The sequence below is a fragment of the Phacochoerus africanus genome, chromosome 5 (genome assembly GCF_016906955.1).
Source record: "Phacochoerus africanus isolate WHEZ1 chromosome 5, ROS_Pafr_v1, whole genome shotgun sequence".
NCBI lineage: Eukaryota > Metazoa > Chordata > Mammalia > Artiodactyla > Suidae > Phacochoerus > Phacochoerus africanus.
The window spans coordinates 98557841-99711273 of NC_062548.1; the positions used below are offsets into that span (position 1 = coordinate 98557841).

The 1153433-nt window shown below is 44.5% G+C and overlaps 4 protein-coding genes, 2 long non-coding RNA genes and 1 pseudogene across 8 annotated transcripts; 3 read left to right on the forward strand and 4 right to left on the reverse strand.

The window, feature by feature from the left end:
• Window positions 1-23314: 23314 nt before the first annotated feature.
• Window positions 23315-27865, reverse strand: TMEM247 (transmembrane protein 247). The gene is made up of 3 exons (XM_047782808.1): window positions 27699-27865; window positions 26648-27001; window positions 23315-23563 (listed from the first exon to the last, which is right to left on the reverse strand). The coding sequence occupies exons 1-3, from the start codon at window positions 27813-27815 to the stop codon at window positions 23315-23317; spliced, it is 720 nt and encodes a 239-aa protein (XP_047638764.1). The 5' UTR covers window positions 27816-27865.
• A 653-nt stretch (window positions 27866-28518) lies between these two features.
• On the forward strand, window positions 28519-36383 carry LOC125128097 (uncharacterized). The gene is made up of 4 exons (XR_007135134.1): window positions 28519-29081; window positions 30029-30139; window positions 31055-31149; window positions 35820-36383. It is a non-coding gene; the product is annotated as an uncharacterized LOC125128097 (long non-coding RNA).
• Window positions 36384-129605: 93222 nt separating this feature from the next.
• On the reverse strand, window positions 129606-218181 carry EPAS1 (endothelial PAS domain protein 1). Its single transcript, XM_047782145.1, has 16 exons — window positions 217609-218181; window positions 169021-169211; window positions 160348-160499; window positions 159860-159944; window positions 156436-156554; window positions 156125-156330; window positions 146750-146856; window positions 140253-140400; window positions 139387-139601; window positions 137854-138044; window positions 137188-137298; window positions 135393-135883; window positions 134305-134434; window positions 133965-134082; window positions 133559-133732; window positions 129606-131843 (listed from the first exon to the last, which is right to left on the reverse strand). The coding sequence occupies exons 1-16, from the start codon at window positions 217632-217634 to the stop codon at window positions 131692-131694; spliced, it is 2616 nt and encodes an 871-aa protein (XP_047638101.1). The 5' UTR covers window positions 217635-218181; the 3' UTR covers window positions 129606-131691.
• A 15589-nt stretch (window positions 218182-233770) lies between these two features.
• On the reverse strand, window positions 233771-236486 carry LOC125126847 (uncharacterized). Its single transcript, XR_007134804.1, has 3 exons — window positions 235878-236486; window positions 235318-235516; window positions 233771-234395 (listed from the first exon to the last, which is right to left on the reverse strand). It is a non-coding gene; the product is annotated as an uncharacterized LOC125126847 (long non-coding RNA).
• Window positions 236487-316963: 80477 nt separating this feature from the next.
• PRKCE (protein kinase C epsilon) lies at window positions 316964-831379 on the reverse strand. Of its 2 annotated transcripts, XM_047782147.1 has the most exons (16): window positions 830798-831379; window positions 830051-830595; window positions 635494-635557; window positions 509355-509514; window positions 506543-506577; window positions 505151-505236; window positions 500814-500943; window positions 486142-486284; window positions 483345-483441; window positions 480063-480262; window positions 477127-477300; window positions 404638-404792; window positions 351898-352036; window positions 345791-345979; window positions 342052-342198; window positions 316964-317449 (listed from the first exon to the last, which is right to left on the reverse strand). In XM_047782147.1, the coding sequence occupies exons 2-16, from the start codon at window positions 830396-830398 to the stop codon at window positions 317303-317305; spliced, it is 2214 nt and encodes a 737-aa protein (XP_047638103.1). In that variant the 5' UTR covers window positions 830399-830595; window positions 830798-831379; the 3' UTR covers window positions 316964-317302. The 2 variants fall into 2 exon arrangements, with proteins under 2 accessions (XP_047638103.1, XP_047638104.1); XM_047782148.1 differs by lacking the exons at window positions 830051-830595; window positions 830798-831379 and adding an exon at window positions 641016-641033.
• LOC125128100 (nuclear transport factor 2-like) lies at window positions 796303-796685 on the forward strand (annotated as a pseudogene).
• A 44804-nt stretch (window positions 831380-876183) lies between the features above and the next one.
• Window positions 876184-1103183, forward strand: SRBD1 (S1 RNA binding domain 1). Of its 2 annotated transcripts, none has more exons than XM_047782149.1 (21): window positions 876184-876248; window positions 880787-880866; window positions 881643-881820; window positions 889956-890342; window positions 902713-902879; window positions 906340-906457; window positions 907895-908033; window positions 912857-912953; window positions 914506-914641; window positions 927116-927219; window positions 937377-937484; window positions 942519-942676; window positions 949084-949174; window positions 949864-949971; window positions 1005892-1005983; window positions 1015420-1015502; window positions 1073373-1073479; window positions 1075058-1075234; window positions 1078216-1078398; window positions 1098379-1098563; window positions 1102297-1103183. In XM_047782149.1, the coding sequence occupies exons 1-21, from the start codon at window positions 876198-876200 to the stop codon at window positions 1102584-1102586; spliced, it is 3039 nt and encodes a 1012-aa protein (XP_047638105.1). In that variant the 5' UTR covers window positions 876184-876197; the 3' UTR covers window positions 1102587-1103183. The 2 variants fall into 2 exon arrangements, with proteins under 2 accessions (XP_047638105.1, XP_047638106.1); XM_047782150.1 differs by having other exon boundaries at window positions 1078219-1078398.
• The last annotated feature ends 50250 nt before the right edge of the window (window positions 1103184-1153433 follow it).

Consider the following 1153433-nt stretch of genomic DNA (forward strand, 5'->3'; position numbering starts at 1 on the left):
TTCCCAGGCTAGGGGTCTAATCGGAGCTGTAGCCACTGACCTACACCACAGCCACAGCAACACCAGATCCAAGCCGCGTCTGCAATCTACTCCACAGCTCACGGCAACATAGGATCCATAACCCACTGAGCGAGGCCAGGGATGGAACCTGCAACCTCATGGTTCCTAGTCGGATTCGCTTCCGCTGCGCCACGATGGGAACTCCGACGTCCAGTCTTTATCAGCATCACCTGTCCTGCCCTCAAGAAGGCGTGTTCCTAGTGTGAGCTCTTCAGTCCCCATGAGCCAAAAGGAGCAAACTGTTAGAAACCGCAGGCAGGCACAACCCTTCTCCACCTCTCTCCTCATTAACACTTCCTCCCGAGGTGCAAGGGAAGCTGTTTGCTGCTGACGCAGGCCCAGATTGTGCTTAAGGCAGTGAGGCTGCTTCTGCAGGCTCACTCTCTGCTGCCGGAGGGCTGGGCGAAGCCGAACACAGGGCAGCTGGGCCCTGTTCCCCACTGCATCCCACACTGAACCAGCGCCCCAGGAATCCCGTTGGCAGGCGTAACTTGGTGGAGGGAGAGTGTAGATTTAGGTCCCATCCTGAGCTGCCTGGAGAGCCAGACATTGGAGAAGATGCTTTGGGCACTAGCTAGAACCTCAAAAAATGCTGCAGGGCTTCTTCTCTGTCCCTGGGGTCCTGGGATCCCCAGAAGGGGGTCAGCAGATCTACGCTGGGCCACCCCCAACCCCCATGCCTCCGGGGAACAAGGCAGCCCCTCACTGAACTCGCCCAGGGAGACGCTTGCTCAAGTCTGTGCCCCTTTCTCCTGCCCTCCTCTGCATCCTCCAGTTCACTACCTTGCCTCTGAAATTGTGCCTGTGCATTGACAGCACTGGGAAAGGCTGAGGCTCTCCTCCCATCCCCACCTTCCTGAGCTCCGTTCTGAAGCATGATAAATGCTTGCTCTCTCTCAGCACCCCAGCTCTCCACACAACCGCACAGCTCACCCCTTAGTCTTTTCCTGCAGGACAGGACCCCTTTCCTTTCACTGGGAAGCGGGCTACTCTATTCTTTCTGCAGACAGAGCAAAAGGGATCCTCGGCTCCCAGAGACAATCTTGGCAGACCCTTGGCCCAGTTCTCCGTTCCCTCCTGCACACCCCTGGAGGGATGGAACTGAGCACTTATTTTTTTTTTTGTCACTGGGAGATGAGCCCGTAGAGGGTGATGTTTGACTCATCCTGGCTGCTACCAAACCTGAGTGGATGCACGTCTCGAAGATTACACAAGGTTTAGAACTCAGAAGGATCTTTCTTGAACTTTTTTTTTTCTTTCAGCGCAGCATCTGTGGCATATGGAGGTTCCCAGGCTGGGGGCTGAATCAGAGCTGCAGCTGCCGTCCTACACCACAGCCATAGCCATGCCAGATCTGAGCCTCATCTGCGACCTACACCTCAGCTTGTGGCCATGCTGGAGCCTTAACCCACTGAGCGAGGCCAGGGATGGAACCCACATCCTCATGGATACGAGTCAGGTTCTTAACCACAATGGGAACTCCTGAACACAGAGGGATCTTGAAAGCCAAATTTTCATTTCAATCTGAGGCTCAGAAGAAGCAAGGAAGCAGTCCTGGGTGATAGTCAGCTTATAAGACTCTTAGGACTGCCAACAAAAACTTTGAAAAGACCAAGTTATTGTCATTCTTTTTTTTTTTTTATGAAAAACTGAATGTATAGAAGCTCCAAAGCTTTGGCTCCCAACAGGACAAATATGTCATTAAATACATGGCTGTAGCTGGTTCCATGCAGACTCCCCCATTTCTCTTTCCTAGAGTGTTCTGCCTCAGGGCTCAGTCCCAGCGAAGGTCCCCCAAGAAGAGGTACCGGTGGGTGACCATATAAAGGATGTGAATTGAGGAGACCCAGGGATAGACTGGAGCCCTGGATGAGGTCAGGGCACTGGGGGCTACTGGGGAGCAGAGTGGGTGGGAAGGTGGGCCTATCATGTGGCATCTAGCCAAAACAGGTGCTCGAGAACCTCTGTAAAAGAAAGAAGAGAGGGAAGGAGGGAGGAGCAGAGGGGAGAAAGTGGAAGCAGGTTGCATGGGGGCTTAATTGGAGAAAGGGAAGCAGTAGGGAGTGTGTGAAGATTCTTATCTTTCTGCGTTTGGAATTGGCGTCCTGGATTTTTGCTCAATTACATTCAGATCAGCAGACCTCTTGTTTGTTCATTCATCCCATATGTATTTCTTGACTGGTTACCAACAATCAGGTGCTCTGCCGGGCACCGGATCCCTCTTAGTGAACAGGACAGTGAAGGCTGAGCTTTTTTGCAAAGAACCTGCTGATGTGGATGGTGGGAGGGCCCAGGAGGGGATACTTGGTACTCTAAGCAAGTAGACAACTGGTGACTTGGGTTAATCTAAGTGCCATGGAGAAGTAAAGGGTTATGGGAAGTGGGGCCTTCTGGACCCCCCTCTGCTCAAGTAGAGCCCTGTGCACCTAAAGCAGGAGAAGGGGGCAGCCATGCAAACATCGGGCTGGGGGGAGGCTGTTCAGAGCAGAGGGAACCGCAGTGTAGGGCAGCAGGCAGAGAAACCTCTGCTGGTGGAGGAGCAGAGAGCAGATCAGTGGGGCTTCACTGAGCGGGTGTCAGGGAGAGAGGAGGGGCAGAGCCAGATCCTGTAGGGCCTGTGGGTGGCATTTAAGGAATCTGTTTATTCCAAGTACACTGGGAAGGCACCAAGGGCTTGAAAGCACAGAAGGGACAAGACCTCATTTTACTGAGTTCCTGCTTCTCTGCTAGGTCCCCAACACAGCGATTGCCCCTCCCCTTTGCTCAACAGAAGCGCCACAGACCCCACAGAAATAGGAAAGCAAATACATCATCAGTCAGCTCAGACCAATGGACAGGTGTCTTTATAGGCAAGACTTTTTTTTTTTCTTTCCTGAAAAGCCCTTTGTAAATAGCATTTGGAGTCAATGGCATCCCCTTTCCTTACAGAAAGTACCATTACGTTGCTTTTGTCTTCAGTAGCAGGCACTGCTAACATTCAGATATTCCATGCTTTCCAAGTTGGGGACAAACACTTAAAGGCACTGTTTATAGATCCAAGCACACCTACCCCCCGCCCCCCTTCCTACTAGGAACTCTCCTCTGCCATCAGGATTGATAACCTAGGCTTATCTCCCCCTTACCTCTTGGTGTCATTGCCATACCTCCAAGATCTTTTGGTTTCCTTTCAGCCCTTGATAGCATGCCCTTCCTTTAGACCACTCAGGTCAGACCTCTTCCTGTCTTCTGGCTTCTGGCAACTTTCCACACTGGACTCTGGAATCCTTGGACTTGTCACAGCCCTGGACTCGGCCCATTGGTTTGTTTCTTGTGCTTTGGAGTTTGGGTTTGCTTCTCCAGAGGGGGAGCTGCTCCCTTTTCTGCGATTTCGCAGATTTTCCCCACCTTGAGTCATGAGGGTCATCTCATCCCCAAAGTGGGGGAGGGAGACTGGGGACAGGGTACTGGCTCTGGACCCAGAACAACAGGACGATCTGGTCATCGGGAATGGGACTGGGTGACTCTTGTGTGAATGAATGAAACCTGGCTCTGTGGAGTTGTGGCCTGGCCTTCGACCAATTCCTTTGGGCTTTGGATTGGCCTTACTCCTGCTCTCTGGCTATTGTGTGACCCTGGCGAGTCACATCTCCCTCTGTTATATGGCCACGTTCCCTGGGGTTCCGCAGCCCCCTGCTTTAACCCACTGTCGCTGACACTTGACTTCTTCTGATCTCTGTGTCTAGTCTTGCATGTCTGGTGCCTACCTAGTTTGCAGCTGGCCCTTGTCACACACTGGCTGGCCTATGGGATCCCCGATCCTTTCTCTGTGAGGCTGTGGGCAAGGTTGTACCCTAAAGGGTGTGGGGGAGGATAAACTGCATATCTACTGGCCTCTCTCTCCATCCATGAGCAAGGCATGTTCCTAGGGAGCCTGCTTTTGGAGACATGGCTGACTGGGTGTGGGTGTGGGTAGGTGGGTAGGTGGGTGGATGGGGCGAAATCTTAGGCCTTAAACATTCCCACTCTGAAGACAAAGAGAAATAGGGCATGTTTCCTGCCTTCAGACTCTCACCCGTTGGAGAGAATCTACACTTGGGTCTCAGAGGTTGCAGTCTTATAATAGTGGTTTGTATTTGTACATAAGGCAGTTGGTGTGGTTTACAGGCCAGAGTCCTGGGTGGGAAATTGAGGCGTGGGTTTTAGTCTCAGGGTTGCCATGCTTTTGCTGGTTTCCTCCAAGTCACTCATTCACCATCTCTAAGCCTTAACTTTTCATCGGCAAAATGGGAAAGAGCGTGCCATGCTCATTGGGAATGAAACGAGGTCAAACAGAAAGCATTCGAAAAAGGCAAAAAAGGAGTTCCTGTCGTGGCTCAGTGGTTAACGAATCTGACTAGGAACCATGAGGTTTCAGGTTTGATCTCTGGCCTTGCTCAATGGGTTAAGGATCCGGTGTTGCTGTGAGCTGTGGTGTAGGTCGCAGACACGGCTTGGATCTGATGTTGCTGTGGCTGGGTATAGGCAGGCGTCTACAGCTGCAATTGGACCCCTAGCCTGGGAACCTCCATATGCCTCAAGTGCGGTCCTAGGAAAGACAAAAAAAAAAAAAAGAAAAAAAAGAAAAGGCAAAAAGGATCCCGTGTGTTCTGTACTAATTTTGATGTGGGACCTTAGCTCAATAAAAATATTTTTATTATTATACAAGAAACAGAAGACATTATAGAAGTTGAAAAAAATTTAAAAATCACATATAATTTTACCCTCCTGATACAGTTACCTTTTTTCTTTCAGATTTTACAATAATATTTTCAAATAATTGTGCATAATATGCCTATCATTTTGGACCTTGATTTTTCACATAATGGTATCACTTGATCTTTATAACCTTCATTTTCTTTCTTTCATTTTAAAGGTAATTTTTTTAAAATGGCTGCACTCGAGGCATATGGAAGTTCCCAGGCCAGGGACTGAATCCAGACCACCAGCTGCAACCTAAGCCTTAGCTGTAGCAATGCCAGATCCTTTAACCCGCTGCCTCCGGCCGGGCTGGAGATCAAACCCACACCTCCACAGCAACATGAGCCACCGCAGTTGGATTCTTAACTCACTGTGCCACAGTGGGAACTCTGTAACTTTCATTTTCAATGCCTGCCAATTATTGCATTTACTATTTTTATAGTTTATTTAACTATTCAACCAGTAATTGCCACTTGAGCTACTTTCAAGTTTTCATTATAACAAAATAATCCCATACTTAGCACGTGGCTCTTTTGTGGAATCTGTTTGTATATAACATTTTGTTTACTTGTTAAATTAATATACACACACTGTATTGATTTAAAAGATCCAAAATAGGATAAAGAGAATTTGAATAACTGGCTATTGTACCACTGAGGGATACCACTGTGAAAATGTGGGTGTTTGTCCTTCCATTACTTTGCTACTCATGTATTATGTGTAGGGACACATATGTATATATACATTATCACCTGTTTATACTGATTTCTCATTAGTTACTACTGTGGCAAGTTTTTAAGCATGTAGGGGTTAAAAGGCTCAGATTCTGTGAGTTCAAATCCTGCTTCTGCCATTTATATAGGTGAGCCCTTTGGATAAACTCTATGTCTCCGTTTTCATACTTGATTAACTAGTCAGCCTTAGGCAGGTTCCTTCTCTAGGCCACAGTTTTTAGAAGAGGGATAATAATAGTATCTGTCTCCTAAAGTCATAAGAATCAATTCACAGGAAGCATTTAGCAGAAAATCTGGCACATAGTAAGTGCTCAGCAAATATTCCCTAGAGTCATTTTTTCCATGCATTTTTCCATGTCATGAAAATTATTGGGACTCACCATTTTTAACAACTAAACAATATTATATTGTTCTTGTTTATACCCTAATTTATTTATTTTTGTTATGTACTTTGTTAATTTCAGTAATAAGACAGTGAATTTTGTGTACCTAAACCTTTGCCTGGGTTTGGATTACTTCCACAAACAAACATATTAAAACTGGTGTTAATGGGTTAAATAGTATGAGCGTTTTTAGCACTCTTTAAACATACGCCAAACTGCTTTGACGGAAAAGATTTTAGAACCATAGTTTTCAAACTGCAGTAGCAATAAATGCAATCTTGGAAAGCTTTCCTCTCTTCCTGTCTTTCTTTCCCAAGCCCTTAAATTATAGCATTTGGAGCCATACCCTTCAGGGTCCTAGACTTTTGAGACGGTCCCTTGGTGTGAAAGGGGCTAGCGACTGGGAGAGGGAGGAGGGAGAGAGAACTGGTTTGAATAGCGCACGCCCTGCCCTGACTGTCTTAGTAATTGTACCACAGTTGACAGATGCGGCAGCGGTCACGTGACCCGACCATGACCTCATAGCTCCCGGCTCTCCCTCCTCTTCCCCCCCCCCGCCCCAGCCTGGGTTCGGGGACCCGGAGTGGACTAGGTGGCAGCCGCGGTGGCGGGAGGGGGAGGGCATTTCCATCACCCCTCCTTGGCAAGCTATCGAAAGGAGACCTAGGGAACTCTTCTTGGTTCCCTGGGCGAAGAAGGGGGATGCCAGGAAGCCCAGACTCCTGTGATCACTGGCCGGCGAGAAAATGCAACTGCATGGTTAGCAGGTACTTGCTGAATGCAGCTGGGGGCTCAGTTCTGGCTGCAGGCGAGGCTCGGTGCCAGGCACTGCACAAATTTCATCTCACCTAATTCTTCTTTATCCGCCTTTTATCGCTGAGAAAGGAGACTTGGAGACAGAGATGAGAAAACTTACGGCTTAGCTGGAAACTGAGGACTCGCCCAAACCAAGAGCAAACTGGAGGCGTGTACAAGACGGCGGCCAGGGCCAGCGAGGCTGGGAGTGGGTGGGTGGGACCGCTGCCGCCCAAAAACTTCTGGAAGAAAGGAACGGTGGGTGAGGTGGGATGCAAGAAAGCAGAACAGATGTCACACTGAGCTGACAGGGCATCTGTAGTGGAGAGAATGGGATTTTGGAGGAACAGTACAATAAAACCAGAGAGAAAAGAAAAAAGACAGAAGAGAGTATTGATGGGACAAAGGGGGAGAGCCTTGGCCCAGTTTCACACCAGTGAGGGGCTCCTCCCCCACCCCCACACGCTTTGAAGGTGCTCTCAGGTCCCTGGAGACTTAGGGAGTCGTCAAAGCTACTGATTTTGAGTTTATTCTAGGCCCTTCCTTTGCAGGCAAGCGCCAAGCTCCCGTGACCCTGGTGCTCTAACCATTTTTCTTGAAGATTTCAAAATTCGTTTTAAAAATCTGTGTACCCCTTTGCACATTTTTAGGAGCAAACATTCGAAAATTTTCCATAGTTTAAGTAGTTACATAGAGTGTACTTTCTGGTGTATGCAAATATTGACATTTAAAGATAAAACTGTTAGAGTATTCTGAAAAAATGTTTCTAAGTGAAATGCTATAAGGATTGGATACCCACCATCATCTTTTTAAAAAATACATGAAGTTCTCCCTCAACAGTTGGAAATTTTTCCTCTTTTTTCCCCTTGAATTTATATTTCCTTCTTCTCGTACAGAGTTTTATCCTAATACATTTTTATGACTGAATGTCTTTTATGCATCACCCTATCATACTTCTCTCCTGCAAAGCCATGTATGTAAAATGAGTTTATTTTTAAAATTCCTTGTGCCAAAAGACTCTAAGTGTTAGAGAATATTTTGACTGGAGTTGTACCATGACAACTAATGCACAATTAATCAAAACAAATACTATCAGAACATTTAATAGATACTAAGGAAATATAAAAAAAATAAAGCTTACTTGGAAATGCATCTCTTAATGAGATGATGCTTTTTCTCCCTATCCCAATTAGTTCATATATCCATGGATGAATATTACTCATCACTAGAAGGGGTCAGGGTTCGGTATTAATTCTATTTGCTGTTGTTTATAAGTGCAAGAGCTGAGCTCAGCAACTTTTTCACATACTTAAGTACAAAGGGATCCAAAGCATTTTGTGATAGCCATGCCCCTTGATTTTATAAAGTCCCTTTGAGCTATACACCAAAGACCAAATGGGTAGATGATGAAAAAATCTATCAGCTAACAACTGGAATAGATTCTCCTTCACTTTGAATGAAAGCAGAGAATTGCTCAGCCATTCATCACTCCTTTTCTCGACGTGGATACCAGGATTTAGATTGTCCTTTCATTGCACCATACATTTTGTCCCCAAGCTAATGCCCCATGGGAGGATTTGAGATGGGTAAGAAGGGTGCCCTTCTTTGGGGAAGTGGGAGAAGGGTGCTCGGGAAGCCAGGCACATCCCTGGCGCACATGCTCAGACAGGACAGCGGTATGAGGGAGCACTTGCAGAAGCTGAGGACTCCTCTTCATGCGAGGCTCTTACAATGACTCATGCCAAAATATGCACCCTTTGGAAGGTCTTTGTTATCCCCAGGAGCACCTGTACCTTAGTTTGTGCTGATCCGTTGCTGGGTGAATGAGCAAAAAAAGGGAAGGTGATGGGGTGAGGGGTTCCCGCAGAGTCTGAAGGTCTCTTTGTAGGAGGAAAGGCGCTCTGGGCAGAGGCGACCTCCCCGAGGGGTGACCACCTCTTGGTAGGATCGTTCCTTGGAAGGGATGAAAGCCACAGTGATCTGAGCCCAGGCATATTGGCTGCTGTCAGTCTCAGATCCAGACCCTTCTCTCAGAGCTTTTGGTTCAACGTCCTTTGAGCTCTTGAAACACCTTCCTGCTTATTCTATGAGGGCCTCTGCAGAGCAGAGTGGGTGGATGGGGGGTCCCCACAGATCAGTTAGAGCAGAGAGGAGCATAGTGGGACCGACAAGAAAGGTAGAGTCCCCAGCAGATCCTGACGGAGGGCCAGCTACTTTGCTGGCTCTCTCTCCTCTCCATCCCAGGGCGGGCTCATTCATGGGGTCTTGACTGGCCCCTGTGATGCCTCTGTCATTAGAAAAAGGCCCCCTTTGGGCACATACAGCACCCTGAACATATGAGGTGGGGAGCATAAGACAGCTTTGCACTAAGAAAAATTCTTCCCTTCCTCTGTACTGACGCAGCCCAGTGCCAAGCGGCACAGCTTGATCAGGAAAGGGCGGGCTGCCTTTCAGCCCCTTCTTGTCCCCTGGACTGGGCACCCTTTAGCACTGCACAACTGCACTACCACGTAGGGCACACTGCTTCTTCTGGCCGCTCTGCCTTTGAGCACACTGTCTCTCCTGTCTGGAGTGCTGGGTAGCCAAATCCTACCCATCCTTCGAGGCCCCCAATTCAGGTGCCACCTTCTCCTCCATAAGCCAGGCTCTTCTAGCCCACAGCCATCTCCCCTCCTCTGGCTTCCTGCAGTTCTATAGACATTAATTACACTGGAAATGATGGAGGTGCGTATTTATCGTAGAGCAGGTGTTCTCGAATGGGGGCAGTTTTGACCTCCATGGGACATTTGGTAGTGTCTGGAGATATTTTTCGTTGTCAAAACTGGGGCAGGGAACTTGCTACTGGCATCTAGTGAGTAGAGGCCAAGGATGCTGCTAAATATCCTACCATGCACAGGACTTTCCCCACCAACACCATGCCCCCCCCACCCCCCGAGCTCAGAATAATGTGGCTCAAAGTGTCAACAGTGCCAAGGAGACACTCTGGGCAAGATGATCTCTCGTCTTGAGAAGGATTTATGTCACACCCAAAGTTGTATTGTAGGGTTTTTATATTGTGCCTTATTGGCTCCAATGTCAATGGTATTTTGCCACCAGATGGTAAGTTCTTGGAGACCACAGGCTGTGTGTCTTGCAGGTCTCTATCCCAAGGGCACTAGAACAGGATCCCCCAGAGATTTTGGCCATCAGGAAGCCATAGGGGAAGGATGAACAGACACTCTCCAGCCTCAGCTCTGTTCTCAGATGTTTCATGTGAGCTCCTTCTAGAATTCCTTGCCAGGTGCACTTTATTGCATTATATCTTCAAAACAATAACAACAAACTACAAGACAAGAAAGCCAGACAGATGCAGATTCCTCAGTATGGCTCAGAGAACCCACCCCATCCCCCCAGTCCTCAGCCTGCACCTCACTACCTGCCTAAGCCACGGGCTAAGCTGAGATGCTGAGAGAAATCATTAAACTTCAAGGTTGTGGGCAGCCACAGAGCTGCTTTCTCTGTAGCCTGGAGCAAGGAATCTCTGAACCGTGTTTCCCAAACCCATCAACGCAAGCCTCAGAAAACCCCACGGCAGGATTCATTAGAAAGAAAAGCTCTGATAGATTTCTCTCTTAAGTGTAGCATCTCTCAGCAGCAGATTCTTTGTATCTGTGGGAGTCCAGAGCAAGAGGGCAAATGGAGGTCCACAGACCACATGTTTACATGTCATACGACTATAAATCGAGCTAACAAATTTTTAAATGTTCTGGCCTGTCTTGAAAAGTATATCTTCATGGTGACCTGGAAGGTCAAGTTTGAATTGAGAATTCTCATCTTCTTGGCATCACCTTGGTGGAACACAGTGGTTGTGGGGAGAGCTGGGACTCATTGCCCATGGCCTCTCCCCTGCTCCTTCACCCCCAGCTCTGCCTCATCCTTAGAGGGGCCTGATGTGGGCATCCAGCCTACGTATTCAAGTTCCAGTCCCACCTCTTGTAGGCTCACCACCAGTTCAGGCTACTGTGCCATGTCTAGACCTGGGGAAGAGGATTGCAGTCTCTAGAAACAGGTTTGGGACCTTTTGGGCAAGGAGTTCCTGGGTCCTGTATGTCTAGGGTGTGTTCTTGGAAGGTGGGAGTGCTTGGGTATGTCCACCTGATCCTATAGACTTCTTACCCTGTGTGTTGGGGTGGGGGGGGGGCGGTGCAGGGGATGAGACCAGATAAGAGGCAGAGTGGAGCCTGGTTAAAGTGCTGGTCCAGAGTGAGGTCCCTCTTGCCATATCTCAGAGCAGACTGCCTCCCAGGGTAGCAACAGCTACATCATGTGCCCTGGGCCTCTTGGAGGCTGACCGACCCCCCTGCCTTTACTCCCACCCCACGCAGACTGGGCAGGAACCTCAAGAGCCCTGTTTTTGATAACAGTTTAATTGAGATGTAACTCATATATCATGTTTACCCACGTAAAGTGTGTGATTAGATGGCTTCTGGTATATTCAAGTTTTGCAATTGTCACCACAATTAATTTTGGGACATTTCATCACCCTAAAGGAAACTGTGCACCCTTAGCTGTCGCTCCCCAATCCCTCTGTTCCCCTAGCCCTAAGCAACCGCTAATCTACTTTCTGTCTCTAGAGATGTGCATACTCTGGACGTTTTGTGTGAATGGAATTGTGAAATATGCGATTGGCTTCTTTCACTTAGCATGGTGTTTTCAAGGTTCATCCATGTGGGAGCAGGATCAGTGCCTCACTGCACACAGTAGTTATCCACCCACCAGGTGATGGACACCAGGCTGCTCCCAGTCCTTTCATGGTCTTTTCTTTTTTTTTTTTTTTTTTGGTCTTTTTTGCCATTTCTTGGGCCGCTCCCACGGCATATGAGGGTTCCCAGGCTAGGGGTCTAATCGGAGCCGTAGCCACCAGCCTACACCAGAGCCACAGTAACGCGGGATCTGAGCCGCATCTGCAACCCACACCACAGCTCACAGCAACGCTGGTTCCTTAACCCACTGAGCAAGGCCAGGGATTGAACCTACAACCTCATGGTTCCTAGTCGGATTTGTTAACCACTGAGCCACGATGGGAACTCCATCATGGTCTTTTCATGGAGCCTCTTGTGAGCACCGTGGCACGTACAGACGACGCTTGTCTGTGGCACTTCCCACGAGTCCCCCCCCCTCAGTGAGGCCCTGCCACCATTTCCTTTGCACTGACATCAATACTCCCACCCCTCATGGTACTAGAGCAGGGCTGTTTTCCTTTGGAAAGTGAAGAAATGGCTCCCTTTTCTGCGTGTGAGTTTGCACATGTGGCCCTCATTAAGCTGCACGTCTCTCCATGTCTCTCAAATGCCCTTGTTTTGGGTCGTCCCCACGGCTTTCTCCATAGCACAGCCTGGGAACAGATGCCAAATCTCCATTAGCTGTTGCTGAGCCCACGTTCCAACTCTCATAATCCTCTTGTCCTTAGCCAAATGGGAAAGCCCTTGCATGATTCAAAACTCGGTTCTGAGGGACAGAAACCCAATTTAAATCAAGGTTAATTGCAACTGAAAAGCTTAGGGATGTCTCTTATTTCAGGTGGATCTGGAGACTCAAATCATGCCAACAAGGACTCTCTCTCTCTCTCCTCCTTCCCTCCCTCGCCCTCCCCATCTGAGTCTTATCTCTTCTTGGCTCTGCTTTTCTCCATGCCAGCTTTATACTCAGGTAGGCCTTCCCCAGGTGAAACAAAACCACCAGCCACTGCAGCTCTGGACATTTATTCTGCTTGCTTAGTACCCAGTGGAAAGAGAATTTCATCTTTCCCTGGAGTTCCAGCAAAAGTCCTAAGTCTGAGACTCATTGGTCAGGCTTGGGTCATGTGTCCATGCCAGAACCAATCATTTGACCAGGAGTTGGAATACTCTGATTGGTCAGGTCTGGGTCTTGGGCCCACCCTCGATTTGAAGTCATCCCATTTGAACCCCATGGACAAATATTGATGAACAGAGAGAAAATCAAGGGGAAATGAACGCTGGACACACATAGCGGATGTCACTGGAAACATCCTATGAACTGGCCTGTCTGCGTTCTGCCCTACTAACTTATCCTACATGTTCACATATGCCTGAATCCTAGTGGTGGGCATTCCTAGGCTGGAACCGAGATTCCTGACACATGTGATAAAGTAATTTTTTATGAGAGTCTAGAAGTTAATATCCAGGATATTACAGTTCTTAAGGAAGGGTTGTAATTGAACATGAACAAATCCTTAGGCCAAGAAATTTTTTCCTAATAGGAAAATTATGGGCTTTATGGCAGGACAGTGGAGCAAATATTTTTGAATTTAAGAGGTGTTTTGGAGGAGTTCTTTTGTGGCCCAGTGGGTTAAGGGCCCAGCATCCCTGCAGCACCTTGTATCACTGCCATAGTACAGGTTTGATTTTTGGCACAGGAACTTCCATGTGCCAAGGGTGACCCCCCCAAAAAAAAGATCTTTTGGAGATCCAGATGCATGGTAAGTAGGTACCACATCCAGACAACTCGAGTATAGGATCTAAATGTCCTTGATGTAATTTCATAGTACCTTATCCACACCAAGAACAGGTGGAGTTAGGTGGGGGAGGTATCACAGGGCCCAGGGAATCATAGACAAGGTGCCTTGGCGGAGAGGGGCTAGCTGGTTATAGCAGCACAATATAGCTCCTCTCTGAGATACTACCCTCACTCTATCTCTTCCTTTCCTTGTTCATTGTTGCCATGGCAACTAATGATGCTCCCTTACTCTTCTCCCCGTCTCTGGCTGGCTCTTGTCCCCAGGCCCCACCTCTCTGTCTAACTAACTTCATTCACAAGAGCTGTTGCCAGCCTCTCTCCGCATCCCCAGCAGGAGAACCCAGCTTGGCCCTCCACCCTCAACAGGCTCCCTGCCTCATTTCCCAACCCCTGGCCTTAGCTGTGCCCCTTCTTTAATCCTGATCCAGGCTTGAGCCAAATTCCCATCTTCCTTCCAGAATTTGTATGAAAATTAGATTTTTGCCACTCTAATCTGATTTGGAATGCATTAAGAGATCTGTTTCTTGAAACACCTCAAGGTGAGGCAAACTGTGAGGGGAAGAAGCATCCTGTACTGCTCTTCAGTGCTTAAACATGGTGCTAGAGTGAATCACATTCTATTTTTGTAACTAGGAGTGCTTTCTGTTTGAAGAAATGCCCCAGCATGTCTGAAACCCAGACTCTAGCATAAGGAAAATCACATCTCAAGTTCAAATATTGTGAACTGGTGAACCCATAGACTTGCTAGGTTTATAGAGTGCCTGAAAAGATGGAACCAACAGTTAAAAATCAGCAAGTATCACACAAAAAGACTGGATTCCTGGATGCCCTTGAACAACTAGATATGGAGCCTGCATCCTTACATGGCAAGAATGGGCAGGAAGGAGGGCAGTGGGGGCTGCCTCTTTTATACTCCTTTCTTGGTTGCTACCCCTGGCCCGCTCTCCTCATTTAGGGCCCCACCTGGTCCTCTCAGCATCCCAGTTTTCGACTCCTACCTTAGCTGATCTGTTCTGAGAATCAGGATGGTCCTGCAGTGGGTGGTTTGCTTAGAGCAGCCATCTGGAGTTCCACTGAAGTTAGGCTGATAACTGAGAGCAGATGGGCTTTCTCTACTTCTCTGTGCTCCCAGAGTCTTCCAATCAAAGCTCATTGTTTTCTAGGAGCTCACTCAGGCCAGCTCTGATATCAGGGGAGGCTTTGTGTCTGTGAGGATACAGAAAGTGTCCAGGAGTGAAAGTCAATGAGCGTGAACTGTAGGATTTCTCTCTGGGTCTGACCACCTCCCTGTTTCATATACCTGCCATAGTGTCCTGTCTTCAGGATGAGAGCCAGACAGGGATGATTCAAGAAGGAAGACCTCCAGCCTCCCCAGGCCAGTTACAGGCCCAGATTTGATGGAGCCAGCAGAGAATATTGGGTGGGGTCCAGAGGAAGCTATCCAGGACTGAGTATGGATCCCATGCTCGCCAAGAAAAGGGCTGGACGGGTGAGTGAGGATGTACAGCCTTGTCCCCTCTCAGGCACATTTTCCTCCACAGCCTTCGGTGGGAGGAAGTGAAAGAATGGGTGGAATAAAATGGTAGACTTTTAAGCCAAGTACCTTTGAAGTTGCTACCCTTAGGTATACACATATAGACACAGGGGGGTTGAATAATACCATTTGAAATACAACAACAGTGCTCTTCACGTGTTATGAAAGCCGTTCTGAATCTTTATTTGCAAATCCAAACAGACTTTTTTTTTTCTTTCTTTCTTTCAAAAAATATCGAAGTACAGTTGATTTACACTGTTGGGGTAATTTCTGCTGCATAGCAAAGTGATACACACACACATATATAATACATACATGTTTTCTTTTTCATGTTGTTGTCCATGATGGTGTATAACAGGATATTGACTCTAGTTCCCGGTGCTGTACAGCAGGATCTTATTTTTTTTTATCAATCCTGTGTATAATAGTTTGCCTCTGCTAATCCCACATTCCTGATTCTTCCCTCCTGCTCCCCCCTCCCCCTTGGCAACCACAGGTCTGTTCTCTATGTCTGTGAGTTTGTTTCTGTTTCATAGGCAGGTTCTTTTGTGTCATATTTTAGAGTCCACATATAAGTGTATCAGATGGTATTTGTCTTTCTCTTTCTGACTTCCTTCACTCAGTAACTAAGAGATCAGTACGGTAAACTCTAGGTCCATCCTCGTTGCTGCTAATGACATTATTTCATTCTTTTCTATGGCTGAGTAATATTCCATTGTATATGTATACCACATCTTCTTTATCCTTATATTCCTCTGTTGGTGGACATTTTAGGTTGCTTCCATGTTTTGGCTATTGTGAATAATGCTGCTATGAACATAGGGGGTACCTGTAGCTTATTGAATTAGAGTTTTGTCTGGGTATATGCCCAGGAGTGGGATTGCTGGATCATATGTCTTTGTTTTCTTTATTTTTATTTCATTTTATTTTTTGCTTTTTAGGGCCTCTCCTGCAGCATATGGAGGTTCCCAGGCTAGGGGTCCAGTCGGAGCTACAGCTGCCGGCCTATGCCACAGCCACAGCAACGCAGGATCCGAGCCGAGTATTCAACCTATACCACAGCTCATGGCAACACCAGATCCGAAACCCAATGAACGAGGCCAGGGATTGAATCCGCAACCTCATGGTTCCTAGTCGGATTTGTTTCCACTGCGCCACAACAGGAACTCCATCTTTGCTTTCTTTAAATCCACCTCAGCTCCGTGCTGCAGTGGGTCTCTGCCACCTTCTAGTGAGGAAGCTCAGGAGGCTCCCGAACCCCTCTGAGTCTCATTCTCATCTGCAAAGGGCAGATGGTTATGCTCCGTCAGGGGTGGCTGTGGGATGAGATGAGTTGGCATCAAGTGTGTGCGCCCTTCTTCCCTCTCCAGGAAGCCCAGAAACCTCGTGTTCAGGAGCCTTTCTCGGGTTGTCTAGTACATCCTTTTGTTCATTCGTTTGTTCATTCATTTGCTCCTCAAACACTGATTGAGTCCCGGCAGTGGGGTGGTCCCTGCAGCACATAATTAGCTGCTCCGGCATCTCCTGGCCAGAGCGAGTGCTGGGAGGGGAGCAGCTCCACAGTACAGAATGTCTGGCACGGGCCCAGCATGGGGTAGAGGGAAGCTCCTGAGACCCTCCCCCCCACCCCCAAGGATTGCCTTGCTCAGCACTTTCTGCGAGCCTTCCTGGTGGCTGTTTTCCAAGACCTGCTTTCTGCCCCAGGACCCTACAAAGACTCCTTTGATGAAAAGTTTCAGGCGAAGTGACTGTGTCATTTGATACAAATGAGGCTCATGAGGGTAAAAAGTGTAGCTTTATTCTTCTATTTGGGGATTTTCTAGCCCAGGGAAAATGAGCAGCTGAATGGGGCTGGGGGCAGAAGCCAGGAGGGAGGGGAAACACCAAGTGTTGGAGAACTTGAGGCTTCCATTAGCCCTGGGAATAGCAGCAGCAAGCCTGGGGTGTGACCTGAATGCCAAGAGCTGCCTCCTGCTCAGCCAGACTCTGCTTCTGGCAGCAGGAGGGACCCACGTTGTCCAGGAGGGGGTCTTCCCCCCCCCAACCACCAGACTCAGCATCCTTCTACTCCAGGGGTCCTCACCCCCACCCCTTTTCTTTCCTTTTTACAGCCACTCCTGTGGCATATGGAAGTCCCTGGGCCAGGGATCGAGGCAGAGCTGCAGCTGCAGGCCTATGCCAGCCATAGCAATGCTGGATCTGAACTGCATCTGCGATCAATGCTGCAGTTTGCACTGGATCCTGAACCCACTGAGCCAGGCCAGGGATCAAACCCGCATCCTCACAGAGACAACACTGGGTCCTGCTGAGCCACAGTGGGAACTCCCTCACTCCCTTTCCAAAGGCACAGTGGTCTGCTTCCTTTCCCTTGCTTGATGGGGTGCTGAGGACCAGGGTGGGATTTGGGAGGATCCACAAAAGCCCCCCTGTCCAGAAAGTCACCTTCATCCACCTCTAGGGTGGGCCTCGTGGCCAGACCACCATTGATTGGCATTGGTGTTCAGGGGGACCCCGTGCCTCAACTAGACCCCACTCTTGGTTTCAGGTTTTGCAGTTACCACCTTGAAATTCTTCAAGAGTTCTTGAGAGAGGGACCCTGCCTTGTCCTTTTGCATTGGGCCCCATAAATTCTGGAGCCAACCCTCACCAACCACTTCTCCCAAGCCACTGCAGTGGTAACACCAGATCCTTAACCTGCTGTGCCACAAGGGAACTCCCCACTCCTTTGTTCTGGAGGAACAAAAAGGCCCACCTTGCATCTGTGATCCCCTTCTACTTAAGCAGAGGAAATTTGCAAGTCCAAAGCTGTTCCTCCACTTTGCTCTTAAGAGCGGACCAAGCCCTCTGAGGGAGCTTAATAAATACTGACTAATGAACCTGCAGCTGCTGCTCCTCTGGCTAATGAAATCTAAATAAGTCACAGACTTTAAATTATGCAACAAGGCTTGGCCAAAACAGCTTAAAAATGCCGGAGCCCTAGCGTTTCTGTTGTGCCCTGTGGAAAAAAAATCCCATCTTTTAATCATGCTTAACCTTCCTGAAAGAATAGTGGCAACCTTTAAATAATGAATGAAGGTATGGTTGCAAGATTTTTCCCCAAGCTACACACAAAGGAGCCATATCATAAAAGGGACAGAGGCAAAGACAGGCCTGGGGGGTTTCTGGAAGTTTTTCGTGAATCACGGAGTGCTGGAAAAAATCCTTTGGTTGCTTCGAAGCCCAGAGCAAGGACTGGTGAAGAACAAGGAGGGAGGGAGTTCCTGTTGTGGCTCAGCGGTTAATGAACCTGACTAGTATCCACGAGGACGCAGGTTTGATCCCTGGCCTCACTCAGTGGGTTAAGGACCCGGTGTTGCCGTGAGCTGTGGTGTACGTCGCAGACACAGCTCGGATCTGACGTTGTTGTGGATGTCGTGTAGGATGGCGGCTACAGCTTGGATTCGACCCCAAGCTTGGCAATCTCCATATGCTGTGGGCGAGGCCCTAAAAAGACAAAAAACAAAAAAACATCAAAAACCAAGAGCAAGGAGGGAGGATGGCGGCCACACTACCCCTGGCCTGCACCTGCTGATATGGGGTCTCCCATAGCCCTGGTGGGGACTCCACGCCTAGTTATCCTCTCTCCCCACTTTCATACCTTGCCTCCACATCCACCCCCATCCCCAAGACCCTCCAGGCCAAGTGCACTGTCTTCACAGCAGAGCATAGCTTGAGTCAAGTCACATCACCTAGAGCAGCGCGTCACAGGCTTTCACGTCCCTGTGAGTCACTGCAGATATTGTCAAAAATGCATCTGATCCGTGGGTCTGGGGTGGGGCCTGGGATGCTGCATTTCTGAGATACCTGGGCTGTTGGTCCTCAGGTCATATGTAGAGTAGCAAGGATTTAGGTTTTGTAATGAAGCCGAACCTTATGATCAACTGGGGCACTTTTCAGGTTAACAAACTCCTTGGACCCCGTCATCTCAGATCAATTAGTCAGAATTTCTGAAATCAGATCCTGGGCTTTGATCCCAGTCTCCCCCTCGCCACCCCTGACCCCTTTGAAAAAAAACAAAAACAAAAACTGAGAGTCTAGGTAATTTGCAGGTCCCCCAGATGAAACCTAGAAAGCTTAACTGTCTTGCTTTCAGTCACCTGCTAAAGTGGGATTAGAAGTCCAGCTGGCAGGGAAGAGGCCTTGGGAGTCCCTGTCCCCCTTCCCTCCTAGATCTCCGAGGTGGTGTTTCTAGGACTGGAGCTTTGTCCTTGGACTCAGGGTTGCACCCCATGTGATTCCATTTGGGAAACAGGAAAGATTCTTCTTTCTCTTCCCAAGCCTGCTAGAAACATGCTTAATTAATTCGTGCTTAATTGTTTGGGCTAGAGCTGAGTGTAACCTGGAGGATTTGTTAGACTCTCAGTCTTCAGCATCTTGGGGTGGAGAGGGCTCATGTGGAGGATGGGGGCGGGCATGCACAGGGCTCTGGGACTCAGGAGGGGAGGGTACTCTTGGGGCAGACTTGCCTCTTGCTGGTGACTTTGCTGAGGGCGCCCAGCACAGCGGGGCCGGCCCTTCTATGTCCCCAGGCAAGGCTTCGGCCCTGGTTGTGTAACATCCTGGGGCCTCAGGCAGAGGTCAGGAGGATGAAGGCAGAACTCCTCCAGTCGTGTGTGTCCGGAGAGAACGGAGACCTTCCTGCTGTGCTCTGAGGGCGATACCTTAAGGTAGAGGTGCAGCAGTGGGCCAGGCCCAGCGTGACTCCAGCTGTGCTCCACGCAGTTTATCTCAACCTGGACCAGGCTGCTGGCTCAGCACTGGGGCAGGGAGGCAGAGGGACCTGAGCTTAAGAAAGCAGGGCACAGTAGACACTGTTACATGCTTTTTTCCATATCCATTCCTCTCCTTCCCCTCACCCACGCTAGCAGAATCTTAATTTTGCTCAAGCCTGCAATCGTGCCCTGGCAAAAAACTTACCACACCTCAGATGTCCTGAAGTTGGGAGCCACAGCACAACCAGTCTGACCCATGAGATGTAAGCAGATGTCTCCCGGTGGATCTTTCTGAAGAGCTTTGAACAGGTGCCCCCCTCTCCGGCCCCTGCTGAGCTGCAGCAGCTGTCTTGAGAATATGAGGCAGAAAGCCACGGGGTGAGGAAGATAAAAGCCATGTGTTAAGGACGGTGGAACAAAAATAAGCCTGTGTTCTTTATGACTTCCTAGGCCAGTTTCACTGTTATGGACTGCCTTGCATGGGACTTCTCAGTATATGAGAAACAGAACCCACGCTTGGGTTAAGCCACTGTGGCTGTTTCTTTGTTTTGTTCTGAACAAAACATTTAACAGCTGAATGTGATCTTTACACACTAAGACCTTAGAAAGAAAGCTCCTGGATTGGACGAGAAGGTCAAGGCAAGAACAGGGTTCCCAGGAGAGGGGAGGGGAGAGGATTCCTCCCCCCCCCTTTTGGGGGACAGTCACTCTCTCCCCCATCTGTCTCCGGGGATTCCTTATTTCCCAAGGCATCAAGTGCATATTCCTCAGACTAAACTCCAGACTGTAAAATTTGGCCCCAAATCAACTTTCCAGGCCTATTACCATCGACCGGAGCAAGGATGAGCCTGCTCCTTCTCCTGAGTATAGATTATCTGTCCCCACCCAGCGTTAAGATTCGGGTGAGTTCTCCCTCCTTCTTTCTCCCTGTCCCAGGCTGACGTGCCCTGGTGGGCTGCTCTTATGAGAAGCCTTCCCATCACCCTGGGCTTAGGGCACCTCTCCCTCTTTGCTGCCCTTCGTCACTGGGGTCTATGTGCCCCAGAGCATCTTTATACTTCAGTGCATGTGAGCCTCATCTCCCCAGCGAGGCAGTGAGATCCCCCCAAGGCAGGCTTTGGGGAACATGGTGGTCCTGAAAGATCATGTGCTTCAGAGTCAGACTTGAGATCTAAGATGGTCTTGAGGTTGTCACTTCAGCTCTCTGAGCCTTGGTGTCCTCATCAGTGAAATGGGGCTAATGGATTTGTCTACCTCCAGGCCTCCGTGCAGCATGTAGCCGAATGCCTGACATGTTGGAGCCAAACCCTGGAAGGGCTTGTGTGTTGACTCGTTGCCTGCTCGGTAACCCTAGCTGTGCCGTTTTCCTGTTTCTCCACTTCTGTCTCTCCCTTCCTTCTGATTTTCTGCTTTGCCTTTGAATAGGGAGGCCTCTACCAAGTTTGGGAAGTGACTAGGAGCTCTGGTCATTCTTGCTGAGGGCAGATCTGAGGCTACTGGTGCCAGTTGTAGGGAGGCGAGACAGAGGGGAGACTTCATACTCATTGCTAAGAGGGTGAGATGAGATGCTAGCTTAGCTGAGTTTATTAAGTCTTTCTCTGAAGATTTGTAAGGAAAATGGGTGTATTTCAATTCAGGTTTACCTGGCTACAGGATGATGAAGTAAATGGCCTTACAGCACTTTTTTTTCTTTGGTCTTTCTGTCTTTTTAGGGCCGCACCCGTGGCATATGGAGGATTCCCAGGTTAGGGGTCCAATAGGAGCTGTAGCCGCTGGCCTATACCATAGCCACAGCAATGCTGGATCTGAGCTGCATTTGCAATCTACACCACAGCTCACAGCAACACTGGATCCTCAACCTACTGAGCGAGGCCAGGGATTGAACCTGAACCGCTGAGCCATGATGGAAATGCCTCTTTTTCTTTTCTTTCTTTTTCTTTTTTTCTTTCTTTCTGTCTTTTTTTTTTAAGACAAACTTTCACTTCTGTTTCCTCTAGCAAATTAAACATCTGGGCTTTAATCTTTTTGATGTCCTGATCTATTGTCTCAATCCCACCCCAGAAACCCAGATCAAATGAGATGATTTTGAGAAATGACCCATAGCAAACAAATTCTATCATTGAAAGTTTAATGAGAAATGACAGTTTTATTACTTCTGAGTAAATACCTGTCACATGTAGCTATAAATGGGGATGGGTGCATTGAACTGGAAAATGTGAAGTCACCGTGGCCCCAAATGGCATGATAATGGGTACTGACATGGGATCCCAGGGTGGTCTTCTCTTTTCCTGTGTTTGCACTCAGCATCACTCAGGGAGCCCAACAGGACAGAAGGGTTTTCTTTTGTTCCTCTTAAAGCGGAGCCTCAGGTCCAGGAAGCGGAGGGGTCAATACAGACTTGATTGATCGCACAGCTGTTTCCAGCCTCATTCGGTGTGTGGCGTTATCCCTAAAGCCTCCCTTGCTAGTCACCGTTCCTGGGAGGGGCGGGTGACAACCTGCTGGGGGAGGGGTGTGTGAGAGGAGGGGTCAGGAGCTGGTCTGGGGGGGGGTAGGGGGGAATTGAACTCCCTTCCCTTGTTGTACACACTGGGCAGCCGCCTGTGGTCCCTCCAGTGAGCCCTCTACTGTCCAAAGTTCACTCCTTTTGGTTGTTGCTGCCTGTTTATCTGGAGGTCTGTGTATATCTCTATGGTAGACAACTGTTTATTTGTGTGTGTGTGATTTGAGGGTTGAACTGTATGGCCTGTTTGGGTGTTTTTTTTCTCCTTCTCCTCCTTTTTCATAAGGGCAGCATTGCCGCCTTGCTCTGGGCCCAATCAGACCATCAGTTCCTCCTTCCAAAAGTCCCAGGGAGTATGCCCAGATTTAGCCACCCTGGCTCCCCCAGGCGCTGCTTGGTGATCAGCGTATCTGATAGGCCTGCGCTGAGCTCCCTAGAGCTTCAGCATCTCTCTTCTTGAATTGCATGTTGCTGAGGGCAGGCTCCAACCCGCACAATGGACTGTGTGCAGTCCTACTCAGGCCCAGGGCCAAATGGACCCTTGCCAATGGCCTGGTGATGCCATCTTGACATGGCTGCAAAGCTGGAAAGAGCTTGCTGAGTCTTGGCACCTGTGTTAGTTTCCCGTATTAGTGTTGCTGCTGTAATTAATGATGACAAACGCAGTGGCTTCAAACAACTCAAATTTATTCTCTTACAGTTCTGGAGGGCAGAAGTTTAAAATGGGTTTGGCAGGGCTGCATTATTCTGGTGGCTCTAGAAAGAACCCGTTTCCTTGCCTTTTCTAACTTGCGCAGGCCACCTGCTTTCCCTGGCTCATAGCCCTGCATCCTTCCAGCCTCTGCTGCTTCTCTGCCTCTCACCCTCCTGCCTCCATCTTATAAGGACACTTGTCATTACATTGTGGTCATCTGGATGATCCAGGGTCATCTCTTCATTTCAGGGCCCTTAATCTAATCTCAAAGTCTCTTTTACCACGGAAGGTAACATATAGTCACAGGCTCTGGGGATTGAGACGTGGACATCTTTGGGGGGGGGCATACCCCCCAAGCCTACCACTGCTCCCCACGCCTCAGGGAAGATCTCTGAAAGTGAGTAGATGTGGGGGATCCCAAGTCAGCCTGGTCACGGTGTGATTTCTGGGATGCTGGAAAGGCTTTCTAAACCCCTTCTCCCTACAGATACCTCCTTATCCTGCTACCTTCTGAAATCTACCTCTCGAGAAAGAAAGCACCTTCGTCCGCCCTGAGAACTCAGGCTTAGTACAACGCCTGGCCACGTTTCTTCACACGAAGGTGTAGATGGGTGGCAGCAGGCCTTTCCTAACAGCAGGTTCTGATGGGGGAGAGGGTGGTGCCCAGTGACGGAGAGAGCGAAGGCACCTGGAGGTATGACCATAAAGCTTTAATCAAACAGAGCAGAATGGCCGCGATGCAGAACAGGTAGTGCTTGGAGAAGAGGAAGAAGATCATCTCCTTGGTGACATAGATGATGTGTATAAAGATGAAGCAGTACAGGAACATGGCGAACTGGTTCTGGGGGAGCAGGAGGTCCTGGAGGCCTCCCGAGAACTGTGGGGGAAAGAAGAGAGCGGAGCTGGCAAAACCAGGGCTGGAGCACCTGGCAGACTGGGGCGTCCATCCTACTCTCGCCCCTTCCTGAACGTGACCTTGGGCAGGTTGTCTGCCTCACCTAAGGAGAGGGTAATGGTACCCACCTCCCAAGATGAGGAGGAAGCGTGAGACAAGAAGTGAACATTGCCAGGCAAGGTTGCTGGCACAGAGAGGGCACTCGGGAGCTCTGACTTTTTGAGGCTGGTCTCAGCCCTCCTGAGCCCACCTTCCTTTCTCTGTAGGCTCCACGCAGCCATTGAGACCCCCATGCAGGCAGTCTCACTTCTACTCTGAGATGCCCAGGTCTGGACGCTGGGTCTTGGGGGTGTTCTCTGGATAGTCATCCCTGACACTCAACCTTGTCTTCTGGATGGTGGCAGAAGGAGGGGGTGTCCCTTGGGCACAAATGACTGTGTCTAACTCTCCGAATCCTGGCACATGTCACACAGGGTCAGGCAGTGGTCCTTCAGCCCAAGGTTTGGTCTCTCCTCCTGTGGACGGGTAGTCAAAAACGGGCGATGGGCACCCACCCCTCCGCAAACCCTTGGGGTCTTGGGCGTGGGGGGAGGGAGCTTGACCTGTCTGGCTGATTCTGCCTATGTGCTGCTCTTTTCCAGAATCTATACAATTAAGATCTGACAGACCCCCCCCCCATTTTAACTGTAGAAAGCATTAACATATAAGTAGGCTAAAAGCTGATATAACTATTTTGATCTGTACTTAAGAAGGCATGACCCATGGTCCCTTCTTTACAATATCTTTTAAACTCATACCCCACTTTTTTTGGTAAGCAGATAGATGGCAGGAATTGTGATGCCCTAAACTAGCTAGAAACATATTCATAGAAGTATTTCTCTCTCTCTCTTTTTTTTTTTTGAAACCATTTTATAGCTCTTTAACCACTGTTTTGCTAGGTTCTGTTTATTCTGCTCAAAATGTTATAAAAACATTCTGTAATGAAGGAAAAAAACCAGGAAAGTCCTTTTAAAAACAAGTTTGAGGTAGAACAGGTTGATCCCATCAGCTTGTGGGAAAACCTCCTGCAGCAAAAGACATCTGTGCATATTTATTTGCAATATTCTCTCACTGGCGGATGATGGTGAGGCCAAGGGGACACAGAGACCCGGGTCTGAGGGCAGCTCTCTGTCCTGTACCTTCAGTGCTGTAGGAGGTATTTTTCAATACAATTTTTCTTGCCTCTACCCACCCACCCAGAAAAAGAGAGAGGTGGGGAACTTAAAAACCCAGTCACCTCTAACTAAATGCCCAGGAGGTAAAACACTTTTGTAAAGTATTGTTAAAGACTGGGGTTTTGGACACAGTTTTGAACCAACTACATAAAACGTAAGGGCAACAAAAAACCCAGCCGGGCAGAAAAGGGCTCCAATGATGCCACCTCTAAAATGAATAGCAAGGCAGGTAGAAGATCAGAAGAAGAAATCCAGGGTTCTGGTGGGAGTAGAGGCTGGACAGAGCTGATGTTTCTCTGCAGACCCGGTATGGCTCTGGGTCCACGGACTTTCTGTCACTGTTTGTGGTCTGCATGCTAATGGCTGATATTTATGATTTTTTTTTTTTGGTCTTTTTGCCTTTTCTAGGGCCACTCCCACGGCATATGGAGGTTCCCAGGCTAGGGGTCTAATTGGAGCTGTAGCCACCGGCCTACACCATAGCCACAGCAATGCGGGATCTGAGCCATGCCTGCAACCTACACCATAGCTCACGGCAATGCCGGGTCCTTAACCCACTGAGCGAGGCCAGGGATGGAACCCTCAACCTCATGGTTCCTAGTCGGATTTGTTAACCACTGCGCCACGACGGGAACTCCAGATGTTTATGATTTTGATAACAAAACATGCACTTGTGAAACCTTTTAGACTTTTCGAAAACACTTTCAGTGGTCTATTTCTTGAACCAGAAGACAGAAAGCAGATAGGACTATGCACCAAGGATTTCTATCTCCTCCAGCAAGGAGAAACATTACCAAACTAAAAAGCAGGTATTGTGTGGGGAAAAAAAAAAAAAAAGGTAACTGTTAAGAAGCCAGCTTGTGTTCATTGAGAACAAATCATGCAGAACCAACCCAATTTTCCTAAAAAATGGACCAGACAATTGGGGAAATCGTGTAATATCTTAATTCTGGGAAACTGACAGCATTGTCTCAGGACAGTTTTCTGAACAAGGTAGAGAAACGTGAGCTAGAGAAGATGTAACTTAAGGGTGCTGATTAATGGAACATTGCTAACCTTAGGGAGATTTAGTGGTATTTACTTTAGGTCATATCCTCCTCAACAATTATAGCGATGACTTGGATAAAGACAAGGCAGATTTCTCAGAACTGAGGATGACTCAGAGCTGGGAAGCAGAGCAAATACATCCTGATAAAATTGAAAAGCGATGAATGTAAGCTGTTGCATTTGGGTCAAGAAGTAAGTTGCATGAGTACATAAAAATGGTAATAGCTCACATTTATTGAGTGCTTACCTCAACGTGCCAGGCTCGCTGCAGAGCGCCTCATGCATTCTTTCATTTAATGTTCACAATGACCCTATGAGGTAGCTATTACCTTATAGATGAGGACCAGTAACTTGCCCAGCATCACGCAATTTATATGTGGTAGAGCCAGGATTTTAACCCAGGACTGTCTCATTTTAAAACCCAGACAGCACTGCTTTAAACAAGAACATTGTTTATTATTTAGTGCTTATGATGGCTCCGCCACAGTGCTAAGCACTTCACGTCCCATTTAATCACAAGCAGGCTTTCTTATCCCCATTTAGATTAGGGGAGAGTGGTTCATTTCTTGCCAAAAGATGTCTAAGTTTTAGTTGACAGCAAGGCAGTGTGATCCAGCAGAGCAGAGGCAGCCCTAGTCAGGGACAGAGGGTCTATCAAAACCCACTGGCCAGCTTGCAGTGGGGGCTTCCGGGATGCTGCCCTGAAGCAGGTAAGATGGGTTCCCTGGGCAAGCCTTGGGATGGGTACCCCTCACCCCCCAGGGCCAGACACCTTTCACTTCCGGGGGCGGGACCTGTCACCTACCAGGCGGGGCGTGGCCTGCTGGTGCAGCTGCTCCATTACTTCCTCATGCTGCCGCTGGCGCTCGTTCTCCTCATGCAGGTACCTGAGCCGCGTGAGCTCGAATTCCATGCGCACCTTCTCCAGCTCCATCTCGCCGCTGCGCTGGGGCCCTGGAGTCCCCGGGGCCGGCGTGGCTGGAGCTGGGGGCAACTCTGCGAGTTCGGGTCCGTCGCCCGCCTGGCCCTTGGTGGGGGCCGGGCCGGCCTTGGAGGACGGTGACTTAGGTGGCCCTGGGCAGCCTCCGTCCTCACAAGATTCCATCTCCCCCAGGTAGTCGTAGGAGGAGTCTGGCTTTGGGGACTCTGCCTCCTGGGGCTGGGAAGGAGGTGGGAGTCCAGGAGAAGTCAGCACGAGGCTGTGGCTCGCTGCTCTCCCCTCGCCCCCACAACTCCTCGCAGCCCCAGGCACAGTGCCTTCGGGTGCTTGAAGGAATGTTATGGACTGTAAGCATCTAGCCTGAGTTCTTACTAGAAGTGGACCTCACGTTATCAGGACCTGAGTCTTCAGAAGGAGAGGGCAAACTAACACAGAGGGATGGCACCCTGAAGTTGCAAGTGGGGGCCTTGGGGAGGTGAGTAGAAGTCTGTGTTCCTGGTGATCTTCAAATCGCCCCTGGAGGTAACCTGTCCACCCCTCCCTCTACTTTGGGACCACTTAGACACCCAGTCCTCTGGGGGCTGCAGAGGGAGGAAGAAACTTAGGGTCTTTGTTGAGATAACCTAAGTTATGGGGACCAACCACAGGGCTAAGGAGGGGCCTGGTCCCATCTGCAGGAGGAGGGAAGAGCTTCCCAGGAGAGGTGTGTGTGGGGGAGACCAAAGCCAACTTAAGTGACTTCGCAGTTTAATGAAGGGTCACAGCTGAGTGCCAGTGTAGGATGGGGTGCACCTGACTGCTCTTCTTAGCAGCTCTCTGGAATCTCCCAACACTCAGCCCCTATCTCATGGCGTCCCCGGCTCTTCCTCCCCCTGCTGGGACAGGCTGGGACAGTGAGATGAGGCCTCCTCCTTACCAAAGAAGCCCTTGCCTTCCCTTCAGACATGGGGTCATCAGGCACCATCTTGGGAAAGGTTGGGCAGCTTTCTCCCGCCCCCCCGCCTTCCATCATCTCCCTGTCCTCTGTTGCCATCCAGAAAACCACGGTGCTGCCGGTTGTGGCCAAAGGACGACTTTTGAGGCTCTACCATTTGGCCTTGCCAGATTCCACAGCCCAGCCACCATCACAATCCTCTGTCCTCATAATAACCCACATTCTACCAGTTGCTAGGGCCCCTTTGGCAGAGAGTGACACCCTTTGGGGTGCTGTCATTGAAAACAGGATGGGCCTTTGCCAGCCCTAGGGGCTTCTCTGAAAACTGGAATTCCACCCCTTGAGGTCTAGAATCCCATGATTTGAAATCCATTCCTCTGAGTCCCTTTTTAAAACTCAGACTGTATTGATTTTTTTATGATTTTTATTTTTTCCATTATAGTTGATTTACAATGTTCTGTCAGTTTTCTACTGCACAGCCAGGGAACCCAGTCACACATACATGTATACATTCTCTTGTCTCCCATTATCATGCTCCATCACAAGTGACCAGACATAGTTCCCAGTGCTATACAGCAGGATCCCATTGCTTATCCATTCCAAAGGCAATAGTTTGCATCTATTAACCCTAAATTCCCGGTCCTTCCCACTTCCTCCCCCTCCGCCTTCTGTTCTCCATGTCCATGAATTTCTTTTCTGTGGAAAAGTTTCATTTGTGCCGTATATTAGAGTCCAGGTATGTGTGATAGCATATGGTATTTGTCTTTCTCTTTCTGACTTCACTTAGGATGAGAGTCTAATTCCATCCATGTTGCTGCAAATGGCATTATTTTGTTCTTTGTTATGGCGGAGTGAACCCAGACTGTATTGAGATGAGTCACAATTAGCTCCGCAAACCCCTGTTCAGCCCACAGGCTAAATTATGTCTCCCACCCCCCATATCCATATGTTGAGGTCTTAACCTCCAGTACCTTACATTCTGCCTTTATTTAGAGATAGGGTCTTCCTAGAAGGGATTACGTTAAATGAGGTCATTAGGGTGGGTCCCAATCCAATATGGCGGCTGTCCTTATAGGAGGGAATTTGCTACAGGCATGCACAGAAGGAGATGATATGAAGATGAGGGAGACGATGGCCATCTAAAGACGAAGGAGAGAGGCCTTGTGTTAGTCAGAGTTCTCCAGAGAACCAGTAGGAGCCGGACCTTATCATAAGTTCGAACAGAACTTAGAAGGAGTTGGCTCATGTGATTATGGAGGCTGAGAAGTGGCATGAACTTCTGTCTGTAAATGGGAGACCCAGGATAACTGAAGGTATCAATTCCAATCGGAGTCTGAAGGCCTAATCACCAGGAGTGCTGTTGGGGTAAGTCCCAGCCCACGGCCAGGAGAAGACCGGTACCTCAGCTCAGACAGTCAGGCAGAGAGAATCAATTCACCTGCCTCCACCTTTTGGTTCCATTCAGGCCTTCGAAGGATAAGATGAGATGCCTGTCCATGCTACCATAGGGCCATCAGCTTTCCTCAGTCCACCAGTTCAAATGCTAGTCTCTTCCAGAATCATTCTCACAGACATACTCAGAAATTATATATATATATATATATATATATATATATATATATATATATATATATGGGCATCCCAGGGCCTAGTCAAGTTGACTCATAAAATTAACCATCATAGGCCTGGAACAGATCCTTCCCTCACAGTCTTCAGAAGGAACCAACCTGGCTGACACCTTGATCTCAGACATGTAGCCTCCAGAACTCTGAGACAATAAACTTCTGTTGTGTAAGCCACCCCATGTGTGGTCCTTTGTTATGTCGTGGGCCCTAGCAAACTAATACAAACTCAATTATTCGTAGAATGGATTGAGTGGGACCAGTAAAGAGATTGGGGGCTGGGCAGTATACTTTGTTGTCTTCAGTTTTGTGGAAATGACAAAAAACCCTCCCCCAAACCCCGCAAAAACCATGTTTGGTAGTTGGAGGCAGGGTTACACATGGAAAGAGAAAAGGCTGCATTTGAATTCTAGCTTTGCTACTCTCCAGCTGTGTGTCGGGGAAAAGTTACCTTGCCTGCTGCTCAGGGTACTCGTTTGTAAATGAGAATAAGGATGGACTACCCCCTGCGCTGCAGTACTGATGTAAAACTCAGACAGTGTGTTTGCCTAGGACCTGCCTATCCAGGGGCGACGTAGATGGCAACCACTGTCATCCTTGTTACAAGGGGATTTGTCACTGGAGCGAAGAAAAGGCTCAAGATCTGCCTCCTTGCAAAGCTCTAACTGGACCATGGCTTTCCTCTCCCAGAATTATGATGGTGACCACAGGGACTGTCTCCCAGCTGTTGTGTAAGATGTTGATCCCACCTCAAGCACACCTCAAGCACTAGAAGTACGATTGCTGGGCAAATATATCTAGGTATCTGTATCTATATGTCTATATCTATATCTATAAAGGGTGCTCAGTTAAATTTGAATTTTAGATAAATAATTTTTAGTATAAATACGTTGTAAAAATTGCATGGGACACACATACTAAAAAATTCATTTTTTATCTGAAATTGAAGTTTTACTGGGGATTCTGTGTTTTTTATTTGCTAAATCTGATGATCCTAGCTAGGAGAGACCTGCCCCCCCCCCCCCACCAATTACATATGACCAAATAATGAGCTGCTATTAAAAATCACCAAGCACTAAGGTGCAAAATAAGTGGTATGAATAGTCGTATCAGCTGTATGTCAGATGACCATAAAGTCTCAGTGGCAAATAACAATAAATGTTTATTTTGCTCAGCCATCTAAGAGTTGACTGATCTAGATGGGCTCATCTCCAGGGCTTGGCCAAGGCAGCTTCATTTCATGCGTCCCTGTTCTTCTTCGTGGGAACAGGAGCCCAGCCTGGGCGGGCTCTATTCATGGCAATGAAAGAAGCACAAGAGGCCTTGGAACTGGCACACTACTGTTTCCATCTTAGGCTGTTGGCTTCGACTTTGGTTAATAGCATAAGGTGGTCACATGGCCAAACTCAAAACCAAAGGATGGGGACATGTACTCCGTCCCTTTAGTGGGGAGGACTGCAAAGACATAGGGTAAAAGGATGTGGGGCAGTGTGAAGAGTTGGGGCCATAACACAATCTCCTATTGTAATTAAGAAGGTTGGTGCTGCTGTGGTTGGAACAACTGGGGATGGTTTGATAGAAGAGGTGACATGAAGGGCCAATGGGATGTGGGCAAGAAGGAAGGATCCACATGAGCAAAGTCTCAACTGATACCTATTACCCATTTATCTCTCCATTTCTGCTCTCTGCCCTTCTCCACCCCTGCCCTCTGCCTAGAAGGGTGACCTCCGTGAAACTGCATTAATTTGTTAAGCAAAGCAGTACATTCCGAAGCAAAATGGAATCTAGGACTCTTGTTCCCCTGTTCCCAGGTAAGATCTGCACACACCTGCCCTTTGGGGGACTCTGCAGGAAGCTAAGGAGATAGCTGTCATGAGCTTTGGGTTGGTTTGGCATTCCTAGCAACACTAAAAGTGTCTCCCCTCCTCCACTGAGCCCAGGGAAAGGAGGTTAGAGTAAAAAGCCACTTGAGGGAGCAGGGGAGACAGGATCACATGTGCCCCCTTCTCCAAGGAACTCGGAGGACCGGCCCGGGGACTGTGCTGCATTCAACAGCCAGAGCTGGGACCACTTCACATGCTTTGTCATTGTTATTTGGCTGGCTCTGATGTTTCTGCTTCTCTCTGCCCTCTCACTTTAACCAACATCCGTTCTCACTTTTCCCTCCCTTGTAGCTTTAATGTATGCATGGTTTCTGCTTCCTCCCAATTTCAGCTTATTCATGGCCTGAACTTCTAATAACCCTTCATAGCCCTGACTGCTTAGCCTCTCTCTTTGTGTTCACTGTTGTGTGTGTCCTAGCTACCTTAGCCATCATGATTTCCTAGTTGACTTTTTCAAAGGCAGGAATGAGAGTGGCCTGCTTTGTCTCTATTTGGGTAGCACTTTTCCTACTAGCCACTGGGCAGCCCGTGGATTCGGAAAGTGGCCTGCTGGGCTCAGTGGGGGGACAGGGAGGCAGGGACCTATCGGAAAGTGCCCTGCTGGGCTCAGTGGGGGGACAGGGAGGCAGGGACCTATCGCATAGCCTACAGCAGCATTGTTGTATTTGGTCCCTTCTGTGGCCTGTGGAAATTCCCGGGGCAGGGATTGAATCCGAACTGCAGCTGCAACCTACACCACAGCTGGGGCAATACCAGATCCTTAACCTGCTGTGCCACAGACGGAACTCCTGGGTTTCCCTTAGAAGGGGCTCTGGGGGCAGCAGGCACCATGCTGAAGGTTGATGGGCATGTTCATGGAGCGACACATCAATCGTAGGTTTGGCACGTAACCAGATGAGAGACTTGTGTATTAGCACAGCACAACTTTCGTGTCCATTATCTCATCAGATTCTCAGAATGCCCTATGAGGCAATTGAAGGCAGGTGTAATTATTGCTTCCTGACAAGCAAGGAACCTGAGTCACACAGAGAGATGAAGTGATTGGCTTCTGAGTGCAAAGGACATTAGTGATTGAGCTCGGACTGGAAAGCAGGCAGGCTCTCTGTCTCCTTCCCCGATGACTTTATACTAGACCATAAGGATGGTCTTTGGGGCTCCACCTCTATGAGGTCAGATGATTTTCTGTCTCAAAAAAGGCAAGAAATATGTATGTAGATGTTTATTGTGACATTGTTTATAGTAGCAAAAGACTGCAAAAAAAGTTGAATTTCCACCAGAAGGGATCTGGTTAGCGATGTATCCACATCAAGACTACCACACAGATTTTGAGGAGACTAAGACTAAAGAAAAAAGAAACCAAATAAGGTAGATGCATTAGCACAAATATGGCATGCTCTTCAGGATATATTATTCAATGGAAAAAGCAAAAGCAGTGCTCACATATGTATTAAGTTGTGAAAACAGGAGTTCCCTGGTGGCTCAGTGGGTCAAAGATCTGGTGCTGTCACTGCAGCAGCTTGGGTCGCTGCTGTGGCACAGGTTTGATCCCTGGCCCAGGAACTTTTGTATGCTGTGGGCACAGCCAAAAAATATAAAAATATATGGTATAGAGGTATCTATCTGGAAAGACACATAAAAAACTTGCTCGTCTGATAAGCCCAAGCTCCCGATCCCTCCCACTCCCTCCCCCTCCCATCAGGCAGCCACAAGTCTCTTCTCCAAGTCCATGATTTTCTTTTCTGAGGAGATGTTCATTTGTGCTGGATATTAGATTCCAGTTATAAGTGATATCATATGGTATTTGTCTTTGTCTTTCTGGCTCATTTCACTCAGTACGAGATTCTCTAGTTCCATCCATGTTGCTGCAAATGGCATTATGTCATTCTTTTTTATGGCTGAGTAGTATTCCATTGTGTATATATACCACCTCTTCCGAATCCAATCCTCTGTCGATGGACATTTAGGTTGTTTCCATGTCCTGCCTATTGTGAATAGTGCCACAATGAACATGCGGGTGCACGTCTCTCTTTTAAGTAGGGTTTTGTCCGGATAGATGCCCAAGAGTGGGATTGCGGGGTCATATGGAAGTTCTATGTATAGATTTCTAAGGTATCTCCAAACTGTTCTCCACAGTGGCTGTACCAGTTTCCATTCCCACCAACAGTGCAGGAGGGTTCCCTTTTCTCCACAGCCCCTCCAGCACTTGTTATTTGTGGATTTATTAATGATGGCCATTCTGACTGGTGTGAGGTGATATCTCATGGTAGTTTCGATTTGCATTTCTCTTATAACCAGCGATGTTGAGCATTTTTTCATGTGTTTGTTGGCCATCTGTATATCTTCTTTGGAGAAATGTCTATTCAGGTCTTTTGCCCATTTTTCCATTGATTGATTGCCTTTTTGCTGTTGGGTTGTATAAGTTGTTTATATATTCTAGAGATTAAGCCCTTGTCGGTTGCATCATTTGAAACTATTTTCTCCCATTCTGAAAGTTGTCTTTTTGTTTTCTTTTTGGTTTCCTTTGCTGTGCAAAAGCTTTTCAGTTTGATGAGGTCCCACGGGTTTATTTTTGCTCTAATTTCGATTGCTTTGGGAGACTGACCTGAGAAAATATTCATGATGTTGATGTCAGAGAGTGTTTTGCCTATGTTTTCTTCTAGGAGTTTGATGGTGTCCTGTCGTATATTGAAGTCTTTCAGCCATTTGGAGTTTATTTGTGTGCATGGTGTGAGGGTGTGTTCTAGTTTCATTGCTTTGCATGCAGCTGTCCAGGTTTCCCAGCAATGCTTGCTGAATAGACTTTCTTTTTCCCATTTTATGTTCTTGCCTCCCTTGTCAAAGATTACTTGACCATAGGTGTCAGGGTTTATTTCCGGGTTCTCTATTCTGTTCCATTGGTCTGTCTGTCTGTTTTGATACCAGTACCACACTGTTTTGATGACTGTGGCTTTGTAGTATTTCTTGAAGTCTGGGAGAGTTATGCCCGGGAGACATTCTTAACTGTGTGTAGCATTTTGTACTCTTTGACTTTAAAAAAAAATGTGCATAGGAATTCCCATCGTGGCTCAGCAATTAATGAGCCTGACTAGTAACCACAAGGACGTGGGTTCAATCCCTGGCCCTGCTCAGTGGGTCAAGGATCTGGCGTTGCTGTGAGCTGTGGTGTAGGTTGCAGAGGCAGCTCAGATGCCATGGTGCTGTGGCTGTGGTGTAGGCCGGTAGCTGCAGCTCCAAACCAACCCCTAGCCTGGGAATTTCCATATGCCACAGGCGTGGCCCCTAAAAAAAAATAAATTTTATAAAAATTTAAAAAATTGAAAAATGTGCCTATGTTACATTTTCAATTAAATTTTTAAAAAGGCGTCTGGAAGAGAGAGTTTCACTCAAGATAGATGAAGGGAGTTTAGGCTGTATAATTTGTTCTAGCTGAGGACAGGAAGACGTCTTTAAGCCTCTGGGTCATTTCCTCTACGCACCCTCTCCAGTCTGGGGTTGTCATTACTTCAACTAGGGACATATATCTTTTTTTATTTGTTTTGTTTTGTCTTTTGTCTTCTTAGGGCCGCACTCTTGGCATATGGAGGTTCCCAGGCTAGGGGTCAAATTGGAGCTATAGCTGCCGGCCTATGCCACAGCCACAGCAATTCGCCAGATCTGAGCTGCGTCTGCGACCTACACCACAGCTCACGGCAACGTCGGATCCTTAACCCACTGAGCAAGGCCAGGGATCGAACCCACACCTCATGGTTCCTAGTCATTCCTAGTCGGGTTCATTTCTGCTGTGCCATGACGGGAACTCCTGGGACAGATTCTTAATGCTGTAATGTCTTCTTCCTTCCTGGCTGCCTCAGCTACAGACTGCTGTGACTTTGAGACACTTCAGCTCAGGTGTGCTGGAGCATTGAGAGGATTAAAATAGTAACATCAACCATTGCACAATTATTGGGCACAGACCATGTCCCAGATATTGGGGATTTTTCCATGGATTATTTTATGTAGTTTTTCAGAGCAATCATGTGAGTTAGGTACTGCTATTATCCCTATCTTCCTAGAAGTGCAACTGAGTTTCAGAAAGGGTAAGTCACCTGCCCATAGTGACACAGTTAGGATCAGGTAAAGCCAGGACTTAAACACCCAAGTCCCTGTATTAAAGCCCTTCCTGTTGGAAATACTGAAAGTGGTTTTTTGGGGGGGCTTCAAGGAGCTAGAACTCAAAGCCTCTGGCCAAGACAAGAATTACCCCACCTATCTCATTGTAATGCTCCCTCCCCCACCTCGAGCAAGCTGGCCTCTCCTTCCTGCCCTCTCCTAAGAAAGGTATGTGGTCCACTCCTCACCTTGCCCCTCCAGGGGCCTCATATACCCCCAACCCACCAGCAAGTGTATCCTAAGACCCCTCTTACCCCATCCAATCAGCAGGTCAGCAGATGTATCCTAAGACCTCTCCTCTTACCCTGGGCTGTAAAAACAGACACCACCGTGCACCCTGCCCTGGTGGAGGCGGTCGGATGGGCTCTCTCGCATCACCAGGAAGTTGGCCCACTGTGCTAGCAGTGTTTCTTATCTCAATAAACTCTTCTTCTTCTTCACCTCGCTAGGCTGGAAAATTCTTCTTTCTGACCTGCCTGCACAGACCACAACAGTTTCTGTTTTCCTGACTGAACCCTGGCTCGTAGAGTGGATGTTCAAGAGGAAGCAGTGACCTACGTGCTCAGGGATTTTGACTGAGGAGGGCTGCTTGAGGACAGCCCTTCCCGGGCATATGTAGGGACGTGTGTGAAGGCATGTGGATGTCCAGGTCACTCAGGAGCTGTCCTCTTGCTCCTTTACCGCCCCTGCCCAACCAGTCCCTGCTTTGCCTGTGCCCTTCTCATGTGACTACCCAGCCCTCTTAATCATGGAACTTAATCAGTAACTGCCAGTGTGCTTGCCCCCTGCCCCAGCTAGTGATTGTTCTAATCTAGCTCCACCTGCTAGTTCATTAAAGGAAACATCTGCCCTCATATTGGTTGGTAACCGAAGGGGTTGAGAGGGATATGCCCCAGCTGCTTGTTTCCCTGGTAACGGATGAGCCAACCTGACATCAATTCCCTCTATAAATGGTAAGCCCCTCCTTTGGGTCCCCTTCCCCTGTAAATAAACCAAGAAACCATTAAACTGTTGCTCTTTCCAGGTTCCCTCTTTGGTCTCCAGGCTGGGCAACAAGAAGGCTTGCAGGCCGTGGGGTGCAGCCCAACAGCATGTGTATGAGTGTTGAATTAGTTGGGGTCTCATTAGGAGACAGAAACCATACAGTAATTCCAACAAGGAAGGTAGAACCATTAACTAGTGACAGAGGATTGGCTCCTTAGGGGTAAAGAGAACTCTAAATAATAATGGAATGAATTTGGGAGAGGTGCCCCCTAGAGGCTGCAATTCAGGTCTCATTAGGGAGGGTGGCGATGGAGCCACTGAATGTGTAAAAGTTCTCTGAGGTCAAGGTCAAGCAGATCTAGACTGGCAAGCAGGACACTGTCCACTGGGGTGCCAACAAAACTCACCCAGAAGCTGCCTAGAAGATGGTGTTAAACTTTCTGGGAAGTCACTGGAGAACCTCAGCTGGGAAACTTGTTGGGACGAACAAAACCTGAAGCCCCTGAAACTCTCTGGAGGTGAGTACCACCATGTGTGCCAGCCCAGCTTTGTGGGAGTAAGAAAAAATGAAAAAGCAGCCTCTTCTTCCTCTGATGGCTCTACGGCGCCCTCTACTGACAAAACTTAATATCATGGGCTGGCAAGGGAAATGCTTAATGGGGTTTTGCTTCAGTATCAGGAGCTGGGTAATTAAGGGTGGATTTACAGCTGAGAGGCAATAAATTGATAACTGACACCGCATGTATGTACTAGGACATCAGTTTCCTTTCAACATGCCTGCATTAATGCCCTGGGGGAAGCTCCTGACTTTTAAGAAATTTGCCCCAAACAATTTTTCACAAGCCTCTTCCAGGTTCATGACCCTGTGCTAGGTACTGAGGAGGAGAGCATCAATGATCATCATATGCAGTTAGTTCTTACCTGTGCAGCATATGTAATCTATCGGGAGAGAGAGAATGCTTCTTATTGTTCCCTAGCTCTCCTGCCTTCCTAACATTTTTGCTGGCAGTTTTCTCAGGCTACAAAACACTCTCTTCTTCTTTTTTTAAATTGTCTTTTTCTCCTTTTAGGGCCACACCTGTGGCATGTGGAGGTTCCCAGGCTAGGGGTTTAATCGGAACTGTAGCTGCCAGCCTACACCAGGGCCACAGCAATGCCAGATTCGAACCACGTCTGCGACCTGCACCACAGCTCACGGCAATGCCGGATCCTTAACCCACTGAGCAAGGTCAGGGATCGAACCTGCAACCTCATGGTTCCTAGTCAGATTCGTTTCCGCTGCGCCACCACGGGACTCCAGAACCCTCTCTTCTTTAGCGCCATCCATGAAAGTCCCTCCAGCCTTTAGGGCCCATCCCAGCTACCACCCCTGGGAAACTGTGTGCTTTGTGTCTCTCTGGCTGCTTTGTGTTCAATGATCTGGTGTGTGTTTCGTCCTCCCCCTAGTGGAGGATGAGGGCAGGGCAACTGCCTGCTCACAGCAGGTGCCAGTAAAGGGTCTGTGCAGCCGATGGCCCTGGTCAGGCTGTGGCTTCCTTCCTGCTTGCGAGTGTGACACAGGCAGGCAGAGCAGACGGTCAAGGAGCTACACCTTCTCCTTTATGTCCTTATACCTTCCAAACAGAACCAGAGGCCTCACTTCTGCCCGCTTTCTTTCTTTGATCCCTCTACTCCGATGAGGGGGAACTAGCAGCAGAGGGAGTCCCACAAAGTTGAGTGTAAATTAAGTTTTGTGAGTTTAACCCTATTTTAAATGTTTGGGAAGTAGGGTGATGGGTGTGGGAACTTTGCTACTTAAAGGAATTTTGTGCCTCCTTTCATAAAGCTGCTTTCCCCCGGTCTAGAATGTCTGTAAATCCAATGGCCATTTAGATACTGGGCTTGTTAAAGCAGAGCCTCCTGTGGTGAAGCCCGAATGCAGGTACTCTTATGCTCTAACCAGTGGGAGCGCCTCACAGCAGGAATACTCCAATGAAGAGCCGGCATAAGTCGAAATTCCGGATTTTCATTATTCGAGCTGGAAGAGGGCGTGAGGCCCCTCCAGCCTGGGCCCCAGGGTCTCTCAGGAACAACTTTTTTTTTCTTGTCTTTTTGCCATTTCTTGGGCCGCTCCCGTGGCATATGGAGGTTCCCAGGCTAGGAGTCCAATCGGAGCTGTAGCCGCCAGCCCACACCAGAGCCACAGAAAAGCGGGATCTGAGCTGAATCAGCGACCTATACCACAGCCTGCAGCAACCCCGGATCCTTAACTCACTGAGCAAGGCCAGGGATCGAACCCACAACCTCATGGTTCCTAGTCGGATTGGTTAACCATTGAGCCACAACGGGAACTCCAGGAGCAACTTTTTATTAACTCCTTTGGGGTCAGAGGAAGGGTGCAGCAGGGTGCAGTGAAAAATGTTCTGCCCCCAGGATTGGGGTCCTGGGGTCCCAGGCCAAGCTCTGCCATTAGCTTAGCCAAGACCTTGTCAAGTCGTTGGAACCCCCTAGGGGTGCAGCTTCTGCATGTAAAAACTAGGGCCATGAAGCCTGCCCTGATCATACAAGCCTGGTATCCTTGTTCCCACCTTACACCTGGTGGGTATGGAGCCTGGTTCTGCATCTGCTGTTAGACACGCCCCAGAGCTGGCCTTCCAAGATAATGGAAGTTTTCTCCTGTGACAATGCTGAAGTTGCCCTCAAAAAAGCCTCCTTGAATGTTTCATCGGACACTTTTTTTCCCATTTCATGCAAGTTAACATAAAATAAACATATTCCTGTAAAAAGAACTTATATTCATCTTCCTTTCTGCGGCTACAACCGGAGGGCAATGGGACCTCTGCGAAGCAGCTGTTGGCCAACACTGCCCTCTTGTGGCCCAGCTTGTCCTTACTGGGCAGCTCTCAGCCCAGGAGTTTTTCCAAAGGTTCTAGCTCCCGGTCGTTTGCAGAATTACCAGGTCATGCCAGAAGAGCTAAATCCACAAGACCTCCAGGAGGGATTCCAGCTCCAAAGAATCCCTGGTGGCAACCCAACTCGGCAGAACTGGCTTGTGGGGTCTGTGTTCCGGGGAGGAGACTGTGGTGGGGGGGAATATGTCATAAACAGAAATACTCATCAGCTGAGTGCAGACAGAACTATGGGAGTGAGACCAGCAATGGAAGGAGCCATAAGTGGGGGGGGGGCATTGCCAAACCTCAGGACCTCTATTGGTAAATAGCCGGCTGCCGTCCCAGCAGGCAGGAGGCTAGGAGAGCTGTGACAGCAAGCATGTGGCTTTGTCCTGGGTCCTGAGGTACAGCCTTCAACCCTTGCAGGGGTGAAGGGCTGCAGGGCTATGGTCCCTGAAATGGAATGTCAGGCAGATAATGGAAACCCTAGGAGGGGTGGAGCTGGCAGGGAATCAGCATCTGGGCTTAGGAAATTAGGGGACAGGGCAAGACTAACACTCAGGCCTTGGACCTGGGGCAACAGGTGGCTTGGTGTCAAGAGCCGGGGCTACTTAGAGCAGGTCTGGCTCTGTGCCTGACCAGTGCCTGTGAGTGCTATGTACTCCTGCAGTGACCAGGAGCCTCTGGGTGGATGGAAGTCTCCAGGGGGAGCTGAACCTGTGGGAAAGGATTGAGGGCCTCTAGCTGTGCATGTACGGCTCTCATTTCAGGCCCGTGTTTGGATTTTTACAGGATTCCGGGTAAGGTCTGGGCTTGGCAGAGTCTAAAAGAGCGGAGCTCGTGTTTGTTCTCTGGTAGCCCAAGCAGGACCCCGGCTCCGCTCTGACAGCTCAGGCCTCCTTCTCTCCGCAGCTCGTGCACCTGCTTTGAGCCATAGAATAACGTCCCAGCCATGGAAACAAAGGTGCCACTGGAGCTGCCACCTGAAAGGGGTCCCATCTACTGACTCACACCATGTGATGGTGGCCGAGGGTGGCTTAACCAGCCATTCTTCCCAGGCTTATTTGCACCTGAACCATTGGTGATGGAATTGTAGGTGCAGGAGCAGGATAATGACAGAGATGACTGGGAGTTTGGGACGGTTTCTCAGAACCCCTCATTGTGTCACAAGATGACAACACCCTGTCAACTTAAAATCCCAGCATGTGACGTGGGAGCTTCCCTAAGGACCCACATGTGGGCCATGGCTGTGCTATTTCTGCTGGTTAAGAGGCTGCTTACACTGCTGGCAAGGTAAAAAATGGGTCCCTCTAACAGGGACTGGGTCAGCTCCTGTGTCTCACCTGTGGTTTATAGGAGTTTGTTTTTTTTTTTTTTAATGGTTGCACCCATGGCATATGAAAGTTCCTGGGCCAGGGATTGAATCCGAGAAGCAGCTGCAATCTATGCCACACTCGTGGCAGCGCTGGATCCTTAATGCACTGTGCCAGGCCAGGGATGGAACCCGCACCTCTGCCAACCCCAGCTGCTGCAGTCTGATTCTGAACTCTCTGTGCCATAGCAGGAACTCCTAGAGGATTTTTTCCATGTAATTTTGCTTTCAGGTTCTACCCCAGAGCAGCATGCCCTAGGAAGCCAGGCCTAAGGAACACATGCGAAGATCGAGATTCCAAGACCAGATACACTCTTGGGAAGCACCTCAGACCACACGCTCGTCGCCTGCACCCCGTTCCCATCCCCTCCACCCCGCTCCCGCTAGACACCCCCAGTTTGCACCATAAAGGTCTAGCCATGAAGGAGCCTGTTTAATGCGCAGATTTGATCTGACTCATTTTCCCCGGTGTGCTCTGTGTTTCTTGCCCTTAGAGCTAATTTCCAACAGGACTCACAGGGGACTTGCTTTAGGGACGCTGCGATCATTAGTAGCATTACTTCTATTATCTCCCTTGGCTATGACGTCAGGTCATCTCCCCAACATGGGGTTGGAAGTGAGGTTGCCAGATTTCGCCACTAAAAATACGGGAGGACCAGCTAAACAGCTCATCAGGTTTTAGCATAAGTTTGTATCATGAGGTGTGGCAGCGCTATTTGGAAGATGCCTGGGAGGTAGGGGTATTTCTGGAAACAGGTGGACATAGAGCTCCACGGAAGAACCACACCAGGGCCGTGGCCTCAGGCCTGGGAGCCACCATCACCAGTCACCTGCATGCGTTAGGGCCCGGGCTAGGGCTCCACAGGCATTGTCTAATTTAACTCGCCTTGGCAGGGATTGTTACCATCGCCCCTATTTATGGGTGAAGAAACTGCGGCTCAGAGAAGCTAAGTGGTTTGCCCCCCTCACACAGCTGTCAAGTAGCAAAGTTGGGATCCAAATCCTGAGGTTTCTTTTACTCCAATGTCTGGTGCTTTGCTTCCTCTTGGCCACTGGACTCACTGTCTGTTGCGCACTCATGGACTGCAGCTCCCACAAATCATCTCCCAAGACCCCATAACCCTTCACCTCGCCCCCTTCTCTAGATCCTCCCTGGTTCCCAGTGACCAGGGTTCTGCCAATGATATTTTTGGCTGCTATGGAGAGGGAAGTGGTGGGGGTTTTCAGTTCTATAAGGCTTACTTGATCCTTGGAATATGACTCAGCCATGAAAGAATGCCATTTGCAGCAACATGGATGGACCTAGAGATTATCCTACTAAGTGAATTAAGTTAAGACAAACACAAATACGATATCACATCTACGTGGAATCTAAAAACACAGATACAAATGAACTTATTTATAAAACAGAAACAGACCCACAGACCTCACCAGGGGGGAGAGATGGAGGGGGAGGGATAATTTAGGATTTTGGGGATTAACATATACACACCACTACATATAAAATAGATAATCAGCAAGGACCTATAATGTAACACAGGGAACTCTACTCAATATTCAGTAATAATCTGTAAGGGGAAAGACTCTGAAAAAGGATGGATGGATGTATACGTATAACTGAGTCACTTTGTTGTATACCTGAAATGAACCCAACATCACAAATCAACTATATTCCAATAGAAAACACAATTTAAAAAAATGCTTTACTTGAACCTTCCCTGCCTTCCCTTTTTGCTGCTGCCCATCAGTCAGATGTCACCTTCTGTTCCCCTTGAACCAGTTCCCTTTTCTGCACCAAGTGGACTTCTTCTTTGCGGGCCTTAGGGTGTGTGGTCCACCCCCCAGCCCCATGGCACTGATCACATTGTAATGTTACCATTGGCTCACATGTTTCTAGACCTCAGGTTTGTTTTTTTTTTTTTTTAACTTTTTAGAGAAATTTTAGGTTCGTCGCAAAGACTTAAGTCTTTTTTTTTTGTTTGTTTGTTTTTTAAACTCTTAATTTAGGGAGTTCCTGTCGTGGCTCAGTGGAAACAAATCTGACTAGCATCCATGAGGACATAGGTTCAATCCCTGGCCTCGCTCAGTGAGTTAAGGATCTGGTGTTGCTTCGGCCGTGGCGTAAGCCAGACGCTACAGCTCTGATTCAATGCCTAGCCTGGAAACTTCCATATGCCGCAGGTGCAGCCCTAAAAAGACAAAAACCAAACCCCCCCCCCAAGCCCCCTTGATTTAAAAAAGAAGTTTTAGGCTCATACAAAAAGACTTCAGGCTTTCTTTCAGGACAAGGCCTGTGATTCATCTGTTCCCTCAGCACCTAGCATGGCATGTGGCTCATAGCTGGTATTCAACTACATGCTTGTTGAGTGGTAAGTGAGGCAAGACACACTGGAAAGGATGTAAAAGATGGAGTTCCACGGCAGCCTAGCAGGTTAAGGATTCAGTGTTGTCATGGCAGTGGCTTGGGTCACTGCCATGGCATCCCTGGCCTGGGAACATTTCACGGGCTGCAGCCAGAAAACCAAACAAAACAATACAAACAGCAAAGAGATGTATCTGTGCTTCATAAAATGAATTGGGGACTGGTTTATGGGGATTCAGGAGTAGTTCTTTTTCACGGCCCTCCCCAGGGGGGTTTTCAAGTTTGCTTCAGAATCCTCCGCCCAAGTAGCCTCTCGTCGGCAGCAGTACCACTTTTGTCCAGAAGATGGCAGGCGAGGCCAGCAGGAGAGCATCACGCGGCCGCTGGAGGAGCCAGGCCTGCGCAGGTGGTGCTCCTTTTTCAAAAAAGATGCGGGGCACCTGAAGCCTATTTGCCAACCCTATAAATGCGCATGGGCGAGACGCCCTGGTGTTCAAGGTGGGTTCCCTGGCTGATCCCTGTGAAAAGGAGTGTTTCAGGGGGAAATGTGGCAGGGGGTGGTCAAAGGGCGGCTCCTCCAGAGCCCCCCTTTGAGTAGCCTGCACTGTGGAAACTGAACTTCCTATTAAGCAGACACAGCCCTCAAACTCTACGTGACTCAGGACCACAGCCCTTCTGCCTCTTGAAGCTCATGTGCTTTGGAAATCGCTCCCAGCTCTGTGGCCACCTCCCCAGCTGACTGGAAGCTTCTGTGGGGTCACATCCACCTTCACTTGGGCCTGCACCCTTCTAACAGGTAAGGAAAGAGCTTCTGACTTGAGCTGGCTGGAAAGTGGGGGCAGGTGAACAGCATGGCCCCAGGGAGTTTCCAGCACGATGGGAATTTGCCAAAGAGCTCGTTTGCAGGCCCTGTGAGGCCTACCCTCCCTTCTCCTCAAAGTTGGCAGCCCAGGCTAAGGTAAGGCCAGCTTCCCCCTCCCCAAGGGGGGCAGAGGTGTGACCGTGGGAAGAGGGAAAGCCTCTCCCTAATCTTGTGCTAGACCAGCTGGGAAGGCTGCAACCCCACCCCCACCTCCATTTTCCTTCTGACCTAAATCTTCCCTGAAGCTGAGCCGGGCTCCGGGCCAGGGTGTCAGCTGTGGACAAAAGCGCCCTGTTCAGGCCTGGCTGCTGTGTTTTCCTACACAGCCTAACAAACTGTCAGACTCCCCCAAGTCAATGTGATAACACAGAAATATGCAAAAAATGGCAGTGGCCTCAGGCCTACCTCCCAGGAAACCAGAAACACTGCCCCCTCCTGTTTTCACCACAGGGCGAGGAAGCAGCCCACTCCTCGGGCTCCAGGTCTGGCTGGTCACGTGGTGGGTGCTGTGTTGGATGCTTCCTGGGGCCGAGCTTGCCCTATTTTTTCTGGCTGACTGGGGAGCCATTACTCACTGCTTCTTCCCTTCCCCCATGGCTTCCTCCTCCTTCCAGCCCCCTGGCTGCTCTGCCTCTGGCATTATGGGGCTCCTGGGAGAGGAGTGGGCTGGGCTGGGCTGGAGACCCAGGCGAGTTCTTCTGAAACGACCCATTGCGGTGCGACCTTGAGGAGGTACTTCTGCAAAATGGGAGCAGTGACATGTGCTCGCTGTCACAGGCCAGCTGCCTGTGGGCTGTGTTCATATAGATGGTGCAGATGAAAATGGGGTGTGCAGGCATGCTGGGCTGGCCTTTCTGGGGACCTGGAAGGTGGAAAGAAGAGGGAAAGATGAAAAGATGAGTGGGATTTAGACATGTACACATTACGGAGGAGGGGGTCCCAGGTTGGGGAAGTGGTGAGAACAATGGCACAATGATAGGGGTCAGTGGAATATTTCCTAGGCCCCAGAATGGGGCCCTCATTCTGGCTTAATCGGAAGCTGTGTGTGTGTACATGCAAGTGTGCCCTTCACGGGAGATAATTCTGGGAACTTGGTACGAGGCCAAGCCACTTGAAGTCATGGCTTATAATGTTGGGGGACACTGCAAGTTTATGAGTTAGGATCCCATGCAGAGTGGTGTGAGGAAGGTTCATGTGGCTGTTGGTGTATGAGAGAGGGTTGGAGGGCCCGAGAGGAGGAGAGGATGGTGGGGGGACCAAGATGGCCAGAGAGGATAGTGGGGGGACCAAGATGGGACCCAGGCAATGGAAACAAAAGCCGTTAGGTAGGAGGGATCCGTAGGCTTTGACTGAGCTTAGGCCTCAGACACTGGGAGGCTACCAGCACCTTGGAAGAAGTGGGCACGGCCATAGGGGAAAGCCTACCGAGGGGAGAATGTTCAGCCTTAAAGATGTGGCCCCTGCAGTGACTGATTTCATGTGGCCCAATACAAGGAGTAACAGGTGGGCGGGAAGGAGGGGGGGATGTCCGCAATTGATGGCATGCCTCCAAATGGCTCTTCTCACCATTCCAGCCTCCTGGGCATGTCAGACGGCCCTGTCCCTGTGTCCTGACTCGGCCTCTAGCTACCAATCCCTTTTTCTTTTCTTTGATTATTATTTAAAAATTTTTTATTATGGTCTATTTACAATGTTCTGTCAATTTCTGCTGCGCAGCAAAGTGACCCAGTCCTACATATGCATCTACATTCTTTTTCTCACATTATCCTCCAAGCAATTAGATGTAGTTCCCTATGCTACTCAGTAGGATCTCAATGCTTAGTCACTCCAAATGCTGTAGTTTGCATTTACTAACCCCAAACTCCCAGTCCATCCCACTCCTTCCTCCTCAGCAACCACAAGTCTATTCTCCAAGTCCATGAGTTTGTTTCTTTTCTGTGGACAGGTTCATCTGTGCCGTATATTAGATACCAGATATAAGTGATATCATAAGCTATTTGTCTTTTTTTGACTTCTTTCACTTAGTATGAAAGTCTCTGGTTCCATCCATGTTGCTGCAAATGGCATTATTTTGTTCTTTTTTATGGCTGAGTAGTATTCCATTGTATATATGTACCACTTTTTCTTTCTTTTTAAAAAATTAATTAATTTTTATTCTATTTTTTAAAACTTATTTCCCCAATACAATTTTTTTTCTACTGTACAGCATGGTGACCCAGTTACACATATATGTATACATTCTATTTTCTCCCATTATCATGCTCCATTATAAGTGACTAGACATAGTTCCCAGTGCTACACAGCAGGATCTCATTGCTAATCCATTCCAAAAGCAATAGTCTGCATCTATTAACCCCAAGGTCCCAGTCCACCCCACTCCCTCCCTCTCCCCCCTTGGCAACCACAAGTCTATTCTCCAAGTCCATGATTTTCTTTTCTGTGGGAAGTTTCATTTGTGTTGTATATTAGATTCCAGATATAAGTGATATCATATAGTATTTGTCTTTCTCTTTCGGACTGACTTCACTCAGTATGAGAGTCTCTAGTTCCATCCAAAATAATGCAAATGGCATTATTTTGTTCTTTTTTAATGGCTGAGTAGTGTTGCATTGTGTCTATATACGACTTCTTCCTAATCCAATCATCTGTCATGGACATTTTGGTTGTTTCCATGTCTTGGCTATTGTGAATACTATGGACTAGCCACCAATCATTTTAAGGAACTGAGAGCAGATCTTGGCCTGGGGGAAAGGTCTCCAGCCATGGCTGGGCTTCCTTCACCAGGGTTGGTGTCCCTCTCCCTGCAGAGACAGGATTCTGCTATTGCTGCTGAATGGGTAGGCAGCTGAGCCACGCTTGGCTGGCTCTGTTTTGGGATGGAGACCAGGAGTTCTGCCTAAGAAGGGGGGAGAGAAACAACAAAAATGGTAGATCCTTTTCTGGAAGGGAAAAGGCAGCAGGAGGCACTTTATTCCTCAATTCAGACCCTTTCAGACAGCTGCTCAGATGATCGATGGAGACGTTTATTTGCTGCAGTTTCCTTGGAATCACTGATCTCTAGTCACTGCTCACTCCCCTGCAGCAGAACACTGCTAGCATTGTGGGGTGTGCATTTTAATTCTAAGGCAGTTGCAGATGCAAGCAAGACATTGATTAAATGTAGAACTGGCAGGAGCAGATAGGTGTAAGTGCCCACAATAGGGAGTTGGGTGGGGAGGGAGGGCCCAGCTCTGTGGATAACCAGTCCCTCCTTCCTTCCGACCTCAGCTTTCCCATCTGTGAAATGAGGGTCCTGGGCTGGAGACCCTCCAAGCTCCTCTTGTACGCTGACATCCTGCAATTTATTTTGTGTCATGGTCCCAGCCTGGACCTGGGTTCCGTGGGCAACGGTGGAGAAAAACACACAGACTTTTGCCATCTGGAAAAGGCGGCCTCGTAATTGGCCATCTCAGGCCTTTCAAGAGCTTCTGAATCTGTCTGGATCAGCCGAATAGAATTCTGGTCCTGTGGGCCGGTGTCAAATTTCACATTGTCCACCTTTGGGCTCCTACCAAAAGTTGGTTCTAAGAAGTAACTCTTAGGAGAGTTGGTCAAAGACTAATTTTCAAAGATTAAAAGAAAAATTTTTTAAAGCAATTAAACCCTTTTCTTCAAAGGGAATTTTATGTGGACCTGAGATAAGACAAATGAAGCTCTGGCTGCTCTGGGAGAGGGAACCCAGAGTCCCCAGGCTCCTCCGTGAATCTGTAGGCTCCAAGGAGCACAGTTTGAAAGTGACCCACCTAAGTGTCAGACAGTCTAATGACACTTGAGGGACAAGTGAGGTCCCTGATTCCACATCCATGTCGTACCTTTGCTTTTAGCAAAAGTGCCCTGAGAACTAGCACACAAATGCCTGGTCTGTATCTGCTATTGGAGACACCGTATGTCACATCATGTGATGTTCTCCATGGAATGTCCCCACGTAAAGAATTTCTTTCAGCAGTTCTTACTAGGAAAAACTTTATCCACCTAGGAACCAAAATGTCCTTCAAGTCTTTGTGTAAAAAACCCAGCCAACCAACTAACAAGCAAACACGGTGTCTCCCTGAGAGGAGCTTTTCATAATGAGATGAGTGTCCCTTGATGCAATTCCCTCTTAGTGCTGTGGGGTAGGTGCCATGGGTTGGCACTTGACATCCATTTAAAACTCCTTCTAATGTGTCTTCCTGTGCCTGAGAGGCTAGCAAGCTAAAAATATCACTTCCCAGATTCCCTTGCTCCTAGGCTTCTGGATTAAATTTCCATCACTCGATGTACTAATGCAGTATCTGGAGGTGGAAATGAAGGGAAGTTGTCTTCATGTTGCGGTGGTTCTTGCTGGTGACCAATGTGAATCTGGGTGTGGATGTTTCTACAGCTGGGACTCCAGGTCCGGTCACTGGGGTGGCAGTGCCTCACAGATTTTGAGACTGGAGTTTTGGCAGTGTGCTCTTGATTTCAAAGATTCTGCTTGCTGAGGTTTGGTTCCCTGCCATCTTGGTTCTGGCAGAGTTGGAAGCTCCCCTGGTGGGCAAGTTAGGTGGCAGGTTTATTTTAGTTTTTTCTTTAGTAAGATCTTTATTGGTTGGATCATCCAGAGAGCCTTCTGAGATCACTTTTTTTTTTTTCTTTTTATGACTGCACCCATGGCATATGGACGTTCCCGGGCTAGGGGTCAAGTCAGAGTTGCAGCTGCCAGCCTGCACTACAGCCACAGCAAAACCATATCCAAGCTGCATCTATGACCTACATGGCAGCTTGTGGCAACGCCAGATCCTTAACCCACTGAGTGAGACCAGGGATCGAACCTGCATCTTCACAGAGGCCACTTTGGGTCCTTAACCCACTGAGCCACAATGGGAACTCCTAGGTGACAGGTTCTGGTTGCCATTCCTGATGGCCCAGTCTAGAGCTCTTTGCTCATGTTCTTTCCACAATCCATTCTGTAAGAATTGAATTCCCTGGGTTGCAGCATTTTTGCTTAAAAAGCAAGAGTGGGTTCTGTTTGCTATACTTGAGAACCCTGACTTATGCTCTGCAGTTATCAGGATGCTTAGATCTAAGTCTTTTTTTTAAATGAAGTATAATTGACTGACAGTGTAGATCCAAGTCTTGTTGCTCCTTGTTGAAGCTTGAAGGGCTTTGAGCCTCAGTTTCCACATCTAAAGCTGCATGATCAGGATACTCTCATTATATCATACTGTAATTGTTTCCTTGGGTCTCTCACTATTTGCTTCTGCCTCCCTCCATGACTAAGAGCTATTCGAGGTTTTACAGCTTACCTAGCCCTTTCCCCTATTATGATCTGACCCTCACAACCACCATGGGAGGTCAAAGGGAGGGTTTATTATAATTACAAGACCACAGGATAATTGCTGTGGTGGAGGCATGTAGGTAGCTGAAGAATGGGCGGAATGCTCTGGGTTGCTTGGGGGAATTGGACAAGGTCTTTAGGAGGACGTGGCACCTGAACTTTGAAGAATGAGATGTCTAAAGAGAGGAAGGCAGGGTGGGACTTGACCAGCAGAGGGAATAGCCTACGCAAAGGCTTGGAGGCATGCGCAGGCCTGCACGTCCAGGGGTGATTGCTAGCGTGGGTTCAGGACTGTCTGAGTGGGTTGTGAGGGGGCAGTGGTTGGAGGGGAGGGCTTGGGACTCCTGCCTGCGGGGAGTTGAGACTTTCCTCTGTAGATTGCAGAGAGGCCAGGAAGCAACCTGACTGAATGACCACGCTGACCACATGGGGGATGGGGAGGGCTGGAGAGGCAAGTTTAGAAGCAGAGTGAGTGAGCAGCCTGGGATGGCAGTTCAAGTAAGAGGTGATGAGAGGTGGCCGTGGGGGTGGAAACAAGGGAGCTGGTGATGGATTGGATGTGGAGGATGAGAGAGAGAGGGGAGAGCGGTCTGGGACGACCCCCAGGTCTCGGGTTTGGATAACCAGGTGAGTGGTACTCACCGAGAAAGGGAGCTTGGGAAGGTGGCAGGTTTGGACCATTGAGTTTCAGATTGTCTGGTGACCAGATGATTACAGAGGTCTAAAGCTGGAGACAGGTCTGTCTGAAGGTGTGAGTTTTAGAGCAGTCAGTGTTCAGGTGGCAGGTTGAGACCTCGAGTGGATGCCCTTGTTTAGGGAGAATGTAAAGACTAGGGAGGAGAATGGAGCTGGGAGGACTGTCACAACCTCCAGGAAGAGAAACCTATAAACCGGCAGCTGCAGTGGTGAGAGATGTAGAAGGAAAATGAGAGGAGGGAGGTTCAAGGGAGATGCACTGGTTCACAGTGTCAGCTGGAGGGATATCCACAGAGGTGAGGCCTGGAGAGTTTCCTTTGGATCACTGGTGACCTTGGCAATCAAAGTCACTTCCAACAAATACGTATTGAATACCTATTGTGTGCTGTACTGTTCTTAGAACTTGCGATATATCAGCAAATAATTCCATTCTAGTGAGGGGAGACAGCCCATAGAGAAAGAATATAACAAACAAGGGTATTTATAGCATGCTAGAAGGTGGTAAGTACTGCAGATAAAAAGTCAAACATATTAAGAGGAAAATCAGGCGTGTTGGGCAGGGGTGGTGATTTTAAATATGGTCCAATGATCAGAAAGTTACAAGTAAGCAAAATCTTGAAAGTGGTGAGAAGCTGACCACATGAATATCTGGGGGTAAGCATTTTGGCCAAAAGGCATATAGCCAGTGATAGTTTCCTCAAGGTGGAATTTGCCTGGAATGGCAAGGAGTCCAGCATGGCTAGGGGTCAGTGAGGGAGAGGGAGTAGGAAGTAATGTCAAGGAGGTAAGTTATAGAGTAGAGGCAAATCTTCTAGGGCTGGGCAGACCATGGGAAGGACTTTGACTTTGGGTAGTGACTAGAATGTTTCAAGCTAAGGAATGACATGGAGTAGCTTAGGCTTTAAAAATGCACATGAATCTGGCTACTGCATTGATGACAGATGGTAAGAGGGAAGGGGGCAGCAGGGAGTTGTGCTATTGTGGTAACCTAGGCAAGATCTCTTGAGCCTGGATGGTGGCATGGGAGGTGGTTGGAAGTGTCAAATTCTGGATCTATTTTGATGGTACAGACAACATATTTCCTAATGGATTGGGTTATGGGATATGAGAGAAAGGAAAATGAGTTGTTTTGAATTTCTTAGCATGAACAACTGGAAGGATGGCATTACCCTCAGTTGAGCTGGTAAGGATTGTGGGAGAAAGAAGTTTGGGTCTAGAGATGAGAAGGTGAGTTTGGGACATGGTGAGTTTGAGCTGTCCATGAGACACCTGGTGTGGATGTTTCCCAGGCTTTTCCAGTGGTGTGAGAAGGGTGGAAGCCAGATGGTCCATGTTGGGGAGTGGATGGGAGGTGAGAAAGTGAAGACCGTTCTGTAAGCGTGCATGGCTGTGGAAGAATGGTACACTGTAGGGAAAGAGTGAGAGGGGAGGGATGGGTTGGAGGAGAATTCTTTGGAAAAGAAGAGGCATGAGCTTGTTTACGGGAAGAAGTAAAGAATCCAGGAGGACTCCATAGGCTGATGGTTACAGAAGAGAAATTGTTTGTGATGGACCTGGGTCCTTGAGGTCAGGTTGGTGATAATATTCAGATACATATGAACATCCAGAATATCTTTTTTTCTGAGCAAGAGTAATGCTGAGGGAAGACCTAGATAGATTTCTAGGTAGTGGCTGTGGAGGGGCAGACAGTTGAGAGATTTTAATGTGTAATTTCTCTAAAATAAGAATGAGGGTCAACAAAGACAGAAGGGAGTTAGGAATTTGGGGAAAACCACAAAAGTTAGGAACCTGAGGGGAAAAGGGGTAAATTGTAGGGGAGCTGCTGAGAGTGATGAAGTTGCAGCTGATGGCTGTGAATTTTCGGGGGCCCTTCCCACAGTTGTGAGATTTTCTCCAGCAGCCTTCAAAGGAACCGTGATATAGAAAGTGGATATTTAGGTCAACTCAGGTTTAGGAGTTAATGGGGTAGATGTGATGGTAGGACAAGCAGATGATAGAGCTTGGGCGAGAGAACAATGGAAGCGAAACCCTGTAGGTGGAGAAGGAAATGAAGTTGGGAGATGCTGACAGATATGGAGAACCAGGTAGCGTCAGGAGCTCAGGGGTCAAGATGAGGTCAGAGAGTAGGCGTGGGAGGACCTGAGCAAGAGCTGGAGGAATTGCAGGTTATGATCTGAGAGTGGAGTATTAAGGTTAAGCGTGTAAGGATGAAGTGGCTGGGTGTTTGTAGTATAGGAGGTCAGACCAAGGGGGTGGGCAACCCAATGAGGACAGGAGGTAAAGGTCCCTGGAGACTGGAATGCTAAATACCATTGATGTGAATACCAAATTCCCCCGAGATGATGCTGGGAATTGGGGTGAAAAGGAAATCAGTGGATCTGGGTGATAAACTCCTCAATCTAGTTGGGGAGAAACCAGGCAGCTCCTAAAGAATTATGGTAATAGGGAGTTGGGAATGGTGCAGTGGTTGGTTTAGCCTCCAAGGAGGGAGGGGACTTTGCCCAAAGTTGAAGAAGAATGGCCTGATAAGTTAATTCCTCTTTCTGAGAGTATTCTGTGTATTTTTGCACCTCTAAGACATCCTGTACTTCTTTTGGCATCCTTCTACTGCTGACCTTTTCTAGTCTTTGTTTTACGATAGTGTTAGCTTCTTGAGATTAAGTATAATGCATTCTCATACTCCAGGTACTTAATAAACGTTAATTTAAAAATGGAGAATTGGCCAATTTATGACTTGTGTTGGGTACATTACTTGAAAAAAATGAAGCACAAAAACTTCATTTCCTCTTCATCCATGTGTGTTTTCGACATGAACAGCCTATCCCCTAAATTCAAGGTCAGGGTGGCTGACCTCACATGGATGATACAAGAGATGTGAGATTCCTGTATGTGTCACCTCCTGGGACCTCGTGTCTGGAAGTGTCTCTGAAACCTGAGTGTTCTTGGGCTCCTGGTGACCTGAGACCTGATGAGGAAATACAAGGAACTGGAAAAGATGCCAAGCCCAAAAGTGGCTGCTGAAAACCAAAGACTTTACCAGAAAATCAGTTGTACAATGAACAGCAAACTGTACTCAAAGGCAAATATTGAATTTGAGGTGGAACTTTATTTTCCTTGTATCAGAATAATACAGACTTTGGATCAAAGCCTCTGGGACTAATGACAAAAAAATTAAATTAAGTGTAATTATATGCCACTCAAAGACTCCTGGGAAGCCATTCAAATATGCAAGTGTCCTTTGTGAAAGGTGGTGTTGGTTCCTCCTGATTGAGAAAAGCAAGCTGAAGAGGAGGTGGGTAGAGTGGAGATAATTTCATTTGATAAACTCAATTACCACTTCTCAGCAACTGTAATGGGTTCTGCTCAAACAAGTGGAAAAATGATTATGTGTCCTGTCCCTTTGATCCAAGTGAATAAAGGAAGAAATAACCAAGTTTCTAGAACCTGGCAACTTTAAGGCAAGACCAGACCCTAAATTATGAAAGCTACTTACAGACATGTTAATATGCATTGGACTGACCCTTTAGCTCACTGGCGGATAGCAGGTATTTGAATGGCAGGGATAGGAAGGTTGGTAGCCCCCTGAAGGCAGGTGCCATGATTAACAGTCTTTCGTATCCTCCAGCACTCTTTGAAAACAAAGGCAAACAAAACCAAACCTAAAGGAATTATATTGCACATGGCATGGAGGTGGAAGGTACAGACTCTGGATTAAGAGGCCTGCGTTTGAACCCCAGCTCCACCACATCCTGGTTGTGAACCTTAGCTGCCTCACTGGTAAAACTAGGATTAAAAGCATGGCACAGGCATTGGCCATGGTCAGTTTGGGGAACACTCTGTTTTGCTGGTGTTTGGACTTGATTGGCTACCTAGTTCTGTCTGTGGGGTGATTGTAAAAGGCAGCTTTATTTCATACCATGGTTCCATGTTAGCCCATAGAGAAATAGATCTATAAAATGTATCAAACCAGAGTTCCTATTGTGGTACAGTGGAAACAAATCTGACTAGTATCCATGAGGATGCAGATTTGATCCCTGGCCATGCTCAGTGGGTGGGGAATCTGGTGTAGCCATGAGCTCTGGTGCAGGTCACAGACGTGCCTCTGATCCTGTGTTGCTGTGGCTGTGGCATAGGCCAGTAGCTATAGCTCCAATTAGATACCTGGCCTGGGAACTTCCATATGCCACAGGTGTGGCCCTAAAAAGCAAAATAAATAAATAAAAATAAAAAGTAGCAAACCAAACCAAAACCATAGCTTTGGCCAAAAGCTAGTTATGAGTTGCATTGGATTAGCACTTTTCGTATCACTATGGTTGCTAAAACATGTTTTGCCTCTCCAATTTTTCAGTCCCAATCTTTGTCCTAACCTTCAGACCCATGTGCCCAGCAAGTTGACAGACTGTTCTACAGGCACCTCAGATTCGGTCTTTCTCTTCTCTCCACCTGCTATCTCTCTCCATTTCTCCTGTCCAATCCCTTGCAGTAACCTAGGGTCACCTCTTTCTCAGCTCGTCCACAGGCTGCTTCCTAGATAGCCCTCTCCAAACTTTGCTTGAAGTCTGTCCTCTTTTCTCCAATTCCAGTAAAACACAGTCCAAACTACCCATCACTTGGGTGGGGGCAGCCATTTCCCAGCTGGTCTCCCTGACTCTGCCTTCCTGCCGACCCAACCTCTGTGTTGTTGCTGGAATACTCTTTGAAAACAAAGGCAAACAAAACCAAACCTAAAGGAATTATATTGCACATGGCATGGAGGTGGAAGGTACAGACTCTGGATTAAGAGGCCTGCGTTTGAACCCCAGCTCCACCACATCCTGGTTGTGAACCTTAGCTGCCTCACTGGTAAAACTAGGATTAAAAACAAACCCTACTTTGGAGGGTCATTGTGACAATTCAATGAGCAAATCAGTAAAGAACAGTGCCTGGAACAGAGTTAGCATTCAAGAATGGTTAGCTGTCTATAGCCTATGAAAACCCACCAATGACTGCCCACAGCATACAGCAGTATTTTTTACACTGTGCTTTAGGAGGGCTGGGGTTTGTGGTGCCATTGTGATTTTTTTGTTATTCAGGGAAGGAAGGGAGCATTGACAGACAGAAGATTATTCAGGAACTTTTGTTTCAAAATTTATATTTACATTTGAGATAGAATACTCTTGTTTTCCCTTGGGTGTTTTAAGTTGAAACAGCAAACTTCATAATTCTACTTGTCAATCTAGCAAATATTCAGAATCATGTTGAAGGGAGCCCATTATAATTTCCTCTAAAATATTCAGACTGCCGTTAAAATTCAAATTCTATTTTTAAGTGTTCCAAATGTCTGATTAACTAACAGTATCTTCTGAAGTATTTCTGTAATTTTTAAAAATATAATAATTTAAACACATAAGATAATTCCTGGTGTTCTTTATAAACCTAATGCATCTTAGAATTTTAGCTTAAAATCATAAGTCTAAAAGTAATACACTTTGTAAATTAGGATCCTAAGTCTATTTTTTTTCATTGCACTTTTTTCTCCTTAAATTTTTTTTTTAAATACTTGATATGGCATATTTGGTTTACATTGTTGTTAGTTTCAGATGTATAGCAAAGTGTTTCAGTTATACATACGCATATACCTATTTTTTAAGATTCTTTTCCATTATTGGTTATTACAAAATATTGACAGTAGTTCCCTGTTCTATACATTCAGTCCTTGTTGGTTATCCGTTTAATACATAGTAGTGTATATATGTTAATTCCAAGCTCATAAGGCTAATTTGTTAGATACTCTAATATATAAATTCTCTTAAACATTATATGGACTTGACTTATACAGATTGTTCCTAAATTTAACATGTTTAGTATAGATTTGGTTTATTTAATCATTTCTATACTTAATTTTAAATCTCCTAGGGTTTGGAAAGGCACTTATCCAATAGGAAAACAATTGGGTTATTTCAATTTGAGTGACTCAGGGCTTCTGACACATGTTTCCTATTGATCAGAGAAAACACTGACCAGGCCACAGGGCTTGATTCCTGCCCGTGGCACTGGGACAGGGCTCTGGTCCCTGACGTCTACCTTCACTAAGCCCATTCCTCCACATTCAATATCAAATTTCACATTGCTAGTATTTGTGACAGTTTATTAACTTCACCAAGATTACAATGAACTCTGCCACTGCTTCAGTTAAAGTTTGTTCCTTTGACTTACTTGACATGAATGTATTTGAAGGTATTTTGCTCCTGGCTCTTCATATCCTTGGAAAATAATTTTATCATCTCTTTAAATTTTATGATATGTTTTTTGGATAAACTTCATTTTTATCCCACATATTTTTTACTCTAGCATGGATACCACTGTAGCCAAATATTAAAATGATGTCCACGGTCCTTTCACTTCTGCCCAATATGGAATAACAGGAACTAGATTAACCCTCCTGCCCAAAACACCTAAAAACAAAAACCAAAAAACCCAAAAACCAGAAACACCACACACACACACACACACACACACACACACACACACACAAAATATATATGAAATTATAGCTCTCAAGACTGGACATCAAGCAACAAAAACAGTAATCCCTGAGAGACATAAATGAGTGAGTCTTATAGTTTCCCCAGCTTATTGCCTGGAGAAAAATTTCAGCCTATGGATGAGGGAAGTGGAGCCCAGAAACTGACCACTAGCCTTAAGCTAAGGAGATGGAACCAGAGTCTGAGGAAGCCCAGGTGGCTAGACTTTTCAGAGGAGACAATAGAAGATAACTGCATGCAGAGTTCTAGAGATAAATAGAGGGTCCCCCTCAAGTATTTTGAGTACTGATCAGTGCATGCCTGTGAGAAAACTTGCTGAGCACTGAGGAAGAACCACCTGAAGGATCAGAGGGGACAGTCACCAGAGATCACACATAATTGAGAATAGTGCTTAGTCCCAGGAGCCAGACTAGAAACTTATAGGGTGTTGGCTAGAGTCACTAAGAAGGTTTTCCTGTGATAGAAAAGTGAACCCTAGACAACATGCTGGTCTGGTGCATAAAAGAAAAGGCTGAGTGAATCAGTGTTTCCAAGTAACTCCATCTTAGAACAAAGCTTAAATATTTATATGAATGCAAAATGATCCAGCATACAACAAGATAAAATTGACAGTGTCTAAATGAACCCATGTGCAAAACAGGAATAGACTCCGACATAGATCTTCGTGGAAATGCCTTCAGCTTTTCACTGTTGAGAATGTTAGCTATGGTTTGCCATATATGGCCTTTATTATGTTGCGGTAGCTTCCTTCTATGCTAACTTTCTGGAGAGTGTTTATCAAAGATTGGTGTTGAATTTTGTCAAAAGGTTTTTCTGAATCTATTGAGATGATATGGGTTTTATTCTTCAGTTTGTTAATGTGATTTTCAGACATTGAAGACAGCTTGCAGCCCTGGGATAAATCCCACTTGATCATGGTGTGTGATCCTCTCTCTCTTTTTATTTTTTGTCTTTTTGCCTCTTATAGGGCCGCTCCTGCAGCATATGGAGGTTCCCAGGCTAGGGGTCTAATTGGAGCTGTTGCTGCCAACCTACATCAGAGCCACAGCAATGAGGGATCCGAGCCGCGTCTGCAACCTACACCACAGCTCAGGGCAACGCCGGATCGTTAACCCACTGAGAAAGGCCAGGGATCGGAACTGCAACCTCATGGTTCCTAGTCAGATTCGTTAACCACTGAGCCACGATGGGAACTCCTTCTGCTTTGATCTTTATGATTTCTTTCTTTCTACTAACTTTGGATTTTGTTTGTTCTTCTTTCTATGGTTGTTTTGGGTGTAAGGTTAGATTGTTTGAGATTTTTCTTGTTTCCTGAGATAAGATTGCATTGCTATAAACTTCCTTCTTAGAACTGGTTTTGCTGCATCCCATAGGTTTTGGATCGTCATGTTTTCATTGTCATTTGCCTCTAAGTAGTTTCTGATTTCCTCTTTAATTTCTTCAGTGATCAATTGGTTATTTAGTAGCATATTGTCTAGCTTCTAGGTTTGTGTTTTTGTTATTTTTTTTTTTTGATTTCTAGTCTTATAGCATTGTCATCAGAAAAGATATTTGGAGTCCTCATTGTGGCTCGGTGGTTAGCAAACCTGACTAGCATACATGAGGACTTGGGTTTGATCCCTGGCTTTGCTCAGTGGGTTAAGGATCTGTAGTTGCCATGAGCTGTGGTGTAGGTTGCAGATGTGGCTTGGATCCCACATTGCTGTGGCTGTGGTGTAGGCCAGCAGCTGTAGCTCCAATTGGACCCCTAGCCTGGGAACCTCCATATGCCACAGATGCAGCCCTAAAAGACAAAAAGACAAAAAAAAAAGGAAAAAAACCCAGCAAGGACCTAGTGTATATATAAATATCACAGGGATCTACATTCAATATCTTGTAATAACCTATAATGGAAAATAATGTGAAAAGGAATAGATATATAATTGAATCACTTTGTATACCTGAAACACTGTAAATCAATCATACTTTACCAAAACATTAAAAAATAAAAAAATTCACAATGCTTGACATACAATTAAAAATTCTTAAGCATGCAATGAAAGAAACGAAACCACAACTAATAATGAGGAGAAAGATCAATCAATTGAAAGTGACCAAAAAATGACATAGATGATAGAATTAGTAAACAAAAGTAAAGCATTTATTATAACTATATACCATATGTTAAAAATCTAGAGAAAACATTGAATATATTTAGAGGCAAGGAAGATAGATTAAGACATAGACTGAACTATAGAGGTGAAAACTATAAAGTCTAAATGAAAAATAGGCTAGATGGAATTAGTGGCATGATATCAACTGCAGAAAAAAGATGAACGAGCTTGAGACAGGGAAACTATTCAAAATGAAAGAGTAAAAAGGCTGGGAAAAACCAACATCAGTGAACTGTGGGACAATTTCAAAAGGTCAATTATATATACATTTGGTATCCCAAGGATGTGGAAAGAAAAATCTTTAAAGGAATTATGTCTTAGAATTTCCAAATTTGATGAGAACTATATTGTACATCTATAGGAATTCAATGAACTGAAGTGCAAGAAAAAGGAAGAAAGCTAAACCAATGCACATAAGAATCAAATTACTTAGTTATCTATGCCAAAGAGAAAACCAGCTGGGCAACCAGAGAAAAGGACAAAGGAACAAAGATAATAGCAGAGATTTCACTGAAACAATGTAAATAAGAAGAGAGTGGGGCAACATCTTTGAAGTTTTGAAATTTAAAAAAATATTGACATAGAATTCTTTACCCAGTGGCAGTATCCTTCACTGTGAAAATAAAGACTATCAGACCTAAAAAAGCTGAAAAATTTCGTTATTGGCAGACCTGAACTACCAGAAATATGAAAGGAATTTCTTCAAGTAGAAGGAAAATGATATCAGATGTAATCCTGGATGAACACATGAAATAAAGATCACCAGAAATGATAGTAACTATGTGGCTTTTCCCCCTTATTATTTAAATATCTTTAAAAGATAGTAGAATTTTAAAGCAAATAATAATAATAATAATGCATTGTGAATTTTATAACAGGTAGAAGTAAAATATAGGTCAATAATAGCATAGAGGGAAAGAATGAAAATCCTGATATAGGGTTCTCTTACTTTGTGAGGAGTAAAGACTTGAAAGAAAAGATGCTTGAAGTTCTAAAGCAACCACTGTGGAGTCTAGTGAATGAGCCATCAAAGGAGATAACATGAATCATAAGAAATAATTAATACAAAAGTAGGCAGAAGAAAGAAAGGAGGAACAAAAATAGGACAAATAGAAAACAAATATCAAGATGTAAGTAGAAACTCCAGCGTATCAATGATCACGTTAAATGGAAATGCCGTAAGAACCCAAATTAAAAGGCAGAGATTGTCAGACTGGATTTAAAAAAAGCAAGGTCCAATTACATGCTGCAAATAAGGAACTCATTTTAAGTGTAATGACTTAATAGGGAGAGGTTGGTAAAATGCTATAAAATGAATAAAGTTTGAGGATCTAAGGTAAAACCAGGTGACTATAGTTGACAACATTGCATTATATAATTAAAATTTGGTGGAGAGTATATGTTCTCATTAAAAAAATTCTGTGAGGTGATGGATGTGTTAATTAACTAGATGATGGGAATCCTTTCACAATTAGTAATATATAAAGATACAAATAGGTTTATAGTAAAAAATTAACTCTAGCAGTTATATTAATGTCAGAGTAGGTTTTAGAATAATAAATATTACCTGGAATTAGAGTCATTTCAAAATGACCTCATTTCATCAAGACAGCAATCCTAAACATTTATCCATCTAAAAATAGAGCTTCAAAATATACAAAGCAAAAACTGATAGAATTGCAAGGAGGAATAGAAAAAGTCACAATTTTAGGAAATGACTCTAACACTCACCTCCCACAATAATTTATAGAGCAGACAGAAAATCAATAAGAATATAGAAGACTTGAACAACAGTACCACTCAACATGACTTAATCGATATTTCATAGAACACACCATCCAACAAGAGCAGAATACATATTTTTGTCAAATGTACATAGAAAATGTACAAAGATAGAACAAATTCTGGGTTATGAAGCAAGTCTCAATACATTTAAAAGGACTTAAGTCATATAAAGTGTGTTTTAGGACCACAATGGAATTAAACTATAGATCAATAAATGAATGCTATCTGGAAAATTCCCTAATATTTGGAAACTGTATAACATACTTCTAAATAACATGTGGGTTGAAGCAATAGAGAAATTAGAAAGTATATTAAACTGAATGAAAATGAAAACAATTTCAAAATTTGTGGGATCCAGCTAAAGCAGTTCTTCTGGGGAAAATCATAGCACTAAAATGCCTACATTAGGAAAGAAGAAAGTCTCCAATGACCTAACCTTTCGCCTTAAGAAAGCAGAATAAGAAGAGTAAATAAAACCCAAAATGTAAGCAGAAAAGGGAAATTATAGAGACCAGAGAAGAAAACAATGAAAAATATGTACAGATACCATAAATAGGGAAAAATCAAAAGCTGGTTCTGTGAGAAGATAATGAAAAATGATAAACTCCTTGTCAGAATTATCAGAAAAATATCACATATGACCAGTATCAGGAATGAGAGGTGATATCTCTTTGGAAAGGGTAATAAAGAAATATTTTGAACTTTATGTCAGTAAGTTTGACAACTTAGATGAAACGGAAAAATTCCTTGAAAGACACCAAGTACCCTTTTTTTTTTTTTCTTCCACACAAAAGAAATGAGTAATTTGAATGTTAAATAAGTTGCAGTTGAATGGGCCTCAACTATAATAGAATTATGTTTTTAACAACATACTGGTTGATTTTCACTAATCTGGCTTTCTTTGCAGTTTTGCAAGTGAAGTATTCATGCTTCTGTGTTTGTGTGCCCTTGCACGTGCACATGAGAAATTTGGCACAGGTTTTCTGTAACTAAAATAATTTTCAAGTTTTGTGAAAAGGAAGCTTCCTTTCCATGACTGCCAAGTGCTGGAGGAGAAAGGTCTGTCCTTCAGAGCTGAGCTGTAGACAGAACATTTCCAAGGACTGAATATATAGAGGGATAAAAACTGAAAGCACCAGAGTTCCCTTCCTGTTTAAAACTCCACGCGTTTCAGGGTTTGCAGGGATCAAGAGTGTGTGTTGTCACAGGTCCTCAGCTGTGGAAAACCACACGTGCTAATGTCATAAGGGGTCCTTCAAGGCATGTGAGAAGGGCAGGGCCAGCACACTGAGTCAGCTCGGTGACAGGGAGCCCCTGTGTGTCGTGGGGCTCTGCTTCTGCCGGAGAAAGAGCTTTAAGAGCCGAGGATGAGGCTCTAGTGTAAGACACATGGGGCAGTTTTTTTCCAAGATCTTGAACAACTTGAATTTAGGACATTTTAGTCTGTTCCGTTTTAATTAGTGGAGAATAAACTTATGGCCCTGCTCATCACTAGAGGGTCACTGGCTGGCAGCTGGGAGACTGGGAAGAATTCTCATCCCTATTGCCTGAGAAATGGGTGCCTGGGAAAATAATGGCAGGAGGAAGAGACCTGAAGGGAGACTCAAAGGACACCAGCAGTGAGAGACTCAGGAGAACTGGAAACACTGGGGTGAAATGGAGAGACAGATGGGTTTCAGGATGCCTGGGCCTCTGGAATAGTGTGGGATCAACTGACAGCAGGTGTCTGGGAGCTGTGTGTGCCCAGGAGGAGGGTGGCGGAGGAGGGAGGAGAGGCGGGGCCGATGATGCCTTCGTGCTCCAATACATGGGGTGTATAATATTCTCTGTTACATAAACTTTTACCATCCCTCTGTAGTTAGAGGACTTGCTCCATATTTTTTTTTTTTTTTGTCTTTTTAGCTATTTCTTGGGCCGCTCCCGTGGCATATGGAGATTCCCAGGCTAGGGGTTGAGTCGGAGCTGTAGCCATCGGCCTACGCCAGAGCCACAGCAACGCGGGATCCGAGCCGCGTCTGCAACCTACACCACAGCTCACGGCAACGCCGGATCGTTAACCCACTGAGCAAGGGCAGGGACCGAACCTGCAACCTCATGGTTCCTAGTCGGATTCGTTAACCACTGCGCCATGACGGGAACTCCTTGCTCCATATTTCAGAAAGGGGACTATGGCTGCCAGCCACATTCCAGAGGCTAATACCTAGGAGGATTTGTATGACAAATTACTTGATTCATGCTACAAATAAGCTCGTGGATGGCATTCCTACTGCATTATTAAGGGCTACTTAGGCCATTTGGGAATGCCTCTGTGTGGAGGTTAATTCTGTAAGTCCCTAGTGAGCACACGCTATGGGCCCCCATCCTGTGCTCAATTCCCTGGGTCTGGGCTCCAGGCTGTGGCAGCAGGAGCTTTCGGTCCAATGAAGGAAACAGGGCAAATTAAAGGAGAACCAAAGAGAGACAAGTTTGACATTCAGAGTGTGACCCGCAGAGGAAGCTCTCAGGCATGTGCAGAGGCAGGGCCAGTGTGGGCTGGAGTTTGGGAAAGGACCAAACTTAGGCTGAGTAGAGTTAGGACAGATAGCAGAGGACAAACATTGGGCTGGGTGCTCTATTTGGCCAACACGGGGTGACTTTCCCCGTGTTAGGAAGTGTTCAACAACTCCAGTAAAATCGATATGATTTATCAACAAAGTGAATAAAAGAAAATGTCTAGGGGTTTAGGATTTAAGGGACCGTAAATGCCTGAAAAGATCCCTTAGGGTCATTGTATGGAGGGGACATCAGGCCCTGTGGAGGATGTGAGCAGCCCAGGATCCCTGCATGTGTATTTCTAGGCACTGTTTTCTCCAGGGAGACAGGGAGGCAGGGGTGCTTGGCTTTGGTCTAAAATGTTGGGGTTATCAGTAAAAGTTCTTTAGCTTTCTGCAAAGGTGGGAGGGATCCCTCCAACTGTTAGACTGTGGGGAATGCTAGCGAGGTGATAATTTGGGAACACTGTGGACGGTGGGGCAGCGGGGGGGGGGTCCTATTTTGAAGCCCTTCTCTGGCTGGGAGCTCTTTTGTAAGAATTGAGGACACCAGAAGACAGGGATGGGGTCTGGGGATCTTGACTCTCTGGCACACGTTGCTTCATGGATTTTAAATATTTCTTGCTCAGGGCTTCATGATGTTGCAATGCAAGAGCAGTTCAGAGTTTAACAAGAGAGTCCTCTTTTCATTGGAGAGCTGGGTTGTTTCTGATTGTAAACAGTATTGCCATGTCAAACGGAATGATTTCTTGAAGAGGAATGTCTTAGGTGCAAGTCAGAAAACAATTGAAGAGTGGAAATCTGAGCCAAGAACTTCAGAAGTGGGCAAAGAAACCTGAAACCAGCATAAGAGTGGCCATTGTCCATTGTCCTTAGGCCTCCTGAGATGACCCTTGAGGCTGTACATTCTCTGGATTGCTATAGAGTTTGTTCCGAGTACCCACCACTGCCCTGTGTGAGGTCCACGCAGATGCTGTGTAAAAGTGACTGTATTTTATTCTTCCCTGTACAGCCCAAGCATGCTGGGCCCCTCTCTGTAGTGACCTGATCAGAAAAAAATGGAAACTTATAAAGGCATCTTCTTACTTTGCAAAAGCATAGTTGACTACAAAACCTTTAATCATATCTGTGTGTCGGTCTAAACTTTTATTCCTGATCACATTGGGAGGCCTTCTAATCAGGGGAAGAGATAGAAATCAGGGGGACCTTAAACAAAAAGCCCAGGAGAGCCTGCACCCTCAGAGGAGAACTCACTAAGTACGGTCAAAGCACGGGATTCAATTTACAAGAACTCAGGCAAGTTAAAAGAAAAAAAAAAAAAAGCAGCTAGAAAGTAAGGTGAACAACATTTGCTGAGCTTTGGAGTCAACTCTGGTGGAATCGCAGAATCTCTGCCTTGGGAAGAATCTTTGACCCCTCTCGTGAAGAATGTATGACGGACAAGGAGCCTTTGGGGCTAGAACATTTCCTGGGGCAGGGAGGTCACTACCCCTGTGAGATATATTTGGATGCTCTTATTCTGGGCAATGTCCTCTTCCAGCGGTAATGTCGTCTGCACGCCCCCACCCCCGCCACCCGGAGCTTCCTCAGTTCTGCCCTATGGAACAAATAGCCAGCAAACCTACCCTCTCTATCCACCTTTCATCATGCTTCCCTTGAGTCTGCTCCTGGGCAGCCCAAGCATACCGATTCCTACCTGTTCCTCATCACACACAGTTCGCAGACCCTTGCCATTCTGGTCTGTGTCCTCCAGGCAAAGGGCAGTCTGTCGATGTCTAGCAAAAGAGTGGTACCTCTAATGATGTTTCAGTGACTAGGACTCGAAGAGCCATCCCGCTGAAAGCCTCAGTAGGTAGGGGAAACCTCCCTGCAGTGGCTTTTTCTTCTTCGTGGGACAATGAGAGTAGCAAACAAAAAAACAATAGACCTACCGATTCCATCTAACTTCAGTTGTTCATTGGCTCTCTCATAATGGGGCCAGTTACCTTTCTGAGTCATTAGGGGCTGTAGAGGAGAATGGATAAAGGAGCATCAGAAAAGAAGAGTTGGGCTTGACTTGACTCTTGGCAGCCCAGAACATAAGATCTCTTTCATTTGCAGTCCTAGAATGTAAGAGCTCCAAGATTCTTGGAGGTCACTTCCCTCAGCCTCCCGATGGTCATATGACAAAATGAATGCCCAGAGAGGCTAAGTGACCAGTCCCAAATCACAGAGAGATTTAATGGCAGGCCCTAGCCCAGAACCCAAATCTCAAGGGTTCTTTCCATTAATTTCTGCTGCCTCTACCTCTCTCCTCTGATGCTTTCAGACTCAACCTCTGTATCTCTCCCATGGCCACATTATCTCTCTTGACCATTATTCTTACCTGAAAACTTTTTTTTTTGGTCTTTTTATCTTTTTAGGGCTGTACTCGTGGCACATGTAGGTTCCCAGGCTAGGGGTCCAGTCGGAGCTCCAGCTGTTGGCCTACACCACAGCCACAGCAACGTGGGATCTGAGCTGTATCTGCAACCTACACCACAGCTCACGGCAACACCGGATCCTTAACCTACTGAGCGAGGCCAGGAATCGAACCCACCACCTCATGGTTACTAGTTGGGTTCACTAACTGCTGAGCCATGATGGGAACTTGAAAACTTCATCTTAAAAACACAAACGCCAAAGTCAGAAGATGCCTTGGCACCTCTTTTTTTCCCACGAGAATATTTTGTACTGTGGTTTATGGAGGAAGCTGACTTTAGCAATCTAGGTGACGCAGTGGTTATCAAGAGTGAACAGTGGCCAGTGGCTGTTGAGATAATGTATGTGTCTAAATCTGTCAGCAGGTGCAAGATCTGTCTTGTCCCACTGAGGCTACAGGAAATGTATTCACCCAAATATACAGGTCACAGATAGGTCAGAGTGATAGGTAGCACAGTACCAGGGGTCAAACAAGCCACAGTGTGGTTTCCGTAGACATGTGGCCTCTCTAGGATAAGGGGAACGGTAATGCCTAGCTCCAGAAAATGCCCAAGGATTCATGCGGGCACCTGTAGAGGGAAACTCACTTAAAATTTCTGCAGTGTCAAAGGCCCTCTTTAATTGTAACCTTTGGCCCTTTCACTGTCTCTAGAAGATACTGTGAAGATTCCAATTTGTTCTTTTGTTTCTGCCTCCCATTCATTCATTCTTTCAATAATTACTTTTGAGCCCCTCTTTTAACCAGCAACTCTCCTGTCTTCCCTATCTATCTGAATTCTACTCTATATCCTTTAGGATTGAACTGGAACCCCTCATTCTTTGGGATGACTTCGTTGTCCACCCCAGCCCTCAGAATTCTCCTTCTGCTCTTTGTAGTGGCTGTACCCTCATCTGCTTTGTGTACTTAATGGTCTCATGGGTAAGCTTTGCGTTACCAAGTGGCTAAACAAACCGAACATTTGTTTAGCCATTTGCAGTCAATTGAGTTCATGTATATTTTCACATTTCATTCTCATAACATTAGGGTGGTATTATTATCATTCTCATTGCAACAGTGAGAAAGCTGAGAGACCAGAGAGGTTATGAAACTTGTTCGTCCCAGGGCTGGAGGTAACAGTGCAAAACTCTGGTTTGTCCACCTGATTCTAAATCTCCTAATTTCTCTCTTTCATGACCTTATACTTGTCTTAAATGTCCTTTTATTTTCTGTTGGAACTTACACACTGTCAACTACATTCTCATTGGCTGAAATGTTCTGAAGTTACTCACTTGGAGGCCATCACAGAAATATGGAAATGTTGGATTATATTGTGGTCATTTTTGTTTCTAGTGTTACTTTAATTGCTTGGGCTGAGCCTGGCAGAAGATGAGAAAGAAGATAAAATGAAGACATTACCATTATAAAGTAGCTTATTAGTTAGTACACAGCTATCACATTATGCCCAACCCTTCATAACGGAAGCTCATTTCTGGGTGGAGGAGGAGAGGGAGAGTGCTACTGAGTTAGCTTCAACAGCACAGAGGACTTGACACCTGACATCTAGCAAAATTCCTCACTTTTCATTTAAGTGCCTTAGCATCTATATCAATGCAGTTCAAGTTTGCTATTTAAATTGGGAATTTGGCCTTTTTTAATAGTTGATCTACAATGTTCTGTCAATTTCTGCTGTACAGCAAGGCTTGCTTGTTTTTCATGTGGGCTCTTTCAGGTCTCTGCTCTCGCATGAGCTTAAGAAAGTAGTTCTAATATCTTGATTAAAAATCGTGCTACCAAATTTAGTAAGGTTCCCTCCTTTACTGGGTGCCATAGTGATCTATTTACATAGGTAATCATGTCATCTGTGGATAAAGCATTTCATGTCTTCCTTTCCCATCTGTCAAACTTTTCCCACTTTTTGTTGTCTTATTGTAGTAGCTAGGACTTCCAGTATAATTATGAGGAGGAATGGTGAGAGTGAACAACTTTACCTTGTTTTTGATCTTGGGGAAAAACCGCTCACTTCCCACTATTAGATATGCTTGCTGTAGGTATCTGTAGATGTTTATCAAGTTGATGAAGTTCCCTTCTTTTCCTAGTTTGCTGAGGATTCTTACCATGAATGGGTGTTAGATTTTGTCAAAAACTCTATGAATCAATTTATATGATCATGTTTCTCTCTCTCTCTCTCACTTTTCGCCTGTTGATGTTGTGGGTTACATTGATTTTTTAAATATATTGTTGGATTCTATCTGTTAATACTTTGTTGAGGACTCAGATTGGTCTTTTTAAGTGATAGCCTTGAATAAATCACTCCCTTGTTCAAAAGCCTCTAGGGCTTATCAAATACAATTAGCTAAAATTCACATTCCTTAGCTATTCAAAGCCCTCTGTAATCGGGCCTGATACTGCCCTTCTGTGTTTCCTACTATTTTAATGATGTGCCCTCTCTTTCCTTAAACATGTTCTATGCTTTCTCATCCATTTGTGTTTGGACATTCTGTTCCCTTCATTTAGAACTAGGCATAATATTCAGCTTTTCCACTCCCATTTTCTGAAATCCTACTTTTCTTCAATACCCAGCTCAAATTAGAACACTTTTTCCATACTGGAAATTGTCTTTTTCACCTCTGTATTTTTTGCAACATAGTGTTCCACATATAAGGTGCTTATGAAAGGACCTGGAATTCAACTTTGGCCTCATTTCTCAGAATCTGACTTTCAGTCTTTTTTTTTTTTTTTTCCTCCAGATACTGAGATCATCAAGTCCAACTTTTCAAGCAGAGTAGCAAGCCTCTCTATGCCATCTCAGACAGAAAGTTGTTTCTGTGATTCACTGTCTCATGAGCTATTTTGTTGCTGGATTTTGTAACTGTCAGAAGGTATATATGATTTTGAGTGACGTTTTGCCCACCTACGACTTCCATCTTTAGTTCATCATTCACCGGAGGAGCTTGTGGTTTTCATGGTGTGCTTCTGGGGAGGCAGCCTGGTGGAGTGGAAAAAATTTAGCCTTTAGCTTTGCACAGTCTTGGGATCAAAGTCCACTCTGCTGTTTACTAGCTGTACTGTCTTAGAGGAGTCAAAGGATTTGTCAGAGTCTTTGTTTCTCCACCTTAAAATGGGGACAGTAATATCTTCTAGGAGAATTGTTCGAATGAATGACAAAGTGTATACCTGAAATAAATTATATAAAGTTTCAAGTGAAGCACCTGGTATAAAGTAAGTATTCAAATGATAGCAATTATTGAGCTCCCACAGTATACACAATACTAAGTGTCATGGGGAATCAGAAGTATATAAACTCATCCTTCCCTGTTAAGGCACTTAAAGCTAATTCGAATTGTGTCCCAGATGTGTTGTTCCAGAGGAAGTGAAGTGAAAACTTTGTCCCTTTACTTGCCCAGGGGAGGGGTCCAGCTTGGCAGATGAGGGGTGTGATTTCTGATGGGGACACTGTCCTGGTTTTCTCGGCATCAGGCCTCATCTCCTAGAATTGCTATGTGATCAGTTCAGTTGAAGTTGCCAGTGGTGGTTTAGAAAGACCATATGTCAATGTGATGCTTGTGTGGGAAGGAAAAAGTGAAACAGACCCTCAAAGTTTATCGGGTGATCTGAGTGAGCTGTGGACAGTGGGCAAGAGGGGGGAAAACAGGAGAATTCCTTAGAACTCTCTTTTCACATCATCAGAAGGCTTTGTGGGGACATGTATCTATTTTCAAAGACAATAATTCATAGAGATATCCAAACCTTTTCTTTTCTTTCTTTTTTTTTTTTAAACATTGGTATACTCCTCCCCCCTCTTTCTCACGCTAGCTCTCTCATTTTGTGACTTGGAAAGATAGCTGTATGTAGCTCATTTTGGTTAGACCATTGCAGAAGTTTGTTTGTTTGTTTGTTTGTTTTTAAAATCCGTGAACTAGTATTAAGATTCCACATGTCCTGGGCAATATCTCAAATGTTTTGGGGACTTAATGGGCCATTGGTCATGGCTGCTTTGAATATCGTCTAGGCTAACACACCAGTGGCTGATTTTGGGACTTTGCCTCAGGTTGGAATAGATGCAGAACTGATTCCTGTGGGAAACTTTGCTGCTCTGCTCAGCCCTCTTCTGGCTGCAGGTTCAGTGGATTTTCATGCTGGATCCAATCCTGATTAGGTGCCTTAACTTGGCAAAAGAGGACACTGGCCCCGCCCTCCACTTGGTTTGTGGCCAAAGCATATTTGGTCTTCCTTTAATGGGAACAACGGATTATCTAAACCTCAAGCTTTTGCCTGATAACTTCAAACTCTGCAGCTCTATTCTTATCAGAAACTCATTTTAAAGAAATCATGTTTAAAGAGGATTACTTAGAGGATAAGCCATTCATCTATTTCTATATATGCTAAATATTATCCTTGGGTCAAAGGATATCATCAGATGGCTGCAAACTTGAACAGCATTGTCTCAGTCTTCCAAATAATTCATCTTGATGAATGACCTTTGACCTGTGCCATTGGCCCATACTGAAGAATGGCCCCTTGAAACCTGCCGTTGTAGTCATTGTGGGTCATTATTAAAGGGGGAATTCATTCCAACCAACTACATTGGGGCTGGAGGAAAATACCTCTTGGTTTCAGTACCACTACAAGCTGTGCTCCACTTAGGCACCTGTTTTTACCTTTTAGAAACCAGGAAACTTGAAAACCTCTGTGTGTTTTGCCCTGGGAGGCATATTGTCAAATTTGTGGGGTTTTTTTTCTACCTAGCCTTATGTCTTACTCCTTGCTTTTATCTCTTTTGCCTGATTTATTTTTCCTTTGATCCAGTCTTCTTATTGAAGCAAAACTCTAGTTGTACCATATGGATATCTGAAACTGGCAGATATCAGGGCAGGTCTAAATTTGAAAAAGCCTCCTCTCCCATGATGAAGGTCAGTGTGGTATGTGGGAAATTCCAGAGGAAAGAGCAAAGGGGAGGCAGTCTCCTTAGAGAACAAAGGTCAGCTTCTGTTTGCATCTCAGTTCTGCAAAAGTCTCCTCTAACTCTCACTGGCTACTTGCAATACACTCCATGATTAGGAAATCATGGGAGATGTTCCAGAAATGGAAAGTCTGGGCTCACTGACCAGAAATCCAGCCATACTGGATAGATGATTGGGGTCAAAACCAAAACCAAACATGCCTTTTTGTCAAGACCTCACAGCCCCAGGCTGTCTCACCCCTGGGGGACCAGCAGCTGTGCTGAACACCCACTCCCCTCCTGCATGGCACAGCCTCCAAAGTTCCATGCATCCCTAGGGGCTCTGCTTGTGTCTTTTTTAGGGCCGCAGGTGCAGTGTATGGAAGTTCCCAGGCTAGGGGCGGAATCGGAGCTGTTGGCTGTAGCTGCCGGCCTGAACCACAGCCATAGCAACCGCAGATATGAGCCACATCTGTGACCTACACTGCAGCTCATGGCAAAACCTGATCCCTAGCCCACTGAGGGCAGCCAGGGGGGGGTCCAAGCTGCATCCTCATGGATACTAGTCGGGTTCGTTTCCACTGAGCCACAAAGAGAGCTCCCTCTGTTTGTATCTTTATTTCACCCACCGAAGAGACTGGAGGGCCAGTGAGCTCTGTACAATCCTGATGAAGAGACACTTGGAACGATGTTTGGGAGAAGGCGTGGACTTCTCATGCCAAGAATGTCTTCCTCAGTCATCGCCCCTCCCCTGGAGGTCTCCTCACTCCTTGGGCTCTCTGCCCTTTTCTCAGTTAATAGCAGTCTCCCAAGTGCTATGCATCATTCAGGACTCACTCAAGTCCTTAAAGCTGTCTCCATGTCACAAGTTAACCCTTCACACCTGGAATTATGGCAGCCCTAGGTCTGGAGCATACTTGCTTGGCCCTTAAATTCTGCTTTCCCTGTGGCCATTTCATTTGCCCAAGGCTCTGCTCCAACTCGATTGTAAACTAAAGGATAGCACAGATCTCTCAACCTTGGTCTTATATCTCTCACAGATGTTAACATGATTCTGAGCACCAGGAGGTACTCAAAAATTTCCCCTCCTCCCCTCCTGTGGTTCTGCATTAATCTATCCTCTTCCCATTGCTCTTGCTTCTCCTTCTATTTGTGAGGCTCTGTGTTACTCAGTGTCACCCCCCAAATCTGAGTGGTTTAGAAAACAGAGGCTTGTTTCTGCATCATGAGCACTCCAGGTCAGCTCTGGCTCTGCTCCCTCTGTCTTCTCATCTGAGATCCTGGCCGAAGGGGAAAGCCCTGACTTGGGATGAGTCATGGCTAAAAGAAAGAGCAAGAGAACTGGAAGAAACTTTGTCCCTAAAGTTTATCCTCTGCCATTTCCATTCACATGCCATTGACTCAAGGAAATGACATTGCCAACCTGATAGAGGAGGAAATGTGAGCCGTACCTGTAAGAAAGCTCTTAAGTCACTTGGCAATGGTGGGATGTATGATCATCTTTTTAGGAAGGGAGCCAAGATTTTGGGAACAATGAAACATTTTATCAGATTTCTGCTAGGTACTTGCCGCTGCTGGAGGCATCACATAAGGCAATGTATGTGTATCCGTAAGTATAGTAATTTCACGGCACGTGACAATTTTAGCCCTACTTTATATCAAGGAAACAGAAGCTCAGAAAATTTAAGCAGTTTTGAATGGATGAAGGAATGAATGAATGAAAGAATTCATGCATTTCTTTCAGCTGTTCTTGCAGACTGCTAATATCCAGGCCCTCTCAGCATTTTCCTTCTCCAGATAGTGTACTGGTACCACTTTTACAGTTTTCTATGTGACCCTATAGAAGAAGACTCAGTAGGCTTTAAAGATAATTTGTTACCTCTCCAGATCAAGGTGTTTACATTTTAAAGGGGACTTCTGGAGACGCCTCAATTCCTAATGTGAGTCTGTTGGTGGAAACTTCTAATGCTAACCACAGATAGGGCTAAGGGAGCCTTGTTCATAAAACACATTGAGGCTCTTTTAATAAATGTTGCAAATTTCTGATCTCAAGTCATTAGTATATGATGACTTGAAATCAACCTAATAGGTCATAAAAAAATATTTTGAAGTGAAATAAAATAGAATGTAATAAAAAGCATTAGATGGTATCACATGTAGTAAGGATAAGTATTGTTTTAGTATACTTACATCTCTGTTATATATGTGTATGTCTGATATGTATAGACAATTGCAATGTAAAATGTGTTCTTTATTGCGTTGCCACTAAAAGTTCTGAGGAGTTCCTGTTGTGGCTCAGCAGTAACAAACCTGACTGGTATCCATGAGGATGTAGGTTCGATCACTGGCCTCGCTCAGTGGGTTAAGGATCTGGTGTTGCTGTGAGCTGTGGTGTAGGTTGCAGATGTGGCTTGGATCCTGTGTTGTTGTTTCTGTGGTGTATGCTGGCAGCTATAGATAGCTCTGATTCGACCCTGAAGCCCAGGGGAATTTCCATATGCTATGGGTGTGGCCCTAAAAAGTAAAAAAGAATTTTTTTGAAAGCCCTTGTTTAGTTCATTCACTGGATCCTTTCTTTAGAGGTGCAGTTTAATGATTAGGTTTGAAGGTCAAAGTCCATCTTTGGGTCCCATCCTGCTATGGTAGCTTGACTTGGATAGCAAGGATGGGGTCTCCCTCTTTTCCAGGACCTTTATCCAGGATCTAGCCCAGGACTAGGCATGCCATAGGCTTTCTGAAAAAGATACATTTATTATGTTGCTTTATGTCTACAAAACCAGGATGGTTGACCAAAAGAACATAAAAACACCAATTTGAGAAAATATATGCACCCCTGTGTTTATTATAGCATTGTTTATAAAAGCCAAGATATGGAAACAACCTAAGTGTCCATCAATGGATAAAGAAAGTGTGATACACACACACACACACACACACACACACACGAATACTACTCAGCCATAAAAAAGAATGAAATCCTTCCATTTATAAAAACGTGGATGGACCTTGAGGATTTTATGCTAAATAAAATAAATCAGAAGGAGAAAGGCCAATATCATATGATTAAATCTGAAAAAAAAAAACCAAAAACAAAACCAAAACTAATGAACAAATAAAATTAAACAGACTCATAGATACAGAGAACAGATGAGTGGTTACCAGAGGGTAGGGGGGTTGTGGGTTGGATGAAATGAGTGGAGGGGGTCAACTCTATGGGGATTGATGGTAACTAGACTTGTGGGAGTGATGACTCTGTAGTGCACACAGATGTCATGTTCCTGAAACCTCTTTTTTTTTAAAAAAGATGATTGATGAAGACACTATTCAGAGGCCCCTTTCAGTTCTATGCTGCCCTGATCCTGCCTCTTTTGTTGCAGGAAAAAAAGCAATCCACCAAAATATCTCATTATTTTTTTGATAAGGTGACACCCCAAACATTTTGCATCTTTTGAGCTCTGCCCTCATATGTCACTCCTATGTCTGTGTCAAGAGATGTTTTCAAATACTCGAATGTTTGCCACTTCAAGAGGATAGTGGACATTTGTTGCTTTTGTCTGATTTGGCCCTTTCCTGCCAATTCTGCTCCTGTTTTCTGTTAACTACATTTAGCCATAGCAGGTGGACTGCTGGGTAGATGTGTGGCCCAAACATAGGCAATGAGGAATCTTCCTTGAGATTTTCTCTAAGGAAGCTGAGTTGGCGCTTTCTCTTTCTCTGGACTCAGAGCTGGATAGTTGAAATGACATTAAGGCTGGAGCTGTTTGTGCCTCTTCTGTTGCCCACCCGCATGAGGAGGCTGTAGGCAATAGAGAATGAGGATCACACCGAGAGAGTGGGTGTGCAGTGGTAGCTTTTGAGAGTGAAGGAGAGTACAGAGCATACACGGTTGAAGGCAGCACCATTTGAACTCTTGGATCCTTCTGACCTAATGCCTGATCCACTCCTTTTTTTCCAAGTCATATGAACCAATATACCTATTTTCTTGTGTAACCCAGTTTCAGTTTGGTTCCTCTCCTGATGCATACAATGGACATGACGTTGGATGATTTTCTAAAAATGCCACTTTTGGTTAACATGGCTGTTGTTTAAAAAAATTGCATTTCTTTCTTCTTATAGTATTGAGCACAAAAATGTGCCGTGTACAATGTTAGATCTGGAAAAAAAAAAACAACTGCAACTCATATCTGTAGCTAACTGTCCTTCAAGTTTTTCCAATTTTTTTCCTTTTTTTTTTTGTCTTTTTGCCATTTATTTGGCCACTCCCGCGGCATATGGAGGTTCCTGGGCTAGGGGTCTAATCGGAGCTATAGCTGCCTGCCCACACCAGAGCCACAGCAACGCAGGATCAGAGCCGCGTCTGCAACCTACACCACAACTCACGGCAACGCCAGATCCTTAACCCACTGAGCAAGGGCAGGGACCGAACCCGCAACCTCATGGTTCCTAGTTGGATTCGTTAACCACTGCGCCACGACGGGAACTCCCCAATTTTTTTTTGGTGCAAAAAAGAAAACATTGGGTTCCTCTTTGAAAAGTTCTCTTTAACAATGTGTTTTTTTAGTTTTCTATGTTTTCACCTGGTGTTCTTTAATATGCAAGATAGTTTTCCATGAATACAATCATGGTGTACCTTAAATTTAGAATTCCCCCCCCTTTTTTTTTGTCCTTTTTTTGTTGTTGTTGTTGTTGTTGCTATTTAGGGGTTGAATCGGAGCTGTAGCCACCGGCCTACGCCAGAGCCACAGCAACGCGGGATCCGAGCCGCCTCTGCAACCTACACCACAGCTCATGGCAACGCTGGATCTTTAACCCACTGAGCAAGGGCAGGGACTGAACCCGCAACCTCATGATTCCTATTCGGAATCTGCGCCACGACGGGAACTCCTAGAATTCCCCTTTTTTTCCTCAACATGAAATCATAAGATCTTCATATTTATAACATTTAATTTCTGCTTCTTTTGGAGCCTGTATTATTCATTGTAGAATGTTTAACAGGACCTCTGGCAATTCCTCCTTAGGTAATAATATAATTCACCCTCTGATCCCCAGCTGGGACAACAAAACATGTGTTTGGACACTGCCAAATGTCCTTTGCAGGGACAAAATTGTCCCTGGTTGAGAACCATTGCTACATGCTATTCCTCTGACATGACACCATAATTTTCTTAACCAGTCCCCTATATTTGGACATTTATATTGCTCCCAACTTATTTATGTTACAAATGATGCAGAAACAAATACTTTGTGCATGTGCTTTTTTTATATTATAAAATTGATTTCCTGACAATAATTTCATCAAGGTCAAGTGGTAGGAACACTTTTAGGGGTTTGATACTTATTGCTGAGTTGCCTTTCAGAAGAATTGCGCCCATCTCCACTATGAGGTATAATTACTGAATGCAATCATTTATCTGCCATCTTGCTCGTATATAGTCTAGCATGTTGTAATTTCAATGCCGTTTCAGCTTCATGTGGTGAAAGGAATCTAGAATTTGGAGTCAGACTGGTCTGGATCAAAATGCAACATTAGTACTGAGAGCAGGTTGACCTCAGTTTCTCAATCTCTCTGCCCTGATGTCCTCATTGTAAAATTGGTATAACAATCTCTACCTTGCAGGGCTGTTATGTTCAAAAACAGCTATTAACTGTCATTGTCCATTATTGCTTTGGATGCTCAAAATAGCTCTGCCTATGAGGTAGGCACTGGAAAATGTCATTCTTGTTATATATAGGCTGGAGAGGGGAAGGAATGTATCGTGATCACACAGATCTGTGCTCTCCACAGAGGTGGAGGTTCATTGCATCAGAGAGGTTGTTGCTTCATTTTGGCCATTTGTATGTGTCTCCCTGGTGCCTGCTCTGCTGGAGGCTGTGGCGGCCATTGGAGAAAGGGGTGGCAGAGAACACTGTCTGACACCTGAAATGACAGGAGCAGTAGGTAGAAACAACAGAACGGATGGCCGAACTGGGTGGAAACCTGTAATAAGGGCTGTGGGTATGCCCAGAAGAGTGGGAATACTGGGGCTTACAGAGCCAGGGGTAGCGGCTGACTCTGTAGGCTGCACTATGGGTAAGCATTATGGAGTTAAAGAAGACAAGGAGGCTTGTGGTTAATGAGCGTTTCAGTTAAAAGAGACAGGAAGGAGCAAAGAAGGATGAAGACCTCAAGGCAGCACTGAGGGGAGTAGGAGGATGCTTAGGAATGAGCTGTGAGGGGTGAAGGAGGGCAGGGAGGGTGAAGCTCAGGCAGAGTTAGGACGAGGTGACAGGACTGGCCCTGCATCCTCTCCTGCTACTGCTGTTGGGGTGTTTGGGTCCAGTCATTTGCAAAGGAATTGATGAGTTGCTGAATGGACTAGAAAGCTGGGTTGAGACCATAACAGCAGGACTCTTCTTGATGAAAGTGACAGAAATACAATGTATACAACTTTAAAAAAATATAGTTGATTTACAATGTTGTGTTAGTTTCAGGTGTACAACAAAGCGTTTCAATTATACGTTTATTTGTGTAGATACATTTTGTTTCAGATTCATTTCCACTATAGGTAATTACAAGACACTGAATAGAGTTCCCTGTGCTATAGAGTAGGTCCTTGTTGTTTGTCTATTTTATGTATAGTAGTGTGTGTCTGTTAATTTCAAACTCCTAATTTATCTCCCCCACCAATGTGTACAACTAGAAGCAAAATGAAAACTACTGTTGGTGGTTCCTCAAAAAGCTGGGAAGAATTATGACCCAGCAATTCCACTCCCAGGTATATAGGCCCCAAAACTGAATACAGAGGCTCAAACAAGAACTTGTACATACATGGTTATAGTAGTACTACTCAGAATAGCCACAAGATAGAAATAGCTCAAATGTCCATTAATGGGAGCTGTGTTGTGGCTCGGTGGGTTAAGAACCTGATATGGTGCGCATGAGAATGCAGGTTTGATCCCTGGCCTCGCTCAGTTTTAAGGATCCAGTGTTGCCACAAGCTGTGACACAGGTCGCAGATGCGGCTTGGATCCGGCATTGTTGTAGCTGTGGCATAGGCCTCAGCTACAGCTCTGATTCAACCTCTAGCCTGGGAACTTCCATATGTCATAAATGTGACTGTAAAAAGAAAAAAAAGTTCATTAATGGATGAATGGATAAACCAAATGAGGTATATAATGGAGTATAATTCAGCCACAAGAAGGGAAGATTCTGACACATGCTACAACATGAGTGAACCTTGAAGACATCTTGCTAAGTGAAAGAAGCCAGAGACAAAAGCCACATATTGTGTGATTCCATTTATAGAAATGTCCAGAATAAGCACCTCCATAGAGAGAGATATTAGTGGTTACTGTAGGGGAAGAACTGGGGTGATGGGGAGTGACTGCCTGGTGGGTAAGTGGTTTCTTTTGGGGATAATGAAAGTGTTTTGGAATTAGAGGTGGTGGTTGCACAACATTTGGATGTGCTAAATGCCACTAAAGCATGCACCTTAATGTGGCTAATTCTGTTTTGTGAATGTCACCTCATTAAGGGTCACCCCCATAGCCTCAGGAAGAACAGGTAGAGGGCTGGTCCTCAGAAATAGCCAGAAGCAGGGATTCCAAGGCTTCCAGGAGGTTTCCCTCTGCTGCTTTCTGTGCATCTGTGTAATGCTCTTTCACTCCTCCTGTGGGAGATGTGGTGGCTGTCGGCGCCATGGTGCCCTGAAGCATGGCGGCCTCCTGGTCTCTCCGTCCCTATGACAATGTTCCCCTATTGGCCACCTACTCATGGGTAATTCACATATGGCAGAGAGAGGGTCATAATAGCCTCCAGGGAAGGTTCCCTGGTGGTTCATCAGGTTAAGAACCTAGAGGTTGTCACTCTTGTGGCTTGGGTTATGGCTGTGTTGCGGGTTTGATCCCTGGCCTGGGAACTTCTACATGCCATGGGCATAGTCAAAAAAGAAAAAAAAAAAAAGCCTCCAGGGATGGGGGAATAGATGGCAGCAGTAACTCTGAGGCCCATACACAAATTTTCAAGGGAGAGTAAAAAGGTCTTGCCAAATAAGTCCACTTCACAAATTTAATATGAATGTTCAAATTAAGTAACTCTTTTCTAAGGAGGACCCTCTTCTAGCTCCTGCCTCCCTGACAAGTGATTCTCCTCCAGAGTCCAAAAGAGATTTGTGGAGGTGACTTCACTGCTGCAGCTGCTGAGGCCCTGGAGGGTCAGCCCTGCATATAGTAGGTCCTCAGAATGTGTCTGGTGCTGCTTCTGATGGGCAGATCATCCCAAGGATTCATCTTTGTTCTTCATTCCTAACACCTCCTCCATCAGCAAGTCAGGTCAACCCTACGTCCCGTAAGCATCCTGTTTCCCTGTACCTTCACTCTCAATGGGCACCTTGCCAGTGCTCCTGCTTCTCCTGTTACCCCTCCACAGCCCACTCTCCACAAAGCATCATCCCCAAACTGTTAATCAGATCATGTCATACCTTTTCCTAGATCCTTCAGTGTCTCTGCCCACACTTAGAATAAATTCTAACTTTCTACAGGGGTCTGAAGCTCCATGTCTCAGTGGTTCTCAACCCTGCCTAAGATTTTCAATTATCTGGGGATGCTTCTAAAGATACAGGTGCCTGGGCTTCCTGAAGACCAATCACATCAGAGTGAAGAGATGAAAGCCTAGGCATGAGTGTTTTCTAGATACTGTAGAGCTGATTGATTCTTGCAGCCAGAGTTGAGAGCTACTGCCCTATGTGGTCTGGTTGCTGCCTGCCTTTCTGAACTCTTCTCTGTCACTGTCTGCTTTATTTCCACACTCCTGACTGCCACATTGGCCTTCTTTCTGCTCAAGCCCAGATGACAAACTCACCCTGACCCCAGGACATTTGCACCGGCTCTTCCTTTAACCTGGAATACCTTACCCCCTCAAGTGATCTCTTGACTAGCTCCTTGATTTTCAGATCTGTGCTCAAATGTTGCCTTCTCAGGGAGTCCTTTTAACCTCCTGACCATTTTATCTAAAGTTGTCTCACCATTTTCTCGCCAGTTGCTTTCTACCAAGTTACTGTGTTTTTCCCTTTCCATAGCACCTGTCACCACCTAGAACTTATAAAGAAATCTGTTCACATTCTGTGTCTCATAAGAACATCAGTGAGAAAAGGGACCCTTCAGAACAGTGTCTGACATAGAAAGAACAATTGAACTCTTGCACCTCGGAGTCCACATCATTTAGACCTGGGCTGTTCATACGGCTATTGAGCAATTTTATGCGTTGGAAGTGTAAAATACATGCCAAATTTTAAAGACTTATTTTAAGAAATGTAAAATATGGGGAGTTCCTGTCATGGTTCAGTGGTTAGTGACTCTGACTAGGAACCATGAGGTTGCGGGTTCAATCCCTGGCCTCGCTCAGTGGGTTAAGGATCCAGCGCTGCTGTGAGCTGTGGTGTATGACACAGACACGGCTCAGATCCCGTGTTGCTGTGACTCTGGTGTAGGCCAGTGGCTACAGCTCTGATGAGACCCCTAGTCTGGGAACCTCCATGTGCCATGGGTGTGGCCCTAAAAAGACAAAAAAAAAGAAATGTAAAATACTTTGTTAATAGTTTAAACATTTTTACTACATGTTGAAATGATAATACTTTAGTATGTTAGATGAACTAAAACATTAAAATTAATTTTCTTGTTTCTACATTTTATAATGTGGTTATTAGAAAATCTAAAACTACAGGTGGGTTAAGTACATTTCTGTTGGAAGCTGAATGGTAGTTCACTCTGCAGTGGTGCATCCCCACCAGCCCTCATAATTTCATAGCCCTACACCCAGAGTTTCAGTTCTAGGAAAGTTTGGTGACCTTCCCTCCTTTCCTCTTTTCTTTTTTTTTTACTTAGCTTTTACAGGGCTGCATGTGCAGCATACAGAAGTTCCCAGGCTAGGAGTCGAATTGGAGCTGCAGCTGAGGCCTACACCACAGCCATAGCAATATGGGGTCTGAGCTACATCTGCAACCTACACCATAGCTCATGGCAATGTGTAGATCCTTAACCAACTGAGCGAGGCCAGGGATCAAACCTGCATCCTCATGGATACTAGACGGCTTCTTTTCCGATGAGCCATGATAGGAACTCCCTGCTTCCCTATTTCTACGGACAACATCCCATGGAGCTGCCAGGCTAAGGACCCCCCCTTATTACCTTGGTTTGAGGACTCTTCCTGTTTCTATTTTTTTCTTCTCATTTCCTTGCCTTTAGTTCATCATTCTTCTCTCCTTGAGTTCTTGCTGTAATCGTTTCCATTAACAGTTGAAATGATGCTGTTTGGCAACCAAGCATTTTTTGTTTCTCATTATACCTTTTCTATGAACCACAAAAACCATTCAAAATATCACAGAGTTGTGAGAACTAGATGGGACCTTAGAGAGCATTTTGTAAATTAAAGAGACTCGACCTTCAGAGTGTGCAATGGCTTTGCTTGAGGTCACAGGGAGATAATTACTGAATTCAAACTCACATGCAGAGATTAATAAGGTGTGTAAAACATGAGTGATGTCCAAGCCATGATCGCTGTGCTTGGGAGACATATGATATGGGTGGGTAGATGAGGCCTACGAACAAATGAGGACATAGCGACATGTAAGCTCCAGGATGTGTGTGTGTGCGGAGAATCCCTGGGAGCTGAGGGCTGGGGCTGGTGCCTAAAGTGGACTCGCAACAGGCAGGAGGCTTGAACTTAAGGGACGGAGGGCATCTACTTCAACTCATTTGGCATCCTCCCAAGCCACATTGCCACCCAGGATGGTGGTTTTCCCAGATTTAGAGATGCTCTCAGAGTGGGTCATCTTAGTATCCAGGTATTCCTGAGGATATGAGCCAAGTCTCAATCAGCCTGACAAAGTCAAGATTTTACGAAGTCTATGAAAAGCCAGGAAAGAAACCTATTCATCCATTCTGCAGAGACACTTGGAGAACCTACTATGTGTTAGACACTGCAAATATAAAACTGACCAAGACACACAGTCACTTGGTGCCACAAGGAAAAGTCATCTGAGCACAAGATAGCAGAGCAGAGAGAGGGAGAGAACCTGGGTCCTCCCTGGCATTCCTGGGCCTCTGAATGTGCCAATCCTGCATTCCCCTCTGTGTTTGGAGCTTATGTTAAGGCACTGTTGGTCAAGGTTTCCTGTTGCTTGGAGCTGAGGGTATCCTGATGGAAAGGACCAGTGTTCTTGAGGTGACGTTTCTACTCCTGGCTGTGTCCAGTTCTTCACATCACTTCAAGGTCCCCACTGCCTCTGAGTGAGACAAGCTATGGCAAGGTCCAGAGAAAAGGGAGAATGTGGTTTTCCTTGAGATGTCTGCTTTCTCCTGATCGTTGTCATTCTCCCAGCTAGCTCCTCACCCCTCCAGCCTTCTCATCTTTCCATTTGTAGCTTCAATACTGTCAACTGCCATTTCAGGATCATTCTCACCAGTATCTTAAAGCCCCACCCTGCTTCGGTTTGCTGTCAGATGTCTTTGTGCATTCATGCTTTCTAATCTGAAATACACACTCAGGACAGGTCAGCACTTGCACCATGTTCTCTTGTCACCTCTTTTTTCTCATATTCCTCAAGGACTGCTTTCAAACCCTTTACTGTCACAAATTCCCATTTCACTCATCGGTGTCTCCTATGTTGCCAAGAAAATTGAAGTTAGCAGCTGGGAACTCTTTTCAATTCCTATATTAAATTTACAAACCAACCTGTATATTTATACTCACTTTTTGTTTTTGTCTATCCATTTAAATTTTTATTTGTTTATTTATTTTGCATTTTAGAGCCCCAGGTGTGGCAGAGGGAAGTTGCCAGGCTAGGGGTCGAATCTGAGCTGCAGCTGCTGTCCTATGCCACAGCCACAGCAACGAAGGATCCAAGCCATTTCTGTGAACTACACCACAGCTCACGGCAACGCCAGATCCTTAACCCACTGCGAGAGGCCAGGGGTTGAACCTACATCCTCATGGATGCTCGTCAGTTTCTTTACCGCTGAGCCACAGCAGGAACTCTGTCTATCCATTTTTAAATGAGATCTTGCTCCCCTTTCTTTCTAAAGCCATTCCTTCCTCCTGGCTTGAATCTCACCCTTTGCACCAACCATCAACCAGTTCTCACTTTTGTAAGCGTAATTCTCTCCCACCTTAAAAAAATATCCTTCCTTGATCCCATGGCCTATCCCAGCTATTACCCTGTTTTTCACCTCCCCATACAGCCAGACTTGTAGAAAGAGTCGTCTGAACTTGCTGTAAGGCTGCTGGGATTTGATTGGGATTGCCTTGACTCTATAGACCAGTATGAGGATAAATGATACCTTTAAAATATTTTCCAGTCCATGAACTTGTTAAAGCCTCTCATTTGTTTCTATCTCTACTTTTACTCAATAATGTTTTACATTATTCTGTGTGAAGGTCTTGCAGAACTTTTGTTAGATTAAGTCCTAGATATTTGCTATTTCTTTTTGCTATTGTAAATGGTATTTTTTTTTTCATTTTTCTGCTTCTTGCTTGTATATGGAAATAGAATTGAAATTTGTTACTGACCTTGTAGCAGCAATCTGGCCTAATTGTTTTTAATAGTTTTTCTACATTGTTTCAGTTTTTTAAAATTAATTTTACTTTATAAGAGTATAGTTGATGTACAATGTTGTGGTAGTTTCAGGTATACAGCAAAATGATTCTGTTATGCATGTATCTATTCCTTTTCAAATTTTTTTCATATAGGTTATTACAGAATATGGAGTACACTTCCCTGTGCTGTATAGGAGGTCCTTGTTGATTTTCTATTCTCTGTAGGAAATGTGTATCTTAATCACAAATTCCTAATTTATCCCTACCCTTCTACCTTTCCCCTTTAAAACCGTAAGTTTGTTTTCAAAGTCTGTGAGTCTGTTTGGAAATAAATTCATTTGTATATATATTTTTTAGATTCCACATATAAGTGATATGATACTTAATCTTTCTCTGACTTCACTTAATATGATAATTTTAAAGTCCATCCATGTTGCTGCAAATGGCATTATTTCATTATGTCTTATGGGTAATTTTCCATTGTATATATATACCTTATCTTCTTTATCCACTCCTCTGTCGATGGACATTTAGGTTGCTTCCATGTCATGGCTATTGTAAATAGTGCTGCAATGAACATAGGAATGCATGTATTTTTTTGAATTATGATTTTCTCCAGAGATATGCCCAGGAGTAGGATTTCTGGATCATATGGTGATTCTATTTTTATTTTTTAAATTTATTTATTTATTTTTAAAATTACAGTTGATTTACAATGTTCTGCCAATTTCTGCTGTACAGCAAAGTGAGCCAGTTATACATATACATACATTCTTTTTCTCACGTTATCCTCTATCCTGTTCCATCACAAGTGATTGGATATTTGTTCCCTATGCTATACAGCAGGATCTCATTGCTTATCCTCCACTCCAAATGGAAGAGTGGATACTAACCCCAGATTCCTAGTCCATCCCATTCTCTCCCCCTGGCAAAAAGAAGTCTGTCCTCCATGTCCATCATCTGTTTCTGTTTTGTAGATAGATCGTTTGTGCCATATTTTATTTTATTATTTTTGCTTTGGCCATATTTTAGACTCCATATATAAGTGATGAAATCATATGATGTCTGTCTTTCTCTTTCGGACTGCTTCACTTAGTATGAGAGTCTCTAGTTCAATCCATGTTGCTGCAGATGGCATTATTCTGTCCCTTTTTATGGCTGAGTAGTATTCCACTGTATATATGGAATACTTAATCCATTCATCCGTCAATGGACATTTAGGTTGTTTCCATGTCTTGGTTATTATGAATAGTGCTGTGATGAATATACGGGTGCATGTATCTTTTTCAATGAAAGTTTTGTCTGGATATATGCCCAGGAGTGGGATTGCTGAGTCATATTTTAATTCTATATTTAGTTTTCTGAGGTATTTCCATACTGTTTTCCATGCTGGTTGTACCAATTTACATTCCCACAAACAGCGAAGGAGGGTTCCCTTTTCTCCACATCCTCTTTAACATTTGTTGTTTGTTGACTTGTTAATGATGACCACTCTACCTGGCATGAGGTGGTACCTCATTTTTTTTTAATGATTTTTATTTTTTCCACTATAGTTGGTTTACAGTGTTCTGTCAATTTTGTACTGTACAGCAAGGTGACCCAGTCACACATACAAATATACATTCTTTCTCTCATATTATCATGCTCCATCATAAGTGACTAGATATAGTTCCCAGTCATTGTTGTTTTGATTTGCATTTCTCTAATAATTAGTGATGTTGAGCATTTTTTTCATGTGCCTACTGGCCATATCTGTATGTCTTCTTTGGAGAAATGCATATTTAGGTCTTCCTCCCATCTTTGATTGGGTTTTATATTTTTTTGTTGTTAAGTTGTATGAGTTATTTGTATATTTTGGAGATTAAACCTTTGTCGGTTGAGTCATTTGCAAAAATTTTCTTCTGTTCTGTGGGTTGTCTTTTCATTTTTTTTTTAATGATTTCCTTTGCTGTGCAGAATGATTTTCCTTTGAGTTTAATTAGGTCCCATTGGTTTATTTGTGTCTTTACTGTCTTTATTCTAGGGGGTGGGTTGAACAAGATGTTGTCATGAGTTATGTCAGAGAGCATTCTGCCTATGTTTTCCTCTAGGAGTTTATAGTATCTGGCTTTACATTTAGGTCTTTATTCCATTTTGAGTTTATTTTTGTGTATGGTGTTTAAAAATGTTCTAATTTCATTCTCTTACATGTGGTTGTCCAGTTTTCCCAGCATCATTTATTGAAGAGAATATCTTTCCCCCATTATATGTTCTTGCCTCCTTTGTCATAGATTAGTTGACCATAGGTGCTTGGGCTTATTTCTGGGCTTTCTATCCTGTTCCACTGATCTATATTTCTGTTTTTGTGCCAGTACCATACTGTCTTGATGACTGTAGCTTTGTAGTAGAGTCCAAAGTCAAGGAGCCTGACTCTTCCAATTCCATTTTTTTCTTTTCAATATTTCTGTGGCTGTTCAAGGTTTTTTGTATTTCCATACAAATTTTAAAATATTTTGCTCTAGTTCTGTAAAGAATTTCATTGGTAACTTGATAGGGATTGCACTGAATCTGTAGATTGCCTTTGGTAGTATTGTCACTTTGACTGTATTGATTCTTCCACTCCAAGAGCATGGTATATTTTTCCATCTATTTGTATCTTCTTTGATTTCTTTCATTAACATCTCATAATTTTCATAGTACATGTCTTTTGTCTCTTTAGGTAGGTCAATTCATAGGTGTTTTGTTCTTTTAGATACAATGGCTAAATGGAATGGTTTCCCTAATGCCCTTTTTGCTCTTTCATTGTTAGATTATAGAAATGCAATAGAATTTCTGTGTATTAATTTTGTATCCTATGACTGTACCAAATTCATTTATGAGCTCTAACAGTTTTCTGGTAGCATCTTCAGGATTTTCTAGGTATAGTATCATGTCATCTGCAAGCAGTGATAGTTTTACTTCTTTTCTAATTTGGATTCCTTTTATTTCTTTTTCTTTTCTGACTGCCATGGCTAGGACTTCCAAAACTATGTTGAATAACTTTGGTGAAGAGGACATTTTTGTCTTGTTCCTGATCTTAGTGGATATGCTTTCAGTTTTTCACCATTGAGAATGATGTTAGCTGTGGGTTTGTCATAAATGGCTTTTATTATATTAAGGTAGTTCCCTACTATGCCCACTCTCTAGAGAGTTTTTATCAGGAATGGGCATTGAATTTTGTCAAAAGATTTTTCTTTACTCATTGAGATGATTATATGGTTTTTATTTTTCAGTTTTTTGACATGGTGTATCACATTGATAGATTTGCAGATATTGAAGAATCCTTGCATCCCTGGGATAGGTCCTACTCGGCCATGGTGTACAATCTTTTTAATATATATTTGCATGCCATTTGCTAATATTTTGTTGAGGATTTTTGCATCTATATTCATCAGGTATTTCTAGTTTTAGTTTTTAAAGGCCCCTCCATACTGTTCTCCATAGTGGAACGAGTTTACATTTCAACCAACAGTGTAGGAGGGTTCCCTTTTCTCTATACCCTCTCCAGCATTAATTTGTTTGCAGACTTTTTGATGATGGCCATTCTGACAGGTATGAAGTGATATCTCATTGTAGTTTTGATTTACATTTCTATAGTAATTAGTGATGTTGAGCATCTCTTCATGTGTATTTGGCCATCTCTGTCTTCTCTGGAGTAATATCTATTTAGATCATCTGCCTTTTTTTTTTTTGGATTGGGTGGTTTGTTTTTTTGATATTGAGCTAAATGGGCTGTTTCTATATTTTGTAGATTAATTCCTTATTGGTTGCTTCATTTGCAAATATTTCCTCCCATTCCGTGTGTTGTCTTTTTGCTTATGGTTTCCTTTGCTGTGCAAAAGCCTTTAAGTTTAATGAGGTCCCATTTGTTCATTTTTGCTTTTATTTTCATTACTCTAGGAGGTGGATCCAGAAAGATACTGCTGTGCTTTATTTATAAAGAGTGTCTGGAGTTCCCGTCGTGGCGCAGTGGTTAACGAATCCGACTAGGAACCATGAGGTTGCGGGTTCGGTCCCTGCCCTTGCTCAGTGGGTTAAGGATCCGGCGTTGCTGTGAGCTGTGGTGTAGGTTGCAGACGCAGCTCGGATCCCGCGTTGCTGTGGCTCTGGTGTAGGCCGGTGGCTACAGCTCCGATTCAACCCCTAGCCTGGGAACCTCCATATGCTGCGGGAGCGGCCCAAGAAATAGCAACAACAACAACAACAACAACAACAAAAAGAGTGTCTGGCCTATGTTTTCCTCTAAGAGTTTTATATTATCTGGTCTTATATTTAGGTCTTTAATCCATTTTGAGTTTATTTTTTGTGTATGGTATTAGAGAATGTTCTAATTTCATTCTTTTTATATGTTTCCCAGCACCGCTTATTGAAGAGACTTTCTTTTCTCCATTGTATGTTCTTGCCTCCTTTGTTATAGATTGACTGACCATAGATGCATGGGTTTATTTCTGGGCTTTCTATCATGTTCCATTGATCGCTATTTCTGTTTTTGTACAAGTACCATATTGTTTTGATGACTGTAGCTTTGTAGTATGGTCTAAAGCCAGGGAACTTGATTCCTCCAGCTCTGATTTTCTTTCTCAGGATTGCTTTGGCTATTTGGGGTCTTCTGTGTTTCCATACAAATTAAAAAATATTTTGTTCTAGTTCTCTGAAAAATGTCATTAGTAATTTGATAGGAATTGCATTGAATCTGTAGACTGCCTTAGTATAGTCATTTTGATGATACTGATTCTGCCAATCCAAGAGCAGAGTACTTCTTTCCATCTGTTTGTGTCACCTTCAATTTCTTTCATCTGCATGTTATATATATAATTTTTGCAATTTTTAAAATTACTCAATGAATTTTATTATATTTATAGGTGTATAAATAACAATCATCACAACCAAATTTTATAGCATTTCCATCCCAAGCCCTCAGTGCATCCCCCCACCCCATAACCTGCCTCATTTGGAAACCATAAGTTTTGCAAAGTCTGTGAGTCAGTATCTGTTCTGCAAAGAATTTCATTGTGTCCTTTTTCTAGATTCCACATGTAAGCGATAGCGTTTCATGTTGGTGTCTCATTGTCTGACTGACTTCACTTAGCACGATAATTTCTAGGTCCATCCATGTGACTGCAAATGCTGTTATTTCTTTCCTTTTAATGGCTGAGTACTATTTCATTGTGTGTATGTACCACATCTTCTTGATGCACTCCTCTGTCAATGGACATTTAGGTTGTTTCCATGTCTTGCCTATTGTATAAAGTGCTACAGTGAACATTGGAGTACATGTGTCTTTTAGAGTCATGGTTTTCTCTGGATAGATGCCCAGGAGTGGGATTGCTGGATCAAATGGTAATTCTATTTTTAGTTTTCTGAGGAATCTCCATACTGTTTTCTACAGTGGTTGCACCAATTTACATTCCCACCAGTACTATAAGAGGGTTCTCTTTTCTCCACACCCTCTCCAGCTCTTATTGTTTGTAGACTTTTTGATGATGGCCATTCTGGCTGGTGTAAGGTGGTACCTCATAGTGGTTTTGATTTGCATTTCTCTAATAATGAGTGAAGTTGAACATCTTTTCATGTGCTTTTTGGCCATCTGTATGTCTTCTTTGGAGAATTGTCTGTTTAGCTCTTCGGCCCAATTTTTGATGGGGTTATTTGTTTTTTTGGTATTGAGCTACAAAAGGTGTTTATAAATTTTGGAGATTAATAATCCCTTGTCAGTCACTTCATTTGCAAATATTTTATCTCATTCTGTGAGTTGTCTTTTCATGTTGTTTAGGGTTTCCCTTGCTGTGCAGAAATTTTTAAGTTCAATTTGCTTATTTTTATTTTTATTGTCATTAAGAGGTGGATCTGAGAAGATGTTGCTGTGGTTTATGTCGAGAGTGTTTGGCCTATGTTTTCCTCTAAGAGTTTTATAGTATCTGGTCTTATATTTAAGTCTTTAATCCATTTGAGTTTCTTTTTGCGTATGGTGTTAGGAAGTGTTCTAACTTCATTCTTTTGCATGTGGCTGTACAGTTTTCTCAGCACCACTTATTGAAAGGACTGTCTTTTCTCCATTGTATAGTCTTGCCTCCTTTGTCATAGATTAGATGACTGTAGGTGCATGGGTTTAATTCTGGGCTTTCTATCCTGTTCCACTGATCTATATTTCTGTCTTTGTGCCAGTACCATATGGTTTTGATAATTGTTGCTTTGTAGTATAGTCTGAAGTCTGGGAGCCTGATTCCTCCAGCTCCATTTTTTCTTTTTCAGGATGTCTTTGTCTATTCTGGGTCTTTTGTGCTTCCAAACAAACTTTAAAATATTTTGTTCTGGAGTTCTGCACGTGGTGCAGCAGAAACAAATCCAACTAGGAACCATGAGGTTGCAGGTTCAATCCCTGGCTTTGCTCAGTGGGTTAAGGAGCTGGCATTGCCATGAGCTGTCGTGTAGGTCACAGATGCAGCTTGGATCTGGCATTGCTGTGGCTCTGGCATAGGTGGGCAGCAATAGCTCCACTTAGACCCCTAGCCTGGGAACCTCCATATGCCATAGGTGTGGCCCTAAAAGGAAAAAAGACAAAACAAAATTTGTTCTAGTTCTGTGAAAAATGTCCTTTGTAATTTGATAGGGATTGCACTGAATCTGTAGATTGCCTTGGGTAGTATAGTCATTTTGATAACGTTGACTCTTCCAATCCAAGAGCATGGTATATCTTTCCATCTGTTTGTGTCATTTCGAGTTCTTTCATCAGTGTCTTACAGTTGTCAGAGTACAGATATTTTGTCTCTTTAGGCAGGTTTATTCCTAAGTATTTTTATTCTTTTTGGTGCGATGGGAGATGGGATTGTATCCCTAATTTCGCTTTCTGATATTTCGTTGTTAGTATATAGAAATTTTGTCAATTTCTGTGTATTAATTTTGTATCCTGCGACTTTGCCAAATTCATTGTTGAGTTCTAACAGTCTTCTGGTAGTGTCTTTAGAATTTACTAGGTATAGTATCATGTCATCTACATATAGTGATAGTTTTACTCTTCCTTTCCAACTCGGATTCCTCTTACTTTACTTCTATGATTGCTGTGGCTAGGACTTCCAAAACTGTGTTGCATAGTAGTGGAGAGAGCAGACATCCTTGTTTTGTTTCTGATCTCAGCAGGAATTCTTTCAGCTTCTCACCATTGAGAATGATGTTAGCTCTGGGTTTGTCATATGTGACCTTTATTATGTTGAGATAGGTTCCCTCTATACCCACTTTCTGAAACATTTTTATCAGAAATGGGTGTTGGATTTTGTCAAAGGCTTTTTCTGCATCTATTTAGAGGATTGTATGGTTTTAATTCTTCAGTTTGTTAATGTGGTGTATCACACTGGTTGATTTTCAGATATTCAAGAATGCTTGCATCCCTGGGGTAAATCCCACTTAATCATGATGTACAATCCTTTTAATGTATTGTTGGATTCAGTTTTCTAGTATTTTGTTGAGGATTTTTGCATCTATGTTCATCAGTGAAGTTGGCCTGTAATTTTCATTTGTTGTTGTATCTTTGTCTGGTTTTGGTATCAGGGTGATGGTGGCCTCATAGAATGAGTTTGGGAGTGTTCCTTCTTCTACAATTTTTGGAATAGTTTCAGAAGGATACGTATTAGTTCTTCTTTAAATGTGTGATAGAATTCACCTCTGAAGCCATCTGGTCCTGGACTTTTGTTTGTTGGAAGTTTTTAAATCACAGTTTCAATTTCAGTACTTGTGATTGGTCCATTCATCTTTTCTATTTCGTCTTGGTTTCATCTTGGAAGATTGTAATTTTCTAAGAATTTTCCATTTCTTATAGGTTTTCCATTTTATTGGCATATAGTTGCATGTAGTCATCTCTTATGATCCTTTGTATTTCTGTGATGTCCATTGTAACTTCTCCTTTTTCATTTCTAATTTTATTGATTTGAGTCCTCTTTTTTTCTTGATAAGTCTGGCTAAGGGTTTATCAATTTTGTTGATCTTTTCAAAGAACCACCTTTTAGTTTCACTGATCTTTCTATGTTTTTTTTCATTTCTATTTCATTAATTTATGCTCTGATCTTTATGATTTCTTTCCTTCTGCTAACTTTAGGTCTTGTCTGTTCTTCTCTCTCTAGCTACTTTAGATGTAAAGTTAGGTTGTTTACTTGAACTTTTTCTTGTTTCCTGAGGTAGGCTTGTATTGCTATAAACTTCCCTCTTAGAACTGCTTTTGCTGCATCCCATATAGGTTTTGGAGTATTGTATCTTTGTTGTCATTTGCTTCTAGGTATTTTTTAATTTCCTTTTTGATTTCTTCAGTGATCCATTGGTTGTTTAGTAGCCTGTTGTTTAGTCTCCACGTGTTTGTGTTTTTTGCAGTTTTTTTCTTTTTTTTGATTTCCAGTCATATAGCATTGGGGTGGGAAAGATGCTTGATATGATTTCAGTTTTCTTAAAGTCACTGAGGCTTGATTTGTAGCCCAGAATGTGATCAATCTTAGAGAATGTTCAATGTACAATTGAGAAGAATGTGTATTCTGCTGCTTTTGGATGGAAAGTTCTAAAAATATTTATTAAGTCCATCTGGTCTAATGCTTCATTCAGAGCCTGTGTTTACTTATTGATTTTCTGTCTGGATGATCTGTCCATTGCTGTAAGTGGGGTGTTAAAGTCCCCCACTATTATTGTGTTATTGTCAATTTCTCCTTTTAAGGTTGTTAGCCATTGTCTTATATCTTGTGGTGATCCTATGTTGGGTATGTATATATTTAAAATTATTATATCTTCTTGGATTGATCCTTTGATCATTATGTAATGTCCTTCCTTGTCCCTTATAATATTCTTTATTTTAAGGTCTATTTTGTCTGATATGAATATTGCTACTCCAGCTTTTTTTTTTAAAATTCCCATTTGCACTGAATATTTTCTTCCATCCACTCTCTTTCAATTTGTGTGTGTCCCTAGAAGTGAAGTGGGTCTCTTGAAGATAGCATATTTATGAGTCTGTATCCATTCAGCCAGTCTATGTCTTTTGGTTGGGGCAGTTAGTCCATTTACATTTAAGGTAATTATTGATATGTATGTTCTTATTGCCATTTTATTAACTGTTTTGGATTTGGTTTTGTTGCTCTTTTTTTCTTCCCTTCTTCTCTTGTTCACTCCTCTTGTGGTTTCATGATTATCTTTAGTATTGTATTTGAGTTGATTTTTCTTGTTTGTATATCAATTGTAGACTTTTGGTTTGCAGTTTCCCTGAAGTTTTGATATATATATATATATATGAGATTGTTTTAATTTGTTGGTTTCTTAATTGCAAGTGCATCTCCAGTGTCTTGCATTTGTACCCCCCTCTTCTCACAATTTCTGATTTTGGTAGCATAATTGTGCATGGATGATTTCCTATCTTTACTGTATATATGCCTTTACTGGTGAGCCTTGTCATTTGTGGTATTTTTGTTTCTGGTTGCAGCTTTTTCTTGTCTGCCTAGAGAAGATCCTTTAGTATCTGTTGTAAAGCTGGTTTAGTGTTGCTGATTTCTCTTAACTTTTGCTTATCTGTAAAGATTTTCATTTCTCCTTCAAATCTGAATGAGAGTCTTTCTGGGTAAAGTCATCTTGGTTGGAGGTTTTTTTCCTTTTACTATGTTAAGTATATCATGCCACACCCTTCTGACCTGCAGAGTTTCTGCTGAAAAAATCTGTTGATATCGTTATTGGGGTTCCCTTGTATGTTACTTGTTTCTTTTCCCTAGCTGTTTTGAATATTTTCTCTTTGTCTTTAATTTTGGTCAGTTTGATTAATATGTCTCAGGGTGTTCCTCCTTGGGTTTGTTTTATATGGTACTTGCTGTGCTTCCTGGATTTGAGTGAGTGGTTCCTTTCCCATGTTAGGGAAGTTTTCAGCTATTATCTTTTTGAATATTTTTCCTGTCCCTTTCTCTCTCTCTTCTCCTTCTGGCACCCCTTTAATATGGATGTTGGTGTCTTTAACATTGTCCCAGAGTTCTCTGAGACTCTCTTCATTTCTTTTCAATATTTTTCCTCTTTTCTGTTCTGCATCAGTGATTTCCACTAGTCTGTCCTCCACCTTGCTTATTCATTCTTCTGCCTCCTGTATTCTGCTGTTGGTTGCTTCTAATGAATTTTTTATTTGTTATTGTATTTTGTGTCTCTGCTTGCTTAAGTTTTAAATCTTGTATTTCTCTGCTCAATTTTTCCTGTAAATAAGTGAGTCTTTTCCTCAAGTTTATTTCCAAAGTCTTGCATCATCTTCAGCATCATCAGTCTGAAGTCTTTTTCCTGGAGGCTGGTAATCTCCAGATCACTTAGCTGTTTTTCTGGGGTTCTTTTATTTCTCCCTTATCTGAGTTATAATTCTTGCCTTTTCATTTTTATAGTTTTTGATGTGGTGTCCTTTTTGCAGACAATTGAAGTGTAGGCCCTCTTATTCTGATGTCTGCCTCCCTTGTGGCTGAAGTTGGTATGGGGGCTTGCTGTACGCTTCCTGAGGGCAGAGACTGGTGCCTGTCCACTGGTAGGTGGGGCTGATTCTTATCACTCTGGTGGGTGGGCTTTGTCTCTGGGTGAGATTATTGGCAGGTGTGTGCCTGGGGTGTCTTTAGGCAGCCTGCTTACTGATGGGTGGGGCTGTGATCCCACCTGGATTATTCTTTGGCTTGGGGCTTCTCAGTGCTGATGGATGGGGCCAGATTTTCCCAAGAATGGCTGCCTCCAGAGAAACACACACGCTGAGGAATATTCCTGAGAGCTTTGCCTCCAATATCCTTCCCCCACAACGAGTCACAGTTGCCCCCTGTTTTCCCAGGAGATCCTCCAAGAACTGTAGTCAGGTCTGACCCAGATTCCTATGGAGCCCCTGCTTTGCCCTGGGTGCACATGAAAATCTGTGTGTGCCTTTCAAGAATGGGATCTCTGTTTCCCTCAGTCCTGTGGAACTCCTACACACAAGCCCAGTTGGCCTTAGTGCCATATGCTCCGGGGGCTTTTTCTCCTAGTGCCAGATCCCCAGGTGTGGGGATTTGATGTGGGGCTCAGAACTCTCTCTCCTGTAGGTGAGTCTCTGTGATACAGTTACTTTCCAGTCTGTGGGCTTCTCACTCGGGAGGTATGGGTTTGCTTATGTCATGTAATTGCCCCTCCTACCTCTTGATGTGCCCTCTTCTTTGTCTTCTGGAGTAGGATATCTTTTTGAAAATTTCCAATTCATTTGGTTGAAGGTTGTTTAGCATTTTGTTGTAATTTTGCTGTTTTTATGAGGGAAGTTGAGCTCCAGTCCTTCTATTCCACCATCTTATGCATCTTATATTTTTTGAGTTCAGGTCTTTTGCCTCCTTAGGTAGGTTTATTCCTAAGTTGTTTATTCTTTTTGATGCAATGGTAAATGGGACTGTTTCCTTAATTTCTGTTTCTGATCCTTTCCTTGTTTGTGTATAGAAATGCAACATATTTCTGTGTGTTAGTTCTGTGTCCTGAAAATTTGCTGAATTCATTGATGAATTCTAACAGTTTTCCAGTAGCATTTTTAGGATTTTCTATGTATAGTATCAAGTCACCCACAAATAGCAACAGTTTTACTTTTTTTCCAAATGGATTCCTTTTATTTCTTTTTTTTTTTCTCCAATTGTCACGGCTAGGCCTTCCAAAATTATGTTGAATAAAATTGGCAAGAGTTAACATCTTTGACTTATTCCTGATCCTAGAGGAAATGCTTTCATCTTTTCACCATTGAGTATGATCATAGCTGTGGGTTTGTCATAAATGGCCTTTATTATGTTGATGTAGTTCTCTTCCACTTTCTGGAGAGTTTTTTTGAATTTTGTCAGAAGGTTTTTTTGTATCTAGGAGTTCCTGTTGTGGCTCAGTGTGTTTAAAATTCGCCATGAGGATTTGGGTTCAATCCCTGGCCTCTCTCAGTGGGTTAAATATCCAGTGTAGCCATAAAATGTGGTGTAGATCACAGATGTACCTTGGATCTGGCATTGCTGTGGCTGTGGCATAGGCCAGTGGCTATAGCTCCCTTTTGACTTGGAGCCTGGGACTTCCATATCTGCAGGTGTGGTCCTAAAAGACAAAAAACACAACCCAAAAAACCCCACCTTTTCTGCATCTATTGAGATGATCATATTGCTTTTATTCTTCAGATTGTTAATATGGTGTCTCACACTGATTGATTTGCAGATATTGAAAAATCCTTGTATTTCTGGAATAAATCCCAGTTGATCATTGTGTATGATCCCTTTAGTATATTGTTGGATTTGGTTTGCTAGTATTTGTTGAGGATTTTTGTGTTTGTGTTCAGCAGTGATATTGGCCTGCAATTTTCTTTTTTGGTGGTATCTTTGTCTGGTTTTGGTATTAGGGTGATGGTGGCCTCATAGAGTGAGTTTGGGAATGTGCCTTCTTCTGCAATTTTTGAAATAGTTTCAGAGGGATAGATGTTAAATCTCTAAATGTTTGATAGAATTCAACTGTGAAGCCATCTGGTCCTGGATTTTTGTTTGTTGGAAGTTTTTAAATCACAATTTCAATTTCAGTACTTGTGATTGATCTGTTTCTATTTTCTATTTTTCCCTGGTTCAGTCTTGGAAGATTTTACTTTTCTAAGAATTTGTCCATTTTTTCTAGGTTTTCCATTTTATTGGCATATAGTTGCTTGTAGCAGTCTTTTATGACCCATTGTAGTTCTGTGGTATCTGTTGTAACTTCTTTTTCATTTCTAATTTTATTTATTTGAACCCTCTTTTTATCTTGATGAATCTGGCTAAAATTTTAGCAATTAAAAAAAATCTTTTCAAAGAACTAGCTTTTAGTTTCATTGATCTTTTCTATTGTTTTCTTCATCTCTGTTTGATTTATTTCTGCTCTGATATTTATGATTTCTTTCCTTCTACTAACTTTGTGTTTTGTTTGTTCTTTCTCTAGTTGTTTTAGGTATAAGTTTAGGTTGTTTGAGATTTTTCTTGTTTCCCGAGGTAAGATTGTATTGCTATAAGCTTCCCTCTTAGAATTTCTTTTGCTGTGTTCCATAGGTTTTGGATTGTTGTGTTTTCATTTTCATTTATCCCTAGGTATATTTTGCTTTCTTCTTTGACTTTTTCAGTGATCTCTTGGTTGTTTCGTGATGTATTGTTTAGCCTCTACCTGTTCGTATTTTTTACAGTTTTTTTTTTAAGTCATTGTTGGTTTCTAATCTCATAATGGTGTGGTCAGGAAAGTTGCTTGATTTGAGTGTTCTTAAATTTAGCAAGGCTTGCCTTGTAGCCCAGCATATGATTTATCCTGGAGAATATTCCACATGTGCTTGAGAAGAAAGTGTATTCTGCTGCTTTCAGATGGAATGTACCAAAAATAGCAATTAGGTCCATCTGGTCTAATGTGTCATTTAGGGCCCGTGTTTCTTTGTTGATTTTCTATCTGGATGATCTTTCTGTTGATGTAAGTGGTGTGTTAAAATTCCCCACTAGTATTGTGATACTATCACTATCTCCTTTATTTCTATTAATACTTGACTTATATATTAAGGTGTTTCTATGTTAAAATTGTTATATACTTTTCTTGAATTTATCCCTTGATCATTATGTAGTGCCCTTCTTTTTCTCTTGTAACAGTTTTTTATTTTTAAAACGTTTTGTTGGAGTATAGTTGACTTAGAATTTTGGATTAGTTTCATGTGTACAGCAAAGTGATTAAGTTATACGTATCACTTTGATTCTCCATCCCTTTTCAGATTATTGTCCCATATATGTCATTACAGAGTATTGAGTACATTTCCCCATGCTAAACGGTAGGTCCTTGTTATACAGTAGTGTGTATATGTCAATCTCAACCTCCCATTTTATCCCTCTCCCAACTTTTCGCCTTTGGTAGCCTTAAGTTTGGTTTCAAAATCTTTGAGTCTGTTTCTACTTTGTGAGTAAGTTCTTTTGTATCATTTTTATTAGGCTCTGTGTATTAGTGATATCATATGATATTTGTCTTTCTCTGATATATCACTTAGTATGGTAATTTCTAGGCCCGTAATTGTTGCTGCAGATGTCATTATTTCACTCCTTTTTATGGCTGATACTCCATTGTATATATGATTGTATATATAATTTCTAGGCCCATCATTGTTGCTGCAGATGTCATTATTTCACTCCTTTTTATGGCTAATACTCCATTGTATATATGAACCTCATCTTCTTGGTCCTTTCCTCTGTTGATGGACAGTTAGGTTGCTTCCATGTCTTGGCTATAGTGCTGCAATGAAAATAAGGGTGCATGTATTTTTTTTTCAAATTATGGTTTACTTTGGATATATGCCCAGGAGTTGTATTCCCCAGAAGTAGTACCATTTTCAGTTTTTTAAGGAACTTCCCTACTATTCTCTATAGTGTTTGCCTCAACTTACATTCCTACCAAAAGTAGAGGAGGGTTCCCTTTTCTCCAAACCCTCTCCAGCACTAATTCTTTGTAGACTTTAAAAAAAATTACTCAGTGAATTTATTACATTTATAGGTGTACAACAATCATCACAACCAAATTTTATAGCATTTCCATCCCAAACCCTCAGTGCATCCCCCACCCCATAACCTGTCTCATTTGGAAACTGTAAGTTTTGCAAAGTCTGTGAGTCAGTATCTGTTCTGCAAAGAATTTCATTGTGTCCTTTTTCTAGATTCCACATGTAAGTGATAGCGTTTCATGTTGGTGTCTCATTGTCTGACTGACTTCACTTAGCACGATAATTTCTAGGTCCATCCATGTGACTGCAAATGCTGTTATTTCTTTCCTTTTAATGGCTGAGTACTATTTCATTGTGTGTATGTACCACATCTTCTTGATGCACTCCTCTGTCAATGGACATTTAGGTTGTTTCCATGTCTTGCCTATTGTATAAAGTGCTACAGTGAACATTGGAGTACATGTGTCTTTTAGAGTCATGGTTTTCTCTGGATAGATGCCCAGGAGTGGGATTGCTGGATCAAATGGTAATTCTATTTTAGTTTTCTGAGGATTCTTAATTCTGTTTTCTACAATTGTTGCACCAATTTACATTCCCACCAAACAGTGTAATAGGGTTTCTTTTTCTCCACACCCTCTCCAGCTCTTATTGTTTGTAGACTTTTTGATGATGGCCATTCTGACAGGTATAAAGTGACATCTCACTGTAGTTTTTTTTTTTTTTGTCTTTTTCCCATGGCATATGGAAATTCCCAGGCTAGGGGTCGAATCAGAGCTGTAACCACTGGCCTATGCCACGGCCACACCAATATAGGATCTGAGCCACATCTGCAACCTATACCACAGGTCACAGCAACACCAGATCCTTAACCCACTGAGTGAGGCCAGGGATCAAACCTGTGTCCTCATGGATGCTAGTCAGATTTGTTTCTGCTGAGCCACGATGGGAACTCCTCATTGTAGTTTTGATTTGCAGTTCTGTAGTAATTAGTGATGTTGAGCATTTTTCATGTGCTTTTTGGCCATCTGTCTGTCTTCTTTGGAGAAATGTTTATTTAGATCTTCTGCACATTTTTTGATTGGGCTGTATTTTTTTTTTTGACATAAAGCTGCATGAGCTGCTTGCATATTTTGGAGATTAGTCCCTTGTTGGTTGCTTCATTTGCAAAGAGTTTCTCTCATTCTGTGGGTTGTCTTTTTGATAATGGTTTCCTTTGCTGTGCAAAAGCTATTACGCTTAAGCCCCATTTATTTATTTTTGTAACAGTCTTGATTTTAAAGTCTATTTTGTCTGATATAAATGTTGTTACTATGGCTTTTTTTTTGATTTCCATATGCAAGGAATACTTTTTTCCATCCTCTCACTTTCATTCTGTATGTGTCCTTAGATCTGAAGTGAGTCTCATATAGACAGCATATATACAGGTCTTGTCTTTGTACCCATTCAGCTAGTCTATGTGTTTTAGTTGGAGTATATAATCCATTTAAATTCAAGATCATTATCAATATGTATGTTCTTATTGCCATTTTATTAATTGTTTTGGATTTGTTTTTGTTGGTCTTTTTTCTTCTTTCTTTCTTTCTTCCTTTTTTTTTCTTTTTTTTTTTGTCTTTTTGTCTTTTTGCCTTTTCTAGGGCCGCTCCCACAGCTTATGGAGGTTCCCAGGCTAGGGGTCTAATCAGAGCTGTAGCTGCAGGCCTATGCCAGAGCCACAGAAATGTGGGATCCAAGCCATGTCTGTGACCTACACCACAGCTCACGGCAACGCCAGATCCTTAACCCACTGAGCAAGGCCAGGGATCGAACCCGAAACCTCATGGTTCCTAGTCGGATTCATTTCTGCTGCGCCACAAAGGGAACTCTGGTTGGTCTTTTTATTCCCTTCTTGTGTTTTTTCCTCTTGTGGTTTGATGACTGTCTTTAGTGTTATGTTTGGATTGCTTTTTCTTATTTGTGTGCATATCTATTGTAGATTTTTGGTTTGCAGTTACCATTTCTGGTTTGATACAGGAATATATATATATATATATATATATATATATATATATATATATATATATAGTTGCTTTTAATTGTTGGTTTCTTAATTGCAAATGCATCTCCAGTATCCTGTATTTGTACCCTCCTCTTCTCATGATTTCTGATTTTGGTAGCATATTTGTGTATGGGTGATTTCCTACCTTTACTATATGTATGCCTTTACCTGTGAGCATTGTCATTTATAGGATTTTTGTTTCTAGTTGTGACATTTTCTTTCCTGGCTAGAGATGTTCCTATGGCATTTATTGTAAAGCTGGGTTGGTGGTGCTGAATTCTCTCAGTTTTTGCTTGTCTTTAAAGCTATTGATTTCTGTCAGGTCTGAATGAAAACCTTTCTTGGTAGAGTATTTTTGGTTGTAGATTTTTCCCTTTCATCACTACAAACACACACACACACACACACACACACACACACACACACACACACACTCCCTTCTGGCCCCATAATGTCTTCTGAAAAAAAAAGTCAGCTGATAACCTTATGGAGATTCCCTTGTATGTTATTTGTTGCTTTTCTTTTGTTGCTTTTAATGTTTTATTTTTGTCTTTAATATTTGTCATCTTGGCATGTTTCTCCTTGCCTTTATCCTATATGGTACTCTCTGCTTTTTGTGGACTTGAGTGAATATTTCCTTTCTCATGGGAAGTTTTCAGCTATTATCTCTTCAAATATTTTCTCAGGTCCTTTCTCTCTTCTCCTTCTGGGACTGCTATAATGTGAATGTTGGTGAATTTAATGTTGTCCCAAAGGTCTCAGACTCTCCTTACTTCTTTCCATTCTTTTTTCTTTATTCTGTTCCATGGCTGTGATTTTCACAAATCTGTCTTCCACCTCACTTATTCATTTTTCTGCCTCATTTATTCTGCTTCTATTCCTTCTAGTGTATTTTTCATTTCAGTTATTGTATTGTTCATCTCTGATTGTTGTGATTTCATGTATCTTCTCAGTCTGTGCCTCCATTCTTTCTCCAAGATCTTGGATCATCTTTTCTGTTATTACTCTGAATTCTTTCTTGGGTAGCTTGCCTATCCCCACTTAACTTAGTTGTTCTTTTGTGGTTTTATCTTGTTCCTTCTTCTGGAATATATTTATCTGCAATCTCATTTTTCTCACTCTCTGTGTTTGTGGTCTTTTTTCTGCAGCTTGCAGTATTATTGTTCCTTTTGCTTCTGGTGTCTGCTCCCCACCCCCACCCCAGTGGGTAAGTTTGGTTTATTGACTTGTGCAGCCTTCCCTGTGGGAGGGACTGGTGCTTGCCCACTGGCAACTGGAGCTGTGTCTTGTTCTGCTGGTGGGCAGGGCCCTGTCCAGTGGTGTGTTTAGATATGGCTTTATGCTTAGGGCAATTTTAGGCAGTCTGCCTGTTGAGGGGTATGGCTGTGTTTCCACTCTGTTGGTTGTTTGACCTGAGGTGTCCTAGAATTGGAACCTGTAGGCTGTTGGGTGGGGCCATGTCTCGCTGCCAAAATAGTGACCTTTGGCAGAGCTCATGCTAGTGATTACTCCGTGAGACCTCTGCCACAAGGGTCCTTGACCCCAGAGTGACCCCCAAGATCCACAGATAGGTCTGGCTCATGTTCCTGTGGAGTCACTACTTTGCCCTAGATCCAAGTACATATGAAACCTTGTCTGTGCCCCCTGAAAGTGGAGTCTCTGCTTCTAGTCCTGTGGAGCTCCTTCCCTTGAACTCTTCCGGCCTTCAAAGCCAGATTCTCTGGGGAGCTCTTCCTCTCAATGCCAAAACCCCAGGATGGGGAGCCTGATGTGCAGCTCAGGACACTCACTCCTGTGGGAGAACTTCTGTGATAGTATTTTCAAGTTTGGCAGGTATGGGATTTGATATATCATGAAAGCACCTCTCCTAACATTGCATTGTGCTTCCTTCTTTGTCTTCGTGTGTAGAATATATTTTGGTAGGTTCCAGGCTTTTTTGTCAATGCTTGTTTAGCAGTTGGTTGTGATTTTGGTGTTTTCATTGGAGGAGGTGAGCTTAAGTCCTTTCACTCTGCCATCTTGTCTCCTCTCCCCTAATTCACTTCTTAATTGTAATAATATATCTATATATTTTCATGTATACAATTATATCATCTGCAAATTTCTTGCTTTCCAGTTCTTATTGGATTATGTACTTGTTTAGTACATCCAATAAAATAATGAATGTATGTAGTGACAGTGTGAAAATTTATCTCACTTCTGATTTAAAAGCTTATAGCATTTCCCCATTAATTACCATGTTTGCTGTAGATTTTTATTTGTTTTTATTTTTTAATATATTTATCAGATTAAGGAAGTCCTTTTCTTGGTCACTTATAAGGTTTTTTTTTCCCATCATGCATGGATTTGTGTTAAATTTTATCAAACAATTTTTAATGCATCTACTGATATAATTTTGTTCCTTTCATTCTATTAATGTGACAAATTATATTGATTATATAATCAACCTTGTATTCCTGAAAAAAAATCATTTGGTTATAATTTGTTGTCTTTTTATGTATTGCTGGAGTTCTGGATTCAGTTTGTTCATGTTTTATATAGGAAATTTTCATCTATGCTCTTAGTGAGATCAGCCTACAATTTCCTTTTTAAAAAATCCTTGTGAGCTTTTAGTATCAATCTTATTTCATGTGTGCCCAGTGGAAAACTGTAAACAGCATTTTATATCAGATTGTGTTTTTGAGAGATATCCTCTTGCTGTGAGAAGGATGAGTACCATTTCCTAGGATCATTGTCTTACAAGTACAGTAAAGCTGTAGAGATTTCTTCTTTTACAGCTAATATCCCAATTTTATGAATATAATTTTCTTTTAATGGAAAGGCCCCAGAATTTAATTTGTTGCTTTTGAGTTGTGAATTGGATCAATTCTTTTCATTTTCATTGTTTTGAACAGCAATCAAGTCTTTGTTTGCTATGAAGTTTCAGGTGTTTCGGCTGATGTGTTCAGATCGTGGATGTGACAAGAACAATTTTTTGTTCATTTTTACTGTTTTGATCAAAAAGACTTCATTAATTAAAGATATTTTAATGTGTTTTTCTCAAATTCTGTTGTGGATCATGTTTGATGGAAGTCTCTTTGGTTTCATTGCTTCCATTATTTGGAAACTTAAGAAGATCATCACTTTGAGTATTTTTTCTGACCTCTTCCTTTTGAATTTTTTTCTTTCCTGAGTTATAACTTTCTATTTTTAAATTTTAGTATGATCTCCACTCCTACACATGCTCAAAGACTTAAAACATTAAAAACTTAAATATATTCAAATGAATACGTGTTCAAATATATAAATATAATATATGAATATATCTTCACCACAGAATTAGTTAATATTAGAAGATAAAATGGTCTTTCATATATATATTTCAGAAAGTCATTGCTTCTAAACCATACTATTTACTTAAAATAAGAGACTACAAACTATAATTGAACTAACAAAATTTTAAATAAAAACTGTTTTCATAAATCCAAAACATTTAAATATTTTACTGTTTATCTAAAACATTAAGTTTATTAAAAAATATTCACAGTTCTAATATTTAATGTTTGTCTTGTTGCCCAAATGAAGAACCAGAATTACATTTATGCATATTATTCATCTATACATATATACAAATTTGAAAATAATATAAATGGCTCAATATTGTAAAATGCTCCTCAACCATCATGAGCACCTGTTGTAAAATCTGTAGTACTTTGTGAGTACCTCCAGAACCACTAATTGGAATATAAAAATAAGCAAGAAATTGTACATGCAGCATTATTTGAAAATAATAAACTTAATGTAAGAATCCATTGAATTCATCCTGAGAGTTAGGATTGACATGTTAACTTATTTTTTTTAAACCTAAGTTCTTTGTTACTTAAATTCTCCCTATTCCAAAGAAGTGTCCACCTCTGATGTTGGCAGTGGCAAAACCTATAAATCTTCCTGGCCATCTTATGGGTGGAGTGGTTCTCTGAGATATTCTGGAAGCCTAAATGGTGTTGGCTATGACAAGTGGATATATAGATTATTCACTGTGTTGCTGCTGAGCACTGGACCCTAAATGATAGAGGTGACCATAAGTTCTTTAATAAATTGTGTGTGTCTATGTGTGTATGTTGCAGTATATGGATGGAGGTTCACTTTTTCTGCATATGGATAGGCAAATGTTCCAGCACCATTTCTCAAAAAGATTATCCTTTCTCCACTAAATTACCTTTACATTTTTGTGAAAAATCAATTGATCGTATCTGTATGGATCCATTTATAGACTCAATTTTTCCCATTTATCTATTTTTTCTATATTACACAGTCTTTATTATTGATATTTTAATAACTTCTTTATTTCTCTAATGATGTCTTAAAATAAGGGCATGTAAAATTTTCAACTTTGTTCCTAGTTTTTAAGGTTGTTTGTGTTACCATTTGAATTTTAGAATCAACTTAAATTTCTGAAAGAAAGCAAGCTGGAATTTTTATTGGAGTTGCATTCAGTCTGCAGATCAGTTTGGGAGAACTGACCTCTAATACTGAGTCTTTGGTTTATGAACATGGTATCACTTTATTTAGATTTTCTTTCAATTTTTCAGCATGTTAATGCATTATTTAGTTTCACAGTATAGGTCATAAACATCTTTTGTCAAATATCTTCCTACACTCTTGCTAAATTTATTAGAAGCTTTTTTTTGTTGATGTTGTAGCATTTTCTACATAGATAATCATGTCATCCGTGAATAAAGATAGTTTACTTAATCCTTTGCAATCTGAAAGCGTTTTTGTTGTTGTTGCTTTATTACAGTGGCTAAAACCCATAGTACAATGTGGATAAGAGGTGGTGAGAGCACTCATCTTTGCATTATTTATAATCTTAGGGAGGAAGTATTCACTATTTTGCCATTAAATAAAATGTTAGCTGTGAGTTTTGTAGGAGGGGGATGGAGTGGGGTGGATTGGGAGCTTGGGGTTAGTAGATGCAGACTATTGCCTTTGGAATGGATTGGCAATGAGATCCTGCTGTGTAGCACTGGGAACTCTGTCTAGTCACTTATGATGGAGCATGATAATGTGAGAAAATAGAATATATACATGTATGTGTAACTGGGTCACCATGATATACAGTAGAAAGTTGACAGAACACTGTAAACCAGCTATAATGGAAAAAAGTAAAAAAAATCATTATATAATAGAAAAAGTTCTCTTCTACTGCTAGTATGCTGAGAGTTAAAAAATCAAGAATGGATGTTTAATTTTACCAAGTGCATTTTCTCTTTATTGATATGATTATATGGTTTCTCTTTTTCAGTGATGAATTATATTGCTTGATTTTTTTTCAAATGTTAAACTAACCTTGCATTCTTGGGATAAACATCTTTAGTCATCATAGGTTATCTTTTATAGACATCACTGGAGTTAATTAGCTGAAAGTTTTTAAAAGAATGTTTGCACCTATGTTTATGAAGCATACTGATTGATTTTTTTTTTTACTCGTGTCTATTTTGTTTTGTATAAGAATAATGCTGGATTCATAGTGATTTGGGAAGTATTATTTTGTTTTCAATTTTTGAGAAGAGTTTGTATAGAATTGACATTATTTAAATGTTTGATAGAATTTGTCAATGAATCCGTTGGAGCCTGGAGCTCTCTTTGGAAGATATAAAATTATTCAAGTTATGTATTTCTTCTTGAGTGAACTCTAGTATTTTATGTCTTTCAAGGAATTTGTTCTAAGTTTTTGAACTTATTGGCATAAAATCTTTCATAACATTCACTTATTATATCCTCTTAATATCTATAGAATCTGCAATGGTATCACTTATCTCATTGCCGATATTGATCTCTCTCTCTTTTTTAAAGTGTGATGCCTGTGGCATATGGAAGTTCCCAGGCTAGGGGTTGAATTGGAACTGCAGCTGCTGGCCTACACCACAGCCATAGCAATGCCAGTTACAAGTGACATCTGCGACCTACACCGCAACTTGCCGCATGCCAGATCCTTAACCCACTGAGCAAGACCAGGGATCAAATTAGTTGAGTTTGTCAGATCCTTAACCTGCTGAGCCACAACAGGAACTCTTTGGCCTCCCTCTTTTATTCCTGATTCATTTGGCTAAGAGCTTAGCAATTTTATTGATCTTCTCTAAGAATTTGCTTTTGGCTTCATTGATTTTTATCCATTGTTTTCTTTTTTCTTATTTTTACTGATTTATGCTCTTTTTAATTTTATTCTACTTTCTTTGGTTTAATTTTCTCTTCTTTTTCTAGTTTTTAAGAGGGATACTGAGATTACTCAGTTTAGGCTTTTTTCTTTTCTTTTTTAAAAATGATTTTTTAAATTATAGTTGATTTACAATGTTGTACCGATTTCTGCTATGCAGCAAGGTGACTCAATTTTACACACACACATGCAAACACTCTCTCTCCCTCCCTCCCTCTCCTCTTTAAAATATTCTTTTCTATCATGGTCTTTCCAAGCAGATTGTATATCTTTCCCTTTGCTGTACAGCAGGACCTTGTTGTTTATCCTTTCTAAATGTAATAGTTTCCATCTACTAATCCCAAACTCTTAGTCTATCCTTCTCCATTCCCCCTCCCCCTTGGCAACCACAAGTCTGTTCTCTATGTCTGTGAGTCTGCTTCTGTTTTGTAGATAGGTTCATTTGTGCCATACTTTAGATTCCATGTGCAAGTGGTATCATTTCTGACTTAATTCACTTAGTAGGATAGTCTCTATTTGCATATGTGGTGCTGCAAATGGCATTATTTCATCCCTTTTATGGCTGAGTAGCATTCCATTGTATATATGTACCAAATCTTCTCAATCTATTCATTTGTCAGTAGGCATTTAGGTTGCTTTTATGTCTTGGCTATTATAAATAGTGCTGCTAGGAACACAGGGGTTCATGTATCTTTCTGAATTATAGTTTTTTCCAGACATATTCCCAGGAGTGGGATGGCTGGATCATATGGTGATTATATTTTTAGTTTTCTGAGGAATTGCCATACTGTTTTCTATAGTGGTTGTACCAATGTATATTCTACTGATGGTATAGTAGGGTTCCATTTCCCTACATCCTTTCTAGCATTTGTTATTTGTAGACTTATTAATGATAGCCATTCTGACTTGTGTGAGGTGGTACCTCACTGCAGTTTTTATTTGCATTTCTCTAAAAATTAGTGATGTCGAGCATCTTTTCATGTGCCTACTGACCATCCAAATGTCTTCTTTGGAGTATTGTCTATTTAGGTCTCTACCCATTTTATTGTTTGGGTTATTTGGCTTTTTTCTTTGTTGAGTTGTATGTGTTATTTGTATATTTTGGAGATTAAGCCCTTGTCAGTTGCATCATTTGCAACTGTTTTCTCCCATTCTATGGGTTGCCATATTTATTTATTTATTTATTTATTTATTTATTTATTTATTTGGTGTGGTTTCCTTTGCTATGCAAAAGCTTATATGTTTGATTAGGTCCTATTTGTTTTTCTCTATTACCTTGGGAGACTGACCTAATAAAACATTTATACAATTTATGTCTGAGGATTTTTACCTGTTTTCTCTTTTAGGAGTTTTATGGTGTCATGTCTTATGTTTAAGTCTTTAAGCCATTTTGGGTTTATTTTTGTGCATGATATGTGAGCGTGTTCTAATTTCATTAATTTACATGCAGGTGTCCAACTTTGTCAGCACTATTTGCTATAGAGACTTTCCCCCATTTTATGTTCTTCCCTCTTTTAAGGAGCATATGGAGGTTCCCAGGCTAGGGGTCCAATTGGAGCTGTAACAGCTGGCCCATGCCACAGCCACAGCAACATAGAATCTGAGTCACATCTATGACCTACACCACAGCTCATGGCAATGCTAGATCCTTAACCCACTGAGCAACGCCAGGGATTGACACCACATCCTCATGAGCCATGATGGGAACGCCTTCTTTTATTTTTTATTTTTTGACTTTTTACAAAATTCTATCCAGTGTTTATTTCAGACATTGAAATTGAAGTTTTCATTTTTAGAGTTTGATTTTTAAAAATGTTTTCCATGTCTCTACTTATCACATTCAATATTTCCTCTACCTTCTTGGACATATGAAATATAGTTATACTATTTTAATGCTTTTGTCTATTAATACTATCATTTGTGTTATTTTCATGTGTTTTTATTGATTTCTCTTTTCCCCCTTGGGAGTCACACCTTGCTGTTTCTTTGTATGTCTGGTGATTTTTTTTTTTTATTGGCTGCCAGACATTATGAATTTTACTTTTTGGTTGCTGGATATTTCTGTATTCCTACGAATATTCTTGAATTTTGTTCTGGGATGTAATTAAGTTATTTGAAAACAGTTTGATACCATTGAGACTTGCTTTCAATTAGGTGGGAACATCACGACCTTTAGTTAAGGGCTAACTTTCTCCCCATTGCTGAGGCAATACCCTTCTGAATCCTCTACCTGAGATGTCGTAAATTAGGAGGCTTTCCATTCTGGCTGATGGGAATGCAGACTATTCCAGTCCTGTGTAAGCTCCAGTGATTTTGTTCCTCTATTTTTTGAGTGGTCTTTTCCTTAGCCTGAGAATGAATGCATTGGTTTATTCCCAGCTGAAGACTCAAGGGGGACCCTCTGCAGATCTTTGGGTCTCCCCCAGTCCCCATGTAGCTCTCTCCTCTGTCCTGTGAACTCTAGCTGCTTTGGGCTCTCTTGACTCCTAGCTCTCAAATTCTCATAAAGACTACCAGATTCTGCCTGGATCCCCCATCACTCCCTGTGGCCTGAAAAAAAAAACTCTCCAGGCAGTAGGCTGGGACAATAATGGGATTTACTTTGTTTCCCATATCCCAGGGGTTTCTGTCTTGCATTTTCTGATATTCAATGTCTGAAAAATGTTGTTGTTGTTGTTATCATTTTGCTGAAGGTGGAAGGGTAAATCTGTCTTATTACTCCATCTTGGCCAGAAACAGAACCTCAACTAGATTTTAAGTCCTCAAAACCACTAACCATTCTCTTTTGAACTCGGTGGATATTGCCTTTCTGTTTCCTATACTGAACTGTCCCAAACTTAGCTGAACACTCTAAATGACATACGGTAATGTGAGCTAAAGCATATTTTAAAATTCTCATTGGTTCTAAAACTGTAGGTACCATAAATCCCACTGGGCATCTTAATGTGCCATTAGATTCATTCACTGTTGATTGATTGCCTACTGTGAGGTAGGCCATGTTCTAGGTACTGGGAATACATAGTGAACAAACCGTATGAGAATCCTTGCCCTTCTAGAACTTATATTCTAGTGTAAGACTGGTAGATTTCATCATGTAATAGCTAACATTTTTTGAGTGATTACTATGTGCTAAGGACTATATAGGCTCTCCATACATATAAATTTATTTTATCCTTAAAACAACCTTATGTAGTAGGTACTGTTATCATGCTTATTTTATAAAGAAAAGGAGAGGTAAATTGGATGCCCAGGGTACCACATAGTAGCAGGGATGGAGCTGAGATTCACATTATGTCTGTTTCAGAGTCTGGCCCAAGCACCATGCTATACTACCTTTCCATGTATGGTAACTCAGATGGTTTCTGGGGTTGACTTACCACAGATGTGCTTTCTTTTTTTTTTTTTTCCTTCCTCAAACCTCCCATTAATATGCAGGTTTACAAGTCAAGGTCAAGACATCTTGCCTCTAAGGCATATATATAAGAGTTGCTCAGAATTTTGGGATCCAGTGCCTCCTTGCCTTTATCATCTCTACAAGCAGTCCTATTTGGTGCTGCCATGTCCCTTTTGGAAATAGCAACTCTCTGCCTCAGTTCACTCAAGCCAGCTGACCAAGCATTGCTCCCAAAACAAATGTCAGTTTTTGTGTAATGAGTTGTAAACCAGGGCTTCTCTGTCCAATGTTTTCCGAGAGGTGCAGGCAGGCTCCAGGCACAGCTTTGCCACTTTAGACCTCCATTGTCACCCCTTGGAGGTAAGTCAGGTGAAGAGCATTAAAAATGGAGCCCTTGACATCTGATTTTAAACAGAAATCAGTTACAGGATTGGGTTGATCTGCTGGCCATGACTGAAGAAATATACCATCTGAGTTATTTAAACAGTCACTTTAAAACTCTTGGTCCTGTGTTATATTTTCTTTCATCTTGCTTGGTCTACCTGATTCAGACCAGCTTCTTAGGAGATGAATCCAGTTAACATTCAGATGAGGAGAATTCTGGAAAATGTATGTATTGGTCTGCTGTGTATATGACTATAGCTGGTCCATTGTTGTCTATTTATACCGGCTGTTTAAAAATACTAAATATAAAGACATATAAATAAATATTACGTGTTTAATTATAAATTACATAGCTATGAATCAATTAAAATAAAATAATACTAAATGCTAAAGATAGTAAAACTATTTTGGATGCTATTGTCAACATAGTGTGGTGATGTGTTGGTCCAGTGATTTATTTTATGAAGCATCAAAATAGCTTTTGGGCTCAGGAAGTCATTCTAAATTTGTAACTTTAGTTTGAAAATCATAATTTTAATGGCCGTATATGACTTAGAACAGCTTTTGGCCTGTAACCACAAGTCTTTCTCTACCCAAGTTGTGGATATTGAAGCCAAAAATTTAAAGGAAACATCAATATTTGGCTGGAGACTAAGGTTTGGTCTATTTGTTATTTGTACAGTGGGCATATTTATTTTATTTTCATGTTTTCAATCAGGAGCATGAGAACTCTGAGCTTTATTTCTTCCTGTCCTCTTTGGGCTATTCATTTGTGTGCTTGGCAGAGAGAAGGACTAGGAGAAATGAGATGCCCAAATGTGTGATTTCTTGGTCTGCCACACTGGTCCCAAAGCTCCCGGGACATTCACAGGCTATTCAGGGTCCCTCTAAGGGGACATGAAAGTGCCCACTCTGTCTGGACGTTGTAGCAGCATCAGTGTCCAGCCAGCTCCAACAACCTGGGCCAGTCCAGATTTTTCCAGTTCTCCGTGACAGTTCTTGGCTTTTGGTGATCTGTGGGGTTGACAGTGACTCCTAAAAGGTGGAAATGAGGGAAACAAGGACATAGGCAGTGCTGTGCAACCTGCAGAGCATGGACGAGGAGGATGGGCATGGCTCTGGGGCACCTCCAGGAGCAGATGTGGGGTTAGGCTCATGGGCATCTTAACCTCTTCTGGTCCTTCTTGTCTGGAGCCTGTGTGATGAAGGGGCAAGAGCACCGAGTGGACACTGAAGGCCTGGGTTCTGTCCCTAGCTTGTCATGGGACAAATAGTCTCTTTGTGTGTAAAATGAGAGTGTGGAATGAAGAATGATCTGTCAGGTCCCTTTGAGGCCACATGATCCATGTCCTACCATCCCGCTTCTCTGTGTTTTCCTCTTTTCTGGCACCACTTGGGGGCCCAGCATTGGCAATTTTGGGGGCATTTACTCCCTTTTTTGACTCTGACTCCTTTTCCTTTTTCCTCTTTTTTTAAAAAATTGAAATATAGTTGGTGTTTACTCTTAGGTTGGTTTTGGGTGTACTTCACAGTGATTTGGTATTTGCATACATTATGAGATAAACACCACAATAATTCTAGGAACCATGTGTCCTCATACAAAATTATTACAGTGGTATTTGCCATAGTCCTCGTTGCTGTGGATTGTGTCTGCGGCGTAATTATTTTATAACTGGAGGTTTGTGCCTCTTAATTCACTTTACCTATTTTGCATCCTCCCCCATAACTCCCGCCGCCACCCATATGTTCTGTACCTATGAGTCTGGTTTTATTTTGTCCTGTTTTTTAGATTCCCTGTCTAGGTGAGCTCGTATGGTATTTGTCTTTGTCTGACTAATTTCACTTAACATAATACTCTCTTGATCCATCTGCATTGTTGAAAAATTGTATTTTTTATAGCTTAGTAATTCTTCACTCTGTGTGTGTGTGTGTATGACATCTTTTTTATTTATTCATATGTCAGTGGACACTTAGGTTGCTTCCATGTCTTGGCCGTTGTAAATAATGCTGCTGTGAACATTAGGGTGCACATATCTTTTTGAATTAGTGTTTTTGTTTTCTTCAGGTAAATACACAGCATATATGAAGTAGCTGGATAATATGGTAGTTCTATTTTTAACTTTCTGAGGAAGCTTCTTACTATTTTCCTCAGTGGGTGCACCAATTTTGCATTCCTGCCGTCTGTGTTCGAGGGCTCCCTCTTCCCCACACCCTTGCCAAACTTTGTTATTTGTTGCCTTTTTGATGACGGCCATTCTGACAGGTGTGAGGTAGTTCTCCCTCCCTTCTTGGCCTCTCCTTTCCCCCTCAAGATGAAAGTGCGGCAGAAATCTCAGAACTTGGAGCTCCCCTCAGTAATTTAAGAAGCTCATTTTGTGAATGATTGAAGCAGGGGGAGGTTCTCTTGATGGACAGCTTGTAGCGAGATAACCTCCTGTGGTATTCAGAGAAAGGCCAGGTGCTTCAGGTGAATTTGGCTGGGGTGAGACGACTCAGGGAGCTGGTTCCTGGGGAGGGAGTGTGTGTGTGTGTGTGTGTGTGTGTGTGTGTGTGTGTGTGTGTGTGTGACCTCACCTGAGCCCATGGCACACCCAAACGGGACCTGGGCCAGCAGCCGTTGGGGCTGAGGTAAACATCTTTAGGCGTTTTTGTCAACAGAACCTCAGCTCTGTCTGTCTGTGGACTGGGGGACATGATTGGGCCTTGCCCTGGCCCAGAGAGGGCTGGCATACTTCCACTTAGAGGACTTAAGTTTTGTCTGCAAAAGCTGAGCCAGAGTCTGTCAGCCCTCCCGTCCCAGTGCCTCAGGGGGAGGAAGGTAGAGCCTCTCTGGCCTCATGGGGCTCAGGGCAGTTATGCAACCCCCTCTAGGCACTGGGAGGGGGCCAGGCCACCTGTGTTCTCTGTGGGCTGTGGGGAGGGCAGCAGGGCAAGAGGCCCAGTTCCTAGGGCTGGATTCCCTCCCTGTGGGCAGGAGAGGAGGGAGTGGAGGGCGCCTGCTGCCTCCTCTTGGGGAGCTTCCTGGCTGGTCCACTTCCCTTAGGGCCCCAGCATGGCAGAACCCCTCTCTCCCCATTCAGCTCTTGCCCCTCATTCTCCTTCACTCCGGACCCTCATTTCTGCATGGCTCAAAGGCCTGGGCCCCTCTGCTAAGCAGTGGATGCATAGCTAGTGTCTCAAGGTCAATATGGAGCAGAAGGCTTAAGGATGCAGGCCCTGGAGTTGCCATCGTGGCTCAGTGGTAACGAACCCGACTAGTATCCATGAGGATGCGGGTTCGATCCCTGGCCTCGCTCAGTGGGCTGAAGGATCTGGTGTTGCCATGAGCTGTGGTGTAGGTCACAGATGCGGCTCAGGTCTGGTGTTGCTGTGGCTGTGCTGTAGGCCGGCATCTATAGCTCCAACTTGACCCTTAGCCTGGGACCTTCCATATGTGTGGGGGCGGCTCTAAAAACTGAAACAAACAAACAAAACGGAATGCAGGCCCTGAAAACCACCCCATGGCTCCGACATAAGTTGTCAGTCACTCTGTGCCTCGGTTTTCTCAGCTGTAAAAGAGTTGGTGACAGTACCTTTCGTAAAGGGTCCATGTGAGGTTTCAATGAAATAATGCGTCTATAGGTCATAGTTGGGCACCCAGCACCTCTTATTCTGTTATTCCCCCGCCTCCGCCCACAAACCCACCCCTGCTCCTGTCTTCCTCATCCGGATGGCTCCGTGTTTGCCAAGGCAGCCCCAGCTCAGCCTCTTCTTCCCTTGCATCCATCCCCTCAAGGCCCCAGTGACTCACCTCCTCTCTGTTCCTGCTGGTTTTGGACTCCTTTATGTCTCTCTTTTCTCTCCCACTAGGCTGCCAGAGGGGCCCCTCACTTCCAGGCTCACTTCTTCCAGTCCAGTGGCCTCTTGCAACCCCCAGTCACTCTCTTAGCTCCTAGACCGGGTCCACCCTCCAAGGTGCGCACAGCCTGGCACATCTGGCCATTGTCCACCTTCCAGGCTTCATCTCAGCACATGCTCCCCGGGAGTCTCTGGGCCACACCCCAGCCCTGCCTCTGCCACATCCCTGCCTCTGTCCCTGTGGGTCCTGCTTCCTGGAACACTTACCTGTGATGTTCCCATCTGCAGGCTGCCTGCTTTGCCTTCAAGACAATCGTTAATAAACACGTTTGCTGAACCTAAGAGCAGACACTGTTCTAAATATGCTTTACATGTATTCATATATTTAATTTTTACAACAACCTTCTGAAGTAGGTGCCCTTTCCAGAACAAGGAAACTGTGGCCCAGAGAGGTTAATACGTTGCCCGAGCTCCTAGAACTAGTAACTGGGAGAACCTGGGTGCAAACCCATGCAGCCAGCTCTAGAACCCGTGACTGGAACCACCTCTAGAACCTGACCTCTATACCACCTTCAAGACCCTCAAGGCACTGCCCTCCATGGAAGGTCCCGGGCCTCTCCTGGCCCGATTGGCAACTACTGTTCCTTTGCCACAACGTGGGTCACGTTGCTTTCCCATGAGCCTCTGCAGAAGCAAGGACCATGTTCTGCTCATGTCCACGTCCCTGTTGCCCACTACACTGGGCACTTGCTGGGTGCCCAACGCATGTTGTTAAATGAAATCCATGCGTGAAGTATCGCCTGTGGGATTTTGATGAGATGCCTTCTTGTTGTCACCAAAGTTTGCCCCTTCGATTTTCAAAACATGTCTGGGACCCCCCTCTTCCAGGAAGGCTCACTCACTCTCTCTCTCTGCTTTTGCGTGGGGCACTCCTTTCCCTCACCCAAGGCCCTGGTGTGTCTGGTCAGCTCTTGGTTGGGCCGAGGAGCCACAAGTGGCCAGCAGACTTGGGAGAAGCCCTGGTTCTCTTTGCTTTGGGGGAGGGTGTCTTCGTGGACCTGGGTCAGCTCATCCCCAGCCGGGTGGAGCGCAGAGTGGAGGGGGCGGGGTGGGGGCAGGAGACAGACCAGCAATGGGTCTTGTTAGGATGTCCATCTGCCATCCCCCGGCTGCCTTCTCCCCACATCAAATGACAAAGTAACGGGGACTTTCAATGCAGAACAAGGGGCCAGCCTGCCCCCACCTGACTTTAATCAGGGAGTCTTTATACACAATAAAGGAAATGTCTTCTTTGCAAAGTGTTCATTCTGAAACCAAAACTGTGAGTCACGGATCAGGCAGGGCATTTTGAAGCTGATGTAAAGTTCCCACAGCACCCAGAAGCTTCCCTCAATCTGATAGCCTGTGTTTCCGGGGTTCTGACAGGGTGGCAGTGGGACAGCTCTTCCATGTGCCAGGCACTGGGCTGGGCACCCTTCGCACTTAGTCCTATGCTGTCTTCTTGGAGACTCTAGGAGCTGGGATCCTGCTCTGAGTGCAGAGGTGGAAACCGAGTCAAGTATCGATTTGCCACTCCCTAGTATCTGTCCTCTGGAAATCTGGTGGCTCTCATGCCAATCACTCAGTATTTTGGATCCATCTCTTTCCTTCAGTTTGTCCCATCAAGTGGGATGCCCACCCAGGCCCCTGTCCCCCAGCTCCTCCTGGGAGGAAGTGAGGCCTGTGACCTACAGTAGTGTGGGCTCTTCCTCCAGGAAGCCTTCCATCTTTAAACATGTGAGGTGCCCAGATGCTTCCTGCAGCTTCCACCACCGCACGCTTCCTGTGGAAGCTGAAGCTCAGAGAGGGCTTGAAGCTTTCTTTGGCCACTGAGAGCACTTTTGGTGTGGATGTGTCCAAATGGCCCTGTCCAAGGGCAAAGTCACTGGTTATTTTTTAAGTTTCTAAGTAACGTGTCCCTCCATCACCCCTTCCCCACCTCATCTTCTTCCCTGCACCTCGATCCCCACCCTCAGCCCTGACTTCCACCCTATCCCTCAGCCCGTGCTTGAACTTCAGATCCCCGATGAGCAGGTGGAAGTTGGGGAGGGAACAGAACATTTGCACATTACTTTGCAGTTTTTCAAAAGCAAAAAATCAAGTGTGTATATGTGTTGCTGCGTTGGTTTTAGGTGGCTTTAAAATGTCCCCAACATGGCCCTCTTCTGGAGTGTTGAAGCTTGGGGGTTCCTCTGGGAGGCACCCCTGCAGAGGGTGGGGCTCCCTGGCGGCAGCCTCACAGCAGGCTGGGCCACAGGTGGGTTGGGAGGTCAGGGTTCTTGGCCCCCGTCTCTCTTCCTGACAACAGGAGGGGCGCAAAGAAACCCGTAGGACACAGAGCAGGTTTCAGGGCACAGGCCACCCCTGGAGCCCAGGTGGGGACGGCAAATTCAGCCGATCCCAGCAGTGGCTACAGGGCCTGGAGGGAAAGCACTTAGTGAGCTCGAGCAGGCTTTGCCTCCAGGCCCCTGAGCTCCAGCTTTGCCACCTACTGCCCGAATGACCTTGGATCAGCTCCTCAACCACACCAGGGCTTGTGCCTTCATTCATAAAAGGGGGATGATGACACCTTTCCCTTAAGTTTGCTGCAAGGGTTAATTCCAGTAGTTGCTGCAGCCGTTTTGCTCTGCGATTCTCCTAATCCCATTGGCCTATGTTATCTGCACACTTACCCTCATTTCCTAGGATGTCTCCATCCTCCTTCACCCCTGCCCTAACTGGACTGGCCTGAGAACATAGCAAAGTAGCCACAGTCTGTCTTCTTTCCAAAAGGGCTTTCTCTAGAACAGCGGTTGTTGCCTGGGGATAGGGACGAGAGAAGGGAGGGATTGTACAGGGCAGGGAGAGACTTTTGGGGTGACGGCAAAGTTCGCAATCTCGATTGTGGTGACGGTTTTGCAGGCGTGCGTCTAAACCACGTCATGGGCATACTTTAAATAGGCGCAGTTTCTCTTGTACCTCACTTACAGAACCATACCTTTGAGGAGATAATTAAAAAGATATTTCATTTGAGCAGAAAGGATGAAAATAGGCTCTAATGCTGCACTCACATTTCATGAAACTACAAGACAACGTTCCAAAAAAAAAAAAAAAAAAGGAAGCGTTGTCACTGAATAGCCCATCACTGTTTATCTGTGAGCTGGACCAGTATGGGCTCAACTCACGAGCTTTGCAGAGGCTGTGCTTTTGGTTATGTTCCTCATGCCTGACCCAGCGAGTAGGACCTAGGAAGCATGTAAAAAGGTTGGTGATTAACTGACTGAATGAATGAATGGCTGGGGAATGTAAGATTCAGTTAAGAGAAGTGACCGGACATGCAATCGGCTCTTCTATATCAAGCCTACTTTGAAGCTGGAGAACGTTGGCAGTTCCTTCCTGCGTCGCCTGTGTCTCATCTGCCCAGGACGCCTTGGTGATCACCTTCCCTCCCCACCTTTGCACCTCCCCCTCCCCTAGAAAACCTGCTTTTCCTGCACACATATCCTGGGGCCTTAGCTGCTATCTGACAGCCTCATCGGCACACAGGTGGAAGGGAGACGGTGCCTCCCAGCTGGTGTATTTTCCATTCTGCAAGAATGCAGACCGTCGGTGTCTCAGCCTCCTCATCTGCAGAATCAGGACGTGCACCGGATGGCCTCGGAAATCCTGCCTTTCTGTGGGGTCCTATGATGCTGGCACTCCTGGATGCCATCATCAGGCCAGACCCAGGTTCATTTGGATTGAGTTTACATTCTGACATGGTACAAAATTCAAAAGGTACCAGAGGGAAATTCTCCTCCCTCTCTTGTGGTCCAGTGTCCTGATGCCTGGCCACAAAAGTGACCACCCTGGCCCGTTCTTCATGTGTCTTCAGGGGACGTTCCAGCGTATATACATCTGAGTGAGGCTTGAGGACCTGGGCCAGATGGGATCATGAGTTGTTTGTTTTTAACACTGAAGTGCTATTTTTTATTTGCTTTTTCTTTTCATTGGTGTTTAATTGTGTTCTGTGTACACATCTCTCACCACTTTGGTTAAACATATTGCTAAATATTTAATTGGTTTTAATGCTATTGTGAATGTATTGTTTTCTTAATCTTTCTCGGAAATTTTGTTAGTGTACTAAATGAAACAGGTTTTTGGATGTTGATTTTATATCTGGCAACTTTGCGGAATTCACTTATTGGTTGGAACAGCTTTTTTTGTGGAGTTTTCATGGTTTTCCACATGTTAAGATGATGCGTTCTGCAAAGACAGACAGTGAGCTTTTTCCTTTCCAACTTAAATACCTTCTCTTCCTTTTTCTTGTCTAACTGCTCCAGCTAGGAAGGTCAGTGCTATGTTGAATAGAACTGACAACACTAGGCATCCTTGTCTTGTTTTGGATTTTATTTTTTATATTAAAAAAAAAAATTTGGAGTTCCTGTTGTGGCTCAGTGATAATGAACCTCACTAGTATCTATGAGGATGCAGGTTCGGTTTCTGGCCTCGCTCAGTGGGTTAAAGGATCTGGCCTTTCTGTGAGCTGTGGTGTAGGTTGCAGTCATGGCTCAGATCCCAAGTTGCTGTGGCTCTGGTGTAGGCCGGCAGCTTCAGCTCCTGTTTGACCCCTAGCCTGGGAACTTCCATATGCTGTGGGTGCAGCCCTAAAAAGACCAAAAAAAAAAATTGTTTTTTTTTTGGTCGCACCCACGATATGTCAGATGCTATTAGTTAGATGCCCACAGTTTATTCAAACTCTTCCAAACACTGATCTTCAGGCTTAAAAATAATGCTGCAGTAAATATTCTTGTACATGTATCTTGGTGCTCATGTGGAAGTATGACTGTAAAAATACTAGAAGAAGAATTGCTGGTTCATAAGATAAATGTGGCATTTCACTGGGTATAAATGGGACCGAACTGCCTTTCCAAGATATTTATAATTTATACTTCTATCCGCAATACAGAGTGCCCATCTCCCCACATGCCTGCACCAGTAATATTTACCAGAGATTTTTTTCCAGTTCATCAAATTTTATTGAGCTATAAAATTAACATAGCAAAGCACACAAATCATAACTGTATAGTTAGGTTAATTTTCCCAAAGCGAAAACTACTTTCTAGGTCAGAAATAGAACAGCAAGCATCTCAGAAGCCCTGCTCTCATCTTCTGTGCACACTCCACCCACCCCCGCCCGGCGCCCCCACTACTCACTGTTCCGCCCCAAACGTCTTTCTCTTGGGGTATATCTTTGAGGAGGGTTGGGAGAGTGTATGTTCATGTTTAGCTCGCCTACGTGGTTGTACCAATTTACACTTCCACCAGTGTGTGTGTGAGAGCTCCAGCTGCTCCAGGGCCTCTCCAGGGCTTGGTGTGGATAGCTTTTTTTTTTTTTTTTTTTTTTTTTCCTCTTTCAATTTTAGCCATTCCAGTGGGTAGGCACCTGGTTTCTCATTGTGGTCATGTCATTGTCTTTATGACTACTGAGTGTGAGCTTCATTTTATATTTTCGTTGGCCATAAAAACTTTTGAGAAGTGTCTAAGACGTTTGCTCATTTTTCTATTGTTTAATTAAAAAATTGATTTATATACTGTTTTTTGTCAGATGTAAAGATTGCAGATACTGTCTCCCATTCTGAGGATTGCCTTTTCATGTCCAAGACGTCTTGCCTACGTTGCCATCATGAAGAAATTCGTTCTCTTATGTTACTTTCTAGATGCTGTGTTTATCTCCCACATTTAGATCTCTAGTCCCTCTGGAAATGTTTGACTTGGGGTGAAGTAGGAATTAAGAATATAATTCCCGCCCCCCCCCCCCCCCCCCCCCGAAATGGACATATTATTATCTTGGTACCTTTGTTGAAAAGACCATCCTTTCCTCATTGCTCCGAAGTGTTGCCTTCATCCTGGAGTGAGTGGACACCTATGAGTAGATCAGTTTCTGGACTATATTTTCTTTCTTATTGGTCCAGCTGTCTATCCTTTCACAATACCTCACTGTCATAATTTTTGTGATTTTGAAATATGTTTTGATATCTAGTAGTATAAGTCTTCCCACTTTGTTCCTCAATATTGTTTGGGAAAGCCTTGGTCTTAGCACTTCTGTGTAGGCTTTGGAACATGTTTTCCAGACCACAAACACACTATATACGCAAACTAAATTCTAGTGTGCTGATGGGGATTATATTTACCATCAAGCTCAATTTAAGACAAGTTGACATGTGAGACACAGTGACTTTTCCAATTCGTGAATGTGGATAGCCCTTCATTTATTTTATTGTTTTTTTTTTCCTCAAAATTCTTTGAAGTTTTTTATTTAGCACTCGTGAACATCTTTTAGATTTATTCTTGGATATTTTATTTTTTATTGATTTAGTACATATTATTATTTAAAATAGGACCTTTCAGTTATTTTTTGATAAACAAAAGGTTAATGTTTGCATATTATCTTTGACTCAGTACTCTTGCTAAATTCGCTGATAAACCGTAGTGTTTTATCTGAAGATCTATTTGCATTTTTATGTACGCAATCATGTAGACTGTTAGTAATGACAAGATTTTATTTTGTTTTCTCTTTCTAATCCTAATACCTTTGTTTTTCTTGATTATTATATTGGTTAGATCCTTTAGTATAGTGTTGAATAGAAGTGATGATAGTATCTTTACTTTGTTTCTTTTAGGAGGGAAGCCCTTAGTATTAGCATTAATTTCACCATTAGGTATGATGTTTGTTGTGAGTTTTAAATTAAAACCCCTTATCAGATTGAGGAAGTTATTCTCTATTCCTAGTGTGCTGAGTTATTTTTTTTTCTAGTGTTGCACTTTAAATTTTATCAAACATCTTTTCTGCGTCTCTTGAGTTTTTTTCCTTATTCAGTTAAAATGTTAAGTTTTACACTGATTAGTTACTCAGTGTTAAATTAGCTTTAATAAACCTTTAATCCTGTAATAAACCCAGCTTGCTCAAAATACATTTTCCTTTTCATATATTACTGGGTTTGATTGGGTAATATTTTGTTGATGGTATTTGAATTGATGTTTGTAAGAGAATGGCCTCTTGTAAGTTTTCTGTTTTGTTTGGTGTTTGACAGGCTTTGGTATCAGTGGTATGTCAGCCTCATTAATGAGTTCAAAGTGTTCTCTCTATTTACTAAATGCGTCTGAGAAAGTGATTTTCCTCAAACATCTGGGAGGATTTAATGGTGAAGCCATCTGGGACTGAAGTTTTCTTAGCAGGAAAGTTTTATTTAAGGATTCAATTTCTTTAATAAATATATAATTATTCAAGTTTTCTATTTCTTCTTGTGTCAGTAATTTTGAATTTTCAAGAAGTTAGTCTATTTCATCTAGTTTAATGGCAAAGTTTTTTTCCCTAATATTCCTTGAGAATCTTTAATTTTATTTTCTGATGTTAATAATTTGCATCTACTATCTTTTTTTCTGATACATCTTGCTAAATGTTTATAAATTTTATTAATCTTTTTGAAAATCTTTGAAATGAAACATTCAATTTGTTGATTTTACCCTATTTTACCTTTGTTTTCTATTTCATTAGGTTTTTATCTCATGTTTGTTATGTCTATTTCTTTTTTTTCTGTTTGGTTTAATTTGCTGTTTGTTTCCTAAATTCTTGTATAGTTACTTTATCGCTGGTTTTCATCCTCTTTTCTTTTCTAAGATAATAAGGCTATACCTTTTCCTTTAAGCATGGCTTTAACTACATCCTAGAAGATTTGATACATCACTTTCACAAATACTTAAAATATGTTCCAACTTCCAATGTGACTTTTTTGACCCACAAGTAATTCAGATAGGTATTGCTTAAAATTGAACGTGCGATTCTTAAACTTGGGTTTGGTTGCTGATTGCTCATTTAATTTCACTGTGGTCAGGGAATATACGGAATCATTTTAAAACTATGAAATGTGTTAAGGCTTGCTTAATGCTAATGCTATGACCTCTACCACATGGCCAATTTTAGTAAATTCCCTGTGTGCACTTTAAAGAATGTCTGTTCTCTAGTTTGGGGGTGCAGTGTTCTGCATATGTCAATTAGGTCTTACTTCTTAATTGTATACTTCAATCTTTTATATCCTTATCTACTTTTTACTTACTGAGATAGAGTTCGCATAATACTCATCCTTTTAAAGTGTACAGTTCAGTGATTTTTCAGTATATTAACAAAACCATGCAATGATTCTGAAATGAAACCTTTCCCATTTCCCCTTCCTCTGGGCTTTGGCAACCACTAATTTACTTCCTGTATCTTTGGATTTTCCACTTTTGGACATTTCATATAATTGGAATCACATAATAGATGGCCTTTTCCATCCGGCAGCTTTCTTCAGCATGGTGTTTCCATGCCGTAGCACATATCAGGACTTCATTACTTTATCTGGCCGAATAAATAGTCCATTATATAGACATACCACATCGTGTTTATGCATTCATCCTTGATGGACATTAGGCTGTTATTTCCACCTTTGGGTATTGTGGACAATGCTGCTATAAACATTTGTGTATAACTTTTTATGTGAACATATGTTTTCAGTTCTCTTGGGTATATACCCAGGAGTGGGATTGCAGGGTCATATGGTAATTTTATGTTTAACTTTTTTTTTTAATTTAACTTTTTGAGGAACTACCAGATTGTTTTGCAAAGGATGTACCATTTTACATGCCTCCAGAAATATATGAGGGTCACCAATTTCTCTGCGTTTTTAATAATACTTTCTATTGTTTATCCTTTAGATTTTAGCCATCCAAATGGTGTGTGAAGTGGTGTCTCATTGTGGTTTTGATGTGCATTTCCCTAATAATTAAAGGCCTTGAGCATTTCCTTTGTTTATTGGCCACTATATCTTCTTTGGAGAAATGTCTAAATTCGTTTGCCATTTTAACCATTGGGGTTATTTCCCTTTCAACTGCTGAATTGTGAGGGCCCTTTATATATGCTGGTCTTAGTCCCTTATGAAATATATCATTTGCAAATATTTTCTCCAACCTTCTGGGTCACCTTTTTACTTTCTGGATCCTTATTTACTTTTTTCCTGCTTGTTCTACAGGTCACTGAGAGAGAGCTGTGTTAAAATCCCCAAATGTGATAATGGATTTTCTGTAATATATTATCATTGTTATTGATTTAACAGTCAACATTCACTTAGATTTACTCATTTATCCTTTTCTTTGCTCTTCATTCCCTCCTGCACGTCTTTGTTTTTATCTGGCATCATTTTTTTATTAATTACATTTTATCTTTTAGACTAGTTTTAGGCTTACAGAAAAATTGCAAAGACAGTACAGAGAATTAACGTTTACCCTGCACCCACTCTCCCCTGTTATCAACAACTTACATTGTCATGGGATATTTCTTATAATTAATGAACCCATTCCAACACATCGTTTTTAACTAAAGTACACGCTTTCGTCAAATTTCCTCGGTTTTTACATTATGTCCCCCCCCCCCAACCCCCGCATCCAAGAACCCACCTTACATTTAATCATCATGTCTCCTTAGGCTCCTCTGGGCTGTAGCAGTTTCTTAAGTTTACTTGTTTTCAATGACCTTGATGGTTTTCATCAATACTGGTGGGGCATTTTCTAGGAGGTCCCTCCATTTGTCTGATGTTTTTAATGTGATTGGATTGTTTGTTATAGGTTTTTGAAAGGAAGAGCCACAGAGGTACATTTGTCACTTTTATCATATCCCATCAAAGGTGCCTACAGTTCACAGGCCCCTCAAAATCTGAACCTGCCCCCAGAGGCAGGTAAGGATGCCCGGTGGCCATTCTAAGAAATGACCACATGTTGCTGAGACAGGATGAGGCAGGAGTTCTGGGCTGGATGTTTCCTCAGGGCGTCTGTCACCACACCCTCTCAAGGTGTGAGCTTCATTTCAAGACCTGGCTTTTCTTTACAACTGAGATGGAAGCCAGCTCTTTTGTCTGCTGCGCCTCCAGAGAAACCACAAGGGTTCCAACACTGGAGGAGAAGGCGGCCGTGCTGGGCTGAGAGTGGGGTGCAGGTTTCCAGCACAGTCCCGCAATCCTTCAGGGTTCTCAGGGGTATTTTTGACTCAGGTGGTTTTGCTGGACTCACTGACTTGAGATATGACTCCAGTATCTCCCCACGGAAGCAGTAATTCTGAGAAAGCATGCACTACCAATCCATATAAAGAAATGTATTTTACATATTTTAAGTTCTACATAGCTTGCCCTTTCTTCTGCGCAGATAGGAGACAACACTTAAGGGGCAGCGCCACTTCCCCTGCCCCTCCTGGGTTCCTTGGGGCCATCTGGGGCTGATGGCCAGCCTCTATCTACACAGGACCTGAACAAAGATTTGAAATTATACTTTATCTTTGCCCCATATCCTTTGATGGCCTCATCCTCTAAATAGCTCGATGAGGGTAGAGATACTAGGGTGATCGGAGTAAAGATACTGTTTTCTGTTGTACTGAGCAAGCAAACACTGATATAGGAGGGGAGGAGTGAGGTTTACTTTTGAGTATCCTGGCATTGAGTTGAACTCTGTTTTTCTGAACCTACAGACCTAGTTCTAGCCTGTGGGGCCACCCCGCAGAACTCCATATGCTGCGCTTCTCTAGATACTTAAAGGTGGGCTTTTGAGCTCCCCCAAACCTTATTTCCTCCAGGACCAACTGTCCCAGCATCTCCAGTCAATTGTCGTGCCCTGGTTGCCAGCCCCATCACCATTTTAGTGACGCTTCTGTGAACACATTCCTGTTCACTCTCTGTATGAGAGGATGCTGCCCAGAGAGGGACAGCATTTGTGGGGTTGCTGCCTAGCCTGTGCCCTTGGAGAAGTGTCACGCCAGGCAGGTTGGCGCCTGAGCGGCAGGGCCTTGGAATGTGGGCTGGTGGCATGCCCCACTCTCATGCAGAGGCCACGGCACTCAATGCAGAGGACATGCATGCCCTGGATGTCTCGCCCCCATCCCGGCCACCCTGTCCCCGTCTGAGTCCTGTCCCTCGCCCAGATTTGAACCTTGGGTTAAAGCCCTGGGCTTTCTCACGCAGGCCCCGCAGACGATGGCGATGCTCATGCTCAGCTGCTCTCGCCTCAACCAGGCTGATGAGGATGAGAGAACATCGCTTTGTTTCAGGCACTCTCTTCCTGTGTTCCCACAAGTACTGGGCTCACCCGCAGGGTTTTGAAGGAGGATCCTGATGCACGGAGAGGGAAGGAGCTGCCTCCCGGCCACCCTCCCACATGCCTTAGAGAAACAACAGGCCTGCCTCACGTTCAACGAGGGCACTTATGCTTTACACGGTCCCCGGGTGCTGCGGGATGTGCGGAGGGCCTAAGAGCTCCACAGACATGGCAGAGAAGCTCCGAGCCTCCCTGCCCCTGGGGCTGCAGGAGGGGTCAGCCCCCAGCCTGCGGGCTTGAACCCGGGGAGACCCCTCAAGATGGCATACCCTCTCTCCCCCTCCCTTCCTCTCCATCACCAGTAGCAGACCTAGGCTTCCAGGCCATCTGTCCCCAGATAGTCGTGCACACCCATCCTCCTCTCCCACCTTCCATGCACCCCCTGGAACGCTGCCTGTCATCAACCTCCTAGGTCCTCCCATCTTCTGTGAAGGTGCCTTGACCTTCCCCTTTAACTGGAGCTCTGGTCTCTGCTGAGAACCTCAAAACTGACAAACACGACCTCAGCCAATGGTCAAGTTAACGCCACAGCGCTAAGTCACACGGATCGCGGGTACCCTTGATAAGAGGGGGTGACCATGGCACTTGACCGCTGTGGGCTTCCTCCCCACCCCCCCTGCCATCTTTCTAACTGTGAGGAAAACATCAGACAAAGCCAAGGTGAAGGATACTGTTCTAGCCGACTCTCTGACAGCACGCCTCAAACCTGTCAAGGTCATCAACAACACGGAAGGTCTAAACTATTGTGCAGAGCCATGAACACTGTCACTGTCTGGGGGAGCCCAAGGACACAAGACAATTAAATGCAATGTGGTGTCTTAGATGCATTCCTGGGACAGAAAAAAAGACGTTAGGTAAAAACTAAAGATGTCTGGATTAGGTGTTCCCACATAGAAACCAACCAATATTGGTTCCTTAGCTGCGACGCATGTACCTGAGTACATTTAGCTCTAGAGGAAACTCAGTGCAGGAACTCTCTATAATATTCCTGCAACTTTTCTATAAATCTAAAATTATTCCCATCATGGTGCAGTGGGTAACGAATCTGACTAGGAACCATGAGGTTGCGGGTTCGATCCCTGGCCTCGCTCAGGGGGGTAAGGATCCAGCGTTGCCTTGAGCTGTGGTGTAGGTCGCAGACGCAGCTTGGATCTGGCATGGCTGTGGCTCTGGTGTAGGCCGGCGGCAACAGCTCTGATTAGGCTAGCCTGGGAACCTCCATGTGCTGCGGGAGCGGCCTTAGAAAAGGCAAAAAGGCACAAAATAAAATAAAATAAAATAATTCTAGAATAAATATTCATTAATTAAAATAATAATAATTAAAAAAAAAAAAAAACCTTCCCCCGGCCCCTTCTTCCACCTCCGCTTCCCAGGGAAACTTCTGGAAGGGGTGGTGTACTGCTGTGGTCTCTGTGCCCCGCCACGGCCAGCCTGTTCTCGGTTTCTGCCCACCATCTTTAGCTCTCGACCAAGACCACTCGGATCCCGGGCAGCGATGACCTCCGTGTTGCCAAACCCAGAGCCACTTTTTTCTTCCTTGTTTCACCTGGGCTTTCAGTCTAATACGTGACCCAGTTCCCTATCCCTCCTTCCTGAAACACTGTCTTGTCTGGGCTTTTGGGGTAGCGAAATCCTGGGAGCTTCCCTGCCGATGGCTGCTCGCGCTCAGCCTCGTGGCCGGCTCCTCCTCTCTTGGACTTCCGTCGGCACCTGCATGGCCCCGGCCTCTTAGGGCTCTGCTGTTCGTCTCTGCTCTTACCCCGTAGGTCAAGTCGATCCAGTCTCGGGTTTAAGTACAGTCAGTGCCCACATTCGTCTCTCCAGCCTCAGCTGTTCCAGGTCGGGACTGTTTATCACGCTCCTTCCGCAGGAACGCGGACACAGGCTGTCAGACAGTAAGGGGCTCCCCAGGGTTACTCAGCTAGAAGCAGCAGAGCCAGGATTTGAACCCGGGGCTGTCCGTCTCCAGGCCTGTGCTGTGAGTGGCCAGGCTGCCCCACTGCCCTCTCCTTCCATCCCAGCTCCCCGTCCCGCCTGCTCCTCGGGGTCTCCCACACATGCTGCTCATGCTGGCTTCATGTCTTTGTCCCCCCTTGTCCACACCTCCTGGAATGGACCCCCCCGACTCTTCCCCTCACCCCCGCTGCGATCCTCTTCCCTCTCAGGTCTGGTTGGGGGATTCTCCAGTTCTGAGGCCCAGGCTCAGGCTGATGAGAACTCCCCCAGGACCTGGGGTCTACCTTAAAGCAGCTGAAGGCTCGTTTGTATCTACAAGGTTCATGCTCTCTGGGCTTGAGATGGGGGTCCTTGGCCCAAGTGCACCCCTGGGGACCTTAAAATATGAGCTCCGAGACAAGGACTGCCTGGGAAAATGGGGGCCAGGGGCCTCCATCACTACACATCAGCTCGCATGGGGCTGAGTTATCCAGGGTGGCTTTTATTTTGTTTCTTCTACTAGCTGGTGAGCTCTTGGCAAGACCTTGACTTTGCCAAATAAGTATCATTTAAAGAAAGCGCGCGCGCTTGTGTGTTTGTGTGTGTGTGTGTGTGTGTGTGTGTGTGTGACTGGCAAGAGATGTACTTCAAACCCTTTTCCTCCCGGGGCCTGGGAGGCCAAGGAGGCTTCAGTCAAGACGTGAAGGACTTCCTTTAGTTTTTACCAAGGTCACTGAGAGGCCAAGCAGTTCCCACAGGGGCCACTGAGTTCAAAGGAATATTTTGAGGAACTGGGGTGATGCTGTGATCACGATCGTTTGAGAAGAACTGAATGTGCCCTGAGGGAAGAGACCAGGACAGGGCCTGGGAGGTGGCGGCGGGTAGAGATGTGGTGGAGAGGCCTGGGTACTGGCTAAGAAATTGGGAGCGGATGTCATGGGCAAAGGACACGGGCTGGGCTGGGACACTGGCCCCTTTACTTCTGAGGAGCTGGGCCTCGGTCACTCGTGGTGTGACTTTGGGCAAGTCCTGCCCTTTGCCTCCCTGGCCTTCGGTCTCCTCATCTCTAAAGCGAGGAGGTTGCAAAAAACAAATGAGGAAGTTGGGCTATGTCATTTCCAGGCCTTTTTCAGCATCTTGAGTCCGTCTGGAAAAATGCATCCAGTGCTGTCTTACTGGCGCCACCCCTGCCTCAAGAAAGGAAGAGCCCGTTCACCTGGTCCCTCCTATGCAGACCTCCCGATAAAGGTTCTTGTTCACGGGAAGCAGAGGATGGGCAGGGCTGGAGATGGTGGAATCTTATATGTCGCGAAGGAAATGGGCCTGCACTGTATCTCCAGAATCCGCAGGTCACCTCCCAGCTCCGGTTTGAAATGTGCGTCAGAGACCACGCTTTGGGAGAAGGGTACACATTGCCCTCCATGGATCAGAGGGAGCCAGGGCTGGCCCTTCCCCACCCGCTTGGGCTGCCTCCTCCCTCAGCTCTGGGTCTCAGTGTCACCACCCTCCAAAAGAGAGACTTCTCATCTGGAGGCTGCCGACCATGGCAAGTGCTGGGAAGGTGTCCCGCCCTGCCCAGGCTGGCCTGCCTGCAGGAGAGCAGGCCTGGAGGTAAGAGGAACCCCGGTGGCTGAACTATGGCCCTGTTGCCACCCCTGCTCCCCTGGCCATACAGGCACACACCTACTCCTAAGCTGCCTGCACTGTGAAAAGTGAAATATGAAAGCAGGAGCTTTTAAATCAGAGTCTACAAGGAGCTCCCACCATGGCTCAGTGGTAGCAAACCCAACTAGCATCCATGAAGATGTAGGTTCGATCCCTGGCCTTGCCCATTGGGTTAAGGATCTGGTGTTGCCGTGAGCTGTGGTGTAGGTCACAGATGCGGCTTGGATTCCATGCTGCTGTGGCTGTGGCTTAGGCTGGCAGCCACAGTTCCAATTGGACCCCTAGCCTGGGAACCTCCCATATGCTGTGGGAGCGGCCCTAGAAAAGGCAAAAAAAAAAAAATCAATGTCTTCACTCAATTGCTAGAACCAAACATAAAAGAAGAAAGGATGGCTTGTGTGGGGCCATGTCCTGCGCTTGAGCGCCTTGGAGAGGCCAAGTTCCTCTAATCCATCAGGGACGATGCTCCTCACCCCAGCCCAGCTTGCTGGACTCAGAAGCAAGAGGGGCTTGGAGCTGGGCCTCCCGCCAAGGCCTGGAGGCCACAATCACAGCCTTCAGTCCAGACCAAGGACACCTCATAGACCCACAGCCCATGGAAATTGTGGAGGGGGGGCGGTGTCAGAATAGCACCCACCCAGGTCTGAGTCCTGGGTTTGCCAGTGCTCCTGAAAGACAGGCTGAAATATGTCATTCATGGAAGAGAAGAAACAGGGGACATTTTCAGGAAGTCCAGGATGGTGGGCAGAGCACAGAAAATCCAATCTGAAGGTACAGGCACCAAGTCTGGGAAAAAGAGAAGAGTAAGCAACGGAACCAAAAGGAGGTTAAAGGCTAAAATAATAGTGGCAGGAATGTTCCTTTTGGAAATGAAAACAGAGCCCCAGCAGAAACCGGACCTCCCAGCGGGCACAGTCGTTGTGAGCGCAGGAGGCACAGCCAAGACTGGGTTTACGTTTGCTTCTTCCGTGAGCTGGTACCCCCAACTCGCCTGTGCCACCCTCCGTTACATCTGTGCAATGGGTGCCCCCAGGACTGCTCAGCCAGAGGCTCAAGGGAGCCGCCAAGATAACTGTGTGGCCTGGACGCTTAGGGAAATGGAGTGCATGACGCGGGACGCTGATCTAGGACTGACTTGTGACTGGAGGGTCCCTCCCAGCCCTGGATCATGCCAGGGCATCACCATCAGGTCATGAGGTGGAAAAAGAAGAACCTGAAACATCGGGGAACCCTTCACGCCCACGTCCAGCTGGGGCTCTGGCCGTGCTCTGTCTCCGTCTTGAGGAGCTCTCTGCCCTTCCCGTGGGCATTCTGCCTGGGAGGCCTGGCAAGCCCTGCCACCTCCACACTGAAGTCTCTCTGAGCCCCAGAGCCCAGGCTGCCCCTCCCACGCAGACCCTTTGTCCTCAAGCACTGCCAGCACAGGTAGGCAGCTTGCCGTGTTTTTCTGAAGGTAGGGACCGTTAGTCCTTTCCTCAGGTCCCTCACAGGATACAGGGAAAGGGCCATGGGGCAGACAGAACACCTGCAGCCTGGCTTCCCCGTCTTGGGCAGCTGCTAAGTTTTATTGGTTTTCTTAGTCTCTTCTTTCTTCTTTCATCTTGTTAGCCGGCCTCTGTGGTCTGACAAAGATCAGTGCCAGTGTTCGTGTTCTGCAAACTATGCAATGAATCGCTTTACAGCGGTGTAGCCCGTGATAAATCCACAGGAAACAAAAAGCCACCACCAGAGGTAGGGTCAGAATACTTTAATAAGATATCAGTGTCAAAATACATTTCCTTATAAAGTTAAGCTCCCGTATACTAATAATGTTGTCAGTAGGAATTTGACAATATGATAATGTTCATGAAATCATTACGTTGACAGATAAGGTTAATATGAAGCTCGGAATATTTTTTTCAGAGTGTTTTAGTAAAACTGCAAGGGTAAAATGCCCTTAATGCTGAGGCAAAACACACACAGGAGATCAAACACCAGCGCTTGCACGCCAGTAACCCTTCAAGTTCGGCTGCCGTGCGTGGGCAGAGGGGTGGTGCCGAAGTAAGATTTGGGCAACACAGTGACTAAGTAATTTTTCTTTTGAAATTTAAATTTTATTGTTTCATTTTTGGCAGTAAGTCCATCCGGGCTTTCCAAATTCTTAGCTTGCTGTGTGTTGCTTTGTGTGTTTCTAGAAGCTTCTTCCCTGTACCCGAGACAGAAAAGCGCCACGTGATTGGTACTTCAAACATCCCTCTTACCTGGTGAGTTGCACGGCGCTCTAAGAACACTCTGTTTTCAGTGCTTCCTACCTGTACGAGTCACTTCTGGTGACAGACAGACCTCGAGGAGGGCCAAGGGCTGTCCCCGGAGGCCTGCTCACCGCACCTCCGCCTTGTGGGGGTGATGTGATGGCCAGCTGAGGAAGCAGCGCGGGGGTGAGGCTGCTCAGGACCAGCGGCCCCTTCCCACAGCCTGTCAGCCCAGCTCCACGGGGGCGGGCGAGCTGGGAGGACGTGGACTGGACCGCCACCCTATTCCTGAATCCTCACTTTCGCGCATGAATGAATTCCCATCCAACCCATCTCATGGTGGTTCTGGAAATATCCAAATGTGCCGCATGAAAGGCCGTCAGGGTCACATAGCTCAGTGCACTTGAAGGGCTGGCCACAAAACCTTAAGAAGAGTTCAAGCACTTCCCTCCCTTAGATCTGCCCTCCCCCCATGATGTGCCATCAGACCCTCTTGGCAGTAATAATAATACATACATACATACATAATACATATAGAACATGAGAAGACAGCTCGCAATGCTCCCACTTGATGATTCCACTTTTTGGATTGTTTGCAATGCCTATGGCATAGCCCCAAAGCAAAAAGCCAAGAGAGAGAGACCTTGAGTGGGGTTAGTACAGGCCCGTGGGAGTTCTGTACAATTCTGCAGTGTCAGCGACACCAGGAAAGAGAAGATTAACAGCTTAAAAAAACATCTTAAAGTGATTTTGTGAGCAGGATTCCATTTCCGTTTCTCGGTTTTTAGATATTACAAAGTACCCATATATATGATAAACACTTAACCCAGATATAAATTTTCTTTTTAAAAAACTCAGTTATGTTTTTGAATAATAATAATTAAAAAAAAATCCACCAAATGCGGGGGAAAAAAAAAATCAGTTTAGGAAAAGCCAGACTGTGCAACTTTCACACAAAACCACATACAATGGAGTTCACAACCTTCACATTTCCATTTTTTCCCCAAAAGTCATTAAAATTAGAGCAAAGAGTTGGCTTAAAAAAAGGCTGAAATTTATAATACAGCAATTAGTTTTTAAAAAAGGAGAAAGGCTAAGAGAGAGAGGCCACAAATCAAGCTGGGAAAGCAAAATTATTTTGTATCTCTTTGGCAATGACAACAACAACAAAATCTTTTTAGTTAAATGAAGCCAAAGTTTTCCCTACAGGAGAACATACACCAAACTTGTTAGTATGAATATTGTGTGTGTGGTAAGAGAGAGAGAGAAAGACAGACACCCGTGAATAATATAAATTAGAAGTAACTGAAGTTGGGGAAGAAAAAAAAACCTTATAAAATTTAAGAACATTTCCATTGACAGAGCAGAACACAGCAGGTCAAACTGTTGTGTATTTTAAAAATATGCATAAGGAAGTGAGCATCTCCAGAACAAGGCCACTGCTTGGTGACCTGGGCAAGTGTGCCAGGTAAGTATATCTTGTAAAAAGTGTGTTGGTGTTAGAATTACCTAGTTGCAAAAAATAGACAGAAAATGTGAAGCTGGTGGGACGGCGTGGGAAGGGTGCTCCCGGTGGGCGGCCCTGGCTCAGGTGGCTTGGTCCAGGGCTCTGAGGAGGTCCCCTCCTTGTAGGAGCGTGGAGCTTCCCGGGACAGGAACGTTCACCTCACAGTCATATCGGGTCAGTTCGGGCAGCAGGTAGGCCTCAAACGAGGGTCTGAGCAGCCGGCTTGCCATGCCTGAAAGAAGAGTGGGTGCCAGATTTTACAAACCCTAAGTGGAACATTTGGAAAAGGGTCTGTTCTGTAAGAGGCCAGCTGGGATGTGATGAGCGTGTTTGGAGAGGAGTTCATCTCACGCTTGCTTCGCTGTTCTCTTTGCCTAGGGACCGATCCTGGGCTCAGAGCGGTGACCCCACAGCACAAGGTGAGGGGCTGAGGCCTCGGTGGGAGAAGGGGGGTGGTGCAGACAGAGCAGGGGAGGCTGGGTGGGAGGAGCCCCCTCTAAGGCTCCCTGGCTTGGGGAGTGGAGGCACCCGGGCAAGGCAGGGGGTGGCCGGCCTCTGCCTGCCCTGCAGCCGGAGGAAAGGCCAGAGAGGGAGGGACTTCTGAACCGACTGGTGCTTGGCTGCATGGGCACACATCGACAGGCACTCATACCACGCACAAGTACACACGCATATGCATACAGAATGCACACGCGTACAATACATACACACATGCACAGGTCCTTCAAGGGCCCCACTTCCCACCTCAGGACCCCAACCCTGGGCAGCCTCTCCTCCTCTCCACGCGGAAGGAAGGTAAGGGAAAGTCACAGCACCCAAACCCCACTTCCAGGGGAGAGAGGCCCTGGCTGCCCGGAGGCTGGTCCGGAAGCCCTGCCCTGGCCCTATAACGGGAGGTGCCTGCTCTCCCGTCCCCTGGCTTACCTGCGGCACCCCAGCCCCGGGGCCCCCTCTCTCCTCACCCTCCCTCCCAGCTGCTTCCTAGGGTCCAGGCCCGCCGCCCTCACTCAAGCTTGCTCTCTGGCTAGAGGACGGCGCGGGTCTCGGGCATCTCTGCAGCCCTGCTGCCGCAATGGGCCCTTGCTCACCATCCCTTTCCATCCCCCCTTCTTTAACTCACGTCAGAGATGATTGAGTTGAAAAGATGATTTTCCCCTGAAAAGAATGAGTCTCTATTCGAGGAAGCTCGCGGGTTCCCGTCAGGGATAATACTGCTGGCAGCCACTTACTGCAGAGGCACCTACCAACTCTGCCCTTTGCAGGCAAGTCTCTAAAACACGCAGTTTTCTCTGTCCTTGAGCTGGTCACCAGCAGAGCTGGAATTTAAGCCCAGGACGTCTTGTGACTAGAAAGCCTGGACTCAGACGCACTGAACAGCAATTTGCCCCAAACCATACTGCCGTGCAAATCAATTCTTTTAGGACAGGGGTCCGGTATGTTTCCCTCGAACTTATGTTCCTGCCTAGATAGCAACATCTTCACGACAGTATCTATCTTTCACAGGCTGGGCACAGACTTGGATGGCCCAAGGCGGAGAGGAGGCATCAGGTGCTGAGCCTCCTCGAAGGCGAGACTCCAGCAGGCCGCCTCTCTGGGCAGCGTGACCTCTGTGTCCGTCCTCAGCTCCTGCCTGCCTGCCGGTAGGTCAGCATCAGGCATGATGGTAACACAAAGAAGAGAGTAAAAGGCCCAGGGCTGGGGGCTCCTTAGGTTCAAGGGCCGTGGTGTCACCTGGCCCCCGGAGGCCCTGTGGACACTTAGTGTTCCAGCCCCTGCTGCAGTCCTTTTGGGGAAAGGAGGGCCGGCCCCTCTCAAGGCAGCTGCCTTTCCCGAGCAAGGTCAGCCTTTGCTGAGCCGAAACCCTCGGCTGTGTGATGTCTGTCCCCTGCCCCACCTCCCCCTCACAGCAGGTCCTGGTGGGGGGCTCTGGATTGGGACAGCACGCACCTGACACCTTGTGAGCTGCGGGGAGGCTGTAGTCCTGGTACTGGGGGGTGTAACACTGCGGGGGGAAGCTGCCCTTGGCGTCCTCCCTGGGGCTCACAGCAGACGGTGGCTGGGGCGGTGCTAAGTGTCTCAGCGGCTGGCTCAGGCCCCTCATGGGAGTTTGGATGAACTTGTCTGCAAGGCCAAGGTCAGAGAGTCAGGGGAGAGACCCTGACGCCCCAGCATCCCTCCTCCTTCACAGAAGGAGCCCAGAGAGCTCTGGTGCCCCGTCACGGGGCGCTGTGGGCAAGGGGGGGGGGGGTGGAAACGCTGTCTGGTTCTAACAGGCTCAGGAGGGCGGGGGAGGCAGGTGGACCCTGAGCAGATGCCCGCCCCCTACGCCCGGGAGCCCAGGCCTGGCGCTCACCACTGGGGATGTTTGCACTCAGCAGCTTGTCCGGCATCAGAGGGCAGTTCCCACTGCTCCTGAGACTCTTCATCCTTTTCCACATCAACTGTGACGCATTGCTGCCTGGTGGGTCCCCCTGGGGGTGAGAAGCGAGAGGTAGAGGGGAGAGGCCACAGAACCAGGTTCTCATACTGGGTCTGCTGGGCCCTACGGAGCAGCTACGCCTGGGGTGGGGCTGGTGCTGCAGGCGCCCGTGCCCTCCCTGTCCACCTGGGGCTCTGCCCTCAGCCCCAGCTCCCCCCCAGCCTGTCCCAAGGGCGAGGAGGGGGCCGTGGCAGTGCTGTTGGAGATGGCTCACCCCGCTCATGTCCTGGAAGGCTTGCTCCTCCTCATACTCCAACTGGCGCTTCAGCTTCAGCTTGTTGGACAGGGCGACCATGGCCGGGCTCATCACGTCTGGGCCCTGAGGTCCGAAGCCCTTTGCAGACCTGTCAAGAGTGGGCATGAGGGAGTCTGGAGCCCCACGTGACCAGTGCCCTTCCCGAACAATATTTATGACCACGGTGGCTCTCAGACCACAAGGCCAGAGTCGTGGAGGAGGGGCAGTGGGCCTGAAGCCCTGAGCGGTGGTGCTCTGCTCCTGCTTGGTGTCCTCTACCCCGGGGGATGCTAACCTGCCCTGCCCCTGACACGCGCCCATGCGCCTAGCTGCACCGGGGCAGCCTTCAGTCCTGGCCTGGCTTGCGGCCGCCCAACTTGGTGACAGCTATCTTTGGGAGGACTTTTTCTGCCCCGTCTCCCCTGCTCTGTCTGGACAGCTCCCCCCCCAAGGACCAGGGAGAGCCTTCTGTAAAAGGCAAGGGACCCATGGACGCATCCCCAGTGGGCCCTGGGAGCTTGGAGTCCTACACCAAGTGTGCGACAGCCCAGAGGGCTCCCAGTGGTTGGACTGGGCTTGTGGGGGAGATGGAAGGAGTGGGGGAGGCAGGACTGTGGCAATGCTGGCCCCTGGGCAGCGGACAGGCACGGAGAGGCATGGACACCTTTTCACTTTCTTAACCAAGCTTCCAGGACAGAACCAAGGAAACTGTGTGTCTGTGGGTCTGTATTCATGATCTATGGCTCTGGATAAAAAAGACACCCCAAGGGGTGGTCCAGAGAGGGGCACTGGATAAGCCACTTTTCTCCCTTTCCCTGTCCCCAGTCCCTCTTGGGCCCTCCTCGGGATAGAAACATGCCTCACTGGAGGCTGCACATACCTTGGGGCGAGTCCCCCAAAGGTCAAGCCCTCAAAGCTCAGAGAAGGGCTAAGCGGAGTATCAGACGGCTGTGGCGTGAGAGCTGGTGATGGGGCAGGGGGGCCCCAGATCTGCCCCCAGGGGGTGCCTGTCCCCTCCCGGATTGGCACAGCCGTCGCTGAAGCAGCCAAGGGTCTGTGCCACCTACCTCTTCTTGAACATGGAGAGATGGGGCGTGGCGATGGGGGGCCCCAATGGCGATGTCCCCAAGGGCTCCGTGTGCTGATCTTCGACAGGCCACTTCGTGGGGCCCAGATGTAACGGCGGGTCAGGGGGCCACTGTGTGTTGGATCTGCCCCCCATGGAGGAGAGAGGGGTGCACGTCTGACCACAGCACGGTGGCAGGGACACCTTGCTCCCGCTGTCAAAGAAGATGAGGGACACGGGCCGCTGCTCAGACTCCATCTTCTTGTTTTCCAGCTGCTGCTGATACTTGTCCAGGAGGAAGGGGCTGTGGGAGGCCCCGGGGGCCAGTGGCTGGAAGATGTTTGTCATGGTGCTGAAGCAGTGCTGGGGGGTGGGCTGCGGGTTCTCTGGCAGCAGGCTCTCCTCGGGGCAGATGGGACTGAGCTGGAAGTCTTCCCCATCCATGGGGATGTAGGGCGCCAGGGTCTCCAGGTCCAGCTCATTGAAGTCCGTCTGAGGAGACAGCGCAGGTGAAGCCACTGAGTAGCTGGCGCCCCCTCAGGGATACTGTTGTGTCTTAGCCCCGCATCCTGCTCCCCCAACCCCACCCCTGGACACAGCCTGACCCCTTTGTTGCTTCCCCAGGGCCCAGGAGAAGAAAACTCAGCTGTGTCCTCCGAGGGTGCAAGGTCTTCTGGCCAAGTGTCACCTGCCTTCCTGTGCCACCAATCTCCACGTGTCCCTTGGTGTCACCACCCGCACCTGCTGAAATGCTCCTGCAGCCTGGGCAGGCCCCATGCCTCCCACGAAGCCATCCTGGTCTAGTACGTGAGCTCGCCAGCTCCCGGGGGGCGGGAGACACCAAGGACAGCTCTGTCCTCATCTCCCTCATGTGCCCAGGGCACATCTGTGGACTGCAGGTGGGATGACGGCGGCCCCAGTGGTAGAGGGACCCTCATTCTACTCCACAAGGATTTGGACACGGCCCCTCAGATTCCCAGTAGCACGACGACGGACAACACAGGAAACAAATACTTCACCCCTCCCTGGGGGTGAAGCTTGTTAATGATTAAAACTACAGGAAATGGCTCAAGAGCAGAAGCCGACACTTAGGATCAAGGACTAAGTCATAAGTCTTGCAGGAGTTCAGAGGTGAGAGAAGAGAGTGCCGCGCTGAAATAGGGAGAGTTTCGCAGCATAAAGATACCAACGGGGGAGGCAAGGCAGAAATCGAGATGCCTAACCCAGACTACGACACATGGGGATTAATGATTTTCCTTTGGGGTGTGTGACACAAACACCCATCCTCCCACCCTTGCCTGTCGACATGGTTTTTACAAGAACATTTGGCCTGTGGTCATAAATACATTTCTGACAAGTTATGTGTAAACACAAATTTGTCAGATGTCATTTTAAAATGCATTTAAAACACAAGGTATTTCAAAGACATCCTCAATGAAAATGCTTGTAAAAGGAGTGATTGGTACATATGCTCATACAAGTCCCGCACCTCTGGGTACGCTTTTAAAATGCAGGGCTCCTTAAAGAAAGGTCCGGCTGTAGTTTTGGTTTTTCATGGTCCCTCAGAAAGCTCTCCAAGTTAGCAGGACACAAATAGAGAGTTAAAAGTAGACGAGCTGGCTTTGACCGAGGGCACCCAAGTGGGAGAAGCAGACGACCACAGGCTCCATTTCCCTGTCCTCTCTCCCAGTCAGGGGACCGTGGCCTTGGCCAAACATTCCCCCTGGTCTTTGCTACAGAGGGCTGAGGGTGACCAGTGCCTTCACCGCCAGCAGCCAGCAGGCCTGGCTCCCTACCTGGGTGCTGCACTGGTCCTTTGCCTCTGTATCCATGGCGAAGAGCTTTTCGATCGCTTCAATCTTCAGGTCATCACTCAGAGATGTGTAATAGTCTCCAGGGCTGCTGGGCTGGAGACCAGGAAGGAAGGCGACCAAGTCAGGGCTATGGTACTGTGCCCCCAGAAGTCCAAGATGGGATACATGTCTAGACCCACAGATGAACTCCATTCTATCCAACAAGAATGTGTAGCGAGGCCACCCCTCCTATGAGCTGTGAAGGAGGTTAATACATCAGCCTCTGTGGCCCTCAGCCTCTCCTTGATCAAACGAGGCTGTTATGAGGAGCAACGAGGCTAGAGGCTGTGGCTGGCAGGCTCTGCAAACTGTGTGGTTCTCTGCCCCAAGCAAGATGGTGACCACACTGCATGGGGACAGAGCTAGCGGCTCAAAGCTGTGTGCAGCTCAGCTCTGTGCTCAAGCACCTGTCCTGTGGGGGAGGGGGAGCGGGTGAGTACCAACAAGCGAGCAAACAGCTGGAACACCAGGCAGGTAAGGGTCACAGCCTGGGGGGCTCTGGGATAACTAGGAGGAGGGCAGTGCGTCTGTCTGGCCTGTCCACTCAGCCATCAGGCAGCAGCCCGAGGAGGGGCCCACCCTCTCCAGGGCCTCGACCCCAGAGCTCACCGTGGAACAACTGCTGCTGCTGGTGGCACTGGGAGTGGTGCTCCCCGGGGCGGCCGCCTGGGGCACGGTGAAGGCATGCAGGCTCCCGGCTTCGCTGTGGGCTCCATGGCTTCTCAACTCTCCAGCCCACTGCTGGCCTGGGGGCAGGATGGCCTTGCCATAGGCTGAGGACTCCTCGAAGGTTGGGTTTCCTGGGGAGACAAGGGCCGGGCTTGGTTAACACAACCATGGGGCTCACCCCCAGGACAGAGGAAGCCCAAAGGAAGCACAAGAGCTCCTCAAAGGATCTGTGGCCTGTCTGGGGGACAAAGGTGACTTCAGTGGGGGCTACGGTTCCTTGTACAAACTGCCTTTAACAGGCACAGCATCCTGGAGCCTTTAGTTCTCAGGGGCTAAACACGTATTAGGAGCTGCTCCTCCTTGAAGGGCAGTCAGAATGAAGAGCCGGAGGAGCTCACAAGACTGGGGCAAAGGGCCTCATCCCTGCCACACAGGTGGGCAGCTGCAGGACACCTTGTCCCAGGGCTGCCTTTGTGAGTCTCTGAAGTCACGGTTCCCCCGTGGCCTCTCAGGAACACGTCTAACGGACTCAGCCAGTCCAGAGCAAGCACAGGAGGGCAGCTCTCCTCGGCGGCCACGGCCAGGCTGAGGGTGACAGCGGGTTGCAACCTGGGGAGGAAGGGGCTACACATCGAGGGGCAAGAGCTGAAGATCTGCCGGGGCCACAGGACTCCCATCCCCCGGGGGAGGTCAAATGTTTAAAGACACACACATCAGAGCGTACTCCTGAGCCTGAGTCTTTTCTCCATTCGTGTTTCTGGCATGATTTCTCCCAACATTATTTCAGCCTAGCAGCGCTCTGCCTAAACAAGCCATCTGTCCCTCCAGGCTCAGGTGGAGCGCTGCCCTCACAGTGAAAACATGCCTGTGGCCTCAGAGCAGGCTCCCTGCTGCCCCGCTCTCGTCTCAGACTCCTGCTGGCTGTGGTGAAGAATCAATCCCCCCCCCCCAGAGTTCCCTTCATGGCTCAGTGGTTAATGAACCTGACTAGGATCAATGAGGATGAGAGTTTGATCCCTGGCCTCGCTCAGTGGGTTAGGGATCCGGCGTTGCCGTGAGCTGGGGTGTAGGTCACAGATGCAGCTTTGCTTCAGTGTGGCTGTGGCGGGCAGCTGCACCCTCGATTCAACCCCTGGCCTGGGAACTTCCGTTTCTCCCACATGCCGCAGGTGCAGCCCTAAAAAGTGCGCGCGCGCGCACACACACACACACACACACACAAGAATCACTCCCTCAGGAGGGTGTTCTCCAGCGCCCCACCTGGCTCTTGGCACCTTATAAGGCTCAGACACAGGGCGGCCTCACACCAGGCCACATGCAGGCACCCGGCACAGAGTCTGGCCACTAACGGCTGATTAGCGAGACACGGGGCAGGCACAGGGTAGCTCCGGTTAAGGAAAAGCTGTGACCTGGGAGGTCTCCCGTCATACCAAGAGGGTTCAACAGGTCCCGGCTCAGCTAAGAAGCACCCACCGAAATCCAGAGAAATGATGGTGTCTCCCGCGGTGGGGGCCAGCTGGGCCAGCTCCTCGGGCTCCTCCTTCAGCTTGGTGAACAGGAAGTTGCTCTTCTCCGACACAGGCACCTTGCCACTGTTGTCAAAGATGCTATTCATGGCCATCAGGTGCGGCTTGAACGGGGACTCTGTCTGGTCCATGGAGAATACCACGTCGTTCTTCTCAATCTCACTGGTGGGACAAGATGGAGCTTCAGACCTTCCACGTTTTCTGGCAAGATTCTTTTGTTCCCTGAGCCACGTGGAAGCCCTGACAGCTAAGCCTCCCAGACACTATGCGCTGACATTTTGTAAAGAACAATGGAAACTGGAAGTGGCGGAGACTGTGATGTCGGGAGCACCCTCTGAGTCTACATCTGTCTCGGATGCTCTTTGAGTATTTATCGTACGTGGGCTGCATGCTGTGCATGAGGTTTGAGGGCTTTTGACTTTGTTTCACTCTGGCAACGACCTTCTCCATTTCTCCCCCCAGGAGCTATGGCGTGAACGGGGTTACAGCTTCTCCCAGAAGAAAACCACAAACAGTTTGCTTCCCTTGTCTCCACTCGGAAAGCACTCCGTGATGCCTACGTTCCATCTGCCTCCCCGCGTGGGTCAGAGGCATGGCAGAGAAGACAGACAGTGGGAAAGAGGCAGGAAAAAAAACCTCTCAAGAGGAAATCCCAGTGTCCTGCTGTTCCCAGGACATCAGCAAAAGTGCCCAGGGTCACAAGGACTAGCACCACGAAGAGCGTGCGGACGTGGTGCCTGGGTCCTGAGGGGCTTGGCACTCCTGGGGCACTGGCAACCCAGCCTTGTGGCCCGCCGGCCCTTGCACACTCACCTCAGGACGTAGTTAACACACATGATGCACTGAGGCTGCAGGTTGCGGGGGTTGTAGATGACCGTCCCCTGCGTCTCCAGCCACACGTAGCCCCCGTGCTTCGCAAGCATCCGGTACTGGCCGCTGACCACCTGCCCCTTGGTGCACACTAGAGGGCAAAAACGGGCCTTAGGTCAGGGAGGTGGGGGACTGAGACCCCACAGGGAGGGCGGTCTGGGGGGAAACGGACAGGACTGGGACTGGGGCACCTGACAGCAAGGACCCGCAGGAGAATGAGCTGGAGGGGTGCTCAGAGATCACCTCACCCAACTCTTCCTCTTCATGTTACGCATGGGGAAAGTGGCTCAGAGGGGTTACATGACTCCCCTAGGCTGTCCGGCCAGGCAGTGGCCATCGCCAAGCCCTTGACATGTCGGCTCGTGCTGCTCAGCCGCGAACAGAAACTAAGAGCAGCACCTGCCCTTCTTTTTCCCCAAGGTCAATGGGAGGAAGCCTGTCTGGGGGGCTGGATCCAAATGAGCACCCAGGCTACGGGACAGCCTACTCTGTCCCTTTCAGCCGTGTGGAGAAAGCTGGCCCTTAGGCAGTCCTTTGCAGCAGACCTTACCACCCATACTCTGCTTGTGAATAAAAGCAGTTCACATAAAACCCCAGCTATCTGGAATGTTCCAGGTCATCTGTCACGCTTGCCGCCTTTGGGGCCACAGAAGGTTTGCAACCCACAGCAAAGGCAGAAGCAACCCTGCCTACCCCTCTGCCCTGAAATCTGCCCAGCAGGAGCTGAGGCAGTGCTGGGCGCCAGCAGCCTCCACGCAGCCTCGTCAAAAAGTCTTTTTTGGAGTTCCTGTCGTGGTGCAGTGGTTAACGAATCCAACTAGGAACCATGAGGTTGCAGGTTGGATCCCTGGCCTTGCTCAGTGGGTTAAGGATCCGGCGTGAGCTACAGTGTAGGTCGCAGATGCGGCTCAGATCCCGAGTTGCTGTGGCTGTGGCGTAGGCAGGCAGCTACAGCTCCGATTAGACCCCTAGCCTGGGAACCTCCATATGCCATGGGAGTGGCCCTAGAAAAGGCAAAAAGACAAAAAAAAAAAAAAAAAGTCTTTCTCGCCTCTCATCCCAGCTACCTTGCGTATGACTTCTTTCCTCTTCTGGAATGTCCTAAATGTTCCTTTAACATTTGTTTCACTTTACAGAAACACTGGGGAAGGGGCCTTGTCTCCCAGACTGTCCTCTTCCCCAGGCCAGATTGCCCCACCTGCTCCCCTTAAAAAGAAGGCAATGAATCCTTTGAAATCAAAGTTTACTAATGTTAGGATTTCTGAAAGGTTAGGATTTCTGAACTGCCCATTCGCTTTCATTCCTTGGGGATGCATTCTTTAGAATCCCAGCTCAGAAACCCCCAAAACACAGAGAGCTGGGAAGAGGCCACACTGGCAGGATTAGGAGATCTTGCTAGAATGGGGACGCTGGGAAAAGAACACTTCCTCTTGGTTTCCTCATCTACGAAATGGGGTATGGATAATAACAGTAATGATAAGCACGGTCATTAGTACCCAGTGTCCCATAGCTGTTTGTACTGAGGACCAAACCTGCCTGCTGACTTGCCAGGCACAAAAGCACTGGCTGGATGTCACCGACAAACGCTGCAGGGGAAACGGCCTTCCGCCCCAAGTTGCTAACGTGTACAGTGCTCAGGCCCTGTGACGTCTACAGGACACGTCTGTAGACAGTGTCCTCAGGGGCCCTGCGGGAGAACATGCACATTTCTTGTACATGCAGAGACTCTCCAGCTGTCCGGGTCGGCTCAGGAACCAGTCCCTGTTCACCACCCGAAGTGGTGGAGGAAGGCAGCTTGGTTTGTACTAATGCTTCTTGTAATCCTTTACATTTCTGTTTTTCTTGGCACATTTCACCCTGTTCAGAAGTTTAACAAGCACCTCCCAGGTACAGGAGGCACTGTTATTTAGATGCATATGGTGCTTTGCACAGTTCAAAACCATCCCCTAAGACAAATTCCTTTCTGTAAAGGAATTAGAACAGTGCCTGGCACATAAAGTATCCATAGGATTAGTGGCAGCATCACCTCTATTCATGTGCAAGCCTATCATGAGGTATTTATGATTATTCCTGTTTTCCATCTGAAGAAACTGAGGCTTTAGAACTTTTGAGTGGTTTGCAGGAAGGCTCCCTCGGTGGAAACAATAGACACGACTTGAGTCCAAATTAAAGACTCCTCGTCTAAGTTCTTTTCATTAAAAAAAGGAAATCAACTTTGGTGAGGTTTACTTTATCTTCAGTAAAAAATGCACCCTAATTTTAAGCATTTTTTGAGGTCAATGAGTTTTGACAAATATACACACCCTTGTAAGAGTCATCACAATCAAAGGTATAGGACTTTCCATCACCCAACCTCCCTCTTAACAGCCAATCCTTATTGCCACCCCTGGTCCCAGGCAACCACAGCTCTGTCACTTGTTTTCTGTCCCTAGATACTGATCTGATCTTTTTTCCATTTGCATGTAAATGGAATCATTGCATGTCTGCCTTCTTTTCCCTCAGCGTGTTTCCAGAGTCCTCATGTTGCTAGAGGTATTACTGATTTGCTCCTTTTAATTGCTGAGTAATACTCCACTGTACGGGGAGACTGTAATTAGTTTATCCATTCACCTGTCCATGGATGTTTGAGTTGTTTTTAGTTTTTGGTTATTATGACTAAAGGTGCTACTACAAACAACCGTGTACAAATCGTCACATGGACATACGTTCTGGGTGCAGCTAGGGGTGAGACAGCTGGGTCATTGCTTATATTTCCTTTATGAGATGCTGCCAAGTTATTTTCCAAAGTGGTTGTATCATCGTCATCTAATCTTTTTAATAAAATCCTGTCCTGGAAAGAGGATAGATAGCATCTTTTTTTAAATCTCTCTTTTTTTTTTTTTTTGGTCTTTTCTAGGGCCACTCCCATGGCATATGGAGGTTCCCAGGCTAGGGGTCGAATTAGAGCTGTAGCTGCCGGCCTACACCAGAGTCACAGCAACGTGGGATCCGAGCCGCGTCTGCAACCTACACTATAGATCACGGCAACACTGGATCCTTAACCCACTGAGCAAAGCCAGGGATCGAACCTGCAACCTCATCGTTCCTCGTCAGATTTGTTAACCACTGTGCCACGACGGGAACTCCAGCATCTTTTTTTAAAATGAGGAAACTCAGGCCAGAAGACAACATCCCACAGGACAACAGTTCTGGCTATGCGACTGCCTTGTGGCTCTTGGTACAGTGCCCTCCCACTGCATCCCCTGAGCACTGCTCCAATGGGAAGACTGAATGGGCAGTTGCTGCTGTCCTAAGCTATCGTGGACTCCTCGGCCAAAGAAATAACTGTCCTCCCCAGTCTCCCCTTATCTACCCCACTGAGGCTCCCTTGCTGCAGTGAAATGATTCTTCTACAATTTCAAGTGCCTGGAGTTAACTTATTTATTAATTTATTAACTTATTTGTAATGCAGACAAGTTTCAAAGCTCTTATTCCGTTCAATTAAATAGCACAGTGAGCAAAGGTTTTTAACTGCATTTCTAGCAATTGCAGGTGAGGGCCTGCTCTGTCAGTAGAATATAATTACACCAGCCTTCTAATCATCTGCTCATTAATGCCAGCCTTGGTGAGGGGTCTGCTACTTGGTAGATAGGCTTTTTATGGCCTTTAATCTTGTTTTCCTAAGAGCACACAGTGTCCTCACACAACAAAGAGAACCCCCCCCCCCAAACCCTCATGGCTCAGAGGGTAACAATGTATAAACTACTAATCCATTTGGAAATGATGGGTTTCAATTATCTAAATCTGGTTTGAGGACTGAGCTTCCCTGGTAAATTCAATGGTAAACCCTCGCAGGCTAAGATACACATATGTGCATAAATTCGGGACGCTGCTGTGTAAACCTGGGCCAGCCTCAAGCCTGATCCTCCAATTATTCCACGGCATGAGCCTGGGTCGCTGTCCTACTTCATCTGCACAAACCCAACGAGAGAGAGAGACAGACAGAGAGACAAAGAAAGACCGAGAAAGAAAGATTGAGAGAAACAGAGGGCGAGAGAGACAGAAATAGAAATAGATGCTTCTGTTTAGCTGGAATTAACCCAATTTCCAACCCATGCAGATTCCCCTTGGCTGGCCTCAGGCTGGTGGTGCAGGCCCCTGAGCTCAGAGCTGCTGTCCTTGGCTCCATCATGGGAAGAAGGGACCCTGTGATTTCTATTTGGGTTGTGAGTTACCTTTAAGTGTGTCCAATGCTTAAACACACAGGTTTGATTAAAAGCACCATCTTTTCCCTGGATTCAGCAGAAAACTAATATGACCTTTTTTTTTTTTTTCCTTTCTCTTACCCTAGCTGATTTTTAAGGATCAACAATTTCCTAAGAGAAGGAAGAAAAATCCTTTTCATAAGCCTAGTGACAAGTCATCATTTTTGTTCTCTTTGACAATAGTTTCTTCCACTTTCCCACCCCAGAAGATAAAGTACAATACTTTCCTGCAAGAATTCCCAGAAACCCACTCTTATCCTTACTTTGACTTGCCCTTGGCCGAGAAGGGAGGCTGGGCTTGTTCCCAGTTTTACATCTACGGGAGGGAAGTCCCAGAAAACCAGGCACTGGGCAATCGGTGGGTAACCCGGGCCAGAGCCAGGTCCCCAAGGCCCAGTGTTAGGATGAGTTTGGGAGCAGGAATGACCATGGACCAGAAGAGTGGAGGCTGGAGCCACACTCTACAATTTTGAAACTGGGGCAGGCTAGGGCTGGGTCATGTCCATGAGCACACGGAAGGACCTCCACCTCCCTCCTCCATCCCCGGGTCCCTGAAAGGGGCTCGATCTGGGTTATTTATTTGTAGGTTGTGTGTGTGTGTGTGTGTGTGTGTGTGTGTGTGTGTGTGTTTTGCCACAGAGCACAAGGATACATTTCTGAGATATCATAAGGGGCTCTATTGTACTGTCAGATCAAATCCTAAAGCCATGAGGAAAAGGCAAAGAAACCAGTTAGAAAGAGAAGACCTCAGCCCTTATGAGAAGATTAGCTGTGCTTCTACACAGCTTATGGGCTGCTAGTTTGTTAGCTGGTCTGAACGTTAGCTGTCCTAACCTTGGGATAGATGGATAGATTTAGGAACAACGGGCAAAGGGCTGCACTTGCATTTTCTTCACTGCCACTCCAAGTCACAGCCAATCCTCAGAGCCCAAGACCAGCAGGGCCACTGGGAATCTTCTCAGACTTACCTATTTGAAATCCTTCTGTAATCCTCTCAGCACCCACATCTGCACTGGGGGAACTTATTTTGAAGCATTCTTTCCCAAATATATTTTTTTTGCCCTCGGGTTTATCATTCAACGCCTGTACTACACCCAACACTATACTAGATACTGAGACTGAAGGTACAAGCCACTCTGCTCCCACGGGGCCCACAGAAGTCCTTGTCCTTCAGAAATGAGATCCCTTAGGGCAGGGGTCAATGGCTATGCCCCTTAGTAGGCCAGGTATAGGGTTATAGACCTACAATCCTTGCACATTGATCGGCTGTATAGATTCAAGAACATCTTCTTGGATCACCTGCCAATGGGAAGCCTTACTTGGGAACATGGCCAACTGAATGCACTTGAACTGCACTGTGCAAAATGGTAGCCACTAGCCAAGTGTGGTTACTTAAATTTCATGAAAACCAAGTTCAAAAATTCAGTTCCTTAGTTACAACAGACATAATTCAAATACAGCATAGGTCACATATGGACTATGTGGATATAGAACATTTCCGCTGCAGAAAGTTCTACTGGACAGTCCTGTTCTAGAATCATTTCCGAATTCAAGTGTTCTTTCAAGCTGCAAGGGATAGTTTCCATATGCCATCATTGGGTTGCCTGGGCAGCCCCCTCCAACTGAGTTCTCCTGATCTAGCAAGCAAGCTCTTGGAGAACCATGGGCTACTTCAACCCATCTATTAAGTTGGGGCCGTACAAGCTCTGCCAACCTTCAAGGTCCAACTCAAGGGCCATGTCCTCTCTTTTCCTGAAGTATCTCAGCCCTCTTCTTCTCTGAATGGATGCACTGGCTACTACAGCACATAAGCCAAGTTGATAACCCGCTGTCTTGTATTATGCTCCATAGGGCTGTTCCATAAGGTTGTGCAGACTGTTACCTGCACAAGGGTGCTCAGCTGAGGGGGTGAGTAGGGACTAAGATTTCACCTTCCACTCGCCAGGCTGTATGCCTTGGGGTGTGGGTGTGTCCCAGAGAAAGGGGCCCTTTTCCTAATTTGCGTGACTGTGTCATACAAGCTGGTGGCAGCCTTGGTTCTTGCACCATCTTGAGGGCATGAGTCTTGTCTTACACACAGGATGGTGACTCTGGGAAAGAAGGGACTGGATTTTCTCCTTTCCCTCTGGTCACTCCCCACTCAAGGCCAGATTCTGCAGACACAAGGAAGACACAGGAGACACTCCTGGAACTTACAGTTCTGGTGACTTTTGGTCATGTTCTCCGAGTCCAGGGCATGGTAGAACTCATATGCTGAGCGGCCGAGCAGCTCCTCAGGGTGGTAACCAATCAGTTCTGTGATTCTGAATTTTTAAAAAAAGCAAAGGGGAAGAGAGACCATGTGAATGTGAGCAGGGGCTCAAGGACCAAGTCCATTATGCCAATGCAGACGTTTAGGTGAACCCACTCCACACTTTCCAGTGGGACCATTACCTCTGCAAAAACATGGTGGTCAACCTGCAACTGCGGGTCCACCCAGCGGCCACTCTTCCTGCCCTTCCTGAAGCTGTGTTGCAGGGGCAGGAAAAGCACCTCTTCAGGAGCAGACTCCCTACTCCCCACCCCAATGACCACACATATGCCTATGCTCCAGGGACCACTGGACGAGGGACTCACACACCCCTGCACCCCCAGTTTTTGAAGGCAAGGGAGCAGAGATGCAGGGAGGGAGACAATTTGCTTGATGTCTACACAAGGGTCCAGAGGCAGGGCAAAAGTGAGAACGGGAACCTCCTGACTACTAGGTCAAGCTTAGTCTAGTAGAGGGTGATATAAATGAAACGTGAAAATCAAGTGGTCCGAAGTGAGTAAAAGCATGGAGGCAGCTTTTGCAAGTGTGTTTATTGCGGAGCAAAGAGGCACCCAGGCAGGCAGAGCCCCATCTGTGCTTAAACCTTCACCTCTCAGGTCCTGCTAGGTGACCTCAGATACTTCTCAGACATCGCATCTGCCTCCGTGGGTTCTCTTTGTCCCTCCCGACCTCAAGGAAAGGCATTGGGTCGGGGGAAGGGGAGGGCAGGAGGTGCTGAGAGACACAAATCCAAAATCTGAGTCCTAGAAATCGGCCTCTTCATGACACTCTAATAGACAGCTCTGAGATGACAAGGCTTGGCCGTCCCCTGCAAGGTGTCGGGCTTTGATGGGATGTGGGCCGAGAAAAGGCAAGTATGGAGAACGGTGAAGAATCACTTCCATCTCTGAGGACCCCTCTTCTCTGTGCTGGAATCATTAAGATAAACAAAGCCCTGCCCAGGAACCATCAGATTAGCGGCTTTGCCGCGTCACACCTAAACACTACTTCTCGTAATCTTTGCTCTCACATTTTTTTCTAGCGGGCTCATTGTCTTGTTTGCTTAGCCTGTCACACACAAGCAGGGCTGGGGAGATTCTCGTCATTACAGGCTCTGTGTCGAAATGCACAGCCTGTCCCCCGTCCATGCTGGAGACGAGCAGCACGGAGGGGAAGGCAGAGGCCGTGGCTCCCTGCTTTCCTGTCTCTCCTCCTCTTTCCGGCTCCAGACCGGTTTTGCACAGGTCAGACGAAACCATCCTAGAGTGCTGTTTCCATTCCGTCACTCCCCTCCACATGCTCGCCTGTCCCTGACCACATCCAGAGTAAATAAACTCTGCCGAACCTCCAGTCCCCCCAGAATCCGGAGTCTACCTTCTCAGCAGTTGGATGTGCAGCTGACGGGCGGCGTGTCAGGTCACCCCCCACCTCCCCTGGGGTGGATCCCTTTCCTCGCAGTTCCCAGCCCCGCAAACCCCTGCTTGCTACAGAGCCCTGAGGCTTCTCTTCTCCAAGCCCTGACAGTGGCAGGGCCAGCTCAAAGCCTTGCCTTGTCCACAGAGCTTTCTCCAAGTCCCCCTGCTCATCCAGTCCCAATAGGCAGACACAGTGTCATAAGGAATGACATATTCTTCCCTCCACACCTGAGGCTGCCAACCCCTGAACTCTGGGGCCACTTTCTCCTTTGATCTCTGCTACGATGGATGCTCTATAACTAATGGAAAAGTCAACCAAGGGATTGATTTTCTTTGGGGGCCAAGGCCTAATGAGAGCCCTGTCTATTCCAGCACCGCTAAGGGACCTGGGCCCTCATGATCCACTTTCTTCTGAGAACATGGTCACCTGGCTCAGGGCACGTGGTGTATACACGCAGCCCTCTGCTCAGCCCTCAGGATATTCAAGCCACCTTTCTCCACTCTGTGAGGTGTGTCTGGTGTGGAGGTGGGCAGAGAAGAGGTAAGTTCTCTGCCTCCACAAGATGTGGGGGTAAAAGCCTTTGTCCAACAACGGGCCACACGACAGGGCTGAGGCGCTTAGGTCTCAGCTGATCCAGCCCAGCGGCGATGTCTCCAGTGAGATTCCAGCAGCTCACTCGCCCCAGCCAGCTGGTCTCAGACTGCGAGGATCTGTCCCCTGAGCAGAGAGCTCTCTGAACTCACCAGCCACAGACATGTTCCTTGGTGGCCTAACCCTGGAGCCAGCACCCAATGGCGCCTTAGCCAAGGTGGAGACTCAGGGAGAACAAGGAGATGGAACAGTGCTGGCCCTTCCCTTCTGACCCCCAAACAACTTTTCTGATGGGTCCCGTCCCTTTCAGGCTTCGCCTGGGAATCAGAACTGCACCTGCGGGCCGTGCTGACAATGGGCTGGCCACTTACAGGCTCACCAATTTGCCAGATAAACTTCTGGTTCCGAGACTAGGGCTAGAATTTCCTCAAGACCCTCAAAAATCAGGCTATTCTCGGAAAGATTCGATCCTCCTCCGTGAAGAGATTCCACTTTCTTTCAAGATTAGAATCTCTAAAATGTTCAAAGTCATTGTGTGTTATAATCAGCCTCAAATAAAATATTTTTAAATCGAATTCATGCGCCATCCATTAGGCACACAATGGGCGTGCTTTGGAGTTGGACAAACAAACCTCGATTTCAGAATTTCCAGCTCGCTTCCCAGTAGCAGTCTTCATTTATCTTGTCAACTAAAATAAATATTTAACGTCTCCTTCTTCGCTCCTTTAAACAGACAACTATAAAAACTGGGAAATACACACACCCCAAACACAATCGAAGAACATTCGAATGGTCAGACGTCACAAAACCAGGAAACCCCAACTCAAAGCTGATGGTCGTTCCCCTCCATCTGCAGGCACGCCGACGCCAGCGGAGGGGCTGATGAACCCAGTTTGTTTATAGGGCTGCTCGTCACAGCCCAACAGGGCCTTCCCGCTCATTTCCCTCCGTCCCAGGGAAGCCTGCGGAGCTGGGCTATGATAACACAACTGCATTCTCTCCACCAGAGGCAGGGGATCTTTTTTTTTTTTTTCTTTTTCTAATTAAGCGCTCCAGACTCTCTGGAGGAAAAAAAAAATCAGTTTGGGGTCACTCATAAGTTTAAAACATCAACTCAGGCAGGGCTGCTCTGTCTGCAGAGAAGGAGACATACAAGGGCTTAATTCCCCAGACTTCAGAAATGAGGACAGAGGGCCCTACGTAATGATAAAGTAGGAAAAGAACCACATCCAAGATGAGGCGAGGAGAGAGCTGTGGACATGGCCAGATGGCCAGAGGAGGCAGAGGAAGAAGGGACAGAGAATAAGCCAAACTTGACCATGTAGAGAAAAGAAGGTGGTTAAGTGCTGAAGTTAACGCTGCCCCCAAGGAAATGGGTGAGTCAGAGCGAGGGGCTCTGGAGTTCAGCGGCAGCTGTGCCTCATGGCATAAAATGATGGTTACTGCGCGTCCATCGCTCTTAACCCTTCAAAATATTCCAGGGCTCTTTTCAACACGGACCACCTGTGGCCGAGAGCTGGGGAGAAATGGACACTCGGGCGGCCGTGTCAGTGTGGTCGCCTGAGAAGGCAGAAGAAGTCCAGCGAAGGCCTGAGCTGGTCACCTGTGCCACACGCCCGTCCACGTGGGCCGCGGCAGCAAGCTCCCTGCCTTCCCTCGCCCAGCCGGTCTGACTCACAACTTGGAGTCAAACGAGGTCTGGCTGCAGTTTGTACTCCTGTTCCCTACGAGAGCACAGGAGTTGCTCTGTAAATGAATCATGTAGACAAGGTGGTTAGAAAGTATTTAAACTATTTGAGAGATTGAAAGTTTTAAGGACTTCATAACCACCTATTTGTTTTCCAAAGAATGCATCTGCTAATAAAACCGTCCTTCTATTAAAGTCTGCATTCTTTCCTTCCTCCTTTCCCGCAAGGGGCTCTCCCAGGCAACACGTGACTCACCTCATTTTGGTTTCTGCATGTGCTTATAAGCTTTGAACTTGTCTTTTTTTAATAATAATCCAGACTCTTCACTAACTCCGATTTCAATGCATTTTAACATATTTCTATCCAGATTTTCTTTGCTTTGAACAATAAGACTTTTGCCTCGTGTTTTCCTCACAGAGCACAAAGTTATGAGAAAGTCTATACAACTAGCTCTGTCGTTAATGGATAATGACTCTCCACCCCGGCAGTGTGACGTGTTAGAGGTGGGGTGAATTTATACATAGCATCCCAGGAGGGTAGCCCTGGCTCAGTTCTGGACTGACCTTGAGGGACCCCAAATGCCACGGCTGCCTTTCATTACCTTGCAACCCACCAGCAGTAAGAGGAAATGTGCCTTGAATTGCAGCGAGAGAGAAGCAGGTCATAGAGAGGAATAATTATTGTGATGTCTATTAACTTTGAAATAAATTCCAAAGAGAATTTGCAGAGCCGCTTCTTCCCAGGAGTATCTCGAGCAGATGAGACTGGAGGACACAGGAGTGTTTCTCATATATATGCTCAAACTTTCTTCGTGTTCGTTTCAGAACATCACTCTTTGGAGGAGATACAGATGCACCAGAAGAGCATTTAAGATTTCTTTTACCTCAGGGCTTTAAAGAAACACACTCTACCTTCTTACATAAGAAAGGTAGAGAAAGACCACCGTGTATGTCTGCACATCTGCACAAATGTTTGGAATAGACTAAATATAAAAGTAAAAACTACACGTAGTACATCATTCCAAAAGATCACTGTGAATGTAAAGATGCCACCTGTCCCCTAAAAAATATAAAACAGTTTGTTCCATCTATCTCAGTATGCAATGCAGGTATATATTCCTTTACTATTAATTTGCCCAAAGTCAGCCTATGTTCTTCTCAGACTTTAACACCATTGCCTTTCGGGTGTTTTGATTGTGTGTCTTACAACTCATGTCTCTCTCTAGTTTTACGGATGGATAGCCTCTTAGGATCCTCAACTATCTCCTCACTTTTATCACCATTACCATCCCCGACTTTATGATCAAAATAATTCATCATAAATTGGATCCACAGAATTTGAAATGCAGACATCTTCACTTATTCAACTGTGACTCTTGTATTATTACATCCTTTGTTGCCTGAATCCAATGACAAAATGGGGTTGCCCTCAGATTCTTTATCCGTAAAAATTACAAGATCCTCTTTGTTAATTTGATAATTTTACTCTTACTTTGATACTTTTCCCCCTTGTGCTACTTCTCTCATCCACATAACTTGCTTTTAAAATTAGTTTCCAAGGTACAGGAAGACTCATAAAATACACGGAAACAGTGGGATTTGTGCATTATAAATTTTGCCTCACTCTCTGATGGCTTAGGTTCCTTCACAGTTACTCTATTCCTCCACTAGATGGCGCCTCCACGTGACTGTAAGAACCACCCCACTGCAGTTAAACTCCTTGGGAACAACTTTTGTCTTCCCTTTGGGTGAATGGAATGTTCAATTTGTGCCATTCACTGTGGTTTCATTAAGTTGTTCATGTCTCAAACTCTAAATTCTTGGTGATCCGGAATCATCTTTTTTCTTCTTTGATACAATTATAATGTCTCTGACTTTGGGTTAGGTACATAGCAAATACTCAATAAATAACATTTCATTAACTGGCTGCTCAATTTAGGAAACAGAGCATACCTCTGTTTGGGTCACAAATGGTGACGAGATCATCCATTACACTGATAATCAGGATATTCTTCTTCTTTAACCTTATTACTCAGCTTTATCTCCCTATCTAGAGCAGTTGACTATATATACACGTGTGTAACTGGCATATAAATTGTTATAGAATTCACTTAAGATATTTACTACATTTCAAATAATTAATACAGGATTTGATATGGTCTTCTGACCCTTTATTAAGAGGAGCAGGACGAATGCTTTTTGAACCATCTGCATTCCTTTATTTAATTTCACATGTTTCAGAATCAGCAGTTTCAGCTTCAACTGATTTTGGAAACCTGAGATTAGACTTCTCTTTTCTTTCTATTCCCCCCCTTCCCTCTTTCTCCTCCCTTCTCTTTTTCTCTATGACCCTTTTTTTCTTCTTCTTCTTTTTTTTTTTTTGTTGTTTATGTCTGTGGTCTCAATACATCTAAGAAGAAGTAACAAACAGGCTCAGAAGTTATTTTATGGATTCTAATTGCCTTACATTTTTATCATATTCTTTCTAAATTTCCCATGGGGAAAATAATCGCCTTTGTGGAAAAACACAGGCCCTCATATGTGTCAGATGTCATCAAATCTAGGGAATTCCCCCCACCCCCACCCCAGGCTATGAAAGTGTTGGTTTCTGAAGCATTGGTCTTATAAGAGCAGAGTGTGTGTCTCTGTGTGTGCAAGAGAGAGAGAGAGGGACTAGGAATGTGTGTATACCTTTCCCCATCCCAATACAAAGAGTGAAAACAAGAAAAGCTACCAAAAGCAAAAAATCCTACCAAAAAATCCTGGTCCTCATCAAAGCAATCAAGAAATAACACATAGGGATTAAGGACTTAAAATAGTCACTTTATAAACTGTCTAAGCCATGTCTGTGTCCCTGTTAACTAATCTGCTAATCCGTTAAACACAACTTCTGTGTGGCACAGCATTCTGTGTCTTTAAATGACTCTGCATCCATCTCTCCAGCACCAGTGAATTCAGAGTCTGGGCCATGTAATTAGGTTTCTTGAAAAGCAAGATTCTGCTGAAAGTGCAGTGTGTCCAGCAAACTTACAAGCAATATCACCCTCCACATTCTGACTCACAAAGCCCTAAATCACAGGTTCCTTCAAACCAAGATCGACTCTGCCTCCCAGCCCTGAGCCAAGCTAAGAAGCCGGCACAGGGCCTCTCCCCCTTGTGCAAAGATGGTCTTCTTCACTCTCAGACACCCAATTCCACATATTATCACCCCTCTCCTTTCACCCGAAGGTTAGATGCGTTCAGGAAATGATCTGAAATTCATCCAAAAACAAGATAATGAATGAAGGAAAACTTCAAAGTGTCCTTTCTAGAGGCTTTTTTCTTTTCCCTTTACTTTAACAAAGATCAAAGTCTTAAGCTTAGAGAAAAAAAATATCTCTTTTCTGTTATCTAGGGATGATAGGTTATTTTCTAGGACAGGCAGGGTTTTCCCAGTGCTTTGGGGTCACATTAGGGCTGTGGTTCACATGCATCTTTCACTGTCTGCAGCCCTCCTGCTGCTCCCAGGCTGTCTGGCTAAGGCACTGGCAGTGCCGTGCCCCCATCCTGCCACCTCAAAGCTGGAGACATATGGGCTATGTGGCAGGATTTCTCTTGTCTCAGAAGATTACGGACAGAGGTATATCGTACAAAACCACATCTTCTGCCCAGAATGGTCCTTTGACTACAAAGACTGCATCTGATAAATAACTTTACACACAGCGCGGATTTCTCTGGTGCCTGCCTTTGGAATAATCTTTCTAATTATCATCGTCATCACAATAATGACAATATGAACAGCCCTAAGTGCTGACTATGTCAAAGTTCCAGGACATAAGTCTTCCTACGTGACATTTTCTCCTGATGAGGTTAGAGCACTTCTATGTCTGGAACTACCCACTACCTCCACAAGCCTTGACCACTGTGGTGGTCAGAGCTGGGGGACAGGAATGACTCAAGGACACTTTTACAAAAGTTCTTAAACTGTGCCTGGAGTCCAGTTCTAAGGAGGGGCACCAGGTATCACCAGGCCAGTCCAGAATCAGGGGAGAGAAACTCGGCCGAGACTGGAAAGCAGGGTCCCACCCACAAAGGAGCCCAGACAGCTCCCGGGACAGGGTGTCCATGAGAGGAGAGAAAGGCTGAGCGGGAGCTCTCTCCTGGCACCTGTGGCTTCCTGCTGGCTGGAAGGCAAGGCAGTTTCCTGCTGGTGGTCTCTCCTTTTTCCAGACCCCCCGCCTCTACATGCCTCCAGAAGGGATCCTGGCCCTGAGTTTAGTGGGAGCTTTGCTTTGGGAGAGGGCAAAGGCAGGGAGCGAGACATGCACAGGAACCAAAAGCCTCCCATCAGTTACAGGGTCTGTACTTTTCAAAGTGCCTCCATAGCTTCATTCCCATCTCAGTGATCCTGTGGGACAGGTGGAGAAAGTATTTTCTTCTGCGCCTCACAGAAGGGGAAGCTGAGAGCTCAGGGTTTGTGCAGAAACCCTAGAAGGTGAGAGAGGAGTGGCTGGAACAGCAGCGAGTTACCACCAGCACTGGGACTCTGGATACTGCAAAGAGCGGGGGTCAGGAGGGGACAGCCCCGCAGGCTACAACTGGTCCCACACACTGCTCGGCAGGCTACAATGGCATCTCCTTGGGCCAGGCCTGCCCGGCCAGCTCCTTCCTGTAGCCTGTCCATCCCTCCCTGACGGCAGCCATTGCCTGTGGCCTCTCTCCTTCCCTGTATCTCTCCTTCCACCTCCTGATCCTCCCACATCCCCGGTTCCCCGGGCACAGGGAGGGCAGATGCCAGGCAGTGGGGGAATCAGAGAGGCGTCCCCAAACCCCTCCCATGACAACCCCAGGCTCTTCCCCACCTGTTTCAACTCTCACCTTAAAACTAGAGTGACCTGGATAACCTGTGCAATCTTAGGGGTTCTTTGAACCATTTTAATAAAGAAATAATTTAGGATGAGAACTGCAGTGAATACTGAGAACACTGCTTATCGGATTTGAATGTGGGCCTCTCACCGAGGCAAGGCCCTTAACCACTCCATTCTCCCATAAGAGAGTTTCCAGCTGGGCTTGTCTTTGGGGGTTAGAGTCTGACACACTAGTTCCTTTCATTGAAAAGCCTCCCAGTGCAGATTGGACAGTGGCTGGAGCGGAGGTGACACAGGAGCAGCAAAGGCTGAGGGGAAGAGCTCATTAATGGCAGAGAACATGCAGGCGCTTCCAGGCCAGAAACTGAAGCGCGCGTGGCTGGGCTCTGAACTGGGGGTGCGGATGGGGCTCTCCAGACCCTCGTCTCCAGGGATGGAGAGTACCTGGAGTTTTCCTAGGAGCCTGACACACATGTGGAGGAGTTGTACACACCTCCACCATCCACCCGGATGACAGCCACACCCCAGGACAGCTCCGCAGTCAGCCCCGACGCTGCGTCTCGGGAGACCTCCAAATACAGTAATGAGAAACCCCTTGGCGGCGCTGATGGGACAGAGCTGCATCCTGCACCCAGCAGGACAACATCAACGTCCAGACCTGCACCCCGACCACAGGCGAGTGCGCGCACACCCACGTACGCGCACACCCACGCACGCGTACACGCCCCGCCGGGCCCCACCTGTCGTCGCAGTAGGTGAACTTCATGTCCATGCTGTGGCGGCTCAGGAAGGTCTTGCTGTCCAGGGGGATGTCCATGTGGGACGGGTGCTGGATGGGCTCGCACATGATGATGAGGCAGGACAGCAGCGGCTCCTTGCAGCCGCAGAGACTGCTGTGAGGGGGGCAGTTGTTGTAGACCTTCACCTGGCCCGTGCAGTGCAGGACCTGGAGACCAGCCGCGGAGGGTCAGACGTGGGGCTGAGAGCACGGGGGGCGGGGCGGGGGGCGGGGACACACCTGGGACGCCAACCCGGGCCTGACGTCTCCTACCTTCCAGGTGGCTGACTTGAGGTTGACGGTGCGGCCTCTGTTGGTGACGGTGCACTTCATCCTCATGAAGAAGTCTCGCTCGGTGGACATGTCTTTGCTTTTCTTCCCAAAACCAGAGCCTGGGGGGGAGGGGGGGAGGGCGGGGGACACCACTGAGTTCCGTTCTGGGTTTATACTCACAAGGGGGCGGGCAGTGTTGCAGGGCAACATGTTATTCCCCAAGGAGCTGCTCGGAGCACCTGCAGCCTGCTGTGGATGCTTACTGCCACCATGGCCTGTGGCCAAGGCTGCCTGGGCTCCAGCGGGTCCCCCACTGCAGTGCAAGTTGGTTGAGGGCCAGGGCTGTCCGCTCTTTTATCTCCCGCTGCACCTCGCCCTGTGGAGCAGCCACGCGATGAGTGACTGACCATTAGCCATTATCTCAGCAAACCTCTCCCGGGCAGGCCCGGGTTCCCGGGAAGGAATTCCTAGGGACGGTCTGGGCGAGACCACAATTGCTCCAAGGGGATAAGCCTCTCAGGTTAGTAATGCCCCTCAGACACTCGTCTTTCCTTCCTTCCTGCCCCTCAGGAACTCAAACCCTCCAGTGCCCTATTTTCAACCTGCACTGGCTGCATCAAGGATCCTGCATCATTTGCTCTGTCCCTTTGGTGACATCTATCAAGGATCAAGAGAGACTATTGGTCCAAATCACCTATGGTGAGCAAATTCACCTTGAGGATAGACTCAACATGGATCCTATCCTCTCTCAGCCAGAATGAAATAAATCACCAGGACAAATAAGAGTGCTGGCTTCCTCAGAGTCTCCAGATGACCCATTCAGGACTCCTCCCACTTTTTATATAAAAAAAAGTGATGAATGCAATAGGTGACAGATGAGTTCCCCTGTTCATGTCTAAAACCTGCCATCCTGGACCTACCCAGGTACACTCCTGCCCCCTGCCCAGCCTCCCAGAACAATCCAGAGCCTTGTTTCAAAGCGTCACATCCCTCTCTCTGGACATGGCCATCAGCTCCTTCACCTAAACCTTTGACTCTATCTTCAGCATCCCTAGGAGTGCCCACTAAGTAACAGACCAGATGGTGAATCTTTTTTTTTTTCCCTTAAGAGAGACTATTTCTCCATCATGACTACACCACCATCTCTCCCATACTCACATTTCTTACAAGTGTAATTTCCACAGGTGGGGTGTGACTATCATGGGATAGTCTTGTATCTTGGGGCCTGGACCCCCCCCACCAGGGCTGGCTCAGGGGCTGGTGGGGAGGAGGCTGGAGGCCTCATCTGCGGCCGTGGCACAGGTCATGACTGTGGCCTCCTAACCTGCTCACCTCTGCATTCTCTCCATCCTGCAGTTTGGTTAATCTTTCTAACATAGCTCCAACCAGTTACCCCACCCCTGCTCAAAGAGCTTCCCTCTGTGTACGGGATGACGTTCGAGGCCCAATACCTGGCCTGCACAGCCTTCCACAATCAGCCTCACAGCCTTATCTTCTTTGGGTGCTCACACTGACCCTTTGCTTACAGATCATGAGTCCACTCGGGCCGGCACCTTCAAAGGCTTTGCTGAGTTTACTGATTTTGATGCCGAGTCCTCCACACATGGACCAAGAGACCTCAAGTTCTACCTGGATCGACAGAGTTGAGTCACACTGAATCATGGCACTTGAGAGCTGGAAGGTCCTAGACTTTTCCTGGTCCAGTACCGTCAATTTCAAAAAAAGACTCCAAGGAACAGAGCAACGAAGTGACTTGGTTCAGGTCACAGTGAGAGTGAGCCTAGGGGCAGAGGTTGAACTGAGACTGAGAAGCCAAGGGCCCAAAGGCTTCCAGAGTAGAGAAGAAATAAGAGACTTCCTGATTTATTCAGGCTGCCAGCACCTGTTTTAGAAAGGGATTTGGAAACTCTGGTAGCCCCTTCCTCATTGTGCCAAATGAGCCTTTCTCAGCAGCCCAGAGAAGACACCAAATAGCCCATGGAGTGCTCCCCAGCCTGTGTATGCCCAGGAAGGAGAACAGAGGGGTCGGGGGAGGCAGCAGGGTGGCGGGGGGTCAGGGGGAGGCAGTTGTACCTCCTGTACTGTGCAGGCTCTGTAACAAGGGCTGAAGTGCGCTAAGGAAGTGTCTATCTGCTTTTGCAGTGTGTGTGGTGATAGCAGCAAAATCTTGCAGGCTTGGTACCACTACCTCTGCCATTCAGGATGGACAAGCACGCACTCCATGGCAGTGCCAGGTGAGTGAGGTAAAGGGGAGGTCTAGATTTGGGTGGAACCTGTCCAGGGCAAAGATCGACTCTCAGGTTGTCACTGAGCACCTATCTTCACCAAGCTTCAATCCACGTGACAATACACCCATTTGTACCTTTGTGGGAACATCCCCAGTTGCAAGAGATGAAGCAGCAAGCTCTGACTGTCACTGCAAAGGGCTTTCTGCTTGTATGGGCCCTTCCAGCCAATGGCATCTGCTGGAGGGTGCAGTGCCTGAGACCTTTTAAGTCTCTTCTCCATCAAACACTACCTGTCCCATTATCACCGGGGGCCCAACTTCATTCATTCACCGACTCCAAAGGTGACCCCAGTGAGCCCAGTACTCCTGGCCGTAATTCCCTCCCACCGTGGATGGGACCGGCCTGTAACTCCGGCTAACGACAGAATGAGGCAGAGTGTTGCTGTGCCAGCTTAAGGACTAAGCCTTCGGAAGGTCTGACAGCTTCCATTTTTGTCCTTTTTGGGAACCCTGAGTTGCTGTGTAAGAAGTCCAGCTACCCTGGAGACCCCATGTGGACAGGGAGGGGCTCTGAGACCCCATGGAGTGAGAGGTCCACCTGTGCCAGTATCCCAGTGGAGCCCCAGTCTCCAGCTACCGGACCCAAGGTCCTAGAGGTGTGGGTCAGCCATCTGGTCATCTCACCAAGTCCAGCCCCCAGATGAGGGCAGCCTGGCTGACATCTCTTTGAGCAAAAGAACCACCCACAGAATCCACGGACTCATGAGAGGTAACAAAATGATCGTTTAAGCCACTATATTTGGGGCTATCTGTTACACAACCGTCATATAGACAGCTGTGACAGTTCCCATGAACATTTCGGCACAGATGAGCTGATTGGTTTGGGTGGTGGCATTTGGCAGAGATGCTGGATGCTCAGGTGATGAAACCTCCTGGAGATAGTGTCCTAACTTGGAGGAGCGCCCTAGGAGTGTGACATCAGGTAGCAGGAAGAACCAACCAGAGACACTTCTGAGACCAGGTCCTTCCAGGGCCCTGGACCTCATCTCCTAGGCTCTGCTAGTTTTTCATGGATGTCCATTTTTTTCTGGACCACCATGGCCATGGTCCATCCATCCTACATTTATAGACAAAGGGAATGCAGATCCCCTCTCAGGTGGTATAAGGAGGAAGGAAACACAATGAAGAATACGTTACCATTTTTGAGGCTGAGGTTCTCACGGATCTCCTCATGGTCACAGGGGTGAGTGAAGTCAAAGATGCTGTGTCCTGTTAGCTCCACCTGTTTCAAAAACAAGCTTGGGCTTCATTATTCCTACCACTGAAGACGACATCTCCTAGAGGAAGCTGGGCCCCCTTCCAGATCTGGAGACAGGGAGGAGACTGAATTGCATCTCCTTATATCCCAACCTGCCGGTCTGCAGACCCATGGCTGCCACAGAGCTCGTGGCAACCTGATTCATGGGGTGGGCCTGTTAATCCCCTTGGCAGAGCCATCCACCAGGTTGGGCATCAGCAACGCCAAACCCAGGGCAGGGCTGGGAGCGTGAATCTGAGGTTTGCGGCTTGAGATCAGAGAGGAGGACGGTGGGCACATGCAGGGAGAGATCAGGAGGGATGTGATCAGAACCTTCCACTAATTTCTACCCCCATGTGAAGGTGAAAGAGCCAGAGGAGGCTGTCACCTGTGTGAGTCCCATGAACTTGCTGATGTTTTCCGACAGAAAGATCATGTCGCCATCCTGGGTCACTACGGCAATGAAACCCTCCAAGGCTTTCAGGTACAAGTTGTCCATCTGCTGGTCAGCTTCTGCTTCAGATTCATTTTCAGAGCAAACTGGAACGAGTGGGGGTGGGGGAAGGTGGATGGTTTGCATGAGGGTGTTGTCAAAGCAGAGGTGACTGGTGTCCTCAGGTGTCTGCCAGGGATGGCTCAAAGACTTAAGCGGATTTTTCTGGAGATGCACACTGCCAACCACCTAAGTGGTTACCACATGCCCACGCAGCAGGCATCTGATGGGCACCACTGCACAGAGGACACCCTGACGGGGGCTCTGCGGGCAGTACGGCTGTAGCAGCGGCACACTTGTGGCACCAGTGGCAGTGGCGGCAGGAGCAGTCAGAGAGGAGAGGCAGTTACAGTAGGAGCTGGACCAATAACTTTCTCTAATGTACACTGAGCATGAGAGCCTATCAGGCACTGCACTGAGCATGCTCTATGACCTTCAAAACAGCTATGGGGTAGCTGCTGTTTTTTGCCTCGTCTTACAGATGAGGCTTAGACAGGTTAAGTCATTTGCCCAAGGTTTTAAAGGCTGTAGCTGGTGGACTCAGGCAGCTGAACATTTATGGGCTTTGGAGTTAAATAAACACTGACTCTACTCCTCCTATGGGGCTATGACTCCGAACAAGCAGAACCTCTTTGAATACCAGTTTCCTCATCAGCTAAAGGGAGATAATAATTGCCATCTCTGAGTTGTGAGAACTAAATACGTGTGCAAAATGTCTAAAATGATCAACCATTGTGAATTCTGTTCCCCCTCTGCTCCCTCTAAGACGCCATCACTGCCATCAAATTGCTCAAAACCTGGACAGGGGCTGTGTGGCAGAGAGAGATGCAAATCCAAGGGAAAAATCCAGGGCGACAGAGTTGGGCACTTGGGAGAAGAGAGACAGTACGTGCTGCAGGGTTCACAGGAAGAGGGGCTTGCTTTGGGATGGTCAGAGATGACCGTTCAAAGAAGGGCACTGGGAGAGACTCGTGAAAGATAGGGTCTCACTCTGTTAAATCAAAGAAGGGCTTTCTGGGCCCGGTGGGTTGGGCAGACACTGGAGAGCATGGAGGTGGCAAAGCCTGGAACAAGCTCCCTCCGGAAACTGAGAAGAGGCCCATCTGGCTGAAAAGGAGGGTCTCATCCATTGGCCTTGTGAGGTGCACTCACTGGCCTGGAGGAGTGGCACCTCAGACCACGGCTTTGGGGAGGTGCATCTGGCAATGGCATGTGAGACCGTTTGGAGAGTGAGGACCAGAGGTGTGAAGCCACAAGAGGAGGCTCCTGTGTCTGTGGCAGCCTGTGGAGGTGGTTGCTAGGGACAACCTGGGAAAGCATCCACCCCCAACTGACCGCCTTGGGGAGCCCTGGCCTATCAAGTACACCTCTGCTGTCTGCAAAACGGAGACTCAGCTCTTGTTCCAAACAGATAAGGCTCTCAGGCCCCCAAGCCCTTGGTTGTTACTGCTCAGACCACAGACTGCATTTCAATCTTGCTTCTCCTGGCTCATTGCTTAACCCCAAACATACATTTACTTAGAAAAATCTGTAATCATCCAGTACAAACATCAGGCCAAATACGCCTCCCTTAATTTACAGCACAAGAGGAACAGAGAAAATTTGTCACTTATAAAAGTTAATATTCACACAAGGAAAAGGAGTCTCTCATATTGAGACTGTCCTCGGGAATGTACAATGCAACTGGCTTTATGGGCCACTTGGCAAGGGACGTGTGGATGCTGTGAAATGAGGTTCAAGGGCCTTTCTGCCAGGGCACTGGGTTTATTTGGTTCTCTTTTCCCTTGAGCCCCTAAATTTAAGCTCTGGGCCATACGCTGTAATTCCTCCAGAAGAACAAATCCAAATTAGGAGATGTTCCTATCACGGGGCTTCCGTGGCACCACTGGGAACCAGCCGCATGACCAGTGAATGTGCCGGGGCCACAGAGGCTGCCCAGGGACAGCCCAGCCTTTAGGGCCAGGAGGTGGCCCGAACAGAGAAGAGTCCTAGTGACTTCCCTCTGTTTTGCTAAAATGTAGGAACGAAATGAGGGAACTTCTTCATATCCTGATTTGGGACGCCAGCCTAGGAGGGGAGACTGGGAATGGCCTTTGTACGACACACACACCCACACGTCATCCCTGTTTGGGGTCCCTGCCAACTCACTGATTAGCTGAACTGAAGATAATGAACCACAGTTCCAGGTGTGGGTGGTACCATGGCCACTGTTCATGCTGCTGGCTTAAAACTGGTATTTTCACAGGGGCTTCAGGAGAAACCATGACCCAACTCCACTGCTTTCAAACTGGAGCGTGCCCCAGAACCAGTGGGAGGACATGCCAAAGCACGGATTTCTGGGCCCCGTGCAGAGTCAAAAAGTGCCACCTCTGGCTGAAACATTAAACCAGGCCCAGGGCCCTTCCAGGTGTGGAAGTCCCTGTGGAGCCACATGGTCCCACACTCGGGAGGTGGCTCTGGATACACCCCCTGCCCCGAGTTCTACTCAGTAGGTCTCAGATGGGAAGGCTGAGAATCTGCCTTTCTAACAAGTTCGTGAGTGATGCGGGCACCGGTGGCTAGGACCACAGGTGGAGAATCGCTGCCTTCCCTTAAGGCCCTACAAGCGACCCTAATGCTGGGAGAATCAACCCGTTTTGGCAGGTGCTGACCTATGTGGAAGACGAGTGAGGAGAGGATTTCAACAGTGTTCAAATCCCACCAGAGAGGTGAGTGCCTTCTCCAGACAGCAGAGGCCAGCCTGTGATTTCTGCACTATTGAGAAGATTTTTTTTTTTCTCTTCAATTTCTTTCATGTCAGTGGCAACACTGACTTCAAAATCTGGAGTCATCCCAAGACAACCCTATTTGGGTTAACTAGGCCCAGAGGAAATAGTTCTGCTTAAAATTTCCTGTTTTTAACAGTTCCAACACAGCCAAACTGGTTTCCATCCATGCCCAGTACACTTGCATCCAGGAGGTGGCGAAATTGGCTACAGCAGCTGGCCAGCTGGCCTCTGGGAGGGAGGGAGGGAGGGAGGGAGGGAGAGGGGACCTCAGGGCCCACAAATGGAAACGGAACGTCTTGGAACTGCAGTCACAATGGCAGGGCGACCAGGAAGCCAGTAGGCCAGCCCCTGGGGACCCTGGGACGACAGGGCCTCTTTCCTCTGTGGAACTATTTGCTCCCCAGCACCTGCTTATCCTCCTGGGATAAGGCACCTGGCCAGCTTAGCATCCTCTGGAAGGAACCTATCCAGCTCACTGTCAGCTTGGAACTGAAGGTGAAAGCTGCGGGGCCAGAGGCAGCCCATCACCTGAGGGGCCAGGGGCTCAGGCTCATCATCCCCTGCCCCTGACCCCCAGCTGAAGATGGCCCTGCCTTTCCCCTGCTCTTTCACGGCAACAGTGTCTTCCGATTGTAACACTAACCCCTGACTCAGGGCTCGGCACACAGAAAATTCACTCTCTCACCATGTAGCTGTCACACTCCTGCTGAGTGTCTGCCCCATGCTGGGCACAAAGCAGGAAATCAGTCAGGTCATCTGTCGACAAGTGTCACTCGGTGCTCAGTCCTGTCCTAGGGAGTCAGCTGTAAGAGCATCCTTTCCCTCAAGGAATCTACAGACTGGCGGGGAAGACAAAGACAAACCGCCACAAGGTCGCACAGCAATCCAGAAGAAACCCTTGGTGCCAAATAAAGAGGGACTGGCTGGCAGCAGGTGCTCAGGAAGCCCTCGGTGGGGCCTTAAAATTTAGCCTGGGGTTCCAGGTCTCAGTTACTTGCTTCCCAGGACCCTTCGGGGGTCTGACCCCAAAGAAGAGGGCTGGGCGGTGCAGATCAGAGGCACTGAGGAGATGAAGCACACTGGGCCCCGGAGCACAACAAGAGTCTTTAATGCTAAAAATAGCCCCGGTAAACAGGCTTTGATGACTCCCCACAGCCAGGATATGCGCGGGCTGAGGTTTCGGAGCACTTTTTCCGGAGCACCGTGCATTTCCTTCAGGCAGCACCACCCGGGTGGGGTGGGACCCCGCGGGCAGCAGGAGCTGGGTGTCTGGGGTGAGCGGACAGGGTGGCAGGGGGCAGCCGCTCCTGACTGGGCCTCTGGGACCAGCCCGTCTACAGATGCTGCTGGTCAGGTTGTGTTTTAAGGCCACCAGGGTTCTTTTCCCTTCTGTTTCCTACCTTGAGAAGTTTTAGGACTGCTCTTTCAAACCACTCTGATGTGACCCTCCTGGTACAGATATGCTTGGTGGGCGGTCGCCCATGGTTCTTATCCAAGGGTCTTTCCTTTTAGCCTGATTCTCCCCCCCACCCCACCCCCAGCCCTCCTGGGGCCATAGACCCAGACTAAGCCCCCACTCCCACTCATTTTGAACCACTCACTGGATCATTAGTCATACCTTTCAACCCCACCATTACCGGGCACTAGGCTTGGGCTACGCTTACATCTTTGGCAGAAGGCGCTGTGTTTTACAGTCTGAACTTGCAGGCTTCCCAAAGGACCTTGACTTCCCCATTAGAAATGCATCCCTTTGTTTCGTACATCACTTCTTATCCTCTCTTACGTCTCTGTATCAACCTTCTTAAGTTGCAGCACAGGGCTGGGGTCAGCACACACCTGTTGACTGAGCTGACTTCTCTGGCTTAAGTTAAGAGAATGATCTGAACAAGGTCAGTTTCTCTAGAAGAGAGAGTACATTAGCTGCTCTCAGTCATCAACATCCGAGCGGGCATCAGCCTATCCGTTCTTCTCCAAACAGGACAGGGAAAGGCCTTGGTCCGGGGGCGGGGGCGGGGAGGTGGGCAGCAAGGGGTGGGACAGTAAAAAAGTAGGGGTGAAAGCCTGGGAAAAGAAGTTGGAAAGTGGGGGATAAGATGGCACCAGAAACTTCATCCGCCTCCACAATTTTCCCTCTGATCTCACTTTTCCTGCATGAAAAGGTCACGGTAAAAAAAAACTTTAAAATCACTCGTCCCATATTTTAGTGTCTTTCCCTTCGTAGTCTAGAGATCAGGAAATCAAAATCTCATTAAGAGTGATGTCTTCACTAAGCAAATGCCAATGAATTAATAATAAACCTGACATTTGTCTTAGAAACCATGCTTCACACTGACCTCTAGCTCCCGCGTAAAATGAAATCTGACGTCGCCTCGCATGCGTGCGGGGAAGCCAAATTATCACATTTACAGTGGAAAGCCAGGTTTGCACATTTACTGCTGTTGAACGCCCTCCAAGTGCCAATGTGGCCTGCATTTGGTTACAGTTTGTGGGGCGCATCTTGAAAGAGGATTTAAGACAATCAAGTGGTATTTCCACTGAGGTTCCCGTCAGAGTGTGTTCTGTTCTCGGCCCAGCGTGGAAGCTAATATCATAAAGCTATTGTTTCAGTTTGCTTCCTGTGATACAAATCTCAATCGGCTGCCCAGACTCCCAGCCTGAATTTCTCAGCGTTGAGGTTTCCTCTCCAACATTCCCACACAGAACAGCCTACTGTGAAAATCAAAGGGAAACGTGTTACTAAGTAAAGAAGAAACTTTTCTAAAGCAAAACCTGGTCTTTTTTAGCCTTTTGAACTCTGAGGTATGCAACCAGCTATTTCCTACCATCAAGTGAGCCAACATCGGCGCTCACCTTTGTTAGAAATGCTTCGATAATGAATCTGTGGTTTGTTTTGATTTGGGAAAGCTCGGCAACTCTGCCTCTTGCTAGAAATCGCCAGAAGGTAGTGAGAGGACAGTAAGGGTTTACATCAGGTTTTCATCTACAGCATTCTTCCAGACGCCTATACTTATTACAAGTCCATGTGCTTGTTTATAGTAAGTTTCATCTCTAAGCTATAATGCATTGGAAGCCCTGTATGTGGCAGGCAAGCGGATAAGGGCTTCTATGTCCAATGTCCTCGAAACGCATGGCAAGGTAGGTACGGGTGCCCCCTTTGTGTGGGTGAGAAAGCAGAGCCCCATGGTAGTAAAAAGGTTTGTACAGGCCGCAGAGAAGGAAGGCAGCTGGACCAGGGTTCCAGAGCAGGTCCAGCTGCCCACAAATCCCTATACTGCTTTTCGTTGCACCGCATGGTTTGAAGAAGCAAATATGATGGAAAAAGCACAAGATCCTTGTCTCGCGTACGATTCTGAAAAGTGATTTCAACAATGGGTCTAAAGAACGTGCGGCAGCGGCCTAGAAGAGGGAGCACAGCTGCCCATCCTTTGCCTCCTCCCCCAGGCAATGTGTGTTTTATGAGAACTGCTCCTTCAAGGACACTGGGCCAGATGGCCAAACATGGACACTTTTTATCCTTTTCTGTCATTTCATTCCTCGGGCAGAGAGGAGACCAGAGCTGACATGCTGAGGGTGCTGGTTGGTCTGGGGCCAAGTCCAGCCAGAGGGCAGGCACTTGGTGTCCACAACTTGCGACAGCCCCTATGCGGGGATGTGTGAGGTCTCGCTGTGGGTGCTCTGGTCCCATCTCCCTGGGTGTGTCTGGCACAATGGGGGTTCAGGCCAGCACATATGCAGGCAGAGTGCTCAGAGCCTCGGGCCTGCGTCCTCTCCAGGCCAACCCGGAACCCTGGAGGAGGATGGTCACGCGTGGGAAAGCACGGGAACCAAGGCTGGGCACCAACAGGGAGGCAGAAACAATCACCGTGTGAGGCCCTCCTGCAGGGCTCGCTGCTCAGGGCCGGCCCCTCGTGCCTCTGTTCTAACTGTGGCTCCCCTGCTGAGGGAGACCCTTCCCCTTCCCCAGTCTCCAGCCCTCGGCAGCATCTTCTCCTGACCAGGTCTGCAGCCCACTCCCGCCCTCCACGTTTCTTTTCCCATGGATCATGACTCAGGAGGACCTGAATACCAGGTGCTAAATGGGCCACTTGGGGCAACCTTATCTTTTCTGCGCCTCATTTCTCATCACCTGGGAAACGAGAAGAAATGTCCTCCAAGTCCACATTCAATCAGAGAGGTATCCTGGGATTCATGTATTACTCCTTTCGGGGCTCTCTGATGGTGGAGGAACAGAGGTGGTAGTGATAGAAGGAAGCAATGGTGAATCCAAAGAAATTACTCTCTAAGAGTAGAATTTCAGGTATTGTAACAAGGAAGCTGAGATGTTTCTGGATGTGGGGAAGGGATCGCTGTCTAGTCACTAAGTCCCCCACTCCCTACTCTGCGCATATTAAAGATGATTCCAACATTGCCAGGCCTTGCCCTCACCTGTCCTGGAAGACAAGACTCTAAAGGAAAGAGGTACACACGTGCCTTGCGATGGCATCTCCACACTTGTCTTACACTTCAGCCCACGGTTCCCTCTTTGCACATGATCTATGATGACACGTCTACCATGCCTCGCATCATTTCTTTCAAAGTATTTATAGACCATGTCTTCGTCTTTGGTTCTCCCCCTCCTGTCTGCTCTTTTCTGAGACTTTGTAGCCTTTTATTTCAGGGTTAGCCCTCCAACCCCTGGACTCACTGAGCCGTCATCCTATTTTCTGAAAGTCTTCCCCCCATATCCTTCCTGTGCTCCAGGGCTCAGAATAGCACAGGCCGGTCCGGCCTCCCCGCCTCACACTGGATTCCCTCTGCTTTGGGTTTCTTTCCCAGAATAGCCACTTCATAACAGGATGGCAGAATCAACCCCACTCCAAGGCACGTGGCTCACTCAGGAAAACTGAAAACCAACCACAAAAGAACCTTCCCCTGCCTGCCCGCCTCCCTCTGCACACCACCTCGGATGCTGCCCGCTGCGGGGCTGCAGCCTGGTGGGGAGCAGAGGGGCACTGCCCGCTGCCCAGTGCCCTCACAAAACTGGCAGTCAAGGCAGGACCGTCACGTTGCATCTGAAACCGGCAAACTCCCCAGGCCACCTCTTTCTGGTCAGGACTAACAGGAAACAGTATTTTGAAGAAGGTGAACCCGGAGGGGAAAAAAAAAACTTTTGTGAGCTTGAGACTTGAAGAGATAGCAGGGAAGGTGAGAATTAGTTGGTTCCTAGGGGGAGATTGTTATCTGTCAAGGGCTCCCTGGTGTGAACCAGTGTGGCTGGGCCTTTGCAGACACCCTCTCTGTTAATTCTCAAAGACACCCTGTGCAGTAAGTATTTTTAACCCCTTTTCAGAGACGAGGAAATGAAGAGCACAGACACTGAGTAATTTTGCCTGGCACCCTGGCTGGTAAGAAGGAAAGGTCATATGGACACACCTCCGCCTCTGGGGAAGGTGGCCAGCAGCAAAGCACTGAGATGCTTCCTAAGGATTCACCCTGGAGGGGAGTGGGGGTCTGACAGCCAAGGGCACGGCCACTGGGGAGCCAGCAAAGCCACTCCTGTTCTCCCAGCCCTTTCTGTTCTCTCAGCTTCCACATGCTTCCCTGGTCCTGTCCTTGTTCACCATCCATGGCTGCATTCGCTGCACAGGCCATTGTTAGAAAGATGCTCAATGTGAAGGAACAAAGCACTACTGATGGCATCTCTGGGTGGAAGCTTTGCAGAGTTGGGGTCCTGGGGAGGGAGACCTTCCCAGCGGCCTTCCAGCTCTGACACAGTGGGTGAGGACGGGCTGGGAAGGCGCCCTGGAGTCTGCAGCCTCACCTGAGGACAGGAGCTTGTGTGTGCGCAGGAAGCTGATGGCCAGCCGCATGATGGAGGCCTTGTCCAGGTGGGAGCTCACGCTGTGGGGCAGGGGCAGCTCGTGGGCCAGCTCGTAGAAGACCTCTGTCTCCTTGCTCCGCCGGCACCGGGCAGCATCCCGGGACTTCTCCTTCCTCCTCTCCGAGCTACTCCTACATTGAGAGTGAAGAGTTAGTCTCCAGGATGTCACTGTCATCCCATCACACCCCTGGTCATGACATCCCCAGGGCCCCCCATCCATGGCACAGCTGGACTCCCCCGCTGAGCCAACGCAGCCTCACATGGGTCATCTGAGCCGCACAGAGTCAGCCCTGACGTCAGGTTGCTGGGTCTCAACCCCCTTCCCCTCCTGCACGCCATGGAGTCCACGCCGGGGCTGCATATGGGCGCGGTCTGAGCAAAGGCTGGCTGATTAAGTCAATCAACTGGCAGTGCCTGGGACCTGGTCCTGGGCTATCAGGGGGCTGGGGTGAATGCCCACAGATGGAGAAGGAGGTGTGAGGAAGCTGTGGCCAGGGGCCCGGACGGCTGTATTTTTAAAGCCTCTGGAGAACAAGATGAAGAACTGCTTCTGGATAAATGCTCTTAGAAATAAAGAAGCCCAGTACTGGACCCTAGATCCCATTTCATATCAGAGAGTGATTTCTGCCATAAAAATCAAAAATGCCACTAGCGTCCAAGTACAGTTGGCCAGACACCCGTGAGCCTGGTGTCCCAAAGCACACACCTGCCGAGGGTTAAAAAGCATTGTTCACAAAACACGTTGCCTTTCTCATCCTGCCAGCACAGGCTACCAGCCGGTCTCCTGCTCATTGTCCTTCTCTCCGCAGGACAGAGGTCCACTTGCCTGCTCTTGCACATGTATATTATTTAACCTGTTTGGCCTCAATTTGCTCATCTATAAAATGGTAATACAGCATTGCTCCATAGAGTTAAAGTGAGGATTGGATAGGATACATTATGTGTAGTCTTTATTTGGCACCAGGCCGATCCCAATGGTAGCAGTCGATGTTAGCCAGTATCAATAACAACTCTATCCAGGAAAAGATGATCATATAAATAGAAATGTTACAGAAGAGTAGACGGCAATCAGATTTCTGCAGAAACGCATTACGCAAAACACTTATACATTACATAGGAAAAAGTCTCACAATCTAATAAAATACGAATAACTATTATTCTTACAGCTATCACGTGTATGACATGGTGCTTATTATATCCCAGGGACTGTTTTAAGCACTACTACACTGGCTTCATTATATAATTCTGACAACTACCCTTGGAAGTAGTTATTATGATCCCGAATTGACAGAGGAGAAAGCAGGTCCACAGAGGCTACGTACAGTAGTCCCCTCTTTTTAATGTAATCTATTTTTTCTGTTTTTGCCTGTACCCATGGCATGGGGAAGTCTCTAGGCCAGGGACTGAACCAGCACCAGAGCGGCGACCCAAGCTGCAGAGGTGACAACACTGGATCCTTAACCCACTGAGCCACAAGGGAACTCTACAGCAGTCCTCTCCTATCTGCAGGGGATTCGTTGCAAGCCCCCCCAGGGAATGCCTGAAACATGGTAGCATCAAACGAACCCTATACATACTATGTTTTCTCCTCCACTAGTGGGCAAGTAGCATATATAGCACGAATATGCTGGACAAAGGGATGAGTCACGTCCTGGGTGGGACAGTGGCAGATTTCATCACGCTACTCAGAATGGCATGCAACTTAAAACTTATGAATTGTTTATTTCTAGAATTTTCCACGTAATATTTTCCGACTGGGATTGACTGTGGGCATGGAAACTCTGGATAAGAGGGGGCTGCTGTAATTCATCTGCAGCCTCTCCTCAGGTGAATGGGGAAGTGGGTCTTTGTACCAGGCAGGTGGGCCCCAGAATCCATCAGTGACTGTCCTGCCTCTGTCCTCAAAAGCGTTAGCAGTTTCAGGTCAGTGAGGTTAGGAGGAATTTTTTTCTTTTTTTCTTAGTGCGAATCTGTATTTTTCTTATGCTTCTATTAAAAAAACCTGTATTGCTTGTTTAATAAACAAGTTTGTTTTTTTTTTTTTTAAAGTGTCCGATGCAGTCCTTGGCTCAAGGCCTCACCTAACCAGCTCCAGCTTGCTCTGTCTGTCCTGCCTCCTGAGATTTCCAAACCAGGGGCTGCTGCTCCTTTTGTTTGGCTTTGCAGCCTGTTATCTGGACAGAAAATCAGTATTTTGGGATTCCCGGAATGTTGACATGCCGCCTCTCAAGCCCCTCAAGATTTGGGGCAGAGGCACTGTTTTGACTTTACAACACGCCTCATTTTAAAAAACAGAACATCCAGCTCCTTGGATGGATTAAGCATCATATACTCAGGCTGCAGGAAGAATGTTCAACAGCTGTGGATGGTCAGGAAGAACCTTCAGGAAAATTGTGAAATGGGTGAGACTTTTCTTTTTTTTTTTTTTTTTTTCGGTCCTATCTCCCTTTTCTGTTTCCTTTACCCACCTTCTGTTTCCTCCTCTGCCCCTGATTTCCAGCTCTGAGTGAGAACTCTCAGCCCTGCACCGCACCCAGCCCCACACCCTCAGAACCTGCCCTTAGGATCATTTGGCTTTTGCACTGGCCTGTAGTGGCAGTTTGCATATTAGCCCCTCCCATTTGCCTTTTAATCTTGACCTCTGATTGTGGAACAAAAGCAGTTGTTCAAGGTTTACAGGTATCCTTGTAAACCTTGGAAGGGAGGGGAAAGAAGACAGGATGCTGTGACTATGCCCATCACGCCTGTGTGTCATGAGAGCCAGGTAAAGGAGCACTGACCCATGCGCTCCTCCATAGAAGCATGGGCAATACAGGGCCAGCCATTAGGGGCATCTGGAGAAGGCCTCCTGGGGCGAAAGAGCCGCCAGCACAGGCTGTGACAGTGACACCCTCACCTGCATGCACAGCACTCCCCTTTGTGTGCCCCTCCCCTCCTTTTCCAGGGCCACACACCCCAGAGGTGTATGGAAGTTCCCAGGCTAGGGATCTAATTGGAGCTGCAGCTGCTAGCCTAGGCCACAGCCACAAAAACTCAGGATCTGAGCTGAGTCTGCGACCTACACCACAACTCACGGCAATGCTGGATCCTTAACCCACTGAGCAAGGCCGGGGATCAAACCTACGTCCTCATGGATACTAGTCAGGCTTGTTACTGCTGAGCCACAGTGGGAACTCCCCTTTGCCCCTTCGAGTGAAAGAGCAGACAAGGCAGAGAGGAAGAGCCAGGAAAGGAAAAGGCTGTCTGGAGTCCGTGCTCTGTCTGGCAACAACCTTTATGATTTTGCTCCTACTATGATCCCTTAGCCACACAAACAGTTACTGACCCTACTTTTGTGCCGGGGGCTATGCCGAGAACTTTACATATATGACCTCGTGATAATTCTCCCAACAACACAATACGGTAGGGACTGTGAGCCCGATTTACACACATGGGAGCTTAGGCTCAGGCATGTGACCTGAAGCAAGTGCCTGCATGAGCCCTTGCAGAGTGTATAGTCAGTGAGCAGACACTTAGAATCCTGAGACATGTGGCTGCTCCCTGTCTAATTCCATCCTCACCACCTGCATGTCCCCATTTCATAGATCTGGAAACTGAGGCCTGGTCAGGTTAAGTTACATCCTAGTACAGTTCAGCTCATGAGCGGCAGAGCCGAGGCTAGAACCTGTCTCTTCCCAGGCCAATACATACTCTTTCTACGGCTTAATAATAGGCGAGAGTGGCTTTAGAAGAAATAAAAGGAACAGCAACATCTTAACATTTAGAAAAAGAAAGCTTGAGACTGGCACATAGGCTCGTGGTTTAAAAGTCAAGAGCTCCGCTTTAGCTGCCTTGTTTTTACAGTTGCCTTCTGGGACTAGCATGACTTTAATTGGATTATCGAGTTAACCTTGATGCAGCCCAGAGATATCTGTCTAATGTTGACTCTTGGAAGAACAGACAAACGTGTGTCATGCCGCCATCATTGAATTAGCAACAGAGAAGAAGAAGAATCACTGATGCTGAGCGTGACGGTAAAACCTGCCTCGGCACAACTGGTGCACGCAGCACGCTTCCTCCCACCGTCCACCGCAGGCTGGGCCTCTCCGGCAGACAGATCAGGGACGGGAAGTTAGGAGGACTGGTGTATTAATCTATGGGCCACAAGACGATCCACCATCTGATGCCGAACAAGAAAATGCCTCCCCTGTGCCCTGATGCCCTCAGCTGTGAAATGGGAGCCATCACATGTCTTCTTTGTCAGGGTCAAATGAGAGGAACGTAGAAGGGCTGGAAGGACTGGGACGCTCTCCACCAATGAAACCCCCAGGGTGGCTCATAAGAATCCCACTGCTGGGCTAATCTGAGCATTCGTCACGGTCAGACTGGCCACACAGCCGTTCATCGCCAAGTCAGGGCTGTCTCAAGGCTGCACATGTATTTGTTGGTCAGGCTGATCTTGACCAGTTCCTTGGGTCATGTTGCTGACCCTTCTTAGGTCAATGAGGCCTCATTTCCTAAAGTACTTGCACTTTCTCTCCCTAGATGGGCCCTAGTAGAGCAGAAATTGTTTTTTTTATTAATAACAATTCCAGACATGGGATGTTAAAATGCTCTGGTTTTTTCACAAGAAGATATTTTATCTAAGTTTTCCAGATCATCAGAAAAGACTCAGACATGTATTTCTTACTTCCAACTGCTCTTTCTACAAAGTTCCTGCTTCTATCTTTCTTGGTGGCCCTCCTGCAATCACAGGGTGGTCCTACACAATACTTGTGTGTACAAGAACACACAACACAAACATGGCCCTGGTTGACCGTGACCTCAGGCAGACCTAGAAGCACGGACAGAGCTCTGTTCTGGACCTCATGGATAAGGCGCACATTCCTTGTTCTCAAGGAGTATGCAGTCCAGTTAGGGAGCCCACAAGCTGAAACATCCCCATTAACCAGAGAAATAAATACAGGGAGTGAACACTATCAGTGGTTAAGAAACAAACTGATGTCAGCAAACAAGGTCACGGCAGGCCACCCAGGCAGGCAGGATTCCAGCTGACCCTAGAAAGACAAGGGACAATACCCTGACAGTGTCTGAGGGGTTCAGAAAGTACCTTTTTTCACATGCTATCTCATGTGAGTCTCCCAAAAACCCTGAGAGAGAAAAAAAAACTCCTATCCGCATTTAATAGAGGAAGAAGTGAAGATTTAGAGAGAGGAAGTAATTTGCTAAAAGACCTTGTTTCAAACCTAGCTCTTCTGGGTCTAAGATGAAAGGTTTTTCCAATGGCAGCAAGGAAACTGCTGTTTATCGGACACATTTGATGTGGACAAGGCTGTGTTACCTTCCCACCAACTGGATGTCCATATACAGTGAGGAAGAAGAGAAGGGTGAAGATTTGGAAAGGATACAGTGACATGAAGATCCCGTGCTCCATCAAAGCCATAGGTTCAACCTGCATGACGCTATCTTTCCACACTGCAAGTGGAGAAAAAGCAGTTTTCGTCATTTTGGGGGGACATCTTCTCATACGCAAGTTTATATCTACTCACCCCAAGTTAAAAACTCAAAATCTGAAACGTCTGATCTTGATTAAGAGAAGCAATGACTTAAGGTCCAGGCAACCAGTCAAAAGATAAGACAAAACGGACTGTCCTAAAGTTTCAGCAGGTGCATGCTACAACTCAGCCAGCAAAAAACAAAAACAAACAAACAAACAAACAAACAAAAACTCTTGGCCCAGAGCTTCATTGTCTTAAAAATGTCTCCTTCACTTTGGGGTCATTGCTCTAAGTCTGGCTTAGGGATTTCTACCCAAGTGTCAGTAATGGAACCATTGTCAGCTCCTGGTCGGCCTGGCCTGGGACACGCCCCCCCCCAAGATGTCCCCACAACACCAGTGGGGTTGGTTGCTTAGCCCCAGTCTCCTAACCTTTAGTGTGATTAGGACTCCCGTGCCTGTAGACTGTGGGCCACCAGGGTAGCCAAACAACATGCCTGATCCCTGTAAGGTTAGGTAGCTTAGAAGTGGAATGGACTTTGGCAGGTTAGGGAGAGAGGCTGAAGCTAATTAAGCCAGGCTGATCAGTCTATTGGTTGGAGGTGAAATTCTAAGCTGCTGCCAATTTGCAGGCGTCTGTAAATGGATGAAATGGAGATCAAATGCAATTTGGGGAGGGGGAGGGGCTCTCGTGACCCTTCACTGAGGCTGTGCCGCTGCTGCGTGACAGCTGCCCGAAGGGAGGAACACGCCAGCTTCAGGTCCCAGAGATCAAGACAAGTGGCTGGCCCCCATACCTGGGGGTTGATTGCCTCATGGATTAAATTAGAGCAGAACCACAGCTAATGCTTCTCAATCTTGGCAGCTCACTGCAATCACCAGAGAAGCCTTAAAAAAACCAATGCCTGGGTCTAAGCCCCAGAGAGCCCTATCTAAACAGGTCTGGGGTGCATCCTGGGCATCAGGGGTTTTGAAGCTTCCTGTGTGATTCCCCTTTGCATTGTTGCAAAGCAGTCAGATTGAAAATTAAAAGGCTGGGGGTGGGTGTGGGTGGAAGGACAAGCAGGGAGGCCAGGTGCAGTTCCTAAACAGTCTCATCGGACTCTTACTTATTTAAATGACACAGCGGTACTGATCCTGATTTTGCAGAGCAATGGAGCTCAACTTTGGCAGAATCACCCGGAGGGCTTAGTAACAGCTTTCTGAGCTTGCGATCACCTGTCGCTGGAGGACTGAAACTCAGATCGCTTTCTTACACCTAACCACCTCTCTCCCCCTACCAGGCCCTGTGTTCATACTCATTACGTCTGGCAGGTCTGGAGTCACCACCATAAATGAAACAGTTATGCATCTAGGAGCTCATGTGACCCGGAGGCTATGGCTGATAGAAAGAGGGAGGTGGAAATAAGGAGACTGATTGAAAGAGAGGCCACATAAAAGGCAGCTACCTCTCAAAACAGCCACCTCAGGAGGAGGAACAAACCTTATTCTGGTGAAATGGCCATTGCTCTGTGTATTTTGGGATGTCTTTTAGAATAAACCTCAGAGCCCCAGGAGGAAATCAATCCTAATACTTCATAGAACATACTTCATTTTAAATCCCAAACAATATTATCCTGTTTACTCACCCCGTTTAGTCATCAGACTTGGCTGTGGATGGATCTCCGTTGTTTGAAAGAATAAAACATGCCCTCAGAGATAAGGCTTTGCCACAATCGAGGGTATTGAAAAGAATGGTCTCTGGCAATTCCAAAGGAGTGGCAAACATGTTTTAGAAGAGGGCGGTGTTCTGGTGGTCAACTTTCTGGGTATATTCTGATGTTTACCCAAAGGCAGTAATGACGAGTGGGGGAATCTGTTATAGATTATATATGAGAAGAAAAGGCATCCGTGGTAGCCAATGGAAACAGAAGAAATTAAAGAAGCAACTTCAGGAGAAACTGAGCAGATCAGACAGACCTCCCCAAGAGGAGAAAGGCCTCAGCACACTTCAATACACAGACCTCTGTGAGAGGCCTGGACTCTGCCCTGGAGCAGAGCACAGCCCAACTGGGAGATAAGACTAATACTCCAGACTCATGTTCAAAAGCCCTCAAAGAAGGGATATAAGCAAGAGGTGAGGGCTGGAGCGCCTAAAACAGGAACAGATATTTTCATTCACCCCTTCCCTGAAGGAGGAATCCTGGAAAGTGCCTCATTTCTCAACACCCCCCCACCTCCCCTTCTCTGGGGCTGAGTCCCCAGCTTCCTGCCCTCCTGGGATGGCCTGTGCCCCTGGAGACGGGGCCTGGACTGCATTCAGAGCTGACAGTAATGTCTGGGGCCCACCCAACACGGCCCTCTAATGGTCAGATCTGCTCGGGGCCCACTGGAGATGCTTATCTGGTGGCCTTCTAGGCCCCAGGCAGCCTTGGGGAAGAGAGCAGCAGACCCAATTACCAAGCAGCCCCATAGGTATAGCTCATCTGGGGCTCCAGATAACCCAGCTCCTTACGTAATCTGAGGACGTGTGCAGTCCCCAGCCCAGCTGGGAAAAGCGTGCGTGTACAGGAGTAACAGTGACGAGCTGTCTCCATGCTGAGCTTCCCCAAGACTTAGCGGGGTTCTCTGCTCAACATGTTAGTGATAATACCGCGGGACATTTGTATCGCTCCTTACAGCTGATAAAGTACTTTATACCTTAATCTGCAAATCTCACCCAACAGGATACAGAGAGCAGGTACCATTATTCCCATTTTAGAGATGCGGAAAATCGAGGCTTAGAAAGTTAATGGGAACGTGTTGATCTGGAACCAAACCCCTGAGTTCTGACTTTTCCAAGGACACATGAACAGAAAGCCCACTGCCAGCCAGCACTAGATGTGTCACACAATTGGAAACAGACCTTCACTATGCATTACCATCTCATAACCTAGTTTATCGGAAGTTCCCAGGCTGAATCGAGGCAGAGCTGCACCTGAGGGCTATGCCACAGCCACAGCAACACCAGGTCTGAGCTGCATCTGCTACCTACACTGCAGCTTGTGGCAACGCCAGATCCTTAACCCACTGAGCGAGGCCAGGGACTGAACCCCATCCTCACGGACGCTATGTTGGGTTCTTAACATACTGTGCTACAATGGGAACTCCTTTTTTTCATTTTTCAAAGTTTTATTGAAGCATAATTGATTTAAAATACTATGATTAATTTCTGCTATACAACAAAGTGGTTCATTCATAATGTACACAATAACCTAGTTTATCTTGAGATTATTTTTAAAAATGCTTTGGTGGAAGGGTAATGCGTATTTAGCATGGGCAACTTTGAAAATACAGAAAGCTATAAGGAAAAATTGAGATCTCACTGGATTTATGGCTTGTTACTTAACATTCGATCACATGTTAGAGAATTCTTTAAAAAGATTCCTAACAGGAGTTCCCTTTGTGGCTCAGTGGTTAAACGAATCGGACTAGGAACCATGAGGTTGCGGGTTCGATCCCTGGCCTTGCTCAGTGGGTTAAGGATCTGGCGTTGCCGTGAGCTGCGGTGTAGGTCACAGACCGGCTTGGATCTGGCGTTGCTGTGGCTGTGGTATAGGCCAGCAGCAACAGCTCCAATTACACCCCTCACCTGGGAACCTCTGTATGCTGCGGGGGCGGCCCTGGAAAAGACAAAAAAGACAAAAAAAAAATCCTAACAGCCATCAATATCATATGACGATCAGTAACATCATCAGATCATTACTGATCATCATATCGGGGGCGGGGGGTGGCTCACAATGCACCTGACTGTTCAGATATGGTTTCTAATTTCCAGCTGTTATAAATAACACTACGAGAACTGCCTTTGTACCACGTATTGCTTTTTAATTTACTTTTTATAATGCAAGCTGACACCTAGTCAGCTTGCTGCTAGCTCCCCACAGCTGCCTCACGGGGATCACCTGTGAAAGCTGAGGAGATGAACTTGGGAACAGCTTTGTCAGGACTGTGGCCGCAATTCCTGCACGCGGAGCCCCAGAGTGAGTGCTGTGGATGCCGGGGAAGGAAAGAAGGACATGCACACTGTCTCGGCAACTCGCCCTGCCCAGGGACCCGCTCTCTTAGGCTTCCTCTTTCCTTTGTGCTCTGTCTGGGCTAAAACATCTGCAGAGAGATGACCAACTGTACTGAAACCGGACAATCCAGGGCTGCGAAGATGGCCTCTCTCGTCGGTCCGCAGGACCTCATGCCCCCATATAAAAAGGTGTTTTTTTTCCATCTACCTGGGCTTCGCAGTGTCAGGTGCACTGACAGAGGAGACTCCCCATGAGGAGGGGAAGAGAGCAGGCATCCATAGGGGGCATTTCCTGCCTCCCCACTGTCCTCTCCACCCTGGTGCCCGACCCCCAGCACCATGCCACCTCCAGTGGAGGGACTCATTTACCTCTGCAAGCTGAGGGCTGCCGCTGCTGCTACAGCCACGCAAGAACCACATGCAACACTTGCCGCCTGGCAGAGAACTCTCATCACACTGTCTCGGATTTAATCTTGAAAGACTCTGGTGATGCAGGCGTGTATTAGCCCCGTTTCACATATGAGGAAACAGACTACAAGGATGCTAGTGACATGCCTCGTGTCACCCTGTGATGTGGCCAGCACACAAACCCACCATTTGACCGTAAATCCCACACTCTTGATGATGACTGGGCAAACTTACCCCAAAACTCTCCTGAGGTTCAAAAGGTTTAGCTGAGCTGAAAGTTTTGGGGCAGGGGTGGGCGGGGTCGGGGGGGAAGCTCCCTAAGGATAGCTAATTTAAGAAGCTCCTGATCTGGGAAGCAGCACAAGGGACATCCTGGTCACCCTCTTGGTCTAGGTCAGCCCTCTACCCCCAATGGACAAGCCAGGCCCAGCGGGATACTTTTTCTCTGCTTGGAGATGTCTGTCTCCACAAGGAAGCAAGTTCCCACTTGGCTCTCAGCAGCCACACACAGCACAGGTTACACGGTTCATTCTCACCAGACGCTTCTCCTTGGTGCCACTTTCAGGGTGTGAGGGTGGTTCCCCCACACCCAAGCTGTTCCCAGATATGATTGAGGGCTTTTCCTTAGGGCGCCTCTCCATCAGCAGCCTACCTCCTCTGGATCCCACAAGCTTCCAACAGTACGATCTGTGTTTTGTTTTTGTTTTTGTTTTTTTGTCTTTTTGCCTTTTCTAGGGCCACTCCCACAGCATATGGAGGTTCCCAGGCTAGGGGTCTAATTGGAGCTGTAGCCGCTGGCCTTCACCAGAGCCACAGCAACGCGGGATCCGAGCCACGTCGGCAACCTACACCACAGCTCACGGCAACGCCGGATCCTTAACCCACTGAGCAAGGCCAGGGATCGAACCTGCAACCTCATGGTTCCTAGTTGGATTTGTTAACCACTGAGCCACAATGGGAACTCCCCATCTGTGTGTTGACTCAAGCCATTCTGCCTATGCTGCCAACCTGTTCCTATAACACCGATTTCAGCTAAGAAAACTGACAGAGAAATTGCACAGCAGAAGGCTATCAAAAAAAGGGCTCTGCCCCAGATGAAAAACGGAGTCCCCAGCGTGAGGCAAGCCCTTTCTCTGCAGGGAGTGGGGAGTAGTTTCGGTCCCCACGGTGGCTGAGACCCAGCACTACTCTTCCCCTCCCCCTACTGTTCCTGGAGGCCACGCTCTTCATGGCTTTGGCCTGTCTAACCACACTCCTCTGAGGACCTCTCCCAGTGCACTTTCTCCAGGAGGCCCCTCCGATGCTAACTTCTTTGCATCCCTATTCAGAGACTCTGCCCTGCTCGATCCGGCCCTCTGTTCCCCATCCACTCCACTTGTGCAGCTTCCGTCCCCTTAACCAGACCAGCCGTCCCGGAGGGAAAGAACCCCATCCTCTGTTTTCTGGGTGTCCCCTAACGTCTAAATAGTACAAAACAGACATGAGATAAAAAACACCTCGACGATTACTGTGACTTCTTCAAAGTCACTCACTGTTCTGGATCTTTTCTAAAAACTCAAATCCAAATCTTAAACAGAATAAAAAGTTTCCAGCTGGAAAGATCTGTAGTGCAGAAACATTCAAAGGTGTGTGTGTGTGTGTGCATGTGTGTGTTTTCCCAACTCTGTGAATCAAATTTTGTGTCTGAACTAGCTCTGCTGACAGCTGCAGGCACACAGACCGGCCCTTCTCAAACCTGACTCTGCCCTGAGATCTTGTCACAATGCAGTTTCTGACTCAGAAGGTCTGGGCTGGGGCCCGAGGTTCTGCATTTCTAACAGCCTCCAAGGTGATGCTGATTCTTGTCTGGGTCCACAATCTGAAAAGAAAGAGACCCAAGGACGCATGCGATCTTGAGACCAAGGGCATGATGGAGATACCACCGTCTGGCGGGGGCAGGGGCAGTGCTACCCAGATGCTGTCCTTACCCACAGCCACCTAAAATCTAACAAGGCAGGTCTCCTCTTCTTCCGGGAAGCCTCTTACTCTCTTTTTATATTTCTTCATGGGATTTCACTAAGCCCTACTTTGGTGGCCCCGCCTCCCTCCATTTACATCTTCCCCATGATACCATCTCATCCCTGCTTATTGCTTAAAGCTCCACCCCTGGGGGCCAGTTCGAGCCTACATCCCCCAGACACTTCCCTGTCCACCCTCACTCCCTTCTCCAAGGTGCCTCCTGCCCACATTACTCACTGGCCCTCAGTAAAGGCCTCTCTGTCTTGCTGGCTTTTCTCTGCAAACCTCCTGTTGCTATAACTGGACTGTAAGCACTCTGGTGCCTTGGGGAGTGGGGCACAGACACAACATCTCCTTCTGTGCTTCCTTCATGGGACCCTGGACCAGGGTGGACAAACTGAGTCAATGTTTCCTACTTGACTGTACGGGCAATTCAGTGTGCCCTTTCCTCTTCTCCTTTTGCTCTCAGGGAGGAAAGAAAAAGTGATCCCAGCTGTCTTGGCCTCATCCCCAGCCCTGGGCCCTGCTCCTCTCCCGGGAGCGGCAGCTGGGCCATCTTCGACTGTACTTCGCTCTCGCCGGCTCCTCTTTCCCTCAGGGAAGAGTTAAAGCACTGGGAAGTCTGCTTCCCACTTGGAAATCTCCATTTCCTCACGCAGTGGGAACAAGAGAACATTTATGGACAGAGGCTGAGCGGGCCAACTGCGCAGGGAGTGCACCCGCTCTGAATGGGGCTGTTCTCACACCCGCCAAGTCAAGTCATTAAGATGCCATCCCTGAGGTGCAGCCCCCAGCGTCACCTCTAGAGAGTCCCTCAAGCCTTGCCGGCAGAAAGGATGAATGGGGAGCCCAGAGTCTGGGGAAAGCAAGCTCTTTCATGAGCCAGGGGACAGGACCTCTGTGTTGGCACCAAGGCGGGGGCTGGGGGGGGGGGGCTGTGGAGGAGAAGCTGAAGTCCCCCTGTGTCCCCCTCCCCGCTTCTCCACACTGAACTCAAATTAACCCCCTGATTTATGCCGAGGGGCCCGAACAATCGCTCCTCGAAAGGCAACCAGGGGCTGGGGTGGGGGTGAGATAATAACATTAGAGAAAATATGTGCAATGCCAAAAATAATCACTGTGTCATGAGAAAACAGAGCTGGGCCGCCTCAGGGGCCGGCGCTGGGTATATTCAGGAAGGAGGGGGCAGAAATTCCCTGCGCAGTGTCGTCAGACATTCTGGGTGAAAAAAAAATTTTAAAAGCCATAGCCGGAATAGACAGTTGTTCAGCGAGAACTCAAGCACAGAACATGACTTCGAGGGTCCGTCCTCTCTCCTTTATTTCAGACACTGTCATTTCAAAGAAGATAACATTTGTTTAGTCTCTTAATCGGGACCGATGCCTGATCATATGTGCCTCGTGAAATACCCTAGGATCTGCCTTACTAATCCCAATTTGACGCCAGAACTTGTGGTGCCTGGTATTTAAAGTATTTCAAAACGGCAAGAGAAGGGCAGGGGTGGGGTGGGGGGAGGTGTGCAGGAGTTCTCATCCCTTCCCAGCGGTGACCCCCCTGGAGCCTTCCTGTTTACAAAACAGAGAAAGCAAGCAGAGACAAAGGAAAAATGAGAGGAGGGAGAAAGGAACCCAGGCAGGACCTCAGGGACCCTTTCTCTCCTTTAGAATTGCAATTTCTAGCCTGTTTACATGGTCGCATACCCAGGGCTGGAGGACCAGGTTCCTGGCCACAGTGCAAGCCCTTGTTTGGTCCCATCTCGGCCCCTGTCGCACTGTGACTCGAAGTGAGATGTTCACACACATTTAGGAGGCCATACTCCATACCACTGCAGAGAAGTCATCAAAAGCCTCGGGAAATGCCAAAATGTCTTCTCCTCGTTACTGTCATGCTCTCCAAAGATAATATTGAGCAATTTGGGAAAGTGGGTTGTGTTTTATTGCCCCAGCAATGGCTCTTTCTCTCCACTCATTCAACAAATATTCACGAGTCCTTCTTCATGTGCTAGGGCTGCAAGAAATAGTGGGAAGCATGCAGTGACCACTCCTGACTCAGGGAGCTTGCGGAGAAGTGAGGTCGAGTTCTAAAGGACTGGCCCGTGGTCAGTGGAGGCCATGGGAGCTTGACTGGACAAAGTCTGCGAGGCTGGTCAACACGGGGAGAGCCTGGCTCTGGAGTGGGGACTCAAAGGAGGAGCAGGTATACTGGGGAGACAATCAGGAGGGCAAGAGGGGTGAGAAGAACAAAGATACTGCTGGGGAGTGAGCGGGAGGGGTGGTGGTCAGGAGATGGGCCGGAGGGCAGGGTGTAAGACAGGGAACGTCAGAATGGCCAGAATGTTTTCACTCAACACGCGGTTGAGTGGCCACAAGGTGCCAAGCGCAGAGAAGGGCTGTCAGCGACAAAAGGACTGGTACCTAAAGCTAACAATCAGGTAATTGCCTGCCCCCCTAACCAGTTGCTGAGGTGCCAGGTGGTGGGCGGCACAGAACCCAGCCTGGATCCCTCTGCTGTTGGCTGTGCTTCTGCCACACTGGTCAGCACACAGGAGAACCCCTCTTCCTTGGGAGCAAAGCCAGGGGAAACAAGTCCCTTTGTTAAGAGCTCTAAATATGGCAGCAACCCTTGGGCCACCACAAGCTGGGACCTCGGCCCGGCCCACAGAGACCTCGGCAAGGCATTCTTGCTGCACAGTAACTCAAACACTACCCATGGAATGAAAAAATAAACTTGACCAAGGGTGTCCGCCTCCTCTGGCTCCAGTGGTGCTGTGTTTGCTTTCAGGCTTTAGCCCCCATCCTCTCGCTGTTTCCCCTTGCCCTTGGCCTCTGTGACTACTCATCAAGAAGAATACACTTCTAATCATACCGAAGAGAGAGGAAGAGCCCACCAGGTCCCTGCCCCATCCCATCTCCCCAAACCATTTCAGGGTGTCATTCCCCTATTTAAAAAGCAGGAGTGGCTCCTACTGCCCTCACGATGAAGTCCAAGCTCTAGAGTCCCCTGGAGGCCTACCAGCACCAGCCTTGCTCTCCAACCTCAGCTGCTACAAGCCTGCAGCCCCCTGCCTGCTCCAGCCAGACCACACTGCAGGGCTGCCCCTAACTCAGCTCCCCATCTGCTGCCCAGCTTTTTTTTTTTTCTTTTCACCTGAAATGTGATCCCTCCTTTACTACATTCCAAATCCTATACTTTCAGAATCAACATAGCCCCGGCACCTCCATTGAGGTCTTCCTGATCATTCTACCTGGCCCACACTGATCTCCCCACCCCACCCCGAATACCCAGAGAATCAAGCTATTTCACTTAATGGCAAGGTAGCATCACCTTAGTTGCTTTATCTTAAGAGTCTTCTTTGAGGGCAGAGGCAAAATGTCAAGCTGCTTACACACCCACACTGCCTGGCATTGCATCTCACCCCAGCAACCGCAGTTTCATCTAGCTCTTTCAGATACGGTTCAGTGAGCTGGAGGGAAGGCTAGACCAGCCATGATCCCCCAGCAGTAGGATCAGGACTGCAGCGTTAGAATGCCTTGCTGCTTCCCGTGTAGAAAGTGGGCTAATAAAGAGGCATGTCGGTGGCTGCACTTATCACTAGGTTAACCTAACATCCGATGACTCCTCACTGTCCCCAGGAAACAGATCCCTATACCCTACGGAAGTTTTCACATGAAGTTGCCGGCTGTGCCTGCTGTCCACATCAGAGGGGGTGTTCAGGGAGCCAGATGCCAGCCTGCTTTCACTGACCCTGGTGAACAAGCCTGGACAGGGCGACTCCGCCTTTCCCTTTTCCTCCTTCCCCTCCCCCCTCGTCTTCCCTACCCTCCAGATAAGACCTGGGAGGTTTCTGCCTCTGATTCCACCTCCTTGACACAATAGAACAATCTGTTGCCCAACACCACCCATCCCCCAAAGCCCTCATGTCACATGTGTAGATGCCCTTCTTGGAGACAGATTTCTGGCAGGGAGGATGCCAGGGCTTGGTCAGGGCTCCACCCCTTTGGTGATGTAACATGGAGGTGAGAAAATGGGTCACGCCCAAAAGAAAAAAGAAAAAAAGCTACAAAACACAAAAATCCTAAGGAAAAAACCCAAACAAATTAAAACTCCAATACAACCAACCAGGTAGGGTCAGGGAAGGACCCGCAATCTGGAATAAACACTCTCCTCTAGCCCAGACTTCAGTGTTTCAAAACCCAGTCCCCTATCCTCAACTCCACCACCAACACAAACACACACACACACACACACACACACACACACACACACACACACACACGACTAGGAGGGGGTTAATAGAATCCAGCTGCTTCCCTTATCTGGCTCACCTGCTAATGGCAAATCTCTGGTACTGAGATTCTATCAGTGATTTCTGCAAATCACTTTTATTAGATATAATGTCATTTTTACTTCATTATCCAGCCCAGCAGTCAAAGGGAAAACAAGTCGATATTATTTCTGTGAGACACCAGTTCTGTCCATTAATGCTGACAGGTGACAGGGAACTGAAACTCTTGCCTACACTTTTCAGGAGCTTTTGGTTAAAAGACTAGGCGGTTAACCCTCGGTATCCTGGGCTGAGCAGAGCGCCCTCAGCAGCCTTTTCCCGAGACTCTAAAGCAAAGGTTGCTTTCTGTGTTTGGGATGCTTGTCCTGCCTGCTCAAGAAGTGGTGGGGGGGATCTAACATCCAGGCAGGCGACTGTGGCAGTGCTGGGTTAATTCTACTCTGTGGAAAGCAATAATTAACATGTGAGTCAGCAGCAGAGAGAGACTTTAAGCTCAGGGGAAAAACAGCCCAAAGTCCCTGAAGCCTCTGAGGCCACACTTGGTTTGATTCAACGATGGAGAAGGTTAGCCCGAGTGTGGGGAGACCTGAGTGGAGGGTGGCTGTGGACCCCTGGTGGCTCTCATGACTTGTCTTTCAGCTACGCCTGTGACACTTCACACCCTGCTGCCCGTGTGCAGAAGGAAAAGGATTGTTTCTCCAGAATCAACCAAAAAATGCTCTTTGCTGTGTTCCTGCTTCACTGTTTCTAAAAAAATGCCAGAGGTAGCTCTGCTTTCATTGGAGTGACTGCCGATCACCTTTGAGACCATGACAAACCCATGTGTCCTATCCCCACCCAGCTGACCACACCCCACAACTCTGTGGCACCCCCAAGAAAGTGCTGGAGCAACCAAGGATCTAAAAAGCCACCGTCATTGAGCTCAAAAAAACAAGCGCTGCTTTGCATTTTAGCCTTTTGGCAAGAAGCGTGGCTCTTTGGAATTTAAATCCCATCTGGCGTTTACATTTGGCAAGATTTTGATTTCACCAAGTCAACCTTTACTGAGTGTCCACCGAGAGGTACAGAAGGAAAGAGGGGCCCTGCCCTCGGCCAGCTGACAGCCTAGGGCAGGAGACAGACAGGCAGACCAGGGCCCGGGGCCAGATGGACCGCCTGGGCCTGGGGCTCAGACACTTGCCTGTGATGCAGGGCAAGGCGCTTGGGTTTCTCTTAACCTCAGTGGCCTGTAAAACAGTTCCTGTCAAAGGCCCTGCACTGTGGGCTCTTGTGAGGAGTAACTGCTCCAAACACGCAGCACGCTTTGCATCGCGCCTGACACAAGGTGGTGACACTCCTGCTGCAGAAGTTGATAACCAGTGCTCCGGGAGCACAGAAGGTGCCGTGAGCCAGGCAGGGAGAAAGGGGGACTTAGAGAGGGCTTCTCAGGGCGCTATTAAGGACACACAGGGCTTAGCCAGGACACAATGGGGGTGACTGGGTCTCGAGAAGATGGAGCAAAAGCAGGCCTGGGAGGCCTGGTCAAGAGGTGCTGGTTCAGCTCAGGTGTTACCAATCGGGGCTGACCCCAGAACAAGGGGTGGGACTGTCCCTCTGAGGTGTCCCAAGGTGCCCTCAGCCAGAAGCAGAAGGCTGGGTGAGCTGAACCATGGGGCAAACCTGTTGTGGCATTTCTCCGATTTTCTCATTCCTTGTGCTCTGACAATGAGATGATTGTGTGGATATTACAAGAGGTGATTATCTCCATGGGCACTGAGCCTGTTTTGGCGCAAAGACCCTGCCTTGCCAGAGCCAAGACTTCTGAGGTCACAGCTAAGTTGCCGATTCCAGAGAACCCCCAACAAAGCCCCAGGCCACCAGGGGACCCGGCACTTTGAAGGTGGGAGATTTTTAAAGATTAGGAGCCGGACAGCAGGCAGCCTGTGCATGGGGGTAGTTTCCATTCAGGGGCTGTGTCCTAAATGTGTGCCCAGCTTTGTGTGCAGGGCCCGAGGGGCAGAGAAGAGCCGTCTCTGCCATGAAGTGGTAACAGCTCAGAAACGGTGGTCCACACTGCTGGCTTCTGCACAGCCTTGTACTGCACATCTCTGCGGGGCTGGGGGCACCCAGGGTAGTTCATGCCATCTCAGGGTGGGGGGGGGGCACAGAGCTTGTTGGCCTCTGTCATGACTGAAAGCGTAACGATGGAACTTGGGGGAGAAGTTTCAAGGAAAGGGAAACCATGAACACATCACGGAGTCTTCTACACGTTACAGCAAACCCGGGGCCACGCAAATGTTCTGGGACCTCAAGCAGAATCTGTTCAGGTGTGTTCAGCCATGATACAGTCTTACTGGGACTTAAGTCCTGCGAATGACTCATCCTGACGTCTACATGTGAACTTCTTGGCTGTGAGGGAAGAGTTAGGCAAATTAAAATGTCTAGTAGTAGTCTGTGTGAGGCAGGTAGAGTCTACAGGGAGGGCCAGTGTTTTATTTTTAGGCCAGTTTTTTTTTTTTTTTTTTTTAACAGAAATGTTATTATTCTTTCTTCGAAATAGAGATAGAGATGAGCCCAGGCCAATGCAGAGGCAAGGTCTCTGGGAAAAAAAGCTCGTCTTGGCCGGAGGCCTCCTTGGCCCTATCACTTTCAAGCCACCAGGTTCCCTGGACAGCTTCCTGTCGTGTTCTAGGACACCCCAGACCTCACCCTGGGACGGCCTACATGCTCCTGTCCTGCCTGGCAAGGACCCAGAGAGTGGGGGCTGAGTGCAAGGAAGGCAGGAGCATTCTGGAAATGGTGCCTCTGACCCTCCTGTTGCCTAGCACCCAGAGGACAGTCCCCAAACCAGCATCCGTGGCCAACCGTAGGTCTCCGCTTTTGGACATGGTCTCATCATCCAGGAAGGATTTCTGGAACTGCCCTTATTAAGGAAAAGAAATGTAATATGTAACTTGACGGAAAAAATCCAGGAAGCTCTAACACTCTATCAAGTTCTTAAGACATTTTCTTTCCTCCATAATCCTTGGCTAAGTTCAAAGGTGAGCACTTTCCCAGAGGCTCATTAGGAATCATGTTTATTTCATACATTTGGAGGTTGCAACGTTTGCTTCCATCTTGCTTATTTGGGAAAAAAAAAATAATTCTTTTTGTGAAAGGAAAGGCAGGGGGCGGGGGGAATGAGACAAGGGTACAATGTGGGAGAGAAGAACGGTGCTTAGGATGCCAGCCTGGATGGCAGACTCACGTTCTCAACAGTTTTCATCTCTGCTTTTCTCCGAGGGGCCGTAACAGCAAGTCACCACTCCTTTCGCCCTCTGAACCTCCACGGCCCCCTCTGTCCTCCCTACCTCCGTGGGTGCCTGTGTGAAGGTGTGTTTTGATGGCAGATATGATTTGCACGAGTGTCTGCATAGAGGCTGCTCTGTAAATGAAGAGTACTGATGGGTATCACAGGATTTCTGGGTGCTTTACTGTGGAGGAAATTCAGCCAAGAGCTCTGTGAGGGTTTGTGGTCTGCTCATCTGAAGCCAGGATGTCACGAACTGGCCTATCAGGCCAGGCCGTCGCTGACCCCTTGGGTGATGAGCAGGAATTCTGAGCGACTGGCTGGGGCTGGGGAGCAGCTGCGTGTGCCTCATCTGTCCTTTCTATCTCGCTTCCTTCCTCCCATCTAACTGGCTCTGCTCCCCTCCACATATGGTTAGCGAGGAGCAGTGGGGGTACTGGTGGGGGGAATGGACATACTTCGTGCCTCTACCCACCCGATCTGCTGACCTGAGCTGGCTTCCACTCTTTCTCCAAGGCTCACTGAAGGCCCTGGCTCACTTCTTTCAGGAGGTGTCCCCAGGTTCCTGGGTGAGGTGACCTTGCTGTCTACACCAGTCTTCTGGCACATTTCAATCTGCCAAGTGCTGCTGAACTTCTTGCCACCTGTGCAGGCCAGGGTCACCTGTGGTCTAATCTGCATAGCTACCTTGAGAAACCATGAAATAGAAGGGCTGCAGGAGGCAGCATCCTCAAAATCTGAGTTCAAATGCCACTAGGGAGAGAGGACCTGTAGTCCCTAAGGGGTAGGGTGGGGAACCTTAGGAGCAGAACCCATCTTTGATAAGGAGACGAGAAGCAATACTAAGTTCTACCAAAGCTGTGACTGGAGGGCTCTGCGGGGCCACTTCTGTGTGCTGTCCTCTAGAGGAGGGGCTGAGAACACCACCGGGATGCCCAGGCTGCTCAGTGCTGAGCGCAGAGCCCTGGGGTTTCCCACATCACTCGCTGGACAGGTGAATTATTCTACCAGACGCAACGCTATGTTCTACCAGAACTATGCTGTACCACAACGACCATCCAGAAATATATGGAAAACCAGTGTGAGTCTCTTTAATGTTTTAGACCCTATTATTGCTTTGAGCAAGGAGTTTGACAGATCTTATCCCATCGAAATCCTAAACAGATAGCTGCTGTTTTTCTACGGCTCAACTTTATCTTAAATATTAATGCAGTGTTCCAAGTTTTGGGATTTGGGAAACAAGTCTGAGTTCCTGTCTACAGTATTGGATTTATGGTTGTTGTCAGATCTTCTGCCTATTCTGGTCTACTCTAAACACTCTATTCCTATTCTCTCACCCATACAAATTTTAAATTTCTAATATTTTCGAATTCTCCAATATTATCCTGAATCGTAATGTCCTCTCCTCACTTAGAGTAATAGATTCCTGAGGGCTGGGAGCACATACTCTGCTCTTTCTCTTTTCCACCATGCTCAGCAGAGTACTGGGCACACAGCAGGCGCTTAATATACACCCAATCACAGAATGAGAGACTTTTAGAAGAAAGAAAATAGGAGCATTTATCCAGTCCCTTTAAAGCGCAGATGTGGAAACTAAGGCTGGGGGGTTGTCAGTCATTAACTCAAGGTCAGCAAAGCCCCTCCTCTCTGATCTTGGAGCTAAAACCAACTTTATGACCATTAAAACATACCCTCTGACATGGGACTATAACTACTGCCATTTTGCAGCCGGGCAAACAGAGGTACGGAGTGTTTAAGTAACTTATCCAAGATGCCTCAGCGAGGAAGGGCAGGGCTACAACCTGAATGCAGGCTCTCCGGTTGCAGAGCTACCCTCCTGACTCGACTCTATCCTGCTTCTCCTCTCCAGAACCACTTCTCCATCGTGGGGTCCACCATCTCCTGCCTCAGCTGCCATCACCTGTATGCTTGTCCTTCCCTGTCCCCAACCCCCACCGGGCTGTGACTCCTATGGGCGGAAACACAGGGGTCTTACTCTCCCTTAATCCTCTGGGGTCTCTGTCCCAGTGCCTTCGCTACAATGGGAGTTTGTTGAATAAAACTACAAGAAAATACAAGCACAGTATGCTAGGTTAGATAAAGAAAATCAATTTCTTCCTCCCAAAATGTTGTGCAGAACTTTTAATGGTTGTTTGCCCCACGGGGGAGATAGGAATCTATTAGGAGTGCAAACACCTTTGCCAAGGTCTCTCCACCCTGGCCAAGTGTTGCCCAACTCTTGCACAACCACGAAGTCACGTGGGACGTTCATCCCCCCCACCCCCCACCTCGAGGCAGGTGACCGGGCCACTCCTTTCTGCAGCCTATTCATGGTTTTCGTTCCCTTATGCCTTCATGCCGTACAGAAGACTTCATCTTAGCCCACATACAGAAGCCTCTCCAAAAAGTCTTACTTCCCTAGATGTTAGACAGCTGGGACTGGGAGCCAATGTGAAAAGCAGATTCGCCAGTCCCCTGGCTTCTCTACTCCCCTGGCTCTTCTACTCCCTCAGCTTCTTCACTCCCTCAGCTTCTCCCAAGTCAATCCAGCAATGACTACTGGATTCAAGTGCTTCCCAAACCCACACAAGAGAGGAAACTAGGCTATTCCCAGGAGGCCTGGAGGGAGCTGCCCCAATCCCAGTGGGGCAGAGGCATTTCCATTTCACAATGAATGTCACTCTTTTCTCAAATATTCAAAATAGCATCCAAGCTATTCCAAGGCTGCCCCTTATGAAGACTAGCTGGGCCCCATAATTACAGTTTTCTTTGCTGGAAATAATCACTACAGCTCAGCTATTTTCTCTCTTTAGGATTTACATGGGGTGGAGGTGAGGGGCTTTTATTAACCTTGTACATAACTATTCTCTTCTATATTTGGTGTCCTTGTTTTGAAAACCAAAGGCCCTAATACAAATTCTGAAAATCATCATGGTAATGGAATTTTAAGTTTTTCACCAACTTTTTCATCTGCACAGGAGCTAAGGATAACTGCAAATAAAGCATTCTGGAAGGGAAGGTACACATCTTGATGGAGATTTTTTTTCCCAACAGATAGCAGGAACAGAGAAAATGGCTATGGAACTCATCCTCCAACACCTGCCTGATACTCCTGGCCCACAGGCCAGACATCTCTTGCTGAGCAATGGAAAGGCTGACCAGCCACTGTACAGTTGCCCTCTACTGATCTGATTCACCTGGATTCTTTTTTTTTGTCTTTTTTTTTTGTCGTTGTTGTTGTTGTTGCTGTTTCTTGGGCCGCTCCCACGGCATATGGAGGTTCCCAGGCTAGGGGTTGAATCGGAGCTGTAGCCACCGGCCTACGCCAGAGCCACAGCAACGCGGGATCTGAGCCGTGTCTGCAACCTACACCACAGCTCACGGCAACGCTGGATCGTTAACCCACTGAGCAAGGGCAGGGACCGAACCCACAACCTCATGGTTCCTAGTCGGATTCGTTAACCACTGCGCCACGACGGGAACTCCTGATTCACCTGGATTCTTAGCTGAACTACCAGGAGGTCACCACCAAAGTGAATCATGTCAACCTTCACCTGCTTACCGGACATTCTTATTCTGAGACCATGAGGGCTTTAACCACAATGGAAGCACACCCTTGGAGCCTCTCCCTGTCCCTCGCCCCAAGGAAACACTCACATCAGCAAAATTTTTCTGTATGCTCTGTTTTATATGCTCCTCTCCTTTCTCCAACGGGTAGGGCAAAACAGCCTTCCCCTTCCCCACAAGTAACTATCTGAAAATGTCAAGGGATATTGATATTCTATTATAATACCCTACTGATTTTTGAAACCCTTTATCATCTAAGACTCTGACTCAGAAAATCCAGAAGCACTGCCCGCTGGACAGCAATGGGCCAAACAGGCCCAAGGGAGCCTTCATCTCTGTGCTTTCAGGTTGGGAAGCAGGTTCTACCCAGGGGCCTCTCCTTAGGGACTTCCCTGCTCCATTTGGAAAGGTCCACTTGACTCTAAGGATTAACAGGTCTTTTGTCTTCTGTTTCGATGTTAAACAAGCTACCGAACATACCTAAACCTTAAACAATCTGTCAATGAGCAGTTCCTGATCCCACCCTAGCGCTCAAGTCTCTACCTACACCAGGCAGGAGAAAAGCATGGCTCATGCAGCCTGAGAGACCAGCTCCAGCTAAATCCAGTTCCAGGGCAGAGCAGAAACATGAATGGGTTTTGGATTTCCCTACCCCTGATATTTAGCAAAATAGGCTCCAAACGGAGGACTCTGCCTCTCATGCTAAGCCTTTTATAAGATGCAGTTAGCTTCCCACTTACATAGCTTTATTTAATACATCGCTTTAAAACTTGTTCTGGAAAAATCTTGGCAGTCAGAAGCTGTCCAAAGATGACCACTTTTCATTCTAACCAGCCCCAGTCTTGCCCACCACAAGGCATCATCACATCCAAAGTGGGCAGCTTTTCTGGAGCACAATAGCTACATGATGTTCCCAAACCAAGGCGGATTTCTCAAGACCTATATACTCTTCCGCCAGGACAGGAGACATCATGACGGAACCTCTTTCCCCCCACCCCACCCGGAGGGCTTATGTTCAAGTTTTTAACCACTGAGAAACCTGAACTTACTAATCTATTTCATTTGACCTGTGTGGCTATGGTCATTGCTTTCTATGGCCAGTTAAGCTGTCCTGCATGAGACCACCGTCCAGTCCCAGAGATGGTTTCATCAAGGATGCATACAGCACCTTGGAAAGCTTTCTGGTCTCTGGGCATATTGCTGGATGAAATATTCCTTTCACCTTTTCCCAGGTGGGCCAGACAGGAAATCTCATTTATAAAAGGAAAAGAGAGCATGACAACAAGCATGTCCATATAGAAACATGGGCACTAGGAATGTGCAGAGAGAGCTGAGTTTTCTAAGCAAAGGTGGGGATGCTAAGTACTATAAAATCTTTCCTCTCAAAACAATCCAGAAAGCAAAACCCAAGAAGGCAATGAATATAAATGTTCCTTCTCACGTCATCCAGAGTCAGCCCTGGACCAGTCTGCTCTCAGGGTTGTCTTTCCCCATCTCCAACATACCCCTTCCCTATTGATGCACTTTTTAGCCCTGGCACAGATGACTTCATCTCCGATCTTCCTCCCAACCCCATCATGTGTCCATTTCAGATCCGAAATGCAAATCACTTAAAAAAATACATACACACAAACTCCCACAGATACCTACTGCCTTTCGTGTCAGATATAGGGTTGATGCATACATATAAGCAATCTTATATGTATGGTTATGAACATTATGTTGTTTCTTTTTCCCAAGATTTTTTTATTAAAAAAGATCTGCAGTATTTTTGGATGATGAATAGTTGTTAAGTAGCTATGACACACAGGCCTTGCTAAGTACTGAGGGGCACTTAAAACATTAAAACATAATTCATCATTCTTTTAAAAGACAGCAGGTGAGACAAGAGACCTCCCTGTACACACAAGAGCAACAGACTAAATATTTGTTGCTGGTGGTGTCAAGGGTCAGATATGGTGTGGGCTGGCAGAGACATGAAAGATAGTGGTGGATTATTTCAGAAGACAGGAGAGCCACACCTGACACAATCAGCTTCCTTTGATTTCTCACACATATAGGCTAGAAGACCCTCGACCTTTGTAAAACACTGCTTTGACTTCCATTAACTCCCCTTGGCAAACACATAATCAAGTATCCAAGGGGGGTATAACAGTGGCAATGCCTCATAGAGTTCACAATTTTTAGAGGAAAAATTAATTATTCTCTTGATTGATCCATTTAATCAGGTGTCTACCAACCTCTCATTTCCTAGGAACACAAGGCAGCTATAAGTCTGTGGTGACTTTGAGAGTCAGAGGAGCTCTTTAAATTCAAGGTATTATCCTGTTCAATTGAATTTATTCCTCCTGTCCATTTGTTAAAAGATCTCATCAACTGAGGATATAGTTGCCTCTGGAACCTACTTTTTCTTAAACTTATTTAGTGAGCACTATTTTTTATTCATCACTGAACTTAGTTCCACATACTAATTTTTAGAATACCATGCAATACATATAAATCAGACAAATTATGGCAGCTTAAAAAAAAAAACAAAAAACAAACCTCCTTATTAACGTCATCTGGATTTTAAACTTCTTAAGGGTAAGGTCCCCTGTTCAAGGATCCTACCTTGCCTGAGTGCTGAATGAAGATTCTAGCTGATGACCCATGAGGCCCCAGCACAATTTGGGAGAGCTCTGCTTCCCGTAGCTCCCAATCCACCAGCCACTTAACTCCTAAGCACAGCAGACTGGAGCTCAGGCTAGAGTTCTTTTTAGGTGTTAACAGATTGCTTTTTGGTAATGTCTTTATTTTAGGGAGGATGTATTCATTTGTACAAAAGTAATTCTTTTCAGCTCCCACTGATGGGTAAGTATGGCCATCAGGAGCAGTGCAGGAAGGATTTCAAGGCCCCCTCTGGGTTTAGAGGTGCTGTGTTTGATTAATACTGCCTGTCTCCAGGGCTGGATTAGATGAGGGCCACTCAGGGGTGTGCATCTGCCACTCCTGATATAATGAGAACAGCAGAGGCTCTGGAGTGAAGGTGCCCAGCTTCAAATCTGGGCTTTGGCGTTCTGCCTATAGGACCTGAGGCAAGTCATTCTGCCCCTCTACAACTCAGCTCTTATCTGTACATGGAAATAATATCCATTTCATAGGGTCCATGTAAAGCAGCTGTTTCCAAAGTGTGGTCCCCAGACCAGCAGCAGCAGCATCACCTGAGAACTTGTTAAAAAGGCAAAATCTTAACACCCACCCCGCCAAGACCTCCTGAATAAGAAATTCTGGGTAAGACCTGCCAATCTGAATTGTAATGAGCCCTCCGGGTGTTTCTGATGCCTGCTAAAGTTTGGAACCCCTACTGTAGAATCCCATATTAAATGATAGGACCCCTAGTACTTATTTTTAAGGACAGAAGTCAGGTCTTTCATCGGCTACAAACTGACTAGCAAAGTGCCAGGACTAAACAGGTACTTAATAAAGTCTAACTTCGTCCCCTTTCTTGTCAAAATATGAGCTGCCAACACAAGGGGTTGGAGAAGGACAGGGCTGTGTAGGTACGTTGTTTCAGGTGGAGAAATCAGACAGTGGGGCAGTTCAAAAACCCAAGCAAACCCATGGCAAAATGTCTAGAGGAGTTCCTCCGCAGGGAGAGGAAGGAGGACGGGCTCAGGTCTCTGGAGCTGGTGACAACAATGACCCTTCTCAGGGACGAGGGATACCTACGCCTGCACAACACACTAGAGCAGGAAGGATCAGACAGCATAGGTCCAGCCCACAGGCAGGCTCGTCTTAATTCAATCTCACCCAAAGAGTGGTTACTTTGGTCTCAAAGCCTTTTAGTTTCTTTTCCTTTGTTTTCTCTTGTCTTTTTAAGTTGCAGCATATGGAAGTTCCCAGGCTAGGGATCTAATTGGAGGTGTAGCTGCCGGCCTACACCACAGCTACAGCAATGCTGGTTCCTTAACCCACTGAGCAAGACCAGGGATCAAAGAGCCACAGCAATTCAGGATCTGAGCTGCATCTGCAACCTACACCACAGCTCACAGCAATGCTGGATCCTTAACCCACTGAGCAAGGCCAGGGATTGAACCTGTGTCCTCATAGATACTAGCCAGGTTTGCTACCACTGAGTCATGATGGGACTGCCCCCTTCATTTTTTTTTAATTGAAGTATAAATGACTTACAGTTTTATATGAGTTCAGGTGTCAAAGGCATCTATTTTAAAACCAGCTCATCTGTTCCACAGAACAAACTTTGCCTACAGGTCTACTGAGGTGGCTGTACGGTATAACAATCGCGTGTCCCATGTGATGACGATACACTCCCTTCCACCCTTTACCCCCAGCAAATATCTTGGACGGTCTCACTGCCCCTCAGGTATGAACAATGTGGCAGTGATTTCCATCCCCACAGGCCATCAAGCGTGTGGCAATGTATTTATAAAGACAAATAAACTGAAAATCATTAGAGAAATGCGAATTAGAGCCACAGTAAAATACAGCTTCACATCCGGTGGATGGCTTTTATTTAAAAGAACAACAAAAAGCCAGGGGGAAGAGAAAGGCAAGGATGTGGACAAATTGGAAGACTTGTATATAGCTAGTGGGAATGTAAAATGGTACAGCTGTTGTGAAAGACACTATGGCAGTTCCTTAAAAAAATAAACATAAAATTACCACACAGCTCATCAATTCAATTGCTAGGTATATACCCCACAGAACTGAAAGCAGGGACTCAAACAGATATTCATTTATTTATTTTGCTTTTTAGGGCCACACCCACGGCATATGGAGATTCCCAGGCTAGGAGTCCAATCCAAGCTATAGCTGCCAGCCTACACCACAGCCATAGCAATGTGGGATCCTTAACCCACTGAGTGAGGCAGGGGATCGAACCCACATCCTCACAGTTCCTAGTTGGCTTTGTTTCTACCACGCCACAACAGGAACTCCTGATACAGATATTTGTATGCCCATGTTTCCAGCAGCATTATTCACAATAGCCAAGGGGAGAACAAACTAAATGTCTATTCATGGAAGAATAAACGAAATGTAGTCTATACATATAATGAAATATTATTCAGCCTTAAAAAGGAATGAAATTCTGATGCATGCTACAACACGGATGACACTTGAAAACACTATGCTAAATGAAATCAGCCAGACACGAAAGAACAAATAATTGTATGGTTCCACTTAGGTGAGGTTTCTAGAATAGTGGTTTCTAGGGGCTTAGGGGAGGGAGGAATAGGGGTTAATGTTTAATGGGTATAAACTTTTCAATCTGGGGTGGTGGGAAAGTTCTCGAGAAGGTTAATGTGGTGGCCACACAACAGTGTGAACATACTTTAACGCCACTGAACTGTACACTTAAAAACGGTTAAAATGGTCAACTTGTGTTTTATATGTATTTCACCAAACTGGGAAAAAAAACAACAATAACAACAACAACAATAAAAACACCTCACCCCACCATGGCCACCAAAAGAAAAAGAGACCCCAATGCAAACCTTTTACAGTGTTTTGTAAATTCTCACTAAAGTAAAGGTTCTGAATAAAATGGACACCAAACCTCTGCCTGCTTGAAAATCTAAACTGATGATGGCAGTGACACCCTTTCAAGACAGTATTCCCAATTTACTTTGGCTTGTCACGCTCCAAACATACCTGACGTGAAAAAGAGACACTGGGCTGAAAACGGAGATTTGGCTTTGGCTCCCCAATGTGTTCCCTCGGTGGCTTCAAAAATCCCCATCCTTCTTCCTGTTAATGAAGGTTTGCTTCAACCTTTCCATTAGCCCACAAACTACTATTAAAAAAGCCATTTATCAGATTAACACTGAGGACTGCAAAAGTCATCTGTGAGCGGCGTGCACTTTTCCACGTAGGGGTTGCCATGCCAACGGCTGCTCCATGCTCACCGCAAAAAACTATCAGTTTCAACAAACTCCCGTTTCATAATCTAAGGACCAATTCCACCGTGCCCCTTCTACTTCCCAAATGTGCCCTCGTGGCCAAGACCCCACCTGAAGCAGGTAATGACCAAGAAAGGGGACAATTACAAAATCAACTTGTAAATGTTCACACACTGAAAATGTTGCAGAGCAGACAAACATTATATATGATTTCCTTTCTTTAACTCGCATCGTCATCCTAACTCCTCACAGGGTATAGTCAACAAATTTAATGTAATAACAGTTTGGCCAGGAATTCTCAAAAAAAGGCATCCTGGGTGAATAAATTGAAGGAGAGACTGTAATTACACAAATTGTTATAATAGATTGTTTGCCTGGAGAGTGGACAACTATAAACAAAATGAGTAAAATACTTGGATTCTATTGGTGCTAAATTCTGTTGCAAATTTTTATTTTAAACGATGCCTGAGAACTTTTAAATAAATGTGTTTAAGCTGACCAGTGACAGCAAGCTTTTCAACTTAGACGCAAAGTCTGAAACAGAGAGCTAGCTCTAGGAAACAAATTTTGTCTTGACTCAAAAGTAAACCTAACAAGCAATTTTGAACCACAAGCAATGAGCCCAGCCTCAGACTAAAAACTCCTGATTAAATCAAAAGACCAGCCAAGCCAGTTTAAAAAGGACTCAAAGGAAACAAGCAAATGCTGTCTAGCCACTGGGTTCCCGGTGGAACAACCATAAACATATCCAGCTTTCAGGGATGGGACAGAAACATGGTAGCGACAGCATATTTATTTCAGCTAAAAAAATCTGGCTTTATCTTCCACCTGCTGCAAATCTGAAGGGCACTGTAGATGCACTCACGTTTTCCATATCATAAATACAAGACTGTGTAAAGAAGGAAGGGTGCCTTTTAAAAGATGCACACGGTGACAAAGTTTCAAGAGGGTGATCCCCAATTAAGATTTAAAATGAAGCTTATTTGAATTCTTGGGCACAGGAAGACAGGACTGAAGAAAAACCCGTTCTTCTGAAAAACTTGTTCTTCTGGCTAGTGGCTCCTGGCTCAAAGCAGACACACACTGGGAGATGATCTTACCCAAAGAGGACGCCCAGGCCGGCCCTGACCGCCCTCCTCTATGTCATCACGTGAATTACTCTGAGCCTACAGAAAGGCCTACATGGGTACAAAAGCTTTTCATCTGTGCTTATTTCTGGGACACCAGAGCTACCGCATTGGTCAGGCGTAGGCAGAGATGCTGCTTTCCAAGTTCGAGAACATCTCTGGCCTGGTGAGAGCTTGTTTTCTGAACTTGAACGGGAATGAATAGGAGTTGCATTATGATCATTTGTTAAGTGGAACGACACGCAGCTGTATTGAATCTATGTCTTGTTTAGAGCAAGAGAGAATACTGATAGGTCACTGTATAGAAAATGCATTTTTACGAGAGCACAGAGTAGGATTATAATCTGTAATTACACGTCCATATTTGCTGTACGGAAGAAAGTTATGTTCCCCAAAGTGTTAACAGTGGTTATCTCTGGATGGTGGAATTCTGGTGATTTTTATTTTTACCTCAATGCCTTCCTATAGTATAACTTTTCACAGGGAACGTGTATACTTTCTACCATCAGAAGAAAACAACTACCCTAAACATAATTTTACGGGAGAGACAACTTATGGGGTCTGGGCTGTGTGTGTATGTGTGTTTGGGGGCGGTGTGTGTATGCACACACGTGCTTGCATCATCTCCCTAACCACCCCTATGCTAAAATCTCCCTCCAAGCAATCTGGGGAGCACCGCCCTCCTCCCTGGGGGCCCAGGCACCCCTGGGTGACGTCTGCACATCCCTGCCCTCCCTCCACATCCTGCTCTCCGTCCAGCCGCGTCAGGGAGCTGCCCCCGCACCGGGGGCAGCCATTCAAGAAGCAAGGAAATATTATGCAAGAGCACAGGAAGTCAGAGGAGACAGGATTCTGGGCAGGCCTGGCAAGGAGTCTGTGTGAACTCCACTGAACAAGCGGACTTTGCTCAGCGGGGCCGCAGCCAGCAGAAAGCCTTCCCAGGGCAGCAAGGGAGAGCCGTCCACCTCAGGTCTCTGGCCAGTGGGCGGCCATCCAGAACTTGATGTACCTGATGTAACGCAGATAAACCCAAGTCCCAGTATTTCTACTTTTTTGGCTCAGGTTCAAGGTGACTCCCCAGCGCTCATGCACGGTGACTCACCTCTGATCCACACGGCTCTCCCCCTCCCTCCAAATACGACAGGACTCCATTCAGCAGTTTTTAAGCCTGTTCCTCTCAAGGCCACCAGCTTTCTAGTTCAGTCCTCTCGTTGGCCGCCTCAGATGGAAGGACTCAGTACTTTCAGCAAGTCTGTGTCCACGATGTCATGATGGGACAACCCTGAGGATGTTCATTCATATACACACCCATAAACACACACACATGTGGACAGGAATGCCAGAAGTATGGCCCCTTCTTTTGCAGTAGCTGATGTTTTCCCAGTCCCAATCCAGCTAGCAGGACAGGGATTTACAGCAGCAGCCATCTGACAGATGTGGAAACTGAGGCTCAGAGGAAGAGCATGACAGCTGCAGCATGATGCCATCAGAGTGGGGAGCCAGGCCTCCTTGTTAAAGGTGCTCGCACTCACCCCAGCAGCCCACCTCCTTCTTCCCTGGCATTGGGAGATGAGACACAGCTCCACCTGCTAACACAACTGCTCCCTTTGTGGACAGCGCTGGGCAGCACACATGTGTCCCACCTTAACCCACTTCCTCCTTAAAGGTGGTCCTGCTGTGGTCAGGGACGTGAATGGCAGCCCCTGCTCCCTGGCATCATGCCCTGCCAAGTAATGACTCCCAAGTCTCTGCCCTAATCCACTTCAACAGAACCTCCGCTTGGGGGAAATTACAGGGGAACTGGGGAGGCTTTCTCCAGACCCCCACCGATCACCTTTAACTTCCTTCCCTCAGCACCTGCACACAGGAGTCAGGACCAGGCTTCACTTCACAAGGGAACTGGAACCCTGGGAGGGATCTTTGAGCTTATCTGGTCTGGTTCCTACCTCCTCCCCTGTTTTAAAGATGGAGAAACAGAAGCCAAAGGCCACTCAGGTGGCAAGTAGCGAGCACTCCTCTTTCCATTTCACCAGGCCACAGGAATCCCACTAGACATATAATGGGACATGTCCCAAGCAAAAGGGGCCTATATGTAAGTGGTGGGATAGACAAGACCAGGCAGAAAAGGAACTGAGGTCCCAGGACCCCTCTACTCTCCTCTGCCTCTGGCAGGAGCAGGCAGTGGATTGTGACATACGGAACCCGCCACATAGGGAACGACACCCACCCAGTCACTGCCCCTGGCCTGACAATTGCTAATTGTGGTGAAGACCGACAGTGGCATTCTCCTGGGACTCTGCTGTGCATTTCCAGTCGCCACTGACACACAATGGCCCCTACTCCTCTGGTGTAAATACTGCCAAATAAAACAAACAATAACATCATCCCGACAGAAAAATAAAGTGCCCAGAGAGCCAGCACTGGCCAGTGGAGAGAGGCTGGAACCAGAGGTCTGCTAACATGGACTCCTCTCTTCCCTGGCTTTGCCATGGCAATTTTAGGCTTCAATTATTTCATCTATTTGATAAGAATGGCAGTGACTTTGACCTACATCATGAACGCTGGGGAAAAAGTAAGTACTGAACAAACGCAAGAAATGACAATGCAAGGCCGAGGGCAAAGACCTAGCAACCCTGGAGTCATTATTTCACTTAACAAATATTTAAGGAGCTCCCGTTGTGGCACAATGGAAACAAATCTGACTAGCATCCATGAGGATGCAGGTTCAATCCCTGGCCTTGCTCACTGGGTTAAGGATCCGGCATTGCCATGGGCTGCGGTGTAGGTCGCAGACGTGGCTCGGATCCTCCGTGGCTGTGACGTAGGCCGGCAGCTGTAGCTCCCATTCGACCCCTAGCCTGGGAACCTCCAAATGTTGCCAATGCAGCCCAGAAAAGACAAAAACAAACAAACACAAATATTTAAGGAGCATCTAATAAGTACGCAGTTCTGGCCCAAACACTGAGGATCTAGGGGCTCCCACTCTCAAGGAGCTTACAAACTAGGAAGGGGTGACTGAAAATAAGCAGACACAGGAATTACAGCTTGTGGGAAGTGTTGTCTTTTAAAAAGAAGGAGAAGAAGAAGAAGGAAGAGGAGGAGAAGAAGAGAGCTGGATGTTTCACTGAAGGAGGTCGGGACAGGCTTCCCTGAGGAGGTGAGTTTAAGCTGAAGACCTGAGGCCCACGGGTGTCCAGCTTCGAGGTGGGGCTGAGGGTAGGGCCAGCTCAGGCACAAGAGGTGTCAGGGATGATGCGGATGACAGATCTAAGGCTAGAGTTGAGGGGCCTGCCAAGTTTCATGGTCCCTACGCGGCAGAGCTAGACTCTTCACATGCAGAGCCTCTTCCCACCACCAGTAAAACCAGGAGGCCCAGGCATCTCTAGGCATCAGGGTGCTCCTCACTCTGACACCTCCCAGGAGGCTGTCTGCCCTTTAAAACACCTTGGGCTGGGCAAGGAGACTCTTTGGGGGCTCACCCTTAGGTCTTGCTTGTAGGCACCTGAGCAGAGGTGGTAGGGATATGGTCCTTTAGGCCTAGAGATTTGGGGGTGTTAAATCAAAGGACTTATTCCTGCTGTAACAGAATGGCAGCTGGCACAGACCCTCATCTCCCAAGTGAGGGCAGAACAGGCCAGGCGTGGAAAGCGGCACATCTGAGGTCAGACCATTTTTTCAGAAGTCCTGGAAGGTCCCTTGGTCTCTTGCGTTATCAGACTTCCTTACATCTTAAGAGATGGAAAAAACACACCTCATACTCAAAAACTACTACTGGTGAGAGCCCGCAATCCTGAAGAGGCCAGCTGGGGTTGCGGGGTGGGTGTTCAAGGCTTGAGAGCAGGCATCTCCCTTTAGAATCTGCTAAGACTCCCTCCCAACTGTGGTCAAATCTCTCCAGTGGGTAATGATGGGCCAAATGATTATATTGCTGTGCTTGTTAATAATGAGGCCTTAATGGTCTGTACTTTATACTTTTCAAAGGTCTTTCTACTGAGATCGTGGTTGCAAAAATGCTTTTTAGGAAGTTCCCTTGTGGCACAGGCAGTTTAAGGAGGCTGCAACTGCAGCGGCAGGTTCAATCCCTAGCTCAGGAACGTCCATAGGCCACAGGCACGGTCAAAAAAAAAAAAAAAGACTTTCTAAAGTGTAATATGCTTCTAAAATGAGCAGTTTTATTGAAACTCTAGCCCATTTCAAACTTGCTCTCACACTGCTCTTAGGAAACAGTGTGCCCTGCCTCCGCTTAGGCATGGGAAACCTACAGAGAGGGTAAATTATCTTTCTAGGTCATACAAGTCAGAAAAAGACCTAGAACAGTCTCTCAGAGTCCTAGAGACTTTTGAGAGCTTCTCTGAACCTCCTGTGGAGGCTGGCTCTGCTGGGGACACAGAGGAAGTAAAAGTGGCCCTGGGGGCATTTGCAATCTGGCGAGACAGGGGCTAAAGAAATATGGATCTCCTGTGGTCATCCCCTGACGCTAATTTTGGAGGCAAAGGAATTCAAGTGGGTGAACGTTTGTCCCTTTCCAAAATAAACATGTGCTCTGCCTTGGCCCAGAAGATCCAACTCCAGGAGAATTAAGTTACGTCATTCCCCTTGTCATGTCTAGAGCCATACAAGAGCTACAGGTGGCCCAGAATCACAAGGCTTATGTTGACTCTGAGTGTGGAAAATGGTTCGAATGTGCTTGCATGAATGACCCGGGAAAGAAAGAATCAACAGTCACGGTCCCCTCAGACTCCTCTCGGCCCTCTCTCCGTGCTCTGGTCACCAGGACTTCTCCGTGACCCGCAGCCTCTGTGACCACACCACTGCCAAGTGCATCACCTCACCAACCCAAGTGGGAGAAACAGTTTGCTAGGAGTTTAGCAGAGGCATAATTGTTATTTTTCAAGGGTACTTATACTTTGGAAAGAAAAAGAAAAGAAAGAAAAAGAAAAACCAGAGAGGAATAGACATGGGAAGTTCACAGGTTTCCTACCCTGACGGTGTCATCCCAGGTCAGCCTGGTGCAGCTTGGTTATTTATTTACTTATTTTTTGTCATTTTAGGGCCACACCCACAGCGTATGGAAGTTCCCAGGCTAGGGGTCGAATAGGAGCTGCACCTGCTAGCCTACGCCTCAGACACAGCAACGCAGGATCCCAGCCGCATCTGTGACCTACACCACAGCCCACAGCAACGCCAGAGGCTTAATCCACTGAGTGAGGCCAGGGATCGAACCTGCGTACTCATGCATCCTAATCGGGTTCATTATCACTGAGCCATGATGGGAACTCCCAGGTTGGTTATTTAGATGACCCTCCTCTCCTGTCTGGGGACCCACCTGGAACTGTGGATAAGGAGACGCCAGACTCGCTTTCTAGCTCTGGCGAGATTTTCATAAGCACCACTCCCTGGCCCATGGGCTTTCTCAGGATGTCCCTGAGGCCACCTCCCCGGACTGCCTGAGGCCCAGACAACCCCTAGGGCTGGCTGCACTGGGCTCTCTGCTCTCTGCTGCCCGCCCTCCAGGACGAGGAAGGGTCCATCCACCTGGCTCCAGCGGGCCCTTGCTGGGCTCAGGCCCAAGGTTCAGCAGCCGGCACAGAGCGGGCATCTATCTCGATGTGAGCAAACCAATGAACAATGCAATCCTCCTTGGGATGGGGAGCCATTTCCCAGCTCGACAACCAGGTACTGATCCCTGAGGGGTTGGGAAAGGAAGAAAAGATGAGTCCTGCAGTTGTCACAATGAGATTAAATTCCAAGCCAAGAGCTTTCAGAAGCAGCAGCCTCCCTCGAAGTACCATTGGACAGGGTGTGCTCAAGTGACTTGCTTGGCCTTTGCTGGTCCCCGGTGTGGGAACTGCTCCAGGGGTTTGGGATCTCTGGCCAAGGCCCTGCTCACAAGTGTCCAGCCATGACCTCAAGCGCTTTTAAATACCTCCAGGAGAAAGGTTATGCCTGCTGGGGGAGGGAAGGGCCCTAGCTTCCCTACCCAGGGGGGCCCTGGAAAGATGGCTCCTCTTTTCTCTGGCTTCATCTGTCCAAGAACTCCAGAGTTCAGGCTTTAGGGAATGTGCAGCCACACACGCGAGAGGAGAAGGTCAGGGAACAGCTGAGCTGCAGCTCTGTGCAGGGAATGCAGTTACCAGGGACCAGTAAACACTGACAAAAAGCATGGCTGTCTCTCTCCCTACAAAGAGTAGAGCATTGAAGGGCCTGTTCTATCTTTCTAAAGATTGAAAAACCTAGACTCTGCAATGACCAAGGGCAAGAGGGGATAGAGTGAAAGTCCCTCTCAAATTACGAAGGGGACAGAGGCTTTACCATCAAAATGAGAACACAGAACAAGGGCACCACACCCCTCCACGGAGCCTGATGAAGATACTTTAGAATATAGTAAGCTGTCCCCTCCCAGTGCCCCCACTCTGGGTGCCGGGAGGCATGTATTACCCTCAGAAGTGGTACAGAAGAAATATATTCCACAGCAATCTGGGCACATTTGCAGATTACTGACTTCCTAAGGGATGCAGGGGGACATTCTTCGCCTTTGAGGTCATTCTTATGAAGGACAACCATGGCACTCGCCAACCGCCCACTGCTGCTCACACCACAGCCAGGTTTCATCTCTTGTTGGAAGATAACAGAGGTACCCTGAGCAGCTCCCTTAGGTTCTAAAATTCCCAAGAGAAGCAGGTTCTGCTCCTGTGACCCCAAGGCAGCCCTAAAAGTCCTGCACAACATGACTTAAGAAGAACTGTCCCTGACCTCCCAATACCAGCCTGGGCCTGGTCTCCATCTCCCATCCATTAACGGAGCTCTGGAGGGAGCCCGCCCACCAGCTCTGGCCCACACACCCTGATTATTCCTACCTCCGCATTTGACTCCAGCTGCTCTCCGCCACGAGAATGTCCCATGCCCATCCGCCTATCCAACTTCTATCTAATCTTCAAGACCTAGATCTCAATGTCCCTCCATTAAACCTCCCTCTCATCTATGCTGATTACTTCCTTTTCTACCTATTCACAACACACAGGATCTATTTACTCTTATTTACACTCAATTACTATCAATCTTCCACAGTTTGCTCAAATGTGTTATCTGAGCTAGCTCTAGCTTTCTAACAAGATAACAGCATTATAAAGATGGGGCTAGGACAACCATTAACATAAACCATCTCGTGCTATTTGAAACAAATCCCTTAGCAATCCCTGGACTCACCAACTAGACTATAAGCCCCCTGAGTGCAAGGTCCTTCTAATGGCTTTTTGTAACCTCACTACGTAGTAGCATGGCACCTGAATTTATTTGGTGGGCAACCCAGAAATGTTTGCACACAGTGATGACTGGCGGTGACGGTATCCCCACAAGCTTCACTACATACATGGTGGGTGATGGGTCATGAAGGAGGATGGGCAAGTTGATCTGGGCAAAGGTTTCTCCCTAAATCTGCAGCCCTTTGCACTAATAAGCCCAAAGTTCCTGACTTGGAATGAGTCACAGAATTACTGAGTCTGCAAACAATTACTGGGCACCAAATGTGAGCCTCTGTTCTGGGTGCTGTGGGAGGAAAGAACAGAAAAAGATAACTAGGCTTCTGCTCCTGAAGGGCTCACCACCTAAGAGGTGATCAGGGACAGACATGAATGAGCGCGCGCACACACACACACACACACACACACACACACTGGAAAGCAAGTGGTAAAAGCATATCAGTAATAAAACACAGACTGAAGACCATAAACATGCAGGGGTAACCAACGTGCAACAAATCAGGAAGGCTCCACAGGGAAGATGATTTCTAAACTGAGAGCAGTTTCTTCCCTACACACATTTTCCCGCCTGGCTTTTTTAAACTTTAACCTGGAGGACTTTGTTGTTTGCCGGTACTTGCCTTGGTGTATTGGGCATTCTCGAAGTGAAGTACTGATTCACAGTACTAGCCTAATGTTTGCATTTGACGTAAAATCATGCATTAACCAGACCTGCCTGTGGTCTTGTGTTTGCTTCCCCTTTCCTTTCTCTTCTTTTATTAAAGGAAAATGAATAAAGGGCTCAAATCTATGTGAATAAGAAAAGCAGAGCCCACGAGGCAGGCTTTCTAAGGGATCCAAGAGATATCAACAAAGCAACTCTATGATTTTTAAAAAATTAAACATGATTTTAGGGACTCAAAATATGCAAGGTGTTACAAGGCACACCAGAAAATTAGACATCCTTGCCCTTGAGCAACATGCAGTGTTGCTGGAAAAGCAAGAATACATAAAATAGCATTAGATAACAAGGAAAAAGAATCAGGCAGGCTCTCTGGCAAATGTAACCAAGAGCTAGGAAGTTGTGTGGGACTTGGTGGATTCAGGATCACACTAGGAAAGGGCGGGCTATCTGAGTAGAAAGAGAAGTCAGGAGAGCATCCACGATGGAGGGACTGGGGTGAGGGGGTAGAGGGGGGAAGGAGACCTGTGACGTGGTGTGAACTAGCCCTTGGGGCAGAGCGAGGAGATCCGGCATATTTGGGGCTCACGAGGCATGTTGGGTGATGGTGAATGGGGTGAGGGGGCTGGAGTGGGGTCTCTCATTGCCAGTGAGATGAACTCTCACCGCTATGTAGGCTTCCCCACTTGGGAAGAAAACTGGACCATGGATCCACATCTTCGTTCAGGTACTGAGTGTGTCTAGCTAACCCCCGGATATCTTTCAGAGAAACACTCAAATCCACAAAAGGAACCCCTTTCCCACCTGAGACTCTCTGTGCTCCAAGGACATGGCAACCCTGCCTAAAATAGGGCATTATCAGCACCATGCAAACCTGTTCTGGGAGGCTAGAAAAACTATTTTAGCAGCCAGGCTGTTTCCCAGTCAGTGAGATAGCAGGGAAATGCTTGGGGCACCAATTTCCACCAAACACCAGAAAGCACGGGGTGGGGGCACACACAGTGGACCAGGATTTCCCTGACTTCCTGGCCACCCTGAAAAGCCTTGGCAAATGTGAGGGCATCTAAGCTGCACCAGGACATGCAGAGTGAAGCCAGGAAAGCCCAATGTCTGTGAAGGAGCTGGTTGCCGTGCCCACCTACTGTTAATTCTCCTAAATCCCTGGTAGAGAAGGAAAGTCAGACTCCTGCTGCATGGTGATATGGTTACATTTATAGAAGCTCCCTTGTCACCGGCGAAACGTGACCTTCATACTCTTCTTATCTCAATATCTAGATAAACATTTGTTGTGCAAGCACACAAATAAAGGTTCTAAAGGTGAAATGTGGTGTGTCCAGTAAGACCACGCTGTTCCAAACCCAGGCACCACAAAGCCCTTTCGGCTCTGCAGATGACTGCTCTTTCTCTTTACCCTGGGCACCAAAATTAGCTTCATCAACCTCAGCCAGTGCTGGAGTGAAGGCTGCCATTCTAAAATAGCATCTGAGAACTCTTGGTAACACAGGAGAGAAACACAAGGGTACAGTGGTTTATAGACACTGAAGCAAGCAATTTCACTGGAGTGCTTCTTAAACCAAACACAAAGGAAAGGGGCATGATCTGGGTTTATTCTGGAATCTTTAGAGTGAATGATATTCTTCTAGCTCCCTGAACTGTCCACATGGCCTATTTTGTAGATCATGATTTGCTCAAGTATGATTACTATTTTCATCCCGAGGTCTTATGTTCATAAGACAATGGTTATCAAATAGCTTGGGCTTTACTAACTTGCACAGTCCTATTATTTCTAGAATATTCTGTGAAAACATCACATGCCCCATTTCCTTATATATGTGACCATCCAGAATTGACTTTTTAAATTTTGTTTCGAAATTCTGAAGACCATCTTCAAACTGGCCCTCACAAGCATAATTTTCTGTTGTTTCCACTTGGAATTCATAAACAGAGCCAAGCAACCGATGCTGTGTGCGCAGTTAAAGCCATTCTTTCCTGCCTGCCTATGACGTATTTTCCAGAACAATCTTTCCCAATACTCCAAAGTGCTTCAGCAACAGGAAGTTGTAAAGGTAGGAAGAAGGCCTGTAAATATTTGCTACAATTACTCATTCGTAATGAGTGTAGTTAGCATTGAAGTTTGAGTCACCCTTTTTGTGCTCGTGCTCCTTCATTCCCTTGTAACAGAAGCCCGAGGGGACACCTGGGTCCAGCTCTAGGTTTCATTGCAGGCTGTGTGGTTTGCTTCTTTCTCCAGCTCAATTGCCCAAATATAAAATTAGTATAAAATGTTATCCTTCCTTCCCTCTGCCTTCTACCCAGAGGTAGTCTTATATAAACGGGCAACAATGTGGAAAACTGTTATCAAGGGAAAAATACATGTTTTTGTTAATACATATGCAACATCAAGAGAGAGAGAGACATCTTTTCGACTATAAACCTAGCATAGTGATTTCAATGGTTACCAACAACAACAAAAAACCCAAATACCAATAAAAAAAAAAATACTGATTTTGTGTTTTTGATTTAGGGCTGCACCCGAGGCATATGGAAGTTCCCAGGCTAGGGGTCGAATTGGAGCTGCAGCTGCTGGCCTATGCCACAGCCACAGCAACTCGGGATCTGAGCCACGTCTGTGACTACAGCATAGCTCATGGCAACGCTGGATCCTTAATCCACTGAGTGAGGCCAGGGATTGATCCCGAATCCTCATGGATGTTATTTGGGTTTGTTTCTGTTGAACCACAGCAGGAACTCCTAACTGATGTATTTTTAAAGGGTTTATAAAATGCTTCTGAATGGTCTCAGGTTGAGGCCACGTATCCCCTTTATTCACAGTGAACCACACACTCGCCACAGTTAAAGGCCAAGAGCCAGGAGACTCAGACTGAAAATAAGACCAAACGAGTCAATGAGGCTGTTACAGAGTGATGAACCTCCAAAAAGACTATCATATCGGCTGTACCTCCAGCATTTGTGGGCAGCTAACACAGCAGTGGGGCTTAGTTAACGTCCAGCATCACAATCAGGAGTGTGGAAGGTGGAGTCATTTCCCACCTATGTGTTTTATTACACAACCTCACCCCCAATAAAATCAAATCTGTTATGATTCCTTGCACTAACCTCTCAGGTTTGATATTTTTCATTGGAGGGTGCCGTGGAGATGGGATGCAGGAAGTCACTGGAGGAATATAAGAAGAGATTTCTAATAATCTATTTCCTTGGCTTTGCAAAATTGGGAAAATGCCAGACAGTGGCATGACAAGTCAATATATATATTTTGACGGGGTCATTTTCCTTACTGACAAGGCACTCTTTCTGAAATATCTGTCCACATAAGACAAAGAACTGCTTCCCCGAGTCATTATCTCTCTTAGAAGTTACCTATAACTAAAACTGAAGAATTTTTCCAGGTGAAGGGGAAGAAATGTGTCTTCTGGGAACACGAAAAGATTAGGATGGTCACGCCATATAATGAGAGTCGTGCTGATATACAAGTGGTTCCTGGGAACAGTTGAAGGCAGTCAGGCAAACCTATATTCTTGAGGACTTCGGAAAAAACAGGACCACTTAGAAGTAGATAACATTCTGGTCCATTCCACACCTGTGCCCTTGGCTCCGGAGAGTTCCCATGGCTCTGTTATTCTTCTTGGCTTCACACTTGCAGATCAGTTCTGTGGCTTCAAGAGTGGGACCAGACCCTTGGTGATAAACTGCACTCGACCTCTACTTTATTTTTCTTTTAGGGCGGCACCTTCGTCATATGGAAATTCCCAGGCTAGGGGTCAGATTGGAGCTGCAGTTGCCAGGCTATGCCACAGCCACAGCAACACCAGATCTGAGTCACATCTGCAACCTACGCTGCAGCTCACAGCAATGCTAGATCCTTAACCCACTGAGCAAGGCCAGGGATCGAACCTGCATCCTCATAGATACTAGTCAGATTCTTAGCCCATGGAGCCACAATGGGACCTCCTCAACCTCCACTTTAAAATCACAGATGCTGTGAGTGGCATGCCATGCATGGCCACCATATCTAGGGTGAAATGCAACTGCCAAGATAGCTTGTTTCTCCCCCTATTATAATATGTTCACGCAATTGTGTTTTACAGCACTGGGAAAACTCAAGAAGCCCTTCTAGGTTCACAGTGCAGAGGCCAATGGTATGATGACTGTGAAAGCTTGGGGCTCATCAGAGAAAGGGCTCTATAAAAATGCAGCATATTATTATTGCAACAGTCATAGCTATTCTTTATTCCCCCATCCATTCTTTCCTTCCTGTGCTTGGAATTTCAAAAGATCAAAAGAGCCAGAGGAAGTCTTGTGCATCTTGACGTGGAGATGGATCTTCAGAAGCCACAGAGGAAGAGCTTCTAACAGGTTATTCTGCACAATGGAGTCCAAAGGTTAGAGTGATAATTGAAGTCTTGCCACCTGTTAAGAGTGGAAGGTGGAAAGCTTTGAACTTCTTGGGAGCAGCAGAGCACCATCTCTTGTCAGAGCAGAGGAAAATCCATGAAAAATAAAGAGTTTCCAGAGCTTCTAAGTCACCCTTCAGATCTTCAAGCCTTGTCTGTGTGTTAGGTTCAACATAAGCGAAGAGTCACAAAACAGAAAAGCAATTATAATAATCGCTAATACAACAACAAAAGTAGTGATTATTTCTAAAGTACTTACCATGGGTCAGGCATGGTATTAGATGCTTTATAGATAATCTCGGGTAAGGTAAGGCGGCGTAGATCACTGGTAAGACTACAGGGAGCTGGAGACACTTTGCCCCATTCCAATCCTGGCCCCGCCCATACTACCTATTTGACCTCTGGCAGTTCACCTTTCTATGCCTCAGCTTTTCCATCAGTGAAATGGGGATGACAATAACAGGGTTTATCTCACAGGTTGTCATGAAGATTCAAAAAAGTTCACCCATGGAAAGTTCTGAGGATGGTGCCTACACAAATAAGATTAAGTGTTGGAGTTTTTTGTTTTGTCCTACAGCAGATAAAACGTCCATTAAAGACACATACATTCCTAATGCCTAAGAGAACCAACGATAACTGGTTCAGGATGATGCAAAAGTTGAGGATAACACTTCATGGCCATTTTAAGAAGTAGTAACAACACCACACCAGAACTAAGCCTGCGCAGGGAGCTCAGCTCCCCTTTCCCCCATTACTGAGGGCAGACATGTGGGTGGACTGACAGGTGGGTACAGGTAAGCTACACCACAGAATCTTTACCGGATGCACATGCCAACCTCCATCCCCATCTCCACGACCGGGAGAGACCTTGGCAGTAAAATACAGGACCTCTCTAAGGCTGGAAGAGTAAGATACTGGAAGGTAAGGCAGTCACCGAATCAGACATCCAAGAGCAAGGGCTGGCCTTTTTCAGATCCCAGAACTTTTGAAAGGCCATTAGAGCTAAACAGACTTCCTCTGGGGGAAGAAATGCCTTCATGCCTAATACCACATTATGAGCCAACTTCAGAAGCTCACAGCCCTCGGAAGCCCATTCACAAAGCCCAGATTATGATGCTTCCTCTCCCTTCTTGGTCTTCCTGGAATCACAGCTGCCTCCCCTCCACTATTATCCTAGGTGGGACCTGAATCTCTGTCCCTATCACTTCAAGACCCTACTAGACGCCTCCCTCCATGCCCCTCACCCAAAGCAATGTGCAAAGAACAGCAAACATTCAACCCCGGGGGCCTTTCTGTCTGTAGTGCAGAAGAACATGACAGGGCATACTCTCGAACCCTCCACTTTCCACTACTCTCATTACCCTGACTACTCCCCATATGACCTTCCCTCAGAGCCAGTCTTCAGGCTAGTGATCAGGGCCTACCCTGTGTGACTCCAGGGAAAACTAAGAATCCATTCTGCTAAACACACATAGTACTTTCCAATACTTGTGTTTGCGGTTATTGCCTACAATGCCATTAAGAATGTCTTCTCTTTAGCTTCAAAAGATTTGTTCTCAACAGAAAAGTCACAGGTAGGCTGCCTGCTACCCATATTTTTAGTTACGCTTCCTCAAGTGTCCTCCCCACCCCCTCGATCAAACTAGCAACTTGAAGACAAGGACTACATCCCTTTTTCCTTAGTGCCTCTCCAGCATCTTATCCAGAGAGGGAGCAGGCATTCAATATGCATTTGTTGTCTTATTGGTTTATAGCATGGTGTGAATAGCAGAGCTGGTTTTCATCATGAGAGTAGATATTGGTACTGGGGAAGAGGGGGGTAAAATGTACTGGGGACCTTGCAATCAAACACTGCTAACTTTACAGTGTGGGCAAAAGTCCTACCTGTTATGAACTCTCAGTGATGGTCATACCAGAAGCGAAAGGGAAGATTACACTAGGTTAAAATAAAAAGGAAAATTCCTATTGGCATGGGAGAGAACTGAGGAAAATACCCCCCAAAAGCGAATACTACTGAAAAGATTTCCTGAGAAGTGGAACGCCTGAATCTTGAGATAATTAATAAGAGCAAATATTTTCAAATGTACTGGGCTAAAAATCCTGGAGCACTAAGAAATGCCTAGAAAGTTGAGGATTCTCTCCTACACACATACACACACACACACATACACACACACACACAGAGAGACAGAGACAGACAGAGGGACAGGACAGACTGATTGATTTACATTTAAAGTGAATTAAACAGTTGGAGTCTCATGGCTCACTCCTAGTGAAAATGCCAACTTCTTCAGTATAGGAACCAATCTAATAGCTGCCTGAATGTCTCTGCTGACAGGGAGTTCTATACTTCACAAAGCAATCTGCACCACTGGGGAACAGGCTTTATTTAACGAGGTGCACCTATAAGTAAATTTTTTCTAAATGAAATAAAGGGAGAATGCTAAAACAATGAATTCATACTTCCTAAAGTTTATACACACTGGGACCGGCATCAACCCTCCTTCCTTTTTTGCAGCCTAAAGTTTTTAAAATAATAATCCAGAAAAGCAAATCTCTTTTCCACAAGGTTCAGTGGTTTGGAGTGGGTGAAGGGAGGGCACTCAAATCCTTTGGAAATCATCCTCACCATCTAGCAGCATTTCAAGGCTGGGGATACTGTTTTGTCAATAATAAGGAAATGCACACTTGGTTTAAATGAACCTGGGTTCTGATTCTTACCTTCACTAACTCTTCTTATTATTAGAGACAACACTTAACCTCTCTGAGCCTCGATTTCCTCATGCAGAAAGAGAAACATTTGACTAGATGATTTTCATGGTCTCTTACAAAATAACTGTAAGCATCCCATCAGCAACACTGAAAAAAACTAGGCACAGCATTCTTTTGAACTTCACAAAGCTGTATGAATTAAAGTTTATTTACCTGGACCCATAGTGTGTTACATCAATTCCTTATTATACCTGCATCCTGGTAACATAACTGGAAACAGGTATCAAATGCTGAAGGAATAGTTATAGAAAATCTAATTAGATGGAGAAACACTGTCCAGCAATATTTTTGCCTTCAGAACTAAAAAAAATGTGAACTTTGATTTCAGTTTAGCAGAGGAAGAATTACATTCATCCAGCTGGCAGGGGGAAGAAGAGATACAAAATTTCTGCTCCAGGCATCTCTGATCATCCTTCCACCAAAGGCTCTATGCTAAGCAATAGAAGCCTTCTAGAAAGGTGCTCTGAGCTGGGTCTGGCTTTGGGAATGGACTTTGATCCCTGATTATCCAAAGATCTCATTTACTTTCCCAAACCACTCTACGGAGCTCCAGGTCCCTAAGAACTTTCAGACTCTTTTCTCCCCCCAGGGAAGGGACTCAGAAATTGTTTTATTAGGAAGCAAGTCACCCAGACACTTTCTAGCTCTTCACAGAACCAAGACCCTTAATTAATGAAATCTTCACTTCCCTCCAGACAGATGAGTGCAGAAAGGTACAGCAGTCTTAACAAGCTTCAGCTTCTGGCCATCTGTGATGCCACTAGGAATGCCCGCTACCACTAAAAAGCACTCATTGAAACTTTCTATCCAGGCCAGCTGGCCCAGCCAATGTTTAGCAAGCAAACTCTTTATTATTAAACATTAACATCTCCATCGACGCATGAACGTTCTGGAACAAAATAATCCTGCCCACTTCTTGAAAGGCTGTTGTTGGAAAGAATGTTGCAAATAAATGTCCCATGTATCTTGAATTTCGGGGCAAAAATGGCTCTGCTGAAACCAGAAGAATCACAACCTAAGAACCTATAGGAAGAGTCCTAATATAAATGCCTCCATGGCAGGTGTCACACAGAACTTGTGAAGTACTCTGGCAAAGCGAAGGACCACCACTGACATGATACACCAACTTTCAATGCACTAGTTTCACATATTTAATTACACCATGGTCCTGCAAGGAGTCTGCCCCCAGCAAATGGAGCCAGACTAGAAAAGTAAATATATCTCAAAACAATTGGCCCATCAGGAATTGGACAATCTTTCATGGGGCTCTAGATGGCGAGAGACACACTGTTTGCCCCGGCAGTTTGCGACATAGAAATCAAGGCAAGTCACAGACAGCGACATGCGGGGCTGCTGGCTCTGGCCTCCTAGGCAGTCCCTAGGCAACCCCCACAGTGGTTCTTAAACCTGCCACTCTTGCAAATAATTCGGAGTTTGATTACCCATTTTTTTTCCTGCTCTGATTCTGGTTTCCTCTATCTCTAACGAAAGAGGCGCTACAGTGTGTCGAAATAATGTTTCCCTGCTCCCAAGTTTCTTGCGACGATTAATATGCATAATAGCACAGGACCCAGCGCTGAGCCGCGCTGGAGAAGCTGACACTTCACACATCTGTCAAGATAACCATCAGGCTCCACCTCTGAGATTGCAACATTTACCGATAGGCATCACAGTTGTAAAATGTACAATAAGTTCCCTCTGTGGCTCCGGAGCCCAGCGCGCGCGCAGAGGAGCTGACTCTAACTTTGCTTTTTGATTGTTCAGTCATTGTTACTGGCAGGCAATATTGGTTTTACAAACTGTTTTGGAATCTTAGTCTCTTCCCTGCATCAATGCCCTGCAAAGACCCAGGACTCCAGGGCTGCTCGAAGGGGAGGCCGCGGGGGCTGTGAGCCGGCTCCTGTCTCAGGGTCCAGAGCGGCCGGGGCCAGGCTCCCTCACCCATCTCAGGCCTGGGGGCGCCACCGTGACGCGGAAGGGGGAGCTGCGGCCGCGAACCCGAAGCTGGGCTCAATCCCCTCCCCCCAGCGATCCGGAGTGAAGGGCCCGGGCGCTCCGCCAGAACGGGCGCGATTCGCTCCCCTTTATCAAATTCTTATCGGTGCCCCGAGGTGGGAACAGCCGCTTTCGACTAGAGGATACACGGCTTCTGGCTCTGGTCCCGCAGTGGAAGTCGGAACAAGAGCAAATCAACCCAAGCAATGAACTCTTCGGGCTCCCAGGCTCCAGTCCAGTTACCCCCGCCCTTCGAGGCCGGATCCCCCGATCCCCGCACCACCCCATGATCGCCCAGCCGTTGACCTAGAGAGGCTCAGGTCCTTCAACCCGCCGCGCGTTGGATTCCCCTTCCCCGCACCCTAGCCCCGCCAAGCCTCCGTCGAAATCAGGGCTGAAAAATCCAATTCTGCTGGGGCAGGATGAGTGTAGGCTGGGAAGGGAGGAGGACCAGGCGGCAAGCCGGGCACGGTTTCGGGAGGTGAGGCAGTTTTCACGCCTGTGCGCCACGCCGTGCGCTCTCCCCCTCGCCAGGAGAGGGCGGCAGGGCAGTGAGAGTTGGCCTGGATTGCCTCTCATCCAGTGCCCAGAAGCTAGAGAGGGCAGGCGGGCAGATCGTGGCTGCCCTTCTCTGTCCTCTTGGGAGAGAGACATCATTGGGTCCTGCGGGGAGCGCCAGGTGTCTCCATCCCCTCCCAGCACACCAAGACACTGCCTCCTCTGGGCAGCCCGGCCCACTACCCACTCTCCCGCGGAGTCAAGATGCGGGCTCAGAAAAGGGCTTCTCCAAGCTTCTGCGAGATCTGGAGCCCTGGAGTGGGTAGGGGTGCAAGGGCGCGTCCAGAGTCGCGCTCCGCTACCTGCCCCTGGCCAGTTTGGGGTCACTGTTCGGGCCGAGATCAACTGGAAAGACCCCAAGGGTCCCAAAGAAAAGAGAGGAGTGGATGTTGCCCCGTCTGCGGGTCTTAAGAAAGTCAAAAGTTGACCTAAGCCGAATCGACCAAGAAACATTTCAACAGGTTGGCACTGGGAGTTTGGTGCGGGGGTGGGTTTGGGGGAGCGTGAATTTCGGAAGGTAGCCAGGGGGCACCACCGAACTCTAGGGCCATCCCCATCAGCCTCCTGGTCTCTTTGCACGCACATATTCCTCACTCCTTCGGGCCACAGAACTCTTCACCGCGAGGCCGCAGCCTGGGGTCTCTAGACAGGGCACCTGCTTTCCCCGCCAAACCTTCCAAACTGATCCCTCGGCCTCAAAGACCTCTCTGCACTCCTCTCCCAGCCGTTCTCGGTCGCCGCGGGTCCAGAGCAGCCCCGCCATCTAGCCCCTCACCGCCCACCCACCAGCTCCGACGCCCGTTTACCTTTTCTTTTCCTTGTCAGCTGTCATCGTCGCTGTGGCCTTTTGAGACGCGGAGCACCTGGGCTACAGGACCAGTAGCGGCTACAGCTGCTGCCTTCGCTGTGGCCCTCGCAGGTGTTAAAGATCCTAAGCGCTCGCAGGTCCCGAGCTCCCCGCACAGCCAGGTGGAAGTTTGCGGGCTGCAGGGTAGGTGCGGGGGAGGGGGGTGGAGAAAGGTGACGGGGAGGAACCTGCACAGGGAGGCGGGGTCCAGGAAAGAAGTGGGAGGAGGCTGTCAAACGCAAAAAGAGGGCAGCAAGACGAGGACTGAGTTCCCTTTTCTCTCGAAAAGGAGTCAGGAGTCACTTTTCTGGGTTTTCGGAAAAAAAAAAAAAGAAGAAGAAGAAGAAGTGACTCGAACGACGGGAGTTGGAGAGTCCGAGGCCGGGAGGGCGCGGAGGCTGAGATGACCATACAGTCTCAGGACACTGCCGAGGATTGTACGGCCGCCTCAGGAAACCTGGGGCTGGAGGTGACGCGCACCGGAGCTGTGCCGCGGGCCGCTCCCGAATGTCGGGCTGGCGGGGCTGCCAGCCCACTTTAAAAACTCCGGCGGCCGGCGCGGGGGGCGGGGAGGGCGCGAGGGGCGCGGGCTCAGCGGGTGGGGGCGGGCGCGCGCCAGCAGGCCCCGCCCCCGCCGGCCCCGCCCGCGCCGCGCGCCCGGGCAGCCCACGGTGTCCTGGCCAATGGGGAGGCGCGGCCGCAGCCTCTGCCCTGACCCCGGCCCGCCCCCTGCCCCCGCGCTCGGCTCGGCCTCTGCCCGCCCGCCCCGCCTCCGCCCTCTGCGGTTCTAGAAGTTGTTTATGAGGTCGATGGGATGGCTGGATGGCGGGGAGCTAGATGGGATTCCGCACCACGGAGGCGCACCTTAAGTGGGGCTAAGCAGCTGCAAGAAGTCGGTCTCCCGGAGTGCTGCGGGGAGCGGGAGTGCTCCTGTGCGCGGATGTCCTTCCACCTCTGCCCTGCCCTTGGGACCGGGGCACGATCGCGAGCGCGGAATGTCCCGCGCTTCGCAGAACCGCTCTGCGGTGCTGCGCTTCAGCGTCCCTTGCCCCACTGCGTACCCACCTTGGGCAGCGTGAGTGTAATTCCGAGGGCCCCAGCGGCTGCGCTTCCGGCCTGGGCGATGCGCTCTTTTTTTCGGTAGAGCGCAGCTGGCTCTGCCTTCGGGAAGGAGAGGCAGGGAGACGGATCACCTGTGCCTATTGGTTTCCCGGAGAAACTGCAATGAAATTGAGCTGGGGCTGCCCCTGCACTTTTCCTTCAACGGGCACGTCGGTTGTTTGCGGGGCTGTACGGCTTTTGACTGGAATTGGAGAGAGGAGGTCCTTCGAGCGGTCTGGCTTGCCACACTCTGCTCCCAACACCTGGCCACAACCGCGCGGGTCTGGGCCAGTTCAGAATTGGAGAAGTCAGTCTGGCTTTCTAATGTGATCTGGGGATAAGAGTTGACAGCGTGTCCTCAAGTCGTAGGATCTCAGGGCTGCCCTATGTGTCCCCATGGTCCGACTGAAGCTCTAGCTAAAAGATTACAAGTGTTGGGTGTGGCGAGATCTGAGATCCAGGGCCAGGCCATTGGAGCTCAGGGATTTTTTCCAGCTGTTCGTTAAACGCTGCCCTGTATCCACACCCGCTGGGGAGCCTCTGCTCTGTCTGGCGTTGAGCTACCCTCTCAAAAATCCCACCCTATTCCCTACCTACTAGGCAGCGATCCAGCAGGGATATTTCTGAAAGGGACCTGGGAGGCTCTTAATCCTTTGAAGCTTTAGGAAAGGCCCCGGTCTTCACAGGTGTGAGTTGAAGGGAAGAGAAAGCAAGGGCCACGGAACTCGTCCACCCTGGGACCCCAAGAAGCCGTTCTGTACCTTTTTGCCCCTTAACCACCCCATACTGTACATTTTAAAAATATGTATAATGAACACTCAGGACTTATGCGAAGTGAAATAGGCCAATCACAAAAAGGCAAACACCATGATTCCACTCTTTAAGTTTCTAAATTAAAAAAAAAAAAAAAACCCTAAGAAATTTAAACAAAAATACTAGAAAGGGGTGAGGGTGGGATGGAGAATTTATGTTTAATGGGTATAAAGTCTGAGTTTGGCACAATGAAAAAAGTCCAGACAATGAACAATGTGAACACTTTTTTTTTTTTTTTTTTGGTCTTGTGTCTTTTTTAGGGCCGCACCTGTGGGATATGGAGGTTCCCAGGCCAGGGGTTGAATCAGAGCTATAGCTGCCGGCCTACACCACAGCCACAGCAACACGGGATCCCAGCCACATCTGTGACCTACACCACAGCTCACAGCAATGCTGGATCCTTAACCCACTGAGTAGGGCCAGGGATCAAACCCATATCCTCATGGATACTAGTCAGGTTCGTTAGCCACTGAGCCGCAACGGGAACTCTGAACAATGGGAAACATTTTAACAATACTGAACTGTATTGTGAAAAATGGTCAAGGTGATAAATTTAATTTATGCATTTTTTACCATAATACAAAAATAAATATCAAGAAAAAATAAAACAATTTACATAAAAAGACTATTTTGGTATAAGTAAAGACTATTTTGGTATAAGTTTTGTATAATACAAAATAAACGTGTTTTTCCCTTGCATCCTGTAAGAGAATGGATATACTTTCCAGGAGCCTTTGGAAGGCGCTGGAAAGCAGAATAGGGGTGGGAAAGAAAAACAAACAAACAACAACAGCAGAGAACTGGGGAACCAGGCACATTTTCTCATTTTCCTAGAGTTGCTGAGCCCTGTGCCCACAAACTTTGAAATCACATATTAGGCCTGACAGTCAAGGGATTAAAACAAAACTTATAGATCCTCTAGGGAGCTTTTTTTTTGGGGGGGGGGGGTGATGGTAGGTTTCAGGAATGAGTTGATTTTGTACTGGGATTCTCCAGCCAGCCAACCCTAATGGACACATTGACTTGTCTTAATGCAGAATTCAAATTGTTGAGACACAGTTCGCCATTGATGAGCAATAAGCTTACTCACCTCTCTTGGGACTGGAGGGGGAGAAGAAATAGGTGCTTTGGCAGCTTGCAGGTGCTCATGAGCTGCTGGAGCAAGAAAAATACCTCTGAGTTCTTGACTGTGCTTGCAGGTCACGAAGCAACACCTCCAACTCAAAGAGAATGTTTTAGCAGGGTTGAGCTTATGAAATTAGCTTCTTAGATGTTAAAAGAAAAAAAAAAAAGAAAAGGAAAGAAAGAGGAAAGCTAAAGTATCAGTCAAGAACACATGAACCATATTAACCTAGCTTCTTTTCATGGCCAGCCTGCCCATCTTTCTAATATGAATTTTTGCCCTCTAAGTGAAAGGTCCCAGGCTAAGATAAACAACTACACAGATTTTGTGGAAATCCCAGTGAGTAACTTTGAAGAATCTGGGATTTTGGCAGGCAGAAAGATTCACCAAAAGCCTATATAATTCCCAGAAGGATTGGATCCAGCCTTGCTCTGAGCAGAGCTGAGGGGCCCCATGATCTCCTAAGAGTTCTTCCAGGATTCAGTTGAACAACATTTGTAGGAAGGAGCTGAGTGTATAAATGAGATGCAGGCGTGTGGCTACAGTGTCCCACTTTCCTTTTTAAAGCCCACGGAGCACTAAAGGAGAAAAGCTTTAAAAGAAGATGGCAGGGAGAGATGGACCCCAGGATTTAGGAATGTCTCTAGAGACCTTGATGTTTTGGCCACAGAGGGCAGCAGAGGGCACTGCTAAGCGGAGCTCCCAAACACTTAAAATGGGAGCAAACTTCCCACCTCTCCCAGCAAATCTCCCCACCTGTCTCCTGACTGACTCCAGACTGGATGGCTTGGTGACAAAGGCTGTGGCAGCAGGGAAACATCCATCTTGGTTGTTTTTTGTTTTTCTTTTAACTTTTATTATTTTTTCCTACTGTACAGCATGGTGACCCAGTTACACATACATGTGTACATTCTTTTTTCTCCCATTATCATGCTCCATCATAAGTGACTAGACATAGTTCCCAGTGCTATGCAGCAGGATCTCATTGCTAATCCATTCCAAAGGCAATACTCTGCATCTATTAACCCCAAGCTTCAAATCCATCCCACTTGCTCCCCTTCCCCTTTGGCAACCACAAGTCTGTTCTCCAAGTCCATGATTTTCTTTTCTGTGGAAAGATTCACTTGTGCCATATATTAGATTCCAGATATAAGTGATATCATATGGTATTTGTCTTTCTCTTTCCACTTACTTCACTCAGTACGGGAGTCTCTAGTTCCATCCATGTTGCTGCAAATGGCATTATTTTGTTCTTTTTATGGCTGAGTAGTATTCCATTGTGTATATATAGGCCACATCTGCCTAATCCAATCATCTGTTGATGGACATAAAAAAGGCATCCGGTTTTAAAAATGGACAAGACTGGGTCTCCAGCTTCCTCTCCTCTATAGAGATGAGAAATTATAAACTTGGTAGAAAGCAGGTACCAAGCAGGTATTGGGATGCAGTGGGCAGATGGAAGAAAGAAGACCTCAGCAATCCACTCAAGTAACAGTATAGTCCAGGAGGTGGGTGGAAATTATGTCATAAGTGTGGGCTCTACCAGGAGGAGAGATATTAGAGATATTAAGAGATATTCGTTAAATATTTTCCAACTTTCAGTGCATTATCTCATATCAGGGCTGAGACTCTGGGGAGGCAGAAGAGGCTCCCAGGGTGTAGAATTTAAGGAGGCGATCCTTCTCAGGCTCTACCAGGTAGGTTATCTCAGGATTACCCATCTGGCCCTTGTCTGGCCGTTCAGTTGGTTTGGGGGTGAGAAAGCCTGCAGGCTTGGGAGCAGAGCTAGGAGGAAGGACAATCGCAGAAGCCATGGCTACTTGTCTATTGAAATAACACTTGAAATAACACTGCATATTACTCCCACCACACAAAACCAGCTCTTAAAGTGTTACAAAAATCTATCCTCACACTCCCCAGCACTGAACTCCAGAAAACCATACCCCCACGTCTGGCTTCAGGCCAAAGCTGTGGGATATTTCACATAGACATATGCTGTATCTACCCATAAATGTTGTGATGTTTGATGCCACAAATCCAGAATTTCTTATCTTTCTAAAAGAGTTCTGTGATTTTTATTGAGGAAAAGGGTCAAGCTTTTTTTTTTTTTCTGCTTGAATTCTTAAATGCTATGGATAAGAAGGATCCAGTTTTAAAGAACCACAGCCTCCCTCGACCCTCAAGTCGCATAATCAATGACGTAGAGATTAATGGCTTCTGTTTCTAGGTCTAGGGATGAGGTTTTTGCCCCCGAAAGTTCTTGTCTATTTATCATGCTGTCCTTCAACCCATAGCTAAAGAGTCGTTGGTCCATAGCTACCATGTATCCTGCTTCAGGACATCCATCTGGTGGAAAAGAAAGAGCGAGTGGTTCCCATCTCTCCAGGAAGACAGTCGCTTTGTGCACACCTGGCATTTCCCAGAGGATGCGACACAAATTTACTCACTTTTTAAAAAAACCTTCCAAAATCAATAAGCATCTTTTAACATTGTAACAAGTCCTGTTTTCTCCCCAAGCTATTTTCACATTGATATATACCACCTATATGTTCTTAAAAATTTTTAGATATGAGAACTGAGAGAAAAATCATCGAGCCTAAATAATGTGTTGTAAGAATTTTGTGACGGAGGGTGGGAGAGTGGAGGGAGGGAGTGAAAGAGTAGAAAAAAAAAACAGAAAAAGCTAGAGTCCCAGCCATGGAAGCTGCTAGGGCCCAGAGAAGCCTCACCTAGACTGGCCCATCTGCCAGGCTGGTAGATGTGGTAAAAAAGCCAGAGTGGTAAAAAGCACACACCTGGGGGAAGAGTGGCCCATAGAAAAGGCATGTCAGCGCCACCTGAGACAGAGAAAGGCACAAGCAGAAATGAAGGTGCTGCTGTCACTAAAAATGATGATATTGGCAGCACTACCCAGAGTGGGGTTCGGAGACCCGCTCCCCACTCCTGCAGTGTGGCTTTGACCTGGAACAGGGTGCTAAAACGGCACCTAGTTTCAACTCAGGTCCCAAGGCAGTAAGAGCCAATTACCCTTCCTTCCAAAATACAGAACTGGGGAAAGAGCTTTTGAAGAGGGTTTTGCATGCCCTGGCCCATGCCCCTCTCAGGGGAGTGTGTGGACTGATGCAGACAAGGACTAGAAGTTGGATCGCAAGCGTAGAGCTGTCAATGTCAGGGAATTTCCCCTTTTCGCACCAGGGAGGGAGAGGGGACACTCCTTGCCACTGTCTCCAGGTCTAGTGACTGGGGCTTACTGGAGACCAGGTACTACGGTTGATACCTGTCCCATGGAGCCTGGGGGACACAGGAGACTGCCTGTGGGCGTGAGGCTGGCCAAGGTGACCTGTGGCAGCAAGGGGAGGGCTGGGTTCCAAAGCTACTCCCTCTCACCTATGTCATGGCGGTGGTACAGAGTGTAGGTCTGGATTCACTAGATGCCAAAGCAAGGGGGAGATGACATTGCAGGAGGTTTATTATGAGTGTTCTTGGATCAGCACCTGTGGGAGGAATGGGAGGAAGCAGGATCGGGCAAAGGGAGAAGTGGAACCTCCACAAAGGCCTTGCCCCATCCCTCCACCCCCTCCCCCAGAAGCTCCAAAGCTAGAATGGCCTTTTGGAGTTGCCCCAAGGTGAGGTAGAGGGCCCAGACCATTATACCTCTGCATTGATCAGGCACTGGTGCTGGCTGCCCTCGGGAAGGGGTATGACCTTGGGCAACAGCACCTGGGGGAGCATGTCCTTCATTCCAGAAGGGGGAGCTGGGCAGTGATCACAAGGTCTAATACCTTGCAGGGTGTTTACAGATCAGATAAGGGATCTGATTACCCCTCTAGGATTTTTAAGAGGATCCTGTCCAAATGTACTTCTTCAAGGAGATCTCAGTAGAAAAAAGTGGAGGAGCCACTGGAGAAAGAAACTGTAAAAGGCTCACAAGTGGCCTGAGGAAGGAGCCATTAAAGGCTGCAACTGGAGGAGAGCGTCGGGGGGATGGCCAGCAAACACACAATGACACCAAAGAGGGAAACAGTTGCCATGACCAGAGAAAACCAAAGAAATTACACCTGTGCTAGTTAAAAAGCAAACAAACAAACATAGACTTGTGGTTGCCGAGGGGGAGGGGGAGGGAGTGGAGTCAGTGGGGTGGTTGGGGAGCTTGGGGCTAATAGATACAAACCATTGCCTTTGGAATGGATTAGCAATGAGATCCTGCTGTGTAGCACTGGGAACTATGTCTAGCCACTCATGATGGAGCATGATAATGTGTGAAAATAGAATGTGTGCATGTGTGTGTAACTGGGTCACCATGCTGTAGAGCAGAAAAAAAATTGTATTGGGGAAATTACTATCAAAAATAATAATAATAAAAACAAAACACCCCCAAACTTTCTTACTCCTCTTTCCCTCTCTCCTATCCTAGAGAGGCCAAGGTAGGCTAGTTAGGGGAATGGGAGTAAAGATGCCAGATGAGGAAATAACTTAGCATCCTCAGTGCCTAGCAGGGCACCTGGCATAAAATGGGCACTCAGTAAATGCTGATTATATGGATATATAAATGGACGAATGGATAACCAAAGGAATATATCATTCAAGCTTCTATGTTGCAAGCATCAGACATCATCTCTCCTCCAGTCCACGTAGGCTTCCAGGCTGAAAGACATCTGAGTTGGGGAGGACAGAGCTTGACCTTAGGATGAAGAGTGGAGTTTTCATTACCACACTGGACGCAGACTATTATTTAGTGTGAACAAAGGAATTTCCATTTTTACTGCTTAAGAGGGACTGGAAAAGTCCTGGGAACTAAATAAGGTTTTACTCCAGTTGGGAACTACATAATCCATCAAAGGAATGGCTCAAAAGTTCAATGGAAAACAATAATAATGTTGCCTTCTAATTGTACTGTACAAATCCCACTGGTTCAACATAACTATTTTAGGGGTCTTTGGGCCTCTTCAAGGCTGTGCTTATGGATGATGATGTCAAAACCACAGTAATGTTGGTGACTCATTGGCAGGGACGCAAGAGGTGGCCCAGAAAAAAATGAGTGGGCACCAGGAGGCAGTGGCAAAGGAACTGACCCAGTTTGAAGGGGGCCTTAACTATGGAAATCACAGGAAGTGCTATGAAAGGTTAGGAAGAAAATGGCAGTGACAGAAAGAACTTGTGAAAAATGCGCCAGGGACCCCCAGACACAAGTGAAGAGGGAGGGCCCTCTTGCAGCAAGAGTCAGCCAAAGGCATATGTACGACACGTTCTTCATTCATTCATGGTCACAGACATTTTTCTTTCTTCTTAGTGCCTTAGCACATAAACCTCAGCATCTCTCTATCTTTGGGGAGTTCCTCACTTACCTTGTGAAGCAAGGTCTGCCTTTTACCATAGAAACTGAAAACGCCAGATGCCCCCAGCCTCCCTGGATTCTAGATATGGACACGAGACTCACAAACACCTCCGCCCAGACTTTGAATCTAGTGACTGGGAGAAGCAGGCATCTTGCAAAGTGGGTGCCACCTTCACGACAGCTTTTTGATGCCTGCAGTTCTGTCCTCAGCATCCAGACTTGGTGCAAACTACAGTCATCTGCTGTGGCAACTATGGTTCCCATTTGAGGCTTTATTCCTGGTTGTTGAATCTCTGAGCCTGTCTCTCCAACCCTTCCAGAGATTCTGTGAGGTACCCAGAACGTTTTTAACTTTTCTTTTTCTTTTTTTTTTTTTTTTTGCCTCTTAGGGCCACACCCGCAGCATATGGACATTCCCAGGCTAGGGGTTGAATTGGTACTGTAGCTGCTGGCCTATGCCACAGCCACAGCCATGCCAGATCCTTAACCCACTGAGCGAGGCCAGGGATGGAACCTGCGTCCTCATAGATGCTAGTCAGAATCATTTCCACTGAGCCACGATGGGAACTCCCCCAGAATGTTTTTAATGAATCATTTCTTTTCAAATTAGCTAGAGATCATTTCTGCTACTTGTAGCTAAAAACGTGGTGAATATATTCATTCATTCTTAACTTATCTGCTTGCAGTGTTTACTCGATCAGCATCTCTCGAATGGTCACTCCATGCCAGGCACCCTGCTAGGCACTGGCGATACCAAGACCAAAGAGACATATTCAATTCCTCAAGGAACTGACAGTCTGGTATGAGTTCCTCAAATGACTGATTTTCTACCTCTGGGCCTTAGTTTCCTTCTCTTTAGGTGAGAGGCCTGGGTTGTTAGAGTTCCTGTGAGCTCTAACATAATTACGTGGTGGTCTCTGTGCCATCAGCCTAGGCTGACAGAGATGTGAGGCCATCTCTGGGCTGCTTAGGGTCAGCCATAGACTCTGTCTTCAGGGCTTCCATATCCCACACAACAGCTAACCACTCTGGGCATCTTGGCAAGGCAGATGCTCTGATAAAGTTTGACTTGGCAGGAGCTGGTCTCTAGCATCTTCTTGCCTCACCTTCTCTTGACCTCCTTGTTCTGCTGCCATCCTCAGACCACTCCTGTGGCAGACAGCAGAGCACCCGGCACTGCTCAACAGGGAGCTTAGACAAGGAGTGAAACTCACAGACATGGAGTGAAGGTCATGTCTGACTCTGACCTTCACTCCATGTCTAAGATCCCTGTTGAGCAGTGCCAGGTGCTCTGCTGTCTGCCACAGGAGTTTGAGGATGGCAGGAGAACAAGGAGATCAAGAGAAGGTGAGGCAAGAAGATGCCTTCCTTCCAAGTCATCATCATGTGTCCCCCGCAGCTCCTGTACAGATTCAAGAGGTGATCAGAGAGAGCAAGAAGTAACTGAGGCTTCGGACCTAAGCTCTGTGAGAAGGATAGTTACACGGCATTTAAGGGAGCAGGATACTGCAGGAGTGTGATTTTGAAACATAGATGAAAAATGAGGGAAATGTTCTCGCCTTTGTGATTTCCAGTGGCCATGCAAAGTCCTTTTCTATCTGCATTATTCTGGGGTCTAGATTTGGGTCCTTCTGTTATGTTGGTGTTAGAGAGGAGAGCTTCAGGAACACTTTTTTTTTTTTTTTTTTAATGGCTATACCCACAGCATATGGAAGTTTTCAGGCCAGGGATAGAATCGGAGCTGCAGCTGTGACCTACACTGCAGCTGCAGCAGTGCTGAATTCTTTAACCCACTGTGCCAGCCAGGGGATGGAACTTGCGCTTCTGCAGCTACCTGGGCCTTTGCATTCAGATCCTTAACCCACCATGCCACAGTCAGAACTCCCAGGAGCACTTTCTAAAGCAACCATTAACATACCCCCCAAACGCACTTGCACTTATACATATAAACATCTGTACCTCCCCATGTGCCAAACCAAGAAATACATGCCCACACAAACCTTATTTTAAAGGTTTCTCTCTAGTGCATACCTCTGTCTTTACTCCTTGAAGAAAACCAGGGATGCAATGCTGAGAATGTGCCCGTAAATATTTAAAATTTTAAACTCTGAGGATTTTTCTCTTGGTCTCGCTCAGAGGGTTGTAGTCTCTGGTGCACAAATGCTGGGGTCACAAGCCCAGCTGTGACCCATGTGCTACCCCAGTGGAAGGAAGGTGGCACAGATGTTTCAAAGGCTTTAGACAGTGGGGCTGGGCATGCCTATCTTAATTGTTAATTTTATATCATGGCAGATTAGCCTCTCTAATTATTCTATCTTTGGCTAAATTAAAGAGGCTCTTGATCAGATAGTAACTTATGGTAGAGAGATGCCTTCTGACCTAGAAATATGTCAGTGGTAAAGCTCTACATAAATGACTTCAAGGCAGAGAGCTCAGAGTTCATTGGGTACAAGAGCATTACAAAGAGGAGCTCATCTGCCCAAGGCTTAATAATTAAGGCCATTCTAAATGTAATAGTTTGCATCTACCAACCCCAAACTCCCTGGCCGTTGCACTTTCTCCCCCTCCCCTTTGGCAACCACGAATCTGTGCTCTATATCTGTGAGTCTGTTTCTGTTTCATAGATAGGTTCGTTTGTACCAGACTTTAGATTCCACGTATAAGTAATATCATATGGTATTTGTCTTTCTCTTTTTAACTTAGTATGCTAATCTCTAGTTGCATCCATGTCGCTGCAAATGGCATTATTTTGTTCTTTTTTATGGCTAAGTAGTATGAGCACTAAGGTCCTACTATACAGCACAGGGAACTATATCCAATTTCTTGGGACAGAACATGATGGAAGATAGTATGAGGAAAAGAATGTGTACATATGTATGACTGGGTCACTATGCTGTACAGCAGAAATTGACACAACACTATAAATCAACTCTACTTTCATAAAAATAAAATAAAATACAATTAAAAAAATAATTGCTGTGAGCTGTGGTGTAGGTCACAGATGTAGCTCGGATCCTGCATTGCTGTGGCTGTGGATGTGGCTGGCAGCTGTTGCTCTGATTCGACTGACCCCTAGCCTGGGAACTTCCATATGCCACGAGTATGGCCCTAAAGAGGAAAAAAAAAAAAAATTTTGAAGGCCAAAATCAGAAGAGTCCTGGGAAGACTCACAGACAATCCCACACTAACTTTACCTGTTAGGAAGAGTAAACATTTTAAAAGTTTTAAAATGTAATAATATGATAGTGATCACTAAATACAACTTTCCAAATTCCCTCCTGAAATTCCACTGCACTTAGGGCGTCCTCCCCTTTGGCTGCATGTATTCTCCTCTTTAAGTCATTAATTTCACTCCTTCATTCTTCCATTCTTCGGCATTTATTGAGCGTCCAGCTCTTCTGTGGTTGAAATTCAGCTTAGAAAGATGAATAATAATACACAACCCTTCCCTCTAAAGCTCACAGCCTCCTGCTGGAAATGAACTTGTAAACAAATAAAATACCACACCTAAGAAGTTAAAACCCTGTTTTTCTGGGTGTTCAGAATGGAGAATGACAATGTCTGCCTGGTTGGGGATGGGGGCAAGTTAGGGAAACTTGAAGGGTGACCAGGATTTTGCTAGAAAGAGAAGTGGCACAAGAGCGTTCTGGGCCAAGGGTAGGGACTGTGTCCTCTCCTAAGCAAAGGGCAGGGTGAACAGAAGCAATGCACTCTGTTTTTTTGTTTTTGTTTTTGTTTTCTTTTTAGGGCAGCATTCTCATCATATGGAGGTTCCCAGGCTAGGGGAAGAATTGGAGCTCTACACCAATTGTGGCCTACACCACAGCCACAGCAATGCCAGATCCGAGCTTCGTCTGTGACCTACACCTCAGCTCACGGCAACACCAGATCCTTAATCCACTGAGGCCAGGGATCAAACCTTCATCCTCAGGGATACTAGCTGAATTCTTAATCTGCTGAGCCACAGGGGGAACTCCCAGCCCAATTTTTACAAAACCTTCCTGCTCTCTTTATACTGAAATTTTGCACAATAGGCATTAGCATCAGAGCAAAATACCTGTGGATTCCAGAATCCCCTGAGAACACCCGTTCTGCGCAAGGAGCCAATTATTATAGCATTGACGTCAGTGGGGACCCTGGTCTGTATGTGTGTCCTTGGAAGTACGGATGGGTGGCTGTGGAGGCTGTAGAATCTTGGGGATGTTAAATAGGGTCAAAGGCAAATCAAACTCTTCCCCATAGTCCAACTCGAATTATTTAGGTGTAAGCAGCATGAGGTGATCCCTGGAGCTGGGGAGAGTGGACCTATGGGGATTCTTGCAAGTAGCCACTAAATTTCTTTCTTTCTTTTTTTTTTTTTTGGTTTTTTGTCTTTTCCATGGCTGCACCCACAGCATATGGAGTTTCCCAGGCTAGGGGTCGAATCGGAGCTGTAGCTGCTGGCCTACACCACAGCCACAGCAACTCCAGATCCAAGCCGCATCTGCAACCTACACCACAGCTCACAGCAATGCCAGATCCTTAACCCACTGAGCAAGGCCAGGGACCGAACCTGCAACCTCATGGTTCCTAGTCACATTTGTTAACCACTGAGCCACAATGGGAACTCCCCACTAAATTTCTTGTCCTGGGCAGTCCCACCCCCATTTGTCCTCTATCCCTACTCCTTTTCTTCTCTTTTCCATACCTTCCTCTTTCCCCATTTCTTTTTCCCAAGGAGGATGTCTTCCTTTTCCCCAGAAGTTTCTACTAAGTTTGAGAGGTGTCAGGATGAATGGATCCCATTCCTCATTTGTTCCTACATCTCTCTTGCTTCCAAATGAAAGCTACTTCCTTCCAAGGTGAAGAAGTAAGTGAGACAAGGGATGGGAAGAGTCTGAAGGGCTAACTCGAAGGGCTCGATTCCCCTGAACCAGACCCCTGTGTGCTAAGTTCTCTGAGCTGGGGTGGAGCTGGAAGAGAGGACAGTCAAAATGTTGCCCTTCTCACCTTTGGGCCCAGAAGTGTGTAGGAAACTGGATTCTTCAGAGCCCACTGGATGAGTCTTGAGGTCCGAAGCCTAGAGCCCACCAGTCCCTACTTCTCAGGTGACCACTGACCCATTCTCCATCTCTAAGTCCTGGCACCTGCAAGATGGGACTACTACTAATTCCTACCTCGCAGACCTAGGGACAGGATCAGGTGCAATATTGTGCCCAGAAACCCCCCATAAACTATAATAAAAGGTAGTTATTAATATCCTATCAATAGCATAGTTACTTAGACCATGATGGTTTCCAAAGGGAGAGCATGAGCAAGGTAGAATAGACTCGGAATGGATTAAAAAAATCCTAAATCTTGCACACTAAGATCATATCAATTCCATGCATTAAAAAACTTAGGGTTTTGTTTTTTGTGGGGTTTTTTTGGTTTGTTTTTGGGTTTTTTTTTGTTTTTTTGGGTTTTTTTAGGGTTGCATCTGTGGCATATGGAGGTTCTCAGCCTAAGGGTTGAATCGGAGCTGTAGCTGCTGGCCTACACCACAGCCACAGCAATGCCAGATCTGAGCTGAGTCTGTGACCTACACCACAAGCTCATGGCAACGCCGGATCCTTAACCCACTGAGCGAGGCCAGGGATCAAACCCTTATCCTCATGTATACTACTCAGATTCGTTTCTGCTGAACCACAATGGGAACTCCAAAAAAACTTAGTTTTTATTGGAGATCATTTTAAATCCATTTCTACTAAAATGAGGCGACATTAAGAGTCAGGGAAGATGCATCTCCCCTCCTCTTTGCCTATTTCGAGAGGGGAGGGCTCCCTCCTCCCTGCCATCCCCACCTAGGCCAGGGCTGTTTAGGCAAAGTCCCTCCCCCACCTCCAGAACAGATGCTAAGTGAGGACAAGGCAAGCCTCTGGTTACATTTTTAAAATAGTGTTGAGAGAGGGAGAGAAGCAGGCCCACCTGGCAGGAAGGGCAGGTTTTTCTGCCTCTCTCTCTGCCTGAGGTCTCAGCTGAGCCACACCCTGTCACCTTGTCACCCCAGAGGAGCTATGGGCCCAGCTGCACATATTAGAGGGCACTACACTGTCCCCACATGGCTTTTCCGTGAGAATCTGTCCTTCCCACAGACTTTCCCTTTTCCTCAGGGACTTCTCCCCACATAGAAAGAAACCCCTTCTCCTAGTTCAGTTCCTGTACCCAGGCCCTGGGTGGCCTCAGTCACTTAGCCAGTTATCAGCCAGAGGCAGGCAGTGCTGAGAGGATGGCTCTGGAGGGACAATGGACAGTGGATCCAGGTTCTGGGCCTGGGTCACTTGAACAAGGCTGAGATGTGGGGGCTTGGCACTCCCAGTGGGACAGCTTAGCTGTGCTGGCATGCCCAATGTCCCTTTCCTGATCTTCTGTGCCCCAGAGGGAGTCCCAGGCCCTGGTAGGGAAAGCGGTCAGGGCCTCGGGTTTCCTCACAGTGGCAGCTGAATCCATGGTACCACCTTCTTCCACCCCCGCCCCTGACCCTGCCTCACCGTCAGCCCTGGTCAGCCGCTTCCTGGGGGCCAGCATTGCCCCTCCACTGGGCAGTGGCTATGTCTTGCTCTTGAATTATTCTCACGTTTGCACATCTTCTGCCTCCCTTGCTGGACCTCTCAGCCAGGCCCTTCCTAATTAATCTTTGCTGTCTCATTGATCATTTGTCTTTTGATGGATTGAATGACCAACCAGTCCTAAGAGATCTGAGCTTATCCTCAACCATCTCTGGCCCAAGGGGCTCGCAGGATATCTGGAGTCCCAGCCTTCATGAAAAGAATGATGGAGACATATATCAAATGCTTCAGGACCATAAGTCTGAGCACTGGGGCACCCAAGACCTTGGAAGCATGCCTACCTGGGCAGACTCCCAGCTTCTCGACTCACCTGATGGCCTTGGACAAATCCATTACCTTCTCGGAATATCAGCTTCCTCATCTGTGAAATGGGGATGACAATACCCACTTGGAGGGATGCTTGAGAGTTAAGTGAACTTGTAGGCACATACAGTGCACAGAAACCACCTAAATATCACCCAAAGTGTATGTGCAGATGGAGTCTGGCTTCTTGCATGTGTTTTGGTTTTGGCTTTGGGCATCTCTTTTTTTTTTTTTTTCCAATGCCCTTCCGTTGGGATTGGGCCTGCAGGGCTAGGGCTGGAGGAGCACAAAGACCTTTCTCCTGGGTCACAGGCTCTTTCCCAACCCACCGACAACAGGAGTAGTGCCCTCAGCTGCAGTGGCAACAACACAGCTCACACTCTGACATTTCCCCAGGGGTTTCTGTTGATCCTCTTTCCCCCTGTGAGGAAGCCAGGACCAGATTCTTATCCTTCTCCTCCTTAAGGGGAGATGGCCTCGGAGGAAAAATGAAGCCACTCAGCAGTGGGGCAGCTGGAAGCTGGCCTTCAGACCTAGCGGTGGTTTTTGCTCCCCAGCGGGGAGGGTCACTCACGCAGAGGGGCCCCCGCGCGGACGGGTGACTCCCCATTAAAAGCTGTCTGATCAGGTCATGGGCTGGGAAGGGAGGGAACGGATCTGGCTGGCACAAGGGACTACTCAGTTGAGTCTGGCCTCTTGAACCAAAGTAACCGACCAGCTCTTGTGCCAGTGACGTCTCAGAAGCCACAGTGTTCATGGAGGAAACGAACTCAAGTTATTATTATACCCATTCCACCTAATTGACTGAATGTACTGAGTGTCTCAAATACCAAGGGGACAAGAAGATACCGGAGCCTTTGCTTTCATAGAGCCCTTGTTCTCTAAGGGTAGCTTTTCTAAATGATCTAGCACTGACTCTATGTCTCTATAACTAAAGTGGCATAGAGCCCACTCTCGGCATTTTACAGACAGACAGCCAGAAGAGAGCCTAAGCGAAGAAGTAGCTGAGATCTCACACAGCACCCTGAGGAATCCAGGGCTCCTCTCTCATAGCCCTTTGTTTCATTTTGTTTGTTTGTTTTCTTGTCACTGCTCCAGGCTATTCTTCACACAGCAGCCAGAGTCATCTTTTAGATCTCAAGGGAGACTCTGCCACGCCCTTGTTTCTACCTTCCCCCGGAATCCAGCCCAGGAGACTTACCTGGCACAGCTGTGCTTCTTCTCCTTTGCTGCCCACTTCTGGTGCCACACTGCCTTCATTCTGCCCACCTCCTGGCCTCTGCTCCTGCTGTCCCTTCTCATCAATCGCAAGATCTTCCCAGACTTCCAGATCACTCTGACCTGCTGGCCTGGTTTTCTTCTCTGGATTCATGTTTGTTTATCACCCTCAGCACATCTGCTCGGTGGGGTCAGGGACTTTGTCTTGTTCACACTGCATCTCCAGCACTTAGAATGGTGCCTGATACGTAGCAGGTGATCAAAGGCTTTTTAAATCAATGGATGTTGCATTGCATTGATAAAAGAGAAAAAGCTTATTAACTATGGGAAAGAATAGACCTAGTGGATGTGAATAACTGCCCTGAGAGATTGCAGGGGCCCTGCTGGATCAGCCCATCCCGCCCAATCTAATATTCCTGAAGCCCAGTCCTCTCCCACACTACAGATGTGACCAATAAACCAAATCCAGCACGAACTCCAAGCAGTTGCCAACTCTAAGTTGGCCTTAACCCCAGGCCTAACTAATAGAAATAATATCTTTGACTCCAAACCTAATCATTACCTGAACTTGCTACTCTAATTACAAACCCATAACCATGGTATCCTCTACCTGATGGGCCCATGATTAGACCCAGGAACCAGCTGACCCCACTCTCATCCCAGTTCTGATGTTAAGAAAACTTGATGATGCCTCAGTTCCACTAGTAGATGCAGACAGGGGCGTGTGGACTAAAACCAGTGGTGTGGACACCAAAAGCTGGGAAAGACCTTAGAGAGATCTACTTTCTTCCCTTCCCTTCCTCCCCTTTGTGGATAATATTACAATTAATAAGTACTGTCATTTATTTTCTATTTGTTCCCTTGGTTCCTTGTTCCTTTTTTTGGCCCTCTTTTGGATTAATCACTTACAACTTAACATTCCATTTTACTGACTTTTGGGACTTTTTAGCTAAATCTATTTTATTCTTGAATTATCTGTACTAGGGATTACAATATGCATCCTTAGTACATAGAAGAACTTAAACCAGTATAATTCCCTTTTACCATCCCCCATCCTTTGTTCTACTGTGTTCATATATTTTATACCCTGAGATGTTAGAAGCCCTATGATATATTACTGCTATTGTTGCTTTAGATAATGGTCCTTTAAAGAAATTAAAAACTGAAAGATTGTTCTCTTAAGGTTACCTGTAAAATTATAATTTCCAGGGCTTTTCATCCTTTTCTGTCGATCCTGAAGAACTTCATCTCTCCACCTCCATGGATATGGTGGCTTCTCTCCCCTTCCATCCTTGCTTTTACAAAGGCTTCACAACCTTCAGGTTTCCATCCATTTTCCACAGTGAAGTTGACAGCCAAGATGAAATTATAAGCATTTCCATGCTCCCTAAGGATGGGTCCAGATGGAGCCATGAGAAAGGAGAGGGCAAGGAGCAAGGGGCCTCTCCTCTTCCTCCTTCCTAAACCACCTCCCCCTTCCCTGCTTCTAACCTCGCTCCAAGGGCATCCATCTGATCATAGAATGCAAGATGCAACTACTACAATTATCTATTGTTTTTACCTCTCTTCCCTCCTAGGGAGGAGAGCAGACACCTTTTGGACAGAGTATGAATCCCCTTAAGTCACCCACAAGCTCTTATTGAGCTCTGTCTCCATGAGGGCCCTGTACCTGGTAAAGAGAAAGGCAGAGATAGAGAGGCTGCATAGAAGTTAAGGAGCTTATACACTAATTAGACGACCATGTGTACCCATCCTAAGGAGATCAACAATCCGATCTTCTTTCTTTTTCCTTCTTCTCCTTCCTCTTCCCCTTTCTTTCCCAGCCAATCAGCAAGGATCAGTAGAAATGTGGATTGGAACAAATGTAACTGGGTAAGAAAAGAGAATCAAAGAAGTCCTCAGATCCTGAACTCTGCTGGGGATGTTGCCACCAAGGCATCTCCCATCTCTAAATAGATGTAATCAGTGCAAAAGATTACAAGGGGCCCCTCAAAGCCCTGGGAACACAGAGGTGAGGACATAGCACAGGTTGTGTGGATGCACATGGGTTTGGAGAGGAAATGGGTAAATTATGGAGGGAGTCTTCTGAAGGGTCATGAAGAGAAAACACATGCTGGAGCATGTCCCTAAACTTGAAAGGTGCACAGCTGGCACCAGGCCAGGACCCTTCCTGGCTTCCGTGACTCCAGCAAGTTGTTCCTCCTCCTCTGAATGTGTCCCCAACCCCACCAACAGCTGACTTCTACTCATCCCACAGAACATAGTCAAGTTCCACACCTAAGGCTTCCAAAGTTACTGTTACCATCTCCTCTCCTTTTCTTCCTCTTCCTCTTCCTCTTCTTTCTTCTTCTTCTTTTTTTTTTCTAATTGAGACTTCTGGAGCCAGTATGACTTGGGTTCAAATCCCAACTAGATCACCTGCCAGTTGGGTGACCTTGGATAATCCACCTTCCTCACTGAGTTTTTGGTTTATTCATCTGTAAAAATGGACATGTTTTCTTCTTTATTTGAAAAAATTCTTTCTGAATGACTGTGATAGACAAACAGTTAATGTCCTTAAAATATAAAGAGTTCATCTAAAACAACAAGAAATATGCAAAGACAGAAACATAAGTGGATGGGGTCATGAACAGATAATTCAAAAAAATGAAATACAAGTAGCTAATAGACATTTCAAAACGTGTTCGATATCATTAATTATAAAAATGAAAATTAAATAAGTAAAGCACATTTTGATTATAAAAAGCCACTGCAGTTTTAATCTATAATAATTAGTATTACAAGGACATGGGGAGATAGGCAATCCCAGCTTGATTGTTAGGAATGCTTTTTGGAACACAATTTGGCAACAGCTTGTACCAACAGCTTTGACAAGGCTGGTACACTTTGACCTAGTAATTTCACTTCTAGGAATCTGTTTGAAGGATATAATCAAAGATGAGGTCAAAGATTAGTATTCACAGATCTTCAGAACACTCATAAAAGAGTTCTTAATAGGAAGTTTTCGGAAAGAGAAATCCAAATGACCATGAGTAAAAGACTACTTCAATTTGTATGGTGCATCCTTCAAGTGGAATTGTGTGGCTGATAAAAATAATATTTTCAAAGATAATTAATAATATAATGATTATAACGCAATGCTTGCTGATAAGTAAGCATTGTATAAACTGTAATACCAACTTTAGGCATCTCTGTTTCTTTACACATATATATCATTGGAAAAAAGACTGAGAAATAATCATATCAAAATATTATAGTAGTAATTTGAAAGGTTATTTTATTTTATTTTATTTTTTTAATGTGTTCAATATTTTTCACAATAAACAACCGTTACTTTTAAAATCATAAAATAGGGAGTTCCAGTCATGGCGCAGTGGAAACAAATCTTACTAGGAACCATGAGGTTGTGGGTTTGATCCCTGGCATCGCTCAGTGGGTTAAGGATCTGGCATTGCCATGAGCTGTGGTATAGGTCACAGATGCGGCTTGGACCTGGTGTTGCTGCGGCTGTGGTGTAGGCCAGTGGCTACAGCTCCGATTAGATCCCTAGCCTGGGAACCTCCATATGCCGTGGGTGCAGCCCTAAAAATACAAAAGTCAAAAAATAAAAAAATTAAAATAAATAAAATCATAAAATAAAACTATTTAAAAATCACAATTATGCTGTTTGAGCCAGTAACTTTTTTCTCCAATCTATCCTAAAAAATTTAGAGAAAGATGTTGGTACAAATATATTATTGAATCATTATTTATAATTTCAAAATATAAAACAGATGTCCAGCCATTGGGGAAAAGTTAAAAAAGTAGTTGTATATCTATATAATGGGGCATTGTGAAGGCACTACAGATGCTTTTCCAGAATTTTAATGTCTCAAAATATTTTTGTCATATAGGTCATCAAGAATAGGAAATTGTATATACAATGTGGTATCACATAGATTTAAAATGATTATAAAAACTGAAATGTATACACATAGTGCTAATGGTTATATTTTTGTCATTACATAATAGATGATTTTTTTCCTCCCTGTACTTTTTTTTTTGCTTTTTAGGGCTGCAACCATGGCATATGAAAGTTCCCAGGATAGTAGTTGAATCGGAGCTGCAGCTGCTAGCCTACACCACAGCAATGTGGGATCTGAGCTGCATCTGTGACCTACACCACAGCTCATGGCCACACAGGTTCCTTAACCCTCTGAGCAAGGCCAGGGATTGAACCCACATCCTCATGGATACTAGTCAGATTCGTTACTGCTGAGCTATAATGGGAACTCCTCCTCTTGTACTTTTCTTATTATTTTCATATACCACATCTACAATGAACACTAATTACATTATAACCAGAAAAGAAAAAAAAAAAAAAAAACAGGAAAAAAGAACAATGGAGAAAGGGTGTGAGAGGAAATAAAACTCCTATGTTGGGGAATGCAGCTAATGATAATTATCTCACAAGATCGTTGGGAAGATTAGATGAGGAAGCAGATGTGAATGTGACTAGCACAGTGCCTGGCACACAATAGATGCTTAATTGACAAACATTCATCCCTCCCTCTCCCTTTATCCCACACCCATTTTCCCCATGCTGCACCCTGAGTGCCATTGGCATTCTGTCCCACTCTGCTTCGCTCAAGTAGCATTTGTCTCCCCAATGGTTCTGTTGGCCCAAGAGGACTGAATAGATTTCTTCTCATAGCTCTACCTTCTGGGAAAGGAGCTCCAGGCAACCTTGATGGCCAGGGACAGAGGAATAGGGATGACACCTGCTTCCCTCCATCCATATAACCATGCATGAAGTCTCCTCTCAGGGGTGACATCTAGGGAAATCAGCTTTGCACGGACTAAAGGAGTGAGAAGTGAGTTTCCTTGTAAATGGAGAGCTCACGTCTCCTCTTTCTACACCCCAGTCTAGAAGAACACCCAGGCATAGAAGGTTGGGGAAAAAAGGGTATGGTTGAATGGCCCCAGGAAAGGTTCCATGCCAACCATTTCTCCCTCACTGATAAAGGTGTTCCTCCATTAGAGCTAAATGATGGTTCAGAAATGTTCTTTCTAGGTAGATTCCTTTTGGGGGATGAATGTATTAAGTCTCTGGTCCCTCAATATGCACATGTTTATCAGTTCCCCTCAGAAGGCATGTGTGTGACACTCCCAGCACACGACAGCTGTGCAGGGAACCACTGAGGACAGGCATATCTGGGGATACGGGTCCGGGAACTTTCCATCAGTAAACATGTAATGAGTCTCCTACTGTGTGCCATGCACCATTGGATCATAGAAGCTACAGACCGACAAAGGCAAGGTCTGGTCTTCAAGTCTCCTACTCTAAAAATGGAGAAATAAGACAAACTTGTGGAAAAGGTGGCAAGAATATAAAGCGGGAAAAAGTCTCTTCAGCAAGTGGTACTGGGAAAACTGGACAGCTGCATGGAAAGCAATGAAATTAGAACACACTCTCACACCACGTATAAAAATAAAATGACTCAAGGATGTAAATATAAGACATAATACAATAAAACTCTTCTAAAAGGGAACTTAGGCAAAACATTCTCTGACATAAATCACACAAATGTCATATTAGGTCAGTCTCCCAAGGCAAGAGCAATAAAAACAGAAATAAACAAATGAGACCTACTCAAACTCACAAGATTTTGCACAGCAAAGGAAACTATAAAAAGAAAAATGAAAAGGCAACCTATGGAATGGGAGAAAATAGCTGCAAATGATGCAGTCAACAAGGCTTAATTCCCAAAATATCAAACAACTCATACAACTCAACAACAAAAAAACCAAACAACCCAAATGACAAAATGAGCAGAAGACCTAAATAGACATTTCCCCAAAGAAGACATACAGATGTGCCAAAAGGCCCATGAAAAGATGCTCAACATCACTAATTATTAGAAAAATGAAAATCAAAACTACAATGAGGTACCACTTTACAACAGCCAGAATGGCCGTCATTAATAAGTCTACAAAGAACAAATGCTGGAGAGGGTGTGGATAAAAGGGAACCCTCCTATACTGTTGGTGAGAATGTAAATTGGTACAACCACTATAGAAAACAGTATGGAGGTACCTCAGAAAACTAAATATAGAACTTCCATATGACCCAGCCATTCCACTCTTGGGCGTATATCTGGACAAAACTTTCCTTGAAAAAAAGACACATGCACCTGTATATTCATTGCAGCACTGTTAGCAATAGCAAAGACCTGGAAACCACCTAAATGTCCATTGACAGATGAATGGATTAAGAAGATGTGGTACAGGAGTTCCCGTTGTGGCTCAGTGGTTAACGAATCTGACTAGGAACCATGAGGTTGCAGGTTTGATCCCTGGCCTTGCTCAGTGGGTTAAGGATCTGGCGTTGCCATGAACTGTGGTATAGGTTGCAGGCGTGGCTCGGATCCTGCGTTGCTGTGGCTCTGGTGTAGGCCAGTGGCTACAGCTCCGATTGGACCCCTAGCCTGGCAACCTCCATATGCCATGGGAAGCTGCTCTAGCAAAGGCAAAAAGACAAAAAAAAAAAAAAAAAGAAGAAGAAGAAGAAGATGTGGTACATATATACAATATAATACTACTCAGCCATAAAAAGGGATGAAATAATGCATTTGCAGCAACATGGATGCAACTAGAGATTATCATACTAAGTGAAGTCGGAAAGATAAATACCATTTAACATAATGTATATGTGGAATCTAAAATATGGCATAAATGAACCTATCTACAAACCAGAAACAGACTTACAGACATAGAGAACAGACCTGTGATTGCCAGGGGTGGGGACTGGGAGGGACTGGGAGTTTGGGATTAGTAGATGCAAACTATCACACTTAGAGTGGATAAACAATGAGATCCTATTGTATAGCACAGGGAATTATAATCAATCTCCTGGGGTAGATCATGATGGGAAATAATATAAAATAAGAATGTATATATATGTGTGGGTGTGTGTATGACTCAGTCACTCTGCTGTACAGCAGAAATTGGCACAACATTGTAATCGACTATATTTTAATTAAAAAAAAAAAAAGACAAATCTGACAGCAAAACCCATGGTCAGAATAGAGCTGCAAGACAAAGGGACCTTCAAAGCTCTCAAGACTGACTATCTAACTAGTTACCGAACGACTGTTACAGTAGCAAGCATAGTGATCCAGGGCTCAGAGATGGGTTGAGCCAGGGTTGCCTAGCAGGCTTCTCATGAGGAAGTATTTGTTAGCGCTGGCTATGTGGAGAGGCTGGGCCTTCCAGAAAGGCGAGGCCCAGCGCCGGGACAGTTCCCGAGGGGAGAGGCAGTGAGCAGACCGTTGGAAGGAGGTCCGTGAAGGGGAGGAGGTAGAAAAAGTACCTCAAGGGAGTCGGGGTCAATTTTCAAAGGACCCAGGACACCAGGTTTGGGTGTCCAGACTTTGTCTTTGGACAATGAGAAGTGAGCTGGAAAAGAGAGTTTTCTGAAGATGATTCTAACACCAGGGAGAGGGTAGGAACGGATAGGGGGTGGTGACAAGGCCATGAGGCACAAGACATCCCAGGCCACAGCATGAAGAAGGGGGGCCCACACTAAGATTGCATGTGGGAGTGGAAGAGAAGGACAGGGACTTTCAAGGGAAGACTGGCAGGCCTTGGGGGCAGAGGGGTGGCCGGCCAGTCAACCCACTGCACTCTTTTTTTTTAGGGCTGAATCTGAGGCATTGGGAGGTTCCCAGGATAGGGGTCAAATGGGAGCCCAGGCAGCTGCTGGTCTACACCACAGCCACAGCAACGTGGGATCTGAACTGCGTTGGTGAACTTCGCCACAGCTCACAGCAACACCAGATCCTTAACCCACTGAGCAAGGGCGGGGCTTGAACCTTATGGATACTTTTCAGGCGTTACTGCTGAGCCACTGAACTCCCCCACTACACTCTTTTTAAGTGCCACTGTGCCTAGGGGAGGGAGAGGAAGTGCATTTCTGACCAGGGTTTTCAGGAGTTATGTGGGAGCCTCAGCCTGGCACCCAGGGCAGGGGTGGAGTCAGGGAGAGGGGTGGCCTCTCCTATTCTCTTTGACAACAATGCCCCTCAGCCAGCCATTTTCTGTGGTTGAAATGAGGGGCCTTTCTCCCGGAAGTCCCTCACCCACAGGAAATCCGTGTCCCAGGAGTCCAGCTGTGAATAGAGTCTGCTTAATATCCAAGGGCAGGCAAGGGGCTGTCTGTCTCAGGCCCCTGGGGACCCTCTCAGAGGACCAAGGCAGCAACACCGCTCACTCAGTTGGTCAAAGTGGCTTCAGGAGCATCTACTCCGTGCCAGGCAAATGCTGAATGCTGATGACACAGAGGTGAGGAAGACAGGACTATAACTGTAATTCAGCCAGACACCTGCCAATCAGGGTCTGTGCCAGCTGTCGCATAAGCAGAGCCTGGAACTTTCGGGGGTAGAGGGCAAGTGAAAAAAGCCTCCATGGAGGCAGTGATGTTGAATAGAATCTTGAAGGAAGAGTAAAGGCTTGTCAGGTGGACACAGGTAGGAAGAAAGTGGATCACATTCCAGGAGATGCCACATCCCCTGCTGGAAGCAGCGAAGTGTGCCTGGGGAACCACCAGTCCCGGGTCAAGCTGCAGGGGACGATGCCCATAGAAAGGGGCAGAAATAGGGCTGCAAAGTGGACTAAGGTCCAGATACGGAGGATGCGTGTGGGCATCCCAAGTTATTAGTTATTAGTGTTCTGCAGATCACTCGGAGCCACTGGAGCATAGACATGGCCACTCTTGAACCTGCCTCTGGGAGATGGTTTTTCCTCCAGCTGAGCTCTGGGAGCCCAGGTGAGACAGGTAGTTGAGGGAGAAAACCATCTCTGTATAACTCCCCTTCCAGCAGGCAGGCTCCCACTTCAGGGCTTTGCCCTGCGTGTTTGCTCCACCTAGAATGCTCTTCCTTCGGACAGCTCCCCTGCTCCCTGGGCCTCCATTATTGATTTCCCCACCCTCTTTACTCTGTCTTTCCATAGTACTTACCACTTGTTGTATAATATGCTTCTCACATCTATTATTAGCTGCTTGCTAGAAAGTAAGCTTCGAGGGGGCAAAGATTTTTTTTTCCTTTTAGAGCCACACATATGGAAGTTCCCTGGCTAGGGGGTCAAATTGGAGCTAAAGCTTCTGGCCTACACCATAGACACAGCAATGCAAAGCCAGATTCAAGCCACATCTGCGACCTATGCCACAGCTTGGGAGCTTGGGACAATGCTGTATCCTTAACTCACTTGGGACAACACTGTATCCTTAACTCATCCTGTTCAAGCCAGGGACTGAAACTGAATCTTCCTGAATACTAGTCGGGTTCTTCACCTGCTGAGCCACAAAGGGAACTCCACAAAGATCTTTACTTATTTTGTTCTCAGGCTGTATCACAGCTCCCCCCCACCCCACCCCCGCCCCGCACCTGTACCTAGAACAGTACCCGGTACACAGAGCCACTCAATAGCTATTTGTGGAACCAGTGAGCCAATGAATGAATGAAAGCAGAAACTGTCTTTGCAAGCCCAACGCCCAACACAGAGTTTGGGAGTAAGAAAAACTCCGATGACCAGGAAAAAGACGTAAGGAAAGAAGAGGCCAGGGAGTGCACCCCGGTTTCCTCTGCAAACCCCAAGGCCTGGTTTGCCCCCGGTGTGGCGCCGCCCCCCACCTCCGCCCAGCGGGGCACTTGGCAGAGCCCGCGGAGAACGTGCCACTCGGAGAATCAAGGCTTCCTCCGCGGGGCAGCTGCTCAGTCTTGCGTCCTGGAAAAGCTTCCCCCACCTCCCAAACGCTGACCGAATGCGGGTCCCCGCGCGGGCACAATGGCTCACAGGAAGGCCCAGCGGCTGCGGAAGCCTGGGCGGGTTTGGGAGGAAGAGGCCCTGCCTCGGGGCCTCCTCCAGATCCCGCCCAGGGAAGGAGAACGAACATGGGGTCGAGGCCCTACCGGCCGCTGGGCGCGCGGGCCACCCCTCCGCTGCGCGACCGCCCTCTTCCGGACCCCAGCGACCCCCTAAACGAGGCTCTAAGCACTGGAAATAGCGGAGGGCCCCCGTCCCCTTTTATATTTTGAGAATTACATTATTTTTATTTAGACAAACAGAAAGCTACATAAACCAAACAGAAATGTAAGAATAGGCTCGAGGAGTGACTAGACGGGCACTCCGCTCTATCTGAAATGTTTATTCCTTACAAGATAAAATGATTGGAAAATAAAACCTTAGCTAATTTTAGGCGGTGAAAAATATGGGCGCTGGTTATATTATTCTTTTCACTTTTCTGTAACTTCAAAATATTTCAAGATTAAAAATAAAATAAAGAGGAGCCTCAAGAGTCTTATTATCTTTCCCATGATGACAACTTGGAGGTTTGCTGAAGTAATGAATGTCCTGAGTTCCCGCCCTGGCACGGCTGTTTAACCACTTGGGAGATCAAGGCACCTGACAGTTTTGTGGGCAGGAGAGATTTTTTGGGGGTGGGGGGTAGGGCGTTCAAGGCGATGGAAGGGTAGGGGGTGGGAGGCCAAGGCCCTCTCTTGGGATTTGTTATGTCCACTCACCAAGCAGGGAACCACCTGCTCCTTCCACAGAAAGGGCAGGCCGACTTCCTTGGCTTCCTGCCTGTTTTGTTTTCCGCCTCTGAGCTAGAGGTCAGTTGTTGCCACATTAATTAGAGGGTGAGGCGTTGGCTGAACAGAAAATGACACCTCAGAGGTGGACTCTTGCAGGAGGGGTCCAGCCAATGTCTTCTGGTAAGTCAGGTCTATTTCTATCACTGCAATCTCCCAGTGAGCAGGGGATTTACTATGATGCTAGTGGATTCATAGGATGGATGCAGTGAAACCCAGCACTCCTAAAGAGCATCCTCCAGATCCCAGGAAAACACATGAAAGACTGCAGATTCCTGTTCATCCACAATCCAATGGAAGTACAAACCTTAGAAGGTTTATTTGCTCCTGCTTTGGGGAGGAGATAAGGGAGAAGTCTGTTCTTTCCTTTTTTAAATAATGTTCTGGGCATCTCATAGGGTCTCATAGGTTGGTGTAGCCTCAGTCCCATCTCTTGAACCTCCATGAAATCAGTGACTCTGGTGGTATCTTAGTTTGGGCTACTATGAAAAGATACCATAGAGTGGGTGGCTTAAACCAAAGAAATTTCTCTCTCACTGTTCTGGAGGCTGGGCAGTCCAAGGTCAAGGCCGGCTGATTCAGTTCCTGGTGAGGGCCCATGTTGTGGCTTGTAAATGGTCACCTTCTCGATTCATGGCAGAAAGAGGAAGCTCTGGTGCCTCCTCTTCTTATAAGGACGGTAATTCTATGATGGGGGCAATACCTTCGTGACCCTTCTAAACCTAATTACTTCCTAAAGGCCCCACTTTCGAATATCATCACATTGAAGTTAGGACGTCAACATATGAATTTGGGGGAACATAAACACTCAGTCCATAACAGGTGGGAAGTGATTTGTTAGCCAACCATCATGGGCACATAAACACATGCAGCCTCTCTTTGAACTTCTCCATTGGCTGGAGCTCACTACCTCCATCCACCTGACATCATTCTCCTCTCTGGGGTGTACTGAATTTGGCCTTGATCCATAAGGCATCCCTTCTATTTAGAGACTGACTCTTACTTTCTCTAGGCTCAATGCTCCTCCTGTAGGGTCTCTAACTCTCTGACAGAACAGGTCTGAGCAATGTGAATGACACTGCCAGAGTGAAATTCCAAAAGCTGGTTAAGTGATCAATCCACCAGCCATGAACATGATGGCTTGAGGTTAACTGAGCTATAAAATCATTCGGCTGTTTACTTCTTGGTCTTACTCTGCTTACTCTACTCTTGGGTTATAGAGTTGGTTGAAGAGGGAGGGACCTCCTAGAATGATCTAACGTGGGACCCACTCTGGGCTCAGGAATCAGGACTCCTTTACAGGAATCTTCATCCAAGACTGCTCCATGAAAGATGTCAAGTGTCAACTTCTCAGGGCAAGAGAAGGCTAAGGCATCCTCAGACAAGGTAGTCTGACCTCAGACCTTGAAATTCATGTTTGATTTAGGTTCAGAGGCCCTCCGTATGCCCCCGTTTGAGGGGTTGGGCACAGAATTCAGGGAAAGTGAAAGTTTGCTGTGAACTGGAGGTGCTGGCCTGTACTCCTGATCTCTGGGGAATCGAGCCAGAGTGGAGGGCTGCATGGGGGATGGTGGGGGAGAGGGAGACTCCAATTGCAAAGGAAGGATGGGTGCTGGGGGGGTCCTGACTTTCTTCCTGAGCCATCTCATCATTCTTCCTGCCTCACCTAGAATACCATCCAGCTCCTTGCTGGCTCCTTGCTGTTCCCCTTGCTCCCCGCCCTTAGAGATTTCCTTCACAAGACTGTGGGCACAACGAGTGAGGGCCTGAGTCAGGAGCCATAGCTTTTAATCTGGGGTGTCTGCTGACTCAGTGTGAAGCTGGATAATTACACTAGGCTGGGCAGTGTCTGATTCAACACACCGAAGCTCCTGAGACCCAGCCAGGCAACCATACGTGTCAGGAAGCCCTCAGGACATAGGACAACAGGGAAGGGATTTAAAGATCCAAACAGCTACTTATTAAAGTGGGGTGCCAGGCCCTGGGCACCCAGTTTACTATATGCCTATGGGGCACAAGATCATTCTTTTTTTATCTTTTGGCCTTCTTAAAAAAATTTTTTTTTCAAATTATGTTCTGTCAATTTCTGCTGTACAGCAAAGTGACCCAGTCATACATATATATACATTCTTTTTCTCATATTATCTTCTATCATGGTCTATCGTTTCATGTGCTATACAGCAGGGCCTCATTGTTTATCCATTCTAAATGTCATAGTTTGCATCCACTAACCCCAAACTCCCAGTCCATCCCACTTCCCTCCCTCCCCCTTGGCAACCACAGGTCTGTTCTCTATGTCTGTGAGTCTGTTTCTGGTTTGTAAATAGGCTCATCTGTACCATCATTTTCCACATATAAGTGATTTCGTATGGTATGTGTATTTCTCCACAAGAAAGTTATTAAAAAGACCTCAGTGGTTTCTTTCTGGACCTGATGGAGCTTGAGGGCATCCACATATAACACCCATGTTTTCCCAATCCAAGTTCTGGGGTACAGACTTGGCAGCTGAGGGACAGGCAGCCCTCTGATCTGCTTCCCTCCCAAACTCTTTTCTCAATTCACACTGTTGCCCTCTGTAGGGACGGGTGATGGGTGGCGAGCAAGCAGCCAGGAGGGTACAGAGACTGCCTCCTCATGGAAAGAAGCTTCCTCCAACCTACTAATTTTTTTTTTTCCCCGTTCCCAGGGGAATGCAGAAGTTCCCAGGCCGGCAGTGACAACATGGAATCCTTCACTGCTGGGCCCCTAGGGAATCCTCCATCCAGTAATTTATTTCTAAGGAAAGAAGGTTGAGATGTGGAGTAAAGCATTTGGGTTAGGAATTAGCTGGGGAAGTTGCAAAGGAGTTGAGGGAGGCCATTAAGTCACCCGGGTGGAGCAGGGACAAAGCACTGGACTTAATTCCATCACATTTTGTGAAATCCAGTTATAACAGGCACCATGCATGGTTCTGGGATAGATGAGAAGTTTAAGGTCCTGCTTTCTTTCTTTCTTTCTTTCTTCTTCTTCTTTTTTTTTTTTTTTTTTGGTCTTTTTGCCTTTTCTAGAGCCGCTCCCTTGGCATATGGAGTTTCCCAGGCTAAGGGTTGAATTGGAGCTGTAGCCGCCGGCCTACACCAGAGCCACAGCAACTCGGGATCCGAGCCATGTCCGTGGCCTACCCCACACGTCATGGCAACGCCGGATCCTCAACCCACTGAGCAAGGCCAGGGATCGAACCCACAACCTCATGGTTCCTAGTCGGATTCGTTAACCACTGCGCCACGATGGGAACTCCAAAGTCCTGCTTTCTATGTTCCCCACTGCCACGTTGTGCTGGCTGGAGGGAGGCGTGAACAAAGTGCAGAAACAGAGGAGGGACCAACATTTCCACAGCGGGATGTTCTAAACAAGGTGAGCAGATAAAGGGTGGCCCTGATCAGAGGAAAAGCGTGGAAGCATAAAACAGACAACAAAAAGAACATATGACCCCCCCCTCACCACATGTGTAAACGACCTCTTATCCAGAGGCAGGGAACTGTGCTGGTTAGAGCACCCCTTAAAATTCCAAATGAGCCACGGGGTGTTTATGTTGAGAAAAATAATCCCCCAGGGAGAGACAAAACAATCCCACAGAAGTTCCAAGTCAGCTAGTTCATCTGACCTGCTCCTTTGCACCTGCCACAGCTGCTTTTTGCAGGGCTACACCTCACTCGTGTGCACACTGTCACTGGTATTCTAAGATGATCTTCTCCCCAAGTGTCTTTGCAGAAGCTTTGGGAGCCTTCGATCAGCTTCCAAGGAGCCAAGGTTGTCTTCCTAACCCTTTTGTAGAACTGTTCCACATAGGAGGTCTTGAAACCAAACAGCAGGTCGGGTTTAGAGAAATTTCTCCATATATGAGTTTTCCTCCTGTGAGTATTAGAATTGCCTGCCCTTTTGGGACAAGTGCTTTCACTCTTGAGAAGGAATTGGGCTTTGCCAGCAAACAGTCCCACCTGCCTGGCAGCCCGAATAACCAGATATCCCGGGTCCTGACAGCTGCTCTGGGCTACTGTCACTGCCACCATGCCCAAGCAGACCAAGGTGCTAGCTTTTGTCCCCAGGACATGATTCTTCCTGGCTCTCCAAAGGCATTACCTTACCAGGCCAACCTCAGTCCATCCTGATTTAATAAGACATTAATGGCAAACAGTAACAAAGGATTAACTTAAGCAAACAGAGAAGCTCCTGAGCTTGGATGCGCCTTGTGCCGGACTGACTTGCCTCCTTTGGGGTCAGGGCTGCCTCCCCCAACCCCAGGAGGCCACAGGGTTGGTGGAGGGAGTTGTGTTTATTCAGGATGACTTCTGAGGGGAGGTGCTCCAGGGAGAGAAGAGTAGAGATTGTTCACAGGGCCAGGGTGGCATCTGCAGCTTTTACCTGCCCGGTGGACTGTCTGGTAGAATAAGTCTAAAGCTGGACATGAGGTGGCTTCAGCCAGGGGACTTTGGGACAGAGCCAGAGGCCCGACCTCTCTGGATCTGGATCTCAGTTTTCCCTTCTGGTCTTTGGGCATGAAGCTACCTCTGAAGAATGTCATGCAAATGAACATGATCTTACAGCCACACTGTGAGCTCTTAGCAGGCAGTAATAGGCGCTAATCTTTTCTTGCATCCTCTGCACTACCTATCAGGGTATACAGCTCTTAGAAGCCACTCAGCTCAACAAATATTTGTTAAACAAATGAATGAATCTGTTTCCTCCCAGCCAGAAATTCCCCATCCCCAAAGGGAAGCAAGTTTGGGGTGAGTCACAAAGATTCCAATTGTTTTATCCAAGACCCTCCATTTCCATATTGTCTCTAGTTCTAGGAATTTGCTGAGAAACATCAGCACAGCAAGGCTGTGCTTTACAACGGAACAATGCTCCCCGAAAAGTTGGGTGTAAATCAGATTTTGGGAAAACAATTAGTATTTTAAATGCACAATGGGAATTGGCTATTTTAGGAATGCAGTGAACTTGTATAGAAAAAGTGAGTACTTGGGAGTTCCCGTTGTGGCTCAGTGATAACGAACCTGAGTAATATCCATGGGGACTCGGGTTTGATCCTTGGCCTCGCTCAGGGGGTTAAGGGTGTGGCATTACTGCCAGCTGAGGTATAGATTGCAGACATGACTTGGGGCTTGAATCTGGCACTGCCATGGCTGAGGCATAGGCCAGCAGCTGTAGCTCCAATTGGACCCCCAGCCTGGGAACCTCCATATGCCTCGGGTGTCTAAAAAGACAAAAAAAAAAAAAAAAAAGAGTACTTTATAAAATTTGTGTAAAGTGAAATCCAGCTAAGTCACAGAAATTAGGTACATGCACGGATATGCCCCCACTGCATCCTCCCACGTCTTTCTTTATCAGTTGGTAAAGGACTGATCATAAATAAAGATTACATTACATTACTCAAAAAGGAAAAAAAGAAAACTCAGTGGTCCTGTTGCTCTTAAACATACAAACAAGTGATAGGGATTCTCCTAATCTTCCAGGATTACAGCCACTGATTCCCAGTAGGGGAAGAGGGGGAAATAGGTTGGTGCATCACCAGTTGGCTGATTAGCTTCTGGGAAGCCAATGAGTCATACAATGGCCCCTGTGAGCTGCCCATGTGTGCTCCTCATCAATGGCCATGGAGCTGCTCTTGGAAGGAACAGGGTGGGACTCTCACAGCCCTCTAGGCAGACCCTAGCCTGGAGTGTGGGAACAGAATAGGAAATGAACAGACATGGAGGGAACCAACTCCAGACCAGCTCCCCTAATTGGGCTTTGTGGCCTCGACCGCAGGAGGTAGAGGCATTGAGGGTTCTTTCCAGTGGGGCAGTGTGTAGGGTGTGGATGGAGGTGGGGATGGAGTTCTCTCTAGCCCTCAAATGTCTTTATCTAGGAGGGAGGGACGCTTTGGGGGCTGGGTGAGTGTGGTGGACTTAGTTACTCTTCTCCAGTAGTCAGTGTTCTCCCTGCAGGAGGATTTTAAGTCACGCTGGGCCATCCCACATGCTTTAGACAATGAAACGAGAGCAGAAGTCACCTGGGTCATTTTCAGGCAAAGCACCCATCATCACTGCAGTGTTCCCAATGGTGGCTGTGACATCCTGGATCCCAGAGGGACCAGAGGGACGGGGACACAGAGAAGAGCTGCAGCCAACCTGGGCTAGATGTGTAGAATGAACTCAAAATAAACATCCGACATCTAACGTCTCTGAGATCTGGGGACTGTTCATTATCCCAGCAGAACCTTGCCTATACAGGTGGACGCATTGCCTAGATACAGACGGGGTAAGTAAGCCTGAAGCCTAAAGGAAGATACCATAGAACCAAGGAATGTTCGTAACTGGGCTGACCCCTCAGGGAGGTGGAGAAGGAAGAGTGAGGGGGAGGATGCGTCTCCCAGTTCGCCCTGAGCCCCTAGGAACCAGGCCTCAGAGATCCAAGGGCAGGAGGCTTGTCTTGTCTCTGGGAGATTAAGATAACCTTCAATGAAACCTTGTTAATAGTTCTCCCCAAGTGAACAGAATCTTCCTTTCTGCACTCTGACCTTTCCCATCTGTCCACCCCTATCTGTGGATTAAGCATGAGCTAAGACCGGGTCCCGTGGTTCTGCCTCTCAAAACAAGCTGTACTCCAGAGGCAGATCACATGAAGCCTTGTCGGGAAGTAAAGCCTAACTTGCAAGAATTATGGGGAAGCAAGAGCATGTAGAACCGAATGATAAACCCCACAGTCCTTGCTTTGTTTTGGTTTTCGTTGTGCTAAACTACACGTTACATAAAATGAACCATCTGAACCGTTTTTAAGTGTACAGTTCAGTGGTATTAAGTACATTTTGGTTTTTGTGCAACCAACACCATCATCTCCAGAACTCTTCTCATCTTGCATAATTAACTCTGTACCCATTAAATACTAGCTCCTCATCACCCCTCCTTCTAGCCCCTGGCAACCACCATTTTACCTGTCTCTCTGAGTTTAACCATTCTAGGTATTTGCCATCTTTTTTTTTTTTTTTTAATCTTTTTAGGGCCACAGCCATGGCACATAGAAGTTCCCAGGCTAGGGGTCGAATCAGAGCTGCAGGTGCCAGCCTACACCACCGCCACAGCAACGAGGGATCCAGACCGAGTCTTCGACCTACAACACAGCTCACAGCAACGCCAGATCCTTAACTCATTGAGCCAGGCAAAGGATTGAACCTGCGTCCTCACGGATACTAGTTGGGTTCATTACTGCTGAGCCACAAGGGGAATCCTATGCCATCTTTTTTGCTCAGGTTGAAGGACAGTGGTCTCCAAATCTTCCTAACCACAAACTCCCATCAATTATGTTTGTGCACATACCACCAAAGTTTTCTATGATGAAGTAATTTATAAATTATTACATCTATATCGCTAGACTAATGCATTAGGTCTATTTTTCAACATGGAACAGCAAAGCTTTAATTCCTTCTTTTTAAAAAAATATTTTATTCTGAAAAAAAAATTCAGATTTACAGAAAAGGTACAGAAATAGTACAGAGCGTTCCCACAATCCCCCTGTCTCAGTTTCTTCTAATGTTACGGTCGTACATAATCGCAGGATCACTATCAGAACTAATATGGCAACATGGGTATGATACCATTAGCCAATCTACAGACTTCATTGGGATTTGCACTAGTTTTTCAACTAATATGCTTTTCCTGTTCTGGGATCTAATCCAGGGCCTCACACTACATTTAGTCATCCTAGTCCATTCTGTGACAATTTCTATCTTTCCTTTTCTTCCATGATTGGTGACATTTTGTAGAAGTTCCCTCAGTTGGGGTCTGTATGAGGTCTTTTGTTTTTGGCCACACCCACGGCATGTGGAAGTTCCTGGGCCAGGGATTGAACCTCCGCCACAGTTGTGACCTATACCACAGCACTGGGTTTTTTTTTTTTTTCTTTCAAGATTTATTGAAGCACAGTTGCTTTGCAATATTGTGATAATTTCTGCTGTACAACAAAGTGATTCAGTTACACATGTGCACACATCCATTCTTCTTTAGATTCTTAACCTGCTGTGCCACAAGATAACTTCCTGTATATTCCCTTTTGATGTTTAGATTGGGTTAGATGTTTGGGGCAGGAATAGCAATATGTTCTTCTCTCCATGTCTTATCAGAGGCTCTGTGATGTCCATGTCTTCCTACTGGGAATGTTCACTTTGACCAGTTGGTTGAGGAGGTGTCTGCTGGGCTGCTCCACTGTCAAGCTATGATTTGTGGGTGATAAATATCTAGGGTATGACGTTTGGGGATTATGCAAATTTTCATTTTCTCCTCAAACTTTTGCCCACTAATTTAGCATCTGTGTGGATCCTGCCTGCAGCAATTATTACAGTGATATTCTAATGGTGACTTTTCTGTTTCCTCCATTCTTTCTACATTAGTTGGAATTCTTTTGAAAAGAGGGTTTATGTTTTCACTTCCATTTATCTATTTATTCAATTATTTATCTCTATCAGAGTGAATTCATGCATAGTTTTGTGATTATAACTTAGGATTCATATTATTACTATTTTTATTAGCTTTATTTCACAAATTGTTCAGCTTTGGCTTTTGGGAGCTCCTTCAGGCTGGCTCTTGTGCCTTTTTAACATGCTCTCAACCTTTTAAAAGCATTTCCTAGAGTTTCCATTGTGGCTCAGTGGGTTAAGAACCTAACATAGTGTCATAAGGATGCAGGTTTGATCCCTGGCCTCACTCAGTGGGTTAAGAATTAGCCATTTCTGTGAACTGTGGTGTAGGTCAAAGATTCTGCTCAGATCTGGTGTTTCTGTGGCTGTGGTGTAGGCTGGCTGCTGCAGCTCCAGTTTGACCCCTAGCCTAGGAATTTCCCTATGCAACAGGTGTGGTCATAAAAAGAAAATATAACATAAAATAAAATAAAATCAAACAAAGTAAAATAAAATAAAATAAGATAAAATAAAATAAAACAAAACAAAACAAAAGCATTTCCTTAATCTCTGGCTCCACAAGATGCTTCAGGCTCATCTTGCATCTCCCCTGCTCCAGGCCTGGAATCAGCCACTCCTCCCAAAAGCCCTGGCTCCTTTTGTTGGAGAATGGTATTTCTAAACCACAATCTGGGTGCCAGGTATGCTTATGAGTGCCACCGTGCCCTTGCTTCCAGGCCGTCTCAGCAGGTAGAGACAGGATATCCACGAGTGCCTACTAACATAGAATACACGTTTCTCCATTTCTGTAGCTATGAATTTGTACATATACTAAAAAACCACAAGTGCCCATCAACAAATGAATGTATCAAAAAAGTGTGATACATAGATACAATGGAACATGAATCAGCCTTGAGGAGGAATGAAATTCTGATAAATGCTACACCACGGATGAACCTAGAAAGCATGAAGTTACATGAAATAAGCAAGACCTGGAAGGACAAATACTGTATGACCGCACTTACCTGAGGTATGGAGGACAGCCATACCCACGGATGCAGCAAGTATAATGGAGGCTAACAGGGACTGGAAGGAGCGGGGGGGGGGGGGGGGGGTGGAGAATTATCATTTCATGCTTACAGCATTTGATTGGGATGAAGAAAAAGGTCTAGAAGTGGATAGTGGGTATAGCTGCACAACATAAGAATGTAGTTAGTGCCACTGCCTTTTACACTTCCAATGTTAACTGCTATGTATATTATATCACAAAAACAAACAAACAAACAAACACAGAATTCATGCTGATGCCTCTAAACCCATTGCAACATCACAGAGTTCACACAGGGCCTTGCTCCTCTCTTGTTTGTAACTTCTTTTTTTCTGACAGTGAGAACACAGGCTTTCCTTATTTATAATGTATTTATTTATTGGTTCAATCCAAGCACATCCATTTTCAGAACTGCTAATGTATACTCCTGTGAGAAACAGATTTACTAACCACATTATTTGTGTACTGTTTCTTTAGTGTCAAGATATCCAGTCAATGTATTGTTTTCTAAATTTATGTGGGTTATTTTCTTCTTCCACCCCTTCCAGTGTAGGGATGTTATTCACTTTTTTTAATCCATTTGTAGTACAGTTAAGTTCATTTGTTACAGTTTGTATTTCATTTTGAGTTCACCCCACATTTTGGTTTTTTGCTTAATTTGCATACTGTAAAATTCACTTTTTATGTTCACTGCTAAGGGTTTTGGAAAATGTAAAGAGTAGCACATCCACCACCACAAGTACCTGATACGGAACAGTCTCATCACCTCCCATTCCCTCATCAACTCCTGTCATCCATCCCTCCCAGTCTCTAGCAACCACTGATCTGTTCCCTGACCCTACTGTTTTGTCTCTTCTGCAATGCCAGATAAACAGAATCATACAGTAAGGAGCCTCTTGGCTCTGGCTTTTTCACTTATAAAATACATGTAAGGCTCATCTATGTTGCTCTTTGAATCAATACTTTGTTCCTTTTTGTTGCTGAGTAGTAGTCCATCCATAGTTTGTTCATTCACCAGAATATCTGGGTTGTTCCAGTTTGCGGCAATTATGATGAAAGCTGCTATAAGCATCCACACATGGCTTTCTATGTAAACATAAAATTTTGTTTCTCTGGAGTAAATACTTAGGAGAAGGACTGCTGGATCATCTAAGTGTATGTTTCACTTTATACAAGATGGCCAAACAGTTTTCAAAGGTGGTTGTGCCATTGACATTCTCACCAGAAATATCTGAGAGTTCCAATTGTTCTAAACTCTCATTAGCACTTAGTGTTATCAGGGTTATGAGTATTCACCTATTTTGATTTTTATCTTGTTCTTATTCTAGTATGTGGTGGTACCTCATAATGGTTTTATTTTTGTTTGCTTGCTTATTTGTTTGTTTTTTAGGGCCTCATAAAAAGCCCTATGGAAGTTTCCAGGCTAGGACGTGAATCAGAGCTGCAGCTGCCAGCCTAAACCACAGCCACAGCAACTCAGGATCCAAGCCACGTCTGCAACCTACACTGCAGCACACAGCAATGCTGCATCCTTAACCCACTGAGTGGGGCCAAGTATTATACCTGTTTCCTCATGGGTACTAGTTGGGTTTGTTACAACTGAGCCACAACAGGAACTCCTCAAAATGATGTTAGCAGTGTTGAACTGAACTTGAACAGTGAGGCATATGGGGCCAGGCAGAGACCAGCCTACTGCTGGTCTGAATTCTCAATCCCAGCTTCTGGGGTCCCTACTCAAAGTCCTTCAGGGAAACAAGACAGCAACAAACCTGGGAAGCAATATTGTGTCTTTACTAATCCTTGCCTGCTTCTCACAACTAACTTCCACCTCTAAGGTACCTGTACATTTCGCACTTATGATCTGATCTTTACAACCACCCTTTGAGGTTACTAACCTTTAGGATCGCTCCCACTCGACAAATGAGGGAACTGGCTTGGGGAGGTTAAGTAACTTGGCCAAGATGACCCAGTTATAAGCAGCAGAACCAGGACTCATGTATGGATCAGCTCATTCTGGATCTTGGGCTTTCACCATTATCTGTGCGGGATGGAAGGGGAGTGCCATTGTTTTCACAACTTAATTAATCCTGACTTTATTTTCACAGAAAGACATATTCACACAGTCTATAAATATTTACTGGGTCTCTACTATGAGTAAGCAAGAGTTTAAACATGAAAAAGATGTCACTTTTGCCATGATGGACCTACCCAAACACATATAAAATAAATTGGATGATTCTCAAATTTAAGTCTTTGGCCTGGAGCACTTCCCATAACTGCACTCACATATCCAACTGCCTACCTGACATCCCCACCTGGATGTCTGATAGAAATCTCAAACTCAAAATGTCAACAGTCAAGTTCCTCCTCTTTCCCAACTCTCAGCAGCCCTTCTTGTCTTCCCCTTTACTTCTTGGTGAACCCACCCCTCCAGTGGCCCAGTCCTAAAGGCTCAGAGTCAACCTCAACTTCATTCTCTCTTTTTTTTTTTTCTTTACATACCCAAGTTCAGTTCATCAGTAAGACCCATGGGCTTTGCTTTGGAACGTATCCAAAAGCTGACCTTGTCTTGTCCCACCAGCTACAACACAGCTACTTTTGGTCCAAACTGCAGTCATCTCTCTCCCTCCCCTTTATAGTCTCTTCTAAACACAAGGGACCCTGTTAAAATGGAGTCAGATCAAGCCAAGCCCTGTCCCCCACTAAAAAATAAAAGTCAGTGTTCCTAGGATGTCCTCTGAAGTCCTGCAGGATGTGGTTCCCTGGGCCCCTCTGACCTCACCTCCCACTAACCCACCCCACTCCACTCCACTCCACCCCACTCCACTCCAGACACCCTGGCCCCCACCGCCCCTGCTGGCCTTTCTTGCTTTGTGCGCTTTGCACTTGCAGTTGCCTTGCCTGGAGCACTCTTTCTCCAGATGGCTGTGTGGCTCACTCTGCAACCTTCTCAGGGCTTTCTCAAATGCATCCTCAGTGAGGGCCCCCCTGACCCATCCTACACACACACACACACACACACACACACATTCCTTACTCCCCTTTTTGTTTTTCCACATTACCTGTCAATATCCAACATACTTTGTAAATATAGGATATTCTCTTGATTTTGGTGCCTGTCTCTTCCCACTAGAATATAAGCCCTATGGGGGCTTAGAATATAGCCTCATAGGGCTTGTATTCTCTATCTGTTCCCCTAACTCCCAAAATAGTGCCTGGTACATGGTGGTCCCTCAGCATACAAATACTTGCTGAACAAAGGAAAGAACTAATGCAAGAAGAAAGGCATTCGTGTCACACGTGAGAGTAGAATACATTCTACAGGATTGCCTAAGAAAAGTGATTACATCAGAGGGGTCAGGTGGAAAAGGGGGGACGGTAATTATTTGAGGAGAAAAGGACTTATCTCGTAATCCTGCATACACACTGACACAGCCTGCGTTTTTCTACTATGTCTTCCCAATTCTTTGCTTTTTTTTTTTTTAAATTAAATTTATTTTTTTAGGGTACAGTTGATTTACAGTGTTGAGTCACTTGCTGCTGTTCAGTATAGTGACCCTCTCTTGGCTTGTTTTGAAGCATTTCAGATTAGGATTTAGAAATAACAGCTTAAAAGTAAAGTCACTCTTGTCACGAGTGAGTGCTTACATACATGCCAAAAAGTGGTTCTTAAAAAAGCTGATTTCAAAGAATCTCCATCAAATGCTCTATCCCCCTTCTCCACTGCTGCGGGATGCCCCCACATGCCCTGGGGGAGGGGCGCTAGGCGAGGAGAGCTTCTTTCAGCACCTTCAGTGCCTGGTGCTGCCCTCAGCCCCACGCCCAGTGACCCCTCCTTTTCTCATGCATTTCTTACCTCTTTTTCTGGTCACCCCAGTGCTTTGAGGGTTTGGGAGTCTTTTTTCCTGCCCATGTCTTTCCCACACCAAAGAAATTTCAAACAAACCTAAAGAGTGAAACTGAGTGACTTTCAGGTGTGGCTTTTTTTTCATTCCACCCAGTGAATCCCAGAGCGATGGCTGCAGAGGCTCCTCCTATCAGGCCGCAGGTCAGGTGCAGAGCTTCTTAACAGCCTAATCACAGACCATAATGAGGCCCCTTCGCTCTGCCCAGCTGGCACCCAGGTCAGTAGGTGTGAGAGAGGGAAGCTGTCCAAACCAGAGGCTTCTCCATACAGCAGAGTGGAAGGCCTTTCTGTCCTTCATCCCCCATCCAGACGTTTCCTCTTTACCTTCTGTGCCATCCTGCTGTGCAGAGCATGGCTGCCAGTTCCAGTCCTGCCTCCTTCCTTCCCTAACTCAGGCAGGGCCCACCTACATCCCTGAGTTGCTCACTCATTCAGTCAACAAACATGGAATATGCTCTTACTTGGTGCCTGGTCCATGGTAGAGTCATAGGCTGGAGAGAGAGAGGCAGGCCCATTCCTGCTCCTGTGGAAGGCCTGAGGCTCAAGCATCCTTGCTCATCCATACACATTTTGGGAATAAAGTCTTCAAAGAAAGCCCTTCTGGAAAGTTTTAGGAGCTCCAGCATGGGGTGAAGGAAAGTTTGGAGTAAGGAGAGATAACGGCAAAAAAAGGAAGGAAGGAAGGAAGGAAGGAAGGAAGGAAGGGAAAGAAAGAAAGAAAGAAAGAAAGAAAGAAAGAAAGAAAGAAAGAAAGAAAGAAAGAAAGAAAGAAAGAAAGAAAAGAAAAGAAAAGAAAAGAAAAGAAAAAAAAGACTAGATGATCTTGGAGTGGGGACATTGTCTCCAGAGGAAAAAAAATTATAATATATTCCCCCAATATTAAAGCAATACATTTCAGTACTCCTCGGTATTTCCCCAAACCTGCCTACCTATTATCCTATTCCCTCATCACAACATCCCTGTGAAGTAGGACAATTGTCTCCAACTGATTGATGAGGCATCTGAGGATGGGTTAAGCACCTCACCCTACCTTGCAGAGTGAGTTAGTGGTGAAGCTGAGAACAGCACTGGGTTTTTCTCTTCCACCAGTGTCAAGGGCATTATCCTATTACGATGATGTCATATGAGGCATGTGTATGTGTCTCCTAATTAGAGTCATCTTAGCCAATTAAGTGTCATAATCTTCTGTGAGGACATGAGGTGTTGCCCTTGCCCCAGCCTGCTTTGATCTGTGATTGGTTGGCCAAGACGATGGGTACCATGGTGATGGCTTGGCTACCAATAGCCCACAGGCTTCTGAGCAAAATATTTCGCTAGGAGTAGTCATTATGGCCGCTGGTGTGGTTGAGATTCCTCAAATATTAGTTGGGTGCTTGCTGTCATTTTACGTGCCCTTTTTTCTCTGGAAATAACATAAAGGCAGAAGCCTACAGTCCCTGCTCTCGTGAAAGCCCCTCACTTAATAAGGACAGGGCCCTCAGAGGGCTTCCAGTCTGAAGAAGGAGGCTCAGCCCCCATCTCCACGAGCCATCTGTCTAGGAGGAGGTCCACAGTCATGCTGTTTGGGGCCTTCTTTGGTCGTGTTGGCAACCCAAACTTCTCTGTAGCTTTCTGAGGGCTTCTGGTCCAGAACCCTCTTTTCCTCCATAGACAGCCTAGTGTGCAAATTCTCCATGATCAAGGCTTTTCTTTGTCAATGCCAGTGTGTATAAGGGCCTAGGCATGCCTCCTTGGAGTGGGGAGACCCTTTAAAGCAGAAGGAAATCACTCAGCAGCACCAACCATTGTCCTCTCAAAAAGATGGGCTTAGTGTGACCAAACGTGCTAGTTTGCTAAAAGAAACTGCAACTAAAAATTTTAAGTGAAATCCCTCAATGTTTAAGTACTGGCTCAAAAAAATTTTTTATGCACTGTAAAATTCACATGGTACATGTCTATGGGCTAGATTAAATTATTTGTCTCCAACTTTGTTATGTTGAAACATTTAGATCCAGGAAAATTGAAAGAAGAGTTCAGATGAATACCCATATTCCAGCTTCACCTAAAGCCACCTATTATTAGCATTTTACCACATTTCCTTTATTTCTCCCTTTCTCCACACACACACTTTCTTTCTTGCTATATGTTTGAGAGTAAGTTGCAAACACACGAACCTATATCCCTAAATACTTTAGTTTATAGCTCATAAGAACAGGATATATTCCTACATAGCTATCATACAATCATCACATTCAAGAAATTACACATGAAATGATGTTATCTAACATATGGTCCATATGCAAACTTCCTCAGTTGTTGTACTGATTTCCTTTATTACTTATTCTTTTTTAAACCTGCGATCTAATATAGACACACACATTTAGTGTCCTTTAATCCTCAACGGGTCCCCTGCCTTCTTTGTCCATGACAGTGTAGAAGGGTCCCAGGCAAGCTGTTTGGAGACCACCTCTGAGTTTGTCTCATCATGTCCTCATGAGTAGAGAGTCAGACACTTTGAGTGGGAATACCAGTGGTGAATGGTGATGCCATGTGGCTTCTCAGTACATCGCATCAGGAGGCACGAGATGTCAATTTGGCACATTCTTGGTGATGCCAATCTTGACCACGTAGTCAAGGTAGTTTCAACCAGGTTTCTCCATTGTAAAGTTACGCTCTTCCCCTTGTAATTAATAAGTAATCTGTGGAGTGATATTTTGAGACTGCCATCTTCACTTTAGCAACTTTTTGGGTATTTGGAGAACACAAATTGAGACACTGGTACAGGGGTAACCAGATGCCTGGGTTCTCAAACACTAATCTGAGGCCAGCTGCTTTGGAACCCCTGGGGGCCTCAGCAAGCTGCTGGCCTCTGGGCCTGAGGACTCTCTGTAAATATTGGAACTGGGGACTGTGCTCTTCACAAAAAGCAGAGCACTGGCAGTCTACAACACGCATGCAAACCAGCACAGACCTAAGCTCTCTGATGCAGCTCCATGGGGAAGAGCCCGGCCACTTTCTTCCACATGGCCTCAGTTTCCTTCTCTGTACAGAAGGTTGTATTACATTATTTCCCAAAGTCCATTTCAGCTGTTATTTTTTAAAAAATGATTGAGCATCTACTGTGTGCCATGAGTTTTCCCATACTGTATCTCATTTAAGTTGTCAAGAGCTCAGGTTTTACATATCAGGATTTGGAGGCTGAAGAAGGCTGAGTCACAAGCCTAGGCAACAGGTGAATCAAGGTTTGGGGGTATTCCTGAGTACAAGGATAGTGGGCTTTAATCCATACAGGCAGAAAGCAGATTCGTGCTTTTAGAGTTTGGGAGGAGTGCAGGATAGAAAGGGACTGTGTGACAGGTACAAGGTGATGAGAATATTCTGGAAGTAGACACTGGTGATGGCTGTACAACATTGTGCATGTACTAAAAGCCACTGAATTCCACACTTGAAAATGGTTAAAATGGTGACTGTGATGTTTTGTGAATTTTTCTTCAATAATTTATGAAAAAAAGAGAAAAGTATGCTTTTCTCTAAATTATGTTGACTTTCTGGTCCAAGATAAAACTAAAATTCAATCAGAAATGTGAGCAGATTGTGGACAGATTTTTCTCATTATTCTTCACTAAAGTGAAAACTTGGAAATAACCTAAATATCCAACAATAGGAAATTAGTTAAATAACTTGTGAGATAGCCAATGAGGGAATGTTGTGGAGCTATTCCAAATTATGTCTTAAAAGAATTTTTGATGACACAGAAATGTGCTCATGATATAATGTTAAAGGAAAGAGAACAGGATGCAGCATCATACATAATTATATACAGTGCACGTGTGTGTGCTTAAAAAAGAGCTTTGTATGGAAATATGCCAAACTCCTAACATTGGAGAGCTCTGGGTTCGGGGATTATGGGTTATTTGTTTTCTTCTCTATACTTTAGTGCATATTCCAAGTTTTCTCTAGTAAGCATTTGTTACTTTTATAATTAAAAAAAGTACAGTAAAAGTTATTAAAACAAATTTAGCGAAATTTTCCCTGTATTCTCTCTGGCTCTGGGCATAGTTCCCAGGACCTCTCCTCTCCCCCGCACCCTGCCCAGATAAATAACAAGCAGATAAATATTTCCAAAGGTCCCGATCTCAGATGCTGCCCAGTTCCAGCAGCAAATTAAAGGGACACTGCCCCGCTCCCAGGCCCAGAACTAGTTACGGCCCTGGAATGCCCTATTTTTCCGGTTGGAAGGTCTAGAGCTCCCCTCAGGGATCCAGATGGGCCCTAGGGGAGGCAGCTAGTATCCAGAGCATAGAAAGGGGCATGGGTGCAGAAGCGCCCCCCCCCCTCATGTTCAAGGCAAGGAATGTCCTGTCAAAAGGCTAACACAAGACTGATCTCAGTCATTGACACCTCAGTGTGACTAAGCTTGCCAGTTTCCTGAGAATGGGTGGATAAGAAGAGACGGAAGACATATCCCCAAGAAAAATGACAAAATCCAAGTTAAATTTCTTTAGCTCCTTGGGCACTGACTCTGAGCAGTGACTTTTATAAACAGGCAAAATTAGCAAGGATTGAGGTCATTTCAGAGGCAGAGATACTCAGCCCTAACTGCGCACAGAAAAAGCTGGGAAGCTTTTTAAAAAGACTGAGGCCCAGCACCACCCCCAGAGAGTCTGATATGATTGATCTCAGGTGGGACCAGATGGTCAGGACTTTTTAAAATGCACCTGAGACTCCAGCCAGGCTTGAGAAGCACTGGATTTTTCTTCTTCTAACCGCTCTTTATCGTTAAGAATAATTTAAAGAGTGCTGCTAATAAGAGCATTTATAGCACCTGACAATAATTGACTCCTTTTCTGAGAAATAATTCAAGATGGGGGAAAAAAAAAAAAGAAAATCTAGCTTGCACTTGGGCATAATCAGGATTCATAGCCTGAGACCCAATCACCCTGCTGTTACGAAGAAAGCCAAAGACATCATCAGAGATGCAAAGAAAGACTTATTTGAAAATACGTTATCTATAACATAAGCATTTTGAAACAGCATTATCATCTGTTGTCTTTGATTCCTTGAAACCTGGTTACGTGATGTGAATTTTAGTTTTATCTTTGACCAGAAAGTCAACATGATTTAGAGAAAACATACTTTTTTTGTAAATTATTGAAGAAAAATTCATATAACATCAACCTGTATCAAAAACAACATTATCTTCTGTTGTGTTTGATTCTTTGAAACCTGGTACAAGTTGAGGTTGGTCAAGAAACCAGGGAGACAAATAACCTTAAACTTAATACTGAATTTTTAGACTTGGCATGGAGGGTAGGTTTATACCTCTCTTTAGGTTAGGTCCTTCTATTTGCAAATAGAGGAGACATGTTTAGGCTTTTCAAAAACCTAACAGGAAAAAACCTCAAATGAACTAAAAAGCTAAGTCTCAGGGAGCCTGAACCATCCATTGGAAAATATTTCACTGTTTAGGATACAACATAGCTACAGTGACATGGTCATGCAGCCATCTCCCTGGCAAGGCTGCTGAAGCTCCTCGGTCAAATGCCATTATTATGATGACTGGGCCACTCTGTGTCCTCTGGCCATATTGACTTTCTGAGGCTTTCCAGGGTAGAATCCAAGGAAGGACTCTAGCAGGTTCTAATCCTTTTCTAACTCATTCATTCAGTAAACACTTCTTAAATACCTACTTTGTACCAGGCTCTTTCTAAGCACCAGAGATATAGCAGTAAGCAAAATACACAAAGTCTCTGTGTTCAGCTGCTAACATTTAGGAGAGGAAGACCAAAAAAAAAAAAAAAAAAATTACACCCTCACACACATCCCCTCCCACACACAGGTATGTATGTATGTATCAGATATCATATGGTGCTACATGCAGAGAGGAATAAAGCACCATAAAGGGAGAGAAAATGAGAGGAGGTACCATGTTCCATAGAGCAGTAGGGAAGACTTCTCCGACAAGGTGAACTTCAAGGTGAGATCTGCAGACATTAAGGGAGGGAAGCAAGATGACAGCTGGGGAAGAGCTTTCCAAACAATGAGAAGAGTAGTATAATACCAGGTTCCTTGGCTGGGGAGGCAGGGAAGTGTGTTTGCTGATTGGAGGAAAAGCAAAGAGGCCACTATGGCTGGAGCATGGCCATGAAGTGAGGGAGAGGCTGAGGATGAGGCTGGAGACCCCATCTCAGGGGGTCTTGTGGGCCATGACAGGGGCTTTGCCTACCCACTTCCCCCGCTGTGAGGTGGAAGTTCCTGGATGATATAGAGCACAGACGTGATTTACTTTTCTCTCTAAATAAACAGACCATTTTTTAGAGTGGTGTGAGGTTTATGGGAAAATTTATTGCCAATTACAGAGTTCCTACATACCCCTTCCCCAAATTTTCTCTACTGTTTACTGCTCATATTAGTGTGACATATTTGTGACAATTGGTGACCAAAATGGATACATTATTATTAGCTAAAGTCCATAGATTTCAGTAGGGTTCACTCTTCGCATTTTGACAAATGTATATCATGATCTACTTGTATGTTTTAAAAGGGTCTGGCTGCTGGGAGTGAAGCATGGGGACAGGGATGGGGATGGAGCAAGTAGAGCAGTGGTGGGGGCAGGGGGCTGTTGCAGGTCTTTGAGTGACTTGGGCAAGCTGATGGCTGTGAGAATGGTACAAAGTGGTTAGGTAGAGCTAACAAGTGTTGCTGATAGATTACAGGTACAGAATGAGAGGGGGAGAAGAATCAAGTCTTTAGCTTGAGTAATTGGAAGAATAATGTTGCTAAGGTAGAGGTAGAGAGATATTCAAGAGAGGGGACGGGGGATGTCAGGAGTTTGGTTTTGAACATTTTTAGTTTGAGATGCCATCCAAATGGACATTTTGGATGGGTATTGAATAAATGAATGGTATTTAGGGTAAAAGTCTGGACTGAAGCATACATTTGGGATTATCGGCGTATCCATGGTTGAATGTGGGGCTGGATGAGCTCAGCTAGAGGGCAAGTATGGATGGTGAAGAGAAAGTCCTGAGGGTAAACCTGGGATCTTCAACATTCAAAGATCAAGAAAATGAAGTGAATCCTGCAAAAGAGATGGAGAAGGAGCAGCCAGTGAGATTGGATGAGAACCAAGAGAGAGTGGTTTTGGACATCAAAAGCCAAAATATGTCCAGGAGGAACAACCAACTGTGTCACCTGCTGTTGAGAAGTAAAGGAAGATAAGGCTGAGAACTGACCATCAATTTTGCAATATAGTGGACAGGGGTGGCTCTTTCAAGAGGGGAAGGATAGGGGCATAAGTCGAACTGGAATGAGTTTAAGAAACTGGCATGAGTTTAAGAGGAGTTTATTCCTATGTATTTTATTCTTTTTGACATAACTTTAAACAGGATTGTTTTCTGCTTTCCCTTTCTGGTAGTTCATTATTAGAGTATGGAAAAGCGAAGATGTCTGTATATCAATTATGTTTTTGCAACTTTACTGAATTCATTTATTGGTCCTAATAGTTTTTTGATGGAGACTTTAGGGGTTTCTATATATGGTATTATATCATCTGCAAATAGTAACAGTTTTACTTCTTCCTTTCCAATCTGGATAAATTCTTTTTCTTGTCTAATTGCTGTGGCTATGACTTCCAATATTATTTTAAATAGAAGTGGCAAGACTGGTTACCTTTGTCTTGTTCCTCATTTTGAAAGAAAGGTTTTTCACCATTGAATATGGTGTGTTAAGCATGAATTTGTCATAAATGGCCCTTATAATGTTAAGATATGCACCTTCTATATTCACTTTGATAAGAGAAGATTTCCTCCTCACAGGGTACAGTGAGTTTAGTCAACTCTTTGAAGGAGTTCTGAAATAAAGTGGGGCAGAATAATGAGGCCGTGGCAATGCAGGGTTGTGGGGTGGAGAGAAGAATTTAGAGACGGGGGTAGACTTACATGTGTTGTGGATCATTTGGTCAGCATGCACCAGTGCACGGCCCTGGGGAGGCAGTGATTTCATACTTTCTACTTTGCCAGCCTAGGGTTGCTGACACTTACTCCTTGTACTTTCAGCTGTCGCCAAAAGGAATATCACATGGTAACAACCTGATGACCCCCTAGATGGGAATCTCTCAGGGCAGGGCATGGCAGAACCAGCACCTTGTGTGCCCAGTCTGGAATAATCTCTTTCTTTAAAGGAAATGATATGCTTTTAAATGAATACAAAGAAAACACCTCTTCACGAAATTGGATGTCTGGAGGGATTAGAGCCCCCCCTTCACAGCTGTATAGTAATATCAATATTGGTCATAACATCTTGCTCTTTATATTCTTCCAAGTCCCTTCACCATCATGTGCCATTCAAATCTCTCAACCTACATAGGGTTGTAAGGGAAAATATTATTTTCCTCATTTTATAATTGAAGCCTAGAAATGTCAGAGACTTGGCCAAGGTCACACAGGAAGCTGATCTTAGGACCCAGGTGTGCTGATTCAAGGTCAGTGATCTTGATCTTATCAGGTTGCCTGGGTGGCTAGCCTGCTCCAAACTCTGAGGTGCATCAGAAACTGTTTTGTCTACACTTGGATTCCTGGCAGAGTCTGGGCCTCAAGAACCCTGTATACGGTCCATACACGGTGGTGGGATTGATGTCACTGGGGGTCAAGTCGGTCATCATCAGGAAGCTTCAACCCAGGAAGAAGATCCTACCCAGGGCTTGAAGAGCCTGAGAGAACAATCAGATCAACACCTATGTGACACAAGGGAACTCTGAGGCCAGGGAGTAGAGTGACCAGACTAGTGTCTCTGTTCCCAACCCACCTGCCTCTCTTCACAAATTCTCCTCAGTCTTACTGCAGAGTTTCTCAAAATTTTGAGAGCAGAAGTGGTAAGACCTTGGTTATTTATTTATTTACTTACTTACTTATTGGTTCTTTGGGCCCTGTCACTATCTCAGGCCTCAAATCTCACTCTAGGGAGGTTTCCTCCCTCACGGAGCCCAGCCACCTTCACACTCCACCCTGGATGATGTCTGGCCTCTGGTGTTACCTCCTTCCTTCTTCTCTTTTCCAGGCCTTTCTAGCTTGCTTCCCAGGACTCTGGGAACTCAGGACCTTCCTTGTGCCCTGAGGTCCTCCTGCCCTAGCTAAGAGCAGCTGCTTTTTCTCTTGGAGGAAATCAGTGCTCAAAAGGGAATAGCAGCTCGGCAAGGACATACTTTCCGAGGAGGGCACTTTGGCTGGCTCCCAGGGCTCCTTGGGGGCAGAGGGCCTGCGCTGTAGGCTTGGCTACACTCTCCACCCTCATACTTCCTGGACCGAGTTCTCCTCCTGCTACCCACCCATCATTTCTGAGCTCTCTGTCTCTCTTTCCTCTCCTCTCTCTCAAGCTTTCCCTGGCACATCACCCCATCAAACTAGCTGAGTCACTAGGAAAATGTGAGAAATCACTTCATAAAGAACTGCCCTGGGGAAGTGGACAGGTAAAGGCTTTAAATAAATGATTTCATCTTACGCTTAATTTAATAAGAACTATGCCCACAGTATCTCCACTAGTAAGGAAGATAGATGGCAGATAAGTGGACAGGCTGAGCAAGCTGTCAGCGCCGGGGCGTGTAATCTCCATGAGCCCAAGTTTCCCTCTCGGGATGCAAATGGGGCTGTGCCAGGGAAGGCGGCTCTCTGCCCTGCCCTGTGGAGAGGAGGAGGGCCTGGGAATCAGGCCAACCTGATGTCATCCGAGATCTGTGTGACTTTGGGAAAATTGCTTAACTTCGCTGAGTTACATCCAGGAAGTGGGGCTGAAAATACATGTTTAATTTTATCTATTTCACACATATCTCTATCTGTATATCTATCTAGATATCTATACAGGTAGATATATAGATACAGATAAATACATGCCAAGTGCCAGGCCCGCTAAATTTGCAGATAGGGTTACTCAGTAGGACCAGCATGTCCAGGACTGCCACAGGCAGAGGTGGAATGGCAAGCAGACTGCCATGGTAATGCAGGAGCCAGCTCACAGAGGGGCTGGTCAACCTTCACCGTCAATAGCAAAGAGGTGCTGTTGGCAATTGATGACACTGTGGTTAGGAATCCTGGAAAGTCAGAATCCTCCTCTATCATTTCTTTTTCTCTCTTCCTCTCAGCCCCAGAAAGTTCCCATTGGAAGGAACAGGAGCCAAACAGGGATCAAAATGACAATTATTAGCTGTACCAGTGCAGATCTTGAACAAAAGCTGTGTTGAAGAATGACGCTTAGACTCTAAGCTGAAAAAGACTTTTTTTGCTCCTTCCCTAGGCCCAGATTCAAAGTTTGTAACCTCACCAACTTCTGTCTTCTTCTGGGGTTGTACAGAAGAAGTCAAGGACAGAGATGAAAAAATTGTCCCAGTTTGTAAAACAAGATATGGCCTAATCTACTAAGTCAATGCACCTACCCAGCTGTATGGAGAAATACAAGCCGTGCACGTGACCCATTAATACTCAGCACCTCTGCCTTCTTCTCCATGTAGCCAAGTCAGCAGTTCTCCACTTTAAGAGCTCAGGATTGTAACTCTTCTCAGCAGAGAGTTAGGAGGAGGGTAGACATGGAGGTTATAATTAATTCTTCCTTTTCCTGAGTCGAGTTAGGAATCCAGAAGCCCAATGGAAAACCACTAAATGCTCTTCTGCCAGATGAGGGACAGAGTAAGATTTGCATCTCCAAGGAGCACCATTGCTAACTCTCTTCCTACAAGATCAACCCAGAAGGAACTGTGAGATAGAAATCAGTGAGAACCCCCTGGGACAATAGGAGCTATTTTTATTTGTTGTGTCTGGTGGCGACTTTGGCCTGAGGCTTATAGCACACCATGGAAGGATCAAAAAAAACAGGAACTGTTGGCAGCCTGCTCTTGTTTCTCCATCACAGTTCCCTTGAGACAGACGGTGCCTGTCCCTATCCCGGTGACACCAAGGTCAAATCAGGGCTTTGCAGGAGCTGTGGGCTTGAGAGGGGCTGACAAAACCAGGTGGGGACCAGCTGGCTTCCTTTCTTATCCCATCTCCTTCCAACCCCCAGGACTGGTAAACGACTTTCTAAGGAGTGTCTTCTAATGCACTTCTGTCTCTGGGGCTGGAGGGGAGCCTGAGGACCAAAGCTGACCTGAGGGTTGCTTTATAGAATGAGCAGTGATTGACTGTGCTTTATGGGATGTAGATGGAGCTGCATAAAAACTTTGGTGGGCCCTGGTCACCTCTCTTCATAAAATATAGTAAAAATTATATTTGGTGACCACATTAATATAAAGATGAACATAATTCAAGTTAGACTCATTATTATATAGTCATTATTATTATATTCATTTTTTTCTATTAAGATAAGTTCGAAGTAATATATTTTCATGGGCCCTTTAAATATCATGGACCTTAGGCACCAGGCCTGCTGTAGCTAATGCATAGGGAACTGTGGTTTTCTGGTATGTGAGGCTCTTTCCACTGTAAGGTTTACTCATTGGCCATCCCTTGAACCTTTGGAATCTTCCTGGACTATCCAATACCCCTAGGAGAATATGAACCCCAGCCAAAACAGCTGGCCATTTGAATATCTCATAAAAAAAGAACTAAGTAGGAATATTAGTCATGAACAGAAAATGTTTAAATTAAAGAACACAACAGATGGATAAACAGCAGGATGGTTACAACTGGGAAATGAATTCACAAACCAGAAAATGAAATGGAAAAAATAAAGAAAATGCCCAAACAGAAAAAGCAAATAAATACAAAATATGCAAAGAAGGTTAGGAGATACAGAGTCAAAAAGATACATGCATCCCTATATTCATTGCAGTACTATTCACAGTAGCCAAGACATGGAAACAACCTAAATGTCCACTGACAGATGAATGGATTAAGAAGATGTGATATGTACGTACAATGGAATAGCACTAAGCCATAAAAAAGAATAAAATCAGGCTATTTGCAACAATATGGATGCACCTGGGGATTATCATACTAAGAGAAGTAAGTCAGAAAGAGAAAGACAAATACCATATGATATCATTTATATTTGGAATCTACAATATGGCACAAGTGAACCTATCTACACAATAGAAACAGACTCACTGACATAGAGAACACACTTATGGTTGCCAAAGGGGAGAAGGGAGGGAGTGGGATGGATCGGGAGTTTGGGATTAGCAGATGCAAACTCTTACATTTAGAATGGATAAGCAATGAGGTCCTACTTCATAGAATAGGGAACTATATCCAATCTTCTGAGGTAAACCATGATGAAAGATAAGAAAAGGAATGTATATATGGCTGGGTCATTTTGCTGTACAGCAGAAACTGGCACAACATTGCAAAACATCTATAATTAAAAAGTAAAAAAAAAAAGATTTAAGATTATTAAAGACAAAAATTGTAAAAGCCTAGAAAGTTGATAAAGGTACCTGGATATACTCAAAAGTCAAATACTCAAAATCAGCTGCATATCTATATACTAACAGTAACTGACTAGCAAATGCAATTAAAGGGAACCTATCATTTACGATAGCATTAAAGAATATCACATTCTTAGGAATAAATCTAACAAAAGATATTGTGCACTTATTTGCCAAAAAAAAAAAAAAGATTCTCACATAATGGTGGTTACAAAAAAAAGATATTGAAGACTAGGACAATATCATTGAGAGATATCTAAAGAGCATAAATAAATGGAAAAAATACTATATTTATTGACAGGAAAGGTGATTATCAAAAAGACCTCAATTTTCCCCAATTTGATCTGTAGATTAAATATGATTTCATTGAAAATCCATTAGGAGATTTTTAGGGAACTTGAGAAAATAATTCTATTTGGAAAACTATATGGCCAAGAATAGCCGGAGCAATTTTAAAGATAATCAGGGAGGGATTTACCTTACTGGATATCGGGACTTATTTTGGAGCTCTAGTGGCTGACAGTGCAGTTTACCTGTGGGTCAGTGTTGGAGAGATTGATTAATGTGATAGAAGCGAGAGCTCAGAAACAGATCCATGCAGCATGGGACTCTGGTATGTATGTGGCGGATGTCAACTAGTAGGGAAAGAGGGCTCCTCAATAAAAGAAACTAGACAAAAATCTATTCTAATCAGAACAGATCAAATCAGATCCCTTCTTTATAACTACACGAGAATTAAGGACTTCAGTGTCAAAAACAAAACTTTAATATGCTTAGCAGAAAATATGCGTGAATGTTTTTCAATACCTTGGGGTAGGGAAGGATTCTTAAAACAAAAAACATTGGCTAAAATATGAAATATTTCAATATAATATATATTAAAATTAAGAATTTTTGTTTTTCAATATTAAAGAGGGTATGGAAAAAAGGGAACCCCCCCCACACACACACACTGTTGGTGGGAATGTAAATCCTGCAGCCAATATAGAAATAGTATGGAGCTTCCTCAAAAACCTAAAAATAGAAGTTCCCCTTGTGACTCAGTGGTAACGAACCCAACTAGTATCCATGAAGATGTGGGTTCAATCCCTAGCCTTGCTCAGTGAGTTAAACATCTGACATTGCTATGACTGCAGTGTAGACCAGAGACTACAGCTCTGATATGACCCCTAGCCTGGGAACCTCCATATGCCACGGGAGTGGCTCAAGAAATGGCAAAAAAAGACAAAAAAAAAAAGCTAAAAATAGGCTTGCCACATGATCCATCAAGCCCACTCCTGGCATATATCCAGAAAAAAATTATAATTTGAAAAGATACATGTACCCCTATGTTCATCCCACTATTCACAATAGCCAAGATATGGAAACAATCTAAATGTCTACTGACAGATGCATGAAGATGTGGTATATGTATACATACAATGGGATATTACTCCTCCATGAGAAATAATGAATTAATGCCATTTTCAGCAATGGGGATGGACCTAGAGATTCTCATACTAAGCCAAGGAAATCAGAAAAGAGAAAGATAAATACCCTATGATATCACTTATGTGTGGAACCTAAAATACAACACAAATGAACTTATCTATGAAACAGAAACAGACTCACAGATACAGAGAACAGACTTATGGTTGCCAAGGGGAAATGGGGTGGAGGAGGGTTGGAGGGAGTTTGGGACTAGCAGAGGCCAACTATTATATATAGAATGGATGAACAACAAAAGTCCTACTATATAGCACAGGAAATATATTCAATATCCTGTGATTAAACCCTAATGAAAAAATATGAAAAAGAATATATCTATGTATAACGGAATCCCTTTCTATACAGTAGAAACTAACACAACATTGAACATCAACTACAGGTCGAGAAAAAAATTTTAAAAAAGAATTTTGGTTTTTCAAGAGACGATCTAATGAGAGTGAAAAGATTTTACACTGGGAGAAGACACTCGCCATATCACAACGGACAAGGGTTAGTATTGAGAATATATTCATATATAATACAAAATCATGATAAACCCAGTCAACCCAACAGAAAGATGGACAAGAGACATGAACAGGGATTTCACAGAAAGGAAGCACCAATGGCCAATAAAGCGAGGAAGAGATGTTCGGCATCACTGGGGGTGGGGAAACACAAATCAAGACCGTAGTGAAACACCATTTTGCACCTATTGGACTATTTTTTAAAAGTCTGGCGATACACTTTTTGGAGTATGTGCATCCACAGCCCCATGGTCGCTTGTACCCTGCTGGTGGGTGTGGTGAAAACATTCTGAAAAAAACAGCCTTGCATTATTTCCTCAAGTTGAAAATTAACGTAACCTATGCCCTAGATTTTCACTCACTCACATGTACTCAGGAAACACGTGCAAGAGTATTCATAGCAGCCCTATTCACAATAGTAAAAACTTGGAAACAAACCAAACATCCATCCACAGAGAGCTGAAGATTATATATTGTCTCCCTATGGGAGATGATACTGCAGTCTAAATAAATAAACTGCAGTGACAACGATATGAAGAAAAATCAGCAAAATGACATCAAGCGAAAGAAATACGTCCCCCAAATCACATGCAGCATGACTTTTTATAAAGTTACAATTTTTTAAAACAGCATTTTAGGAATTATAAGGTACAGTTAAGACTCTTATAAAGGAGTGCAAAGAAATGAAGAAGGTGGGATTCAAGATTATCACCGAAAGTGGGAGGGAAGAAAGAAAGGTTATTTTTTGAAAGGAACCATATCATTAGATGTAAATTCATAGAGACAGAAGTAGATCAGTGCTCACCAGGGACCTGGGCAGGGGGACGGAGCAGGGGTGACTGCTAATGCATACAGGATTTCTATTTTTGGTGATGAAATGTTCTGGAATTAGACAGAGGTGGTACTTATGCAACTCTGTGAGTACATAAAATCCACAGAAATGACTACTTTAAAAGTGAGTATTATAATGAGTGAATTATATCTCAATTAAAAAATAGGAAAAAATCTTATAAAACTACAGTAATATAATGTGTATTGGTTTAAAGATTGACAAATAAATCAATGAACAATGTAGAGTCCAGAAATAAAAGTAAATCCACAGAGAGGAGGCCAATTGATTTTTGACAAAGGTGGAGAGAGAAGAGTGTTTTCCACAAATGGTGCTGGGAAAACTGGATGTATGTATACAAAACAAAACTTTGAACCTTATCTTGAACCAAATATAAAAGTTAACTCAAAATGGATCATAGGCTTCAATGTAAAATCTGAAATTATTACGAAAGTTCTAGGAGAAAACATAGGAGAAAGTCTTTATGATCTTTAGGCATAGATTAGGCAAAGATTTTTTAGTTACGACACCGAAATTGGCAAAGATTTTTTTAGTTACAACACCAAAATCATGATCGCTTTTATTTAAAAAAAAACAAAACAACTATTTTGAAGGGAGAAGAAGAAAAATTGGACTTCATTAAAATTAAGAACTCCCTTGAAAAAAACATTTAAAAGTATGAAAAGATAAGCCACAGTCTAGGAGAAACTATTTGCAACATTTCCTAGGTGAAACTTGTATGCAGCATATATGCAGGACTCTCAACACTCTAAAGAAGTAAACAACCCAATTTAAAAAAAAGGCAAAAAATTTCAACAGACATCCTACCAAAGACAACATATGGATGGCAAATAAGCATATAAAAAGATTTATACTTCATTAGTCATTAGTGAAATGCAACTTAAAACACAATGAAATGCCACTACTAACTTCAGTGTGCCTAAAATTAAAAAGTCTGATCATATCAAGTGCTGGTGATAATGTGGAATGAATAACTCTCCTATGTTGCTGGTAGGAATGTAAATTAGTACAACCACTTTGCCAAAGAGTTTGGCTAGTTTCTAAAATATTAAATACAGCCTATCCTATGACTCCGTCATTCCACTACTAGATATTTGCTTAAGAGAAATGAAATCATATGTAGACACAAACGCTGTACGTGAATATACATACCAGCCTCATTTGTAGTTGCCCTAAACTGGAAACTGTAAATGTCCATCAACAGGTGAATGAATAAACAAACTATAATATATATATCTCCCTACAATGGACTACTACTCAGTAATAAAAAGTAATGAACTGGGATTTCCCATCATTGCTCAGCGGGTTAAGAACCCTATACAGTGCCCGTGAGGATGCGGGTTCGATCCCCGGCCTATCTCAGTGGGTTAAGGATCTGACATTGCTGCGAGGTGCAGCTTAGGTTGCAGATGCAGCTCAGATCTGGTGTTGCTGTGGCTGTGGCATAGGCCAGCAGCTGTAGCTCTGATTTGACTCTGAGCCTGGGAACTTCCATATGCCGCGAGTGTGGCCCTAATAAGGAGGGGAAAAAAAAGAATGAACTATTGATACACACAACAGAGACAGATTTCAAAATAATGAGGTTGAGTGAAAGAATCCAAAAATAGGAGTGCATACTTTATAGTTTCATTTACGTAATAATCTAAGAAATGTAAACAATTTTATAATGACAGGAAGCAGATCAGCGGTTGCCTGGGGATGGGCTGAGGTGGGTGAGAGGTAAGGAATAGACTTTAAAGGAGCACAAGGAGACTTTTGGTCATGACAGATGTGTTTGTTAGCTCGATGATCCTATGGGCAACAGCATAGGTCAAAACTTATTGCATTGGGCACTTGGAATATGTGCAGTTCATTGTATGTCATTTATGCCTCAATAAACCTGATACAAGATATTGGCCTAGTTTATAATTATTCACAATTAGTTGTTGGATGGTGGGTCTATGAGGGTTCATTATACATTCTCTTTGCTTTTGCAAATGTTGTATATTTTTCTTGTTAAAAAGAAAAACTGCAATGGCTTTAAAATATTTTCACAAATTTTTCGATACTCTTTCCTTCCACAGGTGAAGTTTTCCATAGGTGAAATTTCCCTCCCCTTTAAGTGTGGGCTGTGCCAAAGAGTGGCTTCTAATGAATAGGAAAAGCAGAAGTGATAGCGTGACTCATCAGAGACTAGGTCATCAATGGCAGTAGAGCTTCCTCCTTCCATTTGGGGGAAACCAACCACCACATTGGGAGGATGCTGAGAGGCACACATGGCAAGAGACTGAAGCCTCAGGCTGACAGCTAGTGCAGAGCAGAATCCTCCTGCCAATAGTCATGGCAGAACTTAGAAGTGAACCCTCCAGCCCAATCAAGCCTTCAGATGACAGTGTAGCCCTTGACAACTTCATGAGATCAAAGCCAGAACCAGCCAAATAAGCCCCTCCAGACTTCTTGACCCATAGTTTCTGTTAGATAACAAATGCCTTTTTTTTTTTTTTTTTTTAATGGCCACACCTCTGGCATATGGTAGTTTCCAGGCTAGGGGTTGAATCGGAGCTGCAGCTGTTGGCCTACGTCACAGCCATAGCAACTCAGGATCCAAGTTGCATCTGCGACCTACACCACAGCTTGTGGCAACACTGGATCCTTAACCCAATGAGGGAGGCCAGGGATCGAACCCACATCTTCATGGGTACTCATTGGATTCATAACCCACTGAGCCACAATGGGAACTCCCAAAATGTCTATTGTTTTAAACCATTACATTTTGGCATCATGTGTTAGGTGGCAATAGATAATTAATATACTAACATCAAAAAATCAAAAGACAAGCAGAAAAATCACTCATATGAAACATGGCTGGACATCTTAACCACTCAAAGCTTCGTTCAAGTGTCAGCTTCTACGGCAAGTGTCCCCTGGCTCCTCCAGGCCTCCTTGGTGCTCCCCTTTGATGAGCTGGCGCAGCCCCTGCCCTCTGGCCCATGCAGTTAGTCCACATTGCCCTGGCCCATGCTAAGGCACAATCCTGTCTCTCTAGAGCCAACCTTTGTGTCCCCAGGGAGGCCTAACCATGCCAAAGGCCCTGCTTCCCTCATGACACACAACACTAGGCGGAGCTCATAGAAATCAATATTGTTTGAGAGATAGAAATCAGGGAACCCACCTCATTCAAATTAGAGGAAGAATAGACATTCCCCTTGAGAAGACTATCTTAGCCCGAAGAATGATGAAACAGAAAGTAAACCGTCTTCAGAGATAAGACTTTTCATCACTGTTTTACAAATGAGGAAACGGAGCCTCAGAGAAGAGAAGTAACCATCCCGAGTTTGCACATCTAGAAAATGGCCATATCAATCCCGGAGGTCAAGTGAGGCTACGGTGCGCTTCTCTGCACTGGAGGGGGAAGTGAAACCCACCAATTAGGGACCGGTGTCTGCAGTGTCATCACCCTGACCGCGTCGCTCCACCCTGCCAAGGGTAACCTACCTGACCCTCTGAGCCTCGCCCTGCTGAACTGCCACCGCCACTTCCTCTCCCTGCATGGCCTTCCCAGAGCCCTCTGACCCTCCACACTCTTCCCTCTGAACATAATGTGGCGCTGCTGGTATCCAAGGACCGCTTTCGGAATTCATTACCCCTCCCCTTGTGTGAGCCCACTGGGTGCACTAGCCCCTCTATCCACCGGGCAGGAAAGGCCTTGCAGAGATCTCGCCCACCTCGTGTCAAGTGCTTACCGTGTCCTTGGTTATTTGAGGAAGCTGCAGAGAACACGGCCCACAGCCCCCACCTCTGGCCCTCTCAGATGGTAGGACTCTGATTTCAGGTCAACTGAGACGTCACAGTCCAGACCCTGTGGCTGCTGTCAGGCACCTCCAAGGCGGCTCCCAGGTCCAGACCATCCGGCTAGGCTGCCCTTGGGGTGGTCAGCTCCACCTGGTCCCTGCCTCTGTGGGGATGGGATTTCTGAACTTATAGGAAGGGCCACATCGTTTTTCACCAGAGCTGCAGAGGCTGGGTGGGAAGCCCTCTTCCTTCCCACTTCCTCCCCACCCAGACCCACAGAGCCCAGGGCTCCAGCTGGGGAGGAGTGTGTCGATGGGGGGAGGGCGGGGGGGGGGCTCGCCAGAATGCAGGCCCCAGGAGGACGGGCAGGGAGCTGCTGCCTCTGCATCCTCAGGGCTGGAGAAGCCCTTTGGGATACCTAGGCCAGAGGCACAGGCTCGCCTGAGCTTCTCGCAAATCAAAAAGCTCTTCTACAAGGAGGAAAGCTCCTCCAGGTCACACTAGGCCATCACCATGACCTTGTTTTCCAGGAGGCAGGCTGGGAGCAGCTGTAGGCAGGGGGCTCACTCACTACCAGCACCCTTTCCATCCACCATCGTCACTGCCACCATCACCATCATCCTCGACAGTAAGTAACATCTTGTTACTGAGCCATGAGGAACCAGAGAAACAAAGGGGTGAAAGGACAGTCCCTACCCTCAGAAACACACAATCTAGCTGGGGAGGTAGTTATAATTTTTTTTAAGTTTTTTTTTTTGTTTTTTTTTAGGGTTTTTGTTTTTGCTTTTTAGGGCCGCATCCGCGGCATATGGAGGTGCCCAGGCTAGGGGTTGAGTCAGAGCTCCAGCTGCTGGCCTACATCACAGCCACAGCAGCACCAGATCCTTAACCCACGGAGCAAGGCCAGGGATCGAACCTGCGTCCTCATGGGTGCTAGTCAGATTTGTTCACGGCTGAGCCATGGCAGGAACTCCAGAAAGTATTTTTAAAGTATTTTTTAAAGTATTTATATTTTTAAGACAACAGCTAGGGGTATAAGTTTAGATGGCCATGGTACCCACTAGGAACTCAGAGCAGGGGGAGTAACTGAGCTGCAGAAGTCAGAGGCTGACCTGAGGTTGTGAGCACGGGAGCCCGAGGGGCAGGCAGATCCGAGGCCAGTCCTGATGGGTTCTGTCAGCTAGCGGGGCATCGTGACCTTGGGCAAGGTCTCAGACATTTCTGGCCCTTGGTTTCCTTGTCTCAAAACCTGGGATGTCACTACTGCCTACTTCGTGACACTGTTGTGAGATTTCCATGAGATGGTGTGTATGATTAGTGTCTAAACACCAGAGTCCACCACGTGAGCAATCCATGCTTCTACCACGCTGGTGCCCAGGGAGCACGCAGTAGTAGTGGGTCGCTGTCACTGCTGTTCATAGCAAAGGTGGCCCTCAGTTTTGAAGGGTGGGAGGGCAGCCCACAAGAGTGGCCTGAGCAAAGGGGCGGAGACAGGACCGGACAGAACTTGTCTAGCAAAGAATGAACAAGCCTGTCACATTCCACGTGCGGCAGTCTTTAGAAGGGTTAGGGATCTGGCTGGGGGCTTCCAGGGATTCCCAGGCAGAGGGAGCCTCAGCCCTCAGGTAAGAGCTACGCCCTTTTCCCAGGGCCTTGCTGGTGCCAGAGGGGCCCAGTCTGTCCTTCCAGAGAAGGGAACGGCAGAAGCAGAAGGTTAGGAGGAGGGCTGGGCCCAGCACTGATCTGCTCGCTCCTGAGACGTAGTTCTGCGCTGCTCTGCTAAGGAAAGACTTCACAGAGCGTGGGGTCCGCTGGGAAAGGAGAACAATTAGGGAAGTGGAGAAAGTCACTCTGGAGAGACGAGCAGGATGGCGAGGAAATAGCCTTCAGTGCTGTGGGTGCTACAGGTGTGCACACATACAGGCTGACACCCACACAGAGGTTCCCCGCCTCCCAGAAATGGGTACATAGGGCCACTGCAGCAGGCGCAAATACACAGAGGGGCACGGGGACGTTGCATGCGCATGCAGACCACAGAGATGCACAGACACACACAGAGCTCCTGTGTTACCTCCATGGGTAGGGGGGAGCTTTTCCAGGCTGCTATCTTGGGAGGGTGTTTTGTTCAGTGCCCAAGGGTGCCTGGCTTAGCCAAGGGAGGTGAGTGGGGTTGAAGTCCAGGCCCTACCTCCACCTCCCAAGCTGTGGACCTCAATTTGGGTCTGTGCCTGCCAGGAACAAAAGGCTCTTTTGCTTTGTGTAAAAGCATCATTTATGCATCAAGCCAGGCACCCACAGGACTGCATCTTCTAACAGGGGTAGCTTTTTCTTATTCACACAGATGCCCAATGGACTAGTGATGGCCCTGCATCTGCCTTGTTCATGGCTGAATCCCCAGCACCCAGTGTGATGCCTGGCAGGTAATAGGCATTTGATAGATACTTACTGAATGAATGACAGGTGCATTAGGAGGGCAGGCTCACCAGGGCGTACATAGCACATACACAGACTTACAAACGGGCACCTTCATAGAAGCGGGAACAGAGAAGGAGAGTTGCAGGCACAGTGGACAATTGTGCCAGAAAGGCATCTGTGCGCCAGGCATGGAGGCCCTCGGACATGCTGAGGAATAGGGAGCCATGGGTGGCTTTGGAGCCCCGTGAACCCCACGCCGACACTTTACAACGCAATCCCCATGCCACCAGATGCCTGGAGACCAAGGTACCCCATTTCCACGTAACAGATACAATAAATCTTAGATGACTTTTTTACAAAACATATGCTCTGTGACAGGGACATATCCGCAGACACAGACCCACAGGAGCCCACAGGGGGACACACTTACAGAGACTCCCAGAAAACTGTGCTGTCCCACAGAACCTTCTCTGCCATCACAGAGAGGCCTGACAGATGCTCACGGGTGAACAGAGAAGCCCCCTGGCAGACTGCAGACAGCAGAGCTGGGGGCCCTTTGGTTTGAGTGACAGTCCTTCTGTCCCAGAGGGGTCCGTGGGGAAGCTTACAAGGGGGTCAGCAAGCCAGGCCCTTGGGTGGGGCCGGGCCCTTCCCTGCATCACTGTGTGCCTTGTCACAATCCCTCGGGCTGAACGTCAGCTTATGCTTTGCCAAGTCCTTTCCCTGTCTTGGTATCATCTGAGCCTCGGAACAGCCCTGGGAGGCCGTAATATTATCCCCCTGGCAGGAGAGAAGACAGGCCTCGGCCCAACCAAGGTCAAGGAGTGAACTAGCAGGCCTGTATCCCTGAGCTAAACTCCCAAGCACCAGGCCTTTCTCCTGAAGGACTTGCCCAAACCCTTTGCTATGTTTTCTCCCAAACCCCTCCCTTGACAAGCTTTGCAGAAATGCCACAAGGACATGGGGCGAAGTCCTGGGGAGGGTGGAGGATTCCCAGGAAAAGGAGCCAGACACAGGGCCTCTGAAGGAGCCGAGGAAAGCCAGCTCAGTTACCCTCTCTAGATCCCTTTCATCCTACCTTTCTACGCCCCCATCCCCAGAGAAGCCCTGCAACTCACATGCTTAGGACGGGGAGGGGACTGGGGTGACCAGCCAGCCCCCTCAGGCCTCAGCACATTGGGGTGCCCTGCAGGGCAGAAGCTGATGAGCACCCTTTCTTGTACACATCATGGTTTGTAATAAGACCAGTGATGAACTTGATGTTGGCTCCACAGCAAGCGAGACTGAAGTTAGACAGGAAGAAGGACTGTCTCTAAAGCGGAAAGGCAATAGTCTGTGGGTCCAGGGAGAAGAGGCTAGAGTCATGTTCTGAAATTTATTAGGACAGACCAACCAGACCAACCACCAACCTGTGGACTGTCATCTAATTCTCTGGCTCTTAAAATGTGTTGATAGGAATGGTAACAAAGAGCATTTGCATTGCATGTCTTTGTTGACAAACGGCTGTCTGTCGGCTATAGCTCTTTTTTGGCTATTACAGGATTGTCTGGGAGGAAGAATGGTAGAGCCACCAAGAGTGTGAGTTGGGAGTGTCTGCCTACGCCAATGCTAAAACCATCGCGTTCTTCCTCTTTGGCTTGGGGCCTGTCTCTGAGGCTCAGTTTTCCCATGTGTAGAATGGGGGATAAATTATAGTAACACCGCGGACTTGAAGGTTAAAGGAAGTTGTTAGCATGGTGTCTGGCCCCTCAGAGATCATGTTAGCTACTGAGTCAATTAATTGTTTGATTGATGCCTGGTTGCCACCTACAAAGTTGGCTGCAAAATTGGCTTCAATTCTCCCAGAGTCCTGGGGATGTCAGGGTGGGGGGGTGATCCCAGCATATAGCCAAAGAACCCCAAACTCCAAAAGAGCGAGTGCCTTGTCCCAATCACATCGCACAAACCCAGGGCCCTCACTTAGATCCTCTGGCGCCAAGTCCCGTTTTTCCCTGCACCGTTTGTGGATCCTGCTGCCCTGTTATGCAGCACCTGGGCAGGTGTGGGGTGCGGATGCCCAGGAGGAGGGTTGGGGAAGGACAGGGCCCTTAACTTCAGAACTGGGTGCTGCTTGGCAGTTTCTCTTTTCACACAACCGGGGGCTGGTGATGTCTCCTCTGATGCAGATTTAAAAAGTAGTCAACCTACAAGCTGATCAATGGTGGTATAAATCAGAACGTGGTTGAAAGGGGTATGAGGAACTTTCTGAGGATGTGGGAATATTGTAAAATTGGGGTGACAGTTGCACCCAAGTTGTCAAAAATGGTGAAACCATATGTGCGGGTTTTTTTGTTTTGTTTTTTTTTTTTTTCATCTTTTCTAGGGCCGCACCCGCAGCATATGGAGGTTCCCAGGCTAGGGGTTGAATCCGAGCTGTAGCCGCCGGCCTACATCAGAGCCACAGCAACGCGGGATCCGAACCACATCTGCAACCTACACCACAGCTCACGGCAACACCGGATCCTTAACCCATTGAGTGAGGCCAGGGATGGAACCCTCAACCTCATGGTTCCTAGTCGGATTCGTTAACCACTGAGCCACGACGGAAACTCCGATATGTGCGTTTTATTGCATGTTAATTTATCACATGATATCAAGTTTTGATATGGGGGCTCTTTGAGCTCAATAAGGGTTCAACTCCCTCTGCAGCCCTGGGGCAGGGGGTGTAGGGACCCCCACTGGGTAGAGACGTCATGCCCATCTGCTGGTAGAAGGCAGGCACTTCTGTGTACCCACACAGGGGGGTGAGAGGAACAGGCCAGGGGAGGGTAGGACACTAGAAGCTGGGCTCCCAAGGTCTGCTCCAGGCTCCTTTTTGCCCTGTAAAGCTGGGCACCATTGAGGGCACCAGAAGAATGTGTGGGGTGGGGAGTGGGGGGCAGAGGAGAACGTGCCCTGAGCTGCAGCTGGAGTGAACTGGCCAGCACTCCAGCTTCACTGCCCCCCAGCCATTTTCCGGGCCTCCCCCTCCTGGGAGCCCTCCAGAAACCCTGCTGGGCTGAATCGGCTCTCTGTCTAGGACCAGGGCATTCATCCACGAATTGAGATGCTGGAGCTGAGTCAGAGGACAGGGGAAGCTTCAAGGACGTGAGGGAGAGCACGCTGGGGCTGCCCACGCCTCCCATCTCTCCTGGGCCCCCAGCAGCAGGCCAGCCCCATCCTGGGCTGCCCTGGCAGGCTCTCCACGCAGAGCCCATGACCGCTCAGGCTCCTAGGTGGCCCACGCTACACTCACCACAGCCTGCCGGCTGGGACAGAGGGAAGGACCCTGGGTCTGGCTGAGGAGAAGCTGATGCAGGGTGAGATGCAGCCAGTGGGGGTGGGGTGGAGGTTAAGCTCCCAGGGCTTTAAAGTCTGTTCTTGGTGTTCAGAAGATGCATCATGGAGGGAAAAAAAAATGTGGGCTCCTCTGCCACGCCGTTTTATCCAGACTGCTTATTCATTTTTTTCTTTTTTTAAATCCATTGCAGTATGTAACTGGAAGCTTATCCTAGGTGATATTCTGTGCTGAGCACTTGGACTATGTACAAAGGTGGATAATGGAATCTTCATTTTCCATAGTGTTTACAACCCAATTAGGGAGACAGGTGACATCTCACAGAAATAAAAGCAAGAGGGAAATTAGCGCTATAAGATATTATAAGCAGCTAGCAACGGGGGCCCAGAATGAGGTGTTCCTTTGAGCGGGAGGGGTTTAAAGAAGGCTGGAGGGGAAGCGGGGAGGGGCAGCATGATGGGGGCCAGGAAATCTGAGTGTACCTGGTGACGGGACCAGCATAAGTTGGCAAAGCAAAGATGAGGAAGCTTTGGAAGGACACCGTGGGATCTCAAGGAGGGAAACCTCTGGAGATGGTGGGTTGGGGTCCCACTGATGCGCAGGCCAGGCCAGGCCAGGAAGCCAGCCAGTTCACCCCAGGATGGGGAGAGACCAACTCACCTTGGGAGCCCCATCTCCCTGCTCTCACCTTGATTGGATCGGGCCAAACATCTGCTCCAAATCCTGTCCATGAGGTGGTCTGACAAGAACTCTGCCCAAGGAATACTGGGACTGGTTGGGTCAATAAATTGTTTCCCTGGACAGTCAGAGGTGGGGGTGAGCGAGGCTGGTAGAGTAGAGATAAAAAAAAGAAAGGTTAGGAGTTCCTGTTGTGGCTCAGTGGTAATGAACCTGACCAGCATCCGTGAGGAGGCTGGTTTGATCCCTAGCCTCCCTCGGTGGGTTAAGGACTTGGCGTTTCTGTGAGCTGTGCTGTAGGTCACAAATGTGGCTCAGATCTGGTGTTGCTGTGGCTGTGGCTGTGGTTGTGGCTGGCAATTACAGCTCTGATTAGACCCCCAGCCTGGGAACTTCTATATGCTGCAGATGCGACCCAAAAAAGACAAAAAAAAAAAAAAAAAGAAAGGTATTGGTTTGTGGGGTGAGAGTAAAAGTTAAAAAAAGGCAGAGGGGAAATTCCCGTCATGGCGCAGCGGAAACAAATCTGACTAGGAACCATGAGGTTGCAGGTTTGATCCCTGGCCTTGCTCAGTGGGTTAAGGATCCAGCATTGCCATGAGCTGTGGTGTAGGTTGCAGACATGGCTCAGATGTGGCCTTGCTGTGGCTGTGGCATAGGCTGGCAGCTGTAGCTCCGATTTGACCTCTAGCCTAGGGACCTCCATGTGCCGAGGGTGCGGCCCTAAAAAGACAAAAGACAAAAAAAAAAAAAAAAGGCAGAGGGGATGAGAAAGAGAGTGTGGCCTTCCGTGGCAAACCCAGCTGCAGAGGCAATGAGGTGGCCCGGGTGCTGAGCCCCTAAACCATACTCCTGCCCTCAGGAGCTCTGACTCTGCTGTCCACTTTGGTCTTTCTGGGTGGCTCTTCCTGGCTCCTGCCAACCGGATGGTTGAGGTTTGCATGGCCCGATTTCCCTCTAGCCCTCACCTGGCCTCCCCACCCCTGCTGCTCGAGGAGGCCAGGTGATCTTTCCAACCAACACCATGATGAACTAAGCACTTTGAAGGGCAGGCTGAGAAGCTGGAGTTCTAGTTTGCAGGCAGCGGGGCACTTGGACTTGATTTTGAGCTGTTTAGGAAGCAGTATGGAGAGCAGGACAAAGCAGAGCAAGGCTGGAGGCAGGGAGAGCGGTCAGGATGCTCTCTCTGGCCCCAGCGGGGAGGACCGGAAGGGCACTTGGGGGTGGCTCTGGGGTAGAGCGCCATGGTTGGGGGTGAAAAAGATGGGATTTGGTGGTAGGTATATGGTGTCTGGGGGAGAGAGGAAACAGAACAGACTCCTGGGTATGGAACCATGAGGAGGAACAGGTTGGGGAGAGAGCCTGGCTCGCGTCAGAGGACCTTATAAGATATTCTGGGGGAGCTCAGGAGCTCACCAGGCCCACCTAACATTTATGGGGCCCAGAGCTCATTTGCCTAGTGACAGCCCAGTTGACATAAATTTCAATATTTCAGTTAAAATTGAATCAATAAACACTTAAGTAAAATATATTTTGTCCTCCTAATTCCACCAATGCCCATGCGCAGGTGACCTAGAAGGCCCGGTTCACACTGAGAATTTTCAGATTCCTGGGAGTGCACATGCCTGAAGGTGGGGGTTCTGGCAGCTGGGGCCCCAGTTCCACGCCCCCCCTCCCCCGGTCCACTCTTCTCTTCTTCAAACTCCCAGCAATGCCCTGCATTACAGATGACCTCACACTCATGTGGGGACACTCCAGCCTACATGTCCAAGGTCCACCCACAACTAGCGAACTTCTGCCCCGTGTCCGCCCTTGTGACCAGAGATTGCGTACATGCGTGGTGTGGTCCACTCTAAGAAAGCACGCCTGGGGAGGTGGTCCATGCTGGCACTGGAACCTGGTCTGGGGACATTATGGCAAGAAATTCCAGAATCCTAAGTAGCAGCTTCATTCCTGACTGGATGAACTTAACCTCTACGAGCCTTGGTCTGGTCATTATAAAGACTCAATAAAACCTCTTCTACTAGACTGTTATGAGGTAAGAACATTATGTAATGCTAAATCCTCATTCAAATGTTAGTCCAATAAATTTAATGGTGCTAGGCTGGGCACTAACCTGACAGCTTGCCTGGGGCTTTGAGGTGTCACCCAGCATAATGACAAGCTGACAGGGGGCTGGGCTCCAGCTGAAACCTTCCTGCAGCCCCACTGGGGAAGAGGAGGCAGCAGCTGACCAGTACCAGCCATAGCCTAAGGGTCAGATGGGTGGGAAGCTCAGCGCCCTAGGCCCCCTCAGGCCCATACGTGGCCTTGGCTAGGAGGCCTGACCGGGCTTGGAGCTCTGGCACCGGCTCTGAGTTGGGTAACAGGATTCTGGCCCCCGCAGTGTATCTGCCAACTGGGCTGGCTTACAGCTTGGTGTGTGTGCCAGAAGTGGGGAGACCTATTTTTGCTCCAGCCACAGGCCAGTGGGCCGAGAAAAAGGTTAAATTAAGATGACTGGGTTGTTTTTTTTTTCTTGACGTCTGAAGAATGCAACTTGCCTACTTTTTAACAGATGTGATTAAAGAATCTCTCCAGGAAGAACAAGGAATCCTGAACGTGGGTAGGTCTGCATGAGGCAGGCAAGGTGGGAGACACAGTGAGGGCTGAGAGAAGAGGCCATGGAAAGGGGAGGGTGAAGGAAAGGAGGAAAGAGAGACAGTGCGTCAGAGATGCTGGGCGCTGGGGGTGACCGGGGGCGAGAAAGCCATGATGGACACACAGCAGAGATGGAGGGACAGAGGCAGACCAGGAGAGGCAGCAGGACAGAGAAAGGAAAGCCTCAGTGGGTCCGAGAAGCACATCGCAGGAGGTCTTGAGGTGATGTGTATTTGGACTTCATCCCAGCTGACCACTCTTCAAGCCCTGAAGTCACCACTCTGCTCTGTGGTCCCACAGAAGGACCATTTTCACTGGACAAGCCCAAGCAGTCCATCAAAGAAGAAGCTTTTCTTTATCACCCCAAATACTGCCTCAAGCCAAGGGGCACCTTCTCCTCTGGTGTCCCTGTCCCTTCCTTGAACAAGAACAAGAAGAATGCTAACGTGGAGAAGACCCTGGTAGACAGTGCCCAGCCCACCTCGTGGTGAAGACACTGAGACAAGGAGGGGAATCTCCTTCCAGAGATTTCCAGAACAGCAGGGCCCCAAGCCTAGCCAGGACAGGTCTGACACCTGGGCCCAGTGGGCAGCTGCTTCCCGAGATGAGATTTGAGAAGTGCCAGGGAGACAGCTCTACCCCAAAATATCTCCCCCACTGCCTATGAGGGCTTTGACCTTGACCTCAAGGTAACAGCCCCCAGTGGAGCTGGAGACAGGAAGCCCAGCTGTGGAGTCTAGCCTGGCAAAGCTTTGCACATCCTGATTTCCCATCCTAAATTGGGGTAATGTTCATTTATTGCCCATTTCCCAGCGTTGCTGTGAGACCCAAGCTGTCAATGAATGTGCAAGATCATAGCCGGAAGTTTGAATATGACTCTGCCACTAGCTAGCCAGGTGATTCTATTCCCTCACCTATAACAAGAGAGGAAACAAGGTCGTTGTGACAATAGAGAAAAGGAACATTAGTAACGATCTAGCACCAATTGTAGTACTTCCCCTAGTGTAAGCTATAAATCTAAAACCTTACTGAAAAAGAGACATACACCCTTATGTTCACTGAAGCACTATTTATAATAGCCAAGACATGGAAGCAACCTAAATGTCCATCAGCCGAGAAATGGATAAAGAAGTTGTGGTACATATATACAATGGAACACTACTTAGCCATAAAAAAGAACAAAATAATGCCATTTGCAGTGACATGGATGGACCTAGAGATTATCATGCTAAGTGATGTCAGACAGGGAAAGACAAAGGTAATATGAGATCACTAATATGTGGAGTCCGAAAAAATGATACAAATGGACTTATTTACAAAACAGAAACAGACTCTCAGACTTCAAAGACAAACTTATGGTTACCAAAAGGGAAGGGTGAGGGGAAGGATGGATTGGGGGTTTGGGACTGGCATATGCACACGATTATAAATGGAAGTGTTGGTCAACGGGGACCTGCCGTATAGCACAGGGAAGTCTATGCAATATTTTGTGATAACTTATATGGGAATGGATATGTGCATATGTGTTAATTGAATCACTTTGCCATGCAAAAGAAATTAACACATTGTAAATCAGCTATACTTCAATATAATTTTTTTTAATGTGCATTACCAAAGCTACGGTGTTAGCAATTTTAATACTAGAGAAAGTAATGTTAAAACTCAAACATCAAAACTAACATTAACAATACTTTCCAATCGGAGTTAGTTGTCCACCACTTTTTGTCCATAACCATTCTACTGCATTTCTCACATTTTATTGCAATTATTAGTTGCATCCTCTACCAAACTGTGGATTCTTTGAGAGCAAGAACTGCATCACATGCAACTCTGTATCACCAGCCTCTGGCATGGAGGCCAGTTCAGAAAGGCACTCAAGATTTATTGGGTAATCCAGGCTTGCCTCCCTTCTAGCGAAACTAGAGAACAGAAATAATTAACCTCAGAGAGGATTCTCTTCATTGTCAAAATAAAAGCACTTCACTTTCATAGCCTTTACAGAGTACAAATTTATATGCCTGTTACTTCATTTACTCCTGAAAATAATCTCATGGGGTAGATAGGAAAGGTACTAGGTTCTATGTGACAGCCGACAAAAAGCACTAAGAAAGGCTAAAGGATTTACTCAAGGTCATCCAGCTAGGGAATAGCTGAGCCAGGACTGGCACCCAGGCCTCCTGAATTCTAGTCCAGCATAAATCTGCTGAGGTCTTACTGGGTCAAGGGAATCCAGGCCAGCTCAGGGAAGAAGTGGGGGATATTATTTTCTAGGGTCTTTTTTTAGCTAAAGAATTATATACTTTTTAAAGAAAGTTTGTTAAAAAAAAATAAAGCCCAATAGGTAAAACACACAAAACCTCTACAAGCACATGAAAATGTTATAGGAATTTATTTTTCAAGTTCAAACATATTCTACGTAGTCATGATTAAGTCAATGAATGAGAACAACACAAAATCATTGTAAATCACACAAAAATGTGAGGTCAAGATTAGACATGACCTCTGCAGCCCAGTGAACCTCATTCATACAAATGAATTTTGTGTTTTGTTTTGAATTGCAATCATTGTTCAGTATGACAGCTTACATTAGAGAAAGTAGCTAAGGGCTTTCTAATGACCACTGGTTTATTGGACAGGCCCTGCATGCTGAGCTGACTTCCAGGAGTTATGCTGTCAGCAGTGTGCAATGGGGAATGAATCTATGGTGGTGTTTGCAACTCCATGCACCACAACCAATTCCTGTAACTTCTAGCAGGAGATCCAAGGTTGGGGGACCAGACACAGGTGTCTCAGGACCAGCCTTCCAAGATTTATCTTACCTTAATGCCCTAATACCTAGAGATGAACCTAACCTCATACCCCCAAAACAATGTATCTCAAGCCTTTTGAATCCTAAGACTAGCCCTGAACTTCATCCCCAAACCAGCACCTAAGTCAAAAGAAACAAAAAACCTTTCTAGGTTTTTATCTCTTTATTGATATTTCCATACAATAATTTCATGCATTGTGTTCTTGGCCTTCTTCAAAAGTTTTTGTTCTTTAAATATCTTTAAGTTGGTTGTTTTAAAGTCTTTGTCTAGAAGGTCTGCCTTCAGGTCTTTTTCAGGGATGGTTGCTGTTGATTTAACTTTTTCCCTTTGATTAAGTCATACATTTCTGTTTCTCTGCATGCCTTGTGACTTTTTTTGTTTGAAAATCAGATATTTGAATCTAATAATCTGATAACTCTGGAAATCAGACTCTCGCCCTTCCCCAGAGTTTGCTGTTTTTTAATATTATTTTTGTTTATTTAAACAAAGATTGCAGACTGTCTCTGTGCCATAGATATGCCTGAGGTATAAACTTAAGGTCCTCTCAGGTCTTTTCTGAGCTTTCACCTTTCCCTTGGCATGTGCAGTCACCTTTTAAATTTCCCTGTTTACAAAGTTGCTTTTTAATATCATGTTCTTCCATGTTTCTGGCTCCCAAGAGGGGGAAAAGAGAAAAAATGCAAGGGAGGAAAGAGAGAATGTTAGTCCTTTAAATCCCCTGGAAGTCACTTAAGTTGAAGGGATAGGAGCTTGCAAAAATGGGTAGAGATGCAACAATTGTTGTCAACTTTTTGTCTGCACCTTTGTGATCTGAAGCACCAATCAACTATGGGGCACAGAACCCTGATATTTGGAAGATGGTCTTTGTTTTTTAGTTCCACCCTGGTTCCCACAAGCTATACAAGGGCTTCTGCTGAAACATGTGCTCTGCTGCTAGCCATGGGTCTGGGGTAGGGGATGGGTCACTGCAACAATCCTAAGAGTTGAACTTGACTGAAATTAACAGCAATTTACTGGTGAAATTTTTCCTGGAAGTTGCAAGCCTTCAATAGACCCAGAGTTCCAAAATAGTTACATTAGACAAATTCTACCCATGCAGGCAGGGAGACATATTCCTTGTGCTTCCTACTCTGCCATCCTCTCCGAATCCTTTCTATTTAGTTTTATTTTGATTAAAGTCACACGAACATAGTTGGAAGATTACACTTGTTATTCAGAACTTATTATGAAAATTAGCACCTCTAGCTCCACATCCTCCATGAAAAACTATTCCCCAGAGGCAGCTAATTTCAACAACTTTAGCTGATTCGTTTGGTATTTACTTCCACATCTCTAAGTAACATTCTTATACTGCTGTTTATTGACTTTTCAGTTCTAGATATTATCTATTGATTTCCCACTATGGAAAATGAGGATTTAGCTCTTTTTTAATCCCTGGCCTGTCCCATCATGTAAATGCATGCTTTTCATTCTTCTGTACTCCCAATGTAGTTATATCAAAATTTAGTTAGATCGTGATTCTGTATTTACATTTTTTGTGACTTTGTAAATGCCAGTTCCAGCTGAGATATAAGGTAAATTTTTATTACTTTACCTTTTCCTACACTGTGTTTTGTTTTCTCTGGAGTTAACACTTGTTTTATTTTCTCATTATATTACCTTTTGTCAAACTCAAGTTCAAACTCTCTCAGTTGTGTAAATCTCTTATTGTGTTCTAACATATTTTGTGTTCTATAGATTTAATATTCACATGGAACAATATTCCGAGTTTTCTAATCTGTTCAAGTCAGTTCTCTTTGCCCTCTGCACTTGGCACATAGCTGTTGTTCTTGGAATTCCTTTCTCCATCATTTTGGGGATTTCCTTCTCCTCTTCCTTGTATTGAATCCCTTGTTTCCTGGATCTTCTGTTTTCCCAAAGTTTCTGAGAAAGGGTGTGTGGGAGACAATTTTTAAAACTCAAATATCTAAAAATGTCTCTATTCTACACTAAAGTTTGATTGATGGTTTGTCTTAAGTATAAATTTCTACATTTAAAATATTTTAACAGAAGTTTTACACCGCTTCACTATATTGTCTTATAAACTTGACTTTGAGGATTATGATGTCATTCTGATTCTAAATGTTTATATGTGACATATTACTTCTTTCTTTTCAGAATCTTGTGAGATTTGTCTTTGATGTTTGGTGTTCTGAACTTGGATGATATGCACTGAAGAGGGTCTATTTTAATCTACTGTGCACCAAACTTGAAAAGCTCTTTAATCTAGCATCTCATGACTTCACATCTAGGGAATTTTTTTTTATTATTTATTTGATTATTCTTGCCCCTTCTCATTGGTCATCATCTCCTAGTAGTTATGCTCTTGGGCAGTTCCTACAAAATTGAAAGAGATGCCAGGTGTGACTTGCTGGATATTGTAGAAATGATATGGATGATATTCAAAGCCATTCATAAAAGACATTTCAGCATTTTCCTTGGGCTCTTGGATCACTTGCTTAGTGAAAGCCAGATGTCATCTCAAGAAGACACTCAAACTATCTTATGAGGAGGCTCACATGGTGAGGAACTGAAATCTTGTACCAACAAAGACCACAGACTTGCTTATCCTATCAGTGACCCACCTTAGAAGCAGATTCTTCAGTTACATTCTTCTTAAGTCAGACCTTAAGAAAACTAAAGCCCTGGCCAATTATCCTGCTGAACCTCACAAGAAATCCAGAGTCAGAACCATTCAGCTCCTGAACTCATGGCCACATGAACTAGGCAGTCCTCTTTCATGGGACAGCATTTGAAAAATCGCAGTATAAGACACCTATTGTTTTGCTTGTTCAGCATTTCTTCTTCTGTTGAAAGAATATCTCTTCTTCTCTGGGGGATCATCCGTGCAGGTTGGAGGGCTCTCCCTCTCCCCTGAGCCCAGCTTAAAAGAGGAGTCAGACCTCATCAATGAGACTCATACCAGGACTTTGCTAGAGTTATTGCACAGTGTGTGATTACTCAACCCACAGAAGGTGAAAGCTTGGAGCTGCTGGTATCCATGCCAAACTGTGTGGAGAGAGCTTGCTTGAAAATGAAGTCAGCAGAATAAAACAGACCCAGCAGAAAGGCTGTGTCCTGCTGAGTGGATAGAGGTGTGGAATCTAGCCATTGCTAATGTTATACTACCCTGCGAACCTTCCAGTTACCTGAACCAATAGATTTCTTTTTGTTTAAAAACAAAAATAGAGGAGTTCCTGCTGTGGCACAGTGGGTTAAGAATCTGATTGCAGCAGCTCAGGTTGCAGTGGAGGTGCAGGTTTAATCCCAGGCCTGGTGCAGTGGGTTAAAGGATTCTGCTGACCTGGGAACTTCCTTATGTCATGGGGGTGGCCATAAAGAAAAAAAAAATCTCTGCATTTGCACTGCTGTATATGCTTCTTTCCTGCCTCATTTTTTAACTGTTTTTTTTATCATAAGTGAATATTTATTTTTAAGAAACTTTTTTCTGCATCTATTGAAATTATTATATGAGTTTGGCTTGTAATTATTAATATGATGAATTATATTGATTGATTTTTGGGTTAGTTTTCAACCACGGGGAATTTTACAGGGGACATTTAGCAATGTCTGGAGATATTTTTGCTTATCAGAAATGAGGGTGATGTTGCTGCTAGTATTTAGTGACTACAGGCCAATGACGCTGCAAAACATTCTGCAGTGAACAGGTTAGTTCCCCAGAGCAAAAAATTAACCAGCCCCAAATGGAAATATTGTACAAGCTGAGAAACTCTTTATTAAATCAATCTCATATTACTGGTATAACCCAAATTGTTTAATATATTTATTTAACATTATATATATATATATGTTTGTGTATGTGTGTATGTATATGCATGTATATAGCTAGATCCAGTTGGCTTTTATTTCGGGCAGGACTTTTGCATCTGTATTTCTTGAGTGAGGTGGGCCTGTAATTTTCTCTTTCCAACTACGTTTATTTTATTTTGATATCAAGATTTTGTTAGTCTCACAAAATGAGTGGGGAAGTATACATTCTTCTTGTTTTTTTCAAAGTCTGTATTTAAGATTGCAATTATTTATTCTTTAGATGTTAGGTAGGATTCATAAGCGATATCCATAGTTTGGAGTCTCCTCTGTGAAAAAATTTTAATCTGCTGATTCAATGTATTTTATAGTTATATGATTGTTCAGAATTTCTATTTTTCTTGTAACAATTTAAGTAAGCTGTATTTTTTCAAGAATTTATTTCATACAATTTTCAAATGTAAAAAAATTTCACCATATCACTCTGTATCTTTATAGTATCTACATAATATGTAATGATGTACCCTTTTTAATTTATAACATTTGTTATGCATGATTTTTTCTTTTATTCTTTATTAACCTTTCTAAAGAACTTCTTTTAAGTTTTTAATTCTTTGCGTTAGCATGTTTGTTTTCTATTTCATTAATTCATGCTCTGATTCTTATTCTTTTTCCCTTCTATTTTTATTCTGTTATTTTTGCTATTTTTTTCTAACTTCTTGAGATGGGTGGCTTATTTCCGTTGTCTGTTGTTTCTGTTAAATTTTCACTCTTTTGTTTCTTGTACACCTGGTTATTTTTTTATTAAAGAATGGTAGATTGTATGTAATAACTATTTTTAGGAATAGTTTTGTACCTATAATGGTGCTATCTTCCTCTACAACAGAGCTTTGCTTGTTCCTCTTGTCAAGGACTACCTTAATCCAAGTTAAAGGCTTTAGATACCTTAACCTCCAGATGATGGGAAGTCGATGCCAGAGCTCATTTATTTCTGGTTTATTCCACCCTGAAGATCTAGTGAGGAGTGCTTTAACCAGAGTTCCTGATAACTTATGATAAGCTCTTGGCTCTGACTTTTGTCCCCTTCTCCTGACTCCACGAGGCAACTAGTTCAGGTTGTCTTTATATTTATAACTGTTTATCCAGGTATATTATCTCAAGGCAAACATGGCTTAAAGTGATTTGTCTTAACTCTCTGGGTTGTCTTTGTCTCCCAACAATTTTTCAGTATATGTCAAGTTCTTTGATGTTTCTAAGGTATTATTTTTTTAAAATTATGTTTCAGGGAAAGAAGGAAAAAAGAAAAAGAAGGAAAAAGGAAAAAAATGTATACATGTAAGTGTAACTTGGCCCCCATGCTGTACAGTGGAAAAAATAAATAAATAAATAAATGTTATGTAAAGAAAGCGAGAAATAAAAAAAAATTATGTTTCTTCTTCAGTTATTCTCAGCAAGAGGATTAGTTGGAGATACCTACTCCACCATAATCAGAAGGGAACTCCTATTCTGTAATTCTTAAACCTCTTGATGTGTAAGCCTTATGAATGCCTCATCTATATTAAAAAAAAAATTGCCATGTCTGGTTTCCCATTCTGCATATACGGAGCTTGGAAATTGCCACTTAATTCTAACAAGTAAAGAGCTAACCATATTGAAAAATCAGTTCTTCTTGGATCCTTAAGAGTGCTGAGGACACAGGGCAAACCACTGCTTACAGATTAGAGAGACCGACATGTGAAAACTGGGAGTCTCTGCTCGCCAGAGTAGAGACTCATGAATGGAGACCATAATGAGAACAAGTGCTGGGGTAGGAAAACCTGAACTGTAATTGACAAATTGCCTGGGACTCAGTGCAGACAAGTTTGAGGGTTAAAAAATCCAGGGGGACTCATTCATGGGGTGATCCTATACTTTTGTGAATTTTACCTCTAGGACCTAAACTGGGTTTTCATAGTAAATGTCAGAGAAAAATAATATGGATCAGAAACATGATCTACATAAAGAAAGGATAAGCATTTAAGAAGAAATAAGTGAGAATTAAAATAAAAATGGATATTTTTCTTATTCTTAATTGAACTAACAGATAGTACTTTGTTCAAAATAAAAGTTACATATGTGTGTATATAGATGTAAAATATATTCATTCATGTGTTTATGTAAGTGAACTGAATAACAGCAATGATACAAGGGATGGAAAGGAGAAAATAGGACTATTCTGTTATAATATGGTTCTCATACCACCTGTGAAGCAGCTAGTGTTATTTAAAAGTAGACTAGGATTAGTCATAAATACGTATTGCAAACTCTAGGGCAAACACTAAACATACACATGCAGGGTATGCTAAAAAAAAGTGGAGAAAATAAAATAATATAAAATTCTCAGTTAAAACAGCAAAAGGCAGAAAACAAATAGAAGGCAAAAATGGGAACAGAGAACAAAGGCAGCAAATAGAAAACAGTACCACTATGGTAGTTATTAATCCAACTATATCAATCACTTTGAACATTAATGATCAAAATGCATCAACTGAAAGACAGATTGTCAGAGTAGAGAAAAAAAACAAGACTGAACTATATGTTGTCCAAAAGAAACCTATTTAAAATACAAAGACAGCCATGAGCTGCGGTGTAGGTCACAGACGCAGCTTGGATCTGACATTGCTGTGGCTGTGGTGTAGGCCAGCAGATACAGCTCTGATTAGACCCCTAGCCTGGAAACCTCCATATGCTGCAGGTGTGGCCCTAAAAAAAAAAAAAGACATAAAATAAAATAAAATAAAATACAAAGACACATATAGATGAATAATAAATGAATGGAGAAAAAGATACCATGCTAACACTAATCAAAAGACAGAAGTTGCTATATTAAGTTCAGTCAGAGGGCACTTCAAAGTAAGAAAGTTATCAGGGATTAAAGAAGTACAAAACATGATAAAAAAGGGATCATCCCTCCAAGAAAACATAACAATCCTTAATGTGCATGTACCTAATAACAGAGCAATAAATCATATAAGGCCAAAGTTAATAGAACTGCAAAGAGAAATGTGAGAATCCACTACCATAGTTGAAGATTTTGGTACCCCTCTACCAGAAATGGAGAGAACAGCAGGCAGGAAATCAATAAGAATGCAGTTGAACTCAACAACAGCATTAATCAACTGGATTTAATATGCAACTGTAGACTGTTTTATTTAACAACAGAATAATCGTTCTTCTCAAGCTCACATGGAACATTCCCCAAGATAGATAGACCATGTTCTGCACCATAAAGTATAACTTAATACATTTTAAAGAATAGAAATCAATGTCTGCTCTCAAACCGAAGTGGAATTAAATTGGAAATCAGTAAGAGAAAGATAACTGGAAAATCCCCAAATATGTAGAGGTTAAACAACACATTTTTCTTTCCTTTCTTTCTTTCTTCTTCTTCTTTTTTTTTTTAATGGCTGCATCTGCAGCATATGGAAGTTCCAGGGTTAGGGGTCAGCTGCAGCCTATGCCACAGCCTGGGCAACAGATCCAAGCTGCATCTGCGACCTATGACACAGCTTGCAGCAATGCCAGATCCTTGACCACTGAGCCAGGCCAGGGATTGAACCCACATCCTCACGGAGACTATGTCAGGTCCTTTGTGGTATATGGATATCTTGTCTTATTTTTTGTACTTTTCTGTATTTTAAATTCTTCTCAAATTTAATAAGAATGGGGGTGAGGATGGAAACGCTGTACCTAATAGAAATGTTCTAATGGATTCATTTCCAATCAACTACTAAACTTTTTATAGAAAGTATTTCTAAAATTTTATCTGAGTGAATGCACTTGCTCTCTATGTAGTATGAAGTTATGTATTTTATTAAAATTTAAAATGACAGAATTTCCATGTCATGGCTATTGCAAATAGTGCTGCATGAACATTGGAGTACATGTGTCTTTTTGAGTCATGGTTTTCTCTGGATAGATGCCCAGGAGTGGGATTGCTAGATCAAATGGTAGTTCTATTTTGTGTTTTCTGAGGAATCTCCATACTGTTTTCCACAGTGGTTGCACCAATTACATTCCCACCAATAGTGTCATGGGGTTCCTTTTTCTCCATACCCTCTCCAGCACTTATTGTTTGTAGACGTTTTGATGATGGCCATTCTGGCTGGTGTAAGGTGGTACCTTATAGTGGTTTTGATTTGCATTTCTCTAATAATGAGTGATGGTGAACATGTGTTCATGTGTTTTTTTGGCCATCTGTATGTCTTCTTTGGAGAATTGTCTATTTAGATCTTCTGCCCATTTTTTGATGGGGTTGTTTGTTTTTTTGGTATTGAGCTGCAGAAGATGTTTATAAATTTTGGAGATTAATCCCTTGTCAGTTGATTCATTTGCAAAGGTTTTCTCCCATTCATGGAAACAACCTAAATGTCCATTGACAAAGGAGTGGATAAAGAAGATGTGGTACACATACTCAATGGAATATTACTCAGCCATTAAAAGGGAGGAAATAACAGCATTTTTAGCAACATGGGTGGACATAGAAATTATCATGCTAAGTGAGGTCAGTCACACAATGAGATGCCAACATCAAATGCTACACTTACATGCGGAATCTGGAAAAAGGACACAATGAACTTCTTTGCAGAATAGATACTGACTCACAGACTTTGAAAAACATGGTTTCCAAAGGAGAGAGGTTGGGGCATGGGGGGATGCTGGGGGTTTGTAATGGAAATATTATAGAATTGGGTTGTGATAATCCTTATACAACTCTAAATATAATAAATTCATTGAGTAATATAAAAAATAATATAAAATGACAGCATTAAAAAAATAAATAACTAAACTAATGAGACTAAAATAAGATGAATCAGTAACCAAAGCTGCCTTCTCTTAAAAGCCACCAGGTCCGGATGGCTTTATAATTAAGCTTTGTTTCAAAGAATAGAAAAAATATACAATCGTTTCAGAAAATAGAAAGAGAAGAAAAACTATCCAACTTATTTTATCAAGTATATTAGTCAGATTTTGCCATGATTGTGTCAAGCAACATATAAAACATCAAATCTCAGTGACTTACAGTTACTTCTTACTTATCTGTCTATGGTCACTATACACCATATAGTTCTATTAGTCAATACAGAAGCATATTTAATGAAATTCAACACTCACTCCTGATAAAACAAACCAGACCTCATAGCAAACTGATATTAGAAAGTAACATGAGGAGTTCCCATCGTGGCGCAGTGGAAATGAATATGACTAGTATCCGTGAGGGATGTGGGTTTGATCCCTGGCCTTGCTCAGTGGGTTAAGGATCCAGTGTTGCTGTGAGCTATGGTGTAGGTTGCAGACACAACTTGGATTCTGCATTGCTGTGGCTGTGGCATAGGCTGGCAGCTGTAGCTCCGATTAGACCCCTAGCCTGGGAACTTCCTTATGCCACGAATGCAACCCTAAAAAGCGAAAACAAAATGAAACAAAACAAAACCAAAAAAAAAAGTAGCAATCATACTTAATGTAGAAGATATAAATTTGCCATTAAACCAGCAGCAAATAAGGAGTGTCCACTATAGTGAATTCTGTGCAAATTGTCCTAGTTGTCCCTACCACAGTAAGTCTGAAGGTGGAAAGATAAGGAATTCTTTGACTGATGCCTTTTATTTTCTCCATGAAGCATAAGGCAAAATTATCAGCTAAAGGTGGTGGGATGGGAAGAGTTGTCAGAGTTTTGGTGAGAGGGGGAGGCTATTAGTCATTTTATAGAGTGGGAGAACAAAGTTATTTGGGACCCATCCAAGGATGACCAGGAAGAGTTAAACATCTACTGTGTTTGTCATTATGAACATAAAGAGAAACCTATGAGTTAGTGTTTGTGATTTTTTTTTTTTTGGTCTTTTTAGGGTCATACCTGCAGCATACGGAAGTTCCCAGGCTAGGGATTGAATCAGAGCTGTAGCCACCAGCCTACAACACATCCACAGCAATGCGGGATCCGAAAGTTGTCTACGACCTACACCACAACTCACGGCAACACTGGATCCTTAACCCACTGAGCGAGGCCAGGGATTGAACCCGAGTCCTCATGGATGCTAGTCAGATTCATTTCCACTAAGCCACGATGGGAACTCCCGAGTTTGTGATTGTTCTTAGCCAATATTTAGCTGCTCAGAGTAGGCTCTGTGAAATTGTTGGATTTAACCAAGTTTGGGATTTTGGCAGACAAGTAACACTAAGTCTTAAGTAAGCTGAGGGAGTTTGAAAAGTACAGTAGTGATGGAGTCTAAGCCAGGTAGAGAGGAATGTGAAGAGAAAAGACAAATGATGGGGGAAAACTGATGGGCTCAGGGTTTGGAAGTTTCAAGGAAGTTGAAGACACCTCGAGGGGATATAAAAAGTAGGTGCACTTTTGGCCAGAAGGCTAGAAGGGGGTGGTGAGAGGGCACGAGGCTTGTAGTTGAGTTTCGGAAGTGCTGTAGTTGCTGATGTTGAATAGAAACGGGGTGACCATAAGGGTGGTGGTGGCTGAACTGGAGCAGAAGGAGGTTGGAGCTGGGGGCAGGAGGGTCTGGGAACAGGGAGATTAGAGTGTTAGAGGCGGTGGCCACGTGGATGTTAGAGTCTCTTAGAGTGAGGGTAAGGATGAAACAAAGAGTCTGCAATGGGAGAGGGGAAGAGCTGGGAGGTACAAGGGAGAGGGACAGAGGGACAATGGAGGCAGAAAATATGGTGACATGGATTCAGTGTCATAGGAGCTGGGATTTTGAAGGAAGGAATAAAAAGGCTTGGGAATGTCAATGGAGGGCAAGGAAAACCCCTATCCCAGTTCCAGACCAGGGAAACTGCCTCCACCTGAGAGGGCTATAGGGACCAGGCAGAGGTCTGGGAGGACCTGAAGGTACAAAGAGGTTGAAAGCATAGTGGAAGCTGCCAAAGGTGGGGTTGGGGTGATGGAAGTCCAATGGGAGGGCTTGGGAAGGAGGGAATAAAGGAGGATTGGATAAAACTCAGTTCAGGAATGATTGGGCAGGAAGCCCCTTGAGAACTCTGGCGATGGCTGAAGCAAGCAGGGATAAGTTAGTGTCTTTGGAGGACTGGGAGATGAGAAAACATTTTAAATCACCATCTTGACTCTGTGGCTTGAGTGTTTGGAGGCCTGAGGTGGTGAGGCCTTTATCAATACAAATCAAGGTAGATGAGTTTTTGCACAGCAAAGGAAACCACAAATAAAACAAAAAGACAACCTGCAGAAGGGGAGAAAACATTTGCAAGTGATGTGAGCAACAAGGGATTAATCTCCAAAATATACAGACAGCTCATACAGTCCAATATCAAAAAAGCAAAGAACCCAATCAAAAAGTGGGCAGAAGATCTAAATAGACATTTCTCCAAAGAAGACATACAGATGGCCAAAAGGCACATGAAAAGATGCTCAACATTGCCAATTATTAGAGAAATGCAAATTAACACTACAACAAAGTATCACCACACACTGATAAGAATAGCCATCATGAAACAGTCTACAAATAATAAATGCTGGAGAGGGTATGGAGAAAAACACTCCTAGAGTGTTGGCAGAAATGTACATTAGTACTATGGAGAGCAGTGTGGTGGTTCCTTAAAAAACTGAAAATAGAGTTACCGTATAATCCTGCAATCCCATTCCTGGGCATATACCCAGAGAAAACCATAATTTGAAAAGATACATGCACCTCAGTGTTCACTGCAGCACTATCTACAATACCCAAGACATAGAAAGCCACCTAAATGTCCACCGATAGAGGAATGGATAAAGAAGACGTGATATAAATATACAATGGAATGCTAGCTCAGCCATAAAAAAGAATGAAAGAATGACATTTGCAGCAACACGGATGGACGCAGAAATGATCACACTCAGTGAAGTAAGCCAGACAAAGACAAATATTGTACGATGTAGCTTATATGTGGAATCTAAATAAAAAAATGAACCTATGTACAAAACAGAAATAGGACCTTAGACATAGAAACCAAATTTATGATTACCAAAGGGGAAAGGGGGGGTGGAGGGAGGGATAATTAGAAGGTGAGAATGAACATATATACACTATTATGTATAAAACAGATAAGCAACAAGGACCTACTGTATAGCACAGGGAACTATACTCAATATTTTATAATAATCTGTAAGGGAAAAGAACTGAAAAAGGATGACTATATATACTGAATCACTTTGCTGTACACCTAAAACTAACACAACATTGTAAATGAATCATACTTCAATTTAAAAATTAAATAAGTTAAATTTTTAAAAATTGAAGGTAGATGGTGGAAGTTGAACGGGTTTTGGGGGAGGTTCCCTCAGTGGGTCCAGAGGGGGACAGCACAGAGGAAGGAGAACTTCCTGGGGGTGAGTTGGGTCACAGGCTCACAGCCCAAACCATCACTTCAGGCTGCGGTGGCTTCAGAGCGCAGCAGCCTCAGGGCCAAAAGTGTCTGGGCCGGCTGTTTTTGAACATCCTGAGCAGAGATAAGCTCTAGAGGAGATGGTTAACCAGCAAGTGATGTCCTGTCCTCTTATCCATGGTCATAAACAATAGATTCCAGGAATGCTGCTTGCTTGGGCTGGGCCCAGAGGAGCAATCTTAGTGAGTCAAATAAATAATAGTTTCAAGGAGCCCCCTTAGGCCAAGGCTGGGGAGGGCAGGCACTAGGTCCTGAACACAGGCTGAGAGGTTTCTCTTTGCATCCTGTTCTTGGGTACTCCCCTGTGTCCTGTGAGGGCCCATCCTAGGGACGTCAGGCATCTCTGCCTTCCCAGAGATGCCTGACAGGGGTGAGTGTCTACTTGGCCACTGCAAGAAACTGGCCCAGTCTCCCAAAGAAAGTGGCAGAGCACCTCAGAACCCATGCTCCTTGCATGGTCCCCCCTTCTCTGTCATTCAATTCTCTGAGCATCTAAGGGCACCTACCAAGGAGTCACTCAGCTAGAAATCGGGACACCCTTTCATAGGAAGAAGGTCTCGCAGCCCTGACTGCACACCAGATTACTTTGAAAACTTCCCATGCTCAAATCCCACTTTGCAAGTTGAGGGGTGGAGCCCAAGAATCCACATTTTCATTTGAATGATACTTGGAGATGGTTCCCATTTGTGTGGAGGCCTCCTGAGTTACTGGCAGGTGGAGGAGACTGCTTTCCCTTTCTAGGCAGGCAAGAAAAGTGGGGTGGTCTAGCTTTGGTCTCTTGCAGCTGGCCTCAGCCACTGGCAGGGGCGAAAGAGGCAGCCGGCCTGCATCTCCTCCAAGGGGCCTGAGATTCCACAGTCATTTGGGTTAAGTTTCCAGCCTATATGGTCATCTCTTGGTTGGGGGCAGGGAGCACATCAGCTATTACTAGTTGCATATGGGTGAGTCATATCAAGGCACTGGGAGAGTAAACAGTAAGAAAAACAAATCCTATTCAGGACCTGCTGTGCCAGCTCACAGCCCAGGCAAGGGACTCGGACTGGGACTTGCCCCTGGGAGCATCTAGAGGAAAAGTGGGGAGAAAAAAGGATTAGGCTCAGAACCCAGGGCCTGGAGGAGCAGGCTGGAGGAGGGCCTGCAGGCACCTGGGGACCCACTGGAGCAAACAGGAAATCCAGAGGGTCAGACAAGGATGGCTCAACCCCTGGACTGGCCATAAGGGCAGGTGATGGGAGTCCTGAGGAGGGGGTCCCTGGGGAGGGCATCATAGACCAAGCTCTCCCCTGGCCTGTGAGTGCCAGGAAGGCTTCCCAGAGGCTTTTGAAGGCACCTTGAAAGAAGACTCTGATGCCGTGGAGTGTGGCTGGGAAGGGCATGAACAGAGGGCTGGCGAGAGCAACAGGCACCAGTTTCTGGGAGGCAGCTGCCCAGGGGTGAGGCTGGGGCCTTGCTGGGCCAAGCTGAGGCTGGGCTCTGGCTGCTGAGTTCCTTGTTAGCTGCATTCCCTTCTGCAGCTTCAGAGGTGGTGGGAAAGACAGACACGGAGCAGAACTGCTGAGTCACTGTGCCCTGCAATCCTGGGACACTGCCCTGGCCAGAACCTCCCTGACCCCTAGAGAAGTCTGCCCTGAGGCTGCAGGGGAGGAAACATTCTTCCTTTTACCTGTCCAGGTTCTGTGACTCGCCTAAGAACTACATTGACGTAAGACAGATGAACAGGAGAGAGAAACCACCACTTTAATTATGCAGGTACCTGCACACGGGAGCCCCACGAAAACATGAGACTCAAAAGGCACAGAGGATCGAGGCTTATGTACATCGTCCTGGACAAAGGAAAGGGACAGGGGCCTGGGGCTTCTGGGGGGAGCAGACAACCCAGAAGGTGACAGGGGGAAAGGCAAGGAAGTTGCCCTGCTCTTTAGTCTCAGGCAGAAAACGTTATCTCTGGTAGGGGCTTTCTTCAGAGGACTGAGAAGAAACACCCTCACAGAGAAAGGTGATTTCCTTTGCAAAAGTAAATTTCCCTACAGAGACTAACTTCAACTCTCTTTTAGGAGCTTCTCAAAATCATCAGCTCAAAATGATCCTTGTGCCCATGAGACAAATTGCAGGGAGGCCCATTCTCCCCCCCCCCCCCCCCCCCGCCCCCCAGGCTTCTTTCCCTCCCACTGCCCCTGCTCAGAACAGCTTCTACAAAATCACCTGGGGCTTTGGAAGGGTGGGTTTATCTTGATGGAAAGAGGTGCTGATGCCCCAGCCCAACTCCTGGGCACCTTTACCTCCAGCTAAGTACCTGGGCTGCCCTGACAGGATATGTTCTCCCTCTCTCAGAGGGGGCCGGGGACCACAGCGCCTCTCCGGGCAAAATAAAAAAGCCGATTAAAGAATTATGACATTTAAAAAAAAAAAAACAACCTAACTAAAAAAGTCCAAGAACAACAGGAAGCTAATCAGGAAGTTCCCATAGAAGATGAAAATATGTGAGAGTCATGCTGAGAGCAGAGGCCAAGGGCATTTCAGGGGTCCACAGCCGTGGCGGTGGTGGGCATGCCACCCAACCCCCTACCCGCCTCCTCCTTCTGCAGGGTGCCTCGGGGGCCTGCTGGCCAGGCCCTGCCCAGTCCCAGGGGCCCCAGGCACACCTGTGCTTAAACAGGCACACAGACACTGGTGTACACGCACACATGATAATGTTACACATGCCCGCCCGCATCAGCCCGCACACGCACACGCACATGCACTCACGCACATGGGCTCAGGCCAGCTGATTCTTGTGTGGGGGACCTATTTATGCACACCGAGGCAGAAAAGGGCAAACACTCAGAGACGCCCTGTGTGCAGAACTGGGAAGAAAGTGAAAGTTAGACTCAGGCCCTTCCTCTCACTCGCTGGACTTAACCACCCCTTTCCCAGGCGTCCAGGCCTCCGATGGTATTTGGCAGAGAGACCTCTCCCAGCGTGTCCTCCACCCCCACCCTCCCACCAAGCGACCCTCCTCAGGCTGTATCCTAGCTCTGCCTTTCCAGACCTGTAGTTCTCAAACTTGCTGGTCTCAAGTCTTTTGTTACACTCTTAAAAATTATGAAGACCTCCGAGAACTCTTATTCTTACTTTAATATTTTTTGGAATTAAAAAAATTAAAGTATAGTTGATTTACGAGGTGGAGCCAACAAGAGGTTTTTGTTTGTTTGCTTTAATGTTGGTTATATCTATCCCCAGAGTGGCATTGTTTTCTCTTTCTACAAATCTATTCATTTATCTGATGGCCGCACTCATGGCATATGGAAGTTCCTGGGCCAGGGACTGGATCCAAACCTCAGTTGTGACCTATGCCTCAGCTGTGGTAATGCCGGATCCTTTAACCCACTTTACCGGGCCGGAAATGGAACCACTGCCTCTGCAATCTGAGCTGCTGTGGTCAGACTCTTAACACACTGCGCCACAGTGGGAACTCCTATTTCTACAAATCTCTTTACTGTGAGCTTAATACAGGGCAACTGGGTCTTAAATATACTTCTTATGAAAGCTCTTATATTGTGTTTGGTTGAAGCATAGAAAGAAATCAAGTGTCCCAGAGATGTACAGTTGGAAAAGAGAGACCCTTGTGTATAGAGCAGCCTCTAGAGTGTCTCCAGGGATCTTCACCTCCTGATCCTCATGTCCTGTGTAATCCCCTGGGGTGTGGGCTGGACCTGGTGATTCACTTCCAAGGAAGTGAGTGGTGAAGTGGCATGGCTGTGGTAATGGGAAGTCACCCTGAAGATGACGTAAGAGAAAGACTGTGGCTTTGATCTTGAGGGTGCCCTCTTGCTCCCTTGCTCTGAGGGAAGTCAGTGCCATGTTCTGAGCTTCACAAGGGAAAGACCCACCTGGTGAAGGACAGAGGGAGGCCTTTGGCCAAAATCCAGTAAGGAACCAAGGCCCTGAGAGAGGAACTGAATCCTGTCAGCAACCACGGCCCTGAGTTTAGAAGTGGATCCTTCCCTAGGTGAGTCATTGGATGAGACTGCAGCCCAGCCGACACCTTGGCCATAGCCTGTGAGAGACCCTGAGAAGAGGCATCCAGCTAAGTCATGCCCAGATTCCTGACTTACTGTGAGATCCTAAGAGGTGATAAATATTTGGGGTTTTTTTGGTTTTTCTTGTTTTTTTTTTGTTTTTGTTTAAGGGCCGCACCGTTGGCACATGGAAGTTCCCTGGCTAGGGGTCGAATTGGAGCTGCAGCTGCCGGCCTACACCACATCCACAGCAACGCCAGATCTGAACCATGTCTGCAAACTACACTGCAGCTTATGGCAATGCCGGATCCTTAACCCACTGGGTGGGGCCAGAGATCAAACCCACATCCCATATACTCATGGAACCTAGTTGGGTTTGTTACCACTGAGCCACAATGGGAACTCCTGTTTGTTGTTTTAAGCAGCTGAGTTTTGGGGTAATTTATGACACAAGAGATAATTAATGCATTCCATGAAAAAATCTTAGAGATCCCCAGGAGTCTTCAGACCTCATTCTGGGAACTGCTACTCTAGACCTATCATCTATCTTCAGCTGCTCTGGTGGATTTTCCCCATCAGTGTCTGCTCCTCTTCCAGAGTCCTGCTCTCCCTCAGCTGATGCAAGGAACAGGGCTGGTAAAGGAAGCAGGCCCTACACAGGTAGCCAGTGACAGGTGATATGCAGGTAGTGCCTGTGCTTGATGCTGCTACTTCCCAACAGTAGACTTTCCAGCAGTGGGCGATGTATGAAGATTATGATAGCAGGTAGGGATAAGTTTCTAGGTAACAGTCTGTTCCCTCCATAGCCACCCACAATCTACCCGCTCTCATCCCAGTCCCCTTTGGAGAACTCAAACTGTAACCTGGCCATTCCTGTGCCAGGCCTTGGATAATCTTAATCACACATCATCCTCTTTCCCCTACCATTTAGGTGAACACAATGACAGCCTGAATCTTTGTTTTCCAGTTGGTTATAAGTCGTCTATCTGAATTACCACATGTTCAGACAGGTCCATCTGTCTGCCTCCAAAATTCCTGAACTGCTAGTGTCATAGATCGATTTACAGATAGAAAAGCTGAGACAGGAAGAAGAATCAATTGTGTCCAATCAGGGCCCCCCAGTCTGTAGTGGGACCAATAAACCAATGTTCAAATGGAGGAGGGTTTCCTTGAACCCTCATCTCCCACGCGGGAGTGAAAGTGTCTGATCTCCGTATCAGCTCCTGAGTCTGGCTTTCTTCTCATGAGAATAACACCAACCAACCCTGTAATGATGCCTCACATCCTAGATGCCTTATCATGGACTAGGCTTCCATCACTGGCATGTGCCCTTGAAGATTGGAATCTTGGACACCATCTAAGCCCATCAGCCCACTACAGATGAATGCAGAAGACCCGGGCCCAGGAGATGATGTGACCAACACAAGGTCACCCAGCAAGTCGGAGAGAGTGCCAAGCTTTCAGACAAGGATTCTTCTTTCCCTTTCTCCAGCTCCTAATCTGATTAGAGCTGCATGCTAACCGCCTACCCCGCCCTGGGCTGTAGGGTCCGTGAGGACTGTGCTGAGCTCATGTGGCAGCATGTGGCACCCCATAGAAGCTCAGTAATGATTACAAATGGATGAGAAGGTTGGGAAGCAGGTGAGTTTGATTAGGAAGCTTGGCTGTGGTTGGTTTCTTATAAGGTCAAGGTTAGAGGGTCAGTCTGGAGCCAGCATGGGGAGATCAACCACAGGAAGGGGCTAGCACGTCAGGCTTTGTTGGGGGTCAGCTAATTTCTGACAAGGTTTAGAGGTCAGTCTGGCAGGGATGAGAGGTCAGTCTTTGGCTGGGGTGAGATCTCCATCCATGGTCAGTATTTGCTCCTTGCAAAGCTACGGAGCCTCCGTCATGCTTCACACAGCATCCCTGGAAGTCTGGGCCCTCCTGCCTGGTCCAGAATGTACAGTGTCCTGAGTAGGGGCTGAAGTCAGCTCTGGCTCCTGTGGTCAAGAGGGCTTTTGAGTGGTGCCAAGGAACACACTCTTGGGGCTGGGGGCTGAGGCGACCTTGCTTTTAGGGCGTCGTCCTCAGCAGCTGGCCTGGGACGCAGACCCTGTGTGAAGGCGCAGGGACTAAAAAGACTTCAGACTCTTGGAGGCATTTCCTGTTTTCCAGTGAACTGAAAACTCGGCTTCCTGCTTAGAACAGTCCATAGGGAAGGTTTCTTTTTTTGGTGATGGGAGGGGTGTCTGAGGGTGGAGCATGCAGGCTTTGCATGGCTTGTGGAGGCAGCTCTCAAGGGCCCTGCTAGGAGGTGGCATAGGGAGAAGGGTGGAGAAGAGAGTCCCCAGAGGCCTCTGCCCCATGTCCTGGCCACGTTTTCCTTAGCGCTCTTGTCTGAAGTCTTTAGAGAAAGAAACACAGTCTGATTCCATCAAACAACTTTGTCATTTTACATGGAGGTGAACTTTCTCTGGCAAGAGGAAGCAAAAAGTGGGCAGGACCTGTGTTGGAACAATGACCAGGAGCTCGGTAGGAAGAGCTGGGTCTTTGGCCGCTACTGGATGCAGATAAAAGCCACAGGCATGTGTGCAGCATCTGCCAGGGGCTGCCTGGTGGCTTGGACAATTGCCTGACCTCACTGTGCCTCAGAGCCTGAATTTCTCAAACGGGGACCTAATGACCACCTCCCCGTGGAATGGTGCCTGGCTGGCCCAAGGCAGGCACATCAGAGGCCAGTCTCCTTCCCTCTGATGGAGCACAGAGGGCAGAGGGGTACCTGGGGCAGAGGGGCAAGAGAAGAGAGGCACATCTGTTCCCACACCAATCACATCAGCTCCACTTCCGCCAAAATAGTGCCCGTAGCAGCTGCTGCTGATGCCTCCCCGTGGGGGGCTCCTGTCCCTGCCTCCCCCGGCAGGCGCATCCTCTCTCCAGCAACCCGCCCCACTCTGGGTCCTTCCATGGCCTCGCTGGGTAATGATTTGCTTAATCTGGTGATTTGTGGGAACAGACATGCCTGCTCGACCCCTCCCACCTTGCTCGTGTCCACATTTCCCCTCACCAGGCTTGACTCTATCTGTTCTTCCTCGCCTGCCACAGGGTCCCCCAGGAGAGCCCCCACCACCCCAACATACACACGAGAGACAGATTCAACACCCCCAAGCACAGCAAGCAGGGCCATTTCAGGAAGCATGGATCGTGACTTTGAAGGTGGTATTGACCAGGACGAGGCCCTCCGAGCCTACTCCCACGAAAGGGCTCAGCTCTCCAGGAGGATCTGGCCTTGGCTAAGAGGGAGGGCTGCGGAGGTGGGTACCACCCATCCCGCCCTTGCTCTGAGTTCATCTACTGCATCTCGAGTCACCACTCCCACTTCTTAGCGGACAGTGCCCACCAGGATGGGCCCTTGGCTCCTTGGAGCAGCCGACATGGCTGGAGGCACAGAGTCACTGATGCACGTCACCAGGGCTGGGACTGTGCTGCCCTGCGACAGGGACAAGCCCACAGCTCACCTGAGCAGGAAGCAACCTCGCTGGGGCCACCGCCACCCCTCCCTCCTGGTCTTTCTCCTTGTTTCGGAGTCTCTTTCTCCCCGCTCATCTTTTCCTCCCCCTTCCTTCCTGCTCTCTAAATACAAACCTGGCCTTCCGTGTTGTTACAATGGCGTCTTGGTCAGGAGACCAGGTTAGACCATATTCTATTTAACGACTGCTTGATTCATAACAAAGAATATTGAGCCCTCCGGTCTGCGCCTCCATTGTACCTTTGCTTCGAATCTTAGGGGTGGCCTGGATCTTCTAACACATTATAGAATTCACTTAATAGTCATGTTGATGGCTTATGGTCGGTCAATGCCCCACCCCCACACAAGCTCTAAAAGGGAGCACATTTTTGCCTGTTTTGTTTACTGATGTCTAGATGAATGGCTGGCACGTAGCAGGAACCCTGTGAACACCTGTGGAGTAAATGAGTGGGTGACTAGTGCTGTCATCTGCCCTGCCTGTAAATACTCTCTGTCCTGTTCAAACAGCTTCTACTGGGACTGAGGATCCGGGCAATTGATTGGGTAGAAAAGGCAGAAGACGATAACGGTTTTGTGACATTGTAAGAAGTAAATCAGTTATGTAATTTCTGAGCCCCAGTTTCCTCAGCTATAAAATGGGAATAACTGGTGTATCTATTCCAGGCGATTGCTGCGAGGTTTAAATAGGCGACTTACAGAGTTCCTGTGGTGGTGCAGCAGAAACGAATCCGACTAGGAACCAGGAGGTTGCGGGTTCGATCCCTGGCCTCCCTCAGTGGGTTAAGGATCTGGTGTTGCTGTGGCTGTGGTGTAGGCCAGCAGCCGCAGCTCTGATTAGACCCCTAGCCTGGGAACCTCCATATGCCGTGGGTGTGGCCCTAAAAAGACAAAAGACAAAGAAAAAAAAAAAGATGGCTTACATGAAGTACGTCGCACAGTGTCTAGAACAAAGATTATACATGTTAAACATTTAATAAAGAAGGAAGCATGAAGGATGAGATTCCACAATTGGTGCCCAGCAAGGGCCGCATTGGAGTCTCTCACAACAGCCAATGGTGCAATGGTGGCTGCCTGCTCCGAAGCACAGAAGGCCTGAGAAGCAGTGAGGTTTGCAATTGTTTACTCGGCATCTGGGACCTAGGACTGAGGCTCACTTGATCTCAGGCAGCATCTACACGACCCCAAGAGAGAGCAGGCAGTGGAAGCTGAGCCTGCCCATCCTACACAAAGACAAGAGTGTCTTTACTGAAGGGGAGGGCTAGGCCCTCTCAGACTGTACCACCTGCAGACCCCATCGCACTACTTTAGAGGATTCCCTGACCTTGACAATCTCCTGCTGAGAGATGACACGAGGTCTACTGCTGCCCTGTGCTGGAACTCAGGGCCACACCTCCAGCCCTCCTGCCACCCGCAGCTGAGTGGCCACCCAGAGGGTCCTTCTTGGCCCTCTGCCTACCCACATCCTCCTCAGCCTTCAGGGCCCTCTCACTACTGCCTCCTCTGGGCAGCCCACCTGGCTCTGCAACCCCAACCCCTTTCCCTAGACTCCCCTGGCTTGTCTGCAGGGCTTTGTCCCTCTTTGCCCTTTGCTGCTCTTCTGCATCAGGCTTGGTCTCCTCTCCTGCTGTAAGTCCGAGGGTCAGGACCTCAACTTTGCTTCTGGTGTTTCCTTCCTGCCCCAGAGAGGGTACTTCACAGGGGCATGGTGTGTGTCAGGTGCCCTAGGAATGCTGAGGGGCAGGACGTCGGAGGAATAGGGAAAACAAATCAGGGCAAAGAAAGGCGGCCCTTGCTTATACCAAGACACCCTTCCCCAGGGTGCAGGCTGCGCTCAGAACAAGAACGAGGCACCTTAGGGAGGAGGAAGAGTAGCAGCAGTACCAGATACCACGCTTTGGAAACTTTTATCTGACTGGCATTTTAAAACAGGTTTTTGAAAGGTTAGTCTTATTATCATCATTTTATAAACGTGGAAACAGGCTTAGGAAGACACAATTACCTGCCCACAGTGAAAATGCTGAAATCAAACTTTGCTTGTAAACTCCCTAAGCCAGGTGTGTGATGCACACTCTGGGGTCTTTGGGGGTAAATCTCAGTTGCTGCCACAGGGAGATGTTTTGCTGCACCCTAACGACGTCGCAGACCACACTCAGAGACCTGTTCAGACATCATATTAGCAACGAGGCACGGAAGAAGCTTGTGGCCCTTCTGAACGCTCCAAGAAGTTCTAGCTCCCCCTCTGGATGTTTCTGCTAATGTTTCACAAGAAAGGTCCAGACAAAGTAAATGCCACACTATTCTGGCCATAGGCTGAGGATGTCTGTGGGTCTAAGACAACCAGGATGGCTCCCAGACAGTCAGGGAGATGCAGGCAGTTTACAGAGCCAGCCTGGGTGCCGCCCCTAAGGGTGACAGCCAAAAGTCACCCTAGAGTTGGAGGGATGATTTTTAATTGGTGTATAATACATATAGAGAGAAATGCATAGATAGATCATAAGGGGATGGCTCAATGATTCATCACCAAGTGAACGTATCTGTTTGCCAGTTCAGAAGACAAAACTAAACCAGCTTCCCAGAAGCCCTTTCATGTCCCCTCCTAGTCATTGCCTCTCCTCCCCACAAGGGCAACCACTAGCCAGACTTCTGGCAGCACAGATTGGCTCTTTTGTATTTTCTGTGAATGGAATCCCACAGTCCGTACTCCTTTGGGTTTGGCTTCTTAATTATGTTGTGAGACCCATCTACGTCGCTAGGTTCATCTATGTTGTTGTGTGTGGTTCCAAATCGTTTTCTTGTCTCCCTAGTGTTCTGTGGTGTAAATATCTTGCAATTCATTTACCCAGCTGATAAATTTTCTGTGAAGTCAAGGGTAGGTATAACTGGCGTTAGTAGATACTGCCAAAGGTTTTCAAAGTCGTTGTACCACTTTATACTCAAACTCAAGACACTGAAAGTTCCAATTGTTCCACATCCTTAGTAGAACTTGATAAGCCTGCCTTTTTGACAGTCATTCTGGTGGGCATGACGTGGTACTGCAGTTTTATTTAAATTAGCATTTCCCTGATGAGTAGGAAAATTGAAGTCTCTCTAGTTTATTATATCCTATTTTTTTTTAATGGAGATTTGTCTTAGAATATCTTTGCCAATCTACTTATCCTCAAACACCACTAATATCATCTTCTGACCTCCTTTATGCTAACTAACAAGCTGCCAGTTTCCCTGAGTCCTTTGCTAGCATTCTTTATTCTAATAACAAAACTTCCAGGAGTTGATGGGAGATAAGAGAGAGCTAAAGTACATGTTAGTACCTTCTGAATAACTCTATTTATCCAGTCAGCTGTTCATCCCTGGAGGGTGTATTCCTGATTAGGACAGCTGATCATCCTTGGGATCTAACCTGAAACATACCGCACAAGTTGAGTTGTTGTCTAGGCTAAAGAATGTTAAAGCAAAAAACAGACTTCGCGAGGTGGCCTCTACACTCTTTCCATCTCTCTTCCACTGTAAGCACTATGACAACACACACGCTATGTGGTTCAGTATTTTTACTGCATGGAGATCTTCAGGCTGCTGGTAACCCAAACAATGGACTGTCCTCAGGTACAAGGAAATAAAGAAGGACCCATTTTCCCATAGGTTCCCTCTGCAAGAAGTCTGCTGGACCTGCTATTTCTCAGTTCAGGGGCACAGCCTCACAGACAGGCCTTCCTGAAGCAGGTCTGGAGCCATCTAACCCTTGCCAGGGACCAGTGGCCATGGATTTCCTAGAATAGGCCTGGCAGTACCTGGCTTTCCCTCCTGGAACGTGGTTGGGGGAGGAAGATCCAAATCAGGGAAACTGATTAGCAATTGATTTTTCTTGTAGCTTCACAGTGATTTGTGGAGCATATAGATTTTAGAGGATGGGTTTCCTCATCTCCAGGACATGGGAGTTATCTCCTCTGGACCACTAGGCAAGGAAGGTGTGGACTGATTTTTTTTTTTTTCGCTTTTTTAGGGCTGCACCTGCGGCGTATGAAGTTCCCAGGCTAGGAGTCCAGTTGGAGCTACAGCTGCTGGCCTATGCCACAGCTACAGGCAATGGGGGATCCAAGCCATGTCTGTGATCTACACCATAGCTCATGGCAACACTGGATCCTTAAGTCACTGAGCGAAGCCAGGGATCGAACATGCATCTTCATAGGTCCTAACTGAATTTGTTAACTGCTGAGCCACCAGGGGAGCTCCCTGGACCGGTCATATTTTATCCAGCAAAATGCTTGGAGATGTCTTCTGACCTTTCAAGAACGGCATCTTTTAATTTGGTTCTCTTAATTTTTACTTAAACTCATGCTCACACAGGCATGCCGGTGGGAAGCTTGTTTCTCCTGGTGTGGTCACTTACCTAGAAACAGCTGCCAGAATCAGGAAAATACAGAATAAATGCAACCTTCTTCTTGGAGTGGGTCAGGAGGTCCATGCTCACACATCAAGGTACGTAGATAATGTTGCTGGCAGGATGGAGGGAGGGCACTGAGAGGCAACTATCTTCAGGATAACATACCAAAATCATCAGAGGGCTTATAAAGTGATTTTGACGGATGAAAGGGTGACAACTTAGGTCACTCCCTCACCTTAGGATGACAAATAGTAAAAGTTCAATCGTGTCCATACTCTTAAGGAACAGGGAGTTCTGGTTACATGGAATTTCTGGTGTACTGAAGAGCATACCTCAGAGTTTCAAGTGTTCTTGAAAATTCCATGTTGGAGAAAGAAGAGGAGGGGCCTGGTAGGACTGGCACGACATGAATGGAGAGGTAGGAAGGAGCCACACAATGAAGGACGAAGCTGGAGAGCCCTTGAGTCACCGTGATGGCCAAGGACACTGGCTGGGCCCTGGGGGAGGATGAGAGCTGAGCATGGAGCCCCACTGGGCCTCTCAGCTCCAGGTGCAGCCTGCAGGGGGGCTCCCAGCCTTGCAGGAGTTTCTTGGACTCCTCGGGCCTGAAGTTCTGTGTAGCTGGTCAGAAACAATCCTGAAGAGGCTTGAATGGGTGGCAGGTAAGATTCAGCATTTGTTTCTCGAGAAAGATGAAAACGAAGTGCTCCTGGTAAGGCTTGCTCATCTTCTGGCACGCCAAGGCAGCTCCAGCTGAGACAGCTGAGAGCCACATCCAGTCCGCGCAGGCCCCCTTTACCTCTCTGGTTGGCAGTCCCAGTGCACAGCGCCTAGTCAGGGATGAGCAAGGGGAGTAGGCAAATACGGTCATTTGCATCCTTTGTGCATCTTCAAAGGATCAGAAGAAAGCTGAAACTGTGTTTAGGTTTTGAAACTTGGAATCATTAAGGTACAAAAGGCAAAAAGCTTCATTAGTGTCCCCTTTGCATCTCGCCAAGGAGATAAAAATGCTCATCGGGACTGAGAAATAAGATTTAACATCATTGTATTTATTAAGTTCTAAAACAATACACATTCACATCCTTTTGAATACAGTACATTTGGCACAATAATGTTTACAATGAAATAACACTAATGAATGGCAAGAGATTAAAATTACATCCAGAAAGGAAAAAAAATGTACAAATAAAGCATCACAATACAAAAAAAAATCCCTAAAATTGAATACATTTCATATTTAGCCAGAATTATTTTGCACATAATTTAAAAAGAGGTAATTTTTTTTAGCCTTCTTTTTTTTTTTTAAAGCAAGAATGCATTTTTACCTTTGGAGGAAAAAAGTATGTTTCCACTTCACAAAGTCCATAATGAGAGAACACAGGAGAATAGCTATCCTTCATATAGTTTTTGGCATTTTTTTTTTTTTGCACCTCCCATCTTTTTTTTTTTTTTTCCTTAAAAAGAGAGCGAGAAAGAGAGCTGGAAAGATTAGAAAGAGCTGGCAGAAATGCAATAGTGTGTCTGCTTCCAAACTCTTGTGAAAACTAAAATGAAACAATGAATAATCAAGAAACACACGTTTTCTTCTATAGACTACATGGGATTGGAATCTGCCTGTGTGAACTTGATGAGCTCCAGCCCCAAGCAGGATGCATCCCAGCCAGCCCAGCTCTGGATGCTGAAAGGGGGCTGCTCTGGGTGCTGAAAGGGGGCATCTCTGGGCCAGGCAACCCGCTGACTGCCTGGAGCTGCCAGGTGGAATGTAGTATTTGACTTCCCAACGAAACTGCCAGTTGTCCTGTAGGAAGGGCCCAACCCCTGCTGATACGTGAATGCCACCAAAGCCTTGGACGAGGCCATATGGCATTGAAGTTAGAGCTTGGTTGGGTGTTCAGAGTTCACCATGGTGAAGGAAGCAAAGGAGAAAACAGCAGTAGTGACGCATGAGTCAGATGGGCAGTATTGTCACGTCTTCCTAAAAAATGAGATGATGCCACCATAAAGATGTTTCTGTGCTTGTACTCAACTCCAGAGATAGTCTCTCCCCAGTAAGTCAAGTTACCGAAGATAAATTAAATTAATCTACTGTTCTTCATCTCTTCACTGGTATGCCAGACACACAAATTGATATCACAAAATATTTGCAATTATTGTAAGAACAGATAATAATTACACCTGAGTTTAAAAAAAAAAAAAAAGAGAGAGAGAGAACTGAATGTCATCATTAGTAACCAAGGCTATTGACCAACAAATATGGGCAACTATGGACACCAACTCTCTATGGGCTTGAGCTAGTCACTGTTCGAACTTTGAAACAACCATCAGAAACATCCCTTTCTCTTCTCCATCTCTATCAGGGCACAATAGAGCACGGAGAACTATACGTGAGATTTAATATAGCTTAATATATGTTTACATCTTTTAAAATCACCCAAAATGAAATAAACAATACAAAGAACATCCCCTGCCCCGCCGTCCCCCCCCCCCCCCAAAAAAAAAGAAAGAAGGAAACACAGTCTATCTCTCGGTAACTTGAACCAATACGCTTACAGAGTATTGCACCTGGACATTATTATAATTATTCTTTCATAGACTAAAGTTTTATAATATGCCTGAACATGCAGCAGTTGATACCTCTAAATTCAATGAATTAATTCCACAGGCCTTGCAGCAAACACTATATACAAAAATCTCAAATGTACAAAAGGCAAAAAGCTTCATTAGTGCCACTTTGCCACTCACAAGAATATATATTTAGGGGCAGCTGGGAAATCCACGTGCAACAGGTGGAATGGATTCCATTCCCTGCTAAATCAATTCAGTAAAATAGGTAATCAAATGACCTCTGGGAAACATATACACAAAGCCACAGAGAACCCTTGGAAATCAAAGAATGTAACACTGTTAGCATATCTACAGGAGGTAACATCACATCCATTAAATAGTGTCCACATGAGTTGCCATTGCATGTCACACAGAAACAAAACTCTGAGCGCATTTTGCCACACTGTCAGTTTTCAACTTAGTTGCTCTTCAGTCTCTTGATCCCCTCTGTATAACCCATGTTTAGCCTCATTCTGCTCGTTCCAAAAGCAGATAGTTCATATTGAACTTTACATGTTTAATGTTTAAAAACCACAACACAGTAGTACTACCATTTGGTAGAAGTGCGCAAAAATCACATACTGCCGCAGAAAATAAATAGAGTTTATGCTGGGAACTGAGGACGAAACCGGAAAGAGAATTTGGGAGCTGAGTTCTGCTGGAACCCCAGGGTCGTGCCCACCGCTTGGCCTTGGAATTCAGGCAGAACTTGAGTAATGAAGATGAGTAACTACTCCGTTCCTTTTCTCTCCATTCACACAGCCCCCACGTGCCAGTGTGGCATTAAGAGCATAAACCTTGGATGACTGGTTTCTCACTGTGTGTTAGCCCTTTAATGTCTACCTGTATTAACACTGGGAGTTACGTCTTTTGGCCAATGAGAAAAGCAAATTTGATAATCTATTTTTCAAATATTAATAGAGTTCAAAATCAAATTTCTTTTTCTACAGAGAGCGACGTCTTCCACGAGATACATGCTTACAGAACATTGGCATGCCCCCGAGCTGAAACCAAAGCAAGCACGAATCAGCCATTCCGGAGCAAACCGACACAGGTAGCCAACCCATGCATCTCCCGGCCTCTCTCCCTCCTGAGCACGCCTTGAGGGTGCCCACACTTGCACTAAAGAAGCACCAGTCTCTTCTCCTGGACAGAAGGGCAGAGGGGAGCACTGGAGGGATAGGAAGCAAAAGTTGTCAGGACTCTATGTCCAAGAACAGAGCCAGAGTCTCACTTGCTTTTTTCTTCTTTTTCTTCTTTCCTTTGCAATAAAAGAACTGAGGTTGCTTCGCTGCCAGAAGCGCCCGGGGAGTGAAGCCAGGTTTGCCCACAGATCAGACATGGCAGTGGGTCCAAACTGCCCACCCTGTGCCACTCTGCGTTACTGGTGAGACGAGAATGAAGAGTGCCTTTCTGGTCGCCAGGTGGGAGGAGGGAGGAGCTGGGGCGAGACAATGCAATAAATAGAGGGTGGACAAGGGACCGGGGCTCCAGGGAGGAGAAGTGGTTCAAGGGCTTCCGAGCCTCGGGAAAACTGGAATCTTCCCAGCACCCCTGCTTGCAGCATCACCAAACTCTGCCTGGAGCAGCTTCTCAGGGCATCAGGTCTTCACCAAAGTAGGAGAAGCCTTTGAATTCCTCCTGGTTGATCTGCTTCACAATTGCTTCATCCACAAGCGTGAGTACTGGCTCTTCCCGGGTAAAGTCTTGGTCAAAATTATTGACATCTCTTTTGGTTTTCTGTAGGAAGACAAGAAAAAGCACTGACTCCAGGCTGACCTTCCTCCCCAGGGCCCCCCACAGGAAGTGGGCATCGTGCCGACCAGCCTCTCGCCAAAGCAGACCTCTAGCTACTGTGAGCAGACATAGAGCTGTTCCAATGAGGTAACGACGAATGGCCCCAGGACCGGGAGGTGATGGAGGACTTGGAGAGGAAGAATGAGTCCAGGTGAAAAGGAAGAAGGGGTGAGAGGTATGATGGAAAAGCAGGGAAGTGGGATTCCCATAGACTGTGTGCATGGGAGGAGTGTGAGTGTGAGTGTGTGTGTGTGTGTTTGGGACAGTGGGATGCCAAGCTCCCATCTCAAACTTTCCACTTCAGCATCTGCCCTAACCCTCTGGCTCCAGTGAGATCTTCCTCCCCGTGATCTAAGGAATCATCCCCTTCCCACAAAGTCTCCAGTGGTCTTTCTTCCACACAAGGAGACCCTCATAACCTTGCCATGTCTGCTCCAGATGACATCTCTATAAACAGGAGGATGCTGAGGGGGCTGGCCATCTTCTGGGAAGCCTGCCTTGATCCCCACCTGCTATCTCCCGGGACCCTCTTCTGTGTTTCCACATCATTTCTATCTTATGCTTGACACGCTGACTTGCAGTGAATTGTTAGTGCTTTTGTCTTGACCATGAGCTCCTTAAAGGCAGAAGCCTTGTCCGACTCAGCCTTGGGTTCCTAGCAATAAGTATCTGCTGAATGAATGAATACATCAGCAAGCCCGCTACCGACTTTCCAGCTCAGAAGAACCGATACCCTGTTGGAGGTTCAAGTTGCCGGAACTGAACTTATGATTTGTAGGGGGTAGAAGGGAGCAGTCAAACAAACCTGAGTTTTGGAGAAAATCAGGACGTGTGAATGACAACTCCCTGCCTTTAGGAGCGCACTGCTGACTGGGAGCCAGTATTCCTGTCTAGACCCCACTGCAATGGTTAGAAAAACTTTCCTGGAGAAGTCAGGGCCTGGCTGAGATTGAAGAAGGAGTTACAATCATGTTGGCAGAGATGGGAGAAAGGTACCTGGGCAGAGGGTGGGGTGGGGCAGGAACACAAAAGACGTATACACAGGACAATGGGGGTTGGCCAAGCTGCTGGGGCAAAGTCCAGTGTGGGGATGGAGAGGCTTTCAGTACCAGGTCCCCTGGCCCCCACCGTCATTGGCACAATGCCGGGGAGACTGAAGGAGGTCTGGAAATACTGTTTCAGACACTGATTAATTGGCGTGATCCAGGATTAGTGATCGGGACGATGCAATCCCTCTTGTGGAAAGATCACCATTATCATTTAGAGGAGAGATGTTATTAATCTATGCTACGGTCTATGGAGATCAGTAACCCAAAAGATGTCAACAGGGAGTCTATGCCAAAAGTGGTTGTGAAACAAAGCTCTGTTTTGGACCTTGCTCTGCTCTTGGAGATCTGTCGTGCATGTTGGCAAATTGAAGGCTCGTAGAAGCCTTAGTGTCAAGACACCGGGTTCATGTTGTGGAAGGTCAGCCCTCCTCAAACGGGACATAAAATGCTTTTTTTCCTGAATAGCTTCGTAATACTCCTTCATAGCCCTCCTGGGAGCAAAATTCTGTAGAAGATAGTTTGGGAAGTGCTACTTTACAGTTTACAGAGCATCTTCATGTCCCTCTGCTTATAGATCCTGGGAACAGGCAGGTGTTATTATCCTGATCTTGCAGATGTGGAAACTATGGCTCAAAGAGGTTTTGTGCCTCGCCCAGAGTCACCCAATGAGTTCAGAGCAGAGCCAGACTCAAATCCAGCTCTCAGCACGATGCCTCCCGTGGTGCAGAACGTCTGGAACGCCGGACACTGGAGAAGTGGGAAGACATGGCAAGGGTCAAATTCAGCCAGGAGACAGAGGTCAAGCCACTGGGCCAAAGCAAAGCCAGAAAGGCTGGCCAGGGGGCCAGCACGCTGGGTGAAGGCTATGGATCGGGGAGAGAGTGGGAATGTGGGTGGCTGAGCTTGGCAAGGGAGTCTGTTTTTACATTGACCCAGATGGAGATCTGAACTGGCAGACAGCAGGAGTGGAGCTGAGCTAGTCTTTCCTTTCTCTCAGCACCCATCAGTCCTGCTTGGTGTCTTCTCTCTGGCCTCACCCGCATGGCTCAGGGGGTTTCAGAGGCCTTGGAGGGGAGACAGAAGGGGGACACAGAAAACCTCGAGGGATGGAAACAGGCCCTGCAGCAGATGGACGTGTGTGTTGCCCCTTGAGATGGTGAAGCTGAGGAGCAGCTCGGTCATTTCTATGGAAGGGCAGGCCTCAGGCAAGAGGATGACACGGTCTCCATCTCCGGTGTGTACAGAGCAAGAGGAAAAGGGTGGCGCTGCCCGGAGAGGGACTTCAGAGAGGAACCACAAAGCCCACCCCCCCAGTGACGCGAGCGGGACTCGGGAAGTGGGGCTGGGGAAGGGGTGTGGTGACACCGCCTCTGAAGATATCTAAGATATCTACCAGGAGGGGCTCACGTTGATGGAGGAGGGGTCATAAGGGCCAGCGGTGCTGGCGGAGGAGTAGGATGGGGAGAAGCCAGCAGCACCTTGGCAAAAGCACTGCGGACCATCGCAGAAGGCGACCAAGGCACATCCTCAGGGGAAGGAGGAAGAGGGAACGGGGCAGGAGGCGGCGTTGGTGAAGAAGATCGGCAAGGGACAGGGCGCTCGGTCTGTAACTCTGCCATTGGTGGGCCGTGCCTGGTACCTTCAGGGGCAAGACCACCTCCCTCCAGCTGCCTCTCTCGGATCACTAATGAGGGGGCGGGGGCTGTGTGTAGAGAACCTGGGAAAACCTGCAAACGCCCTGGCCTTGGCTCCCCTGTTTACCTACTGATGCTTCACCTTCAATCATTCGTGTCCATTAGTCATGGAAACTGGTTTCATTTCCTGAGGTCAACTGGGCATAGTGACGAAGCGAGATTCCACAGGATGTCTGAATGTCATAATGTGCTGAGTGTGTACCAGGGAACCAGGCTCAGTTGACACAGCTAAGGACATCATTCCCAAAGGGCCTCTAGCTCCATGGTGGGCTGGCTTGGGGAGCAATTGAGCTCAACTCTGGGCTTTCCAGGGCGTCCCAGAACCATCTGTGGTCTTGGAGCAAGTGTGCCAATCTTCAAGAGCTCGATGGAAGAATGGGCTTGGCTCACGCGCCTCTTATGCAATCTGGCCCAGGCCCTATTTTGCTTGGAGACATCTTAATAAGTGCATGTCACTCACTTCCAATTCAAATAACTAACATCCCCACTATGTGCAATTCCTATTAACCTTAAAAGCTTGTGAAGTTTTCCAAATCCCATCCTCTATTTGTAGCATGTAGGCAGCATGGCATCCTCAGACTTGGAGACAACGGGGGATGATATCCTTTAATTACTGATTTTATTGGTTGGAAGGCTGCTGTCTGCCTTACAGAGCAGCCACAAGACTCGACTCCAAGGTTTGGACAGGCAAATTCCCAGAGAAACTCCTTGTTTACCTGGGTCTTTAATCACCCATGCACCTCCACTCAAGTCTAAATGCCCGACACTTGGCCCATACTGCACAGCCTGAGGGGTGACAGTGCGGCAGGAGAAAGAGCCTCCTAACTCGTCACACCTCAGCTCCTGCATGAAGCTCCCCACTCCCCACCTGTGACCCTCGCTGACAGAGGCTGCATGGAGCAGGAGACAGAGCACTGGCTGACCTTCCCTCCTGGTCTTGCCTCCCTTCCTGGTGAGATGGCGACAGGTGCCCTATAGATTGCCTTGGGGACTAAATGAGATGCCGGCTGTCGGGAGCCTCAGTACAGACCCCGACACACAGCAGGCACCCAATAAACATGAGTTCCCTACTCTGCCTCTGAGTCTTAGTGCCGTGGGCACGCCTTGGGCTCATCTTGGCTGTGTTTCCAGCACGGTCCACGTGATCCGCCGTGGGGGCGCCATGAGCTTCCTGAAGGCAGGGACTGAACTTGCATTGCCCTGGGTGCTCTCAAAGGCCATACTAGGGCTGAGCCATGGCCTGCGGGGACAGCCCAGGGTTTCCTCCAGCAACTGAGATGCTTCGGAGGACGCCTCGGTGCTCTTGGGGAAAGTCCCAGGTTCTCACCCATTTCTAGGGCTCATGGGGGTCTCGTCCCTGCCTACTTGCCTAGCTCCGTCTCCTGGGCCAGGTGGAACCACGCCGTTCTCTGCACTCACTGGCTTCCTCCCGTATCCTAGCCTTTGCTCAGCTGATCCTCTGCCCGGAGCACCCTCTCCCCTCCTTGCCTCCTGCCCCGTGTCCTCGTCACCGAGCTGACTTCCGCTCACCTTTCCCTTCTTGGCTTAGATGCCCTGCCGCCAGCCTTCCTGGTCCCTTCAGGCGTCTAATGGTGGCACAGTCTTAACTCATCATGGCACTTACCACACCTGGCCCTCACCTCCTTCTGGAGGCAGGCACTGGGTGGACCCCTCCACTCCACCCCAAGGCTGGCACCCTGCCTGGCACATGGCGAGGGCTCCAAAAACAGCTGAGGAAAAAAATAACCAAAGGCACCTCTCTTGCTGCTGCGTTATCGACAGCCAGTCAGGCCATCTGGGTTCAGGACTTGGGGCGCTCTTGTGCCAGAGGGTGTTTTTGTTTTTGTTTGGAGAAGGCTGAGGCCTGACCATGAAAGGCCTGGAGCGGGGCAACTCAGGCCACCGCAGCCCCACGGGGCCCTGAGAAACAGGCGGGCTCAGGCCTGGGGGGTGGGGTTTCCTCTCCCAGCAGCGGTTGGCCTGGGGCGCTAGGGTTCCCGGATGGCTGGTATGAGACAGAAACAGGATGGACCAGGGTTTGGGAAATTTTCATCAAGATAGATGGGCTAAGAGAAGTTTAGGGACTTGGTGCGTATGTCCCTAACCCCTGTGGTGGAGGAAACAACTCTTCTGTTCCCCTGGGCGTTCCTCCCTCTGGAAGGCAGGTCTTGGATCTGACAGGTCGGGGGCTGACCCTGTGGGAAGGGCACACTTCCGGTGCTTGCAGTGGGGCAGGAGGGAGAACTTAGGAAACCGAGTTACAGGTCATTCCAGATCCTTCTGAGATCTTGCATCTGAGAAGCAAACTGGTGGAGCTGCCTTCTAAATCACCCAGAGGCCACCGAGGGCTGGGACCCCAGTGCGGCCCCGGGCAGGCTGCCTGAATGCTTGCTTCCTGACTGGCTGGCACAGTTCTTTCATGGCCCTCGGTGAACTGAAGTCATAAACACAAGTATTCAGAGGAGCCAGCGATTTCTGCTGCTGTCTTCATCTGATTACTAGGAGATCAGCACATGACTTTGTTCTAAGGCGCTGAGAAAAACCCCTGATCTTACGGGCCGGGGCATGGGGTCCCAGACCCACCTCTTTACCTCTTCATCTCAGCCTGGAGTGACCAGGTAGCAGAATGATCACAAGCCAGGATCCCTGTCCCACATGTGTGACCAGAAATGGGGAGACATGGTGTCTCCACATGGTCTCAGCTTTCAGGTTCCAACCCCGCCCGGAGTCTTCCTGACACCAGCCTCCCCCATCTCATCCTCCCCGACCGGTCCCCATGGCTCTTCCTGGAACACACGTTTGCTCCCTCCTCCTCATATTTTTATGTGTCATGGTTTCCTCTCATATCCCTCAAGGTACCTACGGCAAAGCAGGGCACGTAGCAGCCCCTTAATATTCATTTGCTCAAAGGTCCTTTTAGTCACTGCAACAGCCAAACTCAAAAGTCCTCCTAGCTTGGAAATATTATTATTCTTATCTAAGCTCCATTTTCTTCCTTTAAATAGCTTCAGAGGAAAAGGGAGAACTCATTTATTTTATTTTTTTTGCTTTTTAGGGCCGCGCCTGTGCCATACGGAGGTTCCCAGGCTAGGGGTGGACTTGGAGCTGTCGCTGCCAGCCTATACCACAGCCACAGCAATGCAGGATCTGAGCTGTGTCTGCGACCTACACCATAGCTCTTGGCAACGCTGGATCCTTAACTCACTGAGCAAAGCCAGGGATCGAACCCACATCCTCACGGACACTAGTCGCGCTGGTTACTGCTGAGCCACAAGGGGAACTTCTGAAGAGGGAGAAGTTGAATAACTAGAATGCGTGCTCAGCATCAATTAACTGGATCTTTACATATAGACATATATTCATTGTACCCAAGTCCTGACAGAGTACATGTGTATCTGTTTGTATGCTTATACACACATGCTCACCTATGAAGTTAAATAAAATAAGCAATGTATAACTGAAGAGTGTCTTGCCTAACAAAAATGAAGATTGCAACAGAAATTCAGGTTAAGTATCCCCTGCCTAGAAATTTCTCTCAACATATTCTTCTATCCCTTCCATCCCCTGCCTCACCCGCTTTGATTATGTGAACCAAGAACTGATCATAATTTTGGATTCTCTTTATAGAAAACAAAGGAAGACACATAGAGGGTTGATCTGGGCTTCGTGGAGCCCTGTACAGCACCTGTCTGGCCTTGGTGGTGCCCTACCAGTTTCTAATCCACTTCCTTCTTAGAATGTGGCAGCCAGAACTGATGGCTGACTTCTGACTCTGTGGTCTTGTGGCCTCAGCAACGCCAAGGGCAGTCAGTACATGACCCTCTCTCTAGTTGGTGGAAATTCTCAAATTAAACCAATATCCGAGACAGTGTCAATGCTGTATCACATCTTTTTTTTTTTTTTTTTTTGCTTTTTAGGGCTGCACCTGCAGCACATGGAGGTTCCCAGGCTAAGGGTCCAATTGGAGCTACAGCTGCCAGCCTACACTACAGCCACAGCACTGCAGTATCCGAGCTGCGTCTGTGACCTACACCACAGTTCATGGCAACACCGGATCCTCAACCCACTGAGCAAAGCCGGGGATTGAACCCACAACCTCATGGTTACTGGTCGGATTCATTTCTGCTGTGCCATGACACGACGGGAACTCCATGTATCAAATCTTAAGTGCCTGTGATCAAAGGCTGACGCTCTGAGTTTTCTCCAACTTAAGCTTGTTGTGTGATGATTGTTGTACACCTATAAATGTAATAAAATTCATTAATTAAAAAAAAAAGCTTGTTGTGTGTTGAACCATGTCTCTTCAAAAGGTGTGTTGAAAGCCTAATCACCAGAACCTCAGCACGCCACCTTATTTGGAAGGAAGGTCTTTGCAGATGTAATCAAATTAAAAAAAAAATTAAGCTGAGCTCATCGGGTGGGGTCTGATGTACAACGGTGTCCTTATAAGAAGGGGAAATTTGGACACAGAGACGGACAGGCACTGAGGGAGCATCGGAGGAGGAGATGTGGGGAGAGAACCACGTGAAGAGTGGAGCAATGCTGCCACAAGCCAAGGAACAACAGGTGCCATGAAGAGCTGAAGGAGCTGAGGAAGGATCCTTTCCCCGCAGGCTGCAGAGGGAGCATGGCTCCAAAGATGCCCTGACCAGACTTCCAGGCCCAGAACTGTGACACAAGGCATTTCTGTGGCTGTGTGCCACCTGCTGTGTGGTACTTTGCTCTCGTCACCCTAGGAAACGAACACAAACCCCAATCTTCTGAAACGGATTTTTCGCATCCAAACGTAACCCTTGGCATTTAAACTTTATTTCTTCCTCTTGGGGGTCCTTATTTCTCGGCTGTCAAGATTACCATAAATAATGATTCTGTAATTTACCTCTCCGCATCTCAGTGTATCTACTAAGCAAGTGGGGAATAATAAATATGCTTAGCTTGCTGAGGATGATATGAGAGCATATAATTAAACTTCACGTAAACTCTAAAGTACTGTGTGAATGTCATTTTTCTTCCGTCATCCATCTTATCTGCCATATCCTTCAGCCTCTTGTCATCCTAAAATTTGATTGGCGTATCTTCCATCTGTCTGTCAAGATGCATATCAAGATGCTAGAGAAATACTATATCAGGCAAGTTCAGGCTCAGAGCCCTCTGATCTGCCCTCCACCAACAGCCCTCTGGCAAAGCTGACACGTGGCCCCACCAGCACACTGTGGGGGTGTGGCTGTTAAATCCAATGAGAACCAACCAGCCACGGTCACTTTTTCTATCTTGTTCAGGAGAATGGTGTCAGCGACTCTGGATGGTTTCGCTGGAATAAAGATGCACAATGCCGGCACCATTTCTCTGATTTATTAGTCTAGAAATGAAGTTAATTGGCTCCAAGAGATGACTGTTTTTCCCTAAGTGTCTGCCAATTATCTTTCCATAGCCCCACGCCCACCCCCCAGCCCCTCGCTTTCATCAAATCCATCTCAGAGTATCCCAAACTTCATTTTCCCTATTTTTGAATCCTGGGAGACCGTGTGCCCATCTCCCATCATTTGGTACCACTTTTCTTTTCTGTCCAATCCAAATAACCCAACAGTGGGCCTGGAAGAGTCTTCATGAACCTGAGCAGCCACTCTCCTGGGCCTAGAGCGGCAGCTTCAACCTCAGCTGCACAGAGGTTGAACTTTACATGACAGTGCTGCTACCCCCGCTCCAGGGATTCAGGGGAACTTCCCCAGGATCTGACCCTGGCGGGCCACAGCTCCCAGGTGACTTCATTAAATACAATTCATTAACTCCCCTTTCTTGGGTTTTGGTTCACCTAAGAGTCGTTTTTGTCCTAATCTCTGTATTTTGAAGATATTTCTCTTTGGAAAAAAAGTTAGAGGCAGTATAAAAGTCTTGCATTTTGTGATTTTTTTTTTTTTTTTTTTTTTTTTTGCTTTTTAGGGCTGCACCTGCAGCATATAGAAGTTCCAAGGCTAGGGGTCGAATCAGACCTGCAGGTGCCAGCCTGCCCCACAGCCACAGCAACACCAAATCCGAGTCTCATCTGCAACCCATATCAAGGTCATGGCAACATCAGACCCTTAACCCATTAAGCAAGGCCAGAGATCGAACCCACGTCCTCATGGATACTAGTCAGGTTCGTTACCGCTGAGCCATCACGAGAACTCCTGTCACTGTTTTAAGACAGTGGTTCTCCACCCTGCTTGTGCATCATAAACAAACATGCATCTATGTGGGCAAACTGGGCCTCAACCCACACCTTGTGAATCACAATCTCCCAGGTGAAGCCCACACCTCTGAATGTTTTTTAAGCTCCATGAGTGACTCCGATCTGCAGCCTGGTCAAGTGCCTCTGTGTCAAGCAGCAATGGATCTCCTTCTTCCCTCTTAGCAGTTTCAAAGGGTTTGATGTTGCCTGAAAGCCTATTTAGGGGCCTAAGGTTGTTCTAGATTCAGTTTCCTCTCAGGTTCATGCCACACACTGGCATGTCTTGTTGATTCCATGCCCTGCCTTCCTTATTTTATATTAGACTTCATAACATCGAGGCACCCAAGACCTCTCTGGCAAACCACACTGCTTCCTTCAGATGCCGCTCCCTGGCCTGGTGGTGTAGCACGTGTGCTAAGCTTTGTGGCTTTGGGCAAATCATGTAGTCTCTCTTGGGCCTCAGTTTCCTCATCCATAAAATGGGGATCGTATTGGTTCTCCCCATATAAGATTACTAGGGTTAAATAATATATTTAAGAAGTGAGAACAGTACATAGCAGAGAGAAAAATGTAAATTATTAGCAGGGCTTCTTTGTCCATATTTATCTCAACAATATGGTGAGAACAAATAGCTCTACCTTTGGGAGGATCCTTGGGGGAGGTTTCTACTTGCTCTCCGTTCACAGAATAATCATTGTTTCACGGGGGCAACCTGTGTCCTTTCACGTCCCATAGACCCCAAACCCTGGAACTAACCAGTCTTCTCTCAAAAGTGAAGAGCCAGAAATGGGACCCACCCAAAAGGACTTTCCTGGCTCTTTTATTGCCTTCCTACCCTTGTTTGTCTTTACTCATTTTCACTACCATTACATTTACAGTATGTGCTTTATATATCCTGGTGGGTTATCGTCAACCTTCCTGGAATAAAGGGAGATAAGAAAAACAAGAAAGAGGTGAACTTTCCTGTGAGTGCTGCTGGCTGTGACATCATGTCTCCTTTTTTTCTGTAATGAGCAGGTGTGTGTGTGTGTTTCCCCACAGGGGGTGCTGTGGAGATGGGGGGCACAGTGGCAATGGGGGCCTCACCCGCGAGTGCCACCTTCAGGGACACAGACCCAAAGCTCCCAGGTCTTCTGAACTCCCGAGAAATGCCCCAGATACATTTTCATGGTAGAGCTCCTCATGTTGGAGCAACCAAGTTAATGAAAAACCCATTCAATTAAAAAATGGCTCTTTGAGACCTCAGTTTGTGGCCGCTACTCTACTTAGTAAGTAACCTCTACTCTGTCCACAAAGTCTGGTTCCACCTTTTAGGAGAGAAGAAAATCAAGACCCATGTGCTCTCTAGGCACGGATGTTTAGCGTCAGGGCATTTGAAAATGGGAAGCCCCTTGGTTCCCGGCCATTCCCTGGTCCACGGGTGAGGGGCATGACAGCATGGTGGCCTCCGCATTAGCACAGAGCCACCCAAGCCTCAGGGGAACGCCCTGCCCCCATCCCCGGGTCCACATCTGAGGGGGAGCTGCCCTCCTTCTCCTCGGGCAGCCTGCATATGCAGATGCGTTTTTTAAATGGACTGAGTCCTTCAGACCAACAGGCATCCTGACCAACCAACTACAGCCACAGCTGCATTCTGTCAAATCAGCTGATGATGGAATTCAGCTCTTTCCCTTCTCTCCCTGCCCCCACAGTATCGTTCGCCAGACCATGAAAATATCCACATTTATACAAATTTTATTTGAAGAGTTGCTTTGGAAACTCTTATAAGCTATCACTGACCTCTTCCCTCACACCCAGCAAATACTTCAGTGTTCAAATGAGTTCAGCCAACTACAATGTGTCTATAAATGAGTGGTCTATAGATCCAGTTCTCAGGATCTCTGTTACAGGGGAGGGTGGGTATCCCTGTTATAAAGAAGTTGTTACCAGACTTGGGACACTTGGTATGGTACTTTTTTTTTTCTTTTTATGGGCCACATCGGCAGCATATGGAGGTTTCCAGAACAGGGTTCGATTCAGAGCCACGGCTGCCGGCCTACACCACGCTGCAGCTCACGGCAATGCCAGATCCTTAACCCACTGAGCAAGGCCAGAGATTGAACTTGCATCCTACGTTGGGTTCTTAACCCACTGGGCCACAATTGGAACTCCTTGTTATGGTCCTTTTTATTTTTTATTTTATTTTATATTTTTTTGTCTTTTTGCCATTTCCTGGGCTGCTCCTGGGACATATGGAGGTTCCCAGGCTAAGGGTCCTAGCCACCGGCCTACACCAGAGCCACAGCAACACCAGATCTGAGCCGCGTCTGTGACCCACACCACAGCTCACGGCAATGCTGGATCCTTAACCCACTGAGCAAGGCCAGGGATCGAACCGCAAGCTCATGATTCCTAGTTGGATTCATTAACCACTGAGCCATGATGGGAACTCCTACAGTTCTTTTTAAACCATGTTTGGGGGCAATTACCTGAAGGCTCATTTGGAGGGCAGGGCCAGTTTGAAAAGCTACAGAAGCATGAAAGGGGAACTCAAGACAACTTTCCTGGTATCCCCTGCTCCCACAGAAATAGGGAACATGGTCCCCAGGTGCCCTTGGTAAAGTAGGGAATCTTATTGAGGTGATTTTATTTTTCTTTATATGTCGCACCTGTGGCATATGGAGGTTCCCAGGCTAGGGGTCGAATTCGAGCTGCAGCTGGAGCCTATGCCACAGCCGCAGTCACAGCCACAGGGAACCGAGCCATGTCTGCAACCTACACCAGAGCTCATGGCAATGCCGGATCCTTAACCTACTGAGCGAGGCCAGAGATTGAACCCACATCCTCATGGACACTATATCAGGTCCTTAACCTGCTGAGCCACAACAGGAACTCCAGATTTTCAAAGCTGCTTCTATATGGCTCAATCATTTTGAGTAAATTATTTCAAGCAAGACCTCTTGACCTGGGTTCCCACTCCTAGAGCAAGCGTGGTGCATTTTCTGTGATGGGCCAGTCAGTAAATACTTTAGGCTTTGTGGGCCACAGGGTCTCTGTCATGACATGTGTACTTTGCCACGTGCTCAAAAGCAGCCCCAGACAAGACGCAAGCGACTGGGCCCAGCTGTGTCCTGGTTATACTTGATTCATGGACATGGACATTCACGCTTTGTATAATAGCCACGCATCACCAAATACTCTTCTTCAACCATTTAAGAAAAGCCTAAAACACATTCCCAGTCTGAAGGCTGCACAAAAAGCGGCGGAGGGTTGGCTTTGGCCAGGGGTACAGTAAGTCACTCTCTGAGGAATCCGCAGAGAAGAGGGTGCTGAGGAGCCATCTCAGGACTGGCAATGTCCCCTTTTGCTCAAGTCCCTCGCACCAGGGGGGTCCCACCACAGCGCAGTGCCTGTGGCCTCTGTAATGCTCCGTGGAAGGCCCAAATGCCCCCGTGAAAATGGTGGGCAAAAGCCCCCAGGATGCAGGCTGTGTATCTCGGCTCCTTCCAGGCCAGGGGATGCCCCTTGCCTTTCGGCTTTAGCTCCACAGACGCAGCGTGTCCTCCCTCCTTTGTGGTAAAGAGACATTTCTGGGCAATAGGGAAGGGTGGGGCTGATATCTGCCTCTTCAAACCCCCCCAGGCCCACCCAGGTCCCCACATGGACACAGCTTCAGCTTAAAAACTTGGTAACGAAAGTATAAAGCATACATTCCAAGCAAAATTCATTTGGGGCTGGATGGTTATGGATACCTCCTTGGGGTACATACAACGCTCACTGGCCCTGATGACACGTAGTTCAGCATTTATCCATGGCCTTGAGGCATCCCCGAGTGCCCTAAGGATCCTGGCTCCCCTGGGGGTGGGGGGGAGGCACATCTTGGGGTGAGTAGAGCCCCTGCATTTTCTGTCACTAGTGGTGCCCAGCTCACAGCCGGGCCTTAGATACGTGGGCCCTACTGGGTCCCCAGGTGCAGGCCCGGAGCAAAAGCTCTTCTCACACAGGGGAGGTGCCCCCTCCAAGACCAGCCACCAGAGGAGGGAGAATCTGTTTCCAGCTCGAATGCCGCAAAGGAGCTCGGAAGCCCTTCCTGAGGCCACAAGGCCTCTGTTCTGCTGCTAACGAGAAGGGTCTGGAGCAGCTGTGTGGGAAAGAAATGTCCCTTCTTGGGGAACCATCCTCAACCCAGGCTGGTCCCCCTCACACCTCAACCACCCCGTGCCTCTCTTTCCTGGCCTTCCTTGTAGCTGGGGCTAAAATGTGACTTATTTGGTAACTGCTTCCTCCACAGGCCGGAGGCTCCACTTGGGTGTCTGTCGCATCTTTCCAGCACCTGCACAGAGCTTGGCACAGCTCAGTCCCTCCATGTGGATGACATAATATAGCACACGGAGGGTGACTTTTTCAGGCTGCATCATAAAGCTCACCCGCCTGGTTCAGTTAACCTCATGTCCACCCTACAGGGAGGCAGCGCTGCCACAACCCCCACTGTGAAGACCAGCAAACAGCTTGCCCAAACCTGTGCCAGCCCGCGGTGGAGCCAGCATTGAATTCAGCCTGTTCTGACTCCAGGCCGTGTCCCCGCGTGTGCCATCTTGCCTCCTGCTGAGAGGCGCCAATGTGGTCACCTGTGCAAAGGGCTGAGCCCTACACAGGTAGACAGTCACAGCTTCCACCAATACTGCTGTTGCTGCGATAAAAACAAACAAATACACAAGCCAACAGCTGCCTCCTGCCCTGTATCCCCTCACAGTGCATGAGGTTGCCATCCCCACTGGAGCCTTTAGGGTCACTTCTCAGGCATGAGGGGTGAAGGGGGGAACGGCCCTTCGAAATTCTTCACTATGACCAAGAGTAAGACAAATGTGTTCTACGGGACCCAGGGTACATCGCCTCGTGCCACCGCCCCAGGAAACGATGCAGCTTAGCTCCGTGATGCATTCACCACGTGACGCAGTCTGCATTTTCGTCTAATATTCTACTTCGTTCTATGCTATGCTACTCTATTCCACTCCATCCTGTTCTACCCCAGCCTGGTCTTCATGAAAGATACTTTCTGCACCTGACCCACTGAATTGATCTTACAACCTTCTGATGGGTAGACCCGGAAGTAGGGTACAGGGACACCCAGCAGGGGTGTGGGGCTGAAAATGTGCAGAAAACCCAGTGCCGATACCCAGGAATAAAAAGCCTTAGGAGGAGCCAGTACCCTACCTGCCGCGGCCTGCCTGAGGCCTGAGCTCTGGTGCCAGGCTCCTCAGCGAGCTGGCCCCACGCAGCGGGACGTGCAGCGGCAGGACCTGCGCCTGCTCTCGCTGCAAGTGGGCAGACACTTGGGGGCGAAGTCGGTCCCGCTCGGTCTCTAACCATGCGGCTCTTTTTTCATTTATCGTGGACTCTTCAAAGCAGCGTCAATGTTGACAGCTGTTGAGTTTAGCTACTCTAGGGAGATGTCTGGCGTACTCAAAGCAGAAACTTTGCAATTGGGTCCTGGCAAAAATCTCTGATCCTCGACTCATCCACCCCCCTCCCCCCCATATTTATGAAAATGTCCTGGATGGAGATCAGGCTCTCTTGGCCTGGCCTTTTTATTATTGCTTTGCCTTCTGGCTTTGAAATGAGAATCGTAAACACTCTAATAGATGCCTCTCAAGTCAAGATGAGGTCACCCACCTTCTCTTACCATTCAACAATCTCGGGTTTCCTAATGCAGGATCTTATAACCCCCAATTCCCAGGCACACGCTGGAATACATCTTCGGCCATAAAAGGTGGGAAAAGAATTTAGAGATGGCACTAAGGGAGAAACATGTTCTGGAAAATGCAGATCTGCATAATTCACTCATTCATTCCACGCAGGTATACTGAATCCCTATTATGCGCCAGGCAGGAATTGTTGCTCAGGATGTAGCTCTCAACAAAGCAGCTACCCTTCCCCTAACACATGGACCAGAGCTTCCTAATCATTGCTACTGGGTGATGGGCACATGGGGATTCTCCTTTTCTCGCTACTTGTGTGCGTGCTGGAAGTTTTCCATGCTAAAAAGTTAAAAAAGTCAATCTCAAATCTGGCACACACCATACTGAATGAAAGAAGCCAGACACAAAACAGTACATACAACATGACTCCATATCCATGAAACTCTTAGGAAAGAGAAATCAGTCCAGTGACAGAAAGCCGATCAGGGACTGGGGCACAGGCACCTGGCAATGGCCAGGGGACAGAGATGTTTTATAGACTCAAGAGCTGGTGGTTTCATGGGTGAAGCCATTTGTTAAAATGCTTCAAAATGTATACATTAAGCAGGTAAATTTTAGGCTCTGTAAATTTTATTCTAATAACGTTGATTTCAAAACTGCACACAGGAATTCCCGTCGTGGCTCAGTGGTTAACAAACCCGACTGGCATCCATGAGGACGCGGGTTCGATCCCTGGCCTCGCTCAGTAGGTTTGGGATCTGGTGTTGCTGTGAGCTGTGGTGTAGGTTGCAGACACAGCTTAGATCCCGTGTTGCTGTGGCTCTGGCGTAGGCTGGTGGCTACAGCTCCGATTCAACTCCTAGCATGGGAACCTCCATATGCCACCGGTGTGGCCCTAAAAGACAATTTTATTTTATTTTATTTTTTTTGTCTTTTTGCCATTTCTTGGGCCACTCCTGCGGCATATGGAGGTTCCCTGGCTAGGGGTATAACTGGAGCTGTAGCTGCTGGTCTACAACACAGCCACAGCAACGTGGGATCCAAGCCGTGTCTGCAACCTACACCACAGCTCACGGCAACGCCGGATCCTTTAGTCCACTGAGCAAGGCCAGGGATGGAACCTGCAACCTCATGGTTCCTAGTTGGATTTGTTAACCACTGAGCCACGACGGGAACTCTGAGACAAATTTTTTTTTTTAAATAAATAAATAAAAATAAAACTGCACACAGCAGGTTGACATGGAGTGGCTGGGGCTGGGAGGAATCTTAGGTACTGTGTAAGTCCCTTCACTTTACAGGAAGGGAGCAGAGAGATTCAGTGCCTTGCTCAGGGTTTCACAGATTCTAACAGCAGGGACTTGGACCCAGCTATGTTCAGCATTTTCCTCTTAGCTCACTGCCTGCAATACAGGGTGGGGGCTTAAGTTCTGGAATCCCACGTTTTGGGGTGACAGCATTCTGAATCATTCAGTGAAACACCCACATCCCAGGTACCTGGGTACCTTAGCCTGAATCTGGAGGTACCAGCTGGTGGTAGGCAGGAGGAAGGAGTGGCTGAAGCTCCTAGCCGAGGTCTGGTTTATTTCCTAAGTCAGCTCAGCTGACAATCTCCACTCTAGGCTTATCTTCCCATCTCCCTACTTAAGGCAATGATCATATTTCAGTGTCCCCGTCACTCTGGACACCTCCTCACCTAGCTGGGCTCACACACCTGAAATACTCCATTGACATCCAAGCTCTGTGTTCCAAGAAAACCCCTCTGGGAGTGGAACAGGTCTCAGAAAGAAGCCTAATAACATGGAGGCTCAGAGGGGTTTGGGCCCGTGAGCCAAGCCTTTTCACTTTGAAGGGGCTGATGCTGATGTGGAAACGTAATGAACCTTCACAAACCCACTGTTTATTGGACCCCAGAATTCCAGAATAATGTTTGAGCAGCAAGCTGAGACCGAATCCAATTCTGATACCACCCTGGACCCCAGCACACACACGGAGGAGTAAACAGGACACCAAAGCCCCGAGATGCAAAACTGGGTTTCCAAGAGCTTCTCTCCTCCACGACAGATGTGCCCCTGGAGATTCAAGATCCTGGACTTGGTGGCTGGTGTGGGCGGAGGCGCCCTGTCAGCTTGCCGAGTGTCCCTTGGTGCCTGCACCCTTCAAAGAGCAAAAGCTGGCTTGAGAGCTGGAGGACCGAGCCCCTCCAAGGGTTCTTTTGGCTTTCACTTCGATGCACTTTACCCAGCCTCAGACCACTGCACCTCCGCTCCTGGCTGCGGGACCAGCCCATAGCCTTCTCTGCAGAGAGGAGCAGGAGGGCGCTGCTCAGCCTGCAGTGTGGCCCCCTCCCCCACAGGACCTTCTACAAGACTGGGGGTGGTGGGAAGTGGCTCCCCCGACCCACAGGGGCCTGACTGGGGCGGGGAGGGGGGGACGTGTCTTCTTTATGCCATTTCTCCCACTCTGGCCTCTAATGTTAGTCACTACGCCAACCTCAAGGTTCCCTCCCCAAGTCGAATCCTGGATTCTAGCCCATTGTCTGGTATTCCTCAAATATTTCATGTGCTGTATCTCCTCCTGCCATCTAAACGCCTCATGTCACATGGTGACGTGAACGTGTTTGGGGCTGTGGGGATTCCTTTCTACTACGTCAACTGTCAATGTCAACTTCCCCCTCCAGGGCTTCCTGGGGGCACAAAACACAAGGCATGTGCTCAGAACAGACCTATTAAAAAGAGCTGATGTGGATCCTGCCTTTCCCTTTCCCTTCTGTGCCTTTTCTCCTATAGCTCCCTCTTCCTAACCCTGCCTGATTTTCTCTGCCAAGTTCCAACAACCCTCGAGAACCTTCCCTGAGGGCTCCTGCTACTCCCCCCAGCCCCGACCCCTACATCAGGCATAGCCTGGTTGGTGCCAAGCTCCCAGGTAGGATCTTATATGCTAGTTTGGTGAATCCATGAAGGGGAATCCCAGCCTCACAGCTATCCAGTCATAACTAAAAAAACCTTTGGCGCGTAAAAAAATGCCCAGCCCAGGGCTCCAATTCCTCCCCTGGGGTGGGGGAGCCAGGGGCCCAAAGTGAGGCACAGGTGCGCCTTTCAGTCCCAGGCCACGGGGAATCTCCTGCAGTCAGAATTCTCCGATGGAGAACTCTCTCCTGCAGAGACAAAGATGCCCCACGAGGCTGTTTAGCTCAGAAATACTCGGGAAGCTGTCACTGCTACCATTTCAGGGCTGGGGGACTGACAGCCGTCCAGCGGGCACAGCGAAAACACTTCTGAGATTGGAGGCAGGAACAGCAAAGGTGGTGAGCAAGTTTGCAGAATAAAAGGGGGATGGACCACATGGGGAAGCCTGGGGCAGGCGTTCCAAGGGGCAAAGGGCTGGCAGGGCCTCCTTTCTAGTCCTCCATTGGCACAGACCACTGGCTGTGCCAGACTTCAGCAGCGGGAGGCTCGCTGGCAGAGTCTGAATCGTGCTTTCCGCCAGTCTTCAGACACCTTTCTGCCCTGGAGTGGATGGGGGCTCCCCTGACCGCAAGGCGTCGTCCCTCTTCTGAACGCCTAGCCCCCCCGCCCTCATCCCTTTGGAACAGGAACACTGTCCAGTCCAACCACCCTCAGCTTAGACGCCAGCATCCCCAGCATTCTGTGTATCAAGGACTGTCCGAGTCGTTTCACATCTCTTGTTGTTTCCCTCCTCACGGCAATCCTCACAGTAGCTATTATTCCCCCCATTCTAGGGATCAGCGAACTGAGGCTCAGAGAGATGAGATGACTTTCCCGAGACCCAGCAGCCCCAGGGGGAACCTGGTGGCCTCTGACTCCACATCCCAGCCTCCCAACTTCGCCCCACCTCCTGTAGTCCTTAACTCTTGATGCTTGGAGTCGTGGGATAAGCGGAAGAAAGGCTTTCACAGGCTGGGTTGGGGGGTGGTGAATGGAGAGAGAGGAGCTAAAATCTGCTGAGGCTCTCTAGCGCACCAAACATCTTGCTTGTAATCTAGTTCTGTGGTCATTCTGTGAGCAGGCATTCGCAGCCCCATTTTACAGATAAGCAGGTCGGGGCTCAAGGAGGCCAGAAGTGAATTCCCAGGTTGACATGGCTAAGAGAGCAATTTTATTCCCACCCAAGTCTCCCTGGGGAGAAGGCAGTGCCCTGTCCTCTGTACCATGCCACCACCCGGGGCCAAAGACCAAGGTCAGGATCCTGGACCTCCAGTTCCAGGCCGTCCAGCCTGAGGCCAGCATCCTGGCACTGGGAGGGGCCTGCCGCCTCTCGGAAGCTAAGGGCTCTCGCTCTGACTTGGAGGCAGGCCAGTGGGATGTCCTCCCACGTCTGTGGGGACTGCCTGGGCCCCATTCCTGCTCTGCCAGGTAGAAGACAAGGACAGCTGCTCATGGTCACTGGGACTCTGGCTTCATGGTCTGCGCTGTCAGGTGGTCCCTGGGCTGGTGGGCTGGCTCTAGGGGAGGGGGCTGCCTGCTCAGCAGGGCTCCTCCACCGGCCGCTGAGTTGGTGAGGGTGTGAGGGGCTCAGGCCCACTTCCCAGTTTTCTCTCAGCACAGCCCAGTCATGCAGGAGCATGCAGGAAAGGCCTCCCTTGGGAGTCCTGCCATGCAGTGTGGACGGCTGGATGGAACAGATCATGAGGTTGAAAGGGGCCTCCGTGTCGCCGGGCCTGCGGGCTCACCTACCTGGAGAGACTCCCCACTCTGGAGGCCTTACCTTAAAGAGGGGTATTCACACTGACGCAAACTTGAAAAGAGAGAACACGTACACAAAGACAAGTTTACTTGGCCGGCATTTCCCTCATGGTGTTTGGCTTTCACTGAGGGCGGCTAGGCTGCTGGGAGGCAGACCTCCGCCTCCGCCACTGGCATCCCCCCGCCTCTTCCAGCACTAAAGCCCCAGGAGCCATAACCTCAGAGCCTCATGCTTTTTGAGGGGAGAGGGAGGAGTGCGCAGGAGAGAAGCAGGAGTGAGCAAAACCCCACGATCTACAGGGTCAAACGACACCCTTCAACCATGCCAAACGCGTCGCTTCTGCCCCCTATGGTCCCCAAGGAAGACAAGCCTACCAGGAACACAGAAGCTACACGGGCGCCTTCTATGGGCAGCACATGATGCTGCCATCTTGAAGCCCAATCCCCAGTGGGATAGACCCGTGAATTCCAAGCGTGAAGACGTTGGCCAGGATCAGAGGCCAGCTGGCTTTTCCACTCCCCCACCCGCCCACTGCCGTACACCCTCGCTCTGAGGCCAGCCACCCCCCGAAAACTGACTGGAGGGTGTGCTGGCACCAAGTCTCTGGTTCGGTGTTGATGGCACATCGCCTGTGCAAAATCAGTTGAGCATGTGGGTGGATAAAAGGTGGGCGGCAGGAACATAAAAGGGAGAGCGGAGGAGGGAGGACATACGAGATAAGATAGCTGGGAGGGAAGATGAGAGGGAAATCTCCCCGCAGAAGCAGAGGCCCCTGAAAAATGTCCTGGGGTGGGGTCACTGCGATGCGGTGAAAACCTGAAGGCAGGAGACCCAGTGGACTCCTGACAGCTGGTGAGTCAGGGCAGGGGTTAGCCAGGGAGGCTCAGGCGCCAGGGAGCAGGAATCTCAGCCTAGCAAACATCTCAGGAAGGCAAAGGCCTGGAGGGGACAGCAGTCAATCCAAGGGCTGGATGGAACCTGACCAGAGGCCAAATTCCAGCTTCGAATCTGGAAAATCTCCTCGGTGCTGTCTTTAGAGGGCTGAGGCTTCCTGCAGGGGGGATGGAAACCAGGCCTGGGAGCTGTGCTCCTGCCATCTCCTCAGCCCCCCGTGGGGGTGATCCAGGGACCCCAGCCTCCAGCGGAGCCAGCCTGGGCAGAGCGCAGGCGCACTGTGTCCTCCAGCCGTGGACGGGCTCTGTCTGGATCGGGAGCTCTGGACACCGGCCACTGTGTCCCAGTTCTTCTCCATTCCTAGACTGGATGACATGGACCTGAACCCGCCTCGTGACCAGAGCCCACCACCAGACAAGACTGATTCCTTCCCAAATCAGGCAGGATGCCTCCTGGGATGCTCAGATTTGGTATGGCCCACCGAGCAGTGGAGGGCAGCTGGGGGATGGTAGCATTCTAGGGTGAATCAACAGAGCAAGTGAAGCTAGCCTCCAACAGAGGAGACCTGGATTTCCCTGGTGGTCCCAGGCCCTCGAACAAATGCCCTGGGGACTGCCATCCTGACGAGATCAGGGAGTCTGTGCTCCCCTTTCCCCCCAGAACACATGTCCAGGGTCTTCTTCTGGCCACCACTGAGGTGTGTGGCTCATAGACCTGTCCCCTTCCTCCCCTTATCTTGACGTGATGTCTGTCCCTAAGATCTAAGATGCTCACACTGTCCCTGGCTGCTTGTGACCCACCATCTTAGCCACTTGTTCCCAAGTCAGGCTCCAAAGCAGTTGTCCTCCCTCTTTCCATCAAAATCTTTCTTTCCCTGCTCTCCTGGGAGGCCATCGAAGGTGTTCGCAAGTTACGTGACACCTCAGGCCCAAGGAGAGCCTGTCCTGTGTTGGAACTCCCTGCCCCGTGAACAGAAGGTGACTTCTGTGGGGACATCCCTCAGCTTCCTAGAGTCTCACCAGTGGCCGCTTGTGTGTGGCTGTCGGTTCTGTCTGTGGATGAGGCCGACCCTGCTTTTTGGAGTTCATCTGTGGCTCACGGCTGGCATCTTAGCCAGGCAGGCCCCACACCTCCAGGGTGAATCCTGAGCTGGTTAGAGGGCATGGTAGCTTATGAACACCCATGGGAGCTTTCACACTGGTCCTGCAGGGCTTTCAGAGATGGGAAATACAGTGTGTCCATCACTGCAGGGGGCTTCGTGTGTTATACACAAGCCCGCAGGTGCCTGGTGCCACGAACATTTTCTCACCAAAGTGTTTTCGGTTAAGGGAAAGATTTGGGACACCTTTCCAACCTGATAGCTAGATGAAGACTATTCCTTTCTTTTCTAATTTTACCATTTCTCCAGAGTGGAATCTCTAGTCCCAAGAATATAAATGTGGCCAGAGATGTAATAACTTGAATAGAGACAAGTTATTAGAACAGTCTGATAACTAAGAACTCAGTAAGGATCGACATTACAGTGCAGCTCCAAATGTGACCAGAAGCACGTCTTGTACAATGCAAGCTTCCCTTTTTCCTCTCCTTTGGATAGTCTCATTCTCTCCTCCAAACTGAATTCAAGCCAGCCAAATCAAAATCCTCTCCCCTGACCCCCCAAATTGTGCCGGCTGCCTCTGGAGGTCTGCGGGGGGGGTGGAGGCGAGTGGGAACATGCACAGAAGATGCTTTCCAAGGCAATGATGAGCTCAGTCTTTAGGAGCGCTGACTAAGACAGTTTTGAGCTTGGTGGGCACTCCTGGACGGCCCCTGGACGCCTACTTGAGCCCTTCAGCAAAAGAGGCAAGAAGAGTCCTGCCCTCTGGTCCCAGGTTGGGGCCCCTTGAGAGGCCTGGGAAAGGGGAGCTACAGGGCCCTTGTGCTCCAGGGGGAGAGGGAGTCCTGCCTGACCTCCTGACCCAGGATGCCCCCCCCTCCCCCCGCCCACAGGCAAACCTGTACTTCTGGCCAGGGACAGCCCTATAGCCGGTGGGCTGGGTCACTGCTGAGTCACGCTTCACTCTCCCCCTTTGCTCTGTATCTGGCTCCTTGTCCATCCCGCAGGCCACCAGAAACCTCGCACTCATCCTTCCTGCCCACCGCCTCGCTGCCCCCCCCAAAGCTGGGGAAGCCAGGGACTGCTCAATGGGGCTGCACTTGCCCTGGACTCAGGGCGGAAGCTCCAGTGAGGTGCCTTTGGTGTTGCCAGGGCTTCGGGAAGAGCTCTTGGAGAGCAGAGCCGTTCGGGGCTCCCGCTTTCTCCGAACAATCACCTCCACTGCATCTGAGCCGTGTTCTTCCACCGTTGTACCCACTGGGATACTCTTCTCCACGACTCCGTCCTTAAAAACCTCCTTGTGCCTTTTATCCTAAAGAGCTTCCAGAAAGCCTCGCTTCCATGTGCGCTCTCAACAAAGACGCCATGCCTGCCTCTGCCCCTCCCAGGCCCCTTCCCCGCTTCCCACCCCTTGCTGATGGTCCCCTGGGGCTTGTCCTCTCCAGCCTGCACCCCCAGGAGAGGGCTGCTCCTCCTGCCCTGCCCGAACCTCTGCAAGCCTAGTGTGGAGTCCTTCTGTTGACCTGGCGTCTAGAGTGTAAGTCATTCGGGAGACTTGCGCTGGCCAGCTGCTCCCTCCTCTCCTCCTGGGTTCCTGTTTGCTGGGCCTGGATTCCTCGCTCAGCTCTACCTCCCAGTTTTCTTGGGGTTGGTCAACTGAGATCAAACCTAAAAATACCACTTCACCCTCGGATTGGAGTCTTTAGTTTCTCCTCCGCTGCTTGGCCTCTGGTCTCCTGCTTCCCCTCGCTTTGACTCGGGCAACTTGTTAGTTCATCTTGTCCTTAAAGACTGCCTGCAGGGACCCTAGGGGCCTTCCAGCAGGCAGGCGCTGCGGCGAGCCCTGTCCCAAACCCACAGCACGGGCTGGGTACAGCTGGCCCCAGAGTGGGTGGAGGGTGACGTTACCAAAGAAAGAAGGTCATCCTGAATCTAGCCTGTTCCACGCTGTGTGCCAGGCAGAGAAAATCATCAAAACCAAGGAGGAAGAAAATGAGGACTGGTGACAGCACGGAGTGTCCAGGGACCGGCCCCCTGCCCTGCTCTCGGCTGGCCAAGGCCTGGACCACACCCTTCAGCTGAGAGTTACCCCCCGACATGAAAGATTTCTGAGAATCACAGCACTCCCTGGCACCCCTCCCTAGAAAACTGGACTGTAACGGATTTCCTCTCTGATGATGCCCAAAGCACAAGAGGGTCTTTTCTGTACTTGGACGTGAGGGAGGAGGGGTCCTCTGGCCAACATGTGGGTGACTAAGGATGGACTGGATGATCTCAGGTCCTCCCTGCCCGAGCCCTGAGCCCCACCACTCCGGGGCTCTGCCCAGCAACTTCCTATGTTACACAGCCTTCGTCACTCCCAGGACACTAGCCAGCGGGTTACCCAAATTTTCAGTCCGAATGATTGCCTCCCTGGGCTAGAAGCCAACAGGATTAAAAATGTCCCGCTTCAAATGCACGCACACACACACACACACACACACACGCACACACGCACGCGCGCGCTCACACTCTCTAAGGAAAGCACCTTCCGGCAGAGGGTCACTGCCATGACCCCGTCTTTGCTCTCTGAGTCCAGCCCGGACTCGACAGGCCCATCCCTCTTTGCAGCCTCTGAGCTTCAAACCCCCTTTTGCACAGCAGCCTCCGACAGGCGTCATTACAACAGGCCCGGGAACCTGGAGGAAGTGTGTGCTGAGGCTGGAAAGAGGTCAGAAGGGAGAGCCGGCCAGGGAAGGCGGAGGCGCGGCCTAAACACAGGGCCTCTGAACACGGTCAGGCCCCAGACGGTGCCACACGGACAGACCTCCTCAACTGCCCGCCTCCGAGGCCCTGCTGTCCGCTCTGGGACAGCTCCACAGGATGACTGCGACTATTATTCAGGTAATGTTTTCCTCTCACTTGACTCATTAAAAAAAAAAAAGTTTCTCTATCCAGAAACCTTCTATCTCTACCACACGTGGAAGACTAGTATCCCTTAGAATTTTGGATCAAAATAAATCTGTGTTCAAATCCGAAGGGTTCCTCTGTGTCCCACATCAAATCGCCACCTTGGTTCCAGCTTTGGGTTATGTATTTGCCACAGGAAATTCCCAGAGCCAATGAGACTGTCTCTTACGGGGCCTCTTGGCCACCTCCTGCCCTCATCATCTTGGTTGTAAAATGTGCCCAGACCCCTCCCTCTGCGCACGGGAACCAGCCTGCCCCTCGGGGCCTACTTACAATTCGAGGTTTGAAGGGCGGCTTGATCTTCTTCTGCTCCAGGAGCACCCAGTCGATCTCCTTGAAGAACGGGTGCTGCTTGATGGCATCCTCGCCGTTCTGCGCCGCCACACAGCCCAGGCGCTTGTGGGGGTTCTTGGTCATGAACTGTGGGGACGAGGACAGAGACAGAGTCAGTGACAAAGGCCGGGCTGGCATGGGCTGTCCGGCAAGATGGAAGGCGGCCAAGGCCACATCTTCAGCATCAAACTCCCGAACCTGGTTTCTGGACTTTCAGGGGCTCTGTGCCTCAGGCCTCTCTGGGGGACTCACTCCACACCAGCCATCAGTCTATGCCCAGCATATACACGCGTGGACTCATTTCATCCAAACACAAGCCTCTCAGTTGCTCTTATTAGCTCTAATTTCTAGGTGAGGTACTTGAGGCACAGAGAAGCTAATTAATTTGGTCAAGGTCAAACAGCCAGCAAGGTATCAAGTCAGGATTAGGAACTCAGACTCTTTCTAACCCCCTGATTCACCCCAGGCTCTTGAGTCATCTCACTGGGGAGACTGAGGTCTGATAAACTCACATCATGCGGCCCCTGGTCCTTTATGGGATAAGGAAAGGAGATCAGATAGTCATGTTAAGGTCAATTATCAAAGCAACCTTCTCATCTTTCCTTTTCCTGGACCTCGGCCCTCCTACTTAAAAAAAAAAAAAAAAAATTTGATTTTTTTTAATCTCTAGCACAAAATCCCACATAGATCAGCAGATAAATAAAAACAGGAAAAAAAGACAGACTGATTGCTTCTCAATGCTTGTTCGTAAAAATCACACTGATGTGTTTTATACTTTTTGGCTGGTGTCTTACCTCACACGCCCAGGTACAATTATTATTCCTATTCAATGAATCAGTCCTGGTGGCAAATATTAGTTTAACTGAGCAGATGCGATCAGTGCCGCTAGATGGAAATGTGCATGCATGTGTGTCAGGGACCGAGTGTTACATTTCATGGGGTGAGGGCTGCGTCTGGATTTAAACAAAGGAACTTAAGAGGACAAATTATAACCCAAAGAGATAAATGACAGCATTTCAGGCTGCAGGAGCAAGGGCGATTCTCCTAGGCAGGGAGAGCCTCCTACTGACTCCTGCCTGGTATCTCTGAAAGCAAAGCACCTGGGCCCCCACTAAATGGTACTGAGGCAGGAGAGCCACAGATAAGAGAATGAAGGGGTGCTGGGTACCTGGGGATCAGGAATGGTGCCGACTCACTTCATCCTTCTAATCTAACAGTTGGTAGGGGTCACCCCTGATTCCCGTAGCCCACAGGATAAAGTCCATATTCCTTTCGTGTGGCACACAGAAACTACTCAGTCTACTAGCCAGTCACTCTTTCTGGCCTTCTGCATCCTTTACTCCCCTGGTCGAAGGCCCCTCTCCAGTCCCTAAGCATCCTGAAGACCAGTCAAGAGGCTGCCTCCTCTGGGAAGCCTCCCCAGATTCATCCCTCTGTGGGAATCTGAGACATCATGCTTCTCGCTTATGTAAATTATAACTTGTCTAAACATCTCTTCCCTCTGGTGAGCTCTACAGCATACGACTCTTCCTAGCACCTGGCTCAGTGCCTGGCTCCCATTGTGGACTCAGTACATTGAGACAAGTGAATGGGGGCTTGAAAGGCTGGGCCTCAGGGCCCAGTGCTGAGGAAGGGAGCAGCACCGCTATATACTGTTGCACAGGTTGTGCACTGTATAACTCTATGACGCAAAGGGCTTTCTCTACAGTTCTAAACGTAGGCAGTAGCCCTCAGAGACATAGTTCAGTGGCCAAAGTCATGGAAAACCCGGCCTGGTCCTAGAATCGAGTGACAATGTGAGGAAGTGAAGTGTTCCAAGGCCAAGGGAGCAGAAGACTTCTCCTCGCTTCCCCAGCTCTTCCTGTCCTCCCACTTCTGGAAGGGGAAGCAGCAGGGCTGTGGATAAACACACAGGTTTTAACGTCTCAGGAAGCTGACCCTGAGCCAGAGGCTCTGCTCTTTTCCCAGAGACTTCATCCTCCCCAGCCAGCTGACACAGGCACAACCTCTTTCTTCTGAATCTCTGTGGGTCACAGTTTTCAACCTCTGTGCTAGTGACCTTTGGGTTTGGATACTTTGTGGTTGGGGCTTGTCCTGTGTGGCGCAGGATATTGAGCAGTGTCCCTGGGATGTACCCACGAGATAACAGTAGCACCCCCTCCAAGTTGTGACAACTAAAAACATCTCTAGACAATGCCAAAGGTCTCTGGGGGATGCAAGGGGGGCAAAATCACCCCTAGTTGAAAACTGTCACTCTCAGTCATCCATAAGGCGAGGGCCCACCTGGGGGGCCAGCAAGGGAATCACAGGAAGCTGTGTCAGGCTGATGTTTGGGGCCTGGGGTGAGGGACTGGCTCTACTGGGCGTATTCTGCTGCCTCCAGTGCTCAAGAGGAGCCAGCATGTGGCATAGTGTCTGGCACACACTGGATGCCCAATACGTGTTGAATAAATGAAAGAGTGAATAAACCTACTACGTTCACTTTCTTCACTGCTCTTATCCCAGAAGCGACCGCATATGGATGGGTCTTCTCTATACTGCCCACCTTCTCCTGCTGGATTGCAAGCTCCACATGGCAGGGAGGAGGCTGTTACATTCGCTAATGTTACTTAGAATCTAGCATAATACCTGGCACACTGGAAACACTCCACACGTAGTCATTCATCGAATCAATGAACAGGAGGGAAGGAAAGAGGAATAGAGGAGGAAGGGAGGGAAGGAATGAGGAGAGGGAGAGGAGGGAAGAGGAAAGGAAAAATGAAGTGCAGAAAGAAGCAACGTCTTCTGATGCGGCATTTTCCGAAATAGGGCACATGTCCCTGACAGACTCTAGGTCTTTCTTTTTACCAATTGCATGCGATAATTTCTGTCATTCAATGTCAGCTAGTGGTACTGATTTTCCATATATGAGAGTGATATGACACTTCTTTGTAAATTACATATAATTGGGTAGATGTTGGGACACTATTGAAAAAACAAAATAGGAGAAATAAATCACCATGGCAGGTGTCAGGCGATGGCCAATGTGAGTGTGGCATGCCGTCTCTGACCTTTGGGGCGTTCTGATGGGCAAAGGGAGCCAGGACTATAAGCCGAGGGTTAGCAGGCACTACGAATTTTCAGCTGTGAGGGACTCTCTGTAGGGGCGGGGACAGTCTCTCTGTCACATGTGTGAATTCAGTGTGGCCACGGGGGTCTTGAGTGGATACTTCTTTTCCGACCAGTGATGCTGTCGCGGACAGGGAGGCACAGTACCCTCCCCGCTCCTCTGCTGTTTCTTCCGCATCACAGGCCCGGAGGAAGACAGGTGGCCCCGGGTGGTGGCAGGTCAGGGAGGAGGGTCCAGTCCTCAGAGTGAGCCCAGTGTGGCGGGGGGTTGGCCCTGGCCCCTCTGGAGCACTTGGAGGACACACGTGTGTTCAGAGTTTCCTCAGGAAACACAGACATCGTGTCCCTTTCCCACAAGAAGAGCAATCTATCCCCACCCCCCACTTCTCAGCAGCAGCCCCTTGCAATGGGCCTGAACCTCCCCGCCCCCGCCACCCGCGGTGACCGCCCTCCACTTATCCATTCAGCAGCAGAGGTGGGACAGAGAGGCAGAGGGGGAAAGGAAGAGGGGGCGTGGGGTGGGGGGAGGTGAGGCAAGGGGAGCAGAAGGCCGTGAGGGTCAGTGACTCACAGCCTTTAGGATGCTGACAGCTTCCTTGCTGAGCCAGACCGGGTAGAGTACGTCGTCGTGGAGGATGGACTCGAATAGATCGTCCTCGTTGTCGGCCTCAAAGGGGGGCTGCCCGGCCATCATCTCATACATCAGCACCCCCAGGGCCCACCAGTCCACTGATGGGCCGTACTCCAACTCCTGCAGGATCTGTTCGGGAAACGGGAAAGGTCAGGGATGGAAGGCTGCCCCCTGCTGCCACACCTGTGCCACGCACGCCCGTGGGGAGGCGCACATCGTTATGTCCAGCTTGTTCCTCTGTAGAGCGGAGCCCACGAACGCAGAACTGGGCTCTACGTCAGCCAGCTGAGTGAAAACGGAGTTTGGGAGGCTATGTTGGGGGCCAGCATTCCAAAGTCAGCACCCACAGTCTGTCTTCCGGGGGAACAAATTGCTGCTTCTTGGCTTGAGCACCAAGTGACGTTCCTGACTTGGACCGAGGGCCACGTACAAAATTGTGCATATTTTGGACACTAAAATTGGAGTGAGGGCAGCAAATTCGGGCCTCCCATGGCACACTCAGCCCAGCGCTTGGATCACTGAGTGGAAAGATGAGGAGGATCTCAGTCCTCTTTAAATGGTGACAATACTGAATTTACCGAACCCTGTGCTCTTAGATAAGAAGCTAGAATTAGTTAATTTCCCCGTCCATTTGTGTTCTAATCATACAGAACCACTACGCTCTTTTCTGCATTTTCTGGGAACCCATCTCCATGGTTCCTCATGACTTGTCTAAGGATTCACTGATGAATCCTCATTTGCTTGCCTCTAGGAAGCCCCAGAGACCCCTTCTTTTCAGTTGAGGCATTTCAGTAACACTGTTGCTTGCAAGCGACCAGTCAAATCTTCTCCTTGGTTGCCTGCTGCATCTTGTCTTAGACATGGGCGGCTTCTCTTCTCTATGCTCTCTTTGCCCCTTTCCCTTTTCACCCTCTGACCAAGTATGTGGCCTCATTGTCACTTAGGTTAAATGTATGACATTAGGCCGAATACTCCACGCTATCAGCTTGGTGCAGAATGACATGTGAGGACTGTCGTTTTACAAACGGAACCAGAATTGCAATGCACGAGAGGAATTCTACCCTGAGTCAAGAAGCTGCAGAACTTTTTGAAAAGCCAGTAACTGCCCCATCATTTTTTTTTTTCCCCTGCAGCACTGACCATGGGCTATAAGGAGATGCAAGACCAACCAGGATGCATCCAGTTTCACCCCAAGTTTGGCATTACATTTTCTGGGTGATCGCAAGCCAGTCACTTGACTTCCTCATTTATCAGAAGAGGCTCAGGTTCTCAGGGTAACCTCACAAAACCAATTAAGGTGGAAGTTTCTGAAAGCCCCTTGCAAAATACAAAGCTCTATATAATAGGAAGGTGGTACTGAGTCCAATTTTTCTTCTGCAAAGTCTCCATGTATATAATATCACATGTAGCAGGTCGATGATGTGTGCTCAGTTCAGAGTTGAAATAATGTGGAGCTAAGCAAGGGCTCATGAGGTTTCCATCCCACAATGATGTTTTCCTCTTATCGGTCAGAGCAGGACTAGGCATGGTGCTGCCCACCAACAGGAGGGTGGGTGAGAGGACATTTCTGGTTGCCCTCAGTGCTATAATTCCATGAAGAATTCCAAAAAGTGAAGTGGGAGGGGGAGGGAAAGCATGGCTGGAGCATGGGTCCTCAAAGGAGGTGTATTTCAAGGACTCCCCCTAAAATGGCAAAGGCCACTCCTCCTTGTAGGACACTTCAGGCAGGTAACTTCTCAGGTAACTTGTTCTAGAACAAAGCTCCAGCTCAGTTCTCAGACTCCAAGATGGAAGAGGAGGCTGAGCCTGAGTATGTGGGCTATCCAGGGGTCCACTCAAAACATCCTTCTAGGAGTTCCCATCATAGCTCAGCGGAAATGAATCAGGCTAGCAGCATCCGTGAGGACACAGATTCGATCCCTGGCCTTGCTCAGTTGGTTAAAAGATCCAGCATTGCTGTGAGCTGTGGTGTTGCTGTGAGCTGTGGTGTAGGTTGCAGATGAGGCTCGGATCTGGCTTTGCTGTGCTGTGGCGTAGGCAGGCGACTAAAAGTCCTTATTCAACCCCTAGCCTGGGAAGCTCCATATGTCGCGGGTACAGTCCTAAAAAGACAAAAACAAAACAAAACAAACAAAAAAACACCCTTCTAGAGGTTGTCGTTTGCTGGGGATTAAACAAAAAGATGGGCAGAAGCATTTTGAAAACGCAGCAAAAATGTGCATATTTTGGGACTCCTTTGAATTTAAAAAGAAAAGGAATGTGAACCAATGTACCAACTTTAGTTTATTTGGGGCTGGTAACCTGCTTGGTCTGGACCTTTTAGTCTTCTGGCCCTGTGGTCAGCTCATGGCAGCTGTAAGGTCAGAGCTATAGGCCCCACTGAGGAGCCAGCCATGCTGCTCTGTCGCAAAGCCACAGCCCACGCCTCCCTCCACCTGGAAAGACCCAGCGCCCTAGCCTGGCTCACCATGGTACCACCTACAAGGTCATGGCTATCACTCATCTCCTCCAGAAAGCTTTCCTAGATTTATTCAACCTTTCTCTTATCCTCTGACATCCTTAGAGCTTTGCCTGCTCCGAAGATTTGAGAGGCACTTTCCGCTATTACTGTGATTTTAGTTACTTTTTTCATGGTCAACCGTCCCCCCGGGGCATCTGTAAGCCAGCAGAGGGTAAGGACTCTAGCCTTTTTCCGAATCTACCCCTGTGACCACCCAGTTCCAACATTCAGGGTTCTGGCTGCCATGCATGCCCTCTGCGTGTGTCTTCCTGGGTGTGCTCCCTTCCCTCCTGGCTCTGGGGGTCCTGGTTCTAGGGTAGCCTCCCCCCCACCCAGCCTTGGGGAGGTGACACAGCTGGGTCTGTGCCTCCTCGGTGTGGGGTAGGGTAGAGGGCCTCCAGGTGGCCCTGTGTGTGCTCAGACAGGATGGTGCTGGAAGAACCATAGGGCAGCCCTGCCCACCCTTCCCCAGGCCCCTCCAGAGCCTTCCTGTTTGGGGTGGCATCTTTCATAAAATTCCTTTTAGGCTTGGCCCTCATTATCTACTCCCTAATCGCCTTGTCATGGATGGAGCTGGTGAGAAGGGCAAGGCTTCACACGCTATGGGAGGGCACCTGGGGCAGCAGCCAACCCCTTGATGGGTCGGGGCTGGGGTAGAAGAGCACCAGGCGCCACCAGGGCTGGTCACTATGTGCTGGGGAGTGGGGGCTGGGTGTGGCAAAAGGAGAGGGGGTGCCACAGGGGTCAACCAAGGGCATGTGGTGGGAAGAGAAGCCTGGGGCAGAGCTCATGCCTCAGAAGGTGTCTGTGGTTTCAGGCTTAGCTGGGCGCTTCACAGCCCCTCCTATCTGAAGACAGGCTTATGCTTTCTGAAGCATTTCCACGCCCTAATCTCATTAGATTCTCCAAACAGCTTGATGAGGTGGGTAGGGCAGGAACTGATTGTTAGTCCCATTTGAAAGATGAGGTACTTGAGGGTCAAAAACATTTTGTGCCTTGATCAAAGGTCACACGGGGGGGGGGGGGGGGGGGGGAATGAGTGGCTAAATCTAACCTGGAATCTCAAATCTCAGGACTGTGTTCCCCCCCCCCCCCCCCCCCGCCACCATGTGACCTGACAATGACAGTGACAATGATGGAGCCACCACTGACCCAGCACTTGCTGTGGGCTGGGCACGGCCCTGAATGCTTCTGAGGTATAGTTCCATTCAATCTTCCCAAGGGCCCTGGATAAAGGCAGCAATACCCTTACCAGCTGTAAAGTGCCTACAGTAAGACCACTGGCTGTTTGTTGTTTCACATGCAGCGGTAATGCCTCATAGCTGGCGCTTGTGTAGAAGGGGAGGGAAGGGTGTGTGGGCCCCACTATAGACAGAGACCAGAGCTGCCCATTGGGAGTGTCACCAATGGATTGCCTTTCATGAACGTTGCATCGGTGTTTCATTCATGATAAAGTGAATATTGCCTTGGGCTGGGTCCTTGACTAGGACACTGGGCTGTCAACCCTTGGACTCTGGCATCGATTTGCAGGGGGCCTGGAACCAAGCATTCTGATGCTAGAGAGTGAATAAGGAGGTGGTGAAAAAGCAGGTCCCAGTGGAGAGCTCTTGCTTTCAATGAGTTCTCCATTTCTTGAGTCTTCTTGCTAAGGAAATATACTAGTAGAGGCAGACTGAATTCTCTGCCCTTCAGATGTTTTAGAAGATGAATGTTCCCATGAGAATTTACCTATTGCCATCCTCGCCCTTCAACTGGCCCTGCAGTTTCCCTGCGTCTCGTCTGGGCTGTGAAAAGCTTCGACTGTCCTTCCCTCACTCTCTGCCGTCTGACCAACCCTGCTGCTGCCTGTCTTCTTCCTGGGACGGGTCTGATGATGGCCCTCCCTCCACTGGGAAACCCTCAGTGAGCCCACAGATCCTACAGCATAAAGGCCAATTTCCTTGGCCCCTTTTCTTCATCTTATTCATTCCTACGAGCACCAGCAAATCCTCTGCTCTAGCCACACTATCTTCCTTTCTAAAAAAGGCCAAGCCTGTTCTCATCCCCTGCTCTCCGCTGATGTTGAAGCGTCATGAGGTCTCATTCCTTTATTCATTCAACAAACCATTACCAAGAGCCTGATGTGTGTTCCGGAGCCCGGGGTACCCAGATTAGAAACATAGCCCCTGCCTTAAAGGATTCAGATTCCAGGGATGCTGAACCTCCTCCTCTGCCCCACCCCGACTCTGGAGCCTTCCTGTTGTTTTCAGGAATGCTCCCCACCCCATCCCACCAAAGGAAATCCTGCTGATTCTTTACAACCCAATTCATCCACCAGGTGCTCCGAGAAACCTTCCCTGATCCCTGAGGTTACCATTGGTGGTGTGTACCTATTGATTTTTCTTAATTAATTATTTACTTATCTGTCGCTCTCTCTAGACAAAAAGTCGTTTTAGGAGAACCACGAGGGTCTTAGTCAATTCTTCAGCCCCACATTGCTTTGTGTCTGGCAGGTGCTCAAACAATGCCCGCTGGAAGGAAATGAAAGCTGACTGTGCTAAGCTCTACCCAGCACAGACAATGCTTAAAGGGGACTGGTACTTCCTTCTCATCTCACATGTGTCATAACCCTCAAGAGCATTTTTTGTCTTTTTTTTTTTTCCTTTATTTTTAGGGCTGCATCTATGGCATATGGAAGTTCCCAGGCCAGGGAGCCACAGCCACAGCCACACCAGATCAGAGCCGTGTCCACAGCTCACGGCAATGCTGGATCCTTAACCCACTGAGTGAGGCCAGGGATCGAACACGCATCCTCATGGATACTAGCTGGGTTCATTACCATGGAGCCATGACGGGAACTCCAAGATCATTTTGATTAAGTAACTATGACAGACTCTGTCTTAACTCTGAATCATATCACACTAGGTATCTCTCAGTTTAGGCAAGATCGACCTGGAGAAACTCAAGGCAAACCAATATTTTATGATGAATGAAACACCTAAGCAATTCCATGAAAGGAAACCCATTGGCGAGGCTCACTAAGAACATCTCCGATCTCCATGAAAATAGGCCTGGGCACTTTCCTCTTCTTGCTCAATCCTGTGGACCCACTCTACAGAATCACTGCTACCTAGAAATGGCAACTAATTCTTGGTTTTCCTATAGGCAAGTTAGAACCGATAAAGCTAATTGCTGCCTTCATCAATGGTGCCCTTTTATTCTGGTTCAAAAGAAGTGCAAACGATGATGCAAGTGAACAAACATCTCTTGGTCCCAGTGTCCTTGGTAGTTCTGGATTGGTACCAGAGAGGATGCTCAGGGAGGGAGGGCCTGGTTGGGTTGGGGGAGTGGCTTGTCACTCTCAGTTCCCCATTATCTCCCCATCACCCCCACTTCCTTACGGAGAAATTGGCAAGCCTCTGACATTTCCTTTTCTTTCTGTTCCCTGGAATCCACCCTAGTTTTTCAGAGCCTTCCCCCAGTACCACTAGATGACCTGGCGCAGGGGGATGGAGTCAGGCCTCGGCCCTGGCAGCAGGAGGAGGCAGCCCTTTGCCCACAGTCGTACCTCGGGAGCGATGTAGTCAGGAGTCCCGCAGAACGTGGTGGTGGTCACGCCATTCAGAATCCCTTCCTTGCACATGCCAAAGTCGGCCAGCTTGCAATGACCTTCTGCATCCAGAAGGATGTTGTCCAGTTTCAAATCCCTAGGAGGCAGGCCAGAAGCACATGGTTAATGCTTCACCCAACCCAATGTGGCCTTTCTGCGGTGGAGAGATGGGCAGATCTCAGGGAAATCTGCCAGAGAAAGGAGAGCCTTCAAGGAGACTTGACCTGACACCAGTCGACCTCAGTCCAGGGCTCTCGCCCACAATGGCCAACCGCCAAAGGCGCCCCCTATTCAGCTCAACATCAGGGAGGCGCTTCTGTAACCTCAGGACTATCTCAACACTGCTTTGGTTTAAAAGAGTTGGTAACTATTTATCGAAGCCCAACCATACGCTGAAATTCATATTATTTGGATTTTCTTTTTTTTGGTCCTTTTAGCACCACATCTGTGGCATATGGAGGGTCCCAGGCTAGGGGTCAAATGGGAGCTGTAGCTGCCAGCCTACACCACAGCAACGCGGGACCCGAGCCACGTGTGCGACCTACACCACGGCTCACGGCAACCCACTGAGCGAGGCCAGGGATCGAACCCGCAACCTCATGGTTCCTATCGGATTCATTTTCACTGCGCCATGTCAGGAACTCCTGGATCTTGATATGAGAGGGAAAAAAAGCAACTAATGACCCTCCCTTTATGAGCTAACCATGGGGATCAAGGAGGGAGGCGACTGACAGATTCTGGCATCAATGAATTGGATAAAACCACGTAAGAATCAGGTGCTAGTTATAGAGTACCAGCTCTTGTGAGCTGTTGCATTTCAGCAGGGGCCACCCCTGCTGGCTGGGGCAGGCAGGGAGGGCTTCCAGGAAACAGTGACTCTCAAGAAAGGCTTGACTAGGTGTCAAGGTCTGGATAGAACATGAAAAGAAGGAGTTCCCCTCGTGGTGCAGTGGTTAACGAATCCGACTAGGAACCATTAGGTTGCGGGTTTGATCCCTGCCCTTGCTCAGTGGGTTAAGGATCCAGCATTGCCATGAGCTGTGGTGTAGGTCGCAGACACGGCTCGGATCCCGTGCTGCTGTGGCTCTGGTGTAGGCCGGCAGCGAACCTCCATATGCCACGGGAGCGGCCCAAGAAATGGCAAAAAGACAAAAAAAAAAAAAAAAAAGAACATGAAGAGTAAAGGTGGGAGGGAGAGAAAGGACAACACAGTAGATGCAAAAGGCAGTGACGAGACCAGAGAATTGGGCCCCAGTAAATGGTGAGGCCAGGCAGGTGTGCTGAGACCAACCATAAAGACCCTAGAACACCAGGAAATTGACGCTGAGGACCCGAGGGCAGTTGGAGCCCAGGCTGCCTGAGCACGTCTTTCTAAAATCAGTCTCCAGGGGTCCAACAGGTTGAGTGGGGAGAAGGGTCTGGTGCAGGAAGGGTGACACACTCATTGCAATAACCGAGCTTTACAGAGCCCGGTGGTTCTACGCAGTGAGCGAGGCCACGGGGCATGCCAGCCTCAGCCAGTGCAGTTCCCACGTGGCCTGTTTCACAGTTTGGGGTTCCATGTAAGATCTTGTATAAAATCTAGGGTTCTGGGTAAGAATTCCCCAAACAGCCAAGTCTACACATTCCAGACACGTCCCCCAGAAAGACCCAGACTGTTGGATGGAGGTCCTACCCCCTGGGTCTCTTTCAGCAGCCAATCTGGGGTGGGAGGTCTGGTGAAGAAGGCCGATTCCCCAGCACACAGAGCAAGAGGGGCCTTTCTCACAAGCCTGCTGGCGTCAGGACGTGAACTCCAGCCACCATCAGGAATCCAGGCCTGAGCGCAGAGGTGGGGCAGGAAGCGCTCTGGGGCTGGCCTGTCTTGCACCCGAGGCCCCATTTCCGTGTCCAGCTGGGACTTCTTGAGAGAAGGGAAAGCATATGAAATGTGCTGCTCTCAGCAAACGCTTGGGAACTGCAGAAAGAGGAGGGCGCCCGACCCGCTGAGCCCCTGCGACCCGGGCTCCCCAGTCCCCACCCTGGTCACTGCATGTGGTCAAGGCTCGGCTCTGGCTGGGGTGGGGGACCAGTGAGGTGAACACGACTTGGGCACAGGCAGCCTGGGGTATAATCACGATTGGGCTGTGGTCCTGGTGCTGGCACCTGCCTGGTCTGGAACCTCATCTGTCAGGTTAGTACCTGCTGGTGTGAAGGGTTAGTGTGATGAGGTATGTGAAGGTAGCCAGTCTTTCACGCCCTTACACCCCCTTCCTTCATGAGGACACTGAGAGGGAGCTGGGTGCCCCACCAATGTTTGCATGGTTGAGAAGCTGCCCCATGACCTTGCTGAGTTAGGTCTCTCGCACTTGGCCACAGCTGCCTTTCGACCCACACACCATGACTGTCATGGCAACACTCATGCTAATAGTGAGGACAACATGTGGAAAGCCTGTTCTGAATAGGCCTGAGAGTTGGGAAGGACACTGCATGACAGTGGCAGAAACAAGCACAGGGAGCTGGAAGACGGTAAGGGATTTCTGTAAGGTGACAGGGTGTTGGGGGACAGAGACTTGAACTCAGGTCCTCTGCTCTGAGAGCAGGCATCCTGCCTCTGTGTATTACACTCCTCGCCTCTTGCCTCCTTGGTGGGGGTCGACTTTCAGGGCCAGCCACCAAGCCCAGCTTTATCAAGGACCCCATGTGCCATTATTCAAAGCACTCTCTTGTAAAGCCCTTGTTATGTCATAGGAAAGACTCCTTCTCACTGGTATGAATGGAATAGATTGGGAGGTCCAGAAGATTCTGAGCCAGCCTGAACCTTGTCCTCGTCCTGAAACTTGCAGCGCAGTGTGTCCTGCTCACCAGACCCAGCCTTTCCTTCTGCTTAGGGCTCCTGCTCAGGGCAAGAGAAGGGGGCATGGAGTTCCTGTGGTGGCTCAGTGGTTAACGAATCTGACTAGGAACCATGAGGTTTCGGGTTCGATCCCTGGCCTCCTTCAGTGGGTTAAGGATCCTGTGTTGCCGTGAGCTGTGGTGTAGGTTGCAGCGCGGCTTGGATCATGCATGGCTGTGGCTGTGGTGTAGGTCAGCAGCTGTAGCTCTGATTTGACCCCTAACCCAAAAACCTCCATATGCCGCAGGTACGGCCCTAAAAAGACAAAAAGACAAAAAAAAAAAAGAGAGAGAGAGAGAGAGAAGGGGGCATGTCTGATTTCTCCTCACCTCTCGCTCTTCTCCACTGCACCTGCCCTGCTCCCTGGGGAGAGAGGCCGCTCCTGCTGAGGGCCCAGGGTGGCCATCAGCTACCCTTCTGCTGTGGGGAAAGAGGCCCCAGACCAAAGCATCTCAGTCCCCTGTCCTATCGCTGATGCATGAAATCTCCCTCAGACTCTGTGAACTCCAACTCCGCATGGAAACCAAGTCCCAAGGAGGAGTTAATGACACATTCCTTTCCTTTGTAACGGGAAAGATAAGGGCAGCTCGAAAGATGCATGTGCAGAAAGGCCATTATTGCGACTTTATTTCTCAGCAGGGTGTGTGTGTGGGGGGGGGGGGGGGGGTCTTCAGTCTCATTGAGAAGAAAAACACTAATATCTTTGGAACCAAAGCATACTGTCCCCAGCACTCAGTGACTTGCTAACGGGGTTTTGGTGGACGGAGCGCTCAGGGAAGCCCGGAGCCAGGCTTTCCTGGGTTGAGAGAGAAAGGATGAGAGAACAGCCTTCCCTGGGGTGGGGAGGGGGTGAGGCGGCGGAAAGAAGGTGGTCTCCCTGAAAGGCTGCTCCCCTGCAGCAGCGGCTGAGGGCTGTGCTCTGCTTGCGGGTTCCCACCCTTCTCTTCCCCGCCTTTCTTCTTCCTATTCCTGCCCCAGGATACCTCCACCTGTTGGCTTTGAGTGCTGCCTCCTCCCCAGGGGTCCCCAAGCCTCCCTGGGAAGAGGGGTCAGGGACAGTCCACTCCCAGCCTTGCCTGCTCTGAGGCCTCGCTTGCAAGGCGGGACAACTGGGCTTTTCTTTTTGAAAGTTCCCTGACAGACAGGTCATGTTCCCGCACGTGGGGCATGTGGCTGCTACTCCCTAAGCTTGTATTCTGACACCCTTGCAAAGAGGGGCTCTTGCCTAGAATTAATCCCTCGCGTCTCAGTCCCCAAATACAAGGCCAGGGCACCTGTGAGGACTGAGGCCTTCTTTAAGGAGTTGCGTTATTTCTTAAATAATAGGGAAAAAATACAGCAACAATCCTTTCTCTCAATATGAGTCAACTTATTTGTAATTTCATTCAACATTTTTCAATAGGTAACACATTCATGTTTCAGCTCATAAAACTGAAAGTGTAAAAGGGTACGTCATACACATTCTCCTTCCTGCAGCTCTTCTCCAGACACAACTGCTTTTTATTCATTCCTTGTGTATCCTCCTGGCCATACTTCATACATAAGAAAATGTGAATATAAATTCATTTCCCCGCTTTTAACTGAATGGGAGATTATTACATGCACTCATTCATGCCTTATCTTTTCTATGTATATATTGGGTATACTGGAGATCTTTCTGTCTTGGCACATAAAGAGCCTCCCAATTCTTTTTTATGGTTGCATAGTACTCTACCATACTGGGGGGGCGGTCATTTAAGATGCTTCCAATATTGTGCTATTATAAATATTACTGCTATATATGCTTGTACATAAGACACCTTGTATGTATCTCCTAAAACTTTCTAAATCAGAACAAAAAATGTGGATTTTTGATAAATGTTATCAAACTGCCCTCTTGAGAGGTTGCACAATTTTTACCTCTGTAAGCAGCATATGACAGCTCCTACTTGTCACCATGGTATGTTCTCAAGTTTCTAGTAGTTTGATAGGCAAATACAGTCTCTCAGTATATGCCTAAGTTTCAGCATTTTTCATATACTTAAAAGTGTTCTATATTTTTTCTGCAAATTGTCTTCTGCCCATTTTCCTCTTGTGGGTGTTTGTGTTTTATTGATTTTTACGAGTTCTTTCTGTATTAGGAAACAATCTTTGTGTGGGCTAAGAATTACAAATACTTGTTCGAGTTTACTCTTTGACTTTTGACATTGCTTACGTTGGTTTTTGCCAGGCCAATATTATTTTTTAATGTAACTGAATTGATTTTTAGCTTTATGGTGTTTGGACATGGTGTTTTAATTTGAAAGGCTTTATTTTACCCATTCCAAAGTTATAATTCTCCCAAAGTTTCTCCCTAATACATTTATGCTTTTATAATCATGTCTCTGATGTAATTGGAATTCATCCTGATAAAAGGTGTGAATTATACAGATCCAACTTTGTTTCCAGACATCTAGTAAATTGCCCCAATCTCATACGTTGAATAGTTCATCTTTTCCTCTTTAGTTAAAATTCCACCTTTATCAAATATTGGCCTTAAATATTCATATATATTTAGATTTATTTCTGTACTCTTCATTCTGTAACACACATATCTACCATACTTATAAAATTATTGTAGGTTTATAACATGTTTTAATAGCTGGAAGGCTGGTCTCCTTCTTCTTTTTTTCCCCTTTTCTTTTTATGGCCGCACCTGCTACATATGGAAGTTCCCAGGCCAGGGGTTGAATCAGAGTTGTAGCTGCCAGCCTAAGCCACAGCCATGACAACACTGGATCCAATGTTGCTGTGGCAATGCCGTATCCTTAATCCACTGAACCAGGCCAGGGATCGAACCTGCGTCCTCACAGGGACGTCAGGTCCTTAACTCCCTGAGCCACAATGGGAACTCCCCCTTTTTCTTCTTTTTCAAAATTTATTGGCTACACTTGCTTGTTTATTTTTCCATATGAACTTTAGAATTATCTGTCTAGTTTTTTTTTTTTAAATGCTTAGTGATGTTTTTTCTTGGGAAAATGTTTAAAGTTATAAATTAACTCAGGGAGAATTGATCTTTCTAGGATGTTGAGTCTTCCTATTCAATAATATTGTTTGTCTTTCCATTTGTTCAAGTCTTGTCTGTGTCCTCTAGAAGCATTTTTAAATTCTCTCCGAGAGATCTTGTATAATTTCCGTTATATTTCATGGCAGCTGATGGTTTTCCCAGTACTCATTCTCACTTTCTTCCTTAGTGAGAGAATGCTGATTTTTGTTTAAGCCACACGCATAGTGATGCTGCTCTAAACTAGAGTTCAAAGGCTTCTTTAGAGCTGGATGTGGTTATTATAGAAATTTCTAGCCAATTAGATGAGTAGAAAACTCCTTAAAAAGAGCCTTACTCTTCTTCTTCCTTCCTTCTTCCATCCTATTGCTGGAATGAAGATGTGATGCCTGGAGCCATGGCAGCCATCTTGACTATAAAGACAAGGACCAAGACCCAGGTGAGTTATCTACCCACCTCCAGATAACGGTTATATGAAAAAGAACAAAACCTGTAGTTTATCTGAAGCACTGTTGTATTGGGTTTGTATATCCATTGCAACTGAATCCACGTTTAAATATTCCAAGTTATATTTCAAATTCCTATTGTAAATATGGTCTTTTCTTCCATTTTTATCTATCAGGTTGCATATACACCTAGTAGCTATTGATTTCTGCTAACTATTCTGTGCCCTGCCACTATACTTAATGACTTTTATTTTTGTTAAGGAATTTTCCAGTTGATTCTCCTAGCTTTTCCAAATCATCTGTAATTAGTGATCATTTTTGCCTCCTCCTTTTCAGTGATTATATTTCTATCTAACTTATTGCTTCTCATTGTGTTGATGAGAGAGCATTAAGAACAATGCTACAGAATACTGGTGATAGTTCCTTTGGTAGTCCCTGATTTTAGGGGGTCCCCTCTCCTAGCATTTCTTCCTCAGGCAGAATACTTTTACTGTAGCCCTTGTGGCTGGGCACCTGGATCAAAGGCTGCCGTACTGTATTTCTCCACTAGACTGAGGACTGGTGAGAACTTCCATGGAAGTCCCTTTCCTCCTCCAGCTGCCAGAGGTCCAAAAGGGCTCTGTGCAGGCTGGAGGGAAGAGGGTTAAGAAGCAGGTCATGCACTGTTTCTCTGGTCCAGGGTTTTGTGCCCCTGGCACATAGGAGCTGAACTGGCATTTGGAGCTGGATAGTTCTTTGTTGAGGGGGGCTGTCCTGTGCACTGCAGGATGTTTACTGTCTACAGATGAGATGCTATTATCATCCCCCCCCCCCAACAAGTTTTGACAACCCAAAATGGCTCTAGACATTGCCAAACATCTCCATGCACGGCCTCTGGTGGACAACTACTTCTCTAATCTAAGTCTTAAACCGTGATCAAAGCGCCAGATGGTCTGACCCAGATTGCTAAGCCCAACAGGGATTTGGGAGCCAGGCTCTGGCTATCAGGAAAGGGTGCATCTGTCTGGGGCATCCTCTGCCATTTTATCCTGAGAGACAAGAACCCTGACCACACCTACCCTGCTGACTTCTGGGATCATCAACCACCCTTTGAAATGTATGAAGAAGTGGAGGCTCAGAAAAGGCAAGTCACTTGCCCAAGGTCTCAGGGGCTGGTAGGAAGCAGCAATGAGCTGACCTCACGTGGCTGCCTGTGACCGCCTTGTGGCAGATGTAAGACCCATGAGCTGGAAATCTCCATCTGGTGATAGGACCCAAATTCCTCCGGGCTGAGAAAGGAAGGCTTCGTGGTGAGAAGGGGAATACAGAGGCCGAGAGGGCGCAGGGGATGACAGGGAAGGACTGACTTAGAGGCAGGAAGGTTTGACCAAGGCTCCCTTAGGAAAGAAGCACAGATTTCTTCCAGAAACTCAAAAGCTGCCAAGAAAGGAAATTCCTTAAACATCCCCCCCCCCTTTTTTTTTTTAAATTCTATAAAACCTAGAATTAGGGGACAGGGGAAAGACCCAGCGGTTAGTCTTAGAAAGGAAAAAAAAAAAAAAAAAAGGTTTCCTGCTATATGACCAACTGTACTACTTTACTGGGGTGGGAAAGGCAGAAGGAATCTGGGGGTAAAAGCAAAGATCCCCTGAGCTGGAGAAGAAATGGTCTCATGCGGAGAGAGAAGGGAGGTGTAAAGAAGGTCTCAGGAGCAGGGGCGTCTGTGGGAGATGGGGTGAGATCAGTGTTAGTTCAAGTTTATATGTTTACTTTTAACAAAAGTGTACTTTTAACATGACAGGGAATCAGCTGTTGATAACTCTAGAAATATGTTCCCAACAATTTGAAACACATATTTTGGCTTCTAAGAATTGTACACCCTGGCCCCCCAAAGCTGTCTATGCATCTAAAGGCTTCTAAGAAGCTGTAGGCACCTCTGTGTTGTGATCTGAGATGCTGGATGGGTCTCCCAACTTGCCTCTTCCTGGTAGGCAATGAGGCAGTAGTGAACACAAACTCTGCTACTTCTTTCTAGCTGGATGATGTTGGTTTGGGCTGGTCCCAAATATATTCAGGACTCAGTTTTCTTATCTCTAAAATGGGGATAAACTGTCATGATTAAATGATGTCCCTGATGTGAAAGCTCTAGCATAGAGTCTGATCCATGGGAACGATAAAAATTCTGTCCTCTGCAGGGAGCTCTGTCATTTCTGAAAGTACACATGCCCTGTGAAGGCAAGTCACTAGATCCCTAAAAACTAATTTTTTGTTTGTTTTTTAGGACCATACCCATGGCATACAGAAGTTCCCAGGCTAGGGGTCAAATCAGAGCTGTAGCCACGCTGGATCCGAGCCATCTCCATGACAGACACCACGGCTCACGGCAATGCTGGATCCTTAGCCCACTGAGAGAGGCCAGGGATCAAACCTGCATCCTCAGGGATACTAGTCGGGTTCATTACTGCTGAACCACAACAGGCACTTTTTAAGTTCTGAAGAACATTTATTACCTCCTCTTGTGTATAAGCGGCTGAGAGAGACCCTGTGGGATAAAAAATGGAAGCACGCAGCCACTGTGACATGTGAGAGAAAGGGATGGCTGATACTTACATGAAAGAGACAGAGTCGGAGGCTGAAACTTTCTGTTTAGCCCAGTGAGAAAAATCACAGCGCTTTTCCCCTGGGCCTGGGGAATGATGCCTGATGGGAACACCAGGAGCCCCAGGGGAGAAAACAAAGGGCGGGAGGCAGGGAGCAGGCGGTGGGGCTGCATGGGTATCTCTAATCAGGACAGACAGGACCGCTTCCAGATTTTCAGCAGACTGCACAGGACCTGGGCTCACCACGCTGGGCTTGGGGCCCGCGGGAGTGCTGTGGATGGCGGCTCTAACCTGTCCTACGCTCCTTGGCTTACACACCTCATGGCCATATCACACACCTCATCTCTGTTACTCACCACAACAGCCCTGGGTGGCGGAGGGGAGTAGCACCATCCCCAGTTTCTAGACAAACAACTCCGGGGACAGCAACGCCTATCGTTAGTGAGGGGAGCTGGCACCCACACTTCAACGTCTGGTAGAGTCCTGTTTCCCCCACAGAGCACCTCAGCCCTCTCAGCCCTAAATTCACCCTCTTCCACTTGTAAGATTATGGTTTCCCAATTTGACGGGAAATGCCCCAGAAATAGGGGATGGAAAACTCTTTCTTCTGTAAACCATGGAGGACTTGGCAAAGCGCTGGTACCCATGAAACCCTTTGCACACAAGAAAAGATGGAAATTTTTTTGTTTTTTTTTGTTGTTGTTTTTTTTTTTTTTTTGCTTGACGTGAAAACTCACCCTAAAGGAAGGGACCCATATACTTCTTCCTCTTCATGCTGGCTCCATTTTTTTTTTTTTTTTTTCAAATGCCCTCACTTCCTGGTATGTTCACCCCACCCCACCGCAACACTAATTGCACACAGCTCAGGCCTGAGTGCCACAGAAATGACAGCAGATTCTTCCACTTACTTGAAGATAAGAGGTTAGAGAGAGATTACTTCTCAGGATGCCAACTATTTGGATCAGCAGAGAGCAGGCCCGTAGGGGGAGCTTATGAAGAAACTCAGCTTGTTTTTGGACGAAGATGGGAACCCAGGCTCCTCTGGCAGATGTGGCCAAACGCCTTCATCCATTTAACCGTGCGTTCAAGAGCAAGACCCTCTGCCCCCTGACGACAGTCAGACTCCCCTCAAGATTTCGGCAAAAGCTGGTGATTTGCTGTTATCCTTCGTCCCAGCTTTCTCTGCAGCAGCACCTCCTGTCACTCCCAGGAGGGCCATGTCGCTCAAACATGACCCTACGCCAGATAGGACGGCAAGCAAGAAGCCTAGGAGACTGCACCTCCTGCCTCTCCAGCAAAGAGAAAAGCACACTCTGCTTTCAGAGCCAAGACAATGCTCCAATGCAGTGTCGATACCTGACCATCCATGAGAATATTTCACTCTGGGCTGGTGTGCAGAGAAAGACTTCTCCAAGTCTTTTCATAGGAAACGTCTAATCATTTAGGAACAAACTCATAACGACCTTTTTTTTTTTTTTCCCAAATGCCTTTTTTTTTTTTTTTTTGTATACCAGGCTCAGGGTTAAATCTTTTATATGCCATATCTCATCTAATCTCACAAAGAGCCTAGGATCTGGTAAGACAATTATTCTCCCCATTTTGAAGTGGAAGAAGAGGGGTCCCAGGGGTGACTGACCTGGCCCAGAACACATAGGTGGCGAGTGACAAAGTGGGTGCTACCTGACATCAACTCCCATGTTTGTAATCACTTTGCTATGTTGCTTGGGGAAGGAAAAAAAAAGCACCGTATCCACAGGCTTGTCCTTTGGTAGGATTGCAAACACAGTTGTTGCTCTTGGAGTGGTGGTTGCTTTTCCACTGATAGCAACATAGTTATAAGATGTAACTGATAAGCTAGACACTACTGTTTTGACCAAAGAGATGACCCCTTGTCTGAAGAGAGCAGGCTCCCAGCTACTACCCTAGACAGCTGGAAACCTGAGGTGTAAAACAGCATGCCTGTTCACAGCCAAAATAAATAGCCTGGGGCTGTACCTGGCTCTCGGACTTGAAATCACTGCAGAATAATGTATCTGAGGGCATGATTCTCCACTTACTTTTTTTTTTTTTTTAACCCGAGGTAATGAAAGCAAATTCTTATTCTGAATACTCATGGATAATACCCGGACCTCCACTGATGGGAAACGGGTCTTGACCTGTGTCCCCAGGAAGTGGGATGAGCTGCCCTGACCATCATGACACTTACACCCAGTCCCCCTATTCCTCTCCAGTCCATCAGTCAACTGGCTCTCTGAAATGGCTCTGTGGGGTTCACTGCACAGCCCAGAACCAAGGACAATGGTGACCTCAAGACAACTGTGTCTTTCATCTTTACTTGTCCTCAAATATGAGATACTGTGGCTGGAGGAATTAATCCCCAAGGACCCTTCTCATCTCAGATCCTGGGAGGCCAAGGCAGCTGGAGCCCATGAAGCTTGAACTTGCAATCCTGGCTGTTGCACACCAAATGCTTCCCTTTTCCACGCTGGGGCAAACTTCTGCCAGGAGATGTGTTACACAATATATAAATCAGATGATGCTCTCCTCCTCCTTGGGTTTTTCAGTGGCGCCCCATGAACTTGCTTCCTTCCATGGCACAAGAGACCCTGTGTGGACTCTTTCATCACCAGCCTCGCCTTGTCATCGCCTCCCTTATCACATCCCTCAAAATCCAGACCTGGGGTGGGTGGGTGGTTCCCGGATGTGTGGGACTGTCTCCTGCCTCGATGTCTCACCACAGGCCCCCCTGGGGTATGTGTCTTTCATACTGGCCCACTCCCCCAGCACCTGATGCAGCCTAGCTTTGCAATACCTGTTGGTCAAATGGATGAAAGAGTAGAGAAGTGAATCTGTGGGTCATGGCCCTTGGCAGCCAAATGACCTTATTTTCAGATAACATAAGAACTACTAAAACATGTTATTATTAAGGACTCTGAGGGCCAGAACCATCAGAGGCAGCTGCAATCTAATGTTCTCTTGCATCTCCTAATCCCTTCTCTGGTTATACTCAGGAAGAACCCTCTGCCAACCAGCAACCCCCAAGGCAGTCAGAACAGCATCCAAGCACCTTACTCTGGCCCCAGGCTGACCCTCCACCCTCTCAGTTAGTGCCACCTTCCCCTCTGTCCAGCCGCAGGGATGTCTGACGGTTCCTCAAGATCACTGGGCACGTTCCTGCCTTGAGACCTTTGCCACATTGCTGCTCCCTCTCTCTGGAGAACAGACTCCTTGTCCCATTCCGATCCACTGCCTCCGTACCCTTTCCTCAAAGACGTCTCTTTCTCGGCCACCCTGTCTAAAGCACCCTACCATCCCACGGTAAAAGAAGGAGCAACACCTCCGACCCCTCCTTTAATCCCAGTCTCGTCAGATATTTCCGTCGCAGCAATGATCACGATTTGCAATTATTTGGCTTATATATGTCCTTGAGTTTACAGTTTCCCTACCACGAACTCCATGAGAACTAACCTCTTTGTGTTCACACACAAGCCTGGTCCCCAGAGCTCTGCAAAGTGCCTGGCACCCAAGGTCTGCTCAGGGGCTGGATGGGAAAATAGGCGGCACCTGTATTAAGCCCCTTCTAATGACAGTCTAATTAATGGCATCATTGCAACTCCTAATACATCCTACTTGGCCCTGCGGCATAATGTTCCATGATATTTACTGACTTGCCACTCGGGGTCTGCCTTCATGCTTGGCCTTGAGGATGCAAGAGAAGACACAGTCCCTGTCCTCAAGGATGGGTCTGGAGAGAGAGGTGGACCCATGTCCAGACTACGTGGGATGGTAAGTGTAAGTTCTATATCGGAGGGACAAACAGGACACCGCGACTGTCCTTAGAAGGCAAGGGCGGCCGGTCTTGCCTTTTTTGGGCCCAGCGATTTGCAGTTCGAAATCCAGCCAGCATTCTGTCAGCACAGAAAGGGCCACTCCAGCTAAAGGACCAAGAGTAACCTTTCCGTGGGGTGGGCCTGGAGCCTGGCGTAAGTGGACCACGGAACCTTACGCAGAGCCCAGCATTCCTGGACCCCGCAGGCCAGAAAAATCACTCCTCAAGCTCCTTTGTCAGCGTGAGCAGCTGCCAGAACTAGTAAGCGCAGGGCTTCCGTGTCCGGCCATACAAGGAGCCACGTGCTAGGAGAGTGGTCAGCGTCTTGAAGGTCACCCCGGCCCAGATAAAGGGCAGATGAAACACAAATATAACTCCGACGAGTTGAGGGGGATGTAGAGAAAGCACGTCTTCCTGCAAAGTGGGGGGTCACCCAAGTTACTCAGAAAATATCAGAGGCTTCAGGCAAGGCCAGGGAGCTGAAAACGGACTGACCTCTGAAGGGATGGAAAACAGATTTTATTTTTCTTAAGAAAAGAAGCCTTCTATGTGTATTTGTTTAATTTGGCCACGGAAGGTATTTGCTTGGAGACCAAGCGGCGCTTTTCAGCTGATCAGCGATGCGAGGGCGCGTGCATGCCACTGGGGAAGCGCAGAGGGTGTGTTCACACCGCATGTTGTTCAGGGGCGCGGGATGAGGGGAATGCACAGGTCCACGAGGATGAGGCAGGTCCAGAGAGATTCCTTTCTTTCCTCAGGGAGGACACACTCCGGCGGAGTTCATGAAACAAAGATCATTAGCACTAAAGACAACCTTCAATGCTGCACCTGACGTGCATTTACGACATGGCCAAGGGTTTGGAGGTGAGGGCAGGGGCCTGCCAGTTGTTCAACTTGCACAGGCCGAGTCTGAGGTGCCGTGGATACAGCTAACTGGACACGCTGACCAGGGGGTGATATAGGAAGGTTTGGGCCAGACGGATAATGGGTATGGGTGGGATGTCCCAAGAAGATGGTATGATATGAGGACAGAAGAAGGCTACCATGGGTCTGTGAGCAGGCCCACATTTTAATGGGCAAGACGTGCAATGGAACAACCAGAGAAGAAATGCAAGAGCCTGGGTGTGCAGGAAGCCCCAGGAGGAGAGAATATTGCAACCTTCAAATGGTCCAGCCAGTTGCTGCCATGCTGCCGACGGGACTCAAGTTCGGTGACATAGCAGCTCAGAGATCTTTTTATCCACCTGAGGCCCAGGGAGATAGAATCATTTGCCTTTATGTTTACTGCTATCTTCCTCTTTATGCTTCGTGATTCTGATTCTAAAATTGTCTATTTCAAAAGACAGTCTTTTCAGCAAGCATTGCTGGGAAACCTGGACAGCTGCATGCAAATCGATGAAACCAGAACACACCCTCACACCATGCACATAAATAAACTCAAAATGGCTTTAAGACTTGAATATAAGACAAGACACCATCAAATTCCTGGAAGAGAACATAGGCCAAACATTCTCTGACATCAACCTTATGAATATTTTCTCAGGTCAGTCTCCTAAAGCAACAGAAATAAGAGCAAAAATAAACCAATGGGACCTAATCAAACTGACAAGCTTTTGCACAGCAAAGGAAACCAAAAAGAAAACAAAAAGACACCTTACGGAATGGGAGAAAATAGTTTCAAATGATGCAGCGGACAAGGGCTTAATCTCTAGAATATACAAGCAACTTATACAACTCAACAGCAAAAAAGCCAACAAGCCAATTGAAAAATGGGCAAAAGACCTGAACAGACATTTCTCCAAGGAAGATATACAGATAGCCAACAAGCACATGAAAAAACACTCAACATCACTGATTATTAGAGAAATGTAGATCAAAACTACCATGAGATACCACCTCATACCAGTCAGAATGGCCATCATTAACAAATCCACAAATAACAAATGCTGGAGGGGTGTGGAGAAAAGGGAACCCTCCTGCACTGTTGCTGGGAATGTAAGCTGGTACAGCCACTTTGGAGAACAGTTTGGAGATACCTTAGAAATCTATACATAAAATTACCATATGACCCAGCAATCCCACTTTTGGGCATATATCCAGACAAAACTTGCCTTTGAAAAAGACCCATGCACCCGCATGTTCACTGCAGCTCTATTCACAATAGCCAAGACATGGAATCAACCCAAATGTCCATTGACAGATGGATTAGGAAGATGTGGTATATATACACAATGGAATACTACTCAGCCATAAAAAGAACAAAATAATGCCATTTACAGCAACGTGGATGGAACTAGAGGCTCTCATCCTGAGCGAAGTAGGTCAGAAAGAGAAAGACAAATACTATATGATATCACTTATATCTGGAATCTAATATAGGGCACAAATGAACCTTCACAGAAAAGGAAATCATGGACTTGCAGAATAGACTTGTGGTTGCCAACAGGGATGGGGAGGGAGTGGGGTGGATTGGGAGCTTTGGGTTAATAGATACAAACTATTGCCTTTGGAATGGATTAGCAATGAGATCCTGCTGTGTAGCACTGGGAACTATATCTAGTCACTTATGATGGAGCATGATAATGTGCAAACATAGAATGTGTACATGTATGTGCAACTGGGTCACCATGCTGTACAGTAGAAAAAAAAATTGTATTGGGGAAATAACTATTTAAAAAATAACAATAAATAAATAAAATAAAATCATCTATTTCAAAAAACAGCTTTCCAGATCAACAGAGGTATCATGTGCCAGGGTTGGCCCAGGGAACAGCTTTAGTAACGAAAACGTCAAACCTAGCAATGGGAAGAAGAGAAGGGACTTCCAGAATTCCACTCTGAGGGAAAAACAAAGCAATGACTCTGCGAGTGACAATGGGAGACACGTCTCTGCACAAGGCAGCCTAGGCTCCATGTAGGAAGAGCCCCGATTCAGAGAAAACCCACTGGAGCTGTGTGCTCTCCAGGAGGCTTCCGATCTCCATCAAGAAGGATCAAGCAGCTTTCCTTCTTGCTCTGGGTGAGTGAGTGCACTGGAGGCCCGGCCCAGCAACAGTCCAGCTTCCCAGGCCCCCTGCCTCCTGGCTGCCCTCTCTGGCACACCTACCTTCTGCCCCATCTGTGGGGCAACTGTCTTCTGGAGATTTCTTCACTTCCCATTAAAAATCACTCTTCCCCAAACTACAAGCCCTTCTGAATGACATGAAAATCTGTTCAATGTCATTAAGCTAAGGTGGGCACTTACCTTACTACAAAATATTGGGCAATTAGTGGCTAAAATAGGACTTGATGCATCACTTCCCTGGGGAACCTGCACAGACTGATCAGAAGATTCTGGACAGTTAGTGAGGAGGTGGGGCCAGGGGCACAGCTGCAATCCCACTATTCACACGCCGCCTGGAGGGGGCCTAGATCCCTTCCAGGGCCCTCCTAGTGGCCGCTGCCTCAACCCAGCCTTGCAGGCAAGTCTGAGTCAGTCACTCTTTTTTTTTTTAAAAAACCTTAGGACCATTCTTGGAGCAGGATTTGGATTTTCTTCATGTCGTTCAGCTAAAATTCAGAGTACTGCTCACTCCCTGACTTTTCTGGCAATCACCAGCTGAAGGTATCTTCACAGTAGGGCAGGATGTTGGGCCACAGATGAAAAGCAATAGGTTACATTCAATGGAGGGAGGTACATATAAAATGTTGGCCTAACTCTGCCTCGGGAAAAAGTGATACCTGGCTTTCTAGCAAAGCTTTTTTCAATTACAGTCAAGGTCAGGGAGTGTACTGAGGGCACAGGGGTGTACTCACAGAGCAGCACGGACCCTCAGATTTAGCATTTATAGCTGTCGTTCTCGAGCTAACCTGAGGGGCCAGGACAAGTGGCAATTTCCACCTGTAGACATTCAAATCTCTAAAGGTTATATTTTAATTTTTTTTTTAAATGAAGTCAGTGTGTGGGGTAATCCAGCTGGCCAATGAATGAGCCTGCCGAGGGGAGACAGTGACAAGGTCTGGGAGAGGGATAGTTTCTCAGCCAGAAAGCAAGTGGTCTGACCAAATTAAACATAGGAATGTACAGTTTGCTGGAGGTTCAGATCGATGGCAAATTAAGTCCTCCAAATATTCTATTCTGATATAAATAAATGATTTGTGATTTTGTTTTTCAAGTGCTGCGGCAAAAGCAGAAACTTAAATGAAAAAAAGGTGGTTAACACAAGCTATAGGATGTGCCCAGGCATGTCATATGAATTATGCTATATACTTTATTACATGTATGCATATAATAAAGTATATAGCATGATTAATACAATTTTATTATTCATAATAAAACATACCTCTATACTAATCATACTCCATACTGTATTACATATATAATAAGATACATGTATAGAATTATATATTACTTTATTATAGATGTAATAAAGTAAAGAGTATGATTTGTGTAGAGATATTTTAAATATATAGATATAAATATATAGATATTGGGGATTATGTGTTACCTGAATATACACAATGCAGTACACATGAAATAAAGTAGGTAACATGCAATGTAAGAATGGACCCAGGCAATGTATAACCCTCAGTCTCTTCTCTTCTCTCTCTCCCATATATTAATCATACTCAGTACTTTATGGTGGGGAGTTCCCGATGTGACTCAGTGGGTTACAAACCGACCAGCGTCCATGAGGATACAGGTTCGATCCCTGGACTCTCTCAGTGGGTTAAGGATCCTGCATTGCAGTAAGCTGTGGTGTAGGTCATAGATGCAGCTCAGGTCTGGCATTGCTGGCAGATACAGCTTCAATTTGACCCCTAGCCTGGGAACTTCCATATGCCACAGGTGTAGCTATAAAAAAAGCAAAAATAAAATACTTTATGGCATGTATAATATGGCATAGGTAACAAAAAAATATACATACATAAGAAAGTATAGCTGACCCTTGAACAACACAGATTTGAAGAGTGCAAGTCCACTTATACACGGATTTTTTTCAATAATTATGTACTACATAACGCTCCACGGCTGGCTGAATCGTAGATGCAGAATTATAAATACAGGGGACTTAGTGTAAGCTGCACACAGATTTTCCACTGCATGGAGGGTCAGTGTCCCTAACCCCTGCCTTGCTCAAGGGCCAACTGTACATACATGTAATACATACACAATATAATTAATTCATATCATATATATAGAGAGATGGGAGTTACGTATGATTATATATGCGTACAATAAAGTGTATATGTAACAAGGTATCTAGTATGATTAATATATGTAACAAATATTTTAGTATAATTTGTACATGTATATTCATATTTTATATACTAGCGTATCTATCTGTAGTATAATACATATATATAAGCATATGTTTTACATAAAATCAATAGAAGTGTAAGTAACTAAGACAATATTGGTGTTATTGGTTTCTTCTCAATTTTGTAATTTATTTTTACCTACTGGTATGCTAATAGAAATGCAAACAACAATGACTTTTGAAATCTTCAGAATATACAAATGCTAAATCTGTCATCTTATTAGACTAAAAAAAAAAAATCACTATTTTCATGCACTAGTGGCTTCAAATAGAAGTTAAACAAATGCTAATTTCCTAATCTGTGGATAACATTTCCAGAGATGAGCTGTTAAGATATACACACACACAGATAGATAGATAGATAGATAGACAGACATACCCACAATCATACCTGCTCTTTTTTGAAAAATAAATGTTCTGACATAATGGAAAATCACTGCAGGGCACAAGTATAAACTATAAAACAATTAAAATCATAAATCCAAATGGCAGCAATTCTGAGTCTTACAACATCCAGCTAAGCAGTTGCCAATCTGAAAAGCTCTGCCCTGGGCCCCACGGGTGAGGCGGCTGGAGCTGGGGTGAGAGACGGGCCCAGCCAGCTTCCCATAGGTGGCCTCCAGCAGGAAGCCAAGGCTAGCTGGTGTCCCCTTGGGACAGTGGGATGGTCAGCCCAGGGCTCAAGAGCTTCCAGAGAAGAGGCTGCCCAAGGGTATCTAGTCAGCGTGTGTCCCTTTCATAGAAAAGACCATGTATTCATGCATTCGGATATTTACTGAACAACTACTGTGTGACATGCACTGTTCTTGGCATGGAGGAAGCAAGTTCCCTGCCCTCATGGAACTTACACTCTTAAGTGGAAAGAGACAAGCAATTAACATAACAATAAATAGTATGTTTAGAATTGAAAGGAACATTTAGGCTGGGATGAACTCTGGTCCATGTCCTTGTTTCCTGTCCATTACGGGGCAAGCATTTACTGAGCACCTTCTAACTGCTCTGGCTTCTGTGAGACAGAATTCTAAGACGTGGCTTCTGCCATCTGATGGAACCAGGAGAAAATTCTAAAGCCATCGTGCTCAGTGGTAGTGTGTGGTGAGTTCTTACTCATGCACATCATGTGCCGTCATCCAGCCTTCACTTCTCAATAACATATCATTGCCTTGTCAATCTTATTTTTAATGATCTACCAGGGACCTAGGGGTCTTTGAAAAACTGGTTAAAGATCAAGGACTTAAAGATTAGGGGACATGCACCAAAACAGGGACTCTCCATGATGCCGCATAAGGATTAGAAAGGTAGAGCATGTGAGACCGAGTTGGAGATTGTGCCATCTCCAGATGTAAGACTGAAGTCTGACACGAGTCTGAAGATGACTCTGGTTCTGACTGGTGACTAATGATAATTAGATTTTATCTTTATTTCCCACCGGAGCTGACTTTGTTATGGGTGGATGAGGAAGGTACCTCAGTTATGAGTTGTGGAAGGACGTGGGACATCCAGGCAGGGCCATATTGATACCCCTGTGACTTCTGAGGCAAGGGCACCCAGGTGAAGAGGCTGTGAGCTGCCCAGGCTGTGGTGGGCCATGGTCATGTCTAAGAGCCTTGACTGTGTCCAGCCTTCTTGGTCTCCACCCATTTCCCCCTTGATTTTTCAGCTTGCCTGTTGTATCTGTGATCCACCCCATCTCTGTCCAGCAAATTCCTTCTCTGTGCAGGTCAGCCAGAGCTATGCCCACCATTAAGACCCCTAAGCCCCCCGCCCCGCAGCCCCAGGCCAGTCAAAAAACCCCTCACTTATGCAGACTGCCTGTGATGACAGCTACTCATGGTCAAAGGCTTACAAACTTGGAACTATTGCAGGAGACAGGTATTTTGAGAGTGGAAAGACCCTGCTGGCCATCATACATTCCTAAGTGCCTGTGGATGACCTACTATGTGCACAGCACAGGTTGGGAGCAGACGCCAATATGGAGAAGAGCAGTGAGGAACAGGCAATACCAAATGCATTTGTCTCCGTGCTCTAAGCGAAGGCTGGGACAAATAATAGCTACTCGGTGCATGTTGACATGACTCAGAAGCTGAGAGGTTAGGATCAGATGCTGGTTTAGGACTCTCTTCCCTTCTCTTAAAAAAAAAAAAAGTCTATACAGCTGTTTCTACTCCAACTACAGAATAAGAGAAAACATTAAGTATCTTATTCGAGCCTGAAGGAATCATTGCACAGGATGCTGTAGGAAAAGGAGATGAAGAATCCAGGGTTTTTGCAGTATGGGAAGAAAATATCAATGATGAATTGTCAAAGGGCAAGGATCAACGAGTTTGAACTGAACAAACCTGAAAGCTAAATAAAGAATCGAAACTGCAGCAGCAGCAGAGCTACTGGGAAGCCCCAACTCTGCAGGCTCTCTGGCCCTGAAGCCTCTCTTTTTCCATCCTTTGCCCTTCAACTCCTAGGCTAAGGGTCTGGAGGCTTAAAATAGCACACAGAGACGCCAGTTCTTAAAGCTCAACACCACCACCCATGTTTCAAAGGTGCTCATCTAGGGTAAGTCTATTAATGCTGAGCCTAAGACAACTGTAGATGAGTGAGGTGTGTCTTCACCATCCAGAGCTTTCCTCACCTCGCCCCTGCCCCTGTCCTCAGGGGTGGCCTCCTCCTGGTTCAGGGCCTGCTGGCAATGGCATTCATCTTCCAGTGAGAACGAACCCAGTGGGGAGAGGGGCGGGACCTCACATCTGTCAAACTCTGATCGATGCTAGCTAGCTTCCGTGGGGGTACCCAAGGACACTACAGAAAGAGTTTCCACAGGGAAAAATGCTTTTGATCTGATGCTAAAGTGGAAAATATAGACTGAAGTCTCAATAAACATCAAATAAAAGATATAAATAGTAAGTGTTCACTTTCAGGCTTCTGCAGAGACTGTTCCCTCTGCCTGTAACACTCTTCCACTCCCAGCACTTCCTGCAAACAGCGTTCATGGGCTCGATCTATTAGGTCCAGTGCCCCTGCTAAGAGGTGCAAGGTGTCTGCCATAGTGTTGGTGAAGAGGAGATGTGAATGCCTGTTGGCTTGTCTGTCTCCCCCACTAGGCACAAGGAGGGGACAAAGGGACAAAGTTCACCACTTCATCCCCATGGGACCCCACACGGGGGCTAGGATGTAGTGGGCGCTGAATGAACATCTGCTGGCTGCTTTCCTGAGGATGGAGAGAGGCACTGAGAGGAGATGCAGAGAGATCTCTGTGCGCTGAAGGGGGTCAGCTACCAAGACAGCCTGCACTTGGACATACTTACTAAAGACAGATCCATTAAGGAAATCTCTTCGGGAAACTTAGTGTAGCCTGTGCCACAGCCTGGATGCCAAGCAGATAAAATAACACTGTCTGAACCCACTCGACAAGAACCAACCTGCTGGGCTATTAGTACCCTGGCTTGGCAGCCCCAATCCTGCTGCTGACGTCCGTCCCGCTGTTTGCACAGATTAACTTGCCTTAAATAATTTTTAATCATTTTAAACAGGTACTTTACTGAGATACAATGGAGACACGTACAGCATGATTTTGATTCACACTCCATTTTGTTAGGCAATGATCAGGTATGGAATGGAGTTTGATTTTCATGCTTATTCAATTCTCATGTGAATTAGGAATGACTCACTGTCATAGGCTGAGACATTTGTTTTTCTCAGAGGGTCCTTACTTATGGACCTAATAAGTATTTTGGCACTTAATTTTTTTTATGTACATATGTATTAGTGTGTGTATGAACTTAGAATTATTCAAAGACACTATAAAGTGGAAAAATTCCATCAGCCAGTTGTATTTGGCTAGATGAAGTCAATGACAAATTCATTTCCCTCCTGACGATACAGTTAACCCTATCCGGGAAACTGACACTCCTTCCCCACTACTTTAAGCCCCGCAGGGTAAATAAATGTCCAATAGACCAACTTCACAAGAGTCCTCTGTTCCAGACAAACCAATCTCCATAAACTCCAATTTTTATTTTAAACGCATCGTTACCTAAAATGCCTCCCAAGTCATTATTGTGTTCACTTACTGGCTGGTTCAAAGAACTTTCTATAGGAGCACCGTCTATCAGAAATGAAACAGGCCTCCTTGTCAATCTCATAATGGGGACCGTGCCTGTTTTTCCTTCCTATCGGAATTTGGATCACCGAGTTCTACAGAATGTATGGTCCTTGGTACGGACCATCAGTTCATTCCCCCACATACTCTTTCCAAAGCCAGTTTTACTAATATTTAGATCGATATAAATGCAAGCCAACTAAATTCACATTTTCTAAAGTTTATGTACATATATTTGACAAAAGCATGGCAGTGAAGAATTTGAGAAATTACCACAAAATACTGGGCAATTAGTGGCTAAAATAGGCGAGACACTATTGTGAATGATTACCAAAGTGTCTCAGTTGTGCCCCAGTGAGAGAGCCCAAGTGAGATATCCCTTTGTCCAGAACAGATTTAACTGTATATAAAAAGTTCCTCTCAAAATCACACATTTACCAAATGAGCAGAGGTTACTCGTGGAGAAATGTTTTAATTGTTCGGGACCATCTGATACTATATACACATGCGATCTTTGTCATTACATGGACTGTGTGAAGGTCTCTGCTAGACACAGCTGAAGATCAGAGAGCTCTTAAAGGGTTTGTAGTATGTCAACATTAGATCAACGAGCGAGGGGTACAAAGAATATGATGTCTTTCTTCCACCCAGAAGACCTAACATAAATGTAGAGCCACAGATTTGCAGTCATTTTTGAACATAAGTAGGGATTTCCAGGTGGGGAATGAACATAGAACCATGTCAAGGGTACTGATCAAATAAGGTTTCACAGAAGAAGAAGAGGGACTCAATTTTATTAATATCAGCTGATTAGACTGAACTGTTCTTTAAAAGGAGAGTCTTTCTGGATGTTGTCTATTCATACTCTTTGTGACAGCTCAGGAGGCAGGATGCCATTTTTTTGTTTTGTCTTTTTAGGGTGGTACCCACGGCATATGGAAATTCCCAAGCTAGGAGTCCAATTGGAGCTGCAGCTGCCAGCCCCTGGCCATAGCCACAGCCACAGCCACGCAGGATCCTTAACCTACTGAGCGAGGCCAGGGGATTCAAACGCACATCCTCAAGGACACTAGTCAGGTTTGTTACCACTGCGCCACGACGGGAACTCCAGCCATGTCATTTTAAGTGGAAATAAGAGTATCCAGAGCTTGACACTAACATTTCCTCATTTGTTTATTTTTTTTTGTCTTTTTGCCTTTTTTAGGGCCACTTCCCATGGTATATGGAGGGTCCCAGGCCAGGGGTCCAATCGGAGCCTACGCCAGAGCCACAGCAATTAGGGATTCGAGCCGTGTCTGCAACCTACACCACAGCTCACAGCAACGCCAGATCCTCAACCCACTGAGCAAGGCCAGGGATCGAACCCGCAACCTCATGGTTCCTAGTCGGATTCATTAACCACTGCACCACGACAGGAACTCCACATTTCCTCATTTATAAGCGAACATTTAAACATCACTTTTCTAAACATGAAGGCTTAGTGAAATGGCCTGCCTGCTTCAGTCGCTTGAATTCTGTCATGTCTTCAGTTTGCCTCTCTTTCAATCCATGTGTGACTCATAAACACAGGTTTATTTATTGTTAGCAACTTGTTTACTCAGTGCTTGGAAAGGCCCTAATCCTTGCCACCATACACCTAAGAGGGTCAAAGAAGGATGAAAATATAAAAACCATTGCATTTGCTTTAGAGCTCTGTGATAAAGAATGGAACTCTTTAGGATTCTACACAGCAAACAGGAGAGAAATTGTTCATTCATCCAAGAGAAATAATTCCTTGCTTTGGAGTCGTGCTTTTGACTTCCCCACAATTCTTCTAGCCCCATTATCTCATTGCACCTTGTTCTAGTCTCCCTACTTCCCAGTAACTGTTCCACAATTGGAGGCAATAGTTGAAAACATTAAAGTGTGTGATTTGCGAAGTTTCCGTCGTGGCACGGCGGAAAAGAATCCAACTAGGAACCATGATGTTGCAGGTTCAATCCCTGGCCTCGCTCAGTGAGTTAAGGATCTGATGTTGCCATGAGCTGTGGTGCAGGTGGCAGACGTGGCTTGGATCCCACGTTGCTGTGGCTGTGGTGTCGGCCGGCAGCTGTAGCTCAGATTTGACCCCTAGCCTGGGAACCTCCATATGCTGCAGGTGCAGCCCTAAAAAGACAAAAAGACAAAAAAAAAAGTGTGTGATTTGCTTATCTTTTTATGCTGAGTTTCCCTTGAGCAGTGTGTAGACAAAAAAAGGTGGGGAGGCTGAAGTGTTTTCCTTTGTAAAGTTTTTCCTTTCCTTTGTATTTGCACATTTTTGCTACTGAACTTGAGTAAACCTATTTCTTAAATTTGAAATATACATTCCAAGAGTCCCAGGCGACTCAGTGGATTAAGGATCCAGTGCTGTCACTGCCATGGCTTGGATTGCTGCTGAGCTGCAGGTTCAATACCTGGCCGGGAAGCTTTACATGCCACCAGCATGGCCTATATAAATAGAGGACTAAATATACAATAAAACATATTGTACATGCATGGCCTATATAAATAAATAAATACACACACACACACACACACACACTCCAGAAGGAGGTTTCAGACTCTGACCATCGAGCAATAAATGTTGCCCCAATGACTGATGGCAAGGTAGTCTGGCAAAGTTTTCTAGAAACTCTTCTCAAGTTTTACTGAGGGGTACTAAGCTCAGTTTTATAGGAGAAATAACTTGGCTTTGCTAGCTCTCCTAAGTATAACAGAGGCAAACATTTGTTGACACAGGGCTAAAGAACACAGACTATGGTGCAGGTGGAGCCAGGTGCCAACGCTGCTCCCCGACTTTCTGGCTCTGGAAACTTCTTGCTTCCTGCTACAACTTGAAGTCTCAGTTTCTTTTTCTTTTTCTTTTTTTTTTTGACTTCTTAGGGACCTTGCCCTCAGCATTTGGAGGTTCCCAGGCTAGGGGTCAAATTGGAGCTACAGCTGCTGGCCTATGCCACAGCCACAGCCACACCAGATCTGAGCCGTGTCTGCGACCTACACCATAGCTCATGGCAACGCCGGATCCTTAACCCACTGAGCGAGGCCAGGGATGGAACCTGCGTCCCCATGGATACTAGTCAGATTGGTTTCTGCTGGGCCACGATGGGAACTCCTGAAGTCTTAGTTTCTTCATCTGTATTATGTGGACAATGCTATCTGCCTCAAAGGTGGTGTTCCCAGGGGGTTCGTGAAGGAATAGATGGGAAACACTTACCTTGGTAATGATTATTCATAACTTTCAAAGTGAGGAGCTTCTCGTATCAACCCAGACTTAGGCAAGATCAGAGGGATACAGTGAGGGCTATTTAGCATCTTTCACCACTGGGAGACCTAAATGTAAAACTCTTCTATGGGCAGAACGGTGGTTACCCCGGGGTTGAAGGGTGCTACTAACTGAAGGGACATTAGGCTGTTGGGCTGCTAGAAATACTCTTTATCTCGATCTGGGTCACATAGGTGCATATTCATGCAAAAATGTGCTAACATCTAAAAACAGTATACTTTGCTGTAGGCCTATTATAAGGCCTGAATAAGAAGAAAGAAATCTCGGAGTTCCCGACATGGCACAGTGGTTAATGAATCCAACTAGGAACCATGAGGTTGCAGGTAGTTGCAGGTTTGATCCCTGGCCTTGCTCAGTGGGTTAAGGATCCGGCATCGCCGTGAGCTGTGATGCAGGTTGCAGACGCGGCTCAGATCCCGCGTTGCTGTGGCTCTGGCGTAGGCCGGCGGCTACCGCTCCGATTAGACCCCTAGCCCGGGAACCTCCATATGCTGCAGGAAGCAGCCCTAGAAAAGACAAAAAAAAAAAAAAAAAAGAATAAATCTAAATGAAGGCAGGGAGGGAGAAAGGGAGGAAGGGAAGGAAAAAATGGCGGAAAAAGAAAAAAGGGGGGCAGGCACAAATATTGTTTTTTTGGCTGTGCTTGTGGCATGAAGATGCCTGAGCCAAGGATCGAACCTATGCCACAGCAGTGACAATGCCAGATCCTTAACCCGCTGAACCATGAGGCAACTTCTACTTTGTTCTTTTTAAGTTACCCACAAACCCAGTTCAGGAAAGCCCTGTTCGATGAGTGAGGTGACTGGTCAAAAGAATACTGCTCTTTCCTCCATGATCAGATCAGATCCTAACTCCCGTTCCGAGGCATTCACGAATACCATTTTTGGTACATATTAAGTACATGAAACCATGGGGGTATGTGCTCAGGGACTGCCGGCCAGTCTGTGTTTAGTCCAAACGTGCCTACTGACATGTGCTGGGCGCCTAGCGCTCTATGGGATCCTTGTACTGAAGCTGATGAGCCTACCTTCCTCCCCCGTTTCCCATCGACAAATTGGCCAACACTTTCTAGCCATCCCCTTCAAGCCCAGCACCCTTCCAGGCCCTATACATTCCCCACCGGAACCCATACCACCTCAGAGGCCACTGTGCTTCTTGCAGGCACCTCCCCGAGGGTGTCAAAGACAGGGAGTGTGTGCGCCCTGGCATCAGACGGAACAGACTCGGGAGACTTCTCTCAGTGAGCAGGGTGGGGCTCTCGTCTCAGGGCTCCGGGAGGGTGCCTCCTCAGTCAGATCTCAGGCCATAAAATGTTCAAGACAGTCTGGTCCCAAGAGGCCATAAACAAATGCAATGTCTACTTTATGATGGGTGCACCGAGGTGGAAATGAAAATTGTCTGCCTGTGTATTCTTAATCCTTTTAATCCCAAGAACACCAAACCATTATTGGTATAAACTTCCCTACAAAAGGCACGGAAAGGGTGGGGTAACAGTGAAGGTGCTCTGGGGAGATCGAGTTGCGATGGTAAAACGACTTTCCAAAAAATTTGTTTTGTTTGAAATAAAATGTATCTGGACAGGAGTGGTTTTAGCTTGGACATGGATCCAGGCAGTTCAAAAGGATACTGTCCCACGTTCATGCGGCACGTGTAGAAGGATCACAGAAGTGGGAAACATCTTAAGAAGAAGAAAGGATCACACTTAGATGATTCTAGTTTTTCTAACATGGAGAGATTCAAAATCTTTGCCGACTTAATACTTACCAAAATAGAAAAAAAAAAAAAAAACATAAAACCCAACAACCTTTGGTTCTTCAAACATGGGTGGTAACTTTTGAAAGAAAATGCTACACAGTCTAAGAAGCTAAATTGTAGGATCTTGTTGAGTGGAGAAGAGGAAAGGAAATGCCTTCCTGTATCTTAAAAGGGGTTCATAAAGCCTGATCTGATTTCTCCAGGGTCTGAAAAGCCAGCAGTCCTGCCTATACTCCACCTAAGCTGCATAAACCTTAGCAGCCAAAACAAGGGTCCTAATAACTCATGACCTTTCCAAGCGTTTAGAGTTGCATAATCATAGAATTCTGGAGCTGGGCAGGCAGGGTTTTTCTTTTTCTTTCTTTTTTTTTTTTTTTTTCTTTTTAGGGCTACACCCGCAGCATATGGAGGTTCCCAGGCCAAAGGCTGAATCTGAGCTAAGCTGCCAGCCACAGCCACAGCAACTCAGGATCTGAGCTGCATCTGCAACCTACCCCACAGCTCACTGAAATGCTGGATCCTTAACCCCACTGAGCGAGGCCAGGGATGGAACCTGCCACCTCGTGGTTACTGGTTGGATTCGTTTCTGCTGCACCATGACGGGAACTCCCAGGCAGGGTTTTTCATCCTTGATGCTCCTGACATCTCGGGCTGGACAATTTGTTGTGGGGGCAGCCCTGTGCATGGCTGGATATTTAGCAGCACCCCTGTTCTCCAGCCACTAGATGCCCGCAGCAGTGCCCCCTCCCCAGATGCAACAACCAAAAGTGACTCCAGACATTGTCAAATGTCCCCTGCAGACAGAATCGCCAGTTGGGAACCACTGTGCCGGAGAGCATCTGGGATCACTTGCTCTAATCGCATCAGAGGTGAAGAAACTAAGGCCAGTGACAGCGTCTGAACCTGAGATCAGGGGTTTTCCCCCTTAACAGGGCTGCTGAGTAAGAGCGGGATTTTCTCTTTTGCCAGAACACCATGCTAAGGAACTGAGTTTCTTAAGTCTATTGTCTAGAATGGCAGGAACAAAGGAGCCTCAGGAACAAAGGCGCCTTCTGGTTCCACCCAAGCATCACAGCACTAAGCAGTGCCCCAGTCTTCTCCCACCTGCAAACTCCCAGGGTACCCCCAACTGAAAGCCAGGGAAATCCGCAAATTCCCTGGAGGTATTTTATTTGCTTTTTAGGGCAGCACCTATAGCATTATGGAGGTTCCCAGGCTAGGGGTAGGATCGGAGCTACAGCTGCCAGCCTACACCACAGCCAGAGCCATGTCAGATCCGAGCCACATCTAGGACCTACACCAGAGCTTTCGGCAATGAAGGATCCTTAACCCCCAAACCTGCATCCTCATGGATACTAGTCAGGTTCCTTACCGCTGAGACACAACAGGAACTCCCCCTGGAGGCATTTTAAAACACACTGTAACTATGGACTTTTGCTTGTTTGATCCAAACTCCAGCAACAGAAATTGAGAATCCTAAAGCCAAAATTAAGATATGCTGAGTTCCACTAAGAGACTGGGTGGGGTGCTGCTTGGTCTGTGTTGGCAAGAATCTAGTGCTCTCTCTGCTACTGGAACACTGCGTGTGTCTTAGTCCATTGGTTTAGAAGGTCTCATTGCAGGCGTCTTTAATGTGCTAAAAAGTGATGGTTTCTGGGAAAAGAAATTGCTGGAAAGAGTATTACCTCTCCTAGCACTAATGTAAACCATACTGCAAAACCAGCCACTACCCTAAAAACTAAATCCATCCTGTTCAGCCTAGAGAGATTAGAAGTTGGAGGAAATTCAGAAAACATGAGCCCCACAGGGCCAATAAACCATATTTAGAACCATCCAAATGTATTTTATACTTATAGGAATTTTATTTATAATAATTTGAATGTCTTCTTTGTGCCCCACTCCTTGTTTGTAAAGATTAAATGACATCATTTAGCAAGAGTCCAGAATGCCCTTAAAAGAACTAATAGACCAAGTTGTTTCTATCATTTAAGAAAGGGGGAAAAAAAGGCGAAACAAAACCAAATTAACAAACCCTGGTTGGTTTTTTTTTTTTTTTCTCCTTCACAAAAATAACAGAAGGAAAGCTGCTACTGTAATCAGCAGTGATTGCAGGCATTTCCTGTATTTTTATATCAAGCTGGTTGTTTTTTTTCCATTACATACCCAGTGAACTCCAGTTAGGTCAAGACTAGGGAAAAACAGGACCAATTATGCCTCCAAACCCACAAATCTGCCTACTAATTTTATTGTGTTGACTCCATGGGTCCAAGGAGCCAGTGAAAGGAAAAGCTCCATTCACATCCCTCTCCAGCCCTATCCCAGCTAGTTTCCAGCAGCCCGAGAAAGAAGTCTTGCTCCATCTATCCCAGGCTGAGATTCAATCAGGCTGCTGGAATGAGAGGGTCCTGGGTCAAAAATCTGCTTTCTCAGAAGTTTCCAGGCTCCCTGCAGTCAAGACTACAAGCCTACCTTTGGACAGGTCAATGCCTGAACCTCCAGGTCCCATAGTTATTCTTATCCATCACTAGGTTCTTCATTGTCATGTTTTAGCCCAAAGAAGGGCAAGATGGTCTTCCTCCATATGCCTCACCATCTATCTCTTTAAGTCAGTTTCTTCCTGCTTTGCCTTCAGTGGCTATAAGATTGCACTAAAAGCTTCCTTAGTGAAGTCCATAAGTGCAGTATCATCAAACAGTCTCATCGCCATTTTTCTATTACTTTAAGGCTCAATACACAAATGGTGTATCCTACTGTGTCCCTGCCCTTCTTTCCCTAGTTTTTATTTTCTTTTTAAAAATTAATTTTTTTTTCTTTTTAGGCTATACCTATGGCATATGGAAGTTCCAGGCTAGGGGTCGAATTGGAGCTGCAGCTGCTGGCCTATGCCACAGTCACAGCCATGCCAAATCCGAGCCATGTCTGAGACCTGCACCACAGCTTGTGGCAACACTGGATCCTTAATCCACTGAACAAAGCCAGGGATTGAACCCGCATCCTCATGAATACTACTCAGGTTCTTAACCCACTGAGCCACAACGGGAACTCTGTTTTTCCCTAATTTTTAATATCCTGCTTATGCTACAATATCACACTGTGGTCAACACAGTGTTTTCACAGCTGCCAGTAGCTACTCTCTCTTTTAAACCTTCTGAAAGGCTGTGAAGACCTTCTTTACCAACTGGAGATCATTACAAAACGATGAGAAGCTCTCTGGCCAACCTCAGGCACTCTCTTTCTCCACCCTGTCCCTCAGCTCCCCAAGTGCCCACTCTCCTTTGTTTGTGGAATTTCAGGTAGGTTTTCTTCTTGGCAATACCTCTCATGCCCAAGTTAAACAAATTACTTAATCATCTTAAGTGACAAGGTCACAGAGAAGTCTTTCCCAGTGACAATTCCACAAAAGTGTCCTAAAGTGATTATTCAGGATATTTCCCTCTGAGCTGAACCTATAAAGTTACTTGACTCTCTGACAGTTTATTCTTCAATTATCCACGCTACTTAACACTTTGTCTTAGTGTTCATATTAATTCTATTACCTGATGTAATAGTCAGTTTTACAGAATATTAGAGCTAGGGTGGACCTTTGAGGTAAACAAATGCCATTCCGGAATAGTTTTACAGGATTAAGGATTAGAAATATTTTCCTAGCCCTTCTGCGGTTACCTCAGATGACCCCACACTTCAAGGCCAGGTGTACTTTCAAGTCAAAACCTGACATATTTAGAACCGACCTTGCAACCAATCGACTAATATTTAGAGATTACCTACCACATACCTGGCTCCGCATTAAGGTAATACAAGGGAATAAAAACACCACCAAACAATTACTAAGTCCTTTCTCATTTAAGCCCCACAACCGTTACCTAATTTATGCTACCCCGGGATTTAAATGAGGCCGTGGAAGGTCAGAAGGGAACAAGAACTGGCCAGTGTGCAGAGCCAGGATCCCATCATTCCAGATGTGTCTGGTTCACAGGTGTGTGATCACCCAGCGTGGCTGCTGCAGGTCGGGTTCCTCAGAGGTTACCCGTGGAAAGTACTGAGGCTGCTGTGTCTGTCCACCTGTCTCCTGGACCTTATGTAGGAGGTCTTTCAGAATCCATCCTTTCCCAGCCACTCAGAAAAACCTGGGTTTTTCCTTTATAGGCACACATGTTTGCTACCAAATGATGTTCAGAAAGCAGACTTACCTCCAAAGGAGGACTGTTAGGCACATTAGAGACTATTCAGTGTAAAGCCTAGACAGGGGGATAAACACAGTCACCGTAAAAGCAGTATTTTTGCCCTGAGAATAACGTCTCCCCGGAGGACTCCTTTAAGAGAGACAATAACATTCATTTGGATGTGTAAACTCTGCTATGTTTGCTGGACAAAAAATAAAATAAAATAAAATCAGTCTGTTTCCTTATTGCAGCATTGAGAAACTCCTAGCCCTTGAGGCCCTCACATGCTTTCTGGAAGAGCTAATTTGATAGGATCCTCTAGCTGTTTTGACAGTCCTTTCCCCCTGCCTCCCACTTTCCTTCAAACATTAAATTGGGTTCTTAGCTTAATAAAGATAAAGTCCTTTGTTTCATGTTCCTTCTTCTATGAAATCTGACCGATCATTTTCTTTACTGCTGGCTTCATTTTAAGCAACAGCAAGAAAAGCCACCACAAAATTCTTTAGATTCTCCAAATGAAAGGTCTTTCTGCTGGCCACGGCTTTGCCTTCCTCTCTCCAAAGAGAACTACCCACATACATCCTCATGCGCTTCTTCTTCTCCTTCTGCTAATTTCAGTATAGGATATTTGTGTTTATCACACATTATTTGTGATGGTTAAATTACTGTTGCTGGTCAAGCAGAGGGCAGAGTGGGGACAAATGTGGGGACCATACACTTGGCTAGCAGGCATGTGAGGGCTGTCGGGGGTGTGAGCATTGTTATCAGTGCAGACCAAATCCCATCAATTAAACGGCTCACTTGGGGTTTCTATTTGTTTGTTTTACTTTTCAGATTCCACATATAAAAGATAACATACAGTATTTATCTTTCTCTGTCTGACTTATTTCACTGAGGATAATACCCTCCAGGTCCATCCATGTTGTTGCCAATGGCAAATTTTCATTCTTTTTTAGGGCCAAGTAATATTCCTCTCTGTGTATATGTGTGTGCGTGTGTGTCTGTGTGCATGCACCATATCTTCATTTTTATTAAGCTGTTGATGGACCCTTAGATCACTTCCATATCTTGACTACTGTAAATAACGCTGCTGTGAACACTGAGGTCAATGTATCTCTTCGAATTACTCTTTTCATTTTCTTCCACCTGGTTTCCGCTAAGGACAGATGGGGGTAGGAGGTGGGGAGAACACCAGCAGAATCTTCCAGCCTTCTTATTTCATAAATGTTCTAAGGGGTCAACAGCACTGGGTCACTAGCTGCTCACTCATCTCCTTTCACCTTATCTTATTTTTATTATCATCTTCTTTTCTTTGAAACTAGGATGAAGGTGTCTGGGCCACCGTTACCAAACTGCTTATCACCTTGGAGGTTTTAGATTAGAATCGACTGTGGGTTGTAGTTGCCGAGCAGTTCACTGCCACGAGAGCACACTGCTCTCTGAGAAGTCCTAAAAGGCAGCTCTCATTGGACATTCTCCATCTGCAGAAACGTGCCCACCTGCCAAACAGGGATATCCTCCCTGAAGCAGGCTTACCTCCTACATAGCCCTGCGCTAGGCACCTTGGAGGATCCGAGGGGAGGACAGATCATGTTCCTGGACCTCCAAGGCTAATGATTTAATTGGGGAGACAAAACTAACAGGTGCGAACCATTTCAAGACCAAGCAAGGAGTACACCCTGCTCACATTCTGAAATCCCATAAGCCGCCAGGTGGATGAAGGCTCACTCATTCACCTTTTGGGGAAAATCTCACCCTGATTCTCCTGCCCCTGTTACTATTATACAGCAAGTTCTCTCTCTGTGTAACTTTAGGCCTTTGGTTCCTAATAGTAAGGAATTTTATTTGCCTTATGTTGAAAAGACAAACAAAAATGAAGACTTACATACAAAGGTAAAAGAAAAGAAGGCAAACAATGGGAAAACGCTCTCTGAGCTGGACTCCCCAGGGTACCCTCTATGATGGGGTGCTAATTACAGAGGGGCAAAGGAGCCTGTGTCTGATTCCAAGTTGGCTCTAAATATAGTTCTGTATCTTGCTTCCATCGAAAACACTGATTTATAATTCAGACAAACACATGAACAGATCTTGGGAGCTTTGAAGTCAGTGCTAAAGCACATATAGATAGCTCCCAAATCTGGCCTCATGCATGCAAGGCTATACCTCCCACTGATGGTCAAATGTAGGTAAACAAAGGTGCCTTTGCTAATAAAGGATGCCCACTGGGGAATTCCATGGCATCTGCAGAAAGGTGGCATTTCTGGATTCCTTACACCCCTCAGCTTCTTCCAGCCATGTGCTCAGGGCCTCAGGTCTCTAAACAAGACACACTGGTGGCCATTTCTCACCAGGAGTTGGGATCTAATGAGGTGTGCATTTCTTATGTGACAACTAAGTTAGGTGTTCAGACTCTCATCAACAGCACACACCTCCACTACACCTCATGGGAACCTGGCAAGGATGGGAAGCAGAGACTGGGAACAGGACTGTTTGAGAAAGTGTGCAAGGTTGGGGGTGAAAGTCCAAGGTAACTAGCTGAGCTTGAAAACTTTATTCTGCTTTGGGCAGTTGACAACTTGTGAAATAATACTGCTCTGATCCTTAAGGCAGACACAGAAATTTCCTTTAGACAGAATTAGCTTTTCCCATATTTAGTTTGATGCTGTCCAACATACCCACCACCACTGTAAAACAGAGCCAAGCACTATGGGATTCTTCTGTGCAGGCACTTCTCCTGCCCATCTGGGTCCAAAGGCCCAGCTTGGTATTGTTCAGATATTACAAATATGTCTGGGGAGTGAAGACAGAGGCAGTGATTCATTCTCATTAAATCAGAACTGCAAATTCAGGAAACAAAAATACAAGAGAAAAATAAGGAAGTAAAGGAAAATGAATAACTAGCATTACCTAGAATATTGCTGAGGAGAAAACTGCAGAGATGAAGCACAATCACCTGCCTGGAATCCCCACTACAGCAGGATCAAAGAATATGCAGCTGGTGTTCCATCAGGTCTATTGTTGTATGATGGATGTGAGAAGGGTGGCTACCATCACGTTGTCCCTGATGCCTGCACCAGTCAGGAATCCCTTTTTGCCCTAGAGCTGACCTTCCCCAGGGCTGAGAGGGAACTCCCCTATGTGAAGCATGCTAGGAAGTAGCCCTGCCTCCTTTCCCCACTGCCAAATCTACCTGGAGAGATTTGTTCTTATGGTTCAAGACATCTCCTCTGCTAATGTTTAAATCCTTCTACACACCCATTAAGTCTTGCCTAGAGTTTCCAGCTCAAAAAGGTATACTGAGGCACAGTAAGCATCTTATTTAGAAAGAGAGATGCGATGACAATTGATAATAATAATAGTCATGATGTGGGCACCTGCTGGGTCCTTACCATCTTCTTCAAGGAAGGTAGTAATATAAACATTTTATAGGTAAGGACACTGGGACTTAGAGAGGTTAAGAAATTTCTCATCTCTAAGTGTGTCATTGGTAATGAGGTTAAGAAATTCCTTGTCTGTAATCCCAGATGAGTCTGGGATTCAAGTATGGGGCTGTCTGACTTCAGAGTTCTATGATTAACTGTGGACTGCAGATCAAACAGGCCAAGAGAGCCCATTTGCATAAGTGACCACATATACAAAAAAAAAAAAAAAAACCCTCAGCCCATAACCATATGTCTGTCTATTTAGGGCAATTATTCTCAGCTGAGATGCAGTGATGGAAGTGGGGTGTCCAGGTCAGCTGTGAGGTCTATAAAGTAATTCAGTAGGACCAATACAGTAATTGTGGTAATGGTTAATATCTAGTGCTCACCACCACACCAAATACCTTGTGAAGTGCTTTGATGCATGGCCGTAGGTTAAGCCCAAGCCCAACAATCTCCTTATGAAGGGGGTATTATGACCATGGTTCATAAGTTCTAGAACATCTTTCCTTCTCTTTATGTTAACAATTTTGAAGTTAAGATGCACCTTACAAGTGGCAATTTTTCTTTTTAGTAAAAAAGCAGCAAAAAGGGTGGGGGAGGAAAAGAGAACAAATGAAACAAACAAAAAAATGGTTACAAAATGGTAGATATTATGCCATTGATCCTGATAATCACTTCACACATAATGCACTATATACACCAAATAAAAGACAGAGACTGTCAGAGTGGATTAAGAAACAACAAATAAGACCCATCCCATGTATATGTTATCTACAAGAAAAACACATTAAATAATAAAGATTCAGATAGATTCAAAGCAAAAGGATGTAGAAGGAAATGCCATTTTTACATTTATCAAAAGAAAGCTCATGTCCAAAAATAAACTCAAAATGGCTTAAAGACTTAAACATAAGACATGACACCATAAAACTCTTAGAAAAGAAGAAAGGCAAAACATTCTCTGACATAAACTGCATAAAATTTTCTTAGGTCAGTCTCCCAAGGCAACAGAAATAAAAAACAAAAGCAAACCAATGGGACCTAATCAAACTTACAAGCTTTTGCACAGCGAAGGAAACCATAAGAAAAATGAAAAGACAACCCACAGAATGGGAGAAAATAGTTATGAACGATGCAAGCAGCAAAGGCTTAATCCCCAAAATATACAAACAATGGATTAATTCAACAACCAAAAAACAAACAACCCAGTCAAAAAATGGGCAGAAGAACTAAATATAAATTTCTCCAAAGACAGACAGATGGCCAGTAGGCACATGAAAAAATGCTCAACATCACTAATTATTACAGAAATGAAAATCAAAACTACAGTGAGGTATCACCTCACATCAGCCAGAATGGCCATCATGAATAAGTCTACAAATAACAAATGCTGGGGAGGTTGTGGAGAAAGGGAACCCTCCTACACTATTGGTGGGAATGTAAACTGGTGCAACCACTATGGAAAACAGTATGGAAAACAGTATTTCCTCAGAAAAATAAATAGAGAACTACCACATGATCCTGCAATCCCTCTCCTGGGCATTCATCTGGACAAAACTACAATTCATAAAGATACATGCCTGGTCTTTATGTATGTTCATAGCAGAGCACAATTCACAATAGCCAAGACATGGAAATAACCTAAATGTCCATCAACAGATGAATGGATTAGGAAGATGTAGTACATATACACGATGGAACACTACTCAGTCATAAAAAAGAATGAATCAATGCCATTTGCAGCAACATGGATGCAACTAGAGATTCTCATACTAAATGAAGTTAGTCAGAATAGAAAGGCAAATACCATACAATCTCACTTAAATGTGGAATCTAAAATATGGCACACATGAACCTATCTACAAAATAGAAACAGACTCACACACATAGAGAACACAGTTGTGGTTGCCAAGGGGGAAGGCGGAGGGAGTGGGATAGACGGCAGTTTGGGTTAGTAGATGCAAACTATTACAATTAGAATGGATAAGCACTGTGGTTCTACTATATAACACAGGGAACTATATCCAATCTCTTTGGATAGAACACGATGGAAGATAACATAAGAAAAAGAATTTCTCTACAGCAGAAATTGGTACATTTTAAACCAACTGTACTTTAATAAAAAAATTAAAAAAAATAAAGCTAGACTACCTGTATTAATTTCACAAAAAGAAGACTTCACAGTAAGGAAAATTATCAGGAATAAAAAGGTACATTACATAATGATAAAGATGACCTAAAAATGACCTAAAAAGCCTAAACAGGTATGAACCTAACAACAGAGTAGCTAAATAGATAGAAGGAAAAACTGATAGAACTCAAAACTACAGTTGTATATACATCACATTCACTTAGATACCTAATCAAAAGAGACAGGCAGTGACAAGCGTTGGTGAGGATGTGGAGAAACTGGAACCTTCGTATGTCACTGGTGGGAATGTAAAATGGTGCAGTCACTTTGCAAAACAGCTTGACATTCTTCAGAAAATTAAACCCTTTGATCCAGCAACTCTACTCCTAGGTAGATAAATGAAAATACATGTCCACTCAAGGACTCGTGCAGTAATTTTAATAGTAGTGGAGTTCCCTTCATGGCTCAGTGGTTAAAGCACCCGACTAGGATCCATAAGGATGCAGGTTCGATCCCTGGCCTCACTCAGTGGGTTAAGGAGCCAGCGTTGCCATGAGCTGTGCTGTAGGTCCCAGATGAGGCTTGGATCCCGTGTTGCTGTGGCTGTGGTGTAGGCTGGCAGCTAGAGTTCTGATTTGACCTGTAGCCTGAGAACTGCCATATGCCGCCAGTGCAGCCATCAAAAGCAAAAAAAAAAAAAAAAAAAAAAAGAAAGAAAAAGAAAATAACCACCCAATAGTAGTAGGTGGCCAGTCCTATCAAATGAGGAATGAACGAACACAATGTGGTATACCCATACAACAAAACATCATTCATCCATAAAAAGGATTGAAGGAAGCACTGATACAGGCTACAATACGGGTGAATCTTGAAAACACACCAAGAAGCTAGTCACAAAAGATCACGTGTTGTATGGCTCCATTTATAGGAAATGTCCAGAACAGGTTAAATATTTAGAGAAAGACAATAGATGAGTGGTTGCTTCTGGCTGGGGGTGAGGGTGAAGGAGGACTGGAGGAAGAGAGTTCAAAGAACTGGAGCTTTTTTGGAAGGATGAGAAAACTCTCAAGTGGACCATGGGGACAGTTGTACAATTGGGTGAATATATGAGAAACCACTGACTTGTATACTTTCCATGGGTGAATGGTATGGTATGTGAATTAAATTACAAGAAAGCTGTGAGAAAAAAAAAGGAGTATTGAAGTGAAAGGAGAAATGCACAAATGCCGTCTTTCTGTGATAGGTCAGGCAGGCAGAAAATCTATAAGGATACAGTTGACCTGCACAGCACTGCCCTACTGAATCTACAGATTTCATTTTACTGTGGTGTCCTGGTAAATATTTAACAGTAGTTCTTCAGAAGGAGCAAACTTGGAACTGTGTCGTCTTGATTTCCATGGTACAAATACTCCCAGCACAGCAGATATCAAACTACCAACAAAATGACACTGATCATGGAGGTGGGAAGAGATGGCACAGCTTGGCCCTTGGTACCAGCTCACAGATCTGATTGCTCGAGTTTCAGGATCTTTGGGAGCTCACTGTCAAATACGGGTGGCTTGTAGTTCCCCCTGGAAGGAATGTCTACACCATGGAAGTAAGCTACCAACCAAGGGTTTCTGTCAGTTTATTTGGAGTCAGTTTATCAGCCTACACCGTCAAAAAACACCAGAGTCTCCACTCATGGTTCTGCCTGTGTCACCAAGAGACTGCATGACCTTGAACAAGTCCCATCACCTCCCCGACTTGCAGTTTATTCATCTATAAATGATGGAATTGGAGTAGCAGACACCCAAGTGTTCTCCCAGCCCCGAAATTCTGCTAAATGGTCAGCCCCCCTTGCACAGCTCCCACCCACAATACTGTCCAAGAGCACATCAGTGTCTACTGACACGACTTCTGACAGTCATTCTGTGCCCCTCTGGGTGGGTCTGTGGCCTCCCACCAAGCCTCGTGGTTCACCAGGCCTCCCTCCGTGCTTTGAGATCCAGGCACATAGAAATTCTTTAGACCCACAAACCCCTTTGGCGCCCTGCTCTGCCCAAGCCTTAGCATATCCTGTTCCCACTCCCTGGTACACTCTCCCCTGACCTCCCTCTCTGGCCAACACCTACCTACCCCACTGGGCCTCTCTGGGAGAGCTCAAGTCCCCGGAAAGCCTTCCTTGACTTTAATCCAACTAGCTGCGGTCTTTCTGCAAGGTAGTTCCCTGGCACCCTATCTTTCCCTATCACCATCCTTATCAGTTTTTACTGTTATTGCTCATTTTATTGCCTGGCATCCCCACCCAAATGTAAGAGCCAAGAGGGCAGAGAATGGGTGTCTCTTCTTCTTCATACCATCTCCAAGGCCTACACCAAGACACCAAGGAGGCTTAACAATCACTGCTGACAGAATAAACGAGCTTCTGCTTAAATGCATAGCTCTCTGAACAGCAGAGCAGTGCTCTCTTCGAGAAAAGGTACAAACCCAAACGGAAGTCCTTTTTGGATGAATGCTTTTGAATTAGCAGATTTCCAACAACAGAGGGAACTTCATCTGAGAGATGCCCCACTTCGGAGGCGGTTTCGAACCATGGGGGTACGATTGTCAATATCGACAAAAGCATGACTTTCCAAGCAAACAGTCCTGCTCCTCCGACAGGAACACTTGCCCATACAGTGGGTTATGGCCCTGGGAGGAAGTTCTGCTCACCACAGGAATAAACACTTAATGTGGCAAGATCAGAGCCTTGAGAAACTATTCATTTGGATTGGGGGTGTGCTGTGGATACACTAGAGGCAGGGAATCTGCAGACAGTTATCTGATACTGGGGGCAGGGCATGGGACTACATGCTGATGAAGTCCCTTGTTCCAGGACCTCTAAACCTTCCAGCAGGCACCAGGCACTCTTGCTACTTAAATCCAGTTGCCTCTGGAGCGTCACGGAGGTCAGTTGTGGATGCCATTTTTAGAGATTCGTTTTCAGAATCATTCCTCTTCAGAGTCTCTTCAAGGCATTCCCAGGCCAGCAACCTTGGGCTCACAGAGCAAGATCCTCCAATGCAGCTGTCGTGTAAGGAGCTGAGGTCCCGAGAGGAGAAGTAATTTGCCTGAGGTCATCCAACTGAGGCAAAGCTTGATTAGAGTTCTGGCTTGATTCCTGGCCCCACGTCCTTTCTTCCGCAGCATTTCATCAGCGAGACATTGTGAAGAATACAAAGAGCCATGGAATGGGGCAGTGCACACAGAAAGGAAGCCCAGGCAAACGTGGGTCCAGCAAGAAATCCATTAGAAAGCGTATCGCTGTGGCCAAATACATTTAGAAAGTGCCCCTACCTCCCTGGAGGTATTTTCTTCATACATTTGAATAGGTTGGCCATGAACCTATTGGATTAAACCATAAATTCAGCATAACCCACAGAAGCTCTGCAAGACCATTCAACCAAGAAATAGTCACAGTACAATGTAAGAAATGCTAGAATACCATGGAGCAGATGCAGTGTTAACAGGAGGAAAAAAGGACGAACTTTGCTTGAAAGGGGCAGGGGAAAATGAAGTGATGATGAATCTTCCAGGATGGGAAAGAGTTTGAAAAAAGAAAAAATGCAAAAGAAGATCTGGTGTTCCAAGAGAAGAAAGGTTTGGTATCATTCCCAGGCAAAGAGAGGAGTTGGGAAGTGCCTGTTGGTGTGCGGAATCTGGGTAACAAAGGCACAGCATCTGTGGCTGTGACCATGAGGACACCTGCTCAGTTCAAGTGGAGCTTCAAGGAGGAGCCCAGAGAGAGATGCACTTGGGAAGACAGGTGGGTAAGGAAGAGATCACGTGCAAATCCCAGAGAAGAAGCCAGTGAGAGCGTCAGCTTAGAGGTGGCTTCAGGTAGGAGGCAGAAGAGTCTGGACAACATCCTGAGGTGACACGGAGTCATCACAAACTTTTGAGCAAAAAAGTGTCCCAAATCCTTGCCTTATGACAAGTAATCTACAGGAAAGGTGGGAAAAAAGAGCAGAAGCAAGGACAGAGAAGCTGGCAACCACCATGCAGACTGATCTTTCGGCCTGTTACCACGTGGCCAGAGGGAGAAGCGAAGCTAATTAAGTGTAGCCCTGACTGCTTCCATGGCTGAGGTACCCCTGCCACCCCCAGCCCCCTCACAGGCCTGCATCATCTTGGTCTCAGCCACGGCCCACTGAGACCTCGGGACCTGCTCAGACGTTCACACAGACTCTGCTTACCACGTGGCAAAGCCATCCATTGTTTGCTAAAACAATTCCCATTTTTAGCCATTCAATCATTAGCCAAAGGCATTGAAGAAACAAAATCATATGACTAAACCTAAGAGAATGCAGCCTCTCCTGTTGAATGCATCATAGTCAGGCATGTTCCAGGAATCCTACTTTATCTAGAACATGGCATGGTCACAAAATAAAAGCTACAGATACTGACTTCCCCTTCAGCAGATGGGTCCCAACTCCTCACACTAGACTTTGTTTGGAAGCGTCTGTCCTGACAAGGTGTTTTCATCAATTTGCCAACCGACAAGATGTACTTACGGTGAACTTTTCGAGATGAACAAATCTCATCAACTGCCACTCAGCCACTTGTGAAACAGAATAGTTTTGACAATAACAGCAGCTAGCATTCAATGAGTACTTGCCCTGGACTTGTATTAACATGTGTTTGAGGAGTTCCTGTCACGGCTCGGTGGAAATGAATCCACTAGCATCCATGAGGACACAGGTTCCATCCCTGGCCTTGCTCAGTGGGTTAAGGATCAGGCGATGCCCTGAGCTGTGGTGTAGGTTGCAGAAGCGGCTCAGATCCTGCATTGCTGTGGCTGTGATGTAGGCCAGTGGCTACAGCTCCAATTGGACCCCTAGCCTGGGAACCTCCATATGCCGTAGGTGTGGCCCTACAAAGACAACAAACAAACAAACAAGAAAAACATGTGTTCAATTCTCACAATATCTTTTTGAGGGAGGCACTGTTTCCATTTTGCAGATGAGGAAACTGAGGGTTGGAGAAGTAAGTTTCCTGCCTAAGATCATGTAGCTAATAAAGCAGCAGAGACAGAGTTTGAGCTAGGCATCCTTAACCACTACCCTGGGTTCTCAGGTCTGTGGAACCTATCATGAGAGAAACAAAAGTAGATGACAGGGTCCCTAATCACTTTCTCTCTGAAGGCACACCACTTGCTGAAACACTCAGACAAATTTCATCAGGAATTTCCCTCTGGTTCCAAACTTCCTGTTTGCACTGAATCTCTAGTGTCAGAATTCTCCTTCTGATCTGGTCAGCAATAACGTGGCTTCCTCAGAAGAATGTAAACTTGGCTTTCATCCCACCAGCTCGGTCTCCGCACTCTCTTCCCCTCCCTTTTATCATGTCCCAACAACTTCACCCCATACTGTTACAGGCAGGCAACACCACACAAAAGCAGTTGGGGGTAAAGGTGGTCTCACCTCTAAGTACACCTAGACCTGCAAAAAAGTGACTACTCCTGAAAAGCCTGGGATGAATATTTAGCATTCCTTTATCAAGAGGACAAGCCCTTCAATTGCACATCGTGGTGCAAAGACCAAATGCCTCTCATCACCAAAATGCACATTTTCAAAGTCAGCTTGTTTTGCTGAAGCAGGTCATGGAGGGACCGGAAGCTGGGGTTGGTGGAGGGGGTGGTAGGAGCTCATGAAGATAGGAGATACCAAAGCAGCCCATCAAGGAGGCCGAGGCATGGAAGTCAGACTCCGCAGCCTTTCAGTGCAAGCACACCTGCTGACTGTTCCAGCCCACTGGTCACTGTCACGTGCATTTCTCAGTACTCACTTTATCCTGCCCTCGGTCCCCGAGTGCTCACAATGCCAGGGAGCAGCTCCCTTCTCTGGAATACTGCCTGGCCCTGAGATCCAGGACCTGCCTGAATGAGCCCTTAACATGTCTGGGGGACAGAGCCCCACATATCCACCACCTTGCTCCCTACAAACAGGGTGTCATCACTGCTGGGGTGTCTGCACCTCCTCATACTTTGCTGAGTCCCAAATAACTTATAGAGTCCTTTCTATGTCCCATTAACTTACATAAAGCCAAGACTGCAGAGCTGGCCATCTTATTTTAATATTTATTATCAGCTCCGTTTTATAGATGAGGAAACTGTGGCTCAGAGAGATGAGGTCCTTTGCTCAGAGCTACACAGTTAGTAAGTGGCAATGCTGGGGCTGTACCAGGGATCTCTGTATTAGTTTGCTAGAGCTGCCATAGCCAAGTACCACACACTGGGTTACTTAAACACCAGAAATGTATTTCTCACGGCTCTGGAGGCTGGAAGTCCCAGAGCCAGGGTTGGTGTCTTCTGAGATCTCTCTCTTTGGCTTGTAAATAGGTTTTCTTCTGGCATCATCATGGTCTTGCTTCTGTGCACTTCTGTGTCCTAATCATCTCATCTGATAAGGACACTGGTCAAATTGGATTAGGGACTACCCATATGGCCTTATTTTACCTTTTGCCTCTTGAAAGGCCCTATCTCCAAATACAACCATATTCTGATGTACTAGGAATTAGGACTTCAACACACAAACTTGGAGGGGACAAGTCCACCCATAACCCTCCACTCCTCATTCATCCAACCAATAGTTATGGAGCCAACTAGGTACCAAGGGTTATACTCGCCACTTCTGCAAATACTTTCTCATGTGATTCTCAAAACAGTCCAGGGAGGTTTGCATTCTAATTTCCACGGTACAGTGAGGAAACTACATTTCATAACAGTTTAAGTATTCTGCCCAGGAAGACACAACAAAGATAAGGTGGGCAAGGGATTCAGTCCCAGTTCTCCAACTCCAACTCAGCACTGGTCTCCAACCTACAGCTCTGCTTCCCACACAAGACTGCAGGTGTCAGCAATGGGACAGGGTGACCTGACAGTAGCGGTAGCAGGGTGGGATCTGGCAGGATCTCGTTCTTTGGAAATATCATACATCCCATGGATAATAGCTGTGTTTACTGCATAGGGCTGCTGTAGGATGATTAAATGGGTTAATGGGTGCAGGGTGCTCAGGACAGTGTCTGGCTGGTAACAAAGGCTAAGTGAGTGTCTTGCTATCATTGTTATGTTGTTGCTGCTGCTAATGTCATCGTTGTTATTTTTTGTGTGGTTATTACTGATTTCTAGATAAAAATGGTAGCTTGAATATTCACAATAATGTTCATTTCCTTCTAAAAACTGCACACAAAGGTCTAAACATGCGAAGAGGGAGGTGAACAGGAGAAGAAAGAACAGCAACACAACTTTGGAAGCTGGAAAACAAAGGGGTGAGCAGTATATGACTTAGTCAAGCCTAGAAAGAGCTGAATCCTGAACCAGCAATGGAGAACGTCAAGAACAATCAAATTCATGCTGGAGCATCTCCTACTTCCTGCTCTAGCAAAGCTCAGGAATGTGCAGTAACTGTTCCCTCTGGAGATGAGGGTGATGTAGAAAGCGATAAAAGGAAGATATCTGGCTGAAACACAATTAGAAACCCAGATTCTCTCATTCTGCACAGGCCCTTCCCTGCCTCAGAGACTTATTCTCTGAGAAAAGAAACAGTGTGTCTCCAGACCCAGGGTGGGATGGGGGAAGAGGGTGGGCACCAGGCTAAAGAAGTGAAAACAGGAGCCAGGCCTCCAACCCTCTTCTCTCATTTGGCCCATCTGGCTGCCAAGCCCTTACTCCTCAGGCAGGACTCTGGAGGAGTCCACCCAGGCTAATCTGAGGACTCCAAGAGGAAAACTCGAAAAATGTTGACAGGTTCCCCAGATAAGTGGCCAGATTACTCACTGTGATGAATCCCGTGTTGACTAATCCAATATCCAAATTATAATTCCAGAAAGAGAAAACAGAAGAGTGGAAACCAGGACTTCCCACTGTGGCTCAGCAGTAATGAACCTGACTGGTATCTGTGAGGGTGCAGGTGCTATCCCCAGCTTTGCTCAGTGGGTTAAGGATCCAGCATTGCCATGAGCTGTGGTATATGTTGCAGTCATGGCTCGGATCTCATGTTGCTATCAGCAGCTGTAGCTCCTATTCAACCCCTAGCCCGGCAACTTCCATACATGCAGGCATGGCCCTAAAAAGCAAAAAAGAGAAGAAATCATTAAAGAAGAAATATATTTTCCAGAACTGAAGGACATGATTTTCTAAATTAAAAAGGTCTCTCCAGGGCCAAGCGCAAGTGGATGAAAATGCGGCTACACCACAGCGTTAAGTAATTAACAAGTGTCCAGAAAAAAAGAAATAGGTCCATACAAAGGATCAAAGGCAAAATTGTTTGAGACTTCTTAGCAGCAACACTGGGAGTTGAAGGTAATGGAATGCTACCTTTGAATTTTGAATGAAAAGTGATTTCCAATCTAGACTTCTGTATCCAGCCAAACCCTTTATCAAGTTCGAGAGTATGATAAGGATGATTTTTAGATACAAAAGGATGGTTTCGAAAATTTACTTCCCATACTCCTTCTCAGAAAACTGCTGGAGGTATGTCAGCATATCAACAAAGTATTTCAAGGAAGGAACATGAAACATGAGAGACAGAGCTGTCACGCAGGAGAGGCAAAGAGGCCTGGACCACAGTGACGGGAGGGGGCGGCTCTGCAGCAGGCACTAGGGGTAGCCACACAGGCTGCAGCAGTTTAGAAGACACGGGGAGAGATTTATCCAGGCATATCAATAGAACGCCGATTGCACCAAGCCACTCCAAAGGGAGATGTGAATGATCTGCAGAGCATGTGTGTTATCTCCAGGAAAAACAAACAAAGATGATGTATAGGAAAGGAAAAGTAATTACAGCTTATCATGTGGCTTAGCTCCAAATAGTATTTCACAGCCACAATAATGTATGCACTGTACATTCATATAACCAAAATTACAGCAAACTCCATTGAGAGGGTGGGAGGGTTGGAAGGGGATGTGGATGTAGTGGGGTGGTGAGGAAGCTGTAGGTAGGACAGAGAACTAAATTCTCACTTCCATAGTGGAAAGCCACCAGATAGTGCCTAAAACACAAATGTGAAAAATAACATTAAAACATGTTATTTAGAAATATGGGGGTCCATACCAGAAGTGTCAGCTGAAAGAATTGCAAATGATTCTCTCTGTGGAAGGGGAGATTGAGGAAGGGCGGAAAACAGCTTTTCATTTCTTTAAGCACCTTGTAGAGCTCTCTGAATTCTTATCTCCATGCATATCTTTGATTAAAATAACATCAAAGCTTTATAACACCTCACTGTGTAAACTTGAGTGAGTTACTGCCCAGTTTTGGTTTCCAAGTTCTGCATCTATAAAACAGAGTTGGATTAGACAGCCTCTGAGGCCCTCCTTGATCTAACATTCACAACGGGATTCCTGCCATGGAGCTGATATCATGTCCTGACACACTCTCCTTTTAGATCCTTAGGAGTTTCACATTAAAGTATCATTTTCCACACTGGGTGGGGGGGACTGCTGACAGCTGAGAACAGTGCTCTGTGGGGACAACGATGCCCATGTGATTTTCTAAGGGCCAGCTCCTAGAAGGCTGAGAAGAGGAAGGGATCCCCCCCAATTCCTCCTCCTCCCAACTTCGTATGAGCATCAGCTATATTGCAAAGGCACTCAAAGTATATGAGACTGTAAACATTAGATCTTCCAGTTTTAACCCAGCCTTTAGCCAGAGACCTTCAGCAAGTAAGGAAATGCCTAACTGTGCCTGTGGCAGGAAGGGTTTTCAGGGACCAAGGCAGGCTCTCCTTCCCCAAATGAGGCACACGGTCTCCCCTTGAACCACCAGGAAGACAAGGATAGAGCGTACATCACTGCTCTGCGTGCATTTTCCAGGGAGGCCCGGCTTGGAGAGCATGGCTAGACAGAGACTTCTGTATATATGTCTCCAGTGTTTTCTAGGGGAATCCCTCCCAAGTCCCTCCTTGTGGACTTTGTCCCCAAACCCTGGAAAGGGCCAGATATTTCAGACTCAGGTTTATCTGAGTCTAAACTACATCGGAATTAAATCTTTGTTCCCAGCTCTTAGGTCTTAACTGACTTTTTATAAACATCATCGTCAACAAGGAAAGCCTTTCCTAAGCACCTCTTGAGTACAGAGTGATCTCAATGGGACCAAAGCAGAAACATCCTTCTCTCCCACCTTGTCCCCTTGTTGCCCCTAGATTCTGGCACCAGGCACGCAACAGGCACCAGGGCAGATGGACTCTTGGGGAGTGTTGACAATGGCTCATTAAAGACTGAAAGTTATGGAGAATTAAAGGATCAGAAGAGCTTTATGACTTACAACTTCCTCTCCTGCTGGATAAAGACCAAATTTTAGCACTCAAAGTGACAAATGTGAATCACCAATGACAGGTGACATAAATAAACCAGTTGGTCATTTTCCACTTGTTTTCCATCCCTCTACCTCTACCTGTATGTCTGCCTTGCCACGATGGCTCTCTCCCTCAGGGAGGAGACTAAGCAGGTGTCATCCAACCTCACACGGAAGCCAGTCATAAAGAGGTGCGGTCACCTGCTCAACAAGATGTCTTCAAGGATTCTTGAGCAGCTGTTCAACCATTTTATCCTGGGGAGCCATGAGGTTGGTGAAGGAAAAACTGACTTTATACCTTTCTTTGCTATTTAAATTTTGCTTTTTCCTACGACAAAAATGTTAAATTTACAATTTCCAATGACTGTAACTTTAAAAAAATTGAATTCAATTTCATAAAAAGGAAGGAAAGAATCCATTCTTCTAATGGGATTCTAGGAAGCCCTTTTGGAACCTGGGCTGGAGAAAAGATCTCCAATGTTCTTTCAATATATCTTGATAAAAATCATTTCAAGATATAATATGATTAAGCTCTACTAAGGACTCACTGTGGAGCAGGCACGATTCACAATTATCTATGCCTTTTAAATCATAAAATCCCTACCACATCATGAGATGGGCACAACCGCGATTACTATTTTATAGATCAGGACACTGAGGCATTAGGTGTTGAGATGCTTGACCAGAGCAGCAGAAGCTGTGTTCTTCACTACTCTCTGCACAGGGCTCATGATTGTGAAAGAAGATGCATCTTGTTGGCCAAACCTCTGATTCTCCTCCCAGGGTCCCCCCTGCCACTGCCCTGTGTGTCTGAGATGGATCTCACAGTCTCTCCTCCAGGTCCCATGGACAGAGAAGCATCCCGAGACTCAGCTGCTGTACTGAGCAGCCAAGTGTGATGCAGAGGAGGAGGAAGTCCCTCGACTCAACTTTCCGAAGAAAGACCACTCCTCAAACACCCCCTACCCCCCATCACAGTATGTGCAAGTGCACAGAGAGGGGAAGAGATTTTTACAAGCCATAGTTAGGAAGTGAGGCCGCACAGTGTCCTAATGCCTGCTCCCACCACAGCACACACAGGATTGCCAGGAATGCCGGGCAGGGGACCCAGAGATAGTGCTCTGTGCCACCCAGTGCAGGAACCTGACCAGAGAGGACCCAGAGGACAAGGGGCTTGCCTGACAGCCTGGACTCTCCTTCAAGTGTGAGCCCCCAACCAGAGAAATGACCTCTTCCCATAGTTCTTGAATCCTGGCCAATTAGCTGCTAATTAGTTTGTGTATAAATTCCAGCAGGAAGGCTGGAAAATTCTATCTCAACTTCAGAAATGTGGTTCCTCCTGCAAAATCTGGTCTTGCCAATCTCCCAGATAAACCCCTGCACCACCCAAAATACAGTCTCCACCTGGGCTTCCAAACAGCCACAGGCAAACAGGCAGAAACAACCATTCAGCCCAAGCGCTGGCAGCTTCCAACAAGGCGAGGGGGAAAGAGGGATCGTGCAGGCCTCATTCATCCATGAAATGAAGACAGATGAAGAAATAGGGGCCTTTCAGGGTCAAGGAAGAAAAACTGCATGTTGTGTATTACTGATGCTTCCAACACAGACTTTCCAAAGGACACATGTATGAGATAGCAACCCACTGGACTGGAAGGCTCTGGAACATTTGAGACTAGAACAAATAGTAGCAAGCACAGCGCCATTCCAGGCCAGTCAGGTGAGCATGCTCACATGGAGTTCTCAATCATAGAACAGGTATCTTGAGGGAAAAAACAAGGCTGGCAAAGGGCACCAGCCTGACACAAGGATGCTCATTGCTCAGGGAAAGTATGACCCTCACAACAGGCTGGGTGGTCAGAGGAGCCCACAGAGTAGGGGCATCTGACACAGTCCTGAAGGCAGGATGGGATTTTTCTAGACCCACGGTCCCCGAATCCTCCCAGGAACGCTTTAAAAAAGTACAGCTTCCTGAACCCCATACCAGACTTACTGAATCAAAAGCTCTAGGAATGTTACCATGGAATTGCTATTTTTCTTTTTTTTTAGATTATGATTATTACGGCAAATTTAAAACATACACAAAAGCAGACAGGATACTGAACCTCCCATGTAGCCATCACCCAGCTTCAGGAATCATCTGCTCGTGGCCACTCTTTCCTCACCTATATCTGTATCTATTCCCCTCAACCCCCAGTATTCTGGAATCTACCTGTTTTTAAAACCAGGAACTTTGAGGCAGACAGACCATATGACCTGGGACCTGCTCACTGATCAAGACACAGTTCAGTACCGCAAGAACTCCAGAGACGGTGGAGACAAAGGCTTGGCGAAATGAAAGAGAATGGTATTTGAGGGAGAATGGCCTGATGTCGGGGGTCCAGAGAGTGGGGTACACGGTTGGGAGAAGGGTGATAAAGATCAAAAGGTTGCTGGGGGGCCACCAGGACCCTGTTGGCACGCATGGTGTCTCTGTGAGAAAGACATCTCCTCTGGGTAGAAAAAGCACCCTTCTCTGTGCTTTATAAGGGTTGGAGGATGCTAAGGGGACCATGTGATAATCAGCCTGTGCTGTGAAAGAACACCGGGCAGCAGAGGAGAGGGAGGTGGCTAGACAGGAGGGCAGGAAACTGGAGGACAGTGAGCTAGTCACGTCAGTAAGCTCTTGTGAACTAGCGGGAGAAGAAGGAAGATGGCCTTGGAGGTGGTCTTGAGAGAGAGACCTTGTGCAGGGTTCTGGAGACAGTGGTACGGGAACCACATAGGGGTCAGCTGGAGGCCTGCAAACACTGAACTTGCTCATGGAGAGCATTTGGGGATGAAGGCCCTGGGAAGACCAGTATTTAGAGGATGGAGGTTGGAGAAGAGAAGGAGCAGGCCAGGTGACACAGAGATGGAGAAATGTTAGGGAGGTGAAAAGGAGAGGAAGAGAGGAGCCGAGTGTGGCTCACAGAAGCCAGAGAACCAAAGGGTTCACAAGTGTGGCAAGAGGGAAGGAGAAAGGGGAAACGTCAAGCTTTGGAGTGCCTGGAGTGACAAGCTAAACAGTGTGGACTTGGACTTGAAAAGGCCTGTGACATGTGCACGATGTACAGCACAAGCTTGCTGACGGGTCACTAACGCGTCCTAAGTCTGTCACTCACCGAGGACAGCCTTGGGCACATTAGTTATCTCTGAATCCCTAAATCCCTGCTGGTCAACTGTGGGTGATGATAGCCATTCTAATAGGAAGAGGACAGGAGATGATATCGTAAAGAAGGACAATTGCCCTTGTCACGGGCACCTACCAACGCGTGGCCTTGCAGCATGGGTGATCTTTTCACATATCTAACCCTGGTATCTCTCACTAGCCTATAAGCTGCTTTGGGGACAGAGATTAGGGTTTTAAACCAACTGAAGCCGATGGTCATTTGTGGACAATTTACTATGTGCAAGATAAGAAGAGGATGTGAAGGTGGACGATCGAACTGCTAAAAAGGAAGAGCCATGGCCCTTAAGGAGAGGGTGTGACTTAGTGGAGGAGCCAGGCCATGGTTACCCGAGCCTAACACAGGGTGAAAAGTGGCAGGCGCAGCAGATGAGTCTCGACGTGCAATTCATTTCCAAATCGCGAGGGAAGCATGGTGGATGGAGAGACCTGCTCTGGCTGGTGGCACCAGGCTTTGAGCAGGCAGGAGTGCTGCACAAGGCTTCTGGGCTGGATGGAGGAGGTGGAGACGAGGGCAGAAGCCCAGGAAAGCCGGGCCCTGGCAGGTGAATCTGAGGAAAGCTAAGAACCTTGGCAGGTTCAGAACAAGATGTCATGGGAAGTGAGGGGACAAAAGTTTACTGGGCTGTCGTCAATACAACCTAAGGTGGTCCCCAGGGAGTCACACTCTGATGGAATCCCACAGCTGCCTCTCCTTGCATACGGCGGAGAAACTGTGACCTACCCCCCACCAAAACAATGTGAAAGAGGTGATGTGATACCACTATTGTGATTATGTGACATTATAGGGCAATGGCCAAGGTATTTTGCAGAGATAATTAAGGCCCCTAAATGACCTGACTTTGAGTTAAACAAAAGGCAGGTTATCCCGGGTAGTCCTGATCTAATCAAATGATCCCTTTCAAAGAGGGTCCAGTCCTCCCTGAAGTTAGAGATTCAAAGCTGGAAAGACTTTCTTTCCTGCTGGCTTTGGAGAAGCCACGTGAATTCTACAGCTGCAAGGAAATGAATTCTGCCCACAACCATGTCGGCCTGGAAGAGGACCCCAAACTTCAGATCAGAATGCAGCCTGGCTGACACCTTGATCACAGCAGAGACCCAGGTGCGCTGTGCCTGGACTCTTGCCCCATAGAAACCATGAGAGAATAAACGGGGGTTGTTTTAAGCCGTGGAGTTTGTGGGGATTTGTTACGTAGTAGCAGGAAACGCAATGTGGAGGGCCATGAAGGTGCGCTGAAAAGTATAAGCTTTATTGTGTAGGCCACAGGGAGCCACAGACTATTCTTAAGCAGGGGGACTTCAGGAAGCGAAGAGAGGTCAAGTGGAAAGGAAGCCTGGCGGCGGGGGGATTGGTCAGAACCCCTCGAGGAACACTGAGTCAGGCCCCTGCTCCCACAAATGGGTTGGTGAGTGATTAGCTCTGGGTTACTCCAAGCCAGCTATTCTTCTATCCAATTTAAAAAAAAAGAAGGAAAAAAAAAAGGAAGGAGGAAGCAAAACCCAAGGAAAGAAATTGACAGTCATTGAAAAAAACCTTAAGGAACTTTAGTGTCCTTGTTGCTAATTATAAATATTTACTCCTCCCAGAATTCCTGACCTCACAGAAGAGCCTGCGTAAATAGTCCCGCTGTCTTACTGGAAAATTTGTGTGTGTGTGTGTGTGTGTGTGTGTGTGTGTTCTATGTTTTCTTGGAAGGGGGACAAGGCAGTACTAAGGGACTCGATGATCTGCAGAGAGTCACTTCCTGTTGGATATTGTCTAGTTCCCCTCCCCTTCTCCCCCCCAGATCATAAACCCTGAGACCCTCAAGGAACTCCTCCTTCTCTGATTCTATCTGCTGGGGACGACTAAGCCAAACAAACTCAGGAAGTGGCAAGAGGTTGGGAAGGGGAGGAAGTTCATGGCACAGAAGGAAAAAGTCAAGAGAATGCCCCGATGTGCGAGGAAGAGGGTGGGGGAGAGAGAGAAACAAAGGTCACCCCAAGGTTGCTCGGCGCCGGGCTCTTACATTGTCGTGCTTAAGCTTTCCATCAAAACTGGCACAAACAGTGGGTCAGATCTCCTGGGGCTACTCAAATATTAACATTCACAGTGATAAACAGCCCCCAGAAAAGCCCTCTGTAAGCAAATTGGAACAAACAACGAATCTAAAGCGGGTTGCTAGGAGACCCGTTGGGCTGGGGGCCAAAGGCAGTTCAAGTGTCCGGTGAACTCCTTATTTTTGTCACTTCTGGGGAGGAGAGGGGGAGAGGAGAGCTACCTGTAGATGACTCCATGCTGGTGGAGGAACATGAGGGCTGACGTCACTTCTGCTGCATAGAACCGGGAACGAGGCTCGTCGAATTTTCGGGAGCGCTGAATCTGGAACATGAGGTCTCCACCATTTACATACTCCATGACGAAAAAGAGGCGGTCCTGAAGGGAAAGGAGAAAAGGCTGTTTACTGAAGAATTCCACTGCAGGCACCCACACAGGCCAGAGCACATAACGTGAGCCCAAAGGTACCCAGCTTAGGCTCAAGGAGGGGCAGGTGCACGGGTGGGGGAATCCCGGTAGCACGCACGAGCTCCAGAGAGAAGATGAAGGTATTACGGTGTGAAGTGCTGTGCTAACATCTTTCTCTGTCTTACTTTTATAGGCATCAGCTTGGTCTAGTGAGAGAAGCTCCAAATTGACAGAAAGGAGACCTGGGTCTTGTCTAATTTCTCTTATGACCTTGAAGGGTGACCTTGGACAAGTGTCTGTCCCTTTGGAGGCTTCCGTTCCATTCATGTCTGCGGTGGGTTATGTCCTGACTTCCCCAAAGATGTGCATACCCTAATCCCTTAACATGGGTGGATGTCACCATAGAGGGCCAAAAGGACTTTGCAGATGGGATTAAGTTAAGAATCTCAAGATGGGGAGATGACTTTGGATCAGCAGGTGGGCCTTAAATGCAGTCGCCAATGTCCTGGTAAGAGGAGCTCTGAGAAGGGAGAAGCACTGTGACCACAAAACTGGAGATTAGTGATGCGGCCATAAGCCAGGGAAGGCGACGCCACCAGAAGCTGCAAGAGGCAGAGAAGGATCGCACTTAGAGCCTGGGAGGGAGCATGGCCTGGCGACACTTTGACATTGGCTCAGTGACACTGGCCTCAGACTTCTGGCCCCCAAAAACTGTAACTGTAAGCCACCAAGTTTGTGGCAGTTTGCTGAGGCAGTCCTAGGAAACTGATACAAAGCAACACGGACGAATGGGACAGAGGGCCCCTCCTGTGGGGGCGACATCTCCTTCTGGAGGATGCTTCCTCTGGGATCGCCACCCTGGCCTGCTTCCCATGGATTCTGCCTTCAAGAATGGCCAAACCACAGGCACACCTCATTGGGGGTGGTGCCTTCTTATCCGCATACCATGATAATGTGAGAACAAGACGGACCGAAACTCACTTTCGAACAGTTTCTTGACTACTACTTTCTGAGCCCGTAGAGTGTGGGGTGCTGTGCTAGGCAGGAGGCAAAGGGTTATAAGCCATCACTGTCCTGGAGGGGCTTATGATCCAGGGGCAGAGATGGAAAACGGATAGAATGATGAAAAAACAGGAGCGGAGTGCCTTAAAGACACGGGGTGCTGAAAGGATTAGGAGAAAGGGGGAGCTCTCTGAACTGGGGGTAGGGGGTATGGAGAATTCTAGAAGGAGCTAGGCTCTGAGAGGAGGAGGAGGTGGGGGAGGCGCGAACATGAAGACAGAGTGAGAGTGTTTGGGGACTGGTGAACCACCCAGGTCAGCTAGGGTGGGAGGTTCGTGGAGCGAAGGGGAAGCAGCAAGGTTTGAGAGGCCAGATCACAGTACATTCTTAACCCCTAGAAACAATCTCAGTGAAGCTCCCCAGGGGGTGTCGGCATACTGTTTTCAATCAAAATGAGTAGGATCATTTCCATTACGACTCAATAAAAAACCACAATGATACTTTATTTTTGAAGCAGCCTTGATAGCACTGTCTACTTTATAATTGGCATCTCTTTGAAAATAAGTCCATCCTTAAGAATTGTTAAGCAGTCAGACCATCGGCGCCCCCAATCATCAAAACCTCGAGAATTAGCCAAGCTTTACTGCTATTCATTCACCAAGCACCTGAGGTCTGGCCTTTCTTCCATTTGTCTTGCCTTTCCCCTTCAAAGCCTGCCCTGTTTTCTCCCCCAACCACAATTTTGTACTCAGAAGGATTCAGAAGCCAACCAATTCATTCAATCCTCTCTTCCCCATTCAAATCCTTATTTCAAAAATTGAAAAATCAGGCCAACCCCAACCCAATGAAACTAGAATTTCTGAGGGCAGGACTCAGGCATCAGTAGTTTTCAAAGCTCCCCACGTGATGCCAGTGGATAGACAGGGTTGAGAACCACTCTTCTGTCTGGTTTCTGCCAAGGTGTTTTGCATCTGTGAGATATATGGATTCTAAGGTCCTGGAGCTTTTCCTGCTCCTTTTTAAGGATTCCCCCCAAAGCACACGTCCTCAAACATGGGCATCCGAAGCTCACAGAGGCTCATTAGAACATGGACCCCCTCCCCACCTTCTCCTACCCCATGGAGTTTCTGAATCAGGAGATCTGGGTTGGAGCCTGAGCACTTGTATCTCCTAGTTCCCCGGTGATGTTATGCTGCTGGCTCAGGGCCCCCACTTTGAGAACCAATGCCCTAGGGCATTTGGGGCAAGGCTTTCCGACACAAGTATAGCTGTGTCACACACTTGACACTATCCTAATCTTGCTGAACCACACGGTCAGAAACAGCTGCTGCCGTGCCAGTCCATGGTCACCCACTTGGACTTGGGCTTTAGAAACAATGGAGTGTTTCCTTGCCTGTGCCTGAAAGAATCCAAATCTCTAAAGAGGAAACATCTCCCCTCCCCACCCCGCCTCCCTGGGCATCTTTTTATTCTTCAACTCTGAACACACAGCATTTAAGGATGGGGGAGGTGGGGTGGGGTGAGAAAGAACTCCCCCTCTGATTTCATCAGTAGTGGCCATGTGATCTCAGGCAAATGACTCCATCTCTCTGTGCTCAGTTTTCTCATCTGTAAAAATGAGCATGACAATAGGATCTGCCTTACAAAATTCTTCTGAGGAGTAAATTATATGTTAAAGTCCCTGGATAATTGGTGCTCCATAAAGATTGTCTATTGCTATTGTTACTATAATATTTTAACTAGAGCTATGCTAGTTATTATTGTCATTATCGAGTCTTCGTTTTTCCTGTACTTTCAGCAGTGTTTTTCCCTGATCACCTCCTCTCCCAACAAATGCTCGCTTCCCCTGGCTTCCTGCTGGCTTTCTCCCTGTGTTTCTGGCAGGTTTCGTTCTGCCTCCTCTCGCACACGTCTCCTCTGTGCAGCCATTGGGTGCTGGAATCCCACAAGGCGGGGTTCTAGGCCCTCCCCTCTCCTCCCCTCTCTGTCCTCCCTGCATGATCTCACCCCCACCCACGGTGTCTAATGCACCTTGACACAGGTGACTCCCAAACGTCTCCCTCCATTCCAGGCCTCGCCTCTGAGCTGCGGACCCATTTACCCAACCACCTTTCTGATATCTCCCTCGATGCCTCAAGGGCACTCAAACCCAACGTGTTGGAAACTGCTTCGTAATGTTCCCCCAGCAAATTGGTCCTCGTCCAGGGTGCCTGTCTCAGGGCAGGGCTTCACCATCCAGCCAAGTGTACGAGTTAGACACCGAGAGTCATTCTTAATACCTCTCTCTCGCCCATCCCTCAAAATCCATCACCGAGCCCTGCTGCTTTTACCTTTTGTACCTTTGTACTCGTTACATTTGCCAACTTCCTTCTGCTGCTACCAGCATCACGGCCATCATGCTGGCCCAAGCAGTTATCATCGCCTGCTGAGATTTTGCAAGTACCTTCTTGTCAATGCTCCCTACCTGGACTCCAGCCCCCCACTGATCATGCTGCTGAAAGGAGTATCTGATTGTAACTCATCCCCCTCCCTTCTCTCAGTCTACTGATTCCTACAAAGGTTTCCTCTTAGTCTTGGAATAAGTAGAAAACTCCCTTATGTGCCTCGTGGCCTATATGATCCGGCCCCATCTACTTCTGAGTCATCTCGCTTCTCCCCATCCCCTGGTCCCTCTGCCCCAACAGCAAACCCCCTCCTGCCACAAGGCCCTTGCTCATGCTCCTCCCTCCACTCAGGAGTGCTTTCCCCTCTCCTTGCACCTAATTTGTTCCTCATCCTTCGGGTTTCAGGGTGGCCATCTTTTCTTCTTAGAAGCTGTCCCTGACTTTTCTGATGCAGACAAAACCCCCTGGAATGTACCTGCTACCCTCTCCGGTGGGAGCTGGAGTTGTGTCACTGATTTATGTCCACCACCCACCCCCAATGATCTCTATACTTCATAAGGGTGGGAACTCTTGGTAACTCTGCCCTGTTGGTTTTTAAAGGAATTAGCCTAACCCCAAAGAGAAGTGGCTATAATTCCTTTAAAAACAAACGACAACAAAAAAAAAAACAAAAACAAGCATCATGTGGGTAGAAGAACTAAAAAAGTTTAGGAGGCTAAAGAGAGAAACGAAACCAAAGGGTGCTCGGGTATTTGCATCTGCAGATTTTACTGCTTAGGGAATTGAAGCCTTCAAGACGAGTCAGCCTGCTGCAGTGAGCCTCCTGCCTGCAGAATCTGCCCATAAGGGCTCACTCTGACCATTTCCCCTCAGGGCCTCTGTCTGCATCAGCCCCCAATACTTGGTTACAGCTTTGAATAGTTCTTTGGTTCCATGGACAGATGTCTTCACCTCCCAGGGAGACAGTCAGTTCCTTGAGGAACATACCTCATTCTTCCTCGCAATCCCCGTCCCCACTATCGGCTCAGACCTCCCTAACGAAGAAGGCACTCAGTAAAAAGCTGTGCATCCAACATTCATGCCACGTGGGCATCTAAAGAAGGGATTCTCATTGGTTTAGCCCCTCACTGTAACCCCAGCAGCTAGAACAGAGCCTGGCACACAGTGGGTTCCTAGCATGTCTTTGTTGAATGCATGAGGTCTTAAATATCCACTTTGGATGAGGCTCTGGTTGCTAGAAATTCAACAGTAAACCAGAGTTGGTTTCCCCGTGTTATTTCTATTGTTCATCTCATTTCAAGTTATTCTAACTTTAGCCCATGTGAACTTCAGTTTTAACTTGCTTTTCTACTCAATACAGCTCCCTGTGCAGGGCCCCAAAGCACAGTCAACCCTTTTGACATAAGAGGGACTGCTTTTAAAGCAAGATAAGTTTTTCACTTCCCCTCCCTCCATTCAGTGAGTATGGATTTTTTTCTGACCTCCACACCTAACACATTTGAGAAGCATGTTTTGATGCAGAGTGAGAACTTCAAGTCATTCTGGGAACTGCTTAATTACATAAACTGAAATCAAAAGAAAGCTGGCAAAGCCAGCGGCCACTCATTAATCCCCTCTTGGCATCGGTGGAAAACAAAACAAAAGCCCAACTTCCTGGTAAAGTAAGCAAATATGTTTTCTGAGGTAATCAAAGATTTTAAAAGCCTTATTCTACCTCCTCCTCCCTTAATCTCACCTGAATGTCTAAAAAGTTACGGTCTTGTGATAGCAAGTGGAATGAAAAAAAAAATTAGGAAAGAGATTATATGTCATGGCCATTTAGGCTAAGAATAGTTAATAATGACCTACAAGCCGGAAGGGCCACACCATGTGTTTGAAATTCCCATTGGGCTCCATTTTCCCAGAGCGCTAACCTTTCCTGACTTTGAAGGGAAAACTAGGCCCACCCTGTTCATCTTTCAAGGTGTGATGGATAGCCAGAGGCTTCCTCCCAGCAGCACTGCATGTCCTGCCAATTGGGTTTGTTTGGACGCACATTCTCCACTGTTTGTGAACTGTTTATATGTGCAAAGATTCTATCGCATCTGAACCCATTTCACATGCGTGTCCAACAAAAGACTGGACTTGGGACAGTCTGCCTTTGATGTGCTAGTGACAGGATGAATGATTTCTCTCATGTGCCCTCTAAGGGAGTCCTGGGTCCTCAGCTCACACTCTGCAGCATCTCCTTTTCTTCTCGGTCATTTCAACTGTCAACTCAACAGGTCTTTCCTGGGTGCCCAGCCCTGGAGAAAAGTGACTGGGGATATATATGGAAGATGATATAAGGTGTGGCTTTGGTTTCTGGGAGCTAGGAATTGAACACGGGAAACCACAGAAAGCAACACAAAACGCTCTATCATTGCTAATCCCCTGCTGCCCAACCCCGTATCAAATCGGATTGTGAGACCTAGGTACATGGGCCATTATCTTCTTAGGCCCCTAGAGAAAAATCTGTCATCCAGGCCTTTGCATTCACAGAGAATTATAAGAAATGGTCATAAGAAAATCCTTTACGTATTTTACTTTTTGTAATACCACTGGTATTGATGGAACTGGCCCCTGCTAGAGGAATCTGGTTCAAGACCACAATCAGGGCCTTGAACAACAGAAGGTGGAGAAGTAGAGGGCCTGGCAAGTAGGACCCAGCCCTGAAGGGCAGAGGTAAGCAAAAACGGCCACTGCACATAGGAAAGAGGAGGCTGGGAGTGAGCCAGTGAAAAACCTTAGACACAAGATGGGAGGAGACAGACTGGGTGGCAGTGAGGCAGTGGGGCAGATGGTTCTGAAAGCACAGGTAGGCAATAAAGAACCCTAGAGAGGGAAGAACATAAAATGGGAAAAAGAAAGTCTATTCAGCAAGCATTGCTGGGAAACCTGGACAGCTGCATGCAAAGCAATGAAACTAGAACACACCCTCACACCATGCACAAAAATAAACTCCAAATGGCTGAAAGACTTCAATATACGACAGGACACCATCAAACTCCTAGAAGAAAACATAGGCAAAACACTCTCTGACATCAACATCAGGAATATTTTCTCAGGTCAGTCTCCCAAAGCAATAGAAATTAGAGCAAAAATAAACCCATGGGACCTCATCAAACTGAAAAGCTTTTGCACAGCAAAGGAAACCAAAAAGAAAACAAAAAGACAACTTACGGAATGGGAGAAAATAGTTTCAAATGATGCAACCGACAAGGGCTTCATCTCTAGAATATATAAACAACTTATACAACCCAACAACAAAAAAGCCAATCAATCAATGGAAAAATGGGCAAAAGACCTGAATGGACTGTTCTCGAAAGAAGATATACAGATGGCCAACAAACACATGAAAAATGCTCAACATCGCAGATTATAAGAGAAATGCAAATCAAAACTACCATGAGATATCACCTCACACCAGTCAGAATGGCCATCATTAATAAATCCACAAATAACAAGTGCTGGAGGGGCTGTGGAGAAAAGGGAACCCTCCTGCACTGTTGGTGGGAATGTAAACTGGTACAGCCACTGTGGAGAACAGTTTGGAGATACCTTAGAAATCTATACATAGAACTTCCATATGACCCTGCAATCCCACTCTTGGGCATCTATCTGGACAAAACTTTACTTAAAAGAGACACGTGCACCCGCATGTTCATTGCAGCACTATTCACAATAGCCAAGACATGGAAACAACCCAAAAGTCCATCAACAGATGACTGGATTCGGAAGATGTGGTATATATACACAATGGAATACTACTCAGCCATAAAAAAGAATGACATAATGCCATTTGCAGCAACATGGATGGAGCTAGAGAATCTCATACTGAGTGAAATGAGCCATAAAGACAAATGCAAATACCATATGATATCACTTATAACTGGAATCTAATACCCAGCACAAATGAACATCTCCTCAGAAAAGAAAATCATGGACTTGGAGAAGAGACTTGTGGCTGCCTGATGGGAGGGGGAGGGAGTGGGAGGGATCGGGGGCTTGGGCTTATCAGACACAACTTAGAATAGATTTACAAGGAGATCCTACTGAATAGCACTGAGAACTTTGTCTAGATACTCATGTTGCAACAGAACAAAGGGTGGGGAAAAAATGTAATTGTAATGTATACATGTAAGGATAACTTGATCCCCTTGCTGTACAGTGGGAAAAGAAAAAAAAAAGAACCCTAGAAATCTCCTGAGTTGTAAAATGGAATAATTAAAGCTGACTTTAAGGAAAACCATTCTTAAAGCAGAGTGCAAGACAGACCGAAAGAAGGCAGCCTGAAGTTCTTCCATCTCTTGCCTATTTCCACCCGGTTAAATAGTTTATGGTCTTTAAAAAGGACCAATAAGCCCTCTCCCCTATGCTATTATACTTCCTTGGTCGAACAAAAGGAAAGATCCAACCACTTTGGGAAACGTAATCAAATCGATTTTATTTCCCCACCGAGAAAGCACAGCCATTCTCACAATAAACTAAAACCAGTCAATGATGAGTGGGACTTTCCATCTCTTAACCAGACACGGCGTGGACCAGAGGCACAGCCGTGTTCCACTGGGGTCACAGACCTTTCACTGCTTATTGCTGAAAGGGAAGTATAGAGAGTAAAAAGGATCCTTCTTTTGACTGAAGACTTACCTGTCGATTAACAGAGAATCATAGTCTCAGCTGAATGAGAATTATGATCAGGGATGTAAATTTTCCTATGTAATAAGAATAATAATTATCCCCTGAAAAACGTTGTTTAAAAATATTCACTTTCACCCATCCTCAGCCCTTCTAATAGGCTTTCTCCCTCTTTCACCACCCATTGTGCAAGGTCTCCGTCGAGTGTAATGACCTTGTCGTGGTCTTTCCCGAAATTCAGATCATCTCAACTAAACTCCCACGGCCATAGCCATTAACACCAAGAGTGGTACGGAAAATACAGACTGGGTTTTCAAGTCGTTGTTTCTTAGAATGATCTTAGATAAGCCACAAAGGGTAGAGTCCACCCTACTTTGGGTGAAGGGGGGACAGGTAATTTTTTGGAGGAAAGTATAAACCTGATCAGACCTGGCTAATTAATAAAGATTCAGAGTTCCCGTGGTGGTGCAGCAGAAATGAATCCGACTAATAACCATGAGGTTGCGGGTTCGATCCCGGGGCTCACTCAGTGGGTTAAGGATCTGGCGTTGCCGTGAGTTGTGGCGTAGGCCAGAGACAGTAGCTCTGATTGGACCCCTAGCCTGGGAACCTCCACATGCTGGGGTTGCAGCCCTAAAAAGCAAATAATAATAATAATAATTCTACACAATGGTCTGGTGGTTAAGAAGGTATAAACTTCATTCATGTCCCTCTGACTTTCCAATTGTTTAAGGCTCTGCTTATCTGAAGTACACAGGACACCCAAGTTTAAAGTGACCTAAAGCTATACCAAACTGACTCGCTCAATGAAGCTCAAATAAATGCTTCCTGCCTCTGTTCAGAGCTGCCCTTAGCCCAGGGAACAACTTCGAGTTACTGCCAACCTGTTCCCACCACTGTCACCTGTGTGTGACAGCCAGGGAAAGGGGGAAGGGCTCTGGTTCAGTACATCAGAGAATACCCTCCTTTCACGGGGTCATCAACATCATGGGAAAAAGAAGTTTCTATCACATGATGTGACGGTACAATGGACCAGCCCCCACAGAGGCTGCCTCGCAACAACGCCGACCCCAGAGGGACCCTGGGCTGTGAAGAAGAACAACGCCTAAGGTGAGTAGGAATAAAGACTAGTGGTTAGCTTCCTCTTTGAAAATGACAGAATCAAGAGGGCTTAGATGGGGAACATGGCGACGAAACATATAAAGGCTTGGTTGGCACAGGCTCTCTCTCTTATTCCATCACATCCCCTGAGCGTCAACATCACTCCCCAGTACCTGGCTTCCTCCTGGTTTTTTCACCCATTCGCTGCTTTCTCCATCAAGTGCCACTCCCGGGTGTGGCATCCGGCTACCGTCCTCTGTCCCTGCCTACTGACCCGGCCTCCAAGAAAGAAGCAAGGCACCAAAAACCTTGCTTCTCTCTCACCTGCCCACCTTGGCAGCCCGGTCATCTCACAGAGGGAGGTTTTGTGCTCTGCGGTGTGCCTGTCGTCCCCCTGGAATCTGGTCTGTCTGTTCTGGGCAAGACGGTGACGTAGGCCAAATCTGTCTTTGATGATACGAAGAATGAATTTAAACACAAATAAAACATTGGTTGCTCATTGGAGCCCACTGTCACCAGCAGCCATCTGTCTGAAGCCAAAGTTAAGGACTGATGGGATGTCCCTCATGTTTCTAAGAACAGGAATTGAGGCGTGGTTCATCTAGTCCCATCTCCCCACCCAGCCAAGGCCCACACATGAGAGTCTGACCCTTTACCAACGCTTTCCCTGAGCTCAGGCTTGTCCTCCCAATCCACGGTGTGACGGTATCAAACTCTGATTGGGCCACCAGGACACCTTCCTATGTCTCCAGCAGATGTAAAGCCCAGTTGCTGGGGCTCAGGACACCCTGTTCTTGTGAACCCCCATCTTATCTAGGCTCAGTGCATGTCTAGCCTTGCAAAGAAGAACGAAATGTATGTCCCTGGTCGCCAGCTAAGATGCTAGAAATGAAGCAGCTCATGTAGCTACTACTCTGATTCCAGAAACTTCCGAGATCACCTGATTCGTTCCTGTGCCCAACACAAAAAGAGGCACCTCAGAGGTCACACGTGGGCTTTGATTTCCAGGAGGCTCAGGCACCCACGATGGTTGCAAATCAAGCCCACAGTCCTGGGTCAGGCTGAGCTTTGAACCGTGTTGTTTCTGCTTTCTCCCTTACTGCTTTTTGTTTCTTTGCTTACTTGCTTAATTCTATTTAGAATGAAATCCTGCCAACCAGTCAGGGCATTAGAATGTACCCACAAGGATGTTAAAATGACTAGTCTATTCAGGGAAAGGTCCCCCACCCCCCTCCAATTTTGTGCATATGAAACAACTGACTGGTTAACTTTACAACCAGCTGTCAGTGTAACAATAGTTCCTCTTGTCTCACCTTTCCTTGTCTTCCCAAAGGATATGCAAAGTTCTCATGCCAGTTTTAAACATAAGCAAATACCATACCGGATAGCGGACCCTAAAAAGAGATGGTTCATCCATATTTTTCTTCAGTTGTGGGAAGGAAACCTAACCTGCTTGGATGAGAATATTTAGGTTGGGCCACTGTAAAAGGAAGAAAGGAAAGCTGTCCCCTCACTGCCCCGGCTGGGTGTAGCAGTCAGAGCTCGATTCAACACAGCAGGCAATGCTGTGGCGAGAGCCTCTGTTTCCCCTGCAGACCAGAGAGCACAGGCACACAGGGGTCTATGCAGCAAATATCCAGGTTTCCAATGAAACGTTATTTCTCCACTTGGAATGCTGGGATGATGGCACTCTTGTGCATTCCAGAGCTTAGCCATTCACTAGGACCTGGCTCGGTCTGACGAGTTCAGCCAACACTGACCTTTTCTCTTTCAAATCTGCTCTGGAGCTTTCTGTCTGCACCACTTCTGAGCTCTTGGTTATTCTTACAACATTCCTTAGTAGAAGCAGGACACAGGTAGCAACTGTTTCTATAGCTCCTGTTGGACTCCGCTGGTCAGACCACATGGTCAGTGTGGTGTCCGATTCTGGGCACCCTATTTGACAAATCAGAGTTTGTCCAGGGGAGGGCAAATAGGAGGGTGCAGAGAAGCTGAGGGAAGTGGCTAGAAGAAGTGGCTGAGGGAGTGGCAATGGTCAGTCTCCAGAAATCCACTCTGAGCGGGTACTGACACTCCGAACTGAATGAATGAATGAGTGAGTGGCCAAATGAATTAGCTATCGAACAAAGGAACAAACTGAAGAGGAACTCTCTTCAAACATGTGTAGGATTGCCACGCTGGTAAAGTCAATCTGTGTTACTCCATGTTAACTAAGGCCAAAGAATACAAGATAAAATGACGTGCCTTTTATTACTGTCTGGGAAAGACTCTTAAGAACTCCAACCTTCTGTCCAGATCCTGCTGCCTTGTTCTGCAGTGAGTTCCTTCCAACCCAAGAATGCCAGCCCCAGACGGATCATCACTCTGCAGGGTTGTTAAGGGAAACCCTCTTTGTTCATTGAGAGGATGGACAGGATGAACTGGCTGAGCCACAGAATCCCTTGGGAGCATTTCAAAGCATACAGATTTCCAGGCCCTTCTATCAGAGCTTCAAATTCTGGACAAGCCCTGCAAACATTCACTTTTTTTAAAAAAATTCCCCCGGTCACTCCTAATGCTCAATGAGGACTGATAACCACTGGACTGGACAACTGCTGAGGTTCCTTCTAACATCAAGATTTGGTGATGCCACTGCATTTGGTTCTGCATCTTTCTCTGAGAATTTCGTGAGTTGGTACATCCAACCAGAGTGTAAATTCTTGAACCAGTGGTTTCTAGCCATCCTCCAGCCCGGCACACTGATGGACAAGGTACCCTCTCAGGAGAACCATGGTTTTCCATAACAGGAGGTATCTCCTGGAGTGACCGGGGCCATGTCTCCTGCTTCTGGCTGTGTCCCTACAATGCCTCATATCATGCTGGGCTCATCCAAGCCATTCCGCTAAGGCAGAAACAAAGCACTTACTGTGGAGCTGATACCATGCAGTATCGTGTTTTGCAACTGGAAGGCCATATTCAAGGGCCTGAAATTCCCACCCGTGGCTAGGGAGCTGTGGTTGCACCACATGATTGTATTTCTTGTCCTTTCCTTTTCAGCAATCCCACTTGGCTTGACTTTCAGCTCTATGGACACGTTGTTAGATTCATATGCATGGCTGCCCCGAACCAAACAGACCACGCCGTGATGGCAAGAAAGCTCGGCTGCCATCTCCACTGTGCTAAATCCCCTTTCATGTTCTGACTCCTTTCATAAAGCCAAAATGAAAATGTGCTAATCTGGGGGAAATTGGCAACTTGGAAATAATACACTAACGTATGCATACAACTCAATCCTGTGGATTCTGAACACTTGGTTGCATTGTTTTAAATCTTAAGTGGCATGGCTGGTGGCTGCAGGCAGGCTGAAGAGGATTTCCATACCACTTCACTAATACTTTCATTTGATGACAGACAGAGTGTGAACGGAGGGTTTTGATTATTAAATTCTTTGATCTCCGTACTTCCGCCCTCGTTTACTCTGAACCCCGGGCAGTGCGGTGAGATAAACTTATAAGTATTTGGTGTAATAGCCCAGGGCCCTCTCCAAGGAACTGTTTGACCTCGGCTGCGCTATTGTAAGAAGGTGCTGGGTTCTGGCATGTGTTATTTTTTAAAAATCTATGAGCACAGACTCCAATCAACACCATGCAGCCTGCGTGTAGTAGGCATAGATACTTGTAGAAGCAAAACAAAAACAGCCTGTGTTTAATCTGTTCACAAACTTTTTGTTCTTAACAACCTGAAAAGGTGTGAAAGAGACAGAGCCAGTGAGAGTTTTGGACTGAGTCGTGGCTCTGATATGAACCCAGAGCAGGCAATTCGGAGAGGGGGCTGCTTCCTCTAAAGGCAGATCCAGGATCTACCTGGATTTGCAAATGCCAAGAATGAGAAAAAAGACCTGGAGAACTTCAGCTGAAATATTCATGACTTGACTGTAGTCACTCCCTGTTTGGGGAACTCAGTCAGTGGGTGTTTTTGAATTTTTTTTTTTTTTTTGTCTTTTTAGGACTGCACTTGCGACACATGGAGGTTCCCAGGCTAGGGGTCGAATTGGAGCTACAGCTGCCGGCCTACACCGCAGCCACAGCAACGGGGAATCTGAGCCACATCTGTGACCTATACCACAGCTCACGGCAAAGCTGGATCCTTAACCCACTGAACGAGGCCAGGGATCCAACCTGCATCCTCACGGATGCTAGTCAGATTCATTTCCCCTGAGCCACGACGGGAACTCCTTGAATGTTTTGATAGCCTTCTCCACCCACATCCTCAACCTGAACTGTGCAGTGGTCCAAACTCAGTCTCTGGACCCAGACTGCCTGCATTCACATCCTAGCTCAGCTGTGGGAACGTGGACAATCAGGGGTGTTGGTTTCCCCATCTGTAAAATCAAGATTCAACAGTAGCTACTCGGAAAATTGAATAGATTATCCTTATGGTAGGTGCCTGGCCCCTCAAAACTGCTCAGGAAACTATTAGCTTCAATTTTTCATTCTACAAGCCTCCATCCAGTGGCTATATATGGCGTGGTAATGAACACATTTCAAGTTCAGTCCATTGGTTTGTATTTAGAGAAGGCTTCCAAAGAGGCTACAGTCCAGTTGCAGGAATGAGAACTCCAAGGAAATGGGAGTTAACACTACAGGAGGGTATTTTATTCTTTGTGGATTTATGAGGAAGAAATAATGAAGGGAGGCGCTATGGCAGAGCTGGGAGTTAAAGGCAGAAGAGAATCAAAAGGAGCAGAGCTTGGGTTTTCCAGGTGCAGGAAAACCATAAAGGCACAGAGATGGGATGCATTCGGTAGACTTAAGGAACGGCGAGGAAGTCTAGCTGCTTGAAGCAAACTATCTCTATCTTGGCCTTTTTGTTTTCTTAGAAAATTAAACTCTAAGGTTAATGTGAGGACACAGTTAACAAGTGGAAACTGACAATGGTTATCATTTAGTGAGGATCTACTGCATGTGAAGTATGAGCTACTTTTCCACTGATGCAAGAATCTTGAAAGCAGATGTGGATATCTGCATTTTCCATGAAGAGACAGAGGCCCAGAGGAGTTAGCTGACTTTTCCAAGGCCACAGAGCTGGTAAGCAGTACAGCTAAAATCTGAACCCAGGTCTGTCTGTCCCAAAGCCAGGGCTCTTTCCATTACATCAGGAATCACCCTCAGCATCATTCAATTAAGCTGACAATAGAGCTTGCTTTTTATACATCAGAAATAACGGTGCTGGAGTTCCCATTGTGGCTCAGTGGTCACAAACCTGACTAGTGTCCATGAGGACATGGGTTCGATCCCTGGCCTCACTCAGTGGGTTAAGGATCTGGCATTGCCATGAGCTGTAGTATAGGTCACAGACGAGGCTCAGATCCTTCGTTGCTATGGCTGTGGTGTAGGCCAGCAGCTATAGCTCTGATTCTGCTCCTAGCCTGGGAACTTCCATATGCTGCATGTGTGGCCCTAAAAAAGCAAAAAGAAAAAAGCAAAAAGCAAACAAACAAACAAAAACAAAAAAACCTCTCCAAAGAAGAGTTACACGACTTTAACTTCACCAGCTTTGTGACTGGCAATTTGGAGAGATTTCATCTCACAGGTGCTAAGTGGCAGGTAAGTGAAGACTGCAAGTGAGGGCACTGAAGAGGCTTCCATGCAAAAGACAGGGTCCGAAATGCCCCGGTTTGTCACCACGCTGAAGAACATACTACCCCCTGACTCAAAAGCCTGACTCAGTCATTTGGAATGGAACCCAAATTATCAGTAGTCATGCTTTCCAAATTTTAGCACACATAAAAATCAAGTGGACATGTAAAACACCCACACGGATTCCTGGACCCCAGGCCCCCCAAATCCTGAGTCTGTAGGTCTAGCCTGAGACCTAAGGTTCTGCATATCTAACAAGCTCCCAGGTGGTCCAGTGCTGCTAGTCTAGGGATTCCACTTTGAGCAGCTCAGGCTGGTAATCTAAACTTGACCCGCTCTTGCTATTTTCTACTTGAGCTGATTTCTTTTCACATGGCAACCCCTCCTTGCCCTTGGTCACTCCTAAAACGTCTTGGCGACTCTTCCCCAAGGCCCTCCTCTGCATGCATCAGACACTTCCTGTTCTCTTCCTCCTTGGTGATGCCTTTTCTAAGGAAGAGGGTATTTAGAAAACTCCCTTCTATGAATTCATGGCAGTAACTGAAGCACCCATGTGACGATTAATCATATCCTGTGCATTATATCTCTATGCCATTGGCTTACACTGTGAAGGCAGAGAGGGTTATTTAACCCAGTGTTATTCTTCTACCCCACTTCTTCAATTGGACTGTCTCAGTCCTTAAGAGAATATCTTATTGATTGCATGTAACAGTCAGTCAGTTAACAATGACTGAATAATTAGACTTATCGATAGATATAGATAATATGATCTTGGTTCTGCTTAGCTAATAACACTGTCTGATTTACCAAGATGGGTGAGTGCCATTACCACAGACAAGCTGATTCAACACTGTTTTATGTGCTTGGTTCTCTGAGCGGCCTGAGGTCTGCTTCTGAATCCCTTCCTGGACCTAACAGAGCCCGGGTGCTTAGCGATTAGATGGCTAATTACATGAATGGCTCACCCTAACCAACTACCTTCTCCTCATCCTAGATAGAAATCAGCTAAGGTTTATACACATTCATGACCCTATTTTTAAGAATTCCACAGGGAGAATCTAGCCATCAGTGATATCGAGCACAGGCAAACCACCACAGTCTCACATGAATAAGAAAAATAGAAGATTTTTCAATGGCCTTCTGACTAATTCCTTACTTAGTGAAATAATCAGGGAGTTGGTAGGAAACCCTGCTCTCAACCACAGTATTATGTAAAAAATGTGCATTCTCTTGCAATACTGCCTTCTAAACAATCCAATGCCAGGAAACTCTAAACAAATGCCTGGAAAGGGGGCATATTTCCAGATTCACATGACTTTTACTGTTCCTCTGTGTTGCGTCAGATTCTCGGTTTGCCAAGTAGGAGGAGAGCTAAGAAACTATTAAGAAGTGAACTTGCTCCCTGAGGCTGGGCAATCCTGGGACTCCGGGCTCCCAGGCTCTGCTCAACTAACTGGAAGTTTGGTGCACTCACTTTATGAAAGCCAGTCAGTCTCTGGCGGGTACTTTTTTTTAGCATCTCCTAGATGTGTGCCTCCACCACGCAAGCTGCTCATTCTCCATCCTTCTCCCGGAACTCTGAGACGTGTCTACCTTGGCAATTCTATGTGAGGCTGCATTTGGAACCGTGTGGGCTGAGCCTAAATCTGAGTATCTGAACATGTGGAAGTGCAGGGCTTGAAGAGAGCACATGGCTCGCTGCCTTGGGCTGAGAGATACCCTCTCACCTCTGCCTCCTAGGCATGGCTGAAACTGCTTCTCAGGGCTCTAAGCCACAGCTTTAGTACCATTATTTTCTCATGAAACCACTGCTGGAGCCAAAATAGTGGGATGGACAAGGGCTCACTATCTAGGACACTCATCCGTCTGGCATCTGTTCAAATATGAGATTGTGATACCTTCAATAGGAGCAAACCGGAAATGGATCCTCATAAAGAAGCACATTGCTTAGCCAATTGAAAGTCAAACACGCAGACATTTGTAATTGAAAACACACATCTTTAAGCACATCGACAGCACCCATCTATGTGGCAAATGTGCTAATCGAAATTACCCTTATCTTTTTTTTTTCCATCACAGAAGGTCCTGCGGAAACTCTACCTGGCAGGGATCTGTGAGCGGTTCTAACTCCTGTCATCCCTTTGAACACATTCCATAAAATTCAGATTTACCACCAATTCTACTTGCCCAAATTAGTTCTCCTTTGCTGTGTATCTGTCTGGATAAGATGAAACTCTGGCAAAGTCGTTAAAACAGAAGCACTTACAAAGAGCTCCCCACCAACCCAAAGGCAGACTTCACCAGAGAGCTAACTCCTTCCTTTCCCTCTGTGAAGCCCTCCACCAAGTTCCCACGTACTTACAACCCAGGGTCAGCCAGTGACAACAGTTGCCTGTAGCTTAATAGCACAGCGAGAAACTTCTGCCCTGCTCTGATCATCCAAATGGAAAATTTATGAGAGATACAGACAGATCAGTTCACAGACTATGCCCTGAGCACTAGAAATAACTTATTTGCACAATTCATTTGAACAAAATGTACTGAGTAACATAAAGTGGTACAATGAATAGAAGCCTAAGATTTCCAGTTGGAGATGGTTCCCTGCCCTCTTTCCCAGAGACCAGAAAATCAAGATGCGACCTATGGCCTTGGCCAATTCAACCTCTCCTTATCTATTTCCATTCATAAATTTGGGGGGAAAGAAAGGAAGGGCAGGAAAGCCAGATCTAAATAAAGGCAGGTGACTCTTATTACTGCAACGTTTCCTTTGGGGTGACTTCAGCCTGGCTGGCTCTCAGATGGGTGTGCTGGCAGCGACAGAGGGGAAACAACGAAACACGGGAAAGGAAGTTCAGCAGCACCTCCCCTTCACCCAATCTTGTACTGGGCTATATCTTCTCCCCGCAGACCCCTGAAGCCCCTTACCACCTTCATGTGCTTCCTCTAGGTCACATCCTGCTCCTCCTACCTTCATTCTCTCGAGGGAAACCCCAAAATTTAAATGGTTGAGCTCACTGCATCCAGCCCTTTGGAATGTCTGTGAAATGGGAATCTCTGGAGGGCTGCTGCTGCATCTTTGCAAATGGATGGGGGTGGTGAGGAGCAGAGGAAGGAATACAGTCTCAGAAGAGAGAGTTAAGAGAAATGAAACAGCAGCGTTCCACCAGCCCCATATGCATAGGGCAAGGTTGCCTTAGCTTCCCAGGAGACAATGCCATCAGCTAAAGCATGAATCAACTGGTCCATTCTATTTTTTCAACTTGCTCAAACACTTTCCTGGAATCAGCCCCATGACTCAAGGCACCTGTGATCATTTATGGCTTGGGACTATAACACAAATATTTCAGGATGACTTTCCGATTGGAAAATATGTAAATGCTCTCTTCTGCATACGTTTCTGGCCCCCAGTGACACCAGCTCCTGATCATTAAGACAGAGCCAAGGCCTGTCAGAAGTATCTAACTCTGGAATAAGAAAGTAAAGGGGATGCTGCTAAAGGCTGAAAAGCGATTTCTCCATTACAGCAGCCCTATCTGACCGGGGGTTCTCACACGCAAATAAGGGGTGACGACTCAGATGGGAAGGGTAACAAATCATTCCCCAAAATGGCTGCGTTCTTTCTTCTGATCGTGAAGCTGAACTGGACGAGACGGTAAGGTTGGTTGGTGGAATAAGAGAAAGGTCTGGGCATGAAATGACGTCTGCCTTCACTTGTGGGGAAAGAGATTATTTCAAGAGCATGTGAGAAACTGTGACAGACTCAAAACACTGTTTCTCATGAAGATTCTTGGAGGAGTTGTTTAGTTCGCCCATGGACACACTCCCTGCTCCGTGGATACTGGATAAACAGCATTCTTTCAAGGTGCAGGCTGCTTTAAAGGTCGCCCCCCCCCCCTTCCCTTCCCCTCTTAAGGGCAGGCTTTTAGGTTTAAGTAAACCAGGACTTACATCAACCTCCCGTGCCTTTACCTGTCCGAATAAAAGAAGCTTGGAGAATTATTATTAGACACTTGATGATTCTAACTCTCAAGTGTGGAAGAATTTAAATATTTTGAAGGGTCAAGACCATGCTTCGGTAAAATAAAGAGCTTGGTCTCGAGGTTGGAAAGTCAACATTTTCTCCTCCATACTCTGCTTTAAAAAAAAGAGTGACATCTGTCCACAACCACGGCCCACAATTTCTATAACACAAAGGAACACAAAGAGAGAACCCAAGAGAATTCAAAAAAAAAAAAAGTTCTGCCCCCATAGTAGTTTATCTACCGCCAGCGCGTTTGACCAATAAGGCACTCTCCAACTCCCACAGCAAGCTGTCACCCAAAGCAGCATATAACCAGCCTTAGAAAATGCCTCCTTGTATCTCCCTAATTCTTCTTTCTATCTAATCTAGAAAAGAGATAGCATTCTGTAAGACGCTGCTTCTGCTGCAGGCTGCTGATGATAATCTAAATCCCCTGGGCTACAGTTTCAGCATTTGTTGCTAAGCCTGCCCTTTCCATTATCATCTAATACTATGTTTTAAAGAAACCTTCAGTGCAAGGAGACCTAATTGACTTGGGGTTACCTACCAGGCAGTATTAAAAAAACACATCAATTGGCATTCATGTGAACTTCATTTTATATATCTGTTTAGATGGTTTGGGGGTATCTATCTTAAAGGCAGTTAACCATTCTTATACCCATCAAAATTTAGCAAATGTGAGGACTAAAACCTCATTACAGTCAATCACGCTTGGGGCTCAGGGAGGAACGGGGATGCCTATAAAGGCATCAGACATGAAGCCGCTACCCTCTTCCCGGGTTATCGAATAATTTGCCTCTTAAATGAATTGGGTAGGAAAATGCCACTCCAATTCCGAAGTCACTAGCAAGGACAAAGAATGGAGATTGTTACTGTTTTGTCTGGCACAACTGTGCAGATCCTTTCCTGCCCCTTTTAAGATGGTCACAGTTGCAGAATCCTCTGTCCCCAGAGCATGCTTGACTTCCGTTTTCCACTGCAGGGGGAAAACAAACAAGGCTGGCCTGCTTCGCAGTGTCTCAAATAGCTTTTTCCAAAGATGGGCTTCATGGCGCATCAGGTGGGTTTTTGAGGGCCCAGACCACAGAGACCGTCTGGGAGTCTGTGCTCCAAAGCCCAGAACAATTCAGAAATTATTTCAGCTGTTCTCAATTTAGAAGTAAAACAAAAACACCAAGTAGGGACAAACAAACACATGCTTCTGTGTATCTATTTTTAAAAGAAAAGCACAGCTCTGCCCCTGACTTTTTGTTCTTTTTTTTTTTTTGGATCTTCCTCATTAAAAAAAAAAGGATATGGCCATTCTAAAATTCCTTCCCCTCAAATATCACACATTTGCTCACCTACATAAGTCTAAAGCATTTGAGTGAGGTCTTCACTCTGCTCTTTCTGACCCTGGATCAATCTAACATAAGAACCAGTTGCTATTTCATCAATATCCCCTTTCAACATTGACTGTCTGGGCTCTACTTTTCCAACCATGACCACCCTCTAGTGGCAAAAGCCGTTAACTTCAAGCTACCCAGCAACTGGATTGAAGAGGGGAAAAATGATTGGCTTTCTGATGTGACTTCCAAGAATAGACTTAGTAAAATGAGGCCCAGGTTTGAAGGTGTGTGTGCTGTTGTTTCACATGTAGGAAACCCTACATTAATACACCGACTTTTTATCCTTCAACTCCTAGTTTAAAGAATATGGGTGGTGGGGGATGGTCAATCCAAAATGAAGAAAACTGTCATGTTATTACACACCGCAGAGAACCTAGCCCTCATTCCATCCAACTTTCCTATTTACCTCTTGGTCCCCATAGTTTGTATCCAGGCTCTGCTTCCCTGGGATAGTTTTAGAATCACAGCAGGACTTTCGGGACATGCTGGGTTTCTCATGGCTTCCTAAGGGGAAACTTTGCATGAGGAGTCTGACCAGATGGGGCAGGACACACCTGCCCAGGGAGCACCCACAGGGATGACCTGCTGCCAGAACATACCAACTAGCCTGTGTACTGGGACCGATTTTGCTCAGGGAAGTCTAAAACCCTGCCCTCAGCAAGAGGGTAGGGGCCATGTCTATCTCACTCATTCCCATGTCCCTAGGATCTGACACAGTGCTTTACAGAGGAGTGAGAAATATTTCCTTTATGCATGAATGAAAGGAAGAAGTCAAAAGGTACTTGAGAAAGCCAGTGTGGTGCTACGTAATCTCCAGGGAATTCGGATTGCCAGTCCCGACCCTCCCCGCCCCAAACGACCAAAAGAGGGGATTTAAAAAACTCTGCTCCACATTGACAGAACTCTATAAACCAACTATAATGGAAAAAAGAAAAATCATTTAAAAAAAAAACACAAAAAAATAAAACTCTGCTCCAGGAATCATAGATGCGTAGGAGGTGCCCTGGGGGCTAGCCACCAGGCAGCCAAGTCCCCCGGCTGCCTTGAACCAGAGGGGCTTCCCCTTTTGTAATTTTACAGCATGAACTGCCTTGCAGGTTTCATTCCCTTACTATACACAGCCTGAAACCAAAACTCCAGGACACTGGCCTCAGCAGACCAACAAACCAGAGAGAACTGGTTCTCCGAACCAAAGAATAATGTTAAAAAAAAAAAATCATAGAAAAAAATGAGAATAGGATCCACTTCAAGAAAAAATAAAATCTGACCATAAGATTGACAGGACTAGACAGAGAATTCTTTTGGTCACTGAGATGGACACACGGATGCAGATACCACCTATGTGAGCAGGGTCGAACATCTTATAAGCACATAGAACTTTTCAGGAACCCTATGCCACTGATCCAGCAACACTGGAAGGAAACACTGCTTTGTGCAGCTAAGGCTGGGCTGTCTGCCTGCCCTCTCTGGTCCTACCCATTTCCCCCTGGATGCTGGCTCTGTGTGTGTGTGTGTGTGTGTGTGTGTGTGTGTGTACGTGGGTTGCCTGGGGCAAGAGACCTCTGAGACTTTCCCCTCTGCTGCTTTGCTCACCCAAAGTCTCATTCTCAGTGGGGATCATGCAGCCTTGGACAGTCCAGGCAGTGCTCATGGAAGGGAAGGGCTGTCTGACCTTATGCGTGGTGATTATATGTGAACTGGCTTCCTCAACCATTCATTTTGTTAACTTTCAGTTGGGGTGGGGGTGAAAATGCACTCCTAAACTGACATAGGTAGTGTGTTCTTTAGAGGAATGATGCACAGCAAAGCCACTCCTTTCCCAACATTTAACAGCACACAATTCGAAGCCAAAACGATGCTCTCATGTTAATAAAACATAGAATAGTTCGCATTCAGTGACTCCAGTGCCTATTTGGTTCCTCAGTCCTTTCAACCTTTTAATTTTGTTTGCTTTTCATTTTTACCATATATGTGGTAATAGTGCAAACACATGACCTTAGCTTAAAGCAATAAGGAAATGTCAAGCTAGCAATAGGAAACACTCTTGCTGGCTAATCTCTAAAATGTCCAGCATCCCTTGAGTTTAAGTTTATTTTAAAAATAATTTCGATACTGTCCTAAAGGATCATATTTCAAGTGGTGAGTAGATGGCCCAAACCAGACACTGGGTTTAGAGAGTGATAAGATGTACAGGCAGAGTGGGGAACAACCAAAATAATGAAATGGCCCTCACATCGGCTTGGAAACATCAGCAAAACCACTAATGCCCACACAGAGGAGATGAATCCCAGTGGTCCTGAAGATGGCTGTTTTCTGAATCAGATTCTGGGTCAGCTGCTCCGGAAGGACTAGCCAATCACGTACAGCCATGCTTCCTTGAAGAAGCTGAGTGACAAGGAGCACCCTGGCTGATGGAATCATCTATGGACGGAGGCCACTACATCCAACAAGTTGAAGAGGACAATTTTAGTGCCCAAAGGAAAATAAAGCACAGGAAAGCAAGCATCAATGCGATTTTATTTCATGTAAAAGTATCATTTTTAAAGTCATGGAATCAGGGATCATTCCATGTGACTGAACCCACGGCAGGCAGTGAAGCTTCTGCAACATCTGGAAACTGGAAGCAGCTTGGTCTGTCCTGCTTTGCCAGGAGCCCTAGTCCCCTCCTACCAGGTGACACACCGACATGTCATGACACACAGACATCACAGGCAGTGACCTGCATGAACATCTTTCCCACAATTTCCTGACTGGAAACAACTTCCACCTTCTTTTCTCTCTGGCCTGTTTCCGCCAAGCCAGGTTTGTGGGACTTACACATTCAAACCTTTTGGCTTCTTTAGTTAAAGTTTGGTCAAATAAATATTTAGCATCCTAAACAATGAGCCAGTTCCTTTGGAAACATTTCATTTCAGCCCCACACAATGAGCTCCTGGAACCCAGCCAGTCCTGGTTCGGTTTTCCAGAGGGTGGACGGATGGCCTTCTCTTGTCCTGACCTGCTGCAGACAACTCAGCCCAGGACATTTGTGTCCCGTCGGAAGAGAAAGCTATAAAGTCACTGCTCCCTGCAGAAGCTGCAAGCCCTGGTCCTCCCCCAGCCGGGGCCCCCATCGTGTGAGCTGCAGAAGGCCACAGAACCAGGGGCATGGAACTGCATGAACTCTGAGGTTCCTTCCAGCTGGAACTGCAAAGCACTGCGAAAGGCATGAATTCACCCATTATCTGCTGCTGCAAGCTGGAAAGTGAGGGCAAAGAGGAAGCAGAGGAGAGGCAACTGAGATAGGAGATAGCTCTTGAGACCTGAATCTAACTGCGTCATTCCACCCCTCCACTGGCTGGTGAGTGGCCGTTTGCCACTCCTGCGTTTCAGCCAGCATGGGAAGAGCACTGTGGCTCCTCCTGACGCAGGTTTCTTTCTACTCAGATCTTTTCACAAGGTGTTGCTCTTCTGATCTTCACAGCGGCTTGCCCAGGGAGACTCGGGAGCTGTGACGAAATCCCCATTTTTGTGGAGGAACGAACTGAACTCATGGATGCTTGAGTTTAAAAAAAAAAAAAAAAAAAAAAAAGAAAACTAAAAACATGAGTTGGTAGGGTTGAGTCACTGGGCAAATTCAGAATTTCAAACGATTTTCTTTGCTCATCCAAAGTCTCACTCTCCTTCCAGTACTTTATATCCGTCACTTTATCAACTATGTCAGAAGTGGTGAGAGGAAGAGCATGTTTTCCAGGCAGCTGCAACAGGATTTCTCATCCCACAGGCCCCTGGGAATGGGAGGAGGTGGGCTTTTAGCAGAAGTGATCCAATGTAACTCTCAAGGTTAAGCTAGAGAAAGCCATGCAGCTTCCACACTGCCCACTGGAATATTCTCTCTTGAAATCTTCAGCCCCTCCATGAGCCACCAGAAGCTGCCATGCTGTGAGGAAGCCCCAGTCAGCCTGTGCCAAGGACCACATGGAAAGACTCTGAGACCCCAGGAAGAGAGAGGCCCAGGCAGCACCTAGGCACTTCAGCCCCCACTACCCACACTGTTCCAACCACCAGCCGGCTGCCCTGAGCCAGAACCAACCAGCCCAGCCGCCGCGTGTCCAGGCGATCCCTTTTGCAGCAATAATAATCAAAATAGCTCCAAGCCCCAACTTTCAAGCAGAGGAAAAGTGCTTTCCTGTGTCTTACACACTTGGGCTTTCGCATTATTATTAGAACTACGTCTCATTATGTTTAGAACCATGGATTCCACCCCTAAAAATGAAAAGCTTGAACGCTATCTTTAAGAATAGGAGAAGGGGATTTCGGTCTTGCCACTAACCCACTGGAAAGAGGGTATAATGAGGACAAAAATCTAACTCCAGGCTTGACTAATATCCAATATTTATTTTTAGATAAAGAGAGAATTACGCACAATGCATCATAAAGTTCCTGATGAATAGTGAGCGATTGCAAAGGAAAAGATCTAAAATCTGGAAACACCTCAATTCATTAATTACTGCCGATTTCTATCTTAACACACCACCTCTTGAGAAAGGGAAAGAAGAGTGGGTTTGGGGAAGGTAGGAAGGTTGCACATGATCCCTCCAGTAACACATGTGGAACAAATTGCTTTATCAGAAGGCTTCATTAGGATGATTTAACCCAATCTAAAAGTTACTGTGGGCGCTATTCCGAGTGGGCACGGTCAGGTGGGTCAGGGGTTACTGAGCTGGGTTCTGGTTTCTGTCCTCTGGGACAGATATTTGCAGATGAAGCATACCCAGAAAAGCAAGATCTAAAAGTCATGAGAATGAAAGTTGAGAGGTATAGGGAAAGAAATGGTTAAAGAACCAGCGATGCTTCTAGCGAAGAAGTAAGAATTAACACAGACGGTAATTATTGTTCCCAAACCTGGTGAGAGTCCACAGCTACCGAGCTCCTTCTAATGTGGCTTATCTGATGCCTTCTCGACACAGCTTGTTTCCTTTTGACAGATGAGGAAACTAAGGCCTAAGGCTACAAAGCATGTTTGTGGCAGAGCCAGGATTCAAACTCAGGAAAATAGACCCCTGAGTCCTGCTTTTAAATACAAAGGGCTGGCATGTAAAATTAGATAGACTGAGTATTGTCCCAGAAGGTGGAACCAAGATTGTGGATGCAAGTGGATGTGGACTGGGGATGCACTGGCCACAGGCCAATACCAACCAGGGCTCAAAAAGAGGAGACTTTTCAGCTAGAAGGTACATTGAATAACTGACCCTTAGGTACAAGGTGGTAAGCTTCCTATCACAGAAAATGCACCAGCAGAAGCTGCAAAAGAGCTTTTGATGCATTTTTAGCTCCAATGGAAAGACCCGAGCTAGAAGATTTCGAAGGGGAGTCTTTGAACCCCAGGACTCTGAGCATGGGTGAAGTGGCAGGGATTCTAAATTAGGACAGAAGTTGCCCTAAGGGCTGAAGATTTTCCATTTTCCCATGAGTCTTCGCTACCTAACACCTTACCTACGTGGGCTGTGCGTTCTTAGGGGGGAGCTGGGGGAGCACAGGGCACAGCAGAAAAACACTAGACAAAGTGACACAGAATTTGCTGTTCAACCTTGACTAATCATTTCACATCCCTGCATGGCAGTTTCCTCAATTATCAAATGCAAGCGATAAAAGGCAGTACAGGGCATGGAAGAGTCAGTCCTGGAATCACACTGCCAGGATCTGCATCCCGGCTGGGCATCTTACTACCTGCAAGCCACCAAACCACTCTGGCCTCAATTTCCTCATCTGTAACACAGGACTGATAACAGTATCCATTTCCAAGGGCTGTCCTAAGAATCCAGCGTCATTTTGTAAAGTGCTGAGAGCAGAGCTTGGCACTTGGCAAGCATGGAAGAAACGTTAGCTCACACGAAAATGATGGTAACTCTTTTCCTACCTCACCAGGAGCTTGGGGAAGGGGGGAGGGGGGAGCTACACATAGGAAATAAGAATTTGAGATAAAAAATAGCTACTTTATACTAAAGAGTAAGCTCCCTTATACCTTAGCAAGGTCCTTATTGAGTCCAAATTTCTTAGGCTGGAAGTAACTAGTAGAGTCCAAACGGTGACAGAAGGATACCTCCTCCTCAGAGCAGGGCTTCCCACCATACATTTTACTGGTTTTTTTTTTTGTTTTTTTTCTCTCTCTCTCTCTCTCTCTCTCTCTCATGCAGTTATTTCTTTGGAATCACTCAAGTTCTTGAGAAAAAAATAATCTTCCATTCCTCCCTGATACCCGCTTCTGCTGGTGCTCCCAGCCTTCGACATTCTCATCCTTGCAACTTCACAGGAAATGCTATGACAGGCTCCTGCTCTTAGATTCATACTCCACTCTGAGTTAATTTTAGTGTACAGTGTGGGAAAAGAATCTACATGTCCATCATTTATTGAAAAAAAATCCTGATCCTCTCCCCATTCAATGGTTTTGTCACTACTGCCAAAAATCAATTGGCCATAAATGGAAAGGTTTATTTCTGGGCTCTCAAATCTGTTCCCCTGAAATGTCCACCCTGATGCTAGGGGCACAGTGTTTTGATGACTATAGCTTTGGAGGAAGTTTTGAAATCAGGCAGTGTACAAGCTCCAACTTTGTTCTTTTTTAAGCCTCCTCTGGCTATTCTGAGTCCATTTCCATATGGATTTTGAAATCAGTCTGCCAATGTCTGCAAAGAAGCCTGCTGAGATTTTGGTTGGAATTGCACTGCATATGTACACCAGTTTGGAGAGAAATACCATTTTAATAATGCTGAGTCTTTTAATCCATAAACGTGGCCTATTTCTCCATTTATTTAGATCTTTCTTCATTTCTCTTAACAATGTTTTGTGTTTTTTTAGTATATTAGTATCCAGCTCTTTTGATTAAGTTTATTCCTGAGCATTTAATTCTTCCTGATGCCACTGTGAATGGAGCGCTTTTCTTAATTTCATTTTTGGATTGCTCGGTGCTAGTGCAGAGAATGCAACTGATTTTCGTATATTGCTCTTAATCCAGTGGCCTCCCTCTACTCTCTTATTAGTTCTAATAGGTTTTCTGTCTGTGTTCATTAATAGTTTTTAGATTACAGGGTCATGTTGTTTGCACACACTCCTTTTTAAAAGAGGCTCAAATGACCACATACTCAATGATCAGAGGGAAGAGGGGCTCGTGTTGACAGTGACATTTTCTCCTCTCTCTGCATGCAATGGAAATCATCCCTGAGTACTTGTGTCTCACTACTTCGGTGAAGCCTTAAAGAAAAAAAAAATAGAAAAAAAAAATGCCTGCAAATGGTAAAGCATCAGAGAGATAGAACAGCGCCTAAGAAACTGATTGGTAGCTTGACATTAAAGCAGGTGCTAGACTCAGGAAATAGCTTCCAAGTTCCCCCAAAGAGATCAGGGCCACCTTAGAATCCACGGCTGGCGAGAATGGCAAAGGCACTGCCTTACACTCAGGGGACTGGCTGTGACAAAGGCTACATAACTTCTCTGGAGCTCAGTTTCTTCATCTGTGAAAGCAAGGTAAAGACTCCTTGGCTCCCCAACCTTTACAGCCATGGCTCCGAGAGAAAGTGATGGCACGTGACAGCCCCCTGCCACCAGGAAACATCACTCAGGGTCCCACCACCCCAGGCTGCCTCAGAGCTGTCCCTAGACAGGAGTCACGTCATAGCCTACCTGTAGCCCACTCCTGGAACCTGCTTGGGAAGGTCAAAGCTAAGCTTTAAAGGACAGGAACGGAAAGTGTTTTGAGAGTTTGGTAGCAAAGAGAACTTGTCACCAGCGTAGTTCTTGTGGGGGGACCTGACATGAGTTCAGCACTTATTCCTGTGCTTGCCTCTGAGAGCAGCATCCAACCCAACATGGCTCACACGCTCTTCCCCACCTTCCTCTCCTCGTGGGCGTGGGACAACCTGAAGTTCTGGCAGGTGAAAAGAGGCTTTCAAGGAACTTCTTGGATAAGTGTATGGGAGATGCTTCTGCCCACAATGGGCATCAAGAAAAATCATTTTTATTGTTGTTGTTTCTGGAAAAGAGTGAGGCTTTGACCAAAAAAAAAAAAAAAAAGAAAGAAAAAAGAAAGAAAGAAAGAAAGAAAGAAAAAGGAATGGGAGAAGACACATCCAAAGGGTGCCAGTGTGCCCAAAAATTACTCCTAGGACATGGCATAAAAAAAAAAAAAAAAATCAAAGGTCTACCGAGTCATGTTCTTTCCAGGCCCTGGTGGCAGTGTCCTGAAATTGCCCAGTTACCTTTGGAACTCATTAAGGGGCCTCGCTGGGAGAAAGGGAAGGAGGGGGCAATGGAAGCCTTTGTTCCTGCCCAGTCCCAAGATTGAACCTGAGATTTTATAATCTGTTCAGTTCAAGGGAGGGGCAAGGACGGAGAGAGGAGGTGGGGGAGGCAGGGAAGGAAACCAAATGACTAGAAATGATGTTTTCTTTCAGCTGCAACCCACGTGGTTGAAAGCCACCGCACTCGGCAATGATTACCGAAATCAGACTCTCTGACAGGGCGGATCGCTGGAGCCTAGGTGTGCCCGGGACAGGCATGCAGGGACGGCTCAGCAAATAAATGCTCAGACAGCTTCTCACGGCTCGGAGATTACAAGGAAGACTGTTGACTTAAATTTCATAAACTCCACAATCACAAAGGGCTCATAAAAAATTACCAGCAGCGGCGTCTTGGTGTCAGTGCTTCTGTTAATCTTTCCTGTTTGGGCTCTTTGCTTGTAACAGGTAAACATAATCCAAGGGAGGTGACTTCGGAGATTTGGGGCTGTGCATCCCAGGCCATGAGCTCACCTGAGCCACCCCAGGAACAGGGTGGTGGTGGGAGCACTGGGAGGCCAATGGAGGAAACGCTGAGCCTCCACCGAGAGCTCCCGGAAGGGCTCGGGGTCTCCCTGTCACTCAGAGGCTCAGTACCTCATCTCCAGCCTCCAGCCCTGACCGTGATGACTACAGCTTCAGGCCCCCCTCGAAGCCCTCACAGGAGCCAGCACCATGCTGGATTCAGACAGAAGGCCTTAGTCTTTGTCTGAGGGTCTTCTAGGCTTGGTGGGGAAATTGATGGCACAACATAAAGCGGTGTGTCCTTAAGAGCTAAGGTACCACAAGGCGTGAGGAACTGGGTGGAGGGAAATCAATGAGGGAAGATCAAGACAGACCTCCTAGAGCAGGTGGGACTTGCAAGAGTTCACAGCAGAAGAGCGGAGGCGAGGCCCCTCCACCCTCGGTGCCCTATGTGGAACCAAGTGAGAGTACCTTCCCTCGGCTACAAGGAAACCAGAAGGTATTTCCTGCAGCAGGTATAAAACTTAGGGACGCTGTCCCCTGACTAGAAGGCTTCTCAGGAAACTATTCAGGCTTCAACCAGCCTGGCTCCTAAAGGCCTGGACTCTGCTCTGGGCTCACAGTCATTGCAAAACTCTGCCCCGATCTGGCGCGTGCTCTCCCATCTCACCCTATCTCAGGCCACTCTAAGTCAACAGAAGCTTAAAGGCTCTATGGGCCTGAGAGAGGGCGGGGCTGTGCGCATCCTCAGGGCTGGAAAGAAACCAGGGCAGCACGATCCGGGGGTGGGAGCTGCCATCCCCTCCAAGCCTGCTTGGAAAGCCTCTAAGCAGGAACCCCGAGGTTCCTGGAGACCACAAAATAGGGCAAGGGATAGGATAAGTAAAACTCCAGGAAGGATGGGCTGGGACAGACAACCCTGCCCCAAGCTCAGTCCAGGAGGAGAAAGAAGGGCCTTGTTTCATTCTCCTGTCCTGTTGATCCTCTCCATCCAACAAAATCAAGTCATCTCCTCCAGGGGACTCCACGGCAGGCCTTAGGACAATAACCTGCAGCGATGAGCCAACTAAATTGGTTTCTTTTTTTTCTTTTTTCTTTTGAGGACCGCACCTTTGGCATACGGAGTTCCCAGGCCAGGGGTCAAATCAGAGCTGCAGTTGCCAGCATACACCACAGCCACAGCCACTCAGAATCCAAGCTGCAACCTACACTACCGCTCACAGCAACACTGGATCCTTAACCCACTGAGCGAGGTCAGGGATTGAACCCATATCCTTATGTATACTAGTTGGGTTCTTAACTTGCTGAGCCACAACAGGAGCTCCCAAATTGCCTTTTGAACCTCTGTTGAGCTCCTCCTACCAAGGTCAGACATCAGGCATCCCTGGAGAGATATATGACCCACAACCAACTGCTACCCTCTGGTCTTTGGCACGTGGAGGTGTGCGAAAGGAGAGTGCATTCACTCCGGGGGAAGAAGCGGAGGGCAAGAATCACCCCAAGCTGGGTCTTGCAAGGTAAGCAGAATTTGCCCAGGTGGAGAAGGCTCCCGGTTCACTGGCCCAGCCCTTTGGTATTCAGAAAGAAGTGCATTTCCTACCAGAAAGAAAAGCTCACCTGTCAGACACTGGTTTCCTTCACCACCACCAAAAGCCCCACACAGAGCCCAGCCACTGCCCCTCCCCGTAGAAAGGGATCAAGGAAGACCGGGCAGAGGTCTGCTCTGAGCAGCCATGCCCCCCCACCTTGCTCAGAAAACCAGACGTTTGGTGGGAGGTGAGGGCGGAGGGGTGCATGGGGACTCTCGGGGCAGTGAGTACCATGAGGGTCCCTGTTGGAGGTGAGGAACCCCTAGAGGAGGGAGATGGATAGGAGAATACAAAATACACAAACAACATAGGTGGGGTTTTTCCATTTCACTAAGACCCTTGGGACCTTTCCAAATGCTGAAGTTTAAGCGTCAGGAGAGGCCTATGTGTGGAGTAGGCAGCGTGTGTTCTCCCCATTTCACAGAGGAGCGAACTGAGGCCCAAAAGGATCATTGGGTAGCTGCCCTACAGCTAATCCGACAAAGAGAGCCTAGAACTCACTCTTCCTGTCTTCCCCATGGACCCTTAAGCAAGTCAGCTTACACTGCTGTGGTGGGCAGGTGCGCTTATCTGCACGATTCTTGCCCACTGTACAGAAATATGAGTTAAATGAAAAGACATGGATTTCACAACTGTTGATAATGGTTAACACACAGTATATTGGCCCTCTGATTGTCAAAGCACTTTTTGCATTTAATGAGCTACCCACTTGGTCTCGGTGACACCAAGAGAGAGAACTGCATCATTTTAAAAACTAAGTTCAATTTTCCAGGATTTGCTTGGTACTTGACAGAAAACATCTTGTATACAGATCAAAGGGCAGCAATTAAAATGGAGATGCTTTGATGGTTTTTTTGTTTGTTTTTTGTTTTTGGCCAAGATAGCCTCTCTCAAAAGAACTTCCCCTGTGTTTCTGCTTCTGACTCATCCAGCATTCTCACTCAAAAATAAGTGAGTTAATTGAATAAGAGGAGAAAAGGGAACTAACTGCTTTCATCTGAAGCTTTAAATAAGTGAAGCGACACGGCAGAGCTCCCGCCATGGTGCGGTGGGTTAAGAATCTGACTGCAGCGACCTGGGTCAGTGCAGACGCACAGGTTCAATCCCCTGTCTGGTGCAGTAGGTTAAAGACTCCAGTGTTGCTGAAGCTGTTTTGTAGGTCACAGCTGCAGCTTGGATTCAACCCCGGGCCTGGGCACTTCCATACGCTGTGGCCATTTAAAAAAAAAAAAAAAAAGACATTGTTGAGCCACTTCAGTGTTTTGAAATGCAGAGTTTCTCCAGCATTTAAGATTTCAGGAGTTCCCATCATGGCTTAGTGGTTAACCAACCTGACTAGTATCCATGAGGATGCAGGTTCGCTCCCTGGCCTTGCTCAGTGGGTTAAAGTATCCGATGTTGCTGTGAGCTGTGGTGTAGGTCATAGGCACGGCTTGGATCCCATGTTGCTGTGGCTGTGGTGTAGGTCGGTGGCTATAGCTCCGATTCAACCCCTAGCCTGTGAACCTCCATATGCCATGGGTGTGGCCCTAAAATGACTAAAATAAAAGTTTAAAAAAACATTTCAAATGTTCAAATGTGATGCATGGCCTGAGCTCTTCGGTGATCTCTAACTCAGCAGTTACCTGGGGTGCAGCCAACAACCACCCCCCCCCCACCATGTTGGCCACACAGCACTGTGAGTGGGGCCTGCAGGTCTGGAGGTGACCTCTCAGGCCCAGGACCATGTCTTCTGAGACATGCGTTCTTGTTCCAGGCAGGAGTCTTCATCATGATATAAAAGAGCACATTTCCTGCCAGCTATCACTTGTATCTAGCAGCCCTGACAAGATCTCGTCAAGTTCAAATGCCTGGGGTTCCCTTGGTCAACTGGAGATGAGATTTCTGTACTCCTTCTCCAATGAGTTTTTAGAAAGCAGCTCAGCATAGAAATATCCAAGGTGGCCCAGCTCCGGGAGAGCCCTTGGCTTGCCTGGCCCAGCCTTGTCTTAATCCTGTGCCTTTAAACTTCTCTAACAACGGATAAATATGGCCAGGCAGGCTGGGTCTCTAGGCAAAAAAAAAAAAAAAAAAAAAAAGAAGCCACAGGATCTCTCCCTCAAATAGACCCTGGATATCAGATACAGCTCTCCTGACCTAAGAAGAATTTACTGCAGAAGAAGGGACAGAGAACAAGGCTGAGCATGGGCCTTCTGCACCGAGTTAAGGAAAGCGGTGGAAAACTCAGTGTCAGACCCAAGACAAAAGAGCTGCTTTGCTAGCTGACTGAGCCACTTGTTAACTGAAAATGCAAATAGGACTTTTCCAACAATGTTCACTCATTATAGAAATAAACAAAGAATGTGGAATACCTTTTTTTAAAAAGTACGTATATATATTCTCTTTAGGATTTTTTGTCTTGTTTTATTTGTTTTGGCCATGCCCAAGGTATGCAGAAGTTCCTGGGCCAGGGATTGAACCTACGCCACAGCAGTGAACGTGCCACAGCAGTGACAATGCCAGGTCCTTAACCCACTGAGCCACCAGGAACCTCAAATACCTCTTCAGTCCCATCCAAGTCCTTATTTATCAGAGGGTATTTTCAAGAAGCTTCCTGAAGGGGTCATGCCCAAGATGCCAGCCATTAGGGCAGTGCTATCCTGCAGCAGCTGTAGATCACAGCTGATACCCCCATACACTCTTCTAAGATTTCAACCAGCTATGTAAAAACCCTGACCAAGAAGAACAATCCCAAATTAAGCCATCTTAAAAACGGCTTAGTTATAAAATAACACACCCTCTATTTAAGGTGTGTTAAGCTTAAGCTTTTCCGTCTTTCTTTTTTTTTTTTTTTTTTTGTCTTTTTAGGGCCACACCCGAAGCATATGGAGGTTCCCAGGGTAGGGGCCAATCGGAGCTACAGCCGCCAGCCGACACCACAGCCACAGCAATGCGGGATCCAAGCCGCATCTGCAACCTATACCACAGCTCACGGCAATGCCAGATCCTTAGTCCACTGAGGGAGGCCAGGGATCAAACCCACGTCCTCATGGATACTAGTTGGGTTCGTTAACCACTGAGTCATGATGGGAACTCCAAGTTTTTCTATCTTTCAATGTGGTGTGCATATCAAAAGAACCTTAAAGCTGAGATTCTCAAACTTTCATGTGCAGAAGAATCCCTTGGAAAGCTTAAGATTACCTGGGACACAGCCCAGAAATTCTGCTTCAGCAGGTAACACAGATGCGAAGCTAAAGTTCTGTGGGCTCTTCTTTGAGATACACTGCCCTGTGGAGCTCAGTGTCACCACATATAGCTGGGAACAATCACATTTAGCCCCAGAGGCCAGACCAGGCCGGGAGCCCACACAGGAGTGCTGGAGAATGCCATGCCAGGCTGGACACGGGGTCTGGCTGGTTGGCCAAGCTTCGAGCAGCTGGTATGCTTAGGACAAAGGATGGCAGTTGACCCTCTAGGAACAGCGTCTGCCCTTTGGCCATCAGCACAGGACCTCCACCAGGAAGGATTCCCAGCCATCGCTTGCTAGGGAGTGGGGTGGCAGTGGAGACACTGATCTCTCTGGAAGGAGAGGCATTTCACTGACCAATAGATACCACCTTCCCATGACAGTGGGGGATGTCCTCTGTGATTCACCTCCTTCCGGTAGTTGTCTATACCCTCCAGGGATGCTATTTTGGTCTCTCACATGCTGACTCAGTTCCCCTTGCCAGGGCCCCACACTGCAGGTCAAAACCCACATATATATACAAACATGTCCCTCAATTAAGTCTCCCAATGTAAGTGCTATCTTTACTACATGTAGAAAATATAGATGCATTCTCAGATTTTCTATACTCTTCTATTTCATTAAAGAAAAAAAGCTCATGGAGAAACACTAAATGAATTTCATGACCCTCGAGTCAAACATGACCTGGAATTTGAAAAATGCTGCTTTAACTTGCCTGTGGAGTATACAGGGTCTTGTGTATTATGCTCTATAAACTACAACGGGAGTACAAATACACAACATACACAAAAAAGCACACTATGGGGTAATAAGAGACAAGCATAGGATTTAACATGCACTAGAATCACTTCATGTAGAGTGAAGCCCTCCTCCTGAGTCTACTTCAGAGGCCAGGAGGAGGCCCTGAGGGCACGCAGGTCCACAGAGCGCTCATCCTAATGCATTTATTTGCCATCCACCTATAATTAAATCAGCATAAATAAAAGCTTTGTGGAGTTCCCATTGTGGCTCAGCAGTAATGAACCCAACTAGTATTCACGAGGACTCGGATCCATCCCTGGCCTCACTCAGTGGGTTAAGGACCCAACGTTTCCGTGAGCTATGGTGTAAGTCGCAGATGCAGCCCAGCTCTGGCTTTGCTGTGGCTGTGGTGTAGGTGGCAGCTGAAGCTCTGATTCAATTTCCTAGCCTGGGAAATTGCATATGCCATGGGAGTGGCCCTAAAAAAGCAAAATAAATAAATAAAAGCTTTGTGTGTGATGATCCCATGGCATTCCTATTGCTGTCAGGAGCAGTTGGGCATTCCAGGTTTCTACAGGACTTTGCATTGAAAACACTGATTAAAATGATATAATCCCTAAATTAAATAACCACGTGCTAAATAAGCAACCCCCTCAGCTGCAGAGGAAGAACATGAAGAAGAAAATTCTAAGTCCTGGCACCGCCAAAGGGACCACATTGCAGCTAAATACAATAGGATTTATTACATGAAATGGCTCCAGTCAAAAATTAAGCTGTCACACCAGAACCAAAGCCCCAAAACACCACGTGAGATCAACCAAGGCCATTGCTGGCCTTGTCTGAGATGTAACAGTTTATGGAATACCAGATGCCACGTGGAAGAACTGGTAGAGCCATCGGCCTGAGTATTCTGTAAGGAAAGATGCTGACACCACTACACACGTATGACAAAACCATTACATGTTGCCATAGACTCAGGAAAATACACAGCTGCAGGGCGACCACCCAGTCAAGGATGGAGTTCTGGACCTGCAGACAGATTCACACTTGCTCTTCCAGCTGTGGGAAGTCAGTGGGCCAAACAGATTCCTGCTTTGCCCCATGTCATCCAATGAGGCAGCCTCTTCTCACGGTGGGATCTATGGCCCCTCCATTGTCTGGTCCCAACCTATCTACCCAAATTCTTCTTCCTCCTCCCCACCCTCCCCGGTCCAGACACATGAGTCTCCTTCATGGCCCTTTCTAACCCCAAACTCACCATCTGCCTCTCTCTCTGCTGACACGTGCCTTGAAGACTTCATCTATGTTGTTCCTGGTCTGTTTTGTGCCCCCCACCCTGCCCTGCCCCCTTCTGAGAAGACAAATGTCATCGTTCTGTCTCCTCAACCAACACCTTCCCTGACTAGCCTAGACTAGATTCCATCAATATCTCCTTTTTCTAACAAATTGTGTTATATAATTAAGACCGAAGCCCTCTGCCTACTTTATGTAGCTAAATAAGAATATAAATGCCTTAAGGACCAAACCTAGACGTTCTCATTCCTTCAATCATTTACTCACCAAATATATACAAATACTTGTACCATCAAGCCCCAAGTCGCCCTTATATTTTTAGTCCCAAGACCAAGATTTTGAGAATCTCCAGTCTATACTTACTGTTCAAAATCGAACTGAGTATACATAGTTGGTGACCAGGATCAGCAAGAGCCCATGACGCCCCTCATCACCGCTATGTCTGGACACTCAAGCCAACAGGCCCGGACCCTCATGATCCTACCTACACAGGCAGGTCTTGCTTCTGTGGAATTCTGCATCTGCTTGGAGATAGTTGCCACAAGGATACATGAGAGAGTCCTACCTAAAAAACCACTGCTTCACTCACAAAAGGCAAATTGCTAAGAGCAATCATGACTTATGGGTATAGAAACAGAAATTCCTTTCTGGTCCTTTCCATCTGGAGGTTCCATGCTAGAGATGCAGGGCAATAATCAGAAGGAAGAGAAGCCCTCTCTCACTTTGTAATCTCTGAGAAATCATCTCAGCTGCCTAAAACCCTGCTCCACGCCTGCCACCCTCCCCCACATTCCCAACCAAGGACTCTTGGTGTTTGGTGGATTATTTAAAATAATATTTTAGAGGCAACAGTTACTTTCAGACCCACAGATCTCTAGGAGTGTACTACGTAACTTCCCGTTTGGTTATTTATTTTGTTTTTAACAGCCATGCCCCTGGTATATGGAAGTTCCCAGGCCGGGGATTGGATCAGAGCCAGAGCCATGACCTACGCCACAGCTGCAGCAATGTTTGATCCTTTAACCCACTGTGTCAGGCTGGGGATCAAACCCATGCTTCCGCAGCCACCTGAGCCACTGGAGGCAGATTCTTAACCTACTGCACCACAGCAGGAACTCCCAGGTTAAATATTTTTGAATGTGCTAAAAGATATCAACTGGGCATTTCTAATATTACTTTAAAAACTGGAATAATTACCACAGGGATGACTCTTACTCTCCACTGTTGGACTGAAAGTTGTTTTCCTTGCCATCTAAGCATGTCTATAAGAAGTCCAAACAAGCTCTGAGTTATATAACATATTTCACATTTTTGGGGGCTATAATTAGAGTGATAAGATTATGGCAGTGATCCTAGAACAGATTAAGGACATAATTGTGATGACAGAGGGCTTTGGGTCAGTAAAAGTACAGATCTGAAACTGTTTTATTTAACATGATTTTGGCACAAGGAGAAGTAATAATCCCCTATTTACAGAACACCTTTCAAAAACTGTTTTTCCGAAGGCCTCGCAAAGTTTTCCCACTTCAGATGTTGAACTTGGATGGGAAGCTGTCTTGGGAGTTTAGAATGAAATTATCAAACAAAGAGAGTCTCTCAGGAAACCACCACAATTTAAAAAGGCTTGAGAAGGCAGGAGCTACAGCGAAGGCAATGTAGTTTCAGAAAGCTTACTGTGTTTGCCTTCTATTAAAAATCCTAGGTGCAACATGACAGCTTCGATAAAGCGATGTCTGAAAATCAAAACCCTGAGCAGGACAGTGCCTTTGAGCAAGAATATGCATGAAGAGGCCCAGAGCCAGGCTGGAGAAACCAGGCTGGTTAAGCCGGGAGAACTGGAGAGGGTCGCTACGGCTGGGCTTTGGGGAGTGAGCCCCTGCCCAGTGCCCCTGGATTTTATAAGATGGATAGAAGACTCCCATGGGGGTCATAATTAGAGTGATAAGATTATGGCAGTGATAGAACAGATGAAGGACATAATCTCCTGGAGGAGATTTCTTCTGCCATTGGTCACTGAACAGTCTACTGCTCAGGGCTCATGCCACTGGGTGAAATGAAACAGAGGGACCAAAAGGGGGATGTGCCACGGGCTTTAAAGGGCAGGGAGGGCTTTGGCCCTAGTTCTCCAGAAGCAAGAAGAGAAGAAGTGCAGGCTGGCACATGCGCTTCTTGTGCCAGGCTGGCCATTCTCCTCCGTGGCTAGACCTTATTTAAATTTGGGACAGACTCTTGGACTCTAACCTCTCCTGTTTGCTTTTGTTTGTTTTCGCCTCTTACTGGGGTTCCTTCTGAAAGACTCCAAGTCATCTAGGTCATCAGCAAATGGGAAAACCTTTTTTTTTCCCCCACCTCAAAAAGAATAAAAAGGGGGGAACATTATGTTTTAGGGACCAGGTCATTGGAGGAAAAAAGTGAACAGGAAGAGGAACTCACAGAGCAGAATGTGAGTCAGCCGTAGAAGCTGCCTCCTCAGCTGGGGGAGTCGGCGAGATCCACACGCTGTAAATACCAGCAGGTAGAGACCCTTTAATACAGCAAGTTTACCAATTTCGACTTCTCCTTTTCATATTAACCTACTGTGTTCAATAATGTTAATATTAACCAGCGGGTATTTCTAGACATCAGTTTTTGGAGTTTAGCCATAATTCTCATGGTAAAAAAAAAAATACAACAACTAAAAATGGGACCCCTGGAAAGGGGACTGCCACATCAAATTATATTACACCTATGATACACAAGTCATACTTTTTTTTTTTCTTTTTAGGGCCACACCCACAGCATATGGAAGTTCCCAGGCGAGGGGTCAAATCGGAGCTGCAGCTGTCGGCCTACACCACAGCCATGCCGGATCCAAGCCACATCTGCAACCTATTCCACAGCTCATGGCAACGCTGGATCCTTATCCCACTGAGTGGAGGCCAGGGATTGAACCGAACCTGCCTCCTCATGGATACTAGTCAGATTCTTAACCTGATGAGCTACAGTGGGAGCTCCCAGAAGTCATACATTTTGATACCTAAAAATCAACTACAGAAAAGCTCAACATCCTACGATGTCTTTAGTATAGAAAATAAGAGTATTCAAGCTAAAATGTTAAAAAGGGAGGCTGGCTTTTCCAACATCAAATCATTGGCAGTGCAGGGCAGCTTTAGGGGAAATTCCTCCAGCTCAAAGAATTCTGAATTTAACTACATAATGTAATATAAACCGATCTCTATGTTGCTATGATGCACATGAGAAGGTATTCACAAGGAAACACTTCAGTAATATGCTGTTCCTTCTTCATTAAGCAAAAAAGCTCTTATTTATGACTTGGCAGGTAGGTTGGTAAACAAACCCAAAGTCACTGCTTTCCTGGTTACTCAAGCTAATATTTGCTTGTACAGGACTATGTGCCGAGATTCCCATAATTCGCACAAATGCTGCAACTTTCTACACTGTGAAGATTTCTGCCTTTCTTCCAGAAGCCCAGTATAAATGTGACCTGAGTCCAGACAGGCGCAGGGAGATATATGCATATGTGATTTTCTCCTTTTAGAGCCCAATGTGGTCTCAAAGGGGTATGTGTTCTGTATTAAGTGTATGTGACTTCACAAAAGCCCAAGCATCGGGTGATGACTTACAGCAGGAAAGACTGACAGACATCCCTTCATGAGAAGCATTTTGTTTTGTTTCAGGATGTGGGCATACCCAGCGCTCTACGATCAAGGGTAATTATTTCTTTGTTTAAGTCCTATGGCTCAGTGACTGGTACCTTGAGACCGTGTCCTTGCTATGAACTTGAAGACCTGCAGAATCTAAACCTGCTTACGAAATGAATGCCTTGTGTCACCCACTCATGGAACAGAAATGATCTGCAAAAAGTCAGGATATGACAGTTAAACAGAATGATTTATTCAGAATGCTGGGAATATAAACAGTACCCAAATTAACTCGCAAACTTCTCATTCCTGGTACGTAGGGGGACTTTTGCTGAGACCTAGATATTGGGTGAAATCTGAACTACATTTAAAATTGAGATTTGGCAGTTTGCAAGTGTTCAGGAAATCAGCAATTATCAGGGTGCAAGGGTTACAAATAAGGGAAAGAAGAGGTGGTGAAGTCTTCAAAAGTCTGTAGCACTGCCTGCCCTGATTTTTACTAGTCCCTATTGTTAATTCTGCTGTGCCATCCACAGACCTCTTTCACAATTTTTTTTTTTTTTTTACCCAATTCTTTCTAGGTTCACTCTAGAATTCTCAACCACAGCTTGGAAGACATAGAGGCAGATTCTGCCATTTCTCCAATCATTGGTGATTTATAGTAAGCGGGGCCTCTCAGTGTGGGATTCTCACCACAGTCTGTGACTGTCCCTAGAAGCCCTAAATCAGTGCTTCTCAACCTCCCAGGGCCCCACCCACACAGATTCGGGTTATAACCGAATAGGGAGTGAGGCCACGAGGGGGTATGTTTGTAAAGTAGCCCCTGTGATTCTAACCTGAAGCCAGAAGAGACAACACTGTTCGAAGGTATTTGAAGCGCACAGCCACCTGTCTGCCCTGCGATTACTCTCGTATGTAACTAAATTGCAGTCGAATTAAAGTTCATGCCTGGTATTTCCTGCTTCCCACCTGCCTTCTTTCCCATGGAAACCTCTCCCTGAAATGCCTGTAGCTCCCCAGTCCTTCCAGATAAATCCTCGTTCAGCTCAGTTCGTATTCCCTGGGCCACCACTGAAAGCCAGACTCTGTGTGAGGCTCAGATGCCCAAGACACAGGACCTGCCCTCAGGGAGCTTCCAGATGTGGTGAAGAAGTCAGACTTTCCTGAAACATCAGCCCAGATCAGATGTCCTAGCCTCAAGAGGTTAAAAAAATGGCCATCTTAGAAATGACACCAGCTTGTAAGCCTAACAGCCCAGAAGCACAACCAATTCAAGTGGAGGATGAAGCAAGCTAGGCTCTGCCGTGGAGACCCATCCAGAACCCTAATGATAGGAGATGGTGGTTGGGACCCCAAACCTCTTCCTCTGATGTCAGCAGTGAACAGGAGCCACAGAGGGAACTATCCAGCAGAGACACAGGGTCTAATCAAGGCAGTCAGGACTGCCATCCTTACCTATTTCTTGAATCAATAATCAATAAGGAAAGAGATACTTTAAAGAGGAAAGCTGAACTAATCCAGAGATACAACTTAGACCCTGGGAGCGAAGCTGGTATTATTTATCTATTGTTTAAAAAAAAAAATTTAACACGAACGAACCCATCGTACAGCCAAAGAAACATGATCAGTAGAGACAAAAGGGACAGCCTGGGTGGAGGTTTATTTGAGGAGGTCTTTCTTCCTACAGCCAGGTAAGCAGTCTGAGGAGAGCACGGGCATCATTTCCATGTCTGTGGGGCTCAGGGAGGAGTCCCTTGGGACATCCTTCACATTAAGCTTGGCTTCTATGTCGTGTCGCAAGCCCAGTGGCAGAATTTGGAGATGTCAGGCCTTCTGTTCATTTTTTTTTTTTTTAAATTCACTGTGACTCATAAGACTGTTGTTTATTTAGCAACAGTCTCTTGGAACATCAGCATGGGGACCTGAGGCTCTGCGGAGGCGAGGGTGAGGATGAAAAGGAAGCAGTGGCAGAGCTGAAAACTGGTTTCCAAGCTCCCTGGAACTGCTGCTCTCCAGAAGGGAAGGTGTAAGAGGCACAGAGAAACTGGTAGAAGGTGGGAGAGCAAGAAATGGCAAACTTGAAGAGAACAGTAATAAATATCCTAGCCTGGTATATGTGTGGTATATAGTTTACACAAGACTTCACATTATTCATTCACTGAATCCTCAAAAGTAGCCTTATCAGCTATTGTCATCTTCAACGTGAAGTTAGGCCGCTTAACCAAAATCACACAGCCAGCTAAAATGGAGATGGGATTGAAACCAAGGCGGTGACCTTACTACCACACTAAAATGCCTGTGAACAGCAGATAGGATGCCTGAGGAACTGGAAGAAAAAATGGCACTTGAAAGACAATTTCTGAATCTGACCTAAAAGCCAGGAGCCATGCTGGCCTTGCAAATGTTGATGAGTAAGATCGAGGTCCCCAGACTTGAAGACATTGGCAGTTCCTGTAATGAAGAGGAGGAAAATTCAAAAAGGAAATCAGCATTTCAAAAGCAAATCAAAACAAACTGTCTATTTTTGTCAATCCAATGTTTGGAGTCGGTAGAGCTTTGTTTATCATTATAAAGCATGGCTAAGCCTGGAAGTTTGATGTAACAGAACAAGAATGTTACAGGGAATGATCTGGACAGAGCGTTGAGGGTGAGGGTATATGTTTGGAAGGGGGGAATGTTATCACTATGCCTTCATTTCATCTTTCCAGACATTTAACACCCTATCACCCAGGACCGAGACGAGTACTGGGGAACACTTGAGAGGCATCAGTATTTGTGAGCCGAAGCAGTTTTCCAGCCATTTCCAAAGCCGGTTCCCTTTAAGTTCACACAAGGCTTGGGAGCTAACAGTAGTTTGAACTGTTGGCCTGCAAGGTATCCTGCCCATTGGTAAGTAAACATGCGGTGAGGACAAATGGTTTTTATACAGCTCTTCATTGTACAGTGATCTGATCAGGGGCAGCTTTTCTTTCCCCTAGTTTAGATTTCCTTTATTCAAATATCACACTAAAAATTCCCCATCCCACTTTGCCAAGACACAACATTCGCTCCCTCGTCTGGGAACATCAGTAATTTGGCAATTGCTGCCAGTGTGTTTTTTCAAAAAGAATGTTAAATGCTATGTAGCCTCATCCATTTTCTTTTCTCAAAACTGTACCAAGAATATAATTGGCTTATAAAGAAGATAAATATAGAGGAAGGGCCCCCATCCAGCCAGTACCACACCCAACTGCCCTCCTTAACTTCCCAGCTGACACTAAACAGGAAAGAAAGAAGCTGGTGTGACTTAGTCACCGCGCCAGGCCCTTTCACATATATCATCCAAACCTTGAAATGGCTTTAGGAGATGGTCATTATCACCCAGTCCCTATTTTTCCCCAGTGTTATTGAGATATAACTGACACAAAACATTGCATGACCACCTGTTGATTTGATCGACCAGGATACCACAAACTGACTACCGCCCATAGCGTTAGCTAACACATGCCCACTTATTTACTTCTATTTTTTTTTTTTAAAGATGAGAACACTAAGGTTCAAAGAGTTTCAAAAATTTGCTCAGAGTCAACCAGCACCTAAAACAGAGGTCAGGCATGTCTGGCTTTGAAGTCAGTGATGGTTTCCTCTTTGCTAGCGCCAGGCTGCCATCTTGAAGACTTTCTCTCCAACTCCCCAAGGCCTCCTAGTGCTCCCTGTAATCTGACCGTGACCCAGACCAGTCTCTGTAGGTTGAAAGGTGGCCAATGAAGGAACAAGAGCTCTTCATTGTACAGTGAAGAGTTCCCCAACATCCTGCCCACCGAAGTAAGGTTTGGGAGTTGTGGTCGTTTCTTTCAAAAGTGTTATTACTAGGCTGAATAATGGCTTGGGTATTTTTTTTTCCCCCGCTTTTGAAAAATGGCAAGGAAAACAATACTCAGCGATAGGGTTACCAACCTGGGGATGTTAGCATTAGCCTGGGGGACATTTGAACTCCTCCAGAGTATTTTATGTAACAATGCCTCTCTAAACCAAATGGCATTAGCGGGTAATCCCTTTTTGCCATGTCACATGGCAATAACACCTCCCTGCTTTTTTCTCACAGGGGTCATGACTGATGCAAGGAAAGAGGCGATTAAGTCTCAGGGTTTGCTTGCGGCTAAGCCTGACTTGGCATCGAGGATCCTTATCTTCAGCTTTCACATGCTTTTTAGTCCAGAGACTGAGCACTAATTTTGTAAGAACAGCTTGCCCACCCTGGGCCTGCGGGATTCCAACGGTTCCAGAAGATGGAGAGAGAATTCCTGCAGACCTCAGAGATTTATGTCTGGGGAGGGTGTCTGTGGCTGGGAGGGGACCTCGTCTGTGCCCCTGGCAGAACCATAGTCATCCCTGGAAGGGATACAGGAAAGTCTGAGTCAGCACGGAAGGGACGAACCCGGGGCAGGGTAATGGGACTGGGCCTGAGCAGGGTTTGGGAAGCTTGCTTTCTTTTCTTTTTTAGGCCGCACTCGTGGCCTGTGGAAGTTCCCAGGCTAGGGGCTGAATCAGACCTTCAGCTGCCGGCCTACACCACAGCCACAGCCACAGCCACAGGGGATCCAAGCTACGTCTGTGATGCACACCGAAGCTCAAAGCAACACAGGATCTTAACTCACTGAGCGGGGCCAGGGTTCGAACCTGAAGCTTCATGGATACTAGTCAGATCCGTTACTGCTGAGCCACAACAGGAACTCCAGGTTTCTTAAGCCGGCATCTCCACCAGCCTGGGCCAAGCTGCCTACCTGGTGAGATGGACTGTGGGACAGGCAAGCTTCTGTTGATTTTTCAGTGTTCACATCTGCCGTCCAAAGCCCGCTAAACACAGCCTCCATCCCTGTACTCAGTTTTGTCTTCATGAGGCCCCTATGCAAACTCTCCCCTGGGCATCCATCACTCATCCTCAGCCACGATCCTTCCTCTTGTCAGTTAAAGTCCTAGCTCCTGTAGGGAGCCTTCCTTGCCCATCCCCAGACCAGAGAGGATGCTCTCCCCTCTGCTTGAAAATCCACTAGGCCCCTTAGTATGTGCTTAGCACATCCTGCCTTGGGTCATTAAGTTCTTATGAGCCTATGGTCTTTCTTTCCTAGGATGGTCAGGTGAGTGCCTGCCTTCCCTCCGACCCATCTCCTTCCATCCTATCCTTAGCTCATGCTCCAGCCATGCTGGCCTTCTCAATATTCTTCAGAAATGCCAGACACACTTCTGCCCCAAGGCCTTTGCATTGGCTACTCCCTCTGTTTGGAACACTCCTCCCCTAGGTAAATGGCTCACACTTTAATGGCCCTGCTCAAATGTTACTATAATTTATTAGAAAGGCTTCTGCGGATACCCTAAATTATAACCAATGAACAAATACCCTTTCTGAGAACTCCACTTCCACCTTCCTTTACTTTGTTGGTCTTTTTTTTTTTTTTTGGAAATTGAAGTGTAGTTGATGTGCAAATGTTGTATTAGTTTCTGGTGCACAGCAAAGCGATTTAATTACATATGTGTGCGGGTGTATATGGTTTATTTAGGATCTTTTTTCCATTATGGTTTATTATAGGATATAGGTGCTACAGAGTAGGACCTTGCTGTTTATCTATTTTAAGTATAATAGTTTATATCTGCTAATCCCAAACTCCTAATTTATCCCTTCCTGATGCCTTTCCCCTTTGGTAGCCATAAGTTTGTTTTCTGAGTCTGTTTCTGTTTCCTAAATCAGTTCATTTGAACCATATTTTAGATTCCACATGTGATATCACACAATATTTGTCTTTCTCTGATATACTTTACTTTATATGATAATCTCTAAGTCCACCCATATTGCTGTAAATGGCATTATTTCATCCTCTTTTATGGCTGAGTAATATTCCACTGTATACATGTACCGTATCTATATCCATTCCTTTGTCATGAACATGTAGGTTGATTTCATGTCTTGGATATTGTGAATAGTGCTGTTATGACCTTTGGGGTACATATATCTACTCTAATTAGAGTTTTTGCTGGATATATGCCCAGAGGTGGGATTGGTCAATCATATGGTAAATGTTATTTTCAGTTTAAGGAGCTTCTATGCTGTTCCCCATAATGGACCAATTTACATTCCCACCAACAGTGTAGGAGGGCTCCCTTTTCTTCACACCTTCTCCAGCATTTGTGATTTGTAGACTTTTTAATGATGGCCATTCTGACTAGTATGAGGTGATACCTCTTTGTAGTTTTGTTCGCATTTTCTCTTATAATCAGTGATGTTTGAGCATCTTTTCATGTTCCTGGTGGCCACCTGAATGTCTTTGGAGAAGTGTCTACTTAGGTCTTTGACAATTTTTTGATTGGGTTGTTGTTTTGTTATTGAGTTGTACGAGCTGCTTGTATATTTTAGAAATTAAGCTCTCGTCAGTCACATTGCCTGCAAATGTTTTCTCCCTGCCCATAGGTTGTCTTCTCATTTTTTTGTGTGGTCTCCTTTGCTGTGTAAAAGCTTATATGTTTGATTAGGTCCATTGGTTTATTTTTGATTTTATTTCTAGTGCCTTGGGTGGCTGTGTTGGTCTAATTTCTTATCACCACCTGACATCATCACATTTTTTCATCTGTTTTCCCCCTACTTGAATAGAAGCTCTATGAAGGCCTGAATTTCCAGCTTTTTTTTTCACTGTTGAATTCCCCACACTTAGAACAGTACCTTGTATGTACTAGACACACAAGGAACAAGTGCTGAATGAATGAATCTCTCTATACTATTATAGTCCTTTTCCTTAGGCCGAATGTTCTCTGTATTTATCATGTACATATGGTATATACTATATATGGACTTATCATATAAATGTAATTTAAATTTACCATTTTACATATATATATATATATAGGCATATATGCTCCAGAGATACTTGTTATAAGTGATAATATTACTCTGTCCTCAGGCTCAGACACCCTAGTGGTGTATTCATTTCACGAGCTCGTCCCCACGGCTGAGAGGGTGCCCCTGGGTCTGAGGAAGGGAGGTGTTGGGGGAGGGGAGTGAAGCAGGCAGGGACTAGGAAGGATTGAGAGTCCTTCTGTCACACTATCTCCAGCATTACAATCTTGTAGCCAGGGTTGGGCTTGTGCTCACAAGAGAACTGCAGAGTCACCCATTCAATACCTGGTTCACGGATGAATTCCTGGCTGGTGGCCCTGAGAAGTCAAGGGGGACTTTTTCAAGTCAGTCTGCATCTCTCTGAAGGGAACCTCAATGAGAGGCATGGACCACTACACTGAGCCCTGGCCCCCAGGAGACCTGGGCTTGTTTACTCTCCATGAGAAAGGAGCCTGGGTCCTTCGGGCCACAGGGGGATCCCCAGGCCTTCAGCTCAGCTTCAATTCTGATGTTTCTATAGCAATACCAAATAAGCCCTCCATGTGGTCCTGTGAGCTGAGACGTGGGCGGGGACTGCTGGTGGGCGGGGACCTGGAATGGCTAGCTGATGGAAGCCATGAGCATTCTCTGCTCCTGAGTCCTGAGGTCAGGGGTCATCCTAATTTTGTTGAGTCAGAGTAAAGGAAACTCTGCCTGAGGCAAGAGGATAGGAGAACTTCTGCTCTAGAAGGAAAACTCAGGTGATCATAGTCTGCTTCTGAGAATGACACTCTGGATAATGGTCCCCCTCCCAGAACCAAGACCTGCAGAGACCATAGGTAGAGGTGCCACGGTGTGGCCACTCCAATGTCCAGGCGGCGTAAGTGCCCATGAGTGAGCCATCCCTAAAACTGCAAATCTCAGAATGTTTCATCAGGAATGAATCAAGTGGCTGTTTGTTAGTCCATGATATGTGCCAGGCCCTACGCTAGAACAATCTCTCTAATCCTGCTGACACTCCTCCATGGTAGCTCAGGGCAGTTAACGTGCCAAGGTCATGGTCATGCAGCTGAGCCTGGCCGGGAATCCTGGCCTGGCTTCCATCTGGGCTGCAGGGTTGTGGCTCCCAAGGTGCTCCAAGTGGCTGAGCTCCTGTGGGCCCGTGTGTTCCCAGTGCTAGATCAAGTGACCACGCTAATCCTCACAACACCTCACAGGGTAGGAATTAACATCTCCACTTTTCCAGTGAAGAAACTGCAGCCTAGAGAGAGAAAGAAACTTGCCCAAGGTTACTGAGCTTATAACGAACAGAGCAGTGTGACTCCAGAGTCCAAACTCTTGAACTTCCTTCCACCTACGCTGCCGAACACCCCGGAATTCAGAGCCCTGATGTCGTGGTCTGGGCCCCACCACAAGGGGGAAAGCACTTGGTCTCTGGGCCTGGCTTTCCCCATTGCATAAAATGGAAGTTAGATCGATGACTTCTGAGGTCACTTGGTCACTCTTTTTTTTGGGGGGGGGGGGTCTTTTTAGAGCTTCAGGTGTGGCATATGGAAATTCCCAGGCTAGGAGGTGAATTGAAGCTGCAGCTGCCGGACCACACCACAGCCTCAGCCTCATCTGCAACCCACAGCACAGCTCATGGCAACAACAGATTCTTAACCCACTGAACAAGGCCTGGGGTCAAACCCATGTCCTCACGGATGCTAGTCGGGTTCGTTACTGCTGAGTTATGATGGGGACTCCTGAGGCCACTCTTTTTAGGTACCTGACCTGACTGCCATTCTTTGCCTGCACTGGGTTCCTCTGGGGTAAAATGGACAGGTTGCAGTTCAGGCTATCGAGAAACACACAGCTGCTTGGAGGGATCCTTTCCAGCCATAAACTCTGAGCATCCATCCCAGAAGGACCCCTCTGGGCTGCCTCTGGAAGGCTGACCTCCTCCGCTGACTCTCCCTGCTCTGCAGAGTCAGGATCCAGCCTGTTCCCCACTTGCAGGATTCGTCTGTGCGCACCAGCCTCTTCCAGCCTCCCTTCTGGGGCTCATGCTGTTTCCTAAACCCACCTAACATTTCTAAGGACCAGCAGCTCATCCAAAGGACCAAGCTCCCCACCTCCTCCAAGACATCTGCACTTCCTCTTTTTCAAAACTCCGCCATCATTTACTGCCCGGCTTATGCCACTTAACACGGTAGTGCTTTTTGGCATATGTGTCTCTACTTATCTCATATGTTTCAGCCTTAATTCCCAGATCTGGCTTTTACTTTTTGATTCCTCACAGCAAGTAGCACAAAGTTATGCGCATCAAGGAATTCCAAGCTTGTCCACAAGTTCCAGTGAGGCTGTCTCTTTGTCCAGAAGGGGTTCTAAGTTAGACTGCCATGGAGTTCCCATCATGGCTCAGTGGTTAACGAATCCGACTTGGAGCCATGAGGTTGCGGGTTCCATCCCTGGCCTCACTCAGTGGGTCAAGGATCCGGTGTTGGCATGAGCTGTGGTATAGATCGCAGACACAGCTCGGATCTGGTGTTGCTGTGGCGTAAGCTGGTGGCTACAGCTCCGATTAGACCCGTAGCCTGGGAACCTCCATATGCCACAGGTGCGGCCCTAGAAAAAGACACACACACACAAAACATATGACTAAGTTAGACTGCCATGTCACAAGTTCACTCCTCAAAGGAGAGCTGTGTAACTTTGGGAAAGTTACTTAATTTTCGCAAGCCTCAGCGTCTTCATATATAAAATGGAAACGGTAATGGCCACCTTCCTATAGAACCTGCGTGAGGATTAAATAATACAATGCAACAAAAGAAAACACTAGCAAAGTGCCTGACAATAGTAAAAGCTCAGTATTAGACTATGGTGGAAGGTCTCCAAAGGTGGCCCTAGGAATCCCTGCCTTCCCTGATGGGCATGCTCCTCCCATCAAAAGGTAGAGCCTATGTACCCACCTTGAACCTGGGCCGGCCTTGTGGCTTGCTTTGGACAACACAGAAGTGATACTAACTATGCCCGTTCTGGGCCTAACTTTTAAGAAGTCTGGCAGCCAGCCACTGTGCTGGAAAGAAGCATGGGCTAGCCATGGAAGGATAAGTCCCCACAGAGAACACCAGTGAAGGTCCCTGGCACCTTCCAGTGACACCAGCTGAATACAGCCAAGAGAGGGTTACCAGCTGAGGCCATGTGGAGGAGCAGAAAAGCCACCTAGCCCAGTTTCTCGAGGTCCTGGCCCACAGAATAAGGAGACATAATTTATTGTTGTTTTAAGCCACCAAGTTTTGAGGTGGTTTGTTGCATGGCCATAGATCACCGAAGCAATCAACGTAACTACTGTGATTCTTATGATTAGGTAGACTGAAATCGGTATGTTCACATTGAGGGGCTATTAAATGCAACAGGTATTTTTAACCACTATGATGCTAAGAGCCAAAGCAGATGCAAAAGAAAAAACGTGTGAATACTAATGCCCCATCTCAAGATTTTTATAGTCTAGAGTGATGGAAGATGCTGGCACAGACATAATTACTGTATAAAGCAGCAGAGGGGGCAGAGTATCATAGAGTAAGGGTCATATGGAGATAAAAGGAAGAAGAAATTAGACTCTAAGGACAAGGGAGGTGCACAGATCACGCAGATATTTGCAAAGAAAGAGATTTTAGATGGATCTTGAAGGCCAATGAGAGGGGAAATAATATTTTTTAAAGAGACAGAGCCTTAAAAATGACTCCAAGAGCCCTGGTCCTCTCCTGCAGCTTTTCTCAGTGCTGGGCAGCCAGGAGAATCTCAGCTGGTGTTGCAGGGCCTGTACAAGAGACTTCACTCCTCCCCACAGCTCTGTGAGAATTTCAAGAATACCACCTGTTTTCTTATCCATTAAAGGGGATGACAGTCCCCCAAGCCCCACCTCAGGATCACATCAAGGTATAAAAACGGAGGTTCTGACCGCTCATAGACCCTGGTCTGCAGGGCCTCAAGATACTCTCTATTTCTGAGCAAAATCTCTAAAAGCCTAGAGTGCTGTCATTTCCAGCCTGGTATGGGCTAAGTCCCATCTCCCCTGTGCCTGGGGCCCTGACTCTCCAGCCCTCTCGGAACTCCAACAGCAGTCCAGCATCTGATCCTGGCAAACCCAGCACTGCCCACTCCACTCCTAATATACTCTTCTTAAGGATAAGGCTCAGGGCGTATGCATCTTTGGCAAAGCCCAGTGGGCCTAGGACGGTGCCTTGGGCAGTTACTTGGCGATGGATTTTAAAGCCAGCTCTCTCCAAAAGTAGATGGTGATGCCACTATCGGGCAGTGTTTCCCAAAGCGCTATCAGTGACCACCTTGCGTTCAAAGAGTGCAAATCTGAGTCCCACAAAATCTGACTCTCCAGGGGTGGGATCTATCATCTGCCATTTAATCATCTCCCTGGGAGATGCAATGCACACTAGGGGTGAGAGCCCCGCCACTAGGGATGGTGTACAAATCCACCTAGACAGTAAGACCCACGTCTGATGGCCATCAAAACATAGGGTGTGGGGTTCAGATGTGGGGACCGAGGACACCTTCCCATTTGGGGGGACTTCCTGGTATCGTGCCCAGTGAAAGAGATGAGAGGCACAGGCTCCCTGACCTCCCTCTAGCCCCCAGATGCTGATGTGGTGATGTGCTGTCGCTGCTGTTGCTGAAAATGATATTCCTAAGTCCATAACTAATGGTTGGTTCACCTTTGCTCCTCTCTAATCCTCCCAGAAATGACTGATCTTTGTAAATATGACATGTTGATTTCCTGCCATTGCATCATGAGTGCAGGCCATCCGATCCACGCTTCTACGCCTTTCACGCTGCCTGCGGATGAGAATGGGCCTTTCTCTTCCAGCTGGATGGCTCCAGTTCTATAAATGAAACCATGACCTTTAGCAGCGGCACTGATGATAACGGCCTCATTTTCCATACCTTCCTGTTTCCAGTACATGAGGTATTCCTGGCAAAGAGCTCCCTTCTTGCTGCCGAAAACACAGACTGCAGATGTGGCATTCTCAGCTGGGAAACCTGAAATTTCATTAATAGCCCCAAAAGCACAGGCTTGGGGAGAAACCCTTGACCCATGACTAATGAGAGTCACTTAATGAGGAGACTATGGAGAGGATTAAAATGCGTCACCCCTTTCTCTCAGCCTCCTGATTAGGAGCTTCTAGGGTTGCAGGGCTTTTCATCCATCACCCCCTTGCTTAGCTAAGCTGCCTGCAAGCATCGACATGGCACCGCTGCCTGGGTATTTTTTGGCCTGGCCCATAACCACCCCCGAGTCATCCTGGAACCTTCTGGGAGAACCGGGATACAAGAGAATACATGGCATTTTGACCTTTCCCAAATCCTCCTACTGGCCACAAGCAGAGGGGCAGGTTGCGAAAAGCTGGGGGGTGAGGAGGTGGCCTGACTGTGAGGGCAAGTCCTGCTGACACACTCATGGCTATTTTAAGAGAGGGATGGTAGCTTCCTCGGCAGAAGCCAGGGGCTGGGGTTCCTTCCAGAGGCAAAGGCCCTCTTCTCTCCCACCACCCCCAAAATGAGCAGCAGGGACAGCCACCAGACTCAGCCCCAGCTCCTCATGAGCCACAGGTCCCTGAGCAAGTCCTAGCACCGATCTGTGCCTGTTTGCTCATCTGTCAAGGAAAATAGATGACTGCCCTGCCTATCTCATAGGTTCGGTGACACTAAAGAGGGGCGACAATGTACAAAGGACTCTGAAAGGCAGTCTGAGAGGTGCATGCATGCCACCTGCCAGGCACTGTGCTAAAAGGCCCCATCACTGGATTCCCGTGGCAGCCCTTTGAGGGGAGCGCTACTGATCGGGATGGAGTAGACACAGGTAGCTGTACAAAGTCCCAATAAAGGACCACAGATAGAGAGGGAAACCTAGTGGACATTGGGAGATCGCTGAAGGTAACTGCTCAAGAAAGCCATCAGAACAAGGCAGGCCTGTGTGACTAGTGGAGGGGCGAGAATGGCCTCAAGTCATTGGCTTGGCGACAGGATGAGGCCTGGATTCAGACTCAGACTAAGCGCAGGAGTTTGAGGACCACCCTTCTGCTGATGTGAATACACACCTTACTGGATCCTAAAGAGGAGCTATTACTCAAAGAAAGAGGAAGAGGTGATCTTTTCTGACCTCCACTCCCCCTGGATAATAAAACTCTAGCCCACCGGATCCTGGGGGCAGAGCCTCCTTGGCTTGCTGCCCGCTTGCATCTCTCACAAGCGTCCTACCTTAATAAATCTATTTCTCGACTATCACTTTGTCTCTCGCTGAATTTCTTCTGCGCGGAGGCCTGAAGAATCTGAATCTCAGTGAATCCAGATGCCAGGTGGGTGACTCTAGTTTAAAACTGTGGGTTCAGGTCCCAGTCTGGGTTCTGGCTAGGTTCAGGCCATCAGTGCTGTCAGTTTCATGACTACAGATGGTTCCCCCCCTCCATATCAAAAGTAGTTGGTTCAGGACCCCGCGGATACCCAAATCTGGGGATGCTCAAATCCCTTATATAAAATGGTGAAGTGTTTGCATGTAAACCATGCACATCCTCCTGCGTCCTTTAAACCATCTCTGGATTACTTACAATACCTAACGCAGACCAAATGCTGTGTGCATAGTTGCTGGAGTAGCAAACTCTCGTTTTGCTTTTTAGAACTCTTTTCCCGAATATTTTCTATCCTTGGTGGGCTGAATCCATGGGTGTGGAACCCGAGGATGCAAAGGACCAAACTGTTCTTCTACTTTGTGGAGGAAGAAACGCAGATTTGTGAGCACTCTTAATATCGACTCTTTACGTTTTTTAAAAGCCAGAGAAAATAACAGGTCTCTGACACCTACGTGCCTGTTCAAAAGGAGATGCCCTGTCTTGAAGGGGCTGAGAGCTGAGTGTGTCTAAGGTGCGAAGAGGTTAAAATAAGAAAAAACGTTTGGATTCTCTCCCACCCTAATTGTGAGCAATTAGTAGGAGCTGTGAGGAGCAGTGTGACCAGCATCGGACAGATTTCTATTCAGGATTCCACAGCCATATGCTGAAAGGGGGAGAAGGATGGACTAGCCTTAAGACAGCCACTGTGAAATCAGCTGATTTTAATTCCCCAAACGACTCCTGCTGGGTGTAACGGCCCAGCTCTCAGTGCCATCACCGCGGAGGCATTTACTGAGCACTTACTCTCCATAAGGAAGCGGGCTTCACCTACCCGTACATACACACAGGCGCTCGTGCACACACGCACACACTCTTGAAGGGCACAGACAGGTAGAGGAGTCTGTGCTGGCCTTTGGATGTTGATAGTTGCTTTGGGGAGATAGGTCGTTTGTGCCTACAAATCTAACAGCGAGTCATGCTGTGCATTCTGGGGGCAAGTAAGAAGAGTCATTCATCGACACTAAAGGGGTTTCAAGGAACTGAAGGGTTCACGGAAGAGGTGAGATGGGAGAACAGCAGTGGGTGGGCTGGGTCATCAGAGAAGGGATGGCAGGGATTTGCCTGGTGGTGTCCAGAAAGCCGGCATGAAATCAAAGAGGAGAGGTTGAGCTCCTACAAAGACCATTTTATAAACAAAATAAAATAGGAGGTGCCCAAAGACTCGGAAGAGGGGGGCCAAAGTGGGCAAGCTCTTTTGGTGCATGTGTCAAGCTCCTTCCAGGAGTGATTTGTTCCAAATCAAAATCAGAATCTATTGCTCCTGTCACTACCCATATAGTATTTAAGAAAAGTCCACTTAAATATTCATCCCTGTTCACACAGAGCTTGCTACATCCCTCAGAAGGTGGCTGAATAAAAACAGGATGCCCCACAGGTAATGAACACTGGGGCCAAGTGCAAAATACACACCCCAGAGAAGCTCCCACCTGCTGTAAAAGGAAACACAAGATGAAAACCGCTACTTGCAGGGAACAGAAACTTACTTATTCTATGGATGACAAAGACAGCAAGGATCCTAGAGGTTGGGAGGAAGAGAGGGACTAGCCCACATCGTGCGGGACCAGGAGGGACAAGTGGTGGGCTGGGAGGGGGAAGGGCAAAGCAGTTTAAGTGGGCAATTCCTTCTTGCTGGGACACCGTTACAGCTGGCTTCGGGAAAATGTTATTACAGCAGCAAACCTAGGAGACGTTCATGCCAGCAACCCTAAAGACGGCAGCTGTACGTCTTCTACACCTCCAGTCACCTCTGAAAGATGCAATGGCTTTTCAGAAGTAAGCCTGATGGAAGAGAAGGCAGAGCACCTCAGAACCTTCACGGTGGACGCGAGGCTGGAAAGCCTACAGGTGATTCTGATAACTGCATCTTTTGCCCTTCTAAGTCACCCCTACTGCCAAATGCCACTGCCCTAAAGGGTTATGGGATGACGCAAAAAGCTGAAGTCAGACAGGCAACTGGGGAGGCTCTCCAGAGAGTCCTAGTGTGGGTTTAAAGGATGGGGACATACTTTATGGCTGAGGAAGGGTGTTTTCTCAGCCAGTCTGCTGTATTTCTGAGTACAGCCTTATCTAGAAGGTTCTCCAGTGCTGTATTCTCAGTGCAAGGGGGATGCCTAGATAGAGTACTGTCTGTCAGAGACAGAGGTAAACATATGCGTTCCACCCCCAAGATTCAAGGACCCCAAAGAGCTGTCAGCATTGTCACTCCATGCAGCCACCCAGCAGTTTTGCAAGTGAGGACTTTTCACCTCTCCCTAACGGGGGGCTGCTTAGCTAATGAGTTTATAAAGTCTCTTAGCCATGCTTTCTGGGTGGACCTTCCTCCTGACGTAGAGTGAGGGCGCTGAGATCTAGAAAGCATGGTATGGAACCGCTTACTCAAAGGTGCAGCTTGGGAAGGCGTCCATTACTTACGAAGCCTCTGATACAAGGACCCCAGCAAATCCCCTTAAACATCATTTCCGCCACATATTTTTTAAAAAGAGAACAAGCTGGAGGAGTTTGGTGTTTTCTTACAGTTTCCTTTTTCCTGACTCTCTCTCTCTCTCTCTACAGGATGATGTAGTTGTTTACTTTAAGGCTCAGGAGTCGGCCAGCATTGTATGAAAAGCTTTCCCACCAAAAAACCCGAAAGAGGACAAACGCCTTCCCATGATGTTTAAGCAATTAGAAACACATGAATAGGCTTGCTCACGCTCTCACTCCGGGATCGGCTCCTGCCCCCGCTGTAGGGGCCACTCACCCTGGGACTGCAGGGAAGACTTTCCATTTCACGGGCTGACGGGTGGGGTGGAGTAGGGGGGCAGCAAGCAAAGAAGAGCTTCATTGGTTCCATCTCCAGACCTTCGTGAAGTGAAATTCCAAACCTCAGTATGCTCATCCATAGGATGGGGGGATGACAAAGCTGCACACGATGTGTAACAGTCAATCACACTTACCACGTGGTCTGCATGTTATCTGGGTGGACGCTGCCTGGGTTCCAATCCCAGTTCTACTTCCTGTTAGCTGTGTGACCCTGGAAAAGGCCTCCTACCTCTGTGTCTTAAGAAACGCCCACCTCATAAGGCCCCTGGAAGGATTAATCAATTTATGTCAAGAGTGTTAAAAATGGTCCATACTAAGTGCTGAAAAATGTCAGCTGCTATTATTTTAGGCTTGTAGAATACATACAAATGTTCACGGCTGGTGATAGCAGCAAGAATAGCTATTGTCACCTGGTGGCGGGTACAGGGGAGGGAGGCACAGGAAGGGGCATGTCCCCCACAGAGGATGCGTCAGAATCGGGAGGGAACAGGTATGCACATAAGTTACAAGCAGTTATCTCATAATTTTGTAGATGAAAAATGAAACGATGTCTATGGTTTTCATAATATAAGTTGCCAAATGAAATGCCGGACTGCATATTCTTGGCTAAAAAACAGGATTGTTAAATGTAGAGAAACACCAAAGTGATGGAAACTAGAAAAGAGCTGTCCTCCAATCCGAGCTGCAGGCTGAAAGAGTGAGCCTGAACTGGGTAGTCCTTAAGAATGATTAACCTGTGGATTTCCCATCATGGTGCAGCAGAAATGAATCTGACTATGAATGATGAGTTGGAGGGTTCGATTCCTGGCCTCGCTCTGTGGGTTAAGGATCCGGCGTTCTTGTGAGCTACGGTGTAGGTCCAGACATGGTTTGGATCCTGCATTGCTGTGGCTATGGTGTAGGCCGGCAGCTGCAGCTCCAATTCGACCCCTAGCCTGGGAACCTTGATATGTTGCGGGTGTGGCCCTAAAAAGATAAAAAAAAAAAAAAAAAAAAAGGCAAAGACTTCTCAACCTGTGAAGGGGAGGCCCCAGGCTGGCCCGACGGTGAGCCAGGGATTCTGCGGATAAGCCATGGACTACAGCCCACTCTTGGCCCTGGTCTTGGGAAGGAGATGGAGCCTATGCTTTATCCTTGCAGCTAAACAGACCATGTGAGCAGTGGTCACACTTCCTGTCCTTGAGACAGACCTCAGTGCCAAAGACAACAGGAAAATCAAGACTTTAGTGTCAAAATAATGACGTGCAGACATTGTCCTCCAGCTCAGCTTTTACTAGAGCGAGAGCTTTCTTTTGAGGGGATATCATCATTTAAAGTGTTAACATCCATGGTAGTTTGGATGCTTTCATGATCCTGTTCTCCTCTCCCCACTTTTATCCTATATGTACAGAAGAATGCATAAAATACATATTCTAAAGAATAATCAAAACAAATTTCCTTTTAGGCACGACACATCTTGACAGACAGGAGATAGCTGCTGGTCCTCAGAAGCTCCTTTAACCTTCTCTGATTGCATCCCGTCCCCCACTGCCCTCCCAGGAGTAACAGCAATCACCACCTTGGTTTCCTTTATAGCTTCATCACCTACGTGTTTATCTCTAAAACAGTACCTCTCTTACTTTTTCCTGTTTGAGGGCTTTGCATAAATGGAGTTATGCTGCATAGATCTTTCTCGCACTGACTTGCATCTTCTGTCTGTGTTTCCTCCTTTTTAATCAGCAGCTCTTATGGCTGAGGTCTCAGTTTGGTTTTTGTTTGTTTGTTTTGTCTTTTTGCCTTTTCTAGGGCCGCAGCCATAGCAGATGGAAGTTCCCAGGCTAGGGGTCTAATTGGAGCTGTAGCCGCTGGCCGTTGCCAGAGCCACAGCAACGGGGGATCTGAGCCTCGTCTGCAACCTACACCACAGCTCACGGCAACACTGGATCCTTAACCCACGGAGAGAGGCCAGGGATTGAACCTACAACCTCCATGGTTCCTAGTCAGATTTGTTAACCACTGAGCCACAACAGGAACTCCGGTCTCAGTTTTTAAGGGCTTCACTCTTTCTCACTTAAAAAATGCCCTTAAAAACATCCCTGAAACATTCTCCCGAATATAGCACAACACAGCAATCAAACCGACGCACTCTTCCCTTGGTTGTGCACTGCCTGCCACATTTTGGTAAGCTGTGGTGTGTTCCTCACTTTTTGAATTCAAGTATTATTTCCTTACATCCAAGGGCCATTTTTGGTAGATTGCAAAATCAAAGAAATGTTTTCAAACCTTCCAAAGGGTAACTGTCTTCCAGAAGGAGACTTCCTCCCAAGCGCCACATTCTGAATATTTTTTCCACGGTCTTCTGTGTTTCTTCCCACTTTTATCCAATTGCTCACTCCTCCCTATTCTCATCCTCCGTTACCTGTGAAGTCTAAATGTCCCTTTGCAAGGAGCTGGGATTTTTAAGTTTCACGTCATTACCTTAACCTTTGAATGACTTGCACAGATCTTCACAAAGCCCCCTAACTTTGAATTCTTCCCTCCCACAAAAATGCCTATTCAGATCAAATGGGACTTTTCCTCCCTCTCATAATCCTGCAAACCAGTCGTACCATTTCCCACAGAGGAAGAAAGAGCATCTGAATGTCTGCACTTCGTGATGAACTTAAGTGTTTTTGAGATCCAGGAATGAACCAATAGCTCCACGAGCTAAAGAGAGTGTACCCTTCAGGGGGTGTAGATGCACGGGAATCACATGGGTTTTGGGCTGGAAGCATCCATCTATGATTTTCAGTTTTTGCAAGGACCCCGTTTGTTCCTGCCTGTGGCATCTGCAAGATACTGACGTCCTATATTTACCCAGTGCCTAGGACACCAGGCTCTCTTCACTTCCCACGGTGATGGGCTGGTCCCCCCAACCGCCCTGACCCCGGGGTAGGGGGTGGGGGCAACAGTGCTTTAAAGCTGCACAGATCAGCCCTGGGCCAGGCAGCTGCATGGGAGGATCTGAACTACATAAACATGCAGATCTGTCGCAGACAGGGTTCGTTCCTTGTCACACGATGACCGCACAGAGCCAATCCCCTTGATTATAATGGGTTCTCACCACTGTGTCTCTGAAAGAGAGGGGGGACCCGGGGCCTCACTCCTGTGACAGAGTCCTTTACACATGAGAGATGTCCGTCCCACTCGTAGGAATATGCCTGCTGCTCTAGCCCATGCACAGCGCTTCCTTTGACTTTCTAAGCAAATTTCCACACAGTTCATTTTGAAATAGGGTCATATTTCATTTTCTGGCTCACCTGTGCTAGTCTTACCTCCCTAGATAGACTGGAAGTGGCTGGGATCAGGGATGGGTCTTTTTCTATCTCCAGCATACCTGGCACTAAGCTGACAGTAGGTACCAGGAAAGCACTGGTGGTCGACTGTTTACTGAGGCAGACCTCGTCCTCCCTGATGGATGGTGTGTGTTCCCCATGTCCTCCCTTCCCTCCGCTGCTCCTCCTGCTGCTGCTGTTAATGCTTCGTGTCTATCAAGCTGCCTTACACTGCTACCCCTCGGCCACTCCACTGGCAATCCAAACGGGTCTTGCCAACCCAAGGTGTTTTTTAAGGAGCTCTTTTGTAGACATTTTATAAAAGGACCTGGCTTTTGTGAGGCGAACCAGCGCACTTTATTGTTATTGTTATTTTAAAGTCAGGTGTTGGAATTCCCATCATAGCTCAGCGGTAAGGAACCCGACTAGGATTCATGAGGATGTGGGTTCGATCCCTGGCCTTGCTCAGTGGGATAGAGATCTGGCATTGTTGTGAGCTATGGTGTAGGTCACAGACATGGCTTGGATCCTATGTTGCTGTGAGTGTGGCGTAGGCTGGCAGCTGTAGCTCTGATTCAGCCCCTAGCCTGGGAACTTCCATATGCTGCGGGTGTGACCCTAAAAAGTAAAAATAATAATAAAAAACAAAGTCAGATGTTATTTTCCAGTTTTCGTCTAATGGAGCTACTTGAACTTTGCTAAATTCCCCTTCAACGTCTATACATCAGGAACTACTTCCCAATGTCTAATCAACTCCCCCCAAAGAACAAACTCTGGGTGAACTAGGCTACAGGAATATTGCAACACGGGCTTCATCTGGTTGCATTTGGGAGGTTTTGGTATTAACATGATGAATCTAGAAAGCCTTCATAAATTAAAGCTTGATAAAGGAGACTAAATTTATTATTTGAAAAATAAAACTGGCAGGAGCTGGATAAATGGTGGAAGAAACACTGAGAATAAAGACACTGGTCTCCCCAGTCACTCCTGCCCTCAGACTCCTCCTGGCACAGCTTCCATGCAGCTTTTGGAGGCAGAGGGAAGGCCACAAGCCCCATCACCACTCATGTCACTATCCGCCGGTCAGAACCAAACCAAGCTGTAGAGCCAGCAGGATTCAGCTCTAACAGCCAGGCCAGTAATGAGCTTAGTTCCCTAGCAACCCGCACACAAGTATTCCAGATAAAATGGATTACATACTGCTGATGAATTCCAAGTGAATATCCTATTGACCCAACAAAGGAGTTAATTTGTACCTCTTGCCACACTACTGGGATCAACTCAGAGAATTCTTTTTGTCTGTGAGCCCTCCTGGCATTCTCCTTGGAATGTCATGGTGAAATAAAATGCTCTGATGAGGTCAAAAGTGGATGTTTCAACTTCCTATTGCCTTTGAAAAAAAATCCTCATAATAGGAAGAAGGTGGTCTGTTTTTTCCTTCTATTGCTTTCCCAAAACAATTCAGAGTGCCTAAACTACTAGCCCTCCAAGAGTTATTCCATGGTGCCCTTGGGTAACAGGCATAAGTAGGCTGGTCACCCTGCTCTAAATTAACCACTTGCTGTTTTATTTATACCTTGATCTCTTGAGATTTTGGTTTGTGTTCACTCATCCTCAGGAGCCTAATCGACCCCTGGGCATACAGACAACATGAAGGGTCTGGAAGCCAACTACCTGGGTTTGAATCCAGGGTCTGCCACTTCCAGCTTGTGACCTCTCTTTGGGATAACAGTCCTACCTAGAAGATTGACGTGGTGAATAAATGAGTTAATACCTGTAAAATGCTTGACATTAAACCTGGCAGTTAACAAATTTTTGTTCTTATTATTACTATTAGACCAAGGATGACCCTACAATGGAAGGTGATGACTAGCCCACCTGGGTGACCCATCTCTCTCTGCTTTCCTGGATTAGGATAGCAGCTTCCAAAGACAAACCATCCTATACTGGAACAAGGAACCTTTTCTTCTCATACGGGAAAGTTAGCCCTAATGTGTGACCCCCTTCCCTCAGGGACAATAAGGACACAAAGGGTCCAGTAAGGATTCACTGGAATCTTGTGGATGGAAAAAAAGCATTCAGAGGAGCCATGCAGAAGCCAGTATCATGGCAACTCACTTGCATGGTCCCCAGTTCAAGCTGTGGGTCAGGCCATCAGGAGGACAAGCTACCTGACTCTTGGGACACATGATAAAAAATGTGTTCTTCCCATTAACTAGTCACACTTCTACATTTGCTAGATTTTGTCATTAAGATTTAAGAATAGATTTTATAATTCAGATTTAAGGATAAGGATAGATTTTTGTAATTAAGAAACAACGATGACATTACAAAGCATTCATCCTCCAGTTGGGCACAGACTACTTCTGGGAGGAGGGGTGGCTCTTGGTAATCTTTTGCTTAATGCCCTCCTGACACACTTGTGGGATGACTCAACAGGTTAAGAGGTTGGGCCATAGCTATAGTTAGGGACATCTGGGCTCAGGTTAGGGCATAGGTAAGACATATTTTCTCTTTGTGAAGCTGGTGTGCCTGGGGGGAATTTAATCTACTAGCAATGGTTTCTCAATTCTGTTTCATGAACATTTGGCCAGCTGGTCAGGAAGGGTCATCGTTATAGACCAATAGAATCATGGTAGAGCTCTCAGTTCAGCTGGTGGTGGTGGGGGGGGAAGCAGTCTATCTATATAAAGCATACTGAAACTATTAACGAGACAAGTTGAAATTGATTGTGCCTGATGTGTACTAGAAACTGTGCTATGATTTAATGAGAACTACAGTACCTCCTGGTAGACCTCCTGATGTAGGACCATTAGTCCTTGAAAGTGTGTTTGAATTTGGAACCATGATGTAGAATGACAACCTTGTGAACACAAAGGCATTGATCAAGGTAGAAGCATCTACTGATCTGAGCTCTGAAAAATGAATGCTATACAGAAGCACTTTTCCTTTGATTTTTATCACTGTTTTTTTCTCACTCATGCATCAGCAACCGGTCAGTCTGCAACGAGCCCACGTATGGTCCCTGATGAGTTGTGTTTTCACAGATCTTTAGAATCAGATTTAGGGATCTTACAGACCATGTCATCCAACTCCCTTCTCTGCGTCCTCTCCCATCATTCATTATAAGTGAGGAAATCAAAGCCCAGCCAAGCATCAGTGGCAGAAGCTGGAGTAGAACCTGGGTGACACACGGTGCCCCCTCCTGGATCCTGTTTTCCTTACCAATGAAGAGGGCACACATGAACACAAACAGTCACGTGGGACATACCTACAACCTGGCAAAATCTTCAAAGTCAAAGAATCAGAGCCAGCAGAGTAATCTGAAGCATCTGAGACCATTGGAAGAAAAAGGTCAGGTTATAGGAGGAAAGCCTATTGCTTAAGCTGATTAATCTCAATAGACAGGGTAAAAGCTTCTCTAGAAGAGGCTCCACACAGAAAACATCAGTCCATGATCAAAATTCAACATGGATCTAAAAATAGACACACTAAAGAAAGGTAACTCTCTAAATCCAAGAGGTGGCACTGAAGGAAGATGGGAGGTCTGACGTCAACCAACGAGGAACCTGGCTTGGTTTGGCGAATGGTTGGGTAACCGGACCTCTGGTTTTAGATTTCGAGGTGAAACTTTTAACTTCTACTTGATCATTATATATTCATGGAACTGTGGGCAAATGACACCTTAGAAATTTGTAGGTTACTTAACCCCACTAGTGGCGATCTACGTTCTTGTTTCTAAACGGTCTGGGGTTCTGCAACTGATATTCTCCAGAGCATTAAACGTGTGCTCTGCTTCCTTCCCAGATGCAGAGGGGGACTGCATGGCCTACAGCAATGCTTCCTTCAGAAGTTCTTCCCCGCCAACCACCTCTGGACCTCGGCTTTTTCTTCTCCCTTTTAATCCATACTACACGGAGCTGCCACGCTGTGCTTCCTAAGTTGCCACTTTCTCTAACACCTTCAAGGAATCCTTTACTTCCAGAATAAGGCGGGACGCCTTGTCTCGCATTGTAAGAACCCCAAGCTCAGCCAGAATCTCCTTACCAAGTGGTCTTTCCACCTCCTCCCCATGGGAGCCTACTTTCCAACACAATGCATCATCACTCTCCCTAAATTTGGGGTCAAACCCTTCCCTCCCTCCAACTGGCTGTGCCTGCTCCCCCACCCCAGGGTACCAGCCCCTCCCCCCTCAACACACAGAGCACATTCGTCATCTAAGAGGGTCCTCTTCTCCCACAGGAGGTGAAGTGGGGATCATTGGTCCGAATCCCTGCTCCATCCCAAAACTATCTGTGTGATCCTGGCCAGGTTGCTAAGCTTCCATGAATCTCAGCTTCTTCCCCTCTATCAAGAAAGGGCAACACCTATAACCCCGAAGCACTTCCATAAAACCTAATTTGGACTCTACAGCTTAGAAGAATGAGCACATTGTTAGGAGGATGGGTAAACATAATCCAACCACATTTGGTGAATAAAATATCTGCTAAATGCACACACACATATACATGTATGATGTCAAAGGAATTTAAATCTTGTTCTACCAGATGCCAATGTCAGACTATTTATAAGTGATACTCAAGTTTATGTTATAAAAAGAGAGAAATGTAAACAGAAGGAAGCGGTTCTGTGCACAGAGGCGAATGCTATCTCTGGGCAACACTGGGCAGTGCCTCCTGGTTCACTTACTGCTAACATAACATGAGCTTCATGGGAAGCGAAGCACTCACGGCTGACCTGCAACCCCAACTCAGGATTTCTCTACCAGAGGCCCTTGGATACTGAGAACCTTAAAAATCATTTGGTTAAAGAATATTTAGTGACAGCAGAAATAGTTACATCATTTAGAAACAGTTTAAGTATGATGCCAAAAGTATATACGTATAGATAGATAGGTTTGTTTTTTGCTTTTTAAGCCTGCACCTGTGGCATATGGAAGTTCCCAGGCTACAGGTCGAATCAGAGTTGCAGCTGCCAGCTTACACCACAGCTCACGGCAACACTGGATCCCCGTCCAGGGATTGAACCCGCATCCTCATGGATACTAGTCAGATTCATTTCTGCTGCACCACACAGTGGGACACCTGGATAGGTATTTTTAAACCGGAAATATACACATCAAATTGTTAGTAGTATTCGTTAGAATAATTCTTTTTGTCCTTTTCTGAATATTTCAAGTTTTCTACAATTAACATTCTTTGCGATAAAAATTAATTGATACTATTTTTTTTTTTTTTTATGGCTGCACCCATGGCATATGGAAGTTTCCAGGCCAGGGACTGAATCTGAGCAAGAGCTGCGACCTACACTGCAACTGTGGCAATGCTGGATCCTTTAACCTACTGTGCCAGGCTGAGGATGGAACCCATGCCTCTGCAGTGACCTGAACCACTGCAGTCAGGTTATTAACCCATTGTGCCATGGCAGGAACTCCTATTTACACTATTTTTTAAAAGCCAAGGCCAACAGTTTCTGAAGGAGAACACAGCAATGAGTTCAGCAGTAGCACAGTGCCCATGATGCCCAGGATATGGTACACAGTAGATGCTCAATAAACAATGGCTGAATGGACAGGTGTTAGGGCCTCGTCCCATCCCAGCCCACTGTGGACATAATCCCTCTCTCCTCTCTTGCATTTTCAAAAAACAGAAACATTTCCAGAAACAGGCTGAAAGATCCTGCTACTCTCACCGGCTTGATAGGCATTAACTTTTTTTGCTTTTGTTTTTGTTTTTGTTTTGTCTTTTTGCCTTTTCTAGGGCCCCTTCCCTCAGCATATGGAGGTTCCCAGGCTAGGGGTCTAATCAGAGCTGTAGCCGCTGGCCTGCACCAGAGCCACAGCAACGGGGGATCCAAGCCAAATCTGCAACCTACACCACAGCTCATGGCAATGCCGGATCCTTAACCCCCTGAGCAAGGCCAGGGATCGAACCCCAAACCTCATAGTTCCTAGTCAGATTCGTTAACCACTGCGCCACGTCGGGAACTCTGGCATTAACTTTTTTTGAATTCCAACCTGAGTCCAAGGAAAACAGAGCTGCCACCCTCAGACCCTTTCTCATGTGTGTCACAGCAAATGGGGACTGGGGAGAGGGGGTTTGGAGGTGAGAATATTAGAGAAATTGGACAGAAGGGAAGAGTTGGAAACAGAGCACATCACAGGAACAATAAGGGGCATTAGAACACCTCGATTCTAAGCCAGGTTCTATGACAGACAAGGTGTAAGACCTTTCTGGACCTCACTTCCCTAATCCGTAAAAGGCAGTGACCTTACCTGTCTCACAGAGACATCATTAGGATGGGTGGGCGGGATGGCTGATCTCCATGAAGGCATCTGTAAATGTAACTGTCCTGTTCAAATGCAAAGTTTTCTTGGAGGCAAAAATTACCCGAGGCAGCTTCTCAGATTAAGAGCCCCCCCCACACACACACGCATCCCTTATGCCTATAAAAACAGGATGGTTGTCCAAAGAATATGACAACACTAATTTGAAAAGCTGTATGCATCCCATATTCATTACAGCATTTTTTACAATAGCCAAGATATGCAAACGACCTAAGTGTCCATCCATGGATAAAGAAGATGTGACACACATAAACAGCTCTGCTGCCCTGGGCAGGGGGCTGGGAGCGGTAATTAACTCTGCACCCTCTTTTTTCATTATGCGGAGTGCATCCGGTTAAGCCTCTAGACCTAATTTCTCCTCCTCCAGGAAGCCTGCTTGATTATGAAAACTGTGATCTCCTTTGATTGGGTTGGGCACCCCGGTCTGTCTGCACAGAGGCACACCCCACCCCACCCTCCCACACACACTCATTTGCTCTCCCTCCCTCTCTCAATCTACATCATCCCTCTTCAAGAGAAGAGTGATTTTAACCCCACTACTTTGACAGAGGCCCTATAGTAATCATCTTGGAATGCCTCGGGGTGATTTGCACACTGCAGGCCCTCACCGAAGATAAGATGCCTTCGTTGGCAGATGAAAAGAAATGGCACTGTAGGAGTTTCCGTCGTGGCGCAGCAGAAACGGATCGACTAGGAACTATGAGGTTGCAGGTTCGATCCCTGGCCTCGCTCAATGGGTTAAGCATCTCAGCACTGCTGTGAACTGTGGTGTGGGTCGCAGATGCGGCTCAGATCTAATGTTGCTATAGCTCTGGCACAGGCCAGCAGCTGTAGGTCCGATTGGAACCCTAGCCTGGGAATCTCCATATGCCGAGGGTGCGGCACTAAAAAGCCAAAAAAAAAAGAAAGAAATGACACTGTTGACCAGCCTGCTCTAGGGCAGGACAGGCTTCAGAAGCCAGCAGGTGGAGTTTGCTGGAGTCTGATCACTTGGCCAATTGATCCTGCCAAAGCTAAGCCTGCACCTTCTACCACAGGCCTCACTGCACTGAAATCTCTTAAAAATTACGTTGGGGAGTTCCCATTGTGGTTCATCGGAAACAAATCTGACTAGCATCCATGAAGTCACAGGCTCAATCCCTGGCCCCGCTCAGTGAGTTAAGGATCCAGCAATTGCCATGAGCTGTGGTGTAGGTCACAGATGCAGCTCAGATCCTGAGTTACTGTGGCTGAGGTGTAGGCCAGCAGCTGCGGCTCCAGTTCAACCTCTAGCCTGGGAATCTCCATGGGCCATGAGTGTGGCCTTAAAAAGACCAAAAAAAAAAAAAAATTGTTATGTTGGCTTTCTGGCTTTGAAATGTTTTGTTGGCCAGCATGTTGACTCCCAGGCGCTGCCTGACCCACAAACCACCACCGGGTGTTGGACGCCTCAATCTACTTTCATGAGACACTCACCAAATCCAGTCCAAGCCCCTCCAAGCCCCCGACACCATGCTGCCTCAGATGGTGCATTCTAGTAGGAGACACATCTTTCCTTCTCAAGCTCTTTTAGATTTAATTTGATATAGTCATCTCTTTTTTAAAAAAAATATACCAATGGACTAATTTTTGCTCTGTTTTTGCTTGTGCATGTGCTATTCCTCAGAATTGATGGTCAAAAGAGCTATCCGAGTTCCTTGAGCCTACCATCCACCCCCTTGCATTGTCAACACTCCTTCCCAGCTGTTCTCACCCCCTGCTCACTCGGCTTAGTAAAACTCATTTGAAAAATGTCTCCAGTTGCTTTTTAAGGATTTTCCCATCCTGCATTTCCCCCAGGGCAGCAAGGGAGGTTGGCTGAGGCAGATTCTCTAGTTCACCCTCTGTTTCCCTCCAGGCAACTTGCACAGGCCAAGCCCTCCAGGAGCTGGCTTCCCAGGCCTGGCAGGAAATGCCAAAGGCTGGGGGATGGGGACAATTAGGTAGAGACATTTTTAAAGAGGAAAAATCATGGGTGAAATTATTCCAGTCCGGTTTTGCGGGATCCGGCTGGAAGGGATGATTTCACAATGGGGTCATGCGCAGCAGCCCCAGATGTCTGAGAGCTTTATTTGCTCTAACTACAAAAACAAGAGTGAAAACCAACCTACCACTCAGTGGCTCTCCCATCCCCAGCCGTCCCGGGCTGAGTGGGAGGCCAGAAGAGGCAATTCTTGAAGTTGCTCTTCCTCCCAAGCCCTGCCATGGAGCAGCCATCACTTTGAGAGCCCAGCTGAGGGCCTCACCCAAAGAAGCCAGGGCTGGTATTACCCTCCCTTTTCTAACAGTCAACACTTGATCTTGCCGATGCAGGGGTTTTGTTTTCCAAACAGCCTCCCTTTCTGCCTCTCCTTCTCTGATGGGGGTTAGCCATTGACCTTTCCCTGAAAGAAGCAGGACACAGACTGAAGTGGGAGTTCTGGTATTGGAAAAATAATACTGAAAATGAGATCTGGGGGTAAGTTCTTGGCTTCATCAGCATCTCTTTGCCTTTCTCTTCTTCCAAACGCTATCCATGCTTCAAGGTCCAAGTTAGGTGTCACCTCTTCCAGGAAGCCTTCCCAAACTGCCTTCTGCAGAGCTTAAAATGAATCACTTATAGGGCTCCCTTAGAAGAGTTACCATGCTATAGCATATCACTCTTTGCATGCCTGTCTCCCCGCTAAATAGCAATTTCCATGCCTTCAGAGTTAGTATGTTTTGAACGTTGTAGCCCCAGAATCTAGCGGTATCTAGCATATTACAGATGTCCAACACATTGTGCCTTCATTGAACTAATCACAGGCCCTTTCTCTCTCTCCTCCACTCCCTCCTTCCTTTTTTTTTTTTTTTTTTTCTTTTTACAGCTACAACTGCAGCATATGGAAGTTCCTGGGCTAGGGGTGAAATCAGAGTTGCAGCTGCCATCCTACACACAGCAACACAGAATCCAAGCCGCAGCTGTGACCTATGCCATGGCTTGCAGCAACGCTGGATCCTTAACCCACTGAGCAAGGCCAGGGATCAAACCTGTATCCTCATGGAGACTAGTCATGTTCTTTTTTTTTTTTTTTATTTTCCCACTGTACAGCAAGGGGGTCAGGTTATCCTTACATGTATACATTACAATTACATTTTTCCCCCATAGTCATGTTCTTAACCCACTGAGCCATACCAGGAACCCCCTATTGGGTTCTTAACCTGCTGAGCCACAGTGAGAACTCACTTCTTCATTTTTCTTTTTAACATTTAACATATCCATTTCAAAGTCCTCTGGTAGTTTAAAACACGAAAACTGCAGTTTCTCATCCATCTTAACAGATACCACATCTCTAATTCTTTATGGCTCTGTCCGTCTTGATGGGCATAATACCTTTATAAAATAAGAATCATGCCCAAGGTATGTTAGTTGTGAGGAGGAGGACGTGAGAGAAATAAGCCTACTCCATCTCAGCTCATCTTGGAAGTCCCTGCTCCCCTTTTCACACCATATGTTTGCTATTTAGTTAAATACAGCTTTGTAGCTTTCTCTGGTTGTTTCAGGCAATTCTAGCACCCCAAAGAGCACGCACGCAGCATAGTGGGGACTCAAGTCAAATACACTGGTGTGAATTGGATTAAAACTGAAGTTACTGGCTTAATGGGCGGGGGGGGGGGTGGCTTTCTGCCTTTTCTCATGGGCACTGGAAAGCTGTTTCATCTTTTTTTTTCCCCCCCCTTCTTGATCCCAGGACAAAGGAGCCGAGTGCAAGAACCAAGGGCAGGTGGGCTTGGCAGAGAAAAGGCCACATCATTCTTTAACGATAACTTGGTCGTTCAGTGGGCTGTGGTGACCAGACCTAACTCATGACCTGACGTCACGACTGGCGCCAGCGGACTTACACAATCCTTGCTGTTGGTCACCATACCAGACCCGGGGCCTCACACGCTCCTAGGTCCCATCAAGCAATCTGTGTAGTGCATGGCCTGAAGCCATGGGCAATCGCTCAGAACTTCTAAAGGAATGCTTCCACAGGGGCTGTTTCTTCCTTCGTTCTGAACAATAAAGGATCACCTACAAGCAATTACACCTGATTTAACATTATTGCTGCCCTCTGTGTCATAATTAAATGAGAATGAAAGAAACCTTCACAGGATTGCGGGGGGAGGGGGGGGGGTCGTCTTGTGTTCCTTAATCACGTAGGAGAGGCTTAGTTGAAACCAGGTTTACGGTGGCTCAGGAAACCTGTCCTTTCGTTTCAGGAAAAGGGACACTAAAGCAGGCCTGAACGATGGCCACTGACCTCGGCTCCCATTCCCGCTCAAATCCCGCCCCGGTTCTCCTCACTCTGCACAGCCTGGATGGAGCTCTTTCCCCACTTCCAGTGTCGAAAGAGCACCCCCTCTGGGTCCTCCTGGTTTGAACACCTCCGCCTGCCGGGGCAGTGCAACCACTCAAGGCTGTTTGCTATGGAAGTCAGTCTAGCCCCTGCCCATCCCCTTTAACAAGTCAACTCCACACACTTGAGAACCACCTTCCCTGTGGCTGCTGACTCCACACCCAGCACCGACCTCAGAGTCAGGCACATAGCAGCTCGTCTGCAAAACCGTGACGGCCGGCTGTCGCAAAAACAGTCACATTTTCTGACAGTGAATCTGGGGGTTTCTGATGACTCCTTTCGCTCGTAAGCTAAGGTCCTTCAGTGAAGTTAAAGTACGAGTTGCTTTCGAGACACCAGATGCCCACACGTCGTCATGTAAAGGGAAATGTGCCATGAGCTACTGGGTAATGGCAGCGCCTGAGTCGCTCCTGCCACTGTGCTACCTGACCCCGGGCTAGCAAAACGTTAGTAAATCTCTCAACTACAGAGGGAAGTCCCTTCTCTCCCCAAGCTCACCCTCTGGCCACCCAGATGCCCATCTCCATGTTAGTATGGTCACCATTCTCCCCAGGTGTCCTTCGATGTCCTTTGGGGCCCCAGGAGCAGCCACACAGGGAGGACCCTTGGCCTTGACATTCTGGACTCTCAGAAGGGAACACCCTGACACTTTAGACATCACCCCTGCCCCCTCACTCATTCACCAGGACCACAAGACACTGACCCACCACTGTGGCTCCCGGGTCCACCATGTACAGGGGGATCACCAGGTCCCTACAACTAGATTGGACCTCTCCTGGGACATCGGACCTCTTGGCAATGCGTCCAAAGAAAGGAAGCTAGTGTGGTCCATGCCTAGGAAACCAGCTCAGGCGGTGAACGAGATGGCTCACCTGCTCCAGGCAGGGGACGCGGTGCTGGGGCAGGCGTGGAGGAGCAAGGTGCTAGCCGAGCGAGGCCCCACTGCTCGGGGAGTCCCAGAGAGGAGACAGTAAGTTTACCTTGGCCACTATGCACTCACTGTCTGTGGGCACAAGCTGTTTACTTCTCTGAAATCTGATTTTCTCACTGGTGCCAAAAGAAGGATAGAAGAGAGAATTTCTTTAAAAAATTGTCTAACCCTCCGGCTCTGACAGTGACCACCTACCAGGTGGGCTGCCCTCTTACAGGCACCATGGAAGATGGAGAGATTTGGATACATTTCTAATTAAGTGAGAATTATGCTCAAGCGGAAAAAAGTGGAAAGCTGACCTCATGATTGATCCTCTGTTATCACATTGGGCTCTGCACGTGTACACATACACACACACACACACACACACACACGTGTGCTCACTCGCGCACACACACACACACAGAGACCCACAAATATCAGGCATGACTTAACACACATCCAAAATAAGGATAGCTAATATGTCCTATACTGGTCCAGAAAAGGGGTTTTCAGGCGATATTTCTTATCCTCCTGAGAGATCAAAGAGTTAGGAAAAATTCCAATAGCTCAGTGTTTCTCAGTGTGGAACAGGCAGTGATGGTGAAATGAAGCTTGGGATGAAATCATTGGGAAGCAGTAGATTAAACAAAGGTAATATACATATGTTTTCTATTGCAAGTCTCCGAAGGGAATTTGATAAACCAATGCATGTTGGGACATTCCAAGATCGGCCAAGATGGCAGTGTCCCAAACTCAGGGCCACAGTCTTTTATTCTTCAGAGTCTCTCGAGTGAAGAAAGTTCTGAGGAATACCCTTTAGAAACAGTGTCCTAAAGAGACTGTAAATTCCCTTAGGTGGGCCTTGCTCACCACTGTATCTCTAGCACCTGGCACCACACTGGGCACATGGAAAGGATTCAGTAAAATAAATTACAAGTTGCCAAATGTCCAAATGAGTAACTGTGGAATTCTAAGTGGAAAGACTGGTATTCGCAATGACGTGGTGGGATGAGCACATGTCAAAGAGCAAAGAAGCAGCTGCCCAAGATGGCCCCCTTCATGGCCTGGGCTCCAGGTGCAGTTGGTTGCCTTTGCTTTCTCAAGAAGCCAAGGGCTACAAGTCTGTAAGCCTCCCTCAAAGACTTTCACTTATTTTTTTTTTCCCAAAAAGGGGTCATAAAAGAAGAGTTTCATGGAGAATGCTAGCATTTCTCTTCTTCACTAAGAGCAAGTAACAAATTAATGATACTCTTTGGTCAGACTCCATAATGTACTTACAGATTATTTTTGCCTCTTTACTGCCATCTTCTGGGCCCCAAGCACCTACACAGTATTTAAAATGATAACTTAAACTTGTGTTTCCCAATGGCATTTTCAGCACCTATGTCCTTTACCTCATATGACATTATACCAGTTAGATGTGGTTTGAGTGGCCTTTGCTCTTTTCTCATTTGATCTGAAGGCAACAAAGAACTTAAGTGATTTGCCTAGTGGCAGAAAGTTAGGAGCAGAGCAAGGACTAACCACGCCTGTTGCTTTCTCCAAGGAGCAAACACTGGGGTTAAGTCATTCAGCTTTGTCCAGCTACAACTGCAAAGACTCCTATCACCCTCTCATCCCTTCACAAGCACAACCTTGAAGGGAAAATCCCTTGCCCTTAAAAGAGAGAATGCTGTTTAAATACACCCTGATCTTTTCAAGGGTAGGCAAACTGCATTCCACTTTGCACAGTCTTGGAGAAAAGAATGGAGGGGATCTATGATTGATTTTTTTATCTGACAGTCAAAATACCCCAGCATCCGAGAGAACCACCACAAGATGGTGGTCCACCAGCTTCTTCCGAAACATACCTTGGTCTGGAAGCAGCAATAAAGTTGGGTTAGGTACGGATGTTTCCGTGCCAGAGCCAAAATCCTCTTCTCTGTCATCGTGCAGTCCACGTCATCATCCTGAAGGATGACGTCCTTCTTCAGGACCTTCACAGCATACACTTCATCTTTGCCTTTGAGCTCTGCCAACATGACCTGTAATCAACCGAAACCAGCCCCGTAAGTCTCCACATACAGGGAATCAAAAAAAGGGTCAATAGCAAAGGCTTTAAAAATGCCCTTTTTTCATTTTAAACAGTAAAATAGAATTTTAAAATGTTAAGACAGACTACCCACCCTAATACAGCTATCTTTTTTAATCTCTAACACAGTGTCCAGGCCAAAAAAAAAAAAGTCCAGTGCGCATCTGTTAAAAAATTATTCATATGTTTAATTTGTCCTACTTGCAATTAGAGGGCAGCAAATATAGATTTTTTTTTAACTGAACATTATTTCATAAGTATTTTTCTATATGGTCTCCATCATTAGATGGTTGCCAATACTCAATTCAAGTAAATCGATAACAATTTATTTAACCATTTTACCTCATATTGGAAACTTGAGTTACATCTGATTATTGTTATATAAATTAGATCAAGTGTTTCTCTGTATAATTTTTTCTGTTCAATCATATCCTTAAAATGAAAAGTCTTAGAAGTAGATTTTAGAGTTAAGTATTTTGCACATTTCCTTACTTTCAAGGAGGAGGCATGCTATAATCTACCCCTAGCAATACAGAAGTGCTTTCGTTTCATGGCAATTTACCAGCACTGGGGGCTTTCACTCAAAAAGCTTTTTTGCTCATGTCCTGGGTATGAAATGTTACCTCGATGCTGATTTCATCTGTAATGAAAGTAAAAATCTTTGTTTTCTAATTATACTTTTTTTTTGTGCACACAGATTCCTCTGTCAGTTATCTGTTTTATAGGAGTGTTTTCCTTATGTACGTGTATGCGATTGGTATATAAAGACTACAACTTTACTTTCTGGAAATGTTTTTCTAAGCCGTTTTATGATTTTCCGTTATTTTTTCCTATGGAACAAGAGCTTTCATCTGTATGTAGCTGAATCCGTCTTTATTGACCTGCATTGTTTCTTCTACAGCTTTAAAGCTGGGAATGCGATTCTGTCCCTAGAGCGCAGGTTAACACTTCAGTTCTCTTAAAGTTTTCCTATCATTTGACATTCTTGCACTCATTTCCCTACAAATGTGACACGACTTTCTCCCATTAAATAGCTCCTAAGTACAGTGTTCCAGGCGTCAGAGCTCAAGAGCAGTCACTCAAGAGGCTTAATGACGGTGCTCAGGATGTTAACCTGAAAAGCTTTTGTCGCCCACGTATAATATAAACTCTTTAAAACTGGCTCAAACTTTGACTCTGATGTTTCCAAAGAAACATTCGAAACGCTCCATAGTCATCCAAGCTCCCATCCTGCTTACACCCTATGGAAACCTGGAAACTCTGAGCCTGCTTCCTTCCCCTTGAATCTTACTCACAATTAAACCAGGTCCCGCTCACGTGCCAGAGTCATGCCTTGTCAGACCACTGGGGTCTGCTTCTTATTTAACCAGTCCCCAAAGAATGTGATTGCTTCAGCTTTTGCCAACCCCAGATCCTTTCCTGCCACGGCTATCTTAGGATCAGATGGGGCAGGGGAGATGGGCTGGGAACCAGGTCTGGTACCCTGGGGGCTTCACAGAGCCTCTCCCTTCAGAGAGAAGCAGAGCAGGTCTGAAGCTCAGCCAGAAAAAGCCCAGGGTGCATGAGGGGTGAGAGCACGTGAGCCCAGGGAGCTCTCAGAGCCAGGCACCTGGGGCCCAGAGCACTGCTGCTCTGCTCTGGGAGGTCCTAGAAAGACGACTCCCACTGACCCTCAGGCATGGATGGCTTTGTGAAAGCAGGGAATAATCAGGGATCAGAGCTAAAACTTTTTTTGGGGGGGGTCTTTTTCAGGGCTGCACCTGCGGCATATGTAGGTTCCCAGGCTAGGGGTCGAACCAGAGCTGTAGCCTCTGGCCTACACCACAGAAACGCAGGATCTGAGCCGCATCTGCGACCTATACCACAGCTCATGGCAACGCTGGATCCTTAACCCACTGAGTGAGGCCAGGGATCGACCCTGTGTCCTCATGGATGCTGGTCAGATGCGTTTCTGCTGAGCCATGATGGGAACTCCCAGAGCTAAAATGTGCATCAGTTTCCTAGGCTCTCTGCCCTTCCATCTTCTTCCTAAAGTGAACCGGGATTATTTTCCAATCTCACCCCCACCTTCAGAATGCTGGCTGACCAGCAGGGATGCTTTGTGAGCACCCTCTGCACCCACTCCACCCCACTGTGCTGGTCTTGGGGGAGTCAAGTAGGGAGAATGGTACCAAGGGCAGCAGCCCTGGTCCAAGACAGGAGACGCTCGTTCTCCTTCTCTTGCCACATGACAGAGGAGAAACAAGACACTTAGTGCCAGAAACTTCAGTCAAATGATGTTTAATTTCCCAAGTAATACATGCAAAGATTCCCTCAGAGCCCTGAGTTCACTGAGGGCAGAGATCCCAGAGTTCATTTCCCAAGAATTAAAACCAGAATTGTAGCTGGATCTTGAAAGGGAATAAAGACATGACTATTACTGACAGCAGGATGCCAAGCACATGTAAAGCAACTTAAATGGTTCAAGTGCTTTCTCACCTGCTCTCTGCCCTGATGCCTGTCCCCACTTGACCCATGAGAAGACCCGAATCCCAGAGAGGTGGATGGACTACGCTACCACCCCACAGCTCATCAGCAGCAGGACCCTGGCTCCCATCCGCTTGGCCTCAGGCCACTTCCGCTCATCAAGGAAGGCAAACAGAACCAGACCAGGCTGAAATGGGCATCATCTCATCTCGGATCAAACCCGCAGTTCCAGCCCTGTGCGCCACAGACCTTGCCGAAGCTGCCTTTGCCCAGCACCTTGATGAAGTTGAACTCGTCCAGGCCCAGGCGCTTGGCCTGGCCTTGCCGCACGTCCCCGTTCTCGCCCGGGCTCGCCAGCTGGCCGTCAGCGGACGATGCCGCCCGGTGCTCCTCCCCTCGGTTGTCGAACGACAAGGCCTTCCGGATGTTGTTCTCAAGTTCTTTTATTTCTAGGGCCAAGGGTGACAAGATATCGTATGAGCACACACCTCACGGGCCCTTCCCGTGTCTGAGGAGTCAAGAATCAGAAGGTTTCCCCCACCCCCGTGAGCTCTCAAACCCTCTTTCTAGTCCTTCAGAGCTCGAGACCCAGCGTGGCCTCCCTTTACGTTCCTTCATCTGCTCTGCACACTTTCATGGGCACCTAACAGAGAGCAGGGCCTCCGTGTGCCAAGGGGAGAAGGACACGTGCCCGCCAACCACCCCCTTCAGATCCTCCTCTCACACTGGGACCAGGCCCCCTCTCCGAAAGCTCCCTTTGGCTAGGAGCCTGTTCCATCATTCCAGGTGTAGTGCAGGGATCCCGGCCTTCTCCGGAATCAGGCGGAGTCCCAAAGGCCACAGGCACCCTTCAAGTTGCCTTTGACAATTAGATCAACGCCTCATGGAGGACCACCGTCATGGTAATTATTGGTGAAGGCCTGACTTCAATAGCTGGGACCAAGAAGCCTTCGCCTTCTGAAGGACTTTCCTTGGCCTTGTGGCTGGGTTTACTCTCAATACCCATCTTACACAAGGTTATTTAACAAAATGAGCAATGGGCTTATCATTAACCAAAGAACTACTTCCCAAGACCGGCATGCTGCAAATTTATCTCAGATGGGGCAGGACTCCTCAGGACAATTTCACAACTATGACACAGCCTTGTGCCCCTCCAGAGTGTGGGACCCGAATTCCCTGGGGATGAAAGCACGGGAGGACCCTTTGACCTTTTCTATTTGAGGACGCTTTATCATCCAGAGTGCTCCTCTATGGGGAAACGGGGCATCTCAAGCATAACCCAACTTTATTTACTTATTGTTTGCATAATCCAATTTTAAAAGATGCTCGTGAATGACTGGGATCACAGGAGGGGAACACAGACTATTAACCCTTGGGAATCATCAGGTGTGAGCAACCAGGTGCTGCTCGGCATAAAGACAACTTCAGCTTCTTTACTGAAGGACTGGGGCCAATGTGAGCTCCCACCAGGAATCTGGAGATCTTCCTTAGATGTGGAGTTTGGCTCCTGTGAGGTGTGTCGGAGGTTGGGGGGAGAGGGGAAGACAGCTTCTGAGCCTACAGATATGCCCATGCCATTTCTGTCGTTTCCCATCACTTACTCTTTTTTTTTTTTCTTTTCTAGGGCCACACCCATGGCACATGGAGGTTCCCAGGCTAGGGGTCCAATCGGAGCCATGGCTACCGGCCTAAGCCAGAGCCACAGCAACCTGGATCCGAGCCACGTCTGCAACCTACACCACAGCTCACGGCAACACTGTGGATCCTTAACCCACTGAGCAAGGCCAGGGATCGAACCCGCAACCTCATGGTTCCTAGTCGGGTTCGTTAACCACTGAGCCACGACGGGAACTCCTCCATCACTTACTCTTAACTAAGGATAACTTTAGCCTCCGTGTAGCACCTCTCAGCTAACTTCCCAGGTAGGTTAGTGAATGGATTTGGAAGACAGAATTCGAATGCTTGGGGATGTTAAAACCTGGAGAAAATGTTTCTGTGTGTTCTTACAACAGAGAGAAGAGCTATGCCTTCTTTCTGTCCTGCAATCACACCATGTCTTGCTAAGAGGGCTTTTGCATCCATTTGTGCTCACGACCTCTGGAGAGAACGGGCGCCTGCGTTGACTGCAGACAGAGAGGCCCTGAGGCAGTGTCCTGCCGGGGCTGGACAGCATGATAGGCAGAAGCCAAGCCTAGGAAGCTGGTCACCTCGCTCTTACCTGGGATCTCTTCCCCCTATGTCCCTGTCTTTTTGAAGCTCTCAAAGGACGTGTCAGCCTCAGAGAGGGAAACACGAAAACACCCAAGCTGGTCTGATACTCTGGGACCTCCGAGGAGCACCTACTTGCTTGGAGGTCCCAGAGTCCCCTCAGATTGCTCAGGGATGGGCCGACTCTTTTGAAATGAAACCGATTATAGAGATGCAGAAAGGTCATCAGGGCAGCATGAAGAGGGACCCAGACCAATTATTTTGTGACCTCAGGACGGGCACCCCTCCTCCCCCCACTGCATTTGTCTTTTGACTCCTGGGTAAGAAGGGCTGGGTTATGGTGACAACCTCCAAGGGAGGCTCCGTGTGGGGTCCCAGGGCCGGGGTGGGGGTAGACACGGTCTCACCCTTACCACTGACTTAGTTCCCGACCTTTGGACAGCCCTTTTCAACTGCCTTCCACTTCCCACCCCGTGACCTGGGGACAGGAGGGGAGACAGACCGAGAGGTGGTGTGAGCCTAAAGCCAGGGTAATAAAGACAAAGCGGCTATAGGACATCCAGCACTCTACTATCCCGAGTCACTGATGATTGTTCCTGCTCTGCAGATGCCAACGTCCCTCCCAGCGAGATCTGGTTCTGGTCACCAGCGGGGAAGGTCCTAAGAGCACAAGTCCCTCCTCCGCGGATGCCTGCAGGAGTCAGAAACCTCCGATGGCTTTGAGCACATTCTGACGGGGAAGCTGAGCTTTAAAGGGAGTCAGGCCTAGAGCCAGCTTCCCCCCCACCTCTTCGCCCAGGCTCCTCGCCAGCCAGCTTCACCTTCCTACCCACCCACTCCCACTGGGGCCTGGGATGGGACACGTCCTCCCTCCCCTCCCCCGACTCCGGACTCCCCAGGTTTAGGGTGTGATGATTAGTGTCCGGAAGGACAGATGTTCGACTCAACAGAGCGATGCTCCCAGGCCTGGGAGCAGACGCTGGGCAGGGAGGGAAGAGCAGGGCTGCACCCCTCGCCCCCTCCTACGAGTGGAACCAACCGGGGAAAGAGACGAGAGAAAAGAGAGAACCGCAGCCTCTCACGCTCCCTGTCTTACCCTGCCTGGGAGGGGTTTGGGGCCGGCACAGCCACAGAGGGCCTCCCCCTTGACAAAGTCTGGTGGGGTGAAAGCTTGGCTAATGAGTCAGCAGGGCAAGGGCATCTGAAGACCTCGCAAGGCTGCTCTGCATGTTGCTTCTGCTCACAAGGCCGTTCTTGGGTGAAGAGGCCTCAGGCCTCCAAGGACAGAGCTCAGGGGTAAAGAAGCAAATCTGAGGGTCTCACCTTGGTCGCAAGGGGAGGTGGGTGCAGACTTGGATCGATCTTCCTCTGACGGTGAGCTTCCAGAAGCAGGCTGCGGGGACTCGGCACCAGCAAGGAGCTAGAGAGAGGGAGGGAACAACGAGGGAGAGAGGCATCAGAAGGGAGCACAGGGCACCTCCCTGAGGTCAAAAGCATCAAGAGAGATGCCAGGGGCTGCAGCAGTCCCCTGCACACGGTTGCACTTGCTGAACTGATATTTTGACACCAGAGACCCAGGGCTTCAGTTGCCAGCTAAAGGGAAGAAAACAAGAGATGCCAGCTTGTTTGATTTTTATTTAATCCCAGTACAACTGCCTTTTCTAAGCAAAGCTCAACCTTTCCCCTTCCATGAAAGCTCCCTTGCCTACCGACCCGGGCAACGCAAGTTACCATGTCCACGGCAACTTGACACCTGTTGTGTCTAACAGCTGCTTGGCACTTATTCATTATCTTGTTCGGCCTGATTTGGTTTGGGGCCCTCGGGTAGACTGCAGGTTCCTGGAAGGTAAGCCCCCCATCTGGGATTTGTATTGCCCTGGTGACCTGCACAGAGTGACACACATAATAGAATCTCAATAACCATTTTCAGATGTCGGAGTTCCCGTCGTGGCTCAGTGGTTAATGAATCAGACCAGAAACTATGAGGTTGTGGGTTCGATCCCTGGCCTTGCTCAGTGGTTAAACATCCGGTGTTGCTGTGAGCTGTGGTATAGGTCGCAGATGCTGCTCGGATCTGGCGTTGCTGTGGCTCTGGCGTAGGCTGGCAGCAACAGCTCCGATTAGACCCCTAGCCTGGGACCGTCCATATGCCTTGGGTGTGGCCCTAAAAAGACAATAAAAAAAAACAAACATTTTTAGATGTATTGATATGTGCTGGCCATCGACAAACTTCTGTAGGACACTCCCAGTAATGTCTATTTCCTGGCACAGATGCTGGTGTATCCATTTTATGTTTCCATTAAAGTCAGGGGTCTGGACTCAGACCACAAGCACTTCTGCTCCCTTTAACTTCTGATCCACCAGCTGTCCTCACTCGATGATGGGCTACTTGCAAGGGCCAACGTGAAGGGACCCAAACCACCAGCAAGCCTGGCGCTCCTGCAAAGCAGTCTCCTTAGCTTCTGGCCAAGGACACTTGTCTCCTATCCTGTTGTGTGAACTTGAGCTACTACTTGGTTCACTTGACTTTTTCCAGCTTTTGCCTCAGCAGCATCACAGCAATTAAAAGTATCAGAACGGGAGTCCTTTAGTCTTTTACTCTGCTCCTTCTTGAGTTTTTCTTCCATGTTTGCTTCTATGATCAGGTTCTCCTGGATCCCAGAAAGACCACTGGTGGCTGACCACTGCCAACCTAGCCCAGGGAAATACAGGGGAGCAGGAAGGCACTGAGTTTTCTTTGAAATGTTTCGTAACAATTACTACAGAGTCTGTCTTAGTTTACTTCCAGCAAGGACCAAGGAACACGTCTCCTGATCAGGGCTCTCTGCTGAGCCTGTAAATGTCTGTGTTCACCCTCGTATCAAGGGGTGTCTGTCTGACCCGCCTCCTGCGGGGGGGGGGGGGGGCAGCATCCTGGGTGCTGACCTCCTGCTTGCGATTCCAGGGCCTCGGGTCAATGACTGAAGCCCTGTTTCCACCAGTGGGACTGATAGGGCAGAGAGGAGCCACCCGAAGCACAAAATCTGAGTTAACCAGGAGAAGAGAATTCCCCCCCCCCCCACAACCTTGAAAGAACAACTTTGTTGATTGGCAAGGTAAAGATGAAGTTGTTTAAAGAGATGGAAACAACCCAGACTTTCCCTTTCCAGGGGAAAGGCTCTTCTGCGAGGCAGTAGGGGAAAGACGTAGGCAGCTTCTAAAATAAGGAGGGAAAACACAGAGCCCTTCCTTCAGAAGGGACCTCAGGGCAAATTTTAAGGAGGACATTTCGGAATCCAGACTGTAGAAGCGCCCAGAGTCAGACTCGCTTTTCCAGTAATGAGCGCCTGATCCTGGGCAACGAGGGCCACACGGCCTACCCCGCCCCCACCAGGATTTCTTGCCCAGTTAACATGGGTCCAATTTTCTCATAACTTGCTCCTTCAGAGACTCTTATATTTTCTAGGCTGGGAGCCAAGGCTAAGAAGGGCCTTCAAACAACATGCTACGGATGCCTTGAGCTCTGTTTACATCTGTGGGCCCTGACTTACCAAAATAACATTTTAGCAAATGGATGTCTTCCTACTGACATGCAGAATGTCACACGGACAGCGACAGGGCTTTGGTCTCCAAAGAAAGGCCCAGATGTTTCACGTCGCCAGGCATTAACAATAGTCCTGGGGCAGCTGAGTGCCGGCACTATCTCAAATCTTCTTGGCTTGCTCCTTAGCAAAGAATGTGCTTCCAGCTCTTCATCCATTTATCCTCGTTACAGGAATACCAGAGGCAAAGTTCAAACCCTGACATTGCTTTCATGCCAATCCCGGAGGCAGATAAGTCCATTTCCCTGCCTAAGGTTGAGCTCTTTCTGGAGGGCATTCCAGAGTCCTCATCTCAAAGCTGCTGCTGCCCTAAGAAACACACACTCGAGAGCTGCTTAGCTTTTCCTCACTTCTGAAACTGAAGGAGACGTTTGTGTTACCTGCCTGGCTTTTTCTTTTTCTTTCTTTTTCCTTCAAGCACATTGTTTTGAGTCCAGTGTCTCACCCCCGGGAGTCTTAGCACTTCACTCCAAGGGCCTCTCAGGAAGCCAACACAGAGGTGCCAGCGCACACCAAAGAAACACCAAAGAGCCAGTTACCTTTTTCCTCCTCTGGCCACTGTTGGTGATTTTGTCTGGAGTGACGCCCAGGTCAGCCAGCACTTTGGCGATGCCCCTGGCGTCCACGCCACAGTTGGGAGCCACGTTAGTCTCGCAGCGCCGGTGGACGTTCATCTTGCAGACTGTAAGGAGACACGGAGAAGCAGCTTCCAAAAGGTCATGGCCTAAAACGTTACCTTTTTGTTCTGATGGTATTTGTTTGTTAGAGTTTGGAATAGGCGGAAAGACCAGAAAACCATCCATCATCCCATCACACGGAACTAAAACTATCCACCATGGTACCACCGTCCAGAGATCACCACTGTGGATGGATAAAAATCCCACTGAAAGTTCCCTTGAGGGAGCAGAACACTGAGTGTAGGATGTAATTCACTCATCTGAAGAAAGTGCATTTGGATGGTGAACCCAAATGGGTCCCCTGTAAACAGGGCACTCCAGGACTCTGCCAACATGCGGGACTATCATCCAGAGAGGAACGCCCCCAGTGCAGCCTGCCGAGATGCTCATCTGAAAATCAGGAGGCTGAATGGAGAGACCTCCAAGGCTCCTTTCAAATCCTAACTCGAGCGTCAAAGGAACAAAGGTCTTTGTTTTGTCCACAGCACTGAGCTCTCCCTGGTACAGGACATCAGAGGTGAGGATATAAACTGTTTTGGTTTCCAGTCCAGCACATAAAGAGCTTGGAAGTTGTTGCTCTGCCCTAACGAGTAAAAAGCTGAACAAACTGGAAAATCAACAGCTCTTCTTAAGACTCACTGGAGAAGTAAGGTCACAGGGCAAAGCCCTGGCCCCTAAAGGGGAGAGACAGACAGGCCTCCACACGAGTCACAACTCAGCAGAGCAGCAACTCCTGAGCAGCAGCCTTTGTGGAAACCAGTGCCGGGTAGGGAAGGGTGCCCTCAAAGTGGTAGACTGCTGGGGTCCCAGAGTGGACGAGTCTGAGAGCCAGAGACTCGGGCTGACCCCTCATAGAAGCCCCCCCCCCCCCGCCATTTCTGTGAGATTTACCTCTACCTGTTCGAACAGATTCTCACGGATTCTCACAGTGAATATTGGAGAAAAGTCCCCTTTCGCTTCTGACAGGGGGAGAAGTATTTTGAAATACACCAGAGCCCTAAGTTCTCAACAAGGCCTGCTCTCAGGAGAAATTATTTCATTGGAGACACTAAACTACTGTGGTTTTATCAGATCCTAACCAAGCTAATTCCAGCCTGCTCTGGTTATCCTGTCCCGCTAAAGGGGTGGTGGGACCCTGAGAAACACATGTAAAGCTTGTAGTTCAGAGGCACAGGCTCACAGAAAGCCTGAGACCAAATCATAGGATAAGAGAATGCTTCCCCTCCCCCTACACGTTAGCATCATGTTACTAATGGCCTATTTACTGCAGCTTTTTTTATTCAAGGCATCATGTCCAATTATTAAATATATATATACATGTATATATATATGTGTGTATATATATATATGTGTATATATATATATGTGTGTGTATATATATATATATGTATATATATATATATATATATAAGGCCTATTAAAAGGCAAAAAACAGTTTGGAGAGATAGGGCAAACAGCAGAACCAGACCCAGACACGTCAGGGATGTTGGAATAATCAGACCAGGAATTTAAAACAACTATGATTAATATGCTAAGGGCTCTAATCAATAAAGAAGATAGCATGTGAGGAGAGATGGACAAGGAGAGAGACGGAAATTCTAAGAATGAATCAAAAGGACATCCTAGAGATCAAAAGCCCTACAACAGAAACGAAGGAGGCCTTTCGTGGGCCCACTGGTGGAATGGGTATAAATGAGCAAAGAATCTCTAAGCTTGAGGATATGTCAATAGAAACATCCAAAACAGAAAAGCAAAGGGGAAAAAAACTAAAAAAAAAAAAAAGGACCAGGATATCTAAAACTGTGGGACAATCACAAAAGGTATAATATATGTATTATGGGAGTACCAGAAAGGGAAGAACTTTTTAAAATGAACAAAAGAAATATCTGAAGCAAAAATGACTGAGAATGCCTTTAAACTAAAGTCAGACACCACACCACAGACCCAGGAAGCTCAGAGAACACCACGTGACATACATGACAAAAAACCCAAAATATTCGAAGCAAAAATGACTGAGAATGCCTTTAAACTAAAGTCAGATTCCACACCACAGACCCAGGAAGCTCAGAGAACACCACGTGACATACATGACAAAACACCCAAAATATTCGAAGCAAAAATGACAGAGAATGACTTTAAACTAAAGTCAGACACCACACCACAGACCCAGGAAGCTCAGAGAACACCACGTGACATACATGACAAAAAACCCAAAAACAACAACAAACTACATCTAGGCCTATCTACCATATACAAGTTTCAGAAAATCAAAGAAAAATAGTCTAAAAAGAAGCCAGAAGGAAATAACACCTTACCCACAGATGAGCAAAGATAAGGACTGCATTTGACTTCTCATGCAAGCAGGAAAAGAGTAGAGTGAAATATTTAAAGTATTGAGAGGGAAAAAATGTAGAATTCTGAACCCTATGAAATAATTCCTCCAAAAAGTGAAGGAGAAATAAAAACTTTTGCAGACAAACCAAAACTGAAGTAATTTGGTGCCAGCAGACCTGTCTTGCAAGAAATGTTAAAAGCTCTTCAGAGAGAAGGAAAACGATATAGGACAGAAACTCAGATCTACATAAAGAAACAAAGGACATCCCAGAAGGAATGAGTGATGGTAAAACAGACACTTTTATTTTTTAAATTCTTAATTGATCTAACCGATAATAATTTTTCTAAATAATAAGAGCAACAATGTTTTGATTATTATGCTTATAGATCATGTGAATAAAATAGATGCTAATGTATAAATGAAATAAATGCCAACAGTGATACAGGGAGTGGGATGGAAGAATTAGGATTATTTTGTTATTATAAGATACTTTACTACACATGACGTATTAGAGTATTATTTAAAAGTTAACTTGGATTAGCTCTGAATGTATACTGCAAACTCTAGAGCAAACACTAAAATAAGTTAAAAAAAAAAAAGAACAAACATTCTAAGAAAGAAAATAGAATCATATAAAATGTTCAATTAAAACCATAAAAGGTAGGGAGTTCCCACTGCACCTCAGCAGTAACAAACCTGACTAGTTTCCATCAGGATGTGGGTTCAATCCCTACCTAGGTTAAGGAGGTTCCCAGGCGAGGGGTCGAATCGGAGCTACAGTTGCTGGCCTACACCACAGCTCACAGCAACGCCAGATCCTTAACCTACTGAGCGAGGCCAGAGATTGAACCTACAACTTTGTGGTTCCTCGTCAGATTCGTTTCTACCGTGCCATGATGGGAACTCCTTGACAATCACTTTAAATGCCAACTAGAAGACAGACTGTCACAGTGGATCAAAAAAACAAAACCTGACTATATATACCATCTACAATAAACACACTTTAAGTGTAAGACACCTACAGATTAAAATTATAAGTATGGAAAAAGGTGTAACATGTTAACACTAATCAAAAGAAAGCAGGAGTAGCTATAGCAATTTCTGACAGAGCCGACTTCACAGCAAGGAGAGTTTTCAGGGATAGCAAAGGGCATCATAAAAGAGCCAATTCTCCAAGAAGACATTAAAATCCTTAATGGATATGCACCTAACAGAGCATCAAAATACACAAGGCAAAAGCATTGAACAGCAAGGAGAAATAGATAATTCCATTATTATAGTTGGAAACTTTAACACCCCTCTATCAAAAATGAACAGACTCAGAAGGCAGAAAATTAGGAGGGACATAGCTGAAGTCAACAGCTCCATCAATGACTAGATATAACTAAATATAGTTATCTATTGAATCCATCATCAGGCAATAACAGAACACACACTCTTCTCAAGACTGCATGGGCCATTTGCCAAGATAGATCACATTCTGAGCCATAAAACACACCACAACAATTTTAAAAGAATAGAAATCATACACTATCTGCTCTCAGACCACAGTGGGAGTAAATTAGAAATCAATAATAGACAGTTGAAAAAAATCCCCAATACCTGGAAATTAAATAACACACTGCTAAATAACACATAGATCAAAGAAGATACCTCAAGAGAAAATTTAAAATATTTTAAACTAATGGAAGATGGAAATAGAGCTGATCATAATTAGCAAAATGCAGCAACAGCATCCTTCAAAGACACAATCTGCTAAAACTCACACATGAAACAGACAAATAGTAAATAGGTCTATATCTATTAAAGAAATTAAAACAGTAATTAAGAATCTTCAAAAACAGTTAGTACCAGGCTCAGATGGGTTCACTAGTGAATTCCACCGCACATTTTTGAAGAAATTTTCCAATCCTCTACAATGTCTTATAGAAGATGTAAGTAAAAGAAATACTTCCTAACTCATTTTATGAGACCAGCATCACCCTGACACCAAAACCAACAAAGACATTACAAGAAAAGACAACTTCAGACCAATATCCTTCACAAATACAGATATAAAAGTCCTCAACAAAATACTAGCAAGTTGAATCTAACAATGGAAGAAAAAAACATATAGCCCATGACAAAATGGGATTTATCTCAGCTATGCAAGGCTAGTTCAACTTTTGAAAATCAATTAATATAATCCATCACATCAACAGGCTAAAGAAGAGTTCCTGCTGTGGCACACTGGTTTAAGAATCCAACTGCAATGGCTCGGATTGCTGCGGAAGTGCAGGTATGATCCGTAGCCCAGTGCGTTAAAGGATCCGGCATTGCCACAGCTGCAGGGTAGGTCGCAGCTGCAGCTCAGATTCGATCCCTGGCCCAGGAACTTCCATGTGCTTTGGGTACAGCCATAAAAAGAAGGAAAAACAAAAAAACAGGCTAAAGAAGAAAAACCCCACATCCTATCACCAATGCAGAAAAAACATTTAACAAAATCCAACACCTATTCATAATAAAATCTCTCAACAACCAAAATATAGAAGGGAACTTTCTCAACTTGATAAAGAACATCTACAAAGACCCACAACCAATATCATATTTAATGGTGAGAAACTAGAAGCCTTTTAATTTCAGGAACAGGGCAAGGATGTCCCCTCCTACCACTTCTTTTCAATACTGTGCTAGCTAATGCAATGAGTGAGATAAAAGGTGCAGTGAAAAGGAAGAAATAAAACTGTCTTCGTTTGCAGATGACATGATTACCTATGTGGAAAAATCTTAAAGAATTGGCAAAAAGACTCTTGGAACTAATAAGTGATTATAGCAAAGTTGCATATTACTCAGTGAAAGAAGCCAATCTGAAAAGACTATATATTGTATGTTTCCAACTATGCCATGCTCTGGAAAAGCCAAACTATGGAGAAAGTAACAGGATCAGTGGTTGCCAGGGGTGGGAGGAGGCAGGGATGAAGAGCCAATGTGCGGAGGATTTGGATGGCAGTAAAACTAATCCGTATGATGCTAAAATGGGGGATACTGCACATAGTACATTTGCCCAAACCCATAGAAGGTCCAGCACCAAGAGTGAACCCTAATGTAAACTGCGGGATAATCATGTGTCAGTGAAAGCTCGCTGGTGGAAACAAATGTATCACTCTGGTGCCCATGTTGATAGTGAGACAGGCTGCCCCTGCCCCAGCAGGAAGGTAGATTGGTACTCTCTGTACCTGCCCCTCAATTTTGCTAGGAACCTAAAACAGCTCTAAAGTTAAAGGCGATTGAAACACACATGGTTTCCAGAATGAAACAGGCAGGATGGCCAGATCTGCTACTGGCCCCCCACACTGACCTAAAGGGAGAAAGAACACAGACCCCACTCCCCTTCCCCCAAACCCAGGCTTGAAGAGCTTTGTGGAGCTGACCACACCCACAGAACCAAGGAAGGGGTGGGAGGAGGGCTTTCTCGACAATGCAACAAATGAGAACATTCCACCACAGCCTGGCCGTGGTGCCGACCCTATTAATTATTACTAACAGCACCTGACAATCCTCAGCTCCATCCCAGACTCCAGGCAATGGCACTTGCTCTGGATTCTCTGTCCCGCTCACCTTTCCTGCACCTGCCCACCAACCCCATGAAAGTCCTCTTCCATCTCTTTCTTAGCTGACAGAAAGGACAAGAGTGGAGCAATCAAATGAAGAGCAAATGTCTTAGCAAAAGGCGGTTTATCTATGTGCTTTAGCCACTGGCGCCCTCTGCTGTTGTAATGCCGGACTTGTCCATCCTAATGAAACAGCTCAGGGTGGCTGGGGAGCAACATAGGACACATCTTTGGGGACTTTTTCCATTTAAAAAAAAAAATCCTGTTATTTCCCTGGGGAAGCTGTGTCGTTGTCTCAATGTGTTCATTTGTTTTAAATCCCAATGACATGTCAGTTAAAATGGACCACGTGCAAAAGCGACTTGGAAAGTGCTTTGAAAATCTGGAAACCTGAGGGCAAAGCTGGCTGAAGGAAGGGAACTTCACATTGTTTAGGCAGCCAGAGTGGGGCTCCTGGAAGCTGGGAGGTGACACACCGAGGCTGCAGATCAGTAAAAGTGGACGTGCCAGTTGGAGCCAAAAGAAACGTGACGTTCATTTGCAGGAACGTGGGCCAGACAAACCAGCCAAATTGCCCCCTTCCCCCACTTGTCTGCCCCATCTGGATTGGTGAGCACCCTGGCCAAGTGCCAGGGGCTGCCAGCCGCCTCGGAAGCTCTAAGCTGCCCCTAAGGCTTCCCTTTGCAGGCTGCCTCCTATTGCTCATTTTCAGCTGTTTCAGCCGGATGAGCTGCGCTAGGGAGAAACAGAGCAGCCTTGCTAGGGCGCTTCTAAAAGGAGGATCATTACTGGGCTTCTACCTAGTTTTTTCCTCACATGTTGTTGAGCTTCTACTCTGTGCTGGATGGTGCCGCGGCAGCAGTATCGTCCTCAGGACAGATGGGACTCGGACACACTAACCTTCATTTTGGTTTCCATGTTTCCACCCTTTTCATAGCTGAGATTAAAGCTAAGCTTGCAGTGAGGAGGGTCAGGCTGTTAAGAATTCTTCCAAAGCAGGTGGATGACCTTGTGAGAATAATGACCAAGCCAGGCCTGGGGGACCAGCAGGTCTCTGGGTTCTGCAGAAATCTCTTTATAAGAGGGCAATTTGGCCCTTGAGGGTGAGCTGGGGCAGTGGTTTGATTTCATAACAGGTTACAGTCAGCCATGCCCGGCTCAGAGGCAGAACACACACAATTGTGAATAGGAAGCTGTGTGCTTGTGCCATGGAGGCTGGCAAGGATGGGTGAGTGACCGGTGCAGAGTTCCGGGCAGAAGAAGGGGACGGGAGGCTAGAGGGGAGGGAGCTCCTTGGAGAGGGTGATCACACAAGGCACCAAGTGTCACCGGAGAAGAGAGTGGGGAGTCTTGATCACACTGGAACCATCATTTAAAGCTTTCCAGAAGCAATGACTGGCCAGCGGTCTGCTACCCAGCACCCCTCAGACAAAAACTCTGAGTCCTCTGCTGTCCTTCCGAGCGTGACAGGGAGCCCTCGTCACAATCCCCAAGCACAGCCGGCCGCTACTGCAAAGGATTCAGAATCAACTAAGACAACCCCGTGGCACTTCAGCGCAGAGCAGGGAACAGCTTCTTCCTTCCCTGCCCTCTGGTGTTAACTGGTTACTACCCAGAACATCTTCCCAGGTCCTCCTTTCCAGGTCCTTCTCCTCCCTCGAGCAGCAGGCTCAAGCCCCATCTCCCTCAGAAAGCCTGTCCTGACCACCAAGTCCTGCCAGCCTTGCTTGCGCTTCAATTGCTCAAAATTATGTCTGACTCACTGCTTGCGTTACTGTCTATGATTAAACTTGTTATGTTTTAATGCCCAAGTAGAGGGAAAGTTTCTAGAAAACCAATGCTTTATCTTCAAGTTCTCCTCAATGTCTTGCACACATCAGGACACCATGCTTTTCAGGGTATTCCAACTCCGTGGAAATTAGTAATACGTGGGCAGCATCAATGACTGGACCCCAGCAGATAATAGCTAACTGAAATCCTGAAGTCACTACACAGGCATTTTCTGATCATGCAAAATTCAATGTCAAGGCAAAAGAAGGGAAAGCAGTTAAGGAACATGACATTTTAAAACAAAGAAAAATGCTCTTGTGTAATTCTCTCCTTATGAGGTTTGAACACAAAAGATAAGAAGTTACTGCAAGACTTCTAGGAGACTTTCTTCTGTAACTATTCATACAAATGCAGGAAAACGCATGTATGAGGATGCTTGCAGCAGCACAAAATAGTGAGGACACAGAAAAAGAATGTCCACCAAGAAGGTAATGTTTAAATAAAGTATAGAATGGCCATGATGTGGAATATTAAGCAGAAACTTATATACATTGACTTGGAAATATTCCAAGCCACATTGCAGGAAAAGCAAATTACAAAACAATGCATATAGGACTTAATGAACACATATTTGTTGAATGCTAAGGTATCAGCTGCTGTTCCAGATGCTGGAGAAACAGCAGAGAACAAATACGACCCCCTCCCCCAAATCTCTACCCTCATGCACCTTATATTTTGATGAGGTTAGAGAGAAATAAACATAAAATATAGGCAATTTAGGATATTAGGTTGAAAAATGTTTCAGAGAAAAAAAAAAAGCAGAGGAAGGTAAAGGAAGTTAAGGGATGGGAGCTTAAGTTTTTAAAAGGGTGATCAGGATAGACCCTGCAGAAAAGGATCACATTTGTGTGTGTGTATATGTGTTGGGGGGTGAGTGGTGGGGGGCGAAACAGCTTCTAAGTTGGCTTGTAATAATCTCCACCCCTAGTCTGAGCCTTTACATCAATCCCTCCCATTAAATGGGGGTTGGACATCACACTCAGTTTGGGGCATCACCTCTCACTTTTGTGTTTGCTGCTCTGAAGGAAACCAGCTTCCCTACAGTGAGCTGCCCTATATGTCTAGGCCATGGAGCAAAGAACCGAGGACTCCAGCCAAAGCCCCTCGCTTGAGTCTGGAGGGGACTCTCTTCGAGCCTTCGGATGAGACCAAAGCCCCAGCTGTCAGCTTGACTGCAAACTCATGAGACACCCCAAGTCAGAAGCACTCAACTCAACTGCATCTAGATTTACAACCCAGAGAAACTCTGAGGTAATGAATACTGGTTATTTTAAGCCAGTCAGTTTGGAGATAATTTGTTACACAGCAATAGCTACCTCATACAGTGTGTATTAAGTATTCATACAGCAAATGTACATAAAAAGGCCTCAAAGGACCCACAGCAAATGATTAGCAGGAGGTAAGTCTGGGGATGGATGTGGAAAGAGAATATAAAGAACTTTAATATTTTTATACACGTACTCAAGTCTTGCTTGACTTTTTTACAGTGAGAACTCTTTATGTATTACCTGTGTTTTTAAATTCTAAAAATACAAACAAAAGTTGAAAATATGACAAGGAACCTCTTTGTTAAAGAAATAATAGTAAAGGACTGACATTTTCAGAAGTGATGAGAATAAAAATCCTTTTTTAATATTTTTTAACTATCAACTTTTTTTTTTTTTTTTTACTGGAAGGAAAGGAAAGGGGTGGGGAAGGAAGGAAGGGGAGGGGAGAGAAGGGGAGGAAAAGGAAACCTTTTCTTCCTCTTATTTGTATGGCTCCCACAGCCACTCCACGAGGTGTGCAGCGAAGATCACTCTTTTCATGGCTTTCACTATAATTCTCAGAAAGCAGGAGGGCAGGTGGGATTAAAAGGAAGCCCAGGGTCACCTGGCCAGGGGGCCCTGCCTGTAATTGCCTGTCTAGGCAATAAGAGAACCAGGACAGACCGGTTTCCCGAACTCCTAATCAGGGATTTTTGCTGGCCACAACCCTCTGCCTAAGGGGTCTACCCCCAAACAAGACAGCTTGTTTTTCATTAGCTCCTGGAAAGTAAGTGACCCTCTGCCCCTTAGCACACAAAAGCAGCCTTGGTTCACAGCTGTTATTAGGACTGGCTCTCAGACAGGAGCAGGGAGCCAGGAAGAAGATTTTTCAGGAGTCTCCAGGCCAGTCCTTTCCCAGGACCCACCTTGGCACAGAGCTACAGTCAGAGCAGACAAGGGGGCAGGAAAACCAGGGCTGCTGCAGGCCCTGCAGGACAGATGGTGAACTGTATATAGAGGTCTGGCTTTCTGAGAAATTGCCTCTTGGTGCCTGGTGACTTCAGGGCAGCTGTGCTGGAAACCTAAGCGTGAGTTTACAGGCAGAAAAGTGGGGGTGGCCCACGTGGCAGGTGAGAACCCCACATCTTTAGAGAAGGAAATAAAAACTATAAGGTATTGAGAGTCTATCTCCAAGGGAGACTGAGTCCTTGGGTCAATGGCAAAATTAAACAGGTGCAAAAGGACCCTAGAGGAGTGCAGGTGAAAGTGAAGGTCAGGTTGGGAGAAGCAGTACAGTTAAAAAAAAAAAAAAAAAAAAAGGAATAGAAAGGGTTCAACTGTCTCAATGATATAGTGATGCTAATAGCTGAAGGTCTGGAGCTAATTTCTGGGCTAACAGTGGCTAAGCTGATCAGACAGACCCTCAATCAGTCTGGAGAAACTCAAAAACTATGCAGACACTAAAATCATAAGAGACAAGAATGAAATATTTTGACTTCTCACTTCGTGCTGGTGTTTTTCTGCCCTTGATGAAGGAGCTCAGTTATCTAACAATAGCCCGTGAGCATCCTTGTAGCACCTGGCTCCTCTGGGCCGTGGGCAAGGAGGTGGCAGCCCAGAGGACACAGGCAGATCCTCACAGGCCCCTGGTTGTACCTCCTTGTGCACACTGTCCTTCATTCCCAGCTTCCAGGAAAATGGGGGTAATCATGTTCCCTCTACCTGGCGGATAGAGGGACGGTCCCTGGAAGAGCACATACACAACACTTGAACCTATGTGGCTCTGGCAGTTTCAGGCTGATCAGGACAATCTCATGGATCCTTCTCTCTAGATCCAAGCCCTTGCCAAACTGGTTTCACTGAAAACACCTAAACCTATTATCTCCAGGAGTGGGACAGGCAATAAAGTGGAAGCCACAGATCAGCAGGCCAAATGGCCGGGGCCTTATATGACCTGGGGACAGGGGCTCCAAGCCCAGGAGGCCAAGCCAGCCTGATCCAGCAAAGGGGAAGACCTGATGGAGTTCTTCCGAGCAGGAGAGGGCCCAGAGCACGGATCAGGGCTAAGCGTCGGAGCCAGCGGCCTGGGTCTAACTCCAGCTCCATGGAGACTTGCTCTGGGAGCCCAGGCAAGTCACTAAGTCTTGATTTCTTTTTCTTAGCATAGGAGCAGAACCAGATTTAGACCCAGACAAGAGAGGCACCTGCCCTGGCTCATCCTGGCCATCACCCTCTCCATGGGGTAAGGCGCCTGCAGGGGCAAAAAGACTTGAGGTTGAGAAAGTATCAAAAGAGAGAAGGAAACACAGGAGGTTGGAAGGGGGAGGGGACAGTGGAACCATTCTGGATGACACCGATCATATGCAAGGTGGATACATGTCACTACACCTTTGTCAAAACCCACAGAATGTCCAAGACCAAGAGTGAAGTTAAGGTAAATTATGGACCTTGGGAGATTATGATGTATCAGTGTAAGTTCAGAGACTGTGACAAAGGGACCACTCTAGTGGGAGATGCTGATGGTGAGGGAGGCTCGGTGTGTGAGAGGAGGGCTATATGGGAAATCTCTGTACCATTTGCTCAGTTTTGCTACAAATCCAAAACTGCTCTAAAAATAATTGAGAGACACAGAGAGAAAGGAGTAGCAGGGATAAGAGAGAAGCAAGGGGAAAATGGCCATGTCATGGTCACAGAGGAGCAGGACAGAGAAGATCTGTGAACTTCTGTTGGGAGGTCTGTATTCTGAGCAGCCTTTACTTTCCTGTCTCTGTGTGGCCTGACTCCCTCGTGTTCCCTGGACTCCGGTGAGCAAGGATCTTTGCCCTAGGCAGCCTCATTCTCCCCATGCTGTACTTGTGCAGGCTTGAGAGTGCTTCCTGCCAAAACAGAGCTCAATACATGGTCCCTGGGCCCTGCCTTCTTCCAGGGTCATCCAGGGACCCACAGCCCCAGCAGCCACATCTGGGTGACTGGGCTGCCTTCTTAACACATCAATATTTATGAAGTGACGGTATCTCCATTTGGAGTCCCTAGACAGATCAATAATTAATATAGTTACTAAAAACCAGACATGGCCTCATCAGAGTTCCATCCAAAGCAGGCACTACACTTCTCGGCAACCCCACTCCACTTTCCAAAAATGCGTCATTCCTCTGCTCAACACACTCGAGATTCTCACTGTGTTTTTTTTTTTTTTTTTCCTTTCTCTTCCTTTGCTTTAATGTCACTTAACAGCAACAAGGATTTCAGCAGGCCCTGCCTCTTGCAGGTCACGTGCTAAAATTCTAGAAAGGGAAATGTGATGTCTGGGAAGCCCACACAGGACGCCGGGTGTGTCAGCCGTCAGCACTTCCTCCCGTCCTGGGGCAGGTCGTCCCCACATCCCACAACAGCTACTTCCAACCCTTCTCACGCCTTCCGCACCACCCCTCTGCGCACTTCAACTCTGAGGAGGATATCCTCGCTCAGAAATGACAGAACTCGTTGCAAGGCTCTCCACAGACTCAGACCCTGAACCTAAGTGATCACTTTGCCCAGTGTCACCTCCCCCTCCTTCCTTCCGCAACACAGGAGGCGCATCTGCAGACCAGCCTGCCTAGAAGGAGGGGGACCATCTCCCCACTCACCTAATCTCTTGGTGTCCATGACGCCATTCTTTGCTGCTTTTCCTCCTACCTTGGAGGTCCTTCCCTTCCAGTCCCCTTTTTTTTTTTTTGGTCTTTTTAGGGACACACCAGAGGCATATGGAGGTTCCAGGCTAGGGACTGAATCAGAGCAGCAGCTCAGGCCACAGCCACAGCCACGCCAGATCCGAGCTGCACCTACGACCTGCCCTGCAGATCACTGTGATGCCAGTTCCTTAACCCACGGAGCAAAGCCAGGGGTCGAACCTGCGTTCTCATGGATACTAATCGGATTCGTTACCCCTGTGCCACAATGGGAACTGCCCTCCCAGTACCTCTGCGCACTAATGGTTCCCAGGTTCCCATGGTGTTCTCTTCTCTCTTCATACCCAAGGTACTTCTCCCGGGGATGACATCTGCTTTACAGCTTTAACCACCACTTAGGCATTGACAAATCCCACATCTAAATGCCCAGCCTAGACCTCTCCCCGGAATTCCAGGGGGAAGGTGCCACAGTTGGACAGGTGCATGTAAATTTCCCATGGGTGCTTCAAAACTAGCATGTCCCCGGAGGTCCTGCTGAATCCAATGGCAGTGTCTGGGGTGCTACAGAGGTGCGGGTTCAATCCCTGACTCTGCGTAGTGGGTTAAAGAATCCAGGGTGGCTGCAGCTGTGGTTGTGGGTCGAAGCTAAGGCTTGGATGCAACCCCTGGCCTGGGAACATCCATGTGCAGCCATAACAACAACAAAATGAGCATGTCCCTAACTCATCTCCACCATCACTGCCTCCAGCCCAGCCATCCCTTCCGTGTTCCCTATCTCAGCAAATGGTGTCACTATCCTCCCAGTCACTATAGCCCATGAATTACTCCTCAGTACCTCCTCATTTGTCTCCCCCTCTTTATTCCCTCTACAGACGATACCTTATTTCCAAGCCTCATACTTTCTCATTCGGATCCCTCCAATGACCAGCTGGTTCATGGGCTCAGAGTCCCTTCTCATACTTCATCTCTTTTTCTAGTTTTTCCACAAAGGGACTTTATGAATAATACATTCAGTAATAATAACACTGTTTTTTAACATAATTTAATAAAAGTCATAGCATTTTTCATTTTTAAATTTAAATAATAAAATTTAAATTTGTATTATTTAATAAAGTAATAAAACGCTTTTAAAATAATGTCCATGCCACATTCCTGCCCAATAGTTCATGGTTGTCCAGCTCTCTGAGCAGGTTGGACCAGCTTATGACAACTGGATGCTCTATTCGGGCTTCCCAGAGTATGATCCCACCTCCTCATATTATGTGCCATTACCTGTGTTGCTTAGCACACTCATTTGAGCAGAAGAGAATTCATGGGCAGGACAGCAGGAAACAGAAACTCAAGACTCGGAAGTCAAGGTTCAAACCCTACGTCTTCTCACAAGCTCAGTGACGTGATCAAATTACTTAGTCTTAGAGCCTCAGTTTCCTCCCAGGGGACACAGGCCTACAAAGGCTCAACATGATGTCTGCGTGACAGGGCTTCTCTTAGAGGATGCTCTGAACCACAAGCGGTGACAGAAAAATACCTATGACTCACTTCGGGCCCTAACTCCAAAAGCATTTCTTCCCTTCTACCCAACGTATCTTCTCCTTCAATGATTTCTGCACTTCTGTAGTCTCATCTTGTCTCCCCGGCCTGTCGACAATCTTAAAAGGGAGAGGCATCTCCCTTCTTCAGGCTCCCTCTGCCAAGTGCCCTGGATGGTGTGCACAGAGACCTCTTAGCAAATGCCTGGCCTGTGCTCAGTCTCCGGCCAAACCCTGAAGGCACGCAGGGGCTACAAGAAGGAAGATTCTTTAAGGGGCAGGGACATCAGGGGCACAGGTGGAGGGGGAGAGGCGGGCAGGACCCAGCACCTTACCTTTGCACTGCAGCCCCTGCCGCAAGAGGCCCCAGAGCAAGGAGCCACAGTGGTCGCAGAAGGTGGGGACCTTGTAGTTGTGGATCCCGAACTTGTGGGGCATGTTGACGCTGAACCGCTGGGAGCCCACCTGCAGGGACAGCAAAACACAGGATCACTGCCAAGCTCCGTGCTGTGAGAGCTGCTCTGGGAAATGAGGTGACCAGAGGCTCCTTCTCTGGGCCCTCACCCCACTCTCTCTGCCACTCTGCTGGGATGCTGCTCCCCATTCATCCCCGGGGACTCCAGGCCTCCAACTCCCACGGCACCCAGCGCTCAATCTGCACCAAGCGCTTGGCCTTAGAGAGCTGTCACTGTGTGCTTTTGAGGCTGCTAGAGCACAGAGGCACAGCTAGGCAGTCTTTTGTCAGCTCCATGGGGGATGTGGGATTCTATGAATCCAGCACAGCTGGCTGTGGGCACTGTGGGTCACAGTTATGCTAATAGAGAAGGTGCTGAGCCATCAGCTCTGGGACCACAGGTCAGGCACCACCGTACGGGTAGGCATGAGCTCACAGAGGAGGGAATTAAGGTGCAGTGAGATTAAGAGCAGAGTCAGAATTTGATGGCACAGGCCTAGAGTCCGAGCCCTGGCTTTTCAACTGCTGTTTTGCCACTTACTACTTGAAAGGAGTAAAGGGCAGGCCAGGCGGCAAGAGGGGAAGGGGAGGAGCCCAGGCATCTGAACTGTGTGGGCCTGGGTCTGCCACCAGCCCCCTATGAGGTCTCAGCCAAGTTTCCTGACTTCTTAGAGTTTTGGATTCCTTACATGGCACCCCCATCCCACCCAATGTCACAGGATTACAGAGTCAGTGAGATGCCACCAGTGGAAGGGCAAGGGTTCCACAGAAGCAAGGGGTTGTCTGGGGCCTCCCGGCCCCGCATGGAGAGGCTCTCCACCTCCACCTCAAGCAGAGCAGCCACACGAACAAACTGCCCCTCTCAGAATGCCAGGGGTCCACCACCTGAGACCCCCTGGGCTGCACAGAGTGTCCCTCTTGCTACTCTGGGCATGAGGGAGTGGACAGCAGGTAGCGAAAAAGCTGTCCTTGGCTCACTGCTGCCTAGGGAGGGAAAAGCCCTCGTGGGGGGTTAAGGAGGAGGAGGGAGCTGGGCCCAGTCACGGATGTGACATGGATGGAACCCAAATGCCGGAGCCTGGCTGTGCGCACACACGCCCTCAGGGCCACTCCACTTCCTAACAAGCTCCCTATCAGCCAGCAACAAGGACTGGCCCGTCCCTGCGCTGGACCAGAGTTTTACAGAGCCCTGCCTTAGAGGCACGGGCTGCCTGCTCTTGCCTCCGTACGAGTTCCAGACATCATGCCCAGCCCCCCTCGGATGTGTGGCACAAGGGTGTCTATTTGTGAATACAGTCACGTCAACCCTACTTGGCCGGGGGACATGGGAAGTCACCGTGTCTACTCTGCTCCTGCAGATGCTGTAGACATGCTGGACTGAGGCTCGTGGCCTCTCAGGATGAGCCCCCCAGGGACGTGGCAATGGCCACGGTGAAGAGGCAGGGAAGCATCCCAGGTGACTAGGAGGGTCAGATGGGGCTGGAGAGCATGTGACTCTCAGCCGCAACCACTAAGGACACTAAGGTAGCAGAGAGCTGTGAGGATGACGGCATGAACACAAGACCAGCCCGTAGAATCAGAGTGACCGCAGGCACCCGGGAAGGCTGCCCCCGTGCAGGCAGTGGCACGGGTGCACACAGCAGAGGGGTGGGTGAGACCAACAGAAAGAACATGGGGAGGGAGGGTAGGGGAAGAAAATAGAATTGGCAGGTTAAAAGTGAAAAGAGGAAGAGAAGGAAGGAAGGCGATGCAAAGAGAGCACATTTCTTGGTTAGTGTGGGCAGGGGTGTGCGTCCTAAGTGTGACCCCACAGACACAAGACAGGGCCGGGCACCGGCTAAGGGCTCATGGTGCCAAGTTCCAGGAGCCCGTTGGCAGAGCACCTAGTCATGGGACATTAGACGCTTGGTGTTCAGAGCCAGGTGGGTTTGGGGGTGTGTGTGTGATGAGTGTGTATGTGCCTCACACTGTGGGGGTGAGACAAAAAAGTGAACTTGAAGATGGTCCCCTCAATGCTGCACCTGGCAGAGAGCAGGTCTGTCTCTGTTATGTGCCAGGGAGATGGCAACTCAGAGACTGGCCCCAGAGAGCATCCAGACAGGCAAGCCATCCCACCCGCTAGGAAACCCAACGTGCCCTTCGTCAGTCCAAGGTGGTTTCTCTCCTGTGGGCCATATACCAAGTTTGGGAAGAAACCTCATTGGTGACTTCTTTTCACTGCTCAAGAGGCCAGGAAATGCAGTCAGAAAAACCAGGTCACAGATTAGGCTGGGTTCAGTGCATTTCAAATCTCAACCCTCCAGCCTGCGTGGCATGAAGTCACAGGGACTCCCTTTAAGGAGGTGTGAAAGAGCTTTAGAGGGCTGTAGAGGTTCGTGGTTGATTTAAAAAAAAAAAAAAAAAAGAACATATTAAGACTTATGAGATCCCTGAGAGCAGGAATCACATATTCCTTTGTTTCTGTGGGACATGGAACACTATCTGGCATACAGGAAGTGCTCAACACCTGCTCAATAAAATGTCCATAGGAAGGAAGGCAGACAGACAGCAGGCAAACCATCTCTTTCTCTCATTTACTTGAAAAAGTCACAAGGGTTACAATAGACTTTGGACTGTGATCCTGGACCAGGAGTCAGGGGGCCCAGGAGACAGTGACTTGCAATTTCAGCTCTGACGGCAGAACCCCTGCAAATAACTTGGGTGTTCGGGGCTGTCTGCCCTGCGGGGACATGGGATGTTCAATCCAAGCCTCATCCCCTTCCGCTTTCCAGAGACGGTGTGAAATCAAAAGGAGATAAAAGATGAAAAATGCTTTGGATGCCAGGATGTCCTTTGGTTGAATTATTTTTAAGAAGCAGGTAAACGCGCTCTGTAAGTCACTTATTTTGGAAGCCAAATTACAAACCCATCGGATTATTAAACCCACCCAGGGCCTCTCTCTCTGACATCCAATTCTAATGGCCTATGATTACGTAGTATTTATTTCACCGAGAATTGAAAGCACGTCAAGAAATCACCTCTTGTGAACACAGCTTCTTTCCTCTAACTTAAAAGTCCCACCTGTCATCTTTCCCAAAAGGTTTTTACATCTCTTAGCAGAACCAAGCTTCTCTCTGTCACTTAGAAGAAACCTCACTTCGAGCTGAATGTTCCTTCTTCCTTGCCCCCGACCAGGTACCCTAACAGGCAATCCAACACTCGCTTCTAAGATTAAGATGGCACAGCACAGCCAGCAGTCAAGGGCTCAGACTCTGGCGCAGACTAGCTGGGTCTGGGCATGGCTTTTTTTTTTTTTTTTTGTCTTTTGTCTTTTTTGTTGTTGTTGTTGTTGTTGCTATTTCTTGGGCCGCTCCCGCGACATATGGAGGTTCCCAGGCTAGGGGTTGAATCAGAGCTGTAGCCACCGGCCTACGCCAGAGCCACAGCAACGCGGGATCCGAGCCACGTCTGCAACCTACACCACAGCTCATGGCAACGCCGGATCCTTAACCCACTGAGCAAGGGCAGGGACCGAACCCGCAACCTCATGGTTCCTAGTCGGATTCGTTAACCACTGCGCCACGACGGGAACTCCTGAGCATGGCTTTTTTAAGGACTCACTGGGAAGTTTGGGGCATGTTAATTTGACCTTTATCTGCCTCTCTTCTCTCTGTTGGAAAGGGAAGGTAATATCAACATGGATCTCACTGAGGTTGTTATGACATTAAATAATATATGACAAAGGGCCTAGATCAGGGCACGGTAAGTACCCCGTAAATGTCAGCTATTGTTGTTGTTGTAAGTGTTTCTCGGATTTGCTAATCCTGCTCCACTCCCCCGTCACTTCATAAAGATAAGATTCCTGCTCGTGTGTTGTGTCTCGTACTGATTATGAGCTGTGTGGAGCCCTTGACGTGTCAGTGAGCCCTTCACTGTTCTGATGAGATAATGACATAAAACAACTCACTTTTTCCTTGTGGGTTTTTTCGAGTGGGCATCACGCAGCCCTTGGCCTCATATCCACACACACAAACCCAAGGCTTTAGAGCAGCACTCATTCTAAAGACTGTGCCTCACGCCGGAAGGCAGAGGACAACTCCCTTCATTTTTGATCAACACAATGAAGAAAGCAACGGGACCTCCGTGAGATAAGGTTTTTCTTGGGGACCACAGAGGAGGCACTGGAGGGCGGGGATGGCTGTAAAGAAAGCCCAGAATGTCAATGTTATAAATATTTACCTCGTCGGGAGTTTCCTGTTTCTTTAATCCGGCGCACTTCGTAATTATGAGCTCATGGCATCGCTTGTGGACCACGCAAGTGCAAACTGCGAAGAGCAAAACACAGAGGCCTGAGCGACGAGGAGGGGCAGAAAGCTTCCATGGGGTCTCAGGGGAGGGAAGAGGGGAGCCGTGCCCCTTCCGTCGCCCAGGCTTAATGGAATGCCCTACCTCCATGCAGTCATTTCGAAGCACTCTGCCATCAGAGCCATTAGGGCTTCCTCAATGCTCTGGAGAAGAATGGACCATTTATATTCAAAGGGCAGCAGCAGTTCTCTAGTTCCAGGAGTACCGATCAATGTTCTTGCTTCTAAGTGCCAAGGTCAGGGAACAATCGCCCAGCCCGGGAGCACTGTGTACCCAGGGCACTGCCACTACCTAGGCTCCACTCAGGGTCCTGTCAGGGTCGGCTGGGGTGATAGGGGTGCTGGCCACAGGCAGATGGCTGTTTGGTGGCAGAGAAGTTCTTAAGCTTTTTCATCTGGTGGTGCCCCTTCCGTGCTGCCCTTTAACATTTTCCATTTAATTTAATACTTCCCCCACAAGTAGCCTATGGCTCCGGCTTTAGGTGTTCCAGGTCAGTATGGGCAGTAGGTGGCTGAAAGTAACCCAAGAACCATTCTATGTGTGCACGCTACCCCCGGAACACAGCTGTGCCCAACAGAAGCTATGCCAGTGCCTTGGGGTGAGACCCCCGTCAACCAGAGGCTGGCCGAGGAGATGGGAGGGTCTCCTGGCTCTAATCAGAGAAGCCTCAACGTGACCTGGTCACATACCCACCCTCCAATTCTGGACAACATAACCTTGCATTTGCAGTCAGTTAACTTGGCGGGGTGGGTGGGGTGGGGGGGTGAGTGCATGACGTCAAGTGACTGTTAAATGTTTAGGAGCTAATGATGGTACAGACGAGACAAAAAAAGTACGAGCAAGGACTGTTAGTGACACAGAATGAAACAAGCTGGTGAGAGAGCTTCTTCAGGGAGTAAGAGAGTGAAGGAGCTGATGGGACAAACAGAACCTGGCTCAGGACACGGGGCAGGCGGGGGAAGGGGGGTTCAAAGAGCCTCTGACTCAAGTCTTATGTTCACAGGGAAGAAAGAATTGCTCCCCGTTGCAGCTGCACAAAAAGGCTGAGACTCCTGGGACACCTGCAGACGGTGGTCCCACACGTAGAGATGGCCAGGCAGGGACAGAGGAAAGCAGGGCCTTGCTCGGTGGAGAGGGGGCATGAGCGTTGCCAAGCATACAGGGCCTCTGAGTGTCATGCAAGCCAGCACCCACTTCCTGTGGGCGGGGGTGATCTGGATCAACCCACGGGGCCCCATGGGCTGACTTCATACAACACCCTCTTACCTTGACACTGGTATCCCTGCTTCCCTATGACACCCCTGAAAAGAAGAGCACAACCCTTAAGAAAATGAACTTCAGCAGGTCAAAAGCCACCCAAAGCCACCCCATTCTGACCATTCCACCACTGCCCGCGGTATACCAATGCTGCTGGGGTCCACCCAGCAGCACACTGGTCTCACTCCCACCTATGGGATCCTTAAGATGACACCTTCTGAAAGCCCACAGAGGGCAGCCCTACCACTTGGAATGGGCACAAAGTTTGGCCAGTGTCAGGACTTGGTTTCCTATACAAATAGCCATTCTGGGGAGCCAGCCATGTTCTGGAAAGTCAGGGGGCCTCTGCTTGCTCTCTGCAGGTTTCCAGTCACCAAGCGGGCCCTCCTCTGGGGATAATCATGGAGGAGGGCTGCTGCTGGCAGGCATGTTCCCGGACCTTCCAGAAGCAGCCAAAGATTATGGGGGGGGGGGCAGGGAGTCAGTCTGCCATGTACGTGAAGGCCGACATGAGTGACTCCATGGCCAGAGTAGGGTCCCCTAGGGAAGGTTTAGCCTCATCCTGGACACAGAGCAACCTAACCAATGTGGCCTAAGCCCTGTCCTCAGGACACTATTACCAACCGGTCAGCTCCTACAGTGTCCAGCTCACAGCAGAGCCAGAAGTCAGCGGGCTATGGCTAAGGAAACCTGGAGTCCAGAGGCGCTGGCCACGGGCTGAGAGGAGAGCTGAGGCTCTAAGACGCAGCTTTCAAAACCTAGTCCCCCAGTTCATGACCCAAATACAGGAGGGGAGGTCAGAGGGTTGCCAGCCCCAGGAATAAGAGGTGTCTATGGGTGGAACGGGGTGTTACTTCCTTTTTTTTTTTTTTTGGTCTTTTTGTCTTTTTAGGGCCATACTCGCAGCATATGGGGGTTCCCAGGCTAGGGCTCTAATCAGAGCTGTAGCCACCAGCCTATACCACAGCCACAGCAACACAGGGTCCAAGCCGCGTATATGACCTACACCACAGCTCACGGCAATGCCGGATCCTGGACCCACTGAGGAAGGCCAGGGATTGAACCCACAACCTCATGGTTCCTAGTCGGATTCGTTAACCACTGAGCCACGACGGGAACACCCAGGGGAGTTACTTCTGATTCAGTCGGCTTGAGCTGGCTCTGAGCTGCGTCACCTCAGATATCTGTATTGACCTCTGTGACTAGTTTTTCGAAAACTACCCACATGAGAGGAGGCATTTCTGGACACGGTGGCCCGCAGGGTGCCATTTGATCGTCCCCCATCTGGGTTGCTGCTGCCGTCTGGCCTCGCTCACTCTCCCCTGTGAGATCCCAGTATGTTGGCAAACTTTACAAAGCGCTAGAGAGGTTGCCAGGAGGGCTGAGCAGGAGCCATTAGTCGTACTCAGCAGGGGTGGAATCAGGCCTCTGACACTTCCGAGCTAAAGGCCTGCAGGCTAGTCTCATTGCCGAGCCTTGGTACTGTCGTTAGTGGCATGAGGTTCATAATACATAGCTCATAGGATGCTGGAAAGAGAGATTTCCAGTGCCAAAGAGAGATGCTGGCACATGGTAGATAGTCATTAAAAGTTCCCCTCTAATTCCCAAGGCCAGGGCTCCTTTATCCTTCTCCACCTCCCGCAAAGGTCCACTACTTACCATCTCTGCCTATCAAAATTGTAGTCATCATGAAAGGAGAAGGGCCACCTCCTCCAGGAAGCCTTCCCTGAGCAATCCAGCCAACGCTCCCTCTGAAATCTCAGCATCCTGGCAGCATCAGCTCTCACAGTTACTAAGAACTGCTCTGGGTTATAAATATTGGCAATCTGATGGTTTTAAAACTTATTATAGGAAGTTCCTATCGTGGCTCAGTGGGTTACGAACCCAACTAGTATCTGTAAGGATGCGGGTTCAATCCCTGGCCTCACTCAGTGGGTTAAGGATCCGGCATTGCTGTGAGCTGTGGTGTAGGTCACAGGCACAGCTCAGATCTGACGTTGCTGTGGCTGTGGTGTAGGCCAGCAGCTGCAGCTCCAATTCGATCCCTAGCCTAGAAACTTCATATGCCACACATGTGGCCATAAAAAGCAAAAAAAAAAATTCAAATGTATGCAAAAATAGAGAGGTGAATATAATGAACCTTCATGTACCCATCACCCAGTTCCAAAAATGATCAATACACGGCCAGCCTTATTTCATTTCTACCCTGAGCCCGAGCCCCTCCTTTCAGGTTATTTCTTCTACCAAATCTGAAACATCCTATCGTTTTATTTGTAAATAATTCAGTTTGTCTCTCTAAAATATAAGCATTTAAAAGAAACACATTGGAGTTCCCGTCGTGGCACAGCAGAAACGAATCTGACTAGGAACCATGAGGTTGCGGGCCTTGCTCAGTGGGTTAAGGATCCAGCGTTGCTGTGAGCTGTGGTGTAGGTCACAGATATGGCTCGGATCTGGTGTTGCTGTGGCTCTGGCGTAGGCTGGTAGCAACAGCTCCGATTAGACCCCTAGCCTGGGAACCTCCACATGCCGCGGGTACCGCCCTAGAAAGACAAAAAAACACAAAATAAAAGAAAAATAAAAGAAACACACTACCATTATAAAAATCTTAAATATAGTTATCAGGAACCATAGTTCCTTCTTTCCTTTTATCCCCCAAGCACCAAACACTTAACCTTTCAGAAAAGTCTTCTATAGTCAAATAAAGAAATAAAGCGCATCAGCATTTTGCACACAGCTTCTCATCTCAACCCGTTCCCATGCTTCTTGCTGCTGAGAAGGCATAACTAACTAGAGGTTGCTGAGAGAGAGGGGGCCTTACCAGATGAAATCTCTGCAGTGGGAGCAGTAGGTGGGCTGCCGAAGGTAGGTGGCCATGAACTTGTGGCCGTTGACCTGGTGGACTCTGCGCCTGACTGCCCCCTGCCGCTTCCTGGGCCGCATGCGCTCCCGGAACACGCGTTCTTCATTGTCTTTAGGGGCTGGAGGAGGACAAGAGCAGAGAAGAAAACATGGGCAGGGTTAGTGCACCTTGAAAATAACTTCCTGCGGGGTGGGCTTCTCCAGCCAAGGAGACCTGGAGGTGGGAGGGAGTGTGGGGGCAGCCTCCGTCGGCGGAGGGATTCAAGGGCGCGAGGAGCCTCACTGTTCAGCTCCAGGAGCGAGCATCGCATGATGGGAAGGCCCAGTCTGTGCACTCGCCCTGGGCAGCTGCACTGAGCATCCATCCCAGTCCCGTTCCAGCTCCAGGTGAGGCCGCTCCGCTCCACCCCACCCCAGCTACATGTTGCAAGGGTGTGGGGTGGAAAGGCTCAAGGTTCAAAGCTTGCTTAAACTTGTGAGCTGTGAGACCTTGGACGGCTGGTGTTCCTCACCCGGGGCCTCTCCCGGCACTGTCCTCTGTCAACGGGGAGAAGCTTGTGGGCCCCAAGGGCCATTGCCCAGAGGAGGCAAAGGTGTGACTCTGCTCTGCACCCAGCTGCCCAGCTCAGAGAAGCAGCTGTCTTTTAAACCTGGCTTTTCTACATCATCCTTCTTACCTCGGCAGGACAAGGAAGAAGCCTTTCCCCAAAGGCTAAAAGGAGAGGGAAACAGGACACTGAAAGCAGTTTCCAGAAGGCTCAAGACCCACCCCCGTGGGTTTTGAGACCCTACTGGAGACCGAAAGAGCTTCCTCACGTCTTCCTTCCCTGCCCATCAAAGACTGTCCCAGACCTAAGAACGCCCTGCAAAGGGACAACAAAAAACGATGACGGTAATTGTTAGGGACTGAACATCAGCCACCACGACCCCGGCCCCGCCCCACCAAATTCATATGACGAAACTCTAAACCTCAGTGCAATAGTGTGGAGGGGGGAGCCTTTGGGAGGTTAATTAGGTTTAGATGCAGGCACGAGGGTGGGGCCCCCACGATGGGATTATACCCTTACATGAAAAGACCTGAGCTGGCTCACTCTCTGCCACATGAGGACACAATGAGAGGGCGGCTGTCGACAAGCCCAGAAGAGCATCCTCACTGGAACCCCACCATGCTGGCCTCTTTATCTTGGACTTCCAGCCTCCGGAACGGTGAGACATACATTTCTGTCCCAGCCTGTGGTATTTTGTCACGGCCCCCTGAGCAGAATAACACAGTGAGGCTGGGAGCTAACTTTCATTGAGGGCTTACACTGTGGCAGGTGCTATGCTCAATGCATTACATGCAGTACCTCGCTGATTCTTGACAACCACCCTACCTGAAGGCAGCTGCTTTTACCCTCGTTTTGCAGGTTCAAGCAACCTGTTTCCATTAATACAGCTCTCTGGTGGTGGAGCCCAGAATCTAAACCAAAGAGGTCACGGTTCCACTGGCCACACGCTGCCCTGAGGGACAGCCCACTCTCCCTACCGCAAGTCCCTAAAGCTCTCACCAGGAAGAGCTGAACTGCCTGTGGCTCCCCCAAGGGCAGAGGAGACAGGTTATGGGTCTCCTGCCAGGCTCCCGGCACTCTCAGGCAGGCCCTGGCAGGTCCCCAGCATGGCACAACTGAACATGCATGCACTGGGAAAGCTCCATGCCCTCCCCCATTCCTCCTGCACCAGCCAGTGTCTGACTCCCCAGCATAACAGTGTCAACAGTCCTTGGGGGGAAGAATCTTTCCTTCCTCTTGGAATATAAGGTTCCCTGCCGCTGAGGTCACATGTAAGAGCCAAACGTCTGCTTAATCCAAGGGCATCTTGTCCATCTAGAGAAGGGAGGGGTGGAGAGAAAGTCACACTGAAGGAGAAAAAGAGCGAGAACAACAGGGAGCAAATGCCCAGCGTGTGCTTTTAGAGGGAGGCCGCCCCCAAGCAAATAGGCAGAGCTCCCAATTGGCTGGGAGGCAGCCCTCAGTGCTCCCAGGCTGCATCCTCAGCATGGCCCGGTGACCCAGATAGGGGTCTGTTCCTGGGCCCCCTGCTTCCTGGCCCCCAGCCTGCCTGGCTTTCCTTTTTACACGGGGCTTATTGTTTCAAAAAGGTCTCTGACATTGTCCACCTTCTGGGTATAGAAAGCCCACCGCCTCCTACTTGGCCACAACCTAAGGGGTGAGACTCAGCCGAGCAAATTCTCATGGGAAGATCCCAAATCTAACACAACGTCTACACGCATGACTAACAAGTATACACATGACAATCATCATGTAATTGCACAATTAGAGGTGATTTTCACTTCTGCTTCATATTTTCAGTATATTTCAAATATTCTATTTTTATAATCTGGGGGGAAAAAAAACATAGTATCAAAAAAACCCCAAATCTTTTCAATAGTCCTTACTTGCCACAAACCTGATCTACAAAAATCCAAACCCCCCAGTTCGACCCTGGGCAGCTCAAATCCGACTAGGAACCATGAGGTTGCGGGTTCGATCCCTGGCCTTGCTCAGTGGGTTAAGGATCTGGCGTTGCTGTGAGCTATAGTGTAGGTGGCAGGTGCCGCTCAGATCCCGAGTTACTGTGGCTGTGGCATAGGCTGGCAGCTACAGCTCCAACTGGACCCTTAGCCTAGGAACCTCCATATGCTGAGGGGCGGCCCTAAAAAAGCCAAAAAAAAAAAAAAAAAGAATAGATTTATAAATGTATAGACATATTTGTGTGTATAATATCAATATACTATATATCCAATATATCATGTATAGACATATTTGTGTGTATAATATCAATATACTGTATATCCAATATATCACGTATAATTTATATATTACATAATTACATATAATATAGCATGATATATTAATATCATTAGCATATGATTAACTACAACATACATGATTATAATAATAATATATTGTTATATAATATGCAACATATGATATACATATATATAGGTTGGCTGAACCATAGTTTGAACTTCACACCTAAAAACTTCAGCTTTATCTCCTAAGAACAAAGACAGTCTCTTTAACATAGCCATAGTATCAAAATCAAGAAATTTAACATTGATTTTACATTATCCAACATACAGTTCATATCCAAATCTCCCTGATTGTCCCCAAAATGTCTTTTATTGTTGCTGCTGTTTTTAGAAGTCTAATGTAGGAGCTAATTAGAGCTCATACATAGGATCTGGTTGCCATGTCTCTTTAGCGTCCTAATAGAGAACAATTTTTTTGACACTTTTCCTTTTTATGATACTTTTATGAAAATATACAAACTGTCTTTCTATGTGAATTTGTCTGTTCCCTTTTGCTTAGTTTCCAATTCAAGGGCAAATGTACAACAGAGGTCTACATATCAGCAAATCCAAATACATTCATCAAGATCATTATAGATAAGTGTGTAAACGACATGAACATAAAATTCATAGGAGGACAAATAAAATATTCACTCTTACTAGGAATTCTTAAAATGTAAACTGAAGCAGTCTCAACATACCACTGACATACCATTTAATGCCTAATAAAGAAACACATTTGTTTTAAAATGGTATTATCAGCTCCCGGGAAGGCAGCTATGAAACTGATTTATTTATTCACTGCTAGAGGCAATGTCACATAATATTTTCAGAAGCAATATTACCATACATAGCAAACATCACAAAGAGATTCATATCCTTTGATTAGGTGATTCCTTAGGCATTAACTCCTAAGTCAATAACTAAACAGAAACTAAAAGCTGTACCCTTATAACATAGATGTTCCCCATCACATGCCTAATCAGCCATCAAATAGAAATAACTTGATAGTCTCACATTAGGAGAATGGCCCAGTGAATTATGTTACAGCCATAGCAATTTTTCAATGGTGAGGAAAGACTGCATAGGAACATGGGGAGACATGGTACAATATTGCGAAAACACAAGGCACAGTATACAACCCTATGTAAGAAATATGCGCAGGCTGAAGGTCACATAAAAGAATTATGATGACATACTAGGATGATGGGGATCATACATTTTTATATTTGAAAAAATCTTCTAATGCTCTTTAATGACTTTCTGCCTAAAGCATTAGGTACTGAAAGGGCCCCTCCTGCTGTGGGAGTGGGGAGCTACATGGCATGGATGAGGAAGAAAGGGCACCAGATGTTAGCATGGAGAGCAGGAGAGAAATGATACATTTCATCAGCTTCCCAATTGCCTGTGGTTCTGAGCTGAGGGAAGAGTTACCCAGCCTGCTCCTATGCCTGTGACTTGCTCTGAAGGATGCTCTGCGCTCTCATTGGATGCACTCAGCCACGCCCACCTGGGTGATGTATCATTTACTGCAGCTCATAAGGCAAAACCAACACTGGCCTTCCTTCCAGAGGGCCCTTCCAGCCCTGCACAGACTGTATCATGGCTGCATCTGCCACACAGTAGAAGGAGTGACCCAAGTCAGGAGGGGCCAGCACAAAGTTGGATAACTCCTGTGATACTTTCCATGGGAATGAAGACCGGTCAGATATCCAGCAAGAGTTCACCAAGGCATAAAGCTAAGGAGACACCCTATGAAGAAGCTACGAGATCCTCAGTAACCCCAACCTCCAACAACACTCCAGGAATGTTTTTTTCCTTGGTTTGGTTTGCCTGTAAGCTCAAACTCCTCGGGGCTTCTACATCAATGAGTATCTTACAACCCCAACACTCAGAAGACTCTATGACAGGTTGCAGGCAGGTGGCGGGAGAAGCAAAAAGATCCCACACCTCAACAATTATTCTGTTCATCAACCTCACCCGGCCCCTCTTCCTTGGCTGAGACTTCTCAGTCTAGACCAGAAGGACACGCACAGACATGGGGAGAGGCAGCCCCTGGCACCAAGCTCTCTGCCGTCTCTCCTGGCCAGTCTGATTATTGAAGGCATCACTGCTTCATCACCACCTCCCTCATTCCATCTCATCTTCTCCTGCACAAAAAGGGGGCTGAGCTGACAAGACTGAACACTGTTCCCAACCCAAAGTCATAAATACCCTTAATCTCAGTGCTCTTGGAATGTTTTTCATTTAGAGAACAGCTTGAAATGCTGTTAGGGAATTTCTAACAGGTTCAAACTTATGACCTCCCAGATGGCAGCTCTTCCTCCCAGGGTATGTGTATCAAGGACACATGCCCAATAATCAACAGTGCCCACTCTTGACCTGGGAGCCTGGACCAGAAAGACCAACATGCATGACCAGCCCCCTCTGGGCACCACTGTCATAACTCACTGCAGGATGGTCACCTACTCTTGATGTTCGGGGCATGCAGGAGTCTTTCCCACAAGCTGGGATGCCATGGGGGGTCTTCTTTATTTTTTCTGAATTCTCTTTTATGACCTTCTCTTTCTACCAGTATGGTTGAATGAAGAACTAGGAGACAAATTTTGCTTTTGCCTCCAATTTGCTTTATGACCTAAACCAAGTCATTTACTCTCTTTGGGGCTCCGTTTTCTCATTCATCAAGCAAAGGTGGTACAATGGCTCTGCCTAAACCCTAAGATGGCACATTCTCTCGCCCAGGTACCAACATAACATCTCTTTACTACAGGAGAATAAAATGGCCTCACCCCCAACCCGGCCCCTGCTGGGGTCTGCAGCTGCCACTGTGAGTAAAAGAGGGGTCGTGGGCATTGCCTTCCCCACCCCATCCATCAGGGGCTCTGAAGAAGCTGACTCCATCCTCAGATTTGGTGAACTCTTGGGAAGACCAGGCTGGGCAAGGAGGGCTGACTCAGCTCCAGCACGAAACAGTAAGAAATATGACTCGTTTGAGAAAAGGCTAGGAAACTCCTCAGAAGGATTTTCTTGGATCCCAAGCAAAGAATGAATCCAGTCCTTAAGGCAGGTTATTTCACAACACAAAGTAAATGATTCAACCATCCTGGCATTTTTGTCTAAATAGCTGTCAAATTTTGGATAATTCAGAAGCTGGAAAATAACAGCTACCATGTATGCGGCCCCCCCGCCAAGTGCCATTCTAAGCATCTTACATCAGAGGTACTATTCTATGTGCAAGGCACTCTTATGTTATATACCCATGAGGTTCTGTTACACAGATACCAGGTATCATTACATATGCATGAGACATTATTACATATATATCTGTAAGTGACTGACACCCTCTAATATCAAGAGGTGGTACTATTCTTGACTTACGGATAAAGAAATCCAGGCCCCAAGAGGTTGGGTATCTCATTTGTTCAAGGGCACACAGCTAACAGTGAGTGTCAGTTCAAGGATTCCCACCCTGACCCATCCATCCATCCATCCACACCTCCCAAGGATGTGGAATAGCCTGGGACCTCTGCCAGGGGGAATGGAAGCCTCTTCCTGGCTGCGGTGCACGACTCTCCACACATTCCCCCAGCTCTCCTCCAGAGACTTAGAAACAACAGCTAAACACAACTTTGGAAGTCAACTATACCCCAAAAAATTTTATTAAAAAGAGAAAAGACAGCTGAAGGGGATTAATGAATTCGTAATGTACCCACAGAATAGAATTCAACATAATGGTTTTGAAAAGTCCATATGCTAAGTCCCCCAAGAAACACTAAGTAGAAAAAGAACTAAGAGACATGTGTATAGTGTGTATGTGTACACAATGAGAAAGAGAAAAGGATAAATGCACTCAAATGACATGGGCAGAAATACACACTGAAGCTTTCTGAAGGGTAAAAAATAACCGTACATCCTAAAAGATGGGTATTACGTGGATGCTGGATGCCAGGCCCCGTTCTGGGCACAGACTCTTGGCCACCATGGATGGACAATAGCCACTCTCTAAATTGTTGTACTCAGATATTTTGGATTTGGTCCTTAATAGATAGGTCCCCACTAACAAAGCTGGGAATGACCGTGATAGCCCCAACAGTGGTGGTTATGATGGGGAAGGGGTGCTCCTGACAGAGGCGAGATGGAACCTTCCCCACTCGGTCTCTGAGGACTTTTACTTCAGTCTCCCCCTCAATCAATCTCCAGATTGACTTTTTGGACTTACTGTAAAAAACACAAGATCAACAGCAACAGAGCGACAACAAAAAAACCAACGAGGTACTGAGACTCGAAGAAGCGGCACATTTGCCCTTTATTTTCCATGAGGAAAATGGATGATGATAGTTTCAAGTAAAATAAATGCCACATGACAGTGAGTTTTTAATGATTAAGTAAATATTTATGTGATACCAAAGACTGTGTCCTACATGTTGTCCTCACACAATACATTGCAGAAAATTTCTGTTCAAAACAGGAAAGAGGAAACAGCAATGAATTGCTTGAGAGAGATCAGACTTAGGCTATCTAAATCTTCCCAGAGAGCCACAAGGCATGAATCAAAAATAAAAATCCTAAAACACACACACACACACACACACACACACACACACACACAAAAAGCAGAAATGTCCAGGAGGAGAGGCTTGGCATGGTCCTTGTGCGTGATTCCGTGTGTAATCTAATCAGGAGAGCACAGTGGCATTTCAAGATTAGCATCTCACATTTAAAGTAAGCCATCTCCTTCTCTCTCTGAATCTGGTCTGTGTTCATGGCAGGATGTATGCTCTGTCCGCTGATGAAAACAAAAAACTTTTAGCTAGTGTGTGCTTTGTAGCGGGAAAGAATGTGAAAAATGTGGATGCTTAACAGAGTAGGGAGCATAGTGTAAACTGAGGTCCAACACGGTGGTGACAGGACAATGGGATGGTCACTGAGGAAGAGAGCCTCAGGGAGAAGGGGAGGGCAGCCCCCAGTCCCACGATCCTGGCTCTGCTGCGACACACGTGGGAACACAGAGAAGCACTGAACAAGGTGGGTTGTGCCGAAGCAGGCAGTGTCCAGGCTCCGTGCCTCCTGCCTGTCCACATTCATTCATCCCCCCCCCAAACCCCATTCACAGTTACATGCGGGAGTCGCCTGGGAGCTGCTGCGCACACTTCTGGTACCCAGGAAAAGTCACTGCTTGCCAGGAGAAAAACCACACAGCAAAACCCCTCCAGGCAGGCCTGCTAAATGCTCAAAGAGCCTTCTCATCCCGGGAAATTAGCCAAGTGGGGCACCAGCCAAGGGTGGGGCCAGAGTCCTCGCCGGGGCCAGTGATGGGTCCTGTGATTCACATCCCAGGAAACCTAGCTGTTGCTGAACTCCTGATTACCTGAGCCCCGCGGAGCTCGTGGCCATGAGTTCATGTTTCTAAAATGCTCTATTAGAAAACACCTGTGGGGGAGCAGTCACACAAGTCTTAGCCAGCACTCTGACCTCTGTCAAGTCCCAGGGGCTACTTGGCAATCATAGGGAGGGGGGTGTCATTTGCCAAGTGAAAGGTGACGACCTCTCCTATTTTCAAATATGTAATAAGGCTTTTAATGCCACAGGCACCCCAGACAAAAAGATTATGGGATTATTGACTGAAAACCCCCCAGCCAGCCAGTGCTGTTGATACCAGCTGTTCCACATCTTCCAGTCGGCGGCAGGCAGGATTCAGGAAGGTTCAAGCAGAATGCACTGAAAATCACACCCTCTCATGCCAAGTGGCCCCTTCCCGCCTCATCCCAGGCTCCCCAGAGCTTCTCAAAGGTAAGTGCCTGCACCATTTCCCAAAATACCAAACACTGAACTCACTTTGTTTTCTTCAAACTCCTTTGTGGGCTAAGGCAGTTGTGTATTGCTGCTAGTATTTTAAAGCTGAAATTCCAAAGAAAAACCATAGCCCTTCCCAGAGGGATCTAGGAGTCCTGAGCTCAGTTCCCAGGAAGTTGGCCAGGTCGTTAATTCTTACCAGACTACCTGGGAAGGAAGAATACTTTCAGGGGAGTCAAGATAAAAACAAGAAAACAACAAGGGCAATGAAAGACCCATAAGACAAAGGAGATGGAGAAAGAAGTTACAAGAAATAAATATGATGATTATCAAAGCACCAAGTCCAGGCCGGTCATTGGCCAAAAGAGCCCTACAAGCTTCCCAGAGAGCAGGTGGTTCCCTGTCTTACTCTCCCCATCCTGTGGTCCTTACTGACCAGGAAGTGAGCCCCCCTTCCTCCCAGTAACCCAGGCCCCAGGGCAGGGTGTTAGGGGGATGGACCTTCCTTAGGAGGCTTAACATAGGTGAACAAGCCCCAGATCCTTGTACAGAAACAGCCACCATCATCTGGTGCCTGCAGAACTTATATCTTTCCCCTGGCTTCAAAAGATTGCTTCAACTTTTCCTGATGGGTCTTATGGTCCACTGAGACTGTGACCAGAACTGTGCATGTGGAGAGAGGGATGAAGAGGTCAAAAACAATAATGTTTTTAACAACAGAAAGCAAATCATCCCTTAATCCAACTCTATGCTGCTTCAAGGCTCACAGGCTCTGACCACACACACACACACACACACTCACACTCTCACACACTCACACAGTTTCCTGCCTCCCTGCAGCTAACACCTCAGTGTTGCCAGCCAGGGAACACTGCAGTCCAGAAAAACTAATGAATTCCCAGAATTGCCTCTTAGAGCCTCAGAAACACCTCTCTCTCCATGAGCTGTCTTCTATAGTGATATGAGAATGTTGGGGAAAGAACAGCCACAGTGCAAGGAGAAAAATGGGTTTCTCATAGCTTTACCAGACAATAAAGACATCTGCTAAATTTTCAGTCTCGTATCTAGAAACTCCCATACACAGAAAATGAAAACCATCAAGAACAAAAGATGGGGGTGGGGAAGGGGAAACCCTTGTTTTCTTTCCAGTTTTGGGGGTTTTTGTCTTTTTGTCTTTTTAGGGCCACACCAGTGGCACATAGAGGTTCCCAGGCTAGGGGTCTAATCGGAGATGTAGCCGCCAGCCTACACCACAGCCACAGCAACGCCAGATCCAAGCAGCATCTGCAACCTACACCATAGCTCATGACAATGCCGGATTCTTAACCCGTTGAGCGAAGCCAGGGATCAAACCCCTTGTCCTCATGGGTGCTAGTCGGGTTCATTAACCACTGAGCCATGATGGGAACTCCTCTTTCCAGTTTAATGAACCTGAGAAAATATTCTGAGGGCACAGATGCTTAAGGGAGATTCAGTTAGTTAGCTTAGATTTTTGTGCTAATGAAGAGCAAGTGGAAACCAAATTCCCCAAATACGTATGTTATCTCTGTCTAGAAGGACAATATGACTGGCTACAGGCTCTGCCTTGAGTCTCAGCAAACTTCCTGCAGATACACCTTCTTGGTCACCAGGGCCCTGGGAAAGAAGTGGTTATGGCTAAACGTTACCCACCTTCCCTCCCCAAGCCCAATTCCCATGCTAGAGCTCACTACCTCGGGGCAGCCCAAGAGTCATGTCTTTATTTATGGAAGATGGCACTTGCCTAACCTGGAAGGGTGGGCCCTGAATACTGTGTAGTCACCTGCTCGCTCTTTCAGTAGGTCTTGGCTTAAGCATTAACTGGGACTAGACAACAAAAGTTAAGCTGAGGTTGAGGTCTATGGGACAGTCTTAAGAGTCTCGAGAATCCCTAGTGAAAGATTAGCAATGCCCCCCCACCCCACCCAAGCATATCTCTGCCACATCTCTGCAGTGCTTGTGAGTCTGGCTGTCCCTAAGGGATTGTGAGACGCCTGAGAGGAAAGAACTGAAATCCCCCTAGAGGTAAGACTTGGAAAGAAACTTCACTTTCTGGGAGAGAAAAAGAAAGGGTTGAGTGAGCCAGTCTCCAAAATGACCCTGTCCCCAACCATGGATCCCTGCCTCCTGGAATTCACTCTTCCTACAATGACTAGAGATGCCCTGCTATCTTCTGTAACCAAAAAGATTTTGCAGAAATGAAAAAGCAGTGTGACATTGCAGGTTCCACCTTGCTCTCTCTTGAAAAGTCAGCTGCCATGTCCTGAGGACACTCAAGCAGCCCGACAGAGAGGTCCATCCTACGGGAAGCTAAGACCTGCTGTCAGTCACCACTGACTGATGAGCCATGTGTGTCAGCCATCCTGGAACCGGATCCTCCAGCCCCAGCTGAGCCTTCTGCCAACCACAGCCCTGGCTAATGTCCTGTCTGCAATCTCATCAGGCGCCATAGGCCGGAACCATCCAGCTAGCCCTGCTCCTGAATTCCTGAGCCACAGAAAGTGCATGAGAAAATACATATGTCTTATTGTCTTAAGCTGCTAAATTTGGGATAATCTGCTACTCAGCAATAGACACCTAATTCAGGTGGAACACATGAACCAAGCAGAAGAGACGCAGGGTAAATACTGGAAGGAAAATGTTTTAACTGGGAGAATTGTTCATTCACTTGACTAGTAATTACTGAGTGCCTCCGGGGTGCTAGGTACCAGGCCTTTGTGCTACACATGTATCTGCCTATGGAGAGAGACAAAGGAAAATAAGAGAGACTATATTAGAATCACTATCACAGGGATCCCAGAGCCCAAGTAAAAGTGAGTTAGGCCGACCTGGCTCCAGAGAGCTGGGAATTCAGAGATACTGATGTCCTAAAAACCAAATGATCCCTGTTGCTTTCAGCACCACTGTATCAGCTTTATCCTTTAAGCTTGAGGCTTTAAGCCCTATTAAAACACGGATCCTCTGGGAGGGCTGTTATGAGGTTAGTAGGATGAACTTCGGATCCTTCTTGGAGAGGTTGTACTGGGAAGGTAGAAAAATCTCGTGGAACTCACAGGGAGAGTGGTGTTAGGAGATAAATTGAGGAAATGCTACAGTCCTAAAGCAAAAGACAAAAATCCATTTCTTAAACACATCCAACAACAGAAATAAGTTGTTAATCATTTACCAGATAGAGTGATTCAAATATGTTTTCTTGACTTCTCAAAGGGTCCTGCGAGATTGGTATTATTATCTCCACTAGACAGACTGGGGCTTGGAGGGATCTAGGTGACTCACCCAAGGCGCATCGTTATTAAGCGGTAGAGCCAGATTCTGTACCAAGGACTGTCTAACGCCCAGCTTCACGGTCTCCCCACCAAGCTACACATGTTAAAGAATATAAAACTGACATTTTACCCCCTTTTCTTCCCATAAAGAAACTGGGAAAAACACTCAAGAAAATTCAAGCATATTCTTATTATTCTAACAGGTGGTTTACTTTTTTTTTTTTTTAATGAACTTTCCTTCTCCAATGCTATCAATGAAAAAGCTGTGTAAAAACCTCTCGGCAGATTGGAAGGGGTGCGAGAGGCCCACTTCTCTTAAGTGAATATAGGGTTTGATGAGAAGGGTGGAAAGTTATTTTGGAAAACAGACTCCCTGCAGAGTAATGGAAAATCAAAACTCCCAGAGACGGCACTCTCGCCCGACACAGCACACACGTCAGGGAGCACAGGGGAGCGACAGGCACAGGACCAGAGCCCCTCCTTGCAGCCCATTTGTACTGCTTCTGGATGTTTCCTACAGGACCATGAGAGGCAGGCGGAGACAGGAGATGTGTGAGGTGCGATGCACAAGCGAAGATACTCATTACAAGGCAACAACTTCCCAGAACAGAAAGTGTATACCTGCTGGAGCCAAGCCAGGAAGAAAGTTTTCCATCAAGGTGTTCCCTAAACCTGCCCCGAGCCATCTCACCGTCAGCAGGAATATGGAGCCATGAGGGAAAAGTCTATTTTCTGTCTATATGGGTTCCTTCTTCACTCCTGAGGCTACAAAGATGAAAGTTAATGTTTTTTTTTTTTGTAATTAACATTACCCTCTTTCTCCAAAGAGAGCAGTAAGCAAAGGTCCGGATCAAATCCATTACTAGAAAATTAGAAGTAAGAGGTTAAAATACCATCTGTGTGTGTGAGTGTGTGTGTTTGTAAGGCAGAGGGACTAAAATGACAATGTGACATATCTTTTGTTCTTTCAAACCATCTTCCTGAGGGGGGAAAAAAAAAAGACTTCAGTGTTGAAAGGGCAAGGCGTCCTTCTTTTATTCGGGAACTGCTAGGGCCTCTCTGGTGAGCAGCCTAGTGTAAACGATCCATTGGAGAGGAGAGCTCTTAATGCATCTACTGCCCAATGAGTGGAACGAGGTAATGATTTGGTTCTTGCGCTGGGACGTTTGGGGCCTTTGAAAGCTCATGTAATATTCCTCCCCTTTATCTGCTGCTCAGGAGAACGCCAGTGGATTTCTGGGTGAAGGTGACCTGAAACTTTACAAACCATTAACCAGAAGCACTTCTGGTTGATTCTCAATCTATCAGCCTGAAATGTACACCCAGCAGACCCTGACTTGGCTCTCTCTTATGTTGATGCTCCACTGCTCGAAAACCTCCCTGGGCATCAGAAGTGGCTTCTCGCTCTTTTAGCGGAGATCTCATTTCTTGTTGGCAGGTGCTGGCAAGGGAGTTCAAGAAAAGCTTTTGAAGGCCAGAAAGAATGCAGAAAAGGTTCTTCTCTCTTTCAGATAATGGCCACAGAGAATGGCCACAGGTTTTTGTGGAATCCAAGTTAGAAAACTGAAGCACCCAGAAGAAGTCTGTTAACATCGTTCTATCACCGTTGTCTTCTAAACAACCTAAATTCTGAAGTCTTCCTCTCAAAGTCTCAAACTCTGGCGTGCACCAGCAGTGCTTGGAGGGCTTGCTCCACACGCACTGCCGGACCCATCCTCAGAGTTTCTCATTCAGCAAGTCTGCAGAGGGGCTGAGAGTTCTGTTTCTAACAAGTTCACAAGTGATCTTCATGCTGACGGTCTGGGTCCAGACTCCGAGAACAGTCTAGACCACGTTATTCCTTACCTGGATCACCTAAAAGCGATACACTTATTTATTCACAAGAAAGTAGGGCCTTGCTTAGGACGTAGAAAAACCGGGAAGACCATCACTTCTACCATGACAACAAAACACAGACACATAGATCACTGGACCAGAATAAAGCCCAGAGTCCACACATATATGTTCAGCTGATTCTCAACAAAGGTGGAAAGGCGATTCGATGGAGAAATTATAGTTTTTTCAACAAATGATGCTGGGAAAATGTCCGTGTGCAAAAATATAAGCATAGTTTCATACCTTGCATCTTATACAAGAACTAACTCAAAGGACAGACAAAAATGTGAAACCTAAAACTATAAAAGGAGAAGGAGGAACATGTAGGGGAAACATCCTTGTGACCTTGGGGTTAAGTAAAGCTTTATTAGCTCTGACACTAAAAGCGCAGTTCACAAAAGATAAATTGAACATCAAATTAATAACTGCTATTCAAAAGACTTTGTTAAAAGAAAAGTCACCAAATGGGAAAAAAATTTGCAAAATACATAGCTAGTAATATAAAAATATTATATATAATAAATATATAATATAAAAACATATAGTATATATAAATTATATATTATATATAATATATATAGAATACATAAAGATCTCTCAAAACTCAATAAAATAACCCAATTAAAAACAAGCTAAAGATTTGAAAGCTACCTCATCAAAAAATCTATGAATGGCGATTAAGCATGAAAAGATGCTGAACATTAGTTTTAGCAAAATGAAAATTATAACCACAGTGACACCACTACATTGGTATTAGAATGACCAGCGTTAAGATAACAGCAGCAGCGGCACAGCATCGACAATATTAAAATAAAACTTGAAAATAATCAGGTTCTGACGAGGGATGCAAAGTAACTAGAACTTTCACTGCTGGTGGGAAAACAAAATAGTTTCTCCACTTTGGAAAACACTCTTCAGTTTCTTACAAAATCAAATGCACGCTTACCATGCATGATCCCACAATCCCATTCCTAGGTATTTACTCAACTGAAATGAAAACTTAGATTCTCATAGAAACCTACAGGAAAAAGTCTACAGCAATTTTATTTGTAATTGTCAAAAACTGTAAATGATCCAAACCCATTACTGATGCAATCAACAACATGGCCTGATCTCAAACACACCATGCTAAATGAAAAGCAGCCAAGCTCAAAAGGCTACACAGTGTATGACTCCATCTGAGTGACATACTAGAAAATGCAATGCTAGAGGCCCTGAAAAGGGATCAGTGGTTGCCAGGGGCTAGGGGTGAGCAAGGGGTTTGACTAGGAAAGGGAAAGTTAATAGGAGCATTTTGGAAGGTGGTGAAACTCTTCTACACTCTGATCACAAGGAGGGAGTGTAGTTACATGACTGTATGTGTTTGTCAAAAAACTCACAAAACTGCTAAAAAAAAAAGTGAATTTCATGGCATGTAAATGATACCTTAAAATTTCTTTTTTTTTTTTTTTTTCTTTTTAGGGCCACACCCATGGCACATGGAAATTTTCAGGCTAGGGGTTAAATCGGAGCTGTAGCTGCTGGCCTAGGCCACAGCCACAACAATGCAGGATCCAAGCCACATCTGCTACCTACACTGCAGCTCATGGCAATTGCTGGATCCTTAACCACTCAGAGAGGCCAGGGATTGAACCCTCATCCTCATGGATCTTAGTTGGGATCAATACCGCTGAGCCACAATGGGAACTCCTGATGATACCTTCAATTTTTTAAAAAATGGGAAAAAAGTAATGAGGGTGGACCTACCAGAAGCTCAGCCCTGTGTCAAGAGCTACTAAAGGTACAAAGAACCATGCTGAGGACTGTTTAAAATGAACATCTGACTCAAGCTTTTCAACAGCCTTGACAACTGAGAACTCAAGTGAGCAGAAAAGGCTGTAAACATGGATCCAGGGAAGCCCAGGGTATCTGGCATAAACCTGGGCCCCTCTGCTGTGTGCTTCTGCCTTTGATCTATGGGCATTTCATGCTGCCTCCCCCTGCTCTCAGCACCCTAACCAGGTGATCCTGACTGCCGCCCCCCACCCCCAGAAGTCGCATTTACTCCTCCCTCCATGCTTCTGATTACACCTGCCCTCCTGTCTAGGACAGAGCCTTCTCCCCTCTCCTCATCTCAATCTTTCCCATCCTTCAAGATCCAAATCTTCATGAAACTTTCCCTACCAGAGCCGTCCACAGGGATCTCCTCTTCTCGAATCACCTTAGTAAACCATCTTTACCATTCTATTTGATGTTCCTCCATTAACCATTTAATTACACACTTTGAGTGCTTAATGTAGTAGTGTTCCTATTGTTTCTTCAACCAGGCTGCTAGTTACTTTAGAAGAAACCTGTAAGATTTCTCTTGTATCCATCTCCCCAACCTCACCCACAATACATCCATTGCTTAGTTCAGTCACTAAATGAAGTATCCAAGTATCAACCACAGTAGGTAAAAGTAGCAACGTGATATTAAACACATGGCAATTCATTGGCTCATAGCTCAAAATATTTGTACATGTTTTCCCTTGCACACAAGGTGATTAAAATGTCATTTCACAGAATAAAACCATCCCTGGTTCTAAACAATTGAACAACCCCTAAAGGACCCACCGTAGCACAGTAAGTACATGTATTTCTTGATGTGTAATTGCTTCCCCTGGATGAGATTCTTTTCATAAGGGCACATTAAAATGAGGGTTGGCTTATTTTCTTTCCTGGTTTTAAAATGATAAACAAATTCTATACATTAATTGTTTTGTCTTCTAGAAGCCTTTGGCCAAGCATCTTGAGCTAATAGATACCCTCTACAGATATTTCCAATTTTCACGCATGCTTATGTTTAAATTAGACTGGCCCATTTAATTCGTCTTTTAATCCTGCAGAACAGTGATGCAAGAAGAACATCATGCTGGGTTATTGCCAGCATATTCCAAGTCTCACGTTACGTTTCATTATTTGTCCTCTGCTTAGTTTATGGTAAAGTATAAATGGAAAGTGCCATATTTGAATTATTTGAGCATGAGGAAATTGGTTTTTTCCTTCAGACAATTTGCAACTGGCATTTAAACTCTTGTGACTCTGGACTGAACTTTTAGCGATAAGGAAACCATCAACCTTCAATTAGTCTGGATATATAGACTCCTTTCAATAACATCAGAGAATCATGTGGGTGGATGAGTTGGAGAATTGTTTTCTTCCCTGCCCAGAATCACTGGAGCTGCAGAAAGACCCTGGGCTCCTCCTAAGCCCCCCCTTCAAAGTGGAAGGGAGCATCGAAAGGCTCAGAAAGTTGAAGAGATCATTGTCCAAGCTGACAATTATGCCAAAGGCCAGCCCTTTCTAGTTTTAGCCTGAAGGCATTCGTCTAGGTATTAGCCCAGGTAGACAAAATAAAATAGACATGCAAGAACTACTATACTAGTCAACAGAAAACAAAACCACTAGGCCAGTGGTTCTCACACTAACCTGCAGCAGAATCCCCCGAGGTTTAAAGCACAGCTTGCTGGGCCCCTCCTGGCTCTCTAGTCAGGAGCTCTGGGTTGGGACCCAAGAATATGCATTTCTAGCAAGCTCCCACCTGATGCTGATCCTGCGGGGCCATCTAGAGAGTGCACTTCGAGAACCACTGACTGCCCGAGACGGACTATGGGCCTGTGGACCACCAGAATTATTAGAGAATTCTGGACTGCGAGACAGGAAATAGCCCCAGAGAAAAGGGGAACAACGAAGATTTCTTTAATCCATCAGCGCTCTGAACCAACCCTCTGTCAAGGCAGCCCCAGGGAGGGAGACGCCTGAGGGTTTTTTTTGTCGTTGTTAAAATTGTGGTTGATTTACAATATTGTGTTACTTTCAAGTGTACAGCATAGTGACCTTTTTTTGCAGATTATATTCCATTAGAGGTAATTATAAAATGTTGGGTATAATCCCAGCCCAGCTCTTCCAGGGGCTAAAGGAGGGGCTGTGCGGAATGCACTTCACCCCCCCACCCCAGGAGGGGGCGTGCAAGGCTGCACACCCCATCTCTCCACTCCTGTGCTCAGGTGGGGTGTTCACCACCTTGGAGAAGCCCTCCTTTACAATGACCTTCTTCCTAGGTCCTCCCAGTGTGAGACCCTGAGGCCTCTAAGCTTTAAAACACACGGAGGCCTCAGCCCCACCCTCAGGGACTCCCATTTAAATGGTGGGGGGACCCACCAGTTGAGGGTGAAACTTCCCAGATGAGCTTAACCTGGAGTCAAAATTGGGACCCACTGGCGAACCAGATCTGGGCTCCCTGGCCCCAAAGTAGCCTATTCTTCCTTTCCCTGCCCTCCATCTGGTGATGAGAAGAGTTTCACAGCCAGGAGTTTTGTTTTACTCCTTAAACCAAAACAGAACAAACGGCGTTTTCATATGTCCCTTTTATTTTTCTGACGCGGCAAAGGTAAGCCCCTCGGGAGGAGCGGTACAGCATCAGTCCTTATTAGGAAAATAGGCAGCTGTGGTGAATCCATTCACTTCCCTAAATGTGCTGCACCCCCATCAACTGGCAAATGAGGGTCAGCAGGTGCACAAATAACCACACCTAACACTGCATGACACACACCCTCAGACTCACCTGGGGAGTCCCAATCCACGCCAGTGCCCACAGCACCCCCGGATGGCTGACTCACAGTCTCTGCGGGTGGAGCCCAGGCACCGTCACTTTCTTTAAAGCCCAGCAGGGGCTTCTAATGTGCAGCCAGTGTGGAGAAGCACTGACAGCAAGGGTGGGTGGTGCTGCCATGCAGATCTGGAGAGGCACAGAGGGACCTTGCATCGATCCAGCCAGTGGCTTCTGTCTGACTCGGCAGCTGCCAGTGACACTAAACACGGGTTTGGGTTCAGTGTTTTGGGGGCATGACTCAGAAATGGGTATTACAGGGGAGGTGGTCCAAGTGGGAGGTTGGGGGGGAGAGAGAGAGAGAAGAAAAAGGAAGGGAAGAGGGAAAGGGGAACTGCAAAGAGCCCTGGACTGAGAGCCTGGTTGCAGAGGATAAAGTCTTGGTTCGGACACTCATCGTGTGTGTGTGTGTGTGTGTGTGTGTTCCCTAGGTGAGCCACTTCTCTTTGTCTCAGCTTCCCCATGTGACATGGATGGCTTTGTGTTTTCAAGACCCTTCTGGTTCTGAGACTCCGCACGTGGGTTCCACCAACATCAGCTTAGTGTTCAATTGACATTAACCTAGCAAAGTCTGAGGAAGAGGAGGCTTCAGAGCTGAGTGCCTTACAGGTAATTGAATTGGATGCAAATTGAATGCAAATGCTAACATTTGAGCACACGCACTCAGAGGGTGATTTCTGAGCTCTTAATGATTTGAGAATTTCATTATCTCAAATATCACTCAGCAGTGTCAAAAAAAAAAAAAAAAAAAAGGCAGCACTCTTGACCTTCCTGTCCAGGAAGTTAGCTTCCAGGGTGAACTCAGCTTACTAAGTGAAACTACTTCTCATACTGCTGTCTAGAGTTTTATTTGGCTACTGTGTGTGTCCTGTTAGTTCACAAGCACCTAGAAATCGGGAATGGGTTGTCTAAAAGAACCTTCGCGTTTAGGGGCAGAGCTTCAACAAAGCACTTTCAGTGTTCTTCCTTCTTCTACAAAAGTTGTGTCCCTGGGAAACTGCACATCAATGGAATTTCCATCAATCAAACCCAATTTTAAATGTACATTAAGTGCTATATCAGGGAGCCCTGTGGTGAGTGCTTTTGAAGAGTGACTTAATTTTTTAGGTAATGCTAATAATTGCACCTTAATTCAACTATTTGGTAAAGCTAAATTTTAACATAGCAATTTCGATGTAAAGTAGAGGCTGTTTTATGTTCTCTTAATTTGAACCCTTCAGGGGTTTGAGGTATGTTATAATAAATTCTGCTGTCGTTCATGCTCCTTCATAATATTTGCAGCAAAAGGAGGGGTGTTTATTGGCTTAACTTTCACTGTGCTTCTATGTGGAAAGCCACTAACACGGAACAGAGCACCAACAGCGAGCCCATGTTAACCAAGGCCCAGGAGACATGGGGTGCAATGAAATGAGCAGAATCATCAGAGTTAGTTGGGGCTTAGGTCCTTCTGCTCACACTGCCCCCCCACCCCACTAGTCGTATGCCCTCGAGTGAGTCCCTTTCTTTTTCTGGGCTTCAGTATTTCCGTGTGACAGAAATACTGGACCAGGAGATTTCTAAAGTCCTTTTCTACTGTGGCATTTTAGGATTTTAGGCTTCTTTAAAGAGTCTGCATCATTTGACCTTGTCAAATTTTACAGTTCTAGAACCACTCTACTAGCTTTGATCCAGCTCGGCACAAACTCACAGGATGAGGTGTGGTCTGAGAACCAAGCTCACCATGCATGGCTGTGCAGGTTGTGCACTGCACAAAAGTACTCAGCCTCTGCTACTTCTGCTCCCAGCACAGGGCTGTATTAGCTCAGTTGCAGCCCTGCCCCTGCTTGCGTTCATTCCTGCATGGTCCAGCCTGGCCCTAGTGAGAGTAGAACCTTGAAACCTAAGGGCAGCAAAGCATAAACTGTGTGGTTAACATCAAAGTAGGGTCCCATGGCAAATGACTATCCTGCTGGGCCCTGGGGAGGCTTGGACCAAGTGTGGAGATCATGTACACATAAATATAACCGCGTTTCAGTGAGAAAGTCAGGATTGAGGGGGATTTATGGAAACGCAAAGACGTGATAGGCACAGGGATATATCTAAAGAAACGGCTGTGACTGGCACGTTAGCTACTGAAGAGTCTTTATGAAGCTGTTTCCTAGATGAGCTGGTTCCGCCCTAGCGTTCTAGGTTAAAGTTGTATAGGGAGGGTTCCCAAGACCCGGATACCTATCAGAGTGACTGGGGAGCTGATGCAGTCACAGGCTCTTGAACCCCAATCCCACTGAGTGAGGCTTAAAAATCTGTTATTTCAAGCAGCTCCCCAGGTAACCTGGGGCAGCCAACACAGCGCAGACAAGCCAGCAGTGTTTGAAGAACGTGGGTTAGAGCGATCATCTGGGCCCTGGATTTTAAGTTGGGGGGAAGGGCTGGAGAATAATTCACAATCGTGACCAAGGATAGACAGATACCAGGAGAAAGGCAAGGACACCATTTGGGGCTTTCCGTCATGGTGGCCAAGTGAACATGGTCCCAGGCAATCTGGGGCCACCCAGTGGGCAAAGATAGGCCAAAGAAATGAGCCTGGTTGTCTGAGGACATTTAATTGGGGAGGGGCCAAATTCTCAGAGGTACTCAAGGAATGCCAGTCCCCCTAACTTGTCCTCCAGCTGCTACTCAGCCCTGAACACTGGTCACCTGGAGTCCAGCGGGAATATGAACCACAGCGATGGGGCGGACACTGTGCTGATCTGCATCCCACCCCTCAGCATCCTTCTCTCTTGTGCTTTAGGGTCACTGATTTTACTCCACTGCTTCTCAGACACTTGGCCTGGGCATCCTCAAACTAGGCATCTGGCAGTCCCTGGGGAAACCCAGGCAGAAGCAGGAAGAAAGCCTGAGGGTGACCTTGAGAGCTATTTTCCCCTCACCCAGCCAGTTCCCCATGCCAATGTGCTGTGACATCTTTATCAGCTACCCTCAAAATTAGAAAGTGAGAAGCAGAAATAAATTAACTCTCAGTGAGTGTGACTGAAATTCTGCCAGCCAATTTTAAGATAAAGCTTTTCACAAGAAAACATGAGAATCAAATGCACTCATCTAAAGACCAGAGGTTGGCTGATGTCCATTACAAGGTAATAAATTATCTGATCTATAAAAGCAGTGATCTGTGTGCACGACGAGCACTAAAACTAAGTGCTCAGTTTTGGTAAGTCTACTGATTTTACTAAAGGCAAAACCCAACATAGCTGAATACAGCTTCAGTCTTTGATCAAAACTGCATTCACAGAAAACCATCTTTGTTATGCTCCCCAGGATGCTAATTAGGGAAACATTTTCTAAGAATTTATTTTAGGGAAGTGTATTGCTTCATACATTCAACACAGGAAGAAATTAAAAAACCTGAATCCCTCTATAACCACTTTCTCAATCAATAACGCAAAAAAAAAAAGAATGCATTTCTAATTTAAATCCCAATAGGTTTCTCAATTTGAGAAGCTGAGCCTAAAATTCACAGAAGAAAAATGGCCCAAAATTGCAGAAAAAAAAAAAAATGCTGACAAAGAGTAGAGAATGGGAACATGCTCTACAAATATGAAGAGGGGTTTCACAGCTGGAGCAATGACAACAATGTGTGTCGACTCGGGGAGGGATAGACAGACCAAAGGAACGGAACAGAAGTCTGAGGAGGAGGATCAATGGGGAAAACAGAGAGTGATCACGACCCGAACCTAGGTCCCCAGGTTGCCAAAATGAGAAAGAAAAAGAAAAAAAAAAAGAAAAAAGAAAAAAAGAACTAGACCCAAGTGTAAAAGCAAAACCCTAAAGCTTTTATTTAAAGCATAGGAAAATATTTCTGTCATTTAGATAGCAAAGGATTTGTTCCTCATAATGCAAAAAGCACTAGCTAAATGTAATCATGTTAAAATGTAAGACTACACAGCAGAAGACACCAGAAATCAATTATAATGACACATCAGAGACATTGTGAGAAGATATTTGCAACACATACTAGACTCAGACTTGATAGCTCAGTGTGTGTGTGTGTATATATATATAATATACACACACATATATATATATAAAACCTCCTACCATCAATGAAAAGATGGCCAACAATCAAAAAGAAAAATGAGCCAAAGATATAGTTTCTTCTCAAAGGACATACAGCCGGCCAATAATCCTAACAGGATCATCAACCTTACAGCTTGAGGGAAATGCAGATTAAAACAATAATGAGGTACCATGCTAATGTTTACTGGTTGGCAAAAACTAAACATCTAAAACATTCCGAAGTATTGGTGAGAATGTGAGGAGACAAACTCTTACATAGTGCCCTGTGGGGGTGCAAACTAATCGAACCAGGCTGAAGTACAATCTGGCCATGATGAATTAATAAGTTAATAGTACACATATTCTACAACCCAGCAGTTCCTTCCTAAGTACATGCTGTAGAGAAATTTGCACACATATAACCAAAGAGACTCACACAAAGATGTTCACTGGAACACCGTTTGCAGTAGTACAAAAACTGAAAACAACTTAAATGTCCTCCAACAAGTGAATGGATAAAGAATGTGATATTCGGAGTTCCCATCGTGGCGCAGTGGCTAACGAATCCGACTAGGAACCATGAGGTTGTGGGTTCGGTCCCTGCCCTTGCTCAGTGGGTTAAGGATCCGGTGTTGCCGTGAGCTGTGGTGTAGGTTGCAGACGCGGCTCGGATCCCGCGTTGCTGTGGCTCTGGCGTAGGCCGGTGGCTACAGCTCCGATTCAACCCCTAGCCTGGGAACCTCCATATGCCGCGGGAGCGGCCCAAGAAATAGCAACAACAACAACAACAAAAAGACAAAAAAAAAAAAAAGAATGTGATATTGTCATACAAGGAGTATCATTTCCTAGTTAAAATGAATACAGTAAATGTAACATGTCAACACAGACAAATCTTCAAAACATGTTTCCTTAAAGCAAGTTAAGAAAGAAAATGTACAGACCACTTACAAAAATCAAATTCACAAAGCAAACATTTATAGACACACATACACATATGAATGGGCTAAACACCAGCTTCAGCCCAGTGGGTACCGTGGTTACCTCTGGGGGAAAAGGAGGAGCAGAAACCCTTCTCAAGGGATTTCCAACTATATATCATGTCTTACTTCTTTAACAAAGACAGTGAAAAAAGATCTGAAGCAATGATTACATGTTTATATTTGCTAGCTACGGGAAGTGAGATTGCCACTAAATTATTCCTGCTTTTTTCATCTATGTTTTAAATATTCCCAACATTTTTTTTAAAAGCTTCTGTGTGCCTGTATGCCAATGGGCATTTGTTTTGAATGTGCCATATTTACCGTATAGCAAGAACTCGACCTCAGTCCATTGAACTTGGAGATGTGACGTGGGAACACTTGCGAATGTTTTACACAGCGCAACTTTAAAACAGATGCATTTTATAGATTAGCTGTTCCCTACAGCTATAATTACTCACCAGTGCCTAACACGTATACGACAGACATTTGTATGTGAGCAATGCCTGAATACAGTCTGGGGGCGGGGGGGGAAATTACTACTGCTCAAAGAGAACACTGCTGACCTCACATGTCCACTGTGCTTCTGGCTTCCTCCTGCTTCTTGGCCACTTTTACATTCCAAGCTCTATTGGGTAAAAAGCGCTAGAAATGGAATATAAATTTCATCACAAAGAATACTGACTGCATACTCTCTGCAAAGAAGTAATCCCAAAGACGCTTCTCCGTTCTATGGAAACACCAACTCTCGTAATCACACTACCACAGCCAATCTGGACTCCAAATGCCTACCGATTGGAAAATAATTGAGCGAGAGAGTAAACCGAGAGAATACAAATGATAGACTGTGTAACAAAATGGACAAATGTCTGCAAAAAAGAACAGTGAAAAGAGTACACTGAGAATGTAACCACATTAAAAAGATGTTTTTAAGTAGTTGAAGATCAGAAGATAGGTAAAAATTTAAATAGCTGTGTCAGCATTGTATCATTATAAACATTACTTTACTATTTTGACACATTTATTCCTTAGGTATCCTTTTTTGGTAACAGCTTTATTGGGATGTAATGTCCCAATCTAATGAGTCACTGCATCATTGACCCATTTAGAGCATATCATCAATGCTTTTAAGTATATTCACAGGTGTGCAACCATCTCCACAATCTTAGGAACATCTGCATCACGCCAAAAAGAAACCCCCATACCTTTTAGCAGGCGGCCTCCCATCCCCCTCCCTCTGCCCCAGCCACCACTAATGTACTTTCTGTCCCTATGGATTTGCCTATGCTGGATATGTCATATAAATGGAATCATACATTGTGTCTGGCTGCCCTCACTTGGCTTCACATTTTCAAGGTTCATCCACATTGTCACATGTATCAGTGCTTCTTTTTATTGCCAAATAATATTCTGTGGAATGGAGACACTACACTTTACATGGTACTATTTTTACAATACCAATAAAGATGCAAAGAGGTTCACAGAGTTTCCCACCTACCCTATTCTAACATGAATTACTTTTGGTGGCTCTTTGGTGATCTCTGGGGAGTGACTGTCTCATGAAGTCTACGTCTACTAGGTCATAATTGGGACATGGCTGTTGGGTAGAACAGGCCAGAATGGAGGGGCTGGGATCCAGGGACCAGAAGTCTCTAGTGGGCAGAATTACGAGTGGTGAGGTCTGATAGAAAAGGGAGCAACGGAGGATTTTAGCACCAGCTGGAGGTGGTGGACAGGAGTCAGCTGGGAAGAAGAGAGGCAGAGGTGCCTACATATAACCAGCTGCCCAGGGAGATCCAGCCACAGGAGGAGGGACCCAGAGACAGCACTGGGCTCAAGGGCAAGCCTGGATGCATGGAATGCTCTGGGACACTGAGCAGGAGGTACCGCTTGGACCTGGCTGTGCAGTCAGAGCAACTCACCTTCAGAAAGCCTGGTCAAGGCAAAGGCAGGGCTACTTGACCAGGGGCTTGAGGCCAAAGAAGGCCAAGAGGAAGAAGAGCTAGGAGGGAGCTGTTCCCTGGGTCCTTGGGACTGAACTTGACTTAAGGATAACTGGAGCCATACACCTCAAAGGGCTAGGAGGAAGGAAGCAATTCAATCATCTTCATAAGAGCAGGCACCACTGATGATGTGCTATGCACCAAGCACGGTGAGAGTTGGTTTAATGTGTATTACCAATATCCCCACTACCCCTTACAAGGAAGGTACCATTACGACCCTAATTTTACAGAGGAGAAGACTAAGACTTACAGAAGTACAGCAATGATACAATAGAAAGTAACAAAGCAGGCTTTGAACCTGACTCCAAAGCCTACCATCCTGAGAGCGGTGGTGATGGTTTGCTCAATCCACATCAGACAGAAGTTCCTGCAGCATCTGGCCACTGCGAGCCAAGACAAGGCCACTTGACACTCCAAGGTGTGTAGGAGTTTACCCTTAGAGGGCAGTGAGGGCCAAGATTTGCCCTGGGGCAGCTTTCTTAACTGCTCAAGAGCATGGTCCCCCTCACCCTCCTCAGAAACTCCGAGAGGCAGGCAGGCTGAGGAGGATGAACCTTGCAGATCGTGTTGGTACCTTTATCACAACTTTTGGTGCTGCTGACCTTTCCTTCATCTCCTCCTCCACGGCATTCCAACAAGAACCTCTTACAACTGCAACTGGCTGTTTCCCTGGGCACTGGCACGGATCGCCAAAACTCTGAGGGATGGGAGCTGGCAGGGGGACTCCCCCATCGCACCGCTGTTGACCTCCTTCTTTGAACAAGAGGTGGAGACTGATGCCTTGGGGATCAGATAGCTCTGTTCTCCAGGCCCTCGCCTTCCCTCCCAAGTGGACAGGTGGTTCAGCCACACCTGCTTCCCCTGCAAACCCTGGGGAGGGCTGAGCCAGCATGTCCCAAGGTTCTGACTTGAGTCACTTATAATCCATTCCATTTCCATCAAATGGAAATGAAAAATAGATTCAAGGGAAGTGAGCCAGCAAACAAATGGGAAGACACATAGGCCAAGCGGCCTTCCTACAGGGTCAGTCACAGAGGGCCCAGCAGGACTCAGCCATGGAGGTTCTGATCAAGGATCTGGACAGCCTGGAGCCCGGTGGTGGCAGGGGTTTGAGAGACATGGGCGTCTTGGAGCTCCTTTGCAGAAAAGTTCTATCACCTCCGGTCACCCTGGTTGACACTCAGCTGACGTCCTACACTCCGGGAGGGCCTCTGTCAAGTTCACGTCAGTCCTGGCCTTACAGATGGGGGGTTAATGGCAGCTCTCGTTGTTCTGTGTTTATTAATGACTCGTGCATGCAGAGCACTGAATTCAGGGCATGTGGGGGTTTATCGGCACTGTCACCCAGTGTCGGGCACACACATACAGGTAAGAGGCCATGCATGTGTTCTCACCGAGGAGGTGGCATCTCCCCACCAGTGCCCAGCGTTCTACTGTGAGCAAGTCACTCTTTTCCTTCATTTTATCTCCATGTAAAAGAGAGATCAAGAGCCTGGCTTCGGGGCCACATGCCAGGATTCTCATTCTGGAAAGTACTAGCAGAGCACAGTTACATAGCCTCTCCTTAAGAGAACAGTAAGGATAAAAGGATAAAAATAGTTATTTACCTCAAGGAAAGCACATAGCACAGGGCCTGGTACACAGTATGTGCTCAGCCAGTGGCAGCTGTGTAGTGTGGCCACCCAAGGTCTTCCTCTGAGACTCAAGTCCTCCTAAAACACGCCCTCCTAGTGCTCTGGTGTGGCAGTCGTTTCCCTGCCTGGTGGGACCCCCCCATGGCAATCGGAGGCCAATGGGAGGAGGTGGGGGCCAGGAACAGGAGACAAGGGTTCCCACTTAGCTGAGTGCTACCTCTGTATCCAAGCCAAGCCAACCCCCTCAATGTCCAAGGATTCATAAGTGAAGACACTTGAGTGTTTTAAGTCCTCATTTACAAAGTCAAATGAGTTCCAATGAACATATACGCCAGTGCAGCCCCCATCCCAAGCTGAGCTGTCTTTTCTGTACTGGCTCCAAGGCACTCCACACACAGCTCACACTGCAGGAACACCCACAGGGAGACACAGATCTTCCCCCATGCTGCTGCCCGTGGTGATCCGTAAGGTGCAGCACAAAAGTGGCACCGAGGAGCCTTAATGGAGTAAATGGAACTGGAGCCGGGAAGCAGGATGGAAGGCAGAACTGAGTCACCAATGAGGTGACTCAATCTGAAAGGCTGTGGTGTCAATGAACCTGGGCAGGAATCTACAGGCAGTGGCCCTGTGGGGCGGCCCCAGGGGCTGAGCACTGGGACTGACTCATGCAGGACACCTAGATTCTTCCCGCACCTGACTCAGCCATCTCCCCACCATCTAACTGTCTCGGAGCCAATCGCATCCCAGCTCTGTGCCTCTGTCTGCAAACCCATAGAACAATGCTCCTGTGGACTGAACGCTCTTCTGTGCCTTTTCTGGCTCTAACAAGGTGAACAATTCTGTGCAGATGATTGAGACAGGGCAATTTCACTGCCCAGGAACTCCAAATTCTCCCTGGCTTACCTAACGCAGACCCGGCCTCCCCTGCAGCTGGTGTGGTCTGCAAACGGGGCCTTCGTCATAAAAGGGGACCCAAGAAAGCAGGAGCAGAGGCTGGGTTTCTGCCAAGACAGCATAACTCAGCTGACATCTTTTTATATCCTGGTGTCTTCTGGTGACAACTTTAGATTCCCGTGTCATCCTCAGAGGCATTTGGGACAGTGGAACTCAAAAGCATTTAAGAAAAAAAAAAGAATCTGGAAAAAAGCAATTCTGGTCTATGTCATCTCGAAGATTTCAAGTTTTTTATGGGAAAACTAGTTCTCATCTTGGATGTCTCAAGTCTAAGTCATCTGCAAGACCCAGGTCGAATTCGACTTCCTCCTGGGAAGCCTCTCGCTCGAGGGTCCATGGAGAGGACTCCTGGGACCCTCTGCCCACACCCCTCTTGCACACACATACACTGTGCCTGTGTGCGGCTCCCATCTCCCAGATGGGATGGTTATAGCCCTTTTAACCTTTCACCTCATGTGCAAAGCACTTGACCAGCCTAAGTACAACAAAAATCCCTTTTTTCAGTGGAAGAATAAATGAGTGTCAGGTTTCAGGGAAACTGAATCATGTCTTTTAACAAAGGACTTGACCTCCTATCATAAAAGTAGAAAATGACCTAAAATGAGCTCTTAAATCCTCCTGACTCTTTATTGCCTTGTCCTAGCCCACAAACGTAATCATTCCCTCTGGCTCAAATGATTTCTCAATTTACACAATACTATAAAAGTTGAAAGAGTTATCTGAAATAAATCATAATTAACATAGCGTATTTACATAGCACCACGACACATATAAAAGAACAGAACAGCAGCTAACTTCCGGGGAGGGGAAGTGAGAGGTCAGGCGACTTTTATGTTACTCCTTGCAGCTCTGTTCTGTATTAGTCATTGTCTTTCTGTAAGCATATATGGTGTTTATATTACTTAAACAGTGTTTCATTAAGACTAAAGGCTAAAGAGTTTGACACAGATACACCCATTTAATTATACACGAGTGTTATCTTACATCCAACGCATTTTATTGTCAAAAAAACTGAATCTCTTCTATTAAAGAATTAGAATGTGCACATCAAAAAAAAAAAAAAAACAAACAAACAAAAACTGAATCTCAAGAAGATTAAACGACTTGCCCAAGAGTGAACTGCAAAATCAGCAAGCAGTGTGCTCATGGAGCAAAGCATACGGAAGAAGGGAATTTGTAGTCCATTGACCTTAAACCTTCCTGGGAAACCTCATCCTCAGGCCAACACAGTTTACGAAGTGCACAGCCTGTGCTGGTCCCTTCAGGTCCCCTCTCAAGAGCTAGAGGGGAACCTTCCACATCACAGGGACTGCCTGTTCCTCCACGTGTGACATATACACGAAATGTACACCAGAGGTGTTCATTTACATCAGCTAAATGGATTCCAAGAAGGAAATGCTGCCTCTATCGTTATTGTTATTTTTAGTCTCAAGTGTACAGTTTGCAGGTCATCAACCACACGATGTCGTCATGGTTATTATCCGGCCCAACAGGTAAATCTTTTCCAGGCATCCCAGGGTACACCCAGGTAGCACTGTCTCTGGCTGAAATGTTTAATTGGTGTCTTTGGAACTTAATTAGCACAGGGATTCATTGTCTCTACTCAACAGGTAGAAATAAGAACTGTTGCTGGATCTGCCTCAGACGAATGCAAGAAGTAAAAAATATTGGTTTTTAATGCCTGATTCCTACATGTCTCCAAGCCAGAGGGCCCACACTCCATGGTGCCCCCCAAAAAGAAGCAACACATCCAGAAAAGCAATTAGGCCTGGTTTCTAAGAGTCTGCTTTAACTACTTGGAAAGATGGACCCCCCTCAGAACTACCAGCCAACAGCAGCAGCTTCGTGCCTGGACCGCCTGTTTCCATCAGTGCAGAAGAAGCAACCTCTCTAGCAACAGGAGTCTTTCATGCCAAAGAATCACCTCCTTATAATCGGTGACCGTTATCACCTTCTTGGCCAGAGCCAGCCAGGAAAGGCTGTCATGTCATCATAAAACCCCAGGGCTCAAGTGAACCTGAAAGGTTGTCAGGTCCATAACATCCATCATTTGAAGGAGTTCTCCGAGTTCCTCCAGTGCTTGTTTCAACTGCCCAATGACCAGGGGGGCTACTCACTTCTGAGTAAGTGACTTTAGCTCCCCTGGTCCTTGGCCCCTCACTAGGCAAAACTGTGCCGGCTGACTCTGCCCTTCCCCTTCCCTTTTAAAACTCAATCATTCCTCCTTCCAGGCCCAGCAGAAGTCCTGCTTAGTCCTTCTGTGACACCCTGTGACACCACCTGTCCCTCCTTCCTCTTAACTGCGGCTCAGTCTAAACACCTGGCAGTGCCTCGTGTGACACAGTCCATATTATCTCCCAATCCAGGGACCAACTGCCCTAAGGCTGGAGACCATGTCTTTGCCTCGCGAGTGCCCTCATGTCACCTAATCTGTCAAAGACCACTCGGATGGTGCTGAGTGCACAGAAGTTGCCTCAGCCACTAAGCTTCCGCTAAGCATGCAAGATGCCGACTTCCTAAGGCTCGGGTCTGATGCCAGCCCTCGGAGTGGGTTAAGTCGGACAGCAAGTGGACACTAGTGCTTCTCCAAGGGATTAACTGTGCTACGGCTTTCCCAGGTGAACAGGTGTTTGTTAAATTTTCACTTGTTGTAGGCTATTAAGCAAAAGGCACATTGTGTTCGAGATCACGTGGTGTGTGTATTTTTGAGTGTGAGAGTTGGGGGGAGCGTGGGAGTGTTCGCGTTTGTGAATGAATAAAAGTGGGAGTGAGGGTGTGAGTGAAGGGAGTGGGGATGTGCAAGTGATGTGCGTGTTAATATAAGCATGCGAGTGTGAGCATCTGTGTGAGTGTGCACATACTGCTGTGTGTGCATAGCCCTGAACACACGTAATCACCTTCACTCTGGCTCTGATTAACAAGCTCTCTGCAGGAGTTCCTGTTACGGCTCAGTGGTAACAAACCTGACTAGTATCCATAAGGACACAGGTTTGATCCCTGGCCTCATTCAGTGGGTTAAGGATCTGGTGTTGCTGTGAGCTGTGGTGTAGGTCCCAGACATGGCTTGGATCCCGTGTTGCTGTGGCTGTGGTATAGGTCGGCAGCCGTAGCTCCGATTCAACCCCTAGCCTGGGAATTTCCATACGCTGCAGGTGCAGCCCTAAAAAAACCCCCAAAAAACAAAAAAAGGCACTCTGCTTCTTCCATTCCTTGGACCTGGTTGGACTGACTAAGCCAAAGGTCTTCAAATATTTTTGGCTGCAAATATCAGTAAAAACTTTTTGATAGATGGGTTTACTTTCTTATAAACATAGAGAATTGGCAATTCATATAACAAATATTAAAATGGCATGATGGAAGATACTGTGAGAAAAAGAATGTATATATATTCTGGGTCACTTCGCTGTACAGTAGAAATTGACAGAACACTGTAAACCAACTATAATGGAAAAAATAAATATTCAAAAGTTAAAAGTTGAAATTATTTTCTTGTCCTTAGGTAAGAAAGTAGATACGAATGGAAAGCCTATTGTTTGTTTCCCATTTCTCGGTGGCTCACCCAGCCTGGCCCAAGCGGTAGGCAAACACGACTTTGGAGGCCACACCTCTCAACCCTAATGGCCCTTGATCCAGCTTCTCACCCCTTTCACAGACATGCAGGCTCAAGTGTCAGGGGTTGGGCTGGAAATGGGGTCTGTGCTTGTCTTCAAATGAGGACAGCCTCCAATCTGCAGTGCAGATGGCAGTTTCTAGGAGCCACTAAGTGAGGGATAGAAGGCAGCAGCCAGAGATGAGTTCTAAACATGAGTTCAGCTAAGCCAGGAGACTCTGGGGTTACACGGGGGCGAGGGGGGGTGTGTGCACGTGTTCCCTGAATGTACTTGCCAGCCGTTCACTGGCAGCCCAGCCTGGTGAGGGGATGGGTTACACCCACATCTCGGCAACAACAGCAGGTCCCTGCAATGATCTATGGCAAGCAGGACTCAAAAGTGCATTAACTAACAGCCACTGGAGTCACTTAAGTAAAACACTTTTGTTTTTTGTCCTTGCATTTTCTCTTAATGACACGGGGTTGGAAACGTCTCCTTAAAAGCCTTTTGTAATCTACTGAAAGAGAGCGCTCTGATTCTACTCTCCAGGACTGTGGGCTATAAAATGATGACAGAGCCGTGGAAAGGTCAACTCCCAGGCATGACCACCTGACAGTAAGGCTGCTTATCGGGGAGTGTAAACAGTGACCCCGAGGAAGGCGACGCTGCTGGCTTTACACAAGCCTGTCTCCCGTCTGTCACTACTGGACCACTACCAAGATAAACTCGTCAGAGGTTTAATAATATTTTACATTTCTATCCAATTTCTCTTTCTCTAGATGCACCAACCTCCACTATGCCACTAAGGACTCACAGTGACCACAGGGAGCAGGTGCAGGGGAGTATGGTGCCGAGTGGTCTGTTTTTGTTTTTTACATATTTTCCAGGAGAAAAAAATAACTTGGAAAGTGGCAGTCCTGCACCTCCTCCACCCTGGCGGGGTGCTCTGGGTTGGATCTCGCTGGGGTTGGACGGGGTTGGAGCCAGTGGGGAATTAGCCTACTGCGCTGGATTCCTGAGTGCTGACTCGGCCACAGGACTCCATGCGGGCAGAGAGCTCCAAGCCGCCTCTCCTGACTGGGCAGGAGCACCAGCCTCTGCCCCGGCTGTTCACAGTGTCATCTATCGTGAAGGGAGCCAAGGTCCTTGAGATTGTACACGAGCGAGCAAGAAAACTGGTACTGTGTATATCTGCAAATACACACTTAGTTTAAGCAGATTTGTGCCTTTTTGCCTTTGTTCTGAAAGTTGCTGAGTAAGGCATGATACAGTGAATTTATGGTCAAATAATCAGGAAAAGGCAAAGTTTAGGCCAAAGAGAAGAGGTCCACAGAAAAGAATGAAGACCAGAGGCCAGAAAAGGTTTGCTCACTGAACAAAGAGTTTCTGGAAGGGCTGATGGGGCTGAGAAGGGTGGGATGTTAAAAGGGACCCAGAGGTCAAGTATAAAAGCAATGCAGGAAATTCAGGACAGGGATAGGGTAGGAGGGAGAACGTGGGTTCGCCCAACAGGGTCCTGGATTTTGCCTGTTTTCCCAGCATCATCATGAATAGCATCACCTCTTACTCTCAGTTGTGTCCTTTCTTGGAAAATAAAATACTCATCCTGGTTCTCAAAAACCCACAAGATGCACGGAGTTGCCAGCCAACACCTTCTTCATCCAAGACATCCACACTGGCTTCTACAAGTGTACAACCTCCACGTGGCTGAAAACTGGCAGCTACCATCAGAATAACAATGGACACCTAAGAGGAATTTTCCTAAAATCAAACCACCTAAAGGGGGAGGCCATCAGATTTTAGCCCCTACCCCATAATGCCATGGCTTAAGTCACCCCCAGGCAGAGAGAGATAGGAGGTCACATGGTATTCTGCAGATGACCTTGGGGGTAGGTCAAGGAATACACCTGTGATAGGCCACCACCACCATCTATTAACCACCATCCAACGTGTATTTTTATTGAAGTACCATTACAAAGCTACACACAATGGCTTTTTTTTTTTTTTTTTGCTTTTTAGGGCCACATCCACAGCATATGGAAGTTCCCAGGCAAGGGGTCGAATTGGAGCTACAGCAGCCAGCCTACACCACAGCCACAGCAACACGGGGTCCAAGCCGCATCTGCGTTCTACACCACAGCTCAGGACAATGTCAGATGGTTAACCCACTGAGCAAGGCCAGGGATCAAACTGGCAACCTCATGGTCACTAGTCAGATTTGCTTCCGCTGCACCACAAAAGGAACTCCCAACAATGGGAAAATTTTTAAAGAAGCAGGTTTTTAAAAATTGACAGAATTTGAATCTCTTCTTCCCAAAAGGGATTACGCTGTTCATCCCTCAGGGAGCACATCTCCTTTCTCAAGATCACTACCTAAAGGATCCATACGTGAAGGTCTAAGCATCTGCAGAATTCAAAATACAAGTGGTAGATGCCTTATATCCACACCAGGCCCTGGCCTCCATGCTGAAGATTTAACAGCTCAGCCCCAGCAGGTGTTCAGCAAACACCTGCTGATGGAGCGTAGCCTGAGAGTGTAAAAGGGACAGGCAGAACTATAGCTTTTGTCCCTGTCCCTTTCAATAAAAACATCCAACAGTAAGAGGCTATGGGTTGGCAGAAGTCTCCCAGAACTGGGAGGGGCCGTTCCTGACACCTACAGAAAACCTATGGACTCCAAAAATCATACCTTGAAATTTGGGTTGAACAAGACCTTATTAGAAGGCTTAACTGGTAATAGCAATACAAATGAAATTTAAAAGTCATAGCAATAGTACACCCGAAACTAACACAACACTGTTAATCAACTGTGCTTCAATTTTTATTTTTTATACTTCAATTTTTAAAATCTTTTAAAAAGCTCACCTTAATACTCTAACAGTTGTGATTATAATTAACGCATATAATTTTCCATTAGCATCAACATATTCATTAAATTAACGATTCCAATTTAAATGGAGGAACAGGAGGAGTTCCCGTCGTGGCTCAGTGGTTAACTAATCCGACTAGGAACCATGAGGTTGCGGGTTTGATCCCAGGCCTTGCTCAGTGGGTTAAGGATCCGGCGTTGCCATGGGCTATGGTGTAGGTCATAGATGGGGCTCGGATCCCGAGTTGCTGTGGCGTAGGCCGGCAGCTACAGCTCCGATTATACCCCTAGCCTGGGAACCTCCACATGCTGCCGGTGATGCCCTAGAAAAAGGCAAAAAGACCAAAAGAATAAATAAACAAACATAAAAATAAATGGAGGAACAAATTTTGAAAAATAGCAATAAACAATCAAAGATTGTGCAAAATGTCTGCTTTTAACGTGGGTACAGGGGCTTCAGGCTGCCGGCTGCAATCTCTGTCCATGGGGTAAGGAAAATCTGGCCGCATTTTCCAAGCCCGCCCACCATGGCCACATGGGGGCGCGCGAGTCAACACCTTGATCTGGGCTTCCCGCGGGCTTCCTCTCGGTAAAGTAAGAAACCACGTTGGAGCAGGAGGAGGGACGTCGGTGAGCAGGGAAGCGCTACAGCATGATTTTTGCTTGGCCCGCTGCCGCGGAGGCAGTGACTCAGGCCGACTGCCCCGGGTGTTTCAGAACTGTGTGGGTGCCAGCCCAAAAGGCTTCCCCTCACTTCCTAAGCACTTTCCCAGCACCGTGGCCTGGGGCACTGGTTACTGTTATTACACCCAGGGAGGGGGGCGGGATGGGGTGGAGGAGAATTAATAAAATTTAAGGGTAAAATAATCACCTAACCTGCCAAGAGGTGAGAGGGGAAACAAATGAATACACGCCTCCCTCCCTCCCTCCCTCCCCCACCCCAAAGGCGAGCCCTAGAGGGCGGGGGCTGGGAGTGGGGGTGTGGAACAACACAGACTGTTCTCCAGTGTGTCACATGGTGTCCTTGGCGTGACAGGCATGCGCGCCCTAGGTGCCTGCCAGCTCGGCTCAGAGGAGAGAATCCAGCCTGAGATGCAGGACAGCAGACTGGCTCCCAAACAGTGCAGTGCCAAGCTTCTGGAATGGAAGGTCCCCCACACCCACAGGCGGCAGCATCTTTACCACCACGCATACCACCTAGGTCCACATCACCAAGATAGGCCAGTGGCCCCAACACCCAGCATCACCAGACACAGAAAGGCGTGGGCAAGCCTGCACCCCAGGGCTCCCGGGCACAGGCATGGAGATGTTACAGATCACTATGGAGTCCAATGGCACTGATCCAGCAGCTACATTAGGAGAAGTGATTTAAAGCCCCAAACTCCTACCACAGAAAAATTCAGCGGAGCTGTGGTTTTATTTGAAGATTTTGAAAAAGAGAAACACTTATTTTTATTTTGTTTAAACATGGAGTAATATGCACATTTTAAAGCATTAATACTGTTCTTATTTTTAAGACCAAACAATATTTCATAAGAGTTCCTAGCTTAAGGGAAGCTGCGGGAGGGGAGGTATTTGTTCCCCTGTACTCGCTTATCTATGATGAATGCAATAGTTCTGAGTTAATAGTCAAAAAGCAGAGACTCATGCAAAAATAAAATACATATACTCTTAACAATTTTAACTGACAGCATCCATCCACACTTTAAACACTTATCTGAAAATACAAACCCCTACTGGCCAGTACCAAGGCTGAGGACTTTTCTCAAAAGGATGCTCCCCGTTTTGTGTTCTGCACCGTCTCTCCCAGATGATGGATTACCTACCATTTCTAATCTTGATTTCTTTATAGAGGAGCAAGAACTTAAAAGATATTTATGAGCAAATATGAGTCGAGAATCTTTGGAGAGCTTTATTATCTGCCCCGCCCCCCTTTCAGGATTCTATTGTTTTCCCTTTATGCATAATTCAAAAGCAATTTTATTAGCAATTTACCTTCCATGACTCTTTTCAAGATATTCAACTTAGTTTTCATAGAAACATTTTCTTTTTGTGCTCCTATTTCAGTAGGTTAAATGAGATTGAATCCAAATTATATAATTACAAGAAGAACAACAAACCTAAGTGACTTACTAAATACACGACTAAAATGATAGAGACAGGAGTTCCCGTAGTGGCTCAGTGGTTAACGAATCCGACTAGGAATCATGAGGTTGCAGGTTCGATCCCTGGCCTCCCTCAGTGGGTTAAGGATCTGGCGTTGCCGTGAGCTGTGGTATAGGTCGCAGAAGTGGCTCAGATCCCGTGCTGCTGTGGCTCTGGTGTAGGCCAGCGGCTACAGCTCCGATTAGACCCCTAGCCTGGGAACCTCCATCTGTCGCGGGTGTGGCCCTAAAAAAGGCAAAAAAGACAAAAAAAATGACAGAGACAGAAGTATAGGGAGTTCTAAAGAGCAGGTTGCTATGCTATAAGTGAGTTTTCAAGTGTGCTCTTTGGTGTCAGAAGGAATGGGAGACAGAGCAAATTTAGCATGTCTATAAAGCAGAAGTGGGTTAAAAGAATATCTCCTAAACTAGGATGGAAATGTCTGAAAAGTTGCAGACTCAGCATTTATTATATGGCCAAATTTGCTAGATAGAATTTACATGCAACTCTTCAGAAAAACAAATCTGATGCCCAAGCAAGAAACACCTGTACCTATCTAGGCTTCTACCAATCACCTGAGTCAGTTACAACTTGCCCAAGTTAGCATGGTTTGATCACATGCAGCCCACATCCTAGGTTTGCATTGCAAACCCCAGTTTCCCTAGGATTGAAAACTACTCCTAATTGAAAAGGCAGACCCATTAAGTGAGCAGTAAAAAAATAAAAGCTTTTGGAAAAAAACAAAGGTGGATATACCATGACCTTCAGTAGGGAGCACTTTCTTAAGCAGAATACACAAAAAAGTGCTAGCCATAAAGAGAAAAAAAAAAATGATAAGCTGGACTAATTGAGAACGTCTATTCAGCAAAATATATTCTTAAGGAGTGAAAAGGCAAGCCACAAATTAAAAGAAGGGACTTGTGATTTGTATATTCAACAAAGACTCAGACCTAGAATATGTAAAGATCTCCTACAAATCAATAAGAAAAAGGCAGGCAATCCAATAGAAAATGGGCACAAGACGTCAAAAGCCACTTCCAAAGTAGGGTATCTAAGTAGCTACTGATTATATCAAAGGGACTCAAGAGAAATGCATCGTTAGCAGACAAATGCAAATTAAAACCAGAATGAATAGAAAGATGCATGGATCAACAGAATGTGGTGCATACACACAAAGGATTACCATTCGGCCTTAAAAAGAAAGGACTGGAGTTCCCGTCCTGGCGCAGTGGTTAACGAATCCGACTAGGAACCATGAGGTTGCGGGTTCGGTCCCTGCCCTTGCTCAGTGGGTTAAGGATCCGGTGTTGCCATGAGCTGTGGTGTAGGTTGCAGACACAGCTCGGGTCCCACGTTGCTGTGGCTCTGGCGTGGGCCAGTGGCTACAGCTCCGATTCGACCCCTAGCTTGGGAACCTCCATATGCCGCAGGAGCGGCCCAAGAAATAGCTAAAAAGACAAAAAAAAGAAAAAAAGAAAAAAGAAAAAAAAAAGGACTTTCTGACACATGCAATAACATGGATGAGCCTTGAATACATTAGGCAAGTGAAATAAATCAGTCACAAAGGGATAAATACTGCATGATTCTACTTATATGAGGTACTTCGAGTGGTCAAATTCATAGAAACAGTAGAATGGTGGTTGACAATGGTGAAGAAGGGGAAATGGAGAGTTCGTGTTTTACAGGTACAAAGTGCCAACCTGGAAAAACCAAAAAAAAATTCTGGAGATGGGTGGTCATGATGGTTGCACAAAAAATGTGACTGTACTTAATGCCACTTAACTGTGCACTTAAAAATGGTCAATTTTAATGGTTCAAATTTTTGGTAAATTTGAATGTTACCCATATTTTACCACAATAAAAAAGGGGAAATTACACTGAAACACACCCACCAGAACAACTGAAAGTGGATTACAGCTGAATACCAAGCAGAGTTGTAGAGCACCTGGAATTTTCTATATACTGCCGGTAAGAGAGTACATCAGTACAGCCATTTAGGGATACTGACAATATTTACTGAAGCGGCCACATTTCAACTCAGCATTCCTATTCCTAGGTATGCGTACAACTCCAACGTGTACATTTGTTCACCAAAAGATGCGAACTAGAATGTTCATAGTGACATTATTTGTACTACCTCCAAACTGGGAACCACCACGTGTCCATCAGTGGTAGAATAGATAGCTATTCCCACAATTATACAGAAAAGAAAATGAACAAACTACACACAACAGCATGGATGGATCTCAAACAGAACACTGAATGAAAGAAACCCGATACAGAAGAGAATGGGAGAAAACAAATGTGTGTGTGTATACATAAAGAGAATATGAGAAAATGAATGTGTATATATATATGTACGACTGAGTCACTTTACTATACAGCAGAAATTGGGAAAACATTGTAAATCAACTATACTCTAAAAAATAAAATCCCTCAGCACTAAAAAGAAAAAGAAAAAATACAGTCATCCCTCAGTATCTTCAGGGAGAAGTGGTACCAAGAGCCTAAGCAGATACCCACATCTGAGGATGTTCGAGACTCAGAGCTGGCCCGTATCCATGGTTCCACATCCATGAATTTAACCAACCACAGATTGTGTAGTACTGTGGTATTTATTGGGGCGGGGGGAAGGCCACATTTAAGTGGACTCCCAAAGCCATGTTGTTCAAGGGTCAACTGTATATCACATGAATACATCTACTTGAAGTTCAAAACCAAGAAAGACACTTCTATGCTCCTGGAAGTCAAGATGGCAGAAGGGGGCAGCAACAGGAAGGGGGCAGAGAGGGGCTGGGCATATTCTGTTTCTTCCTCTGGACACTGATCATACCACGTATTCATTTTGTGAAAATCCAGTGAGCTGGACACTTCTGAGTTAGGCATTTTTTCCTGCGGGTATATGTCACTTTAATAAAAAGTTGATATGAAGTCTAGTGTAGCACACTGCATACAATAAAGCATTCAATTACGGAATATTTAGGACACAAGAGTGTGGGGAAGTCAAGCCATAATGGAATACTGGTGGAGCGAAATAATGCACCTGGCTTCAACAAGAAGGTAATTCACGGTCAGGGAGTCATTTAGGAGTGGGAAAAATTTAGGTCAAGGAGCTGGTGGCACCAGAAGGTGCTGTTAGGGCATTTACCACCTATTGTCATTCATCTTGGCCTCTAATCGCATGGTGCCCTGTATTATTAGTTAAAGGCCCGATGAGTGGCTGTCTTAACTACAAGGTCCCTGAAAGTAGGGACTCTGGTGACCCTTCTCTGGTATGAACCAGAACCGAGCACAGGGCCAGGCATGTCATAAACACCAAAACCACTTGTTCAGTAATAACATACCATGACACTAGAATTACATGACAGTGATATAATCACTGAGTTGTCAGCTAATGCAGGGACCTAGAAATATTAGACTCTCTATCCAGGGGCAACTTTATAATAAACAAAGAGCTTTGGCTTCAAAGCATGACAGATCTTGGGCAGGTTATACAAATATCCTTGGCCTCTGCTCAGCAATCTCCAAGTGAGGATAGCAGTGACCTCATAAGGTTGGTGTAAGGACGAAATCAATTATATGAGATAAAGCTGGGCAAGTGGGGGATCAGGGACACAACTACATGTCCAGCAGCACAGAGGCAAGTAGGGTAGTTGTCTTCTCCTAAAGCCTGCATGGACTTCTGATCCTGAGCCCAAAAGGTGGGAAGAGGAATCTTCACACTTCTCCATGCTTCAGTTTGTTTTTTTGTTTGTTTGTTTGTTTTGTTTTTTCCAATTTTCCAGAAGCCTGGGGGAGCAGGAGGGCGTCTGCACATCACACCTTTCTGACCTGTCACCAGGAACCCCTTCTGCAGCCACACATTTTTTGCATGAACCAGATGCCTCTTCTTTATGAACTTCCCAGTTCTGGTCTTAGTCCCATGACTGGTGAATAATTTGAGACCCTAGCTGGGCAGGGGTTGGTTATAAAAAGCCTTACATAGTCCTCAATACAAATATGTACTCAGTGCCACACTGCAGTGTTACCCATCTGCTCCCAGGTCTCCCTACATCAAGGCCCTTTCCTCTCCCTGACCCGGCACCTGCTGAGAGCCTCCTACCATGGGAGGCTGCAGGTGCTGGGGTCCCACAGCCCAGCTGTGATGCGCTGAGGGGACACTGTGGACATTGGCTGGGGAGTCCTGGGACGGAAATCCCATCCCGTCTCCACCATCCTCTGCCTGTGAGACGCTGGGCCAGTGAGCTCCGCTCTTTGGACCGTGGTTCTCCTACCTGAAAAGTGAGGAACTGGACCCTCTGCTTCCTTCCTACTACTGCCATGTTAGGTCAGTTCTGATTCTTTCCTTTGTAAATAACAGACTTAAGAAAGCTGCTTCAGCACAAAAGGGAATTTCTCAGGAAGACCTTGGACCTTCTCATGGACTCCAAGGAGGACCTGAACCCCAATCGATAGGAAGAACAAAGCAGGGTTGCCTAGGGACGAGAGGCTGGGGAGTTGCCCTCTCATCAATGTGACCCAGCTCCAGGCAGCCACAAATTTTTAAGTCAGCCACAGATGCTTAAAGTAGATTCCAGGTAGAATACGTCAGATGAGTGATGGAGATGGGCTCCCACCCACAAGGCAGCAGATTCATTACCGAGTAACTGCTATGTCCTCCACAGAAAAGACAGGCATCCGCATTGGAAAGCGGGTAGTGAGAGACTCCCCTGGAGCTACACAGGGGAGGGCGGGGGTGCCCAGCATCATGGACTAATGGATGCTCCCGTTCTCCCTAGTTATGGGGCACAGTGGTGTCCAGGAAAGGCCCTGAACTTGGGTGCTGAAGAAGACTTACCCTATGATTGTTGATAAGATTTATTGAGCATCCAACTTGAGCTGCTCACTAACCATATCATTTTGGCCAAGTTTTCTAAACTCCCCAGGCCTCCATTTCCTCATTTTAAAACTGATCCGTAGTACCGGGTTGCCTCCAATTCTTTTATCAACGCATGTGCTCTTCCAACACTACCTCTTGTTCTGCTGTCTTTAGCATCCTCGTGTCCTCATCCTGGGCTGTCATACAGAACAGTCATCAGGTGACTGATGAGCTGGATGGGGGTGTCATCTGACTGCCTAAAAGACCAGTATCAGACCTGAAGAAGAACAGGGTCCCCCTCTTTCACACTCTATTTTTCAGAAACTATAACATGTCCCCTTCGGTTTGCCCATTCATCGATCCACTGAATGGTTGATTCTTTCAACAAGCACGTATTTGGGGCTCACTGTGGACCAGGCATTGTGCTAGGCACTGAGTAAGACCAAGGCCCTGGCCTCAGGGTGCTTGTGCCCTCTAGGAAATGCAGAGCCTGTTCATCCACGACGCACAGCATGAGAGGATGGGACTTGTAGGCAAAAGGGAAGAAACCAGGAGAAAAGGCAATGAAAGTACAAGAGGAGAGAATATTCAGAGAGGACCTGGGGGTCAGAGGGGGCGGGTGGGGATGGAGCTGGAAGAAAACAGTGTTCTCTTCAGTTTTAGGAAAAGCCCTAATGTTCAACAGTTTCCAGGGCAGGAGGAAGCCTACGCTAACTGGAGTCTTCTCAGAGTTTGGTTTTGGGAACAGTCCGAAGTGGCAGCTCAATTTACCATCTTAACATCTGGCCACACGCCTCAACGCAGCCTCCTTCTGCTCTAAGGGGCAGCAGCTGCCTGCATCTTCACATCTTGTCTTTGATGCTCCCTCAGTCTTGCTTTCTGCGGCCCGAATTCAGTCCCGTGCGGGGGTGAGTGGGAATTGAACAGGGTGAAAAAGAATACGCAAGAGTAAAAAATGATTTCTATATGGGCATCTTCCGCTGGGAGAGACTGCTTCCCCGTCACGCTTTGGTGTCTCAGACTCAGGCTTAAGCACAACGCGTTTCTCGCTTTTCCATTCCAATTAGTTGTGTATTTTTAGCACGTGTTATATAAGGCTCATCTGCCCAAATTCGTTGGCTCCGGGCCTCTCCTTCCTTTCATTTCACTGGTGGATTGACCCGCGTGGTAGGATGACAGGTCTGTAAATAGCCTGCCCGAGGAGGGCTGGATGGGAAGAGCTCTCGAGATGAAGTGAGGGTTTGTATTTGGCATGCCAGGGCTAAATCCAGCCCTTCTAAAAGGGGAAAGCAGAAAGAACGCACAATTCCAAGCGGAACACCACACAGTTAGAAAGGGCTGCTGCGCCTACAACAAGCCGGGAGAGGCCGGGCTCAGACAGGTAGGGCCCCCACTGTCCCGGGCCAGCCTGGAAGAGGCCGCCGTGGGTCCCAGGGTGCCAGGCTCTGTCAGCTGCAGAATAACTGTCTAACACAGGTTGTGTATGTGTAGCTCTATGCACAAGTTGCAGGCCTTTCTAGGAAAAATAAAAGCCCATCAGCATTGTCGGTAGGAGGCAGGAAAAAAAGCATGAAGTGGGACTGAGAAAGCCCTGCCCTGGCCCCATCTCTGCCCTCAACTCTGGTGGTTTTAGGGAAGACACTTCGCCTCTCTCCGGATCAGCATCCTTGCATTAAAATAAAATAGCCCCATCACTTCGACACACAAGGCTGTGGAAGGACTAAAATGGTACAATGCGTGTGTCGATGAACGTAAAACCTTACATTCAAATGGAAAGCATTACCCATGAGTCTGGCCTGGAATCTATGACTACACACCCCGGCTAAAATGTGTGGAGGGCGCAGGAGCTAAGTCACCTCCTCCCAGAGGGCACAGCATCGGACAGGTTCCTCTAGAAACCAGGGCCTAGAGAGGCTCAGCGGGAAGAGAGAGAGAGAGAACCCTAGAAGTCAAGGGATGTAGTGCTGGGGTGCAACCTTAGTGCCCCCCAAAGAACACACAAAAGCCACACACACAGCCTTTCCCAGGGCCTGGGCTCATCAAAACTAAGTCCCCACACACGGGATCCCTCCTCCACCCTCTTGCTCCTCCCAGGACATTTTAACAGGCACTGGTCACCACAGAAATCACCATCAGAACAAAGCCTTGGATATGCCAAAACCTATCCAAAGGCTTTTTTTTTTTTTTTTTTCTTTCTAGGCCCACATGGAAGGATATGGAGGCTCCCAGGCTACAGATACAATCAGAAGTGTAGCCACCGGCCTAGGCCATAGCCATGTGGGATCCAAGCCGCATCTGCAACCTACACCACAGCTCACGGCAACGCCAGGTCCTTAACCCACTGAGCAAGGCCAGGGCTCGAACCTGCATCCTCGTGGATCCTAGCTGGGCTCGTTAACCGCTGACCCACGACGGGAACTCCAAAACCTAACCAAAGTCACTATGGCAAAGTCTTTTCAGAGCTAAAGACAAAGCTGTATTCTTCCTTAGCCCACACCAGCAGTTAGCAGTTAAATGTTGATCTATTTAATGGGAAGACAAATATTCAAATCCCCTGCAGGAAAGAGTACCAGCCTCTCTGAGACACAGGGGACCTTCTGCTGGTTTGCAGTTCTGGAGCGGGGGGCCCTCTCCCCCTCGCCCCGCAGCCTGAGATGCAGCAGCAACATTTTAATCCAGGCTGCGGCTCTTTGCATGGCAGTTACACAGCAGCGCTGGCTCAGCAAGCCTGGTAGCAAGCCACGGCCTTCGGGTCAGATAGGCCTGGACTCATGTAGCTTTTTTCTAGGTGACTTTGAGGGAGGTATTTATTTTGTTCATGTGTCAGTTTTCACCTGTGTAAAATGGAGGCAACAGTATCTGCTTCACAGAGAGGTTGTAAGGATTCAATTCAATAACCCATATAAAAGGACACTTTTTTTTTAACCTTTTTGTCTTTTTTGGGGCCACACCCATGGCATATGGAGGGTCCCAGGCTAGGAGTCTAACTGGAGCTGTTGCCACTGACCTGGCCAGAGCCACAGCAATGCAGAATCCGAGCCGAGTCTGCAACCTACACCAGAGCTCACGGCAATGCCAGAGCCTTAACCCACTGAGAGAGGCCAGGGATCGAACCGGCAACCTCATGCTTCCTAGTCGGGTTCGTTTCCAGTGCGCCACGACGTGAAGTCCAAAGTGAGCAGTGGTCAGTGAATATTAATCTCCTTCTCTAAGTTCCAAGCCCAGGGAAATCCAACCAGATTTGCTAGCTCACGAATTCTAGCATTACTTTCTAATCTCCCTTTTCCCCCCAACACACACACTCACACTTGTACACAGACACATCCTGATCCTCCTGTGTCCTACTTTTAAGCCTCAACATCTCAGCTCAAATTCTATTTCTAGAAGCCCTTCCTTTCTGGTGGTTCTGGCCCACAGGAGCCCTTCTCTGTCTGAACACTTCTATCTCTGACTATCAGTGCTACTCATCTGACACTCTGGAGAGACACAGTGATGTCGAACAAACAAACAAAACCCAAAACCCTGCCTTACGAATTCTTTGAATCCCAGCCTACATCTTTCAACGGGCGATAACACCTGCTCTGCCCACCTCATGGTTTTTGCTTGAGGCTCAAGAAAGATCACCTGTGTCAAAGAGCTACCTCGTCCACCAGAACTATACAAGGTCAAGGCCTCCACCTCTTCATCCCTATCACTATCACCACCGTGACCACCACTTCCCACAGTCATCACCATTATCACCACCTCTAGCTCTACCGCCATAACCGCCACCATCACCACCACCAGCCCCCTGATTATACTGCCACCACCGACATAATCATGGCTGCCATGGCCACCACCACGATTGCTACTGCCCCAAGCAACAGAATCGCAACCACCACCATCACTGTAAAACCCAAAAGGATCCAGGAGTTCCCGTCGTGGCGCAGTGGTGAACGAATCCGACTAGGAACCATGAGGTTGCGGGTTCGATCCCTGCCCTTGCTCAGTGGGTTAAAGATCCGGTGCTGCTGTGGGGTAGGTCATAGATGCGGCTTGGATCCTGCGTTGCTGTGGCTCTGGCGTAGGCCAGTGGCTGCAGCTCCGATTCGACCCCTAGCCTGGAAACCTCCATATGCCATGGGAGCAGCCCAAGAAATGGCAAAAAGACAAAAAAACAAAACCCACAAAAGGACCCTTAGGATGTTGGTACTTATTAACTCACTGAATTCACTAGCTCCTTCCCGATGCGCTGTGTAATGGAAATTTAATTGTGTCAGGCTTTCCTTTGCAGAAAGTGGTCATGTATGGCCGTTGCCCTGAAACAAGGAGGAGAACCCCTCTGCCTCACACCCCCTTGGCCAAGGCTCTGGAGAAAGGAGAATTCAAAATTAGCCAACCAAGTTCCCATGCATATCATGGCAAGCCGCAGCAGACTGAAAATTCATGCCTGCCAATCGTGTCATTTCTCAAAATCTGAGTTATTTATACTGCACCCGTCTGTGAGATTCAAGTCCCCAGTTTCCTGGGATGTAGGAGAAGCTGGCCCAATGCTCTTCTGGAGACTCCCAACCCCAAGTGGATGGCACTGAGGTTTCCAGTATCCTGCCTCCTGAACTCTTGGAATCTGATTCTACCCATTGAAGTTTGCCTGGACCACCCACCCCTCTCAGGGTACCCTGACATGGGGACCCAAAACGTCTACCCCATCTTCTGTTTATGGAAAACCCTGACGCCCAAGCCCAAGTTCCACCTTTGCTGGAGGTGGCCCAGGCTTTCCCAACACTTGATGCTTGACAGCCGCTTTCTCTCATCAACACCACAGACCGTAGCTCTCGAGAAAAGCAACCTCAGTCTAAGTGATCCTTCACCAGCCTGTGGGCTCCCTGAGCTTGTGCCCCCGAAGTCTTTCTTCGGTTCAGTGCTGGGCTGGATAGATCTTAGGTGCACAGTAAATACCTGCTGATACTAATTGATGGTAGAAAGGCAGGATGCTTAGTGAGATCAGATGACGTTATCAGCACAATTTGCCTTTAAGAAAGGAAAACTGAAAAACAGGACATCTTAAAAGAGTAATCCTCAGGTCCCGGCTGCCTGACATCAGGCTCCATATATTCCTCTCTCCTTGAAGACTTTAGCAAGCTTGCTCTGAGGTGGAATTGGATACCTTTAAATACCCTGCCCGCCCTGCCCGTCTGCTCTGACCCTCTTCAGTGTTGCTCAGTTTCCATCACTGAGCAACCCAAGAACTCCGGCTTCTCAGCCCGGGATGCCACAGGCCCTCAGGCTGGTCCCTTGTCCACATCCCAGCTTGCTGAGGCGTCCTGGCTCTACTGGTTTCTGCACAGCCTGGGCCTGGCTTTGGTCCCTGGCCTATGCCCTCCATCCTGCTGCCCTCAATTCATGTTCTACATCCAGCCTCGCTTCTCCCACCAGGCAATTTCCGTGGAACTCCTCGCTGCCACCAACAGTGAACGAAATGCCCATTTTTTTTTTCCTCAGTGCTGTGTTTGAGGCCCGTAATAAAATAGCACTTCTAACATTTACTTGAGCACATACTATTTGCTGAGCACTCTTCCAAACACTTTATGTGTCTCCAATCCTGTAAGTATTATAGCTCCAGGAAGCAGGCAGGGGTCGGGGTAGGGGGTATGAGTATTTTCCCAGGTGAGTTAACTAACCAGCCCAAGGTCCCCCGCTGCTGGGAGGAGGCAGAGCCCGGACCCAGTCCAAGTGGGAGCCTGCACTGCCAGCCTCCCTGCCACCCAGTCTCTGCAGAACACCTGCTACAGCGAAGCACGCTTCCTTCCAACTGACCCTAGCACTCCCCGTGTTCTTAGCGTCTCCTGTGCCTCAGTCCTTCACCTTACTATTCAAAAACAACTGGTCTGGCAAAGAACGCCTCCAATTTGGCATGAGGCTTGCTTTCTTCTGGCAGTGGATGTATTTGTTTTACCTCTCCTCCAACAAAAGTCTACTTGTTCCCTTTTGTTACAACGATCAAGAAACCAATTACTTAGCGACTAGATGGCCAGGCCTGTAGAGTCCATTCCACTGTCTGCTCCCCACCCACAAGGAGAGGTTCTGGAGGAAGGCTCTGCAGAATGAAGTCACAGGAGAGAAGGCAGAATGTGGCCCAGTAGGTTGGGGGTCCATTTGTTTCTCGGGAATCAGGGCCCGCGGACGGAGGGCTCACACCCCTCTCAACATCTCCAAGGAGCCAGGACACAGCAAACTCACATTTAAATGTTGACTTATTCCAGCCACCCTTCACAAAGCTTCCAATAACCCCCTTTCCCCATGTCGCCTGCTGCCACCAAGAACACTTGGCTCTGGTAATATGGGTCCCACACATTCCTGCCACATTCCAAGCTCATGCCAACCCCTGCGCCTCTGCTTACCAGGCTCCTCCTGCCTGGCATTTCCTCCCTCCCTCCCCTCTGCTCAGAGGCATCCATCCTCCTCCGAGGCCAGCTCCAGTCCCACCTCCCACAGAGCCTTCTGGACCCCTCGGATCCTGAGGGCGAGATCGCTGCTTTGTGTTCCTGCCTCGCAAAGTCTGTGCTGCAAAAGTCAGCGCTTAATTATACACCATCAGACGCCGTTTCACGGGTGTCTTCTCAACTAGTCTGGGGGCAGAAATCACGTGTCTTGTGCTCCTGTATCTGCCACAGCCTCTGAAACGGGGCTGGGAACACGAAGAGGTGACAAAAACACACTTGGCTGGCTGGCGGAAACTAGAGGAGTCCCCGAGCTTCGTCTGCTCTACTGCCAAGGCCAGTGTCAAAATGACAAGTGGCAGGCCAGAGTGGTAGAGCCTACCAACCCCACATGGCATCTCCTCCCCAGACCTTGGAACCCCGTTCCGTGGACCTGGGGGTGGGAGGCTCTCAGCAGCTCTTCCTGGGCACTGTTAGGGGCACACACATGCACTTCTAGCCAAATGGTGGGTTAAATCCTCCCAAATCAACCAATACTGCTATCTCTGGATATATAAGTTGTCAAAATGTCAAAAAAAAAAAAAAAAGTCATTGTGTCACAGCATCAGCCCAAGAGGTCCAGGGACCTATGGTGTCTGCATTTTTTTCCTTCCTTTCCTTCTTCCTTTCTTTCTCTTTCCAGGACTGCACCCATAGCATACGGAAGTTCCCAGGCTAGGGTCAAATCAGAGCTGCAGCCGCCAGCCACGGCCACGGCCACGCCAGATTCAAGCCCCATCTGTGACCTACGCTGCAGCTTGAAGCAACGCCAGATCCTTAACCCACTGAACGAGGCTGGGGATCAAACCTGCATCCTCACAGAGACAATGTTGGGTCCTTAACCTGTTGAGCTACAAGGGGAACTCCACCATCTCTGCATTTTCTAGAAGACTTTTAGTGCCCGAGTTGCTCCCCCGGGAACTTGCTGAAATGCTCCCCGTGCAGCAAGGCCTATTCCTCTCATGATTTCTCCCCATACACATCAATAGTCCGTCTGAAGAAAATACAAAAGTGCACCATTTCCCTTCCCTCCATTATAAGCACAAAGGCTCAATTCCTGTTGCTTCCCTTTATCCTGCTTTATGAAGGGTGTGTGGTATTTTTTCCCCTCTTACATCCTGAAGAACTGCAGATCCCTACAAAGCCAAGGATATCAGAGCACGATCTTTTGTGCAATTATTTCCAAGGACTAATATGTGAAGGATGGATCCTCAGGTTACAGGGATTTAACATAAAATCAGAGCCACAAGAGAAAGGTTTGGTGGTTCTCAGGCGTTCAAGCACACACCAGTGCAAGATGAGATGCACGTTACCACCGCGTGGTCTCAACTCCATGATAATCTCCAGGCAACCGAAAGCCAGCTGCTTAGCAACACACGCTGGAGGATCAGCCTGCGCGTCTCTATTAACGAGCGGCTCTGGCCTGGTGGGAAGTGCAGGTCTGAGCTGGAGGCACCCTGGGTAGCCAGCTGCCCGGCAGAGGGCAGCCACATGGGCTTGGGGTGAGGGTGGCCCAGGAGGAAGGGTTTAATGAAGACAGTGGGAAGGGAGTGGGTGGCAGGTTGTCCAGAAGTTCAAGGAGGAATGTGAACTGAGGCACAGGTGACAATTCCAGGCAGGAACTGAATTTGGGGACATCTAGTCCAGTTCTTTCCCACTCCATCACACTCATAGGAAATGAAATGCTAACAGGGATTCTTGAAATCATGCCTTCACAGATTTTTATGGGGTTCCAGCTTTCCCGGATGCTGTGAGTGACAGAAACAAGGATCTAGGATCAGAAAGCAGCTGGGGATTTTGGCCCTAGGATACATGGGATGGAGAACGACTCCGGGGAAAACAGTACTTGCCAAGCCTCATCCATAAAAGAGGGATAATGGTACTTGCCCTGCTCGCCCGCAAGTTGGTTGTGAAGATCAGATGAGAAAACTGTGTCTGGAAGAACTTCTGCCTTCCTGTGGGGCTGGTGTACTAATACTGTGATTAATCAAGATAGCTGCCCTAGGAAGGGGCTAAACTGGGTGGAGAGAGAGGCCAATGCATCCAACAGTGCAAGACAGTAAACAGGTGCAGGGCAGGGCTGCAGGACCAGGGGACCAAGAGATGGGACTTTTTCTTATTGCCCAGTTTACTCACCCCTGGCCTGAAAGCTGGGCAATGCAAAACTTAGGAAACGCAACTTCCATTCATCTGAAGGGCTCCCCAGGGACAGTGCCTTTGGGGTGGGTCTTAACTGGTCTGTCCTGAACCAGTTCCATGGATTTCAATTATCCAGGCCACAGCAATCCCCAGGGATCAGAGACAAGCTCAAATTGATGCAAACAGAGAGACACTCATGGTCTCTCCACCCCAGAACTTTTCTACTTTACTCTTTATAGAGATGCACCTGCAGCATATGGAAGTTCCCAGGCTGATGGTCACACACAGCTACACCAGATCCTTCACTCACTAAGCGAGGCCAGGGATAGAACCTGCATCCTCATGGCGACTACGTCAGGTTCTTAACCGGCTGAGCCACCATGGGAACTCCCTTCACCCCAGATCTTCAAATTGACTTCCCAAGGTGACATCAGCTCACCAGCACCCATTCGCACCATGGGGTGCCCTTAAGAAAATCAAATCCCAAAGAGGAAGTCCCTGGTGTAGAAAGGGTTTGTTTAGAGATCTCAGAGCACCTGCCCATTTGTAATCCCATTTGAACCTTAGACGTTTTCTCTCTATAAGGGCACATATGGATAAATATTTTCACTAATTCTATGTCTACTACTAAACCAAATATCAAAAAAAAAAAATTGCAGAAGTCAGTTAATGGCCTCCACTTTTATACATTCTAAGTAACGCAGTCCAAGGCAATAAATATGTATTGAGCCCTTTCAAAAAGCCAGCGGGCATCACCCGAGGAGGAGAGAGCAAAACAAAGACAACTCCCCATCTCCCCTGAGAGGTCTCACAGAAGAGGTCTTACAGAACGGGGTGTGTGCCAAGTGATAACGTTTGGTCAGCACAGAGATAGCCGAGGGAAGCTGCTCTCGGCCAGAGACAATGGACCAGAGGCACAGGCCAGACGACCACCCTGTCAATCTCCTCTGGCTCTGTCACTTACCAGCTGTATGACCTTGAGCAAGTGACCCAATGACTTGCACCCGAGTTTCCTAACCTAGAAAAGGGGGAGAGTGATAGCAAGTAACTCACTGGCTTGTTGTGAGAAACAAATACACTAAGACATACATAAAACTTAGGAAACAGTGCCCAGAATGGACAAGAGCTCAATTAATGTCAAGCCATCACACTTTCCTCACCTTTTAAGAGGTCCCTGTTAACCCTTTTTATGACCATACCTTATGTTTATTTTCTATAATCCCTTGGCCACAGTCTCTCTCAGAAGCTGCAAGAATTTCAGCAGCTCCAACCCTGCATACATTTCCCCCTGGACACCAACTATCCACAAGAACTTTAGGAATTTTGACTCCGGGCTTTGCTGTGCAAAATACCACCTCCCAACACCTTTCTTAGCCCATATTCTTCAGTCTCCATTGGTTCACTGAAGACCTCTGTCTAATCCCTCAATTGTGTGACAACCTTTTTTGGTAAAAATTTTGGGGTAAAATATTCAGGGCAGTGCCATTTGTAGACTTCCTTGCATCACACTTATATCTTACAGTGTGTGAGCCTCTCAGCTCAGCTAGAAGAGCGGAGAGCACGGCTGGCAGTTGGGAAAGCCCAACTATAGCCAAGTGCCTGGCCTGGGGTGGGCTGGGGGAGACAGAGGGGGAGTGGGGACAAGACAGAAGGAGGGGGAAGGAGGCAGGGACAGTGGGTTGATTTAAAAAAAAAAAAAAAAAAAACTTGATACACATTTGTCCCCTGGAATCTGCAGGGGAATGGAACCAGGACCTACACAGCTACCAAAATTGACGGATGCCTAAGTCCCTAAAGCAAACTAGCATAGTAGTGTTGGCCCTCTGTTTCCAGAGTTCCTGCATCCTATATCCATGGATTCAGCCAACTGCGGATGGAATTTCCAATCGGTTGGTGGAATTCAAGGATATAGAACCACCCCACCCCCCAAAACGAAGGGCCAACTTTAATTCACATGCCAGGAATTCTCCGCTCATTTTAACTGTACAATTCAATGTTTTTTTTTTTTTTTTAAAGTTTCTGAACAAATATGTGCAAGCAGAGCCAGAGTCCATTTTAGAACACTTTCCTCACCTCAAAAAATCCTAATTATCACCCCCTAAACCCTCCAATTCCCCACCTCCAGCCCAGGCAACCACTAATCTGCTTCCTGTCTCTACGGACCTCCCCATTCAGGAGGTTTCCTGTGCGCAACACCATACCACACACAGTCTTTGGTGTCTGGTTTTAATCACACACCTTTTTTTTTTTTTTCCCGTCTCTTTAGGGCCGCACTCATGGCATATGGAGGTTCCCAGGCTGGGGGTCAAGTCAGAGCTCTAGCCACCACCCTACACCACAGCCACACGAAATCCAAGCCACGTTTGCGACCTACACCACAGCTCATGGCAACGCCAGATTCTCAACCCACTGAGGGAGGCCAGGGATCGAATCTGAGTCCTCATGGATGCTAGTCGTGTTTGTTAACTGCTGAGCCATGATGGGAACTCCCACACACATTATTTTTAAGGTTCATCCATGGTGTTATAGGCATCGGGACTTCATTCTTTTTTACAGCTCCATGATAGTCCCTTGCATGAATATGTCACCTTTTATTGAGCCACCCCACAGCTGGTGGACATTTGGGTGGTCTCTGCTTTTTGCCTACTACAAGAATGCTGTTGTGAATATTACAGGTTTTTGTGTGAACACATGTTCTCATTTCTCTCGGGAACACACCTAGGAGTGGAACTACTGGGTTACGTGCTTACCGCATATGATCATGTGAAGGACTGCCAGACTGTTTTCCAAGACAGCAGCCCCATTACAGCCCTCTATTTGGTTAACTACTGGGCAGTTAGTAGCTGAGGCCATAGTGTACATTCATCTTCTGAAGATTTAAGCTTCAAGCCGATGTCACTTGATTCTCCTCCGTGAGACCTTTGGGACGAAGCTTCTCTCTTGGTGAAGACAAAGTTGATCAGGTGATTGCTCAGCCCCTGCTTAAATGTCCCAGAGTAAAGATGTATCCTTCCCTTTGATGGGGGGGGGAGCCGGGGGGGGGGGTGGAGTGGGGGGGTGCACGTTTTGTCCTACCAGCCCTGGGGCTGCAGGAGATGGATCTGCACTGGCCGGGCCCACATGCCTACACGTGGAAACAAAGCCAGAGGAGATGGGCTGGCCCAGCCCCGCGTCACCAGCAACTGGCAGTGTCTGCATGCGCGGAGCCCGTTCCTGAGCCCAGTCCTCCCCTTCCACTGCCCTCACCGCCCCCTTTCCACTCCTGATGGACCCACTGGCACCTGCTTGCACAGTGAGGACTGCACACACATGTGTGTTTGCCTCTTTTGGAGAGGTTCTTTCATTTATTTCCTCTGCTTTATTTCCACGCATGCTGTGACCAATGTCCTCTGGCGGTTTCCTCTGCACTTTGTCCGGCCCCCACCCTACATCCACAGAAGGCCTGGATTTAGAAAATGCACGGCAGCTCCTGACAACCATCTGTGTTCTCCTGGGCCACCTCCTTACTTTCCGAGGCTCTTGTCTCCTGGCGGCCTTGCCCACCCCCGGTTTCCTCAGCGTTCTCCAACGGGTGAGCCCGACAGCACTGAGACCCTGGAGGGATGGCTCATCCTCCCCCCAAGAAGACAGACGGGAGGAGAGGCATGGGCTCGTCTGGAACCTGGGTCCCCAGTTCAAGCCAAAAACAGGGCATAGACACACACTTCAGTGGAAAGGCAGCAACTCACGCAAGTTGGGGGTGGGGAGAAGGCCAACCTTCACATACGCTGGCTTTCCGATCACCTCCATCGCCAAGTAATTTGGCGATCATGTGCCTTGGAAAGGAAGGGATCTCTGAGGCCGAGCCAGGGCCGCCAGTGCACCTGGCCTTCTCAGCTAACTGATGCTGACACGGTCGGCTGTTCTCACTCCCCGGACAGGTGGTCTGCGCTGCCACATCCCAGGAGCCCCGGGCTGCCTCCCTTTTCCCCTCTGTCCACCCTCCTCCTCTCCTCTCCCCATCCCAATGTTCTCTTGTTTTCAATTAAACTAAAGTGAAACCAGTTGTTTTCCTTCTAACAATGCTGATTCACATATAACCGCCTTATCAAGGCAAAATGGGCTGGCTGCAAGCCAAACTGTTCGGACATGCTCTCTGGGGGGCTGTCCAGCCCAGCTGTAACGCTCTGGCCACTGCCACATCCTGCTGGCTGCTTCTGGGTGAGGGCTCCTAGGCCCTGGAGTTGCTCAGGCTCTCCGCGAACCTCCAACACATCTGAGCCCAGCCCTTCCACTCCAGCCCGGCCCACATTTCTCATCCAAGGCCACCTCCCTGTGGCTTTGGCCCACAGTGACCCCACCCCACACACTGTCCTACCATCTCCTCTGGCATTCGTTTTCATCAGCCCGTGACATCTCTCAGACAGCTACCTTTTAATATTCTTTTCATCATAAACACTATACAAGATTATTACAGAAAATGTGGCCAATTGACTAGGTATAGAAGAAAAATCATACAAAAGTCCACTGTCCAAACACAACATTATCTATCCTAGAACTTCCTTCAGGAGTGTGTGTGTGTGTGTGTGTTGGGGGGTGTGCTTTCACATCATAGATCTTGCCTTCTTGTTTAACTTTTCAGTTCTGCACCCCCCCCCCCCCATATATTCCCCTTTAGAAAGGGGGCTCCTTGAAGACAAGAACTATTTGACAAGAAAGGGGAACATGACTCGGGCCCTGAAAGCAGCTGTGAAAACCCCCAACCTCTGAGATCTTCTGTACAACAGTCTGTCCTCTGGGCTTCTGTGAAATACAGACTCATGGGCCAGGCTCTAAGGACTTGGCTTCCCCCTTCTCCCTCCTGCTCCCTCGCCAGCCTTGGCCCCTGGCAGGCTCCTATGTGCCTCCCCTCTGCCCCCGCCTTTGCCTGCCCACCACAGAGGACTCATGCCTGCACTAAACCTGGCCCATGAAAAATAATTCCTACAAGTGCCTTGACTTTCCAGCTGGTGGACAGATTGGTTTACTCTACACAACCATGAAAGCTTCAGGGATTTGAGCTGAATTTGAATCATCTGGTTTTAAAGGAACTATAGAAACTTAAACATGATTTATATGGTGATTTTTTTTCTTCCTCCAAATGCATCTATTGTCTGAACCCTTTTCTGGTCTTTAATCCTACGTGGTCTTTTACGGTCATCGTCAAAGTCTGTGTGTTTGCATGCATGGGCCTTAATAATAACCAAATAACAGCTACCTTTACCTTGACCCTTTAACAAGATCGGGTCCTTCTTGACTCTGGTCCCGTTATCCTTCACTACCCTTGCAAAATGTTATTTGAATAGTAGAGACTCCATCTCAAAGGTGTGTGGCCATTCAAGACTGTCAGTACAATGATCAGAGCTTAACTAAAAATAAATGAGGTACAGTTTTGAAAATGAGTTAAAGTCAAGTCCTATTAGAGGCTACACATCAAGAGAGGAAGTTACAGCCATCCTTATAAAATTCCCACTGATGACGGGGAAGGAAACACACGTACCTACCCCTTCTGTGGCTAGCATGTGGAGTTCTAGCTGCAATATTAAGGAAATTTATGAACAACAGACACCCTGTAATGGGGTTTTACTGTGTCTGGATATCATGCTCTTTTAAAAGACTAGAGCATCTAAGACTCTATTTGGCTAAAGAATTACTCAAATGTGAGAGGATGTGAAAGCTGCCCAAATAAAACATTCCTGCAGACTTACCTTTCTCAAGAAATCTCCTCAGTACAGACAGAGGAAAACGATTGCTCTCTCCTGTTCTAATAACCCCACATCCCAGATGCCTTTAAGGAACAGAGTGAGTAGCCACAGAAATGACCAAGACAAAACCCACCAGGTACCAATCGGTCCTTCTGTGCCTACAGAGCTCTTTCTCTACATAAGCAGCTCTTCTCACCTGAGCCCCAGAACCATCCCAAGCCCTCTAGTTTCTGCCCTCTTTTCACCATCAGCGGTAAGCTCCCTCAGACAAATTCGGAAAAGTGTCCCTACTTTTCCTGGCCAGTGACAGTTCTAAGAGGGGACAGATGCTGCAGAAGCCACCATGGGGGTGGGGAGTGGGCAGACCCTTCCGAGTGCTCACAGATTTCTGCAGTCCACCCACGTCTCTTGCCATTTCCCTCTGAGATCACGGTCACACGTGACCAAGTCACACCAAAACAAGGCCGAGACTTGGCCCCACCAGCACCACCCTGTGCTGAGCTAATCGGCAAACGTGGAAGAGATTAGGTGGGTTTGGTAAAACTTGTGTGTATTCCAGGGGAGGCTGCAAAGTCTACGTCCACCCCAGGAGGCTCAAACACCTTTCATGTGTCCTTTGTTCCCTCTGCAGGTGGAAGGCACTTGCTCCTAAAAAGGCCCCCAGGGAGCCTCACTCTCTGACTAGGCGGGGCTGAGCTCTTCAGGGTTCACTGGAGCTTTAGTGGATTCTAAAATGCGCATACGAAAGAGCCAATTCCCAATCTTATTAATATTTAAAACCTTCCTTCTTGCAAATTCATGCCATGGATCTTAAAGATGTGCGTAGAGGCCAACAACAGATGTGCTGGCTGGACATTTTTTTAAAAAATCCAATTACTGCTAAAACAAACGAAAACAAAACAAAGCAAATGAAGACTCTCATTGGGCTCAAAGGACGGCATGCCCTGCTCCTCCATTACCTTAAACTATTTTGCACAGAACTTCAGAGGTAAGGGAAAAACAACAATCTCTTCTGTCTAGAAGACACTACGGTCAATTCTAGCAAAAGGCTACTTTTTCCGGGGCGGACTATAACAGAAAGGAGAAATTGGAGGAGAGCAGCCCAAGAAAGGGTCCTCTATTGCTTGTGCACGTGTAATCCCTGAGAGCTGGTGCTTCTGGGGAGCTATGCATAGTATTCATTCCTTCCTCTGTTTGCCAGGCCAATAAAAGCAACACATGATTAATTTGCCATCAATGAAAAGCCCTGCGGACTCTCAAAAAATTCCTAATCTGATTACGGCTCATTGGCCCTAACATGAAATGAGAATAGTATGTGCTGTTGAGAACCGGACACCCTCCTCTCGGTTAAGGCTAAAACCAGGACTTTGTGAAGGGGGTCGCTCAGCCAGGCAGCCTCACTTTACAAACGAGGAAACCCAGGACCAGGGCAAGAGGGGGTTTGCCCAGGGCCACCTCTTGGGTTCTAACAGAAGCGGAACTCCTTGCTCACGGTGCTGTTTACACTGTATTCAGTGAACTGTGTTCTCCTTTCGACAAAAGAGGAGTTCAGAGACACTAAAGTGGGGTGAGGAAGCATGCTGCTACCATAAGCGGCAAAGGATGGTTTAAGACCCTAGAATTGCTTCGCTGGAGAAAAGAAAGCCTTGGGAGAAAACAAGAGCTGCTCTTTAGCCTCTGAAGAGGTGTCAGGGTGGAGGATGCGACAGATGAGCTCTGGAGAGCACCAGGGGATCGACCAAAGCCTGCAAGGGTGAGAGCTGCCAGCAGGTGGGGAGTCTGCATCAGCCCCCAGGACAAGTTTCTAAGGAGAAGGCACATTCCACAGGGCCTGGGCTGCGCCTGCCATTCCACAGGGAAGCGAGCTCACGGATGAGGCTCCTCAACATCGGCCTCGTGTGAAAAGGGAGAAAATGCCGGCACCCAGAGGCTCGACTGTCACCTGCCAGAAGTCATACAGAAAGGGCATCCTCTCTGGGCTGGAAGTTTGAACGAGTCCAGCAGATCCTAAACATGCATGATGGTCAGGACCCCTGGGAATGCTTTCAAATACAGATTACTGAAACCAGGGGGTAGCAACTGGCCTGGAAATAGGCAACTGTAAACCATTCTCTATGATCTTAATGACTCTATAACTAGGGAACCGCTGAAATGGATCAGCGGCTCTCCTTTTCAACCATGACCCCCCTCGTATGGAAACCGTCTCTGCCTAGAAACTCAGGATCTGTGCATTTACATAATGGACCCAGAAGTCTCACAGAACACAGGTTCGTAGCCCTGCAGCATGTATGTAGATGCAAAGAGTATCTAGAAATATACACGATTTCATTTTGTATATAGTTTTAAAAACATCAGCTGAGACTCACTAACTTCATTTCACCACCAAACCGCATGAAAACACTGAACTACATAACCTCCGAGAAGCAGAAAGCAAAGGTGAGGAGAAAAAAGTATGCCCACAGGAAGAAGGAACCATGGGTTTAGAGTCTCTTGGTGTTTGGCATGTGGTTTAGGTGTCTTAGGTTCAGATGAGAAGAGACCAAACAGAACTTTGAAGGGACCGCTCACTCAAAAAAAACAAGCATTCAAAGAGGTGGCTGTTGTAATTTAAAAACATCCCAGGTAGGCAGTTATTGAATCCTTTAGAAGCAAACGTCTGAGCCCATCTCCAGGCACATGAGTTATTTCCCCTTGGAGAGCTTTGGAGGGGCTGCAAAGATCAGACTAATCCATGTAGCTTAATTATGCTAGTGATTGAAAGGGTGTTTTCTTCCTTCTCATCTGCCTTATTATTTGGAGAAAATGGCCATTAATTAAGAACAGAGCAAAGCTTGCGCGGGGCCCAGCGTGCTCCACCACCCTCTGGCGAAAGAGGCCATGGTGGCCCAGGCCCAGTGGAAGGGCTTGAGGGGACAGTGGATGCCCTTTACGGTGAAGGGGAGCGCTTTAAGGTCAGCTGAGGACATGCAGATGTCTCAAGTCAGCGTCACTCGGGGAATGGAGGACATCGGATACCTTCCCCACCCATTTCTCTGCTTTTATGTCAACCTGGTAATTCAGATCCTCCTGACCTGGGGCCAGGATTACTAAATGAGCTATGGGCAAAGCCCAGAACAGTGCTTCTCGCATTCGATGTGCAAGTGTGTCGCCTGGATCTTGGCAAGATGCAGAGTCTGAGTGCATCTGGGTGGGATCTGAGAATCTGCATTTCTAACCAGGGCCCAGGTGATGCCCACGTTACTGGCCCCCGGATCACACTTTGCATATCGAAGACCTAGACTTTGGAGCCAGGTATATTAGGATTCGCATCCCCACTGGGTCACTGTTTTTTTTTTTTTTGCAATACCTTTGGAAATTTTTTTTGGGGGGGGTCTTTTTGCCATTTCTTGGGCTGCACCCACAGCATATGGAAGTTCCCAGGCTAGGGGTCTAATCGGAGCTGTAGCCACCAGCCTACGCCAGAGCCACAGCAATGCGGGATCCAAGCCAAGTCTGTGACCTACACCACAGCTCAAGGCAACACCGGATCCTTAACCCACTGAGCAAGGCCAGGGATTGAACCCGAAACCTCATGGTTGCTAGTCGGATTCGTTTCCACTGCGCCACAACGGGAACTCCCTGGAAACATTTTTTAATGATAACCTTTATTAGGGTGTGTGGGGGGGGTTCTGTTGATAACAGTAAGGCAGAAAAGGGCAAATTCATCTCTCTGAACTCAATCTCCACTGTAAACAGAAAATAACAAACCCCACCTTTGGGGTGCAAGGATACTGTAAGCTCTCACCTCTGCTCTCTCCTCCACTTATGGCTGTAAAAGGGGAGGGGGTCTCCCTGCACCTGCCACACTTTCAAAGCCCCTCTTTTCTAGCGCTCTCTGGCCTCTGCTCTTGACCCTCCCTTGAGACCACTCTTCCCAATCACACCAGGATCCGACTCCTGCTACTGCTCCATTCTCCTTTCACTCACCCTTGAGTACAAGACACTGCTAATGATCCCCCTTTGTTCTCAAACTGCCCTTGGGTTTGGGGACCAGCTCCCAGCCCCACTCTACCGCCTCACATCTGCTCCTCTGGTCGACACCCCTCTGTCCTTTCCATGCACTTAGGGCTTCCTGGGGCTCTGTCCTTGGCTCGGCTTTCTGTTGGACTCTTTCTACAGACCACCACGGCATCGGATCCTCCAAATGTTAATCCCCAAGCAGAGATCTACAGCATGGGGCACTCTTCCCAGCTCTGGACCCAGAGAGCCACCAGCCCCCCTGGTTACAAAGTCCCCAAGACATATCCAACTCCATAGAGCCAAACCGAACCTGTCACTTCTGTCTTCACAGAGGCAGCCCCAGGACCTACCATCTACCTATCTCATTAGCTATTCTAGGCGCTCTGGCATTTACCCTCCACCTAGCTTGCACCCTTGTTTTTTGAATTCACACATGGATTTATTATCTCTAATAATTACGTAGTAATGCCGTAGTGCCCTCACAGCACAGAGCATGACACCATACGCCTATTTGTAATTGAAGTCACCAAGAAGTTATTTCAGGAACCAAATGTGAGTTACACTTTGCTACACATGCAGAGAAAACTATATCCGCTAACAGCTCCTGGCATTGTTAATGCTTTCTACCCAGGAAGAAAAGTACTCGGCTCCATTAAGTTTGTAGGCCACAAATTAAATCTCCATAAATTCTGCATCCAAAAAAAAAAAGGAATGAGGAGAAACCCTTGTTTTTCTAGACACTCAAGTTTTGGCTGGCTGGCATGATCAGGAAAGTCTTGGAATCACCATGGGAGAGGCACGCTGTATTACACTATGATGGATACACATCTGGGGCCCCTCGCTAACTATACACGAAACACCTGGACGGCAGGGGGCAAGGTCTATTTGATGCGAACGTAGGTCTTTCAGCCACATGTCCTGAAAACTTGAGCTGGTGAGATCAGGCAGGGCCTCCAAGACTTTAGGCAGATCTCCAATGAATCCGAGGTAGGCCAGAGCTCCAGGGTTCCACGAGCAGAGTCTGGACCAGGAGCTAAGACCTCTCACCTCACTGAATAAAAGGAACTACTTCTTAGCAGCACCTTCTTGGTGACTGATTGTCCCTTCTCTTGACACAAAGTGTTCACAGGCTCTGTCTTACTTCTTCTCCATGAACCCAGGGGTCATAGAAGACACATATGATAAGGGTGCTTGCCTAGCTGCCTCGTTAAGGTGAGTGGCTCCTGGGCACGACCCCCATACCCATGACACAGTCACCATGTCACTGCAGTGTCTTCAGAATGGCTGCTGAGGTGTGGGCTTGAACTTCATCAGGACACTCATTCCAGGCTCTGGCATGGACCAGTTGGTGGCCCCCAGGAGGCTTCCAGGAAGCAGCCTGCAAACATCCATGTGGGACCTTAACAGATTCCTGAGCTAAGACTATTGCGTCATTTCCAAACCCTTCATCTCAGACTCTCTTCAGAGCTTTTTCTTTGAAATCTACTCTGTGTTAGAAGCCTTTGAGTTCCATCTGGCTGAAGCCAGGGGCCATGTAGGGGTCCTGGCTGCCCCAGTGGTGGTTTCTGGCAAGAGATGCTTTTGAGGTGTGTTTCTGAGGCCCCTCTGTGCCACTTGCAAAGCCTGTCTTTCACTGTCCCTAGAATTTTCCCTGCTGCAGGAGCTGTCCCATGCCTTCTCCTTGACCAAAGGCTTAGGCTCACCCTCCACAAGCAGGCTCCCAGGCATATGGCCCTCACCTTCCAGACAGGAGGCTACACTGAGAGCCCCTCCTCCACACAACCGGAGCAGAGCAGGCCCCGGGGGGGTGGGGGGGGTGCAGCCCCTGAGGTTCTTCCTCCTCCTTCCCTTTTCTGCAGCACCTGAAGTGCCCCGAGAGCGCAGTGTCACTGCTCTGCAGCTGTGGGGGAACAGACGAGGTGCCTCCATCTGTGACTGACTAGCCTCGTGGCTCCAGGCAGGTGGTCTGTCTACCTCTCATCCTCGACCTCGGATAACACACCCCCCACCGCCGACTATCTTTCCAAGTAAAGATCCCCTGGGATTATGAAGATACTTTGGAAAAGGCTTGCTTTTATTATCTGTTATTATTCTTCACACTATAACCCATGAGCTCCCCTGGGGAGAAACCACTCTCACTCCCTCAAACTCAGTTACCAGAAGGTTTGGACATGATTCTCCTGGCTCCCCAGCAAACTAAAACTTCTCCACTTTTCTCGAGTTTCTCTGTCAACCCCTCGTCTACAACCACGGCACCACACTGTCTCCAGCCTGGGACGCTGGATGACACGAGCATTCCAGTTATCCTTTGGCCTGGAGAATTCCTCAAGCCTCAGGAAATGGACCGATAGAGACTCTGAATGGTCATTCAGTCAATCCACCCTCTTCCACCAGGCAGAGCTGGCAAAGGACACTCTTACCAAGCAACTTCTCATCTAGTCTCCAGGGTTTAGGGGGAATGGGACCACATGCAGCCCCAGGGCATGGTGTCCTGGAAACGGACAGTCACAGCCGTTCAGGTCACATGTGGGATGCGCTGACCTGTTATCCCGTGAGAGCGCCACAGGCTATGTGCTTAACGCAGCGCCTCTGACCAGGCAGAGCCCTGTCATCCACACCACAACCCGTGCCCACAGTGACTGGTGTTTTCAGAAGGGTTGGGGAGGGTTGCACAGTGGTGAGACTGGGAAAGACGTTTATAGGAAGAGACAGCTTTTTCTTGTTTGTTGGTTTTAAGTGGCCCGTCTCTTCCTCTTGTTGATTGAGACGCATTTTCCCTGGATCCCAGGCCAAGGAAATTTGTAAAGAAAATTCCTTTAGGCTGAAAAAGGCCCAAGGTCAGCTTCTCTTGGAATACTGAGGCAGAAGACCCAAGCCTTCCCTTAGGTCTGAACCACAGCACACAGACAGCAGCTGGCCCAGCAATCGGCCCAGTTCTCCAGCCCTGAACACATCCCCCAGAAAGAGCCGCCCCAGCTGCTCATTTTGTGATTGGCATCACCCCTCTCACCCCAGTGCCCTGTCTCCCACTCCTCTTCGACAGCTGTGACCCTCAACAACCGGCCTCAGCACACACTCCTCCCAGGTCCCCAGGACACGTGGTCTGCACAGGGCCAGGGATGCGGCATGAGTCTCTGCGCAGCAACCCCTTGGGAACTGCCCTCTGCCCCAGGGCACGCCCACAGCACCAACCAAACCCTGGCTGAGGGTCTCACCCAGCCTCTCCCACCCCCCGACCCGCCCCAAACCCCCGACCCTCCTCTAACAGGTGGGAAGGAGGAGAGGGCTGAGCTAGCATCCACTGAGCACCTGCTCTGCACTGGGCTCTTCACCACACACTGTTTCACGTGATGCTCGTAACTGCCTTCCTAAGGAAGAAGTTGAGGCTCAGAGATATTCAGGAACTCACCCAAGGACCCTGAGCTGGAAAATGGAAGAGTTAGGATCTGACCCGCAGCCTGCCTTTATGCCTGGCACCCCTGGTGTGGTTTGAGCCCCACAGCAGTGATAGACTCCAAAAGGCGCATTCAGGTCTGGTTTCAGGGCTCCCCGGATTCCTCACCACCTCCCCCTCCCACTTCCCAGTTGCTCCTAGACTGAGACTATGCACACAGCCTGTCTTGACTCCAGAACAACTGGTCCTCGGTGACACAGTAGCCTTCGGAGACCATTTTCTGGGGAGGTGCATTATGCATGGTGACATTTTTTTTAAAAACAGCAAATTAGCAGTGGAATTCCTAGAGTCATTAACTACAAATGGAACTTGGAAGTGATTATTCTTAGGTGTTTTGTTTAAGTACCATGCAGCCTAAGTTTGGGTGCTTTGCTCACATATTCCTGGGCACTTGGCTGGGGGGGGAGGGGAGAGTTCACTGAAAAGGGCCATTTTTACAGAAACGCTGCTCTGTCACTTCTACCTTGCACAGAAGCAGAAGTGAGATTCGGGCTCTATTCGAGGGAGGAGGCAGCAGACTGTCTCCATGGCAACCCCAAGCAGCCTGTGGAATAAGGACCTGAAGAAGGTTGGGGGGAAATTAAATTGTGGTTGTCCACATGTTTGTCGTACCTTGTTACAGGCAGAGGCTTGGAATGGCTGCCTGAAGGAAGGTCACAGGTATGGTGACCCGGAGGGGACGTTCCAGGAATGACTCCAACAAGCAATGCACGACTGACCCTCCACCTGGACGGCTTTTCTAAATGCTTCACTGTGGAAGGTTAACCCTGCCAGGAAAACTAACACTGAGCACAGTGTGTGCGCGCACGTATGCGAGAGGGAGAGGCTGAATAATTTAAAACACATTTTCCAGTCTATTTCCCTTTGGTTTTGTTTGTGTTTGCTGATTTTTAGTTGCTATATTAACACATTTTAAAACTTCAGAGCATTCTCGACCGCGCACTTTAGGAATAACATGGCCGGTGCTATTTTGGGACAGTCCTAACACCCAGCCACAGGCTGGCCACACCTTAACGGTCTTCCTCGGTATGGAGTCACGATGTCTGCAACTGGACAAATGACGGCCCGTAGCATCAGCACAGCTACGGAACGGTCGTTATCCCTCTAAGAGGTGTATACATCCCAGTTCCATGCCCTCTGACCTTCGGTAAGGTCCTAAGCCAATCTGAGCCTCAGTTTCCTGGGAACGCTCATCTTTTCATCTCATGATGGCAATCTGACTATCAAATAAGATAGTGACTGTGAAAGTGCTTTGTAGGATGGAATCGAATCCACAAAGGGAAGGGGGTGGTATTACCAGATTATTAACTACAGGACTGAATGCAAAGAGGCTGTGTTACTAATGACAACATTATTTTGGCCAAAGAGTATGCTGTTTTTCTTCCCTCACCTTTTTCTAAGTTCAAAGAGACAGTGAAAGACAGAAGCCTGCATGGCCGGCTGGCTTCAAGGTCAAAACTCAGTCATGCATTTTTACGTGGCACGAAGAGCGGCCAATCGATTGGACACAGAAATCAGAGTGCTAAGTAGAAAGCGGCCTGAACAGATGACTGCAGAGCTGGGTCACGGGAGGGAGACACGAGCTTGCCGGCTGCACAGCCTGCCTGCTCCCCTCGCTCTGGGGTTTTGCCCACCCTGGAGGATAATCCTTTCCTCACAGGGAAAGCGGAGCAATGCTTGCTCCAAGAGGGCCTCCACTTGCCCCAGTGGGACCTCATTAGCCTCATCAGGCTTGTTCCCATCTGGCTGGTGCCGAGAAACCTGGGAGTGTGAGAAGGGAAATAGAACCAGTGCAGGGAGCGGAGGCGGGGGTGGGAGGATCTCAATGGGAAAGACATCTAGGCCAGGCCATGTGCCCATCTAGACCCTCGTTTCTCCGATGAGGTCCGTGAAGTGCAGCCTCCACAAGCCTGGGACCTGCAGAGACACACGGCATCCTAATTGGCGGCCGTACCCCGACCCGCTGAGTCCAAATCTACATCATAACTCAATGCCCAGGTCAGTCCTGAGCAATGACCATTTGAGAAAATGCAGCTCCGGTACCCAAGGGCTAAGGAGTGGCGGGGGGGGGGGTGGTTGGCAGGGGTGAGACTCCTCAGTGGGGTAGTTGGTGAGCTTCCACCTGCCTTAATCCTGATGCATCACTGCAGCTCCCGCATTCCAATCATCCATTATGGAGAAGGACCTCCATGCAGCCCAGGCCAGTTTTCAGCAAGAAGCCCATAGGCTAGATCAGCCCATTCAGATGACAGCCTCCTCCTCTCCACCCAGGGCAACCTGTGGGGTAGCCCCTTTGGCACTGTGGGCGATGTGCCTTTCCAGCTGCTAGGCCTTTGTCCAACGGGCATGAGGGGCTGGAGTTGTCACTTTCCGTCACACTTCCTTGGCATATGGGAGCAAGGCTGTGCTCGGCACCTTCGGGGTGAGACTCTGGAGCTCTCCCACCCCACCCCTACCCAGGCTGTGCAGCACCCGGTCAGCCCTGCCAGCTTCCTCCCATGGCCAAGGCCCTGGCTGACTCCCCAGCGCTTGTTTCTTCCCAATGCCAAGGACTGGCTTTCTCATCTTCGTCCTGAGCCTGGGGCGTGGGCCCTTACAACAGACAACAAGCCCGGGAAATGGAGAAGAACTGGGGAGAAATGGAGAGAGAGACAGTTGGGGCCACTGGACTCAAACCCGATTCCTTTCCCTCCTGAAGGTGCGACAGTTGAGCGCACCAGTTTTCCACACACTAACCAGCCACCTACGGCCGGAAAATAAACATCCAAAATACGGCCATGATCACCCTCCCCACCTTGGAGGCTTGAGAAGATGGAGAAGAATTCCAGGAAGTAAAAGTGGGAAAGGGAGTTCCCATTGTGGCTCAGTGGTTAATGAATCTGACTAGGAACCATGAGGTTGTGGGTTTGATCCCTGATCTTGCTCAATGGGTTAAGGATCCAGCGTTGCCATGAGCTGTGGTGTAGGTCACAGATGCGGCTCAGATACCGCATTGCTGTGGCTGTGGCATAGGCTGGCAGCTGCAACTCCAATTAGACCCCTAGCCCGGGAACCTCCATATGCCATGGGAGCAGCCCCAGAAAAAGGCAAAAAAAAAAAAGACGAAACGGCAAGGGACCTAAGAGATCATTTTGGACAAGGTTTTAATTATTAATATAGATGCCAGGCACTGTTCTCAGGACTTTATAAATACTAACCCATCCAATTGGCACAAGGCTAGAAGCAGATCCTACTGGCATTGCCCAATTAAAGATGAGGCCGAGGAACCCAGACAGGCAAGGAATTTGCTTACAGTGACCCAGGTGGAGAAGTTGTAGAGGGACACGGGGACAACGTGAGGCAGGCTCCCAATCTGTTCTCCTGGGCCTTGGAGAGGCAGCCCCAGGCAGATCTGGGTCTGGGCTCCAGGCCTCCCGCTTGCTGCAGCCTGCTGCTCCTGCTCCCCCGATAGAACCATCAAGGCTGTGCAGACTGGCTGGGGGAAAAACCCTGACCAGAGTTGGCCACACCCTTGCCACCTGCACCCCAGGGCACGTCTAGCAAGATGAGCGACGAAGCCCTCAGGGAAGTGTGTTCCACCATGGTTACCTGCCTGCATGGGACAAATTCAATCTTGCCTGACTTTCTATCCTAATTCTGCAGGAGAGAAACCCCAGAAGCACTTCAGCAAACACAGAAGGGCCTCAAAGACATTCTTAGCCTCTGAACCCAAACATAACCCAGTACATTCAAGTGTCCCCCAGAGATTGGGACAAGAGGGCCGAGGAGCCGGACGTAAGCGCACTTTCACAGAAACACCGAAATCACAACTAACTGCTGCACAACCATCAACAACTGTTTCCTCAATACCCAATTGGCCAGCCCCGCGTTCCTGAAAGCCGCTCAATACGGGGCTGATTTATTTCTCCCTTTGCCAACTGCCAGGCCACTTAAAACCCTTTCACTCCCAGTCAGAAGCTCCATGTTACTTCAGACTCAATTTTCTCCTCTCTGTCCAGCTTCCCCCTCCACTGCGGATCCAATCACGTCATGGATTTTCACCTTAGCTCGTCAGCAATTTAATGCATTCAGACCCCCTTTCTGATCACCTTCTTTCCCTTTTCACCAGCACCAACCCCCAGCTTTGCTCTGGAGCGGACCAGGGGCACAGCCCAGCACCGTGCCCTCAGGGGACAGTGGGAGGGATGCCACCTGTGCACCCCACCCCTCCCAGTTACCCGGGGGCCCCACCAGGTACTCTGGGCTGGGGCTGATGAGCAGAAGCCCTGTGCAGCCCTCCAGCAGACACCCTGCCAAATACCAGCCCAGCCAAGCAGGGGGCAAGACCAACTTCCAACAGCACAGCCTGGGCCTCTATAGGCCTTGCATTCCCAGCCAAGCATCTCAGAAGCTGCGTACACCCAGAGCCCCTGCCTCACAGCAGGTGGTGGGCCAGCAGCAACCGATCACAGCTCCTGCTAGCCCTGCCCCTTAACCTGGGGACACATGGAGGAACAGCATGCTGTTGAGGCAGAGGCAGCTGCCTCCCGCTTAGCCCAGCAGAGGCTAAGCCCAAGGAATGACCTGGATGACACCCGCCAGGCCTGTGCTCAGAATCAGATGAAAGAGATTCAGAGAGAACACAGGAAACCCTAACCCTCCCTAGACGGGAATTAAACCCAGCCGAGCTGCACACAGCACCACAGGGTAAAGGGGCTCACCTTGGTTTACCTGTGGGCGTTCGGCCTTGGTTTTAGTAAATGCAGAATTTTAAACCTCCAGGGTACATCTCAGCGCAGTTCTCCAGCTGGAGAGCTGTGAGGGCTTAATTAACCTAATTGCCTGCAGCTTCCTGCCTCCAGAAACCTGTTCTCTGAAACTTGGCAGAGTCCTGGCCCAGGCAGAGCTGCGGATGCCCCGTGAGCAGTGCTGGCCCCCAGGACACTATGCTCAGCAACTGCCCAAATGAGGAGAAGATGCCCCATGGGCCAGGAGCTCAAGACTCCTCAATTTGGCCTCACTGACCCGTCTGACCAGCTCTGGTCCAGCTAATTAGGAGGAGAATTTAGATGAGATTCCAGTGTGTTCTGGGAAACCTTAGACCATGTCATGCTCCATACCTGGGACACACGGGTGGGGGAGGAAGGCTGAAGTGCCTCATTGAAAGCAGCCCTCTCCCACCTCCCCCCGCACACACATTCGAACACACACGGCCTTCCTCCCCTGAGCCTCGTGGACAAAAAGACCTTCAAGGAAACTCTCACTGTGGGCACCACATCTCACCCAGTTTGTGACTTCCCGAGTCCTGAGAACAGGGCGGGGTCAGCAGGTGGGGTCAGGATGCGTGCGTAGGGACCGAGAGGGCCCAGAGCCGGGCCTCGCACGTGTTCAGCCACCACCTCGTGTCTTCCCATCACAGCCAAGAGGTCTGCCGCCTTGCCACCACCCTCCCTGCCTGTCTCCCTCTGCTCAGCCCAGCACCAGCCCTGCCAGCCCATTGGTTCCTCACGAGGAACCCGCAGGGACACGGTGTGGGCCCCCTGAGAGCCCTGGGCTGTCTGCTCTCGGGCAAGCACACCAGGGCCCCAACATACTGGAGCTGGATTTTACCGGACGGCAGGATGTTTTTAGCTGATTATTGGAGTCGCGGTCTACTGGAGCCCATCAACAACCAATTTGGGCCCAGTAAAATGGATTCCAATTCCCTCAGGGCTAGTCTCCTAGCAATCAGCTCATCAATATACATAATGTTTAGAAGCTGGCTATCGATTGTGGACTCTAATGGACTCATTATTCAGGGTTCTGCTCGACCTCTGGAATAGCATTTTATCGGCACTTCCCCCTCCTGCCACCACCAAATTCCAAAACTGGGTTGGGGGAGGGGTGGGGGGATGCTGGAGAGGAAGCAGAGAGGTTCCTGGGGCTTGGCCATACATCAAGGGTGCTCGTGACCGGAGGTGTTCCCTGGCCAGTGGGAGGCAGCCTGTAACACCGCCTGCCCCCTGCATCACTGCGTTAACAAGGAGCTACGGTTGCCATAGGCCCCAGCAAGCACCCGTGGTGTGATGAACACTGGTGGCAGCCAGTGATCCTCTGTGTCACAATGCCCTCAGAGGCACCTTGGCATCCCTCCAGTGTCTGTACAGCAGTCAGCAGAAGCGCCATGCCCTGGCCCTCAGAGCCCAGCTCCTCAGCATCCCCGACTCCTTGTCCAGGGCCCATTGACACACATTCACAGCACGGGGCTGCCCCCTCCCCCCCAGGATCCCTCCAAGTCCCTGGTCTCAGGAGCATGTCCCGGGCAGGGCTGGGGGAAAGGTGAGCTTCTGGGGCACAAGAGAGGGGTGAGCCACTGAGAAGAGGAGTCCAAGGGACATGCACAGTCTAGCCACCTGGCAGGTCACGCGAGACTTTTTCCACAGAGATTAGGTCCTTTTTCCTCCTGATGAGGTCCCTGAGCGGAGCCCGCTGCAAGCCCTGGCCGTTTATTAATCAGCAGTGGGCGTAGAGCTAAGACACTTCACTTCTTGGCAGGGGAAGCAACACCCTGGGCCTCCGTACCCTCAACCAAGCCCATCTCTTCCCCACAGAACGCTCATCTCACCTCCAGTCAATACGAAGACACATGTTTTTTAAACCACTGCTTTCTCATCACACGTGAGGACTCCATGACCTCGTTACATTTTAAATGCCCAAACTGCAAGGTGGGGCAGTTTGGAGTGGAGAAGCAATGAGAGCCTGCTGTGTAGCACAGGGAACTATATCTCATCGCTTGTGATGGAACATGATGGAGGATAATGTGAGAAAAAGAATGTGTATGTATAACTGGGTCACTTTGCTGTACAGCAGAAATTGACAGAGCATTGTAAATCAACTATAATAAAAAAATTTAAAAAAAAAAACCCTTATTTTCTTATCTTTTCCAGCTCCCCCTGAGGTTTGCCCTGAACTATTACGCTGGGCCCACCCCCACTGCAGGCAGGGAATTTGTGGTCCTTCTGGTTTCAAGATTTCTAGGTTCAGACACGACTGGCTTCTTTCCATGAAACCATACGCTTTTCACAATCTCCCAAGCTGAATACCTTTGCATAAAAAAGCACAGATTAAGGTTTAGACCTTACCCGTGTTTGTTTTTAAAAAGTGTGTGAGCCAAATAAAATAGCTTCTGGCCTGCAACTTCTCATATACAAACTCTTCCAGACTGAGGGCTCTACGACAAAAGGGAGCCTGCTGTGGGGAAGGAGCATGAAGATGTAGTAACCTGTCCCCGGGGAGGAGGGCCCAGGTTCTCCAGGACTCAGAATAGATCCACGCTACCCAGCCTCTACACTGTAAGTCTTTTCCTGGTCCATGTGTCTCAAGCATCCTGTGCAAGGGTGCTCGATTTAGAGAAGAAACACCCAGCACGTCCAGTTAAATTTCAGTTTTAAGATAAACCAAGAAGACTTGTTTTTTTAGTCTTAGTATGTCAAGTGCAATATTTGGGACACAGTTTTATTGCAGGTTATGCAGCATTGATGTCAAGTTCAATGTGACCAGGCAGTCTGTGTTTCATCTGCTACCCCAATTCCTGCCGGCTCTCTGACGTTCACCTTTACTCAAAGCCCCCCGCCCACCTACTGCAAACCAGGCTTTTGTCCCCAAGGTAGAGGGGGACTGTTGGTGCAAAATCCTTTCCTATATTTGAAGAAAATGAATGACATTAACCAAGACAGTAATTTTTAAAGCTTATGTTAAATGTCTCAATATACTGAGGAATAATTTCTCTGAATTAAGTTGGCCCAAGGTATTTGACCCCCAGCTGGGCTCTCTTGAAGGACCACTTCTCTACTGGCTTCTTTAAATGAAGTCCCTCCAAGTTCCTTCCAATCAATCCCCTTGGGCTCTCAGACCACTGAAAAAACATGACTGTTGCTGGTGTCTAGTACTAAAAAACACACCGAAATAAAATCATTTGAGCTAGCATTTCCCCAACTCAATTATACTCTTTGGAACTCTATTCCCGCAGGATCCTCCTGGAAGAAAACCATGGTTCTGTGGTTGAATAAGCAGGAAACTGCACGCTGTCTGTGCCCATCTGGGAAAGTCTCTGTAACAGTGTACAGAAGGCCTGAGGAGTCTTTCAGAGGAAACCTTCAGCTGCTTATTCCAGCACTACCCAAACCTATTTGACCACCGAGCTCATTGTCTACCCCTTCCTCATCGAATACCCCCTACTCTACAGATAAAACCTGGGATATTATAAACAGATGAATGTTTCTCAAACAATGAACCCTTTGGATAGTCTTTCTGCCATCCCCTGGTTTAGGTCCGGAGCTCTGAATTCTTCCAATGGGTTCCTAGTTCTGCTCCCAGACTTTCTCAAACAACGAACCCTTTGGAGAGTCTTTTTGCCATGCCCTGGTTTAGGTCCAGAGCTCTGAATTCTGATGGGTTCCTAGCTCTGCTCCCAGACCTGGTCAGTTGTCTTCTTTCAGGGCCCACCCAAGCTCCACCTGCTCCATGAAGCCTCCCTGGCCTCCTGGCCTCTCTAGCCACACTGACCGCTTCCTTCTTTGCTTCTCCGACCTTTCATTTAGCAACGACTCCCAGCACACCACTTCACACACCCCGTGCCCTTGGGACATGAATCCCAGTATCCTGAATTGATTCTTTTGCTCTTGTTTTCTGATTCGTTTACTGCTCTATATTCCTCAACCAGACTTGAGGCTACGTGGGGGTGAAACACTTTTCCTGCTTAACCGTAACTCCTTTAATGGGCCGGGCATCCTATTGGATGCCTTTGGTAAATGCTTTTTGACAGGAGTATGTCTATTCATGCACCCGTATTCTAATTTTTGCAGATCTTAGAAATGAGGGCTGGTTTTGCTAAGAGTCATGAGCTAGCTTCTCTCATACATCATGAAAGGTGAAAACTTAATCCCTGAGCTGCCTTCTGAGCCATGTGCTGTGTGCCGCCTGCGTCAGTCACCCACCCCCTGGCAGACACCCCAAATCCAACCCAAACCTGTGCAGGAGAGAAGGACTGGAAAAGGCCAGAGATTTCCATGAGGCTGAAATAATTTCCCAGTTAGTTTATCAGTCAAAATTCCCAAGGATGATGGGATCTACAACCCTGAATTCAAGTGATTTTAATTCTTCTGTCCTGGGAAATACCATTTCATTATCCTAAGGCAAAGATGGCCATGTCCTCTGATAAAAAAGAACAGATTGCAAAATGACCTCCTCTCCAACTCTGAAGTCACAGGGCTCATATTTAATGTGAGCCACAGGGCTCATATTTAATGTGAGCCACAGACATGGCTCTGTGAGCTACATCACGAACCAAGGCCCGTGTAATGCAGACTTCTAAGGATTCCACTGCCTTTCCATAGCCTTCAGGGAGCTCTCATCTTCTACCCTGAGACTCTGATTTAAAAAGAAAAGTCTGGGCAACAAGAGGGGAGCTTCTACAATATATGATGGGAAATCTAAACACATTGTACAAATCATCTGTACACACACTTCACTGTCCCAGAAGCATACTTCTTTCCATCTCAAGTCAATTAAAAAAAAAAAAATCTTCAACTCCACACTCAAAGCTTTAAATAAATAGCCCTGGTTTCCAAGGTGAAATAGACCAGTCTCCTTTTGAACAGGAACAAGTGATAAAAATATCAGTAATTGACTGATTTTTGTAAATCAATTATTTTCCAAAACACAGAAAAGTCTTTCCAAGAAGGCCCATGGAAAACTTCATCCAATTCAGCTCCTCAAAAAAAAAAAAAAAAAAAATCAAATGAAGATCACATGAGCTGGCTAAGACATTTCCTAAGTGAAAACACTGCCAGGTCTGAGCATTTGGTATTCGGTAAGAATCATTTTAACTTTCTAGACCGCTAATGCCTTGCTTGAACCCATCTCAAGCCTCATTCAATCAATTAGGAATACGCAACACAGACACCCATATTTGGCAAGTACAATTCATACTAAGTTTTGGGTTTTGTTGCAGTTTATCTCGGTAATGTCAATGAGATTTCAGGTAAAGTGGGGTTCGAATGTACTCAGTCATTTTGATGGATTGAATCATTTCTCACTGCTTAGGATTCAGCCCCAATGTCAAGTCTTCAGAGTCCTTCCCGGGCCCCTTCAGCTAAAGCACACCCCCACCCCATGCTCACATATGACACGGTTCTCTACCACATTAATTCCCAGTTTTATTTTTCTCCAAGTCCTTACAGTACCTGTATTACCTTCCTCAGGTGTTCAGTGTTTACTGTTCATCCCCCATCAGTAGAAAGTCTTCTAAAAATCAGCTAAAATCATCTAAAAGAGCTTGCCGTCAGGTCCTCTGTCTGGCTCCATGTTGTCTGTCCCCAGTGCCTGGTTTGTGGCTGGTGATGGCTGTGAACTGTCGCCACCATCTATTTCCAGGACTTCCCTACTCCCAGACTGAAATTCTGTATCCACAAAACACTAACCCCCTCCAACCCTCTTTCCCCCATCCCCTGACAACTGCTATCCTACTTTCTGCCTCTCCGAATGTGACTTGTCTAGGACCTGTATTAGTGAAATGGTAACAAGATTTGACCACATTGTAGCATGTGTTAGAACTTCATTGTATATTTACATCACTTTTGGCTAAACCAGGCCTCCCTCAATGGGCATTTGAGTTATTTCCACTTTTTGGCTCTCATGACTACTATTGCACTGACCATTGATAAACAAATATGTATTCAAGTCCCTGTTTTCAGCTCCTTGGGGTATATATCCAATAGTAGAATTTCTGAATCAGATGATAATTCTGTGTTTAATTTTTTAAGGACGCGCCATACTGTTTTCCATAACGGCTGCACCATTTTACACTCCCACTAACGGTGCATAAGGATTCCAATTTCTCGACATTCTCATCAACATTTGTTATTTTCTGAGTTTTTTGTTTTGTTTTTTGCTAATTGCATTTATCTGAAGCAACAGTTCCCACTTAGGTCTGTTGCAAATTAATGAATTTACTGAGAAAAAGCTTTGACTCGGTTCACTGCCTAAGGCACAGTCATAGGTCATGAACAGCTAGCTAAAAATAATTTACCTTTACACGGCAGCCTGGGCTAATAGCACAAGGATTACTTCTAAATATTTAGAGACACCTCCCACTAGACATACAAGTAAAAGAAAAGAGAACCAACTGCTGGGTAGCTTTCTCCCCACACTGGTGTCAACCTTTTCTGCCAAGAGCCCCAGCTGACAGCAAGTGGAATCTCAGGCAGGAGCTGCTCAGTGCGGCACTAAATACAGGCCCTGCCACTTCTGGAAGCACATGAAAGGTCCTTTGGAAACTGTGCGGTGTTGGCCATTAAGACTTGGAAGAAAGGAGGAGTGGAAATTACAGCCATCTGAATGCAATTGCCTGGTTTTATCTTTGCCCAACACTCCGAGAGCCTATAAACATCAGTGGAGGGAAAAGGGTTTAATCTCCCCAGACATAAAATTTTCAGAGCTATGTGACCTCTGAAAGAATAAGGCCATCTGAGAAAACTATTTCCTGAAACTCAAATCCAGGCTTGGAGAGTAAGGCCATCAGCCAAGGCTCAGCCTTCTACTTTTCAAAATGTTTGCTCAGCCTTTCCCACTGGATTTGGATGCTGGGGAGGAAAGGCTGTAACCTATTTAACTGCATCTCCCTAGCCCTTAGCACAGGGCTTGGCACCCAGCTGGGAATGAATATATAGTTCCTGAAGCAGTAAATGAATGGACGACACCCATCTAAGAAGAGTGAGGGCTTTCTGATCCCAAAGGTGGGAGAAAGTTGCCAAATTGCCTTTCTCATGGGCTAGGGTCTTGGTGTTCTGTCAAGCAGTCCTTCATAGAAATCCCTGTCATGGTGAGTTCATGGCTGTGACCAGCCTTCTCCACCCCTGCCCTGGAGCCAGCCCTAGGAGCAGAACAATTTTCAACTCCCTCTCTCTACTCTCCAACCCATGTCTATGTCCCACTCCTCCCCGACTCCCACATAGGTACCCCTTTCCAACAACAACAGTGGGGGTAATAGTGACAGTAAGAGCCCGCTTCCTTTATTGCTTTACACTTTCCACAGGGCTCTTAACTGCATTCATTTGTTTGAGCCCCAGCATAACCTAATAGGAAAACCAGGGAGACACCTGAGTTACTGACGGTCCATGAGCAATACACGGGAGAATGAAGTCTTCAGACTCTAAAAACCCAGGCCTCTTTCTGTTAGTGGCTTTCTGTTCCTTAAACATTACCAAGCACATATTAATCCCCAAACCAAAACTCTCACCCCTTTAGGACTGTTCTCAATTACCCACTGAGAGGAAAGACAGCTCCCAGTGGAGAGATCCTAATCATGCTGATGTGTTAATGACTGCAAATGATTTCATATGGATGCAGTTGTATTAAAAAAAAAAATGTCCAAATTCTTTCATACTCTGCAAGAGGTAGAGCTTAATTCCCCTCCCTTTAAGCATGGACTGGACTTAGTAACTTGCCCTCTAAGAAATAAAAAAGTTGAAGAGAGAATGCACGATTTCAGTGGCTAGGTCTTAAGAGCCACGATGGCTACATCCTTGCTCTCTTGGACCACTCTCTGTGGAGGAAGCTAGCCGCCACGTTGTGAGGACACTCAAGTAGCTCTATGGACCGACTCACATGGCAAGACTGAGGCTCCTTGCCAACAGCCCTGTGAGAGAATCATTTTGGAAGTGGATCCTCCAGCACCAGTGAAGCCTCTGGCTGACACAGTCCTGGCCAGAGGATGGACAGCAGCCTCAGGAGAGCCCTTGAGCCAAAACCACAAAGTTATGCTTCTCCAGAATTCCTGACCCACAGAAACTTTAAGCTAATAACTGTTTATTATATAAAGCTAAATTTGAGGAGGGGATTTGTTATGCATCAACAGGCATCTAATGCAGTTTTCTGTTACTTAGGAAATATATATACTTTAAGAAAGGTTATCTTTAAAACAACTTTTATTTATATACCATTAATTTATGATTTTTACAAATTTCAATACAGATAAAAAGACAATTTTTTTAAATTACTCATACTATCCTCCAGACAACCTATTCTATCATTCTGATGTAGAACTTTTCATGTTTTCTGCTTGTGTGTGTATATCTGTGTGCTTTTCTTATAAAAACGAACTCACATGACTTAGAATCTGCTTTTCATCATTCAAGCAAACACCACATCACAACATCCCCTTCAAGTTACCACTAAACTGACCTTGACTCCTCTGTCTTCAGCCAGACACACCAGGAGAGACGACAGATCAGCTTTGCCATGAAAGGCACCAGATGCAGTTGAAGAAAATGGGGCACCCTCTCCTGGTTCACCTCTCAACCAGTTATCTTGGGCAAAAATGTCTTTTATCTTCTAACAGTCCTCAACTGCATTATGTTCTACCCAAGAGCTACAAGCAAGTTAAGTATTCATTCATCCCTTCGCCCTATATATACTTTTTTTCCATTTGATTTTTAGAATAAAAATGTAAAAAACCATCAGAGGACTTATTTCTGTTAGCGTGGATGGAGATGCACAGCCTGGCTAAAAGGAAGAGAATGCTGACGCACTGCCTTGAACTGCACTTTCCAAGCTGTATCCTGAGGAAAAACCAATGTCCTACAAGTGCTCTGAAGGTATCAACTTCCATGAGATATTCCATGACAGACAGCCTAGGGGATGCTGGCCAAGGTTTCACGGATGGGTGAATACACATGGATGGATAGAGGGATAAACCAGATATTAATGTCTATACTTACTTGTCTTTTTAGGGCTGCATCCATGGCACATGGAGGTTTCCAACCTGGGGGTCTAATTGGAGCCATAGCTGCTGGCCTACAACACAGCAACGCCAGATGCGAGCCGCGTCTGCAACCTACACCATGGCTCATGGCAACACCGGATCCTTAAGCCACTGAGTGAGGCCAGGGATCGAACCTGCAACCTCATGGTTCCTAGTCAGATTCATTTCCGCTGTGCCACAAAGGGAACTCCTAATGTCTATACTTATTGAACCAAAGAGTGGACCATTCTCTAAATTATTTGAGTGTACCTTTAATACAATGTTAGCTGTTTCAAAGGACATATTACATTTAATGCTTCCACCAATCCAGTTACTAATGGTTATTTTTTTTTAAGATTTCCTTGCTTTTAAAGGCTGCACCTCAGGTGATTTAGGAACAAGTATACATTTCATCTCAGGATTATTTACCAACTGCACATATTTTCTCGATAACCCACTCAAGTAAAAGTATTTGTGTACTTCTGTGATAGGGGTATACCGACTCAAAATTGTCTCGTCTTACAAGGAAAATATTTGCATTATGCTATTTGCCAAAAAGTGAATTACTTGGTATAAATTCAATATATAAAAAGCCAGGGAGGGGAAATACAGAAAAAAGGCTGAAGGGGGAAGCCAGGCATTTAGGTGGTCTTATCATCCTCGTGGGAGGACTGGGGCTTCCAGGAGATAGGATGGAGCAAGACACATTTTCTCAGCCATGGCCACTTAAAGTCCAGGACTTCAAATTTCTTCCCCTGGAGCCTGTTCAGACCAACTCTAGGCAGGGTGGGGATGATCAGGACCATTTAACCAAACTACATAGAGCTATGTGCACCTGAAAGAGGTGAAGTGACTTGGATGAGGTAACTGAGCCTGGTTGACGGGGAGAACCAGACCGAAGCTCCTCCCATATCTGCTCTGTGGGGCAACAAAGAGGTATCACATGCTCCTTCATGGATGACCACCTTGGCTCAGCCACGTCCAGGACCAGAATCGTAAAGCACTGGGACTCTACCTGAAGTGCCCTCTGCCACCTCCCTTGGTGAGCTTCAGCCCAGAGGGGCTCCTCTGGGATCCCGAGCCCATGTCCCCCACCCTTCTGCAGCCCCCGCTGCACTCCCTCTGCACCTGAGCAGATCTCACCTTGCTGAGGCAACTCTTGTTCTAATGCACTGGGATGGGCACCATGCCTTCTTCCACTTGGTTCCTGGGCCCCTAACCGAGCATACCTAAGGGCTCAGATCTGACTCCAAGGAGATGGAAAAGCTGACATCATCTACCCTGCATGCCTTAAGAGCGACTTCCACCAAAAGATGAATAAAACATGATCACTTTGCATTGACTCAAAAGCATTTTCCCCCCAGCCAAATTTGAGAAGTAAAGAATGAATTGGGCTTTTTCCTGGTGTCCTGTTAGTCCTTTTAAAATCATCACATGGCTGTCTCGCCTTAGTTGGCTGTACCATTGTCCCCATGGTCCAAGGTCCAGCCAGATGACATCAGGGTGCAAAGAGACAGCCAGATCTTCTACCCTCCCTACACGGCAAGGCCTTTTTTTTTTTTTTTTTAAGTCCCTCTTTTATTCATTGAAATTTCCCAGTTACTATTACTGGCATCACAGTGTTACTGCAGATGTGTTCGGGGCAGGGGGTGGGGGGGCGGTGCGTGAGCACACACTTACAGAAACCAATTTGTGAAAAATGTACCTAATCCATACCAATTCTCCAGGAAAAAAAATATATATATTTCTCAGCAGACATTCTCCTCAGGATGTAGCCAAACCCTTACAACCATCGTCCACAACACACACCTCTGTCTGCTGAAATTCCTGGTTTAGCCAGGTAGAGACAGAAGCATGGGTGACCCGGATGAACTCAACTTTAAAAGAAACTTTTTTTTTCTACTTTAGGAGGAAATGGAAGGGAACGACTGCGTGCCAGGCAACACAGAGTGTTTCATACACACTGTCAAATCCCACCTTCATCAAATGGAGAAGACCACGTGCAACAGGAATGATGCTTAAAAGAATTCATGGAGTTCTCACCACGGCTCAGCGGTTACCAAACCCAACTAGGATCCATGAGGATGCAGGTTTAATCCCTGGCCTCACTCAGTGGGTTAAGGATCCAGTGTTGCCATGAGCTGTGATGTAGGTCACAGATGCAGGTCAGATCCTGAGTTGCTGTGCCTGTGGTATAAGTCAGCAGCTGTAGCTCCAATGCGACCCCTAGCCTGGGAACCTCCACATGCCATGTGTGAGGCCTTAAACTCATAAGTAAAGGAAACCAGCCCCAAGAGAATACATGCTCCATGATACTATTTTCATGAAATCCTAGAAAAGGTAAAGCTTTAGATTTATAAAGGAGATAAGTGATTGACAGCGGCCAGAGGTGAAATGACGGGACGGACTACCAAGGGGCATAGGGAAATGTGGGGATGATGGCAATGGTCATATCATGATTGGATATACTGTTCAACATTCAAATTCTACCCTTAAAAAGTGGTACATTTTACATATGTTATACTTCAATAATGCGGATTTAAAGAAAGTCTAAAAAAAAAAAAAATTCTATCTCCACATCAGCTCTGTGAAATTGCATTACCCTCTCTCCACCCACCCACCCCCGACACATCGAGAATTAAGGAAACTTTAACTCAGACACTCTGAGAAACTCGGCAGAAGTCTTCCCTCCCTGACACACTGCCAGGCTGCCCTTTAGGAGATCCCTTGGTGTTCCTACAACATAAGCCTAACTCCCAGGCATTCATCTACGTCTCCCAGCCCCTTATCTAGGTTTTCCCTAGTCATTTTTACAGTTCCCTCTATTGGATGCGTCACTTCCTCTCTCTCTAGATGTCTCTACCTGGCATTAGGCAGATATTCATTACTTGGCAAAGTAATTAGTTGCCTGAATCTTCCTTTATCAAAAGGAACGGTTTCCTTAATCACTCTCAATAAGACAAGTTCCAGGCTTCCTCCAAAGTTTCTAGCTCTGAATGCGTGCAAAAGTGAAAATCAGGAGTTTCCGTGGTGGCTCAGTGGTTAACGAATCCAACTAGGAACCATGAGGTTGCAGGTTTGACCCCTGGTCTTGCTCAGTGGGTTGGGGATCCAGCGTTGCCGTGAGCTGTGGTGTAGGTCGAAGACATGACTCGGATCCCGCGTTGCTGTGGCTGTGGCGTAGGCCGGCTGCTACAGCTCCAACTGGACCCCTAGCCTGGGAACTTCCATATGCCGAGGGAGTGGCCCAAGAAATAGCAAAAAGACCAAAAAAAAAAAAAAAAGTGAAAATCAAAGCTCTAAAAGAGACTTTCACGACTGGTATCATGACAAGTCTCACCACCTTTAACCAACAGACATGACCTGCTGGAACAATTATCTTGTACTGATCCCATGCGGCGGCAGGCTCAGGCTGCAGGGCATGGGAGGGTGGTCGTCTGGACAGTGCTCATGGATGCCCGCTACCTTACCTCTTGAACATGAGGTGTTGCCTCTTTAATCTCAGGTGCATTTGTATCCATTTTACAAACTTTAGAGAGATTGGTAGTGTTTCACCCAGAAGCAAGGAGGCAGGGTTCTTTATGGTGCTAAGGTCCAATCCCTCCAGCAGTCTCTAAGCACGGCTGGGGGCACTGCTAAGGACCTACAGCACACACACAACCAACCAGCCCCGGCTTGAGCTCCCGCCAAGCTGAGAAGCCTGGCTGTTCAACAGAACCACCACCTACAATTCAATCAGTCAAGTGTTGACAGCAAGACACATGAGTGCCTGCACAAGAGTGACCCCGGCAGTGGGATGAGGTGGCCTTTGGGGAGGCCCTGAGAAGGACAGGATCCAGGCTGTGAGGAGGGAGAGAGAGGTTGGTCCTAACACAGCCTGGCCCACTGACCCTGCCAGGCAGCAGTCATTTTCATGGGGTATTCCCTTCTATCGCCAGCTCTCCACCAGTCTCTCAGGACATAGGTTGCTTCTGTGGTTTCCACCAAAGTGCCCAGCTGCACACTCGCTAGATTCCCTGATGCGTCCCAAACCTCCCTTATTCTTCTGTACTTGAACTTTGCTGTGGACGTGGCCTTCAGGGTTCCATGAACCCTGTGAAGGCAAACAATCGACCCAAATCGGGGCTCCTTTCAACACCTCCCTGAACTGCAGAACAGGGCTGATGGGATGATGGGCAGGAGGCCCGGGCTGGCTTTCACAGGGACCCCCTGAGCTGCCTTGAGAAGCTTCCCCGGGGAAGTCATCAGCCAAGAGCCACCCCAGGGGGCGCATCACTGTTTCTGCTCCCTCTTTCTACAAGGAGCACAAAGATACATATCAAAGCACCATGTGGGGGCAAGCTGTGAGGACACTCCATCTGCCAGCCGCGTGTGCCGGGAAATCCATATCCCATCAGTGGCAAGGCTGCTCCAGCACCTACCACTCTTACCTCTATTTATACAGACACATGCTTGAGTTGCAAGAAAACCTTGCTGTTTTCAGCCACCTCCAGAGCATCCTTTTAGACAGGGTGGACACTCAAACGCCCAGAAGCAAAAGTGTCTCTATCTGGCTCAAACCACAAATAGGGCAAACACCTAACCGACCTCTCCACCTTCCCTAACTCGCCTCCCACACCAGTTTCCTCCGTCCTCAAGACCTCAGCCTGCTGACTTTAACTTAAGCATTTCTACCTCTATACTTTGCATTTCACCATTTCTAAATTTTCCCCGTTCTCTCCTATGAAAAAAGGAAACATCAAATATCTAGTGGGCTCCCACATGTCCAGCCCTGCACTGGCATGGGAGAGAGACACAGCCCTGCAGAGTGCTGCACAGCGTGCTCACGGGTCTATGCAGACAGACGGGAGAGCTGAAAGGGTCTTAGAGCAAGACATACATGTGCCAAGGAGTGAAAGAAAGCAGTCGCCTCTCTCTGGAGCGGCGAACAGGGACCCTGTGAGCAGAGGGGAAGGCCTCTGACAGCAGGACTGTACATGAGCAATGCACGGAACTGGCGAGGCTCAGGGTGTGCTTAGGAACCAGCTTAGCCAGAGAGGAGGGTTGCTGGAATGACAGATAAGGCTGCAAATGGAGACCAGATGTCGACTTGTGGAAGGCAGGGCCAATGCAGAAAGTTAGTCTTTATCTTCCAGGCAACAGGAGGATATCGAAGATTTTTTTGAGCCGCCGTGCTGTTTTGGTGGCAATGAAAGCAGCGGCGGCAGCACTGTGTAGGAAGGACTGGAGGTGGGCAGGACGAGAAGCAGGAAACCTGTACAGGAGATGCTCTGGGGCACCTGGGCGCTCGCAGTTGCCATGGGGATGGGAAAATGAGAGCAACAGATGCAAACGGCTTCTTAAAGGAAAATGAAGATCTTGTCTGTGCTGAAAACAGAGATGAAATAGTCCAAGATGACGGGAATGTTCAGGGTGGACCCTTATCTTTTGGGGTGCTTAGCATCTAAAACCCCTTTCCACCTGTGGAGAACCCTCACGGCATGCTTCTTGCTGGAAGGCAGAGCTCCACATCTTCTAGAGAGGCTAAAGGAGCCAGATTCTCCTTCCAGCCCACCCTGGCAGCCACCATTCTGGTGTGTGACCTACTCCCCCATTCAGTGCCAGCCGGGACTTTGAAACTTGAGGGGGACAAGAACCTAAGGGCAAATGAGGATGCAACCCCAGAGGAGGCACCCAGCAGTGATGGCCAGCCTCGGGGTGGTGATGGAGCTGGAACGCTTTGGCAGTACAGCTTGGGCTGAGCTCCCTGTGGTCTGGCAGCCATGCTCCAGCCCACCTGGTGATTCCTTGAATCACCCCTCAAGGAGCTCTCAACAAATTCCTTTAGTCAGAATCATGCTAATAACAATATCACATCCAATCTGTGCTCTGTTCCCCTCCTCAAAGCTTTCATCCTCAAAGCTCCAGGCCACACAGCCCCTTGCCCCCATGAACCACGCTGGCAGGTCTGAATGGAGATGCTCATTGGCACCTAACTTGCGCTTACTCCATCAGCCGGCACCCCGAGGGCCAGGTGGACCCCAAGTTATATCAGAACAGAGCCCACAGCTTCTCCTGAGTGTGGGCACATCTGCTGCCTCCCTACCCATCCAACAAAACCTGACCATTCCCACACATAGCACAGCACCTTGGGCAGAAGAGCCACCCTGCTTACGCCTGCAGATCCATTCAAATTGAATTTACATGATCCAGGCAAGATCTGAAAAACCCCTCACTTGAGTTACAAGTCCTTATTGATGCTGTTCAGAAAATTGGAGAAAAATATTGAGAAACAGAGTAGACATAATAGCGGTAGGATAACATAAAAATATTATGATTTTTTGTTTCAAAATAATGAAGAAGAGGAAACAAGGCTGGCCAGGCATGAGCACATAACTCAAACTGGCAAGAGGCACATGGGGATTTATTATCCTGTTTTCTCTACTTTCGACATTGAAGTGTCCCTAAGAACTTTAAAAGATTAAATAATAACTTATCAAAAATTTTATTTTTGTCATCACTGAAGACAATCCTTGAGAGCCTGAGAACAAACAGAGAAGGGATTAAAATCTCAGGTGACTGCATGATAACTGCTTAGGACAGAGAGTAGAGGCTGAGCTCCAGGTTTTCAGGAAAAGCTGGGATTTAGTAATAACATGAAACCTGCATTTATTAAAAATCCTTACAGAGAAAAAAAGGTACTTCAGTAAGAGAATTGGCACAGAGGGATTTAACCCCAAAGAACACAGAGGGGGTGGGGTGGGGGGATGTTGATACCCTTCCAGGCATAGCTCAGCCCCATTCTATTCTGGATGGGAACGGAAGGAGAAGTGGCCCACACCAAGCAATGCCTCTGTATACACAGGACACTGGTATCCGGCCCATAACTTCGGGCTCAGTCAGAACACAGAAAAACTCGGAGTCAGAAATGTGCTCTTGACTCTGTATGGACATAGATGAGTTTGCTGATTGGTGGAAGTTAACTGTCTAACTCCCATTTCCCGGGAAGGCTGCATATAAATACATGCTTCCTCATGTAAAGATGCAGAGGTGCAAACGAGTGCTTTTTCAAACAGCCAATCCCCTGTGTTTTCATGCTTAAACTTCTAAAGGATTTGCTTGAGAATGAAGCACACATGCCACCAACTCTATGCTAGATGGTTAAGGTAGAACATTAAAATCACTGAAGTATACGCTAGAAGATCTAAGTTCGGTTCTGAAGATGTCTTCTCTTGCCTTCTGCATCATCTGATTTTTGGAAGGTGCTTATGGACTTCGGGTCCAGGTCTCACCACTACCTCTGGGGCTTTGCCATCATTGCTGCAAATCCTTCTAAGAAGGGATCTGCCTTCTCCTGTCTACCTTTCATGAACAGCTCTGCCTCGGCTGTCAGTCACAGAGGTCTCCTGCTCTCCTCACTGTCCCCTCCTCCACCAGGGATGCACACAGAGACTGAGTTCTCTATCCTGCTGCCCTTAGTGTCCTTGAGCTAAATGCAGTTCCTTTTCTGTAAAGCCATCCGCTTCTATAACGGATCCACACACATGAGATGTGCTCTACAGCTGATTAACACTTGGTTATTGTAACTTCTCCTAGTGATTACAAGGCTACCTCCTTAGAGGTCCCCAGAGAGTGACTCTCAGGCCATCTAGATTCCTAAAAGAATGAATTCTGTCCACAGAATTAGTTATGGGCTGGATACCAGTGTCTGTGTTTCACTGGACAGGGTCTCCTCTTTTGGGGACCTCTTTGAAAGGCACATCCTCACTCCAGAAAATTCTATCATTTCAATGGTAAATGTTCCTGGTGAAGGTCATTGGAAGGGTCAATTCCTTGGAAATGTTTTCTCCAAGGTACTCCTTGCCTCTCTCCTTAAAATAGCATTTCTCGCTTGTAGCGGGAAACAGTACTTCTGCATCTTTTAAAAGTGGGGCTTTCCTGTGGCCAAGTAAGTTTGGGGAACTCTTGCATGCTGTATCCCCCATCTGGACATTTGCACACTCATTAGCATAGTAAAGACTCTGCAATTAAGACAACTTTTTAAATGTTATTTCCCCTAATAACATCCAATGAGAGTCGAGTTCTCCAGAACTCCCCCTTGGGAGGTTGCAACTATAGCTTGACAGTCCCAAAAAAGTTAAGCAGAAGCCAGAGGGCAAACTCATGGCCTTTTGCTGCCGGTCATATATGGTCATCAATATAAAACCCCAAAAAGATTCATGACCATCCCATGCTCTAGCTGTAACCTCCGTTCGGTACTCTCCAGCCAACTCTGGAATCAAGGTCCATTTCTACTAACCATTGGGCATAGGGGGTAGGATGGATCAGTTTTCAAGAATTTGTAATGTGCCCACCTGCTCTGCAGGGGTTAGAGAGCTACAAGCACATCCCCCAGGCTACTTACAGCTAAGGTTCCAGGCATGAGTTTAGGTTTGGACAATCAGATGTACTTTGGGGAAATCTGTAAAGCCAACGTGCGGCAAAGATCACACTTGTGTGGTTGCTGCTCTCTCCTCACCAAGCAAAATCTCAGAAGCACCCAGTTCTTCAGTGACAGTTTCAGCTGAGGTTCCAGCAACCTGGTGCCAGCTCCACAGGTGTCAGGAGGCAAGACCAGGACACCTGTGTGCAGGTCTGGATCAGAGCAGTGCACCATGGTTTGATCATGGGAGCCTCCCAATCATGGCCATCCCAAAGTGGCTGTGGAGAAGCCACTTGGTTATTGTGGAAGAGGAAGCAGCCTCCTGGGTGCTCCGGTTCCTCAATGTGGCTGTTAGACACTCATTTCTAAAACCTCCATTAGAGAATTGTGTCTTCAGAACTTTAAGTCTCCAAGCCATTTCATTCCCTAAAATGAAACCCTTCCTCCTAAGAGTCTACTAGAATGGATTCTGCTTTCTGCATCGGATTCTTGACCAACATTCCAAGAAAGATGCCACCTCTCAGTCTCACCTTGACAACTGTGGGACTGCAAATTGAGTCACTGTCTGTGTTCCATCCAGGTGGGAAGCCTCCCTTATGGCAGACTGCAGCCAAATGCTGGAAACCTGCAAAGATGGCTTTCTGCAGCCAAGCATGCATCTTGGGTCAGGCCAACATAGATGTCTGTCTCCCAAGTAGGAATGATGCCAAAACTTCTGGAGCAGCGAGTATACATAGAAACCACATAAAACCCAGATAGAAGAGTTTACAAGAAGGAGCAATATGCCTGGGTTCTAGTTCCAATCCACATTACTTAAAGTCTGAGTTGCAGACTTCTGTTCTGCCAAAGTGGGGACCCTGACGTCATTTACCTCATAGGAAGGATGAGCGTAGAGCTGAATGGTCTTTGGGGAAAGAGAGAGCATTCTATTAAAACGACAGCCTTTACTCCTACTAATTAATATTATCAGCAGCATCCAGAAGTCATGATCAGTAAGGCCCTTCTTTCCATACTGTTAAGGAAACTTGCTAAATCTTCAAAACTTAGAACTTTTTTAGCTCATTAAAGTTAGAGACAAAGTTTTATGAGCATCATAAAAAGTCAGAGCACTCAAAGTACAAGACTTCCTTTAGATTAGAGCTAAGCCCTGGGAAGGTTTGAGAAGTCGTGTTGCTTCAACAGGATTGAAAGGCTCATCATACGGTTATTGTTGCCACATCAGTTGTCCTTTGGGCCATCCCACAAGATGGCTGGAAGATTTCCTGTACCCACATGGTTCTGAGTTTGTTGCTGCTGCTGGTTTTGTGTTTAAGCAAAGCATCACATTCCTGTTTTTTCAGTTTTTTGATATAACGGGAACGCAGTATGGCAGGTGTGTTTCACTGCTAGGCTTAAAATGACATGTCCCCTGGCAGCTAATCCCCTTGACACAATCTCAAAGTGCTTCTAAGCTCACATCCAGCCACAAGCAGGGGTTCTCAGGAAGAAACCTTCTAAACAGGCAGGAAAGGAAGGAAGCCAGACCAAAGGAAGGAGCTCTGAGCTCCCGCTGTGCAGAGCGGGAGTGGGCTAAGAACTTGGGCAAGTGACAGGAGGGGAATGAGAGTGGCCAACAGCCAGAGCTCCTGGGGCTGAGGACAGCTCTGCAATCAACTCACCAGGCAGCCAGGGCCCAAACCAGAAGGCGGCCAACATGTGGTGGGGCCCAGAGCTGTGGACCAGGCCATGCAAGGGTTACACCTGTCAGCAGAGCTGGGCCAGTAGCAAGAGGCCCAAGGAGACCTCTTGAGGATGATGAAGAGGAGGAGTGAGAGGCCCTGAACAGGGTGTCATAAGGGAGGATGCAGGCCCCGAAGAGGGCTGGGCCCAACATGCCTCCCACACCTGATTTCTTGGATTTATAGGACCAGAAAGCCCTCATTAAAACCAAACAAAATATTTAACTCCACAGGATTCATTTAAGGCTCCCTGGTGCATTTAAAATAGATTTAGCTTTCTGAATTGTCTTACACATAACATTTTGGGAAAATAGCCACATAAACAAGCCCCAAAACCCCACAAATCTTTGGATTTTTCTTTTAAACCTTAAGAAAACCCATTTCACACTGCAACCTGAAACCAGAGGACTTGCTCTAACCCCCAAAATATTCACTTCACTAGAGGCGGTCTGAAGTGTTTGCTTTAACTGGAGAACTCAACCCCACTTGTCATTAACAACAGGCCAAGAAATCTGCTTGTGGGAGGCTGAGGGTGCACTGCCCCAAGAGCCAGCCAGGCCAAATGCAATCACAGGGATGTATGGATTCAGGCAGGTTAACTGCTCTTTAAAATAGAGTCGGCTGGGCTTTTTTGTGTGTGAGAAAATACATATTAACATACACACAGCCACCCTCTGCAACCCAATTAATCCAACTGCTCCCTCCAAGGATGGCAAAGAGCAAGCTGCAAATAAAAACATCCCAGGCAGGAGGGCTCTGGAGGCCGGGCCTGTGCAAGACAGCTTTGCTGTACTCTCTAGGATCTAAAAAAAGGGAAGCTTTGTCAGGTCCCTTCCCTCCAGACACACACATCATTTTATTTGGAAGTCACATGATATGATTAAATTTAACTGGGTGGAGTAGTGGAAAACCACAGTATTAACAACATAATTCTTTTTAAGGAGATTCTGCCAAGTGCAAAGTAGATAATTCTGAACGCTTTGGGCCACTAGGCACTACATTCAATGTGTGTCTTAAATCCAGAGGTACCAAGACAGGAGTCTCTGTTCACTGTGGCATTGCACCTGACAACCAAAATACTGCAGACTACCTAGATTTTCCTCATTTGGGCTCTTGGTGGAAAAAAAAAAATTAGGAACCATATATAAATTTAATTGCTTACATGCAATGTATACACTTATATAGGTACAGGTCTGTCGTATCCATGTGTCCAGGCAATTCCTGGAAGCTTACACAAGAAGTGAACAGAAGTCATCTCCTGGGAAGTAGAACAGATGCAGGGGAGGGGTGTGTCTTTCACTAGTAGAATTTTTACCATGAATATTACTTTTTCCATTAGACAAACTAGCCATGAACACATCAAGAGCCCACAGGCCAGAAACTTTGAAGAGCTCAGTGTCAGCCCTTCTCATCCCTAAGAAGCTGTAGAGGTGGAAATGTTTTGCAGCTAGAAAATTCCTACAGTTTAAAAGGCAGAGACTCCCTTTTATTCCTCTAACTTTGTCGTAGGTGTCAAAATAAGACACTCCTGAGACATGACTGCTCCCACTTTACCTAGACAGAACAGAGGTTCTGGAGGCTCAGTGTCCTGCCTGGGGCCACAGGGGCTGCACTGGGGAGAACTGGACTTGACCCCAGGCCTCCTTGCTCATCACCATCCTTCTTCCCACTGTGAACCTTGGCCAGGTCACTTCTCGGTCTTGGTTCACCCATCAACAAAACGGAGACACTATTACAGGCATTCTTTCAACAGATGAGTAAAGAGTATTTATGAAAGAACAAACTCAGCTCAGAGAGGTCAAGTAACCTGTCCAGTGACACACAGGACTCGAACCCAGAAACCCTCTCACTCTACTTCCTGGTTGCTAATTCAGGCCACCTCTGCAGGCAGCCCCCTCTGCCTAAGACAGTGCTGGTTTCAGGCCCCCAGATGTTCACAACAGTCTTGATTTGTGACAACTTGCAACAACAGGTGTACTAGAAACTGTGTGGTGGGAACGAGGGCTGACGGGCAGTCCACAGAGCCACCCACTCTCAAGGCATTTGCCAAAACACAGCTCCCGCGCCCCAGGAGCCCTGAAGCGGCCTCGCAGATTCCAAGCTGCTCTGCAGAAAAGATTAAAAAACCAAACCAAACAAAACCACCCTCAGCTCCGTAGAGCACTGACAATTAGGGAAGCAACTTCAAGGAAAGATTTCCCAGGCCCTTTCCCCAAAGCTTGAGCCTGGGCACCTCTCAGGGCCTGGGGAGAGAAGGGACTGGGTCCCGCCTACCCCTGCCTGTGCCATGACCCCACCCGTTCCCACACTGGCTGTGCAGAAATGGACTTGCCGGCCAGCCTGCCCTTCCTTCCAGCGCCACAGGGACCGGGGGGGGGGGGCACCCCTTCCTAAGGAACCAACTGACGCCATCCGTGCAGGGGCGGTGGTGTGGCACTGCGGGTGCGAGGGCTCGCTTTCAGTGCTTGCCCGAGAATAACTAGCAATGCGTGAAAAACAGGATAAATTTAACTCCTCCCACCCCAAAAAAGCAACACCCCAGAGGGCTGAGCTGGGAGGAGTGGATCCAAAGGGCAGGGGCAGCCCCAGCACAGGTGGCGCTGCCCAGGAGCCATCCATGCTGGCCTGGCTCCAGTGGGGCCTTAGGCTCCCGCCACAGGTGGGGGGGGGTAACCAGCCTGGGGAGTTCCCCCGACACCCACGTGCTGGAGGAGGCCAGCCAAGAGTCATGGGGCGGGGCGGGGGGGGGGTGCTCAGAGTCCTTTCTGGAAGCCTGAGGCTCTGCAGCTCTCAGTCAATGCCAATTCAATGACCAGATAATCTCTACCAAACCCAAATCCATCCTTGGCTCTATTCAGGGGCATTCCTTTCAGGATCAACCCCACCCCCGCCACGGCAGGGCTCGAACGCAGCGGACACACACACTGGACACACATGCCAGCTGGCTGGAGAATGAATATCTCAAACCAGTGCTAAAGCATGAATCTGAATACATGAGGCTTCCCTCCCCACCCCCACCCCCCACTCCACAGCCATGCTAAGATTTAAAGCCCAGAGAGCCAAGCATTTCAGCAGCGACTGGTCATTGCCATACACTGCTGGGGAGTCTGGCTGCAGTCCAGCTTTGCCAGATGAACCAAAGGCAAACCTTTACACTTCTGAGTAGCGGCCACTCTGTTAGCTTCCAAATCCTTCTGAATGGAGCCCGCCTGTGTCCACACAGGGTTGCCCTGCCAGCAGCAATGACAGAAGCCAGCGCTGCCCTGGAATCAGCAGCCTCTGAGGGGCGACGGGAAGATTTAAAAAGAAAAGCTCAGCGCTGGCCCTAAGGGCCAGGTGGAATCAGGAGCTCCAGCTCATCAGGCTGGCTCTTTCAAGTCCCTGTCTTCTTTGTCCTTCTCCTCCACTGTGGACACGTCTGCAGGGTCAGGGAGTCATTTAAAATGAGGCAGATTTTCTGGGTAATTCAGGAAAGAAAAATGTCCCCCAAATACCAAGGAAAAAGCATTCAGGAGAAGGCCAATCAACACCTTCTTATTCTATGATGATGACTTTCTAAACATCATTTTCCCCTGAGAGTCCCTGAAGGCAAGTCCCTATGTCCTCTGTGGATTCCTCAATCCCAGTGGCTGAGCCAACAGCACAGGACTGGCTGACCACTGAAGCGACCCCCAAGAAGTCATGGCCTCAGACCACTGTGAGATTGAGCACCTCGGGGGGGGGGGGGTGACGCAGGAACCCACAGGCACCCCTTCACACTTCTACGAAGAGGTGGCCACAGCACAGCCTCTTCCTGATACTAAGAACCTGCTCTCCATGTATTAATTACATCTCCATGAGATGGGAAGAAGTGGGTGAGATAAGTCACTCGAGGAGAAACAACTATAATAGAGTAGTTTCATCTCTAAACTTATAAAAAAATATATATATTTCCTTATGTTTGTTTTTTGGTCTTTCCACATAAACACCTTTCCCTTTAGCCAGTCAGACCTGGCACATCAGTTCTCTGGAAAGAATTCATAAATCCAGAAGATGGTAGGGAATGGCCCCCTATGGTAGCTGTGGTAGAATGATGCATAGAGCTGCCTATGCCCAGAGGCCCGTAAGCGTCCACCGAGCTTCTGGTCAACCTGCACAGCTGCACGTAGCCCTGGGTAGCCCAGAAACCCACTTATCACTCAATCTTGTTCTGTGCAACAGTAAAGCCTAAGATTAAGACGACGTACATCGGAGCCAGGAGGGCTATGTTGAAATCTTGGTTCTGCCTCTTAACTGCATGACCTAGTCACTCCATCACATGGAGCCTCAGTGTCCTCATCTGTAAAAGTGGGGACGATAATGCACCTGCCACAACTAGTGCTGTGGAGATAATTAAATGAATAACCATATATAATACGATTAAAATAATGATAGGGATGCATAAGTGCTCTATATGAGTTGGTGCTTATAATTACTTAATGCACATTTCCTGGGGACTTTCAATCACTGTGACTACAAAGACGTTTCAAGTGCAATAATAATGACATTCCTAACTTTCTGACTTGAGTACCTCAAGGTTATCTGTGCTATATATTATCAAAAGGGAAGTAAGAAGGCCTGCAAACTTCTGTCAAGGTCAAGTGTGCACACCTAGACAATTTCTCAGTGTGTACAGCTAGGTTACAACTGGGCTCATCCTTTGCTTTTCAGTATGTACAGGACAAAGTTAAAACACAGCATGTTCTATATATACTGATTACCTTAATTCTATGGTTCTGCTTCTTCCAAAGGATACAGCATGGAGCAGCATGGGCACCTTAAGATACCAGCTGCCATCCCTGAAGGCGAAACACACATTGAAATCTTGAAAGAGCTGTTCTGAGCCCTTAATATCTTGTTTTTACTTATTGGTCTATGAAAATAGGACAAGCTGTGCTTCTTTATAGAACAACATTCAAATCGCCCTTGTCCTTTGCATCTAGCCAGTACCTACCTATCAAGAAAGAGCCTGCTGCATTTATTTTTTGAGGAAACAGATACTGCTTGTGTCCCTACTGTGAACTAGCCACTGTGCTAGGCACTGGCCCACATATACTCCCTGACCTCACATAGCGATCTAGGCAGTAAACAGAGTCTTTCATCATAAAAAAAATAAAGTTATAAATGAGGTAAGTGTCATGAAGGACAAAAAAGAAAGAAAAAAGAAAAAAAAAAAAAAACAGGGTTAGGAAAGTGTATCACAAGGAGACCGAATTAAGATTGGGTTCAGCCAAGTCTCAACTGAAGAAGGGATATTCAAACTGAGACCTCCAGGTTCTGGCAATCAGTCTCCATGATTTGTGCCAACTCTACCACTAAAAACAGCCCCAAAATGCTGGATAAAATTCTCTAACATATCAAAGTATAGACAAGACAGCAGGGAAGAACTGTGGAGAAATGTCCTCAGGGCATTTGCCAATCCTGGAAAATTAAAATTTAGAATATTTTTTTCAAGATCAGGAAGGCAAAAATGAAATACCAGGGAATGCTCAAAGTAAGAGACTTTCCCCTCAATATGCTAGGACCCCAAAGATCCCAAGCCTTAGCATAAAGGAGAACTGGAAATAAAGCCTTATACGGATCTGTGACCTGAGAGACAGTTATAGACTGTGATGTTTGTGGGTGTGTCACCACCAATCCCCTCCAAAATTCATACATCAAATCCTAACACCAGAGTGATGGTATTTGGAAGTAAGGACTTTAGGAGGTGATTGGGTCATAGTGATGGAACTGTCATGAATGGGATTGGTACCCTTATAAAAGAGACCTCAGAAAGATCCTTTGCCTTTTCTACCAGGTGAGAACACAGCAAGAGAACCAAAGAGCAGACCCTCCCCAGACACTGGATCTGCCAGCACCTTGATCTTCGTTTCTCAGCCTCTAGAACTGTGAGAAAATAAACTCTGTTGTTTATACGCCACGTTTTGTTAAAGCAACCCAAACAGGCTAAGACAAAAATAGCAGCCTGGATAGACTAAGACAGATACTCAAGCCCTAAACCTGCTTTAAACAGTTTCTGGATACTAGGCACCTGGAGGAAGGTACCCTCATAACAAGTCACAAAAATTCTAGCACAATGAACCCAAGATAACCAAGTCTGTAAGAAAAGAAGGCACCATGAGCAAGATCTAGCTGGGAAAAAAAAAACAAAACAGTAAGAACAGAACTAGGGAAAAAAACTTCAAGTATGGAAATTATCAGACTATAAATGATGTTTGTTATGTCAAATGATTTAAAAGCAAAGTTTGAAAATACCTGCTAGAAAAGTGAATGTGGTGACCCAGAAGATTTAAAAAAACAAAAACCACCACCACCACCAAATAGAAATTCTAGAAATCAAAAAATACATGCCCAAAATTGTAAAACTCAGGAAAGAGTTTAATATTAAATTAGAGACAGCTGGACTCACAAACATTGAAAAACTTATGGTCTCTGGAAGAGGCAGTTTAGAGGGTTGGGAGGATATGCTTGGGTTGTGGGATGGAAATCCTGTGAAATTGGATTGTGATGATCATTATACAACTACAGATGTGATAAATTCATTTGAGTAATAAAAAAACTTAAAAAATAAAATGATAGAATTTTAATATATATAAAAAAAAATAGAGACAGCTGGAGAGAGACTTGACCAGTCAAAAGAAACCATTCACAGTATACCATGGAAAGACAAAAAGATAGAAGATGTAGAAGAAAAAGTAAGAGAATGGGGTATATGAAATCAGGATCCCATAAAGCGGAAAAAAAGATAGTGCAGAGGTAATACCTAAAGAGATAGTGGCTTATAACTTTTCCAGAACTTTGGAAAGATACTAATATGTAAATGTAAAAGCCCACTGGAGTCGGAGAAGAAAAAATAAAAACCCAAACCTACACATATTACTATGAGAGTGTACACCATCAAAGCAAAAGGGGAAAAATCCGAAAACCAAAATACATATTACCTTGAAAACCAAAATACATATTACCTTCGAAAGAGCAACAGACTACAGGTAACTTCTCCATGACAACAATCCAAGAAGGTGAAATACTTTGGACATGCTGAAAGAAACTCCCTACCTAGAATTCTATATAGCAACAACAACAAAATCATTCCAGAATAAAGGTGACAGAAAATATTTACAAACAAAGCAAAGAGTTTGCCATCAGCACATTGAAACGTGAAATGTAAGGGAATCTACAAAGTATGTACTTTAGGTAGAAGAAAATTATTATCCCAAATGGTAGGTCTGAAGTATTGGAAATAATGAAGGGCAAAGATAGTGATAAATATATGAATATATCAAAATAAACATGAGCTGCATAAAACAGCAATTATAATGTTTTATAGAGTTTCCTGCAATACAATTAAAATTTTCATCAACACTAGCATATAAGATGAGTATGGGGAAAGTCAATATAATTATTATTCTAAGGACCTTATATTATCCAGAGAGAAGATAAGTTTGATAAGTAGGTATAAACAGATATGTAAGTGGTAATTTCCAAGGTAATCACAAAAAAGAATAGAAAGAGAATGCACAGTTTCCAAACTAGTAAATGGGGAAGACAAAATAAATGTGGAAAACAAAATTTTTTTAATTCAGTCCAAAAGATTAATCAAAAAGGAGAGGAAAAGAAATTTAGATCAAGGCACATGTAGGAATAAAACATATTTAAATGCAAAGCTATCGGTCAGTAATAAAATTAAATATAAGTAGATTAGTTATCTAGTTAAAAGACAAAGACTATCAGATTGGATTTTTAAGAATCCAATGGTAAACTGTATACAAGAGACAAGGTAAATGATAAGCAATGAGACAGTATTAACCTGGCCAAGAATAGCTTTCCAGGTAGAAGTAGCAGTATCTGCAAAGGCCCAGCAGTAGGAAAGCATAACAGATAGAAGATCAGTATGGTAAGGTGTAGAGATTAAAAAAAATATGGGAGTTCCCATCATGGCACAGTGGTTAACGAATCCGACTAGGAACCATGGGGTTGCGGGTTCGATCCCTGCCCTTGCTCAGTGGATTAGTGATCCGGCGTTGCTGTGAGCTGTGGTGTAGGTCACAGACTCAGCTCGGATCCCGAGTTGCTGTGGCTCTGGTGTAGGCAGGTGGCCACGGCTCCAATTAGACCCCTAGCCTGGGAACTCCATGTGCCACAGGAGCAGCCCTAGAAAAGGCAAAAAGAGGAAGAAAAAAAAAAAGAAAAGAAAATATGGCTTGAAGTAAGCCTGGAGGGCTGTGCTTGGCCAGTCCGCACGGGGGCAAAAGAGAATAACAGAATGTATCCTAAATTGTTGAAAAGTATTGGCAGAGGTACAGGGGGCACTATCTATGACCTCAAGTTGCAATACAATAGACTTAAGCACAGATAATAAAGAGCTAGTGCTTTTAAGTACCAAATAATAAAGAGCAACTTGGTCATTTAGGAAACAGTGTAACTACAGTGTAATTTTGGAGATGAGGATAAGCCAAAGATGACCTGAAAAGAACTACAGGGGCCAGATAAAGAGGGTTTGTATTCTGAAAGGGAATTAAAGATTTATATTTTGCAGATGACAGGGAACTGCTGAAGGATTTTAAACTGGAGAGTAATCTGATGAGCTGTCCATTTAAAATCACTCAGGCAAGACTGTGGAAGATGAAAGAAGAGGGGCATTTGAAGGAGGGAGACCAGTGAACCACTGTTGATTTCCGAGCCACCATCAACACACTCAGCGATGTACAAAGAAGCATGAATTCTTATTCCCTGCTCCCCAGATGGACACACCAAAATCTGGGAAGCAGAGGTGGATTTTAAGCATTCATAGAAAGTTACTGCCATCATTGTTACCTAACTCTTAAAAGTCAGCTTAATTTTGGTGTTTCAAAATCCGCCCACTGTATTTATTAACTAGTAAACATATTTAGCATTTTCTAAGGCCTGGGTATCTACCTAGCACAGTGGGAAATATCAAAAACTCAGCACCTTTAACTAGGAAGTGATATTCATTTTCTAAAATGTCTGAACCATTTACAAACTCACTTGGTCCAACCTCCCAGGCATTGCTGGGAATCTCTTTCAGGGAGAAATAAGTGGACATCTGTAATGAACACTTAGGGCAATGAGAGCTCACAACCTCCACAAAGCAACTAGTTTAATTGTAGGAAGTATTTATTGTGACCTTACGTTTTACTCCACTAGTCTTTACTCAATTTTGCTGATCCATGCAGAACACAGTGAACCCACATCTGTATAACTACCCCACCCATGGAGTTGACCGACTTGAGGGGCTTGATATATGCAAAGTGTCTCTTCTATCAACGCTCCTCCTTCAGCGCCTCTGAACCCCTCTTCTGGCTCCTCTGGAACTTGGCTCTGCTATGCCAGCATCCTCCTTAGCAGCACTGACCCCCAACTTTGAGGAGTCCTCAATACAGGTGTGGACACTGAATCAGCAGCCTTCTAAATCATAGCAACTTGAGACAAAGGATGAAAATGCTAAGAAATTGATTAGACATGCAGAATTCTACTGCAAATATTGTTGGTTGAAACTTGAACTCAAATGTATGACTTTCTCTTTTAATAGACAAGAATATTTGCATTTGCTTATTTCTTTCCTCCTAGACTCTGCAGCATCATTTCTGCTCAGGGTCTCACCTGAGGAGATGGCAGAGGACCTGTGCTGGCATTCCACTCCCTCATACTGATGCTACCCAGATGTCTGATTTTGCAGCATCTCAGGGGTCCCATGGATACCAGGTGCATCTGTTTGGGGTGTGTTCTTTCTCTTTCCCCATACACACATATGCACATATATATATATATATATGCACATATATTTCATAATTCATACATCTGTATATATTTCCTCTCACTGAAATAAGAAAAACAGGAGTTCCCGTTGTGGTGCAGTGGAAATGAATCTGACTAGGAACCATGAGGTTGGGGGTTCGATCCCTGGCCTCCCTCAGTGGGTTAAGGATCCGGTGCTGCCATGAGCTATGGTGTAGGTTGAAGACACAGCTCAGATCTGGCATTGCTGTGGCTCTGGCATAGGCCGCCAGCTGTAGCTCCAATTCAACCCCTAGCCTGGGAACCTCCATATGCTGTGGGTAAGGTCCTAAAAAGACAAAAGCCCCCCCAAAAAAAAGAAAGAAAGAAAAGAAAGAAGAAAAACAGGATACTCTAACCTACTTGAAACATAGGCCAAATAGATTTAAACCATATCCCCAAATTAAAATAGGCCAGAACCGGACAAGTAAAATGAGGCACTTAATGCCCAAATATCCCCAGTTGCCATCTGTTCAATGGCATATTATGAACTCTCTGAGATCCAGGGCCAACAGTGAACAAAAAAGCAGGAATCCTCCCTCTCTGTAAACCATGGAATGCAGCTTTTGGAACCATAAGCCACAGCTGCATATTAATCACCAGGAATTTAGAATTGAAAGCAAGGGTCCCCTAAATGACACTTTAATAAAACAAGTGCGGCCCCCAAGTTTGATATCTGGCACATCCCATGACCAGGCCCTGCCCAATATGACTCTTCCAAAGACCGAAATCAAAGAATTAGAAGGAGGCAGGGAGCCCTGAAAAAGTGGTAATTGACAACTGGCTCCAAGGCGAATGACAGGTAGGAAATCAGCCCTTGGAGGCTTTGCCCAACTGGAGGAAGGACCTATCTGATGGCTGGCAGCCGGCTTTAGGCTGAGGAGCCTCCTCCCTCATCCAGCCTCAAGATAGCAGGCTGGGCAGTAAGAGGCTAGGTTCAAGTTCAGGGCAAGCCAAGGCAAGAGCCAAAGCCTGTACTGCCTCTTTCTTTGGTCACCAGCAAGAACAGATCCCTCTGGAGTTGTGGGGGAAAGTCCTACCCAGGAGCCTGTCCAAGACTGTGGGATCCGTCACACTAACCACAGAATCCTAAAGGCAGACAAAGCAGGGAACGGAGGGACAGGGAAGTGGGGGGAGCAGTTATCCCAGAGTGAGAGGTTTGAGGGACTGAAGATTTGAGCAAGTTTGGATCCTAAGGAGGAAGATAACCACATGGTGTGATTTGATAGAACTTGTATTGACAATCCCTTTAGCACCAGCTCCTCTACTAGGCACCTCACACCACTATTCCATCTAACCTCCCAACATTGCCCTGAGCTGGAGATTATTGCTATTTTTTAATCATATATATTCTACTGTACAGCATGGTGACCCAGTTACACATCCATGTATACCTTCTTTTTTCTCACATTATGTGTTCCATCATAAGTGACTAGACAGAGTTCCCAGTGCTATGCAGCAGGATCCCATTGCTAATCCATTCCAAAGGCAACATTCTGCATCTATTTACCCCAAGCTTCCACTCCCTCCCCTTCCGCCTTAGCAACCACAAGTCTATTCTCCAAGTCCATGATTTTCTTTTCTTTGGAAAGGTTTCTTTGTGACGTATATTAGATTCCAGATATAAGTGATTAGTCTTTCTCTTTCTGACTTACTTCACTCAGGATGAGAGTCTCTAGGTCCATCCATGTTGCTGCAAATGGCACTATACTGCCTGTTTACAGCGAAGGAAGGATTAGGATGTAGGAAGTCAACAATGGCCCTTGTCTGAGGTCTGCCTTCTTCCAAAAACTCCTTTCTACAATAGCTCAGTGCCTCCCTCTAAACTGAAGCCAAAATATATTGCCTCCCTTGAAGCGCCAAGACAAGAGACTCTGTTCTTGTGGCTGATAGGCATGCCTCAGTGCACAACGGTGAGGTCACACTAAAGGCAGCCAGGTGTTGTTGGAAGAACTGCTCTTGGGGAAGATGAGTGATACTGAGCCGAGAAGCATACCATCTCCAGGGAGCCAGTACAGTGGAGCCAGAGCCTCTCCAGGAGGGAAAGGAGGAAGCTGAGATGCCTCAAGGCAAAAGCAAACTGCTGACTTCACCACTTGGCAAAAGGCACAACCTGAGTCTTAAATAGCAGAAACAGGAGCACAAGATTCTGAACTTAATGTCTAATAAGTATTTACTGTTTTCCTCAGCAGGCCCCATGCTGGGGCCTGAGCTTCTCAAACCCACCTGTACTGAAGGACCTGCACTTCTTACCTGCAATCGAGCACATGGTCCCACCACATTGGGCTAATATCCATGCCAGGAACACTCAAACCTGTCCCCACCCAGTTCAACAAAGCAAGTCCACCGGTGTCACCCTTGGATGTTGTGGCAATGCTAAGTTGTGAGGAGTTTCCAAATGCTTCAATTTCCAGTCTGATTTTTTCACCGGCCAGCCATAGACAATCCATGGACAGCACCATTCCTGAGCAGCACTCTAGGGATCAGGCTGGGGGACTGGGGAGAAGCCATCCCACGTGAAGATGGCAGAGTGCATATATGGGAGGGCTGCCTCCTGTCGTTGAGGCCCCCAGCAAACACTGCCAGTGTTTTGTTTTGGGTTTTTGGGTTTTTTAGCTTTTTTGCTTTTTTAGGGCCATACCCACAGCATATAGAAGTTCCCAGGCTAGGGGTCGAATTGGAACTGCAGCTGCCAGCCTACTCCACAACCACAGCCAACACCAGATCCAAGCTGTGTCTGCAACCTACACCACAGCTCAGGGCAATGCCCAATCCTTAACCCACTGAGCAAGGCTGGGGATTGAATCCTCATCCATGAGGATATTAGTCAGATTTGCTTCCACTGCACCACAACGGGAACTCCCAACAATGCCAGTTCTACGTCTCCAGCCAAAAGCCCTGTAAAGAGGTGTGGCTGGGTAGGCCTTAGCAGACTTGAGTTCTAATCCAGACTTTCCAACTCTGAAGGGTATAACCCTGTGTACAACCCTTACTTCCTGGTGTCTGAGTTACCCAGTACGAGATGGCAAGTTTGAACTAAGGACCCTCCCAGCTCCCAGGTGCCATGTTTTCCTCTACACTCACAGCTCCGCAGACCTCCTACACCCTCAGGACTCCCACACGCTTCCATCTCCAGCCTGGACCTCTCCCCTGAATGCCAGAGCCATACATCCAGGTGGCCACCTGATATTCGACCTCGATACCTCCCAGACACCTCAAATCTAACTCGACCAGAATGGACCTCAAAAATAGTCCCCTGCCTCTCACAGTCCCTCCCCATCAGTTAATGGCAATGCCATCCTACCAACTGCCCAGACCCTAAAATCTTTTTTTTTTTCCTGTTAATGATTTTTATTTTTTTCCATTATAGCTGGTTTATAGTGTTCTGTCAATTTCCTACTATACAGCAAGGTGACCCAGTCACACATACATGTATACATTCTTTTGTCTCACATTATCATGCTCCATCATAAGTGATTAGATATAGTTCCCAGTGCTATACAGCAGGATCCCATTGCTTATCCATTCCAAAGGCAATAGTTTGCATCTATTAACCCTAAATTCCCAGCCGAACCCTAAAATCTTGACGTCATCCTTGATTCCTCCCTTTATCTCACAATTCACTAACATATCAATAACATTCTCAACTTACCTGCTCAGTTATATCCAAAATCCAGCTTCTTATCGTCCCACCACCGCAATCCAGGCCACCCCCATCTCACTGCATGGCCACGGCTAATAGGCCCTTCTGCTGTCCACTCATACAGTAGCCCAAACGATCCCCTTCAAACTCAGAGTGGCCACCCCTCTTCCCAGAACCCTCTGAAGCCCCACCTTAATTGCAAGCAGAGGCCAGGGTCCTGCATGTGATCTGTGAAGCCCTGCAGCTTGAGCCGGCTCCCTGCTACCTCTCTGACCTGCTTTCTGCCCTTTGCCTCCTTGTCCTCTTGGCTCCAGTCTCACTCCCTTGCCTGCAGGGCCTTTGCACTTGCTGTTTTCTCTGCGCAGAAATGTTCTTTCATTCCTGCAAGGCTCACTCCCTCTGTGCCTTCAAGCCTTTATCCAAAGGTATCCTTGGCCCCCTAACATCTCAGGGTCCTCACCCCCTACAGTTCACATCCCCCTTTCCCACTTCATTTTTTTTCTCCCTAGCTGTTAAAATGATGTAACAATTACTCTTCTTGCCCGTGGTCTGTCTCCCCCACCGGAAGGTAAGGGCCACAAGGGCAGATATTTCTGCGTGTTGTGTCCACATGGCAGCCCTCCGTCTGCCCCAGCGCCTGGCACACTGTCGGTGTTCAACACATCTGTGGAATGAGGAAGGCGCTCTGGATGTCACTGGCTGACTGGTCTGAGGTCCCAGCTGCTGCCCTTTCTCCACTTGCTCACCAGACCCAGACAGCAAACATCTCAGGCACCTAAGGGGAAGATTCCAGCAGGTGTGAAAGAGGCCTATGTCCAGTTCTGGAGGGGACTGTGGACAAGTCCACTCTTCACCACTGACCTGCCTGCCAAAGCCACTACTTTGCACCCTCATCACTGCAATAGAAAATACCCCCTAGGATGGCGTCTTAAACAACTTAATCCCATGTAAACCCTTCAGCTGTTTACCTGAATTCCATTTAATCTCCTATAGAGATGCCTCTAAATCATCGGCTCTCAAGGAGTCAGGGGAGAAAAAAAAAAAAAAAAAACTCTTCCTCTGAAGATGTTTCTATCACCCTTGCTGCTGAGAAAACACGCTTTAGTTTCTATCAAGAGAAGAAGCACAGAGTAACAGAGCAATTATTTATAGGGTTCCCCCCCCCCCCTCAGTGCTGGATTATACAACCACAGGTCTCACAGAGCACTCAACCTCCAACAGGGAAAGAGTTTTGTCCATTTAAATGCACCTTCAGACAGAGATCCTAGGTGCTGGCTCCAGGTGCATGTGTCAACCGGCTGGACCTTCCATTTTTCCCCACCACGGAAGATCTAAAATGCTCTCAGAGCCAAACAGAAAGGAGATTTTTCTTTCTAGGAATGGGGGGTGGGGGCCGTAGGCCAGGCCAGCCACTTGGGGATGGGGGAGAAGGGGTCTCTTCCCATCTCAGCAGTTAACAAGGTACCCACTTTATCATTTCCACATCCAACCACGGTTCCTCTTTAGCACCCCAGAATCTTTGAACACAAGCAGCATTTGGAGGCCCCCGGTGCACGCCACACTCTGAAAAGTCCCTTCCACAATGTCACCCACAGACAGGCCCCTCCTGGGGACAGAGTATTCAGTCACTGTCCTCTGGGAAGCCTGTTCTTCCTAAGCACCATTGGTCTCCCAGGGTTTCTTCTCTTCAAAGATCTAGGGTCTTCGTAATCATGGAGTCTCACCGTGTACCCAGCATGTCACATGCTTTCTCTCCTTTCATCACCGCAGCCCGAAGAGGCAGGAGAGAATGAACTCCATTTCCAAGATGAGGAAGTGGAGGCTTCCACTCCTTCCCATCTTTTCCAAGTCACTCCTTATGACATGGGAATGCACCATTTTAAGAATATTGTAACCATTACCAGAATCTATTTCATTCTTATTCTAGAAACAGGCTAGCACCTTATTAGCAGCACAGATCCATTCAAAGTCCCAACAACATGGAGAGAAAAGCATGACATGTTTCGCCTAAACACCAAGAAGGAAACTAGGAAACACCCAGGATCATCACAGCATCCAATGATTAGGCAAGTCATTCTCTCAGCCGATGGAAGACTCAACATGTGCCAACCAATCCTGGACATTTTCATTTCACCAAGGCCTGCCTCCTATTAATTTTTTTAAATCAATATACTTCATTTTGAGCAGTTTTTGCCTTATAGAAAAAAATTCAATGAGAAGTACAAAGGTCCCAAACACCCACTGCTTCCCACCAACAGTTTCATCTATTATTTACATTTCATATTGGTGTGGGACAATTGTTACAACTGATGAAGAAGTATTGATACATTAATATCCCTAGTTGACATTAGGATTCACTGTCATATATTCTATGGGTTTTGACAAATATATAGTGATGTATGTCCATCATTACTGTATATAGAATAGTTTCATTGCCCTAAAAATCCCCTATGCTCTGCCTATTCATCCCTCCCTCCCTCTTCTCTTCTAGCCCCACCCTCTGGCGACTGCTGATCCCAAATAATTGACAAAAAACCCTGCAACTAATAAGCAATTGGAGCAAGGTTACAGAATATAAGGTCAATACACCAAAGTCAATTGTTTAAGTTCTAGCCATGAATAATTTGAATTTAAAATTAAAAACAGGAATTCCCGTCATGGCACAGCAGAAACAAATCTGACTAGGAACCATGAGGTTGTGGGTACGATCCCTGGCCTCGCTCAGTGGGTTAAGGATCCAGCGTTGCTGTGGCTGTGGTGTAGGCCAGCAGCTGTGGCTCTGATTAGACCCCTAGCCTGGGAACGTCCATATGCCTCAGGTGCAGCCTTTAAAAAAAAAGACAAATAAATAAATTAAAAACACACTAGCACCAAAAAAGTCATAGATCTAACGAAATATGTACATTATCTACTTGAGGAAAATTACAAACGTCTGATGCAAGAAATCAAAGAAGATCTAAATAAACAGACATTCCTCCACTGAATGTTAAAAGCAAACTCTCTGTTAACTTGATTTCAAAGCAAAGGTTTAGAAATGCCTTCCTTCACAATGATCATTTACAGAAAATTCATCTATGCAAAGCTAATAGCCCCACAGATGTGCAGCTACAGATAAAAGCTCAGCCTCTACTCTCATGGGCTGGGAAAGAGGTGCCGAGATAGGATTTACAGAAAACACACAAATAAATGTTCAGTATATAAATGTCCCAAATATTGCATGGAACAAACTTACACTAAAGCATTAAAAAGGTATCTGAAGTTTAGCTAAAATTCAAATTGAACAGGATCTCCTGTCTTTGTGTTATGTGGCAACCCTACCCCACAGCCTCACTGTGGCAAGACTTGAACAACGAAAAGCAATGAACCGCTTAGGTGTACTCAGTGCTCGACATTTCTTGAAGCTTTTCTACTATTTTCTCTCCAGACTTTACTACGTCTGGGGAAAGGAAAGCAGGACAAATATCTCCATCCTCATTAACCAGATGAGAGAAAAAAAAAAACCTGGGACCAAACAGTGGCGTGAAGGCCACGCTGGTCAGGAACACAGCTGGCTCTGATCATTCTTAAGCCCATCTGTTCAATTAGTCCAGAGGCTGCAACCTTGGCTGAGTTTGGAGTCACTGGGGGATCCACCAAAACCCCACTGATGCCCAGGCCCCCTCCTACTGCCTGGGCATCTTTTTGAAACATTTTATGCCCCCCCCCAAAAGAAAAAGAAAGAAAGAAAGAAAGAAAAGAAGAAGAAATAAATATATCTAAAAGTAGACAAAAAAGGATAATGCACCCCCATGTACCCAATCGCCCAGCTTCGACAATTATCAACTCATGGCCAATCTCTTTTGATATCCCAGTGCTGCCCAATACAATTTTCTGCAGTGACAGAAATGTTCCGCATCTGCCCTGCCCAGCGTGGCAGCTGCTAGCCACATGGGACTAATGAGCACGTGAAATGTACCTGGTGTCACAGAGGAACCGCATTTTCACTTTTTAAAAAATTTGTAATTAATTTCGATTTAAATAGCCACAGGTGGCTGATGGCTACATCTTGGCTAGCACAGATCAATACTCAAACCCATGGCTCTGCCCACCACGTTATTTTGAGGCAAATCCTGGACATCATATTAGTTTATCCATGTATCAATATCTTTTAAAGCTTTCCAGATGGTTCGAAAGTCAAACCACATCAAAGGCCAACGACTAGTCAATCAAATATTCAAGGCTGTATAACACTCCATTTAATTAGAGAACAGACTTTCAGCAGCTTCACAACCTTGAGTGCACATCCAGTCACCTGGGGAGTTGGGCCCGGACTCCAGCCCCAGGGATTCAGGTTTTCCTGTTTGGAGATCTTTTGTCTTTCCTTCCCCTTCCCTCATTTATCCCACAAGCTCTCCATGGGATTTGAGTGTGTTCAGAAGTGAGAACCACCACCTTCAAGTCTTTCTATAGAAAGCAGGATCTACAGTCCAGCCACACTGGCATCACCTGGGAGCTGGGAGCAAAGCAGCCTCTCAGGGCTTGCCTCAGACCTTCTGAATTACAATTTGCATTTTGGTCAGGTGACTTGGTTGCACATTAAATTTGAGAAGTGATATTTTAAAATCATGGTTCTCTAACTTCAGTGCTTGTTAAGAATGCAAATTCTTGAGCCTCACCCCAGAACAACAGAATCAGAAATTTGGTATATTTAGCAGAACCAGCCCTTCTGCTAATGCTGACGCATGCTCAAGTTTGAGACCCGCTACCGTGGAGTCTAGAACACAACTCCATATTGCCCAAGCAGCAAGTCGTGATCATAAAAATAACACTTGACTTCAAAAGAGAAGCTGAAGCCATCCCCAGGCGCCCATGGAAACAATTATACAGAAATTAAGACATCTCTTTATAACCCATGACATAGGACAAGTTAAGTAGGAGTGGTGGGAGGAATTAAAAACAAAACAAGCTGGAGTCCTTAGAAAAGTACAGACCAATAATTGAGGTTCATAAAAATGTCCGAAAAAAATTAAAGTCCGAAATACAAAACACGTCTTGTGTTCAGAACATTCTTCCTAAGGAGGTAACGAAGTTTACATTTTAAACATATTTCTATTACAATGCTTTACACTTCCCGCAAGTGAAAAATAAGTGCTAAGAACAGTCTATTATGTCAAGTATTTCATAGATATGTATATTTGCAGGTCGGGGGACAAGACGAAAGTTTACACCAGAGTGGCATGGTAGGACCCGAGATCATCCTCCAAAGTGGTTAAGCCTTTTAGGTCCTGAATTTTTCTGAAACTGGAGCAAAGCTATGAATCCTCTGCTCTCAAAATTCATGTCCAAAATATGCAGAAAACCTTGGATGTAATGTCAAAGGATTGAAGGTCCCTAGGCCCAGGGGTCCGATGCCAAGGACACTAATTCTGACATGAAAAGCAGGCCAGAAAAATAGAATGCAGCTTTTTTCAAGGGTAAAACCATTCAGACCCCGTGCTGAACTCTGGCTTACTCTCTAGCTAAAGATCAGAGGTGCAGATTCCTCCTCTATGTGGCAGTTTTATTGCTGCCGTTCTATAGGTAAGGACATTGAAATCTGGAAAAATGTGGGACTAGTTTAGGTGGGGCTGGTGGCAGGGTCAGTCTTTAAACCTCCCTGGCCTTTCAAGTGACCTGTTTCCCAGTATGATGCACACCACCCTCTGCGTATCTCCAGGCCAGCCAAGCACACCATCCCATCTTGGCTGCCCACCCTGTAGAGCCCTTTTCCTATATATCCAGATGAAGCCTGCCCGCCAGGACCACTTGTCCCCTCCCCACCAGTAAAAAACCCATCTGTTTGCAATCCTCTATTCCAAGCCAGGTGGAGTTGGGCAGCCCATCCTTTAAGCCTCAGTGAGTGCTGAACTGAAAGAGCTCCAAACTCAATGATGCTGTACTGCACTGAATCTGTCGTAGCGCCTATGCCTAAAGCGTAAACTCCTTGAGAGTAGAGATGGTGTATGACTCATCTGTGCATCCCCAAAGTTGGCCAGTTAGCACTTAACAAAGGAGGAAGGGCAGGCAGGCACTGCTGCAGCCCTCAGAGGTTCACACTGGAGCAGGGTTTGGGTCTTTGCAAGTGTTATTTTGCCCGGTGTTTTGTTTTCGGACCAGCCTGTCTCTAGGACTAAACTCTAAGCCCTCTGACGATGCAGACAAGCATTCCTATCTTTAGGTAGGAAATGCCAAAAGCCACATTATTATATACCTAACACGGAGGATGATCCCCAGACCCCCCATTTTCTTAAGAGTCAAGTTCTTCCAAACAAAGTTGTCAGTAGGGTTTAGGCCAAAAGCTGATGAGATATCAGGAAATGGAGAGCTTAATTCGGCAGACCTTCCTTCCCAGAACCCTACACCACATTAACAAGACAAACTGTGCCTCCAACTGCCCTTTCCCACAACGCTGCAGCCCCACAAACACTGCCCCAACTGCTCCCTTCTCTCCCAGCAGACCAGGGAGTGGGGGCTGTGGAGCCTTCGGTACCAGGGAGTAAAACAGAGAACCAGGAAAGCTGTTTTTCAAAACAGCTCTCAGCCAGAACGCTCAGATCTGAGGCAGAAGGGTACCTGAGTTTCCACCGCCGAGGGAAGCCTCTGTCGAGCAAAGAGCCCAGAGGAGCTGCACAGGTGACGTGCGCGTGTGCGCGCGTGCGCGTGCTTTTAAGTGCCGGAGGACACATGCCGCGCATGCGCACACACATAGCCTCGGGGCCAAAGAGAGTTACCTTTGGTAATAAGCCGCCTGCTGGGAGTCCTCGCAGTACCCAAAGCCCCGGGCCATTCACCCTTATTCCTATCACCTGTGGGATGACTTGGATCTAGGTTTCCTAGCACTGCAGCCCTGGGAATGGACCGCAGAGTCAGTGACTCTTGGGACACAGAAAGCCAAAAGAGCCAGGCAAAATCGAGACCTCTGCCTCGAGGACTCCTGCCTCGCAGCACCTGCTGCCCTCTGGTATACACTGTTCCGCCTTCCCTCCTGACGGTCTGTTTGGAGGGTAGCCGACACCACAGAACAAGATAGAGAGCCACCTGGGAGAGGCCTCATGCACCGCTGAGGTGTATGACCAGGGAGTTCTGTGGGGCTTCAGAAAGGAGACCAAAACACACCAGGGAGGGTTGAGGAGATGCTACGCGGATGCTGAGACCTGGAAGGTGAGAGGAGGAGCCGACTGTTGGGGGAAAGATGAAGTAGTCATGTATACTAGGAGGCAACATAATGAGGAATTCAGATGCACAGATTTTAAATATTTATAAGCTCAAGGCAAAAATATCAATGAGTTAAGGGGATATGGGGCGGGGGAAAGCAAAAGCCCTTTGGTTCCCCTTCCCACTTTTCAGAGGGAAAATTTTTGTGTCTGTACACAAACCGAGTGTGTGTGTCAGTAGGTCTTTCTTTTTGCACAAATGACATCATGCTATCCAAACTATTCCAACTTACTTGGAAATTTATTTCTTTTGAACATATTTCCCCATTAATATAGTAAAATAAACCTAAACATGTGTAATGGTTGCTTATTATTCCATGATAGGGAGGTAAAAAATATTCCTTATCTATAGACATTTACCTTATTTCCTAGATTCTTCTGTTTCAAATCTGGTGATGTTGTCTTTGCATCACCAGAGCAGGTTTAGTGGTTAAACCTGCAGCAGAATTTCTGGGTCAAGGGACTCCATTCCCATCAACAGTTCAAATGGCACTTTCTGAGTACCTACGATGTGCAAGAAAAACGTTTGAATAAAAGAGGTCTTATTTTAAGGATGCTGAAGGTAAGTTGTACCTATGATGTGCAAGAAAAACGTTTGAATAAAAGAGGTCTTATTTTAAGGACGCTGAAGGTAAGTTGATCCTGAGCACCTGACCTCAAGTAGGAAGAGCCTGTTTATTGAGGGATGGGTTAAGGGCATTTCTACTCTTTCTATGTTTTTTTCAGTTGTGTGCCCATGCAATTTTTTGTGGTAAACATTCAATGTGCAACTTAACACATGGATTATAAAGCATTATTGCAGAACAGGTAATTACATGGCATATTTATCCCGATCTAGTATACACCATAAATTCTTTTTACTGCCTTCAACATAGCCCAGTGTGTGATAAATTATGTGCATTTAAAAAAAAAAAAATCACCCTGTGCTTTTTCAAGATTATCTCCCAGAGGTTGCAAGAATGGCCTGCAGGGGTCAGAACCAAATTAGTCTCTAGCCTCAAGCCCACCCCCACCCTTAATATCAGCCCCAGCATAAGGGAGCATGAACCTCAGGCAGTAGCTCAGCTTGCTGTTTTCTCAGTCAGAAAACCCAGTGAGTAGGAAGCAGGGCTCCCCACTTGGGCTCAGATTTCCTGAAAAGCCAAATTCTCACTGCTTTCCCTTCCCAGACCCTTCCTCTGCCCCCACCCGTCTAGCAAAAGCGAAAGTCTTCCTGCAACAGCCCACAAGCCTTGGCATCAAAGATCTGTGTTACTCACTGGTTCCCAAAAAAACGCTTGTCTGGGACACGGGTTAAGGAGCAGCCAAGAAGAGGTCATTGATCTCTGTCTCCAGGGCTCAGCGGCTTTGGCACAGGGAGGGGCCAAGGCTTTCCAGATGTTCCACTGAAGGGCTGGACGGGAGCCAGGGGAGCCCTGCAGATCTACAAAGAGATGCCTGTTCCCCAAGTGTGCACCATGCGAAATCAAAAGCTCTCTGAAGAGTCACTGCCCAAGTGGGCAGGGCCCTCACAGAGACTTCTGTCTTTTCCTGCTGTCCTCACTCACTCCATGTCCATGGCCACCGCCCAGCTCTGGATCGCCACCACTTCCACAACACCCCCTCCCCCAGCACTCTCATGCACACACATTTTTCCCCAAACTACCAGCTCCGGTTTCCATAGCAACAAAGCAAAAGCCAACTGGGTTTGGAAAAGCAGCAAATTTGACAGCAACCATGCAGAAGGAGGAAAAGAAAAAAAAAAAAAAAGCCTGGGAAATTCTGGTCTCACCCTAGAAATCTGTCCTCAGAGAAGTGCCAGCCCATCAGGGAGCCCCAGCTACAAGTCTAAAAACTGAGCTGTCTTGGCTCCCTAAGGCACAATTCTCTTCCTCTGGCTCCACACACCCTCTCTGGAAAAGAAAAGGCCAGGGATATAGTGAACAATACACTGCATAAGTTTGAAAGTCCTTTGCACTGGGAGCAAATCCTAAATACAGCATTTGGATGATTGCGTAGCAATGATATCATTGCTACTAACACCACTGGTTTAGTCATTCACTGAACAAGTATTTTTTGAGCACCTATTAGGTGCCAGGCACTACTCCAGGTTGCCAGAGATGCAATGATGAACAAGTAAGATAAGATTCTTGCCCTCTGGGGCTTATATTCTAGAGGGACAAACAGATAAGTGACCAAACGAATAATAATTTCAAAAAGTAAACTGAGTGTGATGAAAGAAGCAGCTCAAAAACAAACAAAATAAGCAGCTCAAAAACAAAATATTCCCAGAGAGCATGTTTTGGTATAAAAATGTAAGCAATATGATACTGTAGAAAGAAAACTAGCCTTTCTATATATGGATATGGCACTTTACTTTCAAAATGTGCCTTCGTGCATATCAACCCATTTGGCCCTCACTCACCATTGAGTTAGTGGGGTGGGATACATCAGTGTGCTCAATTATCCAAGCAGAAACAGAAGCCCAGACATGAAAAATGGCTTGTTCAAGGTCCACTAAATTTCATTCTTTGGATGTGTATTTACCAGATGACCACAGAGAGAATCAAAAGATTAGCCACAAATTAGGGAAAGATATTTGCAACAAATATGACTGCCTCTGAAGCAATAAGAAATAGACCAAAAACATAGTAGAAAAATACACCGAAGGAATGAACAACAGATAATTTCAAGGAAAGATCAAAAACCTGTAGATACATGAAGAGACTCTCAATTAATAATCAGAGACACCTAAGTTAAAAAGATAATGACATATCACCCACCACACTGGCAGAAACGTAAAAGTCTGTTAACACCAAGTATTTGTGAAGATACAAAGTAACTAGAAACGGCAAACATGTTTGATGGTAGCATCAGTTGATACTGTCACTTTGGAAAACAATATATCATTACCTAGTAAATAATGTATCACTACCTAGTAGAGTTGGACAGACACAGGCCTATTGAACCAACAGTTTCATTCCTAAGTAAATGACATAAAGAAACTATAGTTACAGGAGTTCCCTGCATCTGAGTTATGGCTCAGTGGGTTAAGAAGCAGAAGAGCAGCCATGAGGATGCAAGTTGGATCCCTGGCCTTGCTCACTGGGTTAAGGATCAGCATTTCTGTGGCTTGGATCCCACATTTTGGTGGCTGTGGCATACCAGCGGCTGTGGCATACCAGCGGCTGTGGCTCTGATTCGATCCCTAGCCTGGGAAATTCCATATGCTGCGGGTGCGGCTGTAAAAAGAAGAAAAAGAAACTACAGACACAGGAGTGCCCCAGAATACAGAATTGTGTTTAATAACAAAAACTTGAAAATAACCAAGTCCATGAAGAGGAGAACAGATGAATGAGTTTTGATACACTAACAAATGGAATAATATAAACTACAACAGTCACACATCAAATGGATGAATCATAAAAAATTTATACAGATGGTACTATTTAAGGAAAGCTAAAAAATAGGTAAGACAAAGCAATATATTATGTAAGAATACATACAGGTGGTGAAATCATAAAGAAATTCAAGAAAAAAGCTAACACAAAATTCGAGATCATAGTTACCTTTGGGGAAGAAAAGGCAAAGATGAGCTAAATGTGAAGGGCTCTGGAGGCTGCAAAGGCACCAGAAATGGTCTTTTTCTTAATCTGGCTCATAGCTGCATATGACCATAGTGGAGGGGAGAGGGAGGGAGAGTAAGGCTGATTTCAATTAGTCCCAAAGGACAGATTGATTCCAGGGAAGCACATCACAGAGAGTATTTTTTCCTTAAGTCAAACAAAAGAATTATCATTTGTTGGTTTCCTAAGGCAAGGATGCCTGGCGAAGGCCTCGTGCAGAAGTGAGTGTTAAATCCAAAAGACACTGGTTTGATCTCTGTTTTAAAGCATTAAAAATAAAAGCAGAGCTAGGTGTTTCTAGTGGGCCTGGCAGTACAGTGGCTACAAAGGCCAGAATTACAGCTAGGGAGAGGCTGAGTAGCTGGATGGCCATCTGTAATTAAGCAGGTGAACTCTGTCTTCCGGGCTCCAGGAGCACTGCCGACGGCCTCAGTGACCCCAAACCCACCTATTACAGGCAGTTCTTTGCCTTCAAACAACACACAGGCCAAATATGGATGCTCACCATCAGTCAGCAATGACATCTCACAGCAGAGTTCTCTGCCTGCCAAGCCACGATGCTGCCTTCTCACCTTTCCCACCTTTTTGTTGCTGTTGTTGTTGTTTTGGGTTTTTTTAGGGCCATACTTAGAGTGTATAGAAGTTCCCAGGCTAGGGGTCGAATGGGAAATACAGCTGCTGACCTGTGCCAGAGCCACAACGACTTGGGATCCGAGCCACATCTGCCACCTACACCACAGCGCATGGCAATGCCAGATCTTCGAACCACTGAGTGGGGCCGGGGATCGAACCCACATCCTCAAAGATACCACATGGGTTCATTACCGCTGAGCCACAACGGGAACTCCTCACCTTTACCATCTTTATCTATACTATGGTCAATCATTAATTCATGGAACAAATATTTCCTAAGCACTGCTGTTTGCTGGCATTGTCTAAGGCCATGGAAGTACAGCAGATACCAAAATAGACACTGTCCTGACCTTCTTAGAGTTTAGAGTCTAAAGAAAGCACTTGTGCATTTATTGAATATTTTATTGCTTCTGCCCTTTTTTTGTTACAGAAGAATGATGGGTAAGGAAAACAGTGAAAATATTGGCCCTTATGATAAGATGCATCTTTTCTCCTTTAGAAAATAAGAGTCTAATACAGCAAATCAGAAAGGGGTCCTCACGGGGCAGCAAAGGTCCCTATTTAGACTCAAGTGGGCCCTCCCAGCACTTCAGCAGGTTGACAGGCTGCCCAGATGACCAAACGACCAAAAAAAAAAAAAAAAGCCAGAAATACTACTAAAAACTGTGTCTACACAAAGAGACATGAGAGGATTTTTAATACACTTTAGTTTTCTGCAAATGGAATCTCCCATTATGACATTTAACTCAGTTATTCAAATGTTCACTCCTTGGCCCTTTAGATATGTTTGTTTGTTTTGAAAGTATCATGCACAAAATTAGGGGACTGCAAAGCTGGCTCTTGGTCCTTCATGCCTAAGGAGATTAAAAAGGCTTTGGAGGAGTTCCCGTCATGGCTCAGTGGTTAACGAATCCAACTAGTAACCATGAGGTTGCGGGTTCTATCCCTGGCTTTGCTCAATGGGTTAAAGATCCGGCATTGCTGTGGGCTGTGGTGTAGGTTGCAGATGCATCTTGGATCCTGCATTGCTGTGGCTCTGGCGTAGGCCGGTGGTTCCAGCTCCAATTCAACCCCTAGCCTAGGAACCTCCATATGCTGAGGGAGCAGCCCTAGAAATGGCAAAAAGAAAAAAAAAATAGAAAGGCTTTGGATTTCATCTCTCTGTAAGGAATGGTTGGTTTTGTTGTCGTTGTTGTTAGGGAAGAAAGGGTTAGCTATGTCATCGCATCAAAACCCACCATCAAAGTGACAGCCCTGAAGGTAATTTCAAGCATTAGACAAAAGGTAGGTCAATGGCTGGGGGCAGGGGGGTCAACCACCCTCCTGGCACCCCCACCTCACAGATGCAGTAACCTCTTTAGCCTGTTTGTGGCAGTCGTCACCCACCACAGTGATAAGCTATCTACCCAAAATCAAACCCTTTCTGGGGGCAAGAGGCTAAGTAAGCCTCCTCAGAGAAACCTCAGTTTCTTCCTATTTCTGTAGTTTCCACGCAATAAGTTTGAGGAGAAAAATCCTCATGAGCCAGCAGATACGGATGAGCACGGCAGAATGATGTTCTCCCTCAATTCAAAGGCCTGATGCCCTTTTTCCTTCCTCCCGGATGGACTGGTTCACAGGATCACACCAAGGGACCCCTTTTCAATGAACCCCAAGTGCATTCCCATGTGAGACAGAATTAAGGAGCAAATGTTGATGTTACAGCAGGTTTTTCCACTTAAAAAAAATCTTCTCAGGAGGGGTTCACACAGTTTAGGGTCTATTCAAATAGAATCCTTCCCTAGATCTTTGTAAACAAGAGTCATGTTTTAACATTTCCGTGTTGGCCTAAATTGTCAGGAAATAGAACTATTTTGGAAATAGATGCTGAGATCCAACTTATTTCCTTTTCCCATTATTTCATACACTCTTTTCTCTACCTTTTTTCCCACCCAGACCTTGAATTTTTTTTTCAAGTAAAATAAAGAGCCTTTGTACATATTTATGGAAGTTATGTGACAGAGATAAAGCTCTTATAAAAGACCATTAAGAGAAGAATCTTTTCTACAGTATTTTATTTTATTTTTATTTAATTTTTTTTTTTTTTTACTTTTTGCTTTTTTAGGGCCGCGCCCACAGCATGTGGAGGTTCCCAGGCTAGGGGTCAAATCAGAGCTACAGCTGCCGGCCTACACCACAGTCACAGCCACACCAGATCCGAGCTGCGTTTGCAACCTACACCACAGTTCACGGCAATGCCGGATCCTTAACCCACTGAGCAAGGCCAGGGATCAAACTCACAACCTCGTGGTTCCTAGTAGGATTTGTTTCTGCTGTGCCACAACGGGAACTCCTGGAATACAAGATTCTGATTTCAATAAAGGGGTTGCTCCCTCTACACTTCATCATAAAGCTGCTTGTGGTAACTAATTAGAGGCATTGTGCCCAGCGCTAGGAGGTACCATGATCTTCAGGACTCCCGTGGACTTTGTGGCATTGTGGTAGCCAGTGGCCTTGGGTGGTCTGGGTCCCCACTGGACGAAGAGGCCAGAGATGTACAGAGATGGCTCTTGTTCCCAGGCTGGCTTTATGTGTGGTCTGAATGGCAGGACAGAGTCCTAGGTTCAGCACTGCTATATCATGAGACCAACCTGGAGCCTTATGTGCGTGGGCCAGCTCTCAGCTCTAAGCCCATTTTCTGGAAGCTTCTGCCCTTGAATAACTTGTGGTTTACTGGGGTAGGCAGGGTACCACCAGCACTCTAGTTACAGATATAATATAAATATCTGAGTACATGGTTGTACAGAAAGACACAGAGGAGTGTGGGAGCAAATACAGTGTGTGAACCAGTGGGTGGGGGTGGGCGGGCTGGCGTGGGAAGACCCCCAGGAGGAGGCAAACCTGAAATGAAATTTTGAAAGAATAGAGAAGTAGTTGAATTACCGGGGAGGGGACAGGGTATTATAACTGGGGACTTGGTGTGTGTGGAGGCTTTGAGGTGGCCTTGGAGCGCCCCTAATAAGTACCAGGCTCAGAAAGCTTAAGCACGCAGGCCCACGCCCATCCGTGAAATCAACTGTACACAGAATATGAAACAACCGATTATGCAAAGCAACGTCAGTCCAAACACCTTGTTTAACTACATAGTTTCCTCTCCAAGTGACACTTTCTCCTGTTATTTCATTTAGTCATGCATTCATTTATTCAACAAGTAAAAAAATTATGCCCCTACTGGGTACCCAGGACCTCATTCAGAACTCCCTCTGTGTCTCCCCGTCCATTAAAGGCAGGGTGCAACCTGCCTACCTCAGAGGACGATCACGTGGAAGTAAGTTCTAGCAAGGTCCCTGGGTGAGTTATTTTAATTAAAGCCCCAGGAACCAAGGAGAAAATTAGCACAGTGGGATCAAATTCAAGCACCACTCAATACTTGAGGGTATTTATAGAAAAGCAAACACAAAAACAAGAAAAAAATCCAATATCCTGACTGGTTGCCTTTTGTTTTCTCGGTATAAATTGGTGCCTGTTCTCCTAGCTGAAGAGCACCAAAGCTGTCCGTTTTGACCTTCTGTGGATGATGAAAGCCAAGACTGGACCACATGGGCAGAGGCACTGCTACCTCGCTTAGTGCCTAAGAATATGCCATGTGCCTTCCTGGGACCTGCCCAGAAGAAGGGAGAGTCAGGAGGAGGGCGAGAAAGATACTACCCAGAAAAGGAGTCAAAGGTCTTGACTTTGAGAACTAGACGGAAGTTGGGGAGGAGAGAAAGCAGGTTTCCCTCTGAATTGTCAATCCATAGAAGCTGGTTCAAAGGGGAAGTCACAGCTCTTAGAGGCTCTTGCTACTCAAAGCGCTGTCTGGAGACCAAGGCAGGGGCATCTTCTGGGACCTGGTGAGACATGTAGCATATGTAGCATCTTGGTCCCACCCCGAGCCCACTAAGGCAGAATCTACATTTTCACAGGATCTGGGTGATTCACAGTCTTAGAACTCTTACAGCCTCAGTTTTGCCATCTATAAAATAGGGATGATAATATGGCCGATCCACTGAGGCTTAAATAAAATAATTTCCATACAGAGATTTGGCTTAAAATTTGGGTGCTCTCTCCTTCCTCTTTGCAGGTGCCTGGCTCTGTGCAAACTTCTCTTGGTTTTCACTCCAGACACCAAAGGAACAAGTGGTCATTAGTCCCACCCAATCTCCATCTACCAAGGAGGCCACAGAGGTCCAAGTGGAACAGATGACTTGTTGTAGACATGCCCTAGCTTAGGAGCTTCTCAAGAGTAAGGCCTGTATCTTATTCATCGCTGTTTCTCTGGCTCTTGGCATGGTGCCTGGCAGGCAACAACTCTCCATATAAGACTCCTAAATCAACCACATCAAAGAATTAACTAATGGTGGAACAAAAGCAAAAATGCAGGTGTCTGCAAAATCCAAGTTTCAATAACACATAGATACACCTGCAAGTGAACTTGACTTCCCGAGTTCACTCTTCCTGACACTTTCCAAAGAACTGACACCCGGCTGATAGTCAAGGCCACGGGTTCCCACTGCACAGGACAGCTCTCTGAATTAAACATCACTGCTATTCTCAGTGTCAGGAAACAGGCAAACTTGAGTGCCTGGGGAGAAGGAATAACCCCCCAGCAGCCAGTGTGCCTGACTTAGCTGGGCAGAAGGGACCCCACCTAGTGAAGCTTCTAAGTCTGCAGAGATGGTCAAGCTTGGGACAAGGAGCAGCTGAGCCAAAATGCTAGTGGGTGCTATCCGGTGCTAGTAAAAATGTCCACATGGGATCAACCATCCAGAGGGGTGTGAGCCTCTTAGCAGCAGGGCTGGGCACGCAGAGGCCAGTGGTTCCCAGGAATGAATGCTCTATGTGAATCACTTATCCATCATTCTCTCCATGGGGGTCTAGCTTCCTGGCCCACCTGCCTATCCATGTTGGGAGCACTCAGTCCTTGGTGACAGGTACAGTTGGAGGGAATTCTTAATTTTGGCATATCCCACACTCCAAACACGGGTGTCTGTTGAGCGCTAAAGAACATGCAGTAGACATTGTGCATTATTTCCAAGTTCCCTGCCCTTAGACTGTGGATTCATCAGGTCATTCCTCTCTGCCTGGGTCTTCTGGAACCCTTCATAGCCTCCTGACATGGGCAAGTCACCGTCTCCATGTATATGAGAATGGTGACATTTCTACCTAATTGAATTTTTTTTCCAAATTTTCTACGTAATTGTTTTAAGAGCTCATACATATACATGGGAAAGAAAATGAAGATTACAGGCATGGACAAGAAAGTTTCCTTCCTTTCTAAACTTACCCTTTCCCTTCTCCAGAGACAACTGCTGTTCCCAGCATGAGATGTACCTTGCAGAGACAGCCAATACATACACACATCTGCAGAAATGGATGACACCCAAGGGCAAGGATTTCTGTTTTCACTGTTCACTTTTGCGTCCCCAGCACTGAAAAGAACAACTGGCATAGCTGCCCAATAGTTGAGTGAATGAATGAATGAATGTATAAATCAGATGTATTCCTAAAAAAAAAATCACATTTTGGTAAATCAAGTCCTGGTCTTCCTTTATCTTCTGATTGGATGCACCTTCAGTGGGCAGCGGCTTTGTCCTCAACCAAGAAAAGAGGATAACTGTTGTTACATGCCTTTCAGGGTTGCCATGGAGCCAATGGGAGCATGTGGAAGGATTGGTCCATGGTGGTCCCATGGCTCCCTGTTCTCCCAACCCTCTCCAGCTGATACAACACATCATTATGCTTACTGGTCTATGCCTTGCCTCCTTCTGCACAGATACCCTACAGCAGGGACCATCTTCATTAATTCTATACTCCCAGGGCTTAGCATCACTTAGATGAGTAAATAAATGATGGTTCCAAGGAGGGAAACTGAGGACAAAGGGGAGATAGGAGAGTCGGAGACAAACACGCACACCTTCATAGGCCCCCACAAGCTCACACTGAAGGTTTCTAATAAAGGAGGAAGATGAAAGCCCCTGTGTTAGCAGCTTGAATAAGACAGCGAATGCTCTTGATTGTGAAAATATGAAGGTTTCAATGAAGCTAGGTAATATGGAAAATCAATAAAACTGTCAGCACTGGCCAATTTCAACTAGATAAAAGAATAAAGTAATTGGTCCTGAAAGACAACTCTCTAAATTAGGTTAAATAAATGGAAATACCCTTTTGTTTTAAGCCAAATCGCAAGGACATCAACAACAGTAAATGATCAAATTATGAGCCACTTTGACCCAGTATGACCTGAGCTGCAAGCATGAATTTCCCAAAACAATATTCTTTACAAGACACAGAAATGATGTATTTGCAAGACAACAGAGACAGAATTGGAGGCCACGCCAGGAATCACAGAGCTCACTTTCTAACTAAGGATCTCTTAGAAACCCACCCTGACTATATGCGTGTTTCTTCAACATGATGATTCCTCCTTCAATCACTTCATTAGGAAATCGGCTCACAAACCAATAGAAAATGTGCATCTATGCTCCCACGATGGCAGACGGGAAGGAGGCTTCGGTAGTGATCCTAAAGGGCTCTGCTCTCCAAACACTTAGGATTCAATTCTGTTTTTCATCTGCTAATGGTTGGCATTTGGTGTTGTTAACTGTGGATGATTCATTTCAGAGGAACTGCTGTGCTTCTAGAGCCTATTTGGAAGGAAATGAGGGTTTCTTGGCTTATTTCTCATCAAGCATTTTAGCCATATCTCTTTGTGACATTAAAAAGCCCTTGATGGGGAGGGGGTGGTGCTCACTGCTTTTCAAGCTGACTCCCCCCGTCTCATCTGGTGCATATGGCCACTTCTAGGAACAAGCACTGATTCCAGCAGGACAAAAGATAGAGCTCCAAATCTGGAAAATAAGGGGCCCCTCCCTGAGCCTGTGTATCAGTATCACGTAGTTATGCTGGGCAGGGGGAATGCTAAGCTGGTTATATGTTGCAAGATCAACGTTTTTGAACATCTGGCTTTTGTTATTTTTACTCTTATCAGATGCTTAGACTGTTTCTGTTCTCCACGTGCTACTGGAGAATCCGGCTTGTCCATGAGTGTCTGGACCTTGTGGGGTGAGCAGGACCATGATCTTATGGCCTTGAGGTGCCTCACAGCTGATGGAGGGAGTCCCTTCAGCTCCTCAGAGCAGGTGCCTGACTTTGAAGTCCCCTATTTGGGAGGGTAGGCACTTTCCTTACCATCTCAAGCAATGTTTCCCATTAGAGACAGAATAGAAGTTGCAAAGGGTAGGAGTGTCAGGGCTTGCTGCAGGGCCACCAGCTAGACAGGCTGGGGAGGAGGAGAATGCCGAGGGTGGTACAATGCTTCCCAAGGGGTTCCATGAGACTGCCAAGGGAGCGATAAGAGAATGTGCCCAAAAGGCTCTAATGGGATGCCTGTACCCAGGCTTGACTTTCTCATAACCTAAGCCCCATGCTTATAAAATGTGCTCTACTCAATGTCCCAGCCTAGACCAGACTTGGCCTAGAACATCCCTCCTCTTTGGGGGCCAAGGTGCATGAGAGGCCTTGACCATGAAGACACATCCAAAAAGAACTTCAAACACGGCTTAATCATTTCAGGTGTTTCATTGTTGTGTTTGAAAATTTCTGTTTGCAACACTGATGACTGTCTTAGTTTGGAAGTTCCCTGAGCACACACATTGCATCTGTTTAGTTTATCATGTCTATCCAGCCTTACCTAAAAATAAGAGCTTCAAAGCTGGGCTTTGATAATGATGACATAATCCGCCTTACTAAGAATGGTGTCTCCACTTCTTCCCTATTAATCTAGTCTATCTAAACATTTCCTTTTCAGCCCATGCCCTGCCTCTTTCTTGATTTCCCTGGGTTATTCTAGCTTCAACTTATTTCCATTTGGAGAACTCTTGGCAACACCCAATTAGGCACTCGATGTGATGTTACTTTGCATTGGTCGCTAACGCTTCTGAACTGTAGGTAAGTCTTGGATTCCTAATTGAATCGCGAGCTCCTTGAATTCAAGGGCCATGTGTTCTTGAAAATGCCATCTCTCATGTTCTGCTTCCCATGCCCCAAATTCAGCATGAGCACCAAAAATGGACACATTTGTTCAAGTGCATTGGTAACTACTATTCATTTGAATGAATGATTCTTCGTAATCACCTGATCATCAGAAGGTGTCAGGTTAAATAATGGCAAAATTTCTAGGGAGTTCCTGTTGCGGCTCAGCAGAAACAAATCCAGCTAGGAACCATGAGGTTGCAGGTTTGATCCCTGGCCTCGCTCAGTGGGTTAAGGATCTGGTGTTGCCGTGAGCTGTGGTGTAGGTCGCAGACTTGGTTCGGATCCCACATTGCTGTGGCTCTGGCGTAGGCTGGCTGATTAGACCTCTAGACTGGGAACCTCCATATGCTGCAGGTGTGGCCCTAGAAAAGATAATAATAATAATAATAATAATTGCAAAACTTCTAAAGAAAAAGGTAGAATTCTCATGAATGGAAGCATTAATGGGACTCTGGGCTCTGAAAGATGTTATCTAGATAGAAACCACTCACTGGCTAAGCAGTTTCAAGAGGAAGTCCTACCTCCCTATTTCAACCCTAAAGGCTGTGCTCTAATGCTTGCCATGGACACAGGAAAGAAAGATGACTAACCTGCTTGGGTTTGAGTTGGGTCTAGTTGCAGACTAAGACTTAGTCTTGGACCAACTTTACAGAGCCTGAGAAGGAGGTGACCTTTCCTGAAATGGGACGGTGGAAGTTTTCTTATTTATTTATTCATTTATTCATTTATTCAGCTCTTTAGGGTCACACCTGTGGCATATGGAAATTCCCAGGGTAGGGACGGAATCAGAGCTGCAGCTGCCAGCCTACACCACAGCCACAGAAATGCTGGATCCAAGACTCGTCTGGGACCCACACCACAGCTCACGGCAAGGCTGGGTCCTCAACCCACTGCGTGAAGCCAGGGATCAAACCTGCATCCTCAACGATATTCGTCAGATTCATTACCATTGAGCCATGACAGGGATGCCTCGTTTCTAAAAGAGTGGGAAAGAGATCTGCTTATTTATGAAAGGGACTCTCTGAGTCATCTTTGGATTCAAAGCTAAAAACTTTACCCTCCTATTTCTGTAAAAAGCTTTCTGAAGAAAAGAAGTAAAATTTTAAAAGCAGTGAGGAGATTTTTGCCGTGTTGGCAAACTCATTATAGGAGCCGTGACTGGTGCCACGATTCAGGCAGGGCCCTGGATCTGAGCCTGGGGCCTGGCCTCAACAGGGTCTGGTAATCAACCATCTGGCCTCAGGCACATCACTTGACCTCTCAATGTCACCGTCTCAGACATGGAGGTAACATTGGCTCTACACACGTTATCATTTTAGAACAAAGCAAAGCAGGTCTGATCATATCTGGCTGTCTGCTCAACCTGGAAAAAAAAAAAAAAAGGCCAGAAAAGAGCTGCAAAGATGAGATGAGATTTCTAAACTATCTCTTCAGAGAGGTTAAGGGATTTGATTGATTCAGCCTGAAGAAGAGCTATTTAATAACTATCTTCAAACACATGAAGGGCTTTTACCCAGGGCCGGTGAGAGTGTGGGGGACCACATGTTCTATCTGCACTGAGCAGAGAGGGCATGAGCTCACCTCCGATGACGAGACATTTCTAACATTAAGGGTCACAGGACCCAGACAAGCTAAAGAATGTCCTGCTGGGAAATATGTCACTGGGGGAAGGGTGGGGAAGAAAGAGGCAGAAAATGGGACACAACAATGGCAAGGGCTGAACTCTGCAAAAGGCAATCTCAGCCCCTGCCAGATACAGATATTTTTCTCTCATTTGCCTCTTTATCATCTTGCTCTGTTCTTGGACCTTTTGAACATGCCACCCCCTAGAGTCAGAAACTTGCCCTCAGACTGTTTCCCTGAGCACCCTGCCTGCTGCTCCTTCCTGGGTACCCAGTTAGAGTGTGGGTCACATCCCTACCCTCAGGTCTCCAGGGCCTTTAGGGTATTTGTTGAGCATCACCTATGTGCCTATATTGCTGCGGGCACTGTCCTTATAGTAATCCCATCATATTACCTACCTCACAGCCCATTATGCCCAGGGGCAGGGGGGAAATCTGAAGCTCTAAACTAGTAGTCAGAACCACAGCCAGGATTTATATTCGGGACTGGTGGACTCCTAAGGCTCCTCTTTCTGCTGCTGGTCCCAGAGAGGAGGCTGAGTGCTTTCCGAAGACTGTGGCTGCAGGCAGAATGGGAGAGGGCTGGATCCTGCACCCCACTCTTCATCTTTTGCTTTTGCAATACACGCTCACTCCAGGACCTGATATACCCACGTTGTTTGTGACGGATGTGTTGCAAAAATCATTCCAATTATGTGGTATCTTTGGCATTTTATTGGAAAAATATTTCCGTGACACCACTGAGGCCCACTTCTTGTTCTCTCTATTGTTGTCTAAACTCTAAAGAACTCCCCTGGGTAAATATGACACTTGGATGGAAGGGGAAGGGAGGGAGAAGAGCCTAGAAATCCTTGGGTTAGATCCTGACTGCTCCTCCTTTGGGAGCCTGCAAATGATGGTTCACTGTCATATTATTATAAAGAATAGAAATACTATACAAATTACATCACAACAGAGGAAGAAATACTAACTAATGTGCACAGCAGGAAATAATAATTTGCACAATTGAGAATTACATACATTGTTGTTTATGCTTCTGTTGCCTGGACTAATTACGCTCTGATTTAATTATCTGGAGAGCCTGTAGTGCCATGTTTACCAGGAAGCCACACGGCCATTACTTAACAATAAAAGAAAACACTAAGAGGTGCCTGAGACCAGAGCATCACACAAAGCATTCTGAGAAGGTTTCCTCCATGGGATAATAGAGGTAAAGTGCCTGGCACAGTACTTGTCCACCCCTTCTACCTGCAATAGATATTAGCCAGCCATCAGCCTTGAGCTCTGATAGATGTCTACTCAAATTACACCAGAGATCAAAATCACATGACCGGAAATGACCTTAGCTGTCATCCAGCTTGACCTCTTACATCTGGGGTTAGGTTGCCTGGTTTAGTTAAGCACACACTGGTCAAATCCCATTATGATGAACTGCACAGGACGTGCCAGCGATGGAATTTTATTAGACAGTTAGAAATCACATTAGCTCAAGCTCTAGCAGACATAAACGGCTGGGCTTTCTACAGTGTGTTAAGTGTGCTAGCAAGAAAAAGAACCCTTTGGCACATCCCAGAAGAAGGGGGTGGATTCACACTGTCTCACCCCCACACCTTTCTCTGAGCTCTTTGGTATTTGCATGTGTTGTAAAGTTTGTGCCATTTCTATGAATACTTTTTTTTTTTCCCCATTGATGGGACCGGAGTGCTTGAAATAGGCGAGCTGAAAGGATGCTTGATGGCAGAATAATAGAGTGGAGAAAATGTCAGGTATGCCTCCTTGCAACTCTCTTTTTCACCCTTTCTCAGAATATAGAATTGGAAATTTTCACTAGAGAAAGGGGCTTAAATAAGAATCTGTAAGTGTCCACAGTCTGGGTATGCCGACCACATTTCACCCGCACCCTTCTCATCCAACCTAGGTAGCAAATGTTGTGCCTGGTCAATCTCTGCTCCTCTCCTCACCATCCCAATCCTTCCAGAAACAAAACCACCCCTGGACCAGGAGCCCTCAGCCTCCCAGCAGCAAGACTGGGAGAACAAACATGCAGAACACAGAACACACCATCAGCTTCTAGGAAGAGACTGCTAGAAGTCCTTCCCACTATCCAGGGAAACAATTCCAAATCCAAGAACAGCAAGGGAAAAAATGGAGCACGGAGTTCCTGTCATGGTCCAGTGGTTAATGAATCTGACTAGGAGGTTCGATCCCTGGCCTTGGCCTTGCTCAGTGGGTTAAGGATCCAGGATTGCCATGAGCTGTGGTGTAAGTCGCAGACTTGACTCAGATCTGGCATTACTGTGGCTGTGGTGTAGGCCGGCAGCTACAGCTCCAATTCGATCCCTAGCCTGGGAACCTCCATATGCTACGGGTGCAGCCCTAAAAAGCAAAAAAAAAAAAGCAGAAAAACTTCCCATTTTCGTCAGAGCAACACATGCTAGCACTTTACAGAGTCTGGCATGTGTCAGCATTTCTGAAGCAAACTCTATTTTCTTTAGATGAAAGAGATTTTAAAAAAAAAAAGTAAGCTAAGAATTCAGCCCAATGAAAACTGCTTTGGTCATTCACATGCAATAGGCTGTAGAAGCAAGAAGAAAAAAAATCAATTGCTTCTAATTTATTTATTCATTCATTTGTCCATATCCTTTCCCTCTAATGTAAAAAAAGGATGTCTTCTCTAATTTTGCAAGTTGTTAATCTTTTCAGAGAAAAAATAATCCAAGCCTCCCATTCATTGTTTGCTAAGCATCTAGGTACAGGAAATATACATTTAATTCATCACCCTAATGCATATAGATTATGTAAAGAAAAAAGGGGATTGATTTTGTTCATCAAATGTCCCACCAGTATCTAAATCAGGAGACCACTGTAACACAACTAAGCCTAGTAAATTTGGGATCACAGGCTATGTTAAAAGTAGTGTAAGGCTTTACCTTACTAGGTGCTTTATTTCTTAATCTGGGTGGTGGGTACCCATTTTATTATCCTATAGGCCCTTTTGTATGTCTTAAATATTTCATACTAAATATTGTTAAATTGCTACGTCTTCTACAACCGTTTCTATTCCGGGCTGTTCAGAGTTGAGAGTAGAGAAGGCAAGTTGGAAACGCCAAAACATAATTGCTATAAAGAGCAGAAAATGTTAAGAGACCAATTTTGGAAGGATGTTTAAAGTTTTAAACGTATGCCAAATAATTGAGATCTATTCAAAGAGAACTGAATTCTATTATCGGCTCCACATACACACGATTATTCAATTATTCTGAACACCTGTTGAAATTGGGCAATGAATTGGCCAAATGAAAATCATCGGGCACCACAGTCAAGCGCATCATTTGACCAGCCTTTGAACTGGCTTAGATAATTCCTCCTCCCATTACAGAACCTTCAACTACAGCTTCATCCCTAAAACTGTAGGGCTGCAACTTCATGCTTATAACCCTCAGTATTCTGGGGAGATGCCATAAAAGGCCAAGTCTTCCAGCTGGGAGCTGAGGGAGCCAATGTCTGCCTTTCCCTTTGGACCACAATCTCGAATGCCCATGTTTTCTTCATTGCTGAGAGTTACCCATCTTGCTCTTCCCATCTTTCTGCCATGGCTTTAAAGCCAACAGTTCAGTCCCCTGCCCACAATGAGGGGAGGAAACATGGCCCCGATAACTATATCTCAATACTAATTCTCAGCCTCTCTAGAGCCCAAGTCTACCACCATCTCCCTGTTCCCACGTGGACAAGGTCTTATCATCCAATCTTCGCTTCTCCCTGGACTGCACAGCTCTCAGCATGCAGCAAGCCTTGAAAGGTAGTAAGTGAGCAAAGACAGGATGCAGAGAAGAAGAAAGAAGAAAAATCCAACTATCAGAGAACATCTATACTCTATCTAATCAGCCAATGGGGAGCAGATGTCCCCACCCCACTATTTCTCTGTAAGAGAGGAGCCTTCCTGCATAAGGAACTGATAAAAAGAAGTAACACTTCTACACAAGCTCTAAAGAAATAAGATTCTGAAATTTGACACCTTATTTGTTTCATTTCTGAATACCGTTAGACCAACTGGTTTTACTTCCTCCCCACCGCACACACACAAACCCCATGCGGGCCTCCAGGGAGAGGCAGCCATCCTGCTGAAGCCTGCCTGGGCACCTGCACGCAGGACTGCCTGCTTTATTGGCCTCACTCTGTTAAGTCAAAAATCTTCTCTCTGCTCCACCAAAATCAACAGATGGCTGGTCCCTTTTGGTGCATGGGCATAAGCATCTTTAAAATAACCTTTTCCTTTACAGGGTGCCAATACACCTGTAATATATCTCAGCCAAGGAGGGAAGGGAGAAACCAAAAGACAAAGGGTCACTGGATGAGAGGTCACACTCTCCTACCTTCGCCCGACGACCCCGAGAGATCAATGATCACATACACTCTTCCTTCCGGCTCCAGATCAATCTGCAATTAAGAAAACAGCAGTGACTATGTTAGTGCATTGCGGGGGCAACCCGAGAGTTCCACGGCATTTCCACCCCAAACCTCCAAAACCTAGAGTCACAGCTCCACACAATCCATCAATCTGCAGCATACCGAGTGCTGGGTGGATTAGGGATGAAGGAGAATCAGCAATTATGGAACCTCTACTATGTTCCAGATGCAGTAACGATGAGGTCTGATGCACACTCAGCAGGTAGTGTCATCCCAGTGGTTCCCAACTGGAAGCAATTCTGTTGCACAAGGGAAGGTCAGCACGGGGGACGTTTGACACTCGAGTATCACAAAAATATCCAGAGACAATTTTTTTTCTTTTTCTTTTTTCTTTTTTTTTTTTTTTGGCCGCACCTGCAGCATGCAGAAGTTCCCCGGACTGGGGATCGAACCTGCACTGCAGTTGCAACCTGTGCCACAGCTGCAGCAACGTTGGATCCTTAACACACTGCACCACAAAGGAACTTCCATCTGGAGACATTTTTGATGGCCATGACTGGAGAGGGAGTGATGCTTCTAGTGTCTAATGAGAGGAGGGAGGATGTCTGCTGCTAGACATCCTACAGCAGACAGGACAGTCCCCTCAACAAAGGATTATCTAGCCCCCAAATGCCAATAGTGTCAAGGTTGTGAAAGCCTGTGTTATCCCATTTCACAGATATGGAAACTGAGCTCAAAGTTCCAGAGTAAGTGGCAGTGCTGGGATTCAATGACAAGACTGTCTATAGAAGCCCCTTTACATGACACCAACTGGACCTGGGAGATAAGAAAAGCACACGATATTATCTTTGCTCTCAAGGTACTCACAGTCGCATCAGGGAGTTAAAAAGAGAGGAAAATGCTGAATACTCCTTAATGATGAGAGTTTCTGATATAAAGTGTCTATAGAGCTAGAACCAGTGTAGAAGAGCAGCCAGGGAAGACTTCAGGAAGGCAAGAAAGGGAAGGCCTTTCAGGTGGATGCAACAGCACAAGCAAAGCTGGGCATGTGAGTCGTGCTTGGGCGAGGCTGAAGGGCCCCATGCTCAGGGGCTGTGCTGGCCACATGGGTTTTGCAAACCACAGATTCTAGCAGGCTTCTATGGAGAGGGCTGATCATGCTGAACTCTCTCCATCCACCTTCGCCACCCACCCTCCCTCCCCGGTCCCAATCCAGCAAGCGACTTCTTTCTCTGCTCAAGCAGGCTGATGAGGAAAGTCAGAGGGGCTGGGCCCCTTACAGCTGACACCCTTCCAAAGTCTGAACTGTCCTCAGAGAAACCGTGTTCTCCACGAGAGCGAGTACCCACTCCGGAAACCCTGGATCACAGAGTACCCTCAGCACCCATCCCCGCCTCCACTGTCCCATCTGCCTTTGCAGAGCTCCAACTGGCTGAGATGTGCCAGGCTGGTCTCCTCAATAGGCTGTCAGTTTCTTGAGGGCAGGAACCACCAGCGCCTCCTTTTCTTTTGAACAGGCACGCATTTAGCAAGTACTCTTTGGGAAGGGTCAGCCTGGTGAATGCCTCCTCCTTCCCCAAGATCAAGGTCAGTTACTGCCTCCTCTTAAAGCCTTTCCAGATATTTCAGGTCAGGATTAATTACCCGAGCACTCGTGTTCCCACTGTATGCATACATATCTCCTCCAGGACTTCTATCAAGCTGTGATACATTGTCCCAGTCTCTCTCTCCTCAGCTAGACAGAGACCATGACAATTCTATTTGCATCCCTAGTGTTTGGCTTACTCCTGTTGGTCAGGAGATACCCCATAAAGTTTTGTGGAGGCAGGAAAAGCTTCTTTGTTCAGAATCCCCAGAGCCTACTCTGGGATAGTTGCTCCTCCAAGCCCCCCACCCCCCCCAGGAAGGAAGGAGGGCAGCTGATCGGCTCTAAAATGATATTTCAATGAGACAAGAGGGGAAGAAGAGGCAGCCGTACCAGGAGCATCGGATCCTCCCTATGCGCTAAAAACTCAACTTGAACCGATGCTCTCTGGGTCCCTCCTCCACCCCCCAACCCCCATCTCACTTCACTCCTAATCCAGGTTCCCTGAGCCATTCATGAGCCCCACTTGAATATCTAGATTCAGACTTTAGTGGCTGAGAGTGCTGAAGGTTTTCCTCAAAACTGTACTTCTACCAGCAGGGGTCTTCAGCGCCCGCCACTGAAGGCACAGGTGCTATTTCATGCACTGTGTCAGGGCAGGGAGCTCTCAGGTGGCTCCATGGGGACTGCCCACCTAGGTTTGGGATCTTGAGCTTGAGATCCAGATGGGAACCAAATAACACACTGGTGATGCCACGAGATGACTTTCCGCATCCCCTCTGCCCCTCAAAGTCTGTGATTTTCAGTTTCTGGGTAAAGAAAATGTTCTCCAGCATCCTTACCACTAGTCCTGCTCCTTTCCAATCACTGAATTACAAACAGGAAGACCTAGTCAGCTCCATTAAACAGAGCCCAACCAGAATCCTGTCCCTGCCACAGTTCAAAAGTATCAGGGGCCCCTTGTCCAAAAGCACGGAATTTAAATGATGTATGCCTCTCAGAGATTAGATCATCCCTATTAAACCCCGCCGGCAGAATGAAACACTTTCTCATATCCTCCAAGTCAAAGATTTCCCACAACTGTGGATTTCATTGGCAAAGTACAATGATATCTGAGAAAAGCAGGGAGGGAGACAGCGAAGGAATGAGATGGACTGCGAGGCCTATCGGAAGGCAGGCAGCGTGCCTATCTTTGCGAAAGGAGAGTGAGAACTCGTGGCAAGGGGGACAGGTCATTGGTGATAAAATGTATTAGGATATTAACATTCAAGATAGTGATCAGAAACCATTTTAGCGCCCACTGCTGCCTCAATGGCGAGCAACTGCATCGCCAAACAGAAAAATAGAAATTAAGCTATTAAACATGCCAAAAGCAACAAAGCTGGGCAGATGGCTGCAGAGTGCTGGCTGAGCCCCAGCCGGCCGAGTGAGGAGGCTCTGAGAATCCACCCAGGGTTGGTGGGACTTCGGTGTGGAGGCCTGGAGGGTTATCATGTACCAAAGAGGGTGGAATGCGGTGCAACCTCGTGGCCAAATTAGCTTCATCGCAAATTCTGCTCACAATTATGCGGCCCAGATAATGAAGCAATGTAGATGCCCAGCCCTGCGCAACCCCTCCAAGCTGACAGCTGGCATCGCCACCAGGCAGCTGGCACTGCATAAAAGCAGCCCTCCCCCCTCCTCCCAACCATTCCCAGGGTTAATTCTCAGCTCCTTCTCCTGGGTTCCAGGTTCCTCCTAGTTCTCCCAGAGGCCAACTCTATTCATCAAATCTCCTTGAACCTCATACCTTTATTTGACGTGCTTTCCCAGATAGCATCTCTGTTTTCTTTGACTCTGATTCTCTTTCAACTTGCCTGTGGTCTCCCCTCCAGCTGAGGCTGGAAGCAGTAGAATCATGGGGAAGCCAAACACAGCCTTTGGAGTCAGACCAGAGCTGAATCCCAGTTTTGTCACTTACAGGTCAGGCAAGTATTTATTCTCCCTGCACCTCAGACTCGGTCTCTTCATCTGCGAAACAGGTTGTTGTGCAAATTCCATGAGATACACGTGATAAGCACTTGGCACTCAGGAGTTCCTCGGTACATGGCACTTAAGGGTGAACTTAGCAGCTCTCTGGCCTGAAGCATGCAACTACCTTCTCTAAGCCTCAGCATGCTCCTCGGCAAAATGGAGCTAATAACAGGTCCTGTGACACTGGGCTTGTCATGTTGTAAACTTTGATTATCTATGTACAGGGATTAGCATGGTGCTTGGCATAGGATACTCAGTAATTGTTGCCGCTGTTGGTATTAAAAAGCCAAGTCTTCAAATCTGCTGTTTAAGCCAATGTGACATTCTTTCCACTCTATGAACCTCCCCCCCGCTGCCCCCTGCAAAGGCATTTTCTTGCCCAAAGTTGATGTTATTACATGTTATTCCAGGACATCTGATGACTTTACAATGCTATGGTATCAGATGTAGAACTACAGTGAGAGTTTCTCATCCAGCCCTGGAGAAACCCAAGGGCAAAAAACGCTAGAGCCCTGGTCATCAGAGGGTCTTGAGGTGGGCATGGGGATGACCACATCTTGTCTGAGCACCTGTTAGTCCTCAGACACCGTATTGGAAGTTTTACCTAAATTTGTTCATCGAATCTCCTGTGGAGCTGGTTTTACATATCCCCAGTTTTTCAGATATAAAAACGGATTTAGAGGGGTTTCAGCTGGATCCCGGTGCAGGCTTCCTGGAGCTCCCAGGAGAGATGACAGACAGAGCCTGGTCTCAAGCCCAGCCCAGGAGTTCCCTTCTCAAGCCCCACCCACCCAGGAGCTCCCTTCTCAAGCCCCGCCCACCCCAGGAGCGCCCTTCTCAAGCCCCGCCCAGCCCGGAAGCTCGCCCCTCAAGCCCCAGGAAGCCTTCTCTGAAAATCCAGTCCATGGTTCTCCTACCTCTAAGCCTCAGGCTGTCCTCTGTGGGTTCATTCTCCTCGCGCAACTGGCTGTCTCCCCAGTTGGACCAGTTTAAGGCAGAGCAATGTGTTGAACACCTCGCACCACCCCCGCACCCCACCCCTTCATGGCAGCCTTTGGGGATAAGTCTGGTCATAAACAAGAGCTCCACTCCTGCGAGTTACGAACAAAGCAATGGGGACAGAGCCCACACCATAGGAACCAGGAAAAAGCCATTTCTGAAAAGCAAATAGACACAGAGGCACTTTGGTGGGTGGTACCCAACCACTCACAAGGCCCATCAGAAGTGTTATTTCATGGATTCCTATAAGGGAACAAGTAAGGTACGCCTGAGAAAGCCGACGTTAAGGAAGACAAGCAATGGGCAGTGAGAGCACATACGCTGTACGACTGCAGGGAGCGCCATTCACGTTATAGTGTCTGAGGATGAGTCCCCCGGGAGCTGGATAACGAGGGTTAAGTGGCAGAGTCAAAACTGGCACCCTGGTCTCATCTCAGTCCAGTACTCCTCCCGCCACACCACACCTGCCCAGTGGGAACTATGACCACCAGACTAGGCCCCCATGCAGCCAGCTTAGCTGTCACCACTGTGTCACCAACCCACAGGTATCTGCATGCCTGTGTTTGGGGGTGAGAGCTTAAGACAAAGTCGATAAGAATATCACAGTCAGGGAGTTCCTGTTGTGGCTCAGTGGGTTAAGACTAGTATCCATGAGGATGCAGGTTTGATTCCTGGCCTGGCTCAGTGGGTTAAGGATCTGGCATTGCTGCAAACTGTGGCCTGGGTTAAAGATGCAGCTCAGATCCAGGTATGGCATTGCTGTGGCTGTGACTGTGGCCAGCAGCTACAGCTCTGATTCGACCCCTAACCCGGGAACTTCCATATGCCACAGGTGTGGATATAAAAAGGGAAAAACAAAATAAGTTACAGTCAAGCTTCCTCCTCACCTACCAGAGGCTCAACTTTCACTGGGAACCTCTAGGCAAACCTCTGAGACCAGCCCACAAAGTTCACACAGGCCCAATTTGTGTTTCACTTCCCGTCCCAGCTGCCATCAGGCACCAGGACCTAGAAAGAAGCAAAAGGTAGAGGGTGGGTCAGAAAAGGATGTCTCCAGAAGGGCGAAGAAGGAGGAGGAGAGGCTGGCACTGCCTATGTTGCACCAATTAAGTCCTAGATAATAGACTCTTTCTTTTTCACTCAGGGGAGGGTGAGAAGTGAGAGAGGAGGAGGTGGGCGGGAGAAGGGAGAAGCCTTGGGGGTTCTTTCCCAAAGCAGAGGACCTGCTTCCCACGGCCGGCTGGCACCCCCTCTATTGCTGGCTGTTCTCCCCTGGAGGCCCCTCGGCCATGCTACCATCCCCAGAGGCCCCTGGCATGGAAGAGGCAAGCCAGACAGAGCCAGAGACCTCTACGCAGCTGGCGTCCTGTGAGCTGCTGCTTTGAGAAGGCACAAAAAAAAGCGGAGGCACTACAATGGGCAGCTCTGGAGCAGCTGCTGGGTGCCGATTTTGGAGTTAGCGGCCAATTAAACTAAGGACTCTTCATTTGACGAGTTTGCTGCTAGCTCTATTGGTAGAGTGCCTTGGCTGGTTCAAAAGCAGAGGGTGCACGTGTAATTAAGTATTTTACGAGATCCACTTGGTTCCTGGGCTTCCAATAGTGCTTACTTTCATAAGGCAAGGGGAGAGGGGGATTGCTTCTTTGGCAATCACCTTCCATGGTGGTGCAAAGATATTATGCAGGCTGTAGTGTGTGTACCTACAGGGCAGAAGCCTGCCTCTCCAGCACATGCAGGGCTTGAATACATATTTGGACACACTGGCTCAGTGGATAAATGGCCTGATATTAAACTGGATCTGCACAACTGAACTATGGAGATGATTTGCTTGGGAGGCCATCAACCTGTGGGCAAACGTTCCCAGCAGCTGTATTCATAACAGCCAAATACTGGAAACAACCCAAATGTTCAAGAACAGAAAATTGGAAGTTCCCAGGCTAGGGATCCAATCGGAGCCGCGGCTGCCGGCCCACACCACAGCTCACGGCAACACAGGATCCCCAACCCACTGAGCGAAGCCAGGGATCACACCCGCATCTTTATGGATCCTAGTCAGGTTTCTTAACTGCTGAGCCATGAAGGGAACTCCCCAAAACAGAAAAATGAATAAGCAGACCATGTTGCATCCATATGATAGGCTTTTACTCAGCAGTTAAAAAAAAAAAAAAAAGAACTGCTATACATGCAACAAAATGAGTGCTGTGGGAAAGAAGCCAAATGCAGAACAGCATATACTATATGATGCCACTTACGTAATGTTCTAGAACAGGCAAAACTAATCTATAGTGACAAAAAAGCCTATCGGTGGTCTGGCAGTGGAGGTGGGAACTGGATTCAAAGAGACAGAGGATGATTGAATGATTTTGTGAGTGCTGTATTTTAAAATATTCAAGTATATATTCAATTAAAAACAAAACAAGTAAACAAACAAAAAACCCCAAAGAGGCACAGAAGAGCTTTTGGTGAAGGCGAAAGTTCTCTCTATATGTTGATTGGGTGGTGGTGACAGGAATGTATACAATTGTCAAATCACATCAAGCCACACACTTAAAATGGATACTTTTTTTTTTTTTGCATGTGAATTATACCTCAATAAAGTCGCTTTTGAAAAAGGAAAAAAAAAAGAAGCCATCGTTTCACAAAGGATTGCTCTACAATTTTCCTTTAAATAACAAATCATCTTCCCACCCTCAGGGCATTTAAAATTTCATATTCCATTTTTAAAAATAAAAGGTTCATTCAGAGTTTTTAAAGAACACATCTGTCACACAACATAATGTACACCTACCCATGGAGGCACACATTCGCACACCCACCCCTGTGTGCAAAAACACACTCACAGCCACCTTCTCTTGTCTTCTGTGATCAAAATATGATAAAAGCAAGAAAAACACATCCAAAATGTAAGTTTGAGAGCCTGTTGAATTATTTAATCCTGTCTTTTCTATGTGTGGATCTCAATTTCCTCTTATGCAAAACAAACAAAAAAATTAGACCAAATGCCTTAGAATGGTTTTTAATGACATTAAGGACATAAATATCCATGAACAGGAAACAGCTTAAATAAATTAAAGGACATTGGTGGATCACTATGCAAGCCTCAAAAAAGAATGAAAAATATAAATGTACAGACTTATGAAGCTGTCTATGGGGTATGTTAAGTGGGAAAAAAAGCAGGGGTGATATGTTAATTACACTAGACTACCACGTGAACAAAATGGGTGTGTATGTGAATATACACATGCACTCACACCTGTTCTGCATACATTATCTCTAGAAGGAGTTTTCATCAACAGGAAACAGGGGCTGCCTCAAAGGATGGAAACTATAGAATTGATGGGCCAGAAATCAGGGAAGGGGTGTTATTTCTCACTCTATGCTCTTTTGAACCATTTGATTTTTAAAAATCATGTCCTTGAGTTGACTTGTCACAAAACATGTCAACCCCTTTTGTCACTACCTACTTCTAACCCCCAAGCCCCACGAGAACAGCTTGCTTTGGTTCTCAGACATACCTTAAGGAAAGGCCCCTCAAAAGTGGCTGACGCATGGCTTGCCCATCCCCCGTTACCAGGTCCCAGGAGCCAACTGAGGAGCAGCCACCGTCTCCGTGTCAAAGCCCAGTTCATTACAGACCCCAGCTCTCCACAGGCCACGAATCGTCAAGCGAGCACCTGCTTCCTCTTTTCAACAGGCTCAGAAACAGACCTAGAGAGCAGGCTTCCTCTGATGACAGAGGCGGCTAGAAACAAATAAGTCTGTGGGTGCACAGGCTTTCCTGAGCTGAGAAAACATCCAAAGGTGCCAAACCTAAAGTCAGGAGTGTGTAATGGCTTACAGAGCATCATCTGGTCCCGGTGTAGGTTTCCTGTCTTCTTTCAGGGAAATGGCGGCGCATGACTGTGCATCCTACAAGGAGATGTGGCGTGCAAACAGCAGGAAAGGGAGCCACTTGCCTCCGGTGTTCTCAAGTGCCAAATCCCCACTACACATCAGCTCTCTGCACTCTGCATTTTGGTTTGCTGTGTTCTCTCTCATGGGCTGTGCTTGTATCTGTGTGTTTTATCCCACCTTTCCTATTTTTGATGCTAAGCCAATTGCAGCAGTTGAGAGGAAAGGCTCTGAAGCCAGCCTACCTAGGTCCAAACCTCCGTGCTGCCTGTCACAAGCTGTGTGGCCCTGGCTTCGATTTCCTCATCTGCACATTAAGTATGTCAGTGGCACCTGCCTTGTGGTGTTGGGAGGATTAAATGAGAGGGCGCAGCATCTGGAGCCGGGCCTAGCACACAGCTAGCAGCCTCTAAATATCAGCTGTCAGGTCACTATGGTTACTTCCCGCCTAGACTGTGAATCCCTCCCCTTTTGTGGGGGGAGGAGGGGTTCCAAGTTCTTGATCTGAACTCAGTTGGGAACTCAGGATGGTGAAACTAGAAAAATGATCTCCAGGAGTTCCCGTAGTGGCTCAGTGGTCAACGAATCTGACTAGGAACCAGAGGTTTCAGGTTTGATCCCTGGCCTTGCTCAGTGGGTTAAGGATCCGGCATTGCTGTGAGCTGTGGGATAGGTCGCAGATGCGGCTTGGATCCTGTATTGCTATGGCTCTGGCGCAGGCTGGCGGCTACAGCTCTGATTCGACCCCTAGCCTGGCAACCTCCATATGCCGCAGGAGTGGCCCAAGAAATGGCAAAAAGACAAAAAAAAAAAAAAAGAAAGAAAGAAAGAAAAGAAAAGAAGAGAAAAATTATCTCCAAACCTGGAGCTTCTCTGCCTCTGTAATACCACAGCCAAGCAGGACCTTGTCCCAGTGGCTGCTCACAAAGGCGTTCAGGTCCTGACCCCCTTGAAAACCCAAGACCTTTAAACTGTTATTCCACACTTCGAGCGCCTCACAAAGAGATTCTTTTGCTCATACTAATCATCCCAACTCTAATAAACACCCTTTACTGAGCACCTTACATGTGTTAGCTGGGTGAGGGAGGCAATAGCCTTATCTGAACCATTTCGGCCACCAAAGCTCAGGGATGGAAGTGGCTTGCCTGCATCCTCACAGCTTGAAGAGGAGGAGCCTAGATTAAGCAGGGTTCCCCAACTCCCAGCCCACTGGTCCTGTTACCCTGGACCCAGCCCAGAGCATGTGGACTCAAGGAGATCCTGGGGAAAGAACACATCCTGAGCTGCTCAAGGAGCCCACGCTGCATGCATGATGGCGGATTTGGTTCCTGGGCACGACAGCAATGAAAGGAAAGTCCTTCCATTGTCCTCCTGGAGCTCATAGTAGAAGGAACACCAATCCCACAACCCAACAGCTGGAAGGCTCAGACTATGCACCAGGAACACGGGCAGGATGCCCAGCTTCAGGGAGTAAATGCCCTCCTGGCAATGCTGCTGTGTGGGGATTTGGTGTGTATCAGGTTCTATTTGCCACTACTTTGCATCATAGAGTTGGAAGCATGTCCTATGTGAAAAAGAAAAGTTTTATAAAAATCACAGAAGCATGGAGTTCCCATTGCAGCACAGTGAAAACAAACTCGACCAGTATCCATGAGGACGCGGTTCGATCCCTGGCCTCACTCACTGGGTTGGGGATCTGGGGTTGCCATGAGCTGTGGTATAGGTTGCAGAGGCCATTCTAGTCCCAGCGTTGCTGTGGCTGTGACCAGCAACTATAATTGTGATTCGACCCCTAGCCTGGGAACTTCTATATGCTTCGGGTGTGGCCCTTAAAAAAAAAAAAGAAAAGAAAAAAATCTCATAGAAGCATGAAATCTAAGAGTCACAGCAACTTTGAAACCATTTGGTTCAGATAAGCAAAGACACAAATTCAAACAAGAGTAAGATTTTTTCTTCCCTTTTACCTATCAAATTAGCTAAAGTTTCTTTGGGCCTTTGTATCCTTGTGTTATTTGTTTGTTAAAAGATACACAAAATCAAGCATCATGGTGTATTCGGTTTTTAAAAGCCAAAGCTACATGTGAACTTACGATGAGCAGCAACAGTCCCTTGCCCCATACTCCCCAGAGGAAGCCAATTTTAATAATTTCTATTTGGGTTCTTCTGGCTGTCGCTGCCATGTCCCTAAATAAAATGTGTGTACCTCAGTTTCCTGATTTCTTGTTTTAGATGTTCGCTCTCACCTTGCTGCTAAGACAGATGAGGATTCCCTCACACTCACCATCTCACTTCACTTTCAGCCCTTCAGAAAGTAATTAATTACACACGACAAGTCTCGGTCTCTCCTCTATTCTCCTCTACAACTGCAAAAAAGCAATCTAAGTGTCAATTTCTTGTTCATCAGCTATAGACAATACCCATTGGCCCTCCACGTTCTAACTGGAGGACATGAGTGCTGCAGCCCTCTCCATCCCCTGGGTCTTCCCTGTTAGACCATCGACGATGACAACATGGACATTGCTTCCTAAGCGTCGTTGAGTTCCGTGTCTTGTATACACATTGGTTCCCAAATCTGAAAGTGAATTAATAGTATTTACGTAATATTATAACTTTGTAAGTGATGTCACATATATATTCTCTTTTCCACGGGTCCAATGTGACAATCCATGGGCCACTCGATAGAGAATATACCTAGCATCAAATTCAAATGGATTTTTTTTTTCCCTTTCACTCTACCAGTTGCCTTTCTCAGATCCACAAGTTTTCCCTGGGTCCCCTTCTCTCAGGGTCTGCCCTTGTGGAGATGCTCCCTATCCACCTCCCCCAACCTGGGCTGCCTGCTCTCTAGTCTCCAGAACAGCTGGAGTGCCACGACTTCTTTTCACCACTCTGCTGGGTGTAGTCACTGTAGCTGCAATCCATTATCTTCGTTGTTCTGGGTTGTTCCCTTATTCTTGCCAGTAGAGTACATTTTGATAGAAATATTGATTTAGAGTGTGTAGAAAGCCAGCTTTCTAAGACCTTGCATGCCTGTCCTCAAACATGATTCATAGTTCTGCTGGATATAGAATTCTAGGTCAAAAAAAAAATCATTATCTATCAAAACTTTCTTCTAACATAAATATTGACAGTGGACTCTGATGTCAGCCAACTATTGTTCAGTAGGTGGCTTTGTTTTGTTTTCACTCTCTGGGAGTTTGGGGATCCTCTTTCTCCTGAAATTCTACCATGATATGTCTCAGGGTATTTTATTTTTTTTTGATTCAGTGTATTGTTCTTTTGATTTTGTGGGAGATAGTCTTCTATTTGTTCTTTGCTATTGGCCTTTTAATTTTCTCTATGAAACTCCTATTATTTGGCTATTGGACCAAGAGAATTAATCCCTATGTCTCACTATTCATCATATCTATTCCCATCACTTTCCTTCTTTCAGTCCATGTTCTAGATTTCTTTGACTATATCTTACCACCCTTCCACTGAATTTTTATTTATGACAATAGTATGTTAGGATTCCAGAGGCACTTTCTTATTTTCTGTAGCTCCTTTCTCATAGCATCCTTTGTTTGTTTATAGACACAACATATTTCTGTGAACACAGAATTGGAGAGTGGGAGCTGGCCATGATAGCAGAGGGTCCCCACACTAGCTTTCCTAGTTCTCCCCAAACTATTAAACCATTTCTTTCTAAAAGAAACTTCTGTTTTCTGACCTTGGGAGTCAGGGTCTGGCTCCAGGTCCTTCAGCAGTGAGAGAGTAAATATACTCACTACATATTCTATATACAGACCTTCAAATAGTCACTTGTTTTCAGCTGCATATCTGGCTCCTCCCTCTGGAGTAACTACAGTCTCCTTGCCTGGCGCTCCTTAAGGGTTCTACAGAACAGCTGGCTTTAGGCTAGGCTCTGCACCCTCCACACATGTTCTGGGCTGTGGCTCCTTTGTATTTCTGTTCTGTAGTTGCCACATGCCCTCTCCTTTCTCTTTCCAGAAATCCACCGAACTAGTTTGATGATGGCATCTTTCTGCTCACTTACTGCTTATAGAATTGCATCCCCCACCTTTTCCCTTTTCCGTTATTTAAATGCGATCTCGAGTAGGCAAAGAAATAAATATATTGGCTCCAAGATCACCTTGAATGTAAATTCTAAAGACATATCATCTTAAATGATATCATTCAGGGCTGGTGAGAGTGGAGAAGAAACAGACACCCTTACACACTGCTAATGAAGTGTAAATTGGCACAAAATGGGTAGGGTAGTTTGGCATTGATAACAAAAATCCTTTGACCCAGCAATTCCATTTCTGGGAATTTATCCCAAATCACACATGTGCAAAAAGATTTAAATACAAGGATCATTGTCACAACATTTCCAAGAGTGTAAAATTAGAAACTAATTGTCCAATAATAGCAAACTAGTTAAATAAATTATGGCATATTCAAATCATTGGATACCATGCCACCATGAAAAAAATCTTGTAGAACTATACTGAATGACAGGGAAAAATACTCAAAATACGGTATTAAAAGTGGAGGAAAAATGAGATTATAAAGGAATATGTATACCATGATCCGATTTTCTAAAAAATAAAATGTGTATGAGTAGGTATATACACAAAGGAAAAAAGTTACCTACAGGGGAAAAAAAAAAAAGGAGTTCCCATCGTGGCTCAGCAGTAATGAACTTGACTAGTATCCATGAGGACTGGCTTCATTCCCTGGCCTCTCTCAGTCAGTTAAACCATCTGGTGAATTGTGGTGTAGGTTGCAGACTCTGCCAGATATGGCATGGCTGTGGTGTAGGCTGGCAGCTGTAGGTCTAATTTGCCCCCTAGCCTGGGAATTTCCATATGCTGTGGGTGTGGCCCTAAAAAGACAATTTAAAAAATGTTATCTACAGGGGAGTAAAATATTGTGCAATTTTTTTCTTTGTGCATATCCGTAGTTTTTCTAAACTGTCTTTTCTTATATTTTCTACCATAATAAATTTGTTGCTCAAAGAACATTATGTGGCTCAACCCTCTCATTCACAGGTAAGGAAACTGAGGCACAGTGAGGTTAAGCAACCCATTCAGGCATCGCAGTAAATAACCCACAGATGAAAAAAGATATTAAAGACACTCAATCGTCCTAATTTTCACTGCAGAATTCTTTAAGGTGCAAGTTAAAAATGGCATATGTTATGTTACATTTACATAATTTCTTGCAAAATTCAAATCTTCAAAAGTGTAATTTTCTGGTCAAATGGTTAACAGTACCAGTCAAATGGTTAACAATGCTAATCACCAATTATGAGGTGCTGGTAGCCAGATATATTCCTTAATTGGATACAGTTAGAATATCTTAAGAGAAGCTTCAATAGCTCAAGCGGTGAGAACACACTTGTTTAAAAATCCTTTGCATTGATCAAACCTCCTTCTCTGTATGACGCTGTTCCTCCATTTCTGTGGGGTGGGGTGGTCCACATTTTCACACCTTAGGCACTGTTAACCTTTAAACTACCTTTCATGTAACAAACTTTTATAACAACACAGACTTTGTCAATCAGATCATGAGCAAACATTTCTGCTATGACATGACCATACCGTTCCTTAACCTAGCCACGCGGTGTCACCGTCTTTGCATCTACGGGAATTCTTTGCAATATGTTCCCCCATGGGTCCTTGATGTCCAATAGAACATACAATTTTTCGTAAAGAATTATTTAAAAAATTTCAAAGGATGGTTCAAAAAAAATTCAGGCATAGGTCTCAAACTTACGTAATACAGAGACAATGGAATGTATCAGGGATGTCGACATCAGTCAAATCTTACCCTTAATCAGATGCTCATAGTTGATTCTGTTGAATTTTGAAGGAAGACATTAAATTTTTAAAATTTTTAGATTTTTGTATCGAAATAGTAAATAAGGTTAAATAAGAAGCTTGACATAATTTCCAGTTTTCTGTGATAAAGACTACCTTATCAGGTAACCTAACCTAATAGCATGTATGAATGTTCAACCGGGTTTTTTCTATAAATAAATGAATATACAGCTTTTTAGGTATACATAATATATGAAAGCAAGGACCATCCATTCTCTGCAAATGTGTAAGTCTCCTTATAATTCTGTGCTTGTTTTCTATACCTTTATGAGGTTCCAGGCCTTGTAAAATGCACAGGCTCATGCAGCTCACCTCCCAAAGAAGACATTCATGTGCTGAAGCCCCACTATCATCTGAACTAGAAGGAAAGGTATTTCTTGAAGCACATAGCCAGGGGGATCAGAAAATTATTCAAGCTCTGAATGTCAGGACAGTTCTGAATTCATGACTTTCCATTGCGGACATCAGACTTCCATGTGATATTTTGGACAAGCACAGAAAAGACTTATATCACAAATATGTTGGGTTATAGACCATATGAGAGAGATTCTACCAATTCCACCTACATTGTAAGGACAGTTTACAATTGTTTATGGATGGAGGCAGGGCTGGAATTAAAGAGAAGAATAAACCTCTACCCAAGCACAAAAATATCCTCAGTCTTTCCAAGGCATCAAAGCTTAAAATTTCCAAGTCTATCCTTAGAATACTCACTGGTTTGTTCATTGCCCAGAGTAGAGGTAACCAAGTTGGAGTTAATAGATCTTTTCTAAAGTGTTGAAACTTTCGTTGGTTTCTCTTTAGAGTAGGTCATGTCTTATTTGTAAAAAGGCAAGTTTCAAAATTTGAGTTTGGTGACTGAGTGCTCATTAATCTAAGGTCATCAAGTGATGTCTTGATACTCAAGGTGTCAAGCCTGCAGATTTTTGAGAGGATAACAGGAGCATAACAAGCAGAGGGAAGGCCAAGTGCAAAGGCTCTGAGATGGGAGAGGACGTGGCCTTTGCCGGAGTAGAAGACTATGTGACTGGAGCAGAACCCGGGAAGATCACTGGAGACGATGCCACAGAGGCAGAGGGTGGGAAGTACTGGGCTCTGCGCTGAGCGAGATGGGAAGCCAGAGGTGAGTTTGAGCTGAGCATTGACACACTGTGACTTATGCTTTAAGACTGCTCTGGCTATTGTGTAGAGAATAAACCTTAGGGACAAATGAGGATGGAGGGAGGCCACTTAGGAGGCTATGGTGCCAATTCAGGGGAGATGATGGTGGAAGGGAAGGGATGGCAGTCATGGAGGTGATGAGAAGTAGTTGGATTTTGAATATATTTTGAAGGCGGAGCTAAAAAGATTGCCAATGGATTAGACATGGTGTGGTGTGAGAGATAAAGAGAGGGCTCTGGGCTCCATGGAGATTGGGACCTAAGCAAAACATGAAACGGTCCTTGGTTGAGCAGGAGAGGACTGGCAGGGGCCAGGGCAGGAGGGGGCACCCACAGCAGGGTTTGGAAAGGTGCAGTTGGAGACACCTCTGAGACAGCCAAGAGCAGGGGAAAGGTCCAGGCTTAAGGTCTGAGTTTGGAAGAGTCACTAGCAGATGGGCCCAAAACCACTAGTACAGACCCAAAACCCGGATCCACAATCCTGACATTCAAAATGCTCTAAAAACCAGACTTTTTTTTTGAAGTGTGTCTCAAGATCCTTTAGCAACAAACCCTGACATGTGGCTATTCATTGTCTGTATTTAATCCCTTTAGTGTGACTAGTTATAAACTTGTGTTACAAAAATATTAATTTGTTTGATCCCGAAGGCCTGCCCCAGAATCCAAGGGGGCTATTATTGTAATACACAGAATACGTATGGTCTATGAACCTTCTAGAATATTAAAAAAAAGTCTGAATTTCTGAATAAATTAGGCCTTGGGGGGGGTTGGATAAAAGAGGTGGATCTGTAGTCTGAGCCAGGAGAACACAGAGATTGGAAAGATGAGAGGGACCTGCCCAGACGTTTGAAAAGACCTTGCTTCAGAGGCCCAACCTCACCTGCCCCGGGTGGAGTCCGCTTTGATTTCCTGCCTTCCACCCGACAAACCACCACTGCCAAACAGACACACATCTCAGACTTGTGGCCAATAAAAGCCTTGGATTCTTTTCTTTTTCTTTCTTTCTTTTTAGGGCCACACCTGCTGCATATGGAAGTTCCCAGGCTAGGGGTCAAATCAGAGTTGCAGCCGCCAGCCTACACCACAGCCACAGCAACGCTGGACCCGAGCCGCGTCTGCAACCCACACCACAGCTCACGGCAACACCGAATCCCTAACCCACTGAGCAAGGCCAGGAATCGAACTCATATCACATCGAGTTTGTTACTGCTGAGCCACAATGGAAAGTCCAAAGCCTTGGACTTAAGCTTTGTCAGTGACTTCAAGAGAGATGGCAAAAAAAACCCCTCTCTATCATACACCACATAAACACACACACAGTAATTTTTATTAAGCCTGATATGGTGCTGATTTCACGAACCGCTAAACCACGATGCAGTACTTATTGCAAGGTAGGGTTCTTGTGATGAGAAAAAAAAAAAAAAATGTGGACAAACTGTAGTAATGCTTGAGGTTAGCATAAGGGGATTTTCTATTTCTGGAAGCCTGTCTGTCTGCTGCTGTTACTCTAAAAGATGGAGTATCCCTCTCCCCACTATCAAACAGCCCTACGCTAAAGTCAGTCAGGACATAGAGGCGGGGGGGGGGGGGGGGGGGCTGCGCTGGGGCACCGCAAGTCCCAGGCCTGTTGCAAGAAGGCAGTGGAACAAGAGGCTGGGTGCCCTCTTAGGTGGCAGAGACACAAGGTCCCCACAGGGACAGCTTCGTGTGTTCTAAGGCAAGACACAGGAAAGGGTCGAGAGCACGTAGAACTGAGGCCAGGTGAAGATGAGGCTAATGGAGCTGCTGTTATGGGAGCCATTGTTCCTATGGTCATTCCTGTGGATACAAATGCTCCAGGGTGGACAGCTTTGCTGGAGCTAAGTAGCCTTGTCAACAGTGTAAAATAAAAATGAAAAGATATTTCCAGAGTTCTCAACGTGGCTCAGTGGTTAACAAATCTGACTAGCATTCATGAGGATGCAGATTCTATCCCTGGCCTTGCTCATTGGGTTAAGGATCCAGGGTTGCCGTGAACTGTGGTATAGGTCACAGACGTGGCTTGGGTCCTGCATTGCTGTGGCTGCTGTGTAGGCTGGCAGCTACAGCTCCGATTTGACCCCCTAGTTTGAGAACCTCCATATGCTATGGGTGCAGCCATAAAAAGCAAAAAAAAAAGGTATTTCCATGGACTGGGAGTTTGGGGTTAGTAGGTGCAAACTATTGCATTTGGAGTAGATAAGCAATGAGATCCTGCTGTGTAGCACAGGGAACTGTATCTAATCATTTGTAATGGAACATGATGGAGGATAATGAGAAAAAGAATATATATATATAGATAGATAGATAGATAGATAGATGACTGGGTCACTTTGCTATACAGCAGAAATTGACAGAACAATATAAATCAATTATAATAGAAAAAAGTAAAAACCTAAAAAATAAAAAATAAGAAAAGAAAAAAATGGAAGGTATTTCCTACCCACTTACCAATCCATCTAGCCCACCCAATGGACCCTGCCTCTGCTGCCTCCCCAGTCCCCACTACCCAACCTCCATCATCCATTTCTCCTGCTCTGGATGCAGCTTCCTAGGGTCAGAACACCTCCATATTGAACTGAATTGTTGGCCCATTCAACATCTGGGGAAGAAGAGAAAGAAGAGACAAGAAACCTCTATTGGAAATTCCGGGAGCCTCATCATAAACAGATGAGACAAATCCACAGAGGACAAGGGATCTAGGCAACTAGATATCGACTGAAAACTCAGTTGTTGTCATGATGACTGTTGGGTGGTAGATACATGGGAGTCCATCGTTCTACTCTATCTACTTCTGGAGGTGTTTGAAATTTTCCATAAGAAGAGATAAAGAAGAGGAAGAGAAGGGGAAGAGGAAAAAAGGGGGGGAGAGGAAGTGGAGAACTTCACTATTCCAACCGGACCAATGGGCCACAGCTAACCCCAGCCTTTCTTTTTTTTTTTGGTCTTACTGCCTTTACTAGGGCTGTTCCCTCGGCATATGGAAGTTCCCAGGCTAGGGGTCCAATTGGAGCTGCAGCTGCCAGCCTACACCAGAGCCACAGCAACGCAGGATCCAAGCTGTGTCTGCGACCTACGCCACAGCTCACAGCAACGCCAGATCCTTAACCCGCTGAGCAAGGCCAGGGATCGAACCCGCAACCTCATGGTTCCTAGTCAGATTCATTAACCACTGAACCACAACGAGAACTCCTAGACTTTCCTAAAGACCTTAACAGGGGAGCGGGTGCCTCATTTGACCCATAATCTTCCCACTTCTGGTCCCAACCAATCTGACCCAATGCCCCATTGGGACAAGGGTAGATAAACCCAAGCCATAGCTGTCCATCTGGCCCCCTCTTGTCCCCTCCCCTCCCCTCCCCCACCCAAGAGACTCCCATGGCCTCTCCCTGATCCTCTCAAGCAATACAGTAGGCGGTGGTTGTTTTTAATGTTTGGTTCAGGATTCACAATGATAAGTGCTGTGAAGAAAAAAGGAGTTGATCACTTCATCCTTTCCTTTCTTCCTAGAGATGTTTTCCCTGACTTCAAAGACCATCTGTTTACCTTAGATGATTAGGGAGGATTAATGGAACTAATTGTGTTAACAATATGACTGTCTTGCTGAAGCCTGCAAATTGGCCCTGATTCCCTGCAATTGCCTTGAGATTACCTCACCACCACCAAACCCAGTAAGCTTCCCTATGACCATGCTAGGCTGTGCCCCAGTAGCAAACCAGAGTGCAAGCTCAACACTGCAGGGATGGAGGCTGGGACAGCCTCCCGAGAGTGAAACAAGCCTGCCAACCTCCCAGCAGTGCCAAGGAAAAGCCCACCATCCAATGCGCATACTCTGGAAGTGAAAAGCTTGTCCACGTCAGCTGAGCCAGATGCCCTGTGCTCACACACCCCTGGGGCTGTAACCCTCTGGCTGGCATCTGTTGTTACAAAGACTCCACCAGCACAGGAACAGAAACAGCTGCCCAGAGCACACGTGTCTCAGATGCCTCTGTGGCTGCCAGCACTAGAACTGGGTGAGCCCTCAGAGGTGCAACTGGGCTTAGGCAACAACCTGGGAAATAAACAAAATGCAGCCAGAGAAAGGTAGGGAAAACCTGAAGTTGTTTGTCATAGACAGACAGACCAAAGATGCTCTTCTCAGAAGCCTGCAAGGAGTAAACCAAGCAGCTTGGGGCTGGGGCGGGGGGGGGGTGTCGGGGGGAGAGCATGGCCCACTCACGGTTGCCTTTCTGCCTCTCCCCTCCCCCTGAATTTATCACTATGGGTGTGACTCCTGGGATGTAACACAGACCCTAGTACCCAATTAGCCAAATAGAAGAAAATCCACCACTGGCTTCTCGCGAGTCAAGTTACTCAGGTTCTTTAATTTCCTAACTTCAGGGGACCCAAAGTTAGCAAGAAGCTTTCCGAGAGAGTGAATTCAGTAGCTCAGCCCTTTGGTGTGAGCTATTTTCCAACAAATTCCAACTTCTTTTCATCCAGAAAGAGCAAAGGATCAAAGTTACTGCTGATCAACCTGGCAGCCCCAGGTGTGTTGTTTGAGGCAGTGGGAAGGATGCGGCTGGCTGTCGGGCCAAGGTCTCAAGCCTTGAGAATTGCAGTCTGGGAGTTCCACGCAATGCTCAGGGCCCTAGCGGAGTTCAATTCCTTCTCTGGCAGGTCACCTGGGGTATAGGGCTTAATGACAGGGAGCCACCTCAGTGGGAGCCTGGGCCCTTCTGGGACAGTTCCCATTAGTCTTTGTCTCTCCAGACCTAGCATGATGTCTGGGCACCTGGGGTGGGGTGGGGGGGGAACAGGTGTCAGTTACAGGGAGGTGACTGCCAGGGCCCAACTGGAAGATTCAAGAGCAATTTCACTTACCTGGTGTTATATTTTGCTTGGGCTGTTACATATGAATCATAGGATACGGATAATTATTAACATGAGTTTATGTTCGCCTAAGAGAAGCATTGCTAAAGTTAAAAGTTAAGAAACAACTCTCCTTACAGAGAGAGAAGGTTAAAAAGCAAACACTCCTAACCAAGAGAGAAAAGAGAAGTTGGTCTTATGAGAAAGATTTAGCCCCCGATTATGTCATGGATTCACACCTCTAACCCCACAGCATCCCCAGCTGCACCCTTCCCACCACTTCAATGGCCAAGCCAGCTGAGTTAACCAGGTTGAAAGTGCAAAGCCCAATGGCACAAAGCTCTCTACTGCCCAGCATCCTTACAGGGCCTCCACACCCAGGAAAAAGGAAGAAAGTAGCCATGCAGAGCTGGGGATCCTTGGCTGTTCTTCACGTCCAATAACAAACTCATCCATAGACAACCTCCACAGTGCAGGCAGGATGTGGGCCGCTCCAGCAGGAGCACGGCGGCCCTGACCTCATCTGCTGGGACCACTAGTGGGCGCATGATTTTGGCTGCTTTCTAATTTCTCAAGAGCCACAGCACTTCGCTCCAGGGTTGGCTCAAGTTTCATTCTCTGGAAACCAACTGCTCTTAAAATGCCCTGGGCCTTCCCCAAACTATAAAATTACTCTTCTCCCCTCTGGAGATGACTGGAACGTTAGCTTTCCTGTCTCTCTGTGCCTTTGTACACACTCGTATTTTATATACACAATAGCCGATACATGCTGACTTGACACAATTACTTCTGAAAAGATATATACAAAGAACTGGGAAAGAGAGAGCACTGGACAAGGGCCAGCATGCTTTGCAGCCCGTCCTCTCAGGCCCTACACTTGGAGCCATCTCTCTGTGCTCCCACACTCTGCCCCTCTGACCTTAGCAGTCACCCCGAAATCCTTCTTCATAAGCTTCTGTGCCTACACTTTGGTTCCATTTACACCCCTGGTGCCAGTTCTCATAGAATCGCCCTGATGGCTTCTAGATCTTTCCTGACGCTCAGCACTACTAATCCCCTCCTGGAAATCCAACACACTGATGTACAATACAGTCATCATCATGACAACCTCTTTAACCAAAACTTCCCTGTCCACAGGGTGACATTCAGCCCCTCAACATGGCAGCCCACTTCCTCTACACTGTCCCCCGTGTTCCCTGGGTGCCCCTGCAAATGCCCAGAACTGAGATAGGCTCACGTAGCCACCATCCTGCCCAAGCACCCCCATACAGGTGACTTACACTGGGCTCCAGTGCATTCCTTCCCAGGACCCAGCCTGTCTCCTCCAGCATTGTCCATCTGAGCCATTCCTCTGGGACTGAGCATCATTGAGGTTGGCAGGAACTCTCTTCTCACCTGCACTACCCATCCCCACAGGTAGCTTTTCAGGGGCATCGCCTACTCTACATCCACCCACCTCCCGAACCCCATCCCTCGGCTTCTAGGACCTAGTAAAGCAACCCACAAAGGAGCTCCTTAATAAACATTTATTTGTGGCTTGATTTCACTCCAGGCTGTGATGCTCCATCTTTTCCTTTAGAATCTGTAACTTAGGAGAGAGAATTGCTTCAACTTCTAGGTGTTCAATGTTGAATAAAGTGACTCGACGTAAATAATAATCTTGCGGTGCTACAGCTCCTTTCCATCAATCAACTGGTTTCTAAATAATTATAAAAAGGTAATGTGCCTACCGCCTATGAGATTACCATAGGGCATGGGTTGGTGGGGAGCTTGAAGGGGTGAATTAACCCAGATGAGCCTTTGAAGTTCTGAACACAGAAAATCTCCAACCTCCCTACCCTGAGCTTGCTTCCCCAAACCCTAGAGGCTAAAGATGCTGGCTCTCTGCAGCCTGTGTTAGATGATGTCCCCAGAACTAAACAAGCTGTCTGGAGGTGTGGGAGCTGCAAGTAGGACCTCATGAGATTTCAGGTGGTTGTCATGGGGGAGGAATGCCTGGAGGCCAGGGTAAGAAACTAAAGTCCACTTGACCCAGGACAATCTCTCAGAGCCTTAACTGCTTCAACCATAAACTCCCACAGTGGCAGGGAAGAGCTCTGCAGCAATCATACCTAAACCAGAATGTTTAGAATAAACAAGAACTCAACAAATGAAGAGAAGGAAGCTTTTGGTTTGAAAACTTCAGTGGGCCTTTGGGTCCTGGATCAAGACGTAAGGAATCCAAAATATGGCGCAAATGAACCTATCTACAAAACAGAAACAGACTCACGGACATAGAGAACAGACATGTGGTTGCCAAGAGGAAGGAGGGAGGGAGTGAAATGGACTGGGAGTTTGGGGTTGGTAGATGCAAACTATTACATTTAGAACAGATAAGCAATGAGGGGATGTCCAGTATCTTGGGATAGACAATGAGGAAGATAATAGGAGAAAAAGAATGTATATATATGTATGACTGGGTCACTATGCCGTACAGCAGAAATTGGCGCAACGTTGTAAATCAACTATACTCTAATAATAATTAAAAAAAAAAAAAAAAAAGGCGTAGGGACAAAAGGCCCCCTAAGGCACCTCACTTCCAAATAACAAAGTCAACATCTTCAGCTCTGTAATTCCTCCTGCCATAAGTCAGCTTCTCATGTTGGCCTTTAGCATTCCTTAAAACTCGGCCCCAACTGGAATTTCCAGCTCTTTCTCCCAGCGCCTTGAGCTTCAGCTACGTTGCCTTCTGATTCTACCAGGCCTTTGGCATTGCACCCTCCCTTCTTTAGCACCCTTTGTCCCTTCCAAACCACTCCCCTCCACATACACACTACCAAGCCCAGATAAAATCTACCTAAACTCTCAGGCCTACCCCCCCCCCCGAATCTTCTCCCCATCTCCGCACTGGGGTCCCTCGGAGATAGGTTCTCACCTACATCCCTTCCAGCTCATTCCCCCCCCTGCCCCGCTTTTTTTTCCTTTTTGCCATTTCTTGGGCTGCTCCCGCTGCATATGGAGGTTCCCAGCTAGGGTTCGAATTGGAGCTGTAGCTGCCGGCCTATGCCACAGCCACAGCAATGCAGGATCCGAGCAACGTCTGCGACCTACACCACAGCTCATGGCAACGCCGGATCCTTAACCCACTGAACAAGGCCAGGGATCGAACCTGCAACCTCATGGTTCCTAGTCAGATTCGTTGACCACTGAGCCACAACGGGAACTCCCCCAGGTCATCCCTTGAGAGTCCTCTCTCCCCACTGGGAGCACATGGAACACTGCTGGGCACTTGAAAACTGCTCAATAAACCCTTGCTTGGTAAATGATGTAATACCAAGAAACTGAAACTCCAGGATGTTTCCATTACATTCAGCTGGAAAAATCCCATTGAAGATTCACTCCTTCGGCCCACCCCTCTTAAAACATCCTCCTTTATTTTGCTGCTGAGCTCATCTCAGCCCCATACAAGCACTGCATCCAAGCTGCATCTGCATTCCCCAGACCAGTGATCACTTCCAACCCCCATTAAGTTCCCTATTACTTTTCAAAGAAGCAGCCACCCCAGATCCATACATTACGAAGGCAGTGGGCTATGCGATGGCACAGGCCGTACCCATCTTGATGCAATTATTTCCTTGTGTTGTTGCTTCCCTGCAGTCCTACCATTGTTCTGCATGTACCCAGAGAGCTAGGTCTGAAGCTTTATAGGAAAAATGAATTATGAAGGTAATGCTTTACATGCCATCCTTCCCAGCTCACCAGCATGGGTTTCAAAGCTTTTCTTGGTGGCTCTCGAGGCTCTGAGATGAACGATTTCACAAAGCAGCCTGCCATCTGGTGTCATCCAGACCTAACCTCTGTCCTCCAACCTCCCACATCCCATCCTCTGCATGCACTGCCTTTCCATCACCTGGACTCTTAGCCTCAGCCCAGGAAAAGGGAAAACCACAGGCTAATAACCAGCCAGGCTAGCAGAGAGCAAGCTGGAGGAAGAGAATTATCCCTGACACCACCAGCTTGGAGGGATTACAGCCACTTAGCTCCATGTGTCCTCTTGGGTTCACCCTTGACCCAGACTCACAAGAGTGGCGTCCTTCCTGACTGTCCCAAAGGAAAGGCAGCATTTGGAGCCAGGAGAGTTCTTAAGACAAGAGAAGCCGTACCACAGAGTTCAGGGAGTGGACTTGAGAGCCTGACTTCCCGGGCACCGGCTCCACTTAATAGCAGTGTGACCTTGGGCAAGTCAATTACTCCTCATTCTCAATCTGCACACAGTACCTACCTCATAGCATTGTTATTACTTTGCATAAAACGCATAGAAACCATGCCTGACAGAGTAAATATGTATTATCATTAATCAGCAGCATCAGCAGCATTATGGTTATTATTATTATTACGTCCTGTCCTTTGCTTTATTTAGGACAGTAAATGCCTCACCCTCCACAGAGAACTTCCTATCGCTGGAGACAACACTCCAAAGCTTTTTTTCCTCCCTACCGCCGTTTTTTTGCCTCCCATATCTCAGGCATTCACTGTCGATTCAAGCATTCAAGCCATCAGCAAACTGCTCTCATTTGCTTCTTCTCAGCCACCAACCCAGATTCCCGCGAGCTACTGGATATCCGTGGTGGCAAACTCAAGAACCTTTACGCATTTTAATCCATATATGTGTTTTGGAAACATGCGTGGTGAGTGCTGAAGCCAGGCAGAGGAGAAAGTGAGACATTAGAAAGATCTAAAACAGGTTTCTGCCTCCTTGTCTTAAAACTGCAGTGATCAGTCTCCACCAAAGCCAGAGGCTCGTTGAGTCCTCTGTTCTTATGAATTCAAACTGTCAGCTCCAAGAGCTGGCCTGGGAAGGAGATAAGGCAGATGGGAAAAACTAAGGATGAAAGCGGGGGAAAGGGCTGAATCCTAAAGTGTAAGATGAACCCTTTAGATGTCCTCATTTAATCACGTAGTTTCTGACACTTGCCCACCAGAGTCCTGTCCTTCCTGAGCAAACATCTGTTATGGTAACTGAGACCCAGGGTAGTTTATTCAATCTTTGCTGAAACTTCCGGTGGGGTATTGATCTCATAAATGTTATCCTTATAGCTCAGAGGAAAGTCAAGGTTCAAATCCAGAAGAGTGTGTGGGGCAGCCAGACTAACTCCCCGTCTTCTGAAGCCAAAGAGATAGAAATCTACAAGTCATGGGATTGACTTTTGTTTACCTCTTCGATCCCAAATATTTGGCATGAACACTTTGATGAAACAAAAACACGTCCCATGAATGCCAAAAAATAAAAACAGAGCCGTGATTTCTATGTAACAGATGATAAATGTTACCTTACGGACCAACTGATCATGCAAAATGATTGTGAAATTCCTACTGCAGCCAAAGGAAGAAAGTCATCAAACCATCAATGCCTGACCTTTTCTGCTGTCATACTCTAAAGACCAAGCTGATTGAAACTCTGCACAACTCTAGGGTTAACAAGAAGACATTCCAGGGAGACAGAGCCTCTTCTCATTTCTTCCACAGCTCGATGAAACCCTGCCTCCTGCTGGCCCAGCACCCGGCTCCCTGCCTGGCCCCCGTCCCCCTGGCTCTCTGCCAGCAGGTAGAGGGAACACTGCCCTCCCCTTAATACAAAGGGCTCCATTCCTGGCTTCTCCTTTGTCAACGAGGTGGTGTCAGACAGGCCACTAAACCAGCTGAGCATCAGGATCAACAGAGTTTGAGGGTTATTTGAGGAACGGAAAAGATAAGATGTTTGAAAGTTGGTACTTGGCAAGCTCCAAAGTCCTATTACACATAACCTGCAAGACCCAATAAGAAGGTAGCTACTGCTGTTATTCAAGAAGATAGGGTTGCAGCTGGTGGTGGAGAGGAGAGCCACGCAGAGGCTGGTCCCTCTCCTGGGGCATGTTCCTACCCAAACACACACACACACACACACACACACACACACACACTCCCTGCAGACATGCTGTCATTTGAGTACTTTCCTCGCAGAACCATTTTTTTTTCCTCCCACTTTCTCTGCCCCTGTGGATTTTCAGTCACGCTTTTATTACAAAAGTTCACAATAGTAACTGTAAAAAACAGGAAAAAATTACCATAATCTCCCTACCCATAGATAATTTGCTATTATCTTTCTTCTAGCCTTTCATAGCTGTTTGTGTGTGTGTGTATGTGCGCATGAGTGATTTTTTAAATAATAGCAGCTACCGTGTACTGAATACTTGTTACGTGCCAGGAATGGGATTAACCACTTTACATGTTTTTAGTTACTTAATCCTCTCAACAACCCCTGAGGAGGTGTTGTTCATCATTCATTTTACAGACGAGGAAACGAAACTCAGAGAAGTTAAGAAACATGCCTAAGGTCACACAGCTTCAAAGTGGCAGAGCCTGGATTCAAACCCAGAGTCCACTGAATCACCAAACCAAACCTAAAACAGAACTTGCAAATTTTGCCACATAATATATTTTGAAAAATCTTTGCATTTTACTCACTATGTTTTCTATTAGCATGATTCTATACTCTTCTATAGTATTGATGAGTCAAGTTTTTAATCAGTTGCTTAACTTGTTTAATGTTGGCGTATCCACAACATCCTCCTGCGTTTTTTTTTTTCCTTGTTTTTTTTTTTGTTTGTTTTGTTTTGTTTTTTAGCTTTTTGCCATTTCTAGGGCCATTCCCACAGCATATGGAGGTACCCAGGCTAGGGGTCCAATCAGAACTGTAGCCACCAGCCTACACCACAGCCACAGCAATGCAGGATCTAAGCCACGTCTGCAACCTACACCACAGCTCACGGCAACGCCGGATCCTTAACCCACTGAGCGAGGCCAGGGATCGAACATGCAACCTCATTGTTCCTAGTCGGATTCGCTAACCACTGAGCCATGTCGGGAACTCCAACATCCTCCTATTTAGGATATTTATTGTCTAGCTTTTCAATAATTTAAACAACACTAAAAAGGACATCTCTTATATACATCTATGATCATTCTTATCTAGAATTCAAATTGCTGGGTCAAGAGAAACACATATATTTAAAGCCCTTGATATTTTTTTTTTGCCATATTGCCCTCATGTAAGATTTCATCTATTACACTCCCACTTTGTAGCATCCCAATAAATTCTTACATCTTCATCAATGCTAAGTAGTATTGAGGTTCTCATTGTGGCTCAGCAGGTTAAAAGAGCCAACATTGTCTCTGTGAGGCTACAGGTTGGATTCCTGGACTCACTCAGTGGGTTAAGGATCTGGTGTTGCCGCAAGCTGTGGCATAGGTCACAGTTGGCGGCTCTGATCTGGTGTGACAGTGGCTGTGGCATAGGCCACAGCTGCAGCTCCAATTCAACCCCTAGACCAGCAACTTCCCATAGGTCGCAGGTACATCTGTAAAAAGATTAAAAAAAAAAAAAAAAAAAACTAAGTAGTATTATTATTTTGTTCTCTAAAACATTCTCTCTTTTAAAGGGCAATGCCTCTGATAGTAATTACACCTACTGCCTTATTCAGGCCTTGGGCTAGTTCACCACAAACACTTAGGGAAACGGAGATGGAGGCTGACAGGAAGGTCAAGGAAGAAAGGTGACAGTCAGAAGGCAGGGAAGGGACACCTGCTGTGTGGGGCTGGGCAGGGGCCAGGGACAGAAGCAGGGCTGGGGTGACAGGACAGGAGGGAAAGCAAGAACATTCCCCAAATAAAGTCCTGGCACTTGAAAACTCATGATAGTGGCCCAAGATTCGACCCCTAGCCTGGGAACCTCCATATGCCGCCGGAGCAGCCCAAGAAATAGCAAAAAGACAAAAAAAAAAAGAAAGAAAAGAAAAAAGAAAGAAAAATAATGATACTAGGAGTTCCCGTGGTGGCTCAGTGGTTAACGAATCCGACTAGGAACAATGAGGTTGTGGGTTCAATCCCTGGCCTTGCTCAGAGGGTTAAGGATCCGGCGTTGCCGTGAGCTGTGGTGTAGGTCACAGACACGGCTCGGATCCCACATTGCTGTGGCTCTGGTATAGGCCGGCGGCTACAGCTCCAGTTAGACCCCTAGCCTGGGAACCTCCATATACCGCAGGTGCGGCCCTAAAAAGACAAAAAAAAAAAAGAAAAAGAAAAAGAATGATAATAATAAAATGGCAGGAATCTAAGGAAAGAAAATAAAGATTCATTGCAAACAAAACAAAACAAACAACAGCCAAGAGTGTCACAAGAAGTTTGGAGTCCTGCCGGCTCTGAATCACTTCTGTCTAGGGCACAAAGAAAGGCGAGTACGCCTCTAGGTGTGGGGATACTGAGGTGCTGAGGTCTCCACCTGCATCTGCATCCTGGAGAAAGTGCACTGGGTCTCAGCCTCAAGAAAAATCACTAAACAATTTCCTAGGTCCAGAGGGCGCCCCCAAAACATCCAACCTCACTAGAGGCCAGGGGATAGTGAACAAATCCCATTCAGCCTGGTCATTTAGGGCAAATCGTGTTTCTCCATTCACAAGTTGGTCTGGGACCCAAGGAAGAGGTAAGCCAGGCATTTGAAGCAGAATCCTCAGAATATACGTTCATGATGGAAAGCCACCCAGCAAACCTCTGTATCACACAGTGCCAGGCAACGACAGCTGTAGGAATCTCAGCAGCTGTGATAATAGGCCAACAGTGAAGCAAATACAAATACAAATGAAGACAGGACTTTTAGTACTCCTATGAACCAAGAGAAAAGGGGTAAATGAGAGAGCCAGCTCCACCCAGGATGTGTCTAGCCTTAATTGCCAGACTCATGGACAGGCCCGTGTTAACACGATTATCTCTCTTGGACTCGAGGCGTTCACATCCATCATTCCAACCCAGGCTCTGGATTGGTGGGGCGGATACCATCGCTCCCATTTTTCAGATGAGAAATCAAAGCTTGAGGATGACTTACTCAGGATCGCTAGAGAGTGACAGAGGCACTAGTAATAATAGTAACTACCGGGAGTGCTGATCTGCCACTCTCACTCAATAGCATTCCTCAACCCTACCCCCGAGTTCTTTCTTATAAATAAAATAGAGGCAGTAGTATATTTTCAACAATATTCTATCAATGAAGCACTCTCAGAGTTCCCTGGTGGCCTAGTGGTTAAGGATTTGGCTGGGGTTCTATCCCTGGCCTGGGAACTTCCACATGCAGTAACGAAGCCAAGGCGGGGGAGGGGGAACACTCTCCCTGCTCAGGGGCTGGAGACTCGGGCTGAAAACTTCAGGTTATTTATAATTGCCTGTGGGATTTTCCGCTTAGGCCATCTCCTCTTTGAAGTAACTGGTGAGGAAGTGCTTTTTTGGCCAATGGAGGGAACCCAGGAAGAATAAGAGGAGCATTCAGGGTTGGAAAGCTGAAAGGAGGCAATGAAATACAGAGTGAGGACAGGAGGCTGTAAGACTCAGTCCAGGGAGAGGGTGGACTCAGGAGAGTCTGGAAGGCACCACCCCCTCTGCGATCTGGAGCACAGAGGGTTCAAGACACCTGCAATCACCACCTGCCTGCCTGTGGTCACAGCTCAAAGAACATTCTGCTTTCTTCTGGCTCTAGAACCAGCACTTTACCAAAGGCATTTCTTGTTACACACTGTAGAAAAAAAAAAAAAAAAATCACATTCTTGACCCTTAATCACCAAAGAGAGTGAAAAGAAAGGGAGAAGGGGGTCACTGCCCTATCAAATTTCCTGCATAATCCTCTTAGGAGATTAGCGCCTTCTTAAATGGTAATGAGGTTCTGGCTTGGGAACTAGATTATGCCACTGGGTAGTTCTCCTCTGGGGAGGAGAAGGATGCTTGATTATAGGAAGCAAGGTAGAGCTTTGGGATCACTTGGTCTAAACAGGGGCAACTGGAGCCATTTCAAACCAGGAGCACAGAGCTTTAGAACCCAAAGGAACTTAGAACTTAATCCAATGCCCTTGGATAAATCACATCGCCACAGCCTCCAAGCCTGGGACATGGGATAGTCCCAAACCCCTTCTTGGGTCTCTTCTCCTCCTCAGGGGCCATGGGACAAGTGCAGTCTGAGGCCAAGGTGCTAAGAAAACTCTTCTCCCTCCTCCCTCCCCCCTCCCTCCCCCCCCTCCCCTCCTCCCTCCAGAGAGTATAAAGCGCCCTGCAAGACACTGTCCAGGGCTAGGACATTTCAGCAACTCTGTTGCACCATATATTTTCAGCGCCTAAGCGCCTTCTGAATGTGCCCGAGGTCTGAAAGAATCAAGATGCCCAGCTCGTACCCTCAAGCTGCCAGGAGCCCAGGAGAATTAGGACTGCACGTTTCCTTTTGAACTGGTGAGGGTGTGGGATTACCCATCCCTCCTTTTGCACATATAACTACATAGTTTGTCCATGAGTTTTATTTGCCTTCCCAGTTTTCAGCACGAAAGATTCCTAAAATCCCCCTGGAGGAGGAGTGTCCTCGGACCCCCAGCAGTGGTGCCAGGAATGAAACCAGAGACAGATGAGGACAGAGGCAAGGCTCTGACCCCTTCAGCTGCTCCCCTAGAAATCTAGGCTGCCTTCCTTGCAGAGAGCACTTCTGCAGAGTCGCCTGGTAGGCCTCAGCTGCAGGGCAGGGGGACAGGGGCCAACCGCCAGTTACTCAGGTCTGCGGGTTCCGCATCCTACCTGCTGGGGGTAATTTTTAGGGCCGCACCCTCGGCATATGGAGGTTCCCAGGCTAAGGGTCTAATTGGAGCTGTAGCTGCCAGCCTACATCACAGCCACAGCAATGCCAGATCTGAGCCACATCTTCGACATACACCACAGCGCACGGCAACACCGGATCCTTAACCCACTTAGCGAGGCCAGGGAATGAAACTGCATCCTCATGGCTACTAGTCAGATTCGTTTCTGCTGAGCCACAACGGGAACTCTTTTTTTTTTCCTGCATTGGCTCAAACTCATCCAGGTTGCCATTTTCAACCTCCAGCTCTGGCTCCAAGATTCGTCTCAACCGGGCAGCCAAGTCACACTCGGGTTCCCCGCCACCATAAGCCTCATCACCATGGCTGGGTGTTGGTTACCTTCTACCCATGCCTACTTACAAGCGACTCACCTCCAGCTCATTTTTTGCTCAAATTAATCTTTGGGGGGTGGGGGGGTGGGGAGGGGCCTTTTGTGATTATCCTGCTTCCCCTGGGGGGGGTCTGTTCCCTGATAAGGGTCAACTGATATGGTTCATGTTGGATTCACAGAGTGAATTACTCTGAATTACTGAGTCACTGTACTTATTTGTGGAGGTTTCGATTTCACAGGTAAGTGGCCAAATGCAGCTGCATTAATGCCCATGAGAGATGCCGACCGTCCGGGGCAAGAGGCCCGTGGGCCTTATTAAGTATTTGACACCAGCCCAGTGATTCCTGACACGCACCCATGGGGATAATTTCATGCACTGAGGAAAACTCCTGACAGGCCTAATCTGGCCCCTGTTCTGCCGGCTCCCCACCCCCGCCCCTTGCTGTGCTCCGTGGCCTCCCGGCCTGGGACTCTAAAGGCCTGAATGCTGAGGCTGGCTTAGCCTGAGTTTCCTGGGGACCTCCGTGCATCTCCCTGAGCCCCAATGTTCTCCTCTGTGAAGGGGGATGGGCAGCTCCTGAGGTCCCTCCGTGTCCCCACTTGTGTTTGGCAGGGGGAGCTGGACGCATAGATGGAAGGAAAGGAGAGAATAAACTGCCCTTTCCCCTCCTCGCTGCTCAGGGACAAACCGTGTCATTTTTTAGCACCTGCGTCTGTTTTATGCCAAAGAGTCATTAGCTGGAGCCATCGGTACCCAGCCATTAACTCCGGGAGCCCCCTCCTGCACATGCAGCCAAGGGGGGACTTTGGGGGCCTTAAAAAAAAAAAAAAGTGACTCAGGGCTTTAGCAGAGAAAAGCCTGTGAGCCCAGCCCAAGACCTCAGAGAAATGCCTCAGGAAGGTGCAATGGCTTCCTGGCTGGTGATTAGCGCGCTGGATGAGATAATGCCAAATTCCCTGAAGTTCTGCAGCCTGGAACTGGATGCCAAATGCTTATTAACTCCATCCCCAACAAGGCTCATTCCTGGGCAGGGAGTGGGGCCTAGAGACCCCAGAAATGGAATTTCCAACAGCCATTTTCTTCTAATTGCCTTTTGTGGAATTTTTTTTTTTTTTTTTTTTGCAACTCAGCTAAAAACTCCTTAAGGTACCTGTCAACCTGCCAACCTTACTAACTCTAATATGCCAGCTCAATATTTATATATTCACCTGGTGTACTGTTCTCTGGCTAGTTTGAGCTGTTTCACTAGTCTTTCTGCTGCTTATCTGTAAGGTGCACGAGAGCAGAGAACAAGGATCTTAACGTTTCTGTGTCTCCACTCCCACCACCACGCCGACTGTGAGGCTCCAGGCCCTGCGCTGGGTACTTTACAGATCGCTGGCACATGTCATTACCAGCACCTGTCACCTGCCGTCAGTACTAGCCATTCACACCACTTACCACGTGCCAGACATGGTGGTGAAGTGTTTCACATGCCCTAACTCATGTCATCCTCGAAACAAGCCTATGTGGTGGGTACTCACGTTACCCCCACTGTACAGAAGAGGACCCGGAGGCACAGAGAGGCTAAGTCATCAGCCCGAGGTCACTCAGCAGGTGGGAGGGGAGCCAGCAGACGTGGAGTCGGCACTCTTCACCATCACCCTCCACTGTGCCACCCCCTTGCCGTCTTTGGCACAGGGCTCAACACACACACCCGTGCTCCATAGAGACTGGGTTTACTGGCAGACAGTTCTTCAGTTCACTCTTCGGCTTCATGTTTCAGAGTCTCTCTGCTGCCCACGACTGAATTTCCTATAGGAGATCTGAGATCCGTGGCTTCAGCTCTCAGTGTGGGTAATGACAATCCTTTGCATTTGAACAAGGCTTTAGTTTCTTTACAAAAGCCAACAGACCACCTCTCCCCCCCAACACAAAATCTGTCTTTACCCAGAGAGGTGAAGTGATTTACCCAAAGTCACCCAGCATTTCTGGGTTGAGGCTGAGACTAAGCATAAAACCCAGGCTCCCTAGTTCTTTGTTCATTCTTCTTCTCACCTTGAGAAGAGATGACTACAAACACTGCTAGTGGAATCCACTAGATATGGATGGGGATATGGATGGAGATAGAGATGGGGACAGACAGAGATAAACAGGGGAGGATGGCAGAGGTGTGAAGACTTCTGTAAGAACTACCATAATTTAAAAATTTTATTTAAATTAGCACTGATGGGGTGTTTAAAAGACTTAAATATTTTAAAAATATTTTTATTTAATATTAACATTTTAAAATAATATTAAATTAAATGGTTCAAACTTCAAGAATCACAAGAGGATATGCAGTGAAAGGACTCCCTACCATGGGCTTTTATCCTAGGGTCCATCTTTCTTCTTCTCCAAGCCTCCTCCTTCTTTCCATACTTGGGCAACCTACTGTAACAAGTTAGATGGCTTCTGCCTTTCATCCTCAGATCAACTCCAATTTTCCTTTGAACCTTACATGATGGTGACTTTTATTTTATTTTATTGACAATAGAGAATACATGAACACTGCACAGATTTGGAAATTACCAAAAAATAACTATAATGAAAAGCCAGCCTCCCTTTTTCCTCTGGCCCCCAGTCACCCAGAAGCTATTACTTCTTTATCTTGTTCCTTTCAAGGAGAATCTATGTATTTACAAATATATCCATACATTTTCCCACCTCAAATTATAGTCTGTTGTACACACATTTCTGCATGTGTGTTTTTCACTGAACAATCTATCTTGGAGATTTTTACATCTGCACTTATACAGCTGTCTCCTTTCATGGCTACATAATATTCCACTGTACGGGTGGATACCACATTATCTGATGGACCTTTAGTTGCTTCCAATTGTTTGCTATCAGGAACAATGCTGCAATAAGCATAAACAATGGTTGAGGCAGAGGCTGCTGGGTTCCCCCAATATCTCTGTTCCCCTTCTCCCACACAAAAGAATTTTATAAAGGCCACATTTCCCAATCTTCCTTGCAGCTAGATGCTGCCACATGACTAAATTCTGGCCATGGATGTAAGCAAATGCATATGTGGTGATTTTTCAGGAAATTTCCTTAAGAAAAAGCACATGTACTGCCTTTCTTTGCTTCTTTTTTATCTTATCAAGGAAAATTGCAGGGGGAGGGAGGGGGTGGATTGGAAGCTTGGGGTTAATAGATGCAAACTATTGCCTTTGGAATGGATTAGCAATGAGATCCTGCTGTGTAGCACTGGGAACTATGTCTAGTCACTTATGATGGAGCGTGATAAAGTGAGAAAATAGAATGTGTACATGTATGTGAAACTGGATCACCATGCTGTACAGTACAAAAAATTTTTTGAATAAAAATAAAAATTACACATGCAATTTAAAGAAAGAAAAAAAAGAAAAATCATGACATGGACAAAAATAAGTACTAGTGTTCTGTCTAGGGCACGCTTCTGCATTATACCAGGCTTCGGTTGTCTTTGAGTTGTTCTCCAACTCTCTGAGTGACAGACTACCATCAATAATAGAAATAAGCCCCATTCATAAAATGCAAATTACGTCAGTGGAGATGAAATTGACATTGCACTGAATATTGATCCATTTTACATCTAACTGTAGGTTCACTTCAGCATTCTCCGTGGCCTGTATGTAAGCGTTCAGCTCTCCTTGGAACCAACTATGGCATCTTACTAGTTCCCCCATTAGTCGAGTTACATAAAACCTTTACAATGTGTTTATTTTTACACTGTATGACAGTTATGATTTTACTTTTCAAAAAAGAACTATCCTTTAATAATCCTTTTATTGAACCTGCTGCTGGGAACACAGATGGTTCTATCTTGGATGATAAGAGTGTGACCACCCTGGACAGAAAGAAACCAGGTCCCTGAGACCTGGGGGCGCCTCACCCACCTTGGACTTCACCTAGGCTTTTATGTGCAAGAGAAACACAAGTCTATCTTGTTTAGGTCACTGTTATTTAGAGCTTTCTGCTAGGGAAACCAAACAACATAATGGCTTCCAAGAGAACTTTTCACTAATGGAATAGGTAGTGATTTCATCTTTGTGCAGCTGCTAATTCTCCTTCAGACTGTTCTTGGAAGACATCGTTAATCAATCATGGCGTTTTGTCCCTCCAGAGCCTTTACTCAAACACTTCTTAAGGTCACATTCTAAGTGTTCATTAGTATCAAAAAGAGTTATGAATGACATTTAAGGACCATTCTTGCTACTGGATAACAAATCAGCACAAGTTTCTCAATTGCCCAGGTTCTAACACAAACTTATTGATTTAGATCCCATCTTATTCCCAAGAAGATTTGGATCTGGAAACTACAGGGACCTACATGAAAGGCCAAGGTGGGGGCATGTGACAGCCCTTCGAATCGGCCTGGGATGCACCCAGCCCAGGGTCCTTGCCTGCAACCAGTTCACTCATAGTCTAAAACCCACATAAGTCACAGAGGGAACAAGTCACCTGAATGGATGAGAATCACCAAGTTTCTAGGTTCTTGGCAGATTGGGGCAAGGCACAGTCGTGAGTCAGAGAGCTTAGCCTGGCAGTGGGTCAGAGGCAGGATGTATAGAGACTCCAAACTATAGTTCTACACATGCCAAGGCCAAGGACAGTTGGAGAATAAGCACTAAGCCAGAATCAGGGAAGAAACATCCCTTTCAGCTCTGCTCCTAATTAGTGCTCCTTCACTGGGACTTAGATTCCTCAGCTGAGACCAGACTAGCTAATTCCCCGTCCTAAAAATATATACTTCTTCCTGCCTAGAGCAAAGCACAGTCTCTGCAGCCTTGAGAGCATCTTCAGCTCAGCAGGGCCAGGTGCAGAGACAACCCTCACACCCACCCCCAGGCCGGGAGGTGGGGGGGCTCTAATACCGGCAGCTCCCTGGCAGCCAGCTCAGCAGCAGGCAGAGGAAGGGCTGGCAGAATTGGTGACTTTGGCATCCTCTAGACTCTACACAAACAGGAAGCCAGGAAGGGGTGATAATTGTTTAATCAGCTCTCCAGCAGCACCTGTTGAGTTTCCTCTAATGATGCGAAAAGCCGGGTGTACAGGGAATAACAGTTTCTTTCAGTGTTAGTGTTGATCCCTATGTACCATCAAAGATGAAAGGAGCAGGGTTCCCCTGATGACAGTCTACAGTTCTTTTTCTCAAACTTCCATGCCTCCAAATATCCATTTGTCCAGCAGGTACATTTCAAGTGTCCACCACTGGCGCTCATCAGCATAACACACACATTAAATGTTGAAGGGAGAAAAAAGGACTGGAAGGCTCATTTCTTGCCGGTCCTGTTCCAGCCAGCCTACCTCTGCATCCACCACTCACAGAGGTGCAGCAGGAAGTGAAAATGAACCTGAGCTGAGCAGCGGGATAGGGGAGCTTGAGGGGGGGTGGGGGCAGGACACTGCCGCTGACACACAAGTCATGGAATAATAACCCTGCATACATGGAGGGAGCACTTCAGGCCACCAGCTTTCTCACTCATATGGGCTTTGGTGAATGACATGGCCAGGATGCCCAGAGCAAAAACCTTCTCGAATCTTCTTTCTCATTGATGTACCTGTGGAGTGAGAATTTTCTCCTGGAAGCTTGGGATGAGGGTCTCAGTCTCACCTCCTCCAGTCTCCAGCCCTTGAACTCAATTCAGTAAATATTGACTGAGTAGGATATGGAAGCCCAAGGGCAGGGACACGGACATGCTGGAGGGCGGTGTGACCTTGGGAGAGTTCCTTGGACTCTGGAAAGGTCATTTCTTTCAGTGTGAAACAGAAGCACTGCAATAGGAGCAAGGAGATAATGCAAATGGTTAGCATAAGCGCTGGATAAGGGAAAGTGCTTTGAGGATCTCTGACTGTTCTTGTAAACCCCACTCCAGCAGTCATGGCCCAGGGATGCAGACAAGGAGAGGGCAGACACAAGTAAACAACATCATGCAGGCTATGCGAGCAGGCATGGGTGCTGGACCCAGTCACCAACAGAGGATCCATCTCGAATTGTGTAAATTTTTCCACACCAGGCTCTAAATTCTTTAAGAGACCCTATGTGTGGTCGTTAAGAGCTGACAACCACATGGCCAGACTGGATCTGAATCCAGCTGTGTGATCTCAGGCAAGTTACTGACCCTCTCTGTTCCTCCATTTTCACATCTATAAACGAGGGATTGTAAAAATAGTGTCTCACTTATAGGGTTCCTATAAATATAGGACAAATTAATGCTCAGAACAGCATCTGAAAAGGAGAAAGAGATATTTATGGCTTAGCTAGTCTATTTATTGGGTCTTTGACTTGCCTTTTGTATTCCCTTCTCCCTTGCTTCTAAATACCTAACCTCATTCTAGAAAGGATTTAGGCAGCAGAGCTGGGGACATACACTACATGCTCAAAAAATAGTTGATGGAATTAACTGAACAGAGAATGGAAAGGCTTAAAACAAAATCTTGAAAAGAAGCAAACAAAGAGAGATGCCTTTTGAAACAATCGAATTTGATTCCCAGTTGGCCTTCCTGGGCTAACTTGTCCTACTCTCCGATTTCCAATATCCAGACATCAACACAGTGAAGCCTCCTGCCAGACACTTAAGACTCACAGTCTCCTATGCATCTACTGGAGGGGCAGGCAGAAGGGCCATCTTTCCTCGCTAAATCCCAGAGCCCAACTGATAGGGATGGAGTAGGCACAGGTAGTTGTAGAAGTCCCAATAAAGGACCATGTTTATTTTATTTTATTTATTTATTTTTGTGTGTGTGTGTCTTTTTGCCTTTTTTCTAGGAACGCTTATGCAGCATATAGAGGTTCCCAGGCTAGGGGTCTAATCAGAGCTGTAGCCACCAGCCTAGACCACAGCCACAGCAACGCAGGATCCGAGCCACGTCTGCGACCTACACCACAGCTCATGGCAACGCCGGATCCTTAACCCACTGAGCAGGGCCAGGGACCGAACCTGCAACCTCATGGTTCCTAGTCAGATTCATTAACCACTGCACCACGACGGGAACTCCAAGGACCATATTTAAAGAGGGAAACTTAGGGGACATTGAGAGATCACTGGAAGTTCATAAATTGCTCAAGAAAACCATCAGCACAAGGCAGGCTTGCTTCATTAGTGGAGCCTTGAGAATTGCCCCGGGGGTTGGGCAGGGGATGGGATTAGGCCTGCATTCATATCAGACCAAAGGCAAGAGTTTGAGAACCACCCTTCTGCAGAATGCACAGCTTATCCACCTTATCAGATACCAAGGAGGAGCTACTACTCCCAGAAAGGAAGAGGCAGGCTTTTCCAACCCCAACTCCCCTTGGAGGATAAAACCGGAGCCCACTGGATCCTTGGGGCAGAGCCTCCATGCCTGCCCGCTTGCATCTCTCACAAGCGTCCTATATTAATAAATCTATTTCTCGTCTATCACTTTGTCTCTCGCTGAATTCCTTCTGCGTGGAGGCATAAAGAATCTGGACCTCAGTGAGTCCAGACACAGGTTGAGTGATTCTAATTTAAAACCGTGGGTTTGGGAGTTCCCATCGTGGCGCAGTGGTTAACGAACCCGACTAGGAACCATGAGGTTGCCGGTTTGATCCCTGGCCTCACTCATTGGGTTAAGGATCCGGTGTTGCCATGAGCTGTGATGTAGGTCGCAGACACAGCTCGGATCCTGTGTTGCTGTGGCTCTGGCGTAGGCCGGCAGCAACAGCTCTGATTGCTCCCCTAGCCTGGGAAAACCTCCATATGCTGCGAGAGCGGCCCTAGAAAAGACAAAAACAAAAACAAAAGGGAAAAATAAAACCGTGGGTTTGAGTCCCAATCTGGGTTTAGGCCAGGTTTGAGTCCCGGCACCAGGGTTCAAGTCCCAGTCTGTGTTCTGGCTAGGTTCAGGCTGTTAGCGCTGTCAGTTTCACAACTGCTTTCCAAGTGGAAGCATGTTCCCTCCCCATAGCACTGGCTTCCATGAGGGGCTGGCCAATTCCAAAGCCCACAGAACTTTCTGGAACGGCCCGCAGAGATTTTCCCAAGGCTCCGTCCTCCCCCTAACCACAACTTTCAGCAACTTAGTGTAGGAGCTGATTTGCCTCGCCCAACCCAGGCCAAGAGCTCTCGACCCTAGAAGACCCTCAGAATAACCTGCAGCTACCTGGAGGTAGCACACCTGGTCCTCTCTGCCAGACTCCAGTTAGGAGTTCTAGGGTGGGCCTTGGGCATCTGTATGTTTTAGTGCAGCTTCAGATATTGCTGATGCTCAGCCAAAGTTGAGACCCACTCCATTATTTTTCCTAACAGCTCTCAGCTTAGGCTACCCCACATTAAGCTTGCTGTGCTGGAGGTAGCATCTTCATAAAGCTCTCCTGTGGGTCACACACAGAGCACTCATGGCAGGCAAGACACCAAACTGCATGCAGTGGGAACAAAGATGAGTCAACAACAGACAGCGCCCTGTGACCCCCGGTGCAAGTGAGGAAGATACGGGTTCCTGCAAGACAGTGAATCTGAGGCTGGCCTCAAACCTGTGATGAAAAGTCTCTCTCCAGGGATGGGGTGCGGATAAAGATCTGGGAATCCTGACCTCAAGTCTTGTCCATTTCAATAACATTCTCTCTGCAGAATCTCTGCAAGTTTAGACAGACTATTTTATGGGACAACCACCCTCCCCCCTAAAAGCATAATACATTGTTTAACTAAATTTACAGTGTATATAGCATGGGGGGGGGGGAGCACTCCATTACTAAAATGTTTCAGAAACAATTTACTAAACATTTATTCCATTGGCCCAAACAGAATGCAGCCCACAGTGGCCGAGCCAGCACTCAAAACTGCTAAGCATGATGGTAAATCTGAGACCATGCAAACCCAAGCCATCAACAAGTATAAAGGACAGTTTACAGCTGGGAGCAGAGAGGGATTAAAGTTAAAAGCCTCCCAAGGACGACTCCCTTAAGTCCAATGTGACAAGCAGAGCCAAAAGGATTCTAGCAAAACCTTCTCGCTATCTCTGACGATGCCAGTGGGAAAAGCGTAGTCACAGGCCACCTTCCAATAGCAACTCCTGGCCAAGGGCAGCAGACACTGCCCAGGTGGCAAAGCCCAGTGGGGGAGACACATGGGACACTGGAAGATTCAGGGTTAATACTGGCTCCTGTAATCCTACACAGACCCCAAAGCACTGTCCAACATTCCTGCCCAGAGATTTCATTTTGTTTCATTTCAAATGGCTTACTGTGCAGGGCAGAATGGGCACAGCTGGGGCTACATCATCTTGTACAATTCTATCACCTGAGTGTAGACCAAATCCTGCTCTCTCTCTCTTTTTTTTTTTTTTTGGTTCTTTTTAGGGCCACACCCTCGGCATATGGAGGCCATACCCTCTCCAGGACTTGTAGTCATGAGTAATATCATTTCTCTGAGATCCACCACTATCTGACACTTATTTTATTTTATTTTATTGTCTTTTTGCCTTTTCGAGGGCCGCTTCCCGCGGCATATGGAGATTCCAAGGCTAGGGGTCTAATCGGAGCTGTAGCTGCCGGCCTATGCCACAGCCACAGCAACGCCGTATCTGAGCTGCATCTGCAACCTACACCACAGCTCACGGCAACGCCGGATCCTTAACCCACTGAGCAAGGCCAGGGATCGAACCCACAACCTCATGGTTCCTAGTCGGATTCGTTAACCACTATGCCACGACGGGAACTCCTATTTTTTTTTTTTTTTTGCTTTCTAGGGCTGCACCTGCGGCATATGGAGGTTCCCAGGCTAGGGGTCAGTCAGACCTACTGCTGCCAGCCTACACCAGAGCCCCAGTCATGCCAGATCCAAGCCGCATCTTAAACCTAAACCATAACTCATGGGGAAGAACCACTGATTGAGGCCAAGGATTGAACCCGAAACTTCCTAGTCAGGTTTGTTAACCACTGAGCCACGAAGGGAACTCCGAGTCCTAGAAAATCTCAAATCACCCACACCGTAGAGTGTGTATATTGTCTATGCTTATATTTCCAGGTCCAAGAGTCTTAATTCACACTGAAGTTTGAGACCCACTGAACCCAATCTTTATGGGTGGAACTGAAGGAAAGCCTCTGTGTATTCACAAACCTTTCTGCTTTTAGAGATCAAACCCACTGCCACGAAAGAGCGCTGAGTGGAACACTCTAAAGTGCTGCAGCTTTCTAGGATGGTTTATCCCTCTTGTTTAGAATTGTGCCTTAATACATTTTAATTTGTTTGTCATTGGAAAGATTAAGCCTGAAGACAGCCTCGCCCTCAGTGGGAGGTAGGCTGTCAAGGGCCTTATAATAGCTTTACTCTGTTGAGATTTTTAAAATACACTCACATGAATGACAGCAGTTCATCTAATCTCAGACACCATCACTTATAAGCTGAACCATTATTTTATCAAGTGTTAAGAAAGAAAAAAAAATGCTGCCAATTAAAGTATAACAGACATTTCTAAGAGGTATCTAGGAATTCACAGATACTAAAAGGCATCAAACGGTCCACCCTTAGACAAAAGAAACACCACATTGCTTTTAAACCTCAACCTAGATGGTAGGTATTACCCACATTTTGCAGAAAAGAAAAGGAGGTGTAGGATTTTGGCCCCAGTCCCAGGGCTAGCTGAGACCCTGACTTGGTTTCCTGACCAGTTCTGGTCACCATCCACAGTGCCATGGTGGCCTGCCTCCCTCAGGCAAGGGAACCAGCCTGGGGACTGCTGAGGGACCCCAGGGAAGGACGTCCTCTCTGGGACCTCACTTCCTTTCTCACAGAACCTCCACTCCCCCTGAGCCCCCAGGCCTTGCACGGACCCTTCTCTACCAGCTCCCAACCTGAACCCTTCTCCTCCCCAACACCTGTCACCAAGTCCTGTCGATTCCACATCCTAAATTCCTCTCCAGCCCTCCACTTCCATTCCAATTAATGCATCCAAATGCCTGTTCTTGCCCCCTTTGCCCGGGTTCTAGAATAGCCCTGAATTGGTTCCCTCTCTTCTGGTCTCCTCTCCAAATGCATCCCCAACAAATTCATTCCAAAATCCAGTCTCTAACGAGGTGCTAAAAATGGCCACTCTTCAGCTTCAAATCCTTCCATCATGGCCTCTGAGACCAAGGAGGGGACACACCTTAGCCTAGCAAGCTGGGCTCCCAGGTGTGGCTGACCCTCTCCAGCCTCATCTCCAACCAGCCTCCATCAAGCCTCGTATACCCTACTGCCTGGGGACCCCAGAACACTCACCTCTGTGCTTTCACTTGTTCTGCTCCCCGTCCCAGGAACCCCTTTACCAGCTAATCCTTATCCATCCTCTGAGACCTGCTGAGGAATCTCTTCTGACACAGGCCAGCCATCCCTTTCTTTACGGCTGCACCCTACCTCGTAGGGTGGCTTTGAATTGCCTGGTGGGGAAGAGCTGGGCTTCTGGCTCACTCACACTTGTGTGTGAGTGCCTAGTGTAGTACATAGTACACAGGAGACAAATCATGAAGTTCTGTAGAAGGAAGGAGGGAAGCCAGCTTTGCTAGTTTTGCTCCAACCTCCTTCTTCAGTTTTAATGATAGGAGTTTCATTATGTTCTGCCTTGAACTCCATAGGTTGAAACTTCCCATGAGGCTTAAGGCATTGACTTGACCCCCTTCCCAGCAGCCAGTTCTGCCAAAATGTGGCTCATCCTTCTTCTCTCGGAGCCTTAGTCCTTCTGGGGAGTGGAGCCTGCCCTTGAACCCAAGTCCAAGACTTGGGTTCCCAGTGCCTGTTGCTGAAGCCAATAGCTAACTGCCTATTACAACTTCCTTTAGTACCTGCTGAGGTCTGCAGGTCTGCTGGGCCAGCCTGGAGGGAACTCCCACATACACCTGTCCTCCCCTCCACAGGCTCCTCAGGGGAGCAGCACCCCACCTGGGCTCACCTTATATATCCAGATGCTAAGGCAGATGCTTACGTCCCCCACCTGCAGCCTGGAGATGAAATTCCTGCTCCTGCTCCTGCTCCTGCCTCTGCAGGACAGCCCCGCCCCAGCCCTGGGCCCCATGCTTAGAGAGCTATGGGTATCCCAACATACAAGAAAGTTTAACTAATTAAAAAAGCACATGGGGAGTTCCTGTCATGGCTCAGTGGTTAACGAATCTGAATAGGAGCCATGAGGTTGTGGGTTCGATCCCTGGCCTTGCTCAGTGGTTGGGGATCCAGCGTTGCCATGAGCTGTGGTGTAGGTCGCAGATGTAGCTTGGATCCCGCGTTGCTGTGGCTCTGGTGTAGGCTGGCGGCTACAGCTCTGATTGGACCCCTAGCCTGGGAACCTCCACATGCCGTGGGCACGGCCCTAGAAAAGGCAAAAAGAACAAAACAAACAAAACAAAAAGCACATGGTGCATCTGTTGTAAGGAGCCAATGCACCATACAGACCCAGCACCACCCGTTACCCTAAACATCACTCTCGTAACCAACATATTTCAGGCCCAGGGACTTGCTCCCCCACACGGCCTGTCCTAGGGCCTTGAAACCAAAGACAACTACATCCAAATGCTAGGAAGATGTGTGCGTTGTACTGCTTTGGACAGTGGACACAGACCCTGCTTTGGAGTGTGGGGAGATTTAAGGGAACTAAATGTTTAAGTAAGAGAAGAAGCAAAGAGAAGAAGAAAAGTAATCTGAATTCTTCCTTTCATATCACACAAATGAATGCAACAGGGTCTTGCAAAACCAAGTATATTTCTCAGCAGTGCCAAGTAGCCCTTTCTTGCTTCTCTCTGCATCCCAATTCCTAATTCCAGAGGTATTCATGAATTCATGTGGCATTGGTGGTTGCACCTGGCAGCTGAGGAACGCTTTGCAATATCAATTCATATTATTATTATTTTTTTTTGTCTTTTTGCCATTTCTTGGGCCGCCCCCATGGCATATGGAGGTTCCCAGGCTAGGGGTGGAATCGGAGCTGTAGCCGCTGGCCTATGTGGGATCCGAGCCATGTCTGTGACCTACACCACACCTCACGGCAACGCCAGATCCTTAACCCACTGAGTGAGGCCAGGGATCGAACCCGCAACCTCATGGTTCCTCATCAGATTCGTTAAGCACTAAGCCACGACAGGAACTCCTGATTCATATTACTCTTAAATGTGTGCAGACTTATGTCTAGATATAGCAAGAAAAAGTGATATTGACTGCGTATACTGGTACTAGATGAATTAGAATCAGAAAAGTGTGAATAGTTTTGTCTTTATCAAAACATTGAATAAGATTTAATTAATTTTTCAAAAGTTATGGTTTAGCTTGGCTTAAGTGATTTTTATTTAAAATTTAATATTCATTAATTACATTGACATTTTGCCTTTCAATTTCATGGGATAATTTTAAATACTTTAGAAGAAAAATAACTATTTTGAAAAGCATCAATTTACTTTTTAAATTTTTATATTTACTCCAATTTATGTTTGATTAAAAATACATTCAATTTTTATATACCTTGACAGTTTATTGTGCGACTCTTTAGATCACTGAGAATATGAGATCACAGTAGAAACAGAAAAGAAAGCCGAGCTCAGGGAAAAGAGAAAAATTGAAAAGAATAGAAAAATCAGTAAGGAGGAAAAAATGTTACCCTTTAAAAAACTGAAAACACTGAAAGAAAAGCGATTTCTATTGAGCATGACCTACATACGATTTGAACTAGGATATTACAAATTCCTGATTTAATAAAGATGCAAGACTTAATTACTGATCAAAACAATGAAAATCAGGGAGGAAAAGATTCCCACCAAATGTGCATGCTAAACTTGACACTTTGCTAATAACTTTCAATCATATAAAACTCTGTGGCTTTACACATTTTTTAAATTTTGTCATTCGAAAAGCGTATTTGTCAAGCCAGGAAGCTAGAACATGTTTTATTTAACAGTGAACTTGTTTCAATATTAAGATTCCTGGTGTGTGGATCCATGTTAGCCCCTACACCAGGTCCTGTAAGGCTGGAGGCAGGCCTGTGTACGAGCCTAAAGGGGAATCGGTGTGTCTCAGTGGTGAGACGGTGGACTCTCAAGTTCAAACCACAGCTTCACCACTTATGAGATGAGTTCACTACTGGGAGCTTCAGTTTCTACATCTGTAACATGGACACAATAAAGCCTACCTCATAGTATAACCTAGCTCCATGATGTAAATTCCCCTTTTGTAGTCTTTAATTCTTTCTTTATATTTCCCATCTGCCTTTTACAATCTCATTTAGCCCACGCCAAAGCAACAGTGGTTTCAGCTGTGCACTTGATTTGCACAAATGACTCTGCTGCTCCCTGAGATTCAGCTGGGACAAAGAACATAGCATGGTGGCCCTGGAAACCTCATTAATCTTGGCCTCACCAAGGATACCAAGGAGCTGGCTCCCGGGTTTATCACATTATGCATCCCCAAGAATTCTTCCTGGGAATATAAAACGAAGAAATGGGAACAAGGCTCCATTCCTGGTTTTTGGCAAATCCAGGGGCTCCGTAAGCCTAGCACAGGGCTTTGCTGTGCTGGCAATTTGCATTCTCCTTCACCTAAAATCCAGCTGGATGCCTGAGCCCCTCGGCCTTTACTGAGGTATGGCATGGCAGCATTGACACTGAAAGACGAACACCAAGGGTGCCAAGGCAGTTCCAGGTCAAAAGGACGGGACTTAGAACAACACGAAGCAATGGAGTGCAAGACAGCCTTCCTGAGTGTGTGAAGACCCAGCCGTCCTTTCCAACAGGTGGCTGGCCCAGCAGGTGAGACCCTCTGAAAGGGACCTGTTTAAATTTCAGTCTCTCTGAGGGGCTCCGCCACCTTCCAGAGCATCAGCGCGCTCGACTGGCTTTGCACAAGAAGTCAATTGAAGCGAACAGCGATTTCAGCCGTGTGCCTAGAAGCAGCCTGCTGGAAGGCTACAAAATAAGATGTGGCCGCCAAGCTCTGGAAAGGACACTTGTGAGAGTGAACGTGCTATGCACCATTTTACTGGGTCCACAAGCGTAAACCAGGACTGTCCGGGGCAAGCGGGCCTCACTGTCACCCCAGTCACAGACTGCTGGGTCACCCCAGTAAGGACAAGGGGATTCATGGCTCCTCCTCCCCCAATCATCCACCCAGCCGTCTTTGGTCTGGGTTTGGCTCATAGAAGACTGAGCAATAAGGCAGAAGGAGTCAGGGGACCTGGGTCTTGAACTCTGCAAGTGGCCTCTAAAGTGGGCTTGGGGGACATATCCCCACAGGGACAAAGAGGATACCCACCAACACTGAGGAGATAACAGGCAGTGCGAAAATATTGCACACTCCACAGAAAGCATGACTCTGCCTGCTCTCAACCCCCTCTCAAGTGTACGTTGTCTGAAACACCTTAGCCCACACGAGGCACATGGTCTCCTGCGCTGTGATGTCTCATAAAAATAGCAAACAGAGCTATGTGACCTTGATTCTTTTTTAAGCGACTTTATTATCTTTATCTATAAAGTTAAAAAAACCTCATGACCTTTCCAGTGCTACCATTTTTGACCTGGACCTGGGAGAAATTTGCACCCTAGCTAATAACAAGGGCTCGGCCTATTGACCACGACACACCAGCTACTGTTCTCAGCATGTTCCCTCTATTTCCTCATTTCAGCTCCCCAGCTCCCCAGCTCCCCAGTGAAGTAGATTCTGTAGTGATCTCATTCAGCAGATGGAAAAGCCGAGGCCAGAGAGGCCACGTTGACTTGCCTGGAATTAGACTGCCCAAGTCAAGATAAGGCAGTGCCTCCTCTCAAGTTCAAGGTCAGTGTTAATTTCAGTTTGGTAAATACTAAATGCGCTCATCAGAAATCAGCAATAGCCAACCCTTACATAAGAATCAGGCATTGCCCTCAGCGCATAGCATATATTAACTCATTTCATGCTCATTACATCCAAGAAATAGAAATTATTAACACCTTGTTTAGACAAGACGACACTGAATCATAGGAAGCTAAGGAACTGCCCAAGGTTCCCGCTAGTAAGTAAGAGCTAGGATCTGAATCCAGGCAGCCTGGCTCCAGAGTCTGTGTTACCAGCCCCATTACACTAACTCCACCTGGACATTTTGTGACCATAGAAGAGGGACAACTAATCTGGGGCAAGGATTGGGGTGGGGCTCCTGGGGAAGATGTCAAAGACTTAGCCGGCGTTAGACAAGTAGAGCAAGGAATGGCATTCTACACTCAAGGAACAGCATGGGCAAAGGCACAGAGGTGTGAAGAATAAGGGCATTCAAAGAAATGCATGCAAGGCTAGAGTGAAGGGTGATAAAGGATGGGAAAATTCCTTAGAGATGATGACATGTTTCCTCTTCTATTCTTTTCAGCTTTTCTGAATGCCTGCAATTATCTCCATGTAATAGGAAAAATATTTAAAACACTGCCATGCTTCAGTGAGGGTCATCCTTAAAAAAAAAAAAAAAAGTGTAAATCTGTAGTGGACAAAAGCATGGAGTCCTAGGGCATTGCCCAACTCTGCTCTGCTCCTGGCCCTCTGGGTGGGGTTGGCAGACAACGAAGTGAGAAAGGGCACGGAGCATAGGGGCCAATTGTTTGGAGGTCGCTGGGGAGGGAATCAAAGCCCAGGGAGCCAGGGAGTGTGAGTTAGAAGTACCTGACTACACCATCCGCAGCAGCACAAGGCTGAGTAAACTGAGAATGTTCAAGCATTCAAGGTTCGAGGGAGAGCAGAGCATGGGTAGTGCGGTGGAGAAGAGGTCAAAAGCAGGAGATAAGAAGCAGAAAGGGCCTCAAGCAAGATGTCTTAAGAGCAAGAGCCCCAGGTGTGAGCTCTGATCAAGATAAGGTCCCAGAGACACACCGGCACCCAGCAGGACCAAGAACCCTGAGGCCAGGCGGCCCTAAGGGCTCGTCAGCCTGGGTGCTGTGGGCTCTGGAAACCCTAGCAGGGTGGGATCCCGAGGAAAGGATGAGGGGCCGGCACCACATCCTCAGGAAGGTGGACATCGGCCGCTCAACTTGTCAGCAACGAGGTTAGGGGGGTATAGGAAATAAAGAAAAGAGTTCGAAAATGACAACAGACCCACAACAAAAAGTGCCTCTGAGTCACTCTACTCTCTTTACCTCTGTGATCTTGAAATATCTCCTTCTTTGAGGTTCAGTTTCCTCCTCTGGTAAAAAAGAAATGGGGCCATAAGGGCCCCCTCCCCAAGGTGGTTCCATGAGAACTGGCGGACACTGACACCCAGCACTGTGACCAAGCACATAGTGGGTGACCTGCACACGATGACTCTAATTATGATTACTATTACTAGAGAATACTATTATTATTACCGGAGAAGGAGGGCCCTTTGGCCACCCAAAACTGGCACCACGTGAGGAGGACAGGAAGCCAGAGACCCTCAGAAGGAAAAGCGCAAATGTGAAAGATGAGAGCTCAGCCACACTTCTCCCTCCCAGGATGGGAGGGCATCACGCTTTTCCTGAGCCTTCAAGCAACAGCAATGCCCAGGTTCTTCCCCAGGCACTTGGAACCACACAAAAGGTTTGCAGGCAGGAGCAGGGAAGATGAGCTTCTAGCTTCATTCAGGCTGATTAACCCTTCCCTAAACGAGAAGGAACCCAACCCTGAGCGCAGTCCTTTCCTGTGTGTCCTGGCAATGCATTTGCCATTTTCCAAAACAAAAATCTCTCCCTGAATAATTCATTATTCAAAGGAAACAAGGGCCTAGAGTGCTTCACTCCATTTATTCTGCCATAAACACTAATCTCGGGCCCTGTGTGTGTTTCTTCAAAGGATCCACATGAGAAATCGGTTTTTAAAACATCGATATCTGAGAAGGCACAGAGAGAGTTTAAAAGGGCCATAATTCATAAATCAATGACGCCACACTCCCGAGGAAGCGTTCTGTATTGACTGGTCAGCAATTCCATTTGCAGAAAGCTGAAACATCTGCGGCTCCCCGGGTCCCCAGCCAGGGTCCCAGGGCTGCTGTCCCCTCAATAATGAGGCAATGTTTCACTGATGATCAGAATCCTATGTGCTTTGGGATTCAGGCATTGGCGTGTGGGATTACTGTGAGGTTTATCTAAATCTATTAGTTTCTGTTAATGCACCAATGACCACAACCCATCTGAAGCAAGCAAAAACCCAACAATCTGCACGGTCATGACTCAGCGCCCTTTTTGTCTGGCTGTTTAGCAAGACTGGTCACAGGTCAGTGTGTAAGACCCTGTCTTCCTCTTTCTCAGGCACCTGCACAAGTTTTGGCTGAGCCCAGATCCCAGACCCAAACTTACAATAATCCCTTGGTATCCGAGGACTACTGGTTCCAGGACCCAACCCCACCTCGTCAGGTGGGTACTAGAATCCACAAATGTCCAAGTTCCATAATCGCCCTCTGTATCCGCAGGTTGTACATCCATGGGTCCCGCATCCACAGATTCAACCAACCGCAGATCATGCGCTGTTTTTGACTGAATCTGTGGATACGGAACCCGAGGATACCGAGAGCCGGCTATCTGTAGGTCACTTTAAACAGTTGTTGCTATTATTGATGGGTCCTGATGGCCTCGGTCAAAGCACAGTGGTTGGCGTTGATCAGGGCTTTGGAAAGTGAACCCTACACCTGGCAATGGCTAACTGCCCAACATGTACTTATTCAGAAGTAAAAGCAAGAGCATCAGAGAGAAAAATCAGCAGGCTGAGGCAGTTGTTGAGAGTGGCTTTTTGACACAAATCACACTGCTGGAGAAAAAGAGCCTGAAGCTCAGACTGACCAGGAATTCTCCTGACAGAGAAACAAAACACAGAACACTTGTGAGGCTTTCCAAAGAGCAAAACTCAAGGATGTCTAGATACAGTTTCTTCTTCCTCCTTCCTCTCTCAGCTTGGTTCCCTTGCCTTGAACTGTCTAACCAAACACAGAACATTGGCTAGCAGCAGGAAAAAAAAAAAAAAAAAAAGAACAAGCAAGAAAGAAGAGCAGAAGCCCAGGAAACAGACCAAGAATCAGTGGGATTCAGAGCTGTACTTTACCATTCACCCAAATTCAACAATCAGGAAGGATCTTTCACTGCTCTCCCACCATCATCAAAGAGCTTTCCAGGTCATGTTGTGTATTGAATACTTCTTCGGTGCCCTGTTTTAAATCTATTCTGGAACCAGGAAATGTAAATAAATCAATTATACCATCTACCATGTATCAGTGCTTATGATGGATGGATGGATACATTAATAAGCATTATCTCATTAGATCCTTAAAAAAGAATGGGATTATTCGAGGATAACCCCATGTGACAAGTGAGAAAGCCTAGGCACAGAGAGGTTAAGAAAAGTGCCCAAGGCCACACAGTCAGTTGAGTGGGAGAAGTGGGACATGAACTTGGACAGTCTGGTACCAGAAGCCACACTCAGCCATCATAATTTCCGGTGGAAGAAGCTGAATGGAGGTGAAGAGGTGGGAGGGGCTGTTTTTCTAGCCTTGTGTTTAGGATAGTGATGGAAAGCGCTAGTGACAATAAATAACATTAAGATTTATTGAGCTCTTACTATGTGTCATCGGAGCATCTTCAGGAATGTGTCCTTACAGCACCCTATGGGGTAGGCACCATTATCCTCATTGTATGGATGAGAAAACTGAGACCCAGGGAGGTCCTGTGGTGAGTGTGTACTACAGCCAGGATTCCCATCTGCAAAGCTGGGGTCCAAGTCTATCATGTCAATCATGATGCTTTACTAGAGTTCTCACCGGCTATGCGGATCTGAGTTCCAATACTGCTTTAAGCATCAGCAAGGGCACACCTGAGCAGTTACCCCAGCAGTTATCAAGACCAGGCTGTCTTTAAGGAAAGTACAGCTGCTTTGCGAAGCGACCCATAAAGATGGGGGTGGGAATCAAATTAGCTATCAGGACTTAATTCAGCATGTATTTATGGGGTATCTATTTGGTCACTTAACTGAACGTGAAAGAGGCTAGGACCTGGGATCTGAGACCCTTTACTGCTGCAGTGCTTGAACCTGGACAAATATCTCCTGGAGCAAAAAACAAAACAAAATAAAACAAAGAAACTACACAGGACTCAAAATAACTGAAAATAGCTAAAAATTTAAAAAAGCCTACTTGGAGTTCCCCTATTGTGGCTCAGTGGTTAACGAATCTGACTAGGAACTATGAGGTTTCCGGTTCGATCCCTGGCTTCGCTCAGTGGGTTAAGGATCCAGCGTTGCCGTGAGCTGTGGTATAGGCCACAGACAGGGCTGGGACCCTGCGTGGCTGTGGCTGTGGCATAGGCCAGCGGGTACAGCTCTGATTAGACCCCTAGCCTGGGAACCTCCATATACTTCGGGTGCAGCCCTAGAAAAGGCAAAAAGACAAAAAAAAATAAAAATAAATAAATGCAAAAACTTGCATGTGCAGTTGGGGCAAGTTATGGGCAACATGATACAAAAGACCAAAAAACCCAACTGCTGCTTCTAAAGAGCCGGGAACAAAAGCGTGGCACTGTGCATGCCCCCTGCACACACCACCATGGGGGGGGGGACAAACCACTTAGGCCACCCTCTGCTGCCAGACCTCTGGACCCGCCCCTACCCTCCCCCCATATAAGGAACCCGCTTGCCGCACCCCCATGGAGAGCAAGCGGAGGAACCTATGCCTTATTTTCACTCCCTCCTACTGCAGCAGGAACGTGACGAAAACCTTGCCTGAAATTCTTGTCTGGCCTCTTATCAATGTCTGTTGATTAAGGAAAGCCAAGAACACTGGTCTGTAATAGTTCCGTTCTTCAATAAAGAAATTAAAGAAAGAAAGGAGATGGGAAGAAATGAGGGCATGATAAAAGTACAGGCGATGTGTATCCTGTTGGCCAGAAGAGGTGCTTGAAAGAAGGAAGCAAGACCTCATGGGCCCAGGAAGGCTGCTATGTGGGCTTTGCTGGGCAAGGGGCTCTGGACTTGTACCTCCACCCACTCAGCTATGGCAGTGGCCCATCAGAAGCCTGAGAGCTGGACTTATCAGCTCCTGGGGTCTTTTCCATCTCTAGAGTACAGTGGATTCAGCCTTTTTTCTTTCTTTTTTTTTTTTTTTGTCTTTTTAGGGCACACCTGCAGCATATGGAGGTTCACAGGCTAGGGGTCTAATCGGAGCTGTTGCTGCTGGCCTACGCCAGAGGCACAGCAATACCAGATCTGAGCCACGTCTGTGACCTACACCACAGCTCATGGCAATGCTGGATCCTTAATTCACTGAGCAAGGCCAGGGATCAAACCCGCGACCTCAGGGTTCCTAGTCGGATTCATTTCCGCTGCGTCACGACAGGAACTCTGAATTCAGTCTTTTAGTAGCAGAATCCTCTTTATCAGAAAGCCCAATATCTAACCTACAATGGACAGAAGGAGCTGGTCCAGTGGGAATACAGGATGGGGACCAGCAGAATGTAGGCCACCGCGACCCCCACCAATCCCATAATAGTCCAGAAACACCTCCACAAGCCAATTTATAAATCTCCCCTTTATCACCAAAGCGGGCTGTCTATAGACTACAAAAGGGGAGGGCAGTTGACCTGGCCTCTTCAGAATTTCAAGATGCTTTTATAGACGTCCCAAATCAAGGACAGGTCTCAGGTGTCCTGGAGCTGTGTCCCTAACACCTCCGCACCCCCCTAACCCCCCAGCCACTACCACCACCACCAGCCAGAGCACAAAGTTATACTACCAGCTGCTTGGTCAGAAAAATCAACAACCTTGAAAACTTCCAAGGAAGGCACAGAAAGAGATACAAAATGTGTTCCCAAATCCATTTCCCCAATGCCCTGAGCTTAGCACATCCCTCCTCAAGCATGCTGGCCTTCAAAGTCTGCAGAAGATTAAAAGGGAGCAGAAAAAAGTAGAGGGTTACCCAAGGTTGCAAGCACAATGGGCAGAACGTGTGTAAATACTGGAGTGGCCCTGGGCTGCTTTGGATCCCCTGATATAATGGCCATTTCCTGGAGCCCCACTTCCTCTCATTGTGTTTCAGTGGAACAACAATGTTATAGTGAGAAGCTACTCAGCCACATAGGTTATTTTAATAGATACATCCTAGGAGCCTTGAAAACCTGCTCTATGCTCTGATAACGAGGCTAAATATATCACAAGCCTTAATAGTGAATTTGAGAATCAAAAACAGCAAGATTGAGATACACATGTGTGCGTTTCTCTCGGCACAGTCTGTACGTGTTTTCACATTCCAGTCCCCTGGACCCATATTCATAAGATCCTTGGCCCCGAAGCCCAGTGTAAGCCACTGCTTTGCATGCAACACTGGAGAATTTTGTTGCATTGATTTATCTCGTCAGCATCCCTCATTCAGCCGCACATTTAGTCTGAAAGCTGAAGGTCGATGCTGTCATTTTAAGGATACGCGCCTTTCTGCAAATACAAACATGCACGATAGAAAATACTGAAGAGCCAGGTACACAAGAGCCGTCTGTCCAGGCAGCCATCACAGACACTGATCCTCACACACGATTTGGGAGCCCTGCCAGATCTGTAATTCAGGACTGCTCTTGGGAATTCCACTCTCAAAATCAGAGACAAATTTGTGGCATCCCAGGTGTTTGATCAAAGTTCTCCTTTCCTTCCTATCACTCCAACACAATTGAATGCTGCCATTTGGGTGTTCGTTTTGTAAAGCTAATTGAAAAACAAAGGTTGTCATTCTCTATAGAAAGACACTGATGCATTTAAAAAAAAAAAAAGGATTTCTGAGTCTCTCAGAAAATGCAAATTTATAAACAGCAATACTGCAAGCAAAATATCTTAAGGCAGTGGTGTTCAACCCTAACTGCAGATTAGAAAGACCTGGCAGCAGGGGTGCCATTAGCCTGTCCCTACCTCCCCTAGGTGGTTTTCATGGGCAGTCCTATCTTAAGGGAACACAGGTTCTTCAGCATGATGTTTTGCAGAACCACTAAATTGGTGGTTCTCCTAAATGTCCATCAACAGGTGAAGGGATAAAGAAGATGTGGTATACATATACAATGGAATACTACTCAGCCATAAAAAAGGACAAAATAATGCCATTTTGGCAACATGGATGGACCTAAAGATTATCACACTAAGTGAAGTAAGCCAGACAAAGACAAACACCATATAACATCACCTATAGGTGGAGATCTAAAATGTGACACAAATGAACTTTTCTTCAAATCTGAAACAGACTCACAGACATAGGGAACAGACTTGTGGTTGCCAAGGGGAAGGTGGGGGTGGTAGGAGAGGGATGGTATGGGCATTTGTAATGGGATTAGCAAACCACTACATAAAGAATAGATAAACAACAAGGTTCTACTGAATAGCACAGGGAACTACATTCAATATTCTATGATAAACGATAACAGAAAAGAATTTTTAGAAAGAACATATTTAGGAGTTCCATCATGACTCAGCGGTTAACAAACCCGACTAGCATTCATGAGGACGCAGGTTCTATCCCTGGCCTTGCTCAGTGGATTAAGGACCGGGCATTGCTGTGGCTGTGGCATAGGCCGGCGGCTGCAGTGCCGATTCAACCCTTAGCCTGGGAACTTCCTTATGCCATAGGTGTGGCCCTAAAAAGACAAAAAAAGAAAAAAAAAGAATGTATCTATATATATAACTGAATCACTTTGCTGTACAGCAGTAATTAATACAACATCGCCAATGATCTTGACTTAATCAGTCTGGGATGGGGCTGAGCCCTGATACTGGAAAATTATTTGAGGATTCAGCCAGAGTTGAGGACCACTGGTGTAAGTCATTGCACATTTATGATTCACTTATCCTTGAACCTATGAAGATGGAGAACTCAGGGACTTTATCTTCAGGCATGTCTTCAGATCTAAAAATTCAAAGAACATCATTACTTTGCCCACCTTAAGTAGGAAATTAGTAACAAAGGGATCTCAATGGACAACTGAATTTGATGCCACGATGCCCACGTACATCCCTTCCAGGCTGAGTGTTCCTCTGGTCCTCACGGGGAGCTTGTTTCATTCCATTTCATACACTGTCGAAGCAAAATTATTTATCTGGTTTCTCAACCAACAGCAGATTGCAATCTTGCAAATTAGAAGTGATAGGCAGGCAGGTAGGAAAGAGGAGAGAGACTGTGAGAAGCAGGTCCCCTGACTGCACTGAGGAGTGATCACTAATAGGGGAGAGACCAAAAAATGGAAATCAGTAGACACGGTGCGCTCGAGCACACACACACACACACACAGCATGAAAGTCAGGGTTCTTGAATGAAAGGACTCTGTGGACCTCAAGGTGTCATATCACAGATACTCCTAAGAATAGCCCAGAGTCACTCAGAACAAGTTAAATTATGCTCATGATAACCTGTTTATGGAAGCTGAAATATACGTGATGACTTCCATCAAAAACAGGAACAGGAGTTCCCGTCGTGGCGCAGTGGTTAACGAATCGACTAGGAACCATGAGGTTGCGGGTTCGATCCCTGGCCTTGTTCAGTGGATTAAGGATCTGGCATTGCTGTGAGCTGTGGTGTAGGTCGCAGACGCGGCTCGGATCCTGCGTTGCTGTGGCTCTGGCTAGGCCAGTGGCTGCAGCTCCGATTAGACCCCTAGCCTGGGAACCTCCATATGCCACAGGAACAGCCCAAGAAATTGCAAAAAGACAAAAAAAAAAGCAGTAATAATAAACAGCAAGTGCGATTAAAGGGAGGAATCTCGACCTGTTTGGAAACTGCTGCCACCCAGAATGATTCATTTCCTGAAGCTCCCAGGTAGCCACAGACTTCTACTTTTTAGCAGGAAAACTTCAGCCTGACCAAGAACAAATCCGCCTCCCTATCAAGGTTAGGAGACAGCGAGGTCTGAGAGGGGGCAGCAGTAATGGATGCCCTTGGCCTTCTGGGTTTCTGGGTATCAGGGCAAAGACACAGTCCTCTGAGATTTCATTGAAAACCAAAGATCAGGCATAGCTACATCCCAGGGCATCCTTCCTGGCTGGTGGGAGTTGATTGCTCTGGGTGGGCCTCCCGTGAAACGTATCTCCAGCACACAGGGTTTCCACACCTGCAATTCCTTGCTGAGAACATCCTGCCCCAGGCTACACTAACCATCATCCAGACACTTTTTTTTTGTCTTTTTTTAGGGCTGCACCCATGGCATATGGAGATTCCCAGGCTCTGCGTCAAATCAGAGCTACAGTTGCCGGCCTACACCACAGCTACAGTGACACAGGATCCCCACTGTGTCTGCGACCTACACCACAGCTCACAGCCACGCCAGATCCTTAACCCACTGAGCAAGGCCAGGGATCAAATCTGTGTCCTCATGGATGCTAGTGGGATTTGTTTCTGCTGAGCCACTATGGGAACTCCCTGACACTCATTTTAAATACAAAACCCTGGGATGGATAATGCCTGAATTAGCCAATTCTTCATCAGCTCTCCTTTGTTTACATTATAAGGCCCTTGTTCCCATAGTTTTCCCTTCTTCAAGTGAAATCTTTTTTTTTTTTTTTTTTGTCATTTCTAGGGCCGCTCCTGCGGCATGTGGAGCTTCCCAGGCTAGGGGTCGAATCGGAGCTGCAACCACTGGCCTATGCCAGAGCCACAGCAATGTGAGATCCGAGCTGCGTCTGCAACCCACACCACAGCTCACGGCAACGCCAGATCCTTAATCCACTGAACAAGGCCAGGGATCGAACCCACAACCTCATGGTTCCTAGTCGGATTCGTTAACCACTGCGCCACAACGGGAACTCCTGTACAGCCTTTATTTTTAACAAAGATCCCAGCACGGAAGGGAATGTATCAGTGGAAGCCCTTGGCTCCCAGGGGAGAAGGGGTATCTATTCAGGCCCAGGATGACCCAGCAGGGCTGTGAGACTCTCAGCCCTCGGGCAGCACCAAGGCAGCCTGGCTGTGACCCGTTCCTGTTTCTCTTCCTGCAGCAGAGCCCTGGAAGGGACTGGGCACAGTCACAGGTGGGCAGGGAGGGGAATTCAGGGCAACTTCGTGACCCTGTCTCTGTCTCACTGCAAAGGCAGCACAGCCAGGTCTCCCAGCTACCAGGTGCTGCTCAGGAGGTGAAGGTCAGAGTTTTGCTTCCGGTTGAACCACGGACATCTGCTCTGTTTCCTCCAGCTTCCCACAGATGCCCTAACCCCTGACAGCCATCTCTCCAAGCTGCTGGCTCTGCAGGGAATTGTCAGAAAACAAAACCAAATTCAAGAAGCCAAGTCTGAGTGACACTGAATAATAATAGATCACTTTTCGGTAGATGCCTTCTTGCCCGCCCAGCAGGGGTACCCAGTGGAACTCCAGTGGCCCTCAAATGTCTGCCTGTCACCTACCCCCTACAATTTTCATTCCATTATATCCTTACCACTTAGCACTCTTCCCAAATCACTTTATTTTTGAAGAACAAACATTATAATACTACTTAGGAATGCTTCTATCAATGGCCATAAGTGTTTTTTAATGCACTGAAAACAAAATCCTTTTCTTCTGAGGCCTTCTGCTCTTGTTCTAAAAGGGAGCTAAATATTACAGAGATGTTACTGACACTCTGGCCCCAATCTGAGAGGTCTTCCTTGCTGTGATCAGAAAGATTGAAAAAAAAAATAATAATAACAAGAGAAAAGGAGAAAAATGATTTCTTTTTTGGGGGAGGTGGGGAGGTAGAATTACATGCAGTGCAATGCTCAGGTCTTAAGTGTAAAATGTGCTGTTTCACAAATGCACACACCTGTGTCACCAATGCCCCAAATAAGACAAAGAACATTGCCATTTTCCCAGAAGGTTCTCTAGCGCCCCTTCCCCCCCAACCCCCAGCCCCTCCTGACAAAAGGGCAGCTGCCATTTACATTTCCATCCCTACAGATTGGTTTTTTCTGTTCTTGAACTTCATGTTACTGGCTCACAGGGATGGCTTTTTCATCGTTAAATAAAAGTTCTGATACTGTTATACATTTATATATGTTTGCAATTTTTCATAATAATTTTTTTTTTTTAAATTATGGAGCATCCTGTATATAACTTCCCTGACAATCTTCTCCAGAGCCTCCAATGGCACAAGACCTCCAATTCAGGGCAACTGAACTAATGAAAGAGGAAGATGCCAAATTAGGAAACTGGATTCTGACTCTGCAAATCCCAACATGATGCTGATAATAATGTTGATTTGCCAAATTTTCTCCCCGAAATCCCCACTAATCTGATTATCTTTTAAGCTCCCCATAAAAAGTCCTCTCCTAGAGTCATATTCCTTTACAACCAGCCCAATTCTTCCTCCTTCTCTGGTCAGCTCTGGCACCCCCTCGTCATCCCCACGTGTCCCCGTCCTGAGCGGCGGCTCTCCTGCCTCCCTCCTACCCGCCCTGTCCTTCCTCAGAACCCGGCACAAGGCCAGCACCTCTCCTCTCCTTTAAAATCAAGCTTATGCTGCGCATTTGCACTTGACCTTCCTCGCCTTCTGTTGCTACTTATCTTTTTAACGTGAACACACCTTATCTCTTCAATAAGACCCTGAGCTCCTTGAAGGCAAGCACAGAACCATCCTGGCATCAATGGGAAAACTCTGGAGGTGGAGGGGCATGTGTGGATGAATGTGTGTGTGACTGCCTGCAGGTTAGGATCTCACAAGGTTCAAAGTCACAGCCATAAAGGGAAAGGAAGAAGTGAATGATGACAGCCACAGCCTCTTCCGTGATGGCATGTTACATACAGCCCGACACTGCTTCTGTGACCTTCCTCTTTCAGATTCCTGGGCTTGACTACTAGAAATTCAGACTTGTCAAGTCTGGAATAGAGCTTTAGAGTTTGCACCTGCCCCAGCTCCTGGAAGATTCTAATGCCAGGGATTCTGGACCACACCAAGAGAAACAGCCCCTGTGGACAGAGACCAGGAGGGGACATGGAACACACCCACATCTAGAAGACCAAGGAAAACGGTGTTCCAGGCTGGCGTGCAGAGCCTAACTTGAGTTCTAGTTCATTCTACCTCTGTCCTGGGAGGTGGGATTAAACAATAAGAAAACTGCTTTGATACAGCCAAAGGGGACGAGAAGTAAAACAATGCAGATAGAAGTAGATTCCCAATGACGCCGAGCCCCAGCAAAGGAAACCACGGTTCCTGACCCGGGACCTTGTCCTGTTTTCCTTACACTGTGGTGTTTTGCTGTTCCTGGAAGGAAAACCAACAGTAAGGTAAACTTCAGGGTGCAGCCTTGGGTGGCTGGGGGGTGGATGTGTGCACGAATGCACGTAAGGATTTAGAAAGTGTTTTCCATAAAAAGGCTAACCACAGGACAGCCACCAGCAGGTCGATGCCCAGCGACCTGGCATTCTTACCACGATGCTGAAAACCCCCAGTATGTGTCCTCCGCAACCAGGGAACAAAGGGGGTTTTGAGATGGCTGTATGTGAAGGAGGGGGAAGTCATTCCAGCATTTAGAGCTTCAATTGAAAATAAACAAACAGCCCAGGCCTGCCCAAGGACCCAAGCTGCCAAGCACCAGCCTGGGAACACACGCTGGCCGCCTGGGCCAGCACAGAGCTATTTATATTTATAATCCAATTCGGATGGGGACGGCGCATGAAAATAAATTGATTACCTTGAAACTGGAAGAGCAAAATTTGCCGGGACAAAAAGTAATGAAATAATAAAGAGGAGGAAGCACCTGAGTAGGTCAGCTGAGGGGATGTTTCTTATGCACTGGTTCCGACCCAGTTTGCTTGCAGGCTTCAGACATGAGAACACCAGGGCTTCACAACTTGCAGGAAATCACACACCAACCTGTGGATGGAGGTCTGCTGAGTTTAACCCCCACCCCTTGGCATGTGTGTATATGTGCGTGTGTCCACATATATATGCATATATATTCAATCCATCAAACAAAAAAAAAACCTCAAGAGGTTATCTGACAGAGAGCTGATTATCTCAACTCAGCTTTTAGCTTGCGAGGAAGAAAAGTGGGCAGTTCATAAAAAACAACCATCTTTCCCAAATCTCAGGATCAAACAAAAGCAGATATTATCCTAAAAACAATCTCTCTCATCCACCCTTCCCTGAAGGCTGGATTCAACTCTGCCTCCCCATGGTTACAATGGCAACCATTTACTAAGCTCGTGGTATGTGCCAAGGGCTAGAGGTGGACAGTCTGGAATGGCCACGCTGGTTCTGGGATGGGGACTGTTAGTCCGTTTCAGAGATAAAGAAACCAAGGAGTTCCCATCGTGGCTCAGTGGTTAACGAATCCGACTAGGAACCATGAGGTTGCAGGTTCGATCCCTGGCCTTGCTCAGTGGGTTAAGGATCCGGCGTTGCCGTGAGCTGTGGTGTAGGTCGAAGACGTGGCTCGGATCCTGCGTTGCTGTGGCTCTGGTGTAGGCCGGCGGTTTCAGCTTCAATTAGACCCCTAGCCAGGGAATCTCCATATGCCATGGGGGTGGCCCTAGAAAAAGGCAAAAAGACAAAAAAAAAAGAGAGAGAGAGAGAGATAAAGAAACTGAGGAGCATAACCTACATGACTTGCTCAAACACCACACTGCTCCCAAGCAGGGACTCAGGATTTGAACCCAGGTCTGTCTTGGGTTTGCTTCCTTACACCACACTGCCTCCCTGCAAGGCCATAAATGCAAATCCCACATCAGCATAGATTCCCAGGAAGTGGCCAGCTGAGCCTTGAGTGCTTGTTAGGCCAGGGTCAGAAGAAGGATGCGGACAAAAGGACAATAAGAAGAGGCCTGGTGAAGCACCGGGAACTCAGTCAAGAAAGTATTCCTCCCCGACTCAGTTCAAAAGAGTTGACATGGCATATTTAAGAGGGGCTAATCCTTAATTCCCAGGCTGCATACATGAAGGATGCCTTTTCTTATGGGCTTTACCTGGTGGGTAAATCCTAAGTAAAAGGACTTTGATAAAGTCCCAAGACTAGGTTCAAACCTCCCCTCCATTCATTTACTCCATTCATTTACATTCTGAGAGATGATGTAACCCATCTAAGATTCAGATTTTTTTTTGGAAGTGAAGGGAACGAGGAGAGGATGGCTCAGGCAGAATCCCGGACCAGGGTGGGGTCGCCTCCAGCAAGGAGGTGGATGAATCTAGTAACTAAAAAAAGTAACCCCACCTTCTGCTACCCTAGACTCGGGAAAGTGATGATGAGGAACTATTTTTAACTTTTTGGAAGGCCTAAAGGAAAGCACACATTTCCCTGAGATAAGACGACATAGAGGGAGTTCCCAGGTAGTCTAGTGGTTAGGATTCAGTACTTTCCCTGCTGCAGCCTAGGGTCACTCCCTGGTCTGGGAACTGAGATCCCACATCAAGCCACTACATGCAGTGGCAAAAAAAAAAAAAAAAAAATCTACACAGACAATTACATTATCAACTTTAGTTGCTTTAATGTCATATCAGCATGGAAGTCCTGTATTAACGGCTAGTGAGGAACTGCTCTGGTCCCAGGTCTTAGATAATAGAAAAGAGCCCACAAACTGTCTTTAAGAAACGCAGTTTACGTCCATGGTTGGGGGGGAGGGGAAGCCAGTGGGCAGCGTTAGAAAGTCGGGAATGATCGTTTATGAAACATGCGGCTGAAGAAGGGCTCCTGAAGTTGAAGTAGGAAGGGGGATTTAGGGATTGTTATTTAATTTCTAAATTAAGGGATTCTTCTGCAGCAGTTTGTGATATGATGTGTTAAGCATTTCAAGAGCACAGGCAACGTCAGCAAACACTGTCCAGATTGTTCGTGGCTCTGAGCTAAGACAATTAAACTGTCCTCAGTGGCTCAGCAGTGACAACTGAATGAACTGGCTGGAGAACAGGAAAGAAACGCATTTTTATGGTGGTGTGTGTATTTTCTTTCTTTCTCTTTTTTTTTTTTTTGTCCTTTTAGGGCCACACCCCTGCCACACGGAAGGCCCCAGGCTAGGCGTAGAGCCGGTGCTGCAGCTGCAGGCCTACACCACAACCACAGCAACGCAGGATCCATGCTGCATCTGTGACCTACACCACAGCTCACAGCAATGCTGGATCCTTAACCCACTGAGCCAGGCCAGGGATCGAACCTGTGTCCTCTTCAATGTTAGTCAGATTTGTTTCCGCTGAGCCACGATGGGAACTCCCTGCATTTTCTTTTTTTTAAGTGGAACTCTACCACCTATGAGAAGAAGGGAAGAAAGCCAAAACCACAAGAGGAGAAAGCCGCAGATTTTCACCTGTCATAAGAGTGGTTGCTGGTCAGATGGTGGGGTCCCATGACCCCAGAAGGTACTGATGAGTTGCAACCCCTCCCTGCCAAGCCACTGAGCATCCAGGAAGCTAATCCCACTGAGGTTTGGAGACGCTTGTCTCCCACTGGAACCTGGGGAGAGCAAATCAAGGTGTTAACTCTGGGATGCCCGTGAAGGGGCCCCTTCTTTCCTAAAGCCACCATTCTTGCTCTTGGTCACCTCATTCCCCTGCCTAAGAAGCACCAGCCTTTCTGCCAAGAAGTCAAATCGGATCCTGTTCCAGCCCCTAGAACTAACCACCTGTTTGTAAGAAATATAGGAACAGAAGCACGGGTTAGAAGACACCACAGGGATACAACCACCAAAGGCCAGAATGTGGGAAACCTCACAGGGCAAATGACTCGTTTTGTCAACAAACACATGGCAAAACCAAAAAAGGAAAAGGAGAAAAGAGAAATCTATGAATGAAAAGAGATTTTTAAAGCATCAACCAAATGTAATATATGAATTTGACTTGAATCCTGACTCAAACACAGCAGCTGCTTTAAAAAAAATTTATAAGACAATTGGAAAAATTTGAATGCTGACTGGATATTTGCTGATATGAAGGAGTTTGTAATTTTTTAATGTGATCATAGCATTTTGGTTATATTTTTAAATGTTCTTATCTTTTGAGATAGATCCAGACATATTTACAGATGAAATGCATGATGTCTGGAAGATTCCTTAAAAGAATCCACATGGGAGGAATCTAGAGAGAGAGGTATATGTAAAGTCAGATTGGCCATATATTGACAAATATTGAAGCTGGTAGAGTGGATTTATTATACTGTTTTATTTTTATATATGCTTAAAATCTTCCATAGTAAAAGAATTTTTAAAAAGCTAAACGATGACCTGGAATCCCTGCTGGCCTAGTGGTTAAGGGTTCAGAATTGTCACTGCTGTGGCTTAGGTTCAATCCCTCCGTCCCTGGCCTGGGATCTTCCAAATGCCATAGGCGTGGCCCCCCAAAAAGGGGGGGTGGTAACAACAGAAAAAATCCAAATTGTTAAAAAAAAGTTTAAAAATGACCATAATAGAGTTTTATGATAAGGAAATTTGAAAATTGTAGTTAAAAATAATCCTATTTAAAGTAACCCATACAAAGTATGCATGTATTAATTTATATATGTGGGCATTGTATATATATAATATCTATAATATATACATGGGCATTATATAGATAGATAGATAGATAGGCATATTTATCTATATAAGTTTATAGACAGAGGAAATCTTCTAGAAGCATATACACCAAACTTGTATTAACTTTGTTTTTTGGGGGAGGATATTCATTTTTTTGGTTTTCTTACTTCAGGTGCTTCTGCATTGTTTCAGTTTCCTGCATCACGCATGTCTTACTTGCCATACATATAAGTGCAGCATAATTGTAGACACAGCGGCTCCCTGGAGCCCCCAGCCCAACGCTCAGGGCTCGGTACCCTGGATCCCCACCCCCAACACAAGGCTCTGCTCTAGACGGGCAATCAATCCTTACCCAGACATCTCCATTCCCATGCGCCTTCTATGTCCCCACCCACCAAATGTTCTCCCATACAGGTTTCCAAATCCCGGCTCCAGATCCACCTCCTCTATCCAGGCAGCCCTCCTGGAATGCCTCAGGGGTCAGGACCTGACAACGCTTGGCCACTGTGTCTGGAGAGGAAAACCCACCATACTCCACATACAACCTAGGAGACCTTACCACGGGGTTGGGCACATGTTAGATGCTCGATAAAGCATGTTACTTAACTTTTTTGAATCCTGACTTCCTCATTTGCAAGTGGGGACACAGGTACCTAAGTCATTGGACTGCTGTGAGGATAGCCCCAGAAAGTAGATGGAGCTCCCTGTACCTGTTTCAAAGGCTGCCATCTGGTGTACACAAAACAACCCCTCTGAGACTTGCAGCTGCGAGTTTTTAGAGACTGGGAAGGGGACCTGAAGATCCACTTGGATCCATACACGGGGAAGAACACGGTACTCAGAACTGCTCCTTGGCCTAAATTTTAGTAATAGAAATAATGTGCTGGGGTCAGGAGGAGGAGCTCTAAAGGTCACACTCTGAACTCCCACTAGGTGGCAGTAGTGTTTTCTTTCCATTATGCAAATAGAGAGGAGGGCCATGGGGGGGGGGACATTCTTCTGAGACTGATGCAAAGGAGGACATTGCTCTATGCATGTCCCCACAGTACTGAAATAGAGGTTAGCAGGGGAAATGCACCGACTTAGAAGACCACCCAGCAGTATCAAGGAGGAAACCCCATCCAGGGTCCCTTGGTCTCTCTGCAGGGTAGGTAGGAAGGTTGGGAATAATGGGAGGAGGGGCAGAGGAGGGGATGGTGAGCAGAAGTGGAGGTACCATCACAAAGAGGGAACTCCAGTCAGGAGGGAGAACTTGCTAGAAGTCCAAGCCGTGACTCAACCTTCCTCATCCGAAGAGCAACAGGAAGGCGACCCATGACAATGAGCTCCCCCGCCAGGGACTCTAAAGAGCACAAACGATGTGCACCTGAGCGACCAGGTGTGTCCTCTTGGGAGGTCAGCCTCCAGAGAGACATAGTCGGAAGAGAAAAACCTCTCAGGTTTTCCTTCTTCACCTTCTGCTGCCCAGAACCTCACACGGGCCCCCCACTGCCTCAGGACCAAGTCTGAACTCCTCTGCCCAGTGACAGTCCTCAGTCACTGGTGACTCCACTTCCCAGCCAGCGGGCTTCAGAGAAGGTTACATCACCCACCCTCACTCTTCCTCAGTGTTGCCACTGAAGAAAACGAATCTCCAGAGGGGAGCTGACAGGCTATGCCCAAAGCCAACCCGCCCCTCCACAGGGCTTTCTCATCTATGTTGTATCGAAGCCATCTTTTCTCTCCAAAAAGACTGTAGGTCCGCGAGAGCAGGGAAAATGTCATGGTTTAACAGAAATCTGCAAATTGAGGTTCTGGGAGGAGGAGTGCAGGGTGGTCGTTAGGAATGCAGGGTCTCTGCAGTCAGGCTGGGTTCAAAACCTGAATCTCCTGAGCTATGTGGCCTCCAGGGGGTATTGAACCTCTCCTGGCATCAGCTTCCTCATCTGTAAAGAAGAAATAATGATATCACTGACTTAGTGCATACAGAGGTTATTGAAGATTAAAAATCAAGCACCTGAAGCACCAGAACTGGCACAAAACGGGCAAAACTGGCATGTGGTCCAGTCCTGCTCCTGCTGCTCAACAGCTGAGGGGCCTGGGCAAGTCACATGATCTCTCGGGCTTCATTTTCTTGCAAAATCAAAAAAGAGTGAGAGTGGAAGGCAGTGGTTTATGCAATGTTCTTTGAAATCCCCTGTGGCTCTGAAACGACATGCTTTTCTGGAACACGCGTCTCCCACTCCCCACAGGACCTAGCTAGAGTCTGAGCATGAGGGCAGGGTGGGGGTGGGGAGGAAATCCAGGTACCGACTCTGCGTACTTAAAACTGCCCTCTATCAACACCCAACTCAAACTTTACCTTCTCAAGGAAGTTTTCTCTGAGAACCCCACTCCCACCCCAGCCCCCTTCATCTAGGTTTTTTTGTTTGTTTTTGTTTTTTGGCCTTTTTCAGGGCTGTACCTGCGGCATATGGAGGTTCCCAGGCTAGGGGGTCGAATCGGAGCTGCAGCCACCAGTCTACACCACAGCCACAGAAACGCCATATCCGAGTCGTGTCTGCAACATACACCACAGCTCACGGCAATGCCAGATCCTTAACCCACTGAGCAAGGCCAGGGATCGAACCCGCAACCTCATGATTCCTAGTCGGATTCATTTCCGCTGCGCCACGACAGGTACTCCTCAACTAGGTTTTAAGTCCCAGTGTTGTATCCCCTCATAGCACTCTATACTTTACTTTGTAAGACATATCCCAAATGTCAACTGAGTTATTGGTTGTGGATTGCAATCCCCATTTTTGCAGATGAGCAGTCTGGGAGCTTTTGCTATTCATCCAAGACCCACAGCCAGTAAATGGCAAGACAAGCTTCAAACCTGGTCTATTTGACCACAGAACCTTCAAGATCTTTTCACTATACCCCTGTGTAGCTTTTTATTTAATTCTTGACATCTACAAGAGGATGTTTATGTGTGAGTTATGAGAAGAATTCTAGGGGACTTAATATCCAACCGAAAGACTGGCACGGAGGCATGACGCTGCCTGTGCACAGCTCTCTGATGCCATCCCCCTGCCATCCCCTACCCCGAGGAGACCCTACCCTAGATTTTTTTTGTCTGTTATTCTCTCGGTTATTTTCTCTTGTTCTTAACTTTGGATTGAACTGGAATATATTTACAGAAAAGGGTACAGAGTGGCGGCACCTGTGTGACCAGTGACAAGCTCAAGAAACAGAGTAAACCTGCAGCACCCAGAGCCCCCTGGTCCCATCAGGTCATAAGATCTGCACACCTCTCCCTAGGCCACCCTGCTCCTAAGGGCTCCTTATAAATGGAAATAATAAAATGAAATTTTAATTTCTCATTTCCACATCTGAATTTCTAATACAATGAACCATTTCATGTTACAACTGGGCTCTTTCTCAGAGGCATGATACTCAATCTGCAGAAAGGGTTGGCGTTCTGGGCTTTTGGGAGGAGTTTGCTTGGCGAGTTCTGGTCCTGAAAAGAATCAGAATCAGTCCTCTATGAAAAAAGGCCAGTAAGGATATCCGGCCACGTGAGGCAGGCCTCCTCCAACAGTTTTCTCCAAGGCACTGGAACCATACTTGGGCTTTTTTAAACAAATTCACAGTATAATGGAAGGGGTGAGGGGTGAGGATGAGGCGCGGACAGAGTAGCATCATTAGAGCCTCATGTGTGGTTTTGATTAGATCATCTGAATTAATAGTTCTCACAGGCAAGGCTAGAGTCGAAGCAAATACGTTTGCAAGCAGACCACCTACTGGAAAATACCAAGCCTGGTGCTGGAGCTGAGATTCAGGTCCCCCGAGGATCATCCAGCCGGATTATGTGGCTGCGATTCTAGGCTTGGCCAGTTTATTAGGATGCCCTGGGAAAAGCTGGCGCGCGCCCTCCAAACTGCAAGTCCTTGGTTATTTATTCTCCTCCGTGGGCAATGGCAGCTTCTGTTCCTCTCAAATCAGCCAGCCTTTACTGAGGGTGTGTGAGGATCAGTGCCCTGTATAATGTCTGATCTCTGACATCAAGGAAAATGCCAAAGGCTTAGCTCAGGAAAGGAGAATCTAAGCATGGTGGAGATGCAGGTAAAGAAAGAATGTCTCCTAGAAGAGGGGTTGAGCGGGGGAGGTTGGGACTGGGCCTTTGGCAGGGGTGGGGTCTCCAGCCCATTGTCTCTTCCCAGGACGGTCACTCTTCACTCCCATATGAAATGTGGAAGCCACTGTCTAATTGCTATACAGGAAGGCAGAATTACAACTCGCTAACACTCCAGGGGTAAGTGAAATCCAAGAGCTCCAAGAAGAACTACTTCAATCCCACTCGGTTCTATTACAACCCTCTACCTTTTTTTTTTTTTTTTTGCTTTTAGGGGCCAAATCTGTGGCGTATGGAGATTCCCAGGCTAGAGGCTGTATTGGAGCTGCAGCTGCCAGCCTACACCACAACTCACAGCAACTTCGGATCCTTGACCCACTGAGCAAGGCCAGGGATCAAACCCGCATCCTCATGGATACTAATCGGGTTCTTTATGGCTGAGCCATGATGGGAATGCCTGTTATAACCCTTACAACTTTCCCCCACAGTCATCGGGGCCCAAGACTGAGGGATGGGAAGCAGCTTGGGTCCCTTAGTACCTGAGAGCAGGCAGAAATGAAATGCCCTTCCATGACCACCCAAAGCCCACGTGAAGCCGTCCTGTCTCCATGGAAACCTTCTATGCCTTCCCTGCATGGCAACCCAATGTTCTGAAAGGTGTGCTCCGTGTTCCTAATTATTGCCCTTTCAGTAGCCAACAGGAGTTTTTCTTCCTGGCCATTCTGGGCCAAATGCGTATCTACTTTCAATGAACATGAGCTACAGTAACCCAAGGCCTCGCTTGGTATATCTTGGCCCTTCACGTCTAAAGATGAGGCTACCTCTGTCACAAAATCCTACAGATACACGTGTGCCCCTCATTCCATGCGGCCTGACTTTCTGTTGGCCTTGTTTCCACACTTCTCTCTTTCCAACTTTAAGAACACATTATAGTTATGGGTTATATAGTGCTTTTCTCTCCCAAACTACCAATTGAAGTAACACCGATAACACACATAGATTACATTTATGTGCCTGATGTGTGGATTTGCAATGTTAGTTATTTTGCATTATACATATATATATCTAACCTCCCTGAGTAGAACAGGAACTCCTGGAGTGAAAGGAAGGAACTCACCACTCCCTCTATCTTCCTTGGCCCCAATATCATCTGGAGGTTGAGGCCTTCTAAAATGGACGAGCATATGCTCACTCAGGGAGCCTTTCAAACCTGTTCCTGCCGCTGAACCCCAGCATGGAGGACGTGTTGGGGAGGAGCCTGCAGCAGCGACAATGACAGCCAGTCGTCTCGATCACACTGCCCGGCTGACTCCCTTCACAGAAACTACAACTAAGCTTGGCTGCAGAGGGGAGGGCTGCAGTGGTGCCCAGGCCTGGAAATCAGCAGCCAGTGTGCCCTTCAGTGAATAAGCAAACTCTGTGATTGCTTTTTGGCGAGCTCCTGGCTTACTTTAGCCAGGCACCAGGGCCTGACAACTGAATGTCCTTGTGGATGCAGTCATGGCCACCCAAGACTTCCCAGGAAGACAGGAGCCAGCCCCCAAGATACTGGGAGAAGGGAGCAGGACTCAGACAGGTGGTCCCAGCATCTGGCCTGGTTCGCTACACAGCTGGCGGAAATATGAGGGCCACATAGCTAGGTTATCCATGCCATCTTCTCCAGGGAGGAATAGGAAAGAGGTTCTGAAATCAAACAGACCTGAAGTTAAACCCAGCTCTGAGGAGCTGGGGTCATAGCACATCATTTATCTTCCTGGAGTGTCACTTTCCTCCCAGGAAAGATGTGCAGATGCATGAGATTATACACACACAATATCTGGCACACACCTCTTGCACAGTGGATGTGGGTGCTCATCTGCTTTATTCTGCTTTCTTTCTTTTTTTTTTTTTTAGGGCCGCACCCATGGCATATGGAGGTTCCCAGGCTAGGGGTCCAATCGGAGCTACAGCTGCCGGCCTACACCACAGCCACAGCCAGATCCCAGCCGCGTCTGCAACCTGAACTACAGCTCATGGCAGCGCCGGATCCTTAACCCACTAAGCAAGGCCAAGGATTGAACCTGCGTCCTCATGGATGCTAGTGAGATTTGTTTCTGCTGAGCCACGGTGAGAACTTCTTTCTTTTCTTCTCCTGTTTCTATGACCATGTGAAGTGTTGATTTATCTCAAAAAAATATAATTGCTTTCTCCTAACATAAAACACTTGAGGGGAATCCTTATCTTGGGAGCAAAATATCAAGTACTAGTCATGAATTCCTCACTAACCTGATATGTGATTTCATTCATTCATCAAACATTTATTAAAGTACCTACTACCCGCCAGGCATGGTTCTAGATGCTTGGGATGCATCTGTGAACAGAAGAGGGAAAGAAAGTGCTGCCCTTGGAGAGTCTACATGCTAACAGTAAAGAAAGTAATTTGGGAATTCCGGTCATGGCACGGCGGAAACGAATCCTGCTAGTGACCATGAGGTTGCGGGTTCGATCCCTGGCCTCACTCAGTGGGTTAAGGATCCGGAGTTGCAGTTGCCGTGAGCTGTGGCGTAGGTCACAGACGTGGCTCAGATCCTGCATTGCTGTGGCTCTGGCGTAGGCCAGCAGCTATAGCTCCGACTGGACCCCTAGCCTGGGAACCTCCATATCCCGCGGGTACGGCCCTAAAAAGCAAAAAGAAAAAAGAAAGAAAGAAAATTGTATGATACTTTGGAATGTGCTAAGTACCCTGGACAGGAGAATAGATAGAACAGGGTAAGGAAGATCTGGATGGGGAAAGAGGTGGTGGTTTTAAGTTGGGGAAATCAGGGCTGCCTCATTGCTGGGTCACGGGAGCAAAGACTTGAAGGGACAGGTTCCAACATCAGAAGTGATCCAGGCAAACCACGGGCAGAGGGCATAGGGAGAAGTGGAGAGACCAGTTAGGAGGCCATGGCAGTCATCCTGGCAGGAGACAGCGGAGACTCAGAACAGGGTAGTGGACACGCAAAGGGGGGTGTCAAGAGTCTGGATTTTTTTCCTTCTTTGACGCTCAACTTCCCAATCTGTATGAGTCTCAGCACCCCCTTTCCACTTTCCAGGGAGCTATAAAAATAAGTGGAAAACAACCATATGGACATGCTTAGGATGACTTCAATTTAAAAATGACACTGAAAACTCATGGGGGGATGGATTCATTCTTGCACGAAGCTTGAGGATGAGGCTGGGGGTTCCCCATGGGAGTCCATCTTTCATGTGTCTGCACACACACACACACACACACACACACACTCAAAATAGGAAGACAGCACCTCCTGGACCAAAGCAGCCCTGCCAGGAGACCTGCTAGGACACTTTTAGCCACATGACCATGCGTGACTTATTTAATGTCCACGAGGCTTCGTTCCTCCTGAGCAAACAGGATAAAACATGGACAGATGAGGTTTGGGGGACAATGACAAGAACAAATGTGGGTAAAGCGCTTGGCACCTAGTACAGTCTCAATACACCTGAGTGCCTCCCTTACTGCGCATGCCCCTTAGAAATCAACCCCACCCTGGGAGGGGAAAGCCGCGGGTCCTCCAGAATGGAGACGAATCCACTGGTAAATAACTGGGAAGCAGCTACACTGCTCTTATCATTTTACTGTCCTGTTCACTGTGATTAAAAACAACTGCCTTCACCACATCCTGGTGAACCGTGTCACCGAAGCTCCCTCGGGTCAACGTGATACCCTGGACTCGGAGGCGGCCTCGGGAACGGGAGAGACAGGGCCGGGGCTCAGGAGCATGCAGGGAAGGGTGTGCTGGCTCTGAGGATGCAGCCTGGACAGGCCTCTCTGGGAGGGGGTCAACGTCAGGGTGACCAGGCATCTGTCAGGAGGCAGGGATGGAGGGAAGATGGTTCCCAAGGCCAAGGCCTGTCTGTCTGCCCAGTCTGTGGCTTCATAACACCAGCCTTCCCCCCAGGTTCCTCCTCTCCTAGCCCTGCTCTGAAGAGTCACACGACAAGCCACACTTGACTCCTGACATTCAGTGCTCCCCAGGGCAGATGACCACGTGGGAGGAGAAGGAGGTGCAGGGTGCTTTGGCACAATGGAAAGAAGGCAGGAGAGGGAGTTTCCATCATGGCTCAGCAGTAACGCACCCGACTAGTAACCATGAAGCCATAGGTTCGATCCCTGGCCTCGCTCAGCGGGATAAGGATCCGGTGTTGCCATGAGCTGCGGTGTAGGTCACAGATGTGGTTCAGATCCCACCTTGCTGTGGCTGTGGCGTAGGCCAGCAGCTGCAGCTCTGATTCGACCCCTAGCTTGGGAACCTCCATATGCCGTGGGTGCGGCCCCCAAAAAACAGACAAAAAAGAAAGAAGACAGGAGAGGTGGGGAGGAAAGGGATTCGGTGAACAGAAAGAAGACGCAGCACTCAATCCCCAAATCTGTGCTGAGGTGGCCTTTGCAGACCCTACCAGAATTCTGTCTGGTCGGTTCTGTTCCTAACTCAGTTCCATACACATTTAGAGAGACCCTCTGCAGCAGGAGGCTGGAAGCTGCAGGTGGCTGGGTGAGCCACCCTGCCAGGCCAGTGTCGCAAAGAGGGGAGGCCTGGAGGTGGTGAGCCAGTCTCACGCCCTGACCGTAGGGTGGTCAGCCGAGGGCACCCCAGCAGGCTGGCCCTGGAGCTCCCAAGTTGACCCATCCCTGGCTTTCTCCAGCCCCCTGCTCCTCTGAGAGAGGCCTCATCAACTAAGGCAGCACAGGCAGGGGGCCCCCAGATGAGCAGCAGCAGCAGGAGGGGAGGGCGGGGGGCCCAGCAGGGAGTTTCTATTTCTAACCTGATGTGGCAGTCAGTGGCAGCTGCAGGATGACAGCGGCAGACAGCTCTGACTAGTGAGCAGCTTGCTCAATGGGGATGGCGCTAAGGACCCAGCCCACAAGGTGGAGAGCCTCAGGCCTCCCGCCCCAGTGTACCTTTTCCCGGGGGGGTGGCAGCTTTGGGTATAACAGCCCCAAGAGCCACTGAACGCTCCCAGCAGGGTGGGCAGGCTTGGGGAAGCCAGGGGCAAAAGAGCTGAGAAATTGGCCCCAGGCTGCCATGGGGCAAATGGGGGCTCAGCAAGCTGAGTCTCTTCCCCATCATGTTGGAAGCATCATCATCCCCAAGGCCAAGGCCTTTGCCTCTTTGGAGACATCCCTCCCCTAAAATTCTAAAACGATGGTGTCCAGAGGTGTCCGAACAGTCAGTTCCTTCACGTCATCTTACAGATGAGAAAAAAGAAGCCCACGGTAAGAACTAGGGAATAAAGCATCAGGAAGAGTGGGCTTGAATCCAATTCTGCTTCCATGAGCTTCCATTTCCTTATCCACAGAAGGAAGGTAAAGACAGCGCCCCCGTCACACAGCCACTGTGAAGGTCAGACGAGTTGCGTCTGTAATGTTCTACGCGGTCTGGGCGCGATGAGCAGTGACTCTTGCTCCTTTTATCACTGTCATCTTCTCCCAAGCCACACAGCTGGCCAGAGGCAAGCCTGGGTGTGGGTCTCCTTCCCCCGACCCCACTCCCACCTTGCCCCCCCTGCTCCTGCAGCCTGGGTGCCCTTCTCCTGGGGGCAGTGACATAGCTGCTCTGCTATCACCGAAGGGCAGCTTTGGAAGGTGATGGGATCCAAGGCAGTTTCTTGGACTTACAGCCAAGAAAGACAACCCCTTCCAGGGGCCATGCCACCAGTGCCCAAGGAAACTCAAAGGGGAAGGGACAGAGGAGGCAGGAGGAGACCACTGGGCAGAGCTCTTGCTTCTTGGGAACGACAAAGCTCCCAGCTTTCAGAAAGCCTTTATATCCAGCCCAGTCATCTCAGCAGCCACCTGCTATCACCACTCCATCCAAGCCAGCTCGATCCTGAACACCTAGCAAATAGGGAATTCTACAGTCTGTGCCTAGGGCAGGCGGCCCTCTTGGGTGTGGCGGTGGCGCTGCCCACTTTACTTTGCTCCAGCGCCCAACCCAGAGAGTGGGAGGAGCCCCATTCTCCAGCTCAAGTTCCTCCCCTCCGAGACACCCTCCCTGGCCTTCTTCTCCACTCAGCATTGTTCCTCAGAACCCACAGATTGGTCCTGAATGGTGCCCACCACACGGCACATGCTCCACTCATGTTTCTTAATCAGCAACCTTTTGCTACAGTACCAAGTGCTACCAAGTGTGTTGGTCCAGCATGTGCTGCAAGCTTAGTGAGGGAAGAGCCTGTCTCTCCTCTATCTCAAGTGTCCCCAGAGGGTCCAGGGCCAGCCAGGCAGGGTGACCAAGAGATGATCAACAGCTTGCTTCTTTCTTGCTTTCTTTCTTTCTTTCTTTCTTTCTTTCTTTCTTTCTTTCTTTCTTTCTTTCTTTCTTTCTTTCTCTCTCTCTTTCTTTCCTTTTGCTTTTTAGGGCCGCACCTGCAGCGTATGGAGGTTCCCAGGCTAGGGGTTGAATCGGAGCTACAGCTGCTGATCCACGCCACAGCCACAGCAACATCAGATCTGAGCGGTGTCTTCGACCTACACCACAGGTCATAGCAACACCAGAACCTCGACCCACTGAGTGAGGCCAGGGATCAAACCTGCATCCTCATGGATACTAGTCAGATTCGTTAACTGCTGAGCCACAACGAGAACTCCAACGAACTTTTTTTTTTTTTTTAACTGATGCATGAAAGTGATCCAGAAATAACAGGCAAGTGAATGGAATCTGCATCGACTGGGGGATACGTCTATCGAATTTCCTTCTCTCTGTGATCCTTGGAGGCAGACAGGAGAATATCACTCACCAGGTCCTAACACTCCCTCCATTCCACGGCCTCCCTTTTCTCTGTCCCAGGACTCCCTCTGTTTCCCTCCCTCTTTCAGTTACTTTTCCTGCCTTTGTTTTTCCTTTGCCCTCCAGCTTTACGCACGAGCACTAAGTGAGGCACCCACACGCCTGGGTGCTCATTTTGATGCCACTCCACGATCTGCTTAACCTGGTTGAAGGAGACCACTTGTTCTCTCTGGGCCTCAGTTTCCCCTTCTGTCAAATGGAGACACATTTCTAAGACCTCCTGGGAGAATGGAATGATACGAGGAGGGGTTGCTCTTCCTTTCGGGCCCCTTCCATCGCCCCCAGTGTGTTATCTGAGGTGGGGGCAGTGGTACTGATGGAGCATCTCAGCCAGGCAGCTGGACCTACACGCATGGTTCTAGCTCCACGCTCTTCCTCTCCGCCCTCAGCAGCTGGTGTGAGCTTTGGGACCCTGGGAAAAGGTTTCCAGCAGAGGCAGAAACGGGCTGGGAGCAGCTGGAGAGGAAGGGGTACAGCCTGCCCGCCCCTGGTGGTGGGCAGCTCCCCCCGACACCCACTTCCAGAGTCACCCCAATAGAACCACCCCACTTCCCTTGTGTCTCAGGCACATGCAAAACCGGAACGAAAGTTCTGAGAAAAAAACAAAGGAGGAGGAAGGGGAAGATGGCCAGGATTCAGTCCACGTCACAGAGGGCGGCCCTCAGAAGGAGGAGTAACCTGGGCAGCGGAGCACACGCAGCGTCGTGTTCCTGCCTCAGGGGAGCCAGCGGCCGCAGGGAGAGGTCAACCCGGGGCCGCCAGGTTCCCCATCTCCGCCTGCTCGCTGGGCAGGGAGGCGGCAGCATCGGGGAGAAGCAACCTCTCATTTGCTGTCTGCGAGACTCTTCCCCGGCCCACTGTGAGCAGCGGCATCTGCCAGGAAAAGGATCTGCTTAATGCAAGCCCTATATAAACAGACCCTGCTTGTTCCTTTTTGCTTTGCCTTCTTCCTGAGTCCTTCCCTTTGTTTTCCCTTTAGCTTCCAAATCTTCTAGGTCATCTCCGTCTTGGCCAACACAGAACAAGAGAGCACGTCAGCCCCGGAGAAAGCTGCAATGCCCACGCACTCCCACCCCCACGCTCCCTATTCTCCAGTGGGCCCCCCTATACACTGCAGCGGCCCCTCAGCATCCCTGAACTTGGGGCTGGCCTGATCCAGTCCCGGGGTACTCCAGAGAGAAGAGGATGCTTGGAGAGAATGGTACAGTGGTTTCTAAAAGCCCATTCCTCATGCAGCCAAACTGGCCAGCCTAAACAATGACCCAACTTAAATATTTTCCACCCACATTAATCAGCTCAATAATTCCTTAATGACTTCCTAAGAAAAGTGTAAAAAAAAAAAAAAGCCCTTGTTTGTTTTGATTTGGTTGGTCTTTTTCACCCGTGGTTAAGGATTTCATTGTCTCCTCATGGCAAGAAGCAGCCTGGATTTTTAGGAAGGAAGAAAATAATCTGCTACGGATGGGGCCGGTCCTGATGACCACAGGTCAGGCGGGAGGGTGCGGTTGGAGGGCTGGCATCTCGGTCCCTGGGCTTCTCACTGTCTCCGTTTCATCATCCACCTATGAGTAAAGATAACCATAACCGCCGCCTGCCTAAATCATAGGGTGTTTTTGTGGGCTTGGCGGCAGGACCGTGGCTATGCCAGCCTGGTCTTCCTGTGAAGGTATGAAGCTAAAGAGCTCCTCAGGCTGCTGGAAAAACAGAAATTCCGACTCCTGCCAGCCCCAGCAGCATTGCAGAAAGGATGCCATACACCTGACGTCTCAGAATAGAACTCCGACGCTACGACCGACAGAACTGTGAGTAGAACTCAAACACCACCATCTTCACAAATGGAAAAAGGCTGGGGCAATATGCCTTCTTGGGAAACAGAAGTGTGACACCATGTCCCTAAAATAAAAAAAGCCACAGCTGAGGTTGTGTTTTCCAGACAGAGGAAGCAGGATTTCCACCTTCTCGATGCATCTGGATAGTAATTCCAGCTCATGCCTGACTGCTTGGTGCTTCACCCCAGGACACAGAAGCAACTCCACGGAGGAGGAGGGCAGCAGTGGTCCCTGAGAGCGGGTTAGAGCTCACCCCCAAGTCAGTGCCCGGTGTCCCCGATACAAGAACTGTCCTAGGAGAGGGGCTAAGTGAACCGTGAGCACAAGGGAAGGAGGAAGATCCATCGCCCTACCTCTGTTTACAGAGTTGCAAATCCTTGGTGGCGATCACGTGGGAAGGTTTACCTGGGTGTCCGGGAATGAGGACGTGCCCAAGTGACTGAGTATGGGACAGAGCATGCCTGCTGCACCCCGACAAGAGCAAGGAACCATGGAGATCAGACTTGGGTACAGGCTTCTGTCCTTCTGTGCCTCCCCTCCTCCTTCTACGGTTTTATCCAGCGCGCTGGAATCTGAAGGTCTGGTGACAAGTACGCACAACAAAGGCTAATCATCCACAGGTTAATCGATACCTGATGGATCCCCAACCCCAGGTACGACCCCCAACTAGTGACGCACATGAAAATACGTGAGCACAGAATACAAATTTCATGCTAAAGGCAAATTGGCTTCAGCCCAGAGAAGAGAAACTAACTTACAACTCAGGAAGCAGAATCCTTCCACAATTCTGCACCACAGATTAAACAAACTTAATGTCAGCGAGCAATAAACTATGGTCTCTAGAGGGGGGAAAAAAAGTGGGTTTTTTTTGTTTTAGTTTTTGTTTTTTACTTTGTTGGGGCCCTAGATCCTGCTCAGATGCCACATCACTTACACAGGGGCTACTCGCCAGCCAATGGGCGCGATTATGTGCACACGCGATACTTAGATACACACACTCAACCCCGCACACGTGTGTGCAGATACACACGCATATATGCTTGTATGTGTGTATGCGGGTACCCACATAAACATATACACAAATGCAGATGGACACACACACACACACACACACACACACACACACACGCCTTTCAGTCAAGCCAAAGGGGAGTCAGTATGACTATGCAGCCATAAAACCTAACAGAGGGGGTGGAAGAGAAAATGGCAGCTAAAAAGTACCCGGGAGGAGGAAGGAGAAAAAAGCTCCCTGAAACGCAGCTTGACTCACAGTTTTGAAGGTGCGAGGTGGGCGAGGATGAAAAGACCTTCGTCAAGAGCGACAAAGGAAGTCCGCGCCACAGTTAGGCCTTGCTGGCTCCCACACAGAACAAACCCAGCCAGACTCCAGATGATTAAAAATGAGCTAATCTGATTAGGGCATTTTAAATGTGGAAGGATTGCCCAGTTTCTTGCCCCACAGCTCTGCTGCCAAAATTGCCCACAATCTGCTAAATGCTGAAACCAGAGTTTGACCAGATGAATGAGCCCACAGGAAACCCATCAGATGATAGATTAATATCAGTGGTCAAGCCCCATCCTTGCAATGTGGACATATAAAGATGTCCAGCCAGTGCCCGGCCCACCAATAACCGATGGCTATGTGGACACACACCATTTGGACATAAGAAACAGTGTCTATGGGCATGAAATGTGTGTTAAACTTTGTAGTAAAGCCCATAATTGCTGCAGACGTTCAGAGAAGAGACAGAGAACTAGAGGTGAGGGTAGGCTTCTCTTCATCTGGCTTGTGAAGAACACAGAAGATTTGGGTAGAGAGAGGAAGACAGCAGTGGCTCAATATCCCTTCTCCTGCCCATCTGTTTGGTCCATGACTCGGGTGGGGCTCCTGGTAAGAAGGAAAAGAATTATCTACTATTATCTCCCAAGCCTGACCGACCCCTCCAAAGCCTCCCTGTGCTCCTATCCTTCTGGCCAACTCTCAGTTGCTTAAGCTTTTGTGGAAAGAAAATAAGAAAGGAAATGCCAAAATGTCTCATTTCCCAACCAGATTGGAGAGCCCCATGAAGGAAGGGACCCAGCTAATGAAATGCAACATGGTTGCTTCCCCACGGGACTCACGCATAGACCATGTCATTTGGAGTTAATCAGAGGTCACTGCAGAAAATTAGAGCCAGGCTGGGACCAAGGAGAAAAGCACTCCCACAAGGTACATTTAGCAATGTCATGGCTTTTGGAGGTCCAGTCTTTGTTTCGACTTTTTTCTACTAACGGAATTGTCAAAGGTCTCCAGAGGTGGTTTCCACCCCTCGGACAACACCCGAGTGAAGGCGTGTGAAGAGCTCAGCACCCCAAGCATTCCTTCTCCAGATCCCAGACATCTGGGTTTGGGTAACTATCCACAGGGCTTGGCCAGTGTCTTTGCTTCTCACCAGGGCACTGGCACTGCTGCCCAGGAATAGCTCCTCTCCAGAAAGCTTCTGGAGGCTCAGCACTTAGCTCTTCTACTTGGTATCAGGCTAAATGGTGCACTTTGGGTTATTTCTGCATGAATCCACTATTCCCACAAATGCTTCCTATCCCTCTCTGTTTCTAGTTCACCATGTTCTGGGAGGCAAACACCTGTGAGAGCAGGAAGGGTGGGATAAGCGATGGTCCTAACTCCCCAGATAAAGCCTTAAGGCTTCCTCCATCCCATAAGGAACCATCCAATAAGGAATGAAACTCACAGATCCTTCCCTGAGGGCACCCATGCCAGGGTGGCCAGCAAGTCAGTAGAACTCCCGCTGAGGGTGAAGGCACATTCTTTGATCCTGAGTGGAACCTGAGGGCAATGATTAGAGAAGAAGTATGCTCCAATAGTTTGAGTGTCTTGGATGTAAAATTCTTTTGCGCCTATGGCCCTCCGTACCTCAAAGACACCAGAGTCTTCCTGTATAAACTCTCTCCGTAATATGAACGTGGTTGATGACATACTCTCTTTCTACATAAAAGCCCTCAGAATGAGAAGAGGAAGGAAAATCAAGACTTCAGACAGGGAGTTCCTGTCATGGCTCAGCAGTAATGAACCCGACTAGTATCCAAGAGGACTCAGGTTCAATCCCTGCTCTCGCTCAGTGGATTAAGAATCCAGCGTTGGCCATGAGCTGTTGGATCTGGCATTGCTGTGGCTGTGGCACAGCCGGCAGCTGCAGCTCTGATTCAACCCCTAGCCTGGGAACTTCCATATGCCATGGGTGCAGCCCTAAAAAGACAAAAACAAACAAACTTCAGATAAGCACAAGGGTGCTGAGATGATACATATTCCGACATCAACCCTCTTCTCAAATCTGAAAGTGCTTAAAATTGCTCATTAAGAGGCTGACTTAAAGGTGGGCAATGTTGTACAGACATTTTACTTCCCTGATCCCTTTTTTTTTTTTTTTTTTTTAATCTCTTGTAGGACCGCACCTCCAGCACATGGAGGTTCCCAGGCTAGCGGTCGAATGGCAGCTGTGGCCACCAGCCTATGCCAGAGCCACAGCAACGCAGGATCCAGGCCCCGTCTGCAACCTATACCACAGCTCACGGCAATGCCGGATCCTTAACCCACTGAGCAAGGCCAGGGATCGAACCTGCAACCTCATGGTTCCTAGTCAGATTTGTTAACCACTGAGCCACGACGGGAACTCCTCCCTGATCCCTTTTTAAAACAATTACAGAGTGCATCAGTGCATTGAATGAGGAGGGCTAATTCCTCTGCAGCCCCCTTCCAGAAGGAGAGGATTTGAGAAAACTGTCATTTCCATCTTATTATTGTAATTATTTGTACAGAACCAAGCAAAGCGTGCATCTCCATGGAAAGCAAGCATGAAGACCAAAGGACGACAGGGCCCTGCCATTTTCCTAAGTTGACTCACCAGAAGTCAGACTTTTTCTTTTGTCCCACCACTAGGAACTTGAGTGTAAGTGGAAGGGGCACCTAAGCCCAGTATGACATAAGAGGTTCAGGATATGCTATGCACCCTAACAAAAAACCCCCTTCCACGAGCCCCGCCTAGGGTCTACACTCCACCACTGAGATTCTTTATCAGGAGCTAAACAGTTACACCCAAGGCCCTTTTTTTTGGGTGGTTTGTTCATCAAACTTCTCTCACCACCTCTTCTTTAAAAATTAATTTGTAAACTGACGCTCTTGTTGCTAGATCTTCAACTTGTGTTTTGCTAGGTCTTCCTTTCAATGATTTGCCCTGCTTTCCACTGAGAAGCAGCAAACCCTTCCAAACTTTTCTGCCACTGGAACTACCTCTCGGGAAATTCGTGATCAACATGCCAGTGTTTACCCCCAGACTGATTCCGAATGTACTTTACATTCTGCGTCTCCATTAATCTCTTGCAATGTCTCTGATTTTATTCAAAGTAAAATAGAAGGTCTGCAGGCTGGAGACAAAAGAAGAGAGTGGAACCAACCTGCAAGCAGCCATAGGGCTTCCTCTCTTACTCAAGTGAGAAAGGGCTAATCCGGCCTTTCCACTTTCCTTTCAGAATCGACAGAGAGCTACACAGCAGCCAAGCCCAAAAGTAACAGAACACCTGTGTCAGTCCTTCAGCTTAATAAACGACCTCCTCTTTTCCTTTCCCCAGTTGATTATCTTGGCCCGGAGTTTGGGGACAAGCAGCAAACTTAATTGACTTTGGAGCCTGCAGAGCTACACACGTCCTTCCATTGCAGCTCCACACTGCAAATGCCCATAAACACAGAAAAACTTAAGTACCTGCCAGCTACACAAGGGAACTGCTGTGCTTGCCAGAGTCCTGAAAGAACCTCTCCCATCTCCAGCATCTCGTTCAAGTTTCCTAGCTGCCCTGTGGAGGTAGGTGGTTGGGGGGGCAGAGGCGGGGGTGTCAGGTGGGAACCAACCTTTGGACTCACAAGTTCATTGCAGTCAGGTTCTTGGTTATTTCTGCCGTCTACATTTACCCACAGTGGTCCTCTTTTCCTAAATTTGGTCAAGACTGGCTCTTCTGGCTGGAAGGAAGGTGGGGGGGGGGGCAGGAAAAAGGGGAAACCCCCTTCCTTCCTTCCCAGCAGTAACGCTCTGTGTTCTACAAGGCAAACTCTGCCAAGAGAGCCCAGTTCTGGGAAGCAGCTCTGGGGGCAGCCCAGGATCCTGCTGGGTGGTCTCATCTTTGGGCCCAGGGTGTGGGGGTCAATGGTCCGGAGTTCTATTTCCAGCACCATCAAAACTTCAGCCAAGATACTCAGTCTCTTTTCATAAGCCATTTCCCCTACATGAAAAGGAGGAGGAGGAGTAGAAGAGGATGACCCCACGATGGGCAGAAAGACGAGACACTGGATGAAGACTTCGGCAGCAAACCACAAAAGGTGTAGCTACAGGGCATAGTGGCCCTGGGGGGAAAGACAGTTTGAGGATGAGGCCAGTTTGGAGCAGGGAACCCTGTGACTTTGATGCTAATGAAGCATCTCCTCAGAATTCCATCCACAGGTCACACCTGAGAACCCAACCTGCCTATTCCATGGACCTTGGCCACTGGTTGAACCTTTCTATAAACACATTCTTTTGTTGTTGTCCGTAAAGCCTCTTCAGCAAGCTTAATCTTGAGACTTATAACATCATGTGAGTTCTTCTCTTTAAAAAATGAAGGGAGGGAGTTCCCGTCGTGGCGCAGTGGTTAACGAATCCGACTAGGAACCATGAGGTTGCGGGTTCAATCCCTGCCCTTGCTCAGTGGGTTAACGATCCGGCGTTGCCGTGAGCTGTGGTGTAGGTTGCAGATGCGGCTTGGATCCCTCGTTGCTGTGGCTCTGGTGTAGGCCAGCAGCTACAGCTCTGATTCAACCCCTAGCCTGGGAACCTCCATATGCCATGGGAGTGGCCCAAGAAATGGCAAAAAGACAAAAAAAAAAAAAAAAGAAGAAGAAGAAGAAGGGAAAAAACCCCACTGAAGAATTAAGTACAAATTAATAAGAAGCACATGGCTAAATTTCCCTGAAAGTTATACATGGCTTAAGGACACATTAAGCATTTCCTCCATCCGGGCTTGAAGATTTTCTGAGAAAAAGGCCCATGTCAATGGATGGGTTTGGGGGGTCTTGCATCTAGAACTTCCCCAGGTCAAGGCCACAGGGAGGAAGGCTTGTGGTTCAAGTGGGGTCCAGGTTCTTCATCATGTCTGTTCTGGACAGGAAAGAGAGCCAAGAGAGGCCAGGGGTCCCTCTGTCTCAAAAGTGTTGGAATCAACACATTCTACGAGATATAGGGGGGCAAGATCACTAAGAAAAAAGGAAGGAATTATAGGTATTTATGATATATAATCTCAATTTTTTTTAGTGTAGCATTGTTCATCTCCAACAGAACAGGTGGCAATTTCTTTCCAAGCCCAAGATAATAGTAACCCCTTTCTTTAGCCTCTGGCATGGACATGACAATCTGAATTTACTCTAGGTGGGCTTACTAAACCAATGGCTGAATTGTCCTCAACTTTTACAGGGTACAGAAATAGATATAGAAAAAGTTGAAGACTTGAAACTTGCCTTCAGCCACCTCTTTCACTCCTTCTCAGATCCGAACTGCTCTGTTGAGTTTAAAGACCCTGATACACTACACTCATTTGAGCTGCAGATTTTTTTTTGTTTGCTTGCTTTTGTCTTTTTAGGGCCATACCCAAAGCATATGGAGGTTCCCAGGCTAGGGGTTGAATTGGAGCTGCAGCTGCCAGCCTAGGCCACAGTCACAGCAACACGGCATCCAAGCTGCATCCTCGACCTACACCACAGCTTGTGGCAATGCTGAATCCTTTAACCCACTGAGCAAAGCCAAGGATCAAACCTTTATCCTATGGATACTAGTCAGGTCCTTAACCTGCTGAGCCACTATGGGAACTGCAGATATTTAACTTGCACACATGTTAAAGAGAGAACCCTGTGACATCAGAAACCAGTTAGATTAATTAGTTAATCACTTAATTATTCCTTAAATAAGGTTCTAGTTTGACTATTATTGCCAACTATAATCATTTCTTTCTTTGAACTAAAATCTCCTGCCTCCATTTATGGGCACTTGATAAAACAAGTGCTTGCATTTCCTCCAGGGGATTAGAATTTCACCCATCTGGTACTGCCCTGAGTGTAACTTAAGTGAGTCAATAGTTGTACCTATTCACATGCACGCAGGTAGACTTTGCTCTAAGAAACTCAAAAAAAATGGGGAATTTGGGGTTAATAGATGCAAACTATTGCCTTTGGAATGGCTAAGCAATGAGATTCTGCTGTAGAGCACTGGGAACTATGTCTGGTCACTTATGATGGAGCATGATAATGGGAGACAAAAGAATGTATTCAGGTACATGTGACTGGATCACCTTGCTGCACAGTAGGAAATTGACAGAACACTGTAAACCAGCTATAATGGAAAAAATAAAATTATAAAATAAAAGGACCAGAGAAACTCAAAAAAGAAAATCAGCATTAAAAAAAGAGAAGAAAAGATAAAAGATGACTATCCTTGGTGTGGAAGGCCTCTCGGTTCCTCCAAAGAGTCACCCGTAACAAGGACTCCTGGGGTGTTATAACTGAAGCACTGACCACAGCCCAGTGCTGGGTGCCCACGGCCTTTCTGGAGAATGAGGACAACGCAGCAAATGAGCATCTAAAGAGTTTGCTCTGAAAGGATCGCACTTCATAACCTCAAAGATTCCTTTCAAAATCAGAACCAGCCCAGAACATAAGCAGGGGAAGGATGGGGTTAATTCAGTAAAAGGATTTCGGATCTAAGTGGGGAAATCCCAGGCGTGCACGAAAGCATCCACCAAAACAAACAACACACACAGCTCCCAATCTGTTCGCCTTGGTTTGGGATTCTTTCAACAAGGGGGTAAAATTCTTCCCTCTGCCACGAAAGAGACACCAGAGCTGGCCTTTCTCTCCCTGGCGAGAGAAACTACCTGACCCTTAGGCCCTTCCTCCTCCAGGGATGAGAGTGAAAATCTGAATGTAGCTGTCAGCTATTTTTGATATGATAACGTGGCAAAGGGCCCCAGCCTGTATACCCCGAAAGTGGCGGAGCAGTGGACCCACGAGGGAAACCCAGGTGAAAGGGGTGGAATGGGAGCCGGGCTTGACCCCCTCCACCCCAGTCCCTGATCTGCAGAACCCCTGATGGGTAGCGGGAACTTGCTGGGAGGTCCTGAAGGGAACACAGGCTATAAAAACAAGCAGACCTGGACACTGCTTTTATGATTCTTGGAAGGGGCGGATGAGATGCAGACAGAATTGGCTCAAGCAGAAAGAGTGAGAAAGGGCGTGACTCTAGGACAAGGCAGGGCAGCATGAAGCCCAGAAGAATCTTTGCGACCAGATGGGGAAGTGCCTATCTCCTACAAAAGGCCCTGGGACAAGCTTGGAACAGAAAACCCTGGCTAGGCACGATTCGGGAGAGGGAGAGCTCCATGGCCAGGAATTGGACAGGGAGCCAAGACTCAACCCATCAGATCCCAGAGTGGGGCCAATTGGACTCTTCCTGAAACAGGAGGCTTAAGAATATATTTAAATCTCCACAAGCCCCAGTCTCTCCAATAAGATGGAGATAGTAACAGCACACACTTCTGGAAGTTGCTGTGAGGATGACATAAACAGAATGTAGATAAAGTGCTTGGGATTGAGTAAACCCTCAACAAATGGCAGCTTCTGAGAGTATGAAGACTTGCAAAGCTGGAGTTCCTGTCGTGGCTCAGCAGTAACAAACCTGACTAGCATCCATGAGGATGCAGGTTTGATCCCTGGCCTCACTTAGTGGGTTAAGGATCCGGCGTTGCCATCAGCTGTGGTGTAGGTCGCAGATGTGGCTCAGATCCAGCATGGTTGTAGCTGTGACATACTCTGGCAGCTGCAGCTCAGATTCAACCCCTAGCCTGGGAACTTCCACATGCTGTAGGTGTGGCCCTAAAAAGCAAAGAAAAAAAAAAGTGGCAAAGCCAACCTACTGGCATGTAATCTTTTCCAGATTTGTGCCTATCTTGGATTTATTTTTTAAAGTTAAAAATACCCTTTCTAGACTTCAAACTGCTTGAGAAATTGGCAGAGACCAGAGCAGGTACTTTAGGGCCTCAATTCACATCCAATAAGGCACAGCCTACTGAAGGGTGCTGGTGACAGAGATAAGACCAGCTCCAGACTCTGGAACCAGACGTGTGTTTCCTTTTGTGCCCCTGGCTTCCAGGACACTCAGCACCAAATCTGATCCCCAGACATGGTAATTACACGCTGGCCAGTGGGAACTCAGGGAGACGACTTCCGCCTCCTTTCCCTGGGTATCATCTCACCAGGGCCAAGGAGGTTTCCCCTCTGAATTCCCACGAGAAAGGCTCCATCAGGCTTTCTCCTTTGTCTACGCCTCCAGTGAATGATTCTAAGTTCATTTTGCCTCAAGCCCAAGCCCCCAGAGCCACATAACAGGATCCTGCCAGCTTAGCCACTGGCCTGATTACCTTCACTGTGTCACCCCTTGGCATCCAATCCTCCATATTCATAAAGGCTTTTGTTGCTGATGGATCAATGTCCTTTATGCCCCCGTGTCTCTGGTACAAACTCCTACATGAGAAAATGATTTGAGAAAAATGTGCCAGGAAGAATTTTGCCTCCCTTCAGGAGCTGGGAGATTTTCCCCTTTCTGATCAAGGGAGCTATATAATTAACCTGGTTCTCATTATGGCCAGGCTGCCAAGAAGCTTAAAACCAAATGCAGGGCTCCATCAGAGCAACGAGATTAGCCACTTTTTTTTTCCCCTTTGGCGGCCTCAATTTTCTATTTATGTTTGGGAACTTTCTTGTATAAGGTGCTTCCGCCCCTGGTAGACAAAGGCAGGAGAGAATCAAGTAAAAGCAAAACAATCGATCCCCAATATTTTCACCTTTTCACCAGCTGCCTCCTCTAGGAAACCTTCCAGATTGCCCCAGTCCAAAGGAATCCCTCCCCACTCCAGTGCTAATGACTCTTACAGCCCCTTGCATGCGACACTTTCAAACGCAGAGGTGCACCTGTGCACAGGAGCTACTGCTTGTAATCGGCACCTAATCCAGGACCCAAGGGCTGTGTCCCATGCTTTTCAGTACCTCCTGTAAAATCCAACCAGTCCCACATTGGGAACTGAAAGAATACCAAGTGCTTGGTGGATGACCCAGGACAGAAACTCTGATGGATTTAACTCAGGATTCCCCTGACTGCCCGCCTCCCCTCCCCCAACTCTAAATGCCGGACGGACGCCTGACATTCACTCCAACTTGGAGGAGTGCATAATGCCATGGCAAGGATGATCCCTGTGAATGCTTTTAGAAGATTACTCACCCACACTGACTAGCTATTTCTGTCTTACTCTTGAGAGCATAACCGAGGCGCTTCTATACTTAAATCAAACGAGTGTAATAACTGACATTTCAGATTAGAGCTAAGAGGAGGTCTGCCCTGAAAGAGAGGGCGCTAATTGCTGAACTTGAGGAACAACAGGCGTCTCCCAGCCGCTGCCACCCCTGCTTCCCCAGAGAGCTCAGGTGCCAGGGCAGAGGCCCAGCCTCCCAGGGGCTGAGCAGCATGGAAGCCTCCAGGCAGCACCTGGCCAACCTGGGCTTCTTCCCGGTCCGGCCCGGAGGCGGATAAACCAGAGCCATCTGGCTGGCCCCCCTTCTCACACATGTCCACCCTTCTCCCAGCCTCCATGCCCCCTCTGCCTAATGCACAGCTTCTGTTCAGACAGAACCTGGGGTCTACTCCTTTTCAGAACGGAACAGCTCATGACAGTAAAATGATGACCCCACATACCTCTCCTCTGGTCTCTACTGATGCTGCCATGTTCTGACATGTTTATTTCCTGCACGTGTCTAGAGATGCAAAGAGCTGGAGAGGGCACCGTGCCCAATCCAAACAGGAGAGGGTTTGGAAGATCACATTCAAAGGTACCTTTAAATGACTGCATTCACTTTATCATTTCAACCAACATGAGGGAGGCAGAACATGCTTGAATCTTAAAAAGTATGAGCCTTTTTTTTTTTTTTTCATTTTATGACCACACCTGCAGCATTTGGAAGTTCCCAGGTTAGGGGTCGCATCAGAGCTATAGCCGCCGGCCTACACCACAGCAACGCCACATCCAATCCACATCTACAACCTACACCGCAACTCACAGCAACATGGGACCTTTAACCCACTGAGTGAGGCCAGGGATCAAACCCACATCCTCACGGATACCAGTTGGGTTCTTAACCTGCTGAGCCACAATGGGAATTCCCTCAAAACATACGAGCCTTAAAGAAAAGGAGGGGGACAAAGACTTGCACATAATTGTTTACAGCAGTATTATTAACAGCCCAAAAGTGGAAACAACTCACACGTAACTGGAGAAATGGTGACCAAAATCTGTTATCCCCAATACAATGGAATAGTATTTACCCATAAAAAGGGATGGGGCTCTCTTGACACATGCTACAATATAAACGGACCTCAAAAACAATACACTAGGTGAAAGAAGCGAGCTGCAAAAGGTCAGCATTCCAGAGTTCTGCTCAAGAGTAGATAATAATGATGATAATGCTAACAGCAGTGGCAATAATATTTACTGAGCACTTAATGCATGCCAGGCATGGTTCTAAATATTTTTGTACATTAATTCATTTAATGTTCACTGTAATCCTATGAGATCTGGGCTATTTCTATTCCCATTCCCATTCCCCAGGTGAGAAAACTGAGGTACAGAGAAGTTAGGTAGTTTGCCCAAAGGTTGCCCAGTTTCTAAGTACATGCAGCCAGGACACACAGCCAGGCAGTCTGGATCCATATCCCATGCCCATTCAGACTTTCTTTTTTTTTTTTTTTCTTTTTTAGGGCCACACCTGCGGTATACAGAATTTCCCAGGCTATGGGTTGAATCAGAGCTGCAGCTGCCAGTCTATGCCACAGCTATAGCAACACCAGATCTGAGCCACGTCTGTGACCTATGATGAAGCTTGCTGGATCCTTCACCCACTAAGTGAGGCCAGGGATTGAACCCACATCCTCAGGGATACTATGTCGGGTTCTTAACCTGAAGAGCCACAGTGGGAACTCCCATTGTGCTCCCTTTTAACAATGGCCCTTCCCTGCTATCCTAACCTCCTCGAAGTTGTCTATTTTGTCTCCTCTCATTTCCACCAAAATGAATTCATTCTAGTTTAGGAATGGGCAAGTTTGCAATTATGACTTGTTTAATTTAGTCTGCACTGACTCTCTCAATCACCACTTTTATTTATTTGTAGCAGCTTTAATGAGGTATAATTAACAGACAATAAATTGGACACCTTTAAAGAGTGAACTCTCCTACGTTTTGACACACAGGTACACCTGTAAAACCATCCCTATCATCAAGATAATGAACATATCCTGCAGCCCCCAAATTTTCCTCATCCACCTTTACGATGAACTCCTCCTGCCCTTTCTGCATAGTTCATTCTGAGATAACCACTGTTTTACTTCCTGCCACTATAGATTAGTTTGCACTTTCAAGAATTTTATGTGGATGGAATCATACAGTACGCATTTTTTGAACCTGGCTTTTTCCATCCAGTTATAACTATTTTGAGATTCCACCATTTCTTCCTCTTTATCGCTAAATAGTATTCCATTGTACAGATATACCACAATTTGTTTATCCCCTCATCACTTGATGGACATTCACATTGTGTCCAGCTTGGGACTGTTGCAAATAAAGATGTTGTGAACATTCCTGGGCAAGACCTTGTAGAGACATATGTTTTCATTTCTCTTGAGTAAATACCTAGGAATGGAATGGCTGGATCAAATGGTAGGTTTATGTTTAACTTTTTAAGACAGAGCCAAACTGTTTTCCAACTCAATTGTACAATCACCACTTTTCTAAGCCTGGAACTTTGTACTTTTCCATCTTCTCCAACCCACCACAATATTTCTTTTCCAGTGAAACCACCAGAGCCCAGGGACAAGAGTCCCTTTATCCTCTTCTTCCTTTCTGCTATTATCTGGTATTTGAAGACATGCTTTCAAAGTCCAAGACCCTAGATGATAGAGTGGCTCTTTATCTGATAAGTAAATGTTTATCTCAGCTTCAACCTGACTCACCCCCATCAGTCTCACCAGGAACTTGGAATGAGCATCATGTTTTAAGAATTTTGTAGCCACCCTTCCCTGTGGTCAGTCTATATAGTTCTTGGCAGTTCACTGTGTGTCTTGTAAACACCCAGAAGTCGTGGTTCCAAACCAATTAGCCACACCTTTTTAATTACGTCCAGCAGTGGAGATTCAAGGTCTCTCCGGATCTTGCCAACACTGAACCTGTTCTCCCTCTTCATCCTTTTCCTGCCCATCCTCCTCCTGAACCTCTCCCTCCATCTTCCCCAATTCTCCACCTGCCAATCAGTTCCAACCCCCCATAGGAGGGTTCTTCTAATGCCTCCAGCATCCACGGAGCTCTCCCCTCCCCTGAACGTGAAAAAAAAAAAAAATCCACTGTCTGAGCCATTTCTTTAGCACTCACCAAATGCAGCCTGGCATCTCAATGGACAACTAGATCTGAGTCCCTGTTAGTATGTGTCAGTTGCAGTGCCAAGGCTAAGAAAGATGCAAAGAGAAATCAAATGCAAATGCTGCCCTCATGCACTGTAAATACAGATCAGGACTAAGACAAAGTTACATCTGAAATATTCCAAACGGCCTGCTAACTGCCATAAGAAAGCCGAGGACTAAATATCGTGGGGATTTGCCAGGCAGGAACAGGTGAGAAACAGGACGTGGATGAGGGTTTCTCAGCAAGACAGAAGCTAGGAGCAGTCACATTAAAATGAAGCCCCATGTCATCGGCAGGTTGGACGCTTAGAACCATCTCTGATGTGCTTCTCTACGGAGTGCTGAACCTAATCCATCACAAAGACACTTCCCTGCTCTCCATTTCCTGGGTTTCAGTGACGTATTTGCGGCACTTTTACTAAGTGCCACTGTGGGCCACATGACAATACGGTGGACATCACTGGCCCTGGCATCTTCCTTTCAAGTGAAGGAGAAGGACAAGGCAAGAGCCCTTTATAATCCAGGGTGGTTGGTGCCCTGATGGAGCTGGGGACCACAAGAGATGCACAAAGGGGGCTGTCAGGGGGTGGGGGCAGCAGAGGGACTGTGCTGGGCTGAATGGAGTCCAAGCTCTGTCCCCTCTCCTTGGGGCCACCTAAGGCATCTCTGTACATAGTGTGGCTGCTTAGTCCCAAGCCCTGAACCAGTGGTCCAAAGCTCCCAGAAGCCCCTGACAACCACGTCCCTGCCTAGAAGAGCCCTCCCCTCCTGGCAGCCTCACAATTCCATCCTCAGCCCAGCTTGAAGCTGGCAGCCCATTTCAGCACCGCATTGTGGGCCATATGGTGGTCCAGCTGATGCTGCGTGATGCAGAACAGCTCTACTTTCCAGTCCACGTCAGCCCCAGCCACGGGTACACTGTGGCATTTAAATTGCAGTGAGGGACCTTTGATTTCGATGGGGAAGCTAAATTAGAAGCCTGTAACATGTTTGAAACACCTACGTGAAGGATGAGTTTGGAGGCAGGGCTGCAAGGGGGGGCAGGCACAGCACATCAATATTTATTCATCATACCTCTGGCAAGAAACCAGGCCACCCAAGGGGACTAGGTGTATGTGTGTGTGTGTGTGTGCGTGTGTGAGCTCCCAGAGCCTGGAGCTCCAAGGAATACTTCCCCCCCACAAAGCCTGGATGGAAGCTGGATTATTAACAGAGGGAGAAAGGAAAGCCGGTGGAGAATAAAACATGCAGCCCAGACACTAGAACACCCACAGCCAAGAGGCCCTGGGGCCGAGGCCTCCCTTGCCGACCTCAGGCAACTTAGCTTCTTTATAAATATCTTCTAACAGATACATACTCCCACATAAAAGCCACTGGGGATCTAGAAGTCACACGCCTGGCCTCCTTGCCTCTGCAGATCAAAGCAAAGAGAAGAAAGTAAAAGAGCATCTGTCTCTAAGACAGAGACATCTCTAAGCCCCTGCAGATTGGCCCTCTTCTCACAAACCCGAACTCAAAACCCGCCTCCCTACTTTAGACTCACTTTATCAGCTCTTGGTAACTAGCAGCAATTATTTTTCCCCAGCTCCCTGCAGATATCCTGACCCCTAAAATAGCCAATTGTTTTTTGTTGTTGTTGTTGTTTTTGCCTTTTTGCCTTTTTCTAGAGTTGCACCTGTGACATATGGAGGTTCCCAGGCTAGGGGTCCAATTGGAGCTGTAGCCACCGGCCTACGCCAGAACCTCAGCAACACAGGCTCCGAGTCGCGTCTGCGACCTACACCACAGCTCACGGCAATGCCGGATCCTTGACCCACTGAGCAAGGCCAGGGATCGAACCTGCAACCTCATGGTTCCTAGTCGGATTCGTTGACCACTGAGCCACGACAGGAACTCCTAAAATAGCAAATTTGAAGGGAAAGATACTGAACAATTCAAGGCAACGTGGAAGGAGATCCTTTTTTGCATCCCGATTCAACTGGAAAGACTTTTTTAAACAAGTGGGGAAATCTGAATATGGTTTGAGTATTAGATGATACTGAGAGTTACTGTTGGGTTTGTGAATCGTGGCGATGGTCTTGCGGTTATGCAAGAAATGTCTTTATTTCTGAGAGATGCAGTCGGAAATATTTGGGAGGAGAATGTTATGGTGTCTGGGATTGGCTTGAGAATCCTTCCACAAAGAAAAAACGATGAAGCAAAAATGTTAAAAATCTAGATGATGGGTATATGGGAGTTCATTATTTTACTCTCTCAACTTTTAAAGCTGCACACATTTAATGTGTTCTTTTCAAAAAAAAAAAAAAAAAAAAAAAACTCCAGGCAGGGAAGAATGTTCTAGGCACACCAGCCAGCATGAGGCTGACCACTTGAACTCAGGGAAGAAGTCGGAAAACGTCAAATGCAAACCAACAGTTCAAATAGCCCAGGCCAACTCCAGAAGGTCTTGGACACCCCAAATGACCATTAATTACAATAATGAATAGTCACAGTCATGATTATTGATATCGAGAAAATATTCCAGATTTTGTTCGGTCTACTATGAATACAAGTAAAGCATGTTTACCAAAAATATGGACAGAAATGTTTTCGTTTCAGTTTAGCACTGAACGAGATGTAAAGTCTCAATTCTCTGGTACAGTTGGGACCAAAGTGTGATCCCAGTACCGGCAGCTTCAGCATCACCTGGAAACCTGTTCGAAATGAAAACGATCAGGCTCTACCCCAGACCTCCTGAATCGGAAACTCTGGGGTGGGGGCCAGCAACCTGCGATTTAACCAGCCTCCGGGTGATTCTGATGCCCTTTAAGCTGTGGTGCCAGGTGGACCAGACGTTATGCTGAGCCTGTTGTATACACAGCAGAGGTGTAAACACGCATACTGGTGCTCAAAGCCTGCTCTACAGCCACTGCCTGGGCCAGAAAGCTGGTAGTTGGGGAGAAACAAAGACACAGCCCCCCCCCCAATTAAATGCCTGCGTCCTGGGGAGCCCCATAAACCCCCAGGAAGCCTCCCCCTGAGTCCATTCTCCAGGAAGCCCCATAAACAGCAGACGCCCCATCTGCAGTTCAAAGGATGCACACTCTATTAAAATGGATCGTAAATGACTTACATAACCCACTAAATCCCAACTGCTGGGCAGACCCCACTGACAGCCGCGGGCGGGCTGGCGGCTTCTGCAGGCCGAAGTGGGGGGAGGTACCTGGGTCAGGGTGACCCAACTGCCTGACTGCATGGACATAGATGGAACATGCCTGCAGGTGCAGAGATGAGGAGGCGGGGAAGGACACGCCTGAAAGCAAGTCCCCGCTTCAGTGTTTAATTCATAAAATCACAGAACGTTCTAGCTGAATAACAGGGATGGGTGAGACCAGATCCCAGATGTATAAGTGAGCAACTGAGGCTCAGGGAGGCAAAGTGATGGTCCTAACATCTTAAAACCAGTGAGTGCCCAGGGGAAAGAAAATCCAGCTCCCCCAAGTCCCTGTGCTGAGTGGTTCCATTAAACATGGGGGAGGGGAGGCCGAGGGACATCTCAAAGGTGTGGGGACCAGGGAAGGCAGTTTGGCATGGAGTTGAGAACAGACCCTAAAGCCAAAATGCTTGTGTTTCAAACTCAGCTCCTCTGCTGACAAGCCTTGTGACCTTGGATAAGCTAACTTCTTTGTCCCTCAGTTTCCTGGTCTGTAAAATGGGGATAATGATAAATACCTGCCTCGCAGTGGCAATAAATGAGTTAAATCAGATGGACATTTAGCAAAGGACTTAGCACATAACAAGCACTCATTTATTATGTTAGTTATTACACATGATACTAGCTTATTTTAATGTTAGTAGTGGTAGCATTAGAGGTGGGATTACAGGAATTTTTTTTTTTTTTTGATTTTCAAAAACTTCTAAGGTATACACATGTTGCTTTGGTGATGTTTTAAAGTTAGGTAAATTCATCAGGTATGTATTAATCTTATTCTGTCTGTACAACCTGGTGCTAAACACTGTGGAGGATCAGAGAATAGAAGCCAAAGGCCCTTCTTGGAGACCTGACTTCTTATATCCGATTAGAGAAACAAGAGGAAATGTTTAGGAACCAAATCAGTATTCAGTACAGGATGTGAAGATAATAAGTTAAGATTGACAAGGGTGCACACACACACACACACACACACACACAGTTGGCCCTCTGTGTCTGCCGAAGACAGTTTCCAGGACCCCAGTGGACACCAAAACCCCAGATGCTCAAGTCTCACATAAAATGGCCTAGTACATTCGGCCCCCTGTATCCATGGATTTCACATCTGCAGATTCAAGCAGTTGCAGATGTAAACATGGTAGAGGATCCGTGGTTGGTTGAGCACACGGATACGGAACCTGCAGAGACAAAGAGCTGACTGTAGAGATGGGTATGTGTGAATGCACGCACACAGACACACGAAGCCATGAAGAAGAGAGACTCACAGGCAGTGAAAAGAAGCCAGAAGTCCCCATGGATGAAGGGTTTGAGGCAGGGAAGAGAGTGAACGAAAGCACAGACAGGGTGCACGTGCTTGGAGGAGGGTGCAGGAGACAGACAGCAAGGAGGCCCTGGAAGGGGCAGGTGTCTTCCAGGGCGGGGAAGGAGGGTGTCTTCAGGAGCAGCACCTGAAAGCAGTTTGTGGGTCAGAATGATGAAAGGGTTTGCTGAAGGTCACGCAGTTAATTTGCGGCACAGCTGGCCCCTCTTCAACACGTTGACATTACTTAGTGTCAGACTAATTAGCCATTTACCGATCACCCATCTGGACAGGTGATGGGACTCAATGGGTACCTTCAGAAGTGGGGAAGGAAGGTGGGAAAGGCCTAAAGTAGGAAAGGGGGGCCTGGCCAGGGCAGCCCTGTGAGAGGGTCGGGGGATCTGGTAGCAACACAGAGACATCGGGTGCCAAGGGGGTGGTTTCAGATCTGAAAGATCAAGGCAAACAGACCCAGCCAATTTCCCCAACTGGCTCTGACTTCATTAACAACTGATTTCTCCCACTCCAGAAAACAAGGGTTGGGAATAACCACAGAGATCTCTCATTTTAATTCAATTTAATACATGATCATAGAAACTCTCTACATGCAGGTTTCCATGTGGGCACCAGGGGGGATATAAACATGAGTTATAGCCATATTCTCAAGGAATGTGCAGTCTAGCTGGGAAGGCAGGTGTGTACACACAGTCTTAATGGAACGATATAATGATACAGTATGAAGATAACTAACACATCCTGAATAATCACCAGCTGTCTCCCACACATGAGTTGTTTTTATCTCAGTTAACATTATGTGTGTCATCTTGGTCATGCCTTAGGTCAGATGATCTCAGAACAACCCAGGGAGGTACATATAATTATGATGGGTGGAAGAACTGAGAGGGAGAAATGAGCATAGCTTTGCTGGATCATGATGAGTGGAAGGGCATTCCCAGCAAAGGGAAGAGCAGGAACAAAGGCACAGAGACTGGAGAGCCCAGAGGGCCCTTGTGAATGGAGGGTGGTCCAGCATGGTGGTAGGAAAAGCGTTCCTGTGAAATAGGATGAAGAGAAACTAGAAAGGAAAGAAGCAAGACACAGAGGATCTGAAACACAAAGCTAAGGAATCTGAACTCTTCAGGTAGTAGAGTATCTCAGAAGTTCCTGGGATGAGGCGTGAGTGACCAGGGAAGCTCTGATGACACGTACAGGCTGTATCTGCCAGCAGACAGGCCACTGAGTAGCCTCCATCATTATAGTGAATGATGTCAGGCCTGATCTAACGCATGCCACCACCCAAGCATGAGTTACCAACGCATACTGAGCCATTCCCATACGCAAGCATCATTTTACATACTGCCCCGTATTACCTCATGCAGTCCTCAGACTAGCCCCAAGGTGTAGATACTATTATATCTCCATCTTACAGGGAAAGAAATTTGAGGCAAAGAAGTATTAAATAAATTGCCCAAAGTCAAAGACAAGGAGCTTTACATCATTTCACTTAATCCTCCAACAACCTCGACCAGCTCAGGGAAGTCATATAACTTGCCCAGCTTGATGTCACTGATCCCAAAGCTGTACCCACCTTGGGACACAGCTCCACAAAGGCAGTGGGGCTGCCAGTATTGAGCCATGAGTGGTAAAAATTGCCAGGACACACAGAAGGCCACATAGTGTGTATTTCCATCTATATGAAATATCTAGAAATAGCTAGAATCAAAACATCTACAGAGACAGCAAGTAGCTTAATGTTTGCCAGGAGCTGGCAGAGGGAGGAATGGGAAGTGACTGATCACTGGGCACAGGGCTTCCTTTTGGGGCGGTGAAAATCTTCTAGAATTAGATAGTGGCAATAGTTGCACAAAATTATGAGTTTACCAAAGATTGCTAATAGTGTATTTTATATTGTGTGTATTTTACAAGAATTAAAAAAAAAACAAAAAACAAAAACACCCTAACAGGAAAGAAAAACCCTTGGGGTGTAGAGCAAAGGAATTGTTGAAGTTGATACATTCTTTGCCGCTTGAGAGCCAAGAAAAATCAGCCATGCTAAGAGAACTCAGACTGCAGACAAGTAAGGGCTGTTTTAATACAGAATAGATGGTCTTCACTGCCCCCCCACCAAAGTCCTCATTCTTTTACAGTTTTTGTCCCCTACAAATACCTCTGGAAGAATGCTAAGTGGGAACAAAGGTAAGAGACATTTCTATTGACTTCCTTTTTTCAACCCATGTCCTATCTTCCTGTAGCGCATGCGATGGAGAAGTGGTTTAGAGCCGCGTTTGAAAGCAAAGCCTTTAGAAAAGAAGCAGAATCATGTTCAAGACTGGACTCCATCATTGACTAGTTGTTAGACTCTAGAGAATTCACTTGCCTCACTAATAATAGTACCTGTACTTCACAGGATTTTTATACAAATAAATGAAATTGCATTCATAAAGCAGTGAAGCACTCATTATGTGGGTTATAATTTTGTAAGTGCTAAAATATGCAATTCACATCTTAGGAAGACCATTCCATATCTGGAACTGCGGAATCCCTCTTGGAGGCTGGTGAAACCCTCTCATAAGGATTTCCCTTAGTTTTTGTTGAGGGCTCATTGAATGATTGTTCTGTGTCCTGCAGCAGAACTGCATCCCACAAGCTTTGAGCCACATACCAATGACACTCTGGACATTCAACCCCAACTAAACCAGGACCCAGGGAGCTAGAAAAAAATGCATAATCCAAAGATGGCATCTCTTAGCTTTTGACCAGGCTGTATAATTTGTTTATAGCATATTTCCTTCCTGAATATGTTTTGTTCAGCCTGACACTGAACAGGGTGGCTTTTCTGAGCACACACCCACGGTGGGTCAGAAAGATGACTCAAGAACACATTAAAATCCTGTTCCCTCTGTTTTTGGAGCCCTGACAGTCTGCACTATGTTTACTCGGTTTTCAAAGTCACAGCATCTCTCTTTGTTCTAGAGGTGTGTTTGCTGCCGATCCAGCTCCTGGAGGGTCTAAGCCTTCAGGGCAGGACTGTCTTCGTATCCGCCTACCCCAGCACAAAGCCTCGCCTGCCCAGCACTAGCTTCCTGTTGAATCGAACTGATTACTGCATGTGAGCAGCTCTGAGATGTTCCAAGCTAGAAGCAGGACAACGGAGATAACAGGTTGGAAAAGCTAGGGTACCTGCCCTTCCTGATGAAAGCCAGGTAAAGGGACACTCGGTATATGAGTCACTCAGATCCAAACGCAGGGAGGGAGGGCATTTTGCAGAGTCAGGGATGCTGGCAGTGGATGGCTTGCCAGGCACAGGGGTTTCTTTAATGAGATCCAGAGAATGAAAGTGATGAGCAACACATGTGCGAAGCTCGCTCGCCCGCTCTCCCCGCAGCCTGAAGGCGCAGGAGGCAAGGGGAGGTGTGGCTTCACTTCCCAGTCATGCCACTTACTAGGCTGGAGGACCTTGAGTAAATCATCTGACCTCTCTGAGCGTCGGTCTCTTCATCTGGGAAGTGAAAGTGATCTTGCATACCTTACAGGACTATTGAGAGTTTTGCCTGAGACGGAGGATGGAAAATACCTGGCACCCATCCACAGGTCAAAAAAGTTCTTTTCAATTACCTGCCAACTGGCATTTCAGGACCTTTAAATACAGACTTCCTAATACTAGGTGAATGCTTAGCAATGAGTCAGAATTACCCCATTGTTGGGAATCATATATCTGATAAGGAGTTAATATCTCGAAGATCTAAAGAACAGCTACAACTCAGAAACAAACAAAAAGAAACCATCTGATTGTAAAAATGGGCCAAGCATGTAAACAGACATTTCTCCAAAGAAGATGTACACATGGCCAATAACATAGGAACGTATGCTCGATATCATTAATCCTTAGAGAACTGTAAATGGTGGCCGCTGTCAAAGAAACCAAAGTATGAGCAAGGCTGTGGAGAAATTACAATATTGTGCTCTGCTGGGAAGAATGTAAAATGGGGCAGCCACTACGGAAAACAGTATGGCGGCTCCTCCAAAAATTAAATATAGAATTACCATATGATTCAGCCATTTGGCTTCTGGGTATATACACAAAAGAACTGAAAGCAGGATCTCTAGGAGAGATTTGTACACCCATGTTCATAGCAGCATTACTCACAGGAGCCAAAATGTGGAAGCCACCCAAGTATCCTTTGATAGATGAATGGATAAACTCAATGTGTGTGTGTGTGTGTGTGTGTGTGTGTGTGTGTGTGTATGCACAATGAGATGTTACTCAGCCTTAAAAAGGAAGGAGATTCCCACATGTGCTACAACATGGATGAAACTTGAGGACATTATGCTAAGTGAAATAAGCTAGTCACAAAAAGACAAATATTGTATGATTCTACTCACATGAGTACTTAAAGTAGTCAAACAGCATCAAGATGGAAAGTATAATGGTGGTTGTCAGGGGCCACGGATAGGGAAGAATGAGGAGTTATTCTTGGAGAGGCGCAGAGCTTCAGCTTTACAAGATGAAGAGAATTACGGAGATGGTGGTGGTGATGGTTGCACAACGACGCGAGTGTACGTAAACCTGCTGAACTGTACACTTAAAAATGGTTAAGATGGTAAATTTTGTTATGTGTATTTTACCACACCTTTTTAATTTGCCAAAAATAAAAAGTCAAAGTACTCAGTCATGTCACACTGTGTGCTGCAGGAATGAAAGGGAATGAGAAACAAATTGCCCCAGCCTCAAGGGGTTACAATCTCCGAGGATGAGATGTACACACACGGAATGAGGCAGGGTACTATCCACCATGGGTGGGTATTGGAGAAAGCAGAGAGGCAAGTAATCAGCATAGCTGCAGAGCGGACACTGGGAACTCAAGCTTTGAACGGTAGGAAGGGTGTGGAAGGGCTTGGGAGGTAGAGGAGGGCGTTGCAGACCTGGGAGGGGAGGGGAGAGGTAAGAGCAGGAATGTGAGGATGTTCCTGAGACCTAAGGAAATCCAACCCCTTAGAGAGAGGGAGCCTGCTGAGCAATCACGTGAGTAGACAGGTGTCAACAGAGATGGGTCAAGCGGTCTTGAGTAAAAGCTGGGTAAATGTCCATGTGATGCTGCAGGAAAAAAGGGGGCATTAAAAGCTCTGGGGAAAGCGTGATATAAGGTCTTGCATTTACCCAGCACCACTCTCTCAGGTCCCGGTACTGTCCACGACAGATAGTAACGTTATCCACGTTTTAGTGGGATAGAAACTGAGGCGGGGGGGGGGGGGGAGCAGCATCTCTGGACACAGCTCATTAGCGGCAGAGTTGGAAATGGGTCCATCCACTCCTGATTCCATGCACAAAGGTATGGACTCTTCATTTTCTTATTTTGTTCTACAAATATTTATCGAACACTGGCTGCAGGCCAGGCACCCTCGCTCTTCTTGACACGAAAGATGAGAAAGACATACAGAAAGAGCAGATTTGGGGAGGAAAACCAGGAGCTCGGGTTTGGACATCTCAAGTGTGAGAAGCCTAATCCACACCCAGGCAGGTGGATATACAGGTTTTAGAGGGGAGGTTTGGACAGAAGTAAAGATCGTAGAACCATCCATATATAGGAGGTATTTGAAGCCATGGAACTGGACAAAGATGCTAGCTTATTTACAAACACAAAGAAAAGCTTGAAAGAAAGAAAGAGTGGAAGGGATGGAGGGACAGGCGTGCTTAGGTCTGCAGCCTAATTTCCTTCAGTTTCACTGCCTGATTTCTCTTAACTCTCGCATGTGGGCACACAACAATTGACATATTCATTTACAAAAGAGAAAAAGCATCTTCGCATGGGAAAAGTCCATGGGCTTGGGGCTTGAGGTATGATGACCTCTTGAACCATCCATTTAAATTAGCCCAGTGACTCAGGGCTGGAGAGCATTGAGACAAGGGTGGGGAAAAATATCAGATGCCAAATAAAGCGAAATAGAGAACCCGAAACTCTGATTCTCAGAAAGAATGCTAATATTATTCTGGTTTCCACATCTCCCTGCTGTTCGGATATTGAGGATGCTCTAAGGGGCTGGTCTACACCCACGGTCTCTCTGGGAGACAAACGGAACAGGCTGGTCAGAGACAACTCTCCATAGCCCAGGCATCCCCGTAACCACCAGAAACAAGACTGACCAGGATTATACATGGGATTAGAATTTTCTTAATGGCATACCTGCTTCTATGTGGGGGAAATTATCTATGCAGACCAGAACTACACAAAAAAGCAAAACCTCCGTGTCTTTCCGTTTAAATGAAAACGCTTCCTGAAATTACAGCAAGATCCAGAGCTCAGATACCTGCAGGGCCGAGTGACTGATGTGGATAGGGCATGAGAAAGAACAGTTGTTTAGAACAGAGATGAGAAAGGTAAACAGACGAGAGCAGATGGGGAAAGGAGGTTTCAAAGAGTGTGATTTGAGGCACAAGTTCTGGGGCTCCAGCAGGGAGAGGGGTGGCAGGCCTGTCAGAGCACATAAGACCCAGGCCACCTGGGTACCAGGGCTCCCCTGCCCCAGCCCCACGCCCTCCCCACCATCTGCCTCCTTCCCTAGAGGAAGGGGGAGACCATGCAGAATGGCGTGCTTTCTAGGACCCGCCCCCTAAGAACAGACAAGAGCAATTATAAGAAGTGCGTGATCTCAGAGTCCCCCAATAGTGGCCACCCTTGCACTGCAACCCTCCTCTCTTGACCCCCTCAACTACCCTGCACCCCACAGCAATGTGTAAACATCTACTCAAGGCGGTTCATTCCTTTCAGTTCAATCAGAAGGCACATCACAATCACCTGCAGAACTTTGAAAAGTACAGTTTCTAGGGCACCACACGAGACTCACAAATCATATTGTCGCTTTTGTTTCTCATAGCAAATTACACAGTGGGTCTCATTATTCCCATTTTACGGATGATGAAACTAAGCTCAGAGACATTAAGCAAGTCACCCAAGGTTACCCAGCATGCAATGGTTCAGGATTTGAACCCGGGGCTTTCTGTCTCCTTCCCCCAGGTCATTTGTTAGATGCACTATCTGGAAAAAAACAACGGCTAAAATCCACAATCGGCTTAGCTCTCAGGAATCAAGCTCCTTCCTGTACATTCAGGTCTCCGAACCCCTCACCAGGGCCCAGCGATGAGGTCATTCTGGCACTCAGGCCGCCTCTGGCCAGGCCAGCTTCCTATTTTGATGGCCCAGAAGCTAAGAGAACATCTGTAGGGACCAGAGCCGGAATCACGCTCTCTGTAGAGTCTGCTAATGTGGGTGTGTTGGCTCAACCTCTTTGGACGAAACAGAATCTAAGACCTTATGCTCCGGGCAAGGTTTTTGAAAAGAAGCAGAGTGGGGGGTGGGGACAGGCGGGGGATACCCACGCCCACCACACGGATGTGAGCCATAAGTAAATGTACACAGATGTAGCCCGGCAGGGCGGGATCTGAAAGATAAACCAGACTTGGCTCCGTAGGAAGGGATGAGCTAACTTCCGACAGCAGCTTCTCCCAGTTCCTTTTTCTCCCCAGCAACTTCAAAGGCACAAAAGCATCAGCATAGTAGGGAAGGCTCCTGGACCTGCCTGTGAGGGGCAGCAAATAACAGGAGAGGAGAAAGACCTCCATCAAGTTGCCCTTGGCCGACCTGTCATCCCTGACTCAGAGTTTTAACCTGGCCAGTATTAAGAAAGGAGGCGGCGGGGGGTGGGGGTGGGGTGTCAGGCTGGTCAGGCTATTAAACTCTGCTCCCTCTCATGGATAATTCTAAGGCTGCCTCTTCTAGACCAGGAGAGCTTGATTTTGTCCCCAGGCACGAGCTGTCAATCTCTTCCCTCTCCCCCCACACCCAGTGCCTAAGTCTATACCTCCTTCAGGGAGGCAAGTCCAGAGCTTAGCGCAAGTCTCCAGCTGCCATGCTCCCGTATGTGCATTGGGCACCTGTTTCCATGGCTGAGAGGTGGCAGAGAGCACTCGGAAATGGGGACACACAAGTCCTCGCACCCGGACTGTCTTTCCACCATCGCTATCACCCATCACACTCCCCAGGGCAATCGGAGGCTGAGCAGGTAACAAGCAGCACCGGGGGATGCACTGCGGATGCACTGGAAGAGGACGGCGCTGCGGCCCCGTTGCACACTCTGGACGCAGTGGCGTTCTTGCTGGCAGCCTTCCCAGCTAATCCAGCACAGGCTGTGTTAGCACTGAGCTCTCTCCTGAACTGGCCCTTCGAGACCACAACCACAGCCTGTCAGCAATGCCGTCCAGCCCAGGCACAAGCCCCAAAACATGCACAGGCCCTTCTGCCGGGCTGGGCTGGCAAGATCTCTGACCTGATTGGTGCGCTCAAGCTGGTGACCCAGCTTGTGAGAGCAGGAGAGCAGGCCTCCATCCCCCGGGAACTGGCTGACTTCCCCTAGAGGAGCCCTTGCTCTCTCTCTGCCAAACCCAGGCCAGGTTCTTCTGGTACCATCTGCCTCGGGAAGACCCTCATGTTCAGCCCCAGGGGGTCAGAATCACTGCATTCCCTATAACGGATTGTTTTTGTGTAACTTAAAGCTGCAAAGTGTCAGACCCATTTAGCTAAAAGCAAACTATAAACAACCACCAGGAAATGTTTCTCAGGAGCTTTATTACAACTAGAGTCTCGGCTCCAACCTTGTTTCCGGGATATGTATTTCAATCTGATTTCCAACTCATCAAAAATGTCCTTTAGGCATGGCACTGGAGTTCCCAAGGCATGCATGTTGGCTGTATTGTTCAGATCCGCAGGGATGTAGCTGTTCACAAAGAGGAGTTAGGAAACACGGGGGGGGAAAGGCAAACCTTTCCATGAGTTTATTTTCCTGGGTCATGACCATAATAGTTAATAACTATTGTTTGATGGGCCAGGGTGTAGATCTTGGTTTGTGGGGAGAGCGACTTCACCCATATTGTTCTTCTAAGTTCTTTGGCTCTTCTTGCCTTTTATGCACCCATGCCAATTTTAAAATCAGATTATCTAATGCTATAAAAAAAATACTAGTTGAGATTTTGATAAATAGTTGTATTACTACCTTATCAGATTCATTTGGGGAACATTCCCATTCTTAGGTTTTCCCATTCAAAAGCATTGTCCTTCTCTCCACTTCTTTAGCTCTAACATCATTCAATAAAGTTGGATGTTTTTTCCCATAACGATCATGCACATCTGAAAAATACATGTACATCTATCCTTTAGATGCTAAACACACAAAGGTCTACTCCCGGTCTTACCTGCAGCTTAGCACAAATCTGCTTCCATAATCAATGACTCCTTGACAGACACAGATAGAAGGGATCCCATCTGGGACAGCTCAGATCAGCTTCCTAACACCTTAGTCCCACCAACAGAGCTTTCCCTGTTTTAGTTCTAGTCATCAGTGAGCAACCTTTTGTTTTTCCACAAGAGTTATTTCAGAAAAAATAAAAATGTTTTCAGCTTATATATATATATAATATATATAATATATATAATATATATATTACATATTATACATTTTTATTGTTACATATTTTATATAAAATATATTTTTGTTTTATTACATATTTTAATGAGATGTTTTAAATCAGAAATTATGAGAGACTTCTACAACTGAAAGTACGTCTAATTTCCCCGCCAGTAGAGACATCCAAGGAGCAGAAGGCTACTAAAACTCGAGAAACCACGATGTATTTGTATATTCTATCGTATCTCCTGGGGATGCAACACCTTTGCAGGATTGTGGTCTGAGATGAGCACAGGTAGAGTTGGGGTGGGGCAGGGAGAAACATTTGGGATGCAGAAGCCAGTAATCAGACAGGAATGTAAAACAAAATACTCTGGCTGAGAGGAGTGAGGGGTGACTAGGGAGGAGTTTGAGAGAAGAGGGAAGACAGGGACCAGCAGGAGACAGTCCCCTGGGGCGACTCCTGGAGACAGGACTGGAAGGGCTGTGCCAATGGGCAGGGGAGGAGGCGGGGAGTGGATCCTAAGCCAGGAATAGAGTTGTGAGTGGTGGGGGAGGAAGGGAATGATAAACACTGTGAATGGTCATACTCTCCCGTTCTCCTCCCAAGCTCTCAGCGTGTGTCACCTGCACTATGCCCTAAACCCTAGTCCTCTGCACCAATCCCGAATTCCCCCCCATTCCCTAGAAAGCCTCCACCCCTGACTCAGCCCAAGGGAGGGAAGCCGGGACACAGCCTCTCTGTTCCAGTCAGATGGTAGGAGCCACTGATTCACTCAACTTGGGGAGGGCCTGTTCACTTCCCAGGGAATGAGAATAATTATTCTTGAATGGCTCAAATATTTTGCAGTTTTTCATTCTTTCCCCCCCCCCCTTTGGTCTTTTTAGGGCCATACCCAATGGCATATGGAGGTTCCCAGGCGAGGGGTTGAACTGGAGCTGCAGCCGCTGGCCTACATACACCAAAACCACAGCAACGCAATGCCTAACCCACTGAGTGGGGCCAGGGATCACACCCACATCCGCATGCATACTAGTCGGATTCGTGACCCATTGAGCCACAACGGGAATTCCTAGTGTTTTCATTCTTGATATTACATTGTGGTAGTATCTCAAAACTACGTAGTCAATGGCAACCTAAAGTTTTGAAGCTCATTTTGATGCAAATCTCAGAGTTCCCTTGTGGCCTAGCAGTTAAAGGATCTGGCATTATCACTTCTGCGGTGTGGGTTTGATCCCTGACCTAGGAAGTGCTACATGCCACAGGGGTAGCAAAACAAACAAACAAAGAAACAGAAAAAAAAAAACCCGAAAATCTCACTGTCAATCAGGCTGGAATAGGATCTGAGCTCGGGGTTTTCGTTGTTGTTTTTATTAAGGTATCATTTGCACGCTGTAAAATTCACCCTTTAAAAAATGATGTATGTGTGAAATTTGACAAATATATACAGTCTTGTAAACACCAGCATAATCTAGATGTAAAACAGTCTATTACCTCAAAAAACTTCCCTTGCGCCCCTTTGAGGTCAACCCCCCACCCCCACCCCACTCCTGGCATCTGTTTTCCAAACCTGCCTTTCGTGTCTGGTTTCTTTCACGGAGCATAATTTTGAGCACACCAGCAGGTTTTTACAGAGGATAGGAAGAAAAAGACTTCAAAGGAACTAGGCATTAGCTGAGTCCTCAGATAGGCCCAAAAGGGTCTAGAAAAAGGAAGGTAGGAACCCCAAAGATTCAATCTGCCACCTTTGCAGCTAAGGGCTGCCCCTACATAAAAAGCGTTCACATAGGACAGAAAAAGACATTGGCTTCCCAGGAACCACTTGGGGTAATTCGAAGAATATGAACCGTGGTCAGTAGACACACACTTCAGTTTGCTGTGTGGTCTTGGGGAAGTCACTTGGCTTTTGTGAGAGTCACAGATTCCTTCTCTGTCCAGTGAGGCTCAGGTCCAGCCAATCAGAGCATCACAACTTCTGGCCACAGCGATACACTCAGGGACAGACCCTCCCAGTGACTTCTGGGGAAGCTGTGGGGAAAGATAGCTCCTCTTGTCATTCTGTGGGTTCCTCAAATGTGAATAGTTGAACGTAAGCTTGGAGCTGCCGGTGGCCATTTCTGTCACCACATGGGAAGACACTGTCTGAACAGAGCCGGCCAGAAGCACAAAGATGGCAACACGATGACATCGACACGTGAGCACCCTAATCCGACTTTTTTGGCATCTATCCCTTACCAAGAACAAACCAACCTTTTAGCTGCCTAATAAACGTAATACACAGGCAACCTCACCACTCAGAGGTGTTGGGAGGGTCATAAAATAAGACCTATGACAGGGCCATGTAAAAAAAAACACAGATAGACAATGTTAAAATCCATCTACTTCAGGCTCTAGAAACATGATTCCCAATCCTGCAGCTTTAAGAGCCACCACATCTTAATTCCCCAAAACTCTAAGGCCAAAGGCAAAGTGTTTGTTGGGCCACACATGATAACGAAACATCCAAGACGTCTCAGCATCAGTTAGGCCTCCTTAGAGACTCAGGCTCGTTCTTCCCAAGACGCCTAAATCCAATAGAGTTCAGCCAATACTTACTGAGCGCAAGATAAAGGCTAGGATCTGTGGTTATATGAGGGTTAATAAGATACAGTCTTTACCATGAAAGTAGTCAGAGGAAAGAGAAAACCCATCTGCTTGGGAAAATCAGAATGAGATCCTTGAAGACATTATCTGAGAATGCATGGTGTTTCAAACAGCAGAGAACAAAAGGAAGGGCAGAAGCAAAGGGAGGCAGAGAGGAAGGAAATACTCAGTGAATTCATAAAACAGCAAATTAGCCCTTCAGTTGAGGTGTAGTTTATCTAGAGGTATAAAGGAATTAAGTCAGAAAGACTGAGTAAATACTATAGAAGACTCTAGTTGCTAGGCAAGAAGTCATTATTTAATTCTAAAGCAAAGGGAAAACCCTGAAAGATCTGAGCAGGAAAATAACATAATTAAAACTGTGCTAATTAATGATTTTAATTAACATAATTAAAACTATAAATCTGGTAATAGTGTGTAGGCTGAGCCTGGAGATCAGAGAGATTGGCAGCAGGGAGGCCAGGTAGGAAGCAACCACAGGAGACCAGGCAACAAGTTACAAGCACCCACACCAGGACTGCCAACAGGAGTTGGGTACCAGAAGCTGTCAGAACCAACACACTGGACTTACAAGGAGGTGCCGAGAGAGAACGAGGTTCCAAGGGGGGCCTGGGGAAGGGATGCCACAAAGGGCGTAAGCTAAGGAGACCGGAAGAGTGGAAGTGCAGTTCTCATCAGGAAGGGAAGTGAAGGGAATACTAAATTCAATCAATCCCAGATTTTTTTTTTTTTTTTTTTTTGCTTTTTAGGGATGCACCTGAAGCATATGGACGTTCCCAGGCAGGGGGTCAAATCAGAGCTACAGCTGTCGGCCTATGCCACAGTCCCAGCAAGGATGGATCCAAGCCACGTCTGCACCTACACCACAGCTCATGGCAATGCTGGATCCTTAACCCACCGAGCAAGGCCAGGGATCAAACCTGCATCCTCAAGGGTACTAGTTGGGTTTGTAATCCACTGAGCCGCAGCAGGAACTCCCCAATCCCAGATTTGTTGAATTTGGGATAATGGGGTCATGGCCAGGTTGAGATGTCCAAGAAGCATGTGGAAATGCCAATGCGTTAGCAGAGGGACAAAGTCTCCAGGGGGAGGCGAGGAAGAGCTCTGGGTGGGTGGGGTCCCCGAGCGGAACTGGGAGAGCCTTCGAGAGAGGCCGGAGGGGAGAATTCGCAGAGGCCACTTGGTTGGGCTGGGCCCTTCCAATCTTGACTTGCTGTATCTTAGGGCTCCAGGGGAGAAGGGGACCAGGAGTGGCAGATGCTGGGGAACATCTCCATGTCAGGGATGGAAGGAGAAGGGCCTGAGAAAGAGGCAGAAAGGGGGCTGAGAAATCCAAGAACCAGTATGAACCGGCCGAGCCACAGGCCTTGGACAAATGAGCCTCCATTTGGGGCCTCAGTCTCTAGCCTCAGACGTGCAGCTTCCCATCCTCCCTCTCGCCCACCCGAGTGAAGGGTGCACAGGTAACATGTGTATGAACATTCCCAGGACTGGCAGGCCTTGATTCTGCCAGGCATGCAGGGGGAGGGGAATGACTGTCCTGGAGCGGTGTTTGGGGGTTCCTGATTTATCTAAAAGACGAGAGAAAGCTCAAGCATGCAGGCAGCCTGTACGCGAGCCAAGACGTGGGCCAGGGTAATTCATGCTCGCTTGCTCACCCACCTCCCATCAGGATTTCATTTTGCTAAGACAGCTGTGTAGGAGGAACATTTGGTCTCAAGTCGGCAAGGCTGGCATATCCACACCCTCTGGGGGGAACCGTCTAGTCCCCTGTGCTGCGGGAGAGACGCTGGTCACCAGGTTCGGTCCTGGCAGCACACAGCTGAAGAGGTACAAACACCTTCAACTGCCCATCCCCGAAAGGTGACAGTGCCCCTTCAGAATGACCAGGCTCCTCTTCCCTCTGCCTCACCCCACCCTTACTTGTTCCCGTTCTCCAAGATCTGTTTGGGCGTCACCTCCTCAGAGAAGTCTTCCCTGACTACCCTTCTCCACACTGATCCTTATTTCCATCACATTTCTCAAACACCTGAGGCTGCAGGACCCAGTCACTTACCACCTTTCTCTAGTCTTCTTATGCGTTCATTCTTTCCATGAAACTCTCCGCACAGTCCTGAAGATGCTGGGGAAAGGCAACGTGCAGGGCGATGGAAGGAAAGCGGATCAGCCTAAATGTTCTCTAGAAACCGGGCTACGTTACAGGACTGAGAACAGCTCCTCGAGTAACTGTAACACTTGGGAGGACGTGAGAAGAACTTTAAAGCTGATAGAAGTTCCCACTGTGGTGCAGTGGGTTAAAAATCCAACTGCGGGAGTTCCTGTCATGGCTCAGTGGTTAACAAATCTGACTAGGAACCATGAAGTTGCGGGTTCGATCCCTGGCCTTGCTCAGTGGGTTAAGGATCTGGCATTGCTTTGAGCTGTGGGGTAGGTTGCAGACGCAGCTCGGATCCCACATTGCTGTGGCTCTGGCCTAGGCTGGCAGCTACAGCTCCGATTAGACCCCTAGCCTGGGAACCTCCATATGCCATGGGAGTGGCCCTAGGAATGGCAACAAGACAAAAAAAAAAAAAAAGAATCCAACTGCAGCAGCTTGGGTTACTATGGAGGTGCAGGTTCAATCCCAAGCCTGGCACAGTGGGTTAAAGGATCCAGTGTTGCCGCAGCTGTGGCATAGGTCTCAGCTGCGGCTCAGATTCAATCCCTGGCCTGGAAACTTCCATAGGCTGTGGATGTGGCCATAAAAAGAAAAAGAGGTGTTCCCGTCGTGTCTCAGCAGTTAACGAAACTGACTGGCATCCATGAAGACTCAAGTTCGATTCCTGGCCTTGCCCAGTGGGTTAAGGATCCAGTGTTGCCATGAGCTGTGGTGTGAATCACAGATGCAGCTCGGATCATGAGTTGCTGTGGCTGTGGCTGTGGCGTTAGGCTGGCGGCCACAGCTCTGATTCGACCCCTAGCCTGGGAACCTCCATATGCTACAGGTGTGGCCCTAAAAAGAGAGAAAGACCAAAAAGAAAGAAAGAAAGAAAGAAAGAAAGAAAGAAAGAAAGAAAGAAAGAAAGAAAGAAAGAAAGAAAGAAAGAAAGAAAGAAAGAAAGAAAGGAAGGAAGGAAGGAAGGAAGGAAGGAAGGAAGGAAGGAAGGAAGGAAGGAAGGAAGGAAAGAAAGAAAGAAAGAAAGAAAGAAAGAAAGAAAGAAAGAAAGAAAGAAAGAAAGAAAGAAAGAAAGAAAAAAGATGGAGAAGCCTACAGCATCAAAGAAGTCAAAGCAAGGGGCAGGGGAACTCAGGGAAGGCTTCCTGGAGGAGGTGGCTTCTCTGACTTGCCTAACAGGTTGATTTATCATAAGTACCCAATTTTTTCTCATGCCCCTCTGACTCTAGCACATGATAGCACTGAAGCAAAATGCTTTAGGCAGTGTGACCTAGTCATGAGAACACGTACCCTGTTGTCACACAAACCTGCTTTCCAACCCTGCTTACAGCTTTCTGATTAAGGGACTTCATTTTTAACAAGCTCAGTTTCCCACCCATAAAACAGGAATCAAACTGCATACATCAAATGGATGCAGTAAGGAACAAATGGGACATACATAGAAGGGCTCAGCTCAGTGCCTAGCACACAGTAGGTGCCCAATTAGTGTTAATTCCCTCCCCCTGCCCAGCCCCCCTCCACCAATTCTAGACTCCAAGGCTTGGTCTTTACATGCAGCATCTCCTGTCCTTGCTCCCATCCTCCCCAGGATAAAGGCCAGGTCTGTTTTCCTCAATCATTCCCATGTCATCTTTGGACAAGATGCACAACGTGGTCACGTTCTAAGAGTCATCTTCTCTTTGGTGCCCTTTCACCAAGACTTTACTTTGCTGCTGCCTCCCATCCCCCTTGAGCTCCTTTTTCTTCCTGTTCATCTTCCAAGAGCCAATACCTACAAAAGCATGTGCCAGGCAGCCTGCAATTGCTTCAGCAGCACTACTTCACTTAATCTGCAAAACTACCCCATGAGGTGGGCACCGTCATTAACCCTGTCTTACAGATGATGAAGCTGGGTACAGAGAGGTTAAAGGGCTGCCTGTGGTCACAGAAGCTACTATGTGAGAGGCTAACATGCAAACCAAGCAGTCCCCAACCAAAGTCTATGTCCTGAGCCCGAACTGTACTGCCTCTGTGCCTTATGGCTTCATTAGATTGCTCTTAGTAGGGACTAAATTGCTCTGAGATATTTGTTCATATGGAAGTGACAGCCTCTGGGGAATGCATGGCACCAAAGGAGAGCCCTGCAGCAAGGAGAACACTTAACTCAAAGATATAAACCTCTAGTGGGGAGAGAGATGGTGGAGAGCCTTGCCATAGATGCCAAACCACCCTACAGGGTGATGGACCACAGACAGTGTTGCAGTCACGTCTGTCCCTATGGCTACAGCAATCTGCCCACATCATGGGCAACTGTTTCCACCAGAGCCTGGCCTGGCCTAGTGTCACAGGTTGGGTCCCCAAGAAGCTGACTCTGAGATGGAGATTTGTGTGCAGGAGGTTTACTGAGGACTGCTCTCAGCATCAACCCCCGAGGAAGGAGTGATGGAAGCCAGATGGGGCCCATTGGATGGTGATGCAGCCATAAAGGTCTCAGCCAATCCTCGGCAGTGAGGATGGCGTTACAGAGTCGGCCCACATTGGGGTAAGGGGGCTTTTTTACTCCCCAGAAGCTGGGCATTCCATAGGAGCTGCCCCAGGACAGGGCGGGCCTTGGACAAGAAGGCTCTCCTCCTCTGAAGGCAACAGCCTGGGAAAGAGGGGACTGAGGTGATGGTGAACCAGTGATTGTCACTCCCAGTAGTTGGGGGAATGACTGCTTCAGGTCTGCCGGGGGTCCATGTACCCCGCCATCCATTACCATGCTGAAGCTCATGGGTTATCCCGACACAGGCTGCAGGCCCAGGCCAAAGTCCTGCTGCTCCCAGGAAGGCAGGGAGCACACACCTGGGCATCTCCCACCTCCGCCACATGCCTGACTCCCAAGCACCAGCAAAGAGCCAGCCCTTCTCCAGACACTCGCTCACTTCCACCGCCCAAGACGCTCCACACGGGCGACCACGCATGTGCACAGAAGAACCCGCTGCCTTTGGGATTACACTCCTTACTTAAGATGAAGGTCAACTGCAGACAGGGTTTCAGCTTAATGTTCACATTATTATTATCATTAATAATTTTTTTGTCTTTTTTTTGCTATTTATTGGGGCACTCCCGCGGCATACGGAGGTTCCCAGGCTAGGGGTTGAATCAGAGCTGCAGCCACTGGCCTACGCCAGAGCCACAGCAACGCTGGATCCGAGCCACATCTGCAACCTACACCACAGCTCACGGCAATGCCAGATCCTTAACCCACTGAGCAAGGCCAGGGATCGAACCCACAACCTCATGGTTCCTAGTCGGATTCGTTAACCACTGCACCATGAAGGGAACTCCCATATTATTATTAAGACAGAATTTCAGCTTAATATTTTCCGTCGGGCTTGTCCCTCCAACCCAAACAATTAACCTGGCACTTTTTAACTGATTCACCAACTACCCAGCCTCGAAGGCACATTCCCACATTGTGCCACCTGTCATATGGTATACGGCCATAAAACATAGGGATGGCCCTGCCTCCAAGGGGATTTTCTTGAGAAGCTGAGACCACCCCTTGAAACTACTGCATGCTGGATCCCGTGAGACACAGGCTAGACGTGCGATCGGAGTTCTGAGAAGGCGAGTTTCAGCAAGCCTAGGGTGGCTCGTGACTCAGCAGATGGAAAGAGACCACAGGGTGACCAGCAGAGTCATGCTGGAATCCACGGCTCCCTAAGCCCTGAGCTCCACCTACCAACTGCCTTGAAGAAGAGAGAAGGGCAGCACGTGGAGACATGGGAGGGAGGAGAAAGGGCATTTCAGGAAGCTACCTGGCCAACTCCGTGACCTGCTTTAAGCCTCGGCTCAGGCCCTACCCTCTCAATGCGGCCAGTGCCGATGGTACATGCTACTGACTAATCATACCCCAGCCTGCCCACCGCCTCACCACTGGGAGGAATAACATTTTCATGGCCCATAAATGTAAAAATAAATTTATTTATTTATTTATTTATTGTCTTTTTAGGGCCGCATCCATGGCATATGGAGGTTTCCAGACTAGATAGAGGTCGAATTGGAGCTGTAGGTGCTGGCCTACCTCACAGCCATAACCACATGGGATCCAAGCTGCGTCTGCCACCTACACCACAGCTCACGGCAATGCCAGATCCTTAACCCACTGAGCGAGGCCAGGGATGGAACCTGCATCCTCATGGATACTAGTCGGGTTCGTTACCACTGAGCCACGATGGGAACTCCCTAAAAACTTACTTTTAAAACACTTTTACAAATTATAGCTTTCTGTCTCCCACGATCTGCTAGGCATGCCCACAAAGTTGATTTCTCTTCCTTGGGAGAAGTGTCTCTTAGGAGGCAAAAAAGAAACTGGTGGTGACAGAAGCTCCTGACAGATAAAAGTGTTGAGCTAAAATAAACTATATTTCAATTTAAAAAATACGAATAAATACAAAGATAAAATAAAAGCATTGATCTCTTTTAAGCCCCAAATGGCAATGTAGGCTTGGTGTCCTCGTCAGCATGACTGGACCCCTGTGCTGTCCTGCTGAGGGGTGGCTTCCATATTTCTGCCTCTTTTCTAATCCAATGTTAATGAAGGAACTCAAAAGCATCCACGTTTGTCAGTGTTGTTGAACCATAAAGTTCTGACCCTCTATCCTTTTAAATAAATGCAAAATATGCCCGTGACCCAAAGATCCTCCATAGTGATCTGTTTCGCTCATAAGAACCCAGAAGGGCCTGGAACCCTGCCTCCAGTTGAGTCAATCCATGAGTACTAGTATGAGACATTGCCAAATCTATCTCCCTTGGAGTGAGGTGAAGGTATTAGTCTTACCCCTGTGAAGGATGACCCCTCACCACCTACAACCGGTTGCCTCAGAGTCAGCATGCAGGCTGATCAATTAGACAACCAATGTCCCTTGGACTATCTTCTGCTCAAACTTGAAAAATAAGCCCCATGGAGGATGAAGCCTCTGGCATAGCCTGGAATCTCTAGCACAAATTCAAAAACAGCTGCATTCTTGAGTATACATGACCTTTCAATACTGTATAAAAATTCACATGATCCTGAGGTCCGTGATCATAGCCTTACGGGGTTGGAGTCATAATCTTCAGGCTACGGCTATAGGGAGGGGAGAAGGAAGACAGGGAAGAGAGTGAAAGGGGAGACACAGATGCATAGGGTGGGGGTGCAGGCAGGAGCCCTTCAGCGACCTTGGCACCACATCTGCACTGGGATATCCTAGGCCATCCGTATTGGAAACATACCCTTTGACAATAAAATGATGCAACTGAATCCTGCTAAGGGGACATGCGCTTGAGTTGGGGATGGGTGTCATGGAGCCTTCTATCCACTTTCTCTCTATCGTGCTCAGTCTCTCATAAGCCAAGGCAATACGGCACAGCATTGTGCCCACCACTGCCCTAACCACCTCAATTGACCAGCCCATGACTCCTGGTATCAGTGATGGGATATCAGCCCAGGATAAAGATTCTGAACCATTGAAAAGGCTTCAAAGGAAGGGGACCAGGCTCCTGAGTCATCATGGTGGCCATATACCTTTGTATCAGAGCAGAGAGAGGGGTGCCGGAGGGACAGGGAAAGGAGAGAGCCGTAGAAGCAGGGGAAGAACTGACCGCAGAGCAAAGACCTGACTTGGGAAACAGAGCAGCTCAGCCTAATGGTTAAGAGCTACTGCTCTCGGGGGGAGTTCCCATCGTGGCTCAGCAGTTGACGAATCTGACTAGAAACCATGGGGTTGCGGGTTCGATCCCTGGCCTTGCTCAGTGGGTTAAGGATCCAGCGTTGCCATGAGCTGTGGTGTGGGTTGCTGCGGCTCTGGTGTAGGCCGGTGGCTACAGTTCCAATTCAACCCCTAGCCTCGGAACCTCCATATGCCGCAGGAGTGGCCCAAGAAATGGCAAAAAGACAAAAGAAAAAAAAAAGAGCAAGTGCTCTCAGGATGCTGCATTCTGAATTCAAACCTCTGCCCCATTACCCAGGAATCTCTAACACCAACCGCTTCCTCAACTTCTCTGACCTTAAAGGAAGGATGATAAGAACCCCTTCAGACAGTTGTTACAAGAAATAAACAATGCAAGGCAAGAAAAGCACTTAGCACAGGACTTCAATAAACAGTAGTTGTTATCATTTTCTCAGATACTAAAACTAGCTTGAACTGATGAAGAGGGACTTGGACTTGAGTTGGACAACCTGGGTTTTCAGTTCCCTGTTTGTCCAATGAGGGGCTTATAATTAAGGTCTCTTCCGTCTTGGATATTCCAGAAGTCTGTGACAAAGAGGTGAAGACTAAAATGTGAAGAGGACAAGTCTCACCTAAAGTGCTACCCAACAGCACATGCATCACCACCAAAGAAGTCACATCCACAACAGGGTGGTGTGAACTCTGAGTGAGTGTGTCTGGTGTGGGAGCGTTGAAGGAGGGGTGCTGGTGGGGGTGGGGTGCTGCTGGTTAACCACGACTGGTATTGCTTGCATTGTTAATCTAGGGTTTTCTAGGCCAGCATCCAGAAAAAATTTCTGGCCATCGAGGTACCAAGCAGGCAATTCAGGTCTGGTTAAAACAATTTCCTCTGAAATCAGGACGGAGAGGTGTCTCTTTAACCTTGATTCTTCGCCCTTTGAAGAATCCCACAGTGCCTTTAATTTACAGAGAATGGCTTCTCACCCATCATCTTACTCCCTTGATGGGACTACAAAAGGCTTCTTTTTAATTTTTTTATTTTATTTATTTATTTATTTATTTATTTGTCTTTTTGCCTTTTCCAGGGCCGCACCCGCAGCATGTGGAGGTTCCCAGGCTAGGGGTCTAATCGGAGCTGCAGCCACTGGCCTACACCACAGCCACAGCAACACAGGATCCAAGCCGTGTCTGCAACCTATACCATAGCTCATGGCAACGCCAGATCCTCAACCCACTGAGCAAGGCCAGGGATCAAACCCACAACTTCATGGTTCCTAGTCGGATTCGCCAACCACTACACCACGATGGGAACTCCACGAAAGGCTTTTAGAAAGGATGTGAAGCCACACTTTAAAAAACACACTTAAGCAGAGAACAAGGCAAGGTATTTACCCAACATATCTCCTCCCTTAGCCTACATTAAACCAGTGAGGGTTTAGCATCAACAGTGTCTTTCTTGGCTTCCCAGAGTTCTGACACCGTGTGCAAATACATGCCCCAAGCGTGGAACCAAGACGCAGAGACCACTGCAATGGTAAGAAACCAGTGCCATCAGGGCACAGATGACAGCCAGCACATCTGGGCTGAACGACAGATGTTGCACAAAAGCTTGGCCAAATCCTCTAAGCTACTGGGAATGCCTCCCTCCCAGTCCAAATCCTCTTATCCTTTAAGGCAGAGTTCAGCGCCCACCCCCCTCAACCAACCCCCAGAAGCCTCCAGGGGTTAATACTGCACCCAGCGCCCACCCACCCCCACCCACCCCCAGAAGCCTCCAGGGGTTAATACTGCACCCAGTACCCACGCACCCCCACCCACCCTCAGAAGCCTCCAGAGGTTAATACTGCCCCCAGTGATCTCTCCCTTTAAGGACACCTGCTCTCATTTACTACCCTGCCCTCACTGGACATACAAACATTCTGCCATTGCTTGTTTTCTGTCCTCAATGCACAAATCATGCTCGTGAAAGGACTTCCAAAGGGTTTTATTGTATCTCCCAGTCCAGCTTGCATTGGCCTACACTGAATAAATAACTGTGGCCTAAACGGGAAATTAAGCCATTCTTAATAGACACATAACTTTCTTCTCAGGGAAGACAGCACCATTGGCTTAATAAAGATCAACTATGCCCAGTCATAGAAAATGCACTTCTCCTTGGCAGATAAAGAACTGTACTATGACAAGCATCCAGGCATACATCCTCACCTGGAACATTTTCTCAGTGAATGGCAGGTCTATTAAAAAGAACTCCAAGGCCGAATTTTAAACTGGATAGAGCTTGACAATACTAAGCCTTCGCATGCATTCTAATTCCAGTTTCCCATCCAGAAAGTGAGGCTCAGAAAGGTTAAGTGGCTTGCCCAAGGTCACCCAGCCAACACACAGCCAAGTCAGCCCTGGAATCCAGTTCCAATTTCCCTTTCCACTGCTCTGGAGCCCCCCTACAAGGCCCTCCGTCCATGTCACCTGGCACAGGGTACTGCTATCCAAAGCCAAAGGCTCCCAGAACATACCTGACTCATTAAATCAGTAATATTTTGTGTAAGAAAACTAGGTCTTAAGAAGCAAATCTAGGCAGTGAGATCCCAGCACTCTGCCAGGGATCTGAAGCCAGGCAACAGTAATTGGAGATTCTAGACTGTTTAAACTGCTCCCCGAACAAGAACTAAAATCAGGATTTCCTAAAAGAATGTAAGAACAGGCCATGTCATTACAGCACGAAGAAATTAAAAGAACATGTGTTGGAATGTTAAACTCAGAACCGATTAGCTGTCCTGAGTAGCTGAAATTCCACAGTGGGCAGAAGTGAATGGTGAAAATTCACAGGGCAAACTGGTCAGGAAGAAGGATGGACCCTTCCCAACCGACAGCCACAAGCAGCGCACACTTATCCTAGAGCCCAGAAGCCCAGAAGCCCAGAAGCACATCTGTGTTGAAAATGAACCCTTAAAAACCTCAGGCCCTGGAGGTTCTTGGGGCTCATGCAGTCACCCTTTAATTACTACCGTGAAACACACGTGACCTGGGCACACAGGTGCCTCTCTTCCCCTCCTGCATAGTGTACCAGGGAGAATTCACAGTATTTGCTCCCAAGAATCGCTGGGGGTGGAAAACCACACGTGTAAACCATGTGGCCTGAAAGCTCCGAGAGGGTAAAAGTCGCCTCTCATACGCTGCTTGTTTCCCACTGTCAGGAAAGGGAGAAGAAAGGCTGTGAATTTAGCTTCGGACTAACTGCAGCGCCTTGCTGGGTTGCTGTGAAAAGAGCCACAAGGTGCTTTGGTTACACGCAAAAGGTGAGTCTAGAGCTCCAAGTGGAGACAGGCCGAGTCCATCACCAGCACTGAATCACACCGGGTTCGGACACTCAGACTCAAGTCGGAGCACATGATCCTTCCAGGAAGTGAAGGGATGGTTCCCACCTGCTTTCTTTCTTTTGCCCATTTCCCAAAGGAGACCCACCAAGTCCACTGTCCTGACTTCAACACCATCTTCTGCCTACATGTAAGGTCTGGGGGGGGAGGGGAGGGGTCCTAGCAGGGGTTCTCAAAGTGTGGTCCAGGGACCCCCACGTGGGGGTGGGGGTGTCCCTGAGACCTTCTCAGTTGATCTGCAAGATCAAAATTATTTTCAGGATAATATGAACACATTCTTTTTGGTCTCTTTCACGCTCATATTCTCAAGGGTGTCCAGTGGAGTTTCCAGGGCTATATGACGTGTGATATGGCAACAATACAGAAGCAGATAGAAGAACCTAGCGGACTTCTCTTAAGACAGACACTAAAGAGATTTGCAAAACTGTAAGACAATGCCAGGCTTGTAATATTTTTGTTTTGGAAAATGTAGTTAATATTTCACCAAAATATGCTCTTACGTTAACAGTTAACAGGTAATGGGTTTTCTTTTCATTAAGGTGTATTGGTTTTAGTTTTGATGTGGTAATTATTGATAGACATAGCCCACATAAACAAAAAATTCTCTGGCATTCTCAATAATTTTTAAATATTTAAATTTTGCTCTTGAGACCCTAAAGTTTGAGAATAATCACTAGTTCATAAGAAAGATGCTCACATGCCCATCAGTTTCTTAAGAAGTTGTATCTAAGTAACTCTGCTGCTTTCTTCCCATCAGACCCTATGCATCCTTCAGGGCCTAATTCAAGCTCCACGCCCTCCTCTAAATCTTCTGGAAGACCCAGCCTTTTAAGAATTCCACCCTCTGATCTCCCCTGACAACCAGTTTTTCCATGCCACCCAGCATTTCGTCACACACTGCCCCATGGCATTTCCTGCATTATTGTCCTGGGTTATATAACTCCAGCTATAATTTAACTTTCCCCAAGGGTGTATCTTGCTTCCCAAGGCAATGTGGAACTGTAAAAATGGGTCCCAATCCCAGTTCTATCTCTTAACTAGCGGGCTGACCTTGGGAAAATTATAAAGGCTCAGTTTTCTCACTCAGAGTAAGCAGACTTCCTGTGAACCACAGGCAATTACCTGCTCTTCCAACACCACTCAACTCAGGATCTTTCTAAGAATGAACAACTCGAACAATCTTGAGCTGCAAGCAAGGTGCTGGAGTGCAGTAAGCTGATTGGTCATCTTCCCAACAGTGCTGCCATGACAGGCAGAAATGGCCTTAACTATCACCTGCATTTGTTAAGTGAATCAATCAATCAATCACCAATCAATGCACAAAGTTGAGGGTCTCACTGGGATACAGTATGCCCTCCTAGGGGGACACTTGGAAGCATAGAGGGCTACTTCTTTTAACGAGCATAAATTATTGTCTTTTCATGGTCAGGGACCTACCTAAGACTCCGTCTACCCAAATGTCACAGATTGCTATAGCAGACATGAACTTCTTCTCAGTGTCCTGGTGCCTCATATTGTGCCTCTTGGGATCGTAAGCTTCTCACTCACCCGTAGAAGAGAATCCCCAGTGTTTCTCCCCAAATTATTCCTGGGGTGGTTCCCTAGGAGGAATGTTAGTTTTTCCAGCCTCCCAAGTAGTTAGTTCTCTTACCAACCAATAGGATGAAATGATGGTGCATCACTTCAGTTACTCTCAACTCCCAGAGGAGTAGGAAAGTAGCAGCTCCCTTACCTAGAGCCTCACCAGTCTCAGCCCTCCAGCCTCACTCCCTCACTCACTCTCTGGCAGGCAGCCCACAGCTCCACTGGAGAGAGACAGGGAGCAGCCAAGGAATGCTGGTACTATGTGAACTCAGATTCCACTGCCTCGGGCTGTGATCCCTGGAAAGGGACTTCAGCAAACAAGCCCTGTGTCAACTCCAGACGAGCAATCTGAGTGTTTTCATTGTTTTCTGGGAGCCACAATTTGTTTGATCTAGACTGCAAAAGAAGAAGAGGAAATTTCTCCTAAGGCAGAGCCACATGCTGTATGTATTTAACGACTCCATATTATGTACTGTGCACGTATGTTTCCGAGGTACCACAACTTGAAACATCTATCAGATAAAACCCTGATCCTGTCTGTCAAATGCAGCCCACCATCAGTTCATCCATCCATCCACTCAGTACACATTTCCCAAGGGCCCACTGCCCACCATCGCTTTCCCAAGAGCAGGAAAGAGCTGGACGAAACACAGACAGGTAGATGCCCAAACAGTCTTCTGATGGTCCATCCGACAATGCACAGAACAGCCCTCATGACAAAGAGTTATCTGGTCTAAAATGCCAGTAGAACTGAGGCTGGACACCCCATAAACCCATGGTCTCAGTCTATGAGATTGCGAAAGTTTGTAAACTGTAAATTAACCAAAACAATAAATGCCACCTAAAAGGACTGTTGCAACCAAGCACCTTTGCAGGGAACCCATCTCTGCTTGTACAAAGGAGCCTTTTCTTTAAGGTCCACAAGATCTATAAGCCGGGGCTGGGACACAAAGGACAGGCACATTCAGAGTGGTCTTGTGATAATGGGCACCCTTGGCCCTGCCCTCCACCTACTCAGCAGACACATGAGGCCATTTAACAGACAGTTGGAATATCTATCATTTACTCAAAAAGTGATGGCCAGCTTGTGGAAGCAGCCAGGCTAGTAGGTACTGAGCCCCTCAGCTGACTCCTTTCCCATCACAGGGGAAGAAAGAAAAGATGTGAATGTCAGCCACAGACAACCTCAGTGGCACACTGTCACCACCCCTAAAAACAGGAGATACTAGGAAAGAAGCTTCAGGTTCCCTGGTGGTCTAGCGGTTAGGACCCAGTGCTTTCAGGAACGGAGATCCCACATCAAGCCACTGCATGGAATGGCCAGAAAATAAATAAATAAAAATAAAATGCCCTAGAGGAAAGAAGCCTCAGTATCCCCAGACGAAAGGGACACAGGACCTGCAGATATGCACAAAGATGAGCTATGCTTTAAGGGGAACCCAACACTGGTTTCCTTACGGAATTAAAATGCTCCAAACGGTGGATATATCTATGTTGACACACATGTGTCCACATGTAGCTAAAGAGAAAAAGCTAGATGAAGAATAGATAGTTGATGGATGGATGGATGGAGAGAGCTTCCAAAGCGGCTGGTGTCTAAGTACCTACCCTTAACGCACAAGCCCAGCTCGCCTTCTTGTCCAATGACACAGACATACCAACAACCTGGAGGCCAGAGAGGCTATGCTCTGGGCTGCAAAGGAGAGGGTTAAGCTCCTCGTCCCTTGAGCATTACATCACCCTCCTCTGGGCCCAGCCTATGCTGGGAGGCAGAGGACACAGCAGGAGCCCCATCCGTTCCCTCAAGGACCTTGAACAGGTTGGGTTAGCCAGGCTATCATCAGAGCATTGGCCTTGACCTTTGAAAGCTGGAGAAACCACCCTTGCCAAGGATTCTAATTCTGCTGGGGTCCCTGGGTAACAGCTGAAAGTGGGTAGAATACAGAGAAGGAAGGACGGGGAGGAAGGGTCTGTAGGCTTCAAAAGGCACTTTCCAGGTGAAAAACTGAAAACCAGATTTGGACGGCGGGACTCGGCTGAGAAAGCAGGGTTCAAGCCTGGGAGGAGAGGCCTGCGGGCCTCGCCCTGGAGGGAGGGGTTCAGGGTACTTTGCGGCTCCAGGAACAAAGGGCAGAAAGGGAGGACGAGCAATAAAGACAGGCTTTGTGGATTTCAGTTTGCTTTCAGCTAACACCGCTCAACTGGTCCCAAACCATCAGACCCCGTCCTGCCCCAAGAATAGGAGCAAGAGGAAATAGCTGAGTCCAGAGAGAAAGGCAATTTGTGTGGTGAAGGAAGATGGCGAGAAGGAAGAAAATTTGAACTAGGAAGCAAGAGTTAGAAGCTGGAGAAACAGGGGTTCCTGTCGTGGCGCAGTGGTTAACGAATCCCACCAGGAACCATGAAATTGTGGGTTCGATCCCTGGCCTTGCTCAGTGGGTTAAGGAACCAGCGTTGCCGTGGGCTGTGGTGTGGATCACGGACGCAGCTTGGATCCTGCATTGCTGTGGCTCTGGTATAGGCTGGCAACTACAGGTTCAATTCGACCCCTAACTTAGGAACCTCCACATGCTGCAGGTGTGGCCCTCAAAAGACAAAAAGCCAAAAAAAAAAAAGAAGAAGTAGGAGAAACAAGACAGCTTGGGCCATGTTGATCAAAAATGAGCGGACCCCCCTCCACACCGCCACTCAACACACACACTCACACACACACACACACAAACACAGAGCCATTATTCGCCAGGAACCAGTGAGAGCTCTCAGCACAGGGAGGGAGGTGCCATGCTGTGTCAGTACAGGCTCGAGAGTCCAGTGGACCCGGGCTCAAAGTCTGGTTCCACCCCCCAGTAGCCATCAGGAGAGGCTTGGCAGAGATTTACTTCCTGAGACACGGTTTCCTGCTCTACAAGATGGTGACAAGGCCTTCCTCCTAGAGCTGTGAGGTAAATACAAAGCAGGGGGTGCTCCCAATCCATCCATACACGGTCCTCCCTTTCCCCCTTCACTCCATCTTCATCCCCTCACCACGAAGACTGCATTTCTGAAAGAGAGCTGACTCCTTAGAATATACTCGTCTGTTTCTATGGAGACAGTAGGCTGATATTCCTAGAAAATTCCCAGAAGGAGCCAAGTCTTTGTAAGAGATGATGGGAATCCCTTGCTCCTCAAACACTCGGCGACAATGAGGGACATGGAGAGATGGAAGCCGGGAGTGATGGTTTTCCTCCAAGAAGAGCTGGACTTGGTCGGAGAGAAAACCAACCACGTGCTTAAGGACTTGAGTTCCCTGAGGATCTGAAAGCGGGTGACATAATTTAAGATGCACTAGCTCCGCCTGAGGGTGGCGAGGGGCTGAGGGGGCAGAACAGAAGGGTAAGAGAAGCTTCCCCCTGGCCGAGGATGACAAGATCGACACACGGGGGACAGTCCATGGCAAAGGACGACAAGTGCAGAGCAGGGGAGCACAATGGAGCCACAGAGGCAGCTGCCTAGAGTCAGCACTCAAAAAACACTATCAAGCGAGGCAATGCGTTTTTCATTCCATTCACAGCATTGAGACGCTGGCCTTCAGAAAAGCGCCATGAAGCCCAGTCTCATTTTCTGCCAGGGAACAATTCCAGCCTGTTTCAGGGAAAACAGCAAAGCCTGGGGAGGAACCTATAAAGGCTGGAAACCCTGAGGCCAAGAGGTGAGCTGCCTTGTGGTTGCCAGCTCTGCCCAAGCACGCAGACCACAGGCTGCGACCCGCTTACTCACAGATGTGAAAGATATTAATACTCTCAGGCCAATGGCAATGCCTCAGGTCTGCCTTGGTCTTGAGGGATACAGAAGTTAGGCTCCAAGAACGCCAAGAGAGTCCAGGACAGGCTCAATGGCCCCAAGGCCCATCCCCTGAGTTGGGAAGGTCATCTGTCTGACCTTGAGCCCACAGACTCCTCCCGACACGGGGAGGACATCACCTCTTTAACAGGCTTACCAGGGGTGAGCCAAGAAATCCTTTGACTTAGGCCATGGCCAAATGAGGCAGGAGGAAGGAAGAAACGAAGACAGAAAGACGTGGTTTTGAGGTTTTCATAAAACTGAATATATTGAAAGAGCCATCCTTCATTCTGAGATGTGTCTGTCTGTCTCTCTCTGTGGATTTTTCTCTCTTGAACACATCAAGTCCTTTCCCACCTCAGGGCCTTTGCACGTGGACCTTCCTCTACCCGAAACACTAAACAGAACTTCATTTCTGTCCACATCCGGGTACTTCTCTCCCTCTGCATCTCAGTTTAACTGTCCCTTCCATGGAGAGGCCTCCCCTCAACATGCCACTGAAAAGCAACCTCCTCTGCTCTCCTCGATCTTAGCCCCTTGTTTTTCCTCCAATCTCTTCTTAGCACGTGCTCTTATTTATCGGCTTGTTTCAGGTTAATCCCCCACCCAACTCTAAGGCCCATTGGAGGAGGGGTCTTGTTGGCCATTCAACAGCCACTACTTGGCACGGCATTGGGAGCACACCGGCTCTCGATAAATACTTATGCAAACATCAAATTAAAATGTTCTGTTTACGAAATAATTATGATGGTACATTTATTTCTTAAAGTTTTACTTGGTAAAATTAAAGGAGCCTAACTCCAGGTTGGTGCCTTCTCCTCTTACAGGAGGCAGGGTGAAGGGAGAGAGGGCCTCTTGTTGTTTCAAGAAATGCAAACGTTTGCAAAGCGATGCTTTGTAGACTAAGTCCTTCTGTGTAAACGAACAGAAATGGGGTCCCCCTGTTTAAGCCACAGACCTACTTTTGAACCAGATACCTGTAAACAGAATATGTCCAATCCAGATCTATTTCCAGAGAGACTCACTCTCTCAGAGGTGTTTTCTCTTCATTTTCTCATCCCCCATCAGCAGACACTAATATCACAGCTTTAGGATCTTCTGCCCACTCTTTCCTTGACAAGCTCCTTATTAGGTAGGTTTTAATTTTCAGCATTTATGGGTTCCTACGTAAAGAAGTGCTGATGGATCCTTTGCCCAGGTGAAGAGGCACTTTTCATTGCATTCATGATCTCCAACTCTTGTGGGGATTTGACTTTTTGTTTGGTTATTTGGCCATGCCCACAGCACACGGAAGTTCCTGGGCCAGGGAGGGACCTCGCACCACAGCAGCAACCCAAGCCACTGCAGTGACAACACTCGATCCCTAACCTGCTGCACCACAAGGGAACTCTCTTTTGTTGATTTGGATTTTTGAATGCTGAGTTTTCTTTTTTTTTTTTTGTCTTTTTGTCTTTTTTTTTAGGGCCACACCTATGGTATATGGAGGGGTCCAATCGGAGCTGTAGCTGCCGGCCTACACCACAGCCACAGCAACGCCAGATCCAAGCCGCGTCTGTGACCTGCACCACAGCTCACAGCAACACCAGATCCTTTAACCCACTGAGCGAGGCCAGGGATCGAACCCGAAACTCATGGTTTCGTTTCCGCCGAGCCATACCGGGAACTCCGGATGCTGAGTTTTCTTATAGCAGGGTTTACCTGTGCACTGGATGGCTCCCTGGGGGGGCCCAGCCTCCCGATCAGTAATGCAGGCAGAGGACACATCCCTGCAGCTACACGGGACATAATGAGTCTTTACAGCTCTCCATCTCCAGCAGGCATTGCACAGCTATGTAGGCCACAGAAAAACACACATTATCAGCCACCCTCAGGCTTGTGCTCTCCTGTAGCTGTTCCCATCTGGCAAGGTGATCGGCTGCGGAGTCCAAGGGCAAGACGGGAAAAACAATGATGCCCTCTGTATGTCTAGAGCTCCATCACAAACACATCCTTCAATCAGCATCCAGGTCACTTCGACACGATCCTCAGGATGAGGGTGACGGCAGGTTATTTGCAGGTGGAGAAACCGAGGCCCTGGGAGATGAGCTAGCTTACTGAAGACAGCGCTGCACGTCAACCCCAGGCCAGGACAGGGATGATAAGTCAAAGATGTGAGAATTCTGAAATCATGACGTGCATTGGAGATGCAAGGCGAGGGTGCTGTAGTCCTCATCATTATTCATCCATTCAAGATCTCTGAGCATTTAGCGTGTGCCAGATGGAGTCCCAGGCTCAAGGAGGCGGGCATGTGGGAGGAATTCAAAGATAAATGACACGTGGTCCCTGCCCATCAAGGAAAGGGAAGAGTACTGGAGGAGCTGACCGTCTCTTAAACCTGCACCTTAGAAGGGAATCCTAGGACCCCCCCCAGCGGGAGCCCAGAGGAGGACAGCCTGACTCTGTCTGTGGGACCAAGGAGGAGGGGGCGTTTGGGCTGCAACTTGGAAGAGGGCTTCTCCGGGTCCCCAGCGAAGGGCCATTTCAGGCTGAGGGAACAGTGCGCCCAGGCCCTGGCAATGTGACAGATCACGAATGGTCTGCAGATGTTGGGTGGGATCAGCCAAGGCCAACTAGCCAAGAGCCTCACTAAGGCAGGGAGACTTTTCCGGAGGCCGCCGATAGGACCTGCCACCCTCAGAGGCATTAAACAGGGGACGAGCATGATTAGATTTGGCGAGAGGTTAACAGGAGCACCTGGGGACACAGAGATCAGTGAAAAGATGTAACTGTTCAGGCAAGTGACATTGGGGGATGGGGTGCTAAGCAGGAGACCTGCCCCTGCCATTTAACCTTTCACCTGAAAAGAAAAATAATAGTACCTGTCCTGCCTCCTGTGAGGCTATGACACAGTTATCAATAATAGTGAAAAGATCATAAAAATCACAGCCAACATAGAGCGGGCACTTACATATTTTATTTAACAAATTCTTAGATAGTATTTGATAGGTATCAGGCATTTGTTCTAAGTGCTTTAAATACTAATCTATTTATCTATTGTTAATCCTTCTAACAATCCTATAAAATAAGGACTAACTATCCCCCTTTTACAGATGAGGAAATTGAGGCACAGAGAGGTTAGGGAATTACACCAGGTCACACAGGCAGGTAACGGAGCTGTGATTTGCACCCAGGCAGTCTGACCCCAGTCCCTTTCTTCACTTTTTTTTTCTTTGGCTTTTTAGGGCCACACCTGCAGCCTATTCGTTCCCAGGCTAGGGGTCAAGTCAGAGCTATAGCCGCCAGCCTATACCACAGCCACAGCAACACAGGATCCGAGCCGTGTCTGCGACCTACACCACAGCTCAGGGCAACACCGGATCCTTACCCACTGATCGAGGCCAGAGGTGGAACCCGCACCCTCGTGGATGCTAGTGGGGCTCATTACTGCTGAGCCACAGTGGGGACTCCCCCCTTCTTCACTCTTGATCACATTCACAGCCCCTGGCTTGTCACGTCCCAACACTGCAGTAAGTGTGTTACAGCCACTGCTTAGTACTTAAGTCCTCGCAATAATTCCATGAGGTAGGCATTCTTTTTGTACCTGTTTTGCAGATAAAGAGACTGAGTCATGGAGAGAAGCGGCACTTTGCCCAAAGTCACACATCTAGAAAGTGGTGGAGCTACGAAAGGCACCCCGGTCTGTGTGACTGCTTTTAACTGCTTCCCCAAGTCTCTTCATTCTGAAAGTACAAAAAACAGAGGGAGGGAACAGAGCGGGAGCAGCAACCCCAAGGAAAGCTGAACGCTGAGCAGAGTGCGCACGCAGCTGACGTAGGCTCTCCCACCCAATGTTAAAGAGAGAGGAGAGAAGGCAAGGTCCCCCCTAGCCCAGCGCCCCTGCTCAGCCCAGCAGACAAGTCAGGCCCTGTCAGTCAGGCAAGAAAACACCCTGATCCCTTGGTGGGTGAGGGGCTGCAGGCCTTGGCGCGGGGAACAGGGGGTGGCAAACAGTGACATCTCAGTCAGGCCCAGCCTTCACTGATCGGTCTGGGCAAAAACAAGGTGTCAGTAACAGCTGTAAATCCCAGTGACAGCAGCTCCCCGGGCCCCGGGCACACTCTGGGCCATGCTGGAGCCGCAATGTCCAGAGCCTTCTCCTGCCACTTCCCGGGACTGGGAGTCCTGGCCTGGGGCCTGGCCAGGGAATCATTATAGTCTATGGACAGGCTTCCTAGGGAGGAAAACATGCAGGAAATTTTACAAAAGAAAATAGAGCTAAAAAATACCTTCACCAGGGTTCAGCTGAGACCAGACCATTTCGGATGACTCTGAAGCAGGAGGACAACACAGCCAGGAGGACATGGTAGAGGTTCTGTGGGGCTTTGAGGGAGCACGTGCGAGAGGCTGCATATCCCAGAAGCCAAGGGCATGGACTTTGAAGCCAGACTCCCTGGGTTCAAATCCCAGCCTGACCACCTACTAGCTGCGAGACTTGGCGCATGTTCCTTCATCTCTCTAGGCCTCCATTCTCCCCCTCCCCCCAGTTATATCAGGACAGTGACAGATTTGCCTTATCAGGTTGTGGGGATTCGGTGAGTTAATATATGGAAAGCACTGAGAAAAATGACTGACACCTAGGCAGTGCTACACTCACACACACACACACACACACACACGAGTGCATATACAGAGAGAGATATATACATATATATTATATAGAGAGATACATATATAGAGAGATACACATATCTCTATGTATACATATATATCCATATATATATATTCATATATACATATATATATTTGTTATTAAGATAAATGGGCTGGGGATACATATGACATTTCACGTCTCATGGTAGAGGATATTATCATTTTCAAGTGCATGGAGGCACAGGATAAGGATGAGATGTTTCTCTTTCTGTTAAGAGTTTAGCTTTTTTGAAAGTTGGAAATTACTGATTTAGGGTCACAGGGAAAGTTGCGGGGCTATTCAACAACCCTCCAGAGCAGCTCTCCAAAAACAGAGCCAGGCCTTGGAATCCAGGATGGGGTGACATGGTCCAGGAACCCTAAAAATTCCCAGGCTGTAGTTTATACTATAGTTTTCAAAATTCACAGTTAGAAATATTCAAAATCACCAAATGTACCCCCGGCCCAGTGAGCAGGAAGAGAATCATGCTGAGGGCCAGAGGAGGGCCTTGGGCAAGGTCACCATAGCTCGCTGGTGTGGGGAAGGAGCAAGAGCCAAGGCCTGCTGGAGCTGGGCCATCTTCTACCACCTCAGTCTGCTGGCCGAGCCCCAGGGAGGTTGGGAGCCCAGCATCCAGGTCTCGGCCTGGCTGCAGCAGCTGCCACCCTGGCCTGGCAGGGCCCGCTGGTACCCTGGCCCCAGCCCAGGGTCTGGACCAGCACCTGGCACCAAGTTTTGGCAGTCCCTCAGGCTCAATTTCCTCTCTCGGAAGTGGGGATCATGAGGCCTCACCTCCTACATGTTCACACGGAAGCGACTCCAGGCCTGCACAAAAGTCTAGAAGAAGCAGCCCTAGAAGTTCCACAACCTCACTTGTCTCCTCCATTCCATGTTTCTGACTCAAGCCAGCATCTCTGTTCAGAAAACGCACATATTGGAGTTCCCTATGTGGCTCAATGGTTAATGAACCCAACTAGGATCCATGAGGTTGCGAGTTTGATCCCTGGCCTTGCTCAGTGGGTTAAGGAGCCAGCATTGCCATGAGTGTAGGTTACAGACATGCCTCAGATCTTGTGTTGCTGTGGCTGTGGTCTAGGCCAACAGTGGTAGCTCCAGTTCAACCCCCAGCCTGGGAACTCTTCCATATGCTGCAGGTGTGGCCCTAAAAAGGAAGGAAGGAAGGAAGGAAGGAAGGAAGGAAGGAAGGAAGGAAGGAAGGAAGGAAGGAAGGAAAGAAAGAAAGAAAGAAAGAAAGAAAGAAAGAAAGAAAGAAAGAAAGAAAGAAAGAAAGAAAGAAAGAAAGAAAGAAAGATAGATAGATAGAAAGAAAGAAAATGGGCATACTGGGGAAACAGGGACATCCCCAAATTTTCAGGGGCCCAATGCAATTGAAGTCCAGCTGTGTGCTACCATCCACATGGGAGGTGGAGGCCAAGGCGCCTTCCTCCTCCTGACTCTGCCACCTTCAAGCCATGACCCCAACTCAAGCCAACAGAGGGGGAAGGCACCAGGTTTGTACAGCTAGCCTAGGAGAGCCATTTGTCCCTTTCAGCCATCTTCTACCTTGCCACACCTGCCCAGAGGGACACTGAGAGGTGGAGTCTAGCTGTTTGTCCAGGGAATAGAAGAAATAGGCTTTGGTGGGCACAGAGGCATCTCTACTGTCATTGACCTGTGCTCTGTGGTACTTGATGGTCCTGGACTGGAGCCCCAGCTTATGACAGTGACTTGCTCTGCCCAGGTGACTTTAAAAGGAATCTGATGGCCCTCACTGCCCAGACTATGACACGCAGGGAGGAGTTACATGGATAGATTGTACTAGACCAAAAACTCACTGAGGTCAAGAACTGTGTAGTGGCTCAGGTGGCAGCCCCATCATTCTTTGCGCATGGCCCCTCACAGAGCAAGGTCCCTGCGCGTTGTCTGCGGGGCAGACTAGGGGATGCGAAGGGGGGAATGGGGCCTGCAGGTGTGCCTGGCATGAGCTATCTTGCAGGAATACCATGTTTGGACCCACTGGAGCTTCACGCCTGGGATTCCCTGAGCCACTGTGCAGCAAGAGGGGACAGCCAGAGCCATTTCCCCTGCCATGCCCTGCTCTCATGTCAGAGGCCAACTCGCTCATCTCTGTGGGAAGGAAAAGGAGCCATTTCCACTTTATTTCACATTCATTCGTCACGAGCTGTGTCCCACAGGCATGAGAAGCCACAGAAGAAGCACTTTCTCTCCCCCGCTGCAGCGTCTCCAAAGCAGGGAGCCAGGAAAAATGTGGGTGAGAATGCTGTTGACTTCAGGGGACAGACAAAGCGCACACGTGCACACACACACACACACACACACACACCCACACACACACACACACACCCCACCAAAGGGGTTCAGCAGAGGGGAAAGAACAAAGGGCAGGCACAGCTATTAGTCGGCTTTGAGACCTTAGGCAAGTGACAAATTCTCTGTGTCTCCATTTTTTTTCCCCATCTGTCAAATGCACATAATAAAAGCTGCTCTGAGGTTAGAATGAGATAATCAGTGTTTCAATGGCTCTGGAAAGTATAATGCTTTTTATGGGAATATGAGGTGTTATTATCCACTCACCCCTCCTGCCTCTCCAACAAATTCAGATGTTTGAGAACAACTGCAACCTGGCTAAGGCTCCGTTTTGATGAGCTGAAGCAACACAAAAGCCTCCCCATGGAAGAAACGGATCAAGAGGCGGAAGCCTGTGCCGGCCTAGGTCTGGTATGTTCTGGGACCCACGCTTTCAATCAAGAAGTACTTGTATGTGGAGTTCCCTTCGTGGTGCATGGCTGTGAGCTGTGGGGAAGGAAGGCAGTTGTAGCTCCGATTAGACCCCTAGCCTGGGAACCTCAATATGCCTCAGGTGTGGCCCTAAAAAAAGGCAAAAAAAAAAAGAAGAAGTACTTGCATATGAAACAGTGAACTGTGCTCCACAAGGGACTTCCACTACATAGAAGCCGACTCTTGCAGACTCAAGTGTGGGGGTTTTTTTTGTTGTTTTTTGTTTGTTCGTTTTTTTCTTTTTTGGCTACCCTGTGGCATAGGGAGTTCCCAGGCCAGGGATCAGATTCAAGCCACAGTTGCAACCTAAGCTACATCTGCAGCAATGCCAGATCCTTAACCCACTGTGCCTTGCTGGGGATGGAACCTGCGTTCCAGCGCTCCCAGGACACCACTCATCCTGTTGCGCCACAGCAGGAACTCCTCAGGTGTGGTAACTTTGCACTAAGAGGAACACACAGTCAAAAAAAAAAAAAAACACAGACTTCTACAGCTGGCCCGGACCCCAGTCCTTGGGGAAACTAGCTAGTTCCCACGTAAAAGTGGGAAACCCAACTTCCCACTGACCTGTGAAAGGCAACACAGGTTTCTGCCCATCATCACGTATTTGGCTTGGGATCTTGGGCACCTCGTTTAACTGCCCCAATACACTGGTTTCTTCCTCGCGAGCGCACAGAACGGGGAAAGCACTCTGGCAACTAAAAGCCACCATTGGAATGAAAGGTATTTCTTGCTATCAATGATCAAATGTCTTCCCTATGAATGACCTGCAGTGTTCTCAGATCCTCTCACACACAGAAGACAGGGTCCCCATTTTCTTTCTGCTGGAGTTGAATGCATGACAGTGGGGCTCACCTACCCTGTAGCCAACAAAAAATAATACCTCGGGATGGACAGGAGAGAAGACATCGCCGGCAGGGGACGGCAGAGACAGTGACACCTGCAAACTGTTCATTCAAAGCAGGAGCGAGCACAAAGATCATTTTGGGTTCCAGACTGACTGCTGGCAGGGCTGAGCCCTGGTTTCCAGATACCTTTCCAGACCGGGTGACAGACTGGGTGAGGCCTGAAACAAGGGCAGGGAGGATTCGGGGAAAAGAAGGGAAAGATGAGAATGAAGAAAAACAGGCCACTTTCAGAGACTTATTTTCTCATTCGCATTACTGGGCACTTATTTCCTCTGTTGGGAGGGGCAAAAAGTTTTCCATTGAGAGTCTAGGGCAATTCTGTGTAATATTTCATTTTATAGCCTATCTGTCTTGCCAACTACAACAGCAGCTGTTAAGCCCTAGCCTCCCTCCCAGCCCTATGGCATTTCTGCCCCCAGCATCAAAGTCAGAATCCTCCCCCCTCCACTAAATCCCTGGCTTCCATCCCTTCTTCTCAAGCTTTCATCCAGCCACATTTCTGTTCAGGTGAAATCCTTGGTCAAAAAAGTGCCCAGGAAGTTCCCGCCGTGGCTCAGTGGTTAACGAATCGACTAGGAACCATGGGGTTGCGGGTTCCATCCCTGGCCTTGCTCAGTGGGTTGGGGATCCGGCGTTGCCGTGAGCTGTGGTGTAGGTGGCAGACGTGGCTCGGATCCCAAGTTGCTGTGGCTGTGGTGTAGGCTGGTGGCTATAGCTCCAATTCAACCCCTAGCCTGGGAACCTCCATATGCTGTGGGAGCGGCCCAATAAATGGCAAAAAAAAAAAACAAAAAAAAACAAAAAAAAAACAAAAAAAAACCCAAAAAGCAAGCAAACAAACAAACAAACAAAAAGTGCCCAGGCCTCAAACAATGGAAAATTCAAGGAGGACTAGAGATCCCTTTATCTGCAAAATGACCTTTGGGACAAAGTGAACAGAGGGTAGAAAGCCAGGCACAGAGCTCCAAAGCATACATCGAACTTGACACATCTGAATGTCACACGAGCCTGCTCAGCACCAGCCTCAGAACCATCTTCAAAAAGCCCTCGGGTGCCACCAGCCAGTGTGCTGGACAAACTGATTATCCTCTGCTCCAAGGCAAAACAGGAGGCTTCATCAGGTCAGCAGCATTGGATCTGAAAATAAGTACCTTCTTTTGACACTCTGTGGATTATAGGAATTATGCCTGGGAAAGCCACCTACACCACCATCATACCAAAGGATATTCAGGGATATTCAGCTGAGAGGAATAATTACATAGTCAAATGCTATCAAACCCACAAAATGAAAGCAAGCCCACCCATCACTCCAGAAGCCAGAGACTTGAGGTTGATCTGACAGTGGAAAAAAACACATAATTCTCAAGATTTGTCCTGCCTCCCTCTTTCTGCTGAGCCTGTAACCTATACTCAGAGGAAGGACAGGACGGTATGGCTGGGATTACATGGAGCCTTCTCTGAGGAGGGTACATATGCCCCAGTTTGTAGTCACTCCACTGTTTCCTGACAAGCCATCTCTTCCAGCTAAAATTTTCCACTCCTGGACTCAATTCAAAGGTGAATTTATTGTGGAGAGTCTGAGCCAAATTTTTCTGCAACTTAGAGTTTTAAGCAGGTGAAAGAAAGGCTGCTGCTTCCCCCCACATGAAATTATGTCCTAGGAGCACAACAGTTCAGGCCTCTAGGGTCCATTGGGCCAGTCTCCACAGATCGAGGGACAAAGGATGCATGAAATGTGGTGTGAAAAGATACCCTTCCAAAAATGATAGTGAATGAGGAACTCAAATTTAATTTTGACTGATCCAAATAGTGATGACAGTGCCTGGTAGGCATTTGTAAGCTTTAGATGTCTCAAAATACTTGACCTCATTATCTCATCCGTGCCACACGGTGGCTCTGAGGCAGAGGGAACCCTCCCGGCTCCCATCTGACAAATGGTAAAATGGGAACAAAAGAAGGGCTGAGAATGACTTAAGGTCACGTCATACCATATTCGGTAAGTTCAACTACCCTCTTGACCCTTGGTCCTCCCAGGTCAAAGTTTCCAGACTTTAATGGTAAGAACAGGAATGCCAATAGAATCTTAAAATGTGGCAGTGAACTAAGTTATCAAAGGTTCTTAAAACTTTAGTATCTTGTTTGTTATCTTCACAAGTTAGGAAGAGGAAGAGACATATTCCCGGAGCATCCACACTTGCCAGACACCCTACCAGGCATCTCATGCTCACAGCACTTCTACAGGACTGGTGCCGTGATGCCCGTTCTTCAGAACAGGTAGATGAGAGACCCTAATAGTAGAGGCAGACTTGAGAGATACTGCAGGGTTGGTTCCAGACCATCAATAAAGCAAACATTGCCTTATAAAGCAAGTCACATGAATCTTTTGGTTTCCCAGTGCATATGAAAGTGATGTTTACACTATACTGCAGTCTATTTAGTGCATACAGCATTGTGTCTAAAAAATAATGGGCATACTTTAATTACAAAGTACTTTATTGCTAAAAAATGCTAAATATCATCTGAGGCTTCAGTGAGTCATAATTGCTTTGCTGGCAGAGGGCCTTGCCTCAGTGTTGATGGCTGCTGACTGATCAAGGTGGTGGTTGCTGAAGGCTGGGGTGGCTGCAGCAATTTCTTAAAATAAGACAGTAATGAAGGCGACCATATTTTTTTTTTTTCTTTTTAGGGCTGAACCCACGGCATATGGAAGTTCCCAGGCTAGAAGTCTAATTGGATCTACAGCTGCTGGTCTACACCACAGCCACAGCCATGCCAGATCCAAGATGCAGCTTCGACCTACACCACAGTTCATGGCAATGCCAGATCCTTAACCCACTGAGCAAGGCCAGGAATTGAACCCACAACCTCATGGTTTCTAGTTGGATTTGTTTCCACTGTGCCATGACAGGAACTCCCTGAAGGCTGCCATCTTGATTAACTCTTCCTTTCACTTGGACACTTAGAGGCCACATAGGATTAACTGCTCAGATGTCGATATTGTGTCTCAGGGAACAGAGAGGCCTAAGGAAAGGGAGGGAGACAGGAAATAGCCAGTGGACCAGTCAGAACACACATATCTGTTGATAAAGTTCACCATCTTATACAGGTATACAGGTGTGGTTCTTGGCACCACAAAACAATTACAAGAGTAACATCAAAGACAACTGATCACAGATCATCATAACAAATATCCTAACAATGAAAAAGTTTGAAATATTGTGAGAATTACCAAAATGTGACACACAGACAGGAAGTAAGCAAATGCTGCTGCAAAAATGGCCCCCACAGACTTGCCAAGGTTGCCACAAACATTTAATTTAAAAAAAATCCATTATCTGGGACGTGCAATAAAGCAAAGTGCAATAAAGGCACACCTGTCATTGGCAGAATCAGTACTTCCCAGTGGGTACTTCAAGTGGGTCTGTTGGCAAAGGCCATGTCACCATCCACAGAATGCCAGGCTCAGGAAGCTCAGAGGCCCCAAGTCACATATTATACAGAACAGCCATTTTAGAATTTGTTAATAAAATCTAAACTGAAGACTTAGTCCTCCTTCCCTGTCCCTCTCCAACTGTCTAGTCACTGAAGAGGGACAGTCATAGGCCAAAATACAGAATATTCATGGGATGGGGAAAGAATGAAACAGAACAATCTACAAACCAGAAAACTACCCCTACACAGGAATCCAGTGGTGTCCTTCGGCTACACCACACTGAGGAGGCACATGTAGTTTTTTTTTTTTTCCATATTTGATCCTAAAAACAATGAAGACAATGAAATGGAAGTAAAATGCTAATAATCGCAAATATTCCATGCTCTTCCTGCCACACAGGTGTGTATCACCTTGGTTTCTCTGGACCGGGACCAAGGAAATGCTCCATGAATGTTGGATGGATGGGTGGATGGATGAATGGATGGATAGATAGATGAATGGATGAATGGAATAACACTGTTGTCAGTAATAATGCCTCCCCATCTAGGTGGAATTCAAATCTGTACTATTCCAATCATTTGATATTTGGAGACATATTTGTCATTTTAATACTCGTAATATAACACAAGCTATTTTAGCTTTATCTTCTGTGAGCATATGGAGGAAAGAATATGAATGTTTTGTTGCAAGGGAACAGGCTGCCTACTTAAAGATCGTTTTCCAAAGATTGTGACAGAAGCCCAATTATTGTCTTTTTAAAAACAAAACAAAATAAATGTTCCAGGAAAGACCCTTTACGAGCACAAGTGGAGCTTTCTACCTAGGACAATAAAAGAAAATCCAAAGAAGAATCAGTTCCATGAACGGAGGGTCTATGTCCTTCAAGGGAGAGGTGCTCTGGAGATTCCAAAGGAACCCTGACCTCAAGGAGCTTCTCATCGAGTTGTTCATTTACCAGCTAGAGAATAAAACTTAGGAGGCAAGGAAATGGCATTGTGGTCTTTAACTCAGGCAGAGGGGGCATAATGATCATTGCCAGGAATGCAAAAGTAGTTACACAGAAGCTGAGGCCCAACACATTCCACTCTTACTAAGGACAACAAAGCTTTAAGATTTTTAGTTAAGAATAAGGACTGACTTCCTGAAAAAAAAAAGTAAAAATCCTTTTCTGGTTCCAGTAGATTTTCAGTCCTACGGTCAGTATAAAGTTTTCAAATGGCTCCTTCTAGGCTGTGGTCTGAGGTAGGACGAAGGAAAAGGAATGAGGGAGGACAGAGAGGTAGCCTTTGCCCCGCCTTCAACAAGAGAAGTTCCTCGTGGACTTACTTTCTGTGCTGGGCTTTATTTAGGAAAAAAGGGGATGGGGACTTCTGCTACTAAAAAATGAATAACAATTTGGGCACCACTATTATAGAACATTGGCTAAATCTCATTCATTGGTCTTTCAATAAATACGGAATCCAGGAGTTCCCGTCGTGGTGCAGTGGTTAACGAATCCGACTAGGAACCATGAGGTTGCGGGTTCGGTCCCTGCCCTTGCTCAGTGGGTTAACGATCCGGCGTTGCCGTGAGCTGTGGTGTAGGTCACAGACTCGGCTTGGATCCTGTGTTGCTGTGGCTGTGGTGTAGGCTGGTGGCTACAGCTCCGATTAGACCCCTAGCTTGGGAACCTCCATATGCCGCGGGAGTGGCCCAAGAAATGGCAAAAAGACAAAAAAAAAAAATGGAATCCAGTACAAAACTAGACAAGATATGGACACAACCTAAGCACCCACTGATGGATCTGGATTCTTAAAATTATATGCAAATGATATGACCCCTAAGGGGTTAATATCCAAAATATATAAATAGCTCAAACAACTCAACATCAAAAAGAGACAGACAACCTGATAGAAAAATGGGTAAAGGACCTGAGTAGACATTTTTCCAAAGAGGAAATGCAGACAACTGGCACCTGAAAAGATGTTCAGCATCAGGGAAATGCAAATTAAAAGCACCATATCACCTCACACCTGTCAGAATGGCCATCACCAAAAGGGATAATACAAATAACCAATGTTGGTGAAGATGTGGAGAAAAAGGAGCCCTACACACTGCTGGTAAAAATGTAAACTGGTGTAGCCACAATAGAAAACAGTATGGAGATTTCTCAAAAAACTAAAAACAGAACTACTATATAACCCAGAAATTCCACTCCTGGATATACATTCCAAAAAAACCCAAAAACCTTTCATTTGAAAAAATACATGCACCCCAATGTTCACAGCAGCATTATTTACAATCTCCAAGATAGAGAAACAACCCAAGTGTGCATCCACAGAAGAATGGATAAAGATGTAATGTATATATTACATAATATATATAAACACCATACATAATAATGTAATAGTATAACAACATATACATACTGGAATATTACTCAGCCATAAAAAGAACAAAATTTTGTCATTTGTAAAGACACAGATGGACTTGGAGGATATCACACTAAGTGAAGTTAAGTCAGACAGAGAAAGACAAATACCATATGATTATCACTTCTACCTGGAATCTAAAAAATACAACAAACTAATGCATATAACAAAAAAGAAACAGACTCATATATATAAAGAAACTAGTGCTTATTGATAGGGAGAGGGGCAGTGGAGGGAGAGGGGATCAAGAGGTATAAACCATTATGTATAAAATAAGCTACGAGGATATGTTGTACACACAGGAAATACAGCCAATATTTGATAATAACTACAAAGAGGGTATAATCTTTAAAGTTGTGCATCACTATAGGGTACACCTGCAACTTATATAATATTGTACATCAACTATACTTCAATTTGAAAAAAATGTAATGCATATAGAGCAGTCCCCCCTTAGCCTCAGTTTCACTTTTCACAGTTTCAGTTACCCACGGTCAGCCATGGTCCAAAGATATTACATGGAAAATTCCAGAAATAATCAATTCATAAGTTTTAAATTGTTTTGAGTAGATTGATGAAATTTCACACTCTCCTGTTTGTTCCATCCTGACCATTAGTCCAGCATAACGTACCCCTTAGTCACCTAGGAACTGTCTGGGTTATCGGATCAACTGTTGCAATAACTTAGTGCTGCTGTTAAAGTTACCAGTATTTTCTTAATAATGGTCCCAAAGCACATGAGTAGTGATGCTGGTGATTCAGATCTCCCAAAGAGAAGCCATAAAGCCCTTCCTTTAAGTGAAAAGGTGTAAGATCTCAACCTAATAAGGAAAAAAAAATCGTATGCTGAGATTGCTAAAATGAATCTTCTGTTTGTGAAATGGTGAAGAAGACAAAAACTCTGTGAAATTGTGAAGAAGAAAATATTTTGCTGCTGCACCTCAAACTGAAAAAATTACAGTCATAGTGTGTGTTAAGTGTTTCGTGAAGATGGAAGAGTCTTAACTTTACACAGTAAAATATTTTGAGACAGAGACCACATTCACATAACTTTTATTCCAGTATATTGTTATAACTGTCCTATTTTATTATTAGTTATTGCTGTTCATCTCTTACTGCACTTAATTTATAAATTAAACTTGATCATAGAAATGTACATATAGGAAAAGACATAGTATATGTAAGGTTTGCTACTTTCCACAGTTTTCAGTATCCATTAGGGGTCTTAGACCATATTTCCTGTGGATAAGAAATATATATATATACACACAAACACTAAAAAAGAAGGCAACCTTATCATTTGCAACAACATAGACGGACCTGGAAGACATTATCCTAAGAAAAATAAGCCAGACACAGAAAGATAAATATTATAGGATGTCACTCATATATGGAATCTAGAAATGTAAAACTCAGAGAACCAGAGAGTAGAACTGTGGTTGCCAGGGACTGGGAGCGCAGGGCAAATGGTGAGCGCTGGTCAAAGGGTATACACTTCTAGTTAAAAGAGGAATAAATTCTGGGGATCTAATGTACACCACGGTGATTATAGTTATATATTTGATATCTGCTAAGAGAGTAGATCTTAAGTGTTCTCATCATTTAAAAAGGAAGGTAACTATATGAGGTGACACCTATGTTAATTAACTTGATTGTGGGAATCATTTCACAGTCACGTCACAATGATCACAATGTATACGTATATCAAATCATCACATTTTTCACCTTAAAAAAAAAATCACGTTGCACAACCTAAATACAGATGGTCCTAACTTATGGTAGTTTGACTTGATGTTTTGACTCTACCATGGTGTGAAATCGATACACGTTCAGTAGCAGCTGTCCTCCAAATTTCGAATTTTGGTCTTTTCCCGGGCTTTCAAGCACCAGCTCCCAGGGCATCTGCTTTCCAGCACCTGCTCCCAGGGCAAAACTGCTTTCTTCACCAGGGCATGGAGCACCAGCTCCCAGCGAACCACAAGATCATGAAGGGGAACAATGGACACACAACCATACTGTGCTCAGCCAGCCATTCTGTCTTTCACTTTCAGTACAGTATTCAATCGACGGAATGAGATATTCACCACTTTATTATAAAATGGGCTTTGTGTTAAATGACTATGCCCAACTGCAGGCCAAGGTAAGTGCTCTGAGCACCTTTAAGGACAGTGAGGCTAAGCTATGATGTTTGGTAGGTTGGGCATTTTAAAAACATTTTCGACTTGATAGTTTCAACTTACAATGGGTTTATCAGATGTAACCCCATCATTAGTCAAGGAATAGCAGTACACCCAAATTTTGACAATCATACCTCAACAAAAAGGGGAAAAATAGGGAGAAAATAAGAAAAACCAGATCCCAGAGATCACCCTTTCGGAGGCATAAAGCCCACAGCCCAGAATAAACACACTGACAACTGACGAGGCAACTTAAAGATGCTCTCATTTGATCACCAGCACAAGGACTGATGCATTTGTGGGTGCCATCTTCCCCATCTTCCCAATGAGGACCCTGACACTGACAAAAGGCAAATAACTTGTATAGCGGCTGGGACTAGAAGCCCCAGCCACCTGACACCAAGGCCTCTCCACCAGCTACTCAAAACAGGTTTGACTCAGGCTTCAGTGGCTAAGTCCCCACTTTGGGTTCACGCATCTGTGTCTCTGCTTTATGATTTTTATTGCAAGGTGATTCCTAAATTTCAGATACAGAGGAAGGAGGGAAGGAAATAATCCAGACCCACTGATGTCTCTCAGCCTCCAGATGTTTTCTAAAACATGTAAAAGATGGGCCTTTATCAGCCTGGAATTTAAGTGGGAGTGGGAAGCTGCCTGGACCAACAGGAAGAATTCCACCCTCACCTAGGGCTGTGCCTGGTAAGCCTACAAGGTGCTTACAAGGTGGGCAAAACTGCTTTCTTCACTATGTTATCCCTTCCAGAACAACCTCTTCTGCAGTTCAGGCCTTTATTGCCCTAGTAAACTCTGTACGCTCCCGTCACTAAGTCAAAACTGCCCCCCAAAGATCTGGGGAATCTTTTACCTGTTAGTATATCTACAGGTCCCTGTGACCTACGTCTCCGGGCACCTGCATTTAAAGCTCTGTTCTCTGATAAAGGGCCAGAGATCTTATCATAGGTCGACGGACCGGGGCATTTTTTTTGAGCATAAGGAAGTAAGATTCTCTACGTGGCCACCAACGTTATAGCCATACAAGGCAGTCCAATTGAACTTTTGAGCTCTTCCAGTGTTGACAGAAAGAAACACAAAGCATGCATGCATGCATGCACACACGTGCACACACACACACACACACACACACAAACAGAATAGAATCTACCCAATAAGATAATAATGGTTACTGGAATATATGTTATTTTCCAGGTCTCGTTCTAGGTGTAAATATACAATCTTTACTCTCCAAGCCCTCATTTTCCTTTCTTCCTTTCTGTGTTAGTTTCCTAGGGCTGCCACAACAAAGAACCACAAACTGGGTGGATTAGAACAACAGAAATGTATTCTGCTATAGTTCCAGAGGCTAGGAGTCTGAAATCAAGGTATTGGCAGGGCTGTGCTCCCTCCAAAGCCTCTTCCATCTCTGCAAGCCCCAGGTGCCCCTTGGCTGTGGCAGCATAACTCCAACTCCTGCCTCCGTCCTCATGGAGCCAGCTTCTCCCTGTGTCTGTCTTTGTGCCAAATGTCCCCTTTTTATAAGTACACCAATCACAGCAGATTAGAGGCCACCCTAAGGACCTCACCATAAGGTGATTACATCTGCAAAGACTCGACTTCTAAATAAGGTCATATTCTGAGACACTAGGGGTTAGGAGTTTATGGCAGGAGTAGGGAAACAATTTAACTTATAACACCCACCTATGAGAGAGTGGTGATCCAAAGTCCTGCAAGGTGGATCAAAGCAAGGTTCGGTTTCATTTCCTAGATTACCCTCAGCCAGGTGGAAGCACAGATTCGAATACCTTGAAGAAATCTATCCCCTCAAAGATCTTGCTTCTCCTGCTGCTCCCTCTTTACTCAAGCTCAAGCCCCTGACCCCAAGGGGCCTTCCCTGACCTCCCAGACCAGGTCAAAACCCCCTACTTCAGAATCTCTGCACACCATCGCGCCCCCTCTTACCCTCGGCGCTGCTGCAACTTCCCATTTGTCTGGGGATTATTTGCTAGATGTCCCTCTCTGCCTTCGGACTGCAAGCACCTCCTTGCTTTGCTCCCAGCTGTGTTCCTGATTCTTAACAGGGCCCCTGCCTCCGAATGGGTGCTTAGACCGGAGTCCTCTGTCCTTGGAGAAAAAACTCAGATAACCATTTCATCCTCAGCCCCCTGAAGCCTGGTGAGTTAGCGGCAGTCATTAGCCTTGTGACCCAGGCTTGTGACCATGGACCCCGCCTGCCTCCCCTTTACAGCCCAGCTTCTGGCTGGCAACCCCTGAGAACCAGAAAGCAATCACCCAGCACTGCCCCCCTCAACTCCACAGTTGCTCTCATCCTGCATCCAGCCCTCATCAGTGTGGGAAACGAGTGTCTTCACGCCCACCAGTCACAGGAGGCGACATCGGCGACATTGGCACTAGAGCTTTCTAGGGCCCTAAGAGGTGTTTCCACTTCACACCTCCCTCGCCAGCTGGTAGCCACGACACAGGCTTCTTGAAGCCACTGCCTTCTGAGGATTCAATTTCATACCTGAACATCCTACTCAACCCTGTACACCACACACACCAATCTGCTCCTGAAGTTCTCCAGGACCATGAAAAACACGGCAGGCTTCCCTGAGGTCAGCTTTAAACAGTCACCACAGCTATAGCAAGCTTGGCCTGAGTACCAACGAGGACAGCGGAGCTTTGCCTAGAGACCCCCAGCTTGGGGACTGGTCTCTCACCCCACCAGCAGCCCCTCAACCCAAAGAACTCTGCGTGGTGTGACCCAGCTGGCCATTCCTCCACTCCTTCATTTGTAATTCACAACTCATCCACCTTCTCACTCAGCCAACCTTTACTGAGTAGCTAGCATGTCAATGGAACAACTTAAGACAATGGGGTTGATGGAAGGAAAAAAAGTACCAGAGGCCCATCTTTGTTCCTATCTTCCAGCATCTTAACTCCAGAGAGACACAGACAAGGAGTCAAATAATGAGAAGGCAGCGGGGTAAATGTCCCAGTGGTGGTAGGTAAAAGGACTACCAGGGGGTGAATCTCTGGGGCTGTGGGGAAGCTCCTCCTCTGTTTGGTAAGACAGTGAGGAGGGTGGGAGGGGGTGGGGGGTGAAGCAGAGCTTCCAAGCAGAGGGAAGGAATAGCACGGCAACAGCAAACCACACTACTTGCCTGTGGTGTAAGGTGTCCAGTAAAAATAGAAATCAATGAAGCCAAAAAGATAAAACTAGGGGGCAGTTTAGAAAGGATCTTATAATTAGCTGACGTCAAAGCATAACTTGTTAGCACTCCCCGGACAATACATAAATCTTAAGACTCATGGTGAATTTTGAAAGCAATGGATATTAATTCTTTCAAAAGGGGTGTAAGCGCATACGCATCTCTATGTAATGCCTGTTCTGTTCACCTCCACACATACGACCAGATCCGAAGAAACCCAGAGGACTCCAGCCTCTGCTGCTGTCCTTGGTCGCCCTCAGGGGCTTCTCAGGAGCAATTTTTCCAGATAGGTCCCTCAGATACGTGCATTGGCAATCATGCCCAGATATAAGAATTAGGATTTCAAAGACCGAATCTCATCCTTGTCGTTTCCTGCTCACACTGCTGACCTCCCTCCCCTCCTCGTCCCCTCTTTCCTCTTCCCTTCTCTCTTCCTCCATAACATTTGTTTTTTCTGTGCTCACTGCCGTTTGCAACAGCTGCTGAATTTCACATATCTGGGAAGTCCATTAACGTGCTGTTTACTTGAGCACCACATCGTTAGCAGAGATGTTGGGCAAAATCAAGCCTGTCACCTCCCATCCCCACCCCTAGGGAGCCATATCCCTGTGCTGACGTGGCGGGGGGGGGCACTCCCTCCAAACAGCCCCTTCCCTTCACTCCCAGTCCCTGACTGGAGACTTACGTTTTATATCAAGCCAGATTATATTAACTTTACTAAAATAAATTTTGAAGGACAATTTGACATTCTGGTAGAGAAAGAGTCCATCAAATTCACCTACCTGTAATCTGGGTACTTTAATGTACAGCCATAAAGTAGATAATCACACACAAAGTCCTATTTGAACCATTTGTCCAGAAGCTTACCCAAAAAATGGGTGTGGGCCGCCTAACACATAGCCAAACGTTACAGGTGCATGTGGCACCCGAAGGGGTCTTTGTGGAAAATAAAGCCAGCATAGGCCAGTATCCCTGCTCATCACAGGGCCTGGAAATGGAAAATAAGTCTACAGGGAGATGACACACGCCCACAGCTCTTTGGAAACTGGTCTCTTTTTTCTGTCAAAAGGCTGCACTCCATTCACAAGGGCTGAGAATGAAGTGCTCAAGAGTTTTAATGTTCTCGGGTTCTCTGAATGTAGAAAACAAACACACCATTAAAGAACCTGAGGACAAATCCCATCTGCATGCAGGAATATCTGGATGCTGGCTCATGAAACAAACAAACAAACAAACAAAAAACCTTGCTGGAAATTGGGGTAGTCAGCTGGGCTGGTCTGGAAATTCATTCAGTCTGGAAATGGGACCCTCAAGGGAAGGGCAGGGCTTGGAAACAGGAAGTTCCTTCCTGTCAGCTCCTGGGAAAGGAGGCAGGTGAGATCCTAGGGCCTCCAGGTGAAACTGGCACCTGCAGGAAGCTGCCTAAGGCATGAGGTAAGCAGGGTTCGAGTGAGCAAAGGGGGCTGGAGATGCCCCATTCATGTGCCAATCCGTCCGCACAGAGTAAAGAGCAGAAACCTGCTCTGTGTTGGCCCCCAATTTCTTTGCTTTCTTGGGGGAAGTTCTGGCTGCCATTTGCACTGTTTGTTTATTTGTTTTTTCTTGTCTTTTTGTTTTTGGTATTTTGTTTTGTTCTGTTTTTGACAGTAAAAGTCCTTATCTCTCCTGGCTAAATGAAGAAGAAAATGGATTTACACTCATCTGTTGGCCAAGGCCAAAGGAGAATCAGAACATTAGAAGGCAGAAAGGGCAGTTATGAGCCAGACCAGATTTTTCTAAAGCTCAAAAAAAAAAAAAAAAATTCCAAAACATCCCTCAGGACCAGAGCGAAGCAGAATCTGGGCAGCCAGGAGGACAGGACAGGACCAGGGGTGACACTCCCCTCCCCACCCTGTCCCAGGCAAAGCCCTGGCTCTGAAAGGAGAAAGTAATCACTTGTCAGCTACATCAGAGCATTTCATTTATATGGAGGCATCTTCCTGAGTATTAGAGTAAAATCCACCTTTCATCTCAGGGGATAATCCTTGGTATCGCCACGGGCGCTAATGGAGAAGCAGTTGTAAAAGGATTTGCCTTCAGTTCTGTACCGAACATGGCCCTTTTTGGCAGGTACAGAAGCCAAGGGGGGATGGGGTCCAGAATAAAAAGGAAGTGGGGTTCAGAGTTCCAGGGGGAGAGCAGGAGATTTGGGACCAGGGGGCTGTGTGTCACATGATCAGTGACCAAGCCGTGTGCTGAGCAATCACTTCCTGGTTCTTTCCTGCACAGTCAAGAGTGTTCGAGCTTCTTCAAGCTCTGTGATGAGTCTAGAAACATAATAAAAGGTCCGATGTTGGAACAAAAAGCCACACAGTGGCCAGATTTCACTGACAATCAGCATTCTTAGTTTCTTGTGAGAAGGTTCTAGCTGGATGGGAAAATCGAGATCCAGGATTTCAGGTCTGCGCTCACCCCACCATCTCAGTAGCTCCCTTTTGCTTATTTCAGAAAAGGCCGAAACTGTTCAAAGACAATGAAAATCGGATGCCAGGTGGCACCTTCTTCTGCCCCGTGGCCCTGTGGCTCCCTCCTGAGAGCAGTGAGAAGATGGGCCATGGTGGGGAGGCCAGGAGCAAACCCAAGATGGGAAAGTGAGAAACTGAAACCGGAGAAGCCCTCCAGAGAGCCAAGACACACAAAGCATTGCAACCGAACTCGAAAAGGCGAGGGCAAGAAGGGATGGGTGCACCTCGCTGCCTCCTGCCAAAATTCCCCCAGGGATCTGGAAAAGCAAGGTGTCTCTTCTGTGTCCCCAGCAAATCTATTGAGAGGAACTGCAGCTGATATTTAACAGGGCCCCCAGAAAGCCTTTTTCATAATTTCAAAAAGTCATTATTTTAACCACTGATGTGTATAATAAACTCTTGTCAGCCTGACATTAAAATCTGTTTCTTTTCTCTGCTCCCCACCCCCTTCCCCACAAAGCCCTTGCTTCCCACAAGCATGGCACATGTTCTATTATTGTTATTTTAGGATTTCTTCAAGGAGCTCTGTGATGGGCAGTTATTTTGTTAAGTGGCAGTGCGTTTATCTAACACACACACCATCTCGCTGCACTAAAAGAGCGAAAGATTGGAACACGATCTGCCTCTCCACCTGCAGCGTGGGACTGGGTTCTCTTCTGGGAGCAGTGATGGTTTCAGAAAACTGGTGAGAAGAGGGAAACTCCAAAGGGGCATGTTACCCCGATCCTTAGAACTTAAGGGCAAAAGACCCATGTCAGGAGGTGGGGGAAGAAAACTGAAAAACAGGTTTTGTTTCCCCTCCTCCCGTTCAAGTTTTACGGTAACCTGCATTCTGCAGTTTAGAGGATTGAGCACAAGCTTTGGAGGGAAGGTTTCTAACAGAGAGAGGAGACACGGAAAGGAAGACTGGCCTCCTTGGACGTGATTCCCCGAAGGCAGGAAATGCTGCTGACCCATCTTGTATGAGCTGGTGAGCTCTTCACAGCCAAAATGAAGTCAATAGCAGAGGCAAATCTCTTTCCAAAATGTCCCTGGAGTTCCCATCATGGCACAGCAGAAACGAGTCCGACTAGGAACCATGAGGTTGCAGGTTTGATCCCTGGCCTCGCTCAGTGGGTTAAGGATCTGGCGTTGCCGTGGGCTGTGGTGTAGGTTGCAGACTGGGCTCAGATACCGAGTTGCTGTGGCTCTGGCGTAGGCTGGCAGCTACAGCTCCGATTCAACCCCTAGCCTGGGAACTTCCATATGCCACAGGTGCGGCCCTAAAAAGGACAAAAATACCAAAAAAAAAAAAAAGAAAAAAAAGTCCCTGAGGCCCAGAAGCCCCCCCTTACTCTCAGGAAAAAAATACATACTCTTAGGCCTTATCCTCAAAGCCCTCCCTCCACAGGCTAGACTCATCCTACCTCTGACAGGTCACTCCCAGTACAATGCCCCCTAGTCCAGCCAGGCTTCTCCAGGTCTCAGGGACCTGCACTGTTGCTTCCAGCACGTTGGCCATCAACCTGAGATGCTCCTGCATTTCCTATCTACCTATGCAAATGACCCATCCTTCAAAGGTCCACTTTTTTGTCCGGCACAAAGACTTTCTCAACCATTCCAGCCAATACTGACCTGGCCGCTCCTTTCTGAACCACAGAACTGGCACACATGCATGTATTTCTTAGGGAATTTTTGTCTCCTCTGTCATCACAGCACAGGCTCCGAGTCCCATTAAGTCCCACGAAGGCAGGAAACCCATCCCTCTTGTATGTGTGAGCACTTAGAACAGGGCTGGACTGACGGATGCCTTCGGTACCAGTAAGCATGGCATGGGGTTGAGGTCACACACTCCAGACTTTCTAACCCCATCCTCACTCTCCTGCCCCATTCCCTAGATCCAGATCCAGATCCAGATCCAGAAATTCAGATCCAGGGAGAGGGGAGGGGAGAAGAATAGCATAGTTGTCCCCCTGCATGGTGACAGAGGGAAAATGGTTATTTCTCGGTCAGGCTCCTATGGCACTTCTGTTTACCCAGATGGCACATTAGCTCTTGGGTCAGAGGAAGCCTCTCTGGGATGTCAGAGCTATCCCTTAGTTTTGGAAACAGCCATAAAATGACAAAGCTAGACACCCTCTGGGGAAGCTATTGGAGCCGGTTGTGAGTCTTCAGCTCCCACAGCAGTGGGGTGCAGCAGAGGCCAATAATCACAAAATTCTGTATCCACAGGTCAATGAGTCCATTTTTCAGTCTTCAGGGAGGGCTTTAAAGTCTCCCAAAAGAATGAACCTCATCAATTAAAAATCACCACAAGATTCAAGCACATTCACACAATAATTCCTGGTTCTTTTTTTTTTTTTTTTTTGTCTTTTTGTCTTTTCTAGGGCTGCTCCCACGGCATCCAGCCTAGGGGTCCAATTGGAGCCTAAGCCAGAGCCACAGCAACCTGGATCTGAGCCACGTCTGTGACCTCCACCACAGCCCACGGCAACACCAGATCCTTAACCCACTGAGCAAGGCCAGGGATCGAACCCGCAACCTCATGGTTCCTCGTCGGATTCGTTACCACTGAGCCACGATGGGAACTCCCAATAATTCCTTTTACTGTCCTCAAGATTCTCTCAAGAATCGCAGTTAAACTTCTCCTTCACTTTCCTTCACTTCTCCTGCAGCCTGCCGTCTCCTCCAGAACTCAGTTCATCCAATAATGATCCTCTCTTCTGTCTTCCCAGACGACTAGTCCTTCTCTCTACCCTGCTTCCTCAGGTGACCTGCCTTCTCTGTTCCCTGCCAGGAAGTGACAGCTTACCCTTCTCTCCTTTTTAAGAGTGACAGTCTAGGAGTTCCTGTCGTGGCTCAGCGGTTAGCAAACCCAACTAGCATTCATGAGGACGTGGGTTCGATCCCTGGCCTCACTCAGTGGGTTAAGGATCTGGCGTTGCCGTGAGCTGTGGTGGAGGTTGCAGGCGTGGCTCAGATCCTGCATTGCTGTGACTGTGGTGTAGGCCGGCAGTTACAGCTCCAATTCAACCCCCAGCCTGGGAACCTCCACATGCCGTAGGTGCAGCACTAAAAAGACAAAAAAAAAAAAAAAAGCGTGACAATCTACACCTGCTGCCTCACTGCCACTTCTCCCACTCATCTCCTCAATCTCTTGCAATTTGGATTCTGCCCCTGATCACTCCACTGAGAGGGTTTCCTCCCAATCGGCCTTCGACAGAACATTAGCCATCAGCTCTGACACTCTCCTTAGTTTCCATTCTTCTCAGCTAGGTCAAGGCTGATGCAGCCCTGCTGGGCACACTGTCTCCTCTGAACCCTCTCCTCCCTGCCTTTCAACGTGCACTCTCTCCTGTCCCCGTCCATCCCCTGGGCATCCCACAAGGTTCTCTCCCTCTTCTGCCTCTGTCCCCTCTCTCTCCAAGTCACTTCATCCACTCCCATGGCTCCAACTAACATGTTGGCATTCTTGCCTCCAATCTGGACCTCTTTCTCCAGAATGCCAATCTCAAGTTTCAAATTTTTTGCCAGGCATCTATGCCCAGCACTACAATAACCCCAAACTCAGCATATTTACAAGCAAATGTTCCTTCCCTTTCCAACTTCCTTCCTTCCTGAGCTCCCCATCCTGTTGAAAGACATCGCCCTCTTCCCAGTCGACCCCGCCAGAAGTCTGGGGACCAGATCCCCCCCAATCCTTTGTCACCTTCCATCAGTTCCCTCACCCCACCCCAACTCCTCACAATCTGCCCCTGACTTCTCACCCATGACCATTTCCAAGTTCAGGCCCTCGTGAGCTGCCCGGGCCTCCTATAGAATCTCCCAACTGGCCTCCAGTCTCCCCATCTCCAATCCCGCCCTCACATTTCTGCCAGAAGCCTCTTTCTGCCCAGGTCTAAGCCAGTATCCTTCCCTAATTGTGCTCACCCTCAGTTTGAATGCCCTTCACTGCCTACTTCTCTAGAACTAGAAGTTTGCCCATCCTTCAAGGCCACAGGCCTGAGAAAACTCCTCCACAAAGTCTTCATAACTGATCCATTCTGTGTCATACCACAGATGCATATTTGTTTGTGTTGAGTGTGTGTGTGTGTGTGTGTGTGTGTGTGTGTGTGTGTGTCCCCTTCCCTGGGCTCTTACAACACAGTGCCTGGGCCTCTTTTAGCCCTTATTCCCATTATCCTTTTCCACCAGTTTCCTCCACTAGAAGGTACCTGAAGACAGGTGGGATTATGGGTTGAACTGTGTCCCCCCAAAAGATATGCGGACATTCTAAGCTCTGGCCCCTGTGCATGTGACCTTATTTGGAAATAGAGCATTTGCAGGTGTAATCAAGTGAAGATGAGGTCATGAGGGTGGGCCCTCTATGCGATGACTGGCTGTCCTTATAAGAAGAGAAGACAAAGGGAGGGAGGGAGACAGCCACGTAAGGACAGAGCCAAAGCCTGGAGTTCTGCTGACACAAGCCAAGAAACGCCTGGGGCTACCAGAAGCTGGAAGAGGAAGGATTCCCCAACAGCTTTCAGAGAAAGCAGGGTGCTGCCAACACCTTGATTCCAGAGCTGTGGCTTTCAAAACAGTGAGGGAATACATTTCAGTTGTTGTAAGGCACCCAGTCTGTAGAACTTTGTTCCGGCAGCCCTGGGACACTAACAGAGGTGAGAATTATGTCTTAATTCCTCTTTGGGGATGCTCAGTGTCTACAGGTGACTCCTTGAAATTCATTAACTTCTTTGTGAATTCATGAACAAAAACGAACCACCCACACCAAGAAACTTTGGCCATGAGTGCAGATTTTTTCAGAAAATTCATCCCTTGGACTTGAATGTATATGCATACTTAAACCATCACCTCCTAAGACAGAATGATTGACTCGCAATGACTGGAACCTCAGCTCTGTGTTTTGTGTCCAGAAAGAAAAAGAGATGGGCTGAGTTTAAGCCACCAGTACCTGCTTCACCTGGCCTCCCTGGACCTCATGGAAAGCAGCTCAAGGGCCCTGTAGGTGTCCTCCACAGGAGAGCCAGGCTTTCCTCCATGGAAAGCCGTGACCTTGGACTCATTAGCACAGAGCCCTGTCCCACCAAGTGAATGACCTCGAATACCACGCAGCAGAAATGAGAGGCACTGAGAGGGCCGTGGGGAGAGGTGGCTGATAAGGACAGCGTCTCTCTTCGTAGCAAAGGGAAGCAAAGCATAATTATCCAGATGTCGATGCCAACACAGAAATGCTTTCAATGCAACCAAGTGGACACTTGAACCAAAGGCCTTTTACGAATGAACAGGGTGGGGAGAAGGTAGCTGAATTCACCTGCGAGTTTTTCTCTTTTCTCTTTCTTGAACATCAACAACCAACACGTTGGGGGCATTCCAGAAACACCTCTGAATGGAAAGAGAGGAAACACTCTCTGAGCCTGTGTCACTCTGTCTGTCTGTCTCCACCAGCGTGGTAGCCATAAATAAGACACATGAGTCACAGTGAAAACCCACAACCTCTCTGGAGGCACAGCAGAGCAGCAGGTGGGCCCAGCCCTGCTCCTGGGAGGAAATCAAGTCTAGGGGGTGGCAAAAGACCATCCTTGCCACACAAATGCAAATGGCCCGTACTTCCCTGCCCAGCTTGGAAAGGAGGACTGCCCAGCCTGGCCACAGAGGTACTCGGCTCGCTGGTTTCCAGAAGCCCCCTCTCGGGCCTGGTTAAGGCCTTTAGACCCTCAGTCTTGAAAAATGGCTGCTCCCCACGTGTGTGATTTTAAATAAAACAAATACTCAGCCATAAGAGAAGGAAGTCCAGCAAAGTTCAGGCTTTTCCCAAGATGACCACCCTGAAGCCATTCGGTAAATCCTAAACAGAAAACTCTTTCCAAAATAAATGTGCCACGTCCCTACTCTGCTGCCTCATCTGCCTCGGGGTCCTGAGCAGGGCCCAGGCCACCACTGTCACATGTTCTGCAGCTTGGGGAGCACCCAGGCAGTCCACAACCGCCCTTCCAATGGGCCTCTCTCCAGCTCCAAGAATGCACGGTCTCATCACTCCACCATTAGACACAGAAGGAAAAACCACCCCTGCCTCCACTCCCCACCCCCCCGCCCCCAACTCTACGACTTACTCCCAGCTCCCCAACGAGGTGCTCAACCCTCCCTTTGAGAGGTTCTTCGGCAACCTGAAGTTATTTTTTCTAACTTCCTGAAATGCAAAATCTCTAACGTGTATATATCGTTTGAAAAGACACTGAAGTTCTGGTCTCAAGTCTGATGTACCCTTTTACCAGTGGCTGGGCTGCCAACAGGAACAGGGGTTCTCACCAGGGTAAAAAAAAAAAAAAAAAAAAAAAAAACGACAGCACAGGAGCCCCCTGCCCCCTCCGCCCCACCGGAATCCACACGCTTCCTCCACCCCTGCCTCTGCTGATGGAAGGACGAGCGTTTCATCGGCCACTTCGCTCCACACAGGACTGCGGTCAGGGACTGATACTGGGTGGGCTTTTATGGGATTTGTAACAACTATTTTTTTTTTCATACTCAGATAGCTTTCTGCCAAGATGTTCACGTCAGAGAAATGTAGAGCTATAGGGAACCGAATGAAAGATCTATAAATATAAACTGACTTTTCATCAACATGGCACTAAACTAATGGTTGAACTGTGGATTACTATCCTATAGAGACTTTAAGAGGAAGAAAGTAGATTGAGCCCATAATAACAATCTCCAAAACTGTTGAGAAAAAAGTTTGCAAAATTGTTAAGGGAAAAAAAGCAAGAAGCAGGACGACAGTGTGTATGGCAATTTCCCCATTTGTTTTCAAAAGAAATATATACAACATGCCTGTAGAATATTTCCGGAAGGATATACAAAGCGCTAGTATGATGGTTGTCTCTGCAGAGGGAGCTGGGAGTCTGGGATAAGAGGAAAGGTAATGTTTTGCCATCTGACTTTTTACTGTTTGAATTCTTTTCAAAGTATGTTTATTAAATCTTTTTTTAAAATATTATAAATATATAAATGTAAACACACCAAAAAATCATAGATTAAACATTTAGATTTCTAACAAGGAGAGAGACCTTGAAACTGTCTAATACTTTCATTTCAACAGTGAGGAAACCAAGGTCCAGAGAATAGCCTGGGTATGGCTGGAGGCCAGATGGACCTCCGGATTTCAGTTCTTTCTGCTCTTCTGCAGCATTTCCTCATTCATGGTCATGCTTTGGTTGCCCATGGTTACCTGACATCTACTCCCCAGGTAAATGAGGCATCACTATTGTTTATTTCACTGATATGACATGCTTAAAACAGGGAATCAGGGGTGAAGATTTTTTGGTCACCAAATTCTATTCCCACGGTGCTGCAAGAGTTGTGCTTAAATCTCTCCCTCCATGAAAAGCAAAGAAATGATCCCTAACTTATTAGGTTTCTTTAGCCCTGTTTTTCTTTTATGAGGTTTACTTTAAACAGAGCACACAGATGGCTCATCTGTGCCTGCAACATTTGGTTCATTTTCCTTGTGCTCTTAAGGTTCTGGCCACATCAGTACTATCTGCTTTGAAACATGAGCTCCCAAAAGGTCATCACCAATTCGCTTATGTTGCTGAGGCTCAGCTAATGAATTATGCTTCATGCAGGCATTTCAGAAGCCTTCTGATATGACAGTCTCTTCAGCTAATGCACTTGACCCCAGGCCCAATGTGCACTTGCTATGGGTGCAATTTATAAAATGATCATAACAGATCATTAGCGTGAATTCTTCCAACCCAGATAGGAAGCTCTATTTGAAATCCTGTTCCTCATGCTTTATTTTTCTTGACTTAACCAATGCACTGGCTGAAGTGTTACATAAGTCAGAGAAGTTCTAAATGCTTGGTCTCTTTCAAGAAACCCACAAAATAGACACAATCATTTGGTGGTTTAGGCAGCTGCCATTAACAAAGCCCAGACTAATGCTCTATTTCTTATGCATAATGTATTCATCCAAGTTAAATTCTCTTCATTTTGCTAAATTCTAGCCTCTGCTGTTTATACACTCCCAGGATGGTTATTTTACTAGGCTTTATTTTGGGGTTGGGGCAGGGGGAAACAAGGAAATCTAACATGGTACTTTTAAAATGATATTTTAGGAGTTCCCATCGTGGCGCAGTGGTTAACGAATCCAACTAGGAACCATGAGGTTGCGGGTTCGGTCCCTGCCCTTGCTCAGTGGGTTAACGATCTGGCGTTGCCGTGAGCTGTGGTGTAGGTCGCAGACGCGGCTCAGATCCTGTGTTGCTGTGGCTCTGGCGTAGGCCGGTGGCTACAGCTCCGATTGGACCCCTAGCCTGGGAACCTCCATATGCCGCAGGAGCAGCCCAAGAAACAGCAAAAAGACAAAAAAAAATTTAAAAAAAATAAAATGATATTTTAAAGATGAAAATAAATTAAAATAAAAATGTGAGCACCCATCAATTTCAGCTTACCTTCATCTAGTATATACCCATTTCTGGACAGATATGAGCTATAACATTCTACGACTTTCCCATTTTTATTTTTATTTATTTTTTTTTAGGGCCACACCCGAAGCATATGGACCCCTCCCAGGCTAGGGGTCCAATTGAAGCTACGGCTGCCGGCCTACACCACAGCTCATGGTAACGCTGGATCCTTAACCCACTGCGGGTTCAAGGCCAGGCATTGAACCCGCAACCTCATGGTTCCTAGTCAGATTCGTTTCCACTGTGCCATGACGGGAATTCTGAGGACTTTTCTATTTTTAAAAAACAATTAAATTTTTTTATCAGTTCACGTATTAATTACTTGAAAATATTCCCTTTTGGTCTCCAACTGCTCAGGGACTTCCCTTAGCAATTTTCTTACCTATAATTATGCTGATGGGCTGTGTAACAGGTTGCATCATTATCTGACGCAAATTAATAGTGGTGTGAAAAGAATGTCAAATCTGAGGACTCCCTGCATGCTGGATCCACGAAGACGGCCCTAGGGGAGCTTCTTGAGGTATGCCACTGGGTGTCCCCCAGTGGTAAGGGGTGCACTGACCCATTGCTCCATCTCTCAGAGCCCAGTGTCAAAGAGGCTACCAGCCACCCCCACCACACTGGCCCCCAAAGTCCTTCCAAGTGCCTCTGAACAGAGCTCTTCATGCTGTAGTAGAGGAGCAGGCAGAAACCTAGCACAACTAGGCTGGCTTTGCCCTAGTATTTCAAAGCACAGGGCAATTACCTTAGATTTAGGACCCTTTTTCTGAAACACCAGAATAATGTCCTAAATTTCAAGACAATCTTTCTTCTTCTTTCAGGCAGCCTGGTACATTTCTGAGACACTCTGAGACCAGCCCTTTCAAGTGTCAGGAAATTGGAATCATCATTCCTACCCCACAGATGAGCAAAATGAAACAGAGTAATGGAGACATTGAGATGCTACAACAACTCTTCTCACACATCCCTTTACACACAAATATGTCTGAATTATTGCGATAATGCACATGTGCATGTTTCATTTTGATGAAGAGTATCAAAACACCCACCATGGAAGTCATTCCAGTTTATGCTCCCATTATGCATCCATCTCTGGCTCCTCTACCCTCAGTGATAAGTTGTGTGATATTCACCATTCTGATAATTTAAAAAAAAACAAAACCTTATTGTAGTTTGAATATCTTTTTATATATTTGAGTCATTTGTATTTCTCTTTTCTGTCAATAACATACTCCTGTTTTTCCCCATTTTTCTATCATGTTGTTGATATTTTATTAGTTTACTAGAACTCTTTATCATTTAAATATATTAATCCTTTGGTTTTTATAGGTGATTCTCCATTCATTGTTTCTGGGTTTTTTGTTTTTTTTTTTACTTTCTGATGGTTCATGAAGCTATCAGGGACCTAACCTCCATGAAGCCTGGTTTTGTTTACTCTTTTGAAATTTAACATATCGGTTTGTATTTATGATTTACAGGGTTTGTGTTATACCTAGACAGACGATGCTACCATACAATTTTTAAAACTTCTGTCTTCTATTACTTTGAAGATTTAAATTTGTATCTTTCTGGCATTTATGTTGGCACTAAAAGTGAGATATTGATCCAATTTTTGTTTTTCCAGATGGCTACCCAGTTGTCCCAAACTATTTATTGAATAATCTATCATTTTCCTTACTGATATAAAATGCCACCTTTATCTTAAGATAAAGTTTCTATTTATATATATCAGTGTCTAGTTCTCGATTCCATTCTATACTATTGATCTTTCTGTCTATTCTAGTATTGGTATTATACTAATTAAATATATGTAATACCACTTAAAATATATAATAGCTTAAAAAACTAGTTCACCTAAATTATTCTCACTTATCTTTGCTGTGAATGGAGTCTTTGCTTCCATTTTATTTTCTACCTGGTCCTTTTTCTCTAAAGCTATTTTTGTATATTCATTTCACGTCCCATGCACCTTACTGTATTCTCTGGTTGTTTATAATAAATAGTTCATCATTTAGGATATAAGTCTACCATATGCACATCATGGAAATTCCACCTCTTGCTTTCCACATGCATACTTTCTTTGCCTTGTCCGAGTTCATTAGCTAGTGCCTACAGAACAACATTTAATACAGGCAATAGTAACAGACATCCTTGTTTTGTTGACAGCATGACCCCTAACAACCCAGGTAATCCTGCTAGCTCTGTATTCTGCAAAACCTTAGGGGAGAAGAAAAAAGGAGAAAACCAAACTGCCGATTTCTACTCTGGGGTCTGGATAAAACAGAAGCAAGGAACTTAGGAAGAAGGACAAGCTTTTCTCTAGGACCATCCACCTGCACTCCCCATGCTGGGTCTCTCTGGATTTCAGCTTGCCTTCCCCTCCCCCTTATTTGCCATGCTCTATAGGGCCAGGTGTGTGTTCTGTGCATGACAAAAAACAAGGGACAGAGTTCACATTCTAAGAACTCCCATGTGTGAGTCCCTACATTATATCTACAAAATCTCCTGTACTTAAATGTTAAATAACAATAATAATCAAAACCTGCTAACCTCTTGGAACTCCTGAGATGGTGGTCAGGGTTCTCTAAGTGGACAATCTGCCAGAGCAGGACCTTCCCAAGGTCTATCACAGACGTATCTGCTATAGCACAGGGGTCTAGTCTATAGTCAACAGGTTTTCAGTCGCTCTGATCCAAATACTACCCAGTCCATGAAAGCCTGAGTCACACGCTACCACCTTCACAAAGCTTTCCCAGACCATTGCACCTCACGCCTGGGGGGAGGCTGCTGGTTGCTTACCTCAGTGTCAAGTTTCTCCTTCTTCCTTAGTAAAGTAAACCTTCTGAATTTAGCTATGCCCATGACTGCCTAGAATAAAGACTATATTTCCCAAGCTTCCTTTAAAGGGAGAAAGTATGCCCTTCTTCTTATTCTCCTGGAATGACTATGTGATAGCTGGAGCCCTGGCAGCCACAATGAACCATGTGAATGAGGGCCATAAGGTAGGGATGATGGAGTGGAAAGCTGGATAGTCTGAGTCTCTGAAAACATCATGGTAATACCACATAAGTCCTGATCAAGAGTTCTTGCCCTTGAGAAAATAAAAACTTGTGTCTTTAAGCCACTGTTAGTTTAGGTTTTCTATCACACGCAGATAAACTTAATCCTAACTGGTACACACTGAGTAGGGCCCTTACTGATGACCATATAAAGGGGTCTCAGGGCCCTTTCTTGCTCATGAGTTATGTCTGTCCTTCCCCTGAACCCTGCTCCCTAAGGCCAGAGACTTCTCAGGCCTGCTTCCTACCAGGTGCCTACTCAGTGTCCAGTACACAGTGAATTTTCAATAAGTATTTGCTGAATGAGAAACTCTGAGTGACATGAAAGAAATGCCTGTTAGTCTTCTATGCTTTACATAGAAAACGCAGGGGAAAAGAAAAACTTTTCTCACCCTAGGAAACCTGGCAATGGTTTTGTTAACTTTAATTAACTCCTTGACACTCCCTTCTGGCACAATGGTCATTATTTGAATAATAGCAGTTGAGTCTCTTCTATTTTCAGGAAATTTATGCTTAGTGACTAGCTAGAAGTGAAGAAAAATCATAGAATTCAAATGAGGGCATTCATGCAGATGGGTAAATCTCATTTTTAAAAAGAATTTATTGTAAACCACAGTGAGTGTAAGAAGTTATTTAAACAATGAAGTATCTGATTCAGCTTCTGGTACAGAGAACGTTTTCAATAAACATGTTGCATTTATTGTTCATTTTCATTTCTTATTACATTTATTTTTTCCTTATTGCTCTTTTCTGATTTTTTCATCCCAGAGAGAAATTCAGCTCCTCCCTTCAGAGAAATCTAAGAGTCCATGACCAGTGTTGAAGTTACACGGGCCCTTCTTCCTTGTCTTGGTTCAGCACCTTTCTGATCTTTCCACCACAGAGGGAAGGGGACGTGAGGAAGAAGCCGGGAACATATACAGTTGGAACCTCCATATCCACAAATTTCACATCCAAAATTCAATCAATCGAAGATAGATGATATTTGAGAAAAAAATTCCAGAAAGTTCTAAAAAGCAAACTGTGAAATTGCTGTACACTGGCAACTATTTACATAGCATTTGCATTGCATTAGCAACTATTTACATAGTATTATGTTACTTTAGGTACCCTAAGTAATCTGGAGGGATCTGAAGTACACAGGAGGTTGTGCTTATACTATATGCAAATACTTTATACCATTTTATATAAGGACTTGAGTATCCACCAATTTTGGTATCTACCGGCAGGGCTAGAACAACCCCCTCAACTTTACTCTCACCAGTGCCAAAACCATGGGCAGGCATCCCTTCTTGCTCTGGATCTAGGCTCTCCTAACCTGTAATTTTCCACCTTCTCTTTCCTGTGCATGGTACCTACCAACAGGAAGGACCCTACCAGCCACACAGGTCCTACTTGTAACTTACAAATGGTGTTGAATGGAGCACAAAAGTCCCATACATACATACAAATCTTGGGCACATGGGCTGTTCCATGTGCACATTGTAAAAGGTACTCATTCTTCTGGAAGACTGAGCCCAAAGATGGGCAACTGCTTGGCAAGAGAAATGAGAGTTGAGGAGTTCCCTTCATGGCTCAGCAATTAACGAAACTGACTAGGATCCATGAGGATGCGGGTTTGATCCCTGGCCTCACTCAGTGGCTTAAGGATCAGGCGTTGCCCTGAGCTGTGGTGTAGGTCACAGACATGGCTTGGATCCTGCATTGCTGTGGCTGTGGCGTAGGCCAGCCGCTGTAGCTCCGAGTCAACCCTTAGCCTGGGAACTTCTAAATGCTGTGGGTGCAGCCCTAAAAAGCAAAAAAAAAAAAAAAAGAGAGAGAGAGAGAGAGAAATGAGAGTTGAGGTTCAGTCTCCAGTGGCCCCCTGACTAGGCGCCCTGGTACAGGAAACCAAACCACAGCTCAGTCTGGCCCTGCAGCTCACTACCACTTATGAATTTTGAAATCAGTTTAGTAGGTCCCTTCATGGACCTTCAGTTTAGTAGGTCCCTACATTATTTAAATTAAACAATAGGGGAGTTCCCATTGTGGCTCAGCAGTAATGAACCTGATTGGTATCCTGGTTTGATCCCGGCCTCACTCAGTGGGTTAAGGATCTGACATTGCCCGTGAACTGTGGCGTAGGTTGTAGATGCAGTTGCTGCGGCTGTGGCGTAGGCTGGCTGTGGCGTAGGCCGGCAGCTGCAGCTCCAATTCAACCCCTGGCCTGGGAACTTCCAAGCGCCACAGGCGCAGCCCTAAAAAGCAAAATAATAATAATAAAGCAAAAAAAATAAAATAAAAATTTAAACAATAGGTTATTAAAATGGACCCGGTGCCTCTCGTGTAAGGAGGGCAAACAGGATCCCATTCATCTTCACGCATATACCCTGTGTCACAAGGCAGAATGTACTTCCCACTGTGCGTTTGTCTTTTTGTCATTTCTTGGGCCGCTCCTGCGGCATATGGAGGTTCCCAGACTAGGGGTCGAATCGGAGCTCCAGCTGCCAGCCTACACCACAGCCACAGCAATGTGGGATCCGAGCCACGTCTGCAACCTACACCACAGGTCACGGCAACGCCGGATCCTTAACCCACTGAGCAAGGCCCGGGATGGAACCCTGAACCTCATGGTTCCTAGTCGGATTCGTTAACCACGGAGCCACGATGGGAACTCCTGAGAGCAAGTTTTGAAGTGACTGTCAAAACCATTGCATTCCTGACTGGAGAGGAGGGGAGTGAAGACACCCCCATGTCACTGCGTCCAGCTGTAGCATAAGGGCTCCCTCCCTCCCACTCCCCAGGAGTGGTCCCCTAGCACCAACCCAGTTACACTCCGAAGCTGTCTATGGTGTTTCGTGGCAAGGTAGATTGAAGCTTCTGACTCATGAGGCCCTGGGTTGACTTGAGGCTCTAGCTTCCCACATTACTTCTGTCCCTGTAACACCGCAAATGATTAAGCACTGGTTGCAAACTTAGCTGCCTATCAATGGAAACCATGTGTCTGGCCAGTGGATGAGAAAACAGGAGCATCACCACTACAGGCAGGCACTGGATCCCAACTGAGTGTGGCTGAGAGCGGAGGGAGCACTCAGGACTGTCTGCGAACTGTTTTCTTAGACCTTATTCTTCTGGCACCAGCATCCAGTTCCAAATCTAATGACTCGTTCAAGGTGAGAAAACACCTTCTGTAATGTCCATAAATACTGGTCCCGAGAAACATGTCTCCAGCTCCCATGAAACATTAAGTCTTGATTATATCCCATCTCTCATTCTTTCCAACTCAACTGGGAGGTACTTGAGCGCAAAGAGCTTAAGCCTCTTCTTCCTGCTGTACTAAGCCCGCAGCTGGGTCTAAAATGAGTACTTCCTGGCACCTTGCTTCTCAGGTACTTCTTTTCCTTATCTCACTTCCTCCCTATTCCTGAGAAAGCAGGACTTGCAGAGATGGAGCTGAAAATAGTTTTGCCTCTTTGATGGTTCCAAAGAAAGATGTCTCACCTTTCCTAATGCTACTCGGCTGACTGCTTGGAGGAAAAAAAAAAAAATTGTTACACTCTAGGGGGGTGCTAATTAGAATCAATTAAAACTCAGCTGGCCTGCCCTGGCACTCAATTCCCTTGCAGGACCTGCTCAGCCCTTCTGAAAATCAAAGAGGGATCCAGACAGAAAGATTCTGCAGCAATAAGAATATCCACCGACTTTCCCCGACTGAATTTTCCGAATAAATTGCAGCCAGCCAGCCAGCATCCCTTCGGTTAGGAAGTAAAATCATTGCTGGATTTGTCAAGAGCATTAAATGCCCTAAGTTACTGAGGTCATTATAAACTAGGCTCCATTAAAAAGAAGAAAAAAGAAAAAAAAAAAAGGCTGTGAACATCGCGCCAGCCCCTCAGGTCTCAACGAGGCCGGGTGATGCCTCAGAATGGGAGACAAGCCAGTTTGAGAGCAGACTGGATCCAGCTTCATTCAACATTACTACCAGTTATTTGATAACGACAGAACCCAACTAGGCACAATTTATAGTGACGTGTCCTGCCTTCCATGGGAAGGACAGCAATTCCAGGGGAAAACTGCCCTTGTGGAGAAATTACCTAGCCTTCTGTTCCAGGAAACCCAGCATAGCATCACAGCGCAGGACCATCAGCCCACACCAGACAGCTGCATCATCAGCATGGGTGTGCACCAGCTCAAGGCCGATGAAGACCCTATGATGGGGTCCACCAGATGTTCCTACTAAAGAACATCAATGATGCTTGCGTTTGCACCAATGACATGGTCAGGCTTGTCCTGCACAACTTCGGATGACCTCCTCCCAGCCAGGCACTCATGCTCTTTCCTTCTCCCTCCTCTTCCCAATACTACTCACACTCCTCCAGATGCTCCAAATATCATCCACAAATGAGCAGGGCTGCAGTGGGAGTGGGCGCCATGCGCTGCTGCTACTGAGGTTAGTGTGCATGATACTTGGACATTAGGCTAGTTGCACCTGACAGGAGAAGTTTGTCTTGTCCCAGCATGTGCCTTGGAAAGACTTAAGTAATGCAAAAGTTTGTCTTTTTTTTTTTATCTGACAAGTTGCTCTAGTAACCCAAAGAAATGAAAGAGAAAGCAGCTGCCTCGCCACCCAGATATGGATTTGTTCAGATGTTTCAATACTTCATGATGCAATAAAACCACGAAAATTTTCTTCAAAATAGAAAAGCATAAGAGGTGATTGATGGATATGTTAATTAACTTAATTGTGGTAATCATTTCACAATATATAATTACATCAAATCATCATGTTGAGTGCTTTAAATATATATATATTTAAATATATATATCTATATATATCATATATATTAAAGACACACTTTTATATATATATAAAGATATATATATATATCTTTATTTGTCAATAATATGCGAATATAGCTGAGAAAAATAATTTTTTTTTGTCTTTTGTCTTTTTTTGTTGTTGTTGTTGCTATTTCTTGGGCCGCTCACTCGGCATATGGAGGTTCCCAGGCTAGGGGTCAAATCGGAGCTGTAGCCACCAGCCTACGCCAGAGCCACAGCAACGCGGGATCCAAGCCGCGTCTGCAACCTACACCACAGCTCACGGCAATGCCGGATCGTTAACCCACTGAGCAAGGGCAGGGACCGAACCCGCAACCTCATGGTTCCTAGTTGGATTCGTTAACCACTGCGCCACGACGGGAACTCCAGAAAAATAAATTTTTAAAAACTATCCTCCATGAAAAAATAAACAAAAGACAAAAGATGCCACTTTTTGAGAGGGCGCAGAGATGAAGACTTTACAACTACACACACATGAACTTGGTGAGCAGAATTTATCACATGTCCACTGTGTGCCAGGAGCATCTGAACTCACCAAGTCAGAACAACTACAGCTGGAGGAGTTCCCACTGTGGTGTGATGGGGTCAGCGGTGTGTCCGGAGCACTAGGACACAGGTTCTTTCCCTGGCCCCATTAAGGATTCGGCATTACCACAGCTGTGGCATTGATCCCTGGCCCAGGAACTCTACCTGCCATGGGGTGGCCAAAAAAAATTAAAATAAAATAAAAATAAATTGTAAATATAAATAAATAAATTAAATAAATAAATACTACAGCTAGAAAGTCATCTGGGAACCAAATCAGGCCCCCCATCACTATCACACCAGTGTCATTTTGAAAGTCCCTACCTCACATTCTCAGATAGGCGACTTACACAAAATCGGTACTCCCTCAATGTTTTTTTTAATATCATTATCAAGTCCAAACTTCTCAAATTGTACACTTAACAACTGGACATGTCTTTCATGGCATGTCAACGGTGCCTCAATACGTCTGTTTTTAAAAAAGAGGTTCAATTACTCAACGTCTAATTGTTTGGAAAAAAACATACTTATATTTAATAAATCAAACACCCCTAGTGCATAATAAAAACAACCGTCATGTTTGCTCCCCATAAAGAGCCCTGGTAAGGAACATGAATGGGGAGAGAGGCCTGTACCCACACCAAAGGGGCAGGAAAAACAGATGCATGCACAGGTTACTAATAACCCAAGACAGGATGTAATAAGTGCCAAGTGAGTGCTCCCAACAGCACAGGCTGCAGGAGTAGTGACTGCCAACTGTATTCGCTTAGGGGGAAACCCAGCCATTTCACCGTTTTAAATACAGACTCTGCATTCCTCTCACAGTCCCGGCGTTTGGATTCCCAGAGCATCACCCATTCCTGACCACGCATGTGGGCCTGGCCGTTGTGTCACCAAGCAACAACCCTCGCTTCTGGTACTCCTGGTCTCACCCCCAGGCCAAGAAAGGGATAACCAGCACAACTAGACAAACTTTAGAATCGAATAACACAGATGAAATTGCCCACAGAGTTCAATGGGGCGTTAACCACAGGGATAGACACTAAAACCCAAACAGATCTGATTGGCCTCAATTAGATGCATAAATTCCTACCTGGGCACTCTGAGAATGTCATGGCTTGGTTTATGGATAAATATAACGGGACCAATTTCTAAATGGCAATTTAAAATACCACCTGGCTAAAGCCTAGAATAACCACATTGCCCTAGATCCTCCATCACGATTACATGAGACAAATGAAAAGTGCTTAGAGTAAGAACGGAGGAAAGCACTATGTCTTTAAAAGGACATTTCATGGGTTGTCATACCTACATTCCTGGAAGTTTACAGTGTCTAAGGTCTAACACAGGGGCTGGAGCACAGCAGTAGTCAACAGACGTCTGTTGAGTGAAGAACAAATATGATGTATAAGAATATCAGAGTGTCTTGGGCAAAGCTCTGTTTTATGTGTATTTGATTTTTGTCATAAGCAACTTGGGACCGCGTTTCTTATGGAGATTCACCAGTCGAAATGTGTAAGGCTGTTGGAAAGTCTCTATGCTATGGCCATGCGTTCAAAGGTTTTTCTCCTCTCCGGAAAATGATTCAACAGCAAGATGCCTTGGCCGTGTGTGTGTGTGTGTGTACATATCTGACGGTGTGTGAGCTCCGGTTCAGGGGCAGAAGTGGGCGTGCTTTATCAGACTGTCTTTATTTTACTTTCCCAGTTTGGCTCTCCATGTCCTGAGCATGTAAACAGCCCGACTTCAGCATTTAACCCTGGGCACTGTAAACTATCCGTCTATAGCACAGGTTTGAGCCTAAAGGACCAGGGGGAACATGCCTCCCGTATATTAGCTCATATTTGAGATATCAGGAGCACGATCCTTTTTTTCCATTCTCCCTCCCAGGAGGGGGAGAGAGGGGCCCATTCCATCAGCCTGAACACACCAGAATCTCCTCACGTGGAAAGAACAAATCTTGCAGCAAGGCCTCCTGCGATGCCTAGCCCTCACCATTCAGACTCCACCAACTGGCTGCAGCCTCTGGAGACTTAGAGCCCCACTACCAACCAAGCCCTCATTTTTTGTCTAGTGACTTTTAGTGTTTCTGGAACAGCCAGCACCAAGTCTGTGAACGCCAGCTTCAAACCTGTACCCTCACCCTTCATCCCAACCCGCACCTGTCAATCTCTGATTCCATCTCTGTGCCTCTCTCTCTCAATAGTTATCAGAATCTCTCTCCAAATCCTCTCTTGAGAGGATGGAGAGATGTTAAACCTCTTCAACATCTAAGAGCACAGAAGGAAAGTGTGGGAAATAGAAAGAGCCTGGATCTGGAAAATAGACTTCTCATGACCTTTGCCCTTTAAGGACTTCACCTTCACGTTGCATGGTCACCAGGTCAGAGCTGGAAAGGCTGAGCTGAGCCAGCCTATCTGTCCCAGCTGGCAGGAACCCAGCTGAAGGAAGGCAGAGTGCCTACATAAGTCAATCAACAAACCCACAGCAAGGGCTCATGTATACCCACAGGCCCCAGGCTTCCTGTTCTTGGTGGTCACCTGCTCCCTGACCCCTTCCTCTTCTAAGTATTCCATGTCTGTCCCAATCCACCCCATCTTTCAACCTAGTTCCACTTCTCCAAGAAAGACTTCCCTGACTGTTACAGCCCGTATACCATGAGCTTGACCCTCTTAGATCTACAGGGCTTCCTGTCTGCATCACATACTTCGCACTGATTACAAATGGACTTAGATTTTAATATATGTGCACTTTCCCCCCAAAATGGATTGCAAATACCGAGGGCAGGGTTTTCCCTAGCAAAACTACCTTTTGCATATTAGACATGCTATTTAAAAAAATATGAATTAATGTGGAATAAAGATGAGGTAGGGGCCTGTGCAAATACTGCGTTTTTCCTTTGGACCTAATGTGTACGCCTGTAGTTGAGTGTTTACAGCAAGAGATTGTCTATGGAAGTCCAGGCACAGATGCTATTGTAGTCATGTTGCCATTTGCTGCTTGCATATTTATGAAAAATTATCCTTTCAGGATGAAATTTTCCATGACTGGCTTCTGACCCAAAATCAGGGTGTTTCTCTCTCTCTCTCTTTTTTTTTTTTTTCTTTTGGAAAATTTGAACAATATCCAGTCAGCCAAGTAGAAGTTGGGCATTAGTGAAAAAAAAACAAGGACATGTTTTGTCTTTCAAAATCGATGTAAGCCTTTCTTTTGCGTGACCAATTAAAGAACAACTAAACTTCAAAATGAGAAACTTTCCACTTCTCTTAGGCCTCATCAAGGATGAACCTTGATGATAATGAGATAATGGAATGAGAATAAAGCAGAAACAGTTGAAATTTGTCTCTCTTCATTTTACTTGCACTAAGTTTCACAAATGCCCACAGATGCATGACTTCTGAAATTTAAAAATACATGGTATTTGTGAAATTTGAGTCTACTGAGGCGGAACATACTCAGAGAAATGAAAAAAACTTTCCAGATAAGTCCAGATTAATATCTGGAGGGTAAATAACTTAGTTCCCTCCAAATTTCCCTTAACATAAACTTTTTTTGCCTTCTTACTTCTCATCTATGCAATTTCTTCACCTAATACTTGTTTTAACACTCTGATTTACCCAAGTTCACCCTGGGCCCTTAAAATTACAAAGCAGTTTAGAAACAACTGGTCCCCATTGAGGAAAAAAGAATGTATACACACCATGTTGCACAGTAGGAGAAAAAAAAAAAAAGCACTGGGGAAATTAAAAAAAGAAAAAAGAAAAGAAACGACTGGTCCCCTTAACTAGCCATGCTTTTTTTTTTTTTTTTTGTCTTTTTAGGGCCGCACCCAGGGCATATGGAAGTTCCCAGGCTAGTGGTCTAATTGGAGCTGCAGCCACCAGCCTACACCAGAGCCACAGCAACGCAGGATCAGAGCCGCATCTACGACCTACACCACAGCTCACGGCAACGCCGGATCCTTAACCCACTGAGCAAGGCCAGGGATCGAACCCGCAACCCCATGGTTCCTGGTCGGATTCGTTAACCACTGAGCCACGACAGGAACTCCAAGCCATGCATTTTTATTTGGCGATAACTGTTGCAAAACATTGGCACTCTGCAGAAAGGAACAGCATTTTTAAAACCTGATCCCTCACTAATGCTGCTAAAATTATATATCACATTCGTAACAAATACCAAAATAAAATATAAAATCTTAGCTTTGGTTTCTTTAATTTTTTTAATTTAAAAGGACATTTTAAGAACATTTTGCATTATTTAACTCAAAAGAAATACATTGAAAATTCTGAATGCATTTGACCACAGGTAGAATACGAAAAGATTAAGTAAAAAAGCTCAAAATTTCCATATACACATATAACCCAAGAAAACCAAAAAGAAACAGATAAGGAATACAGAAAAGCCAGGTGAGCAGAAACTCCCTTGTTATGACAAAGAAACAAAGGTTTTTCCCTTGGATCAGTGGATGAACTACCGACTTGGTCAATTTCAGCCCGAAAAGATTCTTCAGACTCCTGTAAAATAAAGTTGCTGTTTACATTGTAGGGACAGAGAGAAGGGCAGGAAAAGCTAGTGATTTGCTCCCCACAGTGCCCGGTCTCTGAATAGACTTTCCATCACTTAATTCACCTTTCAAGTGCCTTCAGGTTCCCTACCTTAAACAGTCCTATCCCGAGATGAAATTCCCCAAAGCAGATCGAAAGCAGTCATCCAAGACCCCAGCGTCCACAAAGACACCTGTTCCTCTGAATTACCCACCTCAGTAAAGATCACTCAGGGCCACCTCATTGCTCAAGCCAGAAATGTGGAGTTTGTCCTGGATTCTAGCCACCCTCACTCCCCATGTTCAACCCACCGCCAGCCCTGCCTTCTCCAATCAGTATAAGGCCTGCCAATTTCCAGTCCAAGTCATCAGCATCTCTAACCAGCCAACTACCTACCACAGTTCCCTAATTTTTTTAACCGATGGCTGGTCCATTCTCCAGGGTGATAAATTTCAAATCTGGCCAGGCTATTTCTCAGCATAAAAATCTCTTCCTCGGAGTTCCTGTTGTAGTGCAGCAGAAATGAATCAGACTAGTAACCATGAGGCTGCAGGTTCGATCCCTGGCCTCACTCAGTAGGTTAAGGACCCAGCGTTGTCGTGTGTAGGCCAGCAACTGTAGCTCCAATTTGACCCCAAACCTGGGAACATCCATATGCCATGGGTGCAGCCCTAAAAAGCAAAAAAAAAAAAAAAAAAATCTGTTCCTCAATCCTCTGTTACCCTCAGAATAGAGCCCAAACTCAAAAATGACTCTACACCCAAAGGAGCTTCTTATGATTCCAGGATTAACTCTTAAGGAATGAACAGAGAGGAGGGAGAAGCAGGCATGGGAGAGAGAGACAGAGAGAGAAGGAGGGAAGGAGGGGCCAGCTGACAAAAAACCCCACTCGTACCCATCACCCCACTTCACAATGCAGTCACCTTTTTCAGTTTCTCATTTCAAGTCTCTGCTTACTTTTTTTTCTTTTTAGGGCCACACCTGCAGCATATGGAGGTGCCCAGGCTAGGGGTCAAATCAGAGCTACAGCTGCTGGCCTACAACACAGCCACAGCCACGCGGAATCCAAGCCACATCTTTGACCTACACCACACCTCAAGGCAACACTGGATCCTTAACCCACTGAGCGAGGCCAGGGATCAAACCCACATCCTCATGGATACTAGCTTGGTTCATTACCACTGAGCCGCAATAGCAACTCCTCAAGTCTCTGCTTAAATGTCACCTTCTCCCAAAAGCCTCCCCTACCCCATGCAGCTAGTTCAGAACCCCTTTGAAGTGCCCCCATGGCATACATCCCAGCACTTCTCATACAATGTAACTGTCCATTTGCCTGTCTGTCCCCCACATTGAGTAGAAGCCCCCTGAGGTCAGGGTGCACAGAACGCTCATGACCCCAGTTCTATCCCCAGGGCCTAGCTTGATGTCTGGTACATGGCAGGGGCTCCCTAATGATCTGTTGGACGAATACATGAATGATGTAGAAATTGGGAAGAAAAAAGGAAAGAAAGGAGATGCCTGCACCTCCCTCCAACCACCGGCAGTCACTGACCACAGAAGGATGAGCGTGTGCTACCTTTGCTCATAGGCCTCCTTGGAACCCGGGCTGAGCTTTTCACTACCCTCTTCATCACAACCACCTTTCTTCGAAGTGGAACAAAGTGTGTGTCTGGTAGAGAATGCAAGACGTGATGGTATCTGCACCCACTGGCGCCACTTCCTGGCCTTCCTTTGGTGGGTGGGTCACAATTTACTTCAAGCAGAACTGTCCTTCTCTTAATCATCCTCCAACCTTGAACTGAGTTTTCCTCTTAAGGTAAAAATAGAGTCTTTATGAACATCACTCTGAAGCACACATGTACATACAGAACAAAGAAGGGGCTCTGGATCCTTTAAGGAATTACCAAAATGTCTTAAATGGTTTTGCTGCACTGGCTTTGGTTCTTAAAAATCACCTTCACAGAGCAACATCTCAATCACCAGAATACTTGCCTTGTGAGCAAACAATGATCAAAACACAGGCTGCTGGGGGACCCCGCCCAGGGGAGCTGTGGAACATGGATAGGGCTGAACAGCCAGCAGAGAAACAAGGGTAGGGGGCAAAGGGGGTGTCCTGAGATTGGGGATGATTCTGGTAATAATCCCCTCTAGTGAAGCTGTCTTGGGGTTCCCTGGACTTCCCATGGTCCAGAAGACCTCCCCACTCCAGCAGTAAATAACCGCTCCCCTCCGCCTCCCCCCACCCCCCAAGAAATCAACAACTGGCATCCATTAACCACCAGGATCATAGAGTCAGGGCACAAAATCAATGAGGAGAGGCTAAAGCTTCTCATGTCAGAGCCTGAAGTGGAGGCAGTGACTTTGAGGAAAGAAGCAAAATGCTGAGATGCTTTCATTTCCACCATCGGAATTTGCCCCCTCCCCTGCCCCACATCCTGCCAGCTGGCAGCTTCCTGGTGGATGGGGGCCTCCCATCTGGGACCCTCTGCCAGCACCTGGTGATTTTCCAGTGGTGCTGGCTAACAAGCAGAGACCTGAACGCTTCTGGCATGACCTTCAGCCCAGCCCCTCCCCAGCCTCCCCTCCTCCCAACCTCAGATGATGAAAGATAAGCGGGCCCAGTAGACCAGCTTGCTGAAAAGGAACAAGCTCGGAGGGAAATAAGGGGTGAGCAAACGAGGAAATGCACCACTGAATTTCCCCAAACCACATGGACCTTAAAACTTGTCAGACCGGTTTAAAATTAGCCAATACCCAGGAGAATTTATTAAATGCAACTGTTATGATTCATTTAGATTCGCTCCGGTTCTGAAACAAGAAATGACAGTGACACAACTGTATTTATTCCCCCACATGGGTCACAATCCCCCCACAGCTCCTGAGTAAAAGATGGGATAAAGGCGTGAAAGCAAAGACAGAAAGAGCGGCATGTGTAGCCACCTCCAGAAAAGGAGAGCTGAGAAGAGTTGAAGGCTCAGGTTAAGATGATGCAGGGTTTGCTGGAGCTTCCTGGTTTGAGGAAACATTTTCTAGAAAGGAGACTGATTCACGTATGTCTGCAAAGTGCTTTCTCATGCTGGTCCTATTTGGTTTTGCAACCTACAACATTCTGGATGATTCTGTTGTCTGTAATTGACGATGAGGCCCAGCCCCAGGGTCTTCCCCCCTTCTCCCTGGTCAGCCAGCCTCAGAAACGTCCATGCCACCTCGCCCGGTCCCTCCCTTCTCTCACATTTAATGAGCCTCCAATTGGAATCAGGTGTATGGATGACCTGGGGAATTCTTTGCCTTGTTGAGGCAAATGTAAATGAAGATACAGGATCTGTAACAGGCAAAACCCAAATACAAAAATCCCGCTGTCAAAAACAATCACTTTTCTCACCCGATTCCCAAAGAGTTCAACCACCTGCTTCCCTCTGCCTTCTGGTTCATCAGGACGAGGCCCAGAATTCTCCAGAACTCCTCGGGGGCACCAGAGGAGGAGTTTCTACAGACGAAGTTCAAGTCTCCCAACCCTCCTCTCCCGGAGGCAGTGCCTCCCTCCCTTCAGGAAGCGATCTCTTTTCCATTTGACTTTCCATAAAGAAGCTGGCGTTTTATTTTTCCTTGGCTTCCAATCTCTGCTTTGGACAGTGCCGTAAAATTCCTCAGTGATTTATGGCCTGTTTTTCCTTTAAAGTGGAAAAGCACTAATCCCTCACAGACAGGGGAGAACAGCATTTCAAATGTGAGGTAATCTAGAAATCCGTCCATTCAGCATAGATGAGTTGGGGCCTGACGCATTGCTGAAGGTTTATGTGGAGTCCCTAGCCCTTGACGTGGGCTCACTAATACCCTGGTCACAAGTCAGTACCTGGTTTGAAAGATTCTTCTTGGCCAAAAAGCTCATTGTCACCTGTCCCTGACATCTGAAAATTCCAGAGAGAGAGATGCCGCCCTCTGGGTGAAGGATTGCTTCCTCTCCAGCCTGTGTAACTCATTATGTATCTATACCCCAGTGTAGATGAGTTTATCAGCAAAGAGGAACCCAGGAACCCTGACTGGGCCCCAGGCTAGGAGAGGCCGTCAAGGACACGAGAACTTGAAATCAATCCTTGCCTCCCTCACTTTTTTTTTTTTTTTACTGTCAGCCCGCCCACACAATCACATGCAGATCTTTGCATGTAGCTTTTTCCCAAACACAAGGAAATGAAATATTAAAATATGCCTCCACAATAGAGTCGATTGGTAGCATTAACCCAGAAACAAATGATTTCTAAAGCAAAGGAGCAAGAATATTAACTGTACTTGGATAATATTCAGCCTGACCTGACTCAGGAAAGAGAAGAAACCATGGGCCTCTGACCTCAGCCCATGTAATTCTATATGAACCATCTCAGGAATCATAACATTAGCTTGGTGACTGCTTTATAAATGTCACTGGCTAAAGACAAAACAAAGAGGAGCTACTAAAATATCATTTAGAAAATCCTGCTAATGAGAGCCCTGTTTGCACTCCACTTTTTCATATAAAAACTGTTGTCCAACCTCAGCTTCTCTCCCAACTTTGAGGTCAGATACCTTCAAATAATACTTGGATCCAATTTTTAAAAACCAAGGTTTAATGGTTCATCGTTAAGCTTAACGATAAAAAGATTAACAAAAACCAATAATGATCCCTTACTGCTCCTCGCAGTAGTCTCCCTTGGTCAACGGCCCCAAATAGGAAGTATTTCCCTTAAATAATAGGGGCCAGATTCTCAGACAGTACTTCCTAAAAGAGTTCAAGAGATGAGAGCTGTCCCCAAAACAATGTTGCAATTTTGTTTGGGAACACTATTCACTCAATGGACAATGGAAATCAGTATATTAAAGGCTCTGAGAAGTTCTGCCACAAATGTTTAGCTTTATTTAATCCATCGTTTGCCAAATATACCTGATGATGGCATTCCTTTTTTTTTTTTTTTGAGTATATATGATCTACTAACTTATTTCACTCTGCAGAATACATTTTGGGAAACCCTACTCCAACTTGAAAGGAAGGATCTTGTCAGTACAGTAGGGCGTATTACAAAGTAAATGCATCCTGACATGCTAGAGAATTCTGGAAGTGAGGGGAACAAAAAGAGGACTCATCTTTTTGAAATAACCCCTCATCATGGTTTTTACCATCTCCTTGACATGTAAAGCCCAACCCCCAAGAGACAGGCAAAAGTTATCTCACTAAATAGAGAAGTGTCAACTTTTGTCAGCCCCAAGTGTGGTCTGATCATCTGCCCCAACCTCAGTTAAGTAGCTGAAGAGCAGATTGAAAATATAACTAACTAAATAAATCAGGCTCCCTTATGAAAAGTTCTAGACACATGGTAATGGCATTAGCTTATGACCAATAAACCAGGCGATGGATAATGACGGATGATGGAAGCCTGGTAGATGGATGATGCTTGGATCCAATGCGGCAGAGCTATACAAGCACATTAAGAGGAATCAGGAAACCTGTTTTCTCACATTTTCCCAAAGAGTTTTTGCTTTGAACAAGTTGTTGAAGTTCGGAGCTCTTATAGTTTTCCATCAGTACATGAAGATTAAGTGAGTATCTGTTATTTTTTTAATTAAAAAAAAATTTGGGGGGGAGTTCCTGTCGTGGCGCAGTGGTTAACGAATCCGACTAGGAACCATGAGGTTGCGGGTTCGGTCCCTGCCCTTGCTCAGTGGGTTAACAATCCAGCGTTGCCGTGAGCTGTGGTGTAGGTCGCAGACGTGGCTCGGATCCTGCGTTGCTGTGGCTCTGGCGTAGGCTGGCAGCTACAGCTCCGATTCGACCCCTAGCCTGGGAACCTCCATATGCCGCAGAAGCAGCCCAAGAAATGGCAAAAAGACAAATTAAAAAAAAAATTTTTTTTGTTTGTCTTTTGTCTTTTCAGGGCTGCACCTGAGGCATATGGAAGTTCCCAGGCCAGGGGTCTAATCGGAGCTGTAGCTGCCAACCTACACCACAGCTCACAGCAACGCCGGATCCTTAACCCACTGAGCAAGGCCAGGGATCAAACCTGCAACCTCATGGTTCCTAGTCCGATTCGTTAACCACTGAGCCACGATGGGAACTCCCCTGAATATCTGTTATTAAATAGCACTTTTTACATTCTTTCAGCTAGAGAGAAAATGTTGATTCATTTGAATGCCTTTTGAATAGAGCTTAAATGTACAAATATACAATGTTACTAAATGTAAAATGGTATTGATAGCAATACCTTCCGGACCAGGCCTTGGGCCCCCTGGGTCATTGTGTTTGGAAGAGGACATACTTGTGCATATGCAGTAAATAGCCTTGTCCTAAAAACCAAGAGAGCCAGGTGCTCATTCAGTCGCCCCAGCCTCCAATTCATCAATGAACTTGCTGAGTCTTGTCCTCAAACGTCAAATGAAGAGGGAGAACATGGATAAACAACAAGATCCTACCATACAGCACAGGGCCCTACATTCAAAATCCTGTGATAAACCCTCATGAAAAAGAATATTTAAAAAAAAAAGGTATATATATGCATAACTGAATCACTTTGCTGTAGAGCAAAAATCAACACATTGCAAATTAACTATATTTCAATAAATTTAAAATGTGTTTGAAAAGAGGGAGAATATGTACTTATCACCATACTGGTTGGGTGGGAGAATCAAGAGAAAAAGCACAGATTTTTGAATAAATATATTAACCTTGTGTAGTGCCATGAGAGGTGCGGACAAAACACATTATTTCCCGAAGACCCCACATTCCTGATCCAATGCAAAACTGTCCTGTGCTGGCTGAAGTAGCTAGGGCTGGAGAAACCCACCATATATCACAGGGCACAAACTGAGCTCTCTAACCTTGAACTTTAGACAGTTCAACCCATGAACCCTGATGCACCACTATCTGATACTGAATGCCATCTGCAGGGGTGTCAGGAGATGGGGGCTCTTGGAGAACATAAGGTATTTCAGTTCATCAGGTCCCTTGGGCATCCTACATCTGTGGACTGGTTCACTGAAGAACAGATGAGCAGGTTTTTCAGAACTGGGTGGGTCCCACTCATTCTTTAGAAGCTACTGACTCTATGGAATTTTGGAGGTGAGAAAATTGGAAGCTGGAGTTCCCGTCATGGTTCAGCAGAAACTAATCTAACTAGGACCCATGAGGGCAGAGGTTCAATCTCTGGCCTCATTCAGTGGGTTAAGGATCTGGAGTTGCCATGAGCTGTGGTGTAGGTCACAGACCCAGCTCGGATCTGGCGTTGCTGTGGCTGTGGTGTAAGCCAGCAGCTACAGCTCCAATTCGATGCCTAGCATGGGAACTTCTGTATGCTGTGGGTACAGCCATAAAAAGACAAGAAAGAAAGAAAGAAAGAGAGAGAGAGAGAGAGAGAGAGAGAAAGGAAGAAAGAAAGAAAGAGGAAAAGAAAGGAAGAGGAGTTCCTGTCGTGGCGCAGTGGTTAACGAATCCAACTAGGAACCATGAGGTTGCGGGTTCGGTCCCTGCCCTTGCTCAGTGGGTTAACGATCCGGCATTGCCGTGAGCTGAGGTATGGGTTGCAGACGCGGCTCGGGTCCCGAGTTGCTGTGGCTCTGGCGTAGGCCGGTGGCTACAGCTCCGGTTCAACCCCTAGCCTGGGAACTTCCATATGCCTCGGGAGCGGCCCAAGAAATAGCAACAACAACAACAACAACAAAAAAAAAAAAAAAAAAAGAAAGAAAGAAAGAAAGGAAGAAAGAGAAAATTGGAAGCTTATGAGTGTAGGGAACCCAATCTTCTTTCCTTTCTTAGCTTCCTCTTATTGGTACTCATCAAAACTCTATTGAATTAGAAATTGTGTTCGAGGCTGATGTTTCTCAAAAATTTTTTTTGGCTTCTCCCATGGCATGCAAAAGTTCCTGGGCCAGGGATAGAACCATGCCACAGCAGTGACCCGAGCAATGACGATGCTGGATTCTTAACCCATTAGGCCACCAGGGAACTCCTAAAAATTTTTTATTTTTACTGGGATCCATAGTAAGAATTAAGATCATCACATAAATAATACTCATATAAATAAAACTGAAGCAGAAGTTTTTGAAAGTAATCTTTACCCTTACTGCTTGTGACACATTCTGATCATTTTGACATTGTTCTACTCGATTTCTATATCTAGGAGTTCCCATCGTGGCGCAGCGGAAACGAATCCAACTAGGAACAAGAGGTTGCGGGTTCAATCTCTGCCCTTACTCAGTGGGTTAAGGATCCAGCCTTGCCATGAGCTATGGCGTAGGTGGGCAGACTTGGCCCGGATCCTGCGTTGCTGTGGCTGTAGCTCTGATTGAACCCCTAGCCTGGGAACGTCCATATGAGGTGGGTGTGGCCCTAAAAAGCAATAAATTAATTAATTAATTAATTAATTAAAATAAAATTTCTCTATCAAAAGTTGCTGTTTGAGATCCACCTAGGTCATCTCATGACCTCAATGCATGGGTCCTGACCCACAGTTCGAAAAACTTGGCAGGATGTGCTCTATTCTCTTTTCTCATGTCTTTCCCCCTCAAAAAGAAAAGTAGTTCCTTCTACAGAAAGTAGATAAAAATTCTGCAAATTCTTAACCGATTTACACTTGGAAAGGGTCAAATTGATGCTCGCGTGTCTAAAATCCGCCTCTCGTCAGAGACGGCACATTCAGCCTTAATGGTACATGGGCACCCACAGGGCCACCTATTCAACCATCAGGGACAAGCTACTCTCTGGATCTCAAGTAGTGTTAGTGTAATGCATCCATATGATTGATAACTATCAATTGAGTTGATTGTGCACATTATCTGGATTATATCTTGATTATACACATTTTGGTTTTTTACAGCTACTACCTGCCAGGTTGCTCTCAAAACAAGGCTTTGCTAATTTATACCTCCAGCAACCAGTGAGGACAAGACCCAGTTTCCTCTCACTCTGAAACTGATGTGATGAGACTTTTCAAGCGGACATTTCTCCTCCTCTGATTCTGGGGAGCAGGCACCCAGGCCTCCTCTTTGGAGCCCCCACTGCACCTAGCACACCCCAGGCGCAAAGCTGGGCTGGAGGGTATGCCCTTGTGGATCCTGTGCTCCATCTGGGCTCTGAATCTCTCCTAGCCCAGGGAAGGGCTTTGAAATGCATTCACGATGGAGTTCCCATCGTGGCTCAGTGGTTAGCGAATCCGATTAGGAACCATGAGGTTGCGGGTTTGATCCCTGCCCTTGCTCAGTGGGTTAAGGAACCAGCGTTGCCGTGAGCTGTGGTGTAGGTTGCAGATGCAGCTCGGATCCCACGTTGCTGTGGCTGTGGCATTGGCCGGCGGCTACAGCTTCAATTAGACCCCTAGCCTGGTAATCTCCATATGCTGCGGGAGCGGCCACAGAAAAGGCAAAAAGACAAAAAAAAATTAAAATAAAATGCATTCACGATGGACTTAATTTACTCTCCAGGCACTCAGAAGGCCTTCTCCATCTTGAAAGCTGCTGTACATCCCACCCGCCAGGGGACAACCACATGACTCCCCTTTCCTGCTCGTTTCTGAATCACTGTCTTATCTGTCTTCCTCCCCTTTTCCCCTTAAAATAGCTGGCGTTACGGTTGTCTGTGCCCAGTCATATGATAAGCAGTGATAAAGACAAAAATTTAAAGAGCCAAGAAGGGATAAGGAAGCAAAGAAAAAGAGATGTGTTCTCTTGCTTGTGGGGGTGGGCTTCTAGGGCTCCAGTTTCCTAGAAACAAAGCCTGCAGATCAATTTTAAATCTTTAGCGCCAACAATGTGAGAGTGAGGCAGACTCTTTGGCTCAGAAACCCAAATGCTGCTCTCCCCTCAGTGTTATCAGGGACTTGGAGAGATCAGATCCACTCTAGTCCCTACCAGGGACTACCTCTGTGTCAACTTTCTCGTCTGTAAACTTTAGATGAAAATGCCACCCCCCCATTCCCACATCCCAAAGTGGTTCATCATTGTCCTTTAACATGTGTGTGGCACGTTTCATTTTTCAGAAGTATATTAAATGAGTCTTTTAACCCAACGAGGTAGGCCAAGCCAGGATGACTATTTCCATTTTATAGTTGAAGAAACTGAAGTTCAGAGAGGTTATATTTCTTCCCCAAGATCACACACCTCATTAGTGGTGGAACCAGGTTAATAAAGAATAAACCAGGAGTTCCCGTCGTGGCTCAGTGGTTAACGAATCCGACTAGGAACCATGAGGTTGTGGGTTCGATCCCTGGCCTTGCTCAGTGGGTTAAGGATCCATTGTTGCCATGAGCTGTGGTGTAGGTTGCAGACACGGCTCTGATCCCTGGCCTTGCTCAGTGGGTTAAGGATCCGGCATTGCCATGAGCTGTGGTGTAGGTTGCAGACACAGCTCAGATCCCGCGTTGCTGTGGCTCTGGCCTAGGTGGGCGGATATTGCTCCGATTAGACCCCTAGCCTGGGAACCTCCATATGCCTCAGGACTGGCCCTAGAAAAGGAAAAAGATATATAAAAAAAAAAAAAAAAAGAATAAACCCAGCCACTGCGAATGCAGCACTTTGTGAATATATCCTGGCCTATGTATGGTTGAAAGTAGACAGCAAATACAAACTTGGCAAACCGCAGTCATTTCCTATGTCACTCATTACAATGAACTACAATCAATCCAAGGCATGGCCCTCAGATAAAAAGCAACCCCCAAAGCGACCCTCCAAATCCAAAATACTCTGACAAGTCCTAACCACGTCAGCTACAATTTGTTTTACAACAGAATTAGAATAATAATAACAGCTAATGTTTTAAAGTACCTGTGACAAGTGCTTTCTAAGCACTTTCTATGCATTATATTATTTACTCCAAACAACGCAATTAGATATTACTGACCTTGTTTTACAGATGAACACATGAAGGCTCAGAGAGGTTACCCGATTTGTCAAAAGGTCACACAGCTGGCTTAGTGGTACAACCAGGATTAGAACCTGCCTCCCTCTAATGCAAAGCCTCTGCATTTAACCATGACACCACCTGCTTAAACTGCAGTGGCTGTGTCACATCTTTTCCCCCTTTTTATTTTTTTTCTTTTTTTTTCTTTTTTTTTTTTTTATTTTCCCACTGTACAGCAAGGGGGTCAGGTTATCCTTACATGTATACATTACAATTACATTTTTCCCCCAGCCTTTCTTCTGTTGCAACATGAGTATCTAGACATAGTTCTCAATGCTATTCAGCGGGATCTCCTTGTAAATCTATTCTAAGTTGTGTCTGATAAGCCCAAGCTCCCGATCCCTCCCACTCCCCCTTTTTAAAAAGTCGAAAAACATACAAAATAATAGGGGAAACTTAGGGGGAGAGGCTTATGAGAATCTCTGTACTGCCTGCTCAGTTTTTCTGTTAACCTAAAAATGCTCTAGAAAATAAAGTTGATTAATTTTTTAAATGCTGAAGTAAAAGTTCAAGATAAAAATTCTCCCCATGTATCAGCATCCTCTCTTGACTTTTTTGTTTTTAAAGCACATACAGATGTGTATGTGTGTATAATTTTTTTTTAAATATTACATTCTTTTCTGTCATGGAAGCAAGAATACCCCAGAACAAATAATTAAGGAACATCTTTCTTTTTTTTTTTTTTGTCTTTTCTAGTGCCATACCCACAGCATATAGCGGTTCCCAGGCTAAGGGTCAAATTGGAGTTACAGCTGCCGGCCTACACCAGAACCACAGCAACATCAGAGTCGAGCTGAGTCTGCGACCTACACCACAGTTCGTGGCAACGCCAGATCCTTAACCCACTGAGCGAGGCCAGGGATCAAACCCACAACCTCATGGTTCCTAGTTGAATTCATTAACCACTGACCTACAACAGGAACTCCAAGAATACCTATTTTTTTAAGGTAACTCTTACTGTAATTTAATGCTAATTTTTTTTTTTTTTAGGGCTGCATCCATGGCATATGGAGGCTCCCAGGCTAGGAGCTGAATCAGAGCTGCAACTGCCAACCTACATCACAGCCACACAGCCACAGCAACATTGGATCTGAACCGAGCCTATGATCTACACCACAGCTGATGAGCACACCAGATCCTTAACCCATTGAGCAAGGCCAGGGATTGAAGCTGAATCCTCAGGTTCATGAACTGCTTGCTGAGCCATGACGGGAACACCCTAATGTTAAAATTTTTTGACCCAGCAAGTATCTATTATGTTCAAGGCAATATGTCAAATGTTAGCACAAAATGGCATGACTTTTCCTCTCAGGACCTTTCCTACCTCTGTACGAGAACAGGGACAAAGGGTATGGGATCCTCAACATGAGGCATCAACCTCGTAAATAAATGGAGTGCATGGATGGGAAAGGATCCCAGGACTCCAAAGGCCAAAGGAGCAGTAGCCTGGAGAGTTGAAGGAACAATGGTCCCAAAAGACAAGACTTGGCTGGGTGGTGAGATCATCTCAGGAGGATGGAGCTGGGGGAGTGCAGCACAACAGGACACGGGGCACGGACAACAGAAACAAGCCTCATGGAGGAGGGCCCAGCCAGAGGATGTGGGATCCACATGGCAGGAAACAGAGGAGTAAGGGGCCGAGCAAGCCATGCAGGGCTCCGACTGTCTGCCAGGACAATGGGGCTGGACTTCATCCCATAAGCTTCTGGGCCTGGGAAGGCGGCGTGGGGCTGGGGAACTCTCGTTGGTTCTGAGCACCCAGAAAGGGGATTTAGTGCCATTGCACAAGATGCACACAGATCCTCTGGATTCCGGAGAACCAGACTAGTAAGCATACAAAAACCAATCCTAGAGCTGTCATCATGAATCAGTACTCAGGCACCTGGAACTTAAATGAGATTTTCTTCTCTAAAATAAAATACATGTATATATGTTTTTTAACTCAGCTCAATGGTCATGGCTGGGGACTGTGCACTTTCTATGAATACAGCCCTGATATTCACCCTGGGAAAAGGGAGAGGCTGTGGGGCCCCGACAACAGGCCAATGGGGTGGACTCAACTTCAAACGTTAAGGCAGGAGGCCAGCTCCATGATTCCAGGGGTTCTCAAAAGCAATCCCTGATCAAAAAACATGTTCCCTATTTTTGGCTAATACTGGAGTCATTTGAACAAGAGGTTAAGCCCCATTTTATAGTGACTTTAAATTCCCTTCCTCTGCCCCAGAGTGACAGAGGGATGACAAGCAGGTCCTTTTCTGGGCATGTTTCATTTTGTGGGTTGGGGAACAGAGAGGCTCAGGTTGCCAGCTTTGGCAAATAAAAAGACTAGACTCCCAGTCTTTCCATTCGAATTTTAGATAAACAACAAATACTTTATTCATATAAGTAGGTCCCATGCAATATTTAGGACATATTTATAGTAAAAAGAAAAGTTTCTGTTGTTTATCTGAAATTCAAATTTAACTGGGCATCCTGTATTTTATCTGGCAATTCTGGGTTCGGGGCACATGAAAGAAATAGCAGTGTTACAGAGCAGCAAAGGATACAGACAATAGGGCTTGGGTACCAAAGACAAGCATTTTTTATCTACTTCAAAATATGGTGACTTTGCAAAAGCACACAGCTGTGCATCAATAAGACATGGCTCCCAGGAGTTTCCGTCGTGGTGCAGTGGTTAACGAATCCAACTAGGAACCATGAGGTTGCCGGTTCGATCCCTGCCCTTGTTCAGTGGGTTAAGGATCTGGCGTTGCCGCGAGCTGTGGTGCAGGTTGCAGACGCAGCTCAGGTCCCTCATTGCTGTGACTGTGGCGTAGGCCTGCGGCTACAGCTCTGATTCGCCCCCTAGCCTGGGAACCTCCATATGCCGTGGGAGCAGCCCAAGAAAATGGAAAAAAAGACACACACACACACACACACACACACACACACACACACACAAAGACATGGCTCCCAGCAAACCCATAGCCTTAGAAAGATGACTAGTACTAATGCTTTTCATAAACTAGGAAACAAAAGTTTGAGGACTTTCACAAAAGTCACAAAGCTACAAAAGAGCCAGACGTCCTGCTGCTAGGGGAAGTCTGGAGAAGGATTTGAAGGAAGAAAAGGGCTTGTGTGATTGAAGAAAAGAAGGTTTCTGAGAACCGATGCGTAAGGAAGGGCTTATGTGATTGAAGAAAAGGTAGTTTCTGAGAACTGATCCATGAGGCAGGGTGGATGAGAGGTCTGCCACATTTATTTTTGGTACTTCAATGTAAATGAACTAAAATGAAATCTGAGCTTAAGGACCAAAGGTCTTAACAGAAATTTGACAAGTAAATGCATAGTTCCTTACAAGCATACAGTAATCTCTTCAAAAGACTAGCTATTCTTCAACTCTTGGTATTTCTTAGTAATTCCAATGCCTGTTCAAAAGCAAAGTCCTCCTCTCTAAATGGGGTGGCTTTGGATGCTGCCTACATTTGGGTTGGGGCAATGGAGCAATCGCTATGCAGTGTGTTGGAGGTTGTACAGAGGAGACACATGGTAGGAAATGAAGTCAGACCTAGAGAAGTGGAACATATACCTGGATCAGAGCACTCGGGGCTCTTAGGAAAACCCTCAAATCTCAGTTACCACAATTAGGCCCACAGCTAATGCAGGTGAGGTTCGGGGCAAAATGCAACACTGTCTCTACTTGTTAAAAAGGCAAAAGGGAGCGATGCGTCGTCAGGAAGGTCGGTCCACTGGGACCAAAGAGAGCCCGAGAGCTGCGGATCCAGGTTCCCTACACCTCCCATCGTGAGGGGTGACCTAAGAGGGGCTAAGTGTGGGATTCTAGTTCTGCATACTTGGAATTCAGCAAACCCCGAATTCCTGTCGCTAGCTCAGTTCAGAGAAGGATGGAAGGAGGGACTGGAAAAGCTTTTCCTTGAAACTCCTTATGGGGAATTACTAAATAAAATCTTCAGACAGAAGCACAATTCTGCCTGTATCTAATAATAAATATAAATTGCAGATATTTACCAATAAAAATTAATTACCATTTTTTAAAAACTTGCTAGAAGCTGGGCACTTTTACATTTCTCACCAATGGTATAATCACTCAGAGTTCCCGTCATGGCTCGGCGGTTAATGAACCCAACTAGCATCCATCCAGACTCGGGTTTGATCCCTGGCCTCGCTCAGTGAGTTAAGGATCCGGTGTTGCTATGGTGTAGATCGCAGATGCAGCTCGGATCCCACATTGCTGTGACTCTGGCGTAGGCCGGCCACTACAGCTCCAATTGGACCCCTAGCCTGGGAACCTCCATATGCCATGGATGCAGCCCTAAAACAAAACAAAACAAAACAAAAAGACAGTATTACAATCACTCTACAAGATAGCAATTATTCCCTTTTATAGATAGCCTGGTACAGACAGGTTCAATAATTTGCCCAATAATTTGCCCAATATCATGCAGCCAAAACTAACTAGAATTCAACCTAGAATGGACAGAGTACAGAGCCCACACTATTTTTTTATGTCCATGAATTCAGACAAGTCACCACCCAATTACATGAAAGATGCTACAAAGCTATTCTCCATCTTTGTTAGGCCTATCAAGAAATACACAAAAGAAAATTAACAGAAATACAGCATAAAGATTGAGGTTGGCCCTCAGGATAGATTTCCTTGATAACAAAGAGTTCAATATACTGTGAGTAATACTGTTCAACACTGCTCTGAGCAAAATTCCTAGAACATAGAAAGTATTCAATATATATTTGCTGAATAGTTGGCTGGCTGGCTAGGTGGATGGATAGATTAATGAACCAATACCCCGTTCTACTCACTGTTCCCTTTCTTTGGATATCTTATAGTTTTGTTGTGTGTGTGTGTGTGTGTGTGTGTGTGTGTGTGTGTGTGAAACAGTTTTTTTTGGATTGCATTCCTACTTTAATCTCACTGGCTTCCTGACTCCCCTCATCACCAAAAATGCTAGAAACGGCCAGTCAACACCGTTTATGCTCTTCATCCAGTTTAGAGAGGCTCCCTTCCCTGTCTATTCAGAATCCATTTTCTACAAGGACTGGCTCCAGATCCTACCAAGAAGCCTCTGCCAACCATGTGAACCCACAGTAATCCCCTTCTCCTGTGAACTCCCACACTTCCTTCCATTTTGCTGTTTCATAAAAGGTGTTAACTTCGAATCCCCAAGTGGCCCACTTGAGGAAGGTTCATTCCTTCTTTTTCTAATTATACTGTTTTGCAAAATAGAGCTGAAAAGCACTAGTTCTATGGTGCTAATAAATTTTTACAAATAAGAGCATTATTCTATGATGAAATAATTTTGGAAATAGGTGGTTATATACAAAATTATACACATTCCTTTGCTATAGGCCATCTTGGAGTCCTTAATATACGAACGTTCATCTGACTCTGTAACATTTCCCAACCTCTCAGATCACAGCAACCTGAAAATATTATAAGGCTCCCATGCTTTGAAAGATATGCTAGCAAATATCACATGCTCCATCCTTGCTGGCTAATTGATGATTCTATCAGCTTCCCCCAAAACAGCTTAAATAATCATCAACATGCATGGTAGGGAGACGGAATCATAGACCCTGCATCCTTGAAAATCTGCTTGCTTGTTTGATTGTTTTTAGAAAATCCTTTGAATGGCTCAAGGATACAGAGAGAGGGCTCCATTTTTTTTTCTTTTTTCTTTTTTTTGTCTTTTGTTTTTTTGTCATTTTAGGGCCGCTCTTGCAGCATATGGAGGTTCCCAGGCTAAGGGTTTTATCAGAGCTGTAGCTGCCGGCCTACACCACAGCCACAGCCACTCACAATCCGAGCTGTGTCCGTGACCTTCACTATAGCTCACGGCAACGCCGGTTCCTTAACCCACTGAGCAAGGCCAAGGATCAAACCCATGTCCTCATGGATGCTAGTCAGGTTTGTTAACAACTGAACCACAGGGGGAACTCCAAGAGGGCTCCATTTTTTAAATAAATGTATTTTTGTGGGCCTTGAACTTGAGGTGAAAAAAGTGAGCTTTCAAAAATACCTTTGTGGGAGTTCCTGCTATGGTGCAGCCAGTTAAGAATCTGGTGTTGTCTCTGAGGTGGTGGGGTTCGATGTCTGGCCCGGTGCAGTGGGGTTAAGGATCTGGCATCACCACAGCTGTGGCCTATGTCCCAGCTGCAGCTCGGATTCAATTCCTGGCCAGGAAACTTCCATATGCTGCGTGAGTGGCTGAAAAAGGAAAAAACAAAAAACAAACAACAACAACAAAAAAACTTAGTGATTTTGATCACAACAACAAAGAAAGATGAGGAGGGGAAAAGGCAGAAGCTGGCAGTTTCTCAGGGGAGATGAGATTTAGTTTCATGAAGAGCAATAAAGATAAAATATTATCAAGTGCTAGTTCAAGCCTAGTCAAGGCTCAAAATGCAGAAAGCCAAGGCAGGATCATTGTTCGCAGAGATCTTATGAAGTCTCTAGACTATGCTAACTTCCTGCTTTCACAGATATGGACTTAGGTCTAACGCCACTGTGTAACAGAAGTCACCTGACTCAATAAATTTCTATAAGGAAAATTTATATTTCTATATATATATAGAAAATATATATTTCTATAAGGAAATTTCTATTCAATAAATTTCTCAGGGAAAGGGAAAAAAGAATGGATATCTATATCTGTATCTATCTATATCTATATACAGATAGCAGATATAAAACTGATTCACGTTGCTATACACCTGGCACTAATACAACATTGTAAGTCAACTATACTTCAGTGAAATTTAAAAAACAAACAAAACAACACTGAGAAAAATCTCTCAGGGAAAGAAAAAGGTATTAGCCAAACCAACCCCGAACAGGCAAAGTGTAGGTATCCCCAGACTCTGAAAGGCTCGTGATGAACTCTCCTTCTTAGCTGTAATTTTACATATCAGGATATTTTTGCTATTCCTTGATTAATATTGTGTCTCCTACTAGACTATATGCTTCTAGCATGGTACCCAGCAGATAAGGTATTCACTGAAATATGCTAAGTGAATGAATGAATGGCTGGAACAATGAGCGGAAGACTCACTCCTCTTTGTCCACTGGTTAGAATCTTTTGTGGGTTCCACCATCTTTCTTTTCAACACTGTACTGGATAACGAACGTCTAAGAATCTAAGTTAGTCTGATTAAAGATTGTTGCCTGTTTGAGCTTCTACAAGACAAACTCCAAGAAGGCAGCCTTTTTACTCAACCTACAGACAAGTGACTAGGTTACACGCACTTTCTGAGTGGCTCGTACTCTGACTGATGAGCCTCTTGAGGGATGGAAGACACTTCTGCTCCCAAAATGGTTACGGTTGGCTGGGGAAAGACCACTGGTACCAAGAGATGCTCTAGTCTTAAAAAAAAATCAAACAAATCTATTCAAGAAGGACATAAACACACTCAAAGTCTATTTTTTCCTCAGTAATTAATCATAGATGCACCCAGCCATGGTTTTTCAAAACCTTCTTGAACTTGATTACATCTTAAAGCTTGGTCATTAGCTCAGTAAGTTTACTCCTTGCTGGCAAATGAAAGGACTTTTCCTTAGCTTCAAAATTACCTCTCTGGGAGTTCCCGTTGTGGTGCAGTGGTTAATGAATCCGACTAGGAACCAAGGATGTTGCAGGTTCGATCCCCGGCCTTTCTCAGTGGGTTAAGGATCCGGTGTTGCCGTGAGCTGTGGTGTAGGTTGCCAACGTGGCTCAGATCCCAGGTTGCTGTGGCTCTGGCACAGGCCGGCAGCTATGGCTCCGATTCGACCCCTAGCCTGGGAACCTCCATATGCCAGCCCTAGAAAAGGCAAAAAAGACAAAATAAATAAATAAATAAATAAATAAATAAATAAATAAATAAATAAAACAAAACAAAACAAAAAACTACCCCTCTGAGGCATTCCCTTGTGGCCTGATGGCTAAGGATAACATGTTGTCACTGCTGTGGTATGGGTTCAATCCCTGGCCTGGGATCTGCATGTGACAGGTGTGGCCAAATTAATAAATAAATAAAACTTCAAGGTGAGGTAGAGGGGACCAGGAGCAGGGAGAGGGTGGGGAGGTCCTCATTCCTGCACTCGGACCTCAGAGGCTTGCCCCCACCTTCCTCCCAGGAAATAGATACCATAGACCTCAATTGTATTTCGTCCAGAGTTTTCATTCTGTTTAGAAGTCAGCGAGGTACAAGGACAATGGTCTGTCCTTCTCCTCTCCCTTCTCCCATCACAGTGCAGACTTTTGCCCACCTTCCCATGGTTTCTGGCAGAAAAGGAGATTTCAAACAGGTGCAGCCTGCTGATTAGCATTATAATAGGTTGTAATTACTTAACAAGCCCATATATACCCGGAGGGACTTGGAGAGAAATATAATGTTTTGCCAAGTGCAGCTTTTATTTATGTAAAATACTGCAGGCCTGCTCCAGAGTTCTTTTAGTCTAAGTGAAACCCCTGGAAGCTTTGTCTGCGTGTGCTTCAATGAGCTCTGTGAGTTCAGGCGCTGGAATGTAAAATATCACTTCTTGTTGCTGCCAGTTACAAAGGGGATTGTATCTAAAGCCCTTGTGAGAATTTAAACCTGATTTTTAAACTCTGCAAAGGGTGGACAAGTGAGTCTTCTTCTTTTCCTCCTATCACAGCACCTCACGTTGGCCCTGAGCACCTAGCAGTATACAATTCCTTCTTCTAGAAACCCCAGACCATCATTTTGCTCTGCAATGGTTATACAGCATTCGGAACCATTATTTTTTGTGGCAGTTTCTACTCCTAAAAATGGGTTGACAAAGTCCTATTGTATAGCACAGGAAGGTACATTCAATATTTTGTAATAACCTATAGTGGAAAAGAATCTGAAAAAGAATATGTGTATATGTATAAATAACTGAATCACTTTGCTGTTAGCCTGAAATTAACCACAACGTCAAAAATCAACAATACTTCAATTAAATAAGTGCATACATAAATAATAGTTTGAGTTTTTACAACTTTATGTATGTTAAATCATCACATTGCACACTCTAAACGTAGACAAGTAAAAAATAAAGAAACCTCAGGCCTGATGGAGATGCTTCAGCTTAGTGCAAAGTGCCACGTGGAAATAACACAGCACCCTCTCCGAAGAACACCTTTAAGGATCCCATGGATTTTTAGAAAATAAAATGTCCTTTTCTTGTGCCTTCTCCCCACTTCTTTCAAACACACAGAAAGATTGTGTAAGGAATTCACTCAACTGCTTCTCCTACTGGTCTTCCCAACTAGATTTCTTGCTCCTCAGAAGCAGGAATGATGCCATAAACCAGCTCGTCTGACCAAGCCCCTAATATCTACCATTGTGCTAGACCATGGGAGGTCCTAGGGGAATATATTTTTGTTTTAGTAAATTCATTCTTTCCTTCAACAATGTTCCAGGAACTGTTTTAAGTACCAGGAATACAACAGTGAACAAAGACCTCCACACTTACGAAACTGTGTCTTGATGCTGGAGATGGACAGTAAAGATACGTTAAAAAAAACCTACATGATATATAAGATAAATAGGAGCCAAAAATAAAGTAGGAAAGGAGCATATAAAGTGAAAAAGAGAAGGGTAATAGTTTAGATAGGATTTCCAGAAGAGGCCTTACTGAGAACACTTGAATAAAGACTTGAACTGTGAGGCTATCTGAGGAAGGAACATTCTAGAAAGATGGAAGAACAGGTGCAAAGACTGAAGCATGAACAGGGTCAGGGTGTCAGGTGGGTCAATATGACTGGAAGAGGACTGAACAGATGAGGAGTAGCATCAGAGTGGGGTCAGAGAGGTCATAACAGGAGGCCTGACCACGCGGGCTTTAAGATGGCGATAAGGACTTAGGTTTTCACCCTGAGAGGTTTGTGAGCCGAGTGACGTGACCTGACAAAGTTGGGGCAAGGGGTACCAGGTAGGAGGCTGGTAAAATCATCCAGGTTTTAGATGACTGGGGCTTGGGCCAGAGTGGCGTCAGCAGAGGTATGGAAAGCTGATCAGATTTGGGACATATTTTGAAGACAGAGACAACAGATGTTGCTGAGTGACTGGATGTGGGGCGTGTGTGAGAACAAGAAGCATCGAGAATGGACTGAACTGGAAGGTGGAGTTGCCGGTTCCTGAGATGGGGAAAACCATGAGAGGCTTCCACTGGGGAAGGGGGACATCGGAGACATAGTTTCACATAATCGAGTTTGAAAAGCCCTGTACGCAGTCAAATGGCCATGACAAGAAGGCAGTCACATTTATGAGTTCTGAATCTCAAGGGCGGGCATAGGCTGGAATTAGGAGTTTAGAGTCACCAGCACTGAGAATGTATTAAAATCCAGGAAACTAACTGAAATCAGTACGGCAAAAGCAAAACCGCGGCTCCCAAATACCTCTATTTCCAATTACTCGTGTGCTTCAATAAACAATTAACCTTTGACTCTAGCGGCCACGGTTCTAGACTTCTCAAAACAATCTCACTTCAAGTAATGCGAATATTTTCTAAAAGGCAATTGTTAAGTATAACAAAATTAACTATTTTTAGATGATGTGAGACCGCATATAAATATATTCACAAGTCAAAGAGAAAAATATCTTTCCGTGGACCATATGTTCCGATTTAAGATTCTAAGACTATGAATACACACATAGAACTCTTCAAATATCAATAACGTTGTTAGAATGTACAGCCGCCTGGCCCTTTGCAAAGGACTTTATAGATTCCCTTATTTCTCATAACAACCCTATTATATTCCCATTTTGCAAATGAAGAAACAGACTTAAAGAGCCTAAGTTCCAGGCCCACAGACACACAACTAGTGAGTGGTCGAGGCATCTTATCATGAGAGCTCACAGATTCAGGGTAAAGGCCCCACTCAGGAGCCGAGGGTTTCAAATATTCACCAAATCAGCTGCTGGTCAAGGATACAGAGGAAGAGAAACAGGACAGACAGACAAGGCCTGCCAGTCCATGAGGCCTGAAGGACCCAAAATCAAGCAGCTCTCTGATTGCACGGGAGCAAGAACTAACCCTTTGGGCAGTTGTTATATAACCAGTGATGTAACAGGAGCAACATTTAATTAGATAGTTAAGTATTATAGGAGTCAGCAGGGAGTAGGGCAGGGAAAAATCTGGAACCTGAGCTGCTGCGGGACAAATTCAAGGCGCAGGTGCACACACAGAGCCGATGGGGATCATTTCCAGGCCTCTCACACTTCTCTCCAGACCACCCTCACCTCACTCTATTTAAAGGATAATGCAGGTTTTCAGATGTCCTATGAAAGACTGCCTTACAGAATTACTGAAGGCAGAGACAGTACCTAACACCATGTGCTCAGGCCACTGCCAGTGGGAGGCTCAGCTGGAGAGGTTTCACCACAACCCACATTCTCACCCTCTGCCCAGCACATCGGCATCCGAACCCCGAGGAGCTGGGCTTTTGCACTATAAGAATCTCCCCGGATGCTAACCTCTCCTAAAGGGACATAGGCCTATCTCCTGGGTCAGCAGAGTGGGATAATTTTGAGGAGCCCTCTCAACAGGCTTTTTTTTCATTTTTGGTTGCCTGGAGGCATATGGAGTTCCCAGGACAGGGATCAGATCCAGTTGTAGTCACAACCTAAGCCGCAGCGACAATGCTGGATCCTTAACCCACTGTGCCAGCCAGGATCGAACCTGCAACCCAGCGCTCCCAAGATGCCACCAATCCAGTTGTGCTACAGTGGAAACTCCTCAATGGGCTGTTTTGAAAATATGAAACAGAAACACTAGCGTCCCATCCCTCACCAAATGAGACTCTCTGGATGAAAAACATTCTGGAGGCTATGAAAAACTGGCTTCCTTGGGTCCTGTATAATAATCAACTCACTAAAGAACCTTCTCTGGGGCCAGCCCCATGACAGGTTTAGGGGACATAACAAAGGTAGCTATAGTCGTTAAACATTCACAGAGCCCTTACTGAGAGCCAGGCACTGGTTTATGCACTTTGCAGATATGGTTCCTTCACCCCCGCCACAAGCCCATTGCATTAGAAGTAGGTACTTGCACTATTGCTCACTTTTCACAGAGAAAGATACAGAAACACAGGTTAAAGAGCTGCCCAAAGGTCTCAAAAGTGGGCCTTCCTGCTCTGGTGCAGTGGGTTAAGAATCTCACTGCAGTGGCTTGGGTTGCTGAGGAGGTGTAGGTCTGATCCCTAGCTGGGCACAGTGGGTTAAAGGATCCGGCACTGCTGCAGCTGCAGCTGTAGCTCAGGTGGCGGCTATGGCCAGGATTCATTCCCTGGCTCAGGAACCTCCATGTGCCACAGGTGTGGCCATTTCCTTAAAAAAAAATGGAAAAAGAGGGGAAAAAAGGTCTTGAAAGTAGTCAGTGGTAGACAAAAGAGTCAAACCCAAGTGGAGCTCTGCCCTTAGGTTCCAAACCCCCTCTCAGAAAATGACCTTCTGTCATTACCCCCGCATGAGGAGGGCCTCTCCCACAGGTTGAAGCACAGGAGTGACACAAACCAAAGCTATCTTCAGAGGCAGGGAGGGGAGAACAGGAGAGAAGGGGGCCAAGGATACATAGACTGCTGAGGTGACAACGGAGCAAGCTCCAGAGTGTGACAGGACCACTCCACCCACCCCCTCGGCCGTCTCCCTGCTGCCCCCCCCACCCCCGCAATCTGCCCTAAATGTGAGAGCTGCTCCAACCACATCCACTCAGCCCCTGGTTCTGACAGGAATCCCCACACATCTAGTTTCCACCACCATGCTTGTAAATCTTGCTCTAGGAATGAGACCATCCCAGCACATGGACAAAGCTGTGGTACCTTATCTGGAGCTTTCCCCTGCCAGCGATTTCTATTCTAACTCAGTGTTTCTTAAGGTATGCTCTGGTTAGAATCTCAAGGACCAGCTTGTTAAAAATGAATATTCCTAATATTTTGTAAAACCCATAAGGGAAGAGAATCTGAAAAAGAATATATATATATATATACATAGACATACACAGACACATATATACATATGTACATATTTATACACACACATAGAGAGAACTAAATCACTGTGCTGTGCACCTGAAATGAACATGATATTGTAAATCAATTATACTTCAAGAAAAAAAAAATAGCATACTTTAAGTCTCCCCCCCAAAAAAAAAAAGTAAGAAAGAAAAAAAGAAAAGAAGTACTCCTAGCCCTCCTCCTAAACTACAGGTTGAAAAGCTCTGAAGGTGGGGCCGGAGGATCTATATTTTTAACACCTCATCCCACCCCCACCCTCACCCCCACCCTTCTTACACACACTACAGTCTGAGCAGCGTTAGTGTCTAGTTCTTGGGAAAAAAAGCTATAGCAATAATGTTTAATGTGAAAGTGAAATCTTCCCTCTCTCCATAATAAGCTTTCTCGAAAGCAACTCCTTTCGCCATCACAACTGAGAGGTCTCTCATTGTCTGGAGAATAATTATCTCAGCCTGATGTTTAAACTTTCCAGAATCCACCTCGGTGGAGTCTAAACTTTCTCCTACTTCAGTGTTTCCAAAGGGTGGCCCCCAAATCACGAATGATTTTAATATGTACCTGAGACACACTTTTTTTAATTTTAAATGATTTTTATTTTTTCCATTAAACCTTTTTTTTTATTTTAGTAGCCAAGTATTTATTTTAATGTAAATGAAGAAAAAAAATGTAACTACAATATCCAAAGCTGTGATTTCATGAATACTGGGGGTTAAGTGGGAAAGAAAAGAATCAAAATGTTTAAAAATATTCAGTAAATACTTAATAGCACAAGCAGTACTCAGATACAAGTCTTAAATTCGGGACACATTTTCCTGCCTGGTACTTTCTGACAGGTACCCTCTGTTTTAGTCATGGGTTTCTGAACATAGGCCTTCTCTGCCTTTATTCCAGCAGCTTCTGTGCCCATGGAACACTGTTTCTGCTTATAAATATTTCTTCAAATGTTAGCTATCATTTCATGCCCAATTCATGCCTCCTTCCAGGAACTTCCAGATTCTTCCAGCCATCCCAGCACACTCCCTTTTCAGACTCTTTAACATATGGAAGGTACCACTCATTTAGAACCTAATTGCTACTTAAGTGTCTATATGTATCTCTTCAGTGTCATTTCCCCAGTGAGCCTCCTGGGAATAAGCCATGGTCTCTTTTACCTCTGGATTCCCCAGAGTGCTAAACATCCCTTTTTGGATCAGAGCACAAAACAGGAACTCAGGGAATACATGTGAATTCATCATGCAGCTGAATGCAATGTCCCACAGCAACGCGAGAAGCGGCTGTTGCATGCTCTCTGCATCTCCTTCCCCCAAGCCAGATTTCCCAGCCACATCTCTCCTCATCACTGCCAGCTGAAGAGCACAGAAGCCGGAGCCCAGGAAATTCTACCCGAAGGTGTGATTCTTGGGTGTTCCCTGGCCAATGGGGATGGGAAAGGTGACCTTGGCCCTCCCGGGCCCAAACTGTTTGTTTCCCAGGGCCACTTGCCTCTGCTGTTGCGTCCTCACCCTCAGTCTAGAAGAGCCAGAGTGGCCACAGCATCCTCTAGTGAAAACAATGCTGGACAGGCAAACAGAACCAGCTCCCTACTTGATTCATCCTGTAACTCTGGCCTTCCTGTAGCTCAGGGTTTTGAATCTCTCCAATCCTGTCATACTTAATTCACATGTGCTGCAGGGCCAAAGAAACGCTGATTTTGAAAGCACTTTGAGTTACTGTGTACAACAAAAACATCAGGGACACAGCACATGGATCTGCAGGGAGAATGAGACTGGGAAGTGCAGTTCTCCACTGGGCAAGCTGTGGGCAATAGGAAGTGCGGTCCCTGTTGCTAACCCTCCTCCTTCTGCTTGTCATGGGACCCCAGGTACCCACTTAGATGTTCTGGGACTCAACGCCCTTGTCTGTGAAACTTGCCTGTGCACTAGGTGATGTGGCCTAGGGCCAAGTCCAGTGTGTATTTGAAAACCCTAAAGAATGATATGCAAGCAAGAGTGGTGCCCACCGCACACTTCCCTGGAAGTGCTCCAAAGTGGGGATGGGGCCCCAATGTGCCCGAGATTTGGGTGGGTTCCAGCAAATTATCACCAGAGACACTCAGGCACCTTTCCCTCCATCCAGGAACTTTTTTGTGGTTAAAAGCAGACCTGCTGTTCATCCTGCCTCTTCTGTGCCTCACTGTCCAACTCCTTCATCTGAATTCATGGCCAAGGGCCCCACCTTCGCACTACCACATTCATGGTTCTTTCTTCCCCTTCCTGCTCTAAAACAACAACTCAAGAACCACAGGTTTTTGGTGTTAAGATCTGGCTCTGAAACTAGTGATCCCTTCAGCTCCCCCTCAGACATGCACTGCAGGCCAGGTGTGGAGAGGAAACGGGGAAGGAGTGGGAACTCTGGTGGTGGGAGGGAGGTAGTAGCAAGGGCCATGGGTGAGCTGGAATGGGATGGAAGGTCAGTGTGTTCTTTGGGGTTCCATAAAGGTTTGCCTGCATCCCAAAGTGTAAGCCACAAATCTCCTAGGGTTGTATTTGGTGTGGTTTGTTGGAGCTTCCCTGTAATCCCTGTAACCATAGTTTTGGGCAGAGTACATCACAGCCGTGAGCATATAAGGGAAGAGACTTTTGACTATTTTCCCCTAAAATCCATCTCCTTGAGAAAAAAAAAAAAATATATATATATTTATTTAATCTGTGTGTATATCATGTATGTGTGTGTGTGTGTGTGTGAGGCGATGTGCCAAATTGATTCATGTGCAACCTCTGACCCTAGGACAATTATGAAGTTTTCAATAAACATCTCTTCTCTGTAAGGATGAGATACCTCTCTTTTTGTGTAGACCAAAGAACCCTGAAAACATATACACCCAAAGCCACACCTGCTCTAGATGGAAACACGTAATAAATCTGAAAATAAAGAAATCCATTTCCTAATTTAACACCTCCCCACCAAGAAAGAGCTAAAACAAGATTGCTTCTCTCTGCTTCTCTGAGAGCCAAGGTTGAGTGCATTTGGCTTACAGTATGTGGACAAGGCCTATTTCCAAGTCCCTAATATTTTGACAATGCAATCAATTAACTTAGTCTCGGACCAGAAATAGTATCTCATTGCAGAGTCTTGAAAATCAAAACAAGGAAACAATATAACTTTAAGCAGGGTTCAAAGCACTGACTTACAGTCACAAGCAGAACCATTCCGAGACTACAACACTCGATCTGGATGGATGGGCAATGCATTGGGCGAAACAAGCTTGGCTGATGTTTCTGGGACCCTGGAGGGGACTAGAGGAGAAGGCATTTTTCTCCCTATATGTCAGAAGATGAGCTAACCGCCAGGCAACAGAACAGAAAAGAGCTGGCTTCCTCCCTGCGGGAAAAATAAAACGGCTCCTCACTCGGCCACACAGGACAAAGCCAGGACGTGCAAGAAGCCCTCAGTCTAGGGCTCCACGTGCCTCTCCAAGGACAGAGGAGCTCACCCACGCTCAGTCACACACAGCCGGCCCACCACGCGCCTGCGGAAGGCACCGAGTTCTCCGCCAACCTTCAGCACTGGCGGCTCAGGCTCCCAGCTTGCGAGCTCCTCTTAGCACCAGCTGTCTGAGGAGGGCAGAGGGCCATACCCTCTTCCCAAGTGTCATCTCCCTTGCCCCAATGTCTACTTCTCCCCAACCACAAAGTAGAGTGTGCTTCCTCACGGTAACTGAGACATACATACACACACAGATACCCCAGATGTCACTAAGTCCCGGCGCCCCACCACCCAAGCCAAGGCCGCGATGTTTCCCCCTGGACCCCACAGCCAGGCTCCTGGACCTGGAGGCGCCCAACTCACCCAGTCCTCGAAGTGGCGGCTCCCGTTCTGCAGCAGCTCCTCAAATTGGATGGTACAGTTGGCCACGAAGTCGTCGTAGCCGATGGGGGCATCGTGGAAGACAGCCAGCTCGATCTTGCGCCCATTGCACACATCGGTGACGAACTCATCGTGCCAGGCCGGGCTGTTGGTCTTCTGCTTGGTGGCCGTTTGGCCAATGCGCGAGTCGTCCACGTTGAGGGCGATGTAGGGGTCCAGAAGGAAAGTCTGCGGCCGGGGTCCCACCGCATGGCGCAGCGACCAGGCTGTGGGCTTCAAGCTCACGGCCTCGCAGATTTTGATTTTAAGAAGGCCATTGAACACTACCATGGTCGGGGCGGGGAGTGGGAGCCGGGGTCACTCCGTCCGCCCCGAGGGCAGGAACGAAGAACCGACGCCGCGGCGCTCCGAGCCACAGGGACTCCTGGGTCCCCTCTCGCCCCACCCCACACTCTCCCTACACCTGGTAGCGCTGCGCCCTGGCGCGGGCGATTCTCAGCCAGTGCATGTATTTCCTCGCTGGGTTCCTAACGGAAAAGAGGGAGGGGGGGAGAGCTGGGGGATGTCCGTGTTTGGAGCAAGTCTCTCCCCCCCTACCACCAGCAGCACCTCCAGAAGAGGAGACGAGCTGTCGGCTTCGCTGCAAGCCGCGGAGGCTTGTCTCGTTGCCTCGCTGGCTCTCCGAGTCCGGGCTGCGGGAAGCGGGCGCCGCGCCCGGCTCTTACCTACCTTTCCGAAACATAATCCCCGGGAAATTTCGACTCCGGGAGGAGAAGGGGGCGGTGGGACGGGGCGGGGACCTGAACCGGGGGCGCAGATTTCAACCCGGATCCTCTTCGAACACCCAGCGTCTGCCTCTGACCGCGCGGGGCGGGGGATGGACCGAGGGATGTACAGTCTATCCGGAGGGATGCATGTCGAGAGGAAATGGTCCTCTTCGGAGCCAAATTTTTAAAAATCCACAAGCCACACGGCCAGCCCGGCCGCCTCCTCTTGGACGAAGACGCGCCGCGCCGCAGTCGGCGATCAGGAGGCGCCAGGAGCCGTGAATCTCACATCCGCGCGGGCTCGGGAGTCGGGGTGGCCGCCGCTCGGGCTCGGGGCGCAGGCCGGCACCGGGCGGTGCGCAGCGCGGCGGCGGGGCCGGGACTGCGACTCGGCGCGGCCCCACCTCCCGGGCGCCGGCGCCCGCCCGCCCCGCTCCCCGCGTCCCCGCTTTCGGCCGCCGCTCGCTCGCCGCCCGCTCTCCCCCTCGGTCTCTTCTCCCTCCGTCGGTGTGCGAGCGAGTCTCCCTCCCTCTAATGCAGGAAATGCGCAAAAGACGTCAGTGTGTGTGTGTGTGTGTGTGTGTGTGTGTGTGTGTGTGTGTACGCGCGCGCGCGCGCGCGTTCCTGTGTTTGGGGAAATAGAAAGTTTTGCCAGTTGGGGGAGCAATACGGGAAAAGTGAACAGAGGAGAGGACTACAGAGAGCAGACGAGCCTGCCTGGGTCTCGGCGGCGGGCCGGGGAGCCAGGCGGGGACCCCGCGCGGGACCCCGGGGAGTGGCGGCCTTGAGGGCGGGGCTACGGGCCCGCCAGTTATCCGTACCTGGTCTGTGGTCTCCGCCCGGGGACCAGTGGGTCGCGCATCTCTCCGGGCTCGGCCGCCAACACTCTTTTAGAACCTGGGGTGGAGGAGTGGCGGGGGTCGTGTTGCCGGAGAGGACGCGGGACCCTCCCCCAGCCCCACCTCTACTCGGACTCTGGCAGGCTAGGGCAGCCTGCGGAGTATTGGCCGGTCTGTCTGTCATTCTGTCCGGAGACGCTCCGCTCCACGGTGGTGGGGGAAGGGGGAAAGGGAAGGCTGTGCAAGGTTTGGTGTGTGTTTTAAAACATGTATCGTCTCTTCCCATTCTCTGGGGACGTTCTCCCTTTGGGGGTCTGCCCTGGACCGGCTGCAAGAACTTGTTGACAAGTGAAAGCTTAGTAGCTCCCTGGCTTCGTTTTGTGTTTGTTTATTCTCTACAAAGTGACTTCATATTTACTCTGGACCTTGCCTATGCCCTTTTGGGGGACAGGGCTCTGGGCAGCGCGCTGACAACGGCCGTCCGAGCTGCCCGAAAACGGGGCGCGTCCACCGGGATGGCGGGAGGTGGGGGAAAGGGGGGGGGGGCGAGTGGCTCTGTGCTAATTTCCTCCGTAACCTTTAAACTCTCGCTGGAAGCCGCGGCTGCGGCTGATCACGTGAGGCGAGCCCTGGGCTGCTGGGGAAGAATTTCCTCCGCGGGGAGCGGGGGACAGGGAAGGCGGCCCGGAGAGGGACGGCCCCGCGCCTGGGGACGCGAACCTGGGAGGGCGGGGCGGAGAGCGCGGAGGTCCCAGGCGCGGCCCTGGTTGGAACCGCCGAAGGACAGCGCTGGGAAGAGGTCATCTCCCCAACCTGTTGTGCAAACGGAAAAAGAAAACCTCGGCCCTCACCCTTGTGCCAAGTCAAGTCAGGGCGTTTGTAGGGATCGTGGTAAGCTGAGTGTTTATCTTGTGAGTCTGGTTAGCGTCGGCCAAAATTTAAAACCTACCTCTGGATCACTTTTTCTCACTGGTAAAAGGTTATCACCGCCTGTGGCTCAAAGGCTTAAAAAAGCTTAAGAGCGAAGAAGGAGGCAGTCCCCTGGAACAACGGGATACCCAGAGCGGCACACAGGTTGCAGAAATGATCAGAAAAGTGCCCAGGTGGTGGTGGCAAAACCTCTCCTAAGGCCTGCAGCCACTGCTCTCTTCCCCAGCTTTCAGGTAATTTCTTGAAGCCCAGCCTCCTAGATGCAGGGGCAGAGTACAGAGAATGCTGGTGTGTAGTCTTAGGGACAGTTGAGACCATTCACATGTTAAAAGCCAGGATATAAAAGTTGTGCCTTCCAGGGCCACTCCCACCAGCTGCAGGCATATTTTAAAGTCTGTCAGTTTGACAAAGCACACGTGGGATATCTCATTGCTGCTTACGTTTGATTTCTCTGATCATCAGAAAATTTTCCTTCTTGCTTCTTCCTTCCACCATTCTATTCTTATTCAATGCTTCCCCCTTCATAAGGCATGTGATGGGAGACACTGGCAAATAGGGCTTGATCTACAAAGGCATTTGGAAGCAGAGCCAGAGCTAGACATGAGTGAGATGCCTGACAAAGAGGCAGAATTGAAAGGCTACCAACAAACTCAGCCATCAAGATAAAAAATATTTTAATGCAATATTTTTTTTAAAAAAAATCAAAACGAATGTAGAACTCCAGGATGAACATAATATTCAAATTTTGAATAATTTTAAATATCACATTAAAAAATTATTTGTATTGCTGAGTTTATTGGCATCCCTGAAATTTTGTGCCTCACTCCAGCCCCAGCCCTGTGGGGGAGTTGAGAAAGGCACAGACTTCTTTCGTAAAGTTAGGGATTCTTGAGTGTTTCATACCTTCTCTCTACTCTTTTGTTGGATGAGTCCTATCTTGCCTGAAAACAAAAGATTGAAAGACACTGGCCAAAATCCCTCCTCTCCTGTATGTTGAACAGGAAATACATTTAGAATTAAAGACACACTAAACTTGAACTTTTTGCATTGTATTATATTCCCCCCACTTCTCCAATTTGGGCAAAAAGCTCAAATATATTAAATAGAATCTATTGCCATCTCAGTGGCACTAAGCAGTCTTAAAACCAATAACCTACAAATTTCCAACCATTTCCTTGGACCTGGGTAAGGTTGCAGGAAGGCAGCATCTGCCTCTTAGCAGACTGCTTGTTACACCATGTGAAAATCAGAATGCAGTCCCCAGATGTGACCAATCCCAGGATGACATCTCCTTTCAATTACAAGTCTTTCTGTCTGGGGGTGGAGGAAAGTGGGGTAACTAAAAGACCTGGCCAAACTTTCTGGTTTGTATTGGAAGAATATTTAAGTCAAAAGGGAGAATACTGGTTGTTTACATACAAACATTGCTAATTTCCTGCCCTTATTACAGCCTTATTTCTAAATAAATCTCTCACCATCCTCCTCTCAAACTTGGCTGAAGGAAAATATGTATCCTCTAGGGGAACCATGGAGATGCCAGATGTGAGCCTGTTTAGGGGAAAACCCTTAAATTTACCTGGGGGGTGGGGTGGGGGGCAACGGGTCTAAAATAACACTCTGCTCCAGCTTTCATGTGAAAAGAAAAACAAGCCCTTGCAGGGCAGAAGGTTTAGAATGTAAAATTCCAATCAATAATTGTTGCCAGAGTTCCCTGTTATGGCTCATGGTTACTGACCCAACTAGTATCCATGAGGATGTGGGTTTGATCCCTGGCCTTGCTTAGAAGGTTAAGGATCTGGTGTTGCCATGAGCTGTGGTGTAGGTCGAGGACATGGCTTGGATCCTGTGTTGCTGTGGCTCTGGCGTAGGCTGGCAGCTACAGCTCCTATTGGACCCCTAGCCTGGGACCCTCCATATGCCGCAAGTGCGGCCCTGATGAAACAGAAAGAAAGAAAAAAAAGACAAAACAAAACAAAACAAAATGCTGCCTACTTCATTCTTCTCTTGGCCCATGCACAGTCCTGAAAGATAGGACAGCAATGGGTGTAGACATTGAGTAAAACAGCCTTTGGATTCCAACTATGGCCCAGCTGCTTTGTGATCTTTGGGAGACAGAGAGGAAGGGAAGAAAAGATGATAGAAGAATTTAACAAAGATGATCAAAATGGTGACCCTCTCCTTTTAAAATTAAGGCTCATGGCAAAAGACGATAGAGCCACAGTCCCCAGGGCAGTATAATAAGTAGCAGATGTGGGGCTACACCGGCCTTTCAAGAAAGAGAAAGAACAACCCTTTGCCTGGGTTGCCTGGAAAGGCATCACCCAGCAGGCCTGGGCTTTTTTTTTTTTCTTTTTTTTTTTGCCATTTCTTGGGCCGCTCCCACGGCATATGGAGGTTCCCAGGCTAGGGGTCGAATCAGAGCTGTAGCCACTGGCCTACGCCAGAGCCACAGTAAGGCAGAATCTGAGCCGAGTCTGCGACCTACACCACAGCTCACGGCAACACCAGATTCTTAACCCACTGAGCAAGGCCAGGGATCGAACCCACAACCTCATGGTTCCTAGTTGGATTCGTTAACCACTGAGCCACGACAGGAACTCCAGGCCTGGGCTTTTCAGCAGGAATTCCTTCAGAGGCAGAGAGGAGAGGAAAGTGTGTTGGAGGCACCAGGAACAGAGCACATAGAGCACAGGTAGGTAAGAGCATGGTTTGGGATGAGTAAGGGACCAGGTGTACCTGGCATGTGGCAGGTGGGACAGTAAGTGGAGGTGAGGTAGTTTGGACTAGGTAATTAAGGCCTTGTAGAGACTGCAAAGGAAATGTGAAACTCCTTCCTTGAGAGACACTGATCATTCTAAAGTGGACAAGCCGCATAAGCGGAGTTAATATGTTAAACCAGCAATCGTTCCAGGATGGGTATTATTCTATTTTCTAATTTTTCCCCAAAAGACTTACCCCAGACACAGGATGTCAGAGAGACTGAAGTTCCAGTTCTGAAGATGATTAAGTTCACTCCATCTAATCAAAAATGAAACAGTTCGTGGATATTGTCGAGTGTGGTAAAGGAAGCAGGGGGCGGGGCCAGATCCTTAGACTTGCATGTTCAGGTCTGCAGCCTCCTTATTCTGCTGGTTGTTGCCATTTACAGAATGTTAATGGCTCTTGCAAAGGTCGGCCTGGTCAGGGTCTCCCATACATTCCACACATGCTCTGTGGAATAGAATTTAACCAGTTGGGCCCTGTGATGGAATAAACAGCAGCTCAGCAACACCAACACCTGGCAGGGTTCTATTGGCCCTGCCCCGGCCTAGCCCCACCTGAGCTCCAGCCCAGCTTCTAACCCTACCCTAGACTCACCCTCCTGTTGCTGGTCTATGTCTGGCCTTGTCTTAGCTCTAAATTCTGTTACAGTGACCCAGAGACCAAGCTTCCCTCACACCCTGCAAAGAGATGGCAGGATCATAGGTAACTTCCTAGAGCTTAAAAGTGGATGTGTGGAGTTCCCGTTGTAGCTCAGTGGAAACAAATCTGACTAGCATCCATGAGGACGCAGGTTCAGTCCCTGGCCTCAGTCAGTGGGTTAGGGATCCGGCATTGCCATGAGCTGTGGTGTAGGTTGCTGATAGGGCTTGAATCTGGTGTGGCTGTGGCTGTGGCTGTGGCTGGCAGCTACAGCTCTAATTCTACCCCTAGCTTGGGAACCTCCATATTCCATGGGTACTGCCCCAGAAAGATTTTTAAAAAGGGGGGTGGGGTGGGCAGGAGTTGGCCCAATGCCTCACCCTCCTCAGTTCCCCTGACCCCCGATCCCCCATCTCTCAGGTGCTATATGGAAAAGAGTATCACATACCACATCTTCTTTGGCTCTGACATTGGGCTGCATCTTGTGACTTTTAAGTGCAGAACTTAATCCATCTGTCTTCACTGAGTACCTACTCTGTTAAGAATACTGGGGCAGGTGCTCTAGGGAGGACAAATAGATATATGAGTGATTCCTACTCTAGTGGGGGAGATAGGAAGATCAGTTCAGACAGCCACTCACTTATTCAGCGCTCAGTATTGAGTGCAATGTCATTTGGAGAAACAAAGGTGATGATAAAAATGAACCTTTGTTAGTCCGGATGGGCCAGTCCATGCTGCTATAACAAAGAGTCTCCAAATCTCAAAGTCTAAAAATCACAAAGATCTCTTCTCACACTGCTGGACGTCCTTGGTGGGGTTGGCTGGCATCTCTCCTCCACATGAGCATCATTCTCACTCCTGCATCTACGCCAACAGGAAAGTCATTATCTGGAATGTAGCTGGTCATAGGCAGAGGGCAAAAGAACCTCTAGACAGTCTTTCCGGCAATTAAATAGCCCGTCTGAAGGGCTAACCTCCATTTCTGCCCACTAGCTGTTAGCTAGACCCAGTCACGTGGCCTCCCTCCCCCAAATGGGGAGCAGTGGGGTGGGAGTGGGGTGGGGAGGGAAGTTCTCCCACCTGGAGAGGTGAGGAGCTGGGAGTATTTGGTGACTAACAAGGAAGACCACCCTGGATCCTGTCTTCAAATAACTGGTGCATAGAGATAATTCAATGTAGCTCATCGTAAATGGCACATAAATGACCCAGTTAGAAAGTGCTATAGCCGTTTATTTATTTATTTATTTTTCTTTTTCTTTTTCTTTTCTTTCTTTTTTTTTTTTTTTTGTCTTTTTAGGGCCGCATATGGAGGTTCCCAGGCTAGGGGTCCAATCGGAGTTACAGCTGCCGGCCTATATCACAGCCACAGCAATGCTGGATCCTTAACCCACTGATTGAGGCCAGGGATCAAACCCGCAACCTCATGGTTCCTAGTCAGATTCGTTTCCGCTGTGCCACAATGGGAACTCCGAAAGTGCTATGGTCATTTAGAGAGCACAACAATAACAATCAGATTGGAATTAGTTTGATGCACAATGGCCCTGCGCCACTGCCTACAGAAGACTTCCAGTGACTGGAGAAACCGTCTGAGTATCAGACCAGCAGCGACCTAAACCCCCTTTCCCCTTCCCTCAATATGTGTCACCTCACAGGACCTGCAAGCAACTTCAAGACTGAATCCTCACTAAGGAGGCATTTGGACACAACAAAACTGAGACTAGTTTGTTACACTTTGCATGATCTGAGAGCTCACCTCAGATCATAGGTCTACAGTCTATGTTCTTATTCAATTCCTCTATTCAATGAGGAAACCCAGTCCTAAAGAAGTTAACTGACGTGCCACACAAGAAAAAATTTTAAATAAATAAATAAACCCAAAATACTACTTAGAGGTCAAAACCAACAGTTGCACATCCTAGTCTTAGGTTCACTGTTTGATCTGCATTGCCATCCTGGAACCAATGCAATGCCATGTCATGACAATAACTCCAATTCCCTTGTAATTCCTCAGAAACAAACAAAATTTCTACAAATCTAAGTCCAGGTTGGTTTAAATGCATCAGTTCCAAATGTAACTGACCTTGGTGAAATATGAAATTGCAGACAATAATTCTCAGGGGACTATGATATTGATAGAGTTTCCTTAAGTCTTCCTTTTTTTTTTTTTTTTGGTGTCGTGTGTCTTGAAAACAAAAGGACTTTATTATTCCTTAGCTATTTTTTCATCATCTCTCCAAACACCCATCAGATGTATTTTCAGCATATGGTTTTACGATACCTGCACCAAATGTAACAGCTGTTTCCCCAGGCTTCCTGTGGACATTTTATCAATTAGCAGAATGACTGATCTGACTGCTCAGATTAGGTTATAGATCTCTAACATGTTCTGGACATTTGGTTAATCCATTTCTACTTCTAATGTACTTTTCAGGATCAAGGAGCTGGGGCTCCAGGGCAGGAAACATGGCTTCTTGTCACCAGTATCAATCATTTAGGTAACAAATGTAAAACCAGAACTGGTTAAACTCACAGGTTCTGTTGCAACCAATATGTGATGCCGACTCCTTCTCTGCTTTGAGGCACAAATCCTGCATGGACCCGGTCCTTATTCCCCCAGCTGAAGCTATGGATCCATCTTCCTGAACTCCCCTACCACCTCCTCCTCCTCACTTTTCCTTACAGTCTGGTCAGCTCTAAGTCTCTTATTTGGTAACTACCTTAGGTCTGCCTCTTTTCTGAAAGGTCTTTAAGTTGGGAGATGCAGTATGGCTCATCTCCATACTTGCTCTCCATTACCTTGGACATACAGGTACAACTCTGCACTCTCTAAATATCTGTCACAAGGACGGCACTTTGAAATACGAAGAATGTCATAAATCGTTTACCTCGCTCCTCCTCGCCCAGATGAGCGCCATGGCTCAGCCACTCCAGGGCAACTAGGGTATGTGATGATGAAATCACTGGGAGGCTGGGCGGCAGCACCTCCGGGCCTCCGCGAGCCGACAGCGCCCTCTGGCGGACACAAGTGCGCCCAGCTCGCTTTCTCCGGTGCGGTGCGCTGACCGCCTCCGCTTCCTCTGAATCAGCGGGCTGAGGCTCCAAACGCTGGGAGCGCTAGGATGACGTTAAAAAGTTGATGGAATAGGTCACGGGGCAGACCATATGACAGGGGCCCACTGGCTTTATTCACATGCCCATCAGGAGCCAGGGACAGATGCAGTAAGCGAACACCAGCCATATGAAAATACTGTGAATACTGTGCTGTCTTTTTCTTTAAAAAAAAAAAAAAAAAAAAAACGGAAAGGATTCTGTTCCTATTAATGCTTTAGAGCAATAGGCTGTCGGTTTGCCAGTTAAATTCATCCTGGATCTAGGAAGCTCAGAAATGAAGGAGATGCAGTCCAGGTTTTTGAGGAGCTAGAACTCACAGGGCCCCCAGATGGGCCACAGAGACTGATTTTGCCTTTTTCTTGATTTAAGACGACAGGTCAGTTCCTAAAGATGAGGTAGAGGAAGAGAGATGGAAAGTGGGTATGGACATAGGGTAGAATATCAGTGCAAAAGAGAAAAAGCATTCCTGGTGGCAGGATTTCCTGCCAGAGAAGAAAATATTTAATCCAAAACTATTAAGCTTCTCTTTACTAGGCACAGCATAAAATAAGACATGCGCTCCTAGTGTAAATTTTAGTTTATGTTTCTGTGAAAGGATTAAAAAGCAACATAAGGTAATATTTGATAGATGTCTTGGTGATGGATGGAAGACATCAGTATGGGCTTCCTGGAGGTGGCAGGACCATGGGCTGTACTGCTGTGCTTGAATCAGGGTAAGCTAGTAGCTCTAACAGATACAGTCCCCAGTGTATAAAATCTCAGACACAACAGATGTTTATTTCTTGCTCATTTAACAGTACTGACAAGGTGAACAGGTCAGAGGGGAGGACCTGCCCTTCCCAGGTTTCCAAGGTCACCCGGGGGTTGTAGCCAATGGACCCATGTAGAAAGAGGAAAGATCGTATGGGATCATGGAGCCAGAAAGGTATTTATGGGCCAGGTTGATCACATCCCACTGGCTCTGACTTAGTCACATGGCCACATATAACTGCAAGGGAGGCTGGGAAACACAGTCTAGTCAAATGCCAGGAGGAAGAGGAGAGCCCGGCTTTTTGGTAAGCAGAGAGCTGTGTCTCCCCCTTGGTCCTCCCTCCTTTGCTGATCAGGACGATCCAACTGCGTTAACCCTCCGTGCAAATTTGATGCCTCCTCCACTGTCCTCATTCTTTCCCTATCTTATGTGTTTAAAACAACTATAAAGACTCTTTTCAAAGTTGTGAAAAGAGATGCAGGTGCAGGTCTGGGTCAAGATAAAGGCGATGAAACAGGAGACAGAGGGCAGTGTGCTAGGCTCCCATGTCTAGAGATGACATCTTTCAGCCCCTCCCCCTCCCTCTTGCTACCATTAACATGCTGGGTTGCCCTCATCTTTGGTGCAAGTTGTGGTGTGGGAGGAGATATTGCCTGTTGTGTCCGGGGTGGGCGCGGAAGGGAGGATCCATTCTCAACCCACAAGTGATCTAGGTCAAGGTCTTCCCTCCAGGTGATCTTGGAGATGCTGCAGTGAGTGTGGGGTGGTGAGGGAGTCACCAGGCAGATGTAATACTATTCCATACTTTGAACTTTTAAGAAAGCTTTTATATCTATCCCTCCTTTAATACTCCCACCCCCCCCCCCCCAACTACCAGTGCAGGGCAAATATTACTGTCCTCATTTTACAGATGAGGGTAAATGAAGTTCAGAGAAGGTAAGGGACTCAAGTTAACACAGGATCAGAGCCCAAAGCAGAACCTGGCTCCCTCGACGGGGCTTCCCTCCCATGGCCAGCCTTATCCCCTTTATCTGTGCATAATCAAGGCATCACTGGGTGCCTGTTCTACACTTTTTCTGGAAACAGAATCTCCAAGGAGGCCTCATTGCCCTGCAAGGCAGAGGCTATTGCTCCAGCTGAGGGGCTACTGGAGATGTCATCTCACACGTGCAAGCCATTCCACCAACGCTTATCTGTCCAGCTGGCCCGGGCAGTGTGGGCATCAAGGAAGGAGTGCTGACTGGGGCATGGTGACATGCTGGTCCAGTAGGGAAGGCACTGGGCCACATGGAGGGGCAATGGAGATATTCAAAACATGCCCTTTGCCCCCTAAAGAACTTAGAGCTATTGGGTCCCCTGCTCATTGCTTTTCCTGGGGGGGAAGAGGTACACAACTGCACCCCTCTCTAGGTTAGAGTAGCTGCCTCTCAAATTCTCATCTCACCAAAGGATTTTCTTTTAAAAGTCAGTCTTCATTCACTTGTCTCCCTTCCTCTCTCCTATCTTCTTTCTCTGAACCTCTTGCACTGCTGTTGGTAACTTCTAACAAAGGAAGCTTTTCTGGGTTGTTTTCTTCTTGCAATTGCAAACAAGCTAACCAGGAGAAGCAGCCAGGCCCCGCTAAGGCAGGCCTGTGCTGGTGGGGTGCAGGGGCCAAACATGGGAGCCCTCTTCTGGGACCCTACATTTCACAGGGAGCTTAGAAAAAAGATGGAAGCTCTGCCCGGACAGGGTCCTGTTAGCTTCAGGGTGTGGCTGCTCCTGGCCCCGCTGTGGGAGGGGCCCTGGGGTCTGGAGTCTAGCAAAGGAAGAAGGAGAAAGGCTGGCTCCTTCCCCACTCCCTGAGAAGCACATCGGCTCCTTTTCCTGACCTGAGTCCTGCACCCAGTTATTCCCTCTGCCAGGGCTCCCCGCCTCATTCCATGGGCCTCAGCTTGGCTGGCATTTCTTCCCAAAGAGATGCTCCCCCACCAGCCCTGAATACACGGGATTGTCAGTGCTGGCCATCTTGTTGGTGTCCCCCAAAGGACAGCAAAGCTAATATGGTTTAAATTTCAGCGCCCCTTTCCTGCTCCTTCCAAGGCCCTGTTCCTAATTTTACATTCCTAAATTTGTATTCTTTTTCCTAAAAGGGGCTTTTCAAATATTTAAGCTTCAGGCCCCATGAAACCTAGGTCTACCTGTGGTCTTTCCCAGGGCTTTTCAAACTCCGTGATGCAGGGACTGTGTATCTGATTCCCTGGGGTAACCCTAGGTCTAGGGCGAGGTGAGGCACTCAATGAACGCTTGTTAAATGAAAGAATGAAAGGTAGAAGGGATCCTTGGCTGTGCTTAGCAAACCAGTGGTTCTCATTAAGAACAATCAGCACTGTCACCCGGCAATCTGGACAGGCTGCCTCTTACTTCAGCTCAGGGCAGTGTGTGGTGGAGTCCCCCGTAGAAGCTCAGGGACTTGGTTCTAGGATCTTGGGCAAATCACCTGCCTCTCAACGGACCCTGGTTGATTCACGTGTAAAATGGGGTTTGTAAACAACTGCCTTATAGAATAACCATGGGCATAGGGTAACAGGTAGGTACAGTGCCCGACACTGAACAGATCTCAGAAAATTCCTATCTATACTCACTCCCTAAGGAACATTTTTAAAAAATCCTTTTTATCTCCAGCACCAAGAGCAACCCTCTCCCCCTACCGGTCCCCTTATAGACTTTTAACCAGGTGGCTGCACACAGTGAGGTTTTGGTGTGAAGGGTCCAGGCACACAGAGGGATTTGCCCTGGGCCCAACACCCCACTAAGAAGGGCCCCAAGACCAGGTCTGGGGTGCCCCTCTACACTGCTCCTTCCTTCAGTAAGACAGAGGACTGCAGGAACAAGTCCAGGAACCTGAATGAAAACACAGATAATAAGGAAAAAAATCATGTGGCTAACCAGCTTCCTCTTGCAGGTGTGGTTGAGTTTTCCAGCCATTTAACCCACCTGGAGCCCTCAGTGGCTGTAAAACAGTCATTCTTTTTTTTTGTCTTTTTTTTTTGTCTTTTTGTCTGTTGTTGTTGTTGCCATTTCTTGAGCCGCTCCCGTGGCATACGGAGATTCCCAGGCTAGGGGTTGAATCGGAGCTGTAGCCACCGGCCTACGCCAGAGCCACACAACAATGCAGGAGCCGAGCCGCGTCTGCAACCTACACCACAGCTCACGGCAACGCCGGATCGTTAACCCACTGAGCAAGGGCAGGGACCGAACCCGCAACCTCATGGTTCCTAGTCGGATTCGTTAACCACTGCGCCACGACGGGAACTCCAAAACAGTCATTCTTTATCTCTGCCTCTTAGAGAAGAAGCTGAGCCTGACCTGGTGTCGAGCCACCTGCGTACCTAAGGGTCCAGGGTTGCCAGGCGGCAGACCCCGAACTGCAGGCAGGTCCATGCTCTTGCCACCCTGGACGCAGCCTCCTGTCCCCCATCCCTCAGCACAGGATTGTTCAACTTCCCACTCGGCCTCCGTCGGCTCGTGGGAACCAGGGCACATGCCAATGCAAAACCCGACCTTCCCAACACAGCACGGAGCGTGTCATGGTGGTTTCTCTCTAACAAGAATGGAGAAGTGGGCAGTGTTTCTCACGTTTTCCTCTGGTGACATCGACACGTTCTATGTTCTTTTGTGCCAGAGCTTGAAAATTCAACAGGGGCATGAGGCAGGCGGGGAGGCAGTGGTGGTGGGGGGCAATTTACCATTTATTGCAACTCGAATTCCCCTATTTACTCCTTAAGGTGGTAATAGTAGTAGCAGTAACGTCACAACAATGTGAAGAATAAGAACAGTTAACAACTACTGGTTGAAAACTATGTGCCAGGCATTAACATATAACAACTCTTTTCATCATTAAAACAACCCACTGAAATAGGTATTACCATATTTCTCTAATTCTAAGACATGCCTTTTTAAAAATCACATCTTATAACCCATAGTAAGAGAGTAGTGTGTTATATTATAATGCTTGGTGGAAAAGATTTTTATCTGGTAGTAGTACATAAAATTAGGGTTCATTTTATAGGTTAAGCAAGTAAAATGGAGAAAAACTAAACAACACGCCGAGGGTCCCACTATTAGTAGGTGGCAGTGCCTGGATTCAGACACGAGTGGTCCAGAGTCTACCTGTTTATTTGTTTTGCAACCTCAGGCATCCTGCAAACATGTCCCCTAACAGCCATAGTCTGCCTGTCGGGAACCAGACTTATGCTGACTGCATAAAATAGGATATATATTTTTTCATTTCTACTGGTTTTAACTTATGTACATATAACCATGATTCTATTCTGTCTCTCAACAAAAAGTCTGAATTTAGAAACTGCCTAAAGAAAAACAGAAGCCACGTTAAACCTGGTTGGGTAAGCCTGTGGTAAGAGATAGGCATCAGAGATATTTCCTAGGAGAAAATCCACTCCAGTGGTTGCTTTGTATGTCTTTTGGGCTTGTGTCACTTTCCCCTTCTGGCCTCCATTTCTCCAACAGTAAAATGAGGGGCCTGTGCCTCAGACTTTCCAAACTTTTTTTGATGATGCATCTTTAGTATTTTAAACATTTAAGCATAACATCTTCAATATAAATTTCCTCTTTATTTACAAAGCGTGAAAAGTACTTGTGTGTGTGTGTATGTATCTCTTTGTGTGTGTATGTACACTTCTGTGAATTTTGTTTTATGGCTGCACCTGCTGCATATGGAAGTTCCCAGTCCAGAGGTCGAATCAAAGATGCAGCTGCTGGCCTAGATCACAGCCATGGCAACACTATTTTTCTTTAGGAAAATAGGGACATTTTTATTTCTTCATTTCCAATGCATATGGCTTTTGTTTCTTTTCCCTTGCCTTATTCACTGGCCAAGACTTCAGCACAATATTGAAGTGCAAGTACAATACTGAAGAGAGATCGTGAGCGTGGTCATCCTTGCCTTTTTCCTGATCTTACAGTAGGTTTTTGTAGATACACTTTATTAGGTTAAAGGATGTGTCCTTATATTCCCAGTTTGATGAGACTTTTTTTGGTCATGAAAGGTTGGAATTTGTCAAATGCTTTTACTGCAACAACTGTGACCTATGCCGCTGCTTATGGCAAGGCCAGATCCTTAACCTACTGATCGAGGCCAGGGATCAAACCTATATCCTCACAGAGACAATGCTGGGTCTTTAACCTGCTAGGCCACAAAGAGAACTCCATACATCTCTGAATTTTGACACAAGCATAGATTTGTACAACCACCACCACCATCATCATTACAGAACAGTTTCATCTCCCCAAAAGTTAATATTGGTGAAATTCTGCCTCCTGTGTCTCACCTCTGGCAACCCCTGATCACATCTTCATCCCAACAGTGTTGCCTTTTCCAGAATGCATATAAATGGGGCCATGTGTTTTGAGACTGGTTTCATTCACTTAGAAAAATGTCTTTGAACGTCATCCATGTGGTTAAGTATATCAATAATTTGTTCCTTTTTATTGCTGAGCAGAGATTCATTGAACAGATGACTATGTTTTACCTGGCCGTTCACTCACCAAGGGCACTTAGAGTGTTCCCAGTTCGTGTGTGTGTGTGTGTGTGTGTGATTATGAATAAAGCTGCTATAAACATTCACGTACAGGTTTTTATGTGAGCATTAAGTTTTCTTTTCTTAAGGCTAAGTATCTACGAGTGGGACTGCTGGGTTATAAAAGTAAATACATACTTAACTTTATAAGAAACTGCCAACCTGTTTTCAGAATGTACCATTTTGCAGTCCCACAAATCTACCTTGAGAGTTCCTCTTTGATTGTTTTCCCGATGGAATAACTTCGATTAATCTGTCGTCAAGATAATTGTCATTTCACTCTGCTATTGAGCCTCTCAAGTAATTTTATTTATTTATTTTTTGGCTGCACCCACGGCATGTGGAAATTCTGGGCCAGGGGTCAAACCTGTGTCACCACAGTGACAAGCTGGATCTTTAACCGCCTGAGCCATTGGGGAACTCCTCAAGAGATTTTAAAATTTTCCTTATTGTGTTGTTCAGTTCTAAAAACTCCATCTGGCTCTTCCTCAATGACTCTATTTCTCTGCTGAGACTTTTTAAAATCTTTCCATTTGTTTTAAGAATATTCACATTTATTTACTGGAGCATGGTTACAACAGTTCCTTTAAAATCTTTTATGATTTCAACATCTGTATCATCTAAAAATTGGTATCTGTTGATTGTCTTTTCCTTTGTTATTGAGCTATTCCAGATTCTTCAGAAGTTGAGTAATTTTAGACTGGATTCGAAACATTTAAATTGGGAGTTCCTGTCGTGGAGCAGCAGAAGCAAATCTGAGTAGTATCCATGAGGATATGGGTTCCATCCCTGGCCTCACTCTGTGGGTTAAGGATCTGACATTGCCATGAGCTGCGGCACAGGTCATAGATGAGGCTCAGGTCCCACGTTGCTGTGGCTGTGGTGTAGGCCGGCAGCTATAGCTCCAATTCAATCCCTACTCTGGGAACTTCCATATGGAGCCGGTGAGGCCCTAAAAAGCAAAACAAAATAAAATATTTAAATTGACATTTTAAAATATCACGTTGCTGTTGCTGTGGTGTAGGCCAGCGGCTACAGCTCTGATTAGACCCCTAGCCTGGGAACCTCCATATGCCACAGGTGTGGCCCTAAAAAGCAAAAAAAAAAAAAAAAAAAAAAAAAGAAAGAAAGAAAGAAAGAAAGAAAGAAAGAAAGAAAGAAAGAAAGAAAGAAAATTCTGTCTTAATTAAATCTCATGGAGGATATCAACTTTTTGTTTGTTTGTTTTAACAGGCCTGTTAAGTTCAGGCCACAGGGGCTAATTTGCCTTCTATGAGCTATGATTTCAACATCTATTCAACTTTCAGAGACTTTGCTGTTCTATTCAGATCTGTCCCACATCAGGGTCACCAGTGACCCGTCTGAGATGTGTGTGGATCTTCTCTTTAGTTCAGTTCTCTAAGTCTCTGGTATGAATTTAGGGTCATTTCCATGCATGTGCAGCTCAGGCACGAGCCCAAGAATTGACATATACTTTACAGAACTCCTTTCCTGAGCTGCCTTTTGTCTGTTTTCCAGGGATCACCTTTCCTGGTCTTCTGACTTGAGATATCCAAAGGTTTAATTTTCCTATTCTGACAGTTACTTCCTGAGAGAGAGAGAGAGAGAGAATCTCCACTAAATCATGAGTATTTCTAGTTCCACTGTGGTTTTTTTTCCCCTTCATATGTCTGCTACCATTTACTTTCAGCTTCTCCAAGCTTTCTGTCTAGTATTTAGTTGCTTACTTCATCTTGTCAGAACTGGAAGCTCCAACCACTGTATAGTTACTTTTTAATAAATTTTAAATATGTACTATTTTATTATGTAAAATATAAATAATGAAATTTTAAAACAATGAGAAAAGCTTTCAGTTTCAACAAAAATGAATAACAGGGACAGGATTTACGCTCCCATCAAAACCACCATAAAAAGGACAAAATATATGAAACAATGATTTTTTTTCAAGATGCTGGGTGTCAGACAACAATGAACAGTGAATCCCTTTGGAATGAGAAACAGACAAGGTAAGCCTTGTGACTGACCAATCTTAATGCCTTAAGAGAATTTCCAGGGAGTTCCCATTGTGGCACAGCGGAAACAAATCCGACTAGGAACAATGAGGTTGTGGATTTGATCCCTGGCCTTGCTCAGTGGATTAAGGATCTGGCGTTGCCGTGGGCTGTGGTGTAGGTCGCAGACTTGGCTCGGATCTCGAGCTGCTGTGGCTTTGGCGTAGGCCGGCAGCCACAGCTCCAATTAGACCCCTAGCCTGGGAACCTCTACATGCTGCAGTGAGGCCCTAAAAAGACAAAAAGACAAAAAAAAAAGAGAGAGAGAGAGAATTTCCAGGCCACGGTACAGTGAGGGGAATATAGACAGAGTCTGGTAGACTGTTATCCTGAGGAGGTGGATCTGACAGTCTGATGAGACCACAGTGTCCACAGCTTGTATGACAAAGTACTGGAGAGGTGAGAACTATACAGAAGAGTAACTCTGGAGAAGCTACTGTGGATTGGTGGAGAGGGCCTCCTCAAGTTCTCATCCATGTATAGATTAGCATATGTATGTGGGGAAACTACTACTTGCCTGGGTAAGAAACATCTAAAAGGATTAGAGGGAATAGTGCCTGGTGCCAGGAATACTGTCTCTTCCCACCAGCCAGCATGAGAAACCTTATCATTCACAGTGCGTCAAACAGAGTAATTAGAAGGACCTTCCATTACGAGTCAGGAATAGTTAACCCTAGGCTGAGCACTGTGCTATCGCCACATAACAATTAAAAACAAAAAAAGACTCAATTTCAGCAGACATTGGCACAACATTGTAAATCAACTATATTTTAATAAAAAATGAAGTATAAACTTAGCTATTAAAAAAAAAAGACTCAAAAGAATCAAGCTATTTCCAAATAAACTATTTCCCAGAACAAAGCTTAAGAACACTGAAGGGAAAACACAAATCCCCACTCTGCAACAAGTTAAAATTCACAATGTCTGGAATCCACTCAAAAATTACCAGGTTTGTGAAGAAGCAAGAAAGTATATACTATAATGAGGAGAAAAATAAATCAATTGAAATTGATCCAGAACTCAGAAATGTTAGAATTAGCAGATAAAGACATTAAAAAGGGAGTTCCTGTCGTGGCACAGTGGTTAATGAATCTGAGTAAGAACCACAAGGTTGCAGGTTCAATCCCTGGCCTCACTCAGTGGGTTAGACCCCTAGCCTGGGAACCTCCATATGCCGTGGGAGCTGTCCTAGAAAAGGCAAAAAGATTAAAAAAAAAAAAGACATTAAGATGGTTATTATAACTGAATAGTATATGTTCAAAAGGGTAAATAGAGAATATTAAAAAAGGACCCATATCAAATATCTAGCGATATGAACAATATATATCTAAGAAAAAAAGTACATTGAAGGGATTAATGGCAAATTAGACTGTAGAAGAAAAGGTTGAATGAATTTGTAGACAGAGCAATAGAAATGATCCAAAATGAAACACGGAGAGAAAAAAAACTAATAAAAAGGTAATCACAGAGCTGTAGAGCAATTTTAAGCAGCCTAATATGTGTGTACTTGGAGCCTTGGAAGGAGGGGAAAGAGTGGGAGAGACAGAATAAATATTCAAATCCAACACACTTCCTTCTTTTATTTTTGAAATTTTAAATGTAGGCAACTAACTTAAAAAGTAAAAAGTTACTGCAGGCCAGACATGCCAGTAGGCTGCCAGTATGACTTAATGGTGTGAGTAAGAGAGACTATATCAGCAGTACTATTACATACTGGGGCAATAGGTTTTTCCCCCAGGGCTTCATTGCCCAGACTTTGACTCTTATCAGTGCTGCTTAGTGAATAAGATGCCTAGTGTCTACTTAGTCTTTTGATGGAACTTGAGATAGACTTGAAAGACAAGACCAATAAGAAGACAGGAACAATCCAAAGCAGTGTCACTTATATAGTATTAAATGTAAATATACACCTCGCTGGTATAGAGCTAGTGAGAGGTGTGTTCCTGGCTCACTCAAGGGCAGGGATTTCCCCCTGAAAATTGCCATTTTGACTTTTCCTCTGAATTTACCTGTAGGTCACAGGTTCAAAATCAGGCTGGGTCAGATATGGCTAAGTTCCTTGCAGTCTCCAAGCCGATTTAAATGCAGATCAGAATTCTCTAGATTTTTGGATCGAACCTGCATCCTCATGGATACCAGTCGGGTTCTTAACCTTTTGAACTACAACGGGAACTCCAAAGTAGGTATTTTTTGAAAAAATACTGGAAAAAAATTTCAGTGGCAATTCATTTAAATGCCTTCTTCCATAGCCTCTTGCATTTCAGAAATATCAGAAGTTCCAAATGCTTTTTTGAGTCTTCCAGCCAAGTGCTGAAACTGGGTATGTTCCAGGTGGTAGAGCAGTATGCACAGCAGGGATCAGTCCTACATCTGTGGCCAGAACAAGGGTGGCTTACATGGAGTGTGGATACTGGTGTTTGTCTTCCAACAACCACCCACCAACCCCTGCCTCCTTGTTGGGGTCGTTTTGTACTGTTATTGATGGGAAATTATGTGTTTCTCAGTGGCTTGGTCCTCTCCACTCCCTCAGCCTCAGGAGCCGGTTCCTGATCAGTCTAAGGCTCTAAGACATAAGGAAGCGTTAAGTCCTGCCCCTTGCCTGGGATTAGTTGAAGAATGAGTGTCACAAAAAACTGTACAGTGAGAGGTGGGAGTGAGGGAATCTTCTGGGGACACTTTCTGAGGAGAAAATAATGAAAAGAAACAGTTCCTTGATAGTGTCTAAAATACCACTACTAGTGGTTATTTTTCCTTTGGAATTAATCATTGCCCATTTCTTTTAGGTTAATGTATTTACAATGAATGCAAACCCCCCTGGGAGTAGTAATACTTGGCCTCACATTGTTGTGAGTTAGTGGGTCAGCTGTCTAAAAGGGTGTGAGTGGTGAAGTGGGTTGCATAGTGGCCCCCAAAATATGTCTACATCCTAATCTCCAGAACCTAGTTCTTGAAACTGTAACTGTCACCTTATTTGCAAAGAACAGTCCTTGCAAATGTAAATCAGTTGAAGACCTTGAGGTGAGGAGATCATCCTGGATTATCTGGTGGACCCGAAAGCCAGTGACAAAAATCCTTTCACGAGGGAATCAGAGGGAATTGATAGACTCAGAGAAGTAGGTGACATGAAGACAGAGGCAGTGAATGGGGTAATGAATGAAGCCACAAGCCAAGGAAGACAAAGAATGCTGACAACCCCCAGAAGCTGGAAGAGGCAGGGAAGGACTCTCCGCTAGAGCCTCTGGAGGGAGTAAGCCCCTGTGGGCACCTTGATTTCAGATTTCTGGCCTCCAGGCTGTGAAAGAATACAATGTCTGGTGCTTTAAACATCCTGGTTTATGGTAATTTATTGCAGTAGCCACAGGAAACTAAGCGAGGTGGCCTGAGTTTGCTGAGTGTTTAAGTGAAATCAAGATCCAGAAAGGGAAGCCTGCAGGTCACGAAGAGGAGGTCACTGACTTCACAGGGTCGGCCTTTCTTCAGAGTCCCAGCCTTGACCCTACGTGGCCCAGTTAGCCTGTGCCTTGTCCATACTCAAGGACAAATTTGTAACTCCTAGTCACATATTTCATCCCGACTCTGGCTGTGGATGTTGCGCCTCGCCTGGCTGTTCTGTCTTTCAGATGCGCACCCTTGGGCACAGGAAGTCAGATCAAACAGTATGGTAGATTGTTCAGTACACACTTTTCTTCTTCCTGGGGATACAACTCCGAGGGCCCAGTCTCTCTAAGAGCCTTCCAGTTTCCATGACAAAAGGACACGTTTGGGAAACTCATTCCTCCGGGTGAATCTGCCCAGGGAACCCAAATAGTTGCAGACGCTGGTGGCTGGGAATAGAAGTTGGGAGCAAAACCACTCATGTTTGTTGTGCAAGTACCATGTGCCTGGCCCTGTGTTGGGTGCTTTACATACATAACCTCATTCAATCATCATTAGAGTCACGAGGTAAGTAGTAGTAGTATTCTTTGCTTTTTTTTTTTTTAAGGGCCACACCCATGGCATATGGAGGTTCCCAGGCTAGGGATCAATTCTGAGCAGAGCTGTAGCTGCCAGCCCATGCCACAGCCACAGCAACACCAGATCCGAGCCTCATCTATGACCTACACCACAGCTCATGGCAATGCCAGATCCTTTAACCCACTGAGCAAGGCCAGGGATTGAACCCATGTCTTCATGGATACTAGCCCGGTTCTTAACCCACTGAGCCACAACGGGAACTCCTATTCTTTGCATTTTTATGTGGGGAAACTGAAGCTCAGTGGGGACAGACATAATATCACACAGCTCCTAAGAAACGGGATTAGAGGCAGTCCCTTTGGCTCCAAAGCCCATGTTTTCTTTTTTTTTCTTTCTTTTTTCTTTTTTTTTTTTTTTGCTATTTCTTTGGGCTGCTTCTGTGGCATATGGAGGTTCCCAGGCTAGGCGTCGAATCGGAGCTGTAGCCGCCGGCCTACGCCAGAGCCACAGCAACACAAGATCCAAGCTGCGTCTGCAACCTACACCACAGCTCACGGCAATGCCGGATCGTTAACCCACTAAGCAAGGGCAGGGACCGAACCCGCAACCTCATGGTTCCTAGTCGGATTCATTGACCACTGCGCCACGACGGGAACTCCCCATGTTTTCTACATAAGCTATTGCTACCTCCCTGTGGAAGTTAGAAAAGCCTAAAGACTGAGGGTAAAGAATGAGGGAGAGATACTTTGGATGACTGCTTCTCTGTCACTCTCCCCAGAGGCAGCAGGATGTCTTCAGAATCCCCTGAAGGGAGCAATCAACCCTCTGATGAAATGTGTCTGGGCTCAGTGTTTAAAGAAGAAATGCCAAGCGGAATATGAAATGACACAGAGCTTTAACAGGGCTCTCTGGAGACACAAGCTGCTCAGTGACCCTGGGACCACAGATCACTCAGAAATGAAACAATAAGAGTGGCTGCTTAGCTCAGGCTTTGGGGCTTGTTTCAGTCTAGGTCTAGTGAGCAGTGTGGGTGTGAGCCAAAAGTCCATTTGAAAAAGGAGGCAGCTCTATTGACCTCTCCTCGTCCACTTTCCCCATGCTCCAATCCACCTCCCCTCAGCCTGCAGAACATACTGCCCTGGAAAAGGTATATTCACTCTGTTTGAACTGGGCCATTAACTTTCGGGTGGTGTCACTGGGATCAGAGCCAGTGTCTTTTCCCTCCACTCTGCAAGAAATGTCCCAGTGAGCGCACCAGCTACACTTTTTTTTTTTTTTTTTTTGCTTTTTAGGGCTGCCTCCATGACATATGGAAGTTCCCAGGCTAGGGGTCAAGTTGGAGCTACAGTTGCTGGCCTATACCACAGTCACAGCAACACAGGATCCAAGCTGTATCTGCAACGTACACCACAGCTCACGGAAACACTGGATCCTTAACCCACTGAGCAAGGCCAGAGATCGAACCCGCATCCTCATGGATAACAGTCGGATTCGCTTCCACTGTGCCACAACAGGAACTCCATCCACCAGCTACCCTCTTAAGAGAAAAAGTTAAGCTTACCATAAAGAATGTTTTTAACCCCTCAATTTCCTAGTTATTATCACCGGTTTCTCTTTTGCACTCCGTGGTTTAGGCAAATGATGCTTCCTTTTCATGGCCTATCTTCCCTAGGAGATAACTGTCCTTTTCTGGGGAAGGAAACTGTTCAAATGTCTGATTTTCACTCAAGCAACCACACACTTGTTCCTTCAGTTTATACACTTAGTTCAGAAGAAGTAGGTGGAAGGCTTTCTCTGAAAAACTATGCTGGGAACACACATAAAGACTGGTCTCTCCTTCCCTGGTCTGTTTGCTCCATTTAGCTTTGGAGTTTACCAAAATCTCCTCTGGTCACTGCCCCGGCAGGATCTATTTACCTGCAGTTCAACTTTCCTTATGACATTTCTCTTGGAACTTGGGCTGGATCTCGGTTCTAAGTGCCTGCCTGATCGGTTACCAGCTGTATGATTCCAAGTGAATCACTTCATGGCTCTGAGCCTCTGTGTCTTGGGCTGTACAAAAGAGGCCGGTCATCCCTGCCACCTACTCACAGTGCTGATCTCAAACAAGAGATCAAACAATGTAAAAGCACATTGAAGACTCTAGAAGCCTGTGTGGAAGTAGATAATATCATTGTGAAAAGGCTCAGCTATCCCCTCATGCTCAGCTCAGCACTGGTCAGGGGGCCTGAACTCCAGTAGCTTATAGTTTGAGGTGGAAAGGAAAACTCTTTATATCCATTTACGCTAACAGCTCAGCAGTGGTCCATTCTGAGTTGCTATTAAATATCCTAAAACCGTGGGGTGGGGGTGAGGGGGATGCCTTTGGAAGTCCCTAAGGAGACAACCTTTGTTCCCATGTAGGAACCTGCACAGCAACATTTCGGACCGTGCCATCAAGAGTCAGCTGAGACCCTTCTGTTAACTCTCTTTGACATCCCCTTCTCACGTGGGTCAGTTATGAATGTTAGCAAATGCTTCATAAGTAAAAATCCTAACCTACGTCTACCCTTTCTTTTTCTCTTCCTCCTGGGGTCACATGGAGAAGGTCTGCTCACTCCTTCTTAGGCTGCAGGATACTTTCTTTTTCAGGTATCTTATTGTTAGTATATAGAAATGCAACTGATTTCTGTATGTTGGTTTTATATTCTGCAGCTTTACTGAATTTGTTGATTAGTTCTAACAGTTTTTTGGTGGAGTCTTTAGGATTTTCTACATATAAGATCACAATATGTGCAATCAGAGATAATTTTACTTTTTTGAATTGGGATGCCTTTTCCTTCTTTTCTTGCCTAACTGTTCTGGCTAAGACTTTCAGTGTGATGTTGAATAGGAGTAGTAAGAACAGGAACCCTTATTTTGCTCCTAATCTTAGAGGAAAATCTCTCAACCTTTTACCTTTGAGCATAATATCTGCCATGGGGTTGTAATATTCGGCCTTTATTATGTTGAGGTACATTCTTTCTATATCCAATTTATTGAGAGTTTTTCTCATGAAAGGAGGTTTACTTTGTCAAATGCTCTGTCTATATCCACTGACATGACCTTATAATTTTTTCATTTCATTCTATTAATGTGGTATATCATATATATATATATATATATATATATATATATATATATATATATATATATCTTTTTTTTTGTCTTTTCTAGGGATGCATCCATGGCATATGGAGGTTCCCAGGCTAAGGGTCTAATCGGAGCTGTAGCCGCTGGTCTACACCACAGCCACAGCAACGCCAGATCCGAGCCGCGTCTGCGACCTACACCACAGCTCACGACAGCACCGGATCCTTAACCCACTCAGCGAGTCCAGGGATCGAACCCGCAACCTCATGGTTCCTAGTCAGTTTCGCTAACCACTGAGCCACAACGGGAACTCCCTCATATTTTTTATATGCGTATGTTGAACCATTTTTAAATCCTAGGGATAAATCCCACTTGATCATGGTGTATGATCCTTTTAATGTGTTTGTTTTGCTAATATTTTGTTGATAACTTTTCCATCTATATTCATCAGGGATATTAGCTTATAGTTCTCTTTTCTTCTAGCATCCTTATCTGGCTTTGTTAACAGGGTAATGGTGGCCTTTCAAAATGAGTTTGGAAATGTTCCTTCCACTTCGGTTTTTTGGAGGTTTGTCAAGGATTGGTATTAATTCTTCTTAAAATATTTGGTAGAACTCACTAGAGATACCATCTGGTCATTGTTTTTCTTTGTTGGGAGGTTTTTGATTTACTGATTCAATTTCCTATTATTGGTTTGTTCAGATTTTCTCTTTCCTCATTATTCAGTCTTCGTAGGTTGTATGTGGCTATGAATTTATCCATTTCTTTGGTTATCTACACTTTGTTGGTATATAATTATTCATAGTAGTCTCTTATAATTCTTTGTTTCTATGGTACCAGTTGTAATGTTTCTTCTTTTATCTCTGATTTTTATTTATTTGAATCTTTTTTTTTTCTTAATGTAGCTAAAGATTTGTCAATTTTATTTACCTTTTCAGAAAAAAACAGCCCTGAGTTTTGTTGAGTTTCCTTAAAACATATATTTTGAATTATTTGTTGGGTAAATCAAAAATCTCCGTGTCATTGGGGTGAGTTAGTAGAAAAGTACTGTGTTCCTTTGGTGCTGTCACGTTTCTTGATTTTTCATGTTCCTTGAAGTTCTGCATTGCTATTTTGTCATCTGAAGCAGGAGTTACCTCCTTCAGTCTTGACTAACCTCTCCAATGTATCCAAACTCATATTTCTTTTGCCCGAAAAGCGTGCTGGAACATCTCTGCTGGAACTCTGGACTTCCACAAAGTCTTTCTCATTCATGGGTGATTGTTTAAAAAAATGATTTCCAGGTGCTCTTGGTCCATTGTCAAGAGAGGTTGTAGTCTGGTCATGGCTCTGAGATCTGTATGCTTACTAACTGGAGCATAGGTGGGCAAGATTCCTCCCAGTCCCCTTGGCATGGCACTGGATCCCACAGCTCCCATAAGGCATTTCTGTCCATGGGTGGACGCCTAGCTGTTGTTATTGAAGGGTGGGACATGATAATGCGGGACATCTTATTCAGCCTTGATAGCAAAGCTGCTCTGCTGGAAAATTATCTGCACACAGAAGCCAGGCCCTAATCAGACCTCCCTAGTCCAGACAAAAACATCTCATGTGCATTCCACACATGACAGGAATTTAAACCCTAGGAAACTCCTGGATGTCCCTCTTGGGACACATGCAGGTTTGTCAGTGTCCCTTGAAGTTGTATATTAGTCATCTATTGCCATGAATGAACTACCCTGAAACTTACTCAGTTACTTGAAGCTTTTAGCATATATTATTTTACTGATTATTTTCCTGTACACTATTTCTGAGTGTACAATTCAGCAATTTTTAGTATATTCACAAGGTTGTGCAACCCATCACTACTATGTAATTTCAGAACATTTTCATCATTTCACAAAGAAAGAGTCAGGAATCCACAATGGCTTAGGTGGGTGTTTCTGGCTCTGGGTCTCTCATGAGATCACAATCAAAAGTCAGTCATTTGAAGGCTTGACTGGAACAGCAGGATCTGCTTCTAAGAAGGTTCATTTGCATGCCTGACAAATTATTGCTGGTTTTTGGCAGGAAGCCTGAGTTCCTCACTGTGGGACTTCTCCAGAGGACTGCTTGAGTGTCCTCAAAATATGGCAGTTTGCTTCCTCCAGAGGTAGTGATCCAAAAGGGAACAGGAGAGGATCCTTAATATGTTTTACATCCTAATATCAGAATCACATACTATTACTTCCCCTTTATTCTAGTCTACAGAAGTCAGTTACTAAGCACAGACTATACCCAAGGAGAAAAATTTGGCTTCACCTTTTGAAGGGAGCGGTATCTTGCAGACATAATTTAAACCATCAGTGTGGTTTTCAGAACTGGTCATGATGACCAAGATGAGGTATGACTGGTGTGGTTGGCTATCTGGTTATCACCTCCCTTGATCTGGACTTTCGTCTCTTCTTAATACAAGGATGGTGCAGTGGTCAGGCATTTGGGCCCTGCATTCAGATAAACTGGGTCCAAAGCCTGGCTCTCCCCTTCCTAGCTGGGTGCCCTTGGGCAATTCACTTAACCTCAGGTTCCTTTTTTGTAAAAATGAAGATAATAACAGCCACTTACCGAGTTGTTCTGGTGATTGTGCAAATGCTTAGCCTAATTCTCAGTATGTTTTCAGTAAGTGTTAATAAAACTCAGGATGACATACTTTCTTAAGCAGCCATTTCAGTTTGTTGATTCATTTGAGCTCACAGTCAACTCAAAATGGCAGTTTTCTTGTTTTCACCTTATCAAACTATAAAGTCTGGTCTCTCACACCGATTTTCTGTAAAAGTCTTTTCTTTTCTTTTTTTTTTTTTGTCTTTTTTGTCTTTTTGCCTTTGTCTAGAGTTGCACCTGCGGCATATGAAGGTTCCCAGGCTAGGGGTCTAATTGGAGCTACCGCTGCTGGCCTACGCCAGAGCCACAGCAACGTGGGATCCGAGCCGCGTCTGCGACCTACACCACAGGTCACGGCAATGCTGGATCCTTAACCCACTGACTGAGGCCAGGAATCCAACCAGAAACCTTCTGGTTCCTAGTCGGATTCGTTAACCACTGAGCCACGACGGGAACTCCATGTAAATATCTTTCTAATTAATTTTTTAGATTAAGATATAATTCACATGCCATAAAATTCATTATTTTCCAATGTACAACTCAGGGATATGTAGTTTATTCGTAAGAATGCACAATATCACCACTCTCTAATTCCAGAACACTTTCATTATCCCCAAAAGAAACCCCCGCACCTATTAGTAGGTATTCCCCATTGCCTCCACCCCTACCCCTGCCAACCACTAATCTATTTGTTGTCTCTATATAGCTTTGCCTAGTCTGGACATTTCATATATGTGGAATCCTACAATATGTGCCTTTTTGTGTTTGTCTTTTTTCACTGAGGATAACGTTTTTAAGGTTCATCCATATTGTAGCATTATCAGTATTCCTTTCAGTGACTGAGTAATATTCCATTGTGTAAAATATAAAATATTATGTTTTATTCACTTATTCATCAATTGATAGTTGGGTTGTTTCCCTTTTCTACTATTACAAAAGCTGCTATAAATTCTCACGCACAAGTTTTTGTATGAACATACGTTTTCATTTCTCAGATATATAACTAGGGGTAGAATTGCTGGGTCATATGGCAACTCTAAGTTTAACTTTTTGAGGAACCATCAATGTTTTCTACAACATCTGCATCATTTTTGACATTTCCACCAGCAATGTATGAGGGTTCTAATTTCTCCACACTGTAAACAATTTCCTTTCTTTCTTTCTTTTTTTTTTTTACAATCAAAATAGAGGAGTTCTGGGAGTTCCTATCACAGCGCAGCAGAAACGAATCTGACTAGGAACCATGAGGTTGTGGGTTCAATCCCTGGCCTCACTCAGTGGGTCAACAATCTGGCATTGCCGTGAGCTGTGGTGTAGGTTGCAGATGCAACTCAGATCTGGCATTGCTGTAGCTGTGGCCTAGGCCAGCAGCTGTAGCTCTGATTGGACTCCTGGCCTGGGAACCTCCATATGCCATGGGTGCAGCCCTAAAAAAGACAAAAGACAAAAAAAAAAAAAAAGAAGAGTTCAGTGTCAACTTTATTAAATTTCCTTTTGTGCATTTAAGGCAATTTTTCATAGTTTGAGGTGATTTTGAATGCTGGTTTTCCCAGTCTTATGTTTCTATTTGATTTATTGATCAACCTACTGCATAGAAATGTCAGCCTGATTGGAACTAGATGGAAACTTAATTTATCACCCGATCTTCTTCACCACTTCCACAAAGATATCATGAAAGACATTAGACATTTTGCTTACATCAACAAACTCTTGATTTTCCAAATTTTTCAGATTATAGTGATAATATATAGTTATGTTAATAGAGCTATAACCAGATTATAAAGAGTAATTCACAGAAAAGATTTTAGGATTCAATAAATGAAATATCCTTATTTTAGATAAGGAAAAACGAACTGAGTGACTTTCCAAAGATTACTAGTAGTGTCAGAGACGGAACCTGAATCCAGTCCCATTTTTCACCCTATTGTTCTTTGCAATGTTTCACTTAGAGCACAGGTAACGGGAACAGTCCCTTGACTGTTGGCAGGGCACAGCCACTTAGTTTGGTGGTAAAGCAAGCATCTCTTTAGTTCTTTCTCCCACACCATAGCCACAACCTAGATGTCGCATAACATTTCTAGTGAACCTATTCTGATCCTTTTAATTACCTCCTTTTCTTTAAACCTAAAAAATAAGTATGACATGTTAAGTGCTAATAAACCATATTTTTAATAATGTATTTAACTTGTAAATGGGAAACTTTACTAGTCCATGTTTTCTATAATTTACAATTTCCACCTTTGCAAAAATCTTTCACCGCATCTTCAGTCACCTATTCTTTCTGTCCTTATTTCACAAAAATTCCTCCAAATGATTTTATCATATCTGTGCATTTGTTTCAGTCCTGTGGTTTGTATTTGTTCAGACTCAAAGCCTTTAACTCCTATAAACTATCTAGATATCATTCTACTCTTTTTTTCTTTTATGGCAAACTTGAGTCCTTTTTCATGATATTTATCCTATACTTTCCAATTTGAATATCTTTATCCTTGGAGAAGAAACAAGCAAAACAATGGTTATTATGTTGCTTTTTCTTTCAGTCACCTGCAGTTTATTCACTCTCTTTTCCAAAGAGTGTCCTATTCCTTCCTTTTTCACTTTCTGTCTTAGAACATACTTGTTAAAGTCCTCTTTTCACAGTTTTCCCACATACAAAAGGAGGAGGAGGAAAATGCCTTAGGTACTGATTTGAAATAAGTTCCCAGATATATTGCTGAATGAAGCAAGTATAGTAAGAATCATAAACATAGGCTACAATCTTTTGTGTAAAACTTGTAAGGAAGAATATCATATTTCATTAATTCTAAAATGCACATATTTTCACATTTGACATCTGTGAAATAAGAATTCTTTGCATAATAGATGGTAAACCGTAGTTTAACTGGCAGTGCTTTTTAGAAATTTTCTTTTGTAGTAGTATTATAACATACTATAATTATAGTATATGTATAATATATACCATATAATACAACATACCATACATGTATATATGTTTATGTATACCATACATATTATATATTAATAATATATAAACATAATAATGGTACATCTTGCAATCAATGGGATTCCAGGTTTGATAAAAGCATATCATTTCATTTGATTGATTATGCAAAGAAGTCCCTCTGGGAGAATCTGCAAGAAACTGGTAAAAAAAGAAAAAAGATTGCTCTTAGGGAGGGGAACTAAGCGGCTGGGGAAGAGAAGTAACAAGATTTCTGTTGCATTCCCTTTTGTAGCCTTCTCGTTTTCAATCACATAACTATGGTAATAAACAAAACACCTGAACAAAAACTCAAATTTAAAAAGTACAATTGGACATGAGTCCTCCTGATACCACTATTTTGTTCACATTTGTATAGTTTTGTGTTTTTTCCTAGTAATGGCTGTGTCTTCTCATGCACCACACTCAACCCAAGTCCAGCATTGTGCCTCGACGGGCGCTAACTCCAACTGACATCTTCCCTTTCTCTCAAGATTTTTGTCACTTGTAAACCATCCACCAGATCTTTATTGGTTAAAACTACATTCACTATAGCTGTTCCTCTCATTGCTTTCTTCATGTTTCTACTAATGAAACTGTTCCATAAAGCAAAGCATAAATAAATATAGCATATATTCTGCTTTTCTAAGATGTTGACTTTTGGCAGAACCATCTAGCAGCATCTAGGGAGGGGTGGAGAGAAAGATCATGAAAAGAAAAGAAAAATGGTTTAATTGGCACCAAAGCACTTGGCAACAACTGGGTTACCATGAAAACTCATACATGGTGTTTACTAAATAAACCAGGAGGCAGCTGCAGTGAATGACTCTAAGATGCTGGCAGTTATGTGTAGCACTAAAACAGCATTGCTGACTTATTCCTGTTGATGATGATATTTAGAAATTCAAACAGCCACTTCCCAGACCCCTCTGAATGTTTTATACACACAAAAAGTAGTATTAAATCTCAAGTAAGCAAAATCAATCTTAGCAATCCAAAGAGTAATTAACAACTAGGGCCAAATTGAGATCTCAGGCCTATTCCACAAAGAACTCAAAAAGTTCAACACAGAACAGAAGTAGAATTTTTCTGGGCCAGAGCTTTCAAGCTTGACAGAGATGGGCTCCAACCAGTGCTGCTGGGTGTGTATAACAGCAGGTTCCAGCGTGATTACCATCAATTCTTGCTGGCATTTTTGGTTCCCTCTTATCAACAAGCTAGCCCAAGGTGAAGCAAGCTTAAAGGCCCAGAAGTTGAATGAGTAATTTTCAGTGGTTTGTGTGCTGGGGTATAGATATAATACTTCTAGAATTAGGACAGACCTACTTTTATATAAATTTAAATTTTTTTTTTTTTTTTGTCGAGTTTGTGACCTACACCATAGTTGATGGCAACACCGGATCCTTAACCCATTGGGTGAGGCCAGGGATTGAACCTGTGTCCTCATAGATACTAGTCAGATTTTTTTTTTTACCGCTGAGCCATGATGGGAACTTCAAAATACTGTATTTAGAAAGCATACTTCTATAGCACAATCCTCTAAGTTTTCTAAATCAAGTCCATGGTAAGAATCAGGCCAGTTTTTCCTGTAATATATAAATACCCCATCAGAATCACCCAGTGTACTAATACACATGTAAATGCCACATTAAACTCACCAAATTGGCATCCTGAATGCTAGGGGCTGGGAATCAGCATTTAAAATAAGTTCTGCTGGTGAGTCTTATGTGCATTAAAATTTGAGAAGACTGACTAATGATTTCTAGTTAGGCCTGAAAATCATAGGAATTATAGATGTAGGTCTTCTAACTAACAAAAGCTCATGGCAGAAGGTTATGAAAAGCCCTTATATATGCAACACCTACTTCTGCTAAACTCTAATTTTCAGATCCAATAGGAGTTTCTTGGTAAGCTGTCTGAATTTTTTTATACTCATGTCATTTAGGTCCAGTCTAAACAAAATACTTACTTATCCTGTATGAACATTATGGTTTAGCTAACTTTCCACATTATTTGCTAAAGCTTGTGGGTGCCACTTTCTCAATTTTAAAGCATTCCTTTAGGGTGACAAATGCTTAGGGTATTTTAAGCTCATATTTTTATTATCTTTCACTGTGAGGTTAGGTCATTCTACAAAGAATGTTTTCTGGCTGTGGCAATGTTGGTTTCAGGAAAATTCAAGAAATTGTAAAAAGGTTGGTGGTTTTTATACCAACTGTTAGCTAGCCTCTTGAAGGACACTTGGCTGTGGTAGAATTTTCTTCATGGTCAGAGAAAGAATCATTTTTTTGTGTGCTATTATGATGGCAGATGCCTGTATTAATTCACAACTCTTAAAGCCAAGTGTCATATTTAATAAAGAACTAGAATTCACAGTACATAAAGCACTCTCATCATTCAACAATCAATAAAATCCAACTTAAAAGTGTCAAAATATTTGAACACTTTTTTTTCAAAGAGGACATACGGGTGGCAAATAAACACTATTAGTCAATAAAGAAAGGCAAATTAAAATTCCAATCAGGGAGTTCCCGCCATGGCTCAGTGGTTAACAAATCCGACTAGGAACCATAAGGTTGCAGGTTCGATCCCTGGCCTTGCTCAGTGGGTTAAGGATCTGGAGTTGCGGTGAGCTGTGGTGTAGGTTGCAGACAGGGCTCGGATCCCGTGTTGCTATGGGAACCTCCATATGCCGGGTGCGGCCCTGGAAAAGGCAAAAAGACAAAAAATTTTAAAAAATTAAAAATAAAAAAATAAAATTCCAATCAGATACTCCTACACACCTATTAAATGGTAAAAACCAAACAACCAAATAAACATACCTCATAATATCAAGTCCTTGTGTACATGTAGAGCACCTGGAACTCTCACACATTGCTGGTGGGAAAGCGAAATGGTACAGCCACTTTGGAAAACAATTTAGTAATTTCTTATAAAACTAAACACTTAGCATGTAACTCAGTAATCCTGTTCCTAGGTATTTTTTAACCAAGACAAATGAAAACATATGTCCACAGAAAAACTTGAGTACTTGAGTATGACTATGTGAGTATTCACAGCAGCATTGTTAATGAGAGTCAAAAAGTGGGGGGAGGGGAGTAAATGTCCATCAGTTGCTAAATGGCTAAGCAAACATCCACACAATGGAATGCTAACTGGCAATGGAAAGAAATAAATTATTGAAATATGCAACAACATGTATTAATTTAAAATGTCTTATACTAAGTGAATAAAAAAAACAAAACAAAACCAGACTCAAATGGCTCCACAGTGTGTGATTTTGTTTATATGACCATTGGGATAATGTAAAATTACTGGGACAGAGAACAATGAGTGGTTGCCAGGGGGCTGGGCATTTGGGAAGAGGTGGACTACAAAGAGGTATTTTTTTAAGGTGAGGGAAATGTTTTGTATCTTGATTATGGTGGTGGCTACATGACTGTATGTATGTATTTGTCAGAATAAAAAAGTTGAGTTTTACTCTATGTAAATTATACTCAGTAAACCTGACTTAAAAACAAAAGCACACACAAACTTGGATGTAGACTGATCTGACACGCGATGCTTTTCTAAATTGGAATTACAGTTAGTATATGAAGCTTCTAGTATTAAAACTCTGACTATAAGGTTCTGGGTGAATGTTTCAAACAAGCACTTTGCAGGACAGTTCCAGCTTATTAAGCTGAAAGGTGGACAGAAAGGTACTGCAAACAAAGCACTGTTCTGATGGATAGAGTCTCCAGACATGGCTCCCTGTGGTGATGAACAAAGTAAATCTGGCCCCGCTATACTACCTTTCATCCTTTCTCTGCAACCCAACCAGCCAGGCATGCCATCATTAGGATTCTAATGAGCTCTCTGGGGTGGCGATGCTTGGATTTCAGGCTATTCAATGGATATTTTAGGCCTTTGAGGTGGTCCCTGGACATGACTCAAGGATTAGAAACTCACCAGGAGAAAAATCTTGCAATATGTCTGCTCATGAATGCAAGTGATTGAGAGCTAGTGATTGAGCCAATGAATTCTCTAAGCAGGTGATAAGTGGAACAATGGGCCATGCAACAGATAGCCTTTTATCTATGATGCAGAATTTTTTCCCCTTAATTTTGCTTTTAATTATATTCATTACAAAATGCTTTGAGGATTTATAAAAGATTAAGTGGATAAAACATTGCAAATTAAGTTTTCAGCTAAAGATTAAAATTATACTCTAGTTTGATATGTAAATCCCACAATTTTACTTCTGGTAAGCTAAATTTAAATGCATGTAATCCCTTTGAATGATGCCTGAATATCCACTTCCTTGAAAAATCTGTACAATTAATTTCCTCAGGCTTAACTGATGACTTCTCAAGATCCATTTGATTGGGATTTTAATCTCTTGATTCTTTTTTTCTTTTACACAAAAGACTGATAAACTTACTGGGCTAGAATAATGTCCTCAGTACTAGGCTAGCACTTCAGAATTATGCTGCTGTTCCCAGACAGAATGAAAGAGCAATAGGCCAGGCTAAGTTTGGGAACACATCTACCAGCCTGGTCTACCTCACTTGACAAGAAACCACTTTCTCATCTGGAAAACAGGCGGTCGCCTCTCTGCTTCCCAATCGCTTAGACTTTGGAGGAAATCTCTTAAGTTCTTGGCTGAATTATTGAGAGAAACCCATTGAAACCAATGAGCTTTAGTGTTTAGGAGTGAGAACTTCTCATAGTGGGAAGGTGGGTGGGCATACAAATTTATGAAATAGGTCTCAGGATCAATTTGTACATTCTCTAATCTGAAATGGAGTCTTCTGCCTTTGCTAAATGATAAGATGTTTGAATTTCTAAAAGTACACTTGATTTTAAAAATAGTACCCCATCTTCTGAGTGGTTTAAGCTTTAGATTATGTTTCTACTGCAAGGAAGGATTTTTCTTTATTCCAGGCATATTCTGAGGTCCAGGAGTTAGTCTACTATTTTACTGAGGACCTATTACTTGTCATGTATTATTAGCCACTATGTGCATGGAGGGATAACTGGAGAAAGGGAGACCAAAATGATTAAGACTTAGTTGTAGGAATTAGATCCAAGTATTTAGTAGGTGAAACAGTTGCACCTATATTAAAAATTTTTGTTCCTGTGGAACTTAAATTCATTTTTAGTCAAGAGAGAATGGCCTTGCTGTGTTTTAGGTGGGTAGATAGTACTTCATTTACTGTATTTAGAGATTCAGTAGTTCTTGAGCATCTCAAGTATTCTGAGTATTACACTGGCCACCATAATGGAGAAAGAAAAGACCTTTGCTTTATGTTGATAGTAGTACATGGATATCTTTAGGATGACTGGATTTGGAGTAGGGCAGATCACTGGTTTGAATCCCACGTCTGCAATTTAATAGTTAATATGACCTTGGATGAGTTATTTAACTTCTCTATACCTGTCCTTCTCACTGTATAAAAAGAGGATAAAAAAAGAGGATAATAGCAACATCTCATTGAGTGGACACATGCATTAAATCCACAAATACATATAAAAACAGTAGCTCAGCACTGGGCACATGGTAGATGAGGAATGATGGTAACTTATTACTATTATTATTATGGTAATACATACCAATGAATATCATACAAAGAGCAGTATGCTTTGGAGAAATAAAACAAATAACCTCCAAGCAAACCTTAAACATGTTTTCATGACTCCAAAACTATTGCACTGTCTCCGGTTGGTGTTCAGAATATTCCAGGCTGCGAATCTAAACTCACAAATTTCAGACAAAATAGAAGGACTGGCAATCACCTTCTCTCATAAAAAACAACAAAATTACAATCAAATGCTGAACAATCATCAACAAAATGGACTGGAAACTTTCAAAAAGATATCCTACTCCAGAAGACAAAGAGGAGACCACATCAAGAAGGTAGGAAGGGCTGATTATGTCATATAAGCAACCCCATACCCTCCAGGTGGGAAGCCCACAGACTGGAAAGTAACTGTGTCACAGAGACTCACCTACAGGAATCAGAGTTCTGAGACCCACATTAGGTCCCCACACCTGGGGATCTGGCATTGGGAGAAAGAGGCCCCGGAGCATCTGGCTTTGGAGGCCAGTGGGGCTTGTGCACAGGAGCTCCACGGGACTGGAGGAAACAGAGACCCCATTCTCAAAAGGCTCACACAGGCTTTCCTGTGCACTGGGTCCCAGGGCAAAGCAAGTCTCCATAGGAATCTGGGTCACACCTGACTGCCGTTCCTGGAAGATCTCCTGGAAAAACAGGGGGTGACTGGGACTTGTTGTGGGGGAAGGACATTGGAGGCAAAGCTCTCAGGAATATTCATCAGTGTGTGCTCTTTGAGAGGTGGCCATTTTGGGAAAACCTGGCCCCACCCATCAGGGCTGAGAACCCCCAGGCTAAACAATAATCCCGGTGGGATCAAAGCCCCACCCATCAGTGGACAGGCTGCCTAAAGACCCCCCAGGCACACAGCCACCTCTGATCTCACCCAGAGACAAAGCCCCACCCACCAGAGGGATAAGAATCAGCCCCACCTACCAGAGGCACAGGTCCCTCCCATCAGGAAGCCTATAGCAAGCCCCAGTACCAACTTCAGCCACAAGGCGGGCAGACACCAGAAGTAAGAGAGGTTGCAATTCTATTGTCTGTAAAAAGGTCACATCAAAAACCTATACAAATGAAAAGACAGAGAACTATAACTAACATGAGGGAGAAAGGAAAAAACCCAGAAGAACAGCTAAGTGATCTGGAGATTATCAGCCTCCAGGAAAAAGACTAGACTGATGATGCTGAAGATGATGCAAGACACTGGAAATAAACTGGAGGCAAATATTGATAATTTATAGCAAAAATTGAGCAAAGAAATACAAGATTTAAAGCTTAAGCAAGCAGAGATGCAAAATACAATAACTGAAATGAAAAATTCACTAGAAGTAACCAACAGAAGAATACAGGAGGAGGAAGAATGAATAAGCCAGGTGTAGGACAGACTAGTGGAAATCACTGATGCAGAACAGAAAAGAGAAAAAAGATTGAAAAGAAATGAAGACAATCAAAGAGAACCCTGGGACAATGTTAAATGCACAAACATCTGTATTATAGAAGAGAGAGAGAAAGGGACAGGAAAAAATGTTTGAAGAGATAATAGCCAAAAACTTCCCCAACGTGGGAAAAGAACCACTCACTCAAATCCAGGAAGCACAATGAATACCATATAAAATAAACCCAAGGAGGAATACCCTGAGACACATACTAATCAATGACTAAAATTTAAGACAAAGAGAAAATATTGACAGCATCTAGGGAAAAGAAACAAATAACATACAAGGGAACCCCAATAATGATATCAGCAGATTTTTCAGCAGAAACTCTGCAGGCCAGAAGGGAGTGGCACAACATACTTAAAGTGATGAAAGGAAAAAAACCTTCAACCAGGATTACTTTACCTAGCAAGGCTTTCATTCAGATTTGAAGGAGAAATCAAAAGCTTTACAGATAAGCAAAAGCTAAGAGAATTCAGCAACAGTAAACTAGCTTTACAACAAATATTAAAGGAACTTCTCTAGGCAGAAAAGAAAAGGCCACAATAAACAAAAATACCACAAATGACAAGGCTCCCTAATAAAGGTAGGAAATCATTCATGCATGAATATGCTACCAAAATCAGAAATAATGAGGAGGGTACACAAGCAGGACATTGGAAATGCACTTGCAATTAAGAGACCAACAACTTAAAACAATCTCATACATATATACATATATACACACAAATATACAGACACACACACACACACACACACACACACACGTACTCCTTTATCGGGGTAACTGCAAACCAAAAAATCTACAATTGATACACACGCAAATAAAAAGCAACCCAAATACAAAACTAAAGATAATCATCAAACCACAAGAAGAGAGAACAAGAGAAGAAGGGAAGAAAAAAGAGCAACAAAACAAGTCCAAAACAGTTAATAAAATGGCAGTAAGAACATACCTATCAATAATTACCTTAAATGCTAATGGACTAAATGCCCCAATCAAAAGACATAGACTGGCTGAATGGATACAAAAACAAGACCCATATATATGCTGTCTTCAAAAGATCCATTTTGCTTCTAGCGACACACACAAATTAAGAGAGAGAGGATGGAAGAAAATATTCCATGCAAACAGGAATCAAAAGAAAGCTGGAGTAGCAATACTCATATCAAACAAAATAGACCTTAAAATAAAGAATATCATAAGAGACAAGGAAGGACATTACATAATGCTCGAAGGATCAATCTCAGAAGATATAACACTTGTAAACATATATGCACCCAACATAGGATCACCTCAATATATAAGGCAACTGCTAATGACCTTAAAAGGAGAAAGTGATAATAACACAATAATAGTGGGGGATTTTAACACCCCACTTACAGCAATGGACAGATCATCCAGACATAAAATCAACAAGGAAATACAGGCCCTGAATGAAGCATTAGACCAAATGGATTTAATAGATATTTATGGGACATGCTATCCAAAAGCAGCAGAATACACATTCTTCTCAAGTGCACATGGAACATTCTCTAGGACTGATCACATTCTGGGCAACAAATCAAGCCTTGGTAATTTTAAGAAAATTGAAGTCATATCAAGCATCTTTTCTGAACACACTGCTATACAACTGGAAATCAACAACAAGAAAAAAATCTGCAGAAAACACAAACACGTGAGACTAAACAACATGCTACTAAACAACCAATGAATCACTGAAGAAATCAAAGAGGAAATTAAAAAATATCTAGAAGCAAATGACAACACAGATACAACACTCCAAAAGCTATGGAGTTCAGCAAAAGCAGTTCTGAGAGGCAAGTTTATAGCAATACAAGCCTATGTCAAGAAACAAGAAGAAGCTCAAATAAAGAACCTAAATTTACACTTAAAGCAGCTAGAGAGAGAAGAACAGACAAGACCCAAAGTTAGTAGAAGGAAAGAAATCATAAAGATCAGAGCAGAAATATATGAAATAGAAACAGAGATAGCCATAGAAAAGATCAATGAAACTAAAAGCTGGTTCTTTGAAGAGATCAACAAAATTGATAAACCTTTAGCCAGACTTATCAAGAAAAAAAGAGAGAGGACTCAAATCAATAAAATTAGAAACAAAAAAGGAGAAGTTATAATGGACATCACAGAAATACAAAGGAACAAAGGGAACCCTCCTGCACTATTGGTCAGAATGTAAGCTGGTACAACCACTATGGAGAACAGTATGGAGGTACCTTAGAAAACTATTCATAGAACCACCATATGACCCAGCAACCCCACTCTTGGGCATCTATCCGGACAAAACTTGCCGTGAAAAAGACCCATGTACCTGCATGTTTATTGCAGCACTGTCCACAATAGCCAAGACATGGAAACAACCCAAATGTCCACTAACAGATGATTGGACTAGGAAGATGTGGTATATATACACAATGGAATACTACTCAGCCATAAAAAGAACAAAATAATGCCATTTGCAGCAACATGGTTGGAACTAGAGAATCTCAACCTGAGTGAAGTAAGTCAGAAAAAGACAAATACCATACGATATCACTTATATCTGGAATCTAATATATGGCACAAATGAACCTTTCCACAGAAAAGAAAATCATGGACCTGAAGAATAGACCTGTGGTTGCCAAGTGGGAGGGGGAGGGAGTGGGATGGATTGGAAGCTTGGGGTTAATAGATGCAGACTATTGCTTTTGGAATGGATTGGCAATGAAATCCTGCTGTGCAGCACTGGGAACTATGTCTAGTCACTTACAATGGAGCATGATAATGTGTGAAAAAAGAATGTATACATGTATATGTAACTGGGTTACCATACTTTATGGTAGAAAAAAAAAAGAAATACAAAGGATTATAAGAGACTGCAACATGCAACTATATGCCAATAAAATGGAAAACCTAGACGAAATGGGCAAATTCTAAAAGTGCAATCTTCCAAGACTAAACCAAGACAAAATAGAAAAGATGAATGGACCAATCACAAGTACTGAAATTGAAACTGTGATTTAAAAACTTCCAACAAACAGAAGTCCAAAAGATCAGATGGCTTCACAGGTGAATTCTATGAAACATTTAGAGAAGTGCTAACACCTCTCCTTCTGAAACTGTTCCAAAAAATTGTAGAGGAAGGAACACTACGAAACTCAATCTCTGAGGCCACAATTACCCTGATACCAGAACCAGACAAAGATACCACACACACACAAAAAAAATGAAAATTATAAGCCAATTTCACTGATGAAAATAGATATAAAAATCCCCAACAAAATACCTAGCAAACTGAATCTAACAATACATTAAAAGGATTGTACATCATGACCATGTGGGATTTATCCCAGGGATGCAAAGATTCTTCAATATCTGCAGATCAATCAGTGTAATACACTGCAATAACAAACTGAAAAATAAAAACCATATGATCCTCTCAGCAGATGCAGAAAAAGCCTTTGACAAAATCCAACTCCCATTTCTGATGAAAACTCTTCATAAAGTGGGCATAGAGGGAACCTACTTCAACATAACAAAGGCCATTTTTGACAAACCCAGAGCTAACATCAATCTCAATGGTGACAAGCTGAAAGAATTCCTGCTGAGATCAGGAACAAGACAAGGATGTCCGCTCTCACCACTATTAATCAACATAGTTTTGGAAGTCCTAGCCATGGCAATCAGTGAAGAAAAAGAAATAAAAGGAATCCAAATTGGAAAGGAAGAAGCAAAACTATCACTGTTTGCAGATGACATGATACTGTAGCTAGATAATTCTAAAGACTCCACCAGAAAACTGTTAGAGCTCATCCATGAATCTGGCAAAGTCGCGGGATACAAAATTAATACACAGAAATCAACTGCATTTCTATATACTAACAACAAGAGCTCAGAAAGAGAAATTAGGGAAACAATCCAATTTACCATCACATCAAAAAGAATAAAATACTTAGGAATAAACCTACCTAAAATGACAAAAGACCTGTACTCTGAAAACTATAAGATGCTGATGAAAGAAATCAAAAATGACACAAAACAGATGGAAAGACATGCCATGCTCTTGGACTGAAGAACCAATAATATCAAAATGACTACACTACCCAAGGCAATCTACAGATTCAATGCAATCCCTATCAAATTACCAAGGACATTTTTCGCAGAACTTGAACAAATTTTTTTTTTTTGGTCTTTTTGCCTTTTCTAGAGCTGCACTAGTGGCATATGAGGTTCCCAGGCTAGGGGTCCAATTGGAGCTGTTTCTGCTGGCCTACGCCAGCAGCCACAGCAATGTGGGATCCAAGATGCATCTGTGACCTACAGCACAGCCACAGCAATGCGGGATCTGAGCCGCATCTGCGACCTACACCACAGCCACAGCAATGCGGGATCCAAGCCCCATCTGAGACCTACACCACAGCCACAGCAATGTGGAATCTGAGCCACGTCTGTGACCTACACCACAGCTCACAGCAATGCTGGATCCTTAACGCACTGAGCAAGGCCAGAGATCGAACCCACAACCTCGTGGTTCCTAGTCGGATTCATTAACCACTGAGTCACGAAGGGAACTCCAGAACAAAATGTTTTAAAGTTTGTTTGGAAGCACAAAAGACCCATAATAGCCAAAGACATCCTAAGAAAGAAAAATGGAGCTGAAGGAATCAGGCTTCCTGACTTCAGACTACACTACAAAGAAACAGTCATCAAAACAATATGGTCCTGGCACAAAAACAGAAATATAGATTAGTGGAACAGATAGAAAGCCCAGAATTAAATCCACGCACCTATGGTCAACTAATATTGATAAAGGAGGCAAGAATATACAGTTGATAAAAGACAACCCCTTCAATAAGTGGTGCTGGGAAAACTGGACAGCCACATGGAAAAGAATGAAATTAGAACACTTCTTAACACCATCACAAAAATAAACTCAAAATGGATTAAAGACCTAAATATAAGACCAGATAGTATAAAACTCTTAGAGGAAAACATAGGCCAAGCACTCTGACATAAACCACAGCAACATCTTCTCAGATCCACCTCCTAGAGTAATGACAATAAAAACAAAAATAAACAAATGGGAATTAATTAAACTTAAAAGTTTCTGCACAGCAAAGGAAACCCTAAAGATAACAAGGAGTTCCCATCCTGGTGCAGCCTAAACACATCCAGCTAGGAACCATGAGGTTGCAGGTTTGATCCCTGGCCTCACTCAGTGGGTTAAGGATCTGGTATTGCTGTGAGCTGTGTTTAGTTCACAGATACTTGGATCCAGCATTGCTGTGGCTGTGGTGTAGGCTGGTGGCTACAGTTCTGATTAGACCCCTAATCTGGAACCTCCATTTGCTGCGGGTGGGTCCCTAAAAAGACAAAAAGGAAAAAAAAAAAAAGACAACCCACAGAATGGGAGAAAATATTTGCAAATGAAGCAACTGACAAGGGATTAATCTCCAAAATTTATAAACATCTTCTGTAGCTCAATACCAAAAAAACAAACAAACACCCCCATCAAAAAATGGGCAGAAGATCTAAACAGACAATTCTCCAAACAAGACATACAAATGGCCAAAAGACACATGAAAAGTTGTTCTACATCACTAGTTATTAGAGAAATGCCAATCAAAACCACTATGAGGTACCATCTTACACTGGCCAGAATGGCCATCATCAGAAAGTCTACAAACAATAAATGCTGGAGAGGGTGTGGAGAAAAGGGAACTCTCTTACACTGTTGGTGGGAATGTAAACTGGTAAAACCACTGCGGAAAACAGTATGGAGATTCCTCAGAAAACTAAAAATGGAATTACCATTTGATCAAGCAATCCACTGCTGGGCATCTATCCAGAGAAAACCATGACTCGGAAAGATACATGCACTACAATGTTCATTGCAGCACAACATACAACAGCCAAGACATGGAAACAACCTAATTGTCCACCGACAGGGTGGATAAAGAACATGTGGTACATATATACAATGGAATATTACTCAGCCATGAAAAGGAAAGAAATAATGGCATTTGTAGCAACATGGATGGACCTAGAAATTATCATGCTAAGTGAAGTCAGTCAGACAGGGAGACACCAACATCATATGCTATCACTTACACGCGGAATCTAAAAAAAGGACACAGTGGACTTCTTTGCAGAACAGATACTGACTCACAGACCTTGAAAAACCTATGGTTTCCAAATGAGACAGGTTGAGGGGTGGGGGGATGCACTGGTGGTTTGGGATGGGAATGCTGTAATTTGTGATGATCTCTGTACAACTATAAAAAATGTAATGAAATTCATGGAGTAATAAAAATTAAAGTATACAATTCTGAAAAAATTAAAAAAAAATAAACCCACAAATATCCTGGAATTCAGCACTTAAGGTAAACAACAGACTGGGCAAAGTCCTAAAGAGAAAAGGCAGTTTTTTGTTTGTTTTAAAAAAATGTTCATTTTGTTTTTGCTTTTTAGGGTGGCACCCATGGTATAAGGAGATTCCCAGGCTAGGGGTCGAATTGGAGCTGCAGCTGCCGTCCTACTCCACAGCCACAGAACGAAGGTTCCCAGCTGTGTCTGCAGCCTACACCAGAGCTCACAGCAACGTCAGATCCTTAATATACCGAGCGAGGCCAGGGATCAAAACCACAACCTCACAGTTACTAGTCGGATTCGTTTCTGCTGCACCACAATGAGAATTCCGAGAAAAGGTAGTTTTTGCAGTGGTTTTTACTTAGTGAAATACAAATTTCCCTTGACAGCTTTTAGTGGGTGTGGCTTTCCTGCAAAATCCCAAGGGAAATGTGTTCTCCACAATCTTCCTTGACTTTGGAGTCAGTAACCACTTACATTAATTTTAGAGAATCCTGCCTTACCTTTTATTTTCTCCAGATGTCTGATGTCTAAAATTTTACCAGGTTACTTACTTTAGCTTAGTAATCATTTTTAATTCCCCAGTTGAAAGGCAAATATCCCTACGGAGGAGAGGGGAATTGAGGTCCAACAATATGCTGGCCAACCCCTACTCTTGCCCGCATAGCTACTACCATGCATGACTTAACCCTGGAATCTAGACTGTCTTGTCTGGGTTTTTATCTCATGTGACTGTATTTAGTCCACCATCTTGTTTGAAAATTCCCGCAGGACAGGAATTGTATCAAAAGATTTTGTAGAATATTGTTTCACCCAGATCCAGCCCTATCTTAAATATGTGTTGTACAATTAGACATCAAAAGTAAATGAATGCTAAATAGTAAGTTATTGTTGATTATTATGACCTGAACTTGCCTTCCCGAAATCTTGAACTATAATGTGTTCTTCAGTATTCTTTCAGAACTAGAAATTGTGCAGCATATGTGATTGTAGCTGAGAGTTCTAGATTTTCCGGAACCACTGCAAAAGGCAACATAAGGCTGCAAATTAAGAAAGAAAAAACCTCCTATACCATCTCAGAAATGGATTCTTACGGCCAAGAATATTAGATATAGAAGAAGAGACATTAAGGGTAAAGAGTCCTGTTTTCTTCCTCATTGCAAAAATTTGCCAATAAAGTTTATGTCCTCTTTGGGTGAATCTGTACCACCCAAAGAGTCATTTCAATAGCTCGCTCAGCTCTTCTGCACTTAAAAGTCCCTGGAAATGAGTCAGTAGCGTGGAAAGCTGCTCTTTAGAGCCTTCTAAAACAAATACATGGGATTTTCATTCGCTAAATTTTAATCTAGGTTAACAGTAGCCTCATTTCTTTCATTTTACAATCTAATTCCTTCTGTGGCTTAACGTTTAATATACTTGGCAAAAACAAAAACAAAAAAACACCACTACCAAAAACCAAATCATTTTTTATTTCTAATGCAAACTGATTTGAGAAAATACATTGAAGGTAAAGAGAAAGAAAAATTGCTGGGGTGGCCCTTCTAGCTTTTAAGTTGGGTTGGTGAAAAAAAGTGGGGCCTAGGGTATGGAAGAATTGTCACTGCTGTGGCCTGGGTTTGACCACTGACCTGGGAACTTCCACATGCAATGGGTGCAGTCAAAAAAAATTTTTTTTCCCATTCTTGCCCAAGAAAGTTAGATAAAGGGGATCTGAATTTGCCTCAAGTAAATTAATTCAGAGAGTATTCACCCTTAACATTTGTGGTGTATCGTATCGGGTAAGGAGTGAGATGGAGGGCTAGGCTGTGGAAATAAACTCATAAAGCATTTGCCCAGTGCACTAGGGAGTTCCTCTGAAAACCAGGTTTACAAGTTAGTGTGCTTGGCAGTGTACCAAGCTGCTTGAAATTACTTTTTTTTCTTTTGTCCTACCTGGTTAAGTGGAGAGCTTTCTTGTGGTTTTTGGTGTTTGAGATTTTCTGCCAGCGTTCAAGAGGTATCCTGTGAGAAGTGTTCTACAAGTAGATGTATTTTTTATGTATTTGTGGGAGGCGGGGAGCTCCCCTCTTTTCCGCCATCTTGACCGGAGCCTCCCCCAAGCTGCCTGAGAGACCAAAGTAAGAGAGTGAGCACTCTGGGACTCAACCTTCCCTGATCCTCAGAGGCAGAGGGAGGGCTTATCAAGAAGGGATAAAATTTGGCTATTTCCACAAGATTAGAGAAAACCCTTCTCTTTGGAGTAGTTAACACTTAAAACTGACTTTAGAATAAAGCTTGACCATTTTTTACCTTTTCCACTGAAAACTATACATCATACGATAAACACAAACAGTTTTGATTAAACTTAAACGAGAACAGAAGAAAACAAAAACAAACTGTTAAAATAAGGAAAAGAAAAACGAGGAGGCGCCTCCGCCTTCGCAAGCGCCTCCGACCGCAACTCCGCCGGATCCGGGTAAGTGGAACTCCGCTCCCAGCCCTGGGCGGGCCCCATCCCAGAGCTCCCACGGAATCCTTGCTCTAGCCCCGCCTCCGCTCAGCTTGGCTCCACCCTGCTCTGGGAGCCCGGCGCCTTTACCGCGAGCCAGGCGGGACTTCCGGCGTTTGAAAAACTTCCGGCGGGAACCGGAAGATGTGTTCGCACACACAGAATCCCGGGCCTCCAGATACTCCGGGCGGGAAGGTGAGCTGAGCGTCCGCCTTGGCGGTGTTCTTGCGGGCTCGCGCGAGCCCGGCGCCTGGGCTCTGGTATTTTTGGGGCCATTTAAAAAGTTCAGAGCTCTCATTTGGGAAATAACATCCCTTTTTAAAGTGAGAAGTTTCATTACATTTTACTGTCTTCAGTTTGTATCGCACACCCTACTCTCTGAAAACCCCTCCCGGTTGCCGCGTGTTAACCTGGCGCGTCTTCTCAGGGAAATTGCAGCTCTCTTAGCGCATAGGGGCAAGACGTGGGAAAGCCCGGGCAAACCTAGATTGTTTTCACCCGTTAAATGATCGGACGTGGGGAGGAAGCGCCCATTTCATTCTCAGATCTTGGTCCTGGCAGGATCAACTTCATCCTCAGCAGTGTGCCTGGAATATAGGAGGTGCTGAATAACTGTTGAGGAAAAGAATGAATGGGAACTCTCTAGGCAACTTTCCTTGAACCTCCCACTCGACAGCATGTCATTAATATAATGTATGTGCAATGGTGTTCGGGCAACGGCTTGGTGTTAGGGGCTTTGGGTTCTATCTGCCACATGTATCTTCCCTTTGAGTAAAACATTTCATCCCCATTGGATCTCAGGCTTCTCATTCATAAAGGTGTAGGACTGTCTGATTTCCGAAGCTCTTTGCAGCTCTAGTATTTTGTTTTTATTACTTGGTTAGGGATCTGTGGTGACGTTCCAAGCACTTCTGTTGATACCCTTAGGAAAACTTCTTTAGATGCCTCTTAAAAAGTTGTTTCTCTCTGTTCCACTTTAAGTTATCAAATTGTTTTCCCAATTTTAATGTAATATTTGTGTTTGTGGAGTTCTTTCCACTCCCTCCCCACTCCCATTTTCACTTGCCTCCTCTCTTTAGTAACATCATAGCAACCTCCAAGTTACTTATTTTGAATATGCTTATGTGCCCACAGAAATAAGAGAGCTTGGGAAGGATGGAAAATCTCAAGCCACTAAGAATAGAAATAAATGTTCTTTTGTACCATCCCTTTTTCAAGAAAACAATGAGTGCCATGTGTGATGCTGCCTAATAGTGATGGGGAGAATGTATATTCTTCTATAGAGACTATATGTATATATATATATTCTTATGTTCATTTTAAAAATAGTTATAGAGCAGCTATTAAGTGCCAAGCTCTGTGTGATACAGCAATGAATGATACAAATGTGGTTCCCTCATGGCATCTATCTCCATGAAGTGAACATGGGGGATGCAGGCAATAAACAAGGATAATTACAGATTATGTTATATGGTACTGTGTAAAGGAAATAAATAGGGTCCTAGAATAATATTATTCCTGAGAAACCTATTTTAGTTCTAAAATATTGAGATCTAAGAGATGAGCAGGAGCCAGCCTATTGATGAGCAGGGGGAATAGTGCTCCAGACAGAGGGAACCTGATGTGGGAAAGAATCATGCTGGTTGCAAGGACTGAAAGAATGACTATGGCTGAGGAGCTACATTGAATGGTAAATGTGGTTAGAAAGGTAGGCAGAGGTCACTTCAAAGCGTCTTTAGAAGGCTTTGATAAAAAAATATGATTTGATTCTAAGTGCAGGATGGAGCAGGAAGTCATTGAATGGTTTTAAAGTATTTTCTAATAGATTGTTTGAATGCCTGTGTGAAGAATGGGTTTTAGAAGCAAGAGGGAAGCAGGGAAGCCAGTTAAGAGGCTATTATAGTAGTCCAGGTGAAAAGCATTGGGAACTAAAACCTCACTGGAGATCATAGAAAGTTAAGGTCCATTTTGGAGGCAGAGTTTATGTGACTTACTAATAGACTGGATGTGGGAGAGAAGAGAAAGATGTGCAGGCTTTAGGTTTAGCAGATGAAACTTTAGAGATGGTGGATGTGTTTAGTATCTTGATTGTGGAGATGAGTATACATATGTCAAAATTTATCAAATTTGTACGCTTTAAATGAACAGTTTATTGTATGTCAGTTATAACTCAGTGAAGCTGTTAAAAATTTCCCAAGGTTCTAGCTTAGCAAATAACCTTCCATCTTAGGTGAATGGTGGTGCCACTTATAAAGATGGGATAGACTGAGGTTGGAATGAATTTTGGGACAAGGATTGGTTATCAGGATTTTCATTGTGGATTTGCTAAATTTTGGATAACTATGAAGCATCTAAATAGCTTCACAGGCAGGCAGTTTGTCATGTAAATCTAAATCTCAGAGGTAAGATCTGGGATGGAAGTATTAGGTTTGTTAGTAAGTAGGAGTATACGGTTTTTAAGAAAGAATTTCTAGGTCCTTAGCTTCTGTATAGACTCTTTCTAAACTGATCTGCCTGAAACTGGCCTATGTGTTTGTGCATATTCTCCTTTCCCACCTCCTCCTTTTTCAGATTCATGTTTTTTTCCTCCTTGTCAAAGGACAAGTTCACACCTGATTGTTTGATGGTAGCGTTGCTTCCAAGTTGCCTGATAAAGGGGCATTTGGAAATAGTCGTTTTAGGGAAATCTTCAGTGGTTAATTAAAATTTTATGAGCCTGCCAAGGATTTGTTTATCCCTATTTAAAACATTTCTGTTAAGGCTGAGGTGTGGAGTTAGAACTGATGCATGATGGCCTGTGTGGGAATGTTCTGATATCAGGTATATTATAGAAAGGGGTGGTAGGAGTGGATGATCTCTTTGGGCTGTTTGTTGGAGTGCTTAGCACCTTCAGCTTTTTATTCTTGCTCTGGTCAGATTCTTCAAGGAAAAGCCTTCTCATTTTCGTTGTTGGAGAGTAAGCATCTGATTGGCAGCTTTTTGGGAAGCCTAGTGGGTGAAGGAGACTGGGAATCTGTTCAGCTTTCAATCTTATGGGTCCCATGTCCACAGCTGTATTTGGTGTCCTCTAGTCTAGAGACTGTTTTACTCTCTGCAGAGAAACCTCCAGACTTTTTCCTGGGACAGTTGTTAATAGCATGAGGCAGAGTAGGGCATCTAGAGGTATTCCTTTGCCTCAGACAGCTTAACACCCAGCCCTGTCTCCCTTTACCCTTAGTTCCAAGGTGTCACTTGCTGTGCCCTGCGATTTTTTTTTTTTTTTTGAGGGTACTGTAGAGTAAATTGGTTTGGTTCTGAAATGCTCCCATTACTGACTTGGGACTTTAATTTTTATATAGTAAAGTCTGCTAATCTTTTTGGCTTTTGGAATTCTGATTCATGCCTCAGAAAACTTTCCTCTCCCACCTCCACTCAAAATTATGAAAATAACTTTTTTTTTTTGTAGTATTGTAGTTTTATCTCGTACATTTAAGTCATTAGTCAGTGTGGAATATATTTTAGTTCATAGTGTGATGGCAAGAATTAAACACTTGTCTTCCTCCAGGGGGATAGCTGGTTGTCTTAACACTTACTGAATAATCCATTTCTGCCCTGGTTTAAAAGCCACCCCATCATACGCTGACTTCCTCTGTCTTTGTTCTTGTTTTATTGTGGTAAAATACCAACACAAAAATCACAAGTTATCCATTCCTTTATGGTCAGTATCTAGAAGCACTTATTTGAGCAATGATGACCTGCATAAGCATAAAATTACAAAAAGGGAGTGGCGGAAAAGATGGAAGAATAGCCTGTCTACCTCTGGAGATGTTTTCCTTTTGTTCTCCTGGTCCCCTCTGGGTGCTCTCCTGTCCAGTAGTTCTGAATTGAGCTATAGCCCTCGGGAAGACATGCTCCCTTTTGTGACAGCCCCTTTGGTATTTCTGTGAGTTGTTCCTTTCTTCTCCAAGTGCAAGTTACAACCAGAGGCATTATAACATATGACTGGGTTAGGAACTTGTTTAAAAGTTTGCAAGCATGTCAGAGTCTAAGGTAGTTTTTATGGTTTGACCTACATTCTTAGGTAATACAGTTTATCCACGAAAGTAAATTTGTTTACTTCCTATATTATATGATATCTCTGGTTATTTGTCTCAGTTTTTTTGAGAGCTGGATCTTTGACTTTGGGAAATATTTTCTAGTGGACTTTGTGATTAATTATTTTATTTAAATATTGTGATCTTTTATTATAAGGGACTAGATTATCTTATTTAGGAATAATCTGGCTATCGATTCAGTCAATCATCATAATTTATTTGACTGTCAACTTTGTAGATGGATCTCTACTACTGTAAGAAGATAAAGAAGAGGGAAAATATTTCTTGTCTTTGAGGTGTAGTTTAATAAAGGACTTTATAATTGGCAAATTATCAAATAATATGTGCAGTATACACAAGCACATGATTCTAAAAAAATGAAGAATTCCCAGCCTTTGAGAATTTATTGATGGCCCACACTCATCAGGCTTTTGAAACCATTGGAAGGCTGTTAGCTGCCCTTGTAATTGGCAGCCACAGAAGGAGAAACCAATGTTTAGGCTTGTGAATGGTTGACTTTTTTTTTCTTATGGCATTTTCTTGTAGCAGAGCTATTGGAGTGTTAGCTTTGAATGGCACATCATTTTGTAGACAAAGTAAGTGATCAGTTATTCAAGTGAGACAAAACATGCTGGTTTCATGTTTTATTTCTTCTTCCAGATGTCATCATTGCCAAGGAGAGCAAAAGTAAAGGTCCAGACTGTGGTATCTAAAGATGAATTCTCTTCCCTCTCTGAGCTGTAAGCACATTGGTTTTCTATGGGGTGGGAGAATGTATTTTAAGGAAATGCATTCTGTCACTAACTTCTTAAGTCATTTTGAATTTAAGAAGGTTGTGTCTTATTCATTCATGCAACAAATATTTATTGAACTCATGCTGTGTCCTAGGCTTTGTTTAAATGTTGGTGATAAACTGTTGAACAAGAAGAAAGTGACCAACTAAATATATAGCATTTACACTAGAATATAACATCCTAAAAAAAAAAAAAAGAATGTAAGGAGAGTTTTTAATATTGCTTTGGAGCACAGTTTCTCAACTTAACACTATTGAACAGATAATTCTTCGCTATGGGGATTGTCCTTTGCATCGTAGGATGTTTAGTAAGTAACATCTCTTGTCTCTACCCATTAGTTGCCAATAGCATTCCCTCCCCTACCCCAGTTTTGACAATCAAAAATGTTTATAGACATTGCTTAAAAATGGGAAACCTCACTATGACTCTGGTGTTAATAAGCCATTTATCACTTAAGGTAATAAATAATTTCCTCTGTCTTGAGTGTATGTATGTTTGTACTGGTTAGATAAGAGGAGAGTGATTTATCGTATATTGGAGGATATTTCTGGTTGACTCTCTTGTTTCAATTTTTAGCAATGTCTGTTCATAATCTGTGCTCACATCAGCCCATTTTATATGAAATGCCTTCTAACTTATTTTTTCAAGAAGCATATATCTCTTTATTACCTTAACATTCAGCTTCATTTTTCCTAGAAATTTTTCTGTCATTTTACTCCTAGATCATCTGCCTCTGAAGATGACAAGGAGGATAGTGCCTGGGAACCCCAAAAGAAAGTCCCCAGAAGCCGCAAGCCACCTGTTTCCAAGGAATCCAAACCAAAGAGGGCACCGCGGGTGAAGAAGACTCCCCTGCAGAGCAGAGATGGCGCAGAAGATGTGGCTGTCAAGGAGGAACTGGTAGGTGCCTTAGCTGGATAGAGCAAACACTGAAAGGCTGTCCTAACTGGTGATGCTATATTTTTTTTTTTTGGCCATGCCCTGTGGCATATGGGAATTTCTTGGGCCAGGGATCAAACTGGTGACACAGCAGCAACCTGAGCCACTGCACTGTCAAGGCTGGATCCTTCACCCTCTGCACCACAAGGGAACTCCTATGTATATTTTTTTTAAAGGAAAAAAGAGATTTCAAATGGAAGTTCTGTCACCTAAGAGACATTCCACATGTTTTCTAGCTCAGTCAAAGCACATGGAGCTTGTCAGAAGATTTCATTTCATTGGTTTGGCCTCTTGCTCTGGTGTACTGAACAAAATAATTGAAAACCCTATTTTAGGTAGAGCTAGAATTGGTAGCCTCCTAATAATTTTAAAAGCTGTTACTAGCAAACATTGTAGACAAAATTCGTTTCTTGGTCTCTTCCTCTCCATGTTGCTGTAATTTGCCAACCCACTGGCCACTTCATTCACCGAAAGACTTTAGCTCCTGCTTCATATCTTCCTCTTTGCTATCTTGTCATTATTCTCAGTGATTTCCCCCTCCATGTGGATGAGCCTTCTAATACCCTCTGTTCTTGGCTCTTTAATCTCCTCACCTCCAGTGACTTTTTTTCTTCTCTGCACCACCCTTCTCATGATCTCAACCTGAATCTTATGACTAGAAACTGCTACTGTTTAGATTTCTTTTTCACCCATCTCACTTTTCCTATTCCCCATCACCTCCCCATTTCCTAGTCTTCCAGCTCCCTTGCCCACATGTCCTCACTGCCAGTTTTGCAAACTTGTCATCTGTAGTTCTCAGCCTGGGAAACTTGAAAGAAAATGCCAGTGCCTTGCTTCTTTTCCAGACCAGTTAAATCTGGAAAGAATTCTGGGAGTGGACCTTGGCACCAGTGGTATTATTTTCTTAAAGCTCCTCAGGTGATTTTTATGTACGCCAGGGTTGCGTGATCCACTCCCTAATCCTTCGCCTCCAGGGCTCAGTCACTGTCCATAAGCCCTTTTCTTTTCCTAGTCTAGCCTAGATTACATAATCACTTTTTATTAAATAGTCTCACCATTTTGCACTTCTTTCCTTCATCCTACCTGGCTGAATAGGCCCAAGGGCTGGGTGAGCCATAGCCGCTTATGCCTGCACTGAGCAGCTGACTACTGCTAGAAACAGTCTCACCAATGACCTAATTTGTTTTCCTTTAGCTTCATAATCTCAGACCTCAAAGTTGCATGAAAAATACTTTTGGCAGACTCATTACTTTTCTCCAGCAGTTTTGTTTTTCTTCCTTTCTTCTCTTAAATGTTCTAAATTCTTTTCTCTCACTCAGCTGATGGCATTGCCTTTTATTTATTTGAGAATATATGAAGTTTCTCATTTTCTCATGACCAAGCTATCTATATTTGTGTTCACCTTTTGTCCTATTTCCATGGAGGAAATGTCATTCCTTCTACCAAGTACTGGTTTACCCCTTGGGCTTAAGATGCCATCCACTGTCACACAAGGTCTCTGTCCCCTCAGTCATCTACTTTCTTTTGTCAACTTTTCTTCCTCAGTTGCTACGGAATATAAAATGTTCTTTTACATCTACTTTTTTTTTGTCTTTTTGCCTTTTCTAGGCTGCTCCCACAGCATATGGAGATTCCCAGGCTAGGGGTTTAATCATAGCTGTAGCAACCGGCCTATGCCAGAGCCACAGCAACGCGGGATCCTTAACCCACTGAGCAAGGCCAGGGATCAAACCTGCAACCTCATGGTTCCTAGTTGGATTCGTTAACCACTGCACCAAGACGGGAACTCCTTTTTACATCTGCTTTTTAAGAAACCTTCCATTAACTCCATATCCGTCCTCAGTTACCAATCAAGCTCACACAATACAACGCAAGGCAAGGTCAAGGCCAAGGTATGCTAACTGATTAGACTGGTAAAGATATAATGGGCCACTTTTTTGATATAGGCAGTTTACAACTTTCAGAGATAGCAAAAAACAAAGGAATGGTTGGATTCTTCCTGGAGTCCTGGGTTTAGTCATAGGCTGTGTATAAACATTTGGAAAGTCAACATGATTAAAAAAACCTATAAAGGTGAAAGAAAGAAAATGAACTGTGATTATGCAGTGTGTCAGAGACTCATAATAAATATAAGGAGGAAAAATATTGTCATGGCTTATTAAACTTGAGTATGTCACTGAGAACGGCAATAGAATCTTACAAGCTTTAAAAATGGAGATTTCTAGGAGTTCCCGTCATGGCTCACTGGTTAGTGAATCCAACCAGGAACAATGAGATTGTAGGTTTGATTCCTGGACTTGCTCAGTGGGTTAAGGATCCAGCGGGCATTGTTGTGAGGTGTGGTGTAGGTTGTAGATGTGGCTCAGATCCCGTGTTGCTGTGGCTCTGGCGTTGGCGTAGGCCGGTGGCTACAGCTCCAATTGGACCCCTAGCCTGGAACCTCCCTATGCCATGGGAAGCGGCCGTGGAAAAGGCAAAAAGACAAAAAAAAAAAAAAAGGAGATTTCCATATGTTTTTGATGTGTGTTTTGATCTAAATGTGTTTTACTCTTATCAAAATTTTTGGTCTTTGGACTCCTTTACACTCAGTAAGGACCCCAAGGAACTTTTGCTTATGTGGGTTTTATCTGTAGATATTTACTGTATTAGAAATTAAAAATGAGAAAATATCAATCAGTTCTAAAATAATGTAAACCTATTACATGTTAATGCAATTAACACATTTTAATGAAAAATAAGTATATATTTTTTCCCAAACAGCAGCAAAAAATTAGAAGAGTGACATTATTATGCATTTTTGCAAATGTCTTTAATGTCTGATTTCCTAGAAGATAATTGAAATGAAAAAGAAATCCCAGTCTTCACATAGTTCTGTATTTGGAAAAGGGAGGGGTGTTTAATAGGCTTTTCAGGATATTATTTAATACTATACCAAAACTCAGTAAGTGGTAATTTCTAAAAGGTTTATTTCATTGCTGACTCTATAACCATACTGTATTAAGTTAAAATCCATGTTCTGTGCTATACGGAAAATACTGGTTCACTGATTTACCTCGAGACAACCATGGAATGTCTGTATGCTTTGCCTGCAGCAGAAGTGCTTGATGTGTACGTTTGGGCATTACGTACGTTTCAGGACGGAATATGAAAAAAGTATGTTCTCAAGTATTGGAATTTAAAAAAATAAAAACTTTTACTGCTTCATTCTTAAGTGAAATTGACCTTGTTTTATTGCAAGCGTGTAGCAGTGAAGGGGACAGCAGTTGCGTGGTGCTACTGTCTTGGTTTTTACTACCATTGCTCTTGCATTATTATGAATATGGTGACCTTGCAGGCCCCCGAAAGGGTCTTAGGGGTCTGAGAGCAACTCTGAGAAACACTAGATCAATTTTGTCTGAAGACTCCAGAGAAGATACTTTGAAGTGTCTAATTTATGATTTTTGGCTTTTCTTGTTTTCCTCTTACTGTAAACTACCTACCTTTAGTTATTGTACTTTTTCTTCATGTCTTCATCTACTTCCTTTTCCCTCTCCTGGGAGGTGGTTTAGGTGTGGTGGCTGTGGTAACGATGGTGGTATTAGCAGATATTTGATTGCTTACCATTAGCTAGGCAACATGCTCAACTTTGCTTGTGTGATCTTAATTTTCACAGCAAGCCCTTGAGGCAGGTGCTGTAATTATCTTGGCTGTGTGGAGGAGAAAACCAAGGCGGGAAATGTTCAGTGACTTGCTCATGGATCACACATAGTAAGCAATAGAACTGGGTTTCTAAGTCAGGAACGTGATTTTGTCAGCATTTCAGGAACCGATATACCTCAGGGGTGTTTTTACATCAGCTATGCTCATTAGAGTGATGCATAAAACCAGAGTGCTGATTTAATAATGAATGGTTTGATGTCACCATCATAAGGAGTTAAATTCTTATGACTAGCACTGTCTCTTGTCAGAGGCTGAGGTAAGTAGGGAATGAAATAATAATCAGAAATTTACTTGATGAGCCGGAGCTGAGTAGGAGAATTAGATAAATCTATTCATTTGGGTTTATTGAAGGCCTACTGTGGTGGAGGCGCTATGCAGGTCACAATGAGAATTGAATGTTTTAACTGCACGAGTCTAAGGTAGTCTGATGTATCCTTCTCACAAGAGGGCTTTCTTACCATTGAGACCAGATTACTCAGAATCTGTTTACTAAGCTTTCCTATTCTGTGTGTTACTTAGAATGCCGATCATAATTTGCTTTGTATAGTCTTCCTTTTTCTGTTCCTTTAGGGCTGAATCACTCTGTACAATTGATACATGCTTTCTTTTTTTTTTTTTCTTTTAATAATTTTTTATTTTCCCACTGCACAGCAAGGGGGTCAGGTTATCCTTACATGTATACATTACAATTGCATTTTTTCCCCCACCCTTTCTTCTGTTGCAACATGAGTATCTAGACAAAGTTCTCAATGCTATTCAGCAGGATCTCCTTGTAAATCTATTCTAAGTTGTGTCTGATAAGCCCAAGCTCCCGATCCCTCCCACTCCCTCCCCCTCCCATCAGGCAGCCACAAGTCTCTTCTCCAAGTCCATGGTTTTCTTTTCTGAGGAGATGTTCATTTGTGCTGGATATTAGATTCCAGTTATAAGTGATATCATATGGTATTTGTCTTTGTCTTTCTGGCTCATTTCACTCAGTATGAGATTCTCTAGCTCCATCCATGTTGCTGCAAATGGCATTATGTCATTCTTTTTTATGGCTGAGTAGTATTCCATTGTGTATATATACCACATCTTCTGAATCCAATCATCTGTCGATGGACATTTGGGTTGTTTCCATGTCCTGGCTATTGTGAATAGTGCTGCAATGAACATGCGGGTGCACGTGTCTCTTTTAAGTAGAGTTTTGTCCAGATAGAAGCCCAAGAGTGGGATTGCGGGGTCATATGGAAGTTCTATGTGTAGATTTCTAAGGTATCTCCAAACTGTTCTCCATAGTGGCTGTACCAGTTTCCATTCCCACCAACAGTGCAGGAGGGTTCCCTTTTCTCCACAGCCCCTCCAGCACTTGTTATTTGTGGATTTATTAATGATGGCCATTCTGACTGGTGTGAGGTGATATCTCATGGTAGTTTTGATTTGCATTTCTCTTATAATCAGCGATGTTGAGCATTTTTTCATGTGTTTGTTGGCCATCTGTATATCTTCTTTGGAGAAATGTCCATTCAGGTCTTTTGCCCATTTTTCCATTGATTGATTGGCTTTATTGCTGTTGGGTTGTATAAGTTGTTTATATATTCTGGAGATTAAGCCCTTGTCAGTTGCATCATTTGAAACTATTTTCTCCCATTCTGTAAGTTGTCTTTTTGTTTTCTTTTGGGTTTCCTTTGCTGTGCAAAAGCTTTTCAGTTTGATGAGGTCCCATGGGTTTATTTTTGCTCTAATTTCTATTGCTTTGGGAGACTGACCTGAGAAAATATTCATGATGTTGATGTCAGAGAGTGTTTTGCCTATGTTTTCTTCTAGGAGTTTGATGGTGTCCTGTCGTATATTTAAGTCTTTCAGCCATTTGGAGTTTATTTGTGTGCATGGTGTGAGGGTGTGTTCTAGTTTCATTGATTTGCATGCAGCTGTCCAGGTTTCCCAGCAATGCTTGCTGAATAGACTTTCTTTTTCCCATTTTATGTTCTTGCCTCCCTTGTCAAAGATTAATTGACCATAGGTGTCAGGGTTTATTTCCGGATTCTCTATTCTATTCCATTGGTCTGTCTGTCTGTTTTGATACCAGTACCACACTGTTTTGATGACTGTGGCTTTGTAGTATTTCTGGAAGTCTGGGAGAGTTATGCCTCCTGCTTGGTTTTTGTTTCTCAGGATTGCTTTGGCGATTCTGGCTGGGTCTTTTGTTGTTCCATATAAATGTTTGGATTGTTTGTTCTACTTCTGTGAAAAATGTCATGGATAATCTGATAGGGATTGCATTGAATCTGTAGATTGCTTTGGGTAGTATGGCCATTTTTACAATATTGATTTTCCCAATCCAGGAACATGGAATATCTTTCCATTTCTTTACATCTTCTTTGATTTCTTTGATTAAAGTTTTATAGTTCTCGGCATATAGGTCCTTTACCTCCTTGGTCAGGTGTATTCCAAGGTGTTTGATTTTGTGAGGTGCAATTTTAAAAGGTATGGTATTTTTGTATTCCTTTTCTAATATTTCATTACTGGTATACAGAAATGCAACTGACTTCTGAATGTTAATCTTATATCCTGCTACTTTGCTGAATTTATTAATCAGTTCAAGTAGTTTTTGGGTTGAGTCCTTAGGGTTTTCTATGTATAGTATCATGTCATCTGCATACAGTGACAGTTTTATCTCTTCTCTTCCTATATGGATGCCTTTTATTTCTTTTGTTTGTCTAATTGCTGTGGCTAGGACTTCCAAGACACATGCTTTCTTTAGTTAAGTCAGTTAAATTTGATCAGGTTATTATTACTCTTACGGACTTAGAGGGGCATTCTATTTTTATATCTCTGTTCTTTCCCATTATGCTCCAATTAAAAATGTAGGAGTTCCCATTGTGGCTCAGCAGTAATGAACCTGACTAGTATCTATGAGGATGCAGGTTCAATCCCTGGCCTAGTTCAGTGGTTTAAGGCTCTGGTGTTGCCATGAGCTGCAGTGTAGGTCACAGACATGGCTCAGATCAGGTGTTGCTGTGGCTGTGGCAGCTGCAGTTCCAGTCGACCCCTTGCCTGGGAACTTCTGTATGCTGAGGGTATAGCCCTAAAAAGGAAAAAAAAAAAAAAAATTAATGATGAGAAAGCTATTTAGTGTATATCATTTCCAGGTTAGGTGGTGATGGGTGGGCATGAGGTTGGGGCAGGTGGTGCTATTATAGTTTCCAGTATTTTCAGTGGTCACTAATTCTGAAAAAATATCTGATAGGAGAGAAAATTGAATACTGACTGAAATTTAGTTGGGGAGCAGTTCTTTTGTTTGAGTTTGTGACACCTGCTTCACTTAAGAAATTAAAAACAGACTACCTTGCAAAATTGTGAACTCCATGGGGCAGGCAGGGTCTGTATCTTATTTACCGTTCTGGTCTCAAAATGAGTGCCAGATGCTGTTGCTTCACACCTGAGCTGTCACCTTGGGGGAGGGACAGGTGGTACAGAGAGTAACCCCTGGACATCTGTGCTTCCTGCCATGCAGACTCCTACGAAGGAGCAATGCCTGGTACTGCCCTGCTGTCCTGCCATGTTTTCTTGTCTTTCTGCATAAACTGGTGGCAGAAAACTTCACAAAACTCAACTGAAGCCTGTTACTCTTCTCTTCTTAAAGGGTTGCACAAGTTCTTTGGGGCAAGGATCAAACCCACACCACAACTATAACCAGAGCCACAGCAGTGATAATGCCATATCCTAACATGCCGAGACGCGGGGGAACCCCTTAAAGGGTTGGCTTTTGATTGCAAGTTTTAAAATCTTAGTTTTTCTGCCAGGTATAACCGAATCCTTTACTCATTTAAAAAAAAAAATATGCCTTTCATTTCTAGATGGTTGTAGATTCACATGCAGTTGTAAAAAATAATACAGGATCTCATGTACCCTTTATCCAATCTCCCACTATGTTACCATCTTGCAAAGCTGTAGTTAAATATCACAACCAGGATGTTGACATTGATAAAATCCGTTGATCTTATTTCGATTTCTCCAGTTTTATTTGTATTCATTTGTATGTGTGTATGTGTATATTTAGTTTTATGCAATTGTACCATATATGTAGGTCTGTGTATCCACCGCACAGAATAGTTCCATCACTACAAGGGTCCCTAGTATTACCCTTTTATAGCCATACCCACCTCCCTCCCAACCCCCATCCCCATCTCTGACCCCCCTAGTAACCACTAATTTTTTTAGGAATGTTATATAAATATAATCATAGAGTATGTAACTTTTGATTGACTCTTCCCCTCTACTCAACTTAATTTCTTTGAGATTCTTCCAAATTATTGTGTGTGTAAATAACTCGTGACTTTTCATTGCCGAATGATATTCCAGGGCCATTGGTTTTTATCTTCTAATTCTCATGTACTCTCTTTGTGTTTTAATAGAATAGCTCCGTGGCTATTGCTGATGTTGACATGGAGGACAGAAAAAATAAATTGGATACTGTGCAGGCTCTGAAAACAGCACGGATGAAACGGAAAAATTCAACTCAGTCACCTTCAGCTAGGAGGACCAAAAAGCTGAAAGCTGATAAAGACCTCAGCAAAGCCAGCAGCTTAGAGAGTGGGAGTAACAGCACAGAGACACCATCCACAAGCGCCACGTGGGAAAGCGGGTCCAAAAAGGAGGAGAAGGAAGATGACGTTACCTGCGGCCAGCCCCCTTTGAAGAAAGTGAAGACAGAAATGTGTCCTCAGGGGCAGCCTGTCAGGTTTCCGGCAAATGCCAGCAGCATTAAGGAGGAGGTGGAAATGAACTGGGACATAGTCCAGGTATGCAAGGCCTCTTTCTGTCACTTCAGTTCCTTTGATTCCTTTCTTTCTAACTGGGATGGGCTTGGGAAGGGCTGGGAGTTTTTGGTTCCCTTTTCACTTTTGCCAATGGTTTCTGGAGGTTTTGGCCACTGGTTTTTGTCCTGGGTACTTTTTTTTTTTTTTTTTGTCTTTTTGCCATTTCTTGGGCCGCTTCCGCAGCATATGGAGGTTCCCAGACTAAGGGTCAAATTGGAGCTGTAGCCGCCGACCTACGCCAGAGCCACAGCAACGCCGGATCCGAGCCGTGTCTGCAACCTACACCACAGCTCATGGCAACACCGGATCCTTAACCCACTGAGCAAGGCCAGGGATCGAACCCACAACCTCATGGTTCCTAGTCGGATTTGTTAACCACTGTGCCATGATGGGAACTCCCTGGGTACATTTTTTGGTACGACAGCTTATGTTCATCAGTTCTTCAGCTAAAAGCTGTGGCCTCGGAGGGTAGCTCTCTGCATGACTGTATGGACAGATTGCACCAACACATCGGGCCCTTCTAATTTCCTTGTTAAGTTTTTACCTTTCCCTTGGACTGTGTGTCCCCATAAAAGCAGTGCAGGTGATTAGGCCATTGGCCATTAGTACATCTAGTTAACTCTTAGTGTAATGTTATAATAGACTATGAACAAGGTCTAGTAATTTCTTAAAGGAAAATTCTATCCAAATTCCAACTTGGGCTGCCATAATTATCTCTCTTACTGGCATCAGATTTCTCCCAGTTTCTTTGGCTGGCTCTGGGGATGGTAGAGAAGACAGGAATAGTGACTCTTCAGTGGTGATTCTCAACCTTTTGTCTGCCCCAGCACACACTGGGAATGTTTCAGACTTAATCATAGCAGCACCCCTCAGGGTGGATAGCAGTACCCTCACTCCTTGTAGTCTGTCCCGTGGTGATTCTGATGTGTACTCCTTCCTCTGCTGTGAATTACTGCTCTAGAGCCTAGTGCCTCTGCTGGGTAATACTCATTCTCAGTCTGGAACCATCTGTGTGTTACTTTTTCTTCAGAGGAACTTCTTTTTACCCATGCTGCCTTTTCTGTTCCCTGTTAGTTGAACATCGCCAGTAATTTTTAATTACGCTTTTTCTTCTCTTTTACTCATTAAGGAATAGAATGTTCCCTTATAGCTTTCTTTTCATTCTTGTTCCTGAACAGTCCAAAGTTTCTTAGAGAAGCACAGTATTGTTAGGCTTCTTTCTATGCCTTCCCTTTCTTTCTTTCTTTCTTTCTTTTCTTTCTTTTCTTTCTTTTCTCTCTTTCTTTCTTTCTTTCTATTTCCTTCTTTTTCTTTCCTTCTTTCTTTCCTTCTTTCCTTCCTTCCTGCCTTCCCTCCTTCCTTCTTTCTTTCTTTCTCTTTTGTCTTTTCTAGGGCTGCACCCATGGCATATGGAGGTTCCCAGGCTAGGGGTCTAATTGGAGCTGTTGCTGCCAGCCTATGCCATAGCCATAGCAATGCAGAATCCAAGCCGCATCTGCCACCCACACCACAGCTCATGGCAACACCAGATCCCTAACCCACTGAGTGAGGCCAAGGATCAAACCCACAACCTTGTGGTTCCCAGTCAGATTTGTTAAACACTGAGCCATGGTGGGAACTCCTCTTTTTCTTTTTTCATTTAGGTCTACAAGGAAATGTTTTAAAAGGCTGGTTCATGGACAGCCTGCTTCAGGTTCACGCTGAAGCTGGACTCCTTGGTTCCAGTCCAGACCTACAGGGGCAGGTGAACCTGTCCCACTTCCCTTCTCTTCTCCTTTATGTTTCAGCTTCTGTCTGCTTTTGGTACAGATCCACCTCCAGTAGTTGACAGTGAGTGGGAGGGAAGGAGAAAGCTTTGAAAGCCCATGATGTCTTTTGAACCGTGGTAATAAGGTTTTCAAAACAAAGTCAAGGGCTGCTTATTTGATGAAACTTTGCTTCACACTTCTGTCTGCTAATCTGTATAACAGAGAAAGAGATGAAAATGACCCTGCCTTTGCCTGTTGTCTCTTAGGTACAAGTAATAGAAGACTGCTTCTATCAGCTTCAGCAGAAAAGAATTTATTATAAAGGACCCAAGGGTCTTTCAGAGAATGCAAAGTGTGGTCGTGTCTCCTAAAGGCCTTGAAGCAGAGATTGGATAACCATGGACTTGAGGCAGTCACTTTCTCAGTTTTCAGGGGTCTCAGGTTTTCATGATCTCTCATTTTTTCTCCTCCTCTGTGTGCCTGAGTTGTTATTTTCTCTCTGCAGTCCAGGTTTCCCTGCTTCTTTACTGAGGGTGGAAGATGACAGCCCCCTAGTCATCTGTCCTTAGTTTTAGCATGTGTATGGTGAGAATAGGTCCCCAACTGCCAGAGGGTGAGTGACAGAGAGCAGCTAGGAGTAAAAGCTTTGTTCATAAATCAGTAGCAGCAGTGTCCATGCTTTTGTTGTTGGAATATCAAATAGAAGCAAGTATCTCATTTTTCTTTTTTTCTGCTTTTTAGGGCCACATCCTTAGCATATGGAGGTTCCCAGGCTGAGTCCAGTTGGAGCTACAGCTGCTGGCCTACGCCACAGCCACAGCAACGCCAGATCTGAGCCGCGTCTGCCACCTACACCACAGCTCACAGCAACACCGGATCCTCACCCACTGAGTAAGGCCATGGATCAAACCTGCAATCTCATGGTTCCTAGTCGGATATGTTTCCGCTGTGCCACAACAGGAACTCCCAGCAAGTATCTAATTTTAAGGTCCTGGAATTATTTTATGGCCTTTAGCTATATTATTTAGGTAATATGAGTGTGCTGTCTTTCCTTTCAATTCCAATCATGTAATCTTGCTGGTTGGCTCTCAGGTCCCATGTGGCTCACAATGGGGTCCTTTTATTTGTCCTGAGGGAAGGGATATTGCACATTTTTTTGACAACTCAAACAAGCTTTTTCTCAGAATGTGGCACTTCTCGGTTGTGAATTGGGATAAATGGTTGCTAAAGCTGTCCCCTTTGCTGAGCATTCTTTAAGGAAACTTACATGTGTGAAAAAATAACTGATATAATAAAACGAATAGGTAAGGGTAAAGAGAACAACAGTAATAGAAAGCTTTTTGGCAAGGAGATGTCCAGTTGCTGGTTTCATTTTGAATAAAAAATTCTCTTGGGGAATTCCTGTTGTGGCTCAGTGGTTAATGAACCCAACTAGGAACCATGAGGTTGCAGGCTCAATCTCTGGCCTCGCTCAGTGGGTTAAGGATCCAGCATTGCTGTGAGCTGTGATGTAGGCCAGCAGCTACAGCTCTGATTTGACCCCTACCCTGGGAACCTCCATATGCCGTGGGCACGGCCCTAAAAATACAAAAAAAAGACAAAAAAATTCTCTTGGGAGTTTCCATTGTGGCTCAGTGGGTTTAGAACCCAGTGCTGTCTCTGAGGATGCGGGATTGATCCCTGGCCTCGAACAGTAGGTTAAGGATCAGTCATTGCCGCAAGTTGCGGCATAGGTCACAGCATCTGGCATTCCTGTGGCTGTGGCATAGGCTGCCAGCTGCAGCTCCGATTCAGCCCCTAGCATGGGAACTTCCATAATGCCACAGGTGCAGCCCTAAAAAGAAAAAAGAAAAAAAATTATCTCTCAATTCTACTCATTCAAGTGTCATTTAATTTAGATGTTAGTTCTTTTAAAATGCAGATATTTCCCAGATGATTAAGGGGTAGTTTAGTTGTTGATACCCAGAAGTTTTCTTCTTTTTTCTTTTTTGCTTGCCTGCAGCATGTGAAAGCTCCTGGGCCAGGGATTGAACCATTCCACAATAGTGACCTGAGTCACAGCAGTGACAATGATGGATCCTTAATCCACTGAGCCACCAGGGAACTCCAGTTTTCCTTCCTTTCTTCCTTTGTCAATTTTAGTGCTGTACCCATGGCTTATGGAGATTCCCAGACGAGGGGTCATATCAGAACTATAGGCACCAGCCTACACAACAGCCACAGCAATGCGGAATCTGAGCTACACCTGTGACCTACACTGCAGTTTGCAGCAACGCCAGATGCTTAACACACTGAGCAAGATCAGGAATTGAACCTGCATCCTCCTGGATACTAGTCGGGTTCTTAACTGGCTGAACCACAATAGGAACTTCCGTTCCTATATTCCCATTTTGAGAATATAGATTTTGAGGAGTAAATTCTCAGGCCACTTGTGGAGAAGGCCATTTTGTTGGAGGTTTAAGACACCAGAGAGTGGTATGAAGGCACCATGTCTTATTTGCAGTGGGATTCAGGAAGAGAAGTGAGGGAATTTGATTAATTTGTTTTGTTTTGTTTTGTTTTGCTTTTTAGGACCACAGTTGCAGCATATGGAGGTTCCCAGGCTAAGGGTCTAATCGAAGCTACAGCTGCCGGCCTGCGCCACAGCTGCGGAAACACCAGATCTGAGCCATGTCTGCAATCCACACCGCAGCTCATGACAATGCTGGATCCTTAACCCACTGAGCAAGGCCAGGGATTGAACCTGCAACCTCATGGTTCCTAGTTGGATTCGTTTTCTCTGCGCCACGACAGGAACCCCGATTTTTTTTTTTTTTTTTGCTTGTATTTGTATTTTTGCCTGAAAAAAATCATCTTGCTTTGCACACGAATCAATTTTATTTATTTATTTATTTATTTATTTATTTTATTTTTAGGGCCACATGCATGGCATATGGAAGTTCCCAGGCTAGGGGTTGAATTGGAGCTGCAGCTGCCAGCCTACACCACAGCCAGAACAACACGGGATCCAGCTGAGTCTGCAACCTACACCATAGTTAATGGCAATGCCAGATCCTTAACCCACTGAGCAAGGCCAAAGATTGAAGCTGCATTCTCATGGATATTAGTCGGATTCGTTTCAGCTACATCACAGTGGGAGCTCCCACAAATCAATTTTTTTTTGTCTTTTTGCCTTTTCTAGGACCGCTCCTGTGGCGTATAGAGATTCCCAGGCTGGGGGTCTAATCGGAGCTGTATCCGCTAGCCTACGCCACAGCCACAGCAACTGGGGATCCGAGCTGCATCTGCGACCTACACCACAGCTCACAACGATGCTGGATCCTTAACCTACTGAGCAAGGCCAGGGATCGAACCCGCAACCTCATGGTTTCTAGTTGGATTCGTTAACCACTGCGCCACAATGGGAACTCCCCAATTTTTTTAAAGGTAATGTAGTTTGTTGAACTTTGGGCAATTTGCTTAACTTCTTTGGGCCTCAGCTTTTATATCTGTAAAATGGGAATAATAATAGTATTTATCTCTTTTAAATGAGTTAGTATTGAATATATAAAAGTGTGTAGAACATGATAAGCCTTATGCAAATATTAGCTTAAAATGATGACAGTCACAAAGAGTGCCTCTCTAAGTCTTAGAGGTGAAAAAATACCGAGATACCGAGACTGCCTTTCTTTTTACTTTACCCTGATTCCTATCCACCAGTTAACTATAAAAGTTATTAAAGTAATAAGCGGTAATAGCTTAAAAGCAAAAACTGTGATAGTTGCCTGCCTTACCTCTATTCGTCCCTAAGGTTTGCTCTCTACTTTTAACTCTTAGTTATTTCTTTGTTGTTTGCCTCATTTTTCTTTTTTTTTGTCTTTTTTTTTGCCTTTTCTAGGGCCACTTCCTATGGCATATGGAGGTTCCCAGGCTAGGGGTCTAATCGGACCTATAGCCACCAGCCTACGCCAGAGCCACGGCAACGCCAGATCCGAGCCGAGTCTGCGACCTACACCACAGCTCACAGCAACGCCGGATCCTTAACCTACTGAGCAAGACCAGGGATCGAACCCGCAACCTCATGGTTCCTAGTCGGATTCATTAACTACTGTGCCACGATGGGAACTCCAGCCTCATTTTTCTAAAATGCAGATTGATGGGCCATACCCTAGAGTTTCTGATTCAGTTGATCTTGGGTAGGGCTCAAGAATTTGTGTTTCTAACAAGTTCCCTGATGATGCTTACACTGCTGGTTTGGGAACCACGTGTTGGGAACCATTGCCTTAGTCCCCAGATCTCATTGAGCCACAAAATGGCAAGGGATTGATTCAACAGCTGAAATCAAGTAATGACCGGACCAGTCACTGAGTGGCTTGATATTGAGTATAGGATAAAGTTCAGCTCTTTGGAATTCACCATCTAGCTCCATCCACTTTCCCCTTTCTCACTCATCTCAGTAGCCCTGGTACATTTTCACATTGCTGAAAATGTAAAAAATAAATAAAAAAAATGCAATATTTTCTCATCAGTGGCCTTTGATACACTATTCTCTTTTCCTAGAATTCCTGCCCCCATTTGGCTGCCTGGGGATACCTTCATATTCCCTTGTTGCTTTTCCATTCCTGCAGCTGTTTCTTCCTCCCTCCGTATGCTCTTAAAGCATTCTGTATGTGCTTCTGTCAAAGTACAGATCATGAGGCATTTCAATTGTCTATTTATTTGTCTAGCTTATAAGCTGGTTGGCAAGGGGGACCTGGGTTTTTGCATTTTGTTTATCACTGGTTTGGTATTGTTATTGGCATATAACACAGCTAAAATAAATGTTTGACTAAATTAAAAAAGAAAAGAAATTGGATGATTTGGAGGCCCAAAAGTTTTGGTATCCTTTATTTCAAGAAGCAGATTTGCATAAGCAATAGCATACACTCCCTTAACACATAGGATACTTCTGGATTTGTTAGGACCTAGTACTGTCCAGATGGGGGTGTGGACTTAGCTGTCTTAGCAATTGCTGAAAAGAAATCAACACAACCGTTTATACAAAAAACAAACAAACCAAAAAAAAAAAAACCCATAAAAACAAAAAAACAGTTGCTGAACTAGTTTAGGATAGTGGGAGCCCATGGGATCTAACAATCACCCAGATCCAAAGCATTTTTGTCGTTTTCATCTCTTATGTCCATCTTTCAGAATCTGGCCTTCCAGGGGCTAGCTGAAATGCTATCCCTGCAGCAGGCCTTCCTCATTTACATCAGGGAGATCTTTCTCTTCTCTGAAAACATTATACCACTTATTCCTTGGCATATTCTGTTCTATTTGTACTTATTTACATTAACATTTTTCCTTGCCTTCTAGATTGTTTATTCCTTGAAGACAGTGAAACTTGGGATTGTGCTTGGAAAGGGATTTTAAAACTATGCTACAATGGTTGGACTTTTACTAGTAGTTAGATAAGAGTCATTGGAGCTTATGTTCAGAAGAAGAGAGGCAAAAAATAAGGGACTTACTATATATGCATTTTAGAACTATAATCAGTAGTGATACAGAGAGGTTGAGTAGAAAGCATAGAGAACCAAAAAAAAAAAAAAACTGCTCTGTAGTTCAGATAAGAGAAGATAATAGCAGGGACAGAGCTTGAGGGGAAGGAGCAGACATTTTAGAAGTTCATTTTGCTTCCTTGGTGACAGATTAGATGACTAGGATAGAGAACACACTGTGATCCTGAGGACATGGCTTAGAATTCTTTTGGTCGCACTAAGAGAAAATTCATCTGAAAGTAGATTAAGCAGTAAAGGAGATTTATTGATGTAGGTAACAAGAAAGTTTAGTCAGCACCCTGCCACAGTCTCTCCATGGTTCTCTTAGCTCTACCACCCAGCTTCAAGATTCTGCTTGTACAAACTATCTCTCTAGAGGAGGAAATTGTACCTTGGTCCAGAGTTCTAGGCCACCATCTTCATGCTGACAGGACTAATCCTTCTGGCCACACTCTGGCTATTGTTAGTTCTTTTTTTTTTTTTTTTAATTTGAGGAGTGTGCACATATTCCATAATTATTTTTAATTACAACAATAATAAAAACTCCATTAATGAAGCAAATCTTGTTAGAAACTAATTAAGAAAACTTGGTAGAATTCAAATTGGAAACAGTTTGAATTGACAATTCTGAGTGCATAGTGGTAAGAAACTATCATACAGTAATTAAAGAACATTTTAAATCTTACCCTTCAGCTGTATCTTCATAGCTCTTTTATAATTGTAGGTAACTAGCTAGTTAACTGATTCCAAAGCAAATATATTCATCACTGTATACAATTTTCTTTTCATGTTCAATAATATCTAGTGATTGGTTTGCATGGTTTAGGAAGAATGACTGTTCTTTCAATTTTTTTTTTACAAAATAAAATACATACATTTAAACACAATTACATTCACACAGATTATTATATCATGGATCTTAAGAAACATATTAAGCAACTCCCTTTGGAGAAGTGGAATGGAAAATATGCTGAGACAAATAGGAAATTTATTCTATACTTTATCCCGTTTTGTATGGCTTTCATCTTTACTATTTAGTATTATCTATTACATTTCAATTTTTCTTTAAAAATTAGCATTATATTAAAATTGTGTGTATTATGCAACTAAAATTTATAAAGAAGAAAGCCTTATATACCATTAAATATTTTATATAGCATAATAAAAAGGATAACTTAACTGGTAAGCATAACAAAAATAATACACCCTCTGAAAAATAAGTAAAATATAAAATGCATAAGTTGGTTAAAAAAGTGTAGCTATATAAATATGTCCTCACAATTTGTTCCATCTCATTGATTCTTCAATAAAGGCATTACACCATTCTAGGTAATGTGATAAACAAGACATTATAGACTTTACATTGTACCATGGAGAGAAATGGTTATGAATAATACAATTGTAGACCTATATTATTTAATTGTACAGTTGTATTATTTAATTATAATTATCATAAATTCTTTGATGGAGAGGAAATCAGAATCAGATCTAAGAAGACTTCAGCATTCCAAGAATGATGTCAAATGAGCCCCTTCATGGTGGATTATGCACTTATTTACTATGAGATATATTTCTTCTTCAGAGATTCCTTGTTTGTGTATCAGTTGTAGATTTTTGGTTTGCAGTTATTCTGAAGTTTTGATATAAGAGTCTATATGTATATGAGATTGTTTTAAGTTGTTGTTCTCTTAATTGCAAGTTCATCTCCAGTGTTCTGCATTTGTACCCACCTCTTCTCATGATTTCTGATTTTTGTGGTATAATTGTGCATGGATGATTTCATATCTTTACTGTATATATACCTTTACTATATATGGTGAGCCTTGTCATTTGTGGAATTTTTGTTTTCTGTTGCTGTCTTTTCTTTTCTGCCTAGAGAAGTTCCTTTAGTATTTGTTGTAAGGCTGGTTTAGTATTGCTGAATTCTCTCAACTTTTGCTTATCTGTGAAGGTTTTGATTTCTCCTTAAAATCTGAATGAGAGCCTTGCTGGGTAAAGTCATCTTGGTTGGAGTTTTTTTCCTTTCATCATGTGAAGTATATCATGCCACTCCCTTCTGGCCTGCAGAGTTTCTGCTGAAAAATCTGCTGATAACCTTATTGGGGTTCCCTTGTATGTTACTTGTTTCTTTTCCCTAGCTGCTTTCAAGATTTTCTCTTTGTCTTTAATTTTGGTTAGTTTGATTAATATGTGTCTCAGTGTATTCCTCCTTGGGTTTATTTTATGTGGTACTCGTGCTTCCTGGATTTGAGTGAGTGGTTCCTTTCCCACGTTAGGGAAGTTTTCGGCTATCATCTCTTTGAATATGTTTTCTGTCCCCTTCTCTCTCTCTTCTCCTTCTGGCACCCCTATAATACGGATGTTGGTGTGTTTAACATTGTCCCAGAGATCTCTGAGACTCTCTTCATTTGTTTTCAGTCTTTTTTCTCTTTTCTGTTACGCATCCGTAATTTCCAGTAATCTGTCCTCCACCTTGCGTATTCGTCCTTCTGCCTCCTGTATTCTGCTGTTGGTTGTTTCTAGTGAATTTTTTATTTCAGTTATTGTATTTTGCATCTCTTCTTGTTTAAGTTTTATGTCTTGTATCTCTTTGGTCAGTGTTTCCTGTAAGTTATCCATCTTTGCCTCCAGTTTATTCCCAATGTCTTGCATCATCTTCAGCATCAACAATTTAAAGTCTTTTTCCTGGAGGCTAAGAATCTCCTCATTGCTTAGCTGATTCTCTGGGGTTTGTCCTTTCTCCCTCATCTGAGTTATAGTTCTCCGTCTTTTCATTTTTATAGGTTTTTGGTTGGCTATTGTTAATTCTAAAACAACTGGTTACTGACTAAAATGCTGTGGAGCTGGAGTGGAGGCTCTCTGGCCACAAAGCTGCTACATAACTGGGAGGTGCCATTGGGGGCAATAACCACAGGATCCCTGAAGGCTTCTGTGGCAGGAGATGATGTTGACTGGAACAGGAGACAGGAAGAGGCACAGGTTTGAGAGAGAAAATACGAACAAGTTTGATTTTGTAAAGGTCAGGGATGATATCAAGTAAGAGGAGCATTTCTGAAAGAGGGAGCAGCCTTGTGTGGGCCTCTGAAGAGGGAAGCTACTGTGCTTGTATTAGGACCTGATCATTGTTCTAGGAGCAGCCCATTGGGGCTGGCTTCTAATGGGAGGAAGCCTGGATAAGATGAAATTGGACAGGGAAGCCAGTATTTTTTGGATCATGATAAGGACTTTGGATTCTAAATGCTATGAGAATTCATTGAAAGGTTTTGACCAGTTAGGTGACATGGTCCAATATATATTTTGTAAAGATTATTCTTCCTTTATGTAGATTGACATGGTTGGGATTTTAGTGGATGCAAGAAGAATAGTAAAGGGCCCTTTCAATAATCCCCTTTTGAACTAGACTGATCTGTGGGGAAGAAACAAAGAGTAGGAATAGACTATAGAAATATTTAGTAATTGATTCTTTTTTTTTTTTTTTGTCTTTTTAGGACTGCATATGCGGCATATGGAGGCTAGGGGTCGAATTGGAGCTGCAGCTGCCGGCCTACACCACAGCCACAGCAATGCAGGATGCGAGCCATGTCTGCGACCTACACCACAGTTTCACGGCAATGCCAGATCCTTAACTTACTGAGCAGGACCAGGGATTGAACCCACATCCTCATGGATACTAGTGGAGTCGAATTCATTACCACTGAGCCACAATGGGAACTCCTTCATCTATAGTTTTGAAATTCAGTCTGTTTTATATATGGACTTGATTTTGTTAGGTGGTTGATCATGGTAATTCTGTAATAATTTTTGTTTTTTTTTTCCACTTTTGGCGTATCTTGAGCATCAAGACTAAAATACCATTTAAACATATGCCTTTTGTGTTTTAATTAAAACAAATCTGCTTAGGTTTTGAGAACAGTTACTGAAATTGCACTTTATCCTTTCTTTATTCTTTTTTTTTTGTCTTTTTTTGCTGCTGTTGTTGTTGTTGCTATTTCTTGGGCCGCTCCCGTGGCATATGGAGGTTCCCAGGCTAGGGGTTGAATCGGAGCTGCAGCCGCCGGCCTACGCCAGAGCCACAGCAACTCGGGATCTGAGCCGCGTCTGCAACCTACACCACAGCTCACGGCAACGCCGGATCGTTAACCCACTGAGCAAGGGCAGGGACCGAACCCGCAACCTCATGGTTCCTAGTCGCATTCGTTAACCACTGCGCCACGACGGGAACTCCCCCTTTCTTTATTCTTTATGCTCTTCTTCAGGCTGACTTCTCTAAATTTTTCTGCTTACATGTCTATTTTGCTGAAACCCATAGACTCGTTTTTTAAAAAATAATCATTTTCAATATGTATTTATGTGAATAATACAAAATTCCAAGGACAAAGAAGGATCTTCCTGCCTAGCTCTAAGCCAACCAATTACTTTTTCCCAAAATAAGCTATATTCCAAGTTGTTGTGATTCATTCTATGTCCTTTCATATAAAAGTTGCATGGTATTTTATTCCATGGGCATGTTATAATTTATTTACCAGTTCCCCATTGTAGACCAGTTTTTGCTGACTTCTACTATACTAGAAAAAGTTCTTTAAAAATATCACTAAAAGTAATATCATTTTCCAGAGGTCTGAAAATGTCAGTAAATTCCCAGGATTGTAATTGCTGGGCCATAGAATTTATGCATTATAAATTTTTGATAGATATTGACAAAACTGTTCTTTCTCAAGAGGTTAAACCATTGTACTTTTTCACTAGCAATAATTGAAAGTGGCTTTTCCCATCACTTATGCCAACATAGCGAGTTACCAACCTCTTGAGCATTGGTACCAGTCTGAGAGATGAAAAATGCATCTCTCATTCAGCTGTAGAATTTGGATGATAGAGTGGTTTCAGATGGATTTTATTGAATCAGTGAAGTGACTGCAGTTGTCAGCATTTACCTATATTTCATTTAATTTTTTCTTCTTTTTTTAAACCACAGCAATTTGTTTCTAAGTGACTGGAGAACATTATTTGGTGCTACGTTTTAAACCATATTGTACAATTTTGATGTTTTATTTTCAGGTTTTTCAATCACTAAATATCCTTAATTCGCAGGTTTTGTCTGAGAGAACTAACATTGAACTTTGGGTTTGTGCCAATATTATTCGTCTCTTTAATGATGATAACACAATTCCCTTCATTATACGTTACCGAAAAGAGCTTATTAATAACCTTGATGCCGATTCCTTGAGAGAAGTTCGTCAAACCCTTGAGGAGCTACGGTAAGAAACCTGGGAAGGGGTGTCCTCTGCAAGGGGGAAGCAGGTGTGTGAGCCAATGAGGCAAAGCAGTGAGGAATGACAGTGTATTTTGACAGTTCCAATATTTTGTTCTCTTGATTTATTGTACTCTGGATGTAGTCTCCTTCTAACAGAGGAAGCAGCTCCAAGTCAGTACCTTCAGTTAGAGGGGTACAGAGTCCCTCTGCTGGTGTGTTCATGCATAGCTTGGGCATACCTCTGCAGAAGGTGTGGTTTGCATTATTAGGGGTTCGTGCCTAAGAGTTTGACTCTCATGATCTTTCATAGAAATGGTTTTGCATAATGGCAAAATTAGAACTACCAGCAGGAAACTTAGAAAAATACATTTTAGTCTAAATCTTCAGTAGCTTACATAAAACTGTCCTCTTAATAGTGTAAGGTCCCTAAATGGGGAGTTCTTCGGCAGTATAGAGTTTGACAGGAACTGTGTATATTTCCTTTTCTATTCTTTTAAAGGGCATGGTAATTTAATGCTAATGGACTGTAAGTTTTGTATGGTTATAGAATGGAAAGCAACTCAGAAATAAGCATACGAAGACTATAAGACTAACTGTATTATTCAGTAGAGTTCATTAAAACACTCTTCACCATTCATGCATTATTGCATGTCTCCTACATGTCAGGTGCTCTGCTGTTGATATGTGTTCTTCAAACTTACCATCAAACCATTCTAAAAGCACGAAGGGTTATTTTTAGAACAAGCTTACTGATAAGCTTCACTGATTTTGGAGGAACTTGCATCTCACTAACATTTCTACCCTTTTGTTGGATTTCTTTTGATGACAGGAGGATTGACGTGCTAATGTATAGAGAGTTATATTTTATGGAGAGGCAAAATCAGTTAGCCACACCCGAAATACAAATGACTGGTTAAGTGGTTTCAGATTCAGATCTTGCAGGGCCAGGCTAGAATAATCAAGCATAAGGCATCCAATTTGTGATACAAATTGGAGATCACAAGTCCTGTCTAAGAGGGGCAGCCACTACTCATCTCCAGCAGATTATAACATGCAGGGTTGTCTGACAGATTGCTGAATCTTGCTATTTTTGAAAAACTCGTTATTTCTGTTTTTATGTAAAAGTTTCAGGGCCAAGCAAACTCATCTGTAGCCCACATCTAGAAGTCCAGCAGAGTATACATCTTAAGTAAGCTTTCTGTTTTCTTGGAGGCAAAGTAATGAAGAAATCTACGGGTTTGGGGATCTAAAATTGGGAAAGTGTTGAAAGAAGCAGGAATAGGTACCTTAAGAAAATTAAAGGTATTCTATCAAATTTTGTGTGGGGGACAAATAGGAGCTCTGTGTCAAGATTACTATTATTTTCTTTTTCTCTAAAAAAGCATTTCTGCTCCAAGAGATCATATTAGTGGAAGAATATATCTCCAAGTAAGTGGTGGCTTTGATGAGGGCTTAGAATATCTTTTTTAATATTATACAGAGATTTCTTTTTAGTAATAAGATATGATCTCTATTTTTTTCTTAAGCTTAACTTTTTTTGCATCTAGAGCATTGGTTTTCAATCTGTTAACTGATACTCACAAAAGAGTAGTGAAACTAATTGAGTAGGTCATTACCACTTTAGCAAAAATGAAATAGAGAATAGAAAATATGAGTCCAGTTTTTGTGGTAAAGGTAAATATCATTTCATGAAACTATCATGTTTATATAATTATTAAATATGAAAGTGTATATGTATACTGGGTTGTAAGGTATTATATTTCTTGCTAAGAGTCACTGTTAAAGTGAATTTAAAAATGATTACGGGGAATTCCCTTTGTGGCTCAGGGGTTAGTGATCCCGACCAGGATCCATGAGGATGCGGGTTCGATCCTTGGCATCGCTCAGTGGGTTAAGGATCCCACGTTGCTGTGAGCCGTGGTATAGGTCACAGATGTGGCTCGGATCCCGCCTTGCTGTGGCTGTGGCGTAGGCTGGCAGCTTTAGCTCTAATTGGACCCCTAGCCTGGGAACCTCCATATGTCGCAGGTGCAGCCCTAAAAAGAAAAAAAAAGTGATTATGGTTATGGATAATAAGATACTCCCTGTATTTTTTCTAAAGATAACTCTTCTGTTCCTATATGCAGGCCGATAGGACATTGGCCTTTTGTCAAAGCTGACCCTGGTAGGCTTCAGCCTCTGAAAGCAGTCTTGGGCTACCAGAAATGTAAAAGATACAGAGGTGGTGACCTAAGGACTGCATATTCTTCCTCTTTAGTTTATAGTCTTCTGTCTTTGTGTTTTTGTTTTTCATAAGTAGATTTAATTTCCTTTTTCATCAACCATTTTTAGTAATTTATATTATCATGTATAACTCTTGCCCATCATTTTAGCAATACCATTATTATAAGGCAGAAATTTAAGGAGTTACAGGTAATGAAACAGGATGGGAGACTGTCATAATAATAATAATACATTCTAAAGTATCAAGGTTTTGTGCATGGACTTGAGAACAGACTTGTGGTTGCCAAGGGGGTAGGGGAAGGGAGTGGGATGGACTGGAAGTCTGGGGTTAATAGATGCAACCTATTGCATTAGGAGTGGATAAGCAACAAGATTCTGCTGTATTGCACTGGGAACTATATCTAGTTGTGATGGAACATGAAAGAGGATAATGTGAGAAAAAGAATGTATATCTATGTGTGACTGGGTCCCTTTGCTGTACAATTGAAAATTGACAGAACACTGTAAACCAACTATAATGGAAAAAATAAATATCATTAAAAAAATAGAGTATCAAGGTTTTGAAAAATTGAGGGGAAGCTGAAGTATTGTTTCAACTTAAAAGAGACTGTAGACACATAGCAATTACATAAAACCCATTTTTAGGAGTTCCCGTCGTGGCACAGTGGTTAACGAATCCGACTGGGAACCATGAGGTTGCGGGTTCGGTCCCTGCCCTTGCTCAGTGGGTTAACGATCCGGCGTTGCCATGAGCTGTGGTGTAGGTTGCAGACGCGGCTCGGATCCCGCGTTGCTATGGCTCTGGCATAGGCCAGTGGCTACAGCTCCGATTCAACCCCTAGCCTGGGAACCTCCATATGCCGCGGGAGCGGCCCAAGAAATAGCAACAACATCAACAACAACAACAACAAAAAAGACAAAAAAAAAAACCCATTTTTAGTGGAATTCACTATCAAGGACATTATAGGAGCAACTGGTGCAACTTGAATGAGGTCTGAGGGTTAGAATATATCAATATTATACCAATATTAATTACCTGCTTTTGATGGTTATAGGAAAAGATTCTTGTTTATAGAAAATAGACCCTAAAGTATTGGTGATGATGATAACTTATTCTCAAGTGGTTCAGAGGGAAAAAGGAGTTCTTTTTACCTTACCTACAACTTTTCTGTAAGTTTGAGATAGCTTCAAAGAGAAAGTTTTAACATAGAGGTCTTATGTATTAAGTTTTTATTTTTCAGGGCTGTTGCAAAGAAGACTCATAGTACAATCCAAAAAATTAAGAAGGAGGGGAAGATGTCTGAGTGCTTGTTAAAAGCCTTGCTGAACTGTAAAACTTTTGAAGAACTAGAACACGTGGTAAGGAACCCTTTTTATTTTTTAATGGAATATCTACCTGAGTGCATTATGATTTGGGTTTTTTAATAGTTAAAGAAGAGCTGGGGAAAAAAAAAAGCTAAGGTTATCAGCTATCATAATTATTTAATTCAACACAATATCCTTTATTTGATAAATATCTATCAGGTGATTTTTGGGCTAGGCTTTTAGATTTACAAAGATGAATAATGTATATAGTCCTTATCTTCAAGGAATTCCATTCAGTTGATGGAAAAGGAGAGTAGGTTGCAGAAGTGTGAAGCTTCAGGGAGAGTACTGAATTTGAGACACATGTAGGTGTCTTCAGCATGTAGATTGTATTTGAAATTACAAAAATGGAAGATTTCACTCAACGAGAGATCATGGGGTAAGAAGGTCAGGATAGCCCATTGAGGAACACTAACTTTTGAGGGAGGTCGGAGGAAGGTAGAGCTTAAGAAGGAGACATGGATGCCATTTGCAGCAACATGGATGGAGCTAGAGAATCTCATACTGAGTGAAATGAGCCAGAAAGACAAAGACAAATATGGTACCACTTATAACTGGAATCTAATATCCAGCACAAATGAACATCTCAGAAAAGAAAATCATAGACTTGCAGAAAAGACTTGTGGCTGTCTGATGGGAGGGGGAGGGAGTGGGAGGGATCGGGAGCTTGGGCTTATCAGACACAGAATAGATTTACAAGGATATCCTGCTGCGTAGCATTGAGAACTTTGTCTAGATACTCATGTTGCAACAGAACAAAGGGTGGGGAAAAAAATGTAATTGTAATGTATACATGTAAGGATAACTTGATCCCCTTGCTGTACAGTGGGAAAATAAAAAAAAAAAAAGAAGAAGAAGAAGGAGGAAACATGGAAAGAATAGAGAAGGATGAAGAGTCAGGAGAGATAATACCCATAGAAGTTTAAGGAAGGGTATCTTAGAAGGAGGTAATTAAACATAGCAGGGAGTTTTAGCAAGACAAAGACTGAAAAATAACTATTTGGTAATTAGGGGATCACTGTGGGTCTTGTGATACCACTTTTAGCGAGGTATGTGGAAAGAGAAGCCGCATGGTGGTAGGTTGAGGAGTGAATGTGGACTAAGAAGTAGAAGCGTTGTGTGTGGGCATCTTTTAGAGGAGCTTGTTTGAAGTGAGGACTTGTAGCCCTGGCAGTCCAGGTACTGAGTCTTTAGGTTGAGTGAATCCAAACAAATATTCAACTGTAAGCATGTAGAAGAAAATAAAGAGTCCCGTAAGGAACAACCTCCTCATATTCTCTGGTAGTATTAATTCATCTCTGAAGGAAGAAGAAAGGGTTGAGAAGAGGATGTCTTTAGCCTTCTCATGTGCCCTCTAATTTTGTGTCCCAATTTTAACTTTGGCCTTTTAAGATGGAATGACTTGGTTTGTTTTCTGACTTTTTTTCCTAGTCAGCGCCATATAAAACTGGGAGCAAAGGCACCAAAGCCCAGAGAGCAAAGCAGTTGGGATTAGAAGGAGCAGCCCGGACACTGCTTGAGAATCCAGGGGAGCTCAACCTGCTCTCTTACATTAGACCCAATGTCAAAGGTACTGGCTTTAAGGTCACTCCTATTTCTTTCTTTTTTCTATTTGAAAACTGATGTTTAAAAGGAACGTATACGTGTACGTGTGACTGGGTCACCTAGCTGTACAGTAGAAAATTGGCAGAACAACCAGCTATAATGGAAAATAATAAAAATCATTAAAAAAAAGTGTATCATTAAATAATGATGACACAAAGGAATATTGCAGCATATAGAGAATAAACAATGCTAATAAAACCAGTCATGATGCACTTCCTGCTTATTAGCAATTCAGTTTTCCTCTTTTGATGAAGTGCCTATTCTAGTCTTTTGCTCATTTTTCTATTGTGTTCTCTTTTTTCTTATTAATTTATAAGTATTTCTTAGACATTCTTTCTCAGTTATATGTGTTACAAATCTTTTTCTCCCAGTTTATAACTTTTCTCTCTTTTTGCTGTCTTCTGGTAAATAGGTCTTAGTTTTATCCTATTTAATTTATTAATCTTTATAATTTTGTTAAGATTTTTTTTTCTTTTTAAAGAATTCCCTTTATATCTAAGGTTATACCGATCCTTCCTTATGTCTTTTAAAACTTTTATTCTATTTCTCAAGGTTTATTTAATTGTGAAAGACCTATCTATTCTGTAAAAAGAATTTTAATTCGGACAGACCTGAATTGTAAAGTGAAGCACTGCTCCCATACTTCTCCTCTTGAGGAGTAAAGTGTTTGTTTTTTTTTCTGAAGCGTATCTTCCTGTCACTTTGTGTGTGTGCATGCAAGGGAGAGAATGAGAAAGGGGTAAAGGAGACTCCATCTTTCTAAGAAAAACCCAAGGAATGTGACAACTGATACATGTCAGGGTATACTGGTTTTATTGTCAAAATAAGCCTTAGAGTGAGAGCTTTTTGAGTAAGAGAGGTCTTTTTCAAGGGGTGCTCTGAGTGAATTGAATGGGGCGATTGATGCTCTGGTGATTGCTACTCTCATTCTTCCTTTGGCCTTCTGTACTTTAGGTTAGGAGACATAAATGTCTGTAGGGGGCAGTCTCTGATAATAAAATCCCACAGGATGTACTCAACTGTAGAGAATCAGCCTACCAGAGCCTGTCTGTTTTAAATAACCCAGCAAATGTAAATTTGCAATTGAAAATATGAGTATGTGTGTCTGTAAAAATATGAATGTCTGCTTGTTCATGATTACACACATCTTAGTATCTGCTTTGGAAAGGGCAATAATGAAAAGAAAAAGCAAACCAGTATTATCTGAATTTAGAGATGGGTTGAAATGAGTAAAATTCAAGTTTGTTTAATTTTTTAAATATGTATTTTTAGTTATATTTTCAAGTGATTGCAACTTTAATATTTTAATATTAGCTGAGACTGTATAGCCAAGCATTAAGTTTAGCCACAGTGGAACTGTCTGTGCCCAATGATGGTGTATGTTTTATTAGAATCAAGTGTTGGAGCTTTCAGAATGTTAGGTGCACAATAATTTATAGTCTGTTTTTATTTTTCTCTTCTGGTCTATTTCCTCTCCTGCTACTCTTCACCTCCTCTGATAAAAATTTTCCCCAGTTTACACACGCACACTGAGTTCCTACTAGGTAGGTTTGATAACCTTATAGCTTTTAATTGTCATATATGATGATGCTCATGGACTACCTGATGATGGGCACTAGGTGACACTTCTGATAATGGGGTTATATCGAGGCTCAGCACAGGTATAGTGGAAGGGTTGTAATCAATTCCAAACAAGGTAGATACTGCTTTTCAGAGTTTGTTTGGAATGTTTTCCCTTCTCTCTGTCCCCTTGTGCTACATACATACTCATGGTCACCCTCTGTTCTATTACTGTTTTTCAAAAGAAGTGTTTTCATTCTTCCCATCATTTCTCAAAGAAGTATTTAAGAAACCAGGTGTTTTTTCATTTTTCTTCCTCCTCTGTAGAAGACACTTTACTTGCCACAGACTAAAAAGAATTAGTCTGAATCAAAAAGATATATGATGCTACAAATGGACATCCTAGAAAATCCAGAATATCCCTGTATTGTGTACAAGGAGGACTAGATGCTTGCCCCTGTATGTAGAACGAGGTGGTCTTGGGGCAGATGAAGTGAGGAAAAATGATGGCCCTGCCATTTTTGTTACAGACATGGAGGTTTGAAGAGTGCGTAGCTGTAAAGCTTTCACTGCCAGGCAAGGGATATGATTTTCTGATTCTCTGAACATTATTTTCTCCTGATTTTACTGAGGTGCTATATATTTTGTGAACTTCTGTTATCCTTGGCTCTCTTAAGCCCCAGTGTTCAGTTCTCTCTTATGGGAGAAGGCGCTTTTACTTTTCTTTCTTTCTCTTTTTGGGGGGATGGGATACACTCACAGCATGCAGAAGTTGACGTTCCTAGGCCAGGGGTCAAACCTGTACTGCAGTGTGACTTGTGCCACAGCTGCAGCAATGCCAAGTCCTTAACCCACTGTGCCGAATGGGAACTTCTTTTTTTTTTTTTTTTTCTTTTTGGCAAAATACACAAGACTCTTCCAGTTCTCTCTCTCTCTAGTCGGACTGAAAGAGGTGGACGAGGCGGGTTGTGATTTGGACAAACTTTCCAAATGACTGACCACTTCTACCTCCCATTGAGAACTACAGCACTAGAGGTAGTTCAGGTCACCTCCCCGTAGTTCCCCCCCCCCAACTTTAATGAGTATAAAAATCATCTAATATATTCTGTAAAACAATAAAATCTAGATTCCCCCAGTCTAGAATCTATATTTTTAGGAAATATCTAGTGTGATTTTATGTTTGGGTCCTTCGACTAAACTTGGCAACACATTTTTCTAGAGTTCTAGCATAATGTTAATTACCCAAGGTTCATTAATTGCTTAAGATTTATAAATTGTATTCCTCAAATGATGTGGGCTTTTCAAAGGCCTTTTGTTGTAATAGCAAAATCTATAATCTCCTCTTCCTGTTCTCTCTCATTAATCGATCTCGTTGTATGTTTCATCTTTACTACTGACTTCTCACCCTGGGATTCTCATTAAATTTTGAGTAGTGATGTTGGTACTTATGGACTCTAAGAATTAGTGCATGGTGAGTGGTTTTCTAAGATATAGACTGGTCTAGCGAGAAAGCTAACATAAGAGCAGACATTTATTGACTGCTGGCTGTGTGCCACAGCTGTTCAAAGTCCTTTGCATATATAGTCTTCCATTTCTTAGAGATAATTTGTTCCTGAAAAATTCCCTCATAGGGAAGTTCTTTTTAAAATGTAAACAGAATTCCTATTAATTTCAGTGGCCAAATTTGTTTCTTTAATTTTTTAAAATAAATGCAGTTACACAGGAGTTCCTGTTGTGGTGCAGTGGAAATGAATCCGATTAGGAACCATGAGGTTGCGGGTTCGATCCCTGGCCTTGCTCAGTGGGTTAAGGATCCAGTGTTGGTATGAGCTGTGGTGTGGGTCACAGATGGGCTCGGATCTGGCGTTGCTGTGGTTGTGGCATAGACCGGCAGCTGTAGCTCTGATTCTGCCTCTAGCCTGGGAACCTCCATATGCCAAGAGTGTGGCCCTAAAAAGTTTAAAAAAAAAAAAAAGTGCAATTACATCATTAGTTAAGATCAGTTATCATAACAAAAGCCAACAAGACCTTTTCTCTTTATTATTTACTCTGTAAGTCTGTCCTCCTATTCTCTTTGCCTGTGGTACCTGTTACTCATTAAAACTATACTGTCAGAAAGACATACTTATGATACTCGGTGCTTGTGTAATTTAAGCTTTAATGCAAGGAAAAAGAAAAACAATACTTTAATGGAAATAGAATGATAAAGAATACATCACAAATGATCTCTCTCAGTGTATAAGGTGCTATTGCACGGGCCTTAGTGTACAAGACACATTGCTATAAAGTAGCAAAGTGAAAGCACTTGGAGGAAAGGTAACAAAGTGTTGGTGGACAATTCAGCTGTGAAGATGAACAGGAGACAGTTCAGCTGTGAAGAACAACAGCGACATCATGGCTCTTGTGCTCATGAGATTTGAGAAGTTCAAGTGGGTCATTGAAAATGTGAATAAATGCCTCAAAAGCCAAAATAGGAATATTGATAAGTTCTTGAAAAAGAGAATTTCTGTAATGGGAATGAAATGGTATGCTTTGGTTTATAATTCTATTAATATATATTTCCTCTAACCTTGCTTAATCTTTGTAAATACTTCATGAAGTAGATGTTATTATTATTCCATTTTTATAGGAAACTGAGGTACAGAGAGGTCAAGTAACTTGCCCAGGGTCACACATTTGGTAGGTGGTAGAACCAGGATTAGACCAGGCAGCAGGCTCCAGAGCTGCATTTTTTACTCTAGGTTATAGGGTATGTTAAGGTTCTGTATTATTGTTTTTGGAACCTGTTTTTGTTGCAGAGGGAAGCTAGTTACTGCTATGATGCTTTTCTGTCTTACGAAGTTTGTCAATTTAAGGTTTTGGAGTTCCTTTCATAGGTCAGTGGTTAACAAACCCGACTAGAATCCATGAGGACGAAGGCTTAATCCCTGACCTTGCTCAGTGGGTTAAGGATCCGGTGTTGCTGTGAGCTGTGGTTTAGGTCACAGATGCAGCTCAGATTTTACGTGGCTGTGGCTATGGCTGTGGCCAGCAGCCCCAGCTCCGATTCGACCCCTAGCCTGGGAACCTCCATATGCTGTGGGTTTGGCCCTAAAAAGACAAAAAAAAAGAATTTTGTCAATTTAAGGTTTTATTTTAACTGGAATAAATTTATTATGATTTAATTATAGACTTAAAAACCAATCTGTAGTTTTCACTTTTGTTTTTTCTCTTACCCTTCTCCTAAAGGGCTTTCAGCACTTCAGGATATTGAAACAGGAGTGCAGCATATTTTAGCAGACATGATTGCTAAAGACAGAGACACACTTGACTTCATTCGGAAACTGTGAGTTTTCTGCTTGGTGGACTCAGGCTGTTAAGGGTCACGCAGTTAGTGCTAATTCCAAAGTTTATTAAAACCTTTATTTTCAGACTTTTAAAAAACATTTTTTATTTTTTTTAGTAGTAGAACTCTTTGTTCAAACAACAGAACCCGAATATATAAGACAGATAAAAATAAAGTCGCCTTAATTGAATTCTGGGCAGGGAGCCTAGAACTCGGCCTCTTCATCCTCCTAACCCTGAAGTGCCTCAGCAGAGGCACACGGAGGAACACAGTTTAAAAACCACTGCGTGATGCAGTATGTGCTAGAGAGAGACCATAACCATTTAGAGTGGGTGGCATTGCTTTTTAAACATATTGTGATATATGAACTTCATTTTATAATATTTCACTTCTGGTGTTTACCAGAGGTTGGATTAACATGAGAATGTTTAGTATCAGGTATGGATAAAAGTGCTGACCTCAAAATTAATTTTGGGTGATGGAGAGAGCAGCTTATGCATGGTGTTACAATCCCAATTTGTAAGAGCATAAAACCCTTTGACCTAGACCCTATCTGGGCTTGTGGATTTTATGGATCATTAAAAAAAGTTATTATTTTAAACCCCTGTTTTTAGGTACTGTGTCTTTCCTTTTCTTCTGTGTATCAGAAGACAGGGTTTTGTCAGAGGTCTGCTCTTCCTCTGTCTCCACTCTCTAGGTATATGCTCTGTGCAGAGGAGAGTAAGGGTGGAGATGAATCTGTTGACAACTGTTGCTTGTTAATAATAAGGGAGAGAATTCTTGTTTTCTCAGTGACCCCAGCAGGAATGAGTTGAAGTAGGAGAATTGCTTAGGTTTTTAAATGTGTTTTTATTAATAATTATACTGCTGAAATTTGCTTCAGTTTCACAAGTTGTCATTGGAAACTGTCCTGACACATCATTTTGTTTCCCTTCTTTTTTGCTTTTAAGTTTTTGACTCCCCAACGCAGTGGTTAGAAAAGGGTATCTCTGCCAGAGTTATTAGTCTCTTGCATAACTGCAGTGGGTATCTGAACTCATATAGGCATTTTATGGGAGGATTGTGTTGAAATATAGATCTGGAGCACCTATGCTAGGATGAATAGGTGAGGAGGAGTCCCCCGCTTTTTTTGTTTTTGCCTTTTAAGGACTCCACCCACGGCATATGGAAGTCCCCAGGCTAGGGGTCCAGTCAGAGCTGTAGCTGCCAGCCTATGCCACAGCCACAGCAATGCCAGATCCAAACTGAGTCTGAGACCTACACTGCAGGTCATGCAACAATGGATCCTTAACCCACTGAGAGGGGTCAGGGAGTGGACCTGAGTCCTCACAGACACCAGTTGGGTCTGGCTGAGCCACAACAGGAACTCAGAGAGGAGTCCTCTTTTGATGGGTCAATAACATCTTTATAGTTTAGCATCATGTGAAAAAAAAAATCTCATTTGGTAAAAATCATTTAGTTTTTTGTTAATCTTATTTCTACGTAATGTATTTCTTTACTAAAGCACATGTTAATAACCACTTGATGTTTGAATATTTGTATATCTGAACAGGTGCCAAAATAGGTATATTTGTATCCAGTCATCTCTGGCAAAGGTGTCCTCAAAAAAAGTCAATGAAAAAGATGTGGATAAGTTTCAGCTCTACCAAAATTTTTCATGCAACATAAGAAACATCCAACATCATCAGGTAAATAAGGAAACCACTTGTGCATGCTGATGGTAGTAATAATGGTAATACTTTGGATTTGTGTATTAGTTTATTTACTAAGGAATTAAAGAATTTTCAATCAACCGTTCTCTTTTCTTCATATAAAATCATATAATATTTCTATATTCTCTATATATTTCACAAATGGGAAACTCAAGACCCATGGAAGTTAGTAAGTGGTACTGAGTATTATTAGCAGAGCTAACAGTATAACACCTCAGGCATCTTGACTTTCTGCCTGGTGATCTTTCTTATTAGATCTTCCTTCCCATTATGCTTGGACTTGCGCTCAATTCTGGATCTTTTCCATGTGAAATACAAACTAGAGATATTTGATTTGGAATGAAGTATGAGAGATCTCAGTAGTATAAATCATGGTCATTATATTTCAGTCTTTTATTTTCATTTTTCAGTATACTAATTTTAATCCTAATTGTAATTATAGGTTATATTGTGAAATGTGGCTTTTAAGTCATATATAAAATTTTTTTTTACAAATCAAAAATATGGAGTTCCCGTTGTGGCGCAGTGGTTAACAAATCCGACTAGGAACCATGAGGTTGTGGGTTTGATCCCTGCCCTTGCTCAGTGGGTTAACCATCTGGCGTTGCTGCAAGCTGTGGTGTAGGTTGCAGACGCGGCTCAGATCCCGCGTTGCTCTGGCTCTGGCGTAGGCTGGCAGCTACAGCTCCGACTGGACCCCTAGCCTGGGAACCTCCATATGCCACAGAAGCGGCCCAAGAAATGACAAAAAGACAAAAAAAAAAAAAAGAAAAAAAAAATCAAAAATATAATAATACTGGCTTTTATATTTACCTGTGTAGCTACATTTACCAGTATTCTTTACTTCTTTATATGCTTTTGCGTTACTGTCTGGTTTCATTTTGGCCTGGAAGATGTCCTATAACATTTCATGTAAGGCAGGTCAACGCCCTCAGTTTTTGTTTATCTGGGAAGTCTTAACTTCTTTTTTTTTTTTTCCTTTTCTTTTCCTTTTTTTTTCTTTTAGGCCTCACCTGTGGTATATGGATGTTCCCTGGTTAGGGGTTGAATCAAAGCTGTAGCTGCCAGCCACAGCCACAGCCACAGCAATGCCAGATCCAAGCTGCCTCTCCAGCCCACACCACAGCTCACAGCAACACTGGATCCTTAATCTGCTGAGCAAGGCCAGGCATCTAACTTGTGTTGTAATGGATGCTAGTCAGATTTGTTTCTGCTGAGCCACAATGGGAACTCCTAATTTCTTCTTATTTTTTAAAATATGATAGTATTATTATATTTTTGATTTTTTTTTAACTGTGATAAAATACATATAAACTTTAACCTCTTAACCGTTTTTGGTAAGTGTACAGTTTAGTAATGTTAAGTATATGGACATTGTTGTGTAACCAATCTCCAATTTTTGTCATCTTCCAAAACAGATTTTCTGGATATAGAATTCTTGGTTGACAGTTTTTTCTTGCAGCACTTGGAATATGTCATCCCAGGATCTTCTGGGATGTGTGGTTGTAATGAGAAATAAGCTGCTAATCTTACTGAGTCCTTGCACATGATGACTTACCTCTCTTGCTTCATTAAGATTCTCTGACTTTAACTTTTGACAATGTGATTATCATTTGTCTTGCTGTGGATCTCTTTGGTTTATTATTGGAGTTTGTTGTGATTCTTGGTTGTGTGAATAGATATTTTTCATTAAAACTGGAACAATTTTGTCCATTATTTCTTCAAATATTCTTTGAGCCCTTTTCTTTCCTCCTGGATCTCTGATTATATATATATACTGGCATGCTTGAGAGTGTCCCAGAAGTCTCTCAGGCTTGGTTCATTTCTTTTTCTATTTTTCCTTTCTTCTTCTTAAACAGTTTAATCTCAATTGACATATTTTCAAGTTTGCTGATTCTTTTGCTTGTTCAAATTGACTATTGAACCCTACTAGAAATTTTTCATTCTAGTCATTGTACTTTTTATCTCAAGAATTTCTCTTAAGTTCTTTTTTATAATTCCCAACTCTTTATTGATATTCTGTATTTGCGAGACAACATTCTCTTGGTTTCCTTTAGTTCTCTGTCCATGATTTCCTTTAACTTTGAACATATTTAAAACAGTTTAAAGTGTGTCTAATAATGTAAAGGTCTGAACTCTCTCAGGGACAGTTTCTATCAATTTCTTTTGTCTATAAATGGGTCATACTTTCTTGTTTCTTTGTCTGCTGTATAATTTTTTGTTAAAGCTTGGCATTTTGAATATTATGACTTGGCAGCACTAAAAACCAGATTATTTTCCCTCCCCAGCATTTGTTGTTGCTGCTGTTGTGGGGTTTTGTGGTTTGTTTAGTGACTTCTGAAGTGTTTCTCCAGTCTTTATTTTTTGCCATGGTTAGCCACTGAAGTCTCTATTCTTTTAGCTTAGTAGATAGTTAGTTACTCGACAGAGATTTCCTTAATTCCTGGAACAAAGCAAAAAACACACTCTCACATATTTTCTCTGTGTTAGGGCGCTCTTTCAGTGCTTAGTGAGGCTGTTTACAACTCTACCTTATTTATTTATTTATTTATTTATTTTTTCTGTCTGTTTAGGACTGCACCTTTGACATATGGAGGTTACCAGGCTAGGGGTTTAATTGGAGCTATAGCCACTTGCCTTCGCCACAGCCTCAGCAATGCAGGATCCGAATCATGTCTGCAGCTTAGACCACAGCTCATGACAATACCTGATGCTTAACCCACTGAGTGAGGTCAGGGATCGAACCTACATCCTCACGGATGCTAGTCAGATTCGTTTCTGCTGAGCCACGGCAGGAACTCTTCACTTCCTCTTTAAGTGGAGCTCAAAGGTCAGTCAGAAGTGAAAACTTAAGGTCTTCTCATGTGTTTCCAGAGCATCTGTCTATCTAGTTCTGAGTATACACATGACCTCTTAGAGTTCCTGGAATATGCAGTAATTTTAAAAGGCCCCTTTCCCCTCAAGTATCTCATTTTCTAGCCTCTTCCCACTTTTTGTTGTTGTTTTGTTTGTTTGTTTTTATTTTGTATTTTCTGATTTGCCTTACTATAATCTCATATTTCTGACTATTATCCCTTACTCCTTGAGACTGCGGCTAACACACTGTCTTTAAATACTTCCACAAATTTTACCCAGGAAGTGGCTTCTGTCCTGGGGAAGCTCTGAGACAGGCAAAACAAAGGCAGTCCCTTGAGTTAATCCCTCAGGGAGCTGCAAGACAGATCAAAAACATAAGCACAAATTTTTGAGAATAAAGTCTGTGTCGCTCCCTCTGGACCTAGTAGCTTGCACCAGGAGTGTAGGCTGTGATCTTCACCACCACTGCTGAACTCCAGACTGGGGGATGGTAAGTTAAAAATGCCCTTTTACCAAAATTTTATGACTTCTTTCTTCTTTAAGCATTCCTCTGGTTGTAGTAAGTTTTTTTATTAGATTCCAGAGTTCTGAAAAAATTGATTCTGGCAGTTGTTGCCAGTTTGTTACTTTTGTAGAGGGTTGGAGTTTGGAATTCCCTACTCTACCATTTTGGTGATGTCACACCTAACAGTATCTTTAAAGTGTGGTATGTAATCTATTGTTGTATTCCAAAACCAGCATGTGGCTTGAACCTTATAAAGTGTCCTTTATCTTAGTTGATGCTTTTTAGCTTGACGTCTCCTTTGGTATGAGGATTGCAACCTATATTTTTAAAATGGAATTTGCTGCCACCCTTGTTTTAATCTTAGCCCTACAATTATATGAAATACTTGCCCTTGGTCCTTTTGCCAAAATGTTCCTGTCTTCTTTTAAGTGACTGAAACTTATTCTCTGGCCTAGTATTGAGCTGGCGAAGTTTTTCTGTAGAAGACCAGGGAGAAAATATTTTAGACTTTGTAAGCTATATAACCCCTCCAACAACTATGCTATTGTCTCTGTAGCATAAAAGCAGTAATAGTAAATACGTAAATGAGTGAGCATGGTTGTGTTTAATAAAATTGTATTTTTGAAAGCTGATGTTAGACTGGCTTTGGTTCATGGGCTGTAGAGTACTGGCCTCTGCTCTTATGTACCTTTGAAGAAGGTTTTATGCATAGGCAGGCCTTTTTCCATGTGCTTGCCTTTATGGGCTTTGCGGATACTGCTTGTTTTACAAATTGAAGGTTTGTGGCAGCTGTGTATCATACAAATCTATTGATGCCATATTTCAACAGCATTTACTCACTTTGTGTCTCTTGTGTCGCATTTTGGTGATTCTCGCAGTATTTCAAAATTTTCTGTTATCATTATATTTGTATCGGTGGCCTGTGATCAGTGATCTTTGATGTTACTATTGTAACTGTTTTGGGTGCCACAGCTATAAGACAGCATACTTACAAGACCATATAAGATAGCAAATTTACCTGACAAATGTTACATGTGTTGTAACTGCTCTACTAACCATCTGTTCCCCTGGCTCTCTCTTCCTTGGGCCTCCCTGTTCCCCAGGACACAATAATAGTGACTCTATGCCAATTAATAACCCTACAGTGGCCTCTAAGTGTTCAAGTAAAAGGAAGAGTCGCACATCTCTCATTCTAAATCGAAAGCTAGAAATGATTAAGCTTAGTGAGGAAGCCATGTCAAAAGCTGAGATATGCCACAAGTTAGGCCTCTTGTGCCAAATAGGTAACCAAGTTGTGAATGCAGAGGATAAGTTCTTGAAGGAAATAAAAATTGCTCCTCTAGCGAACACAGGAATGATAAGAAAGTGAAACAGCCTTACTGCTGATATGGAGAAATTTTCGCTGGTCTGGATAGAAGATCAAATTAGCTACAGCATTCTCTTAAGCCAAAGCCTAATGCAGAGAATGGCCCAAACTCCTCAATTCTATAAAGGCTGAAAGGTGGGAAAGCTGCAGGAGAAAAGTGTAAAGCTAGCAGAGGGTGGTTTATGAGGTTTAGGGAGAGAAACCATCCCTATAACATGAAAGTACAAGATAAGGCAGCAAGTGCTGAGGTAGAAGATGCAGCAAGTTATTCAGAAGACCTAAGGTAATTAATGAAGATGGCTGCAATAAACAACAGATTTTCATTATAGACAAAGTAGCCTTATAGTTGAAGAAGATGCCATCTAGGACTTTCATAGCCAGACAGGAGAAAATGCCTGGCTTCAGAGCATCAAAGGATAGGGTCTCTCTTGTTAGGGACTAATGCAGCTGGTGACTTGAAACTGAAGCCAGTGCGCCTCTGCCAATGCTCTGTAAATGGAACAACAAAGCCTGGATAACAGCACATCTGTTTACAGCATGGTTTGCTGACTATTTTAAGCCCACAGTTGAGACCTATTGCTTAGGAAAAAAGATTCTTTTTAAAATATTATGGCCCATTCACAATTCACCTGGTCACCCAAGAACTCTGATGGAGATGTACAGTGAGATTAACACTGTTTTCCTGCCTGCTAACACAACATCCATTCTGCAGCCCAAGGATCAAGGAGTGATTTTAACTTTCAAGTCTTATTATTTAAGAAATACATTTCATAAGGTTATAGTTGCTGTAGATGATGATTCCTCTGATAGATCTGGGCAAAGTGAATTGAAAACCTCTGGGAAGGGAGTTCCTGTTTTCGCTCAGCGGAAACGAATCTGACTAGCATCCATGAGGATTCAGGTTGGATCCCTGGCCTCGCTCAGTGGGTTAAGGTCTAGCGTTGCCATGAGCTGTGGTGTAGGTCACAGACACGGCTTGGATCCCTCATTGATGTGGCTGTGGCATAGGCCAGTGGCTACAGCTCAGATTGGACCCCTAGCCTGGGAACCTCCATATGCCCATATGCCACGAGTACAGCTCTAAAATTACCCAAAAAAAAGAAAAAAGAAAAGAAAGAAAACTTCTGGGAAGAATTCACCATTCTAAATGCTATTAAAACCATTTGTGATTCTTGGGAAGAGGTCAAATAGCAACATTAAGAGTTTGAAAGAAGTTGATGCTAACTCTTATGGATGACTTTGAGGGGCTCAAGACTTCAGTAGAGGAATTAACCGCAGATGTGGTGGAAATAGCAGGAGAGCTAGCATTTGGAGTGGAGCCTTAAGATGTATAGGGATTGCCATAACTTCATGATAAAACTTGAATGGATGAGAAGTCACTTCTTATGGATAAGCAAAAAAGTGGTTTCATGAGATGAAATCTGCTCCTGGTGAAGATGTTGGGAAGATGATTCAAATGACAACAGATAAGTTAAAATATTATACCAACATAGTTGATAAAGCAGTGTCAGGGTTTGAGAGGATTGACTCCAGCTTTGAAAGAAGTTCTATTGTGGGTAAAATGCTATCAGCATTGCATGTTACAGAGAAATTGTTCCTGAAAAGGAGAGTTGGTTGATGTGGCAAACTTGACTGTTGTATATTTTAAGAAATTACCACAGTCTCCCCTTCAGCAACCACCACCTTTATCAGTCAGCAGCTATCAACATGGAGGCAAGACCCACTCCTAACAAAAAGATTATGACTACTGAAGGTTCAGATGATGATTAGCTTTTTTTTGCAATAAAGTATTTTTAAATTTTAAATTTTTTAAGCATTTCTTTTTATTTATTTATTTTGTCTTTTTGCCTTTTTTAGGGCCACTCCCATGGCATATGGAGGTTCCCAGGCTAGGGGTCTAATCCGAGCTGTAGCTGCTGGCCTACGCCAGAGCCACAGCAACACAGGATCAGAGCTGCTTCTGCGACCCACAATACAGCTCACAGCAACGCTTGATCCTTAACCCACTGAGCAAGGCCAGGGATCAAACCCACAACCTCATTGTTCCTAGTCGGATTCGTTAACCACTGCACCACAACAGGAACTCCTAAACATTTCTTTTTAATTTTATTGAAGTATAGTTGACGTACAATATTATATAAATTATAGGTATACAATGTAGTGATTCACAGTTTTAATGGTTATATTCCATTTATAGTCATTATAAAATATTGGCTATCTTTGCCCTTCATCCTTTCCTTCTCCACACTGGTAACCACTAGTTTATTCTCTATGTCTGTGAATCTGTTTCTTTTTTGTTATGTTCACTAGTTTGTTGTATTTTTTAGATTCTACATATAAGTTATATCTTAGTATTTGTCTTTCTCTGACTTATTTCACTTAGCATAATACCTTCAGAGTACATCCATGTTATTGGCAGTGGCAAAATTTCATTCTTTTTTATGGCTCAATAGTATTCCATCGTGCATATATGCTACCTAGAATTTATCCATTCTTCCGTTGAGAGACACTTGGGTTACTTCCATATCTTGGCAACTGTAAATGATGCTGCTCTGGACATTGGGTTGCATGTATCTTTTCAAATTGCTGGTTTGGGTTTTTTTTTTGGGGGGGGGGATATATCCAGGAGTAGAATTGCTGGGTCATGTGGTAGTTCTATTTTTAGTTTTGTGAGGAGCTTCCATATTGTTTTCACAGTGGCTGCACCAATTTATATTTTCACCAGCAGTGTACAGTGCTCCCTATTCTCTACATCCTTGCCAACATTTGTTATTTGTCTTCTTTTTGATGATAGCTACTTTTAAATTTAAACGTACGTTTTTTAGACATAATGCTATTGTACGCTTATATACAGTACAGTGTAGTATAACTTTTATATGGAGTGGGAAACCAGAAAAATTGTTTGACTTGCTTTATCGTGATGTCTGCTTTTTTGTAGTAGTCTGAAACCGAACCTGCAAAATTTCTAAGATAGACCTGTATTCTCTGAGTTCTGATACACTTTGAATTGTTTCCTATGTCCTTGATACTTGAAGGACAGCTTGGCTTAGTGTAATACTTTTGTTTGCACTTTCTTTCCTTAAGTTTGTCAAGTACATTGCTCTGCCATTGTCTTGCTCTGTGTGTGTGTGTGTGTGTGTGTGTGTGTGTGTGTGTGTGAGAGGTTGGAAATCAGATGCTAGTCTGTTTCACTGTTTCCTAGAAATGCCAAAGATGTGGGTCCTATGTCATTTTGTTTATTCACTTCATGGGTTTTATAGGAGGATAAGGGGGAGATTTGGAATCAGAAGACTGCCAGTGTTCTTTAAACCTGGAAATCCTCAATAAATCATTTTTTTTTGTCTTTTGTCTTTTGTTGTTGTTGTTGTTGTTGCTATTTCTTGGGCCGCTCCCGCGGCATATGGAGGTTCCCAGGCTAGGGGTTGAATCGGAGCTGCAGCCACCGGCCTATGCCAGAGCCGCAGCAACGCGGGATCCAAGCCGCGTCTGCAACCTACACTACAGCTCACGGCAACGCCGGATCGTTAACCCACTGAGCAAGGGCAGGGACCAAAGCTGAAACCTCATGGTTCCTAGTCGGATTCGTTAACCACTGCGCCACGACGGGAACTCCCAATAAATCATTTTTTAAATTGATTTTTTTCCTCCTTTCTGAATTTTACTGTTATAAGGAAAGGATAATGGGAAAGACTAGATCGTGTTACTTTTCATAATGATATTTAATTATTGTTAAACACGTAATTTAAAAAAACTTAGAGTGGTATAGATGTGAGAAAGTTTGGGTTTGTGTGTGTGTTTGTATGTGTAACCTAACATGAAACATCTTTATACTGCAAATATTTCTTTTTCCTTTCTTTTTTTTCTTTTATGGCTGTCCCACAGCATATAGAGTTCCCAGGCCAGGGGAGTTCCTGTTGTGGTACAGTGGAAACGAATCGGACTAGGAACCATGAGGTTTCGGGTTCGATCCCTGTCCTCACTCAGTGGATTAAGGACCCGGCATTACTGTGAGCTGTGGTGTAGGTCGCAGATGCAGCTCAGATCTGGCATTGCTGTGGCTTTGGTGTAGGCTGGCGGCTACAGCTCGGATTAGACCCCTAGCCTCGGAACCTCCATATGCCACTAGTGCAGCCCTTAAAAAAAAAAAAAAAAAATAGAGTTCCCAGGCCAGGGATCAGATCCGAGCTGCAGTTGTGATCTGTACCACAGCTGTGGCAACACCAATCCTTAACCCACTGTGCTGGTCCAGAGATCAAACCTATGTTCTGGCACTGCAGAGACACCACTGTTCCATTGCTCCCCAACAGGAACTCCTGCAAATATTTCTTTTCTTTTCTTTTTTTTAATCTTTTTTGTCTTTTTGGGACCGTACCTGTGGCATATGGAGGTTCTCAGGCTAGGGGTCTAAATCGGAGCTGCAGCTGCCAGCCTACACCACAGCCGCAGCAATGCCAGATCCGAGGCGTGTCTGCGATCTACACCACAGCTCATGGCAACACCGGATCCTTAACCCACTGAGCAAGGCCAGGGATCAAACCCAAAACCTCATGGTTCCTAGTCGGATTCCTTAACCACTGCGCCATGACGGGAACTCCTCATTGTGGTTTTGATTTGCATTTCTCTAGTAACTAATGATGTTGAGCATCTTTTCATCTATGTATTGAACATTTCTATATTGTCTTTGAAAATATGTCACTCTGCATCTTTTGCACATTTTTAGTTAGGTTATGGCTCTTTATTGTTGTTATGTGTTTATATGTTCTAGATATAAGTCCTTTATGTGAGATATGATTTTCCAAACTTTTCTCCTATGCTAAGGGCTTTCTTTTCATTTTCTGGGTCGTATTCTTTGAAATACAAAAACTATAATTTTGTTAAGTCCAATCTCTTTTTGTCTTGCCTTGATTATGCTTGTGGTGTTTTACCTAAGGACTTATGTAACTCAAGGTCAAGGCAATTTTTCTCTTGTGATTTCTTCTCTTGTAATTTCTTCTTCATGAGTTTTATAGGATTGGTTTTTATATTAAGATGTATGATCAGTTGTGAGGTAATGTTTGTGTGTGGTGTGAGGAAGTGGTCCAAGTTCATACTTTTGCATGCGGCTACCCATTGCCCCAGAATCATTTATTGAAAAGATTATATTTTCCTCATTGAATTGTCTGGGCATACTTGTTGACAATCACTTAATGGTAGATATATAGATTTATTTCTGGACTCTCAATTCTATTCTATTGATATGTATGTTTATGCTTAATGCCAGTACTATACTGTCCTGGTTACTGAGTTTTATAGTAAGTGTTGAAATTGAGAAGTGGGAGCTTCTTAGATTTCTTCTTCTTTTTTTTTTTTTAACAAGATTGCCTTGGATATTCTAAATCCCCTGAATTTCTATATGAATCTTAGAATTAGTTTGTCAGTTTCTGCAAAGAAGCTAGTTGGGATTTGATAGTGATTACATTGAATTTATAAATTAATTTGGGGATTATTGCCATTTTAGCAATATTAAGCCTTTTGATCCACGAACCTGAGATGTCTTACCATTTATTTAGGTCTTCTTCAGTTTTTTTAAACAATGTTTTATAGTTCTTGGTTTGAACTTCTTTTTGTTAAACTTATTCCTAAATATTTTATGCCTTCTGGTACTATAGTAAATGGAATTTTAAAAAATATTTTCAGAATTTTATTGCTAGTTTGTAGAAATTGGTTATCCTGCCACCTTGCTGAACTCTATTAGCTCTATTATAGAGGATTCTTTGGGTTTTTCTGTATACAAGATTATAGTATCTGCAAATAGAGATAGTTTTATTTCTTTCTTTTCAATCTAGATGACTTTTTTTTTCCCATGATTAATTTCCCTGGATAGAGCCTTCAGTACAGTGTTGAAATGAAGTGTAAGAGGAGACATCCTTATACTTAGTGGGAAAGCTTCCAGTCTTTTACTATTAAATCTTATGTTATTTGAGGAGTTTTGTATGTATCCTTTATCATGCTGAAGAATTTGCCTTCTGTTCCTAGTTTGATGAGTGTTTTTATCATGAACACCTTGAAATTTTCTCAAATACTCTTTCTGCATCTCTTGAAACTATCAGGTAATTTTTGTTTTTTTGTTCTATTATTACAATGTATTACGTTAATTGCTTTCTAGATGTTAAACCAGCTTACATTCCTGGAATAAATCCCTCTTGATCCTTGTGTATAGTACTTTTTATATGTTTCTGGATTAGGTTTACTGGTATTTTATTGAGAACTTTTACATCTATATTCACAAAAGTTAATGGTCTTTTTTTTTTTTTTTTCCTTGTACTTGTTCAGATTTGCTATCAGGGTAAATAGAATTGAGAAGTTTTTGTTTTTTGTTTTTTTGTCTTTTTAGGGCTGCAGCCGTGGCATGTGAAGGTTCCCAGGTCGAGTTGGAGCTGTAGCTGCCGGCCTACACCACAGCCACAGCAAAGCCAGACCCAAGCCACGTCTGTGACCTACACCACAGCTCATGGCAACACTGGATCCTTAACCCACTGAATGAGACCAGGGATTGAACCTGCATCCTCACGGATATTAGATTTGTTTCCGCTGAGCCACAACAGGAAGTCCAAGAAGGTTTTTATTCTGTTGTATTTTTAGCAGAGTTTGTGAATAATTGGTGCTAATTCTTCTTTAAATGTTTGATAGGGCATGACATTTTTAGTTAATAATTCAGTCTCTTGTTATAGATCATTTTGAATTTTCTATTTCTTTTTTCTTCTATTTTGGTAGTTTGTATCTTTTAAGGAATTTCTTCTTTTTTTATTAAGTGATTGATCTATTTTGGCATATGGTTGTTCATAGTATTCTCTTATGATCCTTATTTCTATAACATTCAAGTTAATAACCCCTCTTTCATTACTGATTTTGGTAATTGGAATGTTTCTTTTTTTCTTGGTCAGTCTAGTGAAAGGTTTGTCAATTTTGTTAGTCACCAACTTTTGGTTTTGTGGATTTTTAAAATTATTTTTCTATTCTGTATTTTTAAAATTTGTGTTCCATTCTTTATTATTCCTTCCTTTTGCTTACATTAGGTTTATTTGCTCTTCTTTAAAGAGTGTTTGAATGTATTTTAAAATAATTGTTCTTTTAATGTTTTAATTAAGAGCAGAGACAGGTTGATCTGAATTTAAATTTCTCATTTACAACCTGCTAGCTTTGTGATTTGGGACAATTAATTTTAGAAAAATTATCATATAAAAGTGAGATGCTAATACATCACTGTGGCTTTGCAGGTAAATGAGGTAATGTATTTAGAGGTAATATGTAATATGTCTAGATGGGCTTGGCAGTTAGTATTATAAATGGTAACAATTAGTAGTTATTAAGTATTTCACTTAGGATTTTGCATGTTTGTATTTATCTTAGCAATATGTTCTCACAAATATAAAAAGTATAATCTTCTAACTCCAGATGATCAAAAACTTTCACTTAGTAGAATCTGAAATGAAACTTCAGATCACCAAAGTCTCTTCCTATGAATCTCATAGGCTTTGTACCTGTTCTTTATTTTGGAAAAACTTGGAAAAAGTATAAAGAAATGATTATTTTTAAATGCATTCGTGGTAAATAGATGAATACTAGTTTTACATAGCTCTAGGCTGAGTAACCACCCACTTGGTTTCACAAGTGTTGCCTGGTTAAGTTCATCATTTATATATTTTATGGATCATCAGTTTTTGCCATATATGTTTGCACTCAGATTCTGGCAATTAACCGGGGAGAAAATTTGAAGATACTGACAGTCAAGGTTAACATTTCTGATGGAGTGAAGAATGAGTTCTGTAGGTGGTGTATCCAAAACAGGTCAGTTTATATATTTTTACAGAATTTTCTTTCCTTTTTAAAGTGCTGTATTGAGATGTATATGTACTGATAATGGAAAGATGCCTGGTGTGTTAAAAAAAAAAAAGTGACATTGTAGATATAATGGCTTTATTACATTAAAACCTTTACATATGTTGTGTATGTTTAAATAGGAAACATCTGGGAAATATATAAGTATTATTTATAGTGGTTATTTCTAGAGAGAGGGATTTGAATGCTATATACCATATGAATCCTTTATAAAGGGTATGTTTTCATTTATGAAAAAATAAATTAATAGAAGCATACTGTATATAGTATATCTGAAACGTTTTGTTCATTAATGATAATTGAAACAAAAAACGTGGGGTTTTTTGGCTGTGTCTGTGGCATGCGAAAGTTCTGGGACCAGGGGTGAACCTGCGCCACAGCAGCAACCCAAGCCACTATAGTGATGATAGTAGATACTTAACCCATTGTGCCACAAAAGAATTCCCACAAAAATTTAACTTACTAGATATTATATTACAATATAATACTCTAAACATACTGTATGATGTTTACCTAAAATATTTTGCACATTAAGGATGATTGTTTCAAACATTAAATTTATTGGATACTTCAGAGAAATTTCTAAACTTTTTATTACCCTTTTTCATTTATTAAGAGGCCTTTTAAAATAGTGTCACATGTTTTCTTAGCACTTTTAACTTTTAGTTTTAACTTTTCAGAGTGTATTTAATCCTCACAATGATCAGTTTGATTGGTAGAGCAGATTTGTAGCTGCCATTTTTACCAGTGAGAAAACGGAAACAAAGAGGTTAAGTGGCTTGCCTAGCAGTTAAGAGATTTTGGTTATGCTTATCACCAGCTAGTTCTGTTTGACCTTAGATTAGAGCAGTTGGCTGCGAATGCTACTTGCAGAACTGGATGAATTGTTCTTTGAGAAAAACAAGGCTGTGTACTTTGGTAATTAGCTCACTCACCTAACATAGTTCTTGCATCAGTTTATTGGAAGCCAGTTTGCCAAAAGCCAGTTCCATGAAGGATCAACTTCCTGGATGACCAAATAATGCTAACCAAGACCCAACAAGAAAAGCAACCATCTAAATGTTAGTCAGTAGATAAAGTGCTTAAGCCAGTTATATCCATACAATGGAATTTTGCACAACCCTTTTGAAAAAGTTGAGATGGTTCTAAAGGTGACATAGAAACATGTCTTATAAAAGACAATTTTAATATATATTTATAGTATGATATCATTAATGGCAAAAAATATGTCTATGTATGTGTAGGAGAATGTCTGAAAAGATATAAATGGTCTACTCCTTAGCTCCGGTGTGAAATTTAAATTTTCTATTGCACACTCTTCTGTATAATTGTCATTTTTTAAGTGAATGTTTATTTCCTTTGTAAATAAATACATTCCATTGAAAATAAAAGGGAAATGAATACCTAAAAGAAATCTTAGATTTAAAAAATTATATTAAGAAATTAGATAATATTAAGTTATGATGAAACTGTAAGGTAGTTTCAAAGAGCAAAATCCTAAGACACAGATATATTTGCGTTTGAATTCTAGGTACTTCCTACCCTTGTGATTATGAGCACATTACTTAATTTCTTTTTCCATTTCATTTCACTTAAAAAGTGAATAACCTTTCTCACAAATTTGAGAGAATTAAGTGATACTCCATGTAACTGTACAGACTTTGGTGGTATCTATTATTATGAAGTGAGATTATGCTAATTTCCTTTATAGTAGATTGGGTCTAAGTCCTAGCTATTATGTTTGTTTGTTTGTTTTTTGTCTTTTTGCTATTTCTTTGGGCCGCTCCCGCGGCATATGGAGGTTCCCAGGCTAGGGGTCGAATCGGAGCTGTAGCCACTGGCCTACACCAGAGCCACAGCAACGCGGGATCCGAGCCGCATCTGCAACCTACACCACAGCTCACGGCAATGCCAGATCCTTAACCCACTGAGCAAGGGCAGGGACCGAACCCGCAACCTCATGGTTCCTAGTCGGATTCGTTAACCACTGCGCCACGACGGGAACTCCCCTAGCTATTATGTTTTTAATCTGTTATCTTTATATTAGTAAATGTCAAGGAATATTTGCAATGATTTAATTATTTTTCCTTGGCTCATCTATATGAGCCACACCTGTGGCATATGGAAGTTCCCAGGCCAGGGGTTGAATCGGAGCTGCAGCTGTAGCCACAGCCACAGCAATATTGGCCCCAAGCTGCATCTGTGGCCCACACTGCGGCTTGTAGCAACAGTGGATCATTAACCCACTGAACAGGGCCAGCGATTGAACCTGCTTCCTCAGAGACAACATCGGGTCTTTAATTTGCTGAGCCACAATGGGAATTCCTATATTTATTTTATTTAGTTCTATTTTAGTTGAATAAATGGTAATATTATTTGACCTATACTTTACTTTTTACTATGGTATAGTGGCATAATTTTCAGTCATGTTGTAGAAGTTTCTCCTTATATAGGAATTAAAGAAACACTTCTACAGGAAATAAAGAACTAAAACAAGAGCTAGCTAAAGTACTTCTCTGGGAACCAAAGAACCATTCTTAAGGAATTTTTTTCTTTAAACACATTTGAATGCCAGGAGATGCTTACCCAAATCTTTTCTTCTTCTTTTTTTAAAACTTTCTTTGTCCCTATTTCTCCCACTTTCCACCTCTCCCACATATTCATCCATTCAGGTTATGTGCTAGATGTTGGGTAGCCACCTTAAACCAGGCAAATATACTGTCTGTCCTTGGTGATGAGGTAGTTGAATGAAGAAGACACTGAGCAAATGGTTAAGAGTAACTGAGGTTACAGAGGAGAAGTGCAGATTATCATAAGAGTTTATAACAGGGTTCCCTAACTGAGCCAGGCTGGGTGCAAATGTAGGTCAGAGACAGAAGAAGAAGGAGGGGGAGCAATAGGAAATGAGGATTGCGAGGTAGGCACAAGCCAGACCATCCTAGCTTTCTAGGCCTGCTAAAGATGATGGAAAGTCAATACAAAGTTTAAACCAAGAAGTGTCATGATGAGTTGTCATTTTAAGATGATCACGGGCTTCAATATAGAGAATTACGTAGAAGGAACCAAGAGTAGATATAGGGGCAAGATTTGATGGTGGCTTGGACTAGGGCAGTAGCAATAGGAAATAAGTAGACAATTTGAGCAATATTTAGGGGTCTAAAGAGATAGGGCAAGATATCTGATTAGATGGTAGGTGCATTAATGAGAGAGAAAGATAAAATGAAGAATTATACTTTTATAGCTTGAAAAACAAGATAGATGGTGATTCCATTTACTGACTATCTTGCTATAAGTATATAGAATACTATATAACTAGGTCAAGGAGTGATTTAAATGCAACTCTTATTATTATTTAAGTTAATTAGAATAGCACGGGAGAATACATTTATACTCATGTATTAGGATTAAAAATTTCCATGTCCGAATTCAGTCACTGAACAATCTATCATTCTGTGTTGCCTAGTACAAGAGGATAATTATGAAGAGGATTTCTGAGCTTGTCAAACACTGAAATAGTTATTATGTTTGTGGGAATGTCAGTAATCCAAGTTTCTGCATTAGCTTTTTTAATAAAAATACATGTGAGAGAATGATTTCAACATTTCCCTGTGCATGAATTAGATTGCATAATGATCAGAACTTGTCCCTTTGAACTTCCAAATTTTTATCTTTGATTTGATGAGTGAATTTCTGTTCTCAGATAGGGTCTGGAACCCATAACTATTCCTATTCTCCTGCATGTCTTCTATAATCCCTGAAGGGTTCTGCTTTGATCTTAATAGTACAACAGGCACTATTTATTTGCTAATTAATTATTGTCCTCTACTTGCATATAGACTTAAATTGAATAGAATCTTCTCACTTAGACACAAAGAGACAATAAAATATTTAATTGAGCTAATGTTTGAACAAAACATCTGCATGGTACTTCAGTTAAAGGTAAGTAGGTTTTTGAAATAGAGTTAATTGTCATTAATTAGATTTTGATAAATGTCTTTTGATATTTGTTCCATTCATCATCCTTTACACGCATATATTGTCTCCTCTTTTTCTTACCTTAATGCAATGCCAAGAACTTCAAGTACTCTGTTGAGTGGTGAGAGTACACATTCTTGTCTTGTTCCTGATCTTTTGGGAAATATTTTGTCTTTACCTATTAAGTATGGTGTTAATTGTAGGTTTTTTGAAGATATTTCTTTATCAAATTGAGGTCGTTCCCCTCTACTAACTTGCTGAAACTTTTTAATCATGAAAGTGTATTGTATTTTGAGAAACATTTTTTCCTACATCAATTAATACGATCATATGACTTAGCCTGTTGATGTGGTGGATCACATTGATAAATTTTCAAAGTTGAAAGTAGCTTTACATACTGAGAATGAGTACTTGCTTGGCCATGGTGCATAACTCTTTCTTTATATTATTGTATTTCATTTGCTAGTATTTTAACAAGGATTTTTATATGTAAATTCATGAAAGGTATTGGTCTTTTGATTTTTGTTTTCGTTTTTTAGATTCTTTGAGGGTTTTTTTTTTTTTTTGTATCAGGGTAATGATGGCCTTTTAAAATGAGTTAGAAAATATTCTTTCCTATTTTCTGGAAGAGAATATATACAATTGGTATTAATTCTTCTTTAAATATTTGGTAGATTTTTCCACGGAAACCATCTGGGCCTGGAGATTTCTATTTTGAAAGAATTCAGTATCTTTGTTGAGTTTTAGTAATTGTGGTTTTTGAGAAATTGGGTCCCTTTTATGCTGCTGAATTCATGAGCATAAAGCTGTTTATGGTATTCCCTGATTATCCTTTTTTTTTTTTTTTTCTTTTTTTTCTTTTTTGGCTGCCCCAGAGCACATGGAGTTCCGGGGCCAGAGATCAGATCCGATCTGCAGTTGTGAACTATACCTTAGCTGTGGCAACACCAGATCCTTTAACCCACTGTGCTGAGCTGGGGATCAAACCTGCCTCCTGATGCTGCAGAGATGCTACTGATCCCATTGTGCCACAATGGGAACTCCCCTGATTATTCTTTTGATATCTGTAGGATACAAAGTGATGTCCTTAATGAATGATTTGTATTTTCATTTTTCATTTTTGTCAGTCTTGCTAGAGATTTATGAATTTTACTTATTTTTGAAAAACCATATTTTCATACCATTGATTTTTTTTAAATTGTTTTCTTATTTTCAGTTTCATTGTTTTCTGCTCTTATAGTTGTTGTTCTGCTCTTTATTTCCTTTGGATTTATTTTGGTTTTCTTTGTTTCTTGAGGTAGGAATTAAGATTATTGATTTGAGACCTATTTTTTCTTTTAAATATAAGTATTTAGTGCTATTAATTTCTTCCTTAGTATTACTTTATCTATGTCCACATAATTTGGTACACTGCATTATCTTTATTTAGTATCTATTTTAAAAATCCCCTTTGAGACTTCCTCTTGACCCCTGGATTATTTAGAAGCATGTTGTTTAATTTCTAAGTGAGTAGGGATTTTCTTGTTTTCTTTCTCTTATTGATTTCTGCTTTGATTCCATTATGGTCAGAGAACATATGATTTAAATTCCTTTAAATTTTGGAGGTTTGTTTTATGGCCTTGGATATGATCTATCTTGGTAGCTATTCTGTGGACATTTGAAAAAAACATAAATGAATTCTCCTGTTGGGTTTAGTGTTCTAAATATGCCAGTGAGATCCTGTTGGTTGGTTGGTTGGTTGTGTTGTTCAAATCTTCAGTATTACTTAACCTTGTTTTACATTGTTTTGATCCACAGTAAATACTTAGTATTACTAATAGTTGTTTATGAAGTCTAACAAGATGGTCATGAGTTGAAGGTAGTCTCAGCGGTTCGGGAATTGAAGAGAATGTTTTTGAGAGGGAGATTTTAATACCCTAAGATATCGGCTGTTGCTAGGACACATCCTGTCTACTCACATACTTTGGATTTTTATATATTTTTCTGAAAAACAGGCAGTGTGACACATCTGGCCATGCATTCTGACATGGAAACAATTCATTGGAGCTGATTAGACCTGTAGATGGCAGCATGTGGTCTTCTTTGCAACAGTCTTTTCCCCCTCATGTCAGATCCCTCAGGTTCTCAGTTGGGAACAGTCCTCCTTCCCATTCCCATCCCTTCAAGAGGGTATTTGACAAAAATGTGGAGACATTTTTGGTGATTGACAAATGAATGACTGGGGCTGGCTACTAGCTCTTTTTCTTTTTTTTTTTTTCTTTTTTCTTTTTTTGGTCTTTTTGTCTTTTTTTCTGGGGCCGCACCCACAGCATACGGAGGTTCCCAGGCTAGGGGTCTAATCGGAGCTGTAGCTGCCGGCCTATGCCAGAGCCACAGCAACATAGCAATCCAAGCTGTGTCTGCAACCCACACCACAGCTCACAACAACACCTGATCCTTAACCCACTGAGCAAGGCCAGGGATCGAACCCGAAACCTCATGGTTCCTAGTCAGATTCATTAACCACTGTGCCACGACAGGAACTCCTCTTTTTCTTTTTTAAAACCAGCTTTTAGTGCCGATGCATAGGATAGCCTTGGAAAGTAAATTATTCTGTCCCCAAATGTTTGTCATATCACTTTGAGAAAATGCTACACTGAAATGGTGCTGCTTTTTTCATGTGGTAGATTTAAAGGGAACTGTATCCTGTATCCATTTCTCTTTTAAATGTGGGAAAATGAAAGGTAGATGGAGAGAGCCTTTCTTTATCAATAAATATGAAATGGGGGGGGCAGATTTCTTTGCCAAAGTGGAGAATATTTCTTTGTCTATCATGGATGAACAAAGCATATCTCTGTCAAAAACATGCATATAGGGCCTGGGTCTTCTTCATTTGCTTATAGTACTTCCCTGATCCCTGTAAGAATTTAAGTGTGTGATCTTTGCCTTAATTTGTTTCAGTGAGTACACCATACATAGCATGTATTTTGTTTTGTGGAATTTAAAGTGAGGTGGTTGTTAGTTTTATTCAGAAGCCTTTAACTATTGAACTAGAGAAAGGAATCAAGTTTTAAGGGACTATCCTGTAAGGCAAACCCAATTGTATTTCTCTTAATGAGATGTATGACTTCACTATACTGTTTCAGGTCCGTTCAAGTGCTAGTGAATAGGTCAGAGGAATTCAGTTAAGAGATAGAGACTGGTGTAGGATAAGGAACAAAAAGGAGTTTCTGTAATGTAGCAAGTTAGTATAGCTGGGTCTGGGTCTAAAGGTCAACTGTGAATCGTATAATTGAAGCATCCTCAAGTGAAAAATAGACCCACAGCACCGCTCTGTTCCACAGGAGGGGTGCAAGGAGAAGGGTGGTGAGCAGTCACCAAAGGAAAATCTTGAGGTTTAAGAAAGGCTATTGGGGCTTCCAGAGGGATTGTGTATGTAATATTAAAGATTTTCATTTTTTTTCCCCGCTGCAAGCAATGGGATGCCCTAGTATTACTAATCTACGTGTAGTTACTTGAGCTTATCATGCTCTTTCATGTCTCTGAACTTTTACATATGCTGTGGTTTCTTCCTAGAATGTTTTTATTCCTTTGTCTTTTGTTTGGTATGCCACAATTTTTTTTTTTTCCTTTTTTTCCTTCCTTGCCTGCACCATGGCACATGGAGTTCCTGGGCCAGGGGTAAATCTGAGCTGGAGCTGCAACCTACACCACAGCTGCAGCAACGTCAGATCCTTAACCCACTGCCCTTGGCCAGGGATTGAACTGTCCTCCCTCCCCTTACAGAGACACTGTTGATCCCATTGTACTATAGCGGGAACGCCCACAATTTTTCTTTCTTTTTTTATTTTAGGGCTGCACTCGTGGCATATAGAAGCTCGCAGGCTAGGGGTCAAATCAGAGCTGCAGCTGCCAGTACACCACAGCCACAGTAACACAGGGATCCAAACCACATCTGCAACCTACACCACAGCTCATGGCAACACTGGATACTTAACCCACTGAGTGAGGCCAGGGATCGAAGCCACGTCCTCATGGTTATTAGTAGGGTTCGTTCCCACTGAGCCACGACAGGAACTCCACAATTTATTTTTTAAAGATATCTCAGATGTTTCTCCTGAGACATCTTTTTTGATTTCGAGTTTCCCAAATTAATAACAACAATACAACTCTAAGTTTTATTGCACTTCGCTTTATTGTACTTCACAGATATCTGTGGTCTTTTTGGTTTTTTGTTTTTACAAACTGAAGGTTTGTGGCAACTCTGTGTTGAGCCTGTCTGTTGGTGCCATTTTTCATTTTCCCAGTAGCATTATTTTTGAGTTAAGGTATGTAGGTTGTTTTTTAAGACGTAATGGCATTGCACACTTACTAGACCACAGTAGAGTGTAAACATAACCTTTATATATGCTCTAGGAAACCAGAAACTTCAGGTGATTCACTTTATTGTGACATTCACTTTATTGTGGTGGTATGAACTGCACCCACAGTATCTATGAGGCATGCCTATAACAGTAACAAAATGATAAGTAGTAATAGCTGTGTCTAATTCATATCCTAGTCCTCCTGACCTCTCATGCCCTCCTGATATAGATGACAGTAGGGAATAACAAGGATTTGGATGGAAGGAAGGATTTATTTCCTGCCTAAAAGCACTTTCTTCCAAATTAAAAAACAAACAAACAGCTATATTCTACTCAAATAATACCCTTCTGTGGAAGGGATTCAATTAGAGTTTTTCAGTATAACCTTTGGTGTATCACATTATAAACACCTAAATGTTTGTTCATTGAAATTTAGTTAATTTCCTAGCTAAGATAAGGGAAATGACAGTGTCCCTAAGGTATATTAGTGGCTTATTATAAACCATTAATAAAATATTAATGTTTCCTGTTCAAGCCATTTGAAGGACATGGCCAGAGATGAGGTAAATGTAGAGAACACAGTAGGGATAGGGCTGAATTTGTCCATTTTAGCTTGCATCTTTCTCTTACTGTTCTTTCTCCACTTTCCACTAACAGTTGGTTCTCTGGCATTTGTATTTATCAGTATGTATGCGAGTATACCGCCTAGTAGAGCAGTACAACCTGAAGAATAGAGTGGGTTCTACTTAAGAATGCCAAGAAGCAAAGATTAAAACAGTTTCTCCTCTGGTGGGAAAGGAAGGAGATACAGTTCTTGTCTTAGCTTTGGCAACCGTAACAAAATACCGTAGATTGGATGACATAAGCAAAAGAAATTTATTTTCTCCCAGTTGTGGAGGCTGGAAGTCCAAGCTCAAGATCAGGGTGATCTAGTTCCTGGTAAGAGCCTTCCTTTTGGCTTGTCGATAGCTGCATTCTCATTATGTCCTCCCCTGGTGCAGGGAGGAAGAAAGCTATCTGATATTTCTTCCTCCAGAGACACTAATTCTTTCATGGGGGCCCTACTCTTATGACCTCATCTAAACCTATTTATCTCCTGGAGGCCCCATCTCCAATTATCATCTGATTTGAGGGTTAGGGCTTCAACACATTAATTTTAGGGGACATAATTTAGTCTATAGCAGGGGTTTACTCTTTTTTTTTTTTTTTGGTCTTTTTGCCTTTTCTAGGGCTGCTCCCGCGGCATATGGAGGTTCCCAGGCCAGGGGTCTAATCGGAGCTGTAGCCGCCGGCCTACGCCAGAGCCGCAGCAACTCGGGATCCGAGCCGCGTCTGCAGCCTACACCACAGCTCACAGCAACACCAGCTACTTTAACCCACTGAGCAAGGCTAGGGACCAAACCGGCAATCTCATGGTTCCTAGCCAGATTCGTAAACCACTGCACCACGACGGGAACTCCGGTTCACTCATTTTTTGATGACTTTCTTATATCTTAAAAAGTTGGACCAGTATTAATAATCCCTTGGGTACTGTCCCCAGAATAAGAAAGTTTCTTCCTCCCTTAAGTTTTATGTGTGACCATGGTTACCATGTTTTTAAAAATAGGAACTCCAGATGTCATGGTAATAATTTTCAGACATCGCAATCTTTCCCCACAGATTGTGCTACTTTGGCTTCAGTAAAGTTTCTTCCCCCTTTTCTTTTTCATTTCCTCTCTTCTTCCCGGAGCCCTTTTATGGTCTTCTTTTTGTTACATCAGTTTTGGTATAGGCTTTTCTATTTTGCAGGTGGAGACCACGTGGCTTTGCAAGGCCAGAGTTAATGAAGATTTTATACAGCTCACTGGACGATTCCTTTAAACGCCTTATTTATCCTCTCCTTTGCAGAGAGTTCAGGTATGCATCTTGTCTTATTTAACTTTGTGTACTGTTTATTTTTATGTGTGGTAATAGGCCCATTAAAGCATGTAGTAAAATATTTGTTGATCCATTTACCAATCCAAAGAACTGAATAAGAATCTCAGAGTCTTCAATTTAAGCCTAGATTTCAGCCTGTAGAAGCATTCACATGCACAGATCACAAAACATAGCTCTTAATAACAGTATACTTTGCAGATCTTGACCACTTAATGTGTACCCCTTCCAGTTCTGCCGTACTGGTTTTGCAGTTTGACAACCAAGCCAAACAAATGGTTTTATTGATGAAAGATTTGGCTAGGGAGAAACAAACTAAGACGTTAATGGAGAAATAAGTTGGCAGAGGTTTTTGAGGTAAGAGAGCCAAAAAAAGCATAAGAAAATCAGTAGAGCACATGATGGATGTATTACTCTGAGAGAAAGCTAATATATATGTTTTTAACTCCCCATGGGTGTTGTTTGAATAATTATCAGCAATAATGAGCAAATATTAGAAGATTATTAAAGTGACCATCTAAGTGGAGTAGCAGAAGATCTAAGGGTTATAAAGAACTGCAAAAGAGGTGAGGTACCAAATCATTTTTGAGGGGAGAAGGTGCACAGCGTTGTCGGGAGGCAAACCCCCTCTTTCCTGCTTCTCTCTAGCCTTTGTCTTGTAGTCAGTCTTTAGAATTCAGGAGTGCCTTTATCTACTCCTTCCTATATGCTATAGATTTTCTTCATTCTCACTTATTTACAGGTTTCAACAAGGGTTACCTGGAAACTATAGATTTCTAGTCCTCTTTTCAGCCTCACTAGAATTTATAGTAGCCTTTATAATGTTTATTTGTTTTCCTTTTAGTGGACTTGGCCATTGACTTTGGAGGTGTTTAGAGTAAGGAGTAGACAGTAACTATTAAAAAGGCCATGTAGCACCTTTGTCAAACTTCCTTTTATCAAAGTCATTCCGTCTCTTGACTCATCCTTTTTAGCCCAGGCATCCTATAACAGTTCTGTTTCTTTTAGAATCCTATTTCATTTCAATTCTATGTGAAGTAACATGGCTTGCTTATGAGTGCCAGGCATAAAATTTTAAAAAGGGATTCTGTCCTTAATGAAGAAAAAAAAATTATATTATTCAAATTATTTCCTTTTCTCTATATATTTTATCTCATTTTCTCAAGTCACATATAATATCCAGTGGTGCTTTTGACATTTTTGCATATGTTTGATGTGAATAGTTTTACTGCCTGTGGAATAATTTCATTGCGATCTAAAGTATGCAGTTTGAGGAGTTCCTGTCATGGCACAGTGGAAATGAATCTGACTGGGAACCATGAGGTTGCGGGTTCGATCCCTTGCCTCACTCAGTGGGTTAAGGGTCTGGCATTGCTGTGAGCTGTGGTTTAGGTCGCAGATGTGGCTCAGATCCTGAGTTGCTGTGGCGTAGGCCAGCGGCTGCAGCTCCAATTAGACCCCTAGCTTGGGACTCTCCATATGCCACTGCCGCTGGTGCAGCCCTAAAAAGACAACAGACAAAAGGGGAAAAAAGAAAAAAGGAATGCAGTTTAATGTGAGATATAATGTATAATTCTTCTCGAACTTCCATTAGCAGTGGCAAGCAAGAGCACCTTCCATCTCTTTTCCTAAAATGGTTGAAAGAATACATTTTACTTTTCTCCTTAAGTTGATAAGCAGGTGTTGTCTACAGATGTTTCTCTTGATAGAAAGACAAAGACAAATACCATATGATATCGCTCATAACTGGAATCTAATATCCAGCACAAATGAACATCTCCTCAGAAAAGAAAATCATGGACTTGGAAAAGAGACTTGTGGCTGCCTGATGGGAGGGGGAGGGAGTGGGAGGGAGTGAGAGGGATCGGGAGCTTGGGCTTATCAGACACAACTTAGAATAGATTTACAAGGAGATCCTGCTGAATAGCATTGAGAACTTTGTCTAGATACTCATGTTGCAACAGAAGAAAGGCTGGGGGAAAAATGTAATTGTAATGTATACATGTAAGGATAACCTGACCCCCTTGCTGTACAGTGGGGGAAAAAAAAAAAAAAAGAAATACTTGTAATTACCTGAACAGTAGTTGAGGGAGAAAACCCCAATTGATTTATTTTTTTAAGGAAAATAACTTTAATTTTCTAAGTAAAAAGAAATTTGCCCAAATGTAGAAAAATGGAAAGAATCAATAAATCGCAAGGGGACAAAAAACCACATAATTTCACCACCTAGAGATAACCATTGTTAATTCATTCCTGTGTGTATTAAAAGAGATCATATAGACTATCTTATTTTGCAGCCACTTTATGAAGTTCACTATGTAAGGTTCATAGTCTGCTTCTGGATTTTTGTTTCCATGATGGTCATGATCATTCATCTGTGTGTCATTTTTCGCACATACGTCTTTCATTGAGACTACGTTATTGGTCACCAAGTGCTGTCTTTATACCAGCTTTAATTATATCTTGCATTTTGTTTCCCTTTTGTCTCCATTTTTTTTTTGTCTTTTTTGTTGTTGTTGTTGTTGCTATTTCTTGGGCCACTCCCACGGCATATGGAGGTTCCCAGGCTAGGGGTCGAATCGGAGCTGCAGCCACCGGCCTACGCCAGAGCCACAGCAACGCGGGATCCGAGCCGCGTCTGCAACCTACACCACAGCTCACGGCAATGCCAGATCCTTAACCCACTGAGCAAGGGCAGGGACCGAACCCGCAACCTCATGGTTCCTAGTCGGATTCGTTAACCACTGCTCCACGACGGGAACTCCCCTTTGTCTCCATTTTTACTAAGCAAAAGTATGTCCATGGTTAGTTCAGGTTATCATCATTTCTTGTCCAGGTTACTGTACTAGGGTCATAGGAGACCTCTGACTTGTGTTTTCTAATACGTATTCCATGTTGCCATTCTAAAATTCCCAACTAATTATTTCTACCTAAAATCCTTCAGTGGACTTCTTTGTCTCCATGATAAAATGGAAGCTCTTTAGAAGAACACGCATGACCCTTTGTGGTCTGGTCTTTTCTTCCTCTGCAGCCCTTTGTCTTGCCATTTTTTTGGTTACTTTCTCATGTGAAAGTACTTGCTTTTTCTATAATGAGCCATGAGCTTTTGCATATGCTGCTTCTGTTGCCCAGAATATTTTCTCCATGCCTTTGATCTACTCTCCCTACTTTTATTTGCTTAACTATTAATGATCTTTCTTGATTCCCCTAAGAAAACTTCTCTTTTAGAAAGTTCTCCTAATTTAGCTATCCCTACAGTGTGTTTTACTCATCTGTTTATTTTTCTGTTTCTTCCACTAGACTGTGATCTTCAGGGAAGGAATTTGATCTTTTCAGATTTGTAGTTCTCACATTGATCTACATAAGACTAAGTGCAAATGCTTACTCAATAAAATTATAAGTGAAGATTTAGAAATACCTGTAATGATATTTTCATATTGCTTGGGTGAATGCAGGGAGAATGACAGTGAAATGTTAGAGAGGATGAGAGAAAAGCCTTAAGAAACTGAAATAAGCCAGAAAAACAAATGTTAGCTAGCTGTATGTGCCTTCAGGTATGTAGATAATTCTAGCTCAGTGCTCTTTGGCAATGTGCTTTGAATTGCTTTTGTTATCTCAATTTTCTTTTTTCTTTTTCTTTTTGTCTTTTTAAGGCCACACCCGCAACAACATACGAGGTTCCCAGGCTAGGGGTTGAATCAGATCTGTAGCTGCTGGCCTACACCACAGCCACAGCAACCTGGGATCTGAGCTGCATCTGCAACCTACACCATAGCTCACGGCAACTCTGGATCCTTAACCCACTGAGCGAGGCTAGGGATCGAACCTGCGTCCTCATGGATGCCAGTCGGGTTCATGGACCACAGAGCCATGATGGGAACTCCTGGTCTCTCAGTTTTCTTGTAGCCAATGCATTTTTTTTTTTAACTTGTTGTAATAGAGAAGACATACTTTTTATAAATCCTTTTGAATCTCGAGAGAGAATATGTTAGGAACTTTTGTTAAATAGGTGAATGGTGTGAAACTTAGTTTCCAAATGCCTTTAAGTCCAGTATAGACACATATATATTTTCTGATCCTATCAAAGATTTCAAAAGTAGACTGTTGTTTTGTTGTTGTTGTTGTTGTTGTTGTTTTTGGTTTTGTCTTTTTAGGGCCGTACCCACAGCATATGGAAGTTTCCAGGCTAGAAGTTGTAGGTGGAATCAGAGCTGCAGCTGCCAGCCTATACCACAGCCACAGCAACACCAGATCCAAGTGATATCTGCAACCTAGACCACAGCTCATGGCAAGGCCAAATCCTTAACCCACTGAGTGAAGCCAAGGATCGCCCACGTCCTTGTGGATACCAGTCACATTTATTACTGCTGAGCCACAAAGGGAGCTCCTGAAAGTAGACTTTTGATAGCATCTCTGGATAAAATTGGAAAGTTATTTATCTGAGACATGGATCTAGACTGGTATTAGTATCTGTGGCCATGTCACATCACTGTGAGAAAAGAAGGGGCTCGATGTGGGGAATAGAATGGAGTGAGACAGTGATATGGAGATAGATATATATAGATGAGGATGTAAGTGTTGATGGAGGCTACTTATGATTTAATCTTTTATTACTAATCATGTGTTTATATATTTCATCAGCTGATAAACTTTAATTTGACATCCCATATAATGTCCAAATCTTTATATCCTCTGGCTCTTTCGTAAACACAGATGGTTATGCATATAGATTTTTTATATAAGGAAGAGCAGTTAGAAAAGGAGTGTAGATATGACAAGCTCTGCAGGTTTGATACCACAAATTGTTTATGGTGTCATGTATTACTGAGATTAGCAAAAATAGACTCATTATAATTTTGTTTATGGTTTTATTCTCTTAAATTGTTATAATAAATGCTCTGGTAAGGAATAATTGGATAAAATGAATTCTGTTCTTTTTCTGAAAGAAAATTTGAATGAATGAAACACTGAATACTTTATCTTTTTTTTTTTCTTTCTCTTTTTCTATTTCTAAAGAGCCAAACTAACATCAGATGCAGAGAAGGAATCAGTGATGATGTTTGGAAGGAACCTTCGTCAGCTCCTTTTAACAAGCCCAGTCCCAGGGCGCACCTTGATGGGAGTGGATCCTGGTTACAAACATGGTTGCAAATTAGCTATAATTTCTCCTACCAGTAAGCATATCTTTTAGCTTTTTGTATAGAGTTTGGTTAGGTGGTCATAAACTCCACTTCATGTATTTCATACGAATTTTGAAATGTTAGTTTTCGAGGATTAGAAGATAGGTTTCTCATCAAAAGAGATACAGGATCGGAATCAATTTTCCTATTTGTCTTGTTTGTTGACCCAAACACTCAACATTTACTATCATTTATGCCCTTTCCTTTGTGGCATGCAGAAGTTTCCGGGCCAAGACAGTGACCTGAGCCACAGCAGTGACAGCACTGAATCCTCAACCCACTAAGCCATCAGGGAGCTCCCCACAGGACATCTTTATTGTTTTGTCCAGTCAATAGTTTTTTTTTTTTTTTTTCTCTATTTGCCCTTTCCATTATCTTTATTTCTTTCTGCACTTCTTGGTTTCCACGAGATCATTTTCTTTCTTTCTTTTTTTTTTTAAACCTTTTTAGGGCCACACCTGCAGTATATGAAAGTTCCTAGGCTAGGGGTTGAATAGGAGCTGCAGCTGCCAGCCTATGCCACAGCTCACAGTGACACTGAATCCTTAACTCACAGAGTAAGGCCAGGGATCAAACACATGTCCTCATGTGTACTAGTTGGTTTCATTACCGCTGAGCCACAAGGGGAACTCCAGAGATGATTTTCTTTCTGCTTGAAAGTCTAGGCTGTTTTTTGTTTGTTTTTTTCTTTTTTTTATTTATTTTTTTCCCACTGTACAGCAAGGGGATCAAGTTATCCTTACATGTATACGTTTTTTTTTCCCCACCCTTTGTTCTGTTGCAACATGAGTATCTAGACATAGTTCTCAATGCTACTCAGCAGGATCTCCTTGTAAATCTATTCTGTGTCTGATAAGCCCAAGCTCTCGATCCCTCCCACTCCCTCCCTCTTCCATTGGGCTAGGCTGTTATTTTTAATGTGGATCAGCTTGTGACAGGTAGTCTCAGTTTCTATGCCTGAAAGTTTCTGATTGGCCTTTGGTTTTAAAAAATATTTTTGCTAGGTGTAGAATTCAAGATTGGCAGTTACCTTCAATACTTAAAGATACATTCCTTTTTTCTTTATTCTTTTTTTTTTGGCTGCTACAGTTTCTGTTGAGAAATCAGCCCAAAATCTTATTGGTCCTTTGAAGGTAATAATATTTTCCTCTGGCTGCTAAGCCTTTTCTTTGTAGCTTTCCAAAGTTTTCTTATGTGCTTTGCTGTTCGTGTGCGTGTTGGTTTTTGTTCTTGGTCATGGGGTAGGGAACACATGAATTCTGCTTGAGGTTTGTGAAGCTTTTAGCTTCTCTTTCTGGAATTCCAATTATATGTATATTAGACCATTCAATTTCCTCTTCTATTTTCCAATCTTTTATTTTCTATTGATTATCTTTAGGTTAGTCCTCTATTGTGCTAATCTACTATTAAATGCATCCATTGAGGGTTTTTTTCTTTTTGTGACTGTACCTGTGGCATATGGAGGTTCCTGGGCCAGGGGTCCAATTGGAGCCTCAGCTGTGGCCTATGTCACAGCCACGACAACACTGAATCTGAGCCACATCTGTGACCCATGGTGCAGTTTGTGGCAGCACCAGATCCTTAACCCACTGAGCCAGGCCAGGGATTGAACCTCACAGAGAAAACTTCGGGTTCTTAACCCACCAAGTCACAATGGAAACTTTGAGTTATTTATTTAAGTTACTAAGTTTTTGAATTTCCATTTGATACTTATAAAAAAATAGGTTATAATTCTATGGTGAACTTCTTCACCTTTTAATTTTTTTAAATCTTTTAAATTTTTATTTTGTTTTCTTTGGTTTAGGTTCTCATTTCTGGAATAACCTTTTCTTTCATATTTAATTCGTTCCTGAGTTCTTATTTCTGAGATTTTCTAATTCTGATTTATTTTATCCTCATTTACTATAACCTTTTTTTTTTGATAGTTTTCTCTTAGATTACATTTTTCCTCTGTTTTGGGGCGCATTGTTCTGTGAGGTCATCATACTCATCTTTTTTATTTCCTGTTTTGAGAAATAGTCATTCTATATGAAATTTGACTGTGATTCTTTCCTGTTGCTTAGTTTTAGATAAAATTCATTTTCATCAACTTTTAGAATGGAAGACTGGGTAGGGTACTTTATATATCTAGAACTGTCATTTCTATTTTTTCCAAATTATTGGGAAGAAAAACTTTTATATCTATTTGTATAGAGATAACTTTATACTTTCTGAAATTTGCATTCCTATTGCTTTCTTCCCTTTTAGGTAAACTTCCCCCACTACCTTTGCGCATACTGTCCCTAACCTAGCTCAGTGTGGATATGATTCTCAGTACTTTTTTTCTCACTCTGGGCTTTTTTCTTGAAAGGAATATTCTACTTGTTCACTTTAAGAGTTCAGAGATCAGAGTTCTCCAATCCTTTTTGAACGTGCTGTGCAACCTTTGTACTGATCTATAAATTAGAGTATGCAAAGGTCTTTTCCAGTTTCACTTCTTGTTCTCAAACAGACCTGTTTTAATTTCCAGGGAAGCACCTTCTGACATTTTGGTGTTTCTTCCAATCTCAGGTCCAGGAGATACTCCATTGTTTCTTTCTGCCTCCTCCCACAGAAACGCCCATGCATTTGGTCCTTGTCATTGTTGGTGCATTGTTCCCACCTCCTCTTTGGAGTTTTGTAGTGATACTTTTTTATAGGTGTGATCAAGGGTTTTTGATTTTGCTATCCTGGCTGCTTTGTCTTTTTATGCTACGCATTTTTACAATAAATGATAAGTATATTTTATCAGTGGTTTTTTGTTTTTTTTTTTTTGTATCTGTTGAGCTGTCATAAGGTTTTTGATCCTTTACTGCTAGGTATTGGACAAAAAGCCATAGGATAGCTGTATTGCTTATCAGATGGTTCTTTTTAAAATTTTACACACACATGCATACATACACACATATGTATTTTTTGTTTTGGTAAGACTTTTCTAAAATTTGCCCATTTCATGATTTAATCTAAATTAACTTAAAGTTGTTTATAATAATATCTCCGTATTTTTTAAATTTGTGCTGAATCTCTAGTTATACCCCTTTTCATTTCTTTTTTTATCATTTATTTATATATGTATTTTTTTCTAATGTACAGCATAGTGACCCAGTTACACTTACACGTATACATTCTTTTTTCTCACATTACATGTTCCATCATAAGTGACTAGATAGAGTTCCCAGTGCTACACAGCAGGATCCTATTGCTAATCCATCCCAAAGGCAATGTTCTGCATCTATTTACCCCAAGCTCCCGCTCCCTCCCCTTCCCTCTTGGCAACCCCAAGTCTATTCTCCAAGTCCATGATTTTCTTTTCTGTGGAAAGGTTCCTTTGTGCCGTATATTATATTCCAGATAAAAGTGATATCATATGATATTTGTCTTTCTCTTTCTGACTTAACTTCACTCAAGATGAGAGTCTCTAGTTGCATCCATGTTGCTGTAAATGGCATTATTTTGTTCTTTTTATGGCTGAGTAGTATTCCATTGTGTATATATACCACATCTTCCCAATCCAATCATCTATCAGTGGACATTTGGGTTGATTCCATGTCTTGCCTATTGTGAATAGAGCTTCAGTGAACATGCAGGTGCATGTGTCTTTTAAGGAAGGTTTTGTCCTGATATATGCCCAAGAGTGGGATTGCTGGGTCATATGGTAGTTCTATGACTAGTTTCTAAGGTACCTCCATACTGTTCTCCATAGTGGTTGTACAAGCTTACATTCCCACCAGCAGTGCAGGAGGGTTCCCTTTTCTCCACATCCCCTCCAGTATTTGTTATTTGTGGACTTATTACTGATGGCCATTCTGACTGGTGTGAGGTGGTATCTCGTGGTAGTTTTTTTTTTTTTTTTTTCCCCCACTGTACAGCAAGGGGGTCAGGTTATCCTTACATGTATACATTACAATTACATTTTTCCCCCACCCTTTTTTCTGTTGCAACATGAGTATCTAGACAAAGTTCTCAATGCTATTCAGCAGGATCTCCTTGTAAATCTATTCTAAGTTGTGTCTGATAAGCCCAAGCTCCCGATCCCTCCCACTCCCTCCCCCTCCCATCCGGCAGCCACAAGTCTCTTCTCCAAGTCCATGGTTTTCTTTTCTGAGGAGATGTTCATTTGTGCTGGATATTAGATTCCAGTTATGAGTGATATCATATGGTATTTATTTTTGTCTTTCTGGCTCATTTCACTCAGTATGAGATTCTCTAGCTCCATCCATGTTGCTGCAAATGGCATTATGTCATTCTTTTTTATGGCTGAGTAGTATTCCATTGTGTATATATACCACCTCTTCCGAATCCAATCATCTGTCGATGGACATTTGGGTTGTTTCCATGTCCTGGCTATTGTGAATAGTGCTGCAATGAACATGCGGGTGCACGTGTCTCTTTGAAGTAGAGTTTTGTCCGGATAGATGCCCAAGAGTGGGATTGCGGAGTCATATGGAAGTTCTATGTATAGATGTCTAAGGTATCTCCAAACTGTTCTCCATAGTGGCTGTACCAGTTTCCATTCCCACCAACAGTGCAGGAGGGTTCCCTTTTCTCCACAGCCCCTCCAGCACTTGTTATTTGTGGATTTTTTTTTGTCTTTTTTGTCTTTTTTGTTGTTGTTGTTGTTGTTGCTATTTCTTGGGCCACTCCCGCGGCATATGGAGGCTCCCAGGCTAGGGGTCGAATCGGAGCTGTAGCCACCAGCCTACGCCAGAGCCACAGCAACGCGGGACCCGAGCCGCGTCTGCAACCTACACCACAGCTCACGGCAACGCCGGATCGTCAACCCACTGAGCAAGGGCAGGGACCGAACCCGCAACCTCATGGTTCCTAGTCGGATTCGTTAACCACTGCGCCACGATGGGAACTCCTATTTGTGGGTTTATTAATGATGGCCATTCTGACTGGTGTGAGGTGATATCTCATGGTAGTTTTGATTTGCATTTCTCTAATAATCAGGGATGTTGAGCATTGTTTCAAGTGCTTATTGGCCATCTGTATATCTTCCTTGGAGAAATGTCTATTCAGGTCTTTTGCCCATTTTTCAATTGGATTGTTGGCCTTTTTGCCACTGAGTTGTATAAGTTGTTTGTATATTTTAGAGATTAGGCCCTTGTCAGTTGCATCATTTGAAACTATGTTCTCCCATTCTGTAAGTTGTCTTTTTGTTTTCTTTTTGGTTTCCTTTGCTGTGCAAAAGCTTGTCAGTTTGATTAGGTCCCATTGGTTTATTTTTGCTTTCGTTGCTGTTGCTTTGGGAGATGGACCTGAGAACACATTTGCAAGTCTGATGTCAGAGAATGTTTTGCCTATGTTCTCCTCCAGGAGTCTTATATTTAAGTCTTTCACCAACTTTGAATCTCTAGTTATACCCCTTTTCATTTCTAATATATTTTATATATTTTATATTTTAGTATATTTTCATTTCTAATGTAATTTATATTTGTGCCTTCTTTCTTTTTCTTGATTGGTATTGCTGCAAGTATGTATTTTTCGTAACAAATGACTTTTTTTTTTTTTTGTCGTTTTAGGGCCACACCCGCAGCATATGGATGTTCCCAGGCTAGGAGTCAAATCAGAGCTACAGCTGCTGGCCTACACCACAGCCACAGCAACATGGGATCCAAGACATGTCTGCAACCTACACCATAGCTCATGGCAACGCTGGATCCTTAATCCACTGAGCGAGGCCAGGGATCGAACCCACAACCTCATGGTTCCTAGTCAGATTTGTGCTGCGCCACAATGAAGACTCCACAAATGACTTTTAAATTTTGTTGATTCTTTCTTTTATATTTTTTCCTGTTTTATTAATTTCTGGTTTTAACTTTATCATTTTCTTCCTTTCACTTTCTTTGACATTTTTATTTCGTTCTTTTCCCAACTTCTTAAGTTGGTCACTTAGCTTATTATATCTACTTTTTAGGTAGTTAGTTTCAAATTTTAAAACATATTTCTAGCTGAAATGCAGTATAATAGAGAAAAGCCCATGGTTTATAAGAAAACAACTGAAAAAATTATTTAAGGGAAAGAAATTTACACACCTACAACCCAAAGGAAAAAATAGAATAGTATTACAACATTCTCTGATATATAGTAAATATTCAGCAAATACTAGTTTTTAGTTTTATTGATATTAAGTATTATTAAAATCATTTCTCTTTTAGGTATCATGGCATATTGTCTAGCTAATAAAGATTTTGTGCAACAGAATAGAGTCCTGGTAACTTCAGAAATAACAAAATTTTAGAGTGCTTAGGGAGAATCTAAGGAATATGATTGATTCAGATTGCATTTTAAAAGATGAGCCAGTTTTCTTTTCAGTTTCACCTTGCTTCATCAAATCAGTGGTGGGTTATGTTTTATAATTTCTTCCATTTTTTTCTAAGGTCAGATACTTCATACTGATGTGGTTTACCTGCATTGTGGACAAGGCTTCCGAGAGGCAGAGAAAATAAAGAGGCTTTTGCTGAATTTCAAGTATGAAAATAAGTAACCTTTTGAGTACTTCTGTGGCTCAGCCAATCAGAGATACCCTTGAAGTCCCTAATTTGGGCCAGGGATTGATTAAGGGAAATGCCTTGGTGAGAAAGAAGGAACCATGTAAGCACTGCTGGGGCAAATTGCCGGAGAACCCTGCATTTGGAGCCTTTGGAGACATGCTCCTGTTTTCTTCTGCTGCTTTCACTAAACAAAAGTGGTGATTATGAGCAAAAGCGAGCATTTAAATCTTCTGTTTGGACCTTCTCTCTCTTTTGCTTTTTTCATGGATTTGAGGAATGGATGTGGGAGTGGTTAGAAGCTTCAGAAATTATTTGAAAACATATCACATAATTCAGTCATAATTCTCTATGATGGCTTAGAATGCTCCAGAATTTACTTCTTCATGTCTGAATTTGGTTCCTTCTATATGGAAAGAAACCTGACTATTCTTGAGATTGTGTGACATAAAACATTTCTCCACTGCCTCCTATAGTACCAAGTGCAGGGGCAATGTCTTTTATTCTGTGGAAGTGTGCATTGCCCTTATGAGATAGGGGAGAGGTTGCCTGACTGTATGAGAGATTAAGAGCATCATATAATAATGTCTGTGTATTCTGTACATCTCCTGATTGATTTAGAAACATGCCTTGACCTCATCTACTTTCGCATTCTGTCTCTCCTTGAAGTTGCAGCACTGTGGTGATTGGAAATGGAACTGCCTGCCGGGAAACAGAAGCTTACTTTGCTGACCTGATAATGAAAAACTACTTTGCACCACTGGATGTTGTTTACTGGTAAGGCCGTTAGGAATGTTTCTTTTCTTTGAGAGGCAAAGGAACTTCTAAAGTTTCTTCTGTAATGAATTCTCCCTTCTCTTTTTAAGATACATACCTTGTTTGCCCTTATATCACCTCTTACTATTCATAAGAGCTTTGCAGAACAATTACAGTGTCTATCTCTTGGAAAAGTTTGAGTTTCAATATCCTGAAACCTCCCACAGACTCAGCAAGTTAGGGCTTACTTGGATTCATGGGATTTTCCAGGCTGTACATTGTATGAGGGCTCTAGCTAGTTAGGGACTAGTGAGTAGAATGCTGTATAGGGCTAGCAGCTATAGACTATAGGTAACTTAGCCTTGTCCTAAAGTTTTGATGTCTGTGAATCATTGGCCTTCAGAACTGAGAGCCAAGGTAAGTATTACAGATTAAAAGCATTTCTGATGTTCCTTTCTTGTCTCTTCATCACATGCTTTCATTTTGTATAGGTGTGCAATTAACTGGCATATAACTTGGATTAGCATGACCTGTCTTTTTGCCATTTCTTGAGCCGCTCCCGTGGCATATGGAGGTTCCCAGCTAGGGGTCGAATCGGAGCTGTAGCCACCGGCCTACGCCAGAGCCACAACAACGCGGGATCCGAGCCGCGTCTGCGACCTACACCACAGCTCACGGCAACACCGGATCGTTAACCCACTGAGCAAGGGCAGGGATTGAACCTGCAACCTCATGGTTCCTAGTCGGATTCGTTAACCACTGCGCCACGATGGGAACCCCTCTGATTCCTTTTTAACTTGTTCTCATTAAATTGATATAATTATCTTTTGTAAATTTATAGTGATTATAAATAGAACTTTCAAATCATTAAAAACATTAAATACTGAAAGACTTGTTAGATTTCATCTGAATTTGCTTATAGAGTCTTCCTTTCTTGAACTGTCAGCTATGTGTGGCAATGGAGAGAGGCTGAGCTTTGGAGCCAGACAAAGCGGGGTTCATCTTTTGTTGTCTCCATTTTCTAGTTATGCAATTTTGAGAGTTACTCTTCCTTTCTGAGCTTCTCTTCCCTTCATCAGTTAAAATGAGGAATACTTTTGCTTTCAGTAACATTTTGAAGTTTTTGTTACAATTACATTTGTTTTCATTACAGTTATCTTGCATATTAAATATTAAAACATTCTTTTGTATTTATCTCTTTGTGTTTGTATTTAGAATTAATTTACTGCAAAAAAAAAATTTGGATGGATGTGTCAGGGTACATGGGATTTACAAGTCAGAAGATAAGTCACGGTGTATGCTAACCTATGGCAAGTATGTCAGGGTAAAAGGTGCTGGAAGGAATGGATAAGAGGGAATGTGCTGGTGGATGTGTCAGGAAAATGTTTTTCAGGACGAGTAGCTGAAAGAATTATAGGAATGCCTATCAGATTATCAGAGGGTTAAAAATGACTGCCAGAGAAAGCATAGAAATTTCAACTTAAATGTAGGTTGCAATGTAATTTTGAGAAATTATGGCTGAGAAATATGGTTTCTTCATAATGGCATGCTGAACTGGCAGAATGATAACAAAATGAAACTGAACAGCTGATTTTCCTAAGGTACTCATTGTAAATTCTGACTAGACATTTGCATTATTTGAGGATTTCAAAAGCATATTATAAAACATTAGCAAAAGGATTCCAACAGTACATTAAAAGAATAATACACTATGACAAGTAAAGTTCAAATCAGAACTGCAGAGATGGTTCAATTGTAGGAAATCTACTATTTCTATAATTTAGCATATTGATCAAAAGGGAAAAAACCTCTATGGCAAAATTCTGCAAAAAGCATACGTGTTATCTTTAATTCTTGATTTTTAAAATGTAATAAAATAGGAATCAGTATTTTCAAAATACTCATAAATAAAGACTATTTCCTTTAAATGATTTTTTAAAAAAATAGACAAAAGGCAGTATCAACCTTAAGGGAAACACTAGAAGCACTGTAATAAAAGTAAAGGAGGAAAAAAATCCACTATCATTACTGTTATATAATAGCTTTTCAAAGATATTGCATAACACAAATAAGAGAAGAAAATAAGGTAGAAATAAGTAGAATTCCTTGAAAAGGAATTGATAAATTCATCATCTTGCAGATGATATGACCATGTGTTTAATATAGGATGCGTCTGTGAAAAGAAATACTACAATATTATATGTGTCGTTTGTTTTAAGTATATGCTAGAATAATTTGCTCTTTTCAATCCTCTAGCACATAGGCACTCATTTTAATTTTTGAGTATCTGAATATATATTCCCTTTTATTTCATTTTTTTGCCTTTTTTTTTAGGGATGCCCCCTCATCATATGGAAATTCTCAGGCTAGCGGTTGAATCTGAGCTGTAGCCACCGGCCTACACCACAGCCGTAGCAACGCAGGATCCAAGCCACACTGCAACCTACACCACAGGAGCTCCGGATCCTTAACCCTCTGAGCGAGGCCAAGGATCAAACCCGCATCCTCATGGATGTTAGTCGGGTTCATAACCCACTAAGCCACAACAGGATTTCTGTGTATATTCCCATTCATTTCAAAACATCATACTTGATTATTTTCTCCTTTCAAAACACTATTCCTGTTTTTCCTTTTGTAAAAAATAGTGTTTTCTTTTATGTAGCAGTGTAATTGCTATGTAGCTAAATTATATAGCAAGATTTATTGAAATGTAGAAATGACTAGCTCCTAATGAGACATTTGTGCTTATATGCACTGATTTGGTTTCTCCTATATTGAAACCTTAAATCAGTGTACCATGTTCTCCTTATCTCTGCCTCCTTCACACTGCATATTTCTGTACTTATCGATGCATCTCAATAAATGTTTAGTCATTTTAATTGTTAAATATTAAGGGTAAAACTATTTTTAATCAGATAAGTCTTTTCAAGACTATTTTATTTTTATTTATTATTATTATTTTTTTTTGTCTTTTTGCCTTTTCTAGGGCCGCTTCCCACGGCATATGGAGGTTCCCAGGCTAGGGGTCTAATCGGAGCTGTAGCCGCCAGCCTACGCCAGAGCCACAGCAATGCAGGATCCGAGCCACATCTGCAACCTACACTACATACAGCTCATGGCAATGCCAGATCCTTAACCCACTGAGCAAGGCCAAGGATTGAACCCGCAACCTCATGGTTCCTAGTCGGATTCGTTAACCACTGCACCACGACGGGAACTCAAGTCTTTTCAAGACTATTGACCAAAATTACTATATGCAATAATTATGGAAAATTTCCTCTCTGCTTAATGCTTTGGTAAACCTATATTGTACTGTTTTCTTTTTTTTCTTTTCATTGATGCAGGACTTTGTACTTGGTGGGTTATAGACTTACATTTTGCCAAAGATGATTTCTGAAGTAAGAATATTGCATGGTTAGAGTTATGTATTTATTAGTGAACTATGAAAGAATCAAAAGTTATCTCTAATATTTGCTGTCTTATATATCAAACTATGATTGACAAGGTTTATGCTAATAGTGGAACCATTGCTAGAGATCACAGCATTCTGTGCGTTCTAGATGCAGGAGAACACTTAAAATCTGGGAGCTGAAAATGGAAAATAGGGAGTTCTCGACATGGCCCAGTGATAATGAACCCAACTAGTATCCATGAGAATGCGGGTTTGATCCCTGGCCTTGCTCCATGGGCTAAGGATTCTACATTGCTGTGAGCTGTGGTGTAGGTCACAGACTCTGCTCAAATCTGGTGTGACTGTGACCAGCAGCTCCAATTCAACCCCTAGCCTGGGAACTTGGATGTGCTGTGGGTGTGGCCTTAAAAAGACCCCCCCCCCAAAAAAAATTTTCTGCTATTAAATCAGACCCTATGCTTACCGTTTCTTTCTTCCTTCCTTCCTTCCTTTCTTTTTCTTTCTTTCTTTCTTTCTTTCTTTCTTTCTTTCTTTCTTTCTTTCTTTCTTTCTTTCTTTCTTTCCTTCTTCATTCTTTCTTTTTTCTTTTCTTTCTCGCTTTCTCTCTCTCTTTCTCTGTCTTTCTCTCTTTCTGTCTTTCTCTCTTTCTGTCTTTCTTTCTTTCCTTCCTTCCTTCCTCCCTCTCTTTCTCTCTTTCTCTCTCCCTCTCTCCCTTCCTTTCTTCCTATTTTAGGGCTGCACCTGCAGCACATAGAATTTCCCTGGCTTGGGGTCGAATCTGAGGTAGAGCCACCGGCCTGTGCTGTAGCCATAGCAACACATCATCTGAGCCATATCTGTGACCTACATCGCAGCTCATGGCAACACCAGATCCTCAGCCCACTGAGTGAGGCCAGGGATGGATCAAACCCACATCCTCATGTATACTAGTGGGGCTCAGTGGTAACATGGGAACTTCCATGTGCTTACTGTTTCTACTCTAAAGGCTGAAGTTTTCAAATGACTTTGAGCAGACAGGTGTAGGAAAAAAGAGACATTAATTTTGCTTCCTAAAGACTTCACTCATTAGGATAGTGGAAGAATTAGAATAAACTGAGAAGGTGTAATGTGGGATGAAAGAATGAGAAGAGGGAAAGGGAGCTAGTAGAGGATTAGGGTTGTAGTTTTTGAGGTTAGATATATTCCAGGGGGCCTGATCATTGAAGGACAAGCAAATGGCCAGATCCTATTAGGAAAAAAGAGTTGGTGTTAGACATCTGTGGAATACCCATTGGACCTCTTCTTTTATTTCAGTAGGGTACCGGCCATTTAATAGAAGGAAGGTATAATTTAAGGAATTGCTTTTTGAGATAAGTTGACGTACCTTTCAGAGTCTAACTTAATTGCAGGGAAGAGCTTGAGCCTCGAAGCTCTTGTGAAAACTGCCTAACAGTGAGGCTAATGAAAAATCTTTTGCTTAAAAAAAAATTTCTTTACAGATACTGATATCTTTAATGTCTACTGTCTATAAATGTCTTTCTATTAATGATTAATCTGTCATAACTTTTGCTAATTTTGCAAAAATTTCCCCATATTTTGTTTATATTTCAAGCTTTATTTCATATAGAATTAAAATTTTTTTCTCAGATTTATCTTTCTTCATGGCTTATGAGTTTTGTATTACGGTCGAAACTGTTCTTTACATCTTCTGACTTTTTTTTTGAAGCCACAAAACCTCATTTCCTTGCAGTTAGTTGTATGGTTGCTTTGAAGCTTTATTCTCTAAGAAACCAAAAAGTTAATGAGAGAACCTTAATCAGCTTAGATAACAGAAACAGAGTACATAGCTATTAAATAACATGGGGGTAATTTTGAAAAAGTAATGGATGCTGATTCTCCCCTTCTTTCTTAAGGCTTTTCTTCGCCAACTATGGTGTTTTGTTAACAGCTGAGCTGCCTGATTTCTTCTCTTCCTTTTCCTCCTCTTGTCTCCTTTCCTGTTCCCTTTCTCCTTCCCCATTTTTCTCCTTCTTCCCTTCCCTCTTACATCCCTCCCCTTTTTCCAAATTCTTTTGTTTGGTTATGCCATGTATTTGACATCTCCTCTTATTTGACAGCTGGATTATTTCCTCTCTTTGATGTATCTCTAGTTTTAAACCTGTTAGTACAGACTTATTGACCATAATTACCATATTTATTTGTAGGCATGTTGAGTATGGTATTTGTATGAGCTTAGGAGAAAGGGCATTTGTTTTCAACCTTATTGTTGACAGCTCAAGAAGAAGAGTATAGTTATGTTGATAAGAAATAAAGCATCAAATTATTTATTGATCCTTTTGTTACTAGGTAGCATTTCTACAGCTTTCTTTATTCTAATTAAAATTTATTGGGACTCTTGAATTGGTACAGTGATATCTTCTGGGTCTTTAGAATCTCAGCTGTCATTTTTCAAATATTACTTCTGTCATAGTTTTTCCTCTCTGATCTCCCTCTGAAATTCTAATTATATCTATTCAGCCTTCTTATTCTATCCTACATGCCTTTTAACCTCTCTCTTTACATCTTCCTTTTCTTGTTTCTCTGGGCTGCTTTATGGTTGATTTCTTCAGATCTTTCCTCCAGTTCACTAGCTTTTTCTTTAGTTATTAAACTCATCCACCAATATTTTTTACTTCTAGAAGTTACATGTTTCACTTCCAGAAGCCCTGTGTGTTAGTTTTTCAGCTGTATTGAATGATAATTGACATATAATAAATTGTACATATTTAAAGTTTTCAGTTTCCTAAGTTTTTTTTTTTTATAATTTTTTTATTTTCCCACTGTATAGCAAGGGGGTCAGGTTATCCTTACATGTATACATTACAATTACATTTTTCCCCCACCCTTTTTTCTGTTACAACATGAGTATCTAGACAAAGTTCTCAATGCTATTCAGCAGGATCTCCTTGTAAATCTATTCTAAGTTGTGTCTGATAAGCCCAAGCTCCCGATCCCTCCCACCCCCTCCCCCTCCCATCCAGCAGCCACAAGTCTCTTCTCCAAGTCCATGATTTTCTTTTCTGAGGAGATGTTCATTTGTGCTGGATATTAGATTCCAGTTATGAGTGATATCATATGGTATTTGTCTTTGTCTTTCTGGCTCATTTCACTCAGTATGAGATTCTCTAGTTCCATCCATGTTGCTACAAATGGCATTAAGTTTTGACATATGTGTTCTCCCATGAAACCTTCACCACAATTAAGATAATGGACATACCCATTACCCCCAAATTTCCTCATATTCCTTTGTAATCTTTCCTGCCTTTTCTCACCCTCCATCCCCCAGACAACCTCTGATTTGCTTTATGTCGTCATAGATTGGTGTACATTGTCTAGATTTCTATGTAATTGGAGTCGTGCAGCATATATTCACCCAGTGTAGTTATTTTGAAGTTCATTCATGATGTTGAATATGTCAGTAGTTTATTCTTTTTGTTACTGAGTAAGTATTCTATATTATGGTTAAATCATAATTTGTTCATTTAGCTATCGATGGACATTTGGATTGTTGCCAGTTTTTGGCCATTACAAATATAGCTGTATGAACATTCTTGTTCAAGTCTTTGCATGGACATGTGCTTCATTTCTCCTGGATACCTAAGTAGGAGTAGAATGACTATGTTGTATGGTAGTTATAGGTTTAATTTGAGAAACTGCCAAACTATTTTCCTAGGTGGTTTTACTGTTTTGCATTCTCACCAGTAGAGTATCAATTCCAGTTTTTCAATGTCCTCATCAATCTGCTTGGTGTGACTGGTCTTATAAATGTAGCTATCCTAGTGGATGTGTAGTGATGTCTCACTGGGGTTTTAATCTCCGTTCCCTAGCAATTGATGTTGAGCATCTTTATTGGCTCGTTTGTCATCCATATGTTTTTCTTTGTAGTATTTGTCTGGATCTTCCTGTTTAAAATTTTTTTTTTAATTTATTTTTTGTCTTTTTGTTGTTGTTGTTGTTGTTATTGTTGTTGTTGTTGCTATTTCTTGGGCCGCTCCCGCGGCATATGGAGGTTCCCAGGCTAGGGGTCGAATCGGAGCTGTAACCACCTGCCTACGCCAGAGCCACAGCAACGCGGGATCCGAGCCGCGTCTGCAACCTACACCACAGCTCACGGCAACGCCGGATCGTTAACCCACTGAGCAAGGGCAGGGACCAAAGCCGAAACCTCATGGTTCCTAGTCGGATTCGTTAACCACTGCGCCACGACGGGAACTCCCTGTTTAAAATTTTTTGATTGTTTTTCTTCCTATTACTGAGTAAGAGTATTTTATATTTATTCTGAATACAAGTCTTTTGTTAAATACATGTTTTTCTCCCATTTCTCCGCCTTTTTCTCTTTTTATTTATTTATTTTTTTCTTATTTTATGGCTGTACTCTCAGCCTATGGAAATTCTTGGGTCAGAGATTGATTGACTCTGAGCCACAGCTTCACAACCTATAATGCAGCAACCCAAGCTGTTTTGCAGTTAGGTTCTTGACCCACTGTGCCACAGTGGAAACTCCGGCCTTTTCATTTTTTTAACATGGCCTTTTGAAAAGAAAACATTTTAAATTTTGATGAAGTCAAATTTATCAATTTGTTTTATATAGTTCTTGCTTTTTTGTCCTACGTTAGTAATATTTGGAGAAACTAAGGTCAGTATGATTTTCCTCTGTTTTGTTTTAGAAGTTTTATAACTTTGATTTTTATTTAGGACTGTGGTGCATTTAAAACATGTGTGTGTGTGTGTGTGTTTTCTTTTTAGGGCCATACCTGTGGCACATGGAAGTTCCCAGGCTAGGGGTCAAATTGGAGCTGCAGCGGCCAGCCTACACCACAGCCACAGCAACTCAGGATCTGAGCTGTGTCTGTGACATACACCACAGCTCATGGCAATGACGGATCCTTAACCCAGTGAGTGAGGCCAGGGATTGAACCTACATTCTCATGGATTCTAGTCATGTTCATAACCTGCTGAGCCACAATGGGAACTCCCTGAAGTTAATTTTTATGTGTAAGGAGAAGTTCTTTTTTTTCCTATATGGCTATGGGTTATTCCAGTACCATTTGTTGAAAGATTTTCCTTTCCCCATTGAATTACTTTGGTATCATCTTGGTTGAAAATCAACTGCTCATATACTTGTGGATCTATTTTTGGAGTCAGTTCAGTTTAATTTATCAATTTTTGTATCTTTAATACAACTCAGTGCTAATTTTGTAGCTGAATGTGATGAAATTAGATAGTGTCATCCTTCAATTTTGTTCTTCTTTTTTAAAATTATTTTGGCTATTCTAGGTCCATAGCACATCTATATAAATTGTAGAATAAGCTTTTCAATTTTTATAAATGGGCCCACTGTGATTTTGATTGGGATTAAGTTGGCTCTACAATTTAATTTGTGGAGAATCGACATCCATCCATTTAATTTTTAATTTCAGCTCTTTTTTATATTTAGAAACTTGATATTCTTTCAGATCTGCTTGATCATTCTTACAGTTTTTTAATTATTCTTGAATATATTTTTAAACCTATCTTTTATTTCCTTAATCACACTAGGCATTATTTTGTGATCATTTTCATATTTAAAATCCTTGCAAATCCATTTCTGTCATCTGCTGTTACTGCTGGTTCTTCTCTTGTTTCCTTTTCTGTTCAGTTAATTTGTATTGAAAACTCTTTATTTTCATTGAACTTTATCTGTGGGAATTCATTGAAGCCTGGATTGATTGCGGGTTGCTTCAAAGAGGATTTGCATTTGCTTCTGCCAGACTCCTGTAGACACTACCAGTTTGGGTTCACTTAAATTAAATTCTCCACTTGAATTTTTTTTCTGGCCACCCAGGTAGTGTGAATTTAGGCTGCAAATGAGAGAGATGTCTTATGGTTCCATATTCTCATCAGAGATTCCTCTTGTGACAAGTTCTGAGATAGTCTCTTTTCATTGTGATATTCTAGGGTTAGGGTAGAGGATATACTTTGACCCTTATACTCAAGGTTTAACTCTTTGGGATATCAGCTTTATATGTGAGAGGGTGTTGGGGGACTCTTTTGTTAACATCGTCTTGGGTGGACCCTGGGTTTTTTCTAATTCTTTGGTTCTGTTAAGCTTTCTGAAGCCATGAAGATAGAAAGTAAAATTCCCCTGGCTCAGCAATGCCCTCAGGTGAAAGCTTCAGAAATCAAGATTCCCATGGTTACTTTTTTTTTTTTTTTTTTAGCTTGAGCATATTTTTCTTGCCAACCTACTGATGCATTTCAGGTGTATTTTATCTACGATTTGTAATTGTTTTCAGTAAACTGTTGATCCAGGTAGGTAATCTTCCCTGTTGCTGTCTACAAAGTCACTACTTGATTTTCTATTTTTAGTCTCTTTTAAAATTTGGTGTTTTCAGACATCAATGATGTCAACTGTAAGGGAAAATTAGATGATCGTTTTAAATCATCTCAATTTATGTTTTTGAATTAAGAATTAAGTAATTCTTTTACTTGTTTCCTGTGGTTATGAATGCCTATGAAACATGTGCGTGACACTGTTCTCTGGCAATTTGATAGTCTTTTTTTTTTTTTTTCTTCTTGTAAGCATGCTTGAGAGATTTTGAAAAATCCAGGAAAATACAGAAAGGAAAAGAAAAACGATTTGTAATTCAGCACTTGGAGAATGTTATTAATATTATATTTTATTCTAGGTATTTTACTTATACATTAATTCATTCAACAAACATTTATCACATGTAAATGTTTAATTGAATGAGGAAGACTCAATAAGGTGCAAGAAGAAAGCACTTTTTAATTTCTGTCCCATTCCTTATTCATGTTTGGAGTAGTTCTTTTTATCCTTGGCTGAAATAATGGTCAGATCTCAGCTTTTTCATTCCCTTTTAGCCATTAGAACAATCTCATTTTAGCAACAGAAATCTCTTCTCTAGTGTAGTAATGAAAGCTTCAAGCTTGATGTAAATTAAATTCCCTGTCACTCTGGGAAACACTGTTTTACTGTAGGGGCTTGCATGGGGAATGGTTAGCTTCCTCTCTCTTTCCTTCTCATTATTTTTCTCTTCCTTCCTAATTCACTAGCTGAATTTTCTGATCCCCCCAAGTTTAGTCCTCAGAGTTGGGAATAGGGAAAAGCAGCATAGTCTTATGAGGTGTGGCCAGTTTCAGTCTGAGAATAGAACCTTCTTTCTTGGTTGTCCATTTACCACTGCTGATTGATTCTTCCATGGGGTGTTTTTGAAAAATTTTGCTTTTGTTTTCTGAGATTTTTTCACTGACAGGATCCTTGAGCTGCCGTCCATGTGACTTGGTAGATATCGTCTCTGGCTGACTGGTTATGACTCTCCTTCTCCAGACCCAGGCATCAGTTGGGCCACTCTTCTCTGGGTCTCTTTGCTCCTCAGTTCTCTTGGACAGAGCCTCTTTAAAGCCACCTCCTCCTTCCTCCTGCATTTGGTTCATCCATCCTTGCCTACTCTCCAAGGGGAATCAGCAACTTATCCATAATGCAGCTCTCTTCCCCCCCTTTTATTCTCTTTCTCTCCACTGCTTGTGTTTGCATCTGTTCCCTTTCTTCCGTTCACGGATGTGTCTTAGAGAAGCCCCTGTCACTTGGCATGGGGTGAGCAAGACACTTCTGAATGAGATTAGGGCAGCAGGAGACCTGCCACTGCATTCCAACAATCTTCTTAAAGAAGTTTTCTATTTCGGAGTTCCCGTTGTGGCTCAGTGGAAATGAATCTGACTAGCATCTATGAGGGCGCAGGTTCGATCCCTGGCCTTGCTCAGTGGGTTCAAGATCCGGCATTGCCATGAGCTGTGGTGTAGGTCACAGATGCGGATTGGATCTGGTATTGCTGTGGCTGTGGTGTAGGCTGGCAGCTGTGGCTATGATTGGACCCCTAGCCTGGGAACCTCCATATGCTGAGGGTGCGGCCCTAAAAAGACCAAAAAAAAAAAGCAAATTTTCTCTTTCAGCTCTAGCTCCTGTCTGTCCCTTTTCTTAAACACATACCTATTTAATAGGAAGAAATTGTAGGATTGCTAACACTGCAGAACAGACTTTTGGGACTTTAGCCAGAACAAAACCATCCTATGTGCTCTCCTACCATCAGCAAAGTATTATTAGTAACCAAGCTATATGGTAGGCACAGTACTATGTGCTATAGTAAGAGCCGTGAACAAGACAAACAAGATAGCTGCTTTCTTGAAGCTTTTATTCTAGCGAGGAAAACATGAAATGATAAGTGTTGTGTGTTTATATATTCTAGGTCAATTAGTAAATTATATATGGAGAATTAAAAGCAAGGTAAGGGATAGAGTGTGACAAGAAGTGAAGTTTTTTCATAGGTACATGTATAACAAATATTCTTTTAGTGAGAGGAATTCAATTCATGTGGTATGGTATATGAGATATATTTTAAGGAAAAACCCAGGTTGACATAAATGTGATGAATTTATATCCTCATTTATCTATAGTGTCCAGATTCATTTCTCATTATCTTCATCTTTTTAGTATCATGAGCTCCCTAGGGCCTTGTTTTTCAAATGGTAGGTTGCAACTCATTGGTGGAAGGTCAAGTCAGAGGTGGTGGGTCCCAACTAGCATTCTTTTTTAAAATTAAATAGAAAAGAATAGGAAATAAAGTTCATTTCGTATAGAAAGCCTAGGTATTACTTCATGAATATTTGTTTTCGTTACGTACATGTATTATGTGGAGTATATTTCCTATTGTCAATTCTTCGGGGTTCCTGGCCCCAATTTCAAAGTATGTATGGGATGTCCCACACATATACAACCAGCAATGCTCTGACGTCAGATAGGTGTCCTGCCATTTAATTCAATGCGCGCCCCCACCCCTAACTTCAGATGCCAGTTGCAAGCCCAGGTTGTCACCTGGACTTGTGACCAACTGGCTGTAGATTGGAGTTGCCAACCTCTGGACCCCCTCCTCAGGTTCAGTTAATTTTCTGGAGGGGCTCACAGAACTCAGAAAACAGTTTCCTTATGTTTACCAGTTTATTGTAAAAAGGATACATACAATAAAGGATTCAGGTGAACATTTAGACGGAAGAGATGTGTAGGGCAAGATATGTGAGATGGGCTTAGAGCTTCCATGCCCTGTCTGGGTGTACCACTCTCCCAGACCCTTCACAGGTTCACCAACCTGGCAGCTTGGAGATGGGCAGATGTGTTATTTTGATGTCCCAAGGGGAAAGGTTATGCAAATGACTGTTGTGATATGATCAGGCAAGATTATTATTAAACTGTAAAAGGTTGGATAGTAAGCATTTAGGAAGGGACAGTAGAACATAACCATTGGAAGGCAGCATGCGTTTCTTATAAATACAACATTTTGGTTTTATTTCATTTTCTGTCAAGAAAGCTAGACTGGTAGGCGCATCTGAATCTCAGCACATCTTTTCATAGTCTTTTGATGCCCTTATAGAGAAATAGAGATTTGGTTATGAGGCTTTCCAAGAGGATACTGATTAACAGCTGGATTGATGTCTGGTATGAGGTCTCTAGCGGTGTGCCAGAGACACTCTATTAGTTAGCATGTTAATCAGTACTTTAGTCAAGGCCTGGAGGTTTGCTTTTCAAGTTTGTGGATATTGATGTGTATTAAAATCAGGATCAGAAAAGTTTTTGAAATACTTGGGTTGTTGGACCTAATCTAACAGGATGAACTGTAATACAGATGATACATGACTTTGGTGATTCTGGAAAGAACTTTCTTAGAGATTTTAATGGGATGATATCTAAGTTTTCCTTTGAAATCTGATCATTGAAGATTCTCTCAGAATAACATGAAGCAGACCTCCCATGTCCCGAACCACCTGAACCTGTTTCTTTTGGTTTAAAAACGTTTACTTTCCAACAAAGCAACAGATGTAGTAATAGACAACTTAAGATGTGTCTCACTAATGTAAAGCTCATAATGTTGTCAAGTTAAAATTATTTTACATGGAGGAAAACTTGTGGTTGCTATTATTTATTTCTGACTCCCGTAATAATTTCCATTTTACACGTGGAATGTGAAATCAGTTTCTGGGAGTTCCTGTTGTGGTGCAGCAGAAACAAATTGGACTAGGAACCATGAGGTTGCGGATTCGATCCCTGGCCTCACTCTGTGGGTTAAGGATCCTGTATTGCCGTGAGCTGTAGTGTAGGTCGAAAACACGGGCTCAGATCCTGCATTGCTGTGGCTGTAATTCCAATTGGACTCCTAGCCTGAGAACCTCCATATGCCACAGGTACGGCCCTAAAAAGCAAAGAAAAAAATAAAATAAATAAAAATAAAATCAGTTTCTTTGTGTTTAAACAACTATCTCCCCTATCTGTAATCTCTAATAGTGAGGAAGACCACGAATTAGCTTTAGAACTGGGATAACCAAAATTACTTTTTGGATGTTAGTTTGATTATTCTGTTTAATGACAAGTTAAGGTGGTATAGCATCTGTCTCACTTTTCGCTACTGCGATGGCTTGAGAAAACATACTGTGATATTCTAGGTCTTTATTGTCTTTTATCCATTGATATTCCTCTCTCCACTTCCGTGGCTGTTATAAACACTACACTCTTGTTTATAAGACTTACTTTCTGGGATGTTGGGGACATTACACTTAAAAATAAAATTGTTCTCCAACCAATACAATCTAGTTCATGTTGAAACAGCCAGAATATTTTTCAGAATATACCTGTATATTTAAATAGACCGTTTCAGTGAGATATGTTGGAAAGGAGGCATAAGGAATGAATAATTATGGTGTATGCATGTGTGGTTTTAAAATACTATTTGGATTTGGATTCAGTTTGACAGTTTTTGATCAAAATAAAATATGTTTTAGCAGTTTGTAACCCATGTGTTTCTGAACCCCCAGGTCCAACTTAAGTATCTGCAGGAATTATCCTAGTCTCCCTCGCACCCTCTTAACTCTTGCAGATCTTTGTTTATTGACTTAGATTAGAACTGGCCTAGAGCCCAGTGATGGTCATTTCATGTCTTAAGGTTTTTGGTTACAAATCTGCTTTTGTTGCCACATCCAATAAAAATTCTTGATTGTTTTTGTTAGTTTTATTACAAGTTCTTGCCCAAGATACAGTGTATTATAACCAAAACAGATGTTCTGTTTAGACAAGTGTATTTGCTATAACAGAACTAAAAATGTAAATTAAGCATGTTTAGCATTAATGTAAAAATTGATGTACTCTGGAATGTTATGAGTGTTTTTGATAACCTTTAGGAATGGAAGGAACAGTGCCTTGTTTTGAGCAATTGCTTTACTTTTTTCTCTTTTCGTTTCAGTTTGTCTGTGTATGTACAGTCTTATATTCCCAGATTCTCCTCTAAACTAATATTTTACTGTGGTCGTGAAAGTAGAATGGAGTTCACCAATTTCAAAGATACATAGTTCTATTATTTCTAAAAGTACAAACATCAGACAAACACTATTTTATCACAGAAACGTCGAGTAGAAAAAGAAATAGTTTTTAAGATTCTAATGCTTATAAATAAGTTGGTGAAATAATTATACACATATCTTTCAAAAAATGGTGTATTTATTGAAGTTGGCAACCATCTTATAGTGTTGTAGTGTAGATCTCTTGGTCTGTAAATAACCATCTCTGATTAGAGCCCAGTGCAGTCCTGATTTATGCTAAATTCTGTGCTATAGTGAACACAGATGTATGGTGTGTAAAGAAGAATGTATTTGATTATGTAATTTTACCTCTTTTTTAGATCATAGTTCCTAGAATAAATTAGATGTGTAAATTTGTTACCAACAAATTACTAATGAAATGAGTCTTACCTTGAGATTGTCAATTCTTTGGTGTATTCTGATTTGTATTTTTCGCCTTTCTTTGGTATCAAACAGCTTGCTGTTCTCCCTCATCTTTGGCCAACTCTCTAAAAAATGTATTCAATTAATTATTTGGAACAAAAATTTTTTTTAAATTAGAACTGTGTGGGTTGTACAGAATCACTATGGTTCTGTTCATATTTCAATTGCGTTAGGACAATGCAACGTTGCAAGGATTCTTGAGATCCTTTTCCTTTGGTTATATAGGATTTGAAGTTTCTGAGGCAAGAATTCGATATTTGGAAATAGTTTTTGGATCCACTTTGTGTTTTATAATTTTTTTTTTTGAGGTGGGCACCTTTTGATTCTAATATATTTTATGCGGCTAAATCTTTGTGTCATGCTCTCCTAACTTATTGAAATACCACTTTCAAGTTCCCCGTATCCGTACATTTCTAAGGTTACACCCAGCTTAATTCCCATTACTTTTCTGCTTCACAGCACTTGCATTTTGAAGGGACGCTAACATTTGGGTTCACATTATGATAATTAGACTTTAGGGGCATGGGGGATTAAAGATGTCTCAGGTCTAGTTGCAGAATAAAGTTCAGAAGCACTTGTAAAAACCTTGCCTGATTGGTGGGTAGAAGAGCTTTTATTTATTCACTACTCATGCAGCATTAATCCGTGTTTCATCAGGTACCTACAGCACTGTAATTCTAGATGTGACCTTGGGACTTGATTTACTTCAGCTCCGTTTTCTTTATTAATGTGCCATGAAAGAGGTACATGAAAGATAGCCAACATCAAAGTACCTTTTAAAGTAAAATGGTTGATAGGAATTCCCTGGTATTTAACACTGTCTGTCAAATGTTTCAGCTGGTTTGCATCCTTTTACAAGCTCTTGCTTGCTGCACTAAAAGAAACTTAAAGCAGTTGTTTCAAGTCTTGGGGGTGGGGTAGGCTGGGCTGTGGTGAGAGTGGTGATGGTTGGGTGGCGATCCTTAGCTAGGGAAGAGAGTAAATGAGAAGTTAAGGACATATTCTTTTTCCAGCTGTGCCCTTCCCAAGATAATTTGTTTTTGTGTTTTCCTTCGGGTTGGAAAGTGTTTAGTCCAGTGTGGTGCCGATGATTAGAGTGATGAGGCGCTCCTCTGGGTTATAAGAAGATTGAAGAGGGTGACCAAAAAGAATTCATCAGGCCTCCGTGAAAGCGAGAATAAAAGGCAGTGTCAGTGTCTTATTCGGAGATTGTTTAACTGTAACTTCACAGCCTGTTTATTGTTTACTGAGCCATCTGAGGAAAAGCTTTTAAACATAGTAATGTGGGAAACTGAGTCTTAAGAAGAACAAAGGAAACACGACTCAGAAAAGGTTTGCCATGTGTATTGTGGAATGTTTCTTTGCCCGTAAATGCGTGCTCTAGAGGCTATTTCTGTTCTAGGCTGAGTAAATGGGGTAGAATTCTTGTAGCTCAGTTGTGAAACATTCTTTCTTTGTTTCACAAGTATTTGTTGGGTGTTTCTCCTACTTAAAAAAAAAAAAAAAATTTAAAGCCATTGAGTGGATCTGCTCCTATTATTTTTACCTGAGAACTCTCTTAATCTGAATAGTAAAGAATAGAAATTATAGGATATTTTAGAAAATGAAATTTACTTGCTTTCAAGTTTATACTTTTATTTTCAACTTGCTAACATAACCTTGGTTTGTAGAAGTCTTAAAAATCTATCATAACAAAAGCTTTTTTGTAGTTAGTAGTATTAAAATGCTTTAAAGAGAGCATATTCTCTTGATATTCTGTAATTTTGTCTATAGTAGTTGCTTAAGCAACTTTTTATTCATATATAGCAGGAAAATTTCAACCCAGACCTGGTCTTGGTTATTAATTGAACTAAAGTGTTTGACCTTTAAAGTATAAGAAACCAACACTACAGCTGACACTGATGAGTTTGCTGATGGCCTTTTCTTTTTAAGGAAAGCAGATATTTGAGACAAACTGTCCACATAGAGTGAGCTACAGGGGTCTCCTGAAGGGAGATAGCTTACTTGGTATATGTAGAGGGTGAGCAGTGTATATAGTTTATATGGCATTTGAGTCTGTGATTAAGGAAGTGGGTGGGAGAGGTACATCTAGCCCATTTGACAGCATAGGAAATGCAGAACTTCTTGCCGCCATTGCCATAGACTATATATGGCTCACCCCTGGCATTAGGAAGAGTGACCTCTGGGTTGAGAGAGATGGATATTAGGAAATAGTTTATAGAATGAAAGCTGGAAGTTGTATACCTTTCCAGTCATGCCACAGTTTTCGTCAGCTCCTTACCCCCTCCCCCTTCACAGTTGACGACATCTTTTGCAGATGTATTCCTTTAATAATTTGATGTGACTCATCATAGTCATAGGAAATTGGGAGACCCTGAAGCGTGAGACTGCCTAAAAAGTCATGAAATTCTTTATTTGTAATCATTTTAGCTCTCCTGAGGCAGAGTTGTAGAGTCCTTTGGTTGACATAGTGATTCATGCTTTGAATTTTTTTTATTTTAAGATTTTGTGTATCATGTCTAATTTAGGACCAGAATGATTTGGCCCCAATATTGCATTTATTGTTTTTGTTATTATTATTATTATTACATAATATTTAATCATCCAAACTTACTAACTGTAAGTTAACATAAAACTTGATTGATAGAGTCAACATAGTCAAGAGTTGTGATATTTATCAGTTATTTAGTGATAAACAATTTGAGCATGCAAATGAGTCACCAGTTTAGCAGTTAATCAGTCTATTTTTGACTGATACTTATGTTTACTAGTTACCTCATTTACCCCAAATTTCAACTCTTCTCCAAAACGTTTTTGTTTCCTTTTTTTAAAAAACTTTTTTTGGGGGCAGTTCCCGTTGTGGCTCAGTGGTTAACAAACCCAACTAGCGTCCATGAGGATGTGGGTTCGATCCCTGGCCTCGCTCAGTGGATTAAGGATCCGGCGTTGCCATGAGCTGTGATGTAGGTCATAGACGAAGCTCTGATTGTGTGTGGCTGTGGCGTAGGCCAGCGGCTACAGCTCTGATTGGACCCCTAGCCTGGGAACCTCCATATGGCATGGGTGCGGCCCTAAAGAGACAAAAAAACCAAAACAAACAAACAAAAACCACAGAAAAACAAGGGAAAAAAAAAACCTTTTTTTTTGCACTACAGGTATGGCATATGGACCCCAGGCTAGGGGTCGAATTGGAGCTGTAGCTGCCTGCCAACTACAGCCACAACCACAGACACAGCCACAGCAATGCCAGATCTAAGCCATGCCTGCAGCCTACACCACAACTCAAAGCAATGCTGGATCCTTAACCCACTGAGCAGGGCCAGGGATGGAACCCGGATCCTCATGGATACTAGTTGGGTTTGTTTCTGCTGAGCCACAATAGGAACTCCTGTTTTTCCTTTCAGCATAATTTTCATGAACCACAGAAAAGACCTCAAGAAGTTTGATAGACTAAATTCAGATAGTTCCATGGTTTAAGTCATGATGATTTAAATTCATGTAGTTCCATGGTTTAAGTCATGGTGCTATCATTGCCTTTGTCATATTCTTTCTACTTCCTGTTTTAAGTGGCACTTACTAATACACTGGGGATGTTTTTGGCTCAGAATTCAGATGTTGGTGTGGCCAAAATTTGAAAACTTTGAGGAAGGATATAGATGTGAAGAAGCCTCTACAATGTCTGTGGCGTACAATGGGAAATACTTTGAAGATACTCATTTCTATTCAAGCCATAGTCTCTAATTTCTAATATTCAGTAACTTCCTTCTCTTCCAGGTCCTAGGCTTATTTTGATTAAAACTCACTGGTTATTTAAGTGGAACCCAGATTCCTATCTTCTGTCTTATCTCCACTCCTCTGTTAGGGGACCCCTGCCTCTTAATCCCTTTGGGAGATTCTGTGCCTGGTTCTAAATATGAAATGCTCCTCTTAGATGGTTTAGACTTTGGTGGGAAAAAGTAATAGGCTTTTGTTAAGTGGAGGAAACATATAAAGTTATCTGATCTGTTTTGTTAAATTGACTATTTCGGGGGAAAGTCTGTTTCCAAAATCTGGCGTATGCACAGCATCCTTTTGTTGTTGTTGTTGTTATTACATAGAAATGAAATATTTCATTTAATATTTCATTGAGCTCATCTGGACTCCTTCAGTTTTATATACTGATATTTCTCCCATTGCTTTTGAATGTTTTTACTTCCACCTTTGGTAATCATCCTTTCCGTCCATCCTTACCTCTTCCTTGCTTTTAGACGGTGCCCAGATATTTTCTTCATTCCCTTTATCTTCTCTATAAGTCTTCTTTTCCTAGGTAATTTCTCCATCCACCTCTGGGGCTTCATCTTTTGTGTCTGTGTGTTCTAAATCTTTAGTTTCAAGTTCTTTCTAGAAATCTGGATTCAAATTTTTTTGGCTTGCTGCCCAGTCTCCTCAGTATCCCTCTGTTTCAACCAAACTTATCTCCTTGCTTTGGCCCCCAATTCCATTTTTCTTTATGTGTTTTTTGTTCTTTTTTTTAAGCCCCTCCCTGTTGATGGGCTAGCAGTTCCTTGGGCACAAAATTGGTAATCTTTGTTTTCTTTTTCTGCTACATATTCCATTCAAACTGTCAGCATTCCTTGTTGATTCTCCCTCTGGAATATTTCTCCTCTTTCTTTCAGTGTCGCCTATTTGCCATTCTTCTTCCATTGAAAGTTTAAGCCTTTCATGAGCTGGCCTCAAGCTACTTTTCCCAATATAATCTCTTGATACTCCCTTTTAGCCCAAGACATGATATTCATCAATCAAGCATTTGTAATCCAAATCTGCATAGTTACCTTTTGTTATGCCATGGATGCCATCCATTAAGGAATCATATAATTAAATGTTATAATCAACAATTGATTCATTATAAGAATTAGCACAGTTATAATTTTTAAGGCTACATTTTATTAAATATAAGCTGAAATGTGTCCATTTTCAATAAGGCAGTGTCATTTAAATCTTCCCCGATCTGCTCCTGTTATTTACAATGATATTTTGATTCCTGTTTTCAGTGGACTCTGCATTAAGTGCCTTTTCTATTCTTACCTAGTATCCTCAGTTATCAGTAGTTCTTATATACCAGGTATATTGGGATATTTGTTCTTTGTGACTTTCTTTTTTTCTACCTCTTCTGTAGTTAAAAGAATAGGCTGTGGAACCAGATTCAAATTATAGCTTCATTTCTTACTGCCACAATGACAAGTTATTTAACTTTTCTGTCTCTTCATAAAGTAGAGATAATAATAGTACCTACCACAAGATCTTTTTAAAAAATTGTATTAGAATTGATTTACAATGTTCTCTCGATTTCTGCTGTACCATAAGATTTTGGTTAAGATTAAATGGGGTAGTACATTTAAAAATACTTAGAATAGGGCTTGGCAATAGTATCCAATCAATAAATGTCAGCTGACTTGTGGTTGTGGGGGTAGAGAGGAGTAGGATGGATTGGGAGCTTGGGGTTAATAGATGCAGACTTTTGCCTTTGGAATGGATTAGTAATGAGATCCTGCTGTGTAGCACTGGTAGCACTGGGAACTATGTCTAGTCACTTATGATGGAGCATGATAATGTGAGAAAAAAGAATGTATACATGTATGTGTAACTGGGTCACCATGCTGTACAGTAGAAAAAAAAATAATAATGTATTGGGGAAATAAAAAAAAATGTAAATTTGCAAAAAAAAAAAAAAAAAACCAAAAAATAAATGTTAGCTGCTACTACTTTTTATTATAACTACTAAATGTATAATAATAATTATTAATATTGTTCATATTCTTTTTTTTCTGTGGAATATCCTTTCCCCATTCTCTGCCTATTATAATTTTACCTATACTGCAGTGACTACCTGGGGTGCCACATCCTCCATGAAACTCTTTTAGGTGCCTGCAGTTAATCTTACCTTCCTTTGTGTTCTCATAAAACTTTGTGTACTTCTACCGTGACACTTAAAATATAGTGTTTTTTGTACTGTTCCTATTTGTGTAACTGTTACTTGGAAAATTGTTTGTGGCCAGGGAGGCTTTGTTGTTCATGCTTTTGGAAGAGTACCTTGTTCAATATTTTGCCTATATTGGTAGTCAAAAATGTGAATGGATTTAAAACTGGTTAACGCCTCCCCCTACCTGCATATATGCGTGTGGGAGTATGTATATATATTTATGTTCTTATATAATTCTTCTGTGTATCAGGTATTCCTATAAGGGCTTGGGGGATACAAAAAAATAAAAGGTATATTTTCCAGATTAGAAGTAGATGATATCAATACCTTAAAAGAGGCTTTAAAAAATATACCATAAAACGAAAGAGAATATCTAATTTAAATAAGTAATTAAATGACCCACGTCCTCACCATTCAGCTTTTAAAACATATAACATTATCATAACTTTTGAAGCTCCCCTGTCTGTTCCTCCTTCAACACATCTGTCTCCCCTTCAAGAGATAATAACTTTACTGAACTTTTGTGTTAATAATTCCCTTCCTGTTTTGCATGATGGCTCCTTTATAGACCTAGAATCCTACTGCATGTATTCTTCCATGAGTAGTTTTTTCAAGATTATTTCATAGACTCATTCACTTTGATATATTTGTGATGTTTGATAATTTACTTTGCTGTATTCACTTTCAATCACTTTGAACTGTGATTCTTTAATTTTTAGTGTTGCATTACATAATTATACAATATTTTCTGTTGTAGAATTTATGGATATTTGGGTTCTTGTCAGTTTTGTTTGTTGTTTTTGGAAGTCTCAATTCATTTAATTTTTTTGAATACCAGCTTTAATGAGATATAATACATATACCATATGCTTTAACCATTTGAAGTGTACATTTCACTGATTTTTAGTATATTCACAGACATGTGCAGTGATAACCACTGTCAATTTTAAACCCTTTCATCATCTCTGTTCCTCCCAGCTCTCAGCAAGAGAGCCTGGAACCTTGTTCCTCCTAGCTCTTAGCAACTGCTGATCTGCTTTTTGTCTCTATAGATATCTTTGTTTTGTACATGTCATGTGAATGAAAATAGTACATATGGTCTTTTATAACTATCTACTTTCACTTAGTATAATGTTTTCAAGGTTCATCATGTGGTAGCGTATATCAGAATGTTACTCTTTTATGGCCAAATAATATTCCATTATATGGATATATCATAGTTTGTTTATCCATTTATCAGTTGATGGACATTTGGGTTATTTATATTCTTTGGCTGTTATGAATAATGCTACTGTAAAAATTCATGTACAATTTTTTGTATGGATACATGGGGAATTGCTGTGGTGACTATGGCCAGTTGGTTGAGGAACTGTATGTAGACTGTTTTCCAAAGTGTTGGTACCATTTATATCCCTACCAGCAGTGTATGGAGGTTCTGACTTCTCCACATCCTAACCACACTTATTATTGGACTTTTTGATTATAGAATTTCTAGTGGGTATGAAGTGAAATTTCCTTGTGGTTCAGTTTGCAGTTCTTTGATGACTAATGGCATCCAGCATCTTTTCATGTACATATTGATCATTTGTGTGAATTCCTTGGACACGTGTCTATTCAGATTTCTTGCTCCCATTTTTTATTTAGGTTGTCTTTTTATTATTGATTTTTTAAGAGTTCTTTGTAAATTCTGGATACAAGTCCCTTGTTGGATGGATGATTTGCAAATACCTTTCATTTTGTGGGTTGTCTTTTTATTTTCTTGATGATCACATTTAAAGTGCAAAAGTTTTAAATCTTATTGGGATCCATTTTTTTTTCTTTTGTTGCTCATGCTTTTGAGTTCATATGTAAGAATTCTTTGCCAAATCCAAGGTCATAAAAATTAACTTGTATGTTTTCTTCTAAGAATTTTTATATAGTTTTAGCTCTACAGTCAAGTCTTTGATCCATTTTGAGTTGTTTTTTATATATGATGTCAGGTAAGAGTCAATTTTCAGTTTTTTTGAATGTGGCTATCCAGTTGTGCCTGTGACATTTGTTGAAAAGGCTGTTCTTTCCTCACTGGTTGATCTTGACACTCTTATTGAAATCAGTTGACCAAAGAAGTGTAAGTTTATCTATGGATTCTATTTCATTGATCTATTTGTCTATCCTAGTACCACTTATCACATTATCTTGATTATCACTTGCTTTATAGTAAATTTTGAAATCAGGAAATGTGACTCTTCCCCTTTGTTCTTCTTTATCAAGGTAGTTTTGGCTATTCAGGATACCTTGCAATTCCATATGAATTTTAGAATCAGTTTGTCAATTTCTACAAAAGAAATCAGTTGAGATTCTGATAGGGATTACATTGAATGAGTAGATCAGTTTGGAGATTATTAGAGATTGTTATTATTTTAACATTAAGTCTTCCAATCCATGAACAGGTGTATTTCCATTTATTTAGATCTTTTAAAATTTCTTTCAACAATGTTTTATAATTTTCAGAGTACAGGTTTTATATTTCTTTTGTTAAATTTACTGCTAGATATTTTATTCTTCTTGATGCTATTGTAAATTGAATATTATTTCCTTTTTGGTTTGTTCATTTCAAGCATATACAAATATGATTATTTTTGTAATGTTGTATCTTGCAACTTTGCTTAACGTTAATTATTTCTAACAGTTTTTTAGTGTATTCCTTAGAATTTTCTCTATATAAGATCATGTCATCTATAAATAGAGGTAATTTTACTTTTTCTTTCCAACCTGGATGGGCTTTATTTTTGCCTAATTGCTCTAGCTAGAGTCTCCAATATAATGTTGAATAGAATTAACCAGAATAGAATCCTTATCTTATTCCTGTTCTTAGGGAGAAGCATCCAGTCTTTGACCATTAATTATGATGTTAGCCATGAGTTTTTTTAAACATGCCCTTTGAGGTTCTAATCCTACTTTTTTAGTGTTTTAATCATGAAAGGATGTTGGATTTTGTCAAGTGCCTTTTCTGTGCCTATTGAGGTAAGCATATACATTTTGTTTTTTATTCTGCTGACATTATGTATTACATTAATTGATTTTTAGATGTTGAACCAATCTTGCATTCTTGGGGTAAGCCTCAGTCTTGGCATATAATTCTTTTTTATGTGTTGCTAGATTTGGTTTGTAGGTATTTTGTTGAGAATTTTTACATCGATATTCATAAGAGATTCAGTCTATAGTTTTCTTTGCTCTCTTATTCTGTTTTTAGTATCAGAGTAATGCTGACCCCATAGAATGAGTTGGGAAGGGTTCCTCCTTCTATGGAAGAGTTTGTGAGGAATCGGTGTTAATTTTTTTTTCTAATGTGTGGTGGAATTCAGTCCTAAAGCTATCTGGGCCTGGTTTTAATTTGTGGGCAGTTTCTTTTTCTTTTCTTTTCTTTTCTTTTTTTTTTTTTTCTTTCTTTTTTGGGCCACACCTGTGGCATATGGAGTTCCCAGGTTAGGGGTTGAACTGGAGCTATAGCTGCTGGTCCACGCCACAGCCACGGCAACACCAGATCCAAGCCATGCCTATGACCTGTGCTGCACCTTGTGGCAATGCTGGATCCTCAACTCAGTGATTGAGGCCAGGAATTAAACCCGCATCCTCGTGGATACTAGTCGGGTTCTTAACCTACTGAGACACAGCAGGAACTCCTGTGCGAAGTTTTTTGATTACTAACTCACCATCTTTGTTATTAGTCTATTCAGATAGTCAACTTTCTTCTTGAGTCATTTTCAGTAGTTCGTGTCTTTTCAGGAATTTGTCCATTTTATCTAAGTTATCTGATTTATTGGTATTTTTCTTATTATTCCTTTAAAGTTATTTTTATTTTTTTGAAGGTTGGTAGTAAAGTCCTCTGTCCATTTTACTAATTTAAATCATTTCTTTTTTTCTTGATAGGTCTAGTTCACAGTTTGTCAATTTTGTTGATATATTCTAAGAAGCAACTTTTTATTTAATTGAATTTCTCTATTATTTTTCCTTTTCTTTATTTCATCAGTTTATGTTCTAGTCTTTATTATGTTCTTCCTTCTGCTTGTTTTGGGTTTAGTTTGCTCTTCTTTTTCCAGTGTCTTAGGTGGACATTAAGTTTTTTATCTGCAATCTTTCTTTAATATTGTCATTTACAGTAATAGTTTTTCCTCTAAGCAATCTTTGAGCTTATATCCCATAAAATTTTGTATGTTTTGTCTTTGTTTTCATTCAGAATACTTTCTAATTTCCTTTTTGAATTTTTTAGGAGCATATTGTTCAATTTCCATATATTCGTGAATTTCCCAAATTTCTTTCTCAATTCTAATTTCGTTCCATTATGGTTATAGAAAATACTTTGTGTTGTTTCTGTCCTTTTAGGTTTTACTTATTTATTTTTTTGTTTGTCGCCAGCATAGCTTTAATTTTTTAATACTGTATTAAAGTATACATTACGTTTATCATTTTTATCATTCGTAAGAGTACAATTTAATAGTGTTAAATATATTCACAATGTTGTATAACAATCACTACTGTCTGTATCCAAAACTTCATCATATCAAATGAAAACTTTGTTCCCACTTAATAGTAATTTGCCCTACACCTTTCTGACAGCCCCTGGTAATCTCTTTCTCCTTTTGTCTCTTTTTGCCTGTTTTATTGCCTGAATTTGCCTATTTTAAGTACCTTAAAAAAGTGGAATCATGTATTTGTCCTTCTCTGGCTTCTTTCATGCACATAATATTTTCAAGGTCCATCTATATTGTATCATGTATCAAAATTTTATTCCTTTTTATGGCTGAATAATTTTCTGTTGTATGCATATACCACATTTTGTTTATTCTTCCAACTATTGATGGATATGTGGGTTTTTTTCTGCCTTTTAGCTATTGTGTGTAATGCTGCCTCTGAACATTATTTTGCAAATACATGTTCAAGTCCCTGCTTTTGGATCATATGGTAGTTTTATGTTTAAACTTTTGAGAAACTGCCAAAATGGTTTCCACAGTGGCTGCACCATTTTACATTTCTACCAGCAATGCACAAGGGTTCTAATTTCTCTACATTTTTGCCAACACTTATTATTTCCTCTCTCTCTCTCTTTATGATTGCAATCCTAATAGGTGTGATGTGGTATCTCATTGTGGTTTTGATTTGCATTTCCTTAATGACTAATGATGTTGAACGTATTTTCATGTGGTTATTGGCTTTTTGCATCTTCTCTTTGGAGAAATGACTATTCAAGTTCTTTACTCATATTTCAATTGGCGTCTCAGCCTTTTGTTATTGAGTTGTAGGAATTCTTTATATATCCTGCAGTCAGTGCTCTTTTCCACTGCTTCTCGAGCTCTTTGCAGTTTCTAGCTGTATCCTTTCCGGTGGTAAATGTGGAGATCTTGTAGCTGTCATCAAAGATGCCGAAAGCAAACTGCTCTTTGGCAGTGTGAACAGGTGTGAATCTTCTTTCTCACAATTCGTCTTGGTTGCAGGGAGTATCTTTTCCAGATGCTATTCAGTAAAACCAGATTCATAGCTTGAGCAGATATATTTCTGCATGCATGGACTTGACTGAACCCAGCAATAGCATAGAAATACCACTGGGACCATGGAACCTTCTGTTGCGGAATCTGCAGTGCCCACTGCTGACTTCTTTTGTGTCCTACTTGACTGACATCTGGAAATGCTTTCTTTTGACTAGTAATTGCCTGGTTTGTAATTTTCCATTCTTTTACTTTTGTCCTTTCTGTGTTTCATGTTTTAGATATATCTTTTTTAAACACGAAGAGCAACTTAATAAGGTTATTGCAAGAATTAAATGATTAAGTATTTAGAAGAGTGCTCCATTGCTATGTAGCAAAGGAAAATTCCATCCTCTCTGAAGAGAAAACACATCAAACACAGGCATCGAGTATTTTCTAGAGTTAAAATTCCAGAGAAAATTAGTAACACAAATTTTAAAACTCACATAATATATGTGTCTGTGTTAGCAGAAGTAACAAATTTGCTTTTGAAGAAGCAAACATGCAGTCGTTGGGATGATCACATAAAGAATATAGTGCATATATGTTGAACGTATTTAAGGAAATTTTTATTTCCTTAATGATGGGTATAATGCAAGGAGGAGGGTGAGCACAGTGAAAATCAAGCTTAACCAAAGATAGCCTTATAAACTCAAATGATCACCTGGGCCCTTGGAAGCACAACAGGCCAGACGAACTTTTTGTTTCTTTTTTGCTTGGGTTAAGGCATTCCTTTCCCTGGGGCAGTGGAGGCCAACGTTTAGTTTAAAAGAGGTGGGGTGTGAGGTGAGAACAAAGGGGTACCCGTGTTGTACAGTTGAGTGCCCTTGAGTATAGGAGTTTGGTAAGGACTATAAACTTGTTCCCTCTATTTTTTTTAATCTATATTTGAGAAAACTAAACATCCTGTTTCCTTTTTCAGTGCCCTCCTTTAATTAGACTTCATCCATTTCTTACCTCGTTTTCTGGCCTTATTCATTTTTAGGAGCTCACATTGAGAAAGCCGTAGAGAGAGCCTAACTGTCATTTCTTTCTTTCTTTTTTTTTTGTCTTTTTTTTTTTGCTATTTCTTTGGGCCGCTCCCGCGGCTTATGGAGGTTCCCAGGCTAGGGGTCGAATCGGAGCTGTAGCCACCGGCCTACGCCAGAGCCACAGCAACGCGGGATCCGAGCCGCGTCTGCAACCTACACCACAGCTCACGGCAACGCCGGATCGTTAACCCACTGAGCAAGGGCATGGTTCCTAGTCGGATTCGTTAACCACTGCGGCACGACGGGAACTCCTAACTGTCATTTCTTTCTGAGAAAAACAAGATTGAAATAAATTTTTTTAGTTGTACAAAAAAACCACTTGCTTCAGCAGTTTGTAAATTGGCTCATTAAGGCAAACAAAATAATCAAATCAGATATTTGTGTTTAAAGTGATATAGTTGTTTGAATTACAGATATGTCCTTTTCATAAAAAAAATTGGGGGTCATTATTCTGTGATCTGTCCTTTTCCAAACTGTTCCTTTATAGTGTGTCAAAAACATAAAGAAGATGTTTCCCTGGTTGAGTCTTAAGAAAGCCCCAGGCATGTTGTAAAAATGTAAAGTGGAAGATTACTACCTACCTCATCTTAGCTGTGGTTTTCCAAACAAGGTGCTGTGGATTAAGGTAATGAGAGGCATGACCTGGGGCTTTGAGGCCTCTGCCCTCAGTTCTTTCTTTCCTCTTCTGCTCTGCTCACAAACACCTGGGTTGACAAGTGCTGCCAGCTTTGCTTGGAAATTACTATACAATGTGGTTCTGGCATTCATTCTGCTCAAAATAATCTCATATAGCAGAGCTCAAATAAGTTGAGAGGTGTTGTGGATAATTACTTAAATATTCAGTAGATTCTTTGAAGAGTCAGAATTGCATAGAAGAGTCAGATTTGAGGCTTCCAGGTTAACTTTGTTATTTTGTTAGTTTTTTGTACTTGTTTAGGTGAGTTATTTAGCTTTTTGATTTTCTGTCCCTTTGTCAAAGATCAGTTGACTGTGTTTATGTGAGTCTATTTCTGAGCTCTCCATTCTGTTCCCTTGATCTATTTGTCTATTCTTCACTAATAACACACTGTCTTGATTACTTTAGCTTTTTTTTTTTGTCTTTTTGTTGTTGTTGTTGTTATTGTTGTTGTTGTTGTTGTTGCTGCTATTTCTTGGGCCGCTCCCGCGGCATATGGAGGCTCCCAGGCTAGGGGTTGAATCGGAGCTGTAGCCACCGGACTCCAGAGCCACAGCAACGCAGGATCCGAGCCGTGTCTGCAACCTACACCACAGCTCACGGCAACGCCAGATTGTTAACCCACTGAGCAAGGGCAGGGACCGAACCCGCAACCTCATGGTTCCTAGTCGGATTCGTTAACCACTGCGCCACGACGGAAACTCCTACTTTAGCTTTTTATAGTAAGTTATGAAGTTATGTAATGTCAGTCCTCCAACTTTGTTCTTGTCTTTCAATATTGTGTTGCCTGTTCTGGGTCTTTTCCTCTCCACATACACTTGACCCTGGAATAAGGTAGGGGTTAAGTGTATATGAACCCTCCTGTGAAGCTAAAAATCCACATGTAACTTTTGAATCCCCCCCAGACTTAACTATTAATAGCCAGTGTTGACTAGAAACCTTAATATAAACAGTCAAATGACACATTATATGTATTATGTACTGTTTTCTTATAAAAAGTAAGCTAGAGAAAAGATTAAGAAAATCATAAGGAGGAGAAAGTACATTTATAGTACTGTACTGTATTTATTGATACTGTAAGTTTATGTGGTCTGTTTCCAAGATGAATCATCTCTTGGTACCTACATCAGTGTTGCTTGTATGTCGTATGGGTGTTATTCAAGGTTTACGGTATTGCCCTAAGCATGATGAAAAATATGCGAGAACCACAAGAGATCACTTTTTACTCTGTTATACAATTTACTAGGGACATGAACTGCTCAGAGATGGTTAGCATCATACAGTGTTGTAAGGAGATACTTGCAACACATGATCACAGTGCAGTAGGAACAGGGAGTGGCTATGAAATTATTACAAGGTACTACAATTAATTTTACATAGTTATGATTTAATACTGCATCTTTATGCTTGTTTATATTTCTCTTGACCAGAAATAACACTAGGTACATTCTATAAGCGTTTGTGTGTGTGTGAGTTTTTATAAAATTTTACCTTTTCGTAATAGATTTGTGTATATTTTATGGTAATAAATGATAAAATATACTCACACCTACATATATTTTATGCATTCATGACATATCTTTTTCTTAATTTTTAAGATGTTTCTGGGCTATGCAGGTCACCTGTTTTTTAAATTGTTGCAAATTTCCAAAAGATTTTCCAGTATATTTATTGGGAAAAAAAAATCTACGTATAAGTGGACCTGGGCAGTTCAAACCCATGTTGTTCAAGACTCATCTGTAAACTGTAGATTGTTTGTTGCTATCCATAACATAACTTGCTGAGATTTTTGACTGAGATTGTACGGAATCTATAGGTCAAGTTGGGAAGAACTGACGCCTTAACAGTATCGTGTCTTCCTATCCATGAACCCGGAATATTTCCCCATTTAGTTTTTTGATTTTGTTCATCAGAGTATTGTAGTTTTACTCACTTGTACATAAATCTCATGCTTATATTGTTATATCTAAGTATTTCACTTTGGGATGATAATGTAAATAGTATTTCTTTTTAAATCCATTATTATCTGTTATTGAGGTATAGTTGAATTACAGTATTTTCAGATAGACAACATAATTTAATATTTTTATAGATTATACTTTATTTAAAGTTATAAAATGTTAGCTGTATTCTCTGTGCTGTACATTACATTCTTATAGTTTATTCATTTTATACCCAGTAGTTTGTACCTCTTAATCTCCATCCCTTATCTTGCCCCTCCCTTTCCCATCTGGTAATCTCCAGCTTGTTCTCTGTATCTATGATCTGTTCAATCAGAAGAGTGCAGTGGCTGATTGGATTTTTTTTTTTTTAAAGGCCTATCTATATGCAACCTACAAGAGACTCCCTTCAGAGGTAAAGATACACACAGATTGCAATATAATATAGTTATGTAACTATAAAGGGATGGATATAAGAAGATATAACGTTCTTGAACATATATGCACCTAATACAGGCACACCTAAATATAGAAAGCAAATATTAACAATAAAAAGGGATAAGTTAACAATAATACAGTAACAGTGGAGGACTTTAACACTCCATTAAATGATAACCTTGCTGCATAGGCTATCCTGGATTTTCACATTTTTTTCCTTCATCATTTAAATGTATCATGCCTCTGCCTTCTGATCTGCAAAGTTTCTGCTGAAATTCAGCTGACAGCCTTACTTGGGCTCTTTTGTGACTCTTTTTTTTTCTTGCTGCTTTTAGAATTCCTCTTTAACACTTGATATAACTAATATATCTTGATGTAGATCTCTTTGGATTCATCGTGTTTCAGATTCTCTGTGCTTCCTGTACCTGGATATCAGTTCCCTTCTTCAGGTTTGGGAAGTTGGCAGCATAATTTCATGAAATACATTTTCTACCTTTTCCTCTCTTCTCCTGGGAACCTATAATGTGAATGTTAGTATGCTTGATGTTGTCATAGAGGTTTCTTAAACTATTCTTATTTTTTAAAATTTGTTTTTCTTTTTGCTGTTCTGATTGGGTGATTTCCATCATTCAATCTTTCAGATCACTTATGTGTTCTTCTGTATCATGTAGGCTGCTATTATTTCCCTTTGGTGTATTTTTCATTTCAGTTATTGTATTCTTCAGTTCTGTCTGGTTCTTTTTTATATTTTCTAGTTCTTTATTAAAAGTCTCACAGTGTCCATCTGTTCTTTTCCCCAGTTTGGTTAACAGTCTTATTACTATTGATTTGAATTCTTTATCAGGTAAAGTATTTATCTCTGTTTCATTAGAGGTTTTTTTTTCTTCTTCTTCTTCTTCTTCTTCTTCTTCTTCTTCTTCTTCTTCTTCTTCTTCTTTCATTTAAAACATATTCCTCTCACTTCTTATTTTGTTCATCTTTTTCTGTCTCTGTGAAATTAAACTGTTTACTAGCCAGGTCTTGAAGGTGTGTCCTTGTGCAGGAAGTTTCTGTCCAGGCCATGTGTACCCACTAGCTTTGGTGGGAGCTGGATCTGAAGTGAGCATGAGCTGCATCTTCCCCTGGAATGTGCTGGCAGCCACCAACTTGGTGGGAGGTAGGGCTGGAGTTGGAGGGGCTAGACTAGGGCCAGGTGTAAGCCAGGGCTTTTCCTGTGATCAGTGGCTGGCCCTGCCCAATTAGGAATGGATATAGGCCTAGTAGACTGGAGTAAGAGCCCTGAAAGGACTTAGTTTCTCCTGGGTGTGATGCCACCTCATTTGGGGGTATCTGGGGCCCAAAGGCTTGGGACTGTACTTCTGAGCTGTTTCAACTTTTTCCCAGTTTTTTCCCTGGTTTGTGTACTTTGATTAGGGGCTAAAGGTGTTGGATCTGCACTACTGGGTCAGTTCCAGTCCTTCCCAAGTATGTGTACAGACATGAACAGGCGTGTCAGTAATGGCTGCCTCTGCCCTAGTCATAAGGCTGTGTCTTGAGCCAGCTCCATTCCCTGCAACTGTGTGCGCTTTTGTTGGCAATGACAGCCTCTGCCTTAGAGGGAGCAGTGTCAGAACAGGCAGGTCTGGAGCAGGAGCCCAGTTTCTGACTCTGGGGCACTCTGGGGCCATCCTGACAAGCTGGCCAGAGCACTAGGCTGTTTTCAGTCATCGTCTTCTGTGCTGGGACTGGGAACAAGCAAGTCTGTGCGAGTGCTGCTTAAAAGTTTTGTACAGCTCTCTGGTAAGCCCCACTGGTTTTCCAACCAGTTGTGGGGGTTTGTGTTCCTGGTGTAGAACTCCAGGGATGGGGTGCCCAATACCTCATTCCTCAGGGAGAATCCTTGAGCTTGTGATATCCTTCTCCTCTTATGAGTCACCTGCTAAGGGTTCGAGTCCCAACTAGATTGCTTCTCTTCCCCTGATAACAGGCTCCATGTAGTTCTTTCTTTACAGCCTTGGTTGTATAAGAGCTATTCTGCTAGTCTTCATATTGTGTTAAGTGAGGGTTGCTGTATATGTAGTCATAGCTGTGATAAGTTTGTGCGTGTGTGTGTGTTTGTGTGTGCGTGCGTGCGTATGTGGGCACGCGTGCTCAGTGTTCTACTCCACCATCTTGATCCTGACTCTCTGCCATGGTATTGTGTTCTTAATTTCAAATTTAACTTGTTCATTGCTAGTTTATAGGAAAGAAATTGACCTTTGGAAAGTAACCTTGTATCCTGCAACCTTGTTATAATTGCTTATTTGTTCCAGGATTTTTGGGGGTTTTTTTTGGCTGATTCCTTCAGATTTTCTTCATTGACAATCATGTCATCTATGAAGAAAGACAATTTTATTACTCCCCTCCCATCTTGTATGCCTATTATTCTTTTCTGTAATTGTGAGACAGAATTTCCATTATGATGTTGGACATCCCTGTCTTGTTCCTCATCTTAGTGGGAAAGCTCTAGTTTCTCACCATAAGTATATTGTGAGAATATTAGCTCTTGTTTTTCGTAGGTAATACTTATCAAGTTGGGAAAGTTGCCTTCTATTCCTGTTTTACTGAAATGCTTTTTCTGCATCTGTTGCTATGATGAAGTTGCTTTTATAGCCTGTTGATATGATGAATTGTGTTAATTGATTTTTGAATGTTTAACCACCTTTGCATACCTAGGATAAATCCTTCTCATGGCATATAATTTTTGATACATTGTTGGATTTGATTTTGCCAATATTTTGTTCAGGATCTTTCTATCTATGTATGTGAGAGATATTGGTTGTTGTTTTCCTTTCTTGTAGTGTCTCTTAGGTTTTTTTTAAACCATTTATTTTGTGAAATTGTAATGTGTCTTTTCTACCTGTACACTATTTTCTGGCAAACTAAGAATGTTTTTGTTTTGTTTAAATATGTATACTGTAGGCAGTTCAAACTGTTTGGAATAGTCTAAAGAGCAATGTAGAAAATTATCTGTACTCTACCATCCAAAGGTCACAGCCATTATTATTTTGGTGAACAGGATTCCAGATATGTCTGGGTTGTGTATGTATGTGTGGGTATGTGATGCAATTTAACATTAATGAATACCTATCTTTACCCTACTCTTGATGTGTTACAGGTCAGTATCATTTTTTAAGGATTCTTTGTCATTTTTAAGGACTGCTGAATGGTATTTTATTACATATGCATATTTTATGGTACCTTTTTTCTTTGCAGGGGTATTATCAAGCCATTTAAGCACATGGCTTCCACCTGTGCAAACAATCCCAACTACTAGTTATCCTTAGTATTTATTTTTTAAAATAGTATACTATCTTACAGTTTTGTTTACTTTGTTTCCTTCATAAGCGTAAAAGATTCTTATTTTAACTCTTAATATTATCTGTGTATTTAGTAGTGTATCTCAGATCCTTTTTCTGAATTGAATGCACCAAGTTCTGGCACTTCCAAGTGAGCTCATTAGATCTCTCCCTTTCCTTTTCCCTGTGTTTAGAGTCTAGACTGAGTACTTGATTAGGAGTGTTTTTTGAATGGAGGAAAGGAAATAGATAACAAAGAGGAAAAGACTAGGTTTGCTAAAGAACATCAGAGTTGCACCCCAGGATTCCATGTAGAGTGTGTCCATGGGATTTGTCATGCAGTGAATCAACCAGCATGCACAGTGATTATGAAAAATTGACTTTATGGTCTGCCTCTTGATATATTTTTAAAAACTGGTGATGATGATGGTTTTTTTAAATATAAAGATGACTTAGAAATATCAAAATACTTGAGTGATGTTTCAGGCCTTTCTCAGTTGCTCATTTTCCATCTTCACATAATTTATTACTCTTTTCTTACCTACCCTTTTATGGCAGTAGTTGGCTATGCTATAGGAGGAGAAGTAGCACAGTGACTGGTGAGGGGTTGTGGTGATGGAGTCACTGCCTCCTTCGTAGGTGGTATGTGTAGTGGTAAGTATGACAGTGCAGATTTCAAAGTCAGGGAGTCCTGTGTTCAAACCTCAACTCTCTGCCCCTTGCTAGCTACCTGACTTTGGGAAAGTTTCTTAATCTCTTTAAGCTTCAGTTTTCTATTTATTAAGATAAAAATAATACCTGCCTCTCAGGAATATGAAGATTAATGAGATATATCTGTATTGTACTGAATATAATACATAGCTCAAAATAGTGGTTAAGAATATGGGCTCGGAGTTCCCCTTTGTCTCAGCAGGTTAAGAACCCGACATAGTGTCCATGAGGATGCGGATTTGCTCCCTGGCCTGGCTCAGTGGGTTAAGGATCCAGTGTTTCCACAAGCTGTGGTGTAGTCACAGATGCGGCTTTGATCCAGTGTTGCCATGGCTGTGGCATAGGCCGGCAGCTGCAGCTCTGATTTGACATGTAGCCCAGAAACTTCCATGTGCCACAGGTGTGGCTGTAAAGAGAAAAAAGAAAGAATAGGGGCTCTTGAGTCAGATTATCTGTGTTCATATTGTAAATCTGCTCTTGCATAACCTTCAGCAAATTAGCTAACCTCTTTACCTAGGTTTCCTCACTTGTTATATGGGATAATAACAGAGTGATTGTGAAGATTAAAGAAATTAATATATTGCATAGCACAGCAGTGTCTGACCCTCTAAATGCTAACACTTGGTAGTTAATAATAAGTCTTCTTTCATTCTGAAGGGGTTTTATGCTTTATGTCCAATAGGATATAATTTCTTCTACTCGCTTGTTCCCAGATTCTCATTGAATTTACTGTTCTTGAGTTTAAAGTGTGATTATTCCCTTCCTTCCTTCCTTTCTTTGTCTTTTTCTTTTCTTTTTAGGGCCACACCTGCACATTTGGAAGTTCCCAAGCTAGGGGTTGAAGAAGGCCAGGGATCATACTCTTATTCCCACGGACACCATGTCAGGTTCTTAACCCAGTGAGCCACAACAGGAACTCTGAGCTTGAAGTACTGTTAGTTTCCAAGTGTATGATTCATATTGCTTAGTGATGTATTTTCTCATGAGATCAGAAATCCCTTTTAAAATAGTGTCAAACAGTGATTAAAAGAATAAATAAGGGGAGTTCCTGTCGTGGCTCAGTGGTTAACAAATCCGACTAGGAACCATGAGGTTGCGGGTTTGATCCCTGGCCTTGCTCAGTGGGTTAAGGATCTGGCGCTGCCGTGAGCTGTGGTGTAGGTCGCAGATGCAGCTCGGATCCCACATTGCTGTGGCTCTGGCGTAGCCCGGGCGGCTATAGCCTGATTCGACCCCTAGCCTGGGAACCTCCATATGCCATAGGAGCGGCCCAAGAAATGGCAAAAAGACAAAAAAAAAAAAAAGAATAAATAAGGATATTTGATAAAAAATATTGTTTGTCATAACTGTTCATAATAAGACAGACTTGGGGTTTTGGTTGAAAATGCTTTGAAGATCCTTCCTAAGAAAATGGAGATACAAAGAAATGGTTTAGCCTGAGCATTTTTTCTACTGGGTTTGATGAAAAGTAGAAAGGTATGGGAAAACATGATAGGAGACAGAAAGGATGTGACTAAGGGTAGTAAACTGGGAGAAATTTAGCAAGGCCTGTGCTGTCAGAGTCCTCTCAACATCCCTCCATGTTTGAAGATAAGGATGCAACTTTCCTCCAAGCATAAGGAGGATTCCTCTCACCTGAGTGTCTTGTGACCTACTTCACGGTAGAAGGAGAAGGTCAGAGAGTCCTTCCTGTACCTGCCATTTCTCAGATTCCTTCAGCTTAAAATAATTATTCTGTCAAAGTGGAATATTTTGAGGCGACATATCCTGATTCCCTTCACTTGCTGATTTTCCTTCCTGTTAGCGGAGGGGTATAGTCCAAAGGTAATTTGTGAGTGGTTATTGTATTCTTGCTCAGTCCTTCTCAGCAGGAGGTTCTTCTCTCCACCCACTTCCCTTCCGGAACATAAACTAGATGTAGGTTAAGCGGACAGACGTATCTTTCCTCTAACAGTAAAACGTAGAGATCCATGTTTCCATGATTAAATAGGTATGGCGCAGGCTTAAAGAAAAGTATTGTTCACTTGTGAAAATTCTTAACACAAAACCACAAGTGAAAAGCTCATAATGGAAGAGATGATCAGTTGCTTTACCAGTGAGTTCTTTGCACTGTAAAAAGTTCACTTCATAGTTCCTTTAGCTAGTGAGCTCTCTTATCACATATAAAGTACATTTAAAATGGAATTTGACTTAAGATGATTAAGAACAGATTTTAAAGAGTCTGCTCACACATAAAGGAGCTTCATCTTTTTTTTTTTTTTTCTTCAAAGCCCCTAAATAGAGATTTAGATATATGCTCTTGGTGAAAACGCCTCAATTTGGTATGCCAGAAAATTATGTTATTCTTTGAAATTTAAAAGTCTTTTCTCAACAGATAAGTATAATTTAGTTTGTTGATAATATTATTCTTTTAATAATAAGATTCAGGTTCTTTTTATGTTGGGTTAAGTGCTAGCTAATTCTTCCTGAACAGAAAAGACTGAAAGCTTTTAGGTCCAGAATTGTGGTTAGCAATAGGGCTCTGGAAATACTCAGGTCATGCACGTGTGTGTAAACTAAGGAAATATAGTCTTTAGGTAGAGAACTTAGGGGGATGAGAGTCAATTACGTGAAAATTTTCTTTTTCTTTCTTGAAACAGTCTTTAGGATTAGGGGCATACTTAAGAAAACAATGTTTTAACCATGAAAACTGCTTTGTCAAGACTTGGTCTTGACAAAAAAGCATGTGGGTCTGCGTGTTCCTTTGCATAAGAGATAGATGATAGTGATGGGGGAGGAGAGAAAGGATTCAAATATATTTCAGCAGCTTTACAGGATAAGGCAAAGCAAAGCAAATAGCCATGCTGTGTGTCTCAAAGGGCCCTTGTGTGGGTATTTCAACTTGAAAGAGGATTAGCATTGGAAGTCTGTGATCATGTCAAACATTGGTAATTGAAGGTGGCTGTTGAAAATAATTCTTAACATAACTGGATTCTAGCAGTCCTGATGCTGAGGGAAGTGGAGTGAATAGGAAATGATCTGTTTGTCATCGCTTGAGCCACAAAGCCAAGAAACTTAGTGTCTGGGAATGGAGACTTTAAGAAACAGCAACGTTGGGAAATGTTGATAATTCACATCAAAGAGGGTTTTTGTGAAAAGTGCAGAAGGACTGTATAGATCGGAATATATATATATATTGTGGAGGTTTTGCTTTTAATGTTGTCCCTTGCCATAGTTAACCTTGAACCTTTTGATTACTTCAGTAGCCACAGGTCACATCATGATTTTTGCCAAAATGTAAGCTGAGGTAACGACGTACATGCTTCATGTAAACAGTCTTAGTCTGTGCACTTTTATGTCGTGTTGCTCATATTTCTGTCCTTTGAGTTCAAGTTTTAGAACTTTTGGGGGGAAATTCATGGTTGGTCAACCAATAGCTCTTTCTAGTAGATGAACATGACTCTCACTTCTGTGGGTAAATTACAAATGCTGCGCTGTATAAATTCATCCGAACTACTGGAGGAAAAAGACACAGTATGATTTTGCTGCCAAAGAACATCTGTTACATCTGCACCCTTATGCTGCTAACGAATGAACATTTCAACAAGGCAGCCTCTGAATGATATGCAGCTTTGGGGAAAAAAACAATTAACAGGAAATGTTTTTCTTAGAGGATTTTAAAAGAGAAACATTAAATGATTTGTGGTGGATTTTATTTTCCTGAAGCACCTTCTACAACCTGAAATTCTATCGTATATTGTGCTGAGGGATGGGTGCACTGACCTTGTCAAAAGAGTGAGCAAGGATTTCATTTGACTTTGGTTTGTTAGTTAACAATACTCATGTATATCTGAATCTCTAACCTTGGCTTTTTATAACTCTGTAATCCTAGGCAGTCATTCACTATGAAAACACTGTGTTTCTTTTTTTTCTTTGTATTTGTTCATTTGAAAAGCCTTTCAAAAGGAATATTTGCAGCCTGCCTGTGATTATAGCTATCAGTAGCACTTAAACTAACTGCTGAGATGAAACTTTTCTTTTCGGGCCCTGCTAATTTCAGATAGCAAAAGAAAAAAAAATTTTTTTCTCCATTAAAAGACCTGACTTAACTAATTGGTAGCTGTTCTTTGGGTTGAGCTAGATTCCTCAGGGACAGCATTTGATAGACTAATTTTTGACATTTTAATTTGACAAGAAACAATTCAGGGAAACGACTTAGGCATGTGCCTGCAGTCTTATCTTGCTATGATTGTGATACTCAGTACAGGGAATGCTTTTGAACGTCTGTAGCACTTTGTAAACCCTGTGATCCATTTAATATGATAGTTCAAGCTCCTTGGCAGGTGTTTTCATAGGAGCGTCACCTAAAATACTCTTACACAGTTGAAAGACTTTCTTTTTTTTTCTGTAGATATCAGGATCTGGGGCTAATTCAGTAAATACTAATCCTTGTGACCAAAAAAAAGTGTTCCATAAGACAATAAATTTAGGAATAAGATGTGTAAATTTTTTGGTTTCTATTCTTTAATTGCATTATTGTGTATATCTTTCTAACTCAGAAGTATTATTTACTGTAAAAAAATTTCCCCTTGGCATTTGAAAATGGTGGAATAGACAGATTTCAGATACAAATTATTTTTTGTGCTGTTGTGTTCCTCTCTGTATATATAAAGGAAAATTTTAAATGGTGAAGTTAAAACGAGGCAAATATAGAATGTGCACACAATACATAAGCATGCATACTAGCCTATTTCTGAAAAATTAACCTAGAAACATGCATTTCTCTAAGTATATTGAAGAATATTTAAAGGGTCAGATTGAAACTAAAGTGAGCGTTTGAAAAATATCTGCTGACAGAACCTGGTTCCTAAACCTGAGAAATGGGTGAAAGAACGGGAGAGAGTGCTTTCTAGTCTCTTCTTTGTGTGTATGTGTGTTTCTAATATGTAAGGTTTTGTTTTTTTCACCAGTGGATAAGGGTAGAAATGGATACTCTAGAATTTGCTTCTGATGGTAGTGATTTATTCCAGGTGAGGAAAGTGCGTTCATTTTACTACCAGTGTATCCCCCAGAGATGAGGGTGGGCAGCTGATTTGGAGAGGTAGGCTGCTTAGGGGCAATTGGTTATTTTCTGTTACTTCTTCACAAGTCATTACTTTGTATCCTACATAATTTAGTGAAAAATATTTTAGTGAGAAGACAATGTTTTAACGGATTTGCCAGTCGTATACACGTATGTGTGCGCTTGCTCTTGCTGTCTCTAACACTTACCTGTTTCTCTTCCCTTCTCTTGCCTTCCTTCCCTCCCTTTCTCTTCTTTCCATCTTTTCCTTTTCCCCTTTCATTGAAATAAGGGAGAAAGAAAAAAAATACCTTTCATATTATTGTGTAAGAATGCCTATAACTAGAAATCATGTTGTTTCATTGAAGACTTAGGATTTAAATCATTTTTATGTCTATTTTTAGTAAAATCACTGATGCTATCTAGCAATTCGCTGGTAGTGATTGCTCATAAAGGAGAAACACCACTATTCAGCTTCCCTCTAAGAATAAAAAAGTCAGTTACGTTAACATACGTACACTTGAGTTTGAATTCTAATGTCTTTTTGTTTTGCTTTGTTTTTAACTTTCAATTGAAAATGATGGAATATGACACCTGGTGTGTGATACGAAACATTAATATTACTTCAGAGATGGTAATTTTACTCCTAATTGCCTTAAGTTTGAGTTATTAAACTAAAAATTAACAGGAAATATTCGTTGGAGCCTTGTGATATAAAATATATGTTCAGAACAACATTAAGTCATTTAAAATTTAGTTTGGATTGGAGACTTCATACTTAAAACAAACTTAGGGGAAATAAAATAATTTAAAAAGTTCTTTTAGCCATTGTGCACAATTACTGTTGGATGTGATTACCAGCACTGGGGAATCAGGAAGTCTGTAGTTTAAATTCTTCAGGATCAGATTATATCACAGATTTTCTTTACACATGGTGTTAAGTACATATTAAGTGACTGCTGTAACTTTCTTTTCCTTTCTTAAAACCTTTGGGAATCTCAAGAACATAGCTTTAGCTTTCTTCTTATTTGTGTTATTCTTACATTTATTCTGAATTTTCAAGAGTTTATACCTGTAAGTTACAGTATGACTAAGTATTGATCAGATACTTAGATCTCATCAACCTCACTTTCTTTAGTATATTGTGTTTTTAAAATTACATAAATATATGCTGGCCAGGTTCTAAGGATGTGGAACAGGAAACTTTATGAAAGGTAGGGAAGAGATGTCATTACTTTTAGGTAAGAAGAGACTAGGAGGTTTATGTTTTTTCATTTGAAAGTTTAAGATCCTCCCCCCCCCCCCCCGCTGATGATTTCATCTTAGCATTGAGCATTGTTAAAATAATATATACATTTGCCCAAAATAAGGCCCAACAATTAAAATTTTAAATTGCCAGAGATAACAAAAGAGAGAAGATTTTTGAGATCTGAAGGGAGAACTGAATGCATGTAGATTTATTTTCAAGTTTTAGAGAATGTTCAGTGACTTTAATAAGCATAGGCTTAATTAAAAAGGTGGCAGTGAGGGTCATCAGCCAACTAACATTTAAACTGCCCTAGCTTGTACTCTTGCTTTTTTATGCAGTGAAAAAGCTGATGACTTCGTATGCCTCTTTACAATGACATCAGAAATTATGAGCTATCTGTTTTTGACTTGTCCTAGTTCTGCTTTTATTTTGGTTGAAATACATACTAACTCTGATTCCAGTGCAAAGCTTGTCTGTTTCATGTGTCTGTTTATCATTTGCATGATTTTGAGCAGTAAACATTCTTTGACAACAGCATCACACTTTGTTTTTACCAACACTCATCCTTAACTCCAAACATGAACACAGATTGGTTTTTATCCATGTTAATGAAAAAAACAAATCTCTCTATTTCAATGTGAGTAAAGCTGAAAAACATGAGATGCTAGGAATCAGTTAAGTTAGCAAAGTGTATAGGAAAAAGTCAGCAGACATGGAAAATGATCATATCAAAATGACCTATTTATAGAAATACAAACTCACAGACTAAATGGTGAACAAGAAATTAATTTAGAAAAATTTACGTTTATATAGTAATTATTTAATTAATTGTATTAAATACACTTGATTTTCAAACTGTAGAATATATGTGAGAGTACTCTTAATCCTTATATGAATGTGAGTCGGTGTTAATTAGTATTTACTTTTATCTTTTCTGTTCTGTATATATTAATCAGCTTTAGATAAGATCTGAAAATACGAAGATGAGAAGTTAACTTGAGCCAACTGCACGGAGTTGAAGAATAGTACCTGCTAGTTTCTTAGAAGGCAGGACAACATAATGTAGATGCCAGCCAGTGAATTGTTTTAATTTGAAAATAGGCACAAGTGTGTGGCAAATAAATACATTTTAGTGGTGTAGCCACCAGGAGTAAAAATGTTGAGGAAGAAACCGATTTCTTTGCACAAGAACTATAGAAGATCATACTGGTCCTAGATGCTTCCAAAAGTCATCAATTTGACAGTGTTTTATTTTAAAATACTATTAACTTGAATCCATGAGGTCCTGACTCTCTCGTTTGTGCTTTGTCTTTGTAGGTATGGAAGGAAATCAGGTGTTTCGAAGTATCAATCTTTGCATATACAAAGGACCTCTTTTATATATTCCAGTAGACTCTAAAAGCCCAAATGATACTGCATTTTCTTTTCCGTGGGTGCTTGTACCATAACAAGAAGCTCTCTTGAGTGAAGCCTAGTTTATTTAGTTTCTGATATACCTGACCAGATGACTTGACAGTGAATTCTCCTCTCTAAACAAATACCTTGTTCTTATGCTTCTCCAGCTTCTCCTGCTTTGAGTTTCCTCAGAAGTCATTACTTTTTCTTAGACTCAGGTCTGAGGAGAAATAAAGTAGACTGTCATGCCAATTATGTTAACCTCTGGAAACAAAAATGCTTATTGATTGACCTTCACAAACAACTTTCAAAAGGCTCCAACGCTTTCTCGTTATTGGATAAAGCTGTGAAAAGATGATTGGGAGGCAAGAAGTGAGCAGAGAGGGTGGGTATCTAAGTAGAAGTCTGACCTAACAGCCCAGAGACTAGTTTTCCTTTTTCAGTCTTAATTTCAGGTGATCTTGTTCTAATTTTATTTACCTCTTTGGTTTTTTTCTTTCTCCAGGTACGATGAAGAGGGTACTTAGGATCCTGACTTCCTTATAGGAGTTAGTAGACCTTAAAGCACTTTTATTGAGAAAGCTATACATATTATGTATATGCAGGTGATTCGCACTGTTTACTCCAGATTAACTGAAAATGACTGTAAGGAAATAATACTCACTTGTAGACTAAGCAAAGAATTCTATGGCCATTTTTCTTTTCTGCACTGAAGGAGTTAGTTGGACCAAATTATCAGACAGGATATGGACAGGTGCCATTGCACTCAGCTATTTTCCCTTTTGTCAGAGTCTTGAGTTGAATGTTTCTCTGGGCAGCTAATCCTTGGCACCGCGGCTTTGTTCTGAGAGTGGCATCTGGCACTAGATTGATTTAACCGAGTCTGAGGTTTGCTCTTTTCAGAATGTGCTCTCTAGGCAGCTTCTGTGTGGCTCTGACATGACCACATGCTGCCGCTGCTTTTCCTGCCTTCTAGCACCACGTGTGAGGCTAAGGCATTCTGACACCTGCCATTTGGAACCTTTACTTGCTGAAAAATGTCAAGATTTTCAGACAAGATGAAGACAGATATAACCGATCATCCTTCCCTTTCTCAGGAATAGGCTGAGGGCATTTGTTCATAGATGGATGGATTGCTAAAGTGGTACACTTCTGTTTGTTTGGAGAAAGGCACACAGATTTTGTACAGAAGAGTTGAATGTGTTTGTTTATATATTTTTATTCTTTCTATTTGGTGTGATTTGCTCTTTGTATAAGCAAAGGTTTTAGTGTTTTGTTGTTTTTTTTTTTTTTGGATTTCACTGGATGAACGGTGAGAGTTGGGGACAAGGGGGGGTGCAGTTCTCTTTGCTCTTTATTGTTATTTAGAACTTCACTAGGAAATTGCAGATTTTTGCAGATAGGTTTCTGTTATGATCATGGTGTTATACAGATGCACACACCGATGACTGTCAAATTTTAAAAAGCCAGGAGTAAGACAACCTGTTTGATGTCTTGCTGCTGCTTCTTCCTTTTTTTCACTGAGCCTGAGTGTTCTAAGACCAGAGGACTGATTGGTAAATAAGAACAGGAGAAGTGGTATGACCTGCTGATAATTGATATCCTTCCAGTAACTGATAATCTGGCCGACTGGGAAAGGGACTTGAACTCTGATATAAAATGAAGGCTTAAAAAGCTATTATCATTATTTTGCTTATTCGTACCTTTCAGTCTTAGGGATAAATTATAACTGGTTGTATGCTATTACGTAAACTCTTTCCTTTATTTCTTAAATCTCAATCTTTATCTTGGATCTCAAATCCACTAACTTCTCAGAGACAGTGATGGCTTAATTTGGTATAATTTGGGAAAGATGTTCCAATGACTCTAGTTGTTTTGAATTGCAAAGAAATGTAAAGAGGTTGCATGAGATACCCTGTAAGTTTTTATTAGGAGCCAGACCATGTTGAGAGACTGTGGATCACTTGTGAAACTATATTCTCTGACATCTCTTAGAACAAGAACTTCTTAAGTGGCTTTGAGTGCCTCAGTGAAAAGGGAGACTGAGTATCAGCCAACAGACTTGTTCCTTGTATTGTAGTTTATGAAGACTAGTGGGATAATAACATCCATCTCTAGCAACTGAAAGGCAGTGAGGACTAACGGCTTTTATATTATGAAGAGGGTCCATGAATTAGAACATAAATCTTTGAAAACATCTTATAATAGAAGCCTGATAATTCTCCAGTAAACAAAGCTTCTTGCTTTGGGTCCCAGGTTAGCTTGAGTTATACATAAAGAAGGATTCTTATTGCAAATTTAAGTGGATTTTCTTTAACTAGATGCTTCCCACTGTTACAGTTTTTTGATAAAATCACAGAGTCTGTGTCTTAGGTCATGGTTATATACCATAGAAATAGTGTTCAGCTAAGCTTCTTTATCTTATGATTTGCTTTTTGGACATGGATAACATCAAGGCTTAAACATGTAGTTAATTTGCATTTCACCCTGGAAATGAATCATCTTAATATTGCTTCTCCCTGAATCAAACATATCCATATATATTCCTGAGGTATGTTTTATACATTTGCAAGTTATGATCCTAGACAAGATTTGAATTTAGCTGCTATCTTTGGCTCCTCTTAATTCAATGTACAGTAGATTTTCAACAAATAAAGGCCTGTACTTGTTTATGAAGTATTTAAAAATGCCCTGGCATGAAGACTAATACAAATTACAAAAATATCAAAATAAATCAAATGTATCTTTCAGGTAACAGGCTTTTAAAAAACAATCTCTGTCATGGTGTACCATATATCTTTATTCCTATTAATTTGTAAAGTGGACATATTTCTTATATCCTTAAATGTGGTTTAGAAACCATAGGACTGGCCAATGACTCTGAAAACAGTGGCACAGAGGTCCATGTTCTTTAGTGCCAGCATGCCATCCAGTGTTCCCAGTGATAGCTCAGGCCCATCTGCAGCTGAATGTATTCATTCTATGATGTATTAAAGCAAGTTAGTTGCGAGTTCTCTTTTCCCTCTCTCTTGAAGAGAGTAAATATATTTAGGATGATAGTTATGGTAGGCTTTGCTAAAATAAAACACAACAAAAAAGAAGATACTATGAGTGACATTTATGTATTGCTTATGCGGATGGAAACCACTAAGCTTTCACATTTTTCAAGGGTTTAGTATTTCTTTTGAATTTTTGAGGCTTTAGAACACTGGTTCTCAAAGTATAGTCCTAGACTTCATCAGAATTTAAAACTTTTACATTTCAGAAGACCATTACAAAAATGAAAAGACCAGCCAAAAATTGGGAGAAAATATTTGCAAATCATGTGTCTAATGAAGGACTTGTATTTAGAATATATGAAGAACACTTTTATAACTCAATAATAAGGAGACAAGCCAATAAAAAATGGGCCAAGATTTGAATAGATATTCCACTAGAAAAGATCAGGAAAAGCCAACAAAGACATTGAATACAAGTTCAGTATCGTCAATGATTAATAAATGTAAAATAAGCCACAAGTAGATACCACTTCATAACTGCTAGATTAGTTATGGTCAAAAAGACAACAGCAAGTACTGTCAAGGAAGTGAACAAACTGGAGTCCTTATTCATTGTACTAAAGCAGTTTCTTAAAAAAATTAAACTTGAATTTACAACCCAAGATTTCCATTCCTGGAAATCTGTCCAAGAGGAATGAAATGTATGTTGCAAATGAATGTTCACAGAAGCAGTATTTATACCATCAGAAAACCGGAACTAGGAGTTCCTGTCGTGGCTCAGCTCTTAACAAACTCAACTAGCATCCATGAGGATAGCCGGTTCGATCCCTGGCCTCACTCAGTGGGTTAAGGATCTGGCATTGCCATGAACTATGGTGTAGGTCACAGACACTGCTCAGATCCTGAGTTGCTGTGGCACTGGTGGAGGCCAGTGGCTGCAAGTTCTGATTTGACCCCTAGCCTGAGAACCTCCACATGCCACAGGTGTGGCCCTAAAAGACAAAAAGACAAAAAGACAAAAAAAAAAAAAGGAAAACTGGAACCAACCCAAATTCCTATCCACTGGTGAATGGATAAACAAAATGTGTATATATAAAATAATGGAATACTATTCAGCAATGCAAAATAAGTTTGAAATTCCCTTTTGGCTTAGTGGGTTGAAAATCCAACTGTCTTCATGAGGATGTGGGTTCAAACCCTGGCCTCTTTCAGTGGGTTAGGGATCCAGCATTTCCACATGCTGTGGCAGTGGTAGGCCTGCAGCTATAGCTCCTGCAGCTACAGCTCCGATTCGAACCCTATCCTAGGAACTTCCATATGCTGCAGGTGTGAAAAAAAGTACTGATGCTACAGAGGGAATGAGTGTCAAAAGCATGGTGCTCAATGAGGAAGTCATACAGAAAAGACTACCAATTTTATGATTCGATTTATATGAAATGTCCAGGCAGGTGAAAGTATAGAGACAAAAAGTAAATTAGTGGATTGGGGCTGGAGGTGGGAACGAGGACTATAAATGGGCACAGAGGATCTTTTGGGGATGGCATTGTTCTGAAATTGGATTTGGTAATGGTTGTACAACATTTACTAAAAGTCATTGAATTATATACTCAAGATGGGCCAATTCTATGAAATGTAAATTATGCCTCAATAATACTTTAAAACATGTGGTCTCAGCCCCATCAGGATCACCAGTTAGAACTTGTTAGAAATGCAAATTCTCCGCTCTAGTGAAGCAGAGACTCTGAGGGGTGGGGCGTGGCAACATGTGTTTTAACAACCTCCAGAGGATTCTGATGCAGGATTGAGTTTGAGAACCGCTTGAGCATCAAGGAAGGTTAAATGGAGATATATGGGTAGTTTGGATACAGCCTGTGTACATTCAATCTACCCTGTTACTGTAACTGTAGGGAAGGTTTGAATTAAACTGTTATAGTAGAATTAAAGAAAATTACAGGGCAGTGGGAGTAAAAATAAACTAGCCTTTCATGTTCTTGATATGCGCCTATGAGAAGCTTTATGATTGTGATGTTTGTGTACCACATATATTAGTAAATTCCTGTGTCCTTTTAGGCTTGCTGTTACTTAACGAACGTAGCATAAACAGGTTCATTTGCCATAACGACAGTGGAAGTTTAGATCCTTGAAAGGAATTATTTCTCCTAAATATTTACACAGTGTAATATAGCAGAGCCAGAAATGTGCAGTGATCCCAAAAAAGTAAAGATCTGACCATAGATAAAGAAGTAAATGGAGCAGCCAGCTGAACTGAACAACTCGTTCTCTCCCTGCATCTGTTCAGTGTACTTTTAAAAACCACGATTAGAAAAAGTGGTTGAGCTAGAGTAGTCTTCTTATGTATGGCATGTGCTTTCAGGGTTTGTTTGGATTCCTGCCCCCGCCCCCCCCCCCCAAGCATTATCTGGGTGGCCAAAAGAAATTCTAAAGTTTGAGGCTGCCCCTGAAAGCGGCCTGGTGATTCAAACCGGAGGCTGCTGGTTGCTGAATGTGTTAGGTGAAGTTTCTGGATAGGGTCTCCCTTACATGAGGGGTAATGACTTCTGCAGAGGTATACATTCACTTAGGAGGAAAGTGGAGGTTGGCAGGGTGGATGGTGGGAGGTAAAAACAAACGTTATAAGACAAGGGAGAAAAGGGGGAAGTGGGTGACAGGGTGTGAAAACCAATAAAACGTGCGTCATGTATTAGTGGAGTTCACTGACATTGTCAGCAGTCGCATTTGGAAGAATATTAGGGAATGACGTGCAAACCATTGTGATTTCCAAAACTTTGTTCAACTGTAGGTTAAAAAAAAAAAACCACAACTGGGCTGTTTATTAGTTGCTGGCAAAGTGTATCTCAGCTCTGTCTCTCTCTACTTGTTTTATTTCTCATTGTCTCTTTCCCTTTGCTTCTTTTTTCTTTCATAAAATCTTTAATAGTTCATATTATATTGAGCATTATTATTAGCAAAATGTTAAAATATTATAATCCTCTAAATTGATAATTCTGATTCTGACTTCTGTTATTGGATGGATAATAAAGGAATAAAATATTTTTTAGCAAGTTTTGTTCTGAAAAGTCTATGCCATAGCAATCTGAATTCCCCATATTTATTAATGGGTAAATTCCCATAGATGCATTTAAGCTATAATAAAAGAATAAATGAACGAACTTTTCCCTTTGTAAGAAAACTCTACAATTCTCTATGTAACTCTTAGATTTATACCTTAAAACAGAATTGCATTTGAAGAAGAATAAATAGATAACCTGGTAATATATGAGTAACTACAAACCGAGTGCCTCAGAAATTGACAGTTTTGAAGTTAACTGCAGGAATCGGGAGAAGCACACTTTTTGGTGTGTTTGGGGCTGCGGGCATGGTGGGTAGGTTGACACCGTGTTCTTTAAATCAGTACATTTGAAAGGGTTGCCCAAAGGACAGTTTAATTATAAAATTAGATCAGTGTTTCTTTCTGGCGCTCTTAGATTTTGTGACTTGTTAGTAGTGAATGTCGAGTGTTTACAGTACTGCTGCAAACCACAGCCTCTTCCTTGTGCACCGTGGCCCTTGTCCTTGTGCCTACTCAGACACCACCTTGCACCAGACCCCATGCTTGCTCCTGTGGCTGTTTTCCCCTTGAGCTCCCTATGGCAGTATGGTGCCCTACTTGTAACAGCTTCATGTTGGTCTCAGCATTGATGGGGGGAAAACATTAAGGAAAGCAGAAAAGAGTGAAGGGAAAGGAAAAAGAAAATAAAAGGCATGCTTATCCTGAAGAGTGGTAGAAACTGACAGTTTCTATTGGTTCCACTCTTTGTCAGAAACCGCTTTTACCCCATGGAGGGACTCAACCTACAAATAAGAGACAAGCTCTCCATCATCTTTGTCTTTCAGTTTGTTGATTGGCTTTCCCCCATGACAGCATTTGAAGGTGCTGGTGATTTTGTCAACTCTGTCACTGAATGGTGCACTGACAGCAGTAAAATGATCTAAGTGTATTGATCTGTTAAGTGTAGTGTTCTGGCACATTGTGGCACATTATAGCACCTCAGCATCATTGTGAACACAAGCCTGCATCAGCTTCTCATGGGGGATGAATGCTGCTGTTGTATTTGTGGCTCAGAAGAATAGGTAGCTGGTACTTTCAGGAACCCCAAATTCCAAATTACAGTTCTGTTCGGTAGTTGCCAATTTTGGTTTGTCCTTTTTAGGTTTCTTTTGTGTCTAGAAAGTGTTCATCTGATACAGTATGAGGCAGTGAAGAAAAAGTAGCCAAGGGAGTTCTGTACTGTTGAAACAGTGCTCCTTGGATGTGATAGAATGCCCATTCTGCAGTACACTCACCCTCTGTTTGTTAGACATATTAAGTTCTCCTAGGATTGTTTGGGGTCCTCTGTGTGATTACTGTACTGTTGCTAGACTTGTTCTCTTTGGAAAATGCGCTTTCTTTGAAAGATAGGTTAGAGCTTTAAAAACAAAGAACAAAAAACCAAGACACAAAAAAATCTGGTAGGAGGATTGCCTCTAACTGGTCTTCCACCAGATGGTGCTAGTGTTACATACCTACAGGAAATTTCCTTTAGTGCCCTTGAAATCTTGAGGTTGTGTATTTCTGCTCTTTTTTATGTTTCACTGTATTTTACCTTTAGTGTTGTTTTTTTTTTTTTTCACACACACACTACTTTCCTGGTATACTACTGTGTCACCTCATATCTTTCACGTTGTGGTTAGTGAATTGTTTGTGCCAGGACTATCATGAAAAATAACTTAGGGGATAGATTCACGGGCCAAGGACTAAGTACAATTTGAAAATATATAAGATGTACTTTTGAATAAAATTTTTTATCATGCATTTGCTTCTTATATGACTTGTGCGTACAGATGGAGAGCTCGTTCTTGACTTTGCTGCTTGGCCATTTTCCTTTCATGTTATAAAACAATATCGTAAAATAGTATTGTTTGAGATCTCCTAGAGGCCTTGCTTGGAAGTTATTAACGACAAGTGATACGTTTACCCATATTTACATTCAGAATAATTTTGATAACTTTAAAAGAAAGTTTGGTTAAAAAAATGTTGCTATCATGTGATATCAGATCTCCCCTCCAGGTAAACATTCGTCATTTGAAACTTGAATTAAAAAATTTTTCTGTTTACAAGTATTTTATAGTTATTGCAGAAAAATTTAAAGAACCAAGAATGAAATTAAAGGAACAATTCAGAGTTAAGTACTATTAATATTACATAAGCTTTTTTCTTCTATATATACTTATAATTTAAAAGTATCAAAGTTTTTTTTGATTATACTTATAATTTAAAAGTATCAAATGGTTTTTTTTTTAACCATTTCTTGGGCCGCTCCCATGGCATATGGAGGTTCCCAGGCTAGGGGTCTAATCGGAGCTGTGGCTGCTGGCCTACGCCACAGCACAGCAACGCAGGATCCGAGCCGTGTCTGCGAGCTACGCCACAGCTCACAACAACGCCAGATCCCCAACCCACTGAGCAAGGCCAGGGATCGAACCCAAAACCTCATGGTTCCTAGTCAGAGTCGTTGACCACTCAGCCACGATGGGAACTCCTCATGTCATATTTTTATAACCAGCTTCTCCACTTAATACTTGCAATAATAATTTTTAATGACAGTATAGTTTTCCATTAATGAACTCTTTAATGATAGACATTTTGGTTTCAGTTTTTTTCCTTCAGAGCTGTGCTATGGTGAATAGCATTTTTAACTTTTTGTTTAAATTAAAATTTCTTACACATAAGTTCTTAAAACTATAATAGTTCAGAAACAATGCATATTTTTGTGACTTTTGATCTATATTTTTCAAATTACCATCCAACAGAGTTTTACTTTTTAAACATCCTTAACAGTGTCAGATTTTGTTTGTTTCTCTGCATCCTTACCATCACCAGATTGCCTTAGATACTGCTTATTTGAGATTCTCTGAAATAGCAATTCATCACTAAATAGAGAAATTTAAAATTGCTTTGATTTTTTTTTTTTTTTTCAGAAATAGGTATCCTTTAAATATGAACTCGTAGATCCCCTTTTATTTATGGTGGTTTGGTTTTTGGCCTTGTCTCCTGTCCCAAAAATAAACTGCTATCCTTTGTATACTTTGAAATAGGTTATCTCATATACAGAGAAAAGAATTAAGATCTGTGTTGATTAACTTTTTTTTTTTAGCACTTTCTATTACTTGTTAAGAAACAAGTCATTTATCTTCTCTTCGTATAAGTGTTTCTCAGTCTGAAAATTTGGGAGAACTGTTTCTACATAAATTATTTTTAAAACTTTAATGAAATGAACTATGCATTTAGCATGAGAGCTTTTAGTACATAATTTCTTGGTGGGCAGAAGGAAGAAGGAAAAGGAACTGCTGCATATTGATAAGGAAAATTAAAAACATATCAGATTTTATTAATTTAAGCGAATGTATCCTGGCTGATTTTTGATATCTTACTAAATATTAATTGTTTTTTCATTTAAGTAGATTAGCTTTGAATTAAATTCTCCCATTATCATAGGAAGCATGCAATTTATTTTAAAATAAAAAATAAAACTATTTTCATATTTGGGAAAAGAGAAGAGGGGAAGGACACTGATACAGAGGCTTCAAGTAAACTTGTAAATGAATGTGAAAACTTTTAGCCCAACAACTTAAAAAAAACAAACAAAACACCAAACAGCTAATTTTCCTCTCTCATGAAAATAATCCCCCCATCTCAATTTGGCTAAAAAAAAAAAATTGTCATTCTTTTGCTGTCAGAATGAATAGTCACTATAAGAAAAGTACTTGGAACTGTGGTTTTAAAAGATTGGTGAACATACAATTTATCTTGTTAAAAGAGACTTACAAACTGCGGAGATATAAATTTTGTGGCTTAAACATATATTCTTTTTTGTAAGATTTTTATTTTTTCTATTAGAGTTTATTTACTAAACACATATTCTTTTATTTTTTTCTTTTTAAACAATTTTTGTTTTTTTCCACTATAGTTGGTTTACAGTATTCTGTCACTTTTCTACATATATCCTTTTTTTTTTTTTTTGTCTTTTTGCCATTTCTTGGGCTGCTCCCATGGCATTTGGAGGTTCTCAGGTTAGGGGTCCAATTAGAGCTGAAGCCACCGGCCTACACCAGAGCCACAGCAACGCTGGATCCGAGCCGCGTTTGCAACCTACACCACAGCTCACGGCAACGCCGGATCCTTACCCTACTGAGAAAGGGCAGGGATCAAACCTGCAACCTCATGGTTCCTAGTCGGATTCGTTAACCACTGCGCCACGACGGGAACTCCTATATTCTTTTTAAAAATAAAATTACATTGAAAAATGGTCAGATATGTAACATCATTGAATTTTACTCATGATAAAAAGAATTAGCATTTTTAACTTAGAGTTTTTGTTTAAAACTTTTTAGTGAATTTAAAAGTAAACGCATTGAAAATGTGGGCATTTCACTTGTTTTTTAGGTTATGAGTGTGTGCTTTATATATATTTTTTTAAATAAAAAGACCTAGGAAGACCCTATAATAATGCTGAATTAGATAAAGTGTTTTAAAAATCATAACTTTAACCCTTGAGAATTAGTACATTAACATATAGATCTGATAAAACATGAGTCCAATGGTATCTTCTTTAGTGTACTTTTGTATATCATTCATATCTATTTAGGCGTTTGTCTAAACAAGCAGTTGAAGGGGCTTTAGAGTACTGTAATAATCTTGAAACCTTTGAGTTCTATTAGAATTGTGTCAGTTAAGTTCCCCCCAAATTATAAATTTTACTCAGAGTCTTATCTGCTTTATGGCAAAATAAATAAAATAATCAAATTGCTAAGATTATAAGCCTAATTAGTTTACACCTGAGAAATTTGTTTTGTGAAATACAATACCTATTAAACATTAGATATCCAGATTTTGTGCCAAGTTTATTTTTGCTTTCCTCAATATATACTAGAAATAATTGGAATAATTTTCTAGTAGTTTATTGGGAAACTTCCTAATCAACAGAAAGTGGCTTATAAAATCTAGCATACTTTCCACTTAATGTCTATCCTCGAATTCTAAATAGGAAAGGAAAAAGGAGAGCATAGTATTAGCTTTTATAGCAGCTTCTCCTGGAAAAAATCATCACCACTCCCAGCTTGATTTGTTTCATTTAATTCTTGCCACATATACTCTTAGATCCTTATATGTTTTATATTGAAGTAGTCATTGTTGAGGTTTTTCTATTCATTTAGATTATTAAGGCATTCTGATCTGCACTTAATATTGAACTATTTATTGGACCCATGCTATCTAATAATTAAAGCATATGAAATTTACTACATTTTGTATTGATTTAATATTAATGTTAATCTAAAATCTTTGGGTGCAACGTGTCACATCTGTTTTATATTCCTCTGTTTAAAAGAAGTGGCAGTATGGTATTTGGAGGAATATTTATTATCTGAGTTTTTTCTTTGCAACAGTTTTCCTTAGCCCTTGAGAATTATAACTTCCAAGAGACAGTGAATCACCCTGAAAATTCTCAGGTACCCAACTACTAAAGGCCACAGTTAATTGGAATTTTTCTTTACCATTTAAGTTCCCTTTGCTTACATAGTGGTAATTTTGGAAGCTTCTGGCAATGACAGAAAATTTGTGGTAAGAGTTTTCTAAAAATACTCTTTTCTCTTAATAATAGGTCCAGCCTGAACTTCATGGATACTGTTTTGTTTTGTTGTTTTGTTTTGTTTTAGAAAAAAACTTTGTTAGGCCGAGTGTTCATTTGTGTTTGAAACCAAGTTTTCCATGGCTAGTGACTGAATATTCTTATTTATCCTAAATTTCATGAAATATTTGGTTTTATGCTTTATATGTAACATGCACTCAGATTTTACTATGTCATGATGGTGGCATTTCTGAGCAACAGGATGGGCAACCTTGCTTTTCAATTGCAGAGTGTTCATTTTCCCTGTTGTGAAATTTTTGAAATCTTGGTTGCCAAAAAAAAAAAAAAAAGCAACAACTGTAAATCTTCTTGTTGCCCCAAGTCATCTTCTCAAGTCTTGGTGGCTTATACTTGTTGTCAGAGTTCAATCAAGAGTTCTCCAGAGAACTCTTTGGGGTAGCAAATGAACTCTTTCACATTTTACTTATCAGTGTTGAATTGTTACAATGAGGCAAAATGTTGAAAGTTATCTCCTTGACTTGTCTCCTAACTGTGGTAACTATTGAAGAGTATAGAAAAGGAGAGGTTTCTAAGACCTAATAGTGGATTAAAAACTAAGCACCGGAGTTCCCTTTGTGTCTCAGAGGTTAAGGAACCCGACCAAGATCCATAAGGATGCGGGTTTGATCCCTGGCCCTGTTCAGTGGGTTAAGGATCCAGCATTGCCATGAGCTGTGGCGTAGGTCGCAGACACTGCTCAGATCCTACGTTGCTGTGGCTGTGGTGTAGGCCAACAGCTGTAGCTCCAATTTGACCCCTAGCCTGGGAACTTGCTATGTTGCAGGTACAGCCCTAAAAAGCAAATAAAAAATTTTTAAAAAATTAAGCACCAACATGTTTCTGCTTCTGAATCTTGACACTTAGATGGCCACATGGTAGAGAACCATAGGAATTGTAAGTACTTAAATTAAATGATGTTTCTTTGCATATTATGTCATAAAGAAAGTCTCTAATTTTAAAATATTTAATAAACTATCCAAGTGTCCATCTCCATACTACTGCCATCTGTAAAAGAGTACTTCCGTTGTGGTTTGTAAAGTATATGGAGCCAAAGAAGAAGGAAGAGGATGATATGTGGGATGCTTTGATTAAATAAATGCTGAAATGAAATGGTTTAATACCTTCCTGAAATGGTATGTTTCAAGTTCACAAAAAGGATGATTTCGGACCCTCCTGAAAAGAGGTGGAGTAATATTCTGCTGGATCCTTTTCCTTTTTACATTGTGGTTATTAATTATAACCAGGTAATAATATAGGCAATATTTATGGCAGTGGATTTTGTGTATGTGCACATATTCAGACATGTTTGTGCTTTCCAAGATGCTTCAGAGTGATTAATCCAGAGACAAGTCATAAATGTCAGTAACAGATTATAAACACAAGAAAAGCTAAGTATTCCGAAAATCTTGAGGCTGGCATCATGGAGAAGTATCCATTGTGTTTATTTATAACCTCTCTCTTATTACTGACAGAAAAGGACAGAATGAATTCATACGGATTTAAGCCTGTGTATTTCCTATGTGAAGAAAACAAACATTGCTTAATCACTTTTTATTGATGAAGAATTAAGTATTATAGGTGTCATTGAAATAAAAAGAGAGTGCTTTGCCCTGCAGTTTTCTTTTAATACCTAGTCTCATTCATTTATTTTCTTTGAGCAGGCAGAAAGTTTGGGAAATGATATTTTCCTTTTCTTTCTTCTCAGTATCGTCAGTGAAGCGGGAGCGTCAATCTACAGTGTCAGCCCTGAAGCTAACAAAGAGATGCCAGGACTGGACCCTAATTTGAGAAGTGCAGGTAAGAAACTAAATGCCTTCACAAAAGCATCTGATTTTGATATTTTAGACTTGTATTTGCACCAAGCAAAATATTTAAATATCCAAGAAATTTTAGAAGACATATTACAGGCATGTTAGAAAGAAAGTGGTTGATTAGAGTAATACTGGGATTTATTGCTTTAAAAAAATGCTTCATAACATTATAGAATACGGTGAAAAATTAGCTCAAAACATCTTTAATAAAATTGTTAGAGTTAATAATAAAAATAATAAAATACTCTCAGTTCTCATTATTATTATAAGATATTACTTATTACAACTTTTTTTTGGAGAAATGTGGTTTATTAACATAAAAATATTTACAGTGCAAATGTATGAATACACACAGGCTTTCAGTTTATTGCTAAATATTTGTCAAACGACCAGTTTCTCTTGTCTTGCTAATAGGAATTGTCATTAGTGTATTGTTTAAATTAGCTGGATTTGATTTTAGTTGTATTAAGTTGCTTTGATTTCTGTGATGTGGAATAGTGTAAATCTTGTTTGTAAAGAAATTAAGATATTTTGATACATCTAATGAAAGTAATTGGTATCACAAGCAAAATATAGATGTAGTCAGAGCATTTTTCTGTGTGTAATAGGTGAATATTTAGACTCCTTTGTTAGAAATAGACTTATGTGTGTGCCTACTTGTTTGTTATTATTATTTTTGAATTTACAAGGCAGAACTTTTAATAAATAAGCATTAGTCATTATGATAGCTACCAAATCTGGTTTTCATATGGTTCCTTTATTTTTTTAATTGAAGTATAGTTGATTTACAGTATTACATTAGTTTCAGATGTACAGCATTGTGATTCAATATTTTTATAGAGATTATACTCCATTAAAAGTTCTTATCGAATAATTGCTGTAATTCTCATTGCTATACAATATATTCTTGTCATTTATCTATTTTATATATAGTAGCTTGTATCTTCTAAACCCTCAATTTGGAGAAATCCCAAATTAGAAGAAATGGACTTTTTATTTAATTTTTTCATTAAATATTCTCATTAAATTTCACAGACTGTTCTGAAAATGTATTCCTGGAAATACGTAGTTGAAAATTTTTGCATTAGTCTGAAGTTAAAATCTTCTTTCTTAATCCAAAAGAACTTCTAGTTTCCCTTCAGTTGTTCATTCCATGACACAGTCCCCTGTCTAAAATGATCATCTTTTTAAAACTCAGATCCCAGCTCAAAATCTTGCTTCTTCATGAAGCTTTTCCCTATCACACCAACTCAGTGTGTTCTCTGCCTCCTTGCCATGTTTTCTTTTGGTGCTCGCTTTCTAATAACAATAGTAACAACAACAACAACAATAATAATAATAGGAAGAGGTGTCGTTATAGTAATCATAGTGGGAGCTGCTGATACTAATGTTTTTTAAGTACTTAATACATGTGAAACATTTTGGTAAATGCATTGCCAGGGTTATTTTATTTAATGCACACAATTGCCCTATGAGACAGTTATTTTCCCACTTTACAGATGAGGAAACCAAGACTTAATGAGGCCACTTATCCAAGTAAGTGTGCCCATAATATTTGTGTACCTTATTTTACAATAAAAGGATACTTTTCTTTATTAAAAAAAAATAAAATTCCAAGCCTCCCAAGTTGGCAATGAAAGGTAATCTTCCAAAAGGTCATTTGAAAAAAATATTATATGGGAGGTGGCAGTCCTTCAGACTTCCCTTTGCTAAGGGGGCTGCTGTTTCCTCATCACTGCTGTCCTGCGTATATGCATAACTGCCACAGTATTATAGGTGGGACAGGAATACAACATTCTAACAACACTCCATGAAAATAGGAAATAATAAAAAGGAGAATTGGTATGTAGTCTTAATTACTCTGATTTCAAAATCTATCTGTGTTTTTGGTTTGTGATTCACGGCAGGTGTGCCTTCCTCCTTTGGCTCAGCTTGCTTCCACATTGGCAGTGACTATGTTTGATCCATATCAACTCAAAACATCTACCTAGACATTTTGAGGTTTCCAAGTCTGGTCCTGGAAGCAAGTATTGAAAGAATCACAGTCTCCATTCTTGGCTTTTTAGGGCCCACTTCCTTTTCACTTCTATTTTCTGACTCTTTCCTAGTGATTGATGCCAGGGATGACTTTATACTTCATTTGAGACCTGACCTACCTATGGATGTGGGGTTTACGTTTCAACCGTCCTTAAGTTTACTATATCAGATATAACAGAACCTCAGCATTCTTACAAGTGTTCAGCATATGTAAGAAAATGACCTTTATCTTAACTACATCTTCTTGACCAGTTTATCAACTCATTGAAAACAGAAGTTGTTCTTACATATGCTTACCTTCCCCCCATAATTAATTCATTATACTGAGAGGATTTAAATTGGATGGATAGACTAGTAGATAGTTGGTATTAAAATGTTTATTTTATAGATTTCTGATTTAAAATGGAAAATTAAATATACCAGCGATTCTTTCACTCCCTCCTGTAATCTCATTAAAATGACAGTAACTTGATAGAATGAAGGCATAAACTCACTAGGACAAGGAGAATGGGAGATAAGATAATAGCAGCAATAGTTTTGAAGCTTCTGGAAAGCAGATGCCTGAGTAATAAGTGATCTAGCCCACTTGAAAAAAGTTGAGCACTGAAACAGCATTATAGAAAACCGAACTAACCTGAAATAGATTGTGGAAACCCTAAAGGGTCAGGAAATGCACCAAGCACCTTTAGAGGTATCTTGGAAGGGCTAAGAATGGGTCTAAAATAAGAGGATTGATTAAAAGTCTATTTTAAAAGTTCACTTTGCTGTACAGTAGAAATTGACAGAACACTATCAACCAACTATAATGGAAAAAATAAAAATCATTAAAAAAAAATTTTAAAAAGCAATTACGCCAAGTTAAACACAGATACCACATAACCCAGCAATTCCACTCCCAGATATATACTTAAAAATTGAAACACTTACTCAGCAAATACTTGACCATTGATGATTATAGCATCACTATTCACGATAGCCGAAAACTGGAAACAATCCAAATGTCCATCAGCAGGTGAATAGATAAACAAAATGTCGTCTGCCCATACGATGGGATATTATTTTCAGCCATAAGAAAGAATAAAGTAATGATATGTGCTGTGACATGGATGAACCTTGTAAACATGCTACGTGAAAGAAGCCAAACACAAAAGGTCACAATTGTATGATTACATTTATGTGAAATGTCCATAAGAGGCAAATCTGTAGACACAGACCCAGCTGGTGGTAGCCAGGGACTGGGGAGAGGGGAGAACAAAGCAGGTTTGCTTAGTGGGTACAGGGTTTCCTTTGGAGGGTGATGAAAATGTTCTGGAACTCGATAGAGGTGGTGGTTTGCACAGTGTTATGATTTACTAAATGCTACACAATAGTACACCTTAAAATGGTCAATTTTATGTGAATTTCACATCACTAAAAAAAGAAGAAATCTGAGAATTTGGGGTTAATAGATGCAAACCATTGCCTTTGGAATGGATAAACAATGAGATCCTGTTGTATGGCACCGGGAACTATATCTAGTCACTTATGATGGAGCATGATAATGTGAGAAAAAAGAATGTATACGTGTGTGTGACTGGGTCAACTTGTACAGGAGGAAATTGACAGAACACTGTAAACCAGCTGTAATGGAAAAAAAAAAATAAAAATCATTAAAACAAAACAAACCAAAAAAAAAGAAATCAATTAGACCTCTCGTTCCACATAATTGAGCATCTTTCCCTCTTCCATTTCTGCAGAAGACTGGAGAATTGCTCTCTAGGGAGAATTAAGTGGAATATCTGTACCCTGGAGGACACAGGTTATAAGTGAGAATGCTGTGACCTGCTGAAAAAAGAAGGATTGGTTATTTCCATGCATTCGTAGATACCATAGAGGGACTAAATCTTCCATGAAGGAGATTGGGGGATTCTGACTGACACAAGAGAAAACGCCTAGAGAAACTGAGATAGAGATTTCACAAAGAAATGGCCAAATGACCCTATAGTGAAGCCCACGATTCACAAACCTCGCCTTTGCGCAAAGCACTTGCAGTCAGCTTTGTAGTACCCCGCCCCTGGTGGAAAGTCAGGGGTCACTTAACATGTGAGGAAAACTTGCTGTTAACTACAGATGCCAAGACAGGGCCAAGGGGTGGGGTGTGCTACATGGAAAAAATAGGGACTATATGCAAAGAAGAAAAATTAAGTTTGATGCCCTTATAGAAAAGATGTTTTACGCATTTAAGGGTATATTTACATAAAGTAAAATTTACTCTTTTTAGGTATACCATCTATTAATCTTAAAAAGCTTGTGCTAGTACACAACCAAGATATAGAATGTTTATGTCAGATCAGTAGATTTGTCAGCTTCTTATTCAACAATGTAGTTACTATTTAGAGGGTCAAGATTATAATAGAATTGCATTAAGACCATTAAAGCTGTCCTTTAGTAAGTTGTTTAGTGAAAAAAAGGCTTATTTGGAGTTGTTGAATGCACTTAGATATCCTGAGGGTTTTACTTATCTTCCTCTGTTGCTGTCTGATGGCAAGGGGAAGTGTAAAATGAGGTAAGTACTAGACTTAAAAAATTTTGGAGTTCCCGTTGTGGTTCATTGGGTTAAGAGCCCAATGTAGTCTCCATCAGGATGCAGGTTCGATACCTGGCCTCGCTCAGTGGCTTAAGGATCTGGTGTTGCTGCAAGCTGCCAGCGAAGCTGGCAGACACAGCTTGGGTTCAGCATTGCTGTGGCTATGGCACAGGCCACAGCTGGGGCTCCAATTCGACTGCTACCCTGGGAACTTCCACATGCCGAAGGTGTGGCCATTAAAAAGAAGAAGCAGAAAAGAAATAAAAATGTCCACTTCGACGTTCTTAGATAAACAGAACAAGGCAAATTTCAAAGAGAGCACAGTTTAGTATGGTCATTTAAGCAATGCATGGATTTGCTCTAGAAGCTTTAAGATTCTAGGGATTTCATAGAACTGAAGACTAAAACCCATGGAACTCTTTTTATCCTTTGGATATAAGGCACCTTCTGAATGAGGAGGAAATGGTGCTTTCAGTGCTACTACATATGGCTCTGCAGGTTGTACACTGTCTAACTTAACCATGTGAAGTAGCTCTGGTTGCCTAACTTTTAGGATGGCAATCTTCACTCAGCCTGGGGCTCCAGGCTCTTGCTTCCTTTGCTTTTGGTGTATCCAACATAAATTTTTCCTTTGATGCTTAATTTTTGACTCAGTATCCCATATTGTCTTCTTTACACATTGTGTTTCATTACCACTTAACAAATTACCGTTGATTAAAAACTAAATTCCTATATGTACTTTATTTCCTTTTTCCTCAGGAAAAAGGCTGCTAGAATGCCAGCCTTTCAGATACTGTGGCTTTTAATATGACTTGCTTTAATATTTTTTTTCAGTTGCACTTTTCCTGAGAATTTCTTTCTTTCTATATAAACTTTAGAGCCATTTAATTAATGTTCTTTTTTTTTGTCTTTTTTTTTAGGGCCACACCTGTGGCACACGGAGGTTCCCAGGCTAGGGGTCAAATCGGAGCTATAGCTGCCAGCCTATGCCAGAGCTACCGCAGTGCCAAATCTGAGATACGTCTGCAACCTATACCACAGCTCATGGCAACGCCAGATCTTTAACGTACTGAGTGAGGCCAGGGATCAAACCTGCAACCTCATGACTCCTATTTGGATTCGTTTCTGCTGTGCCATGATAGGAACTCCTAATTAATATTCTTAAAACCCTATAAAAATACAGTGAAATTCTGTCAAATTTATACCTTCATCCAGGTTCTGAACATTTTATTTTTCTTACTCACGGGCAGTACATGCACACACAGACAGTGAATGGATTCTCCTTCAGGATATTTTCTTTTTGGTTGTTGCTGAGTATATGGTAGAGCATCAGTTTTTGTCTGGGTGCCTTGAAGCCAGCCAACTGATAATCTTTCACTTGACTTAGGTTTTCTAGATAGATAGTCATTAAGTGTAAAAAATGATAAGTAATCTGGTTCTTGTCTTTTCAGTAATCATACCTTCTTTCTTGTCTCTTTCAAGTGCATTAAGCAGAGTTTCCTGGACAGGGTTAATAGTAGCAATGATACAGAAGAATATTGATATTGTATGTGCAAAATAGGCAATATTTGCCATACCTTTGGACATATTGCATTTAAAAATATATATAAAAGCTTCATTGAAATAGTTTACATAGCATACAATTTGCCCTTTTAAAGTATATTTTGGGAGTTCCCTGGTGGCCTAGCAGGTTAAGGATCTAGTATTGTCACTGCTGTGGCTCAGGTCACTTCTCTGGTACAAGTGCAATCCCTGGTTCTGGCACTTACACATGCCACAGCCACGGCCAAAAAAAAAATAAAGTTTGTCATCATTTTATGGTGACTCTTATGTTTAACATGTTCCAGAAATCTCTTTGACTTTGACTATATTTTTCTCATCATTCCTTCTCAATCACTTTCCAATTTCCTCCTCTTTTCTATCTCAAAGTGCAAATGCACCCCAAGTGTGGGGCCACAACTCTTTTCTCTTCATTTTCTTTATCAGCAATCTGTTAAACCCCTTTTGCCTGAACTACTTATCTGTCTTTTACTGTCAAAAATTTGTTGTCAGCCTGATCATTCTTAACCCACAAGTATGCATTATTACTGTCTGTTGCATACCCCTTTCTTGGTTCTTATCCTGCCAACAGGAAAAGAACACTGTCTTTTCTCCAAAGCCTGAGCTTACTACTTTTCAAATTCTACTTTAAACAAAGTTCATCTCTCCTCCTTCTGCCTCGCATCTCTTCTGTGCTCGGGTTTTTTATGCTATGTAGAGTGAATGGAATCTTAAAGGGAAATACCAAGTCTAAAAATATTAGGATCTGTGTTAAGGGTTGGGGACACTGTAACTTCAGAAGCCCTTGGGATTTGTTGTAGAATTAATATGTTATCTAGAAGCCATTATTTTCAATCTGTTGTTGCTAATATTTAGCAATGTTAGGATGAACAAAGGATATACTGGCAGTGAACTGTTAGAAGGGAATCCAGTAGAAAATAGTTTAAAATCCTTTTGTGTATCTCAGAAATTTTAAAACATGGGATCTATTCACATTTATCAAATTACACAACTGCTCTGACCAATTTCCAAGTTAGGTTTTCATAATGTAGATTTTCCTGAAGGTATATATTTGAGAGATTTACCTATTATTGGTATACTTTGGTTTTTTGTGTTGTTTTCTGTTTGTTTGTTTGTTTGTTTTGCTTTTGAGGGCTGCACCTGTGGCATATGGAGGTTCCTGGACTTGGGGTCGAATCATAGCTACAGCTGCTGGCCTTCGCCCCAGCCACAGCAACACAGGCTCCAAGCCGTGTCTACGACCTACACCACAGCTCACGGCAATGCAGGATCCTTAACCCATTGAGCGAGGCCAGGGATCGAACCCACAACCTCTTGGTTCCTGTCAGATTCATTTCCGCTGTGCCACGATGGGAACTCCTATTGTTGATATACTTTTATTGAATTCCTAATATTGCCTTCCTACACAGCAGATGTTCTGATGACTGTTAACTTAGTTTACTGTTGTGGGTTGTTGTTATCTGAAAGTGTTTTTACAATGTACGTATGTGTTTGAAAATCATTCTTATTGTATTATATACATAAAGGCTAATAAAGAAATAATACACTTGTCCTTTGCTCTCCACAGGAGACTTTTTTCAGGACCTCTGTCAGATACTCACATCTAAGGATTCTCAAGTCCTTTGTATAAAATGGTGTAGTACTTGCATATAACATATCCACTTCCTCCAGTATATACTTATCCAACACCTAATATAGTGTAAACAGTTGTAAGCACAGTGTAAATAGTTGGTGATAGTGGCAAATTCAAGTTTTGCTTCTTCGAACTTCATGGAATTTTTTTTAATTATTTTTGATCCATAGTTGATTGAATCCGTGGATGTGAAACCCACAGATAGGCAGGGCTGACTGTATTTGCTTTTAGAGGATATCAGGTGTCTTTCTGATGGTGTATATTTTCAACACATAATTATAAATGTGGTTATTTGAGGAAACCATGTCTCCTATAACCTGCAGTGCTTGCACTAATTAACCTTTTGTGAGATTTGATGAGAAAGGTATGTGTGAAGACCTTAGAACACCATCTCTTCTGTGGGAGAAATAAGCAGATTGTAAGACACCAGTTTATGGCTCTCTAAGCTTGCTTTGCAAGCTGCCGTTGTCACTATATGTTAGAAGTAATAACAACAGATATGAAAAAGACTTGAATGACCGTGCAGTGAACTTGACGTTCACAGTAGATCTTATCTCTGATGAGGGGGGCACAAATCAGTGACTAGAGCATCTGATAATTTACTTCTAAGAGGTAGCTGCTTTTGCCAGGCCTTGAACAGTTTAACATGAAAACAGGCATGGGATTTCCTTTGATGGCCTTAATTAATGTTTTCACTTTATGAATTTATATTTCATCTGACCTTCTATATAAGTAAGTGACACTAACTTTCGTGTGCTTAGAAAATGAAGACTGTTCACATGTAACACTCAGTGTAACTGTGCTACTTGGAAAAAAGAAAGAGCTGCCTTAAGTATCCTTAAGATTCATACTAAATTTTTTTCCTCTAAGTCTATCTTATATGCTAAATTAGTTATGAGATTTTGTTAATAACATTTGGTTAAAAAAAAAGATGATGACTAAATAAAGTCATGACACAAGTAAAGGAATGTTTGAAGTTAACTCTTAAGTCTCTTAAAAATGAAATGTGATTGTCAAGAAAAGAATATAATTAGGACTGTGTGTGTACTAGGAACAAGCAGTTGGGACGCAGATCCCCTCACAGAGTAATCTTGCAGTCATATTCAAGGCAAAACAAGTATATTCACTAGCCTGTGGACTTGATCCCTGCTTGCATGTAAGATATGATTCTGTCATTTACTCATCCTTATCAGGATCTAGTCGTAATAAGCATATTTGATTTACATTTGTATATCATGTTACACTAATGCAGGATTATATAAAAGTAAAACAAATATATGCTTGTTCTTTAAAGTGTGAGGTGCCCTGCTATGTTGTGTTTAAGAATGAGCAGGTAATTGTGTAAATACAGCAACTGGGTGTTTTGTTTTTCCAAATGTATAACCCTTTCAGTTTGTTCATGCTCAGAAATGCCTAGGAATTCTGGTGACATAATTAGTCCTGAAATTTTGTATTTACTTTTTGTGTGGAAAAAAAAAAAAAGGGAACTTAGAAACTTGGTTAAATTGTTTGTCTTTTGGGGGGGAAGGGGGATAACTCCTTGCATTATGAGGAACTAACATAGTAATTATCTGGATACTGCTTTTCACATTAAGTCATACTTGTTTTCTGATTCTGTTTTTTCAGTTTCCATAGCAAGGCGTGTACAAGATCCATTAGCTGAGCTGGTGAAAATTGAGCCGAAGCACATTGGAGTTGGAATGTATCAGGTAAAGCAACGTGGATCATTTAATTTATGAAATCCATCAATACAGAGAGCAGTACTCAAACTTGGCATAGTAATGAAGTGTCAGTGGGAATAAGCTCCCACTTTCAAAGGTTATACAGTTTGTGGGAAGGTAGTTAGGTGTTATAAATTATTCAGGAAGGAGGGGATTTTTTTTCCCCTTGGTGTTTCTGATTTTGATCAAGACTTAGAATGGACTATAATCAGTTTAAAAAGTATTAAAACATTAGATGTGACTAGTAACTTAATCTGGAAAGCCTCTCCTTTTAACATCATTATAAAAATGGAAGGGGTATGAGGAAAGGGGGCATTTTGACTCTTTTTGTAAATCATTATGAACTATTGATCTTTCAGGAAGAAGCTACCCTTTTTTTTTTCCTGTTTTTCATTCCTGTTTGATTATTATAGTTAGTTTTTGGTCGTTACCCAAGATGAGCTAAAACGTTTCATTTTCATTGCTGTGTAGTAGTAATAGTGTTTATTGTTGCAGTTATTGTATTTTCAATTCTCGAGGTTATGTTCATTGGGCAATTAAGGGCAGCACTAAATCTTTGCAAAATGAATCCATATTGACTTCAGTGTTCTCCAGAAACCTCGAGTTGAATTATTTTCTCTTTAATGAAAGTTTTTCTTAAGCCTCAAATAGAGTATTACCCTTTGTATAATTTTCATGAGATTTGAATGATAGACACTATATACTTGGGCTAAGGAAATATTATGCAAGGTCATTCCACTAGAAATTTGGTTGAATTCCACTAGAAATTTGGTTGAATTCTACTAGAAATGGAAAAGACCTTTGAGATCATACAAACCTACCCTCCTCATTTGACAGGAAAAGAAGCTGTGTCCTAGAGTAGCTACGATTTTTACTCAGGATCACACGGTCAAAGCCTGGACTAACCTGTCATATATTGGGACTTAGCCGGGAGTAAGAAAGTTAGACGAAGAGGCATCCAAACCTTTAAGTGAACTTGTTCGTTTTGCAAGGATAGTTGCCAAAGGCACTGATCTAGCTACAGGTAGATATAATGGCTACTATCTAAAGAGTACATCTATAGCAATTCTATGATGTAGACATCATAGTTAAGAGAAACTATAGTTATATGAATTCAAGATAAAGTTATGGAATGCCTCAGCAAGGTAGTAGAACAAAGGAAAGAGAAATGAAACTTTTAGAACCCAGGGGGCTAATAACCTGTTGGCATCAAAGAGGTCTTTAAGTAAATAGCAGGGTCCGAGTCTCCAGATTTGTATTCAGAGACAGTGTTTAACATAACAAAGTTTGGAATTCATTCCAACGGCAGTGAGAAGTAATGGAAGACTTTTAACCAGAGGAATGACATGATCTGAAATGTTTTCTTAAACGTTGAGTCTTACTACTCCAGCTGAAAGATAATGGTGGCTTGGACAAAATTAATGGCAGTAGAAATGGAAAGAAGTTAAATCTATTCTGTAGGGAGTACTTGGTGATAAGTGAGGGAAAAGGAGTTGTGGTGAATTTGGTATATGGAGGATGCCTGAGTAGAGCATATTTGGTGAAGATAAGGTCAGTAATTCAGTAATGGACATGTTAAATTTGAGAGGTACTCGTAAGAAATGTAAGAAACGATGTCAAGTTGGAGTTGGATATATGAGTCCAAGATTTAGAGATATAGCCATGTTAACGTTGGAGTACAGATTACTTCGCAAATAATGACGCTCAGAAAGTGATCGAGATGGTAGACTGAGCTCATGACATTCTTTAACTACATTACCACCACTGGCATATCCACAACTCCAAATTCCATACGGTCACAGGAAGGTGTTCATGTATATCTGTACCTATGTAAGCAGTCACAAGAGTAAGCTGGTAAGAGTCTGGGAAAACAAGAAAGGGTCCCCCTCAGTGGCTAGAAATTTCAGAAATTCTTGAAAGATACTAAACATGAGGTATCATATCTACAGTGAAATAAAACTTGGTAGAGCCACACCCCCAAATGTACAGATTAATTGTGTTCTCAAACCAGAGTTACATTTAAATTGTGGGAGGGGACCTGCAGTATTAGATAAGAAGGTGTGTATAGAATACCTCAGCCTGTGGTGTGACAATGCCCCCCTGCAAATACAAGCTAAAGCACTAAGTATAACACAGAGGCCAGAGAGCTGGGAGATCCCTTAATTAGCCTTTGATTGTCAGGAAATGCAAGGAGTCTCCTCCCAGTAGGACAGATTCCTGACATATACCTGAGGCACATGATGGCAAAGACAAACAGTGTACACAGAAAAATAGGGACTGAGAGATGATCTTGCTTCCAAGAATCACTAATGTTTGAGGAAAACCCATGACAGAAAAATGAGACCCCAAACTTAAGAGAAAAATAACAATGAAACAGTGAACAGGCAACAGACTCTGAAATAATAAAATTGAACATCCACAGAGAGATGAGAGGTTATTGCATTTCTAAAACAAACAAGGGATAGAATAAAAAAACTAAACCAGTCTAAGAATTTTAAATATGGTTGTTAAGATTAAAAAGAAAACCCTCATAAATAGGCAAAATAGAATGGACACAGCTAAAACCAAATTAATGAACTGGTAGATTGAGGTAAAGATTCTGAGTTTTTTGGGTCTTTTTTTTTTTTTTTTGTCTTTTTAGGGCCACACCCATGGCATATGGAGGTTCCCAGGCTAGGGGTCAAATCAGAGCTCTAGCTGGTGGCCTACACCACAGCCACAGAAGCCTGGGATCCGAGCCACATCTGTGACCTACACCATAGCTCATGGCAACACTGGGTCTTTAACCCACTGAGCAAGGTTAGGAATCAAACCTGCAATCTCATAGGTACTAATCAGATTCATTTCTGCTGAGCCATGATGGAAACTCCAAGTTTGTTTGTTTGTTTTAATTACAATTTTTTTCATTGAAATACGGTTGACTTATAATGCATTAATTGCTACTGTACAGTAAAGTGGTTCGGTTATAAATAAATATATATATATATATGCATTATTTTTATATATTATTTTCCTTTATGGTTTATCACAGAATACTGAACATAGTTCTTTGTATTTTATAGTAGGACCTTGTTGTTTATCCAGTCTATATTTAATAATTTGCATCTGCTAACCTCAAAATCCCACTTCATCTCTCTCCCACCCTCACACCCCCTTAGAAACCACAAGTCTGTTCTGTATTATCTATGAGTCTGTGTCTGTTTCATTAAAGTTAATTTATGCCATATTTTAGATTCCACATATGTGATATTATATGGTATTTGTCTTTCTCTTTCTGACCTACTTCACTTAGTATGATAATCTCTGGGTCCATCCATGATGCTGCAAATGGCATTATTTCATTCTTTTTTCTGCCTGAGTAGTATTCCATTGTGTATACGTACCATATCTTTTTTAGCCATTCATCTGTCAATGGACATTTTGTTTTTTTCCATGTCTTGGCTATTGTGAATAATGCTGCTACGAACACAGGGGTGCTACTGTGAATAATGCTGCTATGGACACAGGGGTGCATGTATCTTCTTGAACTATGTGTTTGTCCAGATATATGCTCAGGAGTGTGATTGCTGGATCATAGGGCCACTCTGTTTTTAGTTTTTTGAGGAAACTCTGTACTGTTTCATAGTGGCTGCACCAATTTACATTACTACCAACAATGTAGGAGGGTTCCCTTTTCTCTCTACCCTCTCCAGCATTTGTTATTTGTACAAATGACGTCTTAATGATGGCCATTCTGACCAGGGTGAGGTGGTTCTCATTGTAGCTTTGACTTGGATTTCTTTAATAATTAGTGATGTTGAGCATCTTTTCATGTGCCTGTTGCCCATCTGTATATCTTCCTGGAAGAAATATCCACTTAGTTCTTCTGCCCATTTTTGATTGGGTTATTTGGGTTTTGTTGTTCAGTTGCACATGAGCTAAGAAGTACTTTAGAGTACAGCTAAACTGAAAAAGGTGGAAAGCATGAACAAAAAGTCATGATGTAGAGCACCTTCTAAAGCTTCAGCATTCATCTAATAGAAATTCAAGTAAATAGAATAGAGGGGACGAATAAGCACAGAAATAATAGGACAAAATTTCTCCAAACTGCAGACAGACCAAGTCTTTTTGAAAAGGCCTAATAAATACTGAATAAAATTAACAAAAGACCTACACTCAAATGCCTTCCTGTGAAATTTCAGAATGCTAGTAATAAGAAGGAATTGACTAAAAGCTTCCAGAGGGCAAACATAGTTTTTATCTACAAAGGAAAGAGTCAGATTGACATCATCCTTTTATTGGTAAAAACAAGTAATAGAAGGTAGAAATGCAGTAGTTTCAGAGTTGTGAGAAAAAAGTTATTTTGAACACATAATTGTGTATTCAGGCAAACCAGCAATTCAGTGTGGGAAGAAGATAAAAACATTTTTGGATCAGTACATGATTCACCTTTGATTGTTATAGACCTTTGAAAGAATTATTTATGGAAGTACTCCTGCCTAAAGCAGAAGGGTAAAGGGATGGAGGTCTAAGAAAAGGAAAGGCATGTTGTGAGGAAACAGTACCAAGGTAAGGAGACAATGGAGAGCTTTACAACACACACATGCCAGTATCTGGTATGTGCATCATTGAGTCTCACTGTTTTTTTTTAACTGTAATGTTCATCTTTAAATATTTCAGTCTGGTTCAGATTGACTTTACATGAGAGGATCTTAGAAGAAAAAAAAGTGACAAAGTATTAGGATTCTCTTTCAGGAAAAAGATTCAGATAGAAATTAACTCTACAATTTTTTTTTGAAAAACATAATTTGAAATATATGAATAATAGTCACAAATAGGACATTTAACATAAATCTTGAGAATAAAATATAAAGTTTATCATTCCAACCAAAGGCAGAGAAAAGAAAATAAGTATAGTAGATAAATAAAATATTTGATGACAGTAATAAGTATAATTAATAGATAAAGATGAAGGCTTAAGTTCCCCAATTAATAGAATCTCAGACTTTTAAAAATAAAAGTAATCAAGACCAAAACAGACACACAGTAATCAAGACCAAAACAGACACACAGACCAATGGAACAGAATAGAGAACCCGGATATAAACCCAGACACCTATGGTCAGTTAATCTTTGACAAAGGAGGCAAGAACATAAAATGGGAAAAAGACAGTCTTTTCAGCAAGTATTGCCATGAAATCTGGACAGCTGCATGCAAATCAATGAAACTAAAACACATCCTCACACCATGCACCAAAATAAACTCAAAATGGCTTAAAGACAAATATAAGACGAGACACCATCAAACTCCTGGAAGAAAACATAGGCAAAACATTCTCTGACATCAGACTTGCAAATGTGTTCTCAGGTCCATCTCCCAAAGCAACAGCAATGAAAGCAAAAATAAACCAATGGGACCTAATCAAACTGACAAGCTTTTGCACAGCAAAGGAAACCAAAAAGAAAACAAAAAGACAACTTACAGAATGGGAGAACATAGTTTCAGATGATGCAACTGACAAGGGCCTAATCTCTAAAATATACAAACAACTTATACAACTCAGTGGCAAAAAGGCCAACAACCCAATTGAAAAATGGGCAAAAGACCTGAATAGACATTTCTCCAAGGAAGATATACAGATGGCCAATAAGCACTTGAAACAATGCTCAACATCCCTGATTATCAGAGAAATGCAAATCAAAACTACCACGAGATACCACCTCACACCAATCAGAATGGCCATTATTAATAAGTCCACAAATAACAAGTGTTGGAGGGGGTGTGGAGAAAAGGGAACCCTCCTGCACTGTTGGTGGGAATGTAAGCTGGTACAACCACTATGGAGAACAGTATGGAGGTACTTAGAAATCTATACATAGAACTACCATATGACCCAGCAGTCCGACTCTTGGGCATATATATATCTGGACAAAACTTTCCTTAAAAGACACATGTACCTGCATATTCATTGCAGCTCTATTCACAATAGGCAAGACATGGAATCAACCCAAATGTCCACTGATAGATGATTGGATTGGGAAGATGTGATATGTTTTTGTTTTTTGTTTTGTTTTGTTTTTGTCTTTTTGCCATTTCTAGGGTCACTCCCGCAGCATATGGAGGTTCCCAGGCTAGAGGTTGAATCAGAACTACAGCCACCGGCCTACACCAGAGCCACAGCAACATGGGATCTGAGCCGCGTCTGCAACCCACACCACAGCTCACGGCACCGCCAGATCCTTAACCACTGAGCTAGGCCCGGGATCGAACCCGCAACCTCATGGTTCCTAGTCGGATTCGTTAACCACTGAGCCACGACGGAAACTCCAGGAAGATGTGATATGTATACACAATGGAATACTACTCAGCCATAAAAAAAAACAAAATAATGCCATTTGCAGCAACATGGATGGAACTAGAGACTCTCATCCTGTGCGAAGTCAGAAAGAGAAAGACAAATACCATATGATATCACTTATATCTGGAATCTAATATACGGCACAAATGAACCTTTCCACAGACAAGAAAATCATGGATTTGGAGAATAGACTTGTGGTTACCGAGGGGGAGGGAGTGGGATGGATTGGGAGCTTGGGGTTAATAGATGCAAAGTATTGCCTTTGGAATGGATTAGCAATGAGATCCTGCTGTGTAGCACTGGGAACTATGTCTAGTCACTTATGATGGAGCATGATATTGTGAGAAAAAAGAATGCACACATGTATGTGTAACTGGGTCACCATGCTATACAATAGAAAAAAAATAATGTATTGGGGAAATAAAAACAAATAATAAAATAAAAATAAAATGTAGTGCTGAGATATATAACTGCCAGAGTTAACTTCTAAAGAAAAAGAGCAACCTTGATTTTTGAAATTTGGAGAAAAATATTCCACAGGAATGAGAAATCAGCAATGTTAACATGAGAATTTAAGGCAATAGAATTTAAAATAGAATTTAAGGCAAAATGTATTGAACAGGTGAAAGAGGGATATTTCGTGCTAATTACAGATACAGTATCCCAAGGAGGTATAATTGCCCTAAGCATTTTATGTTATCTAACACCATAGCTTCAAAAAATATGCAGTATTTTAAACTTCTAAAACTTAGAGCAAGAGACAAGTTCACTTGTATAAGTTTTAATAGACCACAGTATAGCAACACATAGAGTTTAAAAATAACTTGAGATATGATCACACGCCGTACATACATTCATACATAAATTCACCCACCTAAAGTGTACAAGTCAGTGATTTTTAGTTATTCGCAGGGTTTTGAAACTGTTAGCACTATCCAATTTTTGAACATTTTTATCACCCCAAAAAGAAACCATTAGCAGTCACTCTGCAGTGCTCCCTCCTTCCCCAGACCTAGGCAACTTTTCTGTTTCTATAGATTTGCCCATTCTGGATATGTCATGTGACCTTTTGTGATTGGCTTCTTTCCTTTAACATAATGTTTTCAAGTTTCATCCATGCTATAGCATGTATCAGAACTTCATTCCTTTTTATGGGCGATGTTATCTCATTGTATACATACACCACACTTTGCTTATCCATTTCTCAGGAAATTTGGGTTACTTCCACTTTGGGGCTATTATGAATACTGCTACTCTGAACATTTGTGTATACAGTTTTATGATGTATGTTTTCATTTCTCTTGGATGTATACCTAGGAGTGGATTTATGTTATATAACACATTAAAGCCAGATAATATAGTAGGGAAATTATTTGCCACAAATGTATGTGACATATAATAACTATATATTTTATTATTAGAGTTTGGTATTTTCTTATTGATTTGTACATATTTATATGTTGATTTATATAAAGTGTTTACAAAGAAAGATATAAGGAGCCTCTGCATACCATTTACCATGGATGAAATATAAATTCCTGTTTATCAGAGAAACCCAAATTAGACAAGGGGGTATTATTTCAACTTAACAATTGAGTGAAATTGTTATAAAGTGATAAGTATCTGTGCAAGTAAAAAGGGTACAATGAAATGAGCATTCACATATCCTGCTGGTGGGAGTGTAAATTGTTATTTCTAGCAAATAGTTAATGTTTATCAAGATGCCCTTTTGGGAGGGAGGGATTGAACCTGAGCCACAGCAATAACCCAGGTCACAACAATGACAATGCCAAGCTCTTAGCCACTAGGCCATCAGGGAACTCCCAAGAGGCACTTTTAAAAAATGCATCCCTTTGGTCTGGTAATTCTTTCTTTAGGAGTCTCTTCTAAGGAGGTAATAAGAACTCCTAAGATTCACATGAAAGTTTGCTGTTAGAACACAACATTGGTAGTGACTACAATAGGAAAATTGAGTTATGATATATCCTTCAGTTGAAATATTATACAACCATTAAAAATTCAGGCTTTCCAGGTAGATTTGACGGCATGAGAAATTGCTCTTCGTGTATTTTTAAATTACAGTGATATTATTGATAGAGATTAAATCAGTTTGTGTTTTAGAACTAGAGATATGCATTTACACTGAAGAAAACAATGTCTGGCGGGTGACTGGTATTTATCTCTTTGTTGGTGTGATTAGAGTTTATCTTTTTTTTAAGCCTTTTTTCAAACTTTGTAAAATGATTATTAGGAAAAATATGTCATAAAATAAATATCTGTTTGCATTTCCCAGCCAATGAGCCACTTAGTTTTAAGCCTTGAAACAATAGACTTACAGTACAGCCAAAGTGGGACTGGATTTCTTTTCAGTTGGGACATTTAAGTGCTTTTAGTATAAATTTAACACATTTATTCTGACTTAAATAATGAGTAGCTGGACAAACATGGCTGATTTTAAAAATGAAAGCTGTTCAAAGAAAGAATGTTAAATAGATGAAATAATAGAAGCTATAATATTATTATTTCAATAGAAACTAGAATACTTTTGGTTTAATAACAGCTAAAATGCTTAAGGCAGCACTCCAATCCTTGTCTTAGAAAATGGGTAGAGCTGATTTTAAAAACACATGCCTGTCATTATTTCTTGAGAGAGAGGCAGCCAGTGTGGTCGAATGACAACATATCCCTAACTGACCCCTAAAGACTTTGCTGGAAAGTGGCTTGGTGTTACTCCCAAGAAAACACGCCAGGGTGAGAGCAGGATGATGCAGGATTGGCCCTGTTGAAGTCTGTGGGACATGGGGGAGCGATGGTTTAGCTTGGCCTTGTTGTATTCTGAGAGCACAACTTACTTAAGTTGGATTTACTTGCTATTTATTTCTTCTTTGGACTGTGTGTGAGAGACTTTCATACTCATTAACACCTCTGTTTGTTAATGAGTATCCACAGTCAAGTCGAAAAGACAGAACAGTTGCCTTTGTGCCTCTCTGTTAGATCATTTGATGACATTAGAGAATGAAATGATTTTCCAAAATGAGTTTCTGGAACTCTGGATTTTCTATATCCAGGCCATCTTTATTCCTCATTATCATGTATAATGAGGAGTCACTCTAAACGGAAAATCATCTTCCCAGCTGAAATTTTTCATGGTAAAACCTCAAAGGTGGGAATTTGTGTTTTCTTTCCCAACCCACTCTGTAGGATCAGTTCTGGATTTTAAAAATATATTAAAAATTAAAAAAAAAAACCTTCAGTTCTTCACTGATCATATTATTCGTTAAAAACTAAAAACTTTTATATTTCATATTATAGGGATTATGAAATATTTAGGTATATAAAAGCTACTAAGGATCTTGATCTGTCATGATTGTTTGTCCAGATCTTTTTTTAACATTTAAATCCCTTAATTATGTGTTGTTATAGAGTAGGATATAGAAAAGAGTCTGTCCCATGGATATTCACTTAGATGACTTTCACCTGGATTTTGCCCTACTAAAGCAATATTTTAAAGTAGATTAAACACAAAGCTGAAAGAAACATAGAGGAAATTGTTCTAAAAATCAGGCATTGTTCACATAGGTGGAGTTACTTGCCAAATGTTTCTACAGTCTTGTCCCTTAACTGTTAAGTCCCAGGGTATGATGTATACTTGAATCTCTGATTTCCCCGGTATTTTGAATGAAATTCAAACTTAGCCTCGCAAGTCAGATATTTCATTTATTTTTTAACTGAGCTGTTTCTATAACTGAACAAAAACAACTAACTGACCTTGACTGGGAGTATGAACTCATGTACTTTTGCTAATTATTCCTAAATTTTAAGTTTTAAAATGTCCACTCTGGGTATTTTTTTTTTCACTTCTGAATAAATTGTGTTCTTAGAAATCACTGACAATGTAATAAGCCATGTATATATACACACATCCTGGTATAACATTACTTATCTTTAAAAGAAATGTGACATGATAGTGGGATTTGCAAAACCTTTTTCCAATAATGCTTTAAATTATTAACAATGATATATCTAATTTCCTTTATCTTTTGTTTGCTTTCCTTTTGTATGTCATTGACCTTGGACAATGAAACTAGATCAATTTCAGTTTCTATTTAAGTTCACCTTCTGGTTTTCATACATCAGCACAAAAAATCACTATAAGGATTTCTAAATTTTTTAAGTATTTTCACAGTAATTAAAACTAGGTTCATCATGGATGGTTGAAAAAAAATTACACATGACACTAAAGGTACTGTCATAAAAAGATTAAGTTCTATTGCGTTAGAATCTAAAATGTCTCTGACATTGTAAAGCAACTATAATAAAAAAATTCAATGAAAATTTCAATAACTTATGTATTTATTTATGAAAAAGAAATCTCTGAATCAGAAAAATATGTAGAAAATCCAGTCAGGGAAAAGGTATTTACATCACATGTAACCTATACAGGATCCATAATTTAAAAGGATCTACAAATTAAAAGAAAAAAAGGTAAACGATTCAACAGAAAAATAGGCAAGGGATGTGTACAAGTGGCTGACAGAGAGAAAACATACATACAAAATATATGAAAAAATTATCACTCTGACTAGTAATTAGGAAAATACAAACTAAAGCCACAATAGGAAACCTCTCAGGTTGTCAAAAATTAACCTGACAGTTTGGATGTTGGCAACCACGTGGAGCCCTGGGAATCTTATACAGCACTTGTAGAAATATAAACTGGTACAGCCTCTTTGGAGAGCAACTGAAAAGCAGCAATGTGGGAAGTGGGGATTATCTTTCACCTAATATCATTGCTAGGTATACACATAATCTTGAAAAAATTCTCTCACAGGTACACAAGAAGACATGAACAAGAAATTCACTGAAGAACTATTTATAGTAGTAAAAATTTGGAAATAGCATGTCTATCATCTGGAAAACAGAGGATATACTGTAGTATACTCAGATGATGGAATATTATGTAGGAGTAAAGATGACACAATTTGAGCTACCTGTATTAATATATATAAACTTTATAAGATATAATATTAAGAGAGAAAACAAGCTGCAGAGTGTGTATTTTATGATCGCTATAAAATTTTAAATATGAAAAGAATACTGAATACTGCTTATGAATACTGATCTATATAGTGGTCATATAGATGGAAATAAGCATTGTCATCTAAGGTAGTGGTTGCCTTGGGTGAGCATGAGATGGGATGGAACTGGAAACTGGGAGGGGTATCCCAGGAATTTCAACTATGTTTATATTATACTTCCTGTATGTTGTATTGTTTGGTAGTACATGTCCCTTATACTCTGTACTTTTCATGTCAAATTTTATTTTAAAAAATGCGGAAAAGCTTGATCAGATGATAGAGGTGTTTTATCTCAGGACCTTTGGCTTCCAGTTGGTTTTAATTTCTTATCTATTTGTGTGTGTGTGTGTGTGTGTGTGTGTGTGTGTTATATTGAGGATTTATATAATTAAAAACAATAAAGCAGGATTTCTGTGGTGGTCTAGTGATTAGATTCAGTGCTTTTACTGCTGCAACCTGGGTTCAAGCCACTACACTCTATGGCCAAGAAAAAAGAAAGAAAGAAAAGGAAAACAATACAGCTCTTTCATTTTTTGAAAATGAAAACATATTTAATATTAGGTTACGTTTCTCTTCATAATATTCTTTCAAATTTTCATTTTTTAAGACCCTAATTTTGCACCTAATCAAATGCTCTTTAATGCAGAATTTTAACACTATCTTTAAATTTTTTTATTTCGCAGATATTGGATTCTTCTCTGTGAATTTTAAGAATTAAATATTTTTTGCTCCATTATTTGAAATGGTCATTTTAGAGACAGGGCCTAGGGCATGTAGACTATCATACTAACTTCTAGTGTTTATTTACAGGACAGAGTTGGGTAGAACAGATGCTAAGGAGTGATGTGTAATGTGTTACCATTATATGACTAGCATTCGTCCTATACTATTTTCTTTTCACCACTATCCCCCACCCCCCACCAACACATTCTTAAATTACTTAAATTAGAAACCTTAAGATTAAGCAGGGGAGCTTTTAAAAATCCTAGCCTAGGCCACATCCCGAGAGATTTTAGTTTAATTAGCCTGGGGTGCCCTAGGCATCAACAAACTTAAAAATTTTAACATAACATTCTAATGTTCAGGCAGGGTTGAGAACCATTGCTTCTTAAAGTACAGTCCTTGGAGCAGCAACATCAGTATCATCTGAGAATTTGTTAGAAATGCAAATTCTGGCATGCCCTTCCTAGACTTAGCGAATCACAGATTCTATGGGTGGGGCGCTGTAATCTGTATTTTTTTTTTGTCTTTTTGTCTTTTCTAGGGCCACACCTGCAGCATGTGGAGGTTCCAAGGTTAGGGGTCCAGTTGGAGCTGCAGCCACCAGCTTACACCACAGCCACAGCCACTCGGGATCTGAGCCGCATCTGCGACCTACACCAAGCGCACGGCAACACTGGATCCTTAACCCACTGCACGAGGCCAGGGATCGAACCTGCAACCTCATGGTTCCTAGTTGGATTTGTTAACTACTGAGCCACAACAGGAACTCCTGTAATCTGTATTTTAATGGCTAAGGTTTGAGAACCCTTGGTCTCTAATGCTTTTTGAGCTTGAATGTACTTAAAACCATCGAGGTCTCATTAAAATGCAGATTCTGATTCAGTTGGTCTAAGGTGAGGCATGAGAATCCTGCGTTTCTAATAAATTCCCAGGTGATAACCAATGTTGTTGGTCTGAGGACAACACTTTGAGTAGCAAGAGACCCTATGAAAGTCTCTTGGACCTACCCTATCAGACTTGTTGAATCAGAATCTGATTGTGGAGTTCCTGTCGTGGCGAAGTGGTTAACGAATCCGACTAGGAACCACGAGGTTGTGGGTTCTGTCCCTGCCCTTGCTCAGCGGGTTAACGATCCAGCGTTGCCGTGAGCTGTGGTGTAGGTTGCAGACGCGGCTCGGATCCCGAGTTGCTGTGGCTCTGGTGTAGGCTGGTGGCTACAGCTCCGATTAGACCCCTAGCCTGGGAACCTCCATATGCCGCGGGAGCAGCCCAAGAAATAGCAGAAAGACCCCCCCCCCCCCAAAAAAAAAGTATCTGATTGTAACAAGATTCCAGGTATTTTAAATAAGTAAATGCACTTTACAGAATTTGTAATATAGCAGGAAAATCAGGACACACCATTATCTAAGGGAGATAGGCGTTTGAGAAGCAGAAATCAATATTATAAAACACTGAAAAAATATAGATAGGTTAAGAATTGAAAATGTCTTTCATGTTTAATTTTTTTTAAAAAATATTGATGGTGACCATAACAAGAATAATATCATTGGAATGGTGGGGGCAGAAGTCAGAAGTAAATTGAAGATGGAATGAAAGGTGAGCACTTAGACAGGTGTATACAAGCCTTTAAAGAAGAGAGTTTTTAGAGGAGGGCAGTCTTCAAATGTGTCTAAATATTGATAGGAAGCAGGATGAAGTAGAGAGAAGTTGAAGAAGTGGAGAAAGAGGGAGCCTGAGGAGGTGACACCCAGAGTTTATCAAACAAAGAGGCTAAGGAAGAAAATGGACGACAGTTCAGAAGGAGGTGCCTGGGGTAGTGGGTGGCCTAGAAGAAGTGAAAGAAAGCAGGACTGGGAGGGGTTTCCCCCCATCTGGTGTTTTATTTTCTCTGAGAAGTAGGAGCCCACTGTTTTATAGCCCTCACCCACCTCCCCCTCCAAAAAAGAACTACACGTTTTATTTATTTATTACTTTTTTTTTTTTTATGGTCGTACCCATGGCATATGGAGGTTCCCAGGCCAGGAATTGAATCCAAGCCGCAGCTGTGACCTATGCCACAGCTGCAGCAACACCAGATCCTTTAACTCTGAACATGTCTGGGGATCAAACCTACACCTCCACGGAGACCCGAGCTGCTGCAGTTAGGTTCTTAATGCATTGTGCCACAGCAGAAACTCAAAGAACTACTTTTAAAATTTCTGAAATCCTAGTATTCTCTTGTTTGGTGTCTCTCCTCTAATGGAATGTAAATTCTCATATGAGGGTAAGGTGTTTCCACAGCTCCCAGCACCTGGCATACAAGAGATATTCAATAAGTATTTGCTGAATGAATGAATGGTACATTATCATTATAGTTGCTCTTTTTTTTTTAATTTTTATTTATTTATTTATTTTTTGTCTCTTTGCTATTTCTTTGGGCCGCTCCTGTGGCATGTGGAGGTTCCCAGGCTAGGGGTCAAATCAGAGCTGTAGCCGCCAGCCTAAGCCAGAGCCACAGCAACGCAGGATCCGAGCCACGTCTGCAACCTACACCACAGCTCACGGCAACGCCGGATCGTTAACCCACTGAGCAAGGGCAGGGATCGAACCCGCAACCTCATGGTTCCTAGTCGGATTCGTTAACCACTGCGCCACGACGGGAACTCCTCTTTTTTTTTTTTAACTCTGTTGTGAGGATGCCATAAAATTTTATAGCCTCTCATTTAAAATTTTTGTTGAGTAAACCTAAAATGTTGGTTACTCATATATATATATATATATTTTTTTTTTATGAATCTTTTTGGGAAAAGCATTTGAGAATATAGGAGCAGAGACCGGTAGCATAGTGGTGGAAGTGGGCATAACTGGAAAGTAAAGAAGACTTGCTAAGGATGAAAGAGTTCTTTATAGCACATATCTCTTCATTCCTTGCTCCCCCTTGACAACACAAATCCTATCCTCTATGGAAATAGTTCTTACAGGGACAGATCAGAGGGAGCGCTTATATAGGAATGTTCTTTGTGACTAAGTCAGTAAATCAGTATTTCTAAGGATCTAAGATTAACTCAATATCAAAAAAAATCTTTGTTGCCTTGGATTTCATTGGACTAGAATTCACTTTCCTTTAAAGTGAAATTATCTATTAAAATATAAGTTTTTGGAAATTCTCTAAAGTTTCATCTTTGTTTGACATAGAGCTCTAAGGAAGTTTTTAGTACTGGTTAGGTCTGATACTGGTTTTATGTAGATTGATAGTCTGTAGACAAAAAATAGTGCAATATGATTATTGAAAAATATTTAATTCTGTTCATATAGATGCTGCTTTCTGTTTTGCTAAATATTTGTATGTAATTATGTGTGGATAATTGTTTGGCAAACAAGAGAAACTGGGATGTAGTTCTTTACTCAGTGCAAAAAACTACTATCTGTATGATATAGTTATGTTCATATTAGAAAGAATTATTGAGAACTCAAATATGAGATTGTGCTGGATAATTTACAGTGATTGGAAATAAAATGTGTAAATATTAGGATGGCCACTTCCAAGGATTTATTTATTTACTTATTTATTTTTTTGTGTTCTTGTCTCTTTTTAGGGTCTCACCTAAAAAGAGGTTATGGAGGCATATGGAGGTTCCCAGGCAAGGGGTCTAATCGGAGCTGTTGCTGCCAGCCTACACCACAGCCACAGCAATGCCGGATCTAAGCTGCCTCTGCAACCTACACCACAGCTCACAGCAATGCCGGATCCTTAACCCACTGCACAAGGCCAGGGATTGAACCCGCAACCTCATGGTTCCTAGTCGGATTCGTTGCTGCTGTGCTATGACGGGAACTCCCGCTTCCAAGGATTTAAAAACTATGTTCTAAATATTTGATGTTGTTCAGGAGTGTTGATCAACTCATTCCTCTATATATGTGTGTTGGGGGCGGGTGTTGATCATGGGCTTTAAGAATAGCAGAGGCAAATTTAATTACTAGTAAGATTATATTGCATTTTAAATTCAAGCGGAAGGCATCATCTTCAGCATAGTGATAGTATTCATTAAATGCATGTTCCCGTAGAAAGGACTGGAAGTTTGATAGAATTTAGTTCAGAAATAAACTGCCTGCAAAGTGATTATAATATGGTGCAGAGACAGACAAACTGGCCTTGTTAAATTATGATCTGAGTTCCCTTATGGCACATTCTCTCCACCAAATCTCTTAGGCTATGGACAGTTGTGTTAACAGTGTCTTTGTGGTGGGCATGGAAAGGAATTCTAAGGGGAAGAGTCTGTATCCAGGAAAAGGGGATGAGAAGTTTTTTAATCTGAATTAGCCTCGGTAATTTCCAGTATCATTAGTGGTAAGAAAAATTACTTTGCCTGGATTTGTGTAGAATGAATATGGTTTCTCAGTTCCACAGAAAGAAATATATGTGTTGTTTATCTTTTTGAACAACTAACGTTAGAAGATATCTGTGGTTTGGGGTGAGATAGCCTATCTGACTGCCTTCTTTGTGCACTATTAACTCTGGGGATATATTTTTTTTTAATAATCTAGATCAGGCTACTCGAGCTGTTTATTATACAGTATTATTAAAAAAGATGTATTTTCTTTTCAAATATATGATTGAAAGGGGGAGAATTTTCTCCTGACATATGCAAGGCTTTTGTTTCATTGTTTATTTGGAATAAATGGGGCCAGAGAGTACGAGTGCAGTTAGGTTTTGTTGGAGGGGGGCTCGCAAAGACTTTTTGAGGCATGATGTGCAAGAGAGTGTTTTTAAATCTCAGAGGTGTGATTATGTCATAACAGCCACAACCTCTGGGCTTGCTTTATTACTTTTATTAAAACAAATCTGTATGGGGGTGCTATGTATATTTTGGTGATGAAGGAAATGAGGTGGCTAATTTATTATGTGAACAGCACTTTCAACTAACCACAGCGTGATTCACTGAGAGAGTGGTGGAAAAGCCTCGCTCTGTAGAAATGACTGCTTTTTGATTTGTGGACCTTAACTTTCAACACCAGAGCATGAAGTTTATCTACAAAATGGTTCCTTCTTTTTTTTTTTTTTTTTTCCTATAATGTGTTTGTCCAATTATAAACTTGAGCATTTTTCCTTTATTTTATTTTGGGTATGTATTGAATGTGAATGATCTAAACAGTCCTATAAGTTAAGGGGCAGGGGGAGAAGAGGACCCATGTCCTGGGGCATTTAGGGAAGTGGGTAACATCTTCATGGTTTCCAGGGAGCCCACACATACCTCAGAGGAGGATGTCAGAAAGTAAACCAATCTGTTAAACCCTTCTGAGGATAACTATCTGGTATCAAATATGAATTAAGGAAAAGTGAGGCACCTGTTCTTCCTTTTTGTAAGATGCATTTATAAACAGATATTACAGTGGAAAATAATATCAATCTCAGGTGAAATAGTCTCCGACCAATGTTTGTTTGGAAGTGGGGGTTGATTATAGGAGGAGGAGAGGGCGTCATGCTGCGTAGAAGTCACACACTATAGAATGCAATCAAAAGAAGAGCCATCCATCTAATGAGCTTGCAGAGTATAAAGCACTTTTGTATATTCATAAACAGCCATTGAAAGACCAAGAAAAGTTGTTTTCTCTGGAGTTATGCCATATCCAGCATCATCTGGTGATGTGAACCTGCCTAGAGAGAGAGTGGAAAATAGGTCATCTTCCTGGCAGTGTTTTTGAAAGACCCTTTTGTTTTCCAGATGTGCCCCGTACCAACCACTTAAAACCAGAACGACTCAGAAATCAATCAGTCCTAATTGTTAAGAATTCATTAAAACATTTTATACCTGGAATATGACAAGGCTCCATGAAAGTAAGGGTGACAATCAGTTTTATATTTTACCTCTGCTTCTTTGGAGTGACACTACATATCTCTTTAGAGCCATAGATTTGCTCCAAAAATTATGTCATTCCTTCACAGCACTTCCCTAGAGCGTTGGCAAAGGCCAGGAGAAATATTATTTGTATAGTTTAAAGACAGTGTAGAGGAAGGAGGTCCAGGCCTGTGCTTTAAGTGAACAGGGTAGACTGGGAGGGGATACTGGTGCCCCTGCTGAGATTGTTACTTGGGCATCATAAGCCCTCAGTCCTGGTGAGAATGTGTCCACCTTGAGACTGAATCAGATCAGTAATGACCATCCACAGTCCCAGACTAGGGTGGAAATTTCTTTTTAAAAGAAATTGGCTTGTAGACAAAACTTCCATTTTAATGACACTGGTTGAGCCTCTCAAACTTTCAGGTATCCTAATAGAATGAAACCGTGATTTGGACCATCATATTTGACCCACGTAAACTAGCATTTAATTTGTTCAAAGTGGATTTGTCTTTATATTTGCTTGGCTTCTTTTTAAAAGATTGAGATTTAAAAATTATTCTTGGGGATTGGCTATAAAAAGCCTTTGCCTCTTCCTTCCCTTCCTGAATGTCCATCTCAAACCAGTGCAGAACACAACAATTAGTTTAAAAGCTTGGGTAATGGAGAAGCCTTAATTCCAAACGTGCCCTTCCTTGGCATTTTCTCCTGCTGTGCCCTCTTGCTTTTGTGACTCTTTCTTTTTCTCCCTTTCACCCTTCTATGTGCTGCTTTTTGAAGAGGTAGCCTGTTCCCTAGTCCTATACTCAGCTTCCCTCTCTTCATATGGTATGCAATACAACCAGACAAAAGTGGTTCTGCCCTCATTTAAAATTTGAAACCTACTCAGATATGTGTTGATGAATGTGAGCAGCTTTGTGAGTTTTCCAAAAATCGCATTTACGGGCATGCTACCAGTAGGAGCTGAACATAGACCCCATGATGGCAGCAGATCACAGAAGACATCCAGCCCCATCGGTTAGGTGGTAAGGACATGGTTTGGTTTTAAATACAGTGGAATGCTGTAGCTGAGGGTGAAGCAGGAGATAGCTTGTAGAAAAATTATGTGTATAAGTTTGCAAAGGAAATTCGGGTTCTAGATTAAAATACTTGGTTAGTCATACCTGGGCTGTGTGACTGTGCTTATTAACATATGCCCCCTCCTTGCTGTTGGGCAGCTATAATTCAGGGTGCATAATTTAAAGGGAACCTGCCTTAAACTAAAATTGCATAAACGTGCTTACTTACTGGTCTTTTCCTCATTTCAGTGTGATTCACAAAGCCCCACGGGCACCAAAAGGAGCTATGGTCTTATTTTGGTTTAGCCACATTTATTTTGTGACCTTGGGAAAGTAGTTTTACTTCTTCATGCCTTGTTGAAAACTAAAATAAGGTTACCTACATGATTTCTGAAAGACTGTTAAAATGCCTGAAGGTGCAAATATGGAAGTGATTTTGCTTCATATGCTGGGACCATCAAATAAACAGATTCCATTTTTGATGGTGGGTTTTTATTTAAACATTTTATGTTAAGGTTCTATTTATTCCTCTTATTTATTCATATGCTAAGCTTCTCAAGTATTCCTAGAGTCATTTAATTTCAAGTCACAAGGGACCTTAGAATTCATTTCGTTCTCAGTAGCAGGTATAAGCATGTTCATTGCCTTCCACTGAAAGGAAGGAGGAAGAATCTGCAGGGAAAGCTTCCAGAACAAAGGATCAGAATGGCGACATTGCTGTGGTCATAATCCAGGAATGAGGAAACAGGCCTATTGCCTGAGCTGCCTCATATAAATAGCAGTGACAGGATGTGTTGCACAGGGAAAGATAGGCATTTGAAGTTGAATTGGAAAGTACACTTTAAACTTCTGTTAGTTATTACCTACAGAATGTTTTGTAAGTCTAATATTGCTTTGCCTGTTATCCTTGCATATCTGATTCTTCTGTTGTGGTTCACATCTAATGTTTAAATTGACTTAGTATTTTGGAGGTGGGAGGGGAAGAGGGTAGAATAGTCAAAAACAAACACAACAGCAACAACAGAAACAAACTCCTTAGCTTGTTGGGATGCACAATCTAGTTAGGGGTTGTCAATAAGAAACAGCTGTTTGTTTGTTGACAGCCTGCCTTGCCTCTCCCATAATCAATCTGTTTCTCATCACTTAATTACCAAGACTTTAGTGTTTGAGGCTTGTTATGGATTTATAGTTGGTTATATAGCATTTGCCAAAACGTCATAGTTTAGATAAAAAATTAGTGATTCTCCTGTAGTGATTCTACTGAAATATGAATGTGGGTTGTAATAAAAGAAAGATGCCTAAAGAGATTTCTAAAATTCATTTCAGACTTAAGGGAATGTAGAGTGTTTTGTGTGTGTTTTCTAATGAGGGAGTTTCCATGTAACCTCCCTGTCCTGTAGACTCTATTGCCAATCCGAAAAGGGCTGTGTTCCCTCCCTCCCTCCCTTCCTTTCTCTTTTCTTGCTTTCTTTCTCTCTTCCTTCCCTCCTCTCTCTTTCTCCCTGCCTTTCTTCCTTTCTCCCTCTCCTTTTTTCTTTTTCTTTCTTTTCCTTCCTTTGTTCTCTTTGCATAAATTTAACTTAAGTAGCACTGATGTGGACAGCACAATCGATTTTGTTCTGCCTCAGAAGGACAAGGTTTTGTTCTTTTGTTCTTTCTGTATCTGTCTTCTTAAAGCCCTGTTCTAGTTTTGAAGCCAAGAATAAAAGGAAAGTTAAGTTCTCTGAGAGTCCAAGGTGATGTTTCAGCCTCCTGGGTAGCTTTACTAACTTAAAAAAAAGAAGAAAAAAAAAAAAAAAGAGAGAGAGCTGAATGTGCCTCCTACCCTAAAGAGAACCTATCGAGGATATTTTATAAACAAACTCCTTTCAATCTGGATTATGCTGAATGAGGTCCATTTTGAAATAAGAGTAACCCTGTGTTTTAGGAAAGCAAGCCAGAAAGGTGAGGTTTCTATTGCTTCATTTAATTTTACTCTTCAAAATAGAGCAAAAATGTTTTATAATCATGCTTAAATTGCAGCTTCTCTAGGAATGGAAAGGTTTCTCTCCTTAATGAGTCTTTTCACAGTACATAGTTACTTCAAAAAAAAAAAAAATCCCTTTTAAGACTATTGTGCCACAAAATTTTATTTTCATAAATTCCAAAGTAATGTCATAAATTTTTTCTTCCTTTGATAGATTTAAGATTAAAATGGAATCTAGAATATTTTAGTAATTTTTTCTCTTTGATCTCAAAGGTATTACACACATAATAATTTTTCTCTATACAAATACATATTTTAAAAGGTAAAGTAATGCTTTTGTGATAGGTGTCAGTATGAAAGGGACTACTTTAGTTTAAAATTTGTAAAAAGAAAAATTTTGAGGAGAAAATTATGTTTTCTATATGTATAGTTTTTATTTCTATTACTTGCATGTGTTCATACTATATCTTTCATCAGAAATCCACATCTACTTTTTTCTGGAAGTGTAAGTTATAGAAATAGTTTAGTTTAACAGAATGTGTCAAAATGCTTGCTCTCTCATTGCCAAATGATCCCAAATGTCTGTGGGAATTTGACTAACAAGGATTTCACAGGTGGCTAGTGGTCAGTCCTTAGGACTTTTACCAGAATATGAAATGTTCTGATTTTGTGTGTGTTTTTTAATAAGCCATGAGAATGACATTTCATTCTCTAATAGCTATTTTAATTATTTAATTATAATTAGTATCAGGGCAAGATTCAGTCCTTTATCTTAACACATGATCTACACTGTGAAGTTGGAGACCAAAATTAAAAGGTTATGTCTGGCTTAACTGGAGCAGGTAGGACGTGATGGAGTATATAGATGAATATTTTTATATGTGCAGCTGTGCATATATTTCTTAGGGCCCATTAGCCAAAAACCTGTTGTCATAGTAGTACTCAGGTGCATAATTCAGCCAAATGAATCACAGATGATCCATTTTAGAAACACTTTACTCTTTGGATGTCAGGGGAAGAGGATTTAGTTGTAATTTTAAGAACTTCATCCCCAAATCATTTAATGGTATATTTAATTTTAGCTATCCCAAATCTATGTGGAAAAAATTATTATTATAAATGAAGATGTGTAAATCCTTATTCCAGCCTACCTTTTTAAGGGGAAAAGGGAAAGATTTAGGAGATGTTACAGGATATTATTACAGTTTTTTATTTTGTTTCTCTGTGTTAGACCTTTTTTTCAGTGAAACTTTGTCAAAAACTATGCTAAAATCCATTATTATAGAACTATTAAAAATACTGTTTTATTATCCAGTGATTAATATCCATGACCTTTATTTTTGGATCAGTTTCATAAACATATACATTTTTCTGTGTCAGTCATTGTCTAGAATTTCATTTTTGTTCTGCTTTCCATTACATACCATGAATAATATGAAATTAATTTAATTGCTACTACAAACAGAAATTAAATGTGCCCTAATCCAGAGTTACGTTGTTTGCTTTTACAACTGTAAGTCATAAGTAATTAATTTTCCTTGGAAAATTAATTCACTTACCATTCCCAGTAGCATCATATGTTGACACAGGGTTATAGATAGTTTAATATTTTTCTTCAGCATGCTGGCCTCAACTTTAGAAGACCTTAAACAAAAACAAATTAAAATTTACTCAACTGTATATAATTTGGAGTTATTTAAAATAAGTGTTGTTATTGATATTATGTAGGTGATGACTTGAAAATTATATTCAAACTTTGCAAAACTTCCATTTGTGTATTAACATGTCTGAGACAATATATTTTTAAAGTTTTTATTCCTCAATTCTGAATAAAACAGTTTCCACGACAGCCGACAACAGTAGCATGAACCGTTCTACCATCACTTAATAGATGGGAAAGTAAAGAGTGTAACTTACTTGCTGGACATTTTGACCACCTAGAATAGCAAGCCATCAGGTCTGACTCTTTTAGAGCTTATTCGCAATAGCTAACCTTGGTCAGTAGAAAGATTTCTGTTAAGGTCACCTTAAAACTTAGAATATGAAAGATATTTAGTTTTAAACCCCCAAATATTTTTCGTTGCATTGATTGCCCTTTTCTACTTCTTTCGTCTTTTCCTATTTAGTCCTTTTTTCCCCCCTTGCTTTCCAGAAAGTCTAATGTGGAAAGTGAAATAAGCAAAAGTCTTTCAGTTAAATAAGTTTCCCCTAGCTACTTCTTATATTCTGGGAACTCAGAAAATATGGGCAAACCAAATTTAGCTTTTCGTTTGCATTTGCCAGAAGGTTATTTTGTACGGTGATTTTTTTTCTTCTTTTTGCTGGTTCATAGAACTCTATAAAACATATAGTGTTTATTATTTTATTTATATTTATTTAAGTCACTAAGGTGAAACTCTAGTGATGGTGGCAATGTTACAGTTTTAAGAAGTGGGAGCTTATTTTATAAATGTGCCTTTGTGGCCATAGCTTTAAAAAATGCGGGGGGTGAGCAGTGAAATGCTCTTTATGCTTTTTGGGAAGAAAATTTGCTCTTTAATTCCAGTGTAAAGGTATTATCAGAATACAAAATCACCACTGTTATTTTTTGTTACTATTCATTGTCATACCCAGTTTTTGGGTTTATACTCTCAGAATTGAACTATATATATTCTGAAGTTACGAATCAGGAGGAAAGTGCTCTACTTGCTACTTCTGTCATAAGGAGAATGACAGAGGAGTCCCCGCTGAGGGGCCTTTGGAATTATGATAATAACTTTTTTTTATAATAACATTCTTTTTAATCATCATCAGGCAAAATTAAAAAACTACAGGTGTCAAGTCATATAGATATATGTGTATGCTCTGACCTGTTACACAGGTTTAAGGGAAAGCAAGCAGGCTTTCAAAAATAATTTTGAAATGATTATTCTAAAAATTTTATCCCTCAGTTTGTTACCATATACCTGCAGTATGATTACATATGAAAATGGATGATAATTCTGCATGCGTTCATACCTAGTTTTTAAAAATGCCTCTGCCTTCTTTCTGACGCTACTACTACAGCTTTAGTTTATTCTTGTTTTGAGTGGAAAAGTAAATGTGTGTTTATAGAAATTTGCTGTTGTCAGTCGGCATTTTATTTCATGCTAAGTTCTCTCAAAAAATTACATTTAAATGAGATGTGTGTTACATGGTCCTTTATTAATTTATTTTGCATCCAAATGAATATCTTAGAGAAATGTTCCAGTTCCTAGTGAGTTAAGAAGGGTAAAGAAGTTTTGTGTATGGTGCATATACAAAAAAAGGTTGCAAGAGTATAGAGGAAGGAAGTGCTGAATTTAAGCTATGTGGTAATTTACTCAAAGCTGGCAAATGAGCATTTTACTTTAAAATATATGTGAATAATGGATTTAAGAAGTAGAGTTTGGAGAAGCAGGTTTTTTTTTTTTTTTTTTTTTTTACATTCCATGATTATTCTGTTGATTCTACTTATGATAGAAATGACAAGACTTTGTGGTAAAAATACTAATTTTAAAAATTGTTTAATGTAGAGATAGTACCAAGTCTATAATTTTCTGAATTATAGTTGTGAGGTACATTAAAAACTGTGCTGTTGGTGACAAGTAGACAGACAGACAAGTGCATGTGTGTCATGAGGTTCTGAGGAGTTTCAAGAAGACTCTGGTTTGAGTTTGGTCAATAAGATTTTATTTTTAATCTGCAAGTGGGGTGTAAATAATCTTAGTTATTCCTGAACAGCTCCCTGAAGTATGGTAAAAGTGGGGTTTGCAGACTGCTGATAACATGTTGAAGTGCGATATTGATGTTTTATTACATGTTACTATTCAGTAGAGTCCTTAGCAATGCCACTGGGCAGAAAAGTAAATTTGTACCTCAAGAAATGTACAAATATTAATTTGAATTCTCTTCCACACTGTTCTCCCAAACGACTAAATTTAAATTAGTTTGCACTTCCATTCACAAAGGTAATAATTAAGTTAAGGTGATATATAGAAAGGTAAAATGGCAATTTACCACCATCTGAGAATGACAAAACTCTCCCAGGTCCTTCAAAGTTGAAATCATGCTCCACATCATTATCCCATATGACCTTAATCTTACATGTTGGCAGTGGGTTAAATTGGGTTATATTTTTGCTTTTACTAGAAACTTAAATCGAATCACAGTCAAGATAGGAAGTACTGCATTGGAATATCTTGTCTTTATGCTCTGTTAGGTTCAAACATTAGCCTCTGGCTATAAAATAACAGATCACCTCGATATTGGCCTTTTTGTAGCACCATTCACAGTTTTGGGTGATTTTCAGTGATATATAAGTACTTCAAAAGACTGTGTAAGAATGTGAAACAATTTAATGGCCCCCTTTTGATGAGTTTAAATGAACTGTTAATTGCAGTGGATGGATTTCCACATTTGTATTACTAAACCCGCTAATCAGAATATGAAAATGAGCAAAAGAACCTTTAAATAATGCCCTGTCTCCACATTATTGTTTCATGTTTCCATATTAATACAGAGCATTTTCCTCTAGTGTATATATATTAAAAGAATCACTTTTGAATTTTGATTTTTATTAAATTTGCAAAAACTCCAAGAACTTCTCAAACATTTACTACATTTAAGTTTATCGTTTTAGACTAAAAGACATTATTTAGAGGCTATTTAACTCTTGAGTTTTGGTATTTACCAAATGTTTAGGAACCCTCAAAACATTACTGTTTTATCTTTTTTCCCTCTGATATATGTAAATAGAATGAAGTCAAATTAACCAGTGATTCCTTCTCTGGAGTGATTAAAAGAAACTTATTGTTGTGTTTGCTAATAATAAACTGGACTTATTTTGAAGTTACTGTTAAATACATGAAGTTATTCTATATGCTATAATGTGAGAAAAAATACTTGAGGAATATGGAAAGAAAGGTTGTTCTAGCTAATGAGAGAGCTTAAGTCTAGTGAGGCCACCAAGAAGTCTCTCGTGATTGACAAGCATTCTAGTAGAGTCTTTCTCTCTCTCTTTCTCTCTCCCTCCACCCCCCTCTCCTATAGCAGTGTTGAAGTCAGTCAAAGTATATACACAAAGCTGAGTGAATACCAGTTTCCCCAGTACAGGGGCTATTTTTTTCAGGAAGTCTAACTCAAACCAGATGTTTTGCCTAGACCCAGAGTTTGTTGCTGCCAAGCATCTCATCAGAGGTCAGAGATCTGGGCTCGGGGCCCTGCTAGAATTCTTTCACAAATTGCTATTCGGTGAGGTTTTAATCCTAATGGAAAGAATAATGTGCTTGTAAAATCTGCAGTTATTACAAACACAGTATACATATTGTGGACTTCAAATGACTACATATTTCATTCCCATAAACAGAGAATGCAGATGAATGCCTTGTGTGATAGCTTTAGACATTCTAACTAAAATCCAGTATACCACATTAACCATTCGCATTTGTAATACCCCAATAAATGTAGCTGTTATCTTTGGGTGACAACTGGTAACCAACTCATGCCTAACCCCTGCCCAACAATTTTTTTTTAAACAAGCTCTGCAACCTCATACAGCTATTTACATACAAGAATTAAAAGCATTCAGAACTAAATATTGATGTTCTCTTAGGAGGACTTATGAATGCTATAGTACTAAGTGAAAAGTTCTTAAAGTAAAACAGAAGTTACTATTGTGCCAAGGCTTAATTAGCCATCACACATTTGGAAGCAGGTTTAAAGCGGAATTCACTTACTCAAATCAGGATAAGTAAGAGTATGTATTTTCTCTTTATAAGAGAGAATGTGAGTAGTAAACAGCCGAACGTAAGTGTAGGGGTTTTTTTGGGGTTTTTTTGTGTTTTTTTTTGTTTTTGTTTTTTTGAAAGATTAGTGAGAATTATTGTATCTCTGCTTAATTTTACATACAAATGTTATTAGGCATTTATTTGGAGGTGTTGCTGTTGAGTGTGAGCCCAAGTTCCCAGGCAGATCAAGATGAGTGAAACCAGAGAATTGAAATTTGGGCTAGAGATAAGTATGCTAATGAGATCATGCCTACTAAAATTAAATAAATCTGCATTTGGGATAGATGTGGGTTAAGTTTTGTGTCAACAAAACAAAGTCCAAATTCCTGAAAATGAGAGAAATCGAACATTTTTATGAAGTTAAAAAAAAAAAAAGACAGATTTTAGTGTCCCTGAATTATCCCATACCATATGAAAGCACTTTTTGAATAGTTTTTAGCATTTATTTGGGGTAGGGAGTCTGATTTCTAAACACCACTTTTTTTTGTTTTCATATTTAAGTGATAGTAACATGGGGTACAATAAGTAAATGAGGTTCTCTAAATCCTATAAATAAATAAAAATTTGTCAACTGTGGGAGCTCCCAGAATTCTAATAGAGCGTTATGGAATGGGTAGTGCCTTTTAAACTAGTTTTGATTTCCCCTTTCATTTCTATAAAAGGAAATCAACATGGATATCATCTTTACAGACAGTTGTACTGGTGTTGAGAGGAGTCGTCATTTCTATGAACTTAAACTCTTCTATTAGCTGCCAGCAAAGGAAAAAAAAATTTTTTGTTGACGTATATGATATAAAAAAAAATTGAAGATATTTGTGTTGTACCACTTTCTTTAAGTGGTAGAACAGTTTTAAAAAGTTATTTTCTGATTAATCTTTATGCTATCTTATGCCTCTGGATATCTAGCAGGGTGGCAGATCTTCTGTAGAGTCTTATTTTCTTATGTGCATCTCCCTGAGTAAGTCCTGTCTCCTTTCTATATAAACTCTCATAGTATATCATATTTACTGCTCTATCATTTAGTTTCACTTTATTATATCACTGCTTACAAGGGAATTTTTCTTGGAAGAAAGGTGCAATAATAATGTGTGGTATTTTTATTATCTCTGACATTCTGAAAAGTAAAATAATGTTTCTTTTTTATTTGTTCATAAACTATAATTGGTGGAATTCTCCCCCGTAAAGTCAGGCGATACCCTCATCAATTTCTGTAAAGAAGTTGAAAATAAATGTCAAAACTTGAGGCTACATTTCATTCTGTATGGCATAATCATTCAAGTGCAATTAAAAGAATAGTCTGAGACTGTGATCACTTAATGAGAAACAAACAATTTCATATTAATGAGTTCCCATTTGCCAATAATTCTGTCATTTGTAACTTGAATCAGTCATCACCCCTGCAAATAGCCCCTTCAAGACATTATTTGCAATTTTGTCCTCTGTTTTCTGTCCTTGATGTTGTGAAAATGGCCGTCTACTGTTACAGGAATGAAAAGAGATCACATTCAAACATCTTTTGTGTTTCCACTTTCAGTGAAAAATGTTTTTCAAACCTGCAGCTGGTTATTTCTGCAGGAGTTCCCACTTATGCTCAGCTTTGATTGACATTTTGAAATGGCAGCTTTTCATGAAAAGCTGTTAACTTGTAGAATTCAGTTATGGTACTAAGACAGACTGACTTTGTTCTGTGGCTGGGACCTGTCCAAACTAAATAGAACCCTGCATCTGAATTTAATAGTGCTACTCAGCCAAGATAGGGCACTTTTGCCTTTTTTTCCCCCTCCAAAACTCTGATGCTTCTTATGTGTTCTAAAACTAACTTGATGGATATTCATCCCAGCATCTTTCTGTTCTTAATTGCTTTAATTGACATATGTCATATATCGTCATTCCCTTGTTCCCTCCCTTGAACATCTAATGGGCTAGGATAGTGTTTTACTTTATGATGCTAATTGCGAACTTATTTTGCAATTAATGTTATAGAGCACAGAAAATTTAGGAATACCGTAGTTGTTTTTCCAAGAATAGATTATCTAAAATGTTTGTAAACATGTTGCTACTAGGACTTATAGATACATTCATTATGTGAAACTATTTCGAAAAACATTTTGCCTATGATAACTATACAAATATAGCTTATTAATATTGTTTACTAATTTACTTAACAAATAATTGTACCTTCAGTTTCAAGGGCAATGTGCTGTAAATCATAGTAGTCACAAAATACCTAAACCCTGTACTTAAGGAACTTTGAGTTCAATATCTTCTTATTATAGTTCACTGATAATTAGTGTTTTAAAATACACCAATTAATATCATCTAATAATGGCTTTTAGTTTCTCAAATGCTTGTTTCTATAGTTGATTTCCATATAACAGTCTTATAAATGAATAGGAAAATTTAGTATCCACGGTCTATGAGTTTGTTGTGCTGCCATGCCGTTATCAAATGTAGAACTCTGGTTTCACTTCTAAATTTTGGTACACGACTTGGGTTACGGGGAGTTATCAACCCTGAACAGACAGAGAGTGGAAACAGATAATCACTGTAGAAGATAGAATCTTCTGTATGAAGATACAGTCTTCATCATCTTTGCTCACAACCCTGCATGTTTAATCTAAATAGCCGACTCAGGATGTTTATGCAGTTTGTGTCAACTGTAGCTGGCATATTGCTGCTGCTTTACTTCTAGGTAGATGGACTTTACATTCTATAGCATATGTACAAGAGTGTGAGCTAGTGCTGGGCAGTGTTCCCCCTGAGAATGTTGTCGTGAGATACATTGTTTTAAACTTATTCTTTTTTTTAAATTTATTTAATGGTTTTAATTTGTTTACGTTATAGCTCGTATACAGTGTTCTGTCAATTTTCTACTGTACAGCAAGGTGACCCAGTCACACATACACGTATCATAGCTCTGAAACAGAGAGACATTCAGGATTGATATTGGTTGAAAATTTTGGCTACAATGATAATTTTGATATTAACCCTAAATTTCAATATCTCACCTTGGTTTTGCTCCCCAGTAACTTAGGTAACTGAAATAACATCATACATATAAACTTGTATTAATATAGAAGATTTCAGCTGGTCAATACATTATAACATCATTAGTAATGTTAAAGTATATAAAGTAAAAATAATATAACTTTGAAGTCGCAGTGACATTAATTTCAGAAACTCTTTTTAAATAAGAGTTTCATTTTCCCTATTTTGATGATGCGAAAGGGAAAATTGGGGAATTTTAATTTGACTTAGGTGTTAAGAACCATAGCTGGCGAACCCATAGTTGGTGAACCCATAGACCCATAGTTGGTGAACAGGTGGCCAAAGAGGCATTTCTCTCCCCTTCTCGGGCAATGTCAACCTTTATAACTATTTCAGTGTGCAGATTGACATCATGTATAACGGACCTTAAAATGTCCTTTCTTTGAGTTCGTTTTGATCAATTCTTGGGGGGGATTGTGTCCCAAGGAAGCAAGTTAAATTTAAAATATTATTCATAGTCATTCCTTAGTATATTACCTATAATAATTGAACTGAGAAAGAAAAGGAAAATGTTGAATTAACTAAAGTGTGTCCATATAATTTAATTATCTACAATGATTTAATGTTAAGTTTCCAAAGAGTCTTAAATAAGATGTTCAAATATTTAGACAAAAAAACTAGATTTATATTGTATTACAGAAGAAAAATATACCTAGGAAAAGTTGAAGGAAAAATCTCTAAAAATTAAGATGAGTTGCCCTGAATGATAGGATTGTGTATATTATTTTCTTCTCCTTTATGCACCTGTGCACATTCCTAATTTACTATAATTTAAACATGTAATTTTTATTCTCTGGGAGAAAAACAGATTTATTAAATGAGAAACCTAGAAAAAATAGTAGTGACACATTGGAATCTAGGAATCCTGTTTTCTCATTTCTTTCCAGGAAGCTTGAGGGCTTGAATAATGGTCCTAGTTCAGGAGGTGAAAAGCAGTCACCTATAGGCCATATTCCACCAGCAGAGGATTTTGCATGGCTAGCCCTGGAATTTTAAAATAATTTAAGTTTGGATGCCTTTAGGAAAAAGCACAAGCCTCTCCAGTACCACTAGCCCCTACCCATCTTACTTTCATTCCTGGCCTATTCATACATTTATGTATTCTCCCAGGCCTCTGAGATGCAAATGTTTTATTTGTACAGCTTTCAGCCTAATGTTATATACTTACATCAGTAGTAGAATGGTCTACTTGAGTGTTTTGTCTTTGTTTTTAGTTTTGCTCACCCAACAGATGATAACGGCGGTAGTGGTAATGGTGTTGATCATAGATCAGCTACCAATTGTCGAGCCCTTAATATGAGCCAGGCTTATAATAAAATTTAATTTTATCATATAATCTAATTTTCACCATTTTACAAGGCTATGTGTGATTTCCCCTCTCTGTCTCATTGATGAAACAACTGAAGCTCAAAGAGGTTGAGAATCTGTTAGCAGCAGAGCCAAGAGTGGAAACTGTGTCTCCTTGGGCTTCAAAGTCAGTGCCTTTAAGAGTTAGTTTTATGCACAATGACTGTACTTTAGCGGCACTACACACCTTTAGCCATGCTGCTTTTGTTATTGAAGAGAGGACGCTACAGTACAATTGCCATTCTTATTTATGCATGTCACAAACAGAAGGAGAAAGGGATTTTAGTAGTATTCTAGTAATATTCTTAATACTTTTATTAAACAATAAACCATGTTATTTCATTTTTCGTTTTTAATTGCACATTATGTGTTAAGATATGGAAACAAAATACTGGTGTATATCCTGGAAACTTGGTATAAATGTTACTCTTTGTACTAAGGAATAGTTTAAAATTATGTTGACTTCAAATATGTAATTCTGATATACTTAGTTTCTGTTACGTAATGTATTTAGGAACATAATCCCTACAGTGACTATCCAAATGTATAAAACAAAGCTCTCTGGTAAATATATTGATATCCAGCTTTCATAGTTCTATATGCCTAATGCCTCCTATCTCAAATAGGTTTTGTTTTGCCCTTTGGTTTGCTTTTGATGAAAGAAACCAATTTGGGGGACTGTGATTTCAGATAGAAAATTGGTTTCTGTATAGAACAAAAAAACATATGCTTTCCAAAATGTGTAATAATCTCATGAGGGTTAAATCACTTAACTCTCCCATTTTGGAAATGTGATGTACCATTTTAAAATTATTTGCAAATGATAGGAAAAGGAAGAAAATTGCAGAAGTAATCTCTGCTTTAAACTCTTTAAGGAAAGAATACTTATTAAGCAAACTTTTTAAAAATTATTATTATCTATCTATTTATTTATTTATTTGGGTACCATGTGCAGCAGCTTGATGTGGGATCTTAGTTCCCAGACCAGGGGTTGAACCTGGGCCACAGCAGTAAAAGTGCCAGATCCCACCAAGAGACCACCAGGGAGCTCACCCAAATAATTTTATAATACATGTAACAAAAATACTTATAAATACTTTGATAGTAATTTTATCATAATTTATAATTTTATAAATACTTTGTTTATAAATACATTTATTATACTAATAGTACATGGAAAGTTAGAAAAGAACAAAAAGCAGTAAGTAAAATCCTACCACTGATAGGTAACTGTTTGGAGGTATGTGAGAGGTAAACGTTCTGTTTGTACATGTCGAAAAGATGTTTTAGGTTGGAGACAGTTTTTCCTCAGAGATTGTATGCATCCGTTTATTGCCTTCTGTCATCCGGTGTGATTGGGGGTGATCTGAGTCTGATTTCTTTGAGAGTGACCTGTTTTTTACATCTGTGGAAGTTTTGTGTTGTGTTTTTTTTTGTATCTTCCTTTATATGCATAGATGCTTGTCTTTTTCCATTCATTGGACTGAATGCTTCTGGTACCTTTATAATCTGAAAATGTCCTGCAGCTCTGGAAAATATCTTGTGCTCTGGGTTTGATTTCTTTTTTTTTTTTTGTCTTTTTGCTATTTCTTGGGCCGCTCCCGCGGCACATGGAGGTTCCCAGGCTAGGGGTCAAATCGGAGCTGTAGCCACTGGCCTACGCCAGAGCCACAGCAACGCAGGATCCGAGCCGCGTCTGCAACCTACACCACAGCTCACGGCAACACCAGATCATCAACCTGCTGAGCAAGGGCAGGGACCGAACCCGCAACCTCATGGTTCCTAGTCGGATCCGTTAACCACTGCGCCACGACGGGAACTCCTGGGTTTGATTTCTTGTCCTTTGTTTCTCTAATTCTGTTAAGGTAGGAATGGGACCTCTTAGATGGAACCTCTGTCTCTCTTTTCGAACATTTTCAGCTCTTGATTTATGTCATTGTTGTTGCCCTGGTGGAGCTCTCAATTTTATCTTCTAGTCATTTTTATTTTGAATATTTCATTTTGTTAATCATTTTTAATTTCTAAAAAAAGTTTTCTTAATCTCTAATTACGTTTTTAGGCAATATTATGTTCTTTTTGTTTGTTTTAGCTATGATGTTTTCTTTTTCATTTATTTCTAAAATTTTTTATTAGAGTAGAGTTGATTTACACTGTTCTGTCAATTTCTACTGTACAGGAACGTGACCCAGTCATACATGTATACACATTCTTTTTCTCATATTATCTTTTATCATGTTATATCACAGGTGATGAGATATAGTTCCCTGCAGTATTAATTTTCCTAAGAATGCAAACCAAAGAGATTTTCCCTCTACTCCTGCTTTTGTTTGTCATTTGTTTTGTTTTCCTCCTCGTTACCTTGATACCTCTTTGGACAGAGACTTTTTCAGTGTCTTGAGGGAATGTTGGTGATCTCTTCCAGTATGGCCATACAAAACTGAATGGAGCTTTGCTATATGCACGTAGAATTTGTTTTATTAGCAGGTTTTGCTTTATCATGATGTCTTGAGGAGAGGTAGCTTTTCTTAAGCTGGGGAATGTGTACATGCCTCATTTCAGAAGACTTTTTTCCTTGGGGCCCTTTTAGTTTCTATGGTGAAGAACCCTACAGTTTTTTTTTTTTTTCCTTTGGTAGAGCGAAGGTAGAGTAAATATTTGGCTGGAAAGATGGAATAAATAATTTGGATGCTGCTTGTAGTGAATTTGAAGGTGTACTGGGTTGAGTGTGTCTCCTCAAAATTCGTATGTACCCAGCACTTCAGAATGTGGCCTCATTTGGAAATTGGGTCCTTGTGGATATAATTAGTTAAGATGAGAGCATACTAAATTAGGGTGGGCCCTAATCCAATGACTGGTGTGCCCGTAAGAGAAAACAGACACACAGGGCGAAGGTGGAAACAGAAAGTGGAATGATGCAGAAAGTGGCAAGCCAAGGAATGCCAAAGGTTTTCGGCAGCCCCGACAGCTAGGAAACAGAGGGAACCAACTGCCGACATCTTGATTTTGGACTTCTACCCTCAACTGTGAGAGGATAAACTTATGTTGTTTGAAGCCACCCAGTTTGTAGTCATTTTTTCAGTAGCCCTAGGAAATTAAAACAGGTGTGCAGCAGACAAGCCTTAATGACCTGACCAGCCTACTCACCAGACCTTTGAACACCATCTATTGCCGCTTGCACTCGAGGACTGTACACAAGAATTTCAAAGGGCCAGACCACACACTTGAAAACTCAAGACTTGAAAAAAAAGAATTCCCAGTCCCTAGGCCATGAGATTTTAGGTTTAAAGAGTAGGCAAGGATCATCCCCTACCCTCGTATAAATAGGGCCTGGGAAGGCTCAGTTGTGGTAGAGTGTGGCAGAGCTCTTGTCTCCACTCTTGTTATCCTCCCTGGCATTTGTGGTTGGGAAACCACCTTCCCATCCCTGGCATGATAAAGAGGACTGGGGGCTCAGGACTTGTATTTCCAGCACTGGGGACATTCTGAGCAGTGATTCACCACTCCAGCTCTCTATCAGGATTGTATTAAGCACTGAGTTGCTTTTTCTATGACTGTGTGAAGGCCAGCTCCTTATATGTGGAATCAGCCTGCTGGGAATCAGTCTATGGCATGTTAACTCCCACCTCTCTCAGAAGGCAACTGTTTATAGTCTAACTTTGAATGAATGCAATGTGATCTCTGACATATCCCAGGATAGAACCCCTCAACTTGTAAGCCCCCTTCAACGGTATTCCCTGCATGAATGCACCAGCTTGCAGCTTCCTTCTGCTGACTTTCCTTCTCAAGACATCTTGAAGAACTTTCTCTAATTCTAATAGCAAGTTCATTACAGAGACTTATAACAGAAAAAAACAAAAAACAAAAAAAAAACCCTAGCATTCTTTTAAACTACCTTTCCATTTTTTTATACTTTCCTGAGGAAAAGTCATAGAACCCAAGCCTTTAAATTCAACCCCCATTGAAATTAGGAAAGTTTCCTAGGTGAGTTATCAGTAATTGAAAAATATGTCTAACTTTTAGTAATAGCCATGATTAAAACAGGCATGGGCCTGGGCATGGATTTAAGTCACTGACAACATGTGGTTTTCTGGGCCGCCTTTGCACTGGTCTCTAACTTCATACCATGGCTTGACTAGCACTAATTCCTCTTCTACTTTTTCTTTACTACTAGGAAGGTAGTGCTTCTCTAGGTTTCACATTGTAGAGAGAAACTCACCTCATTGTGACCCCTAACCTATGTAGTAAATCCTCTGAAATTAATTTTGGTTCTTTCTGATCTATGCCCCCACATGACTCCCTCCAAGATTTCATTATTAGATTTTGACAGCCTTTTAAATTTGTAAGTGCCACAAATTTGTCACAAGAGATGAATGGGTAAAAAGAAAATTCCTTGCAGTGGAGGATATGGGTAAAATATTTCAAGTGACAGATCTGCATCAATAATGTTAATGTTTATAGGGTGATGAAAACCATATAAGTCTTAAGCCAGAATCTTGTTTCAGCTGAGTCCCAGAAATTTTGACCACAGAAGCCAAGGCACATTCCATTTATTCCAACAAATGTTATTTTCAAGTTCTTTCCAAGTGTCTGAAAGACAGTTGTCATTCTGAAATGCCTGAAACCTTAAATGCTTTTTCCTGCTATCTCAGTTAAAAGCAATGGAAACATTGTCTACCATTCCTGAGATGTCTTTTGTCTTCCTTGAGCTCCTAAAACGAAGAGCAAATTTGACAATATTTTGCTGTCTGTTTTTCATGTTTATCTTCTGGCAAGGTTTTTGAGAAATTTTGCTTCATTCTTTCTGACTGACTTCTGGCCTTGCCTTCATCCGAGGAGGTTGCTTAACTGAACACGGAACAATCAGAGAGTCACGGATTTTCCTTCCTTTCTTCTGATACCAAAGGAGTTCCCCCCATGGCTTCTGGTTCTGGTGCAGAAGAGCATTGGTCTTTGGAGAACTGAGGCCAATCAGAGGAAATATAGAAAAAATATAACTGAAATTATTCTGAATATGACTCTAGTTAGCACATATATCTTATTAGTGTTATTATTATTGTTTTAACTCAAGAGAAGGATATGGAACTTTAAACCATTATAGTATGGTCTGTGGTCCACTTATTTGCACAGTATTTAACATTTTTCTCAAAAAAACACATTCATCAAAAAAAAAAAAAGGAATTACTAAAGGCTAAGCTATTATAAAATTTCCCTACAAAATTAAAAGTAGTTCTTAGGTTAGGAAAAATAAAGAAAAATATAGGAAACAAAAATGCCAAGATTAAAAATCACCACTACCCCACCTCCTTTCTAAATAAGGCTGCACAGAAAGTTTCCTGTTAGTGTTCTTTACCAAAGTTGTACAGAAGTGATACCATAACAATAGAGTAAGCACGATGATTCTACAATGGAGATTTCACATTACAAGAGAGATTGTATTACAAGTTGATATGAAGACAGGTTTCTTAGAGCCGTTGCATTACATTATCCTAAGTCAATTATAAAACAGTCAGTTAGTATTTATGAACTACTTAATAGGGATCGGCTGATATCCTCTCCTTTTTACAGGTGATGAGGGTAAGGCAGCAAGATGTTACTTGACTCTCTTACTCATCCTCACTACCTTTCATTCTCTTTTGTTTCCTAAGGTTAAGATAGCATAGCCTCTGTAGTCCAGCCACCTGAGTTGAAATTTTGGCTTTACCCCTTACTAGCCTACTGACCTTGGGCAAGTTAGCAAGTTTGTCATAGTCATTGTCGTGACTCCTTCTCTTCATCATCATCATCATCATCATTCCTGGTTGTAGAACTATGGTATGTTAGCACTGAAAGGTATCTAAGGGCTGTTAAGCCCAACTTCCTTATTATCTAAGGAAACGGAAGCCTAAACAATTAGGTGACTTATCCATTACTAGCTGGTATTTTACTTGCCATTAGAACAAGGATCTTTTAAGCTTTATGTCCTTTCTACCACAATTTCCATACTTTGGATTTCAGGGACTGGCAAAATAATTTTCGAAAACAGTTGTCGTTCTGATAGGCAGTCTTCAAATGGCCCTCAGTAATCCCTGCCTCTTGGTACTAACACTCTGGTATAGTCTCTTCCCCTGGTGTCCTGGTCTTTGTAACAGTAGAATATGACAGAAGTAATGATATATCACTTCTGAGATTAAGTTATAAAAGACACTGTGGTTCTGTCTTAGACGCTTTTGTTCTCTTGGATCACTCACTAGGGGGGCAAGCCAACCTCCATGTCACGAGCCCTAGTAGATACTCATCTGGAGAGGAATTGAGATCTCTGGCTAATAGCAAGAGGAACTCGGGCCCTCAGGCCCTCTGCCAACAGTGACACGAATGAGCCATCCTTTTTTTTTTTTTTTTTAGGGCCGCACCCACGACATATGGAAGTTCTCATTCTAGGGGTCCAATCAGAGCTACAGCTGCTGGCCTACACCACAGCCACAGCAACACCAGATCCTTAACCCACCGTGCCGTAAGGGAACTTCCAAGGACAGTTGTTTAGATTGAATAAATTTATCTTGTTGGAAAGCTTTCACCTTGTTCTTTTTCTGATTGTGTTGTTGACTACTGTAAACTTTGTCGTGAACTATTTGGGAATCATTGTGCTTCGTCATAATGTATTTCAGTTAGTAGTGTTCAACTTTGCCTTCTTTCATGTCCTCGGGTGATAGCTAAATAAAGGAAAATTTGTTGCCCTATGAAATGTAGCTATACAGAAAACAAACTGAGGAAACTAGGTTGTAGTTCTTATTCGTGGTAGAAGGTACATAGCAGATAAAGTGTAGAAAAAGTGTAGAAGGTACAATCACAGATAAAGTTTATCTGCCTTTAGATTTTTCTCATATGTGAATTGATGGGTTATACTATACATAATATCTTGTAACCCTTTTCAGTCCTAAAGTTTTGAGATTCCATTAGAAGACCTTTGGACATCATTCTTTCTCCTGCACTATCTGCCAGCAAAAGGGTTATGGGTAATCATAAAAATCTTTGAAATTTCCATTTGAGGAGTTCCTATTATGACTCAGCAATAACGAACCCAACTAATATTTATCAGGACGCAGGTTCAATCCCTGGCCTCGCTCAGTGGGTTAAGGATCCAGAGTTGCCGTGAGCTGTGGTATAGGTCACAGAGGTAGCTCGAATCCCATGTTGCTGTGGCTGTGGCGTAGGCCTGCAGCTGCAGCTCAGATTCCACCCTGAGCCTGGCGACTTCCACATGCTGTGGGTATGGCCCTAAAAAGATGAAAAAATAAAGAAAAAAGAAATTTCCATTTGAAAAATGCAGCTGTTTACCATCAAAAATGGAACCCGATCAGGACAGTGGAGTTACTCAGGAAATGGTAGGCAAATCTCCAGGGGCAGGAATCTACTCCTTTCCCTCTCACTTTGACACATGTGTACTTCTGTCCTCACCTCTGTACCTACTGTGCCACCATTGTGAAGGAACCGACCAGGAAGGGCAATGTCTCAGTTTCCTTTGGGAAAGAAGTGCATCTGTCATTCACAGCTGAACTAGTTAGGTGGCAAATCCTAATTATTTTCGATGTGTCAAGTAAAATGCTGCAATTGATCCTTCTTAGTGACAGAAGGACAGAAAAATTAGAGGAAAGGGGAACAGGGGAAAGTAAATTATAGTTTCATAATAGAAAAGACTGGTGTCCTTGTCAAAGCAAGTTGCCATGTGCTTTCTTCAGAAATCTCCTTTTTTTTTCTGTTATTGCATAGACATTGTTACTGTTTATATAAGACTTGTAATAAGAACAATGTGATACAGAATTTTAAATGCATGTCTATTTTCTCAGAACATTTTTAGTCATGGTGAGCCTTATGAATGAATAGGAAATATTATAAACCAAAAAAATGTGTTCCTGATTGTTATAAAACTTTCCTTTAAAAAATTAAATAGCTAGAGTCAATGGGTTTTCTTTGCAACCCAAGCAAGAGAGATGGAATTTGCACTGCTAGATCAAGTGATACGACTTTAGTTATGAGAAACAGGGGGACAGAGTGTTTTGAGCTTCAGCTCAACTGTAATTTGCATTCAACTAGACCCTGGCACCGTGACAGTGGACAGCTTAACCTCTCTGTGTCTGTTTCCTCTTCTATAAAGTGGGAATGAGAATAATGTAACAATAGTAACAAGCACGGGGTTTCGAGGATGATTTTAGCGCTGTAAAATTCCTGCTACCTATTAGTACCCAATATGAAGGATCTCATGTTATTATTGTAAAATAGGTTTTCTTGTACAGCGACTTTGAAGAACTTTGACAGCTTGGTGTAGCTTCTCTGTTAACACTTTGTATTTTGCCCCTTCATAGTAGTGACAACTTCACCAAACTATGAAAATTCAGCCCTGTCATAAAATGTGTTTATTGACTACCTGTCATTAAAGATGAAGCACTTCATCCAATGCAAATTACTAAAAGTACATAAAAGACCTCTGAAGGCAACACTCCTTGTAAAACAAGTAGGTAGCTTCCACCTCCTTTTTTATTTAATTAATTAATTAATTTATTTATTGCCTTTTTTTTTTTTTTTTAGAGCCGCACTCGTGGCATACGGAGGTTCCCAGGTTAGGGGTCGAATTGGAGCTACAGCTGCAGACTTACACCACAGCCTCAGCAACGCAGGATCCGAACCGTGTCTGCAACCTACACCTCAGCTCACGGCAACGCGGGATCGTTAACCCACTGAGCAAGGTCAGGGATCGAACCTGCAACCTCATGGTTCCTAGCTGAATTCATTTATGCTGCGCCAGGACAGGAACTCACCTCCTTTTTTTAAAAGCTGAATCTCAGAATTATTTGCAAATAGGAACTGTATTTAGGTTCTTATTTATTTAGCTATTTATAATATACACATTTCCACTTCTGTTCCTTAATGGTGCCAAATCCTCTCCTACACTCTGCCTCTCTCCCAAGGTTTCAGATATTTATTACGTTCCTGCCATCTGCATGCTAGGCAGTTAATACCGAGAATGCTTCACTGCGGATCTCTTCCGTTAACTGCAAACCCCATATATCTGCCTACCAACCAGAACTTTCCATTTGGAAGTCAAGCAGACCTCTCAAACTTAATATATCTAGAAAAGTCTTGGTCTCCCTCTGCTAGCCTCCCTGCCTCCTCTAAATTTGAAATGAAAGCCGCCAACCTGCTTCTCTTTCATCCTGCCCTGTTTCTATTAATGCATCATCATCTACCCAAGTAGTAAAGCTATAAACCTATGTGATTAAAAAATCACTTTTAGGAGTTCCCGTCGTGGCGCAGTGGTTAACGAATCCGACTAGGAACCATGAGGTTGCGGGTTCGGTCCCTGCCCTTGCTCAGTGGGTTAACGATCCGGCGTTGCCGTGAGCTGTGGTGTAGGTTGCAGACGCGGCTCAGATCCCGCGTTGCTGTGGCTCTGGCGTAGGCTGGTGGCTCCAGCTCCGATTCGACCCCTGGCCTGGGAACCTCCATGTGCCGCTGGAGTGGCCCAAGAAATAGCAAAAAGACCAAAAAAAAAAAATCACTTTTATTAAAATCCTTGATTGTCTTATTTGCTTTATCATCCTTTGCTATTAACTTCATCTACCTTTTTCCACCCCAACTACCTGACTCTGGACAACCATCATCTCTCTCTTGCGGTACCAAAAAAGTCTCTTTCCAGGACTCCTTAATTTCCACGTTTGTCTTTTTTCAATCCATTTACTTTTTTGGAAATGTATGTCAGATCACACCTCTGTCCTCATTGCAGTCAGAATAAGATTCTCATGCCTGGCTGTGGAACCTGTAAGATCCTTGCCTGCTTCTCCAGCCTTATTTCTTTTCTTTTCCTTTTTTTTTTTTTTCTTGTCTTTTGTCTTTTTAGGGCCGCACCCTCGGCATATGGAGGTTCCCAGGCTAGGGGTGAGTTGGAGTTGTAGCCACTGGCCTACGCCAGAACCACAGCAACATGGGATCTGAGCCGCAAATGTGACCTACACCACATTTCACAGCAACACCAGATCCTTAATCCACTGAGCAAGCCCAGGAATCGAATCTGCCATCTCATGGTTCCTAGTCACCACTGAGCCACGACGGGAACTCTTCCAGCCTTATTTCTGATTGCTTTTCCCATCCCCATTGCATTCTGTCCTTGCTGCCCCCCTTTCAGTTTCATGAACACAATAGCTTGTTCCCACCTCATGGCCTTTGCAACTTATTTTTTTTTTCAGCCTAAAATATTCTCTCTAGCTCTGTACGTGACTGATTCCTTCTCATTCCTCAAGTATCAGTTTTAATATATTTTTTCAAAGAGTCAATTTCCAATTATTAAGTAGCTATCTTTAACTCCTTGGACTATCAAGTTACTCTGTTTATTTCCTTTATAGTATTTATCACAAGTTTTCATTTTCATTTGTTTTTTTAATCATGTATACTCTCTGTTTGCTGCTATACTCTCATTAATTAGAATAAGACCAAGTACAAAGTAGACACTCAGTAAATATTTGTAATGTTTCTTGAGTGAATGAATTCCTATAAGCATTAGAAAGTTTATTTTTTATTTGCTTGCTTTTGAGTCTATTCAGAGCCTTTCCTAGCTCATTCAGGTTGTTGGCAGAATTCATTTCCTAGCCGAGTGACTGAGAGCTCCAGCTTTTTACTAGCTGTTGACTCTCGACCGCCCTCAGGTTCTAGAAGTCACTCACCCTTCCTTGCCACATGGGCTTCTTCAATATGACCACTTACTTCAAGACGGTAGGAGACTCAGCCCTTCCCCTATAATGTAACCTAATCACTAGAGTGACATCCTGTCAGCTTTGTCATATTCCACAGCTTAGAAGCAAGTTGCAGGTGAGGGGATTACACAAGGAATGAACACCAGGAGGGGAATGTCACGGAGGTCACCTCAAGATCTGTCTGCTATAGTAATTAATGACAAGTGTTGGTTTTCTGAAGTGTAACCTAGGTCAATGTGCCTTTTAAAGAGACTGAAGCTCACTACTTCTTCCCACTGGAATGAAGGACTTTGGTTGATTCTGAAATTTTCCATTCAAAATAGCAGATATTTATTACAAACCCACCCTTATGAACGAAAGACACTCCTGCCTCAAATAGAAAGAAGTTTTGTTAGAAAATTACAACAGGGGAGCACAACAAGAAGAGTCAGCTAGACCGGCTTTTCCTCCCATTTTTTCTCAATATCAGAAAAAAAAAAAAAAAAAAGACTCCCAAACTGAAATGGAAATAAGTTGCTAATTCACTTTTAAACCAAACTTATTTAAAATAAACTGTCAGTTCTAAACTGAGGTTTACTCTAACAGAATATTCCCCTTGGTGGTTTGAGGAATGAATAAGGTGAATTATTAGCACTCTGGTCTTGCTTGCATAGCTGATCCTATAAGGACGAGTGTTTAATTCTTCTACCCTGGAATTCTTTCTTCGGTAAAAGAGGAGTTAGGAACATCTGTATACCTCTTCTGAGTTTTAGAATTCTCTAATTTGTATTTTCTCTACGTTTATGAGCTAATAACCCTTGTCCATGGCCTAGGTACTTCATGGGTCAAATGGGTTTGATTTTGCCCAATTCTGCCAAGACTTACAGAGGTAGTTTGGGAAAATTAGTATTTATACTACAGTGAGCCTTAAAGAAAAGATTGTGTCTAAATGTAATATTTTCATATGAAAAGATATTTTCTTCCCCAAATCCCTTAGTTTCTGATCACGTCGACTGCGAGATTGTCTGTGTTAAGTGAATCCCATGAAGGAATCTCACAAGTGCTGACCTGGTTGCTGGCAAGTCAGGGCTTCCTTCCTAAGGGTTTCTTTGCATTCTGGGTCCAAATCTCCCAGTTTCTTTGGTCCTCTTTTACTGTATGACAGGATGCTTGTACTTTAGCACATGTTCAAAATGACAAAAGCTTTAGTTTAACTCAGTTCCCAGGAAAATAAATACGTAGGCTTTTCCAATTAAAAGCATCAGAGATTAGTCTATGACTAAGATGTGAGTTAACAGGAACTCCTTATTGACCTAAAAACCTACCAGAAACTATTTGCCAGAGGAGTTGGTGGCTTGGAGTGAGAGAGCCTGTGGCCATGGTCCGTCTTAACATGTTATGTTAGGGCATCTTCGATTTCATTTTAAAATATCACTTTCTGAGCTTTCTGTTGATGGATTCCTGCTAAAAATGTTTGTCTATGATATGAATTTAAATTGTACTGCTGAAATTCCTTCAAGTAACTCCATGTCACCAGTATCTTCTTTTAAGGCTACTCCTTTCTTAAACCAAATTCCCAACTTCAGCAAGAATCCAAAAGCAAAACTACCAGAAATTTGCCCCTGGTGTTCCTTCCTTTATTCAGGTAAATAGTAATTTATCAAGGACCTACCATGTGCTAAGAAGCATGGTATTAGAAGTGGGAACACAGAAAAAACTCTTTAAGTGGCTAGCAAACACGCACAGTGATCCTCTGTTAAACCAGTTTTCAAGGAAATACACATTAAAACAATAGGAAGATTGAGTACCTACTGTGTGCTAGGATACAGTAGTAAACAAAACATAATTATTAACTTACGCAACAAACCTGAGGCACATGATAAGTACTATGGATAAAAATAAAATAGGAAAAGGGGTTAAGAGTGGTGTTGGGGGCAGAGTTTTGGATCCTCGTCTTCACCCCAACCAGTGCAGAAACCTAGGTGTGGAGTGATCATTTCAGATCCGGTGGAGTTCCTGGGCTCTCTGTCGTCATAGTCATTTATAGGCAAGGGACTTGCAAACAAAAGAGAACCTTACCTTACCGCATAAACAGTCCAACCCCATGGAAATACATTCATATGGATCCTATGCTGGTGGTATCAACCTCAGGTGTAATTGGGGAAAATTCACTGTCTATAATATTAATGGACTGGAAGCCAATTCATATCTGGCTACATGTGTGGCCATATTTGAGTATATGTATGTGTTTTGGGGGAGAGAAAATGTATCTTTAGAACTTACTACTGGAAATATTAACAAGGAATCTAGTTGCCATTTGGGAAGGAAAAACACCTTTTTTATTACTTTTCATTAATACCCTCTTTTACTCTATCCTTTCCCGGCCCCCAACCCAAACAATTTAAACACTATGCTGTCAAAATTTCTGTGCCCAAGGATTTTTCTCTCTCATATACACACCACACAAACAATAGTTTCAGATCAGATTTTCTACACACCATGTTTTAATTTATTAGAAGGAAAATTTCTCTCTTGTGGCTAATCTTTGCACCCTAAATTTTTCTAAAGTCCACGTTTTATGACTAAGCTATAAATCTCTAAAAATAGAGATTTACAGTGGAAATGTTGACTCTTTTGTATTATGTCAGGTCAAAATGTCTAGCTAATTGGTATGCATTTGTTCATGCATATGTCATAAGCCAGGATTATGTTTTAGTCCAGGCCTTCTACATGACCACACATGGGACAGATAGGTGTGGTCTAAGTTAGATGTGTTACTGTTTTTCTTTGTTTACAGTAAATTAGATGGTGTGAGGCACTGGTTTGGAAATGTCTGTGGGCAAGTCAGACACTTAGGATTTATGGATCTTTACTTAGCCAGTTTTGCCCTTGTCTCTCTTCTACCATGTCAGTTTGTATCCACTAGGGGACATAGGAGCACCTACTAGAAGACAGATGAAAGCCTGACTAGATTAAAATTTAAACACTGGGCTATTATGATAGCATATGAAAAGGCTCATTTTTTAGGTTCATGATTCATAAAGAAGTTATACATTTTGTTTAAATTCTAATCATCTTGGGAAACTTCTTAAGGCAGGATCAGTAGCTTATGTTAATAATTATGGAATGAGAACCAAACAAGCAGCTCACTACCACAATTGCACCATTAACTGCATGCTTTTTTGCATTAACTAAGTTCCCATGTGGTCTGCTGAAGCTATGCTGAGAATGATCCTGGCTTTGAAAATTACTGTATATAGAAAATAATTACCTTTGGTGTTCAGGAGTTGAGACATCTGGGGAGGACATCTCCTATCAGATTCAAAGAACAGAAACCCCAGATCCCTGCTCTAGAGTTATGAATCCCAAGAGAGGTCTGGAGTTAAGGGAGTCACTGATCCCTCTTAAAACAGTCATCTGATCTAACAGTTCAGAAACTTAGGTTGGACTTTTGTTTATGTACAGTTCTTTTTTTTAAGGTACAATTTACATACGGAAAAGGGTAAAGTGATAACACTGCCATACGTTGTGACAGATGCATGACCCACATCTGTGAAGATGTGGAATGTTTCTCTCATCCTAGAAAGTTCACTCCTGCCCCTTCCCCACATTCAGAGCACCGTTCTGATTTTTTCACCACACGTTAGTTTTTGTCTGTTCTAGAATTTCCCATGACAGCATACACTTTGTATTCCATTGCATCCAAGTTCTTTCAGGTCATTTGTGTTTTTGCATGTATCAGTAATTTGTTCTTTTTTGTTGCAGAATATTATTCCATTATATGAATATTTCATATTTAAAGTTCATTCTCCCACTGATGGATACCTAGGCTGTTCCTAGTTTTTGACTATTAATGAATAACAATGATATAGACATTCTTGTCCAAGGTTTTGGGGTGCATATTATAAAATCTTCCCTTAAATAAACAACAGCCGAATTGCTGCAAGTGGTTTGAGGCTCTATAATGAAGTAATATATATTTTCTCTGGCAATACTCCTTGGGTTGGAGTCTTTTTTGTCTGATATTAGTCTTTGCTACTTAGTCTTTGTAGTTTTATTGTTTGTGTGGTATATTTTTTCCATTCTTTTAATTTCAACCTCTTTGTTCATTTGTATTTACTGTGTCTCTTATAGACAGCATATAGTTATATCTTGATTGACAATCTTTTCCTTTTAATTGAAACATTTACCTCATTAACAGTTAATATAGGAGTGCCTGTTGTGGCTTAGTATGTTAAGGGCCCAATGTTGTCTCTGTGAGGATGCCTCTCTCAGTGGGTTAAGGATCCTATGCCAAGCTGCAGCATAGGTCACAGATGCAGCTCAGATCCAGTGTTGCCAGGGCTGTGGTGTAGGCCTTAGCTGCAGCTCTGATTTGACCCTGAGGCTGGGAACTTCCATGTGCCACAGTTGCAGCCATTAAAAGAAAAAGTATTAATATAGTTGAATTAAGTTCTACGATTTTGCTGTTTCTTTTCTATTTTCCCCATCTGCTTTTCTATCCTCTGTTCTTCTTTTTCTGCCTAATTTTGGCAGAAAATCAAATAACTTTTAGTTTTCCATTTTTAGTCTTCTGTGGACTTTTCACCTAGACTTTCTTGCATTTTTTTTTAATAGTTACTCTAGGAATTACAGTTTATATTTTTACCTTTTCACAGTCTATTTAGTTACTATTACACCACCTCACCACCTTCCATCCTTTGCATCATTATTTTCATATATGTAAATCCCAAAGTGCAGTGCTATAATATTTGCTCTAAGTGGCCATATATCTCTTAAGTAAAATTAGAGTACACACACACACACATGCATAATTACTTTCTTTTTTTGCCTTTTTTTAGGACCACACTTGCAGCATATGGAAGTTCCCAGGCTAGTGGTCAAATCAGAGCTGCAGCTGCAGGCCTACACCATATCCACAGCAATGCAAGATCCGAGCCATGTCTGCAACCTACACTACAGCTCATGACAATGCTGGATCCTTAACCTACTGAGTGAGGCCAAAGATTGAACCCATATCCTCATGGATACTATTGGGTTTATAGCCTGCTTAGCCACAACAGGAATTCCCATAATTACATATTTATGGATATATTTGCCATCTCATATCAATTCTCTTCAGCCTGAAGTATTCCCTTTAACTTTTTTTTTTTTTTTTTTTTGTAGTATAGGTCTATTGGCAGTGAGTTCTCATTTACCTGAAAATACCTCTGTTTTTCCTTCATTTTTGAAAGATGCCGGATTTGGGGTTGATGAGTCTTTTGGTTTTATTTCATCTTTTTAATGCAACATTTAAAGATGCTATTTCATTATCTCTTGACCTCTGTTGTTTCTGATAAGAAGTTAGCAGTTTCTCACACTGTTAATTCCTCCATATGTAATGTTGTATTTCTCTCTGCTTGCTTTCAAGATTTTCTCTTTATCTTTGTTTCCCAGCAGTTTGACTCTAATATTCCCAGGTGTGGTTTTCTTTATGTTTGTCCTCCTTGGAATTCACTGAGCTTCTTGGATCTGTATATTACATTTTTCAAAATATTTGGGAAGTTTTACTTCTTCAGATATCTGTCTATCCTATTCTTTCTTCTTCTCCAATTACACGTATTTAGATAATTTTGATATTGTCTCAGGTCGCTAAGGCTTTCCTTTTTCTCCTCCCTCTGTTTTATCTCTGTTCCTCAGAAAGGGCAATTTCTGTTGACTCTCTCTTCACGTCCACTAACCCTTTCTTCTGCTGATCTCTAAGCTGCTGTTAAACCCTTCCAATACATTTTTCATTTCAGACACTGTATTGTCAGATCTGGAATTTCTATTAGGTTATTTATTATAGCTTCCATTTATCTGTTGCTGTTTCCCATCTATTCACTTATGACCATATTTTCCTTTAAGTCTTGGAACTGCTTTAAAGTTTTTATCTGCTATTTTCAACATCTGGGTTGTCCTACATCAGTTTCTATTGACTGGCTGTTCTTCACCTTCACTCTGTTGTGGGTTGTATATTCCTGCTTCTTTCTGTTTCTAGTTATCCTTTATTATATGGTGGACATTGTGGATGTTATGTTCTTGGGAATGCAAATTTTGTCTTCTTTTAAGGCGTGTTGAATTTTGTTCTGGCAATCAGTTAACTTATAAGATCAGGTTGAATTACATAAGGATTATTGTGGGTTTTTTAAATAAACTTCCAACTTTTTAAAAAACTTTTTTTAAGAACTGTTTTTAGGTTAACAACAAAATAAGTATAAAAACAGAGTTTCCATAACCCCTTGTTCCCACATATGCGTAGTCTCCTCCACTATCATCCCACACCAGAGTGAAACATTTGTTTCAGTCAATGAAACTATATGGACACATCATTATCACCCAAAGTCCATAGTTTATATTAAGTTTATTTTTGGTATTTGTACATTCTGTGGGTTTTGACAAATGTATAATGTATGTATCCACCATTATAGTATCAAACGGAACAATTTTACTACCGTAAAAATCCTCTGAGCTATGCTGATTCCTCCCTCCATGCTCACTGACCCCAGGCAACCACTAATCTTTTTATTGTCTCCATGCTCTTGACTTTTCCGGAGTGAGATAGAGTTGGAATCACATAGAGTGCAGCCTTTTTAGGTTGATACCTTTTCATATAGAAATATGTATTTAAGGTTCTTCCCTATCTTTCCATGAATTGATAGCAAATTTCTTTTTAATATTGAATAATATTCCATTGTCCGGTTGTACTGCAGTTATTTACTCATTCACCTGCTGAAGAACATCTTGGTTGCTTTTAAGTTTAGGCAGTTATGAATAAAGCCGCTTTTATCTTCTGGAAGAGATTGTAGAGAATTGGTATGATTTCATCCTTAAATGATTTTGGTACAGTGCACCAGTGAACCAGTCTGGAAATGATTGTTTTATAAAGTTTGTTCAGATGAGTATAGAATAGTTCTTACTCTAGGACTAGAATAGCCCCCTTTCTGGAGTACCAACAGAGTATCTTAGTGTTCAATGACGTCTCCCCACTGTGACTGGTAAGTATCCTATGTCTCCAAGCCCTGCAATCAGAGGAATCTCTTTATAGCCTCAGACTCCCAGTCAGTTGTTTTTTGCCTGGTTTGTAGGGTCTTATCCTGGTGCCTGGGGTGTATGCAGCTTAGCATTCATTTAGCTCAATACCTTAGGGCTCTCATACAAATTTCTGGAGTTCTGCTCTTCAAAGCTCCATTCCCTCTTTGGTATACTACTCATAAAGTTCCAGTCACCTCAGCTCAATAAAATTGCCGTACTCTGCTTCTGCCACCTCCCTGTGCCACAGTCTATAAAGTCTCCTCAGACAGAGATTATGAGCAATTGTGGGGACTCAATTTATGTAGTTCCCCTCTCTCTAGAGTCATAGTTCTGTCCTGCCTGTTGTCTAACATCTAAAATTAGTTGCCAAATATATTTCTCCCAGTGTTATAGTTGGTCATGGTGAGAAAAGTACTCTGGTACCAATTACTCTGTCATAGCTAGTAGAAGTCTTTTTCTTTTTCTTTCCAAAAATGTCTTTGACCAGATATTAAGGTGCACGTATGTAGGGCAAGACTCCATAAGGCCCAACATGTTAAAACTGCTGCAATTTCATGCTGAGTGGAGGTTGAGAGGTTATACAGTCATATAACCTGGTATAAATTCTTCCTCCAGAGTGGAGAGACCTCACTGAACAACTGCAGGGACTCCTTTGAGACCCCAGAAGATCTGTGCCTTAGGAGTAGAGCTACTCTAGCCCCAGAGTCAGGGTGGAAGACTGATTCTTTTAAAATTAGTGTCCATTTTTTCTCTGCAGAATATAGAAGACAATCATTGTCCCAGGGATCTTTCTATCAAGTTAGCTTAGATAAATTGATCTACATTAAATAGTATAAATTAATGCAAACTGAGTGCCTAAATACTGAGTTAGCCATAAAGGTGTCTTCAGCATACCCTCCATATGCTTTATCAGAGAAGAAGGATTTACAAAGCATCTCTTCCTATGTTGCTTTTTTTCTACTGATGGGACTGCCGGCCATACTTTAATCTGTGTTTCCAGATCTTTCAGAAAAGTACCTCCAGTGCTGAAATGTCTTTTGCTACCTTAATCCCATAGCTTCATGGGCATGAGTTGTTCATTATACCTATAGTTCATTCATTTAAAAAACAAAAATGTTCTGCTAGTGTTAAAAGTATTTGTCTTTAAAAGAATGTGCTTGTGAGGAAATTTTTTCCTTGGCCACACCCACAGCATGTGGAAGTCCGCGGGTCAGCCATCGGACCTGTGCCACAGCAGCAACCCAAGCTGCTACAATGACAACACCAGGTCCTTAGCCCACCATGCCAGAGGAGAACTCCTGAAGAGATTTTTTTTTTAAAATCTTTTTCGAAAATTTTAACCAACTATAATGGAAAAAATAAAAATCATTTTAAAAAAAAGAATTTCATGTGTTACATGTAAATAAGTAAGATCCACTAGAGTTAGAACGCATAGGTGTGTATGTATTGTATGTATTGTATGTGTGTATTTTTGACCATGCCCATAGCATGAAGAAATTCCCTGGCCAGGGATCAAACCTACACTACAGCAGCAACTCAAGCCACAGCAAAGAATACTTAGGTTTTTGAAAAGACATTATTTTAAGGACAATATGGAACTTTCTTCAGTATTCCCTCCCCTAAACACTATGATTTTTACTTCTAGGAAATAGTGTTAAATACACCTTTTCTATGGTGTTGAATGTTGGGTTAGTCTTTAAAGGGAATGTATAAAAACCTCTTATATACTGGATTTGAAGAACTGGAGGGAGAGCTACTCTTAACACAGATATTCGGTTTTCTCAAATGTTTTCCATTCCTCTGTCAATTCTGTCTTTCAGGGGTCAGTCAGCCCACACACCTCTGGATGACTCTTTTAAACTGTCATGCATCAATCAAAGAAAAGTAGATGTGAAAGGAGGAAATAAACTTGCCTTATTTGAAACTGGCTAGGCTTCCCCTGTAAAGCTTTTTTGCATCTTTAGCTTTTAACTATATTTCATATTTTGGCAATAGTAAGAGATAGGAAGGGACATGATTGAGTGATAGTTGCAAAAGAAAATCCTCAAGAGTATATATCAGAAAACTGCTTGGGAACAAATTTAAAGTTTATATGGAATACACAAAGTGAAATTTCATTGCTGTAGTCCACAGACAGTATTTCATTGGAAGGATTTTTTTAAATGATTGTGAGATAATTTTAGTGCTTAAGACCAAAAAAAAAAAAAAAAAGTAGTTTGAATCAGCAATTCTTTAGAAGTTTGTGGTAGAGCAATAATAAAAATCTGGATTCTGACCTCAAAAAAGCTGACTAGCATAAATGACTGCTTATATTCCTTTTTAAAAATCTCACACATTTTAGGTAAAAATCTAATGGCCCAAACAATATGTCTTTGAATTTAAAATAAGACTGTTTATAAAATTCAAATAACTCGCCCCCCAAATCAGAGTTAGATAACTTTTAAAAAATGGAACAATTCATCTTTCTGGGCATCAAGTCCTTGACAATTAGCACAGTCAGTCCTGGGGTCCTCTTGCTTGTTATACTCATAGCTGCCAGTAGAGTGATGTGCCATCAATCAGCTTTCAGCAAAAGCAAACTGAGCTTCTTGAAGACATGGAATTTACATGCTTTTTCCTGTACTTTCAACACCTGGCACCACTAGCATGGTGTCTGGTACATAATAGTTGCTTAGAAAAGGTTTTTTGGAATGACTAAATCAGTGCATCTGCTTTAATGTCAAAGACATTATTATGAGGACAGTATGGAACTTTATTCATTATTCCTTCCCACCCCTAAACATATACGATTTTTACTTTTAGAAAAATACTGATAATTCTTTAGCACTTTTCTAAGCAGAAAATTGGGGAAGAATGTAGGCAAAATCCCAAATCCTGGGTTATAGGCGACACCAGAAATTTTTCTTACATGAGACTAACCTCTAGAGGAATTAAGTGGTATTTCAGGTCAGTATGTTGTTATGTTGGACCTTTCTTCTACAGCAATAGTTGTCCTACTTTGTGATTTTTAATGACTTCCTAATAGTGTATGTTGTGGTTGTTGCATAATTTATTTGTATAGATACCTTCAGGGTGAAATTTTAGGTTGTACACAAATACACACACACACCTTGCAAACATGTGTCTTGCTATTTCCTTAGAGTAAATTCTTATACATGAAGGTGCATGAAATCATACACATTTTTCATAGTTGTTGTGAGGATTAAACTAGATAATATTATAAAAGCCTTATAACAGTGCATGACAATAAAATCACAAGAGCTTTGGTAGTATGGTTATTGTTAGTTCTTTTTGTTGCTTTAGTCTTCCCACTAGACTTCAAGCCTCTAAATAAAATGTCTGCTTCCGTTAGAACAACATCAGAGATCCCAGCTCCAACTGGCTTGAACGATAAGGAAATTTATTACTCTTTATTAAACAATAAGGAAATTTCATTATAAGAAGGTCAGAGGAAGGGTAAGTCCAGAACTGTTTAGTACAGAATTTCAGGAGTATCAGGAAGAAGCAGAGTGTTTTCTTGTGTGCTGCCTGCCTTACTCAGTGAGTCAGCTTTGGCCTCAAGCTGGCCCCAGTCACATAATATAACTCCTGCCCCGGCTGGAGTCATCCTTGAATGAAAACAGGAAAGACCAACTCTCATAAAGGTCTATATTTAAGAGCAGTGAGTCTCTTTCTGAAGGCCCAGCAAATTGACCCTCACTTTTCATTTGCCATGGTTGAATGAGTGGAATAGGACCCCTATGATTGGCTTAGAACATTATTTTTCATAGGTTCTGGTCATGACCCACAGTAGGAAATACATTCTATACCATGACCGAGATACTCATCGCACATATATTTGTGTATATGTATATGTCTCTCTGTACAGTTAAACAAGATTCAAAATAAAGCTTCTCAGTATAATACCTATCCTTACTGCCTATGATAAAGTAAAATACTATTTTATTTATGTTTAAATATAAGGTGTTTTTTGTTTGTTTTTATTTTTCTTTTTAGGGCCGCACCCACGGCATATAGAAGTTCTCAGGCTGGTGGTTCAATCAGAGCTACAGCTGCCGGCCTGTGCCACAGTGACAGCAACGCCAGATCTGAGCTGCATCTGTGACCTACACCACAGCTGGTAGCAAATGCCAGATACTTAACCCACTGAGCAGGGCCAGGGATTGAACCCTCATCCTTATGGATACTAGTTGGGTTCGTTACCGCTGAGACACAATGGGAACTCTTAAATATAAGGTTTTTTAACCCTCAAATACAAAAATTTGGAATGACTTAATGTAAAGTATAAACTGTTCATGAACTTGTTCTCGTCCAAAACACAGGAGGACAATGAGCCTATCTGGTACTCGTACACTATGGAACCTGTTCTTCTAAATTGCGATTGAGTCAAATTGAAATACTCTTTCACACAGATAGAATATTGTGAATGGTAAAATAACCTTGGTAATAATTGATAGAGACAATCATCAGTGAATTCTGCACTCAAGGAGAATTGAGTGAATTCTCCTGGGGTTGGAGGATCAGTGGAAACCAGCTTGGAAGCTGCCTAGCACAGAGAACAAAAAGATAAGACAACTAAATGCAATATGTGACCCTGGCTTGGATTCTGGACTGAGAAATAAACGCTGTTAAGTAGATTTGGGACAGTTGATGAAACCTGAGTATGGCCTATCCGTTAGATAATGTTACATTGACAATAACTTGCCTGATTTCGTTTATCATACAATGGTATGTAGGACCATGTCCTTGTTATTTGGAAATACACACTGAAGTATTTATTTGAAGGAAGACTATAAGGAAATTCTTTATACCACTTTTGCACATTTTTTCTAAATTTGAGTTTACTTCAAAATTAAGTTTTAAAATGCCAAGGGAAGTTGTTTTTCAGCTGAAGAAAATTTGCGTCTAGTTCCTGAGTTCCCATCCACTGAATGCATGATAGGTATTGTGTGTCATGGTGTTTAATCCTTTTAATATATTGTTGAATTTGTTTGCTAGCATTTTGTTTTAGCACCTATATTCGTAAGGAATATTGGTCTATAACTTTCTTTTCTGGTGGTATCTTTCTTTGGCTTCGATAGCAGATTAATGCTGACCTCATAAAATGAGTTAAGAAATGTTCCCTCTTATATTTTCTGAAGAGTTTGAGAAGGATTAGTGTTCATTCTTCTTTAAATGTTTGGTACAATTCATTAATGAAGCTATCCTAGAGGTTCCCTGGTGGTCTAGTGGTTAGGATTCAGCACCTTCACCACTGCGGTCTAGGTTCAGTCCGTGGTCTCGGAACTGAGATCCCTTAGCAAGCCGCTGCTCATCAGGGCCAAGAAAAGAAAAAAGAAGGAAAGAAAGAAATTTGTCCAATTCTAGACTTTTCTTTGTTGGGAAATTTTTGATTACCGATTGAATCTCTTGTAATAGGGACTGTTCAGATTTTATTTCTTCTTGAGTCCATTTTGGCAATTTCTCTGTTTCTAGCAATTTTCGCTTTTTATTCCTTTATGGTCTATCTAATTTATGCTGAACAATAAAACAATTTTACATTGTATACATATATCTGATTCAGTTTTATGTGAAGTTACATTTAAACCATACAAAATAAATCTTCCATAAAACTGCCTTGCATATCTGACCTAACATGCAGTTATCATGATAATATTTTGAACATTCCAATTGCTTCACGTCCTTATCAATGCTTGATATTTTTCATTTTAGCCATTCTAGTATGGATGTTCCAAGTGTTTTGTTTGGTTTTTAATTGCGAAGGTTTTAAACTGTCAATCTATAATAACATTACTACCAAAAACACATTTTTGTCTGTCATTTTAATTATTTTGTGTATTTGTAAAATCATTTCTAAGTTTTATTTATTTATTTATTTTTTGTCTTTTTAGGGCCGCACTCGAGGCATATGGACATTCCCAGTCTAGGGGTCAAATCGGAGCTGTAGCTGCCAGCCTTCACCATAGCCACGGCAACACCAGATCCGAGCCGCATTTGTGACCTATGCCACAGCTCACAGCAATGCTGGATCTTTAACTCATTGAGCGATGCCAGGAATCGCACCCACATCCCTTTGGCTAGTAGTCGGATTCATTACCACTGAGCCATGACAGGAACTCCTGTAAAATCATTTTTTAAGTCGTTTGGTTTTTTTTCTATTTAAAATGTGGTTCAAATCAAGTCAAAGATTGCTGATTGGAATCAACATTTTCTCTCAGTTTTATCATTACTAACACTTCCAAATCTGGTAGTTGAGCATGCTTCATTATTCTTTTTTTTTTTTTTTCTTCAAAGTTTAAAAGATGTGCTTTAAAGACAACTTGTATTAACTCAGCTTCAATATTATGATTGCTGATAATTTGAAAAAGTTATACTCAATAACATGCTTTCTGAAAAATACACTTTAAGTTTGTAACTAAACTTGTTTGAAAGAATGAGCATTTCACTAGTATAGATGATAATCATCTCATATTTATTAAGGACTTTGCCTTGTACCTCTGTAAAGTTACTCTTTAACCTCTCCATCAATCAGTCGTCAAAGTGACTGTCATTTATCAAATTCACTTGTCATTTATCACAGTTCTAAAATTAAGGATCTTAAGGATCCTCTAGTTGTGGATTAATTAAGGATCCTCTAGTTGTGAATTAATTAGGGATCTATCAAAAGATCAAATGATACATCAGTGAACAAAATGCAAGTTCCTTGCCAGTTTATGTATTCTTCTCACATGATAGTCTGAGTTGGCCACATTATTTATTACGCTCTTCATTCCACGTTAAGGATATGTGCAACATGCTTGATGTGGTCTATTCTATTTCTTTTTATGCTGGCGGCAAGCCACCAAATTAACTTTATGACCCACTAATTGGTCACAACCCTCAGTATGAAAACAACTGGTTTTACCCAGTTATTATCATCTGCTGGAGATGGGGCCAGCTTCCCTAAAGCATATGGCCTTGCAGGGGTGGGGCAGACAATCCAGCTTCTGTTTGGAAGGAGAAAAAGGGGATTGGAGACTGGAGGTAAAATAGGCAACCAACATTGTCTGCTGTAGGAACCACTACTCGTTTAGATATCCTAAGCATCTGATGCATTTGGAAGTTTGCCTTTATTCTAGCAACCCCTAACTCTTACTTTTTCCTATTTGTTTAAAGTTTTGTCTCTTTCCTCAAATTTTTTTTTCTCGTTTCTTTCATTGTGCTTGCCTCTATATTGTCATCCATCTCCTGCCCTCTCAGTTTTTAAAGCACCCTCTTCATTTTGCTGATTCTCATCTACTTAGACAAAAAACAAACAAAAAAGTCTTCAGCTTCATAAACATTGTGGCTCCCTAGTAATGAGGTTCTCAATGAAGACTTAGATTTTTCTTTGTGATTGTTTTCATGGTTATATTTTTCTTTATGGTTGTTTTCATGATTAGATTTTTATAATTACGTCTGTTTTTAAGCCATTGCCTGGGTAGTTACCAATGAGGTTATCTCTGAAAAACAAAAGTATTCCTATACCCTTCAGTCTGTCTGAACAAAAACTTCTTATTAAATGACAATAATATAATCATAATACCTGGGGACTTTATTTACTGTGTTGTCTTCCTAAGAGTCGAAGGTTATCAAACCTATCCTTGTTTCCTGGAGACAAATAGAGAGGAAAAGAATGCCGACTCAAAGTTTCATATCTAGGAACAACTAGAGGATCCTTAATTTTAGAACTGTGTGTAGCATCAAGTGTTTTGCACTATTCATTGTGGTAATCTGGCTTCAGTTAGCCAATAAACATTTACTTTCAGATACCGCATTTCGTCAATTCTAAGATGCACATTTTGTCACATTTTAACACCCCTGATGTCAGGATGCATCTTCGAATTTATGGTGCCCTGTAGTTGCTGTAGACTCTATGGCACATCGTAGTGTATTGTCTTGTGTGAATTTGATTGTTAATCCTGGAGACATGACCGAACTGCAAACCCCTCACTGTTTTAGTCAATAAACCATGGAGCAACAAAACATTTAAGCATCTTTAAGGAAAGATAGGAGTTTTGTTGCTGTCCAAAACCTCTTGGGTTAAGATTAAGATAGGACTATAGAATGAACATCTGAAGCTTGAAAGTCTGTAGAGTATCACTCTTTGAAGAAATGCTGCATTACCTAGTCTCTTGGTAAGATAAAAGACAAAATGGGTGGAAAAACTTAGACATCTGTGACTCTGACTTGAAAAAGTGATTCTGAAACGTTGAATGCATAATGTGAAGACATTTTAAAACTACTTCACTGGGTTAGTTTACTTATATTTTCCTTTTTATCTATGCATAATATATGACTTTTTTTTCTTGGTGGTATGTAAAATAATGGTGCTTCTTATAAACAATAGTATCTTCAATTTGATGAAATATATGAGTTTGATTTACTGTCAGACTTACTGAGTAGTGTACTGCTTCCTATTATAATTCACTCTTTCTTCTCTGAAGAACGAAGGGTCAGAATACACGTGCAAGCAAAGATAACACCACAAGGCGGTGTGTGAATGATAGTGACCAGTATGGCCCAAAGTGTTCTTCCAGAACCTGCAGCAACAAAGTTGCCTGTGAGCTTGTTAGAATGCAAGGTCTCAGGCCCCACCTCAGACCTACTGAATCAAAGATCCTGGATGTGGGACCCAGCAGCCTGTGTTTTAACTACAGAATCACTGCTCTGGCAGAATTTTGGAAAAGGGAAAAAATACTGATGCTGTTATATTCAAGCCAGGAATATGAATAATTTAGTGAGTAAGAACACAGATTCCTTGAGTTCAGCTCAGTTACATTGACTAACAGTGTGTTTATGAGAAATGAAGAAATTTACCATGCTGTGTCTCGGCCTGCTACCAGTAACAGAGGCAAAGTAATGGAATAATCCAAGAACTGTATGTTCTTTAATTTGTGATTGATATTTGATCTTTGTCTTTTCAGCATGATGTATCTCAGACTCTACTCAAGGCAACACTGGACAGTGTTGTAGAAGAATGTGTCAGCTTTGTGGGAGTGGATATTAACATCTGCTCAGAGGTTTTGTTAAGGTGAGACAAGAAGTCTGTGGCAGAAGATCACAGAATCTTGGGTTTTACTGGCTCTCCAGTTCACATTCAGCCAGAACAAGGGGACATGTGTATAAAGTTGTCAAGTATAGAAAATCTATGAGTTCATACGTTGCTTTAGGTAATCACTCAGAGGGGAAGACATCATTTAAGAAAAGAATTATAACAGTTCACATTATCATTTTTAATACTGGAAATCTAAAGCGAAGAGCATATGGTAACTATTGAGTGCATTAGTGTCGCTAATAGAATTTAAATAAGGTTAACATAGAAAAAGGCTGTTTCCCACCACATGAGAGTAGATGTTTTTCACGAGTTCAGTCTTTTGCTTGCATCTATCAATGCTGGCAATCACCAAAAGATAAATCCTGAGGGTTCAAGGTATGGTTACCATATTTTTACCTTGATTCCACAAGTCGCATATCAAAATCTTCATCGTACTATAATCACATCTTATATTCTCTTTTTTCCTGTACTTGTAGAATAGCTGCTTTTCTGTTCCTAGCCTTGAATTTATTATACAAGTCTGCTGATGCAGCATGAAATTCTGGACCTATGGAAAAAAATCTGGATCTTTTTGCTTTGAAATTGAAATAGCAGAAAATACCCCTTTCATTTTAAGGTGTTGCTTTTCTGTCATAGCTACAAACATTCCATAATTCCATATATGGAATTCTATAATAGAATTAAAATTCTCTAATTAATACCAAGCCAACTACCCAATGATAGAGTTTTTATGTCGTGTGTGGGTACATTTCTATAGTTCAAGTATTTACTAATGAAAACAGGCTGATCAAAAAAATAAGGTAGTACCATGCAGCTGTAGCACCATGAAGCTGTAGCTATTATGACTTCTGCTGGTAACTGGCTATGTAAGCTGACCAGGAGTATGCAGAATTCTTGATTCAGAAATACAAGGGATGGGACGTTCCCTTTGTGGCTTAGCGGGCTAAGAACCGGACTAGGATCCATGAGGATGAGGGTTTGATCCCTGACCTCGCTCAGTAGGTTAAGGATCCATTGTTGCTGCAAGCTGCAGTGCAGGTTGTAGATGTGGCTCAGATCTGGCGTCGTTGTGGCTATGGTGTAGGCTGGCAGCTGTAGCTCCAATTCAGCCCCTAGCCTGGTATGCTAGGGGCTGAACCTCCATATGCTGCAGGTGCAGTCCTAAAAAGACCCCCCTCCAAAAAAAAAGAAGAAGAAGAAAGAAAGAAAAAGAAATACAATAAAAGTAAATAGTATGGAAACAAATGTGAGGAAAAATGTCTTTTCTTGCCCCCGTGTTAACCAGTTTACCAGTATCTTTATGACAACTACTGATTTTGTCAGTAATTTGCTTTCTGTTGTCCTTCTCTCTTCTTGGACGACTCTTTCCCCTTTGTCTTTTATATTTAACCCCCTTTTGATTAACTTGACTTAGAGACATGATAATATGTAATTTCAGTTGCTTTAATGATACAAGTCTTTTACATCATTATCTTTTCAAATGAGATCTTTTCTTTCAATACTCTTAGAACAGTTACATTGACCACATTACTCATTTTAAAAAAATTTTTTTAGGCATATCGCTGGACTCAATGCCAACCGAGCCAAAAATATTATTGAATGGCGAGAGAAAAACGGACCCTTCATCAACCGAGAACAGCTGAAGAAAGTGAAAGGGCTGGGTCCAAAATCTTTCCAACAGTGTGCTGGTTTCATCAGAGTCAACCAGGATTATATTCGAACATTTTGCAGGTCGTTATTAAAGTGTACACTCTTGGTTCTGTTATCAACCTCCTCCCGTATTGTTCCCCATCCTTCTCGTGGCATCAGTTCTAGCTGTCTCTTTGTTCATTCCTTCACTCAGTATGTGTTAACGGTCTGATCTTTGCTAGGAACTGGGAATACAGCAGGGAACAAATCATCAAATTCCCTGGCCTCATAGTTAAATTTTAATGTTGAGACAAACAATAAATAAACTAGTAAAATAAATAGTTTCAGATGTAATAAGTGTTAGCAAAAATTAAAACAAAGTAATATGACACTGTCTTAAGTTATTTATTGAAAAGTTGTGCTGAGTTTTGAATGAAGTGAAGCAGCCAGCCACACAGGAATAGGAAGGAAGGCATTCCAGGCAGAGCAAACAAGAGTGTGCAAGATCCTAAGACAGGACCAACCTTGATGTATGCAGGAGATGAAGCTAAGGTCAGTGTGATTAGAGCGCCACAAGCAGGAAGGACTGGTCCAAGATGAGGCAACAAAGAGATCTTCACAATGGCCGCTTCATAATGACTGCTGTTCCCCTAGGCATAGTTGGGCTTCTCCACTCCTTCCTCCCTGAAAACTGTCCAGAGCGTTAATTACCAGATGTGACCATTAAGAGCAAATTCTTGCCCTTTAATCCTGCATAAAGGCAAGAAATTGGGTAAACATCTTGCCGTTCTGTAATCATGAAAGAATAGCTTTTATATATCCGATACTTTGAGACTACCTGATTCATTCATGTGTATTTTTTTCTTTTGACAAAGTTATAATAAAGGTAATATGGAAAAATTATTTTCTTTCTGGAAAAGACTAAGGGAAAACCAGCCCCACTGGATAGTAAAATATGTTATGAACCTATTGTAATGAAACAGTTTGGTTTTGATGTAGAAATTGGTAGAACAGAATAGTGTCTGAAATGTATCAAAACATAGAGGGGGGTTAGTTTAAGATAAAGGTGACATTTGAGATGGTGGGGGAAATCAATTAATTATCCAGTGAGTAGAATTATGACAACTGACAGGAATTTGATATGTGGAGGGGTGGGGATAGGAGGCGCTATACTTCCAGCTCACACTTTATACCCAAATAAATTCCAGATGGTCATAGACTTGAATGGAAAAAGTAAAACTGTAAAAGTACCAGAAGAAAATACGGGTAGATTTTACAGAACACTGGAGTGGTAGAAGTTCTTTCTAAGTAGACCACAAAACTCAGAAGCCAGAAATGAAAAAATTTGGAATAAAATAATCCCATGTTTCTTACTGTGTTTTTTGAACACTTAGAAAATTCACAGTATAACAATAAAAGGAAAAGTAAAGGGCCTCTCAAGTTCTTACTTCAAAACAGTTTCTCACATATTGGCTCCTGAAAATAAGCTAATATAAGCTTATATTTTTAATTTTTTTAATTATTTATTATTTGTTTCGATACTAAGTCTCTTTCCAAATGTTACGTATAGATTTATCATTCTTTATAATGTCTGCACAGTATTTAGCATGGATGAACCTTTTAATCTAATTAGTACCCTGTTGATTTAAAGCCTTATATTTTTTTCAACTGGTTGTGAAATACTTGAAGATTCATAACTGTTACATCTCCTTGGTAGGTCATACCTTTATTCAGAATGGCCTATTGCTGTCTCATTGAATGTTTTTTACTTTGAAATCTATTTTGTTTGTTAAAATTATTGCTATATCCTATACCTGCCTTTTCAGAATATGCTTGGTATTTTCTTATTTTCAAACTTTCTATGGCATTTAATTTTTTATATGATTCTTGTAACCAAGTAGATTTCCTGGTTTACTCAATCTTGTAAATACACTCGCTTTTATTATATTTATTGATATGTTTGGACTTAATCATCCGTCTTATTACATATTTTCTCTTCATGCTTCTGATTCTTTTCCTTTCATGCTCTCTGTTGAATTTATCAGTTAACACGTTTCTCCCCGTGTTTCTCCTTGTTTTCCTTACTCATCTTTAACTCCCCTTAATGGTTTCACCTTTTACATCACTTTTATGCTTCTGGTGATGACGTGTAAGTTTGATTTGGATAGGTCTCTGGAGTTTAATAGGTGTCTCTGTCCTCCACCTAGAGAAGACCTAGAACCATAGGTCTCTTCCCAACCTTCCTCCCTTCAACACAGTGTCCTATGTTGAGATATCTGGGACTTTAGTTTCAGACTGTCCTTTTTATGTATTTTTTACATAATTCATGAGCAGTTATTTAACTAGTAATTTGGGGGGGGTTTTGTGTTCATCACTGCTTCTTGTAGCCACATTACCGTTTGCCTCAAATTCATTGTTTTTGCTGGAAGTGTATCCTTAAGAAACTCTTTCCAGAGAGGGTATATTATATGGCTTGTACTTTAGTCCTTCATGTCTGAAAATAATTCCAATTTGAATGGTTGTTCGGCTCAGTGTATGGTTCTAGATTCAAAATCATTTTGTCTCAGACTTTTAAAATATTGTTCCTCTGTGTTCTGATAACTGATGTTTGTCAGTGAGAAAACTGATGCCAGTCTAATTCTAGTTCCTTTCAAAGTAATCTGTTTTATTTTTCTCTCTCGATTTTGGAAATTATTTTCTACAGTTTCCCATGATATGTCAAATAAGAGTCTTTTTCCATTCGTTCTATTTTATACTCAGTAGGTTCTTTTGAGAACTGGTTTTTTCTTCAGCTCTGAGAAATTACTTTCTCCTTCTCCTTATTTATTTCCCTCCATTTTTCTCTGTTGTCTCATAGAATGCCAATTATACAGGCAGAATCAGTTGAGAATGTTTCTGGCTTTAAGTGAAAGAAAACCCTATTAGCAGTGTTTAAACAAATAAGTGGTAATTTTTATAAAGTGAATGGTTAGAATCTGGTTGCTGTTCATGTATACTTATATGGCAGAGAAATAAGAACATTTTTAATTAGACTTTTTTCTTCCCACCTCTTCACCCCCTGTTACTGTTTTGAATGTTTACAGTAGTCAGCAAACTGAATCTGCAGGCGAAATTCACGGAGTTGCTGTGACATCTTCAGCAGGTGTTGAGGTCACAAATGAGAAACCAGGCAAGAAGAAGAGCAAAACCGCAGTGAATGTTGTACTGAAGCCAAATCCTCTGGACCAAACGTGTATTCACCCGGAATCATATGACATAGCAATGAGGTAGGTCTGAGGCCCATGTGAGAATTCTCCATGCCCAGAGTGAGTTCTCTACAGCATATGGCCTTTGTTTTGGCATAATGGGGACTTTGAAAATACGACCGTGTTTAACATGACAACATTTTTCAGAAGTTCCTCATTGCTGAGTTATGTGGCACATTATTTTATTTCAGTGAGAAATGAAACCATTATTCCTGGAGCAGTGTCAAGCCAATAAACCCTGGTCCTAATGGTGAAGTAGCGTAATGGAAATTGCGTGGCCCTCTCCTCTGCTTGTTTTGGAAATTAACAAGACACAAAGGACTAGCACCTGGCTTAAAGCTTGTGATTATCTAAAGATAAAGCCCTTTAGTAAACAGCCAACTCTCAGATTTCTTAAGAAATATTACCCTGCTTCGTTATTACAGAGTCTAAGAAGTGATGTACTTTTAATGAGCATACATTAACGGAATGGTATGGGGGAGGTTTTTGGGTTACAAGGGAAAGTTTAACGTAAAACACCTTAAAAGAAAAAACTTTAATACCACATTTGATTAGCTCAGATTGTTTTAGTTCAGAAACAGTGACTTGCTGCATAACTAGATAGTTGAAGGCTTTTGGGGAATTAAATGACAGTGGGCTTAAAACTAGTGAATGTTTTAATTTTCATTGACTCTAAAATGAGATTTTTAACTTGTTTTAAAATAATTTATACTTGATTACCTTAATAAACATAATTGTAATTTCTTTTAAAAATGTTTAAGATTATAAAAACTATCACGTTGTAGAAAACCTAGAAAATAGAAAAAAAGAAGTAAAAAATAATATTCTGTCAACATCAAAACAGTGGTATCTGTTTTTCTCCCAGCATTTTATTATGAAAAAATTTAAGCAGAGAAAAGCTGGGGGGGAAAAAATGTTTATAATAAATTCCTGTATGCCCACACCTAGATTTTATCTAACATTTTACTATGCCTGTTTTTCCACTCATCTATCCATCTATTTGTCCATTAGTCCATCTCTTTTATGTATATATTTCAAAGGAAATTGAAAATATCAGTAAACTTTCAGCTAAGACTTCAGCATGTATGCCATGAACTAGAACTCAATAATTCTTAATTTTTTTTCTTTTGAGGTAAAATTCACATACATTTAAATTTTAAGTGTATGAGAACTGAGTTTTGGCCAATAAATATGTACATCTCTGTAACCCAAACCTCTATCAAGATAAAAACCATCACCATCATCCTGACATGTTGCTTTGTACCCCTTCCCAGATACTCCCTGCCCCAGCCAACTGGAACCAACCACATGTTCTCATTTTTTCAGCCAAAAATTAATTTACCTCTTCTTGAATGTCATGTAAATGATACCATACAGTTGTATTCTTTGTGTAAGGCTTCTTCAACATGTTAAAGATTTTTAATCCATGTCATAACATGGATAAGTAGCTGGTTCCTTTTGATTGCTGAGTACTATCCCCTTGTATGGCTATATCATAGCCATACTCCTTATTGAAGGAATCTTGCCTATCTCCAGTTTTTTGGCTATTATGAGTAAAGCTGCTATGAACATTCTTGTATAATCTTGTTGTCGTTGTTGACATTAGTTTTCATTTGTCTTGGAAAATACTTAGGAGAGGATTCTCTGGGTCATAAATCGAATGCATGTTTAGTTTTCCTAGCACCTTCTAGACTACACTCCAGTGTAGTTGTACCATTTTACACTTCTACCAACAATGCGTAATAGGAGTGCTCCTTGCCATCATTTGATGTTAGTTTTTTGTTTGTTTGTTTGTTTTAATTTTAGCCATTGTAGTGTGTGCGAGGTATCTGTTAGTGGTTTTAAGTTTCATATCCCTGATGACATTGAGTACTTTCTCATGAGCTTATTAGCCATTTGTGTATCTTCTTTACTGAACTGTTCATTTCACGTAACTATTTTCTAATTGAGTTGTTTGCCTTTTTATTATTGGAAAGTGTGAATTTTAAAAACATATTCTGCATACTAGTCCTTTGCTGAATATATATTCCACAGATAATTTGTCCCCATTTGTGGCTTACCTCTTTATTTTCTTGTTAATGTATTTCAGTGTGAAGTTTTTAATTTTCATGATGTCTAACTTATCAATTTTCTTTTATATAAAGTTACTGCTTTCTATGTCCCCCCAAAACCCTTGCCTACTTTAAGTCATGAGTATATTCTTTGGGATTTTCTTCTTAAAGCTTGGCTGCTTTAGCTTTTACATTTAGGTCAGCGATATATCTGAAGTTACATTTTGTATATGATTTGAAGTAGGGGATAAAGGTTCATTTTCTTTCATTATGAACATTTAGTTATTCTAGCACCATGTTTGAAAAGCAACAACAGCACAACTTTACCCATTTTTTGGTAACTTTGTTGAAAATGATATGACTGTATGGATCTATTCTGGCTCTCTATTCTGTTTCATTGACCTGTTTGTCAGCACCACACTATCTTGATTATTGCAACTTTATTAAAGCTAAGTTTTGAAATCAGAGGGTGTAAGTCCTTCAGCTTTGTTTTTTTAATATTGCTCTGAAAATTCTAGATGATTTTCATCTTCCTATAAAGTTTAGAATGAGCTTGTCAATTTATATTCAAAATAAAACCTGATGGGATTATGACTGGGATTACATTGAGTCTGTAGGGACAGTTGATGTCTTCATAATATTTATTTATTGAGCCTTTTGATCATGAATTTATTTTATCTTTCCATTTATTTAGATCTTCTGTCATTTCAGCAGTGTTTTTAGTTTCTAGTGTAGAGGTCTTGCATATGTTTTCTTAAATGTATGTCATGCTTTTTAATGCTATTGTAAGTGGAATTTTTTAATATGTTGTTAGTTGTTTGCTACTAATAGGCAGAGATACAATTGATTTTTTTATAGCAACCTTTGTATCCTGTGGCCTTGTTAAATTCACTTACTAGTTCTTAGTAGGTGTTCATAGATGCTTTAAATTTTCCTATATAGACAATTATGTTATCAGCAAATAGATAGCTTTTAATCTTCATACTTTTTATTCTTTTTCTTGCCTATTACAATGGCCAGGACTTTCAGTACTATGTTGAATAGGAGTGATGAGAGTGGGCATCCTTGTTGCATTCTTAATTCTAACACATAGTTCTCATTTTTTTTAGTATAAAAAACTGTGGTCTCATAGCAATTGTATTTTTAGTATTTGTTGCTTAAGAAGATGCATATGTGTGGATGGATTTATAGACTTCTTACAAGAATTAACATCTCCATTGATTTGCTATATGCAAATCAATGTCTTTTTTTACATTTTTGTTTGTTTCTATTACCTAGTTCTAATGTGATTTATAAGTTTTTCAATGTGTTTTCTAATATAAGCACAATTTTTTTGTTTCTGTGTACCCCTCTTTAAAAGGCTAAATAATCATCTAGTGGTAATAATTTAGTAATGGTAATACTAGTAGCAATTCCTTATGATGGATTCCTAGAAGTGGAATTCCTCTGCCAAAGAGTTTGCAAATTTATGTGGCTCTTAATATACATTGCCAAGTACATACTGATTTTATAAATGCCACCAGCAATGTTCAAGCCTGAGAAATCTTGAACTTTGCCTGTCGGACAAGACTTTCCTGCCAGTTTTCACATGGGCTGGTTTCTGCATGTAGCGCATAAAAGCCCTACCAGTGACTTCACCCTTCTCTCTGCTTCCTTTGGGAGTAGCTTGTCTCTAGGAAGCAGAGTCCTTGAGGACTTTTTCATGGGAAATTTCTCCATACGAAGTTCAACTCTTGACCTTTAAAGTCTAGAAACAAAAACTGGTAATTTATCTAATTTAGCTGACCATTCCTATGGAATACCAGTTTTTGTTCCTTGGAACTATGATAGTCATTTCTGGCTTTCAAATCTACTTAGTATAGACATCACTCAACACAGGTAGTTGATATTTTCATATAGTGTTACAACAGTGTCTTCCCAGGAAAGAAAAGCTCATTAAGGATGTGATTAAGTCATCATTGGTTTGACTTCAGCTCTATAAAAGTAAGTTCCATTGCAGTAAATTTCATTTTTAGTTATATTAGAAAACCAGTAGGAACATAAATGGCTCTAATGCTACCCTACTATGACGTCATTCCTAGAAATACGCCAAAATATGAAGCCATTAAATCTTTTTACTCTTGTATTTATGGTATTCTCTCTCACATTCATGTTTTAGAAAATTGAGATCATGAAATTCAGTGTCCTAAGTTAGTCATCTAAGGGCTTTAAAAAGTCTGCTTTTCTTTTCTTTACTACTTTTATTATTTATATTACTTTTTTAAAGTCTTGTTTACATGTTGATTCTCTATTAAATATTAAAGCATTTTTTATATGGGCTGAAAGTTTTTCCAGTTTCTTTAATTTTATATATGCTTATAATGCTATCATATTTCATATTTTTAAAATATGAATGTTTAATTTTATGAAATAAACCTATTATTCTTTTTCTTGCTTTTATGCAAATTGGTCTTTTCTTAAGATATCTGATTTCTAAGTTCAATTCAGTGTTCTCCATATTTTTTTCAAGTCCTTTATGGTGTCATTTTTTTAATCTATAAATTTTTTTTTTTTTTTTCTTTTTAGGGCCACACACCTGTAGCATATGGAGATTCTCAGGCTAGGAGTCAAATTAGAGCTGTAGCCGCCAGCCTACGCCACAGCCACAGCAATGCCAGATCCAAGCCATATCTGCAGCCTACACCACAGCTCACAGCAACACCAGATCCTTAACCCACTGAATGAGGCCAGGGATCGAACCTGCGTCCTCATGGATACTGATCAGATTTGTTTCTGCTGAGCCACAATGGGAACTCCTAATCTATGAATTTAATTGTTAATGATTCCATTCATCACTTCAGACATACAAAGCACTGTGGTAGGGCCTGAAGAATACAAAGAATGAACAGAGGTGATTTATGCTTCTAAGGAGCCTACCATAACAGGGGGAATGAAGCTTACAAATAATGGTAATAGAGGTCAGTAATTATTAAGTGCCCTTGTGAAGTGCAAATGTTGTTCACGGGAGAAAGACCTCATTTTCAGATAGGGGTTTCACCTAAGGTTTCATGTAGGCAGTGGCATTTGGGTGATGTCTTTAAGGATTTTAGCCAGTGGAAAGAGGAAAGAGCTATTTTAAAGGGCTGGAGACAGGAAAATATAGCTCAGGTCAGGTTTGGAGAGTAGTTAATAGTCCAATGAAAACAAACATTCACTGAATATTTCCTTATTACTAGTCAATTTAGAAGCATCACCTCATTTAAACTCCACAGCAGTCTTATGAGGTTAGTACTCCTGATATTCCCACTTCTTCAGGTATACAAAGTCTCGGATGGGTGAAATAAATTGCCTAACATAATTCACCTGGTAGAACCAAGATTTGAACCACTTTTGTGATGCTCCAAAGTCTGAGCTCACAATTAAAAAGCTAGTTTGGAGCTAGATTTAAATATAATCATAATGGTCTTTCAGATTAGCATACCCTTAAAGACAGTCTGTGTTAAGCACAAAAATGTAACAAGACTTGTGTTATGTGTGCTTCATAAGGAGAAAAGAAAAGAAAAGAGCATCAGAAATACGCTAGCTTTGAGTGTTACTCTCTGTCATCACATGGCTGAAATTAGACTCTGTCTTTCCTCTGAAGAAAACATTACCTCCTCCAATATAGGAAACTTTGCCTATTTATTTTATTAAGGGATGTGTAGAAGATGGATTTTTTGAAAAGGGTAATGTAGAATTTTATGCTGTTCTGCTGCAGATTTGGTGTTTCCTGAATATTGCACTGAAAAGAATTCCTTTCATTATGACCTGTATATTTCAAAATAAGCAGCTCCATGGTGACCACATTTAGTATCTCCTCATTTTAAGAGAGGAGAAGGGTGAAGAGCAGGAGTAGCACATGCATCCTAGAAATGTACTCACCTCTTCCAGAAGATGTTTTGTAGTAAGAGTGAAAGAGTACAGAATAATGCAAGGTCTTTAGGAAATGTCAATTTAAAAACACAGAAATCTAATATATGACACAGATGAACCTTTCCACAGAAAAGAAACTCATGGACTTGGAGAACAGACTTGTGGTTGCCAAGGGGGAGGGGAAGGAAATGGGATGGACTGGGCTTAATAGATGCAAGCTATTGCATTTGAAGTGGATAAGCAATGAGATCCCGCTGTATAGCACAGGAAACTATATCCAGTCACTCTTGATGGAACATGATGGAGGATAATGTGAGAAAAAAAAAACTCTCTCACTCTCTCTCTCTCTATATATATACATACACACACACACACACACACACACACACACACATGTATATAGATAGATATATGAATGACTGGGTCACTTTGCTTTACAGTAGAAATTCAGAGAACACTACAACTCAACTATAATGGAAAAAACAAAAATCATAAAATAAAAATAGTAAGAAAATCCATATTATGGAAGATACAAAGGGAACATGGGATTACGAAACCTACTCTTGCTACAGATAGGTTTTATTTCAGAAGTCCTTTGAACCCATTCTGTTGTAAATCTCTTTTGCTTGTTTCAGAATCTGCTCACATTTAGCTGATTTACTGCATGTCCTACCTCACTGAAAAAAGTCAGAGCTACCCTCTTTAGATTGTGTCCATATCTTGAGGCATTCTGTCCCATACTTCCCCAAGCTACCCTTCCTTCCATCTCTTAATTCTCTTTCTCTTCCTACTCTGACTTCTCACTGGTTGGCACTAAGGACCCTTGATGTTGGTATTCTCTTGGTCTCTCTGAATCATAGTTACCTCACTTAAAAGGTGGGGGTGGAGGTGGGGTTGGAGAGTGGCAGCCAAGTGAATAAAGTCTTTTAACCTTGTGCAATGTTAAGACTGTCTCTTGTATTTTTAATGCCACCATAATTTTTTCTTTTTTATTTGGCCCCATAGACATATATGCTCCCCCATTCTTCACTCCCTACAAGCTAAAAGCAGCAACTACTTTTTATCTTACTTCCTCCTAAAACTTCTGTCTCAGTGCTCCTTCTTTTCATTGCCAAACTTCTCAGAAGAATTGTCTGCCTCTGATTTTTCCTGCTTGCTTTCTCCCAGCCTTTATAGATAGATGCCTTACCTCTCTTCTGGCATTACTCTCTCAAATAATGATCTCCTGATTGTCAAAACCAGTGGCCTCTTTCTGTCCTTAAACCACATACCCATTCTGCTACATTTGACACCATTGGCTTACTGATCTTCTCCCATAATTTCGGTTTTCATGTTCTGTCTTCTCTGACTTCTCTTCTTCCTCTGGCCCTCCTAAATGTAGATATTCTTGGAGTTCCTGTTGTGGTACAGTGGTTAACGAAACCAACTAGGAACCATGAGGTTGCGGGTTCGATCCCTGGCCTTGCTCAGTGGGTTAAGGATCCGGCGTTGCCGTGAGCTGTGGTGTAGGTCGCAAACTCGGCTCAGATCCCTCATTGCTGTGGCTGTGGGTAGGCCGGTGGCTACAGCTCCAATTCGACCCCTAGCCTGGGAACCTCCATATGCCACGGGAAGCGGCCCTAGAAAAGGCAAAAAGACCAAAAAAAAAAAAAGTAGATATTCTTCACATTTTTACATTAGCCACCTTCTTTTACTCTTTATGTATCCTTGAATGATTGCATCCACTCACATAGTTATCTTTATCTCTCACTCCTCTGCTGATAATTCCAATTCTTCTTTGCAACATCTCTGGTCCAGGCCCTTCTAAGCTCTAGCTCTCCCATTCCATTTGCCTGCAAGAGATTTTCTCATGAATATCTTAGCACTCAGTATATCTAAAACTAAAATGCTTATCCTCCTTTCTCCTCCTTTATAACTCCCTCCTCTCCTGTCATTAATCCTCTTTACTAGCCCCATAGAAAAACAAGGCAGACAAACAAAAAGAATTGGTCTTCTCTTATCCCATGATGAGTGGTTAATGGCACCACTATCTTTCCATCAGTTGAGGCTAGAATTGATGAAATTACTCGTGCATTCATTAAACATATAACTTCGGAATACCTGCTATATTCCAGGTACTGTTCTGCAGTTTTGGAATACATTCAAAGAACTCTCCTCTCAAGGAGACAGACGATATACAACGAACATTAAAAAAAATAGTGTAGTATGATAAAGGTAATATGAGCAATGGGAAAAAGAGAAAGAGCAGAGTAATGGGCATCAGGATTAGCAGGGTTATGCATAAGTGCTTGCAAATTTAAATAGGGTAGTCAGGGTAGGCCTGATTGACAAGGTGACATTTGAACAAAGTCTTGATGGAAGAAAAGGAGTTAGCAGATATCTGGGGGAAGAGTGTTCTAGGAAGAGGGACCAGCCATTGTAAAGGCCCTAATGTGTGAGCAGGCCTGACATGGTCAAGAAATAGCGGGGTGGCCATTGTGGCTAGAGCAGAGTGGCAAGGGAGAGAAAAATAGGAAAGGGCATTGGGAGGCTATTTGAGGGACTTTGCCATAATTCTAATGGAAGTCAGGAGCCACAGCAGGGTTTTGTGCTGAAGAGTGACATGCTCTGATTTACATGTTAAAAGGATCCCATTGTTTGCTGTATTAAGTAAGGGGTTAGTGGTAGAAACTGTGAGACCAGTTAGACTAACTGCAGTAATCCACATGAAAGATGGTGATGACTGAGACTAAGATGATGGAAGAGTTGGTGAGAAGTTGTCAGATTTTAGCTCTATTTTAAAAGTAGAGTCAATATGATTTGCTGACAGACTGAATGAAGGGTATGAAAGACAGTAACTGTGGATATGAATGACAAAAGTAATGCAAATTCCAGAGACATTGGAGGATGAAGGGGAAACTCATTGTAATGGACAGGAATTGAGAAGAGAGAAGTTGAAAAACTAAACTTTGATCACTCCCCTAGTTGTTTTTTCTAGTCTCATGGCTTTAATGGCTTTGTAAAGCACATGCCTCTTAAATTTATAAGCTTACCTCAATCCACTCTTCCAAATTCCAGACTCATGTAACCAACTGCCTACTTGACATCTCAAACATAAGATGCCTTAAACTGAACTCTAGGTCTTTCCCCAGATCTTGCTGCAACCAGTCTTCCTCATCTCAGACGGTGCATTTCATCCTTTTAGTTTCTCAGTCCAAAAGCCTTGACCCTACGTGATACTCTTATCTGGAAATGACCTCTTTCTCCTGTGAACAACTTTGTGCTTCGCAAAGAGCCCTTACTAATTATTGACCCTCTAGTGTGATTATTTGTTGTTATTTGTTGAAAGTTGTTTATTTTTAAAGCTCCCTATTTTGGTAAGCTCCTTGAAAGCATAAACCACCTCTATTCATTTTTATATTCCTCAGGCCCTTACCACAGTGCTTTTGAATATTCTAAGTGGTAAATAAAGTCGTCACAAGTAAAATTCATAGAGTAAAAATGAAACCATAAGGAATATAAGAAAATATGGGGACCAGTGAACTGATCTTAGACATTGGGGAGCTTAAGAGATGACCAGTCTAGTATAAAAGCAAGAAAAAGAATATCAGTTTTAAATTTTTTTAATTAAAAATCTTCTTTTGGAGTTCCCTGGTGGCCTAGTGGTTAGGGACTCGGTGTTGTCGTTGCCATGTGTCGGGTTCTGTCCCTGGCCCAGGAACTTACGCATGCTACAGGCATGGCCAGAAAAAGAAAAAAGAAAAAGGCTTCTTTTGCTGTAGGCCTCAGTACTCCACTTTCCCCCACTTGTTCATAATAGACTTGGATGGTGAAAAAGAAGTATGACACACTAGAATAGTGTGGTTAAAGCTGTGAGCCTCTCCAATTGTCCTTGTCCCTGCAATATAAATAATGCATCTGAAAACTTCATACCAGATTTGCTAGGCTAGAGGCAGTTAAATTTAAGGTTATTTTACAATTGTAGGCTGTAAGTTCCAATAGGGCAAGTTATCACATGAATCCGGTTTACCACTCTGTCTTCAGCACCTAACACAAACTGATATGGCACTATTTGTTTAATGAAAGAATAAATGTAGAAATAGAGAATGAAAGAGGACTACATAGAAGAACACTGAGGAAACAGAACTTAGGAATTGGTCATTTTCATAGAGTAAGATGAAGTATCTAGCTTTATTTCAACTTAATTTTTTTTTTTCTCTGCAGTCTAAACTGGCCGAGGTCAGTGTGCAGTTGTGTAGGCAAAACTATTGATAGAACATCTTGATCATCTTTCTGCCATTGCCCATCTCATGAGTTAAATAAATTCTTTCAGAATCCTTTGTGAATTGAAGGGATTTTAGGACCCAGGTTGAATCCCATGCCTTCACAGAGTATTAGGTCCCGAGCCCAGGCCCTCCTAGACTTTGCAGACTAGAAAATAGAGACGGGCCATGAAAGAGGATTGTTTACCATTTTCTGCCGTCATTTAGAAATTACCATGATGCCTCCATGTATGGGTCATTTCCTTGTGTTGGCCAGTGTCAGCCATGAGTAAAACTGCTGCTCTGAGTAGAATGAAGTCCAGAAACAGCCTATTTAGGGGTTGCCACTCCCCCATGCCTCCTCTGTTTTTGTCCTACCATTCTGGTTGATCAAGAGAGCCAAAGGCAAGTATCCGATTTCCCGTTTTTTCTTGAATAAGGTGCCAGGAGGTAGTGCTTTGTGCTACAGATTATGCTGATTTGTACATGTCACAGTGAGACCTGGCACTCTCCCAAAGAATCTGTTGCATTAAGAATTTGATTCACTCCAGATAGTTAAGCTTGAAAGTTGTTATGTTCTTAATTTAACTTGAAAAATGCCAGGAAATTTAATGTTAAGACTGTCACTCGGCACTCATTTTGATAAAGCCTCAGCTAGTATTTAATTGTTATTTCTCTTTTGGCCATCAGGAAAAAAATTTTAGAAGATACTTTCTGGAAGTGGTTAAAAGCCTGTGTAGCAGGAATATGACATGCAGCACCAAAATAGTGGACTAGATAAATGTATATCCAGGGATGATTTATATCCTTGTCTGTACTATAATAGTACTATGATATTTCTGTTATTACTGCTCATGTGCCTCTTTCTGACCCTTTCGAATCAACGTTGAAAAGTATGTTTTCAGAGAATAAACAACCATCAATTTAAAATTCAGGCCTGGAACAGGAGTAATCACATAACCTGACAACATATTTACTTGGGGACAGGAGGATCTGCTGTATAAAAGCCAGATAGGGTTTATTCTTAATTTACAAAAAGCTTGTGTCATAGTTTTGGGATCAGAAGTTGGTCAAAGGGTACAAACTTCCAATTACAAGATGAATAAGTTCTGGGGCTCTAATGTACAAGACGGTGACTATAGTTAATAATATTCTATTATATACTTCAAAGTTGCTAAGAGAGTAGATCTTATATGTTTCACCCCAAAAAAGAAATGGTAATTAGGTGACCCAACAGAGGTGTTAAACTAATGCTGTGGTCATAATCATTGTGCAGTCCTAAGTGTATCAGATCAACTGGTTGTACAGTTTACACATACACAATGTTTTATGTCAATGAAGCGTGGGGGGGGGGGGGACAAAAGTAAAATTAACCCAAGTTTTCTGTGATTACATAAATGAATACATGGATCCCAACTGGTGCTCTTGGGCTAAAAAGCAGTTGGGGGCCTAGAGGGTGGAGAGGCCCTTTAGAGGTCCTACCTTGCTCTCTGCCATGGAGCTAACAAGTCAAATCAGATGGTGACTAGTGGCCCATACTGAAGACCTTTAAGGACTGAGCACATCCCAACCTGTGTTTCTTTCCCTTTCCTGTTCAACGATGGATCTTTTCTGAACTCTTCTTTGAGCATTGCTTTCAGAGACTTCATCACATTCTTCCCAGCTTTAGCTTTCTGCCCAGCAGGAAGAAAAGACTTCTAGCTAAGAAGCAACTGTAAATGCTGCGGGTTTATGTTGTTTTTGTTTTAAAAACAAAGCAAAATGGCATCGGTAGAGCATTGACACACATAGTTTCGACTGGGAGCAACCCAGAGGGCCCATGACTTGCGGTGATCTGTAATTTTTCTGAGGAGTAAGTCACTTAGTCTAATAAGTATGTCTAGCACACCTCCCACATTTAAAATCCACCACAGCTTTATTCTGTATTCGTGTGCCAACTAACTTCTGCAATGATAAAAACATGTTTCTTTGTGGGAAACTTGCCCGAAAAGAAACCTAGCACCAACGCTGTAAAATAAACGAAGATTAGGTAAACAGACCTAAGAAGTTATTTGCAAATTTGAAGGATCTTAAATTTTTCTGGACTTGCCTCACAAGAGTTGGCAGCATTCAGATGTGAAAATTAAGGCAGAACCTTTGCTGGCTTTTGATGTCTCAGGATGTGTATCAATTAGTTACCCCACATGAACTTCTTCTGTGAAGCCATGATTAGACAATACTAGATTGCCTTTTTATAAACAGACATAGCATCATAAGAGAGGCCAAACCTAAAATATAAAGACAATAAAAGGACAGATTACTAAAAATGATTTTTGGTGGGGTTTTTTTCCTTGTTAGTACTGTATTTAAAAACCCAAACATCTTACTGTAATTCCCAGGAAGTAACATTCACCATATTTTTCAAAAGTGCTTTCACAAAAGAGAAAAATGGTGAAAGTTCTTCGTACTCGAGTAAGCAGCTGACCAGGATGTGGGATTCTCTGGAATTGATGTCATATCTAACGTCTTATACACTGTTCCAGCACATACCAAGTCAAGATTGGGGCAAGGCTGGTAGAGGTAAATAGGAAGTTTAAGAATCTGAGATGGTACCTAACTTTCCCCGAGCTCACTCTGAAGGCAGTACGGTGCCAGACTGCCTGGATTCAAATCGTGCCTATGTGATCTGGGAAAGGTATTGAACCTCCCTGTCACGCCCCTTTACCTATTAATAAATTTCATTCTCCTTATTTGTTAAACGAAGATAATAATAATAGCCATCTCACGGGATTACAGGAGTCAACATACATAACATTTTTAACACCTGGGGGAGAGTAAGCTATTGTTACCGCTGTAGTCATTATTGCTACTGTTTTTGTTGTGACTGAGAAGGGGCTGTCAAGCTAAGTCATAAAAGAAAAGGCAGTGGGTAGGTGAAGGGTGCATTTACAATTATTTCCCAGGAGAAAAATGTTTTACCATGTGACCCAGATACAATTAAATTATAATATCATTTAACATTGTTGATGTTGGCCCTGGATCCTGGAGCTGGAGAAAACACTGGTTTCTCTCCTATATCCTGGAGTAGCCTTTTAGTACCTAGTGGAGGAGAAGTAGGAGAGTTGCGAGACAGCCATAAAGTTGTGCTTGCTTCAGTCTCTTCCATCTCCAAAGAATTTGCCCTTCTCCTTCTCTTCTCTTCTTCAGGTTTAGATCACTCCGTCTGGAGCCTGAAACTCAGTAGGGTATTGATTTAGTCTCCAATTATCTCCTTCTCCCCCTTCCTGTCCCCAGTCTATCTATGGATTTTAATCTTAGCCTGTCTTCTGACTCTGAGTGTGACCATAAGCAAATTACTTTGACCTCAATTGCCCACTCTTTAAATGGAATAAAAATGGCTCTGCCCATTCAGAGGTAAACCGTGGGGTTTAGGGAAATGGCATTTTCAAATTTCTTGAAAGGAGGCTTCCTTGACAGGATGGAATTCGTAATAAAAAAGGCTATTTCCCAAGGAAGAAAGTCCTTTATTCCAATACATGAGCTTTATCCCCTCGTAGTGCCAAAGCTGTTTCATTTCAATGCTGCCATGACTAGCCTGTATGTTTTTGAATACTACTTTTTTTATTTGCCCTCCTCTTTCAAATATTCTCAGGCACTAATCCACATTACGGCTTTACAGACAGTAAATTAAATTACATGAATTCTGAACACAGTGTTTTTGAGCTGTAGAGAGTCTGCTGCCTTTGAAACCACTAACTTAATTTTGTTCAACTCTTATTCGGTAACTCAAAAAGAGCCAAACTTTTTCCTTTTGAATTTGGTTTAAAAAATAATAATAAATTGCTCCCAGGCAGCAATCCTGGGTGCCAAATTTTATCTGGGATCTGAATCTTCCGTCTACATTGAAAACCCCCCAAAGTTAAAGATCGCTAACAAAGAAGGGATAAATGGTGACTATTACCTTAGATACAGTCTTGTGGTCTCAATTCTGTGACTTTGGGCAGGTCACTTAATCTGTCTGAGTTTTGATTCCCTTATCTGCAAATCTATATCCACAATAAATTTTTGAGAGAATGAAATGAAATCATCTTTATTGAGCACTTTCAAAGTATCTGTTTATCTGTATGTAAAGTCCTACCTCTAAAAGAGATGCTAGAAGTGGAATATTATTTTTTCCAATATACTATCATTATTAAATTAGATTGTGCTCATTCAAGGCAGAGACTCTTTTGTCATTTTTCACAGTCATCTTCTGCTATAAATACTTAGTAAAGGAAGCTGAGTGAGTTTCTAAATTATTTTTAACTGGTGTCAGCATTTTGTCACATTCCTTTGAAGAGCCTGATTTTAGCAAATCTTTATCATCTAAGAATATGGGTGTGTGTGTGTGTGCATGCATGCAAGTTTGTGTGTTTATAAAAACAGACTCAATGGAAAAGAGGATAATCAAACTGAGTAATATTGGGTTGTTGAGTTTTTTTTTTCTGGTTTTTTTTTATTTATTTGGGGTGGGGGGGTTATTGTTTTTAAAAATGTTAAGAAAACTTTTCCTTGTCACTTGTAAATTTATTTCTAATGCAGTTCTAAGACAGGATTTTAGAAATTTTTAGAGCAATAATCATAACATTTCAATACATTAATATCTTCCCATTTTAATTTTTATATACTCATACTCATTTCATTGTATAGGTATATACATCTGGGGGTTATTATAGTTTTAATTATATCGTAATCACACAATGTACCATATCTAGGAAGTAGTTCTGAAATAGGAAAAGGCTACATACAGTACAGTGCTACTTATTCTTTGTGGCATTGGTTATTATTTCATTGATCTTAGGTATTTTGTTTTATGTAACTATATAACAGTGTTTTCCTCAACTGTTTCTAAAGAGAAGATCATTCTAAATCTCAGACTTTTAGAGGATGTCTGTATAAACACATTTTAATTGGCTTTTTTTTTTTTTGCCAAAGTTAATTCCATGTATTAAATTGCTAAAATAAAATAAAACAGCTTTCTAAGGATATGTTCTCCTACATACAATTAATGCAATCTGCATCAAGTATCCAGTTTCTATGCATGTGTAACAGACCTTTGAAAAAGGAGGAAACATTTACTAAGCTCTTCAGAAGTTAGAAGCAGGTAACAATCTGATGCTTATAAACCAAGCCTTTTTTTGAAACTGCTTTCCTTAATCTGTGGCAGCATCTCCTTTTCGGTTCTTCTAGTTGTTTTCTCCTGCTCACAGATCCAAGGGTGTGTTTAGATGCAGAAAGTTCCTCCAAAGACACTCCAAATGATGCAAAAAGTGCCTCCACTACCACCCTTAAGGCTGCATACCATTTAAAACTATTCTGAGATCAGAGTCTGTAAGGGCCTAATTACCCTTTCTGTGAGGGTTACAGTTTTCTAAAAGTTGATCTTCAGTGTGTAAGTTTTCAAAAAGCCATTCTCATGAAAAATTACTTGCTGTAACTTTCCGTAGCTGCTTATATGTTCGGAAAAGCTATTTCATTATTACCTTTTTTAGATAGCTACTAGCCTTCTCCAGGACATTAGGTGTTCTGTGGGCCTGTCTGTAAATGCGCTCTTACTTGACTTCACCAGTATTTGTGGACTTTGCACCAACAAAAACTTTTTTAAGGATTCTGGCCCAGTTCACTTTCTGAGTTTTCTAATAAAGAGGTTAGAAGTTCGAAAGATTCTCTGACGATGATTAAAATGCAAGTCACACTGCCACCTCTTTGATTTGAGTGCTGAAGCAGCAGATGTGGCAAAACCACAGTCCTTTAAGTAAAACTGCAGTGCACTGCTGCAGGCTCACCTGGGTGAATTCAGCTCCGACTCGATAATGTAAAGGGTTAGCAGGTTTTCCTCCATTGCCACCTTGGAATTTATGTTTAGTCCTTCATATTAAGAATGGTAAATATTAAAAATATAGAGAGAGCCTGTGGCTTTTTGTATAACAAATTGTTACCGGACTTTCATTTATGTTCTGCTGCTTGCTCTATAATCACAGTTAAGGTTGCAGTATAAGCTCTTATTAAAATCATTGAATGTCTGCCTGTATTACAAATGATGACCTGCTTTATCTGTAACTACTTTTTCTAAAATGGCTGTGCTCTTGCATTTATTGGTTTATTGATGTGATTACTTTAAAGCTGAGTTAAACTAATGGACAAAAATAAACAAGTATGAAAGTCTCTTTTAAAAGCATCCAGAGTGGATAGACAACTAGAAGTACTTTGCCCTTACAGCACGGTTCTTTGTGGAGTCTTAAATCCTGTGTGTTTGGCTCAGAAAGCACATGCTAAGATTAAGTTGTTTTTAAAGTGATGGAGTTGCATCACCATGGTTCTTCTGTGCTCTGTAGGGTATCATGTTGCTTTAATGTAATGAGTCCTGGGCTTCTAAATTTTTTTCCCCATGCTGGAAATGATTACATAAAACTGAATGGCTATATCCGAAGTCTTATGAATCTTGAGAATTTCTTATTCGCCAGGAAAAATGTTACGAAGACGTTTCTTATCCTTTGGGGGGAGGACGACATATTTGTAACAAGTTTCTGTTGAAAATATCAGCAATTTTAGGTTATATAGCATTCTGTTTGAAAAACAAGCAGTCTCTGCTCCAAGGTCTGCATTTTAACTTTGTGCAGATGTGTGCTAAAAGAACATGATGTGCTTATTTGTTGCATTTATGCTACTTTCTTACTTTAAGTAAGATGGATGAAATTACATATTAAATAAAAACAGCAGCTCAGACAGCAGTCCTCAGCAAACTGAAAAAGCTGTTCAGAGACAGTGGAGAAAATGAGACTATGATTGTAATAACACATTGACTTTTGAGAGAACTGTCTACCTAAATGCATTTATATAATAATTTCTCTGTGGGATTTAACAGTGTTAACTGTCTAATGTTTAAAATTAATCTGCCATTAAATTGTGCTGGTGAAACATTACCCAAAGTATTGTGTTTTATATCTTAACGAAATATAGCACTTTAATTTTGATGTAACTGCAATTATAAACAGGCACACACTGAGATGTATAGCATAAAACTCCAGGTAGAAAAAAAGAGCTGTGTGGCTTTGGGCAAGTTATTTAGCCTCCCTGAACCTCAATATTTCCCTCTCTGTGTGCTGTGATACCTACCCTTTAAGATTATTGCCAGGATTAAATGAGAACATCTATCAAGCATTGGCACAGTGCCTGGCACATGTGCTTCAGAACATGTTCACTAACCTTCTCGTTCGAAGCTTCATAAAGTACAGTGTGTTTTATGTGGTACTTTTGAGCCAGAAAGTACTTTGTACTGAGTATTACTCATTACACTCAATTCTAAAATGAAACCGTGCATTGGATATTATCACAATTCTAGAGTGAAAATTCAGAATAATGTAGAATAAATTATTCTAAGGGTATTTAAAGTACACATGTTTGTTGAGTGGCTACTGAGCCTAAAACACCATTCCCCATCACTTACAGTTGCATATATTTGAAACCCAGTAACAGAGGGGTCAATCAGAATGCTATTCCAAGTTCATTTTATAGTCCCTCTCCCCTTTTGTTTCCTGTTTTCCTTTTCCTGCAACCCATTGTAACTTTAGGAAAGTTTTCAAAATAAAAGAGCATCTGACTTTGTCCCATAGTCATTTAAAAATAGGGTTGATCAATATTGAAGCATTAGCTAGGAGCACAATTTGGTGCTTTCTTATTGATTTCGGTTACCAGTGCCCTCAGGCTTGTGTGTGTGAGGGTGAAAATAATATATGAAATATGCACCCAGGTTAAACAGGCCAATATTCTTCTGACATCTGCAACCACTATAAACAGAATTCTTTATATGGAAGTGACTTAAGTAGCAGTTAGTCACACACACACACACACACACACACACACACACACCATCTTAAGACTCTAAGTGGCCTCCTGAGCCAGTGTTTTTGTTATTGTGCAGTCTTTGGAAAGTTTCTGCCTTTTATTTAATTTTATTATTAATTATGAAATTATATTCAAAGTTATATATTTTCAGCTCATGAATATACTTTTTTTGGCATTTTAACAGTTGATTCTAAGCCAGAATCTTGGGGATTTGAAAGATGTTCTGCTTAATAGCCAGTTGCAGACTAGTCAAGCCAAGAAGGTAGATATCAGGGAAGTCTGCTCAGCAGGGCACATATTATTGAGAAAGTTGTGCAGGCAAGTTGGCTGTGGGCAGAGGTTGTAATGTGTCATCTGTGCTGTCAGTCCAAGCTTTAGCAGCTGTTCCCTGTCACCAGGCCCCTATGTGCTACTGCCCATCCATCAGCACTAGTAGATACCGCTGCTTCCCTAGTGGGCTGGGGAAGCCATGGACACTCAGACATACAGTGTGCATCTCACTGGCCATTAGCTGGGGTGGAAGCTCATTTCTGAAAAGAAGGGCCCGAGCACCAACTCCTTGGTCTTTCATTAGACCATTAACCAAAACATATTCTGAAGAACATAAGTTGAATTTAGGTGAATCCGTTTTTTGACCAAAAATATGACTCTGGAAACATAGGAGGTTACACATATGAACCCAAAGAGGTTGCCATGGTTAAATGAGAGATGAGAGAGCTTTCTCCACCAGATAACAGATTATCACTACTGGATTATCACTGGCGTGGCCTTTTCTAGTTAAACACCACAATGCAGAAAAGCCTGGAAATCACAAGCATTCCTTTCATGATCATGTAGCAACCTGCCAAATGGGATGCATCCCAATTCTGATCATGGACAAGCCTCCACCAGTTTTCTTTTCCCTGCTTGTATTCCAGAAACATCCTTAGAGGGAAGGATTTGAGGGCATTAGTATCACTGTCTGTCTGATTACTGTGTTGACATTTTTAAAGAGCCATTAATCATAGGAAATGGAACTCAATGATGTAGGAAAATACCCAGCCAAAGAATAGGAAGACAGTAAGCTACAGCCCAATATTCAGATGAAATTGAAGGGAAATTCATCTTAACCCTCTATTGTTTTTTGCTTAATTAACTTATTACAGAACTCCAAAGTCAAGTAATTGAGAGGCAGCTGTACAAGCAAGGGAAATGGTAAACATAGCAAAGGGAAATTGAGAAAGGCAGATATTTTCATTTTATAAATATTGCAACTGTATAATATGTAAAGTAATATTCATTTTAAGATTATGTAATTGATGTCTTGCTTAACAGTGCTTTCACTTTGAAAGTTACTTTTTTTTTGATAGTCCTCATTTTTTCTGTTGACTCTGAATATTTAATGTATTGATGTTATTTAGTCCATGTGAGGTTTGACTGTTGATGGAATTTGACAATTATTAGGTTGATAGTATGCTTACACAGGTAACACTGTCATCGTGGGTACACAGAAGTAAAGAGCACATGAACAGAATAATTTATTTGTCAAAAGCTGGCAATGCTTATAGGATATTTTGCCAGATTTTGATATCATCTCTTCATTGTTTGCCTCATAGCTTATTTAATTCAAAGAAGTTTTCCTAACTGAAATTTTGAGAAACATAAAGCAAATATAGATGTTCTTATTTAGAAAATATGTATGATGCTAAATGCTAATGAACCCTGCACTGTGAAACGTTTCTGATGCTAATTCTGAGCTGGTGCTTCATTGGAAAGTAGCACAAAAACCTGAAATCAACCTCTCCCTTTCTTTCCCCAAGGCAGATCATCGATATAGGCTGGGACACATGGTAGATTTTCAGTAAAGACCAGCTGATTGATTGATATATAGATCTGAGATGAATGCATTTTAGCGTGACCTTTATAAGGAAAATGGAAAATAATAACTGGTGAGTGTTTTTCTCCCCCCTCTGCAGGTTTTTGTCATTTATTGGAGGAACACTGAATGAGATTGGAAAGCCTGAAATGCAACAAAAAATAAATTCATTCCTTGAAAAAGAAGGAATAGAGAAAATTGCAGAAAGATTGCAAACAACAGTACACACCTTACAGGTCATTATAGATGGTCTCAGCCAGCCTGAGACCTTTGACTTTCGAACAGGTAAACAATTGAACTTGAATGACAGCACCTTTCACTTGCATAGCTCACGTCATTAACTGTGTTGTCCCTTTCAACAATCCTAACCCATAGGATTCTCCATTCTCCCATCTGTACATGAGAAAACTAAAGCATAGGGACCTTCTTTCAAAGTCATTGCAGTTAGAATCCAGAGCCAAAGCTAAAGCCAAGTCTCCAGACTGCTTGTCCCATGCTTGTTTTCCATCACACTAGACTAAGTGCATCAAGCCTGTGCTGCTATGTGCATTGAGGCACACATTTTTCATAATCCCTTTATAAGCTGTTTTTACCTCATAAGAGCCAGAAGTCCAGGGTAAAGCATCCAGTTCACAAACTAAAGTGCATCTTCTCCCTAAATTACAGCCTTCCTAGTACCTGGATTCTCTGTCAATGACTACATTGAACAAATAAGATGCTATCTCTCTGCTGATTTTCCCTCTAATTAAAAGTGCTCTCAGCTTTCAGCACAGGTAGATGGTGAGGGAAGTATAACAGCCATAGTTGTTGAGAGCAATGACCCGGTGAGAAGGAATTAAGGTATCAAATGACCTACTTCCCAAAGAAATTTGAATAGGAAGCCCTGAAATTTAAATGAATCTGCACTTGTCTCACTTCACCTTTATGATTCCACGTTTAGGGCTTGGCTCTGTTCATTCTGGGTTAGGCTGTGTTGAGATGCTTTCTTTGGAAAGGTTTAAGGGAATTTAAAAACATACCCAGCAAGCTCAATATACCATTCCCTCAACTTTTTCTTTTTCTTTCTTTCTTTTTTTTTTTTTTTTTGGTCCTTTTGCCTTTTCTAGGGCCGCTCCCGCGGCATATGAAGGTTCCCAGACTAGGGGTTCAATCAGAGCTGTAGCCGCCAGCCTGCGCCAGAGACACAGCAACGCAGGACCCGAGCCGCATCTGTGACCTACACCACAGCTCATGGCAATGCCGGATCCTTAGCCCACTGAACAAGGCCAGGGATCGAACCTGCAACCTCATGGTTCCTAGTCAGATTTGTTAACCACTGCGCCACGACAGGAACTCCTCAACTCTTTCTTAAGTTGGAGAAAAATAAAATGAAACATACAGTAAGAGCTGTGCCAAAGATGCAGAAGTCGAAGCCTCTGAGCAGTCCATCCAAAGTGGTTATTTCATTAGACAAATCCATCCCCCTTTGGAGGTTTTTTTTTTTTTTTGTCTTTTGTCTTTTTGTTTGTTGTTGTTGTTGTTGTTGCTATTTCTTGGGCCGCTCCCGTGGCATATGGAGGTTCCCAGGCTAGGGGTTGAATCGGAGCTGTACCTGCCGGCCTATGCCAGAGCCACAGCAACGCAGGATCCGAGCCGCGTCTGCAACCTACACCACAGCTCACGGCAACGCCGGATCGTTAACCCACTGAGCAAGGGCAGGGACCGAACCCGCAACCTCATGGTTCCTAGTCGGATTCATTAACCACTGCGCCACGACGGGAACTCCTGGAGGTATTCTTATATGTGAATTCCATGGGCATTGTCCAGCAGGAATTCTAGGTAAGCAGTGATTTTCAAACAGGGCAGGATTTGCGGGCAGTATGCCTAGAACACTGCAGTAGAGAGCTGGTAAGTATGCTCTGTACTGGCTTTTCTTGTCCCTCTTTGTTTTTCATTATCCCAGTTATACTGTAGACTCAGAGCAGAGATTAATACTCACATTATATTCAATGAAACAACCAACAGCTAGGTTGGTCTTTACCTGGTGACACCCCTGGTTGAGCAGAAGCAGATGTACCTTGGCTCTGAACTGAGCTTACCAGTTACTGCAGTATTTATCACTGCAGTGAGCAAAATTTCAAATAAATCTCTTTGGAACAGACTTTGGCCCTAGCATTAAGTCACAGTTTTCTAGATATCTGAGAACTTTCATTTTAATACTAAAAACATCCCCAAGAAGGAAGGCAGACAGTCATACTTTTTGAAGCGGCAGATTTTGAATGTTTCTAAATGTCTCTTTTCTCCATTTTCTCAAAATTATTTGCTTTCTTGCCTCATCCTTTCTTCATACTCATCCTGTCTTCTGTTTTCCCAGTGACATAATCAGTTCTATTTTATTAACACTCTGGTTGCTGGTTACATAATTGGGTTCTTCAGAAGCAGCTTAGTGACAGGGGACTGAGTATGTAGCCTTGGCAATCAAAGTGTTAAAGTTTGCCTGGTACATGGAGGATTTTTCTGATTTCTCGGTGTCCCAGGCTGTCTTCAGAAACATGTTAAGTAGATCTTGACTCTGATTTTCCATGCAAAATTAAACTAAGCAGCTGATCAGGAACCCTTGGGGAATCTGTAACAGCTGGACGCTTGCAAGAAAAAATAGGAGAAAAGGGGTTTCTAAGCATAAAAACAGTGACTCTGGGGCCTCAAAGAACATCCTACCTCTGAAACTTAGTTTCGCTTTGACACAGTCCTTGTCCCAGTGTGATAGCTCATTCAGTCCATTTCTGGTTTTTGGAATTCACTGGAATTCTACACAATCAAATCCAGCATTAGCATATTCCTTTTTTATGAGGAAAATGAGATTTGAGGGGTAAAGAGGGTTTTTGTTTTGTGTTAAAGGGAAAAGGTGAATTAAAACAAAAAAATCTTGCTTCCAGTGAGGTGGAACCGGGGGAGGGGAACCAAGAGGTGACCAGTTGTTAATACAAATGTAAAGGATAGCTTTAACAAGTAATCAGGATAAAGCCAACAGCTGTGGAGGAAAAGGAAATGGAATGGGTGGAGGGGAAAATGAGGTCTTAGTAAAAGGAGATCCAAGCGTAGAATGTGTTCTTTGTTATTAGAATCAACATTCAGTAATCCTAGGATAGGGGGCCAAGAGGAGCATGGGTAAATGGAATCCGCAGATAATCCAAAAGCCCCGTTTAAATTGTTAGCTGTAGCTTTCTCCATCATAAAACATTTGTTGTTGTTTTGGTTTTGCTTTAACTAAAGCCATAATGATTCCTTGGCGTGCTTTATGCCTACCTTTGAGGGGATAGTGTTAAGGAACAGAGAAACGTACACTGTCATGAGCAAGAAAAAAACACTGTAAGAAACCTGAGAGCAGAGATCTTTGCTTCGTTCTATCTCCAGCACCCAGCAGAGTGCCTGGCCAGGAGATAATAATAAAAGTTAATCGGTTTTTTATCAATTGTATTGAAAGAGGAGGAAGGAAATGAGGTACTAGCTCATCTGGGTTTCTGAGCAATAGGTAATCAGGAATCCACACATTTTGATTGGATCCATATATACCCGCCTTTAAGCAGTTTGAGGATTGATTACCTTGGGGAAAACTCCCAATCTTCGTTTTCCAGGAGTCTTATTTTCTCAGTGTTTGTAATTTAGCCTTGCATATTCTTTAAGCAAATATATTTTCTCACCTCTTCGTAAGGAGAAAAATAAGACTCTCTGCTGTTCTCAATCCCTTACGTATAGTGCTAATGTTCACAGGTTATCAAGGCAGAATTTGATAAGAAAGTGTTTGAGTAAATTTTCTTGAATTGTTTCTGCTTTGTTCATGCTGTTTCTCCAACGAGGATGCCTTTTCTCTGAAGGCAGTCCTGTATTTTCAGCTCCTTTTGTGTCCCCCTCTCAGTGCTTAATACTGGTCTGGGCACACGGTTGATAGGGAGTTGATACTTATTCACTAATTCGTGTTTTGTCTAAGAAGTACAGTGCTTTTATTATTTACTCTGTCGTCTTTCCGCTTTCTTCGTAGATTTCGACAAACCTGATTTCAAGAGAAGCATAGTCTGCTTGGAAGACTTGCAGGTTGGGACCATTCTCACAGGCAAAGTCGAGAATGCCACCCTGTTTGGAATATTCGTGGATATAGGAGTAGGGAGATCAGGGCTGATTCCCATACGAAATGTAACAGAAGCAAAACTTTCAAAGACGAAGAAGAGAAGGAGTCTTGGGCTGGGCCCTGGAGAAAGAGTGGAAGTCCAAGTACTCAACATTGACATTCCCCGATCTAGGATTACCCTGGACCTTATCCGGGTGTTGTGAGTGGGCCCCTGACAGCAAAACGCTGGTTTTATTCCCTCATTTCTGCAGGTTGGCAAGAATAAGTGAGATGTTTGTGAACTCTAGAGAGCAGATGCAGAGGAATTCACTTAGTATCAGAAGTATTTTCCAAACACTTTCCCTATTCTTCCTTCTGAATAAGTAGAGAGCTAAAGGTTTGATTTTTCCCCTTAAAAAGAGCAACTAATAGACATCTTTATGTGGCTTTATGTAGTAATAATGATTTTCTGACCAAAATTTTATTTTTTATAACTCATCTTTGACTCCTTTTGCATTTTGTATAATAGATTGTTTCATTTCTACTTGCCAACATGCCTTGCTGGACTTATGGAATTACCTTCTTGATTTAAATTATACAGTGTTTCTTGACTGGCAGTATTTAATCCTCTCTTTTTATAGATTTTTTTTTTTTTAATCAGGCATTTTGAACTTGAATCATGGCTTTCCCTTGCCAAGCAAACCAAAAATATACCAATAAAACAGATCCTGATGTGTTCATAACCATCAAGTGAATGGCTCAAAACGTTTCTCAGAAGGATATATGTATTGATCCCTACAATAAAATTTTGTGGCTAGTGATCATGTTTTGCTATGTTGATTCGGTGAATGACCTCAGAGTCAATCTTGATTAGAGAAGATGTGGCACATATTCATACAAATTTCACAGAGGCCAGCTGTGCCTTTGGGGGAAAGGGAAGCCTCTAGAAGTTTGAAGAATAACACTCTGTTTGACTTAGCACAAAAAGGCATATTCATTCTTTCTTTTTTTTTCTTTGTTTCTTTCAATTTTTATTTTACATTGGAGTATTGTTGACTTACAATGTTGTGATAGTTTCAGGTGTATAGCAGAGTGATTCAGTTATACTTACACATATATCCATTCTTTTTCAGATTCTTTTCCCATTTAGGTTATTACAGAATATTGAGTGGAGTTCCCTGTGTTGTATAGTAGGTCCTTGTTACTTATGTACGTTTATATATAGTGATATGTATATGTTGGTCCTAAATTCCTAACTTATCCCCCTCCCACCTTTCCCATTTAGGCATATTCTTTCATAAGCATCAGGATTAAATTTCAAATGGGGATAGAAATAGCCTTCCTTCCTAAAGATTGACTCTTGGTCTGGTGTAAAGGGGCAAGGAAAACAAATAGCTAAAGCAAGTGACTTTTAACTCTGTCTTTAGTCCATGGAGATGGTAAGTATTAGCATGACCATACAGGTAAAAATGATTTAAATAGAGCCTACGCTGGACTAGTTGCTGTGGTTGATTTCCCTGATGGCGTCATTTGTGTGACTGAATGAGTTTTCTCACGTTTTCTTCATGTGTAATGAGTTATTAAGGAGAGTAATCAATGCTGCTTATTTGCCTGGGACAGTCCTGGTAACCACTCCTTGTCCTGGCTTAAGTTTTAATACTGCCTTTTTTTATTCCCAAAGTGCCCCATTCTGGACAGTAAATTGTATGATCACTTTAATGGTAAGAGTCTCTTACAGGGTGGTAAGTCGGACTGTGTTTATTGACAGTTCTGCCTGGTGGTTTGTTTTTCTCAAAATATGCAGCCTTCCAACTGTTGTACATAGATTTCTTTTCTTACAGATATTTTCAACGCAGTGGGTCCCTTAAGAGTTGTGTAATTCCACTCTTGCCTCTTAACTCCAATCATGCCTGATGATTTCATTTCTGAAATGCTTTTTCTCTCTTTCTTACTGGCCTTCAACTGATCTTAATGTTGTAATTTTAGTTGATCTTCCTGTCCACCCTTCCCAGTGTTCTTCCTGTTTCATAATTTGTAGATCAGTGGTGAGTGAATGCACCTGAAGAGTCTTATTCTGAAGCCTGAGATGTAATTTCAAACAAATGCTTTTTTTAAATAAGAATGAGGTATAATTGACATATGACATGTTAGTTTCAGGCATGCAACACAATGATTTGATATTTGTATGTATTGCAAAATGATCACCCCACTTAGTCTGGTTAACATCCATCACCATACATAGTCAAACAAATGTTTTGGGGGAAAAGGCCTTCTCCTTAGACACTTTGAGTACATGAACCAGAGCAGTTGACTGTGTAGAGCAGCTCTGTTTCCCTGGTAGCTAAGCCCTTATGGACAAAGGATAACTTGATAATGCACTGGGTTGTGTGATTTGTCCGGTTCAGCCTAAACTTGGTAGAGGCATAGGCTGAGAAAAGAGGGACATGTCTCATTTATCTTGTAACTGCAGAATGTAGCATGGTGCTTGGTGGTCAGTATGTTCAACTAATTCTAGTCCCTGTCCTAACAATAATCTACAATGTACCTTTGAGCTGGTACCTTTACTTCTTTGGGTCTCCTTCTCCCAAGTTTAAAATGGGAATGATGATAATAAAGCATTCATTTTTCCAGATTGTATTGGTGTCTTCCTGTGTCCCAGGCATTGTGCTAGATATTGACCATACAATTATGATAGAATAATAGAGATTTACCCTGCCCTTATGGAGCTTGAGGGAGAAATAAGCATTAACCAAAGAATCTCTTAAAATGTAAAGTTACATCCATGATAAGCTATATAATGCTGACAGCATATAATAGATGGATTGACCTTTTCAGAAAAGTCAGAAAATGTTTCAGTGGGGTTTAACTGAGATGTAAAAATGACCAGAAGTTAACGGGGACAAATATTTTATTGACCTTAACAAGATGATAAAGGTGGAGATGAGAACTTTTCTGCAGTGGGTTTAAGAGAGAGTAGAAAGAGTTAGATTGGAAATAGCAAACATAGGTAAGTTTTTTAGGGGGATTTGCTATAAAGGAAAAAGAAATAGAAAAGTAACTGGAAGGGGAAAATGGAGTCCAGAGAGAGTTTTGTGTTTAAAAAAAGAAGAAATAATACTATGCAAAAGAAGAGGATCCAAGAAAATTTGATACAGCAGACAAAGAGGAGAATTCCTGGAATGATATCCTCTAATGGATGAGATTGGATGGAATATAGTGCCCAAGTGATTGGTCTAAGATAGAGATACAAAGAGTTCATCCATATTAAAAAGGGAGAAGATTAATTATGTCAGCACAGATATAATGATGGACAGGTATGATGAGGGGAGCTCATGGATAGTCTCTTTGTATCACTTCTTTTTTTTTTTTTTATTGAAAGATGAAGGAAGGTCATGATATGAGACTGAAGGTCAGAGGGGAAAAGAGTTGGAAGTTTGAAAAGAGTGAAAAGCCTAGGGAAATAGAGTGTGATTTCCAGGCAGTGTTAAATGTTCTACAAGGTTAGTGATCAGTTGACTGTAGGAACAATCAGCTTGATTATGTATTTTTCTTCAGTCACATCCACTGTGTAAGTACAGGTCCACATTAGGTAGAGAGGTAGATCTGATGAGGTTTAAGAGTCTGCCAAGTGAACGCAGTAGAGAGAAGGGCAAGGAAATTGAAAGCATGTGGACAAAGAAATTATTGACCATGGAATTGAAGCTTCGTAAGAAGAAAGGTAAGAGTGCGAGGGGAGTGTGAGGGGGAGTCTTTCTTTCGTAAGAAGAAAGGTAAGAGTGTGAGGGGAGTGTGAGGGGTGTGAAAAAGTATAGAATTAATGGATCATAGATCCAGATGGAACAGCGTTAGAGTGGGAATAATAGAGGATATAAGGGATGGGAAAGAGTGGTTGTCAAAAGCCAGATGCTTAACTCTGAAATTATGGTTTGGGGGTTACAGTTTTGTAACAATGGGTAGGGAATGATGGTAGGACTAAGTAGCAGAGGTAAGGGGACAAGGATAAGCTTATTAGAGAAGAGGAAGTGAAGGAACTGAGGATTTGGGAAGAATTATCTACATGGATAATGATTTTAGGAGGCTGTCACAGGCATAAAATAATAGTGGCTTGGACCAGAATGTTAGTGTTAGGAAAGGTGAGAAGTAGTGGGATTCCAGATAGAGTTGGAAGCTGAAGATAGAGTCGGTAGGTTTCCTTGTGTGTTGAATGGAAGATATGAGACAGACAGGAGTCTAGGATGGTTTTTGGCCTAGGGAATCAGAAGGATGAAATTGGTATCTGCTAAGATGGGAGGATGGTTCTGGTGAAGAAGTTCATTTTGGCCAGATTAAGTCTGACATACTAAAATCTAAGTGGAGGTGCCAAAGAGACAGTTGGCTCTTTCAATCTGAAGTTCAGGAGGTTAAGGGCTGGGCTGGAGATGTAAATTTGGTAGTCATCAGCATATAACTATACTTACACAGCCACAAGACCGAATAGGATCACCAATGGAATGAGAAAAAAGAATATGGAGAAGAGAGAGATCCAAGGGCTGAGTTGTTGAAACTAAGGCACTCAGCTATAAATTCTTTGAGTATCTCTGTAAGGGCGGAATTTTGTCTTACCATAGCAGAGCCTGCAAGATGCATATTTAGAACTCCCTGCTTTTTCCTTACTAAGGGAATTCCCACTTGAGGGGAGCAATAATGTGACTAATGGATGAGGATGTGGCCATGTGACGTAGCCCTGGCTAGCGAGTCTAGGCAAAAGCCATGAGGTGGAGAGGAGCTTGAAAGGATGGGGAGGCCAGGCTCAGCATCATGTTCATCTTTATCTTTTGCCCTTGTCCTCCTTGCCACTTGGAGTGCACATAGAATGTGGAAGGACTTGGGGATAGATAGTATAAGCGTTCAGTAATGACTCCTGAGCAGAAAGATAGAAAATTCCTGAATCTGCTTTTCCATTGTGGAGTCAGTAAAGCAGCCTCGAATGCCTACTCTGGACTTCACATTATGTGAAAAAATCAAAAGCTTCACACCTTCATTTAAACTATGGGGTGTGGGAAGGGAGGTATACAGCTAAGTGTATTTTCTATAGACATTTGTGCTTTACTCCCCCCTCTACATGGAAAAATGCCTGGCATGCGGTAGATACAAACGTTGGTTGATTGGATGAATAAATTGCTAATAGAAAAGTTTGGTAAAATGGCTAAATATAAAATAATGTTCATTAAAAAAAGTGTGCCTTAATCATGTTAGACAATATGATGGAATAAATGGTTCCTGTTTATTACAGCAACACACTCTAAAATATCTAAAAATAATCTCACAAGCAATGTATAAAATCAATATGAAAAACTACAAAACTTTATTATCAAATATAAAATTAAAAGCAGAATACATTAAAGTATACCATGTTCCTGGATTGGAAGACACGATATTGTAGAAAAATCAACACTCTAAAAATTGTCATAGAAAGATATAGATTAGATGGATAGATACATTGATTGATAAGGATGGCGATACATCTGCTGTTGGCAAAATTCCCATCACCATTTCAGTCAGCTTTGCTTTTGTTTGTTATGCTTGTTTATTTAAACTTAAAAAGTAAAATTATTTAGAAAAGTGTGAAAAAAGTCATATAGGGGATTTTGTCCTTTCGGATATTAAATTATGCTCAAAAGCTTCCATTATTTAAACAGAGTAGTACTGGCATAGGAATGGATAAATGGAAGAGTAGAATAAACAAAGAATTAAAAATCAATGGGAATTTAATATTTGTTCAAAATAGCATTTCAGATTGGGACAAAACCGTATGCCACATTCACACAAAAATTAGTTCCAGATGGAATAAACATAAATAAAATTTTGAAAGGACTACAGGCAGACATAGGAGGGCTTTGAGAAGTGATTAGACAGCCAGGTTTGTGGAACACAAGGAAAAATAGAAGAAACATGGACCTATAGACCATTTGTGGGACGCCTCCTGTAAGACCCCATGCCAGGTGCTGGGGAACAAAAGACGAATATGGTATCTTGAGGGATGTCAGTACTTAGAGGAGTTGGAATTTAAGCTGCAGCAAAGAATATTTTAAATTAAACATCATGGGCCTTTTGGAGTTAAACTTGACTGCTATCTCCTTTAGAATATGATGTCATCCCACGCATTTGAAACCACAAGACCCTTGTGGAATGCTAGGTTTGGGATTAATGGAGTGCTCGGGTTGAGGTGCCTGTGCCTCTAAACCCTGACCTCAGAGTTAGCACTTGCGTTAAAGTTGGGGATAGAAAGAAAGGACAGGATGGAAAAACCAAAAATATATTTAGTCGATCTTTTTATTTTGGCTTCCTGCCTAAAATCAGTCATAATGAGTTGGATTTAAATAACAGATCATGGAGAACTCCTGAATGACTGGGCTTATTGCCAAAGCAGTCCGTTCCACAGGAAGAAAGATATAGATTTCTTCCCACTCACTCATTTTATATGGTGAGGATGATTCTGTGCATGAAGGCTGGGCTTATTATTTAGGGAGAGAGTGGGATAAGCAGACTCTGGCCCTGTCAGCACTAAAAATTACCTTTTTAGAAATTAATTTAAAAACCAACTCCAGAAAAGATTTGCTGTTCTCTTGCCTCATATCAAGAATCTAAATAAGGATTGCAATGTCCACCCACCCTCTCCTAAATATTTTTAAAGAGAAAAGGCTAACCTTGAAGAAAGGAAATAAATTATGAATCTAAATACTACAGGGAAACCTCTTAGATACCAGAGAATTTATCACAACTTTATAGCTCATCTAATGTGACAGGTCTGAAATGTTATGTAGCTCAATCCTGCAGAAAAATCTAAAGTTCAAGATACCATGGGGAAGGGAGAGCTAGGGTGAGGGAGGGACTAGCTCAACTTTGCTTTGTTTCAAGAGTCATTTCATCAAGCAGTCAGGCCAAGTATAAGTCTCCAGATTTGTTGCAGTATTTTGCAAAAGGAGTCAAGTAACAGATGAATGAAAGCCTGTCACTGAAAGTGTCCCACTCTTAATGAACTTTTCACCTCCTTACAGCCAGGTCCACTTCCCTCGGGAAATTTCCCCAAGGGACCAAGCCTTTGGATGCCTTTCTCCTGTCCCGGTGGCTGATTGATTATTTGCCATCGGCCCACCTGCTTCCCAGGTCTTAGTCTTTTGGCAATGGAGGGGAAGGTGGCACAGTGAACGTCAAACCTGAGCTTTGTTCAAATTCTTCCCTTCACAGGGTTAAAATGATCCCATAAAACTAAAAGTGAAAAGGCCAGTGGGGTCGAATTTGGTATAAAAGTACAAATAGCAAAACGTAAAAGTTGGAAAACAAAAGTCCCCTGTTATTTGAGAAGTAGACACCTTTTTATGTATATCCTTAGCCTTTTTCTTTTTTAAAATTGTTTTTAATTTTGGGGGGTGCTTTTTAGGGTCACACCTGCAGCATATGGAGGTTCCCAGGCTCTGGGTCGAATTGGAGCCGTAGCTGCCGACCTACGCCACAGCCTCAGCAACAGCAACATGGGATCCGAGCCATGTTTGGGACCTATGTCACAGCTCGTGGCAACGCCAGATCCTTAACCTACTGAATGAGGCCAGGGATCAAACCTGCTTGCTCATGGATACTGGTCAGATTCGTTTCTGCCGAGCCACAATGGGAACTCCCCTTAGCCTTTTTCTATACACACATTCCTTCATACATAAACTTTTCTTTAAAAAAATCAGGGTCAGATGATATATGTTGTTCTCCTTTTTTACAATATAGCATCCACATCTTTCCATATCAGTACCCACATATCTACCTTAATGTGTTTCCTCATACGTGTACGAACCCCTGCAAACAGTGAACTATGGAGCTTCTTGGCTGAAGAGGAGGCAGGTGAATCTGGGAGCCTCATAAAGAGCCCCAGCACAGCCTCTGGAGCATTAGGACTGAGGTTCTTCCAAACTAACTTAGCTTATGATCTATGAGTGCGTGAGCCCACCTTCCCCCTCCTTTTCCCTCCTCTCTTCTCTTGCTCCTATTCTGAGGAACTGAACTGTGGAACTCATTTCTAACCCAGGCTCCCCAACAAGGTCCCAAGCCAGCACCCCCAGAACCTCCCCAGCCCTTGCTTCACAATAGCCCCAGGTAACCCAGGGGGCTAAAAACCCCTCTATTTCCTCATTGTTTGTGAGATTCCCTTAGATGACTTCCCTCCCACCTAGATCTCTGAAGAACACTGAGCTGAGGCTGCCAATCCATTAAAGAAAGAAAATTAGAAATTCAGAGCAGTGGGGAGATCTTTCTGCCTCATGGAGAGTTTGGCTCCTGTGTGATTGATACTGGAAGCTGTTGGAGTTGAAAATGGACATGAGTCAGGGGCCAAGAAAACTAAAACTGACAATTAGTTGGCCCTTAACCCATCACATCTTTTAAAGAGGAAAACACATCCTTCATGCTCCACCCCAGCCCCAAGATAAAAACATCAAAAACCGTAGGAGAAGATATGCAAAACCAGACTGTGTACATCTAGTTTGACAAAGGGTTATTTAAAAATAAATTACTTAAGGCAGAGCACAAGAGGAGAGTTCCTTTGGGCTTTGGCCAGCTCTTCACTAATAAAGTCTGCTGGCCCCTATGAACAGAGCCAAGACCAAGGAAAATAGTCTGCAATTGAAAGTTTGTCTCTGGAACTTTTACCTTGCTCTTGTTTAGGTTTTGGTTTTGGTAACAGTCTAACTGAACTATGATTCTCCATTTAAAGGGTACAAATCAATGATTTTGAGTATATTCACAGAGTTCTGCAACCATTACTACAATAAATGTTAGAATTTATTTTCGTTAGCCCGAGAAGAAACCCTGTGCTCATTAGCAGTTGCTCCACACTTTCAGCCCTAGGCAACCACTCATCTACTTTCTGTCTGTATGAGCTGGCCTCTTCTGGACATCTCATATAATTGGAATAATATAGCATGTGGTCTCTTGTGACTGGCTTTTTTCACTTAGCCTACTGTTTCAAAGTTCATCTGTCTTATGTATCAGTACTTTTTATCACTGAATGATATTCTGTATGGATATACCACATTTTCTTTATCCATTCATTAGCTGAAGGACATTTGAATTATTTTCCACTTTTCGGCCATTGGGAATTATTCTGCTCTGAATATTCATGAACAAGCTTTTGTGTAGATATATGTTATTATTTATATTTTTGATTATAGCTATCCTAGTGGATGTGAAGTAGTTTCACAATGTGATTTTAATTTACATTTTCCTCATGGATAATAATTTGAACATCTCTTCATATGCTTATCAGGTGTTTGTATATCTTTTTTGAAGAGATATCTGTTCAGGCTCTTTGATCACTTTTTTAATTATGTTGGTTTTTTTCTATATTGTAGGAATTCTTTATATTTCTCAAGTAAGTCTTTTATCAGATATATGATTTATAAAACTTGATCCTATTCCCTGGGCTTTTTTTTTTCTTGGTAGTTTCCTTTGAAGAATAAAAATTTTAATTGTTACAATGTCCATTTTTTTTCTTTGTGCTCCTGGTGTCACATTTAAGAAACCATTGCCTAACCAAAGGTCATAAAGATTTATACCTGTGCTTTCTTCTAAGAGTTTAATAATTTTAGCTCTTATATTTAGGTCTTTGATTCATTTTGAGTTAATTTGTATATGGATTGAGGTAGGGGCCAGGTGACTCTTTTTAATGTAAATATACAGTTATCCTGGCACTATTTGTTGTAGTAAAGACAGTTCTTTCCCCATTTAATTATCTTGGCACTCTTACCCAGAATCAATTGATCATAGACACATGGATTCTATTCTATACACTTATAGGTTAGTTCTGCACCATTGATTATTTAGGTCTATGCTTATGTCAAGACTATATAGTCTTGAGTAGTATAGCTTTGCAGCAGTTTTGAAATTGTGTCATGTGAGTCCCGCAACACTTGTTTTTCAAGTTTGTTTTGGCTATTCTGGTTCTCTTGCATTTGCATAGGAATTTCAGGATCAGCTTCTCAGTTCTGTGAAGAAGCCAGCTGAGATTTTGATAGAGATTGCATCAAATCTGTAGATCAATTTGGAAAGTATTACCATAATACTGAGTCTTCCAATCCATGAACATGTTTTGTGGGTTTGAGCTTGTTTTATACTTCTTTTGTTAAACGTGTTCCTAAACATTTTATTACTTTTGATGCAATTATAAATGGAGTTGTTTTCTCAATGTTTGTGTATAAGAGATCCAATTAATTTTTATATTGATTTGTATTTTGCAAACTTGCCTAACTCATTTATTACTTTTAATAGTTTTTTAGTAAATTCATTAGGATTATCTATATATAAGATTATGCCATCTGTGAATGGAGATAGTTTTACTTCTTCCTTTCCAATCTGAATCCCTTTTATCTAATTTTCTTGCCTAATTGTTCTGACTAGAACCCCCAGTAAAATGTTGAATAGAAATAATGAGTGAACATTCTTCTCTTGTTCCTGATCTTAAGGAGAAAGAAAGTATTCAGTATTTTATCATTAAGTACGATCTAGTTGTGGGGTTTCTGTTCTTGGCTTTAATCAGATTGAGGAAGTGCCCTTCTTTTCCTAGTTTTTTTTTGATGTTTTTATCATGAAGGGTATTGAATTTTATTAATATGATGTATTATATTATGTATTATGTATTAATTGCTTTCCTTGGGCATTGAATCGGAGCTATAGCTGCTGGCCTACGCCACAACCATAGCAACATGGGATCCGAGCTGCATCTGTGACCTACAGCACTGCTCATGGCAATGCTGGATCTTTAACCCACAGAGCGAGGCCAGGTATTGAACCTGCATTCTCATGGATACTAGTTGAGTTCCTTACCACTGAGCCACAATGGGAACTCCACATTAATTACTTTTTAAATGTTAAACCAATTTTGCATTTCTGGGATGAATTCCACTTGGTCATGGTTTATGTTATCGATTGAACTGTGTCCCTGGAAAAATGTATACGTTGGAATCCTAACTCCTAGTAGCATAGAATGTGCCTTTATTTGTAAGTAGGATCACTGAAGATGTAATTAAAGATGAGGTCACACTGAATCACAGTGGACCCTAATCTAATGGGACTGATGCCCTTATAAAAAGGAGAAATTTGGACACGGGGAGAATGCCATGTGAAAACTGGAATTGTGTTGCCACAAACTGAGGAACTATCAGAAGGTAGGAGAGCAGCCTGGAACAGATTCCTCAGAAGGAAGCAACCCTGCCAACACAATAATCTCAAACTTTTAGCCTCCAGAGCTATGAGACAATAAATTTTTGTTGCTGAAGCCACCTGGTCTTTGGTACTTTGTAACGGCAGCCCTAGCAAACTTATACAGTGTATTAGCCTTTTTATATCTTCTTGAATTTGGCTTGCTAGTATTTTGTTGAGGATTTTTGCACCTGTATTCATAACAGATGTTGGCCTGTAGTTTTCTTTACTTGTGATGTCTCTGGAGCTATTTTCTTAATTGTTTCTCTAGGCTTACCAGATACATCTAATCAGAACCTACTTCTGTTTCATAGAAATTTATTCCCAGTGAGATAGAGAAATATTACTCTTATATAAAAAATAAAACTCTATTCCCTCTTCCCCTTTTTGTACTTATTGATATGTTATTATACTATTGTTACATCTCTACGTGTTACAAACCCAACAATACCGAGCATAATTATTATTTCATTCTAATTTTATAATTTTATGTCTATTAAAGATGCTAATAAAAGAAAGGACAACAAGAGGCAATCAAGAAACTCCTTTTAATCCACCATTCCTAGTTTTCTTCATTTGCACCTTATTTTCTAAGCAAAGAAGATCCTCTGGAGATTTTTGTTGGGGAAAGGGGATGGTGGGCGTTTAAATATGTACAATTAAATTTGAGGACAGTTGCTCAGGCAGACATGTGCAAATGCACTGGGGTGGTAAGAGGGATAGAAATCAGGGAGATAAGTGAGGAGGCAGTCAAGGCACAAATTCTTGGGAGCCTGGCTTTGGCTGTTGTGGGCTCTACTGCCTTGGATTTTGCCTTCTGGAGGTGGGAATGTCTAGACAGTGTGAATAGGCACTGACTCCGAGCAGGACATGCATAGGTAAGCTTATCAAGACTTGTTGATGAGCTAAGGTCAATCCAAAGATGAACCCAAGATGGGAAAAATGCCTCCCCTGGTGATCTGAGGGGCCTCAGAAAGAGAGATTTTCCCATGGGAAGCCTCTATGGAGAATATGATGCCTAGCAAGTCAAGCCCATCCAAGGCCAAGGCCATGATGATAAAAGAAAATTGCCACAGTTATGTGTGAAGGCAAAGGAGGCGGTAGGGGGAGGGGGAAGAAGGAGAGATTCTTCCCCTGCAGCTGTCAGGGATGAGATTACATCCCGTGGAAGAGAATGCAGAATCCCTCTTCCCTTTCCCAGGGCAGATGACCTTTCAGAAATTAAACCAATCAATTCTGTGTGCTCAGAGGAAGCATGTTTGACTGGCCTGATTCAATGGGCTCTATTGTTTCGGGTGAAACCAGGTGATTCAGTTCATCACTGATATCCTCATTAGGAGTTTTGGTCTGTGAATTTTCCCCTGGAATAATTTTTTCAGATCTGGATTAGACATGCCACTACATGCAGTTGTAAACACACACACACACACACACACACACACACACACACGAGCATTCTCCCCTTAGTGTAGAGATGACATTGGCGCTATAAATTGTTCATGGTGGTTATTCTAGTTCAAGCAGGAGGTAACTAAAGCCTGAATAAGGTCATGGTGATAAAGGGTCACTTGCTGAATGCTCATGGTAGTAATCGAGGGTAGCAGAAAACAATAATAACAAATGTTTGGAAGTTTAAAAATAACCCGTCAATCAAAGAAGCAATCAAAGTGAGGAAACATGCTACGTAGCACTGCTAATTTCATTCACCCAGTGGTCTCTAAATTATTGAGTATCATTGTAAATGACTGTACTCCTTGGCATCTGAGGAAGTGAATGCAAGTTGTCTCCAATGGAGAATTCTCTCAGAAAAGTTTGAGGAATATGACGCCACAGTTAAAAATTTAAAAACAAACTAAACAAAACAGAAACAAGGAACAAGCCACTATGGTAAAAGACAGCAGGAAAAGATAGAGCTGAATGAGACCCACAGAGGCTCCATATGTTGGATCTATTAGACACAGATTATAAAATAAAATATATTTAACATATTTAAATGAAAGAAGAGGTTCAACACATAACCCATTTGAATAAAGAGAATATTTTTAAATGATCAAGTAGATCTGATAAAAGAACTGAATGAATGTTTGGAAATGAAAAATATAATTGGAAATTTTTGCCATAAAGAAAATAAAAATTTTTTAAGTCAGGTATGTCATTTCTGCTATGCTTATGTTATTTTTTTTCTTGTAAGTACTTTATTTAGAATTTAGTTTGGTGTAAGTGAAAAAGGGAATCCAGTTTCATTTTTTCCAGATGGCTACCTCTTATCCTAATACTATTCATTAAATATATCATTTTACCCCACTGATTTGAAATGCCAGCTTTATCAGAAACTAATTCCAGTGTTGATTTGCATCTATTTCCAGGACATCTTCTGTTCCACAGACCTTTCTGTTCATGTACTAGTACCAAATTGTTTTCATTACTATAATGTTTATAATACTTTTAAATATCTGGGAGGTCTGGTCCTCTGTCATTACTCTTTTCTTGCTTTATTCCCAAAATAAGATGAGGTGGTATTTTTCTTGAGAAAGTTCAATTTATATATTTAGAGAAGATTGCTGTCATTTTCTATCAAGAATGTGTCTTACTATCTAGTCAGGTCTTTAATGACCTTTCAAAGTGTTTACCAGTTTTCCTCATGTAAATCTAGTGTTTCCTCATGTTAATCTTAGATTTATTCCTAAGTATTCCATCATATTTGCTTTTGTAAATTGGATATTTTCTAGGTAATTATCGTTTATATATTGGAGAACTGATTATTGTGTTTTGATTTTGCTCTCAGCCACCTTATAAAATTGCCTTACTTTTATATAATGATTTTAAAGTTAATTTTCTTGTCATAATATTATCTCATCTGCAGAGAATAGTGTTTTCTTCCTTTTCCTTTCTTTTCCTTTTCCTTGTATTTTTCCTTTTTCTTCTCTAATGGCTTTGGCTAGTATTGGCCAAAGTTAAATAATACTGGTAATAATGTGCATTTTTGTTTTGTTTCTGATTTTAATGCAACTCAGTGTTTCACTGTATAGCTTTTGGCCTTTGAAATGATATATGCATTTTTTTCATTTTAAGAAACCATTCATCTATTACTATTTTATTCATAGGGTTTTTTTTTAAATCAAAAGGGATATCAAATGTTACTAGATACATTTTTATTATCTATAGGAATGTGCATGTATTATTTCTCTTGATACATGCTTTACTTGTATTATATAATAGATTTCTTAATATTGAGTCACCTTTGCACTTTTGGTGTGTCTTCCTTGATCATATGTATTTGCTATATGTGCTACTAGAGTCTGTTGGCATATATTTTAGTTATAATGTTTAGGGATTAGACATTGATTGTGTCAGTGTTATGCTAAATTGATGAAAAGATTTTAGAAACATTCCTTCTAATACCCTGAAACCATTAAATAATGTTAAAGTCACATGTTCCTTAAAGATTAAATAGAATTCACTTACAAAATATTCTAAAAGTTGATCTATTTGTGACTTTCTTTCATTACTGGGATAAGTTTTAATGATTTATATTTCCCTAACTAATTATGTTATTTGCATAAAACAAAAATATGTTCTCTTATAATTTTTTAATTTTATGTTTATTTCTCTACTCACTCTTCCTATTTATATACGTACTTCATTTCATTTATATTGTTTGATTTAGCTTTGCTAAGTGCCTTTTTGTTTTTCTTTAAGGACATTATATATGTTTATTTGTTCCATAGTTTTCTAATTCTCTAATTATTGCTTTTATCTTTACTAGTATCTCATTCTTTTATTCTGAAGATTATTATGTTGTTCTGACTTATTGAATTGGACACTCAATTTCAATTAACAGCTATTTTTCAGTAGGTTTTTTTTTTTAAGAAAGATTCCTAGGAACTCTGTTCTTTGAGGATTTATTTGTTGGAAATCATCTGCCTGTTATCTTTATGTCTAAACTATGTTTTGACTGGAATTAAAATTCTTGGGTTATATCTTTGAGAATTTTGAAGGCAGTGAATTTCTACAGTGTTGAATGTTGCTTTAAAGAAGAATGAAGCTGCTTGGTTTCTTTCTCTTCGTCTTAAGGTGATTTGATTTTCTGTCTGAAAGATCCCATCTTTGAAGTCCAGTGGCTTTATTAGGATATGTTCTAGTGCTGATTAACCTTTCCTTGTTCCTCCTGGAAGATGGCATGTCTATTTAAATGTACAGATTCAGTTCTTATTTCAGAGGAATTTTCTTGAATTAAACTTGGAATATTTTTGAGTGCTTTATCTGTTCTCTTCTGAATTCATAACTTCACATCCTACGTCTTGCATATATTTTTCCTATAATTTTAAAAAATTCTTTTTCATTTTTCTTTTATTTTACTCAATTTTCTTGAGTCTGTCTTCCATTTCTTTAGCTTGCTTTCAGCAATATGTATTCTTCTTTCTGCAATTTCCATTTCTATATGTCATTACTTTTCTGTGGGCTCACTCAAGTCAGTTTTATTCTATCCTTTGTAGCCATTATCATTTCTTTATTTAGTCCAGTACTTAGGACTCTTGATTCATGGAGTCCACTTTTTCACTAAATTATTTGAATCAATAAGAAGTTACTTAGTCACAGTTTTCAACTTTCCACAAGATCTTTTTTTCTGATATGTGCTGAATTTGTTTTCTTACTTCTTTTGCCTTTTTCCTGCAATGATTTTTTTTCTCCTGGTTCCTTGTTAGTTTGATGTAGTGCCATCTATTTTTTGCTTTTGTTGCCTTTGCTTTTGGTGTCAAATCCAAAAAATCATTGCCAAGACCCATGTCAGAGAGCTTACTGCCTATATTTTCTTCTAGGGGGTTTTGTTTTCAAGTCTTACTGATTGTCTGTTATCCTAGGATTTCTTTTTATCATACTCATGTGTAGGTATCACTTTCTTGACGTTTTAGTCTTCTTTCTTATATGTCTTTTTGTTTGTTTGTTTAACTAGAATACGTTAAGTTTTTTTGTTTGTTTTTGTTTTTTGTTTTTTGTTTTTTTTAGGAAACATGTGCATGGTGTAAATACTCTGAGACTTGCATGTCTGAAAATGTTACCAATCTGTCCTCATAATTGCTTTCTGGTTTCATTGAGCATAGAATTATAGAATAAAAAGTAATTTTTTCTGAGAGCTTTGAAAAAGTTGCTCTATATACTATGTTCCAGAAAATAATTTCACTGAAGAAATCTGATGCCACCTTGATTCTCATTCCGCTATAGATGATAAACCTTTATTGAAGAATAATTTACATGCAAAAAGTTACACATTTTTGGGTGCAGTTTCCTAGGTTTTAACATTTATATATGCTCATGAAATTATCCTTTTTTTCCTCTCTGCTTCACTCTGGATATCTTCTAATGACCTTTAAATTAACTAACCCTCTTTTCTCCTGTGTATATTCAATTTTTAATTTCTGTTGAATTTTTAATGTCAGAAATTTGTATTCTTACTGTGAGAATTTACATTTGATTCTCTTTTTATTATTGTTGATCCTGTGTCTCTAACAAAAGTCTCCATTTTGCCCTATATTTTCTAGAACATCTTATAATCAGTTATTTTAAAGTCATACCTGATAACTCCTATATCTGTATCACATGGGTGTCTGTTCTAATATCTCTTGTATTCTTTGGTCTTAATCAATTGGTCCTAACTTTTTTTTTATTTATAGGAGAAATTTATTTGAAGAAATATTATAACATAAAAACTACATAAAGTCTTCATTTTCACTCATACGGAGGTGTATTTGACCTAACACATAATAAAAAATAAAAAAAAAAATTTTGGAGTTTCCATCATAGCTCAGCAGTTAGCAAACCCAACTAGCATCCATGAGGACACAGGTTCAATCCCTGGTCTTGCTCAGTGGGTTGAGGATCTGGTGTGAGCTGTGGTGTAGGTCCCAGACATGGCTCCGATCCCACATTGCTGTGGCTGTGGCATAGGCTGGCGGCTACAGCTCTGATTCAGCCCCTAACCTGGGAACCTCCATATGCTGCAGGTGTAGCCAAAAAAAAAAAAAAACTTTTTTTTTCTTTTTGGGTGTTTTATTTATTTATTTATTTATTTATTTATTCATTTTTTTGCTTTTTAGGGTTGTACTCGAGGCATATGGAGTTTCTCAGGCTAAGGGTCAAATTGGAGCTACAGCTGCTGACCACAGCCCACAGCAGTACAGGATCCAAGCTGCATCCCGGCCTACATCACAGCTCACGGCAATGCCAGATCCTTAACCCACTGAGTGAGGCCAGGGATCGAACCTGCGACCTCATTGTTCCTAGTCAGATTCATTTCCCTGTGCCACAATGGGAACTCCAAAAAAAAACTTTTAAAATCCAGAATCCACAAAGTACTACACATTTTGCTCACTCAGTCATTAGTTGATAAGGAAACCTTACAGAACAGCTTCACATCAGCCAAGGCCACAAACACTGTGTACAACACGTTTGAACTGACAGATGGCATATATGAGAATTATAGATATAAATTGAGGCCCTGGTTAATGTTTTCTTCTTCCATAGATTTACCTGCCATTTGGCAGGCAGTTAGAATAGGGATAAGCTCATTGTTAGATGGATTTCAGTCTTTTGTGTGTACTGTTCTGTTTTCAACTTAGCCATATACCTGCAGTGTTGCTCTTCCAGAGCCTTAACTGAGAGTCTGGGATGTATATGAGGGCCCTGCCTCATTGATGGGTGCTGATCTCTATAATTTCTGTCACCCAGTCCGAGAGATTGCCCAAAAAACCTGATTGACTGCCCAGGTTCTTAGCCTTTGCTCTTTGCTTGGGTCCTTTGCCTCTTGTATCTATGCCTTTAAGATGAGCAAATTCATTGAAAGAAAATGTTTGCAGAATATACCACCCTTCTCTTTGGGATTCTTGCCCTCCAAGTCCTGTCAATGATCTCAGCCTCCACCTTAATAAATTTTAAAAAAGAAGAGCAAAGGAAAATAAGAAGAAAGTCACATACGAGAGCAAAAATCAATGAAATGGAAAATAGAAGAACAAAGTCAGTGAAACCAAAAGTTGATTCTTTGAGGGAAAAATAGGATAAATAGGATACATCTCTACCAAATCTGATCAGAAAAACAAAAACAACAATCAAACACAAGTTATTGTTAGCATCAGGAATGAGAGAGGTAATACAACTATAGAGCCTATTCATAGGCTACAAACATTAATACATCAATAATTACTTAAAATACAAGCACCTTGATTAAAAGAGATTATTCAGTCTGGATGAAACAAAAACAAAAGCTATGTAGCTGAAGCAGGAGAGCATGCACAGAGAAGCAGAGAGGATTCATGCTGCAGGTTTCAGAACAGACTACCAAGTGTGTTTCTTAGAGTTGAGAGCCTTATCCTGGAGTGTTAGACTTAAATCCTCGGTGCACAATAGCAAGACGTAAGTGGGTAGGCTGGTGGCAGAAGTTTGCCAAGAGCAAATTTGGTTTTTAGAAACAAAAGGAGATAAAGATGCACACATTCAAGTTCAAGTAGTCATGCTGCTGATAAATGTTTAACAACTGGCTCGCCAAGTGTAGTTCCATTATGGATGTTGAATAGTACTTTTGTTGATGTTAACAAGTAAGATGAAAATGAAACAATGAAGACATGTGCCGGCATTTTGCTCATTAATCAGTTGTCTGGCATGTGTGACATCTTTGCTAAATTGGATAACAGTTTTTAAATATTGAAAGAAGAGTTTGTTGGGGGGTAGCTATTCACAATGTAATTACTATAGACATGATATATTTATAAGTTTCATCTGCATTATTTAATTTTCTCTATCACTTAAGTATAACCAAGATTCAGCAAACTACAACCCAAGAGCTGCATACTTAACGCTTTTAAATTATCCGTTCAGATCTAAATATCACAGTGGTTTGCTGTGTACCAAAATATATGAATAATTCTAAAAAGTAGTTAAATATTGTACCTCATTTCTTTTTACCTTAAACTTCTATTTCCTTTCCATTTCTTCCATTTAATTTTATCCCAGTACAATATCATTGTTTTTTATTGATTATCCTATCATAATTCCCTGCTACAGAAATCATATATTAGACTTATTTTGCAATATATACAAATATCAAATCGTGTTGTACATCTGAAAATAGTTTAACATTGTATGTCAATTATACCTCAGTAAACATTTTTAATATATTTTAATTTCCTATATCCTGAAGTCTCCTAAATGTTAATAAAAGTTATTAGAAAGTTATCACTTAGTGATATTGGTGGGCATTTCTCAATTAGTTTGTGTAACCATAGGTAAATATTCAAGTATGACATTTTCAGAATGAGAGGTTTAGCATTAATCCTATTCCTCCTTTTAGTTTTTTTAGATACCAAATATGGGTTGAGAACTCCTATTTACGTAAGTAACTAGATGAGGTGAAAGGAGTTTTATTTTTTAAAATATCACCCATTTGCTGTACAACAGAAATTGGCAGAACATTGTAAATCATCTATAATAAAAAATTTAAAAAAATAAAAATATCTCCAAGGGCTTGGAATTCCTTCAAATTATATGCCAAAATCAAAAATGTTAAGTCATCGTCAAAAATTATTTTTAATGATCTATCACGGCTCAGTGTTTAATGAATCTAACTAGGAACCATGAGGTTGCAGGTTCAATCCCTGGCCTTGCTCAGTGGGTTAAGGATCCAGTGTTGCCATGAGCTATGGTGTGGGTCGCAGATGCGGCTTGGGTGTTGCGTTGCTGTGGCTGTGGCATAGGCTGGCAGCTATAGCTCTGATTAGACCCCTAGCCTGGGAACCTCCATATGCCACGGGTGCGGCCCTAGAAAAGGCAAAAAAAAAAAAAAAGAAAGAAAGAAAGAAAGGAAGAAAGGAAGAAAAAAAAGAAATCCAGAATTAGAAACCACCGAATTTGCAAAAAAAAAAATTTGTTTCCTAGTTCTTTAAAATCTCATTTTCCTTTATTTCTACATAGAAATCTATATTCTAAGAATCTCTATTTTGAAGAGAAAGGTATTTTTAAAACTCTCCTTTTTTATTTAGAGAAAGTAAATAGTACTGTTATTTATAGTATTAACACTGATTTTTTTTTCAGAAATAGTATTTTCTAGCATTGTCCAGTCCCACCCTGTACACTGATACAGTTTCCTCTTTTAATTATCATGTTGGTTTCCCTTTACTTTTCATTGAAAACAGTTTTTCTTCCCTACAACTCATGTTAATGATAGGGTTTTTAACATAAAACATTCATTTTCTTAATTTTTCATAATTTTACCAAAAGTCTTTCTATGACTTATGAAAATTCTACTGAATATTCTTGTAGTTTTTAGATAAATCTCATTTTTATAGCTTAACTTCATTAAACTGAGTTTTAAAAATAAGCAAAATTGGAAATTTTAAATCCTTTGTGAACAAAGTAGAATCATGCTGAATTTCAGTTTCCCAGAACATCCTAAGATGCCTTAAAGGGCAAGACAAATGGACAGAGTTCAGCCCTTGAAGTTGTTATACAGAGATGTTAGTAATTTATTTAATGATGGAAAAAGGAGCATGTTTATAATTATATGTTGATATTTTTTAAGAATCATGTCAAAAATCTGAGAAGGAGGAATTATCTCTAATTAAATAAAGTTGTTTTTGTAAAGTTCAGGATATTATGTTCTAGTTTATGTTTGGGGAACATTTTATCCTACACCTGTACAGAGGTAGATGTTCTTTTTTTTTTTTTTAAATAGACCTTATTACTTAAGTAGTTCACAGCCAAATTGAGCAGAAGGTACAGAGTTTTCATATATCCGCTCCTCTCACACACGCATAACCTCCCCCATTATCAGGATCCCCTGCCAGAGTGACACATTTGCCACAGTTGCTGAACGTACATGGACACATTAACACCCAAACTCCATTGTTTATCTTAGGGTCCACCCTTGATGTTGTATATTCTCTGGATTTGAACCAACTTGTAATGACATGTATCCACCATTACAGTGTCATGTAGAGTAGTTTCACTGCCCTAAAAATCCTCTGTGCTGTGTCAGTTCCTCTCCCTCCCCTCTAATCCTTGGCAACCACTGATCTTTTTATTGTCTCCATAGTTTTACCTTTTCCAGAATGTGTTAGAGATGAGAACATACAGTATATGGAGCCTTTTTAAATTGGCTTCTTTCCCTTAGTAGTATGCATTTAAATTTACCCCATGTCTTTTCATGGCTTGACAGTGCCTTTCTTTTTTTGTGCTTAATAGTATTCCATTTCCTGGATGTATCAGTTTATTTATCGATCCCTACTGAAGGACATCTTGGTTGCTACTAAATTTTGACAGTCATGAATAAATCTGCCATGCATATCCATGTTCAGGCTTTTGTGTGGCCTGCGTTTTCAACTTCTTTGGGTAAACACTAAGAAGTGAGATTACTGTACTATATGGAAAGAGTGTGTTTAGTTTTGTAAGAAACCACCAAATAAACTGTCTTCCAAAGTGCTGTGACGTTTTGTATTTCCATCAGCTGTAAATGAGAATTCCTGTTGCCAAGCAGTTTGTGTTGTTAGGGCCCTGGCCAGCACTTTGTGTTGTTAGTGTTCTGGATTTTGGCCATTATAATAGGTATGTGGTGGTATTTCATTGATTTAATTTTCATTTCCCTGATGGAATATTATATGAAGCATCTCTTCATGCTATCTGTATATCCTCTTTGGGGAGATGTCTGTTAAGGTCTTTGGCCCATTTTTTTTAATGAGTTATTGTTTTCTTATTCAGTTGTAAGTGTTCTTTGTTTAGTTTGGATGGCTGTCCTTTCTCACATGGGTCTTGCAAATATTTCTCCCAGTGTGACTTGTCTTTTCATTCTTTTATAGATGTGCTATTTTTAAGAATGCAATTTAAACTACTTTGTGAAAAGTAATAGCAAAAGGAAAGTATTATGCCATGAGTAAGTAAGGGATTTAAAAAAGTTTATTCATAATTGCTGCTCTATATATATTATTTACAGCAGAAGCTCAACAGTTCTGCTTCGGTGCAGTAGGAATATAAAAATTAAGATATAAAATATATATTATGTGTAGTAATTTCAATCTAATAACTACATAATGAAAGAGAATATTTGATCAGCAAGTGGTTGACTAGTGGCAATGAGAAAGAGACATATGCCCAAATAAAAAGTAAATATTAGTTCATAGCATCCCACCGTCTTTTGACAAAATTAATAAAAACATTTCCCCTACCAGTCTGAATACATGTTCAAGAAAATATAAAAACCTTAGATGTATTTTCCATGTCCAAATGTAACACTAATCTGCTGGAAGCATTGGAAATTAGTGTGGAATGCTTTACTTCCTCCTCCCAAAAATCATGCAGAAATGCATCTGAGATGGACTAAGCCATGGTCCATATCTTGAATGAAAAATACTCTCCAAATTCCATCACCAAGAATGGTGGAAATTCAGAAAGAGTGATTTGTGACATGTTGATATATCATTTAAAAATAAATATTAATATAAAATTATCAGATGCAAGTAAGATAGGTAAGAGCCAGAGTTTTTCATAAAATTGTCCCCTACATGCCCTTAGACGCAGTGCATTCTTGACAATAGTTATAGGGGGTAGAAGAGGTGGAACTGATAAATAAAAAATTGTCATTTCTCCTGCTGCTTCATGATATTGACTCTAAAACTAAAAAAACAAATATGGGATTTTAATTATAGACAAGAATATAAATATTCTAAACCAAAATTAAAAAAAGAATAAAGTAATAAAGTTGGGAGGACAAGGGCTAAAGATACAGATGTTAGTGTAAGTGTAACAAAATCTTTAAAAGCTGGAAAGTCAGTAGGTATTATTTAATAATAGAGGTATAAAAATATTTTTATAATGATATTTATTTATTTATTTATTTTTGTCTTTTCTAGGGCTGCTTCCTGCGGCATATGGAGGTTCCCAGGCTAGGGGGTCTAATCAGAGCTGTAGCCGCTGGCCTACACCACAGCCACAGCAATGCAGGGTCCGAACCACGTCTGCAACCTACACCACAGCTCACGGCAACTCCAGATCCTTAACCCACTGAGCAAGGCCAGGGATCGAACCCACAATCTCATGGTTCCTAGTCAGATTCGTTAACCACTGCGCCACAACGGGAACTCCTATGATGATATTTTAAAATCAACTTTTTTTATGGAAGTAAAACACGTATAGAACAATACAGAAATTTTAAGTGTACATATTGCCGAATTTTTACAAAGTGAATATATAAAATGCTCGTATTAAAAGGACCCAGATCAAAAAATAGAACATTTCTAGCACTCAGAAGCCTCCTCTTGCCTACTTAGAGCACTGCAGGGCATCCGCTATGCTAATTTCTAACGCTATTAGAATAGTTTGCTTCTTGTTGTTATGTCATTGATTCATATACTGTAATGTGTCTGGTTTCTTTTGTTTATTATTATGTTTTTGAGATTCGTTCATGTTATTGTTGAATAGTTCATTCATAGTACTCAATTTTATGAGTATATCACAATTTTTTTTAATCCACTCTACTGTTGATAGGCATTTAGATGAGTTTTCATAGGAGACTATTGCAAATAATTTTGCTGTGGACATTCTGTACTTGTCTTTTGAGTAAACACATGCCTGCTTTTCTTTGGAAATAATTATTTAAGGGGAACAATAAAATATATTAATTTAATATTTGCAAAAATATCCCTGTCATATAACCTATAAACTGTGACTTTTGATTTAACCAAAAAATTAAAACATAACTATGAAAAGGAAATGGGAGAGAGGAATACCTTTGAGAGAGCTATAGCTTTACCTAATGACAGGAAATCAGTGTATAATGTGTAATGTTGAAAAATGAAGAAAGTGTTATAAAATATTCAAAGTGTGAATATAATTTTAGCATTTATAATAGACAAAATAAAATTTAGGTATTTTCCTATTCAAAAACAAAATTTACGTAATTTATGTGAGGAAAGTTTACGTGTCCACCAGTTTTTTGACTTAGAATATTGAAATAGTGGATTATTGTTTAAAAATATGGGGATGCTGTCATGAGAAATTGCTAAAGTCATTGAAAGTAGTTATCTCACAGGAGTGGGGAGAACTTATTTTGTTATAAATCTTGTGGTACTCTCCAGCTTTTCTTTAAGCCCCCCCTCCGTACTATTTCATTTGTTACGTCTGCATATATTATCTTAGTAAAATGAATGGTTTTGTTTGGTTGGTTTTTGTTTTGCACAAGGACAGTCAGCAATAACTTGACATAAAAATGATTGTGAATCAGATGAATGTATCTGACTAAATTCCAACTAAACATACCCCATCTCAACTTCCCTTTAGCTGGTTCCTAAAATTGCCCTTCATTACTCAAAGGCCACCCAACACAAGGTGATCGAGTTTGAGAGGAAAGTCAGAAAGAAAGGAGACAGTGGTATTCTAAGTTACAGCATTTTTTTTTTTCATCTATGATAAACATATGGAGCCAGCCAGATTATTGGGAAGTTGTGCTCCAAAATCAGGCCTATTGAGGAAATGCTGTTTTAGCTGTCTCCCAAAAAACCAGAGCAAAAGGAGCCAGTTCTGACCAGGATCTTTCTCTTTCTCCTGTTATTTCTAGGAGAAAGAAGACAGAGCCGGCCCCTCCATAACTGGCATCTTGGAACAAGACATTAATTGGCAATGTATATAAAATTCAGGTCAGAATTCTCTGGTGGCACAACGTTAAGGATCTGGCATTGTCACTGCTGGGGCTCAGGTCACTGCTGTGGTGTAGGTTTGATCCCTGGCCCTGGAACTTCCACATGCCACAGGTGTAGCAAAAAGAAAAAAAAAAGAAGAAGAAGAAAAGAAAAAAACACCAAAACTTCAGGTGTAGGAAAGGGTAAAAATTGGACATTCTACACCTTCCTCTTGGAATTCCTGCAGTTAGTTGTATCAAGTCTAGATCATTTCTCTTATCACTGTATTATAAACCCTTTGTTTTGTTATCTGTTTCATCTTATGACTCTGTAATTAAGGATACGGATTGTATCTTTTCCATTAGGTCATGTCAACAAATATTTAATGAGTCCCTACTATACACAGACTTTCATGACTATGCCAGGCAAAGGAGCAAGAAAGCCGAGGAATACATTTTCCTGTTCTGAAGGAGCTTAAAGTCTCGTTGCAGAGCTAGGGGTTTACCCTGCAGATAGACTCACAAGAATTCAGCAAGTTGTGTTACAAGGATATTCATTACAGCATTATTTGTAATAGGGGAAAAAAGTGAGGTGAGGGGACAACCTAAACGTCCACCAGGACAGGACCAGTGAATTTATAGGTCACCTTACGGTGTAACACTCTATCGACCTTTCTTCACCAAGGCCCTAAATCCATGACATAGCTTGTGGCCTTTGGGCTTAAAGTGAGAAAGGCAAGATGGACAGCAGAGTGCATAGTTAATCTCTTTTGTGTAAACAAAAATGATACCTATCTGATTGCTTATCTGTGCAGAATGTTAGGTGAGCCAAGGCTGGCCATGCGGCCCAGTCTGGAGCTTTGAGATGAGTAACAGGAATATGCCTCAATTCCTGGGGTCCAGCTCATGCAGATAAAGGCCAGAGGCAGGTCCTCTTTTGGTGCAAGCCAGGCAAGACTGGTCTTTCTTGCCTCGGGCCCTTTCCCTTCTCATAGATGGAGCCCCGCTAATTTGTCAGGTTGAGGATGGATTTAGCGTTTGTTCCACGGGAATGAAGTCAGTAGGAAAGCAAACCTGTGGGAATTGCCAATTGGTGCCGACTCCTCCTCCACATGGCTGCTGTCCCACCAGCCCTCATCTGGGACTGTTTCAGGCCTTTGCTGTGCGTTTACAAATAAAACCAGGCTGCTCTGGGCACGCTTCCGAGGTGATGCCTGGAGCCTCGCACACTTGGGCCAAAGATTGATACGGTGTGTGCACGCCTGGGCCGATACACCTCTTTTGATCTGTTTCCGAAGGCAACCTTTGGTCTCCTGCTTCATGTGATTGATTAAGTTAGGATCTCTTTTAGGAATTCTCCGCACTCATGCCTCCTCACCAGCTCACAGCGAGCCCTGCCAAATTTTACTCTCCTTTTATGCTGCAGACTGTTCTGTTCCAACTGACTAAATGGAAACTGTGTTCTTAATATGCAACCTGTTACCTAGTCCTTTACATGCAATCAGTTACCTTGGAATTCCTGTTTTGCATTTAGTATGGTGGGGCACCCTCTTATCACATCATCAGTCATGTTTCTAGCAAGGTTTTGGCCTATGAGTAGGGAGTAGCTTTGCTTCAGAGCCTTCCTTCCCCTGTGCATCCCTGCCCTTCCCCCGACCCCCCCCCACCCCCGCCTCCTGCCCATTTTGGTGTGAGAGTCACTGGGGAATCAGGGTGATAGCATTTGTATTAAAACAAGCCAGCGCACATGGCTGTAGACCCTTAAGGATCATGGAATGTAAGCAGACTCATGCTATGTTCTTTAGGTGCCGGCTGGAGAAGGGACCCTGGTTCAACGGGTCCTGGTGGAATGGCGATCCAAGGTGCTTCGAAGAGTTTTCCAGTCATACAGACCTGATTTATACTCCTGCTCAAGCACAATGTTTGCTGCTTTTTTAAAAAAAAAAAAAAAAGAGGGGGGATCCTATCTTCCATCTTGCACGCGTGGGGAGGGAGACAGAAGCGCACAAGTGAAAGTAGAAGCACATTCCCAGATCCATTTCTAAGACCTCCTTCTATCACCTGGAACTTACATTATCTTTTCAAAGTGGCCCATCCTGTAACCTACGTGAGACTGGCCCTCAGTGAAATGTCCTATCTGGAGCTCTTCCCTCCTTTGCTGTGGTGCTCACAACTCCTGGTACCCCACTCACCGTATACCCAAGCCTTTCCTTCGGTCTCACTGGACCTCTGGCGACGTCTTGTTCAGATGTTCCAGGCTGGTCTTAGCTCTGCTCTGAGAGATGCAAGCTGGGATAAAAGCAGTAATGGTGCAGAGCCCTCAAGAAGGGAGGGAGGTCCAGCCATACCTCCTCGTGACGTCCTTTTCCAAACTCGTGCCATCTGGGTTTCATTTTATTAGGGGAGCTAGAGGTGTGCAAGGAGGGCTGGTTAGGAAATTAGGCTACGTCTGGCAGGGTGTTGGTGACTATGGTAGGGATTTTGGATCTTATTTTAGGCACAAGGAAAAGCCAGGAAAGGGTTTGGGGTAGTGAACTGACATGGTTTGATTTATGATTTTTTAAATTTATTTATTATTATTATTTTGCTTTTTAGGGCTGCACCTGTAGCATATGCAGCCTCCCAGGCTAGGGGTCCAGTCGGAGCCACAGCCATAGCAACACAGGGTCCTATACCACAGCTCACTGCAATGCCAGATCCTTAACCCACTGAGCAAGGCCAGGGATCGAACCCGCACCTCATGAATACTAGCTGGCTTCATCTCTGCTGAGCCACAATAGAAATTCCATGATTTATGACTTTAAAACATCCCTAGGACTGCTGTGTGGAGAAGAGAGAATAGGGGACAAGATGGCTACACGAAGAGCAGCTGAATGGCTGCGGCACTCAGGCAAGAGATGTTGACTGGCTTTGTGTGCTGTTCAAGCGGTGAGAAGTCATCAGACTCAGGATGTGCTTTGAAGATAAAGCCCACAGGCCTCGTGAAGGACAGCATATCAAGTGTGAGGGAGAATGAGCACTCGGGGCCTGAGCAGCTGGGTGAATGGCCATGCTGTTTACTAAGAAGGGGAGAGGCGGGGGCAGAGCTGGTTTGGGACAAGAATCAAGAGGTAGGTTTTAAGCATGGAAACTTTGGGATATTTATCAGACATCCAAGTATCCAGAGCTCAGGAAGAGGCTGAGTCTAGACATACAAATATGAGCATCCTTAGCACATTGATAATATCGGGGCCATGGATGGAGTTACTCAGAGATTGCATGTAGGTAGAGAAGAGAGGAGGTCCAAGGACTGAACCTGGGTCACTCCTACACTTATAAATTTGGATGAGGAGAAAGAGCTACCCCCGAGCTCACTGCCCTGCTCTAGCAGTTTTGTGGAAGTCTCTGCCTGGTTTCCTGGGGCCTCCCAGTCCAGAACTAAGCCCTATATATTAGTGACAGGCTCCTGACCCAAAATGACCTTGAGTATCTCGTGGACTTAGTTCTGGCCCAGTTCCTGGTGGCTTCTTCCTTTAAGCTGGAACCAGAGGTTCCGAGCGTTTGGCCTCCTTTGCAACCCGGGAGCCTGCCTCTAGACTGAGACCAGCAAACGAATGGCTTCACCCACTTATGCTACTGTCTTTCCATTTTGTGTCTGAACCACAGAGTTGATTATTTTGCCTTAGAAAGACGATATGAATGTGTTGTGACTTCTTTTTTTTTTTTTTTTTGCTATTTCTTGGGCCGCTCCCACAGCATATGGAGGTTCCCAGGCTAGGGGTCGAATAGGAGCTGTAGCCACCGGCCTACGCCACAGCAACGCGGGATCCGAGCCGCGTCTGCAACCTACATCACAGCTCACGGCAACGCCGGATCGTTAACCCACTGAGCAAGGGCAGGGACCGAACCCGCAACCTCATGGTTCCTAGTCGGATTCGTTAACCACTGCGCCACAACGGGAACTCCTGACTTCTTAACTTCATCTGTCATGCTATGTGCTTGGGGACTGTGGAGACAGCCGTCTGCCAGGCAAGGGGCATTGCTATTTTGCCTGGGGCACCAACATTTTGATTTTTAAGAGCTTGTCTATGGTTCAGCCCCTAAGTCAATCACTTATATAATGTTTATTGACAGATAACTGTGAACACTTATGAAATACAGAATAAGATATGGTTCTTGCTCTGCAGGAGCTTAAAATCAAGCCAGGCAGTTGAAAGCCACAAACGTCACCTGAGGAATGACATCCGAGTGTGCATTCCTCTGTGGATCTGTGCAGGCACAGTGCCGAGCACATAGAAGATTCTCAACACGTGTGAAAGGAACAAGCCCACCGGGGTGATCATTGCCCAGAGGCACAGATTGTCAGTCACAGATGCCACCAGAGCCAGGGAGGAGGAGAAGGCAAGGGCCGCGCGCGGTCGGAGAAAGTGGAGGGAGATGACGTTGGAAGCCACGAGGTGAGGGACAGGCTTGAAAGAGGGGCGGGCGTGGGCTGGTGGACAACAGAGGGGAAGATTTACAGGCGAGGACAGAAGGCGGACACGTGGTAGATGGAGTCCTACTCGGGAGCAATGAGATCTACGTGGGAGGAAGGGTGAGGGCCCTGGGGGAGTAGCCGGTACACACGCTGCGACGGCCCTTAAAGCCATTCAGGACCCGGAGGGAGGACTTTGCCTGCCCCCGCTCTGCTCTGCGGAGAGTTGTAATTCATAAGGAAAAGTAATTGTGGTTTCCTTCAAGTTGGAGTGAGAAGAGGTCCAATATCTGAGGACCCTTGGAGGGGCAGCAGTTGGGAAAGGAGAAACAGGTGGGGAAGACACTGTGCCATGCTGGGGCCATATCCAGGACCAGGGATGCTCGCTGGTGTGAGCACAGCCCTGTGTCCCACTGCCTAAGCCAGCAGCTCCTCCACAGCAAGGGGAGCAGCCACGGCAGCTGCCTCCATAACGCTAGCCATCATTAAAGGTGGGCTAATATTGCTAATAGCAAGTGGCCCCTAACTTCGGCAGAGACATCTAGACTACAGCTTAAAACGTGTTTCCACGCACATTCTACCACTTTAATTCTCCCAACTCTGCTCCAAGTATTTGCATTCCGCCCAACAGAAGGAGATGGATGTTTTAGAGGGACCCCGGGCCTGCTGATGCGCAAGGCAGTCTGTGCCTGCCTGGGCACAGAGGCACTGCCCTGGAGTGATCTTGGCCGTCCCAGCAGGGGCACTGGTGAGCCCTGCTCTTAATAGTCTTTGAGGGTGGGAGACACAGCAGGGAGGGAGGGAGGCATGAGCAGCTCCTGGGCTGGGACCAGCCCAAATGGAAAGAAGGCAGGGAAATTGATGGGTGACTAAGGTTTCTTTGTGGAATCTCTCCAAGCCAGTGTACCGGCCCGTGCATTATCCTGCAAGACAGGAGGAAGTCAAGCTCCGTCCTTCAGACCTGGGCCCCTGAGCCTAGGTGGCTGCCGATGCTGCCGAGGGGCAGACACAGATGTTCACAGAGCCCAGTGGAGGACCTGGACGTTGGGAGGAGACGGCACTTCAGTCGCTCAGGCGAACCCATCTGGGTGCTGCAGGGGTCTTGGCTCCAATTCGTTTTATTTCCTCCCTCACAAGAACAAGATCCCAATTTAAAACAAATGCTCAGTTTACCAAACAGAAAAGGAAAACAGTAGATGATAAGACAAAACAAAAAAGAGCATGTTCTCAGCCATCTTTGTTCTATTATCGCCATATTTTGTCTTCCAAAAGAAGCATCTTTACATGCAAATCCATTTTTGTATATTTTGACTGATTGCTGGCAAGATAGAGAGACATAAATATTTCTGGAAATGGACACGACATAAACATATCATTAGCCAGGCTGCAAGTGCGTGCGTGCGTGTGTGTGTGTGTGTGTGTGTGTGTGCGCGTGTGTGTGTGGTTTGAAAAATATTTATGGCGAGTTCGTCAACAGACCTCATCTCTCTGATCAAGAGTCTTTCAGGACTTGGGAATATCAAGCCTGGAGAGGAGAGACAGGAGAGTTTCTGGGAGTTTGAGGAACATTCCAGATTTTTAAGTGTTAATTAGGTTAGAAAGCCACCATCTGCACACTCGCTCTCAACCCTTCTGATTATCTGTCATGATTTTTAAATGTATGAAGCATGTCGAGTCGTCCCCCACGACGCTGATGTTGCTTTAGAAATTCCAGCTGTTGCAAAGCTCTTTTTAATGACATTACTCCCAGCCACTGTGAGGGGCAAGGCGTTTGCGACCTCAAACTCTAGTAGAGCCAGGGCTGTAGAATCCATGTAAAGAAAGGATTGCCATGTTCCCTTTTCCTTTTTAAAACCAGACCTCGTCGCAGTGAGCCCCTTCTCCGACAGGGAAGGATGGAGTGTAAAGACGTTAGCAGCCGAGTTGAGATGGCAGTGTTTTCACGTCTGGGATATATTGCTTTGTCTAACAAGGCGCCCCAGCAGGCTTCCAATTGCGGTCTCTCTGCAGACCCTCCCAGCTGCACAGGCTGATTGACAGACTGTGGGCAGATGCGGTGCCAGACTCTAATAAAGAGAGGGCCTTGGGAAAATATAAGGCAATTATTGATGGGCAGCAATCCACTAATCAGACAATTTCAAAATTAATCCCATATTCCCTTACTGTATTAGCTTTCTTTCTTGTTTGTATTTATATAGCAAATTCATGACTTCAGTGAAAATTCTTCCCTCCAGCCCAATTATATCTCTCCGAGGGCATTAAATTAAAAAACAAGAGATATTGAAAGTGGCTTGCAATTAGTTTCTTTAGTTAAAGGTGCTGTGTGCACTTAGCGACGGTGGGGTTCATAACAGGATGCATAATAATAAAAGTAAACACTCATATTTTTTTTCCCTCGTCTTGACAGGGTGAGGACTGGTAAGAGTAATGTGTCTAGCATTACTCTGGACCAGCGATAATGGGGTAAATAATTGTGATTTGATTTTGAAGCTGATTGGATTTGCATAAAATCCTACTCAGATGTCTTGTCAGGCTCCGAACATCTCAGGGTACCCCACCCTCCTCCTTTGCCATTTGTCCATCCGTCCATCTATCCCAGTGGCCTCCTCTGACTTTCCTGGGTCTCGGTACCTACGTGGATTCTTTACAATGAAGTCATTCAGAGAAAACCCAGCCAGCTTCTATTCCAGGTTTCACATGCAGGATTACCTTCCAAGTACTGATATGAAACTTTTAAATATACAGAAAGGCGTTTCGAGTAGTTAACCAGTTACTATTACAGGAGCCTATCTCTCTATTACCATTTCCACCCTCATTTTGTCTCCCGTCTTTACCACATGGCCCATTTTTTTGACCTGAAACAGATGGAATTCTCCCTTTGTTCCCTATTAAAAATTGCTTCTGCAGAACGCTTTCTGATTGCCCAGGTTTACTACATAAACTGAGAAAGTTCAAGTATCAGCCCAATTGGGGGGATTTATAAGCCAGAGGCTGGTGTTAGGGGTCTGAAGCATGTGACTGTCGGGCCTGTCTGCCCTCCCAGCCTCGGCAGACTCTCTCTCCCCACATCCGAACAGTCTCAGCTATGTTGCAGTCTGCTCTGTGGATCCCGTCTTGTTGGCAGGAGAGATTGAAGCAGCTCCGGTCCAACCGCATTGAGTACCTTTGGATGCTCTTCCCTTTCTCCCCTGGCCCCAGGTCTAGCCACTGACCTGGTGGCTAGTTTGGAAAAGCCACTACCCTTCCCTCCTATGCCTGCAGTGACATCGGCAAACAATCGTTATTGGAAGCAGTCTTAGAATGTTGTCTTAGAAAATCTGGATGAATCGGATGCATCCAGTCATCAGAGTCAAGAAGAGAAGGCTGGCTGTGAAGCTGAGAAGAGTGAATGAGGGGGGGCTTTCCATTCCAGATGGTTGGGATGGGGAGTGAGAGGAAGGGAAGAAGGTGCAATCATGGAATTGAGTGGAGAATATGAAGAGCCGTGGAGGGACTCATGAGGAGCCCAGCCTGCCTGGAGCCAAAAGGGCAGAGATGAGGTCAAACAAGCAGAGGGGAACCTGAATCATGTTCAACATGGTGCCTCATGACTCAAGATCAATGAGTCAGAGCCAACATGCCGCCTGGCCAAGACCAAGCCCCACCTCACCCAGACCCAGGTCGGGGGGTCAGTCCTCTGTGCCTGTGTCCTCGTTTCTGCGGCCTTCACAGAATACCATTCTCCTTAAGACTAGGGTCCTGGGCGTGAGGCTTGGCCACTTGTACAAAACTTCCCTAGTGCAGACTGTCTGCCTGGCTCTGGTATATCACTTGTTCCTGGCTGTCCATCTCTGGACCTATGGGGACACCTTCCTTGAGACCTCACTGTTGAGACTTGCCAGTGGCTGCTGCTATTTGTTTTCATGCCCTTTAGATGTCACGTTCCACTGCTATACTTGCCTTCTTCTCAGAACCTGCAACACCCCAGCTGGCGGGTCTGGTTCCAGGTTCCACTGCTGCTGTTACCCATGCATAGCTGTGCCAGGAGATGTAACACTTGCCAGGCAAGGAGATGAAACCATGCCTAATCTTAAGTTTTCCATGCAATGCCAACCCATGGAAGGGAAGTTAAAAGGTATCTCAAAAAAATGCAAGACATGAATTTTTCCTTCTCTAAAAAGGGGGGAAAAATGTGCAAACTAACTAGGAGTTAGAGCTTCAAATCAGTGTCACAGAAGAAATACAAAGAGGGAGTTCCTGCTGCGATGCAGCTGGATCGGTGGTATCTCTGAAGCGCTGGAATGCAGGCTTGCTCCCCAGCTCTGCACAGTGGCTCAAGCATCTGGTGTTGCCACAGCTGCGGGGTAGGTCACAGCTGTGGCTCAGCTCTGGTGCCTGGCCCAGGAACTCCATATGCCACCAGACAGCCAACAAAGAGAAAAGAAAAGAAAAGAAAAAAAGAAATACAAAGAAGAGAAGACCGATGGAGTAGGCGTTGAAGGTATAATAGATGGCTTAAAATACTGAAGGCCATATGAGTCAATGCATTTCTGAAAGGCCCTAGAGTTGGAATGAGGTCAATGAGAGGAGCCCACAGGAAGTCAGGTTTTGACTTTATCCAAGGAAATAGTTTCTGAAAGCCAGAGGATTACCTAATAGACAGTGACAGCCTCTCACTGTGGCTGTTCAAGCAGAGGCTGGACAACAGTTTAGTAAGGAAGTGACTTTGGAACTTTGGCTTCACATGGGAAGTGTGACTTCAAGGTCACTTTCAGCCTTAAGAAGAAATGATTTGTTGTGACTACAGGAAAAAAAGTGATAAGGCCAGTCTCTCTGCACCTATTGAAGCTAACTGGTTCTGAAGGGAGTTGGCATCTATCTTGATGAAGTCCTGGGAGGTCAAAGGAAGAAGCAGGCATTGGGATTTCGAGACCTCTCCCCAGTGTCTCTTCTAACATAGCTAGAAGTTGTGTTCAAAAGTTTTATACCCCGTTAGCTCCATTCGTCCCAAAGCAACCTTCACCGTGGTTGTTAAAGTCTTTCTTGCCACCCACAGAAACTCCAACCGAGGCCCGGGGGCAGATGTTCTTTTTAATGGCTTTTCCATGTGGATGGTTTATACCATGGAGACCTAGAAACTCTCTTGTCAGGCCCCTCCTCAAGTTCTAGCGGCTCCCCACTGCCTACTACAGTGGCCTCCGCCTTAGCCTGGTGGCCACAGCCCTTGAAGTCCACTTCCCCTCTGCTGGTCCAGCCTCATCTCTGCCCGTTTTGCTCCAGGCAGGCCAGGCTCCCCAGGCATCCCTCCACACACTCCGCACATTCTCCCCTCTGTGCCTTAGTTTCCCCTTCCTCCCTTTTGCTCACTCCCCATCCAAACAGTGTGGAATGGAAAGCCCTCCTCCCACTTTCCAGCTTCTTCACATCCATTCTTTTCTTCTTGAGCTGCTGATTGGCTGCTCCCAACACCTGATTCACCTCTGCACCTAAAAGCCCCTGAACTTCAAGAGACGCCTTCTTCCAAATGGAGTAGGACTTCAACGGGGCAGGGAGGAGACAGACACAACTGAAAACAGAGTCTTCCTCACGGCCCCTCCTTGGCTGGAGGTGCTTAGTCAATGTCAAAGGCAACAGGATGTTTGGGGGACCAGGGGGCAGCTGGGTGAGTGACTTGTGCTGGGGGCAAATGCTGCCTGGGTGGAACGGTCTTTGAGCGACCTTTTTCTCAAGTCCCATGTGTGACACTCTGTCTCTGACCTGTGGAGTCAGCCCTGTGGAAGCCCCAGAACAGGTAGGGTCAGGAATGCTGTCCACATAGATGAGGCAGAAGGCTAAAGTCATAGGTAAGTCAGGACTCTTGTTGGGAAGTGGCTCGCTGCTCTGAAAACCTGAGAGCGCAGTGGGTCAAGTTGTGTTTTATCGGTAGGGAAAAGAGAGGGTGCTGGAGTGGAAGGCTTGGGTTCCAGTTCCACCTTTTCTACTTACTATTCATCTTTGCCATATTGCTGAATCTCAGTTTCCACATCTGTATAATAGTGATAATAATACCTGTTTTCATGGCTGGTGTCAGGATCAAATTGAAAGGTGATTTGCAAAGTGTAAAATGTTAGTAAAAAAAAAAAAAATGGAGTTCCCATTGTGGCCCAGTGGTTAACAAACCCGACTAGAATCCATGAGTACTCAGGTTCGATCCCTGGCCTCACTCGGCAGGTTAAGGACCCAGCATTGCCGTGAGCTGTGGTGAAGGTCGCAGACGTGGCTCGGATCCCGAGTTGCTGTGGCTCTGGGGTAGGCTGGCAGCTACAGCTCCAATTGGACCCCTAGCCTGGGAACCTCCATATGCCGCAGGTATGTCCCTAAAAGGACAAAAAGACAAACGAAATAAAAAAGATAAAGCGTTAGTAAAAGTTTTCTACTATAGAGGCTTCACCTTGGAAACTGTCATTGGTTCTGGTCCAAACCATAGGTGATGAAGGAGGCTGCCTGCAGCCATGCACATGTAGATGCATAAGGCAGCACAAGCTGGGTATAGACCACTGGGGGCTCCATATGGGCTCTCTTTTTTTATTTTATTTTTTAAATTGAGATATAGTTCACATCATATAAAATTCACTACTTTATACAACTCAGTGGTCTCCAGTATATACTATGATGTGCAACATCACTACTGATTCCAGAACATTCCCACCACCCCATAAAGAAACCCTATACCCGTTAGCAGTCTCTCCCTGTACCTCCCCTGTGTGAGAGGTGAAGGTGGGTAACCCTAGCAACTACTTACCTATTTTCTATCTCTGTAAACGTCCCTATTCTGGATATTTCTGAAAAATGGAATCATGCAGTATATGGCCCTTTGTGTCAAGCTTCTTTCACTTAGCATGATGTTTTTAGGCTCATGTTGCAGCAGGTATTTTATTCTTTTTATGGCTGAATAATATTCCATTGTATGGCTATAGCTCCTTTTTTTCCCCATTTATCAGGCAATAGATAACTGGGTAGTTTCCATTTTGGGACTATTGTGAATAATGATGCTATAAACATTGGTATACAGTATCTGTTTGGATCTCTGTTTTAAGTTCTTTCAGGCATTTTTCCAGGAGTGAAATTGCTGGCTTATATGGGAACTGTACGTTTAACTTTGTCAGGAACACCAAACTGTTTTCCACAGTGGTTGCGCCATTAAACATACTCACCAGCAATGTGTGTAGGGTCTGATTTCTCGCCATTATAGCCAAATCTTGCTCTTTTCTGGGTTTTATTGTTATTATTATAGCCCTTCTAGTGGGTATGAAGTACTATCTCATTGTGGTTTTGATTTCCATTTCCCTTGCAAGGGAGCCTAAGACATTGTTAACAAAACTGAGAAATCTGCGAAATGAGAGAATTTAAAAGCTGCCCAGGGAGTTCTTGTCATGGCGCAGTGGTTAACGAATCTGACTAGGAACCATGAGGTTGCGGGTTTGATCCCTGGCCTTGCTCAGTGGGTTAAGGATCTGGCGTTGCCTTGAGCTGTGATATAGTCGCAGATGCGGCTTGGATCCCTCATTGCTGTGGCTGTGGTGTATGTAGGCCAGTGGCTACAGCTCTGATTAGGCCCCTTGCCTGGGAACCTCCATAGGCCATAGAAGCAGTCCTAGAAAAGGCAAAAAGCCAAAAAAAAAAAAAAAAAGGCTGCCCGGGAGACCGTCCTATGGAAGTACAACTCGGAGGTGTAATTGTCACCTCCCCCTTTACTGCCACCATCTCTGCTCCTAGCAGCCAACACTAAAAGTGCTTCTATGTGCCAAAGAGTGTGTGACAGGCTTTCGGGGCAACAATGCTATAAATCAGGTATTATTATTGTCCCATTTAACAGCCATGGAGACTTAGAGATGGTAAATAACTTGCCCAGGGTCACACAGCTGAGTGGTAAGGCTGCTAGGATTCAATTCCAGGTCTGGCTGACTCTTCACCCCAATGCATAGTAGTGATTCCTGCTAGAGAAGAAAGCCATCATGCAGGCTCTGCACACTTTCGAAATTCAGCCAGGGCTTCCCACACGCCCGCCGTGCACCTAAATCTCTGTTGGGCTCTCGGGGCCACGAACGAAGCTGCTCTGTAGGCAGCTCAGAGTCTGGAGCGTTCCGTCCACGTTTGCCAGTGATTTTTGTAGAGTAGAGAAATGAGTTTTGTAATTTTTATTTGATTTAGCCCTCAAGTTGTTAACACCTCCAGTGCAGGGGCCAGCGAGAGAGTTGTCTATAAATATTAGCTCCCCAAGTAAAAATGACTCTTTCATCTCAGCGGACTTAATTAAGCTGGTGATTAGAGAAGGATCAACACCTCCATTGGTAACAAAAGACACTGTCTGTCAGCGGGAGGTTCTGTCAGGGTGATTTCTCCTGCAATTTAGAACAGTTGGGAGCACAGAACCCAGGCAGCTCAGGGTGTCAAAAGGGACAGGTCTTAACTCCACACAGCACTCTCACCACACACACACACACACACACACAACACACGCTGGAAAGCCTGCCACCTGGGAAGCATTTAATATCTTTTGTAGAGAAATAGAAGTTTTGCGTAATAGAGAAACTTAGCAGCAGAATCAGTATAGTTTATGGGGCACGAATGGGACCTGGCGGTTTTGGAACATGTGCACGTGCTTGGAGGACTGTGGCTGCCGGATGATGAGGGGCAGGACAGGCTCTGATCTTCCTGGTGGGGGAGCCAGAGAAGCCAGGCTTCCCCTTCCCTGTCTCTCTCGGGGCACTGGTTGCCCCATGGGATCTGCAGATGCAATAACGCTTTTGTGGGAGCACGTGTGAGAAACTCACTTCCCCTAAGTCTCCATCACCAAGTATAGGCTTGGGGTCCCCTTTGTGGTGCAGTGGAAACGAATCCGACTAGGAACCGTGAGGTTGTGGGCTCGATCCCTGGCCTCGATCAGTGGGTTAAGGATCCAGTGTTGCCGTGAGCTGTGGTGTAGGTCACAGACGAGGCTCGGATCCTGCGTTGCTGTGGCTGTGGTGTAGGCCAGCGGCTGTAGTGCTGATTCGACCCCACGCATGGGAACCTCCATATGCCACGGGTGTGGCCCTGAAAAGCAAAAAAACCCACCAAAGTATAGGCTTTTCTTCTGGCTCCAGGGAGTCTGTCCTTTGCGTGGTAGACAAGCATGAGAAGCATCTTCTTGCCAGAATGCCTGTCTCCCCGGGTGTGAGATCTGCTTGGTCAGCCAGCAGCAAGGATTCACCAGCCTCTTCCTCCTTCCCCATCCTGCGGCCGTTCAGCTTCACCGAATGGGGGCTTCCTAGGCTCAACAGTAAATGACAGCCGGCCACCCAAAAGAGCGGTGGTAGTGTGTTTGCTGGGAGAGGGGGCAATTTTCGCAGTGGGACATGCACAAGGCCACTCAAAACCTACGATAACAGTGGTCGGCAGGCACGGAGCACTTACTGAGCACCAGGCACTGTCCTAAGTACTTTACAAATGTTCAGTGATCCTATGAAGTATCACTCACCCTAAGTTATAAGTGCACAGAATGAGGCGCAGAGAGATGAAGGAACTTGCCCAAAGATGCACAGCTGACAAGTGGGCACAGGCTGCCTCCAGAACCCCTGTCCCTACACACAGTGCTTGCTGTCTGGGGATCAGGGGCACACATCTGGGCATTTGCCAGCAGAAGGATTGACCTGCATGTATTGGATCCCCTTTACCTACTTCTCTGTTTGTTCAAGGCGATGTGAGAGGGAAGCCTGCTGAGGGTGAGGGATTCTCACAAAGGCAAGGGGAGAAGGAAACAGCTAAATGTATTCAGTCAACACATTTTTTGGGGGGTGGGGGTGCGGCAGCGACTCTGTGCCGGTTAGAGTCTCTGAGTTCATAGAGCAAAATAAATCAACAAAGGAGTTTGAAATAATGGCATTTTGTGATTAGTCCCGTGGAGGTAGCAAAGGGGACCAAGACAGGATGAAGGGCTGAAGGAGAAACCAGACATCAGGGCTGGTCTCTCTTAGATGATTGGAAAGTGGACACTAGCGTTGGCCACACAGGGAGGGGAAGACAGGGCCTTCCAGGGGCGCCAGCCTTGCAAGGCTCTAAGGGAGGAAAGGGCTTGGTGGCTCGAGTCTCGGAAAGAGCAGCTACCAGAGAACAGTGAGCCTGAGGAAGCGCTGGGTGGTGTGGCCAGAGAGCCAAGGTAGGGACTGTGCCAGGGGGAAGACTGGATTTGGCTCGGAGGGCAGTAAAATCCATGAAGGGGCTGTAATCGGGAGAGTGACATGAAAGGACCATGGTCTCTGTGAGGAGAATAAAGAGGGGCAAAGGGGAGCGGGCGAGGCCAGCTGGGAGGTGGCTGGAGAGGGGCCAGGAGGCTTGGGAGCGGCGAGAAAGGGAGTTGGTGCTGGAGCGCAGGGGACTGAGGGTGGGGCGGCTACTGGACAAGGCAGACTTTGCTCTAAAAGGGTGACATCTATCTCTGGGGCTTGCCACCAAGTTGAACAATTAACAACAATCCCAGTGATGCCCCGTAATTACGAGCAACAGCAAACCCCTTGGACACCAGCCGGGGTTTGCAAACGTTTTTCTCAGCAAGATGCAGGAAAAGTCAAGGAAAATGCCACACTCCTTCAGGAGACCAGAAGGGAGCTTGATGGTGACTTCAGGAAAGGCCAGACCTCGGGCGCCTGAGGGATGTGGGAATCTTCGGGAAGTGACCCAAAGGAGTACTCCACGGGCTCACAGGCATGGTCCAAGCAGCCATCCCAATGCAGGCTCTTGTGAAGCAGGGCGGACTTCATGGTGGAGGTGACCTTGGAAGCGAGCCTGAAAAGCTGCGTCGGGGGTCTGCAGGTGGAGGACAGAGCAGAGGCTTTCCAGTATGGGAACCTTGGAAGAGAATTGCTTTCTGGAGCCCAGGGGACCGTTCTCAGTGGCTGCAGCCGAGACGCAGGAAGGAAGGAGGTGAAGTTGATGGCCTGATTATCAAGGGTGCACTGAGTTTCCCACCCACAGAGTCTCAGCCACCCCAGCCACCCCACACCAGTCGCAGAGAATTGGGGAGGGCGTCTCAGCCTGGCCTGTTGATGTGTTACCTTCTCCCTTTGCTGACCACATGCCGAGGGCAGAGATCCATGTAGCCCACTCCCCAGTGGCTGCCCGTGGCCACCCCATGCACTATGCATCCAGGAGGAGACGCAGTCACATCAGATCTCAACGTTAATCAAAACGAAATCCCTGAGCAGTCGCTGCAATGAGCCCGGGTGTGATTGAAATGCCAAGGCAGGTCTTGTTATTTTTATGAAGCTGTGAATAATATAAGTATCCAATTGATAAAATGTTATTAAAGCTGACAGCCCTTAAGTGATCTAAGTGGTAAATATTGAAATGAGGTCTCTGGCACACTGTGCCCGGGGGCCCGCGGCGGTAATAAGCATTGAACAATGATTCCTCAGGCTCTGGGGAGCGGCAGAGCTTGCGGGGAGCAAAAGCGCTTTTCCTAAATAATTAAACCAGGATTCCAGGGATGGATCATAGATCCTTGTAGTGGTTTGTTAATGTCCAAAAGGAGCTGGCTTCGGGCAAGGCCTCTGTTGAGCCATCCCTCCCCCAGCCAGGGTGGGAGGGGCTGGCTCTGCTTCCCCCCACCCCCATGCCCCTTCGGAGCCTGCACTGAGCAAGCGGCATATTTCAGCCTTTATTTATAATATAAACAGACTGGTGCAGCCTGAGGGCAGCTGACTGTTGATGAGCAGTGGGGCTGCCACGTGGGTTCGAGATTTTATTAGCACTGCTTAGGGAAAAAAAAAAAAAAAAACACCATGGTAGAACTTTAAAATGCGGTGCCTTCCTAATAATGGATTGGCCAAGATGTGGCAGGGAGCATCTTTCTTTTTCCTGCTCTTGGAAAAAAGGAATCGGAGCGTCTCTAAAAGCCCTTATGTGTTCCATCATTAGCTAAGGGCCAGCGGTGCTAGGGCAGCCTGGGCCTCCCTGAGTCTGGCCAGGTGAGGAGGGCGGCTGCTTGCAAACCCTTCTAGGGCTCTGGGGGTAGGGTGTTGCTTTGATAGCCTGTAGGCTTCCAGTACCATCCAGCTACCCCAACCCCCGGTCAGGGCCCGCAGTGCCTGTGGAGGTAGGCATGGGGAGGGAGGCCCGGCTGAGTCTCTTCCTCTCCTGAGTTACTTCCAAGACTGTGACAGCTGGAGGGGGTGCCTCGAAGATTCATCCTGCTTGCTCTGTGTTGGGCCTCAGGGGCACAGGTGGAGGGGGGCTCTCTGCAGCTCGCAGAGGCTGTTCCCGGAGGAGTGCACTCTGGGCGGATCTAGGAAAGGCAAGTAGGGCGAAGGCAGGGAGGTGGGATGGTGACAGAGCCAGGGCCCTCCGGTGACAGAAGGGCTGAGAGAGATGGTGAGTCACAGGCTCTGGGCCTGGCCGGCTGTGTCAGCACTTGTCTGGGACTCATCAGGACAGGGAGGGACGCAGGGGCAAAGAGGCTGGAGAATGGGTCTGAGGCCCCCTGGCTCTGGTCCCAGGAGAGCTGCTAGAGGTGGGGGTGGCGCCTGGGTGTCTGGATTGGGGGGCGGGTGGGGAGAACCAGCTCTGATCCATCCCTTATAAGTCTAGGACCTTCACACCCAAATTGAAAAGTGTGCCCACTTGGCCCAGTGGCCTGGGGTTGAGGAGCCTGACCTGGGTTTGCACCATCTTTGGATTGGCTCCCAGTTGCCCATTCTTCCACATCTTTCTAAAGCCAGAGAGAGGACCCTTGACCCCATTTCATTCATTGAAATCCTCCAGGATCCTAGGGGAAAGGGGGCCAAAAGTGTAAAGATGCAAGAATGGTTTCCACAATGATTTTCACTGTAGAACGTTATGTACTTGCTCAGAATCTATTTAATAGGTAAGGAAGCCGAGGCTCAGAGAAGTTAACACATCCTAGGGACACGGCAAAGGAGAGTCTGGCCCTACAAACCAACACTGCTGGCTTTTAGCCCAAGGGAGAAAAATATCAAAACAAAACAAAACAAAGCAAAAAACCCACCTGGCTCCCTAATCCTGATTTTGTCCTTTATTTCCAACCAGCTGCTGCTTTGCTGCCTCTTCAGAGGCACCCCTGAAACTGGGGTGGGCTGACAACCCTGCTTTCTGCAGAGCCTTGGGGGACAATTCTAGGGGTGCTGAGAGCTGGCCATCTCCTGCCCAGCTCGTGCCACAGGCTCTGCCGTGTGTTTGGTCTGACCTGGCCCCTTTGTCCTTAGTATGTGGCTCACGGCCTGCATCTCTGACTTCTGCGAAGATGGACACTGCTCCTCCCCTGCCCTCTGACCCTCCAGCTCCAGGCAGTGATTAGATCCATGTTAATCTACAATTGTTACACATCCTGAGTTTGGTCCTGGCTCTTCACACCCATCATCACGCTTGGGCTTGCTACACCCTGGGAGTGGATGGGGCGGTCTTCTCCATATTGCAGTTGGGGAATCTGAGGTTTAAAACAACAGATATGAACTTAGCCCAGCTCACCAAAGTCTCCTGGTGCCCATATTTTCTGTTATGACTCAACTGATGGCCAGTGATGGGGATCAAAGACAGCCTGGGGGTCTTGCTGAATCAGCAGTGGACCCCGGAAGACATGCTTTTATCAGGGAGAGATGAGCCTTCTGGTGTGTATAAGCTTATGGGCTGGAGCTCACCCTACCATTTTAGACCATGATGGAAAGAATATTAAAAAAAAAGAATGTATATATATGTGTGTGTGTGTGTGTGTGTGTAGTTTAGTCACTTTATTATACAACAGAAATTGGTACAACATTGTAAATCAACTATAGGTTAATTTTAAGGCATTCCTGTTGTGGCTCAGCAGGTTACAAACCCAACTAGTATCCATGAGGATGTGAGTTTGACCCCTGGCCTTGCTCAGTGGGTTAAGGACCCAGCATCGCCGTGAGCTGTGGTGTAGGTCGCAGATGTGGCTCATATCCCACACTGCTGTGGTTGTGGTGTAGGCCTCAACTGCAGCTCCAATTGGACCCCTAGCCTGGGAACCTCCATATGTTGCATGTGCGGCCCTAAAAAACAAACAAAAAAAAAAAAGAGAGAGAGAGAGAGAGAGATTATGGGTAATTTTAAAGGTACAGATGCAAGAGCCCTTGTGGGTGAGCAGTGGTTTTTTGAGTCCAGCTGAGGAGGAGGAAACCATGGACAAATGCCATAAAGAATATTTAAATTTCCAAAAGCTTCGGGCAGGCCACTTGTGTGTCTAAGCTCCTCTTTGGGCCTCTGTAAAGAGCAAATCGATGGAGCATCAGGCTTGTTTTCATAGCTGTCCCGCACACTGGGAGTATTAGATGAAGCAAACCTTTTATTTAGTTCCTGACAGGTAATTAAATTTGCCTCTGCATCGGTTTGTGATGCAGCCAAGGAGCCAGGGGTAACATTCGGAGTGGCTATAGCTATTTGCTGGAATATTACAACTTAATTTTGCCTCTCAAGTTGCAAATAGAGATCTTGATTCCGTGGAAAGTTTGACTCAGGCTTGGGGGCTCTAGGTTGGAGATTTTTTTTTTTCCCCCAAACAGGAGTTTGCTCTCTGTCCCAGACATGTGAAAGCCCCATCTCCACATTTTCTTCTGGAGTTACATACTGTGGGAAAAACTGCAAGTTACAATGTCAAGAAAAACAGCAATTGGCAAAAGCGAGGGAAGGAATCCACTGCCTTCCAAAAGACCCGTTTCTTTGGGAACCGGGAGAGAAACATTTCAGTGACAGAGAGACCTTCTGGATGGCATGTTCATTGCAAATGCTAGAAAGGACTAACTGTGACTCTGGAGTTTTTATAAAGAACTTGATGGGAAGCTCAGGAGGACCCAGACAGACCCCCCTCTCTCCCACGCCGGGGTGTGTGGGTGCTTTGCTGCCCGCCAGGCAGGACCAGAGGGTGAGGGCAGCGGCTCCTGCCTGGGGTTGGAGACCAAGCTGGCTCCTTGTTCTAGAGCCCAGGGAAAGAAAAGCTACCACTCCTAGGCTCACGCTTCCTGAGGGTGCCTGTTCTGGGCTCCAAGCTGGCAGCTCCAGGAGCTTCTGATGCTCTTTCTCTTCTCCACGGTCTGCAGTTTCCCGTGATGAATCAGAATCTTTTTCTTGATCCTGATCTGTTCTTGGTGATGATGTTTGGTCTGAGGACTTGTAGCTCTTCAGCTTGGGGATGTTCCCAGCATCATATCTTTGAATATTCCTTCTGGTATTTTTTTTAATGGAGCATCTATTAAATATATGTTTGAGCCTGTCAAGGGATCCTCCATGACGCTTAAACAACATGTACGTATATATGCATTACTTGTAATACTCAGAAGATTTCTTTTTCTCTCTATGCTGCATTCTAACTGCTATCAGTACTACCTTGGTACTATCTTCTAATTTAATAGTTCATTCTTTAATTGTATCCCATGTAGAATTTACCTTTTTTTGTTTGTATTGTCTTTTGCCCTTTTGGGGCTGCACCTGCAGCATACAGAGGTTCCCAGGCTAGGGGTCTGATCGGAGCTGTAGCTGGTGGCCTAGGCCACAGCCATGGCCATGCCAGGTCTGAGCTGGGTCTGCGACCTACACCACAGCTCACAGCAACGCCGGATCCTTAACCCACTGGACGAGGCCAGGGATCAGACCCGCAACCTCATGGTTCTGAGTCAGATTTGTTTCCACTGTGCCACGACAGGAACTCCAGAATTTACATTTTTTATTTCATCAGCTCTATTTTTATTTCTAAGATTTTAGTTTTGTTTATTTGTCTCTCAATTTATTTCTTCTCTGTTTCACAATTTGAAAAATATAATTGCTTTTCCTTCCTTTGCCTCTTTTACCTCCTTTCCCTCGATATACTTATTCTGAATTTGTTTTCAGAGTTCTCTGTTATTTCCATTTCATTTGGAGTAAATTCATTTCCTGACAGTTGATCTTTCAGGCTTTTTTTTTTTTTTTTTGAGGTGTAAGGAATTTTGTTTCCAAGCTCATTTGAAATCCAGTTTTGTTCTCTGTCTCTCTTTCTTTGCACTTATTTGTCTGCTTCGAAGTTTTCAGTGTCTGCGGACCCACTGTCCCAGGAATCCTGTCTAGACCCAGGCCAGGTGTTCCAGACTCAGCTCTCTTGTGCTGAGCCAGTGGGCAGCTGGGCCCCTGCCTGGCTGTGAGGCTGTGCCGTGTCCCCCATCCCTCTAGGAAAAGCAGTGCCATGAGCAGCACCTGGAGCTGTCTCCTATCTCATTTCACAGGCAGGGAAGCTCCATCCCAACCCCTAGTTTCAGACCATGAGTCTGGATCCAGCTCTTTGCCTTTTCAGAGCCCTTTTGGACCCTGTTACCCTGTAAGAGCTGAGCTGCCACCTGTTTGCTGGTTTGTCTTTCTGCATGGTTTCAGGTCCTCAGAGGTTTATCTGGTTTGGAGCTCTTAAGGCTAGGTCTTCCCAACTTGCTCACCTCTTATTTTATCAAATGTTGCTGCGATCTGGACTACAGGGAGGTCTCCTCGCGTGAACCAATTAACACCATGTTGGTGAGAAGCCGTGGGGCGTGGTCTCGAACCTTCGTAAGGAGACACAGGAAAAGAAGGCCTCATGTCCTTGACCCTCCAGGAGCTGCTGGGACATGGCATTTGCTCAGAAGAGCTAGAGGAGTTCCCGTCGTGGCGCAGTGGTTAACGAATCCGACTAGGAACGGTGAGGTTGCGGGTTCGGTCCCTTCCCTTGCTCAGTGGGTTAACGATCCGGCGTTGCCGTGAGCTGTGGTGTAGGTTGCAGACACGGCTTGGATCCCACGTTGCTGTGGCTCTGGCCTAGGCCGGTGGCTACAGCTCCGATTCGACCCCTAGCCTGGGAACCTCCATATGCCGCGGGAGCGGCCCAAAGAAATAGCAAAAAGACCAAAAAAAAAAAAAAAAGAGCTAGACAAGGGCAAGCTTGGTTCAAAGGATGGAAGAGAGGAGACACATGGCCAGAACACGAAGTAGAATCATAGAAACATTGGAAGGGACCTTACAACGCTTCAGATTTTACCCTGTGCTCCCTCGTTCCATGGCTCCATCTCTAACATCACACCACCTCTGAACCCCTCCAGTGATGAGAAGCCACAACTCAGCACGCGGCCCTTTGAATCTCAACAAAGGTTCTGCGTTCTCCCCTTTACAACCTGAAATCTGTCTCCCTTTAGCTTCTTCCCAGTGGGCCTCATGCCTCTCCTGGGAACCAGACAGAAAATTTCAATCACTCTTCCACCTGGCACGTGTAAAGGCCCACTGAGCGCTCGCTGCAATGACTACTTTTGAACACAGCTCATCCCGCCAGGCTCCCAGTGCCCTGCGTGATGTGGTTTGGCAGGCTGCTTCTGCTGCCTGGGTTTCCTGACCCTGTGGTAATACCACTATTCCATTTCTCAGAAGGGGATGGGGCCCCCAGAGCACTCCTTCCTGCCCCCGCAGTCACAGGTGCCCCAGGCTCCCAGAGGGCCAGAAAGGCCCCCAACACCATGGGCAAAGGCAGCTCAACCTGCCTTCCCCAAACCAGTGCAGGCGGGAGATCCTGGGGCTTCAGGAAGCATCCTCTTGGGAGCAATTAGCACCTGCAGTTCTGGGGTCCAGCCAGGGACCAAGAGGAGATGGCCTGATGTAGCATCTGGAACCCCAAGTTCCAGCTGTAGGGCTGAGGTGGACTAGGTTGGGTCATAGGGAACTCTTCTCAGAGTGAGTTTGGCTTCAGGCTGGCCCTTCTGGGGTTTTCCTCTGCTCCTTAAGGCTCCATGAGTTCCAGGCCATCGCTCACCCAGGAAAGCTCATATGACTTAAAGAACTACGCCCTCACTATTCATTTAGTTCGCAAAACAGTAGTTGGAAAATTTTGAAGATTTGAAGTCAAAAAGTCTTGGGTTTAAATCCTAAGTCACCTCATCCTGCACCATATAACCTGCAACCTCGATATGTCTTGCAACCTCTCGGATTCCTCTTTTTTCTTTGTGAGCCTTAATTCTTTATCTGCAACATGGGGCTCATACTAGATACATGCCACATCCTCCAGGGTTGTCCTGAGGCATATGTGATTGCACATTTGAAAAGTACTTCGTGGAGTTCCCGTCATGGCTCAGTGGAAACAAATCTGGCTAGCATCCATGGGGATGCAGGTTTGATCCCTGGCCTTGCTCAGTGGGTTCAAATCCAGCCTAGTCATGAGCTGTGGATTAGGTTGCAGACGTGGCTTGGATCTGGTGTTGCTGTGGCTGTGGCTGAGGCCAGCAGCTACAGCTCTGATTCAACCCCTAGCCTGGGAACCTCCACATGCCACAAGTGAGGCCCTAAAAAGACAGGAAAAAAAAAAAAAACCCCAACAACCCCGCTTAGCATGGTCCCAGGCACGTGGCTGAGAGACACTCATTAAATATCCTTTTCCTCCGTTCCCTCGCAGTGTCCTCATCTGTGTTGGTCAGGGTAACACCTATGTCACGAGACTTTCAGGATCATATGGGATCATCGATAAATCACAAAGCAGCATACACTGTTCGGCGTCATTGTTATTATTTGAAGGGGGACGTATGAAATGATCCGGGTAGGGATCAGCGATATTGGCTGGGCTCTCTTTCCACCCCCAGTCGCCAAAATGCAATGATTTTTCTCCTAGTGAGGGAGGTATCACCAGACAGCATCAGGGTGTCCCAGGACAAGGAAAGGCAGCAGTGATGCTTCTCAAGTGGATAGACTTGAAAATGAGTTCTGTCCCCATGTGGGCGAGGGTGGGAGTCCTGTAGATCTGCTCGTAATCGAGGGATGAGACCTTTCTCCTTTAATGGGTAGAAGTTCGAAGGACATGAAAGAAAAGAAAAGGAAGGAGGAAATGGCCGTTTTAGAAAGTCTCAAAGCACTTCTTCAAGTCCCCATGTGTTCTCGCAGGGTGTCAGCATGACTGGCTTTCAGGGCTAATAAAAATCCCAGAGCCAGCCCTGAGTGTGAGTGTCAGGGGACGCAGGGTCCCTGAGGACGTGTCTCGTGGGTGCTGATCTGTGATCCTCCCCAGTCCCGAGCCACCGGTGCTGCCCTTGCTCTGGGACTGAGGTGCCGCGGCTGCTTATTGCATTTGCAGGTTCGCAAGAGAAGGTACGCATTTTATAAATGGAGCGAATGCCTTATGTTTCTGATTGATGGGCCATGCGTCGCACAGTTGTTGAGCGGTGATTGATTTTCCAACCCTGCTGCTCCAGCTGTACCACAGATGCTCTCGCTGAAGGGAGAGGGCTGGTGTTGTAAGCCACGGAGAAGATCCTAATTGGAGTGATCCCTGAGAAATGGGCCACTGTCAGGGCTAACAGCCATGAACGTGGGGCTTTGCTTGGGGTGCTGAACCACAAGCCCTCCCTTGGTGGTGGTTATTCCCAACTGGATAGATGCCATTTTGAAATTCACGAGGATGCAGGTGGGGCCAAGCTGAAGCTTACTTTTACACAGTTTACGGAAACAAAAGTCTATTTTTAAAATATCTTGCCTCAAAGATATCAAAATCAACACATGCTCGTGTTAAAGGTCTTAAAATATAGACACAGGCAAAATGAAGAAAGTCAACCACATCGTCATTGTTCATAGATAACCATGGTGAACATTTTGATGTATCTTCTTTTGGTTCTTTTATTCTGTGTGAGTGATACACACACACACACCTTTTCAAAGTCGGGGCCATGCGTCAAACAGAATTTTATATCATGCTTTATGTCTTTACGGTATCATTGGGAACACAACATATGCCTTTAAATTAAAAATAAAATTCCTGAATAAGCAAACAGTCTAAGCTTGACTATAGCTAGAGAGACAACTGTTTAACAGCTCTGTGGGGTGGAGAGACAAGATCATGGCAAATACTCAGGAGACCTGGTTTCCAGAACATTTTTGCACTGTCATTCTTTATAGCAGGTGCCTCCTCTGTAAAACAGTGTCATTAATACCTGCCTCACTTTATCTGAAGGGGTTGTGAAGTGTCACCCTGTCAAGCATGCTGGATTAAGCACGCAATCCAGGGGAAGTGTTACCTTCATTACTTAGAAAGGAAATCATTCCAAGCATGTCAGTGGCACCCATGTGTATAGAGTCTGGTTAATGAGAAATGCTTTTATTTCATTAGAGCAGATCAGCGGGCGACGCATCATTGCAACTTCCTCCGGGTTCTTACTGCAGAGACAACATGAGGATAAGCACCTTTCCTGCCTGCAGGTAGGGCTTGGATCAGGTGCTCCTCGAAGGCCTCTTTGAGCTCCAACACCTGCTGTTTGGCATCCTCGAAAGGGTTAGTACAGGATTTCTTCTAAACTCTCTGATGAAGACCTTTTCACTGCTCCCCAAGTCCTTTCCATCCCGACCCATAGAGCAGTGACTTTCTGGGGGCTCTTTCTCAGAAAAGGCTTGGCCGGTGGGTGGGGCAAAGCATTTCAAAGCTCTCAGGTTCTCTTGAGGCCTCGAGGGACATTTGACCACACACACAGGTTGGGCAGGCTGCTTAGGTGGCATGGGGGGTTCAAAGGGCCCCTCTAACTTGGGGGTCTGGGTAAGGCAGTGGGGCAGGCTCTCCAGCAACAGACCCTTCCTGCTCAGGAGACCCCCCTGAAGACAGTTCAATGGAGTATTTCTATGGCCAAGACTGGGCCAACACCAAGGCCTCAACTGGGCCCACTTCTTATGTAGCCGAGCTACACAGGACAGCTGGTGGCCTAGACTTTAGCGCCGTCATTTGAAAAGAGACCACTGGAGTTCCCGTTGTGGTTCAGTGGGTTAAGAGCCCAACTAATATCTATGAGGATGCGGGTTTGTGAGCCCTGGCCTCACTCAGTGGGTTAAGGATCCGGCACTGCCGTGAGCTGTGGTGTAGGTCCCAGGTGCAGCTCGGATCCCGCGTTGCTGTGGCTGTGGTGTAGGCTGGCAGCCGTAGCTCTGATTGGACCCCTAGCCTGGGAACCTCCATGTGCCACAGGTGTGGCCCTGAAAAGACAACAACAACAACAACAAAAAAAAAAAAAAAAAGGAAGGGAGTGGAATGCTTCAGAGATGGCAGTCCTTGCTCTAACTTGCAAAGTGACAACACTGAGGAGGTGCTAAGATGGTCCCTGGAGGCCATGGTGAGATGGAGGCAGATCCAGGTCTGGGACTCGGGCCCCTGAAGCCCTGGTCTGAGGCCCACACCTTCCTAAGCGTTCGGCTCACTCGAGTGTAGGCCGATTGGTGACATATCCACACAGCTGGGGCTGTGAGACCAAAGGACGAGGCTGTTCTAGCAAACCTTTTAGCTGTATAGGAAAAGAGCTGTCTTGGTGTTTCCTCTACGCCCTGGTGCTATGACTGAGTCCGGTGGCACCAGTGACCTGGGAAGGAGCCACGACTTGGCAGAGACACTTGGAAGAGATATGGGGGTGGGGGACCCTGCAGGATGGGGGCTGGAGGGGCAAAGGGACCAGGAGGGAGCCCCTTCTCCCAGCCTTTCTCCTCCTCCTCCACTGTGGCAGCAAGATGTCCCCCAGGCTCCACTGTTCCCAACTGCACTAAGGTGACCTCATTTGTATGATCTTAAGTTTACAATGTGCTTTCAGAAAATTTTCCCTCGGGTCCTCACAAGAGGGCTATGAGGTAGAAGGAGCAGGAAGGCTTCCCTCCATTTCACAGAGTCAGCACAAACCCTGAGAAATTTCAGAGCCCTCACCAGAGGGCCAGGACAGCTCAAGGCCCACCCCCACCCCTCCTTTGGTATTTTCTGGAAGTTTCCAAGGTGGACCTTGC

What these genes read in the sequence shown, in the direction of transcription:
- TMEM247 (XM_047782808.1), bottom strand. Translation starts at nt 27,815, where the DNA reads ATGGCAACAGAGGACAGGGAGATGATGGAAGGCGGGGGGGCGGGAGAA. An exon ending in GGAAGGCAAGGGCTTCTTTG is followed by an intron (nt 27,002 to 27,698) that starts GTAAGGAGGAGG and finishes CCTCCTTCCCAG; the next exon opens with CCCCAGGAGGCAGAGTCCCC. An exon ending in AGCAGGCCACGCCCCGCCTG is followed by an intron (nt 23,564 to 26,647) that starts GTAGGTGACAGG and finishes TTTCCCCCACAG; the next exon opens with TTCTCGGGAGGCCTCCAGGA.
- EPAS1 (XM_047782145.1), bottom strand. Translation starts at nt 217,634, where the DNA reads ATGACAGCTGACAAGGAAAAGAAAAG. An exon ending in GCTGACAAGGAAAAGAAAAG is followed by an intron (nt 169,212 to 217,608) that starts GTAAACGGGCGT and finishes CTCTCAATGTAG; the next exon opens with GAGTAGCTCGGAGAGGAGGA. An exon ending in CCTTCCAGGACATGAGCGGG is followed by an intron (nt 134,083 to 134,304) that starts GTGAGCCATCTC and finishes TCTCACCCCCAG; the next exon opens with GGGGACCCACCAGGCAGCAA.
- PRKCE (XM_047782147.1), bottom strand. Translation starts at nt 830,398, where the DNA reads ATGGTAGTGTTCAATGGCCTTCTTAAAATCAAAATCTGCGAGGCCGTG. An exon ending in GCCGCCACTTCGAGGACTGG is followed by an intron (nt 635,558 to 830,050) that starts GTGAGTTGGGCG and finishes TCTTAATTGCAG; the next exon opens with ATTGATCTGGAGCCGGAAGG. An exon ending in CAGCATGGAGTCATCTACAG is followed by an intron (nt 352,037 to 404,637) that starts GTAGCTCTCCTC and finishes CCTGCCTCCTAG; the next exon opens with GGATTTGAAACTGGACAACA.
- SRBD1 (XM_047782149.1), top strand. Translation starts at nt 876,198, where the DNA reads ATGTGTTCGCACACACAGAATCCCGGGCCTCCAGATACTCCGGGCGGG. An exon ending in TTGAAGAACTAGAACACGTG is followed by an intron (nt 906,458 to 907,894) that starts GTAAGGAACCCT and finishes TTTTTTTCCTAG; the next exon opens with TCAGCGCCATATAAAACTGG. An exon ending in TGCTCAGAGGTTTTGTTAAG is followed by an intron (nt 1,073,480 to 1,075,057) that starts GTGAGACAAGAA and finishes AAATTTTTTTAG; the next exon opens with GCATATCGCTGGACTCAATG.